General features: G+C 37.6%; 4 protein-coding genes, 1 non-coding gene and 3 pseudogenes across 5 annotated transcripts; 5 read left to right on the plus strand and 3 right to left on the minus strand.

Annotated features, from left to right (window-relative positions):
• The first annotated feature begins 7,066 nt into the window (after positions 1 to 7,066).
• Positions 7,067 to 528,898, plus strand: SLC2A13 (solute carrier family 2 member 13). Its single transcript, XM_052640217.1, has 10 exons — positions 7,067 to 7,622; positions 110,443 to 110,602; positions 140,394 to 140,602; positions 242,176 to 242,284; positions 352,072 to 352,235; positions 359,840 to 359,960; positions 420,003 to 420,128; positions 517,807 to 517,928; positions 518,053 to 518,205; positions 528,672 to 528,898. Exons 1-10 carry the CDS (start codon positions 7,067 to 7,069, stop codon positions 528,896 to 528,898), a joined length of 1,947 nt encoding a protein of 648 aa, XP_052496177.1.
• LOC128047835 (adenylate kinase 2, mitochondrial-like) lies at positions 412,740 to 413,515 on the minus strand (annotated as a pseudogene).
• Positions 528,899 to 590,980: 62,082 nt separating the features above from the next.
• Positions 590,981 to 684,384, minus strand: C5H12orf40 (chromosome 5 C12orf40 homolog). The gene is made up of 14 exons (XM_052640566.1): positions 684,315 to 684,384; positions 679,513 to 679,537; positions 679,193 to 679,384; positions 663,254 to 663,293; positions 660,446 to 660,584; positions 654,698 to 654,830; positions 654,226 to 654,274; positions 645,538 to 645,653; positions 621,168 to 621,691; positions 620,893 to 620,962; positions 619,121 to 619,181; positions 607,670 to 607,733; positions 600,858 to 600,943; positions 590,981 to 591,436 (listed from the first exon to the last, which is right to left on the minus strand). Exons 1-14 carry the CDS (start codon positions 684,382 to 684,384, stop codon positions 590,981 to 590,983), a joined length of 2,025 nt encoding a protein of 674 aa, XP_052496526.1.
• A 202-nt stretch (positions 684,385 to 684,586) lies between these two features.
• Positions 684,587 to 771,439, plus strand: ABCD2 (ATP binding cassette subfamily D member 2). Its single transcript, XM_052640694.1, has 10 exons — positions 684,587 to 685,522; positions 686,989 to 687,169; positions 696,664 to 696,785; positions 699,521 to 699,689; positions 700,407 to 700,501; positions 708,885 to 709,030; positions 741,098 to 741,243; positions 753,071 to 753,155; positions 761,447 to 761,572; positions 771,220 to 771,439. The coding sequence occupies exons 1-10, from the start codon at positions 684,587 to 684,589 to the stop codon at positions 771,437 to 771,439; spliced, it is 2,226 nt and encodes a 741-aa protein (XP_052496654.1).
• Positions 771,440 to 805,864: 34,425 nt separating this feature from the next.
• LOC128048683 (ATP synthase subunit alpha, mitochondrial-like) lies at positions 805,865 to 807,514 on the plus strand (annotated as a pseudogene).
• An 85,563-nt stretch (positions 807,515 to 893,077) lies between these two features.
• Positions 893,078 to 893,728, plus strand: LOC128047860 (GTP-binding nuclear protein Ran-like; annotated as a pseudogene).
• Positions 893,729 to 954,704: 60,976 nt separating this feature from the next.
• On the plus strand, positions 954,705 to 1,109,165 carry KIF21A (kinesin family member 21A). The gene is made up of 38 exons (XM_052640567.1): positions 954,705 to 954,796; positions 1,028,918 to 1,029,140; positions 1,029,271 to 1,029,453; positions 1,030,832 to 1,030,981; positions 1,032,118 to 1,032,252; positions 1,032,724 to 1,032,891; positions 1,034,724 to 1,034,839; positions 1,042,719 to 1,042,914; positions 1,043,302 to 1,043,491; positions 1,044,077 to 1,044,140; positions 1,052,961 to 1,053,164; positions 1,057,920 to 1,057,958; positions 1,063,983 to 1,064,073; positions 1,066,459 to 1,066,576; positions 1,066,914 to 1,067,102; positions 1,067,538 to 1,067,737; positions 1,069,090 to 1,069,197; positions 1,072,563 to 1,072,631; positions 1,072,725 to 1,072,939; positions 1,073,083 to 1,073,236; positions 1,073,744 to 1,073,938; positions 1,074,361 to 1,074,462; positions 1,075,014 to 1,075,179; positions 1,075,655 to 1,075,675; positions 1,080,513 to 1,080,573; positions 1,080,942 to 1,080,996; positions 1,083,464 to 1,083,675; positions 1,086,019 to 1,086,126; positions 1,087,325 to 1,087,453; positions 1,089,580 to 1,089,618; positions 1,090,280 to 1,090,291; positions 1,094,532 to 1,094,668; positions 1,096,203 to 1,096,383; positions 1,098,152 to 1,098,316; positions 1,100,543 to 1,100,660; positions 1,102,225 to 1,102,395; positions 1,104,212 to 1,104,411; positions 1,109,057 to 1,109,165. The coding sequence occupies exons 1-38, from the start codon at positions 954,705 to 954,707 to the stop codon at positions 1,109,148 to 1,109,150; spliced, it is 5,070 nt and encodes a 1,689-aa protein (XP_052496527.1). The 3' UTR covers positions 1,109,151 to 1,109,165.
• On the minus strand, positions 973,676 to 973,748 carry TRNAW-CCA (transfer RNA tryptophan (anticodon CCA)). Its single transcript has one exon. It is a non-coding gene; the product is annotated as a tRNA-Trp (tRNA).
• Positions 1,109,166 to 1,153,433: the final 44,268 nt, after the last annotated feature.

Genomic DNA, 1,153,433 nt, shown 5'->3' on the forward strand with positions numbered 1-1,153,433 from the left:
AAGCTGTAATAAAGCACAGTCACCCTATTACCATGCTTACAACTTCAGATAGAATCACTGTTGCAAATGAGTTTAGAAGGTTGTTTACAAACTGCAAACAAACATATTGAATTTTTAAAAACAAAATGATTAATGAGGAGCTCATCATGTTACAAGAAACATTTGAAAAGTATTTTCCATTACTAGTCAAACCACTGATACTGGCTGAAGACCCAGTGTCAGACCAAATTAATAATTTCTCAGTAGCAACGTCTTATTAGTTTCATTAGTGATTCCATTTTGAAACAAATACTTCCCACTGCTCTCATTTCAGATTTCTGCATCCTGTTAACTAAAGGACTTCTTGCAACTTCAAGTCTTTAAAAAAAAAAATCTGTTTTTTAACTAGTTATTTGCAGCTACTTGTTTGTTTGAATAAAGACTATTTTGATACTCTTCTATCAAAGTTGAGCTTCACTAGGATTTTGTTTCTAGCACCAATTTGGTACACTATGCTTTGTATTATTGGGTGTATGCTCAGTCACTCAGACATGTCTGACTCTTGGTGATCCGATGGACTGTATCCTGTCAGGCTCCCCTGTCCATGGGATTTTCTAGGCAAGAATACTGGGGTGAGTTGCCATTTCCTTCTTGAGGGGATCTTTTCAATCTAGCGATCAAACCTGTGTCTCCAATGTCCCCTGCATTGGCAGCAAATTCTTTGGCGCTGAGCCACCTGGGAAGCTCACTTTGTGTTATGAAGTGTATGTAAACTGGTGGCTCAGATGGTAAAGAATCTGTCTGCAGTGCAGGAGACCTGGGTTTGATTCCTGGGTTGGGAAGATCCCCTGGAGGAAGGCAAGGCAACCTGCTTCAGTATTCTTGCCTGGAGAATTCCGTGGATTTGAGGAGTCTGGTGGGCTACAATCCATAGGGTCACAGAGTCAGACACAACTGAGCAACTAACATTTTCACTTTCAAACACAGCCATGTTGGTCTTTTACTACTTGGGATATACTGCATTTGAGAAAAGGAACTAGGTACCGTACTTTTCTGTATATATTAGAAAATTAAAACCTGGAAATGTTAGAACTACTTACCACTTTGGAAGGAGCCAGCAGAGGGCAAAACTAACACAATAAGAATAACAGAGTGGAGAATAGGATAGAATCTGGACCTCTGATACTGTTATTCAAAGACCAATCATACTATTTCTAATGCTGCCACCTCTGGACATTCAGACTTATGTAATAACACACTGCTGTAGTGTATAAGCAGTTTGAGTATGGATTTCCTGTTACTCAGATTCAAGCCATCTAACTACTGATATACTATTATCCTCCTTTTACAGAAGAGAAATCTGAAGCTTAGAGAAAATAGGTAGGTGGTCACACAAGCAAGTAAGTAGCAGATTGAAGATATGAACACAGGTGACCCTGCTTGCAGCACCTAGGTTCACTCCACCCCCCCACTCCCTATTTATTATCCACTTCATGGAAAGATTTCTTTTTTATTTTTAAAAATGTTTGTTAGCAATTATACTATTGCTTGTGTAATTAACAACTGATTAATAATAACTAAATCATTAATGAATCAATTAATGAAAGTCCTTGGGCCAAGAACAGTGGCCAGAATTGAGTGCTATTAGTATAGACACTTGCTAATTCCTCAATTAAGAACTACAAAGGTCAATACTGTATTTTTGTTACTAATGCCATGTTCCTCTTTCCTGATACATACACACACACACACACACACACACACACACACATATGTTTTTTTGTTTTTTTTTTTTGCTTGCCTTTTCTCTTAGAGGAAGACGTGTTCCTGCTCTTACCAATGGTTAGGTTAGCCTCTCCTTTAGCCATCTTGATCTTTCCATCCCTGCCTTCTTTGAGACTGTTCTATCACTCACGCAGGATCTTGAATTATCAATTTATTCTTTTCGTGTCAGTGTGTGTGTAGTCAGTCATGTCTGATTCTTTGTGACCCCCATGGACTGTAGCCCTCTAGGTTCCTCTGTCCATGGAATTTTCTAGGCAAGAGTACCGGAGTGGGTTGCCATTTCCTACTCCAAGGGATCTTCCTTACCCAGCGATGGAAACTGCATGTCCTGTGGCTCCTGCTTTGGCAGGCAGATTCTTTATTACAAGTGCCACCTACTTCTGTATATGAATAAATTCAAATCATGCCTAACCCCTCTACCCTTTCTCTTGGTCCTGATATCTCTTTATTCTCGCCTTCATCATGTTTACCAAGAGACTTCTAGAAAATGCAGCCAAGTTTGTTATTTCCACTAATTTCCTGTTAATTGAAATTTCTCTCCTAAAAGTCTCTGAGGAGTAAGAGGTGTTATAACCCTCCCCACCCAAAAGAGGAGGAAGTGATAATATGTTGTGTTATAAGTTCTATTCCTGTTTGGGCATGTTTATTGGTGAGTGAAGTCAACATGTATTAAAATATCATCCATGCTTCATGCTTTCTTGTATTTCCTGTTTCAGATCTCCGTGTAGTAAGCTAATCTAGATTGGGCATTTTCTGTTGGGCTTGCTGACAATCCTTTCTTTTTACCTTCCATTCCTGCCTCCCTATTCCATCTCTTCTTTCTTAGAACAAGTCAAAGAATGCAAGATTTGGGGGGATGTGCATCAATTATACTTCAAAATTAGCCTTGGGACCCACTTCTTTGTACCTATTAACAGTATATTTATTTTGATGCTACCATTGTTTATCAGATGTACAGGAAGGACAAATGATCAATAGGGCAGGATTCTGACATTACTACTGGGTTTCTGAACATATTACCAGCAAAATACTATCAAAACAATATTCTGATTCTCAGCAGTCACCACTGACTTTTTTCTCTCTTTCTCCCTACCCCTGCAGCTTTATTGTAGTATGACTGACAAATAAAAAATGTATATTGTTAGGGTACACAGTGTAATGTTTTGATATATACATACACTGTGAAATGATTACGATAATCAAATCACATATTGCCTTTTTCTGTGGTTAGAACATTTAAGATATATTCGACTAGCAAGTTTCAAGCATGTGCGCAGTAAGTTGCTTCAGTAGTGTCCGACTCTTTGTGATCCTAGGGACTATAGCTCGCCAAGCTCCTCTTTCAATGGGATTCACCAGCAGTAATAATGGAGTAGGTTGTCATGCCCTCCTCCAGGGGATCTTGCCAACCCAGGGGTTGAACCCATGTCTCTTAAGTTTCCCTCATTTGCAGGTGAGTTATCACCAGTGCCACCAAGGAAGCCCAAATTTCCAGTATACAATATATTAACTATAGTCATCATGGTGTGTATTAGGTCTTCATCATTGACTTTCTCATAATTAACTTCAATGATTTCATAAGAGCTTTTATTCTTTTTGATCTCTGTGCAATACATTTGATACTATTAGCCAGCCCTTCCTTCTGGAAACACTTTATGTGGCTTTTATGCATGTTACTTTACTAGTTGCTTCCCAGATGGCTCAGCAGTAAAGAATCTGCCTGCCAGTATAGGAGCCACAGGAGATGTGGGTTGGATCCTTTGGTTGGGAAGATCCCTTGGTAAAGAAGATGGTACCCCACTCCACTGTTCTTGCCTAGAAAAATCCCATGGACAGAGGAGCCAGACAGGCTACAGTCCATGGGGTCCCAAGAATCAGGCTCAACTGAGCAACTGAGTACTTTACTAGTTACTTTCACAACTCAAGTCTGTTGTTTTTATTTCCCAGGATTTGTCTGTCTTCTGGCAAAAAGACCCCAGATTTATTATGGGAGTATCATTCCCCCCCCCTCCAATCTAAGCCCATATGACTTAGTTCCATTAATAGCTCAAGCTGTGGGCACTAACTAGCCTTCAGATATGAGTAGAATAGGAGATGGATCTTGGAGCTTGCTGTAGCCACTTGGTTACCACATGAAACTTGAGAGTGGCGCCTACACAGAAGGAAGTAAAATGGTAAGATGGAGTTATTGGTGACATCTTGGCTTTTGAGTCCCATATTTAGTTATATTTGAAATCAGTCTATTATAAACTTTTCAGAGACAAGAGACTATAAATCCTCCCTCTCCATACTTTTGGTTTAAACCAGTTTGATGTGTGTTTTTCTTTGCGATATGAACAATATCAAAACTGTGTGTACTTCTGTACATAAAAATGCATACATATAAATGCATAGAGAATGTTCTGGAAAGATACATTTCAAACTGATACTGGGGAAAGGGGACTATTATGGTAGGAGAGATGAATGGAAAGGGATCTGTAGCAGGACAGCTAAAACCATTCTCTGACTTATTTCCCTTTTCTATCTGTAGCATTTCTTGAGGTTGTAAAGCAAGTGTACCTAAAACTTGGGTTTTCAAATTCACCTTGCAAACAATAATGATGCTTATAATTATTATTTGCTCTGCTAATTATGTATATTTTAAAATTCCTTTTTCATTTCTAGTAAATGAGTCATTGCTGTACCATTATCTGCTCCGCAAATAAGAAAACAAGCACAAGCTAATTTAATTGCTTGTCAAAAGTGTATAGCAAAACACTGATAGTGATGGGACTGATGTCTTTTGATTCTTGGCCAATGGGCTTTCCATTTCATCATAATCTGCAATTGTGGCAGGATTCAGGAAACTATATTTTACTTATGCTGTGGTACTAAAATGAACTTGGCACTCTTCAAAGGCTGGGAAGAACTCTGCTTAACTTTCGGATCCCTTTTTTCATGTCATATTTCTTTTAGGGTGTAACCTGTTTTTAGGTATTTAGGTGACCTGATGATATGGAATGGAACCACTTTAAGTAGTTTAGTGTTCTGTAACACAAAATTTGAATTTCCAGCAAGGGATGGTCAGGAGACAAGGTGTCCCTGCTAGGAGTAAATGAAAGTTTGTTTCATCTCAACAAGAGGGAACTGGCAACAGTATCAGTCGATTCTCGCCTGGTAGAAAAGCCCAGCTCTTCAAAAACGATGAAATGGCTCGCCACCAGATGGCGCAGTTTTATACCAGTAGGCCTGGGAAAGGGCGTGCTCTTACGGGAATATTTTACAGTAGCATGAGTATCATTAAAGAGTTCATTGCTCTAGAGCTAAAAGCCCTCTCTGTTTAACTGGTCCCTGGAAATTATGAGAGAACCTTACTTAAAAGTCACACAATAAGTTTAAACAGTTAAGCCCTCTGAGTCCATTAAATCATTTTTCTTAGTTGCGGGAAAGGAAAGTGTTGTATTATGGAGATAATCATGACTGATAATCCAAAGAAAAGCAACTTTGACAAATTCTAATGTAACTTTTTATTGAAACAAGACAACAAAATTCTTTTCTTTAAAAGGAAGAAGTTCTAGCCTGCAAGGAAAAATAGACCTCAAACTAAGAAGTCTTTTACTCAAATAAGGAAAATAAAGCTGGTGGCTCAGCAGTAAAGATGGTAAAAGAAGCTGCTTACAATGTAGGAGACCCAGGTTTGATCCCTTGGTTGGGAGGATCCCCTGGAGAAGGGAATGGGTACCCACTCTAGTATTCTTGCCTGGAGAATCCCATGGAGAGAGGAACCTGGAAGGCTACAGTCCATGGGGTCACAAAAGAGTCAGACACAACTCAGCAACTAATGCTAACACTGAAATGATAAAGAATAGAATTATATGATGATTTCCCTCCTGCCCTGAGCCTGAAGAATGAAAGCAAATCAGAGGGACATAGTTTCTCTTCTAAAGTGAAGCTGTATAGAATGATTTACTAATGACAAGTCAAAGTGGGGGGAAAAAACCCCACAAACTAATAACTCGCAATTAACAGTTAAAAAAACCTGATGACAAGTAATGTCATCTTTGCATTGTTTGAAGCAAATCAGGCAGGCTCAGCAGTAAAGAATCCACCTGCAGTGCAGGAGACAGAGGAGACCAGAGTTGGATTCCCAAAGGAGGAAATTGCAACCCACTCCAGTAGTCTTGCCTGGAGAATACCATGGACAAAGGAGTCTAGCGGGCTACATTCCATAGGGTTGCAAAGAGTCAGACACGACCAAAGGAGCTGAGCACAACACATCACACAAACAAATGAGACAGTTAACAATTGCCCCCTGAAAATGGAGGACAACGGTGTAGCTTTCTCCAGGGAGAAGACATCCTTCCTTGCAGTATGTTGATGGAGATTGCCTATTAAACCTCAAATCAGATGAAATCTTGGGTTTACTTTGTACCAGTGGGAATTATTAATACTTGGGGACACGAGTGGAACGTATAAACGTGAGTTTTCTTTCACACATCAGGGATCCATGGAACAAGCTTTGTGATTCACCTGGGGAGATAGGTTAACTCTACCCTCCAAGAAATAAGACGTATCGTTCCTTTGAAAGAAGCATAAATTGAGGAGGGACTGGCGATAAGAAACTGAATTGCTCCGGAACAGATTCATTTATATCACAATATTATAAAAGGAAGGAGAGGTACTTGCTCCATGCCATAACAGGATATTTTTTCCTAGGCCCTTCCAGCCTTGGCCATCCTCAGGCTTTTCTAAAGTGGTTCTCTCTTTGCCTTTCCAAAACGTGCAATCATCGTAAGCCATTTCTCCGGGTCTGGAAGTCTAGTACCGGGCTGGCAAAGACTGGCTTGCTCCTCAGCTGCAACCCCCAAACTAAGGGACTTGGAGCAGTTAAGAAACCGAGAACCACGTTAGAAGGACCCTAGGTCAGAGGTCGCGCTCGACCGGGAGGTGGGGTTTAGGGGTCCGGGGTGGGCTGAGGCTGGCACCGCCCGAGGAGGGGCGGGGCGTCTCGGGCCGGCCCCGCCGGCTGGGGCTGCACGTGACCTGCGGCCCCACCTCCCGCTTGCTCCGCAGCGCCAGCTCGGCAGGCGCGGGGCGTGAGTCTCGAGTGAGACCCGCCGGGCTCCAACTCCGCAGAGCCGGGGCCGGCGGGCAGCAACTTTCTCCCCGGAGTGGCCGCGGCGGCGGCTGCTACCGTGGCAGGCGCAGCGGGAGCCGGGAGGAAGAAGGCGGCGGTTCCTTGTGCTCGCTCGGGCTGTCCAGCCCTCCGAGACCGCCAGCCCGCGGAGCCTCGTTCCCCCGGGCAGCCCCGGGCCCCTGCCTTATGTCCCGCAAGGCGAGCGAGAATGTGGAGTACACGCTGCGGAGCTTGAGCAGCCTCATGGGCGAGCGCCGCAGGAAGCAGCAGGAGCCGGACGCGGCGAGCACGGCCGGGGAGCGCAGCCTTCTGGCGGCCGCGGAGTCGAGCGCCAGCCTGCAGGGCGCGGGCGCGGGCGGCGGCGGCGTCGGGGACCTGGAGCGCGCGGCGCGGCGGCAGTTCCAGCAGGACGAGACCCCCGCCTTCGTGTACGTGGTGGCAGTCTTCTCCGCGCTGGGCGGCTTCCTGTTCGGCTATGACACCGGGGTGGTGTCGGGGGCCATGCTGCTGCTCAAGCGGCAGCTCAGCCTGGACGCGATGTGGCAGGAGCTGCTCGTGTCCAGCACGGTGGGGGCGGCCGCCGTCTCGGCGCTGGCCGGCGGGGCCCTCAACGGCGCCTTCGGCCGCCGCGCCGCCATCCTGCTGGCCAGTGCCCTCTTCACCGCCGGCTCCGCGGTGCTGGCCGCGGCGAACAACAAGGAGACGCTGCTCGCCGGCCGCCTGGTTGTGGGGCTCGGCATCGGTGAGTTCCGGCTTCGCGAAGAGCGCCTGCGGGGCCCCTGGCGACTCCGCCCTTGACCCTGGTCGCTGCGTTCTTTTCCCCCTTCAGGGTCCCCGTCGAGTGTGGCCGGCTCCCGAGGACACTTCGCATCTCTTGCTCCTGTTCTGAGAGCCCATCTGTTTGTTAGTCCGGCCTCGCAGTCTCCCTCCAGGGTGGGGGTGGGGGTGGGGGATCGCTGTGCTCGCCCCCGAGCCCACGTGGACTCTGTCGCCTACGGACAAGTGAATCCGCGTGATACTTGCCTCTCTAAGCCCTTCCCGGAACCTGGCTCCTCACCAGCGGTTTCCTTGATTCAGCCTTACCTGATGTCTATCTAAGAGCTTAGGAGGGAGGATCTCTTTACTTTCCAATATTGTCTCACTTTTTCCTCCACTATGTAGACCCTTGCCTCTTCTAGGATTCCGAACTTCGAACCCAATCAGTCTTAAAAGATACAGTAAGAGAATTTTTAAAGTTCCTCAAATCATCTGGACTCTACTCTTTGCTGCTCCTCACTTTCCTTCTCGAGTCATTTATCTTTAGGGTAGAGTGTTATTTTATTCTCTTCTTTTGTGTTTACTTTTTGTATTGCCTTTTGCTTTCCTTTCCGCCCCCCCCCCCCGCCCCCACCAATAAATTCTTGACTTTTCTGTTTTTCTGACCTTTTCCTTTAAATCTGTATTCACCCATTCTCCTTTTTGTTTTGTCTCTCCTGCTTTCCCTTGGCTCTTGTTCAGCTCCTAAATTCACTTTGAAACTATTCGCCCTGTGGATAAATGCCCAGCAAGGTGGATTTTTGCAGTTTACTGCCAAAATGAAGGGATGAAGGTTCCCTTGGGATTGGTTTTTTACCCTGGTTGCTGAGCAGGGCAGGTGCAGTTGGTAAGTTCTTGGCAGATGGAAGCTGTTTGGAATGTGCGCAGTATTATTAGAAAGCACTTTTGAGACAAAGTGGGGGTTGAGACTTAAATCTCACTAGTAATTTTTGTAAGGCATGCCGCTGATGCTTTTTTATTGTTTCATTTCATGATTCAGTTTCTTGTTTCCTTTAGGGTGCTGTTGAAGTATTTCTTCCCTATGGCTGGGGATTGATGAAAGAGCCCTTTAAACTAGGGCTCCTGATGATCTGTCCATTCACCACTTGTTTGATGTTTATGCTTTTCACCTTTTCTCTGTAGACTCTACGGGGGAGAGAGCCCTATTTATACAACTCCACATGTAGGAACCATAACCTGAAACCCAGCTCACTGTACTTTATATCCAGAATTGGTTATTACTGATTTCCCTTTTGTTTGTTTATTGCACTGTTAATTAGTGAAGCAGGGCAAGGCTCTCAGTTAAATGTTAAGTTGGCTTATTAAAGTCTAAAATGACCAAAAAGTACAGCTGAAATGAAACCTCTCTGTAAGAAGTACCTAGTGCCTTCAGGATTCTCCTGTCAGCATTCTTTGCGTGGGACTACAGATTACCTTTTTTGTTTCTTCTGACATTGAAATAATGTAATTTTAGGTAGCAAGATTTGTTCAGTAAGAATGAGTCTTTTTTGTGATTTTGGAAATCAGTACTGTTTGGCAGAGATCTCTCAGTGAAGTTTCCTAGTGTTTAGCTATGGCAAGTATTGGATATTTGGGTATTATGTTTAGTCTTTTATGGGATAGGAAAATCAAACCCCTGTTGTGTGTTTAAGGGCCCTTTCCAGATGAGCAGAACAGTGAGGAACATTTATGCTTCAGCAAGAGTGGCTGGGCAGGGTTAGAGCAAGGTAGAACTAGCTAAGCTCTGTAAGAAAGGCTCACAGGGAGGGTTGTTAATTAAAAGAGGGTACAGTTACCCCAAGAGAGGACAGCCTTAGCTCTTCCAGATGGAAATGGCATGTTGATAAGTAGTATTTTGACAGTAGAGATAAGGAAAGGACTTTCTAGGCCAAACTTGGGACTGAGCAAAGAAAGGAAAGCATAGGCCATACTTGAGGAACAAGGTGGATGCAGCAAAGAGGATGAAGCAAGAGGTAAGGTTGGGAAGGTTGGTGTGCAAGAGCAGCATCTGTGTCTCTGGCCCCAGGGTTGCTTGCCTGATACTGCAGCTAGTTGATTTAGTCCTGGTATGGCCTGTCTTACTCATGGGGGAGCACCACTTAGACCGGAAGCCCTGATATAAAGTTGCATAAAAAGCTCTCCTCACTTACACAATGAAGAATGTTTTAAGGTTTTAAACAGATTTTCAAAGAGGCCACATTACACATCATCACCTTTCAAATTAGGATCTATGCGATGCATGTAATTGTAAAATTCTTAAAACTCAAAAGATTACTAACCATTCAAAAAAGAAATGACAAATACTGTTAGCTACAAGGAAATGCGTCCTTTTAGGATGAGCATTTTTTTAGGGATACAAAATTAGTTTTGCTTGTTTACTACATGAATCTGAATTTATATCATACTTTTTTAAGTAGTTAGATTTTGTATGTGGTCAGGAGGTTTTTGTTTTTGTTTTTTATTATCCCTTTGATATTTAGTAAATATCGAAGAATAACTTTGTGTCTTCTGGTATACTTATCTGGCAAATTTGTAATGGAAATGTCTTTCTTCCACAAATTTACCTGTGGTAAATATAAAGCCCATAAGGACAGGGGTTTTTTGTTCATTTTGTTCACCAATGTACAGTACTCTCAGCCTGTAGGAGGCACTTGTACTTGATGAGTAAATGAGTGTATGGTAAGCAGAAGCATTAAAAAGTTACATTGCTGATAGGGTATCAAAGTATTAAAGGATTGTTATTTTTTTAGAGTATTGTGAAATGCTTGAAAGACTATATAAGGGTTTTAGTTTGCTCAGTTCAGTTCAGCCGCTCAGTCGTTTTCTACTCTTTGCAACTCCATGAACTGCAGCACATCAGGCTTCTCTGTCCATCACCAACTCCTGGAGCTTACTTAAACTCATGTCCATCGAGTCAGTGATGCCATCAAACCATCTCATCCTCTGTCACCCCCTTCTCCTCCCACCTTCAGTCTTTCCCAGCATCAGGGTCTTTTCCAATGAGTCGGTTCTTCACATCAGGTGGCCAAAGTATTGGAGCTTCAGCATCAGTCCTTCCAATGAATATTCAGGACTGATTTCGTTTATGACTGACTGGTTGGATCTCCTTGCAGTCCAAGGGGCTCTCAAGAATCTTCTCCACCACCACAGTTCAAAAACATCAATTCTTTGGTCCTCAGCTTTCTTTATGGTCCAACTCTCACATCCATACGTCTATTGGAGAAACCATAGCTTTGACTGGACTAACCTTTGTTGGCAGAGCAATGTCTCTGCTTTTTAATATGCTGTCTAGGTTGGTCATAGCTTTTCTTCCAAGGAGCAAGCGTCTTTTAATTTCATGGCTGCAGTCACCATCTTCAGTGATTTTGGAGCCCAAGAAAATAAAGTCTGTCATTGTTTCTCCATCTATTTGCCATGGAGTGATGGCATATAGATGGAGAGCATCACTATGAACCAAGCTAGTGGAGGTGATGAAATTTAGTTTGTAAGAGTTTAATGAAATCATTTACTTGTTTAATAAATGCTAATTAAGTTTCATTATTGATTCTTTAACTTTTGGAGTAGGCAGTAGTTAGATAAAAGTCCCACCCTGAAGGTATTCATTCTCTAATGGAACACAAAGGCCATCAACAAGCATTTAAAGTACAGTAGAGGTTTCTGTAACTCCCATGGGAAACACAGAAGACTAAGCAATTGCATTTTTGGGGAGGAAGAAAATAGAACAAATAATTAAGGAGGTTTTACAGAAACAGATTTAAATTGGGGTTTGGAGGGTGAATAGGAGTTCAACAGATTTACAGAGATCCATGAAAGAAGCTATTATTTTTTAGTGCTTTAGTATGGGATAGGTACCCTGCTGTTTTTACATATGTTATCTCATTTAGTCTTTTTAGCTCTAGAAACAGGTCTCCTTTTGCTGGATGCTTACCTCATAGATGTGCTTCCCTGGTGGCTCAGAGGGTAAAGCATCTGCCTCCAATGCGGGAGACCTGGGTTCAATCCCTAGGTCAGGAAGATTCCCCTGGAGAAGGAAATGGCAACCCACTCCAGTATCCTTGCCTGGAAAATCCCATGGACAGAGACGCCTGGTAGGCTACAGTCCATGGGGTCACAAAGAGTCGGACACGACTGAGCAACTTCACTTTCACTTACCTCATAGATAGTGTGGGTTCTGGACCACTGAAATAAAGTGAATATTGCAATAACATAAGTCACAAGCTTCCAGTGCATATGAAGTGATTTTATACTATACTGTAGTCTATTGTATACAAATAGTATTATTTCTAAAAAAAACTATGTATCTTAATTTAAAAAGAAAAAAAACACCAGAAATAATGTGAGTCTTCAGCTAGTAATCTTTGCTGTTGGAGAGTCTTGCCTCCACATTGGAGGCTATTGACTGATCAAGGTGGTGGTTGCTGAAGGCTGGAGACTGGCAATTTCTTGAAATAAGACAACAATGGAATTTGCTGCATCAGTTGACTTCCTTTCACAAGCGATTTTTCTATAACATTTGATGCTGTTAGATAGCATTTTACCCATAGTTATAACTTCTTCCAAAGTTGAAATCAGTCCCTCTCAAACACTGCCACTGCTTTGTCAACTAACTTTATGTAATATTCTAAATCCATTGCTGCCATTTCAACAGTGTCCATAGCATATTCTCCAGCAGATTCATTTCATCTTGAGAAACCACTTTCTTTGTTCACCCTTAAGAAGCAACTCTTTATCTGTGAAAGTTTTAAGTGAGATTGTAGCAATTCAGTCACATTTTCAGGCTCCTCTTCTAACTCTGGTTCTCTTGCTGTTTCTAACACAGCTGGCAATTACTTCCTCCACTCAAGTTCCATCCCCTCAAAGTCATCATGGGGGGTTAGAATCAACTTCTTCCAAACTCTTAATTAACGTTGTTGTTTTGACTTCTTCCTATGAATCAGGAATGTTCTTAGTGCAGTCTGGAATGGTGGATTGTTTTCAGAAGGTTTTCAATTGACTTTGCCCAGATCCATCAGAGGAATCACTATGTATAGCAGCTATAAGCTTACACAGGTATTTCTTAAATAATAAGACTTGAAAGTTGAAATTACTCCTTGGTCCACGGGCTGCAGAATGGATGTTTGTTAAACATCAATCTTGTACATCTTCAGAACTCTTGGGTAACCAGTTGCATTGTCAGTGAGCAGTAATGTTTTGCAGGGAATCTTTTCTGAGCAGTAGGTCTCGATAGAGGGCTTGAAATATTCAGGAAACCGTGTTGTAAACAGATGTGCTATCATCCAGGCTTTGTTCCATTTGTAGAGCATAGGCAGGGTAGATTTAGCCTAATTCTTAAGGGCCCTGGGAGTTTTAGAATGGTAAATGAGCATCGGCTTTGACTCAAAGTCACCAGCTGCATTAGCCCCTGACAAGAGGGCCAGCCTGTCCTTTGAAACCCTGAAGCCAGGCATTGACTTCTCTTATAGAAGTCCTAGAAGGAATCTTCTTTTAATATAAGGCAGTTTTGTGTATGCTGAAAATCTGTTGTTTAGTGTAGCCACCTTCATTACTTACCCTGACTGTATCTTCTGGGTTACTTGCTGCAGTTTCTCTATCAGTTCTTGCTGCTTCACCTTGTGCTTTTATATTATGGAGAGGGCTTCTTTCCTTAAGCTTAATGAATCAACCTCTGCTAGCTTCACACTTCTGCATCTTTCTTACTTCTCTTAACCTTCATGTAATTGAGGAGAGGTCCTTCTTGGTCTTCCCTAGTGGCTCAGATGGTAAAGAATCTGCCTTCAAAGTGGGAGCCCTGGGTCGATTCCTGCTTCTTGAAGATCCCCTGGACCCACTCCAATATTCTTGCCTGGAGGATTCCATGGACAGAGGAGCCTGGCGGGCTACAGCCCATGGGGTCACAGAGAGTTGGGCATGACTGAGCGACTGAGCACACACACAGGCCCTTCTCTGGATTAGGTTTTGGCTTAAGGAAATATTTTAGCTGGTTTGATCATCTGTCAGACCACTACAGCTTTCTCTGATTTAGCAATAAGGCTGTTTTGCTTTCTTATCATTCTTGTATTTACCAGAGTTCAGTTCAGTTCAGTTCAGCTGCTCAGTTGTGTCCGGCTCTTTGTGACCCCATGGACTGCAGTACACCAGGCTTCCCTGTCCATCACCAACTCCCGGAGTTTACTCAAACTCATGTCCATCAAGTCAGTGATGCCATCCAACCGTCTCATCGTCTGTCATCCCCTTCTCCTCCCACCTTCAATCTTTCCCAACATCAGGGTCTTTTCCAGTGAGTCAGTTTTTCACATTAGGTGGCCAAAGTATTGGAGCTTCAGCTTCAACATCAGTTCTTCCAAAGAATATGCAGGACTGATTTCCTTTATGATTGACTGGTTGGATCTCCTTGCAGCCCAAGGGACTCTTAAGAGTCTTCTCCACCACCACAATTCAAAAACATCAATTTTTCGGCACTCAGCTTTCTTTATGGTCCAACTCTCACATCCATACATGACTACTGGAAAAACCATAGTTTTGACTAGATGGTCCTTTGTCAGCAGAGTAATGTCTCTGCTTTTTGATATGCTGTCTAGGTTGGTCATACCTTTTCTTCCAAGGAGCAAGTGTCTTTTAAAATTTCATGGCTGCAGTCACCATCTGCAGTGATTTTGGAGCCCAAGAAAATAAAGTCTGTCACTGTTTCCATTATTTCTCCATCTATTTGCCATGGAGTGATGGGACCAGATGCCATGATCTTAGTTTTTGGAATGTTGAGTTTTAAACCAGCTTTTTCACTCACCTTTTTCACTTTCATCAAGAGGCTCTTTAGTTCCTTTTCACTTTCTGCCGTAAGGGTGGTGTTATCTGTGTATCTGAGGTTATTGATATTTCTCCTGGCAGTCTTAATTCCAGCTTGTGCTTCATCCAGCCCAGCATTTTGCATGATGTACTCTGCATAGAAGTTAAATAAGCAGGGTGACAATATACAGCCTTGACGTACTCCTTTCCCAATTTGGAACCAGTCTGTTTTTTCCATGTTCAGTTCTAACTGTTGCTTCTTGACCTGCATGCAGATTTCTCAGGAGGCAGGTCAGGTGGTCTGGCATTTCCATTGCTAAGAATTTTCCACAGTTTATTGTGATCTACACAGTCAAAGTCTTTGGCGTAATCAATAATTCAGAAGTAGATTTTTTCTGGAATTCTGTTTGCTTTTTCTATGATCCAATGGATGTTGGCAATGTGATCTCTGTTTCCTCTGCCTTTTCTAAATCCAGCTTGAACATCTGGAAGTTCATGGTTCATGTACTGTTGAAGCCTGGCTTGGAGAATTTTATTCACTGGAGTAGTACTTGTAATATCCTTCTACTTTGCCTTTGCAGTTTGGCTAATGGGTGCAAGAGGCCTAGCTTGTGGCCTGTCTTGGCTTGAGTCATGCCTTCCTCACTGAGCTTAATCATTTCTAGCTTTCATTTAAAGTAAGAGACCTGTGATTCTTCTTTTCACTCTGACACTTAAAAAGTGTTAAATGCAGGGATGTTAATTGGACTAATTTTAATATTGTGTGTCTCTGGGAAACAAGGAGGTCTGGGAGATGGGGAGAGAGGCTGGGGAGCCAATGGTTCCTGGAAAAATCAGAACAGACACAAAGTTCCCATCTTCTGTGGGTATGGTTTGTGGTGCCACAAAACAATTGCATTATAACATCAAAGATCGCTGATTGTAGTTCATCATAACAATTATAATCATACTGAAAGAATTGGAAATAATGTGAAAATTACAAGAATGTGACCCAGAGACTTGAAGTGAGCAAGTACTGCTGGAAAAATGGTGCCAATAGACTTGTGCCATCAAGGGTTGCCACACACCTTCATTTTGTAAAACATTTAGTGTCTTTAAAGTCCAATAAACCAAGGTATGCAATAAAAAAGGTATAGCAGTTAAATGATGACACTAATGCAAAATCAGAATTAAAAAAACAGAACCTTGGAGTCTTTTGCTGTTTTCAGTTAGCGAGCGTTTAAGTTAGAGTTAAAGTCAAAGCAGTATATGAAGCAAAAAGTGACTGAAGGGTGATGATGGGTCAGTCATGAAACTAGAATGATTTTTGTGGGAGGATTAGGCTGAATAGGGTTTAGTTGGTCTTGACTATGCAGGAACCGTCTGGGGGTTTTCAGTTGTGAATAATACCAGATTAATATCCATTGAATCTTTTTTTTTTTTTTTAATTTTAAATCATTCTGCTTTTAAACTTTTACTTTCTTCTTCAAACTTCTGTCAAACCCCCCAAATGCAGGAGGCTGCAAATAAAAAAAAGTTTATTTAGGGTCGTCAGAACTGTGATTCGATATATACGGAATCCGGTAACCCTGAAAGAGTGTTCCAAGGAAGAGAAAGAGTTAAGTAAAGGCAAAAGATCATGAGGTTGCTAAAAGTTGCCTGGTAAGATTTGTGATTGTCTCCATTCAAGGTGGAAAATATTGATCCTTAAGGAATCAGAGTAGAATTAGAGTGCCTGCATGATCAGTGGCTAATTTGTGCCTTCTGTCCATGGGATTTCTCAGACAGGAATACTGGAGTGGGTTGCCATTTCCTTCTCCAGGGCATCTTCCCGATCCAGGGATTGAACCCACATTTCCTGCATTGACAGGTGGGTTCTTTACCACTGAGGCATCAGGGAAGCAGTTAGAATTAGAGTAGGGGTCGATTAAGTATCTTGAGTTCCTGGCTGGTGTTCTGTGTGACTTTACCAGATCAAAGGTCAGATTCCATCCAGGCTGAGAAATGCATTTTCTTAATGGCTTCCAGCTCTGTTTAAGAGAGCTCTCTTAACAGTACTGACTCAATTTTGATTCTCCTTTGACACCTCTTGCTTCTTTGAATTTTGTAGTATTAAAAATGCTTTGCTGAGATAGTTACTACTGGGTGGCTAAAACATGTAGTCATGAATTACTGAAATAGGAAGAGTCGCAGGGCCCTTCAACAGAAATCTTTGAAAATCATAAAAGATACCAAGCTGTAGAGTATAATTGTTCAGTCTATAATTGGAATGTATAAATATATTGAGAATCAATGATTCATGTAAAAGAAGCATAAGAAATCGGAGGTTTCTGATTTATTTTATGGGTTCATTTTCCTTGACTAGTTACAGCAAAATTAGCTTATTGCGTACCCATTCTGAAAATGGCGTTATTTACATTTTGGTTTCACCAGAGGTTCTTTTGGTTCCTCTGGTCTCATCCTTGACTTAAGTCCTGGGACCAGGCTTTTGTCAATGTTCCTGCTCTACTACTTCTGACACCAGACTTTTTAAACTTGTAGACTCAAATTTCAAATAGGACACAAATTTGCAAACTCAAGAGTTTATTTTATTTCTCCACTGTGATCTTATTTTTATATCCTTTATACAGTTATTTGTTTCTCTCCTTAGGTTAGGAAGATCCCCTGGAGTAGGGAAAGGCTACCCACTCCAGTATTCTGGCCTGGAGAATTCCATGGACTGTATAGCCCATAGGGTCGCCAAGAGCTGGGCATGACTGAGTGACTTTCACTTATACAGTTATGTTTTTTATGAGTTTATTTAGCAAAGTTGTACCGATGATCAAAGTTTTCAGGTGTGGATAGGTACGAAAGGATTGAAAGAATGTGTTTGTGCATTTTGCTTCATTTGATTGTTGTCTGTGATCTTGTATCTCTCATGTATAGCACACAGACAAGGTTGCTGTGAAGGAGCAGAGTATAAGAACATTGTATTGTTACCATTGTTAGCATGTCCATAACCAAAAAGCACAGAATGCAATTTCGCCCTTTTCCATTGGCATTGGCATTTACTGGTAATTGTAAGTGACGATTTAGCAGCTGTGTGGGGCATATCAAAGTGTCTCAATTCAGACATTTACTGGTGTTCAAAACCTTTACTGAGAATGGACATGTTAATCTATACAGCACTGGGTTTGCTGAATTAATCTTAAATTTACACCAGTTTCTTCTCTGTCACCCTCTGTTCCAGTACTCCTTCTACTGGACCACAGTTTATAGCTGCTTTGCAGCTTTTAATTAGTATGTTATGGCCTATTGAGTAATACTTTTCAAAAATATCAGTCTTTTTCAAAGAGTACTTTGAACTTTTGTCCTTTAATGCAAAGCAAATTTAAAATCTTGTTTGATTAAAAAGTCATGCAATGCTGAGACTAATATCAATGAAAAAATTATTTAAGGTAAATAAAGTTAGAATCAGACAGATTTTTAGATAATCAGCTAGTGCTATTTTTTTTTTTTTTTTTGGTAACCAACTTTGTTCCCTTCCCCAACTCCCACAATTTGTTTCAGTTTTATCTTCTTTTAAAGCAGAATTTCTGTGTTGGATTTATTCTTTCTACTGGTATGCAACTGACAGGTCAAGTAAAGCTTCATTTGACCTCCGTTTCCTTGTTTAATAAACATTAACAGTTTATGTGCAATGCCTCACCCCTCTTTAACTCCACACTTTTATATCTGCTGGAGTTGACATTGTAGAGTTACAGTGAGAATTATGACCTAATTATGTTTGCCTAGTAGTATTGCATGGCCCTCCTTGCGTGAGCTGCCAGTGAGATGACGGGAGTGTTAATGTGAGTTCTGTGATGTTGTTCATATGACTTCTGTCTTAAACATTTTTCTTTTTCATCCATCCATATTTCCCTCTTCTGTATTTGAAGCTCAAAGTAAGAACATAGTCTGATTCACACTAATGTCTTTGGGTTTAACACCTCTGGTGATGTTGAACCTGCTGGTAGATCTCAAATAGCAAGCAGTCTTCGCCATCTTTACTCAAAAGCACATAATACTGTTTTTCTTTTTTCTTCCTGATTGAACTTGGTTCCTTTATGCACCTTTTCCTGTCTTCACCTCTTTTCATTTCCTTGCTTTTCTTTTTCTTTGACTTCATAGTGAAGAAGAAGCCACACTTTTATAGAGGAAACTTTCATTGAAGGAAAATCTGTATTCAGCAGAAAACCCCAAAACATTTTCCACATATGAAATTTAACTTCCTTGGATATATAGAGAAACAAAATAGCCAAGTGTTACAGGTAAGTCTAAACTCAAGTTGGGACTACATCATGATTCACACTTAGGTCTTTTATTAAATATTGGTGCCATTGTTTAGAATGGTGTGTTCTGGAATATGTGTCTAAGTCCACAGAGCAGAAGGCTCGTTTCACAACAGGCTGAGCAGTGTGCTGGAGTCCCCAGCACCACAGTGCACACTGGCATCATGGTGGCACCAGCATCCTTCTCTACTGATGTTAGTATCTCCCTAGTTACTTCAAGGCAGAACATGACTTGGAAATTGATCTAGCTGCCAATACCCTGAAAGTGATACCTTAAATTTCATTTAATGCTTACTCTGTGCCACATATTCTTCTAAATATTTTACTTATATTCATATAATTTTTATAATAACTCAGTGAGATAATACTATTACCAGCACACTTCACTGTGCTTTACAGATCATTGTGTTTTTTACAAAATGAAGTTTTGTGGCAGTCCCACGTTGAGTTCATCAGTGCCATTTCACCAACAGCATTTGCTCACTTTGTGTCCCTGTGTCACATTTTGGTGATTTGTTGCAATATTTCAAGCTTTTTTATTTTTATTATATTTCTTATGATGACTTGCGATCAGTGATCTTTTGTTACCATTGGAAAAGATTAGAACTTGGTGGAGGCTCAGATAATGATTAATGTTTTTCAGCAATAAAGTTTTTTTTTTAATATATGTATATTATTGAGGTATAGTTGACTTACAGTGTTTCAGGTGCACAGCAAGGTGGTTCAGTTATACAAATACAAAAATCCATATTTTATTTTTGAAATTATTTTCCATCATCGGTTATAACAAGATATTGACTATAGTTCCCTATGCTACACAGTAAACCTTTGTTGCCTATTGCATATCTATTTTAAAATCAGAAATCTACCATTCTGTTCATACTATGTCAAACAAGTAGAATCAAAATGTCATACTTTTTAGGCAAAATATCCTAAGTTTTCTAAAATATGTGTATTATACCTATTTATATACAAAAGCTTTTCTGCTACAGTTGATAAGGCTTGAGAAAGAACATCCAAAAAAAAAAAAAAAAAGGAGAAATTGGAGAACATAAACTAAATGAAATGGGAGCACTGAATATGAAATAGAAAAAAGTGAAACAAACTAAATAAAAGTAAAAATCATCATAGAGTCCAGTTGTTTTTAAACATGACTGCTCATCAGTAACATCTGGAGCTCTGGAGAAGAAAATTAATACCTGAGCATTCGTAGTTTTCAAAAAATTTCAAGATAATCTTGGTATGCATCTGGATTTTAAAAAGTCATTACAGGTTTTTCTATTAGATCCTAGTTCTGGTGATAGAGAGTTCTATTATTTTTCTGTTGCCCAACCATCATGCAGTGGTATTGAGTGAGTAATAGTTACATAATCACAGTAGTAAAAGATGTTCATCAGTTTTCAATAGCCAGACAAAAAATAAAAGATAATTACAATTGCAGGCCATAATGAGAACATGATTAACTTTACAATATAAAGTAAATACATACAATTTGGTGAGGGGGTGGGTCAAGGAGAGTGATGTGGTGAATGGAGGTGCATACATGCACATGTTTTCATCAACCCAGCCAGAGTATGTCTTTTGGTTGGTGCATTTAACCCATTTACATTTAGGGTAATTATCAATATGTATGATCCTATTATCGTTTTCTTAATTGTTTTGGGTTTATTTTCAGTAGGTCTTTTCCTTCTCTTGTGTTTGCTGCCTAGAGAAGTTCCTTTAGCATTTGTTGTAAAGCTGGTTTGGTGGTGCTGAATTTTCTTTAACTTTTGCTTGTCTGTAAAGCTTTTGATTTCTCCATCAAATCTGAATAAAGTCTTGCTGAGTAGATTATTCTTGGTTGTAGGCCCTTTGTTTTCATCACTTTGAATATATCATGCCATTCCCTTCTGGCTTGTAGAGTTTCTGTTGAGAAATCAGCTGATAGCCTGATGGGAGTTCCCTTGTATGCTATTTGTCATTTTTCCCTTGTTGCTTTTAATATTTTATCTCTGTGTTTAATTTTTGTCAGTATGATTATTGTGTGTCTTGGTGTGTTCCTCCTTGGGTTTATGCTGCCTGGGACTCTCTGTGCTTCCTGGACTTGGTTGACTATTTCCTTTCCCATGTTAGGAAAGTTTTCAGCTATTATCTTTTCAAGTATTTTCTCAGGTCATTTCTCTCTCTCTTCTTCTGGACCCCTAAAATGAGAATGTTGGTGTGCTTAATGTTGTTCCCAGGGATTTCTTAGGCTATCTTCATTTCTTTTCTTTTTTTTTCTATATTCTGTTCTGTGGCAGTGATTTCCACCATTCTGGAGAACAGAATGACCTGTTCTCCAGGTCATTTATCTGTTCTTCTGCCTCAGTTATTCTGCTTTTGATTCCTTCTAGTGTATTATTCATTTCTGCTGTTTGTTCTTTAGTTCTTTTCCAGGTCTTTGGTAAACAATTCTTACATCTTATCAATCTTTGCCTCCATTCTTTTCCCAAGATCCTAGATCATCTTCACTATCATTATTCTGTATTCTTTTTTCTGGAAGATTGCCTCTGTCCACTTCATTTAGTTGTTTTGTCCCTTCATCTGGGACAAAACTTTATACTTTTTCATCAGGATTAAGTTTCATACTATGATTTTTGTTTTAGGTGCTGTGACTGCTGTTTCTAGTTTCTTCTGTCTGCCTTCTGATGGATGAGGCTGAGGCTTGTGTAACCTTCCTGATGGGAGGGACTGGCATGAGAAAAACTGGGTCTTGCTCTGGTGGGCAGGGCTTTGCTCAGTTCAGTTCAGTCGCTCAGTCGTGTCTGACTCTTTGTGACCCCATGACTGTAGCACACCAGGGCTTCCTATCCATCAACAACAACCAGAATTTACTCAAACTCATGTCTGTTGAGTCAGTGACGCCATCCAGGCATCTCATCCTTTGTTGTCCCCTTCTCCTCCCGCCTTCAATCTTTCCCAGCATCAGGGGCTTTTCAGATGAGTCAGTTTTTCACATCAGGTGGTGAAAAAGCTTCAACATCGGTCCTTGCAATGAATATTCAGGACTGATTTCCTTTATGACTGACTGGTTGGATTTCCTTGCAGTCCAAGGGACTCTCAAGAGTCTTCTCCAACACCACAGTTCAAAAGCATCAATTGTTCAGCACTCAGCTTTCTTCATAGTCCAACTCTCATATCCATACATGACTACTGGAAAAACCATAGCTTTGACTAGATGGACCTTTGTCGACAGAGTAATGTCTCTGCTTTTTAATATGCTGTCTATATTGGTCATAGCTTTTCTTCCAAGGAGCAAGAGTCTTTTAAACTTTCACGGCTGCACTCACCATCTGCAGTGGTTTTGGAGCACAGAAAAGTAAAGTCTGTCACTGTTTCCACTGTTGCCCCATCTATTTGCCATGAGCCGATGGAACCAGAGGCCATGATCTTAGTTTTCTGATGGTTGAGCTTTAAGCCAACTTTTCACTCTCCTCTTTCACTTTCATCAAGAGGCTCATTAGTTCCCTGTTGTCTGCCATAAGGGTGATATCATCTGCATATCTGAGGCTATTGATGTTTCTCCTGGCAGTCTTGATTCCAGCTTGTGCTTTATCCAGCCTAGCATTTCTCATGATGTACTCTGCATATAAGTTAAATAAGCAGGGTGATAATATATAGCCTTGATGAACTCCTTTCCTGATTTGGAATCAGTGTGTTGTTCCATGTCCAGTTCTAACTGTTGCTTCCTGACCTGCTTAGAGATTTCTCAAGAGGCAGGTCAGGTGGTCTGGTATTCCCATTTCTTTCAGAATTTTCACAGTTTGTTGTGATCCACACAGTCAAAGGCTTTGGCATAGTCAGTAAAGCAGAAATAGATGTTTTTCTGGAACTCTCTTGCTTTTCTGATGATCCAGCAGATGTTGGCAATGTGATCTCTGGTTCTTCTGCCTTTTCTAAATCCAGCTTGAACATCTGGAAGTTCATGGTTCACATACTGTTGAAGCCTAGCCTGCAGAATTTTGAGCATTACTTTACTAGCATGTGAGATGAGTGCGGTAGTTTGAGCATTCTTTGGCATTGCCTTTCTTTGGGATTGGAATGAAAACTGACCTTTTCCAGTCCTGTGGCCACTGCTGAGTTTTCCAAATTTGCTGGCTTATTTAGTGCAGCACTTTCACAGCATCATCTTTTAGGATTTGAAATAGCTCAACTAGACTTTCATCACCTCCACTAACTTTGTTCATAGTGATGCTTCCTAAGGCCCACTTGACTTGGCATTACTGGATGTCTGGCTCTAGGTGAATGATTACACCATTGAGATTATCTGGGTTGTGACGATCTCTTTTGTATAGTTCTTCTGTGTATTCTTGCTACCTCTTCTTAATATTTTCTGTTTCTGTTAGGTCCATACCATTTCTGCCCCTTATTGTGCCCGTCTTTGCATGAAATGGTCCCTTGGTATCTTTAATTTTCTTGAAGAGATCTCTAGTCTTTCCCATTCTGTTGTTTTCTTCTACTTCTTTGCACTAATCACTGAGGAAGGCTTTTGTATCTCTCCTTTCGGTTCTTTGGAACTCTGCATTCAGATTGGGTATGTCTTTCATTTTCTTTGCTTTCACTTCTCTTTTTTCTCAGCTATTTGTAAGGCCTCCTCAGACAGCAGTTTTGTTTTTTTGCATTTCTTTTTCTTGGGAATGGTCTTGATCCCTGTCTCCTGTACAATGTCATGAACATCTGTCCATAGTTTATCAGACATGCTGTCTATCAGATCTAGTCCCTTAAATCTATTTCTCACTTCCACTGTATAATCATATGGGATTTGATTTAGGTCATACCTGAATGGTTTAGTGGTTTTCCCTACTATCTTCAACTTAAGTCAGAATTTGGCAATAAAGAGTTCATGATCCGAGACACAGTCAGCTCCCAGTCTTGTTTTTGCTGACTGTATAGAACTTCTCCATCTTTGGCTGCAAAGAATATAATCAGTCTGATTTTGATATTGACCATCTAGTGGTGTCCATGTGTAGAGTCTTCTCTTGTATTGTTGGAAGAAAGTGTTTGCTATGACCAGTGTGTTCTCTTGGCAAAAGTCTATTAGCTTTTGCCCTGCTTCATTCTGTACGCCAAGGCCAAATTTGCCTGTTACTCCAGATATTTCTTGACTTCCTACTTTTGCATTCCAATCTCTTTTAAGGAAAATGGAATTTTGTTTTCGGTGTTGGTTCTAGAAGGTCTTGTAGGGCTTCATAGAACCGTTCAACTTCAGCTTCTTCAGCGTTACTGGTCGGGGCATAGACTTGGATTACTGTGATACTGAATGGTTTGCCTTGGAAATGAACAGAGATTATTCCGTTGTTTTTGAGATTGCATCCAAGTACTGCATTTCAGACTCTTGTTGACTATGATGAGTACTCTATTTCTTCTAAGGGATTCTTGCCCACAGTAGTAGATATAATGGTCATCTGAGTTAAATTCACCCATTCTAGTCTATTTTAGTTCACTGATTCCTAAAATGTGGATGTTCACTCTTGCCATCTCCTGTTTGACCACTTCCAATTTGCCTTGATTCGTGGACCTAACATTCCAGGTTTCTATGCAATATTACTCTTTAAAGCATCAGACTTTTCTCTGTCACCAGTCACATCCACAAATGGGTGTTGTTTTTGCTTTGGCTCCATTTCTTCATTCTTTCTGGAGTCATTTCTCCACTGATGTGCAGTAGCATATTGGGGACCTTCTGACCTGGGGAGTTTATCTTTCAGTATCCTATTTTTTTGCCTTTTCATACTGTTCATGGGCTTCTCAAGGCAAGAATACTGAAGTGGTTTGCCATTTGCTTCTCTATTGGACCATGTTTTGTCAGAACTCTCCACCATTACTTGTCCATCTTGGGTGGCCCTACATGGCATGGCTCATAGTTTCATTGAGTTAGACAAGGCTGCAGTCCATGTGAGCAGATTGGTTAGTTTTCTGTGATTTTGGTTTTCAGTCTGTCTGCCCTCTGAAGGAGAGGGTTAAGAGGCTTATGTAAGCTTCCTGATGCCAGAGACTGGCTGAAGGGGAAACTAGGTCTTGTTCTGATGGGTGGGGTCATGTTCATTAAATCTTTAATCCAATTTTCTTTCGGTGGGTGGGGCCGTGTTACTTCCCTGTTGTTTACCTGGGGCCAAACTATGGTAGAAGTAATGAAGATAATGGTGACCTCCTTCAAAAGGTCCCAAGCAGGCACTGCTACACTCAGTGTCCCCAACCCTGAAGTAGGTCACTGTTGACCCATGCCTCTGCCGGAGACTCTTGGGCACTCATGGGCAATTCTGTGTCAGTCTCTTGTGGGTCACCCCCTTTCTCCTGGGCCCTCTGGAAGACACACTGCCTGGACTCACACTCTGGCTGCAAACTTAACTGCTGCTGCTAAGTCGCTTCAGTCGTGTCCGACTCTGTGTGACCCCAGAGACGGCAGCCCACTAGGCTACCCTGTCCCTGGGATTCTCCAGACAGGAACACTGGAGTGGGTTGCTATTTCCTTCTCCAAAGCATGAAAGTGAAAGTGAAGTCGCTCAGTCGTGTCCGACCCTCAGCGACCCCATGGACTGCAGCCTTCCAGGCTCCTACGTCCATGGGATTTTCCAGGCAAGAGTACTGGAGTGGGGTGCCATCACCCATAAGATGTGTAACCTTGGGCATTTACTACTGTGATCCTCAGTTTTCATGTGTCTAAAATGAGTGTTATGATAGTACTTAGAAAACAGGGCTGTTGTAGTAATTAAATGAGCTAATCCATGTAAAATATCTGTCAATTACTGGTAGTTCTTGATATCAGCTGTACCATCCTGATCATGACCTTAACATCTTTTGTAATCAATAGGAATTAAAGAATCCTTGTATTTCTTTATCACAACCAGTAACAGATGGGTAAAAATTCCATAATATAAATTGAATAGTGAAACTTGAAAGACAGAGTGAATAGTTTAAAAGTGTGGCTGTTCTCTTTCTTTCCTGCAATGCACAAGACCTGGGTTCCATCCCTGGGTCAGGAAGGTCCCCTGGAGAAGAGAATGGCTACCCACTCCTGTATTTTTGCCGGGAGAATTTTAATGGACAAGAGGCAGGCTACAGACCATGAGGTTGCAAAGAGTTGGACATGAATGAGTGACTAACACACAACATTCCACCTTTCAAGTGTTCAGGTATATTATGTGAAATTTATTTTCCAACAAAACAGATGAATTTTTGAACTGGATATTGAAGAAATGTTATAGTCATTTCTAGAGAGAGAAGGGTGGAATGATAAATATAAAGTATTGTGGAAGGTCGGCAGTTTGTCTTGGCTAGGTGGAGAAGTTGAACAACAAAGTAAAAATGTGAACCTGTTTGTTAGAGGTAGTAGTAAAGAAACAGTTGGAGCTGTGATGTTAGATCTGTCTTTGTAATGTAATATTTCATATGTCTACTTACAGATAAAATAGTTCAATTATCAGTGGGGAAAAATATATATGCCTTTTAAGAGATAAAGAATGAATAGTGATCTGAAAAATAATAATTTTGGAATAAAAAGAATTTTAATAATGGAGGCTTTCACACAAAATTTCATTATCATGGTTTTGGGCCAAATCTAGTTTATGACTCCATGTCAGGAACTCATTCTTTACAACATAACAAGAAAATTGGAAACTGAAATCCTGTGTGTATTTCAAGGGTTATACATTAACCATTTAATATTTGCTTAGTGGCTCAGAAGGTAAAGTGTCTGCCTGCAATGTGGGAAACCCAGGTTCTATCCCCAGGTTGGGAAGATCCCCTGGAGAAGGAAATGGCAAGCCACTCCAGTACTCTTGCCTGGAAAATTCCACGGACAGAAGAGCCTGGTAAGTGACTGTCCATGAGATTGTAGAGTTGCACACGAGTGAGCAACTTCACTAGCAACTGCTTATAGTTTTGAAAGAAAAATACAATGACTGAAAACAAGTTGTAAACACATCTAACAATAGATTTAGATTCTTGAAATATAGTCATTATTAGAAATTAACATCAGCATAAAATTTGAACCAATTACTGCTCTGTCTACCTAATTCTAATATTTACTATAAAATTATAAAGAAAATAGCTTCTAGAACTCCTGCCTCCATTATTTTTTGGTGGACAAGTTTAGTCAATGTACTGTGGCCCTCTGTGATTCTGTAGGTGAGTATAGTCAGTGTACCATGGCCCTTTGTGATTTTGTAGGTGGGATAGCATGTGTATCTGGGCTGTCTTAAAGGCCATGCAAGGCCCCTCTGCCCACCTGGCCGTAAAGTTGTTGAGGCTGGAAAACATAAAAAAAAACACACACACACAAAACCCCAAACTGTTTAAGTTCTTGGTCATGTTCTTGGTCATGTCTGTTGAAAGCTTTTTGGTAACTCTTATAAAATCTTTCATTATATTTATTCCAATGTTAGGGAAATATTTAGATTTTTTAGGATTTTACTCTTCCTTCCTTTGCTTGTTTATTGTTTTTAGATGATTTTCAAAGGTAAGAGTCATCCAGTACTGCCAATAGCAGAATTCTAACAGTTTATCATTTTTTTTCTTGAATAGTCTCTTTATCTGTGAAAATAATAATCTTCATTACCTGGGATATAATGCTTACTTAGTGGTAGTTTAATAGAAATATTGTAAAATGTCAAAATATTGTAGATCCTAAAACAAAGGCCGTTCTTTATGCCTAAGTGTATTTGTATTTTATGTGCATTCACTCATTAACTAATATTAGTACTTTCCTTAGTTTAAGAGCGAATTAAGGGAAATGCCTAGAGTTTAGGTAAATTGATACTCTTAGTGCTGAGATCAAAATTCATTTACAATATTTTTCTTCATATCATTTGATTTCTCAGTTATTTTTAATAATTCTTTTCCCTATTATCTTATCTAATTTAATATGAAACTCTTACAAATAGTTGGATCTACTGCTGAAGTTTTTATTCAGTTCATCTTTTCTGCTTTTAGTAATATACTATTACACCACATAAAACATATTATATATTATATATTTTATACATACATATACACCTATACATACTAACTTAGGAAATACCATTATAACTACACAGCTTTCACAATCAAAAACTGCATTTATCACATGGTGGAGAGGTAGGGCACACACAGTCCTTGATCAGAAACCTGAATTTGATTCTCAGCACTGTTACTAAGAGTATCAATTTACCTAAACTCTAGGCATTTCCCTTAAATAGAAACATTAACAAATTAGAGAGTAAAAATCATTTGATCATCTCAGTAGAATGCAAAAAAAGCTTTTCAACATTTATTTATGATTAAAAAAATAAAACTCTCCACACACTAGGTATAGAGGGAACATACTTCAAAATAATAAAGGCCCCGTATATTACAAGCCTGATGTAGCATCATGCTCAGCAGTGAAAAGCTGAAAGCATTTCTTCCAAGATCGGGAATGAGACAAGGATGCCTACTCTCACCACTTGCATTCTATACAGTATTGGAACTCGTAACCACAGCAGTCAGACAAGAAAGAAATAAAAGAAATCCAAATTGAGAACGAAAGAAAGCTATCACTGCAGATGATATGTTACCACAGAAAGAAAATCCTAAAGATGCAAAAAACAAACAAACAAACTATTAATGGCTTGTCAGTGAATTCAGTAAAGTTGCAGGATACAAGATTAATATAAAAAAATCTGTTGCTTTTCTGTACACTAATAGTGAACTATCAGAAAGAGAAATTAGGAGAACAGTTTCACTTACCATCACTTCAAAAAGAAGAAAATACCTAGGAAATCTAAGGAGGTAAAAGACCTGAACTCAGAATACTATAAGACACTGATGAAAGAAATTGAAGATGACACAAACAGATGGAAAGTATAACGTGTTCAGAAGAATTAATATTGTTCAAATGACCATGCTGTCCAAGGTGATCTATAGATTCATTGTAATCTCTATCAAAATACCAATGGCATTTTTCATAGAACTAGAAAAATAATTTTAAAATGTGTATATAAACACAAAAGACCCTGAATAGCTGATGCAATTTGGAGAAGAAAACAGAGCTGGAGGTATCATGCTTCCTGACTTCAGACTATACTACAAAGCTGCAGTCATCAAAGCAGTCTGGTTCTGGCACAAAAACAGGCACAGAGATCAATGGAACAGGATAAAGAGCCAAGAAATAAAGCTGTACACTCGTGTTCATTTAATCTGTAACAAAGGAGGCAAAAAAAGTCTCTTGGGAAAAGACAATCTCTTCAATAAGTGGTGCTGAGAAAAATGGGCAGCTACATGTAAAAGAATGAAATTAGAACATTTTTTCACACAGTGTACAAAAATAAACTCAAAATGTATTAAAGGCCTAAATGTAAGACCAGAAACCATAAATCTAGAATAAAAGTTAGACTACACTTTGATGTAAATTGTACTAGTATTTTTTTGGATCTGTCTCCAAAGACAAAGGAAATAAAGCAAAAATAAACATACGGGACCTAATTAAACTTAAAATCTTTTGAACAGCAAAGGAAACCATCAACAAAGTAAAAAAAAAAAAAAACTATGGAATGGGAGAAATTATTTGCAGTTAATATGACTGATACAAAGTTAATGTTTCAAAATATATAAATAGCTCCTACAACTCAATATTAAAAAAAAAAAAAAAAGGCTAAAGACCTGAATAGACCTTTTCCAAAGAAGACAAAGATGAACAATAGGAAGATGGAAAGATCCTCAGCACTGCTAATCATCAAAGAAATGCAAATCAAAACCACAATGAGATATCACCCACATCTGTCAGAATAGCTATTGTTGAAAATACCATAAATTACAAAAATTGATGAGGATGTAGAAAAAAGGGAACCCTTGTATACTGTTGGTGTGAATATAAATCCATGCAGTCACTATGGAAAACAGTATGGAGATTCATTTGAAAACTAAAAATAGAACTTTCCTATGATCCAGCAGTTTCACCATGGTTACCCATGGGGGGAGAGAGGAAGGAGGGGCAAAATGGGAATAAGAGAGGTTCAAATTACTATGTGTATAAAATAAACTAAAAGGTTATATTGTACATTACAGGGAATGTAGCCAGTATTTCATAATAACTTTAAATGGAGTATAACGTATAATAACTTTGAATCACTAAGTTGTACACCTGAAAGTAATAAATCTCAACCTCAATAAAAATATAGTGTTAAATGTCATCAAAATTAAAAAAAATAGAAATTGAGTGATTTCTTTATAATTTTTAAAATCTTCAATCATAGATTTTAAAAGCAAAGACAGATTGGAAGAATATTGTGGTGTATTTATTTACCTAAAGCTGAATATATTTATGCTCAAAGCATATGAAGTAGATTCGTCACAGCAGGAGAGAATGCAATTAGTGAATAAACTCTTGGGAAAGTGTTAAACCTTGTTAAAACTTAGAAGTGAAGATTAAGGTAACTTTGTACTAAGTAAATTAGCATATTAGAGAAAACTCAGGATTATACTTTAGGTAGAGGTTTTTTTTTATTTGGGATATATTATATCCCACCCAAATATATTGGGATACCAGCAGTTCAGGATGGTAGAGTAGAAAGACATGTGCTCATCTCCTCCTGCGAGAGCACCAAAATTGTAACTAGCTGTTGGACGACCATTGACAGGAGGACACTGGACCCACCAAAAAGAGATACCCCATGTCCAAAGACAAGAAGGTTGCAGTGAGATGGTAGGAGGGGTGCAAGCGTGATAAAATCAGATCCAGTACCCACTGAGTAGGTGACCCACAAACTGGAGAACATTAATACCAAAGAAATTCTCCCATTGTTGTGAAGGTTTTGAGACCCACGTCAGGCTTCACAGCCTGTGTATCCAACAAAGGGACTAGGAATTCCCAGGGAATCTGACTTCAAAGACCAGCAGGACTTCGACAGGACTGGGGGAAATAGACACCACTCTTGGAGGGCACAAACAAAATCTTGCATGCACCAGGACCCGGGGGAAAGGAGCAGTGACCAGACCTACCTGCTGTTGGTACAGGGTCTCCTCTGTTTATGTCACTCAGCAGTGCCTTGCCACAGGGATGGGGGCACTGGCAGCAGCAGTCTTGCCACTTACTTCAGTTCAGTTCAGTTGCTCAGTCGTGTCCGACTCTTTGCGACCCTATGAATCACAGCACGCCAGGCCTCCCTGTCCATCACCATCTCCCGGAGTTCACTCAGACTCACATCCATTGAGTCTGTGATGCCATCCAGCCATCTCATCCTCGGTCGTCCTCTTCTCCTCCTGCCCCAAATCCCTCCCAGCATCAGAGTCTTTTCCAATGAGTCAGCTCTTTGCATGAGGTGGCCAAAGTACTGGAGCTTCAGCTTTAGCATCGTTCCTTCCAAAGAAATCCCAGGGTTGATCTTCAGAATGGACTGGTTGGATCTCCTTGCAGTCCAAGGGACTCTCAAGAGTCTTCTCCAACACCACAGTTCAAAAGCATCAATTCTTCGGTGCTCAGCCATCTTCACAGTACAACTCTCGCATCCATACATGACCACAGGAAAAACCACAGGCTTGACTAGACGGACCTTAGTCAGCAAAGTAATGTCTCTGCTTTTGAATATACTATCTAGGTTGATCATAACTTTTCTTCCAAGGAGTAAGTGTCTTTTAATTTCATGGCTGCAGTGGCCATCTGCAGTGATTTTGGAACCCAAAAAAATGAAGTCTGACACTGTTTCCCCATCTATTTCCCATGAAGTGATGGGACCAGATGCCATGATCTTCGTTTTCTGAATGTTGAACTTTAAACCAACTTTTTTGCTCTCCTCCTTTACTTTTATCAAGAGGCTTTTTAGCTCCTCTTCACTTTCTGCCATAAGGGTGGTGTCATTTGCATATCTGAGGTTATTGATATTTCTCCCAGCAGTCTTGATTCCAGCTTGTGTTTCTTCCAGTCCAGCATTTCTCATGATGTACTCTGCATAGAGGTTAAATAAGCAGGGTGACACTATACAGCCTTGAGGTACTCCTTTTCCTATTTGGAACCGGTCTGTTGTTCCATGTCCAGTTCTAACTGTTGCTTCCTGACCTACATACAGATTTCTCAAGAGGCAGGTTAGGTGGTCTGGTATTCCCATCTCTTTCAGAATTTTCCATAGTTTATTGTGATCCACACAGTCAAAGGCTTTGGCATAGTCAGCAAAGCAGAAATAGATGTTTTTCTGGAACTCTCTTGCTTTTTCCATGATCCAGCGGATGTTGGCAATTTGGTCTCTGGTTCCTCTGCCTTTTCTAAAACCAGCTTGAACATCAGGGAGGTCACGGTTCACGTATTGCTGAAGCCTGGCTTGGAGAATTTTGAGCATTACTTTACTAGCATGTGAGATGAGTGCAATTGTGTGGTAGTTTGAGCATTCTTTGGCATTGCCTTTCTTTGGGATTGGAATGAAAACTGACCTTTTCCAGTCCTGTGGCCACTGCTGAGTTTTCCAAATTTGCTGGCTTATTGAGTGCAGCAGTTTCACAGCATCATCTTTCAGGATTTGAAATAGCTCAACTGGAATTCCATCACCTCCACTAGCTTTGTTCGTAGTGATGCTTCCTAAGGCCCACTTGACTTCACATTCCAAGATGTCTGGCTCTAGATTAGTGATCACATCATCATGATTTCTGGGTCGTGAAGATCTTTTTTGTACAGTTCTTCTGTGTATTCTTGCCACCTCTTCTTAATATCTTCTGCTTCTGTTAAGTCCATACCATTTCTGTCCTTTATCAAGCCCATCTTTGCATGACATGTTCCCTTGGTATCGCTAATTTTCTTGAAGAGATCTCTAGTGTTTCCCATTCTGTTCTTTTGCTCTATTTCTTTGCATTGATCACTGAAGAAGGCTTTCTTATCTCTTCTTGCTATTCTTTGGAACTCTACATTCAGGTGCTTGTATCTTTCCTTTTCTCCTTTGCTTTTTGCCTCTCTTCTTTTCACAGCCATTTGTAAGGCCTCCCCAGACAGCCATTTTGCTTTTTTGCATTTCTTTTCCATGGGGATGGTCTTGATCCCTGTCTCCTGTACAATGTCGTGAACCTCATTCCATAGTTCATCAGGCACTCTATCTATCAGATCTAGGCCTTTAAATCTATTTCTCACTTCCACTGTATAATCGTAGGGATATGATTTAGGTCATACCTGAATGGTCTAGCGGTTTTCCCTACTTTCTTCAATTTGAGTCTGAATTTGGTAATAAGGAGTTCATGATCTGAGCCACAGTCAGCTCCTGGTCTTGTTTTTGTTGACTGTATAGAGCTTCTCCATCTTTGGCTGCAAATAATATAATCAGTCTGATTTCAGCGTTGACCATCTGGTGATGTCCATGTGTAGAGTCTTCTCTTGTGTTGTTGGAAGAGGATGTTTGCTATGACCAGTGCATTTTCTTGGCAAAACTCTATTAGCCTTTGCCCTGCTTCATTCTGCATTCCAAGGCCAAATTTGCCCGTTACTCCAGGTGTTTCCTTACTTCCTACTTTTGCATTCCAGTCCCCTGTAATGAAAAGGACATCTTTTTGGGGTGTTAGTTCTAAAAGGTCTTGTAGATCTTCATAAAACCATTAACAGTTTCTTCAGTGTTACTGGTTGGGGCATAGACTTGGATAACTGTGATATTGAATGGTTTGCCTTGGAGACGAACAGAGATCATTCTGTCGTTTTTGAGATTGCATCTAAGTACTGCATTTCAGACTCTTTTGTTGACCATCGTGGCTACTCCATTTCTTCTAAGGGATTCCTGCCCACAGTTGTAGATATAATGGTCATCTGAGTCAAATTCACCCATTCCAATCCATTTTAGTTCACTGATTCCTAGAATGTCAATGTTCACTCTTGCCATCTCCTGTTTGACCACTTCCAATTTGCCTTGATTCATGGACCTGACATTCCAGGTTCCTATGCAATATTGCTCTTTACAGCATGGGACCTTGCTTCTCACACCAGTCACATCCACAACTCGGTAGTGTTTTTGCTTTGGCTCCATCCCTTCATTCTTTCTGCAGTTATTTCTCCACTGATGTCCAGCAGCATATTGGGCACCTACTGACCTGGGGAGTTCCTCTTTTGGTATCCTATCATTTTGCCTTTTCATACTGTTCATGGGGTTCTCAAGGCAAGAATACTGAAGTGGCTTGCCATTCCTTTCTCCAGTGGACCACATTCTGTCAGACCTTTCCACCATGACCCGCCCATCTTGGGTTGCCCCGCAGGCATGGCTTGGTTTCATTGAGTTAGAGAAGGCTGTGGTCCTAGTGTGATTAGATTGACTAGTTTTCTGTGAGTGTGATTTCAGTGTGTCTGCCCTCTGATGCCCCCTTGCAACACCTACCATCTTACTTGGTTTCTCTTACCTTGGGCGTGGGGTATCTCTTCACGGCTGCTCCAGCAAAGCACAGCTGCTGCTCCATACCTTGGACGAGGGGTATCTCCTTACCACCGCCAATCCTGACCTTCAACGTGGGATAGCTCCTCTAGGCCCTCCTGTGCCTGTGCAGCCACCGCTCCTCGTGATCCTCCTCCTGGCCGCCAGCCCTGGCCTCGAGTGTGGGTGGCTCCTCCCAGCTGCTCCTCTGGCCTCGGGCTCAGGGTGGCTCCTCAGGGTCACTGCCCCTGGCCTCTGACGCTGGGTAGCTCTTCCTGGCTGCAGCCCTGACCTCGGACGCAGGGTGGCTCCTCCCGGCTGTTCCTGCCCCGTCGCAGCCTGGCACTCTGGGCCGCTGTCCCTGACTTTGGACATGGGGTAGCTCTCGGCTGCACTTAGTGGGCCAGCCCACTGCCGCCACCTGCATTTAGTGCACCGGCCTGCTGCTGCCACCTGGGCTTAAATGCCACTAACTCTACCACTGAGCCCATAGACTCCAGGACTGTGTCACCTCAGGCTAAACAACTAACAGGGAGGGAGCACAACCCCACCCATCAGCAAGCTTACACAAGCCTTAGCGTCCTCCATCAGAGGGCAGACAGAAGAAGCAAGAAGAACCACAACCCCACAGTAGCTAGCACAAAAACCACATTACAGAAAGTTAATCAGGATGAAAAAGCACTTATGTCCCACATGAAGGAACAAGATAAATCCCTAGAAATACAACTAAATGAAGTGGAGAGAGGCAACTTCCAGAAAAAGAATACAGAATAATGATAGTGAAGATAAACTATGGTCTTGGGAAAACAATGGAGAAGATGCAAAATGTTTACCAAAGACCTAAATGAACTGAAGAACAAATAAACAGAGATGAACAATACACCAGAAGGAATCAATGGCAGAATAACTGAGGAGAAAAATGGGTAAATGGCCTGGAGGATAGAATGGTGGAAATCACTGCTGCAGAACAAAATATAGAAAAAGGAATAAAAAAAAAATGAAGAAAGTGTGAGACCTCTGGACAATATTAAACACACCAACATTTGCATCATAGGGGTCCCAGAAGGAGGAGAGAGAAAATATTTGAAAAGATAATAGCTGAAAACCTGCCTAACACGGGGAAAGGAAATAATCAACCAAGTCCAGGAAGCACAGAGAGTCCCAGGCAGTATAAACCCAAGGAGGAACACACCGAGACAGATGCACAGTAATAAAACTGACAAAAATTAAAGACAGAGATAAAATATTAAAAGCAACAAGGGGAAAATGACAAATAGCATACAAGGGATAAGATTATCAGCTGATTTCTCAACAGAAACTCTACAAGCCAGAAGGGAATGGTATGATATATTCAAAGCGGTAAAAGAGAAGTCTACAACCAAGAATTCTCTACTCAGCAAGATTCTCTTTAGGATTTGATGGAGAAATCAAAAGCTTTACAGACAAGCAAAACTTAAGAAAATTTATCACCACCAAACCGGCTTTACAGCAAATGCTAAAGGAGCTTCTCTAGGTAGGAAACACAAGAGAAGGCAAAGATCTACACAGAATAAACACAATTAGGAAAATAGTAATAGGATCATACATATTGATAATTAAATGTAAATGGATTAAATGCACCAACCAAAAAACAACTGGCTGGGCAGATGAAAACATGTGCAAGTATGCACTTCCACTTTCCACATTCCTCTACTTAACCCCCTAAATAGTATATAATTATTTTATATTGTTAGATTAATCATATTCCCATTGTGGCTTGCAATTATGATGTTTTATTTTTTGTCTGGCTATTGATTGTGAATACTGATAAACATCTACTGTTGTGATTTTTGCTGAATACAATATGGTATCATGATTGGTCAACAGAGAATAATAGAGTTCTATATCACTAGAACTGCTATTTAATATAAAAACCAGTATCACTTTTTAAAATCCAGATGCATATTATGATTATCTCAGAATTTTTTGCAAAATGCAAATGCCCAGGTACTGCTTTTTCTTCTGCAAAACTTGGATATGTTTCTAATGAACAGCCGTGTTTAAAAACAACTGGACTATATGAGATGATCTTTTACTTCTATCTAGTTTGTTTCACTTTTTCTATTTCATATTCAGTGCTCCTATTTCATTTAGTTTGTTTTCCAATTTCTCTCTCTCTTTTTTTTGATGTTCTTTCTCAAGCCTTTACCAAGCATAGTGGAAAAGCTTTTGTATACATATATATAAATAGTGTGTATGATATATATATATTTTGGAAAACATGAATTTTTACCCAGCTAAAAATTTTATGACATTTTGATTCCACTTATTTGGCTCAGTATGAATAGAATGGTAGATTTCTAATTTATGTTCACTCAGAATTTTGATACACTTCCATGTGTTTTGGCATCTAGTATTACTGGCAATAGTCTAGAAAATTTATTATCTTAGTGATTAAGTAAAATTATCTTTCTTTTTTTAAATGAATCCCAGGCAAGAATCTTGCTTGCTTAATCATGGAGAAAGATAGAAATGATCAGACTGATGGTGTCCATCCGCAAATTCCCTTATCTCCTTCGTGTTTCCTCAGATGTTGCTTCCTGCACTGCCTAGAAGTGTGTCTTCCACTATATGTGCTCCTGGACAAGGCCAGCCCCTCTATTTGTGTCTGAGAGCTCATCCCTTCTCTCCTATTTAAAGCTGTAGTTTCACCCATTTCCCCCATTCTTTTATAAATTTCTTTCTTCTGGATCATTCCCATAAACATGTACACATGCTGTGATTTTTGCTATATGGAAAAATAAAAAAAAATTTCGACTTCACTTTATCTTTCAGTTATTACCCCAATTATCTTTTTCTTCTTCTTCTTTTTTTAAATTAACAACACAGTTGCCAATAGCATTCCTTCTCTTCAGTTTCTCTCTTTCCATTTTTTGTGAGCTTCCCCTTCCAGATGGATTTTGCATTTACCATTCCACTGCATTGCTCTTGTCAAGATTTTATATCCTCTGTGTTTCTTCATCGAGGGACAGTTTTCAGATCTCATCCTGTTTGACCTGTCAAAGGCTTTTGATACAGGAAATCATGACTTTGTGAAGCACTTTCCCTGGCTTCTCTCACACCACGCTATGCTAGGTTTCCCTTAGTCTTTTCTATCTCAATGGCTTTTGCAGATTTTTCTCTTCTCTAACACCTCTCTAGCTTTGGCAGGCCCCAGGGATCACTGCTTGGAGCTCTCCTCCTCTGTGTTTTGAATTCATACTCTTGGTGATTTCAGCCCTTCTCACTCTGTTGCCTTCTGTGTGCTGACGACTCCCAGATCTAGACCTCTCTCCAGGCCTCCAGGCTTCTGTCCATGGCTTCTCACCCAGCTTCCTGCTTTGCCCGCCATCTTCCACATACCAGGTAAAGGCATCCTTCCTGGTGTTTGGGGCAAAATATTTGAAGTTGCCTTTGACTTTTTCTTATGCTACATATTCAACCTGCCAAGAAATCCTCTGAATCTATATTCCTATAGATCATGTAATGGTAATTAGCTTCTATTATATCTAGACTATTTTTCATCACTTCCACTGTTCTTCACTAGCATTTCTGCTAACACTTCACTTTGTCTTCTTCTTGATACTTTTGCTGCCTTTTTTCCATATGACAGCCAGAATGATTCTTACATAAATTAGATTATGCCAGTTCACTACTACTCATAGTAGTGCCCTCATTAGCTTCACACCACCTCACAGTAGAAGCCAGTTGCTTGCACTGCTGTAGAAGTTTTGCCCTTCCCCTCTTCTCTTGTGATCTTACTTCCTCCCTTTCTCCCTACTCCTGCTCCTGACTTCTAGGGACAAACAAGACATCATTGCAGGCTTTTGCAAGGGCTGTTTCCTCTACTAAGAAACCACCCCCCAGATATCCACTTCAGTGTCGGTGATGGTTTAGTCTGTAAGTCGTATCCGACTCTTGTGACCCTGTGGACTCTAACCTGCCAGGCTCCTTTGTCCATGGGATTCTTCAGGCAAGAATACTGGAGTGGGTTGCTGTTTACTTCTCTGAAGAATCTTCCTGACCCAGGAATCAAACCCAGGTCTCCTCCATTGCAGGCAGATTCTTTATCAATTGAGCTACAAGGACCCCCTGAGACTTCAGTCTTACATCTTTACGTTTCCTCACATGTGTCTTAGTGATTTCTTCCTTAATCTCTGTTTAAAGTTGTGGCCCTTACCACTGGCATTCTCTGTTCTCATTTTTAAAATTTTATTTTTATACTCTTATTTTTTCTCCCTGTTTTACTTTTCTCTTTGATACTTTTCACTGTCTGATATTTATATTTTTTCCCTCCAAAATCTCCATGGTTTTTATTTTTCTGTTTTGTTTACTCCTGTTCCACGAGTGGGTAGGATAGTATCTGGCTAACAGCAGACATTCAGTGAATACTTAATGAGTAGATAAAAACTAGAACTGCATAGCCCTAGTGAGTAATATTTTAGCTGAGATTGGGTTATCTATGCATCAGGGATATTGTAGGAAGAGTTTGCAGTGGGTGGATGTAATGTTCTCTAGGGTTGCTGCTGACTCCAGTGTCTGTTTTCAAACTTTTTAAAGTAGTTGGGGAAAAAACAGATTAAGTTCAACTAGAGATTTAAAAATTTCACGTTGTTCTCAGTTCCTGGGATAAAAGAAGATCTCTTCCTCAGTCTTGCAAGTCCAAGAAAATAGAAGTTGATATGTGTGTGAGAAATGACATACTCTCAGGGATCTCTGGGATGAATTGGGCTTCCCAGATGGTGATAGTGGTAAAGAACCCTCCTGCCAATGCAGAAACTTGGGTTTAATCCCTCAGTCAGGAAGATCCCCTGAAGGAGGAAATGGCAACCCACTCCAGTATTCTTGCCTGGAGAATCCCATGGGCAGAGGAGCCTGGAAGGCTACAGTCCATAGGGTTGCAAAGGGTCAGACCTGACTGAAGCCACTTAGCACCGGATGAATTTACAGTAACTGCTTTGGCACACTGGCTTCCCCCTGTGCTGCAGGAAATGAGAGTTAGATCCCTGGGTTAGGAAGATCCCCTGGAGAAGGTAATGGCAACCCGCTTAAGTATTCTTGCCTGGAGAATCCCATGGTGGGCTACAGTGCATAGTCACAAGGAGTTGAACACGACTGAAGCAACTTAGCACGCACACTTTGGCATACAGTGATGGAATCAATAAGTGTGCACACTTACTACAGGGTGCATGTCCTTTTCAGATGCTATTAATGCTCTATTGGCTCTGCTCTTCCCTTGCAGGGAGATTTGTGTGAAGAAGGATTATGATTCAAATAGCTGCATCTTTGTAGTTGAACCTGAGGTAAAATAAGATGGGAGAGGGTGTTGGAGAGTAATATTTCATTAAGACTATAAAAGAGACTTGTTTTATATCCCTGACCTTCAGTCATCTTTGTGATGAGGTTATACTTTTTAACCTTGTAAACCACTTAAACCCTTAATAACTGTGAAAACATCCTTGCATCCCAGACATACTTTCTTATGTCTTTCTCTATACCTCTTCTGTTAACATATGTGATATTCATACCTCATTGACCTCGATGGTCATGGTAGCATAGTAGCAGAGATAAAATCTACCTGGAGCAAGCAAGTCAGGTTCACAAATAATTTATTTCAGAGAGTTTCCATGTTGGCCAGTTGATAAAGTACTTTCTCTTAAAAGCTTAACATAGTTGCTAGCACTCAGTAAATTCTCAATAAAATTTAACTGATAATCTTGTTGCTGTAATTGTGTTTTTACGTAGCAATTTTTTTCTACCATGTTGTAAATTTGAAAAGTGCAGAGACCATGTCTTTCGCTCACCTCCAAGCCATTTTTAAATCCCTGTGGTCTAGCTGAGTGCTGGCACCTGGGCATGATTGATTGATCTGAATTTTTCCTGCCATTCTTTTTCTGTTGCAGAGAGACATCAATAACTATTGGATCAGTGAGCAGAACTAGATTATGCTGATTAAGTTTTCCTGGCATGTTACTAATGAAAACCTTTTGTAGAACTATAGTTTTCATATTAGTATGAGTACAAGTAGGCCACTTACCTAGTTTCACATCCATAATTTGTAGCAAAATGGGGAGAGAAAATTTGAAATTTTATTTGAATCAAACTTTAGGACTGGATGAAAAGAAATGGAATTTACTGCATTAATATATGAAATGTTGTTACTCTTTGTTGTGAATAGTTGGCTTTTATTGAAGTGTAGGCTATTATGGTATACAAAAACAAAGCAAAAGATTCTAATAATGTGGGGCTTTTTTTAGATCCAGTTTTCTTCTTATCCTGTGAAATAAACAGGAATTAATAAATGACACTTTAGTAACAGATGAATGAATTTATTGTCAATGTCTAACTCACTGTGCAAAGTATGATACATAAAGTAGAATTTATAGATCTTATTTCATATAACAAAATATCTACATGTGTACATCTGTATCAAGAATCTCCTACTAAAGATTCTGTGGCAGTAACTTCATTTTCTTTTTCATAAGACAATACATCAATAAAGTAGCCACAAATATAAAGGACATTATTGACTGTGAATGAGCAGATATTGAGATCCAAGAAGTAATAACTCATTTTGAAAAAATGAGTTTCTTAACTTGATTAAAAAAATATGAAAACATGAATGTTGGAAAAGATGCACATGATTTTGTGATACTCAATCATTTACTTAATCTTCATCTGTGCAAGAGATTTTGTTTCAGAGCATTTTCAAAATTCAGTTCAGTTCAGTTCAGTCAGTCAGTTGTGTCTGACTCTTTGTGACCCCATGGACTGCAGCACGCCAGGCTTCCCTGTCCATCACCAACTCCTGGAGCTTGCTCAAACTCATGTTCATCGAGTCAGTGATACCATCCAACCATCTCATCCTCTGTCATCCCCTTCTCTTGCCTTCAGTCTTTCCCAGCATCAGGATCTTTTGCATTGAGTCAGTTCTTCACATCAGGTGGCCAAAGTATTGGAGTTTCAGTTTCAGCCTCAGCATCAGTCCTTTCAATGAATATTCAAGACTGATTTCCTTTAAGATTGACTGGTTGGATCTCCTTGCAATCCAAGTTAAGAGTCTTCTCCAACAGCACAGTTCAAAAGCATATTTTGAAAATTATATATATATATATATTTTAAAATTTAACACCATTTTCAAATATAATTTATATTAAGATTCAGAATTCTAGTTATTGATATATGTTAAAGATTTGCATATAGATAGCCACTGCTGTGGTTAATAGTTTATCTTTTATTTGGTCTAGGTGAACAACTACTGGACTTAATCCAACTTGAATTAAAAGAATTTGTAGATGTGAAATCAAAGCCACTGACAGTAGGTTTTTTTTTTGTTTCTATTTCCAAGCAGTCGTGAAGATGAGGTATCCAGAGATAAGACGTAGAGAGAGGCACATAGTGCCTTACTGGTTCAAAAGAGAATGAGTTCTAGGAATTATAGATCAATAGACATGACATTTGGAGAAGGCAGTGGCACCTCACTCCAGTACTCTTGCCTGGAAAATCCCATGGGTGGAGGAGCCTGATAGGCTGCAGTCCATGGGATCGTTAAGAGTCAAATACGACTGAGCTACTTCACTTTCACTTTTCACTTTCATGCATTGGAGAAGGAAATGGCAACCCACTCCAGTGTTCTCGCCGGGAGAATCCCAGGGACGGGGGAGCCTGGTGGGCTGCCGTCTATGGGTTCGCAAAGAGTCGGGCACGACTGAAGCGACTTAGCAGCAGCAGACATGGCATTAATTTCTAGAAAAATTGTAAAACAGTGAAGATTAGGAAGCATTTAGAAAATAGTCTGCTGTATGTAATATGTATTGTTAAGCTAATGTTTTTTTTCTTTGAAAGCATTGCTGGGTTGGTAGATTAGGGAAATTCTGCAGGCAAAGAATTTGACATATTCCTTTAATTTAACAAGTTTGTAGAACATTTACTTTGTACTGGGTGGTGAACAAAATAAACTTTATTAAACCTGTGGATGATAATGATAGCAAGTAATCTCTGAAATTTAGTAGTTATAAAAGATGAGGCTTAGTTGGATACTCTGTTAGGGTTGAAGAGTAGGCTCAGATTGAGGTCACTAACAGGGCACCACCCAAAGCTCTGTCCTTCATGCTTCATGCGGATCAAATCTAAGAAGCCCAGAGCAAGCTAAATCAATGTCGTGGTGGTTTAGTTGCTAAGTTGTATGTGACTCTTGAGACCCCATGGCCTATAGCCTGCCATGCTCCTTTGTCCGTGAGATATCCCAGGCAAGAATATTGGAGTTGTTTGCCATTTCCTTCTCCAGGGGATCTTCCTGATCCAGGGATTAAACCCACATCTTCTGCATTGCAAGTAGGTTCTTTAACAATAACAGAGTTAATATTCAAAATATTTTTGAGACAATGGATGCTCTGAAAAATTAAGAAAAATCAAAAGTTACAGGTAATATATTTCTGATATCTTTATACTGCCTTTTACATTTCAAATAGCAGCCCTTTTGACTGACACTTAGACATGGTCATCAGTGAGACAGACTTCTCCAGTGTATGTCCAGTAGGGAATCTATAGGAGTCCATACAAGTAGGCAGCCAGCTTTTGGGACAGAGAAACCTCTTTAAAAGGTGAAGGAGAAATCTACATTGTATTCATAGCCTGACTGGAGGACCTTTGTATTCCAACCTGATTATACAATTCTAAGGACTTCTTTGATGATTACAGTGGAGGAGTGTGTGTGCCTAGTTGCTCAGTCATGTTCACCTCTTTGTGACCCTATAGACTTAGCCTGCCAGGCTTCTCTGTTCATAGGGATTCTCCAGACAAGAATACTGGAGTGGGTTGCCATGCCCTCCTCCAGGGGATCTTCCCAACCCAGTGATCAAACCCAGATCTCTTGCATTGCAAGCGGATTCCTTACAGTCTGAGCCACCAGAAGTGGTTTTGGTCAAATCTCCAAGGGAACTTGTTCTCTGAAATGGAGTAAATCAGCTAAGTTTGCAAACTGCCTACAAAAGGAAACACTGTCCCCTTTTTGTAACTTCCTATTGAGTTCAGTTCAGTCACTCAGTCCTGTCTGACTCTTTGCAACCCCATGGACTGTAGCCAGCCAGATTCCTCTGTCCATGGGATTCTCCAGGCAAGAATACTGGAGTGTGTTGCCATTTCCTTCCCAGGAGATCTCAACCCAGGGACTGAACCCAGGTCTCCTGCATTGCAGGCAGATTCTTTACCTTTTGAGCCACCAAGGAACCCCTTTATTAGGGTTGATTTAGGCTAAAGGAAAAGAAGAAGAGGGCGGCAGAGGATGAGATTTTTGGATGATATCACTAACTTAAGGACATGAACTTGAACAAACTCTGGGAGGTAGTGGAAGACAGAGAAGCCTGGCATGCTTCAGTCCATGGGATATTAAAAAGTCAGACACAACTAGCTACTAAATAACAACAACAATTAGTGCTTAGTACAATAAATGTGGTTTGACTCACTAACAACACCTGAGTCATTTAATTTGATCACTTTTGACTCTTGTCTTTTGACTTACCAAATTCCCTTTTTTTAAATATAGTTTGAGTCTGTTTTTATGAAACCAGGAACATTATTTCCTATTGTTCTTTTTATAAAGAGAGTTGGTAAAATATGAAGATGACAACTCTGAAAGCCATATGTATGCCCTCTGTGGAACTCTCTTATTCTCTCTTGATTCTAAATGATTCATTCTGCCACTTGATGATTCCTGTCAAGAAAATCAATTATTTAGTGTTTTGGAGGTGATTGGCTTGCAGATAATCTTGTGATTTTAAGTAATTTTTTGGTAAATTTTCCAGTTTCTGAAAACTGTAAATTATTTCAACACTTGCTGGAGTTATAATTGAGTTACTTAGAATAGATATTCAAAGATTAATAGACTATCAAAATTAGTAGGTGTGGGCTCCATACTACACATTCATCTTCAGTTTTGTTAAAAAGTATTTCACAAAAGAAATTCTTATCTTGTAAAAATGAAAGCCAATTGTTTTCTTACATGCCTTTCCTGGAGCTTAGGTCCCCACTGCTCCCTATCTCCTCATTTTCTTTCCTCCCCCACGAACATTATACTTTGGTGATTTAACTCTTTGATGAAAAGTTTGGTGTTTCCTAGTCTTAGGTAGAATGTGAATAAAAGCATCTTAATGTCATGCGAGCGTATGTTCCTCGGTTCTGTGTCTGGTCACAACACAGATTTGGAGTGACGGACATTAAAGCCCCCTCGGCATGTCACAGCTCTCAGGTCTTGGATAGACTGTGTTATAGCTCTCAGGTCTTAGATAGACCGTGTTATAGCTCTTAGACAAATCAGTGTTACAGCTCAGTGTTACAGCTCTATTTTATGTAGAAGATAGCAGGAAAGTCCATCCCCGATGTGTGAGGGCACGTCGATCTAAAGACACGAGGAGAAGAATGCCCCAGCACGGGAGAGAGAGAGAGAGAGAGAGCTGGCTTTGGCTCCTCTATTTATATGTTTATCTCTCACTGGGCCTATCCTATGTAAATTGGGCCAGCCAGGAGTGTTGTTTGTTTTACCTGAGGTCCTCACTCCGGTCCTCGGACCTTCTTTTGTTTCATTTTCACGGGCTTTTCCCTTCCTTGTCTTGTAGCCACCGCCATTTTGGACTCCTTTTCCCTGTTCTGCCTACCTAACATTAAGAATTGCTTTGTTTATTAATCTGTAATATGCCACATACATAGTATACTTGTAATCTTTCAAGACAAGGCCCCTGGCTCTTCACCCTGATTAACATCCCGCAAATCCCATCCATATAGAACTTACAGATCTGTGATAGCTGTTCAGGTAATATTTGCCTATCATTAAAAGGCAGCCACTGTTGATTCCTGGGTTCAAAAGTGTTTTGAAGAATCTATGATTTTACTCTATAAACAGTTTAATGGCTAGTCAGATATAGTTTCGTGTAACTTGTAATTCCTTGTAATGTATGTTTGAGATCAGTTTGAAAGATAGCAGTTTTAAAATAAAGTGGTATAGTAAGCAAAACCAGTGTTTAAATGTCCTCTTTTCCACTTTAGATATTAGTAAAATATTCAAGTTCTACCAAGAAGTTTTTTTTTTTTTTTTGGTTTAAGAACTGCCTATACTATAGTACTTATTATCTTCAACTCTTCCTCTTTTGAGCTTCATGTCCTAAAAGAAATTTTATGCCACTGATTCCTTTTACATAATTCCTAATACTTAATTATTTTTACTTTAAACATATTTTCAGGCCATTAAAAAAATAAGGATCTCTTTTTCTCCTTCTCATCCTTCCTTCATAGAAAAATTTAGTAAAGTACAGTGGAAAGAAAAATGTGGAAGATTAGGAAGTGATTGTAATACTCTTTCTGTCTGTAGTTTTTAATTTTGTTTTAAAAGATTTTATTCTGATAAAAGCAGTTAAGATATGTACTCTTAAATCTTTAAGTGTATGGTAAAAGTATTGATAACTATGGTACAATGTTGTCCAGCCAAACTATAGAACTTATTCATTGTGCTTAACTGAAACTTTATGCCCACTGGTTAGCAGCTCCTCATTCCCCCCTCCCCATAACCCCTGGAAAACACTATTTTGCTCTGTACCTCTATGTGTTTGACTGTTTTAGCTATCTGATTTTAAGTGGAATCATGTTTTCCAGTTCATTCAGCGTGAGCTGTTTCCTCTTCCTGAAATTTATTCCTCCCCCCCAGGCATTGTTCAAATTATTCTAATGTATTAACTCATTTACTATTTACCCACACAATAATGTTATTTCTCATTTTATACAAATAGGTCCTCAGACATGTGAGAATGAATAACTTTATGAAGTACATGCATTTAGTAAGTTGTGAAGGTGATATTTGAACCCAGTGGTTTTGACCCCAAATTTGGTATCTTAACCACTGCACCATGCTTCTTTAAGCCAATGATAAGAATACCTGTCTACAGAGTTGGCATGAGAAGTAAATGGGACAAACTGTACAAAGGTCTTAGGACAGTGCCTGGCATAAAGTTAAATATATAGTAAGTGTTATCTATTAGTATTACATTTTGATTTTAATAAGTCTAGCATATATCTTTCTCAGTGGCATAGTACAAATAATATTTATAGATTGTAATATAAGTTGTTCCATGAACTTACATATTTTGTCAACCCCTTCTGAGTCCTAGGTTTCTTAGCTTTAGTTATACTGTACCTATAGTATATGTACTTTAGCTATAGTATGCACTTCATAGTGGTTTTGTGAGTATTAAATTAGGTAGCATTATATAAGAGTAACTTGGTACATATAAATGCCTAGTAGTGTTGGCTTACTCTGCTATGTGAATTCCTTAAAGACAAGATCAGTGTTTTACTATTTTTGCATTCAACTAAGGGTATATCACAGCTCCTGGTGCATAATAGGTATTTTTAAATGCTTGTAGAATAAATGAATTAATTCTTTGAAAGGAGAAAGAACAGAAGGAAGGATATATGTATGGACATTTTTCTCCTGGAGGTAATTTTCTTCTAGAGAAAAAAGATCATTTGAAGGCCACTTGGATTTGAAAACTTAGTTTTTTATTTTAAAATTAAAGGTTAAACTCGTCTGATATTTAATTCTGAAGTACTAGGCAGCCATACCTGGCCACTTAAGGACTGAAAAATGGAAGAGAAAGTGGAGAGGCAAAGAAAGAATAAGAAACTTAGTAAGTACTATAGCTTCTTATAGCAAAATTCAGGCTTAAACTAAAGAAAGCAGGGAAAACCACTAGGCCAGCCAGATACAACTTAAACAAAATCCCCTGTGAATATGCAGTGGAGGTAAAGAATAGATTCAAGGGATAATAAATCTGGCAAACACTGTGCCTGAAGAGTTATGGGCGGTGGTCCATAATACTGGACAGGAAGCAGCGAAGAAGACCATCCCACCGGAAAAGGAGAGCAGGAAGGCAGAGTGGCCATCTGAGGGCGACTCACAGATAGCTGAAAAAAGAAGAGAAGCAAAGTGCAAGGCAGAGAGGGAAAGACATGTCCAACTAAACGCAGAGTTCCACAGAATAGCAAGCAGGGACAAGAAGGCCTTCTTCCGTGAACAGTGCATAAAACTAGAAGAAAACAACAGAAGGGGAAACACTAGGAATCTCTTCTGGAAAATTGGAATTAATCAAGGGATTATTTTGCACAAAGATGGGCACAGTAAAGGGTAGAAATGGTAGAGACCTAGTAGATGCTGAAGAGATCAAGAAAAAATACATGGAAGAACTGTACAGAAAAGATCTTAATAAACTGGATAACTAAAATGGTGTGGTCAGCCACCCAGAGCCAGACATTCTGGAGTGTGAAGTCAAGTGGGCCTTAAGAAGCACTCCTGTTAATAAAGCTAGTGGGTGTGATGGAATTCCTATAGAGCTATTCAAAACCCTATAGGATGATGCCGTCGAGGTGTTGCATTCAGTATGTCAGCAAATCCGGAAGGCCCAGCAGTGGCCACAGGACTAGAAAATGTCAATCCTCATCCCAATTCCCAAGAAGGGTAGTACTAGTGAATGTCCTAACCATTGGACGATTGCACTTCTCTCCCATGCTAGTAAGGTCATGCTTAAAATCTTGCATGCTAGGCTTTAGCATTATGTGAACCAAGAACTTCCAGACGTGCAAGCTGGGTGTAGAAAAGGCAGTAGAACCAGAGATCAAATTACCAGCATTTGCTGGATCATAGGGGAAGCAAGGGAATTCCAGGAAAAATATCTACTTCTATTTCATCAGCTACGCTGAAGCCTTTGACCATGTGGATCATAACAAACTGTGGAAAGCTCTTAAAGAGACGGGATTAAGGATCTTACCTCTCTCATGAGAAACTTGGATGTGAGTCAAGAAGCAAAAGTTAGAACCCTGTATGGAACAACTGATTGGTTCAGGATGGAGAAAGAAGTATGACAGGGCTGTCTGCTGTCACTGTTTGTTTAACCTCTACTCTGAGCACATCATGAGAAATACTGGGATTGGTTGAGTTACAAGCTGGAATCAAGATAGGCAGGAGAAGCATCAACAGCCTCAGGTATGTGGATGATACCACGCTAACAGCAGAAAGTGAGGAGGAACTAAGGAGCCTCTTGATGAGGGTGAAGGAGGTGAGTGAAAGTGAAATATTAAAAAAGACTAAGATTATGGCATCTGGCCCCATTACTTCATGGCAAATAGAGGGTGGGGGAAAGGTGGAAGTAGAGACAGATTTCATCTTGGGCTCTAAAGTCTTTGTGGATGGTGACTGCAGCGTTGAAATCAGAAGATGATTGCTTCTTGGCAGGAAAGCCATGACAAACCTAGACAGTGTGTTGAAAAGCAGAGACTTTACTCTGCCAACAAAGGTCCGTATATGGTGTTCCCCGTGGTCATGTATAGTTGTGAGAGCTGGACCATAAAGAAAACAGAGCATCAAAGAATTTACGCCTTTGAACTGTGGTGCTGGAGAAGACTCCTGCGAGTCCCTTAGACAGCAAGAAGATCAAACTAGTCAACCCTGAATACTCATTGGAAGGACTGATGCTGAAACTGAAGCTCCAGTATTTTGGTCATCTGATGTGAACAGTCTTCTCATTGGAAAAGGCCCTGATGCTGGGAAAGATTGAGGGCAGAAGGAGGAGAGGGCATCAGAGGATGAGATGTTTGGATGGCATCACTGGTGTAATCACTGGATGGCATCACTGGGCAAACTTTGGGAGATGATGAGGGACAGGGGGGCCTGGCGTGCTGCAGTCCATGGGATCACAAACAGTTGGACATGACTGGGTGACTGAACAAAGTACTATAGGCATGTTACACTCTAAAACCCTAGATAACACTCTTTAGTGGTAGCTTCAGAGACTTAGTACCAGTGATCAGGGGCTTTTGGAAATAGAATTAGATGATTAGCCTTTATTTTCAAAAAAATTACTTGCACTTTGCTTGTGTGTCTTTGATAGATCCTTTTTGAATGGAACTGTAGCCCAAGGTGGTAGCAAGGGACGTGGAACGTTGTTGATTGTGTGTGTGTGTGTGTGTGTGTGTGTGTGTGGCTGTATCACCAGTTGAGCAAACAACCTGGTATCTGATGAAATTAAACTGAGGACATACTCTCTGCATCCACCATCAGAGCTAAGGCAGCAGTTCGGAGGGAAGATAATGCATTTTTAGGGTTGTTGTGATGTTCTATCTCAAGCCCTCACAATATTTCTTGGGATGAGGTAGCGAAACTTATTTCCTGAGACTGACTTTAGTAACTACATAAGAGAAGCCTAGCTTGACAGGCCAGTCCCTGGACTTGGAGATTTCTCCAGAAACATGGTGCGATGTTAGGTCTATGGAACAAACGAGGATCTGTCCATGGCTTTAGAGGCACACCTAATCACACTGGCCATCAGTTATGTCTTGGCCGTTATGTGTTCCTGGATCTCTCTGCTTGTGGACAAGAGGCAGCAGTGCCTCCGTTGCTTTTTCCCTCTTAGCTTCTGGCTGTTTGGCTTTTGAGACTGAATTGTCTGGAATACCTTCTGCTGTTGGAGTAAGGAAAAGTGAGTGGTATTTTACACCAGTGGGAAAAATGAAGTATTTCTTACCCATAGGAATGACACATGAGACTAGACATGTAACTTATTTGTCATCCTCCCTTTATTTCTCAGTTCAGGTTGTTTCTGTCACGCTCTTGACAAGCACAGGTTTAGAAAATACGTAGCATCAAAGGAGACCACACTTTCTTTTATCATGGAAATGTTTACTTTTATTTATTTTTATGAATAGATAAAATCAGAAGTCTTCAAATTAAGCTGTTTTTCAGAAAGATGTTAGCAGTTAGGAACAGGGAGATTAAGGAAAATATCACCCTTCTAGGCCACTTGCCATCCCACTCCGGTGTTCTTGCCTGGAGAATCCCAGGGCCGGGGGAGCCTGGTGGGCTGCCGTCTATGGGGTCACACAGAGTTGGACACGACTGAAGCAACTTAGCAGCAGCAGCAGCAGGCCACTGGCATTTTGACTGCCAATGTATTTGCTATTGGTGCCTGGATTAGCATCTTCCAGGTGCCATTACTTCAGAAGTTTTCCAGTTTTTTGCCCTTGCTTGGAAGGCAGCGAAGGCAGTATGGAGTGGTGGAGTGGAGGGAACTTGGCCTATGGAATTGGAAATCTTGTGCTATGGTTTTGCTTTTGTCTTTTGTTCAAATGTGGGATTTTAACTATTCTGAGCTTTCTTTCTCCTTTGTAAAGTAAGAGTTTCATCAGGTTCTGGGTAGTTTCTTTTAACATAGGCACGTCATTGATGAGATGAGGGGAAGGAAAAAGGAGTACTGAGATGATCTGCCACCTATTCAGGCCCCTTTCTCAGTGTGAAATGGACACAAAAACAGAGTGGTCAGGCCTTAGCAAGAGAGAGAGCTCAATCCTACTCTCATAAACTTACAAGCTGCCACATAGATTAATTCATTATGAAAATGAGGCTTTAAGTACAACCTGTCCTATGATACCTTTTTTTTTTTTTTTTTGCATTCATCCTAAATCATTTTAATTTTTAACAAACTGCTGTTTCCCTTCACTGAGAACTGGTACTCAGTTCTGGATAGCTCTTCAGTGGAATGACCTCATTTATCTTGAGTTTTGTTATTTGAGTGAGCATTGTGAGAAACTTGCTTTGCTAGCTATTTGTGTATTTCTTATTAAGGCATCTTGTTGAAGCTGAAGAGTATGCTCTTCGAAAGTGTTTTTTCATGATAAACTGTTGCATTGAAGAGTGGCTTTGTGTTTTCATAGACCATACAAATCTAAGTCAACAGACATGGTTTCAAAGTAGTTATTGGTGGATAGAATGCACAGGTAAGTACTTGAGAGCCCAGTGCTTGTAGTTTGAAGTGTTTTTAAGGATTAAAAATTGAGAAGAAAGCATGACCCAGGTCTGGAGTTTCCCATTTGGTTATTTTTTACAGTATCAATATAAACTGAAGTTTTGCCATTATCTTGCCAGATGTGAACTTCTTCCTTAATTAGATACATTTAAATATATCAGTTAAAACACTTGGTCTAATGTTCACTCTTCTTTATACTTGTTACTGATATTGTTGGAATGCTTTTTACTGCCTCCCAAATCCATATTTATATATACTTTAAAGGAAAACAGCTGCATTTTAAAATATGATGAGTGATATCTGGTGCTGGTTAAAATGGAACAGTAAATCCTCTATATCCTGTCACTCCACTGATTATAGCTAAAAAGTCTGGAAATGATGCAAAACACAGTTGAGGACTGAAAAGTAAATGATAGTGGGCAAATGGAGGGGCGGAGGGTAGCAGTCAAAATTTGAAGCCTAACTGGTATGGCAGTGAATTTACTGTTTGTTTTTTTCTCCTTAATCTTGTGGCTTTAATCTGTGGGTGGGCTTTTTTTCCTCTTTTTCCTCTCCTAATCCTGCCTTCGGGCCAGCCACAGTCACAAAGCTGTGTTGCTGCTGTGGTAGTGGCCGTAGTGTAGGCACCAGATGCTGAGATAGAGCCCACGTTCTGCCTGGAGGAATCGGGAAAGCGGTCTTTGGACTCCAGAGAGTCTGTGAGGAAACTGCTGTTATGTTTCTTTCTAGTTTCTCTTGCTACTTTGCTCAAGGGCTGTTCTAAATATATGAAATGTTATGTTAATATAAAAGGTTAAACTTCTGAGAGAAATCTTGAACTTCTAGACTACAGATTGTGAAGAAGGGACCCTGGGAGCTAGAGAGCGTTAGGTAAATTTTGGAGAAGACAGAGCTGAAAAGGGGAGCTCATACTTTGTGTGTAAATCAATACAAGTCCCAGGTTCACCTCGAAACTGCATATGCATGGATCAGTTATGCCTAAAGGGGCACGACAAAGGTTACTGAACTTTGGTGTAAACTACCATTCAAGTCCTAGACTATTCACTAAATAATCCCAATAGCATCAGCTGTTGAAAACTGATTTGTCATTGAACCATTTCCTACAGAAAGCAGGGCAGAATTTGTATTGACTTCTCAAACAAACAAACAAAGTAATCAGCATTTTGCAAAAGGATTTTATCAGTATCCAGACTCACAACATACTATTCAGTATATCTGGAATATAATCCAAAATTACTCTCAAAGAACTTGGGAGCTCTGACCAATTCTCAAAGGAAAAATTAATAGACGCTGATTGCAAGATGATCCAGAAAATGGGTTTGATCAGGCAAAGAATTTAAAACAGCATTTATAACCATAATCCAAGAGATAAACATGAATACTCTTAAATGGAAGGATAGACGTTCTCAGCAAAAACAAATGAAAACCCTAAAAAGAACCAAATGAGTATTTTATAACTGAAAGTTAACAATATCTGAAATTTAAAAAGGCAAAAAAAAACCCAAACAACTTTGCATAGATGTTTTAGCGGAAGGGAGAAAATAGATCAGTAGAAAGTATTCAAACAATAGAAATTATCCAAAAAAGAAGAAAAAATTGTTTAATTAACTAAATCCTAAGAGACATATGGGACAATATTAGAGGTTCTAAAATTTATGACATCAAAATCCCAAAAGGAGAGGAGAAAAAGTTGGGCTCAGTAAAAAAAGGAAGAGGTAATAGCTGAAAGCTTCTCAGATTTGATGAAAGGTATAAACTTCTAGCTCTTCATGGATCATTACCTTGTCGTGGCAAAAGAGCTTGCGTAACTCAGTGAAGCAGGGCCACCCAAGACAGACAGGTCATAGTGAAGAGTTCTGACAAAATGTGGTCTGATGGAAGAGAGAATGGCAAACTGCTCCAGAATTCTGGCTGTGATAACCCCATGAACTGTATAAAAAGCAAAAAGATATGACACCAAAGGTGAGGGCCCCCCGCCCCAGGTCAGAAAGTGTCCAATATACTACTGGGGAAGAGCAGAAGACAGTTACTAGTAGCTCCAGAAAGAATGAGGTGGCTGAGCCAAAGCTTAACCAATGTTCAGTTGTGGATGTGTCTGCTGATGAAAGTAAAATCTGATGCTGTGAAGAACAGTATTGCATAGGAACCTGGAATGTTAGGTCCATGAATCAAGGTAAATTGGAAGTGGTCAAGCAGGAGATGGCAAGAGTAAACATCGACATCTTAGGAATCAGTGAACTAAAATGGACAGGAATGGGCAAATTCAATTCAGACGACCATTATATCTACTACTGTGGACAAGAATCCCTTAGAAGAAATGGAGTCCCCTTCATAATCAACAAAAGAGTCTGAAATGCAGTACTTGGGTGCAATCTCAAAAACAACAGAATGATCTCTGTTCATTTCCAAGGCAAACCATTCAGTATCACAGTAATCCAAGTCTATGCCCTAAACTTAATGCCTAAGAAACTGAAGTTGTATGGTTCTATGAAGACCTACAAGACCTTGTAGAACTAACACCAAAAAAAGATGTCCTATTCATCATAGGGGGTTGGGATGCAAAAGTAGGAAGTCAAGAGATACCTGGAGTATCAGGCAAGTTTGGCCTTGGAGTACAAAATGAAGCAGGGCAAAGAGCATAGAATTCTGCCAAGAAAATGCACTGGTCATAGCATACAGCCTTTTCCAACAACACAAGGGACGACTTTACACATGGATATTGACCATTTCACCAAATGGTCAATACTGAAATCAGATTGAAGTACTCATTTATGGATGACCATAACAGGTTTGAATCTCAGATCTATTAAGGGGATAAATCAGACTCAAAGACTACATATTGGATAACATTTATATGACATTGTAGAGAAGGTAAAATTATAGGGATGTCAAACCCTAAGTCACTAGGTATGGGGCTGCTGTTCAACTGCAAATAGCACAAAGGAAAGCTTTACAATGGTGGAAATCCTCATCTTAATTGTGGTGGTGGTTACATTACTATGTATTTATCAAAATTCAAAGAACTGTATACTAAATGGGGCAAATGCTATATAAATTTAAAAGCAGTTTTTATTCCCTTTTATACAAATGAAGGAATTGAAACTTGGAGGTGTTAAAGAAAGTTTTAAACTAATAATAAGTTGTAGAGAGAGCCCTTATTTCTTTTCTCCTAACTGTGGGTTTTTTCAGTCTCGGCAGTATGATTTAGTAGACTGGATAATTCTTTGTTGTAGGGAGCTATCTTGAGCATTGTTTGATATTTATCACTATCTGTGACTTATACCTATATGTAACTAGAAGGTGGTCTGTATTATAGTGAAAGTGAAGTGAAGTTGCTCAGTCATGTCTGACTCTTTGTGACCCCATGGACTGTAGCCCACCAGGCTCCTCCCTCCATGGGATTCTCCAAGCAAGAGTACTGGAGTGGGTTGCCATTTCCTTCTCCAGGGGATCTTCCCGACCCAGGGATCAAGCCTGGGTCTCCCACATTCCAGGCAGACACTTTAACCTGTGAGCCATCAGGGAAGACACTAGTCTGTATTATAGTTGATGATATTTAAATATTCATTTTCCATTTATTTCCAGTCTGGAGGGAAATCTACCAAGTCAAGTACTCTTTCACTTGAATACTTGATTGAAAAGATTGACATTTAAGGAGAGATACAGAATGGCTCTTCAAATAGGACTTCATTGGATGGTTTAACTTTACTGGGGTGACTAATGTCCAGGTAATGGCTCTCAATTTTCAAGTCTATAAGTTTGACTTTTCTCCTGGTTCTTATTGATCTATCTCCTGGTTTGAAAGCATGAATTCTTCATCGCTTGGCCTTCTTTATGGTTCAACCCTCATGTCTCTACATAACCACTGGAAAAACCATGGCTTGAAAGTGATGTCTTTGTTTCTTAATGTGCTGTCTAGGTTTGTTATAGCTTTCCTTCCAAGGAGCAAGTGTCCTGATTTCATGGCTGCCATCACTGTCTGCAGAGATTTCAGAGCCCAAGAAAAGAAAGTATGTTACTGCTTCCACTCTTCCTCCTACTATTTGCCATGAAGTGATGGCACCAGATGACATGATCTTAGTGTTTTGGATGTTGAGTTTTAAGCCAGCTTTTTCACTCTCCTCTTTCATCCTCATCAAGAGGCTTTTTAGTTCCTCCTCACTTTCTGCCATTAGAGCGGGGTCATCTGCATATCTGAGGTTGTTGATATTTCTCCTGCAGTCTTGATTCCAACTTGTGACTGATCCAGACTGGCATTTTGCCTGATGTACTCTGAATATAAGTTAAATAAGCAAGGTGACAGTATCCAGCCTGGATGTACCTTTCTCAATTTGGAACCAGTATGTTGTTCCATGTCCAGTTCTAACTGTTGCTTCTTGACCTGCATACAGGTTTTTTAGGAGACAGGTAAGGTGGTCTGGTATTATAGTTGGTGATATTTAAATATTCATTTTCCATTTACTTCCAGTCTGGAGGGAGATCTACCAAGTTAAGTACTCTTCCACTGCTTTTTTTTTTTTTTTCTCCAGAGAATTCTTTAACCTTTCAATGCCAGAAACACATGGACAAGTCTTCCACTTTGGCATCTTTTTCTCATCCTGCATTTCATGCAGACCGATTGGCATTCTGTTAACATTGTTGTTTAAACTAATAATAATATGACTGATTAGTTTACATCAGATTCCATTCATGCCTTTCTGAGGGCACCTTATTGCCTTGATTTATAATAGCTTTGGTGTTAGAAAACCTTCAATAAAGAATGTGTTTATAAACCTTGTCTTAGAAAAGGAAGCCATAATAATCATAGCTCTTGTATAATGATTACAAATGGCTCTCTTAAACTGATTACACTTAAGTAATAATGAGCTTTATAAAATTAGTGGTGCGTAATAATGATTTAATGTGAAACTGTTGATGAAATTCAAAATTTAAAAAGTTATAGCAAGAACGTGTGAGTGATGCCTTCTTTGAAAAAGAAAAGTTTAAATGGAAAATGATTAGGAGATTTGAAACATGAGCTGTTTGCTAAATAGTTAAACTATTGAAAGAAACTACTTTCTGTGGAAGATAGGTACCATTCTTTCCTCTTCTCACTACAGTTCATATATAATTCATATATTCTACATTTCCATTGTAACAAGATAGCATCTCTAGACACTGTTTTTTAAAAAAATTGGAGTATTGTTGATATACAGTGTTGTGTGTTAGATGTATAGCCAAATGATTGTTATTCATGTATATGTATGTATGTGTGTATATTTATATATGTATATATATTCTTTTTCAGATTCTTTTCCCTTGTAGATTATTACAAATATTGAGTATAGCTCTCTGTGCTGTATAGTAGCTCCTTGTTGGTTATTTATTTCATATATAGTAGTGTGTATATGTTAATCTCTAAATCCTAATTTATTCCTCCTCACCCCCTAACTTTCACCTTTGGTAACCATAAGTTTGTGTTCTCTGTCTGTGGCTCTATTTCTGTTTTGTAAAGAAGCTTAATTGTATCATTTTTTAAAAAGATTCCACATATAAGTGCTATCATATGATATTTGTCTTTATCTGTTTGGCTTACTTCACTTAGTATGATAATCTCTAGATTAATCTATGTTACTACAAATGGCATTATTTCATTGTTTTTATTGCCAAACGATATTCCATTGTTTATATAAACACCATATCTTCTTTATCCATTCATCTGTAGATGGCAATTTAGACTGCTTCCATGGCTTGGCTATTGAAAATAGTGGTACAGTGAACACTGGGGTGAATGTATCTATTCAAATTGTAATTTTTTCCAGATGTATGCCCAGGAGTGGGATCCACAGATCATATGGTAACTGTATTTTTAGTTTTTTAGGGAGCCTCCATTCTATTCTCTAAGTGGCTATACCAATTTACATTTCTACCAATAGTGTAGGAGGGTTCCTTTTTCTCCATACCCTCTCCAGCATTCACTGTTTGTAGACTGTTTGGTGATGGCCATTCTGATCATATGAAATGATATCTTGTAGTTTTGGCCTTTCTCTAATAATCAGAAATGTTGAGCATTTTTTGTGTGCGTGCTTGTTGGCCATCTGTATGTATTTTTGAATAAATTTCTATTTAGATCTTCTTTCCATTTTTTGTTTTAGTTTTTAATATGTTGAGCTGTATGAGCTATTTATATTTTAGAAATTAATTCATTGTTGATAGCATTTTTTGCAAATATTTTCTCCAAGTTCCTGGGTTGTCTTTTTTTTTTTTCTTATGGTTTCCTTTGCTGTGCAAAAGCTTTTGAATTTAATTTGGTCCCATTTGTTTATTTTTCTTTTTATCTTCATTACTCTGGGAGGTGGTACCCAAAAGCTAGTGCTGCTGTTTAGGTCAGAGAATGTTCTTTAATCCATATTGAGTTTATTTTTGTATATGGTGTTAGAGCATATTCTTTCATTTTTTTTTTATGTCGCTCTCCTGTTTTCCCAGCATCACTTATTGAAGAGACTATCTTTTTTTCCATTATTTATTCTTGCCTCTTTTGTCATAGTTTAATTGGCCATAGGTTTGTGGGTTTATTTCTGTTTTGTAAAGAAGCTCAATTGTATCATTTTTTAAAAAGATTCCACATATAAGTGCTATCATATGATATTTGTCTTTACCTGTCTGGCTTACTTCACTTAGTATGATAATCTCCAGTATCCTGTCCCATTGATCTGTATTTCTGTTTTATGCCAGGGCCATGATATTTTGATTTCTGTAGCTTTGTAGTGTAGCCTGAAGTCAGGAAGCATGATTCCTCCAGCTTTATTTTTCTTCCTTGAGATTGCTTTTGCTATTTGGAGTCTTCTGTGTTTCCATGCAAATTTTAAAATTACTTGTTCTAGTTCTGTGAAAAATGCTGTTGATAATTTAATAGTGATGGACATTTACTCTGCAGATTACCTTGGATAGTATAGTCACTTTAACAGTATCGATTCTTGAAGCCCAAGACCATGATATATCTTTGCATCTGTTTCTGTCATCTTCAATTCCCGTGATCAGTATCTTAGAGTTTTTGGAGTATAGGTCTTTTGCCTCCCTCTGCTCAGTTCAGTTCAGTCGCTCACTTGTGTCTGATGCTGCAACCCCATGAACCACAGCACACCAGGCCTCCCTGTCCATCACCAACTCCCAGAGTTTACCCAAACTGATGTCCATTGAGTCGGTAATGCCATCCAACCATCTTATCCTCTGTCATCTCCTCCTCCTGCCCTCAATCTTTCCCAGCATCAGGGTCTTTTCAAATGAGTCAGTACTTTGTATCAGGTGGCCAAAGTATTGGAGGTTCAGCTTCAACATCAGTCCTTCCAATGAATACCCAGGACTGATCTCCTTTAGGATGAACTGGTTGGATCTCCTTGCAGTCCAAGGGACTCTCTTCTCCAATACCACAGTTCAAAAACATCAATTCTTCGGTGCTCAGCTTTCTTTATAGTCCAACTCTCACATCCATACATGACCACTGGAAAAACCATAGCCTTGACTAGACGGACCTTTGTTGACAAAGTAATGTCTCTGCTTTTTAATATGCTGTCTAGGTTGGTCATAACTTTCCTTCCAAGGAGTAAGCATCTTTTAATTTCATGGCTGCAATCACCATCTGCAGTGATTCTGGAGCCCCCCAAAGTAAAAGTCAGCCACTGTTTCTACTGTTTCCCCATCTATTTGCCATGAAGTGACAGGACCAGATGCCATGATCTTAGTTTTCTGAATGTGGAGCTTTAAGCCAACTTTTTCACTCTCCTCTTTCACTTTCATCAAGAGGCTCTTTAGTTCTCCTTTGCCTCCTTAGGTAGGTTTTATTTGTAGGGATTAAAAAAAATTTTTTTGATACAGTGGTCATTGGGATTGTTTCCTTAATTTTTCTTTCTGATCTTTTCTTATTAATGTATAGAAAAATTTCTGCATACTAATTTTGTATCCTGCAACTTTACTGAATTCCCTGATGAGCTCACTTTCTGGTAGCATCTTTAGGATTTTTTATGTATAGTATGTCACCTGCACACAGCATTTTGCATCTTCTTCTCCAATTTTGATTTCTTTTTTCTCTGACTTGTTTCTTCATCTTGCTTGAGATATATATATATATACATGCAAAATTTGTATCATTGACAAAATTAATAGTTCATCTTATTGTAGGTTTATAAAAGAGAATTAACTTTATTACTAAATACCATAAAAGTTATTCAGAAACATTAAATGAATAATATGTAATTTCTTTCATTAATTTGCATACACTTTTCTGAATATAATGTTTCTGTTAGTGGATACCATAAAGATGCTGAGACCATAGATAAATCTATTTTTCTCCATTTCCTCTCTCTCTGTTCCATTCAGCAGGTGCTGTGCTGTGCTCAGTCGTTCAGTCTTTTCTGACTCTCTGCGACCCCACGGACAGCAGCCTGCCAGGCTCCTCTGTCCATGGGAATTCTCCAGGCAACAATACTGGAGTTGGGTGCTATTTCCTACTCCAGGGGATCTTCCCAACCCTATGATCAAACATGTCTCTTGCATCTCCTATATTGGCAAGTGGATTCTTTACCATTGTGCCACCTGGGAAGCCAGTGGTCACGTGTAGATGAAGTGTAAGTGGCAGAGGTGTAAACTGAATATTGTCTATTAGTGAAATACGTATACTTTGCTCTCTCCATATACGACTATGTGATTTGCTTTAATAGCTAAGTTGAATTAATTTCCATAGGAGTATTAAAATTAAGTCTTAAGGATTGTTAAGTCTCATGATTCTAGAAGAAAAGAAGCTTTTTTAAAATTCAACTTAAGGAGTTAGCTTTTCATAATTATGCAGTTGTGATATAATCATTCATTAAGATGTAATAATTTTCTTTACATTAAGTTACCTCTTTTTTACTTCAAGCCTAGAACTTTGATGAAAGTGCCTGGCAAATCCAGTAATCTTCCCCTCCTATGAATTTAAGAGTGCTTCTTATTGTTACTATTCATTTCACATATACTGTTATACATTATTATTAATTGTATGTTTTGTGTCTCAAGCTATATTACAGGTCCCTTTATGTAGGCATCTTATAGTATGTATTTGATATTTTCTGAATGAGTGATTGTTATTGCTCACTAATATCTTAGTTTTGTTTTGAAAACATGTTGGGTCATCTTCTCACAGCAAATGTTTGTTAGGTAGAATTTGAAGGAGCTGAAAAGCCTTTGCTATTCTGTCATTTCCTAAAAGAGTGCACATTATTTCCTTGACTAGATCTCATATAATATTCACTTTTCCATTACAGTAGTTGTATTGTAGTTAAGCGAGATTGGAAGAAATGTCAATGGGTTTGTTTTATGTTTGACTTTGGAGCCATTACCTGAATATTATACTCAGTACAGCTTGTTTTTCCAGTCTCTGCTTTAAATATGATGAGATACAGGCCTAAATGTTTCTGGCCAGGCCTCTTTACCTGGAGGCTTATTCAAAGGACCTAAAATTATTTAGTAATCTTAAATGTCTGCATTTAGTTACATCCATTAGATGACTCCTTTTAATCTGTGTGTTTGTGTATACACGTGTGTGCTGTCTTAAATTGTTTTCCATGTGTAAAGTTCTTAAAACTTTTTGAAAAGTGGGTCAAATATAAATATTTTTAGAGAGACTGTTGGGCGAGCATGAATATTCAGATCAGATGGTTTTGCCATTTACTGGCTGTGTGACCTTGGGTGTTTTGTTTACTTCACTCAGGCTTCTGATTCTTTAGTTAGTTATGTTGTAGGTCCAACAATGCTTATTCCAGAGTACAGTTGTGAGAATTAAAATGAAAGCATGTATATAAAACCAGGCTCATAGTAGATGTTCAAGAAATCATTATTAATCATCTCCTGATTTATGTCACTTTCACTGTGGTTAAACTTTGTAATATACTATCACAATTAAATATTGGCTGTTCAGGTCACTTCATATTGCAGTGGAGAAGTTAGAAGGTGTCTATGCCATATAGAATTTTTATGGAATCCTAGTAGATAGTTAGGAGTATTTTTTAAATAATCTGGTTTTGAGTGGTAGCAGAGAGATCTAACTGTGTTAATAAAATAGCCAGAAGAATCTATACTTATTGTATAACCTCAGCACCTTATTTTCATGATGATAATCCTGTTTATGTAGCCTACTAGGGGCTGCAGATTCTTTCATTTCTTCTTTCTGGTCTCACTTAAATATTAGCTCTCCACTTACTCATTTTTTTGGAGCTAGACTTTACACTTTTTAAGATTGAGCGTTATGACATCATGTTATCATCAGTGATGGTAGACACTGAAAATAAACTGCTGAGGTTATACAATAATTATAGATTCTTCTGGTTATTTTATCAACATGGTTAGATCTCTCAGCTACTACTCAAAACCTGACTATTTAAAAAATGCTGTTAGATGTCTACTAGGATTCTATAAAAATTCTATATGGCATAGACATCTTCTAACTTCTCCATTGCAACCTGAAGTGACCTAAACAGCCAAATTATTTTAAAAGGATAGGAATTATACTATAAATAAAATGGGTTTCCCTTATGGCTCAGTTGATAAAGAATCTGCCTGCAATGCAGGAGACCTGGGTTCGATTCCTGGGTCAGGAAGTTCCCCTGGAGAAGGGAAAGGTTACCTACTCCAGTATTCTGGCCTGGAGTCACAAAGAGTCTGACATGACTGAGCGACTTTCACTCATAAATAAAATAATACTACATTGCACATAAAAAAGGGGATTGTTTTGTCATTTAGTTATAAAGCTATCAGTATTTCAGTTTTTAGGGAAAAAGTATTTTTCTTTGAAATAATTTTTACATTCAAGTTTCATGAATTTTGATTTACTAAATTAACCATCAAAGTACAGATTTTTGAAGGCTTTCTAATAATATGACAATGAGTCATCATGATTTCTCCTATTGCTTCTCACTACTAACACTTTAGTATTTTACAGTAGCATCAAATAGTATCTTGATAGAATATTAATAGTCTGAATTAAATATATTCTTGTATTTGTTGTGATGGAAATAATATACTGAGATACTCTTATGAGATATAACAAATTTGTAATGGATTCCATTTTGGTAATTTTAATAAGCAGAAAGCTGTAGGACACTTAATTGGATTGCGATTCTCTTGATCATGAAAAGAAATTCTTTGTGCTATGGGAGTCTGTTAGCTTTTTTAGAACCATTGTCCTATTTATTCTTTCCTTCCTTCTTTCAACAATAAATAATTACTTCACCCTAGATATTTTCATTTAAGTTGAAATGGAAGAAAATAACATTTATTATTTGTTTTTGAAAATTGTTAAAAATTTAAGACCACTCAATTGTAAGAAATAGGCTTGATACTGAAGTATATTTATAACTGATACTGAAGGTTTTTCTTAAACAAAGACTATAAGAGTAAAATAACCCAGTGTTTGACATGTATTGTATAAATACTCAATGCTTGGTTTTATCAAAAGGAATAAAAAATAGTTCATAAAATTAGAGTCATTATTTTTATGAGGTAATTTGAATAAAACAAGATGAAGTTAAGTCAAGAACATTTTTGGAGTTGTACACCTTATTTAATCTATCCTCTTTGACTTTCTGATTGGAATCATTTCTCCAGTTATAAATAGCCCAGGTTTAGTAGTCCAAATGAATATGTGTGGCTATTGTCATTTCCTGGCTTTGGCATTTCTACAATTAGTGTGGAAGTTGCTGGCAAGCTCCTGCATGAGTGTTTTGATGTACTGACTTAGAAGTGGAAGAATAAAACCCTTTTCACAGCTGCTGTGTGATTCTGAACAGAGACACAGAAGCTGTTTTTTTTTTTTTTTCCCCCAGTTTTATGCTAATTTAGGTATGTAGACATCATGCTTCAAATGAATTGTTGGCTGGGATAACTCTCTTTTCTATTGTTTATCTCAGGGAGAGCAAATTTGGGTTTCAAGTAAATATTGGGACGGTCTGTTTGTGAAAGTTCCAGAGAGCAGTCCTGGAACTGAATTTTCTCTCTGTCTTTTGGCTTTAAAATTGAGATGTTACAAATTGTGGAACAATCTGTAATCTACAAAATTAACTGAGATTTTTTTTTTCTCAGTGATTGAAGTATATAGATGTATCTCATTCATTGGGATAAACTAAAAAGTTATTTAGAGAGATTGATGAAAGGAGGTCTATATAAAAATTGTGTAAATAGATACTGGAAAATGGTAATTTTATCTGCATTTTAATAGCTGGCTATTGACTTTTTCAGTAAATATCATTTCTAAAATGAGGAACAGTGAGTTGTTACTCTTGCATCAATCACCAAGCTCTCATAAGATAGATAAAGCAAGATATGTATATAATTCAAGTTTTCAAAAGGAACACTTTTCTCTAAATTTAGTGTCTAATTAGTGTACTGTTACACACAGATTTTAGGAAACTTTTCTTACTCAAAATGAATTTGAGTGTTTATCTTAAACTCTTAAAATTTTTTTTTCCTAAGCTTACTACTTTTTGAAAACAAGGAACCCAAAGAAGACATACAGATGGCTAACAAACACATGAAAAGATGCTCAACATCACTCAGTTCAGTTCAGTTCAGTTCAGTTCAGTTGCTCAGTCATGTCTGACTCTTTGCAACCCCATTATCAGAGAAATGCAAATCAAAACCACAATGAGGTACCATTTCATACTGGTCAGAATGGCTGCTGTCCAAAAGTCTACAAACAATAAATGCTGGAGAGGGTGTGGAGAAAAGGGAGCCCTCTTACACTGTTGGTGGGAATGCAAACTAATACAGCCACTATGAAGAACAGTGTGGAGATTCCTTAAAAAACTGGAAATAGAACTGCCTTAAGACCCAGCAATCCCACTCCTGGGCATACACACAGAGGAAACCAGAATTGAAAGAGACGTGTGCCCCAATGTTCACTGCAGCACTGTTTATAATAGCCAGGACATGGAAGCAACCTAGATGTCCATCAGCGGACGAATGGATAAGAAAGCTGTAGTACATATACACAATGGAATATTACTCAGCCATTAAAAAGAATACATTTGAATCAGTTCTAATGAGGTGGATGAAACTGGAGCCTATTATACAGAGTGAAGTAAGCCAGAAAGGAAAACACCAATGCAGTATACTAACGCGTATATATGGAATTAAAAAGATGGTAACAATAACCCTATATGTGAGACAGAAAAAGAGACAGATATAAAGAACAGCGTTTTGGACTCTGGGAGAAGGTGAGGGTGGAATGATTTGAGAGAATAGCATTGAAACATGTATATTATCATATGTGAAACAGATTGTCAATCCAGGTTCAATGAATGATACAGGGTGCTCAGGGCTGGTGCACTGGGATGACCCAGAGGGATGGGGTGGGGAGAGAGGTGGGAGGGAGGCTCAGGATGGGGAATACATGTATACCCATGGCTGATTCATGTCAATGTATGGCAAAACCAATACAATATTGTGAAGTAATTAGCCTCAAAATAAATTATATATATAAAAAAAGAAAGCATGGAAACCTAGTGTAATTTTTTCCTAAAATATGAAAGATTACAGTAAAGTTTTGGTTCAGTTTAGCCATTTGTTTTTATTCTGAACTTACTCTTAAAGTAGTTTAGAGTTAGCTTTTTAATTTTGTTTTTATTTACGAATACCTTTTTCTCAATTTTCCTGAAAATCTTCAAATATGTAAAATAAAGTATGCTTTTTCCTTTCTGTTTTTTGTTACTAATTTTCAGTATTTTCTTCTTTATATGATCACTGTATTTATAAGCTGTGGATATTTTGCTTTCTCTGCCTGATGCTGCAAAAGTAAGAAACCAAACTTAGTGTTTTGTTTGTGGATATGGTGGATCTTTAGTAATCTCAATTTCTGGTCAGGGTGCTACCTTCAATTATTAGCTGGGTAGGTTAAACGGAAAATTTGCAGGTCTCATTACAAAACAGTAGCCTCATTATAAACTTTATAGGTTTGCTGTTTGGAATGTATTTCTTTACCCAGCTCGTATTGATACAGTGAAAGGTAGGGGTTCAGTTTCGTTTTTTAACATGTGAATGGTCAGTTATCTCACCATGATTTGGTAAAAGGTCCAAAGGTCCATCTTTTCCCCTTGACTTACAGTACCTCCTCTGATTTACAGTAAGTCCCCTACATACAAACCTACATACATGTGTTTGCATGTCCAATCATGTGCCTGGTGTACACTGTCAGAGGTGTGCATCCTCTACAAGTAGTTGTGCTTTTGTGTACTATATAGTAAAGTAGTACAGTATAGTAATATATTATACTGTGTTAGTATATAGTATACTGTATTGGTGTATACTAATAATTGGTGTATACTAATATATACTAGGGGTTCTGTGGTGGCTCAGATGGCAAAGAATCTGCCTTCACTTTAGGAGACCTGAGTTCTAGCCCTGGGTCGGGAAGATCCCCTGGAGAGGGGAATGGCAACATACTACACTATTCTTGCCTGGGGAATTCCATGGACAGAGAAGCCTGGTGGACTGCAGTCATGGGGTCACAAAGAGTCAGACACAACTGAGTGACTAACACACACACACACACATAATATATACTAATATATTGCTATAATATATACTGATATATTACTACATAATATACTACATACAAATAGTATACTACATACTGATATAGTATACATATATATTAGTATATAATAGCAGCAAGGTCCAATGCTGTAAAGAGCAATATTGCTTAGGAATATGGAATGTTTGGTCCATGAATCAAGGCAAATTGGAAGTGGTCAAATAGGAGATGGCAATGTGAACGTCAACATTCTAGGAATCAGCAAACTAAAATGGATTGGAATGGGTGAATTTAACTCAGATGACCATTATATCTACTACTGTGGGCAGGAATCCCTCAGAAGAAATGGAGTAGCCATCATGGTCAACAAAAGAGTCTGAAATGCAGTACTTGGATGCAATCTCAAAAACAACAGAATGATCTCTGTTCATTTCCAAGGCAAACCATTCAGTATCATGGTGATCCAAGCCTATGCTCCAACCAGTAACTGAAGAAGCTGAATTTGAATCGTTCTATGAAGACCTACAAGACCTTATAGAACTAACACCCAATAATAGATGTCCTTTTCATTATAGGGGACTGGAATGCAAAAGTAGGAAGTCAAGAAACACCTGGAATAACAGGCAAATTTAGCCTTGGAATGCGGAATGAAGCAGGGCAAAGGCTAATAGAGTTTTGCCAAGAGAACCCACTGACCATAGCAAACACCCTCTTCCAACAACACAAGAGAAGACTCTACACATGGACATTACCAGATGGTCAAAGCCGAAATCAGGTTGATTATATTCTTTGCAGCCAAAGATGGAGAAGCTCTATACAGTGAGCAAAAACAAGACCAGGAGCTGACTGTGGCTCAGATCATGAACTCCTTATTGCCAAATTCAGACTGAAATTGAAGAAAGTAGGGAAAACTGCTAGACCATTCGGGTATGACCCGAATCAAATCCCTAATGGTTATACAGTAGAAGTGGCAAACAGATTCATGTGATTAGATCTGATAGATAGAGTGCCTGAAGAACTATGGATGGAGGTTTGTGACATTGTACAGGAGACAGGGATCAGGACCATCCCCATGGAAAAGAAATGCAAAAAAGCAAAATGGCTGTCTGAGGAGGCCTTACAAATAGCTGTGGAAAGAAGAGAAGTGAAAAAGGAGAAAAGGAAAAATGTTCCCATTTAAATGCAGAGTTCCAAAGAATAGCAAGGAGAGATAAGAAAGCTTTCCTCAGCAATCAATGCAAAGAAATAGAGGAAAACAACAGAATGGGAAAGACTAGAGATCTCTTCAAGAAAATTAGAGATAACAAGGGAAGATTTCATGCAATGATGGTCTTGATGAAGGACAGAAATGGTCTGGACCTAACAGAAGCAGAAGATATTAAGAAGAGGTGGCAAGAATACATGGAAGAACTGTACAAAAAAGATCTTCACGACCCAGATAATCACGATGGTGTGATCACTCCACTAGAGCCAGACATCCTGGAATGTGAAGCCCAGTGGGCCTTAGAAAGCATCACTATGAGCAAAGCTAGTGGAGGTGATGGAATTCCAGCTGAGCTATTTCAAATCCTGAAAATGATGCTGTGAAAGTGCTGAACTCAATATGCCAGCAAATTTGGAAAACTCAGCAGTGGCCACAGGACTGCAAAAGGTCAGTTTTCATTCCAATCCCAAAGAAAGGCAATGCCAAAGAATGCTCAAACTACCGCAAAATTGTACTCATCTCACACACTAGTAAAGTAATGATTAAAATTCTCCAAGCCAGGTTTCAGCAATACATGAACCATGAACTTCCAGATGTTCAAGCTGGATTTAGAAAAGGCAGAGGAACCAGAGGTCAAATTTCCAACATCCGCTGGATCATGGAAAAAGCAATAGAGTTCCAGAAAAATATCTATTTCTGCTTTATTGATTATGGCAAAGCTTTTGCTTGTGTGGATCACAATAAACTGTGGCAATTCTTCAAGAGATGGGAATACCAGACCACCTGACCTGCCTCTTGAGAAGGCTGTATGCAAGTCAGGAAGCAACAGTTAGAACTGGACATGGAACAAGAGACTGGTTCCAAATAGGAAAAAGAGTACGTCAAGGCTGTATATTGTCACCCTGCGTATTTAACTTATGTGCAGAGTACATCATGAGAAATGCTCGGCTGGAAGAATCACAAGCTGGAATCAAGATTGCTGGGAGAAATATCAATAACCTCAGATATGCAGATGATACCACCCTTATTGCAGAAATTGAAGAGGAACTCAAAAGCCTCTTGCTGAAAGTGAAAGAGGAGAGTGAAAAGTTGGCTGAAAGCTCAACGTTCAGAAAATGAAGATCATGGCATCTGGTCCCATCACTTCACGGGAAATAGATGGGGAAACAGTGGAAACAGTGTCTGACTTAATTTTTGGGGGGCTCCAAAATCAATACAGATGGTGACTACAGCCATGAAATTAAAAGACGCTTACTCTTTGGAAGGAAATTATGACCAACCTAGATAGCATATTAAAAAGCAGAGACGTTACTTTGCCAACAAAGGTCCATCTAGTCAAGGCTATGGTTTTTCCTGTGGTCATGTATGGATGTGAGAGTTGGACTGTGAAGAAGGCTGAACACCGAAGAATTGATGCTTTTGAACTGTGGTGTTGGAGAAGACTCTTGAGAGTCCCTTGGACTGCAAGGAGATCCAACCAGTCCATTCTGAAGGAGATCAGCCCTGGGATTTCTTTGGAAGGAATGATGCTAAAGCTGAAGCTCCAGTACTTTGGCCACCTCATGTGAAGAGTTGACCATTGGAAGAGACCTTGATGCTGGGAGGGATTGGGGGCAGGAGGAGAAGGGGCCGACAGAGGATGAGATGGCTGGATGGCATCACTGACTCGATGGACGTCAGTCTGAGCGAACTCCAGGAGTTGTGATGTACAGGGAGGCCTGGCGTGCTGCGATTCATGGGGTCGCAAAGAGTCTGACAAAACTGCGCGGCTGAACTGAGCAGAATATGTAGTATACTTTATATAGTAACGTAGTACAGTATCTTTATTTCAAGCCCAGGATTTCTGTAGTGAAGTGAAGTGATGTGAAGTGAAGTGATGTGAAGTGAAGTGAAGTGAAGTTGCTCAGTCGTGTCTGACTCTTTGCGACCCCATGGACTGTAGCCTACTAGGGTCCTCCATCCATGGGATTTTCCAGGCAATTGTACTGCAGTGGGTTGCCACTGGTATGCCTAAGTTGTGCCAGCTGTTTTTATGCTGTACTTGTAAAGCTACTGTACTGTAAAATTAAAAATGTTTCCTTTAGTTTGTTTGTTTTTATGTATTATTTGTGTGAAAAGTACTATAAACCTATTGTAATAAAGTCCTATATTATACAGTTGATTGTGTTAGTTGAGTACCTAGGCTAACTTTGTTGGACTTATGAACGTGCTCTTGGAACAGAAGTCATTCATATATAGGGGACTTATATATCAGGGCTTCCCCTGTAGCTCAGTCAGTAAAGAATCTCCCTGCAATACAGGAAGACCTGGCTTTGATTCCTGGGTCAGGAAGATCCCTTGGAGAAGGAAATGGCATCCCATTCCAGTATTCTTGCCTGGAGAATCCCATGGACGGATGAGCCTGGTAGGTTCCCAATCCACTGGGTTGCAGGAATCAGACACGACTTAGCGACTAAACCACCACCACCACCACCACTATATATCAAGCACTGATGTATGAGTGTGTCTCATTCTGAGTGTTCTGTTCTGTTGGTCTATATGTACTATGTGGTTCACATAGCATTATAGTAAACCTTAACACATTAGAGGACACGTCTTTTATTTTTTCTCTAGTATAGTGACAATTCTTGGTTTCTTGATTGCCATTAAATTGTCAACTTGGAAATTTCTATTTTATTTTTAGCTTGTCAAGTTAAAAGATGACCCAGAAGCTTGTTGGAATTTTGATTTGGAATGTTTCGAACCCATGTGTCAACTTGGAAAGAATTACCATCTTTAAAATTCTAATCCATGAACATGATTTATCCATTAATATTGAGATGTTCTTTAATGTAAAAATAAAGTTGTATAATTTCCTCCTTAAAAGTCTTTTTTCCTCTGTGACTTTACAATAGTGTGAAACTACTTGGAATTATGATCTTTTTCCAGGTTAGCAGTATGGTATGATAGTCTCTAGAGGCAGGCAGGGTGGTAATTAGGATTTTTTTTTTTTCCATCTGCTCATTTGTGGTACAGCACTTCCACTCGTCTTTTAGGTTTAAGCATGTCAATATCTGTGAAGTCTGTGAGGTTTTATTCTACTGGTAAGCTGAAAGTTAACCTGCCATAGTTTTATGAATTCTGATAGGAGACATGAGTTCCCTGGGTCAGAAATGAATGACAGTTTTTATGCACTGCAATACCTAGAGAATCAGCAAATTTATGCTCCGAGCCCCAATTCCCACATGGTGATGTGAAGAGAACACATAATCCATCATCTGTGGAACATAGAAATCACATAGTGGATTGTGATGCAGGAGAGTATCCCTGAACTTAAAGAATTCAAACTTTGTAATGGGCAGTATTCATGCCTGCCTTCTGCTTTGGTGGGAGATACTATATATATCTTTAATACTGTATTCAAAACTACTTTTGCTCTGAACAGAGATACTCTCTCCTGTATTACAACACTGTTTGCTGTACTAAACATCCTTGAAAAGATAGTATGAAAGAAACCAGTCAGTGCCCATTTGTAAAACATGCAAAACCCAAGAGATTCACAGTGATAATCTCCCAACACAGTTTGTTTCTTGAAAGTTGTTGTTCAGTTGCTGAGTCGCATCCAACTCTTTGTGACTGCATGGACTGCAGCACACCAGACTTCCCTGTTCTTCACTGTCTCTCGGAGTTTGCTCAAACTTTTGTCCATTGAGTCGGTGATGCCGTCCAACCATCTCATCCTTTGTCATCCCCTTCTCCTCCTGCCTTCTGTCTTTCCCCTCATCAGAAGAGTCTTTTCCAGTGAGTTGGCTCTTCCCATCAGGTAGTAAAGGATTGGAGCTTCAGCATTGGTCCTTCCAGTGAATATTCAGGGTTGATTTCCTTTAGGATTAAATGGTTTGATCTCCTTGCTGTCCAAGGGACTCTCAAGAGCCTTCTCCAGTACTACAGTTCAAAAGCAACAACTCTTCATCGCTCAGCCTTCTTTATGGTTCAGCTCTCACATCCATGCATGATTACTGTAAAGATTATAGCTTTGACTATCTGGACCTTTGCTGACAATGTGATGTCTCTGCTTTTTAATACTCTGTCTAGGTTTGCCATAGCCTTCCTTTCAAGGGGCAAATGTCTTTTAATTTCATGGCTGCAGTCACCTTCTGTAGTGATAGTGAAGCCCAACAAAATAAAATCTGTCACTGTTTCCATTTTTTCCCTTCTATTTGCCATGAAGTGAGGGGACTGGTTGCCATGATCTTCATTTCTTGAATGATGAGTTTTAAGCCAGCTTTTTCACCCTCCTATTTTATTTTCATCAACAGGCTCTTGAGTTCGTCTTTGTTTTCTGCTGTTAGGGTGGTGTCACCTGCATATCTGAGGTTATTGCTGTTTCTCTCAGCAATCTTAGTTCCAGCTTGAGATTCATCCAGACCAGCGTTTTGCATGATGTGCTCTGCATATAAGTTAAATAAACAAGATGATATTATACAACCTTGACGTACTCCTTTCCCAGTTTTGAACATGTTTGTTGTTCTGTGTTCAGTTCCAACTGTTGCTTCTTGAGCTGCATACAAGTTTCTTAGGAGGCAAGTAAGCCGATTGAGTATTCTGATCTCTTTAATAATTTCCCACAGTTTGTTGTGGTCCACACAGTCAGAGGATTTAGTGTAGTCAGTGAAGCAGAAGTAGATGTTTTCCTGGAATCCCCTTTTTTCCCCATGATCCAAATCCATGACGGTAGATTTGTCAGTTCTTTATATATTTCTATCATCTTTTGTTGTCTGTGTTTTGAAACCATATAAGAGTATATACAGTTTAACAGGTGAAGGCTTTATCATTAGCAAGTGAGTGACCTGTTTGATCTTTAGTAATACTTTTTGCTTTAATGTTTTTTTTTGTCTGGATGAATATGGCTACTTCAGCTTTGTTTCATTTTGTTTAGACTTTTCCTAGTTTATCTTTTGCTCTCAATCTTAATCCTTTTGTGTTTTTTTTAGCATAAAAATGAAGTATAAATTTTAAATTCAGACAGATTGTTTTAAATCCAGGCTAATTGCTTTTCTTACCTGGTGCATTTGATAATTTTATACATATTTTACTTATTGATATAATTGTATTTATATCTATGTTTGCACCCCCAACTTATTTGCGCTATTTTCTCCCCTGTTTGATTTCCCTGTATTTGTATTTTTTACTCATGCAACTTTTTCTCAACTAGTTTGGAGGTCATATTTTATTTGCATATATTTTTTAGTACTTGCCATTGAAATCCATATTTAATGTAATAAAGTCTGAAGTTACACAATGTCTTTATCTTCCTCTTGCATAATATAAATAACTTAACCAGGTGGTGCTATTAGTAAACAACCTGCCTCCAATGCAGAAGACATAGGAGACCTGGGTTCGATCCCTGGGTTGGGAAGAGGGCATGGCAACCCACTCCAGTATTCTTGTCTGGAGAATCCCATGGACAGAGGAACTTGGCGGGCTACAGTTCACCAAGAGTCACGAAGAGTCGGACATGACTGAAGTGGCCTAGCATGCAATAGCACATTAACTCCCTTTAACCTCCTCCAAACTTTAATTCTGTGTTTTCATGTATTTTGATTTTCTTCCTGAGATTGAATCTATACACCACAAAATACTGTTAATGGGTTTTTGTTTGTTTGTTTGTTTAATTCTTTAGATGTTCATGTGTATTTACCACTTTCTATGCTCTTCATTCATGATTTTTCTTGAATCATCTATTTGAGATCACTTTCTGTCTGAATACTGTTATATTATAATTCACAGGAAATATATATTTGGTTATTCAGGTGACCAAAATATATTTCTCATATATATTTGGTCTTCATCCACAGTTCTTGGATCACAACTTGAAAACCGTTGGAATTTCCTAAGTATTGAGAGTAATAAGTGTGTCATTTTTTATGTTAAGGAGGTGACTTTTGGAAAGCACTTAAGGATGGGGCTGGTTGTCAGTGGACCCAATCTTGTGATTAGAAAGTTGGAACTTTCAGTTCTACCTACACCTTGACCTTTGAGGAGGGGATAATTTAGTCACCAATCAGCCATGCCTATGAAATGAATCTTCCATTAAAACCCCAAAAGGGTAAGGTTCAGAGAGCTTCCAGGCTAGGGAACATGTGGAGGTTCTGGGAGAGTGGCTCCTGGAGAGGGCATGGAAGCTTTGCATCCTTACCCCGTTCCTTGACCTCTGTATCTCCTTGATCTGACTCCTCCTATGTTATAACCTTTTATAATAAACTGGTGATCTAATAAGTAAAATTTTTCTTTGAGTTTTGTGTGCTGCTCTAGCAGATGAATCAAACCCAAGGAGAAAATCGTAGGAATCTCTGATTTATAGCTAGTCAGTCAGAGGTACAGTTGGCATTCTGAGTTGAAAGGAGTCACTGGAAATTCCAGTTTGTAGCCAGTTGATCAGAAACACAGCCTGGACTTACAGCTGGCATTTGAAGCTGAGGGTATGTGCAGGGGCCAGTCTTATAGGACTGAGCCCTCAACCTGTAGAAGCTGATGCTTGCTGTCTCTGAGCAGGTGGTTTTAGAATTGAGTTCGATTCTGAGACACCCTACTGATGTTCAAGAATTGCTTTTTGTTGTGGGGATCCCCCTCACTGAATTGGGTCTCCAAAGAAATACATTTCTAGAATTTTCTTATTTTGGAATTTTGCTTTTATTTTTTTAAAAGTTAACATAATTAACTTTTATCCTCAGTCAACACGTGTAGTATGTCAAACTGTTTCTCACAGTCTGTCATGGATCCAGGCTGATGGAGGCTACACCGTCAATGGTACTATCTGAGATGCATGGGCTTCCTAGTAGGTGTTGTAGGTGAAGAGAATGCTGGAGGGTCTGTACAGGGAGTTAAATGAATGCATATTCCTTCAGCTCACAGCTTTCCAGTCTGTCATGCACAGGGCAGGGGAATCTTCCCTCATTCTTGGTTGGAGAGAAGTAGATACAAGTAATCACTATGAGACTCTCCTTAGGTAGTTTTTTTGTTGTTGTTACTATAAAGTCATTATCACTTTTTTCTTCTTCTAGTTTTCTTGAGCTATAATTGACACACATCTCTGTATAAGTTTAAGGTGTACAGTGTAATGATTTGACATACATCATGAAATGATTACCACGATAAGTTTAATGAACATCTTGTATAGATACAGAATTAAAGAAATAGAAAAAATGATTTCCTTGTAATGAAAAATCTTAGGATTTATTTTCTTAACAACTTTCATTTATAACTGTTAATTATATTTATTATGATGAATGCTCCATCCCTGGTACTTATAACTGGAAGTTTGAACCTTTTGACTACCTTCATCCAAGCCCCTCTCCCCTTTGTTTTTGAAAGTTAATTTTTGTCTGTTGGGGTTGAAGCATAGATTAATTGTTGTATTCTCTCAGCACACTGAAAATACCATCTTACTGTCTTTTCATTTCCATTGTTGCTGGCAAGAAGTCAGCTGTCATTTAGCAAAGAAGTTCTGATGTTAATTAGAAGATTGGAGATGGCCAAATACTGTCATATTTTTTCTTTCAAATTTGCATTTCCAAAGAAACTAGTTATACATGAGAATTTCCCTTCTCATGTGTCTGATCCCCTCCCATAAGTATGAAGGAAAACCACAGGCTTAAAGTTGAGACATAAATGAAGAAAAGAAACTTCAGGACTTGGGGGATCTTTTCCAACTTTTCCAAGACAAATGTTAATAAAAGGAAGTTTTTAATTCTTTTGCATTTGAAGTTACTTATATAAAAGTTTTCATCAAATTGAAATTAGTCATTTGAAACTGTATTTAAATGATATTTAACTACATGTCTCTTTTTTGGTCGTCATCCTTCTACATCTGTCCCCCGTATCTGTCTATCATATGTCTTTCTACCTACTCTGCCTTCTCTTGAAGGGGGTTGACTTTAAATAAATATTAGCCCATTGAAATATGGTATTGGCATACTTATAGATAAGGGATTTTGCAAAATGCAGTACAAAAAGGCTAAGAATGATCTAGGTTTTTTTACTATTAAATTTTTAAAGTAAAATGTGAGTAGCAGCAGGGGTAAAAGTCATCTTACCTTATCTTTTGATCTTTTGTCAAGGAATTGGAAATCACCACTCCTTTTCTGGCTGTGTCAGTGTCACACAGCTGCTGGAATAGAAATAAGACAATTTCAGAGTTAATGCCACGTAACTTGTATCAAACTGTGTTTGACTACTGAGTCAGAGCTGCCATTAGTCGTACAACTAGAGGGAAAAGATGTTTATAAGCCATGGAAAGTAATACGGGGTTAATTTAAATGAACCTCCTTCTAGAGCTAGCTCTTTTCATAGTCTTCTAGCTTGTCATTTGGAGAAGGAAATGGCAACCCACTCCAGTGTTCTTGCCTGGAGAATCCCAGGAACGAGGGAGCCTGGTGGGCTGCCGTCTATGGGGTCACACAGAGTCGGACATGACAGAAGCGACTTAGCAGCAGCAGCAGGAGCTTGTCATTATTTGTCATATCACTTGGAGTCTAACAGTGTTACCCTGGTGTCTTGCTTATCGCCTTTTATAAATGTTAAGGATTCATCTACTGTCTTTAGACCCTACAAGAAAAAAAAGCGTTGCAAAACATTGATATATGTTTCACTGTGACTGGCTCCTACAATTTCAAAGAACCAGGCAAATGATACTAAAGTTATGTGTATATTCCTGATATACTAAAGAACAAAACATGAAGTTGGTTATATTTATTAAAATAATCTTGACTCTGTGCCAGACAGAACGGAAGGATCTTCCCTCTCCTTCACTCCATTTTCGTTTATCGTTCGTGAGGTTTAGCTTCCTTGTAAAATGATGCAGAACTTGAGCTCCTAAAAGCAGACTCTTTGTTTAATGTTAGTGTGACTCTAATTCTTACCATTGCTCTTTAACAAACTTCCATTTTCTATTTCTTGGACAATAACTGCAAAAAATGTACATGCAGTAGATAATTCCCTATTTTATAGTACTGAAATAACAGGGAGTGAAAGCAATGTTGACCATGTTACCCATCAAAATTTAGAAATTTATAATAGAAACTCCCATGATTACCATGGATTATCATTGAAGAGTCTGGGGAAGTAAGTGTATGTCATTGGAGAGCTTAAAAAAAATGTGCTCCTTTCCTCTGCACTTTTATTTGGTTAAGATTTTACCTCTCACATTAATTTTTGAGTATAAACAGCATAGGGATATACATATGATCTAGATAGATAATATTAGAAGAGGTTGGGAAAGATAATATCTCTTGGTGGGTGGCTTATGTGATTTTTACTACTTTAAAAAACTCAAAAGTCAGGGTCATTCAGGCTACTTTTTAGAGACACAGGAAATCATTAATAGAGATCTTGGGTGATAAAGATGGACATTATGTTGCTCTATGAATCTATGCCTGATTGAACATTTTTTTTAAAGCAGAAATTTTAGTTTAATAATTATTCAAGCTTAATGTTCTAACCAGATAAAATGTTTAGCAATTGTTACCATGTGTTGGCACAGGGAAAGAGCAGTTAATGCTTTGAAGTGGTTATCAGACAAACTCCATAATTCTTTCTATGTAGCTGAATAAATGTGTTGCTTAGAACTGGTGACAGAGATGAGCCATAGAAAGAATGGTTAAGTGAGCACTCAGTGGCATACTTATTCAGGTATTTTTCTGTAGTCCAAACTAAGTGAGGGTCAGATCTCCTGAGCTGCCATTGTTGTTGTTCAGTTGCTAAGTTATGTCCGTCTCTTCATGACCCCATGGACTGCAGCATGCCAGGCTTCCCTGTCCTTCACTGTCTGCCAGGGTTTGCTCAAATTCATATCCATTGAGTTGGTGATACTATCTAATCATCTCATCCTCTGCCTCCCTCTTGTCATTTTGCCTTCAATCTTCCCAGCATGAGTCTTTCCCAATGAGTTGGCTCTTCACATCAGGTGGCCAAAGGATTGGAGCTTCAGCTTCAGTCCTTCCAAGAAAATTCAAGGTTGATTTCCTTTATAATTAACTAGTTTGATCTCCTTGCAGTCCAAGGGACTCTCAAGGGACTTCTCTAGTACCACAGTTCAAAAGCATCAGTTCTTTGGTGCTCAGCCTTCTTTATGGTCCAACTCTCACATCCGTTCATTAGCTTTGACTATATGGACCTTTGTTGAAAAATTTATCTCTGCTTTTTAATATGCTGTTTAGGTTTGTCATAGCTTTCCTTCCAGGGAGCAAGCATCTTTGAATTTCATGGTTTCAGTCACCATCAGCAGTGATTTGGAAACTCAAGAAAATAAAATATATCACTGCTTCCACATTTCCCCCTGCTATTTGCCATGAAGTGATGGGACCAGATCTTAGTTTTCTGAATGTTGAGTTTTAAGCCAGCTCTTTCACTCTCCTCTTTCACCCTCATTGACGCTGTTATAGTTCCTCTTCATTTTCTGCCGTTAGAGTGATATCATCTTCATTTCTGAGGTTGTTGACATTTCTCCCCGCAGTCTTGATTCCAGCCCATGATTCATTCAGCCCAGCATTTTGCATAATGTACTCTGCATATAAGTTAAATAAACAGAGTGACGATATACAGCCTTGTCTTACTCCTTTCCCAGTTTTGAACCAGTCAGTTGTTCCATATAAGGTTCCAGTTGTTGTTCCTTGACCTACATACAAGTGTCTCAGGAGACAGGTAAAGTCGTCTGGTATTTGCACCTCTAAAGGTTTTGCTGTTGTTAATTTCGAGTTAGTTTAGAAATTTTTTCAAAATTAGTAAATTGGTGATTTATTTTCTGAAATATTTCTTGTTTGACAATGTCTTTCACGTGCTTACTCCTGGAAGACTAGCCAGAATATACTTGGATCACAACATTTTCTCCTTAAATTTTTCAGTTGTTTCTATATGGTATTTTACATTTTATTATTTTGTCTGTAAGCTTTTTTGTTTTCTTTCTGCTTCTCCATAAGAAAGGACTTCCCTGGTGGCTCAACGGTAAAAGAATCCACAGGCACTGTGGGAGACACAGGTTCAACCTTTGGGTTGGGAAGATAGCCTAGTGAGAGAAATGTCAACCTACTCCATTATTCTTGCCTGGGAAATCCCATGGGTGGAGGAATCTGGCGGGCTACAGTCTGGGGGGTCATGAAAGAGTCAGGCACGACTTCGTGACTGTACACCAACAATAGATCCGTAAGAAAAGTCGTCAATTTTTGTAAATCTTGCAAATCAGAACACAGGTGGGTGTTACTACCTATCCCTGGGCCAATTTAGTTTTTTTATAATTGTTTCTTTTTCAGAAATATCTTTTATCATTTTAATTTCCTTTTAAATGGAGTTATATAATTGACTTTATAACTCAGGCACAATTAATATCGAGTACAACATAATTATTTTGTGTTTATAGATACCGCAACATGATCACCACAGTAAGTTTAATTAACATCCATTACCATACATCGACACAAAATTGTTTTCCCTTGTTCTGAGAACTTTTAATATATAGTATGTAAGCAACTTTCAATTATGTGATAAAATATTAAGTCTAGTAACCATGCTGTACATTATATTCCCATGACTTATTTATTTTCTGTAAGTTCTGAAAGTTTGTACCTTTTGATTACCTTTACCCATTATTCCCACTCCCAACAATTGACCCTGGCTATCACTAATCTATTCTCTGTATCTATGAGCTTGGTTTTTTTTTTTTAATTCCACATATAAGTGAGATTATATGGTATTTGTTTTAATCTGTTTTAGTATAATGCCATCAAAGTCCATTCATCTTGTCCATTTCATTCTTTTTATAGTTGAATAATATTTCCTTGTATAAACATACCACATTTTCTTTTTTCAACTGTCCTTGAATACTTAACGTTGTTTCTGTTTTTTGCCTACTGTAATTAATCCTGCAGTGAACATGTGAAAGTGAAAGTCGCTCAGTTGTGTCTGACTCTTTGCAACCCCATGGACCGTAGCCCACTAGGCTCCTTTCTTGGTGGAATTCTCCAGGACAGAATACTGGAGTGGGTAGCCATTCCCTTCTCCAGAGGGTCTTCTCAACCCAGGGATCGAACCCTTTGCAGGCAGATTCTTTACCTTCTGAGTCGCTAGTGAACATGGGGATGCATATATCTTTTCCAGTTAGTGTTTTTGGATAAATACCCGGAAGTGGGATTGCCAGATTATACCATAGTTTTATTTCAATATTTTGAAGAGCATTCATACTGTATTCCATAGTGGCTGCACCAATTTACATTCTTACCAACAGTGCACAAGGGTTCCCTTTTGTCTATGTACTCATCTCTAGTTGTTTTCTCTTGTCTTTTTTATATTAATAATTTTACCATGCTAACTAGTTTGAGATGATAGCTCACTGTAGTTTTGACTTGCATTTCCCTGATTCCTTTTCATATTCTTGTTGGCCTTTTGTATGTCTTATTTGGAAAATATTGCTACTCATGTCCTCTGCCCAGTTTTTAATTGGATTGTTTGTTTTTTGCTATTGAGCTGTGTGAGTTCTTTATATATTTTGAATATTAACCCATCATATATATGATTTGCAAATTCCTTCTCCCATTCAGTAGGTTGCCTTTTCATTTTTGTGGATGGTTTCCTTTGCTATGCAAAGCATTTTAGTTTGAAGAAGCTCCATTTATTAATTTTTGCTCTTGTTAATAATCTTTGCTTTTGGTGTCAAAATAAAAAAAGCATTGCCAAGACCAATGGCAAGGTGCATGCCACCTATGGTTTCTTCTCGTAGGTTTTTGGTTTCAGGTCTTTCATTCAGGTGTCCAATCTGTTTTAAGTTTCGTGTGTTGTAAGATAGTGGTCTAGTTTGATTTTTTTGCATGTTCCTGTCCAGTTTTCTGAGCACTATTTATTGAGTGAATTTGTCTTTCCCCTATTGTATAGTCTTGACTCCATTCTCATGAATTAATTGACCATACATGAGTAGGTTTATTTCTGCATTCTGTTCTAGTCAGTTGGTTTCCATGTGTTTCTTTTCTATGCCAGTACTCTCTTTGATTATTGTAGCTCTGTAATAGAGTTTGAAATCAGGGAGCATGATACTTTCAGCTTTGTTCTGTTTTCTTAAGATTGCTTTTGGTATTTGGAGTCTTTAGTGTTCTCATAGAAATTTAAAGAGTTATTTGTTTTAATTCTGTGAAAAATGGAGGAGCCGGGCAGGCTACAGTCCATGGCGTCACCAAGAGTCAGACAGGACTGAGTGCCTAACACATACACAAACCTAATCTAAAAGAAATATTTGAAAGGCCATCTTTAAATATAAAAAAGATTCTATAGGAAAGGGAAAATCACAGTTGGAAAGGAAAATATATAGAAGGATTGAAGGTCACTTCAATAAGCCAGTACATCGCTTGTATAGTACAAAAAACTAGCTAAAAATTTTATCAAAGTGATTATAAATAAAATTAACAGCAAAAGGATAAACATGAAGCTGTAAATAGGACATTGAAATCATAAAATGTGGGAGAGAGGAGTAAAAAATGTAAATTTTTTAGAATGTGTTTGAACTGTATGACTATAAGGCTAAAGCAAGTAAATATAGTTTGGGTTAACAACTGAAAATCGTGGTAACCACAAATCAGAAACAGAATAGTTATACAGAAAACAGAAGGGAACTCAGGCATAATACTAAAGAAGACCTTCCAACCACAAAAGGAAAAACATAAAGAAGAAATGAATAAATAACTACAAAATCAACTGAAAACAAGGTTTAAGATGACAATAAATACATAACTATCAATAGTTACTTTCAATGTTAATGTACTAAATGTTCTTATCAAATAGATAAGACAGGTTGAATGAGGAAACAAGAATCTATAATGCAAGATACAAGAGACGCAAGGGATAATGACACAAAGTGACTGAAAGTGAGGGGTGGAAAAACATTTTATGCAAATAGAAATGATAAGAAAATGAGGGTGGCAATACTCACATCACAGAAAATAGTCTTGCAAACCAAGTCTATAACAGAAGACAAGGGAATTATATAATGATAAAAGGATCAGTATGGAAAGAGGATATGATACTTGTTAAGATATATGCACCTAAATATATAAAACAAATATTGAGAGATGTTAAGATAGGAATTGACTATTATTATAGATTAATAGTAGCAAACTTTTTACACCTCTCTCTCATTGATGGAAAGATCTTGCAGACAGAAAATCAGAAAGGCAATAGCCATCCTAGATGACACAGTGGACCATTTGAACTTAACTGATAGTCTATAGGACATCTGAGTAAAACAGAATACATTTTTCTTTCAAGCTCACATGGGAAACTTTCTAGGTTAGACTATATACTAGGTCACAAAAGAAGTCTCAACATATTTAAGAGGGTAGAACTTATTTCAAGTATCTTTTTAACCACAATATTATGAAACTAGAAATCAACCACAGAAAGAAAAATGAGAAATAAAGCTATCATATGGAAACTAAACAATCTGCTACTAAAAAAACGCACAAAAGCCCAGTAGGTCAATGATGAAATTAAAGTGAAAATCAGAAAATGCCTTGAGACAAAAGGCAATAAAAGCATAACCTTACAAAAATCTGTGGGATGTAGCAAAAGTTAATCTAAGAGGGAAGTGCACAGCAATACAGGCCTTCCTTCAAAAAAGAGAAAATTCTCAAATAAAAAACCTAACCTACCATCTAAAAAAATAGAATAAGAACAAAATCCCCAAAGTCAGTAGAAGGAAGGAAGAATAAAGAGAGAGGAAATAAGTAAAACAGAGATTAAGATAAATAGAAAAAGATCAATAAAACTGAGATCTGATTTTGAAAGGATAAACAAAATAGATAAATTTTTGGCCAGGCTCACCAAGAAGAAAAGAGAGAGCACAAAAATAAGCAAATAGGAAATGAAAGAGGAGAGATAACAACCAATACTGCAGAAATATAAAATACAAGAAGAAAATATTATGAACAGTTATGTCAACAAAATGGAAAACTTAGATGAAATGGGCAAGTTTGTGGAAACATCCAGCCTGCCATAATTAAGTCAACAAGGAACAGATAATTTGAATAGGCCAATCACTAGAAGTGAAATAGAGTCTGTAACACAATCTCCCTGCCAACAAAATTCCAGGACTGGACAGCTTCAGTGGAAAATCCTATAAAAGATATAAGGAACTTGTTTGTATCCTATTCAAACTATTCAAAAAGATTGAAGAGGAGAGAACACTCTCAAATTCACCTGGGGAAGCCATTAACCTGATACATTACAAAAAAGAAAAGCCTGATATCTTTGATGAATATATATGCAAAAATCCTGAACAAAATATCAGAAAACCAAATCTAACAATTTTGCAAAGCCTTAGTCAAGTTGGGTTCATTCCTGTGCCAAAAGGATGGTTCAATAGATGGAAATAAATCCATGTGATACAGCACATGGATTGATTATATAATCATCTCAGTGGACACATAAAGAGCATTTGATGAAATTCAACATCCATTCCTGATAACTCTCACCAAAGTAGGTGTAGCACGAATGTATCTCAACATAAAAAAATCTATTTATGATAATCCCATAGGCAACATTAATACTTAGTGGTGAAAAGCTGAAAGCCTCCTGATAAATTTAGGAAAAGACAAAGATGCACACTTTCCACTTCTATTTATAGTAGAATCGAAAGTCCTAGCCACAGGAATCAGGTGAAAAAAAAAAAGAAATACAAGATATTCAGTTTGGATGGGAAGAGGTGACTATTTCTAGATGATATGATGCTCTGCATATAGAGAACCATAAAGACTCCATACAAAAATTGTTTGAAGTAACAAATTAGTTCAGCCAGGTAGCAGGATATGATTCATATATAGAATTCTGTGCATTCCTTTATATTAGCAATACAATATCAGAATGAGTGAGTAAATTAATCCTGTTTAAGATCCCAACAGAAAATACCTAGGAATATGCTTAACCAAGGAGCTGAAGATCTATATATGCTGAAAATTATAAAACATTGTTAAAGAAAATTGAAAATGATTCAAAGAAATAAAAAGATATTTTTGATTGGAAGAATTAATGTTGTTAAAATGGCCATGCTGTCCAAAGCAATCAACAGTTTTAATGTGATCCCTCTGAAAGTATACATAGCATTTTTCTCAGAACTAAACAAATAATCCTAAAGTTTACATGTAACCACAAATATCCAGAATTGCCAAAGCAGTCCTCAGGAAAAGCACAAAGCAGGAGGCATAACCAAAGCTACAGTAATCAAAACAGCATGGTATTGGTACAAAAACAGACATATAGATCAATGAAACAGAATACAGATCACAGAAATAAACCCACACACATATGGTCAATCTACAACAAAGAAGGCAAGAATACAGTGGAGAAAAGATAGTGTCTTTGGCAAGTGGTATTGGGAAAGCTGGACAGCTGAGTGAATTAATGAAATTAGAATACACCATATTCAAAAGTAAACTCAAAATTGTTCAGAAACCTAAGTATAAGACATGCATGTATGCTAAATCTCTTCAATTGTATCTGATTCATTGTGATCACATGGACTATAGCCTTCCAGGCTCCTCTGTCCATGGGATTCCCCAGGCAAGAATACTGGAGTGGGCCATGCCCTCCTCCAGGGGATCTTCCTGACCCAGGGATTGAACTGTGTCTCTTAATGTCTCCTGTATTGGCGGGCAGGTTCTTTGCCACTAGCACCACCAGGGAAGCCCGTAAATATCATAGATGGCACCACAAAACTCCAAAAAGAAAACAGAGACAAAATGTTCTGGCACATAAATCATAGCAGTATTTTCTTGGGCCTGTCTCTAAAAGCAAAAGAAATAAAAGCAAAATAAATGGAAACTAATTAAATGAAAAGCTTTTTTTTTTTTTTTTTTTTTGCACAGTGAAGGAAACAACAAGACAAAAAGACAAACTGTGATATTGGAGAAAATATTTGCAAATGATGTGACTGACAAGTGGTTAATATAAAAAATAAACAGCTTCTACGACTCTATCAAAAAAGAAACAATCCAATGAAAAAATGCGCAGAGGATCTCAATAATTTTTTCCAAAGAAGACATACAAATGGCCAACAGGCATATGAAAAGATTGTCAGCATTGCTAATTATTCAGTTCAGTTCAGTTTAGTCGCTCAGTCATGACCAACTATTTGCGACCCCATGAATCGTAGCACGCCAGGCCTCCCTGTCCATCACCATCTCCCAGAATTCACCCAGACTTATGTCCATCGAGTCCGTGATGCCATCCAGCCATCTCATCCTCGGTCGTCCCCTTCTCCTCCTGCCCCCAATCTCTCCCAGCATCAGAGTCTTTTCCAATGAGTCAACTCTTCGCATGAGGTGGCCAAAGTACTGGAGTTTCAGCTTTAGCATCATTCCTTCCAAAGAAATCCCAGGGCTGATCTCCTTCAGAATGGACTGGTTGGATCTCCTTGCAGTCCAAGGGACTCTCAAGAGTCTTCTTCAACACCACTGTTCAAAAGCATCAATTCTTCCACACTCAGCCTTCTTCACAGGCCAAATCTCACATCCATACATGACCGCAGGAAAAACCATAGCCTTGACTAGATGGACCTTAGTCGGCAAAGTAATGTCTCTGGTTTTTAATATGCTACCTAGGTTGGTCATAACTTTTCTTCCAAGGAGTGAGCGTCTTTTAATTTCATGGCTGCAGTCACCATCTGCAGTGATTTTGGAGCCCCCCAAAATAAAGTCTGACACTGTTTCCGCTGTTTCCCCATCTATTTCCCATGGAGTAATGGGACCAGATGCCATGATCTTTGTTTTCTGAATGTTGAGCTTTAAGCCAGCATTTTCACTCTCCTCTTTCACTTTCATCAAGAGGCTTTTTAGCTCCTCTTCACTTTCTGCCATAAGGGTGGTGTCATCTGCATATCTGAGGTGATTGATATTTCTCCCGGCAATCTTGATTCCAGCTTGTGTTTCTTCCAGCCCAGTGTTTCTCATGATGTACTCTGCATAGAAGTTAAATAAGCAGGGTGACAATATACAGCCTTGACGTACTCCTTTTCCTATTTGGAAACAGTCTGTTGCTCCATGTCCAGTTCTAACTGTTGCTTCCTGACCTGCATACAGATTTCTCAAGAGGCAGGTTAGGTTAGCGAAAATAAAATAAAAACCACAGTGAGGTATGACCTCACACTGGTCAGAAAGGCTAACATCAAAATGTTTACAAATAATAAATGCTGGAGATGATGCTGGGAAAAAAAAAAAAGAAAAGAACCTTTCTACACAGTGGGAATGTAATTTGGTACAGCCATTATGGAGAGCAGTATGAAGTTTCCTTAAAAAAGTAAGAATAGAGTTAGTATATTATTCTGTAATCCCACTCCAGGGCATATATTTAAAGAAATCTATAATTCAAAAAGATAGATACACCCAGTGTTCATAGCAGCACTATTTATAATAGCCAGTACAAGGAAACAACCCAAGTGACAATCAACAGATGATTGATTTAAGGAAAAGTGATAAATGTCATTGTGTATATGCATACACATACACACGCATACATATATGTAATGGAATATTACTCAGCCATGAAGAGTGTGATATTGCCATTTGCAGCAAGATGGCTGGATCTAATGAATTTCATACTAATGAAGTAGTTAGAGAAAACAAATAGTATTATGATTATCACTTATGTGTACAATATGAACAAATAAGTAAATGAATTTATGTAGAAAGCAAAAACTGTTACAGTTCAGTTGCTCAGTCATGTCTGATTCTTTGTGACCACATGGACTACAGCAACCAGGCTACCCTTTCCTTCTTCATCTCCTGGAATTTGCTCAAACTCATGTCTATTGAGTCAATGATGCCATCCAACCATCTCATCCTCTGTTGCCCCCATTCTTCTCCTGCCCTCAGTCTTTCCCACTATCAGGGTCTTTTCCATTGAGTTGGCTTTTCTCATCAGGTGGCCAAAAGTTTGGAGCTTCAGCGTCAGCATCAGTCCTTCCAGTGAATATTCAGGACTGATTTCCTTTAGGATTGACTAGTTTGATCTCCTTGCCGTCCAAGGGACACTCAAGAGTCTTCTACAGCACCACAATTTGAAAGCATCAATTCTTCAGTGCTCAGCCTTCTTTATGGTCCAACTTTTACATCTGTACGTAACTATTGGAAAAACCGTAGCTTTGATTATATGGACTTTTGTTGGCAAAGTGATGTTTCTGCTTTTAAATATGCTGTCTATATTTGTCATAGCTTTTCTCCAAGGAGCAAGCTTCTTTTAATTTCATGGCTGCAGTCACTGTCCACAGTGACTTTTGGAGACCAAGAAAATGAAGTCTGTCACTGTTTCCATTTTTTTTCCCATCTGTTTGCCATGAAGTGATGGGATTGGATGTCATGATCTTAGTGTTTTGAATGTTGAGTTTTAAGCCAGCTTTTTCACTCTCCTTTTTCACCTTCATCAAGAGGCTCTTTACTTCCTCTTTGCTTTCTGCCATTAGGGTGGTGTCATCTGCATATCTGAGGTAATTGATATTTCTCCTGGCAGTCTTGGTTCCAGAGGACTGGGGAAACAAAACTTCCACAGGACTGGGGAAACAAACTCTTGGAGGACACAAACAAAACCTTGTGCACCCAGCAGAATGGAGTGTGACTCTACAAGAGACTGAACCAGACTTGCCTGTGAGTGTCCAAGAGTCTCCAGCAGAGGCTTGGGTTGACAGTGGCCTGCCATGGGGTCAGGGCCGTTGGATACAACAGTCCTGGGAGCCGGGACATGTTGGCATACGTCCTTTTGAAGGAGGTCACCATTACCACCATTACCCCTAACATAGTTTGGCCTGAGGCAAACTACAGGGAGGGAACACAACCCCACCCATCAACAGAAAATTGGATTAAAGATTTACTGAGTATGGTCCTGTCTGTCAGAGCAAGACCCAGATTCCCCCACAGTCAGTCCCTCCCATTAGGAAACTTCCACAAGACTCTTATCCTTATTCATTGGCGGGCAGATAGTATGAAAACCAAAATCAAAGAAAACTAAGAAACTGATCACATGGATCACAGCCTTGTCTAATTCATGGAACCATGCTGTATAGGTCACCCAAGATGGACGAGTTATAGTGAAGCATTCTGACAAAATGGATGGGTTATAGTGAAGCATTCTGACAAAATGTGGTCCGGTGGATAAGGCAATGGCAAACCACTTTAGTTTTCTTGCTTTGAGAACCCCATTAACAGTATGAAAAGGCAAAAAGATATGACACTGAAAGATGAACTCCATATCTATAGGTGCCCAATATGCTACTGGAGAACGGTGGAGAAATAGCTCTAGAAAGAATGAAGAGGCTGAGCCAAGTGAAAACAAAGTCCAGTTGAGGATGTGACTGGTGATGGAAGTAACGTCCGATTCTGTAAAGAACATTATCACATAGAAACTTGGAATGTTAGGTTCATGAATCAAGGTAAATTTGAAGTGGTCAAGCAGGAGATGGCAAGAGTGAACACTGATATCTTAGGAATCAGTGAACTAAAATGGACCAGAACGGGAGAATTTAATTCAGATGACCATTCTATCTACTATTGTGGGAAAGAATCCCTTAGAAGAAATGGAGTAGCTCTCATAGTCAACAAGAGTCTGAAATAAAGTACTTAGGTGCGTCTCAAAAGTGACAGAATAATCTCTGTTCATTTCCAAGGCAAACCATCCAATATCACAGCAGTCTAAGTCTGTGCCCCAACCACCAGTGCCGAAGAAGCTGAAGTTGAATGGATCTATAAAGACCTACTAGACCTTCTAGAACTAAGAACAACAACAACAACAACAACAACAACAACAACAACAAAGCCCTTTTCATCATAGTGACTGGAATCCAAGTGTATGAACTCAAGAGAAACCTGGAGTAATAGGCAAGTTTGGCTTGGAGTACAAAATGAAGTAGGGCAAAGGCTAACAGAGTTTTGCCAAGAGAATGCACTGGTCATAGCAAACACCCTCTTCCAACAACACAAGAGACGACTCTACACATGGACATTCATGAGATGGTCAATACCAAAATCAGGTTTATTATATTCTTTGCAGCTGAAGTTGGAGAATTTCTGTAAAGTTAGCAAGAACAAGACCTGGATCTGACTGTGGCTCAGATCATGAGCTCCTTATTGCAAAATTCAGACTTAGATAGAAATAAGTAGGGGAAACTAGTAGACCATTCAGATATGATCTAAATCAAATCCCTTATGATTATACAATGGAAGTGACAAATAGTTTCAAGAGATTAGATCAGATAGAGTGCCAAAGAACTTTGGATGGAGGTTGTAACATTGTACAGGAGGCGATGATCAAAACCATCCTCAAGAAAAAGAAAAAGGCAACATGGTTGCCTGAGGAGGGCTTACAAATAGCTGAGAAAAGAAGAGAAGCAAAAGGCAAAAGAGAAAAAGAAAGGTATATCCATGTGAATGCAGAGTTCCAAAGAATAGCAAGGAGAGATAAGAAAGCCTTCCTAGGTGATCAATACAAAGAAATAGAGGAGAATAATAGACTGGAAAGACTAGAGATCTATTCAGGAAAATTACAGATACCAAGGGAACATTTCATACAAAGATGGGCACAATTAAAGACAGAAATGGTATGGAACTAACAGAAGCAGAAGGTATTAAGAAGAGGTTGCAAGAACACACAGAAGAACTATACAATAAATATCTTAATGACCCAGATAACCACAGTGGTGTGATCACTCACCTAGTGCCACACATCCTGGAGTGTACAGTCAAATGGGCCTTAGGAAGCATCACTACAAACAAGGTTAGTGGAGGTGATGGAATTCCAGCTGAGCTATTTCAAATCCTAAAAGGTGATGCTTTGAAAGAGCTATACTCAATATGCCAGCAAATTTGGAAAACTCAGTAGTGGCCAGAGAACTTGTTCCTAATTGGGAAAGGAGTATGTCAAGGCTGTATATTGTCAACCTATTTAACTTATATGCAGAATAAATCATGCAAAATGCCAGGCTGGATGAAGCACAGGCTGGAATTAAGATTGCCAGAATTAATTGCCTCAGATATAAAGATGATACCACCCTTATGGCAGAAAGTGAAGAACTAAAGAGTCTCTTGATGAAAGTGGAAAATGAGAGTGAAAGGGCTGGCTTAAAGCTCAACATTCAGAAACCTAAGATCATGGCAACTGGTCCCATCACTTCATGGCAAATAGATGGAGAAACAATGGAAACAGTGACAGACTTTATTTCCTTGGGCTTCAAATTCATGGCAGATGGTGACTCTAGCCATGAAATTAAAAGACACTTGCTCTTTGGAAGAAAAACTATGACCAACCTAGACAGCATATTAAAAAGAAGAGACATTACTTTGCCAACAAAGGTCCATCTAGTCAAAACTATGGTTTTTCCAGTAGTCATATATGGATGTGAAAGTTAGAGCATAAAGAAGGCTGAGTGCTGAAGAATTGATGCTTTTGAACTGTGATGTTGGAGAAGACTCTTGAGAGTCTCTTGGACTGCAAGGAGATCAAACCAGTCAATCCTGAAGGAAATCAGTCCTGAATATTCATTGGAAAGACTGATGCTGAAGCTGAAGCTGAAGCTCCAGTAGTTTGGCCACGTGATGCAAAGACCTGAGTAATTAGAAAAGACCCTGATGCTGGGAAAGATTGATGGCAGGAGGAGAAGGGGATGACTGAGGATGAGATGGTTGGATGGCATCACAGACTTGATGGACATGAGTTTGAACAAGCTCTGGCAGTTATTGATGGACAGGGAAGCCTGGTGTGCTGCCGTCCATGGGATCTCAAACAGTTGGGACCCCAACTCTAATAGTTGACTGAGGTACTGAACTGAGCTGAACTGAATCTTGGGTCCAGCTGGTACTTCATCCAGAGTACAGTATGATGTACCCTGCACCTATGTTAAATAAGCAGGGTGACAATTTATTGCCTTGACATACTGTTTTCCCAGTTTTGAAACGGTCCCTTGTTCCATATCTGTTTCTAACTGTTGCTTCTTGCCCTGTGTAGATGTTTCCCAGGGGTCAAGTATGGTGGTCTTGTATTCCTGTCTCTAAGAATTTTCCACAGTTTTTTTTACAGTGTTGTGAGCCACACAGTCAAAGGCTTTTGTGCACAAAATGAAGCAAAAATAGATGTTTTTCTGGAATACCCTTGCTTTTTCTGTGATTCAAGAGATATTGGCAATTTGATATCTGGTTCCTCTGACTTTTCTAAATCCAGCATGTATATCTGGAAGTTCTCGGTTCATGTGCTGTTGAAGTCTAGATTGAAGGATTTTGAGCATTGCCTTGGTAGCATGTGATATAAGCACAGTTATGTGGTAGTCTGAGGATTCTTTGGCATTGCCCTTCTTTGGAATTGAAGTGAAAACTGACCTTTTCCAGTCCTGTGGCCACTGCTGCTGAAGTTTCCTAATTTGCTGACCTATTGAGTGTATCACTTTAACAGCATCATCTTTTAGGATTTTAAATAGCTCAGCTGGAATTGTGTTACCTCCACTAGCTTTTTTTCCCAGTAATGTTTAATTTATCATTACACAAGAACAAAGGGAGGTAGGCAGACAAATTAGCAGCACAGGATTATCAGATATAAACTAATTTGTGTAAAATTGATGAGCAGCACATATTCAGTGCATAGCATAGGGAACTATGTTCGGTTTCTTGTAATAATGTATAATGGTAAGTATGCGAGAGTTGGACTATGCTTTTGAACTGTGGTGTTGGAGAAGACTCTTGAGAATTCCTTGGACTGCAAGGAGAACCAGTCCATTCTAAAGGAGATCAGCTCTGGGTGTTCTTTGGAAGGACTGATGCTAAAGCTGAAATTGCAGTATTTTGGCCACCTCATGAGAAGATTTGACTCATTGGAAAAGACTCTGATGCTGGGAGGGATTGGGGGCAGGAGGAAAAGGGGATGACAGAGGGTGAGATGGCTGGATGGCATCACCGACTTGATGGACGTGAGTTTGCATAAACTCCGGGAGATGGTGATGGACGGGGAGGCCTGGCGTGCTGCAATTCATGAGGTCGCAAAGAGTCAGACACGCCTGAGTGACTGAACTGAACTGAACTGAATCTGAAAAAATACATATATATATCTGAATCACTCTGTTGTACACCTGAAACTTACACATATTATAAATCAACTATACTTCACTAAAAACATATTCATTCTTCTAGTCCATGAGCAGAGAATATCTTTACATTTATGTCTTCTTCATTTTATTTCATCATTGTTTTATTGTTTATCACTATAGAGCTTTTCATCTCCCTTATTTATTCTTAAATGTCCTTTTTGATCTAATTTTAAATGAGATTGTTTTCTAAATTCTCTTTGTAATAGTTTATTACTATGTGTAGAATTATTCTTAGATATTCTTTTTGATGCAATTTTAAATGAGATTGTTTTCTACATTCTCTAATAGTTGATTACTACGTGTAGAAATGCAACAGTTTTCTGCATATTGATTTTGTATCCTCTAGTTTTACTGAATTCATTTATTAGTTCACAGTTTTTCTTTTTGGAGGAGATTTTAAGGATTTTCTACATGTAGTACTGTCATTTACAAATACTGCCTGTTTTCCATGTCTGTTTGCAATTTAAATGCTTTGTTTTTATTATTTATTGATTATGTCTGCCTAATTGCTATGACTAGAAATCCCAATAATCTTTTGAATGAAATTGGAGAGAGGGATCATGCTTGTGTTATTTGTGATCTTAGGTTCCTTTACATTCAACAAGTTGTTTTTCTCTTGCTGCTTCTAAGATTTTTTCTTTGTCTTTAACTTTTAACATTTAAGTTATATTAGTAATATGCACTGTTTTGTGTTTATCTGGATTTATCTTATTTGGTAGTCTCTGAGCTTTCTGAATCTGGCTTTTTTTTTTTCTCCACCGAAGTTAAGAAAGTTTTCCAGCATTATTTGTTCAAATAAGTTTTCTGCTTCTTTCTTCTCTGTTTGGGACGCCTATAATGTGAATGTTAGTTCACTTGATGTTGTCTTCTAAGTCCTTCAATTTCATTTAAAAATTTTTTCTCATTTCGTTTCTCTGTCTGGGTGAGTCCCATTGCTTTGTTGTCCGACTCACTGATGCATTCTTTTAAACTGTGCTGTTGAACAGCTCTTATGTTTGTTAGTTTTTTATGTACTCTGTCTTTGTTGACGTTCTCACTGTGTTTATACATTGTTCTCCCAAGTTAGGTGAGCAATTTTGTGATTACTGCGTTTTAAATTATTTGTTGTTGTTGTTCAATCACTCAGTCCTGTCCAGCTCTTTGTGACCTTGTGGACTGCAGCGCGCAAGGGCCCTTTACCATCTCCCAGAGTTTTTAACTATTTATCAGGTCAGTTACTTTCCTCTATTTCATTAAGTGGTTATCTAAGGAGGCCTTACAAATAGCTAAAGAAAGAAGAGAAACAGAAAGCAAGGGAGAAAGGGAAAGCCATATCCAACTAAACACAGATTTCCAAAGAATATCACAGAGAGACAAGAAGGCCTTCTTCGATGAACAGTGTATAAAACTAGAAGAAAACAACAGAAGGGGAAAGACTAGAGATATCTTTGGGAAAATTGGAGATACCAAGGGAACATTTTGCCCAAAGATGAGCACAATAAAGGACATAAACAGTATAGACGTAGTAGACGCTGAAGAGATCAAAAAGAGGTGGAAAGAATACATGGAAGAACTGTACAGAAAAGATCCAGATGAACTGGAAGACTCTGATAATGTCGTCAACCACCCAGAGCCAGGCTTTCTGGAGAGCGAAGTTAAGTGGGCCTTAGGAAGCACTGATATTAATAAAGCTAGTGGATGTGATAGAATTCTAGTAGAACTATTCAAAACCTAAAGGATGATGCAATCAATATGTTGCATTCAATATGTCAACAAATCTGGAACACCCAGCAGTGGCCATAGGCCTAGAAAAGGTCAATCCTCATCCCAGTTCCCAAACAGGGTAGTACTAAAGAATGGGACAATTGGACAATTACATGTAAGGTTATGCTTAAAATCTTGCATGCTAGGCTTCAGCATTATGCGAATGAGGAACTTGCAGATGTCCAAGATGGGTTTAGAAAAGGAAGAGGAACCAGAGATCAAATTACCAACATTGCTGGATCATAGAGAAAGCTAGGGAATTTCAGGAAAAAATCTACCTTTGTTTCATTGACTACACCACTGACTAAAAGCCTTTGACTTTGCAGATCATAATAAACTGTGGACAGTTCTTAAAGATATGGGAATACCAGAATGTCTTACCTATCTCCCGAGAAACCTGTATGTAGGTCAGGAAGCAATATTTAGAGCCCTGTATGGAACCACTTTTCATGATGTTCATGGGGTTCTCAAGGCAAGAATACTGAAGTGGTTGCCATTCCCTTCTCCAGTGGACCACATTCTGTCAGACCTCTCCACCATGACCCACCTGCCCTGGGTTGCCCCATGGGCATGGCATAGTTTCATTGAGTTAGACAAGGCTGTGGTTGTAGTGTAATTGGATTGACTAGTTTTCTGTGAGTATGGTTTCAGTGTGTCTGCCCTCTGATGCCCTCTTGCAACACCTACCGTCTTGAGTTTCTCTTACCTTGGGCGTGGGGTATCTCTTCACGGCTGCTCCAGCAAAGCGCAGCCACTGCTCCTTAGCTTGGATGAGGGGTATCTCCTCACCGCCACCCTTCCTGACCTTCAAGGTAGGATGGCTCCTCTAGGCCCTCCTACACCCACGCAGCCACTACTTCTTGGACATGGGGTTGCTCCTCCCTGCCACCGCCACCGTACCTGGCCTCGGGTGTGGTGTTCCTCCTGGCCGCCGGCCCTGGCCTTGGGCGCCGTGCCTGGTCGCCACCGCCCTTGACCTCGGACACAGGGTAGCTCCTCTCAGCTGTCGTCCCTGGCATCGGATGCAGAGTAGCTCCTCTCAGCTGTCGTCCCTGGCCTCGGATGCAGAGTAGCTCCCCTCGGCCATCGCCCAAGACCTCGGACGTGGGGTAGTTCCTCTCAGCCGTTCCTGTGCCATTGCAGCCTGCCACTCTAGGCCGCTGCCCTTGACCTCGGACATGGGGTAACTCCTCTTGGCCGTTGCCCTTCGGGCATGGGGTCCTCCCGGCTTCTACCCCTGTCCTCAGACAAGGGGTAGCTCCTCTCGGCTGGGCTTAGTGCGCCAGCTGCAGCCGCCTGCACTTAGTGCGCCAGCCACAGTCAAAGGCAAAATGATAGGATACTGAAAGAGGAACTCCCCAGGTCAGTAGGTGCCCAATATGCTACTGGAGATCAGTGGAGAAATAACTCCAGAAAGAATGAAGGGATGGAGCCAAAGTAAAAACAATATTCAGCTGTGGATGTGACTGGTGATAAAGCAAGGTCTGATGCTGTAAAGAGCAATATTGCATAGGAACCTGGAATGTCAGGTCCATGAATCAAGGCAAATTGGAAGTGGTCAAAAAGAGATGGCAAGGGTGAATGTTGACATTCTAGGAATCAGCAAACTGAAAAGGACTGGAATAGGTGAATTTAACTCAGATGACCATTATATCTACTACTGTGGGCAGGAATCCCTCAGAAGAAATGGAGTAGCCATCATGGCCAACAAAAGAGTCCAAAATGTAGTACTTGGATGCAGTCTCAAAAATGACAGAATGATCTCTGTTCGTCTGCAAGACAAACCATTCAATATCACAGTAATCCAAGTCTATGCCCCAACCAGTAATGCTGAAGAAGCTGAAGTTCAACAGTTCTATGAAAATCTATAAGATCTTTTAGAACTAACACCTAAAAAAGATGTCCTTTTTATTATAGGGGACTGGAATGCAAAAGTAGGAAGTCAAGAAACACCTGGAGTAACAGGCAGTTTTGGCCTTGGAATGCGGAATGAAGCAGGGCAAGGACTAACAGAGTTTTGCCAAGAAAATGCATTGGTCGTAGCAAACACCCTCTTCCAACAACACAAGAGAAGACTCTACACATGGACATCATCAGATGGTCAACACTGAAATCAGATTGATTATATTCTTTGCAGCCAAAGATGGAGAAGCTCTATACAGTGAGCAAAAACAAGACCAGGAGCTGACTGTGGCTCAGATCATGAACTCCTTATTACCAAATTCAGACTCAAATTGAAGAAAGTAGGGAAAACCGCTAGACCATTCAGGTATGACCTAAATCAAATCCCTTATGATTATACAGCGGAAGTGAGAAATAGATTTAAGGGCCTAGATCTGATAGATAGAGTGCCTGATGAACTATGGAATGAGGTTCGTGACGTTGTACAGGAGCCAGGGATCAAGACCATCCCCATGGAAAAGAAATGCAAAAAAGCAAAATGGCTGTCTGGGGAGGCCTTACAAATAGCTGTGAAAAGAAGAGAAGCAAAAAGCAAAGGAGAAAAGGAAAGATATAAGCATCTGAATGCAGAGTTCCAAAGAATAGCAAGAAGAGATTAGAAAGCCTTCGTCAGCGATTAATGCAAAGAAATAGAGGAAAACAACAGAATGGGAAAGACTAGAGATCTCTTCAAGAAAATTAGAGATACCAAGGGAACATTTCATGCAAAGATGGGCTCGATAAAGGACAGAAATGGTCTGGACCTAACAGAAGCAGAAGATATTAAGAAGAGGTGGCAAGAATACATGGAAGAACTGTACAAAAAAGATCTTCACGACCCGGATAATCACGATGGTGTGATCACTCATCTAGAGCCAGACATCCTGGAATGTGAAGTCAATTGGGCCTTAGAAAGCATCACTATGAACAAAGCTAGTGGAGGTGATGGCATTCCAGTTGAGCTATTTCAAATCCTGAAAGATGATGCTGTGAAAGTGCTGCACTCAATATGCCAGCACATTTGGAAAACTCAGCAGTGGCCACAGGACTGGAAAAGGTCAGTTTTCATTCCAGCTCCAAAGAAAGTCAATGCCAAAGAATGCTCAAACTACCTCACAATTGCGCTCATCTCACATGCTAGTAAAGTAATGCTCAAAATTCTCCAAGCCAGGCTTCAGCAATATGTGAACCGTGAACTTCCAGATGTTCAAGCTGGTTTTAGAAAAGGCAGAGGAACCAGAGATCAAATTTCCAGCATCTACTGGATCATCAATAAAACAAGAGAGTTCCAGAAAAATATCTATTTCTGCTTTATTGACTATGCCAAAGCCTTTGTTTGTATCACAATAAACCGTGGAAAATTCAGAAAGAAATGGGAATACCAGACCACCTGACCTGCCTCTTGAGAAGGCTGTATGCAAGTCAGGAAGCAACAGTTAGAACTGGACATGGAACAACAGACTGGTTCCAAATAGGGAAAGGAGTACGTCAAGGCTGTATATTGTCACCCTGCTTATTTAACTTCTATGCAGAGTACATCATGAGAAACGCTGGACTGGAAGAAACACAAGCTGGAATCAAGATTGCTGGGAGAAATATCAATAACCTCGGATATGCAGATGACACCACCCTTATGGCAGAAAGTGAAGAGGAACTCAAAAGCCTCTTGATGAAATTGAAAGAGGAGAGTGAAAAAGTTGGCTTAAAGCTCAACATTCAGAAAACAAAGATCATGGCATCTGATCCCATCACTTCATGGGAAATAGATGGGGAAACAGTGGAAATAGTGTCAGACTTCATTTTTTTGGGCTTCAAAATCACTGCAGATGGTGACTGCAGCCATGATATTAAAAGACGCTTACTCCTTGGAAGAAAAGTTATGACCAACCTAGATAGCATATTCAAAAGCAGAGACATTACTTTGCTGACTAATGTCCAGCTAGTCAAGGCTATGGTTTTTCCAGTAGTCATGTATGGATGTGAGAGTTGGACTGTGAAGAAGGCTGAGCGCCCAAGAATTGATGCTTTTGAACTGTGGTGTTGGAGAAGACTCTTGAGATTCCCTTGGACTGCAAGGAGCTCCAACCAGTCCATTCTGAAGGAGATCAGCCCTGGGATTTCTTTAGAAGGAATGATGCTAAAGCTGAAACTCCAGTACTTTGGCCACCTCATGCAAAGAGTTGACTCATTGGAAAAGACTCTGATGCTGGGAGGGATTGGCGGCAGGAGGAGAAGGGGACAAGAGAGGATGAGATGGCTGGATGGCATCACTGACTCAGTGAATGTGAATCTGAGGGAACTCCGGGAGATGGTGATGGACAGGGAGGCCTGGCGTGCTGCGATTCGTGGGGTTGCAAAGAGTCAGACACGTTGAGCGACTGAACTGAACTGAACTGATGGAACCATTGATTTATACCAAATTGAGAAAGGAATATGACAGGGCTGTCTGTTGTCACCGTGTTTGTTTAATCTCTGTGCTGCGTGCATCATGAGAAATGCTTGGTTGGATAAATTACAAGCTGGAATCAAGATAGGTGGGAGAAACATCAACAACTTCAGATATGCAGATGATACCAGTCTCATGGGAGAAAGCAAAGACTAACTAAAGAGTCTCTGGAAGAGTGTGGAGGAGGAGAGTGAAAGAGATGGCTTAAAACTAAACATTAAAAACAGATCGTGGCATCTGGCCCCACTACTTCATGGCAAACAGAGAGGGGAAAAGTAAAAGTAGTGCCGTATTTCCTTCTTGGGCTCTAAAATCACTGCAGATGGTGACTACAGCCATGAAATCAGAAGATGTTTGCTCCTTGGTGGGAAAGCTATGACAAACCTAGACAGTGTGTTGAAAAGCAGAGACATTACTCTGCCGACAAAGGTCTGTGTAGTCAAGGCTGTGGTGTTCCCAGTGGTCACCTGTGGTTGTGAGAGCTGAACCATAAAGAAGGTGGAGCACCTAAGAATTGATGCCTTCGAACTGTCGTGCTGGAGAAGACTCCTGAGAGTCCGTTGGACAGGGCGGAGATCAAACCAGTCAATCTTCAGGGAAATCAATCCTGAATACTCATTGGAAGAAGTGATGCTGAAGCTGAAACTGTAGTATTTTGGTTATCTGATTCGAACAGCTGACTCATTGGAATAGTCCCTAATGCTGGGAAAGATTGAAGGCAGAAGGAGAAGAGGGTGTCAGAGAATGAGATGGCTGTATGGCATCACCAGTGCAATGGATGTGAACTTCAGCAAGCTTTGGAAGATGGTAAGGGACAGAGAAGCCTGGTGTGCTGCAGTCCATGGGGTTGCAAAGAGTTGGACATGGCTGGCCAACTGAACAACAATTTCATTATGTTGTTATTTTTTTCTCCATGAGGTTTTGTGTTGTTCTTTCATTTAAAACATATTTGTCTGTTTTTTATTATGTGCATATTTGTATTTTTATTAATTTATTTTAATTGGAGGATAATTGATTTAAAATATTGTGTTGGTTCTTGCCATTCATCAACATAAATGCACCATATGTTTGTTCCTTCCCTCTTGAACCTCCCTTCCACTTCCCATGCCACCCATCCCTTAGGTTGTCACAAAGCACTGGTTTGAGCCCCCTGTGTCATACAGGAAATTCCCCCTGGCTATCTATTCTTCATGTGGTAATGTATGTTTTCATACTACTTCCTCAATTCATCCCACCTTCGCCTACCACCCCCGCACCTCCTGTTCTCTATGTCTGTTTCTCACTGCTGCCCTGCAAATAGGTTTACCAGTATCATGTTTCTAGATTCCATATATATGCACTAATTTAGGATATTTGTTTCTCTCTTTCTGATTTCACTCTGTATATGCATGCATACTAAGTCACTTTAGTCATGTCTGACTCTTTGCAACCCCATGAACCATAGCCCACCAGGCTTCTCTCTCCATGAGATTCTCCAGGCAAGAAAACTGCTGTGGGTTGCCATGCCCTCCTCCAGGGGATCTTCCTGCACCAGGGATCAAAGTGGCATCTCTTATGTCTTCTGCATTGGCAGGCAGCTTTTTACCAGTAGAACCACCTGGGAAACCCTCACTCTGTATAACAGGTTCTGAGTTCATTCACCTCATTAGAACTGACTCAAACGCATTCCTTTTTATTGCTGAGTAATATTCCATTGTATATATGTACTACAACTAATTTGTCTATTTATCTGTTGATGGGCATCTAGGTTGCTTCTATGTAGTAGCTATTGTGAATAGTGCTGCAGTGAATATTGGAGTACATGTGTCTTTTTCAATTATGATTTCCTCAGGGTGCATGCCCAGTAGTGGAACTGTTGGGGCATATGGTTGTTTTATTCCTGGTTTTTTAGGGAGTCTCCATACTGTTCTCCTTAGTGGCTATATCACTTTACATTCCCACCAACAGGGCAAGAGGGTTTCTTTTCTTTTCTCTTTTTTCTTTTGATACAATCTCTGTGTTGTTTTCTGTGTATTAAATGAAACAACCACCTCTCTCAGTCTTGAACACTGTCCTTGAATAGGAGATGAACCTTACTAATCAACTCTGCCCTAGCTCTTGATTGGTTTTCAAACCATTGTGATTGTCCAGGCAGCATGTTTTATTTTAAGTAGTGCCTGGTAATTGAGGGATGTGAAGACCAGTTAATGTCCCAAAGAGGAAAATAGTAATCAGCATCTAGATTCAGGTTGGTTGGGAGGCAAATGCTCAGGCAATGAATTTTAAAGAATGCAAATCTGTAGTCACATGGGTCTGCCGGTTTAAGCCCTGAGGACTCTCTGAGATAGGAGTCTGACAGTGTCACCTGGGTAGCAGTCACAAAAATCAGGGCTTCTGACAAGTGTACTAGCTCCTTTCTGGGAGATACTGATAAGCTTAGTGAGGCAGAGGTGGGATGCAAAACTTCTGTTCCCCATTCTAGTAATCCTGAGCACACCTCCATAGCCTCTAGTTGTGTGCCAAGGCTGAAGCCTGCTCCTATGGCTGAACCTCCACAGCTAGCAAGGAGTCTTCTTTCACAGAAAGACTTGGAGTGTGTTTCAATCTGCTGTCTCGGTTGTGCTCTGGAAGTGGTAACCCGCTAAGCACTGTCTTTTTTGATGTTTCAGTCCTGTTGGACCTAGGAATATAAGCTCCCTGGCCACTAGAGCCAGGTGATCAAGGGATATCTCAGGCAACGGCCATAGAAACTAGGGCACCAGTCATAAAAACAGGGCAGATTCAGGTGCTCTGGAGTGCTGTAGAGGGAGAATGTGAAGTTAATAACCTTCCTCCAAGGTCTCAGGATAGGTTTATCGTCAGACCTTAGATGTGTGTTTTTATTAGAATCCTGCCTCTCATGTTGCTGCTATGATGGCACAGTAATAGGCCTCTTTCACAGACAGATTGAATTCCTGAGTCTATTGCCTTTTCCTGTGCCAGGCTGGTAGCTGTCTAAGGATTCTTTCTCTGTTGATCACAGTCCTGTGGGACCTGTGAGCCAAACTACACTGGCTACCAGAGCCAGGTGTCAATAAATGTGTTTGTTCCATGGCTGAAGCCACAAATATCATGGTATTGGACAAGGGCATGAGCTCCTTTCTGTAAGATAACAGTTAGCTAGAGTGAGAGAGAGGGAGATTGAAAAGATTGCATCCACCTGCCTTTAATCACTGATAGCTCCTCTATAGGCCTTCCAAGTGCACCAAGCCAGAAGCCAGCCCCTCAGGCCAAAGCTCCTGGACAGGCAGATAGGCTAATTTCTAAGAAAGACTAGTATTTATTTTAGCCTGCTTTCTCTGCAGGGATCTGGGAGTGGCAGTCTGCCAAGAGCTGTCTTTCCAATTGTTCTCATAGCAAGGGCACTCAAGGACCAAGCCTACTGGCCTCCAGAGTCAGGGACTTCAGGAAATCAAATGCATCCCTTGGGTGGTAGCTCCAAAAATCAAATCATGGGTAAAAGCCAGACTCCAGGTATGTGTAGAAGATACCTGGAAGGTATGTGTAGAAGTATCACTGGAAGATATTGGAGCTCTGATGCATGGCAGAGGGGGAGTACAAAGATGGCGAGAAAAGGTAAAAAGAAAAGAAAAATAGGTGAAGAAAAAGAGATGGTACTCACTGGCTTTTGCAAGGCAGATGGGAGTGTGCAAAATGGCACCCATTTTTTGGAGCATAAAGATGACACTAGTGGGAAAGCGAAAATAAAAAAGAGTTGTGGTTGGGAGATGGTGCCAGGTTTAGCAAGGCAGAGAGAGAGCAGGACAATGGCTCCCACCAGCCTGCCTACCCACAGAATATCCCAGAAGGCTCCTGCCCCTCAGACCAATATTTTATTTAAAAGTAGAAAGCGAGTCTGTTTCATATAAAGTCCGGTCACTTTTCAAAGTGCTGTTTCTCCTCTGGGCCCTGGGGCAGATGAGTTTGTGCACTGCCCTTTAAGAGCCATTCCTCAGTTCATTCCAGCCCCATTGGTCTACACGAATATGAGTCCTATAGGTCTTCAAAGCTAGATGTTCTGGGGGCTCATCTCTCAGGTACCCATCTTAAATGTTGAGGTGCCTGATGTTTGCTTCTCATTTACCTGATATGAAGGGGTTGCTTTGCCAGTTTTTAGTCTTTTTCCAGAGGAAATTATTCCACATATGGCTGTAGATTTGGTGTGTCTTTGGGAAAAAGTGAGTTCAGAATCTTCTTAGGTCACCATCTTGAACTGGAACTTCTGCTTTCCATTCTTGTAGAACACCTCAAATTGATGTTTCACACTAGTTCAAATTTCATACATCTTCATCTTTGTTATATACTGTCTCCAATATGGTATTTGCTGCTGTAATTATTTATATATCCTGCTATTAAATTTTTGGTATTCTTGTGATCCTTCTGTACCCTACTCATTTCCCTGTTTAATTCTGTTCTGTTGTATTTTAATTTAAACCAATTCCCTCCTCCTGGCTTTCTGTTCCCGATTTTTAGGTAAGGTCTAACCGTATATTGAAGAACAACCTAAACAGTTTTTGGAGGGTGTTCATTTGTTGTTATGCTATTTTAATATTTTCTTTAATAGTTCCTTCTATTTTATTTCTCAGACCTTTTTATTGATTCCATGACTATTTCTATAGCAACTTCTAGCCCTGAGCTTATCTTATTCTATATATATTTCTTAAGTATTTTATCTATACCTATTAAAATCTATATTCAGGTGATTCACAGACTTTTAGCTCATGTTTAGGTCCATATTGTTGTCCTTAGAACATTTACCTCTAGATGTCACATAGAGCTAAGGCAAAGCACTACTTTTGCTTCTGTCTGCTGAATTTACTGCCTTGAGGAAAATATAGATTTCTTATTAACCTTTGGGCATTCCATTTGTCAGATGTAAAAGCATACTGCTTCTGCTTTTGTAGCATTTGACACAGCTGTCTTTCTCTTATAACCTTGAAACTCTATTGTTAAAGTATCTTGCTGCTGCTGCTGCTAAGTCGCTTCAGTCGTGTCCGACTCCGTGCGACCCCATAGACGGCGGCCCACCAGGCTCCCCCGTCCTTGGGATTCTCCAGGCAAGAACACTGGAGTGGGTTGCCATTTCCTTCTCCAATGCATGAAAGTGAAAAGTGAAAGTGAAGTCTCTCAGTCGTGTCTGACTCTTAGCGACCCCATGGACTGCAGCCTACCAGGCTTCTCCGTCCATGGGACTTTCCAGGCAAGAGTACTGGAGTGGGGTGCCATTGGTTACACATCTAATAATTTCTATATTTGCTGTCTCTCCCCATAAAGAATTTTTTTCCTTCTCTGTTCTTTTCCTACCTTGCTACATCTCTGTTTTCCAGCAGGGCTTCTTTTTTCTCCTTATCTGAATGCTGAAATGTTACACTGTTACTTAAAATGATTTTTCGCTATAAGGGTACTAAACTAGTATCAAGATTATTATATATGGCTACATAACAATGTATTTTGTTTGACTGTTTTCTTTGGCAAAAAGAATTTTTTGTACCTTAGTTGTGTAAGCACCTTTATACGTTATGTCTTATGCTCAGTCAGCTTCTATATTTATGGTACCTGCCAAACTTATTTAAGAAGTTTGAGACCCCTTCATGGACAATAATAATATTTGCAATATAATGAGTTAAAGCTACTTTTGAAGACTTATGGAAAAAATACTGCAAGTTATAGCCAAATTTTAATAATGGTTATATATGGGTGGTATGATTAGAGAGGGCTTTTAATTACCTTACTTCTTGTATGTACTTTTCAAATTTTCCCTAGTGAATAGCGTCTATTAACACAAGGTTAAAAGGATATGGTTTTGTGTATTCATCCCATAGTACTAAGGAATTACCATAAGCCCAGGTCTGTGCTTAACACATAGACAACATGAGATATGAACATTTCATTAAAGGGCTGGTAGTCCTGCTTTGAGAAGTAATGTGATACAGGTTCTACTGAACTGTTACCAGTTAAAAAGGACATGAGCAGATCAATAGAATGTTCTCAAGCAGTGTAAAGGAAGAGGCCATTTAGTCTGTGAGAGACTTCACTGAGTTGAAATAATAGTGATATGTTTGTAATGCTTTCTTAGGAGCTTTTTAATGCTGTAGAACATAAACTCTGCTAGTTATCCTTATAGATAGAATCTTTCTCATTACCCGGCTCTTCCATTTTAAGCACAATGTGTTGTATATATTTTCATCACTTTGGGGCTTATTGCATTTTGAAGCTGCCCAGCAAAGTTTTTTTTTTTTTTAACTTAATAGGATTTTTTATCTCACTGCTCTGGAGGTCAGAAGTCCAAAATCAAGGTATCACATGTCTTATTATTCAGGAAAGAAACAAAAACTAAAACTAAATTCTAACGTGTTAATAACCTGGTACATGTAGATACTCGATATTTAGAAGAATACAGACATACCAGCCCTGGGCAGGACAGCAAAACTGAGACAGTTACAGTGAAAGATAACATTTGTTTGGACAAATTTTTGCTATTAAAATTTCTTTAGAGGTCATAGAGCAATAATTTACAAAATGAAATTAGGACGTCATAATCATTCATGTTCAAGCATTATTATTAAACGTTAGCTTCATGTGCTTCTAGGAAGCTAATTAGTTGCTGCTTGGCTTATTGTGCGGAGAGGCTGTTGTGATTCTTGGGTATTTACCCATTGCAACAGAATTTTCTGATTCTGTTTGGTTATGAGATTATTTATACTTCTGACTCAAGGCTTTAAAAGGACTTCCAGCAGTGTTTGAAAGCCAACTTTTGAGCTCAAGAGCATTTTGTGCCATTTATGGTGAATCAGCTTGGCGGTATTAGAATGTGTGAATTGGGTTGTACTGCAGTGGCTAAGGTGCAGTTTTCTGGTGAGACTCCTCAAGCTAAACATGATAATAAGTTTTCTTCGATGTAGACTTTTTAATTTTGTAAGGGATAAAACTTTCAAAAATATTTGAAAATGTTCATCACAGCACTGTTTATAATAGTTGGGACATGGAAGCAACCTAGATGTCCATCAGCAGAGGAATGGATAAGAAAGCTGTGGTACATATACACAATGGAGCGTTACTCAGCCATTAAAAAGAATACATTTGAATCAGTTCTAATGAGGTGGATGAAACTGGAGCCTATTATACAGAGTGAAGTAAGCCAGAAAGAAAAACACCAATACAGTATACTAACACATATATATGGAATTTAGAAACATGGTAATGATAACCCTGTATGTGAGACAGCAAAAGAGACACAGATGTATAGAACAGTCTTTTGGACTCTGTGGGAGAGGGAGAGGGTGGGATGATTTGGGAGAATGGCATTGAAACATGTATAATATCATATAAGAAATGAATTGCCAGTCTAGGTTCGATGCAGGATGCTTGGGGCTGGTGCACTGGGATGACCCGGAGGGATGGTGTAGGGGGGCGAGGAGGTGGGAGGGGGGTTCGGGATTAGGAACACGTGTACACTCATGCAGACTCATGTTGATGTGTGGCAAAACCAATACAATATTGTAAAGTAAAGAAAAAATAATAATAATAAAAAGAAAAAAAATTCGAAAATAATACCAACACAGGTTTTTGTGGTTGTATTTACTCTAGTAAGCTATTAATAACACTTTGTACTACTATACTCTATATGTTAGTTTTAACTCATGACTTTCTGTGCTCAGTCACTTCAGTTGTCTCTGACTCTTTGCAAATCTAAGGACCATAAATCACCAGGCTCCTCTGTCCATGGGATTCTCCAGTCAAGAATACTGGAGTGGGTTGCCATTTCCTCCTCCAGGGGATCCTCCTGACCCAGGGATCAAACCAGGGTTTCTTATGTCTTCGGCACTGGCAGGCTGGTTCTTTACCACTAGCGGCACCTGGGAAGTCTGTTTAATGTGTATAATAAATAATTTGTCTTTTCTTTATGAGAGATTTATTTTGAAATAGGGAAGAAATCAAAAGCTCTTTCTAGAATATTTCTAAACTTTAAATATTATTAATTACATCTGTTTATGAAGCACTTTGGAGAAGGGAACAGCAGTCCACTCCAGTATTCTTGCCTGGAGAATCCCATGGACAAGTCGCAAAGAGCTGAACACAACTGAGCGACTAATGCATGCATGAAGCACTTAGACTGTCCTTCATAAGAACATAGTGGTAAAGAATCTTTCTGCCAGTGCAGGAGGTGCAAGAGATGTGAGTTTGCTCTCTCAGTTGGGAGGATCCCCTGGAGAAGAAAATGGCAACCCACTCCAGTATTCTTGCCTGGGAAATTCTGTGGATAGAGGAACCTAATGGGCTACAGTTCTTGGGATCACAGAGTCAGACATGACTGAGCACATCTCCATGTGTGTTGTGTTATTAACGGCAAAGTGAATTAACAGGGCCCATGCTTAACATACATATATTGGAGAGTTGTGAGTATAGTGAACCTGAAGTCTACTACTCTTCCTGATTATTGACGTGCTTTTATAGTTCTCCATCTTCATTAAGCAGTTTTGTAAAAGGAGACTTTAAACTTGTCTAGCTTGAAAGAGTCGAACACGACTGAGCGACTGAACTGAACTGAGCTTGAAATTATATAGTTATTCACATTCCGTTCTCATTTTTGTTACTTAACACGACACCTGCTGGCAGTAAGTCACATAGCAGGTAATAGGAGCAGAGAAGAGATTAGGCCCTCCTGCCCCTTGAAGTTCATGTGTGCCTGCTAAGATCAGTTCAGTTCAGTTCAGTCACTCATTCATGTCCGACTCTTTGCGACCCCATGGACCTCAGCACGCCAGGCTTCCCTGTCCATCACCAGCTCCTGGAGTTTACCCAAACTCATGTCCATTGAGTCAGTGATGCCATCTAACCATCTCATCCTCTGTCGGCCCCTTCTCCTCCTGCCCTCAATCTTTCCTGGCATCAGGGTCTTTTCTAATGAGTCAGCTCTTCGCATCAGGTGGCCAAAGTATTGGAGTTTCAGCTTCAACATCAGTCCTTCCAATGAATATTCAGGACTGATTTCCTTTAGGATGGACTAGTTGGATCTCCTTGCAGTCCAAGGGACTCTAAAGACCACAGTTCAAAAGCATCAATTCCTTGGCGCTCAGCTTTCTTTATAGTCCAACTCTCACATCCATACAGGACTACTGGAAAAACCATTGCCTTGACAAGACGGACCTTTGTTGGCAAAGTAATGCTAAAGTAGTAGGGCCAAAAATAAAATGTTCCTGACCTATTTCCAAAGGGTCATATTTGAAACAGAGACACAGCAGTCAGTCTTCCAGTGACACATTACAAAGACTAGGGGACCTGAGTCTGTGAGATCCACTTTGACATTAACTTGGCTATGCGACTTTCTGAATACCTCTTATTGTCTCTGAGGCTGGGATTCTTTATCTTTCCTAAGGGAGTAGTGAATGATACCTGTCCCACCTACATTTTAAAGGATGACCTTACATGGAATGCAGAATGGTAACATAAAAAGATTGCAGAAAGTAACATAGTATTCAAGGGTAAGGTAATTGCTTGCTGGTCACTTTCTTTTTTTCTAAATATTGGAATTTTTCAGGACTCAGTTCTAGGCATTCTTCTTGTGTTCCATTTTTAGGAAATCTCTTAGATTCCCATGGTTTCAGTTATATGTACCTTTCATACAGAACCATCTTTTGAGTTCCAAGTATTTGTGCAGCTCTCAAACTCTACTGGGCCCAGTCTCAGTTTGACATTGCATTTAAAGAAATACTGTCCAGCAACTAAAAGTAATTAAATAGTAATACTACTTTTTACTCAAGTCTCCAAGAATAAAGTAGCATGGAGGGTATAATTCAATATTTCAAAAAATCTTTTATCCACCCCCATCTCTACCTCCAGTCAAACCTCAATTAGTCCCTGTGTTATGTGCTCCCAGTTTTCCATACTGACCCTGAGACTCACAGCTCCTTGCAGACTTTTTCGCATTTGATCTTCTCACAAACCATGTTTGGCCCATGTTTTCTTCTCTATCCCTTTTTGCCTGCCATGATAACAGCCCAAGAACTAGGCTGGCAAAGACCAAATTCTCCCTTGAAGATGAGAGAGGAAGGAAAGGTTAGTTAGTTTGGCAAAGACTCTTATTTGAGTAAGCAAAAAGAGGAGGCTGGGAACATTTACATGTAAATAACCTGTATTTTCAGCACTTATAGAATGTTTTACTTGTTCTTTACTTGTCTATTTCACAGAACACCTCTGATTCAGCCTGTCTAAAACTTGACCTTATCGTCCATACAAATTTGCTTCTCCTCTAATACCCTTATCTTCATATTAAGTGTCCATCATGCTCTTAGTTGCTTATTTTGAACATCTGAACATCGTTCTCAAGTTCTTCCTCTCCTCATCCTTCACAGTTCCATTCACATTCCCTTCATCCTAGATACTGAATATATCCTTCTAGAATCTCCATTTTACCCAATCTCTACTTCCGCCACTGAACTCCTTGTTTCCCTGCAATCTGTTTTCCACATTCCAACCAGAAAGATCATTTTAAAGCATGCATTCAGTTACGCCTTTTCCTCCATTACACTGTTCAAAGGCTTTTGAGTACCAAGCCTTTAATATGGTCTCTGCTTCCTAGGTGGCTCAGTGGTAAAGAAGCCACCGGTAATGCAGGAGATTCGCGTTTGATTTCTGGGTTGGGAAGATCCCCTGGGGAAAGAGATGGCAAACCTCTCCAGTATTCTTGCCTGGGAACTCCCATTGACAGAGGAGCCTGGCGGACTACAGTCCATGGGGTTGCAAAAGACTAAATAACAATACGGCCTCTAAGATCCTGTATACTCTGGCTGGTTTCTGCTTATGTCTCTAAAAGTAGTCCGCTTATTAACAGGATGCATCTCTTCCTGCCTCAAAGCCTTTGTCTAAGCTGGGTCTGGATGTCTAAAGTATCTTTCACCCTCCTCACCCTCTACCCCACTCACCAACCTCCTCATCCAAGATTTCTCTGACTTCTCAGGCAGGGCCCAGTCCCTTTGCTATAGATTCTGGTTCCACTCAGGTTTGATCTCTGGATCTGGAGGAGCTTCTGGAATAGAAAATGGCAACCTATTCCAGTATTCTTGCCTGGAAAATTCCATGGACAGAGGAGCCCAGCTTGCAAAAGTCCATGGTTGCAAAGGGTTGGACATGACTGAGCACAAACACACACACTTGTTCCCCATGTTTTTCCTGTGATGAGACCCATTGCACTTGACATCTATTTACTTGTTCTAACACATTTGCCCAGTAAGCCTTAGCATGAAGTCAGAAGGCATGTCTCTCTCCTGTAGCACTTCTTCCACTGTGCTAACCACAGTATGCAGCTCAGATCGAGTATTCATTGTACACTTGTTGATTAAAGGATACTTCTTCCATGATTTGGGCTTTGTCTGCCTCTCATCTCTGTACATATTGTGCTTTATACTCCATTTATCCCTGAGAAAACCTCATGTGGTTCCACATTTTTTAGGCTCATGCTCTTCTCTCTCAAATGTTGCCTAAGTTAGATGAAAGCCAATTTAGAGTAGTCTGTGCTATTAAATTGATTAGCAGTCAGATGGAAACTTTCAGCAGTTTAGGTGATGATTTAATTATAATAGCTATTCTTACTTTGTCTGCTATTATATACTTATTATTTTGTGGAACTCATAAAATAGTATGATTCTTTTCACTGTAGCCGTATATTAACAAATACTCCAGAAGCAAATAACATTGGTTGAAACTACAGAGTACGTAGTTCTGAGACTTAATGTTCTGACTTGTGTGCAAATTCAATAAATATTTACCAGTAGTTTTCAACAATACAGTGACTAAATTCTAGAAGTAGATATATGTACTATTTAAGTCTTGTTGATATGCTTATTTATGCTGCCTTTGAACGAAGCAAATAAACATATAGCAAAACATATTTAAAATAGATAAGATTGGAGATGATTGTGGTGTCAGAAAGGAATTTAACTCACCAAATAAATAACCATGAAGTCCAAAACACTTGGTGAAGTGAGCCTCACTGACTTCCTACATAATACAGGAGATAAAAGATGGCTATGTGATTTATAATGCCCATAAGGAAATACAAATCACTTATTGAGAAGCATAACTGTTGCAACTACTGAAACTAGAGAGAAATTCCTCCTGTTGTCAGAAGGTGGTAAATAGCACCTTTTCAGCCCTTGTACAGAAAGCATGTGTGTGTGCGCAGTCACTTAGGCATGTCCAGCTTTTTGCCATGTCATGGGCTGTAGCCCGATAGTCGTCTTTGTCCCAAAAGCACCGCAGCAGGTTTCTTAGTGCTGCTGCTTTCAACTGCAGCAGGCTATTTTTTGGCATTACAAAGCTCAATTCACTAAAAACAATTCTACATGGGTCTATTCCGCAACCCATTGATATTATGGTGTCATCTGGTCGTTGATTTATATTGTCTACAGTATAAAGAGATTAAATTATGTGAGATAATCCTGCTTAATTGCTTTCACTATGCTTTTGGTGAGTATTGATTCGATGTTAGATTTTGGTTAAATAACCAGACGTATCTGGAAGTGCCCCTGGGAAGCGAACTAGCTATGGCCAGCAGGACCAAGATTTTATTTTAAGAGATAATTTGAGATTGTTTTAAAGTTGTATGCCATAGTACTGTAGTTTTTAAACACGTGGTGTTTAAAACATCAGGGTCACCTGGAGGATTTTTAAAAGACAGGCTCATCTCCCACCTCTGTAGTTTTCTACTGAATAGGCTTAGGGTGGCTGAGGTGAATGTATCCTTTTTTTTTTTTAAAGAAAGCCACACTAGTGATTCTAGTGCAGTTTGAGAATTGCTGCCATAGATTATACTGTATTAATTTTATATAGAAAAAACTTTAAAGCAAATATAACCAAATACGTGTTTTCCCCAAATCATCTATTTTATGGTTAAGATCATCTATTTTTGAAGACTGTAAATTCCCAAATTATTATCCATTGCAAGCTCTTTCTGAAATGTACATCTAGCCAATTGAGTAAAGTGATCTAATGTATGGACATCTAATTAGGAAAGAAATTAAGAGTTTTGTTGTTTCTATAACTTTGAATAGTTAATGTGTATTTGGGGATAATTTTTTATTCTCACCATTGCCTGATTACATTTCCATATGGACTAACGATATTTCAATGATTATATTCTATCTAGAGAGCATTTTCCTATTTTTAGTCTTCATAAAGTTTTAAAGGATACTTAAACATGCTTTCTAAAGTTATCTGAGATCTCTAGGATTACTTTCATTTGTGGACTTTCAAGTGATAATATAAAAAATGATATTTATAGATTGGTATTTAACATGTCTTTACTTATATTCAGTAGTTACTAGTTATAAACAAAATCTTTAAATATGTGGTAAACCTTTGTTTAAAATAGAAAACTAAGCCCCCATACATGTGTGTGTATATGTCTCAGTCTGTCTTAACATCTATGACAGCAGAAATCTTGAATGATGTCTGATGTTTACTTTTCATTCTTTCTTTACAGGCATTGCTTCTATGACGGTGCCAGTGTACATTGCTGAGGTCTCACCCCCCAATTTAAGAGGTCGATTAGTCACCATTAATACACTCTTCATCACAGGAGGGCAGTTCTTTGCAAGTGTTGTTGATGGAGCCTTCAGTTATCTTCAGAAAGATGGATGGAGGTCTGTAATCATTGTTACATTTAATTTTCAAATAAATTATGACTTTAGGGGATAGCAGAAAAATTGAGAAATGATGGGAAAAAAACCCATAACTAGGTATTTTGAATCATTACAGCTAACTCATATGTGATGGTATTCAGCAAAATTAAGTGGACCAGAAGGTGATATTTATTTTAATAATAGATAAGGAACCTATCATTAAGAATTGATATTTACAGGATTTTTTAGCATTTAGGTGACATTTCTCACACTGTGTATGGTATTTTGCAATGTTTGTTTAAAATGAATGTAACAATAAATATGCATGCAGTTTTTGAATTTTACCAGTGATTGACAACCTATTTATGAACTGCAGATATAACTAATGTCCTTTTTGGATTTAGGAAGCTACATTCTGATCTGAAAGAGAATTCAGTCTTTTGTTGTAAAACAAACAATCTCATGTTAAAACTTAAGATATTATGGGCTTGATATTTGATATACTTCATGGTATTCAAAAAAACAGATTCATGTAACTCTTCCAGTGGTTTAATTTTTAATAAAATTTCACTCTACTCTGTATAGGTGCTGGAGATAAAATATTCCACAGGAAAGAATCTGGTGCATATTTTCATCATGCTTAAAGTATTGAAATTAACTCGTAACAGCTGAAGAAAAATGGTTTACTGCTATGTGGATATAGGGAATTAAACTTACATATGTAAGCGGCACAATAAATCGGAGTCATTAAAGACTTAGACTGATGAAGTTTTATTAAAAGTTATGTGAAGGAACTCACAGAAGTCAGTGAGGGCCTATGTTTGTCAGAAACAAATAAAGAGAGGACACATTTCTTTAAAGCATTAACTCTGTCTGCCAATGCTGAGAAGCCGCTTTCTACCTCTGAAGGAATGAATCTCTGACAAAGTGAAAGATTACTGAATATTGAAGAAGCAAGAAATTCCTGTTTCTTTTCTTCTCTGTAGAAGAACAGAAAGAGGGAGATGATAAGTTGTTACCAGCATCAGTTCAATTCATTTCAGTTGCTCAGTCCTGTCCAACTCTTTGCGACCCCATGAACTGCAGCAATCCAGGCTTCCCTGTCCTTCACCAATTCCCGGCGCTTGCTCAAACTTATGTCCATCGAATTGGTGATGCCATCCAATCATCTCATCCTCTGTCATCCCCTTCTCCTCCTGCCTCAATCTTTCCCAGTATCTGGGTCTTTTCTAATCAGTTGACTCTTTGCATCAGGTGGCCAAAGTATTGGAGCTTCAGCTTCAGCATTAGTCCTTCTGGTGAATATTCAGGACTGATTTCCTTTAGGATTGACTGGTTTGGTCTCCTTGCAGTCCAAGGACTCTCAAGAATCTTCTTCAGCACCACATTCTGAAAGCATCAATTCTTCAGCGCTCAGCCTTCTTTATGGTCCAACTCTCACATCCATACAGGACTACTGGAAAAACTATAGCTGTGACTACCTGGACTTTTGTTGGTAAAGTGATGTATCTGCCTTTTAATACCTGTCTAGGCTTGTCATAACTTTCCTTCCAAGGAGCAAGTGTCTTTTAATTTCTAGCTTCCCGTCAATGTCCACTGTGGTTTTGGAGCCCAAGAAAAGAAAATCTGCCACTGCTTACACTTTTTTCTCATTCTATTTGTCATGAAGTGATGGTACTGGATGCCATGATGTGAAATTTTTTTAATGTTTAGTTTCAAGCCAGCATTTTCACTCTCCTTGTTCACCTTCATCAAGAGGCTCTTGAGTTCCTCTTCACTTTCTCCTATTAGAGTGGTATCATCTACATATCTGAGGCTGTTGATATTTCTCCCAGCAATCTTGATTCTAGCTCATATTTCATCCAGCCAAATCCAGTGAAATCCAGTGCATTGCACATGATGTGCTCTGCATAAAACTTAAATAAGCAGGGTGACTATATAACCTTGTCATACTCCTTTTCCAATTTCAGACCAGTCTTTTGTTCCATGTCTGGTTCTGTTACTTCTTGATCCACATCCAGGTTTCTCAGGAGATAGATCAGGTGGTCTGGTACTTATGTCTCTTTAAGAATTTTCTAGTTTGTTGTGATGCATATGGTGAAAGGTTTTGGCTTACTCAATGAAGCAGAAGTAGATGTTTTTCTGGAACTCTCTTGCATTCTCCATCATCCAACTAATGTTGCCAATTTGATCTCTGGTTCCTCTGCCTCTTTGAAACCCAGCTTGTACATCTGGAAATTCTCCATTCACATACTGTTGAAGTCTAGCTTAAAGGATTTTGAACATAACCTTGATAGCATGTGAAATGAGTGCAGTTTTTCAGTAGTTTGAACATCCTTTGGCATTGCCCTTCTTGGAATTGGAATGAAAATTGGCCTCTTTCAGTCCTGTGTCCATTGGTGAGTTTTCCCAAATTTGTTGGCCTATTGAGTGCAGCAGTTTAAGAGCATCATCTTTTAGGATTTGAGATAGCTCAACTGAAATTCTATCACCTCCATTAGCTTTGTTTTTAATAATGCTTCCTAACACCTCTTGAATTTATACTCCAAGATGTTTGGCTCTAGATGAGTGACCACACCATTGTGGTTATCCAGATCATTGAGAGCTTTTTTTGTATAGTTCTTCTGTGAATTCTTGCTTCTTCTTCTTAATCTCTTCTGCTTCTGTTAGGTCATTAGCATTTCTGTCCTTTCTCATGCCCATCCTACATGAAACGTTCATTTGATAGCTTCAGTTTTCTTGAAAAGACCTCTAGTCTTACCAATTTTTTTGTTTTCCTCTGTTTTTTTTTTTTTCCATTGTTCAATTAAAAAGGCCTTCTTATCTTTCTTTGCTATTCTCTAGACCTCTACCTTCAGTTGGATATATCTTTCCCTTTCTCCCTTGCCTTTTGCTTATATTCGTTCCTCAACTTATATGTATAGCCTCCTTAGACATCCTCTTTGCCTTCTTGCAATTCTTTTTCTTTATTTGGGATGGCTTTTTTCACTGCCTCCTGTGCAGTGTTTCGAACTTCTGTTCCTAGTTCTGCAAAATTTATCTCCCAGATCTAATCCCTTGAATCTATTTGTCACCTCTACTGTATAATCATAAGGAATTTGATTTAGGTCATACCTGAATGGCCTAGTGGTTTTCCCTATTTTCTTTAACTTGAGCCTGAATTTTGCAGTAAGGAGCTGATGATCTGAAGCACAGTCAGGTCCAGGTCTTGAATAGAGCTTTTCCATCTTGGGCTTGCAAAGAACATAATCAATCTGATTTTGGTATTGACTGTCCAAAATCAAAGTCCATGTGCAGTGTCCCATTTGGTATAGACTCTACACATGGACATACATGGTGATATCCATGTATAGAGTCATCTCTTGGTTTGTTGGAAAAGGCTGTTCATTGTGACCAACGTGTTCTCTTGACAAAGCTCTCTTGTCCTTTTCACTGCTACATTTGTAGTCCATGGCAAAAGTTGCTTATTATTTTGGGTATCTCTTGACTTCATACTTTTGCATTCCAATCCCCTATGATGGAAAGGACATCTTTTTCTTAGTTCTAGAAGGTGTTGACTATGTGGATCACAATAAACTGTCAACATCCTGAAAGAGATGGGAATACCAGACCACCTGACCTGCCTCTTGAGAAACCTATATGCAGGTCAGGAAGCAACAGCTAGAACTGGACATGGAACAACAGACTGGTTCCAAATAGGAAAAGGAGTACGTCAGGGCTGTATATTGTCACCCTGCTTATTTTACTTATATGCAGAGTACATCATGAGAAATGCTGGGCTGGAAGAAGCAGAAGCTGGAATCAAGATTGCCGGGAGAAATATCAATAACCTCAGATATGCAGATGACACCACCCTTATTGCAGAAAATGAAGAGGAACTAAAAAGTCTCTTGATGAAAGTGAAAGAGAAGAGTGAAAAAGTTGGTTTAAAACTCAACATTCAGGAAACGAAGATTATGGCATCTGGTCCCATCACTTCATGGGAAATAGTTGGGGAAACAGTGGAAACCATGTCTGACTTTATTTTGGGGGGGCTCCAAAATCACTGCAGATGGTGACTGCAGCCATGAAATTAAAAGACACTTACTCCTTGGAAGGAAAGTTATGACCAATCTAGATAACATATTGAAAAGCAGAGACATTACTTTGCCAACAAAGGTCCATCTAGTCAAGGCTATGGTTTTTCCTGTGGTCATGTATGGATGGGAGAGTTGGTCTGTGAAGAAAGCTGAGCTCCAAAGAATTGATGCTTTTGAACTGTGGTGTTGGAGAAGACTCTTGAGAGTCCCTTGGACTGCAAGGAGATCCAACCAGTCCATTTTGAAGGAGATCAGTCCTGGGATTTCTTTGGAAGGAATGATGCTAAGGCTGAAACTCCAGTACTTTGGCCACCGCATGCGAAGAGTTGACTCATTGGAAAAGACTCTGATGCTGGGAGGGATTGGGGGCAGGAGGAAAAGGGGACAACAGAGGATGAGATGGCTGGATGGTATCACAGACTCGATGGACGTGAGTCTGAGTGAACTCCGGGAGTTGGTGATGGACAGGGAGATCTGGCGTGCTACAGTTCATGGGGTCGCAAAGAGTCGGACATGACTGAGCGACTGAACTGAACTGAACTGAGAAGGTGTTTTAGATCATCATACAACTTGTCAGCTTCAGCTTCATCAGTATCAGTGCTTGGGGTATAGACTTGAATTACTGTAATGTTGCATGGTTTGCCCTGGAAACGAACCTTGATTATTCTGTTGTTTTTGAGATTGCAGTCTTATGATGGCCAAGAGGCTTGTGTAACTCAGGAAAACTATGATCCATGCCATGCATGGATGCCTAAAACAGACGGATCATAGGGAAGAGTTCTGACAAAATATGGTCTGCTGAAGAAGGAAATGGCAACTGGTTTAGGTATTTTTGCCTGAAGAACTCCATCGACAATATGAAAAGCCGAGCCCTCCAGGTCAGAATGTGTCCAATATGTAATTGGAGAAGGACCATTATTAACAGTAACAGCTCCATAAAAAATGAAGTGTTTGGACCAACATGGAAATGATGCTCAGCTCTGGATGTTCCTGGTGGTGAAAGTACAGTCTGATGCTGTAAAGAACAATATTCCATAGGAACCTGGAATGTTAAGTCTGTGGATCAAGGTAAATTGAACATGTCAAGCAGAAGATGGTAGAAGTGGATATCAACATCTTAGGAGTCAGTGAACTAAAATGGATGGGAATGAGCCAGTTTAATTCAGATGACCATTATATCTACTACTGTAGGCAGGTATCCCTTAGAAGAAATGGAGTCGCCCTCATAGTCAACAAGTGTCTGAAATGCTGTACTTGGGTGCAGTCTTGAAAATGACAGAATGATCTCGGTTTGTTTCCAAGCAAACCATTTGACATGGTTATTAGATGACATAAATTAGAGCCTGTTTTTTTCACTTGATATCTACCCACCTTTTCCCTCATTCAGCTTCTGAGAATTTATTAGCTAAAATGTGATTACTGATCATTTTTACATAACAATCAAATTAAGATACACAGAAGTTGAAACTGACTTAGAAACTTTTAAGATGTTTTTGTTGAAAAGCTAAATCACGTTATCTTGCCTGATGGGTCAGTGCTTCTATTCTCTTATTATTTAGATGTAAATTGCTTTCTGCTGAACTGTTGGAAGATGAACTTGTCTAGAATTGCCAGCAGAAGATCGACCAGTAGAAGACTGATATTTTTCTAGCCAGTAGAATATTCGGCAGTAGAAGATCGATATTTTTCTAACACTGTGGTGTCATCATACATTCTATACTGGGAAGAATACCATTGGGTTCCATGAGGAAAGGGGAAATAGGTTTTTGAAAGTATCAATAAAGATTCAGTCTTTTAAAATAGATTTATTGAAATATAATTGGTAAACCATTCCATTCACCTGGAAAATCCCATGGACAGAGGAATCTGGCAGGCTATAGTCCATGGATCTCAAAAGGTTGGACAGGACTTTGTGACTAAACAATAATAACAATGGGATAGATCACATATTAGGTAGCCATTCATTTGTTGATGGACATGTGATTGATTTCGACTTTTCGGCTATTAAAAATAATGCTGCTATGAATATCTGTGTACAGGTTGCAGGATGGAGATATATTTTCAGTTTCTCAAGTGTATACCTAGGAGTAGACTTGCTAGGTCATATGGTAACTATGTTTACCTTTGGAGGAACTGGAAGACTATCCTCCACAGTGTCTACTCTATTTCACATTCCCATAATGCAGTGTGTGAGAGTTCCAGTTTTTCCATATCCTAATAAATGTTTATTATCTTTCTTTTTCCATGGTAGTCATCTCAGCGTTTATGAAGTGGCATCTTGTGACTTTGATTTGCGTTTCCCTGAAGACTGATAATTCTGTGAAAGATTTTATTTTTGTATCTGATATCAGTTCAGTTCAGTTCATTTCAGTTGCTCAGTTGTGACTGACTCTTTGCAACCCCATGAATCGCAGCACGCCAGGCCTCCCTGTCTATCACCATCTCCCAGAGTTCACACAGACTCACGTCCGAGTCCGTGATGCCATCCAGCCATCTCATCCTCGGTCGTCCCCTTCTCCTCCTGCCCCCAATCTCTCCCAGCATCAGAGTCTTTTCCAATGAGTCAACTCTTTGCATGAGATGTCCAAAGTACTGGAGCTTCAGCTTTAGCATCATTCCTTCCAAAGAGATCCCAGGGTTGATCTCCTTCAAAATGGACTGGTTGGATCTCCGTGCAGTCCAAGGGACATTCAAGAGTCTTCTCCAACACCACAGTTCAAATGCATCAATTCTTCAGCGCTCAGCCTTCTTCACAGTCCAACTCTCACATCCATACATGACCACAGGAAAAACCATAGCCTTGACTAGACGGACCTTAGGCAGCAAAGTAATGTCTCTGCTTTTGAATATGCTATTTAGGTTGGTCATAACTTTTCTTCCAAGGAGTAAGTGTCTTTTAATTTCATGGCTGCAGTCACCATCTGCAGTGATTTTGGAGCCCCCCAAAATAAAGTCTGACACTGTTTCCACTATTTCCCCATCTATTTCCCATGAAGTGATGGGACCAGATGCCATCTTATAAAGATGACAGAGTTATTTTGGTAGTTAACACCCGTGATAGGAAGTTTTATCACTGTTTGCCATTTTCTGTGCTAATACTTTTAAATTGTGCTTATTGAGCATGGTGAGATTTAGTCACTACCCTCAAGCAAGGAAAGGCTTTCTATTTTAATTGTTGAGTTAAAGTTTGGCACTCTATAAACATATAGAAAAGTGCCTCTTGAGAAACCTGTATGCAGGTCAGGAAGCAACAGCTAGAAATGGACATGGAACAACAGACTGGTTCCAAATAGGAAAAGGAGTACGTCAAGACTGTATATTGTCACCCTGCTTATTTAACTTCTATGCAGAGTACATCATGAGAAACGCTGGAGTGGAAGAAGCAGAAGCTGGAATCCAGATTGCCGGGAGAAATATCAATAACCTCAGATATGCAGAGGACACCACCCTTATGGCAGAAAGTGAAGAGGAGCTAAAAAGCCTCTTGATGAAAGTGAAAGAGGAGAGTGAAAAATTGGCTTAAAGCTCAACATTTAGGAAACGAAGATCATGGCATCTGGTCCCATCACTTCATGGGAAATAGTTGGGGAAACAGTGGAAACAGTGTCAGACTTTATTTTTTTGGGCTCCAAAATCACTGCAGATGGTGACTGCAGCCATGAAATTAAAAGACACTTACTCCTTGGAAGAAAAGTTATGACCAACCTAGATAGCATATTCAAAAGCAGAGACATTACTTTGCTGACTAAGGTCCGTCTAGTCAAGGCTATGGTTTTTCCTGTGGTCGTGTATGGTTGTGAGAGTTGGACTGTGAAGAAGGCTGAGCACCGAAGAATTGATGCGTTTAAACTGTCGTGTTGGAGAAGACTCTTGAAAGTCCCTTGGACTGCACGGAGATCCAACCAGTCCATTTTGAAGGAGATCAACCCTGGGATCTCTTTGGAAGGAATGATGCTAAAGCTGAAGCTCCAGTACTTTGGACATCTCATGCAAAGAGTTGACTCATTGGAAAAGACTCTGATGCTGGGAGAGATTGGGGGCAGGAGGAGAAGGGGACGACCGAGGATGAGATGGCTGGATGGCATCACGGACTCGATGGACGTGAGTCTGTGTGAACTTTGGGAGATGGTGATGGACAGGGAGGCCTGGCGTGCTGCGATTCATGGGGTCTCAAAGAGTGGGACACGACTGAGTGACTGAACTGAACTGAACTGAAAGTGAACTTTGCCACCACCAGAATTGGTCTAAAATACTTATTTTGACCTGCCACTGCTTCAAAGATTCCCCATTTGTTACAGAAAGAAATTAGGCTATTCATCACAGCTTGTAGTGTTTTTTGTTATCCAATCAATATCTGTTTTCCTAGATTTTTTAGGTTATTGTCATCACCTTCCCTCCTTCTTTATACAATATAGGTTTATGCCTATAAACTCTATACACCAGTCACATCTTGTTTTTCATGTTTGTTTTTTCCTTCTGCTCACTTTGCCTTGATTAGTCTTTCTACCCTGTCCTGCTTTACCAGTTCAATTCTTGTTCCTCCTTTAAATCTTTTTTTTTTTTATATCATGTGAATCTGTTTTTGTCCCTTTGTCCTTTCATAATGCTTTGTATGTGGCTTCACTTTTATACTGATTGTACTCTTTTGAACCATTTGCTTATTCTGTTTATTTATTTCACTTTGAAGCTTTTTAATATCATTGACCTTGTACTCATTTTTCGGTCTAGAAAAGGGCCTGGAACATAATAATTTCTCAGTAAGTGTTTATTGAACTAAGGTAAAATTGACTGGGCTCCAGGGAATAGACTCCTAACCAAACTAAAGTGATATTGATTATAAAGCCAGGTGCCAATTCATTAATTTCCTTGGGGACTAGATACCCTTTGCAGATAGCTGAAAAGCAAGATTATTAATCATAAGCATTTCGTATTGAGCATAAAAATAAGAGAAAGAAAAGTGGTTTCTGAGCCTCTGAGACTTTACCTCCCTCAAAATAATATGCCTGTCTGCATTCCAGAACATTCTTTGTTCTTCTCTATTGGACAGAGCTGATTTTCAAATTAATGTTCCTCTATTTACAAATACATAAATCATCATGTGATTTATATTAAAAATAATGGTATACCTAAAGAAGGGCTAAATTCTTCTCCTTTATATTGGCTTTTACTTTTCTCCAATTTATTTATTTTTATATTACAGTTATCTTATTTCACCTCAGTAGACTATATAAAGCTGTTTGCAAAGTATCCAGGTGTGCTGGGTACTTTGGTATGTTTCATCATTCATATGATGTTCTTTTATTTTCCTTTTCTTTTTTCAGCTGTAGAAGGATAATTGAGGTAATAAAGGCGATGAATAAAAGCACAAAGTATTAGTGCTGCTGCTGCTGCTACTGCTAGTCACTTCAGCCATGTCTGACTCTGTGCGACCCCACAGACGGCAGCCCACCAGGCTCCCCCGTCCCTGGGATTCCCCAGGCAAGAACACTGGAGTGGGCTGCCATTTCCTTCTCCAATGCATGAAAGTGAAAAGTGAAAGTGAAGTCGCTCAGTCGTGTCCGACTCTTAGCGACCCCATGGACCGCAGCCTACGAGGCTCCTCTGTCCGTGGGACTAGTTACATCTATATAAGATTTTTTTTCTGGAGAATGACAAGGCTGATTCATGGACAACGTGATACTTATGCTGAGCTTTGAAGAATTGGTAGGATTCACGGGGACTGAAGAAAAGGAAATGGCAACCCACTCCAGTACTCTTGCCTGGAAAATCCTGTGGATGGAGGAGCCTGGTAGGCTACAGTCCATGGGGTCACAAAGAGTTGGACACGACTGAGTGACTTCACTTTATGGGGACTGAGGTGAAAATGGTGGCAGAATGTAGGACGGATGAAGGCAGCATCAGGAGGCTTTAAATTGAAGTGATAATGTACACAGTAGATTGGTGCCAGATTGTAGAGGTCTGTGAATTCTGGGCTGGAGGTTTTGTGTTTGTGTGTGTGCTGTTGTGTCTGACTCACCAGGCTCTTCTGTCCATGGAATTTTCCAAGCAAGAATCCTGGAGGAAGTTGCCTCCCCTTACAAGCAAAGGGAAGCTAATACTTTTTAAGCAAATCATGGCATAATGTGAGTCAATGACTAAGATAACTGTGATGTCCAGAATTTATGGATCTCTTGGCTCTTGGATAGGTTTAGGGAACCTATTGAATACTGCCAGAATATTGATGCGAGGTATTGACATGATACTCTTGGAGACATTGGTTAGTATGGAAATCATTCAGTCATTCAAAAAAATTTTTGGTACCTACTATATACTTCTGTTGTACTTGGCACTAGAGATAGAAAGAGCAAGAAGTAATGAAACTGTCCTAGTTAGGGGGTTTGGGATGGTCATGAACACAATACTATATTTAAAATGAACAACCAATAAGGACCTATTTTATAGCACACAGAATTCTGCTCAGTGTTATTTGGCAGCCTGGATAGGAGGAGGTTTGGGGAGAGAATGGATATGTGTGTATGTACGTCTGAGTCCCTTTGCTGTTCCCCTGAAACTATCACAACATTGTTGCTGCTCCTGCTGCTCCTGCTGCTAAGTCGCTTCAGTCGTGTCTGACTCTGTGCGACCCCATAGACGGCAGCCCACCAGGCTCCCCCATCCCTGGGATTCTCTAGGCAAGAATACTGGAGTAGGTTGCCATTTCCTTCTCCAATGCATGAAAGTGAAAAGTGAAAGTGAAGTCGCTCAGCCGTGTCCGACTCTTAGCGACCCCATGGACTGCAGCCTACCAGGCTCCTCCATCCATGGGGTTTTCCAGGCAAGAGTACTGGAGTGGGGTGCCATACCCAATACAAAATAAAAAGTTAAAAAAAATACCCAAAACAAAACAGAAATGTACCTGCCCTTAATCAATCAAGCACCTCACATGCTAGTGAAGGAGAGACTTTAAATTGACATGATAAGTAAATCATAGTGTTATGGGAACTCTCAAGGGGAAAGAATACCTTAACAGTAGAATGATATGTGAGCTGAGTCTTTTATGAATAGAAGAGTTCCAGAGAGAATGAGGGAGAAGGAAACTCTGCGTAAAATCTAATTTCTAAAGGCCCTGTAGTATGAAAGAGCCAATCGTGTTTGGGCATTTCAGAATGGCTAGTGGGAGGCCCATGATTACTATTTGGGTATTTGAAAGTGAAGTGGGAAGGCTAGTTTTCCCACATTCCCACTTCTAAGTATGAATAGAACCTTGAATCCATTGTGCTGTATTTAACAGTAGCATTGTTTGAGTTCACTTTGATGAGTCTTAGAAAATAATTTTTTAAAAACCAGCATTACTTTAGATGAAATAAATTTATGAGGTTCTCTCCGTCATAATATTTTATAATTTAAAAACCATGTCCATAAGATCATTTTCAGAATCATATTTAAAAGAGGATGATATTGTTAAGCACATATATTTGGAGAGACAACTCTTATAATTTACAACATTGGCCATTTAAAGATAGATGAATTTGGTTAACAGCCTGTTTAGAAGTGAATATCTTAATATTAAAGATATTTGTAATTATATTATTGACAGAATTCAGACCGAAGATGTGTGACTGTTTATCATAAAGGTAGCATAGTATAGACTTGAGACTTGCTTTAACAGTACATGGATTGCTTTATCTAAGCACTAACATCCTCATTTAGCAAATGCTTCAGCAATTGTTCAATGTTATTGTGAGAATCAAATGAGTTAATAGTGAAGAACATACTAAGTCTTCAATGTTCTTAAGTTTTGTTTGCTGTTGTCTACCCCCAAAATCTTAGACTGAGTCTCTATCTTGCATAAAGCTAGCAGTAAAAATCACGCTCAACTATCTGAAATTTCCAGGTAAAAAGTTAATATAGTTTGCTAGTGAGACTAATTTGCATAACAAGGAAAGTTATGACCAATCTAGACAGCATATTAAAAAGCAGAGACATTACTTTGTCAACAAAGGTCCGACTAGTCAAGGCTATAGTTCTTCCAGTGGTCACGTATGGATGTGAGAGTTGGACTATAAAGAAAGGTGAGCACCGAAGAATTGATGCTTTTGAACTGTGGTGCTGGAGAAGACTCTTGAAAGTCCCTTGGACTGCAAGGAGATCCAACCAGTCCATCCTAAAGGAAATCAGTCCTGGATGTTCATTGGAAGGACTGATTTTGAAGCTGAAACTCCAATACTTTGGCCACCTGATGTGAAGAGCTGACTCATTTGAAAAGACCCTGATTCCAGGAAAGACTGAGGGCAGGAGGAGAAGGGGCCGACAGAGGATGAGATGGTTGGATGGCATCACCAACTCAATGGACATGGGTTTGGGTGGACTCTGGGACTTGGTGATGGACAGGGAGGACTGGTGTGCTGCTGTTCATGGGGTCACATAGAATCGGACACAGCTGAGCGACTGAACTGAACTGAACTGAACTTCCACTGAAGATAACCATTATAAGTCAGAGACAGAATTAAAAAAAAATAGAAAACTATTTAAAGCACTGGAGAGTTCTGAAGTGACATTTGATCCTTGTAGGGAACAGTTCATGGTGAGGCATACACCTATGACCTTTTCTCTGAGTGAAAATGTTAGTCGCTCAGTCCTGTCTGACTGTTTGTGAGCCCATGGACTGTAGCCTACCAGGCTCCTCTGTCCATGGGATTCTCCTGGCAAGAATACTGGAGTGGGTTGCCATTTCTTTCTCCATGGGATCTTCCCAGCCGAGGGATGCAACCCGGGTCTTCCTTATTGCAGGTAGATTCTTTACTGTTTGAGCTACCAACCCTCAATTCATGATACTGGGTAGTGAGAACTTAACTAAAAAGCAGTAGTTTTATTGTCTTGTCTTATCAGTGGCTAGAGTTGGGGGTGGCCAGAGCACGTGAAATTTGAGGGGAAAATCCAGGAAAAAAATGACCCATATTGGAGGAAGCCTCCATATATGAATATTGAAGTGAAGTGAAGTGAAGTCGCTCAGTCGTGTCCGACTCTTTGTGATCCCATGGACTGTAGCCTACCAGGCTCCTCTGTCCATGGAATTTTCTAGGCAAGAACACTGGTTGCCATTTCCTTCTCCAGGGCATCTTCCCAACCCAGGAATCTAACCCAGGTCTCCTGCATTGTAGGCAGATGCTTTTACCATCTGAGCCATCAGGGATTAATTATCATATTCAAATTAATATGAATATTAATTTGCTACAAATACTTTATAGATACCTGAACTATGAATATTACAAGGGAGATTCCATGGAGCCTGCAGAAAACAATAGTTAAAAGATGGTGAAAGATGAGAGAGATTTTAATTCCTGCCCATAGGAGGAAGGACATATTTGGAATTTGAAACCTACCAGGTTAGAAGGGCCAACACCTTGAGTTTTCCATTGAAATCCTAGAAGCACCATACCTTAGGTGTAAAGCTTTGTTGTTTGCTTAAGGAATATCTCCTAAGAACAAGCCAAAACTGAAAGCAGATTTATACTAACCAAGTGTAAAACCAAGCTTCCACAGATACAAGGTACCTAATAAAAAAGTCAGTATTCTTCAGAAGAGAACAAGATCTGGAGTCTTCAGAGTTTATCCACAATTTTCAAAACACAATAAAAATTGTTAGATATGCAGATAAACAGAAAGTGTGACCCTTTGAATTGAAAAAAAAAATGGTCAAGGTAGACAAACCCCAAGATTATGCTTATAAAACATTTTCAGATAATCTAAAATTAGGAAGGTCTGTTCACACTAGACCTCCTGCATTTTAAGAAATGCTAAGGAAATTTTTCGGAGAAGGGAAATGACATTAGGTGAAACTCCCCTATAGGAGGGAGATAGAATAGTGGCTATCATAAGAGGCCAAAAACTTTGTTGTTTTCATCTCTCAAATTCTTTGAAAGATATGATTGTTTATATGTATTGTACAATTTGTAATGTATGTAAATTATAAAGTACATGGCGACAACAGCAAAATAATTGGGCCCAGTAAATGGAATTATGCACATTTGTGAAGAGTTACAATATTATCTCTAGGTAGAATGATAAATTAAGATGCATGTTTCATCCTGAAAAGAACCACTGGAATAGATTACAAAAACTTATAGCTAAGGAGTCATTATAAGCATTAAAATAAAATTATTTAAAATATTTGTATAATCTGAACAAAGGCAAGAAAAGAATACATAGCTGATGGGATAAATAGAAAGCAGATAGCAAAATGGTGAACTTAAAATCCAATTACAGCAACAGTTACATTAAATGTAAAAAATTACCATTTTGTATAAAAAGCATGACACAGGTTTATGTTGTCCAACAGAGATACACTTTAAATAAAATGGCATAGACAGGTTAAAAGTGAAAGGAGGACAAAAGACAGACTGTGCAAACTATAAGTATAAGAAAGCTCGTGTGGCTATAGTAATAAGCACACAAGTAGACTTTGAGATGTGGTATTACCAGAGATTATTTAGATTGCATAATGCTAAAAGAGTCAATTCATCAGAATTAAAAATGATAAAGAACGTATCGTACAACATTGTGAATGTACTCAATGCTACAGATCTATACACTTAAATATGATTAAAATGGGAAATTTTATTTTGTATATTTTATCACCATTTAAGGGCTTCCCTAGTGACTCAGTGGTAAAGAATCCGCCTGCCAATGCAGGAGACATGGGTTTGATCCCTGGATCTGGAAGATCTCCTGGAGAAGGAAATGGCAACCCACTCCAGTGTTCTTGCCTGGGAAATCCCATGGACAAAAGAGTCTAGCGGGCTATGGCCCGTGGGGTCACAGAAGAGTCGGACACAACTGACTGATGACAACAACAAACACAATTTTAAAATCATAGAACTAAAGGAAGAAGTAGACAAACTCAGGCTCATATTTGGAGAATTTTTAACTCTTTTAGCAACTGATAGGGCAACTAGACAAAAATTAAGTTTATAAAAAAACTAGAAAACACTCTTAACTGCCTAACCATAGTTGACATTTGTAGATGGCCATACCTGACAGCTGCAATGTACACATTCTTTTTCAAATTTATATCAGACATTCTGTGAAATTGACCATATGTTGAATCATAAAATAAAAGTACAGTTCAGTTCAGTTGCTCAGTCATGTCTGACTCTTTGCAACCCCATGAATCGCAGCACACCAGGCCTCCCTGTCCATCACCAACTCCAGAGTTCACTCAAACTCACATCCATTGAGTCGGTGATGCCATCCAGCCATCTCATCCTGGGTCGTCCCCTTCTCCTCCTGCCCCCAATCCCTCCCAGCATCAGAGTCTTTTCTAATGAGTCAACTCTTTGCATGAGGTGCCCAAAGTACTGGAGTTTCAGCTTTAGCAGCAGTCCTTCCAGTGAACACCCAGAACTGATCTCCTTTAGAATGGACTGATTGGATCTCCTTGCAGTCCAAGGGACTCTCAAGAGTCTTCTCCAACACCACAGCTTAAAGCATCAATTCTTCGGCACTCAGCTTTCTTCACAGTCCAACTCTCACATCCATACATGACCACAGGAAAAACCATAGCCTTGACTAGACAGACCTTTGTTGGCAAAGTAATGTCTGTTTTTGAATATGCTATCTAGTTTGGTCATAACTTTCCTTCCAAGGAGTAAGCGTCTTTTAATTTCATGGTTGCAATCACCATCTGCAGTGATTTTGGAGCCCCCCAAAATAAAGTCTGACACTGTTTCCACTGTTTCCCCATCTATTTCCCATGAAGTGATGGGACCAGATGCCATGATCTTAGTTTGTTTAAAGCTCAACGTTCAGAAAATAAAAGTTAATAAATTTTAAAAGTGACTTTTAAAGTGTGTTCTCTAAGTATTGCAGAATTAAATTAGACATCAATAAAATAACAAGAAAAGGTTCAACTATTTGTAAATTAAAGCAACATGTTCTAAATAACTCAGGAGACATCAGAAGGAAAATGAGAAAATAATTTTGAGTTCAAAGGAAATAAAATATATCAAAATTTGTTGAATACAGTTTCAACTCTGCTTCAGTTCAGTTCAGTTCAGTCGCTCAGTCATGTCCGACTCTTTGCGACCCCATGAATCGCAGCACGCCAGGCCTCCCTGTCCATCACCATCTCCCGGAGTTCACTCAGACTCACGTCCATCGAGTCTGTGATGCCATACAGCCATCTCATTCTGGGATCGTGCCTTCTCCTCCTGCCCCTAATCTCTCCCAGCATCAGAGTCTTTTCCAATGAGTCAACTCTTCACATGAGGTGTCCAAAGTACTGGAGCTTCAGCTTTAGCATCATTCCTTCCAAAGAAATCCCAGGGTTGATCTCCTTCAGAATGGACTGGTTGGATCTCCTTGCAGTCCAAGGGACTCTCAAGAGTCTTCTCCAACACCACAGTTCAAATGCATCAATTCTTCTGCACTCAGCTTTCTTCACAGTCTAACTCTCACATCCATACATGACCACAGGAAAAACCATAGCCTTGACTAGGCGGACCTTAGTCGGCAAAGTAATGTCTCTGCTTTTGAATATACTATCTAGGTTGGTCATAATTTTTCCTCCAAGGAGTAAGCATCTTTTAATTTCATGGCGGCAGTCACCATCTGCAGTGATTTTGGAGCCCCCCAAAATAAAGTCTGACACTCTGCTTACAGCGTAATATATATAACTAGAGTTATTTTATTAGAGAAGTGGAGAAGTCAAATGATCTAAGTTTCATGTTAAGCTAGAGAAATATAAGCACATTAAAACTGAATAAAACAGAAAGGATTAAATAATAAATAGTAGAAGTCAAGGTACAGAGCAGGTGAACAATAGAAAAAATAAACAATGTTGGTTCTTTGGAATTATTAATAAAATTGGTATACTGATTATGACTGATTTAAAAAGGTAAAGTACAAGTTACCATTTTCAGGAGTAAAAACACATCATTTCTATTGATAACAAAGATAGTTGATGGAACTCTTTGAACGATTTTGTGCCAGTAAGGATGGGATGGGCGTATTGCTTGAAAATCACAACTCTACTAAAAACCAACACAAGGTAAAATGGAAAATCTGAGTATTACTATGTTTATTAAGTTGAATCATTACTAGTAACCTGAAAAGCTAACTCCAGGCCCATATGGTTTCACTGGTGAATTCTATAAAACATTTAAGAAAGAAATATTCCAAGCTTAAATAAAAGTTTTAAGAAAATAGAAGTAGAAGCAATACTCCTCAGCTGGGTTTTGAGGCCAGCATGACTAATATTGTGGACTTTTTAAATGAGATTAGTCATGTCTCAGCTGTCCAGTTTTTTATTTTTAGTACATTCAACAGTGACACATATTGGATACTCAATAGTTATACATACATGTTAAATATTAAAGTATATTATAATAGGTGCCAATAAATTTTATGTTAAGAGATTATACATAAGGGCTGCCTATTGCTGTAACATTGAACTTCTGGATGGGCTGCACCTTTGGTTGTAATGAAGATTCCAGTTCATTTGGAAAAACAGTGGTTCAAATTCCTAACTTGTTAGTTCTGTAAGTGGCTTAAGTTACTACAAGGAGAGTAAATTCTAGACACTGATTGAAAGTATACTTAAAATATTAGTAAAATCAAACCCAATGATAAATAAAAGAATAATAAATCCTTTATATAAACTGACTGAGACAGTTTTCCCAGGAAAGTCAGGTTGTTTACCATATGAAAAGTAATTTGTAGAAGTCTCCATGTTGACTTGTTTAAAGGAAGAAAACCTAAGTGGTCAATCTCAGTATATGCAGTAAAACATTTGACAGAATAACATTTATTTATGATAAAACGTTTTCTACAAACTAGAAAGGAAGAGACTTCTTGAATTCAGTAAAGGACATCTGTGAAGAAATGTGCAGCCAACTTTATATTCGATAGGGAAAGCTTAAATGCTTTCCCTTGTGATATAAATCAAGATTAAGATGTCTACCATCACCAATTACATTCATTTGAATTCATTGAAATGGATAATTGATTTTAAAATTTTTACAGAAAAGTAGAGGACCTAAAATTGCCAAAACCATCTTGAAGAACAAGGTGGAGAATTCACTGATTTCAAGACTTAGTATAAAGTGAAAATAATCAATGAGAGACTGGTAAGGATTGATAAATCAGTAGATTAAAAAGGATGAATGTATCTCAAAAACATGATTGAAAGAAGCTAGACACAAAAGTGTATGGTCTCTATGATTCCATATAAATTTCATTAAAATTCAAAATTAACTGTCACCATACTCTCCTCCAGGGGATCTTCCCAACCTAGGGATCGATCCCAGGTCTCCCACACTGCAGGCAGATTCTTTACTGACTGAACCACCAGGGAAGCCCCAAAATTAACTATGGGCACAGAAATTTGACCGGTGATGATCTAGGGCAATGGGGATTGACTGAAAGGGGGTAGGGTTTGAGGGAACCTACTTGGATGATGGAAATGTTGTGTTTCTTGACTAAGATGGTCAAGGAGACATGTATGGATATAGATACATTAACTCACAGAATGGTATACCTTGGATCATCTCATTATATTGTATGCAAGTTTTATCAAAAAGTTAATTTGAATATTTTAATTTTACCTATTTATATTTATTTATTTATTTTGGCTGTGCTGGGTCTTTGTTGTTTTGCAAGCTTTCCTTAGTTGTGGCAAGCTATGGATACTTTTGGTTGTGCTGAGTAGGCTTCTCCTTATAGTGACCTCTCTTGTTACAGAGCATAGGCTCGAGGTACAGCAGCTTCAGTAGTTACTGCAAGTGGACTTGGTAGTTGTAGCTTGTAGGCTCTTAGAGCACAGGCTCAGTGGTTGTGGATTGTGGGCTTAGTTGCTCTGTGATGTTTGGAATCTTCCTGGACCAGGGAACGAACCCATGTTCCTTGCTTTGCAGGCAGATTCTGATCCACTGAGCCACCAGGGAAGTCTCTAATTTGAATCTTATATTGGCTCCTTGCTTTATATTCCTTTTCTGCAATAGTCAGTGGTAATTTAAATGTTGTTTTTACCATGACACTTTTTCTAATATCCTCTGTTGAAATAATTTTTCTCCTTACTTTTACACTGTGACTAAATCTCAGTCATAGCAATTATATAATACTATTTCATTCCATGATTACTAGGTATAAGTTCCTTGAAGCAAGGAAATGTCTCTTGATCATTTGTGTATCTCCATAATCTCAAGTGTAGAGCTTTGCATATGGAAGATATTCAGAGTTTGAAAAAAGAGGGTGTATATATGTAGGTATGGCTGTGTGCACATTATTTTCTGCACTTGTACTGTGAATTTTACACAAGTCTTGATGCATTTTGCCATGTTGTTTAAAACTAATATCTCTGCTGAATACCGCATTCATTTATTTAAATAGCATCTAATCTTATTCTATCAAAGCTAGTGTATCTTGCTGATCCTACTGTGACTACAACACTAAATAACCTCAACTAAGCCACATGCCTTGAAAAATGCCGGGCTGGATGAAGGACAAGCTGGAATCAAGATTGCCAGGAGAAATGTCAATAACCTCAGATATGCAGATGACACCACTCATATGGCAGAAAGTGAAGAGGAACTGAAGAGCCTCTTGATGAAAGTGAAAGAGGAGAGTGAAAAAGCTGGCTTAAAACTCAACATTCAAAGAACTAAGATCATGGCATCTGGTCCCATCACTTCATGCAAATAGTTGGGGAAACAATGGAAACAGTGACAGAAAATAAAAGACTGTATTTTCTTGGGCTCCAGAATCACTGCAGATGGTGACTGCAGTCATGAAATTTTCTTCCTTGGAAGAAAAGCTATGACTAACCTAGACAGCATATTAAAAAGCAGAAATATTACTTTGCTGATAAAGGTCCATCTAGGTAAAGCTATGGTTTTTCCAGTAGTCATGTATGGATGTGAGAGTTGGACCGTAAGGAAAGCTGAGCGCTGAAGAATTGATGCTTTTGAACTGTGGTGTTGGAGAAGACTCTTAAGAGTCCCTTGGACAGCAAAGAGATCAAACCAGTCAATCCTAAAGGAAATCAGCCCTGAATATTCATTGGAAAGACTGATGCTGAAGCTCTAGTACTTTGGCCACCTGATGAGAAGAACTGACTCATTGGAAAAGACCCAGATGCTGGGAAAGATTGAAGGCAGGAAGAGAAGGGAACGACAGACGATGAGATGGTTGGGTGGTATCACTGACTCAATAGACTTGAGTTTGAGAAAGCTCCAGGAGTTGGTGATGGACAGTACAGCCTGGCGTGGTGCAGTCTATGGGGTCTCAAAGAGTTGTACACGACTGAGCAACTGAACTGAATTGAAGCCACTTGCCTTGTATATTGACCTCAGATTTCTTTCAGAGGTTTTTTTCCCTAAACTCTAGATAAAGTTAATATTTTCTTTGGCTTATGTCTATGTTTATACCTATGGCTGATGCTTTTTACATAGACTCATTTACTAGGTAACACAAAAATTGCTCGTTTGCTGCTGATGTATCTTTTTTTTTTTTTACTAGAGAGAATACAACTTGACACACTAATTTTTTAAAATTATTTACCCCCAGTTGCGTGTCTCTTGTTTGTTCTGTCTCCCATCAGATTTTCAAGTGTATTAGTCATTGATAATATGAATGATCATTGATGAATACAGAATATAGCCCTTAATGGCAGAAGAAAATTAACTTCTTAGCCTGAGGTCTTAATCAGGCAGTATTTTATTTCTTTAAAAAATTTTTTATTGAAATATAATTGATTTACAGTGTTGTGTTAGTTTCAGGTAAACTTGAAAGTGAATCTTTTATACAAGTGCATGTATCTATTCTTTTTTAGATTCTTTTCCCATATAGATGGAGAGGGCAATGGCAACCCATTCCAGTACTCTTGCCTGGAAAATCCCATGGATGGAGGAGCCTGGTAGGCTGCAGTCCATGGGGTCGCTGAGGGTCGAACACGACTGAGTGACTTCACTTTCACTTTTCACTTTCCTGCATTGGAGAAGGAAATGGCAACCCACTCCAGTGTTCTTGCCTGGAGAATCTCCGGGACGGTGGAGCCTGGTGAGCTGCCGTCTGTGGGGTCACACAGAGTCGGACATGACTGAAGCGACTTAGCAGCAGCAGCAGCAGCCCATATAGACCATTACAGAATATTGAATAGAGATCCCTGTCCTAGGTCCTTATTAGTTATCTGTTTTATATATGGTAGTGTATATATGTCAATTTCAGTCTCCTAATTCATTCCTTCCCCCTTTACCTGCTGGAAGCCATAAATTTATTACCTATGTCTGTAATTCTATTTTAGTTTTGTAGATAAGTTCATTTGCAGCCTTTTTAAGGCAGTATAATTCTTATTTTATTCTTCTGAGTGATGAACAAAACTTTAAAAATATATTATGAAATAAGTTGTTATAACTGTAGCAGATAGTAAAATTCAGTACTGGGTTCTTGCATTTAAAACTTCTTCATTAAGTAGGAACATATATAAGTCATAACTTATGTTTGATGAGTATTGAGTAAATATTTTATTATTAATATTTAAAGGTGGCTGTTTCTTTTGTAAATCCAAGAATAGAGATTTTGGAGTAAATGTATTACTCATGTATTATTACTTAAACAATATAAGAAATATATGAAAAAACTCAAAATCCATAGGACTCTTGAACATCAAAATTGAGTAGCTCTAGATATAGGGCTGAAGGACTGTGTTTTTGGATGTGGTTTGAAGGGATTGGCTTATGCCTTTTTAAGGGGAAATTCTTACCAGTATGTATAGAGTATAACAATCAATATATTGGAAAGTTGCAGCTTGGGGAGATGTTTTTGGATTTACACAATACTGCACAGTAATTATGGAGAAGGCAATGGCACCCCACTGCAGTACTCTTCCCTGGAAAATCCCATGGACAGAGGAGCCTGGTGGGCTGCAGTCCACGGGGTCGCTAAGAGTTGGACACGACTGAGCGACTTCCCTTTCACTTTTCACTTTCATGCATTGGAGAAGGAAATGGCAACCCACTCCAGTGTTCTTGCCTGGAGAATCCCAGGGACAGGGGAGCCTGGTGGGCTGCCATCTATGGGGTAGCACAGAGTCGGACACAACTGAAGTGACTTACTCAACTTCTTGAGTTTGGCATTAACTTACATTCAGATGTTTGAAGTTCAGCCTTAGCATTCTAAGTAAGCATAAAGTAACATAAATCTTCATAAAGTAACATTTTCAAAGAATTTACTGATTCTAACTGCTGACTCGTTCAATGATATTCAGTGAAACGTTTCAGGAAAAAAAGATATGAAGTTTAAATCATAATTATATGTGAAAGGATGCCAGTTTGAAATTGTAGAGTTTTAAAGAATAAAGCACAGCATCTTAGTATTTATGATACAGTATTCCTCTAATATATTTGTGTTCTTAGAAATGGGTTAACATAACATTCTTATTTCTAAATGAATAGAAAATAGATACAAATACAAACTAGAAGATAAAGAATGGAAGTAAAACTGTTATAATAACAAATACATTTGTTTTTTTTTGTCCAGTTTATTATAAGACAGTATTCTATATTATTAGAGGATATTGCTAAAAACCCTACCTGTACCCAAGACAGTTTTGGAGATTGTGTTTTGAAAAATATCAAGATTCTCTATGACTAGAAAAATGTAATGTGATAATTTGGCTTAAAAATGTAAATTTTTAACAACCTGAGGTCTAGAGACAGGTAAGGAAGTAATTATTGAGCTGCACCTTAATGCTCTCATGGCTCATTAGGAGGATAATTGGCTAAATGCCTGCAGTGTCCAAAAAAATCTTTACTTTTCCACATGAAAATGTCTTCTGTTAGTAGAATCCAGCACCTCAAGAGCCATAAAAATAATTTTATATGGTTTGTTTTAAATATAACACTTTGTAATACAATTCCCCTAGCTGTGATAGTCTTTCTGTTATAGCTTGACTTATAATTAAAGCCATAAATCGTATGTATGGCTTTTACATTACAAGGCCCTGGTAACCCTTTTTCTTGACATTTGAGAATTTGAGGAAGAAAAAGAATAGAGGGGAGAAAAGAAGTAAAAAAGAATCTGATGCAGGATAACAGTTACTCTCTCCAGCACAGTTCCTTTTGGGGAACTGCCTCTGGGAGGCAGACATTGGAAAACAAAATGTAGGGAAAAGCAACTTTAGGTCTATTAATATCACATATGTCGTATAAAGGGACTTGCCAGGTGGTGCTAGTGGTAAAGAACTTGCCTGCCCATGCAGGCAATGTAAGAGATGCAGGTTCAATTCCTGGGTCGGGAAGATCCCCTGGAGGAGGAAATGGCAATCCACTCCAGTATTCTTGCCTGGAAAATTCCATGATCGTAGGAGCTTTGCAGGTTACAGTCCATGGGGTCACAAAGAGTCAGACACAACTGAAACAACTTAGCACAGCACAGCCCAGTTTGTCACATAAAACATTTTAAAAGGATCAACTCTCAAGTCAAAATTTTGTTGCTCCAATCATCTTTTAAATTATCTGTTGTCTTATTGTTTAAATTTTTCCTGTATGAAAAGTTTACCTGTATAGATTAAAGAAAAATGAAATCAAAATTCAGTTTGGCATGATAAACAGTAGAAGTTTACCCTTACACATTATATTTTCAGCTGTTCTCATAGAAACACTCTGGTGTTGAGAAGATTAAAAGATATTTGGTTTGCCACTGGTGGGTCAGTGTTGTTAAGTCCAGTTTGCAGATCCCTAGCCCAGTGGGTGCCTCGCCCCATGCTGTGCTATGTTTGGTGAGACTGGGAGGACAGCACTCAGAGGCTCTTTCTCTTTTTGTTGCTGCAGGGCTTTACTGAGATGTGTTAACAACACTGAGAGATGTGTAAACAACAAACTTCTGAAGCGATCCTTCAAAGTATTTAAATATGAGACTAATACAAATGTATGCCCCCTTTTATGAATTTTATCAAATAATCATTAAACATTTATTGTAGCTTAACTTAAAAGAAACATTCATTATAGGAGCCTGGGTTTTAATCCTTATTCTACTGCATGCTAATTCTATATCTTCTTTGTGCCTTGTTTCTGTGCCTTTAAAATGGTAATAATAATGGCACCTATGTCCTAGGGTTGTTTTGGGATAAATAAGGTATTTTAATTCCTTTGAGCAGTGCTTGGCACACAGTAACTGGTGCTAGTGCTATGTATTAGCTATTACTTTTGCTGTTACTGTGAAATGATCATATGTCCAAGCTGAGTTTATACCTTCAAGTAGATTTTCATGAATTTGGAACATAATTAATATCACTGTGGAACTACTAGAGAGAAATAATATGTCCATCTGTTGACTGTGTTATCAGATAACCATTTTGTCATCAGTTCAGAGAAGGGCAGTTATGAACTGCAAAATACTGTGTCTTAAATGTCCATCTGTTCGAGGACACTTATCTTTCGTTTCATAGGTGAGAGCAATGTGATTCCTTTAAGACAAGATTGATTCTGAATGTTCAGTTCAATGAAGGACTTGTTTGATTCTGTGTGAGGAATAGGCCGTCAAATAGCAGCAGCTTAGCCGGTCTACTCAGCCATAGTGTAGAAGGTTGACACCTAGGAATGAAGGATGTTTGGTTTACAGTTTCAGTTCCTGACACTGGGAAGGCTTAATCTGAGATGAAACCAGGCTTGTCTCCTTTATTTATTTACTTATTTTTCTTATTTTTCTTTTTTTTTAACTTTATTTTACTTTACAATACTGTATTGGTTTTGCCATACATCAACATGAATCCGCCACGGATGTACACGTGTTCCCAATCCTGAACCCCCCTCCCACCTCCCTCACCATACCATCTCTCTGGGTCATCCCAGTGCACCAGCCCCAAGCATCCTGTATCCTGCATCGAACCTAGACTGGTGATTCATTGGTAGCTGGCCCAACCACACAATTTGGAAGTATTGCTTAGTATTTGAGGTTCCTGCTTTAATTGTCTGGTATGTAGGTCCTGGTACTCCTAGTTGTACCAGGGAATAACTCATTTGTTAACTTCAGTTTAGAAAGTTTTAAAAGGTATCTGTCTATGAGTAATCTTGATACTAAAGAGAATGCTAAAGATTTTAGTATTCATGAAGGCTTGGCGCTTTTTCTTGGCGTCAACCTCCTTTCCCATTCTTTCAGCTTGATGTGCTGTCTGGCCTCTAGAAGGTAAATGGCATTTGCTTAAAATGTGGACCTTGAGTGCTTATTGTTCACTTTCACCCTCTGGGTTTTTTAAACACTTAGATCAGTGGTTTTTAGCCATGAAGGCACATTAGTACCACCTTGGGAACTTTTAAGAAAATAGAATTCCCTGGTCTTAAAGCCCAGACCAATTAGTCAGAATCTCTGGGGTGGTTGAGACCTGGCTGCTGGTATGTTTTAAAAGCCTCTTGGGTGATTCTAATGTGTAGCCAGGATTTAGAACTCTTGATTTGACTTATAATAAGGAGATATCCCATGTCAGGGGGCTACTTGTTTGTTTGGGAATTGCCTGCCTGCTTTATCAGTGTACTCTTGTCATTCATCTGGTTTCCTTGGATTTAGAGGACTCTTGGTGAGTCTATAGCAGTGCTTTAATTAGCCTAGATTGTATGCAGGTCAAGAAGCAACAGTTAGAACTGGGCATGGAACAATAGACTGGTTCCAAATTGGGAAAGGAATATGTCAAGGCTGTATATTGTCACCCTGCTTATTTAACTTATATACAGAGTACATCATGCAAAATGCTGGGCTGGATGAATCACAAGCTGGAATCAGAGTGCTGGGAGAGACATCAATAACCTCAGATATGCAGATGATGCCGCTATTATGGCAGAACGTGAAGAAGAACTAAAGAGCCTCTTGATGAAAGTGAAAGAAGAAAGTGAAAAAGCTGGCTTAAAACTCATCATTCAAAAAATGAAGATCATGGCATCTGGTCCCATCTAGGAGACAAAGATGAGGAAATAGATAGAAATAGATGGGGAAACAATGGAAACAGTGACCGATTTTATTTTCTTGGGCTCCGAAATCACTGCAGATGGTGACGGCAGTCGTGAAATTAAACGACGCTTGCTCCTTGGAAGAAAAGCTATGACCAACCTGGAAAGCATATTAAAAAGCAGAGACATTACTTTGCTGACAAAGCTTCAAAGTAGTCATGTATGGATGTGAGAGTTGGACCAGAAAGAAAGCTGAGTGCTGAAGAATTAATGCTTTTGAAATGTGGTGTTGGAGAAGACTCTTGGACTGCTAGGAGATAAAACCAGTCAATGCTAAAGGAAATCAGTCCTGAATATTCATTGGAAAGACTGATGCTGAAGCTGAAGCTCCAATACTTTGGCCACCTGATGTGAAGAACTGACTCTTTGGGAAAGACCCAGATGCTGGGAAAGATTGAAGGCAGGAGGAGAAGGGGGTGTCAGAGGATGAGATGGGTTTTATGTCATCACCAACTTGATGGACATGAGTTTGAGCAAGCTCTGGGTGTTGGTGATGGACAGGGGAGCCCACTGTGCTGCATTCCATGGGGTCACAAAGAGTCAGACTCGACTGAGCGACTGAACTGAACTGAAAATAAGCCTCTTTGTTTTACTTTTAAAAGAGAAATCTTAGGATGTAAATGTATAAAACATGTTTATCTTGACCAGTCTCTGAAAATAGGCTTTAATTTCCTCAAAATTTGGCAGTAGAATGTGAGTTTCTTTTTCTTATTCTGGTATTAAGTCATTGAATTGTAAATGTCAGATCTAGACTTTTTGCATTTAGAAATTTCAGAAGACTGGAGGGCTGAAGTATTCTGTCTCCTACAGCTGGCTTAGAAAACAAACTAATATGTATGTTTGTGTTTTTCTTTTCCCTTTTCTCCTCTTCTTGTTTCTTTTAATTAAAAAAAAATTTATGTTCTGGGATTAAATAGTGCATAATGAAGTGTACCAGGGAAGCCTACAATAGTGCAAAGTATTACGTGAGCATCTTTGGGTCTAAAAATCATTCAGTTTCTTTATTCATTTCAGTGCTTCTTTGAAGTATTTAGTGTATCCCTTTAATCTTAATTCATCACTAAAGGGGGTTTGGAGAACAGAATAAAAGATCGAGAAAGGTATAAAGAAATGAACATAAAGGGTTTCACCTTTAGTACTTTTCTTTTTATTTCCTAATTCAACATATTTGATTTCTACCTTTTTATTTGTTGTTCAGTTGCTAACTTGTGTCTGATTCTTTGTGACCCCATTAGCTGCAGCACACCAGGCTTCCCTGTCCTTCACTCTTTCCTTGAGTTTGCTTAAACTTATGTGCATTGAGTCAGTGATGCCATCTGACCATCTTATCCTTGTTGCCCTCTTTTTGTCTTGCCTTCAATCTTTTCCAGCACCAGGGTCTTCCAGTCAGTAAGCTCTTGAAATCATCTTTTTATTGCTTTTCTTTTAAATAACTAGGAGTGTAGGATAATCTTTTCTCTTAAATTTTTAAAGAGAGAACACAATTGAATAGAAATTTCATTCATTTACAGCATTAAAACATACATTTAAGTAACAGATTTGGTTATACAAATTAACATCATGAAGGAAAGAGGCCAGAAATATGCATTTGTGTGAGCTAATCTTTTTAGTTCTCATCAAATGAGGCTTCTTCAGAAGAAAAGGTTCGGTTCTATCTTGAATTACAAAAATTTAGTTTCTTGGAAAGAATTACTCTGTAAGTAACTTTGCAGACCTAAGTGACCCAGTAGGGTTTTGCATAAAATGCTATTATAGAAATGTGAAACAGTTATTTTCTGTTTAATTTTTATAGACAGTTTATATTATATAGCTGCTTTGTATCATTTCACAAAACATTTACTAAATGCCCACTGTGCAAGATACTTTATAAGGTCCTTTGCTGAAACATGGTTAAATATGCAATCAAGTGAAATAGGTAAATAATTTATTATAATATAAGGTATAATGACATAAATTGAGGTTAAAAATGTTTTGTAGGTGAGCTGAGGAAGGAATGATTCAGTATTGGTGTAATTTTCAAAATTAATGGATTAAAGTATGAAACATGTCTAATAAGATTTTTAACATTAAGTGATTTATTTAGTCATTCATAAACACTTTGTTTACTTTCTATATCTTAGTTAATTTTTCTGAGTGTATTTGTTGCTATAGTTTGTCATAAGAGATACTCTGAAGACTCATGTAGCATTTGTATTTTGCTTTTCTACTCTTTTTGGAATTAAAATGAAATTGCCTGGAAAATAATAGACTTGTTCACAAGATATGTGTATGGAGTCTTCAGGATTGCTGTACTTTTGATTAACTATAGCTTGACACCCGATGTGAAGAACTGACTCATTGGAAAAGACCCTGATGCTGGGAAAGACTGAAGGCAGGAGGAGAAGGGGATGACTGAGGCTGAGATGTTTGGATGGCATCACCAGCTTGATGGACATGAGTTTGAGCAAGCTCCAGGAGTTGGTGATGGACAGGGAAGCCTGGAGTGCTGCCATCCATGGGGTTGCAAAGATTTAGATACGACTGAGCGATTGAACTGAACCGAAAAGTTAGAATAGCTTTGAAAAATGTATTGAATCAGGTGGATTCTCATTAATTTATGGATTATTATGTAATCAGGATCGGCCTTCTGAGCTCTGCCACCATATATCTACCATAGAAAATATTCTGGGAACCTGGACCAGTAGGAAACATCCAAGTGTCCTAGATTGATTTTTTTATTTTAGGTTGCTCAGCAGTGTCCAACTCTTCCTAGATTCATAGAAGCCATCAGTTTAAAGAGGCCTTGACGTTTATGTAGTATAACTCAGTTTAAAAGGATTGAGGCCTGGAGATGTTAGGGGATTAATCCAGTGGTCAGAATAATTTGAAGAGATGTTTGATATTGATATATTCATATTGCTATTTTTGTTATTTCTCTGGCAGATTTAAAGTGGCGTGCTTATTTGCTATTTAGAATTTTGCCAGTCATTAAGTATAGACACTTATGTTGATGTATGGCAAAAACCATCACAATATTGTAATTATCCTACAATTAAAATAAGAACAGATGTCTGAAGAAGAGGACAAATGAAACAACATAAGTAGCTTTTTCATAGTCCTAAACATTTTAATAGTCATTATTTGCATCTGACTATATTTTTTCTGCTATCAGCTGCTATATGCTTTCCTAACTCTCTGTCCTTCCCCATCTCCTTGTCTTTTTTAAAAAACAAAGTACAGTGCATTTGGCCTGAAAACATATGTTGCTTGATGGCAAAATGAAGTCATAACTGGTTATTTACAGAAAAGAAATAACTGTAAAGAAATCTGAACATAGATTTTAATGAACAGTATATCTTTTAACCAGATGTTAGAGAATTGTGTCTTAACCCCATGTTTATATTGTAAATTGAAAAATTATAGTAGTATTAGATAGGAATAGTGATTATGCTATTTTTCATGTTGTGTTTGGTTCAGAATACATATCCTTAATGAATGTGACTTTTGTCCATTCCTTTTCATTGTAATTTGTGGGAGAGATAAAGAAGAAGAATCAGATTTTCTCATTTTTCAATTTCCTGCTACAGTATAAAAATGTCATTATTTCTGATGAGACACACACACACACACACATATATATATATATATATATGATGAAAAGAAAATCTTTCTAATTTTTACCATTATATATTATTCCAGTGTGGTAAATGCAAACCTTTTATTCATACTCAGCATTTATAAGACCACATTTTACAGTAATATATTGATTTCTTATTGCAGGTACATGCTGGGACTTGCAGCAATTCCAGCAGTTATACAGTTTTTTGGCTTTCTCTTTTTACCTGAAAGTCCTCGATGGCTTATTCAGAAAGGACAGACTCAAAAGGCCCGTAGAATTTTATCTCAGATGCGTGGTAACCAGACCATTGATGAGGAGTATGATAGTATCAAAAACAACATTGAAGAGGAGGAAAAAGAGGTTGGCTCAGGTATGTGGATTTTATATTTATATTAATTTTAACACTATACAATAATTTTACTTATAAATCATACTCTTTATTTTTATTTAACATATCTAAATGATGAAGTGGTTCTATATGTATAACTAAGCCAAAATAAATATATTTTAATTTCAAAAGCAAATAATTGTGTTATAAAAGAATGAAAGAAATTCCCAGAATGCCACTGTCCTCACATAATTTTTATTTTTGTGATTTCTTTTAAGTCAGAATACTTGATATAGGTGTCATTTTGTATGGGGGGACATTTTTTGAGTATATTTTACATGTAAATATATAATATATAAAGATAAACTTGCATTATTGACGTGTCTTAAAAGTGAGCATGAACTATTGTCAAAATAAAACACTTAAGTAAAATTTAACACCTTGTTTACATATGTTACATTAATTTCCATACTAATTTTTTCCATACTAATTAATTTCCACACTAAGACTAAGCATATACCTTCATATACTAGTTATGGAATAGTTTTGCATTTCCCTGTTTTCCTTAAAATGTTTGTCTAATCACAATTTCACTATGTCAGAAACCAAAAAATAAAGCAAGTTTCTGGTTAATTTATGTTGATGGATATAATTTCAGAGAAGAAATCATGTAAGGATTTAAAAATTCTCAGACAGGATCTATAATCTTGACAGCTTGATTTGGGTCAGCAATTTGTTTTATGATGGGAAAAAACCAGATACTTTATAATGCTTGTTGGATTCACATTCCCCAGAACTGTTTCATTTTCTCTCAACTTTCCTCCTGCCTCTACAGTAACGGGTTGTTCAATGGAGATGCTTAACTTATATTAGTAAAATGGTTGTTCATACATGAAAAAATACCAAACACAAACACACCCCTTTACTAATATATGTCTTACACAAGTCTTGGAAGGTCGTTCACTCACCTCTCTTACTATTCTTTGGATACTGAAGAAATAGTAGAATGAACACTCTTCAGAAACTGGTCACTCTGTAGCCATACATGTGTGCCTAGTTGTTCAGTTATGTCCGACTCTTTGCGACCCTGTGGACTGCAGCCTGTCAGGCTCCTCTGTTCATGGGATTTTCCAGGCAAGAATACTGGAGTGGGTCGCCATGCCCTCCTCCAGGGGATCATCCCAACCCAGGTATCGAACCCAGTTCTCCCACATTGCAGGTGGATTCTTTACCAACTGAGCCACCAGGGAAACCCAATGTGGCTTGACTTAGATATACACAGCACAACACTGATCTTATTACTTCCTTGCTCAGAGCAAAGCCTTTAGCTAATTGTGAGCCCAATCTAGGTGAAGGTCATTTTTAACAAAAAGTTTCTCAGTATATATACCACGTGCCTGGCATTGTCAGCATTTCTAATACTCTGCATGCACCTGTGCATGTGTCCTTAGTCACTTTAGTCGTGTCCAGCTCTTTGCAACACTATGGATTGCAGCCTGCCAGGCTCCTCTGTCCACGGTATTTTCCAGGCAAGAGTACTGGAGTGGATTGTCATGCTTTCCTCAAGGCGATCTTCCCAACCCAGAGATTGAACCCACGTCTCTAATAACTCCTGCATTGGCAGGCAGGTTCTTTACTCTAGTGCTGACCTGGGAAGCCCAGGTACTCTGCACATTAGTGCATATGTTAAAGAGGATTTTGCTTCAACAAAATAATTCATTTTTATGGGTTCAGGATTGTATTAGGTTTTAAAATATAATTTCAAATGTTAATTTAAGTTACAAATAACTTATTTTATGCTTCTGACTAAATTCCTTTCATCAGTTACTTGAATTAAATATGAGGTTGTTTTTGTAGTAATCAGTATACTTGAAACCCATGTGCTAATAATGTGTGAGTGGAAATATTTGTTGAGTATTAGGTTATATTCAATACTACTTAGAATATAAGTTTTTATTAATCTATGTGAGGAGTAGGACAACAACTTAATTAAAAAAAAACAAACATGTTCTTGTTTTGGAGTGGGTATACCACAGAGTCTACTACAAAGCTTTGAATATGCAGCTTCATTTTGACTGCTTAAGAATTTGTCTGACTGGTCTAGCCATGCAGTTGTTGACACTGCACATTGCCTCTCATGACTATTTGCAATGTATAATCAAATGGGTTTTTATAGATACTTGAGGTAAACAGGATTGCTGTTATCTGCATCTGCTTTGGTGGTGGTTGTGGTAGTTTAGTTGCTAAGTCATATCCAACTCTTGTGACCCCATGGACTGTAGCCTGCCAGGCTCCTCTCTCCATGGGATTCTCCAGGCAAGAATACTGGAGTGGGTTGCCATTTCCTTCTCCAGAGATTGAACCCAGGTCTCCTGCATTGCAGGCAGATTCTTTACTAACTGAGCTACAAGGGAAGCCCCACTTTAATTTTTATCAGAAGTCTTTGGGAACTACTTACTGTGTTTAAGCTATTTAAATATTAGCTATTTAATCATTTCCATTTAGCTATTAAAGTTAAATCGCTCGCTCAGTCGTGTCCAACTCTTTGCGACCCTATGGACTGTAGCCCACCAGACTCCTCCACCCGTGGGATTCTCCAGGTGAGAATACTGGAGTGGGTTGCCACTTCCTTCTCCAGGGGATCTTCCCAACCCAGGGATCAAACCCAGGTTTCCCGCATTGCAGGCAGACACTTTTAACCTCTATTTAATCATTTCCTCATTAAACATTGCTTTATATGCACATTTGGCACAAATTTTCTTTTTAAATTATATACATAAATGTATTTGTTATATATTACATATTCATTGAAAATTTAAAGAAAAGGCAGCCATCATTTCAAAGACAAAGTGGCAGAAATCTTAATACTGTGTTATTCACTGAATCTCAACATGTCTTATGCTTGATTAAATATTATAAACTTTATAACTAATAGGATTAATAATTTATCCATTTATGATTTATATTATTTGAGTATTATCATCTTGCTAAATTTTAAAACTAATCCATTGTTCTTTTATGAAGGTAAAGAATTAATAGCATTATGGCATGAATGCACACAGTTTTGCCCATGTTACATGACACCAGTAACTTGGGGCTTCATTTTTGTTATTGAGGAATCTGACCACAATAAAACATGTTTTGCACAGTATCCATTTTATTGTATCATTTTCATGTCCATGAGCAAAACTGTGTCAATTCAGTTGGAACAATTTGCCTTAACAACCAGGATGTCTTGCCCTCAGTCACTTTACATTTGAAGATAGGCTACATGAACTATTACACATGAAGAAACAGCTAACTTTGAAATAAAAATGTTCTGGCTCAGAGAAGATTCAGCCCTTGTGTTGGAGGATTACAGAGTGACGTATGTCAATCAGTCCATGGATTCTGTTGAGACGAATTTCAAGCCATGACTTGGAGCCCAGAAACTCCGAGTGGTGGAAGACAGTTGTTTGGAGGGAAGAACCTTGACCTAGGCACCGTATATACCCTGATATTCCAGGAGGGTAGAAAGTAGTTGTTTAATAATACTGCTTTTTCTTTTAGGCAGAAATATTTTATCATCAGACATGGTGGCTTAGTTTCTTGCTACCTGTGAGCGTGCTAAATCTGATTCCAGATCAGTAAACCACGTCCTTCTCTGAGTTCCCAGTGGATTTGTGACTTGTGACTGTTGTGCTACTTAGTGAAGTGAAAGTTGCTCAGTTGTGTCTGACACTTTGTGACCCCGTGGAATTCTCCAGGCCAAAATACTGTAGTAGGTAGCCTTTCCCTTCTCTAGAGGATCTTCCCAACCCAGGGACTGAACTCAGGTCTCCCACATTGCAGGTGTACCTTCTCTGTTTGTGCAAATTTTTTTTTCCTTGGTCACTTGAATTTAAATTTGACCTCTTTGAGGAAAATAGGGGTAGTGACTGAATTTATATATTAATTTTTTTGATGTAGGAAATGTCAGTGTATATGGGACTTAATTACTTCTGGGTTCAAAGCACAGTTTATGACTTTATGCAGTGAATATTGTGGCTTCTCTGAACAGGTCAGCAGCAGAGATGAGGCTCACAGGCCTTGCTTGGAATAGGATGGGGTTAAAATGGGATTTTATCTCTTCTGCACATGGCATGAAGGTCGACCTCAAATTAGGTCCTATTTGCCTTAGGCAACAGATCCAAAAATATTGCTTTGATTTATGTCAAAGAGTATTCTCTGTTTTCTTTTGAAAGTTTTATGGTTTCCAGTTGTACATCTAGGTCTTTAATCCATTCTGAGTTTATTTTTAAATATGATGTGAGAAAATGTTCTAATTTTATTCTTTTATATATAGTTATCTGGTTTTTCCAGCACCACTTACTATAGAGACTGTATTTTCCTCATTGTGTATTCTTGCCTCCTTGTCATAGATTGACCAACCATAAATGTATGAGTTTATTTCTGGGCTCTCTATTCTCTATTCATTGTTCTGCATGTCTATTTTGTGGTCAGTACCATACTGTTTTGATGACTTTGTAGGAAGTCAGGAAGCATGATACCTCCAACTGTTATTTTTTTCAATATTGTTTTGGCTTTTCAGTGTCTTTTGTGTTTCCATAAAAATCTTAAAATTACTTGTTTATTTCTGTGAAGTGTACCACTGGTAGTTTGATAGGGATTGCACTGAATCTGTAGATTGTCTTGGGTAGTGTGGTCATTTTAACAATGTTAATTCTTCCTATCCATCAACATGGTATATCTTTGCATCAGTTTGTATCATCTTCCATTTCTTTCACAGTGTTTTATAGTTTTCTGAGTACAGGTATTTTATCTCCTTAGTTAAATTTATTCCCTAGGTATTTTTTAATGTGATGGCAAGTGGGATTTAAAAAAAATTCTCATTTTGGCACTTTATTGTTAATGTGTAGAAATGCAGCAGATTACTATATATTAAATTGTATCCTGTAGCTTTATTAGTTACAGTGCTTTTTCAGTGGCATCTTTAGGATTTTTAATGTATAGTACCATATCATCTGCAGACAGTGACCATTTTACTTCTTTCTTTCAGATTTGGATTCCTTTTATTTTTCCTTCTGCTTGGCTGTGGCTGGGACATCTGAAAATAGTGATGAGAGAAGGCATTCTTACCTTCTTCCTGATCTTATAGAAAGTCCTTTCAATTTTCACTGTTGAGTATGACATTAGCTGTGGGTTTGTCATAAATGGTTTTATTATGTTGAAGTATGTCCCCTGTATACCCACTTTGTGGAGAGTTTTAAATCACAAATGGATGCTGAATTATGTCAAAAGGTTTTTCTGCATCTGTTGAGATTATCATATGATTTTTATTCTTCACTTTGTTAATGTGGTATATCAGATTAATTCATTTGTGGATATTTAGCCATGTCTGGAATAAATTCCACTTGATCATGGTGTGTGATTCTTCTAATGTATTGTTGTATTTGGTTTGCTGTTATTTTGTTGAGGATTTTTGCATGTGTGTTCATCAGTGATACTGGCCTGTAATTTTTTTTAATATATATATTTCTGTTTGGTTTTGGTATCAGAGTTATTCTTGTCTTGTAGAATGAGTTTGGAAGCATTCATGCCTCTGTAATTCTTAGCAGTAGTTTGAGAATTACAGGTGCTAACTCTTTTATAAATGTTTGGTAGAATTCACCTGTGAAGCCATCTGGTCTAGATGTTTGTTAGTTGAGAGTTTTCAATTATTGATTCAGTTTCATTTCTGGTAATCAGTCTGTTTCTATTTTCTATTTCATTCTGGTCAGTCTTGAGAGATTGTACATTTCTAGGAACTCGTCCATTTCTTCTAGATTATTCATTTTATTAGAGTATCATCATTCATACTGTCCTTTGTATTTCTCTGTTGTTGATTGTAAGTATTCCTTTTTCATATCTGATATAATTTAATTGGGTCCTCTCTCCTTTTTTGTTACCAGTCTGACTTAAACTTATCAATTTTGTTTGCCTTTTTAAAGAACTTTTTAAAGCCTTTTTAAAGGCTCTTCATCTCATTGATCTCTTCTATTATTTTTTTAGTCTCTATTTTATTTATGTCTGTAATTCTGTGGTCTTTGATTTGTTTCCTTTGGCTAACTTTGAGTATTCTTTGTCTTTTGGTTCCTTAAGTATAAGGTTAAGTTGTTCATTTGAGATTTTTCTCATTTCCTGAGGTTGGTTTGTATCACTATGCATTTCCCTCATAGAACTGCTTTTGCTACATCCCATAAGACTTTGAATCATTGTGTTTTGTTTTCACATGTCTGAAGTTATGTGTGTGTGTGTGTGTGTGTGTATAATGTCTTCTTTGATTTCTTTCCCATGCCCTCACTTCCGTGTGTGTGCATGCGTGTGTGTGTGTGTGTCTGTGCGCACACGTGTTGTGTGTTTAGATCTGAAATTAGGCCATTCTGACACAACTGAGCGACTTTACTTTCACGCATTGGAGAAGGCAATGGCAGCCCACTCCAGTGCTCTTGCCTGGAGAATCCCAGGGATGGGGGAGCCTGGTGGGCTGCTGTCTGTGGGGTCGTACAGAGTTGGACACGACTGAAGCAACTTAGCAGCAGCAGCAGCAGGAGCAGCAGATAGCATATATGGGCTTCCTTGGTAGCTCAGCTGGTAAAGAATCTGCCTGCAATTCAGGAGACCCCATTTCGATTCCTGGGTCGGGAAGATCCCCCAGGAGAAGGAATAGGCTACTCACTCCAGTATTCTTAGGCTTCCCTGGTGGCTCAGGCAGTAAAGAATATGCCTGCAATTCAGAAGACCTGGGTTTGATCCCTGAGTTGGGAGGATCACCTGGAGGGCATGGCAACCCTCTCCAGTATTCTTGCCTAGAGAATCTCCATGGACAGAAGAGCCTGGTGAGCTACAGTCCAAGGGGTCGCAAAGAGTCAGACATGACTGAGCGGTTAAGCGCAGCACAGCACAGGTAGCATATATATGGGTTTGTTTTGTATCCATTCAGCCACTCTGTATCCTTTCATGGGAGCATGTAGTCTGTTTAAATTGAAAGTAATTATTGATAATTAGGTACCTATTGCCTTTTAAAAAAATGTTTTGGGGTAGTTTTGTAGTTAGTTTTTGCTCTTCTTTTGATTTATGCTCTTGTGGTTTGATCTTTAGTGTTATGCTTTGATTCCTTTTTCTTTTTTATACACATCTATTATAGGTTTCTGGTTTGTGGTTACCATGAGGTTTTTTTTTTTTTTTTTTAATGTAACTTTTACTCCTTGGAAGGAAAATTATGACCAACCTAGACAGCATATTAAAAACCGGTGACACTACTTTGTCAACAAAGGTCCATCTAGTCAAGGCTATGGTTTTTCTAGTAGTCATGTATGGATGTGAGAGTTGGACTATAAAGAAAGCTGAGCACTGAAGAATTGATGCTTTTGCACTGTGGTGTTGGAGAAAACTCTTGAGAGTCCCTTGGACCGCAAGGAGATCCAACCAGTCCATCCTAAAGGAGATCAGTCCTGGGTGTTCATTGGAAAGACTGATGTTGAAGCTGAAACTCCAGTACTTTGGCCACCTGATGTGAAGGGCTGACTCTTTGGAAAAGACCCTGATGCTGGGAGGGATCAAGGGCAGGAGGAGAAGGGGATGACAGAGGGTGAGATGTTGGATGGCATCACGGACTCAATGGACATGAGTTTGAGTAAACTCTGTGAGTTGGTGATGGACAGGGAGTCCTGGCATGCTGTGGTTAATGGAGTCACAAAGAGTCGGACATGACTGAGCTGAACTGAGTATATATATATATATATATATATATATATATATGATTATTTTAAGTTGCTAATCTCTTCATTTCAAATACAATTTAATAATCCTATGTTTTCTTCAACCTTCCACAGGATTACTTTTCTTGACATCGTATTTTACATATCTTTGTTTTGTGTATTCCTCAACTACTTATCGCAGATACAGATGACTTTATACTGCTTTTGTCTTTTAACCTTTTGTACTAACTTTGTCCATGCTTGATTACTACCTTTACTGTGTTTTTACCTTTATTGTATTTTTGCCTTAACCAGTGAGCTTTTTTCCTTTAGTAATTTTTATGTTTTTAGATGTGTCTTTTTTTGCTGTTGTTGTTCACCTTTCACATTTATTGTAAAGGAGTTATTGTGGTGCTGAACTGAAAGAGTTCTTATCTATAAGCAAAGGAGTTCTTTTGCTTATCTATAAACCTTTTGATCTCATCATCAAATCTGAATGAATGCCTAGCTGGGTAGGTAATTTTTGATGTAGGTTTTTCTCTTTCACCACTTTGGGTATATTGTGACACCCTTCTCACCTCAGGGTTTGTGATGAAAAGTCAGCTGATAGACCTGGGAGTCCCAAGTCTCATGCCTGTGCACTCGTGTGTGGTCCTGAGTCCTAGGCCCTCAGTGGATGTAGCCATCTCCAAGGACGGCTGTATACTCAAGGGGTTTTACAGCAGCCTTCCTACTTTTGGGGGGCTTTGTCCTCTCCAGGTTAGTTACTTGGCTTGAGATATCCCAGTTCTTACAGCCTACTAGGCAAGGCCAGGTCCCTAGATTGTTAAACTAGAGGGGGGCTTATTAGTACCACTGTCCACATGGTAGAACAAGTTCCCCAAAATGGATAATGCCAGTATCTGTGTTCCCAGGGTAAGCTCCAATTGCTTCTGGATTCTTCTGGAGATTCTTTAAGATTGGCCTGCATCTGACCCAGGATCCTTTAAAGCTACTGCTTCTGCCCTAGGTCCCTCAACATGTGACATTTTGATTGCACTCTAAGAGTGGAGTCTCTATCTTCCACAGCTCTCCTGAATGTGAACACTATTGACCTTCAAATCCAGATATTCTAGGGGCTGGTCTTCCCAGTGAAGGGCTCCCTGCATTTCTAATTTTCCTCTTATTGTGGCTCACCCACCTAGAGGCATGGGTCTTGACTATATCTTTGCTTCTCCTACCCATATCATTGTGCTTTCTTCTTTATATCTTTAGTTATATAATACTTTTTTCTGGTAGATTCTGGTCTTTCTCATCAATATTGCTCTGTAAATGGTTGTAATTTTTGTGTGCCCATGAGAGGAGGGGAGCTGAGGGTCTTTCTACTCCACCATTATGGCCAAGCTTTCTTCATTTTCATATTTTTTAAATTAAGATATAATAATTAACATATAACTTTGTATTAGTTTCAGGTGTACAACATAATGATTTCATATATGTTCATACTGTGAAGTGATTATCACACTCAGTAAAAAACATTTTTTTCTTAACTTTTTCATTTTTTTATCCTACACCAGAGAACAACAAACATATTCGTCAGGTGGTGTCATAGGGAGAGTTGAAGGCTGTTACTGACATGCTTCTCAGAAGAAGCCTGTTAGACAGCACTCAGGGAAAGTCTGACAGGCACTCTTTCTGGAACTCCCTTCTAGGCTCTGCACTACAGGATTAAAGCAGGATCATTGTAGGGAAAATGTGAACAAATAAAGTTTTCTCTCCCTGGAGAAATATATGGATGTTTTTGCTTGAATCCTTACAAAAAGACCAGGGAAAGTCTTTCGGGATCATCAAGGCAACTTTGGTGCTCCAGCAGGTTGATAATGGGAGCCAGGGAAGGGGGAGACTGAGTACAGACCTGAGGTGGCAGGGGCAGCCTCCTGCAAATAGTTTCATCTGTTTATAGCACATGGGCAATCTGAAGAATTGAAAATGTAAACAGACTTTTTTTTTTTTTAACAAAGAACTTCTTTGTATGTCCTATCTTATATATATGTATATGTATACATATATGAAAGTAAAGTCGCTCAGTCATGTCCGACTCTTTGCGACCCCATGGACTGTAGCCTACCAGGCTTCTCCATCCATGGGATTTTCCAGGCAAGAGTATCAGAGTGGGTTGCCATTTCCTTCTCCAGAGGATCTTCCCAACCCAGGGATTGAATCCAGGTCTCCTGCATTGTAGGCAGATGCTTTGCCATCTGAGCCACCAGGGAATATATGTAAATCTTTTTACAGTTAATATTGCCTCAGTACAGTTCATTTCAGTCGCTCAGGCGTGTCCAACTCTTTGCGACCCCATTAACCACAGCACTCCAGGCCTCCCTGTCCATGACCAGCTTCCAGAGTTTACTCAAACTCATGTCCATTGAGTTGGTGATGCCACCCAACCATCTCATCCTCTGTTGTCCCCTTCTCCTCCTGCCTTCAATCTTTCCCAGCATCAGGATCTTTTCAAAAGAATCAGCTCTTCACATTAGGTGGCCCAAGTATTGGAGTTTCAGGTTCAACATCAGTCCTTCCAACAAATATTCAAGATTGATTTCCTTTAGGATGGACTGGTTGGATCTCCTTGCAGTCCAAGGGACTCTCAAGCGTCTTCTCCAACACCACAGTTCAAAAGCATCAATTCTTCAGTGCTCAGCTTTCTCTATAGTCCAACTCCCACATCCAGACATGACTGCTGGAAAAACCATAGCCTTGACTAGATGGACCTTTGTTGGCAAAGTAATGTCTCTGCTTTTTAATATTCTGTCTAGGTTGGCCATAACTTCCTCCAAGGAGTAAGCATCTTTTAATTTCATGGCTACAGTCACCATCTGCAGTGATTTTGGTGCCCCCAAAAGTAAAGTCTGCCACTGTGTCCACTTTTTCCCCATCTATTAACCATTAAGTGATGGGACCATATGCCATGATCCTAATTTTCTGAATGTTGAGTTTTAAGCCAACTTTTTCACTCTCCTCTTTTACTTTCATCAAGAAGTTCTTTAGTTCTTCACTTTCTCCCATAAATGTGGTATCATCTGCATATCTGAGGTTATTGATATTAACTGACTGAGTGAGTGAAGTCGCTCAGTCGTGTCCAACTCTTTGCGGCACCATGGATGTAGCAGCCTACCATGCTCCTCTGTCCATGGGATTTTCCAGGCAAGAGTACTGGAGTGGGTTGCCATTTCCTTCTCCAGAGAATCTTCCCGACCCAGGGATTGAACCCAGGTCTTCCACATTGTAGGCAGACGTTTTACCATCTGAGCCATCAGGGAAGTTGGTTTACCTAAAACACAGATACTTCCAAAATTGATTTATTTCATGTAAGAATGTCACCGAGAAATTGCCCTACCCTTTGGGCATGAAAATCTTAATATTTAGGTGTATGTGAGAATAGCAGCCCAGAGGTACTAGTTAATGCTTTAAACTGAAATTAGATCCAGGCCTACTGGTTGCTAGTCACTGTTGTGATACATTCAGGTTATCTATGCAGTGTATAATCTTTGCAGAAACATTTATGTCAAGAAGATTTGCATTGTTTAATTGTATCAACAAATCAGCTCAGTAATCTGCAAGAATGTTGACTCTGTGTTTCGCCTTCATTGGGTAGTTTAATCTCCAGCCTGGAAAGAAAGAATGTTGTAGGATGGAAAATTTATTCAAGACCCTCCTGTGAGTTCACTTTTTAAAGCCTGGTATGATTTACCTCTAGCTGTTAGGAGGTCATACCTATGCCATACAGGAAAGAATAGCTGCATCTCTCTCTCTTTTTTTCTTCCAGTAATTTTATAGTTAGGTCATCAAGATTCATATCCTTGTAAGTCAGTTTCCTTTTTTTTTATGAATTGATATTGTCTGTGGCCATTTCAACAAATCATATTCTGCAGAGAGGTCAAAAGGGTAGATATATATCATTTGCTTTAATAGAAATCCTTCCAAAAGTTCTGTAGATATCTAATTCCAGCCTAATGACATTTCAGTGGAATTGCTCATTGCAGTTGACATCTATTGCCCTTAGCTCAAAGTGTTATTTTTCCAAATATTTCTGGTAGTTTTGCTTATATTTTCTTTGTGTGATAGTGGTGTTTCCTGACTGAAAATAGTGCATATGTGCTATTTACTGGGTAAGTTTGAAATAGATATTAACAAATTGTTTCTCAGCAAGATGGACAACCAGTTTTCCATATGTAGGGAAAAAAAATGTTTCTATATCTAATATTCTTGAAATTGTTGCACAATTACCTGGATTGTCAACTGTGAGGCTGTTATAGATATCTCCTATGGTAAATGGTAGATTAAAATAAAAGGTTAAGTGAAAAGCTACTTTAATTCTCTATCTTTGTGTTAACAATCTGTAAGCTGAAGGATTGTTAAAAGAATATATAATTCTATTCAGTTTTTCGTTAAACTTATTTTCTTAGGCATCATGACTTATTTAAAAGAACTGCTATTTAGTTCAACATGGCTTTAAATAAAAGTTGCTTTGACCCCAGAGAACTTTTAAAATCATAAGCAAAATTGGAATACTTCTTAGGTTTTACATTAAAATGTTATTGACTCTCCTCTTAAAAAGAGATAAGAAACAACATTGAGAAGATTTTCTACTCTGTAAATCACTGAAAAAGAAAGCAATTTTCAGATTACCTATAGCCTTTCAAGCCATTTTTACTGGTTAATATTGAAAATTCAAGTTGTTTCAGAAAGTTGATAGTTGATGGTTGATCCTTCTGCTTTCTTGCTAGTTCAGTTCAGTCGCTCAGTCGTGTCTGACTCTCTGCTACCCCATGAATGGCAGCACGCCAGGCCTCCCTGTCCATCACCAACTCCCGGAGTTCACTCAGACTCACATCCATCGAGTCAGTGATGCCATCCAGCCATCTCATCCTCGGTCGTCCCCTTCTCCTCCTGCCCCCAATCCCTCCCAGCATCAAAGTCTTTTCCAATGAGTCAACTCTTCGCGTGAGGTGGCCAAAGTATTGGAGTTTTAGCTTTAGAATCAGTCCTTCCAAAGAACACCCAGGACTGATCTCCTTTAGAATGGACTGGTTGGATCTCCTTGCAGTCCAAGGGACTCTCAAGAGTCTTCTCCAACACCACAGTTCAAAAGCATCAATTCTTCGGCACTCAGCCTTCCTCACAGTCCAACTCTCACATCCATACATGACCACTGGAAAAACCATAGCCTTGACTAGACAGACTTTTGTTGGCAAAGTAATGTCTCTGCTTTTGAATATGCCATCCAGGTTGGTCATAACTTTTCTTCCAAGGAGTAAGCATCTTTTAATTTCATGGCTCCAATCACCATCAGCAATGATTTCGGAGCCCCCCAAAATAAAGTCTGACACTCTTTCCACTCTTTCCCCCTCTATTTCCCATGAAGTGATGGGACCAGATGCCATGGTCTTAGTTTTCTGAATCCATCTCATAGAAAAATCCATGCTTAAGACGTTTTGCTTGTGTCAAATTTTTCTTTTTTATTCCAACACATTATAAAGTTTTTCTGTATTTAATATAGATAGGAGGAGAAAACCAAGCAAAGTACATTTCAAAAGGAATGTAGTTCTTGAGTTGCTGCTTCAGGGAAGTTCATTTCCAACTTAACACTAAATCCATCATTCAGCACAGATGATAGTCTGCTTTGTAAATAAAACCATGGTCTGGAGATTTCTTTCCTTGAGAAAAGACAAACTGTTGTGCCCTTTAAAGGTTACCTAGTGCTTAGAGAAGGTTAGAGGAATATCCTGAAGAAAATGCAATTTTCTTCATCTGAAAAGGAAAGGTTTGTGAGCCATTCTTGAATGTTGTGACTTTTTAGTGATAACAGGACAGTTCCATTGATGGGCTGTTGAATCAATCACGATATTGATAACCATGTTGTGTACTATTTGAAGAAACTTGCCTATTTACAAATGTCAGAAGAGATCATCTCAAATGTTTCTCAAAGATCCAAGAAATTACTCTTAAATTTTTCTAACGTTTTAAATTCAGTTTGCAGATAAAGTGGTCACACAACGTTAATTTTCTCCTTCTTTTACCACTTTACATCAAGCCTTATAAACACTCATGAGGGTGATTTTTAAGCTGTTAAATTTATCTAATTTAAAATTTTTAATTTAACAAATTATTTAATTTTTAGTCTTAGTGAACACTTACCATATAGATATATACATTTCAGTTAACTTACTTATCTGCATTTAAATTATTTGAAATGTATTCGATAAGGAGATATGTGCTTGGCAGGATAGACTGAGGAGAAGATTACTACATTTATGAAGCTATGCCAATAATAAATTGCTGTAGAATTGTCTTCACACTTTGAGTATAGTGTTTTCCTCCCTGATTTTTTTCAAGATATTTCCTTGAAAATGATTCCACTGCATGTCTTAGAAGAAAATAAATCTTCAAAATACCTTTTTTAAAAGGTAGAATCTAATAAATGCTCTTTCTAGGGGATGAAGGAGACCTAGAGACTTTTAAAACCAGGTTTGTATAAAAGCAAAGATGATTTTTAGTGCTATCTTATTCATTATTCATATTTAAACAATAATAGTGTGAAAATGGACAGTAGCAATAACTGTTACTGAATGCTTGGTTCTGTAAATGTTTCATGCATGTGTGCATGTGCACACACACCATTCTCTGATTTTAAAACAATCCTACAGTTTAGACCTTATCATCCATATTGTATTGAGAAAATGGACCGCTGTCACAGTCAAACAGCTGGGAAGTGAACGAGGCAGGATGTGAGCCTTACCTCACCACCTCTCAAGCCTCTCCTCATTCCACTTGGCTAATTGTTCATCTCATGCCACCTCCGCACTATGCAGTTTGGATGTTTATGCTGAAAAAAGAGATTAGGCCTTGTCCTTGCTCTTAAGAAGCTAAGTTTTATAACTTCCTTAAGTTTGTCTTCCTTTTCTAAAGGGAAAAAATAGAAAACAACCTCAAAAATATGAATAAGACAACCCTCAGAGTCAGTTGGCAAATAATTTACTTGAGTTGCTTTCACTTTGAGAGCATATTTTTTTTCAGTTCCCTCATTTCCACTCTTGATATCATTGCCTGAGTGGGTTTCTGCTGCTCATCTCTGGGTATCAGGTAACAGTGGCTTCTGCTGGTCTTCTTGCTTCTGGCATTCACTTTCATTTACTTTCTTCATTCACCCTCTTCTTTCACTTTCTCAGAGGCCTCCAAGGGTTATCATCCCCACACATAAACAACATCACATCCCTCTCCTCAGAAACAAATTGCATGATATGTTAATAAACTTTCTTTAAAATCTGGTTTTAGCTTATCTTTCCAGTTTATTTCACTAGAGCCAAGACTTTGTCATCCTTAAAAGGAAGATGCCACCTTGGAGGATGCCACCTTCATTGACTGAGTGGAGCCTCCTGACTCTCAGGGTGGGGAGCTGATGACTAGAGGTGGGGAGATGGTCTGGGTGGAGTTCCTGAGCTTCACTATTTGAACCAACCAGTGCTTCCTACCAAGAAGATGTAAATATTGCCTCACACTAAAAAGTATATTTCATTTGAAAGCTAGTGACATGGTGAAGATTTTCTATGCTAAGGCCTTAACCTGATCCATCATCATTTACTTTTGGAGAGTTGTTGAAATAGAAGTACTTAGGTAATTCTTTCTGCTTAGTCTAGTAGATGCTGATACTGTTTTCATTGGGTTGTACAAGTGTAGAAAGTCTACAAATTTTATAAGATCATGTTTCCTCTGAAATAAATAAATTTTAAAAGGTAGTATAGGGATATTTTAATGTGTTTAATATGATAGGCTTGGCACTGTTCTCATTGGTGGTAGAATGACTTTTATTTTGATGCCTTATTACGGGAGTCCTGAACTTTCTCTGTAAGGGCCGGATAGTAAATACTTGGCTTTGTGGCCACATCATTTCTGTTGGAACTACTCAACCTGCTATTGCAACAGGAGTGCAACCAGAGACAAACTGTGAAGGAATGAGTGTGGCTTGTGCAATAAAACACAAGAGCTTATTATTTTGTACCTCTTTTATTTTATAATTTATAAAAATAGGGAGCTGCCCAAATTTGGCCTATGAGTTATAGTTTACTGACCCCTCCTTAATCAGTGATTAAAATTTTTTTATGATGATAAGAAAAGTGCTATTTTCATACTTTGGTATTTGCTTTTAAAAGTATTTGTTGTATTATAATTTTATACACAGAGTGTATTTATTTATAAAGGAACACAGGCTATTCAACTTCATTGACACTTTTTCTTGAACAGTAACATATTATCACCCCATTTTAGTAGTTGGAACTGAACAAAATGAAACTCTTTTCTCTGAAAATGAGTTCCCAAAGATAATTGTTCAAACTTTTTCTGATCTTTTTTTTTAAGGTGACAGTTGATTAACCTTTATTTATTGACTATCAACTATAATAGAAGTGTTAGTTGCTCATTTGTGTATGACTCTTTGCAATCCCATGGACTATAGTCCACCAGGCTCTTCTGTCCATGAAATTCTCCAGGCAAGAATACTGGAGTGGGTTGTCGTTTCCTTCAGAAATATTAGAAGAGAGGCAGTTAAAAAGTCAAGAGTTTGGGGCTTCCCTGGTGATCCAGTGGTTAAGAATCTGCCTTGTACTGCAAGGGACACAGGTTTGATCCCTGGTCTGGGAACATCCCACATGCCTCAGAGCAACTAAGCCCACGCACCACAACTACTGAGCCCACACTTTAGAGGCCTTAAGCCACAACTACTAATGTTCTCACGTCTAAAGCCTGCACTCCGCAACAAGAGAGAAGACACCACAATGAGAAGCCTGGGAAGTGGAATGAAGAGTAGACCCTGTTTGCCACAACTAGAGAAAGCTTGCATGCAGTAGTGAAGACCCACCACAACCAGAAGATAAAAGAAAGAAAAGAAGAAGAACTGAGAGTTTTATAAGGCTAGAATAATTTGTTTACCCACAAGCATTGTTTGACTACTTATTGTGTGTCAGGCTGTGCTAGGTGCCAGTTTACGGGCTTTTATAATAATGATGGCTTATATTTCTTGAGCACTTTGTATGTGCCAATCATTATAAGTCCATTATGTATCTAACCAGTATAATTGTCATAGCAACAGAGGTAAATGCCAGTAGGATCTGCTTTTCACAGATGAAGAAACTGACTCAGTGGGGTGAAGTAATTTGCTGAAGATCACAGGAAAGCCAAGAATGTTCTAAGTAATTGTCTCTCTTAACAGCCATACTCTATAGCTTGTCATACTGAATAAAATAGACAAGGTCCCTATTGTGATGGACTTTATTTAGAACTAAAAGAAACAGTCACTTACAATATAAGTAAAGAAGAAACTACCACCTATTGTCAATAATATTGAAATGTTCTGTAGAGGAAAGGGGGACTATTCCAAAGAGAGATCACACAAATACTAATAGAGATGGGGGCGATGACTGTGGGATTGCTGTGAACACAGTAATACACAGGAGAATCAGGTAAAATTCTTTTAAATCATATAAAGCTTTCAGTAATCTCATCTGTTAATGTTACACTTATGCAGCCCTTTGAAGAACACAAATGCATCGATTCAGAATGCAGTTTGCATGGTTTCAATTATACCAGTGAGGGTAGTCTATCATGTGATATATTTTTGTTTCTTTTAATCATCCTTTAAACAATGGATAATATTTAGTCAACAAATCAAAAGGCTTTAAGTAAGTAAGAAAGGATGGTTTCTTTATTACATTTCATTATTCAAAATCTATTGTGTCCCTTGAAAACTTGAGAGAGGGGAGTTTAGGACATACATTGATTTTCCAAAAGGAAGTACAGGTCCACAAATAGACAACAATTATCTCACAAAATCCAGTTTACTAAAACATATATGATTTTAAATTTCTGATGAATTTCTATAAAGAAGTGGTGACTCTTTCATACTTACTTTGCTAGTTGTTGTTATTTAGTCACTAAGTTGTATCCAACTCTTGTGACCCCATGGGCTGTAGCCCGCCAGGCTCATCTGTCCATGGGGATCTGTCCATGCTCTTTCCTTCTCTAGGGGCTCTTCCTAACCTAGGGATCAAACTGTGTCTCCTGCATTGGCAGGCAGATTCTTTACTGATGAGCCACCAGGGAAGCACACTTACCTTTGCTATTTCCTGTGTATTTTAAAGTTTGAAGACATGGTGAAATTAGAACAGGACCTATAGTAAGGGGCAAACTTGCATATCCATTGGCAGCAGAACTTTCATTATACTCATTAATGTGTTCATTTAACAAGAACTGAGCACCTGCCAGATACCATACTGTGTTCTGACTGCTAAGGTTATGGCAGTGACCACAGCACAGACTCCTCCTTCATGAGTCAACATTCTGGTGAAGGAATGCAGACAAAAAAGAAGTATGCAGTATACTATGGAGGGGTGACTGTGGTATGGAAATGTAAATTCCGTGGAGGAGACAGTGTTAGCAGCCTGTGAGTTAGAAAGGGGAAGAGTGGCCTCTTTGACGAGGTGCCCTCTGAACAGTCCTGAAGAAGTGAGAGAGCCAGCCATACACTTGTCTCCAGGAAGAGTGGTCTGGGAGAGAGACCTACTGGTCATTGGTCATTAAGAACATCCCTGGGGAGGGATGGAATTTGGTAAGTTTAAGGAAGTCAGTGCTGATGGTGTGGAGTAGGAGAATAGTAGGAAATGAGTTTTGAAGGTGGTTGAGGGACAGATCATAGAAATGGTCTTAAATCATTATTCACCATATTTTTTATAGAACTTAGGGAAAGTGCCTGCAGCTCAGTCATTATTTGAATGACACATTTAATTTTAGTAGGATACCTTAATCAGGACACTTTTGGATTGTGTTTTGGAAACAGCTCAAAGTAGCTTAAAATTATAAAGGAGGAGTAATATAGCTTAATGTAGCTTAGGTTTAAACTTCCCTCTTGTGTGTGTACATTAATAATATATTGGCTCTAATCCCAGCTCTGCCTTCCCCATATGCTGGCAAAAATGGCTATTACGGTTTTTAGTTTTAACCTTAAATGTTACTACTTAGCAACACTAATGTTCTCCTCCCCAGTGCCTCCCACAAAAATTTCAGAGATGGCTCTTATTGCCCTGTCCTCTTCACGTGTCCACCCCTGAACTAGTCACTGTGATTAGGATTTGTGGTGACTCATTAGACATACTCATTCCAAACAACTTGGAATGAGAACCAGGGAGGAGTGATTCTCCAAATAGGCATTGAAAGGTAAAAATATGTGCCTGTAAAAGAATAAGAAATAGAATGCTAAATTATTTGGAAACCGGAAATATGATTGCCATTAGTTTTATTCTAAGGACAAAAGGTAATGAACAGCTCTGCCTGTCGAGTGAAATAGTAAGCTGCCTAGGAACACTAGCCAGACATCTCTCATTATTAAGATCTTGGTGTTAATGACTTGCTCTGAGAAGGGACTCCATTAGATAGAGGATCTAATGTTTCAGTCTTAGCAGTGAGAATAGAGTTTGACATTTGGTAGGTACCCAATTTTGTTATGTGAATGAGGATATAATTTTACAACAGAGCTAGAAACAACTTTTAGGAAGATGCAGTTTTAAACATCAGCATCACCTCTGCTACTGAGAAAAAAGAAAGCAAAGAATGTAACCCACATGAGGACAGCTTTCTATCTTTCATTTTCTTCTAATAGCTTAGTGCTATAAATGAGGGTGCCAAGATTATTCAAAGGGGAAGGAACAGTCTTTTCAACAAACGGTACTGTTACAGTTGCATATCTACAGACAAAAGAGTGAAGTTGGACAGCTACTTTATACCATGTACAAAAATGAGCTAAAAAAGAGATCAAAAACCTTTCAGTTTAGTTCAGTTCAGTCTCTCAGTCGTGTCCGACTCTTTGTGACCCCATGAATCGCAGCACACCAGGCCTCCCTGTCCATCACCATCTCCCGGAGTTCACTCAAACTCACGTCCATCGAGTCGGTGATGCCATCCAGCCATCTCATCCTCTGCCGTGCCCTTCTCCTCCTGCCCCCAATCCCTCCCAGCATCAGAGTCTTTTCCAATGAGTCAGTTCTTTGCATGAGGTGGCCAAAGTACCAGAGTTTCAGCTTTAGCATCATTCTTTCCAAAGAACACCCAGGACTGATCTGTGGAATGGCCTGGTTGGATGTCCTTGCAGTCCAAGCGACTCTCAAGAGTCTTCTCCAACACCACAGTTCAAAAGCATCAATTCTTTGGCACTCAGCTTTCTTCACAGTGCAACTCTCGCATCCATACATGACCACAGGAAAAACCATAGCCTTGACTAGATGGACCTTTGTTGCCAAAGTAAAATCTCTGCTTTTGAATATGCTGTCTAGGTTGCTCATAACTTTTCTTCCAAGGAGTAAGCGTGTTTTAATTTCATGGCTGCAGTCACCATCTGCAGTGATTTTTGAGCCCCCCAAAATAAAGTCTGACACTGTTTCCCCATCTATTTCCCATGAAGTGATGGGACCAGATGCCATGATCTTCATTTTCTGAATGTTGAACTTTAAGCCAACTTTTTCACTCTCCTCTTTCACTTTCATCAAGAGGCTTTACTTAAGAGCAAAATGTAAGATTTTTAGAAGAAAACATGGAGGAAAATCTAATCTTCAAGATACTGTGTGGAGCAATGATGTCTTAAATATGATACCACAAATACACGTGGCGAAAAAAAAAAAATAGATGAATTAAGCATCACCAAAATTTAAAACATTTATGTGTCAGAGGACACTATTTAAAAAATAAAAAGACAATCTACAGAATAGAGAAAACATTTGCAAATCATGTATCTGGTAAGGCTCTGGTATCTAGAATGCCTAATGAATTGTTATTCAGTTGCTGAGTCATGTCTGACTTTTTGCAACCACATATACTGTAGCATGCCAGGCCCCTCTGTCCTCCACTCTCTCCCAGAGTTTGCTCAAATTCATGTCCATTGAGTCATTGATGCTATCTGTCTTATCCTCTGCCACCCCCTTCTCCTTTTGCCTTCAGTCTTTCCCAGCATCAAGGCTTTTTCCAGTGAGTTGAATCTTTGCATCAAGGGGCCAAAGTACTGGAGCTTCAGATTCAGCATCTGTACTGCCAATGAATATTCAAGTTTGATTTCCTTTAGAACTGACTGGTTTGATCTCCTTGCAGTCCAAGGGACTCTCAAGAGTCTTCTCCAGCAGCACAATTTGAAATCATCAGTTCTTCAGCGCCAGCCTTCTTTATAGACCAACTCTCACATCTGTGTGTGACTACTGGAAAAACTTTAACTGACTATATGCACCTTTGTTGACAAAGTGATACATCTGTTTTTTAATAGAATGTCTAGGTTTGTCATAGCTTTTTTTTTTTTTTTTTTAAGGAGCAAGTGTCTTTTAATTTCATGGCTACAGTCATGGTCTGCAGTGATTTTGGAGCCCAAGAGAATAAAATTTGTCACTGTTCCCATATTTTCCCTTTCTATTTAACATGAAGTGATGGAACTGGATGCCATGATCTTAGTTTTTTTAATGTTGAGTTTCAAGCTAGCTATTTCACTCTCCTCTTTCACCCTAATCAAGAGACTCGAGTTGCTTTTCATTTTCTGCCATTAGAATGGTATCATCTGCATATCTGAGGCTGTAGATATTTCTCCTAGCAATCTTGATTCCAGCTTGTGATTGATCCAACCTGGCATTTCCCATGATGTACTCTGCATAGAAGTTAAATAAGGAGAGTGACAATATACACCTTGTTGTACTCCTTTCCCAGTTTTCACCCAGTCAGTTGTTCCATGTCCAGTTCTAATGGTTGCTTCTTGACCCTCATATAGGTTTCTTAGGAGACAGATAAGGTGATCTGGTACTCCCATCTCTAAGAATTTCCCAGTTTGTTGTCATCCACACTGACAAAGGCTTTAGTGTAGTCAATGAAACAGATGTTTTTTCTGAAACTCTCTTGCTTTTTCCATGATCCAGTGAATGTTGATAATTTGATCTCTGGTTTTTCTGCCTCTTTGAAACCCAGAACATACATCTGGAAGTTCTTGGTTTGCATACTGCTGAAGCCTAGCTTGAAGGATTTTGAGCGTAACCTTGCTATTATGTAAAACGAACACAATTGTGCATAGTTTGAACATTCTTTGGCATTGCTTTTCTTTGGGATTGGAATGAAAGCTTACCTTTTACAATCCTATGGCTGCTGCTGAGTTTTCCAAATTTGCTGACGTGTTGAGTTCAGTACTTTAACAGCATCATCTTTTAGGATTTGAAATAGCTCAGCTGGAATTCCATCACCTCCACTAGCTTTGTTTGTAATACTGCTTCCTAAGGCTCACTTTACTTCATACTCCAGGATGTCTGGCTTTAGGCGAATAATCACACCATCACAGTTATCTGGGTCATTAAGACCTTTTTTGTATAGTTCTTCTGTGTGTTTTTACCACCTCTTCTTAATCTCCTGTGCTTCTCTTATGCCCTTACCTTTGCTGTACTTTATTGTACGCATCCTTACATAAAATGTTCCCTTGATATCTCCAGTTTTCTTGAAGGGGTCTCTAGTCTTTCCCATTCTATGATTTCCTCTACTTCTTTGCATTGTTCATTTAAGAAGGCTTTCTTATCTCTTTTTGCTATTCTCTGGAACTCTGCATTCAGTTGGGTATATCTTTCCCTTAGTCCCTTGGCTTTCACTTCTTTCCTCAGCTATTTGTAAAGCCTCCTCAGACAACCACTTTGCCTTCTTGTATTTCTTTTTCTTGAGGATGGTTTTGTTCACCTCCTCCTGTACAATGTTATCAGCCTCTGTCCATAGTTCTTCAGGCACTCTATCTACCATATCTACAACTCTACAATATAGTCAAAAGGGATTTTATATAGGTCATACCTGAATGGCCTAGTGGTTTTCCCTACTTTCTTCAATTTAAGCCTGAATTTTGTAATAAGGAGCTGATAATCTGACGTACAGTCAGCTCCATGTCTTGTTTTTGCTGACTGTATAGAACTTTTCCATCTTTGACTGCAAAGAACACAATCAGTCTGATTTCAGTATTGACCATCTGGTGATGTCCATGTGTAGAATCACCTCTTGTGTTGTTGGAAAAGGATATTTACTATGGTCAGCATGTTATCTTGACCAAACTTAGCCCTTTGCTCTCCTTCTTTTTGAACTCTCAAGGCCGAACTTGCCCGTTTTTCCCAGTATCTCCAGTCCCCTGAGATGAAAAGGACATCTTTTTTGCTGTTAATTCTAGAAGGTGTTGTAGGTCTTCATAGAACCAGTCAGTTTCAGCTTTGGTCATTGGGGCATAGAGTTGGATTACTGTGAAGTTGAATGGTTTGCCTTGGAAATGAACCATGATCATTCTGTCATTTTTGAGACTGCATCTAAGTACTGCATTTCCAATTCTTTTGTTTACTGTGGGAGCTGCTCCATTTCTTCTAAGGGATTTTTGCCCACAGTAGTAGATACAATGGTCGTCCAAGTCAAATATGCCCATTTCTGTCCATTTTAGTTTACTGATTCTTAAGATGTCAATATTCAATCAAAACCAGTGAGACATACCTCTCTACACCACCAGGATAGCCATAATTTAAAAGATAAAAAATAGGAGTGTTGATAGGATATGGGGAAAATGGAACCCCATACACTGCTATGCTATGCTTAGTTGCTCAGTCATGTCCAACTCTTTGCAATCCCATGAACTGTAGCCTGCAAAACTCATCTGTCCGTGGGGATTCTTCAGGCAAGAGTACTGGAGTGGGTTGCCATGCCCTACTCCAGGGCATCTTCCCAACTCAGGGATCAAACTGCATTGCAGGTAGATTCTTTACCATCCTTCTGAACTCCAGATATATACCCAAGAGAATTAAGAACATGTGTCCATACAAAAATTTGTACACAAAATGTTCATAGCAGCATAGTATAAAAAATGAAAGTAAGCCAAATATCCCTCAGCTGATGATTGGATAAATTAAATGTGGTATATCAATGTAGTTGACTATATTTCAGTCTTGATAAAGTTATGTGGTATGTGGTTCAACAGATCACATATGAACTGTGAAAAGGTTATATTTAGTAGAAACAAGGCATATAACATCTGCATGTTGTATGATACCATTTAGATAAGTGTCCAGAATAAGTGAATCAGTAGATTTGTTATTGACCAGGGCTTTAATGGGAAGTAATAACTATTGGGTATAGTATTTCTTTTATGGATGATGAAAATATTCTAGAATTAGTGCTGATTTTGCTGAATAGACTAAATCCACTGAATTGGATACTTTTTAATGGCAAAAATTATGGTTTGTGAACTATATCTTAGTAATTTTACAAAATATTCTAATTCACTTGGGTGATCTAAGAGATAAAAAGATAAGCATATCAAGGTCTAAGAGACGAAATTTGACTAGGTCAATATAGCTTGTGTTTTGTATAGGAAGGTGATAATTTAAGAATGTCTTTGTAAACTGGATGAGTGTAATTAACACTTTACCTCTGAGCCAGACATACATACTCATTCATTATTTGACACATGTTTATCAGTTTGCTACTTGCAGGTTGTAGTAATAAATGCAGTGTGTTATGGAAAGTTTTTAAAAACAAAAGCTCCTGGAAACAGGAGCTTTTATAATCTACTAGATAAAATTAAACATCTAAACAAGGATGCAGGAGTTATATAATATTTGAGTATAGGTATCTTCTAGATATATATCAACATTTATGTCTCAATAGACTGTATTTTTTATTTCTTCTGAAATTTTATGATTTTGTTTAAATAGAAACCTGACCAATTGCTGTTTGTGTAAACATCTGCAAGATAATTTCCTTTCTAAGTATTGAATCTCTTTGGCTTTAAAATCAGGTGACGTCTGCACTACACCATTTTTGTGAGGCGTAACTAGGACAGAGTATGTACAGTGCCTTCTGTTGCAGGGTTGCAGACAGAAGAGCTCATTGGAAGTGGATTCCTCATTCTGTATTTTATACATTAGTGAATGAATATGAAAATCTCTCAGTCGGGTCCAACTCTTTGCAACGGTGTGGACTATATAGTCCATGGAATTCTCCAGGCCAGAATACTGGAATGGGCAGCCTTTCCCTTCTCCAGAAGATCTTCCCAACCCAGGGACTGAACCAGGTCTCTAGCATTGCAGGCAGATTCTTTACCCACTGAGCCACAGGGAGCCCAGTACATTAGTGAAGTAAACCCCAAAATAACATGCCCACAGTCAAATTATAATGTACTTATTTTCATCATACAAAATATATATGTAAAATGTATGAGTGGCTTATCTAGTATAATGAATTCTTATATAGTGGGATCAACCTTGTTAAAAGGCAGACTTGAGTACCTTCAAGGTCTAGGTGTGATGTTTCTAACTTGGGTAGGTTACTTTACATCTCCAAACTTGAGTTTCCTAACTTTAAAATGGAGATAATGCTACCAATAAAGTAGCAAGATATAAAGATTTCAGACAACTTTTTGAAATTATTCATTGTGGAATGAGCAGCTTTATCTATTATAATCTTCTGGTCAGTCTCTTTAGCCCCATACTTCGCCATAGTTTCATGAATCTACAAGTTTTCTAACATTGGTATTTGTCATACATTCAGTGTTTTATGTATGGAGAGCTGCTTTCTTTACAGTCTCTGGAAATCAATAGTGGCTCTACAGGTAGCAGTTATAAAGAGATAAATTTGTGGAAGACATAGCTACTCACCGGTTTTCTTAATTTTATAAGGGTTAAGCATAAAAAATGAAGACATTTCCTTTAATCATATTTCCATATAGTACTCTCTTTTGTTCTGCATCCTGAACTTTTAAGCCTAGTTGGGCTGAGAGGGAGCGGACACCAACTTGGAGGCCCTGCTGATCTCATCTGATGTACATCTTGGACAGTACCAGAGGCTTCTGGAGTTGCCTCAGTATTTGTTTAGTGGTTCCTTTCCGAGAGTAAACTGCAGTTCACAAGGGCCTCTGGATTAGAACTGAGAATAAAATAAAATATACATATTTGTGCTATACTTCATTTCAGAGAGTTTGGGAAAGTCTATTTAAAAGATAGATTAAAAGAAGCAAAGGATGTCATAGACCATAGTAAAAAACAAAAACTTCAGCTCCACACCTACATTGAAAAAAAAACAACACATAAAATTTGGCAACTTTTTATATTTGATTAGGAACATAAAAGTTAATTTTTCCCTAACTTTGTAAAATAATGATATAGTTACTCTGAGTAAGATAGGAAAGTAATGCTTTTCATCAGACTGTTTTGTACTGTAGAATTCTCTATACTTCTGTAGTAAAAAGGTTAAGAATATGGACTCTAGAAGTAGAACACCTGGGTGTTAATTGCAACTATGCAACATTAGGCAATTTAGTTGACCTCTTTGTGCTTCAGTTTCTTCTTTTGTATTGTGTAGACAGTTATAATTATTTTGAATATTGATTGTTTAATATATAAAGCTATAATGATAGTGCTTGATATATTATAAATTCTGTAAAAGAATTATTATTATTGAAGTTAGCATACCAACAAAGTAACCAGGGGTGTGCTAAAAAGTAATTATGTTTGTACACCTCTTGAATTTCTAAAAGTAGGTTTCATATAGGGAATGAAAGTCAGAATCTAATCCAGTAAATGCCAGTTTATTCTATTGTCTTTATTGAAAAGCACCTGTCTTATTTCTGTCATCATTGGAGGGGACAATTGATTGATTCGGTAATTTTTTTTTTTTTTGAGTGCCTACAGCATTCTAGGCATGGAGAAGAGGGTGATAAACAAGATTCTCTGCTCTTAACATTAACCTTTCCCTTTGCTACTCTGTTATTAATTTTAGAGCTCATTCAGCATTTGTAGAGAAAATAGTTCATTTCTGCTCATTTTTTTCTCTCATCATTTAGAACTTGGTGATTTGTTCTACCCTCTGATTGAATAAAACTCCATATTTTGAGAAAAGACAAGAAAAAATTAAACATGCATTTTTTTCTCTGTCCATTTTTGCCTCCTCCCTGTCTGTTAGAGTACATTGTGCATCTGATATATGCCTTAACCAGACGTCTCCAACAGTAAAAATACTTGTTGAAGCATAAAGGTCAGTATTTCTTCTTCTGGAGGCATCTGTGTAACTCCTCAGAAGATAGCATTCCTTTCTCAATCATATAAAAGGTCATGATGACCCACCACTCGCCTTGTACATGCAGAAATCTTTGGTGAACTTTATGTCCAATGCCAATATGTAATTCCCTTAAAGATAGTGGTTAATGCAGAACAGATTGGTCAGATGGCTTGGAGAGACTGTGCTGGACCTAATGGAAGTTGTTAGTTTTAATGCTTGCTTATGACCTACTATTGTTCCTAGCTATATTATTTATATTCTGCTTATTTTTATAAGATTGTTGTTTCTTGTATTACTAAATGTATGACTGAGTCTCAGATAAAATTAGTGATGGTTGTGTATCCTATCACTAAAGTTATGTCCGACTGTTTGTGACTCCGTGGACTGTAGCCCTCCAGGCCCCTCTGTCCATGGAATTCTCCAGGCAAGAATAATGAAATGGGTTGTCATGCCCTCCTCTAGGGTATCTTTCTGATCTAGGGATCGAACCTGTGTCTCTTATAGCTCCTTCATTGGTGGGCATGTTCTTTATCACCAGCTCCACCTGGGAAACTCTTAATGATGTTTTGGTGATTTGAAACGATTGATCAAATAAATAGTTCTATAAGATCAATAAATGTAATTGTGTAACTCTTGGAAATGGAAGAAGAAATGAAAGGAAACCATTCCCTGGACCGTAACAGATTAGTAAAGCAGGTGCTCCAGAGGCTTTTGGTTACGGTTAACAGAGTCTGTTCCACTAATAGCATGTTCAGTGGCCTATCAGTGTAACCCTTGATCTAGGGATGAGAATTCCTAGCCGTGAGACAAGTTGGTCATAAAATGCCTCCCAAACCGTGGTGAAAGTTAAGATTGAAAAAAAAAAAAAAATTTAAGACAGTAAGGGAAGGGATTGTTGACTACCAACTGGATTGTTGACTACTGTCCAGTTCTACAAGAATCAAGTCATTAATCACTACAGTCGCTGACCTACAATATAACCTGCAAGGAATTCCAGGCAAAGATCAGGATGAGGCAAATGTGATAGAACTGCTCCTTAGATGTTTTCAGGAGTGTTGTCATTCAGACAACGCCTGGTTTCAGAGGTGCACTTTCAGGAGTGTTGTCATTCAGACAACGTCTGGTTTCAGAGGTGCACTGTCTCTGGCTGAAGTGTGACTTCCTATGTCACTTTCTGTTCAAGAATGGTAAAATCTGATTTCATTTGCTTGTTCAAAAGACTATGATTTGTTGTTCTGAATGTTAGTGGACCAATGTACTAACGAGTTTCAGAAGCCACTGTATCCATGGCAAAATTACCTATGCCTTGTTTGCTTACATTAGGAAGAACATTTGATTGAACCCGATTCTTGTGTCACCCATACCTATAAAAGCACCCAAACCATTAACTTAGATGTCTATTCCTAGTGACTAGCAACGACCTTCTACAAAGATGTGTGCTTGGTTGTACCTCCTTCACCAAAATCACATGTACACCGCCCTCCCCCCTTGCCTCTTCAAAATGATCCTCAGAGCTCTCTGAGAGACTGTCTTTCAGGTTATAATTCTCAGTTTGGCTCAAATAAAAATTTCTATTTCTTGATTAGATTGTTGATTAGTTTTTTCATTGACACATTTTTGAGAGTAGTTTCTTAATGTCATCTGTATATGTATCTTTTGATTATACAAATTTTTAAAACTTTTTTTTTCTGTAGACACCACTAAATATATATTTTTAGTGTCTCCTTATGTCTGAAGGATCATAGACATATCTTTAGAGAACATTGTTTTCCTAACAGCCTTGAACTTAGAAAGTGGAAAGCACATATTTAGAAGTGATATGCTCTGTCAAACGTTCCCTAGCACTTGATTTTAACAGCATTGTCATTCAGTCCTTGTTTCAGAAGTGCACTCTCTCTGGCAGCTGAAGCGTGACTTTCTATGTCACTTTCTCTTCAGGAATGGTAAAATTTGGTTTCATTCACATGTTCAAGAGATTATGATTTGTTGTTTTGAACATTAGGAAACCAATGTACTAACCTGTGTTTCAAAAGCCACCTTATCCATGGCAGAGATACCTTTGCCTTGTTTGTTTACATTTGGAAGGATATTTAGAAAAAGACAAAGGAAAGAAAAAGGTAGTGTCAAGTATGCCCTAAAGTAAGGCCAAACTGATGATGTTAAAGCTAGATTTTTAGGTTCATTGTGGTTATACATATGCAATAGAAAAACATAAGCATCACATCCTTCATTAACATGTGTTCAGTCATTTTATAGTAAGTGGTTATATCTCCCTTGATTATACTGGAAACAACCTTATTTCCACACTTGGAGTCAAAACACTGATCACTTAATTTAAAGAATGACTCTAATGCCAAAGATAAATTTTGAAGAAAGAGTGTCTGTTCCCAAATGGCAAAAGAACATCATTAATATTTTCTCTAGCTTTCAAAGACAGGAGACAGATGCTACTGATAAAATATTGTGAGCTCCTCATGGTTGTTTCCAATAAAACACAAATGGTTTCATGGCCCTATAATTTGAACTGTCAATCTCATTTAGTATGTTTGTGTTAAAACATCTGATTCCTAAAAAAATTGAGACAAGAAGTGAATTTGCTATTATATTCAACATATTTGTGAAATATGGGACATATTAATGAAAAAGGTGATAAAGGGAAATTAGAGACCTGCAATATCAAAACTCATTGAGATATAATAGATCTTAACATGACTTTGTTTAGTAAACAGCACCAGGAATCCCAGGTCATTTCTCCTACCCTGCCTAGGACTAAGTGCCATCAGTAGGGCTAGCTTCCTGGATATGCTCCTTCTGCAGTTGCCTGGGGTTCTGCACTCAGATGGGCGCCGTGCTTCGTTTAATGGTCTGCTTATTCATTCCTGCCTTGAAATTCTTAATATTTTTTGAATGAGGGACTCAGGTTTTCATTTTGCCTTTGACCTTATGAACAGCTGATCCTGGCCATTGACAAGTTACTTTTCTGAATTTCAGAAAAGGCAACAAAGATCCTCAGTGTGGAGTTCAGAGTCCCAACAAAGTTGACTAGAAACTGATAGCTCCACATTCACCTTGACCTCAGTGATTCTCAACCAGGGCAAGTTTGCCCCCTAGTGGAGTTTAGCAACATCTGAAGACAGTGTCAATTGTCTCAGCTGGGGAAGACGCTACTGGCGTCTACTCACAGTAGGATGTTTAGTCTTCCAAATGCATAGGACAGTCCCACAACAAAAAATTTCGGGGCCCCATACTGAGGTTGCAAAAGCCTGTGTAATTCATTATCTGTATCCCTAACAGTTGGTACTGCCCCAGGGAGGTTACTCAGTGGTTGTTGTCCAGTCACCAAGTTAAATTCGACTCTGCAACCCCTTGGACTGCAATACACCAGGCTTCGCTGTCTTTCACCATATCCCAGAGTTTGTTCAAACTCATGTCCTTGAGCCAGTGATGCCATCCAACCATCTCATCCTCTGATGCTCCCTTCTCCTGCCCTCAATCTTTCTCAGAATCAGGTTCTTCTCCGAGTCTGTTCTTCATGTCAGGTGGCCAAAGTATTGGAGCTTCAGCATCAGTCCTTCCAATAAATATTCAGGGTTGATTTCCTTTAGAATTGACTCCTAATTAATGAAAATTAATTGACTCCTTGTAGAGTCAATTGATCTCCTTGTAGTCCATGGGACTCTCAAGATTCTCCTCCAGCACTCTTGATCAAGTGAGAATAACCTGGATCTTAGGGCTTCCCTAGTGGCTCAGATGGTAAAGAATCCATCTGCAATACAGGAGACACAGGTTCAATCCCTGGTTTGGGAAGATCCTTTGGAGAAGGGAATGGTTACCCACTCCAGTATTCTTGCCTAGAGAATTCCTTGGACAGAAGAACCTGGCAGGCTAGAGTCATCCATGGGGTTGCGAAGAGATGGACATGACTGAGTGACCAACACACAGCAGTAGGTTGTTGTATTCCTTCGCATTACAAACTGAAGAGTGAATCTGGTGATTATTAAATGTAATCTAACATTTCCACAAGGTGTAGTACAGAGATACGATCTCCTAAACCACTTCTACTTCTCACACTTACCCAGTTAACCGGCAGGCTCCTGACCAGTTTAGACCTCTGAATCACAGTACACTGACAGTGACTGACTTTCGGGGATGCCTTTTATTTCTGCTGCCACCTGTTGGGCTGTCAGTTTACCAAGTCCTTGGGTTTGTTCCCAAACTGATTTATGCCATTGTGCCGATTGCTGTCATTATGCAGTGTAATCAACTCCTACATAAATTTCAGGAAAGAAAAATATTAAAAAAGAGAGGTTTCAGTGAAAATCTAAGTTGACGCTTTCCAACTGTGGTGCTGGATAAGCCTCTTGAGAGTTCCTTTGACTACCGGAAAATCAAACTAGTCAATCCTAAAGGTAATCAACTCTGAATAATTCATTCATTATAACTACTGATGCTGAAGCTGACACTCCAATACTTTGGCCACTTAGTATGAAGAACTGGCTTGTTGGAAAAGCACCTGATGCTGGGAAAGACTTAAGGCAAAAGGCGAAGAGGGTGGCATAGGATGAGATGGTTAGATAGCATCGCCAGAGTTGCTATCTATGGATTGCAATGGACATGAATTGGAGCAAACTCTGGGAGATAGTAAAGGACAGAGGAGCCTGGCATGCTGCAGTCCATGGGATCGCAAAGAATCAGACAAGACTTAGCCACTGAACAACAAGATGGATCTAAAAGATTTGGGAGAGAATCATTAAAATCAGATTCTATAGCCAACTTAAATTTCCACTGTTCTTTATGGAAACTGTAGACAACTACATCTGTGGTTTTGCAAGACTAGCTAACTGACACATGCTCAGAAAAAGGCCTGACCCACCTCACAAGATTGCAGAATGACATTTATATGTTTTGTGATGATATGAAGTTTTATTTAAGAATGTAATTTATGATGATTTTCCTAATAATCAGTGTATCAGACAGCATGGTTTCTACTGTATCTTCCGGTAGAAATAAAGAATATAGTTAGGCACTCTACTTTTGCCACTTACAGTCACAAACTTCCCAGGTGATTCAGTGGTAAAGAGCCTGCCTGCAGAGTGGGAGACGTGGGTTTGATCCCTGGGTCAGGAAGATCCCTGGAGAAGGAAATGGCAACCCGCTCCGGTATTCTTGCCTTGAGAAATTCCATGGACAGAGGAGCCTGGTGGGCTACATCCATGGGGTGTCAAAGAACTGGACATGACTTAGTGACTAAAAAGCAGCAGCAGCAGTAGACCCAAACAGCTCTCAGCTCAGTGAAGTCTACAAATTATTTTCCTTCTTGTTGTTCAGTCGCCCAGTCATGTCTGACTCTGCGACCCCATGGACTGCAGCATGCCAGGCCTTGCTGTCCCTCACCATCTCCCGGAATTTGCCCAAGTTCATGTTCATTGCATCAGTGATGCCATCCAGCCATCTCATCCTCTTATGCCCTCTTCTCCTTCTGCCCTCAATCTTTCCCAACCTCATTTCCTTACTTACCACCACCTTATGTCTTAAGAAGATATTCCTTTAGTTGTTAATTCCATAAACACCAACGTAAGGTCTGTCTCTTGCCAAATTCAATATTGATGTGTTCAAGAGCTTCTTCCTCCCTTTTCTACTTCATGTATTCTATCTCTTGAACCTTCCACATGCCTGGATAGAGTGGAGGAAATGTATCACATTCTTTTAGTATTGAATAAGTATAAATAATATGAACAAAAGTATAGTCATATCAGTTAATTTCAAAATACTGTTTAAGTTGAGGTAAGAGACCATTTATTTGTCAGTCAATGTGATTCTTCAGAATGCCTTTTAAGTTGGTTTTATCTTGTTAGTACTCATGTCCCTACTGAGTTTCTAAATTCTAAACTTGTTGAAAGAAAATAGTAGACAACCTCTTAATAAGTCAATCCTTGACTCTAGTCAAGGCTATGGTTTTTCCTGTAGTCATGTATGGATGTGAGAGTTGGACTGAAGAAGGCTGAGCGCCGAAGAATTGATGCTTTTGAACTGTAGTGTTGGAGAAGACTTGAGAGTCCCTTGGACTGCAAGGAGATCCAGCCAGTCCATTCTGAAGGAGATCAGCCCTGGGATTTCTTTGGAAGGAACGATGCTAAAGCTGAGATTCCAGTACTTTGGCCACCTCATGCGAAGAGTTGACTCATTGGAAAAGACTCTAATGCTGGGAGGGATTGGGGGCAGGAGGAGAAGGGGATGACGGAGGATGAGATGGCTGGATGGCATCACTGACTCGATGGACGTGAGTCTAAGTGAACTCCGGGAGTTGGTGATGGACAGGGAGGCCTGGCTTGCTGCAATTCATGGGGTTGCAAAGAGTCGGACATGACTGAGTGACTGAACTGAACTGAACTGAACTGGTACATTTTGTTATACTCCCTATGACACGTTCTTGTTACATAACATAACATTTTATCTACCATCAGTTGTCACAATTTTGCAGATATTGTTCAACAGTTTAGTCATAAACATCTTATTTGGCTAGTGAAACAAAGGACTTAACAGTTATGATCAAAGACATCACAAACTACTTTTTAAAAAAGTAGTTTAATTTAAGAAGTAATATACAAATATTGCCTCCTCTTAAAAGTTTAGAATTTTAGATACAAAGCTAAATTCCTCTTTGCCGATCTAATGCATACTTGAAATATATCCTTCCAGACAAGGACACAACTCCATGCTGTCATCCCCACACCCATACAGATTTTTTTTTTTTACAGTTGTGGTATCATACTGTATGTATTGATTAGTTACTTGATTGCTTCCTTTAGTCAAACTCAATTTGGTCAGCTCTGATATAAATCTTGTTCATTCTTTTTGGGTGCTATATGATATCCCAGGTATGATTATACCTCATTTTACTTTTGTTTCTTTGTTACTGGACATTATATGTATGATAATGAACCTCCTTTATATATTTTCTTTAGCAAATATATGTATATTTCCCAGAGGTAAATCCCGGAAAGTAGATTGGTGGACCATCTTTATCAGAGCATATACAGTGTTGTCTTGATTTGATTCATTTGTTTCAGGGAAAGATTGTTTCTTAGCCTTATAGTATGTAGGACTAAAGTAATAGAATCTAGCCTTTTAGAAATCTAACATATCTTGGGTATCACCATATGATGTAAGGAGTTAGTCAGTTATTTATCCCTACTCTTTATATTGTTTTTACCCTGGAGCTTCCTTCTACTCCCCCTGCTTTTGATGCGTTAGTAAAATCCTTTTGGCTCTTCTGTCCTTTCTACTTTTACTAACACAAGGTTTAGTCGACAAAATACATCACTGTAAGGAATCATTTTAGCAGACGTTTGATTCTCTTCAGTCTAAACTTTTAAAAAATAGTGAAATACTTTTTTGAAATGTTTTGAGTGACTGATCCTTTCAGAATCATACCTACATTGGTTGAACGCTTGGGATCTTCAGATATTGTTGAATTACCTCAGAAGTGGAAAATGCTTATATTTAAAATCTAGTTTTTGCTTTAAAACACATTGTATGTTACAAATGTGCCATAAGTAAGGCACACATGTATGAGAACCTGGGGCTGCTTGTCTCCTATCTCATTTGAATAATGTTTCTTTACCTGAATGATTATACCACTACTCTGTGTTTCATGTCTTCTGCATGTAAGGTGTTATGCCTGTGTTTTTCCCTTTATTCTTACAGCAGGCCTAGAAACATGACATATTATTCTCATTTTATAGTTGTAAAAGTTGAGAAAGAAGTTAACATTCCCGAGTTTCCCTATTAAGAAGTAGTGAAGCTAAGAATTCAAAACAAAGCTTGTCTCATGAGAGCCATACTCACTTTTCGCTGTCTATATAGGACTACTCCTTGTCCACCATCATTTAAAGTCATGAGAGTCTAGTTTTAGAGTTGTGCTTAATTTTAAAATACTAATGATTAAAAAAAAAAAACCTTTCAATTGCTTTCAAGGATGATTGTAGATAAAACAATCACAGTTAATTTTGTCTGCTTTTATGTTTTTTTTCAAGTTAAAAAAAAGTTACTAAGGTTTAGAACATTTATATTGTTACTTTCATTTATAGATTAGGCGCTATGTTTAAATTTTTCATATGTTGAAAATAAGGCAGGCATATGGAAAATTTGAAAAAGTCCTAAACCATTAAAAAATGAAATTATTGGCAATTCCATCAGCTCTATTTCTAACAGCAAAAAGAACAAATGACTGTTACTTGCTGCAGCATGTGCCTGTGTGCTTACACATTAATTGCTTCTCAGGCACAGGGTGGGATGGGTGTGGTTCAGTAGTTTCAAGAAATTCTTATACTTGTTCAAGTTTAGTGAAGAAGAAAGAAAGTAAATGAATAATTGTACACATGTGTTTGCTGATTAGAATATCTGATCCATTTTTGTTATAAGGAAGAACTAATTAACGACTCACTGCTGCAAGCTGGAAATATCAGCAGTAAATGTTCATCTACCGGCATTATAGATAGTCAAATGGGATTTCCTTTTCATTATTAGTGGTTAACTTAATAAGGAAATTAAGGATATCATCTTAGCATTCACGAGAATAAGAACTCGCTATCCACATTTAAACACTGTCTGGCACAACTGCAGGCATGCATTTTATGTCTTGTGAAGCACTTTTATCCTAGAGAGACCTGAGTAAAGAGCTGGTTGTTTCCATTGACAGGAGGTAAGGAAGTTGAGTAAAATGTCCTAGCTGTGCTTGCTGCCTTCACATAAGATAGGGAGAACTCCTCTATAGATTTAGTATTGTTGTTGTTCTAGTACTTTTCTCTTAGCTTAGAATATCACATAGGTGTTTTACCAGAGTCTTAGAACTTACTCATTGTTTTGTTGTTATAGTTTCACATTAGTATGATTTTCTTCTTACTTGTAAACCTACACTTAGGGTAAATATGTTTATTATACTATGTGCTTTACATGCTTTATTTTTTTGTCCCTCACAACCTTGCTTTGATATATATTGACTATTTTACAGTGGAAGAGAAATGGAATCATAGGAAAGAAAAATAAAATTAATCAAAATGTTACAGATGGATGACAGAGCCAAAAACTTTTGCCTGGCACTTAAAATAGTAGTCTTTGTTGGTAACATAACAGTGTAGTTTAGAACAGTGGCTCTCAACTGTTGTACATCTGAATCACATGCAGTTTGCCTAGCAATCTGAGTCAGTAGGTCTGCCCTGAGTTTTCAGGTGATGCTAATATTGCCCTTTTGTGCTGTCACTTGAGAACCACTGCAGGTCTAAGTTCGAGAAGGCAATGGCACCCTTCCCAGTACTCTTGCCTGGAAAATCCCATGGACCGAGGAGCCTGGTAGGCTGCAGTCCATGAGGTCGCTAAGAATTAGACATGACTGAGCGACTTCACTTTCACTTTTCACTTTCATGCATTGGAGAAGGAAATGGCAGTGTTCTTGCCTGGAGAATCCCAGGGGAGCCTGGTGGGCTGCTGTCTATGGGGTCGCACAGAATCGGACACGACTGAAGTGACTTAGCAGCAGCAGGTCTAAGTATTGCTCTTTGAGGCAGATAGGGTTTCACTTTCTGAATTGTCCTTTTAGGTTACCATACACACCTTCTGGCTACATACCACACTGCCTTTGCAAGCTATCATTCAGAATTATGAGGTGCTCCCATATGCCCTCTACCACCAGTAAAGTGCAATCATATAGCTACATGAGGGATTTAGTATCCACCTCAAGTGGATTTAGTTTTTCCTTCACCTTATTCTGTGACCTGTAAAGTTGTCAGTTTACTTCAATTTAGAGATCTCTTCATACCTTAGCTATAGGCTTTCTTTTTTTCTCTTTACTTCTTCAATGATTTTAAAAATCCCAAAAGGTGAGCATTTTCCACCTTGATTTCCTTTTGCTAATTTGTTGAAAAATGCACATTTTTCCAGAAACAATGGTAAATGATTATGGATAAATTAGGGTGAGTCAATATTTACCAAGGGCTTCTCAAGTGGTGCAGTTTTAAAGACTCTGCCTGCAATGTAGGAGATGCAGGAGACCACAGGTTTGATCCCTGGGTTGGGAAGGTGCCCTGGAGTAGGAAATGGAAACTCACTCCAGTATTCTTACCTGGAAAATTCCAGGTATAGAGGAGCCTGGAAAATTTCAACCCATGAGGTCACAAAGAGTCAGACATGATTGATAATTAAGCACGCACACACACACACACACACACACACACACACACACAATTAACTAAAGAATCATTTACTTAGAAAATTGGAATAAAATTTTTTTGTGGTTAAATCACACAATATAGTATTTACCTTCTTATTAATTTTTAAGTTACATTTTAGTAGTTTTAGGTACATTCATAGTACTGTGCTACTGTCACCATTGTTCATCTCCATAACTTTCCATGTAGTATGTCTGGGGGAAAAGAAGAGCAGTGACAGATTTTGCAAGGAAAGCTGTGACAAACTTAGACAAAATATTAAAAAGCAAAGACATCACTTTGGCAACAAAGGTCCGTATAGTCAAAGCTATGGTTTCTCCAGTAGTCAGGTACTGATGTGAGAGTTGGACCATAAAGAAGGCTGAGCACCGGAGAATTGATGCTTTTGAATTGTGATATTGAAGAAGACTTTTGAGAGTCCCTTGGACAGCAAGGAAGGAGATCAAATCAGTCAATCCTAAAGGAAATCAATCCTGAATATTCATTGGAAGGACTGATGCTGAAGCTGAAGCTCTAATACGTTGGCCACCTGATGCAAAGAGCCGACCCATTGAAAAAGACCCTGATGCTGGGAAAGCTTGAAGGTCAAAGGAAAAGAGCCCGGCAGAGGATGACATGGTTAGATAGCATTGCCAACTCAATGGACATAAATTTGAGCAAACTGAGAGAAAATAAAGGACAGGGAAGCCTGGTGTGCTGTAGCCCATGGGCTCAAAAAAAGCTGGACACAACTTAGGAGCTAAACAACAAATGTCTGAAATCCTGTACCCATTAACTTTTCATTCCTTCCTTCTCATTCCTTGTCTCTGAATTTGACTACCCTGGGTATTTCATTTAAGTGGAATCAGGCAGTATTTATTGTTTTTGTCTGGCTTATTTCACTTAGCATAATGTTCTTTAGGTTCATGCATGTGTGGCATGTGTTATGATTTACTTCCTTTTTAAGGTTGAATATTATTCTATTATATATATTTGGTAACATAATTATGTATTTTGTAACTAATATACTATTGTATATACATGTACACATATACATAGACACACACACCACATTTTGCTTATCCTTTCATCTGTTGATGGACACTTGGGTTGTTTCCACCTTTTGGCTATTATGGATAATGCTACTTTGAACATGAGTGTACAAATATCTGTTTGAGTCCCTACTTTCAGTTCTTTTGAGTGTATACTCAGCAATGGAATTCTGAGTCATGTGATAAGTCTATACTTAATTTTTTTGATGAATTGCTGGACTATTTTCCACAGTAACTATCATTTTACATTGCAATGGATTGCATGACTTTGAAATTTTTCATTTTCTCACTAAACTCTGGGGCCTTTCTATTTTAATGATAATAGCCATCCTAATGGGTGTGAAGTAGAAAAAAAAAAACTGTTATTTGAATAAAAATGGAGGAGAAAAGAATAGATAAAACCTTGCTATTCATCTATAAAGTTGCCAGTTATAAATTTGAGTGAAGAGAACTTACATTTGAAATTGAAATTATTAATGCCAAACTCAGTCTCCTGTTTAATAAAATTAGCTATTTAATATTTTCTTTGAGAGAAGGTAATTTAGAATACTCAAACTACCGCACAATTGCACTCATCTCATGCACTAGCAAAGTAATGCTCAAAATTCTCCAAGCCAGGCTTCAACAGTATGTGAACCATGAACTTCCAGATGTTCAAGCTGGATTTAGAAAAGGCAGAGGAACCAGAGATCAAATTGCCAACATCTGTGGATCATCGAAAAAGCAAGAGAGTTCCAGAAAAACATCTACTTCTGCTCTATTGACTATGCCAAAGCCTTTGACTGTGTGGATCACCACAACAGATTCTGGAAAATTCTTATAGAGATGGCCACCTTACCTGTCTCTTGAGCAATCTATATGCAGGTCAGGAAGCAACATTTAGAACTGGGCATGGAACAACAGATGGGTCCCAAATCAGGGAAGGAGTACGTCAAGTCTATATATTGTCATCCTGCTTATTTAACTTATATGCAGAATACATCATGAGAAAATGCTGGGCTGGATGAAGCACAAGCTGGAAGCACAAGATTGCCAGGAGAAGTATCAATAACCTCAGATATGCAGATGACACCACCCTTATGGCAGAAAGTGAATAAGAGCCTTTTGATGAAAGTGAAAGAGGAGAGTGAAAAAGTTGGCTTAAAACTCAGCATTCAGAAAACTAAGATCATGGCATCTGGTCCCATCACTTCCTGGGAAATAGATGGGGAAATAATGGAAACAGTGAGAGACTTTATTTTTTGGGCTCCAAAATCACTGCAGATGGTGATTGCAACCATGAAATTAAAAGACACTTGCTGTTTGGAAGAAAAGTTATGACCAACCTAGACAGTGTATTAAAAAGCAGACATTACTTTGCCAACAAAGGTCCATTTAGTCAAAGCTATGGTTTCTCCAGTAGTCATGTACTGATGTGAGAGTTGTACCATAAAGAAGGCTGAGCACTAGAAGGTTGATGCTTTTGAACTGTGGTATTGAAAAGCAGAGACATTACTTTGCCAACAAAGGTCCGTCTAGTCAATGCTATGGTTTTTCCAGTAGTCATGTATGGATGTGAGAGTTGGACTGTGAAGAAAGCTGAGGGCCAAAGAATTGATGCTTTTGAACTGTGGTGTTGGAGAAGACTCTTGAGAGTCCCTTGGACTGCAAGGACATCCAACCAGTTCATTCTAAAGCGGATCAGCCCTGGGTGTCCTTTGGAAGGAATGATGCTAAAGCTGAAACTCCAGTACTTTGGCCACCTCATGTGAAGAGTTGACTCATTGGAAAAGACTCTGATGCTGGGAGGGATTGGGGGCAGGAGGAAAAGGGGACGACAGAGGATGAGATGGCTGGATGGCATCACCGACTCGATGGACGTGAGTTTGAGTGAACTCCTGGAGTTGGTGATGGACAGTGAGGCCTGGTGGGCTGCGATTCATTGTGTCGCAAAGAGTCGGACACGACTGAGTGACTGAACTGAACTGAATTGTGGTGTTGGAGAAGACTCTTGAGAGTCCCTTGAACTGCAAGGATATCCAACCAGTCCAACCCTAAAGGAAGTCAGTCCTGAATATTCATTGGAAGGACTGATGCTGAAGCTGAAACTGCAATACTTTGGCCACCAGATGTGAAGAACTGACTCTTTGGAAAAGACCCTGATGCTGGGAAAGATTGAATGTGGTAGGAGAAGGGGACAACAGAGGATGAGATGGTTGGATGGCATCACCGACTCAATGGAAATGAGTTTGAGTACTCTCTGGGAGCTGGCTTTGGACAGGGAGGCCTGGTGTGCTGCAGTTCTTGGGGTCACAAATAGTCGGACACAACTGAGTGACTGAACGGAACTGAACTGAATTTAGAAACACACTGTTTGATTACACATGTTTCTGGAAGAATGGAAGTGCATCTATAAAGGATATCCAAAATATCACATTTCTGCCCTTTTGAATGGCCTAAATATCAGCTACTTTATCAGTAAATTCTGTAGTTGAAGAAGGGAAAGTATGGGGGAAATTTTGTTAAAAGTAACAGATCAGTTTTCAGCAAGAAAATCTTTGATTTAAAAATTTTACAGTGGTATATAGTTATAACAATACCTCTTTTCTATATCACAGTGATTCTATGCTATTTTAACCATATAGAAACATAAACCATAAAATAAAGCACACAGATTGAACTCATGCAGCCTAGTTTCCAAATCTGATTCTCTACTTAAAACCTGATAATTTGATCTCTTTGTATGTCAATTTTCTTAATCCATATGATTTTAAAAGTTTTATGCTTACTTTAAAAATATTAAAGCAATAGATACCCAAAGAGTTTTAGAAATCAAATATCCTGAAGATTTATAAATGCATTGATAGCCCACAGTTGTCAGCCGATGTTACCTCTTATCATCCTTCTCCACAGAATAAACTCTTTACTCTCTTAAAAGATGTTCACCTTCAAATGTAAATAAATATGTTTATACTTTTATTTGACTCATCTCTTGGGTAGTGTGGCCACTTTGACAGTGTCAGTTCTTCCAGTCCAAGGATATCTTTTCATTTTTTGTATCATCTTCAGTTTTATTCATAAATGTTTTAAAGTTTTCAGAGTATAGGTCTTTCACCTCCTTGGTTTAGTTGATTCCTAGGTGTATTACTCTTTTAGGTGCAATTTTGAATGGTTTTTTTTTTTTTACCTTTTGCTTGTTCATTATTATTGTGTAGAATGACAACCGATTTCTGTATATTAATCTTGTTTCCTGTTGCCTTGCTGAATTCATTTATTGGTTCTAATTTTTGAGTGGAGACTTCAGGGTTTTCTCTATATAAATGTCATCTACAAATATTAACATTGTTGTCTGTTTCCTTTCAATTTGATATCTTTTGCATCTTTTTCTTGTCTGATTGCTGCAGCTAGGACTTCCAATACTGTGTTAAATAAAAGTGGAGAGAGCTGGTATTCTTGATTTGTTCCTAAATTTAGCAGGAAGACTTTCAGCTTTTCACCATTGAGTATTATATTGACTGTGCATTTATCATAAATTACCTAAATTATGTTGAGATATGTTTTCTCTGTACTCATTTTGATGAATTTTTTTTTAATATATCATGAGACTATGTTGAAATTTGCCAGATACTTTTCCTGTGTCTATTGAGGTGGTCATGTGATTTTTCTATCCTTTGTTTTGTTGATTTGGTGTGTATCACATTGATTGATTTGCACATGATGAACCATCCTTGTGACCCTGCAATAAATCCAACTTGATCATGGTATATGATCCTTTTCATATATTGTTGAATTCAGTTTGCTAAAGTTTTGTTGAGGAATTTTGCATCTATATTCATTAAAGATATTGGCCTATAATTTTGTTATCTTGTAGTGTCTTTGTCTGGTTTTGATATCAGGTTAATTGTGGCCTTGAAGAATGAATTTGGGAGTCTTTTATTTTCTTCAAGGTTTTGGAATAGTTTGAGAAGGATAAGTATTAGTTTGGTAGACTTCCCCTGTGAAGCTGTCTAGTCTTGGAGTTCGTTTGCTGGGTGCTTTTATAGTTATTATTATTATGAATTTAGTTTCACTTCTAGTGATCAGTCTGTTCAAATTATGTTTCTTCTTGACTCAGTCTTGGCAGGCTGTATGTTTCTAGAAATTTGTCCATTTCTTCTGTGTTGTTCAATTTGTGTGTAACGGTTGATAGTTCATAGTTTTCTTAATGATTGTGTGTATATGTGTGGTATTTGTTGTTATTGCCCCTTTTTTATTTCTTATTTTGTTTATTACATCCTCTCTTTTTATACTTTCCATGTTTGGCTACCAGGTTTATCAATTTTCATTATCTTTTAAAAAATCAGATCTCGGTTTTATTGATCTTATTTTTTTAATCTCTTTTTTATTTATTCATCTCTGATATTTATTATTTTCTTCTTTCTCCTGACTTTTAGTGTGATATCAGAGTATTTTCTGATTTCCCCTGTAATTTCATCATCAGTAACATACCGTTTACTGTACGTATGTTTTTTTCCTTTCCCTGTAGTTCTTTCTGTAATTGATTTATAGTTTCATACTGCTGTGGTAGAAAAAAAAATGAATGGTATTATTTCTCTCTGCATAAATATGTTGAGGCTTGTTTTATGGCCTCAGTACAAGTACTTGATCTAATATAAGTATTGCTATCCCTGTTTTCTTGTTTTTACCTGCATGAAATGTCTTTTTCCATCCCCTTCACTTTCACTCTGTTTATCTTTACCGTGAAGTGAGTCTCCTGTAGGCAGCATTTTGAAGGTTTTTTTTTTTTTTAATCAAATCAGCTGCCTTATGTCCTTTGATCAGACCATTTAGTCCACTGACAATTTAAAGTGATTGTTGATAGGTATGCACTTTTTGCTGGGCTTTCCTGGTGGCTCAGATGGTAAAGAATCCTCCTGCATTTCAGGAGACCTGGGTTTGATCCCTGGGTTGAGAAGATCCCCTGGGGAAGGGAATGGCTACCCACTCCAGTATTCTCACCTGGAGAATGCCATGAACAGAGGAGCCTAGTGGACTACATACAATCCATGGGGTCATAAAAAGTAGGACACGACTGAGTGACTGAGCAACTGAACAACAACAACAATAATCCTTATTATATACTGACTTTCTTATTGGAATTACCCCTTTCCTGTAGGTTCTTACCACTTTTCCATTTAGAGAAGACCCTTCAACATTTCTTTAATGGTTAAGTTTAGCTGAATGCTTTCAGGTTTTCATCATTGGATAGGTACTTTATCTCCTTCTATTCTAAATGATAATCTTGCTGGGTAGAATATCCTAGGTTGCAGCTTTTTTCCTTTCATTACTTTGAATATACTATGCCATGCCCTTATGGTCTGAAAAGTATTTGCAGAGGAATCAGTTGACAACCTTTTGTGGATTCCATTATGTATGACTCTTTGTTTTTTTTTCTTGCTGCTTTTAGAATTCTGTCTTTAACTTTTGATGTTTGAATTATGATATGTCTTTGTGTGTGTTTGGGTTCACCTTGTTTGGGACCCTCTGTGCTTCCTTTACATGGGTAATTTTCTTCTTTGGGTTTGGAAAATTTCCAGTCATAATTTCTTCAAATACATTTTTGATGCCCTTCTTTCTTCTCCTTCTGGCACTCCTACCATGAGACTGTTCGCACATTTGCTGTTACCCCCCAGATCTCACATGTCGCACTTGTTTGCTTCCTTTGTCCTTCCGTCTGCTCTTCTGATTGGGTGATTTCCGTTATTCCGTCTTCCAGATCAGTTGTGTGTTCCTCTGTGTCATTTAGTCTGCCGTTGTTCGCTTTTTAGAGCTTTCCTATTTCAGATATTGAATTATCTATTTTTGATTGGATCTTTTTATATTTTTTAGTCATTTGTTGAAATGACCTGTGTTTAAAACAATTCTGTTCCCTAATTCATTTAGCATTTTTTATTACCAGTGTTTTTGAATTCTTCATGTGGTAAATTGTTTCTGTTTCATAACTTATGTTCTTAGGAATTTTCTCTTACCTTTTGAGAGCAGTTTCTTTGTTAGTTTTTTTTTTTTTAAACTTAAGTTCCTCTGTCTCTATGATTTTATTTGAAACAGTTACCTATTGCGGCCTTGAAGGGATGTTCATATGTGGGGGGATCCCTATCAGACTGTATGTACTCACTGACTTTGGTGAGGGACTGCATTTGATGTGGGGACAGTCACGTCTTTCCTCAGGGTATGCTGGTAGCTTTCACCATGGTAGGTGGTGAGGCTGGAGATAGGGGAGCTAGATCTGCTCAGGCATGAGGCAGGACTTCCTATCTGCTCAATGGCCATCACAGCCCTGTCAGGGGTGAGACTTGTCCCTAAATTGCTGGAGCAGAAGCCCTGAATGTCAGACTCAAGCTGCTGTTTTCCCTTTAATTGTGTTTTTTTCCTTCTCCCTACCCTGGGACTTTTGCCTCAAAGAGAGGGAATACTGAAGCCAGTGGCACGTGTGTGCTTACAGAGGTCCGATTTCTGCTAGTGTAGAAGTCGGTGGTTTCCTTGAGACGCGGCCCATGATTGTGTCTTTCCCCCTGTCGTGGCTGCCCCAGATCTAGTGCTAGGCTACGGCCTGGAGTGGGTGGAATTGGAGCATTCACTAGGCTCAGATAGGGGAGCATAGTAGGATGGCAGCAATTTGGACAGATGCCCTGCCTGGGGCTAGTCAGCACACCTCACAAGTGGATTGTAGGCTTCCCCAGCCTTTCTGTCTGTCCCAGCGGTTTTCCAGGCAGTCAAGGGAGTTTTGAAAGCATGTCCCTAACTTCACCACTCTGGGAGCTGAGGAATTATAGGCTTGGTGAATTTCTTAATGTAAAATCCCAATACATATTGAAGATTTCTTCTCTTTTGGGAAGATTCAGTTTTTTATATCAAGTGTTAAGGCATATCAGGGATTTGAAATGTTGTTTAACCCCTTCAAAATTCATCTTAGTGTGAGTCTTAGAATTAGCTACCCCGATGTGCAGCGTGCACAAGGCTTAGACTAATGATTCAATACCCCTTTTAAGTATTTGCTTACAGGACAACTCTGACTTTCAAGTTTGGTTCTTGCTGTCAGCTCCCATTCATTATTTGGTTAAATGTTTTTATTTAAATTTTTTATCTCTTCCCTTCCTTGGTCCTAGAAGGTATCCATTACTTTCTTAGGAAGTTAGCATTGCACTGAAAATCATATGTGTTAAAATTCATCTAATATTCTAGTTGTTAAATAGAGTAGTTCATATACTAGTCTGCTTGAAGCAGAAATTAATTTATAAACTCCCTCTTTAGTAGGTATATTGCTTTTTAGAAACTCAGTTTTATTCCTAATTATATAACTTCTAATTTATAAAATTTTATATGATGAACTGTATGTAAATTTCCATTTCTAGATTAGTGATTTTTACACATTTCTCTCTGTTGCACACCCATTTTGAGTCCACCATTCTTTACTGGAGAAGAGGATGAAGGTGGGGCACAGAGCAGGGCACTGAGCCTGTGACTGATGTGCCTATTTAGCAAGTGTCCCTTTCTCACCTGCAATTCTCAGATATAAATTATTGACCCACAGTTTATGTAATGAATAATCATATTTTACACTGAAGATTGGAATCTTATATGTTATATTTTTTACTCTGCTAAATTCCAGTTCAGAGGAATGACTTTTTTCTTCTGTTAAATCTTTGTATGGGTTTATAGATGTTCAAATGGTATATTACCACAGTTCTAGTTCATCTGATTTATATTGAGGCTTGCAGTTTCTGGGAAAAGAGTCCTTTTTTTTTCAAGGTTCTGTTTTATTTTATCCTTGATGACTAGAGCCTTCAGAGTCCTAAGAATTAGACAAATATTGATATGAGAAATTGAAGAATGAATGAAAATTGATTCTAACTTGTATTAAGTTAGTGCCCATTCTTGAAGATCAATTTCCAAATGTTTGTAATATGAGATGTATAAGACAGAATATCTATAACCACAATATCCACCTTACAGAAAGCCATTTAATCTGATGTAGCAGTGATTTTTGTTTTGATAGCCTGAAATTGTTCATTATAAAGCAGTCTTCTGAGATGATTTTTAGGTACAGTTAATTGTGTTTCACCAAGAGAAGAGTCTAAAAGATTATCCTCTGGGAATTGTAATTCATTAGTAATGGTTCATTTTATGTTACTAATGGGTTACTATTAGTAAATAATAGCATAGCATTTTAATAAAATCTTAATAGAATTGTCTGTTAGACTGATAGAAAAAGGTATTATTAATAGTATTCAGAATTTAGAATTCTTTGAACTAGTATCAGTGATTCACTCATTAAAAAAAGCAGTAGAATTACAGGTGACTTTTGAACAATATGAATTTGAACTAAGCAGGTGGACTTATATGAGGGTATTTTTCAATGGTAAATACTATAGTACTGCATGATTCATGCATGGTTCATCAAATCCATGTATACAAAGGAACTGAGGATACATTGAGTTTGCTATTAGTTTTATGCAGATTAACTCCAGTGTTGCTCAAGGATCAATTGTATTTATTTTTAAAATATAATGCCTCCTTTGGGCAATTTTCAGATAAAATACTCTGATTTATAAAATGGTAAAACAAATAAGTCCATTGAGTCAGTGATGCCATCCAACCATTTCATCCTCTCTCTCCCCCTTCTTCTCTAGCCCTCAGTCTTTCCCAGCATCAGGGTCTTGTCCAGTGAATCAGCTGTGCACACCAGGTGGCTCAAGTATTGGAGCTTCAGCTTCAATAATGGTCCTTCTGATGAATATTCAGGGTTGATTTCTTTTAGGATTGACTGGTTTGATCTCCTTGCAGTCCAAGGGACTCTCAAGAGTCTTCTCCAGCACCACAGTTCAAAAGCATCAGTTCCTCAGCGCTCAGTCTTCTTTATGGTCCAACACTCACATGCATACATGACTACTGGAAAAACCATAGCTTTGACTATACAGACCTTTGTTGGCAAAGTGATGTCTCTGCTTTTTATTTGGCATAGTGAAATAAATTTTCAACAAAAATGCTGCTTCTAAAATCTAAGATGATTGATATCTTTAAAATGTTTTATTTGTTGACGAAGTACTCAAGATTATTTTTATTTCAGACTGAGTTCATTTTGTGATTATGTGCAAAATCTCAGCAAATCTGATTTTATTTATAGACTTTTACAGCCCAGTGATGCTAAATAAAGTGAAATTTGCAAGACTGTAATTTCACTGCCCTGAATGTCATTAAGTCCCAAGAATAAAGAGTGCTAACTTAGAAGTCAGAAGACCAGCAGTTTTGTTCTGATTCCTTTGGCTATTAGTTTGGGACCTTGGGCAAGTCATTTAATGTCACTCAGTTTCATTATCCTCATCTTTTCTTGTCTTCTTTCCTCACAGAGTCTTTATGAGAGTGAAATGATAAAATATTAGGGGATGGTAAACACTATAGAAAAATGAGGTATTTATTGTGTAAGGCCATCTTCTGTGATGTTAATTTTTAGACAAGATTAGTGCATAGGCTAAAACAGTGAAAATATGTTTGTTATCTGACTTTTTATTCCAAAGAAATTTTCAAAATATTCATGAATTGTTTTTAATGACTTTTTCTATGGCTCCTGTTGAAAGAAAAGTTGCAGAGTCCTCACGTAATGGCTTGTCATTTGTGTTCCTGCCCCAGTGTTGACTGCCAGTGTGCATTTTAGCAGTGCTGTACTTTCAGACACTTTCAGTAGAAGGCCCAGCCTAAGTAGATGCGAAAGTTAGCAAATAGGGTTTAGGAAACTTTCTGCAAACAGTTGAACATACCAGTGTTTATCCGTACAGTTTGTGAGCCTGAGAAACTTCTATTTCCTCAGCCTTGCTGACATTTATGTATGTTAACATACTTTCTCCTGAATGGCCATACCCTCCTTGTTGTTTTCCTTCTTGATAAGGACCTGGAGCTTTGGGACAACAGGAAATGTTTTACAGCCTCTGTCTGGAGTTGGTCATCTGTTTAGTGTTTCTTGGTACTTAGTGTTCCACTGAGATCAAATAGAAGTGGAATGTTATGGATTAAATTTTTGCCTCCCCAAAATTTATGACATCCTAACCCCTAGTACCTTAGAAAGTGACTGTATTTTGGCAAAGGGCCTTTACAGAGATAAGTAAGATTAAATGAGGTCACATTAATGGGTCTTAATTCATTGTGGTGTCCTTATAAGAAGAGGAAGAGACACCAGGGGTACCTGTGCAGGGAGGAAAGACCACATAAGGACGCAGTGAAAAGGCAGCGTCTGCAGGCCAAGAAGAGAAGACTTCCAGGGAAACCAAACATGCTCAGGCCTTGTTCTTGGATTTCCAGCCTCCAGAACTGTGAGGAAATATGTTTCTCTTTTTAAAATTACTCAATCTCTGCTATTTTGTTGTGGCTGACTTGGCAAACTAATAGAGTCTTGCAGATCCTAGGTGCTGAAATTCCCCATGTATCTGTTGACCATGGGATTATAAAAAACACCCTGAAAAGAGTGCATAACCCACAAGTAAATTCAGTTTCAATTTGAATTTAGTAGAGGGTCACAAATTCTACAGCTTGTATGGTCACTCCCTTTAAGTTAGGATTGATGGCAAAGTTACTTTTAGCATGGAAAAGTCAAAGAGGATATTATTTTAGATAGTTTATTCATTTTAATGAAAGCTTACTTTTATATCTTTCATAATTTGATATACTTTTCTACTTTGGAATTATGGAGAAATTAATGCAAATGATGTAAAACCTTTTTAGAGACATGCATAAGGTAAATTCTTGTGTTTTATTTTGTTTTGTTTTAAGTCACTGCTTTCCCATATTAGTGCAAGGAAGTGAAGTGAAGTCGCTCAGTCGTGTCTGACTTTGCAACCCCATGGACTGTAGCCTGCCAGGCTTCTCTGTCCATGGGATTTTCCAGGCAAGAATACTGGAATGGGTTGCCATGTCCTTGTAAATCACACCAATTGTTTTGATGTTAATATTCATGAAACAGCCTAATTTATGTGTGAAGTTTTGGAACAACAGCCATACTTCATCCATTCAGCTCAGTTCAGTTCAGTAGCTCAGTCGTGTCCGACTCTTTGCAACCCCATGAACTGCAGCACGCCAGGCCTCCCTGTCCATCACCAACCCCCAGAGTCCACCCAAACTCATGTCCATCGATTCGGTGATACCATTCAGCCATCTCATCCTCTGTCATCTGCTTCTCCTCCTGCCCTCAATCTTTCCCAGCATCAGGGTCCTTTCAAATGAGTCAGCTCTTCCCATCAGGTGGCCAAAGTATTGGAGTTTCAGCTTCAACATCAGTCCCTCCAATGAACACCCAGGACTGATCTCCTTAAGGATGGACTGGTTAGATCTCCTTGCAGTCCAAGGGATCTCAAGAGTCTTCTCTAACACCACATAGTGATTTTTAATTGGCTTAATTTTGATTTTCAAATACTGAGTCCCATTCACATGCCTATTTACTGAATTGGCTGTTTTATAAATAAAATACTCCCTTTTCATGTATGGTACTGTATGATTTTAATGTGCTTGCCAGTGCATTATTTCATCTTATCCTCCCTGAAACCTATTGAGACTGGCATTACTCTCTTAATTTTCTGGGAAATGATTTTCAGAGAAGTTAAGACACTTTTTCAGAGCTACATACTGAATTAATGGATCTCATTTCCCAACTTACCATTCACAGCTCTTTTATTTTCCCTTAGACCCAGGTAAACCAAGCCCCAAGGACTGAGAAATGATTTTGATGTCTATATGTGAGCATGTGTGTGAGGTATACACATGTGTTTTTCCTTAAGTTGTTTCTCCCTTTCTCCTTGGTTATTTTGGGCCAGGTATTTTATTGTGGGAGTGGTGATATGTGTGCTTTTCCCCTTTTTCTTTTTCTTGTGTATTGTGTGTGCACATACAGTTGAATGTACATACACATATATACACTGTATATGTGTATCAGTTTAACAGTATCAAAATACAGTGAAGGAGTAAAGCAATTAGTTCTTGTCATCTGTAAGTTTGCATAGCAGGATGGGGGCAACTTCTGGCTGAAGAAAGTATTTTAAGATATCTACAGCTGTTACTTCTTTTTTCAGTAGATACTAGAATCTATTTAAAATAGTTAAAGGGTAGGCCTCAAAGTCTGTTTCTCTCTAAAAACATCACTTGTAATCTTTAGTTTCCTAAGGTTATGCCATAATTAATGAAGGTTATATGTTAGTGTATGGATAACTATTAAGCTAGGTCATTGTTCCCCAGACCTAATACTGAATCCCTTCTTGACGTTTCCTAGCAACTAACTCATGTGGAGGATGCAGAAGGAAAGACATCAGGGACTTGCTCTGCATTTCTCAAACAGCAACTGAGAAATGGTACCCAGATTATATTGTTTCTCTTCATGATTCCTACTAAAAGCATTCCTGTCACATTGATTAGCTTCTAAAATGGGTAGTCATAGAAGATGAGCATGAAAAATTAAGTAGTGATGATAAAACATCAGAGTCAAGTCATTGAAAAGTTTCATCAGTAGTAATATGTTTTAATAGTCATTGCTATTTATATAATCTTGAATTGATAGTTACTGGGATAAGGAGATAAAATCAATCTGTTTTATACTTGAAAATTAAAATCTTTATTGTTATAAGGATATTCCTCTTAGATGCCTAATTACTTGTTTATATTTATAAAATAAAATGTATTCATCAGTGTTTTTCCTTGAAAGAAAGAACAATGTGCTGTAAATATATGTATATATATGTAACTGTTATACAAACATCTGTGGATTTTAAACCTTTAAGGTGGCAATTTGAAAACCATTTTGTGAGCTAAATGTTGTTGTATTACTCTTAAGCAAAGAAAAATAATACCTAGAAAATAGGCCCAGTTTCTCTTTTTGAGAAACTGATAGAGATTTGATATTGTCAGCTTTCACACATGTTTAGAATAGAAACTATGAATTTGAACTTTAATATATTTTATTGTCTTTTAATCTTATTTAATATTGGTGGTCTAAAATATAATGTTAATAGTAAGACATCTCTATTAGAAAAGAATAGCTTTAAGATGAAAACAACTTGAATTAATGTGCCTTCCTCTTTTAACTGTCACTCTGCCGTTTGCTGGGGCTTCCCTGCTGGCTCAGCAGTAAAGAATTCTGCAATGCAGGAGACACAGGTTTGATTCCTGGGTTGGCAAGATCCCTTGGAGAAGGAAACAGCAACCTACTCCAGTATTTTTGCCTGGGAAATCCCATGGACAGAGGAGCCTGATGGGCTATGGTCCATGGAGTTACAAGAGAGTTGGATGTGACTTAGCGACTAAACAACAACTACCATTTGCTATAATTGACACTAACTAGAAAAGGAGATGAAAAGTGTGATGCTGAAGATGGGAAAAGACAGCAAGAGGAAAACGGAGGTAAAACTAAAGCATGAGTTAAAAAAAAAAAAAAAATGACTGCAGCCAATGAGAGATGGTGAGGTGGAATTCACATTTTTTTCCTTACTGTCTGTAATAAAATAATATCCTATTATTCCCATGCCCAATATTGAGTATGCTAAAACCAGCTAGCTCACCAGGGAGAACTGGTGTTATCCACAACATACTCAGAGTGAAGAAAGGTTAAATGTAGAAAGCATAGTCACCTGGGTTCTTAAATGTGAGCTAAGTGCCATTTTCCTCATTCTTAGATTAGAGCAAGTCCTGGCCAAACGCTACACTGTGAGTCTTGTTGATCCATAGAGAGATTTTGCTTGCTTTGCAGCTAACTTAGAAAGCTAAGTATTTTGCATCAGGTTCATTATATAGTCTTAACTTCAGAGATTTCTAACATAAAAACGTTTCATTTTTCTTTACTCACTGAGCCCAGCTGTATTTTTCTAAAACTGCCTTTTCTCATAGGTAAGAAGAATTCTCAAATTCTTTTCACCATTTTTATGTCTATTTGATTCAAAAGTTCAACTTCATATCTAAGTTAAAGCCTTGCCCTTTATCTCAGATGAGCTCTAAATATCACTGTTGTTCTGTCAGATGATAGTTGTTCAGGCTACTCCATTGTACTGCCCTCCTCCCTTTGTCCCTACTACTCCTGTTGCCATTAATCTGCAAATCTCCCTCCTTCTTCTCAAGTAGACACAGGAGGCAGATCAGCAAAGATACCTCATAAACATATGTCCAGCTAGGCAGTGAAATACTCTCTCCCCAATCATGCAAGTACTTCCTATCTTTATGGATGATTTTCTTGATCCTTTATCTGTTGCACTGGGAGACAAAGACAACCCATCTCTTCTCATATAGGAGTCCTTTTTAGAATATGGGTTACTTAATTGCCCTTGGTTTACCACAGCTTTCGACACTATTCACACATCAGTTCAGGGCAATTAAAATATATCCCACTTCAGTTCAGTTCAGTTCAGTTGCTCAGTCGTGTCCGACTCTTTGCGACCCCATGAATCGCAGCACGCCAGGCCTCCCTGTCCATCACCAACTCCCGGAGTTCACTCAAACTCACGTCCATCGAGTCAGTGATGTCATCCAGCCATCTCATCCTCTGTCATCTCCTTCTTCTCCTGCCCCCAATCCCTCCCAGCATCAGAGTCTTTTCCAATGAGTCAACTCTTCGCATGAGGTGGCCAAAGTATTGGAGTTTCAGCTTTAGCATCATTCCTTCCAAAGAAATCCTAGGGCTGTTCTCCTTCAGAATGGCCTGGTTGGATGTCCTTGCAGTCCAAGGGACTCTCAAGAGTCTTCTCCAACACCACAGTTCAAAAGCATCAATTCTTCGGCGCTCAGCCTTCTTCACAGTCCAACTCTCACATCCATACATGACTACAGGAAAAACCATAGCCTTGACTAGACGGACCTTAGTCGGCAAAGTAATGTCTCTGCTTTTGAATATACTATTTAGGTTGCTCATAACCTTTCTTCCAAGGAGGAAACGTCTTTTAATTTCATGGCTGCAGTCATCATCTGCAGTGATTTTGGAGCCCCCAAAAATAAAGTCTGACATCATTTCCACTGTTTCCCCATCTATTTCCCATGAAGTGATGGGACCGGATGCCATGATCTTCGTTTTCTGAATGTTGAGCTTTAAACCAAAGTTTTCACTCTCCTTTTTCACTTTCATCAAGAGGCTTTTGAGTTCCTCTTGACTTTCTGCCATAAGGATGGTGTCATCTGCATATCTGAGGTTATTGATATTTCTCCCAGCAGTCTTGATTCCAGCTTGTGCTTCTTCCAGTCCAGCGTTTCTCATGATGTACTCTGCATAGAAGTTAAATAAGCAGGCTGACAATATACAGCCTTGACGTACTCCTTTTCCTATTTGGAACCAGTCTGTTGTTCCATGTCCAGTTTTGACTGTTGCTTCCTGAACTGCATACAGATTTCTTGAAGCAGGTCAGGTGGTCTGGTATTCCCATCTGTTTAAGAAATTTCCACAGTTTATTGTGATCCACATAGTCAAATGCTTTGGCATAGTCAATAAAGCAGAAATAGATGTTTTTCTGGAACTCTCTTGCTTTTTCCATGATCCAGCAGATGTTGGCAATTTGATCTCTGGTTCCTCTGCCTTTTCTAAAACCAGCTTGAACATCAGAAAGTTCACAGTTCACGTATTACTGAAGCCTGGCTTGGATAATTTTGAACATTACTTTACTAGCATGTGAGAGGAGTGCAATTGTGTGGTAGTTTGAGCATTCTTTGGCATTGCCTTTCTTAGGGATTGGAATGAAAACTGACCTTTTCCAGTCCTGTGGCCACTGCTGAGTTTTCCATATTTGCTGGCATATTGAGTTCAGCACTTTCACAGCATCATCTCTCAGGATTTGAAATAGCTCAACTGGAATTCCATCACCTCCACTAGCTTTGTTCGTAGTGATGCTTTCTAAGGCCCACTTGACTTCACATTCCAGGATGTCTGGCTCTAGATGAGTGATCACACCATCGTGATTATCTGGGTCATGAAGATCTTTTTTGTACAGTTCTTCTGTGTATTCTTGCCACCTCTTCTTAATATCTTCTGCTTCTGTTAGGTCCATACCATTTCTGTCCTTTATCCCACTTACCATGCTATAATTTTTTCATGTGTCTTGGCATAAGGTTGCCTAAGGGTTCTTTCTTTGGAAGTACTTTAGTTCAGTTCAGTCACTCAGTCATGTCCAATTCTTTGTGACCCCATGCACTGCAACACTCCAGGTTTCCCTGTCCATCACCAACTCCTGGAGCTTGCTCAAACTCAGGTCCATCAAGTCAGTGATGCCATCCAACCATCTCATTCTCTGTTTTCCCATTCTCCTCCCACCTTCAATCTTTCTCAACATCAGGGTCTTTTCAAATGAATCAGGAGGCCAAAGTATTGGAGTTTCAGCTTCAACATCAGTCCTTCCAATGAATATTCAGGACTTATCTCATTTAGGATTGACTGATTGGATCTCCTTGCAGTCCAAGGGAGTCTTCTCCAACACCATAGTTCAAAAGCATCAATTCTTTGGCATTCAGCTTTCCATATAGTCCAACTGTCACATCCATACATGACTACTGGAAAAACCATATCTTTCACTAGACAGATATTCGTTGACAAAGTCTTGTCTCTGCTTTTTAATATACTGTCTAGGTTGGTCATAGCTTTTCTTCCAAGGAACAAGTTATCTCTTAATTTCACCATCTGCAGTGATTTTGGAGCCCAGAAGAATAAAGTCTCTCACTGTTTCCATGGTTTCCCCATCTATTTGCCATGAAATGATGGGACCAGATGCCATGATCTTCGTTTTCTGAATGTTGAGTTTTAAGCCAACTTTTTCACTCTCCTCTTTCACTGTCATCAAGAGGCTCTTTACTTCCTCTTTGCTTTCTGCCACAGGGTGGTGTCATCTGCATATCTGAGATTACTGATATTTCTCCCAGCAATCTTGATTCCAGCTTGGCTTCTTCCAGCCCAGCATTTCACATGATGTACTCTGCATATAAGTTAAATAAGCAGGGTGACAATATACAGCCTTGACATACTTTGATGTTTCATGTCCAGTTCTAATTGTTGCTTCTTTACTTGCATACAGATTTATCAGGAGGCAGGTCATGTGGTCTGGTATTCCCATCTGTTTAAGAAATTTCCACAGTTTTTTGTGATCCACACTGTCAAAGGCTTTGGTGTACTCAATAAAGCAGAAGTAGATGTTTTCTGAAACTCTCTTGCTTTTTCAATGATTCAGTGGATATTGGCAATTTGATCTCTGGTTCCTCTGCCTTTTCTAAATCCATGTTGAACTTCTGGAAGTTCAGGGTTCACGTATTGTTGCATCCTGGCTTGGAGACTTTTGAGCATTACTTTACTAGCATATGAGATGAGTGCAATTGTGCAGTACTTTGAGCATTCTTTGGCCTTGCCTTTCTTAGGGATTGGAATGAAAACTGGCCTTTTCCAGTCCTGTGGCCATTCTGAATTTTCCAAATTTGCAGGCATATTGAGTGCAGCACTTTCACAGCATCATCTTTTAGGATTTGAAATAGCTCAACTTAATTCCATCACCTCCACTAGCTTTGTTCATAGTGATTGAAGTGTATACATAGCAATATATTGAAGTGTCTCAAGCACAGCTTCCTCAAGAGGGGAACAGAAAACCCCAAGTGTCACTTTTGTGAAGCAGAGACACCTAGTTGCAACCCTGAAACCAGAGTTGCAAGAATCCCTTTGCCTTCTTTGGCCCTGTTTGTCTAAGCCGCGTATCACCAGAGCAACCATTCCCCAGACTATTCTTCTCTGATAGGTGCTGAGATAATATTCCCAGAGGTGGTTAAGCCAGAAATGCAAATGTGGACATAATTCTACTTGTACTTTTGATAATGTCATTAGGTTTAGAACTCTTACTCAGGAGAAAATGTACTGCTAAAATACGTGGTGGCACTTAAAGTCTTAACTCCCTGTGTGAAATGTCATTTATTTGTTATTTGAATTTTGTTTATTAATTCATTGGACATTTATTGATTGCTCTGTGTGCTCAGCACTTATCAGACCCTAGGGTACTGGGGGAAAGATAAGACAAGTCCTTGCTCTGTTAAAAGTTATTTACTTTCTAATGAGAAGGTAGGAAATACCTAAGAAAGTAAATAAATATGTGTAAGACAATTTCAGATAGTAAAGTGAGGTCATATTTGAGGTAATATTTGAGAAATATGATTCCAGAGGGCATGGCCATAGGTGTCACTAGAAGAGATTTTCCGTAGAACCCTGAAGTTCTGCATATTGGATATTTTTTTCTTCTACTTTGGTTTCCTTTTTTAAAATCAGAGCTGTAGTACCATTAAGTAGGGAGAATTCTCAGAGGATAAAATTGAAATCTTACAGCAAAAAAATAAAAAGAAAGGTGATTCAATAATAGATTACTGGGAGTATGTTTATATTATTCAGGAGCTTAATTTATTTTATAGTAATTTCTTATCTGTAAAATTTCATGAGAACTGTAGCAATTTTCTTATTGTTAATCTGTACCCTGATTCTTGTCTGGATCATGGGGATTAATTTCTTTCCTGGGAGTTTTCTTAGCTAGAAAGTCAATAGTCTTTCCTACAATATATTCTTAAGCTTCAAGATTTTGTAGAAAATGTTGTGCATATGATAATGATATTTTTAGCCCTCTCTGAATCAGGGAAGCTTGAATCTCTCAGGACTTAGTTTCAGTGTGATCTAGTTTGAATAAATGTCCCTGATAGTCCCCGTAAACAACTGGAGCAGGATATCCAAACTTGATTATTTATTGATTCAGAAAATATTTTTTAAATGACTGTTACATACCAGGTATACTCATGGACACTGAAGATTTAGCAATTAACAAAAGAAAGCTTTCTTAAAGTTTTCTTTCTAGTGGGGAGAGGTGACCAATGAACATGTAGACATATGTATGACAAATGTTGAGCAATGGTGATAACAAGTAATGAGCAGATAAAGGCTGGTAAAGTGCTCAGTCATGTCCAGCTCTTTTGAGAGCTCATGGACTATACCCTAACAGCTTCCTCTGTCCATGGGATTTTCCAGGCAAGAATATTGGAGTGGGTTGCTACTCCTTTCTCCAGGGGATCTTCCTGACCCAGGGATTGAACCTGGGTCTCCTGCATTGCAGGTATACTCTTTACTGAGCCACCAGGGAAGCCTAGTAAAGGCTGGTAGATATTGGGGCAATGTGATTACACCTTTTTAATAGGTTGTTCCAGGAAGGTAGGAAAGGTCACATGTGTTCAAAAGACTGAAATAAGTGATCAGAGTGAGCCATTCAGATTATCTGTGCCAGCATGGCTAAGGCAGAATGATCTGGAAAGTTTTAGGAGGTAAGGTCAGAAAGAAGAGCAGATTATGTAGGGACTAAAGGGCCTTATGCTTTTTCCTCAATGAGAAGGGAACCTGCTGGAAGGTTATGAGCAGAGAATTAATGAAAATGACTTGTGTTTAGAAAGGTTCATCTGGCTTATATGCTCAAAATAGACAGTGGTGAGACAATGGTTGAATCAGATGCCTTAAATTGGAGGCTACTGGAATAACCTGGAATAAGCTGGAATCAAGATTGTGGGGAGAAATTAAAACAACTTCAGATATGCAGATGACACCACCCTTATGAAAGAAAGCAAAGAGAAACTAAAGAGCCTCTTTGAAGGTGAAAGAGGAGAGTGAAAAAGCTCAAAGTTAAGGCTCAGCATTCAAAAAAAAAAGATCATGATATCTGGTCCCATCACTTCGTGGCAAATATATGGGGAAAGAATGGAAACAGTGACAGACTTCATTTTGGGGGGCTCCAAAATCACTGCAGTTGGTGACTGCAGCCATAAAATTAAAAGACACTTGCTCCTTGGAAGAAAAACTATGACCAACCTAGACAGCATATTAAAAAGCAGACATTACTTTGCCAACGAAGGTCAGTCTAGTCAAGGCTATGGTTTTTCCAGTAGTCATGGATGTGAGAGTTGGACCATAAAGAAGGCTGAGCACTGAAGAACTGATGCTTTTGAACTGTCATGTTGGAGAACATTCTTGAGAGTCCCTTGGACTACAGGAAGATCAAACCAGTCAATCCAGAAAGAAATAGAGGACTGATGCTAAAGCTGAAGCTCCAATACTATGGCCTCCTGATGCGAAGAGCTGACTCATTGGAAAAGACTCTGATGCTGGGAAAAATTGAAGGCAGGAGGAGAAGGGGATGACAGAGGATGACATGGTTGGATGGCATCAGTGTCTCAATGGACATAAGTTTGAGAAAGCTCTAGGAGATGGTGAAGGACAAGGAAGCCTGGCGTGCTGCAGTCCATGGGGTTGAAAAAAGTCAAACAGACTGAGTGACTGAACGACAACAAAATTACCTGGAAACAAGAGGCTTGGGTGATTGCTATGAGGGGTGAGAAGCGGTGGAGTGTAGAATTTACAGTATTTGCTGATGCACTAGAAATGGGTTATAAGAGAAACAGTAATTAAGATGACCTGAATTTTTTTGGCTTGAGTATTTTAAAAGATCTGGTACCCATTAATTAAGAGAGATGTGAAAGAAGCAAGTTATTATTATTATTTGGGAGAGGGGAATTAGGAATTTGTGTTGAACGCACTTAGTTTAATATGTCTTTAGACATCCAAAGAAGAAATTTAGCAGACAGCTAGATGAGCAAATTTTTGGTTAAGAATATTGGGCAAATTTGGGGATATAAATTTGTGAATCATTGGTGTATAGCTAGTATTGAGACCATGATCTTTATAATGTCTCAGTTATAGCACTTATTTCATTATTTTATCATTGTTTTTTGACATATCTGTCTGTCTTGGTTAATATCCTTGTCTATGGAGGATGCATGTTTTTGACATTCAAGTATTTTTTTCATGGAAGTCTGATGTAGTATGAAGCTGGAGGTTTCTGTAAGTGGCAGCTTTAACCAAGACCAGAGTGTTAGAAGCCCTGAAGGAAATAAAATTAATGTAAATCTAGCCCTGTAACATATTGGCAAGCACCATATATTTGCCTAAGGTTTATGCTCTTTGAAGTTGGTCAGATTGATGAGTGTAACCTAAATTGAGACCCATAAACTGGTGCCTGTCTTTAATTCCCCACCCTCTTTTTTAATCTGTTATTGGTTACATATAGAAATTGAGAATAAGCATTTAGAAACTTTTATAGCAGTAGAGTAATTTTATGTCTATTGAATCTAATAAAATTGCTTATATTTTGTGTGTCTTTTTAAAATTTCATTTTTCTAGTAATTCATTTTTTAATGTATTTAACAAAATGTCAATTTTAATTGAAAAATTTTTTTAATTTGGTCCATCACAGATTGAGAAGGTTTATTCATTATGTAGAAGGCACGTCATTAACTGAAAACTCAGCAAAATCAGTAGTTCTCACTGGAAAAAAGGTAGATGGAATGTCACCAACAAGCATGGTCAGCATCTCTAGATAATACATGTACATTGAAGAATTCTTTATATTTCATGCAGTGACATTGATACGGGGAGGTATGATATGGTAGCATGGAAAGTGGTAAAAGGACCACTCATCTGCAAGGAAACGAGAAGACTGAGGGATTTGTTTAATTTTTTGTTAGTCAAGTTGCTTATAATCTTAAGTCTGACATTTTGGTGAGTGGATTATAGAACCACCACTCGGTTTGTAAACATTTCCTTTTAGCACCCAAACTTTAGATATTTCTTCACATGTCAGTGTGTTGTTTTGTGGTTTCCTAATAATAATCTTCTGGTCTACAATGCATCATACATCAACCTTGTTTCTTAGCTGCTGGAACTTTTTAACCCTTTTCATTCATCTTTTTGACATTTTAAAGGGAAGTTATCAAAAGACAAACAGTGAATTAATAATCATTTTTGTCAGATCTTTAATATCTTCCTTAATTAATACTCACCATTATTACTTCCCATTAATAATTTTATTTCATTTTTATTAATAAGCAATGTTAATATGCCTTGCAGAATGCAATTAATGACTAACTTGGTAATTTCAGAAAAAAGAAATAAGCAAATGTGATTTCAGGTGAGGCAGCAGTAAGTGGCAGCTTATGGCAAGCAGAAGTGAGCAGTAGCTGGAAGCAAGATCTTATTTTCCAGACTGGGAGTCCTAAACACCATACAACAGGGGCCCGCAGTTAGGGCCTGAGTCCCTAGTTCTTGCCTACCATTTCAAGAAAGAATTCAGGCAAGGAGGCAGAAGGTAAACAGAGTAAAAAAATCATTGCAAAAGAAAAGAACATGTGGAAAGACACAGGTGAACTCAGAGAGAGAAACACATCTTTGGGAAGTTTAAATCCTTCATAAGGGAACAGTCTTACAGGTGTTTGTCTTCTTTTTGGCCAGTTGTATTGTTTTGACCTCATGGCCAATTTACACTCCCCTGGGTGTGCACATACCCCTCAATTAATATGGACCCCACTGCAAAGGCCTCTGGAAGGGGAGAGCTGGACTTACTATGGTCTGGGATTTCTTGTCTTTTTGACCCCATGAAGGCTTTCATAGAGTGTCCCTTGCCCCAAGTATGGGAAGTGTGTGACTCTTGATCTTTTAACAGGGTTTAGTCCCACTCTGTCTCTATCGTTAAAATGCTAGTTCAATTCAGTTCAGATGCTCAGTCATGTCCGACTCTTTGGGACCCCATGGACTGCAGCACGCCAGGCCTCCCTGTCCATCACCAACTCCCAGAGTTTACTGAAATGCATGTTCTTTGAGTTGGTGATGTCATCCAACCATTTCATCCTCTGTCGTCCCCTTCTCTTCCTGCCTTCAATCTTTCTCAGCATCAGGGTCTTTTCAAATGAGTCAGCTCTTTGCATCAAGTGGCCAAAGTATTGCAGTTTTACCTTCAACATCAGTCCTTACAATGAATATTCAGGACCGATCTCCTTTAGGATAGACTGGTTGGATCTCCTTGCTGTCCAAGGGAGTCTCAAGAGTCTTCTCCAACACCACAGTTCAAAAGCATCAATTCTTTGGCACTCAGCTTTCTTTATACTCCAGATTTCATATCCATATGTGACTACTGGAAAAACCATAGCCTTGACTAGACAGATCTTTGTTGGCAAAGTAATGTCTCTGCTTTTTAATAAGCTGTGTAGGTTGGTCATAGCTTTTCTCACAAGGAGTAAGCTTCTTTTAATTTCATGGCTGCAGTCACCATCTGCAGTGATTTTGAAGCCCCCCAAAATAAAGTCTGACACTGTTTCCACTGTTTCTCCATCTATTTCCCATGAAGTGATGGGACCGGATGACGTGATCTTAGTTTTCTTAACGTTGAGCTTTAAACCAACTATTTCACTCCTCTTTCACTTTCATCAAGAGGCTCTTTAGTTTTTCTTCACTTTCTGCTGTAAGTGTGGTATCATCTGCACATCTGAGGTTATTGATATTTCTCCTGGCAATCTTGATTCCAGCTTGTGCTTCATCCAGCCCAGCATTTCTCATGATGTACTCTGCATATAAGTTAAATAAGCAGGGTGACAATATACAGCCTTGACGTACTCTTTTTCCTATTTGGAACCAGTCTGTTGTTCCATGTCCAGTTCTAACTGTTGCTTCCTGACCTGCATACAGATTTCTTGAAGCAGGTCAGGTGGTCTGGTATTCAAATCTCTTTCAGAATTTTCCAGAGATTATTGTGATCTACACAGTCAAAGGCTTTGACATAGTCAATAAAGCAGAAATATATGTTTTTCTGGAACTCTCTTGTTTTTTTGATGATCCAAAGGATGTTGACAATTTGATCTCTGGTTCCTCTGCCTTTTCTAAATCCAGCTTGAACATATGGAAATTCACGGTTCATGTATTCTTGAAGCCTGGCTTGGAGAATTTTGAGCATTACTTTACTAGCATGTGAGAAAACAGTAGAAACGAGCACTATCCACAATACAGCAGAAGAGAATCAAGACTATATAAGAGTGGTTTCTTCTAGATTATAATTCTGGAGATTGTCTCCCCTTTTTCTCATTTTTGGCAATTTTCCATGTTACTGACTGTAATTATATTATTATAATTATAAAATTATTTCCATACAGCCCTCTTCAAAACATATAAGTAACCTACCTTTTATGTAGGTAGGTAACTTACATCTATATAGGTAGGTAGGTAAGCTACTTACACATGTAACCTACTTATATGTAGGTAGACAACCTACCTTACCTGTCTCCTGAGAAACCTATATGCCTATCAAGAAGCAACAGAACCAGACATGGAACAACAAACTGGCTCAAACTTGGGAAAGGAGTACATCAAGGCTGTATATTGTCACCCTGCTTATTTAACTTATATGCAGAGTACATCATGTGAAATGCTGGGCTGGATGAAGCACAAGCTGGAATCAAGATTGCCAGGAGAAATATCAGTAACCTCAGATGTGCAGATGATATCACCCTTGTGTCAGAAAACAAAGAAGAACTAAAGAGTCTCCTGATGAGGGTGAAAAAGGAGTGTGAAAAAGCTGGCTTAAAGCTCAGCATTCAAAAAACAAAGATAACGGCATCTGGTCCCATTACTTCATGACAAATAGATGGGGAAAAAAATGGGAACAGTGACAGACTATATTTTGGGGTTCCAAAAATCACTGCAGATGGTGATTGCAGCCATGAAATTAAAAGATGCTTGCTCCTTCAAAGAAAAGCTATGACACACCTAGACAGCGTATTAAAAAGCAGAGACATCACTTTGTCGACAAAGGTCCATATAGTCAAAGCTATGGTTTTTCCAGTAGTCATGTATGAATGTGAGGATTGGACCATAAAGAAGGCTGATGATTGAAGAATTGATGCTTTTGAACTGTGTTGCTGGAGAAGACTCTTGAGAGTTCCTTGGACATCAAGGAGATCCAACCAGTTTATCCTGAAGGAAATCAGTCCTGAATATTCATTGGAAGAAGTTCCAATACTTTGATCACTTGATATGAAAAGCCAACTCACTGGAAAAGACCCTGATTGAGGGCAGGAGGAGAAGGAGGTGACAGAGGATGACATGTTTGGATGGCGTCATGGACTCAATGACATGAGTTCGATCAATCTCCCTGAGATAGTGAAGGACAGGGAAGCCTGGCATGCTGCAGTCCATGAGGTCTCAAATAGTCAGATGCAACTGAGTGACTGAACAACAACTACTGTAAGTTGAAGAAGCAATTTGATGGGTTTGGCATTCCTATTTTGATGTTCTTGTTTTGAATATCTTAAAAATTATGTTTCTATTTGTTATTTCCCAAGTTATATTCTGTAGATTACTTCTTCCATCTTCGCAAAGTTATATGGCACCAAATCTCTGGCACTTAATGAGCAGCTTGTGAAAAGCTATTTGTCTACGAGCTGTTTGTTTCACTACTTTCAAAGCCATAAAGATGTTAAACATCATTAATCTGTATAAAATACTCTCATTCTTTAGTCAACAAGGATATTGTACACTTGAAAAATGATCTGAAAGGAACTATGGCTACTTTTTTCTTTTTAATTTATTTTTGGAGGCTAATTACTTTACAACATTGTATTGGTTTTATCATACATTGACATGAATCTGCCACGGGTGTACATGTGTTCCCCATCCTGAACCCCACTCCCACCTCCCTCCCCATCCCATCCCTCTGGGTCATCCTGGTGCACCAGCCCGAGCACCCTGTATCATGCATTGAACCTGGACTGGCGATCTGTTTCACATATGATAATATACATGTTTCAATGCCATTCTCCCAAACCATCCCACCCTCGCCCTCTCCCACAGAGTCCAAAAGAGTGTTCTATACATCTATGCCTCTATTGCTGTCTTGCATACAGGATTATCATTTCCATCTTTCTAAATTCCATATATATGCATTAGTATACTGTATTGGTGTTTTTCTTTCTGGCTTACTTCACTCTCTATAATAGGCTTCATTTTCATCCACCTCGTTAGAACTGATTCAAAGGTATTCTTTTTAATGGCTGAGTAATATTCCACTGTGTATATGTACCACATATTCTTATCCATTCGTCTGCTGATGGACATCTAGGTTGTTTTCATGTCCTTGCTATTATAAACAGTGCTACAATGAGCATTGGGGTACACGTGTCTCTTTCAGTTCTGGTTTCCTTGGTGTGTATGCCCAGCAGTGGGATTGGTGAGTCATATGACAGTTCTATATCCAGTTTTTTAAGGAATCTCCAAACTGTTCTTCATAGCGGCTGTACTAGTTTACATTCCCACCAACAGTGTAAGAGGGTTCCCTTTTCTCCACACCCTCTCCAGCATTTATAGCTTGTAAAATTTTTGATAGCAGCCATTCTGACTGGCGTGAAATGGTACCTCATTGTGGTTTTGATTTGCATTTCTCTGATAATGAGTGATGTTGAGCATCTTTTCATGTGTCTGTTAGCCATATGTATGTCTTCTTTGGAGAAATGTCTATTTAGTTCTTTGGCCCATTTTTCGATGGGGTCGTTTATTTTTCTGGAATTGAGCTGCATAAGTTGCTTGTATATTTTTGAGATTAATTCTTTGTCAGTTGCTTCATTTGCTATTATTTTCTCCATTCTGAAGTCTGTCTTTTCACCTTGCTTATAGTTTCCTTCGTTGTGCAAAATCTTTTAAGTTTAATTAGGTCCCATTTGTTTACTTTTGCTTTTATTTTCAATATTCTGGGAGCTGGGTCATAGAAGATGCTGCTGTGATTTATGTCAGAGTGTTTTGCCTATGTTTTCCTCTAGGAGTTTTTATAGTTTCTGGCCTTACGTTTAGATCTTTAATCCATTTTGAGTTTATTTTTGTGTATGGTGTTAGAAAGTGTTCTAGTTACATTTTTTTTTTTCACAAGTCATTGACCAGTTTTCCCAGCACCACTTGTTAAAAGATTATCTTTTCTCCATTGTATATTCTTGCCTCCTTTGTCAAAGATAAGGTGTCCATAGGTGTGTAGATTTATCTCTGAGCTTTCTATTTTGTCCCATTGATCTATATTTCTGTCTTTGTACCATTACCATACTGTCTTGATGACTGTAGCTTTGTAGTATAGTCTGAAGTCAGGCAGATTGATTCCTCCAGTTCCATTCTTCTTTCTCAAGATTGCTTTGGGTATTCGAGGTTTTTTGTATTTCCGTACAAGCTGTGAAATTATTTGTTCTAGTTCTGTGAAAGGTATTGCATTGAATCTATAGATTGCTTTGGGTAGTATACTCATTTTGACTATATTGATTCTTCCAATCCATGAACACTGTATATTTCTCCATCTATTTGTGTCCTCTGTGATTTCTTTCACAAGTGTTTTATAGTTTTCTATATATAGGTCTTGTCTTTCTTTAGGTATATATATTCCTAATTATTTTATTCTTTTCACTGCAATGGTGAATGTAATTGTTTCCTTAATTTCTCTTTCTGTTTTTTCATTATTAATGTATAGGAATACAAGGGATTTCTGTGTGTTGATTTTATATCCTACAAGTTTACTGTATTCATTAATTAGCTCTAGTAATTTTCTGGTGGAGTCTTTGGAGTTTTCTATGTATAGGATCATGTCATCTGCAAACAGTGAGTTTTACTTCTTCTTTTCCAATTTGGATTCCTTTTATTTCTCTTTCTGCTCTGATTGCTATGTCCAAAACTTCCAAAACAATGTTGAATATTGGTGAGAGTGGGCACCCTTGTCTTGATCCTGACTTTAGGGGAAATGCTTTCAATTTTTCACCATTGAGGATAATGTTTGCTGTGGGTTTGTCATATATGGCTTTTATTATGTTGAGGTATGTTCCTTCTATTCCTGCTTCCTGGAGGTTTTCTTTTTAATCATGAATGGATGTTGAATTTTGTCAAAGGCTTTCTCTGCATCTATTGAGATAATCATATGGCTTTTATTTTTCAATTTGTTAATGTGATGTATTACATAGATTCATTTGCAGATATTGAAGAATCCTTGCCTCCCTGGAATAAAGCCCACTTGGTCATGATATATGATCTTTTTAATGTGTTGTTGGATTCTGTTTGCTAGAATTTTCTTAAGGATTTTTGCATCTATGTTCATCAGTGATTATGCCCTGTAGTTTTCTTTTTGGGGGGCATCTTTGTCAGGTTTTGGTATTAGGGTGATGGCGGCCTCATAGAATGAGTTAGGAAGTTTACCTTCCTCTGAAACTTTCTGGAAGAGTTTGAGTAGGATAGGTGTTAGCTTTTCTCAAAATTTTTGGTAGAATTCAGCTGTGAAGCTGTCTGGTCCTGGGCTTTTGTTTGCTGGAAGATTCCTGATTACATTTTCAATTTCCGTGCTTGTGATGGGTCTGTTAAGATTTTCCATTTCCTGCTGGTTCAGTTTTGGAAAGTTGTACTTTTCTAAGAATTTGTCTATTTCTTCCAAGTTGTCCATTTTATTGGCATATAGTTGCTGATAGTAGTCTCTTATGATCCTTTGTATTTCTGTGTTGTCTGTTGTGATCTCTCCATTTTCATTTTTATTTTGTTGATTTGGTTTTTCTCCCCTTGTTTCTTGATGAGTCTGGCTAATGGTTTGTCAATTTTATTTAACTTCTCAACGAACCAGCTTTTGGCTTTGTTAATTTTTGCTATGATCTCTTTTGTTTCTTTTGCATTTATTTCTCCCCTAATTTTTAAGATTTCTTTCCTTCTACTAACCCTGGGGTTCTTCATTTCTTCCTTTTCTAGTTGCTTTAGATGTAGAGTTAGGTTATTTATTTGACTTTTTTCTTGTTTCTTAAGGTAAGCCTGTATTGCAGTGAACCTTCCCCTTAGTACTGCTTTTACAGTGTCCCATAGGTTTGGAGTTGTTGTGTTTTCATTTTCATTCATTTCTATGGCTATTTTGATTTCTTTTTTGATTTCTTTTGTGATTTGTTGGTTATTCAGCAGCGTGTTGTTCAGCCTCCATATGTTGGCATTTTCTCTTGTAATTGACATGCAATCTTACTGTATTGTGGTCAGAAAAGATTTTTGGAATGATTACAATTTTTTTGAATTTATCAAGGCTAGATTTATGGCCCAGGATGTGATCTCTCCTGGAGAAGATTCCGTGTGCACTTGAGAAAAAGGTGAAATTCATTGTTTTGGGGTGAAATGTCCTATAGATATCAATTAGATCTAACTGGTCTATTGTATTATTTAAAGTTTGCATTTCCTTGTTAAATTTTCTGTTTACTTGATCATAGGTGTGGGTGGGGTATTAAAGTCTCCCACTATTATTGTGGTATTATTAATTTCCCCTTTCATACTTGTTAGCATTTGTCTTACATATTGTGGTGCTTCTATGTTGGGTGCATATATATTTATAATTGTTATATCTTCTTCTTGGATTAATCCTTTGATCATTATGTAGTGTCCTTCTTTGTCTCTTCACAGCCTTTGTTTTAAAGTCAATTTTATCTGATATGAGTATTGCCACTCTTGCTTTCTTTTGGTCTCTATTTGAGTGGAACATCTTTTTTCAGCGCTTCACTTTCAGTCTGTATGTGTTCCTTGTTTTGAGGAACATATATAAGGGTCTTGTTTTTGTATCCGTTCAGCCAGTCTTTGTCTTTTGGTTGGGGCATTCAACCCATTTACATTTAAGTTAATTATTGATAAGTATGATCCCATTGCCATTTACTTTATTGTTTTGGGTTCAAGTTTATACACCCTTTCTGTGTTTCCTGTCTAGAGAAGATCCTTTAGGATTTGCTGGAGAGCTGGTTTATTGCTACTGAATTCTCTCAGCTTTTGCTTGTCTGTAAAGCTTTTGATTAGTCCTTCATATTTGAATGAGATCCTTGCTGGGTACAGTAATCTGGGCTGTAGGTTCTTTTCTTTCATCACTTTAAGTATGTCTTGTCATTCCCTTCTGGCCTGAAGAGTTTTTATTGAAAGATCAGCTGTTATCCTTATGGGAATCCCCTTGTGTGTTATTTGTTATTTTTCCCTTGCTGCTTTTAATATTTGTTCTTTGTGTTTGATCTTTGTTAATTTGATTAATATGTGTCTTGGGGTGTTTTGCCTTGGGTTTATCCTGTTTGGGACTCTCTGGGTTTCTTGGACTCAGGTGACTCTTTCCTTCCCCATTTTAGGGACGTTTTCAACTATTATCTCCTCAAGTATTTTCTCATGACGTTTCTTTTTGTCTTCTTCTTCTGGGACTCCTATCATTCGAATGTTAGGGCATTTAACATTGTCCCAGAGGTCTCTTAGGTTGTCCTCATCTCTTTTAATTCTTTTTTCTTCTTTCCTCTCTGTTTCATTTATTTCTACCATTCTATCTTCTCCCTCACTAATCCTATCTTCTGCCTCCGTTATTCTACTGTTGGTTCCCTCCAAAGTGTTTTTGATGTCATTAATTGCATTATTCATTATATATTGACTTTTTTATTTCTTCTAGGTCCTTGTTAAACATTTCTTACATCTTCTAGATCCTTGTCTCCAGGCTATTTATCTGTAACTCCATTTTTTTTTTTTTTTTCAAGATTTTGGATCATTTTCACTATCACTATTCTTTCTCAGGTAGATTCCCGATCTCTTCCTCTTTTGTTTGGCTTGGTGGGCATTTATCCTGTTCCTTTACCTGCTGGGTATTTCTCTGCCTTTTCATCTTGTTTATATTACCGTGTTTGGGATGGCCTTTCTGTATTCTGCAGTTTGTGGTGCCTCTTTATTGTGGAGGTTCCTGGCTGTGGGTGGGTTTGAACATGTGACTTGTCAAAGTTTCCTGGTTAGGGAAGCTTGTGTTGGTGTTCTGGTGGGTGGAGCTGGATTTTTTCTCTCTGGAGTGCACTGAAGTGTCCAGTAATGAGTTTTGAGATGTCTATGGGTTCGGTGTGACTTTCTGCAACCTGTGTATTGAAGCTCAGGGCTATGTTCCTGTGTTGTTGGAGAATTTGCATGGTATGCCTTTCTCTGGAACTTGTTGGCCCTTGGGTGTTGCTTGGTTTCAGTGTAGATATGGAGGCCTTTGATGAACTCTTATCAATGAATGTTCCTTGGAGTCAGGAGTTCTCTGATGTTCTCAGGATTTGGACTTAGCCTCCTGGCTCTGGTTTTCAGTCTTATTCTTACAGTAGCCTCAAGACTTCTCCATCTATACAGCACTGATGATAAAATATCTAGGTTAAAGATGAAAAGTTTCTCTACAGTGAGGGACACCCAAAGAGGTACACAGAGTTACATGGGGCAGAGAAGAGGGAGGAGGGAAATAGCAGTGACTAGGAGGAGAAGAGGGGGAATCAAAAGGGGAGAGAGCAAGCTAGCCAGTAATCACTTCCCTATGTGCTTTCCACAGTCTGGATCCCTCAGAGATGTTCATGGAATTACACAGAAAAGAGAAGAGGGAGGAAGGAGACAGAGGTGGCCAGGAGGATAAAAGGGTGACTCAAAAGGAGAGAGACAGATCCAGCCAGCAATCAGTTCCCTAGGTGTTCTCCACAATCTGGAACACACAAAGAGATTCACAGAGTTGGGTAGAGAAGAGAAGGGGGAGGGAGGAGATATAGTCAACCTGGTAGAGAAAAAGGAGAGTCCAAAGGGGAGAGAGCAATCCATCCAGTAATCTCACTCCCAAGTAAAAATGCGTACTGAAGATTGGGTTCTTAAAGGTACAAAATTGATAACAAATAGCAAAAAGCAAAGATTAAAAGACTAGAGTAGAGGTCAGATTCTCAAAAATACGGTATTAAAGGAAAAAACAGTCACAAAAATTATTATATATATATATGAAGCTTGCTTTAAAAATTGGATCTTTTTTGCATATTAATAGTAGGTTATAAAAATGAAAATTAAAGAAGTAATAGAGGGCTTAAAAGTTTAAAAAATTAATTAAAAAATGATAATAGTAAAAATATATCTAGGACTTTATCTGGTGTTGTGGACAGTGTGGGGTCAGTTCATTTTTAGGTAGTACCTTAATCTGGCTTACATTTCTCAAGATCTATAAGCCCCTTCTTATGTAGTCAGTGCTAACTGCGGGGTTTTAATCTATTGCACCTGTCACTTCCAAAGTGGTTACCTCTGTTTTAGCTTCTTCTGTTTGCTGGCCTCTTCAGTGACTAATTTCCGCCCTGACACAAGGGGGCGGTGGTGGTCACTTTTCAAAAGTAGAGACATTGCCAACAAAGGTCTGTCTAGTCAAGGCTATGGTGTTTCCAGTAGTCATGTATGGATGTGAGAGTTGGACTGTGAAGAAAGCTGAGCGCTGAAGAATTGATGCTTTTGAACTTTGGTGTTAGAGAAGACTTGAGAGTCCCTTGGACTGCAAGGAGATCCAACCAGTCCATTCTAAAGGAGATCAGCCCTGGGTGTTCTTTGGAAAGACTGATGCTGAAGCTGAAACTCCAGTACTTTGGCCACCTCATGCGAAGAGTTGACTCACTGGAAAAGACTCTGATGCTGGGAGGGATTGGGGACAGGAGGAGAAGGGGACGACAGAGGATGAGATGGCTGGATGGCATCACCAACTCAATGGATGTGAGTTTGAATGAACTCCGGGAGTTGGTGATTGGCAGGGAGGCCTGGCACGCTGCAATTCATGGGGTCGCAAAGAAACAGACACAGCTGAGCGACTGAACCGAACTGTTCAGTTGTGCTGTGGGGAGGGTGGAACACTGCAAACAAATATCAGTGGCATCTGTGGGGAGTGCTCCCAGTGTCTCGGCCACACTGGATTTGCCCTGGCTCACGGTGTGTGTGCTTTCCCTGTCTACACTGCTGAGGCTCTAGGTTGCTCTGCTGGGAACTGTCTGAGGCTGTCCCTGGGTTGAGTGCACTTCACAGGTGTAAGCCAGTCAGGTTCAGGTTCTCGGGTACTCCATAAAGGTGCAGACTTGAATGGGCCTGTGATTTGTGCCCTTCCCCAGTCCGAGCAGCTTAGGTGACCAGGTGCTTGGCGAGCAGGGTTGCTGTGACTTATTGCCTTCCCCATCCCTGCCGCTCGGTTTTCTGGATGTAGAACCAGCACGCCAGGTGTGCTGTGTGTCTCTTCTGGGGAGCTGATCTCTGGCTGCGACCCTCCAAGTGGATGTCGACCGTCCAGAATCCCAGGGAGTCTTGGTTAGCAAGGAAGTCTGCTTGCAGTTTGGTATACGATGCCCCCTTCCGGCTGTGGCTGCCCCCGCCTGCTAGTCTCCGGCAGGGGATCGGCGGCCCGCAGCTGGCGAGCTCTGCTCAGTCCTTTGTTCTGTGAGTGGGCCTGGAGGCGTCTTAGATTAGGGCTTTTGGGGGATAGCTTTCCCACAGTCTGGGTTGCTACCTCTAGTTAGTTCCCTCAGATTGCCCTCAGGGCATTCAGGCCCAGTCCTTACCCTAAGCAATGCAGCCCGCACTTCCCTGTCCAGTCCCCACTTGCTAGTGGCGGATGCAAGCATCTGCGCTGCTTCTCAGCTGGGAGTTGCCTTTAGGTACATAATGTGTGGGTTTTAATTATTTATTTATTTTTCCTTTGGGTTATGTTGCCCTCTGAGGTTCCAAGGCTTGCCACAGACCCACCGGAGAGAGTGTTTCCTGGTATTTGGGAACCTCTCTCTGTTTTAAGACTCCCTTCCCAGGACACATCTCCGTCCCTACCTCTTTTGTCTCTCTTTTTATCTTTTATATTTTTTCCTACCTCCTTTCAAAGACAATGGGCTGCCTTTCTGGGTACCTGATGTCCTATGCCAGCATCCAGAAGTTGTTGTGTGGAATTCGCTCAGCGTTTAAATGTTCTTTTGATGAATTTTGTGGAGGAGAAAGTGATCTCCTTGTCCTATTCCTCCACCATCTTAGGATCTATCTATGACTACTTTTTATTAAACATTATTAAAGAAATAAATGGTTTTGATTTTAAAATAAACACTTTAAAAATAGTAAGTGGGATTATTTACTGGATGTTAATTATCTAGAATTTTTGCCTTAAACCTTTATAATCAGTGATAATAATGATTTTCTAATAATTTGCTTTATGCATACATATATATAGTATAGCATATTAACATTTTCTGTACCAGAAATTTATATTTATATTTAATGTGAACAAAAATTTAAAAAGCTATTACTGTATCCTTTTTCTTCATAGAACCCCTTGTTTATCAAATATTACATTTATTATTGCTTTATTATGCAACTTTGTGAAGTTTATTCAAGACAGCCTGTGACTCTATTTCTTAATCAAGAAGAATTTACCTGTTCTCTCATTTTGAGGGAGAACTGTATTTTAGTGATACTGCCATTTGTTGCTGAAAAGACTTCTACTTTTATTAGAATTATTTTGAAAGCCGATTCTTGAGTCACAAAACAGTATGTTCCATTTACTGGGTCATCAAACATTTACTGTATTCTTACTTTATCAGTTCTCTTTAGGTTCCAGATATACTATGGTGACAAAATCACATGGTTACTGAGCTCAAAAGCTTATAATGGAGTAGGAGAGACAGCATTAATAAAAAATGCGCACATTAAGTGCTTTTAAAAGTAGTACTGAGAACTGTTAATATAAAGAAAAGAAACATGCTCATAAAGATAATTTGGATAGAAGGGAGATGGGTATTTAAAGCAGGCAAAGATTATGTAATTACTTGGCATAGCTTGTTTATTTATTGGCACTTCTTTTCCATCTCAAATGCTTTTTACTCAACTAAACAAGCCATCTTATCAATAAGGCCTGCCTTTGGATGACTCCACTCAAAAGCAAAATCCTTTTGCAAAGGGTGAAACCTTGTGACCCTGAAGATATCCACAGTGTACCACTGGTGCTGAAGATGATTCTAAAAGATTTTCAGAAATACTTTGAGCTGTATTATCATCAGTGAAATGACTGTGGATCTTCCTTCTCAAGGTGACTTTGAAGGAAAAAATTTTGAAGTTCTAATATGTTTCTTCAAAAATCATGTGCATTACTTCATAATCATTTTTAATGTAATACAAATAGAAAAAGGCTGTACTTCTTTTTGAGAGCCTAGTCCACTGCTTTTTCTGTTAGGGAAAATGAAGATTGAGGGGAAAAAAAATCTCCATAATCATAAATGGAAAATAAATATCTATAATAATAAATGTTCTGTTTGGCTCAGTTGCTTCTTCAATGTCTGAAAGAAATTAGAGAAACAGTTTGACATGTGGAAAGATTATGGATTTTTTTTTTTTTTGGACTTTGAAGTCGGATAGGCATTGGCTTTTGCATTTACTAGGAGAAGGCGATGGCATCCCACTCCAGTCCTCTTGCCTGGAAAATCCGATGGATGGAGAAGACTGGTAGGCTGCGGTCCATGGGTCGCTGAGAGTCGGACATGACTGAGCAACTTCACCTTCACTTTTCACTTTCATGCATTGGAGAAGGCAATGGCAACCCACTCCAGTGTTCTTGCCTGGAGAATCCCAGGGACAGGGGAGCCTGGTGGGCTGCCATCTTTGGGGTCGACACACAGAGAGTTGGACATGACTGAAGCGACTTAGCAGCAGCAGCAGCTGCTGTTTAATACTGAACAAGTTGCTTTGTCTCTCTGAGCCTTTATTTTTGAATCTGCCAAATGAGGTAATATTACAACTATCTTACTTAGCAGTGCAGATTAATTTGCATGGAGCTTGAATCAAGTAGAAATCGAATAAATATTAGCCCACACCCACCTTCATCTCTCATCCCTTCAGCCCCCTCTTACTGTAGATATCAAACCTAATGAAATGCAGTCATTACCTCAAAATACATATGTTGCTTTTGTGTTTTCCTTTCTGATTTTTTTTTTTGATTTAATTTTTCAGTAAAACATATTAGTGTATTACATAGGTACCAATGGTAGGATTAGGGATAGAGAAAGACAACAGACTTCAGTTTTCTAGAAGTAGATTTTATTCTTCATCTAATGATAACCCCAAAAAGCTTCAACAGATGTTAAGTGTCTAGAAACATGGGAGTTTGGGCTTTGGTAGGTGAAAAAGATATAATGAAATGTTCTTATCTCTAGTATTTGATAAGGTAAGTCAGTTTGGTCCTCCATACTCAAATGGTGTATTTCTGACTTAAAACACTGCTGTAAGTTGGAAACACCATAAATAACGTTTATGAAGGTTACTGATTGTAACTTGAATCATGGAACTAATAAATAATCACTAGAAAATAATCAATGGAGTTATACATGTATTCATTTATAGTCAACTTCAGTTAGAATAGCTCTCTTCTGTTCTCAACTCTCAGGTCATTCATTCACCTTCTGTGGCTCTTATCACATCCCACTGTGATCAGTGCCCCCTCAAGTGTAAATTTCTTGAGGGCAAGGAACACATTTAATTTGTCTTTGAGCCTAGCAGTTATTACAGTCCTGATGGTGATAAATTGCATTTGATGGTGACTAGAAAGAACTTACTTTGGTGTGGTCATAATGGGTACCTGAAACTATATTTTCAGGGGTGTGGTTATTTCAATATCTATTTTCTGTCCTGTTAGTAGACAGGAAGGTGAACTCCTGAGCAAGTGACACCTGTGACAATTGTGTCTCCTGTGTGATTCACGTTTCTGAATGGTGTCATTGTTCCAATGATGCGTGAGTTGTTATATTTGGACACTTAACCTAGAAGGGAGGATTCCTAGTCTGCTGTTAGTACATATAATTATTTAGAATGTTCAAATTTAAGAACATGGTTTGGTGTTTATTTATGACTCAGGATTTCTAAGAAATGTACATTGTTGAAAATTTGTATACTTTGCCTCTTTAGGGTTGCTATATCCATTTGTGATGCTTGTTCATAGAAAATGAAATAACAGTTGTGCTTAAGCAGTTACATGTGTTCTGTGCATAGATTGTTTGAAGTTTGGAAAGCTGCTCTGATCATATAAGTAAATCTTGAGACATTTGGCTTACTTGAATACGTAAACTTATTTTCACATTCCTCCTGCTCCTGGGAAATCTTACATTTGGCTACAATTTCCAAACTGTTTGATCTGCCAAGGATAAGCAGGGAATGGGAAGCTTCAATTAAAATTAATGTAATCTTAAATGGAGAAATTTAGAAAAAATTTCACTACCTTTTAGTGGCACAGATACAGTAAAAATATAGGCACTCTCCAAGTAGTTACTTAAATAAAGCTTATAACATGGACTTATTTTAGTATGGGAATTCAAAATGCAGACAGGATGTGTGTAGTTAAAATTACTCTGTTGGTTTAATACTGTTGTGTTAAGTCATGTCCACCTCTTCTCAACCCCATGGACTGTAGCCCACCAGGCTTCTCTGTCCATGGAATTTTCCAGGCAGGAATACTGGAGTGGGTTGCTATTTCCTTCTCCAGGGTATCTTCCCAACCCAGGAATCTCCTGTATCACAGGCAGATTCTTTATCATCTGAGCCACCAGGGAATGGAGTGCAAAGCTTTTTTGGTCTGCTCCTTGGGGCATTATTTTCTTCCTATTCCAGAGCAAATTAACAAAGTGTAAGCCAGGGCTTTCCCAGTGGCTCAGCAGTACAGAATCCATCGGCAGTGCAGGAGCTGCAGGAGATATGGGTTTGATCCCTGTGTCAGGAATATCCCCTGAAGTAGGGTGTGGCAGCCCACTCCAGTATTCTCACCTAGAGAATCCCATGGACAGAGGAGCCTGGAGGGCTACAGTCTGTAGGGTCAGAAAGAGTCAGGCACAACTGAAGCAACTTAGTGCATACATGCATACAAGCCAGGTGGAGGGAGTAATTGTATTTCTCCTCTACCTAAACTTTTAAACATTACTATTTAACAGAAAGTAAACAGTGTGCCTGGGGCTTCTCTGGTGGCTCATATGGTAAAGAATCTGCCTGCAAAGCAGGAGACCTGGGTTCGGTCTCTGGGTTGGGAAGATACCCTGGAGAGGGAATGGCAACCCACTCCAGTATTCCTGTCTAGAGAATTGTATGGACAGAGGAGCCTGGCCAGCTACGATCCATGGGTCACAAACAGTCAGACATGACTGAGCAACAAATACACACACATGCAGTGTGCCTAAGTGAAATTTACTCTCCAAATCTGTCTGTTAAATGTGTGCCTAAACTGGAGATAATTGTAAAAAGAATCACCATGGTGAGAGGCAATATAGCCCTTTTCAGGCATAGCAAAAGTATTTGGTCATGTGATATAGGAGAAAAATCTTGGAGAGAAAGGATGCATGCTTTTTGATGTTACTATGAACTTTATAATTAAGAAAATTTTTTTCAAACTTTTTATTTTGTATTGGGATATAGCTGATAAACAATATTGTGGTAGTTTCAGGTAAACAGCAAAGGAACTCAGCCATACATATACATGTATCCATTTTCCCCCAAAGCCCCCTCCCATCCAAGTTGCCACATAACATTGAGCAGAGTTCCACTTGCTATACAATAAGGCCTTGTTGGTTATCCATTTTAAATGTAGTAGTATGTGCATGACCTTCCCGAAATAAGTTTGTTTTCTAAGTCTGTGAGTTTCTGAACTTTACAATTTTTTAATATCAGAATAACATTGAACTATAATTTGGTTATAACACATAAAATACTTGATCACTATAACATTTGAACACAAAACATTTGATTCATTTGAGATTTAGGAAATGTCAGCAACAGAAATGAGTTTTGCCGCTAAGTTTTCTTTGAAAAATTATTTTAAATTTCACAAAGAAAATTTCTAGTATAATTTATCAAAATTCATAATATGAAACTTCTCAGATGGTTTAAAGGAAATGATTTTCAGTGATAATTCAACCTTGTTCCATGCCATTTTTCTAAAATTGTACAAATTGCTTTATAAATATGGTACTTTAATAAGTTTGAACATATCTCGTAAAATAATTTTGTAGCATTAACATTTAGATTCTCATTGAAGAAGTGCTTCAAAAATAATGGAAGTTTATACAGGGACTAAAGAAAACTTAGGAAAAATAATGTGAAGCTTTTGAAAATGCAGCCTGGAATTGCAGAACTCAGGACAGATGGCTAGTGACTGTTTAGTGCTTACTTTGTCCAGGCAATGTGAGTACATCATCTTGGTTTGTGTCATCATCACTCTAGTCTATAGATGAGGACGCTGATTATAGCAGCATGGTTAGTGTTCAGGTCAGATATGGCCTGAGTCCTCTCCGTGTCATTCATAACTGTGTGGGAAGCCTTGGGAAATTTGTTAAGCTGGGGTTGTAGCAGAATATATTGATTAAGAGAAGGAGCTTTGGAATCAGATCCTCAACTACATTCTGGGTATACCAGTTAGGATTTCTGTGATTTGGGAAGCAGAAATGAAAACACTTAACTCGTATATTTGTTGTTAGAATTAAATGATGTGTATAAAGAAGTTAACATAGTTTGCGGAATATAGTAACTGTTGAGTAAATGATGCCAGTGACAAAGGATAGTGATCCTAGTGGGGGTGGGGTGGTAGAGCAGAGCTCATAGAAACTCAGGCATATCTATAATTCCAGAACACATGCTTTTTTCCCAGTGACTCTGATACTAGAAAGATCAGGCAGGATGGTATGAAAATGTGCCTTGAATCAAAAACAGTTGCAGTTTTTGAAGCAAAAGAATTCTCTCAACAGATATGCAAGGCATGAACTGTTGGGGGGTAGGCATTAGAGTTGAGGGCTCTGCCGATGTAGAAACTTGTCTGGTGAGAGAGATTAACAGTACACTAGAAAACAAACATGCTGTGATATGGAGAACACTGCCAGCTGTGAGAGACAGATGCCTCTAACTGTTTAAGGAGTCTTATTTTGTGGAGAGGGGAATGCTGAAGAAGTGAATTGCTGGGAAATGAAGAGTACTGTTTTGGCTAGTATCATTTGAGGTTGTGATTATATATTCAAATGCAGATATGGAGTAAAAAGTTGTACGTGCGAGTCTGGAACAATGAAGTGAGGTTGGCGTGGCACTGTTAATTTGAGAGTTATGAGAGTGGAGGAGATCCATGGAGAATGCATACCTGGAGAGAAAATAAGGGATCTAGGCCACAGTGTGGGTCTAGTGAAGGGGACTGAGTAGAGGCATCCAGGTGATGGAGGAATAAGTTCAGAAGAAAGTGGTTTCTGGAAATTAGTGATGCAAGTGTTTCAGGAAGGAAGGAAAAACAACTGTTTTCTGTGTTCATAGTTTTAGGTTTGATCACTGAATTTACAAAGTGGAGGTAATAGGAGACCTTTATAAGGACAATTTCAGTGGATTGGTGAGCATGAAAGCCTGTTGATAATGGGGTTGAGAAGAGAACAGGAGGTAAGGAAGTGGAGATATGACTCTTGAGATTTGCTGTAAACTTGGACAGAAAAATTAGGTATGAAGTGAAGGATGATGTGAATTATCTGAAAGTTGAATTTTCAGTTTTGTTTGACTATGGATGTTACTATATCAAGATTATATTTCAGTGGAAAGGATCCAGTAGACAAGGAAAATTGATGTTTGGATAGAGGGAAGATAATTATTAAAGGAGCAGTATTCTCTGTGGGCTCAGAGAGATAGGATTCAGATCTAAAGTAGCAAGGTTAGCCTTTTACTGAGGAGATGGCCTAATATACATATGGGTAAAAATACAGGAAGATTGCCTTTGTGGTGGTGAGAAGATGAATTAGTTCTCCTTTAATTGTTCCTCTTTTCTCAGTAAAATAACAGTCAAGATCATTAGCAAGTGCAATAATTATAATGGATGAATCATGTTCATTAACCAATTTCTGCATAAACTGCATTCTTGGGTAGCAGGATCCTGGGAGACATGTTTCCCAACAGAAGGGATTTGGGCTTTATGGACTGTGTTCTCTGTCCTACTTTATCCATAAATGCTGTTTCTGTGTTTCTACCATGTGCTTCTTACAGCTTTCAGTTGACCAGTGAGGTGTGAATGAAAGGTACTAATGAATAATATATTTTATACCTTAAGTTTTTCACTGTGTTTTTATGAGCTGATTTCCTAAGAAGTACGACATCATAAGAGAAGTCTCTATACATGGACATCACCAGATTGTCAACACCGAAATCAGATTAGTTATATTATTCGCAGCCAAAGATGGAGAAACTCTATACAGTCAGTGAAAACAAGACTGGGTGCTGACTGTGGCTGAGATCTTTATTGCCAAATTCAGACGTAAATTGAAGAAAGTAAGGAAGACCACTGGACCATTCAGGCATGACCTTAATCAAATCCCTTATGATTCTACAGTGGAAGTGGCAAATAGATTCAAGGGATTAGATCTGATAGAGTGCCTGAAGAACTATGGACAGAGGCTCATAACATTGTACAAGAGACAGAGAGCAAGACCATGCCTAAGAAAAAGAAATGCAAAAAGTCAAAATAGTTGTCTGAGAAGGCCTTACAAATAGCTGAGAAAAGAAGAGAAGCTAAAGGCAAAGGAGAAAAGGAAAGATTTACTCATTTGAATCCAGAGTTCCAAAGAATAGCAAGGAGAGATAAGAACACCTTGCTCAGTGATCAGTGCAAGGAAATAGAGGAAAATAATAGAATGGGAAAGATTAGAGATCTCTTCAAGAAAATTAGAGATACCAAGGGAACATTTCATGCAAAGATTGGCACAATAAAGGACAGAAATAGTATGAATCTAACAGAAGCAGACGATATTGAGAAGAGGTGGCATTAATGTGCAGAAGAACTATACAAAAACGATATTCATGACCCAGATAACCACAATGGTGTGATCACTCACATAGAGCCAGACATCCTGGAATGCAAAGTTAAGTGGGCCTTAGGAAGCATCACAACGAACAAAGCTAATGGAGGTGATGGAATTCCAGTTGAGCTCTTTCAAATCCTAAATGATGGTGCTGTGAAAGTTGTTGCACTCAATATGCCAGCAAATTTGGAAAACTCAGCAGTGGCCACAGGACTGGATAAGGTCAGTTTTCATTCCAATCCCAAGGAAAGGCAATGCCAAAGAATGCTCAAACTACCGAACAATTGCACTCATCTCACATGCTAGTAAAGTAATGCTCAAAATTCTCCAAGCCAGGCTTCAACAGTACATGAACTGTGAACTTCCAGATGTTCAAGCTGGATTTAGAAAAGGCAGAGGAACCAGAGATCAAATTGCCAATATCCTTTGGATCATGGAAAAAGCAAGAGAGTTCCATAGAAAACATCTATTTCTGCTTTATTGACTATGCCAAAGCCTTTGACTGTGTGGATCACAACAAACTGTGGAAAATTCTGAAAGCGATGGGAATACCAGACCACCTGATCTGCCTGCTGAGAAATCTGTATACAGGTCAAGAAGCAACAGTTATATCTGGACATGGAACAACAGATGGGTTCCAAATCGACAAAGGAGTACATCAAGGCTATATATTGTCACCCTGCTTATTCGACTTATATGCAGAATACATCATGAGAAACGCTGTGCTGGAAGAAGCACAAGCTGGAATCAAGATTGCAGGGAGAAATATCAGTAATATCAGATATGCAGATGACACCACCCTATGACAGAAAGCGAAGAACTAAAGTATCTCTTGATGAAAATGGAAGCTGCTGCTGCTGCTGCTAAGTCGCTTCAGTCGTGTACGACTCTGTGTGACCTTATAGACGGCAGCCCACCAGCCTCCCCTGTCCCTGCCTGGGATTCTCCAGGCAAGAACACTGGAGTGGGTTGCCATTTCCTTCTCTGGAAACATGGAGAACTTGGAATAAGGCATAGAGACAATTAGAATATCATTAATGCCCTTTTGAGAGAGTTGTTTCACTAGAATGGTGGAGGATGGGTTTGGCGGAGTGGCAAGAATTGAGAAATTACGTGTAGATATTCTTTCAGAAATGATAAGATTGTAGTTTGGCATAATTGGGATAGAGGAATTGAATGAACGAGAAGAAAGGGGAATAATGAATGTCCAAGATCCAAGAGTAGGAAGGAGACAGGACCATACGCATGGAGGCTCAGGGAGGAGAGGATTATTTTCACTGAGCTAGAAGGGGAAGAGAAACAGGTAATGATATTGAGGAACTTTATTTTGAAAGGGAGCTAAGTAAGTTACAGGAATTTCCATCACAGGGCTCCTGTATTGCTTGACTATTTGAGGTAATTTGCAAAGTGAGTTGAAAGTATGTGTGGATGGATATTCTATTTAAGTCATGAGTTGCTTAAGTCAAAATATCATTTTAAAAGATATTTTTGAGGTTATGAAAATGCCGTCTGCTAAATATGTCTTAAAAAAAAATCAGGAATAATTTAGTTTGCTTTGTCCCTTTACAACCATTCAATTCCCACACAGATGTATTACTTTTTCCTTAAAAGATCAAATGGCTTTATAACAGTAAAGTGAAAGCTTTATACTAATAGGCTAAATAGAATATTTATGAGGAGTACTTTTTAGGAAAGTGCTGGAAAAATGACTTTTCACTGTTTTCCTAAAACATTTATAGTAACTTGATGAATAATGAATGGGAATAATTTATAATAGCTACAGACCTCACTCAAATGCAACATGTGTTTATACTCCTACACAACAATTACATCATGGCTACGTTTCACATAAAAAGTCATGTATTTTTAACATTAATGTTGGCTAAAATAGTTTCATTTAACCGTCTTAGAATCTTTTTGTTTTAAGGGACCTCAGAGGACAGGATGTTCTAGAACATCCCTGAAAAGCATTCAACCACACATTGCTTCACTTCTATTTAAATTTTGTATTCAAAGGATCATGAGCCATATCAGGATGTAGTCTAAATAAGCCGTGAACAAGTTGAGTAGCAAGATTAGAAACATTTCCACATCGCTGACAATGAAATAATGCTATGCTTTTTATATATGCATAACTGAGAAATATATAGAAACTAGTTTTATTTTGTAATTGAATTTTGTGGTACAGTGAGCAGGTTGCATTTTTAAAACACTAAGTTTCAGCATTCAGAAGAAGAAAGATCAAAGCATTCTAAGTAGAAAATCAAATTTCAGTCAGTATTTTAAATAGACACATCCTGACTCCCTTTACAGACTGCTATTGACCATATGGTAACTACAGACATGCCTCAAAATAAAATGGCCATATGTAGACTTTCAAATACTGACCTCATCCCTCGAGGGCCATATTTATTTAGAAGAGCATCCTAAACCATATCAAGTAAAATTATGGTGTGTCATGTTAAAAGATTAGAAGAATCTGTCTAATGAAAAGTAATCACAAGTTAAAAATACCAAGAAAATAAGGGTAGAGACCCACAGACATCTAAAAGCAAGGGCACATGAAAAAATGTCTTTTGAATTCTCTTTGCCCAATCATTATACACAGTTGCTTAACTGTAAAAGCAGAATTAAAAGCTGTCTTATGCTATGGTCATCAAAATGGATTTAGTGAAAATGCTGAAGGGTTGATCAGCAGAAATGTTCACCATATGTATCTGTTCTCAGGTTAGTGGGCACTGGACGCAGATTGTTTTCTGCTAGCTCTGCTAATTAGACACCTATATATATATATATATATATATATATATATATATATATATATATTTTTTTTTTGTCTTATTCTTACCATACCATTTCTAGAGTAGGATATGTGGAACTCACTTCTCCCATTTCCTGCTGCCAATTGTTCTCTGTTGAAATGCTGGTGTAGTTTTTCAGAACTTGTAGTCTTATGGGCACATGCCCATGAATTAAAAGCATGGAAGAAGGAACAGAACTGTAGCAATTTGAAAAAAAGTTATTTCTATCTTTAATGAAATCTCATTTTCCTCATCTAAGTTTAAGAGTGAAGAAGTGGTCAAAAAGGGGAATCAGGAACTAAATTTCTGCAAAGATTCTGTAGTGGTGATCATTGTAACTACAAAATCTCTCTCTGTGCATGCGTGTGTGTGTATGTGTGTGTAAATAAATAATACACACACGTGTATGTACATATGCACATATATTTATTTATATACAAATGTACATATGTGTGTATGTGTATGTATGAGGAAAAAAGGAAGAGTTTAACTATTTCAGCACCCTCGTGGTGTGCAGGAAAGCCCTGCTTCCCATAGGTGCTGTATTGTCTAGCATACCTCTCATGTCCAAGATTTGATTTAAACAAAACTCCTGGTGATCATCCCTTCAGCATTTTCACTAAACCCATTTTGATAACCATAGCACAGGATAGCTTTTCATGTTGCTTTTATGCATTATACTGTTGTGTATAACAACTGGGTGAAGAAAATTTTAAAGACATTTTTCCAGATGCCTAAGCAGCCCTTAGTACTCAGGGATTTGCTATGTGCCTAAATTTAATAAACTAAATTTTATTTGAGCGCTTTAGTTTTCGTTTGCTTTCCTTTGAATGTAGTACTATTTTATTGGATTTCATTGAGTGGTGAGCTGCATTTTGGCTAGAATATATCGTAGATTTATCTTAAAATTATGATCTTGAATGAAATCACCCTTATAGACCATGAATTCTGAAAACTGCATGCTGCTGAAAAGGTCACTGAGATTTCTCAACCTAATACATGAAAAAACCTAAACCATGCCTTTACAAAGCTGAGCCCCTTCATTTAGATAGATGGATGAATGGATGGATGGATAGATAGGTAGGGATATATATCACTATATTTATAAATAGAAGTTTGTGAAAATTTATTTTTGAATTTCGTTTTTGTTTTTGTTCATTTAGATTACTTCATTCTAACCCAGATTTATAAGTGGTTTTTAAAAGCATTTTGAACTCACTCAGATTTATTAATCTTTCCCACCTTTTGTAGTTATCTCAATTTGTTCTTTCAGCTTTGCTTAAAGTAGCAAGATGAGTCATTAGCACAGAAGCAATAAACAGATATGCAATTAAAAGAGCAATTCCTCACACACATCCAATAGCTTTTTAAAAGTAAAACTAATATACCAGTTTGTTAATGTGCATAAACTTCCTTTTCAATATTCATTTGTCGTAAGTATTGATTGCATGAGCAGGGGATGTTTAGTCGATTGCTCTAGATCACAAAATATTTTGTGGAAAAGAAAGTTAATGTGATTATTGTGGTACTGTATTGTTCTTAGCATATCTTTCTGGAATAAATGAAGCTGTATTTATGCCAGTTAGCTGGTTTTATTGTTTGTTTAAGTTGTGTTAGACCTGGGAAATACAATTTGTTCATTTGTATAGAACATTTTATTGGTGATTGTTTTCTTCTGAAATTTTGTAAACTGAGATGACTAAATATATCCTCTGCCCCTTTCTCTCACTTTCTTCTTCTGAGACCCCTGTAAAGTGAATATTAGTATGCTTGATGCTACTGCTGAGATCTGTTAAACCGTCTTCATTTTCTGTTTTTCGTTTTTTTCTTTTATCTTTTTTTCTGTTTAGCTTCAGTAGAGTTCCACAGCTCTGTCTTCTAGCTCACTGATCTGTTCCTCTGTATCATCTAATCCACTGTTAATTCCTTCTATTTTTTATTTTAGTTATTGTAGTCTCCATCAGTTTTTAGTTCTTAGTATTTTCTAAATCTGTTAAAAACTTCTAACCTCTTACTGTGTTCATCTATTTTTCTCCTAAGTTCTTGGAACATCTTTCTCATCATAACTGTAAACTCTTTATTGTGTAGAATTTCTTATTTTCACTTGGTTTTTCTTTTGGGGTTTTATTTTGTTCATTCGTTTGGAACATAATTCACTGTCACTTCATTTTGCCTAATTTCCTATTTTTATTTCTATGTATTTAGTAAATTGATTATGTTTCACAGCCTTGGAGAAGTACCCTTTTGTAGGAGACATCCTATGTGTCCCAGCAGCCTACTCCACTCTGGTTGCTAGAACTACATGCTCTGTGGGTGCCCCCCTGGTGGGCTATGTGGGTTGTTCTGTTATGACAAGCTTACTAATGTAGGTATTCTGTTAAGTATTTATGGCTTCTGGCTTGGTTAGTTGCCATGCCCAGCCTTGTGTGGAAACTGGCCCAAGGGGTCTCAAAGTTGTTGGCATGCTGGTGGGTGGGGTAGGGCTTGAGTTCCCTGCACTAGTGCCAGCCTGCTGGTTTGTGGGTTGGGTAGTGACACAGCCTGTGGGCCTCTGGTGGTCCTGAGGCTCTTGTTCATCCCCTGGTGGGTGGGATCAGAGCACAGAGGATTCTACAGCTGGTGCATACCCATTGGTTGGTGAGACCTTGGCCTGGGACTTGTGCTGGGTTGGACAAAGCTCATCCTGGGGTCTCTGGTGCTAGGACCCTGGAGGGGTGGTCCCAGAATTTATGGGACTGCTGGTGGGTGGGTCCTAGGTCTCTAGTATCCTGGGGCTAGTGCCTGCCCACTGGTGGGTAAAGCTGGTCCTATGTCTGGTACAGGCCCACGGGCTGAACTGCATCCTGGGATCTCTGACCACAGGACCCTTTGGTTTCCAGGCCTAGTGTGTTGCCTGATGTGTAAGGCTGTGTCCTGGACCCTCTGGTGGACAAGGCCGTGTCTCAGGAAATCTGTGGGCTCAAGGGGTCTTAAGGTAGCAGGCCTGTTGGTGGTTGGGGCTATGTCCTTGTCTGGGTAGATGCTTGGCCTGATACATCCCAGTTCAGGTAATAACACACTGGTAGGCAGCACCTGGTCCTGGATCTAATAAGCTGAAGGAGGATTCCTTTTGTCTGCAATAGCATCCTTGTATTAGAACAAGATCCAGAAAAAGGCTGCTACCAGGGTCTGTGTCCCCAGAGTGAGCTCCAGTAGCCTCCTGCCTCTCTGGAATGCTCTCCAGGATTAGCAAATGGGTCTGGCTCAGGCTTCTATCAAATTATTGTTTCTGCCCTGGGTACCCAGAGCATGTGAGATTTTGTATGTGCCCTTCAAGATTGGAGTCTCAATTTCTCACAGCCCTCTGGCTTGCCCCAAATTAAACCCTGCTGGCCTTCGAAGTCAAACGTTTTAAGGGTTCTTCTTCTGAGTGTAGCACCCCCTAGCTGCAGAGCCCAGTGAGGACCTCAGACCCCATCACTCCTTGGGGAGAACCTCTGTAATTGTAGTGATACTCCCATTTGTGGGACATTCACCTTGGGGTATGGATCTTAATGACACCATGTCTCTGCCCCTCTTACCATCTTACTGTGGTTTCTTCTTCATATCTTTAATTGTAAACATCTTTTCTTTTTTTTTCTTCTGTTTTTCCAGACTTTCTCATCAGTAGTTGCTCTGTATGTTGTTGTAATTTTGGTGTCCCCAGGGGAGGAGGGATTTCAGGGTTTACTTACTTTGTGATCTTGGCTACACCTCAGAACATCTTTATTTCTTACTCTATATTTAATAACTATCACATATTTTTTAATGCAGGAAGGAAACTATTATTTTTCAACACAGGAAGGAAACAATTATTTTTCTTTATCATTTTTCTTTTATAAGAGGTAACTGAAAGTAGGAAAAGAGGGCTGTGGCAGGAAAACTGCTTTGGAATTAGAAAATAAGTACATTTACAACCTTATAGATATGGCTCTTTTTTGTTTCTTGTTGCTGGATATTTTTGGAATAAATATGATTTTCTGAGAATCATACTGACAGAAAACACTGTCTCTTTCCTTTAAAATGTTGTTTTTTGAGGTACCACATATGTTTGCAGCAGTCATGCTTCCAGAATCTGGTAGAACAATCATGATTTTAGATATTCTGCCCCACTGTAAGATCATGGGCCCTTTAATTTGGCCTGATTTTTATTTTTATTTTTGGTATCTTTATTCATGGTAATTCTCACATATAAGGCTAAATATAGTGAGAAAGAACAGTATGAAATGTATGAATCATGTTTTAGATTTTCATCTTTATTCTCAATAGTACTTATTTGTTGAATGCTTGAATCTAAAAAAAGATGTTAATAGAAATCTTTAAATATATAGAGAATTCAAATATCCATATGAACACATACTTTTTTAATCAAGCAAGTAATTAATGTTTAGAACCATAGTTCATCTACCTTAAAATGTTTAACTAATAGTAATGTAGAAATACGTAGATTCTAGAAAGGCTACCTGTGATTTAAAATGAAAGCAGAGAAATAGGATCATTCCAATTTATCTGTTTTAAATAGATAAATTCAATAGTTTGGCAGTATATATAATTGAGAAAAATGTCATTTATTACAGGACCGGTGATATAATTTCTATTGACTTATCACCTTGTGATTATCAGTAATCTGTGTAGATGTGTATTGTTAATTATAGAAGATATAGAAATTATAAGTATAGAATTCACCTATTTTTTATGTTATGAAACTCTTTGAATTATTTTGTGGAAGCTTAAAAATGAAATCTCTTTGTTTGCCCTATGCAATTTACTGACAATATTTTATTTAAAACTTTCTAATTGTATTCAACTATGGATAAATTCTATAGAGCTGATGGATGAAATCATCATTATTTGAGTTTTGGTGCAATATATTCCCCATGTATTATCACCTTTAATTATCAGAGCACTGTTGTGAAGTAGATGTTATCTCATATGAGGAATGTGAAACTCAGAAAGGGTAAAGAACCTGCCCAAGGCCACACAGTTTCTATAGAGCTGAGCTGGATTTGAATCTGGGTTTCCCTATATTTGGAGACTCTTACTCTTGATACTGTTTGAAAATTGCTTGTTTAGGTAATCTGTTTTTTGATCACCTTTGTTTATATAGATACCTCTGATGAAGGAAATACTTTTAGAACTTAAAAAAAAATTCTTGGTAGTAATAAGAGTAGATTTTTGAAAAACAGTATTTTAGTAACATTAAGTCCTATCATAGAAAACAGCATTTACTTTAGCAACTCAGAATAATAATGACTAGATTATTCAGTCTATGTATACAGGCCATAATGTACCATGATCAGCTCACGAGCATATATCTAAAGACAATTAGCATAACACAGCATATTGGCAAATTGATTCTTTAGAAGAATTTCAGGATGTATTGGCATAATTGCCAGACTGTGAAGCAATGATTGAACCGCATGTGATTGAATTTATCAATAGCAGCAATCCATTCTTCCAAATAGAATATATGCCAAGCACCACCTTGTAATCACAAACATCATCTGCTGCATATTGAAGGAAAAAACAGCATGGCTATACTTAGGATCTTAGTTGTTGTTGTTCAGTAGCTTAGTTGTGTCCAACTCTTTGCGACCCAATGGACTGCAGCACACCAGACTTCCCTGTCCTTCACCATCTCCTGGAGCTTGTTCAAACTCATGTCCATTGAATCAGTGATGCCATCCAACCATCTCGTCCTCTGCCGTCCCCTTCTCCTCCTGCCTTCAATTTTTCCCAGCATCAGGGTCTTTTCTAATTAGTAAGCTCTTTACATCAGGTGGCCAAAGTATTGGAGCTTCAGCTTCAGCATCAGTTCTTCCAGTGAATATCCAGGACTGATTTCCTTTAGGATTGAATGGTTTTATCTCCTTGCAGCCCAAGGAACTCTCAAGAGTCTTCTCCAGCACCACAGTTCAAAAGCATCAGTTCTTTGGTGCTCAGCCTTCTTTGTGGTCCAACTCTCACATCCATACATGACCACTGGAAATACCAGAGCTTTGACTACATGGACCTTTGTTGGCAAAGTAATGTCTCTGCTTTTTAATATGCTATCTAGATTGGTCATAGCTTTTCTTCCAAGGAGCGAGCATCTTTTAATTTCATGGCTGCAGTCACCATCTGCTATGATTTTTGGAACCCAAGAAAATTAAGTCCATCACTGTTCCCATTCTTTCCCTGTCTGTTTGCCATGAAGTGATGGGAACAGATGCCATATCTTTGTTTTTTCAAATGTTCATTTTTGAGCCAGCGTTTCACTCTCTTCTTCCGCTTTCATCAAGAGGGTCTTTAGTTCTTCTTTGCTTTTGCCATAAGGGTGGTGTCATCTGCATATCTGAGATTATTGATATTTCTCCTAGCAATTTTGATTCCAGCTTGTGCAGCCCACTCCAGTTTTCTTGCCTGGAGAATCCCACGCACAGAGTAGCCTGGTGGGCTTCAGTTCATGGGGTCACAAAGAGGTGGACATGACTGAAGTGACTTAGCATGCATGTCCGAACCCATATTGAGGAGGGCAATCTGCTTTACCCAGTCTACCAATTCAAATGTTAATCCTATCTAGACACACCTTCATAGGCATATCCAGAAATAATGTTTAATCAAATATATGGGTACCCTGTAACCCAGTGAAGGTGACATGTAAATTAACCATAACATAGTGTATGCCATGAAGCTAACTATCTCTATCTTCATAATTATAACTTATACTACTATGTCCAATTAACTAAGGAGGAGATAAAGGCTTAGCAAAATTGAATAACATGTGAAAGACCTCACCAGTGGCTGAGCAGTGGAGCTGGAATTTCCATGGCGACCTGTGCAAGTACTGTCCACTGCCATGCGGTCTCACCAAGGACACAGATAAGCGCCAAGCAGGAAAGTAGAGAGCTGGGTAGGCAAAGAGGGCACAGAAGCAAAATCAAGAATTTTCCTGATATTTTGTGGAAACGAGTCAGGTGTATATTCATTAATTTTCATTAGAATTTGGCAGCTCACTGGATTTGGAAAGTAGGAAGAGGGAATGATAGCCAAATGACACTTTAGAAAAAAAAATCCTGTATTAATATGAAATTAGGTAACATAGGGTCTAGGGACAGAAATGATGACTTCTCTTTACATGTCCTTGAGCTTGCACATCCTTTCTGGGTTCTTCCCTATTCCTCAGATTCATAATACTTTACATGTACCTCTGTTAGAGCCCTTAAACTGATGTGCAGTAGCTTGTTTCATTTCTGTGCATGACTCCCTCCCCACCCCAATATTATGGAGTCTTCCAAGGCAGAGCCTCTTTCTGTTTCTGTACCTAGCAAAGAGTAGACTCATGGTTGGTGCTTCAGGTGTGATAAGTGGACGAGGGAATATTTGGTCTGAGAGGCTGCAGAGAATAACAGAATTCCAAGGAGATGGAGTGTTTGAAATAGATGTTATGGAAATCTAATTCAAAGTCAACTCAAGATGAATGGAGATCCTCTGGCCAGCATGGAGGGCCTGACTGATAGAAATGCTTAATTTGGCGTGAAACCAGGATGGCCTGTTTTCCTAATTATTTGTAAATGATGCTCAACTCCCTAGATATAGGAATGGAGAAAAGAACAGATTGAAATGAATGACTTGAAATAGGTAACTTGGGAATTAAGGCTGGGGATAATGGCAGTTCAGTTCAGTCGCTCAGTCGTGTCCAACTCTTTGCATCCCATGAACTGCAGCATGCCAGGCCTCCCTGTCCATCACCAACTCCCAGAGCCTACCCAAACTCATTTCCATTGAGTCAGTGATGCCATCCAGCCATCTCATCCTCTTTTGTCCCCTTCTTCTCCCACCTTCAATCTTTCCCAGCATCAGGGTCTTTTCAAATCAGTCAGCTTCGCATCAGATGGCCAAAGTATTGGAATTTCAGCTTCAACATCAGTCCTTCCAATGAACACCGAGGGCTGATCTCCTTTAGGATGGACTGGTTGGATCTCCTTGCTGTCCAAGGGACTCTCAAGAGTCTTCTCCAACATCACAGTTCAAAAGCATCAATTCTCTGGCACTCAGCTTTCTTCACAGTCCAACTCGCACATCCATACCTGACCACTGGAAAAACCATAGCCTTGATTAAACAGACCTTTGTTGGCAAAGTAATGTCTCTGCTTTTAAATATGCTATCTAGGTTGGTCATAACTTTCCTTCCAAGGAGGAATCATCTTTTAATTTCATGGCTGCAGGCAAGTAAGGCCTTTAAAAACATGAAAGGCAAAGAGACTGAGGGATTGAAGTCTCATAAACACAGAGTATATATATTCCTGCATTGAAAGTGCTCTAGTTTTGTGTTTTGTTACTCATCATGTTCATGTTTGTCATTTTTTTATGCTAAGGACAATCAGCTTATTTAAATATACATATAAAATTACTTGACATTTATGGCATGAACAGATGTTAGATCAATTCTTAGCTCTACATACCATGCTTATTAGTTTGTGACCTTTGGATAGTTGCCTGAACTCTATGTGCTTCTTTCCTCATTAATATTACATGTTCTTTCTTATTGGTAAGACTCTTATGATGATGAAAAATGAGTTATAAGGCATGAAGAGCTATTGAAATACTAGGAGATTCACTGCGATTTGAGCAGGTACCTAATACTCTTGGTGTTATGGACTGAATGTTTGTGTCTCCCCAAAATTTATATGTTGAAGCTCTAAATGCCTGATGGGATGGTATTTGAAGATGGGACCTTTGGGAGGTAGTTAGTTTAGATGAGGTCATGAGAGTAGGACCTTCTCTCATGAAGAAAGCAGACACTTCTGTCTCTCTTTCTCTCCCCACCCCACCCTCCGCCTTCTTCCATCCCTCCCTTCTTTCCTCCCTTCCTTTTTCTCTCTGCACATGTACTGGTGAAAGGCCATGGGAGCGTACAGTGTGAAGGTGGCCCTCTGCAAGCCAGGAAAAGAGCTGATCTCCTTTAGAACAGCCTGGTTAGATCTCCTTGCAGTCCAAGGGACTCTCAAGAGTCTTCTCCAACACCACAGTTCAAAAACATCAATTCTTCGGCGCTCAGCTTTCTTCACAGTCCAACTCTCACATCCATACATGACCACTGGAAACACCATAGCCTTGACTAGACAGGCCTTTGTTGGCAAAGTAATGTCTCTTCTTGGGAATATGCTATCTAGGTTGGTCATAACTTTTCTTCCAAGGAGTAAGCATCTTTTAATTTCATGGCTGCAGTCACCATCTGCAGTGATTTTGGAGCCCCCCAAAAATAAAATCTGCCCCTGTTTCCCCATCTATTTCCCATGAAGTGATGGGACCAGATGCCATGATCTTAGTTTTCTAAATGTTGAGCTTTAAGCCAACATTTTCACTCTCCTCTTGAACTTTCATCAAGAGGCTTTTTAGTTCCTCTTCACTTTCTGCCATAAGGGTGGTGTCATCTGCATATCTGAGCTTATTGATATTTCTCCTGGCAGTCTTGATCCCAGCTTGTGCTTCTTCCAGCCCAGCATTTCTCATGATATCTGTAGATATCTGTATTGATTTTAGTTCTTTCATTTATGATGTTGGTGATTTGTGTCTGCTCTCTTTTTTTCCCTTGTCTTTTCCTATGACTGTTGTAACAAATTACCACAAACTTGGTAATGTAAAACAATAGAAATTTATTCTCACAGTCCGGTTCAAAATAAGTTTTACTAGGTTGAAATCAAAGTGTCTGCAGGGCTACGCACCTACTAGAGACTCCAGAGGGAAATCTGTTTCTTGCTTAAAAAAAAAAAAAAAAAGTAACCAACATTCCTTGGCTTATGGCTACATCAATTCAACATATGCACTTATGGTCACATTGCCTTCTCCTATTCTGTCTGAATCTCTTTTTGCCTCCCTCTTATTGGGTTACATGTGATAGCTTTTAGGCCCAACTGGAATAATCCAGGATAATCTTCCCATATGAAAAATCCTTACTTACAACCACAAACACTATTCTTTGACATCTGAGGTAACGTTAACAATCTCTAGGGATTAGGAGATATTTATATCTTTTGAGGGGCCATTATTTAGCTTTATACAATCTGGCTCAAAGTTTATCAATTTTATTGATATTTTCAACAAGCTAGATTTTGGTTTCATTTGATTGATTTTTTTCTCAGTTGTCTCCTTATCTGTTTCATGGATTTCCATTCTGATCTTTATTATTATTTTATCTTGTGCTTTTGGGGGGTTTCTTTTGTACCTCTTCTGATTTTGTAAGGTGGAAACCGAGGTCATTGCTATAAATTTTCCTTTATTCTATTAGCTCCATTCTACAAGTTTTTGTATGATGCATTTTCATATTATTTTAGTTCAGAATACTTTCTAATTTCCCATTATTTCTTTGATCCACGGAAATTTGTTATTCAGGTTCTGATCTGGGGGGAGTTTTCCAATTATCTTTCCATTTATTGATTTGTATGTTAATTTTATTATAACCAGAGAACAGTCTCTGTATGACTTTAATCCTTTTAAATTAATTGAGGCCAGTTTTAGAGCTCAGAATATAATCTATCTCAATAAATGTTCTAAGACATTTAACATGCATTTACTGTTGTAAAGAACATTTGGTCCATAGGATGTTGTCTGTTAGATCAAGTTTGTTTATCGTGTTGTTGATGTCTTCTGTATCTTTGCTGATTATCTTTGCTTAGCCTACTTTTACTATTACTCAGAAAGAGGTAATGAAATATCTAAGTATAACTTTCGGTTTTTCTGTTTTCCCCTGCAGTTGTGTTTTATGCTTCATACAATCTGAAGCTTTTATTAGGAGCAAAGACATTTTGGGTTGTTATGTCCTCTTGCTAAATTAAACTCTTTATCATTACAAGTTGTACTTTCCCACCGTTTTGCATGCCTGGTACTTTTTTATGGTATGCCAGAACTATTAAATTTTATCTTACTGCTGAACTTGGTTCTGGGATGCTACTCACTTACTTGGAAGCATTTGAGTCTTTAACTGTTTTAGACGGTGTCCAAGCAGTGTTTAATCTTGGACTAAATATATATATTACTGAGGTAAAACTCTTCTGAATATTCTTCCTTATGGTAGTCCTGTGTAAATTCCTGGAGTTCATTACTTTAGTTCTTTCCTGTGACTCTTTCCCCTGCCTGGAGTAGTTTCTTCACAAAATGTTTACTGATCTGTCCTCAACTGAAAAATCTAGAGTGCTCATGTCTCCCGTGTCCTCTCTGTGACATTCTGTTCTCTCCAGCACTCTGCCCCATGAACTCTAGTCACCTGGGTCCTGAGCTGCGTTGTTTCAACTTAAGGTGGCCATCAGTTTGCCTGCTTTCCCCTCCCCATACTGCAACCTTCTGTATTACTGCCTGAATACTTTATTCCAGATTTTAGCTGGGGCATTTGTAGGGTTCATCTCATTTACTTCCTGAATCTCAGGAGTCGTATTCTTTGTCTCCTTATCATGTGAAGTATTGTTTCATGCATTGTTGCATGGCTTTTTAATTGTTGCACATTGGAGGTAAATCTGATAACTGTTACTTCATCTCGTCTGAAAGTGGAAGTCAGGACCTGGAATTTTATACAAAGTGTGGTCTAGTGCATTTTTTAATCATATCTGGAGAAACTTCTGTGGGCTCAGCTTCTTCACAGTCAGCCTGACCACAGGAATGGCTGTGCTTGTCAGACTGTCCTTTACAGCCCTTCCACCAGAGCCCCTGCCACAATTGGATGATCATTGTGAAAGGTATTGATACTTAGTATGAGGTGTTCAGAATGATGGAAAAGATAAACCCATTTGGAGTTTTTGCCTGTATTGTTTTATTATGTATTATATTTTATATTCTGCATTTCCATTTTGCTTTAGTTATCTAGAGGTTTTAGTTTTTACTGTGTGGGAATTTCTGTTTTTCAAAGACAAATGTTTCGTTAACAATAAACTGTGAAATGTTTGTGTACATAAAATGTTTTTAATTATAAAAGTCAAAAGGAATTTTATAAGTAGAGCATGCATTTTAAATTTTCACATTCGACCTATTAGTATATTTGAACATTTCTTGCCTCATAGCTTGCATAAAATGAAGATTAATGGTTTGCATTCATGAAGTTAGTTTTACTGCCTAATAAGGCTTGGTTTATGATTTTAAATTCTTTCAATCTGTTTGTGCATAATCAGATGTACAGCTGCTATGACCAAAATTTATCTTTAAAAAATATTTCAGTATAATAGACGAACTACCATTGTTTATTATTATCAGGAATTCCAAACCAAAAGAAAGTCTAAAACCTGGAGGTAACCATATTTTTTATCTATAACATTGTTTTTCATTTTTATTGTAGTATAGTTGATTTAAAGTATGGTGTTAGTTTCAGCTCTTCAGCAAAGTGAATCGAGTATACATGTATATATCTACTCTTTATTAGATTCTTTTCTCATATAGGTCATTACAGAGTTTTGAGAACCTATGTACAGAAGGTCCTTATTTGTTATCTATCTTATATATGGTAGTGTACATATGTTAATCCCAATCTCCCAATTTATCCCTCCCCTTGTTTCCCCCTGGTAATCATAACTGTGTTTTCTACATCTGTGACTCTGTTTTGTAAATAAGTTCATTTTGTAACATTTTTTTTTAGGTTCTACATGTAAACAAAGTCATATGATTTTTTTATTTCTCTGTCTGACTTAATTCATTGTGACACTCTCTAGGTCCATCCGTGATGCTGCAGATGACATTATTTCATTCTGCTTTATGGCTTAGTAATATTCCATTGTGTGTGTATATATACACCAGATCTTTTTATGCATTCCTCTGTTGATGAACATTTAGGTTGCTTCCATGTCCTGGCTACTGTAAATAGTGCCGTAATAAACAGTGGATGCATGTATCTTTTCAAATTATGATTTTCTCCAGATGACAGGATCACATGGTAGCTCTACCTCTAGTTTTTAAGGATCCTCATACTTTTCTCCATATGTACCAATCTACATTCCCACCAACAGTGTAGGAGGGTTCACTTTTCTCCACATCCTCTCCAGCATTGATTGTTTATAGATTTTTTTGATGGTGGCGATTCTGACCTGTGTGAGGTTGATACCTCATGTATTTTTTATTTGCATTTCTCTAATAATTAGTGATCTTTTCATGTGTCCTTTGGCCATCTGTATGTCCTCTTTGGAGAAATACGATCTTTCATCCATTTCTTGATTGGATTGTTTGTTGTTTTTAATTTTTTATATTGAGCTGCATGAGCTATTTGTATATTAGAGATATTACTCCTTTGTCAGCTGCTTTGTTGGCAAATATTTTCTCCCATTATGTGGTTGTCTATTCATTTTATTTACAGTTTCTTTGCTGTGCTAAAGGTTTTAAGTTTAATTATGCCCCATTTTTTAATCTTTTTTTATTTTCAAAATAAAATAAAGGAGATATATCAAAAAAGATCTTGATGCAATTTATGTTAGAAAGTGTTTTGCCTATGTTTTATTCTAAGATTTCTATAGATCTAGCCTTCACTTAAGTCTTTAATCAGTTTTGAGTTTATTTTTGTGTGTGGTGCTAGAAAGTGTTCTAACTTTATTATTTTACATGTAGCTGTCTAGTTCTCTTAGCACCAATTAGTGAGGAAAATGTCTTTCTTGCAGTTCAGTTCAGTTCAGTCACTCAGCCATGTCCGACTCTTTGAGACCCCATTTACTGCAGCCTGCCAGTCTTCCCTGTCCATAACCAACTCCCAGAGATTGCTCAAACTCATGTCCATCAAATTGATGATGCCGTCCAACCATCTCATTCTCTGTCGTCCCCTTCTCCCCTGACTTCAATCTTTCCCAATATCAGGGTCTTCTCCAGTGAGTCAGTTCTTCACATCAGGTGGCCAAAGTATTAGAGTTTCAGCTTTAGCATCAGTCCTTCCAATGAATATTCAGGACTGATTTCCTTTAGGACTGACTGGTTTGATCATTCAGTCCAAAAAGTCTCTACTTTTTAATAAGCTGTCTAGGTTGGTCCTAGCTTTTCTTCCAAGGAGAAAATGTCTTCCCCCCCCCCCCCATGGCTGCAATCACCATCTGCAGTGATTTTGGAGCCCAAGAAAATAAAGCCTGTCACTGTTTGCATTGTTTCCCATCTATTTGCCATGAAGTAATGGAACCAGATGGAATGGGAAAGACTAGAGATCACTTTAAGAAAATTAGAGCTATCAAGGGAACTGTTCATGCAAAGATGGGCATAAAAAAGGAAAGAAAATATATGGACCTAACAGAAGCAGAAGATATTAAGAAGAGGTGGCAAAAATACACAGAAGAACTATACAAAAAAGATCTTCATGACCCAGATATTCATGATGGTGTGATCACTCACCTAGAACCAGACATCATGGATGGGAATTCAAGTGGGCCTTAGGAAGCATCACTACGAACAAAGCTAGTGGAGGTGATGGAATTCCAGTTGAGCTATTTCAAATCCTGAAAGATGATGCTGTGAAAGTGCTGCACTCATTATGCCAGCAAATTTGGAAAACTCAGCAGTGGCCACAGGACTAGAAAAGGTCAGTTTTCATTCCAATTCCAAAGAAAGGCAATGCCAAAAAATGCTCAAACCACACAGTTGCACTCATCTCACACGCTAGTAAAGTAATGCTCAAAATTCTCCAATATGTGAACCGTGAACTTTCAGATGTTCAAGCTGGTTTTAGAAAAGGCAGAGGAACCAGAGATCAAATTGCCAACATCTGTTGGATCATGGAGAAATCAAGAGAGTTCCAGAAAAACATCTATCTCTGCTCTGTTGACTATGCCAAAGCCTTTGACTGTGTGGATCACAATAAAATCTGGAAAATTCTTAAAAGAGATAGGAATACCAGACCACCTGCCCTTTTTCTTGAGAAATCTGTATGCAGGTCAGGAAGCAACAGTTAGAATTGGACATGGAACAACAGACTGGTTCCAAATCAGGAAAGGAGTACATCAAGGCTGTATATTGTCACCCTGCTTATTAACTTATATGCAGAGTACATCATGAGAAACGCTGGGCTGGATGAAGCCCAAGCTGGAATCAAGATTGTGGGGAGAAAGATCAATAACCTCAGATGTGCAGATGACACCACCCTTATGGCAGAAAGTGAAGAAGAACTAAAGAGCCTCTTAATGAAAGTGAAAGAGAGTGAAACGGCTTAAAGCTCAACATTCAGAAAACTAAGATCATGGCATCCATTCCAATCACATCATGGCAAATAGATAGGGAAACAGTGGAAACAGTGTCAGCCTTTATTTTTTTGGGCTCCAAAATCACTGCAGATGTTGATTATAGCCATGAAATTAAAAGACGTTTGCTCCTTGGAAGAAAAGTTATGACCAACCTAGACAGCTTATTCAAAAGCAGAGACATTACTTTGCCAACAAAGGACTGTCTAGTCAAAGCTATTGTTTTTCCAGTAGTCGTATATGGATATGAGAGTTGGACTATAAAGAAAGCTGAGCGCCGAAGAATTAATGTTTTTGAACTATGGTGTTGGAGAAGACTCTTGAGAGTCCCTTGGACTGCAAGATCCAGCTAGTTTATCCTAAAGGAGTTCAGTCCTGGTTGTTGATTGGAAGGACTGAGGTTGAAGCTGAAACTGCAATACTGTGGCCAGCTGATGCGAGGAGCTGGCTCAATTGAAAAGACCATGATGCTGGGAAATATTGATGGCGGGAGGTGAAGGGGACGACAGAGGATGAGATGGTTGGATGTCATCACTGACTCAATGGAGATGAGTTTGAGTAAGTTCTGGGAGTTGGTGATGGACAGGGAGGCCTGGTGTGCTGCAGTCCACTGGGTCGCAAAGAGTTGGACATGAATAAGCGACTGAAATGAAATAATGAATGAATGAATGATGGAACTGGATACCATGATCTTTGTTTTTTGAATGTTGACTTTTAAACCAGCATTTCACTGTCCTCTTTCACTTTCATCAAGAGGCTCTTCAAGTCCTCTTCACCTTCTGCCAAAAGGTTGGTGTCATCTGCATATCTGAGGTTATTAATATTTTTCCCAGCAATCTTCATTCCAGCTTGTGTTTCATCCAGCCCAGCATTTGCAATGATGTACTCTGCATATAAGTTAGATAACCAGGGTGACAATATACAACCTTGATATACTCCTTTCCTAATTTAGAGCCAGTCTGTTTTTCCATGTCTGGTTCTTGCCTCCTTTATCATAGATTAGATGACCATAGGTGCTTGTGTTTATCTCCAGACTTTCTATTATGTTCCAATGATCTATATTTCTGATTTTGTGCCAGTACCATGCTGTTTTGTTTCCTGTAGCTTTCGAGTATAGTGTAAAGTCACAGAACCTGATTACTCCAGCTCTGTTTTTCAAAACCCAGATTTAAAAAAAAAAACAACTAGGAAATAAATATGGGATGTTGTGTGATAATTTATCTCTTGTTATTTTGGCTAATAAAACTTTAATCCTAATTTGTCATCATTTTCTCTTTATTTTTCTGCCCTCCAATATCAGTATTGCTTAAACTATCAAGTCATGAAACAGGTTAATAGAGAAAATAAATACATCTATCCAAAGATTATGATAGATTTCTTACAGAAGACTAGTTTCTCATCTATGGAGTTTCCTAAAAGCTGAAAAATGGGTTTGGGTGTTTTTTGTTTTGCTCTGTTTTGTCATATCATAGTGGTCTTTAAATTTTTTCATGGTATATAAAGTAAATTATAATCTTTTCCCCTTCGTGGATCACATTCTTGTCGTGGTGAAAGGGCTTGCATAACTCAATGAAGCTTTGAGCCATGCTGTACAAGGCCGCCCAAGACAGATGTATCATAGTGAAGAGCTTTGACAAAACATGGTCCACTGGAGGAGGCAACCCACTGTTATTCTTGCCGCAAGAAACCCCATTAACAGTATGAAAAGGCACAAATATATGACACTGGAAGATGAGTCCCCCAGATGGGAAGGTGTCCAGTATGCTACTAGGGAAGGATGGAAGGCAATCACTAAATACTCCTGAAAGAATTAAGTAATGGGCCAAATTGTAAACAGTGTTCAACTGTGGATATGTCTGGTGGTGAAAGTAAAGTCTGATTCTGTAAAGACGTAGGAGCCTGGGTGCTACAGTCCATGGGATAACAAACAATCAACTTGGTCACTGAATAATCTTTTATATGAATTTTTTGATTTATGGAAATAGGTAGGTATTTTATTGATGGTGTGCACAGTCCTTATTTTGTGGCTCATTCATAGATTTCTAAGTTTGCAGATGAGTCTGCTTTTCAGAGAAGTGACCCAGATATATTTCTATATTTTCATAAAAGCTACCTATTTGAAACAACCTTCTTAAAACTTTACTTAAATATAAAACAACTTGACATTTATAATACTCTTAGCCTACTTTCTAAATGGGTGTGTCCAGTCTTACCATCTAGAGACAAAATTGTTGGAAGTCAATCAAGTCTTCATGCAATTATAATTGTTGCTATGTAGAGATGAATATCTTTACCCAGCAATCTTCAATACTAACTAATGCCCTGTCTTGACATCCTGTATGAACTTGTATTGCTGAGACAATAGCACATTCTATTCCATTTCTGTGAACTGGAATATAGATTTCCAGAAGATTCCAAAATAGCGAAATTTTCTCATTTCTCAGGTAGATTTCTACCTGACTTGGTTTCAGTATCAGCATCAGTTCAGTCGCTCAGTCATGTCTGATTCATTGCAACCCCATGAACCGCAGCACGCCAGGCCTCCCTGTCCATCACAAATTGCCGGAGTCTACCCAACCCATGTCCATTGAGTCAGTGATGCCATCCAACCATTTCATCCTCTCTTGTCCCCTTCTCCTGCCCTCAGTCTTTCCCAGCATCAGGGTCTTTTCAAATGACAGCTCTTCGCATCAGGTGGCCAAATTATTGAAGTTTCAGCTTCAACATTAGTCCTTCCAATGACATGGTTTAGGGTTTACTTAAAAAAAAAAAAAAATAGCCTCCAGGAAAAATTCCTCTAAGGAAGCAATTAACTTCCTAGTGATCGCAGGCTATTTCTTATACAGCAGGAATATCAAAGATCCTTTTAGTCAACTCTGGCACCATAATGACACTATACAGCATGCCTCTGTGAAGTTGTAACAAGCACTTCTGGGAATAGAAGGGGCACTTTGGGTAGTTATGTCCAAATGATAGGCCTTAATTGGTTAGTTACCTTACTTAAGGCCTGAGGGTTCAGATCTAGAGCTTTTCAGAATTGATCTAGATTCTGATATAGAAACACCCATTTTGAAAGCCCATTGATATTTTTAAATTATCATTTAATACCACTAGGAAACTATTAAAAAATCTAGAAATATCATACATATACCTATATAAAATAGATTTTAAATTTTATCTCTTTATTATCTTTTGGGTATTTTTATTAATAATACTCATTTCAGTCATAACTGAGTCTGATGTCACAGTCGGATTCCTTAACTTTAAATACATTGGAATTAATTTTGTTACTTTAGTCAAATGCTGCTGCTACTGCTGCTAAGTCGCTTCAGTTGTGTCCGACTCTGTGCGACCCCATAGACGGCAGCCCACCAGGCTCCCCCGTCCCTGGGATTCTCCAGGCAAGAACACTGGAGTGGGTTGCCATTGCCTTCTCCAATGCATGAAAGTGCAAAGTGAAAGTGAAGTCGCTTAGTTGTGTCCGACCCTCAGCGACCCCATGGACTGCATGCAGCCTTCCAGGCTCCTCCGTCCATGGGATTTTCCAGCAAGAGTACTGGAGTGGTGTGCCATTGCCTTCTCCCTTTAGTCAAATAAATTGTAATAAATTCTGTTCCTTGTTTAATTGTTTTTTAATGAATGCCATTCTTTTAGTTGATTAAAGCAATTTTTCCAGTAACTTTGTAAGTTGTCCCACATTGAGCGGATTTTAAATAGTAATTAATTGCCTGCAAGCAGAAGAACAGAGTGTTTGTTACAGCTCTTAGAAATTTAAGGAAAAAGAATTTCTAACCATTACAGTTATGTAGATCTTCCCCCAGTATCCATAAAATGTTTTAACTTGAATTCTCTCTAGTTGATTTTATAGTTTCAACTCAAATATTTACTGTTTTCAAAAATATATTATGCCCCTATTTCTATAAAAGTACACATGTTCTATTTTTAAATGCCAAGTTGTGTTGATTCCATAGAGATTTGGGGAAATTTATCCTAATGGGAATAATTACTGTGGGAGCTAAAAATAATAGATGTGTCCTTCTTTTTCTTCCTTTTTTTTAAAAAGCTGGACCTGTGATCTGCAGAATGCTGAGTTATCCCCCAACTCGCCGAGCGTTAATTGTGGGTTGTGGTCTACAAATGTTCCAACAGCTCTCAGGCATTAACACCATCATGTATGTATTTCTTTCTAACTTTTTACTGAAAAGATTGTGAGGAATTATTTTATATGGAAAAAAAATAGTAGGACTCATGGAGATTTGTTTTTATTAAATGTGTAGAAGTCTCCTTTTGGGAGATACTTAACCATACAGTATTTAAAAAAAACTGTATAGTTTAAAAGTCTTACCAAATTTTAACTAGAAGGAAGTGACTTATTTTGTTCATTGTAATTATTGGCTTTATTGATTTCTTACAATTTCTTTTTTATGCCATCAATTAGTTTCTTTTATTCTGAGCTACTAAATATATCATTTTTCATAAGCTATTTCATGATTTACATTAAAAAGTAAACCGAAGGATAAACCTGGCATTTATTAGAGATCAGTGGACACACAACTAGTTCATTTCCTTTTAGGACAGTCAGTTACAATACAATGTGATAAGAACATTAATAGAAGTATGTCTTTTACAACTAGAGTACAGTAGACCAGGGATGGACTGGGAGCAAAGAAGTAGGAAATATACAAAAGTTCCTCATTTTCTAGTTTTCACAGTAATTCTCAAAGTTGTATGTGTGTTGTGGGCGAAGCCGAGTGAATAGTGGGGGTTTGACTATTTCATTCATTCAATGTTAAACCCATTTTTGATGGTTGATTTTGTACTAGATACATAGCAGTGAAAACAGGAGACACAGTCCTTGGCCTTATAGAGTATACAGGCTGGTGCAGGAAACAACACATTAAATAAATTCACAGTTTAATACAGCATTTCAAATTGTCATAAGAGCTATGTAAGATTGTTTCAAGAGAAGACTTTTAAGATCCTAGGTAACAGAATATGGGTTAGAGAAAAGCCATGATTTTTGCTGAGAATCTGGTTATTGGTGAAAAGCTATGTTTTCAGAAGCTTTCCGTTATACATAAAATTATTCATTATTCATTAGAAAAATACAAATTATGTAAAATATATTTTACCCAGTAAACCATTTGTTTTGGGGACTTTTGTTTTTTTTTTTTAATTGCTTGGGTTATAATGAATTATTCAGTGGTAATTTCAGAAGAGTGAATTAGTTAAAGCAGTAACTAGGGCCCAAGGACCGATTAGATTAAGTTGGAATTTACTAAGAAACTCCAACTTGAATATATCCATACCCTTTGTGAATTTGACTTTAATGATAATCCTTGTTAGCTTTCTGAACTACATTTTAATATTGGTTCTCTCCTCCCCTCTAACATTTACTTTCATTTTTTCCTTACCATTATCATATCTATTAAGCTTATCTGTCAGTATAGCACCTAACAGTTTTGTTTCTGAATGTGGCATACCATGGCTTTTCTGAGGCACATCCACTGTCCTTAGTGTAGTAATGGTATGGAATTGTAACAAGCCTAGCACCAATCTTTCAAACAATACAATTCAGTTATAATCCTATGTACAAATCTAGTTCATCAACCTAATTTAACATATGTCCTATTTCTCAAAATCTTTTGTTTGTTCTACCCTTTTCTAGTCATTTAAACTTAACAAGTTTAAAGCATAGAAAGTGAATTTTTGTTGTGCTTCTTTGTATTCCTATAAAACAAGGATCACAGACAGGGCCAATCTAATTAGTCAGTGAGGTGAAGCCAGTGTGTTCCTAGTTGAAATGATTGTTATATAGTCCACTTGTGATATCTAATGTAAAATGTGCTGATTCAAGTTTTCAGATTTTAATAAAGTGTGTATTTCTCTAAATTCTCAGTCTTTTCACAGTGAGATCAAGTGAAATGACTATAAGGATCTTGATATTCCTTAAGATGTATGAGAGTCATAATGTACAAACTAATAGGTAATGTCTTCAATACAGCTGTTGCTTGTAGTTGAATATTAATCCTGGAAAGTAGGATTAATAAAATAAGGTAAATGATGGTTAATTTTATACTGTGTCTACATGATGCAGAATAGGCAACTCCCTGCAGACTTTACTAGAACCTTAGTATCGGAGGTTAGAAGACTAGACACTTAAATGATGTTACCTATGCTAAGTAACTGTTGGTTTTTCATAGTATATAACTTCAGACATTCATATTTTAAGCCCATAAAACTGTAAATCAATTTCTTTAAAGTATACTATGCTATTATTATTATTTGGATGGAAAATGACTAATTTAGGATCCTCATATAATGTGTTTTTTCCTACTTTATCTAGTCTGTATTCATGTGTGTGCATGTATATCTTTTTCTTTTTCCATTTTTTCCCCCATTATCCTTAAGATACAGTAAATACTATCATAATTTTTCTTATAGTTTAAAATAATCTTTAAATGCAGCTTAATAGTTTTTTATTGCCTTTACTAGAAAATATCTATTACATTTTTTCATTTAAAAATGTTATTTAATTCAGAATTCTATTTTTAATGAATATTTTTTATGTATATTACTCTTTATTCTTTTTCGCTTCTTCTCTTTCAAGTGGAAAATGAAGTAGGCAGTGCTCCTTTATATTTCCAACCCAAACTTAATCTGTAGAAGTTGATATTTTTTTATAAAATCTATTTTATACGCCAAGTTTTAATTCTGACTTTTACCAAGAACAGTTCATAAAAGATCATATGAAAACATATTGAAACATAAAATCATCCTTACAATTGTATTATATAATCTTACCATGTTTAGTTTTCTCTGGTCTCCCTCATAGGGGCTTTATTTCTATATCCATGAATTAATGTTCTATTTCAGTTAAAGAAATAGGTTTATTTCTTAGAATATTTATTCTCTGCTATGAAAAAAAAATATATGTATATATAGTGTGAGTGTATCCAGGTATTCTATATTTGTGTAAGTCGTGTTTATATCCTAACCCATACCTTATCGTCCTCCTGTCATATCAAGCATAGGACTTCTAAGGTCTTAACACTGTTACATACTTCAGACACTACATTTAACTTTTAGAAGAGGCAATTTTCTATTTTGACTCTAATCAATAATTTCAAACATGCTGCTGAATAGGTTATTCTCTATTCACAAGAGAGAACAGAGCAAATAGAGTTCTGTTTTCCTGATATATTCCTGCTATATTATTGTACTACCTCACAGAGCAATAAAATATTTCCACATGTCAAAATAAATGGAAGAGTAGTGATCTATGAAGAATATGATGATTAATGTGAAAACAACTCACTTAAGTAATTCTCATGTGACTTATTCTAAACTCTGGTTATAATGTCAATAATTTTCCAATTTCTAGCTAAAAGTTTTTATTTTATTAATAAAAGGGTCATTCCCACATTATTATTACCACAACCAAAATGTGTATGGGTGAATAATTAGGTGGTAGGGAGGGAGAGAGAGAAAAAAAAGAAAAAGAGATAAAGTAAAAGAAAGGAAACACTTGGCTACATTTGGGTTTGTTAGCATCTTGCTTCTTTTGAGGAACTTAAGCTATATTTTGATATGTCTTGATAATCATAAAATTAGTCCATCTTGGACAGGTGGAAGGTAGCAGAGTTTTACCTGGGAAAACCAAGTGTTTAAATGGATCATTTTAAGGTTACACAGAAAATCTGCAGTAAAGAGAAGTAAATCCAGAATTTTAAGCTTTTATGTCAGCTTCAGGTAAAAGGGATTATGGGTGTATAAACTTCTTTTGGACACTCTAAATAATATGCTATTTTTAAGCTGCTCTTCTTTTAGATTAATGCTCCCAGATTCATCTCTTCTTTCTCTTTTCTACTAACTTAAAGTAGGGGTGGGAAATAGGCAATTACATAGGACGAGCAGATCATTCCCACTTGCACAACTGCTTTACTTTAATCCCTGGTGGATCACTACTTCTTTGTGTTTACTAAAGATAATAGAAGGCTTTGGAAAAAATGGCCTTGCAATACTAATCTTAATAGCTATCAGTTACTAAGCATTAATATTGGGTTGGTGCAAAACTAATTGTGGTTTTGCATTGTTGAACTTTGTTATTTTATATTGAAATACATTTGTAAATAAATGTGGTTATATTAAACATCATTTTCATGTGCATTTCTCACTTCTTTTTTATTTTTTTGCTAACCCTTATTACTTGCCGTTTATTTTATATTTATTTTAGACTAGGGAAATGATGTTAGGCAAAAAAGCATATTCGGGCAATTTTCTTATTTGAGTTCAAAATGGGCCATAAAGCAGGGGAGATAACACACAACATCAGCAACACATTTGGCCCAGGGACTGCTTACAACTTTACAGTGCAGTGGTGGTTAACAAACAGCTAACAAATTCACAGTACAGAGGATCATTGAAGTTGATCCTCTTACAACTGCATGAGAAGTTGCTGAAGAACTCAACATCAACCATTCTATGGTCATTTGGCATTTGAAGCAAATTGGAAAGGTGAAAAAGCTCCAAAAGTCAGTGGCTCATGAGCTGACCACATATCAAAAGCATCATCATTAAAGTGTCATCTTCTCTTATTCTTCGCAATAACAATGAACCATTTCTCAATTGGATTGTGATGAGAGATGAAAAGTGAGTTTTATATGACAACTAGCAACAACCAGCTCAGTGGTTGGACTGAGAAGAAGCTCCAAAGCACTTCCCAAAGCCAAACTTGCACAAAAAAAGGTCACGGTCACTGTCCGATGGTCTGCTACAAGTCTGATCCACTACAGCTTTCTGAATCCTAATGAAATCATTACATCTGAGAAAGTATGCTGAGCAAATTGATGAGATGCCCCCAAAACTGCAACATCTGGAGCCGGTATTGGTCAACAGAATGGGCCCAATTCTTCTTCATGACAACACCTAACTGCATATCATACAACCAATGCTTCAAAAGTTGAGTGAATTGGGCCACAAAGTTTTGCCTCATCTGCCATATTCTCCTGACCTCTTGCCAACTGACTATGACTTCTTCAAGCATTTTGACAATTTTTGCAGGGAAAACACTTCCACATCCAGCAGTAGGTAGAAAATGCTTTCCAAGAGTTTGTCAAATCCCAAAGCACGAGTTTTTATGCTACAGGAGTAGACAGATTTATTTCTCATTTGCAAAAATGTGTTGATTGTAATGGTTAATATTTTGTTTAATAAAAATGTTTTTGAGTCTAGTTATAATGATTTAAAGTTCACTGTCCAAAACCAGAATTACGTTTACGCCAACCTAATACCTGGTACTACTCTGCTGCTGCTGCTGCTGCTGCTGCTGCTGCTGCGTCACTTTAGTCGTGTCCGACTCTGTGCGACCCCATAGACGGCAGCCCACCAGGCTCCCCCGTCCCTGGGATTCTCCAAGCAAGAATACTGGAGTGCGTTGACATTTCCTTCTCCAATGCATGAAGGTGAAAAGAGAAAGTGAAGTCGTTCAGTTGTGTCTGACTCCTAGCTCTAGCATGTAAAATAAATATTATCAGAAAAGGAAAAATAGGACAACACTTTTAGCTTCTTCAGTAATATAGTTATTTATTAATGTCATGGTAAAAACAAACATGTTTACTGTTTTATATATATAACACTATAAAAATTTTCATAGATGTGACCTCTCTTGTTCTTTATAAATATCCTGTTGAGTCAGCACAGTAGTTCTTCTGTTTATTCTCAAAGTAAGGAAGCAAAGGCTTAATGAGTTAAAGTGACTTGTCCACTGTAACATAAGGGTTAGAGCTGAGGGTGTCCAATTGCTAAGTTGTGTCTGACTCTTTCTGACCCCATGGACTGCAGCAAGCCAGGCCACCCTATTCCTCACTATCTCTCAGAGTACGCCAAAGTTCCCTTGAATTGGTGATGCTATCCAACCACCTAATCCTCTGCAACCCTCTTCTCCTTTGGCCTTCAATCATTCCCAGCATCAGAGTCTTTTCCAGTGAGTCAGCTGTTCACATCAGGTGGCCAAAGTACTGGAGCTTCAGCATCACTCCTACCAGTGAGTATTCAGAGTTGATTTTCTTTAGAATTGACTGGTTTGATCTCCTTGCTGACCAAGGGACTCTCAAGATTCTTCTCCAGCACCACCATTTGAAAATATCACTTCTTTGGTGCTCAGCTTTCTTTATGATCCAAGTCTCAAATCCCTACATGACTACTGGAAAAACCATGGATTTTAACAATACAGACCTTTGTGATGTCTCTGCTTTTTAATAAGCTGTCTAGGTTTGTCATAGCCTTCCTTCCACGGAACAAGTGTCTTCTAATTTCATGGCTGCAGTCACCATCTGCAGTGATTTTGGGGACTAAGAAAAGAAAATCAGTCACTGCTTCCACTTTTTCCCCTTGATGTGAAATGATGGGATAGCATGCCATGATCTTTGCTTTTTGAATGTTGAGTTTTAAGCCAGCTTTTTCACTCTTCCCTTTCACCCTCATCAAAGGGCTATTCAGTTCCTCTTCACTTTTTGCCACTAGGGTGGTATCATCTGCATATCTGACATTGTTGATATTTCTACTGGCAGTCTTGATTCCAGCTTGTAACTCATCCAGCCCAGCATTTTGCATGATGAACTCTGCATATAAGTTAAATAAACAGAGTGACAGTATACAACCTCATCGTACTTTCCCAATTTTGAACCAGTCAGTTGTTCCATGTAAGGTCTTAACTGTTGCTTCTTTACCCACATACATCTTTCTCAGGAGACAGATAAAATAGTATGATATTACCATCTCTAAGAATTTTCCACAGTTGGTTGTGATCTATACATAGTCAAAGACTTTAGCATAGTCAATGAAGCAGAAGTAGATGTTTTCCTGAAATGCCCTTGCTTTCCCTGTGATCAAGTGAATGCCAGCAATTTGATCTCTGGTTTCTCTGTCTTTTCTAAACCCAGCTTGTACATCTGAAAGTTCTCAATTCAAGAAGCTGAATTGAGCTTCTACTGAATAGGCTTCTACTGCTGAAGCCTAGCTTGAAGGGTGTTGAACATAACCTTACTAGCATGGGGAATGAGCACAGTTGTGTGGTAGTTTGAACATTCTCAAACACTGCCCTTCTTTGGGATTGGAGTGAAAACTGACTGAGGCCAGAACCTGATTTTCTGACTCTGGCTCATCTAGGCTACCCTTTAGTGGTAGAACACCTTAAGTGCCTAGGGCTGTCACTTTAAAACTTGTTAGGAAGTGATATGTAAACAAACCAAAGTTAGTGAAATTCAGTTTCACCCAAGGATAAAAGTCCAAAATGACTATGAGCTAATAAAGTTGCATCCATCTCAAGAGTTATAAAATGCATCAGACTAAACTGCTAGTACCCAGTTGAGACCTTTGCTTTATATGCTGATCTGGAGTTCCTGGACAGGCCAGCCTAATGGTATTATACTTGTTAATCATATTTAATAATTTAATTTTATAAGTGCAATAGTTTTGAATTTGTTCCATTATCATATTTTATCCCCAACAAAGTCTCCTAGTGTGAAAAATTACCATGCAATCAGGAAACATAGTACAAAAAGCAAGCCAGATGGTGGTAAATATAGAGAAAAATAAAGTTGACAGGAAATAAGAAAAGAATAAGGATTTGCTCTCTCATGTTGTAAGTCTGAACCAAATGTGATGTTTTACTCTCTCTGAAGTTCTCAGCAGGTAGTATGAATGGAAGAGAATGCTAACTGATTAATATGAACCTTCTCTTCTCTTTGCCTCCTTAGTAGGGCTCAGAATATAATCCAAAAGCCTTTGAAAGGTAATATGCATATCTCATTGGAATGTTTCAAGATGAGTATATTGTAGTCATTTGTGATCATTGGAATCAGGATAATTTGTTGCAAGATCTATCTCGACCATGGAGATTTGGGCATGCCTGTTAATTCCCTTCATTCTGATTACCAATAAAGTGAAGTGCCATGCTGTGCTAAATCTCTTCAGTCTTGTGCGATTCTTTGCCACCCTATAGACCATAGCCCACCAGGTGCCTCTGTCCATGGGATTCTCCCAGCAAGAATAGTGAAGTCTCCTGCATTGGCAGGCAGGTTCTTTACCACTAGTTCCACCTAGGAAGTCCATAAAGTGAAGTAGATGGACTTTAATGTACATTTGAATGAGGAAAAATGGAGTTTCAAGTGAAAGTGGAAGGTCAAAAGTTGTGTTTGAAATACTTTAAACCTTTCTTGGATGAAAAGTTGTCAGGAGATTGATTTTAGTCTCAAAAGAAAAATGTAAGCAATAAAATGTGAGCTTCATAAGAAATTTTATGAGATTGTATTTTCTTGAATATGATAATCTTTTGTTTCCTTTGTGTAATTCACAGATAATTTTGTCCTGTAACAGGAATCTTAAAACTACATCTGCTCAAGTATTCACTTATTTATTTTTCAACCAGCATTTACTGTATTGTTAATAGAGTTTCAGATACTTGGAAACTAAAATTCTTGTCTTTAAGAAGTCTATATTCTTCCTAAGCAGATAGACCAAATAATTATTATGCATTATTATAAAAGCATAAATTAATATGCTACTTGACCAATGAAAAATGAGTGACTTAATTCTATCTGGAAAATGAGGGCACATATAAACAGTTTTTGTTATTTAAATGTTTTTCCTTATCTGGAGTCATTTTAGGGGCAAAAACATGGTACTTCAAATATTAACACCACCTACTGTGTTAGGTATGAATTTAAATTGAAACTCACTACTCGGATGTAAATTCTACAAGCTTCTTAACTTCTCAGAGTCCCAGTGACCTGAAATAATACCTCCTGTGGTTCTTGTGGTGTTTAAATGAGATATCCTATATGACTCAGGCCCGAGGGAGGGACTGAGACCATGTTAATTTCCCTTCTGCTCCCTGTGTATAGCAGCTTAGAAATGCCAGGTCATTTGTGAAAAGCAGAGGCATTGCATAGTTAACTTGTCCTCTTTGGCCCCAACCCATCCATCAGTCCAGCATTTGAAGCATCCTCTGTAAAGACAAAATTGTTATACCCTTTTTTTTTTTCTGATACTTGTTTCTAATTTTCAAAATATAGGAAAAGTGAAAATAGTATTTTTTTTCTAACTAACAAATGTGACTGCAGTGTTATCTGCTTCAGTGTTAGATACATTCTTTTTTGCTCTTATGTTTAGTCAGGGAGAAAAGACCTCAGTGATGTTTTTAAAGTTGACTTTTATTGGAGTATAGTTGCTTTACAATGTTGTGTTAGTTTCTACCATACAGCAAAACAAATCAGCTAAATGTATACATATATCCTCTCGTTTTTGGATTCCCGTCCGATTCAGGTCACCACAGAGCCCTGAATAGAGTTTCCAGTGCTATACAGTAGATTTAGTTTTCTTCTTTATACATAGTAGTGTATATATGTCAATCCCAATTCATCCAACCTTCCCCTTACGTCTTTGGTAGCCATAAGTTTGTTCTCTACATCTGTTATTCTGTTTCTGCTTTGCAAAGAAGTTCATTTCAACCATTTTTCTATATTCCACATATAAATGAACCAGAAAAGACCTCAGTGACCTTTAAACAATAAGAACAAACAATGCCTCCCTAGGAAGTGTAGGAGCTGTGACTAAGTATACCCTGAGTGGCATGACTTGTGTTTTACATCAAAAGACAGTCAAATCCTTTCTGCATGTTTTCTGAGTCAGGTATGAATTTAAACTTTTGTGATAATTAATGGAAATTTATCCCCCCCCACCAGTTTGTAAAATACCCTAAGATTTGGGTTCCCTAGGACATCTTTGGTGATATGATGATATGGTTTCCTTGACTGACCTTTCTGTCTCTCATACGTCTTGGTGAAAGGTAAGCAGAAGAAATGGAGATGCTGTCAATGAATTGAAATAATAGCACAAAATCCAGGGGTGTGCTCTAAGAAATAGGCCTGCTCTGTCCCTAAAGTAGAACCTTGCTCCCCAAATCATATATGAGTTTGAGAGTAACCAGTCCAGTTAGTTCCAGGTGCGTGTGTGCTAAGTCACTTCAGCTGTATCCGACTGTCAGATCCTGTGGACTGCAGCCTGACAGTCTCCTCTGTCCATGGATTCTCCAGGCAAGAGTACTGGAGTGGGTTGCTCCTCTGTCCAGGGATCCTCCCAAACCAGGGAGCAAACCTGTGCCTTTTACATCTGCCTGCATTGTCAAGCAGGTTCTCTACCACTAGCACCACCTACAAAACTGTAGAAATGTTCATTCTTTAAACAAATAAGGGGAAGGCACTCCTCCAGGGAACAGACATACAGAACATAATGTAGCCCATCCTCAGGGAACCTTGGTCTTTTGCTCTCATCTTTAAAAAGATGTAGTGCCACCTGTCTTGAAAGGTTGTTTTGAGGATGAAATGAGGTAAGGAAATGTCTGCCTCACAGAAGGTCTTCAGATGTTGGGGAGTTGGGTTCTCCTCTTCTCATCCTCGCATTTGTTATCCTCTCAATAATTCAGCTATCTGGGCTGTCCTCACTTGGTCAGCATTCTCCTTAAGAGCTTTTCCTTATTGGCACAATACAGCATTTCATCTTCAGTCTCCTTCATGATTTTTTCTACTCAGTTTACACTTTAATGCTAATGCTCCCCGGGCCTTGGCTTACAACTCTGCTGGGAGGTTTTGTTCCCTTCCATAGTTTCAGTGACCATCTACCTGTTAGAGATGGCCTAGCATACACTTCCAGATCAGAACTGCTCTGAGATGTATAGTCATATCCAACTGCTGGGCATTTTTATTTGGATATCCTATTCTCACCAACCTCTACATGCACAAAACTGACTCCCTATTGTTTCTCACCAATTCTGCCCTTCTTCCTGTTATGAAGGATTTAACCAGTGGAAATCCAGGACTGTGGTTGGGGAACCAAGACGTCCAAATTCAACTAGTTGCAATTCCCTTCACTTTTACTCCTTTACTATCTGTTACTGAGCTTCCCAGGTGGCTCAGTGGTAAAGAATCTGCCTGCCAAAGGAGGAGCCACAGGAGACGCGGCTTTGATATTTGGGTCAGGAAGATCCCCTGGAGGAGGAAATGGCAACCCACTCCAGTGTTTCCACCTAGAGAACCCCATGGACAAAAGAGCCTGGAGGGCTACAGTCCATGGAATTGCAAAGAGTCAGGTACAGCTGAGTGAGCACAAACACACAACATGTCTTATATTCTTCCTATTATCTTCATTTTCATTATCTGTCCAAGGTTAGGCCATGCTTTAGTTACAGTTCATTGTATTTGCAAGTAACAGAATTTACTCAAACCTAACTTTACAAAAAAAAAAAAAAAAGAGTGGTTTGCAATAAGGGTGCAGGGTTGAAGTCTAGAAATGAAGCTGAACCTGCCAAGGGGCTTGTGAAAAAAATTAATCAATAATCAATCTAAAAAAGAAGTGGAAAATTTTCTTTGAGCCAACCTGAAAATAACCTAAAGATAGTCTCTCAGAATGCTGAGAACTGTTTTGAAGAGGCATAGGGGGAAGGCAGTGTACATATGATTTTGGTGAAGAGGGTATGTGTGACCAAGCACACATCTCCTGTAGAAGGTTGTTGTTAGTCACTAGGAATAGACATCTAAGGTAATGGTTTTAGTGTTTTCATAGGTATGGGAAGACAAAAGAATCAGATTCATAGAAATTTCTCCTGAAAATATCTGTCTGTCTGAGGAGCAGTGCTGTCAATTTTGCTTCGTCTTGATCTTTACCCAGAATTCCTTTCAGGCTGTATTATTGATCAGCAACTGCAGAGATTAATGACTTTATTCTTATAGAACTGGATGGTTGGCAGCGTTCTTTATTGTACAGTCCCTTCCCTTTCTATCTTAATTTTTTGTGTGTCATCTTAATTTTGACCAAAGTATTTGGTCAAAATTGGAGACATTTCATGACCAACTTGTTTCATAGCATTAGGAATGCTTATGCCCGGATCAGGCAGGGATTTCCTTGATAGAACATTCAATGTGCTATTACTAGATTAGGCTCTGTTAACAGTAGCCAGAAGCCTCTGGACCACCATAACACCTAATCTGTTATGGTCCAGGGAATGGTTCCCTCTCATTGCTTCTTCCCATACCTACAGTTACACTATTACTGTCATTGATCTTATAGAACTATTTATTTGATCAGTGGTTTCAAATCACCTAATCATGAATAATTTTATCTGAGACTCCATCATACATTTGGTAATAAAGGAAACAACAACCTTATAAAATAGAAAGAATATAAGTAATATAGCTGGTAGGTTATAAGTAGGTAGTTAAGCTAAGAACATCTATTAGGTTTTTTGACTCAGTATATTTCCAGGTTGTTTGATCAGTCTATTTTGCATCAATTGCTATCTTTAAGGGAAATGATAAATAAGCACTGGACATACATAAAGTTCACCAAAGATGTCTACAACTACAAGGCAAATAGTGGGTCACTAAGACCACTTACAGGGTTGAGAAAGCAATATTATCTTCTAAGGAGCTACACTGCTGATGCCAGAAGGAGAAAAATTGATGTATATGGTTCAGTAGGTATTTTTCCTGTTGGGGAGATCTGGTTAAGGCATAATGTAGTTGCACACTAGAAGGAACAATGGAGGCCAAAATGGGCAGAGGAAAATATTACATTTTAATTTTTTTTATGTCTTGCCTTAAAATATGAATTTTTATTTCATCAGAGCTAAGAGCAGAAACTGGAGAGTCATGTGCTCAGCCTCTGTGATCATGTGACATTGTGGTCTTGTTTTTTCTGGCTCAATGCTTTTTCTTCCTTCTTTCTCTTTGAGATCTTTCTGTGGTTTTTCTCATCTGTGATCACACTCTGCCCCCATAACCTTGGACATACTTCTAAGTTCAAGCATCTACAAAAGATTAACTGGAATTGTACCAATTCCTAATGTATTCTAACAGCCTTTGTTTTAAAGTCTGTTTTGTCTGATATGAGTATTGTTGACTTCCCTGGTGGCTCAGAGGGTAAAGCGTCTACCTGCAATGCAGGAGACTCGGGTTCGATCCCTGAGTCGGGAAGATCCCCTGGAGAAGGAAATGGCGACCCACTCCAGTACTCTTGCCTGGAAAATCCCATGGATGGAGAAACCTGCTGTAGGCTGCAGTCCATGGCGTTGCAAAGAGTTGAACACGACTCGACTTTCACTTTCACTCCATCTTTCTCATGATTTACATCTGTGTGAAGTACGTGCTCCTGTCGTCTTGCTTTCAGTCTGTAAATATCCATAGGTCTGTGGTGGGTCTCTTGTAGACAACGTATATATATGAGTCTTCTCTTGTACCCATCCAGCCAGTCTACATCTTTTGGTTGGTGCATTTAATCCATTTACATTTAAGGTAACTATTGATATGTATGATCCTATTACCATTTTGTTAATTGTTTGGGGTTTATTTTTTGTAGATCTTTTCCTTCTCTTGTGTTTCCTGCCCATGCAAGTTCCTTTAGCATTTGTTGTAAAGCTGGTTTAGTAATGCTAAATTCTCTTAACTTTTGCATATGTGGAAAGCTTTTGATCTCTCCATTAAAACCTGAATGAGAGTTTTGCTGGGTAGAGTATTCTTGGTTGTAGTTTCTTGCCTTTCATCACTTGGAATATATCATGACATTCCCTTCTGGCTTATAGAGTTTCTGTTGAGAAATCAGCAGATAATCTTTCAGGATTTCCCTTGTATGTTATTTTTCTTTTTTCCCTTGTTACTCTTAATATTTTATGATTGTCTTTAAGTTTTGTTAGTTTGATTACTATGTGTCTTGGTATGTTCCTCCTTGGGTTTATCCTGCCTGGGAATCTCTATGCTTCCTGGACTTTGCTAACTTTTTCCTTTTCCATGTTGGGGAAGTTTTCAGCTTTTGTCTCTTCAAATATTTTCTCAGGTCCTTTCTCTCTTCTCCTTCTGGCACCCCTTTAATGAGAATGTCAGTGTGTTTGTTGTTGTCCCAGAGGTCTCTTAGGCTGTCTTCATTTCTTTTCATTCTTTTTTCTGTATTCTGTTCCGCAACAATGATTTCTACCATTCTGTCTTTCAGATCACTCGTCTATTCTTCTGTCTCAGTTATTCTGTTCTTGAATCCTTCTAGTGTATTGTTCATCTGTTTGTTCGTTCTTTAGTTCTTTAGTTCTTCTAGATCTTTTGTGAGCATTTCTTTCATCTTCTCCATTCTTTTTCCAAGATCCTGGATCATCTTCACTACCATTATTCTGAATTCTTTTTCTTGAAGGCTGCCTATCTCTTCTTCATTTAGTTGTTTTTCTGGGGATTTGTCTTGTTCATTCATCTGAGACATAACTCTATTTCTTTTCATTTTGATCATTTTTCTGTGATTGTTTTATTAGTTCTGGAGGCTGCTTGGATTGTAATTCTAGTTTCTTCTGTCTGCCCTTTGGTGGATGAGGATAAGAGGCTTGTGCAAGCTTCCTGATGGGAGGGACTGGCTGTGGGGAAAACTGGGTCTTGCTCTGTTGGGCAGGGCTGTGCTCAGTAAAACTTTAATCCAGTTGTCTGCTGATGGGTTTGGCTGTTCTCCCTCCTGTTTAGTTGTTTGCCCTGAGATGACTCAGTCCTGAAGTCTGTAGGCTCTATGCTAGGGCTAATGGCAAACTCCAAGAGGACTTAAACCGAGATGCATCTCCCAAGACTGCTGCTGCCAATGCCCTTTCCTTACAGTGGGCCACTGCCAACCCACGCCTCTGCAGGAGACCCTCAGAGAATGGCTACCCATGAGAATGGGTAGGTCTGGCTTGTTCTCCTATGGGGTAACTATTCCTTTCCCCTGGGTTTTGGTATGCACACGGTTTTGTTTGTGCCCTCCAATAGTGGAATCTCTGTTTCCCCCAGTCCTGTGGAAGTCTTGTAATCAAGCCCTACTAACCTTCAATGTCAAATTCCCTGGAGATTCCCAGTCTCTTTGCCAGATCCCCAGGCTACAGAGCCTGATGTGGAGTCTAGAACCTTCACAACAGTGGGAGAACTTCTTTGATATTATTCTTCTTCAGTTTGTGGGTCCCCCCCGCCAGTGGGTATAGGATTTGACTTTATCATTATTGTGTCCCTTCTACCATCTCGTTGCAGGTTCTCCTTTGTCCTTGGATGAGGGATATCTTTTTAATGGTGGGTTCCAGTGTTCTCCTGTTGGTGGTTGTAGTTGCAAATTTTGGTGCTCTCACAGGGGAAGATAAGCACAGGTCCTTCTATTCCACTGTCTTGAACCAGTCCCCTGAAAAATTTTAATCCTTTAATCACATAGTTGGCTCCCAAATTCTGAATTCCTAAAAGAGAAAATCAAAGTGAACCTCCCTTTGTGAGGGAGGGTGTGAGGCCAAGATGACTGGGCGACACCAGGAGATGCGCAGAGAATTTTTCAGCCTTAAGTTTCACCTCCAACAGTTTATCCTTCTTATCTCTGTCTGTGAACTTTCTGAAACAAAGTCAAGTCTTATCCATCTTGGCTTAAAATTATTTAATGACAACCACAGCATTCAGCAGATCTGAAAGTCTAGAACCATTTGTGGCATTACTTTTGTCCATCTCTTTCCTGTCCTATTTTGGACCAATTCTCCCATGCTCTGCCTCCTGCTCTGTGCAGCATTCTCTGCTTCTGATGAGTAACCAAAGCCTCAGGGCCTTTATGTCTTTTTATACAGTTAATGAGTTTCATCGCAAATATACTGGGTTAGTTTGCCATTCCCTCCTCCAGTGGATCACATTTTGTCAGAAATCTTCACTATGACCTATCCATCTTGGGTGGCCCTACACGGCATGGTTCATAACTTCATTGAGTTACTCAGCCCCTTTACCACAACAAGGCAGTGATCCATGAAGGGGATCAGAAGGGATGAGGCAGCAGAGGATGAGATGGCTGGATGGCACCACCGATGCAATAGACATGAACTTGGGCAAACTCTGGGAGATGATGAGGGATGGGGGACCTGGCAGGCTGCAGTCCATGGGGTCCCAAAAAGTTGGACACAACAGGGCAATTGAACAACAGCAGGGCCTATGCATATCATTCTCCCACTTTGACTAGATATCTGTCATAATAGTATTGTGCTTTGTTTATGCTTCATTTAACATTTCTGCTTTATAAAACTTCAGACTTATTTTTTTTCCCTAGAAAGATTATACAAATAATAAGTTTACCCCCACCCCCCCCACCCCTCAAAGTACTACCCAGAGTGAGCCAGCTATATTTTCGTTTCTACTGACTTTTGTTTTCTGTTCATCACCAGGGTCATAGTATAGAGTTATACTGGGCTTGGGTTTGTCTGTGTGAGTGTCTTCCTTAACTAGTTTGCAGTTATGACCTCAGGAAAACAAAAGCCATGGCATTCAAGATTTGAAAATAGGATTTTTCAAAACCATTGCCAAGTGCATTCTTTTCTTTAGAGTTACTAACAAACTACAATGATATTTTTAAAAACTTTTAACATTAGTTATATACTCTAAGTTTATTTGGGTTTCAACATTGAAGGTCCTATGACAAAAATTCTAAAGACAGATCTCTTGGTTCCTCCTTTCTCAGGCAACTAGAGAGCTAAGGTAGTGACTTCTGTCCACGTTTGTGATAGTACTTCCTGTGACTGATAGAATTACAGAATTTCAAATGCTATTAAGCTGCTAGATGCAGAGACAAATAGTCTAATGACATGTTATTCTTGGCAGGAAGAAAAATGAACAGCATTCCCTGCTGGAACATCTTCATTTATTTTGATAAGATTATTTTTATTGGGCAGATTAAAATATACAAAACTAAATATAAGGTGTTCCTGTTTCCATTTCAATAAAAATACATAGTACCAGAAAATAGAAAATGTATAAAGTATATGATTTTAACTTTAGTTTACTGCATTGAATTAAGTCTTCTCCTCAATTCTTCTGATTATCTTCAGCTTCCTTAAGGTTCTCCCCTCAGTCTCTTATCATAATTTTGTTTGAGAAATTTAATCTGTATTTTAGATTTTTTGCAAGGACTAAGTTTAGCCCTGAGGCATATTTTCTTTGAAAAATGCAAAATTTTTGCCGTCGTTAAATTTCACACTGAAGTCTTGATTTCAAGGGATTGCATTGCCTCTTGGAGCCTTTGTATTGCCTCTGGTCTCCCATAGTCCCTGCTATTTTCCTTGGCTAGGCACAGTCAAGATGGTTGAGGTTGTGTCACCTGCCCTAAGGAATTCACATTCAATTAAAATTCTGCTTAGAACTTTCCCCATATATGTCCTGTATGATATACAAGACTACAGATAATCGGATATCTCTGATTTTAGGAACAGAGATATAGTCAAGTCATTACAGCAAAGCTGTGGACATTTTTAAGATGTTCAGTTTCATATTTTACTTTTAAGACGTTTATTTCACTTAAAAAAATTTTTTTTGAGGCTAAGTGGATAAGACTACCATTTGTCAACACTTTGAAAGTGAAAGTCACACAGTCGTGTCCAACTCTGTGATCCCATGGACTGTAGCCTGCCAGACTCCTCTGTCCATGGAATTCTCCAGGCAAAAGTAGTGGAGTGGGTTGCCATGTCCTTACAGTCACTTTTATCAACAGAGAGAGGGTGCACTGTAACTGACTTTGGAATCAAACAGATCTGTCTAATAATGTTAGAATTAAATGAGGTGGCATATTAAATGTACTCTAACTAACATAGCCACTCACTATGTATTGCATTATTATTTTATTTGGCATCAGACAGACTTGGAGTCAAATTTTACTGTTTCCTAATCAGTTATGCTACTTTGAATGACTTACATAGCCACTTTAAGTCTCAGCTTTCTTACTTGCAAATGAGATATAATCTACCTCCCAGAGTGGTTGTGTTTTCTCTCATCCTAACCCATCTCAGTGACTGGTGCTCCCACCTATCTGGTAGCTCAGGCCCCAAACCCAGGAGTCATTGTTGATATGATTTTCTTTTCCTTTTACTCCCCAATCCAGTTCTCCAGTAAGTCTTAGCCCCAAAACCATGATTTTCAAGCTGTGCAGAGGGCATAAGAAACTCCTTATGAGGGAGCTGAGGGATATTTAAATATGTGACGGAAACACAACATGCTCAGACTACCCCTATTAAGTAGTTTAACCTTAATAAACAGAACCATTAGGTATTTCTTTTGGCGTGGTTTAGGTGGTTTAGTCTCCAAGTCATGTCCAACTCTTGCTATCCCATGGACTATAGCCTGTCAGGGTCCTCTGTCCATGGGATTCTCCAGGCAAGAATACTAGAGTGGGTTGCCATTTCCTTCTCCAGGGGATCTTCCCGACCCAGGAATCAAACCCAGGTCTCCTGCACTGCAGGCAGATGATTTACCAACTGAGCTATGAGGGAAGCCACCTCTTTGGGCTTAGAGGTGCTGAAAAAAGTTACTCATATACAACGGCTCCTTGAAGCCAAGAAGTTAGGGACATTTAGCTCTGTGGCGTAGTGCATATCCTTTTCCTGTCTTCGTCTCCATTACCAGCAGCCGCGCTAGCCTCTATCATCTGGTTTGTTGTAATCATCAGTCTCCTCACTGGTCTTCCTGTTTCCAGGTTTACCTTCCATAAACCATTCTTTTTCCCTTTTTTTTTTTCTCAAACTCTCTGAAGTGTGTCCCACCGTAGAGACTTTGCAGTTGCTTTTCTTTCTGCCCGGGAAGATCTTCCTCTAGATCTTCACTGTGGCTGATTCCTTGTGACTTGGGTCTAAATTTAAATGTCAGCACCTCAGATAGGCCTTGACCTTGTTCCATTTCCTCCCTTCACTGTTACATCTCTCCATTTATTTTCTTCATGGTGTTTATTGCTGTGTAAGTTATCCTCTTTGGTTGAATGCATGCTAAGTGATTTCAGTTGTGTCCGACTCTTTGCGACCCTATGGACTGTAGCCCACCAGGCTCTCCTGTCCATGAGATTCTCCAGGCAAAAATACTGGAGTAGGTTGCCATGCCCTCCTTCAGGGGATCATCCCGACCCATGGATCTAACCTATGTCTCTTAGGTCGCCTGCATTGGCAGGCGAGTTCTTTACCACAGGCACCGCCTGGGAAGCCCATCCTCTTTGGTTACTTGTTTATTAATAAGCTCATGAGAGTAGAGCCCTCATCTGTATTGTTCACCTTTAAATTTTGCTCAGCATACAGTAGACATTCAGAGAATATTCATGGCATTGGAAATGTGGACAAATGCTTGCTCTATTTCCTTTCTTCGGAACTCAGGGATGTCATTGATGATCATATGCCCTTTGCTGTTTCTTTATAGTAAAGTCGTGCTGAAATTATGAAAGATGGGAAACTAAGAATCTTGGGGAGGGGGATGTCAGACATTAGATTATTTATTTATTCTGCTTTAATAGCACTCTACCTTTATTTGAAGTGCCTGATTTTTGCAAATCCTTAGTAAATTAATTAAACAATTAATTAAACAACTGCAAAATAATTCCTTTTTCTATTTTTCTCATTACCCAAATATCCCTGAATTGGCAAATCTCAGTTAGAGAAGTACTGGAGTAATATATTGTAAAATCAAAATCACTCTTGTATATTCCTTATTCCATTGGAACATTGAACCATAAACAGCATGAAGGAAAGGTATCCATTTAGCCTTTGAGTTTATCCCAAAGGAATGAAATGGATTGCCAGATTGTATTGCACAGCGTCAGTTTGCATTTCAGTGAGATGAATATTTGCAATGATCATTAAAGAAGAATTTCATGAGTAACAAAATGAAGATTCCATGATTGACCTCAATAAAGCTATAATACAGAATTATATATAATAAATTAAATTTATAATAATATTTTTATCATTACTGCAAAATGTAAACTAGTAAATTTGGATAAGTACATACAGTTTAGGTATTTATATCCTGGCTATTTTTTTTCTTTACAGAGTGTACCTTGAACTTGTTTTCAGTCACTAAGTCGTGTCCAGGACTTTGAGACACCATGGACTGTAGCCTGCCAAGCTTTTCTGTCCATAAAATTCTCTAGGCAAGAATACTGGAGTAGGTTGCCATTTCCTCCTCCAGGGGATCTTCCTGACCCAGGGATCAAACCCATTTCTCCTCCACTGAGAGAAGTGATTCTTTACCCACTGAGCCACTAGGGAAACTTATGAATTTTTTCTAAGGATTTAAAGTTCAGTTGGAAATTCCTGGTGGTAATAATCTGACTCTGTTTAACTGGTACACAAAATCTCCTGTGCCTTCTCATATCTGAAGTACTAAAACAAGTCAGTACTGTTTAAGCTAAGTCACTTCAGTCGTGTCCGACTCTGTGCGACCCCATAGACAGCAGCCCACCAGGCTCCCCCGTCCCTGGGATTCTCCAGGCAAGAACACTGGAGTGGGTTGCCATTTCCTTCTCCAGTAGTGTTTAGGATAGCTTATAATTTACAGCTCAAGATTCCAAGTATATTTTCCTTCAGCCCTAGAGTTCCTATAGTACCAGTTCCAGTTGGAAGTAGAGAACACAGATGTTCAGGAGGCCCAGGTATAGGTGTGGTGGGTATAGGTAGGTGGCAGAATACGTCAGCAGGAGAATGGGTGTGCAGGAAAGGGAGTGGCAATAGCAAAGGCATTGGCAAGATCAGCTTGTTGTAATGATAACTCCAGTTATTGTAGGGTGTTTGTCTTGCCCCGGTAGGAGAGGAAGGAAGTAGATGATGCTTATAGTTGTTCTGACAGTGTGAAAAGTGAAAGGGGCACAAGATCATTCCTATGTATCAATTGTTTTAGTGAGTTTCATGTTTGTACATAAATGGTTATCTTTAATATGGTTATGTTAGTTGATAATTCAAATGACTTCTAATAAACCAAAAAAGCAGAAATAACTATGGCTTCCCAGCATGAATTGTATAGTCATATAGTGTTTGCTTCCACATGTTCATTAGAAAGCCAGTTCATGAATTAATTTGTTATTAAAATTATACTAGTAACTTAGGTTGCATGCATATGATGCATTTTTCATCAACTAGGTGAAAAATATTAGTTAGCTGGTTATTTTGATAGTAGAATATGAATCAGATTATGATCTATTAAAGTACATTAAAACAAGCTTTCCTGTTTTGCTGATTTTAAAGTTTTTTCAATAAACAGTATTGTTGGCTCATTTATGTAGTGGATTAAAAAAGTCACAGACTTGTTTTACCATTATTGATATTTTACATTTTCAGTTTTATTTTTATTATAGTATTACATATATAAGACAAAGTCATGTGAAATTTACCATGAAAAGTGATTTCCCCTGTCCCTCATCCTCTACCTCAAGTTCTACTCTTCAAGGACAATTACTTTCACTTCTTTTAAATATTTATTTCCATATTAACACCCTATATATTTCTAGGGAAATAATATTTATATAATTTTTGTTGATTTCATTATTTGAAATTCTGTATGGATTTTGTATTACATAAGATACTTCCAACCATCACCATTCACATTCACACAATTCCTCCCACCCTTATAATTGTATCTCAAGTTTTGGGGTTAATTAATGTTCACTGTTTTCATCCTTGTGACTACAAAAAAATTGTTTCCAACTGAGCAACTCAGTGCGCCGTGATCATGTGTACTTCTCTTGTGTTGCACATCTTCTGTTTGCTACTCAGGTGACACCTCTGTCCTTCTCCACCTTAGTCTGCATGAAGCCTGGCTGGATGAACTGATTGATACATGTGCACCAACATTTTTTCCTCCCCTGTTGTAAATAATTGCCTCCTCCTTTAATTTGGGCTTCTCTTGTGGCTCAGCTGATAAAGAATTAGCCTGCAATGCAAGGCAATGGCAGCCCACTCCAGTACTCTTGCCTGGAAAATCCCATGGATGGAGGAGCCTGGTAGGCTGCAGTCCATGGGGTTGCTAAGAGTCGGACACGACTGAGCGACTTCCCTTTCACTTTTCACTTTCATGCATTGGAGAAGGAAATGGCAACCCACTCCAGTGTTCTTGCCTGGAGAATCCCGGGGACGGGGGAGCCTTGGGGGCTTCCGTCCATGGGGTTGCACAGAGTCGGAGACGACTGAAGCGACTTAGCAGCAGCAGCAGCAGCAGGAGACTTGGGTTCCATCCTTGGGTTGGGAAGATGCCCTGGAGAAGGGAAAGGCTACCCACACAGTACTCTGGCCTAGAGAATTCCATGGACTGCATAGTCCCTGGGGTCACAAAGAGTCAGATAGGACTGAGTAACTTTCACTTTCACTTCCTTTAATTTGCTCAGTGTTCCTTGTAACTCTCATTAATACTTTCTGCATACTCCTCAGTAACCTAATGACAAACATCAGGAAATCCATTTTTGTATTTCTGCCTCCCCACCTCTTGCCTTCCTTGCTCACCCTCCTCTTGGAGCCTCCATTATTCTGCTCACTCCCTCCCCTCATCAGGATGCTGTCCAGGTGCAGCTGTAGAAATTCTCTTTACTTCTCTTCTGGTTGGTTTCGCTGCTTCCTGGATCCCATTTCCTCTGTTTAGGCTTATGCCTTCCTTTTGGTGGTTCTTATTCTGCAGTAGCCTGTGAAAAGCTCGGTGGAAGATTAAAAAAAAGAGAGAGAAACCATGAAAATCTTTATTCTGCCCCCAGACTTAATTATTGTTCTTCCTCAGGATCTTCAAGTGGTAGACTTTCATTTTCAGACCATGCCTTCCAGCTGTACTTCATTGTACTTGCTTTCCTCCAGTCTGAAAGTTTGGTTGCTCACTTTCTCTAGACACTAAACCTCTTTTTCCTTCTGAGTGCAGGTAGGGTGAGAGATCTGACAGGGAGACCAGGGGCAAAAACTGATAGTTATAATTGTTATAACTGATGTTATAAAGATTCTCAATTAGTCCTCTTGTTTTCAATCTAAAATATCTGGCACCTCCAATCCTTGGACTTTTCCCAACTTCTGTTATGTAACACATCCCTTGCTCCCCCTACCCTCATATGTTCAGATATTTTAAGCAAGTCACCACATATATAATCTCTCATCAGTCTGATGTTCTTTATCATCACATAGTTTTTAAAAACGTAACTTATTTTATAGTAATTTTAGTACAGAAGGTGAGAAAATAAAGGTGCTGAGTTTTACTGGACAAAAGTATTTTAAAATACTAAGACAAATTATAATCAAGTTCATAATTGAAATGCTTCTGTGAAGTAAGATACATGTTATTTTAAAATATTACTTCTCTCATAGATTAGGTGACCAAGTTACAGAGATTTATCTCTGAACTTTATATCCTGTCCATTGATCTATATTTCTACTTTTGTGCCAGTACCATACTATTTTGATTACTGTAGCTTTGAAGTATAGTCTGAAGTCAAACAGTCTGATTCCACCAGCTGTTTTTCTTTCTCAGGATTGCTTTGCCTATTTGAGGTCTTTTATGTTTCTAAACAAATTTTTAAAATTTTCATTCTAGTTCTGTGAAAAATGCCATTGGTAATTTGATAGGAATTGTATTGGATGATATGGTCATTTTGACAGTCTTGATTCTTCCAATCCAAGAACATGCTATATCTTTTCATCTGTTTGTCAGCTTCTATTTCATTCATCAACATTTTATAGTTTTTGGAGTACAGATCTTTTGCCACCTTAGGTAGGTTTATTCCTACATTTTTAAAATTCTTTTTTATGCAATGGTAAATGAGATTGTTCCCTAAATTTCTCTTTCTGGTCTTTCATTGTTAGTGTACAGAAATGGAACAAATTTCTGTGTATTAATTTCGTATCCTGCAACTTTACCAGACTTATTAATGAGCTCTGATAGTTTTCTGGTGGCACCTTTAGGATTTTCTGTATATAGTATTATGTCACCTACAAACAGTGAGATTTTTACTTCTTCTTTTTCAATATATATCCCTTTTATTTCCTTTTTGTCTCTGATTGTCACTGCTAGGGCTTCCAAAATTATGTTGGCGATAGTAGACATCCTTGTCCTGTTCCTGATCTCAATTAATATGTGCCAAAAGAGGCAGAAATACACATTGGAGAAAAGACAGTCTCTTCAAGAAGTGGTGCTAGAAAAACTGGACAGCTACATGTGAAAGAATGAAATTAGAATATTCTCTAGCACCATACAAAAAAATAAACTCAGAATGGATTAAAGAACTAAATATAAGGCCAGAGACTATAAAACTCCTGGAAGAAAACATAGGCAGGACACTCTTTCATATAAACTGCAGCAATATCGTTTTGGATCCATCTCCTGGAGTAATGGAAATTAAATAAATAAACAAATCAGACCTAATTAAACAAAGCAAAGGAAACAATGAAAATACACAAAATGGGAGAAAATATTTGCAAGTAGTGCAAGAAACAAGTGATTAATCTCCAAACTATACCAACAGCTTAAATGGCTCAAGTGAAAAAACAAACAGTCCAATCAAAAAAAAAAAAAAAAATTGGGAGGAAGATCTAAATAGATGTTTCTCCAAAGAAGACGTATAGATGGCTAAAAGGCACTTAAAAATATGATCAGCATTGCTAATTATCAAAGAAATGCAAATCAAAACTACAATAAGGTATGTCCTCACACTGGTCAGGATAGCTACCATCAAAATATTTACAGACAGTAAATGCTGGAGAGAGCCCTCCTACATTGTTGATGGGGACGTAAATTGATACAGCCACTATGGGAAACAGTAGGGAAGTTCCTTAAAAGACTAAAAATAGAGCTACCATATACTATAATCATACTCCTTGGCATTTATCTGGAGAAAACCATAATCCAAAAACATGTGCACCCAAGTGTTCACTGTGTAACTATTTACAGTAACCAAGACATGGAAGTAACCTACTAATAAATGTCCATTTATAAAGTAAATTGATAAAGAAGATGAGAGATATATATATATCTCACATATATATATATATATGTGCACAGTGGAATACTACTCGGCTATAGAAAAGAATGAAATAATGACGTTAGCAGCATCATGGATGGAGCTAGAGATTATCATACTAAGTGGAGTGACTTAGAGACATAATTTATATCGTACAGTATGGAATTTAAAAAAAAGAGGACTTCCACATAGGTCCAGTGGTTAAGAATCTGCCTTCCAATGAAGAGAATATAGGTTTGATCGATGGTCAGAGATGTAAAGTCCCACGTACTATGGAGCAACTAAGGCTGTATACTACAACCAGAGAGGCCCATGTATCACAATTACTGAGTCCACATACTCTGTAGCCCATGCTCCACAACAGGAGAAGCCTGCATGGCTCACCAAAGAGTTAGCATAGCCAAAATAAAAGTAAAAATTAAAATTAAAACATTAAAAAGATACAAAGAAACTTATTTCCAAAACAGAAAGATACTCAACCAAGGTAAAGCAGATTTATGATTACCAAAGCAGGAAGGAGGATAGGAGAAGGAATAATTAGGAGGTTAGGATTAAAATATAGACACTCCCTATTTATAACATCAGAGAAGGCAATGGCAACCCACTCCAGTACTCTTGCCTGGAAAATCCCATGGATGGATAGACCTACTGTATAGCACAGGAAACTACACTTAAAATTTTGTAATAACTTGGAAGAGAATATGAAGAAAATGTATATATGGCTTCCCAAATGGCTCAGTGGTAAAGAATCTGCCTGCCAAGGCAGGAAACACAGGTTTGATCCCTAAGTCAGGAAGATCCACAGGAGGAAGAAATGGCAATCCACTCCAGTTTTCTTGCCTGGGAAATCCCATGGACAAAGGAGCCTGGCAGATTATAGTTCATGGGGTTGAAAAAGGGTCAGACACAATTTAGTGACTAAACAACAACAGGAACGAATAAAAGTATGCAGGTATAAGTATGTATGTACTTATATACAGATGTAAGTATGCATGTATAACTGAATCACGGTGCTGTATGTCTGAAACTAAGGCAGTATTGTAAATCAACTATACTTCAATTTAAAAAGGAAAGTTATATAAAACAAAGAAGTAGTGACTACTTCACTGTAAAAATTAGTTCTGTACGTAATCTTCAAAATTTTTAAGATTTAAAACTTTTAATTCTCATTTTCTGTTTAGTATAAAATGCAGCATTTTGGCTCTATTTTATGTATTGCTGATTTATTAGGAATAATCTTGGTCCCACCACCATTCACACAGAAAGTGCAGTCAGAGCCTTAATGATGAGTTGGCAGACTCTAACATTAAATCAGTAAACTTATGTATTAGAAAGAGTAGACATTGTAAATCAGCTATACTTCAATATAAAAGAAAGAAATAGATTTATGTTATAGGCCTTTTCAGTCTGAGTAAGATTTTTCACTAGAATTAGTAAGCAAAAACTGAGCAAAAGCATATAAAAAATTAGTGCTCTTTGAAATTCATTTTCTGATCTATGAAATGTCTGTTATTGTTTGATCTTTGAAATAAATGTTACTGTGATACAATACTTTTTTCCTTTTAGAAATAATATTTCTATAGGTAAGTATTGAAATGATATAGAAAAAAATTCTTAAATATATACTAGGCTCTTGCTACTGGAAAATTAATTCATTTTTCACCAATTTATGCATTTGATACTAAGGTTACAATTATGCATGTTTTAAATTTATACTTTAATGTTTTTATATCCAATTAACTTAAGTTATTTATTTATTTATTTCAGTGATTTCAAGGGCATATATTTTGTATCCCACACTTCCATGAGAACTCAATAAATGTTGAAACAAACAGTCATGTTTTGTCAGCAAGGAAATGGCTACCCATTTCACTATTCTGGAGAATTCCGCAGACAGAGGAGCCTGGCAGGCTACAGTCCATGGGGTCACAAAGAGTCGGACATGACTGAGCGAGTAACGCACACACACACACACACACACACACACACACAAAGCTTAGAACGTACTGAAGCTGAATAAATTAATCCAAGCATATCCTTTAGCTTTCCTGAATATTTCTTAAAATAGAAGTTTCTGAATATGAAACAAAATTTAGCCAGCTTTCTATAGAATTGCACAGGGATTTTGAAAAGCAGCTTTGAGGTTAACAAGAGAAAATACAATATTCTTTTCTTGTTTGATGTTTTATTCTTTCAGAAAAGACACATTCTAATTAGATGTGGCCACATGTAATGAATGTGCTTTTTTGAAATATAAAATATTGATTAACTTTAATAGACCCTGGGATCTTGAACTAGCTTGTTATATTTTTAAGGTTTTATGTTTTAAATGACATTTGTGAGAGAAAAAGACAAAGATATGCTTTAATTAGTGTGTTTATGGTCTTTCTAGGAAGCATTATAATTCATATGACTCACCAATTTTTAGTTGGTTTACTGTGTACATTTATCATTATTCTATACCTAGTAGAAAATATTAAACTCTTCAAGTGTTTTGGTATCAATTATCAAAGGTAGAAGTAAACTTGTGAAGTTCAAGATTGTTAAAAATTGTATAAAATGCACAAAGTATAATGAAGTGTTTTCATAAAGAGAAGGAGAGAGAAACCTTATTACTGGATTCAGAAGGACCAGGGCATTTGATTTTGGTACATGAACTATGGATTTTTGGCTGACAAGAACCTTTTTTTTTAATTTTTATTTTTATGTATTTATTTTTTAATATAAATGTATTTTTTAATGCTTAGTGCACAATCTACTACTGTTTCATTTGTAAGTGAACAAACTGAATGTGTTGGTTCTAAGGTACTATTAATTATGTATTGACACCTTGATAGATTGCTCTATCCATTCTGCAGCTTTTCTCAATAACATGGCATCAGGAAGAGATTGTTCTCTATCAGTTAAACTTATAAAAATTCTTCACATTTAAAGTTAGAACTATATTCAGTTTATAAAATTATAAACGTTCATTATCTATTGAAATGATTATATGACTGTTAAAATACCAGAGAAAGATATGTCAAAATACTAAAAAGCAGTTTACAAAACAATGTTACATGTCTCACCCATTTATTACAGAATACTGCCTATGCAATTCATCTCTCTGCACCTACTCATAAATATCAGAACCATATAAATATGAAAGTTTTGAAATTCCTCATAAGAAAAGTATAATGTTTCTTGAGAGCATTCATTATAACATATGTATTTGAAACTTCCCAGGCCTCTAAACCTGATTTACATATTCTTAATATTCTTGAAAACTGGGATATTCTTGAAAACTGCCTAAGGGATATTGTTTCGTCAAAATGATTATCAGTCACTATTTAATAAAATATTCCTTGTCTTTGAGTGTAAGAATTACTTAAACCAAAAGGATTGCTACTCTTCACGCATTTTAATGATTGAGGATGAGTGTATTGTGTTTTGAGGGACATTTTCTTTCTCACTGCTTTAATGTTCTCAACTTTATTTGAATTTTTTTCAATAAGTTCCAAACAACCTTTATTTCAGTATTATAAATATTTATCCAACCAAATAAAGGTGTGCATCAGATCCATGCACAGAGGAAGCAATAGGCTTTATATTTTGAAATCTATCCCTTTCTGGAAGTGTTATATAGGATATTGTTAACAACTAGGTGAGAAAAAGAAATTAGTATGGTTAGCTTAGATAAATTAGGAAAATTATTTTTTAGTAGAATTATACTGTTGTGAAAGGTTGGTAAATACTGATAAGTGACTTGAATGTGTTATCATTTGATTTGATTTTAAATAGGTTAGACATCTTTAATATTCTATTTGGTTTATCATGCATCCTCCCACATAAAACTAATGCATCTTATGAAGGAAAGGAATATGCATTTTGTTTTATTAAATTATTGAATCCTCTATGATAAGAATAAAATTAAAATTCAGCCTTTCTAAAGTAATGGTTGTTTTAGTTTTATTCTCATTCATTAACATTTCATAGGCAACCCTAGAATTACCCAGATGTTGGAGTCATTAGATAACAATTTAAGAACGTTTTTATAGCTGTGGTCAAAGAGATATAAAATGAGATGTCTGCCGTGAAAGAAAAGATAGGAGATCTCAGGGAACTATGAAGAATAACCAAATGCAAATTTTACAGCTGAAAAGTAAAGAATCAGAAGTAAAAAGCTTACTTTGTGTGCGTGTGCTCAGTCACTCTGTTGTGTCTGACTCTTCACAACCTCCTGGACTACATGTAGCCTGCCAGGCTTCTCTGTCCATGGAATTTTCCAGGCAAGAGTACTAGAGTGGGTTACCTTCCTTCTCTAGAGGATCTCCCCAACCCAGGGATCGAACTTGTATCTTCTTCATTGGCAGGTGAATTCTTTACCACTGCTCTACCTGGGAAGCTGAGTTTATTAGATGACCTTAATATCAGCATGAAGACAATAAAAATCTGAAGAGAGAAAGAAAACATTTTTTTTTGGTAGCCTCAGATTATATGAGGCAATTCCAGAAAATAAATGGGGTCCTGGAAGGAGAAGAGTGAGGTAATGCTGCAGAAAAAAGAAACTGAAAAATACTGGGGACTTCCCTAGTAGCCCAGAGGTTAAAAATCTGCCTGCCAGTGCAGGGGACATGGGTTCAGCCTTTGGTCTGTGAAGATTCCACATGCCTTGGAGCAACTAAGCCACAGCTACTGAGCCCATGCTCTAGAGCCCACAAGCCTCAGTACTGTGCTACATAACAAGAGAAACCACCACAGTAAGAAGCCCGTGCGCCACAATGAAGAGTAGCCCCTGCTCACCAAAACTGGAGAAAACCCCCACACAACAATAAAGACCCAGTGAAGCCAAAAATTAAGTAAACAAATAAAAGTTTAAAAAATAATACTTGCAGAAATCCTCTGGAATTTGGTAGGAGATATAAATTTACATATTTATGGACTCAGCAATCTGTTTTTCATTGTTTAGTTTTAAGAGTATTCTATATATTGTGGATATTTTGATAGCCTCGGATTATGTGAGGCAATTTCAGGAGTAGATGGGGTCTTAGAAGGAGAAGAGTGAGATAACTGAGCAGAAAAAAAAATTGAAAAATACTGGGGACCCTCTTACAGGATATGTTCTCAGATGCTCAGTCATGTCCAACTCTTTGCAAACCCCATGGACTATATAGTCTGCTAGGCTCTTCTGTCCATGGGATTCTCCCAGCAAGAATATTGGAGTGGGGTGCCATTTTCTCCTTCAGGGGATCTTCCTGACCCAGGGATTGAACTGGCATCTCTTATGTTTCCTGCTTTGGCACATGAGCTCTTTACCACTAGTGCCACCTGGGAAGCCCTTGTGTGGTATATGACTTGCAAATTTTTCTTCCATTATGTGGGCTACAGTATTACTGTATTGATATTGTCGTTCAGTGCATATAAATATTTTCTTCTAAGAGTTTTATTATAATTTTAGGACTTACATTTACATATTTGACTATATTAAGTTAATTTTTTAATGTGTTATGCAGTAAGGATCCAGTTCTATTCTTTTCATTTAGATACCCAGTTTTCCCAGCACCATTTGTTAAAAAGACTCTCAAGATTCCATGTGAATTTTCTATGTCTATTTATGAAAAAAAAATCGCTGAGACTTTTGTAGGAACTGCATTGAATCTGTAGGTCACTTTGGATAGTATTGACATCTTAACAGTATTGTCTTCCAATCCAAGAACATGGGGTGTAGTTCCATGTAGTTGTCTTTCTTAATTTCTTTTAGAGAAAATTGTACTTCATTGTACAAGTCATTCATATCCTTGTGTAAGTTAATTTCCAAGTATTTTATTATTTTTGATGCTATTGTCCATGAAATTATTTTCTTAATTTCCTTTTTAAACTGCTCATTGTCATTGTATAGAATTGCAACTGATTTTTGTGTGTTGGCTTTATATCCTACGACTTTGCTAAATTTGTTTATCACTTCTGGCAGAATTTTTTAGGAAAGTTTGGGGGGGTTGGCATAAAAAATGATATCATCTGCAAACAGAGATAATTTTATTTCTCCTTTTCCAATTTGGATATCTTTTATTTATTTTTCTTGCCCAATTGCTCTGGCTAGAACTTCAGGAACTATGCTGAAACAGAATGGAAAGTGAGTATCCTTGTTTTGTTCCTGATCTTGTAGGAAAAGCTTTCAATCTTTCACCATAGAGTATGATGTTTACTATGGATTTTTCTTCTATTGCTTTTATTATGTTGAGATAGTTTTCTTCTGTTCATGGTTTGTTAAGTGTCTTCATTACAAAAGGGTGTTGAATTTTATCTCGTGTTTTTTGTGCATCAATTAAGACATGATTATGTATTTATCTTGTTGATATAATGTATTGCATTAATCTTCATATATTGAAACATCCTTACATTCCCATAATAAATCCCACTTGTTTATGCTATATAAGCCTTTTATATACTGCTAAATTCAGTTTGTTAGTTTGTTCATAAAGAATGTTGGTCTTTAATTTTATAGTGTCTATCTGGTTTTGGTATCTCGGTAATACTGGCCTCACTGAATAAGTTAGAGTACATGTCTGTTAGGTCGAGTTGTGTTAAGTTCTTATTTTCCTTACTTATCTTCTATCTGGCTGTTCAATTATTAAAATGACGCTAGAAGCTATGACCAACCTAGACAGCATATTGAAAAGCAGAGACATTACTTTGCCAACAAAGGTCTGTCTAGTCAAGGCTATGGTTTTTCCAGTAGTCATGTATGGATGTGAGTTGGACTGTGAAGAAAGCTGAGTGCTGAAGAATTGATGCTTTTGAACTGTGGTGTTGGAGAAGACTCTTGAGAGTCCCTTGGACTGCAAGGAGATCCAACCAGTCCATTCTAAAGGAGATCAGCCCTGGGATTTCTTTAGAAGGAATGATGCTGAAGCTGAAACTCCAGTACTTTGGCCACCTCATGCGAAGAGTTGACTCATTGGAAAAGACTCTGATGCTGGGAGGTATTGGGGGCAGGAGGAGAAGGGGATGACAGAGGATGAGATGGCTGGATGGCATCACTGACTTGATGGATGTGAATCTGAGTGAACTCCAGGAGTTGGTGATGGACAGGGAGGCCTGGCGTGCTGCGATTCATGGGGTTGCAAAGAGTTGGACACTACTGAGCAACTGAACTGAACTGAACTGAACTGATTGATGTCTTCTGATTGGAGTGTAGCATAGTTTCTGAAGGTTCTTCTTGAGGAAGATGAAAATCAGTGATCATGTTGATAGTTGAGGTATTGCAGTGCTTGCATTCATGCAACACTTATTTAGCTTGATAAAAGCTCCATAGCACAAGAGAAGTGATGCCAGCAATTTGGGTAGACCAGAAAACAATCACAAATCAGTTCTTTTAAGTGGAAAGGTGAAAGTTCTTGACTTAATAAGAAAAGAATCATTTGCTGAGGTTGCTAAAGATTTATGGTAAGAATGTATCTTCTATCAATGAAATCATGAGGAGAGAAAAGTAAATTTATGCTAGTTTTGCTTTCACACCTTGTTGGTTTTGGTTGCTAAGTAGTGTCTGATGTTTGTGACCCCATGGATTGCAGCATGCCAGGCCTCCCTGTCCGTCACTGGCTCCCAGAGTTTGCTCAGATTCATGTCCACTGAGTCAACAATGCTATCTAAACTGCGGAAATTATGGCTGCTGTGTGTTGTGATTTAAGATGACTGACTGACTGACTAAAGTCGCTCAGTCGTGTCTGACACTTTGCGACCCCGTAGACTGTAGCCTACCAGGCTCCTCTGTCCATGGGATTCTCTAGGCAATAGTACTGGAGTGGATTGCCATTTCCTTCTCCAGGGGATCTTCCCAACCCAGGGCTCGAACCCGGGTCGCCTGCATTGTAGACAGACGCTTTACCGTCTGAGCTACCAGGGAAGTCCGATTTAAGATGAAATGGTATTAAATTTGTACAGTGAGATATTCTAACAGAAAGAGACCACATTCACATAACTTTTATTATAGTATATATTGTAATTGTAAAAGTGTTGGTCATTCAGTAATGTCCAACTCTTTGCCACCCCATGTGCTGTGGCCCACCAGGCTCCTCTCTCCACGGAATTCTCCAGGCAAGAATACTGGAGTGGGTAGCATTCCCTTCTCCAGGGGATCTTCCTGACCCAGGGACTGAACCAGGATCTCTTATAATGCAGGCAGATTCTTTATGGTCTGAGCATCAGGCTATTTTATTATTAGTTACTGTTGCTAATTTCTTACTGTGACAACTTGAAAATTAAACTTTACCATAGGTATGTTTGTATAGGAAAAAAACAGTGTATGTAGTAACTGGTACCATCTGTGGTTTTAGGCATCTAGTGAGGATCTTGGAGCATATCCTCCATAGATAAGGGGGAACTATTCGAACAGCATTGGGAGTATAGGAGTCTGAGCACAGTGTTTGTGTGGGTGCTAGTAGGAACAGTAACTGGCGCTAAGTCCTGCAACAGTGAATAATTAATAGATAGGAACTGAGAAAACTGTTTATGAAAAAATCACCAACTTACAGACAAATACAGACATAAATACCAACTGAAAGTAATGTGGCAGTGCCCTCAGAAATAAGTTAGGAGTAATGCAAGGAACTAGTATTATTATATATGTGTAACTTTTTAGTAAAAATCAGAATAATTTATCTAACAGTAAATAAGTCATGAAAAATTTTAAAATTTATGAGCCATAACTTGTAGGCTTTTGACTATTTCATTACCCTCAATTCAGAAATACTTCTCTTCTTTAATTTTCTTAAAATATGCATATAATAGGTATTAATATACTGTCGTTCTGTTTGCTCAGCTGGTATAAGTAAATGCAGTCATCGACATGTGTTTCTATGGCTACTTGTTCTTCAAAGATTGACATCCAATAGTAAAAGATAAATGACAGAAGTTGATAGCTTGAATTAAAATACATTTATTCAGCTCACCTTTTTTCTGACTTGTTTAGGTTGATACTGCAAATGCAAATCATATCTGTATATATGGAAAAGCTGACATTTTCATTCATGGGGTATATTATGTATCATATTTCCTAATATGTATAGTGATATTAATAAATGTTGAAGAGTGGTTTTAAAGGAACAGTTCTTGGCAGATTATCTGCAGTGTATTAACATAGATGAACAAAGAAACTTGTTCTTCATAATTAGTATTTCTGTGGAGTCAGGAAAAGGTGAAGGCCTTCAACTTGCTAAATGGCTAATTCAACTTCCTGCATAACTTACTGAAATCAGAATGAAAACCTGCATATGTCTTATGCTTGAATATTTGGTAAAGGTCTTCATTTTAACAAGTTTAAGCATTGTATTTTAAAGAATGTTTTAGGTTTTCAGATAGTCAAAAACTGTAGGATGTTTTATGAAACACCAATTATTATTTGCTTAAGAGTCTCCATTATTAATGTGTTTAGAAGAGAAAGTCATTTTAACATAGTGCTCTTTCATTCTCTTTTGTTTTTGTTATTTACCTTTTATACACTATATTCAATACACATAATTTTGGAGGTTTAAGTATAAAAATACTTCACAAAACATAGAATCATTATAGCATTAGTGGGGAAATGAAAATAATAACATGTTTTGGTTTTAATTATTTTCCCACTTTGTATGCTTTACATATACTTACGTCTTTACAAAAAAGATGTGGATATGATAATTTTGCCTCATAAAGAGGTAAAATTTGCTTTGAGGGAGACAGCAGATATTGAGGTGCTAAGAGATTTGTATTTTTCACTTTGTGGTTTTTTATTTTTGCTTCTTTTTTATGGAAAAATATAACAAAATTTGCCATCTTTACCATTTTAAAATATACAATTCACTGACATTAATTACATTTGCAAGTTGTACAACCCCTATCACCGCTATCTACTACCAGAAGTTTTCATAACCCCAAACAGAAAATATATACTTGTTAAGCAGTAATTCCCCATTCCTGTTTTCCCTCAGCCTTTGATAATGTCTAATTTATTTATTCATTTATTTCTAAAAAATGGTATAAATATAAAGAATAAGAATATGATATGTTGTAAATAATGTCTATCAGGCGCCTCCGTCCATGGGATTTTCCAGGCAAGAGTGCTGGAGTGGATTGCCATTTCCTTCTCCAGGGGACCTTCCTGACCCAGGAATCAAACCCTGGTCTCCCACATTGCAGGCAGAGGCTTTACTGTGGGAGCCATCAGGGAGGCCCAATTTATTTATTCATTTATTTCTAAAAAATGCTATAAATATATTTATAAAGAATATGATATGTTGTAAATAATGTTTATTGTAATGCATAGGTTGTCACTTTAACTTACTGAAAAGTTGATTTTAATAATACTTTATCTGTTACTTGAATTAGTCTATTGGTGCATCAGTCAGTTGAGTCACTCAGTCATGTCCGACTCTTTGTGACCCCATGAATTGCAGTACACCAGGCCTCCCTGTCCATCACCAACTCCCAGAGTTCACTCATACTTACGTCCATTGAGTCAGTGATGCCATCCAGCCATCTCATCCTCTGTCGTCCCCTTCTCTTCCTGCCCCCAATCCCTCCCAGCATCAGAGTCTTTTCCAACAAGTCAACTCTTCACCTGAGGTGGCCAAAGTACTGGAGTTTCAGCTTTAGCACCATTCCTTCCAAAGAACACCCAGGGCTGATCTCCTTTAGAATAGACTGGTTGGATCTCCTTGCAGTCCAAGGGACTCTCAAGAGTCTTCTCCAGCACCACAGTTCAAAAGCATCAATTCTTCGGCGCTCAGCCTTCTTCACATGCATTCTAATTATGATGCAGTAATTTAAAGTAATTTTCCTTTCCCTTAGCTGGAATATTTAAGACCATACAAGGATTATTATCATATCCAATATGCTCAGTCTGGGTTTCTTCAATGCAGGGTTTCTTCTTCTTAAATGCTGCCTCATGGCCTAATCAGAATTATGAATTGCCAAATTAAAATAGAATACAAAAATATAATACTATGCCCTTCACTGATCCCTTTGCGGAATGTTTGTTGATCATCAACCATGGACTCCTAAGTTGATGTGTATCATGTGAAAACTCTTGACTCAGTATAAGCATGTAGAGGTGCTAGAAGCTCCCATGACTTTTCTATGCAGGGATAGCTGGGATACATTCCTGTCTGCTTAAACACACTGAAGGCTCCTGAAATGGGGATATGTGAGGGCAGGGCAGGAGAGAGCTCTTTTCCTTTGCCAGTGGCTTCTTTCAAATAAAAGAAACCTCCTAGTTCAGAAAGACTCTCCAACATGTTATTAATAACTGAAAGTCATAATTTTCCAGGAACAGAAAAGAAAGAAGGAAATTCATGTACCTGAAAACAAGCTAATCTTCCAAAGCAAAACACCAGAGACTGTACATACAACATCAAGTCAATTCTTTGACTTGAAAATTACTGCTTTTGCAGTTCTTATATAGGCAATCCTGTTATCACTGTAATCACTGCCCTATGTACAATGAAGCCAAGCAAAAGGAAAATATGGAATTTAGAGCAGAGAAAAGTTTAATGTAAGATCATGCAAGGTGTCCGGTTACGTATACCCCCTAAACCCTGAACTCCCCAATGGTTTTTTGGGAAAAAATTTTATAGGCAAAATTTGGGATGAGAGCTGCAGTGTTTCTGACTTCCTTTGATTGTGATGATTTAATAGGACCTAGTTCTAGGAATCTTGTGCTGGCTTGTAGTTACCATCCTTTACCTGGGTGGGGCCCTTTGTTTCTGGAGAAGAAGTCAAAGGTTAAATATTTTCCAGCAGGGGGATCTAGAACCCTGCCCTGAGGCTGTAGTAGTGTTTCTTGCCCACCCCTGCTTGTTTTCTTGCATTACCTCCCACCTTCCTTAATTGGCAGCTGTTTGAATCTTGCACTTTGGAACTCAGGGAAGGTCAAGGAGTCTGAGCATATTCTCAGTTCAGTTCAGTAGCTCATCCTGGCCAACCCCATGGACTGCAGCACACCAGGCCTCCCTGTCCATCACCAACTACTCAAACTCATGTCCATTGAGTCAGTGATGCCATCCAACCATCTCATTCTCCCCACCTTCAATTTTTCCTAGCATCAAGGTCTTTCAAATGAGTCAGCTCTTCACATCAGGTAGCCAAAGTGTTGGAGTTTCAGCTTCAGCATCAGTCCTTCCAATGAATATTAAGGACTGACCTCCTTTAGGATGGACTGGTTGGATCTCCTTGCTGTCCAAGGGACTCTCAAGAGTCTTCTCCAACACCACAGTTCAGAAGCATCAGTTCTTTGGCACTCACCTGTCTTTATAGTCCAACTCTCACATCCATATGTTACTACTGGGCAAACCAAAACTTTGACTAGATGGACCTTTGTCAGCAAAGTAATGTATCTGCTTTTTTAATAAGCTGTCGAGGTTTGTCATAGCTTTTCTTCCAAAGAGCAAGCATCTTTTAATTTCATGGCTGCACTCACCATCTGCGGTGATTTTGGAGCCCAAGAAAGTAAAGTCTCTCACTGTTTCCATTGTTTCTCCATCAATTTGCCGTGAAGTGATGGGACCAGATGCCATGATCTTAGTTTTCTGAATGTTGAGTTTAAACTACCTTTTTCACTCTCCTCTTTCATTTTCATTGAGAGGCTCTTTAGTTCTTGTTTGCTTTCTGCCATAAGTGTGGTGTCATCTGCATATAGCTATTGTAAACAGTGCTGCAAAAAACATCAGGATACGTGTGTCTTTTTCAATTATGATTTTCTCAGAACATGAGCCCAGTAGTGGGATTGCTGGGTCATATGGTGACCATGTTTCTTAATCCTAAGGGCTTTGCATAATAGGTGCTTAATGAATATTTAATTAATATTTTTATGCACATTTATCATTGTCAATTAAGGGATATTTTGTGCTTAAGCTACTTTTTTCATCTTCAAAATAATTGAAATGGGAAACTGAGAGTAGGGTAGAAAGAGAGTTAAGATAAGCTGAATAATAGAGAAGAAGGGAAAGGAAGAGGAAAAGGCTGCTTTGCTTTCTAGCCCTATGGGCATTTGTGTTGTCAGAATCTTTGCCCATGCTGTGTCTTCTGAATAAATAGCCTTCCTTTACCTTTTTTTTTCCTGAGCTCACTCTTATTAACTATTCAATCATCCCTTCATCAGGAAAGGCTTTTGACAACTCGGTTTAGGTCATATTCTCAAAGGTCCATATGCTTCTCTGGAGTCATTACTGCATTCTAGCTTTAGATTTTTTTGTACAAATTTGATTGATATGTGTATCCAGCTGGAACCTCTGGGAAAAGAGGGAACATGTTTAGTTTTTGCTACCAGCATAGTGGATGAACTGTAGTAGGTGTTTGATAATTATTCGTTGATGAGTATGTGAAATGTGACATACTTTACTTATGTAATTAAGAGAGAGGATTCTTGAAATCTCATGATATCATTGAGGGTGGAGAATGAATAAAGCTGTGTTTTCTCTGTCCTGTATGTTACGGAAGAAGATGGAATTACTAGTACCTATGTACACCCCCTGAAAAGAACTGTCTCTGTTTTCCACCTTGATTATTTAAATCATACTCCTTCCCCAGAACATGTTTACAGAATTAGGAGACAAGAGATACTACTTTCATTAATAATAATACTGCTGCTATTGCTGCTGCTAAGTCGCATCAGTTGTGTCTGACTCTGTGCGACCCCATAGACAGCAGCCCACCAGGCTCCCCCGTCCCTGGGATTCTCCAGCAAGAATATGGAGTGGGTTGCCATTTCCTTCTCCAGTGCATGAAAGTGAAAAGTGAAAGTGAAGTAGCTCAGTCGTGTCCGACTCTTTGCGACCCCATGGACTGTAGCCTACCAGGCTCCTCCGTCCATGGGATTTCCCAGGCAAGAGTACTGGAGTGGGGTGCCATTGCCTTCTCCGAATAATGATACTACATTCATTAATTATGTAAACACATGAACTTAAAATTCTTGCAGAAGTCAAGTTAATGCTGTGCTCTTGATAGATGGTTTTAATATATAATGAATGCAACAATGGTGTGAGCCAAAGCTGACCCAGCTGCCTGATGAGGTCTGTGTTCCAAGGGAAGATTTGTGGAAAACATGATTAATTTTAAAAGTGTTTTTCTCCTCACATTAAAAAGAAAATAACCTTTGTGATTATTACCATTTAGTATTAGAATGTCAATGTGTGTGATATTGGGATATAAATAGTATATAGAATTTAAACTAGCTGCCAAGATTTCCATTTTTTGAATTAAGATTTTAGCAGTAGCAGGAAGAAATTAGTTTTGACATTTTCACTTTCCTTAGCAGCAAACAGAGATCTGTGGTTTTTGTTTTGTTTTGTTAATTTTTGTAAAGGGAAACACTGCTGGCCTGAATTTCTCAGAAAATTTCCTCCTGACAACTGAGAGCATAAGAAAACTTGTGTATGTTCTGACACCTGAGTATGTTCAGTTATGTTCCCTATTATGTACTGCCCTTCCTTAGATGTATCTGTGCCATGTGCTCTGTGTGCGAAGTCACTCAGTCATGTTTGACTCTTTGCGACCCTTTGGAATGTAACCCACCAGGCTCCTCTGTCCATGGGGATTTTCCAGGCAAGAATACTGGAGTGGGTTGCCATGCCCTCCTCCAGGGGATCTTCCAACCCCAGGATCGAACTCAAGTCTACCAAACTGCAGGCAGATTCTTTACTGTCTGAACCACCAGGGAAGACCATCTGTGCCGTAATGGAACTTAAAAATCATACATAATTTATACTTCTTACATTAATTCTCAGTGATAGTAGATCTTGTCCTTTGCAGATGGTTAGACTGTTGGAAATAGGCAGTAATAAAAGGCATTTAGAAGATATTGTATGTCTTTTGAATTAAGATATGTGAATGAGCCTTCTTGATTATTTTTTTTTAAGTTTTCTTTAGAAAATGTTCTGTGAATCATGGTTGTCATGATGGAGTCAATCTTTGAGTTCTTTATGTCACATATACTCTTAAGCTTCAAAATTTCTTCGTGATGACTGATTAATGTTTGGAAATTTTGCGTTCTGCAGTTATTTTTAAGTGTGCAGTGTCCTTGGTTGTCAGGTTGTCATTTTGATGAACCAACTTGATCTTGATGTTTTTAACCCTAGAATTTTGTGCTTTCTTTATACATATTACTCAAAAGCTCTGTTTCATCACTGGCTATTTTTAAGTTCCCTGTGAAAAATGACAATAAATGTTAAATCTTTTACTCACTGAAAATTGATGGGCTAGTTTTTTTCCAAACTTCTTCTGTGTTCAACTTTTTTTTCAGAAGGGATCCATGTACTTTTAACTGCTCAGCCATAATTTGTCTTTCTGACTGAATCAGATATATGACCTTGTCCTATGAGTATTTTACTTCCTCCTGGGAGTGTTTGTACAATTGCCTTATGCATCACTGTTGTCTGCCGGTTACAACATTGCTCTTGACTTTTTTTTGAAAGTGAAAGAAAATGAAAGTGAAGTCGCTCAGTCATGTCCGACTCTTTGTGACCCCGTGGGCTGTAGCCCACCAGGCTTCCCCGTCCATGGGATTCTCCCGGCAAGAGTACTGGAGTGAGTTGCCATCTCCTTCTCCAGGGGATCTTCCCGACCCAGGGATCGAACCCAGGTCTCCCACATTGTGGGCAGATGCTTTAACCCCTGAACCACCAGGGGGTCAGACTTTTCTTTGGTCATTGTTAATTCATTTGTCAATATGATTATCTTTACTGAAAGTTTTATATTATATCTTACTGGCTTTTATGCCAATATAAAACATAACCAAGGCCCTGTCGTACTTTCTTTTTTGTGTTTTAATAATTATTCATTTGTATTTGGCTGAGCTGGCTCTTCATTGCTGCTCATAGATTTTCTCTTGCAGCAAGTGAGGGATACTGTTTATTGCGGTGCACAGGCTTCTCTTTGTGTTGGTTCTCTTGTTTCTGAGCACAGGCTCTTCATGTGCAGGCTTTAGTAGTTGTTGCATACGGGCTCAGTAGTTGTGGCTCATGGGTTCTAGAGCACAGGCTCAGTAGTTATGGTGCACGGACTCAGTTGCCTCGCAGCATCTGGAATCCACCCTGACCAAACACAACCTGTGTCCCCTGCACTGGCAGGTGGATTCTTAAACACTAGGCCACCAGGGTAGTTTGCTGACCTAGTTTATTAGTTTTTGTAGGTTATCATTGCCATTCTTTTTTTATTATTATTATTTCCTCCCCATCTTTCCTTCTCCATAGGAATTCAATGTACATATTTAATACTCAGTGAATTTATATATAGATTGCTAGAAATCTTGTTCTCCTAATTTCCCCCCCATATTGTTAGGTTGCTATATGCAGCTTTAATACTTCAACCTCTATATTTTATCTAACCAAGAAAACTTGTGTTTTCTATTTTTTTCTTTTTTTTTTTTTAGTGTTTCAGAATAGATCTATTTCATTTATATATTCAAGTCATTGGCTTATAGTTGTTCATAATATTCTTCATCTATTTTGTGGCTAATCTGTATAACAGTTCATGATAGTAGTTAGCTATATCTCATTGTATGGTTAATTTATATTTTCTCTCTAGTCTTTCTGATTTCACTCTAGTGAGATATGTTTCATGTAAAAAATATTATCATTTTAAATGAATAAGTATATGAGTCTTGACAAATGTATACCATCATAATGAATAGTTATGTTCTCCCAAAAGCTATCTCATGATACTTTGGAGTCCATTTGTCCCCCTGTCCCTAACCATTGACCGTTACTCCATTGATTTTATAACTGTAGGCTTGCCTTTTCTAAGGTTTTATATAAATAGAATCATACAATATGTAGTCTTTTGTGTCTGGTTCATTCAGTTAGTCTAAGACTTTGAGACTGACTTATGTTGTATATACTGGTCATTCTTTCCTTATTATTACTAGATAATATTCCATCATAGGTTAGCTTTTAAGATTATTCTTTTGTTAATGAATATCTGAATTGATTCTCGTTTCTGCCGTTACAAATAAGATTGTTAGTGTATATATACAAATCATTGAGTAGACATGTATTTTTACTTTTCTTGGGTAAATAGTTATAAATGCAACTGTTGGGCCATACATGTAATTTTAACATTTTAAGAAATTGCCAAATTGTTTTCCAAAGTGACTGCAAAATTTTACATTTCCATGAGAGTTCTAGTTCTTCCATAGTGAAAGTGAAGTTGCTCAGTCGTGTCCGACTCTTTGCGACCCTGTGGACTGTAGCCTATCAGGCTCCTCTGTCCATGGGATTTTCCAGGCAAGAGTGCTGAAGTGGATTGCCATTTCCTTCTCCAGGGGATCTTCCCAACCCAGGAATTGAACCCAGATCTCCTGCATTGCTGGCAGACACTTTCCTGCCAATATTTGGTATAATCAGTCTTGATAATTTTAGCCACACTAGTGGTGGTGAGAAGCCCTGGTGGCTCAGACAGTAAAGTGTCTGTCTGCAATGCAGGAGACCCGGGTTCAATCCCTGGGTTGGGAAGATCCCCTGGAGATGGAAATGGCAGCCCACTCCAGTATCCTTGCCTGGAAAATCCCATGGACCGCAGAGCCTGGTAGGATACCGTCCACAGGGTCACAAAGAGTGGGACACGACTGAGTGACTTCACTCACTCACTCAGTGGAGGTGAACTGAAATCTCACTGTGGTTTTCATTTGCATTATCATAATGGCTAAATGTTGGGTACTCCTTTTTTGGTTTATTTGCTATCCATATATCTTTTTTCAACTTTATACAAGTATAACTGGGAAAGTTGTAATATATTTCAAGTATCTGACTTTAGGATTTGATATATGTATGCATTGTGAAAGAGCTTTTCCCCCATCAAGTAACACATCGATCTCATCACATATTTATTCTTTTCTAAGAACACTTAAGTTCTGCTCTTTTAGTAAGTTTCAGTTATACAATACAATATTATCAACTGTAGTCACCATATCCTCAGGCCCTCTTTATCTTAAATCTGAATATTTGTGTGCTTTCACCAACCTCTATTTCTCACACCTCCAACTCCTGATAACCACAACTTACTCTCTATTTCTATGACTGATTTTTTTTTTAATTTTACATATAAACTATACTGTGTAGTATTTGTCTTTCTCTAACTAATTTCACTTAGCATAATGCCTTCCAAGTTTCAGGTGGCAAGGTTTTCTGCTTAATATTACATTGTGTGTATATATCATATTTTCTTTATCCTTATATCCATAACTAGATACTCAAATTGTTTTCATGTATTGGCTATTCCAAACAATTCTTCAGTGAACTTGGGAGTACAGATATCTCTTTGAGATAGAGATTTGTTTCCTTCGTTTATATATCCAGAAATAGAATCACTTTATCACATGGTAGTTCTGTTTTTTATTCTTGAGACATGGCCTCAATACCCAGATGAGAATACTGTTTTCCATAGTGTCTGTACAAGTTTACATTCCTAAAACTGTACAGGGACTCTTATCTTTTTCCACATCCTCCCTGAATTTGTTCTTATATTTTTGATAATAACCATCCAAACAGGTGTGAAGTAACATCTCATTGTGATTTTGATCTTCATTTCCTTGAGAATTATTGATGTTGAGCATTTTTCATGTCCTGGTTGGTCAATTGTAAGTCTTCTTAGAAAAACTGTCTATTCAGTTCCTTTGTCCATTTTTTAATTGGCTTGCTTTTTGCTACAGCATTTTATCTTGCATATTTAGGAAATTACAAGTAGGATGTGTGGCTTACAAAGATTTCTTCCTGTTTCATAGGTTGCCATTTCATTTTGTTGATTCTTTCTTTTGCTGTGAAGAAACTTTTTAGTTTATTGTAGTTCCACTTGTCTGTTTTAGCTTTTCTTGCCTTGGTTTTAGTTTCAAATCCAAAAAATCACTGCCAAGATCAAAGTCAGGAAGCTTCTTCCCTATGTTTTCTTCTAGGAGTTCAGCATTTAACAATATTATAGTCAAATTTTTTATCCATTTTGAGTTGATTTTTGTGTATATTATGAGATAGAGATCTAATTTTATCACTTTGTGTGGATATCTAGTTTCCCCAATGTTATTTCTCTCTTCATCATTGCATAATTTTGGGGCCTTTGTTAAAAAATAATTGACCGTATATTCATTGATTTATTTCTGGACTCTGTTCTATTCCATTGACCTATGTATTTGTTTTTAATGCCAATGCCCTGTTATTTTGATTATTGCAACTTTGTAATATGGTTTGAAATTTGATAGTCTGATGCCTCCAGCTTTTGTTTTTGTTTTTCAAGTTTGATTCGACTATTGAGGTCTTTTATTGTTCCATATAAACATTTTAGAATTTTTTGTGTTCTACTTCAGTGAAAAATATCATTGGAATTTTGATAGGCATTGCATTCAATCCATAGGTTGTTTTTGGTATATGGACATTTTAGCAATATTAGTTATTCCAGTCCATGAGAACGGAACATCTTTCCATTTATTTGTGTCTTATCTTAATTAATCCATTATAATAATAGGTGTACAGACTTTTCACCTTTTTGGCTGAATTTATTGCTAAGCATTTTCTTTCTTTTTGCTTCTATTTTAAATGTAATTGTTTTCTTAAATTTTCTTTCCAATAGTTCAGTGCTAGTAAATAGAAACTCAAATGATTCTTGTGTATCAATTTTATATCCCACAACTTTACTAAATTTCTTCATTAGTTCTAGCATTTTTTAACTAGAACCTTAGTTATTTTTTAAATATGTCATCTGAAAATGGAAACAGTTTTATTTCTTTCCAATTTGGATGCCTTGAAAAAAATTTTTTTTACTTGTTTGGTATTCGGTTTATGATCTGCAGTGCTGTTTTCAATAAAGGTGGCTAGAATGGGCATTCTTGTCTTGCTCCTGATCTTAGAGGACAACCTTTCAGGTTTTCACTCTTTAGTGTGATGTTAGCTGTGGGTTTGTCATACATAGCATTATTCTGTTGTGGTACAGTCTGTAAATATTTCAAGAATTTTTATTGTGAAAAAATATTGAATCTTGTCAATGATTTTCTGCATGTTTTGAGATTTTCTGTTACTTTTATCTTTCATTTTATGAATGTGGTGTTTCAGATTTATTTGGGTGTGTTTCTGAAATAAATCCTCCTGATTAGTTTCAAATGATTCTTATAATGTGCTCTTCAACTAGATTTGCTAATATTTTGTTAAGCGTTTCTGCATCACACTCATCTAGGATATTGGCCTGTAACTTTCTTTACTTGTAATGCTTTTATTTTTGGTGTCAGAGTAACGCTGGCATTAAAATTTGTCTCCTTTTTATTTTTTGGAAGAGTATGTGAAAGATTGGCATTAATTCTTTAAAAGTGTTTGGTACAATCTGCCATTCAAGTCATCTGCCCTGGACTTTTCTTTGTTGAGAGGTTTTTGATTACTGATTTAATCTCCTTACTAGTAATTGGTCTGCTAGTATTTTCTGTTTCTTCATCATCCAGTAGGTGTTGTTTCTGGGGTTTGTCCATTCTCCCAAGTTATCTAATTTCATCGTCTGTAATTGTTTATAGTAGTTGTTACGTGTAATTGATTATAGTAGTCCATTGTAACCCTTAGCATGCCTGTGTTATCATTGTAGTGTCTCCTCTTTTACTTCTGATTTTATCTGTCTCTTTTTTTTTTCTTGGTGAATCTAACTAAAAATTTGTCAATTAGCTTATCTTTTCAAAGGACAGGCTCTTAGTTTTATTGACCTTTTCTACTTTTTCTGTTTGTTTGTTTCTCTTCCATTTTTTTGTTTCTGTCTCTATTTTGATCTTTATTTTCTGCTTTCTTCCTGACAGTAGTGTTCATTTGTTGGTTGCTTAGAAACATGTTGTTTAATCTCTATATATTTGTGAATTTTTAGTTTTCCTCTTATAATTGATTTCAAGTTTCATACAGTTCTGGTCAGAAAAAGATGGTTGATATGCTTTCAGTTCAGTTCAGTTCAGTTCAGTCTCTCAGTCATGTCCAACTCTTTGTGACGCCATGGACTGCCAGGCTTCCCTGTCCATCACCATTTCCCAGAGCTTACTCAAATTCATGTCCATTGAGTTGGTGATGCCATCCAACCATCTTGTACTCTATTGTCCCCTTCTCCTCCTGCCTTCAGTCTTTCCCCGGGTCAGGGTCTTCTCAAATGAGTCAGTTATTTGTATCACGTGGCTGAAGTCTTGGAGTTTCAGCTTCAGCAGCAATCCTTCCAATGAATAGTCAGTACTGATTTCCTTTAGGAATGACTGGTTGGATCTCCTTGATATGCTTTCACTCTTCCTAAATTATTGACTTGTTTTCTGGCCTAATATATAATCTATCCTGTGAAATGTGCACTTGAGAAGAATGTATATTCTGCAGCTGTTGGATGGAACGTTCCATATATATCTGTTCAGTCAGTGTGATATAACATGTAGTGTATATCTGTTGCAGGAAGGGGTCCCCTTCCAGGGCCCAAAACTGGGCTCTTGTCTAACACTTGGAAATGAATTACCTGAGGAGGCACATGTGCTGACAGAGCAAGAGATTTTATTGCAAAAGGGCACCCAGGTGGAGAGCAGTAGGGTGAGGGAACCCAGGAGAACACCTCTGTCACATGGCTTGCAGTCTCTGGTTTTATGGTGATGGGATTAGTTTCCAGGTTGTCTTTTGCCAATCATTCTTACTCAGAGTCCTTTCTGGTGGTACAAGCCTTGTTCAGCCAAGATAGATGCCAGAGAGGATTCTGGGAGGTGGTCGGTCATGTGGTGTCTCCTTTTGGCCTTTCCTGAACTCTTCCAGTTGGTGGAGGCTTATTAGTTCTGAGTTCCTTAGCAGGACCTCCTGTCATAAAACTATTCATAAAAATGGTTACTATGGTGCCTGGCCAGGGTGGGTGGTTTCAATCAGTGTGCTTCCCCTAACATATCCAGTATTTCTATATTGATTTTCTGTCTGGATTATCTATCCATTTTTGAAAATGAGGTCCCCTATTCCAAGGTAAGAGAAACCCACGTAAGATGATAGGTGTTGGAAGAGGGCAGACACACTGACACCATAATCACAGAAAACTAGTCAATCTAATCACACTAGGACCACAGCCTTGTCTAACTCAATGAAACTAAGCCATGCCCTGTGGGGCCACCCAAGACGGGCGGGCAAGGTGGAGAGGTCTGACAGAATGTGGTCCACTGAAGGGAATGGCAAACCACTTCAGTATTTTTGCCTTGAGAATCCCATGAACAGTATGAAAAGGCAAAATGATAGGATACTGAAAGAGGAACTCCCCAGGTCAGTAGGTGCCCAATAAGCTACTGGAGATCAGTGGAGAAATAACTCCAGAAAGAATGAAGGGGTGGAGCCAAAGCAAAAACAATACCCAGCTGTGGATGTGACTGGTAATAGAAGCAAGGTCCGATGCTATAAAGAGCAATATTGCATAGGAACATGGAATGTCAGGTCCATGAATCAAGGCAAATTGGAAGTGGTCAAATAGGAGATGGCAAGAGTGAACATTGACATTCTAGGAATCAGCGAACTAAAACGGACTGGAATGGGTGAATTTAACTCAGATGACCATTATATCTACTACTACGGGCAGGAATCCCTTAGAAGAAATGGAGTAGCCATCATGGTCAACAAAAGAGTCTGAAATGCAGTACTTGGATGCAATCTCATAAACGACAGAATGATCTCTGTTTGTTTCCAAGGCAAACCATTCAATATCACAGTAATCCAAGTCCATGCCCCAACCAGTAATGCTGAAGAAGCTGAAGCTGAATGGTTCTATGAAGACCTACAAGACCTTTTAGAACTAACACCCAAAAAAGATATCCTTTTCATTATAGGGGACTGGAATGCAAAAGTAGGAAGTTAAGAAACACCTGGAGTAACAGGCAAATTTGGCCTTGGAATACAGAATGAAGCAGGGCAAGTGCTAATAGAGTTTTGTTAAGAGAACACACTGGTCATAGCAAACACCCTGTTCCAACAACACAAAAGAAGACTCTACACATAGGCGTCACCAGATGGTCAACACTGAAATCAGATTGATTACATTCTTTGCAGCCAAAAATGGAGAAGAACTTCCTTTAACATTTCCTGTAAGACTGGTCTAGTGCAGTGAACTCTTTTATCTTTTGTTTGTATGAAAATTCTTTACTTCTCTTTTATTTCTGAAGGACATCTTCACTGGGTAGGGTATTCTTGGTTAGAAGTTTTTTTTTTCTTTTTAGCGTTTTGATTGTATCATTCTGTTCCTTTCTGTCCTGCAAAGTGTCTGCTGAAAAGTTCACTGAAACTCTTGTGGGATTTCCCTTGTATGCAACAAATTGCTTTTCTCTTGCTGCTTTTGAGATTTGCTCGTTGTCTTTAACTTTTGAGAAATTAATTATAGTGTGTCTATTTCCGAATATGTAATTCATATTTCTTAGAATTCTCTGGGCTTCCTGGAGCTTTGTGTCTGTTTCTTTTCCAAGTACAGGGACATTTTCAACAAACTTATTTATTTTACTTCTTTGCATAATATTTCTGCTTCTTTCTCTCTCCTTTCTTTTCTGGGATCTCTATCATGTATGTATTGGTATACATTATGATCTATAAATCTCTTAAACTCTCTTCACTCTTTTTTATTCATTTTTTCTTTTTCTTCCTCTGAATAAAATCCACTGCCCAGGCCTCAAGTTCTCTTATTCTCTTTTTGCTTGCCTTAATTTGTTGTTGAAACCCTGTACTGACTTTTTCAGTTTAGGTATTGTGTTCTTACAAAGTGGGATTCCCTCATAGCTCACTGGATAAAGAATTTACCTACAAGCAGGAGACCCGGTTTTGATCCCTGGGTTGGGAAGATCCCCTGGAGAAGAAAATGGCAACCCACTCCAATATCACTGCTTGGAGAATTCCACGGACAGAGCAGGCTGGTAGGGCCATCGTCCCTGGGGTCACAGGAGTTGGACGCTACTTAGCGACTAGACAACTACTACTGCTACTATTGTGTTCTTAGGCTCTTGATTCCTGTTTGGTATTTATATTTTCTGTCACTTGGTTTAAATTCTGACTTTGTTTATGCATTGCTCCTCTGACCTCACTTAGGAACTTTATTACTATTATTTTGAATTCTCTATTCAACAATTCAAGGATTCCCAACTCCCAGTCCATGTACAAGCCTTTGCTTGCTAGGAACTGTGCGGCATAGCAGGTGGTGAGTAATGGGCAAGCAAGTGAAGCTTCATCTGTATTTACAGCTGCTCTTCATCACTCATATTATCACCTGAGCTCCACCTCCTATCAGATTAGTGGCTGCATTAGATTTTTATAGGAGTGCAAAACCTACTGTGAACTATACGTGTGAAGGATTGAGATTGCATGTCCAAGCCACTGTCATTGTTCTTAGTGTCTCCCAGTAGTAGAGGGTGTGCCGAGACGCATCAGTGGCCGAAAGTGAACCTAGCTGCAGGATCCTTGGGGAGCAGCTTGTAAAGTATATAATCAAACCTCTTCCAGGGAAAGTCTTCTCACTTCAGTTCAGTTCAGTCTCTCAGTTGTGTCCAACTCTTTGCCACCCCATGAATCACAGCAGGACAGGCCTCCCTGTCCATCACCAACTCCCAGAGTTCACTCAAACTCATGTACATCAAGTCAGTCATGCCATCCAGCCATCTCACCCTCTATCGTCCCCTTCTCCTCCTGCCCCCAATCCCTCCCAGCATCAGAGTCTTTTCCAATGAGTCAACTCTTCGCATGAGGTAGCCAAAGTATTGGAGTTTCAGGTTCAACATCAGTCCTTCCAATGAACACCCAGGACTGATCTCCTTTAGGATGGACTGGTTGGATCTCCTTGCAGTCCAAGGGACTCTCAAGAGTCTTCTCCAACACCACAGTTCAGAAGCATCAGTTCTTTGGCACTCACCTGTCTTTATAGTCCAACTCTCACATCCATATGTTACTACTGGGCAAACCAAAACTTTGACTAGATGGACCTTTGTCAGCAAAGTAATGTATCTGCTTTTCAATATGCTGTCTAGGTTGGTCATAACTTTCCTTCCAAGTAGTAAGCATTTTTTAATTTCATGGCTGCAGTCACCATCTGCAGTGATTTTGGAGCCCCCAAAAATAAAGTCTGACACTGTTTCCACTGTTTCCCCATCTATTTTCCATGAAGTGATGGGACCAGATGCCATGATCTTCGTTTTCTGAATGTTGAGCTTTAAGCCAACTTTTTCACTCTCCTCTTTTACTTTCATCAAGAGGCTCTTTAGTTCCTCTTCACTTTCTGGCATAAGGGTGGTGTCATCTGCATATCTAAGGTTATTGATATTTCTCCCGGCAATCTTGATTCCAGCTTGTGCTTCTTCCAGCCCAGCGTTTCTCATGATGTATTCTGCATATAAGTTAAATAAGCAGGCTGACAATATACAGCCTTGACGTACTCCTTTTCCTATTTGGAACCAGTCTGTTGTTCCATGTCCAGTTCTAACTGTTGCTTCCTGACCTGTATAGAGATTTCTCAATAGGCAGGTCAGGTGGTCTGATATTCCCATCTCTTTCAGAATTTCCAACAGTTTGTTGTGATCCACACAGTCAAAGGCTTTGACATAGTCAATAAAGCAGAAATAGATGTTTTTCTGGAACTCTCTTGCTTTTTTGATGATCCAGTGGATGTTGACAATTTGATCTCTGGTTCCTCTGCGTCTTCTAAAACCAGCTTGAACATCTGGAAGTTCACTGTTCATGTATTGCTGAAGCCTGGCTTGGAGAATTATGAGCATTACTTTACTAGCATGTTAGATGAGTGCAATTGTGTGGTAGTTTGAGCATTCTTTGTCATTGCTTTTCTTTGGGATTGGAATGAAAACTGACCTTTTCCAGTCCTGTGGCCACTGCTGAGTTTTCCAAATTTGCTGGCATATTGAGTGCAGCCCTTTCATAGGGTCACCTTTTAGGATCTGAAACAACTCAACTGAAATTCCATCACCTCCACTAGCTTTGTTCATAGTGCTGCTTTCTAAGGCCCACTTGACTTCACATTCCATGATGTCTGGCTCTAGGTGAGTGATCTTTCTGTCTTTTATCGAGCCCATCTTTGCATGAAAGTCTTCTCAGTTGGGCTTTTTTGGCTGTTCCCTCTTTGCTGAGCTCGAAGGGGATAGCCACAGCGGTGTTCATGCACCCAGTAACAACTGATTTTTTGTTTGCTATAGTCCTGTGGGACTTGTGATTACACACCCCATGAAATTTCAGAGCTTCTTCATTTGGGGGTCAGTCCCTTTGGTGATAACCTTAAAAGTTGGGACACTGGATGTGTAGTCTATACCCTTCACTTACCAGGGAGAAGCTGGGATTTCAGGGTTCTATCTTGATTATGGTGTGATGCCAAGGGTGGGTTGTATCTCAGCGCTTCCTATCAATTTTCATATGGGTATTTTCTATCACCTGATGTGTAGGGGTCACTCAGTTAGTTTCTGGATTTCTCTCAGAGGGAGTAGCTCCATTTGTTAGCTGTACATTTGATGCTTTCATGAGAGGAGGAGAATTCCAAAGCCTCTTGTCTCACTATCTTGGTCTAGTTCCTGGACCATGATATTCTTTCCCCAGGGTGTTGGTTCTGCCATCTATAAATCTTTTTAGTTGAAACATTTAGTCAAATTGCATACCCTTATTTTACTGAGTTGTTTGTCTTGTTATAAATGAGTTCTAAGAGTTTTTATATATTCTTTATCAGCTGTATGGCCATTTCTCTGGGTGGTATTTGCAGTAAAGAGCCTTGAGAAAAAGATGATATCTCTCATCAGAGAAACACCAAACTTACTCCTACTTGCTTTAAAAATGGCACGTTTCCCCAACGTCTGTGATTATGGCCTGTAATTTAAGCCATATATGTTGTATTTGCTACCAAGGGACTTCCCAGGCAAGGAAGAAGCATTGCAAGTAATATAATACTCATGTGGCTACTCTTCCGTGTGTGATGAAATCCTTTGCCTTTGATCTAGTAGTCTGTGTCTTCTAGCATCTGTGAAACGAGCAAGTTTACTTTTAGCTTACAAATACGGTAAAATAGACCCTTTACTGTTTCCGACAGGATGTAGTTCAGTTACTTGTAAATCACATGGTCCTTTCAAGTCTTGAAACGCTTGCTTTTAAGCGTTGTTGGGAAAGTTCCAGAACTAATTTCTGTGCACACTACTGATTAAATGCCGTGGTAAAGACTCTGTTCAATGCCCTGTATGAGTATTGGGCTAGTATCCATTCTGGCTGGTGTGTACAAAAATTCTGCCTGACCCATGTGAGTTCTGCAGGACTTTTCTCCCACCTGTTCATTTGGTAGTTCTTTGCATGTTGTTTCTCCACATACATGCGCCGAGCATTAATTACCAGAGGCTTTGGAGAGCTGATGGCAGACCTCTGGAGTACTCTTTTTCTCTGTGCAGCCCTCCTCTCCACTACTGAGTTCCTGTGTGCTACGAGCTGGAAGCTACCTGTGGCATTTGTAGAGTTCACCTCGTCTTCCCTTCTCTGTGTTTTCTGTCCTGTGCTGACTACTTTCCGAAGTCTCAAAACTCTAGTTTCCTGTATTTCACTTCGTTTTCTGATTGCTGTGTGTAGTATGGTAAATTCAGGACCTGTTATTCCACCTTTGTTGTAAGAAGACATTCCACTTCTTAATTTCTCAATTTCTCAAATAGAATGCATAGCTTCAATGTTTCTGCTCTTCTACTTTATGTGAAAAGCTAATTTCATCCTGGTGCTTTAGATGCATCTCACACAGCCTTTGACATGGTGAACTTTCTCACTCATTTAGCTCTTATGGGTTGTATAATTTGTCACGTTACTTGCACATCATTTAACTATGGGTTGATTTAACTATTTGGTTTCTTGACTTGTTATATTAGCTTCCTTTTATTATTTAAAGTTTAGTTGAGATTTATATAGAAATCAAGATGCATGCATTGATTTATTTTTGGCATTTGCTGAGAGATCCGTTTGGTCTCATTACATCAGGGGAATCCATTTTGAAGTGACCAGAATCTCTGCATCACCATTACTTTTTCTGGGAAGCCACTGTATCCTTTAGAAAATAAAAAGGCAGAATAATTAGGTTACAATTGATAGTAACTTTGATCCTGGTTTATATAGAGTCAACACTTGGGTTGCCCTATTTATAAAAATGGAACAAACCTAATCAGAAGTTGTTGAAAGAGTGACAGTATATAAAACATTCATATATTCTTTAAAAAAATAAGCATTTAGCTTGTTGGGTAATGTTTATATCTATATTTTGAGATCAGGCTTGTTAATGATGTAATTCATGTGAACTCTGCATTTGCTTCTTTTTTCTACATAATCTATGCATTTCTAAGAAAGTTGTATTAAAATGTCCAGTAAAACATTGTACCTCTTCCATCTTAGTGGTTACATTTCAATTGGATATATATATATATATATATATATATATATATATATATGTATTTGTATTATGTTTTATTAATATACATTTATGAGTTTTATGTCTTATTAATACACTATATTTATGACCAAAGTATGTTTCTTTTCTTCTTAAATTGTTTGCTGTAATATTTAATTTGCTATTTAATCTTTCATTTGGTTAATATTTACCTTATATATTTCTTTCCTTCTTTAATTTGGTTAATATTTATCTTATGTATTTCTTTCCTTCTTCTTCATCAATGCTTCTTTGTCTTTTGTGGACAGTTTATTACTAGATTTTTTTATAAATCTGACCTGAGTCTTTTGGTCACTGAATTTGGGAAACTTGGTCTTGTCTTTTTATTGTATGGAGATTTTATTTCTTTCATCTAATTTTGTGTTTTTATTGTGTTTTCTTTTTCCTCCTTTTCTACCTTCTATTATGTTGACAGCTCAGACAATTTTTTTGTTTGAAAGTTAAAAATTATATATATTTTTTATCTCTCATTATTATTATTCATCATACTTTTTTCCCTCCTAGTGTGTAAAATTTGTATCTCTGTCTTCTACCTCAACAAAAATCCTAGCAATCCTGCAACAGACTTTGCTACTATGACCTTCCTTCCTTTCATGTTGGAACAATTTGGAGTTTTTGTTCTATATTTTTTATGCTTATTATGTTAGCAGTAAATTTACTGTTACTCCTTGCCATTGATTCCCTTATCTCTTTGCTTTGTCTGAAATTCATTTTTCTTCTTGTTATAACACATCCTCTAAGATACTTCTCAGAAGATCTGTAACTATGTGATACATTTTATGAGGTTAGTACCTCTTCCTAGACTATGTATCTGTGATCACATCTCAGACCACTCTTGTTTTTTCCCCTACTCATTCAGTGGCTATTTAGTGGTTATTTGTTTTTTAACATGTATTATCCTAGGAATAATACCGGGAAGGAAACAAAGCTATTAAAAATATCTGCCCTGTGGAGTTTATACAAGGTACAGAAGAGAAGGATAGAGAACACTAGGGGCCTGGTCAGCAGTCAGTCCCTGGTTAAAGCTCTGTACTTCAGCAGAGCTCCAGAGCTGCCTTGATGTTAACCTGCTGTTTCTGGGTGATACTAAGCTGGTGGTGCCCCTTCCTTGTCACATCGACATGACTGGGCATGTGATACTTTCACCAGGGAATTCCAGTAAGTGAAAAAGGGCCCATTAGAGAGCTGTTCCCAGTCCAAGTCTATCGCTTTTGACTCATCATCTTTAGATTATATCTTTCCCTACCTGGGATGGGAAGATCTCCTGCGGGAAGGCGTGGCAACCCCTCCAGTATTCTTGCCTGAAGAATCCCTGCGGATAGAGGAGCCTGGTGGGTCCATGAGGTCACAAACAGTCAGGCATGATTGAGTAACAGAGCCCAGAGAGCACCATGTTAGAACAACTTCTTCCTGTTCCCTAGGGTTTCCTGTTTGTAGTTGTTTTTATAGTTATAGTTGATGTTTTATTTTCTAAGTAAGGTTCTGGAAACCACAAAGACTCAGTATTACCTGTGATAGCTCTGGGATTTGGCTGGGAAAGAAATTCATCAGCCTGATCGCTTACGGTGAACAATGTTGGATTTGTGATCTCCGAAGACGAAAATGACGCTTTGGGGGTAGGGACCAGGCTTGATCACTTTTGTGTGGCAGAAGTTTTATTACAGTGAAAAAGGACAGAAAAAGCTTCTGACATAGACAACAGAAGTGGGGGTGGAGAGTGACTAGTCTTATCAAAGCCTTATATACTTTTTCCAGACCCACTTCCACAATATACATCTTAAATTAACAAGATTAGAACTAACAATAGAAAGACTTTACTAGACCCACTCCCACAACATTAAATTAGTCAGAAGGTTCTTGTTAAGAAGGAGAAACATGTCTTCAAGCAGGATACATTGTTGTTATATAATCATTAATGCAGAGCTTAAGAAAAAATATACCCTTGAGCAAGATGAGGTGTTTTGTTGTGTAATCATTAGCTCTGGGCTTAAAGAAACTTAGTCTATAACAACTCAGAGTTTTGTTTTTTCTTTTTTTTTTTAAATGGGACTAAAACAAAGGAATGTAGAAAAAAAGTTTGTCCTTTTCTTGTCCTTGAGGGCCCTAGACCCCTTTCTCCTCCTCTGGGGCCCTGGACACCTTATCAAACTATCTAAGAATTAACTCTCTCAAGCCTATGGTAGTTCATCTTGTCCAGAATTGGTAGTCCTGGTAGAATTTATTATCACTTTTTATTATTATTACTATTTCAAATCCAAAAATATGATGCTGTTAAAGGGCTACACTCAATACACCAGCCAATTTGGATCCTCAACAATGGCCAAAGGACCGGAAAAGGTCAGTTTTCATTCCAATCTCAAAGAAAGGTAATGTCAAAGAATGTTCAAACTACCATACACTTGCATTCATTTCACATGTTAGCAAAGTAATGCTCAAAATTGTCCAAGCTGGTCTTCAACAGTATGTGAACTGAGAAATTCCAGATACAGATGCTGGATTTTAAAAAGGTAAAGGAGCCAGAGGTCAAATTGCCGACATCTGTTGGATCACCGAAAAAGCAAGAGAATTCCAGAAACACATCTGTTTCTTCATTGATTACACTAAAGCCTTTGACTGTGTGGATCACTACAAATTGTGGAAAATTCTTGAAGAGATGGGAATACCAGACCACCTTACCTGCCTCCTGAAAATCCTGTATGCAGGAAGCGCTCTTAAACAGCAGCAATATTGCCAATCTTCCATTATCCTGCCTGGCAGTGTGTCTTGCTTACCTTTGATTCTACACCATTCCCTACTCCTGTCTATGTAGTCCTGATTTTTGGATACATCCCCCACTGTCCTTGACTCTTTTAAGTTTCCAGGAAAAGGACTTTGATATTGGATTTTGTCTTAGTTTACAGCTCAGTAATTTTCTTGGTACTCAGAAGCTTCTCAGACCCTATCTCAAGAAAGGGTGCCAACACTGCAAAAGGCAGTGGAAATGAAATTTATCTAGTAGTAACAGGGAAAAAAAAGGGAGGGAGGAGACTGTGAATTTGGGGTGCTGTTCTTACATTGAAACATAATGTAAATTGGAGGCTGAAAAAAATGCCAAGAAAGAGTAAGGGCTATATTAAATGCCCTGTTTAATAAATCCTCTTGTTCTTTTTTCCTTTTATTCCCTAATTTCTATTAAACCTAATTATCACAAGCGAGGCAACAGATGTTGAGGTAACAAGATCTTAAAACAACAACAAAACAAGTTATATATCTAAAGAGGTGTTTATATTAAATGACCAAGCAGCAAAATAGATATCTTTAAAATAGTGTCAGTAAATGAAAGAATCAGAACAACAGTGATGTTCTTAAGACAGGTCAGTAAAAATAAAAAGCAGACTAAAAAATCCAAATTCTATTGTTGTTTTAAGCTAAATTTAATCATATTTTTGCCAAGGCCAAAGTTTGAACATATTCAGCCTGCCATGTGCTCTGAATATCTAGTAAGAACACATGATAGAGACTATTGTTCCCTTAAATACATGAAAGATCAATGAAATACAGATTTGTTGGACATGTTGTTTTTCTTCCTTTAGCCAAACCTGCTAATCAAACCACTCATACACAACCATGTTCATACACACAGCCCCACCAGGTTGTAGTAATATTTTTTAGATCAGGAAGTCTTAGAGAATGACAATTTATTAAACAAAAGATTTGAGCCCTGCAGCTGCTAGACATGTTCTTTGGGTTCCCAAGGTTATTGATTTCCTCCACTGTAACAGATGGAATGCAAAAGAACAAAAGAGAGTATCCATCTTACAGGAGGCAAGCTGTTAGTATTAGTATTCCAAATTTATTTTTGTATTAATGTCAGTCAGTGATTATATCTGAAAGGATTATCTCAGACTTACCAAAATGGCACTTTAGCACATTGGTGTCTTATATCCTTTTAAAAAAATCACTTGACATTTCTTCAAGAATTAACTATGCTATATGCTTGGTTAGAGCATAAATACATACTTTCTATTCAAATCAAAGAAATGGTTAAAGTTTTAAAATATTGATGCAACTGCTGCTTAGTCACTCAGTCATGTCCAACTCTGTGTGACCCCATGAACTGTAGCCCAACAGGCTCCTCTGCCCATGAGATTCACCAGGCTCCTCTGCCCATGGGATTTGCCAGGCAAGAATACTTGAGGGGATTGCCATTTCCTTCTCCAGGGGATCTTCCCAACCCAAGGACTGAACCTGAGTCTCCTGCATTGCAGGCAGATTCTTTACACTGAGCCACCAGGGAAGACCCTGAATATTGATATATTTATTTAAATATAACAATTATTAAAATTGAATTACCCATGTAATAAATATCAGTTTCCAGAATTGCTAATGTGTTTGGACATTAATTATTCAAGAAGGAAATGTATTTTTATGTGACACAGTAGACAGTACCACACAGGGAAGCGGGTCTAGTTTTTCTTTTTCTAACAGCTCTTGAGAAAGCCATTTAACTTTCGTGGATCTAAGGACCTTTCTTAAAAGAGGGGAAATTGTAGTCCCCTAATCACCCCAGACAGAATAGTAGGCCAGAGCTCTTCCCCTACTCTCTCATTTTGTGTATGTATGGTAAAATACCAGAGTTCCTTTTAATTTGCCTTTTATTTCAAACATCCATGGGCTTCCCTCATAGCTTAGTTGGTAGAGAATCTACCTGCAATGCAGGAGACACAGGTTTGATTCTTCTGTCGGGAAAATCTGCTGGAGAACAGATAGGCTACCCACTCCAGTGATTTATTTTTTACTGTAACTTGGAGTTGTGGCAATGAATGATGGAGAGAGCTAAACATTTATGGATTCCCTATGTGTCTAGGGAGACATTCTCTATGTTCATTAACATCCAAAAAAAAAAAAAAAACCTGAAAGAAATGAGAACTGGTCTTCATTGATTACCCACACCATACAAATTACCTACATTTTCTTATTTAAATTTAAATGAAATTTGATAAGGATTTTAGTAGCACCATTTGAACAACTTAAATTCAGGAAGAAAAAAAGATGAAATAAATTTACTCATAGTCAACATTATTATTTTTTTTAATTTTTGTAGCTTTGGACATATTATATCAGGCTTGTATATATGTAGTGAGTATTCAGCAATATTATATCAATAAATTGAAAGTTAAACATTCTTCAGAAATATTCATGGTAGGCAAAACAAAGAGCACCAAATGGAAAAAAATTGTTTGGCAATTTTTTTTTACCACATTATTGACAGATACAAGCTGTTTGTATTTTGTTATTGGGTAAATTTGTCAGTCCTATTGTAAATGCCATTCCTCTCATTCTGTAAAGCTAATTTCAGAAAAGAAAAGCATATTTAAAGTAGAATTTAGAAATAAGAAGAAATGACTTATAAAGATTGAGAAATGTTATACATATAGACCTCACAGCAATGTTTGATAGAAAAATCTTATTATAATCCTTTTATTTTTATTTGAAAATTGAGTAGTCAAAATATTAATTTTCTTCCTGTTATTAATCTCTATCCCAGAGGTTTCCAAATATGGAAAATGTATGTATGTCAGTAAATGTAATCATTACTTGTCTCTACCCTCATGAATTACTCCCTTTTCAATATAATAATTTTAAGAAAACCTCTTAATACTTATTAATTTTCATATCTTGTTTTAATATAATCCATCTCTTACTTCTCTGTATTCTTCACTTATAAATAACTGTTCAGGCACTGTTATCAGCTACATACCTGTTCTGAATTGCCCCATACAATTTCATTCCATCTTCTTCATACATACAAAGTCTGATTTTCTGGTCCTCCCCGATAGCAAACCCTGTTTGCTTTTTGCCTTACCCCTGCAGTCAAGGCCTCTCAGCAGTTGTGGTCCGAGGAGAAATACTTATCTAGATATTAGGATGAAAGTGAAGTCAAAGAAGGGCTTCCCAGGTGGCGCTAGTGGTAAAGAACCCGTCTGCCAGAAAGAAAAGATGTGGGTTCATTCTCTGTGTGGAGAAGATCCCCTGGAGAAGGAAATAGCAACCCCCTCCAGTATTCTTGCCTGGAGAATCCCATGGACAGAGCAGCCTGGCGAGTTGCAGTCCTTGGAGTTGCAAAAAGTTGAACAGGACTGAGGTGACTTAACACGCACGTACAAAGTCAAGGAAGCACCTCCTCACTCCCTTAAAACTCACCCCTAGCACCACCATCCCAATATGTTTACATCCCCAGCATCTGCCCCTTAACCTTCATCCCATTCTCCTCAGCCACACCCTGGTTTTCTTTCCCTTCCCTCCCTCTTTTCTTCTTTCTCCATTTCTCTATTTTCCTCCATTAACACAGTCTGTTGTGTCAAATCTAGGTTTCTCTTCCTCCTTGAGTTTTGAGGAAAGGAATGCAGCCACATGGTTCTCCCTTTACCTATAATCCCAAAGCAAGGAAGTAAGTCTTTGTGGTTGTCTGTGGGAGATGAGGGCAGAGGGGGGATTTACTATTAGGGCATCCAGCAATGGGTAGGAATAACAAGAGAACATTTCAGGTTTCACCATTAGAATCTATATCACCTTCACCTTCATGCAACTTTATTCTGTTTTCCTTAATGTTGTTGGAATAAACTGAGAAGAGAAATTTAAGAAAAAAGATGCCCCTCAGTCTCCTTGTGATTCATAAATTTTGAAGTTCCTCGTTGCTTCTTTTGTGGTTCTCCTGTAGCTCTCACTATGGTTCCAAAACACCAAAACTTTTGAAGGTGTGGTTGTAAAGGTAGAATGATATGGGAAAGTGAATGGGTAGATTAGGAGTGTAGAGTCTAAGGTTGCATTTTCTTTCTATTACTTAGGGAAGGAGAGAGAGCACTTGAGTTAAAGTAGAGTTAGAATCAGTGGATAAATAATCAAGTAAGCAAATACATGTAAAAGAGAAAGTACTCCTAGAATAAGAATCTAGTGGACCTTTAGAATTTTCTGTTTCATAAGCAGAGAGTTTTCTACACAAGTGTAGTAAGATTATATTTCCAAGATAACATGTAGGAGATAGGTAATTTTAGCACTCAAAACTAGATCATGAAACACACCATCCCACTAAAATATCACTCTATATTATGGATTGGTCCTATATTCTGTCAGTATTATATATCAGGTACATAATGGATTTAATAAGGTTTTGTGAGAGCCCCGGGCCTCTAACTTCCTTTTATGAGAAAAGTCATCCTGAGGGCCACACAAATAGATTTTTGAAATCTTGTAAGCTAGGGATTGGCTTGTAAACTCATTGAACAGATGACTTGATCTTGATGAATTTTTATGAATATGTAGATATTTTAATGACTAAATACATACCCCTACTTGTTACAGCCAATAAAATAGAATGACTTTCCTGTTTATATGGTTCATACATTATTTTAATTATGAAGAACATTATAAAGGGTTACTAAAATGGGATAACAACAACTAAATTAAGCATCAGTATGATAGCATATAAATATTGTAAGACTTGTATTTGTGTACTTTGACGTGTGTTATTAATAATTTACTTAGTTTCTGCTTATAAATAGTTCAATATATACAATGGAAGAAATCAAACAGACAAAAAGCAAACCACTTGATTTTTTTATTTATAAAAAGAACCAAGTAAATATACATTTTCTGTTCCTAATGACACTGCAAAACAAATTTTATCTTACCTACTTTGTCTTCCCTCATAATGATTTTACCTACTTTCATGCTTCAAGGAAAGAGGGAAAAAAACATTAATGCAATCATCTCCACTTTATCAACTTTTAATTCAAAATAGTCACAGAAGACATATGAGGCCTCTGTGTTTAAGTAGCTCTCACTTTAATGTGAATTTTAGTAATTGATTTAATATTTATTTGGCCTGAATAATACAACTGACATCCTCTCTTCTACCACTTCATCCTCATCCTCTTGGTTGCCCAGCAACATAGAACAGAGCAGAGACCAAGTAGAACAAAAACAGGTTTAACAATCATAGAAATTGATGAAATTAACTGTTTCTTCCAGATTAGATAAAACACTGAGGAAAGTTATCTAACGATTTACATATCTAATATGTATGAATATGCATGTATGCACATATAAACTTAATCCTCATAAATAGTTGGAGTTAACAGTTACCCCTGTAGAAATTTAGTTAACAAGCTTGCTTTTGTTGTTTAAATAGAGTTCCAGGTAATAATTTACCCACAGCCTCAATTTCTCTCCTTAAGATAAGAAAGGAGAATTTGAGTTATTGCCATCAGAGACTGAGAGCTAGGGGTATGAAAGCCGATAGGAAGCTGTGCCTTCTAAAATGGTCTCCATTGAAAGCAAACCACAGTTCTTTATATGCAAGAATTAGAGCTTATCTAACTAACATGAATTTTATCACAAACAGGTTGGTCTGTAGCAGGAAAGTTGAGGTGTTTTTAGGATTTTGGATATTTTTCAGGTTATGAAAATCTTTTAAATCAGCTGTTTTACTTTATTTGAGAAGTAAAATTATAAATATGTTAAAGTCAAGTCAAATATAACTTGCCTAACAACAATTATTATTCATCACAGCCAGAGACATTTTGATAAAAAAATTCAGTGAAGATCTCATCTATGAGAGATAATGGAATGGGTTACCCATGGAGGTACAGAAATTTTAGGGGGAGTATTTTAGTATAATAAAAGACTTGTGCCATATCAGCATTTGTTTGAATTTGGAACAGGACTTCCTCTTTAGGTTAGGTCTGTAATTCTGCAGTATACTTTAGAATGTTAATATTTATAGACATTAGCTATCTTAAAGATACCATTCTAAACTAAAATCAGCAACGTTTGTAACACTTAAACTGAGAAAAATTCACTTATGTGTTTACTGTACTTTAATTCAAAATGCCTTATTTATCTAGAGATAGTATTGTAAGTAAGAAAGGGATAGAACTGCCACAAATTGAAGCAACTCTTCCATAAGCTTAATTAAAATCATGATGATACATTCAGCCTGGAATTTAGTTTTATTTTCAGCTAGTCATCTGCAGCCATGATTTCCACAGAGGGAGGTTGCCAGTCTCACAGCGCACTGTGCAGCTTGGATGAACAGTATTACAGGCTGCTTATGAGCATATTACATCTGGGATCTGTGGAGAGCAGCCAGAACAGCAAGACAGCAATACTGAATGCAGGGCATTTATTTTCTAGGTAGATTTCCTAGCCACCAAATGCTCACCACTTTTCTTCAGTACAGTGTTCAGAATATTGTAAAAAAAAATATATATTTCCAATTCAGTTGTTCCTGATAAGACCAACAAGTTATTCTGATTTTAAAATTGTCATTTTAAAATTGTTCATATGAACTTAAGCCCTTTTCTATAGAAATATTTGTGTTCTTCAAGTTGACTTAATGACTTTTTAGCTGAAGTGGTAAACTAGTTTTAGCTCCAGCAACTGAAGCAGCCATTCTATTGCTGACACTTGGTTAGTTTGCCTGTACCCAAGTCTATGTCAGAAAGTGCATGCCTTTTATATGTATAAACATGTGTACATACATTTAAAGGACAACTTCACAACAAAAAGGCAGTATGGAGGGTTCTTTAGGTCGGGGCATGGCAGGTTTACATCTTGAGATGTAGATATTCATCTAAAAATGTGTATTAAAGAAGTATGAGGGATTAAGAGGTCTGGATACAAAAATAAATAGAGCATTGCTCTGAACCCCAGTGGTTTGTAGTCTGGTTTACTTGGCTGCAGTAGAGCAGGTCTTATTAAAAAGGCTGGAGCTTGAAATGAGGTCATTCCTTCTATCAGAAGAGGGCAAATGGTAGGACTTTGAATTCCTCTGCAATACCTATAATGTCCAGTCTGGCAAACAAGAATAAGCCTCCACAGCATGTGGTGGGCAGCAGTTGAAGGAGAGATTTTCCAACTTAAAGTCTAGAGGTATCCCAAAAGAAAGATAGCATGGGACTTTCCGGATGGTCCAGTGGTTAAGAATCTACCTGCCAGTGCAGGAGACACAGGTTCCATCCCTGATTCAGGAAGACTCAACATGCCATGGGGCAACTAACCCCTGTGCTCTAGAACCCACAAGTTGCAACTGCTGAGCCCATGTACCACAGCTGCTGAAGCCCGCATTTCCTAGAGCCTGTGCTCACGATAAGAGAAACCACCGCAATAAGAAGCCCTTGCACCACAACTAAAGAGCAGCCCCCACTTGCTGCAACTAGAGAAAGCCCTTGCAGCAACAAAGACCCGGCACAGCCAAATAAATAAATAACTTTAAAAGAAAGTGTTCAGGAAAGAGTTAACATAGCAGGTCTAAGACTACTATCCTTAGGAACACTGGATTTTATGGTTGGCCTCTGGCTGATGTTTGGGAACATGAAAGATAAACAGTTTCCTATAGTGATTTAAAACTTTCTCAAAATGGCAAGAATGGCTCACTGTGTATATATCTAAAACATTTTTATAAACAGTGTGTATTATACTGAATATCTGTTTTGCTTCAGACAGGCTTGAAACAGCTTCAGACATGCTACAAAAACATTTTTAAGTAAATAACTATTTCTATCATTCATTTTTAAAGAACCAAGGAAATACAGAAAATATAAAAACACAAACAGCTGCAATTCAGGGAGTAAATGAAGAACTGACACAGCCCTTAAATCCAGAGCTATATGTACTCCATCAGTGAGAGGACTCTCTTACTGGATCTTCTAGGATCCTCTAACCTATAAGACTAGCCCCCGTTATATACCATGGGCACGGATTTCTTTAATGAACTTCCTGGGGTAGACATTTCACAGGTGCTATGACAACTCCTTACTGAAGAAATTAAGCATGTCATGTGTAACTAAACTGGTAGACTCTTGGAAACTTGCACCTGTTTCCTAAAGACTTCGCTGTAATAGGCTTTTTCCCTTGTTGATTTTTACTTTGAATCTTTTGCTGTAATACACCATAATCATCATCAAGACTGAAAATGGTTGTAGGGACCCTCAACAAAGGCAGAATCTGAATTTCAAACTAATATGTAGCAGCAGGAGATCTGATGGGCAGCAGTATTTTATTTATTGTTTGTAAATCCAAATGTGAAACTCCAAAAGATACTGGTCCAGTTTGAAATGCTTTTCTTCACTTCTTCTGACAATATAAGAGGCATTTGGTCTAACCTGTTTTTCCCACCTCCATAGTTTTGAATGATGGAATACTTAAGTTGGAATTTATTGATTCTCATAACTGAGCAGTTCTGAGATAGACCTTGTTTTAGTTTGATAGTCAAATTTCAATGATGCCTCCATTTCTGGGTTCTGCTGTGTCCCTTCTTGAGCAAGCTCTTCCCTTATTGTCACAAGGTGATTGTTGTAGCCCCAAGATTCATCCCTCCATCAGTGAAAAGCCAAAATTGAATATTAGAGCTCATGAGTTTGGTTTTTCATATGCTCACATGAGCCACAATGTGAATACCCTTCCCCTGCCCCTAGGAAAAGGTATGAGCCTACCATTCGCCCAAAAACATCAAGACTAAGAATGGCATTTTCCAAAAGTGTAGCAAAGAAATATTAGAAGGCTAAAATCATACCCAGTTTTTACTATCCTCACTAACCCCACCACTTAAGAATCACTGATACCTCAATAGATGCAAAAAATTTTTTGACAAAAGTCAACATTGATGATAAAAAAAAAAAAAACCTGCAAGAAGAAGATGTATAAGGAATGTACTCCAAAATAACACAGGCCATATATGACAAGCCCACAGCTAACATAATATTCAGTGGTGAGAGGATGAAAGCTTTCCTCTAAGATCAAGGGCAAGACAAATATGCCCATTTTCACTCTTATTTGACATTACTGGAAATCTTAGCCAGGACAATCAGGCAAGAAAAAAAAAATAAAAGCTATTCAAATTGAAAAGGAAAACTGTTTCTGTCTGCAGATGACATAACATTACATGTATTGTAAAAAACTCAAAAAGTCCAACAGAAGTGCTAGAACTAATAGATAAATCAATAAAATTGCAGAACACAGAGTAAACATACAAAAATCAGTTGTATTTCTGTACACTAGTAATTTATTCTCTGAAAAATAAAGTAGGAAAGAAAGAAAACATTTCTATTTACAATAGCATCCAAAAGAATTAAATAGAAATATATTTAATCAGGGCAGTGAAAGAAATACTGAAATCCCTGAGTATACTGAAAACTCTCTAAGATACAGGTGAAAGATACTGAAAAATACATAAATAGAAAGAGCCTGTGTTCATGAATTGGAAGAATTAATATTATTAGAATATTCATACTACTCATAGGCCTTTAAGGACTCAATTTATTCCCTATCAAGATTCCAGTGGCAATTTTTTGCAGAATTAGATAACTATAAAATTTGTATGGAACAACAAATGACTCTGAATAGTCAAAGCAAACTTGAGAAAAAAGAACAAAGCTGAAGGCATCACACTTCCTGATCTCAAATTATATTGCAAGCTATAGTAATGAAAACAGTGTGGTACTGGCAGAAAAACAAAATGCATAGAACAATGGAGCAGTATAGAGATTCCAGGAACAACCCATACAAATACAATCAAGTAATTCTTGACAAGGGAACCAAGAATACTTACTGAAGAAGAGATAATCTTTTCAATACACACTTCTGGAAAAACTTCGTATTTATATACCAAATAATGAAAGGATGCCTAACTTACACCACTCAGATTAGCTCAAAGTATGTTAAAAACTTACATGTAAGACCTGAAACCATAAAAATCCTAGATGAAAACATGAGAAAAAGTCTCTTGGCATTGGTGTTGGCAATAATTTTATGTATGTGACCTAAAAGCACAAGCAACAAAAGCAAAATAAACAAGAGTGATTACATAAAATTGAAACCCTTCTGCAAAATAAAAGAAATGACCCTCAAAATGAAAAGGCAATCTATGGAACAGGAGAAGAAAATATTTGCAAATTCTGCATCTGATAAGGCATGAATATCCAAAATGTATAAGGAACTCATACAACTCAACAGCAAAAATGTAATAATAATCTGATTAAAAAGTAGAGGAGTTGGGTAGACATTTTCCAAAGAAGATATGCAAGTGGACTACAGTTACATGAAAAGACACTCAATATCACTTGTCATCAAGGGAATCCAAATCAAAACCACCATGAGATATCACATTACATTGTTAGGATGGCTATTACTAAAAACACAAGCGGTGACAATTGTTGGCAAGGATGTGGGAAAAAAGGAACCCTTGTACAATGTTGATGGGACTGTAAGTTTGTACAGCCACTGAGGAAAACAGTATGGCATTACCTCAAGAAATTAAAAATAGAGCCAGCATATAATCTAGTGATTTCACTTTGAACTATATTTCCAAGGGAAAGGAAATATCACCAAGAGATACACTCTCATATTCATTCCATCATTATTTCCAATAGCCAAGACATGGAACAACCTACGTGTTAGTGAACAGATGAGATGGTTCAAGAAAATTACATATATATGTGTGTATGTGTGTATATACACATGTATTTACACACACATATACGGTAGGATATTGTTCAGCCTTAAAATAGAAATGCTGTCATTTGCAACAGTGTGGCTGAACCTTGAAGGCATTACGCTAAGTGAAATAAATCAGATAGAGAAAGACAAACAGTACATGACCTCACATATATATGGAATCTAAAAGAAAATCTCAGAAACAGAGAGCAGATTGATGGTTACCAGAGGTGAAAGATGTGGGAATGGTGAAAGTGGTTAAAGATGGCAAACTTCCAGTTTTACGTATGTTCTGGGGATGTAATGTACAACAAGGTGACCATAGTTAACCATACTGAAAGTTGCTAAGAGAATAGGTCTTGAAATTTCTCACCACACACACACAGAATTGTAACCATTTAAGGTGATGGATATGTTAAATAACCGTATTTATCTATTCATATATTAAATTTTAAAAATCACTGATATGCATGATACATTTTACTGGTATGTATGTCTTCAGTATTTTTGCGACTTTTGGAAAAAATTTGCCCAAAATAGCTAATGTATCTAATAGAGTATTTTGATTAAAGGACTGATCACATAAATTAGTGCCTGCTTCTGAAACACTTTTTGTATTCCAGTTAAGTCCTATACCTAAATTAATGGGAAGAATGCCATATTTAGATTCAGAATATTATTCAGACTTTCTGTAATTGAGCCTAGGCCTATCACATCAATTTAGATTTGTAGCCTTATTTTTCCATCTATATTGGCTAATTGGATTCAAATTAAGTTAATTACTGGATTCCTATGGCCTTTTAATTTTGTCTCTTCCCCTTATTACTTGTCTCCTAAGCACAGTAATTTAACTTTCCATCGCCTTGAAGAAAGGAAATGAGCTTTTTATGAATAAATGTTCCCTGGAATGTGGTCAGTGCAACTCAATAGGGGAAAAGATGCAGAATAAAATATTGAATTCTTAAAGGAATTCATTGTCCAATTGCTTATTTCTTTTAAGTTTGAACATGAAATTGCTGCACCAGTCATCTCATTCACAGGAGATAACTAAAATTATATTAATTATGTAATTGTAAAATTATACAAACCCCACTATATCCTATTCTTTCTATTAGCCTATAAAAGACTAGGTCTTGAAATTTCTTGTATAAATTAGCCTATAAGGTAAATGAAGATGATTCTATGGGATACATAAATTACAAGGCAAAGCAAGAAAATGCTAACCTCTGCCTCTGAAATGCTAAGACTTCTTTAGTCACATCTTCTTCTAAGGTTCATTTTGATTAAAAAAAAAATTTCCTCTTATTTGTGATTTTAATTTAAGTACATCTAGCAGATCTTAAAAACAACATGAGATCTTCTGTGGTGTGTAGCAGGGATGTGAAAGTGAAAGAAAGTGAAGTCGCTCAGTCGTGTCCAACTGTTTGCGACCCCATGGAAGGTAACCTACCAGCTCCACAGTCCATGGGATTTTCCAGGCAAGAATACTGGAGTGGACTGCCATTTCCTTTTCCAGGGAATCTTCCCAACTCAGGGATCGAAACCTGGTCTCCTACATTGCAGACAGACGCTTTACCGTCTAAGCTACTAGGGCAGCCCAAGCAGTAATGCACCACTGTTTAATTCATTACAAGCAGGATGAACAGAGCATTGAAATAATATTGCCCATCTGAAGGAGAAAAGAACACATTTCAAGTTTTAAAATAGTTCTCTCTCATGTGTATGCACACTTTTCCTGCCATCTTTCACTTTATATACAAAGATGAAGAATGAGTTAACTCGCCTATCCAGCAAAGTTATATCATTTATAAATTTAACTTATTCATGCGGGAAGAGTTAAATAAGCAGGGTGACAATATACAGCCTTGACACACTCCTTTTCCTATTTGCAGCCAGTCTGTTGTTCTATGTCCAGTTCTAACTGTTGTGTCCTGACCTGCATACAGATTTCTCAAGACGCAGGTCAGGTGGTCTGGTATTCCCATCTCTCTCAGAATTTTCCAGTTTATTGTGATCCACACAGGCAAAGGCTTTGGCATAGTCAATAAAGCAGAAATAGATGTTTTTCTGGAACTCTCTTGCTTTTTCCATGATCCAGCGGATGTTGGCAATTTGATCTCTGGTTCCTCTGCCTTTTCTAAAACCAGCTTGAACATCAGGAAGTTCACGGTTCATGTATTGCTGAAGCCTGGCTTGGAGAATTTTGAGCATTACTTTACTAGAATGTGAGATGAGTGCAATTTTGTGGTAGTTTGAGCATTCTTTTGTATTGCCTTTCTTAGGGATTGGAATGAAAACTGACCTTTTCCAGCTCTACTGGAATTCCATCAGCTCCACTAGCTTTGTTTGTAGTGATGCTTTCTAAGGCCCACTTGATTTAACATTCCAGGATGTCTGGCTCTAGATGAGTGATCATACCATCGTGATTATCCAGGTCGTGAAGATGTTTCTGTACAGTTCTTCTGTGTATTCTTGCCACCTCTTCTTAATATCTTCTGCTTCTGTTAGGTCCATACCATTTCTGTCCTTTATCGAGCCTATCTTTGCATGAAATGTTCGTTTCTCTAATGTTGGTATCTCTAATTTTCTTGAAGAGATCTCTAGAATCAAGATTGCCAGGAGAAATATCAATAACCTTAGATATGCAGATGACACCACCCTTATGGCAGAAAGTGAAGAGGAACTAAAAAGCCTCTTGATGAAAGTGAAAAAGGAGAGTGAAAACTTTGGCTTAAAGCTCAACATTCAGAAAATGAAGATCATGGCATCCGGTCCCATCACTTCATTGGAAATAGATGGGGAAACAGTGGAAACAGTGTCAGACTTTATTTTTGGGGGCTCCAAAATCACTGCAGATGGTGATTGCAGCCATGAAATTAAAAGACACTTACTCCTTGGAAGAAAAGTTATGACCAACCTAGACAGCGTATTCAAAAGCAGAGACATTGCTTTGCTGACTTAGGTCCGGCTAGTCAAAGCTGTTTTTCCAGTAGTCATGTATGGATGTGAGAGTTGGACTGTGAAGAAGGCTGAGTGCGGAAGAATTGATGCTTTTGAACTGTAGTGTTGGAGAAGACTCTTGAGAGTCCCTTGGACTGCAAGGAGATCCAACCAGTCCATTCTGAAGCAGATCAGCCCTGGGATTTCTTTGGAAGGAATGATGCTAAAGCTGACACTCCAGTACTTTGGCCACCTCATGCGAAGAGTTGACTCATTGGAAAAGACTCTGATGCTGGGAAAGATTGAGGCAGGAGGAGAAGAGGGCAACAGAGGATAAGATGGTTGGGATGGTATCACCGACTCAATGGACATGAGTTTGGGTAAACTCCGGGAGTTGGTGATGGACAGGGAGGCCTGGTGTGCTGTGGTACATGGGGTCACAAAGAGTTGGACATGACTGAGTGACTGAACTGAATTGAATTAATCTGTGGAATTTAATCTGCATGAGAGTACTGAATCACTATGATGTATACCTGAAACTAACACAATATTACACATCAACTCTGCTGCTGCTGCTGCTAAGTCGCTTCAGTTGTGTCCGACTCTGGGCGACCCCTTAGATGGCAGCCCACCAGGCTCCCCCATCTCTGGGATTCTCCAGGCAAGAACACTGGAGTGGGTTGCCATTTCCTTCTCCAATGCGTGAAAGTGAAGTCACTCAGTTGTGTCCGACTCATAGCAACCTCATGGACTGTAGCCTACCAGGCTCCTCTGTCCATGGGATTTTTCAGGCAAGAGTACTGGAGTTGGGTGCCCTTGCCTTCTCCACACATCAACTCTATTTCTGTTCTATTAAAATAAAAATAATAAAGTGTTTGAGATAGTCTCTTTGTTTTAAATTTTTGTAGTCCATGATGTCATAAAGAGTCATATACAACTTAGGGACTGAACAATAACAACATTATACAGATACAACTGTCACCATCCTCTTTTTTTAATGGGTAAAAAGATTGGGTCCCAGAAAGACTACCCAAAAGGCATACTGTGTCTCTTATTCCAGAGGGCTCTTTATTCACAGGGATATTGGTACAGAAATAGCAATATCAGTTGCTTGCTCTCGTGAAAATAAGCATTGACCCAAGGGCTGGAAATTGTTGTCTCTTCTTCATTTTTTTTTTCTTTTACTACCCCATCTGTTTCATTAAGATAAATGAAGACATACATTACATATCCACTTCACCATATAGCAAGCTGAAATTCTAGTAAAAAACACAAGAAAACAAAAACATAAGTATTTTTCCTGCATATAACTGGATTATAACAGTTATAAAAACTGTAAATGTTTTTAACTAACTATTGGCAAGATAATGTGTTTCTCAATAAAAGTATATGTAACTTTATAAGCTTTTGATTATATGAAAATCTAGTAAATATGAAGTGCAAGCTGTTTCCCTGGGATATACTGAGTAATAACTGGAGTCTTTTTCCAGTTTTCTAAGGAAATCTTTGAACATACTTAAATCTTCCGTTTAGTCAAGGCTATGGTTTCTCCTGTGGTCATGTATAGATGTGAGAGTTGGACTGTGAAGAAGGCTGAGCACCGAAGAATTGATGCTTTTGAACTGTGGTGTTGGAGAAGACTCTTGAAAGTCCCATGGACTGCAAGGAGATCCAACCAGTCCATTCTGAAGGAGATCAGCCCTGGGATTTCTTTGGAAGGAATGATGCTGAAGCTGAAACTCCAGTACTTTGGCCACCTCATGTGAAGAGTTGACTCATTGGAAAAGACTCTGATGCTGGGAGGGATTGGGGGCAGGAGGAGAAGGGGACAACAGAGGATGTAATGGCTGGATGGCATCACTGACTCGATGGACGTGAGTCTGCGTGAACTCCGGAAGTTGGTGATGGACAAGGAGGCCTGGTGTGCTACAATTCATAGGGTCATAAATAGTCGGACATGACTGAGTGACTGAACTGAACTAAACTAGGTTTGTAGTAGCTTTTCTTCCCAGGAGTAAGCGTCTTTTAATTTCATGGCTGCAGTCACCATCTGCAGTGATTTTGGAGCTCATGAAAATAAAGTCTGTCACTGTTTCCATTGTTTTCCCGTCTATTTGGCATAAAGTGATGGGACCAGATGCCATGATCTTTGTTTTATGAGTGTTGAGTTTTAAGCCCACTTTTCACTCTCCTCTTTCACTTTCATTGAGAGGTTTTTTAGTTCCTCTTCGCTTTCTGCCAGAAAGTGTGGTGTCATCTACATATCTGAGATTATTGATATTTCTCCCAGAAGACTTGATCCAGCTTGTGCTTCTTCCAGCCCGGCATTTTGCACAAAGTGTACTCTGCGTAATGAAAGTGACAGTCACTCAGTCGTGTCTGACTCTTTGCAACCCCATACACTATATAGTCCATGGAATTTTCCAGGCAAAAATCTGTACTGGGGAGTTGTTCCCTTCTCCAGGGGATCTTCCCAACCCAAGGATTGAACCCAGGTCTCCTACATGCAGGCGGAGTCTTTACCAACTGAGCTAGAAGTAAATTCATCCGGGTGACAATATACTGTCCTGACATACTCCTTTCCGGATTTCGAGCCATTGCTCCATGTCCATTCCATTGTCCACGTGTTCCATATCCAGTTCTAACAGTTGCTTCTTGACCTGCATACAGGTTTCTCAGGAAGCAGGTAAAGTGGGCCAGTGTTCCCATCTCTTTAAGAATTTTCTACAGTTTGTTGTGATTGTTTTCCCTACTTTCTTCAATATAAGTATGAGTTTTACAATAAGGAGTGTCACCATTTTTTCAATACTTATGTTATTCCCTCTCATATTAACCTCTGTATGTGTCAGTTGTAAAAATTAACTTGCGTTTTTCCAAAAAGAATGGGTTGACTATGTTTTCAGTTATTAGCATTCTGAAGATATTATTTTGTGGGCTTAAACTAAATTGCAGTAAATATGTTTCTTTTAAATTTAGTTAAGTAATATGAAGACTTTAAAGCCAGGCCCAGCACTCATCCCATAAATAAAATATTTCACCATACCCCCAAAAGCACATATTATTTATTATTCAAAAGGTTAGTTTTTCTAATTAGAATATGACTTCCTACTTTTAAGTTGACCCTAAATTTTATTTATTAGAGAAGAACTCTATATTTTCAAATAAATAATTTATTTTTATAAAATAGATATAGATAAAATATATTACTAGTAAAAAAAAACTACTTAAAATGCCATAAAGCATTTTCTTAGAAAATTGGCAAGCCTAACTTAAATGACTTATATGGTTTTGCTTTCATATCCTATTTAACTCTCATTGGTTTCTCTCATTTAATATCATGGACTGTCTTTCTCAGTAGAGAATATGCAAAGTGTACATTAATGTATTTTTTATTTTGATGATATGGAAATTGAATTCAATTAATTAAATTTAGAGTAACAACTCAGATTATAATATCAAAACTAGAATCTAGTAAAAAACTTTAATTATATTTTTTAATTATAAAGTTTGGCAAAGTATCAGTATAATGTCAGAATTTGCACTTTTTTGCTTTGTAAACTTGATGATGCCCTACACCTTTCAATTCAGTTCAGTCCCTCAGTCATGCCTGACTCTTTGTAACCCCATGGATTGCGGCTCAGCAGGCTTCCCTGTCCATCACCAACTCCCAGAGCTTGGTTAAACTCATGTGCACCAAGTCGGAGATGCCATCCAACCACCTCATCCTATGTCATCCCGGTCTCCTCCTGCTCTGTCTTTCCCAGCATCAGAGTCTTTTCCAGTGAGTCATTTCTTGGCATCAGGTGGCCAAAGTATTGGAGTTTCAGCATCAACATCAGTCCTTCCAGTGAATGTTCAGGACTGATTTCCTTTAGGATTGACTGGTTTAATTTCCTTGCAGTCCAAGGAACTCTCAAGAGTCTTCTCCAGCATCACAGTTCAAAAGCATCAGTTCGACAGTGCTCAGCTTTCTTCATGGTCCAACTCTCACATTTATACATCCATATATGACCACTGGAAAAACCATTGCTTTGACTAGATGAACCTTCCTCAGAAAAGTAATGTCTCTAATCTTTATTATGCTGTCTAAGCTGGTCATAACTTTTCTTCCCAGGAGCAAGCATCTTTTAATTTCATGGCTGCACTCACCATGTGCAGTGATTTTGGAGCCCCCCAAAATAGTCTGTCCCTGTTTTCATTGTTTCCCCATCTATTTGCCATGAATTGATGGGACCAGAGGCCATGATCTTCATTTTTTGAATGTTGAGTTTTAAGCCAAATTTTTTACTCTATTTCCTTTCATCAAGAGGCTCTTTAGTTCTTCACTTTCTACCATAAGGGTGGTGTCATCTGTGTATCTGACACTATTGATATTTCTCCCAGCAATCTGGATTCCAACTTGTGCTTCCTCCATCCCAGCATTTCACATGATGTACTCTGCATATACATTAAATAATCAGGGTGACAATATACAGCCTTGACATACTCCTTTCCCAACTTCAAACCAGTCTGTTGCTCCATGTCGGGTTCTGTTTCTTTTTGACCTGCAGACAGATTTCTTAGGAAGCAGATAAGGTGGGCTGGTATTCCCATCTCTTGACAAATTTTCCACAGTTTGTAGTGATCCACACAGTCAAAGGCTTTGGCATAGTCAATATAGCAAAAGTAGATGTTTTTCTGGAAGTCTCCTGCTTTTTCGATGATCCAACAGATGTTGTTAGTTGGATCTGCCATTCCTCTGCCTGTCTAAATCCACTTTGAACATACGGAAGTTCACAGTTCACATACTGTTGAAGCCTGGCTTGGAGAATTTTGAGCATATGTTTGCTAGAGTGTGAGACAGGTGCAATTGTGCAGTATTTTGAACATTCTTTGGCATTGCCATTCTTTGGGATTGGATTGAAACTGACCTTTTGCAGTCCTGTGGCCACTGCTGAGTTTTCCGAATGTGCTGGCATATTGAGTGCAGCACTTTCACAGCATCATGTTTTAGGATTTGAAATAGTTCAGCCGGAATTCCGTCACCTCCACTAGCTTTGTTCGTGATGATGCTTCCTAAGGTCCACATGACTTCACACTCCAGGATTTCTGGCTCTAGGTGAGTGATCACACCATGATGGTTATCAGGGTTATTAAGATCTGTTTTGTATAGTTTTTCTGTGTATTCTTGCCACCTCTTCTTAATATCTTCTGCTTCTTTTAGGTCCATACCATTTCTGTCCTTTATTGTGCCCATGTTTGCATGAAAAGATGCATGCCCATATTTGCATCTTTCCCATGGTATCTCTCATTTTCTTGAAGAGATATCTAGTCTTTTCCATTCTATTGTTTTCCTCTATTTCTTTGCATTGGTCAATGAGGAAAGCTTTCTTATTCTTTGGATCTCTATGTACAGATGGGTATATCTTTCCTTCTCTACTTTGTCTTTAGCTTCTCTTACTTTCACAGCTGTTTGTAAGGCCTCCTCAGACAGCCATTTTGCCTTTATGCATTTGTTTTTATTGAAGATTGTCTTGATCACTGCTTCCTGTACAATTTCAGAAACTTCCATCCATAGTTCTTTAGGTACTTTATCAGATCTAGTCCCTTGAATCTATTTGTCACTTCCACTGTATAATCATAAGGGATTTGATTTAGGTCATAACTTAATTGCCTAGTATTTTTTACTACTTTCTTCAGTTTATGAAATTGGTAATAAGTATTTCATGATCTGAATAACAGTCAGCTCCCAGTCTTGTTTCTGCTAACTGTATAGAGCTTCTCCATCTTTAGCTACAAAGAATATAATCAATCTGATTTCAGTATTGACCATCTGGTGATGTTCATGTGTAGAGTCTTCTCTTCTGTTGATGGAAAAGGATGTTTGCTATGACCAGTGCGTTCTCTTGGCAAAACTCTGTTAGCCTTTGCCCTGCTTCATTTTGTACTCCAAGGCGAGATTTACCTGTTACTCCAGGTATTTCTTGACTTCCTACTTTTGCATTCCAGTCCCCTATGATGAAAAGGACATCTTTTTGGTTGTTAGTTCTAGAAGGTTTTGTCGGTCTACCTATAACTGTTCAACTTCAGCTTCTTCAGCGTTACTGGTCAGGGCATAAACTTGGGTAACTGTGATATTGAATGGTTTGCCTTGGAAACAAACAGAGACCATTCTGTCGTTTTTGAGATTGCACCCAACTACTGCATTTGGACTCTTTTGTTGACTATTAGGGTTATTCCATTTCTTATAAGGGATTCTTGCCCACAGTAGTTGATACAATGCTCTTCTGAACTAAATTCACCCATTCCAGTACATTTTAGTTCACTGACTCCTAAAATGTTAATGTTCACTCTTGCCATCTCCTGTTTGACCACTTCCAATTTGCCTTGATTCATGGACCTAACATTCCAGGTTCCTATACAATATTATTCTTTGCAGCATCAAACTTTACTTCCATCACCAGTCACATCCACAACTGGGTTTCCACACTTCCACAACCAGTCACTTCCACAACCAGTCACGTCTACAACTTTAGTTTATATAAAAGGCAGAAAATCTAGCACAACTTTGGCTGATTTGCCCTCTCTGCTTTGAATCTTACATTTGTACTCATTTTAGGGACAAATTTTTATCCCATCTGTTACAAACAGCTTTTCTATCACCGGTTTGGAACAAATGTGATACTTCTTGTTTGTTTTTAAAGAAAATCTAAATTTATTGGCCAGGCTACCATTGATTTTCTTAAATCACTGTCTTCTATGATTGAGATGAAAGCCAGATTCATGAGAATCTGTTGAAAGAAATAGATTTATTATTTAATGCACTCAGTTTATCAGTAAAGAAGAAGAAAACAATGAAAATTCACATGAGAATAGCAATATTCTTTTTAAGTGTGCTCCTCTTGACTAAAGTTTAAGCCTCAAGACAGTTCCACAGACCAAGACACAATGATAGAATCATAAGCAATCTAGAGCTCATCTAGTGAAATCTGTTATAGTATAGCACCAATAGTAGGTCCTGTGGCGGGGCCAAACAGTATCATGAATCTCCTCAGGGAGATGTAAAGACAGGCACTAGGCAGCATATCTGTCCTTGTGACCTAGTCAGTGAAAAGGTAAGAAATTGTGCCCCTACCAGCCTGTTCCTTCCAAACTATTCTTGGACTTCCCTTGTGGCTCAGCTGGTAAAGAATCCACCTGCAATGTGGGAGACCTGGGTTTGATCCCTGGGTTGGGAAGATCCCCTGAAGAAGGGAAAGGTTACCCACTTAAGTATTCTGGCCTAGAGAATTCCAGGGACTGACTAGTCCGTGGGGTCACAAAGAATCGTACACGACTGATTGCCTTTCCCTGACTCACCAACCTGTTGCTATATTTAAAATGGATAATGAACAAGGACCTACTGTATAGCACTGGGAACTCTTCTCAATATAATGTGGCAGCCTGGATAGGAGAGGAATTTGGGCTAGAATGGATACTTGTATATATATGACAGAGTTCCTTTGCTGTCCACCTTAAACTATCATAACATTGTTAATCAGCTATACTCCAATATAAAATTTTAAAAGTTAAACAAAAAGGAATAGGGTCAGAATATAGGGAGAATCAACAAAGTAGGAAAAAAAGACATGCAGATTAATGAAATACATGGAAAGAGAAACAACCTTGATAATTACAGAAATATAATGGCTTTCTCTCAGCTCAGGCTCCTTTTATTACTTACAATATAAATAGTATACTGTGTGGAGCAGAAGTGGAAATGTAAAGTACAAGAAATGCATGCTTTTTGGTGGTTTACAAACTTTTGAGAACAGAAGTTAGCTTGCCTCTTCTCCACAGGAGATAATTAACTGAGGCTTGATTAAACCTACTGACAAAACCATATCCACTATTGAGATAAACATATTTCCCAAGATAAGGATTATTTATGCCTATGATATCTTTACAAATCTATTTTTTTAAAAAGCAGAACTATAGGCACCTAATTATGATGATCAGACCACTTATAAAAATAGCGGTTTCACAGTGAGGGAGACAGATTGTCTCAGCTGAGTGTCTAGGAAAGGCTGTAGATAAATGTTGAGCCCATATAGATTTAAGCAGTATAAGCAGTAATGTGATTTAGGGGAATGAGTCCTTATCTGAGCCCATCCCTGCCACCGACCAGGCAAGTTCCTAACCTCTCTAAGCTTCCAGGTTTCTAATATGCATAATTGCAAACTTTAAGGGATGTTGGCAGTAAAATAGGCCTGCAGGAAATGATACCCATTATTTTCAAATTCCTTTCTTAGTCTTCACTATAAAACTCATGATGAACATACTTTCATTGCTCCTGTAATTCATTAATGAAGAAGCAGTAGGGTTGTATAAATATATCAGAGACTTTCTTAAATAAGTTATAAACCTCCTGTCTTCTGGGCCTTAACTGTTAACGATGTTACTCACGAGCCAAGCTCTGTTAATGGACAGGAATATGTAGTCATGAGCAAAATAGAGTGCCTTACTTAAGATTATTGAGAGTTTAGTGGAGGAGTCATAAAAATAAAGAAGCAGTTATCTTATAATGCAGAGATGATATGTTAATAGCAATCACAGCACATAGGTGGGAGCTCAGTGCTCAATAGAAAGGGTGAAAGGGATTGGGGATGGTTGGCAATGGTTTCCCAGAGGAGAAACTTCTTATGTGCTGTGCTGTGCTTAGTTGTTCACGCATGTCTGAGTCTTTGTGACCCTGTGGACTGTAGCCCACCACTCTCCTCTGGTCATGGGGATTCTCTAGGCAAGAATACTGGAGTGGGTTGCCATACCTTCCTCCAGGGGGTCTTCCCAACCCAGGGAGCAAACCCAGGTCTCCTGCATTGAAGGTGGATTCTTTACCATCTGAGCCACAAGGGAAGCCCAAGAATACTGCAGTGGGTAGACTATCCCTTCTCCACGGGAACTTCCCAACCCAGGAATCAAACAAGAGTTTTCTTCATTACAGGTGGATTCTTTGCCAGATGAGCTACCCAGGAAGCCCCAAAGCTTCTCATTTGTTTCTGTTAGTTGCTCAGTCATGTCTGGACATGACTGCCATATGCCAGCCTTCCCTGTCTTTCACCATCTCCCGGAGCTTGCTTAAACTCATGTCCATTGAATCGGTGGTGCCATCCAACTGTCTCATCCTCTGTCATCCCCTTATCCTCCTGCCTTCAGTCTTTTCCAGCATCAGTGTCTTTTCTAATGAGTCGGCTCTTCCCATCAGGTGGCCAAAGTATTGGAGCTTCAGCTTCAACATCAGTCCATCTAATGAATATTCAGATTAATTTCTGCAAGGATTGACTGGTTTGATCTCCTTGCTGTCTGAGACTCTCAAGAGTCTTCTCTAACACCACAGTCCAAAAGTATCAGTCTTTGGCGCTCAGCCTTCTTTATGGTCCAACTCTCACATCCATACATGGCTACTGGAAAAACCATAGCTTTGACTAAAGGAACCTTTATTGGCAAAATAATATCTCTGTTTTTTAATGCACTGTCTAGTTTTGTCATAGTTTTTCTTCCACAGAGCAGTCATCTTTTAATTTCATGGCTGCAATCACCATCTGAAGTGATTTTGGAGCCCAAGAAAATAGTCTGTCACTGTTTCCATTGTTTCCCCATCTATTTGCCATGAAGTGATGGGACTAGAGGCCATGATCTTCATTTCTTGAATGTTGAGCTTTCAGCCAACTTTTTCACTCTCCTCTTCCACCTTCATCAAGAGGCTCTTTAGTTCTTCTTCTCTTTCTTCCATAAGGGTGATATCATGTGCATATCTGAGGTTATTGATATTTCTTCTGGAAATCTTGATTCCAGCTTGTTCTTTATCAAGCCCAGCATTTCTCATGATGTACTCTGCACATAAATTAAATAAGCAGAGTGACAATATACAGCCTTGACATACTCCTTTCCCACTTTGTAACCAGTTCTTTGTCCATGTCTGGTTCTGACTGTTGCTTCTTGACTTGTATACAGATTTCTCAGAAGGCAGGTAAGGTGGACTGGAATTCCTATCTCTTTAAGAATTTTCTACAGTTTGTTGTGATCCACGCAGTAAAAGGCTGTAGCATAGTCACTGAAGCAGAAGTAGCTGTTATTCTGGAATTCTCTTGCTTTTTCTATGATCCAAGAGATGTTGCCAACTTGATCTCTTGTTCCTCTGCCTTCATTAAATCAATTTGAACATCTGGAAGTTATCAGTTCACACTGTTGAAGCCTGGGTTGAGAATTTTTAGCATTATTTTGCTCGCGTGTGAGATAAGTGCAATTGTGTAGTAGTTTGAACATCCTCTGACATTCTCTTCTTTGGGATTGGATTGAAAACTGACATTTTCCAGTCCTGTGACCCCTGCTGAGTTTTCCAAATTTGCTGGCAAGTTGAGTGCAGCACTTTCACAACATCATCTTTTAGGATTTGGAATAGCTCAACTGGAATTCCATCACCTCCACTAACTTTGTTTGTAGTGATGCTTCCTAAGGCCCACTTGACTTCTCACTCTAAGATGTCTGGCTCTAGGTGAGTGATCACACCATTGTGGTTATCTGGGTCATTATGATCTTTTTTGTATAGTTTTTCTGTGTATTCTTGTTACCTCTTCTTAATCTCTGCTTCTGTTAGGTCCATACCATTTCTGTCCTTAATTGTGCCCATCTTTGCATAAAATATTCCCTTGGTTTCTCTAATTTTCTTGAAAAAATGTCTATTTTCTCCCATTCTCTTGTTTTCTTTTATTTCTTTGCATTCACTTAGGAAGGCTCTCCTTAAGATATCTCTCCTTGCTATATTTGGAACTTTGCATTCAGGTGGGTATATTTTTGCTTTTCTCCTTTGCCTTTCCCCTTTTCTTCTTTTCTCAGCTATTTGTAAGGCTTACACAGATAACCGTTTTGCCTTTTTGCATTTCTTTTTCTTGCAGATGGTTTTGATCACCACCTCATGTAGAGTGTAATGAACCTTGGTCCATAGTTCTTCAGGCACTCAGTCTATCAGATCTAATCCTTTGGTTCTATTTGTCACTTCCAGTATATAAACGTAAGGGATTTGATTTAAGTCATAACTTAATGGCCTAGTAGTTTTCCCTACTTTCTTCAATTTATGATGAAAGCATAAGGATTTGGCAATAAGTAGTTCATGATTTGAGTCACAGTCAGCTCCTGGTCTTGTTTTTGCTGACTGTATAGAGCTTCTCCATCTTCGACTGCAAAGAATGCAATCAGTCTGATTTCGGTATTGACCAAAACTAGCCATGTGTAGAGTCACCTCTTCTATTGTTGGAGGAGTCATCCCTTGTTTTGTTGAAGATTGTTTTATGCATCTTCAAAATTAGATCTGAAAAAGTACTTTTGAAATTTTGAGGCTCTTAGTAATTTAGTTGACCAATATTTTTCTGTTACCATTTGTTTTCAAGAATATGTATGTAAGAAAATATATCATTAACATTAAAAAAAATTTAAAAAATTAATTTAGATTATTCATAATCCCATTTTTCAGAGATGACATTTCACTTTTTATGTTTTATCTATATACTTTAACTTATAGAGTTAACATCATGCCATATATATGCATTTGTAAGTTTTTTACTTAGTAGTATTAGTGTTACTATTTTCCATTTTATTACTTATCATTTTAATGTTTTTAATAGTTTATAGAATTATTTTATGTGACTAGTCTATAGTTTGTTTAACCAGTCTCATAATGTAGAGTATCAATGTTACAGTTTTCTGGTGCTACTGTAGAAACACCATAGATTTACTGACAGGAAAATACCATAAATGTATTATCTTAAATCCTCTATGTCAGAAATCTGACAGAGGTCTCACTGGGCTGAGATCAAGATGTCAACAACACTGCATTCCATTCTGGAGTCTGTATGGAAGAATTCATTTACTTGCCAGTTCAGCTTCAGAAGGCAATCCTTCATTCATGCACCCTTCCATCTAACACCCAGAAATCCATCTTCAAAGCCAACAGTGGAGAGTTGGGTCCTCACATGGCATCACTTGACCTCCTTTTTAGTCACAACTCTCTCTGACTCTTTTCTGCCTCCCTGTTTCACTTTCAAATGCTTGTAATTATGTTGGACACAACTGAATAATCTACTAGCATTTCCTGATCTCAAGGTCAACTGATTAGTAACCTTAATTACATCTGCAACCTTAATATTCCTTTACCATGTAGGTAACATTTTCACAGATTCTGGTCATTAGGAGGTAGACATCTTTGAAAGGCCATTGCTCTACCAGCCACAATGTGGTTTTAATTTTTTTTCAGTTTTATAAATAAAGTATTATGTTTTATTGTTGTTTAGTTGCTAAGTTATAATCTTTGTTGTTGTTTAGTAAACAAGTCACGTCTGACTCTTTTGCAACCCCATGGACTATAGCCTGCCAGGTTCCTCTGTCCATAGGATTTTCCAGGCAAGAAGACTGGAGTGGGTTGTCGTTTCTTTCTCCCAGGGATCTTCTCCACCCAGGGATCGAACCCATGCCTCCTACCTTGGCAGGCAGATTCTTTAATGACTGAGCCACCTGGAATTAATAATGATGCTTTAATGAACTTCATGAATTTTCAATTACATCTCTTTTTAAAAAGTAAACGACGGGGCGGCAGGAAGGAATAAATGCCTCTGCTTCCTCAAAAAAAAAAAAAAAAAGTAAACGGACGGCCAACATTTTCCTGTAAATTGAATCAGACTCTACTTACTTGTTCTTTACATGTGACTCAATATTTTATATACTATTAATTGCTTAATTTAGTACTAAAAAAAATGATACAGACATATATTACTTAATACTGGTTTCTGGGGTTATTTTATAGAGTGTAGAGTTTCTATTCACATGTAACAATTTTAATTAACTGAATAATGAAGTATAAAATATTCAGTATTGTAAAGTAAAATAAAGTAAAAGTAAAAATTAAAAAAAAATAATAAAAAATAGCTAAAATGAAAAAATAAATGAATAAATAAAAAATAAAATATTATTGGCCAGAGACAAGTTGGAAGTGAAAGCAAATAAAGATATGAATAATTATTTATTTTTAGTTGAAATAATTATATGGGATAATAAAAACAACAAATAAGGGTTTAGAACTTAAAGTAATATGTTTTCACCACTAAAGCATAAACTCTGCCTCTACTCACTTCAAGTGTATAATAGTATATGAGTACCCTACATACATTCACACTAATAATTATAGAATCACTTGTTAGAAAGGAAGCACATAATTCCATTAATGCATGTTAAAATATATCTTTTAATATAAAAATGTATAAAAATTATCAGTACTTTAAATCTTGAAAGAAATATATAGCAATCTGAGAAAATATGATACTAATTTAGAAATACATAATGAAAAATTTAGCAAGAAAATGATACTGATGGTAAATTTAGGGATTTGAATGGGTGATAAATAAGCAGTCACATGTGTATGATCTGCAAAATTATAGGCCTAATAAACTTTAAAATGAATAAGATGATATGGCAACATAAACCAACTCTAGTTTGCTTATATCAATTTTAAAAATGAGAGCAATCCCTTCATCTAATTTGAAATATTTCTAAAATCACAGTATGACAGGTAACATTTTAAGTTATATTGTTCAGCTCAGTTCAGTTCAGTTCAGTCACTCAGTAATGTCCGACTCTTTGTGACCCCATGAATCGCAGCACGCCAGGCCTCCCTGTCCGTCACCAACTCCCAGAGTTCACTCAGATTCACATCCATCGAGTCAGTGATGCCATCCAGCCATCTCATCCTCTATCGTCCCTTTCTCCTCCTGCCCCCAATCCCTCCCAGCATCAGAGTCTTTTCCAATGAGTCACCTCTTCACATGAGGTGGCCAGAGTACTGGAGTTTCAGCTTTAGCATTATTCCTTCCAAAGAAATCCCAGGGCCGATCTCCTTCAGAATGGACTGGTTGGATCTCCTTTGCAGTCCAAGGGACTCTCAAGAGCCTTCTCCAACACCACAATTCAAAAGCATCAATTCTTCGGCGCTCAGCCTTCTTCACAGTCCAACTCTCACATCCATACATGACCACTGGAAAAACCATAGCCTTGGCTAGACGGACCTTAGTCGGCAAAGTAATGTCTCTGCTTTTGAATATACTATCTAGGTTGCTCATAACTTTTCTTCCAAGGAGTAAGCGTCTTTTAATTTCATGGCTGCAGTCACCACCTGAAGTGATTTTGGAGCCCCAAAATAAAGTCTGACACTGTTTCCACTGTTTCCCCATCTATTTCCCAAGAAGTGATGGGACTGGATGCCATGATCTTCATTTTCTGAATGTTGAGCTTTAAGCCAACTTTTTCACTCTCCTCTTTCACTTTCATCAAGAGGCTTTTTAGTTCTATATAGGGAAAATTTTCATTTGTGCTTTTGAAAAGTAAACACTTTGAACTATTCAGAGAGAAATAGTTCAGTGTTTATGGTTATTTGAAATCCTGGAATAATTTTAGTTGTTTTTATTGAAATATAAGCAGGTCATAACTGAATGAATCAGATTAGAGCTATATGAGTCAGCATATAAAGCTAAGTCCCACCACTAGTATTATAAAACTTTGATTACTTTTTAAGTATTCCATATAGAAGAAAATACTGTCTATATTCAAAGGATCCTCTACATTGACTTCTTTGCCTGTTATGTCACTGTGGATATCACATTAAAAAAGTGATCATGAAAAGTTAGTTCAGCACCCTCTTGCAATTCTGTTTTGTGTGATAAAGGAAAAGTGAAAGTGAAGTTGCTCAGTCGTGTCTGACTCTTTGCGACCCCATGGACTGTAGCCTACCAAGTTCCTCCATCCATGGGAGTTTCCAGGCAAGAATACTGGAGCAGGTTGCCATTTCCTTCTCCAGCAGATCTTCCCAACCCAGGGATTAAACCTAGGTTTCTGCATTGTAGGCAAATGATTTACCGTCTGAGCCACCAGGGAAGCCTGTGTGATAAAGAGGAAATATTCTTCGAATATGATAAATTTTACTAACTTACTGTCAATAATAGTAAGGCTGTCACAAAGTTGTATGTTTTAAGTGAAAAACCTATTATATAATGCTTCAATACATTAGCATTTTCCCCATAAACTAGATAAGGCACAGAACTTGGAGATTTGAGGCAGCCAACTACTTTTCCAGCACCACATGAATTCTCCAGGAGTTGCCCAATTCAGTTCAAATCAATCCATTATTTGATGTCTGCCAGATCATTTCTATAGAATTTCTGAACAATCAGTTTTGTAAACAAAGCCAAGAGTGCACCTGTGATGTTGGGTACAGAGTAAGGGCAAAATCATTTGCTGGAATGTGCTGAAATTATACGGAAGAGAGCTCATTGCTCTATTCACACCATGGCTCTCTGGCTATTGCCCTATTTTAATCTATAAGGAGAAGGAGAAACAGAGAGGGGCCTCTTAAAGTGACAAGAATAAGCACATATTTCTTGGCTCCAGGTTCATGCAGTTCATACTGTCACTTTTGTCCTTCCTTGCCAGGAAGAAAAAACTTCTATAGATTAAAAAAAAAAAAAAAAAGATGGGGGCGGTCGCAATATGGCGGAGGAATAGGACGGGGAGATCACTTTCTCCCCAACAAATTCATCAAAAGAACAATTGAACGCTGAGGAAATTCTCCAAAACAACTTCTGAACACTGGCGGAGGACACCAGGCACCAAGAAAGGCAGCCCATTCTCTTTGAAAGGAGTGCTGTATGAATGGAGAAGTCTTGAGGCTACTGTAAGAATAAGACTGAAACCAGAGGCAGGAGGCTTAAATCCAAAACTTGAGAACACCAGAAAACTGACTCCAGGGAATATTAATCAACAAAAGCTCATCCAAAAGCCTCCATACCTACACTGAAACAAGCTCCACCCAAGAGCCAACAAGTTTCAGAAAAGACATACCAAGCTCTTTCTCCAACAACAGAGGAAAATAACCCTGAGCATTAAAGTATAGGCAGCCAAAAGTCACACCAAGCCCTTAGACACCTCAAAACTCACTTCTGGACACTTCATTGCACTCCAGAGAGAAGAGATCTAGCTTCACCCACCAGCATACTGATGCAAACTTCCCTAACCAGAAAACCTTGACAAATCACTCATCCAACTCCACCCACAGGGAAGAACTTCCACAATAAAGAGGAACCCAAAACTTTCAACATACAGAAAGGCCACCCAAAACACAGCAACCTAAACAAAATGAAAAGGCAGAGAAATATTCAGCAAGTAAAGGAACAATATAAATGCCCACCAAACCAAACAAAAGAGGAGATAGAGAGTCTACCTGAAAAAGAATTCTGAATAATGATAGTAAAAATGATCCAAAATCTTGAAAACAAAATAGAATTACAGATAAATAGCCTGGAGACGACAATGGAGAAGATACAAGAAATGTTTAACAAGGACCTGCTGCTGCTGTCACTTCAGTCGTGTCCGACTCTGTATGATCCCATAGACGGCAGTCCACCAGGCTCCTCCGTCTCTGGGATTCTCCAGGCAAGAACACTGGAGTGGGTTTCCATTTCCATCTCCAGTGCATGAAAGTGAAAAGTGAAAGTGAAGTCGCTCAGTCATGTCCAACTCTTCCTGACCCCATGGACTGCAGCCTACCAGGCTCCTCTGTCCCTGGGATTTTCCAGGCAAGAGTACTGGAGTGGGTTGTCATTACTTTCTCCGTAACAAGGACCTAGAAGAAATAAAAAAGTCAAACAGTAATGAATAATGCAATAACTGAGATCAAAAACACTCTGGAGGGAACCAACAGTAGAATACCTGAGGTAGAAGATAGGATAAGTGAGGTGGAAGATAGAATGGTATAAATAAATGAAGCCGAGAAGAAAAAAGAAAAAAATAATTAAAAGAATGAGGATAACCTCAGAGACCTCTGGGACAATGTTAAACACCCCAATATTCGAATCATAGGAGTCCCAGAAGAAGAAGACAAAAATAAAGACCATGAGAAAATACTTGAGATAATAGTTGAAAACTTCCTTAAAATGTGGAAGGAAATAACCACCCAAGTCCAAGAAGTCCAGAGAGTCCCAAACAGGATAAACCCAAGGCAAAACACCCCAAGACACATATTAATCAAATTAACAAAGATCTAACACAAAGAAAAATATTAAAAGCAGCAAGGGAAAAACAACAAATAACACACAGGGGATTCCCATAAGGATAACAGCTGATCTTTAAATAGAAACTCTTCAGGCCAGGAGGGAATGGCAAGACATACTTAAAGTGATGAAAGAGAAAAACCTACAATCCAGATTACTGTACCCAGCAAGGATCTCATTCAAATATGAAGGAGAAATCAAAAGCTTTACAGACAAGCAAAAGCTGAGAGAACTCAGCACCACCAAATGAAACTTCAACAAATACTTAAGGATCTTCTCTAGACAGGAAACACAGAAAAGGTGTATAAACTCAAACCCCAAACAACAAAGCAAATGGCAACGGGGTCATACTTATCAATAATTACCTTAAATGTAAATGGATTGAATGCCCCAACCAAAAGACTGGCTTAATGGATACAAAAACATGATGCCTATATATGCTGTCTATAACAGACCCACCTCAAAACAAGGGACACAAACAGACTGAAAGTGATGGGCTGGAAAAAGATATTTCACACAAATGGAGACCAAAAGAAAGCAGGAGTAGCAATACTCATATCAGATAAAATAGACTTTGAAATAAAGGCCATGAAAAGAGATAAAGAAGAACACTACATAATGAACAAAGGGTCAATCCAAGAAGAAGATATAACAATTATATATGCACCCAACATAGGAGCACCACAATATGTAAGGCAAATGCTAACAAGTATGAAAGGGGAAATTAACAGTAACATAATAATAGTGGGAGACTTTTAATACCCCACTCACACCTATGGATAGATCAACTAAACGGAAAATTAGCAAGGAAACACAATCTTTAAATGATACAATGGACCAGTTAGACTTAGGTGATATCTATGGAACATGTCACCACAAAACAATGAATTTTCATCTTTTCCTCAAGTGCACGTGGAACCTTCTCCAAGATAGATCACATCCTGGGCCATAAATCTACCTTGGGAAATTTAAAAAAAAAAATTGAAATCATTCCAAGCATCTTTTCTGATTACAATGTGGTAAGATTAGATATCAACTACAGGAAAAAAAAAAAACAAAAAAACAAAAAAAACCTATTACAAATTCCAACATATGGAGGCTGAACAACATGCTTCCGAATAACCAACAAATCACAGAAGAAATGGAAAAAAAATCAAAATATACATAAAAATGAATGAAAATGAAAACACAACAACCCAAAACCTATGGGACTCAGTAAAAACAGTGCTTAGGGGAAGGTTCATAGCATTACAAGCTTACCTCAAGAAACAAGAGAAAAGTCAAATAAATAACCTAACTCTACACCTAAAGCAACTAGCAAAGGAAGAAATAAAGAATCCCAGGGTTAGTAGAAGGAAAGTTTGTTTTCCAATTTCTCTCTCTCTTCTATGTTCTTTCTCAAGTTTTTATCAATTGTAGTAGAAAAGCTTTTGAATACATATATATAAATAGTATGTATAACATATATATCTTAGAAAACTTTTGAATTTTTGCCTAAGTAAAAAATAGAGAACTCTTTACATTAAAAAAAAAATTTTTTTTAATAGTACTGGTGAAGAGAGATAAAAAAATAAGAGATGTTTGTTTGTAGTCTAAAAAAAAAAATAGGGCAGAAATAAATGAAAAAGAAACAAAGGAGACCATAGAAAAATCAACAAAATAGAAAGGTGGTTCTTTGAGAAGATGAATAAAATAGACAATTAGCCAGACTCATCAAGAAAAAAAGGGAGAAGAATCAAATCAACAAAATTAGAAATGAAAATGGAGAAATCACAACAGACAACACAGAAATACAAAGTATCATGAGACTGCTACTGCTGCTGCTACTGCTGCTGCTAAGTCACTTCAGTAGTGTCCAACTCTGTGCAACCACATAGATGGCAGCCCACCTGTCTCCACCACCTCTGGGATTCTCCAGGCAAGAACACTGGAGTGGGTTGCCATTTCCTTCTCTAATGAATGAAAGTGAAAAGTGAAAGTGAAATCGTTCAGTTGTGTCCAACTCTTCGAGACCCATGGACTGCAGCCTACCAGGCTCCTCCATTCACGGGATTTTCCAGGCAAGAGTACTGGAGTGGGTTGCCATTGCCTTCTCCGAACTATCAGCAACTATATACCAATAAAATGGACAACTTGGAAGAAATGAACAAATTCTTAGAAAGGTATAACTTTCCAGAAGTGAACCAGGAAGAAATAGAAAACCTTAACAGACCCAGCACAAGCATGGAAATTGAAACTGTAATCAGAAAACTTCCAGCAAACAAAAGCCCAGAACCAGATGGCTTCACAGCTGAATTCTACCAAAAATTTAGAGAAGAGCTAACACCTATCCTACTCAAACACTTCCAGAAAGTTGCAGAGAAAGTAAACTTCCTAACTCATTCTATGAGGCCACCATCACCCTAATACCAGAACCAGATGAAGATGCCACGAAAAAAGAAAACTACAGGCCAATATCACTGATGAACATAGATGCAAAAATCCTTAACAATATTCTATCAAACAGAATCCAACAACATATTAAAAAGATCATACATCATGACCAAGTGGGCTTTATCCAAGGGATGCAAAGATTCTTTAATATCTGCAGATCAATGTGATACACCACGTTAACAAATTGCAAGATAAAAACCATGTGATTATCTCAATAGATACAGAGAAAGCCTTTGACACAATTCAACATCCATTTATGATAAAAAAAAAATATCCTCCAGAAAGCAGGCATAGAAAGAACATACCTCAACATAATAAAAAGCCATATATGATAAACCCACAGCAAACATTATCCTTAATGGTGAAAAATTGAAAGCATTTCCCCTAAAGTCAGGAACAAGACAAGCTTGTCCACTCTCACTACTACTATCCAACATAGTTTTGGAAGTTTTAGCTGCAGCAATCAGAGAAGAAAAAAGAAATAAAAGAATCCAAATTGGAAAAGAAGAAGTAAAACTCTCACTGTTTGAAGATGACATGATCGTCTATATAGAAAACCCTAAAGACCCCACCAGATAATTACTAGAGCTAATCAATGGATATAGTAAAAATGCAGGATATAAAATTAACATGCAGAAATCCTTTGCATTCCTATACACTAACAATGAGAAAACATTCTCACTGAAAGAGAAATTAAGGAAACAATTCCATTCACCATTGCAACAAAAAAGAATAAAATACTTAGGAATAAATCTACCTAAAGAAACAAAAGACCTATATATAGAAAACTATAAAACGCTGATGAAAGAAATCAAAGGTGACACAAATAGATGGAGAAATATACCACATTCATGGATTGGAAGAATCAATATAGTGAAAATGATAATGCCATGGCTCTCATTGAGGAGCCCTACATGGACATAGATAGACAGGGACTTCACCGAGGAGTGATCTTGGGCCAGGCCTCGGGAGGCTGTTCGGCCAGTGAGGGTGAGCGGGATATGTGTGCCTTACAGTCTGCCTGCTCCCACCCTTTCCCTGCCTCCTTGCTGCTCCACCTGCCTTGGTCTTCAGGTACAGGCTGGGTGGGGGGAGCATCTAGAAGCTCTTGGCCCCTGGGTTCTGAGGCCCCAGATACGTGTAATGCCTCAGTTGCCTCAAGATCACCATGATGAGGATAGGGGCGCTGTGCCCACCCTTCGTTCAGAACCCCGGGGCCCTGGCCCACCTAGAGCTAAGGGGACTTTTAAAAACAGCTCTGAGCTCTCACCCAGTCTCCCACCATCTCTCCTGGCATGGGGAGGGAGATGTGGGCCCCGTCCCCCAATCTGTAAGCCGAGCTTGCCCTGGCCTTTGGACCCAGGCAGGGGCTTCTGAGCCCCTGGGCAGGGGTGGGGGATACCACAGAATGCTTCTTTCCCCCAGGCCTCCCCATCTGTCACTCCCTTCCTCCCTCCCTTGTTTTCGTTTAGCTCCTCTGAAAGCCCCCCCCCCACACTTCTGGGGGAAACCCCATTCATTCTAGGGGTTTCCCCCAGAAGTGGGAGAGGGAGGCTTTCTCCTTCAATCCCCTGGGGGCACAGGGTGAAAATGAGTCTACTACCCAAAGCAATCCAATCTATAGATTCAGTGAAATCCCTATCAAGCTACCAATGGTATTTTTCAGAGAACTAGAACAAATAATTTCACAATTTGTATGGAAATACAAAAAAAAATTCAGATAGCCAAAGCAATCTTGAGAAAGAAGAATGGAACTGGAGGAATCAATCTGCCTAACTTCAAAATATACTACAAAGCTACAGTCATCAAGACAGTATGGTACTGTCACAAAGACAGAAATATAGATCAATGGAACAAAATAGAAAGCCCAGAGGTAAATCCATGCACCTGCAAAGATACCTTATCTTTGACAAAGTGAAAAGTGAAGTCGCTCAGTCATGTCCAACTCTTTGCAACCCTGTGGACTGTAGCCCACCAGGCTCCTCCATCCATGGGATTCTCCAGGCAAGAATACTGGAGTGGGTTGCCATTTCCTTCTCCAGGGGATCTTCCTGACCCGGGGATCAAACCCAGGTCTCCCACATTGCAGGCAGATGCTTTAACCTCTGAGCCACCAGGGAAGCCACAATCTCTTTAACAAGTGGTGCTGGGAAAACTGGTCATCCGCTTGTAAAAGAATGAAATTAGAACACTTTCTAACACCATATACGAAAATAAACTCAAAATGGATTAAAGATCTAAATGTAAGAAACTATAAAACTCATAGAGGAAAACATAGGCAAAACACTCTCTGACATAAATCACAGCAGCATGCTCTATGACCCACCTCCCAGAGTAATGGAAATAAAAGCAAAAATAAACAAATGGGACCTAATTAAACTTAAAAGCTTTTGCACAACAAAGGAAACTATAAGCAAGGTGAAAAGACAGCCTTCAGAATGGGAGAAAATAATAGCAAATGAAGCAACTGACAGAGAATTAATCTCAAAAATATACAAGCAGCTCCTGCAACTCAATTTCAGAGAAATTAATGACTCAATGAAAAAATGAGCCAAAGAACTAAACAGACATTTCTCCAAAGAAAACATATAGATGGCTAACAAACACATGAAAAGATGCTCAACATCACTCATTATCAGAGAAATGCAAATCAAAGCCACAATGAGGTACCATCTCACACTAGCCAGAATGGCTGCTATCAAAAAGTCTACAAACAATAAATGCTGGAGAGGGTGCGGAGAAATGGGAACCCTCTTATACTGTTGGTGGGAATGCAAACTGGTACAGCCACTATGGAGAACAGTTTGGAGCTTCCTTAAAAAAATGGAAATTTGTCATCAGACCCAGAAATCCCACTGCTGGGCATACGCAACAAGGGAAACAGAATTGAAAGAGACACGTGTACCCCAGTGTTCACTGCAGCACTGTTTACAATAGCCAGGACATGGAAGCAACCTAGATGTCCATCAGCAGATGAATGGGTAAGAAAGCTGTGGTACATATACACAATGGAATATTACTCAGCTATTTAAAAGAATGCATTTGAATCAGTTCTAATGAGGTGGATGAGACTGGAGCCTATTATACAGAGTGAGGTAAATAAAAATTAAAAAAAACCAATACAGTATATTAACACATATATATGGAACTTAGAAAGATGGTAACAATGACCCTATATGTGAGACAGCAAAAGAGACACAGGTGTAAAGAACAGACTTTTGGACTCTGTGAGAGAAGGCGAGGGTGGGATGATTTGAGAGAATAGCATTGAAACATGCATATTATCATATGTGAAATAGATCGCCAGTCCAGGTTTGATGCATGAGACAGGGTGCTCAGGGCTGGTGCACTGGGATGACCCTGAGGGATGGGATGGGGAAGGAGGCGGGAAGGGGGTTCAGGATGGGGAACACATGTACACCTGTGGCTGATTCATGTGACTGTATGGCAAAAACCCCTACAATATTGTAAAGTAATTAGCCTCCCATTAAAACAAATAAATTAATTTTTTAAAAACAGATTAAATTCAAATATAGTATATAAAATATAATAAATATAGTTAAATATAAATATCACCATAAAATACTATCTTTACAACAGAATAATAGGTTACTCTCTCATGGACCTGGAATAAGTAAGTAATAAGCTACTGTTCCTGGAGAAGGGAATGGCTGCCCACTTCAGTATTCTTGCCTGGAGAATTCCATGAACAGAGGAGCCTGGTGGAACTATATAGTCCATGGGTTCCAAAAAGTCAGACAGGACTGAAAGACTTTCACTTTCCCTAAGCTACTGTTAAGTTACTAGAATAGAAGCAGTTGGAAGAAGGACGTCTACCCTCTGGTATTTGGGGGAAAAAAGCCTTCCCTTTCAATATTTAGTAGTTTTTCTGTCACCATCACCCTAATACAGGATGTGAGGAACTCAACTTCTTTTTCTCCTATGTTTGTAAAGATGCTCTTTTTGATATTTCTTTTCCCCTGTAAATCTGCTCTTTAAGTTTATTTTGATTGATTCTAGAGCTCCCAGTGGAGAGGTGATTTTAGCTGACTTTGAGCCTCTGGGACAAGCTAGTACTCCATATACCCCTTAAGGGGCAGCATATTGCTGGGACATCTCTTGTAACAAGCTGGCTGCCGATCCATTGGCCCATCTCCGATGGTTTCTAACTAAGTATAATTTTATGATTTTTATGTTTTATGAAGTTCACCATTAGTGACATTTTATTTGACAGTACAAGAGACTTTAGCTATAGAAAATAAAGTAGTTTTTATGCAGAAAAAAAATATAAAGTGGTAAATGTGCATGAGGGTTTATGTTTTGGCCTGTGCATAGAGTGGTAAACTGAGTAAGAATTTCCATAACAGTTTCTTTGGGATCTTGAGTATATGTGAGAATGGAGAGCTTTTATGTTGAGTTAATTACACCCTAAAAATATTTATCATCTACTCTTACTGAGTTTGTATTATCATAAAGTGTTTGTGATGCTTGAATGATATAATATGAGGAAACCATATCTGGCTACTATTTGGCATATGGGAAGTGCTCAATAGATGTTATTTCTCCTTTTCTACTTTTATCAGGTGATACATTCTGCCATGAGCTCAAACTCTAAAATTGAGCTTTATAGACTCAAAAATTGCTGATAAACATTAGCCATTATTCTTACTGTTTTACTCATCTGTGCTTCTTATGAAGCAGCTTAGGTTTTCATCATTTAAAAAAAAAAAAATGAAAAGGGCGTTTGTAGAACCAGTTCTACATGTTTAAAGGAAAATAGAGAATTAAGACAATCCAGTCAATTCAGACACACAGATATCTAACTCCAAGTATTTTCCTGGTTTCTCAGAATTAGTAAGATGATTCAATGCTTTTCTGTAGTATTTTAAAATTAATATGAATGTCTTTCAGGATGTATTCCCTCAATAAATGTACACTGACTCACTGGTAATTGCTTTTCCTCTTTAGGTCAAGCTTCATATGTACGCATAGGTCTAATTTTCTCTGTCATTTTTGAAAGGTCCTGCACTTCACTAATAATTAAACAAGAATGTTCTGGTACTGGCTGCATGCACTTGAAATGAACTAAGTGCAGTTTTAGGTCTTTCTTTGAACATCAAAGGGCACAGTGTTGTCAACTTGCCTGTATCAAGTCAGCCTAATTTACTGTTTAATTATACATTGGTGTGGGAGCCCTCTCTTTGCAGTGTTTTCTGCCCAGGGCTGTTAGAGCTCAGCTTGTTTCTCTGCTGTTAAAAAATTGATCAGTTTCCTTTCCATCATTATTTGGAAAAGGAAAAATAAAATTTATTCATATTAATTCAGAAGCCTTTTTTCATTTCAATCCTTCCTTATTCCAGAAGAAGCTTAACAGAACTTAATTAAACATATAGAGAGACAATAGGTACAATAAACTTTAAAGGTAGCGATTTAGCAGAGGACAAAGTAGGACAAGATAAGATGATTTCTGTACAAGAAACTTACTGTAGAGTAGTGTCTATACAAACTAGTTCAGAAAGCCTGTCTTTTTCAAAGTGCCCTTGGAACCTCTTAAGTTGGAATCTCTGAAGAATCAATTCTAGGCAGAGGTGAGAGGGTGGGGATGAGCAAAGAGGATGAACAAATTAGAATCTTGTTTTTGTTACAATCTCCAGATTGAATTTTATTCATGCTGAAGCTTGAGAATTATGTTGCTGTAAATGTTTTAGCTACCAATACAATATATACATGTTTCATAGTGTTCCTATGGTAGAAATAAATCAATTATCACAGAGAAACATAAAAACTCCTACTTACTAAAATCAGAGAAAATTTTCTCTCTGAGTGTCTTGTGGTAGCTATAGTATCCATTAATATTTATCTTTTCATGGAAAGTTTAATTATCTAATCTTATAGGTATTGGTTTTTATTTCTTGAACAGTTAAGTCACACCATGCAATTCCTTCATCCATAGTATAGCAGGAACTAGGGAATAAAGATAATTATCTCTACACTTTTTATATGTTAAATGATGGAATTCTCTGGCACCTAGTTCACAGAATTGCATTCTGCTTCCCCTGGCTGCTGTTGTTCTACAAGCCCACTCTTCCTCAGGAGATGAGCTCAGCACTTTGGAGAGTTTAAGGACAAGCATATTAGGGGATTTCAAGTACATGCAGTTGGTGTGTTGTTCCTACTCTTTGAGAATTGAGCAATCCTGTTGACCTTTATAGCATCCTGTCACTCCCATAATGCCTCTCCCTCACTCAGCTCAACTCTTTGAGCCCCAATGGATGCAGCTCCTTCTTCATTTATCACAGATTCCCTGAATCAAAGAGATAAATGTAGATCACATTTGGATCCTTGCCATCTCCTATGATATCAAAATCAAGAATTTCTTTCACGGCTCTAACATCCATCTATGCCACTGCAGTGTTTCTAGTCAGCGAACCCAGTAGGTATTGGCCATTCTAATTATGATTTATATTCTCTCAAGTCCTTTCTAGTTCTATCTGTGCATGACTCTTGCTTGAGCTGGTTTCAAATGCTCTCCCAGACTAAGTCTTGTAGTAACTGTCATCCTAAATTCCTTGACCTTTTGTATTTTTTCAATCTTGGAACATGAGAAGTGATAATTAAAATCACTAATGAACAATTTGGACTGTTGGGTAGAGTTAATCACTGCACTTCTATTCAAATAGCACTATAATCATACTGTCGCCATAAAACATGGCCCATTGGATATAATTTTTATGTGTATGGCAGGTTCCAAGCCCTCCACAAACAATCCCAGATATTACATGTCTTTATATCTCCCACTGTCTCTAGCACATAGTAGGTCTTGAATAAATATATTTTAATTTCATGTAATTGAGACATTCAGCCATTATATAATTGTCCACTAAAACATCTATTAATATTACCATGTAAAGATTTGTTAAATTAAATAGAAAACATACCATTTTATCACAGTGTCTATTTTGTGGTGTTTTAGAAACAAAACAAAACAAAAAAGGTATCATCTCATCTAATAACAAATTGAACAAAGACAAAGTAAGTTGTAAGTGGCTTTAGCTGAAGAAAAACACATATATTAGTTCCTCACGATTATTATACATTTGTTTTGCTAAAAGTAAAGTTGGGTTTCCTTTTCTCCTTGGTCTTTCGCTTCTCTTCTTTTCTCAGCTATTTGTAAGTCCTCCTCAGGCAACAATTTTGCCTTTTTGCATTCATTTTCCTTGGGGATGATTTTGATCACCACCTAGTATACAATTTTACAAAACTCCATCCATAGTTCTTCAGGAACTCTATCATATCTAATTACTTGAGTCTATTTGTCAAGAAAATTAAAGATATCAAGGGAACCCTTCATGCAAAGATGAGCACAATTAAGGAAAGAAACAGTATGGACCTAATAGAAGCAGAAGACATTAAGAAGAGGTGACAAGAATACACAGAACTATATAAAAAAAGATCTTAGTGAGCCAGGTAAACATGATGGTGTGTTCACTCACCAGGAGCCAGACATCCTGGACTGCAAAGTCAAGTGGGCCTTAGAAAGCATCACTACAAACAAAGCTAGTGGAAGTGATGGAATTCCAGCTGAACTATTTCAAATGCTCAGAAATGACGCTGTGAAAATGCTGCACTCAATATGCCAGCACATTTGGAAAACTCAGCAGTGGCCACAGGACCGGAAAAGGTCAGTTTTCATTCCAGTCCCAAAGAAAGGCAATGCCAAAGAATGTTCAAACTACCACTCAATTGTATTCATCTCACACACTATCAAAGCAGTGCTAAAAATTCTCCAAGTCAGCCTTCAACATTGTGAACCAAGAACTTCCAGATGTTCAAGCTGAACTTAGAAATGGCAGAGGAACCAGAGATCAAATTGGCAACATCCATTGGATCATAGAAAAAGTAAGAGAATTCCATAAATACATCTACTTATGCTTCATTGGCTGCACTAAAGCCTTTGACTGTGTGGATCACAACAAACTATGAAAAGTACTTTAAGAGATTAGAATCCCAGCCCACCTTAACCTGCCTCCTGAGAAATCTGTATACATTGAGAAAGTAACAGTTAGAACCGGACATGGAAAACAGACTGGTTCCAAATTGAGAAAGGAGTACGTCAAGGCTCTATATTGTCACCCTCCTTATTTAGCTTATATGCAGAGTACATCATGCGAAAAGCCAGGCTGGATAAAGCACAAACTGGAATCAAGATTGCCAGGAGAAATATCAATAACCTCACGTATGCAGATGACACCACCCTTATGGCAGAAAGCAAAGAGGAACTAAAGAGCCTCTTGATGAAGGTGAAAGAGGAGAGTAAAAAAGCTGGCTTAAAACTCAACATTCGAAAAAGATCTGGCATCTGGTCCCATCACTTCCTGGCAGTGATTTGGAGTCCAAGAATATAAAGTCTGTCATTCTTGGACTCCAAATCAATGGAGATGGTGACTGCAGCCATGAAATTAAAAGACGCTTGCTCCTTGGAAGAAAAGCTATGACCAACCTAGACAGCATGGTAAAAAGCAGAGACATCACTTTACCCACAAAGGTCCATGTAGTCAAGGTTATGGTTCCTCTAGTAGTTATGTATGAAAGTGAAACTTGGACCATAAAAAAAGCTGAGCACCAGAAAATCAATACTTTTGAACTGTGGTGATGGAGAAGACTCTTGAGAGTCCCATGGATTGCAAGAAGATCAAATGAGTCACTCCTAAAGGAAATCAATCTTGAATATTCATTGGAAAGACTGATGCTGAAGCTGAAGCTCTGATACTTTGGCCACCTGATGTGAAAAGCCCACTCACTGGAAAAGACCCTGATGCTGGGAACGATTGAAGGCAGGAGGAGAAGGGGAGGACAGAGAATGAGATGGTTAGATGGCATCACTAACTCAATAGACATGAGTTTGAGCAACCTCTGGAAGCTGGTCAGGGATAGGGAAGCCTGGTGTGGTGCAATCCATGGGGTCATAAAGAGTCAGACACGACTTGCCAACTGAACCATATAACAACAAAGAAAAAATTGATTATAATAATGGTTTGGGGAGTAAGTTTTCAAAGCAGTGTCATCATCACCTGGAAACTTCTTAGAAATTCAAATTCTTGGTCTTAGACTTACTGCATCAAAAATTCAGAGTAGGACCCAGCAATTTGTGTTTTAATGGGTCTTCCAGGTCATTCTGCAGTACACCAATAAATAAGAATTAATCATTTAGGAAATCTACACTACTTAAGACTGTACAGTTATAAGAAAGGGGGAAAAATGGGTGATGATAGATAACTTAAAAGAGATAGAGTATATGATTTAAAGTCTCCCCAAGAGTGAATAATTTTGTGAGTGGAGGAATTCAAGTAAGTGAGTTGTGACCAGGTGGTGCACGTCAGCAACTAAGATAACTGAAGGATTTTAGAAGTGAATCAGCAGAGACTAGGTATTTTATGGGTGGACCATGTTGATGCTGAAGATGGGGGAGATCTATACAGTCAGCAAAAATAAGACCTGGAGCTGAATTTGGCTCAGATCATCAGCCCCTATTGCAGAATTCATGTTTCAGTTGAAAAAAGTAGGGAAAATCACTAGGCCACTAGGTGAGACCGAAATCAAATCCCTTATGATTATACAGTGGAGGTGACTAATAGCTTCAAGGGATTAGATCTGGTAGACAGAGTGCCTGAAGAACTAGAGACAGAGGTTTGTAACATTGTGTAGGAGGCCATGATCTAAACCATCCCCAAGAAAAAGAAATGCAAGAATGCAAAATGTTTATCTGAGGAGGCTTTACAAATAGCTGAGGAAAGAAGAGAAGCGAAAGGCAAGGTTGAAAGGGAGAGCAATCACAAACTGAATGCAGAGTGTCAGAGAATGGCAAGGAGAGAAAAGAAGCCCTTCTTAAATGAACAATGCAAAGTAGAAGAAAACAATAGAATGGGAATGACTAGGAATCTCTTCAAGAAAATTGGAAATATCAAAGGAACATTTCATGCAAGGATGGGCACAATAAAGGACAGAAACAGTATGGACCTAACAGAAGAAGAAATGAAGAAGAGGTGGCAAGAATACACAGAAGAACTATACAAACGATATCTTAATGACCAGGATAACCACAATGGTGTGGTCACTCACCTAGAGCCAGACATCCTGGAGTGTGAAGTCAAGTGGCCTTCACAGGCCTTAGGAGACATTACTGCAAACAAACCTATTGCAGGTAATGGAATTCCAGCTGAGCTATTTCATATTCTACAAGATGATTCTGTTAAAGTGCTGCACTCAATATGTCAGCAAATTCGGAAAACTCAGCAGTGGCCACAGGACTGGAAGAAATCTGTTTTCTTTCCAATCCCAAAGAAGGGCAGTGCCACAGAATGTTCATACTGCCATACAGTTGCCCTCATTTCACATGCTAGTGAGATTATGCTCAAAAATCCTTCAAGCTAGGCTTCAGCAGTACAAGAACTCTGGATATACAGGCTGGATTTAAAAGTGGCAGAAGACTAGAGATCAAATTGGCTATGTTTCTTGGATCATAGAGAAAGCAATGCAGTTCCAGAAAAACGCCTGCTTCATTGACTATGACTGTCAAGACTAAGCCTTTGACTGTGTAGATCACAACACTGGAAAATTCTTAAAAGAGATGGGAATTCCAAGCTACCTTACCTGTCTTCTGAGGTAAGGTGTATGCCAGTCAAGAAGTGACAGAGAGCAACAGACATGAAACAACAGATTGGTTCAAAATTGGGAAAGGAGTACATCGAAGGTGTATATTGTCACTCTGTTTATTTAACTTATATGCAGAATATATCACGCAAAATGCCAGGATGGATGAATCACAAGCTGGAATCAAGTTAGTTGGGAGAGATAGCAACAATCTCAGATATGTAGATTATACCACTTTAATGGGAGAAACTGAAGAGAAACTGAAGAGCCTCTTGATGAAGATGAAAGAGGAGAGTGAAAAAGCTGGCTTAAAACTTAACTGTCATAAAACTAAGATCATGGCAATTGGCCCCGTTCCTTCATGGCAAATAGAAGGTGAAAAATTGGTAGCAAGGGCAGATTTTATTTTCTTGGTCTCTAAAATCACTGCAGATAGTGACTGCAGCCATGAAATTAAAAGACACTTGCTCCTTGGAAGGAAAGCTATGACAAACCTAGACAGTGTATTAAAAAGCCAAGACATCACTTTTCTGACAATGGTCTGTGAAGTCAAAGCTATGATTTTTCCAGTAGTTATGTCAGATGTGAAAGCTGGACCATAGCGCAGGCTAAGTGCCAAGGAATTGAGGCTTTTAAATTGTGGTGTTGGAGAAGACTCATGACAGTCCCTTAGACAGCAAGGATATCAAACCAGTCAATCCTAAATGAAATCAATCCTGAATATTCATTGGAAAGTCTGATACTGAAGCTGAGGCTTCTATACTTTGGCCAGGAGATGCAAAGAGCCAACTCATTGGAAAAGACCCTGATGCTGGGAATGACTGAAGTCAAAAAGAGAAGAGGGCAGCAGAGGATGAGGTGGTTGAATAGCATCACCATCTGAAAGGACATGAATTTGATGCATATGAGCAAGCTCTGAGAGATAATGAAGGACAGAGAATTTGGGTGTGCTGTAGTCTTTGGGGTCACTAAAGTTGGACACGACTTAGTGACCAAAGGACAACAACATGTTGACACTATTCTTACCAAGAATCGAGACACAGATGTAAGAGTAGAGAAGAAATTGTGAGGAAAACACTGAAACTGCCATTGAAAGAGAAGTGAGCAGAAAGTAGACCAAGAATTTAAAAAGGAGAGTTAAGGGTGCTTTAGTTCATTTATTCCCCTTGCCATCCTCTGCCCATCCTCAGGTCTGAGGGAAAGACAGCCTGGAGTCTAGATCCAAGGTAATAGAAGGTGGTACTCTTGTGACTGAAATGCCAATACTTTGGCCACCTCATGCACAGAGTTGACTTATTGGAAAAGACCCTGATGTTGGGAGGGATTGGGGGCAGGAGAAGAAGGGGACAACAGAGGATGAGATGGCTGGATGGCATCACCGACTCGATGCACAGGAGTTTGAGTGAACTCTGGGAGTTAGTGATGGACAGGGAGGCCTGGCATGCTGCGATTCATGGGGTCTCAGTCAGACACGACTGAGCGACTGAACTGAACTGAACTGAACTCTTGTGACTAGATTAGTTAACAAGGCACAGGGAAAGAGTGTGAGGGGGCTGGGATGACAGGAAGATTGAGGCAAATTATTAATCTACAGTTTAATATGAAAGTAAATGAGCAAGTATATAGGTGACCTAGAAGTCTCAGATTCCTGCTTGTTACAAAATAAGTAAGGTTGTGAGATACGGTGAGGAAAGGTGGAAGCCCTCTTAACTAACATGATGAAGATTGGCTCTTGTTTAAGTTCAGTTCAGTTCAGTTCAGTCACTCAGCCGCGTTCAACTCTTTGCAACCCCATGAATTGCAGCACTCCAGGCCTCCCTGTCCATCACTAACTCCCGGAGTTCACTCAGACTCACATCCATCGAGTCAATGATGCCATCCAGCCATCTCATCCTCTGTTGTCCCCTTCTCCTCCTGCCCTCAATCCCTCCTAGCATCAGAAGCTTTTCCAGTGAGTCAACTCTTCGCATGAGGTGGCCAAAGTACTGGAGTTTCAGCTTTAGCATCATTCCTTCCAGTGAACACCCAGAACTGATCTCCTTTAGGATGGACTGGTTGGATCTCCTTGCAGTCCATGGGACTCTCAAGAGTCTTCTCCAACAACACAGTTCAAAAGCATCAATTCTTTGGTGCTCAGCTTTCTTCATAGTCCAACTCTCACATCCATACATGACTACTGGAAAAACCATAGTCTTAACTAGACGGATCTTTGTTGGCAAAGTAATGTCTCTGCTTTTGAATATGGCTCTTGTTTAGTTAACTGAAAAAGACAGTTATGAGGAAATATGTATATATATCTTCAACATTTTTTAGTTGTACATTAATTCATCACATCTACTGCTTGTACTTCCACATTGTTTTTCTTGCATAAACCACTCAATATTGTCATCTATGAATTCTAGACTTAGTTTCTCAAATAGAACAAGAACTGAAAGACACTTGAGAAGAGCCCTAAGGACAGAATCTTTTTAGAATTTTACATTGTATCCCCCATTTTTTAATGGTAGTGTTGCCTACATTTTTTTTAAAGTACTTTGCCTTTATTGACTTTTTAAAATTATAAATTTTAATATAATGCATCTTCTATTTTATTGATTTAGGTATTATTTGATTAAATTGCATAAGAACAATGGTAGGCATAAACAGGTTGGAACAAACACATCTGATTTGATTCAACAGTTGAATTGTATGGGCTTCCCTGGTAGCTCAGATGGTAAAGAATCCACCTGCAATGCAGGAGACCTGGGCTTGATCCCTGGGTCACGAAGATTCCCCTGGAGAAAAAAATGGCAACCCACTCCAGTATTCTTGCCTGCAGAATCCCATGAACACACCATGGGATCATCTAGAGTTGAACACAACTGAGCAACTAACACTTATTTACAATTCAACAAATGGGAAATATGAGCTTGCATGAAGTCCTGAATGTTCAGTCTCATGTGGGCATATATTTTGCAGAGAGAATTTATAGGTTAATCTGGCAAATTGAGAACGTACTTCTTGCTGTTAAATTAACTATACTAGCAATAGTGAAAGTGACAGGTTGTGGCTTTAAGAAGCTGAAAAAAAATAACTTTTTCAGAAATCCCTAGGAAAGGCTTTGTTTAATAAAATCATAATATGCATGTTTTTTTCAGCATATGAGATGCTCATGTTTATACTTTTATTGCTAGTTAAAAGTCATTATTAGGCTGGATTGCCATTACCAAAGCCTACGTGTTTTCTAGAGCTATTTTGTTTTTTCAAATTTAAAATTCAAGATTGAAAGCTACCTCTCACATAATCTGTAAGACAATGATATACATATAATCTGGCTGTTACTGTTCTTTGACATCTAAGAGATTTGTGAAACTCATTTGTGTTCTCTGTGAGAACACACTGCTTTCAGTCCTTTCATTTTCACTCTGGGGAAGAGATGGTGTGTGTGAGAAAACCAAAGGTTAACCAGGAAATCTTTGAAGAAGATGATAATGTGTCAGGTAGATATTATAAAATGATTTTGAAAAGAGAAGGCATCCCTTCTTCGAATCTAAAAAGGAAATAAAGCCTTTTATCAGCTCATATTCTCTTATAAAGAAAGCTGTTATGCTTTGTGCAAATTTAAACTACTACATAAAGGCTCAGAGTAAGTTATCAGTTCAGCTCTGTTGCTCAGTCAGGTCTGACTGTTTGTGACCCCATGGACTGTACCATGCCAGGCTTCCCTGTCCAACAACTCCCAGAGCCTACTCAAACTCATATCCATCACATCGGTGGTGCATTCTAACCATCTCATCCTCTGCTGTCCCCTTATCCTCCTGCCTTCAATCTTTCCCAGCATCAGGGTCTTTTCCAATGAGTCACTTCTTTGCATCAGGTGGCCAAAGTATTGGTGTTTCAGCTTCAGCATCAGTCCTTCCAATGAATATTCAGGACTGATTTCCTTTAGTCCTGAATGACAGGTTTGGTCTCCTTGCAGTCCAAGGGACTCTCAAGAGTCTTCTCCAACACCGCAATTCAAAAGCATTAATTCTTCAGCACTCAGCTTTCTTTATAGTCCAACTCTCACATCCATACTTTGTGGTAGCCTGTTACATAAATGGTTGGCTGATAGCATCATTTATAAAAGCATTGGAATTCACATATTTTAAAATGTAAATTAAATGTGTCACTTCATCAATACATGATGACTTTTGAAAACTAGGTTCGTGAATTATTCTGACCTAGGTATGTCATCTCCTGGCCTTGAAAGAGTCCTGTAAAAAGAAATATAGCTATTGTATGAATTCTTCTGAAACTGATTATCCTTTAAGTAAATATTCTTACCTTCATTCCTCACCTTCTCATTCTAACTGTTGGCCTTTTCCTTATTTTACTGTTGATTAGTTTCTTTATGTAATAGAGTGAAAGTGAAAGTGAAGTCACTCAGTCGTGTCTGACTCTTTGCGACCCCATAGATTGTAGCCTACCAGGCTCCTCTGTCCATGGGATTTTCCAGGCAGTAGTACTGGAGTGGATTGCCATTTCTTTCTTCAGGGGATCTTCCCAACCCAGGGATCAAATCCGGGTCTCCCGGATTGTAGACAGACGCTTTACCCTCTGAGCCACCAGGAAAGTCCACTCCAAACATGTACATGTCATAAACAACCTGTGAATATTTCTCATTAATCAGCAAAGGGAAATTAAGGTTGTAGATCAAACTAAATCTGTTAATCAGTTTCTCTTAAAATAAGGAGATTACCCTACTTATCTGGGTTGACCTAGTGTAATTACAGAGGTCTTTATATGCAGGGAAAGCAGAAAGGAGTCTCAGAGTAAAGGGAACTGAAAGGCACTGCATGAACCCACCTTTGTGGGCTTTGAATCATGAGGAAGTGGAGTCCTCAAGCCACAGCGTATGGAAGATGTTAAAAGCAAAAACCAGCAAAGAAGTCTATTTCCCCTGGAGATTCTAGAAAGAAATACCCAGCTGACACCTTTATTCTTGACACCCAATAAAATCGGTGTCAGATTTCTGACCTATAAACCCATTAGGCAATAAATTTATGTTGATTTAAGCCAGTGTGATTGTAGTAATTTTTTATGACAACAATAAAATCTAATACATCTACTAGTGTTTGAGAAAGAAAAATGAGGATGAAAACGCAAGACAGTCAATCCAAAGAAAGATTTAGTGTGGGTTAAAGTTGCAAGGCTTGCTGACAGGAAGATAAAAGACCATCATGGAATTTCAGCCTTTGCTCTCAGTGTTTCACATTAATATAGAAAATCTACAAGGTGAAGTGAAGTGAAGTGAAGTTGCTCGGTCATGTCTGACTCTTTGCGACCCCATGGGCTGTAGCCTGCCAGGCTCCCCTGTTCATGGGATTTTCCAGGCAATAGTACTGGACTGGATTGCCATTTCCTTCTCCAGTGGATCTTCCCAACCCAGGGATCCAACCCGGGTCTCCCGCATTGTAGACAGACACTTTACCGTCTGAGCCACCACTATATCTAATGAAAGAACCTGAAAAATACTTCAAACAATTTACGCTTGTTCAGGTCTGCATCTAGTCTGTACACTTTACTGTAGTTAGAGTGATCTTTTCAGAAAACAAACTTAATTGTTTCCCTTCACAGTTCTCCATTCCCTACAGAATAAAATCCAAACAAGGAGCGTGGCTCTCAAGGCCCCTCTATAACAAAAGGTTCTACTGAAGCTTTCTGTCATACTTCTCTTTCATTTGAACCTTATTATGTTCAGCCACAGTAACATACTTTTGGTGTATGAATCCAGCATAGTATTTTGTACATTTTTCCTTCCTACATGTCATTTCCTTTACCACCAATGTCCTTCTAGATCATTGTATGTGCTGCCAAACCCCTTGTGAATTCTTCAAAACTTAACTCAAACATTAAATTTTCTGGAAAATCAAGGAACTTTATAAAGGGAAATTATTTGGTCTGTCCTTTAATGCCACATTGTGATTTACATACCTTGCAATATCAAAATTATTTCTTTCCATGTCATTCTTTTATGGCAGCTTCTTTAGGGCAGCAACTGGATGTAATAATACATCTGTGGGAATTCAGTAACTCATGTATATATATAGTATGTCTTCAATATGTAAATGCTAACTGAACAGTGTTATCTGATCTGGCCAGCACACCACAGAGATGTCTTTTTTTTAAATGTGTTTATTTTTATTTGAAGGATAATTCCTTTACAGTATTGTGATGGTTTCTACCAAACATCAACATGAATCAGCCACACAGAGATGTCTTTAAAAATGATAGTTTCTGATTCCCAGGCCAGGTTTTACTTATATTCTGCCTCTATAAATTTAAGTAACATAAAAAATCATTTTACACACCTAGGACACATTTTGCATTTTAAATAAAATTCTGATACTCACTAACTTACTTTGTTTGATACTACTTCTATTTCTAGCCATTAATTTAATGCATACAATTTCATGATTTTATTGTGTCAAAAATGAAAACAATGAAATACAGTTGTCCCTCTCTCAGTTATCCACAGGAGATTGGTTCAAGGACCCCCACAGATACTCAAATCAGCGGATCGTCATGTCCCTCACATCCCACAAGCATACATATTAATGATTACCTTAAATGTACATGGATTAAATGCACCGAACAAAAGACATAGGTTGGCTGAATGAATACAAAATCAAGACCCATATATATACCGTCCATAAAAGAACCACTTCAGATCTAGGGACATATAAAGACTGAAAGTTAGGGGAGGGTAAAAAAGTATTCCATGCAAATGGAAGCCAAAAGAAAGCTGAAATGGTACTACTCATATCAGACAAAATAGACTTTAAAATACAGACTATTCTAAGAGATAAGAAATGATAATGCATAATGACCAAAGGATGGATCTTAAAAGGACATATAACAATTGTAAATATGTTGTTTCTTCTTGATGTTCAGTCATTAAGCCATGTCCCATTCTTGGCGATCCCATGGATTGCAGCTTGCCAGGCTCCTCTGTCCTCCACTGCCTCCCAGAGTTTGCTCAAATCCATGTCCATTGAGTTGGTGATACTGTCTAACCATCTCATCCTCTGCCACCTGCTTCTCCTTTTAGCCTTCAATCATTCCTAGCATCAGGATCTTTTCCAAGAGTCAGCTCTTCGCATCAGGTGACCAAAGGATTGGAACTTCAGCTTTAGCAACAGTCCTTCTGAATAATATTCAGGATTGATTGGTTTGATCTCCTTGCAGTCCATGGGACTCCCAAGAGTCTTTACTATCACCACTATTTGAAAGCATCAGTTCTTCAGTGCTCAACCTTCTTTATAGTCCAACTTTCACATCCATACATGACTACTGGAAAAACCATACCTTTGACTATATGAACCTTTGTTGGTAAAGTGATGTTTGCTTTTTAATACTCTGCCTAGGTTTGTCATAGCTTTCCTTCCAAGGAGCAAAGTGTCTTTTGATTTCTTGGTTCATTCACCATCTATAGTGATTTTTGGAGCCCAGGAAAAGAAAGTCTGTTAGTGCTTCCAATTTTTCCCTTCTCTTTAGGGACCAGATGCCATAGTCTTCATTTTTTGAATGTTGAGTTTCAAAGTAGCTTTTTGACTCACCTCTTTCACTTTCATCAAGTGGTTCTTTAGTTCCTCTTTACTTTCTGCCATTAGAGTGATATTATGTGCATGTCTCAGGTTGTTGCTATTTTTCCCAGCTATCTTGATTCCAGCTTGTGATTCATCCAGCTTAAAGTCCATAGGGTTGCAAAGAGTCAGACACAACTGAGCAACTAAGCACAGCACAGCACATGAAAACATTGACTACCATCCAGAAACTTTAGACTGAAATATGGAAATATTTCAGTTTATTGAATATATTCTTAGATTTGGATTTGGGGAAGCAACAGTTAGAACTAACTGGACATGGAACAACAGACTGGTTCCAAATAGGAGAAGGAGTACATCAAGGCTGTATATTGTCACCCTGTTTATTTAACTTATATGCAGGGTACATCATGAGAAACGCTGGACTGGAAGAAACACAAGCTAAAATCAAGACTGCTGGGAGAAATATCAATAACCTCAGATATGCAGATGACACCACCCTTATGGCAGAAAGTGAAGAGGAACTAAAAAGCCTCTTGATGAAAGTAAAAGAGGAGAGTGAAACAGTTGGTTTAAAGCTCAACATTCAGAAAACGAAGATCATGGCACCCAGTCCCATCACTCCATGGGAAATAGATGGATAAACAGTGGAAACAGTGTCAGACTTTATTTTTGGGGGCTCCAAAATCACTGCAGATGGTGATTGCAGCCATGAAATTAAAATACGCTTACTCCTTGGAAGAAAAGTTTTGACCAACCTAGATAGCATATTCAAAAGCAGAGGCATTACTTTGCCGACTAAGGTCTGTCTAGTCAAGGCTATGGTTTTTCCAGTAGTCATGTATGGATGTGAGAGTTGGACTGTGAAGAAGGCTGAGCGCCAAAGAATTGATGCTTTTGAACTGTGGTGTTGGAGAAGACTCTTGAGAGTCCCTTGGACTGCAAGGAGATCCTACCAGTCCATTCTGAAGGAGATCAGCCCTGGGATTTCTTTGGAAGGAATGAAGCTAAAGCTGAAACTCCAGTACTCTGGCCACCTCATGCGAAGAGTTGACTCATTGGAAAAGACTTTGATGCTGGGAGGGATCGGAGGCAGGAGGAGAAGGGGACAACAGATGATGAGATGGCTAGATGGCATCACTGACTCGATGGACACGAGTCTGAGTGAACTCCGGGAGTTGGTGGTGTACAGGGAGGCCTGGCATGCTGCGATTCATGGGGTCGCAAAGAGTCGGATACCACTGAGCGACTGAACTGAACTGAACTGAACTTGTTTGGGAATGGCTTGAAAGACAGTAAAATGTGTGTTTCAGAATGTATTTTCAGAATTTGAATTCTGTCACATTACATAGATTATTTGCCAGGAATATTTCTGCTTCTTCTGTTTTCAGGGCCAATTCAAAGTAATCTGATATAGCTACTGATATTTTCACCAAAAAAGAAATGTCCTGTGAGAAACCTATCATCTTAAACATACCAGAAATATCTCCCGTTGTGCATCAACAAGTTGGCATTATGATTTTTAGAGCCAGTCTCCAGTGTATGGGCATCCTTGGTGGCTCAGATGGTAAAGCGTCTGCCTGCAGTGCAGGAGACCCGGGTTCAATCCCTGGGTCAGGAAGATCCCCTGGAGAAGGAAATGGTAACCCACTCCACTCCTGTTGCCTGGAAAATTCCATGAACAGAGCAGCCTGTTAAGCTACAGTCCATGGGATTGCAAAGAGTCAGACACCACTGAGCAACTTCACTTTCTTTCTCTTTCTTCAGTGTATTTATTTAGAACAAAATGAGTCTATAGGACCTAATCATGCAGATGTGCTAGAGACTTACCAAAGAGCATCCCTTTTTAGGAACCACAAAGGGATTCTTTTTGTATATATCATGTAAGTTTCTCATCTCCTTCCTATACCAATCAGCCCATGTGCTCCATCATGTCTCACTCTTTGCAAACCCATGGACTGTAGCCTGCTGGGCTCCTCTGTCCATGGGATTTCCCAGGCAAGAATACTGGAGTGGGTTGCCATTTCCTACTTCAGGGGCTCTCCCCAACCCAGGGATCAAGGCTGCATGTCTCCTGTCTCCTGCCTTGCAGGCAGATTCTTTACCACTTACTGGATGCCAGATAACTTGATATATTCTTTCTTCTTGTGTCTTTCAAGAAATTCTTGTACTAGATTTTTACTTTAAGATTAAGATATGTAGCAGTTCTCTTTGTTTTTTTAAGTACATACATTTACAGTGTACAGTGACTTCTGATTGATTCCATGTATTTGGAGCTTCTCCTTGATAGTTTTAATGAAACTACAGCTGTTGCTGTCCCTAGGTGTGGAGTGCATGTAACTTTTAAAGGTTTTAGCCCTCTATTCACTTGCTTGAGTATCTCTTCTTAATGATACAGAGTTATAAGTTTCATCTGGACATAGTCACTGTATTGTGATCCTTTAAATGGTTTGCATGATTTCCATGTTAACTTGACATTATTCTTCAGTTCTTCCAGGTATGATTTAGTCAGATAGATACTTATCTATATGAATAACTGTGTTTCTCTGAATGACTAACAGCAACAACTGTTTTATTCTTGCCTCACAGGTACTACAGTGCAACCATTCTGCAGATGTCTGGTGTCGAAGATGATAGACTTGCAATATGGCTGGCTTCCATTACAGCCTTCACAAATTTCATTTTCACACTTGTGGGTGTCTGGCTTGTTGAGAAAGTGGGCCGCAGGAAACTTACATTTGGTAGTTTAGCAGGTAGGTGTTGAAGAATTCAGTTATAAACTTCTCTAATGATGACAAATTAATCTTTTAAAATATAATACCATTACCACTTCTAATATAATTTTTATAGCCATATAATAGAGTTTTTCTATTTATATAGTAGAGTTTTAATAGAGGTCAGGAAGCAATAGTTTGAACTGGACATGGAACAACAGACTGGTTCCAAATCGGGAAAGGAGTATGTCAAGGCTGTATATGGTCATCCTGCTTATTTAACTTGTATGCAGAGTTTATCATGCGAAATGCCAGGCTGGATAAAGCACAAGCTGGAATCAAGATTGCCAGGAGAAATATCAATAACCCCAGATATGCAGACACATGACACTTACTGCAGAAAGCAAAGAATAACTAAAGAGCCTCTTGGTTGAGAGTGAAAGAGAAGAGTGAAAAAGTTGGCTTAAAACTTAACATTCAGAAAACTAAGATCATGGCCTCTGGTCCCATCACTTCATGGCAAATAGATGGAGAAACAATGGAAACAGTGACAGACTTTATTTTTGGGGGCTCCAAAATCACTGCAGATGGTGACTGCAGCCATGAAATTAACAGACACTTACTTCTTGGAAGGAAAGTTATGACCAACCTAGATAACATATTGAAAAGCAGAGACATTACTTTGCCGACTATGGTCTGTCTAGTCAAGGCTATGGTTTTTCCTGTGGTCATGTATGGATGTGAGAGTTGGACTGTGAAGAAGGCTGAGCGCCGAAGAATTGATGCTTTTGAACTGTAGTGTTGGAGAAGACTCTTGAGAGTCCCTTGGACTGCAAGGAGATCCAACCAGTCCATTCTGAAGGAGATCAGCCCTGGGATTTCTTTGGAAGGAATGATGCTAAAGCTGAAACTGCAGTATTTTGGCCACCTCATGTGAAGAGGTGACTCATTGGAAAAGACTCTGATGCTGGGAGGGATTGGGGGCAGGAGGAGAAGGGGACGACTGAGGATGAGATGGCTGGATGGCATCACTGACTCTATGGACGTGAATCTGAGTGAACTCCGGGAGATGGTGATGGACAGGGAGGCCTGCCATGCTGTGATTCATCGGGTTGCAAGGAGTTGGACACGACTGAGCAACTGAACTGAATATGGAAATAAATTTGGAGCATTTTTTTTTCAAAGTTCTTCAACAGTGAAACATTGGAACCATATAATTTCTTCACAAAGTTGGGACAGACTCTTTCCGTGTTTGAACAAGGCCTAAATCCTAGGGTAAATTCTGATTGATTTGGTATGTTTTCTGTGATAACTTAATAAGAAAAACCCTTCTCACTTTAAAGTATCTTTTGTCTTTAAATCTTGCCCGTTTTATTTATTATTTCTATAATGCAGGGGCTTTTTCATTAGATAGGGCTTTTTCAAAATGATAACCTTCTCTGACACTTTCTTCACATGTTTGTATCAAAGAATTTCCTTATCTTTTTCAAATATACAAGCAGATTTCTACTTATCAATTAGCTATCTTCTATTTATTTCTTTGTAAGTTTATTTAGAGTAAGAATATATTTTTCTATTAAAATATAAATTTTCTAGGCCAGCATTAATTAAATTTTATTTTAACTAAATATAACTAAAGCATTCATCCAATAGAACTGCTTCAAGTCACTTGTCCCAAATTTTGATGAGAAAATGCATTTAGGGTTTCATACTCAGTTATCAAGAATACATACTCCCTCTCACCCTTAACTCCAGAAAGAAGAGTAGAATGCATCCACCTTCTGTTTTTGCCTTGAGTGAAAGCTTTGAGCTGAATAATGTAAGTTGAACTACAGTATCAGAACTGAGGGGAAGGCAGGGGGAAGATTGATTAAAAGGCAAAGGTAATTGCAACAGCCAATGTATACAGGGAAACAGGAGGGTAAGTGAGGAAAAGTGAGGGACAAGAGGTGGTTAAAAGCCATACATTTACAACCTATTCAAGGAACCAGAATTGTCCAGGCCTGGAGAAAAAGACTACAGAGACACCAAATAGATGAGGACGTAGATTCTTTTTTACTTAATATAAGACAAATATAATAATCAGACCTATGCAACAACAAATGAGCTGCCTCATTAGGATAGTAAGCTCTCAACAAAAGGATAGACGGCCATCAGGCAGTGATGTGCTAAAGACAGATTCCTGCAGTGGGTTGAAAATTGGTTCTGCTTACTCCTGAGGTTCAGATAAACTCTAAGAAGTGGTAATAGCTGCTTTAAAAATGTTTTAGTGGGCACACTTTCTGTTTGACAGGACCTTAGTATACTGCTGCCTCAAGAGATCTATTTTTTAAATAGAATTTTGGGTCTAAAATTTGGGATTTGGCTTTTGAGATTGAGAAAAATGCTGATTTTGAGATGGGGAAAATAGTTTTTCTAGCTCCCTCTGTCCCTTTATTTGTTGTATTACAGGACTTTGAGTCATTATAGATACAAAGCCAGACTGGGTTTGAATTTTGTGACATTGAACAGGTTCTATTTCCTCATCTATGAACAGGGATTAATTATAGTCCTTCATAGGTTTATAGTATAGACTGAACACATTAACACATGTATAGCATTTCAAACAGTACCTGACCCAGACAATAAAATGTTCAAAGAATTTTGCTATCACAGTATTGTTACTGCCAAAGAGTGATTATTTGTTGTTTTAACCATAATCCAGGAGCATTCCTGAACTCCTCTTCTGGATGTCATGTTTCACCCCTCCATGTAAGTCCTCTTCCCCAGGGATTTCCAGAACCTATCGCTGACTATTAAGAAAAGTGAAGTGAAATGAAAGTTGCTCAGTCATGTCCAACTCTGCGATTCCAGGGACTATACAGTCCATGGAATTCTCCAGGACAGAATATTGGAGTGGGTAGCTTTTCCCTTCTCCAGGGGATCTTCCCAACCGAGGAATCAAACCGTGGTCTCCTGCATTGCAGGCAGATTCTTTACCAACTGAGCCATCAGGGAACTTGAAAAAAAGAAAAAAAAGATTAAGAGTTTCCAGGCACTGCCTTTATGAGCAACCAGGAGGCAGTTTTCTTTCCTGCCGAATGAAGAGATTGTCTTTAAATTTGTAGTATTACAAGAAAGATCAGTTCTCTTAGCACGCTTTGAAAATATTAAAAGCCAGGACACCGCAGAATGTGCTTCCTTTAAATTATTCATAGGTTATATATTTTGGATTTGTTTGTATAAAGAGTCTCTTTGGGTCTAGCTAAATGCAGTTTATTTGTAGTACTTTTTAAAGACTGAGCACCTAAAATATTTTTAAGAATTTGTTTATTTAGGTTTTTTTTTTTTTTTTAAATGTAGCACAGGGAACTCTACTCAGCGCTCTGTGGCTACCTAAATGGGAAGGAAATCCAAAACAGAGGGGACATACGTATTCATATGGCTGATTCACTTTGTTATACAGCAGAAACTAATGTTACAGTATTTTAAAGCAACTATTGTTGTTGTTGTTTAGTCACTAAGTCGTGTCCAACTCTTTGTAACCCTATGGATTGTAGCCCACTGGGTCCCTCTGTGCATGGGATTTCCCAGTCAAAAATACTGGAATCGTTTGCCATTTTCTTCTCCAGGGGATCTTGCCAACCCAGAGATCGAACCCGTGTCTCCTGCATCAGCAGGCCAATTCTTTTCGTCTGAGCCACCAGGGAAGCTGCAAAGCAACTATACTCCAATCAAAATTTATAAGTAAATAAAGAAATAATAACATTTTTAAAGAAATTATTTTGACTTTTTCACCATTTTTCATCTAATAAAATAAATCATAATATATTTAATATTCTACCAATGCTAGTATTAGAACACTCTTCTATTTAAAATTTCTTAAATTAGCCTGGAATTTTTAAATTTTTTGTTCACTTTTATTCCATATTTTGTGTTTTATTGATTTTTTTTATATTGGGTGAAATTTAGTAAAAAAAAAAAATCAAAATAACTTTTTGAATAGGTACTTGTTCTTTAAAAATTACTATAAACAAACTGTATTTAGCTAGACCAGGACAAAGAAACTCTTTATACAAAGAAATATAAAATATATAGTCTATGAATAATTTTAAATGTAGGACATTTTGTGGTATTCTGACTTAATATTTTCAAAGCTTGCTAAGAGAACTTCTGCCAGATATTTTGGTAGTGGAATATTCCCTAAAATATCACTCACAGGTTGTCTTCATCAGAATTACCAAGGATACTTTAAATTGTGAATTTTGGGGACCCAACCCCCAATCTACTAAATTGGAATCTCTGAAAATGAAGTCTGGAGCATATGTAGGTGATACTTAAGCACAAAAAGTGTGTTCTGTTTGAGTCTTGGATAAGGAAATTTTTAAAAAAAATATTTACTAATAATACAGGCCCTTGTATCAGATAGTTAAGGTAACTTACTTCATTGGGTATTTTTGAGGATTCTATTTATCCAGCATACTACCTCCTATGGAGAACATTTTTATTAGGAAAATGATATCAGAATTCCAAAATGCAACAGTATAGATGGCTAAGGAGGGACTCCTTTCTTATAAAGAATGTGCCCAAACCTCCCATTACACTGGAGGAGATCCTTTCATACAAGGCCTTTCTTCATTGAACTCAATGAATCATTGAATCCATTGACAATCATAGAACTATTGAAAACTATAACAACTTTAAATGCCATTGAGTCACTGATAAAGCAGCTGTGATTTGTTAAGGGAGAGGAAATAGGTAGTTCAGGTAATTTAGAGCCTTAAAAAGACTTGTGCATATGATAGGACAGGTGACCATTTTAAAATTTACTCTATAAATTAAGTCATTTAAGACACCATTCCCTTCCCTTAAGGAATTTATCATCTCATAAGATAAGAGTTTTTACTCTGTCGCCGGCTACCACAATCACCTATGAAATCATATTATCTGATCCCCATTTTATAGAGACTGATTCAGAGGTTGAGGTACATTCAAAACAGTTCCACTTTCAATAGGAAGCCAGGATTGAGAAACAAGACAATAATAAAAGCATGATACTGACTTTTTAAATATTTCCATCCATACTAGGTCAAAATAGATTTGTGTTTAGGAAATGTAAACCTTCAACTAGGAATTTTGTGTATCCAAATGGCCTTTTCCCCAAATTTTGCAAGTTGGTCGGACTTTTTTGAGATGGATCCAAGAGATATAATATCTATACTGCAGAACTCTCATCTGGAATATTTCTCCCATACTAATCCACGACCTCAATTGAATAGTCTTAACTTGTTATTTTCTTAGAAAATAGCCAGCATTGCAAAAATCTGTAGTACTGTGAGATCTGCTCTATGCCAGGCACTAGAATTGACTATATGTTAATATGTGTTAGGTATACTATCTTAGAGTTTACAGTTTATCACAGGGACCAATTATTTTAAGTAGTGCTATGAAAGAAGAGTGCCATGTTTCCTTTGCATCCTAAAATATCAACTTTTCGTGATTGAAGCACCTCTTACCTGTCCCATGACAATATTCTGTGGAGGTAATTTTGGAAAACTTAGGACCCAGTTTCTTTGACAGACAGATTAACAGTAAAACTCTTGGTTTATTTTGCTTTATTTGAGGAGAGAGGGATGACCTTTATTTACATGCCCAGTAAATATTTTCTCTTTCTGAGAGATAGAATTGTTTTTTGTTTCCCAATTCAGGAATTGGTAGTTTTTTGAGAACATAATACCTCAAACTAGCTCTAGTTCTAGTTTGAATTTTAAGCCAACAAGGGGAAAATGAACTGAGATTATATATTCATGACTCTTCAGCCTGGTGTGGTAAAATAGGCTTCTGATCTTTTCTTCAAGCCATCTCCCTCCTTTTCAGCTTTCTTCTAGATTTTGAAAGTACACTGCTGCTGCTGTATTTAATAATTACAGTACAATAATTAACATTTTTAGCTTTATAAAAATCTTTCACATGTATTGTGATATTTAAAATTCACTGCAATTCTGCAAGATGAATATTGTAACTAAGCCTCATTTTACAGCAGACAAAATTGAATGTTGGAAAGGTTATGTGCATTGTCCAAGATCATGGAGTCAAGAAACAGCAGGGTGAGAACTTAACCACAGTCACCTCTATATTAAACACAAACACTTCAACAATTATGTAATCCAGTTCCACTTTAACAGTGCTTCCCAAAGTTGTTCTTTTATCCATTTGAAATATATATTTCATCATTCCTAAATAACTTCCTCATTTATCTAATAGAAACTTTACTGCTACATAAATGACCACCCTGAGTTCCATATTTTAAACATATTGCCTCATTCAAGTAAATTAAACAAACAAAAGCATCCATATTTTCTTCTTTCTTCCCATGACCTTTTTTTTTTATTCTCACAATGGCTGGAACAATAGTCAGAAATTTGAAAACTTTCTTGTTTCCTGTCAGCATTTCTATAAAGGACTCAAAAATGAGCTTTTTAAGTGATATATGTGTGTGTGTGTGTGTATGATTTTACATGATTTTATATATATATATAATGTTATATCTTTTAAAGTGATTTTGTATAAAATCACATTCTGTACCCTAAAATCAAAGACAAATATTCCACTTCCAAATGCCAACAGGAAAAAGAATTGAATGTATGTGTTATGTCATTTCTGGGATTTTTAAGTCTTTACAAAATGTTACTCCTTTTTATGAGAAATTCTCTTTCACCTGTTTTTGAAATATTCAGTTTGTCACTTTTGAGTTTATTATTTGGATCGTACTTTGCCGACGTTACTTTGCCAACAAAAATCCGTCTAGTCAAAGATATGATTTTTCCAGTTGTTATGTATGGATGTGAGAGTTGGACCATAAAGTAAGCTAAGCACCAAAGAACTGATGCTTTTAACTGTGGTGTTGGAGAAGACTCTTGAGAGAGATCCAAGGAGATCCAACCAATCAATCCTAAAGGAAATCAGCACTGAATATTCATTGGAAGTACTGATGCTGAAGCTCCAATACTTTGGCCACCTGATTCAAAGAACTGACTCACTGGAAAAGACTCTGCTGCTGAGAAAGATTGAAGGCAAGAGGAGAAGGGGACGGCAGAGGAATAGATGGTTGAATGGCATCACTGAGACGATGCCATGAGTTTGAGCAAGCTCAGGGAATTGGTAATAGGCAGGGAGGCCTGGATTGTTGCAGTCCATGGGGTCGCAAAGAGTCGGACAAGACAGAGTGACTGAACTACAACTACCATTTGGATTCTAGATGATCGAATAACATTACAACAATTTTCTTGGTAATGAAAGGAACACTTGATATAAATCCGTTGCCTTTTGTACTTCCTGACATGTTAGGCACTCAATAATGTTAGTTATATTAATTCTCTTTGAGACTGTCAGCAATCCAAAATGGTGTTTGTTTAGAAAGTTATTACCAGTGCTTGGCTAACAAATGTATTTGATTTGAATTTCATTCTTGTCATTTCTCACAGTGAACATGCTAGTGAGTTTTTATGACAATACTTATGTATGAGGATTTTTTTTTAATCCAATGAAGATATATCAAGGTATTATTTTTTCAGAGAGATGTCTTGCTAAACCCAGTCTGCTTTGAAAGAATGTTGTCAGCTCTTCTCTGATGTAGAACATTTTTTCTTTTTTTTTTTTTTTAGGTACCACTGTAGCCCTCATTATTCTTGCTTTGGGATTTCTGCTGTCAGCCCAGGTTTCTCCACCCATCACTTTTAAGCCAATATCTCCTTTAGATCAGAACACTACTTGCACAAGATACAGGTGAGATTTTATAATGGTCCCCTTCCTTAACCTAATTTGGTAACTTCTTTGTTTACTTATAACTTTCCTAAGATATGAGAGATGAGTAGGAGCTTCCTAGGCATCCAGACTTAATGGTGAAAACACATGCTTCAGGAAAAGTGAGTTATTAGACACAATTTTGGTGATATTTCTCTGGAAATTGGAAGCATATATTGATACAGAATCTAAGCAGGAATACTGAGAAGCTATTTTATATCATATATGACTCAGTGACATCTACATTCTAAGTGAAATGAACTTTCATCAGTAATTAAACTTTTCCTTGATGTACATATCTGATACACTTATTATCTGGATATTCTATCAGTTTCCATGATGTACATGTCTGATACAGTTTATTATCATTTGGATATTCTATCAGTTAATCTTTACCATGTTCCACAAGTATCCCTTCATTCATTTAAGCAGAAAAGAATTTTTCCTCTCACTAGTAGGGTTCTTGAAGAGCAATAGAAAGTGGGAAAATGTGCTGGAAGAGTGTTTTAATCATCAGCTTCAGGTTTAAGTTAAGTTAAGCAGTATACACCCTATGTGATAGATTAATAGATCGAGAAATGGATGAATGGATACATAGGGTGACAGATGGACTGAAGAATGCACAATTGAATTAATTAAAAATTGAATGACTGAACAGGTCAATTAATAAAATTATCAGTAGAGTTCCACATTCCTTCATGGTTGTGATTCCCTCTTAGGGCTTCTCAGGTGCCTCAGTAAGAATATGCCAACACAATGCAGGAGATGGGGGTTCAATCCCTGGGTCAGGAAGATCCCCCGAAGAAGGAAATAGCAACCATATCCAGTATTCTTGTCTGGGATATCCCATGGGTAGGGGAGCCTAGCAGGCTATAGGCCATGGGATCACAAAGGAGTCGGACATGACTTAGTGACTAAACAACAACAAACAACAAAGAGTTTCAAAGTTTTTTACTTCATTTTAGTGGCTGGAAAGGTTAGCAACCCCTTTAAAATGTATGGATCGAATAGCTTTAAGAATAAGTAATGGTATTCCTTCAGCCTCAACTACATAGATGTAAGTCTCAAATCAAAGGGTAAATCATTTATTAAGTCAGGTACTCTTAAAACATTACATTGGTACACTAAATTCCACTCGGGATCTCTTGGAGCTTCTCATTTAACAGAATTTATGGTGCCTTCTTATTACAACAGTGAGGAAGACATATGTAATTATGTCTTTCTGGTTGCAAATTGTGATATCCACTTGCCTTTGGAAATGAATGTTGTATATGTTCATCACTTTACTATTTTTTGACAGTCTTTATGTTCTAAGGAAGATGTAAAGGTGTCTTAAAAGAAGTTAACCTTAACATAGACTATTTCTGTATATAGAGACTTTTACTTTCTTTGGATATCTGACCTCAACTGCTAGAAAGATGGTGGACCATTGCTAGAGTTCTGCATGCTCTACTTTTGTTTTTCCTGAAAGATATTTTTTTAATTACAGTGTTTTTAGCTCAGTAACCTCTAACAAATTATTTAAAAAACTACTATTGTTTGAGAAACAAAATACTTTTTAGATTTGATGTCTGATTTAGATGCAACAATTTAGACTGAAAAGATTGATACACTGTCAGGTCAACTAAAGGCAGAGATTTAGCCAGAGAATATGAATGAAAAACTTTTATGAAGTTCTGATACAGAAAAGAAATAACTAAGTTTTTAATGATTTACATAATTAAATAGCTTTCCTGATATCAACTTTTAAAATTTCAATGAAGATATTTATTGCTGCTGTACTATAGTTCATTGCATGGCAATTTGTCATCATCAATCTATTAATCCTACTAATCCATCTAAATTATTATCATCTACCTATCAATATAGGTAGGTGACACTAAAATATTTTTTTTTTCACCCACCAATTTAAGATAAAATTGTAGTGGAGTGAGAGAAGTGTACAACTTAATATTGTTCATATCACAAACTGATAACGTTTTTAAAAACAGAACCAAATTTTCTATGTCTTCTAGGAGTCACTGAATATGCAAAGCAATTATTTCTCATGTAGTTTCTTTTAGAGAAACATAGGTTTTGTGAGCAGTTGATAGTATTTGTAGTATGTATGTATGTATAGTCTGAATGATTTTATAAAATATATCTGCAGTCCCCTTAATGATTTTGTTGTTAAAAGTATCTATACACATATCCCATTTCTTTACAATAAATATGAAAAATACAGTATACAACATATATGAAAGTTATTAAGAGAGGAAATGCTGGGTTCTCATCACAAAAATGATTTGTTTCTTTAATTTTATATGTATAAGAGATGATGGATGTTCATTAAACATTGTGGTATCATTTCATGATGTATATAAGTCAAATAATGTAAACCTTAAACTATGCAAATCTTTATGCCAATTGCCTCTCAATAAGACTGGAAAAAAAATTAAAAAGAAGATAAAAATGAAACACTCATGTTGCATGACTTTAGGATCAGTAATTCCCATGCAGTAAATAAATATAGGTGGTATACTTTCTTCTTGGAATGATCTGTATGGGAAAACTGAGCAAAGAAAACAGATTTAAAGGAGAGATGGTTTAATCTTAAGAACACTGTATTATTGGTGGGAATGTAACTTTTTCTTCATTTTGGAAATTGATATACTTTTGCCTAGTATAGACCGCTTTTGCCTAGACTGCTCGACTCAGCACTTTCACTTGAAGAAATCTATTGTGATGGGTATGTAATTCCCTCTGACTCGACTCTATTAGGCTAGAGAAGATTTATGGAAGCGAATGGTTCAAGAATAATGGTTGTTCTTTATTTTAATTCAAAAAGTGTTTGTGTGGCATCACTAGGTAGATTAGAACCACAAACATTGTAGATTGGGATGCACTAATGACTTTGGACCCAAGACATTGACTACCTTAAATAATTTCTAATAAGAACATATGCTTTTTAGGATTTTTAATTGATGATATTCTTTCCAAGTCCTGGTTAGATTTTCTGAACCAAATGTATTGAACAGCATCTTTCAGATCTCAGTTGAGTTCAGTTCAGTTCAGTCGCTCAGTCATGTCCAACTCTTTGTGACCCCATGAATTGCAGCATGCCAGGCCTCCCTGTCCATCACCATCTCCCGGAGTTCATTAAGACTCACGTCCATCGAGTCCGTGATGCCATCCAGCTATCTCATCCTCAGTCATCCCCTTCTCCTCCTGCCCTCAATCTTTCCCAGCATCAGAGTCTTTTCCAGTGAGTCAACACTTCGCATGAGGTGGCCAAAGTACTGGAGTTTCAGCTTTAGCATCATTCCTTCCAAAGAAATCCTAGGGTTGATCTCCTTCAGAATGGACTGGTTGGATCTCCTTGCAGTCCAAGGGACTCTCAAGAGTCTTCTCCAACACCACAGTTCAAAAGCATCAATTCTTCAGCGCTCAGCCTTCTTCACAATCCAACTCACATCCATACATGACCACAGGAAAAACCATAGCCTTGACTAAATGACCTTAGTCGGCAAAGTAATATCTCTGCTTTTGAATATACTATCTAAATTGGTCATAACTTTTCTTCCAAGGAGTAAGCGTCTTTTAATTTCATGGCTGCGATCACCATCTGCAGTGATTTTGGAGCCCAAAAAAATAAGGTCTGACACTGTTTCTACTGTTTCCCCATCTATTTGCCATGAAGTGATGGGACCAGATGCCATGATCTTCGTTTTCTGAATGTTGAGCTTTAAGCCAACTTTTTCACTCTCCTCTTTCACTTTCATCAAGAGGCTTCAGATCTACTTTCTGCAATTAAAATTGTGTACAGTCACAGAGTGCCAACTAAGGCTTAGGAGAAATAACTCCAGTTGGGGGTATCATCTTAATCACTTATCTATATAAGAATACGGAGAAGGCAATGGCACCCCACTCCAGTACTCTTGTCTGGAAAATCCCATGGATGGAGGAGCCTGGTGGGCTGCAGTCCATGGGGTCCCTACAAGTCGACATGACTGAGTGACTTCCCTTTTACTTTTCACTTTCATGCATTGGAGAAGGAGGTGGCAACCCACTCCAGTGTTCTTGCCTGGAGAATCCCAGGGACAGGGGAGCCTGGTGGGCTGCCATCTATGGGGTTGCACAGAGTCAGACGCGACTGAAGCAACTTAGCAGCGGCATATAAAAATACACATGCATACACCAAATATGGCTTTTACTTCCATGCTCTCAAATTACTAATAATCATATTTTCTTACAAGAGCTATCTAAGTTTGAGAATTCAAACCTTTCCTGCATAACTTCCCTGAAATCTTTGACTTTTTATTATTTTTAGAACCTGGCTGTTAATGCAGGAGACCTGGTTTTGATCACAGGATCGGGAAGATCCCCTGGAGGAGGGCATGGCAACCCTCCAGTATTCTTGCCTGGGGAATCCCATGGACAGAGGAACCTGGCAGGCTACAGTCCATCCGGTCACAAAGAGTTAGACATGACTGAAGCAACTGAGCACAGCACACAGCACGTGATCTCAGAATATTCAAATCACTATCAAAAAACCCTCGCAGTAAACAGATATTTCTTAAAGTATACAGCTGTAGAATTGCAGATACTCTCACCCTAGGGCTTTCATTCACATTGTCACTCATTCATTCATGCATGCATGCATGCATGCATTTAAAAAATATTTTGGAGCACATACTCATAGGATTATATAAGGATGAGTTAATATATAGAAAGCACCTAAAGCAGTTCTCAGCACATAATAAGCACCCAATAAATATAGCCATTGTTATCATTAATAAAACCTATAATAAAATATGAGATTATGATGATGAGTAGAAGTCTTTCCCATCTTTTGAAGAAGAAGAGTTTTAAGCAGGGTAGTGACTTGACCAAATTTTCTATTCTCAACTTTCTCTCTGGGGCACAAAGGGCACATATTGATATGAGGAGACTAATTATTAAAATTGCCTATGAGAGAAATTAATAGTTGCCTGGACTATGGTGGTGATGCTCAAGATAAACAGGTAAACAGATTCTAGATAAATCTAAGAGAAAAATCAACAGGAATCAAAAATAGGAAATTGATTAACTATCAGCAACCAGATAGAATAGATCATAGAAGTCAGTTACGGTAATTAAAGGAGAAATTTACAAGAAGGACAGTGCTTCTAATTTACGGCTCATTTTCCTATCAATATTTTTCAACTGAGAATCTTACCTAGAACTATCTATTGTTGTTGTTCAGTTGCTCAGCCATGACCAACTCTTTGTGACTCCATGGAATGCAGCACACCAGGCTTCCTTGTCCTTCGTCATCTCCCAGAGCATGCTCAAACTCATATCCATTGAGTCAGTGATGCCATCTAACCATCTCATCCTCTGTCCTCCCCTTCTCCTCCTGCCTTCAATCTTTCCTAGCATCGGGGTCGTTTTTTTAATGAGTCGGCTCTTATCATGTGGCCGTAGTATTGGAGCTTCAGCTTCAGCATCAGTCCTTCCAATGAATATTCAGGATCAATTTCCTTTAGGATTGACTGGTTTGATCTCCTTGCAATCCAAGGGACTCACAAGAGTCTTCTGCAACACAATGGCTCAAAAGCATCAGTTATTCAGCACTCAGCCTTCTTTATAGTCCAGCTCTCACATCTATACATGACTACTGGAAAAACCATAGCTTTGATTAGATGGACCTTTGTCAGCAAATTAGGGGCTTCCCTAGTGACTCAGACTGTAAAACGTCTGTCTGCAATGCAGGAGACCCGGGTTTGATCCCTGGGTTGGGAAGATCCCCTGGAGAAGGAAATGGCAGCCCACTCCAGTATTCTTGCCTGGAAAATCCCATGGAACATGGAGCCTGGTAGGCTACCGTCCATGGGGTTGCAAAGAGTCGGACATGACTGAGCGACTTCACTTTCACTTTGTCAGCAAACTAATGTCTCTGTTTTTTAATATGCTGTCTAGGTTGTTCATACCTTTTATTCCAAGGAGCAAGCGTCTTTTAATTTCATGGCTGCGGTCACCATCTGCAGTGATTTGGGAGCCCCCCAAAATAAAAGTCTCTCACTGTTTCCATTGTTTCCCCATCTATTTGCCATGAAGTGATGGGATTGGATTCCATGATCTTTGTCTTTTGAATGTTGAGTTTTAAGACAGCTTTTTCACTCTCCTCTTTCACCTTCATCAAGAGGCTCTTGGCCATAAGGTGGTGTCATCAACATATCTGAGGTTATTCATATTTTTTCCAGCAATCTAGATTCCAGTTTGTGCTTCATCCAGCCCAGCATTTCACAGGATGTACTCTGCATATAAGTTAAATAAGCAGGGTGGCAATATATTGCCTTGACGTACTCCTTTCCCAATTTTGAACCAGTCCGTTGTTTCATGTCCAGTTCTATCTGAGAAGGTACATTCCTCACCCCCACAGATCTGCCTCACCAGGACAGTGGAGAGTAAGTGCTTCAAGTACATCTTCCATTAAGAACCACTTCAGTTTCTCTTTTTTTAGCTGCTTAACTGCCAGCTTTCTTTCATTCCTTTTTTTCCTTCTTGAACATTATTAAACGAAGAGTACAAAAATAATGTGGCTCTTTTTCTGTAGAGTAACATTTTCATGTTTCTCTCTCTAAATGAAGTTTCCAGACATCCACGTTGACATAGTATTCCTTCATCTATAGACCTCCCTATGTTTGTGACACTAGGTTTCATGAACTGTGTTATGCCTGCTGCTGCTGCTGCTAAGTCGCTTCAGTCGTGTCCGACTCTGTGCGACCCCGTAGACAGCAGCCCACCAGGCTCCCCCATCCCTGGGATTCTTCAGGCAAGAGCACTGGAGTGGGTTGCCATTTCCTTCTCCAATGCATGAAAGTGAAAAGTGAAAGTGAAGTTGCTCAGTCGTGTCTGACTCTTAGCGACCCCATGGACTGCAACCTACCAGGCTTCTCCGCCCATGGGATTTTCCATGGGATTCATTTCATTTTTTTTCACCATTAGCCAACCTTGTGTGATTGAGCACTTGTCATTGGCATTAGCACTGAGACTGTTAGATTCAATCATAAAACTTTCATATGACCTTAGAAATGTATGGAAACCCTATTAGCCCCTGTTTTTTTCAGCATTTAGCATATTCGTGAGTGATAATGTGTTTGTTTCCAGTAATTTTTAGCAACTTGACAATGAATATAGTGTTCTACTGTGAATGAGACTTATTGTTTGTTGACTTTTATTTTCTAAAACCTACAGATTTCCTTTAAAATTTTCAAATTTTAATTTTTTGGTCTGATGATACAGCTTAATAGGCCTTGAGGTTAATATTAAATAAAACTACAGTAGAAAATATGCTATATCTGTTGAATAATATCCACAGACTTATTTCCGATAAAGATAATTGTAATTAAATTGGTAGAAAAGACAAATGAGATTTGAAACAAAAAGCCAGTATAACCTTATCATATATCTGTATCTCCAAACAATTGCATATGTCTTATGCTAGCACTTAAATACCCAATATGGAATTTGACATCTGGATATAAGGATGATTGAATAGATTCTTGAAGGAAGTTAACCACTTATGGGACATAATCATTGAGTTCTTCATGACCTTTTTACCTTGAAGCCTGTATTTTCAGTCAAGGACCTGCAAAGCCACCACAATGGCAAATATCCCCTACTTAAATCTTATTTGTTTTCCACAATCATGAAGTGCTTCTTGGGAAGCCTTAAAGACAAAAAACAAGGCTTTTTAATTTTAAGATTGCAAAAACTGGGAGAAGAGCATTCCAGGAAGAGGGAACATATGTGTACAGGCCCTAAGCAAGGAATATGGCTTCTTCAAGGAACTTACCCATGAGCAAGAGAACAGTACAAAAATAAACTGGATGGCAGGTCAGTGACAGACCATACTGGGACCCTCAAAAGCCATGAGAATTTTAGGCATCATTTTAGAATACTGAGAAGCCTTTAAAGATTGATAACAATGACTTAATCAGACTTGTGTTTCTAAAAGATCACTCTTGCTGCTTAGGAAAATTGATTAGGGAAGGAAAAAGTGTGATGAATGGAGATCAGACGAAAGAAATTGGAAGCCTAGGCAAGAAATAATGCAACCTTGACAGTGGTAGTGGAGACTCAAGAGATCTGGCGGCTATGGGCCCCAAACAGTGTAACAGTGTAACAGGCTGGATAATCAGATGGATGACATACAAGAACAAAGACTCTGCACATGGTTAAGATAGTAATCAGGGAACAGGATTCTGGAGCTATAAAATCTCCCTGTAGCTCACTTCTTAGAACACAATTTCAAGGATGCAAATTAGAAGAGCCTTTCCCTTGCTTTCCAGTTAAGTTCAGCAGTCCTGTAAAAAGAACAGTATTTACTGTCACTTATACTTTTATTTAAAATGTCATTTTTCCTCCCTCTTGAACTCAAAAGACTTTTGAGAAAAACTCTTGCGAAAATGGTTTGAAGTAAAGGGAGAAGAAGTAAAGGGAAAGAAGTAAAGGGGAAAACGTGTGTCTCTGAAACTTACAAGGATTTTTTTCTTATTCTAGAACTCTGATCATTACAATGAATAAATAAAATCAACCTGGAATTCTGTTCACATTTCAAGTCAGTCCACTCTAGAATATTATCCCAATTTTGTCCTATATTTCAAAAGAGAATACACTATGCAGTAGTGTGACAGTAATAGACCATAGTCATAACCTCTGGTATATTTCCTTATAATAAAGACCAAGAAAACTACAGATAAAATAAGTACTAGATAAGATTTATAAAAAAAACTTCACTGTTCTCTAAATAAATAAACTCAAGATCACCTTCTTGTAAATCATGATACTGAACAAATGATGAAAACTGTTACAGTTCAGTTCAGTCGCTCAGTCGTGTCTGACTCTTTGCAACCCCATGAATTGCAGCACGCCAGGCCTCCCTGTCCATCACCATCTCCCAGAGTTCATTCAGACTCACGTCCCTCGAGTCCATGATGCCATCCAGCCATCTCACACTCGGTCGTCTCCTTCTCCTCCTGCCCCCAATCCCTCCCAGCATAAGAGTCTTTTCCAATGAGTCAACTCTTCACATGAGGTGGCCAAAGTACTGGAGTTTCAGCTTTAGCTTAATCATTCCTTCCAAAGAAATCCCAGGGCTCATCTCCTTCAGAATGGACTGATTGGATCTGCTTGCAGTCCAAGGGACTCCCAAGAGTCTTCTCCAACACCACAGTTCAAAAGCATTAATTCTTCGGTGCTCAGCCTTCTTCACAGTCCAACTCTCACATCCATACATGACCACAGGCAAAACCATAGCCTTGACTAGACAGACCTTAGTTGGCAAAGTAATGTCTCTGCTTTTGAGTATACTATCTAGGTTGGTCAAAACTTTTCTTCCAAGGAGTAAGCGTTTTTTAATTTCATGGCTGCAGTCACCATCTGCAGTGATTTTAGGTATTAACATTTAAATATTAAATGTTACATTTAATATTTATTGAATGGAGGTATTTTTCCATCATGTTGTGAAAGCATGTTACATAGCTCCTAATGTTTTCCCTGTCTGAGGTTGAAAAATGCCTATTGCTCTGGACCAACCTTTTAATTTAATTTAATTTTTTTAAACCAAGTATAGCAACCTGATTAAAAGAATCTCATCAGTGAGTGTAACTTTGGAAACTATTATTGTAGGTGACTGGGTGGCTAGGTGAGTGAATGAGTGAATAGATGGTTTCAAAAGAAGGTTGATGATACTGACTAAAGGAAGATTTTTAGTATAATTTTTACTATAGAATTTAGATATATGTGCTATAAATTTTGACAACATTTTGTTGCTACTAGAGCATTGATAGTTTAGGAAATTTTCTTCCAAATGCATCACCTTTACTTCTGCAGTGTGATCAGTAGGACCTCTTGCAGCTATGCTAGCAGACACAGCAGCATAGACATGAAGATCTCTGGGCAAACAGCAAGTCTTTGTTCAGGTAATGTGTCCATGAAGTTTTTAGATTGTTACATGGTTGTAATACCAAGAGAAGTTTTTCCTAATATAAGTAACTCAATTACAAAATAAGATAGTATGACACATGCCTCTAGGACTATTAACATCTGTGTTATATGGTGAATAGGGCTACCCACTCCAGTATTCTTGCCTGGAAAATTCCATGGTAGAAGCCAGGTGGGCTACAGTCCAGGGGGTCACAAAGAGTCAGACTTAGAGGTGGGAGGTGCATTGCAAAGAGCAGCTAACACTATATGGTGAATAAATTAGAAGTCTAGAAAAAATGATATCATGTGTTAGAAACAATCTGGTTTTAGAAGGAGAGAAGCAGAAATTTATTCTTGTATAATTCTATATAGTTTAGCAAATCAAAGAATACAACACTTTAGGACAATATGTGTATACATTTATAATAAGTTTATTCATTATGAACCATTTTTGAGATCAGTAGGTCAGGGAATGTTAAGATTAAAGGGAAAAAAAGAAACCTTTCTCCACATGGAGCTTACAGCTGGGAGGGAGAAAGATACCAATAAATAATTGCAAAGCAGTATGATAAAAGTTGATATATGTATCAGCATGTCTGGTTGTGACATCGCCTCTCCCAGGGCTGTCACACAAGGCTTCACACATGAGAGCTCTTAACCATACATTATTCTGGATCCCTTCTTAGAGTCATGCTTTTAACTGCATAAAAGAAATTACATAGCAGTTCAAAGAAAATCAATAATATTGAAATATGGGTGCTGAATTATTTTCCAAATAAACTTATTATATAGTAATCCATGTCCTTCTTTATTAATATATTAAATAACAGATCTAATGCAGAGCTAATGCCATTGTTTCAAAACCATGGAGAATGTAAATGGTATTTTGAAATTTCTGCAACTACTATAGTAGGATATAAAAATGTATGTGATTTCTATTGTTCTCAGTGGTTTACTGCCTAATTTCATAATTGAAGGAAATGATAAATTTCAGTTAAAGGTTAATGAATTACAGATATAGTTGTTGTTGTTTTTTTCCTCATCTTCATTTAAAACCTCTATGTTAAGAACCCCTCATGTAGGAGTGAGCTTGATTTAATTTTTAAAGGATGAGTAGGAGTGAGTAGGAGTGTCTCAGACCAATAAAAGTGGAAAAGCCTCCAAAGGCATGAGAGCAACCTGTGCAAAGACATAGATGTGAAATAGATTTGCTTTTCAGGAATTTTTATAAAGTTTGATACCACTGGGGAAAGGAGTACCAATCACAAGATGAGGCAGAAGTAAAGGCAGGGCCTTATATACTAGGTGAAGACAGGTGGTAGAGGGAAACCATTCAGCAGCACCAGATAGGGGAGTAACATCATCAAATGCAAGTTTACGAAGAGTTTTCTGCACAGATTTTAAAGCACAGTAAATATGAACAAGTTCCATTCGAAAAACACGTTCACAAGCCTGATTTGTACGTGTAAGTCCTACAAAAATTGCCTAGGTACCAAACTAACACAATCAGCTATATAGTACTGTAGTATAATATATTTATAGACTTTTCACACTAATGATACATAAAAACAAACACACAAAAAAGCATTTTTAATCTTACAGACAGTACATTGAAAAGTAGTGCAGTTCAGTACAATAGCTGGCATGCAGGAACTGACATCAAGTGAAGAGGTAAGAAGAGTTACTGACTGCAGGAGGGAAAGGATGTGGGAGATGGTAGAGCTGAAGGATCATCAGCAATAGCAGAAGGAGAGAAAGCTGCAGTTTCACTCATGCCTGATGTTGATGGGAATGGATGTTTGTATCTTTGAAATTTCCCAACTTGAAGGTTTGTACATAGGGGACTTGCTGAATGTATTGGAAGGAGGAGACTCTGGCAGCCCCAGGGAGAGATAACAGAGTCTGAAGTTACTGCATGATGGTTATCTTAAAGACAAAACTATCTGTGGAGATAGGATTAGGAGTATACTGGTTTAATATTAAAGAGAAAGGATTACAAAAAGGTGTTTGGACAGTTCAGCTTTATAGATATCCATTGTAGCTTAAGTGACCCCAGGTGATATACCAAGGGAGATAGATGGAGCATAATTCCAACAATAACTATTATTATTTTAAAATTATAATAGTTTCCATTAATTCTTTACTATATATAGACATCTTTGCACATTCTTTTTGAATATTATCATCAAACTTCCCTAAGAAAAAGATACTAGTTATCTAATTTTACAGATAAGAAAATAAGGCTCAGAGAGTTTATATAACCAGTCTTGAGTGATGTAACTGGTAGACTGCAGAGCCCCTTTGTTCCCTACATACTCTCTCTGCTTAGTCCACTCATGGCCTCGTGGCATTTTTCTCCATGTGCATCTGAATTGCATAGTTAACAGTGAATATGTTTGTGAAAACCTATTACTCCTTGGCAGTTAGCATTGATCATTATGTGAATTCTATGGTAATTTCATCGTAGAATAAAATCTTTGGAAATGATGTACATTATGACCAATTTGCAGGTAGATAATAAAGTACCCTTCACAGAGGTTAAAAATGCACTGCTCATTTTTATCATTATCAGTAAATCATAAAGACATTGCCAGTAGCCCAGATGAGAGTTAGAATTTAATTTTTTTTAAGTTTCTTTTTCTTTCTTTTGTTTGATTTTGCGTTTTATATGGTAAGGCTATGCTGATGAGTCTTATTAAATCAGGAATAAAAATTATTTCATGATAGAACCTATTAACATTTCTAGTTCAATTTGAAAGCAAAGGAAACCTTTATCTAAATTGATTAGTATTTATATAAATGTTAAATTTTGTGGAACCTAAATATTTAGTTCTTTCTGAGTTTTTGTTTTTATCATTGTGAGATTGATTTGTGACTGTGTTGGTTAGGTATCTTCACAGAAGTTTAGTTAAATAATACACTTATGAAATTTAAGGTAGTAGTTTATCTCTCAAAATAGCAAATCCTTTAAGTCTTGGCCTGTGCAATCAAATTCAGCAAGAATGTATATTATTCTTATTCATATATATATACAATTATGTATTGTATTTTTATAAAACCCACAATTAAATGAACATATAAATTCTTGGCAGTTAGCATGTACTATTTACACAGATACAATCCTTTACCTTCAGTTTCATCTTTCATATCACATAAGTGTGTGTGTGCATGTGTGATGACTTGCTATAAATTATAAAAATAAACAAGAAATCTAAACAGGCTAAATTAATATTGCTGCTTTTTGTGCTGCAAATGTGTGTACCCAAGTGGTCTTCCATTCTTATGCAAACGGAGAGTGCCATTTTCAGTTCAGCTACAGAAGAATTTCAAGAGGGGTTAAGAGTGTTGTACTTTTTTAAATATCTATTCTACTAATATCTATAAGCCACCTTATTTTACTTAATACCTAGATTGTTGAAAAATATATCCTTGCAGTAGAACTCAGAATTTTAAAGAGCCATTTATATAACTCCTTATTATAGAAGATAATAAATAATAACTCCTTATTATAGAAGGCTTCCCAAAGCTGGACAGTAAGGAACTGGTTGGAATTAGATGGGATAAAGGGAAGAAGACAGCATTCAGAACAGAGAGAATAATATGTGTCCAGAAACAAGAGGAAGATTACTATAGTCTACCAACTACAAGTATAGTTATCTTCTAGTTTCAAATACTCAGTTGCACAGAATTCATATTTTCCACTTCGATAAACTATGGGCCTCATAAAACTAGTTTTTTGGAGATGCTCTGAGGAATGATAGTATTAATTTCTGGTGTGAGCATTCTAGCAGTAACAGAAACGGCTTAACCCGTGGAAGGGGGTTGCTTCCTGAGGGTTCTTTAAAGTGTTTATTTTAGGCTTAGCAGAGCTGCATCAGTTCTCCGACTCAGATGGTATACAACTCTCTTCTGTCCCTTTCCCTTCCTTTTCCAAGCAGAGGGACTCACTTGCCAGTCAAAATCAGCATCATCAGTGAATGTCAGTTCCCAGGGCCTGGCCCAATCACTCCCATCCCCTGCTGTTGTTAGATGGGTAGGCATGTGGAGAGCTTTACCAGGAGTCACCTGAGTTTGTAGAAAAGAACAGCCAAGACCCTGCCCATGGTAATCTCTGTTGTGGAGGCTGAGGAGCATAGAGACTCCCCAGCCCCCGCCAGGCTTGACAGTGCCTGCTCCAGGTGTCTGTCAGAGACTAATTCAGAATTCAGAGAACTGGAGCTTTCCAGCCATCTGTGGTAGAGGGCATTCCCTAGGGAAGGCTCTATGTTGGTAGTTCTGTGACAGATACCTCTCATGCTTTCAGCTATTGAACTTCAGAGAAATTTTCAGAAATGGGGTGCTGTCTATAATTCCTCTCAGAATTTAAATTATAAGAAGTCATACATAGAGGTAAAAACGATTTTGGACTCTCTCATTAAAAAAAAAAAATATGTGATGATATTAAGAATATTATTATCAGACTTGTATGCTACAGAGATCACCCTGTGCAGTAAGGTGATGTACAAGAACAAACTTTGAGGTCTAAATTGAGACCTGAAATGAAAGGAAAGACTCTTGTCAGGTATTGGTGACTGAAATGACTTGTGATGTTATTTACAAATTAATGTTGCTTAACTGCCCAGCTTTTGTGGCTTGCCTTCCCAAATGGAAATTTGTAACTTGAAAGGGGGAATTATATTTTATGGTTTCTTTTTTTTCCCAGTATTTTTGCTTTGCTCTCTTTTTTTTTTTTTTTTTTAATTTCCTCTCTACTCTCTTCCCTATATATCTAGCAACCATCATGTCTTATACAATGTATTTGTTTAGTAATTTAACAAAACGCTGAAACTGATGTGTGCAGGACTGTAGTGTTGATTTACATTTTTCCTATGTAACTTTTCCTATGCAATAATTACATAAACTGATTTGAAATTCAGTAAGAAATTTCTCTGTCAATGTTATGCCTAACTTAGCTAATTCAAGGTTTTCAAAAAAATCCCTTGTAGTGCTCTGTAAAGTGCTCTTCAGACTTGGTGAGTTCAGTCAGTTCAGTTCGGTTCAGTCGCATATGACTCTTTGTGACCCTATGGATTGCAATATTCCAGGCCTCCCTGTCCATCGCTAACTCCTGGAGTGTACTCAAACTCATTTCCATTGAGTCGGTGATACCATCCAGCCATCTCATTCTCTGTCGTCGCCTTCTCCTGCCTTCAGTCTTTCCCAGCATCTGGGTCTTTTCCAAGGAGTCAGTTCTTCCCATCAGGTGGCCAAAGCATGGGAGTTTCAGCTTCAGCATCAGCCGTTCCAATGAATACTCAGGACTGATTTCCTTTAGAATGGACCGGTTGGATCTTCTCGCAGGCCAAACGACGCTCAAGAGTCTTCTCCAACACCACAGTTCAAAAGCATCTATTCTTCAGCACTCAGCTTTCTTTATAGTCCAACTCTCACGTCCATATGTAACTACTGGAAAAACCATAGCTGTGACTAGATGGACTTCTGTTGGCAAAGTAATATCTTTGCTTTTTAATATGCTGTCTAGGTTGGTCATAACTTTGCTTCCAAAGAGTAAGCGTCTTTTAATTTCAGGGCTGCAATCATTATCTGCAGTGATTTTGGAGCCCCCAAAATAAAGTCTGACACTGTTTCCACTGTTTCCCATCTATTTCCCATGAAGTGATGGGACCAGATACTATGATCTTAGTTTTCTGAATGTTGAGTTTTAAGCCAACTTTTTCTCTCTCCTCTTTCACTTTCATCAAGAGGCTCTTTAGTTCTTCTTCACTTTGTGCCATAAGGGTGGTGTCATCTGCATATCTGAGGTGATTGATATTTCTCCCAGCAATCTTGATTCCAGCTTGTGTTTCTTCCAGTCCAGTGTTTCTCATGATGTACTCTGCACATAAGTTAAATAAGCAGGGTGACAATATACAGCCTTGACGTACTCCTTTCCCTATTTGGAACCAGTCTGTTGTTCCATGTTCAGTTCTAACTGTAGCTTCCTGACCTGCATACAGATTTCTCAAGAAGCAGGTCTGGTGAGAAATTCTCATTTCTTTAAGAATTTTCCACAGTTTGTTGTGATCTGCACAGTCAAAGGCTTTGGCATAGTCAATAAAGCAGAAATAGATGTTTTTCTGGAACTCCCTTGCTTTTTCAGTGACCCAATGGGTGTTGGCAATTAGATCTCTGGTTCCTCTGTCTTTTCTAAATCCATCTTGAACATCTCGAAGTTCATGGTTCACATACTGTTGAAGCCTGGCTTGGAGAATACTGAGCATTACTTTACTAGTATGTGTGATGAGTGCAACTGTACGGTAGTTTGAGCATTCTTTGGCATTGCCTTTCTTTGGGATTGGAATGAAAACTGACCTTTTCCAGGCTTGTGGCTACTGCTGAGTTTTCCAAATTTGCTGGCATATTGAGTGCATCACTTTTACAGGATCATCTTTTAAGATTTGCAATAGCTTACCTGGAATTCCATCACCTCCACTAGCTTTGTTTGTAGTGATGCTTCCTAAGGCCCACTTGACTTTGCATTCCAGGATGTCTGGCTCTAGGTTGGTGATCACACAGTCATGATTATCTGAGTCATGAAGATCTTTTTTGTATGGTTCTTCTGTGTATTCTTGCCACCTTTTCTTAATATCTTCTGCTTCTATTAGGTCACACGGTTTCTGTCCTTTATTGTGCCCATCTTTGCATGTAATGTTCCCTTCGAATCTCTAATTTTCTTGAAGAGATCCCTAGACTCTCCCATTCTATTTTTTTCCTCTATTTCTTTTCACTGATCTCTGAGGAAGGCTTTCGTATCTCTCCTTGCTATTCATTGGAATTCTGCATTCAAATGGGCAACACAGATATTCAAATATAACACAGATAATCAAATGGATAACACAGGTAATGCTTCATTTCCATTTGATTAGATACTTCCACTGAGATTTTAGCACTTGTTTGTTTAGTCAGGACAAAATCAGTTTGAACTGAGTTATTAAGGAAAATGGAAAGATAAGAATCTAACCATTTTAAATGAAAGAAACTAAAGTGAGTTTATATATATCAACTATCATATCTGAATGAATTATATATATGAATAACAAAACAGAAGAAAAATGCCATTCTGAGAGAATATTTTTTAAAGTAATTAGAACTTTGAAATCTAACCAGGAAAGAGAAAAGTGTCATGGCCATATAATTCTGGAAGCAATTTAGGATCTGCAAGATCTTTGAAGACTAAAGTAGTAAAAGATAGAGGCAACAAATTGAACATATACTGGAAAAAAGGTAAGAAATTTACCTGTAAGTGAGACTCAAATAAATGAATCTTTGAAACTTCATGAGAGACACACATGGTAATTATTCTGTCAGAGAGAACTTGGAGCAACAAAAATTTTAGCACTAAAAAAAGAAGCTTAATTGCTCTATTACCCTATAAGGAAGAGTCACAAAAGAACAATTAGCCATCTCCATCAGAGAAGTGCTTAGGTAAAATATATGTGCTCATGAACGATTCAAAAAATGGGATCACAAAGCAAAATAGCCGGGATAAGCTGGAGCCCTCAAAGTCATTGAACCCTAGTCTTAGAGACAAGAGGCCAGCCATGGAGGCTCAGTCATTCTGGGGTGAAGGTTATTAACTGGGTGAAGCACTAACTCTTTGAGACTTTTAGGTAACCTCTCATGTTATTTTCAAGTTACTTTCAAGTTATTTAAATAGCTTGAGGGAGCCAGCAGGCTTGGTAAATACCCCACTCACTGCGGGACATTGACTGTACCACCAAGGAGATTCAGAATTACAAATTTGCAATCATAGGTTCACAGAGATACTACTAGGGATTTTTTGTTCTCCACTTTTTATTGTTCCATCTGGTCTCTATTACTAAGATTTACCAAGTGTTACGCCAGCTATTAAGGGGGGGGAAAGCACAAGATATAGGCCCTTGTCAGGAATTGGCAGTATCTTGAAATGACCGGGAGGAGCAACCCCACGCCCAAGGAGTGGTGGCTGCCTGGGCGCAGGAGGGCCTAGAGGAGCCATCCCATGCTGAAGGTCAGGAAGGGCAGCAGGAGGAGATACCCCTTATCCAAGGTAAGGAGCAGCAGCTGTGCATTGCTGGAGCAGCCGTGAAGAGATACCCCATGCCCAAGATAAGATAAACCCAAGTAAGATGGTAGGTGTTGCAAGAGGGCATCACAGGGCAGACACACTGAAAACATACTCACAGAAATCTAGTCAATCTAATCACACTAGGACCATAACCTTGTCTAACTCAATGAAACTAAGCCATGCCCATGGGGCAACCCAAGACGGGCAGGCATGGTGGAGAGGTCTGACAGAATGTGGTCCACTGGAGAAGGGAATGGCAAACCACTTCAGTATTCTTGCCTGAACAGTATGAAAAGGCAAAATGATAGGATACTGAAAGAGCAACTCCCCAGGTCAGTAGGTGCCCAATGTGCTACTGGAGGTCAGTGAAGAAATAAATCCAGAAAGAATGAAGGGATGGAGCCAAAGCAAAAACAATACCCAGCTGTGGATGTGATTGGTGATAGAAGCAAGGTCTGATGCTATAAAGAGCAATATTGCATAGGAAACTGGAATGTCAGGTCCATGAATCAAGGCAAATTGGAAGTGGTCAAACAGGATATGGCAAGAGTGAACGTCGACATTCTAGGAATCAGCAAACTAAAATGGACTGGAATGGGTGAATTGAACTCAGATGACCATTATATCTACTACTGTGGGCAGGAATCCCTCAGAAGAAATGGAGTAGCCATCATGGTCAACAAAAGAGTCTGAAATGCAGTACTTGGATGCAATCTCAAAAATGACAAAATGATCTCTGTTCGTTTCCAAGGTAAACCATTCAATATCACAGTAATCCAAGTCTATGCCCCAACCAGTAACACTGAAGAAGCTGAAGTTGAATGGTTCTATGAAGACCTTTTAGAACTAACACCCAAAAAAGATGTCCTTTTCATTATAGGCTACTGGAATGCAAAAGCAGAAGTCAAGAAACACCTGGAGTAACAGGAAAATTTGGCCTTGGAATACAGAATGAAGCAGGGCAAAGACTAATAGAGTTTTGCCAAGATAATACACTGGTCATAGCAAACACCCTCTTCCAACAACACAAGAGAAGACTCTACACATGGACATCACCAGATCAACACCAAAATCAGATTGATTATATTCTCTGCAGCCAAAGATGGAGAAGCTCTATACAGTGAACAAAAACAAGACCAGGAGCTGACTGTGGCTCAGATCATGAGCTCCTTACTACCAAATTCAGACTCAAATTGAAGAAAGCGGGGTAAACCGCTAGACCAGTCAGGAATGACCTAAATCAAATCTCTTATGATTATACAGTGGAAGTGAGAAATAGATTTAAGGGCCTAGATCTGATAGATAGAGTGCCTGATGAACTATGGAATGAAGTTCATGACATTGTACAGGAGACAAGGATCAAGACCCTCCCCATGGAAAAGAAATGCAAAAAAGCAAAATGGCTGTCTGGGGAAGCCTTACAAATAGCTGTGAAAAGAGGAGAAGTGAAAAGCAAAGCAGGAAAGGAAAGATATAAGAATCTGAATGCAGAGTTCCAAAGAATAGCAAGAAGAAATAAGAAAGCCTTCTTCAGTGATCAATGCAGAGAAATAGAGGAAAACAACAGAATGGGAAAGACTAGAGATCTCTTTAAGAAAATTAGAGATATCAAGGGAACACTTCATGCAAAGATGGGCTCGATAAAGGACAGAAATGATATGGACCTAACAGAAGCAGAAGATATTAAGAAGAGATGGCAAGAATACACAGAAGAACTGTACAAAAAGATATTCATGACCCAGATAATCACGATGGTGTGATCACTCATCTAGAGCCAGACATCTTGGAATGTGAAGTCAAGTGGGCCTTAGAAAGCATCACTACGAACAAAGCTAGTGGAGGTGATGGCATTCCAGTTGAGCTGTTTCAAATCCTGAAAGATGATGATGTGAAAGTGCTGCACTCAATATGCCAGCAAATTTGGAAAACTCAGCAGTGGCCACAGGACTGGAAAAGGTCAGTTTTCATTCCAATCCCAAAGAAAGTCAATGCCAAAGAATGCTCAAAGTACCACACAATTGCACTCATCTCACATGCTAGTAAAGTAATGCTCAAAATTCTCCAAGCTAGGCTTCAGCAATACGTGAACCATGAAACTCCTGATGTTCAAGCTGGTTTTAGAAAAGGCAGAGGAACCAGAGATCAAATTGCCGACATCCACTGGATCGTGGAAAAAGCAAGAGAGTTCCAGAAAAACATCTATTTCTGCTTTATTGACTATGCCAAAGCCTTTGACTGTGTGGATCACAATAAACTATGGAAAATTCTGAAAGAGATGGGAATACCAGACCACCTAACCTGCCTCTTGAGAAATCTGTATGCAGGTCAGGAAGCAACAGTTAGAACTGGACATGGAACAACAGACTGGTTCCAAATAGCGAAAGGAGTACGTCAAGGCTGTATATTGTCACCCTGCTTATAAAACTTATATGCAGAGCACATCATGAGAAACGCTGGACTGCAAGAAACACCAGGTGGAATCAAGATTGCCGGGAGAAATATCAATCACCTCAGATATGCAGGTGACACCACCCTTATGTCAGAAAGTGAAGAGGAACTGAAAAGCCTCTTGATGAAAGTGAAAGAGGAGAGTAAAAAAGTTGGCTTAAAGCTCAACATTCAGAAAACGAAGATCATGGCATCCGGTCCCATCACTCCATGGCAAATAGATGGATAAACAGTGGAAACAGTGTCAGATTTTATTTTTTGTGGCTCCAAAATCACTGCAGATGATGATTGCAGCCATGAAATTAAAAGACACTTACTCCTTGGTAGAAAAGTTATGACCAACCTAGATAGCATATTCAAAAGAAGACATTACTTTGCCGACTAAGGTCTGTCTAGTCAAGGCTATAGTTTTTCCTGTGGTCATGTATGGATGTGAGAGTTGGACTGTGAAGAAGGCTGAGCGCCGAAGAATTGATGCTTTTGAACTGTGGTGTTGGAGAGACTCTTGAGAGTCCCTTGGACTGCAAGGAGATCCAACCAGTCCATTCTGAAGGAGATGAGCCCTGGGATTTCTTTGGAAGGAATGATGCTAAAGCTGAAACTCCAGTACTTTGGCCACCTCATGTGAAGAGTTGACTCACTGGAAAAGACTCTGATGCTGGGAGGGATTGGGGGCAGGAGGAGAAGGGGACGACTGAGGGTGAGATGGCTGGATGGCATCACGGACTCGATGGACGCGAGTCTGAGTGAACTCCGGGAGTTGGTGATGGACAGGGAGGCCTGGCGTGCTGTAATTCATGGGGTCGCAAAGAGTCAGACACGACTGAGCGACTGAACTGAATTGAATTGAAATGACTTTTATTTTATTTACATTTTGAATCCATTTTGTAGTTTCATATCTTCAGAGAGACTTGGATAGAAACTGATATTTCAGAATATGTATGAAACTTAGCAAAAATAAGTTTTAAACATTTGAATAAATTTCTATCAGTTAAGAATTGTGTTTGGCTGTGGATAACAGAAGAGCCCAAAATAAGTGTCTTAAACAAGAAGAGTTTTTCTCTTGCTCAAGTAATATAAATTCAAAAGTAAGGAGTTTGTCATCTGGGATCCAGGCACCTATCTTTTTGCTGTACTCCTGGAAGTATTCTTCACAAGTTTGTGAGCAAGGTCCACTGCAGTGATGTCTGTGACACAGACCAGAAGAAGGAAATGTAGAAGCAGCAGTGCTTCCTGGATGAATCAGCTTGCTTTGAATTGAAGTCTTCCTGGAATCCCATACTGTACTTCTCACAGATCAGAATCAGTCCCATGAAACTATCATAGCTAGTTTCAGTAAAGACTGGGAAATTCCATTCAGTGGTTTGGGAGGAAGGGGTAGGGGGCACAGTGTTCTAGAAAAAAATCAGAATTCTCTTACAAAGGAGAAAACAAACAAGGAATCTAGGGGTAGAACACTAGCAATCTTTGACACAACAGAACTAGAGTTAACTTTATGGGACATGTATAAGTGGTGTTGCTTGACAGCAGGGAAGATGAATTAACTGATTACATAGGCTGTACCTACTTACTTTTTTTTAGTTAGTTCTCTTTATACTGACTAGAAGTATAAGGTCAGCTTTTCAGGCAGCAAGAAATATGGCCATCTTAGATAATGTACCTCCAGCTTTGCAAGGGAGAAAGAATCAGTACAGTTTCTTCATTGATTATCATTCTTTTTGCCTTGTGAACCAGTAAAATACCTTCTCCTTGCTATGTTTATTCAAAATAAGTGATTCGAATAAATGAGTGGTTTGCTCATTTATTAAAAGGAATATCATGGCAGCTATCATTTATCATATAGTCACTATGCCAGCTGCTGTGCCAAGAGGCTTACATGGATTCTCTTTTATCCTTCAGCAAAACTGGGATAGATGCTGTTGGCAGCTTCAAAAGTATATAATGTGAGAGTCATGAGTCAAGATTTATTTGGGGCAAAATGAGGACTATAGGCCAGGAGACAGCATTTCAGATAGCTCTGAGCAACTGCTCCAGAGAAGTAGGTATACATGTGATTTGATGAAGGTGGAGCACGTGTACATCATGCACATATGTTTTTGCAGGAGGTTTCTGCCAGTCATGAGGAGCAGTCGTCACCATGAAGGATTTTTGTGCCTTTCTAAATATGAGAAGGTACAAGAATTGGGCTCATAAAATTGACTCCTGAAAATGTCTAACTATCTAAAAACCTATTCTGCCAGTTTTTCCTCTGAGCACAGAGTGCCCTATTTCTGCTCTCAACCCTGAGCTCCTTTCAGGGGACTGTTGAAAGTCAGCAGCTGTAGCAGCACATGACTTCATCTTTGTAGAGGTAGATGACAGGTGCCAGTAGCATGGGAAGTGCCAATTTATAGTTGACATTATTATTTCCCCCATTATACCAGTGACACTGAGATTTAAATAAGTTAAGTGAAGAAGTTTTTGGTTTAGCAGACGATAAAACTAGCTTTAACTAAGAACTCAGCTCTTAATCACTGCACTCTTCATTCTGAAGTTCACTAGTTAAACAGCGGGATGGTCCTACTACCCAGAGTGTTACACACTGTTTGGAAAGTGGACAATAATTCCTGATGATCAAAAGCCAGTAAATCTAAAAATACCTATGTTGGTGTATTTTCACTCATATAGTGTAATTAAGATACTTACTGTAAAAAACCAGTTTTGTGAGTGTTAGTCTATTTGGGACTTATAGAAGATTTATTTTTATCTTGTTCATCTATTTTCATTTGCATGTATTTGCTTAACTCAGAGAATTCTTTTTCTGCTATTTTGAAGGATCATCATAGAACATCTTTGATGTAAAAGCAAGTGCTTAAGATAAAGTAAAACCATTCTTAAGTGTTTTAAATGATTCACCACCTTTGATTTCCTTACAGCAGAGTGGTCTTAACCACATAGTTTTTAGTGTGAGTATCTGATGCAAGTTTAATTGTAGTTTTTACTTTGTTTTGTTGGTTTGGGGTACATGTTATTTTTTAGACCTCTGTTACACAGATAAATGAATGAAAAGGAAAAAAAAGTGAAGAGATGAGATGCACTCAAAAAGAAATGCCAAATTGGGCAAATTGGACTATACCTATACACTTAGATGAGGGGGGAAAAAAAGGACCGTGAGAGCTATTCTTTTTATTTTCCTTCTTTAGTTATAGAAATATAAGATATGTATGAATCTGGATATTTTCCTTAGAGAAGAAGAATCACTGTGTGTTGATATTAGTACTTTGACTCACCCCTGACATCACTTTACTGGTTCCTATTGGCTTCATCCACTTTGAATTCTTTGTATTTTGTAAAATGCTGTCAGTGAGGCACGGTCTAGTTTGAAGAGCACATGATCACAGATCAGTTGCAGGCATCAAAGGACATAATGATGCCCAGGGAGATGACTTCCAGTCCACCTCATTTCATCTTCATCAAGCAGTGCAGCTTCCAAATCAAGCATTATTTGGGGGCTCCAGGGCTGATTGTTTCTCTCACTCTCCAAGTAAAACTCACTTTGTCCCTAACTTTCAAACATATCTATTTCCTATGAAAATCAAGAAGTCTTCCAAACCACCATGAAAGAGCTAGTGATAGTTCAGTTGCTCAGCCGTGTCCGACTCTGCGACCCCATGGAATGCAGCACGCCAGGCTTCCCTGTCCATCACCAGCTCCCGGAGCTTACTCAAACTCATGTCCATCGAGTCGGTGATGCCATCCAACCATCTCATTCTCTGTCGTCCCTTTCTCCCGCCTTCAATCTTTCTCAGCATCAGGGTCTTTTCCAAGGAGTCAGTTCTTCATATCAGGGGGCCAAAGTATAAGCAAAGCCATATAAGCCAAAATGTATTTGACCTCTTAGTTTTATTTTTTCTGTGTGAGGCACTTCCAGTGTGATAAGCTTAGTGCCAGATGTTGTAGCATTTGATGAAAAATGTAACACAGACTTGGTCACCAAGTTTTTTTCTTGTTGCATGAGGAAACATTTGGGTAATATGTAAAATAGAATTGTCAATTATCAAAGCAAATGAACAGACAAAAATGAGTCCCCCAAACAGAAGAAGTTTTAAGAAGTGTTTGCACAGATGGATAAAAAAAAATGATCATTTTAAAACAACATATTTTTTTGTGTGTTAACCTAAGGAAAATATGCAGCTTCCCTGGTAGCTCAGTGGTAAAGAATCTGCCGGCAATCCAGGAGATGTGGGTTTGATCCCTGGACTGGGAACATCCCCTGGAGAAGGAAACGACAACCAAGTCCAGTTTTCTTGCCTGGGAAATCCCATGGACAGAGAAGACTGGAGTCACAAGAGTTGGGGTCATGAGAGTTGGACATGACTTAGAGACTAAACCACCATCACCAAAGAAATATATGAAAATCAGTAAAACTGTTCATTCACAAAGAATTCAGGTACTATGTACTCAAATTTCAAATTTTATACTGCAAACAATAAAAGTTAATTAGCTCAGAAAAAGAATTGATTCCCATTTCCAAATCTTTAATCTAGAAATTATTTATAACCATTTTTAGGTATGTTGATTTAATTTTTCTTCTTGTTTTTAAAAATTATGAATTTATCTAAGTATATATTAAAACCCAACATATTCTTTTCAATTCAGTTATTCTGAGGAGAAATAAATTTTTTATTTCTAAAACATATTTTGTGGAGATAGACTTACAACAATTCAAGGAAGAATTAACTAACTTAGAAAATAAGTAAAAATTTCCCTGTTATTTTCTTACCTTCATTTTATTCTGTAAAATGAGGAAAGAATGTAATTTCCCAAGTCCATGAAAGACTCAGACCCAGAATTGACTTTACACTTCACTTGCCTCTCTCAGTACACTTGACAAGTATTGAAAGCTGGGTGTATGACTGAGAGTCCAAATGTGTTTACAAGTGCTTGGTCTTCACATAGAGTGAATGCAAAATACTTCAGTAACAGATACCTTGCTTTTTTGATTACTTAATTATGTATATTTTATATGTTAAACAGATGAATGTTATCTCTTCTAAACAGGATATGCTGTACTGCTTTTCAGCTTTTATTTTCTAATTCTGAAAATCTTCAGAATGGGATGTTTGTGGCTGTGGTTTCTATATCTTGAAATATACTTATGAGCTGCTCACTAATAAGAATTTTACTGTTAAATTTAAAAATAGTACAACACTAATCAAACAAATTGTCCTTCAGTGAACTACTTAGTTAAACTCTGATTCCATAGTTATCACCATGATCCAAACTGTGACATTAACAAGGGACTCTACCTACCCTCAACCTTAGAACATTGGAAGCTTCTCAATAAGTAGAAGAGCTAGTGTTAGGAACACTATGCAGAAATCAGCAACTTATATCTGGTGCTGTGATTAGTTAAATGCATACTGTATACACGCATGCTAAGTCCCCTCAGTCATGTCCAACTGTTTTTGACCCTATGGGCTGTAACCCGCCAGGCTCCTCTGTCCATGGGATTCACCAGGCAAGAATACTGGAATGTTTTGACATGTTCTCCTCCAGAGGATCTTCTCGATACAGGATTGAACCCACGTCTCTTGTGTCTCCTACACTGGCAGGCGAGTTCTTTACCACTAGCACCAGGAGCGTGTATACAGCTTTTAGGAACGTGTTTATACAAATACAACCACAATAACATAAAATAAGACTTATGTAAAAAAGTCTTCAAATGGTGATGATGAAACTCAAACAAAATTTGTTCTTACATTTTTATTTATTATTATTTTGGTAAAACTTTGGACCTACATATAAAATATCTGTCAATGAGATAGTGAACAATTTGTAAGTCTTCAATAAAAACGTGTCAGTAATCATGTAAAGGTCTGTCTAGTCTAGGCTATAGTTTTTCCAGTAGTCGTGTATGGATGTGAGAGTTGGACTGTGAAGAAGGCTGAGTGCCAAAGAATTGATGCTTTTGAACTGTGGTGTTGGAGAAGACTCTTGAGAGTCCCTTGGACTGCAAGGAGATCCAACCAGTCCATTCTGAAGGAGATCAGCCCTCGGATTTCTTTGGAAGGAATGATGCTAAAGCTGAAACTCCAGTACTTTGGCCACCTCATGCGCAGAGTTGACTCATTGGAAAAGACTCTGATGCTGGGAGGGATTGGGGGCAGGAGGAGAAGGGGACGATAGAGGATGAGATGGCTGGATGGCATCACAGACTCGATGGACGTGAGTCTGAGTGAACTCCGGGAGATGGTGATGGACAGGGATTCCTGGCGTGTTGCGATTCATGGGGTTGCAAAGAGTCAAACACGACTGAGCGACTGAACTGAACTGAACTGAATCATGTTACTGTAGCTAGTAACCAGAATGATACATAAATAAGTTAAGTTGGTATGTAAGTCAGACTAGGAAAGGCATTACTACTATAACAAGAACACACACAAAACAAAACAAAACAAAAACAAAAACACCAGCGAGTATAAGTGCTTTGAAGCAACAAAGACTCTGCTTATGTCTCAGAAACCTAGACAGGAAATTCCAACATCTTGATGCCATCTTTTACCTCAAGGCTTCAAGATTCATCACAGAGGTGAATAGTGACCTATCACTATTACTTCCACTCACATTGTATGACCACAGCTATTCACTTGGCTGCTCCTAACTTCAACAGAATATAGAATTATAATCCTCCATAAACCTTGAAATGGAGGGCAACTAGACATTAGTGATCATTACCTTCCTACTGACTCAATGGACATGGATTTGAGCAAATTCCGGAAGACAGTGGAGGGCAAAGGAGCCTAACATGCTGCAGTCTGTGGGGTCACAAAGAGTCAGACACAACTTGCAAAGAACCAAGAACAATTTATTAGCTGTTTTTTATTGGCCCAGGTTTTCTTTCTGCAAAAGGACATACAGAATTTTCATTCTATTGCATCATAGCATTGTTGTCTTGAAAACATATTCTTTTTTAGTGATACCCATTAAAAATGATGAAATTCTTCAGTTACACTTTGGAAAAATTGAAAGCTATGTCTGTGCCAATACAGTTAGTTGAAGATCAAATGTGAAAACATGAAACATATTTGACATGCATGAAATGCTTTGTCACTTCTTTTTTTTAAATATAAATTTATTTATTTTAATTTGAGGCTACTTACTTTAAAATATTGTATTGGTTTTGCCATACATCAACCTGAATCCACCATGGGTGTACACGCGTTCCCCATCCTGAACCCCCCCTCCCCCCTCCCTCCCCGTACCATCCCTCTGGGTCATCCCAGTGCACCAGCCCCAAGCATCCTGTATCCTGCATCGAACCTAGACTGGTGATTCATTTCATATATGATATTATACATGTTTCAATGCCATTCTCCCAAATCACCCCACCCTCTCCCTCTCGCACAGAGTCCAAAAGACTGTTTGAATCATCTGTGTCTCTTTTGCTGTCTTGCATACAGGGTTATCGTTACCATCTTCCTAAATTCCATATATATGCATTAGTATACTGTATTGGTGTTTTTCTTTCTGGCTTACCTCACTCTGTATAATAGGCTCCAGTTTCATCCACCTCATTAGAACTGATGAGAACTTTTTAATGACTGAGTAATACTCCATTGTGTATATGTACCACAGCTTTCTTATCCATTCATCTGCTGATGGACATCTAGGTTGCTTCCATGTCCTGGCTATTATAAACAGTGCTGCGATGAACATTGGGGTACACGTGTCTCTCAATTCTGGTTTCCTCAGTGTGTATGCCCAGCAGTGGGATTGCTGGGTCATAAGGCACTTCTATTTCCAGTTTTTTAAGGAATCTCCACACTGTTCTCCATAGTGGCTGTACCAGTTTGCATTCCCACCGACAGTGTAAGAGCATTCCCTTTTCTGCACACCCTCTCTAGAATTTATTGCTTTTAGACTTTTGGATAGCACCCATTCTGACTGGTGTGAAATGGTACCTCATTGTGGTTTTGATTTGCATTTCTCTGATAATGAGTGATGTTGAGCATCTTTTCATGTGTTTGTTAGACATCTGTATGTCTTCTTTGGAAAAATGTCTGTTTAGTTTTTTGGCCCATTTTTTGATTGGGTCGTTTATTTTTCTGGAATTGAGCTGCAGGAGTTGCTTGTATATTTTTGAGATTAGTTGTTTGTCAGTTGCTTCATTTGCTATTATTTTCTCCCATTCTGAAGCCTGTCTTTTCACCTTGCTTATAGTTTCTTTTGTTGTGCAGAAGCTTTTAATTTTAATTAGGTCCCATTTGTTTATTTTTAGTTTTATTTCCAATGTTCTGGGAGTTGGGTCATAGAGGATCCTGCTTTGATTTATGTTGGAGAGTGTTTTGCCTATGTTCTTCTCTAGGGGTTTTATAGTTTCTGCTCTTACGTTTAGATCTTTAATCCATTTTGAGTTTATTTTTGTGTATGGTGATAGAAACTGTTCTAGTTTCATCCGTTTACACGTGGTTGACCAGTTTTCCCAGCACCACTTGTTAAAGAGATTGTCTTTTCTCCATTGTATATTCTTGCCTCCTTTGTCAAAGATAAGGTGTCCATAGGTGCATGGATTTATCTGTGGGCTTTCTATTTTTCTATTTCCATTGATCTATATTTCTGTCTTAGTGCCAGTACCATACTGTCTTTATGACTGTGGCTTTGTAGTAGAGCCTGAAATCAGGCAGCTTGATTTCTCCAGTTCCATTCTTCTTTCTCAAGATTGCTTTTGCTATTCAAGGTTTTTTTGTATTTCCATACAAATTGTGAAATTATTTGTTCTAGCTCTGTGAAAAATACCATTGGTAGCTTGATAGGGATTCATTGAATCTATAGATTGCTTTGGGTCGTATACTCATTTTCACTATATTGATTCTTCCAATCCATGAACATAATATATTTCTCCATCTATTAGTGTCCTCTTTGATTTCTTTCACCAGTGTTTTATTGTTTTCTATATATAGGTCTTTAGTTTCTTTAGATAGATATATTCCTAAGTATTTTATTCCTTTTCTTGCAATGGTGAATGGAATTGTTTCCTTAATTTCTCTTTCTATTTTCTCATTATTAGTGTATAGGAATGCAAGGGATTTCTGTGTGTTGATTTTATATCCTGCAACTTTACTATATTCATTGATTAGCTCTAGTAATTTTCTGATGGAGTCTTTAGGGTTTTCTATGTATAGGATCATGTCATCTGCAAACAGTGAGAGTTTTACTTCTTCTTTTCCACTTTGTATTCCTTTCATTTCTTTTTCTGCTCTGATTGCTGCAGCCAAAAGTTCCAAAACTATATTGAATAGTAGTTGTCAAAGTGGGCACCCTTGTCTTGTTCCTGACTTTAGGGGAAATGCTTTCAATTTTTCAGCATTGAGGGTAATGTTTGCTGTGGGTTTGTCATATATAGCTTTTATTATGTTGAGGTATGTTTCTTCTATTCCTGCTTTCTGGAGAGGTTTTATCATAAATAGATGTTGCATTTTGTCAAAGGCTTTCTCTGCATCTATTGAGATGATCATATGAGTTTTATTTTTCAATTTGTTAATGTGGTCTATTACTTTGATTGATTTATGGATATTGAAGAATCCTGGCATCCCTGGGATAAAGCCCACTTGGTGATGGTGTATGATCTTTTTAATGTGTTGTTGGATTCTGATTGCTAGAATTTTGTTAAGAATCTTGTTAAGGATTTTTGCATCTAGGACTTCCCTGGTGGCTCAGACAGTAAAGTGTCTGTCTACAATGCAGGAGACCTGGGTTCGATCCCTGGGTTGGGAAGATTCCCTGGAGAAGGCAATGACAACCCACTCCAGTACTCTTGCCTGGAAAATCCCATGGACAGAGGAGCTTATTGCAGGCTACTGTCCATGGGGTCGCAAAGAGTCGGGCATGACTGAGCGACTTCACTTTCACTTTGCATCTATGTTCATCAGTGATATTGGCCTGTAGTTTTCTTTTTTTGTGGCATCTTCATCTGGTTTTGGTATTAGGGTGATGGTGGCCTCATAGAATGAGTTTGGAAGTTTACCTTCCTCTGCAATTTTCTGGAAGAGTTTGAGTAGGATAGGTGTTAGCTCTTCTCTAAATTTTTGGTAGAATCAGCTGTGAAGCTGTCTGGACCTGGGCCTTTGTTTGCTGGAAGATTTCTGATTACACTTTCAATTTCTGTGCTTGTGATGGGTCTGTTAAGATTTTCTATTTCTTCTTGGTTCAGTTTTGGAAAGTTGAACTTTTCTAAGAATTTGTCTATTTCTTCCACGTTGTCCATTTTATTGGCATATAATTGCTGATAGTAGTCTCTTATGATCCTTTGTGTTTTGGTGTTGTCTGTTGTGATCTCTCCAATTTCATTTCTAATTTTATTGATTTGATTTTTCTCCCTTTGTTTCTTGATGAGTCTGGCTAATGGTTTGTCAATTTTATTTATCCTTTCAATGAACCAGCTTTTGGCTTTGTTTATTTTTGCTATGGTCTCTTTTGTTTCTTTTGCATTTATTTCTGCCCTAATTTTTAAGATTTCTTTCCTTCTACTAACCCTGGGGTTCTCCATTTCTTCCTTTTCTGGTTGCTTTAGGTGTGGAGTTAGGTTATTTATTTGACTTTTTTCTTATTTCTTGAGGTATGCCTGTATTGCTATGAACCATCCCCTTAGCACTGCTTTTATAGTGTCCCACAGGTTTGGGGTTGTTGTGTTTTCATTTTCATTCATTTCTATGCATATTTTGATTTCTTTTTTGATTTCTTCTGTGATTTGTTGTTTATTCAGCAGCGTGTTTTCAGCCTCCATGTGTTGGAATTTTTAATAGTTTTTCTCCTGTAATTGAGATATAATCTTACTGCATTGTGGTCAGAAAAGATGCTTGGAATGAGTTCAGTTTTTTTGAATTTACCAACGCTAGATTTATGGCCCAGGATGTGATCTATCCTGGAGAAAGTTCCATGTGCGCTTGAGCAAAAGGTGAAATTCATTGTTTTGGGGTGAAATGTCCTATAGATATCAATTAGGTCTAACTGGTCTATTGTATCATTTAAAGTTTGTGTTTCCTTGTTGCTTTCTGTTTAGTTGATCTATTCATAGGTGTGATTGGGGTATTATTAATTTCCCCTTTCATACTTGTTAACATTTGTCTTACATATTGTGGTACTCCTATGTTGGGTGCATATATATTTATAATTGTTATATCTTCTTGGATTGATCCTTTGATCATTATGTAGTGTCCTTCTTCATCTCTTTTCACAGCCTTTGTTTTAAAGTCTATTTTATCTGATATGAGTATTGCTACTCCTGCTTTCTTTTGGTTGCTATTTGCATGGAATATCTTTTTCCATCCCTTCACTTTCAGTCTGTATGTGTCCCTTGTTTTGAGGTGGGTCTCTTGTAGACCACATATATAGGGGTCTTGTTTTTGTATCCTTTCAGCCAGTCTTTGTCTTTTGGTTGGGGCCTTCAACCCATTTACATTTAAGATAATTATTGATAAGTATGATCCTGTTGCCATTTACTTTATTATTTTTGGTTCGAGTTTATACACCCTTTTTGTGTTTCCTGTCTAGAGAAGATCCTTTAGCAGGTGTTGGAGAGCTGGTTTGGTGGTGCTGAATTCTCTTAGCTTTTGCTTGTCTGTAAAACTTTTGATTTCTCCTTCATACTTGAATGAGATCTTTGCTGGGTACAGTAATCTGGGCTGTAGGTTATTTTCTTTCATCACTTTAAGTATGTCCTGCCATTCCCTCCTGGCCTGAAGAGTTTCTATGGAAAGATCAGCTGTTATCCTTATGGGAATCCCCTTGCCTGTTATTTGTTGTTTTTCCCTTGCTGCTTTTAATATTTGTTCTTTGTGTTAGATCTTTGTTAATTTGATTAATATGTGTCTTGGGGTGTTTTGCCTTGAGTTTATCCTGTTTGGGACTCTCTGGGTTTCTTGGACTTGGGTGATTATTTCCTTCCCCATTTTAGGGAATTTTTCAACTGTTACCTCCTCAAGTATTTTCTCATGGTCTTTCTTTTTGTTTTCTTCTCCTGGGACTCCTATAATTCGAATGTTGGGGGCATTTAACATTGTCCTAGAGGTCTCTGTGATTGTCCTCATTTCTTTTAATTCGTTTTTCTTTTTCCCTCTCTGTTTCATTTATTTCTACCATTCTATCTTCTACTTCACTAATCCTATCTTCTGCCTCCATTATTCTACTATTTATTGCCTCCAGAGTGTTTTTTATCTAATTTATTTCATTATTCATTATATATTAACTCTTTTTCATTTCTTCTAGGTCCTTGTTAAACCTTTCTTGCATCTTCTCAATCCTTGTCTCCAGGCTATTTATCTGTAATTCCATTTTAATTTCAAGATTTTAGATCATTTTCACTATCATTATTTGGAATTCTTTATCAGGCAGATTCCCTATGTCTTCCTTTTTTGTTTGGTTTGGTGAGCATTTATCCTGTTCCTTTACCTGCTGGGTATTCCTCTGTCTCTTCATCCTCTTTATATTGCTGTTTTTGAGGTAGCCTTTCTGTATTCTGGCAGTCTGTGGAGTTCTTTATTGTGGAGTTTCCTCACTTGGGTGGGGTTGTATGGGTGGCTTATCAAGGTTTCCTGGTTAGGGAAGCTTGTGCTGGTGTTCTGGTGGGTAAAGCTGGATTTCTTCTCTCTGGAGTGCTATGACGTGTCCAGTAATGAGTTTTGTGATGTCAGTGGGTTTGGAGTGACTTTGGGCAGCCTGTATATTGAAGCTCAGGGCTGTGTTCCTGTCTTGCTGGAGAATTTGCGTGGTATGTCTTGCTCTGGAACTTGTTGGCCCTTGGGTGGTGCTTGGTTTCAGTGTAGGTATGGAGGTGTTTGATGAGCTCCTGTCAATTAATGTTGCCTGCAGTCAGGAGTTCTCTAGTGTTCTCAGGATTTGGACTTAAGCCTCCTGATTCTGGTTTTCAGTCTTATTTTTACAGTAGCCTCAAGACTTCTCCATCTATACAGCACCAATGATAAAACATCTAGGTTAAAGAAGAAAAGTTTCTCCACAGTGAGGGACACCCAGAGAGGTTCACAGAGTTACATGGAGAAGAGAAGAGTGAGGAGGGAGTTTGAGGTGACCTGAATGAGATGAAGTGGAATCAAAGGAGGACAGAGCAAGCTAGCCAGTAATCACTTCCTTATGTGTGCTCCACAGTCTGGACCGCTCAGAGATGTTCATGGAGTTATACAGAGAAGAGAAGAGGGAGGAAGGAGACAGAGGTGGACAGGAGGATAAAGAGGGGAATCAAAAGGAGAGAGACAGATCCAGCCAGTAATCAGTTCCCTAAGTGTTCTCCACCATCTGGAACAGACAAAGAGATTCACAGAGTTGTGTAGAGAAGAGAAGGGGGGAGGGAGGAGTTAGAGGCGACCTGGTGGAGAAAAAAGAGAGTCCAAAGGGGGAGAGAGCAGTCAAGCCAGTAATCTCGCTCCCAAGTAAAAATGGGTACTGAAGATTGGGTTCTTAAAGGTACAAAATTGATAGCAAATACCAAAAAGCAAAGATTACAAATCTAGAGTAGAGGTTGGATTTTCAAAAATACAATATTAAAGAAAAGAAAGGGGAAAAAAGTGACAGAAGTTATAAAAAATATATATATATGAAGTTTGCTTTAAAAAATAGTCTCTTTTTTTTTTGCAAAGTAATAGTAGGTTATAAAATGAAAATTAAAGGAGTAATAGAGGACTTAAAAATTAAAAAAAAATTTAAAAAGAAAGATAGTAAAAATATATCTAGGACTTTCTCTGGTGGTGTTGTGGGCAGTGGGGGGTCAGTTCATTTTTGGATAGTTCCTTGGTCCGGCTTATATTTCTCAAGATCTATATGCCCCTTCCTATGTAGTTGGTACTAACTACAGGGTTTTAATCTATTGCACCTGTCACTTCCAAGGTGGTTCACTCTGTTTTAGCTTCTTCTGTTTGCTAGTCTCTTCAGTGTCTGATTTCCACCCTGTCACAAGGGGGCGTTGGTGGACACATTTTTAGGCTCACTTGTTCAGTCTCACTGTGGGGAGGGAGGGATGCTGCAAACAAATAACACTGGCATGTGTTTGCAGTGTCTCAGCCACACTGGGCCTGCCCCTGCTCACGGCGCATGTGCCCTCCCTGCCCACACTGCTCAGGCTCTAGGTTGCTCTGCCAGGAACCGTCAAAGGCCCGCCCTGGGTTTCAAGCACCTCCCAGGTCTAAGCCACTCAGGTTCAGGCACTCGGGTAGTCCTCAGAGGTGCAGACTCGGTTGGGCCTGCATTTTGTGCCCTTCCCAGGTCTGAGCAGCTCAAGTGATGAGGTGTTTGGTGAGCTTGGTCACTGCGACCTATCTCCTCCCCCTTCCCTGCCGCTTGGTTTTCTGGGTGTACAACCGGCGCACCTTCTCAGGCAGATGTTGACCATCCAGAACCCCAAGAAATCTTGGTTCGCAAAGAAGCCTGCTTGCAGTTTGGTAGATAATGCCTCTCTGGGGCTGTGATTGCCCCCTTCCGGCTCTGGCTGCCTGTCACTGGAGGGGGATGGTCTTCCGCCAGCTAGCTCTGTTCAATCCTTTGTTCTGTGAGAGGGCTTGAGGGTGTCTTAGGTTAGGGCTTTTCACGTAGCTCTAGTCAGTCCTTTGTTCCGTGAGCAGGCCTGGTGGTGTCTTAGGTTAGGGTTTTTTGCGTGGTAGCTATCCCACAGTCTGGTTTGCTAGCCCAAGTTAGTTCCCTCAGATTGCCCTCAGGGCATTCAGGCGGTCCTTACTCTAAGCAATGCAGCCCGCACCTCCCTGCCCAGCCCCTACTTGGTAGCAGCGGGTGCAGGCATCTGCGCTCTTTCTCCGCTGGGAGAGTTACCGTTGGACACATAATCTGTGGGTTTTAATTATTTATTTATTTTTCCTCCCAGTTATGTTGCCCTCTGTGGTTCCAAGGCTCACCACAGGCTCGGCAGTGAGAGTGTTTCCTTTCCTGGTGTTTGGAAACTTCTCTTTTAGACTCCCTTCCTGGGACGGAGCTCCATCCCTAACTCTTTTATCTCTCTTTTTGTCTTTTATATTTTTTCCTACCTCCTTTCGAAGACAATGGGCTGCTTTTCTGGGTGCCTGATGTCCTCTACTGGCATTTAGAAGTTGTTTTGTGGAATTTACTCAGCGTTTAAATGTTCTTTTGATGAATTTGTGGGGGAGGAAGTGGTCTCCCTGTCCTATTCCTCCGCCATCTTAGGACCACCTCCCACTTCTTTTTTAATATTCAAAATAGTTACCTACTGTAGGACCCAACAAATCTACTCCGAGACATAAACTCAAAAGAATTTTTAAAATTTTCACCCAAAATATTGCACACAAGTGTTCTTAAGAGCATTATTCATAACAGACAAAACGTAGAAATAACCCAATTGTTCCATACACTAATAAATGAATAAATAAAATATTAATATGATGTATACACATAAAGGAATATCACACACTTATAGAAAAGAATGAAGTACTAAAACTTGAATGAACTTTGAAAAAATCAAATGAAAGAAGGCAAAAAGAGAAAACCAAATATTATATGATTTCATTTATCTACAGAAACCTGTTGAGACATGCAGTAGATTAGTACTTGCCAAGAGATTCTGAGAGGTGAAACTGGGAGATATGGGGTTTATTTGGAGGTTTTAGAAATTTTCTATAATTGGATAGTGGTGATGGTTGTGCAACTCTGAATATATTAAAAATTACTTATAACCTCTGAAATGATTAAAATAGTAAATTTTATAGTATGTGATTTTATTGAGATATAATTAGCTCAGTAAAAATTTTAATTAAAAGTTTGTGCTGTAATGATCACCACTTTCCCAAATTTTGTTGACCTCTTTGCCTTCATTTTCCTGGGAATATAGCCACTGCTTCATATGCTGTCTATACAAGAAAACAGAAGATTCCAAATTATTTGTGCTCAATAAATATTTATTTTATCTATCAGAATGTCAGTATCTTCAATATGCTAATTAATTTTCCACAAGCATAACTTTAAATTTCAATAAGCCAAAGGCTAAGGAGAATAAAAATTGTGCTTGGAGTCAGAAAACCTGCTATAAAGACATGAGCAAGTCTTGTTTATCTGAGCTTTGGTTTTCTCATTTCTAAAACAGGAATTCTAATGCATGCCGCACCAACTTGTTGGAAAAACCAGATGGCACAGTGTATGTGAAAGTGCTTTGTAAATTTTACATGGCTATAGAAGCTGTAGTTACTCTTTTCTTTGCAATTTTAATTTTAGCATATTTACTTTAAAACTTTTAGGCAATTTCCCTTTAAATAAACTTAAAACCTGGGCATTTGGAGTGAATACGTTTAGGTCTGAATTCCAGCTCTGCCACATTTTAGCTATGTGACCTAGATAGTTCTATCTCTCTAACTCAAGTTTCTCATCTAGAAAAAGGAAAGTAAAGCCTCTTTCATAAAGCCACTGTAGGATTAAATAAGCAAATGTAATTGTCTAGTATAGCTCTCTGCATGTGGTAAGCTCTCTGAAGTGTCACAGAAGAAAAAACAAAACAAAACAAAACATTCACCTGCCACAGTTCTCTTCAAATCTACAAATGCTAATCGACTTTGTTGCTTGGCAAATCTAAAATACCAAACTCTTAATGTTTCTTCTAATATATTTCTGTCCGTTCAAAAATGAATAATGTATCATGTCAACAGAGAATTTTAATGAAATGTTTTTTCCCTTTTAAGGTGGCATGTTGCACACTAATTAGATTGTACTTGGATGCCTATACATTACCAAATTGTAAACCTAATTTTACTCTCAATTTTTACACTGAAAAGGTTTGTATTTAAATGTGTGTTCATATATGTACATGCATATTTACTTACATAAGTACACATATGTACATATATAAGTTCAGTTCAATCTCTCAGTCATGTCCAACTCTTTGCGACCCCACAGACTGCAGCATGCCAGGTTTCCCTGTCCATCATCAACTCCCAGAGCTTACTCAAACTATGCCCATAGATCAGTAATGCCATCTAAGCATCTCATCCTCTGTCATCCCCAGATCCTCCTGCCTTCAATCTTTACCTGCATCAAGGTATGTCCAATGAGTCAGTGCTTTGCATCAGGTGGCCAAAGTATATTGGAGCTTCAGCTTCAGCATCAGTGCTTCCAGTGAATATTCAGGGCTAATTTCCTTTAGAATTGAGTGGTTTGATCTCCTTGCTGTCCAAGGGGCCCTCAGGAGTCTTCTCCAGCACCGCAGTTCAAAGCATCAGTTCTTCGGCACTCAGCTTTCTTTATGGTCCAACTCTCATGACCATACATGACTACTGGAAAAACCATACCTTTACCTAGACGAATCTTTGTTGGCAAAGTAACGTCTCTTCTTTTTTAATATGCTGTCTAGTTTGGTTATCACTTTTCTTCCAAGGAGCAAGCATCTTTTAATTTCATGGCTTCAGTCACCATCTGCAGTGATTCTGGAGCCCAAGAAAATAAAGTTTGTCACTGTTTCCATTGTTTTCCCATCCATTTGCCATGAAGTGGTGGGACAGGATGCCATGATCTTTGTTTTTTGTATGTTGAGTTTTAAGTTGGCTTGTTCACTCTCCTCTTTCACTTTCATTAAGAGGGTCTTTACTTTCTCTTCCCTTTCTGCCATTACAGTGGTATCATCTGCATATCTGTGGTTGTTGATATTTTTCCTGGCAATCTTGATTCCAGCTTGTGAGTCATCCAGTCTGGCATTTCTCATGATGTACTCTGAATATGAGTTAAATAAGCAGGGTGATTATAGCCTTGATGTACACCTTTCCAAGTTTTGCACCAGTCCTTTGTTCCCAGTCCACTTCTAACTGTTGCTTCTTGACCTGCATACAGATTTGTCAGGAGGCAGGTAAAGTGGTCTGGTATTCCCATCTCTTTAAGAATTTTCCACAATTTGTTGCAGTCCACACAAAGGTTTTAGCATAGTCAATAAAGTAGAAATACATGTTTTCTTGCAATTCTCTTGCTTTTTCTATGATCCAACAGATGTTGGGAATTTGATCCCTGGTTCCTATGCCTTTTCTAAATACAGCATGAACATCTGGAAGGTCTAAGTTCATGTACTGTTGAATCTTAGCTTGGAGAATTTTGAGCATTACTTTGCAAGTGTCTGAGATGAGTGCAATTGTGCAGTAGTTTGAACATTCTTTGGCATTGCCTTTCTTTGGGATTGGATTGAAAACTACCTTTTCCAGTCCTCTGGCCACTGCTGAATTTTCAAAATTTGCTGGCATATTGAGTGCAGCACTTTAACAGTATAATCTAATTGGATTTGAAATAGCTCAGCCGGAATTCCATCACTTCCTCTAGCTTTGTTCATAGTGATGCTTCCTAGGGACCACTTGATGTCACACTTCAAGATGTCTGGCTTTAAGTGAGTGACACACCATTGTGCTTATCTGGCTCTTTAAGATATTTTTTATAGTTCTTTGTATTCTTGCCCCCTCTTTTTAATATCTTCTCCTTCTTTAGGTCCATGTTTCTATCCTTTGTTGTGTCCATCTTTGTGTGAAATATTCTTTTTGTATCTCTAATTTTCTTGAAGAGATGTCTAGTCTTTCCCATTCTGCTATTTTCATCTATTTATTTTGATTGATCACTTAGGAAGGCTATCATACCTCTCCTTGCTATTCTTTGGAACTCTGCATTCAGATGGGTATACCTTTCCTTTTCTTTCCCTTTCACGTCTCTTTTTTTCTTTGCTATTTGTAAGGCCTCCTCAGACAATCATTTTGCCTTTTTGCATTTATTTTTCTTGGGGATGGTTTTGAAACCACCTCCTCTACAGTGTTACAAACCTGTCCATAGTTCTTCATTCACTCTGACAAAACATGTTCCACAGGAGAAAGGAATGGCAAACTACTTCAGTATTCCGAGCTTGCAAACCCTATGAACAGTATGAAAAGGCAAAAAGATAAGACACTGAAAGAGGAACTCCCCAGGTCAGTAGATTCGCAATGTGGTACTGGAGAAGCATGGAGAAATAGTTTCAGAAAGAATAAAGAGGCTGAGCCAAAACAAAAACAATGCCCAGCTGTGGATGTGACTGGTGATGAGAGTAAAGGCTCATGCTATAAAGAACAATATTACATAGGAACCTGGAATGTTAGGGCCATGTTCAGTTCAGTTCAGTTCAGTTCAGTTCAGTTCAGTCACTCAGTCATGTCCGACTCTTTGCGACCCCATGAATCACAGCATGCCAGGCCTCCCTGTCCATCACCATCTCCTGGAGTTCACTCAAACTCACGACCATCGAGTCCGTGATGCCATCCAACCTTCTCATCCTCTGTCGTCCCCTTCTCCTCCTGCCTCCAATCCCTCCCAGCATCAGAGCCTTTTCCAATGAGTCAACTCTTCGCATGAGGTGGCCAAAGTACTGGAGCTTCAGCTTTAGCATCATTACTTCCAAAGAAATCCCAGGGTTGATCTCCTTCAGAATGGACAGGTTGGGTCTCCTTGCAGTCCAAGGGACTCTCAAGAGTCTTCTCCAACACCACAGTTCAAAAGCATCAATTCTCCAGCGCTCAGCCTTCTTCACAGTCCAGCTCTCACATCTATACATGACCACAGGAAAAACCATAGCCTTGACTAGGAGGACCTTAGTCAGCAAAGTAATGTCTTTGCTTTTGAATATACTATCTAGATTGGTCATAACTTTTCTTCCAAGGAGTAAGCGTCTTTTAATTTCATGGCTGCAGTCACCATCTGCAGTGATTTTGGAGCCCCCAAAAATAAAGTCTGACACTGTTTCTACTGTTTCCCCATCTATTTCCCATGAAGTGATAGGACCGGATGCCACGATCTTCGTTTTCTGAATGTTGAGCTTTAAGCCAACTTTTTCGCTCTCCTCTTTCACTTTCATCAAGAGGCTTTGGCATAGTCAATAAAGCAGAAATAGATGTTTTTCTGGAACTCTCTTGCTTTTTCCATGATCCAGTGGATGTTGGCAATTTGATCTCTGGTTCCTCTGCCTTTTCTAAAACCAGCTTGAACATCAGGGAGTTCACGGTTCATGGATTGCTGAAGCCTGGCTTGGAGAATTTTGAGCATGACTTTACTAGCATGTGAGATGAGTGCAATTGTGTGGTATTTTGAGCATTCTTTGGCATTGCCTTTCGTTGGAACTGGAATGAAAACTGACCTTTTCCAGTCCTGTGGCCACTGCTGAGATTTCCAAGTTTGCTGGCGTATTGAGTACAGCACTTTCACAGCATCATCTTTCAGGATTTGAAACAGCTCAACTGGAATGCCATCACCTCCACTAGCTTTGTTCGTAGTGATTCTTTCTAAGGCCCACTTGACTTCACATTCCAAGATGTCTGGCTCTAGATGAGTGATCACATCATCATGATTATCTGGGTCGTGAAGATCTTTTTTGTACAGTTCTGTGTGTGCTTGCCACCTCTTAATATCTTCTGCTTCTGTTAGGTCCATATCATTTCTGTCCTTTATTGGGTCCATCTTTGCATGAAATGTTCCCTTGGAATCTCTAATTTTCTTGAAGAGATCTCTAGTCTTTCCCATTCTGTTGTTTCCCTCTATTTCTCTGCATTGATCGCTGAAGAAGGCTTTCTTATCTCTTCTTGCTATTCTTTGGAACTCTGCATTCAGATGCTTATATCTTTCCTTTCCTCCTTTGCTTTTCACCTCTCTTCTTTTCACAGCTATTTGTAAGGCCTCCCCAGCAGCCATTTTGCTTTTTTGCATTTCTTTTCCATGGGGATGGTCTTGATCCTTGTCTCGTGTACAATGTCATGAACTTCATTCCATAGTTCATCAGGCACTCTATCTATCAGATCTAGGCCCTTAAATCTATTTCTCACTTCCACTGTATAATCATAAGGGATTTGATTTAGGTCATTCCTGACTGGTCTAGCGGTTTTCCCTACTTTCTTCAATTTGAGTCTGAATTTAGTAATAAGGAGCTCATGATCTGAGCCACAGTCAGCTCCTCGTCTTGTTTTTGTTCACTGTATAGAGCTTCTCCATCTTTGGCTGCAAAGAATATAATCAATCTGATTTCGGTGTTGACCATCTGGTGATGTCCATGTGTAGAGTCTTCTCTTGTGTTGTTGGAAGAGGGTGTTTGCTATGACCAGTGCATTTTCTTGGCAAAACTCTATTAGTCTTTGCCCTGCTTCATTCTGCATCCCAAGGCCAAATTTTCCTGTTACTCCAGGTGTTTCTTGACTTCCTACTTTTGCATTCCAGTAGCCTATAATGAAAAGGACATCTTTTTTGGGTGTTAGTTCTAAAAGGTCTTGTAGGTCTTCATAAAACCGTTCAACTTCAGTTTCTTCAGTGTTACTAGTTGGGACATAGACTTGGATAACTATGATATTGAGTGGTTTGCCTTGGAGACGAACAGAGATCATTCTGTCGTTTTTGAGATTGCATCCAAGTACTGCATTTCAGACTCTTTTGTTGACCATGATGGCTACTCCATTTCTTCTGAGGGATTCCTGCCCACAGTAGTAGATATAATGGTCACCTGAGTTAAATTCACCCATTCCAGTCCATTTTAGTTCGCTGATTCCTAGAATGTCGACGTTCACTCTTGCCATCACTCATTTGACCACTTCCAATTTGCCTTGATTCATGGACCTGGCATTCCAGGTTCCTATGCAATATTGATTTTACAGCATTGGATCTTGCTTCTATCACCAGTCACATCCACAACGGGGTATTGTTTTTGCTTTGGCTCCATCCCTTCATTCTTTCTGGTGTTATTTCTCCACTGATCTCCAGTAGCATATTGGGCACCTAATGACCTGGGAATTTCCTCTTTGGGTATCTATCATTTTGCCTTTTCATCCTGTTCATGGGGTTCTCAAGGCAAGAATACTGAAGTGGCTTGCCATTCTCTTCTCCAGTGGACCACATTCTGTCAGACCTCTCCACCATGACCCGCCCGTCTTGGGTTGCCCTGCAGGCGTGGCTTGGTTTTGTTGAGTTAGACAAGGCTGTGGTCCTGGTGTGATTAGATTGACTGGTTTTCTGTGAGTATGGTTTCAGTGTGTCTGCCCTCTGATGCCCTCTTGCAACACCTACCATCTTACTTGGGTTTCTCTTACCTTGGGCGTGCGGTATCTCTTCACGGCTGCTCCAGCAAAGCACAGCCGCTGCTCCTTACCTTGGACAAGGGGTATCTCCTTACCACTGCCGTTCCTGACCTTCAGCTATTAAGGTAAATTTTCAGTTATCAAATAGGTGATGGCAAGAATGAATATCAACATTTTAGGAATCGGTGAGCTAAAATGGACTAGAAGGGGCGAATTTAATTCAGATGACCATTATATCTACTACTGTGGGCAAGAATCCCTTGGAAGGAATGGAATATCCCTCATAGTCAATGAAAGAATCCAAAGTCAGTACTTGGGTGCAATCTCAAAAATGACAGAATGATCTCTGTTTATTTCCAAGGCAAACCATTCAACACCACAGTAATCCAAATCTATGCCCCAACCACTAATGCTTAAGAAGCTGAAGTTTAACAGTTCTGTGATGACCTGCAAGACCTTCTAGAACTAACACCAAAAAAAAGAATAAAAAAAGTCTTTTTCATCATAGGGGACTGGAGTCAACAGTAGGAAGTCAAGAGATACCTGGAGTAACAGGCAAGTTTGGCCTGAAGTACAAAATGAAGCAGGGCAGAGGCTATCAATTTTGCCAAGAGAATGCACAGGTCATAACAAGCAACCTCTTCCAACAACACAAAAGACGACTCTACACATGGACATCACCAGATGGTTCATGCTAAAATCAGATTGATTATATTCTTTGCAGCCGAAATAGAGAGTTCCTATACAGTTAGCAAAAGCAAGACCTTTAGCTGACTGTGGCTCTGATCATGAACTCCTTATTGCAAAAATTCAAACTTAAATTGAAGAAAGTAGGCAAAACTACTATACCATTTAGGTATGACCTAAATCAAATCCCTTACAATTATACAGTGAAAGTGACAGATAGATCCAAGGAATTAGATCTGATGTACATATATAAATATGTAATAGATGTACATATATTAGATCTGATGTACATATACATGTCATTTTATATTTGCAAAGTTGGAATTGAGGTTTTTGTTTTTAAGAACATAGACCAAAGTTTCATATAGTATTAATAGGAAAACACTTAGCCCTATTGAAGGTGATGAGCTTGGCAGATAGTACTCTCTTCTTCTACCTCCTTCCCCTGTGAAGAGTTTCTTAGTGTATTTTTCTGAGATAAAATGGGAGAACCAATCCAAGAATTCATAAAAAGTTAGACAATCAGTGACTCAAAATTAAAGCCTGAAGTATTAGTAAATGTTTAAACACACACACACACACACACACACACACACACACTGACAAATAAGTTAAACTTTCTTTATTTAATAGCACCAAAGAACAAGAACCTGTACTTGCTTTTCATCAGCAAGCCTCACTGCTGTGAATAATTTCTTGCCTGTAGTTCTGGAATCCAGAAAATTCTCAGCCTCAGTTTCTAAAGGAAGCGATGAGAAATGTGTTCCAGAAGGTTGCCACCAGTTATTTGTGGATTTGATCTGAGCACCATGAAATGTAAGGAACAATTAGCTGGTTGATTTCAGGCTTCAGTCTTATGATCTCATGGACCAAGTATGATAAATGAGATGTAACTTCTCTAATGCAACTGCAGGGAGAACTACCAAATCTGCTGTCAATATAAATGACATTCATTTATCTATTTTTAAAACAGGTTTTTATTGAACAGGCTTCCCTGGTGGCTCAGTGGTAAAGAATCCTCCTGCAGTGCAAGAGACAGGTTCAATCCCTGGGTCAGGAAGATTCCCTGAGGAAGGAAATGGCAACCCACTCCAGTATTCTTGCCTGAGAAATCCCATGGGACAGAGGAGCCTGGCGGGCTTCAGTTCACGGTGTCACTAAAGAGTTAGGCACTACTGGGCAATGAAACAACAACAATTTATTGAATGCTTATCTGTCAGGTAACATGGAAATCACTAGGAATAAAAGGTGTACAAGACAATAAACTCTACCTTGAGAAGGTCTCAGTGCAGTAAGGGAAGGCAAACATATCACAAACCCTTACAGATATGGTGGGATGGGCAGTAATAACAGTAGATGTTTTTGATCTACTGATAGCATAGTGATACATCTAGTTCTGCTGGGAACTGAGTTTCACAAAGGAGATGATGCCAAATATGAGTTTTTAGGCAACTGTGTAGGAAAGTAAAGATGGAAAGTAACAGTCCAGACAGGAAAAAAAAAAAAAAATGCAGAAAATCATAAGAACATGTTATATTCTGAATCCTGCAGTTTGTATGGACAACCATGGCATCTGTAGAGAAATAGCACAAAAGATTGACAAGAAGAAGCTAAATCATGCCATAATAGAATGATATTCATCCTACAGGCAATAGAAAGCTTTTCTAGGATTTAAACAGGAGAGAGTTCTGATCAGGTTAGATTTATGACAGTGTAGGAAGTGGAGTGGAAGGAGTCTAGAAGTAGAAAGCCTCAATGTAAGACTATTGGAAGGGTTCAGGTAAGAGGTGGCAAATTCAAATCAAAGTCCAAATGAGGGATTGTAAGAATGCAGAGGGATTACATTTGCCTTGGAGATAGATATAATGGATGTAGCTATTTAAATATGTGTGGTCTCAAATCATGCTCAGGTAATTAAATTGTGAGACACAAAAACCAGAGAAATGGGTCATGGAGTCTCTGTGTATCACTGATAATGTGGTTGTGTACCACTGATGTTTCCCATCAAAATTTATACAGAGTAATGAAAGAAGATTGCCAAGAACAGAACCAGTGAGATAGAAAAGATGCATCAGTGTGAGAGGTGGAAGAAACAAACAGCATAGTGTCAAGGAATGAGAAAATTTTAGGAAAGAGGGAAGTTATTTAGGAAATTTTACCATAGCGTGATAAGTTTAGAAAGAAAAGCACGCAAAGTTAACAATGAGAAGATTATCAGTGATTTCAGAGCAGAAGGAAAGTTATGACCAACCTAGATAGCATATTAAAAAGCAGAGACATTACTTTGCCAACAAAGGTCCGTCTAGTCAAAGCTATGGTTTTTCCAGTGGTCATGTATGGATGTGAGAGTTGGACTGTGAAGAAAGCTGAGCGCTGGAGAATTGATGCTTTTGAACTGTGGTGTTGGAGAAGACTCTTGAGAGTCCCCTGGACTGCAAGGAGATCCAACCAGTCCATTCTAAAGGAGATCAGTCCTGGGTGTTCTTTGGAAGGAATGATGCTAAAGCTGAAACTCCAGTACTTTGGTCACCTCATGCAAAGAGTTAACTCATTGGAAAAGACTCTAATGCTGGGAGGGATTGGGGTCAGGAGGAGAAGGGAACGACAGAGGATGAGATGGCTGGATGGCATCACAGACTCGATGGACGTGAGTCTGAGTGAACTCTGGGAGTTGGTGATGGACAAGGAGGCCTGGTGTGCTACAGTTCATGGGGGTCAAAGAGTCGGACACGACTGAGCGACTGAACTGTACTGAATTGAACAGAACTGAGGAATGACTTGCTCTATAAAATAAGCACCAGTAGTCCCTATCCTTTTAAATAAATTTCCAACCATTTAAAGTCCCCCAGAATTTCTTATTTAAAAAAAAATTATCACAAGTTCCCTACTTTCACAGTCAAAATTGAGAGAAGGAGTTCCCTGACATCCACATTTAGGCTGAGGAAGAAGGCAGATGTCCTGGAGTTCGCCTCACAATACTCATGTAGAAATCTGGTCCTGCAGAGGGCTACAAACAAGGCAAGCTGTTGGGTTCCAAGTTGCCTACCTGCAGGCAGTGGGCCAGTTAAGAATGAGGAGGGCATAGTAAAGAGTAGAGAAAGTTTAGAAGAGCTGTTTGGGAAAGAGTGATATAATTACACAAAATGAAGTATTAAATTCATGCATGAGGAGTGAATGAGTAAGCAGTTACCCACAGAGAATGAAAGTTGACCTGTGGCAACAAATTATCCTAGCATTTGCATTTACCACAACTGATTGTTTTTTTTTACTGTAAGCCATGCCAAGACAGGCATTTTAAGACCACTATTCTAAATGTTCTATTTCATTGGATTTAATGAGATATTCAGATCAGTAGCTCAGTCGTGTCTGACTCTTTGTGACCCAATGGACTGTAGCACGCCAGGCCTCCCTGTCCATCACCAACTCTTAGAGTTTACCCAAACTCATGTCCGTTGAGTCAGTGATGCCATCCAATCATCTCATCCTCTGTCATCCCCTTCTCCTCCTGCACTCAATCTTTCCCAGCATCAGGGTCTTTTCAAATGAGTCAGGTCTTCATATCAGGTGGCCAAAGTATTGGAGTTTCAGCTTCAACATCAGTCATTCCAAAAACATCCAGGACTGATCTCCTTTAGGATGGACTGGTTGGATCTCCTTGCAGTCCAAGAGACTCTCAGGAGTCTTCTCCAACACCACAGTTCAAAAGCATCAATTCTTCAGTGCTCAGCTTTCTTCACAGTCCAACTATCACATCCATACATGACTACTGGAAATACATAGCCTTGACTAGATGGACCTTTGTTGACAAAGATGTCTCTACTTTTTAATATGCTATCTAGATTGGTTATGACTTTCCTTCCAAAGAGTAAGTGTCTTTTAATTTCATGGCTGCAGTCACCATCTGCAGTGAGTTTCGAGCCCCCTAAAATAAAGTCAGCCACTGTTTCCACTGTTTCCCCATCTATTTCCCATGAATTGATGGGACCAGATGCCATGATCTTCGTTTTCTGAATGTCGAGCTTTAAGCCAACCTTTTTACTCTCCTTTTTCAAATTCATCAAGAGGCTCTTTAGTTCTTCTTCACTTTCTGCCATAAGGGTGGTGTCATCTGCATATCTGAGGTTATTGATATTTCTCCCAGCAATCGTGATTCCAACTTGTGCTTCATCCAGCCCAGTGTTTCTCATGATGTACTCTGCATATAAGTTAAATAAGCAGGGTGACTATATACAGCCTTAACATACTCCTTTTCCTATTTGGAACCAGTCTGTTTTTCCATGTCCAGTTTTAACTGTTGCTTCCTGACCTGCATACAGATTTTTCAAGAGGTCAAGTGGTCTGGGATTCCCATCTCTTTCAGAATTTTCCACAGTTTATTGTGATCCACACAGTCAAAGGCTTTGGCATAGTCAATAAAATAGAAATTGATGTTTTTCTGGAACTCTCTTGCTTTTTTGATGATCCAGCAGATGTTGGCAATTGGATCCCTGGTTCCTCTGCCTTTTCTAAAACCAGCTTGAACATCTGGAAGTTAATGGTTCACGAATTGCTAAAGCCTGGCTTGGAGAATTTTGAGCATTACTTTACTAGCATGTGAGATGAGTGCAATTGTGTGGTAGTTTGAGCATTCTTTGCCATTGCCTTTCTTTGGGACTGGAATGAAAACTGACCTTTTCCAGTCCTGTGGCCACTGCTGAGTTTTCCAACTTTGCTGGCATATTGAGTGCAGCACTTTCACAGCATCATCTTTCAGGATTTGAAATAGCTCACCTGGGATTCCATCACCTCCACTAGCTTTGTTTGTGGTGATGCTTCCTAAGGCCCACTTGACTTCACATTCCAGGATGTCTGGCTCTAGGTGAGTGATCACACCATCATGATTATCTCGGTCATGAATATCTTTTTGTCCAGTTCTTTTGTATATTCTTGCCACCTCTTCTTAATATCTTCTGCATCTGTTAGGTCCAGACCATCTGTCCTTTATTGAGCCCATCTTTGCATGAAATCTTCCCTAGTATGTCTAATTTTCTTAAAGAGATCTCTAGTCTTTCCCATTCTATTATTTTCCTCTATTTCTTTGCACTGATCACTAAGGAAGGCTTTCTTAATCTCTCCTTGCTATTCTTTGGAACTCTGCTTTCAAATGGATATATCTTTCCTTTTCTCCTTTGCTTTTCACTTCTCCTGTTTTCACAGCTATTTGTAAGGCCTCCTCAGACAGCCATTTTGCTTTTTTGCATTTATTTTTCTTGGGGATGTCTTGCTCCCTGCCGGGGTCCAGCCCCGGTGGATCCAGGGAATTCGAAGGTGGGGACGGCATCGGCGTCCTTGGAAAAATACATATTTAATTACAGACATATAGAGAGATTAGAAACGGATAGTGTAGTAGGAAAATTAGTGGAGAATAAGAGGCCGAATAACTTGGTTTACGTGGAATAGCATCCAGGCTCCAGATGGGAATTCAGCCAGAAAAGCAAAGAGCAAGAAAGAACAACATGGGGGTATCAGTCTTTCCGGAAACTGATCCAATTTCTTTATTTTGGGGCTTGCTTATATACCTTTTGTTACACATAGGGATGAATACAGAGTCACGTGGGGGTCAGCAGTCCTGAACTTTTCAAAATCAGGTGCTTCACATAAAAAGGTCTTAGGGATTTTACATCATCTTCTGGCCATGAGTGAGACCTGCTGACATTGTATGATCCTTTCTTTCTGATAACCAAAAAACTTATTTCTTCCAAGGGTGTTTTTTCTTAAATCAGGCACCACCCTCCAAATAAAGTTACATTCCTATAGGGTGAGGGTGTAGTGAGTTACAATCAAGAAAGGAATTTATTTAACCCAAGGTTAACATGATTAATCTTAAAGGTTAATACTTATTTCTCCTATATGTTAGTTATATTCATTATAAGGGCAGGGAATATGGAGATTTAGCAGCAAATATCAGCCCAACAAATGAAAATCCTTTCACCAATGCTCCCCTTAAGATCTATTTAGTCTTAAGATAGTGATAAAGTTACATTTTTACATAGCAAGGACACAGTGATTTATAACAAAGTACAGTGATCTATTACAAAAGAGAAAATTCATTAACTCAAAAAGTCTAGTATTGGTAACCTTAAAAACTACTATATTTCCTTTTCTATATTCCAAATACATTGATTAATATATTCCCAGGTGCCTAAGGATATGGAGGCCTGGCAGCAATCATTGACTCAACAATGAGAAAAGCCCTATGCTAATTAAGACTCTCAAAATACTCCAAAACTCTCTGTGCTAAATCATGTGCCTAGTGACAGCAGTGTGGATAATCCTGTCACACAAGCTAGTCTGTCAGCAGAGAGGTTTAACCTAAGACACCCTTGTCCCACCCAGGGCAGGGAATTAGCAGCAATTATTGACACAACAAATGAAAACCCTTCACCAATATAATTCCTAACTAACCCACTATACTAATAATTTCCAACTCCCCAAAAGAATTTGCCTTTAGTAAGTCTAAGACATCTCGTGCCTCTCAGATTGGGAGGCTGTAAACAAGCACATGTTGCCAGACGAACCTATACAGGCGGGCTAGATAACCTTCAGAGGAGTCCATAAGCTGAAACACTCTTGTCACGCCCAGGAATTTTTATTGACTTGGAGCTGCACATTTACGTTTACTCCTTCTCTGAGAGAAACGGTTGTGGGGGAGAGCCCCCCATAAAATCAGAGGTGTAGGTGAGAGCATAAAACAGACTCTGGTTTTGGGGTAGATGCTCGGGAACAGGGGGTTTCCTGAGGCTTGATCACGCCTTTGCGTATGCCAAGCCTCCTTCCTCATGACCTTTGCCATGGGCGGAGTTCCTCATGCTGGCCCCCAACAGCTCCCTGTCTCCTGTACAATGTCACGAACCTCTGTCCATAGTTCATCAGGCTCTCTGTCTATCAGATATAGTCCCTTAAATCTATTTCTCACTTCCAGTGTATAATCATAAGGGATTTAATTTAGGTCATACCTGAATGGTCTAGTGGTTTTCCCCACTTTCTTCAATTTAAGTCTGAATTTGGCAATAAGGAGTTCATGATCTGAATCACAGTCAACTCGTAGTCTTAAAAACAAATGAACTGTTTTCTCTAGAGCCAAGTTCATACTTGACTTCACAGAGTAGAAACTTAAAATGTTCTAAATTAACCTGAATCAATCATTAAAAGATTGTCTCAGGTGAGAGAAGAAGGTACATTTGGTTAAGAGCCTGAGTGCCATATGAAATATATAAACGACTGGTTAAATGAAAATAGGACATCATTTCTCTTGCTTAGACACTAAGCTGCCTTTTATTCTGCCTTTTTTTTTTTACTTTAATTGGAAGTATTCAAAATTTTTAGAACCAGGTTTTTTTCCTAAATAAGTGCATACTTATTTTTCTCCCTTCAAAAAAAAAAGGTCAGATTAACAAGTTAAACCCTTCCTTGAAACTGACAAGAAAATAACTTTTCGGTTCTAATTGTAGTTATTGTCTGGATTATATATTTTCCAATCTCCTAGTAGAGTTTCTAGTACACTGTGCTAGTCTCCCCAGCAGTTTCATCCTGTAGTATAACACTGTCTATTGTATAATATCCCCAACTGAAAGTGTCCACAGTCAAAAACAATAGCATGCATTCTTAACACAATTATCTACTACTGTTTCTCTTTAAATATCATTTACGACGTCCTTTTACTATGAAATTTTGCAGGCTATTATGCAAAAGAGAGCTCTCTTTTTGTATGGCTCTCTTCTTGGGGCTTCAAGGCAGTTGTTCCTTGCAGCTTCTATTTCTGCAAGTGAGTTATCAGAATCGCTAACCAGTTCCATTTGGGTTGTGGATTAAATGTTTGCAAATGGCAGCTTTAGCCTCTGGCAATTTAAAAGCAGGGCTTAGCTTGAAGTACCATTTGACAATTGGTTTTACTTTCTTTTAATTTCTTTACCAAAATATCTCAGATATTCACTCCTAATTACCCACCCCCAAAATTTTTCATTAATGAGAAGAAAGAGATTAATGAACCTACACTGTGCCTTGTTTTAGAGAGCTATCATCATTTGATTCTTTCTATAAACATGCATTGGGTATCTAGGCTACAATGAGATTGTGCAGTTGCAGAGTTGGTAAGCATGGCTTTTTCCCTTGGATCCTTGCAAACCAGTCAATAAAGAACATTGTGCGTTCTATAGTAGAGGTGTGCACAGAGGAAAAATGAAGGTCATCACCATCATCTGTACTACATATTGACTTGGAGGAGATTTAAAAGAGAGGAATCTCCATTTTATGTAATTTAGCAATTCCTTTTAAAAAACAGTTTCTTAAAGTAGGGCACACTTACAATCTTTGCCCTTGAAAAAAATATGTAAGAGTAAATATTTGTGAGATGTTATAGCATCCTAATATGTTTTACACTGTTAAAGTTTGTGTGAATTTAGAATGCGAGTATATACATTTCTGTATTTTCCTTTCATGTAGAGTCTTGCAACCAGGTGGGTTCTTAGAGATCATGTGCTCTTGGGATGGAAAACTTGAAGTCCAGAATTTAGGACTCACTCCAGGTCATACTGTGAAAGGGGACAAATAGGGCCTAAGATATAAGTCTGTTTTTTATAAAATATATATATATTTAATCTATGCTTGGAATATTTTTATGAGCACTGATTTTATAACAATATATATATATATATATGTTGTTTTTTTTTTTAAAACTTTTAACACACTTTATTTAGGGGCCAAACAAGGCAGCATTTGGACAGTTAAGAAAGGCACCTCATTGAAAATAATACATCACAGTGTTGTAGAGTGATCCCAGTCATAGGATTTGAGGATGGAAAGGACAGTCTTTGGATAATGTTGCTTAGGACACTTGCTCATTCATTAAGAGTCCTTTCACACGATGTGGATGGAGGAAGGCAAGAGTGCAGGACTGTGGCGTACACTGGGTGGCTGCCGAGGGCTCACCCGTGAGGGCAGGCGAGCTGGTAAATCAGTGGTGAGTATGAAGGGAGGGACACCAGCCCGCCCCATGACTCCAGTAAGCCGGATTTGTTGAGATGCTGCCCCCAGGAACACACTCCATGTCTCTTTCATGTGTGGAGATGACGTTCTGATTTCATGGTATGGGTGACCAGGATTAGTAATCAACTCCTGCCCTGTTTCAAGCTATGGGACAGACAGGACAACAGTGTGATTTCCTGCATTCCTGGGCTGGCATGAGGTTCTGATAAAAGCTGAGGTCTCAGGGCACTGAGACCTGTCCAGTTGTCACCAGTCCAAAGTAAATGAAAACATGATTCCTTAGAAATAGTACTGCATCTCTTTGTTTCTATTTATACCCTCCAATCAAGTGTTTTAAAAAATTAATTTTTCCCTTTGCTTATACTTTTAAGAGTCCTATTCCATGTAAAAGAAATTGCTTCACGGCAACACAGCTCCTCTCCCCTTCTTGGGCCCTCACCACTCCTCCCTCCCCATCCTTACCCTGACCGCCCCTCCCTCTGCCCAGCACCTAAGAGCAGGGATCATGCCGTGGGGTGATGAGTAGTGGTGCAGTCTCGCCTGGCCTTCTGTTACTAGGATGTGGCTTTGGAGAATGCTGCTAGGATGCTTGCAAACACGACGTCAGGGGTCTGGGATGCATCGATGGCAGAGTGGATCCCTCGTTTACTGTAGTACTCCACCAGTGGGGTGGTTTGAGTGTGGTAGGCCTTCAGGCGGATTTTCAAGGCCTTCTCATTATCATCTGATCGGCGGATCAAGGGTTCCCCAGTGATATCATCTTTCATGGATTCCTTTGTGGGGGTTGAACTCCTCGTGTTAGGAGCAGCCACTTGGGGGGTGAATCAGTCTTCCTGTGATTCTCCGGATGAGCAGAGAGTCTGGGATGCTGAATTCAATCACAGAATCAAGCTTCTCTTTCCTCTTCTTCATGAGGTCATCAAGCATTTCTGCCTGCCTCACGGTCCGAGGGAAGCCATCTAGAAGAAAACCATTTTTGCATGGAGGGGTCTCCAAATTCTTTTCAATGAGCTCCACGACCATTTCATCACTCACCAGCTTCCCAGCGTCCATAGTCGCCTTCAGCTTCTTTCCCAGCTCTGAGCCGGAAGCCACCATGGCCCTCAGCATGTCTCCGGTAGCCAAATGGCAGACACAGAAGTTTTCAGCCAATTTGGGTGCCTGGGTACCCTTGCCGGCTCCGGGCGGCCCTAGGAGCACGGCCCGGATGCCTTTAGGAGACTCTGGGACCGGTTCGGCTGCAGGCACGTTGGGAGCCATGGCTGCCAAAACCTCTCACTGCTCAACCCGCCAGCACCTATAACAATATATTTAAATTCTAAGCTTTTATATTTAGGAAATTTCATGTAAATTTATGAGGTCATATTCAAGAAAGCATTAAAGAGCAAATCATGAAAAAAAAAATAGCCACTTCTAGAAATTGTCCCTTTTTTTCAATCCTATTTGTTAAGCTCACAGTTATGATATATGCTTTCTGTAAAAGGTCAATTAGCAGATTCCCCACGATATTTAAAGTTCTGTGTTATCTTCCAAATGTCAAGTCCAACTTAGAAATGTTACATTTGGGAGAATTTTGCCATAAGATAGTCCATATGATGAAAAATATATATTCCAGGTCAAGGATAAGGGAATGATAGGAAATCATACTCTCTCTCCAGGAGTCTGAGAGACTCTACAGTCCAGATCAGTCAGCCACCTCAGTTCCCAAACAGTGGCCCACTCCCTGAGATGGTGATGAAATTGAACACTGATTGATGAAATTGATTGACCTCTATAAACTGATGTGAAGCAGTACAGAAAGATAGTTTTCATGCTTTTTTAATATAGGAAAGCCTCATATAAACTATGGGGTAAGTTCTAGGAGAGGACTGAATGCATAAAGAGAAGAAAATAACCAATGGGATAAAGTGTTGGTCCCAGTAAAGGCCAAGGGGACTAAGATTTAAAGTTCTAGTAGAATTCTGACCTTCAAACAATTCTTTTTCAGAGCCTGGAGGAAAAGAAGTGAGGATAGCTGTGGCTATAGATATCTTTGTTCAGTCTGAATTTAAAGTTTAAAAGTTCATTCCTAATCCCTTCAGTTTTTACTGGGAAGCAAGAAAGACATAAGTCTAAAAGATTTGTAAGAGGATTAGGACTGGAAGAAAGTTGTGGGCATTTGGGATGTCAGTTATGGGACTGAGAGCAGGTAGTCGTTTCCATGCAGCAGTGAAGATCGAGCTTCAGCTGAATACTGTACATGTATAGCGTTACTAGTATTCCTGGTTATGTTAATTCTCCACCAGTGCAGAGCAATTTAGATACAGAAAGTAAGAACAAAGATGGTTAGAAAGAACCAGACATAAAAGTTTATAGGCAAGAGAACCTAAATTCAAAAACCTTCAGGGTCTGGTGGTTAACGTGATTTAACGTGAAAGTCTGACAGAGAAGGACTCAAAGCTGTGAAGTCACTGAAGCGTCAGGAAGAAAGGAGTGTGGGAAATCTCTGAGACAAAGAGCAGTTATTCTAGGAATAAGAAAGGAATCTTGAAGGAAAGGAATAAAAAATCTATATGTATGGTTTAAATCAGGGATCAGCAAACTTCTTGTAAAGAGTAAGATAGCAAATATCTGTGGCTTTGCAGGCCATATAGATTCTGTTATACTTCTCAGCTCTGCCCTTTAAGTTGTAGGCATTCATAGATAAGTAAACAAATGGGCATTGCTATGTTTCAATAAAACTTTATTTTAAAAATGGGCTGAGTTATATTTGTCTCAAAGGCCATAGTTTGCTGACTCCTGTTCTAGATAATGACCATTTCCAGGATGTGGGCGAAGTTAAGTGGTTAGAAACCAATGGGTTACGATGTTATAAGATTAGTATGTTGGTTATAAACCATCTAAAACTAACAGACACTGAGCGAAAACTTCACCCAAGAACAGAATAACACATTCTTCATAAGTGTACAAGAAGCATTGTCCAAGCTAGGTCATATGCTAGGCTGCAAAATGAGCCTAGGTAAATTTTTAAAGGATTAAAATCATACAGAATATGTTCTCTGATCACAATTGGTTGAAATTAGAAATCACAGATAACTAACAAAGAAATCTAGGAAATTCACAAGCATGTGAAAATTAAATAACACACTCCTCAATTGCTAGTGGATCAAAGAAGAAATTACAAGGAAAATTACTAAATAATTTGAGATGGGTGAAAATGAAGACATACCCCACCAAATATGGGATGCAGCTAAAGCAGTGCTTAGGGAGAAATTTATAGCTATAAATGCCTACATTTGAAAGGAGAAAGATATCAAAATCAAAAATCTAATGCTCTATCTTAAGAGAAAGAAGGGACAATAATCAGGTCTGAGATGCCCTGAGGAGATAGAATGGGATGAAAGCCCAGATAAGAGATGTTAACCTTAGCTGAGAAGAACAGCTTCTCTTTTTAACTGGAGTGTGTACATGCCTTCTAAGTCACTTCAGTTGTGTCTGACTGTTTGGACAGACAAACCTACGGACTATAAACCATCAGGCTCCTCTGTCCAAGAGATTCTCCAGACAGGAATACTGGAGTGGGTTGCCATGCTTTCCTCCAGGGCATCTTCTGACCCAGCAATCAAACCTGAGTCTCTTGCTTCTCCTGCATTGGTAGACAAATTCTTTACAAATAGGAAAGTATTAATAGAATGGTTTATATGTTTGCTATAAGATTATAAATTTCCCATTTTTAACCACTTTCATCTGTTTTCTCTGTAAAACTTGAGTTCCTTTGCAGAGAGTAAAGAGAAATGAAGCATTGGAGATCTGAGGAATAGTTTTTGTGCCAAATGGTTGAAATAGTCCTCCAATGGAGTTGACTAGGGAAAACTATTAAGAATTTTAGGCTGTTGAGGATCCTTTTGAGGCTGGTAGTAGTATGTTATAGAGGAACTACTGATCTTCCCTGCTGTGTAATTCCTTCAGTTGCATTGGGTATGCGGGTAAAGGCACAGAAAAGGCAAGTGTTGACATTCATATAATAGCTAAATGGGTGAGATAAGAAGATAAATAGGCAGGGGAATTTAGGATATTGAAATGATGAGTCATGGGCAATAAGCTAGTTAAGGACAGAACCAAAGAAAAAAGAAGCTTGCTTCCAGTTCAAGATGGTGGAATAGAAAGATGTACATTTATCTCCTCCTGCAAAAGTACCAAAATCACAACTAGCTGTTGAATATCCATTGACAGGAGGACTCTGGAACCCACCAAAAAAAGATACCTCACATCCAAAGACAAAGAAGCCACAAGAAGATGGTGGGAGGGGCACAGTCATGATAAAATCAAATCTCATATCTGCAGTGTGGGTAACCCACAAACTGGAGAATAATAATACTAAAGAAGTGCTCCCACTCTAAGGAAGGTTCTGAACCCCACATCAGGGTTCCCAGCCTGGGGATCCAACAATGGGACTGGGAGTCCCCAGCAAATCTGACCTTGAAGACCAGTGGGATTTGACTATAGGACTTCCACAGGAGGGGGAAACAGACTCCTGTCTTGGAGGGTACAAATAAAATCTTGTGTGTGCCAAGACCCAGAGGAAAGGAGCAGTGATCCCACAGGAGTCTGAACCAAAACTACCTGCAAGTGTTGGAGGGTCTCCTGTGGAGGTATGGGTTGGCAAGGCCTCACCACAGGCACAGGGCCACTGGCAGCAACAGGCCAGGAAGGTCTCCTTTGGTGTAAACCCTCTTGGAGTTTGCTGTTAACCCTACCATAGAGCCCATGGACCCTGGAACTGGGTCCCCTCAAGCCAAACAAGTACCAGAAGGGAATGCAAACCCAGCCATCAATGTATTATTGGATTAAAGTTTTACTGAGTAATGCCCTGCTTGCTAGAGCAAGACCTAATTTTTCCCTTTGCCAGTCCATCCCATCAGGAAGCTTACACAAGCCTCTTAGCCTCCTCCACCAGAGGACAGACAGAAGAAGCAAGAAGAACCACAGTCCCACAGCAGCTGGAACAAAAAAGATATTACAGAAAGTAAATCAGGATGAAAAAGCAGAAAGTTATGTCCCAGATTAAGCGAAAAGATAAAACCCTAGAAAAACAGCTAAATGAAATAGAGATAGGCAACCTTCTAGATAAAGAATTCAGAATAATGATAGTGAAGGTGATCTGGGATCTTGCAAAACAATGGAGAAGATGCAAGAAATGTTTACCAAAGACCTACAGGAACTAAAGAACAAACGAAGAGAAGTTAATAATACAAGAGATGGAATCAATAGCAGAGTAACTGGAGCAGAAGTATGACCTGGAGGTCAGAATGGTGGAAATCACTGCCACAGAACAGAATATAGATAAAGGACACATAGTAATCAAACTGACAAAAATTAAAGACAATAGGTAACTGGTTTGGGGCCTTTTATGGGAAATAAGTATTTTTCAAAAAATTTAAGTAGTCATTTTTCTACAAATGGGTGAGTTGACATTTCCCAAATAATTATCATTTAAAGCCACTGAAACCATCAGGGGTTTTAATTCTACTTCATATGGGCAGAATAAACGAACAAAATACTAGTAGGAATGATCTTCCCTTCCAAATTAGCCTAGTCTAGTTCTTAAAGCCAGAAGCTCAGAGTACTTCTCATGATTTCTGTTTTATTCTATTTATCATAGGTATAGACAATTTTAGGTTCACAATACTGTATCACATTTCTGAAGTATGTTGATCTTTCAGTAGGCTTTGAAAGACCTCTTTTTTTTTTTTTTTTTTGCTTTTAGTATACGGCTGAAACAGTGTCAGACTTTAATTTGGGGGGCTCCAAATCACTGCAGATGGTGACTGCAGCCATGAAATTAAAAGACACTTACTCCTTGGAAGGAAAGTTAAGACCAACCTAGAGAGCATATTGAAAAGCAGAGATATTACTTTGCCAACAAAGGTCCGTCTAGTCAAGGCCATGGTTTTTCCAGTGGTCATGTATGGATGTGAGACTTGGACTGAGAAGAAAGCTGAGTGCCAAAGAATTGATGCTTTTGAACTGTGGTTTTGGAGAAGACTCTTGAGAGTCCCTTGGACTGCAAGGAGATCCAACCAGTCCATCCTAAAGAAGATCAGTCCTGGGTATTCATTGGAACGCTGATGCTGAAGCTGAAACTCCAATACTTTGGCCACCTCATGCCAAGAGTTGACTCATTGGAAAAGACCCTGATGCTGGGAAAGATTGGGGGCAGGAGGAGAAGGGGGAGACAGAGGATGAGATGACTGGATGGCATCACTGACTCAATGGATGTGAGTTTGAGTGGACTCTGGGAGTTGGTGATGGGGAGGCCTGGCGTGCTGTGATGCATGGGTTTGCAAAGAGTCGAACATGACTGTGTGACTGAACTGAACTGAGCTGAAAGTCTCATTAAAAATAGACTATTTGTAAAGATTTACAGACAGAATGACAGTGTCTAATTTTAAACAATGCCAGTCTTTTCCATTTAGCTAAATGCATCAAAGAAGTATTTTGATTTTGATGATTCGTGTCTTTTTCAGATAGCTTGCATTAGTTCTTACCCTGTTTCTCTCCCACACCCCACTGTGTAATTACTTGTACAAAGTAGACATTTAATAAGTCTGTACTGACTTATCTTTAATTATGTAATCAGTTGTTCCCTGAAATACTCTTCTCTCTAATTCTTTCCCTGGTAAATTTCTCTTACAATCCAGCTCAAATATCATCTCTGAAATTATCCCCCATTCTTACAGGCAAATAATCAGGTCTCTGCCCTTATTTCTGTTTTCTATCATATCATCATTATTAGCAGGTATAGCTATTTCTTATCCTTGCCTTTTATCTGCCAAGGAGCAGAGCAGGGACTTTAATTTATTCATGTTAGGGTCTCCATACCTTGTATGTGCCTACGGTGTATAAAGTGTTCCAGGTTTGTCTGGCAAACAGTATGATAGTGAGGAAACTCATTCTACAAGCACACTGTTGGCTTATGTTGGAAAATCCTGCCCTCTAAAGGATTTTGCCTCTTTAAAATTTTCCTGAAGTTAGGATATTGCTGTTAGGTGAGCAATGATTAGTTGGTAATGGCTCTGTAATCCAACAGTGGATGGGAAAATTTAGCCTTTTCACCTATACCAACCTTTATTCTTTTCTCTTTTTCAGAAAAATTTATGCAGTTTTTAAAGGTTACAACTTCTTTTAATTAAGCATACAACATAGTTGATTTTCAATATATATTTATTAAAAGTACAAGTATCTCCCAGGATGTTAACTCTGACCATTCTTACAGTGGTGGCATTTTTAACTTTTTGCTCTAGATGTAATTTTTTTTCATTCTTTGAATTTTCTATTTCATGGTTTATATTAGGAAAAAATTCCATTTTTTAAAAGATATGGTACATGATGGAAACATTTAAGAGAAGTAAAGGCTTTGGTACAGTTTGGAACCAGGTAGCTGGTTCAAAATGGACCAGTCCATGCTCTGGTAACAAATCTCAGTGGCTCAGGAAAGCAAAAGTATATTTGCTGCTGGCAGACTGGAGTTCTTCTACATGCAATATTGCACATCCAGTCCACCTCCATTTCACAGTCGTTTCCAAAGTTGCTGCATCCAGAATAGGGAGAGATGGAAGTAATCAGCCAGTTCTCACCTGCCTAATCACAAGTTATTTGCCAGAGCCAAACCGAGTCACATGGCCCCAGGCTTACTGCAGAGTAGCGTGGAAAATGCAGGAGAGCACGTAGAATAGTGTGTGCTGAGCATCAGTTGTCTCTGTTAACATGACTACAACTCGTTTCATTTTACAGTTACTGTAACGAATGTATGTTGGATCCAGACTGCGGTTTCTGTTATCAGATGAATAAATCAACTGTCATTGACTCTTCCTGTGTTCCAGTTAATAAAGCATCCACAAATGAGGCAGCCTGGGGCAGGTATGTTGCTCATTACGTACCATAAGAATATACAATAAAATTTCAGCTTGAGACTTATTTTTAAACTTACAGAATGACTGCACTTATACACTCTACTTCTTTTAAACTGGTCTTCTTTAAAAGAATCTTTGTTCTTTATAACTACAGTACTTTGCAATATATTCTGATGAGAGTGGGTAGAAATATTGCAACTGTGTGCTTCACAAACTTAGCGTGTAAACTCAAGCCTAGACTTCAGGAGATCCAAATTCCAGACCCAACTCTGTTCTAATAAGCTATAGGAGTCTGGACCTTGAGACAAGTATTGTTAAGTATTGCCACGGGAGTTTCTCCCACTGGGTATTTTTTAATTATACCAATAATTTCCAAACTCCCAAACTTAAGTGAAAGACAGAAAATTGTGAAGTCACAGTGAATTACTATCATATTGTACGTTTCTGGAAGTCAGAGAAATTAAACAAAATAAGAATAAAGTTGGTAATTATGGGCATGTATGAGAAACTGTGAATCTTTCTCTTTTTGACAGATCCCATTGGTTTAGAGTAGGCACATAAATGAAACATTTGTGTAGAACAAATATCCCATATTTATGAGGTAACATTCATATTCATGGATACAGAATCATGTAAATATTATTTGACATGGCTTTTGTGTTTTAAATTCTCAAAAAAAGATTACCAAAAAAAGATTTTCAAAAAAAGATTACCATGCTCTCATGCTGTCTGCCTCCTAATACTGGGGAAGGCAATGAAATCTGTAATAAAGTGCTTGTATCTCCTAGGAGCTAGAAAATATAATATGTCATTATTAATAATTATGCTGTTGTCATTAGTTATTTTATTATGGAATTATTCCAAAGTAGTAGTAGTAAATTATATGATATTGAGTGAAAATCCAGATCACATTTTAAATATACTGATTAAAAAGAAACTTGAAAGAGCTTATTTTAAAAACACCTAGTATATGCTTTTCATTAGTCAAGCTTTATTAGGAAGTTAATTGATTAATTATTTCTGAATGTAATACTTTACAGTTTAAATCCTTTTGATTTTTTTCAATAGAAGAAGCCTGAAAGTTTCTAGTCAAGAATTATGAACAATGTGAATTCTGTGTATGTAGTTTCCTGTACTTCATAGAATTAATTTAAAATCTTATGGAGACACTAAAATTATATTTATCTTTTTCACAAGGTTTATAGGTCGGTGGTCTCAAAATAAGAGTTTTATTCTTTTTGCAACTAACAAACTTTACAACTTTTTAACAGAAATGTGTATTACTTCTTTTATTTACACCTCTTTTAGATTTTATTTATATTTTTGTACCATTATTCCTGGACTACACCCACTACTAGAGAAAAGTGCAATGGATAATACCCAAGTAGGAAAAATACAAAGAACTAAACATATATACAAGAAACTTTTATGCTTGTGGAATATTATTAATAGAATAATAACCTAAAAATCTTTACGGGCCACCTCGGAAAGAAAACAGATTCTCTCACTCTTCTCTGTGCTGAGCAGCAATCTTCCTCTTAGCTTGGTCACCATACTGGGTTGCCTCAATCTTTCCTACAAAGAAAAGAAAAAATGCAGGATGTGTTTACCATGAAAAATTCCTACAACAGATTCTCCAATTGTAGATAAAATAGCATTCATTATATTTTTGTTTATTTTGTTGATAGGTTTTATGCAATTACCTAGAATGGGATATTCAGGGGAAAATCTACCTTTACCTTGGATTCCTATTTGAGCTATGGTATTTATAGATGTTTTAGGGTCAAGTATTGAGGCACTTCAATGACATAATCACAGATCTCTGTTGTTCAGTTGCCAAGTCATGTCTGATGCTTGCGACCTCATGGACTGCAGCACGCCAGGCTTCCCTGTCCTTCACTATCTTTCAGAGTTTGCTCAGACTCATGTCCATTGTGTCGATGATGCCATCAAACCATCTCATCCTCTGCTGCCCCCTTCTCCTATTGTCTTTAATCTTTCCTAGCATTGGGGTTTTTCCAGTGAGTCGGCTCTTCACATCAGGTGGCCAAAGTATTGGAATTCTTAGTTCTTCACGTACTTCAAGACTTCACATACTTCAAGACTAGCTTGAAGGATTTTGAGCATCACCTTGCTAGCATGTGAAATGAGCACAACTTTACAGTAATTTGAACATTCTTTGGCATTGCCCTTCTTTGGGGATGGAATGAAAACTGGCCTTTTCCAGTCCTATGGCCACTGCTGGGTTTTCCAAATTTGCTGGCATACTGAGTGCAGCACTTTAATGGCATCATCTTTTATGATTTGAAATAGCTCAGTTGGAATCCCATCACCTCCACTAGCTTTGTTCGTAGTAATCCTTATAAGGCCCACTTGACTTCACACTCCAGGTTGTCTGACTAAGTGAATAAGCAAACCATCATGGTTATCCGAGTCATTAAGACCTTTTTTGAATAGTTCTTTTGTGTATTCTTGCCACCTCTTCTTAATCCTTTCTGCTTCTGTTAGATCCTTGCCTTTTCTGTTCTTTATTGTACCCATACTTGCAAGAAATATTCCCTTGTTATCTTCAGTTTTCTTGAAGAGATCTCTTTTCTTTCCCATTCTGTTGTTTTCCTCTATTTCTTTGCATTGTTCACATAAGAAAGCTTCTTGCATATTTTTTTCTTGGGGATGGTTTTGGTCACTGCCTTCTGTACAATGTTACAAACCTCCATCCATAGTTTTTCTGGTTTTTTTCATAGTTTTTCTGGTAGGCATTCTGTCTATCAGATCTAATCCCTGGAATCTATTCATCATCTCCACTGTATAATCATAAGGGATTTGATTTAGGTCATACCTGAATTGCCTAATGGTTTTCCCTACTTTCTTCAGTTTAAGCCTGAATTTTGCAATAAGGAGCTGATCATCTGAGCCACAGTCAGCTCCAGGTCTTGTTTTTGCTGACTATATAGAGCTTCTCCATCTTCAGCTGCGAACAATCTCTAGTTGTAACTATTTCCTGAAAAACACCAGATAGAAGGGTAATACCATTTGTGATGAGGAGTATGCTGATTTTTATCTCAACATAATGAAAAGCATTTGTCCATATAACTAACTACAATTAATTTGAAATAAACCTTTGTCAATCAGTATGCTTTTCTGTGTGAATGTATGTGCTCAGTTGCTTCAGTCTTGTCCAAGTCTTTGCCACCCTGTGAACTGTATGTAGCCTGACAGGTTCCTCTTTGCATGAGATTCTCTAAGCAAGAATACTGGCATGAGTTGCCAGGCCCTCCTCTAGGGGTCTTCCCAACTCAGGGATTGAACCCACATCTCCTGCATCTCCTCATTGCAGATGGATTCTTTACCACTGAGCCACCGGAAAAGCCTTTTATATTTTAATCAAAAAGTTTTTTGTTTATCCTTGTTCTCCAGAAAAGATATACAAATGACAAAGCTCATGAAAAACTGTTCAGCAGCACTAATTATTAGGGAAATGCAAGTCAAAACTACAATGAAGTATTATCTCAGATGCCTTAGGATAAAAAACAAATAACAAAGAAAATACAACAATAACTGTTGTGGAAGATGTGAAAAAATTGGAAACTATATGCACTATAGATAGGAATATAAAATGGTGCAGCCACTATGGAAAACAATATGGCAGTTTTTAATTTCAAGATAGAATTATATGTCATCTAATAATTCCACTTTGGGTATACATCCAAAAGCACTGAAATAAGATCTTGAAGTTTTATTTGAATACCGTATTTACAGCAGCATTGTTCACAATAGCCAGAAGTTGGAAGCAACTCAAATGCTACTTGACAGACAGATGGATAAGCAAACTGTATATACATACAATTATACATATTTAAAGAAAAGAAATTCTGGCTACTACAACATGAATGAGCCTTGAATACAAGATGATGAGTGAAATGAGCAAATACCAAATGAATCCATTAACATGAGGGACCTAGAGTACTCAGCTTTATAGAGGAAGAATGAAGAATAGTAGTTGCCACAAGCAGAGGGAAGAAGGAAATAGGGAGTTGTTGTTTAATGGTTATGGGGTTTCAGTTTTGGAAAATGGAATGAGTTTTGGAGATTGCTTACACAATAAGGTGAATATACTTACTGCTGAACTATACAATTTAAAATGATTAAAAATTTAAATGGTTAATTAAGATAGTAAATTTTGTATATTGTGTATTTTACAATTAAAAATTTTTAAAAAGGAAAACCCATGTTAAAATCATTTAACATACTTCTAGAAAATTCAGTACACTGAACTAATAGAAAATCTTTCCTCCTGCCCATCATCGTCTGCGTCTCCCACGTGCACCCCACACAGAGGCAAATATAGGTTTAACTCACAGCTGAACTTGAGAGAAATGCCCAAATGCTACCAGTGAGAGTGAGAGCAGCAAAAGCCCATGTGGAAACCCAACAGCATACAAGAATATCAGAACAGAAGGCAGTCTAAAAGGTGAGAGGCTAGTGATTTAGGTACTAAGAAGACAAAACTCCGAGTCTTGCCTCTAGAACTATGAAGGGCCACCTAGGCTCTGAAACGGAGACAAGAAAATCTGTAGGACTGTGCTGGGCAAAACTCTCTGTGACCCACTTGGGACCTTGAGTTGAAACAGTGTCACACATGAGAAAGCAAAACCAGAAGCCTTTACTATAGGGAAATGTGGCTTCTAATTTCATACTGCCCTTGTGAAGGGCAACCATCAGTTGAGAACCATGAATAGTAAAAAATCAAAATGTGGATCCCAAATTGGAGACATCCATAAAGCTAACTTAGCAAACATGCAGTTATCAGAACCCAGGACATATGAGACTTCCACCGAAAGCAAATATGAGATAGCAGTAAAAAATTTTAAACTATATCAGTTTATGAAAGAAAGCTACCACGTGTGACAGACAGAAGAATGAACACAAAAAGAACCTTACATTACCAAAAAAAATTTAAGATACTTTAAAATAATATGTTTAAAAGAAAAAAAAAAGGATATAGTATAATTCTTTCAATTATACTGAAAGTTGCACACTTATAATTTGCACATTGTATATGTATTTGTGTATGTATGTGTCTATAGGAGAAGGGAATGGCAACCCACTCCAGTACTCTTGCCTGGAAAATCCCATGGATGGAGGAGCCTGGCTGCAGTCCATGAGGTTGCTCAGAGTCGGACACAACTGAATGACTTCAATTTTACTCTTCACTTTCATGCACTGGAGAGGAAATGGCAACCCACTCCAGTATTCTTGCCTGGAGAATCCCATGGACAGAGGAGCCTGACAGGCTACCGTCCATGGGATTGCAAGAGTCGGACACAACTTAGTGACTAAACCACCTAAACCACAACCAACAGATAAGTACATTAGAGTACTTTCTATTTATTTGTCTGTCTATTCATCCACCTCTTTTTCTCCTGGCTTTCTATACACAAAATTATAAATAATCTATTCTGGAACTTCAAACATCCTGATTCTTTAAAAGTATTGCTAATTAGGGATACTTTCTTAATGTGCTGATTCAGTGTTTGTTTCCTATAATATAACATTTTCGCTCTGTAATTAAATATATCAAAATAGCTACATAGATCCTTATTTGGCAGTTCATTGTTCTAACTTGTGCTGATTCCTGGTTTATTGTATTCATTCAGCAGATATTTTTCTCAAAGCTGCACTCTGATGCAACACCCAGCCTGTTTTTCAAGCCACCCACCTCTCTTCCATATAGAATTCTAGTCAGTCAAAACCCTCTGCTATCACCCTAATATCCATTATGATTTCCCATCTCTTTGCCTTTCCTCATTCTGTGCGTTCTGCCCAGGATTTATCCTCCTCTCTCTTTTGAATCTCTGCCTCTGACTTGTATGGATTATTTTTTGCCCAGATCAGATATCACCTTTTCCCCTTGAAGTCTCTTTGATTAAGCCCCTGAGAACAATGCTTATTATATCCCCTGTTTTCCTCTAGCACTTAACTGTCTAACATTTGATAATTATGTTGTATTATGTGATAGTGATTTGAGTTTGGATGTATCTTTTCTCTTAGGTTATAAATTCCAGTGTTCATATCCTGCACTATTTTAAATCCCTCAGTGCCTTACCAGACAATTCAGTCAATAATTATTTTATAAAAAATGGAAAAGGCTGCCATCACCAGAAATTATATAAGGGTTTGAAAATACCAAAGTTCCAAATGAGAGGATACAATGTTCCCATCATTTTATTTTAGTGATATCGTCTACATTCTTACTTATTTCCAAGAAACGAAACCTCTAAAGGAAAAATGGGAGTGACATGGTTTTAATAAACAATGTTAAATGTTTACCTGGTACTCATGAAAGCACTCAGAAAGTTGTAAAAAATAAAAACCATGTACTCCTGATATGCATACTATGCATTACTTGTAGTCATACTACATGAAAAAATACCTTTTTTTGAACTGGAGGGTAATTGCTTGCCAATGTTGTGTTTCTGCCATGCAGCAGCACGAATCAGCTGTACATAATCAGCCATACATATGTCCCCTCCATCTTCTGCCTTCCTCCCACCTGCACAACTCACTCTCTAAGTCATCACAGAGCACCATACTGAACTCTCTGCATTATCTAGCAACTTCCCATAAGCTACTTTACACATGGTAAAGTATGTCTTTGATAATTACTGGAAAAAATATTTAGAACATTTCCTGAAACATTCATTGGTATACTAGGGAAGCAATATTTCTATGGTGACGGTATATAATACTATGGAAGTAGACCAAATAGCAAAAGGAAGTTTCCCCTTTATCACCTTTTGTGTTTTAATCTGTAAAGACATTTATCAGTTTTGCCTTTAGAAATAGGAATTTATTTTATCATTAACAAAATGAGTTGTTGTTTAGTCACTAAGTCATGTCCAACTCTTTGTGACGCCATGGACACACCAGGCTCTCCTATCCTCCACTATCTCCTGGAGTTCGCCCAAATTCATGTCCATTAAGTCAGTGATGTTATCTGACCAACTTCTGCCTCCTTCTCATTTTGCCTCCAGTCTTTCCTAGTCTCAGGGTCTCTTCCAGTGAGTTGGCTTTTCGCATCAGTTGGCCAAAGTTTTGGAACTTCACCTTCAGCATCAGTCCTTCCATTGAATATTCAGGGTTGATTTCTTTTGTATTGACTGGTTTGATCTCCTTGCTGTCCAAGGGACTCTCAAGAGTTCTCCAGCACCACAGTTCAAAGGCATCAATTCTTTTTCACTCAGCCTTCTTTATGGTCCACCTCTCACAATCATACATGACTAATAGAAAAATCATAGCTTTGGCTATTCTTACCTTTGCGAGCAAAGTGATATCTCTGCTTTTTAATATGGTGTCTAGGTGTATCATAGTTTTCCTTCCAAGGAACAAGTATCTTTTAATTTCATGGCTGCAGGCACTGTCTGCAGTGATTTTTGGAACCCAAAAAAAGAAAATCTGTCACTACTTCTGCTTTTTTCCCTTCTTCTTGCCATAAAGTGATGGGACTGGATACCCTGATCTTAGTTTTTTAATGTTGAGTTTCAAGCCATTCTTTTCACTCTTCTCTTTTACCCTCATCAAGAGGCTCTTCAGTTCCTCTTCACTTTCTGCCATTAGAGTGATATCACCTGCATTTCTGACATTGTTGATATTTCTAGATTCCAGCCTGTGATTCATCCAACCTGGCATTTCACATGATGTCCTCTGCAAAGAAGTTAAACAAGTAGGGTGACAATATGCAGCTTTGATGTACTCCTTTCCCAATTTGGAACCAGTCTGTTGTTCCATGTCCAGTACTAACTGTTGCTTCTTGACCCAATACAGGTTTCTCAGGAAATAAGTAAGGTGGTCTGGTACTCCCATCTCTTAAAGAGTTTTCCACAATTTGTTGTGATCCACACAGTCAAAGACTTCTGTGTAGTCAATGAAGCAGGAGTAGATGTTTTCCTGGAATTCCCTTTATCTATCTGATCCAACAGATGTTGGCAATTTGATCTCTCTCTCTGTCTTTTCTAAACTCAACTATACATCTGGAAGTTCTCAGTTCACATACTGCTAAAGCCTAGCTTGAAGGATTTTGAGCTTTACCAAACTGGCATCTGAAATGAGTGCAATTGTGTGATAGTTGCAACATTTTTTGGCATTGCCTTTTTTTGGGATTGGAATGAAAACTGACTTTTCTAATCCTATGGCCATGGCTGAGTTTTCCAAATATGCTGGAATTTTGAGTGCTGCACTTTTAACAGCTACATATTTTAGGATTTTAAATAGCTCGGCTGGAATGCCACCGCTTCCAATACCTTTGTTCACAGCAATGCTTCCCAAGGCCCACTTGACTTCACACTTCAGAATGTCCAGTCTAGGTAAGGGACAACATCGTCGTGGTTATCTGGGTCATTAAAATCTTTTTGAATAGTCTTCTGTATATTCTTGCCACTTCTTAATTCTTCTGCTTCTGTTAGATCCTTACTCTTTTTGTCCTTTATAAGAAAAAACAATAGAATGGGAAGGACTAGAGATCTCTTTAAGAAAATCGGAGATATCAGGGGAATATTTCCTGCAAGGATGGGCTCAATAAAGGATAAAATCAAGCTATATCAGTATCTTATGTACAAGATTGATATTTGTATTAGTTATTCATATTTAAAAGGATTTAAAATGTTCATGCTGTGCTCCTAAACTAATAACAATATAGTTCAATATTAATCTTTCCTAGTATTTATTTTGTATCAAGAGAAGTAACAAAGAATCTAATATAGACTTCTTTAGTCAGTTTTGGTTTTTATCATTTTTAATTTTTTTATTGATTTATGATCTTTGGGGTGTAGAGCAAAGTGATTATATATATATACACACACACAAACACACACACATACATATATTATTTTTCAGATTCTATTCCATTTTAAGTTATTGCAAGATATGTAATATGTTCCCTGTGCTGTACAATAGGTCTTGTTGTTTATCTATTTTACATATAGTAGTCTGTATCTGTTAATCGCAGATTCCATAGTTATCTCTCCAACTCCTTTCCCCTTTGGTAGCCATAGTTTGTTTTCTACATATGCACATCTCTTTCTGTTTATTATTTAAAGTTTTTATTCTATACCAAAGTATAGCTGATTAACAAACAATTTGATATGTTCAGGCAAACAGCAAAGGGACTCAGTCGTATATGTACATGTATCCATTCTCCCCCAAACTCTCCTATCAAACTCTGCCACATTGAGCAGAGTCCATATGCCATACAGAAGGTCATTTTGGTTATCTGTTTTAAATATAATAGTGTGAACATGTCCATCCCAAACTCCCTAACTATCTCTTCTCTCCATCATTCTCGCAGCAACTATAAGTTCATTCTCTAAGTCTGTGAGTCTGTTTCTGTTTTGTAAATAAGTTCATCTGTATTACTTTTTAAGATTTCACATAAAAGTGATATTGTATGATATTTGTCTTTGTCTGACATAGTTCACTTAGTATGGTGGTCTCTGTGGCCGCTCATATTGCTGCAAATGGAATTATTTCATTCTTTTTTCATGGCTGAGTAGCATTCCATTGTGTATATACACTATATCTTCTTTATCCATTCATCTGTTAGTGGCCATTTAGGTGGCTTCCAGTATTGGCTGTTGTGACTCATGCTGCTATGAACGTTGAGTTGCACTTACCTTCTTGAATTTGCATTTTCTGCAGATGTATGCCCAGGAGTGGGAGTACTGTATTATACGGTGACTCTATTTTTAGTTTTTTAAACAACCTCCATACTGTTCTCCATTATGTTTGTACCAATTTGTATTCCCACCAACAGGAAGGTTACGTTTTCTCCACACCCTCACCAACATTTATTATTTGTAGATTTTTAATTATGGCTATTCTGACTAATGTGAGGTGATATGTCATTGTGGTTTGGTTTGCATTTCTCAAATAATTAAAAATGTTGAGCATATTTTCATGTGCCTGTTACCCATCTGTATGTCTTCTTTGCAGAAATGTCTGTTTAAGTCTTCTGGTCATTTTTTGTTTGGGTTGCTTGTTTTTGTGTTATGGAGCTATGTGAGCTGTTTGTATATTTTTTTAATTGATCCTTCATCAGTTGCACCTTTTGCAAATATTTTATCCCACTACATAGATTATCTCTTTGTTTTATTTGTGGTTTCCTTTACTGTGCAAAAGCTTTTAGGTTTAATTAGATCCCATTTTTTAATTTTTGTTTATTGTTTTTCCTTTACTCTAGGAGACAGAGCCAAAGAAAATATTCCTGCAATTTATGTCAGTGTCCTGCCTCTGTTTTCCTCTAGGAGTTTAAAAGTATCTGATCTTGCATTTAGGTCTTTAATCTATTTTGAGTTTATTTTGGTGTACAGTATTAGAGAATGTTCTAATTTCATTCTTTAAATGTAGCTGTCCATTTTTCCCAGCACCACTTATTGAAGAGACTTTCTTTTCTCCAATGTGTATTCTTGCCTCATTTGTTGGACATTAATTGACCTTAAGTGCATGGATTTATATCTGTGCTTTCTATACTGTTCCATTGATCTTTGTGTCTGTTTTTGTGCCAGTGCCATGCTATTTTGATGACTGTAGCTTTGTAGTATAGTCTGAAGTCAGAGAGCTTGATTCATCCAGCCCCATTCTTCTTTCTTAAGATTGCTTTAACTTTGATATCTTTTGTGTTTCCATACAAATTTAAAAAATTTTTTCTCCTTTTCTGTGAAAAATGCCATTGATAATTTAATTTGGATTGCAGTGGATCTCTAGATTGCCTTGGGCAGTATGGCCATTTTAACAATATTTATTCATCCAATCCAAGAATAGAAATATGCCTACTCAGTCGCTCCAGTCATGTCTGACTCTTTACAACCCTGTGGACTGCAGCCCGCCAGGCTCCTCTGTCCACAGGATTCTTCAGGCAAGAATACTAGAGTGGCTTGCCATGCTATTCTCCAGGGGATCTTCCCAACCCAAGGATTGAATGCAAATCTCCTGTATCTCCTACATTGGCAGGAGGATTCTTTACCCACTGGGCCACCTGGGAAGCCCCAGAAATATGTATAGAAATATAAATATAGAAATACATAGTATATAGAAATGTGCCATATTGTATATTAATTTTGTACCCTAAAACTTGATCTAATTCATTGATGAGCTCTGGTAGTTTTCTGCTGCCACCTTTAGATTTTCTATGTATAATATGTATAATATCATGTATAATCTATCTATAATATCATGTCATCTGCAGATAGTGACAGTTTTACATTTCAATTTGAATTCCTTTTATTTACTCTTTTCTTCTCCGATTGCTGTGCCTAAGAGTTCTAAAACTATGTGAGAGTTGACAACTTTGTCTTGTTCCTGTCCTTAGAGTGAATGCTTTCACCTCTTCACCACTGACTGTGATGTTAACTGTGGGTTTATCATACATGGCCTTTTTTATGTTCAGATATATTCCCTATATTTTATGCCCAATTCCTAGAGAATTTCTGCCATCAAGGGATGTTGAATTTTATGAAAATCTTTTTCTGCATATAGTAAAATGATCATATGGTTTGTAGTATATCACATTGACTGATTTGTGGATATTGCAAAGTACTTTAATCCTTGGGATAAATCCCACTTGATCATGGTATATAATCCTTTTAATATGTTGCTACCTTAGGGCTTCCCTGGTAGCTCAGCTGGTAAAGAATCTGCTTGCAATGCAGGAGACCTAAGTTCAATTCCTGGGTCAGGGAGATCTACTAGAGAAGGGATAGGTTACCCACTCCAGTTTTCTTGAGCTTCCCGGGCTCAGCTGGTAAAGAATCCTCCCGCAAGGAGGGGGGCCTGGGTTCGATTCCTGGGTTGGGAAGATCCCCTGGAGAAGGGAATGGCTACCCACACCAGCATTCTGGCCTGAAGAATTCCATGTACTATATATTCCATGGGGTTGCAAAGAGTCAGATACAACTGAGTGCCTTTCACTTTCATGTTAGGTTTGTTAGCATTTTGTTGAGGATTTTTACATCTAGGTTCATATGTGATATTGGTCTATAATTTTTTGTGTGTGTGATATCTTTGTCTGGTTTTGTTATCAGAGTGATGACAGCCTCACAGTTTTCCTCTTTAAGCTACATTTTTAAAATGCTTTTGCTTGAATAATAGTCATTGTGCTAGATTAATCCCTTTAAGATCTGTAGCTGTATACTATATGTTCTAAATTTTATCTATCCATACATAATTTTAGAGATTGTATGCCTCTTGGTTCTTCTCATGTCCGGAAGCTAAGACTCTCCTGGTTTTGGTGACTATATTACAGATTCTGATGCTGTTTATGTTGCAAAGTGTGCAAATCAGAAAAGAACAAACATTTGTGAATAACTTATCTCCCTCCTCGATGTTAGTCTGTCCAATTTGTTGGTTGACATTTAATTATAATAAACACAATTTAACAGTTTTATATAAGAAAGTAGTAATGTTCATAATGTTTTGACTATTCTTCATTTGAGGCCAAAACTTTCCATTTCTAGCCAGTTCCTTTACCTTCTTCATTTTTAGAAATTATTCTTCAGTTTGTGTCATTTGAAAAGTAGTCAGTGAGTTTTTTTCTCACTGAAGAAAACTGTAGGACTTTTTATATGAGGATAAGTGTAGAGACATGAATTGCATGTGCTTTGATCACAGTTTCAGAGAGCTTTATTTAGATTTGACTTTTGTAGATGTATTTTCATAGATATATAAACAATATTGGTAATGACACTGATGCTGGGAAAGATTAAAGGCAGGAAGAGAAGGGGACAACAAAGGATGATTGGTTGGATGGCATCACTGACTCAACAGACAAGAGTTTGAACAAACTCCATGAGATGGTGAAGGACAGGGAAGCCTGGCATGCTGCAGTCCAGGGGGTCACAAAAAGTCAGACACAACGATCGACTAAACAGAATGATTTTAGGCAAATGATTTTATGTATACTTAGATAGGGCATGATATTATGTCATATATAGAGATATAATTCTCCTTAAAATATATTAAGAAGAAAATCAGTTAGCATTATTTTTGAATATTTATCTATTTATTTGGCTGTAGCAGTTTTAGTCATGTCACAGAACCTTCGCTCTTCATTGCAGCATGCAAAATCTTTAGTTGCAGCATGCAAACACTTAGTTGTGACAGGGATCTAGTTCCCTGATCAGGGATCAAACCCAGGCCCCTGCGTTGGGAGCACAGACTCTGGACCATGAGGGAAGTTCCAGTTGACGTAATTTACCATGCCATGATTTTAACACTTGGAAGGAAACATTATCTAACTGGAAATTAATATCATTGTCTTTTTCATTTCATTTTTACTTTAATTATCTTCTGTTCATGACAAGTGTGTTTGAATGTATTATTGTTCAAAATATCTGCTGTACTGTCTCGGGAAGGATTAGATGTCCATGGCGCATCCAGTCTTATCCACATGACTTGCTCTGGCTAAGGAAATGGAAGTGGAACCAATCTGTGTCACTTCTAAACTAAAATTTTAAGAGAAAGGATTGGCCATATCCTCTTTTCCCTCTGCAGTAAAGTTGGCAGTGTTCCAGAATAGAAGGTGTTCCATTAGCTTTGGTCCCAGAGTAGAGAAAAGGTGGAGTAGAATCACAACTGACCTCAGATGGACCAGTAGCATGAACAGCAAATTAGCCTAGTTTATGACACTTGATTTTGGGGTTCTTTTGTTATCTCCATATAACCTACTCACTTCTGACTGATAAAACAAGATGGACTGTACTCCCCTGTGCAAGTGGCATGAAATTTACTTCCATTATAAAAGGAAGCTCATTTTGTATAACAATTAAATAATAGTACACGGGAAAGTTGGCTTAAAACACAACATTTGAGAAACTAAGATCATGGCATCTGGTCCCATCACTTCATGGCAAATAGATGGGGAAACAATGGAAACAGTGACAGACTTTATTTTCTTGGGCTCCAGAATCACTGCAGATGGTGACTGCAGCAATGAAATGAAGACTCTTGCTCCTTGGAAGAAAAGCTATGACCAACCTAGACAGCATATTAAAAAGCAAAGACATTACTTTGCCAACAAAAGGTCCATCTAGTCAAAGCAATGAGTGTGAGAATTGGACTATAAAGAAAGCTGAGCACCAAAGAATTGATGCTTTTGAACTGTGGTGTTGGAGAAGACTCTTGAGAGTGCTTTAGACTGCAAGGAGATCAAGCCAGTCAACCTTAAAGGAAATCAGTCCTGAATATTCATTGGAAGGAATGATGCTGAAGTTGAAACTCCAATACTTTGGCCACCTGATGGGAAGAAATGACTCAGTAGAAAAGACCCTGATGCTTGGAAAGATTGAAGGCAGGAGGAGAAGGGGATGACAGAGGATAAGATGGTTGGATGGCATCACCAATTCAATGGACAAGAGTTTGAGCAGGCTCTGGGAGCTGGTGGTGAACAGGGAAGCCTGGCGTGCTACAGTCCATGGGATCACAAAGAATTGGACATGACTGAGCAACAGAACTGAATAGAAAAAAGAAAGATGTGGTGGTTAACAAATGACTTAACTTTGAGGAATATTGCCAGGTTTACAAATATAGGCTAATGTGAAGGGCTTTCACTTTAGAAGGCAAAATTCTGATAGAAAAAGGAGGGAAATGTTTTTAAATAAACAGGTAGAAGGTAAGGCAAGGCATTTGGAAATTTATTAGTATAAGGGATGTATGGAAGAATGGTATCTGTGCTTTAAAATGTTGCTATATATTTTAATAAAGACATTTAAAGGGAAGACTATATACATTACTATGATATAGAAAGAATAATAGCATTAGAAATCCAAATACTCTCAGGAAGTTTCTTGCTAGACAGCAGATGTGAACTGAAATCCAGATATTGAAATTAGAGAGCTGCTGCCTCTATACACATCATTTAGTATTCAAGTCTTTCCTACTTTCATGATTTCGGTGCTAGCTTCAGAAAAATGAAAGCAAAAACAAAATTGCTTTTCTATTAGATATTTTCTGTGTTTGCAACTTCTAAAGTTGTGCAGTAACAACTGCATGTTTTATCCCTTGGATTTTGCACAGACATTCATGAATTAGTACCAATCCGAATTCAAAATTAGTACCAATCCGTTTCAAAATAAGCCCACCATGGCAACCTGGAAACTGAGAGCAAAACGCTGTGTCCCTGTGGTTTCTGGGAAGAATTACTTATAACCCTGTCCGTTGTATCATCACTTGTCATTTCTTATGATAAGTGCTGCCCTATTTCATTTAATAAGTTAATTTTAAAATAAATAGTTCCAAAGTATTAACCAACTTTATTTTCCTTTCAAAGGCAAAATGTGCCCTAGAACCCTCTAAGAAATAATTTTTTCCTTTTTGTTGTTATTTATTTGTTTGATATATGAGTTATGTGGGAAAGATTGAAAGTTATGCATGTAAAAACTCATATGTTAGCATTTTTATGTCTAATTATTGGTAGGTTGGATTTTCATAACAATTTAAATTCTATTCATGTTCGTATGGCATTTGTAGCTGGAAACACAAAGTAATTTATTTTTCTGAAGGTATTTTATAACATTGGAATTTGATATTGTGCTATATGATTTTTAAAATGTACTTCAAAAGACACAGACATTACCTCAAGATTTATAATCTAGAACAACAACATTTATGCAAGCAGATTTCAAAGATACTGTAAATAAATGAATGTTTCTTTACAAAGATATGAAAAAAAAATTTTTTTATCATGTACACTCCTTAGGATCAAAACCATTTGGGAGAGCAAGTGTGTGAAAATATGTTTTAGAATACACACATATGGAATGAGTTTAATTAAAAAAAATAATAACTCTGGCTTCAGGAATTCAAATAATGGAAGGCTTGGTGTTTATGGCAAACTATGAGGTAGATACAAAATACTGACTGTAAAATTTATAAAATTCTGTTCCTACCTTAAAATATTTTAAAATAATTTTGAATTCCCCCATCATGGTGACTTACTTGAACTTTCTGTGACTCTTGTTGTTCAGACACTAAGTCACGTCTGACTAATCACAGCTCCATGGATTGCAGCACGCCAGGCTTCCCTGTCCTTCACTGTCTACTGGAGTTTGCTCAAACTCATGTCCATTGACTTGGTGATGCCATCTAACCATCCCATCCTCTGTTAACCGCTTCTCCACCTACCTTCAATATTTCCCAGCATCATGGTCTTTTCTAGTGTGTAGGCTCTTTGCTCAGATGGCCAGAGTATTGGAGTTTCAGCTTCAGCTTCAGTCCTTCCAATGAATATGCAGAGTTGATTTACTTTAGGATTGACTGTTTGTTGTTTTTTTCTTCCAAGGAGCATTTTTTAATTTCATGGCTGCAGTCAACATCCGCAGTGATTTTGGAGCCCAAGAAAAGAAAATCTGCCACTGTTTCCATTTTTTCCCCATCTGTTTGCCATGAAGTGATGGGACTGGATGCCATGATCTAATTAAGATGTTTTTCTATGACATAGTTGAGGAAAATGTCTCTGAGCTATAAACTGAGTAATAATTAATTTGTTTTGAGTTTTAAGCCTCACGAAAATATGCCATATACTATTCTTTATTATTCTCTTTCCTGATTTTATTGAGGTATGATTGACAAATGAAAGTTTTTTATATTTAGGTTGTATTTTACAATATAATTTTCTTAACATATATAACATAATTATGTATACATTGTGAAATGCCTACCAGCATCAAGTTAATTTTGACATCCAGCACTTCACATAATTACCATTTATATCTTTGTATGTGGTGAGAACATTTAAGATTTATTCTGTAAGCAAATTTCAAATATAAAATTCAGTATTATTACTGAATCACCATGGTATACGTTAGATCCTCAGAACTTACTACTTGTTTAATTGAAAGTTTATGCCTTTTGACCAACATCTGCCTATTTCTTCCATCCTCCAGACTCTGACAACAACTAGTCTACTCTGGTTCTATGAGCTTGACTTTTTTAGATTCTACATATAAGTGAGATCATACCGTATTTGTCTTTCTGTGTCTGGTTTGTTACTTAGCATAAAACCCTCCCTATTCAGCCATATAGTCACAAGTAACAGGATAATTCCCTTTTATACTTGAATAATATTCCAGTGTGTCGTGTGTTTGTATGTACATATACATATATAAGATTATGTTTTCTTTGTCTGTACATCCATGGTGGGACAGTTAGTTGTTTCCATATCTTGGCTCTTGTGATAAACACTACGATGAATGCTCTTTTGATGAACAATCTTATTAAAGAATATTTCATTGAAAACTTAAAAATATATATGATGTGTGGAAATCCATTTATTAAAACACTTGAACTATCCAAACTTTTGAAGCATCAGGGACAAAAAACTATAGTTCAGATAACTATACTGAAAACTGGTGAGTACTTGAAAAGTCATCTCATTTGTTTTAGCATTGAGCTCCTAGGAAGTAGTTGAATATGCAGAACTATTGTTTGTTGTTGTTCAGTCACCAAACCATGTCTGACTCTGAGATTCCATGAACTGCACCATGCCAGGCTTCCCAGTCCCTCAACATCTCCTGGAGTATGCTCTGACCCATGTCCATTGAGTGGGTGATACCATCCAGCCATCCCATCCTTTATACCCTCTTCTCGTTATCCCTTCAGTCTTTCCCAGCATCAGAGTCTTTTCCAGTGAGTCAGTTCTTTGCATCAGGTGGCCAAACTATAGGAACTTCAGCTTCAGCATCAATCTTTTCAATGAATATTAAGGACTGATTTCCTTTAGGTTTGACTGGTTTGATCTCCTTGCAGTCCAAAGGACTCTTAAGAGTTTTTTCCAGCACCACAGTTCAAAAGCATCAATTCTTCAGTGCTCAGATTTCTTTATGGTTCAACGCTCACATTCATACATGATTACTGGAAAAATCGTAGCTTTGAATATACAGACCTTTGTCTGCAAAGTCGTCTCTGCTTTTTAGTATGCTATGTTTGCCATAGCTTTTCTTCCAAAGACCAATCATCTTTTAATTTCATGACTGAACTCACCATCTGCAGTGATTTTGGAGCCCAAGAAAATAAACTATTCGCTGTTTCTAAGTTTCCCCATCTATTTGTGATGAAGTGATGAGACCAGATACAATAATTTTGGTTTTATAAAGTTAAGTTTTAACCAAGCTTTTTCACTCTCCTCTCATTTTCACCAAGAGGTTCTTTAGTTTCTCTTTGCTTTCTGCCATAAAGGTGGTGTCATCTGCATATCTGAGGTTTTCATATTGATATTTCTTCTGGCAGTCTTGATTCCAGCTTGTGCTTCATCCAGCCCAACATTTTGCATGATGTACTCTACATATAAGTTAAATAAGCAGGGTGACAATATACAGCCTTGACATACTCCTTTCCCAATTTGGAACCAGTCCATTATAACATGTCCAGTTCTAACTGTTGTTTCTTGACCTGCATACACATTTCTCAGGAGGTATGTAAGGTGCCTCCTGGTATTGCCACCACGTAAAGAATTTTCCACAGTTTGTTGTGATCCACAGAGTCAAAGGCTTTGGTGAAGTCAATAAAGCAGAAGTAGATGTTTTTCTGCATTTCTCTTGCTTTTTCTATGATCCAGCACCATGTTGGCAATCTGATCTCTGGTTCTTCTGCCTTTTCTAAATCCAGATTGAACATCTAGAAGTTCACGGTTCATGTACTATTGAAGTCTTGCTTGGAAAATTTTATTAGTGTATTTTCAGTTCAGTTCAGTACAGTTGCTGAGTCATGTCTGACTCTTTGTGACCCCATGGACTGCAGCATGCCAGGCCTTCCTGTCTATCACGAAATCCCAGAGTTTACTCAAACTTAAGTCCATTTAGTCCGTTACGCCATCCAACCATCTCATCCTCTGTCATCCCCTTCTCCTGCCTTCAATCTTTCCCAGCATCAGGATCTTTTCAAATGAGTCACTTGTTCGCATCAAGTGGCCAAAGTATTGGAGTTTCAGCTTCAGCATCATTCCTCCCAATGAATATTCAGGACTGATTTGCTTTATAATGGACTCTTGCAGTCCAAAGGACTCTCAAGAGTCTTCTCCAACACCACAGTTCAAAAGCGTCAATTCTTCAGCACTCAGCTTTCTTTATAGTCCAACTCTCACATCCATACATAACTACTGGAAAAACTATAGCTTTGACTAGACGTATATTTGTTAGCAAATAATGCCTCTGCTTTTTAATATGCTCTCTGGGTTGGTCATAACTTTTCTTCCAAGGACCAAGCGTCTTTGAATTTCATGGCTGCAGTCACCATTTGCAGTGATTTTGGAGCCCAAAATAAAGTCTCTCACTGTTTCCATTGTTTCCCCATCTATTTGCCATGATCTTAATTTTCTGAATGTTGAGTTTTAAGCTAACTTTTTCACTTGCCTCTTTCAATTTCATCAAGAGGCTCTTTAGTTCTTCTTCAATTTCCACCAGAAGGATGATGTTATCTGCATATCTGAGGTAACTGATATTTCTCCCAGCAATCTTGATTCCAGCTTGTGTTTCATCCAGCCCAGCATTTCACATGATGTACTCTGCATATAAGTTAAATAAGCAGGGTGACAATATACAGCCTTGACATACGCTTTCCCTATTTGGAACCAGTCTGTTGTTCCATGTCCAGTTCTAACTGTTGCTTTCTGACCTGCATACAGATTTCCTAGGAGGCAGGTCAGGAGGTCTGGTATTCCCATCTCTCAGAATTTTCCAGTTTGTTGTGATTGCTGTAGATTGAACATTCTTTGGGATTAGAATGAAACTGACCTTTTCCAGTCCTGTGGCCACTGCTGAGTTTTCCCAATGTTCTGCCATATCGACTGCAGCTGTTTAACAGCATCATATTTTAGGATTTAAAATAGCTCATCTGGAATTCCATCACCTCTACTAGCTTTTTTATAGTAATGCTTCTTAAGTCCCACTTTACTTCTTATTCCAGGATGTCTGGCTCTAGGTGATTAATTACTCCATTGTGGTTATCTGGTTCATTAGACCTTTTTGTATAGTTCTTCTGTGTATTCTTGCCACCTCTTCTTAATATCTTCTGCTTCTGTTAGGTCCATACCGTTTCTGTCCTTTATTGTGCCCATCTTTGTGTGAGGTGTTCTCTTGGTATCTCTCATTTTCTTAAAGAGCTGTCTAGTCATTCCCCATTCTATTGTTTTCTTTATTTTTTTTGCACAGATTACTTTGAAGGACTTTCTTATCTCTCCTTGCTATTCTTTAGAAATCTGCATTCTGATGGATATATCTTTCCTATCTTTCTTTGCCTTTTGCTTCTCTTCTTTTCTCAGCTATTTGTAAGGCCTCCTCAGACAACCATTTCTTTCTCTTGGGGTTGATTTTGATCACCACCTACTGTACAATGTCATGAACCTCCATCCATAGTTCTTCAGGCACTCTTGTCTATCAAATCTAATCCCTATTTGTCACTTCCACTCTATAATTGTTAGGGTTTGTTTTAGGTCATACCTGAATGGTATGTATTGGAGAAGGAAATGGCAACCCACTCCAGTGTTCTTGCCTGGAAAATCCCATGGATGGAGGAGCCTGGTAGGCTGCAGTCCATGAGGTCGCTAAGAGTCGGACACGACTGAGCAACTTCACTTCACTTCACTGAATGGTCTAGTGGTTTTCCTTACTTTGTTAATTTAAGTCTGAACTTGGCAATAAAAGTTCATGGTCTGAGCCACAATCAGCTCCTGGTCTTGTTTTGGCTGAGTGTATAGAACTCCATCTTCGGCTGCAACAAATATAATCAATCTGATATGGGTATTAGCCATCTGGTGATGTCCATGTGTAGAATCATCTCTTGTGTTGTTGGAAGAAGTTGCTTGCTATGACCCATGTGTTCTCTTGGCAAAACTCTGTTAGCCTTTGCCCTGCTTTATTTTGTACTCCAAGGCCAAACTTGCCTGTTACTCCAGGTATCTCTTGACTTCCTACTTTTGTATTCCAATCCCCTATGATGAAAAACACATCTTTCTTTGGTGTTAGTTCTAGAAGGTCTGTAGGTCTTCATAGAACCTTTCAGGTTCAGCTTCTTCAACATTAGTGTTTGGGGCACAGACTTGGACTACTGTGGTATCAAATGGTTTCCTTGGAAATGAACATAGATCATTCTGTCGTTTTTGAGATTGCACCCAAGTACTGAATTTTGGACTCTTCCATTGACTATGAAGGCTACGCTGTTTTTTCTAAAGGATTCTTGCCCACAGTAGTAGATATCATGATTATCTGAATTAAATTCACTGATTCTGATCCATTTTAGTTCACTGATCCTTACAATTTCAATGTTCACTCTTGCCATCTCCTGTTTGACCACTTCCAATTTACCTGATTCAGTTACCTAACATTCCAGGTTTGCATGCTATGTGGTTCTTTGCAGCGTCGGACTTTACTTCCATCACCGGTCATATCCACAACTGGGCATTGTTTTCACTTTGGCTCCATCTCTTCATTCTTTCTGAAGTTATGTCGCTACTCTTCTCCAGTAGCATATTGGTCACCTACCAACCTGGCAAGTTCATCTTTCATTGTCATATCTTTTTGCCTTTCATACTGTTCATGGGTTTCTCAAGCCAAAAATACTGAAGTGGTTTGCCATTGCCTTCTCCAGTGGACCACGTTTTGTCAGAACTCTCCACCATGACCCGTCCATCTTGGTTGGCCCTACATGGCATGGCTCATAGTTGTATTGAGTTAGACAAGGCTGAGATCCATGTGATCAGTTTGGTTAGTTTTCTGTGATTGTGGTTTTCGTTCTTTCTGCCCTCTAAGGATAAGGATAAGAGGCTTGTGGAAGCTTCCCAATGGGAGGAACTGGCTTTGAGGGAATCTGGGTCTTGTTCTGATGGACAGGGCCATGCTCAGTATAATTTTCTGTTGATGGGTGTGTCTGTGTTCACTCCCTGTTGTTTGGCCTAAGGCCAAGCAATGGTAGGGGTATGGTAATGGCAACCTCCTTCAAAAGGGCTTATGCCGGCACTGTTGTATTCAGTGCCCCTACCCTGTGGCAGGCCACTGTCAACCCAGGCCTCCACTGAAGATTCTTGGACAAAGGCAGGTCTTACTCAGTCTCATGTGGGGTCACTGCTTCTTTCTCCTGGGTCCCGGTACTCACAGGTTTGTTTGTGCCCTCCAAGAGTCTGTTTCCCCAGTCCTGTGGAAGTTCTATAATCAAATCCCACTGGCCTCCAAAGTCAAATTCCCTGGGGGTTCTCAGTCCCTTTCCCAGATCCCCAGGTTAGGAAATCTGGTGTGGGTCCTAGAACTTTCATAACAGTGCGAGAATTTCTTCGTTATAATTATTCTCTAGTTTGTGGGTCATCTACCTGGTTCACTGTATGGTGGGGCTACTAGCAACCTCCTCCAAGAGAACTTATGCCACACTCCCTGCCTCCTAGGTCTGCTGCAGCCAGAACCCCTGTCCCCATAAAAAGCCACTGCTGACCCGTCTGTCTGCAAGAGACACTAAAACACTCAAAGGTGTCTGTGTGGTACCTTGTGGCTAAGATGGTAAAGAATCTGCCTAGGTTCCACCCCTAGGTTGGGAAGATCCCCTGGAGAAGGAAATGGCTACTCACTCCAGTATTCTTGCCTGAGGAATTGCATGGACAGAGATGTCTGATATCTTGGAAGCAGTGAACATTTGGCAAATAATTGTTGATAATAGTGTTACAATTTTGCTCCTTTAAATAAAAATTAAGAAGTAAATAGTCTATGTCTTTTACAGTTAAACCAAGAAACATATTTAGTGCTGCTGCTTGTTTAAGCTTGAGAATTTCTATGTGTTTATTTCTGGAACTCAGGGAACAGTCTGTGTCTGTTACCGAGACAGTCTGTTAAGGCAGCTCAGGAAACAGTCTGTCTGTTACAGAGCTTACCCAAGAATCTAGAATGTGTGGAGAAAACAAATAAAAGTTTATCAACATCTGTAGATAGATAGATAGATAGATGTTAATGTAAGAAGCTCAAGAATGAGTAACTCAAAGAGTTAGCTTAGAATTCAGGCTTATGTAGCATTTTCAACAAAGGACAATAAATTTTAGAAAGTCACAACACAAAAGCAAATACTTTGAGTCTCTAGAGGTGGCAAACTATAGGAAGGCAAATACATGGGAAGCGAAGGGGAGATCAAGGCTTGTTGGTAAAGTTTGTTGTAGGTTCCTCTAGAGCCAACTCAGGCTGATAAGGGTCCACTGTTGTCCACATGATTAACGTTTGTCCTTCTTGGTAGAGAGAGAAGGAGGGATGTACTTCTAAATTTTTGTCCCGTTTTTAAGAAAATAAGGGAAAGGAAGAACGCTTTTCCTGGAGAAGGAAAATGGCAACCCACTTCAGTATTTTTGCCTGGGAAATCCCATGGACAGAGAAGCCTGAAAGGCTCCCTGACTGCAGTCCATGAAGTCACAAGTGTCCAACACGACTTAGTGACTAAACCACCACCACAGCTTTTGCTGTTTCTTAATTCTAATGACATATTTTGGTTTCCTTGATTTGGTATAATAAAGGGAGATCACACACCTTAGGGATACCATTTGGGTCAGAGGAGCAGCCCAGGGAAGCTCATTGGCAGAATAGGAATGCAGGAAGTAAATTAGAAAGCATGAGGAGAAGATAAAGAGCTGGAAAATGTTATTATAAAGATATCCAAATTGTAAAGGCAAAGTAGATAAGAATCTGGAGAAATAGAATGAAGATAAAACAGTGCAAACATAGACAAGTTCCAGGAAGGCAGCTCAGGAAAAACAGTGAACACAGTCAGCCTTTCCTGTGGTTAAGTTTATTCTCATCTGCAAATCTCTCTTATCTGGGCAAGGAACTGCCTTTCTCGGTGTTGGAAAAGTCTCATAAAATTAACAGCTTTGAATTTTTCTTACAGATTTAATGTTTTGCAGCTGTGTATCAGGGCTTCCCTGGTGGCTCAGTCTGTAAAGAGTCCGCCTGCAATGAAAGAGACCCCGGTTCGATTCCTGAGTCAGGAAGATTACCTTGATGAGGGCATGGCAACCTACTCCAGTATTCTTGCCTGGAGAAACTCCATGGACAGAGGAGCCTGGCGGGCTACAGTCCACGGGGTCACAAAGAGTCGGCCACGACTGAGCCACGAAGCACTGCACCGCACAGCACAGTAGCATATATTAATACACTGTGTGTGTTGTGTGTGTTAGTCGCTCAGTCATGTCCGACTCTTTGAAACCCTGTGGATTGTAGCCCACCAGGCTCCTGTGTCCATGGGATTTTCCAGGCAAGAATACTAGAGTGGGTTGCTGTTTCCTTCTCCAGGGGATCTTCCCAACCCAGGTATTGAACCTAGGTTCTCCTGCATTGCAGGCAGATTCTTTACTGTCTGAGCCACCAGGGAAGTCATTAATACATTAGGTATAGATATTTCTTAAATATATATATATATAACATATAAAAAACTAGAGATAAAATCGTATAAAATCAGATACTATTATCTACTTTGTACAAATAACTTTATGGATGTAGATGAAGAGTAGTATACCTTTGTTTCATTAAACTGCTTTGCAGTCATCAGTTTCTTTTCTCAACTGGTTTCTGTCAATTCTTCATGTCTTGTAGTGCAACCATTTCATTTCAGGCAAGGAATTGTTTTCTGCTTTAGATGAGGAGGTGATAGAATATAAATTATTAAGAGCCTAAATTTGTAGAATATGTAATCCACAACTGGGAGCTGTCAGAGCCCTTCTAAAATTGAAATAGGAGTGGAGCTTATCACACTGTGAATTTACTTGTGATTTGTAACAGCAATGTTACCTTAACTGATGATCTTCTTCATCCCACCCCACATATACACACCACTCCTAAAATGAGTGACATAAAACTGATTGTGAATTAATCTGAATCTTTGGAAATACACTTTCTAGCCCTTGTGAATTGGAGTACTCCTGAGTGAGATGTTCAAAGACGTTAGTATTTTCCTAGTACCGTTCATTCTTCTTTATCTCTCAGCTCAAAGAATTGAATGAGATATTCTGTGTGTGCTGTTTTATAAAGAAAAGTCACTCACTATCTACATATTCTTTTCCTCTCATTCAAGGAGTTTGTGACCTTTGGCATTCTAAAATTGTGAATGACCTGAACTACAGTGGAATAATAATATACTTGCCCAAGAGAAATGATCAGGCACAGCTCATGTATTTGATATAAAACAAGTTCAGAGCATCTGATCCTCTATATTTTTTTATAAAATTCTTTCAAACTTTTAAAAGTAATAATATTCAGAGTTCTGAATTCAATAAAGCATTGCTTATCACCAACTTATCCCTAAGAGTTAAGGGGAATAAAAATGAATGGATAGAGGTTCTGGCAGCATAGCCCATAGAGACATAGGAAAGGACAGGTTTGTTTGTATTTGTTTGCTTTTTAACCTAGTGGTTTTTAAATTCATATTAATTTTCCTTTATATTCTAAAATATAGCATGTTCAGCTTAGTATTATAACTGTTATTACTTATCCATTAATTTTTCTAGACAACCCAGACTACCATCTCATACTTAACCCATCATTTAAAAAAGGAAAATCTTTGTTCATTGGAAATATGCTTTTGTTCTGTAGAACATGTGGGAATTTCAGAAGCATACAATAAAAAACATAGACCCATCCTGGAAACAAACACTCAGTTCACTAACATTTCAAGAGGAATAGGCAAACTCTAGTGAAACTATTTAAGGCTTTTTCATTAGAAGACCTGTGCTTTAGGATTTAAATGCTATAGTTAGAATTTTGTTGACACTTGATCTACAGTATAGCTTACTGAATAATACTTGAACATCTAATTGAATTTCTTGAACAAGCATATTGCTCTGAACAAAAAAGAAAATATTCTGTAAGCCTCTGGATTTATAATACCAATTGATTTGAAATGTAAACACTGAAAGATTATTTTACATCTCCAGTTTTTTTGGCTACATTTATTTTATATGTGGCTGTCTTACAGAGTGATATAATTTATCAACTAAAATAGCAGTTAATTATTTTTTCCAGACTGGAAATATAGAAAGTTATTTCATTATATCTAGCATATAGTAAGATACTTTCCCCCGATTATTTCAAAGCACCCTATTCTCAGCCACTTAAGTACTACTGGTCCCCAGTACTTTATCTATAACCTACAATTATTTTTTTATGTCGCATTATGGTTATTTATATACCTGTTTTCCTCGGACTACCATCAAACTGGAAATTTCTCAAGGGCAGAGTTGAGATAATATTGTTCTATCTGCGAGACATTTTGCCTGGCACATAAAAATCTCAGTATGTATGACTCTTATTGAAAGTATAGTAATAAAATGAGAGTGCTCCAGCCACCAGTCCTCTAGGTGTTTTGACAAAGAATCTGCCAGTTTCATTCTTCTGGATGACTTTGTGTCATATGGACAAGGCCAGACTTTTTAAAGAAACAGAGTAGAAATGTCAGTAGTTAGCAATAAAAGTCATGATATCATCATATCCATTACAGCTCACAGGATTCTAAGCCTTATTCTATTTCCTCTTTTTCTATTTCTGACTCATAGTTGAGTATATGGGATTTTGGATATTTTTTTCAAAGATCTAAAATCAGTTACTCTCTGGTATAACAGAAAGAAAGAACAATATGGAGTCAGAAGACTTGATTTTTGTCTGTACTCAGTAACTAACCATAGTATGCCCTTGGGTCATTTTACTATCTTTCATCAATTTGCTTATTGTTAAAAGGAAAGGAAGGATTTTACTCGCCATGCAGAATCACTGAAAAGTCAAATGAAAATATGTGTAACAAAAATATATACACCTGATTAAAAAGACCTGATTATAAATCTCATTTCCACAATCTATAGATAACCTCTATAATTGGAGCTAACTTCCTGATTTAACTGTGTAAACTGGAATCGCATACCTATTTGGCAAATGTAAAATTAAAATTTTCTTTCTTAAGCATGAAAATATTCTGAGGTAAAAAGAGTTCTTTTCCCTGTAAATGCATTTTTAAGTTTATGAAAACTTTTGTCAATTCATTTTCACTAAATCTTATACAATTATACTCATGCTTAGTATTATCAAAAATTTTTATTAAATTTCTTTGGTGAGTATGTTATTTGATGACATAATAATATCAGTTCCAGCCTTCTTGTATTTTTCTCAGAGTAATAGATGTTCCACTTTACCTTCTATTTGTATAAAGTTTAAGCTGGTAAAAAAAAATGTACACTGAAGAAATTATAAATAATTCATTAAATGTTATTTATTGATAAGTGTATTCCTCATAAACGGCCAACTGCCATCTCTACGTGTAGCTTATTTTCTTAAGTGGTAAAGTAATGACATTCAAACTCCAGTAGTACAATCTACCCCAGAATGACTGGTTAATTTTTTGAAGTCTTGTCCCTACTGTTCACATTTTACATTAATTTAGCCCCTACTTGTCATAAAGAAATAAACAATATTGTGCAGGCAAAATTTAAGAGAATATTCATGGGCAGTTTTCCTCCTCTTGAAAGAAGTGATTATGTCCTTACAGCATTTGGCAATATAATATTGGTGAAGCAAAAGGAAATCACTCATACTGGAATTTGTCCAAAATTGAAATTTTAAAATATGGAGTTACCTAAGATTTGTCAGGGTAGGTATAAGAGAATTTCCAAGATTGACATTCTTCAGTATAAAATGGAAACCCCAGTTCAAAAATGTATCCAATGTTAAGAGCTCTATTTAATTAAAATTGCAAATTAAATCTTTTAAATTATTATTTTTAATTTTAAATCAAATGGAATTTGTAGTGGAATTCAGAGATGGTGGTAGTACCAGCAATGTTTTTAAATCTCCCTGAACTCTTTCATTCCTACTATCTGAATAAAAGCAAACAATTGCAAGGAATGACCTTATTTGAATCTTGATTCAAACAAACTGAAAAAAAAAAAAATATCTTAACAATTCAACCAGAGAAATCTGGACAGTGATTGGCTATTTAATCATATTAAGAAGTTGTTAATTTTTTAGATGCAACAATTATATTGCTTTTATATTTTTAAAAAATCCTTGCAGAGATACATATTGAAATAGTTACAGTTGAAATATAGATACTGCAGATTTGGTTCCAGATCATTGCAGTAGAGCAAATATCGCAATAAAGAAAGTCACACAATTTTTTGTTTCTCAGTGCATATATATGTTATGTTTGCACTATACTGCAGTCTATTAAATATTCAGTCACATTATGTCTAGAAAACAATGTAAATATCTTAATTTTAAAAGCACTTTATTGCTGGAAAATGCTAACCATCATTTGATAAGACAGAATTGCTACAATCCTTCAATTTCTAAAAAATTCAGTATCTGTGAAGCACAATAAAATGAGGTGTGCCAGTAATATTATCTGGAATTTGCCTATAAATAATCTGAGAGAGACGAGAACTAATGGGTGTGTGGTTTTGGGGGATTTAGGAGGAGAGGCTGCACCACACTGCTTATGGGATCTTAGTTCCCCACGTACGGATTGAACCTTGGTCTTTGGCAATAAGCCTATGGAGTCCTAACCACTGAACCTCCAGGGTAATTTCCCAATGGGTGTTTAGATGAAACAAAATTGTCTTTGCATTTATTGTTGTTGAAGGTCTTTATTATGGATATATCAAATTAATAATACTCATCTTTTGAGTACATACAAGCATATTTATAGTAAAAGAAAAAGTTAATGTTATATCAAAATAACTTGATTTTAGTTTAGATTAATGACTAAAATTAAAATACAAAATGAGAGTTAAGCAAACAGAAGTGATGAAGTAGAATATGAAAATATATGTAGTTAATGCAACAGAAATAATTTAAAAAGAAGAGAAAAATAGCAAAAGTCAGATGGGAGAAATACAAGACAAACAGATGGTAGATTTAAATGAATTATATTAATAAACTACTTTAACTGTAAATGATCTGGAAACTCCAAATGAAAATAAGAAACTGTCCAAGTAGATTTGGCTAGCAAACACATGAAAAGATGCTCAACAACACTCATTATCAGAGAAATGCAAATCAAAACCACAGTGAGGTACCATCTCATGCCTGTCAGAACGGCTGCCATCAAAAAGTCTACAAACAATAAATACTGGGGAGAGTGTGGAGAAAAGGGAACCCTCTTGCACTGCTAGTGGGAATGCAAACTAGTACAACCGCTATAGAGAACAGTGTGGAGATTCCTTAAGAAACTGGAAATAGAACCACCATATGACCCAGCAATCCCACTGCTGGACATACACACCAAGAAAACTGGAATCGAAAGAGACACATATACCCCAGTGTTCACTGCAGCATTGTTTATAATAGCCAGGACATGGAAGCAACCTAGATGTCCATCAGCAGATGAATGGATAAGAAAGTTGTGGTACATACACAATGAAGTTTTACTCAGTTATTAAAAAAAAACCACACACACATATGAGTCAGTTCTAATGAAGTAGATGAAACTGGAGCCTATTGCACAGAATGAAGTCAGAAAGAAAAGCACCAGTACAGTATATTAGTACATATATATGGAAATTAGGAAGATAGTAATGACGAACCTATATGCAAGACAGCAAAAGAGACACAGATGTAAATGATATCATTGGACTTTGTGGGAGAAGGCAAGGGTGGGGTGATTTGAGAAAATAGCATTGAAACATGTATATTACCATATGTGAAATAGATGACCAGTCCAAGTTCGATGCATGAAACCGGGTACTGAAAGCCAATGCACTGGGACAACCCAGAGGAATGGGATGGGGAGGGAGAGAGGAGGGGTTTCAGGATGAGGAGACACATATACACCCATGGCTGATTCATCTCAATGTATGTCAAAAACCACCACAATATTGTAAAGTAACTAGCCTCCAATTAAAATAAATCATTTTTTTTTAAAAAGCAGTATTTAACTATTTTCTGTCTAGGGGAGAAAAAGCAATTTAAATATAGAAACATTTATGAGTTTAGAAGAGAAGGGATGGGAATATCATTGGAGACAAAGAGAGACACTTCATAATAATAAAAGGGCCAATTCATCAAGAAGACATAGAAATCTTAAATGTATATTTCACTAATAGCAGAGTTCAAAACTGCATAAAACAAAAACTAGATCCACAATTATAATTGGAGTTTTTCACCACTCTCTCAGTAGTTTATAATACAGACAAAAATAGTAAAGATATGGAAGACTTGAACAGTACTGTCAGCCAATGGGACCTAGTCAACTTTATATTTATAGAACATTTCACCCAACAATAGCAGAATACATACTCTTTCCAATGGAACATTACTAAGGCCTGTAGTATTCTGAGTTATAAAACAAGTTTCAACAAGTGTTAAGTAATTAAGTTCATATAAAGTGCATTCTCAGACCACAATAAAATCTACTTCAAAATCAAATGAAAAAAAAAGTTTTCACAAAAATTTCCTACATATAGGAAATTAAACAACACACTGCCAGAGTAGCCCATGGTGTAAAGAAGTCATAGGGTAAATTAGAAAATATTTTCAACCCACTAAAAATGAAAAGACATCAAAAATCTTGGGATGCAGCTTAACACAATGCTTGGGGCAAAAGTGTGGTTTTCAGTAATTATATTAGAAATTTAAAAAGGTCTAAGATCAATGATCTAAAAATTTCCAATTATGAAACTAGAAAATGAGCAAATAAAACCCATAGTAAGTAGAAGAAAAGAAAGGATACATAGAAATCAATAAAATAGAAAACAGGAACAATAGATAACATAAATATAATCAAAAGCTATTTTTAAAGAGAGCAATACATTTGATTAAGTTATACCTCAACTCATCAAGGAGTAAAAAAAAAGAGTGAACATATAACTCATAACTATTAGAATTAAAAGAGAAGACTTAGATACTTAGATGAAGTGGACAAAATCTTAGAAGACACAAATTACCAAAATTGACACACACAAAAATTGAAAACTTAAATCACCTTATATCTATTTTATTGATTTATCCTCTGAAATCAATCAATATAATTCATCTTACAATAGAATAAAGGTAAAAGTACTTATAATAATCTCAGCATATACAGAAAAAGTTTTTGACAAAATTCAATACCCATTTGTGATTAAAAATATTCTCAAAGGATAGTATTAGAAGAAAGCTTCCTAAAACTGATAAAAGATATTTGTGGGAAAACCATACCACTAAATCATACTTTATGGTAAAAACAGTATTTTTCCTCTAACATTGAGAACAAGGTAAGAATATCTATTCCTACTACTTCTATGCAAAATTTTATTGGAAATCTTAGCTGGTATAATAAGGAAAGAAAAAGCGTGCAAGCTGGAAAGGTGTATTCTATTTTCAGATTATACTATTTTTACACAAGAGCTATTAAAACAAATAAATGAAGTTCAGTTCAGTTCAGTTCAGTCGCTAAGTCATGTACCTTGGAGTGGGAAATGGCAAACCTCTCCAGTATTCTTGCCTGGAAAATTCCATGGGTTTGCAAAGAATCAAACATGACTGAGCCACTGAGCGTACACACACATCAGCATCATACAATGTGAGATGGTTCCTTTGTCTCTCCCTTTCAGTCTAAATAACTCAACAAAGGATCACAAAACACCAAGATGCTGGAGAGACTTGTGCATCTGAACATGGGTAGATTGGAACACATAGAGGAGGCAGAACCAGGGAAACAGTGCTGCCCCAATCCTGGTCCTTGGCTGCAAAGGAGACATCCATGACCCCAGCTCTCCCCAAAACTTTTCCCTCCCATAGTGGTAGTGCCCATAAACCAGGTGACCCCAGACATGGCAGAAGAGCCCTCCATCACCATGCCCTCAGGGGTGACAACAATACTATTAAGGGCAGTAGCACCCAAGATACCAAGAACCCTGGAGGAACTAGCAACAAAGACAAGGGCACCAAGGACACCTCTGGCAGAAGCAGTGGAGGGTGGAAAGTGCTGGTTGTCCAGTGCAGCCAGAAGCAGACCAGATGAGGGATACCAAAAACTTGTGTTATAGTGCCACCTACTGAAAAACAAAGACCTCTAATTATCAGTCTGTTCAATTATTAAAACCAAAACTTTACAGTTCCATTTACCATTTATCAAAAAGAATAAAATACCTAGGAATAAGCTTGCCTAAGGAGACAAATGACCTGTACTCCGAAAATCATCAGTTCAGTTCAGTCGCTCAGTCGTGTCCGACTCTTTGCGACCCCATGAATCGCAGCACGCCAGGCCTCACTGTCCATCACCATCTCCCGGAGTTCACTCAGACTCACGTCCGTCGAGTCCGTGATGCCATCCAGCCATCTCATCTTCTGTCGTCCCCTTCTCCTCCTGCCCCCAATCCCTCCCAGCATCAGAGTCTTTTCCAATCAGTCAACACTTCACATGAGGTGGCCAAAGTACTGGAGCTTCAGCTTTAGCATTATTCCTTCCAAAGAAATCCAGGATTGATCTCCTTCAGAATGGACTGGTTGGATCTTCTTGCAGTCCAAGGGACTCTCAGGAGTCTTCTCCAACACCACAGTTCAAAAGCGTCAATTCTTCGGCACTCAGCCTTCTTCACAGTCCGACTCTCACATCCATACATGACCACAGGAAAATCCATAGCCTTGACTAGACGGACTTCAGCTGGCAAAGTAATGTCTCTGCTTTTGAATATACTATTTAGGTTGGTCATAACTTTTCTTCCAAGGAGTAAAGCATCTTTTAATTTCATGGCTGCAATCACCATCTGCAGTGATTTTGGAGCCCAAAAAAATAAAGTCTGACACTGTTTCTACTGTTTCCCCATCTATTTCCCATGAAGTGATGAGACCGGATGCCATGATCTTCGTTTTCTGAATGTTGAGCTTTAAGCCAACTTTTTCACTCTCCACTTTCACTTTAATCAAGAGGCTTTTTAGCTCCTCTTCACTTTCTGCCATAAAGGTGGTGTCATCTGCATATCTGAGGTGATTGATATTTCTCCCGGCAATCTTGATTCCAGCTTGTGTTTCTTCCAGTGCAGCATTTCTCATTATGTACTCTGCATAGAAGTTAAATAAGCAGGGTGACAATAGACAGCCTTGATGTACTCCTTTTCCTATTTGGAACCAGTCTGTTGATCCATGTCCAGTTCTAACTGTTGCTTCCAGATCTGCATACAGATATCTCAAGAGGCAGGTTGGGTGGTCTGGTATTCCCATCTCTTTCAGAATTTTCCACAGTTTATTGTGAACCACACAGTCAAAGGCTTTGGCATAGTCAATAAAACAGAAATAGATGCTTTTCTGGAACTCCCTTTCTTTTTTGATAATCCAGCAGATGTTGGTAATTTGATCTCTGGTTCCTCTGCCTTTTCTAAAGCCAGCTTGAACATCAGGGAGTTCACGGTTCACATATTGCTGAAGCCTGGCTTGGAGAATTTTGAGTATTACTTTACTAGCATGTGAGATGAGTTCAATTGTGCGGTAGTTTGAGCATTCTTTGGTATTGCCTTTCTTTGGGACTGGAATGAAAACTGACCTTTTCCAGTCCTGTGACCACTGCTGAGTTTTCCAAATTTGCTGGCATATTGAGTGCAGCACTTTCACATCATCATCTTTCAGGATTTGAAATAGCTCAACTGGAATGCCATCACCTCCACTAGCTTTGTTCGTAGTGATGCTTTCTAAGGCCTACTTGACTTCATATTCCAGGATGTCTGGGTTTAGGTAAGTGATCATACCATCGTGATTATCTGGGTTGTGAAGATGTTTTTTGTACAGTTCTTCTGTGTATTCTTTCCACCTCTTCTTAATATCTTCTGCTTCTGTTAGGTCTATACCATTTCTGTCCTTTATCGAGCCCATCTTTTCATGAAATGTTCCCTTGGTATCTCTAATTTTCTTGAAGAGATCTCTAGTCTTCCCATTCTGTTGTTTTCCTCTATTTCTTTGCACTGATCACTGAGGAAGGCTTTCTTATCTCTTCTTGCTATTCTTCGGAACTCTGCATTCAGATGCTTCTATCTTTCCTTTTCTCCTTTGCTTTTCACCTCTCTTCTTTTCACAGCTATTTGTAATGCCTCTCCAGACAGCCATTTTGCTTTTTTGCCTTTCTCTTCCATGAGGATGGTCTTGATCCCTGTCTCCTGCACAATGTCACAAACCTCCGTCCAAAGTTCATCAGGCACTCTATCTATCAGATCTAGTCCCTTAAATCTATTTCTCACTTCCACTGTATAATCATAAGGGATTTGATTTAGGTCATGCCTGAATGATCTAGTGGTTTTCCCTACTTTTTTCAATTTAAGCCTGAATTTGTCAATAAGGAGCTCATGATCTGAGCCACAGTCAGCTCCTGGTCTTGTCTTTGCTGCCTGTATAGAGCTTCTCCATCTTTGGCTGCAAAGAATATAATCAATCTGATTAGATGGTTTTGACCATCTAGTGATGTCCATGTATAGAGTCTTCTCTTGTGTTGTTGGGAGAGGGTGTTTGCCATCGATGACAAAGGAGGCGAGACTACACAAGATTGGAAAGACATTCTCTTCAACAAATAATTCTGGAAAAACTGCATAGCTACATGCCAAAAAAAAAAAAAAAAATGAAGTTATTCTTTAGCATCATACACAAAAATAAGCTCAAAATTTGTTCAAAACCTAAATGTGAGACCAGACACTGTAAAACTCCTAGAGGAAAACATAGGCAGAACACTTTCTGACATAAACCACAGCAATATCTTTTTCAACCCATCTCCCAGAATAATGAAAATTTTTTAAAAAAATTAACAAATGGGGCCTACTGAAACTCAAAAGTATTTACATAGCAAAGGAAACAACAAACAAAACAAAGATAACCCACAGATTGGGGGAAAATATTTGCTCAAATGATGTGACCAACAAGGGACTAGTCTTCAAATTTACAAACAGCTCATGACGCTTAACAGCATTAGAACAACCCAGTCAATAAATGGGAAAAAGACCTAAATAGATATTTCTCCAAAGAAGATATATAGATGGCCGTTAGGCACATGAAACGATATTCAACATTACTCAGTATTAGAGAAATACAAGTCAGAACTACAATGATATATCATATCACAACTGTTAGAATGACTATCATCAAAAAATCCACACACAAGAAATGCTGGAGAGGGTGTGGAAAGAAGGGAACCCTCCTACACTATTGGTGGCAGTGTAAATTGGTATAGTCATTATGGAGAACAGTATGGAGGTTCCTTAAAAAACTAAAAATAGAGCTACCATATGACCCTGCAATCCCACTCCTGGGCATATATCCAGATAAAAACATGATTTGAAAGGATATATGCACCCCATTGTTCACTACAGCACTGTTTACTATAGCTAAGACATGAAAGCAACCTCAGTGTCTATTGACAGAGGTGTGGATTTAAAAGATGTAGTATATATACAATGGACTATTACTCACCCATTAAAAAGAATAAAATAATGCCATTTGTAGCAACATGGATGGACCTAGAGATTGTTAGACTGAGTGATATAAGTCCAACAGAGAAGGAGAAATTTCATAAGACATCCCTTGCATGTGGAATTGAAAAAGAAATTATGCAAATGAACTTACTTACAAAACAGAAAGAGACTCAAAGACTTAGAAAACAAACTTATGGGTTCCAGGGGGAAGAATGAGGAGAAAGGACAGTTAGGGAGTTTGGGATGGACATGTTTACAGTGCTATATCTAAAGTGAATAACCAAAAAGGACCTACGGTAAAGTGCATGGAACTCTGCTCAATGTTATTGGGGCAGCCTGGATAGGAGAAGAGTTTGGAGAAGAATGGATACGTGTATATGTATGGCTGAATCCCTTCACTGTCCACCTGAAATTATCATGATATTGTTAATAAGCTATACCCCAATAGAAAATAAAAAGTTTAAATTAAAAAAATCAAGTTCAGTTCAGTTCAGTCGCTCAGTTGTGTCCGACTCTTTGCAACCCCATGGACCACAGCACGCCAGGCCTCTCTGTCCATCACCAACTCCTGGAGTTTACTCAAACTCACGTCCATTGAGTTGGCGACGCCATCCAACCATCTTATCCTCTGTTGTTCCCTTCCCCTCCTGCCCAAAGCTTTGCCTAAAAAGAAAGTCATTTGCTATTCAATTTGCTATTCAAATATACCAACAAAAGAATGATTCATCTAGCACCATGAAAAACCACAGTAATATAATATCTCTCACACACAAAAATAATAATAATAATAATAAACTTCTGAAACCAAACTTAAAGTCTGGAAAGGTTGGTATCTTAACAAAGAACTCAAAATAGCTATCATGAAGAAACTCAACAAGTTAAAAAAAAACTCAAAAAAGCAATTCAGTGAGTTCAGGAATAAAATTAATTATCAAAAGGGATACTTTGCTAGAGAGCAAAACTATAATAAAGAACCAAATAGAAATTGTGGAGCTGAAAATCTCACTAACTGAGGTGAAAAATTCTTACAAAGCATTGGAAATAGTACTGACCATATTGAAGAGAGAATTAACAACCTCAAAGATAAAAATCTAGAAGTGATTTAAATAAAAGAGAAAGAACTGATTTTTTCCACGCCATTAGAAAAGACAACATAAGGATAATGAGTATCCCAGAAGAAGAAAAAGAAGGTAACAGAGTTTATTTGAAAAAGTAATAGCTGGAACTTCCCAAACCCAGGGATAGAGCTATATATTCAAATCAACAAAGCTAGCGTAACACCTAGTTATCTAAATACAAAAAGATGTTCTCCAAAATACATTGTCAATCATAAGGAAAGAATTTTAAAGGCAGCTATGGCAAAAATGGGCACCAGTTAGTCTGATGTCCCAGTAGAGTATCAGTGCATTTCTCAGAAGAAACTCTATAGGCCAGGAGAGAATGAAATGAAGAATGAAAACTGAAAATATTGAAAGATTAAAAAACTTACCAGTCAAGAATATTCCAGTGAAGTTATCATTCAGATATAAAAGAGAAATACAGGCTTCCCCAAGACAGACAAAAGCTGAGGGAGCTCATCACCACTAGACCTTCCTTACAAGAAATGTTGAAGTGAACTTTTCTACCTGAAATGAAATTGCAAAGATACATAAAACTTGAGTAAGGTGATAAATAGAGTCAGAAAATTACATTTCTATATAAGAATAGGTTATTAAACAATTATAGTATAAATGTTAAAAGGAAAGGAAGCTTTAAAAATGACCTCAATTTGGCAACAAACTTGCAAATTACCCAGCACATAAAAGGGGGTAATTTGTGACAATAAAAGGTGAAGAAAAGGATGATACCTGAAGATAAAATGCTATCTTGAGGGAACAAAAGACGATTTATATAAACCTCCTGGTAACCACAAAGCAAAATGTAGAACATACATAAAAACATTTAAAAATTTAAAAACATAAAAAATTATGGAGAACCACCAAAGTAAAGTAGCAAACAGAAACTCAAGGAAAAATAATCAATGGAGATATTGAGCAACCAGTAAACAAAAGATAAAATGGCAGTTCTATGTCTGTATCTATTGGTAATCACCCTAAATGTAAACAGACTGAATTCACCAATCACAATATGCATTATGGATGGATGGATTAAAAACAATATCCAACTATACGCTTCCCCTAGGAGACTCAGCTCAACTCTAAGGATAAACATAGACTAGAAGTGAAGTGCTACTTCAAGCAGCTAAAAGAAAGCAGGTGTAACCATACTAATATCAGAAAGGAAAGACTTTATGCTAAAGGATGGATATTAAGTCATGATATTTATTAACATATATGCACTTAACATAGGAGCATCAAAATATATAAAACAATTATTAACACATCTAGGGTAAAAGCTGGCAGCAATACAATAATCATAGGGACATTTAACACCACATTACATCAATGGAAGGTATTCCCTATTGGCTCAGACAGTAAAGAGTCTGCCTACAATGCAGGTGACCTGAGTTCTATCCCTGGGTTGGGAAGACCCCGTGGAGAAGGAAATGGCAACCCACTCCAGTATTCTTGCCTGGAAAATCTCATGGACAGAGGAACCTGGCAGGCTACAGTCCATGAAGTCACAGAGTCAGACACGACTGAGCAACTTCACTCTCACTTTCTTTTCACTTACATCAAAGTCAGCAAAGAATATCAGCCTTAAATGAGGCATTATTAGGTCAGGTGGACTTAATACATGTATATAGTACATTCCACCCAAGAGCAGCAGAATATACATTCACAAGTACACATGGAACGGTCTCCAGAATAGATCACATGTTAGACCACAAAACAAGTCTCAGTAAATTTAAGAAGTTTGAAATCAAATTAAACGTCTTTTTGACCACAACAGTAAAAATCTAGAAATCAGCAATAAGATTTCTGAAGATTTCTCAAAACAAATGAAAATATGATATACCAAAACCTGTGGGAATCAGCAAAAGTAGTACTTTTATAGCAATATAGGCCTACCACAAGCGATGAGAGAAATGTCAAATACACAATCTTAGCTTACACCTAATAGAACTAGAAAAAGAAGAAATGAAGCCCAAAATCAGTAGAAAAGAAAAAAATAATAAAAGTGCAAATAGATGAAGACTGAAAAACCAAAATATCACTAAAACTAAGAGTTTCAAAATGATAAAATTGACATGCATTAGCTATACTCACAAAGAAAGAAGCCTCAAATAAAATTATAAATGAAAGACGCTACAATGGATTCCACAAGGGGAAAAAAAAAAAAAGGTTATAAGACACTACTATGAATATATTGAACAATCTGGAAGAAATGGATTCATTCTTAGAATCATACAACTTTCCAAGATAGAACTATGGAGAAAGAGAAAATCTGAAGAGAAAAATCATTAGTAAGAAGATTGAAACAGTAATCAAAAAGCTTCTCAAACTGCCTTGGTGGTGCACTGGCTAAGACTCCATCCTCCCAGTGCAGGGGGCTCAGGTTTGATCTCTGGTCAGGGGTCTAAGGGGCTTACCTTGTGGCTCAGCTGGTAAAGAATCCACTGGCAATGCAGGAGATCTGGTTCGATCCCTGGGTTGGAAAGATCCCCTGGAGAAGGAAAAGACTACCCACTCCAATATTCTGGCTTGGAGAATTCCATGGACTGTATAGTTGGATATTATCTGTTAATTCCATGGAGTCACAAAGAGTGGGAAGTGAGTGAGTGACTTTCACTTTCAATTCAGGGGCCTAAGATTCCCCATGCTGTGGTAACAAAGAGCCAACATTCTGCAACTAAGACCCAGCACATCCTACATAAATAATATTTTTTAGAATAATTATGAAAAACATTAAGTTTTTAAAACTCCAAAAACAAAAGTCCAGGTCCAGAAGCATGCACTGATGAATTCTACCAAACAAATTCAAGAAATTTTTAATACCTGTCCTTCTCAAACTCTTCCAAAAAATTGAAGGGGAAGCAATGCTTCCTAAATCATTCTATAAGGTGTATTACCCTAATACCAAAACAAGACTAGAAAACCCCGTAAAAAAGAAATTAGAAGCTAATATATCTTGAGCATAGAAGCAAAAACACTCAACAAAATATTGGTAATGAAATAAACATACATTAAGAGGATCATACATGATGATTAAGTGGGATTTATTTCATAGATGCAAGGATGGTTTGACATCTACCAATTAATCGATGTGATCGACCATATTAACAAACTGAAGGATAAAAATTATATGATGTGATTATCTCAAAAAATGCAGAAAAAATTAAGTGTTTCAATTTTCATTTATAATAAAAACTTCCAATAAAATGGGTATCAAAGGAATATACCTCAAAATAATAAAGGCCATACATGACAGACCCACAGCTAACATATTCAGTGATGAAGAACTAGAACCTGTACCTCTCAGATCAGGAACAAGAATACCCAGTCTTTCACTTTTATTCAATAATGTTGGAAGTTCTAGCCAAAGCATTTGGGAATGTCAAGGGGGGGGAAAAATACATGGCATCCAAATTAGGAAGGAATAAGTAAAATTGTCACTAGATGATTTCAAATGTAAAAAGTCCTAGAAAACCATAAAAAATTAGAAATAATAAATGAAGTAAAGTTTCAGAGTAGAAAATTAATGTACAAAAATGTTTATTGTGTCTCTATACAATAACAATAAACTAGCAGAAAGGAAAATTAAGGAAATAATCTCATTTTCATTCACAGCAAAAGAAATAAAATAAAATATCTAGGAATAAATTTAACCAAATAGATGAAACACCTATATACTGAAAGCTGTAGCCCATTGTTGAAAGAAATTGAAGATACAAAGAAATGGAAAGATACTTCATGCTTATGGATTGGAAAAATTAACATTGTTAAAATGTCCATATTACTTAATGCAAGCTACATATTCAAAGCAATGCCTATCAAAACCACAGTGACTTTTCACAAATACTGTAAATAAAAATGCAAAATTTGCAACCACAAAAGACCCTGAATAGCCAAAGCAATCCTGAGAACAAACCTGGAGGTATCATGCTCCCTGATTTTACTACATAGCTGTTGGGGGCTTCCCTGGTGGCTCAAATGGTAAAGCATCTGCATGCAATGTGGAAGACCCGGGTTCGATCCCTGGGTTGGGAAGATCCCCTGGAGAAGGAAATGGAAACCCATTCCAGTACTCTTGCCTGGAAAATTCCATGGATGGAGGAGCTTGGTAGGCTACAGTCCATGGGGTTGCAAAGAATCGGACACGACTGAGGAACTTCACTTTCACATAGCTGTAGTTTTCAGAACAGCATGATAATGTCGGAAAAACAGACATACAGATCAATGGAAGAAAAGTCGGAGCCCAGAAATAAACCCACAAATATACAGACAACTAATTTACAAATTAGTTTTTTGGGGCTGTCTGAGGAGGCCTTACAAATAGCTGTGAAAAGAAGGGATGTGAAAAGCAAAGGAGAAAAGGAAAGATATACCAATTTGAATGCAGAGTTCCAAAGAATAGCAAGGAGAGATTAAAAAAAAAAAAAATGCTTCTTCAGTGATCAATGCAAAGAAATAGAGGAAAAAAACAGAATGGGAAAGACTAGAGATCTCTTCAAGAAAATTAGAGATACCAAGGGAACATTTCATGCAAAGATGGGCTCAATAAAGGACAGAAATGGTAGGGACCTAACAGAAGCAGAAGATATTAAGAGGAGGTGGCAAGAATACACAAAACAACTGTACAAAAAAGATCTTCACAACCCAGATAATCATGATGGTGTGATCACTCACCTAGAGCCAGACATCCTGGAATGTGAAGTCAAGTGGGCCCATCACTACAAACAAAGCTAGTGGTGGTGATGGAATTCCAGTAGAGCTATTTCAAATCCTGAAAGATGATGCTGTGGAAGTGCTGCACTCAATATGCCAGCAAAGTTGGAAAACTCAGCAGTGGCCACAGGACTAGAAAAAGTCAGTTTTCATTCCAGTCCCAAAGAAAAGCAATGCCAAAGAATGCTCAACTACTGCACAATTGCACTCATCTCACATGCTAGTAAAGTAATGCTCAAAATTCTCCAAGCCCGACTTCAGCAATACGTGAACCGTGAACTACACGTGTTCAAGCTAGTTTTAGAAAAGGCAGAGGAACCAGAGATCAAATTGCCAACATCTGCTGGATTATCAAAAAAGAAAGAGAGTTCCAGAAAAGCATCCATTTCTGCTTCATTGACTATGCCAAAGTCTTTGACTGTGTGGATCACAATAAACTGTGGAAAATTCTGAAAGAGATGGGAATACCAGACCACCTGACCTGCCTCTTGGGAAACCTGTATGCAGGTCAGGAAGCAACAGTTAGAACTGGACGTGGAACAGCAGACTGGTCCAAATAGGAAAAGGAGTACGTCAAGGCTGTATATTGTCACCCTGCTTATTTAACTTATATGCACAGTACATCATGAGAAACACTGGGCTGGATGAAGCACAAGCTGGAATCAAGATTGTGGGGAGAAATATCAATAACCTCAGATATGCAGATGACACCAACCTTATGGCAGAAAGTGAAGAAGAACTAAAGAGCCTCTTGATGAAAGTGAAAGTGGAGAGTGAAAAAGTTGGCTTAAAGCTCAACATTCAGAAAACTAAAATCATAGTCCAGTTGCATCACTTCATGGCAAATAGATAAGGAAACAATGGAAACAATGGTTGACCTTATTTTTCTGGGCTCCAAAATCACTGCAGATGGTGACTACAGCCATGAAATTGAAAGACGCTTACTCCTTGGAAGGAAAGTTATGACTAACCTAGACAGCATATTAAAAAGCAGAGACATTACTTTGCCAACAAAGGTTCGTCTAATCGAGGCTATGGATTTTCCTGTGGTCATGTATGGATGTGAGAGTTGGACTATAAAGAAAGCTGAGTGACAAAGAACTGATGCTTTTGAACTGTGGTGTTGGAGAAGACTCTTGAGAGTCCCTTGGACTGCAGGGAGTTCCAATCAGTCCATCCTAAAGGAGATCAGTCCTTGATGTACATTGGTAGGACTGATGTTGAAGCTGAAACTCCAATACTTTGGCCACCTGATGCGAAGAGCTAACTCATTGGAAAAGACTCTTGATGCTGGGAAAGATTGAGGGCAGGAGGAGAAGGGGACACCAGAGGATGAGATGGTTGGATGGCATCACCGACTCAATGGATATGGTTTTGAGCACACTCTGGGGGTTGGTGATGGACAGGGAGGGCTGGAGTGCTGCGGTTCATGGGGTCGCAAAGAGTCGGACACACCTGAAGGACTGAACTGAACTGAATTTACAAAAATAATGACCCAAAACATACACTGGAGAAAGAGAAGTCTCTTTAATAAATGATGTCGTGGAAGCTGGACAGTCACAAATAATAATGAAAGTAGATCCATACACCAATGGATAAAACTGGATCAAATGGATTGAATACATGCATGCTAAGTCACTTCAGTCATGTCTAATTCTTTGTGACCCTGTGGACTGTAGCCCACCAGGTTCCTCTGTCCATCGGATTCTCCAGGCAAGAATACTGGAGTGGGCTGTGATACTCTCCTCCAGGGGATCTTCCCGACCCAGGGATTGAACCCATGTCTCCTATAGCTCCTGCACTGCAGGTGGATTTTTTATCGCTGAGCCACCGGGGAATAGATTGAATACTTGAATGTATGACCTGAAACCATAAAACTCCTAGATGAAAACATAAGTAGTACACTTTAACATTGATCTTAATAGTTTCTTTTTGGATACTGGCAAGAGAAAAAATTGAAAAAAGTGAAATTAATGGGACTTCCATCAAACTAAAAAGCTTCTGTACAGCAAAGGATACCATCTCCAAAATTAGTGGAATGGAAGATAATTATCAGCCCTTTAGTACTGAGCACACTGTAGTGTATACAGAATTCAAATTATAATGTTCACATAAATATCAGATAAATTTGTAAGCCAATTTTACCTCAATTAAGAAAAAAAAAGGAAAAAGATCCCATGTCTTCCTTACCCAGTTTCTCTAGGTAATAACATTTTGCATACCTATACTACAATATCACAGCTTGACTATTGACATTATTGCAATCCACAAATCTCATTCAAGTTTCCCCAGTTTTATTTGTATATCTGTGCCTTTTATGTCACAGTTGTACACCTGTGTATCCACTAGCACAGACAAGATACAGCTCCACACAAGGATCCCTGACATTGCTGTTGTAATCACAACCACTTTTCTCCACCCTCCCCCACTCAAATCTCTCCATCCCTTCCCTTACCTGCTGACAAACATGTTTTCCATTTCAATAATTTCATAATTTAAGAATGTGACCTTCTTTACAACCTTTTTTAAAGGTTTCATACTTAAATGTCTTAAATAACTTTTAAGTATGTAACCTTCAGAGACAAGCTTTTTTAATCAGCATAATTCTCTGGAGATTTGTATTGATATATCAATAGTTTGTTCCTTTTTATTGCTGGCTAGTATTTCATAATACTGGCTATTCTAGTTTTTAACCATTCACCAATTGAAGGACATCTAAGCTATTTCCAGTTTTAAATTCTGAAAAGTTATTTTGAAATATTTTAATTACATTGTCACATGACAAAACTTAAAACAACTAAATTGTTTTCTGTATGTAATTTAAACACAAGATAATTTTCAAATATTACAATGTTAACCATTTGTATACTGTCTAAAGTAACGTTAAGATCTTTTTCCTGAGTTGACCTATAAGGAAATTTACTTGAATTTTATAATATGCAAATAAATGATAAATGCAGTGATCGTCCTGTGTTACTTCTAATTGGAGCCTAGGAGAAATATATCTAGTAGTATTTAGGGAAAAGGGATTTTGCTCTAGAAAAAGGTAATTCATCAGGCATCTAGGGTCAGTTAGATATTTCCCTTAAGATTAACTTACAGTTTGTTGGGCAATGGAATGCTTCTGACATATCCTTGATTTCATTTTCAAAATGATTGAGAGCTTTTGGCCTGATATTTCAACCTCAGAGGTTTCAGGAAAGATCAGGGAAATCAACTCTAAAATACAAATTTCTCAACAATTTTAAGTTTGTTTTTGTTTTTGAAATTACATTCTTGGGAGCTCTTATAAAATTGATTTGCATATTCAAATACAAATGGTCTTGTGATTTTAAATAATCTGTTTTGTTTTAGCTAAGATCTTGTTATTCTGAGCTTTCTCAGACAGCAGTCAGCATCAGAAAAAAGGCTGTAAAAATTTCAGGGAACTTACTATAGCTAAGAAAGTGTTTAATGAATAACTAGCCATTGTCTCTTGCTGGTTTATTTAATTACCCATCAGTCCCTAACCTTTTTGACACCAGTGACTGGTTTCATGGAAGACAATTTTTTCAGACAGAGGGGTGGAGTGGTTCAGGTGATAATGTGAGCAATGAGGGAGATAATGCAGGCCATAATGAAATTGATGGGGAGCAGCAGATGAAGCTTCACTCACTTGCCTGCCACTTACCTCCTGCTGTGCAGCCCAGCCCCTATGAGGGGTTCGAAGTGAAGTGGCTCAGTCGTGTCCGACTCTTTGCGATCCCATGGGTTGTAGCCTACCAGGCTTCTCCATCGATGGGATTCTCCAGGCAAGAATACTGGAGTGGGTTGCCATTTCCTTCTCCAGGGGAATCTTCCCAACCCAGGGATCAAACCCGGGTCTCCCACATTGGAGGCAGACGCTTTAACCTCTGAGCCACCAGGGAAGCCCTACAATTACCCATGAAACTAGATGAATTCTCCCCACAGCTTTCTGCTCTCTGCCTGTGTTTCTAAAACGTCCATTCAGCCATCTTTTCTTTCTCCATTCAGCAAACAAGAGTGAAGAAAAGGCCAGGTAACTCCCCTTTCTCTGTCATTTGTCGAAGATCTTGACTGAACCGCCCACTCAGGTCCAGTTTCCAACGTACCTGAATTACTGAGGAAGTGTCTCCCCCAACTCCTTTCACTTCCCTTTGTCTTTTAATGAACAGGTTATTTATACAGAATAGATTTTTATTCATTATAGTTGATTTATAACATTATATGAATTTTAGGTGTGCAACATAGTGATTCACAGTTTTTAAAAATTGTACTGCATTTATAGTTATTATAAAATATTGGCTGTATTCCCTATGCTGTACAGTATATCATTGTAGTTTGTTTATTTTATATACAGTTGTTTGCACCTCTTAATTCCCTACTTTATTTTGCCTCCCCCTTCTCTCTTCCTGCTTGTAACAACTAGTTTGTTCTCTATTTGTCAGTATGTTTCTTTTTTGTTGTATTCACTGCCTTGTATTATTTTTCAGATTTCACACATAAATCAGATCATATAGTATTTGACTTTCTCTACCTGGCTTATATGTAAGCATAATGCCATCTATCCATCTATGTTGCAGCAAACAGCAAATTTTCATTGTTTTTTATGGCTGACTAGTGTCCGGCTGTGCATATATACACCACATCTTCTTTATCCATTTTTCTATTGATGGACACTTAGATTGCTTCCATATGTTGGCTATTGTAAATAATGCTGCTAATAACATTGGGGTTCAGGTATCTTTTCAAGTTAGTGTTTTTGTTTTCTTCAGATAAGTACCCAGGAGTAGAATTGTTGGATCACATGGTAGTTATATTCTTAGGTTTTTGATGAACTTCTACAGTGCCAAGTTACATTCACGTCAGCCGTGTAGAAGGGTTCTCTTTTCTCCACATCATTCTCAACATTTGTTGTTTGTGGTCTTTTTGATGATAGCATTCTGACAAGTATGTGGTGATATCTCACTGTGTTTTTTATTTGTGTTTCCCTGATTTTTAGTTATATATATATATCCCCTCCCTCTAGAGCCTCCCCTCCAACCCCCACCAACCCACCCTCTAGACCATCACAGAGCACCAGGCTGGGCTCCCTGTGTTATTTAGCAGCTTCCTGCTAGCTACCTATTTTACACATAATAATGTATATTTGTCAATGCTACTTTCTCAATTGGTCCCAACCTCTCTTTCTCCCACTGTGTCCTCAAATGCAAAAGCTTTTAAGTTTAATTAGGTCTCATTTGGGCTTCTCTGGTTGCTCAGTGGTAAAGAATCTGCCTGCCAGTGAGGGATATGCAGGCTCAGTCCCTAGGTCAGGAAGATCCCCTGAAGAAGGAAGTGGCAATCCACTCCAGTCTTCTTGCCTGGGAAGGCCCATGGATAGAGGAGCCTGGAGGGCTAAAATCCATGGGGTCACAAAAGAGTGGACATGACTGCAACTAAACAACAGTGACAAAGTCTCATTTGTCTATTTTTGCTTTTGTTTCCTTTGCCTTAGGAGACAAATAAAAAAAATACTACTGTGATTTATGTCAAAGTGTTTTGCCTTTGTTTTCTTCTACAAGTTTTATGGTTTCTGGTCTTACATTTATTTAGGTTTTTAACTCATTTTGAGTTTGCTTTTGTATGTGGTTTGAGGAAGTGTTCTAATCTCATTCTTTTGTGTGTAGCTTTCCTGTTTTCCCAGCATCACTTATTGAAGAGACAGTCTTTTGTCCATTGTATTTTCTTGCCTCTCTGTCGTAGATTAACTGGCCATAAAAGTGGGATTTTTTTCTGAGCTCTCTGTTATGTTTCATTGATCTGTGTGTCTGTTTTTCTGCCAGTATCATACTATTTAGATTACTATATCTCTGTAGTATACTCAGGGAGGGTGATGGCTCTAGTCCTACTCTTTTTTTCTCAAGGTGTTTTTGCTATTCAGAGTGTTTTTGTGTTTCCATACAAATGGATTACTACAAACAACTGTATGCCAATAAAATGGATAATCTGTAAGAAACAAATTCCTAGAAATGTACAATCTTCCAGGACTGAACCAAACAGAAACAGAAAATATGAATAGACTCATTACAGTACTAAAATTGAACCAGTAATAAAAAACTCCAAACTTTGCTTCACAGGTGAATTCTACCAAATATTTAGAGAATTAACACCTATCCTCAAACTATTAGGAAAAAATAGCAGAGGAAGGAATACTTCTGAATGCATTGTAAAGGGCCAGAACCTCTCTGCTACCAAAACCAGAGAAAGATATCACACACAAAAATTATAGGTCAGTATCACTGATGAACTTAGATACAGAAATCTTCAATAAAACATTAGCAAACTGAATCCAACAATACAGTGAAAATACCATACACCATGATCAAGTGAGATTTATCTCATGGATGCAAGGATGATACAGTATCCACAAATCAGTCAATGTGATACATCACATTAACAGTTTAAAGCCTAAAAGCCATGTGATCATGCCAGTGGATCCAAAAAAAGCTTTTGACAAAATTCAACACCCCTCTCTGAACCAATGGACATGAGTTAGAGCAAACTCCGAGAGATGGTGAAGGATAGGGAAGCCTGGCATGCTGTAGACCACGGGATCGCAGAGTCAGACACAACATAGCAACTGAACAATAATAACATCCATTTGTGATAAAAACTCTTCGGAAGGTGGATATATAGGAAGCATGTGTGCATGCTCAGTCACTTAGTCATGTCCAACTCTTTGCAACCCTGTGAACTGTAGCCTGCCAGTTTCCTTTGTCCATGGGATTGTCCTGGCAAGTACACTGGTATAGGTTGCCATTCCTCCTCCAGGCAATGTTCCCGACTCAGGAATCAAACCAGTGCTCCTGCATTAAAGGCAGATTCTTTACCACTATGCCACCAGGAAAGCCATAGAGGGAACATAATTCAGTATAATAAAGGCCATATATGATAAGCCTATGGCTAACATGACACTCAGTGGTGAAAAGTTAAACCATTTCCTCTAAACAAGACAAGCATGCCCAGTCTTGCCACTTTTATTCATTGTGTGTGTGTGTGTGCTCAGTCACTCAGTTGTGTCCGGCTCTTTGTGACCCCAGGGACTATATAGCCTGCCAGATTTCTGTCCATGGAATTTCCCAAGCAAGAATACCCGAGTGGCTTGCCATTTCCTTCTCCAGGGGATCTTCCCTACCCAGGGATTGAACCCAGTCTCCTGCATTGGCAGGCAGATTCTTTACCACTGAGCCACCTGGGAAGCCTTTTATACAACATAATATTAGCCATTTTAGGTAGTCAGACAAGAACAATAAAAGGAATCCAGGTTGCAAAAGGAGAAGTAAAACTGTCACTGTTTGCAGGTGACATGGTTATACTATATACAGAAAATTCTAAAGATGATACCAAAAAACTACTAGAGCTCATCAGTGGATTTGGTAAAGTTTCAAAATACAAAAGCAATATACAGAAATTTGTTGCATTGCTCTATAGTAATAATGAGTTATCAGAAAGGGAATTTGAGGGAATACCATTTACCATTGCATCAAAAAGAATAAACTGTCTAGGAATAGACTTACCTAAGGAGGTAAAAGACCTGTACTCAGAAAGCTACAAGTACACTGATGAAAGAAATTGAAGACAACAGAAATGGGGGGATTAGAAAGATTAATATTGTTAAAAAGACCATACTACCAGAGGCAATATCAGAGTCACTACAATCCCTATCAAAATACCAGAAGCATTTTTCAAAGAATAGATCTTTCAGTGAGAGCTGTCAGCAGTATTTACAACTTCCCCAAAGCTTTTTTTTTTTAATACATGTTTCAATAGATCAGTTTTAAGTATGGTTTTTACATGCCAATAGCCTATGGAAGTAAGGATTGTGAAAAGGAAAAAAAAATTTTTTTGAGGCACTAAGAACCTGAAAGAAAGAGTATAATGTGGGTGGCTGCTGCTGCCTGGAAAAACTCATCATTTATCCTGTGGCCCTCTTCACAATAGATGCAGAATCCTTCTTCCCTCCCCTTCTACTACTCTTGTTTCCAACTACTGGCCTCTCTTCCCTGGATTACTTCAGAAACCTTTTAAACTCATCTCCCTGCTTTAGCCCTGGCCCTTCCTCTGTTGTGTTCTCCACAAAACTCCCACAGTAACCCTTTACAACTGGAAGCCAGATCACACTGCTGTTCTATTCAGGAGTCTCATGGCTTCCCATGAATAAAAACCCATGAATAGAAACCACCCCTACAAAGTCCTATACATGCTGCTCATGTGAAACACACTTCTCTGACCTAGCCTTCCAATACTGTCTTCCTTGCTCACTTTGCTGCAGCTTCTGTTCTTGCAGATACTGAGCAGGCTTCCATCTTGGGCTTTCACACTTGCCTGGAAGGTTCTCTCTTCAGATACCTACTGGGAGTGCTGCCTTCCATCTCTGCTCAATCATTGCTTTACATTGGAGTCCTTACCTGAGATCCCTAATTAAAAAAAAAAAAAAAAACTATCCCTGCTGGACTCATTGTACTTTTAGCTCTCTTTTGTTTCTCTTTTTAGTAATAATGATACAATGTTTATATTTATAAATACAAACATATTTATATGTTTATCTGTTTTTTCCTGTGTAAGCTCCATGAAAGCAGAGATCTTTTCTGTTTAGTGCTGTGACACCACAGACTAGAAAATTACCTTGAACCTAGGAATCATGTGGTAAATATTGTTGCATAAAGTAACCAATCTGTGTCCCCTATGTGGCAAACTGCAGTTAGCAAAAGTGGCAGAACAACCTAAGAGTAGAGGAACCAGGGAATACGAAAGGAATCATAAGTATATAACATGAGAATAGTAAGTGAATTGGTCTTGACAGGTAATAATAATTATTAACTTAGCAGCTTTGAGAATGAATGTTAAATTCTGTCCTCATGATTGTGAAGTTGTCAGTTTTATTTGAAAACTGTATTGCTCTTCATAGTGTTGCTCTTGTGTTGCTCTGCATAACTTGACATATATTTAATCAGATGTTTACAAGATGAGAACTATTATATTTTTCCAGTGAAATGAACCTTTTATTATTATGAATCATTTACGCTTGATGACTAATTTTGCCTTAAAATCCGTTGTCTTTTATTGTGTGGTTTCACCAGTTTTCTTTTCATTAATTTTGTTTGTCACATCTTTTCATTATTATTTCAGCTATCTGCATCCATATACTTAGGCATGTCTTCTGAATAGCATGTGTAGTAATTTCCCCCTCCATTCTAACCAGTGCCTGTTCATCAAATTACATCTTGTTTACATTTATCCACATGCAAAACAGTTTTCTGTTAATAATTTCTTTCTCTTTTCTTGAAAAATAGTTGATATACATTTTTATGTTAGTTTCAGGTATGCTACATGACCTGACATTTGCATACATTATGAAATGATCACCATAGTCATGTGCACCATACAAATTTATTAATAGTATTTGCCATATTCCTTATGCTGTATATTACATCCTTATGGCTTATTTATTTTTTAACTGGAGATTTGTACCTCTTAATTCCCTTAACCTGTTTTCTCCAACAATTCCTACCTGCCTTTCTTCTGACAACCACCTATTTGTTTTCTGTATCTATGAGTCTATTTTTGTTCTGTTTTCTTTGTTTTAGATCTCACATATACGTGAGTTCACATAGTATTTGTCTTTGTCTGACTTATTTCAATTAGCATAGTACCTACCCTCCAAGTCCATCCGTGTTGCTGCAGAAAGCAAGATTTCAACTTTTTATGGATGAGTAACATTCCAGTGTGTGTGTGTGTATGTGTGTGTGTAACATGTTTTATCCATTCATCTATCCATGGGCATTCATCTATCCAAGGTTGTTTCCATATCTAGGCTGTTGTACATAATGTTACAGTGGGCATAATGTTACATTTATCTTTTTGAATTAATTTTTTTTTCCCCTTTGGGTAAATACCCAGAAGTGAAATTGATGGATAATATGGTAGGTCTATTCTATTATGAATTTTTTGAGGAACTTCCATACAGTTTTCCACAGTGGCAGCAACAGCACTTTGTATTCCCAACAGTGCACAGGTTTCCTATTTCTTTACATCTTTGCCAATACTTGTTATTTATGGTCTTTTTAATAATAGTCTTTCTGACAGGTGTGAAGTGATATCTCATTGCAGCTTTGATCTTCATTTCCTTGATGGTTAGTGATGCCAAACATCTTTTGTGTACCTGCTGCCCATCTCTATGTCTTCTTTGGAAAAGTATCTGTGAGGATAATCTGGTCATATTTAGTTGTGTGGGTTTTTTATGTTGAGTTGTAAAAATTCTTTATATGTTTTTGGTATTAATCCATTATTGGGAATATCATTTGCATAAATCTCCTCCCTTTCTGTATATGACTTTTTCATTAGGTTGATAGTTTTCTTCACTGTGCAAAAGCCTTTTAGTAGGATATAATCCCATTTATGTATTTTTGCTTTTGTTTCCATGCCTTGAGGAGACAGGTCCAAAAAAATTATTCCTAAGACTGTGGTCAAAGAACCCACTGCTTATGTTTTCTTCTAGTTTAATGGTTTCAGTTCCTAATTTCAATTATTTTATCTACTTTTAGTTTATTTTTGTACACTGTCTGATAAAGTAATTTAGTTTGATTCTTTTGCATGTAGATGTCCAGTTTTCTCAACACTGTTTATTGAGCAGTGTCTTTTCCCCTTGTATATAATCTTATATTCTTTGTCGTTGATTAATTGACCATATACATGTGGGTTTATTTCTGTGCTCTCAGTTCTGTTCTTTTGACATATATGTTTATCCCTGTGCTAGTATCACAGTGTATTGATTATTATAGCTATTTAGTATAATTAGAAATCAGGGATCATGATACCTCTAAACTTTCTCAAGATTTGTTTGGATATTGAGTCTTTGAATGTCCATAAAAACTTTGTAATTATTTGTTCTAGGTCTGTGAGAAAAATGTACTTGGTGTTTTAGTCAGCACTGCATTGAATCTGTAGATTTACTGAGGTAGTATGGACATTTTAACAATTTTATTCTTCTAGTTCATAAGCATGATTTATATATAGCCATTTGTGTCTTTTAATTTCTTTCATTAATATAATATAGTTTTCAGAGTATAAGTATTTAATATTGTATCCTGTAACATTAAAATTTACTTATTAGTTCTAATAGTTTTTGATAGTGTCTTTTAAATTTTCAGTGTAGTGTATCATGTCACTAGCAAACAATGACAGTTTTATTTCTCCCTTTCTGATTTGGATTCCTTTTATTTATTTATTTTTTTTTATTCTTTTCTGATTGCTGTGGCTAGGAATCCCAATACTATGATGAATAATAGTGGCCAGAATGGACATGCTTATCATCACTTTGATCTTAGAGGAAATGCTTTCAGCTTTTCACTGTTGAATATGAAGTTGCCTGTAGGTTTGTCATCTATATCCTTTATTATATTTTGAGGTATGTTCCCTCTATACCACCTTTGTTAAGAGTTTGTATTATAAATAAATTTTGAATTTTTCCAAAAACCTTTTTTGCATCTATTGAAATGATCATATTTTTTTTTTCTTTTTGCTAAGGTGGGGTTTCATATTGATGTATTTGCAGATATTGAACCATCCTTGCTTCCCTAGGATTAATCCCGCTTAATCATGGTGCATAATCCTTTCAATATATTGTTGAATTAGGCTTCCTAATATTTTATTGAGGATTTTAACATCTATTTTCATCACTGATGTTGGCCTATAGTTTTATTTTTTTGTAGTGCCTTGATCTGGTATTATCAAAAGATGATGCTGGTTTTGTATAATGAGTTCAGAACTGTTCCATCCTCTTCATTTTTTTGGAATAGTTTAAGAAGGATGGATGTTAGCTCTCTAAGTTTTTGTAGAATTCACCTCTGAAGTCATGTGTCTTGGACTTTTGTTCGTTGTGAGTAGTTTTCATTACTGATTCAATTTCCTTGCTACTAATTAGTCTGTCCATATTTTTATTTCTTCCTAATCACTTCATACCATTTCTGTCCTTTATCAAGCTCATCTTTGCATGAAATGTTCCCTTGGTATCTCTAATTTTCTTGAAAAGATCTCTAGTCTTTCCCATTCTGTTGTTTTCCTCTATTTCTTTGCATTGATCGCTGGGGAAGGCTTTCTTATCTCTTGCTATTCTTTCGAACTCTGCATTCAGATGCTTCTATCTTTCCTTTTCTCCTTTGCTCTTCACTTCTCTTCTTTTCACAGCTATTTGTAAGGCCTCCCCAGACAGCCATTTTGCTTTTTTGCATTTCTTTTCCATGGAAATGGTCTTGATCCCTGTCTCCTGTACAATGTCATGAACCTCCTTGTCCATAGTTCATCAGGCATTCTATCTATCAAATCTGGTCCCTTAAATCTATTTCTCACTTCCACTGTATAATCATAAGGGACTTGATTTATGTCATACCTAAATGGTCTAGTGGTTTTCCCTACTTTCTTCAATTTAAGTCTGAATTTGGCAATAAGGAGTCAAGGCTATGGTTTTTCCTGTGGTCATGTATGGGTGCGAGAGTTGGACTGTGAAGAAAGCTGAGCACTGAAGAATTGATGCTTTTGAACTGTGGTGTTGGAGAAGACTCTTGAGAGTCCCTTGGACTGCAAGGAGATCCAACCAGTCCATCCTAAAGGAGATCAGCCCTTGGTGTTCTTCGGAAGGAATGGTGCTAAAGCTGAAACTCCAGTACTTTGGCCACTTCATGTCAAGAGTTGACTCATTGGAAAAGACTCTGATGCTGGGAGGGATTGAGGGCAGGAGGAGAAGGGGACGACAGAGGATGAGATGGCTGGATGGCATCACCGACTCGATGGACATGGAGGCCTGGTGTGCTGCGATTCATGGGGTCGCAAAGAGTCGGACACGACTGAGTGACTGAACTGAACTGAACTGAACTGAATCACTTCATGGGAAATAGATGGGGAAACAGTGGAAACAGTGTCAGACTTTATTTTGGGGGCTCCAAAATCACTGCATATGGTGATTGCAGCCATGAAATTAAAAGACACTCCTTGAAAGAGAAGTTATGAGCAACCTAGATAGCATATTCAAAAGCAGAGACATTACATTGCCTACAAAGGTCCATCTAGTCAAGGCTATGGTTTTTCTATGGCTGTGAAGAAGGCTTAGCGCCGAAGAATTGATGCTATTGAACTGTGGTGTTGGAGAAGACTCTTGAGAGTCCCCTGGACTGCAAGGAGATCCAGCCAGTCCATTCTAAAGGAGATCGGCCCTGGTTGTTCTTTGGAAGGAATGATGCTAAAGCTGAAACTCCAGTACTTCGGCCACCTCATGCGAAGTGTTGACTCATTGGAAAAGACTCTGATGTTGGGATGGATTAGGGGCAGGAGGAGAAGGGGACGACATAGGATGAGATGGCTGGATGGCATCACTGACTCAATGGACGTGAGTTTGAGTGAATTCCGGGAGATGGTGATGGATAGGGAGGCCTGGTGTGCTGCAATTCATGGGGTCTCAAATAGTCGGACACGACTGAGCGACTGAATTGAACCGAAGTCAGTCTTGAGGGATTATAGATTTCTAGACATTTAGCCATTTCCTCTGGATTGTCCTTTACACTGGCATATAACTGTTCTTAGTAATGATCCTTTGTAATTCCATTCTGTTGGTTATAACTTCTCCTCTTTCATCCATGATTTTATTGATTTGAGCCTTTTTTTTTCTTGATGTATCTAGCTGAAGTTTTATCGATCTTGTTTATCTTTCCCAAAGACCAGCTCTTATTTTCATTGGTCTCTTCTATTACGTTTTTTAATCTCTATTTTATTTCTGCTCTGATCTTTCTTATTTCTTTCTTTCCATTAATATTAATATTGGATTTTTTTGTTTGTTTTTCTTTTTCTTCTAGTCCTTTTGGTGAAAGATTAGATCATTTATTTGTGATTTTTCTAATTTCCTGTGGTAGACTTTTATCACTATAAACTTAGAACTGCTTTTACTGCATATTATATATTTCAGTGTGTTTTTATCCACTTTTACTTGTTTCTAACTTTTTTTTTCCTTTGATTTTGTCAGTGACCCATAGGTTGTTTAGTATTGTTTACAGTCCATATTTGTGTGTTTTGTAGAGTTTTTTTTTCTTTTAGTTGATTCATAATCTAATACATTTGTGGTCAGAAAACATAATTAATGTAATTTTACTATTCTTAAATTTTGACTGTTTTCTATCCTGGGGAAAGTTCCTGATGCTTTTTTTTTTTTTTTAATGTGTGTTTTGCCTGTTTTTCATGGAATGTTTTCTGTATGTCTACTAAACCATCTGATCTAATGTGCTGGTTATTGCCAGTGTTTCTTTATTGATTTTCTGTCTGTATTGTCTTTCCATTGATTTATGTGGTATGTTAGTTCCCCCACTAGCATTGTCTTACTTCAGTTTTTTTCCCTTTATGTTTGTTTCTATTCAATTTATGCCTTTAAGTGTTCCAGCATTGAGGAAATATATATTTGCAATTGTTGTATCTTCTTCTTGATTAATCCTTTTGTCATCATGCAGTGTTCTTCTTTGTCTCATGTTACAGTCTTTGTTTTAAAGTCTATTTTGTCTGATAGAAGTGTTGATACTTCAGCTTTCTTTTGATTTACATTTCATGCAGTATCTTTTTCCATCGTTTCAATTTCAGTCTGCGTGTACCTTTAGATCTGAAGTCAGTCTCTTGTAAGCAGCATATATGCAGATTTTGTTTTCGTATCTGTTCAACCAGTCTATACATTTGCATTACAGCATATTGTCAATTTAAAGTTAATTATTGATTGGTATGTACTTATTGCATTTTTGTTCATTTTTTTCTAGTTATTTTGTAGTTTGGAGTTTTTTGTTTGTTTTGGGGGGCTCCTTTTGCTTCTTCTCTCTTCCTTTGTAATTTGACTAGCTTTGTGTTATGCTTGAACTCCATTCTTTTTTATGTGTTTATCTGTTATAAGTTTTTGGTTTGTTACTGTGAAGTTCATATTTAACTATATATGTATATATATGTAATATACATATATAAATATATGATTATTTTAAATAATCATATAATCTCTTAAATATAATCTCTAAAATTCAAACACATTCTAACCACCTTACATTTTAATACCCCCAATGTCTAATGTTTTGACATCATATTTTACATCTTTTTGTTTTGTGTATCTCTTTAACTTTTATTGTGATTATAGATGATATTGATACTTTTGCCTTTTAACATTCCTTCTAGCTTAATGAGGTTTTATTTTGCTACCTTTAGTGTATATTTTCTTTTACTAATGAGATTTTCCCTCTTATGATTTTTATATTTGTAGTTACAGCCTTCTTCTTTTCCACTTAGAGAAGTCTCTTCAACATTTCTTGTAAAGCTGGTTTAGTGGTACTGGATTCTTTTAACTTTTGCTAGTCTGCAAAACTCTTTATCTCTTCTTCAAATCAAGTGATAATCTAGCCAGATAAAGTATTGTTTTTGGAGGTTTTTTCCTTTAATTTCTTTGAATATAACATGCCACTCTCTTCTAGTTTCTGCTGTAAAGTCAGATAGTAGTCGTTTTAGAGTTTCCTTCTATATAGTTGCTTTTTCTCTTGCTGTTTTCTTAATATTCTCTCTTTATCTTTAATTTTTGCCTTTTTATTTATTGTGTCTTTGTATGGACCTCTTTGGATTAAGCTTGTTTGGAACTATCTTTGCTTCCAGGACCTAGATGTCTGTTTCCTTGCCAGGTTAGGGAAAATTTAAGTTCTTCTTTCTTCAAATAATTTCTCTACTTCTTTCTCCCACTGTTCTCCTCTGGGATCCTTATAATATGAATTTAGGTATAACACTTATTGTCTCAGTCTCTTTAACTTACCTTCATTTTTAAATCTTTTTTTCTGTTCGGCTTAGATGATTTCCATTAATCTGTCTTCCCCAGATCATATATCTGTTTCTCTGTAATGTCTAATCTACAATGATTCTTTCTAGTGCACTTTTTAATTTCAGCTATTGTATTTTTTAGCTATTTGGTTCTTCATATCTTGCAACTCTGTTGAAATTCTCACTGTGGTCATCCATTCTTCTCCTTAGTTCACTGAGCATCTTTATGATGATTTCCTTGAATACTTTATCAGATAGATCACTTATCTCCATTTTGTGTAGTTCATTGTCTGAGTTTATTTCTTGTTCCTTCATTTGCAATATATTTCTTGGTCTGCTCATTTTGCCCAGTTCTCTGTGTTTATTTCTTTGTTAGGCAGGTCGTTACATTGCCCAGTCTTGAAGAACTGACCTTATATAGAAGATCGCTTATGTGTCTGGGAAACACAGTCCCCCCTGTTCACTAGAACTATATGCTCTAGGGGTATCTTTTAAATGGGATGTATATGCTCTTCTGATGTGGGGAGACTGACTGCTATGGGCATGTGGTAGGGTGGACTGGTTCCAAGCCCAGGTAGCTCATGTGGTGACTGCAGGTCTGCTGTTGTATGGGGCCAAGTCCCTCCTAGTCTTTCTGCATTAGCACCTCAGCATTGGTGCTTACACTAGGGCAGGTTCTCAGCACTGCTAGGCTATAGCAAAGATTCCAAAATAGCACTTGCCAGAGCCAGTGTTCAGTTCTGTCACTCAGTTGTGTCCAACTCTTTGCGACCCCATGGACTGCAGCACACCAGGCCTCTATGTCCATCACCAACTCCCCGAGTTTACTCAGACTCATGTCCATTGAGTCAGTGACGCCATCCAATCATCACATCCTCTCTCATCCCCTTCTTCTCCTGCCTTCAATCTTTCCCAGCATCAGAGTCTTTACAAATGAGTCAGCTCTTCACATCAGGTGGCCAAAGTATTGGAGCCAGTGTTATCACAGTATAATTAGCTCTCCAAACTTGCTGTTGCCAGTTACTCCTTCCCACAGGAAGTCCCAATTACCTCCTACCTCTCCAGGTAGCTCTCCAAGATCAGCAAGTGGGCCTGACACAAACCCCTCTGTGCTGGGAAGTCAGAGCATGTAAGATTTTGCATATGCCCTTAATAATGGAGTCTTGAAGTCTTGAAGTCCTTCAAGCTCTTCTGAATGTAAGCCCCACTGGCTTTTAGAGCCAGACCTTCTGGGAGTTTATCTTCCTGGTGCAGAATCCCCAGCCTGGGGAGCCCAATGTAGGACTCAGACCTATCACTCTCTGAGGAGGATCTCTATGATTGTGATATTCCTCCCACTTGTGGGTTACCAACTTGGTAGTCCTGATTATAGCCCTTCTTTGGCTCTACTACCCATCTCATTGTGGTTCCTTATTTATGTTTTTAGCTATGCAAAATTTTCCCTGGTAGTCTTCAGGTTGTTCTTATAGATAATTCCTCTATAAGTAGTTATAATTTTGGTGTGTCAGTGAAAGGAGATCCAACCAGTCCATCCTAAAGGAAGTCATACTGAATATTCATTGGGAGGACTGATGCTGAATCTGAAACTCCAAGACTTTGGCCACCTGATATGAAGAACTGACTCAGTGGGAAAGACCCTGATGCTGGGAATGATTGCAGGCGGGAAAAGATGGGGGCAACAAAGAATGAGATGATTGGATGGCATCACCGACCCAATGGACATGAGTTTAGTAAGCACTGGGAGTTGGTGATGGACAGGGAAGCCTCATGTGCTGCAGTCCATGGAGTCGCAAAGAATCAGACATGACTGAGCAACTGAACTGAACTGATGGGAGGAGATTATTTCAGAGTCTTCCTCCTCTACTATTTTGGCCATCCCCTCATAATTTCTTGTTCCATGTTTTTCCTTCTTTTTTTTCTAAACTTAGATTCATAAATATATGACTATATATAAGAAGAAATATGTGTGTGCTTAGTTGCTCAGTCATGTCCGACTCTTTGTGACCTCGTGGACTGTAGCCCACCAGGCTCCTCTGTCCATGGGATTCTCCAGGCAAGAATACTGGAGTGGGTTGCCATGCCCTCATCCAGGGGATCTTCCTGACCCAGGAATTGAACTGGGGTCTTCTGCATTGCAGGAGGATTCTTTACTAGCTGAGCTACCCGGAAAGTCCAAGAAGAAATATATATATTTATATTTATTTATATATTAACAAGAGTATTGATATACAGCTCTCCCAAGAGTTGTCTGAAATTTTGCTTATTTTTGCATCACTGTTTATTGATAATAATCTGTTCACAAAAATCTAGATTTACAGTTTTTTCTCATAATACTTTGAAAATGTCATTTCATAGTCTTCTGAATAGCCAGATGCCAGGCTAGTTATCATTTATTTTAAAGTATTCTTTGCTTTCTTTGGATGCTTTAATCCCTGTTGTTTGTCTTTAGTATTCTGTAGTTCCCATAATGTACATTGATATGAACTTAATTTTACTTATCCTGCTAGTGGTCATTGTTCTTCATAAATATGAAGTCTTGTTTCTCATCAATCACCAAAAATTCTCAGTATCCTGTATCTCAAAATATTGTCCCTCTTCCCGAATTCTCTCCTCTGTCCTTCTGGAATTTCAGTGAGAATCATGTAGGCCATCACATTCTGCCTTCTCTGTCTTTATTTCATGTCTTTTTTAGTGCCATGTTCTGGGAACATGTCAGATCATTCTCCAGTCTTTAATTTTCTTCACTGGGGTCTAATCTGATGGTTAGCACATCTATTGAAGGGTTTCTTTCCTATAACTATTTAAGTCATATTTGATTCTTTTTCAAATCTGATTATTTTATAGTCTTTTATTCATATCTTAGCTATCTTCTTTAAATCATTTAACTATTATTATTATTTTATTTATTAATTTTTTGCTTCTAGGTTTTGTTGCTATTCCTTTTCTTTGAATGTCCTTCTACTATTGTCACAAGATCTAGCTCCTACTTGCCATTCAGATCTCACTTCTCTGCAAGATCAGGGACATTAAAAACTTCAAGACCGTGACAACAGAGCATTAAACCAGCTCTTCTAAGCATGGGCCTGTGCAATAGCACATGTCACACGTTCATGAAGCTGGCCCCATTTTCCCTGAGTAATTAATTGTATGCCCATTTCCACTTAGTTTTTCTCTATGTTTTTCACTCTGGTACTTCTTTCTTCATGACAGTTACCATTATCTGAAGTTATTTATTTGCTAGCCCATCTCCAGCAGCTAGAATATAAAATCTGTGCAAAAAGAAACTTCTCTATTGTTCACTGCTGTAGCACCTGAAATGGTGCATGGCTCAGTAAATATTTTGTTTTATGAGTGAATAACTTAGTTCATTATTTTTAGGGTTACAAAAGCAATTTACTTTAAGGTCAAAGATATTCCAGAATGACTTACCCTATCCCTAAAATCCCAGAAAATCTCAAATATCATATGTATGCATTTAATAGATATAAAAGTAAACCCACAATCAGAATTTTAAAGGATTAGCTTCAGTTCAGTTCAGTTCAGTTGCTCAGTCGTGTCCAACTCTCTGCAACCCCATGAATCGCAGCACGCCAGGCCTCCCTGTCCATCACCAACTCCCGAACTTCACCCAGACTCGCATCCATCGAGTCAGTGATGCCATCCAGCCATCTCATCCTCGGTCGTCCCCTTCTTCTCCTGCCCCTAATCCCTCCCAGCATCAAAGTCTTTTCCAATGAGTCAACGCTTCACATGAGGTGGCCAAAGTACTGGAGTTTCAGCTTTAGCATCATTCCTTCCAAAGTAATCCCGGGGTTGAAGCAAGAAAAATATTCTTCCCATTCAGATGCTCGAAGATGGCTTCTGGGACCAAAAGCCCTTAAATGACTTATATTTTTGTTTACATAATACAAAATAATGTTTGATGATATTGCTTATTATAGGAAAAAAAGATTAATATTGTCAAGGCTGCCAAGAACATATGAAGGCAGATTTTACCTTTTTTTTTTTTTTTTAGCAACAATTTTATTTTATTCTTTTCAGAGTTCCAGTAAAGTTCAAAAGTATCATATGGACTAACTAGGTTTTATTATCTGGAAAATCTCAGTGATATTGAAATTTATTATTAGTATATTATCTTGCTGCTAGATTTTACTGTAACCTTGATCCAAGAACAGTTAATCCACTATGGTCAGATAACTGAGTACCAAGGGTCATAAGAGGAAATGAATTTGAATTTATTAACTTCTATAATTTCCCTATACTTATATGATTTTACAACTTATCAGAATGCACTTTAAAATATTTTTATGAATGTGTAAATTATTCTAGACTAAAAATCACTCTAAAAGTTTCTAGTTGGTTGTTTTATTAATGTACATTTTAACTAAGTTTTTGTTAATGCACAATAATTAAGAAATAGGTTAATGATCTCCCCAATAACAGCAGCAAAACCATGGACAGTCAATTGCCAGAGCTCTTTCTTACTGCATTTTCTTTTAATTTGGATGGTAAAGCCTACAGTGTTTTTTCAAATGGTGCTGTAGCTATTTAGAGTTTTACAATGGTATGACAGGTAAAGTATACATCATTTTAATGAAGTGCTGGATATTATACCTGATAGGCATAATATTGCCTCAGGTCTAAGAAATGAATGACCATGTTCTGATCATGATCTTAGGTTTTTATCTGCACGACCTAGTCCCTACCACTGAGTTTACTTTTCATTTTTAATGATTGCTTTAAACTAATCATGGTCTCTTCAAATAAGTCTTCAACAATAAAGAATTTTCCATCTGTTCATTACTTAGCTCTTTATATTTCCTAAATGTGTATTTTGTTGTAATGATCTATCATGGGCTTTCTGGTTAGTTATATTCAATGAATAGTGATAGAACCTTATAGTTGTAAGTGCTCTTAAAAATGATTGAGTCCAAGGATAGTAATGTGCCCTTCTCCAGCCATTTCTTCACCATGTCTTACCCTGGCACACATTACTATTTGGTTACAGCCTGCTTTCCTAATGAGGTCCAAGCAGCCTGGGAATCTTCCTCAACACAATATTGACTGTCCTCCAACTAATAATTCCTAGATCTTAGTTCTTTCATTTTATAGATAAGGAAACTGAATTTCAGTCATTTTAAATAATTTGTTGACTGACAAAGCCAACTAATTAATGGTCCAGCTAGAACAAGAAGGTAAGGCAGCTGACTCCCAATTAAATCCTGTTTCTCTCAGCACTGGTACCTTCAGTGAATATTCCTACTCTAGCACCCCACTCCAGTATTTTTGCCTGGAAGATCCCATGGACAGAGGAGCCTTGTAGGCTGCAGTCCATAGGGTCGCGAAGAGTCAGACACGACTGAGGGACTTCACTTTCACTTTTCAATTTCATGCATTGAAGAAGGAAATAGCAACCCACTCCAGTGTTCTTGCCTGGAGAATCCCAGGGACGGGGGAGCCTGGTGGGCTGCCGTCTATGGGGTCACACAGAGTTGGACACGACTGAAGCGACTTAGCAACAGCAGCAGCAGTAAATTTTATTCAACTACCGGGCTTGGGAAAAAAAACAAAACAGAAATGTAATAATATGTGTACCCACTTGCAACATAGAAGACACCCAGGAAAACTGAGTAACTCCTTAAAATGGTCCAACCCCTCACTTTAATAACATCTTCAGCTTCAGCTAAAGACAAAAGAAGATATTGGGGAGGGAGGGGAGTCAATTATGGGGTCAACTACCTGACTTTTGAAATAGTCTCACAGTGGAATACTACCAATTTTAAATCTTATCTTTGTGCCAAAGGAAGTTAGGCTCTGCCAAAAGGTCAGCCTCTCAAGTAGATTGTCATCATCTCTAAGGGAATTTCTCTGTTTATGACTCTGCTACCCATAGAGCCTCCTTTGGGAATGGGCCTGCCTAATCTTACTGAGAATAAGTTGCTTTTCTGTTTATATTATTTTCAGACAAGACTTTGCCCACAAATTTTTCTTAATTTACAATTCTCATTCAGACCATGTCAGTATCAACTACCTTTCTGTACAAATGCCAAGGATTTAAAGTTGTATAGCTGGTGTGGGAAGCGCAGAGGCAGTTTTAGAATTTCCCTGATTTCTCTGTGTACTAACATTGGAATACTTCCAACTAAATATCATGATAAGTATTGTGTATAAGTTTTCTTCACAACGATCTGTATTTTGTGGAATTGAAGAAAAAACTGGCATCTATCTTGATTATATATTTTGTATATAACAGCTTCTTTAGTACAGATCAGGAACAAATTCTTACTTTAACAATTCAGACAGGTTAGAAATTATGCTGTTATAAATTTGATTCTCTCTGGACCAGTGAACTGATAGGTCTACCAATTTTCTTTCTGGATAATGTGAACTCATGGCTCAACAAATGCTCCTCAATAGTCAGACTTTAGTTGTGTGAAGATATTATAGTCCTCTTTGTCTCTGTGCATTTTTTTTATGATAGGCCTTAAAATGCACTTAGTTACTGCATGTCACTGACATCCATCTCCACCTTTCGAATTGCTATTAGTTGTACAGACCAATTTATATCCTTGATTTGTTCAGTGTTTTTGACCTATGAACTCCCTGTATCTCAAGATTTTTTTTTTTTGAGCTATCATACTTGTTTCCTTTATTTGCCTTGCTCAGCCAATGGCAGTGAAAATGAAACTTATTTTCACTCTAATCTTGGAAATTACTCTGCATAGGTCCCTGAAAAAGTATACATTGGGGGTGCTAATGTTCAAAATTAAGATAGGTCTCCAGATGGTTGTACATTCCATGAGATGGGAATGGGGGGTAAGGGTGATGAGATTGCATGTAGTTTAAGCATGTAGTTTAAAGACATTTTCATAACCTCAACTTATTTTGGGGGCCATTTATAGAGTATTTGAACTTCATTTAGTATAAAGGGGTGTGAGAGATTTTTATGTTTATACAAAGGTACCATGGGAAATGTTCTAAAAGCTTAGGAAAACCTTGAGTAGAGGTGATGTGTCCTATAAGTCTCTCTGCTACCTTAGCACTAGCCTGGGGTATTCCTTGGAAGTATATGCAGGTACCTTGTAAAGAGGCTGAACTCAGAAGGCAAGGCTAGAGGACCTACATAGGAGTGAAGCACTGGCTCTACAGTGTGAAAAAATTAACGGGCTCTTATACATAATAGTATATTGTAAATTTTTGACGAATTAAAAGTTACATGGGAATATAGATTTTAATTTACTGTAAAGGCTTCTTTTGCCTTTCAATTTCTTATTCAGATTAATTGATCTTCATTTCATATTCAAAAGCCCCTTGGAAATATAGATTTTAATTTACAGTAAAAGTTTCTTATTTTGCCTTTCAATTTCTTATTAAGATTAATTGATCTTCATTTTATATTCAAAAGCCTCTATATTAGTAATCTATTTCTATATTATAAAACCCCCAAATTTAGCAGCTTCACACAATAAACATTTATGGTGCCATATAGTTTATATGCGTCAGAATCCAAAAATAGCTTGAGAGATTCTAGCTCAGTGATGTTCATAGACTGCTGTCATTTGAAGTCCTAACTGGAGCTGAAGAATTCACTTCTAAGGTGATTCACTCATATGCCTAGCAAGTTAATGTTGATTGTTGTCAGTGATGCCTGAGTTTCTCTTCCTGTGTAGCTCCCCTTCAGGCTGCTTGAGTGTTCCCATGACATGGCATCTGGCTTCCCCAGAACAAGTGATCCAAAAGACAGACAGGCAGGAGTCAGATATTTCATGAACTGGCTTCAGAAGTCATAGTCTATTATTCCACAATATTGTGAGTGAAAGTCGCTCAGTTGTGTCCAACTCTGCAACCCCACGGACTATAGCCTGCCAGCCTCCTCTATCCACGGAATTCTCCAGGCAAGAATACTGGAGTGGGTAGCCTATCCCTTCTAGAGGGAACCTTCCCAACCCAGGAATTGAACCAGGGTCTCCTGCATTGCAGGTGGATTCTTTACCATCTGAGCTACCAGGGAAGCCCATTAGTTATACATGTTAACCCTATTCAGAGGAAACTACACTGGGGCATGAGTACCAGGAATTGGAATCACAGAGGGACATCTTGCAGCCTGCTTCCTACAACTCCAAATAAAAATCATGTGTGAAGTAGATTTTAATCAAAAACAATAGCTTTTATATTTTTAAGGACCCGAGTGTATACTTTTGAGTATGTGTCTATGTAGATATAGGCTACATAGACACATACTCAAAAGTATACACCATGGACAGAGGAGCCTGGTAGGCTGCAGTCCATGGGGTCGCAAAGAGTCGGACACGACTGAGCGACTTCACTTTCACCTTTCACTTTCCTGCATTGGAGAAGGAAATGGCAACCCACTCCAGTGTTCTTGCCTGGAGAATCCCAAGGTTGGTGGAGCCTGGTGGGCTGCCGTCTATGGGGTCGCACAGAGTCGGACACCACTGAAGTGACTTAGCAGCAGCAGCAGCAGCCTATATCTACCATAATTAGCATATAACATGTATCCATTAACTTTTTTATTTTAGAACACACTTGTATTGGGAATATGATTAAATTGTCTTTTTTATGTTTATCATTCTCACAGAATAAAAGCTACCAATATGAGACAACAAAAATTAGGCAATTGTCCTCATCATCTATGTAAAACAAATTGAAGTATTTAGCTATAAGAGGAGCTGGGTTATTGGACTAGTTCCTCATTTGTGTCTAATCACCACTTATATATTTTTTACATATCACTGTTGTTTATACAAACAGAAAATCATTTTCTGAACCATAATATAATGAGAAACCATAATATAAATGAGAAAATATTGAGCTGAAATGGGAAAATAACATTATAATTATGGCTCAGGAAATGCAAGTCAGAAATCCAAAATAAGTTCAGTGTATGCTGAAAATGTTGTCATTTTTTAATATACTTAAAGATAATTATATTGCAAACATAATACAATTTTACCATTGTTTACCAGTTGAGAGGCTTAGGTATGCTTGCATGCTTACTTTAAATTCCTTGAAGAGGTATATGTTGTTTTCTTAGCATCAGAACTTATACAAATAATAAAAATGAATAGTTTTCACTATTCATTAGTTAGTTATATTTATCCTAAGCAATGTATCAAATAAAATTTTTAGGTAATTTTTTAAGTTTTAAGTTTTAAAGAATGATCAAAAAGCAATCTACTGCACTGTCAAGAGTAAAACAAACCATCTTTCTAAATGGAAATTTGTCAATACTTATCTAGAGATTTAATAATGTTCTCAAGCTATGAATAACAACCCCACTTCTAGAAATGTGTAGTAAGGAAACAATTGGAGAGGAAGTTAAGGTTCACAGAAGTATTATTATTATTTAAAATGTTGTAATAATATCCAGTAAACAAATGATAAAATAAAAGATGCTACATATTAGTTATGTTATTTAGTATACAGATTGCATGTTGTAACCAAATGATCTATCTAAATAAAGTCTATTTCAGTCAATTTCAATGTTCCAGAGGTACTAAATATTGTAACTCTGCACCACAGCATGGTCAAGGGACATAGGTCTCTACTCTCTTTCTCTGTTAATTTGAAAAATAATACCTTCTACATAGTTTCAGCCAACTCACCATTACCATCCCTTTGTGCCAGCCCATGGGAAAGGGGAAAAAGGAACAGAGAGCAAGCAGCTGTCTTTTAAGAAAATGACCTGGAAGTCATATACCTTATTTCTGCTCACATTCCAATGGTTAAAACTTAATAACTTTGTCACGTTCAGATAAAGTTAGAATGTTAAGGTCTATACCCTGCACTGTGAGAGTGAATGAAATATGAGAGCTGCCATGCATAACCTTGAAAACATTATTTTAAGTGAAAGAAGCCAGTTATAAAAGGTCACATTACTATATGATTCCGTGAAGTGCCCGTAATGGGCAAATCTCTAGAGACAGAAAGTAGATTTATGGTTGTCAGTGGCTAGAAGGAGGCAGGATTGAGAAGACTGCTAACGAGAGTGGGGTGATAAAAATTCTTTGTGGGGTATTCCAAACTTAGATAGCGATGACAGTGGCACAACTCTGAATATACTTTAAAAAAAAAACAACACGCTGAATTATATACTTGAAAATGATGAATTTTATGGCATGTGAATTATATTTTAATAAGGCTGTTGTAAAAGAAAAAACTGTTCCCGTGCAGAAAAATACAAGGCAACTTTCCTTTCTCAACCCTTAAGTGGATAAAAGAGAAACCACTCCACTCCAAGAACCAGAAGTCAGCCCTTCATGTGCCTTCAGCCTGAATTCATGCTCCCTATGTCTGCAAAACTTCCAGCTAAGGTCTTAATCTAAAGTGGGTCCTGGTTTTATAGCAGCCCCCTTGGGTCTACCAGAAGCAAATGTGAATTCTCTTTGGAAATATCAACCTCAATCAAAACTTCAAATCATTCACATAGGTAAAAGTCCAAGGAAAATAAACTGTTCACAGACTGAATCATAAAACGTCTAAGGATACTAGCCACCTGAATAGAAATCAAAGAAACACAGGGCAGCAGCAATTACCTGCAGAGGTTTCAGGTATTAGTTGTTTTTTTTTTTCTAGATATATATGTATACATATATATAATCAAAATCAATATGTTTTAAAAATAAAAGAGAATTGAAAATATGAACAAGGAATAGATAGATTTTTAAAATAATTATAGCATTCTAGAAAAGAAATATGATACATTAAGTTAAAATTTTGGTTATAGATTTATTAACAGATTTGACTTAGTATAGTTGATGAACTGGAAGACAGATATTAAGATGTATCATTAACAAAGTCTAGAGAAACAAAAAGATGAAAAAATATGAGAAAGAGATCAGAATATAAAATGTATTAGGATAAGAAGTCTGATAAATTTCAAAGTGGAGTTCCAAAAGGAGAAAACAGAGGGAATGGGGAAGAGACAGTATTTGAAAATATAACTGAGAATATTCCAGAATATTTGAATCTACAGATTTAAGAAAGTATCCCCAGCAGTATAAGATGCTATCCACAGTAAAACATCTTAGTGTAAAACTGCTAAACAACAGAGGGGGAAAAAGTTCTTAAAAACAGCTAATGAAGGTAGAAAAAGAAATCATTTTTCAAGGCAAAAACAATTAGATTAACAGCTTATTTTTCAACAGAATCCAGAAGAGAATTGAATTATATTGTCAATATGCTGAGAGAAAATAGACATCAACTTATAATTCTTTGTTCATTGAAAATATCTTTCAAGAGTCATAGTAAAGAGCTGTCAGTTTCTTAGAAATTCTTTGAATCTCAAAACGTGACAGAAAAGGTGCTTTATTCAAGCAGTTGCCACAGAGAGAACAGCCAATGGAAGTTTCTCTCTGAAAATGAAGGTGAAGATTTTATACAGGAAAGATAAAAGCAGCCATGTGCCAGCTGCAAGGATGATAGGTGTTGGTCAGGCAGGTGTCTTACAGAAAGGAGATGTCTTCCTTGCAATTTGACCATCACAGGCCATTATGTCCTCTTCTAGGAATTGTTGGCTCAAAAGAGGGAGTTAGAGGGAGAGGTTAGTTTCTCAGTACCAGAGAACAAGGAGGTGGTGTAAATCAGAGCAGAAAATGTTGACAGTTCCCCAAAGCCCATCCCCTTAAATACAAGGAGGACAGAGGCTAGCATCTGCCAGCCTTAATGGGCCTGTTGAGACAGTTATTAGAATGGGGGTCAATTTAAGGGTTGAAGTTTCCTTTTGCTTCTGTTCTGAGATAATGTTCTAGGATCATTTGTTTTGAAAGGATGTTGCTGCCTAGCTAAATGACCCTAGAAATTATACATTTAATGAGAAGAGCAGATGAATGAACAGCATTTGGAGGAACATTCAAAGCTGAATTTCTGACAGAAATGTCTGAGATGCCCAGGCCCATTTACCCAAGGCAGAGTCCATCCCAGAAGTCAGAACAAAGTTGCCTATATAAAGAACACTTTGTGTGGCTTCATATTAAAAAGGTTCTGAGGGATGTACAAATATACATCATCTCCAAAGACTGTACCAGAACCCCACTCTGGAGACTAAGATGGAGGCAAAGATGACTTGGCAATTCCATATGAATGTTAGAATCAGCTTATTTATTACAAGAAGCCAGCTAAGATTTTAATTGGGTTTTGTGTTGACTCTTACAGATCAATTTGGGGGAAACTGCTATCTTTAGTAATGGACAGAGTATATCTCTGCATTTATTTAGTCTTTTATTTTTCTGCAGTGTTTTGTAGTTGTTAGTATATACGCCTTGCACATTTCTGTCAAATTTATTTCTAAATATTTCCTATTTTGGATGCTGTCATTAATGGAATGGCTCTTAATTTCCAATGGTTTGTTTTTGTATGTAGAAATATAATTGAATTTTATATGTTAATCTTAAAAAGGTAACCTTGCTAAATACACACATTCTAGTAACTTTTTTTTTTGTTAATTCCATTGGACCTTCTATATATATAGCCAGGTTCTTTGCAAACTTTAAAACTTTCAATAGAAAATATAGTTACATATCTTTATGACGCAGGAAACATGAAGGATTTTTTAAACCAGTTCTAGAAAATACAGACCATAATGGAGATTATAGATGTATTTCTGAGCTTTGATTCATGAAAGAATACCTTAAAGAAAGTGAAAAAAGAAGCCCTACAGTGATAGAAAATATGTACAATATATATACTTGGCAAAGTCTTAGTATTTAGAATTGTGCTACCTAATAGCGTAGCCACAAGCCACTGTGGCTTTGGCACTTGAAATTTGTCTCGTCTTAACTGAGATGTGCTGTAAATGTAAAATGAAAACCAAATTTCAAAGACTTAGTAAAAAAAAAAAAGGAAGTATAATATCTTCTTAAAAATTTTATATTGAATACACATTGAAGTGAAAATATTTTCAGTTCAGTTCAGTCGTTCAGTCTTGTCCAACTCTACGACCTCATGGACTGCAGCACACCGGGCTTCCCTGTCCATCATCATCAGCTCCCAGAGCTTGCTCAAACTCATGTCCATGGAGTCGGTGATGCTATCCAACAATGTAATCCTCTGATAAGATGCAGCCATGAAATTAAAAGATGCTTACTCCTTAGAAGGAAAGTTGTGACCAACCTAGATAGCATATTCAAAAGCAGAGGCATTACTTTGCCAACAAAGGTCCGTCTAGTCAAGGCTATGGTTCTTCCAGTGGTCATGTATGGATGTGAGAGTTGGACTGTGAAGAAAGCTGAGCACTGAAGAATTGATGCCTTTGAGCTGTGGTGTTGGAGAAGACTCTTGAGACTCCCTTGGACTGCAAGGAGATCCAATCAGTCCATCCTAAAGGAGATCAGCCCTGGGTGTTCTTTGGCAGGAATGATGCTAAAGCTGAAACTCTAGTACTCTGGCCACCTCATGCGAAGAGTTGACTCATTGGAAAAGACTCTGATGCTGGGAGGGATTGGGGGCAGGAGGAAAAGGGGACAACAGAGGATGAGATGGCTGGATGGCATCACCAACTCGATGGATGTGAGTTTGAGTGAACTCCGGGAGTTGGTGATGGACAGGGAGGCCTGGCGTGCTGCGATTCATGGGGTCGCAAAGAGTCGGACATGACTGAGCGACTGAACTGAACTGAAGATGAAAATATTTTAGATATATTCAGTTAAGTAAAATATATTCTAAAATTTATTTCATGTGTTTCCTTTTGCTTTTTAAATGTGACTACTAGAAAATTTTTGATTATATATGTGGCTCACATTATATTTCCATTGGGTAGCCCTAATCTACAATTTACCTAGATGTTTCTGTGAACTAGTTGGAAAAATAAAAATAAGAAAAATGGGGAAGAACAGACACTTTAAAAAGTAGATACTTGAATAACCAATAAAAGTATGGAAAAAGTGCTCTAGATTTTAAATAAATGCAAATTAAAACTATAATGGATAACCACTTTCATCTACCATAGAAGCAGATGATTAAAAAAAAAAAAAACTGGTGAGGTTCAGTGCACAGCTATCCCTTGTCTGCAGCGGGGGAGAATCTAAATTTGGTGCAACTCTTTAGAAGTTATCCATGAAGTTGACTGTGCATGTATCTATCATCCAACAATTTTGCTTCCTCTAGGAGAGAAATTCTTAGACACATGCATCAGGGAACATGTTAAAAATGTGTTCATAGCAGCATTATATGCAGTTTTTAAAACTGGGGGGAAAATAGTTGAATGGATAAATCGGTATATTTGTACAAATATATACTATTGACCATTGAAAATGAACTACAAGCTAAAGGCATCAACATGGATGCCTCTCAAAAGCTTAATATTAAAGAATGGCTGCTACTGCTAAGTCGCTTCAGTTGAGTCCAACTCTGTGTGACCCCATAGACAGCAGCCCACCAGGCTCCCCCATCCCTGGGATTCTCTAGGCAAGAATACTTGAGTGGGTTGCCATTTCCTTCTCCAATGCATGAAAGTGAAAAGTGAAAGTGAAGTCGCTCAGTCGTGTCTGACTCTTTGCAACCCCATGGACTGCATCCTACCAGGCTCCTCCATCCATGGGATTTTCCAGGCAAGAGTACTGGAGTGGGGTGCCATTGCCTTCTCCAGTTAAAGAATGGAGCAAGTCATAAAAGAAAGCATGTGGTATCCCATTATATAAAATTCAAAATCAGGTACAACCAAGCTATTTATTTTTTAAGAATGCATGTATAGATAGTTATTATACAGAGAGACAGCATGATTATCACAGAATTAATGATAGTCACTATCTGTGGGCCAAGGGAGGGGATACAATCAGAAAGTAGTCAAGAGACATCTAAAATCTACTACTGAAGTAGTTCTTAACCTAGTTGATGAGTATATCAGTGATTATCTTATTATTGTTTTTTAAAGTATACATAAATATTTTATAAGTTCTTTGTATGTATGATAACAGGCTATAAAACAGTTATAGCACTGAAACTAACTTTATTTGTCCACGCACACACACACACAAAAACTAGATTTTTAAATATGTATGGGGAAAGAAGGGCTTCCCAGGTGGTGCTAGTGGTAAAGAATCTGCCTGCCAATGTAGGAGACCTAAGAGATGTGAGTTCAATCCCTGGGCCTGGAAGACCCCCTTGGAGAAGGAAATGGCATCCACTCCAGTATTCTTGCCTGGAGAATCCCATGGACAGAGGAACCTTGAAGGGCTATAGTCCATGGGGTCACATGGGGTCATACACAATCACATGTGGTCATGCACAATGGGAAAAGAACTCTAAGGAAGTAAAGCAAAATATTTAATGATGAAGATGAATGTAGATGAGTAATTCAAGGAAAAATTTGAATATTTAGTCTGTAGGGCAGCTTTGATTGTTGAGCTGCTTTCTAATAGATGTCAGCATTCTGCTAATTGTGCTTATTAAAAACATAAGTAGCATTATATCACTACAGACATAAACAGGCAAGCTTGAGTATTTTTAGGAAAGTTCTAGATGCTTCCTAATTCTTTTGCACATATAGAAATTTATGACTAGTTCATTTGAATGTACATAAATCTCCAAAAAGTGTAATACTTTTTATGAAGCTGGATGGCATCACTGACTCGATGAACGCGAGTCTGAGTGAACTCCGGGAGTTGGTGATGGACAGGGAGGCTTGGCGTGCTGCGATTCATGGGGTCACAAAGAGTCGGATACAACTGAGCAACTGAACTGAACTGAACTGAAGAATGTATAATAGAATATTATTTTGATTACTATGTAACTGTTCTTATGATATATACTCATATTTTGGTCAAATTTCTATGATGAATGAACCCTATTACATGTAACAGTATCACATATTACCTTACCAGTAAAACTTGTACATTTAGTAAATAATAGTACTTCTCACTTGGTGGACTCATGGCTAGCAAATGTAAGTTTTGCGTCAATAAACTTGATGAATTTGTCTTTTTAATTTTTAGATGAAGGAAATAGGAGCTAAGTCTGTCAGCTATTTCCATTCACTCTGCAGCATGATTCATTTATTTATTCACAGGCCACCTTCTCTTGTCTCTTACTTTTGCTATTTTTTCATTTTCATCCTAAAATTTATGATAATGATCTCAAAGACAATGCTTACATTACTGTACAGAAATACCAATAAGTTCATTCATGATTACATGAAGGGGAAGCTTGTTTCAATAATGACTAAAGAGAAAACTAAGGAAGTATAACAATTTACTAACAGATTAACAAAGAGATTGTGACTGGGATAAATAAATACAATGAGCTGAAGGAAAAAATAATGCCTTAGGAATCCAGATGATGTTACTTCCTTCTCCTTGAATACCTGTGGCAGATTCATGTTGATGTATGGCAAAACCGATACAATATTGTAAAGTAATTGACCTCCAATTAAAATAAATAAATTTATATTAAAAAAAGAAAGCCTATCATAGCCACAAGGAAATACTGCAATGTATAGCATTTTCTAGAAGAAAAAAAAAAATATTCTTTTTTGTTTTTGGACCCCAGCCTGCCAAATACATGCATTTTATTATAGCAAGACTGATTACTGTTCTTTTTATAAAAATAATAATTTTATTGCCTGATTTTAAAGGAAGGTAGCAAGCCCCAGGTTAAATAGCTTGCTAAATACCATTGGTAGAAGCCAGTAAGTAGTTAAGTTAGAATTCAAGCTTAGGTCTGTCCTGTTCCACAGTTTGTCCTGTCAACCTCTGTACAAAACTGGCCATATGCCCAAATCCATCTTCATTTCCTCTGTAGCTTTTAACCAGATCAAGTCATTCCTGATATATAGAACAGAAATTTATCTTAACATCCAGGTTAATAGTACTGTTTTAGTACAAGACCCTAATTTTAACTTTTTTAGAAGAAAAAATTTACAGAATAATTGTGACTGATTTGACTCCTATAAAAATTCCTGCTATTAGAAGTACTAAGGCAAGAGCAAAGGCAGATTGAACCAAAAAGAAGCCCAGAGTAGCCTATTTACTTCAATCTCAAATTTAAGTAGCACTCACTTTCCAAAGAGAATAATCTTTTACCTTTTATAGGAGAGAAAGGATTTAGATACTATGTTTAACCTCTTCAGCTACCTCCCACACTCCACATACGGTATGTGAGGATAGTACAAAATGATTCACTCAACAAAGCTGAGCCTATATTCTGTCTAAAGTTTCTCCAACTCCTAAAACTTTGTGACATTTGGTTTTCTATGTTATTATCAAGCAGCCACACTAATCTTACCATCCCTGAGGATACACCTCTGAATTTTGTGTTCTCTCTGTATATGCCAATGTATGCTCAGAATGTATTTCAGATGCTTTGAGACCTCCTGTATTTTAAAGGATAGAACCTTGAGACCTATTATCAACTACAAGGGTCCTTTTGGAAAAACTGCTACCCAATGTAAACTCAAGCTTTTCTCAATAGAAGACTATCTTTTACATTTTGATAAAAGCATAACAAGCCTTCCTTTTTTAAGTATGTGCTTCTCACCCTAAAATTTGTCTTTATCTAATAGACAAGAGTTTGAGTAAACTCCGGGAGTTGGTGTTGGACAGGGAGGCCTGGCGTGCTACAGTCCATGGGGTCATAAAGAGTTGGACACAACTGAGCGACTGAACTGAACTAAGACTTTGGCCTTATTTCTAGGCATACTTCCATGACCATGGTTATCCTAACTCCACAGAGTACAAGTTTACCTAGGATCCAAGCTAGAACCCAGACATTTAGTAATTCCCAGGTCACATGTTCATGCGACACTCATAATCTCAGTCTGTCCATTGCTTCTTCATTTGCCAGAATAGTCCCCATCACGGGGCACTAGAGGTGACCTCCTAAACAACTCTGCAAATACAGGCAAATGTGCCAAGTCCCCTCCTTCAAGATATGTCAGAGTCCTAGCCAAACCCACCCTCCACTTTTGTCCATTGCTACCAATTGCTTTACTCTTTGTAAAGAAAAATACCACATATTTCCACAAATATCTCTTCTGTGGTAGGGGATAGCGGGGTGGGTAGGGAGCAATGTAAAATCTCCCATCTCACTTCACCTGCCAATTTTTTTTTTTTTTGGCTCTGTTTCTAACGATTTCAGTTGGCACCTAGCTTGTAGTAAATGTTTGTTGAATGAGGGAATGATTTAAAATTTAATTGTATCTATTCTAATGCTTATTCTCATGCCTAGAACCCACGAGCATTTATTTGTTGAAATGCTAAATTAATCACATGAGTAATTACTTGGAGTTAAAATATATGTGGCTTTAAATATATGAAAATTCATACAAAGATTAAAAGGTATATTACATTGCTAATTCATTCTTTCCTTAACATAAAGTTGCTTTGGATATAAAGTAATTTCAAAATTATAAGACAGTGTTTTATTGTTAAATTGTCAAATGGTGAAAGTAATTTATTCATTTGAAAATATTTTGTGAACCCTAACTGTGTGCATGCCTCTAGAGTGGGCCTGGAGGCACAAGGGTGAGGGTAGTGAGTAAAGTGGAGGAGGTGCCAGGTCAGGCTGTACAGGGGCCTCCCCCTGGTGTGAAGCCACATGTATTTTTAGGAAGATGAATGTGATGGTGAGTATGACAGTTTTCTTTGCTCCAGTGCCAAGAACAGATCAGAAGGAAGAATTTGATGGATTTCAGTGGATCTCTTTAGCTTAATATTCACCCATATGGTAGAAAAACCATCTTTTACTAAGAGGAATTAAGATACATCTTTTCTGTTTTGTAGCTCTGTCTCATTGCTAATAAAAAGGTGTTTCAGAAGTTTCTGTACAGATCAAGACATGAGCAAACAGAAAATTGTCGTTATAATGCTTAATTTGTGAAGCTATTACATTTTCACTTTAGCAGTAATGTGAGGTAAAGTAATGTGAAACTGCCTTACAGTTTATAATTTTATGATAATGATTTCCATCTCATTGTTTATAAAATTTTTATGTCAATGGCACTATTTCCTTTCAAGTAATTGCTGAGATATTACATATGTATTTTCATCATACTCCAAGCAACTTCTAGGAATACTTCTAATTCCTTTTAACTGCATCAGACAAAGTCATTAGGTAATTTCATGTTTTAGAATATGTATTATTTAAAGATTGCTACACTGCCATGTTGGGGCTTCCCAGGTGGCTCTAGCGGTAAAGAACACGCCTGCCATTGCCAGAGACATAAGAGATATGGGTTCAATCCCTGGGTAGGAAATGGCAACCCACTCCAGTATTCTTGCCTAGAGAATCTCATGGACAGAGGATCCTGGTGGGCTACAGTCCACAGAGTGGCAGAGTCAGACACAACTAAAGCAATAGCACCGCACGGCACAGTGCCATCTTATTATACTAAAACAACTGTTCTCCTTGTCATACATTTGTACTGTTAACATCACTGTCCTCAGATAAGTCAGTTATTGAGTTTTTTAATGTGATATTTTAGTGTCCAGTTCATATAAGCATTCTTTTTGTTCTAATTATTGTTTTGTGGTTTGGACAAAAATGGATACTGAATCAAAAAAGAATGCCCAAGACACAGAGGCCCACGTCAACCATGATGCTGTTTATTTTAATTCCTAATGCTCTTTAGGAAGCATTTTGTTCTACTCACTTTAGAAAGATATTTAAATGATTGGCTTTACTACCAGCATTAAGGAAGAACACTGACATAGGGAAGATCTCAAGCACTTTTTTCTCAATTCATTTTCCATTTAAATTCCATAAAAAGTAAGTACCCCAAGAAAGAGAGGTTTTCGTATATACGTTAACTGGTAGGATGATTATGTTGAAGGTAAAAGAAACAGAGAACACTGAATTTTAAGTGTAATTTCAATTACACAGCAGAGGAAATCTTGGAAAAATCACTTAAAAGACTTATATGCAAAGTGGGAAAAATGATGCTATTGCTTTGGATTATTACGAGAACTAAATGAGTTAATGAGATCCAACCAGTCCATCCTAAAGGAGATCAGTCCTGAGTGTTCGTTGGAAGGACTGATGTTGAAGCTGAAACTCCGATACTTTGGCCACCTAATGCGAAGACCTGACTCATTGGAAAAGATCCTGATGCTGGGAAAGATTGAGAGCAGAAGGAAAAGGGGACAACAGAGGATGAGATGGTTGGATGGCATCACCAATTCAATGGACATGAGTTTGGGTGGACTCCAGGAGTTGGTGATGGACAGGGAGGCCTGGCATGCTGTGGTTCATGGGGTTGCAAAGAGTTGGACATGACTGAGCCACTGAAAGGAGAAGGCAATGGCACCCCACTCCAGTACTCTTGCCTGGAAAATCCCATGGACGGAGGAGCCTGGCAGGCTGCAGTCCGTGGGGTTGCAAAGAGTCGGACACGACTGAGCGACTTCACTTTCACTTTTCATTTCCATGCATTGGAGAAGGAAATGGCAACCCACTGCAGTGTTCTTGCTTGGAGAATCCCGGGGATGGGGAAGCCTGGTGGGCTGCCATCTATGGGGTCGCACAGAGTCGGACAAAACTGAAGCGACTTAGCAGCAGCAGCAGCAGAGCCACTGAACTGAATTGAACTGAATGTATATTAAGGTGTTTTGTATAATTGTGAAACTTTATACAAATATTAGCTAATTTCATTAAATGATGATTTATGGTTATTCAGAGATATTTCTGTTGGGAGCACAATTTTCATAATGAAGCGACAGAACTCACACTTGATGGAAGGCAGCTGTAGAATGGATTGAAAAGAACTCAGGAACAAATTATACCATTGTTTGTATTAAGATAGCCTACAGCAGTAAATCAGCTACATTCATTCCCATGCACCTGCAAATAAACACAAGAGAGGGATCCTGGGAGCCACTCTTGCAGTGGAAAGAAAATCAGATCAGTCTTGGTGTGGTTTGAAATTCTTAAGTTTGAAATGACACAGATGGGTTTTGCAATGCCTATGGTATGGAACCGTACTACCACAGGCAATAACTTTTAAAATTAAATAGAGATAACCTTCTTAGAATTAAAATATTTTTAATGATAAATATGTCTTCTCTAATGTTTACAATATAGTGGAGAAATTGGTGTCAGATGACCAATGACCAGTTTAATGGAAACTGATTATTTTATTTTTTTGTTTAACAAATATTTATTGAGCATTGCTTATGTGTAAAATGTTCTGCTAAGTACTAGCCTGTGAAGCCCAGGGAAGAAAGAAGGAAGATAGAAGTACTGTGTGCTCACTGGAGAATTGTCCCCAAGTAAAACAGGCTATAAAAGAAGTCAGGTAGGTTGGAGTAGGAAATAGCAATCTACTGCAGTATTCCTGCCCAGAAAATTCCATGGCCAGAGGAGCCTGGTAGGCTACAGTCCACAGAGTTGCAAAGAGTTGGACACAACTGAGCACATACACACGGGGAACTAAGATCTTATATACCTTGGGGCAACTAAGCCCACACACCACAACTGCTGAACACACATACCACAGTTCAGCACAGTGAAGGACCCCACATGACACAAAGGAAAAATCCTGCATGCTGCAACTGAAACCTGACACAGGAAAATAAATGAATGAATAGATATTTTTTTAAAAACTGAGGTAGGAGAAAGAATCTTTCAGTGTGGAAAAACCTCAAGTCTCCGGATTGAGACTTGAGAGGGATGGTATAACTCCCCATCATGGAATCCTTGTCACAGCATAGTCGCATGAAGGCCAGTCCTAACCCTTTAAATAATTGTATTACCGATTTAACTTGATTTAGATTTTTTAAAATTTGTTTTTCATTATTATAAGACTATTAAATTATTAAGTAGTAACTAGCAGAATAACTCTGGAGAAGGCAATGGCACCCCACTCCAGTACTCTTGCCTGGAAAATCCCATGGACGGAGGAGCCTGGTAGGCTGCAGTCCATGGGGTCGCAAAGAGTCAGACACAACTGAGTAACTTCACTTTCACTTTTCACTTTCACGCATTGGAGAAGGAAATGGCAACCCACTCCAGTGTTCTTGCCTGGAGAATCCCAGGGACAGTGGAGCCTGGTGGGCTGCCGTCTATGGGGTCACACAGAGTCGGACATGACTGAAGCGACTTAGCAGCAGCAGCAGCAGCAGCACCAGAATAACTCTACTGAATACATTAAGCCTTTTCATTCATTCATTTTACAAACAAATGTCTACATTGTACCACATACCAGACATCATTTAAGATAGCACAACAAGTGGATATCAGCTTATATCCGAATGGTTGGAGCCGTGTGCCTGCAGCAAACCCCATTTAGTGTCATCCCTCTCGTTTCTTGTCTTCCCCATTGGCTCAGTGGTAAAGAACCTGCCTGCCAATGCAGGAGACGTGGTGTCAATCCCTCGATCAGGAAGATCCCTTGGAGAAGAAAATGGCAACTTACTGCAGTATTCTTGCCTAGGAGATGCCATGAACAGAGGAGCCTGGCAGGCTGCAATCCATGGGGTCACCAAAGAGTCAGAAATGACTTAGCCGTGAAACAACAACCTCATTACTGACTGTCCTGGAGCCCATAACGCGCAAATGAGCTTTTCCTCTGTGTTTGCTACTACTGTTCCCATTACACTGTTCCCCTGACTCCATTCCATTTGGTTCAGTCTCTCCTTTCCACCCAGTGCTTCAGAATTCCTCATAGGACTGCCTCATAATGGCAAAAAATAAAAGAAAGAAGAAAGGGAAGGAAAGGGAGAAAGCCTGAAATCAAATTTTAAAAATAATAACATTGATTTTCTTGACCAAGTGTTAGTCGCTCAGTCATGTCCAACTCTTTGCAACCCCATGGACTGTAGCTCACCAGGCTCCTCTGTCCAGGGAATTCTCCAGACAAGAATACTGGAGTGGGTTCCCATTCCCTTCTCCAGGGGGTCGTCCCAACCCAGAGATTGAACCCAGGTCTCCCACACTGTTCAGTTCAGTTCAGTTCAGTTCAGTTCAGTCGCTCAGTCGTGTCCAATCCTTTGTGACCCTATGAATCGCAGCAAGCCAGGCCTCCCTGTCCATCACCAATTCCCGGAGTTCACTCAGACTCACATCCATCGAGTCGGTGATGCCATCCAGCCATCTCATCCTCTGTCATCCCGTTTTCCTCCTGCCCCCAATCCCTCCCAGCATCAGAGTCTTTTCCAATGAGTCAGCTCTTTGCATGAGGTGGCCAAAGTACTGGAGTTTCAGCTTTAGCATCATTCCTTCCAAAGAACACCCAGGGCTGATATCCTTTAGGATGGACTGGTTGGATCTCCTTGCAGTCCAAGGGACTCTCAAGAGTCTTCTCCAATACCACACTGTAGACAGATTCTTTACATCTGAGCCACCAGGGAAGCAGGAAATTCTTAATATGATTCCTAAAGGAATTCTAGAAAATATTTAGTACAGAATAATTGGAATAAGTATAATATTTCCCACAGTGACTACATGGGGAATATTTATCTTTTTATACTGTATTTCAAATTTGAAAAAACCTTTTTGCAGTAATGATCTGTGTGTCCATTCTGATACACTCTGTGTAACTCTTTTGTGGACCTGTAAAATTTGAATTAGAATCACAGTCAGTACTCTATCATAGAATTTAGCCTTTATCTTGTTAGAACTTCTCATGTTGAGAAGAACAGAGACACACTTTGTTTCCTCAGTTACTGGAAGCTTTATGGTAAAGGTGCATAGAAAAGTAAATGGGGAAATGAGAAAAAGACTCAACTTCTGTGCAGCCCTGCTTCATGGAGATCTAGAAACTAATCAGTCATCAGACTGGTAGCTGTCTGCTCTTGGTCTCTGTCTTCTGCACATCCCCCATCACTATCAACTACATCAGTCTTCTTGTGATCTCTGTTTATTCTTCTCTCTCTGAGTCTTTCCACTTCTGTATTGCTCTATCCTCTTCAGATATTTCATATTCTGCTTTCCTGAGAGAGGAAGAATATAGATTGTTTCTCAACATTCTCTGGTATAAAGCATCCACCCTATACCAAAGCTGTTGACATATTGGTGTCAAACATAGTTATATCCAGGCAGGCAGTTTATGGGACACAGTATGACTATTTGCATATGGGAGACCTCTTACCCACTCCCCCAGCTGTGGGTAGAAACAGGCCTTGTGAGATTCCTGAGAAGGGAAACAGTGTTAGCAGTGACTATGGTATATAAATATGCCGACCAAAGCTTCTGAAGCATTTTGCACAATATGAAGGAACAGCGTGATGGAGAATATATATAATTCAAAGGCAACATTTCCCTTCCTTTCATTGCCAGTCGAAGCAGGAGAATGGCTAATAACTTTAATTTCTGCCTTTAGTATGAGAGAAATTTTAGAGTGAAAAAAAAAACTGGAAAAAGAATCCCAAGATCAGTTATCCTCAGTTCAGTTCAGTTCAGTTGCTCAGTTGTGTCTGACTATTTGCGACCCCATGAATTGCAGCAGGCCAGGCCTCCCTATCCATCACCAACTGTCAAGAGTCTACCCAAACCCATGTCCATTGAGTCAGTGATGCCATCCAATCATCTCATCCTATGTCATCCCCTTCTCCTCCTGCCCTCAACTTTCTCAGCATCAGGGTCTTTTCCAATGAGTCAGCTCTTCGCAACAGGTAGCCAAAGTATTGGAGTTTCAGCTTCAACATCAATCCTTCCAATGAACACCCAAGACTGATTTCCTTTAGGGTGGACTGGTTGGATCTCCTTGCAGTCCAAGGGACTATCAAGAGTCTTCCCCAACAAAACAGTTCAAAAGCATCAGTTCTTCGGTGCTCAGCTTTCTTTATAGTCCAACTGTCACATCCATACACGACAATTGGAAAAACCATAGCCTTGACTAGATGGACCTTTATTGGCAAAGTAATGTCTCTGATTTTCAATATGCTGTCTAGGTTGGTCATAACTTTCCTCCCAAGGAGTGAGCGTTTTTTAATTTCATGGCTGCAATCACCATCTGCAGTGATTTTGGAGCCCCCAAAAATAAAGTCAGCCACTGTTTCCCATCTATTTGCCATGAAGTGATGGGACTGGATGCCATGATCTTCATTTTCTGAATATTGAGCTTTAAGCCAACATTTTTACTTTCTTTCACTTTCATCAAGAGGCTCTTTAGTTCTTCTTCACTTTCTGCCATAAGGGTGGTGTCATCTACATATCTGAGGTTATTGATATTTCTCCCAGCAATCATGATTCCAGCTTGTGCTTCCTCCTGCCCAGCATTTTTCATGGTGTACTCTGCATATAAGTTAAATAAGCAGGGTGACAATATAGAGCAGCCTTGATGTACTCCTTTTCCTATTTGGAACCAGTCTGTTGTGCCATGTTCAGTTCTAACTGTTGCTTCCTGACCTGCGTATAGGTTTCTCAAGAGACAGGTCAGGTGGTCTGGTATCCCCTTCTCCTTCAGAATTTTCCACAGTTTATTGTGATCCACACAAAGACTGTGGCATAGTCAATAAAGCAGAAATAGATATTTTTCTTAAACTTTCTTGCTTTTTCAACGATCTAACGGATGTTGGCAATTTGATCTCTGGTTCCTCTGCCTTTTCTAAATCCAGCTTGAACATCTGGAAGTTCACAGTTCACGTGTTGCTGAAGCCTGGCTTGGAGAATTTTGAGCATTACTTTACTAGCATGTGAGATGAGTGCAATTGTTCGGTAGTTTGAGCATTCTTTGGCATTGCCTTTCTTTGGGATTGGAATGAAAACTGACCTTTTCCAGTCCTGTGGCCACTGCTGAGTTTTCCAAATTTGCTGACATATTGAGTATGGCACTTTCACAGCATAATCTTTTAGGACTTGAAATAGTTCAACTGGAATTCCATTACCTCCACTAGCTTTGTTCATAGTAATGCTTTCTAAGGCCCACTTGACTTCACATTCCAGGATGCCTGCTGAGTGTGAGTGATCACACCATCATGATTATCTGGGTCATGAAGATCTTTTTTGTACAGTTCTTCTGTGTATTCCTGCCACCTCTTCTTAATATCTTCTACTTCTATTAGATTCATACCATTTCTGTCCTTTATTTTGCCCATCTTTGCATGAAATGTTCCCTTGGTATCTCTAATTTTCTTGAAGAGATCTCTAGTCTTTTCCATTCTATTGTTTCCCCCTATTTCTTTGTATTGATTGCTGAGGAAGGTTTTATTATCTCGTTGCTCTTCTTTGGAACTCTGCATTAAAATGAGTATATCTTTTCTTTTCTCCTTTGCATTTTGCTTCTCTTCTTTTCAAGCTATTCCCTTGGCAGAACTGTATTAGCCTTTTCCCTGCTTCATTCTGTACTCCAAGGCCAAATTTGCCTGTTATTCCAGGTGTTTCTTGACTTCCTACTTTTGCATTCCAGTCCCCTATAATGAAAAGGATACCTTTTGTGGATGTTAGTTCTAGAAGGTCTTGTAGGTCTTCAAAGAACCATTCAACTTCAGCTTCTTCAGCATTACTCATCAGGGCATAGACTTGGATTACCATGATATTGAATGGTTTGCCTTGGAAACAAACAAGAGATCATTCTTTCGTTTTTGAGATTGCATCCAAGTACTACATTTCAGATTCTTTTGTCTATAATGGCTACTCCATTTCTTCTAAGGGATTCCTGCCCACAGTAGTAGATATTATGGTCATCTGGGTTAAATTCACCCATTCCAGTCCCTCTTAGTTCGCTGATTCCTAGAATGTCAATGTTCACTCTTGCCATCTCCTGTTTGACCACTTCCAATTTGCCTTGATTCATAGACTTGACATTCCAGGTTCCTATGCAACATTGCTCTTTACAGCTTTGGCGCTTGCTTCTATCCCCAGTCCCATCCACAGCTAGGTGTTTTTTTTGTGTTTTTTTTTTTTTGTTTTTGCTTTGGCTCCATCCCTTCATTCTTTTTGGAGTTATTTCTGCACTGATCTCCAGTAGCATATTGGGCACCTACCGACCTGGGGAGTTCATCTTTCAGTGTCCTATCTTTTTGCCTTTTCATACTGTTCATGGGGTTCTCAAGGAAAGAATACTGAAGTGGTTTGCCATTCACTTTTGCAGTTTACCACATTCTGTCAAACTTCTCCACCATGACCTTGTCTGCCTTGAGTGGCTTAGTTTCATTTAGACAAGGCTGTGGCCTGTGTGATCAGATTGGCTAGTTGTCTGTGATTATGGTTTCAGTCCGTCTGCCCTCTGATGCCCTCTCTCAGCTCCTACCATCTTACTTGGGTTTCTCTTACCTTGGACGTGGGGTATCTCTTCACGGCTGCTCCAGCAAAGCGCAGCCACTGCTCCCCAGGTAATCTTTACAAAGTAGACCACAACAAGGCTGGCTGTAGGTGTGATGATGCAGTAAGAAAAAGAATGATGAAGTATTTTCTTATTAAGTAATACAGTGACAAAATTTTCTTACATGAAATGGGGTTGAAACTTGAAGTTGATGATAACTCTCTCCAAGGCAGAGTTCAGGGCTTGTCTGACTTGGTGATTCCTTACAGTCACTGCGGAACTTCAGAGACACATCTGGGAGGAACCAGAGAGGCAACCAGGGACCATGTCCTCTTATTTGTGTCCGTAATTGTACTATCCATTGTACTGTTTGCCAATTTGATAACAAAATGAAAGTAACTGAAGTTAAATCTAAGACATTTTGACCAGTCTTCAAACTCAGACCATCCTCTGTATCTTGCCCCAGCTTATTTTATACCTATTATTTTAATGGCTCCTTTATTCTATTCAGCTGTGGTACCCTAATTGACTTAACTATCCTCCATTGTAGTATATCTTCATTAGTTCTAATCATTTAACTATTTTATGTCTGTGATAAATAAAAGTACAGTGACAGTATATCTTCCAGCATACAATATTTTTCCATTTAGATGGTTTCCTAAGGATACATTTTAGGAATGAGACTTTGGGTCAGGAATAATTGGGTATGAATATTCTTATGTAAAACTGCTGGATTCATTCCAAAAGGAAGTTGAAGTGAAGTGAAGTGAAGTCTCTCAGTCGTGTCCAACTCTTTGTGACCCCATGGACAGTAGCCTACCAGGCTCCTCCATCCATGGGATTTTCCAGGCCAGAACACTGGAGTGGGTTGCCATTTCCTTCTCCAGGAGATCTTCCTGACCCAGGGATTGAACCCAAGTCTCCTGCATTGTAGGCAGATGCTTTACCATCTGAGCCACCAGGGAAACCAAAAGGAAGTTACACTAACTTAAACTCTTACCAGAATTAAAGACTATACCAATATCACTGTATCTTCATCAGCTTTAAGTATTGCTATTATTTTTATTTGCTTGCCCCCTCATATTCTGTCCATCTTTTCCCCATATTAGGACATGTAAGCTAGCCAACATACTGGTATATGGCTTAGATTCAGTGTTGTTGTTGTCATTCAGTCACACAGTTATGTCCAACTCCCTGCAACCCCATGGGCTGCAGCACACCAGGTCTCCCTGCCCCTCAGCATCTCCCAGAGTTTGCCCAAGTTCATCTTCATTCCATTGGTGATGCTGTCCAGCCATCTCATCTCATCCTCTGACACCCTCTTCTCCTTCTGTCCTCAATCTTTCCTAGCATTAGGGACTTTTCCAGTGAGTTGTCTGTTTGCATCAGATGACCTAAATACTGGAGCTTCAGCTTTAGCTTCAGTCCTTCCAGTGAATATTCAGGGTTGATCGCCCTTAGATTGCCTGCTTTGATCTTCTAGCAGTCCAAGGGAATTTCAGGAGTCTTCTCCAGCACCACAGTTCAAAGACATCAATTGTTCGGTGTTCTTCATTCTTTATGGTCCAGCTCTCACAACTGTACAGTGATTTATATATAAATAAAACTTTATTGACTCATTTTTAGAAATGGCTTTAGCTCCAAATTTCTAGTGGTTTTGAAATTTATGCATGTCCATGGTTAATCGTCTCAATAATTCTAAAGGTTTTATTTTTAAAAGAAAACAGCAGTAATTAACTAAAGATAATAGATGTTTTTTTTTAAACTTGCTTTATGTAGGAAAAATGTGAAACATGAAAATAGGGGGAAAGGCTTGACTATAGAGAATAATCCAAGACCAAGATGTTCACCATGGTCTTCATACTACATGCTTGGGAGCTATACTTTTCTAAAATTGTTGAACTCCACATATTTTACAGTTTAAACACTGTGTTGCCAGACTTGGCAAAAGTTTGTTTCATGTTAGTCTATTATGTAGGAATTATACTAGTGAACAGAGGTTACACTGTCTGAGGAGTAATGATTCAAGTTTGTTACAGTAATTTTTTCTGATTGGATACCCCAAAATCAAAATTTCTCATGGCTAAGGGTACTTGTAAATTTATATCATCCTAGTTCTGATTGATTGACACTGTGTTTCTTTATTTCTTCTCAGACAAAAGTGAAAATGCCCTTTCCTGGAGAGGTACTCTGTCCTTTTCTAGGCACCTCTCTACCACCACCATTAGACTATAAACATGTGTAATCAGACCATAAATTCCTATAAAGAACTCTGAGATTTAACCCTTAGCAGTATCCATTTGGTTTTGAGGTGATAGCTTAGTGATCTTGTTTAAAGAAATCACAGTTCTGCATCAGGAATTGGAGATGAAATCTTGCTTCCCTAACACTTCTCAGTAATGAATTGACAAGTGAAGCCTGTGTGGTAAGCCAGTAGAAGAATCGTAGCAGTGTCACAAAATTGTAGTAAACTATTCCTTCCTTTCTCCAAAACCCCATCTATTTTTAAAATTTATTTGTTTTTTAATTGAAGGATAATTGCTTTACAGAATTTTGTTGTTTTCTGTCAAACCTCAACATGAATCAGCCATAGGTATACAAATATCCCCTCCCTTTTGAGCCGTGGTCCCATTTCCTTCTCCATCCCACTCCTCTAGATTGATACAGAGCCCCTGTTTGAGTTTCCTGAGCCATACAGCAAATCCAAAACCCCAAGTCTTTCATAAACTCTTCTGGGAAGGTGGCAAAATTCTGTAGGTTTCTCAGTGATTGATTGGAAAGATAAAATTTGAAATTTTGTGCTATAAAAACAAGTCATATTTTCTTCCATTCCCCCATACATGAACATGAAGCACATAAATAATTTCATCATACTGAATAAAGGAACAATACAAAAAGCATGTACTGTGTAGGAATCAAGGAATAAGTTGTGTGTAGTTAATTGTGACAAGAGCAAATTGCACCAGTTAGTTCCTTTGATTATTTCTTTGGTTTAAAACTGTTCAGAGATGTGATGGAGAAATAACACCAAAAAATAGACAGAAAGAGCTCTATGTATGAACTGATTTTGGAGTAGGTGTTGAGTAGGCAAGGGAGAATTGTTCTACCTTCAAAGAAAGCTATTAATTTCTAGATGCATTATTAAGGGAAGCACTGTGTACTTCACTGCTGGAACAGGGAACTAATCTTTTATGTTTTAATCTACATATCAAGTCTTAGTCTAGTCTGCTAGCAAAGAGTAGTTCTCTCACTCCACCAAAATGAGACCTATTTTGCTTGCTTGCATATGATTCTTTGTTCACTGCAGCACTCTCTTCTCAGCTACTATTATTGCAATTATTTTCTGTTTTTGCTCTAGGATGTGGTGAGAAGGTGCCTCATCAGAGAGCATGACTCTTTCTAATCCCAACCCACACACTTATGTCAAAGTACTTTTGTTCTTTCCCCAGAGCATTGTGTTCTTCCACCAGCAGTCACTAAGCCAGGAAAGCATGAGGGTATTTTGCAATAACACTTGGAATATACACTTTTATTTTTTAGTTGGAATTTCTAGTGTTTATATTTTGAAGGTCACATGTGATGTCACATTCTTAGTCATTAGCTGTCTACGTATTGCTGGGTAAGTAACGGCCAGGTCCATGCCTGCAGCGCTTTCCTAAAATCAGCATGAGAATGAAGAGGAGTTAGCCTTTTATGTGTATAAATGTGTGTGTCCAGATGGTTGAAAGCTACATCACAGCATGTTCAGCAAGCAATCATACAAGGAACTTTGATAATAATGAGTTGTAAATAGTGAGTAGAATTTTTCAGTGAATTTTAGTGATCTGATTATTTTGTAAGCAGTTCTGTCCTCAGCAATCTTTTTTCCTTTCCTTCTCCTCTTTCCCTTTCTCCTATCATTCCCCTCCCCCTCCTACTTTCTATCCTATTCTCTCATTTTAAGATCTTCATAAGCCATAATATTATTTGACTGGTGGGAAGTTAAAGTGGAGGATTACTGATCAGGGGATTGCTAATACTGTTTACTACTCATCATTAAACAAATGTTAAGGCTTCATCATTCAATGACCATTGTTCTCTATACAGAGTTCTAGTATAGACTAGTGGTTGAGATTTTTTAAAGGGAGGGGAATACAAAAATGACTATTCTTTGGCAAACAGATATTCTTTGCTTTCTTTGTCAATTAATTTGAGCAATCAATCTTTGTAACAAGTCTATTGTTAAGGACTCTTACTTTATAGATGGGCTTTCCAGATGATGCTAGTTGTAAAGAACCCGCCTGCCAATGCAGGAGACATAAGATTCAGGTTAGATCCCTGAGTTTGGAAGATCCCCTGGAGGAGGGCATGTCAACCCTCTCCGGGAGTTTTTGCCTGGAGAATCCCATGGACAGAAGAGCCTAGTGGGCTGTAGCCCATAGAGTTGCAAAGAGTCAGACACGACTGAGTGACTTACCACACACATATACATTTTACAGATTATAAAACCAAGGTAACTTTCCCAAAGTTAAACAGTGGGTAAGTGGCAGAACTGAGATACTGAACTGTGCAGCCTGATGCTAGACCCTGTGTCCTTAACTTTTGTGCTGTGCTGCCTGGGATGAGAGCTCAGGATGGTAGAAGAGGGAGTACATTCAGATAGCATAATACAAAGCACTATGTGATAACAATATAGATGAAAATGAAAGGGCATTGAGAGGAGGAAGACTATTTCAGACAGGTGAATGGGTGGCATCTGTACTAGCCTTGAGGGCTAGGTAGATTCTGATAGTAGAGATTAGGAGTGAGAATTTCCCTTTAAAAGGTTAGAAGAAATGGCATGAGTACAAGATCCTGAGTCTGGAAGGTAGGTTCGGAAAATAAGTAGTCTAGTTTAGCTGGAGAAAAGGACTGTGTACACAGACAGAATAAATGAAGGGAAGGGAGTCACCAGCTTCCCTGAGGTCATACTCCCCTCTTCTAATCATTCATCCCTCAAGGTTTGGTAGTGGTGGTGGTGGTTTAGTTGCTAGGTCATGTCTGACTCTTGCTACCCAAGGGACTGTAGCCTACCAGGATCCTCTGTCCATGGGACTTCCCAGGCAAGAATACTGGAGTAGAGAGCCATTTCCTTCTTCAGGGAATCTTCCTGATCCAGCAATCAAGCTCTAGTCCGCGTCATAGGCAGATTCTTTACCACTGAGCCACCAAGGACGCCCTCACAGGATAAGGTAGGCTACAGCCAAATTTTGCAGGCCCCATTTCATGGGCATTTGGAATAAGGAGGATGACGTGTTTTAATCTGTGAGGTGGCATGAACAATACTCTAAAGAGCTCAGCTTGGTGGATTAGTACTTTGAAGAAAATAATGTGAGAAGCGGGAAAAATAATTGAGACTGTATTTGTTTTCTATTGCTGAAAAACAGTCTTACCACAATATTAGGTTAACAGCTTAAAGCAACCCACATGTATGATATCAGTTTCTGTGGATCAGGAGTCTAGGCATAGCTTAGCTAGGTCTTCTGCTTAGGGTCTCACAAGGTTACAATCAATATTGGCTGGGTCTGTAGTTTCATCTGCGGCTCAGTTAGGGAAAGATTAGCTCTTTTTAGCAGAATTCTGTAGCTTTTGTACTAGTGACTCTTGTTTCTTGCCAGCTGTTAACCAAAGGCTACCCTCAGCTCCTAAAGATTTCTCTCAGCTCCTGCCATTAGCATTTCAATACTGGCATTCTGTAACATGGCAGCTTGCTTTCTCAAAGCCAACAAGGAAATGAGAGACTTCAGCTAAATAGCACTATAATCTTAATCACATTTGTCCTGTCACTTTTACCACATTCTGTTGGTTTTTAGCCAACAAATCAAAGGTCACCCCACACTTAAGGAGAGAGGATGACCTACAAGCATGAACATCAGGAAACACACAAGTAGAGACTTATAGAGAAGGCAATGGCAACCCACTCTAGGACTCTTGCCTGGAAAATCCCATGGACCCAGGAGCCTGGTAGGCTGCAGTCCATGGGGTCACAAAGAGTCGGACACGACTGAGAGACTTCACTTTCACTTTTCAATTTCATGCATTGGAGAAGGAAATGGCAACCCACTCCAGTGTTCTTGCCTGGAGAATCCCAAGGACGGGGGAGCCTGGTGGGCTGCTGTCTGTGGGGTCTCACAGAGTCGGACACGACTGAAGCTACTTAGCAGCAGCAGAAACTCATAAAGGCCTTATACTAAGGTCTGCCACAGCCAGATACAGTTGGTGAAACAAACACTCCAAAGTCTGAATTAAGTTGGTATGAATGAAAATAGAAAGGAAGAGTCAAATTCAAAAAATTATGTCTAGGAAAGATAATTATGATTTCTTTCAAAATTCATTGCATATATTAACTCACACATGCCTCAAAATATCTCTGACATAGCTACCAGAAAAATCCTTATTTCACAAGTGAGGACATAGACTTTTAGAAGTTAAGTGCCAAGATCACATACATATGAGGTTCAAATCTGAGTGTCCTAATATAGATTTTGAAAGTAGGATGTCGGTCCCTGAGTTCATTCTCTTAGCCACCCTTTCTTTACTTGTGCTTCCCTGGTGACTCAGCTAGTAAAAAATCTGCCTGCAATGAGGGAGACCTGGGTTTGATCCCTCAGTTGAGAAGATACCCTGGAGAAAGGAAAGGCTACCATCACTCCAATATTCTGGCCTAGAAAAGTCCATGGACTGTATAGTCCATTGGGTCACAAAGAGTCAGACACAACTGAGCAACTTTCACTTTTAAAAGTATAGAGAATTTAAAGAGAGATGGATAAGAAAGACTGATGATTTTAACTAATGTCAACTCTGTTTCAACTCAGAAAAATGTCATGAGAGACACTATTAAAATAATATGTATTATACATTTACTACATGCCAGGTAGTGTGGTTGGCACTCAATTTGCATCATCACATTTAATGTTGCCAACAGCCTATGATAATAGTCTTTTCTCCTGTTTTACAGATCAGAAAACATGACTGTGCCTGTACTCACTAAACTCTAGTTTCCACAAATACAAAGCGTTGTTTTTTTGTTTATATCTCTAATATCTGACACATAAAAAAGTGTCACTATATAAGTTTTTGAATGAATAGCATAGCTTATAAGTGGTAGAGTTATGATATGAACTCAGAATAGCTTCACTCTACCTCCTGTAGAAGCTAATGCATTCCACTGTAGTCATGGCAGGAAATCTAGATATGGATGTTCAGCACATATGTCAATTCAATTAATGGAGCTTGAAGAAAAGGTCAAGGCTATGTTCCCTGTAAGCGAGCATTTATGTGGATATCAAAATCCCTAAAATTAGATGAAATGATTAAGGGAGAGGGTATAAGCCCCAAACCAGCACCTGCGAGAACATCTGTATTTAGAGGCTGAGGGGAGGAAGAGGCATTCTAAAAGGCAATGAAGACAAATACATCAGAGTTGAGATGGATATATTGATATAAAAGTAAAGGGGAAAGAGAAGGCAGGAGGGTTTTCAGCAATATCAACTACCACAGGGTAAATCAAAGTGCCTCAGAATTAAGGCAAGATAATTATAGTTGAGGATTAGGAGGTCATCAGTTTGGGGTAAACAATTCAGAGAAAAGAGGGCATGAGTAAGAATCAGGGGAGTGTCTGCGGATGAGGACCTCACTACTGTAAACTACTTTGTAATTTCAGATGAACTAGTAGTAGTAATATGAAAGGGATGAAAGATTTTAATAGGAGTAAGTACTTGTTCTGTGTTGTAAATAGAAGGGTAGGCTCAAGTAGGAGGAAACTAAAGATGGCATAAAGAGAATTGACTACTGATGGAACATAGCATAGAGGAAACAGAAGCAAATGTAGAACCACTAATAGGAAGGGCTGTCCTTGGAACAGGCAAGAGACATGTTACCGTTCAAAGTAGGAGAAGAATCTGAAATAAAAGGAAAGGTCCAATAGAGAAAAATTGAGGGAATTCAAGTTGAAAGTCTTCAATTTTTATGAAAATAGAGGCAAGTTCTTCATACCCGGGAAAGGTGGGAAAGATTTCAGGACTAGAGAATAGTAAGAAATATTTTAATTAATTGAGGCAACAGTTGACCAAAAGTTTATTCAATGTTTACTCTAAAATAAGCAGAAAATTCAACAGAGAAGACAGTAAAGAATAATAATAATCATTATTAGGAACCCAACTAAGGAGATATAGCATGAGCTTTTAATAGATGTCAGCAGCATGGTTTCATAATTTTACCCCACTTCTGAAAAGTGGTTATTAAAGGAAGTTAATGGTCCTGCACAGAGTTGGGAACTGAAACTATGAGAATGACACGCAAGCAAGGAGGAATGAAAGCTGGATTCTAGACATCAGTAAAGACAATATTGGCATGGTCTGAGTTGGACAATGATGTGACTGAATATTGAGAGGAATTGAGAATCTAAAGATGTGATTTGGGTACTAGAAATAAATAACATGCTTATCATCAAGAGGAATGAGGTACATTTGAGACGCTGAAGTAAAATAGTTAAACTAATTATAATGCCCTTTCCGCAGTTTCAAAGGTTAAGTAAGGAACTATGAAGCAAAGGTATCAGATGGGCCAGAAATAAACGTAAATGAATATGGCAGAGGATGAGAGGGGTGGAGAAAATAACTGACCAGGCATCAAGACAGTTAGGGTGTTATGATGGAGGTCATAAACACAACAATAAGGACGGAGCTTAGATGTCAAGGTTCAAAAATAGAGGTTGATAGAGATAGAACAATAGCATAAGAAATAACAGTAGAAGAATGTTTTTTCAGATTGATCAGGTCTTCAGATGCAAAGTCAGCAGAGAGTGACTGCTCAAGAAGCAAGTACTTGTAGCAGGAAGGTAAAGGGTTATTTTAAATAAGATATAAGCATTGTTCCTTGCCCATACTACCTTATCACCCCTTTACAGGTGATCCTTCTAATCCTTAAAATTACCTGTAAGGCATTTTCCCCCATTTTACAAATGAAATATTCTGGTTCTGGAATTTGAATTTTTGCCTTTACTTCAAAATCTAAAGCTTTACAACATACTGACTTTCAGTGGTTTTTAATATGATACTGCAGCCTTCGAAGACTAACTAGAAATTATGTCTGATATTTGAAATGGATATGAAACACAATGGTCTTTTCTAAGGTATAATTTACATATATAACATTATATTAGTTTCAAGAATACAATATAATGATTCAACATTAAAGTATACTGGGAAATGATCACCACAGTAAGTCTAGATAACATCCATCTCTACCCATATTCATAATTTTTTTCTTAAGAACTTTTAAGATCTACTCTATGCAATACAGTATTATTAACTATGACTACCATGCCACACTTTGGCCACCTGATACAAAGAACCAAATAGTTGGAAAAAGACCTTGATGCTGGGAAAGACTGAGGGCAAGAGGAGAAGGGGGCAACAGAGGATGAGATGGTTGGATGGCATGGCTGACCGAATAGACATGAGTTTGAGGAAACTCAGGGAGATAATGAGGGATGGGGAAGCCTGGCATGCTGCCATCCGTGGAGTTACAGAGTCAGACATGACTTAATGACTGAACAACTACAACCATGCCACACACTACATCCTCATGACTTTTTATTTTATAACTAGAAGTTTGTGTCTTTTGGCCCATTTCACACCACACTATTCCCCACTCCTGACAACCACCAATCTGTTTTCTGTATCCATGAGCTCCTTATTTTTTTTAAGATTACATATACAAATGAGATCATATGGTATTTGTCTTTTTCTGGTTTATTTCACTGAGTGTAATGTTCTCAAGGTCCATCCATGTTGTCTTGAATGGAATGGAAAGACTGAATATCACTTCATGGCAGATAGATTGGAAAACAATGGAAACAATAACAGACTTTATTTTCTTGGGCTCCAAAATCACTGCAGATGGTGACTGCAGCCATGAAATTAAAAGATGCTCCCTCCTTGGAAGAAAAGCTATGACCAACCTAGACAGCATATTAAAAAGCAGAGACTTTGCTGACAAAGGTCCATCTAGTCAAAGCTATGATTTTTCCAGTAGTCATGTATGGATGTGTGAGTTGGACCATAGAGAAAGCTGAGAACCAAAGAATTGATGCTTCTGAACTGTGGTGTTGGAGAAGACTCTTGAGAGTCCCTTGGACAGCAAGGAGATCAAACTAGTCAATCCTAAAGGAAATCAACACTGAATATTCATTGGAAGGACTGATGCTGAAGCTGAAACTCCAATAGTTTGGCCACCTGATGAGAAGAACCGATTCATTAAAAAGACCCTGATGCTGGGAAAGATTGAAAGCAGGAGATTAAGGGGAAAACAGAGTATGAGATGGATGGATGGCATCACCAGCTTGATGGACATGAGTTTGAACAAGCTCTTGGAGGTGGTGATGGACAGCAAAGCCTGGCATACTGCAGCCCATGGGAATGCAAAGAGTTGGACACAACTGAGCAACTGAACTGACTATATATATGTATATACTCTATGTATGTGTGTGTGTGTCTATGTGCATGTATGTGTACACACACACCACATTTTTCTTTATCCATTCATCTATTGACAAATGCTTAGGTTGTTTCCACAATCTTGGCTGTTGAAAATAATGCTGAGGTGAACAGGATGGAGCAGGTATTTTTTTCAAGTTGGTGTTTTTGTTTATTCTGGAAAAATACCCAGAAGCAGAATTGCTGAATTGTATGGTAGTTTCATTTTTAAGTTTTTGAAGAATCTTGATACTGTTACCATACTGCTGCACCAATTTATATACACACCAACAATGCACAAGGGTTCTCTCTTGCCAACACTTTTTATTTCTTGTCTTATTGATGATAGCTATTCTGCCAAATATGAGGCAGTATCTCATTGTGGTTTTGATTCACATATCTCAGATAAATAGTGATGCTGTGCATCTTTTCTTGTACTTGTTGCCCATGTATACCATCTGTACTGAAATCAGATTGATTATATTCTTTGCAGCCAGAGATGGAGAAGTTCTATACAGTCAGCAAAAACAAGACCAGGAGCTGATTGTCGCTCAGATCATGAACACCTTATTGCAAAATTTAGACTTAAATTGAAGAAAGTAGGGAAAACCACTAGAATATTCAGATATGACCTAAATCAAATGCCTTAGGATTATACAGTGGGAGTGACAAATAGATTCAAGGAATTATATCTGATAGAGTGCCTGAAGAACTATGGATGGAGGTTCATATCACTGTATAGGAGGTGATAATCAAAATTATCCCCAAGAAGAAGAAATGCAAAAAGGCAAAATGGTTGTCTGAGGAGGCCTTACAAATAGCTGAGAAAAGAAGAGAAGTAACAGGAAAAGGAAAAAGGAAAGATTTACCCATCTAAATACAGAGTTCCAAAGAATAGCAAGGAGAGATAAGAAAGCCTTCCTCAGTGATCAATCAAAGAAATAGAGGAAAACAGTAGAATGGGAAAGACTAGAGATCTCTTCAAGAAAATTAGAGATACCAAGGGAACATTTCATGCAAGATGGGCACATAAAGGACAGAAACAGTAGATATAATAGAAGCAGAAGGTATTAAGAAGAGGTGACAAGAATGCACAGAAGAACTATACAAAAATGATTTTATTGATCCAGATAAACATGGTGGTGTGATCACATGGACATCCTGGAATGGGAAGTCAAGTGGGCCTTAGGAGGGATCACTATGAACAAAGCTAGTAGATGTGATGGAATTCCAGCTGAGCTATTTCAAATCCTGAAAGATGATGCTGTGAAAGTGCTGCACTCAGTATGCCAGCAAATTTGAAAAACTCAGCAGTGGCCACAGGACTGGAAAAGGTCAGTTTTTATTCTAATCCCAAAGAAAGGCAATGCCAAAGGATGTTCAAACTACTGCACAATTGTGTTCAACTCACACGCTAGTAAAGTAATGCTCAAAATTCTCCAAGCCAGGCTTCAGCAACACATGAACCGTGAACCTGCAGATGTTCAAGCTGAATTTAGGAAAGGCAGAAGAACCAGAGATCAGATTGCCAACATCTGTTGAATCATAGGAAAAGCAAGAGAATTCCAGAAAAAACATCGACTTCACTAAAGTCTTTGTGTGAATCACAACAAACTGTGGAAAACTGGTAAAGAGATGGGAATACTAGACCACCTTACTTGCCTCCTGAGAAATCTGTATGCAGGTCAAGAAGCAACAGTTGAACGAGACATGGAACAATGGGCTGGTTCCAAATTGGGAAAGGAGTATGTCAAGGCTGTATAGTGTCACCTTGCTTATTTAACTTCTATGCAGAGTACATCATGTGAAATGCTGGACTGGATGAAGCACAAGCTGGAATCAATATTGTAGGGAGAAATGTCAATAATCTCAGATATGCAGATGATACCACCCTTATGGCTGAAAGTGAAGAGGAACTAAAGAGCCTCTTGATGAAGGTGAAAGAGGAGAGTGAAAAAGCTGGCTTAAAACTCAAATATTCAAAAAAAAAAAAAAAAAAAAAAGATCATGGCATCCACTCCCATCACTTCATGTCAAATAATAGATGGAGAAACAATAGAAACAGTGACAGGATTTATTTTCCTGGGTTCCACAATCACTGCAGATTGTGACTGCAGCCATGAAATTAAAAGACATGTGCTCCTTGGAAGAAAAGTTATGACCAACCTAGACAGTATATTAAAAAGCAGAGACATTATTTGCTGACAAAGGTCCATCTATTCAAAACTATGATTTTTCTAGTAGTCATATATGGATGTGTGAGTTGGACCATAAAGAAAGCTGAGGACCAAAGAATTGATGCTTTTGAACTGTGATGTTAGAGATCCAACCAGTCCATCCTAAAGGTAACCAGTCCTAAATATTCATTGGAAGGACTGATACTGAAGCTGAAACTCCAATACTTTGGTCACCTGATGCAAAGAACTGACTCATTAAAAAGACCCTGATACTGGGAAAGATTGAAGGCAGGAGGAGAAGGGGAAGACAGGATGAGATGGATAGATGGCATCACAAACTTGGACATGAGTTTGAACAAGCTCCGGGAGTTGGTGATGGACAGGGAAGCCTGGCATGCTGCAGGCCATGGGGTTGCAAAAAGTTGGACTCATCTGAGCGGCTCAACTAACAAACTGACTGACCATCTGTCTTCTTTCGAAAAATGTCTCTTCTGATCCTCTGCCCATTTTTCATTCAGATTATTTTTTTGTTATTGAGTTGTATGTACAATGTGTTGTTCTTGAACTATATTCATCTCTAAAAAGTTTCATGTGAGCTTACATATATAATCCTCCTTTTTAAATTTTTTTTTAGAGAAACATCTTGGTTTCTTTTCCTTAATGAAATTAAGGAACTACGAATGCATTCTAGATAATACATTGAATTTCTGCAACTATAACCTAAAACCCTAAGTTGATATTTATCTTGCCTTACTTTTTCAGGTGTGAAAATGAAACCAAATTCAAAACAGAAGAAGTATTTTGGGCTTACAATTTCTGCCCTACTCCATACTCCTGGACTGCACTTCTGGGCCTTATTTTATATCTTATTTTCTTCGCACCTGGTAAACAAAGACTCTGTTGTTGTTATTGTTATTTTAATTAAATTGTCTCTATTTAGAGAAGACAAGCTACTCTTAAATTCCTTACATGCTACTTTACTGAAATTCTTCATTTTGTACTTCTCAGGAATGGGACCAATGCCTTGGACTGTAAATTCTGAAATATATCCCCTTTGGGCAAGAAGCACAGGAAATGCATGTTCATCCGGAATAAATTGGATTTTCAATGTTCTGGTGTCACTGACATTTTTACACACAGCAGAGTATCTTACATACTATGGTAAGAGAATATAGTTTCATTTTTATTTTATACTCTTGTTTTCAGATTTGCTATCATTCGTGATTGAAAAACTAAATGGTTATATTTTTGCTATTATAAATATCTCTGTAAGGCTGTCTTATTCCCCAGAACCTTGGAAATGTTTCTGGGAAAAGATAAGAGGAACTGTCCTTAGCTTTCACCCACCCACTTACACTTCAAACCCAAACATCTCCCAGCTATCCCTCAGTTGGAAGTCTTCACAACAAGCCCTTTAGTTTAATGGAAAAAAAAAACATAAACAACAGAGAATTATAGAAAGATCCTGGAGTCTAGGGGTAATGCTTGAAAATGTCTCTTAACACGGATGGATTGTATCCAAGAGTAGAATCAAAGTAGGGTCAAAGTAGCTCCCCCAGATGTTGTGTGCTATGCCTTCCACTCTATCATATCTGCTATTCAGACCAAAGTATGTCAGGATCCACTGAGACCAGCACTTACCACTGCTGAAACTATAAATGTAGCAGAGGTGTTCATGTGAAATGTAGTGAGACCATAACTTGAAGAAAACAATCTTGAGAAGTGATTGAGTTAGGAAAAAACTTTGGGAAGCTACTTCAGGTTTACCTTTACTAAAATGAAAAGGTGTCTTTTTAGCAAGAGAATTACTTTATTGTCTGTATGAATTTATAGGTTGTTATTGGATTCTAAATGATGAAATAGGGGTTTTCATGCTAATCTCCTGAGCCTCTGTGATTATATACTGAATGTCTATTGCTTAGACCTCACCCCCCCCCCGCCCCCCGTTCACCCGTCCCCCCTTCATGGATCACATATCCTGGGGAAGGGGCTTGCATGACTCAATGAAGGTATGAGCCATAATGTACAGGGCCACCCAAGTTGGATGGTTCATGGTGAAGCGTTCTTAGAAAATGTGGTCCACTAGAGGAGGAGATGGCAAACCACTCCAGTAACCTTCCCTGGAGTACCCCATGTACAGTAAGTAAAGGCAAAAATATATGACACCAGAAGATGAGCCCACCAGGTCAGAAGGTGTCCAATATTCTGCTGGGGAAGAGCAGAGGACAATTACAAATAGCTCCAGAAAGAATGAAGAGGATGGGCCAAAGTGGAAACACTCAGTTGCAAATGTGTCTAGAGTGAAAGTAAAGTTTGATACTGTAAAGAACAATATTGCATAGGAACTTGGAATGTTAGATCCGTGAATCAAGATGAATTGGACATGGTCCCGAAGGAGATGGCAAGATTGAACATCAAAATCTTAGGAATCAGGGAACTAAAAGGTAAGAGAATGGGTGAATTTAACTCAGATGAGTATTATATCTGTTACTGTGGGCAAGAATCCTGTAGAAGAAATGGAGTAGCCCTCATAGTCAACAAAAGAGTCTGAAATGCAGTACTTGGGTTCAGGCTTAAAACACAACAGAATGATCTTGCTTTCTCTCCAAGGCAAACCACTGAACCTCTGAGTAATCCAATCCAAGTCTGTGTCCCAACCACTGATGCCAAAGAAGCTGAAGTTGATGCGAGTGGTAAAGAACCTGCCTGCCAATGCAAGAGACATAAGAGACTTGGGTTTGATCCCTGGGTCACAAAGATCCCCTGGAGGAGGAAGTGGCAACCCACTCCAGTATTCTTGCCTGGAAAATCCCATGGACAGTGGAGCCTGGCAGGCTATAGTCCATGCGGTTGTAAAGAGTTGGATATGACTGAAGCAACATAGCATGCACACATGCTTGCCCCAACCACTGAGGCCGAAGAAGCTGATGTTGATGGGTTCTATTAAGACCTACAAGACCTTCTAGAACTAACACCAAAAAAACATGTCCTTTTCATCTTAGGGGACTGTAATTTAAAAGTAGGAAATCAAGAGATACCTGGAATAACAGGCAAATTTTGCCTTGGAGTACAAAGTGAAGCAGGACAAAGGCTAATTTGTTAAGAGAACACACTGATTACATATAGTGAACACCCTTTTCCAACAAAACAAGAGACAACTCTACAAATGGACATCACTAGATGGTCAGTAACTAAATCAGATTGATTATGGTCTTTGCAGCCAAAGATGGAGAAGCTCTATACAGTCAGCAAAAACAAAGCTGGGAGCTGACTGTGGCTCAGATCATGAACTCCTTGTTGCCAAATTCATACTCATGAAGAAAGTAGGGAAAACCAATAGGCCATTCTGGTTTGACCTAAATCAAATCCCTTATGACTTATATACTGGAAGTGATGAATATTTTTAGCGGATTAGATCTGGTAGAAGAACTATGGGCAGAGGTCCATAGCATTGTATAGGAGGTGTTGACCAAAACCAACTGAAAGATAAAGGAATGCAAGAAGGCAAAGTGGCTGTCTAAGGAGGCTTTACAAATAGATAAGTAAAGAAGAGAAGTGAAAGGCAAAGGAGAAAAGGAAAGATATATTCAACTGAATGCAGAGTTCCAGAGAATAGCAAGGAGAGATAAGAAGGCCTTAAATGAACAATGCAAGGAGATAGAGCAAAACAATAGAATGGGAAAGACTAGAGATTCTCATCAAGAAAATTGGAGATATCAAGGGAACATTTCATGAAAGAATGGGCACGATAAAGGACAGGAACGTTAAGGACTTCAAAGAAGCAGAAGATATTAAGAAGAGGTGGCAAAAGTACAAAGAACTATACAAAAAAGTCTTAATGATCAGGATAAACTCTATGACTGGTCACTCACCTACAGTGAGACAAACTGGAGTGTGAGGCAAGAGGGCTTAGGGAACATTACTAGGAACAAAGCTAGTGGAGGTGATGGAATTCCAGCTGAGCAATTTAAAATCATAAAGGTGATGCTGTTAAAGTGCTGCACTCAGTATGTCAGCAAATTTGGAGAACTTAACAGTAGCCTCAGGACCAGAAAATGTCAGTTTTCACTCCAGTCCCAAAGAAGGGTAGTGCAAAAGAATGTTTAAATTACCATACAGTTGTGCTCCTTTTACATGCTAACAAGGTAGTGCTCAAAATCCTTTGAGCTAAGCATCAGCAAATCATTGAGAACTTCCAGATGTACAAGCTGGGTTTCAAAGAGGCAGAGGAACCAGAGATCAAATTGCCAGCATTTGTTGGATCATGGAGAAAGCAAAGAAGTTCCAGAAAAACATCCACTTCTGCTTCATTGACTATACTAAAGTCTTTGACTATGTGGATGACAACAAACTGCAGAAAATTCCTAGAGATGGGAATACCAGACCACCTTGCCTGTCTCTGAGAAGAGGTCAAGAAGCAACAATTAGAATTGGACATAGAACAACAAACTGGTTCAAATTTTTTGAAAAGAGTATTACAAGGCTGAATACTGTCACCCTGCTTATTTAACTTCTATGCAGAGTACACCATGCAAAATGCACATGAATGAACATTGGGCTGGATGAAGCACAAGTTGGGGTCAAGATTGCTGGGAAAAATATTAACAACCTCAGATATGCAGATGATACTACCCTTATGGCAGAAAGCAAAGAGGAACTAAAGAGCCTCTTGATGAAGGTGAAAGAGGAGAGTCAAAAGACTGACTTGAAACTCAACATTCAAAAATCTAAGATCATAGCATCCAGTCCCATCACTTCATGGCAAATAGAAGGGGGAAAAGTGGAAGCAGTGACAGATTTTATTTTCTTGGGCTCCAAAATCACTGGGGATGGTGACTGCAGTCATGAAATTCAGACACTTGACCCTGGAAGGAAAGCTATGATGAACCTAGACAGCTTATTAAAGAATAGAGACCTCACTTTGCCAACAAAGGTCCATATAGAGAAAGCCATGATTTTTCCAGTAATCATGTATGGATATGAGAGTTGGACCATAAAGAAGACTGAGTGATGAAAAATTGATGCTTTTGAATTGTGATGGTGGAGAAGAGTCTTGAGAGTCCCTTGGATTTCAAGAGATCAAACCAGTCAATGCTAAAGGAAATCAACCCTGAATATTCATTGGAAGGACTGATGCTAAAGCTGAAGCTCCAGTACGTTGGCCACCTGATGTAAAGAGCCAACTCATTGAAGAAGATGCTGATGTGGGGAAAGATTGAAGGCAAATGAGGAAAGGCGCAGCAGAGCATGAGATTATTAGATAGCATCACTGACTCAGTGGACATGAATTAACGCAAACTGTGGGGGATATTGGAGAACCGAGGAGCCTGATGTGTTACAGTCCCTGAGGTCCCTAGTCGGACAGGAGTTAGCAACTGAACAACAAGTGCTTAGATCACTCTCAGATCCTCTCCCCCATTCCTCACTGCACCTCACCTCATCTCACCTCATCCCATATTCTGGCTACTTATAATTTCTTTTTGTAAGAACAAACTTATTTGTCCGTTCCTCTATCTACCCTCTCACTGCTGGACCTTGACTTTAGGCCAGGATTATACTTTAGTCACCAATATATTCCCCATGCCTTCCAGGGAATCCTATTAAGCACTCAGAAGTGTTTGTCAAATGAATAAATACATAGTTAAACTTTTAAATGAATGATGAATATGTGGAAACATCATATGTCTCTTCCTCCTCTCTTATGAACATTATGATTTGCTGTTTAGTTTTATTTAAAACTATTTCTCTGATGCTTTTTTCTAATCTTTATGAAACTCCTCTCTCTCCCAAACACAATTTAAAACATTTAGAAATATTTGTTTTCTTGGAAAGGAAAGGCACTGGCATTTTAAACTGGATATATATTTAGTATGTTCAGCTTTATCCCATTTGGCAATTAGAATGTTTCACATAAATTTGTAAGCTTATCTTCCTAACAGCATAAATATAAACACAATAAATATTTACCCGTATTTTCTGGTCCTGGAGAATACTGAAATATTTAAATATGGACTTATTTCTTGAGAAAGCATTTTTAATAGAAAGTCATAGACAAAATAATAAAAGTCTACGTGGTAAGACTTTTGATAGCAAAGCTCCTCTTCTTGAATCAGTTCTGTTAGGAAAACATGAGGCCACAGAAGTAAAATTGAAATAGGGCATAGCCAGGCTTCTTTCAAAAATATCTCAGTAGAAGCAGCTTTTTATTTTGCATTAAGCCAGACTTCTTTCTTGTCAGCACACTGTCCATTAGGTTTTCACTAGGGGAACAATATCTCAGCTCAGGTTAGAGTTTTTCTGTTTATTGCTCTATATTTTAACCTAGAGGTTACTGATTGATGTAAGCTATATGTTTATATTCCTGACAACAGATAGGCACCATAATGATGTATTTCTCTGGAAATATTCATGTCTTCTTTTACTTTTTTATTGTTTCATAAGACCTCAAGTCTTGATTCCTTACTAAACTATACTGCCTAGAAGGGTCTGGGCCCCATTCAGTATTATTACTAAAAATTATCATTAAAATGTCAGCAGTATATCACTTTATTTATAGCACATGTGACTAAATAGATCCCTTGTTGAGCATTATTAAAGTGTCTGTTTTGAATCTTTAATTCTTCATTTTGTATAATTCAATTAAATATCTATTTTAATCTGAAGCTTAATATAAGGACTCTAATAAGATTTATTTCCTTTAGAATAAAATTGTACTGTTTAACAATACTAACAGATTTGCTACAGACATCTTTTTCATTTTCATCCTAAAGGGACATAATTAAGAAAATGAGTTACATAATTGACTTGCCCATTACACGAAGCAGGTAACAGCCTCCCAGGCCTGCCTGCACTTCTGTTGGCTTAACCACAGGTCGCACCTGTGAAGCCTATATACACAGTTGCAGCATTTGCTGTCTTTAGATTATTCAGATTTTTATAGCTGTATCTTGATTTTTAATAGAATTTTCTTTATGTTCTTTAGCTTTGGGAATCTTGTTCACATACACACAAGAAATTGTATGGCTTTTAAGAATGTCAGTAATCCATCTAATTGCTTTTAACTGTAAGAGTTTACTATGAAGATTTGATTTGTTACTTCCAATCATGCCATTGTACTTAAATTGTGAAAGATGATGAATATTTTCTAAATATTATACTTTATAAAGGCAGACTATATTTACTCCATCAGATATTTTAGAGGTTAGCATCCCAGTTTAGTCTAAAATGTTTTATCATCTGCACCTATTGTTTTCTTACCTCCACAGTTTTGCTTATCTGTATTCAGAATACAAGACTTCACCTCTGTCATTTTTTTTCCTCAAAATTCCACATCCTCTAAGAGCCAGCTTGTCATAGCACCCCTTAGATGAAAACATTCTTGATTTATTAGCCATGCTGATCTTACTAGTCACTATTCTTCCCTAGTCATTTAGTGTAATTTGATAATGTCTATCACTTTTTTGGGCAACTAACATCCAAAATTCTTTCTAGTCTTTGCAGTTTATAGCAAGGAAGGATTTATTTTCCCTGTCAGATCAGGAAACTAAAATCAAGACAATTCAAGAAACTATACAAGGATTCAGCCTGTGTAACTTTTTGACTTTCAGACCCACAGTGTCTACAGAGCCTTCCTCTCACTGTAGCACTCTGATATGCATGCCAGATGACCTATTATTATTTTTTTATTTTTTATCAAGTATGATGTAAAAATATATAACTTGTAGTATAATGTAGACCAAACTGAAATGAAGTAAAGGAGCCTTGTATTTGTAAATGGAATTTTATTTTTATTAAAGAAAAAATTTTATTTATATGGGTCCAGCTCCTTAAGAATTATATAGCTTCTGATGATTTAAGCCAACAAATTATGTCTTGATTTATATATAAATCAATCATTTTATATATATGTTTTAATATCTCATAGTTTACCTCTGCTTCCCTTTTATTTTATCATGGCTGCTCATTCAATAGAGCAGATTCTTTGTGGTAGCCAGTTCAGCAGCATTTTCCTCTGTAGTTTTACTTGAGTCTTCCCAAGAAGTATTTCTATAGATAGTACTGAAATGGTTACTTCTAGGCCTGTCTTAAAGAAAATAGTTTTAATACTGTCTTTCCACATTCTGTAGTGACAACAAACTGAGAAATATTTTTCAGTTCTTTAACTGCTATACTTTTCGGCTTCAAGCTTGACTTTCAAATATATAGTCATGGTGTCTGGTTTAGGCCTTTATTTCAAATCTCCTACCCAATGTATTCCATCTGGCTGTCAACAAGAGAATATTCATTCTCTAAACTCTCCAATGAATCAGCACTGTGCTAGGAACCCAGAGACAAGCCATAGACTCTGGGCTTGAGGAGACGACTTTTGCTGGTCTCCTCCTCAAGCATACCATTACCACCTCTCCTATACCTGGTCCTACTGGGCTGTAAAACTTACAGAATTACAATTTAAACCATAAATTTAAATAGGAACTGATAAATCATCTTATTTTACTTAATGAGGAAACTGAGGTCCAAGGAGGAGGTTAAATGACTGTCTAGAATTCACATGTTGTTTTTGATGCTAAGTTGCTCAGTCATGTTTGACTCTTTGTGACCTCATGGACTGCAGCATGCCAGGCTTCCCTGTCCTTCACCACCTCCCAGAACATGCTCAAACTCTTGTCCATTGAGTAGGTGATGCCATACAATCATCTCATCTTCTGTCATCCCCTTCTCCTCCTGCCTTTTATCTTTCCCAACATCAGGGTCTTTTCTAATGAGTCATCTCTTTGCATCAGGTGGTCAAACCATTGGAGTTACAGCTTCAGCATTAGTCCTTCCAATAAATATTCAGGGTTGATTGCCTTTAGGATTGACTAATTTGATCTCAATAGTCTTATCCAACACCACAGTTCAAAAGCATCAATTCTTTGGCGCTCAGCCTTCTATATGGTCCAACTCTCACATCCATACATGACTACTGGAAAAACCATAGCTTTGACTAGATGAACCTTTGTCAACAGATTAGTGTCTCTGCTTTTTAATATGCTGCCTAGGTTGGTCATAGCTTCTCTTCGAAGGAGCAAGCGTCTTTTAATTTCATGGATTCAGTCACCACCAGCAGTGATTTTGGAGCCCAAGAAAGTAAAGTCTGTCACTGTTTCCATTGTTTCCCCATCTATTTGCCATGAAGTGATGGGACCGGATGCCATGATCTTAGTTTCTTAAATGTTAAGTTTGAAGCTAGCTTTTTCACTCTCCTCTTTCACCTTAATCAAGAAGGTGTTAGTTCTAGAAGGTCTTGTAGATCTACACAGAACCATTCAACTTCAGCTCCTTCAGCATTTGTGGTTGAGGCATAGACTTGGATTAATGTGATATTGAATGGTTTGCCTTGGAAAGGAACTGATATCATTCTATTGTTTTTGAGATTGCATCCAAGTACTGCAGATGACACCACTCTTATGGCAGAAAGTGAAGAGGAGTAAAAAACCTCTTGATGAAAGTGAAAGAGAATGAAAAAGTTGGCTTAAAGCTCAACATTCAGAAAACAAAGATCATGGCATCCGGTCCCATCACTTCATGGGAAATAGATGGGGAAACAGTGGAAACAGTGTCAGACTTTATTTTTGGGGGCTCCAAAATCACTGCAGATGGTGATTGCAGCCATGAAATTAAAAGACACTTACTCCTTGGAAGAAAAGTTATGACCAACCTAGATAGTATATTCAAAAGCAGAGACATTACTTTGCCGACTAAGGTCCATCTAGTCAAGGCTATGGTTTTTCCTGTGGTCATGTATGGATATGAGAGTTGGACTGTGAAGAAGGCTGAGCGCCGAAGAATTGATGCTTTTGAACTGTGGTTTTGGAGAAGACTCTTGAGAGTCCCTTGGACTGCAAGGAGATCCAACCAGTCCATTCTGAAGGAGATCAACCCTGGGATTTCTTTGGAAGGAATGATGCTAAAAGCTGAAGCTCCAATAGTTTGGCCACCTCATGCAAAGAGTTGACTCACTGGAAAAGACTCTGATGCTGGGAGGGATTGGGGGCAGGAGGAGAAGGGGATGACCGAGGATGAGATGGCTGGATGGCATCACGAACTCGATGGACATGAGTCTGAGTGAACTCCTTGAGATGGTGATGGACAGGGAGGCCTGGTGTGCTGCGATTCATGGGGTTGCAAAGAGTCGGACATGACTGGGCGACTGAACTGAACTGAACTGCATTTCAGACTCTTGTTGACCGTGATGGCTACTCCATTTCTTCTAAGGGATTCTTGCCCACAGTAGTGGATATAATAATCATCTGAATTAAATCCATCCATTCCTGTCCATTTTAGTTCACTGATTCCTATAATGTCAATGTTTACTCTTGCCATCTCCTGTTTGACCACTTCCTATTTGCCTTTATTCATGGACCAACATTCTAGGTTCCTATGCAACATTGCTCTTTACAGCATCAGAATTTACTTTCACCACCTGATACATCTACAACTGGGTATTGTTTCCCCTTTCACTCAGCCTCTTTATTTCTTCTGGAGCCATTTCTCAACTTTCTCCAGTAGCATACTGGACAGCTACTGAGTTCATCTTTCATTGTCATACCTTTCGCCTTTTCATACTGTTCATGGGGTTCTTTAAGGCAAGAATACTGAAGTGGTTTGTGATTCCCTTTTCCAGTGGACCACGTTTTGTCAGAACTCTCCACCATGACCCATTCATCTTGGGTGGCCCTATGCAGCATGATACATAGTTCCATTGAGTTAGAATGTAGCCCACCAGGTTCCTCTGTCCATCGAGTTTTCCTGGCAAGAATACTGGAGCAATGTGCCATTTCCTCCTCCAGAGGATCTTCCTGACCCAGGGTCTGAACCCACATCTTGCTTCTCCTCCATTGGCAGGAGGATTCTTTACCACTGAGAAGCCCCAAGTGCTATGGACACACATACAAAAATGGACTGTAGGAGCCTCAGAGAAGGAATGGGACACTAGTTAGGAGACTCTAACAGTACTGCAGGTAAAGAGGAAGGCTTTTAAATCAGAGATGTCTAGAAATGGTAAAAAGTGGTCATCTTTGGATTGTATGTGAAGGTAGATCCAACAGGATTTTCTAAGAGTGGACATTGGGTGGGAGAGTAAGAGAAAACTCTGTTGACTCCTAAACTTTGAGCTTTGATTCAAGAAATCAGCAGTGTCATCAATGAATGTGGTTCTGGAAACACTACACTCAAGATAAATGAGAAGAAAATTTCTTCCTGAAAGTGCCTCCAGTCTAGTGGCTAACACAAATATATTCACATAATTATAATGCTACTTTGTTATTATATACCACTTTGCCTCAGCAAAGTGTTGTCAAAGCACAATTCTAATTAGGGAAGTGAGGACAGATTTCAAAGCAGAAGTTATTCTGAGCCTGGGCTATCATTCTTCTTGAGTTTGGTATTACATAACTTGAATTTAGAAAGACAAACTGTATTATATTCACATAATTAAAACAATTAGAGTAAACCAAATAAACCAAGCTGTGAGCAAATTTTTGGTTCCATTTCAGACCACAGTCATGCATTATTAACCAGAAACAGAAGTTAAAATCAAGTCCCCTTTCCAATGTAAGCCTTTACATATATAGTATTTTCCATTGCAGGAGCCTTCTTCCTTTATGCTGGATTCGCTTCGATGGGTCTCCTTTTCATCTACGGCTGTCTTCCTGAGACCAAAGGGAAAAAATTAGAGGAAATTGAATCACTCTTTGACAACAGGCTATGTACATGTGGTGCTTCAGATTCTGATGAAGGGAGATATATTGAATATATTCGGGTAAAGGGAAGTAACTACCATCTTTCTGACAACGATGCTTCTGATGTGGAATAATTATCAGCTGCTTATATATTTAGTCATTTAAACAAACTTGGGAGAGAAGAACAGCAATTGGTGACCTCACTGCCCTGCTTTTAATCTGGTTCTTTCCACAGTCTAGTTTTGAATGACTTCATATCCTAGAATATTTGATTCCAAGGAAGATACCATCACAATGACACTTTTTTCACATACAGAGGTGTAAAAAATTTACAGAGATTTTAAACTAATAATTATTGAACAAATGTGTGTAATTCCTTCCTGAGATAGTTTAAAATGAATATTGTACCCAGTGACTTCAGTGATATCCTTTTTTCCTAAGACTATGTATAATTATTAGTGGCAATTGAGTCAGTGCTAATCCAGCCAAATCATATATGTATGATATACTTATGACAAAGGAGGTTAAAATATGGTCCAAAGGTATTTTCTGTCAAAGCACAGTCTGTTGGCCCTAATTTTTCCTAAGGATGAGGCACTTATCTGTGATCAGCTATTAGAAAAAAATTCCATTTAAGCTTTCATCAACAAATTCAAAAGTGTCTCCTACAAGGGCACAGCTGTCCTATATCCTTTGTATTCTACATTTTCGTTTCTCTCTCCAATTCAAATCTTGAAAATTCTTCAGCAGCTGACTCTGTACAGAATCTTTTGAACATTATAAAAAGCAGGTCTTTTTAGGTTTATTTTCCTACATATTTTTTGCATCAGTTAAGAAGTATACATTTGCACAGATTAGCTAGCAAGTTTTGATAAGTATATTTTATTGCTAGAAAGAAAGAAAAGATTTTTATGGTCCTTAAAGATTTTTAACCCTGAGTTAGTGACTTAAGTGTGCAGCTGTAAACACAAAATAGCACTAGATCTTCAACTGTATTTCAGGGTCAGTTTTTGTTCAAGCCAAAATCCCCTGTATTCACAACTTCACTCATCAACTCTGGATTCCTGCTATTTGTGCCTTCATTTGTGTTACATAAATAGCTTCTAGCAGACTATTTTTCCCCTCTTTTAATCAAATAATTTCTGAAACAAGAAAGGAAGGAAGAAAATCAGCAACAGAAATAACCCTGCTGTTATTTATGTTTGTTTAATTAAGTAATGAGACTTCTATTTTTATTAACTTTTTCTTAACTTTTCCTAAGGGAACTGTCACATTTTATTACATAATGGTACTTGTCTTTTTTTTCCCTTTTTGATTCTAAGAGTATAAACTGGTTTTTATGTTGCACACTTTCTCATTTTCTCTGACATTCTCTTAAAAATAGATACATAGATTTGTCTGTGGGTGTATCCTTTTTCTCATGCTTGACTTGGATTTTTTTCCTTCTTGTCTAAAAACTGGGATTTTCCATTGGAACAGATTAATGGTTCTCATATGTGTCTTTAAGAAATGTTGAGTTACTATATTTCTGCAGTATTTTTTCAAAGTATTCATTAGTTTCTATGCTCATTCATCAGTGAATTCCAATTTTTGCTCATATATTAAGAACTACATAGTATGTACAAAATCACTCACAATATTACTTAGTTCTAGTGAAAATATGAATGAGTCTTCTGAGGTCAGCTAAAAGTGCAAACATTTGATGCATTTTAACGTGTCTCTAAACATCTAATAACGTATTCTTTGGAGTGAAAGAATGACTCTAAATTCAGTATATTTCTGCCAGCCTCCAAGATGGTTTGGTCTCTCTCAAAGTCTGGCTTTAAGAATGTCATAAGAACATTATGACAATTATGACAGCTGAGAATGTAGCCAAAGAGGTTCATTCTCTAAAGTTAAAAATCCTTCCACCAAAAAAGAGTTTTCTCCCTTTGATCATTTCATGTAATTAAACAAATATATATTTTTGAGAGCTTTTTTCCTTGACTTAGGTGCTCTGACAATTTATTTCTAAAGGGATATTAATTTTTATTTTCCCCAGAAAAGCAGATGTGCTTTAACAGAGAAAGTTATTATTCTATTGATATTTCTTATCCCATAAGAAATTTCTTATTTGTATAATATTTCACACAGGTAAAATGAAATGGAAAATGAACTACTGTATGATAAAATCAGAATATAATGTGGAGAAAAAGTATTTAAACCCATAAAGTGATCTGTTTAGAAGTTTGTTTTCCTGATTTATCTAAATAATTCCCACAATTATTCTGTTTATTGTATACATGGCCTTAACTATATGGTTATACTCAGCTGAGCTGAATGCACAGTAACTTTATTAAAGAAGCAACTGAGCTCATTATTTCCTATAGCAGAACATGGCCTGTTCTCTCTGACATAAGTAAATAGTGTTTTCAGCTTTATATCCATAAATGCACATAATAGGGAAAAATAGCCACAGTTCTTGTCTTCTATTCTCAATTCCTTCTATAAAGGACTACTAGTTATTTATACAGTGATAAAGATAATATTCCATATCTTTGAAGTACAAGACAGAGAGTCACAGTATAGGAATTATTTATAATTTTTTAATGACAACTACTTGAAAAGGAACCTTATAAAATTAGGGTATTATTTTTAGATTCAGTGAACATTTATAGTATATTAAAAACTAAGTATTTGAATTTTGCAGGTTTTTTAATAATATGCACCTTCTAAGTTATCAGCATCTTTGGCTACCACTGTCAACTTGAAAACATTCCATTTGAAATATCATCAAATATATATTTATAGGAAAATTTATATATGGCATTTGATCTATCATATTAAAACACATTAAGCATCACACTGTTAGCTGAAATATGTTTCCTTCTAAACATGCTACGAGTTTAGTAGAAGTATATTGTGACTTAGGAAAATATAGGGAAGATGATCATAACCTCTATTGAGGCCTCGCTGCATGGCTGGTAAGATATGCACTAGACTTAAGAGAGTGTAACATTTCGTTTGCATCTGAACACATAGGGCCGAATGTTAAAATCTGATAGATTTTAAAGATTAGATATTAATATTTTTATTAAATATAAAATTCCTAATAATTTTGATTGTTGCACCTTAGTCAGTCATTACCCAAAACATTATTTTAATGTATATATAAAAGATCTAAACTAAAATTAGACTTAAAAGGTATTATTTCCATTTGAAATTTTTTCACCAGTAATATGCAGTAGTTAGTTCCCAGATGGAAAATGCTGAGAGTAATGTTATCAAGTACTTTTCATATTTTCATTTTACCACTGAACCATTTTAGTGTGTAAGAGTCTTAATATTATTTCTTAAGTTATTCACTCTAAAATGGGAAATCTGTTAAATTAGAGAATTTAGAAACTGTTTACTGTAATTTCAAAGTCAGTTATCCAGAGGAAGAATTAACAGGGAAATATATAAGTTGACAATTTATCCTTTTGCCTTTATATCAGAAAGTAGAATTGAAATGCATTATTAATCCTCCATAGATCTTGGGGGAAGGGTATTCTATAAAATATTCTTCATGGCATCTAAGAAAATCTCACTAGCCTCATTAACTTAATGACACTAATATATTTTATAAATGCTATAAAACAATAAGAAGGGTGGGAGGATTCTTTTGACTTTCTTTCATCAGTAATTAAGAACAATAAAATTAATAAGGTGTTTTGTTATAATTAATTTATTTTACTATTCTCCTAGTTATGAAATCACAAATTACACTAAGCACCTAACAACATTTATACAGTTGTTTTATCAGTTTTAAGTTGCCACATTCAGACCTTTTCAGTAACTACAAATAAAAGAATGATATACCATGCCAGAAGCAGAGAATTCATAATATGTACATTATACCAAAATGTATTGAGTTTTGGATAAATTTTACAACTTATGTGTAGCTTCTGCCTATTGAGAGACTCAGAATTGTTCTCTGGATTAATTTTAGCATCCTGTTTTCTGTCACTTTCTGTTTTCTTAGCCTATGTACAATAATGTTAACCTAATTTGATGAAGTGACCCAGTTTGTAGCAGCATATCAATTTCAGTATCTTCAGTCCTTCCGGGTGAGCAATATTGCTGCTATTTTCTAAAAACAGAAATCATTTTAAAATGCCAACAACTAACTGCTCCCAACTCTCTTAAAGATCATCTCTTAGAGAAGGAGATTTTTGTGTGCCAGTAATCATCAGAGAGAGATTTTGTAAGTGTTAATGATGTTCAGAAATACATGAAAGAATTTTATCTTATAATTTTCTTGTGAGTGTAAAACAATACAATTCTCATAAGTCTTTACTTTATATGTATAAAACAGAGTCTGTTACACTTGAGTGATTTGGTCTGTGGAATGTTAAATATCTATTTTCATTTAGCAGCAATATTCAGCTTTTGATTTTAGACAGTTAAGCCCATGCATTTGATTTTATCATATCAATATAATGAGAAAAAGAAACATAGCTTACAACTACTAAAAATTAGAAACCACAAATATTTTGTAAAATTTTAGCAAATTTATCATTATTCCATCTCATTTGAAGGTTAAAAAATGAGACTCAGCTCTCGCCAAAGTAGAAATTTATGTTCTACATGTCCAAACTGGTTTCTAACAGCTTTTGGACTATATTTCACTTGATGTTATAGTATCTTTTATTTGTACTAACTGTTCAAATTTCTATTTAAAAGCTCTGATATACATCTAGATTAAGTCGAAACACAGTTTTGTGCTTTTAAAATATGTTTTCAAAATGTATATTTTAATTTCCAAGAGTGCATGTCATATCGTGTTTAATTCATGTCTTAACAAATCCAATATAAATATTTATTCCTACATGTGACATGAGATATCTCTTAAAAATTTGAATATGTATCATTTCCTTCAAAGTCATTCTAGCTATAGTTGTATCAAAGTATTGTATATTTTATGGAGATTTAATGATGTATATGTAAATGTTTTTTAAGTTATTTTATTGAAGTTCAATCTTTACATAAAATTAAATCTTTTTTTTAAAGTGTCAGTGCCAGAACTGTAAATGAAAATAATCAAATAAAAGTTAAGACAATTCACTACTCATTTATCTTCCTTGTAGGTTTATATTTTAACCAATTATCTTCTTTGGATTTTAGAATCTAGGTTACATAGTAAAAGCATCTAAAAAGATTACCTATATCTGTATATTTATGCAATGCTATTCATTTTAATGATATTTTAAATTTAAAAATATTTTAATACCTAAAAATTATTGCAAGGAATTATTCTGAATAGTAAATATAAAGCTCTGAAATGAAGTACTCAGAAATCTTTGAAGAAATTTCTTACTGTTGTCAGAACCAGACGTTGACATGAACCATTGTGTCCGATTGACAAAAATTATTTGAGGTTGTTGCTTTACAAGTGAAAAAATACCTACTGGATGACCAGTTGATAGTTCTTTTTGGAATTATGTATGCCATTCTCCATTACCATTCTTCCCCTCTGTAGCTTTTATTGGTAAGCATTATATTATTGTTTGATCTGTGTAGACATTAGACTTACCTCTCCATAGTTTGGGTGTGCCATCTTGAGTCCAACTGTAGAACAGGTTTGAGGAGATCCTCTGGAGACCGGTGATCCACTGTCACTCAGTGGCTTACAGTGGAGTTGCATCTTAAGCAAGGATTCTAATGTCAACAGGTAAGACAAAACTCCTACAGTTAAAATGACCCTTGAAAAGCCCCTAAGTTATGCATAAAGTGTCCACACATCTTAACACCTGAACAGTGCATTTCATATCTGTATTAGTGATCAGCAAAGTCTTCATTTAATTGTCCAGTCTTATTGGAATGCTGTCAGCCTTTTATGGGTATGAAAACAAGTTCAGAACATTTTGGTGACTTATCCAAGATCACTCACTAGGAAGTATGTACAGAATTTTTCTGTGCACTGATTACTCTACAGTCTTTCTCTCTTGGTCCTCATTTGGAATGTCTTCTTGTCAGATCAAGGCAGAAAGACTGAAAAATAGACAGTGTGTTTTTCCTGTATTAGAATTGAAAGGATGTGAAGGAAAAGAATCAGATACCTCATTTTAACCTGGCCTATAGACACAAATCTTGAAAACTTTTGATCTGGGAATTCTTTTCCAAATATGAAGCAGTATACAAATGGTCCCCAAGTTAAAGAGGTTCAAGTTAATCTTTCAACTATAAGAAGATGAGAAAATGATTCATATTAAGTAAAAATTGTACTTTGAATTTGTAACTTTGATATTTTCCTGGGCTAACCAGATCTGGTACGATAGTCTCTCCTGTGATGCTAGACTCCCAATCAGCCATGAAATCACCAGCCTAGAAAACTGATTCACTTATAACCATCACATAACCACAAAGCCATTCTGTTTTCACTTTCAAAATAGTATTCAATAAATTACATGAGATAATACTTTATTATAATATAGACTTTGTGTTAAATGATTGTGCCCAACTATAGGCAAATGAGCCTAATTCTGAACACATTTCAGGTAGGCTGGGCTAAGCTACAATTTCACTAGGTTAGTATTAAGTACATTTTCAACTTAGAATTGGTTTGTCAGGGTGTAACCCCATCAGAAGTTGAGGAATATCTGTATAGTACATTGTTTAAGCTGATGCAAATTGCCTAAGTTTGGATCCCAGCTTTTCCACTTACTGCCTGGTAACCTAAATTTCTGAGTTACTCTATGTTTCACTTTCCTATATATATAAATGAAGATGTTACTAACTCCCTGTTATATGTGTCAGGGAGGGGTCACATCAGTTAATCATGTAAAGCACTTAGAGGAGTGGGACATTCCTTAGGGTTTGGCTGTTCTTAGTATCATCATCCATATGCTATCCCTAATTCTGCTAAGACCATGATATTCATATAAATTCCCTTCCTTGGGAACAACTATTAGGGGCAGGAGCACATGGGCTTCTTTGACATGTATCATGCAGGCTGTGTGAGTGCAGTAACCAGAATTCTGCTGACCAGAATGGTTTAAGCTGACTTTGCTGACTAGCCTGATACCCCTCTTCCTTTCTTTATCTCTTCCATGAGCATCCACGTGAATGGCACAGTGGATGAGAATTACAGCCTCCTCATATTCTCCAGATTAACAGGATGTAACATGCAATTGCTATTTATGTGATCTCCCAGCCATGAAAAAAATTTAAATCTCTCAGTTAATTATCATTTAAATTCTTTTTAGCTTTTAAAATATAATTTTGAAATCTTCTCCAGCTGACAATAGACACTAACACTTCACCAATAGGCTATATTGAAATTAAGCTCATATTATTACTGATGCTATTAATTTAATATGGAACATTGAAGGTATTTTTACCTCTAATATTGTATGTACTTTTCCGCTAAAGTTACAAAAATTAATTCCAGATGGTCACCATGCAGAGGAAGTAATTTTTTTACGTGAAAGAAAATACCGGCATTTAAATGTTAAACTCAAAAGATAGATTTTATAGAGCAGCATCTCTCAAAGTGTTGTCCCTGGGCTAGTAGTGCTGGCATCACCAGTGAATTTATTAAAAATGCAAATCTGTGGGCCTCACCCAACCTACTGAATCAGAATCTCTAGAGATGTAGCCCAAGAAACGTCTTAAAAATATAATTGACATACATAACACTGTGTAAGTTTAAGGTATACAAGGTATTGATTTGATACATTTATACATTGCAATAGAACTACCACCATAGCCTTATCTAGTACATCTATTATATCATATAACTATCATTTCTTTTTTTGTTGTGAAACAAGATCCAGTCTCTTAGCAACTTTGAATTTATAATAAAACATTGTTGTCTGGAAAGCTCACCAGGACTTATTTGTTTGTACCAGATTTGTACCCTTAACTATCTCCCCAGTTCCTCCAACCCCCAGCCTGCTAACTACTATTCTACTCTCTATTTTTACAAGTTCAGCTCTTTTAGACAAGGAAACTATATTTTAACAAACTCTCCAGGCAATTCTTAAGAATGTGATGCGGGAACCATTGAATTAGAATTTTGAAATTGTCACTTTAAAAAGGAGTCAATAGTATGTTCTTTCAAATAGTAAGCTCATCTACTGAAAATTGAACTGATTGAGTGGATTTATCTTCAAGTTACTTAGGAATTTATAAAGCTAAGTCACTTCCACCTCAGGGATGTTGCACACAGTGTTACCTTTGCCTGGTCACCCTATTTGTGCGCCTGTTTCTTTTTTGTTATTCAAATATCAGCTCAATGAAGTCATCTCCATGGCCTACCTTGATTATGCAACTTAATTACTCCCTTCCTCCCCCAATATATTACCAGATAACCTTGTTTTATTTTCCTTCTAGTACTATCACTACTTGAAAAATTTTTTTTTCATTTCTTTTTTTCTTTTTTTTTTTGATCTGGTCCTCTTTTTTTTTATTTTTTTTTATTTTTATTTTTACTTTATTTTACTTTACAATACTGTATTGGTTTTGCCATACATTGACATGAATCCACCACGGGTGTACATGCGTTCCCAAACATGAACCCCCCCCTTCCACCTCCCTCCCCATAACATCTCTCTGGGTCATCCCCGTGCACCAGCCCCAAGCATCCTGTATCCTGCATCGGACATAGACTGGTGATTTGTTTCTTACATGATAGTATACATGTTTCAATGCCATTCCCCCAAATCATCCCACCCTCTCCCTCTCCCTCAGAGTCCAAAAGTCCACTCTACATATCTGTGTCTCTTTTGATATCTCGCATACAGGGTCATCATTACCATCTTTCTAAATTCCATATATATGTGTTAGTATACTGTATTGTCATTTTTCTTTCTGGCTTCACTCTGTATAATCGGCTCTAGTTCCATCCATCTCATTAGAACTGATTCAAATGTATTCCTTTTAATGGCTGAGTAATACTCCATTGTGTATATGTACCACAGCTTTCTTATCCATTCATCTGCTGATGGACATTTCTTGTCTGTTTCTCCCACTAGAATATATACAACATGAGAGCAGAAAATTTGTATTATTTACCACTGACTCTCCAGCACCTCATATAATGCCAACCATATAGTATGTGCTCAATAAATACTTGAAGAATAAATGGATGCATGCATCACAGGTGCTTCTGTGGTCCATGAAGCAAGACAGGAAATTTTTATAGGCTAAAAAAATGATTTAAATGACACCATGACATCAGACCAATATCAAAAAGCATGCTTTGAAGACAAACTTTTGTATACGAAAATTATTTTAACCAAACAGCAAATTCCATGTGGTATATGATTGTATATGTATTCACATAAACACACTTGGATGATAAATTTTGTTATAATTCCTATTACAAAAGGATAAATCTAATAATAAAAGTTATTAAATATTAGGATAGTAAGCTTAGAGTGGAATTTGCATGATTTATAATAAATTAATCTACTTATACATTTTGTTCATAGATAACAACTCACTATATGCCAGGTACTTTATAAATACATCATTTTATTCTATCTTCACAGAAGTCCTATACAAAAAGGACTGTTATTACCACTACTTTGTAGATGAGGAAATAGTTGAGTTACAGGAAGTATAGTGACATATTCAGTAGCATAACTTGTAGAGTCTGAACTTAGACCCAGGTCAATTTCTGTCACTATTGTTGTGTTTTGTTTTTTACAATGAGCTTTATCATGGAAAAATTGAAATTTTTTGTACTATTTTCTTCCTACAGGGTCACTAGTTATGGGTTTATAAACTAAAACTTAACCAAAGGGTAAAGCATAACAGTATAATTTAGAGTCAGATGTGAAAGGATTCCCCAGTGGTGCAGTGGTAAAGAATCCACCTGCAACGCAGGGAAAGGCTACCCACTCCAGTATTCTTGCCTGGATAATTCCATGGACAAAGGGGCCTGGCAGGCTAAGTCCATGGGGTCGCAAAGAGTTGGAAACGACTGAGCAACTTTCACTTTCACTTAAGTAAAAAATGGTCAGTAATTTCTGAAAACATGCCTGAATTTACATTTATGAATTAACGCTGAGAATCCTAGTAAGTTTCCTTGCTCAAAAGTCTTCTCTGTCTGAAATGAAATAGCTACTCCAACCTTTTATTTAGTGGTTTAGCTCATTATATCTTGCTCTGTCCCTTTACTTCTAATGTATATGTTTTATATTTAAAGTAAGTTTCTTGAAGGCAATGCATAGTTGGATATTGTTTTATGATCCGCTGTGACAATCCATTTTTTAATTGGTGTATTTAGACCATTGACATTTAAAGTGATATAGTATCTATCATATTTGTTACTATTTTCTATTTGTTGCCTTTGTTCTGTATTCCTATGTTTTCCACTTTTTGTGCCCTTTGTGATTTTAATTGAACATATTACATATATGATTCCATTCCTTTTTATATAAGCATATCAATTATAACTTTTTTCTCATTCTTTAAAGTGATTTACCTAGAGTTTCCAATATGTATATGCAACTAATACAAGTCCACTTCAAATAACACTGTACTCCTTCACAAGTAATACAAGTACCATATAGTAACAAAATATTCCTAATTTCTCATTTCTGTTCCTTCTATCTCTGCTTTCATTCATTTCATTGCTACATAAGCTATTCATTGGATGCAATGTTTCTGTTACTATTTTGAGTAAACTGTTTTGAGTAAATTATGGATAAGAAAAATAAAAGTTTTTAATTTACCTTCACTTGTTCCTTTTGTGTTGTTGTCCTCGTACAGACCCACGTTTCTGACATACATAATATTCTTTCTCTCTGAAGAACTTCTTTTAACATTTCCTGCAAGTTAGGTCATATAGCAACAAATTTCCTCAATTTTCATCTGAGAAAGTCTTTCTTTTTCACTTTTGAAGGATAATTTTACAAGACCAAGAATTCAAGGTTGGTATTTTTTCTTTTTTCTCTCAATACTTTAAACATTACCACTCCACTCTCTTCCTGCTTACCTGGTTTCTAAGGTATCAGATGTAATTCTAATATTTGCTCCTCTATAAATAAGGTGTTTTCTGACTTTCTTTGAGGTTTGTTCTTTATTTTTGATTTTCTTCAGTTTGAATATACCTGCCTAAGTGTAGGATTTTCTGGCATTTATCTGAGCTTCCTATCCAATGTAAATTTAAGAAAGTTTCAATCATTATTGCTTCAAATATTTCTTCTGTTTCTTTCTTCTACTTCTGATATTTCCATTACATGAATATTACACCTTTTGGAATTGTTCCACCATTCTTGGAATTCCCAGGTAGCTCAGTGATAAAAAATCCATCAATGCAGCAGATGCACAATTCTTGGATATTCTGTTCATTTTTTTAAGCACCTTTCCCTCTTTGATTTAGTTTTGAAAGTTTCCATTGACATAATCTGAAGTTCAAGGATTTTTTTCTGAGCAGTGTCCAGTCCATTAGTGAACCCATCAAAGTCAGTCTTCATTTCTATTAAAATGTTTTTGGTCTTTAATGTTTCTTTTAGATTCTTTCTTAGAACTCTCTGCTCTCTGCTTAACATTACTCCTCTGCTCTTACATGTTGTCTGCTTTTTCCATTAGAGCCTTTAGCGTATTAATTATAGTCAAAACAAATTCTCACTTTGATAATTTCAACATCTTTGGCATATCTTAATCTAATTCAGATGCTTGTTCTGTCTCTTCAAACTGCGCTTTTTGCCTTGTAATAATGCCTTTTAATTTTTTTTGTTGAAAGCTGGGCATGATGAACTAGACAAAAGGAACTCCAGTAAATAAGCCTGTAGTGATACAGTAATAGGGTGTGGGTAGAAAGAAAGTGTTCTATAGTCCTATGATCAGGTCTTACTATTTAGTGAACCTGTGCCCCTGGGCTATGAATTCTTCTTCACAATTCTCAGTTTTTTTTCTTTCCTTAGGTGAAACAAAATGTCTATAGGGAACTGCTGCTGCTGCTGCTAAGTTGCTTCAGTCATGTCCGACTCTGTGCGACCCCATAGATGGCAGCCCACCAGGCTCCCCCGTCCCTAGGATTCTCCAGGCAAGAACACTGGAGTGGGTTGCCATTTCCTTCTCCAATGCATGAAAGTGAAAAGTGAAAGTGAAGACACTCAGTCATATCTGACACTTAGCAACCCCATGGACTACAGCCTACCAGGCTCCTCCATCCATGGGATGTTCCAGGCAAGAGTACTGGAGTGGTTTGCCATTACCTTCTCCCTATAGGGAACTAGTGAGGGGTGTTTCCCTCCTTCCAGATCAGTTAGACTCCAATAAAGTCCTAGCAGATAGTAATTTTCTATTGACCTTGTTAAGAACAGAATGCCCTGGCCTATTTCAAGATGATTCCTTTTTCTTCCTCCTGTCAGAAGCCTGAGAGAATGTTTCCCAATCTCCACTGCCAGAACTTGGTAGAACTCTTAGAAATAAAGCTCAAAAAATTGTATGGGAGCCTCAGTATGACTGTGACCTCCTGTAATTTTTAATTCTTGAACTTTTCCACACTGAGCTTCCATAAATTACAATTTAGTTTTGTCACCCTGGCACCTGTTTCCATAAAGGTTTCGGTCTTGACTTTCTGCTTAGTAAGTTGTGATTCTCTGTGTCCTCCTGTCTCCAGTTTTCTTGTTGTTCAGTTGCCCAGTCGTGTCCAACTCTTTGTGACCCTATGGACTGCAGCATACCAGGCCTCCCTGTCGCTCACCTGTCTCCAGCTCAGGGGGCAGCAATTTGTCCTGTGGCTTCCTGATGGCTTGGTGGGTAAAGAACCCACCTACAATGCAGGAGACACAGGAGACACAAGTTTGATCCATCGGTCAGGAAGATCCCCTGAGGTAGGAAATGGCAACCCACTCCAATATTCTTACCTGAAAAATTCCATGGACAGAGGAGGCTGGTGGGCTAAAGTCCATGGGGTCATAAAGAGCTGGACATGACTGAGTGCTCATGCTGCTGCTGCTGCTGCTGCTGCTGCTAAGTCACTTCAGTTGTGTCCAACTCTGGGAAACCCCATAGACGGCAGCCCATCAGGCTCCCCCATCCCTGGGATTCTCCAGGCAAGAACACTGGAGTGGGTTGCCATTTCCTTCTCCAATGCATGCATGCATGCTAAGTTGCTTCAGTCGTGTGCGACCCTATGGACAGCAGCCCACCAGGCTCCTCCTTCCACAGGATTCTCTAGGCAAGAATATTGGAGTGGGTTGCCATTTCTTTCTCCAGGAGATCTTCTGACCCAGGGATTGAACCCCGGTCTCCCGCATTGTAGGCAGACGCTTTACCGTGTGAGCCACCAGGGAAGTCCTTACATGCCAGACTATAAGCCTAATAAGCGTTCTCAGCTCTATAATATACAATTAGGAAAACTCCAGCTGACTTAGACACAATACCTTTTTATACACTGTAAGAGACCTGTTTTATACGAGGAGGAACCACTGGACAAGTGGCCAGAAGATACTGAAGCATCCTCAGGGGTGGTCACAGGCAGGTAACTCCCTGAACTTCCAGACAACTTTAATTTTAGAAACCAAAAATAAATATATTAACTCTATTTTTGAGATTTAATCAGAAATCTCAGGTAACCTGAAGGTGTCAACAGAGAAGACCTCAAATTACTAGATGATGGAACTCATTTATGAATGCACTTGATAAACATAGTATAGATATAACTTCCAATTACATGACCTCTTTATCTGTATCCAAAAAAAAAAAAATTTAACTGTGGGCAGAAACCCAAGAAAGTAGCCTATTATGAAAAAGCATCTAGCTAGACACAAGAAAGGAAACATTCACAGTCACTGTACTATATACCATCTCTCCATACCCCAAGAGCTACGAAATGAATTGTGACAAAATTCCTCTATCCTCAGATACTGATTCTCCTCAGTAAAATGAAGATATAACATTCTAATCATATTCCCCAATAAGATGGTGATTAATATGTCCCCAGGATTATAGTAGGTCTTGTGTAAGCTATTCTTATAAAGGAAAGGATGTGACCCATGAGAAGCTTAAAGTCCAGTTGGAATGACAGAAGAGGAGACATGTAAATCCAATGAAAATTCTAAAGGCACAAGAAAAATAATTTTCCAGGGAGAACTATAGAAATTAATTCTAATTAAATTAAGAAAACTTGAAGATCTTTCTATAAATTAAAGATGTTTAAAAATGTAAAGGAGCATGCTAACAACTATTAAAGGGGAAATTGGTGGTAACACAATGATAGTGGGGGACTTTAATACCCCACTCACACCAATGGACAGATCATCCAGAAAGAAAATTAACAAGGAAATGAGCTTTATTTGATACATTGGACTAGTTAGACCTAATTGATATCTACAGGACATTTCACCCAAAAATGATGGATTTCACCTTTTTTTCAAGTGCATATGGAACATTCTCTAGGATAGATCACATCCTGGGCCACAAATCAAGCCTTTATAAATTGTAAAAAATCTAAATCATTTCAAGCAACTTTTCAAATCACAATGGAGTAAGATTAGATATCAACTACAGGAAAAAAATTATAAAAAACACAAACATATGGAGGCTAAACCACATGAATGCCTCTGAATGACCAATAGATCACCAAAGAAATCAAAAACAAAATCAAAATATGCATAGAAATGAATGATAATGAAAACATGACAATCCAAGACCTATGGGATTGAGTAAAAGTAGTGCTAAGTGCTAAGAGGGAAGTTCATAGCAATATAAGCCTACCTCAAGAAACAAGAAAAACATCAAAACCTAACCTTACACCTAAAGCAAATAAGAAAACAAGAACAAAAACCAAAAAGTTAGTAGAAGGAAATGAATCATAAAAATCAAAGCAAAAATAAGTGAAAACAAATGAAGGGGATGATAGCAAAGATCCATAAAACTAAAAGCTGATTCTTTGAGAAGGTAAATAAAACAGAAAAACTCTTAGCCTAACTCACCAAGAAAAAAAGGGAGAAGATTCAAATCAATAAAATTAGAAATGAAAATGGAGAAATTACAACAGACAACACAGAAATACAAACAATCATAAGAGACTACTATGAGCAACAATCTTCCAATAAAGTGGAAGAAATGGACAAGTTCCTAGAAAAGTATAACCTTCCAAAACTGAACCAAGAAGAAACAGAAATTTTGAACAGACCAATCAGAAGCATGGAAATCAAAACTGTAATCAAAATCTTCCAACAAACAAAATCCCAGGAGATGGCTTCATAGGTGAATTCTACCAAAAGTTTAGAGAAGAGCTAATACCTATCCTACTTAACTCTTTCAGAAAACTGCAGAGGAAATAAAACTTCCAAACTCATTCTATGAGGCCACCATCATTCAAATAACAAAACCAAACAAAAAAAAAAAAAATAGAAACTACAGGCCAATATCACTGATGAACATAGATGCAAAAATTCTAAACAAAATTCTAGCAGAAAGAATCCAACAACATATTAAAAAGATCAAACATCATGATCAAGTGGGCTTTATTCCAGGGATGAAAGGATACGTCAATATTCACAAATCAATCAATGTGATCAAACCTGGGCCTACTGCATTGCAGGCAGATTCTTTACCAACTGAGCTACTAGGGAAGCCAGCTTAATCAACATGATACACCATGTTAACAAATTGAAAGATAAAAACCATATGATTATTTCAATAGATGCAGAGAAAGCCTTTGACAAAATTCAACTCCAATTTATGGTAAAAACTCTCCAGAAAGTAGGTATAGAAGGAATATACTTCAACATAATAAAAGCCATATATGACAAACCCAAAGCAAACATTATCCTCAATGAAGAAAAATTGAAAGCATTTCCTCTAAAATTAGGAAGTGCTAATTTTGAAGGTTCCCACTCTCACCACTACTATTGAGCATAATTTTGGAAGTCATAGCCACAGCAATAAGAGTAGAAAAAAAAAAATCCAGATTGGAAAAGAAGTAAAACTCTCACTGATTGCAGATGTCTGATCCTCTACCTAGAAAACCCTAAAGATGCCACCAGAAAATTACTAATCAATGAAAGGAGTAAAGTCACAGGATATAAAATTAACAAATAGAAATCCTTTGCATTCCAATATGCTAACAATGAAAAATCAGAAAGACAAACTAAGGAAACAATCCCATTCACTATTGCAATGAAAAAAATAAAAGGAATAAATTTACCTAAAGAAACAAAAGACTTGTATACAGAAAACTATAAAACACCAATGAAAGAAATCAAAGATGACACACATAGATGGAGAAGATGGAGGAATATACCATGTTCTTGGATTGGAAGAATCAATATAGTGAAAATGAGCATACTACCAAAGAAATCTATATATTCAATGCAATTCCTATCAAACTACCAATGGTATTTTTCACAAAAGGAGAACAAATAATTTCACAATTTGTATGGAAACACAAAAGACCCTTAATAGCCAAAGAATCTTGAGAAAGAAGAATAGAACTGGAGGAATCAACCTTCCCTACTTCAGACTATACCACAAGAATATAGTCATCAAGACAGTATGATACTGGCACAAGGAAATATAGATCAATGGAACAAAATAGAAAGCCCAGAGATAAATCCACACACCTATGGATACCATAACTTTTACAAAGGAGTCAAAACATACTATGGAGAAAAGACAGTCTCTTAAACAAGCGGTGCTGGAAAATTGGTCAACTACATGCCAAAGAATGAAACTAGAACATTTTATAACACCATACACAAAAATAAACTCAAAGTGGAATAAATACCTAATTGTAAGACCAGAAGATACAAAACTCTTAGAGGAAGACATAGGCAGAACACTCTCCAACATAAAGTGTGGCAAGATCCTCTATGACCCACATCCCAGAGTAGTGGAAATAAAAACAAAAATAGATAAATGGGACTTAATTAAACATATAAGCTTTTGCACAACAAAGGAAACTATAAACAAGGTGAAAAGACAGCCCTCAGAATGGGAGAAAATAATAGCAAATAAAACAACCAATGGAGAATTAATCTCCAAAATATACAAACAGCTCATGCACCTCAATACCAGAAAAATGTGCAAACCAAGTGGGCAAAAGATCTAAACAAACATTTCTCCAAAGAAGACATACAGATGGCTAACAAACACATGAAAAGATGCTCAGCATCACTCATTATTAGAGAAATGCAAATCAAAACCACAATGAGGTATCAGCTCACACCAGCCAGAATGGCCACCAACAAGTCTACAAAGAATAAATGCTGGAGAATGTGTGGAGAAAATGGAACCCTCTTACACTGTTGGTAGGAATGCAAACTTGTATAGTCACTATGGAAAAAAGTGAGGAAATTCCTTAAAAACTGGTAATAGAACTGCCATACAACCCAGAAATACCACTGCTGAGCATATAATCTGAGGAAACCAGAACTGAAAGAAATACAGGAACCAATGCTCATTGTAGCACTATTTACTATAATTAGAACATGGAAATATCCTATACATTCATCAGCATATGAATGAATAAGGAAGTTTTGGTACATATACACAATGGAGCATTACTCAGCTATAAAAAGGAATGCAACATGGAACCTATTATACAGAGTGAGTTAAGTCAGAAAGAGAAAGACAAATATTATATATCAGTGGATATATATGGAATTTAGAAAGATAGTACAGGCTATCCTACATGCAGGGCAGTAACAAAGACACAGACTGAGGAACAGACTTTTGGACTCAGTGGGAGAAAGTGAGGGTGGGATGATCTGAGAGAATAGCATTGAAACATATACATTACCATACGTGAAATAGATGACTGGAGTAAGTTCGATGCTTGAAGCAGGACATCCAAAGACAATGCTCTGGGACAACCTAGAGGGACAGGGTAGGGAGGGAGGTGGGAGAGGGGTTCAGGATGCAAGGGACATGTATCAGTTCAGTTCAGTTCATTTCAGTCGCTCAATCGTGTCCGACTCTTTGCTACCCCATGAATCTCAGCACGCCAGGCCTCCCTGACCATCACCAACTCCTGGAGTTCACTCAGACTCACGTCCATCGAGTCAGTGATGCCATCCAGCCATCTCATCCTCTGTCGTCCCCTTCTGGGCAATTCATGTTGATGTAAGGCAAAAAACATCAAAATATTGTAATTATCCTCCAATTAAAAATTCATTTTTAAAAAAAATGTAAAGGTGCTCTTTTGTTCATGAAAAAACTACTCGTTACATTAAGATTTTAGTTCATTCAGACATCATAAGTCAGATTTTTTTTAACACGGCTTTAATTTTATTATAAAAGAATCAGTGAATAGTGAATTTTAACTAATTATCACTTAGCTTGAAGGAAGCAAAAAAAAAATTTTTTTTTTGAGAACAGAAAATACAACCTTTTAAAAAACCAAGAAATTTGGTGGGGGTGGCGGGGGGTGTGGGGACAGTCATAAGATGGCAGAGGAATAGGATAGGGAGACCATTTTCTCCTCCACAAATCCATTGAAAGATCATGTGAAGGCTGAGCAAATTCCACAAAACATCTTCTGAATGCTAGCGGAGGACACTAGGCACCCAGAAAGGCAGCCCATTGTCTTCAAAAGGAGGTAGGACAAAATATAAAAGATAAAAAGAGAGACAGAAGAGTTAGGGATGGAGACCCATCCTGGGGAGGGAATCGTGAAGTAGGAGAAGTTTCCAAACACCAGGAAACCCTCTCACCAGTGGGTCTGTGGGGAGTTTAGGAATCTCAGAGGGCAACATAACTTGGAGGGGAAAAAAAAAAAAAGAAACACAGTTATAGCGCCTAACCATAACTCCCAGCAGAGAAGTAGCCCAGACGCTTGTGTCTGTGACCAGCAAGCAGGGGCTGAACAGGGAGGTGCAGGCTACATTGCTTAGGGTAAGGAATGGGCCTGAATGCCCTGAGTATAATCTGAGGGAGCTAATGTGAGATAGCAACCCAAACTGTGGGATAGCCAGAGAGAGAGGAAAAAAAAGAGAGAAAGAGAGAGAACTTTCCCACAAATAGCTCTAATCTAAGGCACTGCTGGGCCACTCACAGAACAAAGGACTGAGAGTATACTAGAGGAGAGCTAGCCAGCTGCGGACTGGCCCATTCCCCTGCGGAGGCAGAGAGGCAGGCAGGGGAGAGCCAGAGCCAGAGGGTGAAGGGCAATCTCAGTCCCAGAGATGGCATCCTCTGCCAAAGAGCGCACAGGCTCCTAGTTGCTAACCAAGTCTGCCTGGGATCCTGGATGGTTGAAATCTGCCAGGAGGACTGCAGCCAGAGATCAGCTCCCAAGAGGAGACACACAGCGCACCTGAGATGGCACTCCCACTGCACACCAGGAAATGGAACAGCTAGGACGGGGGAGGTGATAAGATGCACCGCCCACCTGGAGAGAGTGTGCTTGCCAAGCACCTGGTCACCTGAGCTGCTCGGACCTGGGAAGGGCACAAAACTCAGGCCCGACCGAGTCTGTGTCTTTGTGGAGTACCCAAGAACCTGAACCTGAGCGGCTTAGACCTGGGAAGTGCACGCAACCCAGGACCTGCTTTAGACAGTTCCCCTGCAGAGCAACCTGGAACCTGAGCAGTGTAGACTGGGAGCACACACACGCCTTGAGCGGGGGGCAAACCCAGTGTGGCCCAGACACTGCAAGCACTCCCCACAGATGCCAGTAATATGGGTTTGCAGTGTTCCTCCTTCCCCACAGCACAACCATACAAGTGAGCCTAAATAAATGACTACCTTTGCCCACTTGTATGAGGGCAGAAATTAGACAGGCAGAAATTAGACACTGAAGAGACTTGCAAATATAGGAAACCAATATAAACAAAGAAGAGGGAACTGCTTTGGAAGTGACAGGTGCAACAGATTACAACCCTATAGTTAGCACCGACTACACTGGAAGGGGCCTGTAGACATTGAGAAGAAGTGTAAGCTGGAACAAGGAAGTATCTGAAACTGAAATGACCCCACACTGCCCTCCACAGCTCCAGAGAAATTCCTAGATATATTTTAATATTATCATTTTTAAATATTTTTGATTATTTTATTTCTAAGTTCTTTATTACTCATTTAATTTTCATTTTTATAACCTACTATTACTTGAACAAAAAAGATCCTATGTTTAAAGCAAATTTCATATATATTTTTAATAATTTTTGTGATTTTGTTTTTTTAATATATTTTTGAAAGTCTAACCTCTACTCTAATTTTTAACCTTTCCATTTTGGTATTTGTTATCAATTTTTTACCTTTCAGAACCCAATCTTCAGTACCCATTTTTACTTAAGAGTGTGATTACTGGCTTTATTACCCTCTCCCCCTTTTGACTCTCCTTTTCCTCCCCCAAGTCACCTCTATCTCCTACCTCCTGCTTCTCTTCTCTACCCAACTCTGTGAATCTCCTTGGGTGTTCTGGGCTGTGGAGAACACTTAGGGAACTGATTACTTGCTAGATCTGTCTCTCTCCTTTTGATACCCCTTTTCTCCTCCTGGTCACCTCTGTTCTCCCTCCTCCCTCTTCTCTTCTCCGTGTATCTGTGTGAACCTCTCTGGATGTTCCAGACTGGTGAGAGCACATAGGGAATTGATTACTGGCTAGATTGTTCTCTCCCCTTTTGATTCCCTCTTCTCTTCTCCATGTACCTCTGCGAACCTCTCTGGGTGTCCCTCACAGTGGAGAATCTTTTCTCCATTAACCTAGATGTTTTATCATTGGTGCGGTATGGATGGAGAAGTCTTGAGGCTTCTGTAAGAACAAGACTGAAAACCAGAGGCTGCTGCTGCTACTGCTAAGTTGCTTCAGTCGTGTCCAACTCTGTGCGACCCCATAGATGGCAGCCCATCAGGCTCCCCTGTCCCTGGGATACTCCAGGCAAGAACACTGGAGTGGGTTGCCATTTCCTTCTCCAGTGCATGAAAGTGAAAAGTGAAAGTGAAGTTGCTGAGTCATGTCCGACTCTTAGTGACCCCATGGGCTGCAGCCCCCCAGGCTCCTCCACCCATGGGATTTTCCAGGCAAGAGTACTGGAGTGGGGTGCCATTGCCTTCTCTGAAAACCAGAGGCAAGAGGCTTAAATCCAAAACTTGAGAACTTCAGAAAAGTCCTGACTATGAGAATATTAATCGACAAGAACTCATCCAAAAGCCTCCATACCTACACTGAAACCAAGCTCCACCCAAGAGCCAACAAGTTTCAGAGCAAGACATACCAACCTAATTCTCCAAAAACAGAGGAACATAACCCTAAGCATTAAAATACAGGTGGCAAAAGTCACATCAAACCCACAGACACCTCAAAACTCACTTCTGGACACTTCATTGCACTCCAGAGAGGAGAGACCCACCTCCACCCACCAGAACACCAACACAAGCTTCCCTAACCAGGAAACCTTGACAAGCCACCCGTACAACCCCACCAACAGGGAGGAACCTCCGTAATAAAGGGGAACCACAAACTTTCAGCATACAGAAAGGACATCCCAAACACAGCAACCTAAACAAGATGAAAAGACAGAGAAATATTCAGCAGGTAAAGGAACATGATAAATGCCACCAAACCAAACAAAAGAGGAGGAGATAGAGAGTCTACCTGAAAAAAAATTCAGAATAATGATAGTAAAAATGATCCAAAATCTTGAAAACAAAATGGAGTTACAGATAAATAGTCTGGAGACAAGGATTGAGAAGATACAATAAATGTTTAACAAAGACCTAGAAGCAATAAAGAGTCAATCAATAATAAATAATGCAACAACTGAGATCAAAGCACTCTGGAGGGAACAAACAGTAGAATAACTGAGGCAGAAGATAGGATAAGTGAGATGGAAGATAGAATGGTAGAGATAAATGAAGCAGAGAGGAAAAAAGAATTAAAAGAAATGAGGACAACCTCAGAGACCTCTGGGACAATGTCAAACGCCCCAACATTCCAATCACAAGAGTCTCAGAAGAAGACAAAAAGAAAGTCCATGAGTAAACACTTGAGGAGATAATAGTTGAAAACTTCCCTAAATGGGGAAGGAAATAGCCACCCAAGCCCAAGAAACCCAAAGACTCCCGAACAGAATAAACCCAAGGCAAAACACCCCAAGACATATTAATCAAATTAATGAATATTAAAGACAAAGAACAAATATTAAAAGCAGCAAGGGAAAAACAACAAACAACACACAAGGGGATGACCCTAAGGATAACAGCTGATCTTACAATAGAAACTCTTCAGGCCAGAAGGGAATGGCAGGACATACTTAAAGTGAAGAAAGAGAAAAAGCTACAACCCATATTACTGTACCAGGCAAGGATTTCATTCAAATATGAAGGAGAAATCAAAAGCTTTACAGACAAGTAAAAGCTGAGAGAATTCAGCACCACCAAACCAGCTCTTCATCAAATGCTAAAGGATCTTCTCTAGACAGGAAACACAGAAAAGGTGTATAATAAACTCAAACCCAAAATGACAAAGCAAATGGCAACGGGATCATCCTTATCAATAATTACCTTAAATGTAAATGGGATGAATGCCCCAACCAAAAGACAAAGACTAGATGAATGGATACAAAAACAATAACCCTATATATGCTGTCTACAAGAGACCCACCTCAAAACAAGGGACACATACAGACTGAAAGTGAAGGGCTGGAAAAAAGATGTTTCATGCAAATGAGACCAAAGAAGGCAGGAGTAGCATTACTCATATCAGGTAAAATAGACTTTGAAATAAAAGCTGTGAAAAGAGGCAAAGAAGGACACCACATAATAATCAAATGATCAATCCAAGAAGAAGATATAATATTATAAATATATATGTACCCAACATATATAATAAATATAATATTCCAAAGAATAGCAAGGAGAGATAAGAAAGCCTTCTTCAGCGATCAATGCAAAGAAATAGAGGAAAACAACAGAATGGGAAAGACTATAGATCTCTTCAAGAATATTAGAGATATAAAGGGAACATTTCATGAAAAGATGGCCTTAATAAAGGACAGAAATGGTCTGGACCTAACAGAAGCAGAAGATATTAAGAAGAAGTGGCAAGAATACACAGAAGAACTGTACAAAAAGGTCTTCACGGCCAAGATAATCACAATGGTGTGATCACTCACCTAGAGTCAGACATCCTGGAATGTGAAGTTAAGGGGGCCTTAGAAAGCACCACTACGAACAAAGATAGTCAAAATGTGTAATTCCAGTTGAGCTATTTCAAATCCTAAAAGATGATGCTGTGAAAGTGCTGCACTCAATGTGTCAGCAAAGTTGGAAAACACAGCAGTGGCCACAGGACTGGAAAAGGTCAGTTTTCATCCAATCCCAAAGAAAGGCAGTGCCAAACAATGCTCAAACTACCACACAATTGCACTCATCTCACACGCTAATGAAGTAATGCTCAAAATTCTCCAAGCCAGGCTTCAGCAATACATGAACCGTGAACTTCCTGATGTTCAAGTTGGTTTTAGAAAAGGCAGAGGAACCAGAGATCAAATTGCCAACATCCACTGGATCATCAAAAAAGCAAGAAAGGTCCAGAAAAACATCTATTTCTGCCTTATTGACTATGCCAAAGCCTTTGACTGTGTGGATCACAACAAACTGTGGAAAATTCTGAAAGAGATGGGAATACCAGACCACCTGACCTGCCTCCTGAGAAATCTGTATGCAGGTCAGGAAGCAACAGTTAGAACTGGACATGGAACGACAGACTGGTTCCAAATAGGAAAAGGAGGACGTCAAGACTGTATATTGTCACCCTGCTTATTTAACTTATATGCAGAGTACATCATGAAAAATGCTGAGGGAAGAAGCACAAGCTGGAATCAAGATTGCTGGGAGAAATATCAATTACCTTAGATATGCAGATGACACCACCCTTACAGCAGAAAGTGAAGAGGAACTAAAAAGTCTCTTGATGAAAGTGAAACGAGAGAGCGAAAAAGTTGGCTTAAAGCTCAACATTCAGAAAATGAAGATCATGGCATCTGGTCCCATCAGTTCATGGGAAATAGATGGGGAAACAGTGGAAACAGTGGCAGCATTTATTTTTGGGGGCTCCAAAATCACTGCAGATGGTAACTGCAGCCATGAAATTAAAAGACTTACTCCTTGGAAGGAAAGTTATGACCAACCTAGATGGCATATTAAAAAGCAGAGACATTACTTTGCCAACAAAGGTCCATGTAGTCAATGCTCTGGTTTTTCCAGTGGTCATGGATGGATGTGAAAGTTGGTCTGTGAAGGAAACTGAGCACCAAAGAATTGATGCTTTTCAACTGTGGTGTTGGAGAAGACTCTTGAGAGTCCCTTGGACTCAAGGAGATCCAACCAGTCCATTCTAAAGGTAATCAGTCCTGGGTATTCTTTGGAAGGACTGATGCTAAAGCTGAAACTCCAATACTTTGGCCACCTCATGCAAAGAGTTGACTCACTGGAAAAGACTCTGATGCTGGGAGGGATTTGGGGCAGGAGGAGAAGGGGATGACAGATGATGAGATGGCTGGATTGCTTCACTGACTCGAAGAACATGAGTTTTGGTAAAATCCGGGAGCTGGTGATGGACAGGGAGGCCTGGCATTCTGTGATTCATGGGGTCGCAAAGAGTCAGACACAACTGAGCGACTGAACTGAACTGAACTGATGCATTCAACATAGGAGCATGACAATATGTAAGGCAAATACTAACAAGTATGAAAGGGGAAATTAGCAGTAACACAATAATAGTGGGAGACTTTAATACCCCATTCACACCTATGGCTAGATCAAAACAGAAAATTAGCAAGGAAACACAAACCTTATATGATACAGTGGACCAGTTAGACCTAATTGATATCTATAGGACATTCCACCCCAAAACAATGAATTTCACCTTTTTCTCAAGTGCACACAGAACCTTCTCCAGAAATAGATCACATCCTGGGCCATAAAACTAGTCTTGGTACAATCAAAAAAATTGAAATCATTCCAAGCATCTTTTCTGATCACAATGTGTTAAGATTAGATGTCAACTACAAGAAGAAAACTATTAAAAATACAAACATATGGAGGCTAAACAACAAACTTCTGAATAACCAACAAGTCACAGCAGAAATAAAAAAATACATCCAAAAATGCATAGAAATGAATCAAAATGAAAACACATCAACCCAAAACCTATGGGATTCAGTAAAAGCAGTGCTAAGGAGAAGGTTCATAGCAATACAAGTCTACCTCAAGAAACAAGAGAAAAATCAAGTAAATAACCTAACTCTACACCTAATGCAACTAGAAAAAGAAGAAATGAAGAAGCCCAGGGTTAGTAAAAGGAAAGAAATCATAAAAATTAGGGCAGAAATAAATGAAAAAGAAACAAAGGAGACAATAGCAAAAATCAACAAAGTGAAAAGCTGGTTCTTTGTAAACATAAATTAAACAGACAAACCATTAGCCAGACTCAACAAGAAAAAAAAAGGAGAAGAATCAAATCAACATAATTAGAAATGAAAATTGAGAAATCACAACAAACACAGAAATACAAAGGATCATAAGAGACTACTATCAGCAACTATATGCCAATAAAATGGACAGATTGGAAGAACTGGACAAATTCTTAGAAAAGTAAAACTTTCCAAAACTGAGCCAGGAAGAAATAGAAAATCTTAGACTCATCACAAGCATGGAAATCAAAACTGTAATCATAAATCTTCCAGCAAACAAAAGCCCAGGACCAGAGAGCTTCACAAATGAATTCTACCAAAAATTTAGAGAAGAGCTAACACCTATCCTACTCAAACTCTTCCAGAAAGTTCCAGAGGAAAGTAAACTTCCTAACTCATTCTATGAGGCTGCCATCACCCTAAAAGAAAAACCAGACAAATCTGCCACAAAAAAAGAAAACTACAGGCCAATAACACTGATGAACATAGATGCAAAAATCCTTCACAAAATTCTAACAAACAGAATCCAACAGCATATTAAAACGATAATACACCATGACCAAGTGGGCTTTATCCCAGGGATGCAAGGATTCTTCAATTTTCACAAATCAATCAATGTAACACACCACATTAACAAATTGAAAGATAAAAACCATATGATTATCTCAATAGATGCAGAGAAAGCCTTTGACAAAATTCAACATCCATTTATGATAAAAACCCTCCAGAAAGCAGGCATAGAAGGAACATACCTCAACATAATAAAAGCCATATATGACAAACCCACAGCAAACATTATCCTCAATAGTGAAAAATTGAAAGCATTTCCCCTTAAATCAGGAACAAGACAAGTGTGCCCACTCTCACCACAACTATTCAACATAGTTTTGGAAGTTTTAGCCAAAGCAATCAGAGAAAAAAGGAAATAAAAGGAATCCAGATTGGAAAAGAAGTAAAACTGGCACTGTTTGCAGATGATATGATCTGCTACATAGAAAACCCTAAAGACTCTACAAGATAATTACTAGAGCTAATCAATGAATATAGTAAAGTTGCACAATATAAAATAAACACACAGAAATCCCTTGCATTCCTATACACTAACAATGAGAAAACAGAAAGAGAAATTAAGGAAACAATTCCATTCACCATTGCAATGAAAAGAATAAAATACTTAGGAATAAATTTATCTAGAGAAACAAAATACCTATATATAGAAAACTATAAAACACTGATGAAAGAAATCAAAGAGGACACAAATAGATGGAGAAATATACCATGTTCATGGATTGGAAGAATCAATATAGCGAAAATGAGTATACTACCCAAAGCAATCTATATATTCAATGCAATCCCTATCAAGCTACCAATGGTATTTTTCAGAGTACTAGAACAAGTCATTTCACAATTTGTATGGAAATACAGAAAAGCCTCAAACAGCCAAAGCAACCTTGAGAAAGAAGAAAGGAATTGGAGGAATCAACCTGCCTGACTTCAGACTATACTACAAAGCTATAATCATTAAGATAGTATGGCACAAAGACAGAAATATAGATCAATGGAACAAAATAGAAAGCCCAGAGATAAATCCACACACCTATGGACACCTTATCTTTGACAAAGGAGGCAAGAATATACAATGGAGAAAAGACAAACTCTTTTACAAGTGGTGCTGGGAAAACTGGTCAACCACTTGTAAAAGAATGAAACTAGAACACTTTCTAACACCATACATAAAAATAAACTCAAAATGCATTAAAGATCTAAATGTAAGACCAAAACCAATAAAACTCCTAGAGGAAAACGTAGGCAAAACACTCTCTGACATAAATCACAGCAAGATCCCCTATGATCCACCTCCCAGAGTAATGGAAATAAAAGCAAAAATAAACAAATGGGACCTAATTAAACTTAAAAGCTTTTGCACAACAAAGGAAGCAAGGTGAAAAGACAGTTTCAGAATGGAGAAAATAACAGCAAACAAAGCAACTGACAAAGAATTAATCTCAAAAATATACAAGAAGCTCATGCAGCTCAATTCCAGAAAAATAAAAGACCCAATCAAGAAATGGGCCAAAGAACTAAACAGACATTTCTCCAAAGAAGACTTATATATGGCTAACAAACACACGAAAAGATGCTCAGCATCACTCATTATCAGAGAAATGCAAATCAAAGCCACAATGAGGTACCATCTCACACCAGTCAGAATGGCTGCTATCAAAAAGTCTACAAGCATAAATATTGGAGAGAATGCAGAGAAAAGGGACCCCTCTTACACTGTGGGAATGCAAACTAGCACAACCACTATGGAGAACAGTGTGGAGGTTCCTTGAAAAACTGGAAATAGAGCTGCCATACGACCCAGCAATCCCACTGCTGGGCATAAACACAGAGGAAACCAAAATTGAAAGAGACACGTGTACCCCAATGTTCATCACAGCACTGTTTACAATAGCCAGGACATGGAAGCAACCTAGTTGTCCATCAGCAGACGGATGGATAAGAAAGCTGTGGTACATATACACAATGGAATATTACTCAGCTATTTAAAAGAATGCATTTGAATCAGTTCTAATGAGATGGAGGAAACTGGAGCCTGTTATACAGTGAAGTAAGTCAGAAAGGAAAACACCAATGCAGTATACTAATGCATATATATGGAATTCAGGAAGATGGTAACGATGACCCTATATGCGAGACAGCAAAAGAGACACAGGTGTACAGAACAGAATTTTGGACTGTGGGAGAAGGCAAGGGTGCGATGATTTGAGAGAATAGCATTGAAACATATATATTATGATATGTGAGACAGATTGCCAGCCTAGGTTAAATGCATGAGACAGGGTGCTCAGGGCTGGTGCACTGGGATGAGCCTGAGGGATAGGCTGGGGAGAGAAGTGGGAGGGGTGTTCAGGATGGGGAACACATGCACACCCATGGCTGATTCATGTCAATGTATGGCAAAAACCATTACAATACTGTAAAGTAATTATCCTCCAATTAAAATAAATTAAAAAAAAAAAGAAAATTGTATTTTCTTAGCAGATATAGCTATTTCCACTCCAAATCTCACATTTTTTTCTTTTTTACTATAGCATATCTACAGGAAAACAAGAGCCTCAATGATTCTATCTGGCAGTATTTATTGCTGATCACAAGTTATCTTTGCGAGTGAACTCATTATGCAAACTTTAGGAAATCTTAATATTCTCACTTTTGCTTGACCAAGTACCCCTCTTCAAAATAAAAATAAAGCTAACAGCCCAAAAAAGCCATTAAAAATTACACATTGTTTTAGTGAAAGATGAATACCTATCTCCTATTAATTTGATACATTTTGAAAAGCTATAGTTCACCTATATTGTCATTCCAAATCCAATTTCACCATAGGAAATCTACCATAGGAAATCACTATAGGAAATAAAATTGGCAGAAAAATTATTTAAAGCAATTTTGGCTGAAAACACTCCTAATCTGTGAAAGTAAAAAGATATCTAGGTCCAGGAAGCAAACAAAATTTCAAACAAGGTGAAACAAATGAAATCCATACCTAAAATCATAATTTAAATGTTGAAAGTTAAAGCTAAAGGAAAAATCTTAGCACAGCAAGAGAAAAAAAACAAAAACAAAACAGTTGTGTACAAGGGAACCACCATAAGACTATTAGCTGAGTTTTTTTTCAGCTGGAACTTCATAGGACAAAAGACAGAAAGGAAAAACTTCAACCAAGAATACTCTATACAACTAGGTTATCACACAGGTTGAATGAAAGACAGAGTTTCCCAGACAAGCAAAACCTAAAGGAGTTCATTACCACAAAACCAGACTTACAAGAAATGTTAAAGGGACTTCTGTAAGCTTCAACAAAAGGCTATAACTAGTAATAAGAAATTATATGGACAAAAAAACTGTAAATAGTAAATGCAAATATACTAAATGTAGTGAATTAATACATCAAAAATTATTCCACATATTGCAGTGAAATTCAATAAAACCTCAGTTCAGTTCAGTCACTTACTCGTGTCTGACTCTTCGTGGCCACATGGACTGCAGCACACCAGGCTTCCCTGTCCATCACCAATACCCAGAGCTTGCTCAAATCATGTCCATCAAGTCCATGATGCCATCCAACCATCTCGTCTTCTGCTGTCCCCTTCTCCTCCTGCCGTCAGTCTGTCCCAGCATTAGAGTTGTTCCCAATGCGTCAGCTTGCATCAGGTGTCCAAAGCATTGGAGTTTCAGCTTCATCATCATTCCTTCCAATGAATATTCAGAACTGATTTACCTTAGGATTGACTGGTTTGATCTTGCAGTCCAGGGGACTCTCAAGAGTCTTCTCCAACACCACCATTTAAAAGCATCAAGTCTTTGGTGCTCAGCTTTCTTTATGATCCAACTCTCACATCCATACGTGACTACTGGAAAAAACCTTAGCTTTGACTATATAGACCTTTGTCGGCAAAATACTGTCTCTGCTTTTTAATATGCTGTCTAGGCTTATCATAGCTTTTCTTGCAAGAAGTAAGCATCTTTTAATTTCATGGCTGCACTCACCATCTGCAGTGAGTTTGGAGCCCAAGAAAATAGTCTTTTACTGTTTCCACTGTTTCCTCATCTATTTGCCATGAAGTGACGGTACTGGATGCCATGATCTTAGTTTTCTGAATGTTGTTTTAAGCCAGCTTTTCACTATCTCTTTCACTTTCATCCTGAGGCTCTTTAGTTCCTCTTCACCTTCTGCCATAAAGGTGGTGTCATCTGCATATCTTAGGTTATTGATATTTCTCCCAGAAATCTTGATTCCAGCTTGTGAGTCATCCAGCCTGGCATTTTGCATGATGTACTCAGCATATAAGTTAAATAAAAAAGGTGATGATATACAGCCTCAACATACTCCATTCCCAATTGGGAACCAGTCTCTTGTTCCATGTCTGGTTCTAACTGTTGCTTCTTGACCTGCATACAGATTTCTCAGGAGGCAGGTAAGGTCATTTGGTATTCCCATCTCTTTCAGAATTTTCCACAGTTTGTTGTGATCCACACAATCAAAGGTTTTAGCAAAGTCAATGAAGCAGAAATAGATGTTTTCCTGGAATTCTCTTGCTTTTTCTATGAATCAGCAGATATTGGCAATTTGATCTCTGTTTCCTCTACCGTTTTTCATTCCAGCTTAAACTGCTGGAAGTTCTCACTTCATGGACCGTTGAAGCCTCACTTGGAGAATTTTGAGTATTACTTTGCTAGTGTGTGAGATGAGTGCAATTGTGCAGTAGTTTCAACATTCTTTAGCATTGCCTTTCTTTGGGACTTGAATGAAAGCTGACCTTTTCCAGTCTATGGCCACTGCTGTTTTCCAAACTTGCCGACATATTGAGTGCAACACTTTCACAGCATCATCTTTTAGGATTTGAAAGAGTTCAGCTGGAATTCCATCATCTCCACTAGCTTTCCCTTAGGCCCACTTGATTTCACATTCCAGGATGTCTGGCTCTAGGTGAGTGATCACACCATCATGGTTATTTGGGTCGTTAGACCTTTTTGCATAGTTCTTCTGTGTATGCTTGCACTTGTTTTCAATATCTTCTGCTTCTGTTAGGTCCATATCATTTCTGCCCTTTATTGTGCCCATCTTCACATGAAATATTCCCTTGATATGTCTAATTTTCTTGAAGAGATCTCTAGTCTTTCCCATTCTATTGTTTTCCTATATTTATTTGCCTTGATCATTTAGGAAGGTTTTCTTATCTCTCCTTGCTATTCTTTGGAACTCTGCATTCAGATGGGTATATCTTTCCTTTTCTCCTTTGCCTTTAGCTTAAATTCTTTCCTCTCCTATTTATAAGGCCTCCTCAGACAAACATTTTGCCTTTTTGCATTTCTTCTTCTTGGGGATGGTTTTGACCACTGCCTCCTATATAATGTTACAAAACTCTGTCCATGGTTCTTCAGGCACTCTATAAGATCTAATCCCTTGATTCTATTTATAACTTCCACTGTATAATTGTAAGGGATTTGATTTAGGTCAAACCTGAATGGTCTAATGGTTTTCCCTACTTTCTTCAATTTATGTCTGAATTCAGCAATAAGGAGTTCACGAGCTGAGCCACAGTCAGATCCTGGTCTTGTTTTTATTGACTCTATAGAGCTTCTCCATCTTCAGCAGCAAAGAATATAATCAATCTGATTTTGGTATTGGCCATCTGGTGATGTCCTTCTCTAGAGTCTTCTCTTGTGTTGTCAGAAGAGGGTGTTTGCTATGACCCATACGTTCTTTTGGCAAAGCTCTGTTAGACTTTACCCTGCTTCATTTTGTACTCAAGGCCAAACTTGCCTGTTACTCTAGGTATCTCTTGACTTCAAACTTTTGCATACCAGTCCCCTATGATGAGAAGGATATCTTTTGTGCGTGTGTGTTAGATCTAGAAGGTCTTGTAGGTATTGAACAAATAAATCAGTACTCAGAGATCTTATGAAATAATTTAGGAAATATCATTTAATTTTTTGTGGGCATCACTTTCTGTGAAGTCAGATGAATTAATTTCAAGTAAAGACAGCTCAGGAAAATAATAATGTTTGGATCTGATCTTACCTAAAATGAAGTAGTTCCCTATTATCAATTATTAAAGATAGATTAGAATTGACTAATATGAAACATAATGAAGTTTCAGTATAATTAGGTTATGATAAGAAAGGAATATTCTTTTTTTGGACTTCTTTTCTGGTCTACTTTCTTACCTTGTCTCCATTTTTAAACAATTGCTTTCTCTCTAACTCATAAATAACATATCATTAAAAGTCCTTAATACAACAGATGAGTCGAAAATATTGTTCACACTGAACATGTCAGTGAAACCAGAAGTATTACTGAGAACCAAATGACCAATAGCAACTCAAAGAATTAGCTATTATAGTGACATCTAACAACAACAAAAATAGTTTTTTAATGTGAGCACAATTGCACCTTAATAGAAAAACTAGCATTTACTGACAAATTAATAAGACTTAAAATGTCTAAAACTGTGAAACATAATTTCAGAAAGAATTTCTGCAACTTTCTCCATTCTCTTTTTTAAATTAATTTTTTATTGGCTATAGTTGATTTATAATGTTGTGTTAGTTTCTGTTGTATAGCAAAGTGAAGCAGTGATACATAAACATATATTTACTCTTTTTAAGATTCTTTCTCCATATAGGTCATTATGGAGTCGGAGAAGGCAATGGCACCCCACTCTAGTACTCTTGCCTGGAAAATCCCATGGACAGAGGAGCCTGGTGGGCTGCAGTCCATGGGGTCGCTGAGAGTCAGGCATAACTGAGCGACTTCACTTTCATTTTTATGCATTGGAGAAGGAAATGGCAACCCACTACAGTGTTCTTGCCTGGAGAATCCCAGGGACCGGAGAGCCTGGTGGGCTGCCATCTATGGGGTCGCACAGAGTCGGACACGACTGACGTGACTTAGCAGCAGAAGCAGCACTACAGAGTATTTTGAGATCCCTGTGCTATACTGTAAGCCCTTATTACTCACCAGTTTTATATATAGCAGTGTGTATACGTCAATCCCAATCTGCCAATTTATCCTTCTTCTTCCTTTCCACCTCGATAACAATGTTTGTTTTTCTACATTTGTGACTCTGTTTCTGTTTTGTAAATAAATTCATTTGTACCATTTTTTTTAGATTCCACATATAAATGATACGCTATGTCTTTCTCTGTCTGACTTACTTCACTCTGTATGACAATCTCTAGGTCCATCCATGTTTCTGCAAGTGGCATTATTTTTAGGAATGATGGAACCTGGACCAGAATGATGTCCTTGGGCATAAGGCAGGATGTGATGACTGTTGGATGAGGTTGAGGAAGGAAGAAGGACTCCATATGAAATTATACCCAGCATAGTAGTTAATCTTGGAAGTATATAAATTGGGTTGTGTACTGACTTTATTTTTTGGGCTCCAAAATCACTGCAGATGGTGACTGGAGCCATGAAATTAAAAAATGCTCAATCCTTGGAAAGAAAGTTATGACCAACCTAGACAGCATATTAAAAAGCAGAGACATTATTTTGTCAACAAAGGCCCATCTAGTCAAGGCTATGGTTTTTCGGGTGGTCATGTATGGATGTGAGAGCTAGACTGTGAAGAAAACTGAGCACCGAAGAATTGATGCTTTTGAATGGTGGTGTTGGAAAAGACTCTTGAGAGTCCCTTGGACTGCAAGGAGATCCAACCAGTTCATCCTAAAGGAGATCAGCGCTGGGATTTCTTTGGAAGGAATGATGCTAAAGCTGAAACTCTAGTGTTGCAAGAACACTACTTTGGCCACCTCACGTGAGGAGTTGACTCATTGGAAAAGACTCTGATGCTGGGAGGGATTGGGGGCAGGAGGAGAAGGGGACGACAGAGGATGAGATGGCTGGATGGCATCACTGACTCGATGGACGTGAGTCTGAGTGAACTCCGGGAGATGGTGATGGACCGGGAGGCCTGACATGCTGCAGTTCACGGGGTCACAAAGAGTCGGACATGACTGAGTGACTGAACTGAACTGAACTGAACTGAGGGTTCACCCTAATAGTCAAGAGCTAAACACACAAATTTCACCATAATAATACTTTTGCTATCCTTGGCTGCTTTAAGGAAAATCTTCAGTATTCTTAAAAGCCCTATTGTTGAATAGAAACAACTTGCAATACATGCTTTTTAAACTCCTTAGAGATATTCATCTGTTTGAGATACCACCTTAAATTTTGCTTAAGTATTTGCAAGGAGTTGTAGTGTAACACCCTTGATATCATCTTTATTATCTATTTTTCTGAGAGTGTCCTGGAATGATTTTTGTTCAGAAGCCTTTTCATAATTTCAGCATCATTTGCCATCTGAATAAACTGAGATGAAAAACAGCTTTATTTTTTATTTCAGTAAGTCCTGGATCCATTATATATAAAGACATTTCTTTCACTTAATATTCTCACCACATTTTACTACCAGTCGCTAGAAGAAGCCAGGTGGCATCTTTAACACTCTCCTTTGAAATCTCAGTTAATTTTCTACTTCTACTTTGTTCTATTTTCCACATTACTTCAGTTTATAGTGTTGCTTAATTTTCTGCCACCACATAATTAATGTACCTGTCCTTCCAACTTTCAGTAACACTATCCTCAATTTCTTTTCAACTCACCAATAAACCACCAAAAGTTTCTTCAAGGGGCATTCAGTTCAGTTCAGTTCAGTCGCTCAGTTGTGTCCGACTCTTTGCAACCACATGAATCGCAGCATGCCAGGCCTCCCTGTCCATCACCAACTCCTGGAGTTCACTCAGAGTCTCGTCCATCGAAGTCAGTGATGCCATCCAGCCATCTCATCCTCTATCATCCCCTTCTCCTACTGCTCCCAAACCCTCCCAGCATCGAAGTCTTTTCCAATGAGTCAACTCTTCGCATGAGGTGGCCAAAGTACTGGAGTTTCAGCTTTAGCATCATTCCATTAGACTTTAATAATATTGTCAAAATTCTTCCAGCTTCAGCCTGCCTCTCAATCCCAGAGCCACTTTTTCAGTTTCTGTTATGGCACTACCTCACTTCCAGGTACTAAAGTGTGTTTCAGTGATCAATTACTGGAAAACAAACCCCACAAATGTACTGGCCAAAAACATTCATTTTGTTCATGAAGCTGCAGTCTAGGCAAAATCTTGGTATAAGAAATTAAAGAAAACCTAATTAAGTGGACAGATATATTAATTGATTATAAAACTCACTATTATGAAGACATCAGTTCCCCCAAATTACTATAGAGATTCAGCACAATGCGTATCAAAATTGAACTAAATTTTTTCTCATAGAAATTGACAAGCTGAGGCCAAAATTCAAATGGAAATATACACAAAGCCAAAACTATTGTTTAAAAACAGGTAGTAACACTACATGAATTTTTCAAAACTTGCTATCACACTGCATTAATCAAGACAGTGTGTTATTTCTATAAAAAGATATGAATATATAGATCAATGGGATGTAATAAACAATTCAAACCCACACTTCATGATCAACTAATTTTTGACCGAGGTACAAAGTTAATTCAACAAGGGAAATCTGTCTTTTAAAAAAGGCTACTGGATCAATTGAATATCTATCTACATAAAAACAACAACAACAAACTCTTACAACATTTTTGTTGTTGTTCAGTTGCTCAGTCATGTCTGACTCTTTGCAACCCCATGGACTGTAGCATGCCAGGCTTCCCTGTCCACCATTGCCCGGAGTTTGCTCAAACTCATGTCCGGAGTCAGTGATGCCATCCAACCATCTCATCCTCTGTCACCTCCTTCTCCCCCTGCCTTCAATCTTTCCTAGAATCAGGGTCTTTTCCAATGAGTTGCATCAGGTGGCCAAAGTATTGGAGCTCCAGTTTCAACATCAGTCCTGCCAATGACGGTAAAGAATCTGCCTGCAATGCTGGATACCTGGGTCAAAAAGATCCCCTGGAGAAGGGAATGGCAACCCACTCCAGTATTCTTGCCTGGAGAATTCCATGGAGAGAGAAGCCTGGCAGGCTACAGTTTGTGGGGTGGCAAAGAGTTGGACACAACAGAGACTTTATACCAAAAAGTTTAGCTGGAAATAAATTATAAATTTAAATGTAAGAACTTAAAATATAAAAGTTCTAGAAAGAAACAGAAAATTTTAGTGACCATGATTTTTCAAAAAGGGTAAATTAGATTTTATTAAAATTTAAAACTTTTGCTCTCCAAAAGACACCATCAAGAAAATAAAAGACACTACAGTCTGGGGAAAATAGAGTCAGTTCTTCTAAAACAATTATTTTGAGAAGGTTGCCACATGATATATTAAGGAACATTTTGAGAATGACACACATTTCTTTTTTTTTTATTCCAGTTTTATTGAGATGTAACTGACATAAAAGTGAAAGTGAAGTCACTCAGCCGTGTCCAACTCTGCGACCCCATGGACGGTAGCCTACCAGGCTCCGCGGTCCATGGGATTTTCCGGCCAAGAATACTGGAGTGGGCTGCCATTTCCTTCTCCATGGGGTCTTCCCAACCCAGGGATCCAACTTGGGTCTCCTGCATTGCAGACAGATGCTTTATGGTCTGAGCCACTAGAGCACTGCATATGATATGACTTACAGGCTTCATGAAACAATTATCACAATAAGTTTAGTGAACATCCATCATCTTATATAGATACAAAATTATAGAAAGAAAAAATTTTCCTTGTGATGAAACTCTTAGAATTTACTCTCTTAACTTTAATATGTAACATACAGCAGTGATAACTATGTTTATCATGTTGTATATTAGATCCCTAGTAGTTTTCAATCTTATAATAGCAACTTTGTACCATTAAACTGTCTTCATCCAAGTCCTCCTCACCCGACCCCAGCCTCTGATAACTATTAAGCTCATCTCTTTTCTATGAACTTGTTTTTGACACTACATTAGTTCTTATTATACAACATAATGATTTAATATTTCCATATATTTCAAGATGATCATCAAAATAAATCAAATTACATTAGGTCACCATATAAAGAGACTACATACTTACTATCTTCTCCATCTTTACACTTTATACATATGACTCATATTTTGCACCTGGAAATTTGTACCTCTTGATCTCCAACACCTGTTTCCCTCCTTTTTGCACCCACTTCCCCTCTAACAGTCACAAGTTCTTTGCTGTTTCGTTACATTTGTTCATTTTTTAGATGCCACACATAAGTGAAATAATACAGTATTTGTCTTTCTCTGTCTATTTTCATTTAGCATAATACTGTCTAGGTCCCTTTATGCTGTTGCAAAGGGTGAGATTACATTATTTTTTATGGCTGATAATATTCCATAGTACATACTATGTCTGCTATGTTGATCTATCTATTGATGCATATCAAGTTTGCTTGTATATCCTGACTATTGTAAGTAATATCATAAAGAAAAAAGGCCTATATACATCTTTTATAATTATTATTCTCATTTTCTTCAGCTAAATACTCAGGAGTGGAGTGGCTAGATTACATGGTAGTTCTATTTTTAATTTTTTGAGGAATCCTCATACTATTTTCCAAAGTGGCTGCACAATTTATATTCCCTTTAACAATCCACTAGTGTTCCCTTTCTGACACATGTTTGCCAACCCTTGCTATTTATCTTTGTTAATAAGCATTATGACATAATTGAGGAGACAATTCATTGTGGTTTTGATTTGCATTTCCAGGATGATTAGTGATATCAAGCATCTTTTAAAAAAATTATTTTGTTGAAGTATATGTGTTAATTTCTACTGTACATCAGAGATTGAGTTATACATACATATATATGTATATATATTCTTTTTTGTATTCTTTTCTATTACAGTTTATCATAGAGTACTGATTCTATTTCCCTGTGCTATATAGTAGGACCTTGTTTTTGATCCATTATCTATAATAATAGTTTACATCTGCTAATGCCAAATTCCCAGTCCACCCATGTTGTACCCCACTATCCACTTAGCAACCACAAATCTGTTCTCTATGTCTGCAAATCTGTTTCTGCTCATCAGTAAGTTAATTTGTGTCATAATTTAGATGCATGTAGCATCTAAGTGATATTATCTGGTAGTTGTCTTCCTCTTTTGACTTACTTCACTTAGTATGATTATCTCTAGGTCCATTCATGTCACAGCAAATGACATTATTTCATTCTTTATATTGCTGAGTAATAGCCCATTATATATATGTATATATACACATATATATAATGTCTTCTTTATCCATTCATCTGTCTATGGATATTTAGATGGTTTTACTATTTTGGCTATTGTAAATAGTGTTGCAATGAACATTGTGGGTGCATGCATATTTTTAAACTATAATTTTCTTGCGATATATGCCCAGGAGTGGGATTGCTGGGTCATATGGGAACTCTATTTTTACTTTTTTGAAGACTCTCCATATTGTTTTCTATAGTAGCTGCACCAATTTACATTCCCTCCAGTGTAGGAGGGTTCCCTTTTCTCCACATCCTCTCCAATATTTGCATTTGTGAACTTTTTAATGATGGCCATTCTGGTTGTCAAGTATCTTTTAATGTGCATGTTGGCCATCTGTATGTCTTCCTTGAAAAAAATTTCTAACAGATCCTTTGTCCATTTTTAAATTATTTTTTTCATATAACTGGTAGGCAAATGCCAGTTTAAATTTTATTTTCTTATTGAGGTATAAATGATTTACACTATTATATTAGTTTCAAGTGTACAACATTGCTTATACTACACTCATAGATATTATAAAGTATTGGCTATATTCCATGTTCTATACAATATAACCTCCCTTGTAGCTATTTTACACATGATAGTTTGTACCTCTTAATCCCCTATGTCTTATTGCCTCTCCCTTCTTCCCTCTCCTAATTTGTTCTCTATATCTAAGAGTCTGTTTCGTTTTTGTTATATTCACTAGTTTTACTTTTTATATTTTACATATAAAATATGTACAGTAATTGTCTTTTTTCTGACTTGTTTCACTAAACATAATACCCTCCAAGCCCATCCATGTTGCAAATGGCAAATTTTCATTGTTTCTTATAGCTGAATAGTATTCCATTGTATTCAGTTCAGTTCAGTTCAGTCACTCAGTCGTGTCCAACTCTTTGCGACCCCATGAATCGCAGCACCCCAGGCCTCCCTGTCCATCACCATCTCCCAGAGTTCACTCAGACTCACGTCCATCGAGTAGGTGATGCCATCCAGCCATCTCATCCTCTGCCATCCCCTTTTCCTCCTGCCCCCAATCCTTCCCAGCATCAGAGTCTTTTCCAATGAGTCAACTCTTCACATGAGGTGGCCAAAGTACTGGAGCTTCAGCTTAAGCATCATTCCTTCTAAAGATATCCCAGGACTGATCTCCTTTAGAATAGACTGGTTGGATCTCCTTGCAGTCCAAGGGACTCTCAAGAGTCTTCGCCAACACTATAGTTCAAAAGCATCAATTAGGATACATATATATATATATGTCTATACACACACACACACACATACAGGATGTCACACACACACACACACACACACACACACAGGTGTATGTTTAGCTGCTAAGTTGCGTCTGACTTTGCAACCCCATGAACTGCTGCACTCCAAGCTTCCCTGTCCTTCTCTACCTCCTGGAGTTTGCTCAGATTGATGTCTATTGAGTCAGTGATGCTATCTACTCATCTCATCTTCTGCCACCCCCTTCTTCTTTTGCCTTCAGTCTTTCCCACCATCAGAGTCTTTTCTAATGAGTTGGCTTTTCACAACATGTGGCCAAAGTATTGGAACTTCAGCTTCAGCATCAGTCCTTCCAGTGAATACTCAGGACTGATTTCCTTTAGGATTGACTGGTTTGATTTCCTAGCTATCCAAGGGACTCTCAAGAGTCTTCTCCAGCACCATAGTTCAAAAGCATCAGTTCTTCAGCACTCAGACTTCTTTGTGGTCAAATCTCACATCCATACATGACTACTGGAAAAACCATAGCTTTGAGTACCTGGGCCTCTGTTGGCAAAGTGATGCTTTTTAACACACAGTCTAGATTTGCCATAGTTTTCCTTCCAAGAAGCGAGTGTCTTTTAATTTTGTAGCTGCAATCACAGTCTGCACTGCTTGGAGCCCAAGAAAATAAAATGTGTCACTGCTTTCACTTTTTCTACTTCTATTTGCCATGAAAGTGATGGGACCAGATGCCATGATCTTGAGTTTTTGAATGCTGAGATATATATGTATCTCACATCCTCTGTATCCATTCATCTGTTGATGGATACTTAAGTTGCTTCCCTATCTTTGCTGCTATAAATAATGATTCTATGAACATTGTGGTGCATGTACCTTTTCAGATTAGTGTTTTCATTTTCTTCACATATATACCCAGGAATGATCATATAGATCATAGGGTAGTTCTGTTTTTAGTTTTTGAGAAACCTCCCTACTATTTTTCCATAGTGACTGCACCAAATTTACTGTCCCATCTATAGTATATAAAGGTTCCCTTTTTTCTGTGTTCTCTCCAAAATTTGTTGTTTATAGACTCTATGATGATAGCCTTTCTGACAGATGTGAGGTGATACTTCATTGTGGCTTTGCTTTGCATTTCTCAAATGATTAGCAACGTTGAGCATGTTTTCACTTGCCTACTGAGTATCTGTATGTCTTCTTTGCAAAAATGTTTGTTTAGGTCTTCTTCCCATTTTTTTGATATGGTTGTTTTTTTGATATTGAATTGTATAAACTATTTTTACCTTTTGGATATTAATGACTTGTCATCACATCATCTGCAAATATTACTCCCCATTCCATAGACTGTCTTTTTGCTTTGTTGATGGTTTCCTTTGCTGCTTAAAAACTTTTATGTTTGATTAGGTCTCATTTATTTATGTTTGCTTTTATTTCTTTTGCCATGGAAGACTGATCTAAGAAAATATTGTTACAATTTATGTCAGAGAATATTTTCCCTGTGTTCTCTTCTAGGATTTTTATGGTGTCATGTCTCAACTTTAGGTCTTTAAGCCACATTGAGCTTATTTATACATAGTGGTGTGAGGGAGTTTTCTAATTTCATTGATTGACATGTAGCTTTCCAACTTTACGAGCATCACTTGTTAAAGAAACTGTTTTTTCCCATCTTATATTCTTGCCTAGTTGATCTAGATTAATTGACTATAGGTATATGGATTTATTTCTTATGCTCTCTATTCTGCTCCATTGATCCATACATCTGTTTTCATGCCAATACCATGCTACAGTGATTATGGTAGCTTTGTAGTGTTGTCTGAAGACTGTGAGGGTTATGCCTCCACTTTTGTTCTTTTTCTCAAGATTGCTTTGGCAAATCTGGGTCTTGTGTGATTCCATATAAATTTTATTTATTCTAGTTCTTTGAAAAATGTCATGGGTACTTTCACAGGGAGAACATCAAAAGTGTAGATTGTTTGGGTAATATGGCCATTTTAACCATACTAATTCTTCCAATTCAAAAAAATAGGATATCTTTCCATTTATTTGAATCATCTTCAGGTTTGTTTTTTTTTTTAATCAGTGTTATATAGTGTTCAGTGTAGAGGTCTTTCACCTCCTTGGTTAAGTTACTCCTAGGTTTGTGTGTGTGTGTGTGTGGGGGGGGGGGATTTTAAATTGAATTATTTTTTACTTTTTTTTTGATATTTCATTGTTAGTGAAAAGAAAAGGAAGAGATTTCTTTTTGTTAATATCTTGAATTGATCTATAACTTTTTATGTGGAGACTTTAAGCTTCTGTATATAGAGAATACAGAGAAGGTAACAGCAACCCACGCCAGTACTCTTGCCTGGAAAATCCCATGGACAGAGGAGCCTGCAGTCCATGAAGTCGCTAAGAGTCGGACACGATTGAGCTACTTCACTTTCACTTTTCACTTTTGCATTGGAGAAGGAAATGGCAGCCCACTCCAGTGTTCTTGCCTGGAGAATCCCAGGGACAGAGGAGCCTGGTGGGCTGCCGTTTATGGGGTCACACAGAGTCGGACACGACTGAAGAGACTTAGCAGCAGCAGCAGTATCATATAGAGAATAATGCCAGCTGCAAATAGTGACAGACTTACCTCTTCCCTTCCAATTTGGATATGTTTATTTCTCTTTCTTGTTTCAATGCTGTGAACTGGACTTCCAATACTATGTTGAATAGAAATGGTAGGAGTGGGCATTCTAATCTTATTCCTGAATTTAGGAGTAAGGCTATCATCTTTCCACCATTGAGTATAAATTGACTGTGGTTTTCTGTAAATAGCTTTTCTTATGTTGAACTACGTCACCTCCATACTTTTTTAGTGAGAGTTTTTATCAAAAATGGATGTTGAATTTTATCAAATGTGTTTTCTGAGTCCATTGAAATGACCGTGTTTTTGTTAATGTGGTGTGTATCACATTGATTGATTTGTTTATGTGGAACCATTATTGTGACCCTGGAATGAATTCAACTTGGTGATGATATATGATCTTTTCCAAGTATTGCTAGATCTGGCTTGCTAATATTTTGTTGAGGACTTTTGCATCTATATTTATCAAAGATATTGGGATATAATTTTGGTAGGGTCTTTTCTGGTTTTGTTATCAGGTGATGGTGGCTTCATAAAATGAATTTGAGACTGTTTTCTCCTCTTCATTTTTTTGGGGGGGAACTGTTTGAGCAAAACAGGTATAAATTATTAGCATGCTTGGTATAACTGCCTAGCTTCATTCACTTGTTAGCTTCATTAATCTTTTCAAATTTTAGTCTGTATTTTGTTTATTTCTGCTCTGACATTTATGATTTCTTTCCCTCTACTAATTTTAGGTTTCCTCTGTTCGTTTTTCTAGTCCCTCTGGGTATATATATGGTTGCTGCTGCTGCTAAGTCACTTCAGCCGTGTCTGACTCTGTGCGACCCCATAGACGGTAGCCCACCAGGCTCCCCCGTCCCTGGGATTCTCCAGGCAAGAACACTGGAGTGGGTTGCCATTTCCTTCTCCAATGCATGAAAGTGAAAAGTGAAAGTGAAGTCGCTCAGTCATGTCCGACTCTTAGCGACCCCATAGATTGCAGCCTACCAGGCTCCTGCACCCATGGGATTTCCCAGGCAGGAGTGCTGGAGTGGGGTGCCATTGCCTTCTCTGATATATATTGTTAGGTTTTCTATTTGAGATTTTTCTGTTTCTTGAGGAAGGCTTGTATCACTGTTTATAAACTTCTCTCTTAGAATCACTTTGCTGGTGTCCCATAGATTTTGGACCACTGTGTTTTCATTTTCATATGTCTCCAATATTCTTTCATTTCTTCAGTGATCCATTGGTATAGTATAGCATTCATGTATTTATGTTTTTGCAGAACTTTTCTTGTAGTTGACTTCTAGTCTTATAGTTTTTGTGGGTAGAAATGTTGCTTGATATTGTCTCAATTTTCCTAAATTTAGTGAGACTTGTTCTGTGGCCTATCATGTAATATATCCTGGAGAATTCTCAATGTCCATATGAAAAGAATGTGTAATCTGCTGATTTTGGATGGAATGTTCTATGTATCAGTTCAGTCGCTCAATCGTGTCTGACTCTTTGCCACCCCAAGAATCACAGCACGCCAGGCCTCCCTGTCCATCACCCACTCCTGGAGTTCACTCTGACTCATGTCCATCGAGGCAGTGATGCCATCCAGCCATCTCATCCTGGGTTGTCCCCTTCTCCTCCTGCCCCCAATCCCTCCCAGCATCAGAGTCTTTTCCAATGAGTCACCACTTTGCATGAGGTGGCCAAAGTACTGGAGCTTCAGCTTTAGCATCATTCCTTCCAAAGAAATCCCAGGGCTGATCTCCTTCAGAATGGACTGGTTGGATCTCCTTGTAGTCCAAGGGACTCTCAAGAGTCTTCTCCAACACCACAGTTCAAAAACATCAATTCTTCAGTGCTCAGCCTTCTTCACAGTCCAACTCTCACATCCATACATGACCACAGGAAAAACCATAGCCTTGACTAGACGGACTTCAGCTGGCAAAGTAATGTCTCTGCTTTTGAATATGCTATCTAGGTTGGTCATAACTTTTCTTCCAAGGAGTAAGCATCTTTTAATTTCATGGCTGCAATCACCATCTGCAGTGATTTTGGAGCCCCCCAAAATTAAAGTCTGACACTGTTTCCACTGTTTCCCCATCTATTTCCCGTGAAGTGGTGGGACTGGATGCCATGATCTTCGTTTTCTGAATGTTGAGCTTTCAGCCAACTTTTTCACTCTCCTCTTTCACTTTCATCAAGAGGCTTTTTAGCTCCTCTTCATTTTCTGCCATAAAAGTGGTGTCATCTGCATATCTGAGGTTATTTATATTTCTCCTGGCAATCTTGATTCCAGCTTGTGCCTCTTCCAGCCCAGTGTTTCTCATGATGTACTCTGCATATAAGTTAAATAAGCAGGGTGACAATATACAGCCTTGCATGCTCTTTTTCCTATTTGGAACCAGTCTGTTGTTCCATGTCCAGTTCTAACTGTTGCTTCCTGACCTGCATACAGCTTTCTCAAGAGGCAGGTCAGGTGTTCTGGTATTCCCATCTCTTTCAGAATTTTCCACAGTTTGTTGTGATCCACACAGTAAAAGGCTTTGGCATAGTCAATAAAGCAGAAGTAGATGTTTTTCTGGAACTCTCTTGCTTTTTCCATGATCCAGCAGATGTTGGCAATTTGATCTCTGGTTCCTCTGCCTTTTCTAAAACCAGCTTGAGCATCAGGGAGTTCACGGTTCACGTACTGCTGAAGCCTGGCTTGGAGAATTTTGAGCATTACTTTACTAGCATGTGAGATGAATGCAATTGTGCAGTATTTTGAGCATTCTTTGGCATTGCCTTTGTTTGGGATTGGAATGAAAACTTACCTTTTCCAGTCCTGTCGTCGCTGCTGAGTTTTCCAAATTTGTTGGCATATTGAGTGCAACACTTTCACAGCATCATCTCTCAGGATTTGAAATAGCTCAACTGGAATGCCATCACCTCCACTAGCTTTGTCCGTAGTGATGCTTTCTAAGGCCCACTTGACTTCACATTCCAGGATGTCTGGCTCTAGATTAGTGATCACACCATCGTGATTATCCGGGTCATGAAGATCTTTTTTGTACAGTTCTTCTGTGTATTCTTGCCACTTCTTCTTAATATCTTCTGCTTCTCTTAGGTCCATACCGTTTATGTCCTTTATGGAGCCCATCTTTGCATGAAATGTTCCCTTGGTATCTCTAATTTTCTTGAAGAGATCTCTAGTCTTTCCCATTTTGTTCCTCTATTTCCTTGCATTGATCGCTGAAGAAGGCTTTCTTATCTCTTCTTGCTATTCTTTGGAACTCTGCATTCAGATGCTTATATCTTTCCTTTTCTCCTTTGCTTTTCGCTTCTCTTCTTTTCACAGCTTTTTGTAAGGCCTCCCCAGAGAGCCATTTTGCTTTTTTGCATGTCTTTTCCATGGGGATGGTCTTGATCCCTGTCCCCTGTCTCCGGTACAATGTCACAAACCTCATTCCATAGTTCATCAGGCACTCTATCTATCAGATCTAGGCCCTTAAATCTATTTCTAACTTCCACTGTATAATCATAAGGGATTTTATTTAGGTCATACCTGAATGGTCTAGTGGTTTTCCTTGCTTTCTTCAATTTAAGTCTGAATTTGGTAATAAGGAGTTCATGATCTGAGCCACAGTCAGCTCCTCGTCTTGTTTTTGCTCACTGTATAGAGCTTCTCCATCTTTGGTTGCAAAGAATATAATCAATCTGATTTCGGTGTTGACCATCTGGTGATGTCCATGTGTAGAGTCTTCTCTTGTGTTGTTGGAAGAGGGTGTTTGCTATGACCAGTGCATTTTCTTGGCAAAACTCTATTAATCTTTGCCCTGCTTCATTCCGCATTCCAAGGCCAAATTTGCCTGTTACTCCAGGTGTTTCTTGACTTCCTACTTTTGCATTCCAGTCCCCTAGAATGAAAAGGACATCTTTTTTGGGTGTTAGTTCTAAAAGGTCTTGTGGGTCTTCATACAACCATTCAACTTCAGCTTCTTCAGCATTACTGGTTGGGACATAGACTTGGATTACTGTGATATTGAATGGTTTGCCTTGGAAATGAACAGAGATCATTCTGTCGTTTTTGAGATTGCATCCAAGTACTCCATTTCGGACTCTTTTGTTGACCATGATGGCTACTCCATTTCTTCTGAGGGATTCCTGCCCATAGTAGTAGATATAATGGTCATCTGAGTTAAATTCACCCATTCCAGTCCACTTTAGTTCGCTGATTCCTAGAATGTCGACATTCACTCTTGCCATCTCGTTTGACCACGTCCAATTTGCCTTGATTCATGGACCTGACATTCTAGGTTCCTATGCAATATTGCTCTTTACAGCATCGGACCTTGCTTCTATCATCAGTCACATCCATAGCTGGGTATTGTTTTTGTTTTGGCTCCATCCCTTCATTCTTTCTGGAGTTATTTCTCCACTGATCTCCAGTAGTGTGTTGGGCACCTACTGACCTGGGGAGTTGCTCTTTCAGTATCCTATCATTTTGCCTTTTCATACTGTTCATGGGGTTCTCAAGGCAAGAATACTGAAGTGGTTTGCCATTCCCTTCTCCAGTGGACCACATTCTGTCAGACGTCTCCACCATGACCTGCCCATCTTGGCTTGCCCCACGGTCATGGCTTAGTTTCATTGAGTTAGACAAGGCTGTGGTCCTAGTGTGATTAGATTGACTAGTTTTCTGTGAGTATGGTTTCAGTGTGTCTGCGCTCTGATGCCCTCTTGCAACACCTACCATCTTACCTGGGTTTCTCTTACCTTGGGCGTTGGGTATCTCTTCACAGCTGCTCCAGCAAAGCACAGCCGCTGCTCCTTACCTTGGATGAGGGGTATCTCTTCACCATCGCCCTTCCTGACCTTCAACGTGGGATAGCTCCTCTAGGCCCTCCTGTGCCTGTGCAGCCACCACTCCTTGGACATGGCGTGGCTCCTCCTGGCCACCACCCCTGACCTAGGACACGCAGTAGCTCTTCTCGGCCGTTCCTGAGCCGTCGCAGCCTGGCACTGTCGGCCACTGCCCCTGTCGGCCACTGCCCCTGTCCTCAGACGTGGGGTAACTCCTCTTGGCCGCTGGTCTTAATGTGTCATTTAAGGCCAGTGTTTCCTTGTTGATTGTCTGATGATCTGTCCATTGATGTCAGTGAGGCTTAAAGCCCCCTATTATTACAAGAAACACCTGGAATAACAAACAAATTTGGCCTTGGAGTAGAGAATGTGGCTGGGCAAAAGCTAATAGTTTTGCCAAGAGAATGCACTGGTCATAGCAAACACCCTCTTCCAACAACACAAGAGATGACTCCACACATGGATATCACCAGATGCCCAACACCAAAATCAGATTGATTATATTCTTAGCAGCCAAAGATGGAAAAGCTCTATGCAGTCAGCAATACAAGACCAAGAGCTGACTGTGGCTCAGTTCATGAATTCCTTATTGCCAAATTCAGACTTAAACTGAAGAAAGTGGGGAAAACCACTACACCATTCAGGTATGACCTAAATCAAATTCCTTATGACTGTACAGTGGAAGTGAGAAATATATTTAAGGGACTAGATCTGATAGAGTGCCTGATGAACTATGGATGGAGGTTCATGACATTGTACAGGAGACAAGGTCAAGACCATCCCCAGGGAAAAGAAATGCAAAAAAAGCAAAATGGCTGTCCGAGGAGGCCTTACAAATAGCTGTGAAAAGAGGAGAAGCGAAAAGCAAAGGAAAAAAGGAAAGATATAAGCATCTGAATGCAGAGTTCCAAAGATTAGCAAGGAGAGATAAGAAAGCCTTCCTCAGTGACCAATGCAAAGAACTAGAGGAAAACAATAAAATGGAAAGACTAGAGATCTTTTCAAGAAAATTAGAGATACCAAAGAAACATTTCATGCAAAGAAGGGCATGATAAAGGACAGAAATGGTATGGAACTAACAGAAGCAGAAGATATTAAGAAGAGGTGGCAAGAATACACAGAAGAACTGTACAAAAAAGATCTTTAAGATGCAAATAAGCACAATGGTGTGATCACTCACCCACAATCAGACATTCTGGAATTTGAAGTCAAGTGAGCCTTAGGAAGCATGACTATGAACAAGTGGAGCTGATGAAATTCAAGTGGAACTATTTCAAATCCTAAAAGATGATGCTGTGAAAGTGCAGCACTCAATATGTCAGCAAAGTTGGAAAACACAGCAGTGGCCACAGGACTGGAAAAGGTCAGTTTTCATTCCAATCCCAAATAAAGGCAATGCCAAAGAATGCTCAAACTACCATACAACTTCACTCATATCACATGTTAGTAAAGTAATGCTCAAAATTCTCCAAGCCATGCCTCAGCAACAAGTGAACTGTGAACTTCCAGATGTTCAAGCTGGTTTTAGAAAAGGCAGAGGAACCAGAGATCAAATTGCCAACATCCGCTGGATCATCAAAAAAGCAAGAGATTTCCAGAGAAACGTTTATTTCTGCTTTATTGACTATGCCAAAGCCTTTGACTGTGTGGATCACAACAAACTGTGGAAAATTCTGAAAGAGATGGGAATACCAGACCACCTGACCTGCCTCTTGAGAAACCTACATGCAGGTCAGGAAGCAACAGTTAGAATGGGACATGGAACAACAGACTGGTTCCAAATAGGAAAAAGAGTGCATCAAGGCTGTATACTGTCACCCTGCTTATCTAACTTCTATGCAGAGTACACCATGAGAAACGCTGGGCTGGAAGAAGCACAAGCTGGAATCATGATTGCTGGGAGAAATATCAATAACCTCAGATGTGCAGATGACACCACCCTTATGGCAGAAAGTGAAGAAGAACTAAAGAGTCTCGATGAAAGTGAAAGAGGAGAGTGAAAATGTTGTCTTAAAACTCAACTTTCAGAAAACTAAGATCATAGTATCTGGTCCCTCACTTCATGGCAAATAAATGGGGAAACAGTGGCTGACTTTATTTTGGGGGGGCTCCAAAATCAGTGCAGTTGGTGACTGCAGCCCTGATATTAAAAGACACTTACTCCTTGGAAGGAAAGCTATGACCCACCTAGACAACATATTGAAAAGCAGAGACATTACTTTGCCAACAAGGTTCCGTCTAGTCAAGGCTTTGGTTTTTCCAGTCGTCATGTATGGATGTGAGAGTTGGACTATAAAGAAAGCTGAGCACTGAAGAATTGATGCTTTTGAACTGTAGTGCTGGAGAAGAGTCTTGAGAATCCCTTGGACAGCAAGGAGATCCAACCAGTCCATCCTAAAGGAGACCAATCCTGGGTGTTCATTCGAAGGACTGATGTTGAAGCTGAAACTCCAGTACTTTGGCCACCTGATGCGAAAAGCTGACTCACTGGAAAAGACCCTGATTTTGTGAAAGATTGAGGGCAAGAGGAGAATGGGACGAGAGAGGATGAGATGGTTGGATGGCATCACTGACTCAATGGACATGAGTTTGGGTGAATTACGGAAGTTGGTGATGGACAGGGAGGCCTGGCATGCTGCAGTTCACGGGGTCACAAAAAGTCGGACACGACTGAGAGACTGAACTGAAGTGTTTGTCTTATATATTGAAGTGGTCCTATGTTGCGTACATATATATTTGCTATAGTTATATCTTATTGGATTGATTCCTTTATCATTATGCAATATCCTTCTTTGTTGTTTCCTATAGTCTTTGTTTCAAAGTCTTTTTTATCTGATATAAGTTTTGATACACCAGCTTTGAGTTCTATTTACATGAAATATCTTTTTCCATTCTTTCAATTTCAGTCTGTGTGTAGCTTTATATATAAAGTCAGTCTCTTATAAGCAGATATATATGAGTCTTATTTTTGTATCCATTCAGTCAGTCTATATCTTTGGATTAGAGCATACTGTCCATGTAAATTTATAATAATTATTGATATGTATGTACATATGGCCATCTTATTGTTTGGGGTTGTTTTTGTAGTTCTTTTTTGTTCTTTTGCCACTTCTTTAATGATTAGATTATTATGTTAGTGTTGTAACTGGATTCCTTTTTCTTTGTGTGTGTTTATATATTACAGATTTTTTTTGTGATGTCACATATAATTAAATTGATTATCTCTCAAGTCCAAATGGATTTTAACAAACTTGTATTCTATCTGCCCACAAAGTTTATTGTTTTTAACATCAAATTTAACATCTTTTTTATGTATGTGTGTTAGTCACTCAGTCGTGTCTGACTCTTTGCAACCCCACAGACTATAGCCCACCAGGCTTCTCTGTCCATGAAATTCTCTAGGCAAGAATACTGGAGTGGATTGCCATTTGCTTCTCCAGAGGAACTTCCTAAGCCAGGGATTGAACCCTGGTCTCCTGCCTCACAGGCAGGTTCTTTACCATTTGAGCTACAGGGAAGTCTTTTTTATGTATACCTTAACTAAATATTGTGGATATATATTTGATTGACCGCTTTCATCTTTTAACCTTCTTACTAACTTATAAGGGCTTCCCCAGTGGCTCAATGGTAAAGAATCCACCTGTAATGCTGGAGCCACAGGAGATGTGGGTTTGTTCCTTGGGTTAGGAAGATGATACACTGGAGGAGGGCATGGGAACCCACTTCAAGTATTCTTGCCTGGAGAATCCCATGGACAGAGGAGCCTGGTGAGCTATAGTCCATAGAGTTGGACACGACTGAAGCAACATAGCACACATGCACACACTAGCTAATATGTGGTTGATTTACACCTTTTATACCTATTACCTTTACCAATGAGATTTTGTTCTTTTGTAATTTTCCTGTTTCTAGTTAGGGCATTTTCCTTTTCTTCTTTATATTTTTATATATATATATATATGAATTATAATTTTTAAATATTATAATTAAAATCTTATATATTATATATAATTTCTTAGTATATATATATATATATATATATATATATATATATATATATATATAATTGACTTACAATGTTTCAGGTTCACCCAGGTGATTCAGTTATACATATACACATATATTATTTTTCAGATTATTTTCCATTATAGGTTATTACAAAATATTGACTTTAGTTCCATGTGTTAAATGGTAAATCTTTGATGCTTGTTGTCTATTTTTTAATTAGAAATCTAGCATTTATACTAAATCAAAGAAGTGAAATCAAAATTTCATGTATTTTTTAGTTTTGCAAAAATTCATAAGCTTTCTAAAATATATATAGTATGCATATTTATATATATGTATACAAAAGCTTTTCCAAATGCTTGATAAAGTCTTCAGAAAGAACATAAAAAAAAGAAGAGATGGAGAAATTGGAAAACATAACTGAATGAAATGAAAGAACTGAATATGAAATAGAAAAAGTGAAACAAACTAGATTAAAGATCATCATAGAATCCAGTTGTTTTTAAACATGACTGCTCACTAGAAAACTATCAGGAGCTCTGAGGGGAAAAAAAGCAATACTTGAGCATTTTTATTTTTTAAAAGCTTCAAAGATAATTCTGATATGCATCTGGATTTTAGAAAATGATTACAAGGTTTTCTCTTAAATCCTAGTTTTGGTGATACAGAGTTGTATTATTTTTCTGTTGACCAATCATTATACGATGGTATTAAGTGAGTAATAGCTACATAATCAAGGGCTTCCCTGGTGGCTCAGAGGGTAAAGTGTCTACCTGCAAAGCAGGAGACCAGAGTTCTATCCTTAGGTCGGGAAGATCCCCTGGAGAAGGAAATGGCAACCCACCCCAGTATTCTTGCCTGGAGAATCCCATGGACAGAGGAGCCTGGTGGGCTACAGTCCACGGGTTTGCAAAGAGTCACACACGACTGAGTGACTTCACTTTCTTTCTTTCACTAGCTGCATAATCACAAGAGTAAAAGATGTTCATCAGTTTTCACAATCAATATCCAGAGAAAAAGCAAAAGATAATTACAGTTGAAGCCATAATGGGAACATGATTAATAATACAAAATAATTACATATAATTTAGGGGGTCAAGTACCCACTCCAGTGTTCTAGCCTGGAGAATCCCAGGGTCGGCGGAGTCTGGTGGGCGGCTGTCTTGTCTATGGGGTCTCACAGAGTCAGACATGACTGAAGCGACTTAGCAGCAGCAGCAGCAGGGGGTCAAGTAGAGTGATGTGGTAAGTGGAAGTGCATACATGCACAGGTTCTCATCCACCCAGCCAGTCTAGGTATTTTCATTGGTGCAGTTAATCCTTTTACATTTAAGGTAATTATTGATATGTATGATCCGGTTACCATTTTCGTAATTGTTTTGGGTTTATTTTCTATAGGTCTTTTTTTCTCTTGTATTTCCTGCCTAGAGAAGTTCTTTTAACATTCATTGGTGGTGCTGCATTGTCTTAGCTTAGCTGGTCTGGCAAGTTTTTTATTTCTCCATCAAATCTGAATCAACATACTTAGATAGGTTTTGAATGTTGATATTTATATATGTATTTATATGCTGCTGCTACTGCATCGCTTCAGTCATGTCTGACTCTGTGCGACCCCATAGACGGCAGCCCACTAGGCTCCTCTGTCCCTGGGATTCTCCAGGCAAGAATACTGGAGTGGGTTGCCATTTTCTTCTCCAAGATATCCACAAATGTGACAACTTAAAATATAATACAGTGAATTGAGGCAACTGCTGAGTTTTTGATAGATGTGTGTTCATTTTGTGTATAACATATGTGACTCAGTTTAAATGGGTAGTTTTATACATTCACCTAGTGTTTCTTGTGGATGCAACTGAACATCAGTCAGTGAGAAAGTCTCACGATGCTCCCCTGGATCTGGGTCTTGGGTCCACCTGCCAATAGGCCAGCACAATCTTCAGGACCTCTTGGGCCATGGCCTGCCTACCAGCAAATTGACACCAGCTCCAAGACACATCAGACCACTCAAAATCCATACCAGGATTCAGGCCCACTTACAAGTGGACTAACACCAGCTTTAGGATTCCCTGGACTTTGAAGTAAGCCATGTCAGGAACCAGTCCTGCCTACTAGCAGATTGATACTAGATTCAGGAACCCCAGGCTCACAGGCACCTACCCACAGAGCATAGTTATCTAGCTACCACCCATCTACCAATAGGCCAATGCTTGCCCTGGAACCACCTTAGGCTCCAGAGCCAGCCATCTCATGACCTGGCCCCACTCACCAGTGGCAAGCAGACTCTGCACAAGGTAGATTCTGGCCACCATATGGACTGGGAGCCAGCCACAAGGGCTAGATGGTTGATAGTAGTCAGCCCACAACAATAGGACACATATAGCCCACATAGGGGACACCCCTAGAACATATAGCTCTGGATACCAGATGGGAGTGCACTCCTGGGAAGCATAGGGTATCTCCTACAAAATGTCACTTCTCCAAGATTGGCAAATGTAACCAATCTACCAAATACATTGGGGGAAAAAAAAAAAGGCAAATAAGGTGACAGAGGAATAAGTCCCCTGCCTCCCCCACCAAAAGTAACAAGATAAAATTCCAGAGGAGAAACAAGTATAGTGGAGATAAGCAATCCACCTAATAAACAGCTCAAAATAATGACTGTAAAGATGTACAAAAACTCAGGAGAATATTGGAATAGTTGGAAGTCTTCAACAAAGAGAAAATGCAGAGAAGAACCAGAGATGAAGAAAATAATAACTGCAATTTTAAAATACACTAGAAGGAATCAATATTGGATTAAATGATACAGAGAAACAGATCAGTGAGCTGGAAGACAGAATAATGGAAATGACTGAAGCTGACCCGAAAAAAGAATGAATAAAAAGAAATGAGGATAGTTTACTATCATTCACATTATAGGGGAAGGGTCCCAGAAGGAGAAGACACAAAGTAGAGGCAGAGAATATATTTGAAGATATAAAAGATGGAAATGTCTCTAAGAAGGAAGAGGAAGCAAACATCCAGATTAAGGAAGAACTGTGTCCTAAAAAAGATCAACCAAAAGAGTAACAGACCAAGACACATTATAGTTAAAATGTCAAAAATTAAAGAGGGAGTGGGACTTCCCTGGTGGTCCAATGGTTGAGAGTCTGCTTTGCAGTTCAGAGGATATGGGTTTGAACCCTGATTGGGGAGCTAGGATCCCATATGCCACAGGGCAACTAAACCCACCCACATGCCACAACTAGCACCACAATGAAAGATGCCACATGTGACTTGACTCATCCAAATAAATATTACAAAAAAGAGGGAGTACTAAAAAGCAGCAAGGGAAAAGCAATAAGCTGCATGAAAGGAAATTCCCATAAAGTTATCTGCTGACTTTTAAGCAGAGGTTGTGCAGGTGAGAAGGGAGTGGCACTATATATATAATGACACAAAAGGCAGAAAGCTACAACCAAGCTACAACACACACCCATCAAGGCTTTCATTCAGATTTCATTCAAACTCATTGTCCACCAAAATAAGTTTTATAGACAAGTAAAAGCTAAAAGAGTTCAGCACCACCAAACCAGTTTTACAACAAATGTTAAAGGGACTTCTCTAAGTGAAAAAGAAAATGCCATAGCTTCTGGTTCAAGATGGCAGAGTAGAAGGATGTGCACTCATCTCCTCCTGCAAGAGCACTAAAATCTCAACTAGCTGTTGAACAACCATTAACAGGAGGACACTAGAACCCACACACACACAAAAAAATCCTATGTCCAAAGACAAAGAAGAAGCCACAGTGAGACGGTAGGGGCTGCAATCATGATAAAATAAAATTGCATACCCACCAGGTGGGCAACCCACAAACTGTAGAAAAATAATACCAAAGAAGCTCTCCAACTGCTGTGAAGGTTCTGAACCCCAAGTCAGGCTTCCTAGCCTGGGGATCCAACAAAGAGACTGAGAATCCCCAGGGAATCTGACCATGAAGTCCAGTGGATTTTATTATAGCACTTTCAAATGAGTAGGGGAAATATAGACTCCAGTCTTAGAGGGAACACACAAAATCTTTGCACACAAACACCCAGGAGAAAGAAGTAGTAACTCGACAGGTGATTGAACCAAAACTACTTGCTAGTGTTGGAGGGTCTCTTGTGGAGGTGTGGGTTGGCAGGAGTTCACCAGGGATAAGGCCCTGGCAGCACATCTGGGAAGGTACCCGTTGGCCCTCTTGGAGGTTGCCATTAACCCTACCAGAGAGACTGTAGACCCCAGGGCTGGGATGCCTCAGGCCAAATAACTACCAGGGAGGGAGCCCAACCCCTCCCATCAGTAGAGAATTGGATTAAAGCTTTACTGAGCAAGGCCCTGTCCACCAGAACAAGAACCAGTTTTTCCCACTGCCAGTCCCTCCCATCAGGAAGCTTACACAAGCCTCTTAGCCTTATTCACCAGAGAGCAGAAAGAAGAAGCAAGAAGACCAACAGTCCCACAGCAGCTAAAACAAAAACCACATTACAGAAAGTTAATTAGAATGAAAAAGTAGAATGTTATGTCTCAGATGAAGGTACAAAATAAAACCTCAGAAAAATAACTAAATGAAGTGGAGATAGGCAACCTTCCAGAAAAAAAGAATTCAGAATAATGATAGTGAAGATAATCTAGGATCTCAGAAAAGCACTGGAGAAGATATAAGAAATACTTACTAAAGACTTAGAAGAAAAAAAGAATAAACAAAGGTGAATAATACACTGTGCTGAGCTGTGCTTAGTTGCTTAGTCATGTCGGAATCTTTGTGACCCCATGGACTGTAGCCATGCAGGCTATTCTGTTACTGGGATCTCCAGGCAAAATACTGGAGTGGGTTGCCATGTCTTCCTCCAGGAGATTTTATCTTCCCAACCCAGGGATTGAACCCAGGTCTACCCACATTGCAGGCAGATTCTTCACCATCTGAGCCACCAGGGAAGCCCAAGAATACTGGAATGTGTAGCCGACCCCTTCTCCAGGGGATCTTCCCAACCCAGGAATTGAACCAGGGTCTCCTGCATTGGAGGTAGATTCTTTACCAGCTGGGGTTACAAGGGAAGCCTGAATAGAAGGAATCAATAGCAGAATAACTGAGGCAGAAGAACAGATAAATGATCTGGGGGACAGAATCATTGAAATCACTGCTTCAGAATAGAATATAGAAAAAAGAATGAAAAGAAATGAAGACAGCCTATGAGACCTCTGCTGTTGCTGTTGCTGCTGCTGCTGCTGCTAAGTTGCTTCAGTCATGTCCGACTCTGTGCGACCCCATAGATGGCAGCCCACCAGGCTCCCCTATCTTTGGGATTCTCTGGGACAACATTAAATGCACCAATATTTGCATTCCCAGAACAAGAAGAGACAGAGAAAGGATCTGAGAAACTATTTGAAGAGACAATAGCTGAAAACTTCCTTAACATGGGAAAGATAATAGTCAACAAAGTCTAGGAAGAACAACTTTACAATGAATGCTGTCAAACTGACAAAGCTAAAAGACAAAAATATTGAACATGATAAGGGAAAAATGACAACATACAAGGGAACTCTCATCAGGGTAATAGCTGATTTCTCAACAGAAACTCTACAAGCCAGAAGAGAATGGCTTTACAAATGGCTATATCAAAAGTGATATATTTGAAGTGACAAAATGGAAGAGCCTACTACCAAGAATACACTACCCAGCAAGACTCATTCAAAAAAGTCAAGCAGTACATGTCAAAGCTGACATTGTTCAGTCATTCAGTTACATCCGACTCTTTACGACCCCAAGGACTGCAGCATGCCAGGCTCTTCTGTCTTTCACCATCTTCCAGAGCTTGCTCAAACTCATGTCCATTGAGTTGGTGATGCCATCCAACCATCTCATCCTCTTTAGTTGCCTTCTCCTCCTGCCTTCAATCTTTCCCAGCATCAGGGTCTTTTCTAATGAGTCAGTTCTTTGCATCAGGTGCCAAAGTACTAGAGCTTCAGCATCAGTCCTTCCAGTGAATACTCAGGATTGATTTCTTTTAGGACTGACTGGTTTGATCTCCATGCAGTTCAAGGGACTCTGAAGAGTCTTCTCCAATACCACAGTTCAAAAGCATCAATTCTTTGGCACTCAGTCTTCTTTATGGTTCAACTTTCACATCCATATATGACTACTGGAAAAACCGCAGCTTTGACTATATGGACCTTTGTCGGCAAAGTGATGTCTCTGCTTTTTAATATCCTGTCTAAGATGGTCATAGCTTTTCTTCTAAGGAGCAAGCGTGTTTTAATTTCATGGCTTCAGTCACTGCAATGATTTTGAAAATGAAAAGCCCAAGAAAATGAAGTCTCTCACTGTTTCCATTTTGTCCCATCTATTTGGCATGAAGTGATGGGAATGGATGCTATGAACTTAGTTTTTTGAACGTTAAATTTTGAGCCAGATTTTTCACTCTCCTCTTTCACCTTCATCAAGAAGCTCTAGTTCTTCTTCACTTTCTACCATAAGGGTGGTGCGTATCTGAGGTAATTGTTATCTCTCCCAGCAATCTTGATTCCAGCTGTGCTTCAGATAGCCCCCCAGGCATTTCACATGATGTATTCTGCATATAAGTTAAATTTATATTAAAGAGAATTTTAATTCTACTAATAATTTTAAACAAATGAGAAAACGTGGTATCTCCTTAGCAACAAGCATAAGGGAATATACATCATAGACCATCAGAGACAGCACTGAAAAAAAAAAAAGTCCTTCACTGGGACAATTTCAAGTGCTGCAAAGTTAATAAAAAGAGGGCCTAAAAGAATAGAAGCAGTAGGAAAACTGAGCGTATATGTTAAAGACCACACAGTGAAAAAATTAGAAACTTTCTCCACCAAGAGAAAGCACTACTCTATATATTCAAAAAGCTTAAATAAAAATTGCCATAGCCTGTAAGTTTGGGTCCTTCATGCTAGTGTTGGCTAGTTTGCTGTTGTTTTGTCACTATGATGTGTCAAACTCTTTTGTGACCCAATGGACTGAAACCCACCAGCTTCTCTGTCCATGGGATTTTCCAGGCAAGAATATTGGAGTCGGGTTGCCATTTTCTTCTCCAGTGGATCTTCCCAACAAGGGATTCAAACCATGCATTTCAGGCAAATTTTTTACCACTGAGCCCTGGTATCAAATACTGCTCTGTAGGGCTAGAAACACAATTCTAAAGAGACTGTTATTTTCCTATCAGGATTTGGATGGTATTTTCACTTGTCTTTTGGCATTCATTATTGCTTTTTAAAATAACAGTATTGTCTTCCTTCTAGGAAGCCAGTCTTTTTCTCTCCAATTGCTTTCAAGATCTTCTGTGTCTTTGAGACTTCACCATTTCACTATGCTGAGTCTAGGCATGGGTTTCATATTATTTATACTACTTGGAAATTGTTGGCCTTCTTAAATTTGTGGATTAGTATCACTGATAAATTCTGAAAAATTCTCAGTCATTATCTCTTCAAATTCTGCCTCTATTCCATTTCTCTCCTCTACTACTGATACTTCAGTTAAACCTATGTTGGAGTGTCTCATTATATCCTTGTTATTGTTTAACTTTCTTTCACGTTTTCTATTTTTCTCTTCTGCATTTGGATAACTTATGAATATTTCATTTCACTAATTCTCTCTTCACTTGTCTATATGCTGCTAGTCCCATTACTGAGTTTTCAGCAGGTGGCAGAAATTAAAAACTACAAGAGAACTGTAAAACCAGAAAGCTAGCAACATTAACATTTGAGTGACACCAACAAAGACAATTCATTTAGTGATTTGTTATGGTCCCTTTATAAAACTTGTCAGTATGGATTACCTCCTCTTCCCTGGTGGCTCAGACAGTAAGGAATCCTCCGGCAAAGCAGGGGATCTGGGTTTGACCCCTGGGTTGGGAAGATCCCCTGCAGAAGGGAACAGCTACTCACTCCAGTATTCTGGTATGGAGAATTCTATGAACAGAGGAGCCTGGCATGCTACAGTCAGTCCATGGGGTTGCAAAAGTTGCATATGACTGAGTGACTTTCACTTTTCTTTTTCATGGATTACCTCAGAGGCAAAGCATAAGCCAAGAATTTAAGTGCATGTAGTATGTTTGGGGTGTGCTCTCAAAAAACACTGCTATGGAATTGAAGATGTGAGAAAGGAAAGGAAGCATGCTAATAAAGGGCTTACTATTAATATCAAGTAATTACAATTGAAAGCAACTGAAGCTTAATACTTCTGAGGAGCTCTGGAAGAACAGTGTTTCTACAACTTCAGAATGTATAAACATCACCTATTTTTTTCATTAAATTATTTCACTAAGAGAAAATCTAAACTAGTATTGTCTTTTACGAAGTATGTTAAAATGTATTGGTCTTTTTTATTACATAAATCTGTACTTACTTTTGGAGAAGGCAATGGCACCCCACTCCAGTACTCTTGCCTGGAAAATCCCATGGACGGAGGAGCCTGTTACACTGCAGTCCATGGGCTCGCTAAGAGTCGGACATGACTGAGCGACTTCACTTTCACTTTTCACTTTCATGCATTGGACAAGGAAATGGCAACCCACTCCAGTATTCCTGCCTAGAGAATCCCAGGGATGGTGGAGCCTGGTGGGCTGCTGTCTATGGGGTCACACAGAGTCGGACACGACTGAAAAGACTTAGCAGCAGCAGCAGTACTTACTTTCCTTTCCAAACATATTTATCTCCCTACAGAGTTAGTAACTGCAATGTTAGGTAACAGACCATAAAACTTCAGGGGTTCCAAGAGCACCCTCATATTTGATAGTTTGCTGGTAAGACTCAGAACTCACTGAAAGCTGTTATATTCACAGTTAGTTTATTATAGGGAAAGGAGATATTAAAACCAGCCCAGGTAAAAAGCACATAGGACAGAGTCTAAGAAAGTAATACAGAGCTAGAAGGCAATGGCAACCCACTCCAGTACTCTTGCCTGGAAAATCCCATGGATGGAGGAGCCTGGTAGGCTGTAGTTCATGGGGTCACGAAGAGTCAGACACTTACTGAGCGACTTCACTTTCACTTTTCACTTTCATGCACTGGAGAAGGAAATGGCAACCCACTCCAGGGTTCTTGCCTGAAGAATCCCAGGGATGGTAGAGCCTGGTGGGCTGCCATCTGTGGGGTCACACAGAGTCGGACACAACTGAAGCGACTTAGCAGCAGTAGCAGTCTTCTACAAGTCATGGGGAATGTTAATTTCCTGGTATCAATATCTGACAATACAAAGTACTGCCAAATGCAGATGCTCACATGAGCCTTGGTGTCGAGAGTCTTTCTTTGGCTCCATCACAGTGGCATGATTGATTGCCCACATGGCTGACTTCAGTGTGGTCTTAAATCACACTATCTGGCTTGGCTCAAGGTCCCCAGGCAAACAAAGTTACTTCTATCAGGCATAACACTCCATGAGCTTAGAGATTACTTTACAAACCCAAAGGTAAAAAATCCAGATCTCTTATGAGGCAAGTTTAAATCCTTTACTATACTGCTTACTTCCCTTTTACTGTGTGTAGTCATTACCCTATATTCTTATTCACTTCACTAAGCTTAACTGCCACATTATGATATTGATAAAAATATAACTAAGCATGGACTTTTGTAATGAATATGCTTTTAATAACTGGTAGACTTTCAACTGTATTGGAAAAAATCAATTTGTTTGATATTTGAAACCAATCTGATTCAAAGCTCAATCTTACTCTAATATCACCACTATAGTCTTCTTTTCCATATATAGGTCTTCTTTACTACAATATATCATAATTTGCAAAATAATGCTCAGGATAATCAATCCACTATGGAATACCTTTTATTGAATATCAGGATAATCAATATCCAGCCTTTTGAAAACTATCAATGTACATCAGATAATTATATTCCCCTTGCATGAGAGGATTACTATCCTTAAAATTACTTAGGAGTTCATTGTGTTCTCTGAGGCTAGAAAAAGAACTCCCTAAAACTAGCTAAAACCCTGAAGACTGCTACTCTTTAAATATTAGTGTTTCTAAATTATGTCTCAGATCACCTCTGCAAAACAAACTGTGGAGTGATATGTATAGGTATACATGTAAAAATGCATTATCTAATCACTTTAACAGAAATCCCTATTTTATTTTTGCTAGTTAGATATCAGAATGCCCCTTGTTGGTCACTTTGTAACATACAGATGTCCATTTTCTAATGTGACTAGTGTCCACATTTAAAACCTTGACAACAAAAATAAGTGTTATGTTGGAAACAAAGCCGATACTTTACAAATGAGAGATTCTAATATAGTATTTATGGAAATCTTATGTAATATTGAAATTAGTAAACATAAATAACTTTCCAATGTTGAATAATTCTTTTACAAAAGCGTTGAAACATTGTTTTTTACTCTTGAAGAGAAAAAACATTCCTTTGAATTAATATAAGCACCAACAAAAAATTTTTCTCCAAATTAGAAAAATTTTTTATCTAAAAATTAATGCCAGAATTTTTAACAACAGTATAATATTTAAGATAAGTAGCTAAGGAAATCTTATAATTAGGCTATAATACATATTGAATATTATTTAGTATTATTTTCTGTCTTAAATTCTTGGAAGAGAATATTTTTACAAAACATATAACTGTAACTAAATTTTAAAATAAATGTAACAAAGAATTGTCAACTAAAAAATACAGTCACAACCTGAAAGTAGACACTTATTTTATTTGGTGGGAATGTTTAGGACTCTGAGCCTTGGAGACAGCATCTCAGAAACTCGGAGAAAAGTGCTCCAAGAGGGCAAGAGGGGAAGTCAGGCTATATACAAGTGCAACAGAGGGAGCAGACAGTTTGAACATCAAGGATCAGTATCAAGGTAAGGAATTGGGCATTCTATGTATGGGAAGATGCAAGTCTCTGGAATCACTGAATTCATTCCTTTCATATGCACCTCAGCTACCTGGGGCCAATCCTGTTTCCTTGTTCATTTTGCTTCTTGCATTCCCCCAGCTCCTCAGCAATCACCATGGGGAGTGGCAGCATCCACTAGATCCCAGTTTTGGGAGCCTTCATTCACATTTGGAGGTCAGAAAATGCTGATGACTGTGACATCTCTTGTTTATTAACATGGCAGGAGATATTTTCATTTCACAGAAGTAATAAACATTTTTAATCCATAAACAGCAGCATTTCATAATATAATAATCAGCATAAGAGTAATAGTAAATTTACATATATATTATTTTCTAAAAAATTTTAAGACTACTAAAGGTATTGAAAATACCTATGGGAAATTAAAGCATAAATCAGTAATACTAAAAAATAAATACACCTTCTGAATACTTTCATCTAGTTGCTTAGCTACAAAAATATTCTCATTCTTTATTATGTTAGTGAGATTCTAAACATTAAAACAAATGCAAAATCTCAGGTTAAGGTTTTAGAATATTAGTTGTTTCTGAGGATTTCCTGCCCTCCAGTGGTATCTGCCTTAACATTTTCATTGTACCTTTCAACATTACAAAAAGAAGACACCTCATTTCTACATTTACATTTTGAAATTATATCACATTGTATGGCAGCATCTAATTTTTCCTCCATTGTAAGTTCATTCTCTGTTTGTACCCATGCATCGCACCTTGCAACCTGTAGAATGCAGTTATTACTGGTTTTGCTTTCCAATATGTGTGCTGAATTACACTGAGACTCTGGGAACTGATGTATATTATTATTCACTGAGAACTGGTTAAAATTCTCATTTTTTTTATGAAATTTGGCATTGTTATTAATAACCTTATCACATGGATATTTTTCCATGTTTTCTAAATAAAAATTATTAGTTGTTTCTTTGGTTTTGATGGATCTCCTATTTGAATCTTCAGTTTGATCTTCATCTTCTGATGGCTAAAAGAAATTAGTAATTTTGATGTAAATAATGCTTACATTAAAAAAAAATTATTCAATCACTTCAAAGGAGACATTCTTAAAATTTACATTATAGAAACTTTAAAAAAAAGAAAAGACTTTAATAGGTGGCAAATCAACCTAGATTTTTTTTTTAAATCAAGGTTATAGATTTTAAAATAGCATGACATAGTATTAAGAATCCTTATATTAAAGGGCTTCCCTAGTAGTTCAGCTGGTAAAGAATCTGACTGCAATGTAGGAGACCTGGGTTCGATTCTTGGGTTGGGAAGATCCCCTGGAGAAGGGATAGGCTACCACTCTAGTATTCTTGGGCTTTCCTGGAGTCTCAGCTGGTAAAGAATCTACCTGCAACGTGGGAGACCTGGGTTCAATCAGGTGGGAAAATCAGGTTGCAGAATTAAGACCTGGGTTCAATCAATGTGGGAAAAGGGATAGACTACCCACTCTAGTATTCTTGGGCTTCTGTGGTAGCTCAGCTGGTAAAGAATCCACCTGCAATGTGGGAGACCTGGGTTCAATCCCTGGCTTGGGAAGATTCCCCGGAGAAGGTAACACTACCCACTCCAGTATACTGGCCTGGAGTCCATGGGGTTGCAAACAGTCAGACACAACTGAACAACTTTCACTTTTTCACTTATATTAAAGATGGAAAAACACTAAAAAGAGAAGACTTTTTTTTTTCTCTTATTAGTCCTCATAATCATAGGTGACATCCTACCTTTTCACAGAGATGAAATGATATAGAACATATACTCTTCAACTACTTTAAGAGTAGAGTAGAACTTTGAATTAAAAAGCTAACACATACAATTTAGTATTCACTCCTTGACTGTTTAAGTCAAAAAATATCTATATTGTATCTTTCATGGACTCAGTCTCAAGAAGACTTATTAAGAATAGCATCAGCTAACAGAAAAATACACAAAAGAAAAGTTAAATAGTACTAAATATAACAATCACTAGATAAAAAGTCAAATGTTAAGAATTTTTAATAGGCCTAGATTCAATTTAGTAACTTTAATTTTTCAACTTCAACAAAAATCTGTCTTAATTACTAAACAAAATACTCTTTTTAATAAAAAAATCCTATATAAAATATTATTTTAGCTAAAAATATAAAGCAAAGTTAACATTAAAAAACCTAAAATGAAATATAAGCCTTAGCTTATTGGCACTAAAATAGGAAAAGTAAGCCCAATAAATAATATTAAAACTGACAGGGCACAAATTAGAGAAAATAAAGATCAATGCACTTATTCAAGAAATAAATATTGAGTTAGCATCTGCAATGGGAGTGGAGCAGACATGATTGCTGCCCTCTACATCACACACCTCAACAGAAGAATGTTGGATCCCATCAAAAAAAGATACCCCACATCTAGGGGCAAAGGAGAAGCCACAGCAAGATGGTAGGAGGGGCAAAATCACATTTAGAATCACACCCCTTACCCACCAGAGATGTCAGAGGGCTCAAACAAACTTTGTGCACACCAGGACCCAGAGACACCACAGAGACTGAGCCAAAACTGTGTTTGAGTGTCTCCTGCAGGGGTCAGCAGTAGACTGTTGGAGGTGCAGGGGCTCTGGGTGCAGCAGACCTGGGTATGGCATAAGCCCTCTTGGGGAGGTCACCATTAACCCCACCATAGATCCATCAGAACTTACAGGGGATTGGGAAACACAGTCTTGGAGGGCACAAACAAAAGCTTGTGCACACCAGGACCCAGGAGAAAGGAGCAGTGACTCCACAAGAGACTGACCCAGATTTGGTCATGAGTGTCCAGGAGCCTCCAGTGGAGGCAGGAGTCAGTGGTGGCCTAGCTGCAGGGTTGGAGGCACTGAGTGCAGCAGTTTCTGCATGGGACCTTTTGAAGGAGGTCTCCATTATCCACCATAGTTTGGCCTCAGGTCAAGCAACAGGGAGGGAACACAGCCCCACCCATGAACAGAAAATTGAATTAAAGATTTACTGAGCATAGCCCACCCTTCAGAACAAGACACAGTTTCCCTCTCAGTCAGTCTCTCCCATCAGGAAGCCTCCATAAGTCTCTTATCCTTCTCCATCAGAGGCAGTGCAGTGCAGTTCAGTCGCTCAGACGTGTCCGACTCTTTGTGACCCCATGAATCACAGCATGCCAGGCCTCCCGGTCCATCACCAACTCCCAGAGTCCATTCAGACTCAGGTCCATTGAGGTGGTGATGCCATCCAGCCATCTCATCCTCTGTCATCCCCTTCTCCTCCTGCCCCCAATCCCTCCCAGCATCAGACTCTTTTCCAATGAGTCAACTCTTCGCATCAAGTAGCCAAACTACTGGAGTTTCAGCTTTAGCATCATTCCTTCCAAAGAAATCCCAAGGATGATCTCCTTCAGAATGGACTGGTTGGATATCCTTGCAGTCCAAGGGACTCGCAAGAGTCTTCTCCAACACCACAGTTCAAAAGCATTAATTCTTTGGCACTCAGCTTTCTTCACAGTCCAACTCTCACATCCATACACGACCACTGGAAAAACCATAGCCTTGACTAGACGGACTTTTGTTGGCAAAGTAATGTCTCTGCTCTTGAATATGCTATTAAGGTTGGTCATAACTTTTCTTCCAAGGAGTAAGCATCTTTTAATTTCATGGCTGCAGTCACCATCTGCAGTGATTTTGGAGCCCCCCCAAATAAAGTCTGACACTGTTTCCACTGTTTGCCCATCTATTTCCCATGAAGTGATGGGACCAGATGCCATAATCTTCGTTTTCTGAATGTTGAGCTTTAAGCCAACTTTTTCACTCTCCTCTTTCACTTTTATCAAGAGGCTCTTTAGCTCTTCTTTGCTTTCTGCCATAAGGATGGTATCATCTGCATATCTGACGTTATTGATATTTCTCCCGGCAATCATGATTCTAGCTTGTGTTTCTTCCAGTCCTGCATTTCTCATGATGTACTCTGCATATAAGTTAAATAAGCAGGGTGACAATATACAGCCTTGACGCACTCCTTTTCCTATTTGGAACCAGTCTGTTGTTCCATGTCCCATTCTAACTGTTGCTTCCTGACCTGCATATAGGTTTCTCAAGAGGCAGGTCAGATGGTCTGGTATTCCCATCTCTTTCAGAATTTTCCACAGTTTGTTGTGATCCACACAGTCAAAGGCTTTGGCATAGTCAATAAAACAGAAGTAGATGTTTTTCTGGAACTCTCTTGCTTTTTTGATGATCCAGCGGATGTTGGCAATTTGATCTCTGGTTCCTCTGCCTTTTCTAAAACCAGCTTGAACATCTGGAAATTCACAGTTCATGTATTGCTGAAGCCTGGCTTGGAGAATTTTGAGCATTCCTTTACTAGCATGTGAGATGAGTGCAATTGTGTGGTAGTTTGAGCATTCTTTGGCATTGCCTTTCTTTGGGATTGGAATGAAAACTGACCTTTTCCAGTCCTGTGGCTGCTGCTGAGTTTTCCAAATTTGCTGGCATATTGAGTGCAGACTGAAAACAACAATCACAGAAAACTAATCAATCTGATCACATGGACTGCAGCCTTGTTTAGCTCAGTGAAACTATGAGCCATGCTGTGTAGGGTCACCCAAGACAGACAGGGCATTGTGGAGAGTTCTGACACAACATGGTCCACTGGAGAACCGAATTCCAAACCACTTCAGTATTCTTGCCTTGACCCCATGAATAGTATGAAAAGGCCAAAAGATAGGAAACTCCCCCAGTTGATAGGTGCTGAGTATGCTACTGGAGATCAGTGGACAAATAACTCTAGAAAGAATGAAGAGACAAAGCCAAAACAAAAACAACACCAGTTGTGGATGTGACTGGTGATGGAAGTAAGTCCGATGTTATAAAGAGCAATATTGCATAGGAACCTGGAATGTTAGATCAATGAATCAAGGCAAATTAGGAGTGGTTAAACAAGAAATTGCAAGAGTGAACATTGAGATTTTAGTAATCAGCGAACTAAAATGGACTGGAATGGGTGAATTTAACTCAGATGACCATTATATCTACTACTGTGGGCAAGAATCTTTCAGAAGAAATCAAGTAGCCATCACAGTCAACAAAAGAGTCTGAAATGCAGTACTTGGATGTAGTCTCAAAAACGACAGAATGATCTGTTCGTTTTCAAGGCAAATCATTCAAAATCACATTAATCCAAGTCTATGCCCTTGAAATTAAAACACGCTTACTCCTTGGAAGGAAAGTTATGACCAAATTAGATGGCGTATTAAAAAGCAGAGATATTACTTTGCCAACAAGGTCTGTCTAGTCAAGGCTATGGTTTTTCCAGTGGTCATGTATGGATGTGAGAGCTGGACTGTGAAGAAAGCTGAGCACCGAAGAATTGATGCTTTTGAACTGTGGCATTGGAGAAGCCTCTTGAAAGTCCCTTGGACTGCAAGGAGATCCAACCAGTCCATTCTAAAGGAGACCAATCCTGGGTGTTCATTGGAAGGACTGATGCTGAGGCTGAAACTCCAGTACTTTGGCCACCTCATGTGAAGAGTTGACTCATTGGAAAAGACACTGATGCTGGGAGGGATTGGGGACAGGAGAAGGGGACGACAGAGGATGAGATGGCTGGATGACATCACTGACTTGATGCACATGAGTTTGGGTGAACTTCAGGAGTTGGTGATGGACAGGGAGGCCTGGAGTGCTGTGATTCATGGGGTCACAAAGACTCAGACATGACTGAGCGACTGAATTGAACTGAACTGAACTGATGCCCTAACAAGTAATGCTGAAGAAGTTGAAGTTGAACAGTTCTATGAAGACCTACAAGACCTTCCAGAACTGACACCCCAAAAGATGTCCTTTTCATTATATGGGACTGGATTGCAAAAGTATGAAGGCCAGAGATACCTGGAGTAAGAGGCACATTTGTCCTGAAGTACAAAACGAAGCAGGGAAAAGAGAATGAAATGGTCATAGCAAACACCCTCTTCCAACAACACAAAAGACGACTCTACACACGGACATCACTAGATGGTCATTACTGAAATCAGAGTGATTATATTCTTTGCAGTCAAAGATGGAGAAGCTCTATACAGTCAGCAAAAACAAGACAGGGAGCTGACTATGGCTCAGATAATGAACTACTTATTGCAAAATTAAGATTTAAATTGAAGAAAGTAGGGAAAAGCACTAGACCATTCAGGTATGACCTAAATAAAATCCCTTCAATTATACAGTGGACGTGACAAATAGATTCAAGGGATTAGATTTGATAGACTGCCTGAAGAACTATGGATGAAGGTTTGTGACATTGTACAGGAGGCAGTGATCAAGACCATCCCCATGAGAAAGAAATGCAAAAAAGCAAATGGTTGTCTGAGGAGCTAAGAAAAGAAGAGATGGGAAAGGAAAAGTAGAAAAGGAAAGATATACCCATTTGAAAGCAGAGTTGCAAAGAATAGCAAGGAGAAATAAGAAAGGCTTCCTCATTGATCAATGCAAAGAAATAGAGGAAAACAAGAGAATGGGAAAGATTAGAGATCTCTTCAAGAAAATTAGAGATACCTAGTGAACATTTCATGCAGAGATGGGCACAAAAAAGGACAGAAATGGTATGGACCTAAGAGAAGCAGAAGATATTAAGAAGACATAGCAAGAAGGCACAGAAGAACTATACAAAAAAGATCTTCATGACCCAGATAACCACCATGGAGTTCTTTTGGCAAAACTCTGTTAGACTTTGACCTGCTTCATTTTGTACTCCAAGGCCAAACTTGTCTGTACCTCCAAGTAGCTCTTTACTTCCTACTTTTGTATTCTAGTCCCCTATGATGAAAAGGACATTTCGTGTGTGTGTGTGTGTGTGTGTGAGTTCTAGAAGAATAGCAAGGAGAGATAAGAAAGCCTTCCTAAGTCCTCAGTGTAAAGAAATAGAGGAAAATAATAGAATGGGAATAGAGATCTCTTCAAGAAAATTAGAGATACTAAGGGAACATTTCCTGCAAAGATGGGCACAATAAAGGACAGAAATGGTATGGACCTAACATAAACAGAAGCTGTTAAGAAAAGGTGGCAAGAATACACAGAAGAACTATACAAAAATGATCTGAATGACGCAGCTAACCATGACGGTTTGATCACTCACCTAGAGCTCCACATCCTGGAATGTGAAGTCAAGTGGGCCAGAGGAAGCATCACTATGAACAAAGCTAGTGGAGGTGATGGAATTCCAGTGGAGCTATTTAAAGTCCTAAAAGATGATGCTGTGAAAGTGCTGCATGCAATATGTCAGCAAATTTGGAAAACTCAGCAGTGGCCACAGGACTGGAAAAGGTCAGTTTTCATTCCAATCCCAAGGAAAGGCAATGCCAAAGAATGCTTAAACTACCACAGAACTGTACTCATATCACATGCTAGCAAAGTAATGCTCAAAATTCTCCAAGCCAGGCTTCAGCAATACATGAACTGTGAACTTCCAGATGTTCAAGCTGGTTTTAGAAAAGGCAGAGGAACCAGAGTCAATTGCCAACATCTGTTGGATCATCAAAAAAGCAAGAGAGTTCCAGAAAAACATCTACTTCTGTTTTATTGACTATGCCAAAGCCTTTGACTGTGTGGATCACAACAAACTGTGGAAAATTCTGAAAGAGATGGGAATACCAGACCATCTGACCTGCCTCCTGAGAAATCTGTATGCAGGTCAAGAGGCAACAGTTAGAACTGGACATGGAACAACAGACTGGCTCCAAATCAGGAAAGGAGTATGTCAAGGCTATACACTGTCACACTGCTTATTTAACTTATATGCAGAATACATCATGTGAAATGCTGGGTTGGGTGAAGCACAAGCTGGAATCAAGAAATATCAATAACTGGGAGAAATATCAATAACCTCAGATATGCAGATGACACCACCCTTATGGCAGAAAGCAAAGAAGAGCTAAAGAGCCTCTTGACGAAAGTCAAAGAGGTAAGCAGAAAAAGTTGGCTTAAAACTCAACATTCAGACAACTAAGATCATGCATCCAGTCCCATCACTTCACGGCAAATAGATGCGGAAACAGTGGAAACACTGAGAGACTTTTCTTGGGCTCCATAATCACTGCAGATGGTGACTGCCGCCATGAAATTAAAAGATGCTTGCTCCTTTGAAGAAAAGCTATGACCAACCTAGACAGAATATTAAAAAGCAGAGACATTATTTTGCCGGCAAAAGTCTGTCTAGTCAAAGCTAAGGTTTTTCCATTAGTCATGTATGGATGTGAGACTTGGACTATAAAGAAAGCTGAGTGCTGAAGAACTGATGTTTTTGAACTGTGGTGTTATTGGAGAAGACTCCTGAGGGTCCCCTGGACTGAAAGGAGATCTAACCAATCCATCGTAAAGGAAATAAGTCTTTAATCCCACTGGAAGGATTGATGCTGAAGCTGAAACTCCAATCCTTTGGCCACCTGATGCGAAGAACTGACTTACTGGAAAAGACCCTGATGCCGGGAAAGAATGAAGGCAGGAGGAGAATGGGATGACAGAGGATGAAATGGTTGGTTGGCATCACCGACTTGATGGACATGAGTTTGAGTAAGCTCTGGGAGTTGGTGATAGACAGGGAAACGGGTATGCTTCAGTCCATGGGGTTACAAAGAGTTGGACACTGCTGAGCAACTGAACTATCTGACAGCACACACTCTTATATGTGGAAAGGATGTTCATCACACAATTACAAGTTGAAAAAACATTATGAAGAGCAAGTATGAAGTATTTTAAGAACATATCTAAGGGGTCTTATTTAGATTGAAAAGTCAAGGAGGGGCTTCAAAAGCACTGACATGTTTAAGCTGATGCCTAACAGAATATATCAATATAAATGTCCTGAAGCAGAAAAGAGACCAGTCAGCTAAGGAAGTCGCATGTCAATGTGTGGTGAGAGAGGAACACTAGAAGTTGGAAATGCAGGCAGAAGCTATATCACACACGGCCTGAGGCCACTGTAAGTAGTTTAGATTCTAAAGCAAAAGAGGAAACCACTGAATAATCAAACACAGGAATAACATCATTCAGTTTAAGCTTTCAAAAGATCATAATGATTGCTAACTGGAAAAACAGTAGGGCAAGAGGAGAAGTAGATCTCTTGAGCAACAACCATAATAATTTAAGAACAAGATGATGAAACCTTAGACTAGTGTAATGACACTTGGTAGGTGAAAGAAGTAGATAAATATGCAATTTATTTTGCAGGTAGAATTGACTGGATAAAGTGATGAAATGAATATGGTTAGGAAGGCAGGTGAGACTGAGATGCCAAACTAAAGTCTCTGGCAACAACTGCGTGGGTAGAAAACTACCCACTCAGTTCAGTTCAGTCGCTCAGGCGTGTCCCACTACTGATCTACTACTATGAGAACTATCAGGAAAACTGATATAAGGAGATTAGGGGGTGTTCAGCCTTTCATGAAATATCTAAGAAGATATCCAATAAGAAATTGGATACTTAATTAAGGATCTCAGCTGAATTCATAAAATTGAGAATTATCATCAACCAGGCAATAGTATAAAAAGTCACTGGAATATATAACATCATCTAGAATTTGGAGTGTAGGTTAAGAGAAGAGAAGGGTCCTGAAGCAAACCCTAAATTACAATTCATATACAGGGAAAGGTGGAAGAGAAGTGGGCAAAGCCATAAAGTGGCATACAGAGAGGTATGAAGGAAACGAAGATAGTGTGCATCACAAAAGCAAAGAGAAGAAAATGTTTCAAGAAAAGGAAATAATTATTTCTATTAATATGGCTAGAAATTCTTGTAAAATAAAAACTGAAAACTGCCCGATGAATTTGGCACCATTAGAGGTCACTAGTGTCCTTCCTTGGCAAGAGCAGTTTGGATAGCAAGCTAGAGACAAAAGGTAGATGAAAAGAAGGAAAAATTAATGGAGAACTCCATTTAAACATGTGATTTGTGAGAAATCCACTCAGAATATGATGCAACTCCAATTATTCAGATTATAGTTCCCACTCAGCACTAAACATGTCACTCCCATTATTCAGATTATATTTTATAGTTTTCTTTATATAAGCCTTGAGACTTTCTCTTTGTATGTATTATTGGTTGTTTAAGATTTTCAATTATTGTGAATGGGTTCTTCTAAAAACTCTTTTAAAAGAAACACACATTTACTATACATATATGTATATACACACACACACATCTTAATATGACTGCATTTTGTAAATAACAATGAACATGTTATAAACATGAATGTATGATGCTTCATAAAGGTAAATGAATGATGCTCACATTTTAATTTACATTCTTAATATTTTCACATTTACATTTATTTTCACTATTATCTCAACTTTTTTTCACAATGAAAAGGTAAACTATAAGAAATACAAATTATTCTAAATTAGTACAGCATATGTTAACAAGCAAAAAAAGAACATAACTTACCATCTCTGAACTAGAACTGAAACAACTACTATCCGTTGGCCTTGGAGAGTAACTGGAAGACTGACTACTCTGTGAAGAATCAAGATCTGAAAAAAAGATTTAATTTTCCAAGTTTATTAAGGTACCATATATTTGCTAATTTCTGAAGACAAGTATGTATTAATATATACATAGGCAGAAAATAGCTGTTGGTAAATAAGTTCAGTTAACATACTATGGAACAGTTTAAAAGTTAAAATTTTGGATATGTGGCAGCTTGCATTTGACAGGGTATTTTGAATTTACTCTCCATGTATCTGCCTTCCAATGCAAGACATGTGGGTTCTATCATTGAGTCAGGAAGATCCTCTAGAGAAGGAAATGACAACCCATTCCAGTATTCTTGTTTGGGACATCCTATGGATAAAGGAACCTGGTGGGCTATAGTCCATGGGGTCGCAAGAGAGTTGGACATGACTTAGTGACTAAAACAACAACAATAACAACAAAACGTGTATTTACAAGTAAACAAGGGGAGGAAACATAAGGGAAGAAACGAGAACAGAGAAATTGAACTTTTTTTTTTCCAATATAATGAACCTTTATGAACAAACAAAATGTCAGTCCACAGGAAGAAGGATAAGCCAAGGTACCAGACATTTGCTAATTTAGTAAATGAAACTTCATCATACAACTAAAATGATATTTAACCTATGATTTCATAACTGTAGAATTTTAAAGCTATTTGTGAATTCAAAATTAATATAAAAATATATCTTTTGACATTTGATGACTGTAACACTTTATTTTTTAAAAAACTGTATTTCAAAAATTAAAGCACCCGGTATGTTATTCATTATCTGCTTAATATGTTCTCTTATGATTCCAAGAAAAGTTTAAAAATGGGCCTTATAAGTAGGTCATGACTCCCTAGAACACATAAATACAATACTACATATAGATGAGCAGTAGGTTCAACCATTCCTCTTCTTGCTTGTAAAAGTGATTTTGCTATTTAAAAAAAGCAAAAGGTATTGGAATGTGGTGCAACAACATAAATAAATCACATGCCCTCCTATATACAGCAGACCATGACTACTATTCATACCTCAGATTGGATTTGGCGCCTTCTGTAACAGAACCTGTCGGTCAGCTGAGGTAGAGAGAACTTAGGTAAATTCAGTTACCCTCAGTTCATCATTCTAGAAGGAATGTATATCCTCACAAAGTTCCTCTTAACAGTGGAAAGCAGAGAGCAGAACAGTAGGATTTTACTAACAACATGAACTAAGGCTATTCCCCCACAATAAGGTCCATTCAATTCATAAGTACAGTAAACCCACAGTTATTAGTAGAGAAGATAAATGTCTATTAAATGAATGTAGATTAAAATGTAAATTCAAGACTTGAGTTATTAAGGCACTGTAATAGTTTTTAGGAATACATGGCCATAATGCTCAAAGGACTCAGCATTTTGAGATGAAGAAAAATACAGTTTTCAAAAATAGTCACTTTTTGATTGGGTCGTTCATTTTTCTGGAGTTGAGCTGCATAAGTTGCTTATATATTTTTGAGATTAGTTGTTTGTCAGTTGCTTCATTTGCTATTGTTTTCTCCCATTCAGAAGGAGGTCTTTTCACCTTACTTATAGTTTCCTTTGTTGTGCAGAAGCTTTTAATTTTAATTAGATCCCATTTGTTTATGTTTGCTTTTATTTCCAGTATTCTGGGAGGTGGATCATAGAGGATCCTGCTGTGATTTATGTCGGAGAGTGTTTTGCCTATGTTCTCCTCTAGGAGTTAATGAGGTACCACTTCACACCAGTCAGAATGGCTGCGATCCAAAAGTCTGCAAGCAATAAATGCTGGAGAGGATGTGCAGAAAAGGGAACCCTCTTACACTGTTGGTGGGAATGCAAATTAGTACAGCCACTATGGAGAACAGTGGGGAGATTCCTTAAAAAACTGCAAACAGAACTCCCTTATGACCCAGCAATCCCACTGCTGGGCATACACACTGAGGAAACCAGAATTGAAAGAGACACATGTACCCCAATGTTCATTGCAGCACTGTTTATAATAGCCAGGACATGGAAACAACCTAGATGTCCATCAGCAGATGAATGGATAAGAAAGCTGTGGTACATATACACAATGGAGTATTACTCAGCCATTAAAAGGAATAAATTTGAATCCATTCTAATGAGATGGATGAAACTGGAGCCGATATACAGAGTGAAGTAAGCCAGAAAGAAAAACACCAATATAGTATACTGACACATATATATGGAATTTAGAAAGATGGTAATGATGACCCTGTATGCAAGACAGCAAAAGAGACACAGATGTATAGAACGGACTTTTGGACTGTGAGGGAGAGGGAGAGGGTGGGATGATTTGGGAGAATGGCATTGAAACATGTATACTATCATGTAAGAAACGAAGCACCAGTCTATGTTCGATACAAGATACAGGATGCTTGGGGCTGGTGTACGGGGATGATCCAGAGAGATGATATGGGGTGGGAGGTGGGAGGGGGATTCAGGATTGGGAGCTCGTATACACCCATGGTAGATTCATGTCAATGTATGGCAAAACCAATACAGTATTGTAAAGTAAAATAAAGTAAAAATAAAATTTAAAATAAAAAATAAAAATAAAAATAGTCACAAAGTTAGGTGCAACAATAAAAGTGATAGAAGATACAAAAGCAGTAGAGACCTAAGTGTGATGAGTTCTAGGGAAAGAGATTTGGTGAATAGTAATAAAGAAAGCACAAGATAAAGAATAGGTTTTATAAGATGAATAAGCAAGTTCCCAAAAGACAAAATGTAAAATATTATATGTGATGGGGGACAAGAAAGTGTAGAAGTGCACTTCAATACTAAGGAAATTTTAGACTGTCTACCAAGGCATCTAATTGGGGATTATTTAAACAAGGGTAAAATGTATGAAAACATAGATCATTGGGAGATTAACTCAACAACCAAGTTATGAGGCGATGAAGATCTGCAATAAAACAGTGAGATTTGGTTGAAGAGGCAAGTGGTCCAAATTTCAAGACAGTTTTCAAATACCCTCAATTTTTATTATAAACTTAAAAAAATTCTGGCAATCTGATAGAACATTAATTCCAAAATGTGAGAAAGATTACACATGCACATACACACACATATATTATATAGGCCAATCTCACCAACAGCATCAATGCAAAAATTGTATACGAGTTAAAATTTTAAAATATAAAATTAAAAAATAAGAAGAACAAACTTAATCATAAAGCATCATGATTTGGTGGGATTTATTTTAGGAATGCTAGGATATCACAAAATCCTTTGGCAAAATTCACTGTCTTAAAAGCCCTACACAACAATTATATATCACCTCTCACCCATTAAAATGGCCACTTATTGAAAAAAATGAAAATAATAAGCGTTGGTACAGATTTCAAGAAATTGGAACCCTGGTGCATTATTGCTGGGAATGCACAAAGGTATAGCTGATATGGAAAACAGAAGACTCCATGCTTCCACTATAGAGGGCACAGGTTCAGTCCCTGGTTGGGGTATTAAGATCCCACTTGTTACGTGGTCTCTTTTCCCCCCAAGAAAACCCTTTTCCTTGGAGTTGATTTTAAAGTTATATATGAAAGTAATCAAAACTAACCAGAAAAATCTTTAAAAAGTGCAAAGGGAGGTGTAACTTAGAAATTAAACATTGTTTTCGCTGTTTAATTGCTAAGTTGTGTCTGATTCTTTTGTAGCCTGCTAGGCTCCTCTGTCCATGGGATTTCCCAGCAAGAATACTGGAGTGGGTTGCCATTTCTTTCACAGTATAAAGTAATTATAATAAAAATAATGTGATATTAGCACATGTGAAATAGGAAGCTCAATGGAATGGTAAAGAAATCCACAGAACAGACTAAAGTATATATGGAAAACTGACACAAGAAGGTAGTATTACAAATACCTAGGAGAAAGATGCATTTTTTAAAAACTTGAATCAGGATAAACTCCTAAATCAGGATAAATTATCAGTGCAAAAAAATACAATATCATACCAATACTAGAAGAAAATATAAGTGAATTCATTTGTAACCAGGGAGTGTGATGAGTCTTTCTAATTAAATCCAAAAGTATAAAAGATAAGACTGATAACATTAACTACATAAAAAATGTTTAGCCTTTTGCAAGGCAGGAGATACCATAAGCAAAGTAAAAACAAATCGAAAATTAATAATAAACTAGGTGAAAATATTTGTGACACATCACAAAGAGCTAAATCTCTTTAATATATGAAGAACTCTTAAATATCAAGAAAAACATGTAAAAACTCAATGCTCCTAGGATGCAAATGACGTTCACAGAAAAAAAGAAAATCACAAATAACCATTACACATTTTTAAAAGATGCTAAACTTCACTCAAGGAAAGGAAGTACAAACTGAAACTTCCATCTCTCTATTTTTATAAGATTCACAAAAATTCTTAAGTTGGACTACAATCACTATTAGTGAGGCTGTGGAATAAAAATCACATTTATGATAGGATTGCAAAAAGATGCAATGGGGAATTCAGCAATCTCTATCAAAAACAGATTTTGGCAATAACTATCAAAAAAAAAAAAGCCACAAAAACTCCACAATGTATCTCCTCTTTCATTCAGCAATCCCATTTCTAGAAATTATCCTGAAAATGCACCTCTACAATTAAGAAATGTGCGCTCAAAGTTGCTCACTGAACATTGCAAAAATGAGATACCAGAATCAATTCAAATGCCCAGGAACAGGGCACTGTCTGAGTAAACTATAGATCATCCACATAATGGATTACTAAATGGACATAAATAAAGGGTTAATAAATGCCTAATACTGATATAAGGAAACCTACAGAAAATTTATTAAATAAATCCATTTAATTTATGTATAAAACACACTGTATTAAGATACCCTACATTACATTTAGAGTGAGAAGGGCAGGGAAACAAGACACACATATATGCACATTTATACACTTTTAGGCTTTATTTTGGGCTTTCCTGGTAGCTTGGCTGGTAAAGAATCCACCTGCAAAGCTGGAGACCCTGGTTCAGTTCCTGGGTCGGAAGATCCCATTGAGAAGGGATAGGTTACCCACTCCAGTATTCCTGGGCTTCCCTGGTGGCTCAGACAATAAAGAATCCCCCGGCAACGTTGGAGACCTGGGTTCAATCCCTAGGTTGGGAAGATCCCCTGGAGGAGGCATGACAACCCACTCCAGTATTCTTGCCTGGAGAATCCCCATGGACATAAGAGCCTGGCAGGCTACAGTCCATGGGATTGCAGACAGCTGGACGTGACTGAGTGACTAAGCACAGCAGAGTGCATATCATATGAACTAGCCAATTCTACTTCTAGAAATAAATCCTAGAAGAATTTTTTATATATGTGTGCCAGGAGAAGTGTCAAGATTTACTAAAGTAGCATTGTTTATCATAGCAAAATATTCAAAACAACTTAAATAACTGTTGCCAAAGATGTATAAATTGTGTTACGTTCATACAATAGAAGGCTGTATAGCAGAAAATAAATGATGAAATGTATTAAAGTCACAAGTGTCAGCATGATTGAATCTCAAAACATATTTCTAGGTGAACACACACACACAGAAGTAAGTCACAGAAAAATATATTTTGCCTCAATTTGTCACAGAAAGCTCCAAACCAAGCAATCGGAAAACTACATGCTAAGTCACTTCAGTCATGTCCGACTCTGTACGACCCCATAGACGGCAGCCCACCAGGTTCCCCCGTCCCCGGGATTCTCCAGGCAAGAACATTGGAATGGGTTGCCATTTCCTTCTCGAATGCATGAAAGTGAAAAGTGAAAGTGAAGTTGCTCAGTCGTGTCCGACTCTTAGCGACCCCATGGACCACAGCCTACCAGGCTCCTCCGTCCATGGGATTTTCCAGGCAAGAGTACTGGAGTGGGGTGCCATTGCCTTCTCCGAAAGTCTACATGTGCTATCATAAAAACCAAATTCAGGATAATAGTTGCCTCTAGAAGGCAGGATAGGAAATACAACGGAGAAGGTATTCAAAAGTATTATGTATTACTTTTTAAATTTTATTTTATTTTTTACTTTTTTTAAAATATAAATTTATTTATTTTAATTGGAGGCTCATTACATTATAATGTTGTATTGGTTTTGCCATACATCATCATGAATCCACCACAGGTGTACACGTGTTCCCCATCCCGAACCCCCCTCCCACCTCCCTCCCAGTACCATCCCTCCAGGTCATCCCAGTGCACCAGCCCCAAGCACCCTGTATCCTGCATCGAACCTGGACTGGCGATTCGTTTCATTTATGATATTATACATATTTCAATGCCATTCTCCCAAATCATCCCATCCTTTCCCTCTCCCACAAACAAGGGAATAAAAAGGTGTCTTTTTTTAAAATCATTCACTAAGTACATATATGTTACACATACTCATCTTGTATAACATTTTATAAAAGATGAAGTTAATTTTAAGGGGCCAATTATGTAATATATTCTAAGATACTTATAAAATACATTTGCTGGCAAAACTCTAAGAAAAAAACAAAACTTAAAGTTTAACTGATTTCTGGGGATTTCTCCTTGGTGGTCCGGTGACTGAGTCCAGACTCACAGTGCAGGGGGTCTGGGTTTGGTCAGGGAACTAGATACCACATGCCACACTAAAAGATCCTGTGTGCTACAACTAATTCTGGAACACCCAAATTAAAAAAAAAAAAGATTCAAAATTTAACTGATTTCTGTTAAAATGTTATTTTTAAAAGAATAAAATTCACTTATAGTTACACTGACAAGTTTTCCTAGTAGAGGTTGTCCCATCTTTGAAAGAACACATTCCTCCTTCTTCTATCAGAATCTAGAAGAAAAACAAAATTTTAACAGCTCCCAAGTATACACCATAATATCTACTTATAGCTACCTTTTAACCACACTGATTCAACTTATAGCACTCATCTTCATATTACTTTAACTGAACAAAGATGATTATAAAACTGCAAAGAAAAATTTACCTGTGATGAACAGTAATTGAAACAAAATTTAAATTGGTTTAGAAACAGAAAGCAACAGAACAGACATTTGCCAGGAAATAAATTACTGACAAAAAGGAGAGACTTTGGGTAATCTTAGTAAATGCAGTTGAAAAAAGACAAAGATATTAAAGCAATTTGTATATCTATTCCATTATTCTCTTTTTAATTTCTTAAGTTGGATATCAGTTCATTTAATTTCAGATTTTTTTAAAATAATAAAAGCTCTTAAAGGTATAAATTTTCTGTAGAATACACCACTGGTTTTGATTTTCATCAGTTTTTGTATTTGCATTTTTTTTTCCTTTTTCTTTGTTAAACCCCCAGTATTTCTTAATTTCCAACAAGGTAAGCGAGGTTAGGGCTTCCCTGATGGGAAAGGGAAGGGAAAGTCGCTCAGTCGTGTCCGACTCTTTGCGACCCCATGGACTGTAGCCTACCAGGCTTCTCAGTCCATGGGATTTTCCAGGCAAGAGTACTGGAGGGGGTTGCCATTTCCTTCTCCAGGGGATCTTCCTGACCCAGGGATCAAACGCGGGTCTCCCGCATTGTAGGCAGACGCTTTACCCACTGAGCCACCAGGGAAAAATTTACCTTCAAGGCAGGAGACAAGGGTTCTATCCCTGGGTCAGGAAGATCCTCTGGAGAAGAAAATGGCAACCCATTCAGTATTCTTGCCTGGGAAATCCCATGGACAGAGGAGCCTGGAAGGCTCTAGTCCATGCGGTCGCTAAAGAGTTGGACATGACTTAGTAACTGAACAGCAACAACAAGGAGGGAAGTTAAGCACCTTTTGTTGTTGCTGTTCATCTCTACTTAAATGAATTTTTATTAGAGAATGTGGCTATGAATCTTTTCAAAGATGAGGATCTTATGGATTTTTATGGCTTACTATATGAATTATGTTTGTAAATATACCATACACTTACAGAAAATAAACATTCTCTGTTGGCAGGATATAGTTTTTTAGATAGATAGGTAGTATAAAAGAGAAACTGTTTAGCTGCTCACTGAACCTGTTTCTCTTAGGCATATAGCTAAACTTCATTTCTTAGCCTTCCTTAGAGTTGATTAGAATGAGCTATTTAAGTTCTGGTTATGGGCAAAAGTGGTGCACACCACTACCAGTCTCCGCTATAAAATTTTTCTCCATAATCCTCCATTTTCTTTCCCCTCTGATATCAACATACAGTGCAAACATGGACGCTTACCAGTTAAAGACAGCAGACTCCCTACCAGCTCAGGGTCCTGAATAACTTTATAGAGCACAGCCTCTTCTCTAATCCTATTATTCAAACATTTTAAGAAGTCTTGTATATTCAGTTCTTAACACATTCAAGCTTCAAATGTGCACCAGAAACCCACAAGCTGAAAAAGCTACAGAGACCCAAGAGTAGGCATATACTCCTATATAGATCCTATTCAGATCTTTTGATAGAGAATAACAGAAAAAGAAGATCAGACCAAATAGAAAAACAAAACAAAACAAAACACTTAAATATTCAAGGAATTTCCCCCATCCTCCAGTTCAGCAAGTGTTCACAATGTCTGCCCAGAAGGACTTCATAATTGGTATGGATCAGTAAGTTTCTGTCTCCTCTTCTCTTTTCCAAATGGGCATTTTAGTGCATTTATACTGTCCTTGCCCTACTACAATTTCTGTCATATATATATATATATATATATATATATATATATATATATCTTTTCCTGTCATTTTATTTTCAACCTTTATTATTATGTTCTACATGTTTCCTGAAAAATATGTAGATTTTTTTCTTCTCAATTTGATATTCCTTGAATCTTGGTAAGGAAAATCAGCCTTTTTATAAAATTTAATGTATTAATTACTAAGCAGGATTCATTCTTTACCTTTACTGTTTATGTAGAAATGTTATTTCACTTTTTTCCCACCTTGTTCTACTGTGACATCCCCTCTCTTTTATATTCTGACATTCTTTCATCTGTCTCCATTTCTCCAGTGATTATCTTCCCATTTTAAAAAAACATATTTAAACTGTATTCCTCCACTATTTCAAAATTTCATAGGCTGCAGTTAAATATGGCAATGTAGGAGGATCCTGAACTTCCTTCCTTCCATGGACACACTGAATCTAAGCTACATACAGAACAATTTCTTCCAGCCCCACCCCCTCATTCCCACCTCCCACCAAAGAAACAACTACTTCAGTTCAGTTGCTTAGTTGTATTCGACTCTTTGTGACCCCATGTACTGCAGCATGCCAGTCTTCCCTGTCCATCACCAACTCCCAGAGCTTACTCAGACTCATGTCCATCAAGCTGGTGATGCCATCCAACTATCTCATCTTATGTTATCCCCTTCTCCTCCGGCCTTCAATCTTTCCCAGCATCAGGGTCTTTTCCAATGAGTCAGTTCTTCGCATCAGGTGGCCACAGTATTAAGAGTTTCTGCTTCAGCATCCATCATCCCAATGAATATTCAGGACTGATTTCCTTTAGGATTGACTGGTTTAATCTCCATATAGTCCAAGGGACTCTCAAGAGTCTTCTCCAACATGACAGTTCAAAAGCATAAATTCTTTGGCGCTCAGCTTTCTTCATAGTCCCAACTCTCACATCCATACATGACTACTGGAAAATCCATAACTTTGAATATATGGACCTTTGTCGGCAAAATGAGTGAATGAGTGAAAGTCGTTCAGTCGTGTCCGACTCTTTGCAGCCCCATGGACTATACAGTCCATGGAATTCTCCAGGCCAGATTACTGGAGTGGGTAGCCTTTCCCTTCTCCAGGTAATCTTTCTAATCCAGGGATTGAACCCAGGTATCCCACGTTGCAGGCATATTCTTTACCAGCTGAGCCACAAAAGAAGCCTAAGAATACTGGAGTGGGTAGCCTATCCCTTCTCCAGCATGTCTTCCCAACCCAGGAATCAAACCAGGGTCTTCTGCATTGCAGGCGGATTCTTACCAACTGAGCTATCCGGCATGCCCTGGCAAAGTGATGCCTCTAAATTTTTTCTTGGGCTCCAAAATCACTGCAGATGGTGACTGCAGCCATGAAATTAAAAGATGCTTCCTTCTTGGATGAATAGCTATGACCAATATAGACAGCATATTTTCATCCAAGGAACCAACATCTTTTAATTTCATGGCTGCAGTCATCATCTGCAGTGATTTTGGAGCCCAAGAAAATAAAATCTCACACTATTTCCATTGTTACCCCATCTTTTCACTATGAAGTGATGGGACTGTATGCAATGATCTTTGTGTTTTGAATGTTGTGTTTTAAGCCAACATCTTCATTTTCCTCTTTCACTTTCATCAAGAGGCTCTTTAGCTTTTCTTCACTTTCTGCCATAAGAGTGGTATCACCTGCGTACCTGAGGTTACTGATATTCCTCCCAGAAATCTTGATTTCATGTGGTGCTTTATTCAGCCCAGCATTTCACATAATGTTCTCTGCATATAAGTTAAATAATCAGAGTGACAATATACAACCTGGATGTACTCCTTTCCCAATCTGGAAACAGTCCGTTGTTCCATGACCGGTTCTAACTGTTGCCTCTTGACCTGCATACAGGTTTCTCAGGAAGCAGGTCGGGTGGTTTGGTATTCCCATCTCTTTCAGAATATTCCACAGTTTGTTGTGATCCACACAGTCAAAGTCTTTGGCATAGTCAATAAAGCAGAAGTAGATGATTTTCTGGAACTCTCTTGCTTTTTTGATGATCCAACGGATGTTGGCAATTTGATCTCTGGTTCCTCTGCCTTTTCTAAATCCAGCTTGAACATCTGGAAGTTCCCAGTTCATATACTGTTTAAACCTGGCTTGGAAAAATTTGAGCATTACTTTGCTAGCATGTGAGAAGAGTGCAGTTGTGTGGTAGTTTGAGCATTCTTTGACATTGCCTTTCTTTGGGATTGGAATGAAAACTGACCTTTTCCAGTCCTATGGCCACTGCTGAGTTTTCCAAATTTGTTGGCCTATTGAGTGCTGTACTTTCACAGCATCATCTTTTAGGACTTTAAATAGCTCCACTGGAATTCCATCACCTCCACTAGCTTTGTTCATAGTGATGCTTCCTAAGGCCCACTTGACTTCACGTTCCAGGATGTGGAGCTCTAGGTGAGTGATCAAACCGTCGTGGTTATCTGGGTCATTCAGATCATTTTTGTATAGTTCTTCTGTGTATTCTTGCTACCTCTTAACAGCCTCTGTTTATGTTAGGTCTATACCGTTTCTGTCCTTTATTGTGCCCATCTTTGCATGAAATGTTCCCTTGATATCTCTAATTTTCTTGAAGAGATCTCTAATTTTTCCCATTCTACAGTTTTCCTCTATTTCTTTGCACTGACCACTTAGGAAGGTTTTCTTATCTCTCCTTGCTATTCTTCTAGAACTAACATCAAAAAAAAAAAAAAAAAGATGTCCTTTTCATCATAGGGACTAGAATAAGAAAGTAGGAAGTCAAGAGCTACCTGGAGGTACAGGCTGGTGTAAAAAATGAAGCACATCAAAGGCTAACAGAGTTTTGCCGAAACAACATGCAGGTCATAGCAAACACCCTCTTTCAACAACACAAGAGATGACTCTACACATGGACATCACCAGATGGTGAAAACCGAAATCCAACTGATTATATTCTTTGCTGCTAAAGATGGAGAAGCTCTATACAGTCAGCAAAAACAAGACCAAGAGCTGACTGTGGCTCAGATCATGAACTCATTTATTGTAAAATTCAGACTTAAATGAAGAAAGTAGGGAAAACCACTATACCATTAATGAATGAACTTAATCAAATCCCTTATGATTATACATTGGAAGTGACAGATTCAAGAGATTAGATCTGGTAGACTGAGTGCCTGAAGAACTATGGATGGAGGTTCGTGACTTTGTACAGGAGGCAGTGATCAAGTTCATCCCCAAGAAAAAGAAGTGCAAAAATGCACAATGGTTGTCTGAGCATGCCTTACAAATCACTGAGGAAGGAAGAGAAGCAAAAAGCAAAGGAGAAAAGTAAAGATATACCCATCTGAAAGAAACAACTAGCTAAGAGCCAAATTGAGGAAATGTAAATGTATTGGACTAGAAGAATCACAAGCTGGAATGAAGACTGCCAGGAGAAGTATCAACAACATCAGCTATGCAGATGACACCACCCTTATGGCAGAAAGTGAAGAGGACTTAAAAAGCCTCTTGATGAAAGTGAAAGAGAGTGAAAAAGTTGGCTTAAAGCTCAACATTCAGAAAACGAAGATCATGGCATCCGGTCCCATCACTTTATGGGAAATAGATGGGGAAACAGTGGAAACAGTGTCAGACTTTATTTTGGGGGGCTTCAAAATCACTGCAGATGGTGACTGCAGCCATGAAATTAAAAGAGGCTTACTCCTTGGAAGAAAAGTTATGATCAACCTATATTGCATATTGAAAAGCAGAGACATTACTTTGCCGACTAAGGTCCATCTAGTCAAGGCTATGGTTTTTCCAGTAGTCATGTATGGATGTGAGAGTTGGACTGTGAAGAAGGCTGAGCGCCGAAGAATTGATGCATTTGAACTGTGGTGTTGGAGAAGACTCTTGAGAGTCCCTTGGACTGCCAGGAGATCCAACCAGTCCATTCTGAAGGAGATCAACCCTGGGATTGCTTTGGAAGGAATGATGCTAAAGCTGAAACTCCAGGACTTTGGCCACCTCATGTGAAGTGTTGACTCATTGGAAAAGACTCTGATGCTGGGAAGGATTGGGGGCAGGAGGAGAAGGGGATGACAGAGGATGAGATGGCTGGATGGCATCACTGACTCCATGGATGCGACTCTGAGTGAACTCCGGGAGTTGGTGATGGACAGGGAGGCCTGGTGTGCTGCAATTCATGGGGTCGCAAAGAGTCAGACACAACTGAGCAACTGAACTGAACTGAACTGAAACGTATTGGCTAGATTAGGAAAAAAAAAAAAACCACCTCATATTGAGGCAGGTTGAACAGGCTGAGATCAATCTTAGATTACTCTGAGACACCATAAACCTCACCCCAGGTGTAGCAACTCACAATCAGGAAGGAACCTACAACTGAAAGTGTTTTCATTAAGAGCTAATGGTTTGAACCTTATATTTGATTCCTGGGAGATGAGCCTCCTAAATATCAAGCTTTGAAAGCCAGTAAAGTCTGTGTCCATGAGATCCAGCTCTCAAAGGGTTTACACAAGCTCCATGTGACTACTGTCTAGAGCTTAGAATACAGGCAGCCCACTGACACACTCAATCTTTCTGTGAAAGAAGCCTATTAGTTTATCTTCATAGATGTGGCCTTAACTGAAGGCTTCTGATTAAACTCACATCTAAGGGCAGGCTGTAATTCTCTCCAAGGACCTCAGAGTCTAGGCATTATCTTCACGCTTCTTTTGCTTTGATCTAGGTCACCAGTATCTCCCAGAGATGAGATTATACACATAGCTGGTACCCTAGCTTTTGTGGTTTCCATCCTTTGTCTGCCTGGATCTGGTAGCCAGTGCATCTTATACTCAGAGGTCCTGTAGCACTGTAACAAATGGAGAAATAGTTCTCAGTCATTCCCCTCAGAACATAGCACAGAGGCAGCAGACTGAAACATACCCTCAAATCTTTCTGTGAAAGAGGCTTACTTGTTTATCTTAAATCTTCAGCCTCCGGCACAGGATTCTTATTTGACACACTTTTAGAGGCATACTGAAATACTTTTCGAAGACTACAGAACTCAGAAGGTGCCATCTTTGCCCTTTCCTTCTGCCAGATTCTAAGCTGTCACAAAGAATGTTACCTGCCATATCAGTAAACAAAGGATGTTGCAGCCATCAAGACATCAGCTAGTACAGCCTCCTCTGCCCCCTCCACCTATGGGTGCACCCTGATGGGATTCAGGATGAGAGAAAACAGGATACTGGACTTAGTTAAGGTATATATCAAAAAAATTATTTTCAGAAGCCCAGCAGTTGCTTCTTCTCACACATAGAAAAGCACTATATCCATTAACTTGAGATGTCTGGTTTTTCTCTAATTCACAGTAATCCTTTGATGCTCAGACTGCTGCTCTTGTAAAAACACCTGTATATCCTGGCTCCTCCCTTACCTTGAAGGAACAGTTCCTTGGAGCTATCTGAGAGACTGTCCCCTGGGCAAAAGATCCTAGTATATCTGCTCAAAAAAAAAAACACAAAACAAAACAAAAAAACACACAAAAAACAAAATTCTCAACTTACAGGATGTGATTTTTTTTTTTTTTTCAGTTGACACTGGTAGCACACATCTGGTACCCTGACTTTTGAGGCTGATGCCCAAAGGACACGTCCCTTGATATCCTGGCTCTGGTGGCCGGTATGGCTTGTGTTCACAGGTTTAACAGGTTGTTGGTTGTTGGTGCAGTCACTAAGTTGTGTCCAACTCTTGCGACCCCATGGACTGTAGCCTGCTAGCCTCCTCTGTCCATGAGATATTCCAGGCAAGAATAATGCAGTAGGTTGCCATTTCCTTCTCCTGGGTTCAACAGGGTGTTTGAGAATTGTTTCTTTGTTCAACAGGGTGGTAGCAAGCAAAGAAAAACTCTCAACTCGTTATCACACCAGGTCTCAGTATAGAGGGGGCAGACAGAAATCCACATCTCAAAGTCTTCTCATGAAAGAAGTATATTTACATACCTTATAAGCTATTGGCTGAGGGTCCAGCTTCAAATAAGACTAAACCTATATTTTGACTGGCAGGTTCTGGCACACCCACAACTAGGAGCCACTTATAGTAAACTAAGATGCTTGGACAATCACAAAGATTTGAGAGACAACCAAGACCTAGGGCAAGGTTGAAACATAGTGATCATCACTTACATGAAGCCACTCCTTCAAGACTATGAGAGGCAACTTTCTTATCTAACGCATGAAAACCAACAGAGTGTTAGGAAAATGAAGAAACAGAAGAATATTTTCCAGATGAAAGAAATAAGATAAAACCTTAGAAAAAGACCTTAATGAAATGGAGGTAACTGATTTACCTTATACCTTACAAAATAGCAGTCAAAATAATTGATCACTGAGGTCAGGAGATCAACACGTGAAAAAAGTGAAAATTTCAACAAAGAAACATAAAATAAAGGAAAATACCAAACAGAAATCAGAGCCTAAGATAATTGGACCTAAAAATACAATAGAAAGTTTCAACAGAAGACCAGATTAAGATGAAGAAATGATCAGAAGACTGAAAACAGGGAAAGGATCCTAACCAATCAGAGTAGCAAAAAAAGACAAAGGAATGAAAAGAGTGAAAATACAAAAATACAGTAAAGGACTTTTGAGACACTATCAAGTGGACCAATATTCACATTACAGGAGTCCAAAAAAGAACAGAGGAATTAAAAAGGCAGAAAAATGATTTGAAAAACAAAAACAGCCAGTAACTTCCCTAACATGGGAAAGGAAACACCCTTCCAAATACAAAAAGACAATACAGTTCCAAGTTAGATGAATCCAGAGAGACTCATAAAGACATTAACTTATCAAAAGTTAAAAACAAGGAGAGAATCTTAAAAGCAGCAAGAGAAAAACAACTTGTTACGTACAAGGGAACCCTCATAAGACCAGCAGCAGGTTTTTTCACCATTCTTTTCGGTCCAGTTCAGCGCCATGATCTTAGTTTTCTGAATGTTGAGTTTTAAGCCAACTTTTTCACTCTCCTCTTTCACTTTCATCAACAGGCTCTTTAGTTCTTCACTTTCTGCCATAGGGGTGGTGTCATCTACATATCTGAGGTTATTGGTATCTCCCCTGGCAATTTTCACTCCAGCTTGTGCTTCATCCGGCCTGACATTTCACATGATGTACTCTGCATATAAGTTAAATAAGCAGGATGACAATATACAGCCTTGATGTACTCCTTTCCAATTTGGAACCAGTCCATTGTTCCACGTCCGGCTTTAATTGTTGCTTCTTGACCTGCATACACGTTTCCCAGGAGACAGATAAAATGGTCTGATATTCCCATCCCTTTTAGAATTTTCCACAGTTGATTGTGAACTACAGTCAAAGGCTTTAGTGTACTCAATGAAGCAGAAGTAGATGTTTTCCTGGAATTCCCTTGCCTTCTCTGTGATCTAGAGAATGTTGGCAATTTGATCTCTGGTTCCTCTGCCTTTTCTAAATTCAGCTTGTACAACTGGAAGTTCTAAGTTCACCTACTGCTGAAGCCTAGCTTGAAGGATTTGGGGCATTACTTTTCTAGCATGTGACATGAATGCAACTGTATGATAGTTCGAACATTCTTTTAGGTGGTAGGTTGGGTGTTTGTTCTTTTTTTGAAATTTTTCTTGCTTCCTGATGAAGTCCTGTATTGCTGTAAATTTCCCTCTTAGAACTGACATTTTAATTATATGTCTTACTATGGGTCTATCTGAATGCATCTTATTTGGAATCCTATTTGCTTCCTGTCCCTGAACATCTATTTCCTTCTTTAGTTTTGGGGACATCTATTTCCTTCTTTAGTTTTGGGGATTTTTCAGCCATAGTATCTTCAAATACATTTTCATTAACCTTCTCTCTCTCCTCTCCAGGCAGCCCTATGATGTGAATGTTGACACCCTTAATGTTATACTAGAGATCTCATAGATTACATTCATTTTTCTTCATTTGTCTTTCTGTTGTTCTGATTTAGTGATTTCCATTATACTAAATTCCAGATCATTTATGCATTCTCCATCATTTAGTCTGCTATTCATTCCTTCTAGTCTGTTTTTTTTTAATCTCAGATACTGAATTATCTTTTTTTATATCATTTTTTAATATTTTCTAGATCCTTGTTAAAATGACCCAGTGTTTAGGTGGATTATTTTCCCTAATTCAGTTAACAGTTTTATTACTGGTGTTTTGAATTATTTATCTGGTAAACTGTTTACTTGTTTCATTAGTTTTTCAGAGGCTTTCTCTTACTCCTTCAATTGAGACTAGTTTCTCTGCCTTTGTATTTAACTTTCTATTCCTCTATGAATTTAGGTGAAATATTTGCCTACTGTGGTCTTGAAGGGGTATTTCTTATGTGGGAGCATCCATATGCAGACTGCATGTGCCCAATGTCTTTGGTGGGACGACTGGATTTGATGCGGAGGCTAGGCATGTCTTTCTTCAGGTTGTGCTGGTAGTGATCGCCTTGGAAGGGGGTAGTGCTAAAGACAGAGGCACTAGAGCCTGCTCAGGGTTCTAGTGCCTGGACTTCCTCTCTGAAGCAGGATTTCCTCTCAGCTCAGTGGCCATCACTGCCATGTCAGGGGCAGGGTCTGGTCCCAAGCTGCTACAGTAGAAGCTCTGGAGGTTATTTTTTCATTGTCATTTATGTCAAGCTAATTTCTTAATTTCTTTTTGATTTCACCATCAGCTCATTGGTTCTTTAGTAGCACATTTAAAAAAAATTTTAATTGAAAGATAGTTGGTTTACAATGTTATGTTAATTTCTTTAGTGCAACCATGTAAATCAGCCACATATATATATATATACCCACCACCACCACCCCCCGCCCCCACCCAGAGTTTTCCTCCCACTCCCTCATCCCACCCCTCTAGGTCATCACAGAGCACCAGGCTGGACTCCCTGTATTATATACAGCACATGTTTCAGTCTAAATGTAATCATTTTTTCTCATCATTTTTTCTGTGATTTCTCAATTTGTAATGTTGTGTACTGAAAAGATGTTTGAAATATTAATAATTACTATCCTGTTACATTTATTAAGGCTGGTTTCATGTCTTAGTATACGGTCTATCCCAGAGAATGTTCCACACACTCTTGAATAGAACGTGTATTCGTTCATGAATGAATGATTCATACACCCTTTTAATGAGCAGGTATTATGACTTAAGTAACCAATGTTTATATAAGTTTCAGTATTCTTAAATATATAACTATATTCACCGTAGCACATTTAAACCTGTAAAGAAATTTCATCTTGGAATAAATTTTATAGGACTTACAGAAAGAACATTAAATTCATCTATATTGGTTTGAAATAAGGCACATTATAGTTTCTAAAATGTTGTTAATTTTATTTCTAGATCCAAGCAATAATTTCCCAAAGTAAAAAAAAAAAAAAAAAAAGTAAAAAGGTTACCCTAAACAAAAATTTTTCAGAAAGAGCTAACCAAAATTAATTTCAAATACTAAGATATGACATGATAATACAACTCACATAACTGGAAAGAAAATGTAAGATTGCACTTTACCTCACCAACTCCAAAGTCCCACGTTTGCTCAGAATGCAATTCTTCCAAAGGGATATTACCCCTAAGGGTTATAAATAAGACAGTATTAGAATGTGCTTTAATCCCTCTGAGATTACTATTCTAAATTATGACTCCCAAAGTTGATTAAAGGTCAGAATTATAAGGGAAAGTGAAGTCACTCAGTCGTGTCTAACTCTTTGTGACCCCATGGACTGTAGCCTCCTAGGCTGCTCTGTCCATGGGATTCTCCAGGCAAGAATACTGGAGTGGGTTGCCATTCCCTTCTCTAGATTATAAGGGAAGTTTTTAAAAATAAGGATTCACAAGCTCTATCTTAATGAGTCTATATGTAGGTCAAACTTGATATTTTTTATTTTAAAAACACCCTCAAGCGATAAGTATCTGCACACAGGGTTGGGAGCCATATTCTAAATCATTTTCATAAAGTATATTTTAAAATTCAAGTTTTAACATTGTATTTTTCATTCATGAGACTAAATTTTTGGAAGTTTTTACAATGAAGAACCTAAGTTGATTTTATTAAATAAATGGTGAATCTCTTTTTTAATTTAGTGCCAGTCCGATAAAAATGGCATCTAATATTCTTTGTATTAATAGATATATTACATATTTCTTAAGAAAGTATTCTCAAAATAAAAATCTATTCTAATTCATGATTTTCAATTACCAAGACTGAAAATAAATAATAAATAAATAAATCATAACTATTACCAAGAAAGTTAAGTTTATTCTGAACAAAGTTTTCTTTAATTATCTATAATATCTGTCCTATATATTGTTGATATGTTGTTTATGCTATTAACCTTTGACTTCTATTATTCCCTCATTCTGAGTCATATTAACCAAGCAAATTTCCCATGGAGAGCTGCCAAAATGTAGAAAATATGCTTCTCATGCCAGTCAGCATTCCTATATATGTCATCCTTCTATTTCTTATTATAAATTAATAAATTGACATTATGGAGGGTAAATAAACTTGCTGAACACATAAACCAGTTTTTTTCAAATCAACTAACACTACAAGGAGTTAAATAACACAACTAACACTAGAAGGAGATCCAACCAGTCTATCCTAAAGGAAATCAGTCCTGAATGTTCTTGGGAAGAACTGATGCTGAAGCTGAAACTCCAATTCTCTGGCCACCTGATGTGAAGAACTGACTCATTAGAAAAGACCCTGATGCTGGGAAAGACTGAAGGCAGGAGGAGAAGGGGATGACAGAGGATGAGATGGTTGGATGGCATCACTGACTTGATGGACAAGAGTTTGAGTAAGCTCCGGGAGTTGGTGATGGACAGGGAAGCCTGGCGTGCTGCAGTCAACAGGGTCACAAAGGGTCAGGACACGACTGAGTGACTGAAGTGAACTCAGCTGAACACTACGACTTAGATATTTTTGCACTGGTTAATATGAGGACCAAATTATCAACTAGGGTGGTATTACCAAGGTTCTAACAACTGATTTTTTAAAAATATTTATTTATTTGGCTGCACCAGGTCTTTAGTTGCAGCAAGCAAACTTTTAGTTGTTGTATGTGGGATCTAGTTCCCTGAGGAGGAATTGAATCCGGACCCCCTGCACTGGGAGCATTGAATCTTAGCCACTGGACCACCAAGGAAGTCCCCGACAATTGATTTCTGAGTCCAGTCAGCCCACCCTAAGACAGCAATATGTCTACTTCACTTTGTATCCTTCAAAGTGCATTATTTTAGACCCCAACTGGCATTCTTCAGATTCTTTAAAAACTTACATATGATTCACTGAATATTTCTGTATTTTCTCCTGGTATATCTTCTCTTGGTAATCACTTTCAAATTTTCCTTTAAAAATAAAATTATGCATTGAAATAAAACTTTAGTATGACCCATATGAAGGGATGCCATTGGTCTACAATGTCATATAATGTCATCCTATTTTTAATTTCATATTCCTCCAAACACACACACATACACACACATATATTCATTAAAACTAAAGACAACAAAAATCCAACAGATAATCACATTTTTCATATATAATACCAACCTTTTTTATTAGAGCTGGCTGAATAAAAATCTTTCTCAAAAGATGTACTAAGATTAGTTTTTTCATTATTCTTGTACTCTTTCTGGCAAATCTTGTTTGGCTGATACTTTTCTGAACAACTTGATATTTTAAAAGTAGATTTACTAAAACCCAACTCTGGATCTGTAAAAATACTTTTAATGTGGCTATCAGTGAAATGGTTTTTATCAGAATCAATGACTGCACATGTATCTCGTGTATTATCATAATCATACTTGTCAAAGGTTTCCTTTATCTTCTGTTGGTCTATGTTTAATAAATTGATCATATTTTCACTAATAAAAGAGTCATTATTATCTGATAGAAGGCTGGAGGTTTGCTGGTTCATATCTTCATTTGAAAACTTTTTTCTATTTTCTTTCCAAATATGTTGTAATGAGTTATTTTCAGTAATGAAGTGTGACTGTCTTCTCTCATCCATGCTTCCACAATCTTCACCTACAACTACAGTAGGTGTCCTTGTAAGGAAGTTTCTATTTCCTGGACTTTAGGATAAATAAAAACATATTTAGCAAGAAAAGAGCAGGGCATTCTCATTCAGAAATACCTGAAGCTAAATTCTTACAGAACATATTGAGCAGCTATTAACACTTAAGCAGGCCATGTTTACATTTTTAAAATTTAAATAAATAATATTGCCTTGAGTGGAAATTTGTTTAATATGCTATCCTAGTATCTTAGTGAGTATAAAAATAATCTACACTTAATTTTGTACTTCAACATGAAATACTAGTATTTAGTTCAACTTACATTATATTAACAAAACAAAAGATGACTAATCCCATAATAATGTCTATGGAATAATCTAGACAAACTCTGAACATAAATGCTGCTTCATTTAAATAAAAAATATATTGAAGACTATGCAAGGAAGAAAATTATCCTTAGTGTTAAAATGTCAAATAAAATTGTTATAAGAACAAGATACTTCTCAATCTAACAAGGACCTCAACCTAACAAAATCTCTCTCAAGTTTCCAAGGAACAGCAATATACATACAAATGTATACATAAGTATTGATAATAAATCCAAGAGAAAAGATGAATTAGAAAAAAAGGTCTGACTAAGTACCTTGCAAATTCCCTTCTAATGCAGAAATCATAATTCTAAACTATGTCCAATTTCTATAAAAGAATCAAAATTATAATGGAAAGTAACTGGAAATCAAGATATTCTGAATTTTGTTGCCTTTGAGTAGCTACAAATTTACATAGGATTGTTTTTTTCCCAGAGATTAGAGATACCAACTAAAACTATTGAGTTCCCATTTTATTTTTAATTAACACACTACTCTTTTCTAGGCAGTGAGTGTTTCATGTATTGGGGACAGAGAGATAAAATATTCCAGTATTAAGGTATTAAGGAGAGAGAGATGTTTGGTCCATAAATGCTTACAGGTCATGATCCTACATTATTTCTCAATATGAGTTCTACTGGTATTTGGGGTAGTGAACTTCCTGATGTTCAAGAAAAGGCTGAGGAACCAGAGATCAAATTGCCAACATCCACCGGATCATTGAAAAAGCAAGAGAGTTCCAGAAAAACATCTATTTCTGCTTTATTGACTATGCCAAAGCCTTTGACTGTGTCGATCACAATAAACTGTGGAAAATTCTGAGAGAGATGGGAATACCAGACCACCTGACCTGCCTCTTGAGAAACCTATACGCAGGTCAGGAAGCAACAGTTAGAACTGGATATGGAACAACAGACTGGTTTCAAATAGGAAAAGGAGTACGTCAAGGCTGTATACTGTCACCCTGCTTATTTAACTTCTATGCAGAGTACATCATGAGAAACGCTGGACTGGAAGAAACACAAGTTGGAATCAAGATTGCCGGGAGAACTATCAATAACCTCAGATATGCAGATGACACCACCCTTATGGCAGAAAGTGAAGAGGAACTAAAAAGCCTCTTGATGAAAGTGAAAGAGGAGAGTGAAAAAGTTGGCTTAAAGCTCAACATTCAGAAAACGAAGATCATGGCATCCAGTCCCATCACTTCACGGGAAATAGATGGGGAAACAGTGGAAACAGTGTCAGACTTTATTTTTTGGGGCTCCAAAATCACTGCAGATGGTGATTGCAGCCATGAAATTAAAAGACGCTTACTCCTTGGAAGAAAAGTTATGACCAACCTAGATAGCATATTGAAAAGCAGAGACATTACTTTGCCAACTAAGGTCCGTCCAGTCAAGGCTACGGTTTTTCCTGTGGTCATGTATGGATGTGAGAGTTGGACTGTGAAGAAGGCTGAGTGCCGAAGAATTGATGCTTTTGAACTGTGGTGTTGGAGAAGACTCTTGAGAGTCCCTTGGACTGCAAGGAGATCCAACCAGTCCATTCTGAAGGAGATCAGCCCTGGGATTGCTTTGGAAGGAATGATGCTAAAGCTGAAACTCCAGGACTTTGGCCACCTCATGCGAAGAGTTGACTCATTGGAAAAGACTCTGATGCTGGGTAGGATTGGGGGCAGGAGGAGAAGGGGATGACAGAGGATGAGATGGCTGGATGGCATCACTGACTCAATGGACATGAGTCCGAGTGAACTCTGAGAGTTGGTGATGGACAGGGAGGCCTGGCGTGCTGCGGTTCATGGGGTCGCAAAGAGTCGGACACGACTGAGCAACTGGACTGAACTGAACTGAATGTTATTCTGTTATACCAAAAGACATAACCTATAGTATACAATAATATACACTATCAACACCAGAGAAAATTCTGTTACTCTAAATGAGAAAATAAATTTAAAACCACTGCATAAGTTAGAAAGCATACTACAAATGTAAATCATCATTCTAAACATTTGCAAAATGTGCCAGAATTGAGAGAAACATGTGTACCCCAATCTTCATCGCAGCACTGTTTATAATAGCCAGGACATGGCAGCAACCTAGATGTCCATCAGGAGACAAATGGATAAAAAAGCTGTGGTACATATACACAATGGAATATTACTCAGCCATTAAAAATAACACATTTGAATCAGTTCTAATGAGGTGGATAAAACTGGAACCTATGATACAGAGTGAAGTAAGTCAGAAAGAAAAACACCAATACAGTATACTAACACCTATATATGAAATTTAGAAAGATGGTACCAATAACCCTATATGCGAGACAGCAAAAGTGACACAGATGTATAGAATAGTCTTTTGGATTCTGTGGAAGAAGGTGAAAGTGGGATGATCTGAGAGAATAGCATTGAAATATGTATATTATCATATGCGAAACAGATCGCCGGTCCATGTACTGTTTCTATGAAAATAATATCTTAAATCAACTAAATAAAAAATTAAATGCAAAAAAATTTTGCCAAAATGTGGGCAATAGAAAAGTGTATAGTAAACAGTTGTTTTTCACAAGAAATAGACTAGAAGATGCGAAAAAAAAAAAATTAGAAAGTGAAAAGAGCTATCCTATAGCCAATTATTACCATAGTACATAGAGGGAAGAAATTATTTTGATTGAGAAAAATCAGGCAGGTGGCATTTGAGTTGGGGACCAAATGTTGGGAAGAATTGTTACTTATACTAATGGAAGAGAGAAATGATGGTAAACATATAAAAGACATATTAAAACAAATCAGTACAGTTTCTTTTAACAATTTATTTTTCCTAGAGATAAATATAAAATTCATCAAAATTATATACCAAAATAGGCATAAAGTTATTATCTGAATAAACAGTATTCAACAGATAATTAATTTAAGCCTGCTGTTTCTAAGTTGCTTCAGTTGTGTTCAACTCTTTGTGACCCGATGGACCACAGCCATCCACCAGACTTTTCCGTCCCTGGAATTCTCCAGGCAAGAATACTGGAGTGGATTGCCATGCCCTCTTCCAGGGGATCTTCCTGACTCAGGGATTGAAATCGCATCTCTTGTCTCCTGCATTGGCAGGGACTTCTTTACCACTCGTGCCACCGGGGAAGCCCAATGTATGCCTACTATGTAGTAAGAAGACAGTAGAGTTTACATTCTAGTGAAAATATATATTAAACAAATAAATAAGATAATTAACAATTATTAAGTACAATGAATGAAAAAAATTAAACAAATAAAAAGATACTAACAGCTCCTTTAGACATGATACAGGATCATATGATGGAATAACACGTTGGAGGTCCTATTTCAGATAGTTTGATCAGGAAAGTCCCTAATAAGGAAAAGTAAGCTAAAGGTACAGAATGGTTACACATGTGAAGAAAGGAGTAAATACACCTCTGGGGGATGGACTAATAAGCACAAATGCAAAATCTACAGCCTGTTTGAGAAATGAAAAGAGGAGGAATAAGACCAGATTATAATCAGTAAAAGAAAACTTATGACTTAAGGTTTAGGCACAAAAGGGCCAAAAATCATGCAGAGCTTTATTTCTGAAAAGAGTAATAAGAAATACTTTAAGATTCTAAGTACAAAAGCAAAATCAACTTACTTTCTGCCTTGGAAAATATCAGTCTGATTGCTGGGTAGATATGAATTTCAGGACTTTTGACTGCCCACATAAAGTAAAAGAGACCAGATTAACCTTCCCAACTGACACAATTAAAAAACTAGACAAAATACATGAGACAATGATTTTCAGACATTGGCCATCAGGTATAACAGGATAATGATTCCTGAGAGAGAGAGAAAGCAAATTAAATGAACCCTATAACTGCCCCTAGTTTACTGCCTTGAGACTGTCTGTATCCATGCCATGGAATACTTGAAGGAGAAACCTAGTCAGAGTCCTAAAAATCCCCTTCTTGAGGAAACAGAGCTGAGGGTTCAGGGAGACTACAGAAAACAGAATTCACAGGGCAGAGTACTATGAAGGAGGATGTTTCAAAATAAAAAAGCAGACTCTGGAGATCTACAGAGAGTTATCAAATTTTTAACCAAGTATTCATCAGCAAATGCATATGAAGCAATTACTCAAGACTAGGAAAAGAAACCCAACATGAGAAGATGGAACAATTTCAGGAACTCAAAGATGGGAAAATTTTGTGTTTCCATCAACCAGAGTGGAAAATCTTGTAATCCAAAGAAAACTAGAGAAGACTCAGAAGAGTATTGCCTCAGCAGAGGGCAAAGTAGCCATAGACTGAATGAACGGGTACCTGGTGCTGCTTAACAAATTCGAAAGTAAGTTTCAAAAGAATCATGTTACTTCCGAGTAACTAAACTGTATCCCAGAACAAAGCTTAGGATGATCTATAGGAATATGAGATTTCCAGAAACCAAAAAGACGATTTACAAGGTGTAGAATCTAAACAAAATTATCAAGACTGCAAAGAAGCAGAAAGTTGCTATCTCTAATAAGGAGGAAAATCAGTTGTTAGACTAAGAAATGACACAAAATGATATACTTTAACTTTATACACAAGGACATTAAAAGATTTATTCTAACTATATTCCTTATTTCGAGAAGCTAGACAAAAGATTAAGCATGTTGCATAGACATCTGGAAAATAAACAGAGCAGTTAAATCAAACTTCTAGAGATGAAAAATGCACTGAATAGATTTACCAGTATTGGATACCAGAAAAGATACAATTAGTAAATTTGAAATTCTAACAAAATCTATATAAAATGAAAGGAGAGGAAAAAATTTTAAAATAAATAGAGCATCAGTAAATTGTTATACAACTTCAGTTGGACAACTTTACATATTATTTAGGTTCCCAAAGAAGAGGGGAGAGGAATCAGAAAAAATATTTGAAAAATTAATGACTGAATTTTTTTCAAATTTGGTAAAAACAGTAAGAACACAAATCCAAAAAAAATCAACACATCCCAAACACAAGAAATAGAAAACAAACACTCTGCTCCTAATGGAGAGAAATCTATAGTAGAAAATTTATAGTAGAGAATCCATAATAAAAAACACAAGCAAACTTAAAAACAGAGAAAAATACATACTATATACACAGATATTTAGATATTTAGCAAACTTCTAGTTGGAAACAATGCCACTCAAATGTCTTTGAAAAATGGCACTCATCCCTGACCAAATGTGAGGTCTTATATTCAAGGTGTTTAAAAACAACCTCCAACTCATCATTGACTGACCTCTGAACATGGCTTTTCAGCTGTAAATATCTATGTTAAAAGAAAGATATCAAATCACTAAGTTAAACTTACATCTTAAAAAATAGAAAAAGAGAAGATCAAACTAAATCCAAAGTAAGTAGAAAAAAGAAATCATAAACATCATTGGAAGCATGGAGTCTTGAACACTGGACCACAAAGGAAGTCCTCCTTTATATTTTAAACATGTAAGTTGTTTCATTTTCTTGAAGTGATATTCTTGCTTTTTAAAATCTATCTGTGAATAATTTTGGAAGCCTTCCATAAAAATTTTAAAAAATTATTAGCAGCTGATTTAGTGCATTTATGGAACACAGGCGATTTAAATCTATCATCACATTGATTTTTCCATATAACCCTGAAGGAAAGACGCTATCTCTAGCCTAAATGAGGTAGACAAAATGCCAAAAGATATAAATAAGTTAGCTACAGTCTCATGACTAATAAATAAGAGATCTACTTTTCAAAATAAGTTTGACACTAAGGTATAATATCTGTGTTTTTAACAATTTTTTAAAAAAATCTATATTTGCAAACAAAACACATCTCAGCTAAACTGTCCCTAGTTGAGTAAGTCAGATGAAGGGGAGTCATCACCTTGTCAGTTCTGTCTCCTTTGATTGTCACAATTTCTCTTAAATATTGACCAGGAATGTCCCTTTTAACATTTCTCGAATTTCTCCAGAGTTATCTATAGAAGAACCCTGGACAAAATTGATCTTATGCTTCTCCTGCATCCGGTATTTGGAGATGATTTAGACTAAACTTCAGTCATTATCATTTAGACTAAAATTTAAAATACCCAGTTCTGGATAATTTCTTCTTCCATGAGAAGGTCTCCAGGCTCTTTCAGTTCTCTAGCCACTGTCAGTTCAGTTCAGTTGCTCAGTTGTGTCCGACTCTTTGCGACCCCATGGACTGCAGCACGCCAGGCTTCCCTGTCCATCACCAAATCCCAGAGCTTATTCAAAATTATGTTCATCGAGTTGGTGATGCCATCCAACAATTTCATCCTCTGTGATCCCTTTCTCCTCCTGCCTTCAATCTTTACCAGCATCAGGTCTTTTCAAATGAGTCCATTCTTCACATCAGGTGGCCAAAGTATTGGCGTTTCAGCTTCAGCATCAGTCCTTCCAAAGATTATTAGGCATTGATTTCCTTTAGGATTGACTGGTTTGATCTCCAAGCAATCCAAGGGACTCTCAAGAGTCTTCTCCAAGACCACAGTTCAAAAGCATCAATTCTTTGACACAGATTTCTCTATAGTCCAACTCTCACATCCGTATATGATTACTGGAAAAACCATAGCTTTAACTAGACGGACCTTTGTTGGCAAAGTAATGCCTCTGCTTTTTAGGTCCATGAATCAAGGTAAACTGGAAGTGGTCAAACAGGAAATGGAAAGAGTGAACATCAACATTTTAGGAATCAGTGAACTAATTAGGATGGGAATGGGCGAATTTAATTCAGATGACCATTATATCTACTACTGTGGGCAAGAAGAAATGGAGTAGCCCTCACAGTCAACAAAAGAGCCCAAAATGCAGTACTTAGGTACAATCTCAAAAATGACAGAATGATCTCTCTTCGTTTCCAAGGCAAACCATTCAATATTACAGTAATCCAAGTCTATGTCCCAACCAGTAATGATGAAGAAGCTGGAGCTGAACGGTTCTATGAAGACCTATAAGACCTTCTGGAACTTATACCCAAAAGATGTCCTTTTCATTATAGGGGACTGGAATGCAAAAGTAGGAAGGCAAAAGATACCTGGAACAATAGGCAAATTAGGCCTTGGAGTGCAAAATGAAGCAGGGCAAAGGCTAACAGAGTTTTGCCAAGAAAACGCACTGTTTGCCAACAAAAAGCAAGCACCCTCTTCCAACAACATGAGATGACTCCACACATAGACATCCCCAGGTGGTCAACACCAAAATCATACTGATTATATTCTCTGCAGCCAAAGATGGAGAAACTCTATAAACAGTCAGCAAAAACAAGACCAGGAACAGACTGTGGCTCAGATCATGAACTCCTTATTGCAAAATTTACACTGAAACGGAAGAAAGTATGGAAAACCACTAGACCATTCAGATATGACCTAAATCAAATCCCTTACGATTATACAGTGGAAGTGGCAAATAGATTAAGGTAATGGATCTGATAGAGTGCCTGAAGAACTACGGATGGAAGTTCATGACAGTGTACAGTAGGCGGTGATCAAAACCAACCACAAGAAAAGAAATGCAAAAAGGCAAAATGGTTGTCTGAGGAGGCCTTACAAATAGCTGACAAAAGCAGAGAAGCAAAAGGCCAAAGAAAAAAGGAAAGATATACCCATGTGAATGCAGAGTTCCAAAGAATAGCAAAGAGAGATAAGAAAACCTTCCTCAGTGATCAGTGCAAAGAAATAGAGGAAAACAACAGAATGGGAAAGATTAGAGATCTCTTCAAGAAAACTGGAGATACCTAGGGAACATTTCATGCAAAGATGGGCACAATAAAGGACAGAAATGGTATGGACCTAATAGAAGCAGAGGATATTAAGAAGAGGTGGCAAGAATACACAGAAGAACCATACAAAAAAGATCTTCATGACCCACATAATCACGACGGTGTGATCACTCACCTACAATCAGACATTCTAGAATGCAAAGTCAAATGGGCCTTAGGAAGAAGCATCACTACGAACAAAGCAAGTGGAGGTGATGGAATTCCAGTTGATCTATTTCAAATCCTAAAAGGTGATGGTGTGAAAGTGCTGCACTCAATATGCCAGCAAATTTGGAAAACTCAGCAGTGGCCATAGGACTGGAAAAGGTCAGTTTTCATTCCAATCCCAAAGAAAGGCCTGGCCAAAGAATGCTCAAACTAGTCACTGTAACAAAACAATAATAGAAGCTCTATTTACACATTTTTGAGGCTTCCCAGGTGGCACTGGAAAAAAAAAGATCTGCTTCACTGACTGCAGTAAAGCCTTTGACTGTGTGGATCACAACAAAATGTGGAAAGTTAATAAAGTGATAGGGATACCAGACACCACCTTACCTGACTCCTGAGAAACCTGTATGCAGGACAGAAAGCAACAATTAAAACTGCACGTGGAAAAACGAACTGGTTCAAAATTGGGAAGGAGTATGTCAAGGCTGTATATTGTCATCCTGCTTATTTAACTTACATGCATAGTAGTACATCACATGAAATGCTGAACTAGGGGAGTCATAGGCTGGAATCAAGATTGCCTGGAGAAGTATCAACAATCTCAGATATGCATAATAAACCACTTTAATGGCAGATAGTGAAGAGGAACTAAAGAGACTCTTGATGAAGGTGAAAGTAGAAAGTGGAAATGCTGGCTTAAAAGTCAACATTCAAACATGAAGATGATGGCATCCAGTCCTATCACTTCATGGCAAATAGATATGGAAAAAGTAGAAACTGTCAGATTTCATTTTCCTGGGCTCCAAAATCAACATGGATAGTGACTGTAGCCACGGAATTAAAAGATGCTTGTTCCTTGGAAAGAAACCTATGACAAATCTAGACAGTATATTAAAAACCAGAGACATCACTTTGCCAAGAAAAGTGAAAGTTATGGTTTTTTCCAGTAGTCATGTATGAATGTGAGAACTGGACCATAAGGAAAGCTGAGTGCCAAAGAATTGATGCTTTTGAACTCTGGTGCTAGAGAGGACTCTTGAGAGTCCTTTGGTCTGTAAGGAGATTAAACCAGTTAGTTTTAAAGGATATCAACCTTGAATATTTATTGGAAAGACTAGTGCTTAAGCTGATGGTCCAATACATTGGCCACCTGATGCAAGAAGCCAACTCATTGGAAAAGACTTTGATGTTGGGAAAGACGGAGGGCAAGAGGAAAAGGGGACAGGAGAAAATGAGTGGATTTGATGGCATTACTGACTCAATGGATCTGAGTCTGAGCAAACTCTGGGAGACAGTGAAGGACAAGGAAGCCTGGGGTGCTGCAGTTCATGGGGTCACAAATAGTCGGACACGACTTAGCAACTGAACAACCACAAGGTGGCGCTAGTGGTAAAGAATCCACCTGCCAGTATAGCAGACATGAGAAATGTGGGTTCGGTCCCTGAGTGGGAAGATCCCCTGGAAGAGGAAATGGCACCCCACTCCAGTACTTTTACTGGAAGAATCCCATGAACAGAGGAGCCTGGCAGACTACAGTCCATGGGATCACAAAAGTCAGATGGGACTAAGTATCTGAGCAAACATCAGGGCAGATATCAGTGGAAAAGAAAGCAAACAAAAACAATAATAGACAAAATTGATAAAACTAAAAATTTAGCAAATAAAATTAGCAAAAATTTAGGTATACTAATCAAGGAAAAAAGAAAAGACACAGATCTGGAATTAAAGGGATATCAACACTTTTACAGAAATTAAAATGAACTGTGAACAACTATATAATAACAAATAATATAACTTAGATGAAATAGATGAAATCCTATAAAAACACACATTATGACAAAGAAATTAAAAGGAAATTTTAAAATCTGACTAAATCTGTAACACATAAAAAATAAAGAATTCTTAGTTAAAAGTTTTCTAAGAAAAGCCTAGGTGCAGAAACATTTAAAGAAAAAATAACCAAATCCCAGTGGCTCAGTGGTAAATAATCTGCCTGTAATTCAGGAGACGCAGGAGACCTGGGTTGATCAATGGACTGGGAAGATTCCCTGGGGGAGGACATGGCAACCCACTCCAGTATTCTTGCCTGGAGAATCCCATGGACAGAGGAGCTTGGCGGGCCATAGTCCATAGGTCACAAAGAGTCAGACACGACTGAAGTGACTTAGCATGCACACAACCAGCCTCCAAAAATTCGTCCATTAAATAGAGGAAGAAACATTTTCCAACTTGTGCTATGAAGCCAGTATCATTACCCTGGTACCAAAGCCAGACAAAGACATTATAAGTAAAGAAAATTCAGACCAATATTCCTCATGAAATAGATGCAAGCAGAACCGACATATATATATTATCATGTATAAAACAGATAGCTAGTAGGAAGCTGCTGTACAGCACTGGGAGCTCAGCTCGGTGATCTGTGACAACCTAGAGGAGTGGGATGGTGGGAATGGGAAGGAAGCTACAGAGGGAGGAGATATATGTATGCATAGAGCTGATTCATACTATTGTACAGGCAAAACTAACACAACATTGCAAAACAAATACACTCCAATTAAAAAAAAATTCTATGACAAACCATAATAGAAATGAATATGAAAAAAATAGATTCAATATATATATGTATAACTGAGTTACTGTGCTATACAGCAGAATTAACTATATTAAAATAAATCTCTCTACATATTTTTAAAAATCATCAACAAAATATTACCCCCCAAAATGAAGCACTTTATGAAATGGGTTATAGAACATGACTAAGCAGTCAATAAACTGTGGAAAATTCTGAAAGAGATGGGAATACCAGACCACCTGACCTGCCTCTTGAGAAATGTGTATGCAGGTCAGGAAGCAACAGTTATAACTGGATATGGAACAACAGACTGGTTCCAAATAGGAAAAGGAGTACATCAAGGCTGTATAGTGTCACCCTGCTTATTTAACTTTCATGCAGAGTACATCATGAGAAACGCTGGGCTAGAAGAAGCACAAGCTGGAATCAAGATTGCCAGGAGACATATCAATAACCTCAGATATGCAGATGACCCCACCCTTACGGCAGAAAGTGAAGAGGAACTAAAAAGCCTCTTGATTAAAGTGAAAGAGGAGAGTGAAAACGTTGGCTTAAAGCTCAACATTTAGAAAACGAAGATCATGGCATCCGGTCCCATCACTTTGTGGGAAATAGATGGGGAAACAGTGGAAACAGTGTCAGACTTTATTTTTTGGGGCTCCAAAATCACTGCAGATGGCGACTGCAGCCATGAAATTAAAAAACGCTTGCTCCTTGGAAGGAAAGTTATGACCAACCTAGATAGCATATTCAAAAGCAGAGACATTACTTTGCCGACTAAGGTCCATCTAGTCAAGGCTATGGTTTTTCCTGTAGTCCTGTATGGATGTGAGAGTTGGACTGTGAAGAAAGGTGAGTGCAGAAGAATTGATGCTTTTGAACTGTGGTGTTGGAGACGACTCTTGAGAGTCCCTTGGACTGCAAGGAGATCCAACCAGTCCATTCTGAAGGAGATCAGCCCTGGGATTGCTTTGGAAGGAATGATGCTAAAGCTGAAACTCCAGGACTTTGGCCACCTCATGCGAAGAGTTGACTCATTGGAAAAGACTCTGATGCTGGGAAGGATTGGGGGCAGAAGGAGAAGGGGACGACAGAGGATGAGATGGCTGGATGGTATCACGGACTCAATGGACGTGAGTCTGAGTGAACTCTGGGAGTTGGTAATGGACAGGGAGGCCTGGCGTGCTGCGATTCATGGGGTCGCAAAGAGTCGGACACGACTGAGCGACTGAACTGAACTGAACTGAAGCAGCTTTTATGCCAGGAAGGCAAGGTGGTTTAACATTTGCAAGTGATGTAATGTACATATTAATAGAATAAAAACAAACTACGTGATAAATCTCAAAGGACACAGAATGAGCATTTGATCAAATCAGTGATAAAAACCTTCGATAAACTAGGAATAGAAGTGCAGCCTGACAAAGGGCACCTACAAAAACTTAAAACTAACATCATACTTGGCCTTCCCAGCTAGTACAGTAGTAAAGAATCTTCCTGCCAAGCAGGAGACATGGGTTTGATCTCTGGGCTTGGAAGACCCCCTGGAGAAGGATATGCAAACCCATTGCACTATTCTTACCTGAGGAAATGACATGGACAAAAGAGTAATTAAATATGATACTGTATTTGTTATTTAGTCACTAAGATGTGTTCTTTTGAGACCCCATGGACTCTAGCCCTCCAGGCTATCCAAAAATTGCAAGTAGATTCTTTACCAGCTGAGCCACAAAGGAAGCCCATCCAAAAATAAAATTAAGAAAATAACTGCAGGTCAAACAAGTGGAAACAAAATGTCATAAATTTTTAAGGCAAAAATTCTTAAGTTTTCTAAAATATATACATTATACATATTATAACATGTTGATTCCACTTGTTTGACTTAGTATGGATCAGTTCAGTTCAGTTCAGTCACTCAGTCATATCTGACTGTTTGCGACCCCATGGACTGGAGCACAACAAGCTTTCCTGTCCTTCACCAATTTCCAGAGCTTACTCAAACTCATGGCCATTGAGTTGGTGATGCCATCCAACCATCTCATCATCTGTCATCCCCTTCTCTTCCTGTCTTCAATCTTTCCCAGGTTTTTTCAAATGAGTCAGTTCTTCACATCAGGTGGCCAAAGTATTGGAGTTCCAGCTTCAGCATCAGTCCTTCCAATGAATATTCAGGACTGATTTCCTTTAGGATTGACTGTTGGATCTCCTTGCAGTCCAAGGGACTCTCAAGAGTCTTCTCCCACACCACACTTCAAAAGCATCAATTCTTCAGTGTTCAGCTTTCCTTACAGTCCAACTCTCACATCCATACATGACTGCAGGAAAAACCAGTTTCAATAGATGGACCTTTGTTGGCAAAATAGTATCTCTGCTTTCTAATATGTGTCTAGGTTGGTCATAGCTTTTCTTCCAAGGAGCAAGTGTCTTTTAATTTCAAGGCTGCAGTCACTATCTGCAGTGATTTTGGAGCCCAAGAAAATAAAGTCTGTCACTGTTTGCATTGTTTCCCCATCCATTTGTCATGAAGTGACGGGACCAGATGCTATGATCTTTGTTTGCAGAATGTTGAGTTTTAAGCCAGTTTTTTCACTCTTCTCTCTCACTTTCATCAAGAGGCTCTTTAGTTCTTCGCTTTCTGCCATACGGGTGGTGTCATCTGCATATCTGAGGTTATTGATATGTCTCCTGGCAATCTTGACTCTAGCTTGGGCTTCATTCAGTCTGACATTTCACATGATGTACTCTGAATAGAAGTTAAATAAGCAGGGTGACAATATATAGCCTTGACATACTCCTTTCCAGATTTGGAACCAGTCTGTTGTTCCACGTTCAGTTCTAACTGTTGCCTCTTGACTTGCATACAGATTTCTCAGGAGGCAGGTCAGGTGGTCTGGTATTCCCATCTCCTTAAGAGTTTTCCACAATTTGTTGTGATCCACACAGTCAATGGGTTTGGCATAGTCAATGAAGCAGAAGTAGATGTTTTTCAGAAACACTCTTGCTTTTTCGATGATCCAACGTATGTTGGCAATTTGATCTCTGGTTCCTCTGTCTTTCCTAAATCCAGCTTGAACATCTGGAAGTTCCCAGTTCACATACTGTTGAAGCCTGGCTTGGAGAATTTTGAGCATTACTTTGATCTTATACAGGTCAGGAAGCAACAGTTAGAATTGGATATGGAACAACAGACTCATTCCAAACAGGAAAAGGAGTGCATCAAGGCTGTATAGTGTCACCCTGCTTATTTAACTTATATGCAGAGTACACCATGAGCAACGCTGGACTGGAAGAAACACAGCTGGAATCAAGATTGCCTGGAGAAATATCAATAACCTCAGATGTGCAGATGACACCACCCTTACGGCAGAAAGTGAAGAGGAACTAAAAAGCCTCTTGATTAAAGTGAAAGAGGAGAGTGAAAACGTTGGCTTAAAGCTCAACATTCAGAAAACGAAGATCATGTCATCCAGTCCCATCACTTTATGGGAAATAAATGGAGAACAGTGGAAACAGTGTCAGACTTTATTTTTGGGGGCTCCAAAATCCCTGCAGATGGTGACTGCAGCCATGAAATTAAAAGACGCTTACTCCTTGGAAGAAAAGTTATGACCAACCTAGATAGCATATTCAAAAGCAGAGATATTACTTTGCCGACTAAGGTCCGTCTAGTCAAGGCTATGGTTTTTCCTGTAGTCATGTACGGATGTGAGAGTTGGACTGTGAAGAAGGCTGAGTGCCAAAGAATTGATGTGTTTGAACTGTGGTGCTGGAGACGACTCTTGAGAGTCCCTTGGACTGCAAGGAGATCCAACCAGTCCATTCTGAAGGAGATCAACCCTGGGATTGCTTTGCAGGGAATGATGCTAAAGCTGAAACTCCAGTACTTTGGCCACTTCATGCCAAGAGTTGACTCATTGGAAAAGACTCTGTTGCTGGGAGGGATTGGGGGAAGGAGGAGAAGGGGACGACAGAGGATGAGATAGCTGGATGGCATCATGGACTCGATGGACGAGAGTCTGAGTGAACTCTGGGAGTTGGTGATGGACAGGGAGGCCTGGTGTGCTGTGATTCATGGGGTTGCAAAGAGTCAGATACGACTGAGCGACTGAACTGAACTGAATGTGCTATTAGTGTAATGAATGCAATTGTGCGGTAGTTTGAGCATTCTTTGGCATTGCCTTTCTTCGGGATTGGAATGAAAACTGATCTTTTCCAGTCTCCTTTAAGATTTGTAAAGAAACAGCTCAGATTTTATTTTTTTCATAAACATGTCTCAATCAGGATCCTTTTCAATAAAACAAAACAATTTTAAGAAAATAATTTCAAGGATGTTGGCCTGTAATTTTCTTTCTTGGTGGTATCTTTGTCTGGTTTTGGTATCAGACTGATGGTGGCTTCATAGAATGTTTTTGGGAGTATTTCTTCTTCTTCAGTTTTTTGGAAGAGTTTGAAAAGAATCGGTATAATTTTTTCTTTGTATGTTTGGTAAAATTCACCTGTGGAGCCATCTGGTCCTGGACTTATGTTTGTAGGGGCTTTTATTATTATTGTTGTTACAGATTCTATTTTATTTCTAGCAATTGGCCAGTTAAATTTATCTATTTCTTCTTTACTCAGTTGTGGCAAGGTGTATGTTTCTAGAAAATTGTCCATTTTTTTAGGTTATCAAATTTGTTGGCAAATAATTATTCACACCAATTTCTTAACTTTTTTTTTGTATTTCTGCAGTATCAATTATGATTTATCCTTTCATTTCTTACTTTCCTTTTTTGGGGTCTTCTCTTTTCTCTTCCTTGTAAGCCTGGCCAAAGGTTTGTTAATTTTGTTTACCTTTTCAATGAAGTAACTCGGTTATACTGAGTTTTTCTACTGTTTTGAATCTCTATTTTATTTCCTCTGATCTTCATTATCTGCTTCCTTTGGCTGCCTTTAGGTTTTGTTTGTTCTTTGTCTAATTCTTTTTAGGTGGTGGGTTGTATTGTTTAAGATTTTCCTTGTTTCTTAAGGAAGGCCTGTATTGCTATGAACTTTCCTCTAAGAACACCTTTTGCTGTATCCCATAAATTTTGTAAGGTTGTGTCTTGCCATTTGCCTCAAGGCATTTTTTAATTAATTAATTGATGTTTGGCTGTGCTGGGTCTTCATTGCTGGGCAGGCTTTTCCCTACTTGTGGCGAGCCAGATGTACTCTTCATTGCAGTGCATGGGCTTCTCATTGTGGTGGCTTCTCTTGTTGTGGAGCACGGGCTCTAGGGCATGCAGGCTTCAGTACTAAGTCCATATTGAAGCATATGGGCTCAATAGTTGCACTTCCTAGCCTCTAGAGCACCAGCTCAGTAGTTGTGGCACATGGACTTAGCTGCTCCATGACATGTGGGATCTTCCTGGACCAGGGATCAAACCTGTGTCTCCTGCAGTAACAAGCAGATTATTTAACACTGAGCCACCAGAGAACCCAACCTCAAGTTATTTTCTAAATTTCTTCTTTGATTTCACTACTGACCCATTGTTTTTTAGTAAGAAGAAAATTACAGGCCAATATACTTGATCAACATAGATGTAGAAATTCTCAACAAAACCTTAGGAAATCAAATCCAACAATACATAAAAAAGACATACACCATTACCAGGTTGGAATCATCCCACAATTAGAAGAATGGTTCAACATACACAAATCAATGTGATATATCAACAAAAGAAAAGATAAAAAGCACATGATACTGAAAAAAATTTGATAAAATTCAACATCAATTCATGACAGAAACCCTTATGAAAGGGTAGAGAGGGAATATATTTCAAGATAATACAAAATATTTATGTCAGACTCATAGTTATATAATACTCAATGGTGAAAAGCTAAAATCCTTTCTGCTAAAATCTGGAACCAAACAAGGATACCCACTCTCATCATTTCACTTCAACATAGTATTGGGAGTCCCAGCCACAGCAATCAGAAAAGAAAAAGAAATAAAAGATATTTGAACTGGTAGGGAAGTAGCAAAATTGTCAATTTACCACTTAATGGTAAGATGACATGATATTATATATAGAAATCACTAAAGACTCCATACAAAAATTATTATAATGCATAAATTCAGCAAAGTAGCAGAATACAAGATTAATATACAAAAATTGGTTCCATTTCTTTATATTAACAATAAAATAAGAGAAAGGGAACATGAAAAAAATCATTATCTTGAAAAACTGCATCAAAAAATGCTTGGGAATAAACCTCACTAAGGAAATGAAAGACATATCTGAAAACTACAAAACATTAACAGTAGAAATTGAAGATAATTCAAAGAAATGGAAAGATATCCCATGTTCTTGGGTTGGAAGAATCCATACTATTACAATGGCCATACTATCCAAAGCAATCTACAGATTTAATGTGATCCTTATTAAATTACCCATGATATTTTTTCACAGAACAAGAATGAATAATCCTAAAACTTATATGGAACTATAGAAGACCCAGAATTGCCAAAGTATCCTGAGGAAAAGAACAGAGCAGGAGTCATAACTCTTCTAGACTTCAGATACTACTACACAGCTGTAGAAATCAAAGCAGCATGCGATTGGCACAAAAACAGACATGTGGATCAATACAACAGAGTAGATAGCCCAGAAATAAACCCATGCAACTACAGACAGTTAATCTTTGACAAAGGAGGCAAGAATACACAATGGAGGAAGGGTAGTTTCTTCAGCAAGTAGTACTGGGAAAGTTAGACAGCTACACAGAAATCACTGAAGTTAAGATTAACAGCACACCCTTCCAAATTACACAAAAATAAACTCAAAAGAGCCTAAAGACTTAAATATAAGACAAGACACTGTAAAATGTCTAGTAGAGAACACAGGCAAAACATTCTTTGACATAAATTGTATCCAGTATTTTCTTAGGTCAGTCTCTCAAGGCAACAGAAATAAAAGCAAAGATAAACAAATGGAATCTAATCAAACTTGCAAGCTTTTGCACAGCAAAAGAAATGATAAGCAAAATAAAAAGACAACCTATAGACTGGGAGTAAATATTTGCAAATGATACAACTGACAAGGGATTAATTTCCTAAATAGAGAAACAGCACTTACAATTCAGTAACAAAGAAATAAATAACCCAATTGAAAAATGGGCAGAAGACCTAAATAGACAATTCTCCAAAGAAGACATATGTATGGCCAATAGGTGCATGAAAGGTTTCTTGCCGGGGGCCAGCATGAGGAACTCTGCCCATGGCAAAGGTCATGAGGAAGGAGGCTTGGCATACGCAAAGGCATGATCAAGCTTCAGGAAACCCCCTGTTCCCGAGCATCTAACCCCAAAACCAGAGTCTGTTTTATGCTCTCACTTACACCTCTGACTTTACGGGGGGCTCTCCCCCATAACCGTTTCTCTCAGAGAAGGAGTAAACGTGCAGCTCCAAGGCAATAAAAATTCTTGGGCGTGACAATAGTGTTTCAGCTTATGGACTACTCTGAAGGTTATCTAGCCCACCTGTATAGGTTCGTCTGGTAACATGTGATTGTTTACAGCCTCCCAACCTGAGAGGCATGAGGTGTTTTAGACTTACTAAAGACAAATTCTTTTGGGGAGTTAGAAATTATTAGTATAGTGGGTTGGTTAGGAATTATACTGGTGAAGGGTTTTTCATTTGTTGTGTCAATAATTGCTGCTAATTCCCTCCCCTGGGTGGGACAAGGATGTCTCAGGTCAAACCTCTCTGCTGACAGACTAGCTTGTGTGACAGGATTATCCATACTCTTGCCACTATGCACATGATTGTTTACTACCTCTTAACCATAAACAGCACAGCGAGTTTTGGAGTATTTTGAGAGTCTTAATTAGCATAGGGCTTTTTCTTCTTGTTGAGTCAGTGATTGCCACCAGGCCTACTATTACTGTTCAGCAATTCATTGACTCAACAAGTGCAAATGCCCAATATGTTGAAAAATCATATGTTAGGTGTTTGGAATAGCTCAGATATTAGTTTAGACTTAGGAAAACTTCATAATCAGATACAGACCTTGGAACACTCTCGTTTGGATTTTGTTGCTGCTGGAGCCGCTGACTTTTTCCACACCTTCTCTAATATTATTTCTGGAAAAAACATTCTGTCTAATGTCTTCAGTTATGTTACCGTTGGTGCTTTAATTTTCCTTCTTATAATCATTCTTCCTCATATTGTCAGGATTCTTCAGCAGTTTCTCTAACTATTAGAGAAATGCAAATCAAAACTTCTGACCAGTCAGAATGGCCACCATTAAAACATCTACAAATAAATGCTGGAGAGGGTGTGGAGTAAAAGGAACCCTCCTTTGCTACTGGAAGGAATATAATTTGGTACAGCACTATGGAAAACAGTATGGAAGGGCTCCTTAAAAAGCTAGAAATAGAACTACCATATGATCCAGCAATCTCATTTCTGGGCATATACCCAGATAAAACTATAATTCAAAAGATATATGCACCTCTATATTTGTAGCAGTACCATTTACAATAGCCAAGACATGGACATAACCTAAACATCCACTGATAGAGGAATGGATAAAAAGATATATATTAAATATATGTGATGGAATATTACTCAGCCATAAAAAAGAATGTAATAATGCCATCTGCAGCAACATGGATGGACCTAGAGGTTATCACACTAAGCAAAGTCAGTCAGAAAGAGGAAGACAAATACCATATGATATCATTTATATGTAGATTCTAAAATATGACACAAACATACCTATCTGTGAAACAGACTCATGGACATAGAGAACAGACTTGTGGTTGCCAAGTGGGGTTTGGGGGAGAGGATGATTAGGAGTTTTGGATTAGTAGATGCAAGCTATTATATATAGGATGGATAAAAAACAAGGTCCTACTGTATAGCACAGGAAACTATATTCAATAACCTGTGACAAACCATAGTGGAAAAGAATATGAAAAAGAAATATGTATGTTTAACTGTGTCACTTTGATATACAGCAGAAATTAACAAGTGTAAATCAACTATACCTCAAAAAATTTTTAAAAAATGAAAATAATTCTATTCATAACAGCATAAAAAGAATAAAATACTTATTTAAAAATATAAACATGAGGCTTATCGAAAGCTATGGAAATTAATTTCATTACATAGAAAACTACCGTAATTATTGAGAAAAAAATGAAAGGATGTTAAATAAGATGGAATATTATTCATCCCTAAAAATAAAATTTCTCCTATTTATGACAACATGAATAAACAGGGAGGATACTACGCTAAGTGAAATAACCAGACACAGAAAAATACTGTAAGATCTCACTTAAATGTAGAGAATCCCAAATTAAAAAATGCAGAGGATACTCTCATGGTTGCTAGGGGCTGAGGAAGTGGAGGAAATGGAAAGATACTGGTCCAAGTGTACAAATTTTCAGTCACAAGAGGAATAAGCTCTGGGGATCTAATGTACTACACAGTGATTATACTCTTAATGCTACATTTACTCTTGAAATTTGTTAACAGAACAGATCTTAAATGGTCTCACCATACATATAATAATGGTAACTATGTGAGGTGATCAATGTGTCAATTAGCTTGATTATGGTAATCATTTGAATATGTGTATGCCTATTAAATCATCAGAGCAGACAACTTAAATACCTACAATTTTTATTCATCAGATTATAAGATCAGTAAAGCTGAGGAGAAAGAAAAGCTCACTTCAAGTACACTGGAAAGTTTCCTCATGCCCTCTAAGTTCACACCTCCCTAAAGTAACCACTATTCTGCTTGCTGTCTGAACGTCATATAAATTAAATTATACAATGATTCTCTTTTTGTGTTGAGATTTATGCATATTCTTGTTTGCTATGACATATATTAGCAGCTCACATTTTTCATTTCTGTGTACTATTCCATTATATATTACATAATATTCTATTCTTAATGGACATCTGGGTAAGTTCAAGTTTGGGGCTATAAGAATAGAGCTCTTATGGTTTACATATGACAAAAATTTGACTAGCAGAAACATTTCATGTTCATGGATTAGAAGAGCCACTATTGTTAAAATGTTAAAATTTTTCCAAAATTGGTCTAAAGATTCAAAACAATCCCTATAAAAATCAAATTAAATTTCTTTTTCCCCAGAAATGGACAGGCTGATCCTAAAATTCATAGGATCAGAAAAGGACTGATTTTCAAAGGACTGAAAATGCTAAGGACTAAGACAAGCTAAAACATTTTTGAAAAAGAAGAATAAATTGGAGAACTAATACAATTCCCAATTTCAAAACTTACAGTAAAGCTTTAGTAGTTGAGACAGTGTGACAACCATAAAAACAGACATGATTTTTCAACAGAACAGAACTGAGATTACAGGGGAAAATAATTTATACTTTTGTCAATTAATTTTCAACAAACGTCTCAAAGCACTCAATGGGGTAAAGATATTCTTTTCTTTCCATAAATGCAAATGATGAAATTAGTTCCTTATTTCATCACACCATATCCTAATGATGCTCACACCATACATAAAAAATTAACTCAAAGTGGCAAATGTTATATTGAAAACCACAAGACAGAAGTAAACATAACAGAAAATCTTCATAACCTTGCCTCAGGCAAAGATTTGTTAGCTTTGACACCATATGCATGATTCATAAATAAAAAATTAACCAATTGCATTTCATCAAAATTAAAACCTTTGTAAAAAAAAAAAAAAAAGGTAGTGTCAAGAAGACACCATTAAGAAAATGAAAAGGCTAAACATTTCACCAAAGATACATAAATGATTAGTAAGCACATGAAAAGATGCCAACATCATTAAAACCCCAATAAGATACCCTTACATGTTGACTAAAGTAGCATAAATTTTAAAAGACTAACCATACCAAGTGTTGTCAAGGATGTACTGCAAATGGAATTCTCATTCTTTGCTGACGGGAATGTAGAAATGACACAAATCACTTGGGAAACAAGTCTACCAGTTTCTTAAAATGTTAAACATACACTAGCCATTCCATATGTAGATATTTGGTGGTGGTTTAGTCGCTAAGTCGTGTCTGACTCTTGGGCACCTCCATGGACTGTAGCCTGCCAGGCTCTTTGGTCCATGGGATTCTCCAGGAAAGAATATGGAGTTGGTTGTCATTTCCTTCTCCACAGAATCTTCCCAACCCAGGACTCAAACCCGGGTCTCCTGCATTGCAGGCAGATTCTTCACCAACTGAGCTATGAGGGAAGCCTTGTAGATATTTACCCAGAAGAAATGAAAGCATATATTCAAACAAGATTTCAACATCAATGTTCATAGTAGCTTTATTTTGGAATAGCCAAAACTGGGAGGAAAAAAACCAACTGTCCATCAACAGATGAATAAATTATGCTATATTCATACAATGGAAAACTACTCAGCAATAAAAAGAAATGGACTTACTGATACACACAATAAACAACAAAGATGAATCTCAAAGTAATTATGCTGAGTGGAAAAAAATAATGGGAAAACATACAGTATGATGCCACTTACAGACTAATCAATAGTAACAGAAATCACATCAACAGTTGCCTTGGGGTGGGAGTAAGAGATGTGAAATGACCAGAAAAATGGATTTACAAAGGTGCCCAAGAAACTACAGGAGATGATGAATAAGTTCATCATTTTTAAAATACGCCAAAACTTCCCAAAGTGCACATTTTAGGTAAGTTCAGCTTGTTATATGTTGATTATACATTAATACAGTTGTTTTTTAAAAATCTCAGAACAAAGAGAAAAAAGAAGTGTTCTGTGGGCAAGAAGCAGTGTTTGCTTGGACTGGGATGGAACCCTTAGCGATGAAAACATAAGTAAATAATATTAAGGTTTCTTAGAATGCAGAAATGACAATACTTTGTTGGTGAAATGTATACTGAGAGATAAAGAAAGGGAAGAAATCAAGGACAACTTTTATTTTGGCTTAAGCAACTGAGTGAATAGTGGTGGTATCTATTAATATGAAGACTTGGATAGGATTACACAGTCAAGGTTTCTCATCACAATTAACAAGAAATAATTCAAATTGGTTTGACAATTTCAATGGATTTAAAATAAAAAAGAACTAGGGTTTATATACAGACATCTAGAAAATAAAAATAGGGCACTGACCAACTACCAGATATGAAAAAGTTAATACAATATGATACAGTAAAGGAAACTAGTAATTCATGGAAATTATAGAACAGGTACAAAACACCTTGGTCCCAAACATTTTTTAAAATAAATTAGTTAACATGGAAGCAACCTAGATGTCCATCAGCAGATGAATGGATAAGAAAGCTATGGTACATATACACAATGGAGTATTACTCAGCCATTAAAAAGAATACATTTGAATCAGTTCTAATGAGGTGGATGAAACTGGAGCCAATTATACAGAGTGAAGTAAGTGAGAAAGAACACCACCAATACAGTATACTAACACATATATATGAAATTTAAAAAGATGGTAATGATAACCCTGTATGAGAGACAACAAAAGAGACACAGATGTATAGAACAGTCTTTTGGACTCTGTGGGAGAGGGAGAGGGTGGGATGATTTGGGAGAATGGCATTGAAATATGTATAATATCATATAAGAAACGAATTGCCAGTCTAGGTTAGATGCAGAATACAGGATGCTTGGGGCTGGTGCACTGGGATGACCCAGAGAGATAGTATGGGGAGGGAGGTGAGAGGGGGGTTCAGGATTGGGAACACGTGTACACCCATGGTGGATTCATGTTGATGCATGGCAAAACCAATACAGTATTGTAAAGTAAAATAAAGTAAAATTTAAAAAAATAAATAAAACACAAAAATAAAAAAATAAAATAAAGGTCAACTTGATAATAATTATTTAAAAGTGATTTAATGAAATACTATATTATATTGATAGTGTTATTTTTCTAGCAGTAATACTTAGGTCTGTTTACATCTCTAACTAAAAATAGTTATGTCTGTTAAAAGCAAATTAATAATTGAAGAAACAAATGCTATAGGTTCTTTATTACCTTCAAAATCTTTGCTTACCTGTTTAATCTTTCAAATAATGGTCCAGATTGTGCTGTTTCATATGATAGATTGAAAGTATCTTGATTTTTATTTAATTTAGAAACCAAGGAATGAGAATAATTAACATTACTGAGCTGAAAAAGAAAGGAAGAGCTGCCAAAATGGTAATGTACAGATACACAATTTAAATTATTTATCATAAAATGCCATTTAAGTGAATACACATATATTCAAAAAATGTATTATTTTAATCTAAAAGAAAATAATTGCAGAGTACATCATGAGAAACGCTGGACTGGAAGCAACACAAGCTGGAATCAAGATTGCCGGGAGAAATATCAATAACCTCAGATATGCAGATGACAGCACCCTTATGGCAGAAAGGGAAGAGGAACTAAAAAGCCTCTTGATGAAAGTGAAAGAGGAGAGTGAAAAAGTTGGCTTAAAGCTCAACATTCAGAAAACGAAGATCATGGCATCCGGTCCCATCACTTTATGGGAAATAGATGGGAAATAGATGGGGAAACAGTGGAAACAGTGTCAGACTTTATTTTTCTGGGCTAAAAAATTACTGCAGATGGTGACTGCAGCCATGAAATTAAAAGACACTTACTCCTTGGAAGAAAAGTTATGACCAACCTAGATAGCATATTCAAAAGCAGAGACATTACTTTGCCGACTAAGGTCTGTCTAGTCAAGGCTATGGTTTTTCCTGTGGTCATGTATGGATGTGAGAGTTGGACTGTGAAGAAGGCTGAGCGCCAAAGAATTGATGCTTTTGAACTGTGGTGTTGGAGAAGACTCTTGAGAGTCCCTTGGACTGCAAGGTGATCCAACCAGTCCATTCTGAAGGAGATGAGCCCTGGGATTTCTTTGGAAGGAATGATGCTAAAGCTGAAACTCCAGTACTTTGGCCACCTCATGCGAAGAGTTGACTCATTGGAAAAGACTCTGTTGCTGGGAGGGATTGGGGGCAGGAGAAGGGGACGACAGAAGATGAGATGGCTGGATGGCATCACGGACTCGATGGACGTGAGTCTGAGTGAACTCCAGGAGTGGGTGATGGACCGGGAGGCCTGGCGTGCTGCGATTCATGGGGTCGCAAAGAATTGGACACGACTGAGCGACTGAACTGAACAATGAAAGCATATCAGTATTTGACTGATTATTAAAATAATAAAGTTGATACTATGGTGAGCTAAATATTTTACACTGGTTAAAAAATACCCAGAACACCAGGATCTTGAGTAAATAAAAGTTAAATTTCTCTCATAGAAATCACATAATCTCTTCAAAAAAACAGCTGTACTTAACTCAGTTTTTCCACCTACTGAGTAAAATTTTAGACTGCTACTTTAATACTTCTGAATATCAGTATCATTGAGTGCAAAATGCAGAAAGGACTGGAAGACTATTGAGAAAAGCCATTGAAATAATCAATTTATTAATGTCAAAAGATATTTTATTGGCTCAACATTAATCTATCCAGCAATAATAATTTACATCTGCAGTATATATTTATCTGTAAGCCACGAAACATAGAGGTAAGTCCAAAGAAAATCAATGACAGAAATAGAAAAGAAGAGAGAGGGAGACAAAAAGAGATACTGAAAGGCTTCAAAAAAAATATAAAGGTCTAAAATAAGGGAAAGTTGAAAATAAAGTCTGATAATACATCTCAGTGTCAGAGAGACAGTGACAGAAGCACAGAGACAAATTCATTCCTCAGAGTGAGTAACATACAAGCAAATCAAAAGAGAAGGGAATATTATATATTGGCTCAAATATTAACTTCTCCAGGGCAGTGAGAAGTGAGTCCCAGACCAAATTTTTTTCTTTTTTTTCAATTAATTTTCCTTTGTATCTTATAATTTCATTTCAGTTATTCTCACTTTTCTTCAAATCCTTCCAATTTAACTATTAAATACTTCACTAAAACTTCACAATGTGACAATACGCCTTGGACAGGTACAAAAGACTCTTGTTGCTGTCTTCTGCTCTATTAAGTATTGCATTATTTACTCTTCTGCAGATAATCACTAATCTATAATCTATAAGTAGGAGATTATTTAAATAGATTACAGGCCATTTCATTCTCTAGCCGATAAATTATTTAAAAGAATAAGCATGAGTTTTAAGCAGATCTAGGATGCAATTTTTAGTCTTGTAAATACAAACCAAAAGGATAATGGAGTATTTTTCACTGCATCCCTCAAAAATTATTGGGTTCTTAAATTAATAAGGCTAACACATATCACTGAAATATAATATCAGTGCTTCAATTTTTCTTTTCTGAAAAAGAGAAAACATACTTTAATAAAAGTGAATCATGATGTATATTATATAGCTATAAAATACCATAACTATAACTAATAAACTTATAATTGTAAATTAATTTATAAATAATACATAAACATGGCATAAACCACTGCATGCTAAAATTGGGAGGAATTCAAAATAAATATTCCTGCTAATAAGACACAAGATTTATATAACCATTTTCCTCACTATCTTTATATATTATTACAATAATCCCTGATGGCTCAGCAGGTAAAGAATCTGCCAGGAATGCAGGAGACACAAGAAACACAGGTTCAATCTCTGGTCAGGAAGATCCCCTAGAGGATGACATGGCAACCCACTCCAGTATTCTTGCCTGGAAAATACTATGGGCAGAGAAGCCTGGCAGGCTACAGTCCATGGGGTCACAAAATGTCAGACACGACTGAGTGACTAAACACAAGCACACACACAGTAATCTTTAATAATTTCATTTTTTAAATCTATGTAAATTTAATAAAAAATCACTTCTTGGCATTTTCTATGGAAGATATATTTCAGAATTTTAAATTTTGAATTTTTAGTATTCTTAACCTTAGTGCATAAAATAATTAAACATTTTAGCATTACACATCTCTACATATTTGTGTAATTATAACTGAAATGCATATGACCAGTTGGCATCTGTCAAATCATGAAAATAATCAAGTCATCACAATTCATACTTAATAGCCTACTATGATATCACTGAGGTTGTATATTGCTATTCACAGGGCCCTTTCTATAACACATCTACTGAGCCACCATGACATCACCAACTATTCATTTACTGTGATTACAATCATCATACTATTATGTAACACGCTGAAAGATTTTCAGTTTCACTATCAATTTTACTAAAAAATGATTTTTTCAGAGATTTTTAAACAACATTTCAGTTTTTGAATTCATAATTTCCTACAGTGCAGAAAATTAAGTTTTTTCCCTAAGAGGAACTGTATACGTAATTTATATCCTATTGTGACTATATCTACAGCAAGTTACAATAACATTTTAAAATCTATAAATAAGAAAAGAATATATCATAAAATATAAAGGTATCAAAATCCTAAGAACCTTCTATTCAAAGACACTTATTCATCCTGCCTCTTTTTATATGCAACTTTCTGAAGACTAGGTACTATTCTGGGAATGAAATTTTGTTTTGTAGTATTTCCACTGGAAGATACTTCTGCTGAAAAAGATAGTAGACCGAAAATGCAGTTTTCTCTTCTGTTGAACTGAGGTTAAAACATTCTATATGGGCCCATGACTTGTGATAACTATAGGAAAGATACAATCATTTGATTTGCCAAAATGTATAAACAAGAGATGAGAAAAGTGAAAAATAGAAGCAAAAAAGGTCATGAGCTGCAGAAAAAGTTCCAAGGAAAGAAAGGCAAGTCAATCAGCAATTGACAAGACTTATTAAGACCAGAGAGTTTATCAGCTAAGATTATACTGAAGAGCTCCTTTACACTGGACTTTATCATTCTTGGTCCTCTACACCCTCACGTCCTACATGACATCTCCTAAAAATGGAAAAACTCAGTTTCATTAATACACAGCACAGCTGATAAGATTTTCAAGAGATTTTAGTACCACTGTTTTTACCTTTCTGTAGTTTAACTCTAGCAATTTAAAGAAAAGATAAGTAAAGGATATATATTTACATATATAAATAAAGAATAAAGGATAAATAATTACTATAGCCTTAGATCTTAATATTTCAAACTTTAATCACATATTTATATATATAAAGGATATATAAAGAATATATATTTTTATATATAAATAAAGGATAAAGAAAGGATAAAGAGGATAAATATGACTATAGCCTTAGATCTTAATATTTCAAACTTTAATCACAATCCGTCATTTTCTAAATGAATAGAATTTTATTTGCTAAAAGTAGCTCTAAGAGGGAAGTTTACAGTGATATAAGTTTACATCATGAAACAAGGAAAATCTCAAATGAACAATCTAATCTTATACCTAAAGCAACTAGAGAGATAAGAATAAACAAAACTCAAAATTAGTAGAAGGAAAGAATTCACAAGTCTCAGAGAAGAAAATACATGAAGCAGAGACTTTAAAACAACAGAAAATCAAAAAATTAAAAGGTAGTTCTTTGAAAAGATAAACAAAATTGATAAACCTTTACTCAGAATCATCAAGGAAAAAAGGGAAAGGGTCCAAATCAATACAGTGAAACTGTTAGTCACTCAGCTGTGTTTGACTCTTTGTGACTTCATGGACTGTAGCTCATCAGACTACTCTGTCCATAGAATTCTCCAGGCAAGTATACTGTTGTGGGTAGCCACTCCCTTCTCCAGGGGATCTTCCTGATCCAGGAATCGAACCAGGGTCTGCAGGCAGATTTGTTACTGTTTGAGCCACCAGGGAAGCCCCAAATCAATAAAATTAGCAATGAAAAAGAAGTTACAACCAACACCACAGAAATACAAAGGATCACAAGAAACTGCTGGGTTTTCCTGGTGGCTCAGATGGTAAAGAATTTGCCTACAAAGCAGGAGATCCAGGTTTATAAATCCTTAAAAAAAGTACAATCTCTCAAGAATGAACAAGGAAGAAAAAGAAAATATGACAGACCAATTCTAAGTACTGAAATTGAACCTGTAACTTTAAAACTTTCAACAAACAAAAGTCCAGGACCAGAAGACTTAACACATGAATTTTACCAAACATTTGGAGAAAAGTTAACATCTATCCTTCTGAAACTATTTCAAAAACTGCAGAGAAAGGTACACTTCCAAACTCATGGTATGAAGCCACCATCACCCTAATACAAAAAACAGACAAAGGTACTCCCCAAAAGAAAATTACAGGCCAATATCACTGATGAAAAATCCTCAACAGAATATTAGCAAACTGAATCCAACAATTCATTAAAAGAATCACATACCAGTAGTCATGTATGGAATGTGAGAGTTGGACCATAAAGAAGGTTGAGTGTTGAAGAACTGATGCTTTGGAATTGTGGTCCTGGAGAAAACTCTTGAGAGTCCCTTGGACTGCAAGATCAAACCAGGAAATGAACCCTGACTATTCACTGGAAGGACAGATGTTGAAGCCAAAGCTTCAATACTTCAGCCACCTGATGCAAAGATCTAACTGAAAAGACCCTGATGCTGGGGAAGACTGAAGGCAGGAGGAGAAGGGGGCGATAGAGGATGAGATGGTTGGATGACATCACAGTCTCAGTGGACATGAGTTTGAGCAAACTCCGGGAAATAGTGAAGGACAAGGGAAGCGTGGCATATTGCAATTCATGGGATGCAGAGTCAAGTGCGACTTAGCGACTGAACAACAAATGCCATGATCAAGTGGTATTTATCCCAGGGATACAAAGATTTTTCAACATCCATAAATTAATCAGTATAATATATACCACATTCACAAACTGAAGAATAAAAGTCATATGACCATATCAATAAATGCAGAAAAAGTTTTTGATAAAATTCAAAATCCATTTATGATAAAAAACTCTCCAGAAATTGCAAATAGAGGGAACATATCTCAACATAATATAGGCCATTTATGACAAACCCACAGTAAACATCATACTCAACACATTTCCTCTAAGATCAGGTACAAGACAAGGATGTCCACACTTACCGCTTTTACTCAGTGCAGTTTTGGAAGTCCTGGCCATAGCAGTCAAAAAGAAACAGAAATTAAAAAAAAAAAAATTCAAATTGGAAAAGAAGAGGTAAAACTGTCACCATTTGCAGATGACATGACCCTATATTTGCTTCCCTGGTGGCTCAGCTGGTAAAAAATTTGCCCACAAGGTGGGAGACCTGTGTTTGATCGCTGGGTTGGGAAAATCCCCTAGAGAAGGGAACAGCTACCCACTCCAGTATTCTTCCAGGAGAATTCCATGGACTATATAGTCCATGGGATCACAAAGAGTCAGACATGACTGAGAGACTTTCACTTTCATACATAGAAAACCCTGAAGATGCTACCAGGAAACTTCTAGAGCATCACCAGTGAATGTGGTGAAGTTGTAGGATACAAAATTAACACACAGAAATCTATTGCATTTCCATACATTCCCAATGGAAGATCAGAAAGATAAATTAAGGAAACAATTTCACTTACAATCACATCACAAAGATGAAAATATCTAGAAAGAGACTTAAGGAGCCAAAAGACCTATATTCTGAAAATGGTAAGACACTGATGAAAGAAACTCAAGATGACACAAACAGGTGGAAAGATATACCATGTTCCTGAACTGGAAGAATTAACGTTAAAACAACTCCCTAACCAAGGCAATTTACAGATTCACTTTGGAGTATAGTATGAAGGTTCCTTAAAAACTAAAAATAGAGCTATCATATGCTCCTGCAATCCCACTCCTGGGCATTTATCTGAAGAAAACCATAATTTGAAAAGATACATGCATCCCAATGTTCATCACAGCACTATTTACAACAACTAAGACATGGAAGCAACCTAAATGTCCACAAACAGATGAATGGATAAAGAATATGTTGCATATATATATTTAGTCAGTTATAAAAAAAGAACAAAATAATGCCACTTGCAGCAACATAGATAGACCTAGAAATAACCATACTAAGAAAAGTAACCCAGACAGAGGAAGACAAATATCACAGGATATCACTTATAAGTGGAATCTAAAAAAAAAAGATACAAATGAACTTATCTACAAAACAGAAATAGACCCACAGACATAGAAAACAAACTTACAGTTACCAAAGTTGAAAGTGGGGAGGGATAAATAAGGAAGTTGGGATTAACATATACACACTACTATATGTTTCCCAAGTGGCTCAGGGTAAAGAATCTAGCTGTTAATGCAGGAGCCACAGGAAATGTGGGTTCAATCCCTGGGTGGGAAAGATCCCCTGGAGGAGGAAATGGCAACCCACTCCAGTATTTTTGCCTGGAAAATTCCATGGACAGAGGAGTCTGGTGGGCTACAGTCCATGTGGGTCACAAAGAATCAGACGGACATGACTGAGTGACTGAGCACCCATGCACTACTATATACAAAGTGAATAACCAATAAGAACCTCCTGGATAGCCTGGAGAACTACACTCAATACTTTGTAATAAATAGAACTTCCTTGGTGGTCCAGGGGTTAAGAATCCACCTTGCAACGGCAGGAGATATGGGTCTGATCCCTGGTCTGGGAACTAAGGTCGCACAAGCTGTAGAGCGACTAACCCTGCATGCTGCTACTACTGAGTGCGTGTGCTCCAGAGCCCATATGAAGAACACACATGCCACAACTAGAGAGTCCATGGCCTCAACGAAAGATCCCACATGACTCAGTGAAGATCTTGTGTGCTGCAAGTAAGAGCTGATGCTTCCAAATAAATATATAAACGAATACTTTAAAATATATATTTTATAATAACCTATAAAGAAAAACATTAGAAGGAAATGGCAACCCACTCCAGTGTTCTTGCCTGGAGAATCCCAGGGATGGAAGCCTGGTGGGCTGCCGTCTATGGGGTCGCACAGAGTCGGACATGACTGAAGCGACTTAGCAGCAGCAGCAGCAGCAGCATAAAGAAAAACATTTAAAAAAACTAATGCCATCACTTCATGACAAATAGATGGAAAAAAATAGGAAACAGTGACGGACTTCCTTTTCTTGAGCTCTAAAATCACTGTAGACAGTGACTGCAGCCACGAAATTAAAAGATGCTTGGTTGGATGGCACTACTGACACAATAGACAAGAGTTTGAGCAAACTCTGGGAGATAGTAAATGACAGCAAAGCCTGGTGTGCTGCAGTCCACGGGATCACAAAGAGCTGGGGAGGACTGAGCTACTGAATAACAGTAATAAAGGAAAAAAATTTAAATATAATTAAGCCACTATGCTGTATACCTGAAACACAACATTGTAAATCAACTATACTTCAATTAAAAAATAAGTAAACGAAATTTTTAAAAATTAAAATTTGCTAAAAGAAATAATCATTTGCAATACTTTGAAAAATAATCCTAGGATCAACAAGACTATCGAAAATCACAACTTTATATGAAATCAAATAATCTGATCACTGTGTGAAGAGATGAATTACTCAATGATCGCATGAACCAAAAACAGGAATCTCCAAATGAACTATCTTTACAGCTTGTCAGTAACAAGCAGAAGCAAATATTATGCACACATAGGCCTCATCTACCTTATCAGAACTCCAAAATGTTTCTCGTGATCAATTGGTTAAAATATTCTTAAGGTGTATGTTCCTTATATTAAAAACTTTTAAAAGAATAATTATAAATACTAAGTTTTTCCAGTATTTGAAAAATTTATATCATTTGTTGGCATATCACAACTATAAAAATAATAAAATTTAATTTAAAAAACCTCACCTGAACTGGATCAAGTTCTTCCTTGGTGTCTAGTCTTTGGTAGTATATACTAACAAAAATAAAATTTTAAGGTTAAAAATATAGATGGCATTAAATTGACCACACATGAAAACATATGGAACTCTAAGTAACTCTATTCATTCCAGATCATAATATTATTGAGTTTTCTAAAAATTATATTGTTATAAGAGAGAGATTTTATGATAAAGTCAAACTATGTGTACAAAAAACTTAGTATGGACATTTGGTCATTTGATAAATGTCTTAATAGTTTAATGATATTATAGCTGCCGAACAAACAAAAACTGGAGCTATTATAGAAGAATAAATCCTCTGTATATCTTCCAGTGAGTAAAAAGGTAAAACAATAATGACCATTTAAATAATATATAATGATATATGATGCTATAATATATATATTAATGTAATATACATCAGATAGATACATTAATATAACCTAGCTAAAACCTACTTGTTTTCTATATCATCAATGCAGAGTTTAGATGGTACACAGTTAGGTGACATTGGAAGTTCTATATCATGCTTTCTTAGGGGCATTTTTATGTCTTTATTCATATTCACGTGCATTGGTTTTCTCACAGTTTCTAGAATGAAAAAATATATAATTTATAAAAATTATAAGAAAAATAAATTTTTTAAAAGCATCATTTGATATACTATGTTCATTAAAGAAATGCACATTTTAGAAATTTACTGAAACCACCTGTATTCTATGTATGCTAGAAAACATTACAATACTATCTCAGATATTTTGAACCATTCTTTTTATCATCTTATATACTCCTCTTGAAAGGGGTTCTACTAATTCCCTTCTACTTTTTTCTTCCTCTAATACTTCCTTGAAACCCAGACCGTATCAGATACTGTCTTACACATTCTCATAGCACTATATAGGTTCTCTATTAATACACTTACCATCCTTTGTTGTTTGTGATTAACTCTATTTCCCTCACTAGATTTTTTAAATTTATAGAAGCAGAATCTTTGTGTCTCTTTACAGAAGTAGTCTCTTCTTTGTCTGTTCAGTACTTGTAACAACTTTTTTTTCTGGGGAATGTTTTTTACACATGCATCAACTATACAGTTCTAGTGGAGACTTTCCACCATCTTATAAAACCCTGCCTTTCGGTAAAAATAATTGGTGAAGGGGTAGACATCTAACCCAAGGAGAATTAAGAACTGTTCCCTCTGGTTAGGAGTAATTGTTCCAGTGCTAAGACCTGGGGTAAGGCAATGCTCCTTCACTGGAATTTTTACAAGTTCAGGACCAGTGAAACATCTCTCAGTATTTCTCTAAAAACAATGTTAGTTTTTTAAGGTAATGTTTTAAGTCCCAATGATGAAGACAGTCTGAGAGAATGAAGCTAATATCTGAAGTGAGAAAAAATCTTGATTGAATTCAAAACCTCTGATTCAAGCAGTTTCTGAAGCCCAGCTGTACCACTGCCCTTCCTTTTAGTTAAGTACCTTGGTCCTTTCAAGGCTGCTGAACCTGGATCCCATAGACTGGGTGGATTATGAACAACAGAAATTTATTTCTCAGTCTGGAGGCTGGGATGTCCAAGATGAAGATGCTGGAAAATCTGGTGTCTGGTGAGGGCCTGCTTCCTGTTTCTCAGACAACCATCTTCTCCCTGTGCTCTCAGGTGGTAGAAAGGGAGAAAGAGCTCTCTGGGGTTTTGTTGTTGTTGTTGTTCAGTCACTAAGTTGTGTTCAACTCTTTGCAACCCCATGGACTGCAGCAGCCAAGCTTCTCTGTCCTTCACTATCTCAGACTTTGCTCAGATTCATGTCCCTTGAGTCGGTGATGCTATCTAACCATCTCATCCTCTGCTGCATTTTTCTCCTTTTGCCCTCAATCTTTCCCAGCATCAGTATCTTTTCCAATGACTTGGTTCTTCACAAAGTATTGGAGCTTCAACTTCAACATCAGTCCTTCCGAAGAATATTCAGGGTTGATTTCCATTAGGACTGACTTATTTGAATGTATCAATTCTCTGGCACTCTGCACTCTTTATATCCAGCTCTCACATCAGCACATGACTACTGAAAAAACCATAGCTTTGACTATATACATACCTTTGTCGGTAAAGTGACACCTCTGCTTTTTAATATGCTGTCTAGACTCTCATAGCTTTCCTTCCAAGGAGCAATGCCGGGAGCCAGTGTGAGGAACTCTGCCCGTGGCAAAGGTCATGAGGAAGAAGGCTCAGCATACGCAAAGGCAGGATCGAGCCTCAGAAGACCCCCGTTCCCGAGCATCTACCCCCCAAAACCAGAGTCTGCCTGCTTTACTGTGTTATGCTTTCCACCTACTCTTCTGACATTAACAGGGGGCTGTCCCCCCACCACCTTTTCCTGGAAAAAGTTAATTTAGAGCTTTTAGATAATAAATCTCCTGGGCATAATATGAGTGTTTCAATCCAAAAACCCCTCTGATGGCTTTCTAGCCTGCCTGCCGGACTCTTACAGCTGCGCATGTGATTGTTTGTGGCCTCCTGACTGAGAGAGGGACAGGAAGCTTAAAACATCCTAGGAATGTAGGGGCTTTCGAGGAGTCAAAATCATTAGAATAGGACTGATTAAAAGGGTTTCATTTGTTGAGCCAATACCTGCTGCCAAGTTTTCATATCTTTTATTTGTGGATATAGTTGGTATATAGAAAAAACAGGTAGTAGCCCTGGTATTAGCAACATTAGATCTTTCAGTTGAGTTCTTTCTTTGTTATAACCCACTGCACCTTTGTTCTACAGGAATGTAACTTTATTTAGTACTTTGAGGGTGATGCAGATTAAAGAAAAAAACACTTCAAGGGAAAAAGAGTTTTCTGGTTGATAGACATTTATCTAGGAAGAGAGCCATAAAAATGTTAACAGGCCTCTTGGCCAGAAGATAATGTAAACCACCTGAGACCTTTTGTATATGGGAAGGTATGCAAAAAGAAAGCCTGGTCTCAATAAGGGTCAGGACTGCTGCCCCTGCATAACTCTGCACATTCCATTATTTCTTTATGTACAACTTGGGGTATATAAGCTGCTTTTGAAAATAAAGTTGTGGGTCTGGCACCGATGCTTGGCTCCTCCATGTCATTCTTTTCTCCCTTTTCTGGCTGAATTCCCATCTGGAGTGTGGAAGCTCACTGTGTCTACTTATTTGCCCTGGCTTCTGAGACCCACACAAGAGGGAGCCCAAGGCGGGGCACCCTCCACTATTCAAGCAAGCACCAGTGGCCTACGTAGATGGTCCAAGTTCCTTGTCTTGGAACTTTATTGGTTTTCCACGTAAACCAACTTATTCAGCCTCTTTTCTCCACTAATTTTCCTACTGCACTATTCTTTCCTAATCTCTCTTTATATTTCTAAATAAATAAGTTTTTCCTCACTGACTCCATCCCCGCTTCGAATTACACTGGATCCACCAGGGCTGGACCGTGGCAGAGCAAGTGTCTTTTAATTTCATGGCTGCAGTCACTGTCCACAGTGATTTCGGAGCCAAAGAAAAGAAAATCTGTCACTGTGTCTACTTTCTGCCCTCTATTCGCCATGAAGTGATGGAACTGGGTGCCATGATCTTCATTTTTTGAATGTTGAGGTTTAAGCGAGCTTTTACACTCTCCTCTTTCACCCTCATCAAGAGAATCTTTAGTTCCTCTTCACTTTCTACCACTAGAGTGGTATCATCTGCATATCTGAGGTTGTTGATATTTCTTTAATAAGGGTACAATTGTATTCATGAGAGTTCCACCCTCATGACCTAATTGCTTCCTAAAAGTCCCTCCTGAATCATTACATTACAAGTTGGAATTTCAATACATGAATTTGGACGGGAGGACACAAACATTCAGTTCATAACATTATTTGAATGTCTGTTAGTTGAGCCTTACTTATAAAGTCTTTTTTTTAAGGAGAGTAAAAATACCTCTATCCTCTACCCTTCTATACTCCCAACTGGGGCTCCTGTGACAAAAGATGGATTAACAAGAGGAAAGCATACAAAGTTTATTTAATATAAGTCTTACATAGAAAACGTCATAAGAAAATGAAGACCCAAAGAACCTGAGTATTTTTACATTAGGTTTGATAAGGAATGGAAAAGTTATGGAAAATGTGATAAGACAAAAAATGAGTATGAGCACAGTGTGTGGTAAATTGGGGAAAACAGCAGTCCTGTCCATTTAGATTCCTCTCAGTGTCCCTCTGTCTTTGAGATAAAGATGTTCCCTAGTTGAGGAACTAAGATCCTGCATGCTGCACGTGGACCAAGTGGGGAAAAAAAAAAAAAAACAACAGTAAAAACCGTTTGACTCAAAATTATAGAAATCTTAAAAGAAAATATAGCAAACATAAAGGGTAAGCTCTCTGTTCTCCATTTTGGTAATTTTTTGCATTTTACATCAAACCAAAGGCAACTAAAGCAAAAATAAACAACTGACACTACATTCAACTAAAAAGCTACTGCATAGCAGAAGAAAATCATTAACACAATGAAAAGACAACCTAAAGAATGGGAGAAAGTATTTGCAAATCACATATCTGATAAGGGGTTAACATCCACAATATAAAGAATTCACATAACTCATTAGCAAAAAAAAAAAAAAAAACTAATTTAAATATGGGCAGAGGACTTGAATAGATATTTTTCCAAAAAAGACAGACAAATGGCAAGGGGTACTCAATATTAGTAATCATCAGGAAAATGCAAAGCAAAACTACAATAAGACATCTTCTCAAACCTGTCAGAAGGAATTATCAAGAAGACAAGAGATAACAAGTGCTGACAAGAATGTGGAGAAAAGGAAACACTTGTGCACTGTTGGTGGAAATGTAAATTGGTTCAGCCACTATGGAGAACAGAATGGAGGTTCCTCAAAAAATTAAAAGTAGACTAACACAAGGTTCAGCAATACCCCTTCTGGGTATATAACCAAAAGAAACGAAAAAGGATCTTGAAGACAAATCTGCACTCTCCTGTTCAATGAAGTATTATTCACAATAACCAAGATATGGAAACAACCTAAGTGTCTGTCAACAGATGAAGAGATGTGGTGTATACATAAAATAGCATTCAGCCCTGAGAAAGAAGAAAATCCTGCCAATTATGACAACATGGATGGACCCTGAAAATATTATGCTAAGTGAAATAAGCCAGACAGAAAAAGACAAATACGGTATGGTATCACTTACATGCGGAACCTTGGAAAAAAAAGGTCAAACTCATAGAAACACAGAGTAGAAAAGTGGTTTCCAGGGGCTGAGAATGAGAGAGAAGGGGAAATAGTCAGAGGCTGGCAAAAGGGCACAAACTTTGAGCTGTAGGATGATTAAGATCTGAAGATCTAATATAAAATGTGAGTATACTTGATAACAATATTATGTAAGTGAAGAAAAAAAATCAGATTTAAAACAAAAACTTCTATTCCCAAAGTCCACAAATTATGTATTTACTTTTACTACAGTAAAAGTTTTTTACTTGTGTAAACTGCTCTGTGGAGGGAGAAACAAAAAATGACAGAGAAAGGAAAAGAGGGGATACTAAGAATACTATAATCAATTTCCATCTATCATTTATGAACTCTTTTAAGCTCTCATTTTAGCACTTGTTTTAAAAATTAAGTATCAGACAAAGGTCCCTTGAGATAGAAAACAAAAATAGTGTGATTAAACTTTTTTATTTACTTAAAGAATCAAAGTGCAAGCCAAAATGAACTTTATTTTGAAGTATTAAGACTACTATAATTAACATCCCAAGAATGCTTGAGAAATTATTTAAGTTGTGAATCAGGAAACTAATCATTGAGACAATCTCTTCAGCTCTTCCTTTTTAAATAGATTCTCTAAAATAATATAAGATAATAAATACATTTATTTCCTGCTCTTTAGCTGAACTTTGGTAACTAACTGCCAAGACAGAATAATGTAATAATTGAAACAGCTGTACTGTAATAAGTCTAACCATGCCTTATAAAATTAATTTTATATAACATTTATACAAACTAAAAATAAAAATAAATGGATTAAGGAATAAGAGATTTTAAGCAAAAATTAACAAATTTTCATAAGCAGGCAAAAAAACTTTTAAAACTTTTAAGTTTTAAAAGTTTCCTTTCCACATCCTTTGAGTTCTAAAATTACACTTATTAGAAAACTGAATCTTATAATCACATTGAATTTTAAAAATGGTATTAGAAAAATTTACTTACCAGATGTTTTCTTCTGGCAAGATATCTGATTTACCATATACAGGTTAAGGAGGTCTAAACTGACAGTAGAATTTTTGACAGGGGATGAAACTCCCAGTAATTTCATTTTTGATTTTAACCTTTTCTTTTCAAAATATTCCTAAAATAATTAGAAAGTTACTACAGCAATTATATGGTTTCAGGCAGAATAATAAATAATAAAAAGCAATAATGCAATCAAATAAATGACAATATTTTTATATTCCTGTGACACACTTTATATGTTTACAAATTAATTAAAGTCAACCATGAAACTAGCAGTTTGCCTAAAGAGTCTAAATTTCACAGCCTCCTATACTACTGGTGGTAGAAATGTGAGATAATTCTCATCTGATAGCTTCTATTTCCACTGAAATATGAGACAAGGTCATCTAATTAGTATGAAGGAAAAAAGAACACGGTTGGGGAAGAGAGGCTTGAGGAGACAAAGGATGGTATGAAATTTTCAAAGAGTAAGAAAGTGACATGACTAGAGATCAATCCTTTAGCAAAGTGCTGTGAGTCTTTTCTTATAAATGTTCAAAGAATGATCCAAACACTTTTAAGATTTTTTTTTAATAGTCTGGGGACAGACTACATTCATAGATTATTTAGTATCAAGTGCCTATGTTACACATAATTCTAGGCATAGGAGATAACAGAGTGATTAAAAGTGGTAAGATCCTTTTTTATGAATATATATTAATGGGGTGGGAGAGAACAGAATCAATAAATTTATAAGAAAATACCAGACTTTGAAAAGAGTGATAAATAAAAGGGAATACTGAAGAAAGAGTAACTGGAGGGTGGGGAGCTATTTAGATGTAGTGATCAGAGAAAGTCAATCTAACAGATACTTTAGCTGAGACCCAAATATTGACAAGCCAGACATAAAATATCTCAAGGGAGACTATTCCAGAGAAAGGGAAGAAGAGTGGCAGAAAGAAGGTCATTGTGGTTGAAATACAATGAAAAACAGGGCGAGCAGTAAAACTAAGGTCAGAGAAGCAGGCAGGATGCAAACCCTTTAGGTCCTTTTAGGCTATGGTTCCATGCGTGCTGCTCAGTCATGTCTGACTCTTTGTGACCCCATGTGTGGCCCACCTGGCTCCTCTGTCCATGGAAGGACAAGGAAAAACTTCTCAGGTAAGAATAATGGAGTGAGTTGCCATTTCCTACTCCAGGGGATCTTACATCCCAGGGATTGAATCCACATCTTCTGCATTGGCAGCTGGATTCTTTACCACTATACCACCTGGGATTGTCAAACTATGGTTAAATCAGATTTATTCTAAAAGCAATGAAAAGCAATTGAGGTTTTTAAGGAAATGATAAATTCTGTGTTTTTCTTAAAAAAAAATCATGCTAACAGTTGTGTGAAGAACAGAATGCAAAAAAATAAAAGAAAGAGCAAAAAAATTTTTGATAAATTCAATGACATTAAAAGTGAGAACTTTCCTTCTAAGATATCATTAAGAAAGTAAACATAAAAGCTACTGAGTACACATATAACTGACAAAGAATTCCTAGATATATAAAAACACAGAAAAAGACAAATAACCCAAATAAAAAATGAAAGAAATACTTGGAAATGTATCTCATGAAGCAGAAAATCTGAATGAAAAGATAGCCAGCCTCAGTAGTAATCAAGAAAAAAAAAAGGTTAAATTTACAATAAGGCATCATTTCACTGAGGTAACAAATATCCTACTTTCATCACAATCACTCCCTTAACTTTTCTTTAAATTTCACTACCTCTGAGGCTTCCCTGGTAGCTCAGTTGGTAAAGAATCCACCTGCAATGCAGGAGACCCCAGTTCAATTCCTGGGTCAGGAAGATCCGCTGGAGAAGCGATAGGCTTCCCACTCCAGTATTCTTGGGTTTCCCTGGTGTCTCAGCTGGTAAAGAATCCATCTGCAATGTGGGAGACCTGGGTTCAATCTCTAGGTTGGGAGGATCTCCTGGAGAAGGGAAAGGCTACCCACTCCAGCATTCTGGCCTGGAAAATTCCATGGACTATGTAGCCCATGGGCTTGCAAAGAGTCAGACACTACTGAGCAACTTCCACTTTCACCTCTGAACATGAAATCTCACTGCTTGTATTTTTCTGTGAGTTTCTTCATTTGCTCAACATTCTGGTTTTGAGATTTATCTACAATAATTACATGCAAATGATGCATTTTCACTGCTATACCTTGGGTATACCACAAGTTGCTTAACCATTCTACTGCTCCTGGACATTTATTCAGTGCTCCCTTTTCTCTCCCCTGTACCCTGTCCTTCTTCTTCCTCTCTTTCTTCTTCTCTCTATTTTGTTTGCTATTTAACAACAACAAAGATCCAAAGAAGCATGTACATATCTCAAGCTGCACATAAGGAAGTTTCCTTAGGATATGTATCACTTTTTTGCAAGATACATGCTCAACTTTATTATGGAATACAATCAATGCAATTATTTTTTTAAAACACTAAAAACAGTAGGAGATAGGTTATAAGGTTACTATAGTACCCTGGGCAACAAATGATTTGGATAAGGGGGATTATAGTATTAACTGTGAGAAGTGATCAGACTTGGGATATATTGGAACTAGATGACAACAAGAATCAACAATGCTCCATAATTCTGTGCCTGAGAAAAATGGGTAGCTAATTAAGCTATCTATAAGAATGGAGAAACTAAAATGGTCCTCCAGTTTCACTCAGGTGAATTTATTAACCTTGGAAAAATGCTCCAAAATATCACTGTTCTTGTAACACTATGAGACACAATAAAAATATTTTTTCTTTACCTTCTGCTTTCTCCTTTCCTGCTTGATCAGAACCCTGGTCCTGAAAAGGGAAGCAGGATTATTTTATAATGATTAAATAAATAGTCTCTAAAACAACTGTCATTTTATCTGAACTGAAGACTTGGAATTAAAATCTAAAAGTAGCAATAATTATTTTCTGAGAAGAAACTATAAAAATGTTCTCAAATTATTTATAAAATATATACTGTTTCACAAAATTTTCCTGGATAAAAAAACCCAAGAACTAATAAAACTGACTCTAGACCTATGGTGAATAATTAAACATAAAATAAATCAGTTATAAAAATCAAAATTAGCAGAGAAATCAGTGCATGGAAAGAATGTATCACTGAAGCACTCTTATCTGATAGCAATATTCTAGGTCAACACTGCTATTTTCTTTGCCTTTCCCTGTAATTCAATATTCTACTAAAATTAACACAGACTAGAGAGAAGATAAAAATCTATATAGGATCTAACGAAATGCTAAGTTTATTATTAGAGCAACTTCAGTTACATTAGCTATGCATATCTGAAACCTCAGAACTTCTTTAAAACACTGCTAGTCATTATGGATGTGCTTCAGACCACATAACCTTCATGCCAAAAACTGCACTGACTCCCAATGATAATACAGCATTTAAGAGGTATAAAATATTTGCTTTATTAATAATAGTGAAATGCTATAAAACATTTATTGATAATATAAGCAAATATGCACAATGTATCTTTTGGACATACATGAATTATGGTTTCAAATTCAATATTTATGAATTATAAATAAAATAACAAAATGTATTCTAGTTATATGATATTATGCAATAACATGAAAATAAAATTGCTAATAATGAGTACCATATATCTTGCATCAATGTAGATACTCCAGAATCTTTACATGTAAAAACTCATTTAACCTTCATAGCAACTCTATAATGTAAGTTCTATTTTTACTCCCACTTTACTGATGAAGAAACTAGACACAGAGAGGTTAATTAATTTGTTCAAGGTCACAGTGCTAATAAGTGATAGAGCCAGGATTCAAATTCAAGAATTCTAGCTTTGAAATTTTAAATCAGTGCCTTCTAATTCTGCCTAAGCATGCTAACTGTGAATAAAGAAAGCAGTTCATTTTTCCAAATGATTTTCATAAACTACATGAAGGACAGTTCTGAATATCCCTAGACTCTGCTGCTTACTGAACTTATTATTTAACATATTTCCCAACAGACGTCTTAAATTGATCACTTTGAGGTCACTGAAAAATAAATCCAATCTACTATGCTCCATGCTGCATCCTAAGTATACTGCTGGCATTCAAACTTTAGGAAAAAAAGGAAATAAATTACATTTCATTAACTCATCAAATGCTAAGGCTAGAATGGACCTTTGAGATTAGTTTATTCTCCATCATTTCAAAACTTAAAAAACTATGGCACAGAAAATGAAGTGACTTTTCAAAGTTCAGAAATATTAGAAGATGCTGTAATAAAACTTAACAATCTAGATTATAAAGAGAAAATATAAACATCAATTTTATAAGTAGTTCCACATTGTAAAGATCAATATAATTAGGGAAAAGTCAAAAACTAAATATAGTCTTCTTATGTATAAAACAACTGAACTTATTCCAGGCTGATTTTCCATTATCCAAGACATTATCTTATGGCTTTTACCAAATTCTATATACTAGATAATCCCCATTTCTATTCGCCTAAGAAAAAAATAATTAGGAATTCAAGACCAATTGCTAGATCAGCCTACTATCACTAAACCACACCGAAAGTAAAAATGGATCTTGATGTATAAGTCAAAGGCAATTTCTTAAACTAAACATTTTAGACTATTATTAAGGCAACAATGTTACTCTAAGCAGTACTCTGTCTAAATGTTTTACTGAATTCAGTCATTTTCAACTACCTACATTAAAAAAGAATATCAGTTAGGATTCATAGTTACAAGAAAGGAAAGCATATTTGGTTAATTTAAATAGAAAATAAGTTAAAAGGAAGTTGGATAACCAGTAGATCTGCCAAAGGGCTGAGCAACCATGTTTGGCAACTGGCAGGAACAAGGAAGACTAAGTAGCTGTGGTGTCACAGTCAAAATTACACCATGATTAGTCTCAAAAGGATACCACTGCTAGCACTTGTGAGCACTGGACTCCATTGACTGTAGCATTTCTACTTCTAAACAATGAACAACCACCTCTTCTAGCATCTTCTAGCATTACTAACCCTGAAAATTCAATCCTGTTGCAGCTCCTGCAGCTGCTTACTAGAATAGGCACCTTGCAGGCCTTATTTCTTTGGATTACTAACTTGATTCAAGGTAAAAGATAAGTGCATCAGTCCAAGCTTAGATCATATGCCAATTCACTAGTAGCAAAACAGGCTGAAAGAGGTATGTTGTTTTTTTTTCTTCTAGATTGTACAAAAGTAAGTAGGCTGTGCTGTGTGTGCATGCTAAGTCACTTCAGTTGTGTCTGACTCTTTGCGACCCTATGGACCATAGCCTGTCAAACTACTCTGTTCTTCGGATTCCCCAGGCAAGAATACTGAGGTGGGCTGTGCCTATTATCAAAATTCATAAGGTAAGAAACACCTCAGAAGTAGACAAGCTCAGATACTGGGCTGTCAAAGAGTGTAAATATTCACTAAAGAGGAAAAAAAAGTGAAAGGGAGAGTGGCTCAGTTGTGTTCGACTCTTTGTGACCCCATGGACTATGCAGTCCATGGAATTCTTCAGGCCAGAATACTGGAGTGGGTGGAGCCATCCTTCCCAACCCAGGGATTGAACTCAGGTCTTCCTCACTGCAGGTGGATTCTTTACCAGCTGAGCCACCAAGGAAGACCAAGAATATTGGAGTAGGAGGCCTATCCCTTTTCCAGCGGATCTTCTCGATCCAGAAATTGAACCAGGGTCTCCTGCATTGCAGGCAGACTCTTTACCAGCTGAGCTACCAGCGAAGCCCCATTAAAGAGATGTACAGTTAAAATAATTAACAATCCAAAAGTGATTTTTTAATTTGGCTACATCAGGTATGTATTTGTATGTATGTACTTATATGTGTGCATGTTGGGAAGGCTCTCCTTCTCTTTATATATACATATTCCTAACAGTTGCTTCTAATGGTTTCACTTAGATTAACATTAAAATAAGACAACAAAGTTGTTTTTTCCTCCCAAGGGTTAACCAAGACTGTGTCAGACAGAAAAAAAATTTTCATCTGCCCTTCTAGGTTCTTCTGACTGGTCTAAGAATTAAGTTGACGTGAGACACATTAACAGGAGAAAGGCAAACAAAAGTTTAATAACATGTATGCATGAAAGTGGTGGTTTAGTCACTCATCGTGTCTGACGCTTTGCAACCCCGTGGACTGTAGCCTGCTAGGCTACTCTCTCCATGGGGATTTTCCAGGCAAGGATACTGGAGTGGGTTGCCATTTCCTTTTCCAGGGGAACTTCCTGACCTAGGGATCGAACCCTGGTCTCCTATACTGCAGGCAGTCTCCTGCATAGCAGGCAGATTCCTTACTGACTAAGCCACCAGGGACCCAGGGAAGCCGCTCCAAGTTAGTTAGTCATGTCTGACTCTTTGCAACCCCATGGACTATAACCAACCAGGCTCTGCTGTCCATGGAATTTTTCTGGTAAGAATACTGGAGTAGGTTGCCATTTCCTTCTCCAATCATGAAAGATACCAAGGAAAACTGAGTAATTAATGAAATGGCTAAAGTCCTCACCTTAAATACCATCTTCACCTAAAGACAAAAAGGATATTGGGAATAGTGGTTTGGGACTTCACAGGGGAGAAAGGCAATTCATATGGAAATGGAAAGCAAATGTTTGGTACATAAATGTTTGATGGGCCATACAGACAATGGGACACAGGTTGGAATCTGATCTGCAGGCCCTGCCAGGTTTCCCACACCACACCCAATCCATATTTGCAGATACCTCTGATGACAGCTCTGTTCTGAGAACAGACCCCCTATCTGAAATATTTGCATATCTTATATCCGACAAGGAATCAATATCTAAAATATGTAAGGAGCTAGGAATTCATATTACTCCATAACAAAAATGCAAATTACCCAATTTAAAAATTGGCAAAGGACCTAAATAGACATTTTTCCAAAAAAGGACATACAAATGGCCAACAGGTACATGAAAACGTGCTCAACGTCACTATCAGGAAAATGCAGATTAAAACCACAATGATTTATCATCACATACCAGTTAGGATTACTTTTATCAGAAAGAAAAAAGATAAATGCTAGTAGTACTTCCCTGGTGGTCTGGTGGCTAAGACTCCTATTCCCAACGCAGAGACCCTGGGTTCAATCTCTGGTCAGGTAAATAGATCCCACATGCATCAACTAAGAGTTTGCATGCTGCAACTTAAGATGCTGCATGCTGCAGTGAAGATCAAAGATCCTGAGTGCAACTAAGGCAGGGTACAGCCAAATAAATAAATATATAAATAAATGTCTTTTTAAAAAGAAAGAAATGCTGGGAAGAGGAAAAGAGGGAACCCCTGTATACTGTTGCTAGCAATGTAAATTGATGCTGCCACTATGGAAAACTGGAGAAGGCAACGGCAATCCACTCCAGTACTCTTGCCTGGAAAATCCCATGGACAGAGGAGCCTGGAGAATCCCAGGGTCGGGGGAGCCTGGTAGACTGCCGTCTATGGGGTCGCACAGTCGGACACGACTGAAACAACTTGCAGCAGCGGCAGCTATGGAAAACAGTATGGAATTTCCTCAAGAAATTAAAAACAGAGCTACCACATACATGATTCAGCAATCCCACTTCTGGGTATGTATTCAAGAGAAATCAATATCTCAAAGAGACAGTTCTAGTCACATGTTCATAGCAGCATTATTCCATAAATAAAAACAACCTAAGTGTTCATCAACCATAGTTAGAGATGAATAGATCAAGAAAATGCAGTACATTTCCATATACACAATGGAATGTCAATGAGCTTTTAAAATGAATGAAATCAGGGTCTTTCTTGGCAGTCCAGTGGTTAAGATTATGTGCTTCCAATGCAAATGGTGAACTAAGATCCCACATGTGGTAAGATGTGGCCAAAAAAATTAAAAAGAAAAAAAAAGGCGCTTAACAAAATGAAATTATGTCATTTGCAATAATATGGATGAACTTGGAAGGCATTATTGTAAGCAAAATAATCCAGACAGAGAACAACAAATATCACATGGTAACAGTTATATGCGGAATCTGAAAAGAAAAAAAAAAATCAAACTTAGATTCGGAGAATAGAAAAATGTTTCCTCAAGAGTGGGAAAATAGGGAGGGAAAGCTCTGTAAAAAAGGATACAAATTTTCAGTTCAGATGACTAAGGTCTGAGGATCTAATGTATACCATGGTAACTGCAGAAGATAATGTTGTATTGCATAATTGAAATTTGCTAGGAGAGGAGAACTTAAACGTTCTCACCAAAAAATAAATCTGTGAGGTGATGGATATAGTTATTAACTTGATGAGAGGAATATTTTCACAATATACACATATATCAAATCATCATGTGGTATACTTTAAATGCCTTGTCTTTTTACTTGTCAATTATACCTCAATAAAACTCAAGAGAAATAAAGTAAGATAGCAATCTTACTGTGTTTTCCAATACCCCTAAATAATAGTGGAAATGATGGATTTCATATCTGAGAAAGAAGAAAGATGTCCACATAATTAAAACAGCCTGCCACTTAAAAAATATGAATCCTCAGAAGTCATCTGCTTAGTTTTGCTGTTGTCCAGTCGGTAAACCATATCTGACTCTGCAACCCCATGGACGTCAGTGCACCAGGCTTCTCTGTTCTTCACTATCTCCTGGAGTTTGCACAAATGGGTGTCAGTTGAGCTGATGATGCCATTCAACCATTTCATTCTCTGTTGCCCTCTTCTCCTGCTGCCCTCAGTCTTTCCTAGCATCAGCATCATTTCCAATAAATTGGCTTTTTGCATCAGGTGGCCAAAGTATTGGAGCTTCAGCTTCAGCATCAATCCTTCCAGTGAATACTCAGGGTTGATTTCCTTTAGGATTGACTGGTTTGATCTCCTTGCAGTCCAAGGGACTCTCAAGAGTCTTCTCCAGTACCACATATCGAAAGCATAGATTCTTCAGCACTCAACCTTCTTTATGGTCCAACTCTGACATTTGCATGACTTCTGGAAAAACCATAGCTTTGACTTATATGGACCTTTGCTGGTAAACTGATAGCACTGCTTTTTAACATGCTGTCTAGGATTGTCATAGTTTTCCTTCCAAGGAGCAAGTGTCTTCTAATTTCATGGCTGCAGTCACCATCCACAATGATTTTGGAGCCCAAAGGAATAAAAATATGTCATTGTTTCCACTTTTTTCATTTCTATTTGCCATGAAGTGATGGGACCAGATGCCATGATCTTAATTTTTTGAATGTTGAGTTTTAAGTGAGTTTTTACACTCTCCTCTTTCACCCTAACCAAGAGGCTCTTTAGTTCCTCTTTGCTTTCTGCCATTAGGGTGGTATCACTTGCATATCCAAGGTTGTGGATACTGCTCCCAGAAATCTTGATTACAGCTTGAAATTCATCCAGCCCAGCATTTGGCATGATGTACTCTGTATAGAAGTTAAATAAGTAAGGTGACAATATACAGCCTTGACTTACTCCTCTCCAAATTCTGAACCAGTCCATTAATCCACATCTGATTCTAACTGTTGTTTCTTGACCTGCATACTAGTTTTATAGGAAACAGGTAAGGGAATACTGGTATTGCCATCTTTTTTAAGAATTTTCCACAGTTTGCTGTGATCCACACAAAGGCTTTTTCATAGTCAATGAAGCAAAAGTAGATGTCGTCCTGGAACTTCTTTGCTATTGCTATAATTCAACGAATGTTGGCAATTTGATTCCTGGCTCCCGTGTTTTCTAAACCCAGCTTGTACATCTGAAATTTCTCAGTTTACATACTGCTTAGTTTGACTACAGTGATATTAAATATGTAACTAACAGCCATGATTATATTTTAAAGTCTCCTCAAGTTTATGTAAATATTCTCCAATATACTTTACTACAAAGTACACTAAAACACAGCACTGATTCTTAGGAATACTTAGGAGCACGACTTCCATAGCCTGTCCATCATTCAGATTTCAACCTTGTTCTCCATCCCTTCACTTCATATATTCTAACACCCAACTAAATTAAAATATACATTTCTCTTTTTCATATACAGATACTTCTCTCACCATATTTTTGTATTCAGAACTTATAATACTTTATGGCTTCATTCAAATGACAGTTTTGTCATGAAATTTATATAAGAGTATTTCTAATATTGTCTTGAAATTTTAACTACCAGAGAACTGGGAGTGGTAAAGTGGAAATGAGGCTCATTCTTTTAACGATTATTATGCTATTCAGGAAAATGAATTTTTAAAAACACATACTGCAACTATATCTTTCAATAAAAGTTTTAATGAATACTATTAGTTGCCATTATAGCACATAATAAAAAGAAAATCAGTAGGTCATAACATCTTCATAAAACACTACAAGTTGTCAATTCTAAGAAGCAGGAATATAGATATTTGTTACATTATTTTTGTTAAGAAAAAAACTAGAACAGGTGTAAAGAGGTTAATGGAGGGAAAGTGGGGAAAGAAGGGAATAAAAGTAAGGGAGCAAGTGAGGGAGGGGCAGAGAGAGAGAAAAAAAACTATGCTGAGTACAGAAATATACAGGGCATTCTGCCCCTTGCTAGTCTTTCTAATAAGAAAATATTTAAAGCAAAATGTTAAAGAAATATCTTCTTTGGGGAAAAAAAAGACACAAAGGCAATAAAGTTGTCAAAGAAATAGAAAACACAATACTAATGTACATTTTACATAGAAATGCAGGAGATACTGAAACAATTGGTTCGGCCAAAATGTTCCTTCTTTGTTAACCCAACTGAACTTTTTGGCCAACCCAATACATTAGGGGTTTAAAATTATAGGTATCATATGCCTTAATTATCAGTTAGTCTTGAATTATTCTTTTTTGTTTCTTTTGTTTTTTAATTTGCTTATTTTTTTAGTGCCATGGTGCCATGCAAAAGAAACTGTTTCCAGTTTGTTAAAATCATATAATAATACCTTAAGTGTGATTAAAAGTGAAAAATATAAATACAATTAATAGAGCAATAACTAACAAATGAAAGATAATATTTTATGGCTTATGTTACACTGAAATTAATATTAACTTAAAACATCAAAATCTAGCACTGTTAGCTAACAGACTTATTAAGATTCAGCGCAGCAACTAGCCTAGAAAAAGTACTTACATTGGCTTTCCTTAAAACTAAAGCCAGTCTACCTGATGTGTTAGGAATACTAATGATATATTTTAGAATACTATAATTTTAAATAAATTCTTATAATACCAGAGAAAAGTTTTTAGATATGTACATACCACAAAAGGCAAAGTATTGTAAAAAATTTGGCAAATCAATATGGCAGAAACATATCTATTAATAATACTCAGAATACAGAGCCTCATTAAAATGAGTTCTTAGATACTTAATTCTTAAGAGCAGTTTCACACAGAAAACAATTTTTATAGTTACAGCCTGTAATGATGAACATGAGCAGCCATCTCTTGAATCACACAGTGGAAGAGATTTTAGAATGTGAATGATACCCCAACATAGCTGTATATGTCAGGATAGTCACAATGAATTTTTAAAAACATTATTTTCAATAATTATAATTCACTAAAACATTCAACAGCTGACATTATTTCATTCCATTCAGGGAATATTTTGAGTAAAGATTTCCAACTGTTCTTGAACAAAATGTCATCAAAATTTAGAGGACATGCTTACAAAAATGTTCAATGACAATGCATTGCAAAGCAATTCTTTTTGGCTGTTCAGTCACTCATGTGTGTCTGACTCTTTGCGACCCCATGGACCGCAGCATGCCTGGCTTCCCAATCCCTCACCATCTCCTGGATGCTTGCTCAGACTCATGTCCATTTTGTCAGTGATGCCATCCAACCACACCATAAGGACTTAAATGCTTGTAAAATTCAATTAATGAAAGGTAGCAAAGACAGAAAGCTTATAATGACATGCGAAGTATTTATTTGTATTCAACATTAGTAGTGTCTCAAAGACTTTGTAATTCAGATACATTAACTGTGCATCTATAAAATTATTTGAAATTTTTATAACTTCAGTTTTTCTGAAGTTTATTTTATCAAAAATCAAACCTCTTTGGATGAACTATGAAATATCTGTAAACTACAACCAATTCCATGTATATCTTGGTTATACAGGATACATAATTTAGTAAGAATCCTGTTTTACCCATAATGCCATGATCCACCAATCTGTGTCCATATTACCTTTGTAGAAATAATTTTATCTTTAATGTTCTGCAGTTCCATGTATCAAATTACTGTCTGAAACTATAATCTCCTTAAAACAACTAACTACTAAATCTGAAAGTAAATCCTATGCTTCTTCAGTAGATCTGTGTCTTCAGATTTTTCTGTGGTCAATGACAAAGCCATGAGAGGTGATAAATGCTGGCACACACCATGTATACAAGTTACAGATTCATATCAACTTTAATGAAAAACAAAATGTTAGAACTTAATTTATCATTAAGATTAGTTTTTCTTTATTTGAACTCCATGCTGCCAAAAAGTTCACGAAAGTTTTACCAAAAAATATAACAAAAGAAAGTAGTTGTTGACAGAAGCACTATAGCAACAACATTTCAACTACCCTTTGTATGTTCTCTGACAGGTCTGACGAGCCTCTATTCCTTGTAGATATTTCACTGACACCTAATCTAAAATCTTTTACGTTTTGTATTGGTCCAAACCCCAGGCATGGTGGATGTACAAATCTCTCCAACCTTAGCATCAATGGTACAACTAGCTATTAAAACAGCGGCCAGCTGGGATTGTTGCTTTATTAGTCACTAAGTTGTGTCCAACTCCTTTGCGACCCATGGACTGTAGCCCACCAGGTCCCTCTATTCATGGGATTTCCCGGGAAAGAATACTGAAGTGGGTCGCCATTTCCTTCTCCAGGGGAACTTCCTGAGCCGGGGATAAAACCCATGTCTCCTGCATTGGCAAGCAGATTCTTTGCCACTAAGCCACCTTGCCCTCCAGCAAGCATGGCAGCACTAAATACTTCGCCTACTCCAACAAGTTAGGTGTTGTGAGCCACTCATATCCTAGCATACTTTATTTAACAGCATGTGCTGATAAATATCAACAAAGTCCTACTATACAGCACAGGGAATTATATTCAATATTCCATAAAGAATATGAAAAATAGTATGTGTATATATATGTGTAAACGAATCACTTTGCTACATACCAGAAACTAATACAACATTGTAAAGCATCTATTCTTCATTTAAAAATAAAAATAAAGGACTTCCCTGGTGGTCCAGTGGGTAAGTATCCACCTGCCAATGCAGGGGACATGGGTTCGATCCCTGATCCTAGAATATTCCACATGCCATAAGCCTGTGTGCCACCACTATTGAGACTGCACTCTAGAGCCTGTGAGCTACAACTATTGAAGACTTCATGCCTAGAGCCCACGCTCCACAACAAGAGAAGCCACCACAATGAGAAACCTATGCACCACAACTAGAGAACAGCTTCTGCTTTCTACAACTAGAGATTGAAAACTCAGCACAACCAAAAATAAAATAAATAAATTTTAAAAATTTTACAGAAAGAATAAAAATAACCCCCCACACACACACCTCAAAACCCCTCCACGGCAAAAGCTGAACTGGACATGCTACTAGGGCTACAAGCATAAACCATGACTGTCCCAAGCAACTGAGATGACCTTCACTGCATGGTGGTGGTGTAGTCACTAAGTCATGTCTGACTGGAGTGGATCGCCATTTCCTTCTCCAGAGGATCTTTCTGATCCAAGGATAAAACCCTGGTCTCTTGAATTGCAAGTGGATTCTTTACCAACTGAGATACCAGGGAAGCCCTGTTCACTGTATATTTAACTATTATCCCATTTAACAGATGAATAAAGAGATGTAGAGAGACAGAGGCTAATTTCCCATAAAGAGAATTTACCATAAAGCTTAAGTTTCAGGGCACTTCACTTGAATATGCATGCCCCTTCCAAGTCCTATATATAATTTTGTAATCACAATTTTGAATTTTTTTTTACATAAAGTGGGCTCCTTACAACCTAGATCTGCCCTTGTACAGAGAGGTTTAATAATCAGCCCAAATCCACAGAGCCTGCAATAATACCCGAAAGGAGTTAGCACTAGTACCGATTTCATTTAGAGAATATATAGTCATATCAGAAAATGAAAAAATAGTATTAGTTGTTTTTAGTTCCCCAAGCAGAATTCTAACTGGTATACCTTGGGAGTCTTGCTGTATTCCAACCTACACACTACTAACACCACAAATCGTCGTAAAATGCCACTTTTATTATATTACTTCTGAATTTGAATGAGTCTTCAATAACTAACAGATCAAATTTCAACTTTTCACTCTTTCACTTCACTATCAAGCAGACACCACACGCATTTTTAAATATTTAAATGTATAATCTTATCTCAAATTACTTATGTAGTATTTATTTTCTTGTTGTCTTTTTCCATATGAAGTTCACTTTTGTTTCTAATTTGCCAAATCCTATCTAAAACTATCCTATGTTTTACTATTATTCACAGTATCTATTTTTTAAATTACTTATTTTAGCCTCTGAACTTAAACATTTTCAAGCTTAATGGCATGTCATATTCCCCCCCCCCCCCAACAAACTATTAAGTATAGAGTCAAATCTATCATTGACTAAATTTCAATTATTTTGTACCTCCACGTGGCACAACACCTGATGCATAGTATTAAACAAACGTTTTGCACAAACGAACGTTTTAGGCCTACATTTAGAACTACAAACCTCTCCATCATCTAAATATAAATAGGATTTTATATGTGTCTTTCTTATAACACTAGTTACATTCTTTAATCTAAGTTGTAAAAAGTTGATCTCATTCTGAATTGCATATTGTGGCCCAAACTGGTTACATCTTTATATTCTACCTCCTTCTCCTCTGTCCTACCACCTTCATTTCTGAGATAGCTATGAATTGGGTAAAAGAAGTCACTGGTCAATAAACAAGGAAAATAAAAGAGAATATTTTCCAAATTTAAAGAATCAGTGCTTAAACCTGACTTATCTCAAATTTACACATTAACCTGAGTAGAAAAATACAGGGTCTCAGTGGTGACTTATAAAAAATACAAAACAAAAATCAGAGTTCTGGGTCAAAAATTCCCAAATAAGTAAAAAAAAAATTTTAATTGGTAATAGTGACAAATTACTAATATTTTTATTTTGTCTGGAGAAGTCTGTAAAGGGCACTTTATAATAAAAAAAAATGGTAAGAGAAATATAATTTTAGGACAGTCTATTAAATTGAAAAATCTGACATTATCACTGATTACCAAGTTTCAGGGACAGTAGATTGTGACCTGTTATCAGAGATATATAAATTAGTTTCAACTTAGATAAAATATCTTTACCCTAAATGAGACTTTGCTCGAAATGAAATGTTATGACATTTTACAAAGATGTCCAAGCCATAACACTAAAGAAAACACAAGTAGTTTAAAAAGGAATATAAGGGAACCTTACTTCTTTCATAGCCCTTTCCCTAACAACAAAAAACATGTTATGTATAACTAATCGGTAGAGCCCTAAATTGAAAAGCAGCAAAAAGTCAAATGCCAAGTTTATTTTGTGCCAAGGAAAACTGTAAAGACCTTTGCAATTGTAAAGATCCTCCTATTTAGATGATTCTGCAATTAAACTTAATATATATCAGGTTCCTATAATATACAAGAATACTCTGCTTCAATTTAATGCATGCAATCAAGTTGCTATGACCAAAACAAACTTGCTATAGCCTGCTTCATTCATTCCCATGACAAAAATGTATAGGTCCCTTAAATGTTTTCCTGTCTTTATCCAGACCCCCTTACTATCTGTTAAATAATTCTTCCAAGTACTTTAATACCTCCTCCCTCAACCCAACTCTTCTAGGAACTACTGCTAAAGAATAGGTCTCCAATTTGATTATTTATCTTACATCCTTTTCAACTTTTAAGCACCTGTATTTCATTGCTTTTTCATGGTGTTTGTTCTGTGCAGTACTGCTGTCCTTCAAGGCTTAATATAATTTCCTGCTTCTCAGTTCTCTAAATATCCACAGCCCTTTATTTATTTATCTACAGGGCACTTTTATAAGACTCATCTTTGAGAACCTGCCTGCCAAGGTAGGAGACATAAGAAATGCTGGTTTGATCCCTGGGCTGGGAAGATTCCCTGGAGGAGGAAATGGCAAACCACTTCAGTAGTCTTGCATGGAGAATCCCATGGAGAGAGGAGCCTGGTGGGCTACAGTTCACAGGGTCACAAAGAGTTAGACATGACTGAAGCAACTTAGCACGCACAGTGGTTAAGCACAGTGTTCTCAAGACCTAACTCTGCCACTGACTAGCTAGGTGATCTTGGGCAAGCCATTTAACATTAGTGGTTTCCCCATCATTAAAATGAGGGTACATTTGTACATACCTCATAGGGTTCTTGTTAAGAAAAAAATGAGCTAATATACAAAAAGAACAGTGCTTGTTAGATATTAAGTGCTATTTATCTACCATTATAGTCATTTACCTAATTCTAATCTCACCATTCTACCACATATTCTTTTTGTGGGCCAAAATTATATCCTTTTATATCTGAATCCCCCTATACAGACTAACAGTGCTTTAAATAGGACATATTTGTTGAATACTTATGTTGAATATTATGACAAAGCAGTTGTTCTGACGGAACATGGTAAATGTTCTCCAGTTAATTCCTTTGTCTATATTTTAAGTTCCTAATAGTTCTCAAAATTTTCAACTGCAGAACAATTCTAACATCAGAGGAGAATAAGTAAGTACTCCAGGATGGTCTAGTAAAATAATTAAAACTTCTATTGTATAGTAGCACCAATCAGCTGTTAGTGATTACTAAGTCTTTTCTGGGACTCTGAGGCCCTTCAGGGTCTCAAGATCAGACACCATGATCAACTAATCTTGTCAACAGTATTAATAGAAAGTGGAAATACTCGTTGTTTCATTACCAATCTGGGTTTGACCCTGAGGAGCCCATTCACCCCTTCCACCCTCACCATGCATGAGAAAATTTATTTTAAAATTGCATATTTTATCTTAAAATTTCACAAGAGTTTTGCAATTTGCTCTATAATGTATCCAAGATAGTTTAAATTTTAAAATATTATTTTCTTCTCACCTCTGAGTAAAACTGATGCTCCAAAGAGATGTGTCTGTTTTTTCTGTGGTTTCTTAAGCGCGCTGGTAACTAACAATTCTAGGTACAGTACTATCTCACTTTGAGAAACACAGTCTTTGACTACAGATTTCTTGTGGTATGCTCTAGTCAAATCCTCCCAATAGCAACTCCCCAAATACTACTCCCTGAATAATCAGAAATTTGAGATATATGACAGAGTAAGAATAGCACCAACATTTTCAGGCTTAAGATGTAATACATTTTTAAATGCTTCAGCATTTGTGAAATGACTTATTTAACAGTCACATTTTAAAGAATATTATAATCAAGTTGTTTGAAATTATAATCATATATCAAGTAAATCCTGCAAAGCCTGTATGAGAATTTTCACTTTTCTCAAAGTGTAAGTTTGATGTTATAACTTATTTTCTAGCCAGAAATAATGAAGATAAATTTCTAAAATAAAATGCTAACATTCTTCAACAGGATAAATGCATCTGCTAAAATTATTGGGCACAGTAACAATATCTGGTGAATGCAAAAGATGTCCTTCCTCTAATAAAATTCATTAGAATTTAAATGTGTTATTTTACATCCATATACTATTCTCCTGGGTCTACTTGTAAAAAAAAATTTGTATTTAATGGCTCAGTTTCAATCACAACAATTTTTTTTCATCAAGGAATTTGATCATAATTAAATTCTGGGGCTACATAATTTCCATCCTGTGGACTTCAAGGTCAACAGCAATGAACAGGTTATATAAAACTAAATTTCCAACCTATTATGTTTTACTCCTAAATACAAAATACACTGTAAATTCTCTATAAATTAGTAAAATAAAAATTTATTCTACCTTCCTTGGAAACAAACTATACTGGATTTTTATGGTTGATGCTTATCCCGCCTCCCATTAAAGGATTTAAGGGCAGCAACTTCCATCACAATACTTTTCAAGTTCATGCAAAGAGTACATATTGACCCAAAGAAACCCCTCCCAAGAAAGGGCAGGACAGAAAGAAGGCAGAAAAGGGATCAGGTGCTGAGAGGCCTCATTAGAGCAGGACGCAGGACAGAGAGCAGGTACAGACCTCATGGAATGTGGCTCCACATAGCCTTGGGAAACACAGCGGGGGAGAAAAAAGGATTGCTTCTGCTTTAGGAATAGAGACTTCGCGCTATGCCGTCCCATGTTGCTGCTGCTGCCGCTAAGTCGCTTCAGTCGTGTCCGACTCCGTGCGACCCCATATACCGCAGCCCACTAGGCTCCGTCCTTGGGACTCTTCAGGCAAGAATACTGGAGTGGGTTGCCATTTACTTCTCCAATGCATGAAAGTGAAGTGAAAGTGAAGTCGCTCAGTTGGATAACGATTAAAAAACCCACTCCTGGCAAGTTCTTTCCAGTTAAGTCTGTGCACTGCCCTTCAGGGCCTAGGAAAGAGGCGCCATTATGGGAATGAATATCCAGGGACTCGAGGGCTACAATCTCAAGCGCCAGCGACAACTTACCGGGAACCCCCGACCCAATTCATCTCCTCAAAACTTCGGAGCAGAGTCACTGGGGTCCTGACTGCCGGTGCTTCGGCGTCTTCGTTTCGCGCTGAGCGACAAGTTCCTTGGCCTCAAATGGCTCCTTTCCGCCTCCGGGGAGTATGGCCCAGCCTCCCGACAGCCTCTGCGGCCTGGGGTAGGCGGCTTCCAGGCCTCCGGGCAGCCTCTGTTGTTTCTGCAGGGAACCTATCCTGACAGGGCCGGAAGCGAAGCTGTGGGAGAGCAATTAGTCCACGTCAAGAAGGAAGAGCACAACAGTTTTAACCGCTCAGACGGGGGAAACCTAAGTAAATGAAATAACGGACTTCTGGCCACAGGGTTAGTGTTTCAAACCACCTACACTGTAATTTTATTTAGTTCTCTTGCTGAAGAAAAAGAAAGCGAGGACAAAGTTACAGATCCATAATTCTAAAAATAGTTCCATTCCCACATACCGATTCTCCAAATCCTTTAAAATCTTTCATTTTTAGTTTTAGTATTCAGTAAACATTTGTATATTTTAGAAACATTGCACTATAGTAATTGAAAAGTCTGTGTATTTTGTAATTTTTTGAGAATGCCACATCAAAACTTGATTTAGCTATAAAAGCCCAAAGACTTTAAACTCTTTACTGGAAAAAAACTCAAAACAAAATTGAGTTTTACTGTTCATTTCTGTGTTGTATTTGAATATCCTTACAAAAATGTATCTTACAAACTGTTCATTATATTTTGATTAGAAACTAGAAATCTCTTGTCCCAAACAAATGCACAAAGTACTTTCTTTCCCTCAAATGTCGTGATCGTTTTTCACATGTTAACCTGGAGAATATCTCATAATTTCAAATATAATACATTTTCTGTTCAGTCATTAAGAAATAGTACCTAAAACAGGATAATGTCCCAGGGCAGGCATCTTATATAATCATGGGCTAAGTTGCTTCAGTTATGTCCAACTCTGTGCGGCCCCATGGACTATAGCCTGCCAGGCTCACCTGTTCATGGGATCCTCCAGGCAAGAACACTGGAGTGGGTTGCCATTCCCTTCTCCATATATAATCATATAAGTACTGATTTTTATAACAAAAATTCAGTGAAGTACGTCTATCATTGGTTTGAATTAGACTAGATATTAAGTATTATTTGTAACAACTGAAATGTTGACCTAAGATTTCATTGTCAATGTTATGCCTTGCATGAAAAAGGCTAGCACAACTGATAGATAATGAGTCAAATACTGAGTTATTTTGGGCCAGAGGGCAATTAGGTAATCTCTTGGGTCAGGAAACAGTTCAAGAAAGAAATACAGCACTGCTAAAATATTATTTAGCATTTGTTGGAAAAATCCATCCAAAATTCTTAAATCTTAATTTATCGTTATTATTAAAAATCATTTACTTTCTGGTGACTTACTATCTAAAAACATAAGCATACATTATCTGCATGATATATTTTTATTTATATACTAGTAAATGTATATCGGGCACCCCACTCCTGTACTCTTGCCTGGAAAATCCCATGGACAGAGGAGCCTGGAAGGCTGCAGTCCATGGGGTTGAGAAGAGTCGGACACAGCTGAGCGACTTCACTTTCATTTTTCACTTTCATGCACTGGAGAAGGAAATGGCAACCCACTCCAGTGTTCTTGCCTGGAGAATCCCAGGGACGGGGGAGCCTGGTGGGCTGCCATCTCTGGGTTCGCACAGAGTTGGACATGACTGAAGCGACTTAGCAGCAGCAGCAAATGTATATTAGTTTATTATAAACATTATTTCTGATGTTTTACAGTTTATAAATCATATACTTTTTCTAATATATGTATATATTCTGTATCATTTATAAAATGTATTTAATTCTCTTCAATGAACATTGGTAATGTCCACTTTGACATGGACATTGAGAGTATCACACTTGAGAACAGACTAATTTAGTAATTATTGCTTATTTTTAATTTTTACTTACTTTCAATATCTTTTTCTAAGATTATTCCTCCCCTGTTAAGAAAATTTTACTTTTCCACATAAAAACACGTAAACTGGACAAGCTTTGTTTGCTATAGTAAGCAGTGATTTTTTTTCACCTCCCTTTTCTCTAGTTTCAAACACAAACTAAATTAACATTATTGTTGCTTAAATTGCATTATGAAAGAAGGACCTTGACATTCTTAGTTTCTTATTTAAATGGAATTACCTATCTGGTTTTCTACCATCTCTGCCTTTCCTGAAGGCTTGAGTCTAGTCTCAGGAGCTCAAATCAATACTAGCCTTTGGGAGCAGAGTGGGGTTATAGGGGGGTTGTGGAATTTAAGTGGTGATAGTTAGGTCTGTACTTTAGTGGTTTTACAACAAGTTAAACCTTATATTGATCTTTTCCCAGTTCTAGTAACTGAGCTTCAACTTTCCTTGTACCACATTTCTGGCAACCAAATTCTATCTTGATTATTTTTTTTATACCCATTTCTTCATTCTAATAAGTCTTTCATTCTAGGCTTTAAAAGCTTTTCCTGTACCTGAGTTTCACTTTCAGTTGATAAACTGACCTGCCTATGTATTTAGGTCTCTAATTTTATTAGCTTGTAGATTTCCCACTGCCTTGCTTCTTCCCTCATCTTGCCCTATGCCAGTGATGCAAGCCACTTCCCTTGACTGCCAACTGCTTTCTGATCCATGCGTCCCTCTGTGTATCATGTTTTGCCAACTGAACATCCTCCTATACCCCAAGTTCTGTTTATCCTGACCCTCCACATGTCCTGTCACAGTCAGGAGATGTGACATAAAGAATTCAATTTTAGAAATGTACGGCAGCCTTATTGTGACACTGAAAGGCATGGGATTAGGAACAAAAATTTTTCTGAAAATAAAAATGGCACTATGATCTCTATGTACAGACTTAGAAAGTCTTAATGGAATGATAGATTATGCCGCTATTATGGCCAACTATCTGAGTCTTGCATGAACTTGCCACTTATGTATTAGTAAATCTGCTGAATTGAATGCAAACAAATGAAGAGAACTATGATGATTCTTGGAAGTCATGTAAGTATTTGGAAAAGGAGGAATGTTTGTGGTTACTTATAAAAGTGACAATAGTTCTTTAGCCACAGTCACCTGAATAGTGAAGATCATTCGACAATGAGACAGGTTTAATATTCTAGCACAGGGACTGACAAACTTCCTTAGAGGGCCAGGTAATGATTATTTTGAGCTCTATTTCATCTACCTAATTCTGTCTCTGACCTCTATTTCATCTACCTAATTGTCTCTATTGCCACAGACAATAAGTAAATATATGGGTGTGGCTATGTTCCAGTAAATCTTCATTTATGGACACAAAAACTTGATATAATTTTAACATCACAAAATGTTATTCTTCTTTTGGTGTATTTCAGCCAGAGTTTTGGAGAAGGCAATGGCACCACACTCCAGTACTCTTGCCTGGAAAATCCACAGACAGAGGAGCCTGGTAGGCTGCAGTCCATCCAGTCACTAAGAGTCGGACACGCCTGAGCGACTTCACTTTCACTTTTCACTTTTCAGTTTCATGCATTGGAGAAGGAAATGGCAACCCACTCCAGTGTTCTTGCCTGGAGAATCCCAGGGATGGGGAAGCCTGGTGGGCTGCCGTCTATGGGGTTACACAGAGTCAGACACGACTGAAGCGACTTAGCAGCAGCAGCAGTAGCAGCCAGAGTTTACCTGTAAAAACTATTCCCAGGTGGCGCTAGTGGTAAAGAACACACGTTCAATCTCTGGGTTGGGAATAGCCCCTGGAGGAGGGCATGGCAACCCACTCCAGTATTCTTGCTTGGAGAATCCCAAGGACAGAGGAGCCTGGCCGGCTGCAGTCCATAGAGTCACATGGAGTTGGACCCAACTGAAGCTACTAAGCACTCATTCTTAGCTCATAAGCTACATAAAAATTGGTGGGACAAATGTGGCCCACTGGTTGGGTTGTAATTTGCCAACTTCCATTCTCATTTAATGGACATCTTCCCAGGATTCCAGTTGACTAGAAATGTTTGTGTGTGTTGTGTGTGGGGCAGGGAGGTCATGAGCAGTGGAGAAGCAAAAATGTTTTTGCATTTTTGAGAATAACTCATCTTTGCCTAAAAAGCATATCTGTTACATTTTTAAAAATATGCACAATTTTGCTTGTTTACAGTTTAGTTCTCCATTAGAGATGCTGAGAATATTTTTGAACACTTGATTTTTATCAAATAATCAAAATGGAGATGGGAAGTAGATTACCTCTAAACCTAAACAAAACAAACAAAACATAAGCTTACAAAAGACAAGGAACTCTTGCAAAATGAAGTAAAATGGTGGAGAAGCTATTTCTATCATCTAATTCCCCTTTGACTCCCAGATGGTTAACTTTTGAATATAAAGGCACATACCTCCAAGTACCAACTCTCTAAAGGACACAGGGGTGGTAGAAGTGAAACACTGCTCTCATTTATTTAATAGTCACTTTGTAAATAATCACCAGTGTATCAGATCTCCATTGTTAAGAATAGCAGTTATGGGGCTTGAAGATTTTTATTATAAGGACAAGTAAACTTTGGAATGAAGTCACAGCAAAGAATTATTTTCTATTATACTGAAGACTTGTCTCCCATTTATTTACAAAACAATAGCCTCATACAACTTGTTTGATAGGTTCTGGGATTTCATGTGAAATCACAGACACTAAAAGAAAAAAAAAATGGGGAGGAGAGAGTGCTGAAAAACAGATCCGAATATTTGATATTTTGTTTTTTTCCAGTGCCCCTCCCATATGCTACTTTCTTCTCCTTTTCAGATTCATTCCATACCCTTTATCTGTTGATCCTCTCCTCCGTCATCTCTCCGGTTGCTTCTCCGTCGTTGGAAATCTCCCTTTTTAGCCCTTGGAAATCTCCCTTTCTTTTTGCTCTTCCTTTGTGGTATCTACTAAAACGTTAAAGTGATGTATTTTCTGAAACTTCTGTGGGTTTCTAAGTGACGCTGAGCATGCTCAGTCGCCTAGGCAGGTTTTGTCGCCAGCAGCTGCCCTGATTCGACCTCTCCAAAAATAGACATTTAACTCTCTGAACTGTTTAAGGATATAATTCGTTTTGCTCTCTCTTCATTTTCAAGGTTCAAAGGAAAGCAGCGAGGATTCCAAGGGTCCCTTCGTCCCTACAGCCAATGAGGGGGCTGAGAGGGAGGAGCTTGGGGCTGCTCCGTGCAGCTTGAGCTTCTGAGGGAATCATCCCCAGTAGACGCGGTGGAGCCTGAGCTCTGAAGCATCTGTCACAGAACAAAATTTTTAAAAATAAAAACAATAACAGAAGAGGAGAAACGCTGCAAACTATGGAACGCTGTAAAACTTTCTGAAACATTTGCTGGGAATTCCTGTGGAGCATGATATTTTAAAACCAATTCTTTTTGAAGCCGGTTTGGGTAACTGGGAAAATGATACATATGCTAAATGCAGCAGCTGATCGAGTGAAATGGACCAGATCAAGGGCTGCTAAAAGGGCTGCCTGTGTGGTAGCTGCAGCTTATGCTCTGAAAACCCTCTATCCCATCATTGGCAAGCATTTAAAGCAGTCTGGCCACAGGGAGAAAAAAGGCGCTTACCCGGCTGCGGAGAACAGAGAAATACTGCATTGCACCGAGGCCACTTGTAAAAAACCTTCACCTGGACTGAATGCAGATTTTTTCAAACAGCTACTAGAACTTCGGAAAATTCTTTTTCCAAAACTTGTGACCACTGAAACAGGATGGCTCTGCCTCCACTCCGTAGCTCTAATTTCAAGAACCTTCCTGTCTATTTATGTAGCAGGTTTGGATGGAAAAATTGTGAAAAGCATTGTGGAAAAGAAGCCTCGGACTTTCATCATCAAGTTAATCAAGTGGCTTATGATTGCCATCCCTGCCACCTTTGTCAACAGTGCAATAAGGTACTTGGAGGGCAAATTGGCCTTGGCCTTCAGAACTCGTCTAGTAGACCATGCCTATGAGACCTATTTTGCAAATCAGACTTATTATAAGGTGATCAATATGGATGGGAGGCTGGCAAACCCTGACCAGTCTCTTACTGAGGATATTATGATGTTTGCTCAGTCGGTGGCTCACTTGTACTCCAATTTGACCAAACCTATTTTAGATGTAATCCTGACCTCCTATACACTTATCCAGACTGCTACATCCAGAGGAGCAAGCCCAATTGGGCCCACTGTTTTAGCAGGGCTTGTGGTATACGCCACTGCTAAAGTGTTAAAAGCCTGCTCTCCCAAATTTGGTAAATTGGTGGCTGAAGAAGCTCATAGAAAAGGCTATTTGCGGTATGTGCACTCCAGAATCATAGCCAATGTTGAAGAAATTGCCTTTTACAGAGGACATAAGGTAAGAAAGAAATTAAGATGATGGGTGAAATGTGAGCTTGCTCAAACTGCCACTGCAGTGCTGGATACCATCTGTTGTATGGTTTTTGTGCTCATTTCTTTAGCATTTTGGATTCTTATGACATTTAAACTTGTATTAAAATATATGCTTTGTTACCCTTTTTAATCATAAACTGTTAAAGAATTATATGCTAAGTGAAAACTTTTCTAAAGTTTCATGAGAATGAACATGAGACATTTTCACCACTCTAAAAAACTCTACTTATCCAAACATGCTCAGAATTATCTCCAAAGGGTTTTCTTAAAACTAAAATCCTAACTAAGTAGATGGTCCTAGAACACTGAAGAAAAATATATGTTTAGAAGCTAAGTAAACATGCTTCCACCGAGATGGAAAATTTAGGATGATATTGTTTATTTTTCAAGAGAAAAAAGTGCTTTCATATAAGAAGACAAGTTTAACAATTTTGCATGACTGGTCAATGATGGAGTTCCTTAGTTCTAAGAAGTATAGGAGAGTGACTTACAAATGGCATTTTCATTGCTTATCATATTTTGAGACAAACAAAAAAAGATAAGGAAATGAACTTTTGCCTAGTTTTGAGGGAAAAGTAAAGATTAGAGATGAAGAAGGAAAAAGGAGTTCCAGAATATTTTTATATATTAAAGATTTTCAACATTTAGCAGGTCCATAGAATAGTTAACCTAATTACATAAACTTGCAGTGCATTTAAAAATATTAAATATGACAGGAATCTTTAAATCTTAATACAAATGACCTGGCAAATTAAACAGTAAATTATTCTAAAGTTAAAATGGCATTATGATTATGAAGCAGAATTAATTTTCAAAACCATCAATTATTTTAAAAAATTATACAGTAGTACCATTCTGAAGAAGAAAATTTAAAGCAGATTTAGGACTTACATTCCCACTTGAAAATTGGCCTCATACATTGTATAAATCATATTTATTTTGAATCATTGAACTCAGTGATATAAATTATACCATGCTATAGGCTTCTTGCATTTAGACATAACATAGTAAACTGAGTGCTCAAAAATGAAGTTAATTGCACATATACATGTCATGTGTTTATTTTCACTTATTTTTGGTGTGATCAAGGACAAGGTTCTAGCTGTTTATTCATGTTTTATGGATTATCATTTACTGTTAACATCTTATACAGATAAGGTTGAAACCATAAGTATAAATCACTTGTCTGTATTTATATTTAACATTATGTATACTAAATATCAGATATTTAAAAAATAATTTAGATGTGATTACAACTGAAATAATGGCTAATTCTGACATAATCTGCATTTATTGGTTGTTAGAATCACAGATAAGAGTATACTAAGAAAGAGAAAATATGAAATTATCTTTAAAGGAAGTCCTCAAACATACATTATTTATTTTTATAGTTCATACTAGGTTAATTCTTATCTCTTTTTCTCTCCATAGGTAGAAATGAACCAACTCCAGAAAAGTTACAAAGCTTTAGCAAATCAGATGAACCTCATTTTATCCAAACGTTTATGGTACATCATGATAGAGCAGTTCTTGATGAAGTATGTTTGGAGCAGCAGTGGACTAATTATGGTGGCTGTACCTATTATCACGGCAACCGGCTTTGCAGATGGTGGTAATGACATTTACACTTAATATTAAGTATATGCTTTAGATTAATTCTTTTTAAAGTGTCACTGCTGGAGTTGTGTGAGTAAATTGTGTAGCCATCATTCTATAGTCCTTAATGGTCAGAAACAATGGGAAACTTTGAAACATCCAATAATAAGACCAACTGTTTAAAAGAAGTGACTCAAAAGATCTTTCCAGCTCTACAGTATTTCAGAAACCTCTGATGTAGTGTTTTGGGGGGTTAATCTTGAGCAATTTCAGTTATACTGCCTAATAAAGAATGATTCTCTAATTTACATTTAAACTCAACACAAATTAATACCTTCAAAAAGAGTATAATAGTTCTCACCATGTATTATAAATTTCAGTTCTGCACATAACATGCGTTTAGTCTATAAATATTCTATAACTGGATCTGCCTTGATTGTAATTTGAAGAGTTGGTTGACTATCTTAAACAATCAATAATACTGTTTAAGGGAGTGCTTCATTCCATGGAACAGGGGTTCCTCTACTTGTAGGTAGTATATTAGATAACTTCCTATTTGGTGATATTGAGGGGATAAGGGTTGTAAAGTTGCACGTCTAATTCTATCTTATCACTGTTTCAGTGGTTTTTTTTTTTTTTTCAACATTTTTCATCCTTTGGGACAACTAAGAAATGTAAGGACAAGGAGGACAATATTAAAATATTATGTTTGAGATGACAGTTTGGGTCTCAATTGGCAGGACAGATGTTATGAATTTAAAAAAAAGAATTTTCCTCTGTCTCTCCAAAGTAAAACGTTCACCTTCCTCTTTAAAAACCATTTGACCAAACTTGGTGTTAGTATTGAAGGAACTAGACAAAAACATTGGCTTTGTGGTGAGACAGAGCTTTGCTCAACTCTGCTTTTCCTCTTTTTGCCTGTGTCCTGTTAGTCAAGTTAATTAAATTGTCTAAACCTCAGTTTCCTCATCTGTGTCAGATGTATTCCTTTCTGTATCAGAAAGACTACTTCAGAATGCTGTTGTGAGGAATTAGGAGAATAACGTATCACGAACATCAGTGTTCTTAATACATGGTGATAATTATTGCCTAGAAAATAAATGGCAACACTAAGAAAAATGTAACAGAATTCACACTATTTACAGTTATTTTTGGTATAGAATTAAGTATTAATAGTTGTTTGTTTGAAGTCATCCAATAAAAACAAAAAAATTACCATGTGCTTTAACATTTTACAACAGTGCTTTAATGCTTTACCAATTCTTACAAAAACACTTGTCAAATTTGAGTCATTCTCAACTAAACTTATTCATTTTGGTAAAGTAGAATTTGTCAGTCCCTTGTGAAAAGTGATATATATACCAAATGTACTCTACAGCTCAACTGTCTAATAGACAATGTATTTAGACCATGAGGAAAACTGAATTTTACCTGTTCATTTAATGCTTTCAAAATTTGTTTTAATCATTTTAAAAAGTTTATATTGAAAAAGGCATTGTTAATATTTTAGATTTAATATTTTCATAATGAAATAAAATAAATTGCTTTTTCAAAAAAGTATTAGAGAAAAAAAGACACAAAACTGTATGGTCTTAAGATTAGTTCCACTAAGAAGTTTAGCAAAATTGTCAAATATTTATAGTGAATATGTACAAGTTTATGGATATTTTGAAGGTTTGTATATAATATATATTAGAAGCTACCCCAATAACAAAATTATGATGTTGTTCTGTTAGTCTTTGGAAGAACTGATCTTATTAGAAAACCTTGGAGTATTCAACATAGAGCAGAGAAAATGTAGCTATTAATGGTGACAAATTAACACCACAGAGACCAGTAAGAAGTAAACAATGTATGCAAAAAATCTAAGTCTCACTTCTGTAGATGATGTAATAAAATATTTAAAAATAAATACTATGAATCTAGAAAGTACCATAGTAACTTAAAAAACAGCATTAAAATTTTAGATTGAAATTGTGATAATAGTCCCATTGATACAAGTGAAACAAAGTAATTCTTAAAACTTCTTTTCAAAAGAAAGCTTTATGAAAAGAAAAGCAATATAATAATAAAGTGAATTCTTATGATGATATTTTTATGAAAGTATGCTTCAATATTGTAATTTCTAAGATTACTGTATACATCCTTATATTTGTGTGTATATAGTTACTAAATATATTTGATTTATAATGATATAATACATGAAAATATTAAGTTATCATTTTACTCAGATAAAATAATTAATTTTTTTAGATAATGACATTATTTTTGAGGCTTTGGGTCTTGGAATTAAATACCATCTATTCTAATCTAGTCTTCAATCTTAATTTATGCTTAGGCCCTGAGTTGTCTCTTACATTAGAGACAAATGAAGTGCATAATACTATATATTTTAATGCAAAATAGATCAGGAATATGGGCGAATAAGAGAACAATAGCAAAGAGAAAAAGGAGAAAAGGTAGAAAAGAGGAAAAAAGAGAAAAAGGAAGAAACAGGCTACTGTTCAAATCTTGATTGCTATTTTATTCATCCTTGAGAAAGTTATACAAACTGTATGTGCCTAAATTTTCCTTTCTTAACTGTAAGAATAATAATATATTTTAAGAATTGTTAAGAAATTATATATAATATATTTAATGTGCCTTGAAACAGTCCATGGTAAATAGTAAGAATTTAGGTGGAAGCGATGGTTAATGTTTATTATATTCTTATACTGTGGGCTCTGATGTCAGATTGCCTGGGTTCAAATCTGGCTTTTTCATTTATTAGGCTGAGACATAGGACAACTCATTAAACCATTTTGTGCTTCAGTTTCCACATTCTAAAATGTGAGAAATTATAGCAGAGTTGTTATGAAGATGAAAGAAGATCACATGTGTAAAATTTAGAACAATGCCTGCATCATAGAAATTGTTCAATAGATGTTTACTGGTCTGATTATTATTGTTAAAGGGGCAACGCATTTGAAAGTGATTAGAAAGTTGGGGGTAAAGATGAAGATAGGAGGAATAGCCTACATAATTTTGGTGAGAGGAGAAAAGAAAAATAATTGTGTAGTAGATTTATTATACTATATAGCTACAATGTTTAAAATCTTGTGGTAAGAACAAGATTATACTTATTAATATATTGAGGTTCACATTGCAAAATTGCATATGTTGTCATGTCATTTTCACATCAGAAGAGGAGTTTATAAGTGATCTAGTCAAGAGCCCGAAATCTGCCTAAGGTCACACAAATGGTTAGTGAAAGCACTAAGGATAGAAGACTATATATAATTCCTTGTGCAATGCTTTTTTCTCCTTCACTGTGCTGTCTTTATATTCACTATATTGGAACTTACTCTATAAAGGACTTACTTGAGACCAAGTAATCATGGGAGCAAATCATTGAAAAAGAGGGATTGATTATTAATTATATATAATCTGTTATTTTTATAGCAGACAGTACTCCTTTATTTGCTTCTCATTAAGAGAAAGACTGAAATTATGTGAAGGAAATAGTTACCTGGGGGCTATAATCTCAATTGTTTTAATGTTATTGACCACTTCTATTCATATCAAGAGCAATTCTGAAAAAGGCTAGGAAAAGCTACTTATAAGTCTCTCCTGCCAGACCTTATGACAGGCACCTAACAAGCAAGGAAGAGAGCAGCTAAGCCTCTGGTGCTGCCAGTATTGGTAATCTGAAAGTGTAAGGCGCACATCAGAAGTAGCAACTGAGAGGTACTGCTCTTAGGAATAGAACTAAACTCTCCCCAACACCCTAGTAACATGGGTGATGTTTTTATTCTCAAAAGTGTACCTGCAACAAGACTATATCTAGGCTCCTGCTACATTAGTATGTCTCATATTCTAATGTCAAATAATTGAAATAAAATGTTATATTGTAGGTCAATTTAGATATAATAGGTGGCAAGAATACAAAGAAGAGCTATACAAAAAAGATCTTCATGACCCAGATGACCACGATGGTGTGATCACTCAGCTAGAGCCAGACATTCTTGAATGCCAAGTCAAGTGGGCCTTAGGAAGCATCACTATGAACAAAGCGAATGGAGGTGATGAAATTCCAGCTGAACTATTTAAATCCTGAAAGATGATGCTGTGAAAATGCTGCAATCAATGTGCCAGCACATTTGGAAAACTCAGCAGTGGCCGCAGGACTGGAAAAGGTCAGTTTTCATCCCAATCCCAAAGAAAGACAATGCCAAAGAATGCTCAAACTACCACATAGTTGCACTCTTCTGACATGCTAGCAAAGTAATGCTCAAAGTTCTCCGAGTGAGGCTTCAATAGTACATGAACCGAGAACTTCCAGATGTTCAAGTTGGATTTAGAAAAGGCAGAGGAACCAGAGATCAAATTACCAACATCCATTGGATCATAGAAAAAGCAAGAGAGTTCCAGAAAAAGCATCTACTTCTGCTTTATTGACTATGCCAAAGCCTTTAACTCTGTGGATACAAACAAGCTATGAAAAATGCTTCAAGAGATGGGAACACCAGACCTCCTTACCTGCCTCTTGAGAAATCTGTATCCAGGTCAAGAAGCAACAGTTAGAACCGGAGGTGGAACAACAGACTGGTTCCAAATTGGAAAAGGATTACATCAAGGCTATGTATTGTCACCCTGCTTAACTTACACGCAGAGTAAATCATGCGAAATGCCAGGCTGGATGAAGCATAAGCTGGAATCAAGATTGCCGGGAGAAATATCAATAGCCTCAGATATGCAGATGACACCACCCATATGGCAGAAAGTGAAAAGGAACTGAAGAGCCTCATTATGAAAGTGAACGAGGAGAGTGAAAAGGCTGGCTTAAAACTGAACATTCAAAACTAAGAACATAGTATCTGGTCCCATCACTTCATGGCAAACAGATAGGGAAAGAATGGAAACTGTGACAGATTTTATTTTCTTGGGCTCCAAATTCACTGCAGATAGTGATTGCAGCCATGAAATTAAAAGACACTTGCTCCTTGGAAGAAAAGCTATGACCAACCTAGACAGCATGTTAAAAAGCAGAGACATTACTTTGCCAACAAAGGTCTGTTTAATCAAAGCTATGATTTTTCTAGTAGTCATGTATGGATGTGAGAGTTGGACCATAAAGAAAGCTGAGTGCGAAAGAACTGATGCTTTTGAACTGTGGTGTTGGAGAAGACTCTTGAGAGTCCCTTGCACTGAAAGGAGATCAAATCAGTCATTCTTAAAGGAAATCAGTTCTGAATATTCATTGGAAGGACTGATGCTGAAGGGCCTGTGTAAAGAACCACCTCATTGGAAAAGACCTTGAAACTGGGAAAGCTTGAAGATGGGAGGAGAAGGGGACGACAGAGGATAAGATGGTTGGATGGCATCACCAACTCGATACACAGGAGTTTGTGCAAGCTCCAAGAGTTGGTGATGGACAGGAAAGCCTGGTATGCTGCAGCCCATGGGCTCACAGAGTCGGACACAACTTAGTGACTGAACTGAACTGAACTGTCCTGTTGACCAATGATCATAACATCAATTATCAATATATATCAGACATACTTTTAGCTGTTAGTAGCTATGCATCTAAGTAGTTACACTTGTAAAGTATAATACATATGTCAACAGGACATAGTCATTAGTGTACCACTCAATGACTTGTCATAAAGTTAACACATATACATAATCACCACTCAGAAGAAATAGAAGCTTACCTTCATCCCAGAAGTCCCTATACTCTTTCGCAGTCCTATCCTCATCCTAAGGCTCCCACCCCTATCCCTACTTACTCTTGCCCCTGCCATGCCTCATCAAAGGTAATTATTTTACTGACCATTTATTAGTAGTAGACCATTTATTTGCTGGTTTTGGAATCTTCCATAAGTAACCTTATATAGTATGTATAAGCATTCTAGTTGTTCCATTCTTTGTCAATGTTTGATCTCAGTCTTTTTCACTCAGGTATTTTTCATTTTAGGCATATGGTAAGTTTATAGTTATACTTCATTGTGGTCTTTTCATTTCTTTGTTGACAAATGAGATTAAGCACTTTTTTTCATTTTTTGGCCATTTGGATAGCCATTCTTATGAAGTGCTGATAGTTTTTTTGATTAATTTTAGATTGTTTTTAAATATGTTTTTTCTCACTGATTTGTAAAAGCTTTTATGTATTCTGTAGTAAGTCTTTTGTCAGACACACGCACAAAATTTCCAATATTTTTCCCAGTTGATTCTTCCTTTTTCAGTCTCTTAACAGCTTGTCTAAGAAAAGTAATCATTTTAATATAATTCAATTTGTCAATTAATTCTTTGTGGTTAATGACTTTATGTCCTGTTTAAGAAATATTTGTCTAGCCCAAGGTCATAAGATATTGTCCAATTTTATCTCTTAGAAATTAATTGTTTTTCATTTCACATCAGTCTACTCAAAGTTGATATGTGATATAAGGTTGGATAAGGCTGTAAGTTTTTGCTGAGATTTTTCAAGATGTCAAAGGTAAAATATAAATAAAAAGAGAGAAACTCAAATATAAATCAAAGGGTAAAAGTACAAAAGAAGAGCCTACTTTTTCAACTTTTATAAAATTAACAGACAATTTTCTTAGAACAGTTTTAGGTTTATGGGAGAATTTATCAGAAAGTACAGTGTACCTACCAGAGTTTCCCCTCTTATTTACATCTTGTGTTAGTGTTATACATTCATTACAACTAATAATACATTATTTATACATTGTTAACTGAAGTTCATAGTCTACATTAGGGTTCACTCTTTGCATGTACAGTTCTATAGGATTTGAGAAATTATGGCATAACCTTCATTTTAAAATCCTTTTTCATCTTTTCAGTGAAATAGCAACTGATGTGACCATGTTTCAATATATACTTATTATTATCAGGCCTGAAAAGTACTAATAAGATGAGAATATAATGCTAACTATTAAATCCTTAAATGCAGACCTTTTGAAAAAAATATTGAAAATATTTGGTGAGGAAAATGAAATGTGTCCACCTAGCATACAAAATAGGTGAGGGCTTTAGGTTGTGAGTTTATATGTCTAACAGACACTAAGAAATCTGACCTTGTCATAGAAGTCACATAGTTCCCTACTTATGTGTATGATAAAATACTCATGCACTGCTCTTAAACCACCTGCTAAAGAACAATTAGTAGAATAAAAATGTCAAATGAAATCTTTCCGGAGCTGTTTTTAATTTTGTTACAAATTTGCAAGTTTAAAAGCTTGGAGAAAACCCAGTAGATGTTAGTCTGCCAAAGTAGTATAGAAAGTACCATCCTGTACCAAACAGCAGTCTGTCTGTGCTAGTGTTCTCTTTTTAATATAGACTGTCAGTGAAAGCTGTTATTTAAACCCCTTTTAACCCAAATTGATGAAATCCCATAATTATTTTAGCCAGATTCTCTGAGTCAAAACTATTCTTAGCACTTTAACTGATATAGCAATCACTATTTTGGTAGCTTGCTGAGAGTCCTTTGTTAATTTTTTTGTGGCTGTCTAAATTTTGCCACACATTTAAATGTTCTGAAGTATATGAAGATTCTGTTCCCAGTTTATCCAATCGTGTCTTTCTTTCCTTACTTACACTAGCTCTTATAGCCTTTCTTTGTACAACTAATTTCAAGGGAAACAAAAATAATTCTCTAAAGCAGTGCTCAATAGCCAAACCAGGAGATTCCCATGAACTCATGGTTATTCTGATTCTCAAAATAAAATCAGTGCTTGACACCAACCAATACTGTAACTTGAACAAGTTATTTATTCAATTGGCATTGCTGAAATTTCTCTTCTCTGAGATATTGCTTATGCTGTAGTTGTGATCTTTTAAAATCGTATGCAGTCTTCAAGCCATCCCTCACAGTCTATGTCTCCATGAAGCATTTTCTGTCTCTTGCATCAAGAAATTATCTTCGTCTCTTTCAAATGCATCACACTAACTCTCCTCATAGGTTGCCCTGCATTGTTATTTGGGAACTTGTCTTCTCTCCTACCAAACTGTAAGCTCCCTAAGGAAAGAGTTTGAAAAGCACATTTAATCCTTTCATGTCCTGTAGCACCTTGCCTAATTTCTTGTAAATCTTGCTGTTCAGTAAATACCTGCTGAATGAATTTACCTTCTATTATGCATGGATCCCTTTCAAACTCAGCTGAGCTATCTATGAGCAAGTAAAGGTGAAAGTATCTGAAAATTATATCAGGGCACATGTTAAATATTTGCATTGTCAGGGAGGAAAAAAAGCCCTTTTTTGCTGAGATAAATCCAGGTGAAATAAATATCAAAGTGGCTATGATATATGGCTATATTATTCTAATTTCCTTCATTAATTTATAGCTTTCAATTTAGAACTTTGGTGATAGTCTGTAGAAAGACTGGATAGAGAATAAAATTGATGGCAAGATAAAAGTAATGACCTTGAGAGAATAATTTTGAAGAGCAAGACTAAACTGAATAGATATAAAACAGCAACACTTACAGAAAATAATAATGCCTAACATTTAAGACAGAGAAGGCAATGGCACCCCACTCCAGTACTCTTGCCTGGAAAATCCCTTGGACGGAGGAGCCTGGTAGGCTGCAGTCCATGGGGTCACTAAGAGTCGAACACGACTGAGCAACTTCACTTTCACTTTTCACTTTCATGCATTGGAGAAGGAAATGGCAACCCACTCCTGTGTTCTTGCCTGGGGAATCCCAGGGATGGGGAAGCCTGGTGGGCTGCCATCTATGGGGTCGCACAGAGTCAGACACAACTGAAGCGACTTAGCAGCAGCAGCAGCAGCAACATTTAAGAGCAATTATTATAAGCTACGGATTAGGCTAGCATGGAATAGTAGGTTTAAACACTCTGGTGAGTACTAGGAAGAGTGAATAAAATACAGTTTTGCCCCTTAAATAACTTATAGTCCACTGGGAAAGCCAGACGAGGATTTCCAGGGAAACCTGTATTAAATAGTTAACTCTTTAAGAAAGAGCTCGATTAAAAGGAAAGTATATTAAAATCAGGAGAAATTATATATGCAAATACTACAGAGTAAACAGAGTTTTACCTGATTGGGTGTTGCTGAACTGTAGGGTGAAAGTTGAAACAATTAGACAGAGGTAGATTATGATGGTCAGCTACTTTGCATTTCTTTTAAAAGAAATCACACTAGAAATATTTGCTTAGATTCCAGTTAGTGGCTTTTTTATTGACTGAATCAGTAGCATTTTATTACTTGGCTGCAATAGAGTAGGGAGTCGAATTTGGTAAGGGTTAAAAGAATGCTAAATGAAAATTGCCTTAATATCTATAGATTTAATTCTTCTAACTCTCCTTTTAGTAAAATAAGACAAAGGAAGATTTGAATAAAATCTGGTACAAATACTGTGTTTGTAATAATTCATTAATTTCTAGGAAATCCTGATACTAATGAAAAGTTCACATATGATTGAGTCACAGCTTGAATCAAAACTCAGTATAAAATAAAACATTTAGTTACTTAAAAAATTCAATAGTTTTTAATTTGCTTTTAGATCTAGAGGATGGTCAGAAACAAGCTATGGTTAGTGAACGGACAGAAGCCTTTACCACTGCCCGAAATTTATTGGCTTCTGGAGCTGATGCTATTGAAAGGATTATGTCTTCATACAAAGAGGTACTTGCATTTCTTGTCAGTTTGATTTAAATAAGATGTATGAAAATCAAGCAAAAATGTAAATTACTACATATGTTTATTATTTTGGAAACACCTATTCTCTAGCAAAAACTGCTAAGAGCATAATCAAGATAAAGGACAAGTCCCAAGTGTATTATCTTTCAGTTTTTATACTCTCAATTGTCAACTCCTCTTTTTCTGTCTGTAGTATAACATATTTGTTTTTTAAATTTTACTAAAAAGCCTTTTGGTATGCATTCTGAAGTGAGAATGTCTAAATTGAAGTTCCTGCTCCAGTGTTTGCAAATTACTTGAACTCAACCTGTTTGTGTCTATTTCTTCATCTGTAAAATAGGAATAATGAAGGTGATGACTTTGTAGAGTTATGATAGTAAGCACTTTTATAAATGTTAGCCAATAATATTACTTATATACCTTACAAACTTTTCCTTTTCCTTCAAGTCGACCACGTGTAAGAAACCCTTTTGTGAATCCACTTTCTTTCTGAAGCCTGGGTCTTCCTTCTGTGTGCTCATGGTACATCTGTTGCTTTACCACATTATAATTGTTTATTTCCTGCTTGAGACCCTGAGTGTAAAGCAGGAATTATCTTATTCATCTTTACATTCTTAATATCTATTTTAATGTTTGGAATATTGTATATGGTCAGTAAATGTTTCCTGAAAGAATGGTAGTACGATCTACAGATAGACCTACAGATATCACAGGGTTTAAGATTAAAAGTCACTTGCTTCAACTCAGATATTAAATAATATTCGATGAATAGTCATTCTTGCTATTAATGACTCCTGTGGCTTTTGTATCAATATAGATTGCCAGAGCATAATTATAAATTTATCTGCCTATTAAATCATCCTTAAATAAATTATATAAGATAGTTGCAAAGTCTGTGACTTGCTGACAGAAATTTTCAGTCTCTTTCAACAACTATTTATTGAATTTTTTTAAAGAAAAGATAAAACCAGTTGTTTAGGGCCATAAAGCAAAACAGCTCAAAAATTTTTTTCAAATATTAATTTTGATAAACTGGAGGCATAGCTTTGAAGGTAGGTTTTTTGATCTAATAAATTTCTTATTAAAATTAAATGACAAATCAAAATTTTATACAACTCACATTCAAATACTTGGCTAAGTCACAGAGAGAATATCAGTTTGTTTTTCTAGATTGTCTCCAACATAGAAAATGATTCCATTTTGTTTTATTTTGACTGTATGTGCATTGAATCATAGAATTTTCACTTCCAAAGGATCTTATTATTGCTTTGAAAGCACATGAAAGCATCATGGTTTTCCACTATCTCTGAAGGGAACAAGATAGAGAAACCCCCTTTTCTTATATCTTGAAGTAATTTGTTGGCAATCACACTCCTAATTTTTTCTTTTAACACTCTTGGCCCATTCAACTCTGCATCCTGGTATACTAATTCAGTGCCCCCAGCCTTTTTCAGTTGACCTCCAAATATGTTTAGATTTGTTTTACACAAATATATTTTCCCAGATTTCTTTTGGATCCATATTTGGTTAATCTTTAGCCCGGTTTACTTCTACTTGGGAACTCAAAAAATTCTTCTAGGAAATGTTTTAGAAACTATCCTATATAATAAGTATAATATTAATATACAGAAATGAAATACTCATCTAATTATAGACCTCTCACATGGTAGAGACAAGTGGCAGAAGGCTTTTAACAATAATACCTGTTCATTCCCTGCTTTAGTTTTGTACTCACAAAAATCTTACACAAATATTGGTATTATATTAGTTCACAGTTTACTGTTTAAGAGACATTTATTAGTGACATGCCTTGTTTATTGATACCGATATCCTACTAAACAATTCTATAAGGGAATGTTTTTTATTGCGTCCTTTACACTGAGAAAGATGGTCTTAACAGGACATGAGTCACCTTGATAACGAAGTGTTCTTTTAATAGAAAAGTAGCCAAGATTCAACCTAAATTGGACAACTGGCAGAATAGGAGCAAGACACCATTTTATTGAGTCTTTTAACTAAAATAAAGATTTATCTCATAATCTCATCTAGAAAAAAAGTCATATTTAATATTTCTCTTTGGACCTATACATCATGTTTGGCTTGAACAGAAACTGAATCTTGGGATTTGGATTGAAAAGAATTTGAAGTTTTTCACTGAGCTGCTCAGTGTTGATATCTTCTAGCAGGGGTAAATTTAGGAATTTTGTGCCTAATTTAGGAATTTTGATAACCACTTAGACTTAGAAACATTATTTCTTAACAAGAAAAAAATGCATTTTTAAAAAATCTTCTATTTTAAATTGAAAAAACATCAAAATAATTTCATTGAATGAATTTAAGCTTTACACAAAACTTCTAATTTCTGGAAATCAAGTGTTCATGTAAATGGAGCCAAATCAAAAAATTGATTGAAAGACTTTGGAAGATTTTTAAGTCTCACTAGTATTCTGAAATCTTTGCATGTCAGTCTGAATCCTGACTTGAATAAATAATTTTGATGAGTTTTGTAATTCCAATCAAGCTTAAACTGTCAACTTGCTATGCTACTTCTTGGTAAGCTTTTTAGTGCTACTAGTTTTAGTTATCAGATATGCTTACCTATTTTTCACATAATAAGATAAGACCTTTAACATTAAATCAAGAATCCTATATGATTGCATATTTGTTTAAAAGTCTGTCTTGAGTATATTAACTGTTTTATATCACTGCATTGGTTTTAGATAACTGAATTAGCAGGCTATACTGCTCGAGTATACAACATGTTTTGGGTTTTTGATGAAGTAAAAAGAGGCATTTATAAGAGAACTGCTGTCTTGCAAGAGTGTGAAAGCCATAGCAAGGGTGGAACTAACATAGAATTACCCCTCAGTGAAACGTTGGAAATCAAAGGTATTAAACTCAAATGTTTTTGTACATCTATATGTTAAGTGTTTATCAACAGAACCAAGGTATTTTAGAAGATAGCTAAGGAACCAACATTTAGTTATTTAAATAGTTATTCCTAAAGTTAGTGCTGTATTTTAAAGAGTAGTGACTAAAATTATCATAAAAAATACTATGCTACTTTTATTTAGGACAAAATGTCTAGAATAATTCCTGGAAACGTACATATGGCAGAATGATTTTTTTTTTTGCTTTTAAAATTCAAATAATAGAATTAATGTTATATTATTCTCCTTTATTCTATCATTTGATTTGGTTATTATAGTTTTAAAGATTGTATTTTTCTATGTCTTTGTTTCTGTGGCATTGTTGTTTTTTTTTTTGTTTCTGTAGAGAAGTTTAATTTGTAGAAATAAGTAGTTATAAACAATGTAGCTGATACCAGATAGAGTTTATCTTTGCTCTCATTTTGATGTTAGCATCATATTATTGTAGAATGATATTTCTGAGAAAGATAGTCTAAATAGATACATCAAAATGTGCAAGTTTACATTAGGCTTTGTTTTAGATATAGATATCTATATTTACATTTATTCCTATGACTTATTACTGTGAATTATCTTTATAGTAAATTTATCTGTTATGTTGCATTATACTTTAAGTTATTTAATTAGCAATAACACGTGATACCTTTTGAAATGTAAACTGTTCCTTAACTTATAGGAAAAGTTATTGATGTGGAGCATGGAATTATTTGTGAAAATGTTCCCATAATTACACCAACGGGAGAAGTGGTGGCTTCCAGACTAAACTTCAAAGTAAGATGATATTCAAGAATCTTCTGATTTTTGCCAACACACTAATACAAAAGAACTCAGAATTCATGTACCTTATATTAAATACTTGGAGGAAGCATATGGAAAGGAAGGGAAATCAAGAAAGGTAGGCATAGTGATTCAATTACAGAAGCAGTTACTTCCTCAGAAAGCAGAAAGAAAGAGAAATTTAATTTCTACTGCTTTATTGCCTAGTTGAAAATCAAAATTACAGTACCCTGAGAGCCTAAACAAGGTAACTTTGGGGAGTAATAGGAAATTTCCTCAGAAATTAATATCTGGAAATGAATTCTAATTTTTTGTCCTTATAGGAATTACTCAAGTAATATAAGCCTATATTGTTACATATTTACTAAAATATGAAAGAGGAGGTTATCAGCAAGTTTACATTAAATTTATAAGTTTAACTTATATTTTCAATAACTACATCTTCTATTAGGAAAAAATAGAAGATTCACAAATTTGAATTTAGTTCTTAATTCTATTGAGAATAATAGTTATTTATTGTTTAATACTCTGTCTTGACTATAGAAACTAAGGTGTAAAAATAGCTAATAAATCTGAGACCCTGATTTAAAGCATTATAAAATTCAAATATGCATTTTGGAATTCAAATGCAAAATAATTGACTGATAAGTAGAATGAAGTTATCTGTGCTTAGTTCCAACAATGACATGATTAGACCTAATAACAGAATTAGAAATATGACCATATATGTACATTTAATGATTTTAATGTGGACCTTAGTCTAGGTTTAATTATTTAAAGATGTATTAGCAAATTCATTAGGCTGCTGGAAGAGGATGAGAAGTACTAAACAAGGGGAAATTTTGTGTTAATAAATGTGAGAGAAATTGTGTTTTAACTACAATTTGGTTGGGCTCTGTTTTTCAATTTATAGACCTTTAGAGTAGCAATAAGGGGCCTCCCCGTGGCTCAGTGGTAAAGAAACCTCCTGCATTGCAGGAGAGGCAGGAGATGGGGGTTCAACCCCTGTGTTGAGAAGATCCCCTGGAGTAAGGCAGGGCAACCTACTGCAGTATTCTTGCCTGGAGAATCCCGTGGACAAGAGGAGTCTGCTGGGCTACAGTCCATACGGTTGCAAAGAGTCAGACATGACCTAAGCAACTGAGTCACAGAGCAGTGATGAGTGCTAATGATACAGCATAGTGTTAAATAGATTTAAAATAAAGCATTTGAAGAGTCCTACATTGCATATTTAACTATTTATCAATACTTTAGCAATTTATATTTTATGACTTTTGCATAGAGGTTTTCATCAGGTTAGGTTTCATAATATCAATTCTGGTTGCTCCATTTATTAAATAGAGGAAGAGTCTTGAATTCTGCCACCTACTAACTACATTATTGTGGACATATCACACTCTCTGTGAAAAAATACATAACTCAGTATATTTTTATATAAAATGAAGTTTTAAATAATCTAGTGAAAGTGTCATGAATTTGGAGGTCATGCAAAGGGATATATTAGTAGAGTATACTTTTATGATAATTGTTTATTTCTAAGTCAGGCAGTTTTATTTAAAGTCTCAGGTTGCTAAAGGATAATAGAAAATTTTGTTCCCTCTACATGGATTAATAAATAAACAGGTTTCTAGAGGAAAATGTACTCTTTCTTATGTTTGCCTTTTGGAATTAAAAAACCATTTGGAGAAGAAAATTTTGGTAAATGTAGGAATTCTTTTGCCTAACACTCACTGTTTACTAAACATCAGAAAACTTATGCTAAAAATAATATGAATGTAGAAAAGTCTTCTATTAGACTCAAAATGTGTTAAATTTCTGAGAATTCCCAGTAGAGAATGATTCTATTAAATATTTTGCTTACATACCTTTCGTCATGGCTGCTGCTGCTGCTGCTTCCAAGTCACTTCTGTCGTGTCCGACTCTGTGCGACCCCATAGACGGCAGCCCACCAGGCTCTCCAGTCCCTGGGATTCTCCAGGCAAGAACACTGGAGTGGGTTGCCATTTCCTTCTCCAATGCATGAAAGTGAAAAGTGAAAGTGAAGTTGCTCAGTCGTGTCTGACTTCACGACCCCATGGACTACAGCCCACCAGGCTCCTCCATCCATGGGATTTTCCAGGAAAGAGTACTGGAGTGGGGTGCCATTGCCTTCTCTGTTTGTCATGGCACATACCTTTAAAAATCATTTAAAAAGTATATATGCTTCTACAAAGTTAAACTTTCTTAATCCTCTTTCTATTGAAAGAGCAGTGCAAATTACAAAAGTAATTGTTTCTGGGTTCTTTCCAGGATATTTTGTAAACTTTATTCTATCAAAATAGCGTTTCAGTTTGACTACAATTCAGTTCAGTTCACTCGTATCCGACTCTTTGTGACCCCATGAATCGCAGTATGCCAGGCCTCCCTGTCCATCACCAACTCCCGGAGTTTATCCAAACTCATGTCCATCGAGTCTGTGATGCCATCCAGCCATCTCATCCTCTATCGTCCCCTTCTCCTCCTGCCCCCAATCCCTCCCAGCATCAGGGTATTTTTCAGTGAGTCAACTGTTTGCATGAAGTGGCCAAAGTATTGGAGTTTCAGCTTCAGCATCAGTCCTTCCAATGAACACCCAGGACTGATCTCCTTTAGAATGGACTGGTTGGATCTCCTTGCAGTCCAAGGGACTCTCAAGAGTCTTCTCCAACACCACAGTTCAAAAGCATCAATTCTTCTGCACTCAGCTTTCTTCGCAGTCCAACTCTCACATCCATAAATGACCACTGGAAAAACCATAGTCTTGACTAGACGGACCTTTGTTGGCAAAGTAATGTCTCTGCTTTTGACCATGCTATCTAGGTTGGTCATAACTTTCCTTCCAAGGCTACAATAGGGAGAAAAAATATCTGCAGTCAGATTTTATAGACTCAAGCTTGCTCCTGTCTTATGTCCTGTGTTGCTGCTGCTGCTGCTGCTAAGTCGCTTCAGTTGTGTCCGACTCTGTGTGACCCCCATAGACGGCAGCCCACCAGGCTCCCCCGTCCCTGGGATTCTCCAGGCAAGAACACTGGAGTGGGTTGCCATTTCCTTCTCCAATGCATGAAAGTGAAAAGTGAAAGTGAAGTTGTGTCCGACTCTTTGCAACCCCATGGATTGCAGCCTGCCAGGCTCCTCCATCCATGGGATTTTCCAGGCAAGAGTACTGGAGTGGGTTGCCATTGGCTTATCTATTTTTATTGCCTGGAATGCTCTTCTGCCAGATCTGACTGGTTGCTTGTTTTCATGGGCTAAACCAAAATGTTACCTCCTCAAAGAGGACTTCTGTGAAGCACCTAATCAAAAGAAGCCCCACCCCACCCCACCAGCTTCACAATGCCACTATGTTTCCCTAATACACCATCCTTTTTTGCTATCACAATAGCATTTATAACTAGTTAACTTTTTGTTGTGTTTATTGTAATCTTTGCCATTGAAATGCAAGCTACACAAGAATAGAGACTTTATCTTGGGCAGCACTATATCCTCTGTGCCTAGAAGAGTGTCAAGCACATGTCAATAGCTGCTAGGGAAATGTCTAATTACTTAGAATATGAATTTGAACCATTTTTGCTTTATATGTACTTATTACATACATTCGTAGTTATTTTATCTAACCTTCATATCAACCCTTTTTCCTTCCCATCCTCTCCTTCTCTCCCCACTACCTTCTTTCAACAAAAAGATTTTAGCTTGTTATACACAGCAAATAGTTAATGGATATATATGGAACTGGTTCCTTATACTGACATTATACAAGTAATATGACGCTCTTTTATCTTTGGGTATTAAACATGATATATTCTATATCAGGGACACTTAGATATTTGTATCTATACTGTATGAAGCTACATCTACAGACATACTGTAAATTGCTGCCTCTTATATATTCATGCTATATTCATTTTTAATCTATTTTTAAAAAAACATATATTTTACTGAAGTATAGTTGACTTTCAATGTTTCAGGTGCACACCAAAGTGATTCAGTTATACATATACACATACTATTTTTGAAATTATTTTCTATTATAGGTTATTACAAGATATTAACTATAGTTCCCTCTGAAAAGAAAGTGAACGTTGCTCAGTCTCATCTGACTCTTTGTGACCCCATGCACTATACAGTCCATGGAATTCTCCAGGCCAGAATACTGGAGTGGGTAGCCTTTCCCTTCTCCAGAGGATCTTCCCAACCCAGGGATCGAACCCAGGTCTCCTGCATTGCAGGCAGATTCTTTACCAGCTGAGCCCCAAGGGAAGCCTAAGAATACTAGAGTGGGTAGTGTATCCCCTCTCCAGCAGATCTTCCCAACCCAGGAATCCAACCCGGGTTTCCTGCATTGTAGGTGGATTCTTTACCAACTGAGCTATGAGGGTAGCCCATACTATATAGCATAGTTCCCTTTGCTATATGGTAAACCTTTGTTGCTTATTGTATATCTATTTTTTTAATTAGAAATCTAGCATTCTATCCATACGAAGTCAAAGAAGTGGAATCAAAATGTTATAAAATTTTTAGGTAGGCAAAAATTTGTAAGTTTTAAAAAATATATATATTATACATATTATATATATATACACACACACAAAAGCTTTTCTACTATGCTTAATAAAGGCTTGAGAAAAAACATCAAGAAAAAAATAGACATGGAAAAATGATAAAACATAAACTAAATGAAATAGGAGCACTGAATATGAAATCAAAAAAATGAAACAAACTAGATAAAAGTAAAATATCATCATATAGTCCAGTTGGTTTTAAACATGACTGCTCATTAGAAACATATCTGGAGATCTGGATTTAAAAAGTAGTGTAATACCTGGGCATTTGTAATTTTCAAAAGATTTTAAGATACTTCTGATATGCATCTGGATTTTAAAAAGTGATTGCAGGTTTTTCTATTAAATCCAGTTTGGTGATATAGAATTCCATTATTTTTATGTTGACCAATCATGATACAATGGTATTAAGTGTGTAATGGTTACATAGTCACAATGATAAAAGATAATGATCAGTTTTCATGATAAATATCCACACAAAAAGTAAAAGATAAATACAGTTGCAAGTCATAATGGGAACATGAATAACTTAACAATATAAAAAAATTTTGTTCAAATGGGGGGGGGTCAAGCAGAGTGAGTGATAATTGGAAGTGCATACATGCACGTGGTTTCATCTGCCCAACCAGTCTATGTCTTTTGGTTGGTGCTTTTAATCCATTTACAAAAGTATTATTGATATGTATGATCCTATTACCATTTTCTTAATTGTTTTTTTTTTTTCTTTTTCTGTAGGTCTTTTCCTTCTTTTATTTCCTGCCTAGAGAAGTTCCTTTAGCATTCATTTTAAAGCTGGTTTTGTGGTGCTGAATTCTCTTAAACTTGCTTGTCGGGAAAGCTTTTGATTTCTCCATCAAATCTGAATGAGAGTCTTGCTAGGTAGAGTATTCTGATCTGTAGGCTCTTTCCTTTCATCACTTTAAATATATCATGCCATTCCCTTCTGGCTTGTAGGGTTTTCATTGAGAAATCAGCTGATAACGTGATGGGAGTTCCCTTGTATGTTATTTGTCGTTTTTCTCTGCTGATTTGAATATTTTTTCTTTGTCTTTAATACATTTTTGACAGCTTGATTACTGTATGTCTCGGTGTGTTCCTTCTTGGATTTATTCTATGTGGGATTCTCTGTGCTTCCTGGACTTGGTTGACTATTTCTTTTCCCATATTAAGGAAATTTTCAGCTATTATCTCTTCAAATATTTTCTCAGATCTTGTCTCTCTCTCTTCTTCTGGGACCCCTATAATGCAAATCTTGGTCTGTTTAATGTTGTCCCAGAATCTCTTAGGCTGCCTTCATTTCTTTTCATTCTTTTATCTATATTCTGTTCTGTGGCAGTGATTTCTACAATTCTGTCCTCCAGGTTGTTTATCTGTTTTTCTGCCTATTATTCTGCTATTTATTCCTTCTAGTATATTATTCATCTCTGTTTGTTTATCCTTTAGTTCTTGTAGGTCTTTGGTAAATATTTCTTGCATCTTTGCCATTGTTTTCCTGAGGTCTTGGATCATCTTCTCTATCATTATTCTGAATTCTTTTTCTGAAAGTTTGCCTATCCCAACTTAATTTAGTTGGTTTTCTGGGGCTTTTATCTTGTCCCTTCATCTGGGACATAACTTTCTGCTTTTTTCATCTTGATTAACTTTCTGTGAGGTGGTTTTTGATTAGCTGCTGTGGGATTGCTGCTTCTTGCTTCTTCTGTCTGCCCTCTGATGGATGAGGCTAAGAGGCTTGTGTAAGCTTCCTGATGGGAGGGATTGGCAGTGGGAAAAACTGGGTCTTGCTCTGGTGGACAGGGCCTTGCTCAGTAAAGCTTTAATCTAATTATCTGCTGATAGGAGTGGTTGGTCCCCCTCCCGGATAGTTGTTTGGCTCTAAATGATCTAGCCCTGAGGTCTATGGTCTCTCTGATAGGGTTAAACGCCAAGAGGGCTTACACCAAGGGAGACCTTCCTTGCCTGCTGCTGCCAGTGCCCTCGTCCTTGTAGTGAGTCCCTGCTGACCCAGGCCTCCACAGGAGGCCCTGCAACTCAGGCAAATAGTTTTGGTTCAGCCTCCTGTGGGGTCACTACTCCTTTTCTCTGGGTATTGTTGTGCACAAGACTTTGTTTATGTCCTCCATTACTGGAGTCTTTATTTCCCTCAGTCATGTAGAAGTCCTATAATCAAATTCTACTGGCCTTCAAGGCCAGATTCCCTGGGGATTCCCAGTCCCTTTGTCAGATTCCCCAGGCTAGGAAGCCTGATGTAGTATTCAGAACCTTCTTAACAGTTGGAGAACTTCCTTGGTATTATTGTTCTCCAGTTTCTGGGTCACCCACCTGGCAGGTATGGGATTTGATTTTATCACGACTGAGCCCCCCCCGCCCCCCCCCCCCCCCCCGACCACTGTCTTGCTGTGGCTTCTTCTTTGTCTTTAGATATGGGGTATCTTTTTTTGGTGAGTTCCAGCATCCTCCTCTAGATGGTTGTTCAACAGCTAGTTGCAATTTTGGTGCTCTCATAGAAGGAAATGAGCACATGCCTTTCTACTCTGCCATTTTGAACCAGAAGCCTATAGTCATTTTTTAATCACTGATTATAAAATATCATTTATTCTAAAAAGTAAATCAAATTTTTGAATGATGTTTCTTTTTCTTGATCTTCACAATACCTTTTAAATACCAGATTGATAACTTCTTGATTCTATTGGGTGGAATGGGAGCTCATGAAATTTAGCTGTTTAAATTTAAATGATAAATAAGATGAATGATTCTAAGAAAAGTGCCCAATCAACATGGATATGTTGTTTTTTTATGTGTGTGTGTGTGTGTGTGTGTGTGTGTGTGTATATATATATATATATATATATTTGTCTTAATTCATCCATAGGCATTAGACTATATTATAGTCCTCATGCTTATTTCTGTCTTAATTTGGTAAACCTATTTTCTCTCTGTGTGAATAAAGAAAAATTAGGTTCATTTTATATCTCTCATTATGTTCTTTTATAATTTCTATAACATTTCAGACTGCTGAATTAAATAACCCAGCTAGCTCTTAGAAAAACTAGTTTGTAGCTAGTTAACTTCAACTTACAAATACAGCAAAGTTGTATTTTAATTAAAATAAGTTTCATCAAATATTAATATTAAATAAATTGAATCTATTTTAATTTAAATTAAATTTTTACAGTTTCTTATTCCCACATGATAATGTTCCTTCATATCTGTGTAGTGTGTGATGACAAAACCACAATGAAAATTTTGGGAAGTGAGTGCTCATTTCAAGGAGATCCATTATTTTTGGAACTGGACTTTTTTTGGGGGGGCATTGACATAAAGAGTTTCAGTTTTCTTTTTTTTTAATTTAAATTTATTTACTTTAATTGGATGATAATTACTTTACAATATTGTACTGGTTCTGCCACAAATCAACATGAATCCACCACGGGCATACACGTGCTCCCCATCCTGAACCCCCCCACCACCTCCCTCCCTGTACCATCCCTCCAGGTCATCCCAGCGCACCAGCCCCAAGGATCCTGGACTGGCAATTCGTTTCTTATATGAATTTATACATGTTTCCGTGCCATTCCCCCAAATCATCCCACCCTCTCCCTCTCCCACAGAGTCCAAAAAGACTGTTTTATGATGCTTTTAGCTTCAGAGCCAAATTTGATATTCTCAATCCTGATATATTTATCTTTGATATCTTTTCCTAGGTTATCATGTGTTTAAAAGTTTTTAAAAATCACTTTTAAATGCTGACAGATGAAATAATTTTTAAATATTCTAATTCCTAATTTTATTTCTTATTGTAGGTAGAAGAAGGAATGCATCTTTTGATAACTGGTCCCAATGGTTGTGGGAAAAGCTCTCTCTTCAGAATTTTAAGTGGACTCTGGCCTGTGTATGAAGGAGTCCTATATAAACCACCTCCACAACATATGTTCTATATTCCACAAAGGTGGGTAAAGTTTTTATATAACAAGGAAAATTTTTCTTTTGCTTTTGAATTATCTTGATTCCTTAAGCTCTTCTGCAAGTAATCTTTCAGGCATTTTTTTGAGAGAAACTATTAAGGAAATAAATATTATCCTAAAAACTTTTGTTACTGCCTTGACTATAATAGTTTCCAGGAAAATACCAATTCTTTTCATTTTCAATTCTCATTGTAATGAACACTCAAAAGACTATAGACATTAGCCTTAAGAAATAGTAGGCTAGTCCAAAGAATAATTATATTGCTTTAGATATAATCTCTATTATCTCTTCTCACAAAAATGAATAATACTTGAATAGTATGCTAGTCTATTCATAAAGCTGCATATATTTATATGTTCTGAAATTGTTCACTTATGTTTTCAGAGCCTCTGTATAGTAATCTTTATCACAGGTCTATGTAATTAATTAATGAATTCATTTCAGTTCAGTTCAGTTCAGTCACTCAGTCGTGTCCAACTCTTTGCAACCCCATGAATCGCAGCATGCCAGGCCTCCCTGTCCATCACCATGAATTAGAACTACCTTAATTAAAAATATTTTACTTTAAAAGTGAATGTAAAAGTAAGCATAGAAATATTTAAAAGTAAAATTGTTTCATCTGAAATTTTTAGTTATCTTCCTTCATAACAATGTACAGCTGTCTAAACAGAAACTTATACCTGAAAATTTGGAATATTCATTGTGGATGAGACAGTTAAATTTAAAGAAGAAACATCTCATGTTCATCTAACCCAGTAATTTTTCCCAACCTTAGGTTAGGTTGACATCATAAAAGTACTTCTACTGTGCTAGAGGTCTATTCTGTGGGGCCTAATCAAGCACCTATGCTGGAATTATAGTACAGGAGCAAATATAAAAGTTCCATTAAATGTGTGCTATCATATCTCTTTTGTTCCTTTTCCTTTGTCAGAAAGTGTTTGCACCATCCTGCCCACTGGACTAATTTTTAGATCTTATATTACAGCTATGGAGATGAGTTTTTGTGGGACTTTTTCCCTAAAGTAAAACCTATCATAGTAGTATTAAGCTATCTGAAGTGTAGAATGATGAACTGTATTAGCAATAAGAAAATATTAGATGTGAGCAGTGCTGTGAATACTTGTGTTTAACACAAAATAGATGACATCTGTGATACCAGAATTATTGAATCTTTCTGTCTGTGCTTTAGATTTCTTTTGGGAAACCTTCTGGATCTGAAAACTAAATAGTAGTGCCAAAATTTAAGTTTCAGGTATTAATACATTAAGTAGACTGATTTTGACTTTCTATTTACATTATAAAGCATAAAACTGTGAGGAAAATATTCTGTTATAGCATAGAATAAACTCCTTTAATGCAAATAGAATTATATACATAAATTTTATATATTTCATTTATAATATAAAAACAGTTTTTGAATATAGCTATAACCTGAGCAATAAAAGACATTTCCAAGACTTAAAAAGTGCCTAATTAGCAAAGTCATTCTTCAGAAATGAAGGAAAAAGACTTTTCCAGACAAACAAAAGAGGAGAGAATTCATCTCCATTAGATCTGCCTTACAGGAAATGATAAAAAGAGTTTTTCAACTTGAAATGAAATGATGCTAATTAGTAGCATGAAAACACATAAAAATATACAATATTCAGTTCAGTTCAGTTCAGTCACTCAGTTGTGTCTGACTCTTTGCGACCCTATGAACTGCAGCACGCCAGGTTTCCCTGTCCATCACCAACTCCCGGAGTTCACTTAAACTCACGTCCATTGAGTCGGTGATACCATCCAGCCATCTCATCCTCTGTCGTCCCCTTCTCCTGCCCCCAATCCTTCCCAGCATCAGAGTCTTATCCAGTGAGTCAACTCTTCACATGAGGTGGCCAAAGTCCTGGAGTTTCAGCTTTAGCATCTTTCCTTCCAAAGAACTCCCAGGACTGATCTCCTTTAGAATGGACTGGTTGGATCTCCTTGCAGTCCAAGGGACTCTCAAGAGTCTTCTCCAACACCACAGTTCAAAAGCATAATTCTTTGGCGCTCAGCTTTCTTCACAGTCCAACTCTCACATCCATACATGACTACTGGAAAAGCCATAGTCTTGACTAGATGGACCTTTGTTGGCAAAATAATGTCTCTGCTTTTGAATATGCTATCTAGGTTGGTCATAACTTTCCTTCCAAGGAGTAAGCTTCTTTTAATACAATATTAGTAAGTGTAAATGTATACTTAAATTCATGATGCTCTAATACTGTATTATGATGGTGTGTTAACTATCTCTTAGTATGAATGTTAAAGGATAAGAGTATTAAAATTACTATAGCTAGTATAATTTATTAATGAGCACACAATATAAGACAAGGCAAATTGTGATGTTATAAACATAAAAGGGGGAGAGTAAAACGGTAGAGGTTTTATATACAATTGAAGTAGTTAATATAAAACTTGTAAGGTGTTTTGTATGTGCCTCATAGAAACCACCAGGGTTTCCCCAATGGCTCAACAGGTAAAGAATCATTCTGCAGTGTAGGAGACACAGGGGACTGAGTTCAGTCCATGGGTTGGAAAGATCCTCTGCAGGAAGAAATGGCAACCCACTCCAATATTCTTACCTGGAGAATCCCATGCACAGAGGAGTCTGGCAGGCTGCAATCCATGGGGTCACAGAGTCGGACATGAATGAGCATGCACAAATGCATAGGAACCAAAAGTAAAAACCTAAAGTAGATTTACAATAGATAAAGATAAGGGAATTAGAGCATACGACTATAGAAATCACCAATTCACAAGGAAAGGCTACATTAGAGGAAGAAAGGAACAAGGGACAAAGCAACCAGAAAGCAATAACATGGCATTAGTAAGTCCTTATCTGTCAATGATTAGTTTAATTGTAAATATACTGACTTATACTGACATAAATGGCTAGAAGATATACTTTACACTGATTACAAGACAACCACTTCAGCTTTAAAGACACACATAGACTGAAAATGAAGGGATGGAAGCAAAGTATTCCATTTAAATGGAAACCAATGAAGAACAAGGGTGGCTACACTTATACTAGAAAAATTAGATTTTAAGCCAAAAATGCTAAAAAGTGACAAAGAAGGTCAGTATGTAATGACAGTAGGATCAATTCATCAAGAAGATAAAACAGTTGTAATATGTATGGACTCTATATCAGAACACCTTAATATATTAAACAAATGCCAACAGATCTGAAAGGAGATAGACAACAATACACTAATAGTTGCGAACATCAGTACCCCACTTTTGATGGTGGGTAAGTTAGCATATTCAAAAGCAGAGACATTACTTTGCCGACTAAGGTCCGTCTAATCAAGGCTATGGTTCTTCCTGTGGTCGTGTATGGATATGAGAGTTGGACTGAGAAGAAAGCTGGGCGCCGAAGAATTGATGCTTTTGAACTGTGGTGTTGGAGAAGACTCTTGAGAGTCCCTTGGACTGCAAGGATATCCAACCAGTCCATTCTGAAGGAGATCAGCCCTGGGATTTCTTTGGAAGGAATGATGCTAAAGCTGACACTCCAGGACTTTGGCCACCTCATGCTAAGAGTTGACTCATTGGAAAAGACTCTGATGCTGGGAAGGATTGAGGGCAGGAGGAGAAGGGGACAACCGAGGATGAGATGGCTGGATGGCATCACTGACTCGATGGACGTGAGTCTGAGTGAACTCTGGGAGTTGGTGATGGATAGGGAGTCCTGGCATACTGCGATTCATGGGGTCGCAAAGAGTCGGACACGACTGAGCGCCTGAACTGAACTGAACTGAACTGAAGTCATCCAGACAGAAAATCAACAGGGAAATATTGGACTTGAAGCATATTTTAGGCCAAATGAACTTAGCAGGCAAATATAGACATTCTATTCAACAGCAGTAGAATACACTTCTCAATCATGTACGGAACATTCTCTAGCATATTTTATGATATGATACAAAATAAATCTTAGCCAATTTAAGAAGATTGAAGTCATACCATGTATTTTTCCCATCATAATGCTATGAAACAAAACCTATAAGAGGAGGAAGGCTGAAATTTTTACAAGTATGTGGAAATTAAAACTCTCCTGAGCAACCAGTGAGTCAAAGAAGGAACCAAAAAAAAAAAAGAAATTAAGAAATATATTGGAAAAAAATGAAAATGGAAACACAATATATGAAAATCTATGGAATGTGACAATAGCAGTTCTAAGAAGGATGCTTATAGAAATAAATGTCTAAATTAAGAAAAAGATCTCAAGTAAACCTAACATTTCAAGGATCTAGAAAAGGGTAACAAAGTCCAAAGTTTGGAAGAGGAAGGAAATAACAAAAAGGGAAGAAATAAATGAAATAGAGACCAGAAAACAAAAGGAAAAGATCAACTAAAAAATCAATCAATAAATGAAATAGAGACCAGAAAACCAATAGAAAAGGTCAATAGAAACTAAGACATGATTATTTGTAAAAATAATATTAGTGAATCTTCAGCTGGACAAACAAAGAGGCAAAAATAATAAATAAAATCAGAAAGAAAAAATGAGAGTATTACCACAGAAATGCATAGGATCATTAGACTACTATAATAATATGAACAATAATATGCCACAAACTGAGAAACCTAGAAATGAAGTGAAAGTGAAAGTGAAGTCGCTCAGTTGTGTCCGACTCTGCGACCTGTGGACTGAAGCCCACTAAGCTCCTCTGTCCATGAGATTCTCCAGGCAAGAATATTGGAGTGGTTTGCCATTTCCTTCTCCAGGGGATCTTCCCAACTCAGGGATAGAACCCAGGTCTCCCACATTGCAGGCAGACGCTTTAATCTATGCACCACCAGGGAAGCCCTTAAATACAAGAATAGTCTCTCAGAAAACCTCCTATAGAGACACAGAACTTCAGATCCAAGTACTAACATCAAAGATTTCAAGGGAGGAAAGGAAGACATGTTGAAAGAAGAAGGGGGAGGAGGCGGGAGAGGGGGGACAAAAGGGGTGGCGTTACAGACATCTCTGGCCACCTACAGATACCCAGGCGTTACGGGACTTTTCCCTGGGCCTCCAGAGAAGGGAGGACTGGAACTTGGCCCTACCAGAAATCAGACCAGACCAGAACCAGAATTCGACTTCCCTGCCAAGAGGAGGTGATCAGTCTCCAATCCTCAGCTCAGGCTGAGGGCCCTTCGACCAGATTCCTGCATCCAGGACCGGGGGACTAGAAAAACAGGGAAGGATAGGAAGGGTTAAGGAGAGGAAAGAGAGGGGGAAGGGGAGAGAGGTCAGTAAAGTCTCTTGTTCCTTACCGGTCAGGGCACTCTGGCCAGTTGTCCACGTCAGGAGGAGACCAGGGACAAAAGGGTCCCAGTTGCAGCCACTGGGTCTAGTCCACCGGCAGGCAAGCTGGCCCCTGAGTACCCTGAGTGGTCAGGATATCAGTCTCAGCAAAGAAGAGTCCCGCCAGAGTTGCCAGAGTCCTAGAAGAAATAGTTAAATGCTTACAAACATAAAATTTACCTAAACGGAATCATGAAGAAGTAAAATATATATCAGTAACAAGTATGGAAATTGAATCAGTAATCTAAAATCTCCCCAAAACAAAAACCAGTTGGTTTCTAATGGTGGTTGTTGTTCAGTTGTTAAGTCGTGGCCGACTCTTTGCAACCCCATGGACCGTAGCATGCCAGGCCTCCCTGCCCTTCACTATCTTCCAGAGTTTGCTCAATCTCATGAGCAAACTCTCATGTCCATTCAGTCAATGGTTTCCATCCAACCATCTCATCCTCTATTGCCCCCTTCTCCTCTTGCCCTCAATCATTCCCAGTGTGAGGGTCTCTTCCAGTGAGTCAGCTCTTGGCATCAGGTGGCCAAAATATTAGAGCTTCAGCTTCAGCATCATTTCTTCCAATAAATATTCAGGGTTGATTTCCTTTAGGATTGACTGGTTTGATCTCCTTGCAGTCCAAGGGACTCTCAAGAGTCTTCTCCAGCACCATAGATAGGAAACCTCAATACTTCTGCACTCATCATTCTTTATGTTCCAACTCTCACATTGGTACATGACTACTGGAAAAACCATGGTTTTGACTGTATGGATCTTTGTCAGCAAAGTGATGCCTCTGCTTTTTAATATGCTATCTAGGTTTGCCATAACTTTTCTTCCAAGGAGCAAGCATCTTTTACTTTCATGGCTGCAGTCACCATCAGCAGTGATTTTGGAGCCCAAGAAAATGAAATCTGCCACTGTTTCCATTTTTTCTCCATTTATTTGGCATGAAGTATGGGAATAGATGCCGTATTCTTAGTTTTTTGAATGTTGAGTTTTAAGTCAGCTTTTTCACTCTCCTCTTTCATCTCTATCAAGAGACTCTGGTTCCTCTTCACTTTCTGCCATTAGGTTGGTATCATCTGCATATCTGAGGTTGTTATTTCTCCCAGCAATCTAGATTCCAGCTTGTGATTCATCTATACTGGCATTTTGCATGATGTATTCTGCATATAAGTTAAATAAACAGGGGACTATGTACAGTCTTGACCTACTCCCCTCCAAATTTTGAACCAGTCCTTTGTTCCATGTCTGGTTCTAACTGTTGCTTCTTGGCCTATATGCAGGTTTCTCAGGAGACAAGTATGGTGGTCTGGTATTCCCATCTCTTTATGATTTTTCCACAGTTTGTTGTGATCCACACAGCAAAAGGCTTTAGCAAGGTCAGGTAGGTAGAAATATATGTTTTTCTGGAATTCTCTTCCTTTTGCTATGATACAATGGGCATTAGCAATTTGAGATCTGGTTTCTCTGCCTTTCCTAAATCCAGCTTGTACATCTGGAAGTTCTTGGTTCAAATGCTATTAAAGTCTGGTTTGTAGGATTTTGAGCATTAACTTACCAGCATGTGAAATGAGTGCAATTGTATGGTAGTTTGAACATTCCCTGGCTTTGTCGTTTGGGATTGGAATGAAAACTGATTCTTTTCCAGTCCTGAAGCCACTGATGAGTTTTCCAAATTTGCTGGCATATTGAGTGCAGCACTTTCACAGCATCATCTTTTTGGATTTGAAATAGCTGCTTGGAATTCCATCACCTCAACTAGTTTTGTTCATAGTAATGTTTCCTAAGGCCCACTTGACTTCATACTCCAGGATGTCTGGCTCTAGGTGAGTGACCACACATCTTTATCTGGGTCATTAAGACCTTTTTTGTATAGTTCTGTGTATTCTTGCCACCTCTTCTCAATCTCTTCTGCTTCTGTTATGTCCTTGCTTTTTCTCTCCTTTATTGTATCCATATTTGCATGAAATGTTCCCTGGGTATCTCTAATTTTCTTGCAGAGCTCTCTTGTCTTTCCCATTTAATTTTTTCCCTCTATTTCTTTACATTGTTAATTTAAGAAGGCTGTCGTTTGTTTTCTTGCTATTCTTTGGAACACTGCATTCAGTTGCATATATCTTTCCTTTCTCCTTTGTGTTTCACTTCTCTTCTTTTCTCAGCTATTTGTAAGGTCTCCTCAGACAACCATTTTGTCTTCTTGCATTTCTTCTTTGGGATAGTTGTGGTCACTGCCTCCTGTAGAATGTTATAAACATCATCCATAGTTCTTCAGGCACTCTATCAAATCTAATCCCTTGAATCTATTTGTCACTGCTACTGTGCAATCATAAGGGATTTGATTTAGATCATACCTAAGTGGCCTAGTGGTTTTCCCTACTTTCTTCAATTTAAGCCTGAATTTTGCAATAGGAGGTATGTTCTGAACCACTGTTAGCTCCCAGTCTTGTTTTTGCTGACTGTATACAGCTTCTCCATTTTTGACTGCAAGGAATATAATCAATCTGATTTTGATATTGAGTATCTGGTGATGTTCATGTGTAGAATCATCTTTTGTCATTGGAAGAGGATGTTTACTATGATCAGTGTGTTCTATTGGCAAAACTCAGTTAGCCTTGTCCTGCTTCATGTTGTACTCCATGTCCAAACTTGCCTGTTACTCCAGGTATTTCTTGACTTCCTACTTTTTCATTCTAATCCTCTATGTTGGTTTCACTGGTGAATTCTAACAAACATTTAAAGAGAAATTAATAATAATCTCCTCAAATACTTCAAAAAATTGAAGAGAAGGGAATACTCCCAAACCCATTTTATGAAGCCAGCATTACCTTGTTACCAAACCCAGTTAAGGACATTGCAAGAAAAGAAAGCCACAGACCAATATCCATGATGAATACAGATGCAAAACTTCTCAGCAAAATATTAGAAAACTGAATTTAACAACCATTAAAAGGAACATACTCTGTTCAACTGGATTTATCCCTGGGATGCACAGGTAGTTCAACATTGCAAATAAAGAAATATGATACTAGAATGAAAGACAAATATCATATGTGGCAGAAAAAGCATTTGACAAAATATGCATTCTTTCATAATAAAAACTCTCAACAAACTGTGTATAGAAAGAACATACTTCAACATAAAAAAGGCCACATATGACAGACTCAGAGATTATATCACATTCAATGGTGAAAGATTGAAAGCTTTCCCCCTAAGATCAGGAACAAGACTAGGGTGCCTACTCTGACCATTCTCATTCAACAAAGTACTGGAAGCTTATAGTAATCAGGGAAGACAAAGAAAAAGCATTCAAATCAGGAAGAAAAGGTAAAATTGTCTGTGTTTGCAAACAATATGATCTTATATATAGAAAGTCCTAAAGATTTCACCAGAAACATTTAGAACAAGTCAATGAATTCAGTAAAAATTGAAGGATACAAAATCAGCATACAGAAATCAATTGTCCATGTCCCATGTTCATGAATTGAAATGATGTTATTAAAATATCCATACTGCACTAGATCATCTATAGATTCAACACGATTCCTATGGAAATTCCAATGGCATTTTCCACAGAAATAGGAAAAACTATCCTAAAATTTTTGTGGATGTATTCAGTTCAGTTCAGTTGCTTAGTCGTATCCAACTCTTTGCGACCCCATGAATTGCAGCACAACAGGCCTCCCTGTCCATCACCATCTCCCAGAGTTCACTCAGACTCACATCCATTGAGTCTGTGATGCCATCCAGCCATCTCATCCTCTGTCGTCCCCTTCTCCTCCTGCCCCCAATCCTTCCCAGGATCAGAGTCTTTTCCAATGAGTCAACACTTTGCATGAGGTGGCCAGAGTACTGGAGTTTCAGCTTTAGTATCATTCCTTCCAAAGAAATCCCAGGGCTGATCTCCTTCAGAATGGACTGGTTGGATCTCCTTGCAGTCCAAGGGACTCTCAAGGGGCTTCTCCAACACCACAGTTCAAAAGCATCAATTCTTTGGCACCCAGCTTTCTTCTCAGTCCAACTCTCACATCCATACACGACCACAGGAAAAACCATAGCCTTGACTAGATGGACCTTTGTTGGCAAAGTAATGTCTCTGCTTTTGAATATGCTGTCTAGGTTGGTCATAATTTTTCTTCCAAGGAGTAAGCGTCTTTTAATTTCATGGCTGCAATCAGCATCTGCAGTGATTTTGGAGCCCCAAAAAAATAAAGTCTGACACTGTTTCCACTGTTTCCCTATCTATTTCCCATGAAGTGATGGGACCAGATGCCATGACCTTTGTTTTCTGAATGTTGAGCATAAAAGATCCCAAATAGCCAAAGCAATCATGAGAAAGGAAAAGATGGCTGGAAACCTAACACTGCCTGTTTTCAAATGCTGTTAGAAAGCTATAGTCATGAAAACAGTATGGTACTCATATAAAAATAGACATAGACCAATGAAACAGAATGAAGGACCCAGAGATAACTGCCTACATATGGTCAATTATTATTTGCCAAGAGAATAAAGACTATTCAAGGATAGTCTCTTCAATAAATGGTATTGACAAAATAACTATATGCAGAAAATGAAATTGTACTTCTTCTTACTTACACCACTCACAAAAATGAACTTGAAATGGATTAAATAACTAAATGTAAGGCCAGAAATCATAAAACTCTTAGAAGAAAACATTGAAAAAACTCTTTGACATTGATCTGGCAATGATTTTTGAATATGACACCAAAAGTGCAAGCAATAAAAGCAAAAGTCAATAGGTAGAACTACATCAAATTAAAAGTCTACACAGTGAAGGAAACCATCAACAAAATTAAAACCAACCTATGGAATAGGAGGAAATATTTGCAAATCATAACTGGTAAGCTGTCAATATCCACAATATATAAGGAGCTCATCCAACACAAATGGGAAAAAAATGTAGTTTAAAAATGGACAGAGGTTTTGAATAGACATTTTCCCAAAGAAGATACACAGTTTATCCAACAGGTACATGAAAATGTACTCAATCTTACTAATCATCAGAGAAATGCAAGTCAAAACCACAATGAGATATAATCTCACACCTGTCAGAATGGTTCATCTCAAAAGATAAGAAATAACAAGTGTTGGCAGGGATGTGGAGAAAAGGAAACCTCTATCCACTCCTAGTGAGAATGTAAGTTGATGAAGCCACTATGAAGAATAGTATGGAGATTCTTCAGAAAATCAAAAATAGAGCTACTATGTGATCTGCACTCCCATGTTCATTGAGGCATTATTCACAATAGCCAAAACATGAAAACAATGTAAGTGTCTATTAACAGATGAATGGAAGGATGTGGTATGTATTTATATACAATGGAATATACTTAGGCCGTGAAAAAGGAAATCCTGCCATTTGTGACAATGTAATGGCATAAGTCTGACAGAGAAAGATAAATACTATATTGATATCATCTATATATGGAATCTAAAACAGCTAAACTTATATAAACAAAGTAGAATGGTGGTTACCAGGGCTGGAGAGTTTGAGGGATGGGGAGATATTGGTTCAAAGTACAGACTTACAGTTAGAAGTTGAATAAGTTCAGGAAATTTGACTCACATCATTGTGATTAGAGTTAATAGTAACAAATTATGTACTGGAAGTTGTTAAACAGTAGGCCTTTAATATTCTCACCACAAAAAGAAGTGGCAATTATGTGAGTAATAGATGTGTCAGATAATGCTACAGTGATAATTATTTTGCTATCTGTAAGTGTATGAAATCAACAGGTTTATAACTTGAACTTACATAAAGTTGTATGTCAATTTTGTCTCAATAAACATGGAAAAATGCCACTGAACTGTACAATTAAAAATGGTTCATATGGTAAATGTTATTTTATGTGTATTTTATTGCAGTTTTTAAAAGTGGGGAAAAAAAGAGAAAATAGTACTTAAATTCCAGTCTTTGCTCTCAGGATAACTAACTATATTATACTGCAACAAACATAAATCATTAGGAGACTTTTTCTTAGTTATGAAATTTACTGTTCCCTGGGGAAAAAATCAACTACAACTTAGTTAAGAACAAATAAGAATGAAAGTCTATTTCTTAAGGTTAAAATTTTCAAATAATTAATGTTAAAATTAGTTTAATCTTGATTATAGAGTTTCTAGAAACTTGAGAATTTGTATTTATGTTTAGAATTCTATAGGACCAATATCTTGCAAAAGAACATAGAATTTATTTAAATGTATATGTAAACTAAGAGGGCCTAAATGTAGTATTTACATCTAGTATTCTAAAAGCTACTGATTTTTCAAAAAAGTTTCGAAATAATCTTATGAATCTTTATGATTTAAAGGAGAAGGCAATGGCACCCCACTCCAGTACTCTTGCCTGGAAAATCCCATGGATGGAGAAGCCTGGTAGACTGCAGTCCATGGAAAGCTGCTATAACCTATTTAAAAATATTTGTCAATAGATAATCTTTTCTTGTTAGGATATTCTCATTAATGAATATTATCTAGTATCTTATTGCATAGACACTATATAATTTATAGCAATAGAATGTAGCTTAAGTACTGCTGCTGCTGCTGCTGCTGCTAAGTTGCTTCAGTCATGCCCGACTCTGTGCAACCTCATAGACAGCAGCCCACCAGGCTCCCCCGTCCTTGGGATTCTCCAGGCAAGAACACTGGAGTGGGTTGCCATTTCCTTCTCCAATGCGTGAAAGTGAAGTCGCTCAGTAGTGTCTGACTCTTAGCGACCCTGTGGACTGCAGCCTACCAGGCTCCTCTGCCCATGGGATTTTCCAGGAGTCGGTTGCCATTGCCTTCTCCAAGCTTAAGTACTAATTTGGCAGGAAAAAAAAACCAAAAACTGAATATTAAACATGAAATTAAGTCTTATGTACCTAATGAACAAATTTCGTAAGTCACAAACAGACTTTTGTAATAATCCCCCCGTTTTCACTTTTTGTGATTTAGACTTCTTGGTAGAGGATCAGTCTCCTTATACAATGATCAAACATAAATTCGTTGTGATTTTCATGCATAAAAAGAATGGGTTTTGTTAAAGTGGATTTCTAATAATGCCATGTAATGGAAAAAAAGTAAACAGGGTAAAAATGTTCTGAATAAGTATATTGGGACTATTTATTTTTGTAATGAAATTTTCAGAGAATTTGAAGAGCTTCTGTGGGTCAGTTTACAAGTTGGAAGACCTGAATTCCTAAGAAACTATGAAATCAGCTCAATATTTTCCCAATTAATGTCTTCTGATACTTCAGCAATGTTAATAATGAGAGCCAGATAAAGGAAAATCAAGGCCTTTTTTTTTACCAAAAAAAAAAAATTTATACTAGATAAATTAGTTTCAAAGCAGTTTCCTCTTATCCCATAGTCATCAATGATTGGATATGAAAACTGTTTGAGCATTTGATACATTTTGGCAAAGAATATAATGTAGATTTAGCCACCTTAAATCTGTGGAATGGTGGATAATAAAATGCTTAGTTTTGCTCAGATAGTACTTAAACTATTTTGGCAATTTTAGGCTCTTTGAGGGGCTTTCTGGGTAGCTCAGCTGGTAAAGAATCCGCCTGCAATGCAGGAGACCCTAGTTTGACTCCTGGGTTGGGAAATTCCCCTGAAGAAGCAATAGTCTACCCACTCCAGTGTTATTGGGCTTCCTGGTGGCTCAGATGGTAAAATAATCTGCCTGCAATTCAGAAGACTTGGGTTTGATCCCTAGGTTGGGAAGATTACCTGGAGGAGGGCATGGCAACCCACTCTAGTATTCTTGCCTGGAGAATCCCCATGGACAGAGGAGCCTGGAGGGCTACAGTCCATGGGTTGCAAAGAGTTGGAAATGACTGCGCCACTAAGCACAGCACAGGCTGTTTGAGACTGAATTTTCTGAGCAGTGTGACTGTCCTCTTTAAACTGTTAATTGAAACTCATTGTTCCCCACTGTATTAGCCATCTGACCCCCAGGAAAATTCTTACACTTGCATACAGATCCTGAATTTTTTTTGCCAATTCTTGAGGCACTTTCACTGTCTTCTCACCACTTAAAGGCTGATTTATCATCTCTTTACCAGCTGAGTTATCAGAGAAATTATCAGGGCTTCCCTAGTGGCTCAGTTGGTAAAGAATCTGCCTGCAATGCAGAAGACCCAAGTTTGATCCCTGGGTCAGGAAGATCCCCTGGAGAAGGAAATGGCAACTCACTCCAGTACTCTTGCCTGGAGAATTCCATGGACAGAGGAGCGGGACAGGCTGCAGTCCATGGAATCCCAAAAAGTCAGACACGACTGTGCAAGTAACTTTCACTTTTATGATCTCTTGCTTTCACTAATCTACAATTTTATGGCTTATTAGTTACTTAGTAATTCCGTAGTATCTCTCTGTCTTCAGCCATTAAAGACTCTGAAGCCCAACCTTCATTTGTTTAGTTCACTTGCTAACAAAATACTATTATATGCTAACACTTACCAAAATGGAAAATTGAAACATTTGATAGGGATTAGGGAAACAGTGGGTGAAGGAGAGGAAGGGAAGGAGAGAAGAAGGAAAGTATGAAGACAGATGGAGCATGGAAGGGAGTGCAGGAAGCAAGACAAAAAATAATAGATGTTTACTAATGAAAGGCAGGAAAGCCTTGGGTTCCTTTGTACTACTTTTTTTCCCCCATTTCCCAGGGTATCAGTTGTATACATCACATATTTCTCCCCAGCAACAGTCTCCAGTTTGGCAACAACCCACAATGTAATTCTGTTCCCAAAGCTCCTGCTGTCACTACCCTTTCTCGTTAGAAGTATCCAGGGAGAGAAATGTTGACCATGATCTTCATACTATTGTAAACTTTATGGTGAAATACACACTAAGGCCAACAGATTTAAAATACATTCAGACTTCCCACAATTTTGCATGAAATTTGTATTTGTACAAATTTCTGCCCATACTTCACTTTGGAGTCTAAAAAGTAACAGGCTAAGAAAATGAAAGGATTATAAAGATTGAATTAAACTTGACTAACCATTTTTTAAAAGAAAAGAGAAGAAGAAAAAATGAGGGTGGAATAGTAGGAGTATCGTACTTCATATCTTGGGAAAATTGTTGTGCTGTATTCTTTGTCAATGCTATACACTTTTTTAAAAATCAGCATTTATTAAAGCCCTGCTTTAGATGTTAGTGTTAACTAACTTTAGATGTTAGTAAGATGCTTTAGAGGTTAGTGAATAAAGAAAGACACAGTCATTTTCAACATATGCTTGTGCCTAATTTGGTTATAAGGTAAAACATGAACGTGAACGTGAAGTCGCTCAGTCATGCCCAACTCTTCGCTACCCCATGGACTGTAGCCTACCAGGCTCTTCTGTCCATGGGATTTTCCAGGCAAGAGTACTGGAGTGGATTGCCATTTCCTTCTCCAAGGGATCTTCCTGCAACTAATTCCTATCAAAGCCAGAATAAATGGCTCAAGAAAGGCAAGAAATGCTATAGCAACATTCAAAATGAGAAAAAAATATTGTAGAACAGTGTGTATTTTGATCTGGGCCTTCAAAGTTAGAATTTTATCAATTGTCATAAATTAGATGTTTTGCAAGTGTCTAAGCAGATCAGGAATGCCACAGATTCAAATAAGCATGAGTTTTTTTGTTTCTTTAGTTTTTGGATACTTTCTAAGCAGAGCTGTCCTATCGACTGTCCTAATACACCAATCTGAAGAAAGCAAATATTTATTAGACTCATCTCTATTAATATTATGTTATTGGTACATACTGAAAATAATAGCATCCATCCCCTAGGTTCTTAACCATTGCTAAGATGTTCTTTTCATTAAAGTTCTTTGAATTACTTTTTAGAATTTTCTAGTGCTTTGGGTCTGCCATTTCCTTAATTTCCACCTAAGAAGATCATCTCCTCTTTTTGAATAAATACATAGTGCTAACATTAGGTTAAATTTTAGTCTTTTAGTGCTTCCTGAAAACAGAAAAAGAAGTACCTTGTTTCTATACAACTCTCATTTCTTCTTGTCAGAGATATTCTGAAATTATAAATAACATTATACATCCACTCATTATTTGTTTACTACTTCAATCACAATATAGTCTATTCAAGTATCATGTTACTTAATCCTTTAAATGTAAATGCAGCTTAATAAAGTAGTTATGAATCATAGTTTTAAATGAAATACATTAAAATCCTAAATTTGGTTGTTCACAGGAACAATAGCATGACTAATTAGATTAATTAGATTGTGCAGAGAATTAAATATAGATAATGTTGCATCTATCTTTTAAGTGTGAACAGTACTTATTAATCATACTGTCCATAAATCATACTAAATAGAATATTTTAAATGATCCAAGTTCAAAGGGGTTATAAACTTTAGTACTTAGAGTTGCACAGCAGTTTAAAGCCAGGATCAGAATTCACCAAATCTTTGAATACAAATCCTTTGTATTCATTGCCTCTTATTTAGGATTAGTAAAATAGTCATATTAAAAATATCTACCTCTAATTGAAAAAGAAAAAAGCTACTATTTGATCTTAAATATTTTCTCAGAGAAAATGAATATATTTTCTCTTAATAAAATAAAAGGCTTCTCTAGCACAGTCACAAATTTATGGGGAATAGCAAACTATTATTCTTTTATAGTTTGCATTCACTTTAAAAAATTTCTATATTCTTCAACTGTTTTTCTTAGAAGAGATTGAGACATGAAATCCCATCTTTTAGAAGTGCCAACATTTAATTCATGTTTTCTTTGATGGCATTTCCATTCATCCCTTTAATGATATAGTTTTGTATTTTTAAAATAAAGCAAGTTAATGTTGATTTTGGATCATCTAATGATCTCCTGAGATAATTGGTGAATTTTAAGGCATCTTGAGCAAGGGCTGATCATCTCTAGGCTATTACTATTAACACAATGTAATGCTATGTATTAGTCACTGTTCTACACATATTACGTTTCTAATTTTTGACAACCCATAAAGTTGTTGTTAGTATCCCTATTTTATAGATGAGAAAACTTGAAGAGGTTGCAGTCATTCCATTGATAAATTTTGGAGCCAGCATTTGAACTTAGGCATGTCTGACTCTAAAGTCACTTTGTCCTGCTTATTGCCAGGAGCAGGGGACATGTTTCTGAAAAATTACTACTCTCCTGCCTGCCCTTGAAAGTGAGTATTGCCAGTTAAGATTGTTTGCTCGGTATGCTGAAACTGTACTAATATCAACTACTGTTTGGAAGCAGAAGTCTTTATAATGCTTGGAATACAGGGCAGTCAAAGTCAATTTTAGCATAAAGGTTAGCACAGATACTTGGCTATCATTTATATTAATGTGAAAGAAGCTATATTCTTTTATAAAAGTGAAATCCATTTAAACTGTGTTCATATCACTTTCAAAATAGAATATGTTCTCTTTTTTTATTTTATTTTATTTTTTTAATTTTAAAATCTTTAATTCTTACATGTGTTCCTAAACATGAACCCCCCTCCCACCTCCCTCCCCATAACATCTCTGTGGGTCATCCCCATCACCAGCCCCAAGCATGCTGTATCCTGCGTCAGACACAGACTGGCGATTCAATTCTTACATGATAGTATACATGATAGAATGCCATTCTCCCAAATCATCCCACCCTCTCCCTCTCCCTCTGAGTCCAAAAGTCCGTTATACACAGCTGTGTCTTTTTTCCTGTCTTGCATACAGGGTCGTCATTGCCATCTTTCTAAATTCCATATATATGTGTTAGTATACTGTATTGGTGTTTTTCTTTCTGGCTCACTTCACTCGGTATAATCGGCTCCAGTTTCATCCATCTCATCAGAACTGATTCAAATGGATTCTTTTTAACGGCTGAGTAATACTCCATTGTTTATATGTACCACAGCTTTCTTATCCATTCATCTGCTGATGGACATCTAGGTTGTTTCCATGTCCTGGCTATTATAAACAGTGCTGCGACGAACATTGGGGTACATGTGTCTCTTTCAGTTCTGGTTTCCTTGGTGTGTATGCCCAGCAGTGGGATTCTGTTCTTTCCTATTCTTCTAAAATACATTTCTTTATAAAATATAAATTAAGCTCTCAAAAATATACCATTAGTTTTAAATCAGACTTTTTGCAAAAGTATAAAAGAAACAAATCTTAATTTTCATGATGCATTATGGTATAAAAATTATTATTTACCCTTCATGTTGTCAAAAGAGGAGATTATCTTATGCATCAGAGCAGACTGTGTTATGTTTTAGGAAGCTCAGCAGAATGGACAAAATACTTAAATAATGCCAGTAATCTAATATAATAATAAATAAAACAAAGTTGACTTTTAAGAAGTTTGCATTCTTTTCAGTTTGGGAGTACTTTGATTATTACACTAACAGTATTCTTGTTACTGCTTGGAAATAAACACTATCCCTCCTGCACATGTCTCCTATAGTACCTAGAAGTATCTTTTCTTAGAAACATTAATTTCAGTTAAGTATATATTTTCAGTTGAATATTTCTTCTTTTTGCTGCATATTTATTTTAAGAATATTGTGAATGACATGCATTGAGTACTCAAACTTGGTTCTTGCTGTTCAAGAAAAAATTCTGATGATATGATTGGTCCCAAAATGTACATTGATATGAATTATTAATAGCTAGATTTTATGGCTTTCAGATTGCTAACTTATTACTATGGCAACAGAGCAGAACTTAGCTGTACCTTATTCTTAAACTTATCATACCTTAAATACAAGAGTATTGCTATAAAATTTTGATCAGTATTGTTCACGATTAAATTCTAGATGGCTATCCCTGGTGGTTGAGATGGTAAAGAATCTACCTCCAATGCAGGAGACCTGGGTTCGATCCCTGGGTCAGGAAGATTCCTTGGCGAAGGGAATGATAACCCACTCCAGTAATCTTACCTGGAGAATTCCATGGACAGAGGAGCCTGGAGGGCTTCATTCCATGGGGTTGCAAAGAGTAGGACATTGACTGAGCAACTAACACACATGAAATATTTAACATTTTGGGTAATCATTCCAGAGACTTCAAGCTCAGAGCTACCATTTCTCAATCTTTCTTTTTCATTCTACTTTGTCTTCTTTAAAGAGAAAAATAGGGAATGGTATAAAGATGAGTATAAACCTTAATAAATGTCAATCAGTTCAGTTCAGTCATTCAGTCGTGTCCGACTCTTTGTGACCCCATGGACTTTGGCATGCCAGGTTTCCCTGTCCATCACCAACCCCCAGAGCTTGTGCAAACTCAAGTCCATTGAGTTGGTGATGCCTATCAACTATCTCATCCTCTGTCATCCCCTTGTCTTTCTGCCTTCAATCTTTCCCAGCAGCAGGGTCTTTTCCAATGAGTTAAGTGTCCAAACAACTTCAGCTTCAGAATCAGTCCTTCCAATGACTATTAGGGACTGATTTCCTCAGTCCAAGGGACTCTCAAGAGTCTTCTCCAATACCACAGTTCAAAAGCATCACTTCTTCCTTCAGCTCTCAGCTTTCTTTATGGTCCAACTCTCACATCCATACATGACTACTGGAAAAACCATAGCTTTGACTAGATGGATCCTTGTTGGCAAAGTAATGTCTCTGCCTTTTAATATTCTGTCTAGGTTGGTCATAGCTTTTCTTCCAAGGAGCAAATATCTTTTAATTTCATGGCTGCAGTCACCATCTGCAGTGATTTTGGAGCCCAAGAAAATAAAGTCTCTGTTTCCATTGTTTCCCTATCTATTTGCCATGAAATGATGGGATCAGATGCCATGATCATAGTTTTTTGAATGTTGAGTTTTAAGTTAGCTTTTTCACTCTCTTCTTTCACTTTCATCAAGAGGCTCTTTAGTTCCTCTTCGGTTTATGCCATAAGGGTGGTGTCATCTGCATATATGAAGTTATTGGTATTTCTCCTGGCAATCTTGATTCCAGCGTGTGTTTTACCAAGCCCAGCATTTTGCGTGATGTACTCTGCATATAAGTTAAATAAGCAGGGTGACAATATACAGCCTTGATGTACTCCTTTCCCAATTTGGAGTCAGTCTGTTGTTCCATGTCCAGTTCTAACTGTTGCTTCTTGACCTGCATAGATTTCTCAGGAGGCAGGTAAAGTGGTCTGGTATTCCCATCTCTTGAAGAATTTCCCACAGTTTGTTGTGATCCACACAGTCAAAGGGTTTGACATAGTCAATAAAGCAGAAGTAGATGCTTGTTGGGAATTCTCTTGCTTTTTCTATGATCCAACTGATGTTGGCAATTTGATCTCTGATTCCTCTACCATTTTTAAATCCAACTTGAACATCTGGAAGTTCATGGTTCAGATACTGTTGAAGCCTGGCTAGGAGAATTTTGAGCATTACTTTGCTAGCATGTGAATAAATGTCAATACATTTCCCCAAAAGTCACGTATTGTCAAATATTTAATATAGGAAAGTAGAGAGTATAATACAAATTTTAAAAGTACCCTGAAACATTTGTAATATAAATATAAAAAGCCATAATCCCTGGATGTGGATTTGATCTCTAATAATTCTACTTTTAATTTACTATTATAATTAACAGTTTAAATATAGATGCATTCCAAGTAATTTCATATTACAAAGGAAATTTTGATAATTGCTTAATTCATGATAATAATTTAAATTATATTGGTAATAGTACTCCTAGGTGGTGCTAGTGGTAAAGAACCCACCTGCCAATGCAGGAGACATAAGAGACGTGGGTTCAATTCCTTGGTTGGGAAGATCCCCTGGAAGAGGACATGGCAATCCACTCCAGTGTTCTTGCCTAGAGAATCCCATGGACAAAGCAGCCTAGCAGGCTATAGTCCATGGGGTCTCACAAAGTGGAACACAACTGTAGCAACTTAGCACAGCACAGCACATGATACCTATAGATTTATTCCAAAATCTTTCCCACAAGAAGTAGAGTTAATTCTGGATTTTACTTAGGCAAAGTAAATTGAAACTAGATAGTGTTTCCTTTTTAATATCTACTAATTATATCTATTTCTTTTGTTGTTTGTATTTCTGTTCTGTTGGGCCAGAGCATGCAAGCTAATAACTTTCTGACATGGTAATAGACGTACCTGAAATATTTAGAAGTTAGTCTGAATATGTCTATATATCTAGAAAAGGAAGTTTAGTAAAGAAGACTTTAAGTGCATATCAATTATGTATAATTGTCATAGAACTAGAGAAACTTGAGCTAGGTTTAAAATGTTAAATTCCAAGCCTTTGAAAAGGAAAAAGGATCATACACAAACTAATCATATAGATAGTTGGATACACACTCAACATCGTCCCAAATGTCCTTGGTATGCCTTTCCAGAGAATTCAGTTGTAACTTTAACTTTACAACCATATTTTTAAATAGTTATATTTATATAATCTATTAGAGTATTCTTAGGTGCTGGGTACCTCAATAAAAGCATATAGAATGTTATTTTTTATCGCTTCATATGAGTATAAAACAACAATTGAGAGAAAATGGAACTTTAATATTTGTCAGGTCCTTAATGAATATATACTTTTATGAAATATTTTGTATAATTTCATCAACATTTCTTTCGTATAAACTTGCAAAATAGCAATTTTGATATTTTGTTAAATCATTTGAGTAAAAATAAATCAAATAACCAATTATTTTATTTAAATTTCATCCTGATTGAATTTTTAAAATTCAGTAGAAGAATATTTTTGTTTTGTTTTGTTTTTACTTTTTAAAAATTTTGAGAATGCATGTTCATCATATTGTTAGGCTTATAAATGCAATAAGAAATTAAACATTACAGAAATAGAACTTAATTAGAAGTTCTTATGAGATAAATTTCCATATCTGTTTATCAAAGAGAACTGACAGATTTCTGAAGTCATAAAGAAATCATAAATAATATTAAATTAACCTTTTAAAGAAGTTAGAAAGTTTTACTTCTCCAAATTTATCCTACAAAGAAAATATTTGACAGCCTTATGAAACCTTTGTGTGTTTAGTCTCTCAATTGTGTCTGACTGTTTTGCAACCTCATAGACTGTTGACCACCAGGCCCGTTTGTCCATAGGATTTCCCAGGCAAGAATATGGGAGTGGGTTTCCTTCTCCATACACAACCTTTGAGGTTCCATCAATTGCTGCAATGAGCTAAGTGGTTCTCTAGTTACTAAAAGAAATATTTCTAGGCAAACTTGAGATTCTTTCTTATATGTTTAGCAGGATATACTCTCTAAGAATCTAGAAGATTAGATATTTATTATTTTTTAATGATGTTGAAAATTTAAAAAAAATTACCTTTGAAATAACCACAGAACTTTTAACTGGCTATATAGAAATTCTTTTGTATCTGTTTTCTTCTTCTTTTTTAAATTGAAGTATAGTTGATTTATGGTGTTATGTTAGTTTCTGATTCAGTTATATATATGTATATTTGACACATATATATATTTGATTCAGTTACATTTATATAAAGTGATTCAGTTACATATATATTTTTATGTTCTTTTATAAGTTGACATATAGTTAATTTACAGTGTTTTTTAATACTGCTGAACAACAAAGTATTTCAGATATGTGTGTATAGATATATATATATATTCTTTTCAATATTCTTTTCCATTATGGTTTATCACAGAATATTGAATATAGTTTCCTGCGCTATACAGTCTTGTTTGATCAGTCGCTAAGTCATGTGTGACTCTGTGACCCAATGAACTGCATCACTCTAAGCTTCACTGTCTTTTGCTATCTCTTGGAGTTTGCTTATATTCATGTCCATTGAGTCAGTGATGCAATCCAACCATCTCATTCTCTGTCATCCCCTTCTCCTCCTGTCCTCAAGTCTTTCCCAGCATCAGGGTCTTTTCCAATGAGTTGGCTCTTTGTATCAGGTGACCACAGTATTGGAGCTTCAGCTTCAATGTCAATCCTTCCAATGAATGTTCAGGGTTGATTTCCTTTAGGATTGACTGGTCTGACCTTCTTACATACCAAGTGAATCTCAAGAGTCTTCTCCAGCACCACAATTCAAAAGCATCAATTGTTGGTGCTCAGCCTTCTTTATGGTCCAACTCTCACATCTATACATAACTACTGGAAAAACCACAACTTTGACTAGATGGACTTTTGTTGGCAAAGTGATGTCTCTGCTTTTTAATATGCTGTCTATACTTGTCATGACTTCTTTTCCAAGAGCAAGCATCTTTTAATTTCATGGCTGCTGGCACAGTCTGCAGTAATTTTGGAGCCCAAGAAAATAAAATCTGTCACTGTTTCCACTTTTTCCCTATCTATTTGCCATGAAGTGATAGGACTGTATGCCATGATTTTCATTTTTGAATATTGAGTTTTAAGCCAGTTTTTTCACACTCTTCTTTCCCTCTCAACAAGAGGCTCTTTAGTTCCTCTTCACTTCCAGCCATTAGAGTGGTGTCATCTGCATATTTGAGGTTGTTCTCCTGGCAATCTTGATTCCAGCTGTGAGTCATCCAGCCCAGCATTTCACATGAGGTACTATGCATGTAAGTTAAATAAGCAGGGTGACAATATACAGGTTTGATGTACTCCTTTCCCAATATTGACTCAGTTCATTGTTCCGACAGTCCAGTTCTCACTGTTGCTTCTTGGCCTGCATACAGGTTTCTCAGGAGACCGGGTAAATTGATTTGGTATTCCCATATCTTTAAGAATTTTCCATAGTTTGTTATGATTCATGCAGTCAAAGGTTGTTTATCCATTCTATATTTAAAAGCTTACATCTGCTAGCCCCAGCCTCGCACTCAATCCCTCCCCAAAACTCCTCCCTTGGCAACCATAAGTCTCTTCTCCGTATCCCTGAATCTGTTTCTGTTTCATAGAGGGGTTCATTTGTGTCATATTTTAGATTCAACATATAAATGACATCATATGGTATTTGTCCTTCTATTTCTGCTTTACTTCGCTTAGTGTAATAATCTCTAGTTGCATCTATGAGCTGCAATAGGCATTATTTATTCTTTTTTATGGTTGAGTAGTACTCCATTGTATTGATATATATGTACCATATCTTCATTATCCATTCATTGGTAGATGGACATTTATGTTGTCTCCATGTCTTGGCTATTGTAAATAGTGCTACTATGAACATTGGGTGTATGTTTCTTTTGTAATTGTAGTTTTGTCCAGATGTATGCCCAGGAATGGGATTGCTGGATCATATGGTAATTCTATTTTTAGTTTTCTGAGGAACCTCCATACTGTTTTCCACAGTGACTATACCAATTTGCATTCCTACAATCAGTGTAAGAGAGTTCCCTTTTCTCCGTACCCTTTCCAGCATTTGTTATTTGTAGACTTTTTAATGACTAGTATAAGGTAGTGAAAAGTGAAAGTGAAAGTGAAGTCACTCAGTCGTGTCTGACTCTTTTGCAACCCCATGGACTGTAGCCTACCAGGCTCCTCTGTCCATGGGATTTTCTAGGCAATAGTACTGGAGTGGATTGCCATTTCCTTCTCCAGGGGATCTTCCCGACCCAGGGATCGAATCCAGGTCTCCCACATTGTAGACAGACAACTTTACCGTCTAAGCCACCAGGGAAGTCTGGTATAAGGTGGTACCTCATCATAATTTTGATTGTGTCCCTCTAGTAATTACTGATTTTGAGCATCTTTTCATGTGCCTATTGGCCATCTATATATCTTAATTGGAGAAATGTCTATTTAGGTCCTCTGGCCATTTTTGGATGGATTTTGTTTTGTTTTGTTTTTGAGTTGAATGAGCACTAGGCCATTCATGTATGACCTAAATCAAATCCCTTATGATTATACAGTGGAAGTGACAAACAGATTCAAGTGATTAGATCTGATAGACAGAGTGCCTGAAGAACTATGGATGGAGGTTCATGACATTGTACAAAGGACAGTGATCAAGACCATCCTCAAGAAAAAAAGAAATACAAATAGGCAAAATGGTTGTCAGAGGAGGCCTTACAAATAGCTATGAAAAGAAGATAAGCTAAAGGCAAAGGAGAAAAGGAAAGATACACCTATTTGAATTCAGAGTTCCAAAGAATATCAAGGAAAGATAAGAAAGTCTTCCTCAGTGATCATTGCAAAGAAATAGAGGAAAATAATAGAATGGGAGAGACTACAGGTCTCTTCAAGAAAATTACAGATACCAAGCGAACATTTCATGCAAAGATGGACACAACAAAGGGCAGAAATGGCATGGACCTATTAAAAGTAGAAGATATTAAGAGGTGACAAGAACACATAGAAGAACTATACAAAAAAGATCTTCATGACCCAGATAACCACAATGGTGTGATCACTCAAGTAGAGCCAGACATCCTGGAATGTGAAGTCAAGTGGGCCTTAGGAAGCATCACTACAAACAAATCTGGTGAGGTGATGGAATTCCAGCTGAACTATTTCAAACCCTAAAAGATGATGCTGTCAAAGTGCTGCACTCAATATGCCAGCAAATTTGGAAAACTCAGCAGTGGCCACAGGACTGGAAAATGTCAGTTTTCATTCCAATCCCAAAGAAAGGCAATGCCAAAGAATGTTCAAACTACCACACAAATGTACTCATCTCACATGCTAGCAAAGTAATGCTCAAAATTCTCCAAGCCATGCTTCAACAGTACCTGAACTGTGAACTTCCAGATGTTCAAGCTGGATTTAGAAAAGGCAGAGGAACCAGAGATCAAATTTCCAACACCTGTTGGGTCATCAAAAAAGCAAGAGAGTCCCCCAAAAACATCTGCTTTATTGACTACACCAAAGACTTTGACTGTGTGGATCACAACCAAATGTGAAAGATTTTTCAAGAGATGGGAATACCAGACCACCTGACCTGCCATCTGAGAAATCTGTGTGCTGGTCAAGAAGCAACAGTTAGAACTGGACATGGAAGAACAGACTGGCTCCAAACTGAAAAATGAGTACATCAAGGCTGTATATTGTCACCCTGCTTATTTAATTTATATGCAGAGTACATCATGAGAAACGCTGGGCTGGAGGAAGCACAAGCTGGAATAAAGATTGCTGGGAGAAATATCAATAACCTCAGATATGCAGATGACACCACCCTTATGGCAGAAAGCGAAGGAGAACTAAAGAACCTCTTGATGAAAGTGAAAGAAGAGAGTGAAATAGTTGGCTTACACCTCAACATTCAGAAAACTAAGATCATGGCATCTGGTCCCATCACTTCACGGCAAATTGATGGGAAAACAATGGAAGCAGTGAGAGACTTTAGTTTTTTAGGCTCCAAAGTTACTACAGATGGTGACTGCAGCCATGAAATTAAAAGATACCTGCTCCTTGGAAGAAAAGCTATGACCAAACTAGACAGAATAGGCTTTTGTTTGCAAAGAAGCCTGTCTAGTCAAAGCTATGGCTTTTCCTGCAGTCATGTATGGATGTGAGTGTTGGACTATAAAGAAAGTTGTGTGCTGAAGAATTGGTGCTTTGAATTGTGGTGTTGGAGAAGACTCTTGAGAATCCCTTGAACTGCAAGGAGATCCAACCAGTCAATCCTTAAGAAAATCAGTCCTGAATGGTCATTAAAGGACTGATGCTGAAGCTGAAACTCCAATACTTTGGCCACCTGATGTCAAAAGCTTACTCATTGGAAAAGACCGTGATGCTGGGAAAGTTTGAAGGCAGGAAGAGAAGGGGACAACAGAAGATGAGATGGTTAGATGGTATCACTGACTCTATGGACATGAGTTTGAGTAAACTCCGGGTGTGGGTGATGGACAGGGACGCCTGGTATGCTGCAGTCCATGGGGTGCAAAGTATTGGACATGACTGAGGGATGAACTGTTTCATTTTGTTTTTGAGTTGAATGAGCAGTTTGTATATTTTGGAAATTAAGCCCTTGTCAGTTGCATCACTTGGAAATATTTTCTCCCATTCTTTGGTTTGTTTTCTGCTTTGTTTATGGTTTCTTTTGCTGTGCAAAAGCTTATAAGTTTGACTAAGTGCAATTTGTTTATTTTTGTTTTTATTTCTATTACCTTGGAAAATTGACCTAAGAAAACATTAGCACAATTTATGTCAGAGGGTGTTTTACCTATGTTATCTTTTAGAAGTTTTATGGTATAATGTCATGTTTAAGCCTTTAAGCCATTTTGAGAGTTTTTTCGTGTGTATAGTGCAAAGTTATATCCTATCTTCATTGATTTACCTGTGGCTGTCCAATTTCCCAACACTGCTTGCTAAAAAGACTGTCTTTTTTTCACTGTTTGTTCTTGCCTCCTTTGTTGAAGATAAATTGACCATAAGTATGTTATGTATTCTTTTCCAGTAAAGGTTGTGACAAGATATTTAATATATTTCCCTGTGCTATCCTGCTTAATAGTTAAATAGTATATAACATTACTGTTTATCAGTTTTATATACAATAGATTTTATGTTCTAATTTCACACTCCTAATGTATCCCTCCCCTTCCTCTTCCATTTTTCGTAACCATCAGTTTGTTTTCAAATGAACTCTCAACTTTCAATTGAACTTTCTGTTACAAAATAGAAACAGACTCAGACACAGAAAACAAACTTAAGTTCTTTTAAAAAATATTTCCTTTTTAATGAACTTTTTTTGTCTCCATAATGGTTTATTGAATGCCTACTATGTGTCTGTCATACTGTACTAAGTTGCTTCATGTGAGAGTGTTAATCACCCAATCCTGTCCAACTCTTTGTAGCATTGACCCAATATACTGTAGCCTGCTAGGCTTCTCTGTCCATAGAATTCTCCAGACAAAAATACTGGAGTAGGTACCCATTCCTTTCTCCAGGCGGTCTTCTTGACCTAAGGATCAAACCCGTCTCTTGCATTGCAGGCAGATTTTTCAGTCTGTCCTCTGGCTATATTGCTTTATAAAAACCCACTCCTTCATTTTATCCTCATAACAAATTCAATAAGTAAGTTACTTTACAAATGAGATAAGTGTAGCTCAGGATCTGGGTCACATTGCTAGTAAATGGCCAGATCGAGATTCTAGTCCAGAACTCTCTCTCCAAAACCCATTATCACATCCATGTCTTTATATTGTCTTCCCTGAAATGTAGATATAAAATGGTATTTCATCAAATATTGCTGGTTAATCAGATCTTATAGTGGAATCCTGTAGAAAAACCTTTGAAATGAATGTTCAGATGTATTTTAATCATTGTAGTCTCAGTTATGTATTGTCATGGCTGTCCTGTGGACTGATTTTTTTGGGTTTTATACTGAGGATATCTGTGCCTCTGATTTACATTAAATTGGGACAGACATTGCTTTGTAAGATAACAAAAGTACTGACTCTTAATATTTCCTTGTATTTCTTCTTAGTCTCAGGGTACCAACTAAAAAATTGTTCCCTGGCCCTGAGAGCCACTGTATATTTTATGCTACTGTTGTTATTATGAGAAAATATCACATTATATAAATGCTTAAAATGATGGAAATAAGTAACATTGTATTCTAATTCTGTGTTTTAAAAAAATATGGTTAAACTAGAGAAGAAAGATAAAGCAGAGATCAGAAACAGAAGACATTGGGAATACAAGAAGTGAAAATGTTAGTCATTCAGTTATGTCTAAATCTTTGTGACCCCACGGACTGTAGCCTGCCAGTCTCCTCTGTCCATGGAATTCTCCAGACCAGAATTATGGAGCAGGTAAGACAAGGTAGAAGAAAAGTGACTAGAAATGATGCAGCCCTTGGGAAAAACAATTGACCAGTTCCTCAAAAAATTAAAGAGTTAACATATGCACCACTCCAAGATGTATGCCCACTGTTCATAATAGCCAAAGAGTGAAAACAACGGAAATATCCAGGTTAACCAAATGTGGTGTATCTATACAGTGGAATTTAATTCAGACATAGAAAAGAATGAAATACTGCAACCTACTACAACAAGGAATAACCTGAAGACTTTATGCTGAGAGAGAGAAGAGTACATATTGTGTGATTCCATACATATGAAATCTCCAGAATAAACAAATCCACAGAGATAGAAAGTAGGTTAGTGTTTGCCAGGGAGGAAGGAAGAACCAGGAGTATCTGCTGAGTTTCTTTTTGGGATAAACGAAATGTTTTAGAATTAAATAGTGGTAATATTTACATGAGCTTGTAAATATACTAAAAATCATTGAATTTTACACTTTAACAGTACAAATTTTATAATGTGAATATATCTCAACTCAAAAGATATCACTAGAGATTCCTTATCGGAGAAGGCGATGGCACCCCACTCCAGTACTCTTGCCTGGAAAATCCCATGGACAGAGGAGCCTGGTAGGCTGAAGTCCATGGGGTGGCTAAGAGTTGGGCACAACTGAGCGACTTCACTTTCACTTTTCAGTTTCATGCATTGGAGAAGGAAATGGCAACCCACTCCAGTATTCTTGCCTGGAGAATCCCAGGGACAGAGGAGCCTGGTGGGCTGCCATCTATGGGGTCGCACAGAGTCGGACACGACTGAAGCAACTTAGCAGCAGCAGCAGATTCCTTATATTGCAAAGACTCCATTGAGAATCTTATTATATAAATGCATACATGTATAATTGAAATATAAATTATTTTTATTTTCAAATATTAGTTAAATCTGTTATAACCTTATGGTATCTATCCTTAAACTAAATCATTTTAATGGTATAGGAATATGGGTAGATAATTGATCTACAAAACACATTTTGTACTTCAAACCTTTAATTCTGTCTCTTTGTACACTAAAATCTTTGATTCTTTCCCTCTTTGTTTGTACACATACATACCTTATTATTATTTTAAGTAAGGTGCAGTAAATAAATCTTCACGCATAACTTCTTTAGTGTATGCAGTTGACCCTTGAACAATACAAAAGTTAGAGGAGCTGACCCCCTGAGCATTTGAAAATCCATGTATAATTTATAATTAGTTAACTACAGATAATGAAGTACTGTAATATTTCCTATAAAAATTTATATATGTTTAAAAGCTGATATAATATTATCTGAACATACTTTTATTGGTTTTTGTACTGTCCCTCATACACAGAGGGCAAGAAGAGACCAGGGAAAGGCAGACCACTCTAGACTGGTGGGTGGCAGATTTAATAAGCAAGGGAAGTTACATCTGAGGCTTGTGACGGGCACCCTCAAGATGAGTAGATCTCTAATTCCATCTATCAGAATCATAAAAATTTGTACCGACTTTAATGGAATTCAGTCATGTATACCATCCAGATGGTCTCAACACCACATTGCTCTCTCAGGCGGTCTCCTTTTAAAATTCTTGGTGGCTGTGGAAACTGTGGGTTGAACATAGGCCAGGGGAGAGGGTCAGGAGCATCAGATTGCCTCAGTCCAACTTATTGGACAACTGACAGTGAAGTCCTCTTGATAATGTCCAACAACTTTCTACACTGAAATGTTGCCAGTCGATACAATATTATTCCTTATAATAACATTTTTCTCAGTCCAGCATCATACATTGCATTTTAGTTGCCATGTTGCTCTAGTTTCTTTAAACTGGAATGAATTCCTCAGCATTTTTTTTTATGACATTGATATTTGTAATGAGTGAAAAACTATTGTTGGTGATTCATAAAGTCCCTCCATTTGGGTTAATCAGATAGTTTCTTCATGATATTTTTGTTTGAAAAAATATGAATTCATGGTGATACTCATTAAACACTACAGTTTTTTCTTTTTTTGCTTTTTCTCCCACATTTCATATTTATATCTTCCTTCTTCCATAATGAGAACCCTTCCTTGTGACATTATTAAAATTTACTTACTTGGTCTTTCCTACAACATAGTTTCAGAATTTCTACACCTGCAGCAATAAGAAACATGAACAGTTAGTTTCAAAGTTGCTTTGTGGTTCTTTTGGTTTTCAACTGAAATTATGTAGCCAAATTTGAAAGTTACTTAGATCAGTCTCTCTTCCCCTTTCAATGTGGTTATGTTGTTCATTTGATATACTTACAGTTTATTTGTTTCTGTTTGTATTCAATTTTAGGATTTCTTCCTTCATCTTTATTAGTTATTTAAAATAATATCATTTAACATGAGTCTAAGAGTTAAAATACATAGAGAGGATATTTAGAGTGGTCTCTCCCTTCCCTATCTATTCTGGTTTGTTCCTCCCATCTTCTATAGATAAGTGATTTCATTAGTTTCTGGTTTACTGTATTTCCTTTTGTAAATATCAGCAGATTTATGTTTTCTTATTTTGCTTTCATTTTACACGAAAGTAGTATATTGCACATTGGTGGGTCTATCAAATGGAGACAGTTTTGTCCCCTGGAGGATAATATTTGAAAACTTATTTTTTGTCTCTGCCACAGTGGGATGCTACTAACATCTAGTCATCTAGTGGGTAGAGACCAAATGTGCTGTTAAACGTCCTATAAGACACAAGATGTACCTCAGTAACAAAGAATTATCTGGTTTAACGTATCCATAATACCACTGTTGAGAAATTCTGCTATACATCTACTTTGTATTTTGCTTTTCAACTTAATATATCATAGAAATCACTCCATATCAATTCATAGAGATCTTCCACATCCAGTTTTATAGCTGCATGGTAAAGGTACTATTGTGTATTTATTCAGTCTCTTCTGTATGTGAATTTAGGTTTTCTCAATATTTTGCAATTTCAAATAATGCTGTAATGGATAACTTTACATACTTTTTTGTTCTTGGTAGTACACTTTTGAAAGTATATTTTTAGAATAAAGTCCTAGAGGTGGATCAAACACCAGATGATATATTGGTTTGCCAAATCCTCCCCAAAGGGTTGTACCATTTTGCATTTTCATGATTGTAAGAAAGTACCTGTCTCTCCATAGACTTGCCAATTGAGTGAACTGTCAAGTTTTTGAACTTCTACTAATCTGATAAGTAAGAAACTAAGTATATTGTTAATTTGCATTTCTCTTGTTTTGAATATCTTTTAAAAGTTTTGTTTGTTCATAATGTCAAAGGCTCAAATTTTATAATTTTTAACCCAAATAGTTTTAGATGAAATACAGAAGCAAAATTTATAAAATATAACAGAACACATGGAAACTTACAATACCATATGTAAAATAGATAGCCAATGGGAATTTGCTGTATGACCCAGGGAGCCCAAACAGGGGCTCAGTGACAATCTAGAAGGGTGGGATGGGGAGGGAGATGGGAGGGAAGTTATGGAGGGAGGAGATATGGGTGTACCTATGGCTGATTCTTGTTGATGTTTGACAGAAAATAACAAAACTCTGTAAAGCAATTATCCTTCAATTAAAAAATAAATAAAGTGGCAAATAATAATAATATATCTTATAGTACTATCCTTACAGGTATGTCTTTATATGATAGAGACATAAATCTTTTTTGGACGGAATAATCAAAATGTGCTGGGAAACTGTTACCCAAATTTTTCACTGATTGAATCAGTTCCCCTAAACGGAATCCTCGTCCTCTTGGAAAGGACTTGCCTTTTCAAAGTATTTTGAAGAATTAAATTCAGAGTATAAAACTTAAAAAAAAATACAACAGAACAAGTATGTATTTATGTTCTGAAAATATCCAAGTATTTCCTGTAGAAACTTTTCTTGTGGCATGTCTCAATATGTTTTTTCACATGAATAAAACAGCGTATTGTCCTGCCACATCTAAGAGAGAATACTTATCACCAGGTAATAAATATAATCCTAGATATAGAGTATTTAAAGACTCCTCTAGAGTTTTCAGGCTACTAGGATGTCACAATAAGTAAACTAAACTGATTTTGTCTCGGATTCTTGTGTTTTACAGGCCATACATGTCTCTTGGAAGTCTTCGAGATCAAGTAATTTATCCAGATTCAGTGGATGACATGCATGATAAAGGCTATACAGACCATGATTTAGATTGTATTCTACACAGTGTTCATCTCTATCATATAGTTCAAAGAGAAGGAGGTAAAGTCTATAATTCATGGGTTTTTTTCATGTATTTAACATAACTTAAAAAAAATTAAGTTGGGTTTAATTTTGATGTATGCTGTTGTTGGAACATAAGCACACAAGCAAAGATGGAGTTCATAGCTTTTGTTGCTTTTCTATTGTTAACTTGCTCTTTTCTGTTTATGCTATATTTCGTGCAGCAAACTAAGCTTTTTCCTAAGTCCACAGCTAGCAGTTGAAGATTTTTTTCATATTTGGATGAACATGTGTTCCTGAAGCCATAGTCAATGTAAATGTATGTAAGGTTCATGATAGAAATATTCTCCTGTTAATCCCTCAGTTTACATTTACTATAATAATTTGAGAAGTAGGTATTACAGAACTTTTTTATTTTCAGACCGACAGTCTTACCAATACATTTTTCTATCTCTACAGCAACACATAGAGAATTAGATAAAACATAGAAACTTCTGTTTGGTAGTTTTTCAGCATAAAACATACTTTGAAAAGGTAAGAATAAGAGTTATACATATCAGCTCAAGAAAGAATTACTTTCTGAACACAGAAATAACTTGATAACATATAATTTGATAGCCTAGACAAACTACTGAAATAGCAAGCTAGAATTCTAGGTTTAATTTTGCATATATTTTATGTTTTATTTTTCTAGCCCACTTACATGATCAAAAGGAGCAGGGTATTATAGTAATTAAGAATGTAGTCTTTGAAATCAGAATTCTGGAATCAAATCTTTAATAACTCTGTTCTCTGTACATTTGTATCTTCACCTGTAAAATGGAAATACCTTATAAAGATGCTGTGAAGATTTAATAAGACTTTATTTAAGTATTTAGAACAGTGATACATAGTAAATTCACAATAATTAGTTGCTAAAGGTAATAGATCTAGATGTAATATCGATACAAAGATATTTTGTCTTTGTGTGATGGTGCTTGATATTTTACATATTTCACATCTATTATTTCATTTGATACAATAAAAAACAATGTAGGGAAAAGAGGTAATATTATATTATTGTATTTATATATGATATCTATATATCATTTTAGAATATTATACATATTCATAAATATGTATATTTTATATATATCTTATAATATCATAATTCATAAGTGCTATAAATATGGAAAGCAGGTTGTCTTTTTGTGTCATATGGTCAACTTCTTCCCTGTTTTAAAACAGTGTGGCAAAATAGCAACTACCTATTAATTTGGGGTAAGTTATTTGGATAAGTTTGAAATCTAACAATCTGAAGAGAAATTTATAATAATTTTTTACATATTCTATTCTTTTAGAAGTTATCAAGAAATTCTAGAACTAGTTTTAAGAATTTTTCAACCTTAAAAATATATGATAGTAATTGTTATAGTTTATTCAGTGCTCACTCTGCAGAATATAACATGTTACGCAGTTTACAATTATCTTATTTAATATTTGTAGCTGCCCAATGATGTGGATTTTACTAACCCTCCTTTTATAGATGAAAATCAGAAGTTTAGCTGTTTCCCCAGGGGCCCTCAGCAAGTGGTGGAACAGGGATTCCAACACATATGAGACTTGGATGTCAATGTTCTGTATAAGATATGCCACTGTGCTATGCTGTCTCAACATCTTAGATATTAATAAGGCTTGTTATATCCTTATACATAAAAAAATGCTAAGGAAATCCATTTTACTTGCCTAGTCCTTAAAGCATGAAACATGTTTTTAAGCAAAGCAAGAAAACAAATTTGCAAGGACATCAGTTACTCTGGAAGAAGCCTGCTGAAGTTCTAGTAAGACTATTAATGATTTGAAGCAACACTAGTTCTAACACTTAAAGAAATTTGCTTAGAGAAATTCTTTACTTTAGTATAAGATAGATTTTAAAACTATGTTTTATTCCATCAAACAAATTACAAAATAGGTGTAGAATTGTTAACAAACAGATGTGAGCTAAAGCAGTTTGTACATTTTCAGGAAGCAAGAAAACTTCACTTCTTAGCTGACTTAGTCTCACTGTTTCAGCATCAGAAGAAGTATCATGACTCAGAGTTTTGATTTGTATGTTCTGTGATCAAGATAGATTGCCTGTTAAAGCTTTTGGGTTTATTGAAACAATGAACATAATTTATTTAAATACATAAAATTTAAGGATTTTTTGACCCAAATACTTTTTTCTTCTGCCTTCTTATTTCAAGGGGGGAGCTATTTTTTTAAGCCCAGAATATTTCTCCACTGTGTAGCACTCTAAAACTATTTTTTCAAATCCTCACTTATGTTTCATAAATGTTATAAAAGTCATAGAGGAAATTTTATTTCAACAGTTTTCACTAGAAGCAAGAACTTTGGGTCACATGGCATTTAGAGATTTTTTTTTTTCCCTAATATAAAATTATATTTCTAAATAGATGGAAAATTCCTGGAAGTTTGCCCAGGAGTGAACACTGGTCCCTTTTGGGGAGTATCATTGGGAAATAGGGAAAGTCTTTTCAATCCAGTGCACAAAAAATAATGAAACTCTAGTTCTCATTTCCTTTCCCTTTGACCAAGTTTATTTAGAAATTTTAGTAAAGATGAAAATTCAGTTGAGAAATAATAAAGAAAGCAAAGGGCCTGGATTTTTTCCAAATGGGAACATTAAACCTGGACTACTTGGGATTTGGTAATGTCCTAAGTGTATATGTGTGTGTTTATGCATGTGTATATTTGTGTGTGTGTGAGTATGTGTGAGAGAGTTTTGATAGTCATTTTCCTCTTTGAAAATCAGGATTTGCTTAGTCCACTCTGTTTTATGATATTCTCACTTCAGAAAAATATCTGATATGGCTGCCTTCCTAAGAGACCCAATGATTTTGTTTCTAAGTGACTTTTTTTTTTCTTATTACAAAATTAAGACAGGCCATAAAAATAATATAAAGATAGTAATTTTTCAAATATTATAAAAATGTACATCTTAGAAAGTAAAAGCCTCATAATTCCATTCCCAGAGATGTATAGGTTTATTTACAGAAATGCAGCTATAATTTACAGGGCTTCCCAGGTGGCGCTAGTGGTAAAGAATCCACCTACCAATCCTGGAAACATAAGAGACACAAGTTTGATCCCTGGGTTAGGAAGATCCCCTGGAGTAGAAAATGGCAACCCACTACAGTGCTCTTGCCTGAAAAATTCCATGGACCGAGGAGCCTGATGGGCTACAGTCCATGGGGTCACAAAGAATCAGACACAACTGACAACTGAGTACAATTATAATTTATATACACTTATGTGTTCTTACTTCTAATAAAAATTGTTGCAAAAATTTTTTCTCTGTGACTTAATTTTATAACATTTGTGAAACATAAATAAGGTTTTGAAAATAGGTTCAGATTGCTACACAGTGGAGAAATGTTCTGGACTTAAAAAAATTTCCCCTTACTAGCTAAGAAGGCAAAAGAGAAAAGTATTCGGGTCAAAGGCAGCTTTAATTTTACATATTTAAATAAACCGTGTCCTTTTGTTCCACTGAACTCAGTTTTAGCAAGCAATTGAAAATCTGCATATAACTTATAGAAGGGCCTCATATCCCTGGTTCTTTCATGTCTGCTGTTCTGCAGTTGTGGGTTAAACCAACCACAATCTATATAGTACCACAGTATTTACTATTGAAAAAAAACATGTGTAAGTATTTCTCAGTTCAAATTTGTGATGTGAATTATAAAGAACCTTCCTGTCAATCCAAGAGACATAAGAGACACAGGTTCAATCCCTGGGTTGGGAAGATCCCCTGGAGGAAGGCATGGCAATCTACTCCAGTATTCTTGCCTAGAGAATCCCCTGGGTAGAGGAGCCTGGTGGGCTACAGTCCATAGGGTTGCAAAGAGTTGGATACAACTGAAGTAACTTAGCATGCATGCACGCATATTTGCTTTACAATACTGTGTTTCTGCAAGGTGAATCATCTATATGTATACATATATCCCCCGCTTTTTTAGATTTCCTTCCCATACAGATCCTCACAGAACATTGACTTCCCTGTGCTACACAGTAGGTTCTCATTTTATACATAGTAATGTGCATATGTCAATCCCAACCCCAATCTCCCAGTTCATCCTACCCTCCTTTCCCCCACTGATATCCATAAGGTTGTTCTCTACATCTGTGTCCCCATTTCTGCTTTGCAAATAAGTTCATCGGTACCATTTTTCTAGATTCCACATATAAGTGATATTACACGATATGTATTTTTCTCTCTCCAACTTACTTCATTCTATATGACAGTCTCTGGGTCTCTTCACATCTCTGCAAATGGCACTGCTTTGTTCCTTTTTATGACTAATATCCCATTGTAAATATGTACCAGGTCTTTATCCATTAGGTTCCTTCCATGTCTTGGCTATTGTAAATAGTGCTGCAATAAATACTGGGGTGCGTGTATCAATTTGAATTACGGTTTTCTGCAGATAAATGACTGGAATGAGATTTCCTGGTCATATGGTAGTTCTATTTTTAATTTTTTAAAAAACCTCCATATTGTTCTCCATAGTAGTTGTACCAATTTACTTTTCCACCGACGGTGTAGGAGGGTTTCCTTTTTCTCCACACCCTCACCAGCATTTATTGTTTATAAATGTTTTCATGATGGTCTTTCTGACAAGTAATTTTGATTTTCATTTCTCTAATAATTAGTGATGTTGAGCATCTTTTTAATGTGCTTTTTGGCCATCTGTAGGTCTTCTTTGATAAAATGTCTATTTAGGTCTTCCACCCATTTTTTCATTGGATTGTTTCTTTTATTATTGAGCTACATGAGCTATTTGTATATTTTGGAGATGAACCCCTTGTTGGTTGTTTTGTTTGCAAATATTTTCTCCTATTCTGAAGGTTGTCTTTTTGTTTTATTTATTGTTTCATTTACTGTGCAAAAGGTTATAAGTTTAATTAGATCTCATTTTGCTTATTTTTGTTTTCAGTTTCACTATTCTGGAAGATGGGTCCAAAAAGATCTTTCTATAATTTATGTTAGAGAGTGTTCTGCTTATGATTTTCTCTAAGAGTTGTAAGTGCCCAGCCTTACATCTAGGTCTTTAATCTATTTTGAGTTTATTTTTGTGTATGGTATTAGGAAGTGTTCTAATTTCATTCTTTTACAGATAGCTGCCCAGTTTTCCCAGCACCACTTATTGAAGAGACTGTCTTTTTTCCATTGTATATTCTTGCCTCCTTTGTCATAAATTAGGTGAACATAGGTGTCTGGATTTATCTTTGGGCTTTATATCTTCTTACATTGGTCCATATGTCTTTTTTTGCCCCAGTACCATACTGTCTTGATTGCTGTAGCTTTGGAGTATAGTCTGAAGTCAGAGAGCCTGATTCCTCCAGCTCTGTTTTTATTTTTCAAGATTGCTTTGGCTATTTGGGGTATTTCATGTTTCCATACAAATTAAAAATGATTTTAATCTGATTCTGTGGAATAATGTGTTTGGTAATTTGATGGGGATTGCATTGAATCTGTGGATTGCTTTGGGTAGTATAATTATTTTTACAGTGTTGATTCTTCCAATCCAAGAACATGGTATATCTCTCCATCCATTTGTGTAATATTTGTTTTCTTTCATCAGTATCCAATAGTTTTCTGAATCAAGGTATTTTTCCTTCCCAGTTAGTTTTATCCCTAGATAGTTTCATCTCCATGATGCAATTGTAAATGGAATTGTTTTCTTAATTTCTCTTTCTGATCTTCTGTTAGTGTATTGGAATGAAAGAGATTTCTGTGTATTAATTTTGTCTGGTTTTGGTATCAGGGTGATAGTGGCCTCATAAAATTAGCTTGGGAGCATCCCTCCCTCTGCAATTTTTGGAAGAATTTGAGAAGGATGTCTTAGCTGGTCTCTAAAATAGAATTCACCTGTGACGCCATCTAGTCCTGGACTTTTGTTTCTTGGAAGATTTTAATCGCAGTTTCATTTCAATTGCATTACTCATGACTGGCCTTTTCATATTTTTGTTCAGTTAAAATTTTTTTTAATATATTGATTTACTTTTAGGGCTGCATGAGGTTTTAGCTATGGCGTGTAAGTTCTTTGCTGTGGCTCATGAGTTTCTTTCTAGTTGTAGCGTGTGGCCTTAGTTCCTCTCTGGCTTGTGGGAATCATAGTTCTCCAAGGATCAATCCTGTATCCTCTGCTCTGGGAGACAGATTTTTAACCACTGGACCACCAGGGAAATCCCTGTTCATATTTTCTATTTCCTCCTAGTTCAGTCACAGAAAGTTATACCTTTCTAAGAATTTGTCCATTTCTTCCATGTTGTCCATTTTATTGGCATACATTGAGTTGGTCAAAAAGTTCACTCAAATTTTTTCAGAAGATGTTACAGAAAGAGCCAAACAAACATTTTGGTCAACTTAGTAATTGCTTGTAGTAGTCTCTTATGATCTTTTGTATTTCTGTGGTGTCAGCTGTAATGTCTCCTTTTCCATTTCTAATTTTATTGATTTGAGTCCTCTCCCTTTCTTTTCTTAAGGAGTCTGGCTAGTGGTTTTAATCAATTTTGCTTATCTTCTCAAAGAACCAAGTTTTAGTTTAATTGGTTTTTGCTATTCTCTGTTTTATAATATTTCATTTATTTTTGCTCTGATTTTTATTATTTCTTTCCTTCTACTAACTTTTGGTTTTGTTTGTTCTTCTTTCTCTAGTTGCATTTGGTACAAGTTGTGTTGTTTATTTGATATTTTTCTTGAGATGGATTGTATTGTTATAAACTTCTCTCTTAGAACTGTGCTGCTTTCCATAGGCTTTGGGTCATCATGTTTTAGTTTTCAATTGTTTCTAGATATTTTTTATTTCCTTTTTTATTTCTCCAGTTATCCATAGGTTGTTTAGTAGCACATTGTTTAGCCTCCACTTGTTTGTGTTTTTATAGTTCCCACCCCCCCTCCCCGTATTTGCTTTCTAATCACATAGCACTGTTTCAGAAAAGATACCTGATACAATATCAGTTTTCTTAACTTTACTGAAGCTTGATTTGTGACCCAAGATGTGATCTATTCTGGAGAATGTTCCATGTGTTCTTGAAAAGAAAGTATATTCTGCTGTTTTCTGATGGAATGTCCTGCATATATCAATTAAGTCTATCTGGTCTAATGTTTCATTTAAGACTTGGGTTTTCTTGTTAATTTTTTGTCTGGATGATCCATGCATTGGTATTAATCATGTTCCTGTCAATTTCCCATTATATGGCTGTTAGCATTTGCTTTATGTATTGAGCTTCTCCTAGGTTGAGTGCATAAATATTTACAATTGCTTTATCTTCTTCTTGGATTGATCCCTTGATTATTACGTAGCATCTTTCCTTGTCTTAACAGTCTTTGTTTTAAAGTCTATTTTGTCTGATGTGAGTATTGCTCCTCCAGCTTTTCTTTGCTTTCCATTTTTATGGAATATCTTTTTCCATCTCCTCACTTTCAGTCTGCATGTATCCTTAGGTCTGAAGTGGGTCTCTGGTAGACAGCAAATATATGGGTCTTGTTGTTTTATCCATTCAGCCAGTCTGTTTCTTCTGGTTGGAACATTATTCCATTTACATTTCAGATAATTATCAATATATATGTTCCTATTGCCATTTTCTTAATTGTTTGCGGTGTGGTTTTCTTTGTATGTCTTTTTCCTCTTACCCTTCCTTTTTTGTTCTCCTTTCTAGTGTTTTTTGCCTGTAGAAGTTCCTTTAGCAGTTGTAAAGCTGATTTGGAGGTGCTGAATGCTCTTAGCTTTTGTGTATCTGTAAAACTTTAGATGCTCTGTCAAATCTGAATGAGAGCCTCACTGGTTAGAGTATTCTTGGTTGTAGGCTTTTCCTTTTCATCATTTTAAATATATCCTGCCACTCCCTTCTGACCTGCAGAGTTTCTGCTGAAAAATCAGCTGATAACCTTTTAGGGTTTCCTTGTATGTTATTTGTTGCTTTCCCCTTTTAATATTTTCTGTACTTAATTTCTGTTAGTTTAATAATATGTGTCTCAGTGTGTTCTGCTTGTGTTTATCCTTTATACAACTCTCTTTGCTTTCTAGGCTTGGGTGACTATCTCGTTTCCCATGTTAGAAAAGTTCTTTACTGTGATCTCTTGGAATATTTTCTCAGACCCTTTTTCTTCTTCTTCTGGGACCTCTATAAATCAAATGTTCATGCATTTAATGTTGTTCCAGATGTCTCTGAGTTTATTCACATTTCTTTTCATTTTATTATTATTATTATTCTGTTCTACAGCAGAGATTTCTACCACTCTGTCTTCCAGGTCACTTATCCATTCTTCTGCCTCAGGTATTCTGTTATTAATTGTATTTGTCATTTTCAGTTCCTGTCTTGTTCATTTCCGTTTATTTGTGTTTTAGTTCTTCTAGGGCTTTGCTAAACTTTTCTTATATCTTTTCAATCCATGCCTCCAGTCTGTTTCTAAGATCTTGGATCATCTTTACTATCATACTCTGAATTCTCTTTCAGATAGATTGCTTATCTCTTCTTCATTTAATTGTTCTTGTAGGTTTTAATCTTGCTCCTTCATCTGCAACATATCTCTTTGTTACCTTTCTTTTTTTTCCCCTCAAAGTTTTGTGTTTATGATCTGCTTTCCAGGCTGCAGGGTCACAGTTCCTCTTGCTTCTGGTATCTGTCCCCTGGTAGGTGAGGTTGATCCAGAGACTTGTGCTGTTATCCTCTTAATGAGGGTTAGACTATTGTTGTGGTAACCAGAGCCTGCCCTGGATATTGAGTGGGGCCTCCCCTTTGCTCTTTAGTTGTCACTGCCCTGTCATAGGTGGAGTCGGCTTCCTAGTTGTTGGAGTAGAAGCTCCCAGATTTGCTTTTTAGCTGTGTTTCTGATCTGTGGTGCAAAGTAGGCAGAGTTGGAGCACTCCTGCTGGGAGGGAAGCTACTGAGCATCCCTCCTTTGGAGCTACTCTTCTGTGGTGTACTCTGCCGTGTGATCTTTCACCCATTGTGCAGACCCTCGGACTATACTGATCTTAGCATTGCCATGCTAGCATTTGACCCTGGTGTCTCTTAGAGATTTCTTTCACCAGGCCATCGGAGTAGATCCACTGAAGTCCAGCCCCAAGATTGCAGTAATCATGGATCTGGACCATTTGTGGGTATTAGGTGCTCAGTCGTGCTCAGTTGCTCAGTCATGTCTGTCTCTTTGTGACCCCATGGACTGTAGTCCACCAGGTTCTGCTGTCCATGGAATTTTTATGCAAGAATATGGGAGTAGGTTGCTATTTCCTACTCCAGGAATCTTCCTGAGCAAGGGACTGAACCCTCGTCTCTTGTATCTCCTGCATTGGTAGGAAGTTTCTTTACCAATGCACCATCTAGGAAGCTACCAGGTGTTATAGGGGTAGCTCAGACTTTAGCCTGGCACAAGCCACCAAGTGTACATGCATGTTAAGTCACTTCAGTTGTGCCTGACTCTTGCAACCCTGTGGACTATAGCCTGCTAGGTTCCTTTGTCCATGGGATTCTCCAGACAACACTACTAGAGTGGATTGCCCTGCTTCCAGGGGATCTTCTCAACCCAGGGATTGAACCCACATCTTTTATGTCTCCTGTATTGGTGGGTGGGTTCTTTACCACTAGTGCTACACCTGCTAAAACTAGGTCTGTCTTGGCTGTGGGAGCACTTATCTGTTCAGATGTTTTGTAGGTGCTGAGTTTTTACCAAGCTGTTTGTGACGGTTTCAATTTGTGCACCTGCAAGGAAAAATTTCAGCTTTTCTTCTTAAATTGAGTGGCCCCTGGGACTTAGCTTTGGTTTTAGCTCCACCTCTGAATGTAAGTTGCACACAGGGATCTACTCCCAAGGCTGCCCTGGAGCACTTTGGTCTGCCCCAGTCAGGACAAGGCCCAGAGGTGGCACAGCTGCCAGCGTCATGGGAGGCAACAGGTGCACGAAGGGGTTGGAAGTTGTAAGAGATCTGGCCCAGTCACAGGTTCACAGGGAACCTGATGGCCATGATGTGGGAGATCCAGCCCTGGTGGGAGCCTTTCCTACCACCTGGTGGTAGGCACATGAGGGTTAGCCCTGGGTGATCTTTCCAAGCAATCAGCAGAGGCTTTTCCTAGCTCCTAGCAGCAGGTGAGCTGGGGCCAGCCCTGGCAGAGACTTTTCCTAGAGTTTGGCCACAGGTAAAAAAAGGATTAGCCCCGGCAGGAGCCTTTTCTAGTGCCTAGTGGCAGGCATGAGACCGCTCACCCTGGTGGGGTATAAGTAGGGGCTGACAAGAGAGAGGCTGCAAAGACAGCTCCACCCCCTACATGTCACTCAACAATGGCTCCTTGCTTCTGTGGTAGTGCGGGTTTCCTTCACAAGTATTCCCAGCTATGGACTTTCTCATCCCCATCCCTCCAGGCTGTCCTGTCTGCTTGCATCCAGCAGCGGTCCTCTCCTCAGCTTCTCTCCCATTGCCTGTGTCCCAGCACTCAATGCCCATGCACACGGACAGACACGAGTCTCAGGCTCGGAGGGGCAGGGCTGTGGCACAGACTGTCTGTGTAGGGCTCACTGTGTCTTGCCTGCCAGACCGGCTGTTTCACTCCCCTCCGACAGGCCCAGATGATTTCCTTCTGTCCCAACCAATCTGCCCCTCCACAAGGGGGTTTCCCTGGATGCAGGAACTTCTCAGCTTCTTCAGATCCCCCACCTAGAAGCAGATCCTATCCCACTTCCTGTCCTCTTTTTCCCTTCTGTCGTCTTACATGGTTCCACATGGATCTTTCTTGTCCTTTCCAGTGTCCAAGGTCTTCTCCTAGTGTTCAGCCAGTGCTCTGTGAGAACTGTTCCATCTGTAGATGTATTCTTGATGCATCTGTGGGGAGAGATGAACTCCTTGTCCTCCTACTTCTCTGCCATCTTGCTTTTCCCTATACTAGTATGTATTGATCTAGCTTTTTTTTTTTTAATCTAACTATTTTTTAGAAAACAGAAGACTTGCTTTTTGAATAAATAACCAACAGAAAGTATTTATGATGTTGTTAGAGATGGAATAGGTAAATTGTAAAACATGAAGATACATCTATATATAAATCCTAGCTCTAATATATAGCTGTATAAATTTTGATATATCAATATCTTCATGAATTTCAGTTTATCCACTTATAAAATAACACTAATAATAGGAACCTCATGAGGTTATGAAATATACAATGAAAATTGTGAAAAGTACAACTCATATCAAGTGCCCAGCTGATGGAAGCCATTTAAATAAGCTCCTTTCATATCTTTTGTAGACTTTGTAATGTGTGTGTGTGCTCAATCACTTCAGTTATATCCTACTCTTTGCAACCCTGTGGACTGTATCCTGCTAAGCTCTTCTGTCCATGGGATTCTCAGGCAAGAATACTGGAATAGGTTGCCATCCCCTCTTCCAGACTCAGGGATCAAACCTTTGTCTCTTGCATGGCAGGCAGATTCTTTACCCACTGAGCCATCCGAGAAGCCCAGACTTTGTAATAGACCTGTGCAAATTTGTTGGTCTTTTCTCCTACCCCCCTGCAAAATAAGTCTAAGTATACCAACTCTTTGGAGACATTAAAAAATAAACACCTTTTCAAAGTGTCAGTATTTAGAATTCTTAGAATATGTTCTGTCAGTATAAGTAATTATTACTGTTAAAAAATATCAAATCTAAGACCAAGTGCTTAAACATAAGTCACTCTGGTATATCCAGGCATATGTTTGGTGAAATATCAGGTTCTTTGTGTAATAGCTTAAACTTGCTAAGAATCACTCATCTAGGTAAAAACCGTAAAAGATGCTCTCTTTGGTTAAAAGATGCTTTATAAATATGTATTTTTATATATTTTAAAGGATGGGATGCTATTATGGACTGGAAAGATGTCTTATCAGGAGGAGAAAAGCAAAGAATGGGCATGGCTCGCATGTTTTATCATAGGTAAGTGTATTATACTCAAGTTACAATTGATACTATTCTATTATTGTAATCAAAAAATGTTCAGATAGGATCCCTTGTCCTTATTTGGTTTGAAAATATATTTCTGAAAAGCTAGTGCTTAGAATTTATAGTATTTACATTTCTTAGGTTGTTTTTTAATATGACAGAAATCTCCAAGTGTTTGTTCTACTTATTTTATGTTGAGTAATGTTAGATGACAAAGTTAAATTTTTATGTGTCCTAAGTGGGATATTACTAATTTTAAAATGTGAAGAATAGATAACCACTATGATGCTATTGTGAACACAGTAGGTAGACATTCAGTGGAAGTGAAAGTCGCTCAGGTGTGTCCAACTCTTTGCAACTCCATAGACTGTAGCCCTCCAGGCTCCTTGGTCCATGGAATTCTCCAGGCCAGAATACTGGAATAGGTAACTGTTTCCTTTTCCAGGGGATCTTCCCAACCCAGGGATCGGACCCAGATCTTCTGCATTGCAGGCAGATTCTTTACCATTTGAGCCACCAGAGAAGCCCAGATATTCAGTAATACTTCTCAATTATATTATTAAATTAAAACTAAATTAAATTTCTAATCAGTCAGTGGCCTACAAAACTTAATAGTGTTCTTGAGAGGAGGCATATCTAATGGAGAAAGGAACCAACCAGCATAAGTCTTAATGGACTCAGAAATAAAGAGATGCAGGAAATAATTTCTCTTGATAAAACTTTTCTATTTCTAACCAGCTTCATAGCCTTTTGGTTCAAAGTATCAAGCACAAGACAATGGAAAGAAATATTGAAGCTATTATGATTGTTCCTTTTTTTTTATCCTGTTGTTCTGCGAAAAATAAATTCTTATTTTAATGTTAGGCCTCTGGCAATGAGAACCTAAATTGTTACTTCCAATACTTATATCTTGGTCAATGAAGTTATGTACATGGATGGCTGAGTGGACCATAAGCTGGGCACATGCAATACTCTTGCAGAAGTTGCAGTGGAAGCAATAAAACTTCTGTAGGGAACTTTTAAAAGCTGATAAAAAATGAAAAAAAAATCAACTAAGCCTCATTAAACACTTAGTAACAAGTTGGCTATCAATTTTTTAGAAATCTTTTATTATGGAAAAGCCATTAAAAGTTCATCAAAAAAGAGAATATTGTAAGATGAACCCTATATTCCTATCACACTGACTCAACAAATCTAATTTTTGCAGTAGTTGATTTATATATTTTTTTATATAAAGCATTGTGAAACAAATCCAAAATCATGGAATTTTCCATGAAATATTTTGACATCAATCTCTGAAATATTAGGATATTTTCTTACATTAAATACCATAATCATCATTAGTACAATTGACAATAATCATTTAAAATTATTTCATACCTGGTTCATATTCAATTTCCCTGATAGTCTCAAAAATATCTTTTTATACTTGGTTTCTTCAAACCAAGATCCAAACAACTTTTATGTATTGAATTTTGTTGTTATATATCTCTTAATTATTTTTTAATTAAAAGAGTTGTTTCTTCTCCCTGCCTCTGTGCCCCTCCTATCTTTTATGCTATTGACTTGTTGAAGAAACTAGGTCAGTTGTCCTTTAAGAACGTTGTCCTTTCAAGATTGATCTGATTGTTTCCTCTTGAGATTCCTTTACCTCTTTCCTCAATCTAATTTTTTTTCTTATAAACTGGAAATTAGAGCTCAAAACTTGATTATATTTAGGTTCAGCCATTTTTGTTAAGAATATAACATGTAATATTTATCACTGAAAAAATAATGTATAGTTTAAACAACTTTATTAAATACAATTATGTGTTTATATTATAGAAGTAGAAAATTTAGATGAGTAAAAAGAAAAAATTCTGTTTTACTACTTGTAGCACATAAAATTTTAGTATAGTTTTTTCTCTATTTTAGTATACAAAAGTTGGTTGTTATTTTTAACTTTTTAATATGTAACTATTTTCATAAACTATAGTACAGTTTATATTCCTCTTTTTTTTCTTTTTGGCCATACCACATGGCTTGTGGAATCTTAGTTCCCTGACCAGGGATTGAATTCAGGCCCCAGCAGTGAAAGCACTGAGTCCTAACAACTGGACCACAAGGGAATTCCCTGTATCCCTCTTTTTATTTTGTATCCTATTATGTGTATTACTATATAACAGCTAGCCAAGGTTTGTTTATTGTTATTATCATTATTATAACATTTATGTACCAAATACATAAATGTATTTCATTATTCAATTCAATGAATTCTGATAAATGTATATACAATATATAATCAATATCCCAATTAAGATAAAGAATGATTCTATCACCCTAGAAAGTCCCTCATGCCCCTTTCCAGTCAAATCTTTCCATAGACAATTTCTGTTTCCATTTCTAATGAATAAATTAGTTCTCCAGTTCTACAACTTCATGTGTGTGTGTGTGTTTGTCGCTCAGTTATGTCCAACTCTTTGCGACCCCATGGACTGTAGCTCACTAGGCTCCTCTCTCCATGGAATTCTCCAGGCAAGAATACTGGAGTGGGTTGCCATTCCATCCTTCAGGGGGTCTTCCTGACCCAGGGATCAAACCCAGGTCTCCCACATTGTGGGCAGATTCTTTACTGTCTGAGCCACCAGGGAAAACCCAAAATTAAATCATACAGTATGTATTGTTTTGTGTTATAGCTGGAGTTTATAAATGAGAAAAATGTTGTGTAATAATATAGTATTTTAATAATATAAATGGTTAGTTCAAGGATAAGGCAAACTAAAAGGTATAAACCAAAGTTTGCAAACTCTGAATTTTTAGTGAAGTATATTTTACAATGACTTTTTTGAGATAATGTGGTGAGATTCAAGAGTAAACTTTGTAGTATGAAATTTATGACTAGCTGTTAACCACTATTACCTTGAATCTGTTTGTGCTTTGTCCATAAATATTCAGTAATATGATCCCCCGTACAGTTGGTGAAATGTGACATGATGGTGGTTTTCTTGCTCAGTCATGTCCGACTCTTGCAATCCCATGGACTGTAACCTGCCAGGCTCCTCTGTCCATGGTATTCTCCAGGCAAGAATACTGGAGTGGGTTGCCATTTGCTTCTCCAGTTGAATCTTCCCAACCCAAGAATCAAACCCAGGTCTCCTGCGTTGCAGGCAGTTTCTTTACCAACTGAACTACAACTGAAACCTGAAATGTAAAATGATGGAATGTAATATGTGGCTGTAAATTTCTCATTATGTCAGTGTGTTAATAAGATAAAAAGCAAATGGCATTAATAAAAGATGCTAACCTAAAGAGACTTTTAAGTGCCTATAACTTAAATACTTGATACTCGTGTATCTAAAATACTTTGTGTATAAAATGATACTGAAAAAAAAATACTAAAGCCAGTGAAGGACCTCCGCTATTGGTGGAAATGTAAATTGGTGCAGCTGCTGTGGAAAACAGTGTGCAGGTCCCTTAGAAAACTAAAAATAAAATTACCATATGGCCCAGCAATCGCCCTGCTGGGCATATATCTGTACAAAACTGATATTCAAAAAGACACGCACCCCAGTATTCATAGCAGTGCTGGTCACAATAGCCCAGACATGGAAACAAGCTAAATGTCCATCTGCAGATGAAAGGATAAAGACTTCCCTGGTGGCTCAGATGGTAAAGCGTCTGCCTGCAATATGGAAGATCCAGGTTTGATCCCTGGGCTGGGAAGATCTCCTGGAGAAAGAAATGGCAACCCACTCCAGTAGTCCTGCTTGGAGAATCCCAGGGACGGAGGAGCCTGATAGGCTACAGTCCATGGGGTCGCAGAGAGTCGAACACGACTGAGCGACTTCACTTCTTCACTTCACATCTATACAATGGAATACTTCTCAGCCATAAAAAAAAAAAAAAAAGAAATAATGCCATTTGCAGCAACACAGATGCAACTAGAGGTTATCATACTAAATGAAGTAAGTCAGAAAGAGAAAGCAAATACCATATGAGGTCATTCATATGTGGAATCTAAAAGATGACACAAATAAACCTATCTATGAAGCAGAAACGTATTCATTAACAGAGAGAACAGATTAGTGCTTGCTAGGAGAGAGAATTTGTGGGGACAGACTGAAGAGAAGGTAGGGGTTAGCAGATGTGAGCTTTTATATATACAATGGATAAACAAGAGGGTCTTGCTGTATGGCAAAAGGAACTATGTTCACTATCTTATGATAAGCCATAATGGAGAAGAATATAAAAAAGAATATATGTATACAATTTTATTATAGTTGATTTACAATGTTATATTAATTACTCCTGTACAACAAAGTGATTCAGATATATATATGTATATATACATATATATCTGAATATATATAGGAAATGGCAACCCACTCCAGTATTCTTGCCTGGGAAATCCCATGGACAGAGGACCCTTGTTACAGTATATGGGGTCACAAAGAGTCAGATATGACTAAGTAACTAAACACACACACATATATGTGTATATATATATATATATATCTGAATCACCTTGCTATATAGGAGTAATTAATGTAACATTGTAAATCAACTTAAAAAAATTTTTTTAAACCCAGTGAAGGAAAAGTATAATAATGAGAAATTGCCTCCTTTCTTTCTCAAAGGATTAATAAGAAGATTTGAATTATAATGAGAAAGACTTGAGCTAACAACTAAAGTGGAGAACTTTAGCAAGGAGAATTATGTGCCAAAATCAGTCTTTTTGAGAGGATTTTAATTTTAATGTTTAAAAATGATTGGAAAAGTTCCATCTTATAGGAAATAGATTAGATCCTTCTTAAGCCTACTCTTCTGATGATGTACCCAAAGAAAAATGTGAGAAACAGTGTTATCTAATGTTTTACTTAGTTATATCAGTTTCAGCTTATAGTCACTGCTTAATATATTTACATGTGTGTATGCATGCATGTGCGCGCGCACACACACACACACACACACCACAAAACCAGCCCTACCAAGGAAACAAAATATCTTACATCTACTAGGCTAGGAGTTGCTATGACAACAGAGTGTAAGAAATATATGTTTTTTTCTAATTCTAAAATGGCATCTCGTCTGTTTACCTCAAAGCACTCTAAAAAATAAGACACAATACAATAACTTATTACTAAAAATAGTTATACAAAAAAATAAAATTTTATTCCAAACCTCTCTGTTTTATACTTCCTTCTATCCTCTATCATTTTTACTTAAAAAAATCATCCACAAACAGAAATAAACTCTGAAACAAATAATTCTTAATACTTTAACCTGAACAGTAACCAAAAGCTAACCAGTTAAACCACTTCTGTTGCCAAGGGGAAACTGCAGTGATCTTTATTTCTTTGTGTGGAGAGCTGATATTAAAATCAAATGTAGTGTTAAAGTTGGGTTTGGCTCCTATATCTATTATCCTTACATTTAGTTACTTTTGGCTATGCCGGGTCATTGGTGCTGCATAAGGGCTTTCCCTAGTTGTGGTGAGCAGGAGTTACCCTTTGTTGCAGTGCATGGACTTCTCATTATGATGGCTGCTCTTGTTGCCGAGCACAGGTCTAGGCACATGGGCTTCTGGAGTGCAGGCTCAGCAGTTGTGGCGTATGGGCTTGCTGCTCCATGGCATGTGGGAGCCTCCTGGGCCGGGGATCAAACCAGTGTCCCTTGCATTGCAAGGTGGACTGTTAACCACTGGACCACCAGGGAAGCCCTCTGTTATCCTTGACAGCCACCCCCCCCTCACCCCCACAATAGGAAACAGGATCTTATTAATAAACAATCCATCAAACTACTAGGAAACAGTTTGACGTGCCAAATATTTTTGCTGAATGAGAAATTACTACTGGTTTCAATTTTTATCTTTTCTTCATCATTTTATTTTATTCTTTTACAGTGTATTTTTTCCTGAAGCATGGTTGATTTACAATGTTGTATTAATTACTCCTGTACAGCAAAATGATTCAGCTATACATAAATGTGTGTGTATATATATATTCTGTTTTAAAAAATTAATCTCCATTTTATGGTTTGTCATATGATACTGAATGTAGTTCTGTTACTATACAGTAGAATCTTCTGTTTATCCTTTCCATGTATAACAGCTTACATCTGCTTAACCCCAACCTCTCACACCTTCCCTCCCCCATCCTTCCCCTTTGGCAACCATAAACAAGTTCTCTATGTCCATGAGTCTGTATTTCACAGATAGGTTCATGTTCATATAAAATATAATAGCAAATGGTATTTGTCTTTCTCTGGCTGTCTTTACTTAGTATGATAATCTCTGGTTGCATCCATGTTGCTGAAAATAGCATTATTTCATTATTTTTTTATGGCTCAATACTATTTCATTTTGTGGAACACACCAAATCTTCTTTATCCATTCATCTGTCCCTATTCGTTTAGGTTGCTTCCATGTCTTGGCTATTGTAAACAGTGCTGCTTTGATCATAAGAGTGCATGTATCTTTTCAAATTATAGCTTTATCTAGGTATATGCCCAGGATTGGGATTGCTGGATCATGTGTGCTTCCCTGGTTGCTCAGACCGTAAAAAATCTGCCTGCAGTATGGGAGACCTGAGTTTGATCCCTGGGTCAGGAAGATCCCCTGGAGAAGGGAATGGCAACCCACTCCAGTATTCTTGCCTGGAGAATTCCATGGACAGAAGAGCCTGGCAGGCTGCAGTCCATGAAGTCGCAAAGAATCAGAAATTACTGAGCGACTAATACACACACACAGAAACTTTAATTTTAGCTTTTTGAGTAATCTTAATACTGTTTTCCATCATCACTGTACAAATTTACATTCCTACCAACAGTATAAGTAAGATGTTTGCATTTTTCTTCACACCCTCCCCAACATTTATTATTTGAAGACTTTTTCATGATAGCTGTTCTGACTGATGTGAGTTGGTACCTCATTGCAGTTTTGACTTGCATTTCTCTAATAATTAGAGATAATTAGATGAGCCTCTTTCCATGTACCTATTGACCATGGGTATGTCTTCTTTGGAGAATTATCTATTTAGGTCTTCTGCCCATGTTTTGGTTGGGTTATTTTTTGTTGTTATTGAATCATAGGAGTTGTTTGTGTGTTTTAGAAATTAAGCCCTTGTCAGTCATATCATTTACAATGACTTTTCTCCCAGTCCCTAGATTGTCTTTTAATTTTTCTTATGTTTTTCTTTGCCATGCAAAAGGTTACAAGTTTGATTAGGTCTCATTTGTTTATTTTTGCTTTTATTTCTATTGTTTTGGGAGACTGACTTAAGAAAACATTGATTTATGTCAGAGAATGTTTTGTCTGTGTTCTCTACTAAAAGTTTTGTGGTGTCTTCTCTTGTATTTAACTCTTTAAGCCATTTTGAGTCTTTTTTTGCATGTGGTGTGAGGCTGTGTTCCAATTTTATTGATTTACATATGGCTGTCCAACTTTCCCAATACCACTTGCTGAAGAGACTATATTTTCCCTATTGTGTATTCTTGCCACCTTTGTCAAAGATTATCCATAGATATGTGAGTTTATTTCTGGGCTCTATTCTGTTCCATTGACAGAAAGAAGACAGAGAAAGGAAAAAATGATAAAGAGTTAGAGGGTGAAAATGAAAGGAAGAGAGTAAACAGAAGTATATGGTGGCAAAGTCAGGTGCCTCTGATGGTAGTAGATAGTCATTTCCAGAGAAAAAAACTGAGCTAGTGGAAAAAAGTGTTGAGTGCAATCAGAAAAATATATGTAGATTTTTTTCCCAAAGAAAATAGTCGCAATGTTACCAGGTTAAATGCCTGCTCTAAATTTGTCGTATTAGCCATACTTACTTTTGCAGAGTCTTAGATCAACAAAATTCTATCAATAGTGATTAAGTATTTACATTATTGATAAAATTATCTCAATAAATGTTTGCAAACAGAATTGTGACATGATCGATAATTCGCTACTAAAATGCATTTTTCATGTAATTAGAACCTTGTCACCAAGAATGAACTGTCTTTTGCAGCAAGGTTCTTTCAGTGACCTGTCATCTTTCTTCTGCCTCATAGTCATGATTCACCAATCTACAATTAAGCTTATTGTATTATGAGCAAATATCTAAAAAATCTATTTAAAATCTAAGAAGAATATGAAATTATATTCCAAACAAGGGGGAATGACTTGCTTTTTTTGCTTTATCATTTGTCATCTTAAACATGTCATTATTCACTTTTCTCCTTTAAAGTTGTTAACATTGCAGTTCATATTGCCAAATAAAGGTTTATAATTCAAAATGAAAATTATTAATTTATTTCTGCTTATTTTTAAGACCAAAATATGCATTGCTAGATGAATGCACCAGTGCTGTCAGCATTGATGTTGAAGGAAAGATATTTCAGGCTGCAAAAGGAGCTGGAATTTCCTTACTTTCTATAACACACAGGCCTTCACTTTGGTAAGTGTTTCCAATGCTCATTTATGATAAATGATTTTTCTTTTTGTTTCTTAAAGAATGACTTTACTAAACTTTTTACCCTAGAGCATAAGACATTTCAATTATTTTCCACCTGCATTTCAGTTAAGGTTAAACTATGTCTAAGAGAGTAAAATCACTCTTTTTTAAGCTAAAAGTTGAAGTTCCTATACTTGATAATATATGACAGAAATTACTAATCTTTTCCATATGCTTTTCAAAATTGTATTTATTTATTTTATTTCTGGCTGCACGAGGTCTTTGTTGTTGCACATGGGCTTTCCTTAGTTGCAGTAGGAACTAAGCAGGGCCTACTCTCTAGTTATGGTATGCAGACTTCTCATTACAGTGACTTCTGTTGTTGCAGAGCATGGGCTCCAAAGTGTGCGGGCTTCAGTAGGTGCTGCTCCCAAACTCAGTAATTGTGTGTGTGGGCTGTAGAGTACAGCCTCAGTAGTTTTGGCACACAGGTTTAATTGTTCCACAGCCTGTGAATTCTCTCTGGATCAGCAATTGAACCAGTGTGCCCTGCATCAGCAGGTGGATTCTTAACCACTAGACAACCAAACAAGTCCTTTCATATACTTTTGAGTAACTCTCTTTAGGTTTTAAGTTTCCAAAACTTTGACCTCCCAGTGGGTGTGGGACCTTACCAACATTAAATTGAAAACTATCTCAAGAGAAAAATTAGAGTGTATAAACTGAGCTTTTTTTCCCCCCCTTTGTCTTAACAAAAAAATGAACAGACATTTTTTGTAAATAATATTTCATAAAACTTAATGGAATTTTCTCTTTTTTAAAAAATGATCACCATTTTTATCATCCCCTTATGTTTTTGTTGATTCCTCATCATCATAAGAGCCACTAATGCAGATTCAACACCTATTCTATTCCAAGCTTATTTTATTTAAGCCCAATAGCAACCTTATAGAGTATAGGTAGCCCAATTTTTCCCATTATACAGATGAATAAACTGAGAACTAGGAAATGAGGAACATAATTTTCTATGATCATATTCTCTATACCCTCCTCTATTGCACTACTTATTATAAGGAACTCGAAAGGTATCTCATGCATGATTCATAAAAAAACTTTAATTCTCACTACATTCTACTGCCTACATTTGCTTTTCTGTTTCATCAATCAAAATCTTTTCCTTTGACATGTTAGTAGGTATATAGTGAACTCTGCATGCTATGGCTTCCTATTTCCCAAGGGATAGGCAGGATTCCTCCTCTCTGACTGGAGCATTCTGTAGCATGTGGCTGATCACATTTGTGCCAAAGCTGTCAGTATGTACATGACTTCAAACCTAGACTAAATAGCAAGCTTTAAGTTAATGCTTACCTTAATATTTACCTTATAGAGACTGTTTATTTAAGACTGTGAGTAAGTTGAGTGTTCAGTTTAGATCAGATTTTATTTGTTCAAAGTTCTTTGACTCTGAATTCTACTTTTGAGAGGATAATCTATTTCCTCTCAAATCTACTATTTGAGAGGATAATCACTTTATTTAAACATTCAGATTTTTTATATTTTTCTTTCTCAAAGTTTACCTGAAAATAGAGAATTTCATGAGGTGATCTTTTCTATAGAATTTTGTAGTTTGTCTCTCTGTTGTTAAAAATATTAATCAGCATCTGGAATGATAGGACCCTGATTTGCCAAGCTCCCCAGAGGCAGTCTGGATCTGGTCCAGGATGAGTTACAGTCCATGTCGATGAGTGATATCTATGACCTTCTCTTGGAGAGAACCAACAGGAATTGGTTTAATACAGTTATGACATATGCCTGTGGAGCCAGACTTGTAGAACTCTTGAGTCCTTTCTAACACAGTCCTGGTGTTTCGCTAACCTCTATCAATGAGTTTATTATGCATTCTTGTCATTTAGTTCCTATTCAAGTAGCCTAAAGTGGCGTTGGAAGCCTGTTTAGCTGCTTTTTTTTTTTTTTTCATTTTAGAACAAAGAGGTTTTTGTTGTTGTTGTTTTTAAGACCTTTCCTTTTTAAAAAAGTTTTAGGTTCATAGAAAAATTGAACCTACAGAAATATGCCCATACTCTCTGTCCCTATACATGTATAGCCTCCTCCATGATCGACATTGCCCTCCAGAGTGGTATAATTGTTACAATTGATGAACCTATACTGACACATTCTTAGCATCCAAAGCCCATAATTTTCCTTAGGATTCACTTACTGTTGTGCATTGTATAGGTTTGGACAGATTTATAAATACATGTGTCTACCGTAATAGTCATACACGACTGAGCCTGCACACTTACAGGCTCAATTCAGTTTATGTTCAGTTCAGTTCAGTTCAGTCGCTCAGTCGTGTCCGACTCTTCACAGCCCCATGGATGCAGCTGCATGCGATTTCCCTGTCCATTACCAACTGCCAGAACTTACTCAAACTCATGTCCATTAGGTCAGTGGTGCAATCCAACCATCTCATCCTCTGTCATACCCTTTTCCTCCTTCCTTCATTCTTTCCTAGCATCAATGTCTTTTCCAATGAGTCAGTTGTTTTCATCAGGTAGCCAAAGTACTGGAGTTTCAGCTTCAGCATCAGTTCAGTTCAATTCAGTTTAATTGCTCAGTCGTGTCTGACTCTGCGACTCCATGGACTACAGCACACCAGGCCTCCCTGTCCATCACCAACTCCCAGAGTTTACTCAGACTCGTATCCAGTAAGTTGGTGATGCCATCCAACCGTCTCATCCTCTGTCACCCCGTTTTCCCACCTTCAATCTTTCCCAGCATCAGGGTCTTATCAAATGCATCAGTTCTTTGTATCAGGTGGCCAAAGTATTGGAGTTTCAGCTTCAACATTAGTCCTTCCAATGAATATTCATGACTGATTTCCTTTAGGATGGACTGGTTGAATCTCCTTGCAGCTCAAGGGACTCACAAGAGTCTTCTTCAACCCCACAGTTCAAACGCATCAATTTTTCAGTGTTCACCTTTCTTTATAGCCCAACTCACATCCTTATATGACTACTGGAAAAACCATAGCTTTGACTAGATCGACCTTTGTTGGCAAAGTAATGTCTCTGCTTTTTAATCCTCTGTCTAGGTTGGTCATAGCTTTTCTTCCAGGAAGCAAGCATCTTTTAATTTCATGGCTGCAATCACCATCTGCAGTGATTTTGGAGCTGAAAAAAATAAAGTCTCTCACTGTTTTCATTGTTTCCTCATCAATTTGCCATGAATGGATGGCACCAGATGCCATGATGTCTGTTTTCTGAATATTGAGTTTTAAGCCAGTTTTTTCACTCTCCTTGTTTACTTGCATCAAGAGGCTTTTTAGTTCTTTTTTGCTTTCTGCCATAAAGGTGGTATCATCTGCATATCTGAGGTTATTGATAGTTCTCCTGGCAATCTTGATTCCAGCTTGTGCTTCCTCCAGCCCAGCATTTTGCTTGATCATTCTGCATATAAGTTAAATAAGCAGGGTGACAATATATAGCCTTGATGTACTCCTTTCCCGATTTGTAACCAGTCTGTTGTTTGATGTCCAGTTCTAACTGTTGCCTCTTGACCTGCATACAGATTTCTCAGGAGGCAGGTCAGGTGGTCTGGTATTCCCATCTCTTGAAGAATTTTCCACAATTTGTTGTGATCCACACAGTCAAAGACTTTGGCATAGTCAATAAAGAGAAGTAGATGTTTTTCTGGAGTTCTCTTGTTTTTTCTATGATCCAGCTGATGTTGGCAATTTGATCTCTGCTTCCTCTGCCTTTTCTAAACCCAGCTTGAACATCTAGAAGTCACAGTTCATGTACTGTTGAAGCCTGGCTTGGAGAATTTTGAGCATTATTTTGCTAGCATGTGAGATGAATTCAATTGTGCGGTAGTTTGAGCATTCTTTGGCATTGCCTTTCTTTGGGGTTGGGATGAAAACTGACCTTTTCCAGTCCTGTGGCAATTGCTGAGTTTTCCAAATTTGCTATCATATTGAGTGCAGCACTTTCACAGCATCATCTTTTAGGATTTGAAATAGCTCATAGAGAACTGGAATGCAAAAGTAGGAAGTCAAGAGATACTTGAGGTAGCAGTCCAGTTTGGTCTTGGTGTACAAAATGAATCAGGGGAAAGGCTAACATACCAAGAGACTGCACTGGTGATAGCAAACACCCTCTTCCAACAATACAAGGGAAGACTCTACACATGGACATCATCAGATGGTCAACACTGAAATCAGATTGATTATATTCTTTGCAGCCAAAGATGGAGAAGTTCTATACAGTCAGCAAAAACAAGACCAGGAGCTGACTGTCGCTCAGATCATGAACTCCTTATTGCCAAATTCAGACTTAAATTGAAGAAAGTAGGGAAAACCACCAGACCATAGATGTATGACCTAAATCAAATCCCTTATGATTATACAGTGGAAGTGAGAAATAGATTTAAGGAACTAGATCTGATAGATAGAGTGCCTGATGAACTATGGATGGAGCTTTGTGACATTGTATAGGAGACAGGGATCAAGACCATCCCCAAGAAAAAGTAATACAAAAAAGGCAAAATGGTTGTCAGAGGGACCTTATAAATAGCGGAGAAAAGAAGAGAAGCTAAAGGCAAAGGAGAAAAGGAAAGATATACCCATTTCATTGCAGAGAATAGAAAGAAGAAATAAGAAAGCCTTCTTCAGTGATCAGTGCAAAGAAAGAGAGGAAAACAATAGAATGGGAAAGACTAGAGGTCTCTTCAGGAAAATTAGAGATACCAAGGGAACATTTCATGCAAAGATGGGCTCAATAAAGGACAGAAATGGTATGGACCTAACAGAAACAGAAGATATTAAGAAGACATGGCAAGAATACACAGAAGAACTGTACAGAAAAAATCTTAATGACCCAGATAATCATGATGGTGTGACCACTCACCTAAATCCAGACATTCTGGAATGTGAAGTCAGGTGGGCCTTAGGAAGCATGACAAATAACAAAGCTAGTGGAGGTGATGGCATTCCAGTTGACTGTTTTAAGTTTAAAAAGATGATGCTGTGAAAGTGCTGTCCTCAATATGTCCTCAAATTTGAAAAATACATCCTTATAGTATTATACAGAGTATTTTGATTGCTCTAAAAATCCTCTGTGCTCTGCCATTTTATCTCTCTCCTCAACCCATGGATCATGAGTTCCAATCCCACAACTTCATGACAAATAGAAAGGGAAAAAGTGGAAGCAAAACAGATTTTATTTTCTTGGGCTCCAAATCACTGCAGATGGTGACTGCAACCGTGAAATTAAAAGACTTTTGTTCCTTGGAAGGAAAGCTAGACAGTGTATTAAACCTAGACAGTGTATTAAAAAGTAGAGACATCATTTTGCCAACAAAGGTCCATCTAGTCAAAGCTCTGATTTTTCCAGTAGTCATGTATGGATGTGAGAGTTGGACTATAAAGAAGCCTGAGCACTGAAGAATTGATGCTTTGAACTGTGGTGCTGGAGAATATTCTTGAGATTCCCTTAGGTTGCAAAGTGATCAAACTAGTCAATCCTGAAGGAAATCAACCCTGAATATTCATTGGAAGGACTGAAGCTGAAACTGAAATTCTAATATTTTTGTTCACCTGATGCGAAGAATCAACTCATTAGAAAAGACCCTGATGCTGGGAAAGATTGAGGGCAGGAAGAGAAGGGGACCACAAAGGATGAGATGGTTGGATAGCATCACTGGCTCAATGGTCATGGGTTTGAGCAAACTCTGGAGATAGTGAAGGACAGTGAAGCCTGGTGCCCTGCAGCCCATGGGGTTGCAAAGTGTTGGACACAACTTAGAGACTGAACAACAACAACGTCAGCTCCAGAAACCACTCATCTGTAATGTGTCCACAGTTTTTCCTGTCCCAGAATATCATGTACCTGGAACCATATAGTATGTAGCCTTTTCAGATTGGTTTCTTTAACTTAGTGATAACCATTTGTTTCCTCCATGTCTTTTCACAGCTTGATACCTCATTTCTTTTTAGTGTTAAATAATATTTCATTGTTTCAATGTACAGTTTGTTTATCCATTCACCTACTGAAGATAGGCTTGGTTGCCTCCAAGTGTTAGCCATTATGAATAAAGATGTTATAAACATTCATATGCAGGTTTTTGTGTTGTCATGCGTTTTCTCAAGTCCTTTAAGTAAATATCAAGAAGTGAAGTTACTGGATTGTACTGGTAAGAGTATGTTTAGTTTTGTTAGAAACTACAAAACTGTATTCCAAAACAGTTATACCATTTTTCATTTCCACTAGCAATGAGAGCCCCTGGAGAAGGAAATGGCAACCCACTCCAGTATTCTTGCCTGGAGAATCCCATGGACAAAAGCGCCTAGCAGGCTACAGTCCATGGGTTTGCAAGAGTGGGACACAACTTAGCAACTAAACCACCAAAAAACAATGAAAGAGAGTTCCTGTTGGTCCACAGCTTTGTCAGCTTTTGAAGATGTCAGTGTTCTAGATTTTGGCTATTTCAAACAGGTGTGTAGTAGACAAATTTTTAAATAAATAATAAAATCTAATTTCATACTTTCAAACCAAAAATCAAATGAACAAACATGTTTTTAATTGTAGCTACCTATAGTGTATTTCCCTGTAAACTAATAATCATGTTAGTTCTGATTTATGAACTAGTTTAGTCATTTTAGGTTATAGAAATCTATCATTTCTGATTATCCTTTCTTCCTACATGAAATACTTATTTTCCCTGAAAAGATTTCAGAAGAGGAAAAATATGTATTATATTTTCCTCCATACAACAAATAGGTAATTGTTGACTGTAAAGAGTAAAATCAATACTGTATCTGAAGACATCAAAAATTATAGAAGCTTATTAAATTATTTGATTCCTGAATAGAAGTACAATTTTATAATTACCACTATCCAATGCTTTATCTTATTTGTACAGAAAGTCTGCAGATTACTTCCAATAAGCCTCAGTTAAAATAGTTTTCTTTGAAATTCCTCTGACTAAAATACACCCTGAAATAGTATTTTAGCACATAATATAGAACATAGGTCATGAAATACCAATATAGTTTCTTCCCCTGTGTAGAAACCAAATAATGTTGTAGGCCTGGAATGATGAGCCAAGCCTTCAATATACACTGAAAGTGGAAGCTGCTCAAGATCTGAACTACTGCATTCTGAAACTGCTCCTGGTTGAAGATTCATGGTTAGGAAAGTCCAAGAGAAGTTGACAATGAAGTAAACAAAATGATAGTTTTTTTCCTATTAATTCTCTTTCCTGTATCACTATCCTTCTTTTGTTTTTTCATTACTTTTGTTTTAGCTGTCATATTTTAATAGCAATATTGTCATTAAAAAAAATTTCCCTTGATGTAAGAACACATTGTTTTAATTTTTGCAAGGTCCCACCTGTTGGGAGGTCTAATTTTTGGAAAAGTTGAAACCCTAAAGATAGTTACTCAAAAGTATATGGGAAAGATTAATATCTGTCATATGATATCAAACATATGAACATCAGCCTTCAGCTTAAGAGTGATATTTACTCTTTTAGACATAGTTTAATTTAATTAGTTTAATTTCCCCATCTTAATGGTAAAATCATCCAATCAAAATGTAATGAAACCCAAATTTCTATCAATCGATAAATAGACAAAATGTACAATACCATAAATGGAATATTATTCAGCCATAAAAATGAAGTACTAATAATACAACTTTTAGATCATTTGTTGGGTGGAAGAAGTCAGTAACAAAAAGCTGTTTTGTATGATTCTGTATGTATGAAATATCCAGAATAGACAAATCTGTAGAGAGGAGCTTGGTAGTAGGCAGGGACTGAGCAGCAGAAGAAATGGAGATGGACTGCTAATGGGTATGAGGTTTCTTTTGGGAATGAAGAAATATTCTGGAATTGGATAGTGCTGATGGTTGCATGAGGGTGTGACTATACCAAAAATCACTGAATTTTACATTCTAAAAGAATGAATTTATAATATATAAATGATATTTCAATTTTAGAAAGGAGGGTAAAGTGACCTGATAGATCCACACTGAGGATAGTAACCAATAACAATGAGAACTTAAAAGAAAACAAGAAGTAAGAAAACCTGTAAGGTAACGGCATAAAAACTGAAGACACATAAGAACATGTGCCACTTCAGCATAGTGTCAAGATGCAGTGGCTCAGCTGTGTGAGGCCAGATCTGCCAGGACTACCTTCTTTAAACATACACCCTACAATTCCCAAAGAGTGGTAACCTTAACTTTCACTTAGGAAAAGGTTGTTTACCTCCTGTCTCATCAGTAAAAATCATCTCTATACCTCTCTGAAATTCCTGGTTATGAACTTGAAACATGAGAAAAAGAGAGCAAATTATATGAAAGCATGAAACTGGCTTTAGAGGACTTCTATAAGTTCATTTTTAAAAAACATTTTAAACTTTGATATTTGAGAAATTTTTCTTATGTTGACTAATTCATCCCCAAAGGATAGTGTATTTCCTTTATTCTTCTTAGTTATTTTCCTAATAACCTTTAAAATTTTTACTTTCTTGCCTCTGCTTCCTGTTCTTATTCCCATTCTAGTTCAGTTCAGTTCAGTCACTCAGTCATGTCCGACTCTTTGTGACCCCACGGACTGCAGCACATCAGGCTTCCGTGTCCATCACCAAGTCCCAGAGTTTACTCAAACTCATGTCCATCAAGTTGGTGATGCCATCCAATCATCTTATCCTCTGTCGTTCCCTCCTTCTCCCACTTCAATCTTTCCCAGCATCAGGGTCTTTTCCGATGAGTCCGTTCTTCTCATCAGGTGGCCAAAAGATTGGAGTTTCAGCTTCAGTTTCAGTCCTTCCAATGAATATTCAGGACTGATTTCCTTTAGGATGAACTGGTTTGATCTCCCTGCAGTCCAAGGGACTCTCAAGAGTCTTCTCCAACACCACAGTTCAAAAGCATCAATTCTTTAGCTCTCAGCTTTCTTTATAGTCCAATTCTCTTTGTAGTCCAACTCTCATATCCATACATGACTACTGGAAAAACCATAGCTTTGACTAGATGGACCTTTGTAAGCAAAGTAATGTCTCTGCTTTTTAATACACTGTCTAGGTTGGTGATAACTTTTCTTCCAAGGGGCAAGGATCTTTTAATATCATGGCTGCAGTCACCATCTGCAGTGATTTTGGAGCCCCCCGAAGTAAAGTCTCACTGTTTCCACTGTTTCCTCATCTATTTGCCATGAAATGATGGGACTGGATGCCATGATCTTAGTTTTCTGAATGTTGAGTTTTTAAGCCAACTTTTTCACTCTCCTCTTCCACTTTCATCAAAAGGCTCTTTAGTTCTTCTTCACTTTCTAAGTATGGTTATTCAGGAGCTATACTAGTTTATGAATATAAATAAATGTAATAGTATGTCTTCCTTTGCAATACACATATATTCAGAATAAAAAATAAATTTAATACAAACAATAGAATTTTCTAGAGACTAATGATTTTGGAAGTGAAACAATCACAATATTTTACCTCTTGAACGATTCTTGAAAATTAAATGTAAAATAGACACCTTACTTAACATTTGCCTTTGAATATCAATTAGAATGATAAATCTGTAAGTAAAATGGCTTTTTGTAATTATTGCTAATAATATGATTTCATTTTGATTATGCAGGAAATACCACACTCATTTATTACAGTTTGATGGTGAAGGAGGTTGGCGCTTTGAACAACTGGATAGTGCTATTCGTTTAACACTAAGTGAAGAAAAACAAAAGCTAGAATCTCAGCTAGCCGGAATTCCCAAAATGCAGCAGAGACTCAATGAACTATGTAAAATTTTGGGAGAAGACTCAGTGCTGAAAACAATAAAAAATGAAGATGAAACATCCTAATTTATTCTGATATGTTTTAAATGTTAATTTTTAGTTAAAGGCTCAGAGACATGCTTACAGTTCATGCATTGTGTTGAGCTAAGGACAGAGGGAGAAAAGGTAGCAAGAAATGTTTTATAAGATTTTAGCATCAAGGAAATGTATGAGCTGACTTTTCAGAAGAAAATAAACAACGACATTATGTAAGATTAGTCATTATGGCTTATACTAATTCCTAATGAAAGACTAATTCACATGTAAAACAGGATTTTCTAGGTGAATTAGCAAATTTGCTATGTGTATGTGATGTGTCTGAAAGTCTTGACAAACATGAGACCTGTCTTGAGGATAGACAACTTAAGAACAATGTTTGTGTTGAAACCATGTGCATAAAAATAGAAGTTTGAGTGACATTTTTGTCCATTTATGGTTGTTAGATTTAACAGCTAGAATCTATGTTCCTTTATTGACAGTGGTCAACTAAACCTGTGTACACAATAGTTTGATCGGTAATTTCAACATGAAAAAATTCTTTTAATGACAGTGGTTGAAAGAAAGAAGCATGGCTATGTTTCTTTTATATGTAAAAAATATCCTATTTTTAATTTTAAATTTTGAGCAGCTCAATATAGGCACAAAACAAGTTCATTTTAATAAGAATCTTACTTATTTGTTAGTAAACTTTTTCATTCTAAAAAGAGAATTGCCAATTTAGAAAAGGAGTATCCAAACAATGTTTGTCTCAGCCTGTTACTTTACTTGAAAGGATTATTTATTGCAAATTCTGTCCAGAAATACTTAGCTTGTTTTCATGCTCAAAGGAGTCCACCACATTTAAAAAATAGCAGTGCTATAAGAATAGAGAGATTTTCAAAATCAGAGTAATAATATACATTGAAATAGTATTTTATAATTTGCAATTTATAATAATATAATTTATAATCCTCATTTACATCACTTCATTTTAATCCTTATGGCAAACTTTTGAGGCAGATATTATTTTTCCTAGTTTGCTTTTGAGAAAATTGACACTCATATTTGCTTTAATCATGCAAATTTATTTAAGGGCAAAGCCCAGGCTCAAATAAAGTTTTCCTATTTCCCTGGTTCAGTGCTATTTTCACTATTATCTTTGAAATTCAACTGGGCAGTAATAGCAATAAAAGATGAGATGTTGTAAAAAGAATAAATTTAGTAAAGCTAGTATTGTCATTATTTGATTATTGTCTAAAAGATATGGAAATTAAGTATAAAATGGAAAGGTCATTGGTCTGTGACTTAAAATGGGGCAGGAATGTTAGAAAAATCTTTCAACAATATGCACTCTTACTCAATATTAATGTACCCCTATACCCAGCAATCAAAAGGGGAACTGTTATGTCAATTTAATATTTATCAAACATAATGAGAAATAATCTGTATGGAATAGTCTTATGAGATAAATCTTACATATTCGATTGCCCTGGAGTTAGTATGAAAGCCAGGACTACCATTTTAATCTCCTACTGCTTGTGTGGCCACTGATAGGCCAGAAAAAGTGGAAATACTCTGTTATTAGTGGTTTAAGACTTTATTTGCTTACTTAGACACAGCCATAATAGATGCTAAGTCAGTGACTCTCAGACTTTTTCAATTGGTAGAAGACCTGGATGTCATTCATGATGCTTGTAATAGAACACCGTAACATTTCACACTTTCAATTCTTTGATGCTGACATTTTTAATTATCAATAAATGTAACCACCTTTCTTGAAAGAATGTAATATAAAAATCAAAACCAGTACATCAAAGTTTTTCTGTTAGTATCATTAACTGCTCATTTATTCATTTGTCAGTTACTACTACTTACTTATTAGAGAGGTGAGGCAGGCATCAAAGGTTTTATAAAAAATTCATGGAACTAAAACTTGAAAAATATTATTCATTTATCTAAATAATGTATTAGTAGTTATCCAGTTTATTCCACTGTAGGGAAAAGTCTGGGGTGGTTGTCTGAAGTTAATTTTTAAAGGTAGAAGAAGAAAATTAAAAGTTGTCATTTTAAACATGTGCATAATTTTTATGGCTTAATTTTCTTAATTTGAAAATAAAGCATTTAGGAAAAAATATATTGTTTTTGAGGTATGAAAAGAATGCCAAAGCAAATATTAGATTTTTAATTAGCCCTTATTTAATATTTCCTACCAACTGGCTGAAGTAAAGAACTCATAATTTATAATGTACAGGATTCAAGGATTTTTAAAATTCTGTATTAAAAGCTGTACACATTGTGGTTTAAATGTTAAGAGTTCTAAAGAAACATATTTTGCATGCACATTTTGTGTCCATTTATTTTCTGAATTTTCTTCCAAGACCAATATCCCCTAACTTGGAGGGGAAAAAACTGTAATTTGAATTTGTATTTATGTTTCATTTAAGTGTTTACAAAATGGTCCAAAGAGTATACCATGTTTTACTATTCTTATAGTTAAATTTTGAGAAAAATGTGAGTAAGATTGATAAATAAAATAGCCATCTTTGAATATAGCATCCTTGAATATAGCCATCTTTGAATTGTAGGTGAGGAATGGAAAAAGGATATTTCAATTTTCAAATGAATCTATTTGCCCAAATTATTTTGACATCTGTTTTATTTTGTTTTGGTCAAAAAAAAACCTATGAATTTATAGATATTGATTTTTAAATGTGTTGTTTTTGGTTAACTTATAAACTTGGAAATTAAGCTGAATTCTATGAAAATGTTGCATTATATTTCTACAGCATGTAATGTTATGCCAAGCATGAGTCTAAAATAGTGTGTGTTCTTGTAAACAAGATCATGTGTGAAAATCTCTCTCCATTAATCTCAAGGAGAATGATATATCTTGAAATTCAACTGGAGTTTACATTTGTTTCTGATAGGAATGGTTTTCCCCTGATAATAGTTTAGTTTTTGTGTCAAATTTTGTTCTTCCAGTAAAGGTATAAATGACCATGTTAATTTTGTTTTGAGACTTTGACTCCAAGTATAATTTCATATTTGGCAATAGTCTTAGCCTATTTTAGTAGCTTTTAATCTGTTTGGAATAGTTTTTTGACCCAATAAGCCTAGAAAAGTTTGTTACATATTGGAACCCCTATCCAGAGAATGTTACATATTTCTGAGATATGCATAAAGTGGTAATCACTTTTATTAAAAGAGATGTCTTTGATATAACTACTTTATGGCAAAATTATATTCATTTAGAAGTATAAAATACTTTCACATAGCTCAGAGTATTTACCAGTCTGATGATGTAGGTATGATTGAGAGGTAGGATTTAGATATAATTAAGAGTTATACTTGCAGCGTTTGCCACATGAGAGCTTTCAGATGGATGTAGAGAATATTTTCATTAAAAGCAAATTCCTTCTTCAGAATTGCTGATGCCTTTCCTGATTACCAAGTATTAGCCTTTACAGTTTTTGTTGTGAAATTTTCAAAACCAATTATCTACACTTATAAGCAAGCATTGTATATTAGGGGTTGTACTAATGAAAGCAAATGAGAAAAATTCCTTAATGGTAAAAATCACCATTTGGTTACTTAAAGCTACAATATGGCTATGGTGTGAATACACTGTAATATAGTCTCCATCTGATATGCAGTTATTTGAGCTCAACATTACTTGTGAGTTCCTAAATTATCATAGAAAATCTTGACTAATCAAGGGAATTACAGATCATTCCAGTAATAGAAAACATCCTATTTCTATATTGTAAATGACTCTGTTGAGTGTATTCATACACTTCAGTTACAAGTTAGATGATGTACCATGCACAATAGTCACCAAATAGTTGTTTAAATATTTATTTTCCTTATTAATTCAACACATATTTATTTATTAAGTACCAACCTATGCCAGATGCTGTGCTAGGCTCTAGGAATAAATAAAATATGGTCCCTGTCCCAAGAAGCTTGCAGTCCACTGAAAATTAGGAAAATGAGCACCATCATTCAGAGAAAAATTCAATAGATACTATTTATTATTTATCAGGTAGACACAAGGGCTTCCCAGGTGGCTCAGCGGTGAAGAATCTGTCTGCCAGTGCACAAGATGCAGGAGATGAAGTTTCTACCCTTGGGTCAGGAAGATCCCATGGAGAAGGAAATAGCAACCCACTCCAGTTTTCTTGCCTGGGATAATCCCATGGAAAGAAGAGCCTGGAGGGCTACAATCTATGGGGTCGCAGAAGGTCAGAAACGACTGGGAACAAAGTCACTACATGTAGGCACAAAACACTGTGTATACATCGACTCATTAAATCTTTACAAAACTCTAATTTAATAAAAGAAGAAAGTGAGAACAGAAGTTAAGCAATTCATCCAACCAGATGCAGCTGTTAAACTGTAGAGCTGAAATCTGAGCCTAGCAATATTTGATTACCAAGCCTTTGCAACTCCCCATTACCTTCCCTTTAATTAGTTTAGGTCACTTTTCATTATTACAGTTTTTAACTCCAAAGTTGTAGTATATTTTTTAACTGGCTAAGGGTTTCTGGTTAAGCAAAAAGAAGCATTTGTTTTCCTCTAAAAAGGAAATTTGTCACACAAATTATATATTTCCTTGTTTTTATTGTAAATGATAGATATATGGTCCTATGGAAGAAGGAGGACAAAAGGCAAGTTTTCAGATATTTTGAGGAAGAAATTCCAAACTGGTGAACATTTGTTAATTCAGTAAACAATGACACATTCAAGGTCAGTTACCATGCTAGGGATTCAGAAGTGAAGGAGGCAAACCTCATCTCAGCCCTCATGAAACCTTTTAGTACAATAACACTAAACAACTTATCCTTCTTAGATGTGTTTCCATCTAAATAGAATATTTGTTTTACAGAGTTTCTTAGTTCTTGTATTTCTTGCCTAAGTCCACTCTCTTGCAAAATTTAAGCAATAAGCATTTTTTTGGCAGCAGGAGTCCCTTGATTGTACACATAAGGGCTTCCTCATACTAAATTACAAGGTCCAATAAAACCAGTCTGTAGGACTATATCAGCTTTCACCAGTAGATGCTCCCATACATTTAACTTGTCTTGAAACCTGAGAAATAGCTTCTCAAGTTCAGATCATGTAAAGTGAGCTAGTTTTGCACAATGAAAAGCATCTCTTCTGTGTTAACACAAAACGCAGGTAACTATAGCAAAAAAGTTCTAAAAAGCAAAAAACAAAATAAAAACAACCAAAAAATTTCCAGTAATTATAAAAGTAAATAGACAAGGACTCCAGGATTAAACACATCTAAAATTATATATGGTTTATCTCAGTACTCATGTCCTAATGCAGGTGATATAGTGATTAAGTATTTACTTTATGTATTTTTATGTAATTTAGTATCTGTAAAATAGAAAGTGCATCAAGAAACAGTGAAATATTAAACACTCAATAATATTCACTTGGCTCTATCATTTAATTGTAGTTTAATCTGTATAAAAGAGGAGACAATCATATATACAAAATATTATTTAATTTTACATATTAAGTATATTAAACTTAACAATTAAAATATATTGGGTCTAGAGATTATGCAAATATATAAAGCTAGAAAAGTGCCCAAGAGCTCACACAGGGATGGGGAAAATGAGGTCCTATAATCATATGGCATCTTATTGGGGAACTAATGGGACCTTTTGCAACACACAGATATTGATAAAACAAGAAGAATAAAGACTGATGAGACAATAATCAACATCCCCTTGTTTAGGATAGCTTATTGACCAACATGGGAAAAATTTCCAAGATATATACAAGTGGGATTTAGATGAATGAGGTTAATGTAGATCCAAGCAGATATGTATATTTTCCTGCCATGTAATACACACACACATGAACACATACACACAACCCTTAGAAGTTTAATACAAAAGCAGCATAACAATTTTGAAAACTGAAGAATTTTTTTTATTGTGATAAAAACGTTTACTGTCTTAGCCATTTTCAAATGTACTTCTCAGTAGTGTTGACTACATTCACATTGCTGGATTTTTTTTTTCATGTTATAAGTATGATATTTTATATCCTTGAAACAATAGCTCCTCTTCCTCCCCTTGACTAACCCCTGGTAACTATTATTCTACTTTCATGAATTTTCCAATGTTAACTATATCATTTAAGTAGAATAACACAGAATTTGTCTTTTTTAAACAGCTTATTTCATTTAGTATGACATCCTCAAGTTTCATCCATATTGTGGCACATGAAAGGATTTCCTTCCTCTTGAAGACTGAATAATATTCCATTGTATGTATATACCACACTTCATTCATGTTTTCATCTAATGAAGGAGTAGATTGCTTACTTCTCTTGGTTATTGTGCATAGTACTTCTATGAACTTGGGTGTGAAATATCTCAAGATCCTGCTTTCAAGTCTTTTGGATATATAGCCAGGAGTGAGATTGTTGTTTCATATGGTAATTCTGTTTTTAATTTTTGAGAAACCTCCATCATATATTCCATCGTGGCTGTACCCACTTACATTCCTGCCAGTAATACACTGGGGTTACCTTTTCTCCACTCCCTAATCAACACTTGCTATCACTTGCTCTTGGTAACAGTTATTCTAACAGATGTAAAGTTGGGTGTCATTTGTGATTTTGATTTGCATCTCTCTGATTATTAGTGATGCTGAGCATTTTTCCACATGCTTCTTGGTCATTTGTATATCTTCTTTGGAGAAATGTCTATTCAAATACTTTGCCTGAAGAGTTTTTAAATTAGAACTTGTTTCAAGATGTTGAAGACCACAGTCTGTTTCTTCTACTTCCAAAAGCTGTCTCCCCTACTTTTCCTCCATTCTTCTGCACCTAATTCCCTTGGCTGAACATAGCAGGTCTTCCCTTTTATTTCTTCTCTTATTCATTTTCTTTTTTCAAATCCAAAATGTCTTTATTTCACCATCTTCATCTACCAAAACTCTAACTTTAAGGATGCTTTAAATTCTGTCCAGTTATACATAATTATTTCTTTTTTTAATACTTACAGAGCTCTTTATTTAAAATCCTGCCATAATATTTATCACATGCTAACTTTTATTATTTATGTGTGTGCCTTTCTTCTTTATTCATTCAATCATTTGTTCATTTGTCACATAATCTAAAATAACTCCCCAACCAGTTCCTCTCTATCACATCAGTCAGTTTTATTTATATAACTTATTTCTCCATTTATTTGTTAGTTGTTTTGCTCTGTCTACTACATTTGCCCTCTTTACACTGTAAACTCTGTGGACCAGGAATCTTTGCTTGTATTATTTATTGCAATATTCATAGTACCACAACTCAATGAACAGGAGTTTGAGCAAACTCCAGGAGACAGTGATAGACAGGGAAACCTGGTGCACTGCAGTCCTTGGGGTCACAAATACTTGGACACAACTGAGTGACTGAACAACAACATAGTACCTATAACAATACTTGGCAGGTGGAAGACGTTTAAAAAGTATTTGTTCAGTAGGTTCATAAATGGATGAGTAAACAAATGAATAAAAAATGGTGCAAAAGAACAAGTATGTGAACAAAAGAATGAAAATGAATTAATGAGAATGAGTGAAATCACTGAGAAAGATATAAAAAAAGGGCACTCTCTCCTTCATACTCTTGTAAATTAAACCCATACTATTAGGTAGAAATATAATGTGTATTCTTTTTTTTTCTCTGTTGAAAACAGTTGAGCATCTTGAGACTTCACAATATTTACTTCACCCACCTTCCTTCCTTTTCTCTAGAATAAGTTAAGAAGTAATAAACTGGTCTCAATCTTCCCAACAGGATGCTGAATATAAAAGTTCTACATTTAGAATAAATTTATATTAAAAAAGTTCTACAAACATTTCTTCTAATTCACTGATTCAGTAAAAATTAGATATCACATTAACTGTCTAATTGTATCACCAAGCTCCATGTTTTCTTTCTTTCTGAGCTACCAGAAATGTATGTCCTTCCTCTTTCTACTTCTCTGCGTAGGTTCCAATACCCTTCAAACAGGTAGAGGAGACCCAGAAATTTGTAGATCCTATAGCCTCATTATTATCAATCCCAATGACCATGAGGTCTTTCCTCAAAAGAGACATGAACAGACTTTTGCTTTCTTCAAGGTTTAAATAAAATTCAGTGGCAACTGAACATTTTAAAGACTCATAATGGTAAGAAGAAAAGGGTGAATTTATAGCAGAAAGCAGTTCAATTCCAATCCATAACAAGTCTATTAGAATGTGGCACTTCTTGCCTCACCACAATCCTAAGGCATAGACTGTCTTGGGCAATGATGAGCAAACAGAGCAAGACCTTGTGGGGCCCAGTTCAGTTCAGTCAGTCAGTCGTGTCCGACTCTTTGCGACCCCATGGACTGCAGGACACCAGGCCTCCCTGTCCATCACCAACTCCCAGAGCTTGTTCAAACTCATGTCCAATGAGTTGGTGATACCGTTCAATTATCTCATCCTCTGCCATCCCCTTTTCCTCCCACCTTCAATATTTCCAGCATCAGGGTCTTTTCCAATGAGTCAGTTCTTTGCACGAGGTGCCCAATGTATTGGAGTTTCAGCTTCAGCATCAGTCTTTCCAATGAATATACAGGACTGATTTCCTTTAGGATGGACTGGTTGGATCTCCCTGCAGTCCAAGGGACTTGCAAGAGTCTTCTCCAACACCACAGTTCAAAAGCATCAATTCTTCAGTGTTCACCTTTCTTTATACCCAACTCTTACATCCATACGTGACTACTGGAAAAACCATAGCTTTAACTAGACAGACCTTTGTTGGCGAAGTCATGTCTCTGCTTTTTAATATGCTGTCTAGGTTGGTCATAACTTTTCTTCCAAGTAGCAAGTGACTTGAATTACATGGCTGCAGTCATCATCTGCAGTGATTTTGGAGCCCAAGAAAATAAAGTCTCTCACTGTTTCCACTGTTTCCCCATCTATTTGTCATGAAGTGATGGCATCAAATGCCATGATCTCTTTTTCTGAATGCTGAGTTTTAAGCCAACTTTCTCTACTCTCTTCTTTCACTTTCATCAAGAGGCTTTTTACTCTTCTTTGCTTTCTATAATAAGGGTGGTATCATCTGCATATCTGAGGTTATTGATATTTCTCCTGGCAATCTTGATTCCAGCTTGTACTTCATCCAGCCCAGTGTTTCACATGATGTACTCTGCATATAGGTAAATAATCAGGGTGACAATATATAGCCTTGCCATAACCCATGCCGATTTGTAACCAGTCTGTTGTTCATGTCCAGTTCTAACTGTTGCTTCCTGACCTGCATACTGATTTCTCAGCAGGTCAGGTGGTCTGGTATTCTCATCTCTTGCAGAATTTCCCAAAGTTTGTTGTGATCCACATAGTCAAAGGCTTTGGCATAGTCAATAAAGCAGAAGTAGATGTTTTTCTGAAACTCTCTTGCTTTTTTGATGATCCAACGGATGTTGGCAATTTGATCTCGGGTTCCTCTGCCTTTTTAAAATCCAGATTGAACATCTGTAAGTTCCCAGTTCACACACTGTTGAAGCCTGGCTTGGAGAATTTTGAGCATTGCTTTGCTAGCATGTGAGATGAGTTTGGGCATTCTTTGGCATTGCCTTTCTTTGGGATTGGGATGAAAACTGACCTTTTCCAGTATTTTGGCCACTGCTGAGTGTTTAAATTTTCTGGCATATTGAGTGCAGCTGTTTCACGGCATCATCCTTTAGCATTTGAAATAGCTCAACTTGAATTCCTTCACTTCCACTAGCTTTGTTCATATTGATACTTCCTAAGGCCCACTTGACTTTGGATTCCAGGATGTATGGCTCTAGGTGAGTGATCAAATCATCATGATTATCTGGGTTGTGAAAATCTTTTTTGCATAGTTCTTCTGTGTATTCTTGCCACCTCTTCTTAGTATCTTCTGCTTCTGTTAGGTCCCTACCATTTCTGTCCTTTATTGTGCCCATTTTTGCTTGAAATATTCCCTTGGTATCTCTAATTTTTTTTGAAGCAATGTCTAGTCTTTCCCATTCTATTGTTTTCCTTTACTTCTTTGCATTGATCACTGAGGAAGGCTTTCTTATCGCTCCTTGCTATTCTTTCGAACTCTGCTTTCAAATGGGTATATCTTTCCTTTTCTCCTTTGCCTTTAGCTTCTCTTCTTTTCTCTGCTATTTGTAAGGCCTCCTCAGATAGTCATTTTTCCTTTTTGCATTGTTTTTCCTTGGGGATGCCTTGATCCCTGTATCCTGTACAATGTCTCGAACCTCCATCCATAGTTCATCAGGCACTCTATCTATCAGATCTAATTCCTTGAATCTATTTCTCACTTCCACTGTATACTCATAAGGGATTTAAGTCATACCTGAATGGCCTAGTGGTTTTCCATACTTTCTTCTATTTCAGTCTGAATTTGGCAATAAGGAGTTCATGATCTGAGCCACAGTCAGCTCCTGGTCTTGATTTTGCTGACTGTATAGAGCTTCTCCATCTTTGGCTGCAAAGAATATAATCAATCTGATTTTGGTGTTGACCATCTGGTGATGTCCATGTGTAGAGTCTTCTCTTGTGTTTTTGGAAGAGAGTGTTTGCTATGACCAGTGCATTCTCCTGGAAAAACTTTATTGGCCTTTGCCCTGCTTCGTTCTTTACTCCAAGGCCAAATTTTCCTATTACTCCAGGTATTTCTTGACTTCCTACTTTTGTCTTCCAGTCCCCTATAATGAAAAGAACATCTTTTGCAGGTATTAATTCTAGGAGGTCTTATAGGTCTTCATAGAACTGTTCAACTTCAACTTCTTCAGCATTACTGGTTGGGGCATAGACTTGGGTTACTGTGATTTTGAGTGGTTTACCTTGTAAACGAACAAAGATCATTCTGTCATTTTTGAGATTGCATCCTAGTACTGCATTTTGGACTCTTTTGCTGACTATGAGGGCTATTTGATTTCCTCTAAGGGATTCTTGCCCACAGTAGTAGATATAATGGTAATCTGAGTTAAATTCACTCATTCCAGTCCATTTTAATTTACTGATTCCTAAAATGTTGATGTTCACACTTGCCATCTCCTGTTTGACCACTTCCAATTTGCCTTGATTCATGGACCTAACATTCTAGGTTCCTATGAAATATTGCTCTTGACAGCATCAAACTTTACGTCTATCACCAGTCACATCCACAACTGGGTGTTGTTTTTGCTTTGGCTCCATCTCTTCATTCTTTCTGGAGTTATTTCTCCAGTAGCATATTGGGCACCTACCGACCTGGGCAGTTCATCTTTCGGTGTCCTCTCTTTTTGCCTTTTCATACTATTCATGGGCTTCTCAAGGCAAAAATACTGAAGTGGTTTGCCATTCCCTTCTCCAATTGACCAAGTTTTGTGGTGCCCTCCGAGATATAAATTCTTTCTGTGTCCCCTGTTTCTTGTCTATGGGATATAAACTTTGTTCATCCTCCTTGACCTTCCCCCAAGTCTCAAAGGGCAGATTCAAACAGTTGCTTACCAGAAACCTGAGGGAACTCAAAAACAAAAGAGGAGCAGTCAAGAAACAACAGTGCAGCTGTGGGGCAGGATCCTGGTTCCTCCTCAAGGAATATACATAACAGAATATTTTTTAATTCTGTAGGAGCAAAGGCCCCCCCCCACCCAGGTGGAAGACGATAATTTTAGGCTTAGCACAAGAGTCCTGGAACACTGCTGTCTTACCTCAGTTCAGTTCAGTCACTCAGTCGTGTCCGACTCTTTGCAACCCTATGGACTGCAGCACGCCAGGCTTTCCTGTCCATCACCAACTCCTGGAGCTTGCTCAAACTCATGTCCATCAAGCCAGTGATGCCATCCAGTTATCTCATCCTCTGTCTTCCCCTTCTTCTCCTGCTTTCAATCTTTTCCAATATCAGGGTCTTTTCCAATGAGTCAATTCTTCTTATACAGTGGCCAAAGTATTGGAGCTTCAGCTTCAGCATCAGTCCTTCCAATGAATATTCAGGACTAATTTCCTTTAGGATTGACTGGTTTGATCTCCTTGCAGCCCAAGGAGCTCTCAAGAGTCTTCTCCAACACCATCGTTTAAAAACATAAATTCTGTGATGCTCAGCTTTCATTATGATTCAACTCTCACATCCATACATTACTACTGGAAAATCCATAGCTTTGACTAGACAGAACTTTGTCAGCAAAGTAATGTCTCTACTTTTTAATATACTGTCTAGGTTGGTCATTTTCTTGAAGAGATCTCTAGTCTTTCCTATTCTGTTCTTTCCCTCTATTTCTTTGCACTGATCGCTGAAGAAGGCTTTTTTATCTCTTCTTGCTATTCTCTGGAACTCTGCATTCAGATGCTTATATCTTTCCTTTTCTCCTTTGCTTTTCACCTCTCTTCTTTTCACAGCTATTTGTAAGGCCTCCTCAGACAGCCACTTTGCTTTTTTGCATTTCTTTTCCATGGGGATGGTCTTGATCCCTGTCTCCTGTACAATGTCACGAACCTCATTCCATAGTTCATCAGGCACTCTATCTATCAGATCTAGGCCCTTAAATCTATTTATCAATTCCACTGTATAATCATAAGGTATTTGATTTAGGTCATACCTGAATGGTCTAGCAGTTTTCCCTACTTTCTTCAATTTGAGTCTGAATTTGGTGATGAGGAGTTCATGATCTGAGCCACAGTCAGCTCCTGTGAATAAGAGGTGGCAAGAATATACAGAAGAACTGTAGAAAAAAGATCTTCATGACCCAGATAATCATGATGGTGTGATCACTCATGTAGAGCCAGACATCCTGGAATGTGAAGTCAAGTGGGCCTTAGGAAGCATCACTATGAATAAAGCTAGTGGAGGTGATAGAATTCCAGTTGAGCTGTTTCAAATCCTGAAAGATGATGCTGTGAAAGTGCTGCACTCAGTATGCCAGAAAATTTGGAAAAATAAGCAGTAGCCACAGGACTGGAAAAGGTCAGTTTTCATTCCAATCCCAAAGAAAGGCAGTCCCAAAGAATGCTCAAACAATTGCACTCATCTCACACACTAGTAAAGTAATGCTCAAGATTCTCCAAGCCAGGCTTCAGCAATACGTGAACCGTGAACTTCCTGACGTTCAAGCTGGTTTTAGAAATAGCAGAGGAACCAGAGATCAAATTGCCAACATCCGCTGGATCATCGAAAAAGCAAGAGAGTTCCAGAAAAACATCTTTTTCCGCTTTATTGACTATGCCAAAGCCTTTGACTGTGTGGATCACAATAAACTGTGGAAAATTCTGAAAGAGATGGGAATATCAGACCACCTAACCTGCCTCTTGAGAAATCTCTAAGCAGGTCAGGAAGCAACAGTTAGAACTGGACATGGAACAACAGACTGGTTCCAAATAGGAAAAGGAGTATGTCAAGGCTGTATATTGTCATCCTGCTTATTTAAATTATATGCAGAGTACATCATGAGAAACGCTGGACTGGAAGAAAGACAAGCTGGAATCAAGATTGCTGGGAGAAATATCAATAACCTCAGATATGCAGATGACACCACCCTTATGGCAGAAAGTGAAGAGGAACTAAAAAGCCTCTTGATGAAAGTGAAAGAGGAGAGTGAAAAAGTTGGCTTAAAGCTCAACATTCAGAAAATGAAGATCATGGCATCTGGTCATCAGTTCATGGGAAATAGATGGGGAAACAGTGGAAACAGAGTCAGACTTCATTTTTGGGGGCTCCAAAATCACTGCAGATGGTGACTGCAGCCATGAAATTAAAAGACGCTTACTCCTTGGAAGGAAAGTTATGACCAACCTAGATAGCATATTCAAAAGCAGGGACATTACTTTGCCAACTAAGGTCCGTCTAGTCAAGGCTATGGTTTTTCCTGTGGTCATGTATGGATGTGAGAGTTGGACTGTGAAGAAGGCTGAACGCCGAAGAATTGACGCTTTTGAACTGTGGTGTTGGAGAAGACTCTTGAGAGTCCCTTGGACTGCAAGGAGATCCAACCAGTCCATTCTGAAGGAGATGAGCCCTGGGATTTCTTTGGAAGGAGTGATGCTAAAGCTGAAACTTCAGTACTTTGGACACCTCATGTGAAGAGTTGACTCATTGGAAAAGACTCTGATGCTGGGAGGGATTGGGGGCAGGAGGAGAAGGGGACGACAGAGGATGCGAAGCCTGGATGGCATCACTGACTTGATGGATGTGAGTCTGAGTGAACTCCGGGAATTGGTGATGGACAGGGAGGCCTGGTGTGCTGAGATTCATGGGGTCGCAAAGAGTCGGACATGACTGGGCGACTGAACTGAATTGAACTGAACTGGGTTGGTCATAGCTTTTCTTCCTTATTGTCTCACCACCAACCAGTCAGAAGAAAGTTTGCACACACAGAAGATAGCAATGACTCTGACCCACTTCCCAGATGATTCTTCCTTTAAAAACTTTCATAGTCAAGCAGAATATTCGAAGTTGGTTTGGGAAACGAGTTTACCTTCTTCTAAGATAGCTGCCCCCTGAATAAAGCTACTTTTCCTTTCCAAGCAGCATTCATCTCTTGAGTATTGGCTTCCAAGTTGTGAGCAGCTGACCTGAGTTCAGCAACATAAGGAAAACAGACTTTGGAGAAAGACTATTGTTCACTCCTGACTCTGCCACCTTGCTGGTGAACATGTTAGTTAATATCTCCACCCCTATAGTCTCATTTTAAAGTGGAGATAATAATAGTACTTATCTCATAGTGTGTTGTGAAGATACAATGTATTCATACTTATAAAATTTTTAGGAGGGAATTTGGCATATGTTTATAGTTACTACCATATATGTATATATTGGTATGAGTTATTTAAATAAAAATCTAATTAACATTCCTCAAGAAATGGTTGGTTTTGATTGCATCATAGAAAAGAGGGTTAATTTAGGAGAGAATGCAGGTCCTTTTGGATTAAGAGACTCATCAAGTATGGCTTGTTAGGACACAACTATCTTAGTGTCTGATGATTATTATACATCAATAGTTATTTAATATGTTTGTGGGATAAATGACCAAGCAACTGAATGAATAAATTAAGTATTAGCAAAAGAAAGAGAAAGGGGGATAAGTACATGACAAAAATAAAAATGCTTTCTTTTGCAATTTTGCCTAGTGCACAAATGCTAGCTGACATATCACTGAAGTTGTATAGACTTTGCATTGGTCTTTGCAACAGGTCCCCTTGGTTACTAAAGCCTAAAATTATATATAAACTGATGTGTTCAAAAATCTAAAACACTAATCTTCCTCTCAATTTAGTTTTTCCATTCCCAAGTCTATCAGGGTCCAAACATAATTTTTAGCAGGTACACTTCATTTATTTTTTCTATACAATCCCCTAAGGGGACTTGGAGAAAAAGAAAAAGATAAGAAGGAAAAATGGTAACTTGTGATTGTGATTGCAATGACAATGGAAAGTGTATTTAGGAGTAGTGATTCTGAAGACCTGTGACTTTTATCACACTGTCTTCCTTCAGTTACTGTCTCAATCGAATCTTCAGATTCCCAGATGTTGCCAAAGTCTCTGTGCCATGATATTGAACAGAAATACAGAGACAGAGTTATGGAGGAGAAAGAAAGAATGGCACTATTTCTTTGCCAGGCAAAGGGTGAACACAGTAGGCTAGCACATCATGAACTGTGCCCCTGCCTCCCCGAGGAATAGGAAGCGGTTATGTAGTTAGGAAGGGATTTGTGATAAAGAACAAGGCGGTAACAGTCTCTGTCTTCTTTCTTCTGCAAAGTTTCACAAGGGTGGGGTTGCCAACAAGATTAGGGTGTGTGCAGGGTCTTAGGTGGTCTCCTAATCTTGATTTTCTCTGGTCCCTTTAATCTTGTCTCAGGTGGTTTTGTGGCTGCTCATCCTTTGATTAGTAACTGTTGAAATATGCTCTTTGGAACTCGGGAAAGGTCATGGAGGCTGAAGACGTACCTACAAGAAATGGTTGACAGACAGGCTTCCATGCTCAGAAGCCCTACATGGTCCTGCTCATCATCACAGGAAATTCTTGAATAGGTGCCCATTGAGCTCCCCTTTCATTATGATGAGGATGGAAGGTTGAAATTTACCCTAACTCTATTGATCTATTTGACTTACCATATTACCCCAAAACTATATTGCTCACATCTGTCTGACAAAACTCCAAATATGTGTGATCCTAATCACTAGTTCTCTCTTGCCTGGACAAGAGTAGCTGAGTCTTGATTGAATAAGTCACTTTTCATGGTAAAATGTTCACTATAAATTCATGATGATCAACTTAAAACATTTTATTCAGTACCTTTCTGCAATTCTATTATATTTCTTTAGTTCATTCACTCTCTCACTCTCCACAACTCTGTCTCTGTTTTCTGAACAAATGCAACACTACCTCCTTCTTGTTTCCTCCATCTTTCCTGGTGGCTCACACAGTAAAAGCATCTGCCTAAAATGCTGGAGACCTGGGTTCGATCCCTGGGTCAGGAAGATCCCCTGGAGAAGGAAATAGCAACCCACTCCAATACTCTTGCCTGAAAAATCCCATGGATGGAGAAGCCTGGTGGGCTACAATCCATTGGGTCGCAAAGAGTCACACACTACTGAGTGACTTCACTTTCTTTCTTGCTTTCTTTCTTTTCTCCTTTCTTCACAGCTCAGTCATTCTACCCCTTATCCCTTCTCACAAATAGAGGAATGCCTCGTTTGTTTCCTAAATCAGTTGCTCCAAGAACACTCCGTGTTATTTCTTCATTCCTCATAGGCCATATCTAATTCATCACCAAATTCTGTTCATTTTGCCTCATAAATAATAGCTCTCAAATAAGTCTTCTTTCCATATTCAATTAGCAAGGTTCAAGGAGAAGTCATTTCTCCCGCTTGGACTACTGCCTTTGCTTCCTAACCAGACTCATAGAATCCATTCGTGCATGCTGCATGCTAAGTCACTTCAGTCATCTGACTCTTTACAAACTTATGGACTATAGCCCACCAGGCTCTTCTGTCCATGGAATTCTCCAGGCAAGAATACTGGAGTGGGTAGCCATTCCCTTCTCCAGGGGATCATCCCAACCCAGGGATCGAACCCAGGTGTCCTGCATTACTGGCACATTCTTTACCATCTGAGTCACCAGGGAAGTCCCAGCATCCATTCAATAACTCCTAATAATACAATCTAAACTTTTAAAAGGTTTTTAAATGTTTTTCATTGTAATATTGTATCACTGTATACTGAAAACTGCACAAAGTGTGAATATACAGTGAAATACATTATCACAAATCCAGTACCTCTTTAACCACCAGCTAATAAATAGGACATTGACAACACCAAAGCCCACCTAATGCTCCCTTACTTTTCCCTTCTTTCTCACTCATAGTAAAACTACTATCCTAACATCTAACACTATCCTAACATCTATCAGTATACATTAGTCTTGCCTGCTTTTAACTTTATGTAAAAAGAATGATATGTGTCTTTCTGGGTCTGGCTTATTTTATTTATTTAACATTATGTGCTTGACGTTCATCCATGTAGTAGTGTTCAGTCATAATCTATTCATTCTCTTTTTATTTAGAAACTCATTGTATACTTAAGTGACAATTTATTTCCACTCTTGATGAACATTTGGTCTGTTTCTACATTAGGGCCATTAAGAACAGTAAACTACTGTTTATGTCTCATGCTACACATGTACAAAATTTCTCGGGCCCATTCATTCTAGTCATGATAAAGTGACTAATGCAGCTCTAATTCTATTGTTCTTCTCTCAATGACTTTCAATAACTTTTAATTTGGCCTACAAAACCCTGCATAATCTGGATTCTCTCCTTCCAGAGCCTCTTCTTGAATCATGGCTTCTTTGCTCCACGTCCTTTTTTATTTTCTGAAATGGGAAGCATACCTTCCTGTCACAGGGTCTTTTACAGATCCTTCTTCTTGACCGCAGAGCTACTCTTTCGCCTTCTCCTCTAGCTTAGTCAGTTTTTGTTGTGATCTCAATTTTGTCCTCAGCCCTACAGGGAAGCTTTCTCTAATACCCATCTCCAATTAATTTTCATAGCATCACAATTTTCTTTTTTTTGGCTTCACTGCAGGGAATGTGGAATCTTAGTTCCACAACCAGAATTCAAACTTCTGCCCTCTGAAGTAGAAGCATGAAGTCTTAACCACGGGACTGCCAGGGAGGTCCTGAAACTGACTTTCTTATCATTTTCACACAATTGCAATTTAGTCTTCTTTGATTAATATCTATATTCCCCTCCCTAACACTAGATCATCAGTTGCAAGAGAACAAGGGCTGTGGAATTTGCTTCTGTTTGTTTGGGCTCTCGATTTTATCATAGCCTTCTGCTTGGACCATAATAACAGCTCAATGAATCACTCAATGAATCAAATTAAAATTGAGACCAAGTATCACAGAACCAGAGTTAGAGTCAACTAAATCCGTTTCTGAGAGTCTTATCAAAACAAGGATAACAATAACATAGAATTCTCCTCCTCATTTTTCTAATTTCAAGAATCTGTCACCATGCTCATTATATCAGTTAAAATCAGGATTGGTTTTTTTCATATACATAATTTGTTATTGTGGTATAATTGATATATATTAGTTTCAAGTGTACAACATAATGATTGATCTTTGTATACACAGTGAAATAATAACCACAATGTGTAGCTAACATCTATTACCATACAATATTATAAGATTGTTTTCTTGTGATGAGAAATTTTGAGATTTACTTTTAGCAACTTTCAAATATGCAACACAATGCTATTGATGATAATCACAATGCTGTACATAATATCCCCATGATTTATTATATTGTAACAGGATGTTTGTACTTCTTGACTCACTTTACCCATTTCACTCAACAACAACCCCATCCCCCAACAACTTCCCCTTGGGAAACCAACAGTCTATTCTATATATGAGTGTTACTTTGTTTTGCTTGTTCATTTATTTTAATTTTTAGACTTCACATATAAGTGAAATCATATGGTATTTGTGTATATTTGTCTATTTCATATAACATAACACCCTCAAGTTTCATCCATGTTATTGAAAATAAGATTATTCTTTTTTGTGGCTAAGCAGTATTCCATGTTATCTACAATCAAATATTCTTTATCTATATATTCACTGATGGACAGTTAGGTTGTTTCCATATCCTAACTATTGCATATAAAACTGCAATGAACTTAAGAGTGCATATATCCTTTGGAATTAGTGTTTTTGTTTTCTTCAGATATATAGCCAAAAGTGAAATTGCTGGATCATGTGGTAGTTTTATTTTTAATTTTTTTACAATGTTTTCCATAATGGCTGCATCCCAAAAGGGCGCAAAATTCCCTTTTCTCTACTTCCTTGCTATTACTTTCTATTTCTTATCTATTTGATAATGACAGTTATGACAGGTGTGAGGTGATATTTAATTGTGGCTTTGATTTACATTTCCTTAATTATTAGTGATATTAAGCATCTTTTCATGAGCCTTACAGTCATCTGTATAATTTCTTTAGAAATATGTCTATTCCTCTGCCCCCTTTAAATTGGATTCTTTGTTTTTTCATTGTTGAATAGTATGAATTTTTTATATGCTTTGGACATTAACCTCTTCTCAGATACATAATTGCAAAATTTTTCTCCCTTTCTGCTTTTTTGTTTTGTTGATGATTTTATTTCCTCCACAGAAACTTTAGCTTTATATAATCTCACTTGCTTACTTTTATTTTTGTTGCCTTTACATTTGGAGTCAGATTCCCCCCAGAAAACATTGCCAAGATTGATGTCAAAGAGCATACCACCTATGTATTCCTCTAGGACTTTTACGGTTTCGGGTTTTATATTCAAGTCCTTAATCAACTTTGAGTGATCTTTTGTGTATCATGTAAGACATGTATGCATGCATGCTCAGTCACTCAGTCATGTCTGACTCTATGCTACCCCATGGACTGTTGTGTGCCAGGCTCTGTCCATGGTATTTTCCAGGCAAGAGTATTGGAATGGGTTGCATTTTCCTACCCCAAGGTGTCTTTCCAACCCTGGGACTGAACCCACATTTCTTGCATTTCCTGCAATGGCAGGTGGATTCTTTACCACTATGGCATGGTAAGACAGTAGTCTAATTTTATTCTTCATATGTAACTGTCCAGTTTTACCAACACCATTTAGTAAAAAGACTATCCTTTACCCATTATACAATCTGCACACTTTCGTCATAAATTAATTGACCATATATGCATGGGTTTCTTTCTGTGAATATTCATTGATCTATAAATCTGATTTTATGTCAATGCCATATTGTTTGATGACTATTGGTTTGTAATGTCATGAAATCAAGAAGTATAACGCCTCCATCTTTGTTCTTGCTCAATACTGCCTTGGCGATTCAGATTCTTTTGCAGTTTCATTAAAATTTTTGGAGTGTTTTCTTTGATAGTTCTGTGAAAAAAGACATTGGAATTTTGATAGGGTTTGTATTAAATATGCAGATTTTGAAAACTTTGGTCCATTCAATGATATCAGTTTTTCCAATCCATAAGCACAGAATACCTTTCAATTTATTTTTGTCTTCTTCGATTTCTTTCATCAATGTCTTATAAGTTTTAGTGTACAAGTCTTTTATTTATTGGCTAAAATTTTGGGGTAAATTTTTATGAATTATAATTATTTATTTATTTATGACTTCGCTGGGTCTTTGTTGCTTTGTTCTGGCTTTCTCCAGTTGCTGAGAACTGGAGCTGCTCTTCACTGAGGTGCACTGGCTTCTCATTGTGGTGGCTTCTCTTGTTGTGGAGCACAGGCTCTATGTGCATGGGTTTCAGTAGCTGCTGCATGCAGGCTAGGTAGTTGTGTCTCGTGGGCTTTACAGTGCAGGTTCAGTAGTGGTACACAGGCTTTCTTTTTTATTTATTTATTTAATTTTTTTACTTTTTTTTTTTTACTTTACAATACTGTATTGGTTTTGCTATACATTGACATGAATCCGCCACGGATGTACATGAGTTCCCAATCCTGAACCCCCCTCCCACATCTCTCCCCATATCATCTCTCTGGGTCATCCCAGTGCACCAGCCCCAAGCACCCTGTATCCTCTATCGAACCTAGACTAGTGATTCATTTCTTACATGATAGTATACATGTTTCAATGCCATTCTCCCAAATCATCCCACCCTCTCCCTCTCCCATCAAGTCCAAAAGTCTGTTCTATACATCTGTGTCTCTTGGTGTCTCGCATACAGGGTTATCATTACCATCTTTCTAAATTCCATATATATGTGTTAGTATACTGTATTGGTGTTTTTCTTTTTGGCTTACTTCACTCTGTATAATCAGCTCCAGTTTCATTCACGTCATTAGAACAGATTCAAATGTATTCTTTTTAATGGCTGAGTAATATCCATTGTGTATATGTATCACAGCTTTTTTATCCATTCGTCTGCTGATGGACATCTAGGTTGCTTCCATGTCCTGGCTATTATAAACAGTGCTGCGATGAACATTGGGTTACATGTGTCTCTTTCAATTCTGGTTTCCTCGGTGCATATGCCCAGCAGTGGGATTGCTGGGTCATCAGTTCAGTTCAGTTCAGTCGCTCAGCTGTGTCCGACTCTTTGCGACCGACCCCATGAATCACAGCACGCCAGGCCTCCTTGTCCATCACCAACTCCTGGAGTTCACTCAGACTCATGTCCATCGAGTCTGTGATGCCATCCAGCCATCTCATCCTCTGTCGTCCCCTTCTCCTCCTGCCCCCAATCCTTCCCAGCACCAGAGTCTTTTCTAATGAGTCAACTCTTCGCATGAGGTGACCAAGTACTGGATTTTCAGCTTTAGCATCATTCCTTCCAAAGAAATCCCAGGGCTGATCTCCTTCAGATTGGACTGGTTGAATCTCCTTGCAGTCCAAGGGACTCTCAAGATCTTCTCTAACACCACAGTTCAAAAGCATCAATTCTTCAATTCTTTGACACTCTGCCTTCTTCACAGTCCAACTCTCACATCCATACATGACCACAGGAAAAACCATAGCCTTGATTAGATGGACCTTAGTCGGCAAAGTAGTGTCTCTGCTTTTGAATATACTGTCTAGGTTGGTCATAACTTTTCTTCTAAGGAGTAAACGTCTTTTAATTTCATGGCTGCAATCACCATCTGCAATGATTTTGGAGCCCAAAAAAATGAAGTCTGACTCTGTTTCCACTGTTTCTCTATCTATTTCCCATGAAGTGATGGGACTGGATGCCATGATCTTCGTTTTCTGAATGTTGAGCTTTAAGCCAACTTTTTCACTCTCCTCTTTCACTTTCATCAAGAGGCTTTTTAGTTCCTCTTCACTTTCTGCCATAAGGGTGGTGTCATCTGCATATCTGAGGTTATTGATATTTCTCCCAGCAATCTTGATTCCAGCTTGTGTTTCTTCCAGTCCAGCATTTCTCATGATGTACTCTGCATAGACGTTAAATAAGCAGGGTGACAGTATACAGACTTGATGTACTCCTTTTCCTATTTGGAACCAGACTGTTGTTCCATGTCCAGTTCTAACTGTTGCTGGGTCATAAGGCAGTTCAATTTCCAGTTTTTTAAGGAATCGCCACACTGTTCTCCACAGTGGCTGTACTAGTTTGCATTCCCACCAACAGTGTAAGAGGGTTCCCTTTTCTCCACACCTTCTCCAGCATTTATTGCTTGTAGACTTTTGGATCTCAGCCATTCTGACTGGTGTGAAATCGTATCTCATTGTGGTCTTGATTTGCATTTCTGTTATAATGAGTGATGTTGAGCATCTTTTCATGTGTTTGTTAGCCATTGTATGTCTTCTTTGGAGAAATGTCTGTTTAGTTCTTTGGCCCATTTTTTGATTGAGTCGTTTATTTTTCTGGAATTGAGCTGCATAAGTTGCTTGTATATTTTTGAGATTAGTTGTTTGTCAGTTGCTTCATTTGCTATTATTTTCTCCCATTCCGGATGCTGTCTTTTCAGCTTGCTTATAGTTTCCTTTGTTGTGGAGAAGCTTTTAATTTTAATTAGATCTCATTTGTTTATTTTTGCTTTTATTTCCAATATTCTGGGAGGTGGATCATAGCAGATCCTGCTGTGATTTTGTCAGAGAGTGTTTTGCCTATGTTCTCCTCTAGGAGTTTTATAGTTTCTGGTCTTACATTTAGATCCCTAATCCATTTTGAGTTTATTTTTGTGTATTGTGTTAGAAAGTGTTCTAGTTTCGTTCTTTTACAAGTGGTTGACCACTTTTCTCAGCACCACTTGTTAAAGAGATTGTCTTTTCTCCATTGTATATTCTTGCCTCCTTTGTCGAAGATAAGGTGTCCATAGGTATGTGGATTTATCTCTGGGCTTTCTATTTTGTTCCATTGATCTATATTTCTATCTTTGTGCCAGTACCATACTGTCTTAATGACTGTGGCTTTGTAGTAGAGCCTGAAGTCAGGCAGGTTGATTCCTCCAGTTCCATTCTTCTTTCTCAAGATTGCTTTGGCTATTCGAGTTTTTTTGTATTTCCATGCAAATTGTGAAATTATTTGTTCTAGCTCTGTGAAAAATACCGCTTGTAGCTTGATAGGGATTGCATTGAATCTGTAGATTGCCTTGGGTAGTGTCCTCATTTTCACTATATTGATTCTTCTGATCCGTGAACATGGTATATTTCTCCATCTATTAGTGTCCTCTTTGATTTCTTTCACCAGTGTTTTATAGTTTTCTATATATAGGTCTTTAGTTTCTTTAGGTAGATATATTCCTAAGTATTTTATTCTTTTCATTGTAATGGTGACTGGAATTGTTTCCTTAATTTCTTTTTCTACTTTCTCATTATTACTGTATAGGAATGCAAGGGATTTCTTTGTGTTGATTTTATATCCTGCAACTTTACTATAATCATTGATTAGCTCTAGTAATTTTCTGGTGGAGTCTTTAGGGTTTTCTATGTAGAGGATCATGTCATCTGCAAACAGTGAGAGTTTTACTTCTTCTTTTCCAATTTGGATTCCTTTTATTTCCTTTTCTGCTCTAATTGCTGTGGCCAAAACTTCAGAACTATGTTGAATAGTAGTGGTGAAAGTGGGCACCCTTGTCTTGTTCCTGATTTAAGGGGAAATGCTTTCAATTTTTCACCATTGAGGATAATGTTTGCTGTGGGTTTGTCATATATAGCTTTTATTATGTTGAGGTATGTTCCTTCTATTCCTGCTTTCTGGAGAGTTTTTATCGTGAATGCATGTGGAATTTTGTCAAAGGCCTTCTCTGAATCTATTGAGATAATCATATGGCTTTTATTTTTCAATTTGTTAATGTGATGAAATAAATTGATTGGTTTGTGGATGTTGAGGAATCCTTGCATCCCTGGGATAAAGCCCACTTGGTCATGGTGTTTGATCTTTTTAATGTGTTGTTGGATTCTGATTGCTTGAATTTTGTCAAGGATTTTTGCATCTATGTTCATCAGTGATATTGCCCTGTAGTTTTCTTTTTTGTGTGGCATCTTTGTCAGGTTTTGGTATTAGGGTGATGGTGGCCTCATAGAATGAGTTTGGAAGTTTACCTTCCTCTGCAATTTTCTGGAAGAGTTTGAGTAGGATAGGTGTTAATTCTTCTCTAAATTTTTGGTATAATTCAGCTGTGAAGCTGTCTGGACCTGGGCCTTTGTTTGTTGGAGATTTCTGATTACAGTTTCAATTTCCGTGCTTGTGATGGGTCTGTCAAGATTTTCTATTTCTTCCTGGTTCAGTTTTGGAAAGTTGTACTTTTCTAAGAATTTGTCTATTTCTTCCACGTTGTCCATTTTATTGGCATATAATTGCTGATAGTAGTCTCTTATGATCCTTTGTATTTCTGTGTTGTCTGTTGTGATCTCTCCATTTTCATTTCTAATTTTATTGATTTGATTTTTTTCCCTTTGTTTCTTGATGAGTCTGGCTAGTGGTTTGTCAGTTTTATTTATCCTTTCAAAGAACCAGCTTTAGGCTTTGTTGATTTTTGCTGTGGTCTCTTTCGTTTCTTTGGCATTTATTTCTGCCCTAATTTTTAAGATTTCTTTCCTTCTACTAACCCTGGGGTTCTCCATTTCTTCCTTTTCTAGTTGCTTTAGGGGTAGAGTTAGGTTATTTATTTGATTTTTTCTTGTTTCTTGAGGTATGCCTGTATTGCTATGAACTGTCCCCTTAGCACTGCTTTTATAGTGTCCCAGAGTTTTGGGGTTGTTGTGTTTTCATTTTCATTCATTTTTCTATGCATATTTTGATTTCTTTTTTGATTTCTTCTGTGATTTGTTGGTTATTCGGAAGAGTGTTGTTCAGCCTCCATATGTTGGAGATTTTAATAGTTTTTCTCCTGTAATTGAGATCTAACCTTAATGCATTATTGTCGGAAAAGATGCTTGGAATGATTTCAAATTTTTTGAATTCATCAAGGCTAGATTTATGGCCCAATATGTGATCTATCCTGGAGAAGGTTCCATGAGCACTTGAGAAGAAGGTGAAATTCATTGTTTTGGGGTGAAATGTCCTATAGATATCAATTAGGTCTAACTGGTCTATTGTATCATTTAAAGTTTGCATTTCTTTGTTAATTTTCTGTTTAGTTGATCTATCCATAGGTGTGAGTGGGGTATTAAAATCTCCCACTATTATTGTGTTATTGTTGATTTCCCCTTTCAGACTTGTTAGCATTTGTCTTACATATTGTGGTGCTCCTATGTTGGGTGCATATATATTTATAATTGTTATATCTTCTTCTTGGACTGATCCTTTGATCATTATGTAGTGTCCTTGTCTCTTTTCACAGCCTTTGTTTTAAAGTCTATTTTATCTGATATGAGTATTACTACTCCTGCTTTATTTTGGTCTCTATTTGCATGGAATATCTTTTTCCATCCCTTCACTTTCAGTCTGTATGTGTCCCTTGTTTTGAGGTGGGTCTCTTGTAGACCACATATATAGGGGTTTTGTTTTTGTATCCTTTCAGCCAGTCTTTGTCTTTTGGTTGGGGCATCAACCCATTTATGTTTAAGGTAATTATTGATAAGTATGATCCCGTTGCCATTTACTTTTTTGTTTTGGGTTCGGGTTTATACACCCTTTTTGTGTTTCCTGTCTAGAGAATATCTTTTAGCGTTTGTTGGAGAGCTGGTTTGGTGGTGCTGAATTCTCTCAGCTTTTGCTTGTCTGTAAAGCTTTTGATTTCTCCTTCATATTTGAATGAGATCCTTGCTGGGTACAGTAATCTGGGCTGTACGTTATTTTCTTTCATTACTTTAAGTATGTCTTGCCATTCCCTCCTGGCCTGAAGAGTTTCTATTGAAAGATCAGCTGTTATCCTTATGGGAATCCCCTTGCATGTTATTTGTTGTTTTTCCCTTGCTGCTTTTAATATTTGTTCTTTGTGTTTGATCTTTGTTAATTTGATTAATATGTGTCTTGGGGTGTTTTGCCTTGGGTTTATCCTGCTTGGGACTCTCTGGATTTCTTGGACTTGGGTGATTATTTCCTTCCCCATTTTAGGGAAGTTTTCAACTATTATCTCCTCAAGTATTTTCTCATGGTCTTTCTTTTGTCTTCTTCTGGGACTCCTATAATTCGAATGTTTGAGCATTTCATATTGTCTTGGAGGTCTCTGAGATTGTCTTCATTTCTTTTAATTCGTTTTTTTCCCTCTCTGATTCATTTATTTCTACCATTCTATTTTCTATTTCACTAATCCTATCTTCTGCCTCCGTTATTCTAGTATTTGTTGCCTCCAGAGTGTTACCGATCTCATTTGTTGCATTATTCATTATATATTGACTCTTTTTTATTTCTTCTAGGTCCTTGTTAAACTTTTCTTGCATCCTCTCAATCTTTGTCTCCAGGCTACTTATCTGTGTTTCCATTTTGTTTTCAAGATTTTGGATCATTTTCACTATCAATATTCAGAATTCTTTATCAGGTAGATTCCCTATCTCTTCCTCTTTTGTTTGGTTTGGTGGGCATTTATCCTATTCCTTTACCTGCTGGGTATTCCTCTGTCTCTTCATCTTGGTTATATTGCTGTGTTTTGGGTGGTCTTTCTGTATTCTGGCAGTTTGTGGAGTTCTCTTTATTATGGAGTTTCCTCACTGTGGGTGGGGTTGTATCAGTGGCTTGTCAAGGTTTTTTGGTTAGGGAAGCTTGTGTCAGAGTTCTGGTGGGTGGAGCTAGATTTCTTCTCTCTGGAGTGCAATGAAGTGTCCAGTAATGAGTTATGAGATGCTAATGGTTTTGGAGTAACTTGACCTGCCTGTATATTGAAGCTCAGGGGTGTGTTCCTGTGTTGCTGGAGATTTTGCGTGATATGACTTGCTCTGGAACTTGTTGGCCCTCGGGTGGTGCTTGGTTTCATGTAGGTATGGAGGTGTTTGATGAGCTCCTATCGATTAATGTTCCCTGGATTCAGGAGTTCTCTGATGTTCTCAGGATTTGGACTGACGCCTCCTGCTTCTGGTTTTCAATTTTATTTTTACAGTAGCCTCAAGACTTCTCTATCTATGCAACACCAATTATAAAATATCTAGGTTAAAGATGAAAAGTTTCTCCACATTGAGGGACACCCAGAGAGATTCACAGAGTTACATGGAGAAGAGAAGAGGGAGGGGGAAATTGGAGGTGACTGGAATGAGATGAGGTGGGATCAAAAGAGGAGAGAGCAAGCTAGCCAGTAATCACTTCCTTATGTGTGCTCCACAGTCTGGACTGCTCAGAGATGTTCACGGAATTATACAGAGAAGAGGAGAGGGAGGAAAGACAGAGGTGGCCAGGAGGATAAAAGAGGGAAATGAAAAGGAGAGAGACAGATCCAGGCAGTAACCAGTTCCCTAAGTGTTCTCCACTGTCTGGAACACACAGAGATTCACAGAGTTAGGTAGAGAAGAGAAGGGGGAGGGAGGAGATAGAGGCGACCTGGTGGAGAAAAAGGAGAGTTCAAAGGAGGAGAGAGCGGTCAAGCCGGTAATCTCACTCTCAAGTAAAAGTGGGTACTGAAGAATGGGTTTTTAAAGGTACAAAATTGATAACAAATACCAAAAAGCAAAGATTAAAAATCTAGAGAAGAGGTTGGATTTTCAAAAATACAATATTAAAGAAAAGAAGAAGAAGAAGAAAAAACAAAGTCACAAGAATTATTAAAAAACAGCAACAACAACCACAAAAAATATATATGACGTTTGCTTTAAAAATAGGGTCTTTTTTTTTAAAAGTAATAGTAGGTTATAAATATAAAAATTAAAGGAGAAATAGAGGATTTAAAAGTTAAAAAATGTTAAAGAAGAAACAAACAAACAAACAAAAAGAATGATCGTAAAAATAGTAAAGATATATCTGGGACTTTCTCTGGTGTTGTTGTGGGCAGTATGGGGTCAGTTCATTTTTGGATAGTTCCTTGGTCCGGCTTATATTTCTCAAGATCTATAGGCCCCTTCCTATGTAGTCAGTACTAACGACAGGGTTTAAATCTATTGCACCTGTCACTTCCAAGGCGGTTCCCTCTGTTTTAGCTTGTTTGCTGGTCTCTTCAGTGTCTGGTTTCCGACGTGACACAAGGGGGCTGGTGGTAGACACTTTTTTTTTTTTTAGGCTCACTTGTTCAGTCGCGCTGTGGGGAGGGAGGGATGCTGCAAACAAATAACACTGGCATGTGCTTGCAGTGTCTCAGCCCTGCTGGGCCTGTCCCCGCTCACGGCACACACCACTCAGGCTCTACGTTGCTCTGCCGGGAACCATCTGAGGCCAGCCCTGGGCTTCATGCACCTCCCCAGTCTAAGCTGCTCAGGCTCAGGCACTCAGGTAGTCCTCAGAGGTGCAGACTCGGTTGGGCCTGTGTTTTGTGCCCTTCCCAGGTCCGAGTATCTCAGGTGTTTGGCGAGCGTGGTTGCTGCGACTTATTGCCTTTCCTGTCCCTGCTGCTCTGTTTTCTGGGAGTACAACTGGCACTCCTTCTCCAGCGGATGGTGACTGCCCAGAACCCCAAGAAGTCTTAGTTAGCAAAGAAGCTTGCTTGCAATTTGGTCGTTACTGTCTCTCTGGGGCTGTGATTTCCCCCTTCCAGCCTTTCTGGCTCTGTCTGCCTGTCTGCCTGTCACTGGAGGGGGATGGTCTGCAGCCAGCTAATTCTGTTCCGTCCTTTGTTCTGTGCGCAGTCCTGGCGGTGTCTTATGTTAGAGCTTTTCATGTGGTAGCTATCCCACAGTCTGGTTTGCTAGCCCAAGTTAGTTCGCTCTGGTTATGTTTGGGGCATTCCGACCCGATTCTTAAAAAGCACTGCTGCTCAAGCCTCCCTGCCCAGCCCCCGCTAGCTAGTGGTGGATGCAGGCATCTCTGCTGCTTCTCCACTGGGGCAGTTACTGTTGGGCTTGTAATCTGTTGGTTTTAATCATTTATTTATTTTTCCTCCTTGTTATGTTGCCCTCTGTGCTTCCAAGGCTTGCCACAGATGTAGCAGCGAGAGTGTTTCCTGGTGTTTGGAAACTTCTCTCTTTTTAAGACTCCCCAATATTTTTTCATGTTTAAGTTATATTTTAAGAAAAGACACATAAACTTGCCAATAAAATATCATGTGCAATTGGCAATATTTAAATAACATTTTAAACAGTTATAAAATGGTGTTAAGTACATATCTATCAATAATTGTTTTAAATGCAAATGTAATGAATTCTTCCATCAAAAGGAAATAATAAATAGAAAATAAATAATAAACAGAAATATAAATTACCATCTCAGAAATAAGGCTCTACTGTATGTGTGAAAAGTAAATGAATAAATAGGAAGTGTATCTTCCAGGTTTGATATTTTACATGAATTTTTCATTTCTTTATTGTTTATATTTTTAATTGATATTTTTAATCATATAGGATATTTGTTGAAAGTAATTTTTTAATTATAGCATCATAGCTTCTATCAGCTTCTAGATAAATATAAATATTTTTTCATATTTTGCATATGTTTTAGAATGAGTGGATGTTCAAAGTTAAGAAATTACTTTAATTCTTGGGTTACTTAGATACCTAAGTAGAGACTAATTTTAATTATTAAATGTTAAACAATGTAAAAATTAAAACATAACTAAGATAAATCATATTTAGAGATTATATTTTTTAATTTAAACTTATAATTTAATTATATATATATATATATACACACCAGATCTTCTTTAAACATTTCATGGACATTTAAGTTGCTTCCATGTCCTGGCTATTGTAAATAGTGTTGTAATAAACATCGGGCTGCATGTATTTTTTTTTTAATTATGGTAGTTCTATTTTTAGTTTTTTAAGGAACTCCACACTGTTCTCCCTAGTGGCTGTACCAATTTACATTCTCACAAAATGTAGGAGGGTTCCCTTTTCTCCACACCCTTGCCAGCATTTACTCTTTGTAGATTTTTTTCATGATGGCCGCCATTCTGATCAGTGTGAGGTAATAACTCACTGCAATTTTGATTTGCATTTCTCTAATAATTTGTGATGTTGAACACCTTTTCACAAGCTTTTTGACCATCTATTATGTCTTTGCTGAAGAAATGTCTACTCAGATCTTCCAGTTTTTTATTCAGTTATTTATTTTTTGATATTGAGTAACATATATTTTGGAGATTATTCTTGTCAGTTGCTTCATTTGCAATTTTTCTCATTCTGAGGGTTGTTTTTCTGTGTTATTTATGATTTCCTTTGCTGTGCAATAGAGATTACACATAACTGAATACATGGATTTATTTTGAACTTTTACTTATTTGAGTTAAACAATCTACAAACTGGCTTTGTTGCTAAAGGGTTTTTTGCCTTCGCATGTGACATTTGTCTTTAATTTTTCCAGAAAATGGTTTAAAAGGAAGTTTTCAAGGAAAATAAAGTTTATTTTTAAACTTTATATGGTAGAGGTAATAATTTGAAAAATGTAAAGATTACCTGGATAACAAGTAATCCATCATCTTTAATACTATTGTTGTATTAGATATTTTCTAATACCTCTTTAACATTTATACTTATTTGATTCTTTTTTTATTTTTAGCCTCTGATTCTAATGAGATCAGGGTGAGCGAAATTGTATCTTAATATATATCCCTCTGGAGGAGGGGATGGCAGCCCACTCCAGTATTATTGCCTGAAGAATCCCCATGGAGAGAAGAACCTGGCAGGCTACAGTCCATGGGGTTGCAAAGAGTTGGACATGACTTTGCAGCTAAGCACATATATCCCTCTAGTGGCTAGAAGTTAAAAGTAGTTCAATATTAAGAAAGAAAAAGAATCACAATTGTTCCAAAGAAAGAATATGCCTTTAGAGAAGGAAAAGGACTAAGAAGAACAGAAAGTAAGTGAACCAGTGAGTGAGGGAAAAACTAGATAAGAAGTTATGTAGATAGAATAGGTAGATGAGAGGATCTAAGGATTCAGTCTTTTCCAAGCAGACATTGCACCAGGAACTTATCAGGTATTTTCTCACTTAATGTTCACAAAAGCTCCACAAAGAGGATACAGACAAAAAATTGAATCTTAGAGGGTAAAATAACATAATCAAATCATACTGTTAGAATAAACATTAAGTTTATTAAGTGATTAAGTAGATGTAAGTTTTCCTTTATTTCTTACAAGGTGGCAATTTTCTGTTGATTCAACAACTGGATAAGCAGGAGTATGATAAATGAATGTGACAGGGCCACCACCCTAACACACACCTATCTACCTACTTATAGTTCTTGTAGAACTGGAAGTAAGGGGTGGAGGTGATTGATGACATCTAGGTTCTTTACTCCAAACATGAAGCTTAAATAGGTGGAGGAAAAAAGAAAAAAACAAAAACAAAAAACCCACAATCCAGCAACACCATGACGATTTGGGCTAAAGAAATAGTTTGTATATACCAGATCTATAAAATGCAGTATTCATATGCAAGAATTCTTCATGATCTTTGATTAAGAGAGATAAGAGTCTCATCTATCACATATGCCTGCTGTTTCTTATTTTTCTTTAGCTATTTTCATGACCTGTAATACTGTATCTATAGCCAAAGTCTAGGGACAGGCTGTTTAGGAAAACAGTGCACAGGTTCCAGGCAATATCTAGACACTGTGAAGAGTTTCAAAGACATGTCTTAGGCAGTGAAGTAAGACAGGTGCTAGGGAGTGCTTTTTAAATTCTGAAAACTGCTTGTAAAAATCTAGAGCTTATTGCTTTGCTTTCTAATTTTTTTCTTTTTTCTTTTTTTAGTTTTTAAAGGAGCTCCTAATACACATAAATAAAAAAATCCCGTAAGGTAGATCTTGCTAGGACATCTTTGCTAGTCTAACTGAATATCAAACTTAGGATTTTGAATAGGTTGATATCTTTTCTTTAAAATGCCATTAGGTATGATAAAAAATTTATGGAGTTCTTTCCTTAGACTATGTCCTCAATGGATTATTTATTGATCTTTCAAGGCCAATTAATTGTTCTGCTTCTTGGTACTATTTGTATACTTCTTTTATCCTTTTATAAGATTTTAATTCCTTTTGAGGAAATTGTTCTATTTATTATGATACTTTGATTTTTAAAATTAAAATAGTACTGAAAAGTCAAAAAAGTAAAAGTGTATAGGGAATAAACTCATAATCTCTATCTTCTCCCTTCAATCCTGTCCCAAAATATAACCCACATGATCAAATTGGAGGGTAATCTCCAAAATGGCAACCCACTCCAGTGTTCTTGCCTGGAGAATCCCAGGGGTGGGAGAGCCTGGTGGGCTGCCATCTATGGGGTTGCACAGAGTTGGTCACCACTGAAGTGACTTAGCAGCAGCAATCTCCAAAACTTTCTTTCTTTTCATACAAATATATACAGAATTTATTTCCTTTTTATTGCTTACTCCACATAGAATTCTGTAACTCAAAAAAAACAAAAACAAAAACAAAACATCTTACTTATCATAGCTATCTGCCCATAAATCACTTACTTCTAACTTCTTCTTAGTAAGAGCATATTATTCCATACTATGGATGCTTTGTTGCTGTTATTGTTCAGTCACTAAATCATGTCCAACTCTGTGATCCTATGGGCTGCAACATGCCAGGCTTCTGGGTCCTTCACTGTCTCCCAGAGTTCACTCAAATTCATGTCCTCTGAGGTGGTGATGCTATCTAACCTTCTCATCCTCTGCCACCCCCTTTTCCTTTTGCCTTCAATATTTCCCAGATTCAGGGTCTTTTCCAATGAGTCAGATCTTTTCATCAGGTGGCCAAAGTATTGGAGCTTCAGCTTCAGCATCAATCCTTCCAATGAATATTCCAGGGCTGGTTTCCTTTAGGATTGATTGGTTTGATCTCCTTACAGTCCAGTGGGTGCTCAAGAGTCCTCCAGCACCACAATTCAAAAGCATCAATTCTTTGGCTCTCAGCCTTCTTTATGGTCCAACTCTCATATTCATACATGGCTACTAAAAAAACTATACCTTTGACTATGTGTACCTTTGTTGGCAAAGTGATGTCTCCGCTCTAATACACTATCTAGGTTTGTCATCGCTTTCCTTCCAAGGAGCAAATGTCTTTTGATTTCATGGTTGCAGTTGCTGTCCACAGTGATTATGGAGCCCAAGAAAAGAAAATCTGTCACTGCTTCCACTTTTCCTCCTCTATTTGCCATGAAGTGATGGGACTGGATACCATGATCTTAGTTTTCGTAATAGTGAGTTTTAAGCTAACTTTTTCACTCTCATCTTCCATGCTCATCAAGAGGCTCTTCAGTTTCTCTTTACCTTCTGTCATTATAGTGGTATCATCTGCATAAAAAGTGAAAGTGAAAGTAAAGTCGCTCAATCGTATCCGACTCTTTGCAATGCCATGGACTGTAGCCTATCAGGCTCCTCTGTCCATGGGATTTTCCAGGCAAGAGTGCTGGAGTGGATTGCCATTTCCTTCTCCAGGGGATCTTCTCGACCCAGGAATCGAACCCGGGTCTCCCACATTGCAGGCAGATGCTTTACCGTCTGAGCCACCAGGGAAGCCTTATCATCTGCATACCTGAGGTTATTGATATTTCTTCCAGCAATCTTGATTCCAACTTATGATTCATCCAGTCTGGCATTTCACATGATGTACTCTACATAGAAATTAAATAAGCAGCCTTGTCGTACCCCTTTCCCATTTTGAATGAGTCAATTATATGACACAAATAAATAGATATCCCATGTTCTTGAGTTGTAAGGATTAATATTGTTAAGGCGGCCATACTACCCAAAACAAACTACAGATTCAATCCAACTTCTATCAAAATACTCATGACATTCTTCATAGAACTAGAACAAACAATCCCAAAGTTTGTAAAAAAAACTCACCGAATATACAAAGCATCTTCAGAAAGAACAATAAGAAAGAGATATCACATTCCCTGACTTCAGATTATACTACAAAGGCATAGTCATCAAAACAACAGGGTGGTCAGTGGGTCTCGAGGCTGCGGCTGCAGAGGAAGCACCTGAGGAGGAGCTGCAAAGATGCTGTCCGTGCTCATGGCCATGGCCATACCCACGCCTTCCCTCTGTGAGCCGACTGGTCTCCAAAAATGCTTTGATATCATCATTCATTGCTGCAAGGAACCTGCATGCCTCTAACTCTCGTCTTCAGAAGATTGGCACTGCTGAGGCGTCCTCTGTTCTTGAAGAGTGTATTCTTGGAGCTGATAATTCTGTTAACCTTGAAAAGACTGGGTATGTTTTAAGTATTGGTTATTATATTGCCCAAGTACTTGGGCTAAGAAATGTTCAAACGGAAGAAATGGTAGAATTTTCTTCAGGTTTAAAGAGTATGTCTCTGAACTTGGAGTCTGACAATGTTGGTGTTGTTGTGTTTGGAAATGATAAACTAATTACAGAAGGAGATATTGTGAAGGGAACTGGTGCTATTGTAGATATTCATGTCAGGGAGGAGCTGCTGGGTCGTGTAGTCGATGCCCTTGGTAATGCCATTGATGGAAAGTGTCCAATTGGTTCCAAGGCCTGAAGATGAGTTGGCTTGAAAGCCCCTGGGATCATTCTTTGAATCTTTGTGCAAGAATTGGCGCAGAATGCAAACTGGCATAAAGGCTATGGACAGCTTGGTGCCAATTGGTCGTGGTCAGTGTGATCTGGTTTTTGGTGACTGACAGACTGGCAAGACACCAATTGCCAGAAACGTCATTAACCAGAGATGATTCAATGATGGAACTGATGAAAAGAAGAAGCTGTACTCTATCCATATTGCTGTTGGTCAAAAGAGATCCACTGTTGCCCAGTTGGTGAAGAGACTTACAGATGCAGATGCCATGAAGTAAACCACTGGTGTTTCAGCTACTGATTCAGATGCTGCCCCACTTTAGTACCTGGCTCCTTACTCTGGATGTTCAGTGGGAGAATATTTTAGGGATGATGGCAAACATGCTTTGATCATTTATAACAACTTATCCAAACAGGCAGTTGCTTATCATCAGATATCTATGCTGCTCTGCCAAACCCCAAGTCATGAGGCCTATCCTCATGACGTGTTCTACCTGCACTCCCATATACTGGAGAGAGCAGCTAAAATGAACAGTCCTTTTGATGGTGGCTTGTTAACTGCTCTACCAGTCAGAAACACAAGCTGGTGATGTGTCTGCTTACATTCCAACAAATGTCATTTCCATCACTGACAGACAGATCTTCTTGGAAACAGAATTGTTCTACAAAGGTATCCGCTCTGCCATTAATGTTGGTTTGTCTGTGTCCCGTGTAGGATCTGCTGCCCAAACCAGGGCCATGAAACAGGTGGCAGGTATCATGAAACTGGAGTTGGCTCAGAATCGTGAGGTTGCTGCTTTCGCCCAGTTCGATTCTGACCTTGATGCTGCCACTCAACAACTCTTGAGTCGTGGTGTGCGTTTGACTGAGCTGCTGAAGCAAGGACAGTATTCTCCCATGGCTATTGAAGAGCAAGTGGCTGTTATCTATGTGAGTGTCAGGGGGTATCTTGACAAGCTGGAGCCTAGCAAGATCACAAAATTTGAGAATGCTTTCTTGCCTCATGTTATCATCCTGTTGGGCAAAACCAGGACTGATGGAAAGTTCTCAGAAGAGACAGATGCAAAGCTGAAAGAGATTGTAACAAACTTCTTGGCTGGATTTGAAGCTTAAACTCCTGGGGATTCACATCAAATGCCAGTTTGATTTTGTCATTGTTTCTTCTAGTTCAGCCTGTTTAATACATGTTGTTGAGATAACTGGACAGCTACATGCAAAGAATAAAAATGGACCACTTTATCATATCATATACAAACATAAACTAAAAATGAGTTAAATATTTAAATGAGAGCATAAATCTCCTAGAAGAAAATACAGGCTGTAACCTCTTTGACATCAGTCTTAGCAACATTTTAAAAATTTGCCTCATCAGTCAAGGACAACAAAAAGCAAAAATAAACTAATAGGACTACATCAGACTAAGAGCTTCTCACAGCAAAGGAAGCCGTCAGCAAAATGAAAAGATGACCCACAGAATGGAAGAAGTTATTTGTAAATGATATCTCTGATAAGAGACTGATATCCAAAAATACAAAGAAATACATAAACTTAACATAAAGAAAGGACATGGCAACCCACTCCAATATTCTTGCCTAGAGAATCCCATGGACAGAGGAGCCTGGTGGGCTGCTGTCCATGGGGTTGCACAGAGTTGGTCACAACTGAAGCGACTTAGCATGCATGCATGCATTGGAGAAGGAAATGGCGACCCATTCCAGTATTCTTGCCTGGAGAATCCCAGGGAAGGAGGAGCCTGGTGGGCTGCTGTCTATGGGGTCACACAGGGTCAGACACGACTGAAGTAACTTAGCAACAGCAACATAAAGAAAACAATTAAAAATGGGCAGAGGATCTGAATAGTCACCAAAGAAGACATATAAGTGGTCAACAAGCACATGAAATAGGGCTCAACAACACTAGTCATCAGGGAAACACACATCAAAACCGCATTGAGATACCATCCCACAACTGTCAGAATGACTTTTATCAAAAAGGCATAAAACAACTGCTGAAGAGGATTCAGAGAAAAGGAAATCTTTGTATGTGCTAGTACAATTATAAATTGATGCAAACCTTATGGAAACAGTATGAAGATTCCTCAAGAAACTTAAGATGATAGATTATATATGATCCAGCAATTTCACTTTGGGGAATTTACCTGAAGAAAACAAAAACTCCACTAATTTGAATATATATACATGCAATATAATATATATATTGCATGTATATATATCTCCTTATATTCACTGCAGAATTATTTATGATAGTCAAAATACTGAAATAACTTAAGTATCCATCAATGGATAAATTGATAAGAAAGATGTGATAGCTATAAATACACCACAATGAACAATTATTCTAGTATAAGAAAAAGAATAAAATCTTGCCTTTGAGGCAGGAGTGATAGATCTGGATACTAAGTAGTATACTAGAAAAACAAAGTGTATGGTTTCACTTATATGAGGTGTTTAAAAAAACGAAACAAATGAATAAACAGAACAAAATGGAAAAAAAGACTGATATATACAGAGAATAAACTGGTGGCTTTCAGAGGAGAGAGGGATGGGTGAAATAGGTAAAGAGGATTAAAGGATTCAAATTCAGCTATAAAATAAAAGTCATGAAGATGCAATGTACACATAGGAATGTAGTCTACTGTAACAGCTTCACATGATGATAGACCTGTAACTGAACTTTATTGTGGTTATCATTTTATAATGTGTAATAAATTGATCCTAAAGGAAATCAGTCCTGAATATTCATTGGAAGGACTGATGCTGAAGCTGAAGCTCCAATATTTTGGCCAACCTGATGTAAAGAACTGACTCATTGAAAAAGACCCTGATGCTGGGAAAGATTAGAGACAGGAGGAGAAGGGGACGACAGAGGATAAGATGGTTGGATGGCATCACCAACTCAATGGACATGACTTTGAACAAGCTCTGGGAGTTGGTGATGGACTGTGCAGTCCATGGGGTCACAAAGAGTTGGACATGACTGACTGAATTGAACTAAAATAAATTGAATCATTATGTTGCATACCCAAAAATAATAAAATATTTTATGTTAGTGAAGTGAAGTCCCTCAGTCATGTCCGACTCTTTGCGACCCCATGGACTGTAGCCCACCAGGCTCCTCCGTCCATGGGATTTTCCAGGCAAGAGTGCTGGAGTGGATTGCCATTTCCTTCTCCGGGGGATCTTCCTGACCCAGGAATCTTACCCGGGTCTCCTGCATTGCAGGCAGATGCTTTACCATCCGAGCCACCAGGGAAGCCACATTTTATGTTAGTTATAACTTAAAAAGCAGATTTTTAATAAGGTCCTACAGAATAGCTTCTCAAAAATGGGATGGGTGAATTAATAGATATTTTCAAATATCTAATCAAAAGGATAGTAGCATTCACTTCAGGAAAACATAAGAATATCTGTTTGCCTATTTAGGCCCCTCTGCAAAACATCTTTTAATGTTTACCAAACTGATAAAAACAAAAAACTAGTACCCTATTATTTTCTAATTTGCTTCTTCCTGAGTATTGAAGATGGCAAATATCTTTTTGCAGGTTCCTTTTAAGTCTTGATAATCTTACCCAGTTTCCTCTTTGTCCCAAGTCCTGCCATCATTCTGAATCTTTCCAATATACATATGAGTAAATCACCCCCAAACATGGCCATTTTGTTACTTAGCATCTTCTTCTTTAATGATATTCACTTCCACCCACATAAGCCATCCACTTCCATTTCTACAGATGAACTTGTCACCATATGGAACTAGTTGAACTTCTAAACTAAAGTTGAATGTCTTATTCGGATTATCACATTCTTTTTACTACTATGTGTCTCTTTCTCAGATACTCCCACATTACTTATTAGTCCACCTAATTAAGATTTTCCTTCCTCTTTATTCTCTGTAAGAAGATCATCCCATAAGTAAGTTCAGTCTTTCAGTTCTGTCTGACTCTTTGCAACCCCATGGACTGCAGCACACCAGGTTTCCCTGTCCATCACCAACTCTGGGAGTTTGGTCAAATTCTTGTCCATCTAGTTGGTGGTGCCATCCAACCATCTCATCCTCTGTCATTCCCTCTGCCTTCAATCTTTCCCAGCATCAGGATCTTTTCCAATGAATCAGACCTGCTCATTGTGGTGGCCAAAGTATTGGAGCTTCAGCTTCAACATCAGTCCTTCCAATGAACATTAAAAGACTGACTTCCTTTAGAATTGAATGGTTCAATTTCCTTGCTGTCCAAGGGACTGTCAAGAGTCTTCTCCAACACCACAGTTCAAAAGCATCAAATCTTTGGTGCTCAGCTTGGTTTATGGTCCAACTCTCACATCCATACATGACTACTGGAGAGACTATAGCTTGGAGTAGATGGACCTTTGTCGGCAATAAGCAAGAACACTTCAAAAAATGAAGCATTTGGAAAACTATGCCTCTTACTTTTCTTTGGGATGATAATGTATCCACATAGAATAAAGCATCAACAAGTATACTAATCTTTCTTCTCCTCAAAATTAGGTAGAGGTTTTATTCTGTCCTCAATTAGATAACTAGAAATTGCTTTTTATTCTAATATGGTTTAAGTTCCATTTACCAGGTCATCTCATTGTCACATGCCTTCACTCCTTTGCTTCTATCCTGTTAGACTAGGCACCATTTCCCGAATTTGGAGTGTGATTTCACCTTCTCTGTTTTTTTGTCATACTGTTATTTATTTATTTTTTTTTACTCATTCTATCAGCAGGAACATAGTCATCCTTCAAAACCCAACTTAACATTATGTTGTCCATATATATTTTCCTGATTAACTATAATCAGAGTTATTTAGGGATTTTTTAAATTTCTACATTGCATAATTTTATCTCTTCCATAGTTTTACTTAATTCTGTCCCATGTAGTTAATTATATATTTAATGTATGACTTTCACTAGATAGTAAACTTCTGGTGATCATAACTATCTCTTTTTCATATTTGAGTCCATGTCTTACAGGACACAGTACCATGCCTTGACTACATCTAAAATACCTGCCTTTTTATTTCTTTAACAATACAATGCTCATTTCCCCTTTGGAAATTATCACAGTCTGTAATTATTTGCTTTATTTATATATACATTCACTGCCTGAATCTCTACATGGAATGTAAATTCCATGAGGAAAGGGACCATGCTTAACCTAGTTCATTGTTTGTTTCCTTATACTAACTTCAGGTTTGTTTGTTTTTTATAGTTCATTTAGCTATAAGGTTTAGATTGTTTCTTTATGATTGTGTTGTTTCTTGATGTAAGCTTATTGCTATGACCTTCTGTCTTAGAAACACTTTTGCTGCATTCCATAGATTTTGAAACATTGTGTTTCCATTTTCATAGCTTCAGGTATTTTAAAATTTCCTCTTTAGTTCTTTTCAGTGACCATTTTGGTTGTGTAGAAGAATGTTTAGTAGCCTCCAAGTGTTTGTGTTTATATATATATTTTTTTTTATGTAGGTAATTTCTAATTTCATACTTTGTGGTTGGAAAAGATTTTTGATATGATTTCAATCTTCTTAAATGTATTGATACTTCTTTTGTGATCTAGTGTGAGATCTAATCTATGCTGAAGAATAGCCCATATGCACTTGAAAGTATATTCTGCTGGTTTTGGTGAAAAACACCAATACAGTATACTAACATATATATATATATATATGGAATTTAGAAAGATGGTAATGATAACCTTGTATGCGAGACAGCGAAAGAGACACAGATGTATAGAACAGACTTTTGGACTCTGAGGGAGAGGGAAAGGGTGGGATGATTTGGGAGAATGGCACTGAAACATGTATACTATCATGTAAGAAACGAATCGCCAGTCTATGTTCGATACAGGATACAGGATGCTTGGGGCTGGTGCACGGAGATGATCCAGAGAGATGATATGGGGTGCTAGGTGGGAGGAGGGGTTCAGGATTGGGAACTCATGTACACCCGTGGCGGATTCATGTCAATGTATTGCAAAACAAATTAATAAAATCAGAAATGAAACTGATACCACTGAAATACAAAGGATCATAAGAGATTACTATGAAGAGTTATATACCAATAAAATGGAAAACTTGGAAGAAATGGATAAATTTCTAGAAATGTAATCTCCCAAGATTAAATGAGGGAGAAATAGAAAACATGAACAGATCAATTACTGATAATATATTTGAGTCAGTAAAAAAAAAAACAACAAAATTCCACCACACAAAAATCCAGGATGAGACAAACTCACAAGTGAAATTTACTAAACTTTTAAAGAAGAGAAAACACTTGTTCTTCTCAAATGGTTTTTAAAAATTGAATGTATAGTTACCCCAATATCAAAACTAGACAAAGACGATTTGAAAAAAAAAAATTACAAACCCATATCACTGATGAGCATAGATTCAAAAATCCTCAACAAAATATTAGCAAACCAATTAAATAGTAGTTTCAAAGAAGCGTATGACATGGGATTTATCCCAGGGATACAAGGATGGTTTAATATCTACAAATCAAACAGTGTGACTCCCCACATTAACAACTTGATGAATAAAATATACCATCTCAATAGTTGCAGAAAAAGCTTTTGACAAAATTCAACATTCATTTATGAGATAACCTCTCAACATAGTAGATATAGAAGGCTGTGACAAAGTCACAGCCCAAATCATATTTAATGGTGAAAAACTGAAAGCATTTCCTTTAAGACTAAGAACAAAGATGTCCACTCTTGCCACTTTTATGCAGCATAGTATTGGAAATCTAAGTCACAATGGTCAAAAAAGAAAAAGAAATAAAAGGTATCTAAATTAGAAAGAAAAAAGGTAAAGGGTCATCCCTTGCAGATGACATGATAATACATATGAAAATTCTAAAGATGCTACCAAAAATCTGTTAGAACCTATAAATGAAATATGGGAAATTTCAAGATTCAAAATTAATATACAGAAATCTGTTGCACTACTAACAAACTAAAAATATAAGAGAACAATCTCATTTACAACTGCATTAAAAAGAATACATACCTAGGGATAAATTTAAGCATGTTAGACTTTAACTCTGAAAATCATAAAACTTTGCTGAAAGAAATTGGAGATGACATAAACAAAGGGCAAGACACATCATGGTCATGAATTAAGAGAAATTAATACAATTAAAATAACCGTACTACTCAAAGTAATCTACAGGTTCAGCACAACTATCAAAGTACCCATGACATTTTCACAGAACTAGAACAAATAATCCTAACATTTGTGTGGAACCACAAAGGACCCCAGAGCAAAGCAATCTTGAGAAAGAAGAACAAAACTAGAGATACCATGCTCTATGGTTTCAAACTATATTACAAAGCTACAGTAATCATGGCAGCATAAAACTTGCATTAAAGAAAAGATACATAGATCAATGGAACAGAAATAAAGTATAGAAATATAGGCAAGTTTATATGGAAAGTTAATCTATGGCCAACCTGGCAAGGTTATATGCAATGGGAAAAAGACAGCATTTTCAATAAATGGTTTTGGAAAAACTGGAAAGAATGCAAAAGAATGAAACCAGACTACTTTCTCACAGTGTATATGACAAAACCAAAATCAACCTCAAAATGGATTAAAGACTTAACTGTAGTTGTTGTTCAGTCATTAAGTGGCATCCAACTCTTTGTGACACCCCAGACTGCTGCACATCAGGCTTCCCTGTCCTTCACTATCTCCCACAATTTGCTCAGATTCAGTCCAGTGAGTCAGTGATGCTATCTAACCATCTTATTCTCTGCTTCCTTCAATCTTTCCCACCATCAGAGTCTTTTCCAATGAGTCAGCTCTTCACATCAGGTGGCCAAAGTGTGGAGCCTCAGCTTCAGCATCAGTCCTTCCAATGAATATTCAGGGTTGATTTCCCTTAGGGCTGACTGATTCGATCTCCTTGCAGTCCAAGGAGCTCTCAAGAGAGTAACTGTAAGACCTGATGCTCTAAAACTCCTAGAAGAAAATTTAAACAGTACAGACTTTGACATTGGTCTTAGCAATATTTTTTGGATATGTCTTCTCAGAAAGACCTAATCAAATGTTAAAATGACCTAAATCAAATCCCTATATTATATGGTGGGAGTGACAAACAGATTTAAGGGATTAGATTTGACAGAGTGCCTGAAGAACTATGGACAAAGATTCATGACATTGTACAGGAGGCAGTGATCAAGACCATTCCCAAAAAAAGGGAATGCAAAAAGACAAAATGGTTGTCTGACAAGGCTTTAAAAATAATTGAGAAAAGAAGAGAAGTGACAGGACAAGGAGAAAAGGAAAGATATACCCATTTGAATGCAGAGTGCCAAAGAACAGCAAGGAGAGACAAGAAAGCCTTCTTCAGTGATCAGTGAAAAGAAATAGAGGAAAACAATACAGTGGAAAAGCCTATTAGTGGAAAAGAAAATTAGAAATACCAAGGGAACATTTCATGCAAAGATGGGCATAATAAAGGACAGGAATGATATGGACCTAACAGAAACAGAAGATATTAAGAAAAGGTGGTAAGAATAAACAGAAGAACTATACAAAAAAGATCTTAATGACCCAAATAACCACAACTGTGTGATCACTCACCTAGAGGCCGACATCCTGGAGTCTGAAGTCAAGTGGGCCTTAAGAAGCATCACTAAGAACAAAGCTGGTAGAGAGGATGGAATTCCAGTTGAGCTATTTCAAATCCTAAAGGGTGATGCTGTGAAAGTGCTACACTCAATATGCCAGCAAGTTTGGAAAACTCAGCAGTGGTCACAGGACTGGAAAAGGTCAGTTTTCACTCCAATTCCAAAGAAAGGCAATGGCAAATAGTGTTCAAACTACCACAAAATTGCACCATCTTACATGCTAGCAAAGTAATAACCAAAATTCTCCAAGAGAGGCTTCAACAGTACGTGAACTGAGAATTTCCAGATGTTCAACCTGGATTTGGAAAAAGCAGTGGAACCAGAGACCAAAGTGCCAACATCAGTTGGATCACAGAAAAAGCAAGAGAATTTGAAAAAAACATATACTTCTACTTTATTGATTATGCCAATCCTTTGACTGTGTGGACCACAACAAACAGTGGGAAATTCTTCAAGAGACGGGAATACCAGACGACCTTACCTGCCTCCTGCGAAATCTGTATGCAGCTCAAGAAGCAACAGTTAGTACTGGACATGGAACAAAGCACTGGTTCCAAACTGGGAAAAGGATATGTCAAGGCTGTATATTGTCACCCTGCTTATTTAATTTTTATGCAGAATGCATCATGCGAAATGCCAGACTGGGTGAAGTACAAACTGGAATCAAGATTAACAGGAGAAATATCAATAACCTCAGATATGCAGATGACACCACCCTTATGGCAGAAAGTGAAGAGGAACTCAAAAGCCTCTTGATGAAATTGAAAGAGGAGAGTGAAAAGTGGGCTTAAAGCTCAACATTCAGAAAACAAAGATTATGGCATCTGGTCCCATCACTTCATGGCAAATAGATGGGGAAACAGTGGACACAGTGTCAGACTTTATTTTTGGGGGCTCCAAAATCACTGTGCAGATGGTGATTGCAGCCATGAAATTAAAAGACGCTTACTCCTTGGAAGGAAAGTTATGACCAACCTAGATAGCATATTCAAAAGCAGAGACATTACTTTGCCAACAAAGGTCTGTCTAGTCAAGGCTATGGTTTTTCCAGTGGTCATGTATGGATGTGAGAGTTGGACTGTGAAGAAAGCTGAGCGCCGAAGAATTGATGCTTTTGAAGTGTGGTGTTGGAGAAGACTCTTGAGAGTCCCTTGGACTGCAAGGAGATCCAACCAGTCCATTCTAAAGGAGATCAGTCCTGGGTGTTCTTTGGAAGGAATGATGCTAAACTGAAACTCCAATATTTTGGCCACCTCATGCGAAGAGCTGACTCATTGGAAAAGACCCTGATGCTGGGAGGGATTAGGGGCAGGAGGAGAAGGGGACGACAGAGGACGAGATGGTTGGATGGCATCCCCGACTCAATGGACATGAGTTTGGGTGAACTCCAAGAGTTGGTGATGGACAGGGAGGCCTGACGTGCTGCAATTCATGGGGTTGCAAAGAGTTGGACACGACTGAGTGACTGAACTGAACTGAACTGAAATGAACCTTGAACTTCACTTTCTTCATCTGTAAAATGAGGATAGCTGATATATTTGCCTCAAAGTGTTACTGTGAAAATCTAATGATTCAATACATGTAGCTAAACCTGGTGCATAGCCATTGGTATGAGTATTTGCTATTATTACTTTCTGTGAGTTTGAAATCTCTCACAATTTAAAAAATAAAAGGAAAGGAAATTGCATATAAATTTAAATTTTCTCCACTCATTCTGAAAATTGATGACAGAAGTTAAATTCTCTGAAAGTTTAAGAAAAGCAGTTTTTTTTTTTTTTTAATTTAAGTAGAATGACTTATGTCTTGCATCTAGAAAATGCATACTTCTACTAGAGGCTTAAATTCTATACAGCTAAACTGCATTCAAATTTAGCTGAAAGAAAACTCCTTCCAAAAAGTCAAAGGAATTGTAGTGATTGCTTACTATTTTCTAATCAACTATCATAAGTATGATTTTGTATCTCTTTCAGTTTTTATTTACTTCATGCCATTTTACCAAACACTCTATAATCAATAATTAGATAATTAGTTTCATTCTACATATAACTAAAATGAATAGTCAAGGTGTTTTTCTAAACTTACATCATGTAACTAGGCCTTAAATACCAGTTCTTTGAACTCCAAACCCAGTGCGCTTAAAATATATGCTGCTTTCTTTGGTTAGGTATCATAATCATAAAAGTTTGCTGGAGCTAAAAGATTGTGCCAACAATGGAACAAAACCAAAACTTTTTACTGTAGCATTTACTTCAGGTTAAGGAAGATGTTATCTCATATCAAGTTCATTTCTACAAGTATTTTTTTCATATCTCCCCTTTAGCTCCCAGTGATTTCCATTTAAAATAGTTATTAGTACATTCCGAGAGGCTTTATGGATTACCCAGGATATGTATATGCATGTGTATGTGTGTTTTCACCATCTAGCATAAGTGTACACACACACATTTGTATATGTATATGTATCTTATAGTGTAAATCTCATTTTTTTTTAGGTCTTTCCTTTATTCCTCTTCATACCTATCAGAGAAATAATGCATGGCTCTAGAATCATGACAGACAGCCTAATTAATATCTACCAAATTTTTAAAATTAGTCATAAGAAGCAAGCTATAAATGTTTTATAAAAATATTTAATCAGAGATGATAATTCTAAAATATAAAGATAATAGTCATACTACTTTGTAGGGAAGATGTTTGAACTATCTAATTAATGATTATACAGTATGATTATTATTGGATATGTTTCATTCAATGTAATTAATTCAATGAGAATTTATTATTACCTTTTTAATTTTAGAATTGTATTCTTTATACAAGAAACTGCAATATGATTTATGTGCTCAATACGGTAACTTTCTTTTCCTAAGTACCTGTTGAGAAAAAAATGTTGAAACCAATAACATTTCTATGTGCACACAGAAGATACTATGAAACACTAAGAATTGTGATAAGAAGTTATCTCCTAGTTGAGAGTTCAATGAGTTAGTTCCTTGACTCAATTAGTAGAACATCTGTAAAGGAACTATCATACTTAATTTTAGAATCAACACTGAATATAGGCAAGTATTTCTTTACTACATATGCATTGTTATTGTATAAACTTTTTACAATGAAAATATTAGACTTGGAGTCATGAACATTATCTAGTCACTAGAACATTGAAACTATAAGATCCAGTTCTAACAGTTACTAGCTGTATATTTGGTAAGGTAATTAATTCTTTAATGTTGCTCTTTTTTCCTTTTCTTTTTGATTACAGAAATTAAACTAATCATTAAATCAAGGGTTCTCAAAATTCAAAATATAAGAGAGTATTAATTTGCAAAGCCTTTTCTAAATTATAAAATGTTATACAAATGTTACATTACTGTTATTATTGTCTTGTCATTGATCCTCAGCAAAAAGTATTGCTGAAGGGTCATTGTCTATTTCCCTGTCCGTCTGCCTGAAGTCAAATTTATTCTTTCAAAATTATTTTTTCCCTGACTGGTAAGCATGAATGTATTGCCATAGGTAATGTTCCTATGTAGAATATATCAGGACATGTGACTGACTTGAATCCAGAGAATACGAATTATTCCAAAAGTATCTAAAATAAATGCATTGCATGAAGTCAAGACTGGAAGCAAATGCATGGACTTCTAGAAATCTTCAAAGTCATTTTAAACAAATGAAGCAATTTCATTTGCTTTTATAGTCAAGTAAACATCCATTGATAACTCTGAGTTTAGTCTTTTTTTCCCCATCTTTATTGAGTAATAGACACATAGTATTGTATGGGAAGAATCTGCTGGCCATCCACAGGTTCAATCCCTGGGTCAGGAAGCTCCCCTGGAGGAAGGCATGGCAACCCACTTCAGTAGTCTTGCCTGCAGAACATCATGGACATAGGAGTCAGGTGGGCTACATTCATAGAGTCACAGTCAGACATGACTGAAGCGACTTACCCACCCACCTCCTGCCCCCCGCCCCACCACACACACATACATCATAATTCTATTGTTAACTTTTGAAGAAACCTTCATAGTAGCAGCACAAATTTACATTCTCACCAACAGTGCCCAAAGGTCCTTTCTCTCCACAACCTCACCAACACTTTTTATTCCCAGAGCTTGATCTTATGCACTAAGGATGCAGAGAAGTGTCCATGGGTCCATTTTATCTATCAGAGCAGAGAACTATGGGGTCAGAATTAGGGTTGCAGCCCCATGGTGACAGTGAGCTTTCTGGAATAGTACTAGAGGACAACCATCAGGAATACAAAGGAAAATAGGGTTTGTGTTTAATCTATACAAATCAAATAACACAGAGACCAAATGGTGGATCTAAGATTTAAACCTTATCTGTCCAGCTCCAGAGTTTTTGCTCTTTAATGCTACTGCAGACTTGACTCTGTGCAGCAGTGTGGCTATTCAGCAGTCTGCTACCACCCTTCTTTTACTTCCATTTCTTCGCTTAAGAAACATGAACTCAGCTTCGCCAAGGAATTTTGTAAACAGAAGACATTTATTGAAAGCAATCTTTAAAATGCCTTCACCAAGAAAACTAACCAGAAAATCTTGAAAATAGATAATTGTTGCATTGACAAGATGTATTTTACTTTATTTCATTATTTTCAGTCAGTCTACTCGAAGTCAGAATTTTCAGGTACACATTTCCTTGATTTTTCCAAATGCAATTAATTGTTACATTAATTTGATGTGTATCTAAAAAGTCTCAAGGTATACACAGTGCTTTCGTTCTGCATATTGCAATGTTGAAGCAAAAAAAACCCAAAACAAAAACATTTTTCTTTATCAGTTCAGTTCAGTCACTCAGTCATTTCCGATTCTTTGTGACCCCATGCCCTTCCTGTCCATCACCAACTCCCAGAGTCCACCCAAACCCATGTCCATCGAATTGGTGATGCCATCCAACCATCTCATCCTCTGTCTTCCCCTTCTCCTCTTGCCCTCAATCTTTCCCAGCATCAGGGTCTTTTCAAATGAGTCAGCTCTTCTCATCAGGTGGCCAAAGTATTGGAGTTTCAGCTTCAACATCAGTCCTTCCAATGAACACCCAGGACTGATCTCCTTTAGGATGGACTGGTTGTATCTCCTTGCAGTCCAAGGGACTCTCAAGAGTCTTTTCCAACACCACAATTCACAGGCATCAATTCTTTGGTGCTCAGCTTTCTTCACAGTCCAACTCTCATATCTATACATGATCACTGGAAAAACCATAGCCTTGACCTGATGGACCTTTGTTGGCAAAGTAATGTCTTTGCTTTTGAATATGCTGTCTAGGTTGGTTATAACTTTCCTTCCAAGGAGCAAGTGTCTTTTAATTTCCTGGTTGCAATCACCATCTGCAATGATTTTGGAGCCCAGAAAAATAAAGTCCGCCACTGTGTCCACTGTTTCCCCATCTTTTTGCCATGAAGTGATGGGACCAGATGCCATGATCTTAGTTTTCTGAATGTTGAGCTTTAAGCCAACTTTTTCACTCTCCTCTTTCACTTTCATCAAGAGGCTCTTTAGTTCTTCCTCACTTTCTGCCATAAGGGTGGTGTCATCTGCATATCTGATAGGTTATTGATATTTCTCCTGGAAATCTTGATTACAAAAAAATTTGTAAACATTTTTGTTTATAAATGACATCAAAACTCAGATTCTTTGCTGATGAGAGTTATAGTAGAAGCAGCTAATACTATAAAAACTTAAATCAGAATCATGATTAAAGTTCAAATGCTAGTCCATGATTTTAACTAATCTGTTCTATTGGGCCCTAGAAGACTTAAACCTAATCTTAAAGGCGTTTCCACTTAGCAAATTATAAGAAAAAGGTAATATGACAATTCCTAAAAGATTAGTTTCATCTTTCAGAATAAAAAATAAAAATACTTTTTAAAAAGTAGGCACACACACATTAATACTTACAAAATAAATACTTTAAAGTTTTCCTCCCTGTATAACATTTTAATGACTTGAATGTTTGGTTTTCATTATGGTCTTCCAATATGTGAGATCAACAGAATTCTTGAAGCAGTGGTGCAGCAAGTTTGGCTGCTGTGTTTATAAGGCCTATGTAATTAATGAAAACTTCATGACTTTCAGTTCTCCTTACTAAGCCATTTATTCGTTTAGTTAAAAGTATTTCTTGATCTCTATGTACCAAGTATTACATCAAATTATACTTTTGTATTATCTATCAAAATTAATTGGGTCAATACAAAAGTGAAAGCAACTTGGAAATTTTTATTTTGTCTTTAATGTTTAAAGATTATAATGAATGAAAAGGGGTGTCATATTTTAATTTTAATCTACTTGTCCACATTTTAACTCTTACAATATTGCTTGTACACATGAACAGAATTCATTAATTAGTGTAAATTCAATAATACTATCCAATACTAGTAGAACAAATGATGAAAAAAGTAATCATTCCAACAAATGTCAAAAGGAAGAGTTGTCTTGTGTCAAGCTTTCATCCTAGGCTTCAGTAGTTCACCTTTAAGACCTCATGCCAAATATCGCTTATACAAATAACTAAAAGTTAATCAGTGGTGGCCTGCTTCAGGGTAGGAGGCACTGAGTGCAGTAGTGCCTGCATATGACCTTTTGAAGGAGGTCACCATTATCTTCGTTATCTCCACCATAGTTTGGCCTCAGGTCAAGCAACAGGGAGGGAACACAGCTCCATCCATCAACAGAAAATTGAATTAAAGATTTACTGAACATATTTCCGCCCATCAGAACAAGACCCAATACCCCCCTGAGTCAGTTTCTCCCATCAGGAAGCTTCCATCAGCCTTTTATCCTTATCCGTCATAGAGCAGATAGAATAAAAACCACAATCACAGAAAACTAACCAAACTGATCACATGGACCACAGACTTATTTAGCTCAATGAAACTATGAGCCATGCCCTGTAGGGCCATGCCCTGTAGGGCCACCCAAGACGGACCCAAGATAGCAGAGAATTCTGACAAAATGTGGTCCAGTGGAGAAGGGAATGGCAAACCACTTCAGTATTCTTGCCTTGAGAACCCCAAGAACAGTATGAAAAGGCAAAAATAGGACACTAAGAGATGAACTCCCCAGGTCGATAGGTGCTCAATATGCTACTGGAGATCAGTGGAGAAATAACTCCAGAAAGATTGAAGAGATGGAGCCAGAGCAAAAACAACACCCAGCTGTGGATGCAAAGGGTGATAGAAGTAAAGTCTGATGCTGTCAAGAGCAATAATTCGTAGGAACCTGGAATGTTAGGTCCCTGAATCAAGGCAAATTGGAAGTGGTCAAACAGGTAATGGCAAGAGTGAACATTGACATTTTAGGAATCAGTAAACCAAAATGGACTGGAATGGGTGAATTTAACTCAGGTTACCATTATATCTACTACTGTGGGCAAGAATCCCTAAGAAGAAATCAAATAGCTCTCATAGTCAGCAAAAGAGTTCAAAATGCAGTACTAGGATGCAATCTCAAAAATGACAGAATGATCTTTGTTCATTTCCAAGGTAAACCACTCAAAATCACAGTAATCCAAGTCTATGTCCCAACCAGTAATGCTGAAGAAGCTGAAGTTGAAAGGTTCTATGAACACCTACAAGATCTTCTAGAACTAACACCCAGAAAAGATGTCCTCTTCCTTATAGAGGACTGGAATGCAAAAGTAGGAAGTCAAGAGATACCTGGAGTAACAGGCAAATTTGGCCTTGGAGTACAAAATGAAGCAGGTTAAGGTTAACAGTATTTTGCCAAGAGAACACAATGGTCATAGCAAACCCTCTTCCAACAACACAAGAGAAGACTTTAAAATGGACATCACCAGATGATCAATAGTGAAGTCAGATTGGTTATATTCTTTTCAGGCATAGATGGAGAAGCTCTATACAGTCAGAAAAAAAACAAGACTGGGAACTGACTGAAGCTCAGGTCATGAACTCCTTATTGCCAATTTCAGACTTAAATTGAAGAAAGTAAGAAAAATCACTACACCATTCAGGTATGACCTAAATCAAATCCCTTACGATTATACAGAGGAAGTGAAAAATAGATTCAAGGGATTAGATCTGAGAGACAGAGTGCCTGAAGAACTATGGATGGAGGTTCATGACATAGTACAGAAGGCAATGATCAAGACCATCTCAAGGAAGAGAAATGCAAAAGGCAAAATGATTGTCTGATGAGGCCTCACAAATAGCTGTGAAAAAAAGAGAAGCTAAAGACAAAGGAGAAAAGGAAATATATATCTATTTTAATGCAGAGTTCCAAAGAATAACAAGGAGAGATAAGAAAGGCTTCCTCAGTGATCAATGCAAAGAAATAGATAGAAACAATAGAATGGGAAAGACTAGAGAGCTCTTCAATAAAATTAGAGATACCAAGGGAACTTTTCCTGAAAAATGAGCACAATAAAGGGCAGAAATGGTATAGACCTAACAGAAACAAAAGATGTTAAGAAAAGGTGGCAAGAATAAACAGAAGAACTATACAAAAAAGATCTTCATGATCCAGATAACCATGATGGGGTGATCACTCACCTAGAGCCAGATATCGTGGAATGTGAAGTCAAGTGGGCCTTAGGAAGCATCGCTATGAACAAAGCTAGTGGAGGTGATGGAATTCCAGTAGAGCTATTTCAAATCCTAAAAGATGATGCTGTGAAAGTGCTGCACTCAATATGCTACCAAATCTGGAAAACTCAGCCGTGGCCACAGCACTGGAAAAGGTCAGTTTTCATCACAATCCCAAAGAAAAGCAATGCCAAATAATGTTCAAACTACCACACAATTGCACTCATCTCATATGACTAGCAATAATGCTCAAAATTCTCCAAGCCAGGCTTCCACAGTACCTGAACCGTAAACTTCTAGATGTTCAAGCTGGTTTTAGAAAAGGCAGAGGAACCAGAGATCAAATTGCCAACATCTGTTGGTTCATCAAAAAAGCAAGAGAGTTCCAGAAAAAACAACTATTTCTGCTTTATTGACTATGCCAAAGCAATTTGACTATGTGGATCACCACAAACTGTGGAAAATTCTTCAAGAGATGAGAATACCAGACCACCTTACCTGCATCCTGAGAAATCTGTATGCAGGTCAAGAAGCAACAGTTAGAACCAGACATAGAATAACAGACTGGTTCCAAATAGGAAAAGGAGTATGTCAAGGCTATATATTGTCACCCTGCTATTTAAGTTCTATGCAGAGTACATGCTGGCCTGGATGAAGCACAAGCTGGAGTCAAGATTGCTGGGAGAAATATCAATAACCTCAGATATGCAAATGAACCCCCCCTTAGGCAGAAAGTGAAGAAGAACTAAAGAGCCTTTTGATGAAAGTGAAAGAGGAGAGTGAAAAGTTGGCTTAAAACTCATCATTCAGCAAATGGAGATCATGGCATCCAGTCTCATCACTTCATGTTAAATAGATGGGGAAACAATGGAAAAGTGAGAGACTATTTTCTTGGGCTCCAAAATCACTGCAGATGGTGACTATAGCTATGAAATGAAAAGATGCGTGCTCCTTGGAAGAAAAGCTATGATCAAACTAGACAGCATATTAAAAAGCAGAGACATTACTTTAACAATAGATGTACGTCTAGTCAAAGCTATGGTTTTTCCAGTAGTCATGTATGGATGTAAGAGCTGGACTATAAAGAAAGCTGAGCACTGACGCATTGATGCTTTTGAACTGGTGTTGGAGAAGACTCTTGCGAGTCCCTTGGACTGCAAGGAAATCAATCCAGTCCATCCTAAAAGAAATCAATCCAGTCCATCCTAAAAGAAATCAATCCTGAATATTCATTGGAAGGACTGATGCTGAACCTGAAACTCCAATACTTTGGCCACCTGGTATGAAGAATCAAATCACTGGAAAAGACCCTGATGCTGGAAAAGACTGAAGGTGGGAGGAGAAGGGGACAACAGAGGATGAGATGATTGGATGGCATCACTGACATGATGGAGATGAGTTTGAATAGGCTCCAGGAGTTGGTGATGGACAGGGAAGCCTGATGTGCTGCAGTCCATGGGATTGCAAAGAGCTGGACACAACTGAGCAACTGAACTGAACTGAACTGAACTGACTGAACTGATCCTTTGAAGAGGCAACAGATAAAATCATGACAGTTTACTGTATTTTCCCCCAGATATCTTTTCTTTGATAAGAAGTTCTGAGCTGTATGGCAACAAACATCTAAGAAAGGATGCAGATATATGAATTTGTGCAGAATAAAACGTCAGGAAAAATTCTGACTTCCCAAGTTGTTTGTAATCTTGGATTCAAGAAAGTAAAAAAAAATGCACTACCTTATGTTATTTGGAAGTATATTACTGTATACTTATGTAATTTGGAAGAATATTATTCTTTTGATCATTCAGCTACCACAGATTTTTGATTTATGCAGATTAGTACCACTTCTGATAGGGATATATTAGGATCATTGCACAGATACCACTAGGGGATTATAGATAGAGGAGCAACATTAGGGAATTTTGGGAGACCATTATATGTTAATGATTGCTCAAGAAAACTACCAGAACATCATGGAACAAAGCACTTTTGCTTAACTATAAAGCTGTCAATAAAATCATGAGATAGGCTCCCAGGACATTAAGTGAAAAAATGAGGCCTGCCTCTGCTGACTGAGTCCAGCAAGACAATGATCCTCAGAACCAAGGACAGGAATATAAGGGAAAAGTGACATTTCAAAGTAGAATAGCATCATTATACTAAAATCTGAGATGACTTGATATATTTTGGTATATGTTACCATGCTTCTGCTGATTTGAATAAGTTCCATGACAGTTTTGAGCTTATAGGATCAAACACTCTCCTGCCCAATACCGAGAAGGAACTACTGATGTAAGGCTGACGTCTACTCAAAGAATGAGGAAGAAGGTGGTCTTCTCCCCTCACCCACTTTTTTTGATTATAAAAGTATAACTTGCTTAATTCTCAGGGCACAGCCCCCTTGCCTGCGAGCTTGTATCCCTCACAAGTGCCCTGTATTAATAAATCTACATCTTGCCTGTCATTTTGCCTCTTGCTGGAAATCCATTTCCACTGAAATAAAGAACCTGAGCCTCAGTAAGTCCTGAAACCAAGTGAGCGATTCCAATTAAAAGGCTGTGGGCTCATGTCCCAATCTGGATTTCGGCCAAGTTTGAGTCCCAGCATTTGGCTTCAAATTTCAACCTGAGATGTATGGTTTCACTTTCCTGACACAGAGCAAGTAGGAATAGTAGATACTAACAAATAGTGAGATCTTAATGAGCTCTATGAGTTACATTGACCCTATACTTCTAAACTTCTATAACTATAAAAATTCTATCTGTTACAACTGCTGAATGAGGCTCTGTGCAATATTCTAGTTTCCTCAGGGGAGCCAAAGGGAGCTAAAGATAGCCATAGAATGAATTGTGCCCTCTGATACTCTCATCTCCCTTTCTGCCTTCTTAAAAGCTTATCCAGTACCCTTTCACAAATATCTCCACCACAATTAAAAAAAAAAAAAAAACAAAAAACACCACTCTATGAGAATATCTAGTCTATGTGTTCTCGCTATAAGAGTCACACTGATTGATGGTGTCCTTCCATGAAGAATACATTTTGGGGACTTCCCTGGTGATCCAGTGGTTAAGAATCTGCCTTGCAATGTAAAGCTACTGATTTGATCCCTGGTTGGAGAACTAAGACCCCAAATACCATGGAGAAACAAACTTGTACACCACAAAAAGCCCAAGCACTCTGGAGCCTGAGTGCCACAACTAGAGATTATGCATGCTACAACGAAGATACCAGGTGCCACAAAGAAGCCAAACAAATAAAATAAATAAATAAACACTTAAAAAATGATTCCTAAAAGGAGAATACATTTTACCACATGTCCCAGTACACCCATAAATGACTGAAGTTTAAAAGTATCCTGAAATAATACCTTCCCTTATTAGGAAGGATAAACTCAAATATTTTCTACTATATTCCATTTAATTTATTTTGTATTCAAGCTAAGATCTAATAAATTAATTTTATATACATATCTTAAAAACAGTGGTCTCATGCATACAAATGCTTAGCGGAATGAATGTTTTGCCTTTTAGATATATTTTCAATGTAGATATTGAAAGATATCAAAAGATAGTAAGAACAAATTTAGAGTCTCTAAGCTTAAATTTTAGACATCAATAAGCTTACTGCAAAGGCAATTTTGAGAACAAGGGAGAAATTTCATTAGTCTTGGATTCCCAATATATAATTAGTCTCCTCATTTGCCTGTTCTATTTTTTAAATTAATGCGTTAGTTACAAAATAATATATTTTCAAATCGGAAACCTAGGGAAATGCCAAAGAACTACAAAGTTATTAGGTAAAGTCTACTATAATCTTACCACCCAAATGTAACCACTGCTATCAATTTACTTTTATCCTTTGATGTTTTGTATGTGCATAATTACATATGTAATAAAATAACTAGATAGCATGATTTTACAAGAATATATGATAACCAGGTTTCACGTTAATAATAATATTAATATCCCTTTACAATTTGATTTTTAGTTGAAGTTGGTCAATTGTACGGATGTATCATAATTTACTTAACAAGTGTCTAATGTATAACATTGCCCAGTTTTTCGTTTTTTATAAATAATGAGGAATAAGTGTGAGCACATTTCTGAATATTTCCTTAGGTGAAATTCCTAGAAATGAAACTCAGCCATAAAGGATTTGTACACCTAAAATACTCAGCCATAGGTATTGTCCTTACTCTGTGTGGTCAGTGACACAGAACTTTCTGTAGGAGAAGAACCATCTTGAGTAGGATTCAGATTTCAGAACAAACAGTGCATTTGCTGATATTTAAAATGTGGTTAATAAATGAATACTAAAGGCGGTTTTAAAACTGAAAAGAGAAAAAAGTGAGAAGTCACTGATATGGGTGTGTGCACAACAGTGAGGTTGCTGAATAACCATCCACAATCCAGGGCTATTTGCATGTTGATGAAGATGTGAGTTGCCTTTGTGGTTGCATTTAGAAGCTCCCATCTATTTTAGCATCAGCTAGTATTACACCTCCTTCCTACTCTTCTTTCATTTATTTTCCTGAGTTCCAGTCTAACTTCCCCAGCTTTGAAATGGTGTGCCTCTTTTCAATGTTCAAGCCGCAGATAACCTGTTAATAAAGAATGTTAGCTTTGCTTATAGATTGGAATTCTGATCATTTTCCCTAATAACTATCAAATAATTTATTGGGCCATGCGCTTATTTATCTTGATATATAAGATCAGCATCTTCCAAAAGCCTTGCAGTTCCCTATAATGTTGGACCATGGAAAAGTAACAGTTCCCAAAGAAAGGAAACTGCAGTAGGGAAAGGGCAAGGGAAAAATTATCACAGAAGAGAGACTTGGTCTTAGTTAATATATACTATCAATAGAATTATTTTTGTATGAGATTTGAAGTACATTCATTTATTTTATTTTTTTATGCTTTAAGTAGCATTTTAATTTCTGAGCATATTCTTACATCCATAATCAATCTGCATATATTATTATTATTATTTTTAACAACAACATATTTATTTTATTAACAAGATTTGTTCTACTGGGTATATGCTTTTTAAATTAATTGATTTATTTATTTTACTTTAAATATTGTATTGGTTTTGCCATACATTGACTTCAATCCACTATGAGCATACATGTGTTCCCCATCCTGAACCCCCTTCCCACCTCCCTCTTCTTCCCATTCCTCTGGGTCATCCCAGTGCACCAACGCCGAGCACCCTGTATCATGCATCAAACCTGGACTGGTGATTTGTTTCACATATGATATTTTACATGTTTGAATGCCATTCTTCCATATCATCCCACCCTTGCCCTCTCCCACAGAGTCCAAAAGACTGTTCAATACATCTGTGTCTCTTTTGCTGTCTTGCATACAGGGTTATCATTACCTTCTTTCTAAATTCTTTCTAATTCCTAAATGTTTTTCTTTCTGGCTTACTTCACTCGGGCACAAAGACAGAAATATAGATCCAATAGGCTCTACATGGAAAATAGGCTCCAATTTCATCCACCTGTAGAACTGATTCAAAAGTTTTCTTTTTAATGGCTGAGTAATACTCCATTGTGTATATGTACCACAGCTTTCTTATCCATTCATCTGCCGACGGACATCTAGGTTATTTCCATGTCCTGGCTATTGTAAACAGTGCTGAGATGAACATTGGGGTACACGTTTCTCTTTCAATTCTGGTTTCCTCAGTGTGTATGCCCAGCAGTGGGATTGCTGGGTCATAAGGCAGTTCTATTTCCAGTTTTTTAAGGAATCTCCACACTGTTCTCCATAGTGGCTGTACTAGTTTGCATTCCCATCAACAGTGTAAGAAGATTCCCTTTTCTCCACACCCTCTCCAGCATTTATAGCTTGTAGACTTTTTGTAGACCTTTTCAAGCCATTCTGATTGGCATGACATGGTACCTCATTATGGTTTTGATTTGCATTTCTCTGATAATAAGTGATGTTGAGCATCTTTTCATGTGTTTGTTAGCCATCTGTATGTCTTCTTTAGAGAAATGTCTGTTTAGTTCTTTGGCCCACTTTTTGATTGGGTCTTTTATTTTTCTGAAATTGAGCAGCAGGAGTTGCTTGTATAATTTTTAGATTAATTCTTTGTCAGTTGCTTCGTTTGCTATTATTTTCTCCCATTCTGAAGGCTGTCTTTTCACCTTGCTTATAGTTTCCTTTGTTGTGCAGAAGCTTTTAATTTTAATTAGGTCCCATTTGTTTATTTTTGCTTTTATTTCCAATATTCTGGGAGGTGGATCGTAGAGGATCCTGCTGTGATTTATGTCGGAGAGTGTTTGCCTATGTTCTCCTCTAGGAGTTTTATAGTTTCTGGTCTTACATTTAGATCTTTAATCCATTTTGAGTTTATTTTTAAATGTTAGAAAAAATGTTAGAAAGTGTTCTAGTTTCATTCTTTTACAAGTGGTTGACCAGTTTTCCCAGCACCACTTGTTAAAGAGATTGTCTTTTCTCCATTGTATACCCTTGCCATCTTTGTCAAAGATAAGGTGTCCATAGGTACGTGGATTTATCTCTGGGCTTTCTATTTTGTTCCATTGACCTATATTTCTGTCTTTGTGCCAGGACCATACTGCCTTGATGACTGTGGCTTTGTAGTAGAAACTGACGTTGGACAGATTGATTCCTCCAGTTCCATTCTCCTTTCTCAAGATTGCTTTGACTATTCGAGGTTTTATGTATTTCCATACAGATTGTGAAATTATTTGTTCTAATTCTGTGAAAAATACCGTTGGTAGCTTGATAGGGATTGCATTGAATCTATAGATTGCTTTGGGTAGTATACTCATTTTCTCTATATTAATTCTTCCGATCCGTGAACATGGTATATTTCTCCATCTATTAGTGTCCTCTTTGATTTCTTTCACCAGTGATTTATAGTTTTCTATATATAGGTCTTTTGTTTCTTTAGGTAGATATATTCCTAAGTATTTTATTCTTTTCATTGTAATGGTGAATGGAATTGTTTCCTTAATTTCTCTTTCTGTTGTCTCACTGTTAGTGTATAGGAATGCAAGGGATTTATGTGTGTTAATTTTATATCCTGCGATTTTACTATATTCGTTAATTAGCTTTAGTAATTTTCTGGTGGAGTCTTTAGGGTTTTCTATATAGAGGATCATGTCATCTGCAAACAGTGAGACTTTTAGTTCTTCTTTTCCAATTTGGATTCCTTTTATTTCCTTTTCTGCTCTGATCACTGTGGCCAAAACTTCCAAAACTATGTTGAATAGTAGTGGTGAGAGTGGGCACCTTTATCTTGTTCTTGACTTTAGAGGAAATGCTTTCAATTTTTCACCATTGAGAATAATGTTTGCTGAAGGTTTGTCATATATAGCTTTTATTATGTTGAGGTATGTTCCTTCTATTCCTGCTTTCTGGAGGGTTTTTATCATGAATGGATGTTGAATTTTGTCAAAGGCCTTCTCTGCGTCTATTGAGATAATCATATGGTTGTTATTTTTCAATTTGTTAATGTGGTGAATTACATTGATTGATTTGCAGATATTGAAGAATCCTTGCATCCCTGGGATAAAGCCCAGTTGGTCATGGTGTATGATCTATTTAATATGTTGTTGGATTCTGCTTGTTAGAATTTTGTTAAGGATTTTTGCATCTATGTTCATCAGTGATATTGGCCTGTAGTTTTCTTTTTTTGTGGCATCTTTGTCCGGTTTTGGTATTAGGGTGATGGTAGCCTCATAGAATGAGTTTGGAAGTTTACCTTCCTCTGCAATATTCTGGAAGAGTTTGAGTAGGATAGGTGTTAATTCTTCTCTAAATTTTTGGTAGAATTCAGCTGTGAAGCTGTCTGGTCCTGGGCTTTTGTTTGTTGGAAGATTTCTGATTAGTTTCAATTTCCATGCTTGTGATGGGTCTGTTACGATTTTTTTATTTCTTCCTGGTTCAGTTTTGGAAAGTTGTAGTTTTCTAAGAAATTGTCCATTTCTTCCAAGTTGTCCATTTTATTTGCATATAGTTGCTGATAATAGTCTGTTACGATCCTTTGTATTTCTGTGTTGTCTGTTGTGATCTCTCCATTTTCATTTCTAATTTTGTTGATTTGATTTTTCTCCCTTTGTTTCTTGATGAGTTTGGCTAATGCTTTGTCAATTTTATTTATCTTCTCAAAGAACCAGCTTTTGGTTTTGTTGATTTTTCTGTGGTCTCTTCTGTTTCTTTTGCATTTATTTCTGCTCTAATTTTTAAGATTTCTTTCCTTCTACTAACCCTGGGGTTCATAACTTCTTCCTTTTCAAGTTGCTTTAGGTATAGAGTTAGGCTATTTATTTGAATTTTTTCTTGTTTCTTGAGGTAATCCTGTATTGTTATGAACCTTCCCCTTAGTATTGCTTTTACAGTGTCCCATAGGTTTTGGGTTGTTGTGTTTTCACTTTCATTCATTTTTCTATGCATATTTTGATTTCTTTTTTTGATTTCTTCTGTGATTTGTTGGTTATTCAACAGTGTGTTGTTTAGCCTCCATGTGTTGGGATTTTTAATAGGTTTTCTCCTGTAAGTGACATCCAATCTTACTTCATTGTGGTCAGAAAAGATGCTTGGAATGATTTCAATTTCTTTGAATTTACCAAGGCTAGATTTATGGCCCAGGATGTGATCTATCCTGGAGAAGGTTCTTTGTGTGCTTGAGAAAAAGGAGAAATTCATTGTTTTGGGCTGAAATGTCCTATAGATATCAATTAGGTCTAACTGGTCTATTGTATCATTTAAAGTTTGTATTTCCTTGTTAATTTTCTGTTTAGTTGATCTATCCATAGGTGTGAGTGGGGTATTAAAGTCTCCCACTATTACTGTGTTACTGTTAATTTCCCCTGTCCTACTTGTTAGCATTTGTCTTACATATTGTGGTGCTCCTATGTTGGGTGCATATATATTTATAATTGTTATATCTTCTTCTTGGATTGATCCTTTGATCATTATGTAGTGTCTTTCTTTGTCTCTTTTCACAGCCTTTGTTTTAAAGTCTATTTTATCTGATATGAATATTGCTACTCCTGCTTTCTTTTGGTCTCTATTTGCATGGAATATCTTTTTCCATCCATTCTCTTTCAGTCTATATGTGTCCATTGTTTCGAGGTGGGTCTCTTGTAGACAACATATATAAGGGTCTTGTTTTTGAGTCTTTGTCTTTTGGTTGGGACATTCAACCCATTTACATTTAAAGTGATTATTGGTAAGTATGATCCTGTTGCCATTTACTTTATTGTTTTGGGTTCAAGTTTATACACCCTTTCTGTATTTCCTGTCTTGAGAAGATACTTAGCATTTACTGGAGAGCTGATTTGGTGGTGCTGAATTCTCTCAGCTTTTGCTTGTCTGTAAAGCTTTTGATTTCTCCTTCGTATTTGAATGAGATCCTTGCTGGGTACAGTAATCTGGGCTGTAGGTTATTTTCTCTCATCACTTTAAATATGTCTTGCCTTTCCCTCCTGGCCTGAAGAGTTTCTATTGAAAGATCAGCTGTTATCCTTATGGGAATCCCCTTGTGTGTTATTTGTTGTTTTTCCCTTGCTGCTTTTAATATTTGTTCTTTGTGTTTGATCTTTGTTAATTTGATTAATATGTGTCTTGGGGTGTTTTGCCTTGGGTTTATCCTGTTTGGGACTCTCTGGGTTTTTCAGACTTGGGTGATTATTTCCTTCCCCAATTTAGGGAAGTTTTCAACTATTATCTCCTCAAATATTTTCTCATGGTCTTTATGTCTTCTTCTTCTGGGACTCCTATGATTCAAATGTTGGGGCGTTTAACATTGTCCCAGAGGTCTCTGAGATTGTCCTCATTTCTTTTAATTCTTTTTTCTTTTTTCCTCTCTGTTTCATTTATTTCTACCATTCTATCTTCTATTTCACTTATCCTATCTTCTGCCTCAGTTATTGCACTGATGGTTCCCTCCAGAATGTTTTTTATCTCATTTATTGCATTATTCATTATATATTGACTCATTTTTATTTCTTCTAGGTCCTTGTTAAACCTTTCTTGCATCTTCTCGGTCCTTGTCTCTAGATTATTTATCTGTAATTCCAATTTGTTTTCAAGATTTTGGATCATTTTCACTATCATTATTCAGAATTCTTTATCAGGTAGCTTCCCTATCTGTTCCTCTTTTGTTTGTTTGGTGGGCATTTATCCTGTTCCTTTACCTGCTGAGTATTTCTCTGCCTTTTCATCTTGTTTATATTTCTGTGTTTGGGGTGGCCTATCTGTATTCTGGAAGTTGATGATTCCTCTTTATTGTGGAGGTTCCTTGCTGTGGGTGGGGTTGGATGGGTGGCTTGTCCAGGTTTTCTGGTTAGGGAACGTTGTGTCGGTGTTCTGGTGGGTGGAGCTGGATTTCTTCTTTCTGGAGTGCAATGAAGTGTCCAGTAATAAGTTTTGAGATGTCAGTGGGTTTGGTGTGACTTTGGTCAGCCTATATATTGAGGTTCAGGGTTATGTTCATGTGTTTCTGGAGAATTTGCCTGGTATGTCTTGCTCTGGAGCTTGTTGGCCCTTGCGTGGTGCTTGGTTTCAGTATAGGTATGGAGGTGTTTGATGAGCTCCTGTCAATTAATGTTCCCTAGAGTCAGGAGTTCTCTGGTGTTCTCAGGATTTGGACTTAAGCCTCCTGCCTCTGGTTTTCAATCTTATTCTTAGAGTAGCCTCAAGACTTCTCCAGCTCCTTTTGAAGACAATGGGCTGCTTTTCTGGGTGCCTGATGTCCTCTGCCACCATTCTGAAGTTGTTCTGTTGAGTTTGCTTGGCGCTGTAATGTTCTTTCGATGAATTTGTGGGGGAGAAAGTGGTTTTCCCATCCTATTCCTCTGCCATCTTAGGACCGCCTCCTTATTATTCATTAATTGACACATCATTTATTGAACACCCATAAAACATCAGGCTTTAGATACTGGGAAGTCAAAGTTAAATACTTTATACTCTTTGTCCTTAAGGAACTTGCAGTCTGAAAGATGAGCATGCAATGTTTGAGTTGTATCTAAATTTTAAACAAAGGAAAAATGATATCTCTATTTTCCATTGTAAAGATCTAGTTGGGACTGAAGTGGTAGCATGATTCAGAGAACAAGCTGGAGCTAAGTAATATTTTGTGGTGCCAGTTGGGTGCTCTGGATACTGGATAATCTGGATTTATGTATTGGAACTGCATTTGAGATGTACTCAATATATATGCTTACAGACCTAGCAGTTCATGGCCATCACAGATACATCCCTTTAACTAAATGCTTATTATTAGTTCTTGAACTAAATGCTTCAAAGTAAGAATAATTATCCCTTGACTTCATGAAGTCTACTTCTAAATTATTTGAGCACCCAGGGAAGAGGAAAGAAAGAAAGTGAATGTCCCTCAGTCGTGTCTGACTCTTTGAGATATCATGGACTATACAGTCCATGAAATTCTCCAGGCCAGAATATTGGAGTGGGTAGCCTTTCTCTTCTCCAGGAGATCTTCCCAACCCAGGGATCGAACCCAGGTCTCCTGCATTGCAGGCAGATTCTTTACCAGCTAAGCCACAAGCAAAGCCAGAAGGTGTTTTGATGTTTGGCATATGAATGTGAAATAAAGCTGATCTAAGATCTCTTAGGAAAGGTTATCAGAATGGATTTGGCCCAGTTGGTGTATTCCAGAAGCCATCAACCTGGGCCAAGAAGAAGAGCTACAAAAACAGAGAGTTAAGAGGCAATCATCTTAGATTAGCCAGTAATCTTCATCAAGCTTCTCAGTAGTTCCTCTGGAGAAGCTGTACCATCTCCTTTAAAAACAAGATATATAATGTCAATACTAGAAAAAAATAAATGTCAAATCAAGGGAAAATGCAACAGTTGAAATTGCATTGCAAAATTATGAAAAGAAACAGATTACCTAAAGGAGACACCAAAGGAAAAAAAATCTGGTGTCAGGGAAGCTTGTGAATGAGTATAGCACAAAATTAAACTTAAAAAAATCTCAATTAAATCCTATGTTTCTCTTTGGCAGTGATCCCACCTTCAATTTTGTGATAACCCAACTATCCCCAATTATCTTAAAAGATGTCATAAAATTTTGTCAACAAATTAATTTACTAAGATAAATAGTTAGGAAATACACTCAACTACACTGCTAAATCCTTTTCTGGTTAGCCAGTAACTACTGTGAATTTGAGCAAATGAATTCTCTAACTCTCAATTTCTTCACTTTTGAGTTAGGAAATCTGACTGGTTTATACAGTACTACATAATGGTATAATTTTGTCCTTTTGCACATCTTATGCCCCATATATGTGTGGAGATAGCAGGGAGTGGAGAATAGTATTAATTATTTGGAAATTAGTTTTCTACCTCTGTGAATCTGGAGATTCATGATTACACACTAAAGAAACTCATACTTTCTTAGGACTAATGGGATGAGATATTGTCTTAGAGCTGGGAAGACCAATTTTGAATACTCAACAGAGCATACGGAGAGGGAAGAGTAACATCAGAGGGCTGTGTCTGGTAGTGAAGACAGGAAATGGGTCGAATAAACAAATAATGTGCCATTTTCCTACATATTTTATTATTTAGTAGGAACCTCTGTTATGTTTTTATATTTCACACTAATGTCTGACTCAGGAAAGTGCCAGGTTGTTCCTTTCCTGGAATCTTGTAATCCCTGAAGTCATGTCCCTAGTAGCTTTACTTTAGCCTTGGCAGAGTAGCAGGTACCCTACCCCTGAAATTACATGGTTTACAGCTGAACAAAGTCTTTTGTTTTCCCTTGCTCAGTTCTTAACAGGAAAGAACAATTGCTTTTATGTGTTTTGTTTTTCATTTGAAGGAATCATTCTGAGTTGTGGCTAACACCCATTCCAGGCATGTAGAGTCAAGTGTTTCATCCAGTCAACATCTCAATGGATATAGGAAGGTGACTTTTGGGTCAGGTATTAACCATGGAGAGGCATACAGATATTTTACCTACTGGATTTTTAAAGAATTACTTGTGATGAAATACTTAAATATGAGACATTGTAGCAAGAAGTGTATAAATGTTTAGACTGCCACCACTTCAAGTGGTTGCTCACAACACAACCAAGGTGTGGCATTTGTACCATGCAGGTCTTATCTTGCTGATTCTTTATGGTAATTATAAAGAGGTAAGCACATAGAACAAGCTGGAAAAAATAAAGACATTATGAGAGTTGAGGAGAGGGGAGAAGAGGGGAGGAGAGAGCAAGGGGTAGTGAATAAAAAGGGTAAGGTTCTGGTTCTGAAACCTTAATGTCTGTTAATCATGAGATAGACACAGATTGCTGAAGCACTAAAACTGCTAGAAATCTTGTTTTAAGCTTTTATTTCAGCTAATGCTTTTACAAAACTCCCATTAAGTATATATTAGACTTGTAAAGGAACTGTTTTCTAATTTAAAGCAAAATAAACTAACTTGCCATTTCTCTAATCAGAATCTTGTGCTTATCAGACATGCTGGTGTATATAATAAAATCATTAGTTGATATTTAGACATTTTTATTATTCTCCTCCTACACTGCTGAGTAGTTTTTTCCATAGGCATCTAACATTTAAAAAACATACATTTCAAAAAGTTTCTTGTTTAGAAGATTTAAAAACCTTTTATTCACATTATTTTGATTAAAAATAGAAGAATACTTTATATTCTGCTTGTTTATGATGCATTGGTATTTATACTTCAGCTATAGTGTTTATTTGGGAATTTATTAGACTGTCCAAGCCTCAGTCTTCTCAGTAATAAAGTGGGATTTGAATAATTCCTAAAGATTTCTGGAAGGATGAAATGAAATAATGTAGACAAATCATCTAGCACAAACTCTGACAGTTGGTAATAAATTAATGATGTATATTGTTAGCATGATAAACAGAGTTTAGTCTTCAAAATGTTTATTGTATAGATATCAAATGGTCCAAAGGATAATTTTTAGATGCAAATTTAGAGACCTCGAAAATTACATTTTTCAAAATTCTGCATCTATTCTTATCATTTATTCCTTATGGTCAAGGAAGGCTTCCTAGTATACCTGTGTTGTAAGATAAGATCTGTAGGATGCGTAGGAACCAGGCAGCTTGCCAAAGGCAGGAGAGAATAAACAAAGTAGGGATAGAGATTGGGCCAGGGAGAGGAAGAAAACATAAGCAAAGATTTACAGAGGCTTGAAAACTTGAATACACATTGGATCATCTATAAAGTTTTAAAAGATGTATTGATGGAACTTCCCTGGAAGTCTAGTGGTTAAAACTTTGCCTTCCAATGCAGGGGGTTGTGGGTTCAATCCCTAGTTGGGGAGCTAAGACCCCACATGCCTTGCAGCCAAAACACCAAAAGATGAAACAGAAGCAATAATGTAACAAATTAGATGAAGAGAAACAAAATGGTCACATTAAAAAAAAAATCTTAAAAAACAAAACAAAATAAAACATATTGATCCCTGGCTGTCACCCCAGAGGTCCTTATTTACTTGGCCTGGATGACCTTGGTGGTAGGATTTTTTAAGGCTTTCAAGGTGAGCTTTCTAATGTGCAGTGAAGGATCAGAATCATTACTCTGGAGGCAAGAAATCAGGGAGCTAAAAGAAAATAGAGGAAAAAGGTAATAGAGAAAGAGAATATAGGGTAAGAAGGAAAAATCTGGCAATTCATGGAATGCCTAGCTGACTGAGCAGTGCTACTCTTGAACGCTTTATTGTGAAGAGGGAATAGCTGCAAGAAAAGGATATGATGTCATTTGCCACAGGGTTGAGAATTCATTCTAGAGAGCATGACTGGAGCATGAGATAAGTTAGATGAGTTAGATGAGTTGTCCACACTAGAGAAGATGTAGCCTAAACTAGAGCAGTGACAGTGGATTGGAAAAAAGAGGGGTCATTTGAAAGGCCTTAAAGGAAGAACTGACAGGAGCCGGTGCCTGATTGCAAAGCAGAGTAAGGAAGAGTTGTCTGGAGATGCTATTTATTGAAATAAGCCAGAACAAGTAGACGTCTGTGAAAAGAAGATAAATTCAGTGTTGGAAACGCTGATTTAAAGTATCCCAGGGACGGGGGAGCCTGGCGGGCTGCCGTCTATGGGGTCACACAGAGTCGGACACGACTGAAGCGACTTAGCAGCAGCAGCAGCAGCAGCATTATATGTTGAGATGAAGGTATTGGTAAGCAGTTGGACATGCAGATTGGGAGCTAGAAAAGGCAAGTTTGGTGGGGGCGGCAGGTGGGGGGCTCTACAGGTCTCATGCAGGATTCCTTCCCCTTCTCTCATTGCTGCTCCACAGGGCTGGTCTACTCTGAACCTGAATTTCAGAGCCTCTCACATAAATAATCTTTGAATTTAGCATATTGTATCAGTAAAACACTGAAGTAAAGGGGAAAATCAAGGGAGAATAACTTATAGAGAAATATCTTGTCACAACTCTTTCTACGGAGATGGTAAAAAACACTGGATAAGCACCAAAAAGACAAAATCAAATAAGGAATAGGCTATGTGTCTCACCTCAGGTTGGTTGTTGGCAGCCATTTTTTTTTTTTTTTTCTTTTTCCTAAGTGACCTGGACTCCTCTGTCAAACCTCATAGGACAAAATGTAGAACATGACCTCAGCTAGATCAGCCCAATACTCTCTGACGAATTTGACCTGAGACATAATAATGACACAGCTCTGGCTGTTGTTGTTTGTTGTATGCTTGTCAGTCTTGCCTGACAGAGTTTGCAGGATGCTTGTGTGACTTTAGAGGAGAGTGAAAAAGTTGGCTTAAAGCTCAACATTCAGAAAATGAAGATCATGGGATCTGGTTCCATCACTTCATGGCAAATAGATGGGGAAACAGTGGAAACAGTGGCTGACTTTATTTTTTTGGGCTCCAAAATCACTGGTGATTGCAGATGATGATTACAGTCATGAAATTAAAAGGTGCTTACTTCCTGGAAGGAAAGTAATGACCAATCTAGATAGCATATTAGAAAGCAGAGACATTGCTTTGTCAACAAAGTCCGTCCAGTCAAGTCTATGGTTTTTCCAGCGGTCGTGTATGGATGTGAGAGTTGGACTGTGAAGAAAGCTGAGCGCCGAAGAATTGATGCTTTTGAACTATGGTGTTGGAGAAGACTCTTGCGAGTGCCTTGCACTGCAAGGAGATCCAGCCAGTCCATCCTAAAGGAGATCAGTCCTGGGTGTTCATTGGAAGGACTGATGCTGAAGCTGAAACTCCAATACTTTGGCCACCTCATGCGAAGAGTTGATTCATTGGAAAAGACCCTGATGCTGGGAGGGATTGGGGCCAGGAGGAGAAGGGGATGACAGAGGATGAGATGGCTGGATGGCATCACCGACTCGATGGACCTGAGTTTGGGTAAACTCCGGGAGTTGGTGATTGACAGGGAGGCCTGGCATGCTGTGATTCATGGTGTCACAAAGAGTCAGACACGACTGAGCAACTGAACTCAACTGAACTGTACTGTGTGACTTTTTCTTGAATTTCGCATGTGATAGTTCCAGTATAATGTCCATAAAATCTTGTTTAAAACAATAAATATGCCATATGTCAAACTACATATTACAGCCATTACAAAATGAGGAATTTATTTAATTTACTTTTAAATAATGTCTTCGGAGAAGGCAATGGTACCCCACTCCAGTACTCTTGTTTAAGATAAATTTTAGATATTATTCCTTATTATTCCTTATATCATTTACAAATATCTTCTCCTATTCTGTAGGTTGCTTTTTTATTATGTCCACGGTTTCCTTCACTGTGTAAAACCCTTTTCCTTTTTTATCGTAAATGGATGAGTTCTTCTGTATATCTAGATGATCATACAATTTGTTATCTTTCATTTTAATGTGGTTTATCACAGTGATTGATTTACATATATTGAACCATCCTTGTGCCACTGGCAGAAATCTCATTTTACCATGGTGTATGCTATCTCTGAAATATTTTTGAGTTCGGTTTGCTATCATTTTTTGAGAATTTTTGCATCTGTATTCATCAAGGATCAGTTCAGTTCAGTTCACTTCAGTCGCTCAGTCGTGTCCAACTCTTTGCAACTCCATGAATATTGGCCTATAATTTTCCTTTATCCTTCTGGATTTTGGATTCTGTAATATCTTTGTCTAGTTTAGATATTAGGTGATTTTGGCCTCATGGTATTCCCTTATCTTTAACTTAAAAAAAAAAACTTTTTATTTAACATTGGGGTATAGCTGATTAACAAAAAATGTTGTGTACAGCAGGTGTACAGCAAAAGGATTAAGTCATACTATAGATGTATCCATTCTCCCCCCAAATCCCCTCTCATCCAAGATGCCACATAACATTGAGCAGAGTTCCATGCGTTATGCAGTATATCCTTGTAGGCTATCCATTTTAAATATAGCAGCATGTATATGTCTATCCCAAACTCCATAACTATTCTTTCTCCTGTCCTTCTCCTCAGCAACCATAAATTCATTCTCTAAGTCTGTGGGTCTTTTTACTTTGTAAGTTCATTTGCATCATTTCCCTTGAATTACATATATAAGGGATATCATATGATATCTCCTCTCTGTCTGACTTACTTCACACCGTATGAAAATACCTAGGTCCATCCATGTCACTGCAAATGAAATTATTTCATTCTCTTTAATGGCTGAGTAATATACCATTGTACATATGTACCGTTTCTTCGTCATCCATTCCTTTGTCAATGGACATTTAGGTTGCTTCTATGTCTTGGCTATTGTAAACAATGCTGCAGTGAATACTGAGTGTATGTAACCTTTTGCATTATGCTTTTCTCAAAGTATGTGACCAGGAATTGGATTGCAGGGTCATAAAGTAACTCTCTATTTTTAGCTTTTTAAAGAGCCTCTATACTGTTCGACATAGAGACTATACCAATTTACATTCCCACTAACAGTGTAGAAGGGTTCTCTTCTCTCCACACTCTCTCCAGCATTTATTGATTGCGAATTCTATAATGATAGCAATTCTGGATTAGGTGAAGTGATATCTGATAGCAGCTTTGGTTTGCATTTCTGTAATAATTAGTGAATGGTCTAGCGGTTTTCCTTACTTTCTTTAATTTAAATTTGAATTTTGCAATAAGGAGTTCTAGATCTGAGCCACACTCAGCTCCTGGTCTTGTTTTTGCTGACTTATAGAGTTTCTTCATTGTCAGCTGCAAATAATATAATCAATCAGATTTTGTATTGACTATCTGGTGATGTCCACGTGTAGAGTCATATCTTGTGTTGTTGGAAGAAGGTGTTTGCTATAATCAGTGCATTCTTTTGGCAAAACTCTGTTAGCCTTTGCCTTGTTTCATTTTGTACTCCAAGGCCAAATTTGCCTGTTACTCCAGGTATCTCTTGACTTCCTACTTTTGGATTCCAGTCCCCTATGATGAAAAGGACACCTTTTTTTTGGTGTTAGTTCTAGAAGTTCTTGTAGGTCCTCATAGCATGGTTCAACTTCAGCTTATTTGGCATTAGCGGTTGGGGCATAGACTTGGATTATTGTGATACTGAATGATTTGCCTTGGAAACAAACAGAGATCATTCTATCATTTTTGAGATTGTACCCAAGTACTGAATTCAGGCTATTTTGTTGACTATCAGGGCTACTCCATTTCTTCTAAGGGATTTTTGCCCACAGTAGTAGATATAGAGGAAAACAATAGAATGAGAAAGACTAGAGATCTCTTCAAGAAAATTAGAGATACAAATGGAACATTTCTTGCAAAGATGGGCACAATAAAGGACAGAAATGGTGGGGACCTAACAGAAGCAGAAGATATTAAGAAGACGTGGCAAGAATACACAGAAGAACTGTACAAAAAAGATCTTCAAGATCCAAATAATCACGATGGTGTGATCACTCACCTAGAGCCAGACATCCTGGAATGTAAAGTCAAGTGGGCCTTAGGAAGCATAACTATGAACAAAACTAGTGGAGGTGATGGAATTCCAGTTGAGCTATTTCAAATCCTGAAAGATGATGCTGTGAAACTGCTGCACTCAATATACCAGCAAATTTGGAAAACTCAACAGTGGCCACAGGATTGGAAAAGGTCAGTTTTCATTCCAATCCCCAAAAAAGGCAATGCCAAAGAAGGCTCCAACTATCACACAATTGCAGTCATCTCACATGCTAGTAATGTAATGCTTAAAATTCTCCAAGTCAGGCTTCAGAAATATGTAAACTGTGAACTTCCAAATGTTCAAGCTGGTTTTAGAAAAGGCAGAGGAACCAGAGATCAAATTTCCCATACCCGTTGGGCCATCAAAAAAGCAAGAGAGTTCAAAAAAAACACACATCTATTTCTGCTTTATTTGACTATGCCAAAGCCCTTGACTGTGTGGACCACAATAAACTGTGGAAAATTCTGAAAGAGATGGGAATACCAGACCACATGACCTGCTTCTTGAGAAACCTGTTTGCAGGTCAGGAAGCAACAGTTAGAACTAGACATGGAACAACAGACTGGTTCCAAATAAGAAAAGGAGTACGTTAAGGCTGTATATTGTCACCCTGCTTATTTAACTTATATGCGGAGTATGTCATGAGAAATGCTAAGCTGGAAGAAGCACATGCTGGAATCAAGATTGCTGGGAGAAATATCAATAACCTCAGATATTCAGATGAAGAATACATGGAAGAACCGTACAAAAAAGATCTTCACGACCCAGATAATCATGATGGTGTGATCACTAATCTAGAGCCAGACATCTTGGGATGTGAAGTTAAGTGGGCCTTAGAAAGCATCACTACGAACAAAGCTAGTGGAGGTGATGGAATTCCAGTTGAGCTGTTTCAAATCCTGAAAGATGATGCTGTGAAAGTGCTGCACTCAATATGCCACCAAATTTGGAAAACTCAGCAGTGGCCACAGCACTGGAAAAGGTCAGTTTTCATTCCAATTCCAAAGAAAGGCAATGCAAAAGAATGCTCAAACTACTGCACAATTGCACTCATCTCACATGCTAGTAAAGTAATGCTCAAGCCAGGCTTCAGCAATACGTGAACCGTGAACTTCCTGACGTTCAGGCTGGCTTTAGAAAAGGCAGAGGAACCAGAGATCAAATTGCCAACATCTGCTGGATCATGGAAAAAGCAAGAGAGTTCCAGAAAAACATCTTTTTCTGCTTTATTGACTACGCCAAAGCCTTTGACTGTGTGGATCACAATAAACTGTGGAAAATTCTGAAAGAGATGAGAATACCAGACCACCTAAGCTGCCTCTTGAGAAATCTGTATGTAGGTCAGGAAGCAACAGTTAGAACTGGATATGGAACAACAGACTGGTTCCAAATAGGAAAAAGAGTACGTCAAGGCTGTATATTGTCACCCTGCTTATTTAACTTCTATGCAGAGTACATTATGAGAAACACTGGACTGGAAGAAACACAAGCTGGAATCAAGATTGCTGGGAGAAATATCAATAACCTCAGATATGCAGATGCCACCACCCTTATGGCAGAAAGCAAAGAGGAGCTAAAAAGCCTCTTGATGAAAGTGAAAGAGGAGAGTGAAAAAGTTGGCCTAAAGCTCAACATTCAGAAAACGAAGATCATGGCATCTGGTCCCATCACTTCATGGGAAATAGATGGGGAAACAGTAGAAACAGTGTCAGACTTTTTTATTTTTGGCTCCAAAATCACTGCAGATGGTGACTGCAGCCATGAAATTAAAAGACGCTTACTCCTTGGAAGGAAAGTTATGACCAACCTAGATAGCATATTCAAAAGCAGAGACATTACTTTGCCGACTAAGGTCCGTCTAGTCAAGGCTATGGTTTTTCCTGTGGTCATGTATGGATGTGAGAGCTGGACTGTGAAGAAAGCTGAGCACCGAAGAATTGATGCTTTTGAACTGTGGTGTTGAAGACTTTTGAGAGTCCCTTGGACTGCAAGGAGATCCAACCAGTCCATTCTGAAGGAGATCAACCCGGGGATTTCTTTGGAAGGAATGATGCTTAAGCTGAAGCTTCAGTACTTTGGCCACCTCATGTGATGAGTTGATTCATTGGAAAAGACTCTGAAGCTGGGAGGGATTGGGGGCAGGAGGAGAAGGGGACGACCGAGGATGAGATGGCTGGATGGCATCACAGACTCAGTGGACGTGAGTCTGAGTGAACTCCGGGAGATGGTGATGGACAGGGAGGCCTGGCATGCTGCGATTCATGGGGTCGCAAAGAGTCGGACACGACTGAGTGACTGAACTGAACTGAACTGATGCAGATGACACCACCCTTATGGCAGAAAGTGAAGAAGAACTAAAGAGCCTCTTGATGAAAGTGAAAGAGGAGAGTGAAAAAGTTGGCTTAAAACTCAACATTCAGAAAACTGAGATCAAGGCATCTGTTCCCATCACTTCATGGGAAATATATGGGGATACAGTGGACACAGTGGCTGACTTTATTTTGGGGGGCTCCAAAATCACTGCAGATGGTGATTGCAGCCATGAAATTAAAAGACACTTACTCCTTGGAAGGGAAGTTATGACCAACCTAGGCAGCATATTCAAAAGCAGAGACATTACTTTGTCAACAAAGGTCCGTCTAGTCAAGGCTTTGGTTTTTCCCGTGGTCATGTATGGATGTGAGAGTTGGACTGTGAAGAAAGCTGAGCACCAAAGAATTGATGCTTTTGAACTACGGTTTTGGAGAAGACTCTTGAGAGACCCTTGGACTGCAAGGAGATCCAATCAGTCCATCATAAAGGAAATCAGTCCTGAGTGTTCATTGGAAGGACTGATGTTGAAGTTGAAACTCCAATAATTTGGACACCTAATGTGAAGAGCTGATTCATTTGAAAAGACCCTGATGCTGGGAAAGATTGAGAGCAGTAGGAGAAGGGGATGACAGAGGATGAGATGGCTGGATGGCATCACTGACTTGGTGGACAGGGATCTGGGTGAACTCCGGGAGTTGGTGATGAACAGAGAGGCCTGGCGTGCTGCGGTTCATGGGGTCACAAAGAGTCGGACACAACTGAGTGACTGAACTGAACTGAGTTAAATTCGACCATTGCAGACCATTTTAGTTCACTGATTCCTAAAATTGTCAATTTTCACTCTTGCCATCGTCTGCTTGACCACTTCCAATTTAGCTTGATTCATAGACCAAACATTCCAGGTTTCTGTGCAATGTTGTTCTTTACAGTATCAGACTTTACTTCCATCACCAGTCACATCCACTCCAGGGTGTTGTTTTCGCTTTGGCTCCATCTCTTCAATGTTTCTGGAGTTATTTCTCCACTCTTCTCTAGTAGCATATTGGGCACCTACCGACCTGGGGAGTTCATCTTTCAGTGTCATATCTTTTTGCCTTTTCAAACTGTTCATGAGGTTCTCAAGGCAAGAATACTGAAGTGGTTTGTTATTCCCTTCTCCAGTGGAAGAAATGTTGTCAGAACTCTCTACCATGTCCCATCCATCTTGAGTTGTTCTACATGGCATGGCTCATAGTTTTATTGAGTTAGACAAGGCTGTGGTTTTTTGTGATCACTTTGATTAGTTTTCTGTGATTGTGTTTTTCATTCTGTATGCCCTCTGATGATAAGTATAAGAGGCTTCTAGAAGTTTCCTGATGGGAGAGCCTGACTGAGGGGAGAATTGGCTCTTGTTCTGATGGGCGGGGCCATGCTCAGTAAATTTTTAGTTCAATTTTCTGTTTATGGGTGGGACTGTGTTCCCTCCCTTTTGTTTGACCTGAGGCCAAACTGTGGAGGCTCCTGGACACTCACTGGCAAGTCTGACTCAGTCTCTTATGGGGACAATACTCCTTTCTCCTTGCTCCTGGTGCACACAAGGTTTTGTTTGTGCTCTCTAAGAGTCTATTTCCCCAGTCCTGTGGAAGTTCTGTAATCAAATCCCACTGGCCTCCAAAGTCAAATTCCCTGGGGGTTCTCAGTCCCTTTGCCAGACCTCCAGGTTGGGAAATCAGTTGTGGGTCCTAGAACTTTCTTAACAGTGTGAGAACTTCTTTGGTATAATTGTTTTGCAGTCTGTGGGGCATCTGCTCAGTGGTTCTATGGTGGGTAACACTCTCTGACCCAGGTGTGCTGCAACCAGAGCCTCTGTCCCTACAGCAGGCCACTGCTGACCCATGCTTCCACAGGAGACACTCAAACTCTTAAAGGCAGGTCAGGTCTGTGTTAGTCTCTGTGGGGACTCTGGGTCCTGGTAGGCAGAAGGTTTTGATTGACCCCTCCAAGCATCTCTGGTGGGTATGGGATTGTTTTCTAAATGCCACTTAGAAAAAACCACTAGACAATTAGGGAAAACCTCTAGACCATTCCAGTATGACCTAAATCTAATCCCTCATGATTATACAGTGGAAGTGACAAATATATTCAAGGGATTCAATCTGATAGACAGAATGCCTGAAGAACTATAGGCAGAGTGCCTGAAGAACTATGGATAGAGATTGCTGACATTGTGCAGGAGGCAGTGATCAAGACCATCACCAAGAAAAAGAAATGCAAAAGGGCAAAATGGTTGTCTAAAGAGGCCTTACAAATAGTTGAGAAAAGAAGAGAAGCTAAAGACAAAGGAGAAAAGGAAGGATATATCCATCTGAATGCAGAGTTCCAGAGAACAGCAAGGAGAGATAAGAAATCCTTTTTTGGTGATCAATGCAAAGATACAGAGAAAAACACACAGATCTTCCTGACCCGGGAATCGAACCAGGGTCTCCTGCATTGCTGGTGGATTCTTGACCAACTGAGCTATCAGGGAAGCCCCAGAGGAAAACAACAAAATGGGAAAGACTAGAGATCTCTTCAAGAAGGTTATAGTTACCAAAGGAATATTTCATTCAAAGGTGGGCACAATAATGGACAGAAACAGTATGGACCTAACAGAAACAGAAGATATTAAGAAAAGGTGGCAAGAATACACTGAACTATACAGAAAAGATTTTAATGACTCAGATAAACATGAGGGTATGATCACTTACCTAGAGCCAGACATCGTGGAGTCTGAAGTCAAGTGTGCCTTAGGAAGCATCACTATGAACAAAGCTAGTGGAGGTGATAGAATTCCAGATGAGCTATTTCAAATCCTAAAAGATGATACTGTTAAAGTGCTGTACTCAATATGCCAGCAAATTTGGGAAAGTCACCAGTGACCACAAGACTTGAAAAGGTCAGTTTTCATTCCAATCCCAAAGACAAGGAAGGCCAAAGATTTTTCCAACTGCTGCACAATTGCTGCTGCACCTTCTAGGGGACCTGCATCCCTGTCTGAGATATGTTTGGCTGCGACAAGGACTGTCTGATTTTCATCCCCTTTAAGCTGCCACAGATCAGCTGCTTCACTCTCAACCTTAAATGTTTCGCCTCTGACCCAGACAATTGCCCTGATATGGGAATCAGACCCCTGCTTCAGTTCCCTCACCGGCCGAGGGCAGGTCCAGTCCTACTAACAACTCCTGGTTTTCCCCTACTCCTGTTTTTCCTTTGTCCTACAGTTTCATCTGGTTCTATATATTCTTTTCCCATGATCAGGTACTCCTGTCTGCTCTCAGCTGGTGCTATGCAAGCACTTGTGTGTCTGAAGTTGTATTCCTGATGTATCCACGGAGAAAGATGTACTTCATGTCCACCTACTCCTCTGCCATCTTGTCCCACCACCCCATTTCCTTTTAGATAGCAAACCCCTTATCTTTAATTTTTTGAAATAGTTGGAGAAGATAAATAGTAACCTTTACAAATGTTTGGTATATTTCACCTATCTAGCTGTCTGGTCCTGGACTTTTGTTGTTGACTCATTGGAAAAGACTCTGATGCTGGGAGGGATTGGGGGCAGGAGGAGAAGGGGACAACAGAGGATGAGATGGCTGGATGGCATCACTGACTCAATGGACATGAGTCTGAGTGAACTCCGGGAGTTGGTGATGGACAGGGAGGCCTGGTGTGCTGCGATTCATGGGGTCGCAAAGAGTTGGACATGACTGAGTGACTGAACTGAACTGAACTGAAATTTTAATTACTGATTCAATTTCATTAGTAATGATTGGTCTGTTCATATTTTTTTATTTCTTCCTGATCCAGTCTTCAAAGATTGTATGCTTCTAGGAATTTACCCATTTCTTCTAAGTTGTTCAGTTTGTTTACATTTGATTATTCATGGCAATCCCTCATTACCTGTTATATTTCAGTGCTGTCGGTTGCAACTTCTCTTTCATTTCTGAATTTATTCATTCGTGCCCTCTCTTTTTTTCTTAATGAACATAGCTAAAGGTTTCACAATATAGTTTATATTTTCAAAGAACCAGATCTTAGTTTTATTGATCCTTTCTGTTGTTTTATCTTCCTTATTTCACTCTTATTTTTAATAATTTCCTTTCTTCTACAAATGTTTAATTTTTAAGAAATTCCTTTAGATCTAAGTTTATATTGTTATTGGAGATGTTTCCTATTTTCTATGTTAGTCCTGTATTACATCATTTCTTTCTAGAAAACTAGAAGTAGTGCTTTTGTTACATCCATAGATTTTGGAACATTGTGTTTCCATTTTAATGTGTCTCAAAGTGTTTTTTTTTTTTTATTTCCTCAATGATGCATTTAGTGGCCCCTTGGTTGTTTACTAGCAAGTTGTTCATGCTCCACATGATTATATTTTATTCTTTTACCCCTGTATTTGCTTTCTGATCTCATACTGTAGTGGTCAGATAAGGTGACTGATATTATTTCAGGTTTTTCAAATGTATTAAGACTAGTTTAGTGACCTAAAGTGATCTATTCTGAAGAGGGTTCCATATGCACTTGAAACGAATGTGTATCTTTCTGCTTAGGGATAGAATATTCTATACATTTAAATTAAGTTCGTATGCTCCAATGTGTTATAAAGGCCAATGTTACCTTATCGATTTTCTGTCTGAATAACCTATCAATTGATGTAAGTGAGGTGTTAAAGTCTCCTACTATTATTTTATTCCTGTCCATTTCTTCCTTTATGTCTGTTAGTATTCACTTTATGTATTCAGTTGCTCTTAAGATGGGTGCATATGTATTTATAAGTATTGATCGTTTTATCATTGGAGAAGGAAATGACAACCCACTCCAGTATTCTTGCCTGGAGAATTCCATGAACAGAGGAGCCAGCAGGCTGCAGTCCATGGGGTCACAAAGAGTCAGACAGGACTGAGTGACTGTCACTTATATCTTTCTATTGAATTGATCCTTTTATCATTATGTAATATCCTTCTTTATCTTCTTTATCTTACAATCTTTGTATCAAAGTCTATTTTATCTTAAATAAGTATTGTTAGTTACCCCAGCTTTACTTTTATCATTTGAATGAAATCTCTTTTTCCATCCCCTCACTCTCAGTCTGCATGTGTCTTTAGCTCTGATGTGAATCTCTTGTAAGCAGCAAATAGATGGATCTTGTTTTATTAACCAATCAGCATATCTATGTCCTTCAATTGGAGCATTTAGTCCATTACATTTAATTATTGAAAGATATGTATTTGTTAGGGCTTCCCTTGTGGCTCAGACGGTAAAGCGTCTGCTTACCCTGCGGACTACTCGGGTTCGATCCCTGGGTTGGGAAGATCCTCTGGAGAAGGAAATGGCAACCCACTCCAGTAATCTTGCCTGGAAAATCCCATGGATGGAGGAGCCCTGTAGACTACAGTCCATAGGGTACATTTTGCTACTCGATTTCTGGTAGTTTTTGTTATTCTTTGTTCTTTCCTTTTTTTCTTGCTCTCTATTCTTTCAATTTGACTCTTTTTGTTAATGCTATGTTTGGATTCCTTCCTCTTTAATTTTTGCCTACCTAGTATTGATTTTTGGTTACCATGAAGGTCTTCTATAACAACCATGAACCTATATATTTTAAGTTCATGGGGTTTGAGTGAATTCTAAGAGCACTATATTGTTGCTCCTGCCATTATGTGCTATGTTTTTGATTTTATATTTTCCATATCCCTTAACTAATTATTGCAGATACAGATAATTGTACTAGCTTTGTACTTGTAGCTATACAGGCATTTGACCAATTGTTTTACTACATGTTTGCCTGTATCAGTGAGACTTCTCTCTTTCAAATTTTTGTAAATTTAGGTATGTCTTTTTCTTCTTTTTAAGAGAAAAAAAAGAGTTTCATTCAAACAAAACTAAGAATTATAACCCTGGAAGCAGACACTTAAAGCTCTGAGAACTGTTCTCCTATTAGAAGTCAAAAACACAGTTTTTTGAGACAAAAGATAGTATGTCAAAATGATGTAGAGATAATTTACCAAGGATACATTGTTCAGATAAGCAGTACAAAGCAAGCAGCAAATCACCATCATCCCTTACAGAGCTGGGAAAGAACATTATTCTTTTAAGGTGTTTCACTGCTTCATTGCTAGCATCAAAAGCAAGAATAAAAACTGATCTTTATGGTTGAGCAGTCCCTCCCAAAGTTGAGGAGATCTGGTTAATGTGTAATATACACTGTACATTAAAGAGGGAGAAGGCCCAAACATAAAGAGAGAATTTTATCTTTAATTTTTTTCTTATTTTGCCTTAAAATATAAATTTTATTTAATCATGTTCAACTTATCATCATTAAGTATAACGTTATCTTTTTTAAAGAATGAAAAACTATTTATTGCATAATTTCCAAGTCAAAATTCAGGAATATTAAATTGGCAGACAGTTAAAGATGGCATTAAGATTCCAAAATTTGAAAACAAAAATAGCCAAAATAAGAAATCCAAATTGCTCTGAAGTGATGTAGCAGATCTTGTTTCAAACAAACCTTAATTTTACTTTGTTTTTATAACAAAGATGAATATTATTAATGATAAAAAGTACAATTCACAAAGAAGATAGGCATCATAAACCATTAAACACCTAACAACAAAGAAACAGAGATACATAAAGCAAAAATCAGAAGAAATAGAAGAGAAAATAAAAAATATATAACAGTGAGATATTAATATTTCTCTGAGAATATTTTATCAAATACAGAAAAAATAAGAATAAGAGCATCTTGAATGATGTCATTAATCATTTAAATATAATGAGGGCTTCTATTTATATTAATCTTATATCCTTTACAAATATGCTTAAAATTTTGTATCACATACATTGTTATCAGATGTCTATAGGACATTTAGAAAAATTGGCAAAAAGATGAACATTACTAAATTTCAAAAAAGTAGAATTCTTTGTGTGATTGTTATACATATATATGTATATTATTTTTGAAAAATACTTTCCATTATAGGTCATTATAAGATATTGACTATAGTTCCCTTTGCTATGCAGTAAACCTTTCTAGCTTGTTGCATATCTGTTTTTTTTTTAAATTAGAAATCTCGCATTCTATTCATACTAAGTCATGCATGTGGAATCAACTTTTTTCTCATAATTTTTGTATATCTTGTTAAACCTTTTTCTTTTCAGTTTTAAGAAGTCCCTTTAACATTTCTTGTAGGTGGGGAGGGTTGGTGATGATAAACTTTTTTAAGCTTCTGCTCATCTGGGAAACACTTTAAACTCTCCTTTGGTTCTGAATGATAACCTTGTTGGATAGAGTATTCTCCTTTGTGATTTTTATTCAGCTCTTTGAAAACGCTGTGTTCTCCCTTCTGGGTGTATAAATTTTTTGCTTAAAAATCAGCTGATAGTGTTTTGATAGCTTCTCTTTACATAATTATGTTTTTTTTTTCCTTCTAGGATATTCTCTTTAACTTTTGACATTTTAATTATATGTCTTGGTATGGATCTCTTTGAGTTCACCTTGTTGGTGACTTCTGTGCTTCCTGATCTTAGACTTTTGCTTCTTTTATCAGGTTAGGAAAGTTTTCAGCCATTATTTCTTCCAATAGGTTTTCTCTCCCTTTCTCTCTCTCTTCTCTTCTCTCACCCCTATAATGTGAATGTTAGTTCATGTGATGTTGTTCCAGTAGTCCTTAAGTTAGTTTTATTTTTCAAAAGTCTATTTTCTTTGTTCCATTCCACTTGGGTAATTTCCATTACCATGTCTTCCAGATTACTAACATGTTTTTCTTCATCATCTAATCTGCAGTTGGTTCCCTCTAGTATATTTTTTTGAATTTTAGTTATTGTATCCTTCAGCTGTCATTGATTCTTTTTTATATTTTCCATCTCTTTGTTGAAGTTCTCACTGCTTTCCTCCATTCTCTTGAGTCCAGTCAGTGAGTATCTTATGACCATTTAAAACTTTTTCTGGTAGGTTTCTTATTTTTGTCTTGTTTATTTCTTTCTCTGAGGTTTTTAGCTTATTCTTTCTCTTGGAAATTATTTCTTTGTGTCCTTACTTTTCTTAACTCTTTTGTGTGTGTGTGTGTGTGTGTGTGTGTGTGTGTGTGTGTGTGTTTTCTATATATTAGATGCTTGTGCTTGTGCTCAGATGCTCAGTCTTTGCAAGCCCGTGGACTGTACCTTGCCAGGCGCTTCTGTCCATGGTATTCTCCTGGTAAGAATACCAAAGTGAGGTGTCATTTCTTCCTCCAGGAGAGCTTCCTGACTCAGGGATCAAACCTTCATCTCTTACATATCCTGCATTGGCAGACAGATTCTTTGCCACTAGCACAATCAGCTGTCTCCCAGTGTGGAAGAAGTAGCTTTATGTGGGACCCAGTAGCATACTGTCCCTGGTCACTGGGGCCACCCACTCCAGATGTGTTCCCTGTTTGTTCTTTTTGTGACTGGGCCACAAAAACTAGACTTATGCCAGTGTTCAGGGCTGGCCCCTCAGAATGATTGGCTGAATGGCCCAACCACAACTGTTGCAGGACTTTTTATGTGTGGTCAAGAGCTCCCATGTCAGGTGGGAGACATATCTTCAAATTTTAATACTCAGTTCAGTCACTCAGTCATGTCTGACTCTTCACAACCCCATGAATCACAGCATGCCAGGCCTCCCTGTCAATGACCAACTCTTGGAGTTCACTCAGACTCACGTCCATCGAGTCAGTGATGCCATCCAGCCATCTCATCCTTGGTCGTCCCCTTCTCCTCCTGTCCCCAATCCCTCCCAGCATCAGACTCTTTTCCAATGAGTCAACTGTTCGCATGAGGTGGCCAAAGTACTGGAGTTTCAGCTTTAGCATCATTCCTTCCAAAGAAATCCCAGGGCTGATCTCCTCTATTTACTTCTTATTTGGAATTGTACAGTAAGCATTTAATATCTTTTTTTCAAAGTTTTTTTTTAATTTACTTTCCTCCTAATTTAGCTTGAATTGATTTTTCAAGTGCAACCAAAAGAATCTTCACATAACAGTTGAAGGCATGGAAATACAAAAGATCAAGTATTAATAGCTTAATATTCATCAACTCATAGTGGAAAGTGGGGAGGAGCAAGGAATTAAGTTGGAAAGGTAGTTAGGCTCCAAATCCTAGTGGTTCTCATATATCTTTTTGTTCATCTCCGCATACATAGCAATCTCAATTTATAGGAATGCATGTGTACATGCTAAGCTGCTTCAGTCGTGTCTGACTCTTTGCAACTCTATGGACTGCAGCCCACCAGGCTCCTCTGTCCATGGGATTCTCCAGGCAAGAATACTGGAGCTGGTTGCCATGCCCTCCTCCAGGGATCTTCCCAACCCAGGGATCAAACTCTTGTCTCTTAAGTCTCTTGCATTGTCAGGTGGGTTCTTTAGCACTAGTGCCACCTGGAAAGCCCTTATAGGAATAACTGAATGCAAATCATCTTTCCTGTTATACAATTGGGCTTCCCAGGTGGCGCTAGTAGTAAAGAACCCACCTGCCAATATAGGAGACATAAGAGTCGTGGCTTTGATTCCTGGATCAGGAAGTTCCTCTGGAGGAGGGCATGGCGACCCACTCCAGTATCCTTGCCTGGAGAATCCCATAGACAGAGGAGCGTGGCAGGCTACAAACCATAGAGTCACAAAGAGTCAGATTCAACTGAAGAAACTTGGCACACACACACACTGTACAATTATCTTAGGAAGAAGCCTCTAGAGGCTTACGTTATAGAACAAGAAATTGTTTTGAATATATGAAGTATTTTCAACTGAAAATTTTGAATCTAATCTGGATTAAGTGGTAGTAGAATTGTTGTGTTAACTTGTTCTTAATTCTTGCTTCTACAATCAGTATCAACTTTCAAATTTATTAACACCACAATTAATCTTTTATTTGACATCTAGAAGAAAGCGACAGTAGGCTCAGTAGAGATATTTAAAACATTTAGAGACTTATAGAATAAAAATATGCCATCCAATTTATGTAAACCTCCAGGGAATAAGAAGTAAGGTCTGTTTCAGTCAGTTCAGTCAGTCAGTTCAGTCACTTAGTCGTGTCCGACTCTTTGCGACCCCTTGAATCACAGCACGCCAGGCCTCCAGCATCACCAAATCAATGGACATGAGTTTAGGCAAACTCTGGGAGATGGTGAAGGACAGGGAGGCCTGGCATGCTGTAGCCCATGGAAACACAAAGAGCTGGACACGACTTAGCAACTGAACAGAAACAACAACCGTAATCTACCACCAACAATTTTTAAATGAAGGATTTCTTTTCATCACTAAAAGGTAACAGTCTGTAAAATCTGTACATTGCCACATAGAATCCATACAGTTATAAATAATCTCTCAGTGTATCAGCTAAAACTTCTTTTATATCTTCAAAGTAGTAGGCAGATTCAAGTAACTGTGACAGTGATTTTTAGCCCACTTTATTGCAAAATATAATGCTTTCAAGAGACTTTATAGAAAATCACAGATGTTGCCACCACACAGGTTGGGAAACAGAACAACGCTGGCAACTTACAAGCCCACACACATATGCTTTCTAGAGTACATTCTCCTCCCTCTGCCATAGACATAACCATTATTATGAGTTTATAATAATCACTTTCTTATTTTGCTATAGTTGTTTTTACCACCTATGTTTGCATCCCTTTCTGAACTTTATATAAATGGTATCTTAAATCTTTTCTTCAATGTTACAATTACAAGCTTTATGCATATCTCCCTAATTTTGTGTATCTATAATTAATTCATTTTCATTGATGGGTGATATTCCAGTGTAAAAACATCAGATTTTTTGTTTTTGTTCTATTTCTAATAGACAAAAAGTATACATCTTAAGACCTAAGAGAAAATAAAGCTGGTTGTGAATCTAATAATTTTATCCAAAACTCTATTTGCAACTATAGTTTTATAAAATAAGAATCTCTCCAGAGCAATATTGTTCAATAGAACTTTCCATGATGCTTGAAATGGCTCAAAATCACTTCCTCTCCCTGTTTTTCTTTCAGATTTCCTGCAATTTTTTTTTCATTCTATGAGATCTTTTATAAAGTTATCCTATCTTTGGAAATCAGCTACACTTTATTGCTTTCCACAAATTAAAGACGAAAGATAGGAAAGATTTTCTCACAGAAAAATTCATTGAGGGTATTGTTAGCCTGATTTTTTTTTTGCATGTGAATTCTTAAAACAGCCGAGTATTTGCACCTCAGGTTGAAGAAATAACTACTGAGCATACTCCTTGCTTGCTTTGTCCCTGTTAGGCTGTCACCACAGCTGTGCAACAGTATAGAAACTTTTTTTTCTTTTTTAAAAGCAATTTCAAATAGGCTTACTGTCTTCACCCAGTCAGCAGGTGGTCTTGAGCCTTACACGAAACAAAGAACTGAGGAAATAGTCTTCTTGTCACTGAATTCTATTCATTAGGTAGGAATGATTACTTGCCAGAATGATAGAAATGGTTACACCCAAATTATTTCTATCACTATATAGCCAAATTATAGCTATTTTCTATCATTGCAGAGTTGAAGCAAGCGCATGATCGACTACTTGGCAAAAGTAAATGAATAAATGCTCAAAACTTGAAAAATATTTGTGTAATGTGTTATTGAGAGTATTAATCAAACACTGGAGCAGAAAAACCATACAAACTTAGTGGCAATAAAATAAAACATGTTTGGTTAGCTAAAAATGTTAAATCCCATATGAATGTATGGTGAAAATATAACAATAAGCTATTCTCTAGCTTTTTATGTAAGGGGGAATTTTGTCATCAGTATATAAAAACACTAAATGATAAATGATCACAGAATGTTCCCAAATTAGTGAATGCATCTAGTAAACAAATACCTCCTCATACAAGGTCCCTTTCCTGATTAAATTAGAAAAATATTGGGTAAATCTTGCTGTTAGCCTGATTTGGTCCAATCACTACAACTAGAGGTGACTGAGTAGTAATTTCCAACTCCTACCACAAAAGGTGGACAGGGGACATTTTCTACAGAAAAATCTGGTACATTTACTAAAGGAAAGGAGGTTAGAGTGTTGGGTGTACAACGTAATTTATATAAGAAAATTTGAGAGTAAATAAAATTTACATCAATAACTTTGCTTTATAACAACAGATTATATGGAAAACATGATGGGGAAAATGGGTTACTGACTAAAATACAACTTTCAAAACTTTGTACCTCTACCATGTGAATTTCCTGTAACTACAAAATTTAGTTTCATCTTACTAGAAGAGAGTTCATGGTTAATAGCATAAATTAAAATTTAAATTGAAAGTCAAAACTCTTTTGGTATGAAGATACAAAGTATGAAAAAAGTAAAAGAACACAGAACATAAAAATGAAGAGTATCAATTTATAGAAGAGTGAAAACTTTTATATTTAGGTATCTAGTGAGTCTTACATCCTAAGCTTCAATTGCCCTGAAATATTTGGAAGTCATTCTCACTGAGCTAGCCAATTCCCCTTGTAGAGTATGAATAGAACCATCTCAGCTCTGATTGACTGGGCACAGTGATTTCCAAAACAGGAAACAATCTGCCTGGAACATAACAACCTCTGAAACAGCAATTTCCTTTTCTGAATGCATGTATTTGTATTAAACTGGGAAGCATTTCTGAGCATGGCTTACAAGCTAGAAAATCATGCTCTTGGTAAAGTCTCACATAGCATTAAATGAGAGCAAATGTAAGTTTCTCAAAACTCTATTTCAGAACAAACTTGTGGACACAGTGAGGGAAGGAGAAGGTAGGACAAACTGAAAAAATAACATTGACATATATACACTGCTGCTGCTGCTGCTGCTGCTAAGTCGCTTCAGTCGTACACTACCATGAGTAAAATAGATAACTAGTGGGGAAACTGCTGTATAACACAGGGAACCCAGCCTGGTTATAGGGGTAGGATGGGAGAGGCAAGGGAACCTCAAGAGGCAGGGGATATACATGTAATTATGACTGTTGTACAGCAGAAACCAACACAACATTGTAAAGCAATTAAAAAGAAACTATTTCAGCTTAATCTTTTTTCCTCACTCTCAATATTTATGAATACTCAAGAAAAATGTTTATAATACAACCTATCTTAAATTTTATCACAAAGAATAAAGAGCCACAGGAACTCAGCATATTTGTCATTAAATATGTATCAATATATGTTCATTGGAAGGACTGATGTTGAAGCTGAAACTCCAATACTTTGGCCACCTGATGCGAAGAGCTGACTCATTTGAAAAGACCCTGATGCTGGGAAAGATTGAGGGCAAGAGGAGAAGGGCACGAGAGAGGATAAGATGGTTGGATGGCATCACCCACTCAATGGGCATGGGTTTGGGTGGACTCTGGGAGTTGGTAATGGACAGGGAGGCCTGGTGTGCTGCGATTCATGGGGTCGCAAAGAGTCAGACACGACTGAGTGACTGAACTGAGCTGAATATTATGAACTGAAATTGATTCTCTACTAGAATAGGTAATTCAGAGCCTCCAAATCATTGAACATGATTTTAAACTGGGCTATTTTCAGATTAAATTTCCTTATTCCAAACCTGAAAATAAACATTTTAGAATGATTGACAAATCGTATAAAGCTAAAGTGTTCATCAAGCTGAAGATTTGAGGTAATAAATAGTGATGGTTGAACAGTACAATCTTTGGTTTATTTTTATATTTATTTCCTCCATTTAAAAAGTACATACTTAACAATAACTGAGCTTATACTGGGATAAAAAATATTTTTAATTATTGAGGAGCCCAAATTCTGAATACCAAGAAAACGATTTGTCAATATTGTGTCTTCATAAGCAGTCTATAAAATAGGATTAAATTTTGCTTTAATTCAAAATTTACCTCAACAGTGTATTTTACATACACACACCTAGGTAATAATTATATGTTATATAAATATTATATTTGATAGTTTTGATAATTTTTCTCTATTCAAATAACTTCTTTATTACTCTGACTAAATACATTCAATTATTAAAACATTAAATTCATAATTTTATAGAGTGTTTATAAAGAATAATTCATTCTGGGCTTTGGCACAAAACTGTTTTATAAAAATGAATCAAATAAGCAATAATTATTTAAAGGGTATTTTTTTTCTTCCTTTAAACATTTGTGAGGAAACAAAAAAAAAATCACTAAGTACTGAAGATTATGGAGATATTTCCATTTATATGCCAAGGGGACATATTATTAGAGCCAGAAAATTAGAAAATTAGGAAATTAGAGCCAGATTATTTATTTTGCTGATGATCTTGAAAATTAGACAAAATCAAGTTACCTTATAAAACTAAATTGGATTTGATAAATATTAGATAGCTATTGCCAAGCAGAAAAACCCACACCATAAATATTCGGTGGTTAAGTAATGTAGACAAAGTGCTATTGCTATAGGAAAGCCAGGAGTAAGTGCAATTGTTCATTAGATTGACTTGCCATTCTTAAGTAGAGTGCCTGGCTTCCTTTTTCTGCAGTTAAAGTCAATGCAGAATTGTCTGTGAGTGTGCAGATGCAGCACATTGAGGTACAGGAAGGTGCTCCTGTCTCTAGGCAGTTTCTCACTAAGTTATTGTTGAAACCCCACAGAAGAAGAAATTAGTCAATGGAAGCATTTTTTCAGTGTCACACAGGTCTGGTACTCTAACTTGTTGGCATCCACATCCAGATTTGCCACAGAATTGCCACTAAAACAACGCTCAGTTGGGCAGTTTAAAATAAAGGCAGCTTTCGTGCAGAAATGGTATCAGGGTTTTTTTGTTTTTTTTTTTTAATTGAAATATAGTTGATCTGGGGCTTCCCAGGTGGCAGTAGTGGTAAAGAACCTGCCTACCAATACAGGAGACATAAGAGATCTGGGTTCGATCCCTGGGTTGGGAAGATCTCCTGGAGGAGGACATGGCAACCCACTCCAGTATTCTTGCCTGGAAAATCCCATGGGTGGAGGAGCCTGGCAGGCTAAGTCCATGAGGTCACAAAGAGTTGGACATGACTGAAGTGACTTAGCAGCAATAGCAAGTAGTCTGCAACTCTTAATCCCCTTTACTTATTTCACCCAAAGTAAATGTACAGACATCAGTTGCATTTCTATACAGTAATAACTATGAGAAAAAGAAATTAAGAAAAAAATTCACTTATAATTGCATCAAAAAGAATAAAATACCTAAGGATAGATTTAACCAAGAAGGTGAAAGACCTATATCTTGAAAACTATAAGACATGGATGAGAGAAATTGAGGATGATACAAATAAATGGAAAGATATCCTGTGTTCTTGGATTGTAAGAATTAATATTGGGTAGATAATTTAATTTATTAATTTTCCAAAGGAATTTACAGATTCAATGCCACTCCTGTCAAAATACCCTTTGGCATTTTCCACAGAACTAGAATAAGCAATTATAAAATTTGTAATGGAGCCACAAAATAGCTCAAAAGCAATCTTGAGAAAGAAGAAAAAAGCTGGAGGTATCACACTCCCTGACTTCAAGCTATATTACAAAGCTATAGTCATTAGAATAGTATGGTCATGGCACATACACCAATGAAAAAGAATATAGAGCTCAGAAATAAACCCAAGTCCACATTGTCAATTAACTTATGACAAAGGAAGTAAGTTTAACTAATCTTCTGAAGAAGCTCCAAAATTCTTGGCTAAGTGGCTAAGAGAAAAGTACATAGTTTAGGATCCTAGTCTTACAGAGAGAGAAAGTGCTAGGCTAAAAACTCTTACCATAATGAGCACATGCCAGAAATGGGGTACCTAAGTTTACATACAGAAATTTTAAAAAAGATAAAGTAGCCTAGAAAAAAATATTGAGAAAATCGAAGAAAAAAAGGTTGAGAAAATATGGCCACCTAATTATGATCACATTCATTTCGGGTCATTTGAAATGTGAGGATCCTTAAATGCTTCCCTGGTGGCTCAGATGGTAAAGAACCCGCCTGCAGTGTGGGAGGCCTGAGTTCAATCCCTGGCTTGAGACGATCTCCTGGAGAAGGGAATGGCTACCCACTCCATTAGTCTTGCCTGGAGAATTCCATGGACAGAGGAGCCTGGTGGCATATAGTCCACAGGGTCACAAAGAGTTAGACACGACTAAGGGACTAAACACTTGAGTACCTGAAGATTTAGAGGCAGTGATGACTTGTTGTATAAAGGGCAATGATATAAGTAGTATCACTTATTCAGAACTAACTATACTTTAGAGATTTTCTGGAGGCAGATAATACATATTACTATATGTACATACACTATGAAAGGTAGGCATTATTATCTTCTAAACACATTAGTAAACTGCATCATTGCAAAATTTCTTAATTTTCTAACAGTGACATAGCTATTTTAAGCGACAGAGTCCACATTTAAACACAGGGCTGTTCTGACTCCAAACCCTAGAGTCATTACCCTAGGTTAAAGGGGGTTGATGTAGTCTGGGTCTTGATACTGTTCTAAGGGAAGGACTTTTTGATAATGATAAAAAAAAAAATTTCCCTGGGTACTTTAGCCAGGGAGATTTTTGTCTCTTGAGTTAAGGACTCAGACACTTTCATAATGGAAAAGCCCAACAAAATTCTGAGAGAAATAGAATCATTTCAGGGGCTGTGCTTCCAAAAGCAGTTAACAGCATATGACCCTTGTGAATTTCATTCTACGAGAGTCACATGGAAAATATTTGACTCTATATGAACAATCTTAAGAATTTTAATGGCTAAGTCTTCACAGACCTGCATAAGAGAAATGAAATTATAATTTCAAATTATATTTGCATTGCTAGTATAGTCACTGGAAAAGAATAGGGTGTTAGTTTACTACACAATGAAATGGTTACGTGCGATGTTGTAAAAACATAGATATTCATCCATGTGCATATGTTTTACGCCTATTGTTGTTGTTCAGTCACTAAGTCATGTCCAACCAACACCATGGACTGCAACACTGATACCATACAACCATCTCATCCTCTGTCGTCCCCTTCTCCTTCTGCCTTCAGTCTTTCCCAGCATCAGGGTCTTTTCGCACGAATCGGCTCTTCACATCAGGTGGTCGAAGTATTGGAGTTTCAGCTTCAGTCCTTCAGTGAATATTCAGGATTGATTTCCTTTAGGATTTACTGATTTGATCTCCTTGCTGTCCAAGGGACTGTCAAGAGTCTTCTCCAACACCACAGTTCGAAAGCAGCAATTCATGCTGCTCGGCCTCCCTGATGGTCCAACACATCTGTCTGTGACTACTGGAAAAACCATAGCTGTGACTATATGGACTTTGGCTGGCAAACTGATGTCTCTGCTTTTTAAAACACTGTCTAGGTTTGACATAGTTATTCTTCCAAGAAGGAAATGTCTTTTAATTTCATTGCTGCAGTCACCTCCACAGTGATTTTGGAGCCAAAGTTTTATACTTAAGACTTGCTTTATAATTTGGATCCTAGGCTTCATTCCCCAAATCAATAACTGACATTTCACCGAGTGGCACCAATTTGGCATAGTTTTTGTACTTAAAAATACTTAAATGTAATGAATTTTTCGGCAAAGGCGATGGCAATCCACTCCAGTACTTTCGCCTGGAAAATCCCATGGACAGAGGAGCCTGGTAGGCTTAAGTCCATGGGGGTCGCTAAGAGTCAGATATGACTAAGCAACTTCACTTTCACTTTCACTTTCATGCATTGGAGAAGGAAATGGCAACCCATTCCAGTGTTCTTGCCTGGAGAATCCCAGGGATGGGGGAGCCTGGTGGGTTGCCATCTATGGGGTCGCACAGAGTCGGACACAACTGAAGTGACTTAGCAGCAGTAGCAGCAATAAATTTTTATCAAATGACAACTTATCTGAAAGAGAAAATTCTAATATTTTATGTGTTTTAAAAACGGAATAAATACTATAACATCAGAATATAAATATGAAATTGAACTTTTCATGTGGAAGCAATTGCTTGAAAAATACATCCTTAATTACTTTACAGAAGGAAAAGAATTTCCTTATTTATTTAAGGTAAATAAACTCATGTATTTTTACTTTAAATAAATAAGAATCAGTATCGGTCTAGTTCTTCCACAAACTAGACCCTGGATAAGTTTCAAACACAAGATGGTTGGATTTGGTGATCTCAAATGTTTTGTGCACCTCAAAGAGTCAAGGTATCTCAATTTCCTAAGACCAAGATGAGTAGCTTGCAAAATATTTTCTCAGGTAAGTGTAGAATCATTACTACTTGAGTCATTAAAACAAGCTACTTCTGGAGGTACTATCTGGGAAGATTCTTTCTTGGCTCACACAGTACAGCATGATGTAATGTTTTAACAGGCCCCACCTTAGTCTGGTGGAATCACTTTATCAGTTGAGTTCTGAGTTGACAGCTCTGTGAGTGTACTCAAAGTGGACTATATATGAGATTTAAAATTCTTTCATTATGCTTCATAAGGAATTTGGGAAAATCAGTATTCCAATTGTACTGAGAAGTTTTAAATATCACTATTCCCACTTATGACACTGAGTTTGTGCTGTGTAATGCATGCAATTGTGCATCTAAAGGTTTATTTGGCAAGAAATTAACAATCAGTGAGTGGAGAAGAAGTTCTAATGAAGCTATAACTCTTATTAGCATGCATTTACACAGTGAGTTTCTTTAAGGAAAGCTTCATGAAACTTCTTCCAAGTACTGTGAAAAGACTGGCAAATAGCCATGGTGAAAGAATCATGTTTTCTAGGTGGATAGGGAAAGTTGCTTTGCTACAAGGACACCTGGAATATTCTTTCAATGTAATATAGGGTGAAATAAAATAAATAAAGACATTTCTCTGGCACTTCTTCCTCTCTCTTCCTGATCATCTCTTACTTTATCTGTATTACTTTTAAAATGAGGAAGAAAAACATATCTAGACATGCAAGTATCCTTGCTTGGCTTTTGCTCAAATTTAAGTTTTCTTACTTTGAAATTATAAGCCAATTTCCCCAGTTTTAAAGAGTTTGGAATTGAACTTTTAGTTTAGAAATATAGATTAAGTAATAGATTTCAATAGACCAAGTGTTTTGTTTCCTCCCTACAGTCCTCCATCTAAGAGATCAGGAAAAATGAAGAGTATTTATTCTCTATATTTCTCTCTGTAGATCATAGACACAGTTCAGTTCAATAAACATGTACCAAAAACTATGCTAGTATGAAGCTGAAAAAATAATGATTGTTGTTATCATGGAGTTTATAGTTAACGATATATAATAGTAGTAATAATAATGATAATGTCTAACATTTATTGAGTGGTTCCTATACTGTCAAGTTAGACTAAATGTTTTAGATGAGTTATCTCATTTATCACCCCTTATAGCCTTCTGGGATATAAATTACTGCTATCCCTATTTTATAGATGAGGAAGTTAAACATTGGGAGTTTAGTAACATGCTCAAAGTCACACTTGAGGTGAATGAAAAGCTGCTTTCAAACTTTCTTCTATCAACTTTAGAACCTCATCCCCTTAATCAGTAGCTTAAAGCCCTCTAGGAGCACATCTAACAAGAAAGGGAACAGAAGCAAAGACATTTCACAGAGGGACCCTGCAGTAATCCATGGCTCTGAAGATGTTCAGTTAATTCTATAGAAGAGGTGGTGAAAGAAAGTTAAAGGTAGTTTTTGAATTCTAGGCCTTCACACAGAATCAGACTGAGTTTTGACCAAAATATAATATGTTCTTTTCCTTCACTTCAATTTGTAATTTAGATATTTACAGAGCTATAGATGAAATGCTAGAAGTTCAACAGGGAAGAATATTTACCCCATCCTCATAAATCTTAATTCTAGCAATTCATACATAATCCAGAAACTCCAGATTTCCAAAATTTGTAAAAGCAAAAACAAACCAAAAAAATCCTGTAACTGTCCAGGTGAAATAATCACTTTTTAGTGTATACTTTATTTATTTTCTTATTTGAGGTATAATTGATTTATTGAGTTGGGGATTTTCCTGTATACCATTCATTATTATTATTTTCTGTAACATTATTACTTATTTGGGTTTTTCTGTAACATTTTATATACATTAATATCTTATATATCTTCTTCAGATTCTTTTCCATTACAGGTTATTACAAAATATTGAGTCTAGTTACCTGTGCTATACAGTAATTCCTTGTTAGTTATCCATTTTATTTCACAGAATATTATATATATATGTTAATCCTAATCTCTTAGTTTATCCCTCTCTGCCTTTCTCTTTTGGTTTTCTATGCATATGGATCTTTATTTTCTATGTGTATGCATCTATCTCTGTTTTGTAAATAAGTTTATCTGTATTTTTATTAGATCCCATATATGTTATATCATATGAAATTTGTCTTTCTTTGACTTATTTCACTTAGCATGATAATCTTTATGTCCATCCATGTTGCTGTGAATGACATTATTTAATCATTTTTTATGGTTGAATAATATTTCATTATGTGTGTGTGTATATGTGTGAGTGTGTATTCCCCATCTTCTTTATCCTTTCATCTGTTGAGGTACACTTAGGTTGCTTCTATGTCTTGGCTATTGTAAATGGTGCTGCAATAAATATTGTGGTGTACCTATCTTTTTGAATTATAATTTTCTCCAGATATACACCTGGAGAGTGGGATTGCAGGATCATATGGCAGGTCTATTTTTAGTTTTTGAAGGACCATCTATAATGTTCTCCATAATGGTTGTGCCAGTGTATATTCCCACGAAGAGTGTAGGAAGATTTCTTTTTCACTACAACCTCTCCAGTGTTTATTATTTGTAGACTTCTTGATTATGCCCGTTCTGACTGGTGTGAGGTGGTAGCTCATTGTAGTTTTATATTTCCCTAATAATTAGCAATGTTAAGTATTTTTTTCATGTATGGAGGCATAATTTCTTGTTGCTATCTTTATTGGAGTGTTCAAGCTCTTTGGAGGAAAAAAAAAACAAACTGAGAATGTGGCTATATAGTGAAATGAAGATGTGAACTGCTATGTCTCAATACATCTTAACAGTTTCTATAGCATTTAAAAATAATATGTAATTAAGGTAGACCCATTGAAATTTAGCAGAAGAATACATATTTTCAAAATTTTTATAGACTATAATTTTAAAAAATCTACTTTATACAAGATTTTAAGATGTATCAACATTTTACTCAGAAGAATCTATTTTATGGGAAAAATTGACTGAGAAATTGTATTTTTTTATATGAGATACTAACAAGTGTGGTAATTCAAGGAAGGATATTTAAAGTTAAGAACCAAAAACACAGAAAATACCTATGAAAATTTTTTTTGTTATTGTTTGCAACAGAATAGATAGTTTTATTTTTATGGTAACTGCCAGTTAATTAGTGTTACATAAAAACTAGAGAAGAAAATTCAATTTTAACTATAGTTGTGAAGTCACTAAAGTATTCTTTAATATTTGCTTTGAATTCAATTTGCTTTAATTTTTTATTATGCCCATAACCAAATCTAACAGATCAACTGTTGTTTATTGTACACAGACCACCTTGGGATGTATAAATAGAATGCATATTCTTTTAAAATCTGTAAATAATGAAGTATGGCTATAAGACTGATTTTTTTAATGACCCTATCAAAACAGAAACATTCTAGTATGTATTATTTTCTTTCATATGATCACTGTATATTATCAAGATTGATTACTTGATCTATTGAGTTTGCTGTGACAAATAATTTTAGAAATTCTCATTTGAAAACAGCCTTCCAATTCTGAATTGCATTTTTCAAAATTTATTATTTGTCAAACTTCACATTTTGAAGGTGGGGTTAATTTTGGAGTAAAGCTAAAATCATTGAGCCAAGTCTTATAAACAAGAAGGATTATTTGTAATCTAAAATGAGTTACATCTATCTTTAAAGTAATAAGATTAATTCTGATACGAGGCTGTGGAAAGAGGAGGAGGATATGGAAAGATAGGAGAAGAATGTCGCAACAATGATTTGCTTGATTAACAATGTTAAGTCATTGATAAACTAGATTATCAACCAAGAGAATAAGAGATTTGAATAACATGTTCATGGTGAACTCAGCAGAACAAATAGAACACATAGTCGAGCTTTTATTTGAGGATATACTCACCTAGGTGGAGTAATCACTGCTTGTCTGGGCTGGACCAACCAAAATGACAAGTTTTATAATGGAACAAAGAACAAAGAGAAGTGTAAGGGATTATGATAGTGAAGAGGAAAGTTCTTTGCATTTTTGATTAATGAATATGATAAATTTCATTGCTGACAAGTATGAGACCAAAAGCTTTCTATTAAAATTTAAATAGACAATTTACTCAATTATATGTTAAATGATGAGGAGAAGTAAAGGATGGCACTGTTCTTCCTACTCCCTTTTTAACCTTGGCCATTATATTGAAAGTCACAAAATAAAGAACTAAAATAATTGTTCTTAAGCATCATTCTTCTATTTCCCTCATCCTCCCTTTTGAGACTGGCATTTCTGTCCAAAGTACTATTTACAGTGTCCTTGACAAGAATTTTAAAGAAATATATATTTTTCCTTCATCAATTTAAAATACATATTTGAGATAACATTTGAAGTGATAACACCTTCAGTTGGCATAATCATTTTCCTAATCCTGTGGCATATTACCAGAAAAGGTGTATCAGTCAGGGTTCTCCAGAGAAACAGACTAATATACAGCAGATGTTAGATAGATAGATTTTAAAGACCTGACTTCCATAATTATGGGGATTGTCAAGCTTGAAATTTGTAAGACTGGCTTTTCATGTCTTGAGATAAAATTCTTTCTTTTCATGGAAACCTGGGTTTTCACTCTTAAGACATCTAATTTAAGATTGGATCATGTCCACCCACATAAATAATGATGTATCTTCTTTATTTAAAGACTAATAATTGTAAGTGCTGATCACATCTACAAAATACCCTCTTGCGCTTTTTACTCATTTGTTATGTGAGGAAACCAAGGTTTGGTAAAGTTAAGTAACCCAAGTAAATCATACAGGTATTGAGAGAAGCCACGTTAGATTTCATGTTCCACCTGCTAGATTAGGATTTCACCACTCCACTCTATTCAGTTTAGTCACTCAGTCATGTCCAACCCTTACCAGCATACCAGGCCTCCCTGAGTTTACCAACTCCCGGAGTTTACTCAAACTCATGTCCTTTGAGTCAGTGATGCCATCCAGCCATCTCATCCTCTGTTGTCCCCTTCTTCTCCCACCTTCAATCTTTCCCAGCATCAAGATCTTTTCAAATGAGTCAGTTCTTTGCATCAGGTGGACAAATTGTTGGAGTTTCAGCTTCAGCATCAGTCCTTCCAATGAATAGTCAGGACTGATTTCCTTTAGGATTGACAGGTTGGATCTCCTTGCAGTCCAAGGGACTCTCAAGAGTCTTCTCCAACATCACAGTTCAAAAGCATCAATTCTTCAGCACTCAGCTTTCTTTATATTCTAACTCTCACATCCATATATGACTCCTGAAAAAACCATAGCCTTGACTAGTTTTTCCAGTGGTTAGGTATGGATGTGAGAGTTGGACTATAAAGAAGGTTGAGCACAGAAAAGTTGATGCTTTTGAACTGTGGTGTTGGAGAAGACTTGAGAGTCCCTTGGACTGCAAGGAGATACAACAAGCCCATCCTAAGGGAAATTGGTCCTGGGTGTTCATTGGAAGGACTGATGTTAAAGCTGAAACTCCAGTATTTTGGCCACCTGATGTGAAGAGCTGACTCATTTGAAAAGACCCTGATGTTGGGAAAGATTGAAGGCAGGAAGAGAAAGGGATGACAGAAGATGAGATGGTTAGATGGCATCACTGAGTCAATGGTCATGAGTTTGGGTAAACTCTGGGAGTTGGTGATTGCCGGGAGCCACCATGGGAGATCCCACCCATGACAAAGGTCATGTGAAATAGAACTGTTAAGCAAGGCTTCAGAACTCAAGGGGCTCTCTAGGCTTTCTCAAGCATCTACCCCAAACCAGAATCTGTCTGTTTTACTATTTCATGACTTTCAACAACTCCTCTGACATTAAGAGGGGCCTATTCCTGACCACCTTTCTCTGGAGAAAATTAACTTAGGGCTATAGCTAATAAGTCTCTTGGACATGAGAGGAATATTTCAAATCAAACCCCCTCTGTTAGCATTCTAGTTTACTTGGCAGGTATATCCAGACTCTTGCAGCTATGCAAATGATTATTTACAGCCTCCCAACTGTGAGAGGCACGAGAAGCCTAAACCATAGAGCCTTTCAAAGAGTTAAAAGTTATTAGAGTAGTGCTGGTGTAGGATTTCATTATTGGGCCAATGCTTTTTGCTAAATTCCCATATCTCTTATCCACTATGCACCTGGGAGTGCATTAGTTAACATAGTTGGAAAATAAGAAAAATAAGTGTGTAGTCTTGAAATTAACCACATCAGACTTTTGAGCTAATTGGTTCTTTCTTGTAACTCACTGCACCTTTGCTCCGTGAGAAATGTAACTTGTTTAATACTTTCTGAGGCTGACATAGATTAGAAATATAAGAAAAAACATTTCAAGGGAAAATAAGTTTTCTGGTTGAACAGCCTTTATCAAAAGAGGGTCATAAAATGTTCAAGGCCAGAAGATAATGTACACGATATTGTTTTGGGGAAAGGTTTCGCAGAAAAATCCTGGTTTCGATAAAGGCAAAACAGATGTAATGTTTGGGCTGACTCTGTATGACTTTGCATCTTTCATTTCCCTCTATGTATAAGACAAGGTATAAAAGTACCTTTTAAAATAAAGCTATTGGGCCTCACTAGAAGAAGCTTGGTTACCCCGTGTTTTTCTTTTTTTCTCTCTCACTTTCTTTTTCAGGCTGATCCCTTAGAACACAGAGTCTCTCTGTGTTCACTTTTCTGCCTAGGCTTCTAAGACTTTATTAGCTTTCTATGTAAACCAAGGAATATCAGCCTCTTTCTCTTCTCTATTTTCTTACCTTCAACATTCTTTCCTTATCTCTCTCTAAATCAATCACCGATGCCGTTTTTCCTTCAGGTTCCCCTGGATCCTGCAGGGGCTGGACCCCGGCAGGTGATGGACAGGGAGGCCTGGCGTGCTGCAGTTCATGGGATTGCAAAGAATAGGACACGACTGAGCAACTGAACTGAACTGAACTCACTAGACGGACCTTTGTTGGCAAAGTAATGTCTCTGCTTTATAATACACTGATAGGTTGTTCATACTTTCCTTCCAAGGAGTAAGTGTCTTTTAATTTCATGGCTGCAGTCACCATCTGCAGTAATTTTGGAGCCCCCCAAAATAAAGTTTGTTGCTGTTTCCACTATTTGCCATGAAGTGATAGGACCAGATGCCATGATCTTAGTTTTCTGAATGTTGAGCTTTAAGCCAACTTTTTCACTCTCTTCTTTCACTTTCCTCAACAGGCTCTTTAGTTCTTTGCTTTCTGCCATAAGGGTAGTGTCATCTGCATATCTGAGGTTATTGATATTTCTCCCAGGGAATCTTGATTCTAGCATGTGCTTCATACAGCCCAGTGTTTCTCATGATGTACTCTGCATAGAAGTTAAATAAGCAGGGTGACAATATACAGCCTTGACGTATTCCTTTCCCTATTTGGAGCCAGTCTGTTGTTCCATGTCCATTTCTAACTGTTGCTTCTTGACCTGCATATAGATTTCTCAAGAGGCAGGTCAGGTGGTCTGGCATTCCCATCTTTTGAAGAATTTTCCACAGTTTGTTGTGGTCCACACAGTCAAAGGCTTTGGCATAGTCAATAAGCAGAAATAGATGTTTTTTGGAACACTTTCTTGTTTGATGATCCAACGGATGTTGCCAATTTGATTTCCAGTTCCTCTGCCTTTTCTAAATCCAGCTTGAACATGTGGAAGTTCACGGTTCACATACTGTTGAAGTCTGGCTTGGATAATTTTGAGCACTATTTTGCCAGTGTGTGAGATGAGTTAAATTGTGCAGTGGTTTGAGCATTCTTTGGCATTGCTTTTCTTTGGGATTGGGATGAAAACTGACCTTTTCCTGTCCTGTGGCCACTTCTGAGTTTTCTAAATTTGCTGGTATATTGAGTGCAGCACTTTCACAGCATCATCTTTTAGGATTTGAAATAGATCAGCTTGAATTGCAACACCTCCACTAGCTCTGCTCATAGTGATACTTCCTAAGGCCCACTTGACTTTGCATTCTGGAATGTCTGGCTTTAGGTGAGTGATCACACCATTGTGATTATCTGGGTCATGAAGATCTTTTTTGTATAGTTCTTCTGTGTATTCTTGCCACTTTGTCTTAATATTTTCTGCTTCTGTTAGGTCGATACCATTTCTGTCCTTTATTGTGCCCATTTTGCATGAAATGTTCCCTTGGTATCTCTAATTGTCTTGAAAAGAACTCTAGTCTTTCTCATTCTATTGTTTTCCTCTATTTCTCTGCATTGATCCACTCTATTACCTCACTTTAATGCCTTCAACAAAGCTCATATCTAGTATCTAGAAAGGAACTTATTTCCTCCATCACAACGATTTTTTTAAAAATTGAAATGTAGTTGATTTTCAAGGTTGCCTTCATTTCAGGTGTACAATGAAGTGATTCAGTGATACCTATTTTTTTTTCAGATTCTTTTCCTTTACAGGTTATTACAAAATATTGAATATAGTTCCTATGCTATATAGTAAGTTCCTGTTCATTATTTGTTGTATATATAGTAGTGTATTTATGTTAATCTCAAACTCCTAAATTATCCCATCCCCCACTTCCACTTTGGCAATCATAAATTCATTTTCCTAGTCTGTGGGTCTACTTCTGTTTTTTATTTAAGTTCATTTGTATCAGTTTTTTTAGATTCCACATATAAGTGATATCATATGATATTTGTCTTTCTCTGGCTTATTTCACTTGGTATAGTAAACTTAGGTCCATCATTTTGCTGTGATGGCATTATTTCTTTCTTTTTATAGCAGAATAATATTCCATTGTATATATATACCACATCTTCTTTATCTATTCATCTGTCAATGGGCACTTAGGTTGCTTCCATGTCTTGGCTATTATAAAAAAGTGCTACAATAAATATACATACATCTTTTTGAATTATGTCTTTCTCCAGTTATATTCTCAGGAATGGGATTGAAGAATCATTGTAGCTCCATATTTAGCTTTTGAAGGACCCTCCCTACTTTTCTCCATAGTAGTTGTACAAATGTGTATTCCCACCAATGTTTAGGAGGGTTCTTTTTTCTCCACACCATCTCCAGAATTCATTATTTGTAGACTTTTTGATGATGGCCATTCTGACTGGTGTGAGGTACCTCACTGTAGTTTTGATTTGCATTTTTCTGATAATTAGCAATATTGAGCATCTTCTCATGTGCCTTTTGGCCATGTCTATATCCTCTTTGGAGAAACATCTATTTAGAACTACTATCCACTTTTTTTATTGAGTTGTTTGATTTTTTTGATATTGAGCTGTATAAGCTCTTCGTATATTTTGGAGATTAATCCCTCACCAGTTGCATCATCTGCAAATATTTTCTCCCATTGTGTAGGCTGTTTTTTCATTTGACTTATAGGCCTTTTTGCTGTACAAAAGCTTTTAAGTTAATTAGCTGTCATTTGTTTACTTTTGTTTTTATTTCGATTACCCTAGGAGATGAATTTGTAGAGATATTGCTGCAATTTATGACGAAGAGAGTTCTACCTGTGTCTTCTTCCAGGAGTTTTATAGTATCCAGTCATACATTTATGTCTTTAATCCATTTCATAAAGGTCATCTAAAAGAAATCCATAGCTAACATCATTCTGGATGATGAAAACCTGAAAGCATTTCCTCTAAGATCAGGAACAAGATAATGATGTTCACTCTCATCACTATTATCCAACACAGTTTTAGAAGTTCTAGCCATAGTAATTAGGCTTTCCAGGTGACTCAGTGGGTGAAAAATCTGTCCACAATATGAGAGACACTGGAGACATGGGTTCAACTCCTGGGTTGGGAAGGCCCCCTGGAAGAGGCCATGGCAACCCACTCCAGTATTTTTGCCTGGAAAATCCCATGGACAGAGGAGGCTGGTAGGCTACAGTCCATAGGGTTACAAAGAGTTGGACACATCTGAGTGACAGAGTACATGCACACACACAGCCACAACAATCAGAAAAGAAAAAGAAATAAAAAGAGTCCAACTTAGAAAGAAAGAAGTAAAACTGTCACGGTTTGTAGGTGACATGACGCTATACATAGAAACATTGTAAAAATGCTACCTGAAAACAACTGGAGCTCATCAATGAATTTGGTAAAGTTGGAGGATACAAAATTAATACACAGAATTCTGTTTCATTTCTATACTCTAACAATGGAAGATCAGAAAGAGAAATTAAGGAAACAATTCCATTTACCGTTGTATGAAGAAGGAGAAAATATCTAGGAATAATCTTACTGAAGAAAATAAAACACATATACACCAAAAATTTTAAGACAATGATGAAAGAAGTCAAATATGACACAAATTGATGGAAAGATATCCTTCATTCTTAAATTGATGAAATCAATATTGTCCAAATGACTGTGTTACCCAAGGCAGCTGCAGATTCAGTGCAATGCCCATCAAATTGCCAATGGCATTTTCCACAGAATTAGAACAAAAAAGTTTTCTAATTTGTATGGAAACACAAAAGACCTCAAAGAGCAAAAGCAGTGTTGAGGGGAAAAAAGAAACAAGCTGGAGGAATCAAGCTTCCTGATTTCAGACTATACTACAAAGCTATAATAATCAAAACAGTATGGTACTGGCACAAAAACAGAAATAAATATCAATGGAACAGGGTAGAATGGTCAGAAATAAACCCACAATCTCTGACAAAGGAGGCAAGAATGTACAATGGAGAAAAGACAATCTCTTCAATAAGTAGTGCCAGGAAAATTGAACAGCTACAGGTAAAATAATGAAATTAGAACATTCCCTAACATCATACAGTGACTTTTATTTAAAAGTTTCATGAATATTTGGCTAACATAAATGTTTTGTTCTTAATCAAAAAGATTATCTTCTTGGCTCATATATTTCCTCATTTACTCACTTCACCTGAAAAATGTAATTCCAAAGAATCCAATAGAACCTACAATCTTATTTGTCACAGAGGAAATTGTTGTTGTTGTTGTTCAGTTAATAAAGTGAAAGTGAAAACCATTCAGTCATGTCCAACTCTTTGCATCCCCATGGACTATACAGTCCATGGAATTCTCCAGGCTAAAATACTGGAGTGGGTAGCCTTTTCCTTCTCCAGAGGATCTTGCCAATCCAGGGATTGAACTCAGGTCTCCCACATTGCAGGTGGATTCTTTACCAGCTGAGCCACAAGGGAAGCCCCAATCAATCACTAACTCACGTCCAGTTCTTTGTGACCCCATGGAATGCAACATGCAAGGCTTCCCTGTCCTTCACTATCTCATGGAGTTTACTCAAATTCATGTCCATTTATTTGGTGATGCCATCCAACCATCTCATCCTCTGATGCCCCATTCTACTCCTGTCTTCAGTTTTCCCAGCATCAGAGTATTTTCCAGTGAGTTGACCCTTCACATCAAGCGGTCAAAGTATTGGAGCTTCAGTTTCAGCATCAGTCCTTCCAATGAATATTCAGAGTTGATTTCCTTTAGAACTGACTGGTTTGATCTCCTAGCTGTCTAAGAGAACTCTCAAGAGTCTTGTCCAGCACCACAACTTGAAATCATCAATTCTTTAGTTCTCATTCAACAGTAGCCCCCAAGTATACTACCAGAAAAGCTATCTCAGTATTCAGAAAGGTCCTTGTGTCCCATGGAAGAGAAAGAGTCTTAGAAAAGAATAAAACATAAGTTCAAGTTAAATTTAATTAAATAATTTTAAAATATTAATGTGAAACCAGATAAAAAAGATGGACTAAGTTAGCACACTTAGAAAATGTTACAAGGGGGAATAACACACTACATAAATCCCTTTTGCAAAGTTCTTATGGCTGTTCTCTCTCTCTCTTTGCTGCAGCATGTCTCCCAGCTTAAGATACAATTATGAGAATCATAGCTGAGGTTTGAATAAAGGGGCCCACAGATGAGCAATGTCTAGGGTAATGATACACACTTGCTGTATCAGAAAATGAAGGTCAATTAGCCTGATGAGTCACTACAATTTTTATTTGTGTTTCTTAGATTGAGAAGAAAAACAACTTGGGACCAGAATGGGACCATACTGTGTGCTATCATTGTCCAGAGCAGTCATGTTCATTAATTGTTTTTTATGCTTATTTCTATTTTAAAGTAACAATTTTTCCATCATCATATTCTCTGTTGATTCTACCCATTTGGGGCATGACATAGATTATTAATTTACTCTTGATAATTCTATATATGAGTTTGCATATATCAACAAACTCTATTTAACATATCCTAAACAAAGATCATGGCATCTGGTCCCATCATTTCATGGGAAATAGATGGGGAAACAGTGGAAACAGTGTCAGACTTTATTTTGGGGGGCTCCAAAATCACTGCAGATGGTGATTGCAGTCATGAAATTAAAAGACACTTACTCCTTGGAAGAAAAGTTATGACCAACCTAGATAGCATATTGAAAAGCAGAAACATTACCTTGCCAACAAAGGTCCATCTAGTCAAGGCTATGGTTTTTCCAGTGGTCATGTATGGATGTGAGAGTTGGACTGTGAAGAAAGCTGAGTGCTGAAGAATTGATGCTTTTGAACTGCGGTGTTGGAGAAGACTCTTGAGAGTCCCTTGGACTGCAAGGAGATCCAACCAGTCCATTCTGAAGGAGATCAACCCTGGGATTTCTTTGGAAGGAATGATGCTAAAGCTGAAGCTCCAGTACTTTGGCCACCTCATGTGAAGAGTTGACTCATTGGAAAAGACTTTGATGCTGGGAGGGATTGGGGACAGGAGGAGAAGGGTACGACCGAAGATGAGATGGCTGGATGGCATCACCGACTCGATGGATGTGAGTCTGAGTGAACTCCGGGAGTTGGTGATGGACAGGGAAGCCTGGCGTGCTGCAATTCATGGGGCTGCAAAGAGTCGGACATGACTGAGTGACTGAACTGAACTGAACTGAACTGATACCACACTATCTGACTCTTTTATGCAATCCCTTGGTTTTCATCATGTGAGCTTCAACTATATACTGTAAACTAAGAATTTATTTACTACCTATGCTTGACATTTTTCATGAATTTCACCATTTTTCTTATCTTTTATAGAATAATTGCACATTCTTAAATAGTTTGCACATTATTAGGAGAAATAATCACAAGTTTTATAAACCCAAAGATCACTGAAGAACCTTTAAAAAAATTTGCTGTAAGAGTGGAGCTTTGATGTTCTCACTATAAAAACAACAACAAAATGGTAATTATGTGGAGTGAAGGATATGTTAGGCTGCCCTGGTGGCTCAGTGGTAAAGAACCCACCTGTTAAAACAGGAGATATGGGTTCAATCCCTGGGCTGGGAAGATGCCCTGGAGAAGGAAATGGCAACCCACTCTAATATTCTTGCTTGGGAAATCCCATGGATAGAGGAGCCTCTCAGGCTATATTCCATGGGGTTGCCAAACAGTAGGACTTTAAGTGTCTAAACAACAACAACAAAGGATGTAACTAACCTTGTTGTGGTAAACATTTCACAATATATATGTGTATCAATTCATCACATTGTACACATAAAAGTTCTGATGATTCTAACACCCAGTTCCAATATCTGGGAGGAGGGATCCCACACACCAAGTAATTCTTAAACATCTGGGTGTCCTACAATTTAATGAAATTCAAACACTGTATAGTGTCAGATTCTACAGGTTAAGGGATCAATCCTTCAACATTTCTCATCCCCTCTTCAAGAATCAGTTGCAAGTCCAGGTTGTCACTTGTGCCTCTCACTAACTAGCTGTAAGATCTGAGGTTCCAAAACTTCCCTCCCCGGGTTTGATTAATTTGTTAGACTGGTTCACAGAACTCAGAGGAACAGTTCACTTAGCAGACCATCAGTTTGTTATAAAAAAGTTTGCAACTCAGGAACAGCTAGATGGACGACATGCATAGGGCAAAGTATGTAGGAAGAGGTTGTGCCACTTTCCCCAAACTTCCACATATTCATCATCACAAAAACTCTCTGAATATCATCCTTTCCAGTTTTTCTGGAGGTTTCATTACACGGGCATAATTGATTAAATCATCAAGCCATTGGCTATTGATTCAACTTCCAGTTCCTCTCCCCTCCCTGAAGTCGGTGGGGCGGGATGGAATGTTCCAGTGCTCTAATTTCAGAGTTGGTTTCCTAACAGTGAGTCTCAATTTTTAACTGTGTTCTGAATTTACCTCATCAACATAAAAAATGACGTTTTTATGTTCTCATTGCTTAGAAAGTTCCAAGGATTTTATGAACTCTGTTAAAAACATAGAGACCAAATATATATTTCTTATTATAACTCACAATGTCACAAATTCTTAAACTTATACAATGCTATATATCAATTATGATTCAATAAAGTTTGAAGATATAATAAATAATATATTATAATTCCATTTTAGAATTTTGCCTTTAATATCACATCAAATTAGATTGTTATATTGAGGAGGGCTTGTACCATTAGACTAGCAGAAGACAGTCGGTCCTGCCTTTGAGACTTACCTTAGGAGAATCCAAGTTATAAATACAGCTTCTAATGGACTAATCCAATTTCTCTGATATTTGTTTTTTTTTAAGGGGAATATTATAACTACTAATACAGAGCTCTTTCTATCATATGACTTGGATCCAAAATCTATAGAAATACAAACATGAATATGATGTGGTATCTGAGTTTGAGTAGCTCTAAGTAGATGGGGTGGAAGGTCCATAAAAAGTTATTACTGGGACTTCCAGGGTTTTCTGGGAAAAATAATCCAGTTTGCAATGCAGGGAACACCAGTTCAATCCCTGGTGTGGGAAGATCCCACATGCCTCAGGGAAACTAAGCCTTTGTGCCATGATACTGAGCCCATGCACTAATTTCCACTAGTTGAAACTACTGAGGCCATGTGCCACAACTACTTAAGTCCACATGCCTGGAGCCTGTACTCTACAACAAGAGAAGCCACTGCATTGAGAAGCTCGTGCACCGCAATGGAGAGTAGCTTGTACTCACCACAACTAGAGAAAGCCTGCATGCAGCAAGAAGATCTAGGGTAGCCAAAAATAAATGTAAAAAATTTTTAAAAAGCATTACTACCAGAATGAACACTGTCACAAAATAATGGAAGAGGAAATGCTATCATAATAGCATAAACTTTCTAAGAGGAGCCATTAAAGTTGGATTTGATGAAATGAAGGTTGCAAAAATTGCCAAGATAAAAGCAGACATACAAACTATGCATGAAAAACATGGAGGAATAAAAGAACATAGCATGGACAAGGCATGGAGCAAATATGGAATGAATGGAGTACAGGTTTTCTTAGGATTAGAAGATAAATACAGTAAGGTTACTTGTATCCATAGTATGAAGGACCTCATAGGACTTTTTTATGGAGTTTGGAATTCATTATCAGACAGTAAGGAGTTATAAAAGAAGTTTAAACTTGGGTGTGAAATAATTGGATTTGTCTTCCCAGATACCATCCAATTTGGGTCAGACAGCTCAGATTCTGATTTTGGTTTTCACTTCAGGGCTTTGAGTAGCCACTCTTTGCCTCCAGCCTCTATAGTTAGGCCTCCATGACCTGCCAACACCGTCATGTAATCCCTTCAGCCTTCTTCCTCCAAACACACAGAGAATCACACTTTCTACTTTTTGGTTGTACATTGAACTGAAGCTTTCTCTTGTAGTTTTCCATGTGTGTAAGTTTCAAGTATCCCTTTACCTATCCTAAATTCTGTTTTTCTATAAACCCCTCTTTTCTTTTCTGTGCTGCCAGACCTGTGGGTTCTTCCCTGACCAGGGATCAAGCCTGAAACCCCTGCAGTGGAAGCACAGAGTCTTCTATTTGCCAGGGAAATCCCTATAAAATTCTCTTAAATTAAAAATAATTGTACAGCATCAGGTTAGAAATCATTCAGTTCAACCTCCTCATTTCATTCTATACTGATTTACTATAAAACTTTTGAAACTGTTTTGCCCTATTTAGCTCTTAGTTGTATAACCCATTATTATGCACAGTTCCCTTATAGATTCATTTCCAAATCTTATTGCCATGAAGATTTTTTTTATAACTATATGTCTTTAATACAATTATTTAATTTAGAAGCAAAACTCTGAAAAATGGTATCACTAATTGCCTATGGAGTTCAAAATGGCATTATTAATAACCAAAAGTCAAACTATATTTTTGTAAGAGTAATTCCAGGGTTTTGGATATATGATCAAGAATACAGAAAAATGGCTGTTGTTATTTGTGACACAATTTTGCAGACATAAGAGTAAGTCACTCACTCATTTCCAACTCTTTGCAACCCCATGGAATTCTCCTGGCCAGAATCCTGGAGTGGGTAGCTGTTCCCTTCTTCCCAACCCAAGGGTTGAACCTAGGTCTTCCGCTTGGCAGGTGGATTCTTTACCAGCTGAGCCACTAGGGAAACCTGTTGTAACAAAAAACAGGAAAGAGACTTAGTAGAGTTCCAGTAATAGTTAAACTAATTGAACTCCAAATTGAAGACACTTCTGTTCATTACTAAAATGTTTCTCCAGTCAATCTCTTGCATGAACATATTGAAACTCTTTTTTGCTGTGAATGATATATATTCAGGTTTCACTCATTTTTAGAAAACACCCTTTTGACTGATGCCTAGGAACCTTTGAGGACTTCTGTAACTAAAGAGTTCTCTCCAAATATGAAGGTTCAAATATCACAGCTGAGTTAAAGAGCCAAATAATTGATGCTTTTGAACTGTGGTGTTGGAGAAGACCCTTGAGAGTCTCTTGGACTTCAAGGAGATCCAACCAGTCAATCCTAAAGGAAATCAGTCCTGAATATTCATTAGAAGGACTGAAGCTGAAGTTCCAATCCACCTGATGTGAAGAGTCAATTCATGCGAAAAGACTCTGATGCTGGAAAAGATTGAAGGCAGTAGGAGAAGGGGAGGACAGAGGATGAGATGGTTGAATGGCATCACTGACTCAATGGACATGAGTTTGAGCAAGCTCTGAGAGTTGGTGATGGACAGGGAAGCCTGGCATGCTGCAGCCAATGGGGTTGCAAAGAGTAGTACATGAATGAGCAAGTGAACTGAGTTGATACATATATATATATCACTAGAGATAATTTGGTAGTACTTCTCGACATTTTAAGTGCAAACACTCTTTAAACCAACACTCTTATAGTTAGAAGTACACTACATGTACACATATGTATATAATAATATACACATTTTTAGGAATGTTTGCTCTAATAGCAATAAGTTGCAAAAAACTATAAGTCCATCAATGAAGAAATTGTTAATTACAGCCATAAAATGATAATCTGAAGTCTTTAAAAATATATATAGATAAAAGATAGAGGTGACAAGGAGGTAGAGAGATATGAAAAGATGCCCAAGAATTATGGAGACATAACGAGTTGAATAATTATGAGTATACTATGGTTTTACTTGTGTGGTTTTTTTAAAAGATAGTGCAAGCAATGAAAGAAAAAATACAGACACAGAACTTAATCAAAATGAAGAGATTTTGGGTTCCAAAGGACATCATAAAGAAAGTAAAAAGGCAACACATAGAATGGGAGAAAAGATGTGAAAACTATCTATATAATAAGGGATTGGCATCCAAAATATATAAAGAACTCTTACAGCAATAATAAAGGCAACCAGTTAAAAATGGGCAAAAGACCTAAATAGACATTTCTCCAAAGAAGATATATAAATGTCTAATTAGCACACAAAAAGACATTCAACATCATTAGTCATCAGAGAAATGCAAATCAAAATCATAATGAGATAATATTTTGCTCCCAGTAGAATGCCAAAAATAAAAGATGAACAACAAATGTTTGGGAGAATGTGGAGAATTGGAATTCTCAAACACTGCTGATGAGGTTGTAAAATTATACAGTCACATGAATTGTTAAAAATAGTTTACCATACGTTACAGTAATTCTACTCAGGTATATACCAAAGAGTATTAAAAGTAGATGTTCCCACAAAACCTTATGAATTTTTGATCATAGTGGCATTATTCGTAATGGCCCAAATGTGGAAACAGAAATGTCTTTCAACAATAACTGAATATGGTATAGCTACACAATGATATCCTATATAGCCAGAGAAAGGATAGAACATGATGGATATTCTATAACATAGGTGAACCTTGAAAACATCTTGCTAAGTAAAAGAAGCTAGACACACAAGGCTGCATATTGCATGATTCCATTTATATGAAATGTTCAGAATGGACATTTTCCATAGAAATAGAAAATAGATTAGTGGTTGCCACAGGTGAAATTGATAATTTTATAATGTCTTTTTTGGGGGTAAGAAAATATTCTGGAATTAGGTAATGATTATGACTTTACAACCTTGTGAATGTATTAAAAACCGCTAATCTTTTTATACTTTAAAATTTGAATATTAAATTATATGAATCCTATCTCAGTAAAGCTATTATTTTAATAGGTAATGGGATAGTGATTTATGTATTATCCAAATTTGTTAGTTTATTGAACTTGGTAAAGTGCAAGAAGGAAACAAATTTATTTATTCTCCCCACTAGACTTCAAACAAGCACTGCAAGATCTTCCATTTTGGAAAATATCTCAGACAAAGCCCCTTAACTTTTCCCTGTCATTAGCTTGAATTTCCAAAAACTGTCACTTGTAAGCATCATAAAGTCCAGGCCAATCTAATATCAAGAATAATCTTATCCAGTTCAAAGCTTCTCTCCTCTGCCTTCAATTCTTTACTCTTCTGCCTTATGCTTCTACCTTCATCTCTTCTCTCTTTACTACCTCTGCCACCTGGTTTTGTGATGCGGTTATAGTCTGGCAGAAGTTCAGATGCCGGCTCTTCTCTCTCGGGCTGTCTTTGTGAGCTCTCTGGGCACCTCTCCCTATTCCAACTGCCCAGTGCCCTCATTACGTTGTCTTCCCTCAGACAGGCCACAGCTTCTCCTATCCTACCCACTCACCCTCTTTCTGTTGGGGTTCCCTCACCTTGCACGGCTGTCCTCTTGGGTAGGGTTCTTTCAGGATAATTCAGTCTTCTTTGGCACAGGCTTAACTCACAGAAAAGTTCTGAAAGTACAGATTTCTACTTCACTTCAAGGACCCTCTGTTCAGGATCAACCTCTCTCTTTTAACCTTTTTTAAAATTGAGAAGTATGACATACTGAGAAATACCATATATAATGTATATGCATAGTTCAGAGAACAGTAATAGTAATAATAAAATTGACAACCATATACACACCTCCCAGATGCTCTCTTAAGAAACAAAATATTGCTACAAGTTTTCACCACAAGGAAAAAAAATTCTTTCCCCCCCCCCTTTTTTTTCATATCTGTAAGAGATGATGTGTGTTAACCAAACTTATTGTGGTAATCATTTAAGTAACGTAAGTCAACTGATTACACTGTATATGTTAAACATTTTACACTGTAAATGTCAAACATATTAAACAGTGTTGTTATGTCAATTGTATCTCAATAAAACTAGAGGGAGAAAAGGAAAGAGAATATCGACAACTTCCTTGACTTTCTTAATGTTTTGTGTTAATCTTTCTTTTAACATTTTGAAATAGTTATATATATATATATATATATATATATATATATATATATATACATAATACTCATACTCTATTTAGCTGTACCTGCTTTTGAATTTTTCATGAATGGAATGATACTCTAGACCCTGGAACCACATTGCCCATTCCCATGACTAGATATGTGATATTGAGTAGTTACTTAACCTTTCCATGCCTCAGTTTCAGCATCTGTAAACTGAAGCCAACAATAAAGTTTATACTGTTGAATTGCTTAGAGGATTAAATAAATCAATAATCATAAAATGACTAGTCTAACATGGTAATTACATGTTAAAATATTTGTTAAATAAAATAAAACTGTGTATATCCCACTATATTAAAAATTTTTTATTTGACATCATTGCATTGAAATATTTACGCTATATCCAAGGTAAAGGTTAATTTTTAAATTTCCCTGTTTAACATCCTAGTGTACCACAATTTATCTATTGTACTCTTCATTCATTGCTATTTTAAATGTTTCCAAGACTATTTCCAAGACCAAATGTTTATATTTCAGACATCTTTATATTTACCATGTTCTGGCTTAAATATGCCAGCAGATTTGGAAAACACAGCAGTGGCCACAGGACTGGAAAGGTCAGTTTTCATTCCAATCCCAAAGAAAGGCAATGCCAAAGAATGCTCAAACTACCACACACTTGCACTCATCTCACACGCTAGTAAAGTAATGCTCAAAATTCTCCAAGCCAGACTTCAGCAATATGTGAACCATGAGCTTCCAGATGTTCAAGTTGGTTTTAAAAAAGGCAGAGGAACCAGAGATCAAATTGCCAACATCTGTTATATCATTGAAAAAGCAAGTGAGTTTCAGAAAAACATCTACTTCTGCTTTATTGACTATGCCAAAGCCTTTGACTGTGTGGATCATCACAAACTATGGAAAATTCTTCAAGAGACAGGGATATCAAACCACCTTACTTGCCTCTAGAGAAATCTGTATTTGGGTCAAGAAGCAACAGTTAAAATTGGACAGGAGACAACAGACTAGTTCCATTTTGGGAAAGGAGTAGGTCAAGGCTGTATATTGTCACCCTGCTTATTTAACTTATAAGCAGAGTACATCGTGAGAAACGCTGGGCTGGATGAAGCACACACTGGAATCAAGATTCCCCAGGAGAAATATCAATAACCTCAGATATGCAGATGACACCACCCTTACGCAGAAAGTGAAGAGCTAAAGAGCCTCTTGATGAAAATGAAAGAGGAGGGTGAAAAAGTTGGCTTAAAGCTCAACATTCAGAAAACTAAGATCATGGCATCGGGTCCTATCACTTCATGGCAAATAGAGGGGAAAACAGTGACAGACTGTTTTTTGGGGCTCCAAAATCACTGCAGACGATGACTGCAGCCATGAAATTAAAAGACGCTTACTCCTTGAAAGAAAAGTTATGACCAACCTAGAGAGCATATTGAAAAGCAGAGACATTACTTTGTCAACAAAGTCCGTCTAGTCAAGCCTATGGTTTTTCCAGTAGTCATGTATGGATGTGAGAGTTGGATTATCTGAGTGCTGAAGAATTGATGCTTTTGAATTGTAATGTTGGAGAAGACTCTTGATTGAGAGTCCCTTGGACTGCAAGGAGATCCAACCAGTCAATCCTAAAGGAAATCAGTCCTGAATATTCATTGAGAGTACTGATGCTGAAGCTGAAACTCCAATACTTTGTCCACCTGATCCGAAGAACTGACTCATTTGAAAAGACCCTGATGCTGGGAAAGACTGAAGGTGGGAGGAGAAGGGGACTACAGGGCATAAGATGGTTGAATGGCATCACTGACTCAATGGACATGAGTTTGAGTAAACTCCAGGAGTTGATGATGGACAGGAAAGCCTGGCGTGCTGCAGTCCATGAGGTCTCAAGGAGTCGGACACAACTGAGCAACTGAACTGAACTGAACCGAATAAGAATATGTTATGTATACCTACTACTGGAATATGGTATCCTAATTCATTGTCACCTTTATGTGAGCAAGTCACTTTTACTAGGTTTTTGCTTATCTTTATGTTTCTGATAATGTGTTTGAATTTAACTAGGCAATTTTTAAAAAAAACATTTTATTTTGAGACAACTACAGATTCACTGATTCTGTATTTTCAGAGAGAAGTTCTATTTTTAATGTAGTCAAATTTATCAATATTTACCTTTATAGTTAGTGTGTTTTTAAATTCTTATTTAAGAAATTCTTCCCTAAGATCTTAAATACTGTCTCCTATATAACTTCTAAAATGTTTATAATTTTGCCTTTTATATTTAGATCTTTACTGTGCCTAAATTAACTATGTTTTTTAGTACTGAAGCTGGAGCCCATTTTCCTATTTTTCTTATTCACATTTTTCCGAATGCCATTTATGAGAAAGTTCGTCCTTTCTTCACTTTCTTCCAGTGCCATCTCCAGCACAGATTAAATGTCTACTAATTGTGGGATTTTCTCTGAGATTGGTAATCAAATCATTCTTTCTCTTTAATAAAACTTTATCTGTTACTGGTATGTGGGGATGTGATTGACTTCTCAACGATGATTTCTAGTTGACAGTCATGTTAATACTAATAATTTGCCCAAAGATTATTTTGTTTTCAATAGTGACAGTCATTTTCAAATAATAACAGTTTAATTTCTTTCTTGCCTACTTTGATACATTTCATTTATTTTTCTGTCCGGATTGCAGCTGCTAGGATCTTTAGGACAATGTTGAAAAGAAGAGTCATTGGGAGGAATGGCCAAGATGGTGGAGTGTGAAGACCCCTTCCATGGGCACACCAAAATTTCACCTCCAGAGCAACTACTGATGAGAAAACCTGGAATACCAGTAGAAAAGTCTTTCTGCAAGTAAAGATTTTTTAAAAGGAACTACAACCTGATGGTAGGAGATGTGGAGGCATGGTATGGTTAAGATGCATACACTCAAGTGGGCAACCCACAAATAGGAGGATATTTACAACTGCAGAGATTCTCCCCAAAGAGTGAGGAGTCCAAGCCCTACATTGGGCTCCCCAGCCCTGAAGTCTTGCACTGAGGAGTTGAAAACTGAGAATGTTTGTCTTTTAAGGCCAGTGGGACTTATTTTTAGAAGAGCCAAAGAGCTTTGGGAAACAGAGACTCAGCTCTTAAAGGATACACATAAAATCTCACACACTCCAGGACCCAGGAAAGAAGAAGTAATTTGAAAGAAGTCTGGATCAGACCCACCTGCTGATCTTGGAAAGCCTCTTAGAGAGGTAAGAGGCAAAGGATACTGGCAGCAGTATTTTGGGGAGCTTGTTCTACCACATGGATATTGGTGCTGCCAAGTGCCATTTGTGGAATTGTTCCTCTAGTTTCTTAGTGCCAGACCCTCTCACTAGCCTGTGGGGCACGAGTTGCTGGGACACCTCAGGCCCACCTACCAGACCTAGTACTTTTAAGAGCTGTATTGAGACCCAGCCCTGCATACCAGCGACCTGACACTAGCCCCAAGACCATACTCATCCACCAGTGACCCGGCACTAACCTGTAGACCCTTGGGACTCAGCTCCACCCACCAGTGGTGGAACAACACCAGTTCCAGGACCCACCAACTCGGACACCTGGGGACCCTCAGTCAGCCATGCTAGAATCCAGCCTTATCCACTGGTTGGCTGACACCAGCTCCAGAACTCCCAGAGCCTTGCAGCAAGAGACCCTGGAACAGGGCTCCAATCACCAATGAGCCTACATTGGCTCCAGGACCTGCCAGAACCCAGCCTCACCACAGAGCAGGCCAACACAAGGGTTAGGACCTTCTGGAGCTCCAGGTCCACCCACCAGCAGTCCAACCCCAGCTCTGAGACACCCTGGGTTCTCAGCCCCATCCCAGTGTTCAATTTCCCAGCTTTGGGACCTACAGACACCATAACCAGTGGCCTCAGGAACTAGCCCTAAGCACAAGCAGGCAGACACTATATCTGGGACCCCCAGCATTGCAACCACACCAGAACCTGTGTTTGCCCACCAATGAGCCAGCAATAACCCTGGGACCACTGAAACTTCTCAGCCAGCAGTCTTGGGCTCCTACCCAATCCATCAGTAACCAGCAGCTTTTACATAAGGCAGGGCCTGGAAACCAAAGGGACAAAGCCAGCCATACCTAATAAACTGCCTACAGTAGTCAACCTGCCACGACAGACTCATGCAGCCCCAGTAGGGAGTACCCTTAGAGGTGATAGCTCTGGTGAGCAGAAGGGAGTATGCTGTTGGGACACATAGGATGCCTCCTACAAAAAGCCACTTCCCCAGGGTCAGGAAACATAACTAACCTACCAAATATATGGGAGAAAAACCCAACAAATCAGGCAGAAGGAGGTAACAGAGGAATATGTCTCAAACGAATGAACAAGATAAAACCCCAGAAAAAGAACTAATGACATGAAGTTAGGCAGTCTAGAAACCTTAACAGATCAAGGTGGACATTGTGAAGATATAAAAAAAAAAAAAAGCTTGGCAGAGTGAGAAATTAGAAACTTTTAACAAAGAGTAAGAAAATATAAAGAAGAACAAAACAGATAAAAATACAATAACTGAAGTGGAAAATACAGTAGAAGGAATCAACAGTTCAGTTCAGTTCAGTTCAGTCGCTCAGTCGTGTCTGACTCTTTGTGACCTCATGGATTGCAGCACGCCAGGCCTCCCTGTCCATCACCAACTCCCGGAGTTCACTCAGACTCACGTCCATCGAGTCAGTGATCCCATCCAGCCATCTCATCCTCTGTCGTCCCCTTCTCCTCCTGCCCCAAATCCCTCCCAGCATCAGAGTCTTTTCCAATGAGTCAACTCTTCGCATGAGGTGGCCAAAGTACTGGAGTTTCAGCTTTAGCATCATTCCTTCCAAAGAAATCCCAGGGTTGATCTCCTTCAGAATGGACTGGTAGGATCTCCTTGCAGTCCAAGGGACTCTCAAGAGTCTTCTCCAACACCACAGTTCAAAAGCATCAATTCTTCGGTGCTCAGTCTTCTTCACAGTCCAACTCTTGCATCCATACATGATTATTGGAAAAACCATAGCCTTGACTAGACGGACCTTAGTCGGCAAAGTAATGTCTCTGCTTTTGAATATGCTATCTAGGTTGGTCATAATTTTCCTTCCAAGGAGTAACTGTCTTTTAATTTCATGACTGCAATCACCATCTGCAGTGATTTTGGAGCCCCCCAAAATAAAGTCTGACACTGTGTCCACTGTTTCCCCATCTATTTCCCATGAAGTGATGGGACCAGATGCCATGATCTTTATTTTCTGAATGTTGAGCTTTAAGCCAACTTTTTCACTCTCCTCTTTCACTTTCATCAAGAGGCTTTTTAGTTCCTCTTCACTTTCTGCCATAAGGGTGGTGTCATCTGCATATCTGAGGTTATTGATATTTCTCCCAGCAATCTTGATTCCAGGTTGTGTTTCTTCCAGTCCAGCGTTTCTCATGATGTACTCTGCATAGAAGTTAAATAAGCAGGGTGACAATATACAGCCTTGACGTACTCCTTTTTCTATTTGGAACCCGTCTGTTGTTCCATGTCCAGTTCTAACTGCTGCTTCCTGACCTGCATACAGATTTCTCAAGAGGCAGGTCAGGTGGTCTGGTATTCCCATCTCTTTCAGAATTTTCCACAGTTTACTGTGATCCACACAGTCAAAGGCTTTGGCATAGTCATTAGATGAAACAGAGGATCAGATCGGCCTGATGGAAGAGAGGGAAGTGAAAATCACTGAAGCTGAAAAGAAAAAGGAATAAACAGGAAATATTCCTCAAAAAATTAAAAATAGAACTACATGTGATCCAGCAATTCCATTCTCAGATATTTGTCCAGAGAAAACAAAAGCACACTAGTTTCAACATATATGTGCATCATTATGTTCATTGCAGCTCTATTTAGGATAGCCAATATGAAATCAACCAATGTGTTTATTTACAGATGAATGAATATAGAAGAGGTGGTATACATATATAAAACAGAATATTACTGAGCCATAAGAAGAATGAATTTTTGCCATTTGTGATAACGTGAATGAACTAGAAGGCATTACACTAAATGAACTAAATCAGACAGAAAGACAAATTCTGTATGTTTTCACTTACAAGTGAAGCCTAAAAAAATAAAACAAACAGACAAACATAACCAAACAGGAATAGAATTATAGACACAGAGAATGAAACAGGTGGTTGCCTGAGGAGAGTGCGATAGGGGAGGAAAGAAATAGGTGAGAGAGGTTAAGAGATATATATTTCTATTTGCAAAATAAGTGAGTCACAGGTATGTAATGTACAGTGTGGAGAATATAGCCGATAACTATTTCATGTCTTTGTATGGTAACATATCCTAACTAGACTTATTCTGGTGAATAATTTGGAATGTACAGGAAAACCAAATCACTCTGTTGTATAACAGGAACTAACACAGTGTTGCAGGTCACTATTTCAAAAATGAATAAATAAACTGATGAGAAAAGAGATCAGATTTGTGGTTACCAGGGTTAGGAGAGGTGAGATCAGGGTGAATTGCATGAAGGCAGTCAAAGGGTATAAACTTCCAGTCATGAGATAAATAAGTATTAAGGATGTAATGAACAAAAAGATAAATACAATTAACTTTTATATATGTTAGATGTGAAAGTGAGAGTAAACCTTAAGAGTTTGCATCAAGAGAGAAATGTTTTTCTTTAATTTTGTAGCTATATCATATGATGGATTTCACTAAACTTGTTGAATATGATAATCATATTATGATGTGTATAAGTCAAATCATTATTTAAACTTACACAGTGCTGTATGTCAATTATATCTCAATAAAACTGGAAGAAAAAATAGAAAAAGGAACCACTTCTTGCTTCTGAGGCATCACTGTTAAGTAGGACACTTAACAGTGTGTTTTGTGTGTTTGTGTGTATGTGTGTAGATATCTTTCATAAAATTAAAGAAACTTCTATTTCAATAAGAACATTTATCAAGACTTGTTGTTAAATGTTATGCAATGCTCTTTTCTGCATCTATTGCAGTAATAGTTTTTCTACATCAAAATTTTAATGCAGATGTTTAGATATTCTAACTCTGAACAAACTTTCTATTCCTCTAATTAATCCAATTTCAATTTGATATATTGCCTTAATAGTATGCTAGAGGGCTAATCTGCTGATATCTCAGTTAGAATCGATTCTTTAGTCAGGAGAGAGATTCTACTATAATTATCTTTTTTTGTGTTCTTGTCTGAATTTGATATAAAGCTCCTTTCATTTTTATTAAAGAAGTTGGCAAATGTTCCCCCCTTTATACTATCTGAAAATAGATTAAAATCAAAATTATATGTTTCTTAAATTATTGGTGGGACTCATAAAACTATCTGGGCCTAGGGTTTTATTATAGTACCATTTCAATCTAGGGGTTCAATTTCTTTTATTCCTAATGGGCATATAGATGCTCTATTTCTTGCTTTATAAAGATACAGATTTCTATTTTAGATTGATAATTTCTGTTTTTCTAGAACTTTGTCTATTTTACATATATTTAAATCTTTTATGATAAGATTTTTAGAATATTTTAAATATTTGCCGTTTTTATTATTCATTCATTCACTCCTATTATTTTTCAATTGTGAGTCTCAGCTTCAGTCCTTCTAATGAATATTCAGGACTGATTTCCTTTAGGATTGACTGACTTGATCTCCTTGCTGTCCAAGGGGCTTTCTAAAGTCTTCTCCAACACCACAGCACAAAGGCATCAATTCATTGGCATTCAACCTTTTTTATGGTCCAACACTCACATTCAAACATAACTACTGGAAAAAATATAGCTTTGAATAGATGGACCTTTGCCAGCAGAGTAATGTCTCTGCTTTTTAAATAGACTGTCTAGGTTTGTCAGAGCATTCCTCCAAGGATCAAGCGTCTTTTAATTTCATGGCTCCAGTCACCATCTGCAGTGATCTTGGAGCCCAAGAAAATACAGTCTGTCACTGTTTCCATTGTTTCCCCATCTATTTGCCATGAAGCGATGGGACCAGATGCCATGATCTTAGTTTTTCAAATGTTGGATTTTAAGCCAGCTTTTTTTACTCTCCTCTTTCCCTTTCCTCAAGAGGCTGTTTAGTTCCTCTTCACTTTCTGCCATAAAGGGTGGTATCATCTGCATATCTGAGGTTATTGATATTTCTCTTGGCAATATTGATTCCAGCTTGTGCTTCATCTAGCCTAGCATTCTGCATGATGTGGTCTGCATATAAGTTGAATAAACAAGGTGACAATACACAGCCTTGTTGTACTCCTTTCCCACTTTTGAACCAGTCCATTTTTCCATATCTGGTTTCTAACTATTGCTTCTTGACCTGCATATAGTTTTCTCAGGAGGCAGGTAAAGTGGTCTGATATTCCCATCTCTTTAAGGGTTTTTTATGATTTGTTGTGACCCATAGAGTTAAAGGGTTTAGTGTAGTCAATGAAGCAGAAGGAGATGTTTTTCTAGAATTTGTTTGCTTTTTCTATGATCCAACAGACGTTGCCAATTTGATCTCTGATTCCTTGGCTTTTTCTAAATTCAGCTTGAACATCTGGAAGTTCGAGGTTCATGTACTGTTGAAAACTAGCTTGGAGAATTTTGAGCATTACTTTCCTAGCATGTGAAATGAATGAAATTTTTTGGTAGTCTGAACATTCTCTGGCATTGCCTTTCTTTGGAATTGGAAGGAAAACTGACCTTTTACAGTCCTGTAGCCACAGCTGGATTTTCCAAATGTGCTAGCACATTGCATACTGTACTTTAGCAGCAGCATCTTTTTGGATTTGAAATAGCTCAGCTGGAATTTCATCACTTCCACGAGCTTTTTTCATAGTGATGCTTCCTAAACCCACTTGACTTTACACTCCAAGATGTCTGGCTCTAGGTGAGTCATCACACCATCAAGGTTATCTGGGACATTAAGATCTTTTTTGCATAGTTCTTCTGTGTTTTCTTGCCACCTCTTCTTAATATCTTCTGCTTCTGTTATGTCCATACTGTTTCTGTCCTTTATTGTGCCCATCTTTGCATGACATGTTCCTTTGGTATCTCTAATTTTTTTGAGGAGATCTCTAGTCTTTCCCATTCTATTGTTTTCCTCTATTTCTGTGCATTCATTGTTGGGAAGCTTTCTTATCTCTCCTTGCTGTTCTTTGGAACTCTACATTCAGATGGATATATCCTTCCTTTTCTCCTTTGTCTTTAGCTTCTCTTCTTTTCTCAACTATTTGTAAGGCCTCTTTAGACAACCATTTTGCCTTTTTTTCCCTTGGGGATGGTTTTATTCATGTCCTCCCATACAATGTCACAAACCTCCATCCATAATTCTTCAGGCACTCTATCAAATCTAATTCCTTGAATCTATTTCTCACTTCCACTGCATAATTGTAAGGGATTTGATTTAGGTAATACATCTATGGTCTAGTGGTTTTCCCCACTTTCTTCAATTTAAGTCTGAATTTTGCAATAAGGAGTTCATGATCTGTGCCACAGTCAGCTCCCAGTCTTGTTTTTGCTGACTGTATAGAGCGTCTCCATTTTGGCTGCAACGAATATAATCAATCTGATTTTGGAATTGATTTGATGAAGTCCATGTGTAGAGTCTTCTCTTGTGTTGTTGGAAGAGGGTGTTTGCCATGACCAGTGTGTTCTCTTGGCAAAACTCTGTTAGCTTTTGCCCTTCTTCCTTTTGTACTCCAAAGCCAAACTTGCCTGTTACTCCAGGTGTCTCTCGACTTCCTACTTTCGCATTCCAGTCCCCTATATTGAAGAGGACATCTTTTTTTTTTTTTTTTGGTGCTAGTTGTAGGATGTCTTGTAGGTCTTCATAGAACCGTTCAATTTCAGCTTCTTCAGCATTAGTGATTGGGGCATAGACTTGAATTACTGTGATATTGAATGGTTTGTCTTGAAAATGAACAGAGATCATTCTGTTGTTTTTGAGATTGCACCCAAGTACTGCATTTTGGACTCTCTTGTTTACTATGAGGGTTACTCTATTTCTTCTACAAGATTCTTGGGCACAGTAGTAGATAAAATGTTCATCTGAATTAAATTCACCCATTCTGGCCATTTTAATTCACTGATTCCTAAAATGTCGATGTTCACTCTTGCCATCTCCTGTTTGACTACTCCCAATTTATCTTGATTGATGTACCTAACATTCCAAGTTCCTATGCAAGCTCTAGCTATGGAGGCGTCTGCCAAGCCCCTCTGCAAGAGTGGGCTTTGTAACATCTCCTGCCCTGTCTGCCAATAATTATTTGGCTCCTATGCCAATAATTATACATTTTATTATTTATTTAGCTTTAATTATATCTACTTTTTTTCTTTGTTCATCATTCCTTTAGCATCTCTGGGATATCTGGGATTATTTCCCCCCCTCAAATTTCTTTATTGAATTTCTGTAGAATACCAAACAGATGATATTAAACATATAGGAAAGAGAGATGGGTATGGAAGTAACATCACAATGGCTACTCAAGGAGAACCCCAAGTTCAGCTCAAGCTTGTATTGATTGATGATGGTGGTACTGGAAGAACTACATTCATGAAACAGCATCAGACTGGTGAATTTGAGAAAGTGTATGCAATAGCTATCTTGGGTACTGAAGTTCATCTCTTTGTGTTCCATTCCAACAGAGGACCTATTAACTTCAATATATGGGTTACAACTGGTCAGGAGTAATTTGGTGAACTGAGAGATGGCTATTATATCCAAGCTCAGTATTCCATTATAATGTTTGATATAACATTGAGAATTACTTGCAAGAATGTGCCTAATTGGCATATTGATGTGATAAGACTATGTGCAAACATCCTCAGTGTGGTGTACGGAAGCAAAGTGGATATTAAGGATGGAAAGATAAAAGCAAAGTCAATTGTCTTCCACTGAAAGAAGAATTTTCAGTACTATGACATTTCTGTCAAAAGTAACTACAACTTTGAAAAGCCCTTCCTCTGGCTTGCTAGAAAACTGATTAGAGACAGTAACTTGAAGTTCATCTCCATGCATGCTCTTGCCGCACCAGAGATAGTCATGGCCCCAGTCTTGGCAGCACATGAGCATGAGCTGGAGGTTGCTCAGAAAACAGCTCTCCCAAATGAAGATGATGACTTGTGAGAAAGTAAAGCCGGAACCCAGAGTCAGAAGTTTAGTTTTATGGCAGTCCAGCATTTGCCACATTATTGTATAGCTAAATAGAACATGCGCTTAATCTTTGGGATGCTAAAGGAGATGAATGGGCTTTGGAGTGAATGTGGCAGCTAAAATACCTTCATTTTTTAGATCTGCATATTGAGCTACTTTGGAAGAGTGTTTGCTCCTTGCTACAGTCACATCACCGTATTCAGTGGTGGAGACTTGTTTGTTACTGCTATTCCTATTCTTTTTTATTTAGAATCAAAATAAGGTTGTATTTCAAATATCTTTAAAAAACAGAGGAAAGAAAATTCAGCACACCTGCAAAATTCAGCACACCATTAGATTGACAGCTGCCCCAAGAACAATACTAGTTATGAAAAAATATTGAAATGACATTTTAAAAATGTTGAGAAGAAATAACTAGCAAATTTAAAATTCTCTAACTCAATGAAACACTCTTTTAAAAGGAAGGAAAAACATTTTAAGCAAATAAAAACAGAAAATATTTACTATCATCATGCTGAAATTTGCTGTCATGTCTGACTCTTTGTGACCCCATGGACTGCCAGGCTCTTCTGTCCATGGAATTCTCCAGGCAAAAATATTGGAATGGGTAGCTGTCCCCTTCTCCAAGGGATCGTCCCAACCCAAAGATCAAATCCAGGTCTCCTTCATTGCAGCAGGCAGATTCTTTACCAACTGAGCCACCAGGGAAGACTACTATCAACATAAGCAATATTTTAAAAGATGAAAAACATAATTTTCATGAATGATTGACAGTCATACATTATGAGATTCAGGAAGCTGAAAGGTTATAAGCAAGATAAGTAAAAGTCAATCCATAACTTTCTCGTTCTCTTTAATCATTCTGGGCCTTAGAATGAAACATATAAAAGGTCTTTTCACCATGTCCTTCATACATTTTTAAGATCTCTTTAACTTTGTTTCATCTTTTGTCTTTCTGTGCTACATTTGTGTTCTTTTTTTAGATTTAATTTCCAGGTACATCCTTTTATCTTCAGTTCAGTTCAATTCAATTCAGTTGCTCAGTCATGTTCGACTCTTTGCGACCCCATGAATTGCAGCATGCCAGGCCTCCCTGTCCATCATCAACTCCCGGAGTTCACCCAAACTCATGTCCATCGAGGCGGTAATGCCATCCAGCCATCTCATCCTCTGTCGTCCCCTTCTCCTCCTGCCCCCAATCCCTCCCAGCATCAGAGTCTTTTCCAATGAGTCAACTCTTCGCATGAGGTGGCCAAAGTATTGGAGCTTCAGGTTTAGCATCAGTCCTGCTGCTGCTGCTAAGTCGCTCCAGTCGTGTCCGACTCTGTGTGACCCCATAGATGGCAGCCCACCAGGCTCCTCCGTCCCTGGGATTCTCCAGGTAAGATCACTGGAGTGGGTTGCCATTTCCTTCTCCAATGCATGAAAGTGAAAAGTGAAAGTGAAGTCGCTCCGTCGTGTCTGACTCTTATCGACCCCATGGACTGCAGCATAAGTCTATATGCCTAACAAGTTTCTGAAAGACTAATCATAAATCAGCTAATCTGGGAAATGGAAATCATGTGATGATGAAGAAAGAGTTGTTTTCCTTTATATTGTTTTATATTTTCCTCTTTTTTTTTACCATGAAAATATATTCCAAATATATTATTTACAATATCTTGAAAAATTCTTGGCTTTTCAAAATTAGTGTTTACAAAGAAATGGATCAGTTTTATTCAGGATATAGAAGAAATAAAGGAGCAAATGTAGATTTTCAATACATGTTTTACTCATAAAAGTTTACATAGCAGACATCTGTTGTCTACGTACTAGCATATTCAGTTCAGTTCAGTCACTCAGTCATGTCCGACTCTTTGCAACCCCATGAACTGCAGCACACCAGGCCTCCCTGTCCATCACCATCTCCTGGAGTTCACCCAAACTCACATCCATCCAGTCGGTGATGCCACCCAGCCATCTCATCTTCTGTCATCCCCTTCTTCTCCTGCCCCCAACCCCTCCCAGCATCAGAGCCTTTTCCAATGAGTCAACTCTGCATATTAAGCACTGGCAAATGTAAAGATAAATAAACCTTTCAAGGACAACTGTAATTTAGTAGGAGAAATAGACATGTACATAAAAAATTGGAGAGAGTCAACCAAGGCACTGAAAATGGAGAAAATTGTGTGTCTGAGATTCTAAATTAGAAAAAAAATAAAAATCTATTCTGCACTAAAATTCTGTTCCACTAGCAAATTTCCTATATCATAAATATGTTGAATGACACTTTCCACAGCAAAAGGAAAATCTCTCCACTAGTGGTATAGGTTTTCCATAACAAAATAAAATTATCAAGCCCTTCTCTCTCATATATGTACCACACAGATATCAATATTTGCTTTGTATTCAGCACATAACTAATTTTACTTAGTTATCCAAATCCATGTTCATTCAGGGCTTCCCTGGTGGCTCAGATAAGAAAGAATCAGCCTGCAATGAAGGATGCCTGGGTTTGATCCCTGGGTTTGGAAGATCCCCTGGAGAACCTACTTCAGTATTCTTGCCTGGAGAATCCCTTTGGACAGAGGAGCCTGGTGGGCTACCGCCCATGCGGTCACAAAGAGTTGGACATGACTGAGTGGCTAAGCACACATGGCACATATTCATTCAACTATATATCCTTTTCCTTTGTGATAATATTGATGTTAAGTGACAAATATCTTTGTTATTCATAAAATAATTTCCCAGTAGTTCAGTGTTTATTGTAGCTAATTTTAGGTTTCTCAGCCAAGGTGTGACATAAATATTTTGTTTAAAAAAAGGCAACTTTATGGAAGAAGCAAAACTATAAAGGCAGTTATGAAAAACTAGCCATTCCTATGGGTTTATAAAGGGGAAAGATGAGTATGTGAGAGATTTTGGGGGCAGATAGAGTACTCTGTATGACATTATAATGGAGACACACATCATTATACATTTATCAAAATGCATAGAATATACAATACAGAGAATGAATCCTAATATTGTATAAACTCTGTACTTAATAACAATGTATCAATACTGGCTCATTGATTTTAACAAATGTATCCCACTAATGCCAAATGTTATTAATACAGGAATCTGGGGAGGATTGTGGAGGTATGTGGGAACTCTGTACTTTCCACTCAATTTCCCTATAAACCTAAAAATGTTAAATAAATAACATCAGTTAATTAAAAAAACATGAAACTTTGAATTCAAGTTTCATCTAAAGTTTTACTTGGGTCTTCACTTGTACATACAAATAAATGAAAGACAGGGATGCCTGGAGTGCAGCAGTTCATGAGGTCACAAACACTCGAACCCAACTTAGAGACTGAACAACAACAACTTCAGTTTAATAATGGAAGATGTCACTGTTGCCTTTTTTTCTGTAAAACATGATTCTTTTTTAATCAGAGAGGTTACTATACGTTTTCATAAAGTGTGACAAGTTTTGTATATCTATTTTTAAATTAGAAATTAGCATTCTATTCATACTAAGTCAAAGTAGTGGAAACAATGTCATAAAAATTTTAGGCAAAAATTCATAAGTTTTCTAATATATATGTATATAGTACCTAATATTTACATATATGCATACAAAAACTTTTCTACTACACTTGATAAAGGCTTGAGAAAGAACGTCAAAAAAACAAAAAAGAAGAAACGGAGAAATTGGAGAATATAAAGTAAATGAAATGGAAGCAATGAATATAAAATAGAAAAAGTGAAAGAAACTGGATAAAAGTAAAAGATCATCATAACTCAGTTGTTTTTAAAAATGGTGGCTTATTAGAAACATATCTGGAACTTTGGAGAAAGAAAACAATACCTGGACATTTGTATTTTTCAGAAAATTTCAAGATAATTTGGATATCCATCTGGATTTTAAAAAGTGATTACAGGCTTTCCTATTAAAGGGTAGTTTTAGTGATATAGAATTCTATTGTTTTTCTGTTGACCAATCATATACAATTGTATTAAGTGAATAACAGTTACATAATCACAATAGTAAAAGATGTTTACCAGTTTTCACAATCAATAGTCAGACAAAAAATAAAAGATAATTATAATTGCAAGCCATGATAGGAATATGATTAACCTAACAATACAAAATAATTACATACAGTTTGGGGGATATTCAAGCAGAGTGATGTGGTATGTTTTCATTTGCCTAGCCAGTCTATGTCTTTTGGTTGGTGCCTTTAATCCATTTATATTTAAGGTAGTTATCCATATGTATGATCCTATTACCATTTTCTTAATTGTTTTGGGTTTATTTTCTGTAGATCTTTTCCTGCCTAGTGAAGTTCCTTTAGTATATATTATAAAGCTGGAGTGATGGTGCTGAGTTCTCTTAACTTTTGCTTGTCGGGAAAGCTTTTGATTTCTCCATCAAAAAATTTCTCTTTGGTTGTAGGTTCTTCCCTTTTATCACTTTAAATATATTGTGCCATTCCATTCAGCTGATAACCTTATGGGAGTTCCATTGTATGTTATTTGTCATCTTCCCTTGCTGCTTTTAATATTTTATCTTTGTCTTTAATTTTTGTCTGTTTGATTACTATGTGTTTGATTACTGTGTTTGATTCCTCCTTGGGTTTATCTGCCTGGGACTCTCTGTGCTTCCTGTACTTGACTGACTATTTCCTTTCCCATGTTAGGAAAGTTTTCAACTTTTATTTCTTCAAATATTTTCTCAGGTCCTTTCTCTCTCTTCTACTTCTGCTGCTGCTACTGCTAAGTCACTTCAGTCATGTCCGACTCTGTGCGACCCCAGAGACAGCAGTCCACCAGGCTCCCCCGTCCCTGGGATTCTCCAGGCAAGAACACTGGAGTGGGTTGCCATCTCCTTCTCCAATGCATGAAAGTGAAAAGTGAAAGTGAAGTTGCTCAGTCGTGTCCAACTCTTAGCAACCCCATGGACTGCAGCCTACCAGGCCCCTCCGCCCATGGGATTTTCCAGGCAAGAGTACTGGAGTAGGGTCCCATTGCCTTCTCCACTGGGACCCCTATAATGCAAATCTGGTGCATTTAATGTTATCCCAGAGGTATTGTAGGCTTCTTTTTTTTCATTCTTTTTTCTATATTTTGTTCTACTGCAGTAATTTTCACCATTCTATCCTCCAGATCATTTATTCATTCTTCCACCTCAGTTTTTCTTCTCTTGATTCCTTCTTATATGTTATTCATCTGTGTTCACTTGTTCTTTAGTTCTAGATCTTTGGTAAACACTTCTTTCATTTTCTTCATTGTTTTTCTGAGTTTCGGGGTCATCTTCACTATCATTATTCTGAACTCCTTTTCTGGAAGGTTGCCTCTCTCCACTTCATTTAGCTGTTTTTCTGGGGTTTTATCTTGTCCCTTCATCTGGGACATAACTTTCTGCTTTTTCATCCTGTTTAAGTTTCTGATGTCTTTTGTTCTAACCACTGTGGGATTGTGGTTCTTTTTGCTTCTTTGTATGCCCTCTGATGGATGAGGCTAAGGGGCTTGCGTATGCTTCCTGAAGCGAGGGACTGGCATTGGGAAAAACTGGATCTTACTCCGGTGGGCAGGGCCTTGCTCAGTAAAGCTTTAATCCAATTATCTGTTGATGGTTGGGTTGCACTCCCTGTAAGTTGTTTGGCCTGAGGTGACCCAGCCTTGGGGTCTACAGGCTGTATGGTGGGGTTAACGGTGGCCTCCAAAAGGGCTAACACAAAAGGAGTCCTTCCAGGGCTGCTGCTGCCAGTCCCTTTGTGCTGTGCTATGCCTCTGCTGACAGACGCTTCCATAGGAGACCCTCCAACACAATTAGGGTTTTTTTGATTCAGTCTCCTATGGGGTCATTGCTCCTTTCCACTGGGTTTTGGTGTAAGCAAGATTTTGTTTATGTCTTCCAAGACCAGAGTCTCTGTCTATTCCAGTCCTGTGGAAATCCTATAATCAAATCCTACTGGCCTTCATGGTTAATTCCCTGGGGATTCCCAATCCCTTAGCCAAATCCCCAGGCTGGGGAACTTGATGTGAGGTTCAGAAGCATCACAACCGTGGGAGAACTTCTTTGGTACTATTGTTCTCCGGTTTGTGGGTCACCACCCCGTGGGTATGTGATTTGATTTTATCATGATTGCACCCCTCTTACCATCTCACTGCAACTTCTTCTTTGTCTTTGGACATGGGGTGTCTTTCTGTGTGTGTGTGTGTGGTGGATTCTAATGTTGTCTTGCTGATTGTTCAACAGGTAGTTGCAATTTTGGTGTTCTCACAGGAAGATATGAGCACACATCCTTCTACTTTGCCATCTTAAACCAGAAGCCTAAAGTGTGAGAAATTTTATAACAGCTTATGCACTGGGATCTAGATGTAAATGAATAGGTGGAGCAATATAATTTTATTTTTTCTATTATTCACCAAAATTGCAATTCTCACATTTAAATTTTGGCTGCTGGTGCTGTCTTCACATTCTCAGATTCATTTGTTCCAGTATGTAAAAATTCCCATTCTAAATGAGAGTAGCATTTTGAAAAATATCATTTCTACTTTTTCTTTCTTAAAGAATATTTTAAGCACATTTCTTCTAGAATACCTTTTTTGAAAGTACACTTTACTGAATCCCTACTTGATTTTTGAAGACTGCTCATTCTTCTACTTTTATTTCTGACTACTCTTTGAAGCTAGAATTAATAGCATAGACACTTACCTTATGCCAGGGACTGTGTATAATAAGCATTTTACTTATGCTAAATAATCTTCAAGATAACCCTTCCTTGTAGGTGGTGCTATTTCTATTTTAAGAAACTAAAGAAAACTAGATATGAATTAGGCCTTGTCTGACACCAAATAACATTTTACTTTCAAGAACTTTACTATAATTTTGTCTTAATGTTAACTCCAATATTTTGGCCAAGTCATGTGAAGAGTTGATTCACTGGAAAAGACTCTGATGCTGGGAGGGATTGGAGGCAGGAGGAGAAGGGGGACAACAGAGGATGAGATGGCTGGATGGCATTACAAACTCGGTGGACATAAGTTTGAGTGAACTCCGGGAGTTGGTGATCGACAGGGAGGCCTGCTGCTGCTGCTAAGTTGCTTCAGTCCTGTCTGACTCTGTGCAACCCCATAGATGGCAGCCCACTAGGCTCCTCTGTCCCTGGGATTCTCCAGGCAAGAATACTGGAGTGGGTTGCCATTTCCTTCTCCAATGCATGTAAGTGAAAAGTAAAAGTGAAGTCGTTCAGTCGTGCACGACTCTTAGCGACCCCATGGACTGAGGAGCCTCCAGGCAAAGAGTACTGGAGTGGGGTGCCATTGCCTTCTCTGAGGGAGGCCTGGCGTGCTGCAATTCATGGGGTCGCAAAGAGTCAGACACGACTGAGCGACTGAACTGAACTGAATGTTAACTCTGTTACATGTTGCTGTACTATTTTGTAAATGTTCATTCACAAAGGTGCATGTTAAGTAATCCTAAGGCAAAGACAAATTTTGAAGTGAAATCATTGTGTGTCCTTTTCCTGTTTGCCACTTCTTGTTGCAAGTGAATTCTCATGTTAGTATTTAGTTTTGAATAAATACTGATGACCAAGTCCAAAAAATTTTTTTAATTAAAAAAGAAACTATAGGAATCATCAAACAGGGAAAAACTACTAGTTTTCCATGAAAATATTTTTATTCAGCAAACTCAAACACTCAAACACCAAGAAGAGATGCTTCCCTAAAGAACAAAAAATCAGTAAAATGATGAGAACATCTTACAATGCTTTCAGTTTGAAAAATGCTTTAATATACATTATGTACTTTAATTCTCACAATACACTTACATAGGAAAAGTTATATAAACATTTTAAAGATAAAAATTCTGGGACTCAGATATGTAAACGGACTTGTTTAGTAATTAGTGGGGTTCAGATTCCAACCTAAGTTGGAATTTAATTTAAGTTGGAATTTAATTTAATTTCAGACTCCAGACTACTCAAGACTCAACAGTTTGTGTGTCCATTTAAAAATATTCATTACAGCCAAACTGCCATCCAGAGAAACCACTACCAGCTTATAGGAAGTCTAGTCTAATGGTCAGAAGTGTTGAATAGAGAGGCACTTAAAAACTCTGAGATCTTGGTATATGTCACTAAAACGTGTTCCATCAGGTAGATAGCATCACTGACTCAATGGACTTGAATTTGAGCAAACTCTGGGAGATAGGGGAGAACAGAGGACTCGCATGCTACAGTCCATGAGATCACAAAGAGTCAGATATGACTTAGCAACTGAAGAACAACATGTCCCTCAGTTCAACTGTAAAGTGAAAATGATAATATGACAGTTACCTACAGGGTTTTTATGAGAATTAAATGTTTTGATATATGTAAAATACTAGAAAGAGAGCATGGTACATTGTAAGAAGTCCTTAAGAGCACCAAACCTTTGTTGGCACTGAATATTCCACCAGAATGTCATTATTATTATTGTTAACAAACTGAAGGATAAGAAATGCCATTGACTGTTTTACTTTGCGTTTTCCTAATTATTAGTAAGGGTATCTTCTTGAGTGTGTTTTTTTGTTGCTGTTGTTGGTAGTGTTGTTGTTTTGTTTGTTTATTTGTTTTTTGGTATTATCTCATCTGATGGGTCAATTCATATCCTTTGATCACTTTATACATTTTCTGGGTGTTTTTATGATTTATAGGAGTTTTATAACAACCTGGATATGAACCCATTGTAATATAGAGCAGTATTTTCCCTTAGTTTTTATTTATCTTTTAAATTTGTTCAAGTTGTCTTTTTGTTCTAGTTTAAAATTTTTATGTACTCAAGTTTGTCAAGATTTTTCTTTATGGCTTTTATGTCACATGTTTTACATTTTCATCTGATATCTACATACTTTTGGTTTTTATATGTGGGTATTTAATATCCCAGAAGTTTATTTTTCTGTATAGAGTGAGAAATGGGTCTCCCTTTTTCTTCCCATAAGAATAGGAATCTTCACACGAACAATCTGGAATTTGGTCATCTGTCCAGGTTTGAGCACTTGCACTTTACATCCCCTCAAATTTGCCTCTTATCTATACTCTGGCCTCTTAAAAAAATTAGTAGGTAATCTGATTAATTCTTTCCCAATCTTAGTTTTCTACCCTGCATATGGAAGCTAACCCTGGGGCAGTACATGGACATCCAGATGAGTACCATTGAGAGGCAGTGTGAGATGGAAGAGTGGTAATCCAGTGGGTAAGCAGGTTACTTTCTTATGAAAGTGGCTCAGCTGCCATAACAAAATGCCACAGACAGGGAGGCTTAAACAACAGCAATTTATTTCTTACATTTCTGAAGGCTGTAAAGTCCAAAATCAGTGTGCTGGCTGACTTATGTGCCTGGTGAGAACTCTTCCTGGCTTCCTATGGCTGCCTTCTTGCTGCTTGCTCAGATGACCTCCTCTCTGCGCACACTGGAAAAGAGACTGCTTTCTGGTGTCTCTTTTTAAAAGTCACTAACTCCATACTTTGGCCACCTGATGCGAAGAGCTGGCTCATTTGAAAAGACCCTGATGCTGGCAAAGATTGAGAGCAGGAGGAGAAGGGGATGACAGAGGATGAAATAGTTGGATGGCATCACCGGCTCAATGGACATGGGTTTGGATAGACAGGGAGGCCTGGTGTGCTGTGGTTCATGGGGTCACAGAGTCAGACATGACTGAGCGACTGAACTGAATCTCATCATGGGTGTCCCAGCTTTGTGAGTTCATGTAAACCCAAACTTCTTCTAAAGCCCCATCATTCATCCTATAACAGTCACTATTCCTGTGCATTAGGTCATATTTTCCTCCTAAATAACCTTCAGAGCTGGGTTGACCAGAGATGGTGTCATCATCTGCCTCTCAGAGGCTTGTTGTTTAGTTGCTAAGTAGTATCTTGCAACTCTGAGGTTAGCCCACAATAAAGCAGAAGCTGTGCCACTTCAGTGTGTTCACAGTGGTTGGCCCAGTGCAGGCAGTAGCAGCCCAGTGTATTGGGGCATACCATTTGCCTACCCTTTCTAGAAAGAATGATACATAGAATAGTGCCAATTATGGCTGGGATGACAAGGAGCCTTATAGCCATTGTCATTCAAGGTTATCAACTGGATTCTTCTTTCAAAGTCTATGTCCTTCAGCCTCTGATGCATGCTGGATAGCCATTGTCATTCAAGGTTATCAACTGGATTCTTCTTTCAAAGTCTATGTCCTTCAGCATCTGATGCATGCTGGATACCACAACTCTGGTGATGGCAGCAAAGACTTCATGCACATGGTCTTGGTACTACTGTCCTGGCCTTGGCCTTACCTTAGGCTTGGAGTTCCACATGGGAAGTGCAGAGCCTGGACTTGGAGAAACAAGACATTTTAAAAGCATTCCACCCACTAGGAAAAACCAAACAAAATAATTTTGTATTTAGATTAACTAAGAAATTAAAATTATTTTAAATAATCAGATAGTGTTATTATGTGTTACTAAATAAAAGCATCAAATATGTATTAATGAAGGGTATAAGAAAATATGAGAAGCAAAAAATTACTAATGCACCATAATACACATGTGAGTGCTTTTTTCCTATGAAAACTCATAACATTTTGTTTATATTTAGCATCTGAGTCCAACCTCTCAGTTCAGAATATGAGAGATATTTGGCATAATAAAACTTCCCACATCTTTTTTTGTATGTTATCCTCAGCTGTTTTTTAAATTAAAAAATAGCAGGATCAAAATAAAACCCCTGGGCACATCTGCATACCCTGGATGTTCAGTAAAGGTGCTGCAACTTAATTGGTATACCTATGCTCCATGAATAGCAGCTTTTCCTTAACTAAAGTTTGTATCAGTTAATGTTTGGGCTTGAAGAAAGTGGTGTTCATTTATCCTTTTATTGAGTAAATATTTCTTGAACATCTACCTTGTGCTATTGCACCATGGTAGACATTGGATGCAAAGGAGTGAATAAGACACAGGCTTTGCTGGAAATTACAGTCAAGTGGAAGAATACTGGAGTGGGTATCCATTCCTTTCCTCAGGGGATCTTCCCAACTCAGCCATTGAACTTGGGTCTCCTGCAAGCAGATTCTTTATGTCTGAGCCACCAGGGAAGCCCCAAGTAGAGTTTTCAGTCAAATGATGAGGAACAAAATACATGAAGAAGACAAAGATTTGATAGAGAACATGTAACATGGATATGATCAAGGTGGAAGTTTCAACAGGAGGCTTAAACTGTTAAGAGGATAGAGAACTCTGAAAAGGGCAGGGAAATCTCCATTATGAAGATAACAAATAATGTGTCTTAGAAACATATATATAAAACTATTCTTTGGTTTTATTTTTATTTATGCATAATTATAACTGATTGATTTATTCATATGCCTGCATCAGGTTTTACTTGCAGAATGAGGAACCTTTGTGGCAACATGTGGCTCTTTTGTTGTGGTGCACAGACTGTCTCTAGTTGTAGCATGCAGGCTTAGTTGCTCCAAAGCATGTGGGATCTTAGTTCCCTGACCAGGGATAGAACCCTGATCTCCTGTATTGCAAGGCAGATTCTTAACTGGATCATGAGGAAAGTCCCCCAGACTGTTCTTTGATTTTAATTTGGAAACCACACTATTCTGTGGAATCTTTATCAGGTTCATAGACATAGTAAAAAATGATTATTTGGGGAAGTATTCTTTTAGAAAAATGCTTGTGTATATAGCACATTACACTAATAATGTTTTGATTTGCTATGTTAATTTTTTTTAACTAAGCACTCAAATATTTCCAAAATCTTAATGACATAAATTAACTTGAAGATAATTTGACAGCTGTTCTGGTGTTTCAACAGTGTTGTGTGGAATGAATTGCTTGGGGTTGATTTTGTAAATCTTTTTCTTTCTCTTGTATTTCTTGACTATATAAGTCCCTTCAACATTTGTTGTAAAGCTGGTTTGGTGGTACTGAATTCTGTTAACTTTTGCTTTTCTGTAAAGCTTTTTATTTCACCATCAATTTTGAATGAGATCCTTGCTGGGTGCAATAATCTTGGTTGTAGATTTTTCCCTTTCAGTACTTTAAATATATCCTGCTATTTCCTTCTGGCCTGCAGTTTCTGCTGAAAGATCAGCTGTTAAATGTATGGGGTTTCACTTGTATGTTACTTGTTGCCTTTCCCTTGTTGCTTTTAATATTCTTTCTTTGTGTTTAGTCTTTGTTAGTTTGATTAGTATGTGTCTTGGAGTGTTTCTCCTTGGGTTTATCCTGTATGGGACTCTTGGACTTGATTTACTATTTCCTTTTCCAAGTTGGGGAAATTTTCAACTATAATCTCTTCAAATTTTTTTCTCATATCCTTTCTTTTTCTCTTCTTCTTCTGGGACCCCTATAATTCAAATATTGATGCATTTGATATTGTCCCAGAGGTCTCTGAGATTATCCTCAGTTCTTTCCATTCTTTTTACTTTATTCTGCTCTTCAGAAGTTATTTCCACCATTTTATCTTCCAGCTCACTGATTCGTTCTTCTGCTTCAGACATTCTGCTATTGATTCCTTCTAGAGTGTTTTTAATTTCAGTAATTGTATTGTTTGTCTCTGTATGTTTATTCTTTAATTCTCCTAGGTCTTTGTCAATTGATTCTTGCATTTTCTCCATTTTCTTTTCAAGGCTTTAGATCATTTTTGCTATCATTATTCTAAATTCTTTTTCAGGTAGTTTGCCAATATCCTCTTCCTTTATTTGGACTTCTGTGTTTCCCATTTGTTCCTTCATTTGTTTAGTATTTCTCTGTCTTTTCATTATTTTTTTTTTTTTAACTTATAGTGTTTGAGGTCTTCTTTTCCCAGACTTCAAGGCTGAATTCTTACTTCCCTTTGGTTTCTTCCCTCCTAAGGTTGGTCCAGTGGTTTGTGCAAGCTTTTTGTGCAAGATTTATGCTGAGTTCTTGTTTGTTTTTCTTCTGATGGGCATGGCTTAGTGAGGTGGTAATCCTGTCTGCTGATGACTGGGTTTGCATTTTTGTTTTGCTTGTTTTTTAGTTGAGGCATCCTGCACAGGGTAATACTGGTGGTTGGGTGATGCTGGGTCTTGTATTCCAGTGGTTTCCTTTGTGTGAGTTCTCACTATCTGATACTCCCTAGGGTTATTTCTCTGGTAGTCTAGGGTCTTGGAGTCAGTGCTCACACTCCAAAAGTTTAGGGCTTGATCTCTGGTCAGAAATGAAGATTCCACAAGTGGTTTGTTATGGCATTAAGTGAGATTAAAACAAGTACCCCAAAACGAGAAACCAAAGATGAACCCCAGAAAAATGGCAGTTACAAAATCAGGCAAACAATAATTAAAATAATGGAATATACACATATACATGTATACCCATAAGCAAAGTCAAACAATCCAACAAAAAGTGCAGTAGATTGACTTGATGAACGAAGGAAATCAAAAATTATGTTTACCAGTTAAGAATAAAACTAACTAAAGCACAAACTGGAAAACAAAACTAAAGCAAGGTGCCAATTGGGGAATAAATCAGAAAACAAAACTAACAAATATGTTGAGAGGAAAGGAAAGAAAGAAAAGAAAGCAAGAATAGATATGCAAAGTTAAACAGAGGTAGATGAAGAAGACTTATATACATTAAAGATTAATTGCAAGGGGAAAAGAACAGGAAAGGCAAACAAAGGAATAAATGTAGAAAAAATATAATGGTTAAAAAATTAAAATTATAAAAAACAGAAAAGAAATAAAAAATAAAGAAGAGAGAAAAAAAAAAAAGAAAAAGAAAACTCCACAGAACTGCAAAAAAGCCCAAAATAGAGGCAGAGGTTTATAACAACAATAAAAAGTGTGACCGAATATACACATATACATATACACCCATAAGCAAAATCAAAGCAGTACAACAAAAATAAAGTACCATAGGTTGACTTGGCTAACAAAGGATACCAAAAATTATATCTACCAGTTAAGAATAAAAGTAACTAAAGCACAAACTAGAAAACAAAATTAAAGCAAGGTGTCAATTGGGGAATAAAGCAATGAAAATAAAACTAACAAGTATGTTTAAAGGAGAGGAGAGAAAGAAAAGAAAGAAAGAATAGATATGCAAGTTAAATAGAGGTAGATAAAGAAGCTTTATATACATTAAAGATTAGTTGCAAGGGGAAAAAGAAGAGTAGGAAAAGCAAACATAGGCATAAATGTAGAAAAAATAATAACAGGTTTTAAAAATTAAAATTAAAAAGAGAGAGAGAAAAAAAGGAAAACTCCACAGTACTGCAAAAGCCCAATGTAGAGGCAGAGGTTCATGACAGTACAAAATGTGAGTGGAAAAAAAATAAAAAGCTCAAAAGCTTAATCAGATTTCATAGTGCCAATAAAATCGACAACTACAATGGGGGTGGGGCAGGGGGAGGGGGGAGGGAAAAAAATCCAAAAGAATATACAGAACAAGTGAAAACGAGAATAATAAATATTTTTCTTGAGTCACTGCTGTCAGAGTCCTTTCCTCGCTGAGAGTCACAGTCCACCTCACCTCCCTAAGATGCCCTCCAACACTGTGCTGATCTCTGGACCAGTTGTGGGGGCAGCTCAGTTTCTAATCTGGTCCTACCCCTATCTGTTCTTGCCTCCAGTGTCCACAGCTATCTGAACTAGTGTGTTTTCTTTTGTGGGAGCTCTCAATGTCCTTTTATACATTCCATAGACACAGAGTCTGCCTAGTTGATCATGTGGATTTAATCTGCAGCTTGTATAGCTGGTGGGAAGGTTTGGGGTCTTCTTCCTTAGCCACATTGCCCCTGGGTTTCAATTGTGGTTTTATTTTCACCTTTACATGTGGGGTTTGCACCTGAGGCTGCCTTCAAGGACTTGGGTTTGCCCCCGTGAGGGCCAGGAGTGGAGGTGGTGAGGGTTCTGGGTCACAGGGGTTCTGGCAGCACCAGGTACTCAGGGGAGTTGGCGGCTAGGGCAGCAGGAAATTTAGTGCTCTAGAAGGGTAAGGCAACCAGTATTGGCCAATACACTCCTGTATCTTTGCCTGGAGAACCAACCTGACAGAGTAGCTTTGCAGGCCACACTCTACAGGGTCCCATAGAGTTGGACATGATGGAAGTGACCCTGCACGTATAGACACAAGACTTTTTTTTTTTTTTTTTTTTTGCCTATGGCAGCTCTGCCCCAGTGAGAGTTGAGCATGAAGGTGGTGTGGCTGCTTGGCTTGTGGGGACCCTGGCAGCACAACGTATGCAGGGACATGGACTGCCTCTGCCCCAGGAGTTATGGCCCTATCTTAAGTCTTTTTTTTAAGCCTCTTGTATCTGGTGATCAAAAGGCCTCTTTGACTAGTCTTTCTCTGTAGCTCTGTCCATTCAGGCAGAGCTCCCTTAGAAGTTTCCCTTTCCCAGGGTCCTTCTCTGTTGTTCAGTGCATCAGGCACATAGAGGTCTCCCCGCCCCCACCCCGACTGGGGTCCTACTCTGTAGATTGGTGCATCAGGCACTTAATGGGGCACCCTGGGTAGGGTCCTACTCTGTAGCTTTACGCATCAGTTACTTAAAGGAGCACCCTTGGTCGTGTCCTACCCTGTAGTTCAGTGCGTCAGGAGTTGATGGGCCAGCCTCTCTATTGTTCAGCTGCCAATGCTGGCATGTAGGCAGAGAGAGGATATAGTGATGGGTCCACTCCCTACATGTGACTCAGCAGTATTACCTTGTGTCCATGGCTCCTTGACTTTCCTCCACAGGCATTTCACTCCACAATCTCCTCCCTCACATCCCTTCGATTTGTCTCTCCGCAGTCAACAGCATCCCATCTCTCTCTCCACAGTCAACAGCAGCCCTCACCCTGGCATTGCTCCACAATTCCTAAATTCCAGCTTCTAGCTGCTGCGCCTTCCAGAGGACCTGCATCCCTGTTTGGGGTATATATGGCTGCGGCAAGGACTGTCTGATTCTTATTCCATTGAGGCTTACACAGATCAGCTGTTTCACTCCCAGCTTTAAATGTTTCTCTTCTGACTCAGACAATTGCTCCAATGTGAGGATCGGACCCCTGCTTCAGTTCCCCCACCTGCTGAGGGCAGGCCCAGTCCTACTAACACTCCTGTTTCCCCCCCACCCTGCCCCAGTTCCTTCATCCTACTGAGTTTTGCATGGTTCTATATATTCGTTTCCACTGGTCAGTTACTCCTGTCCATTCTCAGCTGGAGTTCTGCATGCACTTCTGTGACTGAAGGTGTATTCCTGATATATCCGTGGAGAGAGATGTACTCCATGTTCACCTACTCCTCTGCCATCTTGTTCTCCCTAACTTATTTTAAAAAGAGTATTTCAAGTATGTAATAATGTTGATACTCTGGTTTGATAATTATGGGATATTTATCAGTTAAGTTCAGTTGCTCAGTCGTGTCCAATTCTTTGCGACTCCATGGACTGCAGCACACCAGGCTTCTCTGTCTATCACCAATTCCCAGAGTTTACTTAAACTCATGTCCATTGAGTCGGGGATGCCATCCAACCATCTCATCCTCTGTTGTCCCCTTCTCTTCCTCCTCCTTCTCCTCCTGATCTACAGGGATATTTATATATGTTATTGTATTAAGGGAGCTGAACGTACGGGAACTCTTTGTTCTACTTTTACAACTCTTTTTAGGCCTAAAATTATTTCAAAATAAAAAGCTATAAATGAAACAGACATTCGTGTGTGTGTGTGTATATCTCCAGAATCTGACCAGTTCTCACTCCCTTTACTGGTACTGGTCAGATTATCTCCTGCTTAGATTACAGAAATAGCTGCCTAAACATCTCCCACATTCTATTGCTAGCTTCTCTCAGTTTACTTCCAACCCACTGTTCATAGTGACTCTATTTTTTTTATATATACATTTATTTATTTTAATTGGAGGTTAATTACTTTACAATATTGTATTGGCTTTGCCATACATCAACATGAGTCTGCCACAGGTATACACGTGTTCCCCATCTTGAACCCCCCTCCCTCCACCCTCCCCGTACCATCCCTCTGGGTTGTCTCAGTGCACCAGCCCCAAGCATCCAGTATCATGCATCGAACCTGGACTGGAGATTCGTTTCATTTATGATATTATACATGTTTCAATGCCTTTCTCCCAAATCATCCAACTCTCGCCCTCTCCCACAGAGTCCAAAAGACTGTTCTATACATCTGTGTCTCTTTTGCTGTCTCGCATACAGGGTTATTGTTACCATCTTTCTAAATTCCATGTATATGCGTTAGTATACTGTATTGGTGTTTTTCTTTCTGGCTTACTTCACTCTGTATAATAGGCTCCAGTTTCATCCACCTCATTAGAACTGATTCAAATGTATTCTTTTTAATGGCTGAGTAATATTCCATTGTGTATATGTACCACAGCTTTCTTATCCATTCGTCTGCTGATGGACATCTAGGTTGCTTCTATGTCCTGGCTATTATAAACAGTGCTGTGATGAACATTGGGGTACACATGTCTCTTTCAATTCTGGTTTCCTCGGTGTGTATACCCAGCAGTGGGATTGCTGGGTCATAAAGCAGTTCTATTTCCAGTTTTTGAAGGAATCTCCACATTGTTCTCCATAGTGGCTGTACTAGTTTGCATTCCCACCAACAGTGTAAGAGGGTTCCCTTTTCTCCACACCCTCTTCAGCATTTATTGCTTGTAGACTTTTGGATCGCAGCCATTCTGACTGGCGTGAAATGGTACCTCATTGTGGTTTTGCTTTCCATTTCTCTGATAATGAGTGATGTTGGACATCTTTTCACGTGTTTGTTAGCCATTTGTATATCTTCTTTGGAGAAATGTCTATTTAGTTCTTTGGTCTATTTTTTGATTGTGTCGTTTATTTTTCTGGAATTGAGCTGCATAAGTTTCTTGTATATTTTTGAGATATAGTTGTTTGTCAGTTGCTTCATTTGCTATTATTTTCTCCCCTTCTGAAGGCTGTCTTTTCACCTTGCTTATAGTTTCCTTTGTTGTGCAGAAGCTTTTAAGTTTAATTAGGTCCCATTTGTTTATTTTTGCTTTGATTTCCAATTTTCTGGGAGGAGGGTCATAGAGGATCCTGCTGTGATTTATGTCGGAGAGTGTTTTGCCTATGTTCTCCTATAGGAATTTCATAGTGACTCTATTAGAACATAGTGAGTTATGTCATCACTTAGCTCAGTGTGATCCTATGGCATTCTATCTCACTGCTTGATTTCAGTGGCATACAAGATATACCTTGCATGACAATTTGATGACACTTTGGTCTTTTCTACCTTGTACTATCACCATCCTCCACTTCTGTAATCTCATTTCCCATTCTTCCTGGATCCAGGCATATTGGCCATTTTATTGCTCCTTAAACAAACATCAGATGTGTTTTCACTTGCAGGTCTTTGCATTTACTGTTCCCTCTACCAGGGATGTTATTCTGGTTTCCTCATGTCTCATCCTTTCACTTCTTTTCCGGTCTTTACTCAATGTCATCCTCTTATTGAGATTCTTCCTGATTACTTTCCTTAAAATACAAAACATTACCATCACCCATGCATTCTGTATACTCCTTTTGTTTGTGTAGCATTAATCATCATTAAACATGTATTGTATGGTGTTTATATTGTTTATTGTCTTTCTCTCTCCTAAAAATGCAAGCTGCGTGAAGGCAAAACTTCTTGTGCATTTGTTTTCTGTTGTATTTCCAGTGTGTAAAACTGGTTTACACACTATAGATACTGAATAAATGGTTGCATGAATGGGTAGTAATCACCATACAGATTGAATTTAAGCAGTGGAATAAAGTATAAAAAGAAAAGAGAAAAGGGCCCTGGACCAAGACTTTCGAGTTTCAAACCTTACAAACTGGGAAGTGAAGGCCTGCAAAGAAGTCCAAAATACAGTCACCTGAATTACTGGGTTAAATGTAGCAAGCATCTCAGGAATAAAAGAGCACAGTCAACTATTAATTGCTATTTGGAATTCAAGAACAATAAAGGTGGACGTTTAGTCATCTATGATCATTTACTAAGTGTCAAATAATATGTATTGTTTGGAGATACAAATATAGTGAGCTTATAATCTAGTGGGAGAAACACTGTTAAACAGATAAATTCAAAGAAAATTAATAACTTTAATAATGCCCATGTTCAATGTGAATATATAAAGGGGGTCTCTTTGATCTAATTTAAGTGTGAGGGTTTTTAAAGAAGAGCCTCAGAACACTTTCAAGATTGGGCAGAATTTGGCCAAAAACATAAGGGTTAAAATGGCAATAAGTTAATGAAAGTAGTTTTAAATATGATGTCATTTCAGTACTAAAACACTTTTTGAATTGATTTAATAACTTATAAGTAGAAATAGAATTTAGTTCAAATTCTTTCTTATCTTCATTACAAGATCCTCAAGAGAATAACTGTCCTCTTGCCTTCCTATCAACAATCCTTAGCTCCCTGGACAGCTAGCTCTCCATTACCCTGTCCTTCTAAAGCTACCCTCTATGTTTACAACTAGCTGTGTTGATCTGATAGATCCATTGATTGTTCCTCTGTTCCCTTTCCCTTTATATCTCCACTGCTTTTATGCTTGTGTTCTGCCCACCATTTGACATTGTCTCTACCTTTATTTTTGTCATATTTCTTCATCCCAAGTCTTTGACTAGTCACTTTTTCTTTCTGCTTTCTTCTGCCAGATGAGCTCTCTCTTCCTTCCACTCAATTATTAATAACACTGCAATTATTATTTCAGCTACCTAGGATGAAATAAAAACTCAAATATTAAGGCAAGACAAGAAAAATTTAAACATAAAATATTTTCTTTGTCCTTTGTCCTTTCCCTCCCTTCTAATGTGCATTATGATTCTGTATTATGTATTAACCAGACTTCGCCAATGGCAGAAATACCTTCTCAACCATAAAGATCAATTTTTCTACTTCTGGTGCCAGCCATGTAATTCCTTAGAAGGTGACTTTCCTTTCTCAATCTTATGAAGGTAGGAGCCCGGCAGGCTACAGTCCATGGGGTTGCCAAGAATACGCATGCACACAACATGACCTAGTCCAGGAATAGAACATTGAGTGTCCTATTAATGAAATTCTTCCCTGATTTGAGAATAAGCATTCTTAGTGCCTTGGGAAAAATTGGTTGTGAGATGTCTCCTAAAGTTTGATCGAAATTAAGATAAAAAGGGAGGGGAATGTAAAATAAAGAATGTTGCCCACCATCCAGTTCTACACAAATCCAGTCATTAGGCACTGCAGTTGCTGACCTACAATACATCCTGAAAGGAATTCAGAGTGAAGATCAGGATGAGACACTCTGTGCTCTGTGAAAAATGACAGAACTGGCCCTCAGATAGATATTTTCCAGAGAAAATTTTTGATCGTGCCTCTTCCCAATACTTAGAAAAGCACTAAAACCATTAACTAACGTGAATGTTCCTTTCAAATAACTGTGACCTTCTAGCAAGATATGTGCTTTATTGCCCATTCAGTTCAGTTCAGTCGCTCAGTCATGTCTGACTCTTTGTGACTCCATGATTGAACATATTCCCTTCACAAAAATCACGTACACACTGGCCTCTGCTTTACCTCTTCAGAACAATTCTCAGAGCTCTCTGTTAGACTGTCTCCTCAGTTATAATCCTGAGGTTGGCATAAATAAAATTTTCCAATTCCTTCTAAGACTATTAATTTTTCATAGACACTGGCATTTATTGATATTTTTGAACTACTTTATAAATTCACAGTATTTTATTGAAGGACTCTCTTGTTCAGTCGCTCAGTCGTGTTTGACTCTGTGACCCCATAGACTGCAGCACGCCAGACTTCCCTGTCCTTCACTGTCTCCTGGAGTTTGCTCAAATTCATGTCCATTGAGTCAATGATGCCATCCAACCATCTCATCCTCTACATCCCCTTCTCCTCCAGTCTTCAATCTTTCCCAGCATCAGGGTATTTTTCAATGAGTTGGCTCTTTGCATCAGGTGGCCAAAGTATTGGAACTTCGACTTCAGCATCAGTCCTTCCAATGAATATTTGGGGTGGATTTCCCTTAGGATTCACTGGATTGATCTCCTTGATATCCAAGGGACTTTCAAGAGTCTTCTCCAGCACCATGGTTTGAAAGGATCAGTTATTTGGCACTCAGCCTTTTTTATTTTTTTTAATCTGTGCATGACTACTGGAAAATTGATATATCTCCCTTGTTCTATCCAGTTGATGCATTTTTTTGGTGGTCTCTTTATCCAGTCTTTTTCTTGCTTATGCTGGACATTTAATATCAAATCCTCAATTTATTTATTCCTCAATATTGCTAATTCCTATTATTCTTCCCTAAGGCTGTCTTTCAATTCTAAGTCCTACTTCTGCATTTTCACCATAGTTTATTAAGATGCCTAGTTTAGGCCCTTACCATATCATAGTTTATTTAGTATGATATCATTGCCTGAGTAAGCCTCCCAAATTCATCTCACAGACTTGGGTCAGACTCAGAATACTTCTTAAAATTTTATTTCACATTTTATTTATTTAAAAATTTTAATTTTAAAAATAAAATAAATGTTTATTATTTTAAAATACTGCTTCTGTCTTATTCAGTGCAGTCAGTTCAGTTGCTCAGACCACATGACTGAGGTCTTTGTGACCTCATGGACTGCAGCACACCAGGCTTCCCTGTCCATCACCAACTCTCTGAGCTTGCCCAAACTCATGTCAATTGGGTTGGTGATGCCATCCAACCATCTCATCCTCTGTCATCTCCTTCTCCTCCTGCCTTTCAATCTTTTCCAGCATCAAGGTCTTTCTAATGAGCCAGCTCTTCTCATCAGGTGGCCAAACTATTGGAGTTTCAGCTTCAGCATCAGTCCTCCCAGTGAATATTCAGGACTGATCTTTAGGATTAACTGGTTTGGTCTCCCTGAAGTCCAAGGGACTCAAGAGTCTTCTCCAACACCACAGTTCAAAAGCATCAATTCTTTGGTGCTCAGCTTTCTTTATTGTCCAGCTCTCACATCCATACATGACTACTGGATAAACCACAGCTTTGAGTAGATAAAACTTTGTCAGCAAAGTAACGTCTGCTTTTTAACGTGTTGTCTAGGTTTCTCATAGCTTTTCTTCCAAAGAGCAAGCATCTTTTAATTTCATGGCTGCACTCACCATCTGCAGTGATTTTGGAGCCCAAGGAAGTAAAGTCTGTCACTGTTTCCATTGTTTCCCCACAGATTTGTCATGAAGTGATGGGACAAGATGCCATGATCTTAGTTTTTTCAATGGTGAGTTTTAAGCCAGCTTTTTCACTCTCCTCTTTCACTTACATCAAGAGGTTCTTTAGTTCCTCTTTGCTTTTGGCCATAAGGGTAGTGTTATCTGCATATCTGAGGTTATTGATATTTCTCCCGGCAATCATGATTCCAACTCTTGCTTTGTTCAGCCTGGCATTTCGTATGATATACTCTGCATATAAGTTAAATAAGGAAGGTGACAATAAATTATATTAATAAGTATATAATTATATTAAATCTTGTCATACAGATTTAAATGTCATCTTATATTCTACTTTCATCAGTCTAAACTCCTCTGCTTTCCAGATCCTACCTATGTTATTTCTCTTTGATATTGAAACATATTTTTTTATGCTGAATGCATAAGCAAATGTATTTAGGGGCTGCCATTAACTTGCTGCTAATTTACTGTCCATTGACATCTTACTGTGTACATATCTCTGTTGCCAATGTCAGAAGTAGAAAGAAGTCTTTTAAATTCTTATGTTTGGCTAAAAAGAAAGTTTAACAAAAATTTTCTTAACAGAAATAATTTTTCCCTTTTGCACTTCTGCAAAAATTGAAGAGGTGGCTTGGGAACATAAAATAAATACAAATGTCACCAGTTTCTCCTGTCTGGGAGGCTTTTCTTGGTGGAGTCTACTGTGAAAACTGATCAAATCAAGGAAATAAAAACAGAATTGATATTGATTTAGGTAAAGTTTCATGACATTTAACTTGTGTGTTTTCCCTTAAAAAGCTCTAATTCTACCAAATGGATACTTTTATTGAGATAAATCTAAGCATATTTTTTTGCAAAAGTTGATAAAATATTTACCATATAGCTATAAATTATAATTAACTTTAATGTTATATTTTTAATTGCTTTCAGTTCAGTTCAGTTGCTCAGTCCTGTCTGACTCTTTGCGACCCCATGAATCACAGCACATCAGGCCTCCCTGTCCATCACCAACTCTCGAAGTTCACCCAAACTCATGTGCATTGAGTCAGCCTTCTCATCCTCTGTTGTCCTCTTCTCCTCCTGCCCCCAGTCCCTTCCAGCATCAGGGGCTTTTCCAATGAGTCAACTCTTCACATGAGGTGGCCAAAGTATTGGAGTTTCAGCTTTAGCATCAGTCCTTCCAATGAACACCCAAGACTGTCTCCTTTAGGATGGACTGGTTGGATCTCCTTGCAGTCCAAGGGACTCTCAAGAGTCTTCTCCAACACCACACTTCAAAAGCATCAATTCTTCAGTGCTCAGTTTTCTTCACAGTCCAACTCTCATATCCATACATGACCACTGGAAAAACCATAGCCTTGACTAGATGGAACTTTGTTGGCAAAGTAATATCTCTGCTTTTGAATATGGTATTTAGGTTGGTAATAATTTTCCTTCCAAGGAGTAAGGGTCTTTTAATTTCATGGCTGCAATCACCATCTGCAGTGATTTTGGAGCTCCCCCAAATAAAGTCTGCCACTGTTTCCCCATCTATTTCCCATGAGGTGATGGGACCGGATGCCATGAGCTTCGTTTTCTGAATGTTGAGCTTTAAGCCAACTTTTCACTCTCCTCTTTCACTTTCATCAAGAGGCTTTTTAGTTCCTCTTCACTTTCTGCCATAAGGGTGGTGTTCTCTGTATATCTGAGGTTATTGATATTTCTCCCGGCAATCTTGATTCCAGCTTGTGCTTCTTCCAGACCAGTGTTTCTCATAATGTACTCTGCATATAAGTAAGCAGAGTGACAATATACAATCTTGATTAGGTCTTTAAAAAATAGATTAAGGACAAAAACACAGAACTTCATTAATCTTTTGGTTTCAGGGTACTCAGAACTATGAGAATTTGAAAAATACCCATATAGAAGTATAAGAAAAGAAAATGTTTAGAAAACAGAAAATAATCTACCAACAATAAATGCTGGAGAGGGTATGTAGAAAAGGGAAGCCTCCTGCACTGTTGGGAATGTAGATTGATACAGCCACTATGGAGAACAGTATTAGGGTTCCTTAAAAAAATAAAAATAGATTAATTAATTAAAAATATAAATAAATAAATAAAAACAGAACTACCATATGACCCATGGAAATACCCTGAGAAAATGCTAATTGAAAAGACACAACACATCATAATGTTCATTGCAGCACTGTTTACCATAGCCAGTATGTGGAAAAAATCTAAATGACCATTGACAGATGAATGGATAATGAAGATATGGTACTTTTATATACAATGTAATATTACTCAGCTATAAAAAGAACAGAACTGGGTCATTTGTAGAAACATGGATGGATCTATTGTCTGTCATACCGTATGAAGTAACTCAGAAAAACAAGTATCATATATTAATGGATGTATGTGGAATCTAGAAAAATGATACAGAATAACCTGTCTGGAAGGGCAGGAGGAGAGATGCAATCATAGAGAATAAACATGTGGACAAGGGGGAAGGTAGAGGGACGGGGAGATTTGGGATTGATGTACGTGCCTGCCATGTGTAAAACAGAGCTAGTGGGAACCTGCTGTATTGTGCAGGGAGTTCAGCTTGGTGCTCTGTGGCAACCTAGATGGATGGGATGGGGGTGGTGGAGGGAGGTCCAAGAGGGAGGGAGTATATGAATACACATAGCTGATTCACTTCACTGTACAGCAGAAACTAACACAACATTGCAAAGCAACTGTACCCCAATAAAAATTAAATGAAGGCAATAATTTCAATCAACAGATATGGGGTTGGTGGTATTGATGAATAAGTAAAAAAGGATGGGCTAGTAAATAGTGGAATGTTTACAATTAAAAACTAATAAAATTATCTTTTGGTGATTGAGTTCTATATTTCCAAATTTAAAAACACACACACACAAAGAATGAGGTTTTAGTGAATGATGATCCAAATAGCTTATCAAGTTCTGTCCTGCACAGTTAGAAAAAACACACTCCTCTTACTAGCTTGGCACAAGATGTTGGCTCAAGACCAGCATGACTTAATAGCTGTAATTTGCATTTGAATGCAATTAACTGGGCCAGTACTTTGGGGTAATCAAGTTGCATGCAATACACATATGCTGAAAACTCAACGAAAGTCCAAACCCTGGAGAGACTGGAGAGAAGAGTCTTTATTTGAATTTCTCTTGATTTGGAATTCAAGTCCAAGACTTTAAATGCAATTTTAGATTTCAAATTCTGATTTTAAGTGTAAACAATGAAATATAACCTCTATCTAATTGTTTATTCTTAATAAAGAGAAGTTTACCTACTTGCCATTTTTTTCTTTTAGAAGAAAAATTTCACTGTTTCTGAAAAAGTGATTTATGTTATTTTTAAATTTTCAAGCAAGATACAAAGAAAGAAAAAAATCACTTAAACCTTTGTTTTCCACGCAGAAATAATTCTCACCAATATTTAAAATAAACATAAATGGAAAAAGTGTATACAGGTAAAAGTTTGATCTTTTAGTCATTAAAATAAATTTACAAGATATTAAACTTCTTTTATCATGAGAGAAACTACTATGATAAGTATTTAAGCTCTCCTTGTGTCACTTTTCAATAATATATTCTTCATATGCAAACACTTGTAGTTTAGGCTGAGATTTTCTAAGTCTCCAAAATAAAACATATAATGAAACCAAGAGTGAAAACCAAAGAGTCCAGAACAGAGAGTGAAGATGCTTGGATTTTTATTTAGCTCTGCTAGTAATTTACTGTGTAATATGTGTTTGTGTTGGGAACAGGGGGAACTGGTGTGGTGATCAATTCTCTCAAGAACTGTTTCCTTAGCTGTAAAATGAAAGAGGTGAACTAGAATTGTAAAGTGCCCTCTGTTTCCAAAATTAACGAAATCTTGCTTACATTTTCTTGGCTCAGGTGCTCTGGTTTCCTTCCTGATGGTTTGCATGCCACTTCTAATAGACACTATGGTCAGGACACAGTCTCTCTGAGGACCATTACCAATGGGCAGCAGGTGATCTACAGTGAAAACTTGTTCTGTACTGATGCATACCATGTCCTTCTGGGAATTACTGATTTATACAAGGAAGCATTGGCTGCACTCTAGAATTTTCCACAAACTCCACCCATTAGGAATTCATGATTTAGTTGAGGAGTTAAAAAGTAATGATTACAACAACAACAAAGATATATATGAAGTACAAAGGAGATATGGAAGAAGAAAAATAATATACATTTGATCCAGAAGAGGAGTGAAATCAGGAAAAGTCTGAAGAAGGAAGTGATTTTTGAGTTGGGCCTGACACATGCACAAGATTTTAATAGAGATTTTTGGGGAAGCTTCTGTTTACTCATTTGCAAAATGGAAGTGATAATTGTACCCATCTACTAGAATCACTGAATCAAGTGAAATAATGCATGTCAGTCACTTAACACATTGCACTAGCATGGTGGAAAAGCCCTATACATGCTTAGCATTGTTATTAATAGGGACAATGTATAAAAATCTAATCATTGAAGGAAAATTGATATTTCTGATTATGGTATTAAGGATTAGTCTTCTAAAGGTTTTTTCCAAAAATATTTCTGAGGAGGTATTTGTCTGGGCATGCTCTTCCAAAGCCTGCTGTTTGCATATAGAGTTGTAATCAGTAGTAGTTCTTTTAATCTTTCTGCTAGAAGCAAATAAATTTTAACGACTGATTAGAATGTGGAAACCAAAAAGAAAAAAAAACACAGAGTAGACAGTCTAGAAGGAAAAAACTGGTGATGGTTGTTCTCATGCATGTTGTAGCTTTCTTTTGGATGCTCGTTTAGGGTGTGCTGGGCTTCCCTGACAGCTCAGCTGGTAAAGAATCTGCCTGCAGTATAGGAGACCTGGGTTCAATCCCTGGGTCAGGAAGATCCTCTGGAGAGGTGAATGGCTACCCACTCCAGTATACTTGCCTGCAGAATTCCATGGACAGAGGAGCCTGGTGAGTTACAGGATACTGGAATGGGTTGCTATGCCCTCCTCCAGGGGATCTTCCCGACCCATAGTCTCCTGCGTCTCCTGCATTGGCAAACAGATTCTTTACCACTGTGCCATCTGGGAAGCTTGAAGGTGTCTTTCGTCCAAATACACCTCAGGCAGGTGCAGCTAAAGCATCAGTACCTGCTTTGTAAAACAATTTATATTTATAAATATATTTATATTGTATATTAAATATGTATGTAGCCCTTTTTATAGCTAACTTTATTGTGCACTTATTGTGTTAGTGCTGTGATTAACATGTGATAAGCAAAGCTCTCAATCTACAAGACAACTTCATAAGGCCAAAAATACATTCAAGAAGCATCTTGCCCAAAGTCACATAGTCACTCAGCTAACATTTAATGACCTGTACTATATGTCAGACACTGTTGTAGGAGCTACAGATACAGTAGTGAATCAAACAGAAAAGATCTCTGCCATCTTAGAGGAATTGTATAATTTATAACTCCACAAATGTGTTAAGTGCTTTTCTATTCATATTTAAAAGTTGGCATTAATATAAAGATGAATAGTAAATTTTGCCAATAATTAAAATTTTTAATTTTTCTTTAAGGAAAATAACATTAAATACTAAGTTAAAAAAAAAAAAAGAAAAACCATGACAAGTTGAGTGGGAAAGCTCAGAAGAAAAGAAAAAGCTTTTATTTTTTACTAACATTAATAACATTATTACATTGCTTTTATAATAAGATACTCTGCATTTTCACTTTGCACTGGATCATGCAAATCATGTGAGCTGGCCTTCTGGGAGTGCTACTTTAGACTGAATTATCAGGAGAGGTCCCTCTGAAGAGACTGCATTTAAACTGACATCTAAAAGACCAAAAGAAGCCAACCATAGGAAGATTCAGGGAAAAACATTTCAGGTAGAGGGATCAGTTAGAGCAAACATCCTAAAGCAAAGAAATTGCTTTCAAGAAACAGAAAAAAAGCTAATTTCACCAAAAAGTAGTTTTTAAAATTTGGAGTGGCATAAAATAAGGTTAGAGTTTGGAGAGGCCAGAGTGTGAAGAGCTTTGAATCTAGAAGAATTCATTCTATTTGTGTTAGTTAGCTATTGGTATGTTTCAGGCAGAGGAATAACATAGATGACTTATGTTTTAAGAGATCTATTTTTATTTTTTTTGCAGTGCAGATACAATAGTGGACTCAGGGAGATCATCGTGAGTGGTCTATACCTGAAGAACTCTTCACCCTTCCAGATGGAATTTGTCATAATTTCTATTATTGCACTTCAGTTCAGTTCAGTTGCTCAGTCATGTCCGACTCTTTGCTACCCCATGAAATGCAGCACACCAGGCCTCCCTGTCCATCACCAACTCCCAGAGTTCACTCAGACTCACGTCCATCGAGTCAGTGATGCCATCCAGCCATCTCATCCTCTGTCGTCCCCTTCTCCTCCTGCCCCTAATCCCTCCCAGCATCAGTCTTTTCCAATGAGTCAACTCTTAGCATGAGGTGGCCAAAGTATTGGAGTTTCAGCTTCAGCATCATTCCCTCCAAAGAAATCCCAGGTCTGATCTTCAGAATGGACTGGTTGGATCTCTTTGCAGTCCAAGGGACTCTCAAGAGTCTTCTCCAACACCACACTTCAAAAGCATCAATTCTTCAGCGCTCAGCTTTCTTCACAGTCCAACTCTCACATCCATACATGACCACTGGAAAAACCATAGCCTTGACTAGACGGACCTTTGTTGGCAAAGTAATGTCTCTGCTTTTTAATATCCTCTCTAGGTTGGTCATAACTTTTTTTCCAAGGAGTAAACATCTTTTAATTTCATGGCTGCAATCACCATCTGCAGTGATTTTGGAGCTCCCAAAAACAAAGTCAGCCACTGTTTCCACTGTTTCCCCATCTATTTCCCATGAAGTGATGGGACCAAATGCCATGATCTTTGTTTTCTGAATGTTGAGCTTTAAGCCAACTTTTCACTCTCCTCTTTCACTTTCATCAAGAGGCTTTTTAGTTCCTCTTCACTTTCTGCCATAAGGGTGGTGTCATCTGCATATCTGAGGTTATTGATATTTCTCCCGGCAATCTTGATTCCAGCTTGTGCTTCTTCCAGCCCAGCATTTCTCATGCACTTACAGCTTTTCAAATTTGTCTTTCTGAACTAAACTGTTAGACAGTCTTAATTCTCTCCATATAACTAGTGCCCAGCATGGTGTGCATATTGTAGTCACTTATTAAATATTTATTGAGTGAATAATTAGAAAAAATAATTACTCCGATGGTAGAAGCTGTTTCCTCAGAATCTTCAACTTAAGATAATTAATTAAAAGATTCAAAAGGAAAGGGGTTATAGCAGACATAAGGAATCTGAAGCAAATAAAAAATATATAGTTGATTTAAAAAATGTTGAAATTTGGGAGAAAAATACTGACTCAATCACAATAGGAATTTCAATTTTTATGTTACCTCTTCCTGAATCCATATGCAACATTTATCCAAAGACATAGCTATTACTGGTGTTAATATTTTCACTGCAAGTTCCAAACTGATGTGGGCTTCCCTGATAGCTCAGTTGGTAAAGAATCTGTCTGCAATGCAGGAGACCCTGGTTGGATTCCTGGGTTGGGAAGATCTGCTGGAGAAGGGCTGGGCTACCCAGTCCAGTATTCTTGGGCTTCCTTTGGGCTCAGCTGGTAAAGAATCTGCCTGTGAAGTAGGAGGACTGGGTTTGATCCCTGGGTTGAGGAGATCCCCTGGAGAAGCGAAAGGCTACCCACTCCAGTATTTGGCCTATAGTGACTTTCACTTTTCCAAACTGATGGTCTGGGATTGAAGTTGGCCCCAGACCTATTTTGATTGATTTGCATAGAATGCAAATATAGTGCTGAATTAGTTATTAATGTTTAAACCTAAGGAATTTTCACAAAAAAGTCTTACTTTTCTCTATCTCTTGAGAAGTAACAAACATATAAGCAAACAAAAAGCTTGGCAACATTGGGTCTGCATTCCAGTTGACCAGAGCCAAGGAGGGTCGTTGCCTTTGTAAGAAGCCTATGTTCTCTATTTTAGCACAGTTCTCACTCTGCTTGCTTCACTCACTTAAATTATTTGTCTGGCTCCTGGTGACACTTGTGTATGTGATATGAATGTACTACTGCTATTTTAAATGAGAATTTTTTTTAATAAAAAAATTTTAAATTATACATTTTTTTTTCCAGTTTTCTTGCTATATTTGTTTGGCTTTACTTGCCTACCTTGTAGCTTTTAGAAGCAAGGTGGCCAGACCAGATCCACCCAAATGTGGGACTGCCAGGGAAGGAGGAAACTGTGCTCTGATTTGTTGACAGACAAAACAGTGAAGGAAAGGAGGCTCTCCAGAGGGCAGCTATTGGAGAGCTTTGCCACCAATTTGATCTGCTCAAGATACCACCTCTGCCCTGTTTACTTTCTACTTATTAGTCTGTTAGGACTCAGAAGAATATTGAGGTTAAGGGATGGAATAAATTTAAAACTTCTATTATTACATATCACATAGGCCTTCACTTAAGATCACTGAACACTTATTGTACGTCCCAATGTGTGCCACTGCCCCTGACCCATGCTGCTGTGTCTCTGATATGGATGCTTACAAGTGCCATTGTTGGTACTTGGGTCAGTGTCTTTATTTGGATGGAGCCATTTAGTGTATTATACTTTCATATGAAGACACACACACACACACACACACACACATGGGGCAACCCACAAAAGATACTCTGTGGCAAAGTTAATAAAGAGCTATCTGAGCAAAGTTTCCACAGAGCTATCTGAAGGCATGGCGAAGAACAACAGCCGCAAGCAGAAATCACAATGGGTCAATGTTGATATAATCACGGGATTTGGAGGTGCTTTTTGAAGGCCAGAAGGGAAAGTCAGTTGAGAAGGATGTACTACACAGCAAGTCTTGGTGGATATACAGTTCTGGGGAGTCTTGGCAGTACCAGGGTGCGGTTGATTTACCAGTGTACAAATGATTTAACAGGAAGGCATTCAAGGGTCTCAAGAGTCAATCATTACCACATCCCACAGGCGATGGACTGCAGAACAACCCAGCTGCCCAGAGGCAGTGACCAAACCAGCGAGCTGGGTTTAGTATGAATGACTGACTCCTGGGAAGGAGGGCGTTCAGAGGGGGCTGGGGATAAGGGTCAGAGTCCAAGCTGGAGAGAGGACAATAAGCTAAGGGTGGAAACAAAGGCGAACCAGAGCGGCAGCGGGCAGATTGCAAGCTCTGCACTGGGGAATCAAGCTTTGCTTTTAGAAGGCGCAGGCTGCCGCAGGGCGGGCACTAGCCGCGGCGTTCTCATAGCCTGGCAGGGGTCCGGGCTCGTCACCCCGGGGCGTGGGCAACCCGCGGCCAGCATCCCTCCCCCGTGCGCCTCCCGGCAAGCAGCGCCTGGCAGTGCCCACCGAGGGCAGGGCGGGGCGCAGGCTGGGCAGCGCTATAGGTGGGGCCGGCAGCTCGGCTGCCGCTGACGCAGTGCGGGCCAGCAGCGGGAGAGTCCAGGCAGGCGTGGAGGGTTCAGCCCGGCCGCCCGCAGGCCGCGTTCCCATTGGAGGGGGCAGGGCACACTCACCCGGCCAACAGCAGGCCTCCGGCGGCCTGCTGGCTCCGCCGCCACCGCAGAGCTCGCCATTCAGCGCGCCTCGTCTCCGCCCCAGTCCTGGGGGCTGAGCTGGGGAGAAGGGGCGGGCGCCCGCGAGCAGTGAATCACCACCTCCTCCTCCTGCCTCAGCCGCCGCCACCTTTCCATTCAGTCGCCCAACATGGCTGGAGTGCGGCGGAGGTGAGCCGACCGCCCCCTGCAGCTCCAGCCTCCTGAGCGCGACCGCCGCGGCTCCAGCGGCGCCTCAGTTCTGCGGTGCAGAGGCCCAGGGACCCGGCTGTCGCTCGCCGCCGGCATGTGGGGCGCCCCGGACGAGAGCTCGGTGCGGGTGGCTGTCAGGTAAGGACGGACGCGGCGAAGGGCAGGCTGCGGGCTCCCTGAGAGGATCTGCGCTGAGCTCTGGAAACCGAGCCCGCGGGTCCCCGCCGGCCTGGCGCGCGAGGCCGGGTGCTGGCCGGAAAACCTGGCGCCCTCGGCCCCCTGGCGTTTGCAGGTGACGGGCGGCGCCGGGTCCCGGGGGGCGTCCTAACTCCTCAGCGGGAGAAGCCATCGCCTTCTGGCCGCTCCGGGTCGCGCACGTGAGGAACAGTTGCCTCAGGTTTGGCCGCCTTGGGCGATCGTCTGTCGGGCTTTGCCCAGAGGAGCTGCCTCTCTCCAAGGGTTGTGGTGCGCTTCTTGTATTTGTAACGTGACTGTCTGTAAGGGTACCTGCAACTCCGGCCTTCGTAGGCAGGAGACAAAGCCTCAGCACAGCGCTGCCAACCGCGGGGGTCTAGATCTCTGTGCAAATAAATGGACGTATTGTTAAGCACTGGCGGGGACTAGATAGCAGCAGCTTGTGCGTGTTGAAGACATTTCTGGCGTTGCAAGAGATAATATATTTAAGGGAAACTTCATTGGTGATCAGTCTGTAGAAGCAAGAAGACTCTTCAGTAAGTGGAAGGGTTAAATGAGGGAGTGGTGAAAAAGAAACATCCTGCGGTTCAGCAGGGTGGTTACAATATAATATTACACATTCCCGAGTGTGAGTTTTTAAATACTAGATACATCAAAATTGTAATTTGGTCAAGGACAGATACATGAGAATCGAACGTAATTTGGATTGTTTTGATACGTATCGAGAAGCGGAGCTCTGACAGTTGCTCATGGAAAATTGCAACATCATCACTGAAATATTAATGAAGGCTTCATGGTAGAATAAGTGCGTTTTTTCATAGCTCTGATACTTTACTTTGAGTTCACTTCTCTTTTTGTACACCTTATAGGATTATAAAAATAGTCTGTTTTCTCTGAGAAATTATTGTTTTTTTTTAATTCTCCACCCTTGTAGTCTTTCTGAAAAGCTGTTCTTATCCTATCATGTCAGCATTTCAATACAGTGACAAACTAGTGACAATTAATTTTCTGTGTTAAACAATATAGTGACAATTTAGTGACAAATCTTGTTAGTTATAGAAATGGTAGTTTTATACATACTTTGTATTTTAATCAATCTAAAGAATAAGATTAATTTCAAAGATATTTGTCATTCCCTTTACAGACCAGGAGATAACCACCCATGGAGGTGACATTTTTATGACTGTTTAGAATCACCTATTATAAAACTTTTGAAGTTTTAATTTGGCCTCTCTGGTTATTTTAGGGCTATTTATTCTGTTGTTGGATTAGCTGTTTCTCCTGTTTACTGTTGCTATCTCTCTTTTAGCCTTTTAACACTTACTAGTGACTCTACCACCACAGAGGAAGGGAAAGGAAAAAGCAGAAACTCAATAAGAAGCAGTTTTGTTAATTAGCAGATCTGGTCAAAGAAGGTGAAGAAGGAGCATAAAATAGTAATGAAAATTTAAAAAATTGGCTATCAGAGAAAAAAGCTGTTGTTACAGAGTTAATACTTTTATCTGTGAATTCTGTAGAATATCATAGGGTAGTTTATTTACCATGCAGTTAAAACTGATGCTGCTTGCAATGGAGATAAACAGAGTAATGAATCACCGCAAAGTGATATTGACAGATAAATAACTTATATTTGCTTTTGATATGCATATTCGCTTTTTAAAAAGGAAATATGTGTGGGTCTGTTTGTTGGAGAAAGGCTTTATAAAAACACGTTGTGAAGTAAGCCATATTTTGAGGGTCTGTTTTATTTTTATTAAATACATTGAATAGATTCACTGGTTAAACTTATTTTGCATAGGATAAGAATAGCTTAGATAGCACTTCTGTATTTATAAAATATATGGGCATTAATTTCCATTTACAACAGATATTTATTGAAATTAAGTTCTATCTTTTGTTCTAACCTCTGAGCTAAAAATAGAAATAATTATTGGACACACAGTATGTGCCAGGATCAGTGCTGTGTGTTAAGATGTTTTATATGCTGTGAAATTGCATTTATTTCTCATAACAATCTTTGACTTAGATCTGTTATTACTATGGCCATTTTACAGGTGAGACACAGAAGGATTAGGTGATCTTCCCCAAGTTAAACTGGTAGCAAGTGGCAGAAATAGCGTTCTAACTCTAGACAGCTTGATTCTAGAGCTCAAATTCTTAACCATTAAATCTATACAGGTGAGAGACAAGAACATCCTTTGCAAACCTTTACTTAGCTTAAGGTCGCTTGCCTCTTCCTGGTTCTGAACTAGTTTAATTAAAAATGAATGACTTTTACAGGATTTTTATGCCTTATATTTCTAGAAAAGATAGAGCTCAGAAAGGGAAACCTGAACTTACCTAAACTGTTCTCCTGATTTTTAAATCTCTGCAGTGACCTCCAGTCTTACTTTCCAGTTTGTGATAGACTTTATCAGCAGGGTAAATAAATCAACACATAGACACAAATGTTCAGAACAGCTGATTAACTTTTACCCTTCAATAAATGTAATGACAAGTAATAGAAAGTTGGCTGTACTTGTGTAAATGCACAGTGTCCTAGAGGTCTTTGTGTTTTATCAGATATGGAGATTTACCAATGTGTTAAAGTTGATGACTGTATTTTAGGTTTCTCAAAATAAGTGCATGGGTCATATTATATGACCTTTGGAAAATGAAGTTAAATAGAAAATTTCTTATTTCAGGAGAACATTTTTAATTCAATTTCTGAAAAATGCCTTTGGGTAGAGGATATCTGAGATGTTGGTGGTGCTGGTGATAAAGAGCCTGCTTGCCAATGCAGGAGACCTAAGAAATACAGGTTCAATCCCTGGCTCAGAAAGATTCTCTGGAGAAGGAAATGGCAACTCACTCTAGTATTCTTGCCTGGGGAATCCCATGGACAGAGGGCCCTGGCGGGCTATAGTCCATGCAGTCGCACAGAGTTGGATACAACTGAAGCAATTTAGCATGCATGGAGGTGTTCTATAGGGTATCTTTCTCTCATTGTGTAGATGTGGATTTAGGACCCCCCTCCACCACTATGCAACCCCATGTGGCTATTGAGCACTCAAATGATGATTAGTGCTGCAACCAAACCAAACTTGGTTTCACTCTCCCATCATACAGCAAAGCCAATCTGTTGACACCAGGTTGTGGTAAAGTAAAGGATAGCTTATTGAAGGCTACCCACTATGGGGCCAAGCAAGGAGAATGGGCAGTTCATGCTCAAAAGATGCAAATTCCCTGATGGCTTTCAGGGAAGGATGTTTAAGGGCAAGGTGAGGGACAGGGTCAGAGTGCCGGATCAGCTTTTGGGTATCTAATTGGTTGGTGGTGAGGTAACAGGGTGATATTTCAGGAGTTAACATCATCAACCTTCTGGTTCCAACTGGTGTGGGGTCTACCTGCTTGTGGTCAGCATGAGGTTAACTTCTTCCATTTGGCGGGGGTTTTAGTATCTGTAAAACCACTTAGGGATGTGTCTCAGAATATTATCTATAGCCCTTGTGGAGGAACTAATGGCCTTTGACTTAGTTTTAATACAAATGGACCTGTTAGTACTTTGTCTTGCTTGATGGTTTTCCTTTCTATCTGCATTACTGTGATTAAATATGCTCTTAAGAACTTGGGGACAGCTAAAACTTTTCTGCAAACAAGAGCTTGGTGACATAGGGTGGGGTCCCCAGGATGTCCCCCATCTGTCCCCAGGATGGCCCTGAAGGGTTGCCTGGTTTCAGCACTACTAAGAAGATAAATTTTAAATTTTATTTAATGTTAATTAAATTTAAAAACTATCCATTTAGTTTTTGGAAAGCTTGTAGGTATGCCTGAAACAATGTAGTTATATGGACCTATTTTTTAACTGTAAAGTTTATCAAATCTAAATACTTATGAAGTATTTCTGATGGAAATTTAGTCTCCAGATTGACATGTATTTTCTGTGTTATATATACATATATATATATTTGATTTTAAAAACAGTATGAGAAAATGGATGTAAATATATCAATGATTTTTATATTGATTACATATTAAAATGATGGTATTTTGATATGTTGAGTTAAATAAAATATTAACATTATAATAATGTCATCAACTTTTCCTTTTTTAAAACGTGGCTACCAGAAATTTTAAAATTAAATATAATGTTGTTGCCATGATACTTCCATTGAATAGTGCTGCTCTACAGGTTTTTAAAAATGTGAGAAAGAGTATAGAAAAAAATTGTTCACAAATATTACTTAGCCATAAAATGGAATGAAATTGTGTCACTTGCAGGACATAAATGGATTAGAGGCTGACTTACTTCATACAGAGTGAAGTAAGTCAGAAGAGAGGAAAACAGATATCACATATTAATGCATATATGTGAAATCCAGAAAAATGGTACAGATAATCTTATTTGTAAAGCAGAAATAGAGACATAGATGTAGAGAACAAGTAAATGGATACCAAGGGGGAATTAGGGGGTGGGATGCATTGGGAAATTGCGACTGACACATACACATTGCTATGTATAAAACAGATAACTAATGAGAACCTACTCTACAGCATGGGGAACTGTACTCAGTGCTCTGTGGTGACCTAATTAGGGAAGGAAATCCTAGAAAGAGGGGATTTATATGTATGGTTGATTCACTTTGCCGTAGAGCAGAAACTGATTAAGCAGTGTAAAGCAACTAGGCTCCAATAAAAAAGTGAAAAACCAAAAAACTGTTCATAGCCACCATCTGGTATTTTCTGTAGATTAAGAAAATACCAAAATATTGGGTGTCTGTTTTAGAGTGGTTGTATATATAAACACACATACATATGTATCTATGTATGTACGTATATCCATGTAAGATTTGATTTAACAGTAGCATTTTTCCCCTCTGGGTTGCATAGGTATAGAAAGTTATGGGTAATAGGTTGATGGTAACTGACTTCCTAGAAAATGTAGTAAGCTGATAGATACCATCTACAAAAATGAGCAATGAGATTTAGTGTATATTCTATTCTTATTACCTAATAGTATACTGAATTGAACCATTCACTTCACATTTTAAACTCAAACATTTTGAATTCTAAATCTGGAACTTTATGAAATGATGTGAAGGAAAGTACAGTGCTTGCTGCAAGGCTCCGTTCATACTTTCCAGGTCTGATGCTGATATAATATTTGAAACTTTTCCCCCAAGAATTTTAGCTTTCAAAATACGAGAGGAACTGAAGGAAAATGGAGATGCAGAAAGGACCATTGTGTTTTTATGTCATTGTCTATGTGGTTGTGAGCTAAGATTTTTTGCTTAGCTTTGGCAGAGAACAGAACGTATCCTTGACAGCAAGTTCAGATTAGTGTGTAATGTTGTTTAATTTGCTGTGTTTTTTACCTTACTACAGCATTTTTAAGAAGTGACATTGCTCAGCTAGCTTAAGTGCTGATTGGATTGTAAATGCTGTTTTGAGTCCTTCACTGGCACTGATTTGCAATGTGACCTCCTCGAACTTTTCTTTTTCCTCATGCTGAGGTATTAAGGGTTGTAAGAACTTTCCATATGCAGTATATTAAATGTATGGGGTTTTTTTGTTAGCCAAACTGTTGGCACTAGTGCTGCCTCTTTATTGATAGGAAGGAACTATTTTAACATTTTAAACTTGACTTTCCCACAATATATTTATTGTAGGTACTGCTCTTACTTAAGAGGAAACTTTTCAGCTTTTGTGGTCTCTTTGTCCAATTCTGGCTGTAATACAAATATGCAATATTTTATTTAATATACATTAAAACCATATGAGATGGGCTGGACAGATATTATCCCTATCTTACAGATGGAAAAATGAGTCTCAAAGATACTAGATGTCTGTCCCCAGGAAGGCCCTGAAGTGTTGCTTGGTTTCAACACTAGAAGATAAATTTTAAATTTTATTTAATGTTAATTAAATTTAAAAACTGTCCATTTAGTTTTTGGAAAGCTTGTAGGTATGCCTGAAACAATGTAGTTATATGGACCTGTTTTTTAACTGTAAAGTTTATCAAATCTAAATACTTATTATTTAGATTATCTAAATTATTTCTGATGAAAATTTAATGTATTTTCTGTGTTTTATATATATATATATATATATATATATATATATATATATATATTTGAAAAATGTTCAAGGTTTCTCAGCCACTAAATACCAGAAATGGAACTCAAACTCAGGCCTCTGGTACCTGTTTCTTTATTCTTAAACATATTTCCAAATGTTTTCAAAATATTTCACATATTAATGTCAGTATAATAAGGATCTTTCCAGCTAAAATACAAATATACATGTGATGTAACTTATTTGAAACAATTTAATGTCTAAAGAATGTGGAGGCAGATAAGCAAGGCTTTTAGAAATATTTTGTGGAAACAGATGGTTATCTGCTGTTCGATCATTTGTTTATTCCTTCCTTCATGCATGAAGTATTTATTATGTGCCTACTATGTGCAGAACCCATCCCTACTACTGAGGATATAGAACACACATGAGAGATGTGGTTCCCACTTTCATGGAGCTTAGACCTAGCAATGTGAGGCTCTTTTAGTGCACAGACTGTTGAATCTAACATAAAACATATCAGTAACACAAACTAGAAATTAAAGAGAGTTGTTGCAGTTTAGTTTTTATCTGTCACTTATTTTCTTCAATAGCATTTTTTTAGTTCATACTTTCCTGAAGGACAGTGACTTAAAAAACAGAAATTGTGCCCTGCTTACAAGCACATGTCATACAAAGTTTGGACTCCAAAGCCTGTGCATTAGAAAGATATTTCCATTTTTGTATGTGTGGCATGTGTACCCTACTTGTATGCCTTTGTATTTGGATCATAAAGTAAAGGAAATGAAACAGAGGAGACTAAAGAGCTTGTGGATGATATGAGCTTAAAGTCAGTGAAATTATTTATTTAAATATGAGTTGATACTTTTTCTTCAGATAAGGTTTATTAAGTTCATAGTGTGGGAGGCCTGATTGTTATTTGGAACTCCACAGAAGTTCAGATTTCATGTCTAATTATTACTACCCCTTGAGCTCTTACCCTCTTGCCTGCTAATTAGTTAATATTTTGATGCATAATTATGGGTTTGTAAATGATGCACTAGAAATTCCAGTTTAGTGAAGCCATGAAAGCTTTGTAGTTAATTTCATAATGTGACCAATCCTCCAGTTCTCATCCATTTCTCTTCAAAGAAATGAACTTGAAATGTCCATTATCATGCATAGTTTCTCCCAAGACATGTGATAGCTCACCTAATATATGAAACTATCTAAGTTTCAGATTTAGGAAGGAAGACACATCAGTGAAAATGCATGCTAGATGGTATCATTTGTATTCGGTGTGTCATTAAAATGATTTTATTAAAAATAAAATGGATGGTTGTTATTTTTAATGCTTCTCTCTGGAGAGTGGATTTGTGAATTCTGTCTTTGAACTTGGTTTTCCAGTGGATTAACTATTTAATCTTCTCAGGGTGTTAAAATAGTTTTCTCGTGGCTCAGGCTTTATTTGAAGCAAATGACACAGCCAATGGGACCATTTTTATGAAGTTCTACAATTGTTATGAGATAGTTCTTAATGTTTAAGAATTATATTTGATTCCTTTGTTTTGAAATTATTAGACATTTATATATTGAGCATAACTTTTCAGTTCAGTTCAGTTGCTCAGTTGTACCCGACTCTATGCAACCCCATGAATTGCAGCATGCAAGGCCTCCCAGTCCATCACCAACTCCCGAAGTTTACCCAAACTCATGTCCGTCGAGTCAGTGATGCCATCCAGCCATCTCATCCTCTGTTGTCCCCTTCTCTTCCTGCACCCAATCTCTCCCAGCATCAAGGTCTTTTCCAATGAGTCAACTCTTCACATGAGGTGGCCAAAGTACTGGAGTTTCAGCTTCAGCATCAGTCCTTCCAATGAACACCCAGGACTGATTTCCTTTAGGATTTCGTACCTCTGTAATTATTGGATTTGAAATACATTTTAAGACTGAAAGGGACCGTGAAGGAACTAGCTGGTTGAAGCCCCTTCAAGATAATTGAGGTAACAGAGACCCAGAGCAATTGAGGGAATTTCTCAAGGTCCCTGCAGTTATCAGCTCAGGTCTTCTGTAGACTGTTGCTTTGGATTTTTTAGGATTTCATGTTTTGCTGGCAAACATCCCAGAAATATAATAAATTTGTATTTTGTAAACTACAGTTTTAATCCCTCAAGTGCCCTTTTAAAAGTTTAATTTAACATTTAAATGAGTGCCTCCAATCTCAGTGCCCTTTATTTTGGCTTTATGATTGCCTCAATTCTAGAAACTAGACCAATGATTCTAAGAAGGACCTCTCTCTGTCTCTCTCGAGAGGGATCCCTAGAGTAGAAATCCAGGTTATATTTTAAGGTTCCTATTATATTAAACTGTGAAAAAATGCCAACACTAGATTATAAAAATTGTTAAAACAGACTGATTTCAGCATATGCATGTACCACATTAATGCTTTAACAGCCACAGAAATACAATATCCTGGTAGCTTAATTTGTAAATAGTATTAATCATGTAAATAGAATTTTTTTGAATGCTAGGCCTGGGACATGTGACCTTCTCCCTTTGCCGTCACCTTGGTTCTTAAATTTTTTCCCCTACCTCAGTAGATTTGACGATTAGAGCATGTTCCATTAATAGTGACAACCTCACTGTCAGGGGGTATGATTGGAGAGTGGGAAAAGGTGGAGATAGAGTAGGATCAGTGTGGTATATTTACTGGGATCTGAAAGTGGAGCTGGAGGTAGACATCCAAGTGGTTTAAATATAAAACACTTTGAGAATTACTTCACTAGAAAGGTGCTTCTTAAACTTTAAAATAACATCAGGCCCTTCTATCCTTACTTTAGAAGGATGTAAGGATACAACACATTTTGGCCATACATTTGGCCTTGCATCCAAAAAATACCCTAAATCCCATCTCTGCTTGAAGCCTTTCTAAACTTTATGCAGGGAAACTTCTGCCTTCTGGGGCCTTATTTATTTATTTATCTGATTCTCTCTCTTTCTCTCTCTAAAATTCCGGTGTGAGAGGCATACACAATATGATGATTTTCACTGTTTGATTTGAAATGTCCCCCAACCTGAGAGAATATTTGACTTTTTCTTTTTAAAAGATGCTAATATACTGAAAGCACTATTAGAACATTTGAAGGACATTGGATTTACTGAATTGAAACAAGGTGGTATTTGCCTGTCCAGATTTGAAATGGAGGCCATTCAGGATTTAATCCTAGGCTCAACTTACTTGGGCACTGTACACTTCCATCTACTTCTTCAATAAGAGCAAGAGAACAAAGAAGTTGTTCAAACTTGGATGTAGCGAGGTGGGCATCATGAGCCCACCCAGGGGCTAAATCAAGGATACTTTAAAGTTTATTCTCTACTCCTTGGATCTTAGTGTGTAGTAAACTTTTAGTTTTTGAGATTGGATTTTACCTTATTCTCAATTTGGGGGAGCTATATGTGTCACTTAGGCATCACAATATCAGTTCTTCTGAGTAGGATGAATGAATTATATTTTTCACAGTAGATATTCACATTATTTGACATAGCTCCATAGAATAGAGACTTTTTCTTTCAGCAAACAGAAACAAGGAGCCTTGGAGAGGGTCAAGCCATAGTAACTGTTATGAAGTGGTATGTTGAGCACATGGTGTACTAATAAGGCATGAGGCACCTCTGCTCTCAGTTATATTCTTTATAATGTTATTTACATTTTTAGATCAACATTCATTCATTTATTACATAATTATTGAATGTCTGTTGTGCATTAGAATCACATAAGTTAGAGACATTAAAGCTGCTGGAAGCAATATGATGTAATAGAATGAACTTTGGATATTTAGAAAACTGTTTCGGTGTTCAGTTTGGTTCAGTTCATTTCAGTCGCTCAGTCATGTCCGACTCTTTGCAACCCCATGAATCGCAGCACGCCAGCCTTCCCTGTCCATCACCAGCTTCAGGAGTTCACTCAAACTCACGTCCATAGAGTCAGTGATGCCAGCCAGCCATCTCATCCTCTGTCATCCCCTTCTCCTCCTGCCCCCAATCCCCCCCAGCATCAGGGTCTTTTCCAATGAGTCAACTCTTCACATCAGGTGGCCAAAGTATTGGAGTTTCAGCTTTAGCATCAGTTCTTCCAATGAACACCCAGGGCTGATCTCCTTTAGGATGGACTGGTTGGATCTCCTTGCAGTCCAAGGGACTCTCAAGAGTCTTCTCCAACACCACAGTAGGCACTCAGCTTTCTTCATAGTCCAGCTCTCACATCCATACATGACCACTGGAAAAACCATAGCCTTGACTAGATGGACCTTGATTGGCAAAGTAATATCTCTGCTTTTTAATATGGTATCTAGGTTGGTCATAAATTTCCTTCCAAGGAGTAAGCGTCTTTTAATTTCATGGCTGCAGTCACCATCTGCAGTGATTCTGGAGCCCAGAAAAATGAAGTCTGACACTTTTTCCACTGTTTCCCCATCTATTTCCCATGAAGTGGTGGGACCAGATGCCATGATCTTCATTTTCTGAATGTTGAGCTTTAAGCCAACTTTTTCACTCTCCTCTTTCACTTTCATCAAGAGGCTTTTTAGTTCCTCTTCACTTTCTGCCATAAGGGTGGTGTCATCTGCATATCTGAGGTGATTGATATTTCTCCCGGCAATCTTGAGTCCAGCTTGTGCTTCTTCCAGCCCAGCGTTTCTCATGATGTACTCTGCATATAAGCTAAATAAGCAGGGTGACAATATACAGCCTTGACGTACTCCTTTTCCTATTTGGAACCAGTCTGTTGTTCCATGTCCATTTCTAACTGTTGCTTCCTGACCTGCATGTAGGTTTCTCAAGAGGCAGGTCAGGTGGTCTGGTATTCCCATCTCCTTCGGAATTTTCCACAGTTCATTGTGATCCGCACAGTCAAAGGCTTTGGCAAAGTCAATAAGGCAGAAATAGATGTTTTGGTCTTAACCAGTGATAAACTTGGCTTTGTGTATTGATATCCACTTACTTCAGTGGACTTGGGAGAAGATCAGCAGAGACAACAATGTGAAAGCATTTGGAAAATAGTTTTTATACAAACACAGGCAATAATATTATTAGTGATGAGTTGGATGTATAACCAACAATGAGTATATTGGTTAAATTCAAAGTCTGGCAATTAGATTGCTGCTGCTGCTGCTGCTGCTGCTGCTGCTAAGTCACTTTAGTCATGTCCAACTCTGTGCGACCATGTACACGGCAGCCCATCAGGCTCCGCCGTCCCTGGGATTCTCCAGGCAAGAACACTGGAGTGGGTTGCCATTTCCTTCTCCAATGCATGAAAGTGGAAAGTAAAAGTGAAGTCTCTCAGTCGCGACCCCGTGGACTGCAGCCCACCAGGCTCCTCCGTCCATAGGATTATTCAGGCAAGAGTACTGGAGTGGGTTGTCATTGCCTTCTCCCTAGCTATTAGATTAGTCATTCTCTAATATATAATCCATAACTTCAATTTGTGAAGTACATTATAGGTGTTGTCTCTGTTCTTTTGCTTTTTAAGTGCCTATTCCTTATATCACTGTGAATAGAGCAGAAATGTATATAAATAGTTAAAAACCTTTCGTTACAACAGTCGCTTAGTTTTCATTTTGTTTTTAATATGTAAATCACATACCATCCCTCTCTAGTTTACCAAATTCCTTTTATATAGTTTAATATAATCCACCATTTTTATTCTTTCTTTTCCCACACAAGACTTTCAGTTGGCATGGTGTTTAGTGTTTGTAAAGTTACAGTTAATACAACACACTTTGTGAGATTAACAATAATATTGTTGTATTTGCTGTTAGTTGCTTGACCTGATGTAAGACACTGATGACTGAATTGGTTAATAATAATGTGAATTTTCTTTCTGAACTGGCTTGCACCAGATTTTTGAAAATGTTGCCAGTGCTTGTCTTGCTTTCTCTCATCAACCTTGGCAGCAATACACTAAACCAAGCTGTGGATTAAAGAGCATCTTAAGGAGTAAACTAAGTAAAAAGACCTGAAGTAATAATGACATAGAATTTTGAAAATGAGTTTAAATTTTCTGTATTTTTTTTCTCATACCTAGAGCTGATGGGCAATGCTCCTGCAGAGTTCATTGACAGATCTATATGAAAACTTAGCTGAAAGCATTTTTTTAAAAGGCTAATACTTAGAAGCAGAAAATAGATCTTGCAGGCATAGTCTATCTTCAAAATCAGCTTTTAATTTCATGTTATTTTTATTTGATTTCTTTTCCTGTTAATGAAATAATGTAATCAAATTAGAAAAAAAATACCTGAGAAAAGATGAGAAAAGCAATCAATTATAGGTTACCACCCTGTTACAATTACTACTAGCATTTTGGTATATTTATTTTTAATCTGTTTTCTTGTTTGTACTTACATATTTTTTAAAATTGCTGCAATGTGTATACACTTTTATAGCTTGATATTTACCACTTTATAAGGTTGAATCTAATTTTGTACCTGTGCTGCCAGTGATCAAGCCTGGGTCACTCTGGACCTTACTTCACTTCCATGTCACCTAGGCCTCTGGCCAGGCTAGTTGTCCAACCTTCTTTCTCCCTTTATCCATGCCAACCTGGAGGCCCCAGTATGTTTTGAAACAGATTTTACCTGAAATCAACAAACTGTGATTTTGGTAAGGGATTGACATGAAACACATAAACACACATATATACACACCCCTGCCCCCCACAAAAGATAAAATCTGCTAGAAGTTGATGAATCTGGCCAATATAGTATAAAATATATTTATGTTCATAAACAAAATAAATTGATATTTATTTTTTTAATCTAAGTTGATGGAAAAGATTCTCAACTTGTCTTTATGATACTTTGGTCAAAAATGATACATTGGGATTGTTAGGAAACTGAAGTTTTGAGTCCTCATTTGTGGTCCTATTGCCATCATTTTGAAATGGAAAATTTTAGTCACGCCTGAACTGTACCTACCTTCACATCAATATGAAAATGTTTCGTGGCTTCTGCTGTGGCCATGTAACATATGTACATTGATGGACTGGCATCTCAATTTGGGTAAAGCTGTCCAAAGACTGTGTGCTGAGCTAGGCCAGGCCACTTGTATGCACTGTGCAATTGCTCTGTGTGGGACTAGCGAATCTAGGTGAATCGGCCATTGCTTTCTTTTATAGCAGATTTCCTGACAATGAGATAGGGTAGGCAAGAAGAAGAATGTTGAAGGGATCAAGGGCACTGATTCTTGAAATCAAACAGCTGTTCTGGCTTCTGACAGCCCTGCATTCTAGTTTAAAAGCATCATAGCTCTGTGACAGTAGTGCTCTGTCTTATCCCAGTATCCATCAAAGAACTTCTAAAAGCTGGTTTATCTCCAGTCTTCTGGATTTGCATTCTTTATTATCCCTTTACTCCATCCTTGCCTTAATTTTATTTTCCTTTACAGCATGGCTTATTGAAAAGAGTTTGGATTTTAGTCACAAAGACTGGAGTTCAAAATTTTAGGACAGCCACTTAACCTTTATGACCCTTATTTTTTCATCTGTAAAATGGAGTTAATACATTCTTGATAAGACTATTAAGATTATATGAATGTTGTAAATGCCTTGCATTTAAAAGTACTTGGGAGATGTTAGATTCTTTATTCCTTTTTTAGTTATTGCTCCTTCCTTCACTTCCTGCTGCCTCTTATCTCTCTGTGTGTACACACACACACACACACACACACACACACACACATCTCTTTAAATCTCACTTTTTCCTCTTATGGATAAGACTTACAGTGACCAACCACAATTTCTTTCTATTCACCTCAAGATCTGGATAATTTCTTTGGTGAGCTCTTGTTCTCCTTAGTTTCTCTATGAAATGGAGAAATAACAGTACTAATCTCATAAGACAGTGAGAATTAATTGACATATTTATAAAGCACTCAGAATAATGCTTGGCATATAGTCATTTTGTGTGTATGCTCACTTGCATCTGACTCTTTGCAACCCCATGGACTGTAGCCCATTAGGCTCCTCTATCCATGGAATTTTTCAGGCAAGAATACTGGAATGGGTTGCCACTTCTTCTCCAGTGGCATATAGTAGGCCTTGATAAATGTCAGTTGTAGTCATTAACTTGAAATTTTATTTCTTTAGCAGGGATTCTTTTGAGTCTTTACTTGAAGCCCGTTTTTACAATGTATTATATCTGTTTCTAAAGACAAAGCAAAGGGATAATGGGGTATGGAAGAAATAGGAAGAGATTGGTAAAAGGGCACAGACTTTGAGTTGTAAGAAGAATAAATCTTGAGACCTTAATATATAACATGGCAGTTATAGTTGTTAACATTGTGTTGCATAATTGAAATTTGCTGGGAGAACTTAAATGTTCTTTTTAAAATAATGGCAAACGTGAGGTAATGATTGTGTGAATTGAAGGGAGGAACCCTTTCACATGTTTATATCAGGATCATCATAATGTAAATATCTTATGATTTTGTTAATTATATCTCACTAAGGGCTTCCCCATGGCACAGTGGTAAAGAATGCACCTGCAATGCAGGAGAGACGGAGACTTGGGTTTGATTCCTGGGTTGGGAAGATCTTCAGAGTAGGAAATGGCAAGCCGCTCCAGTGATCTTTCCCAGAAAATCCCATGGACAGAGAAAACCTGGCCGGCTACAGTCCAAGGGGTCTCAAAAGAGTCAGACATGACTGAGTGACTAAACAAAAGCAACAACAAAATATTTCAATAAAGCTGTAAGAAAAGATGGTAAGAGTACATTTATATTAAATAATAAATTACCTCCATGTTATTAGCTGATGTTATCAGCATTGTATTTATATGGGAGAATGAATACCATTGTTTGTCTTTATGAATGTATTGAGTTGTGAAAGTCAAGGCAGATCATTATGCTTTCTTGACCAGGTTGAATAAAATATTTTCTTAATAATCTTTGTTCTCTTTTGTAGATAAAGAATTACATTTCTTTCCTGTTTATCTTTAAGGACATGGGAATACTAATTGATTCCAACTGCTCACCTGGTAAGGTGAGCTGACTAACACCTTAATCCTTAAACTCTTAAGTATATTCCTTGCTATATTGTTAACGTGAGCACATTCTACTTATGCCAACAGAAGTTTTACTAAGACCTCAAAAGTGATCAGAAATACACACATGCTCATGTCCTCAGTTCACATGTACATAGGCACACATGCTTATACACATGGACATACACATGCATGCTCATACACATATACACACATACGTACACACTCACTTTATAAATGATCTCTAGGTAAACATCTCACTATTTCCATGCCTAATGTGAGATAATTGAAAAATTTGAAGTGACAGAGTTTCCTTGCTAACTTAAAAAGACATTGGCTTAATTTTAGCCTTCCATTTTTAGTAATTCATATTATGAGATGTTATTTTGCAAATTTTTAGTTTAATTACTGTGATTAAAGAAGAAATAAAATCAACTTGTGACTCTTTTTTTCTTAGGACCTTATTCAAAATCCAGGTCTTCCTTTTTATATAATAGTAGCCACTGAAACCTTTGAGTAGATGGCTAGTTTGGTTTGCATTGAAAAACAGGTTTCTGAGTGATACAGGATCAACAAACCAAGTCAGAAACAGAAATGATCTTGAAAACAAGTTTCGCTTTTAGAAACGAACCTATTTAGAAGACAAAATTGATTGAACTGGTAAAATAAATACTTTTTGTGTCCTTCACACATTGGTTTACTGTGAAATAAAAGCTTCCCTGATAGCTCAGTTGGTAAAAAAGATAAAAGTGTGATGACAAATTGAATTTTAAAAATATGTAATAGAAAGTTAAGTGAACTAGTGAAGATGATTTAAGACTGCCTTAGCGCTTAAGACTAGTCCCACTTGCTGTCTTTGACAAGCAGAAAAATACTACAAATATCAGTTATCAAAATAATAAACACAGCAGTAGAGGATGAGTATTCTGCAAAATCATCCGGTAGATTCCCTGCCCTTGCTTATATGTTTGCTCTCTGTACATTCTGATAAGAACCATGCTCTCTATTTTTTGTGAAAAAAGAATGCAGTAACAGGAACTTCTGTTTCTGAAAGCAGTCATCTTTGTGCCTTTTTTTGACTGTCAAATATGTTTATTTGCATATTACATAATTTTGCTTTTATGATTGAATCTTTTAAGATGAACTTTGGTGAGGAAAGTAATGCTTTTGGAGTTTGAGTTCAGATCTCCTTTGTTCCACTGACTCACTTTTATGTGGCAGTAATATAAAAGTAATCCTGTGGAAAAATAATATGATGTCTCTCTATGACTCAATTTCATCTATGTACAAAGCGGATTATACTTCTGCTATGTACATTACAGCCTCTTTGTAAAGTATAGATAGTAAAAGTGTAAAAAGAGGGCTATACTAAGCTCATTGTAAGTAGAACAGAAGTTACTTAAGTAAGTATATTTTGGTATCTAAAATGGAAGAATAAAAGTGCATTTGTGAGGGTAATTAATAGTTCCCATTCCTGACCATTCTAATTCAATTTGACCAAGTAAATTCAATGTATCTCAGTTTAGTCCTATTCAATTTATTAGTTTTTGCACCCCTATAATTAAGTACATTCAAAACACTTTGCTAGGCACTGGGAAATGAAAGATGAATCAGATGTGGAACTTGCCCTTGAGAAACTCAGTCCAATTGGGTTATAAGATGGCTTTCCCATGAACCATGCCAACAATGAAGTTTAAACACATTACATGCAAGTTATTAGCGTGGTATACCTCTAGAGACATTGTGATCACATTAGCATACTTTCTAACACAGAAAAATGACTCTTTATTTTCCAAACAGCAACATAAAGTCTTAGTAATCTGTCACATGACATCTAATCTTTCCATTCTCCTAATCTTAAACATAGCCATGTTCATCTATTTGCTTATTTTCCCTCTGTTACTTATCCTTTCTCATCTTTCCCAATTTTCATGCTCATTTCATTAAAAAATCCCTTTCCATAAATTTCATCCTATTTTCATCAGATATTAATTGCAAAAGTTTATTGACAACAGCTCATTTGCTCCTAAAAAGACTTGTATACATGCACATCTGTGGATACTCATACATAAACACACATTTTTTTTCCTGTATAATTAATAAATAATTCATTCAGAGTGGCTAGCTTGGATCTTAGTGAGGCAGGAAGCTTCTATGGAAAGTTTCCTAAAACATCTCACTTCTAAGGATAGTTTGAATAAAATTTAAAAATCCCTTTGTTAACTGTTAATCTTTTTACTTCATCAGTCCTAGTGTCCTGTGGGTAATAGGCTCTGTTTTTTTTTTTCAGGGAACTGATGATCTGTTTTATATTTCAAGACTCAAGGACTCAAGTCTTTTGGGAATTTAATATTGGTAGAGTTATAGACTTCCAGATGTCCCTGACAGATATTATAGTCTTACTTCTGGTAGATGTATCTTTTGTAGTAGCCAGCTCTTGTTATAAGGACCTGACCGAAACAGGTTCCTATGAGGAGAATGGGTTTTGACATCAAGAGGTGTGTTTGAACTTGACCTCTTTCCTAGTTTTTTTTTTTTAAATTAATTAATTTATTTTAATTGGGGGCTAATTACTTTACAATACTGTAGTGATAGTGTTGTCTTTCCGAGTTTTTAACTTTGGGTGAATTGTTTGAGCTGCCTGAACCTCAGTTTCCTCATCTATAAAATGATATATACTCATATTAATAGAATTATTTTTCCCTAAGGATTCCTCTCTTGCCAATTTCTGCTGTGTATACATATGTAAGTCTAACATATGGAACATGATAGTTTGCTTTGTAAATACAGCTGATCCTTGAACAATACCAAGGTTAGAGGCGCCAACCTTCCCCTCCATGCAGTCAGAAATCCTCATATAACTTTACAGTCAGCCCTTTCATCTGTAGTTCTGCATCCATGGATTCAACTGATCTTGAGTTGTTTAGTACAGTAGTACATGTTTATTTAAAAAAAAGTGAGTTGACAGGTGTAGTTAAAACCTGTGTTGTTCAAGGGCCAAGTGTAGTATTTTAGTGACTTGGGTTAGTAGCTCTTCTTCCTTAAATGGATCTTGAATTATTTAAAAGCAGGGGTATTTTTATTTTTCCTTTTCTGTGAAATGCTTAACCCATCAGTAGACGTGTCAGTGCATGCTCCATTGTTCAGTACTGTCTGACCTGTGACAGCGTGAACTGTAGCCATCAGACTCCTCTGTCCATGAAATTTTCCAAGCCAGAATACTGGAGCAGGTTGCATTTCCTACTCCAGGGGACATTCCTGACCCCAGGCATGTCAGACCTGGCCCTCAATACCAGAGAAGAAAAATATAGTCTACTCCTGATTATTATGAGGATTTTAATCAGTCTGTCAAGAAATATTTGACCACCATTGATGTTCCAGAAAGGCTGTCTGGGTGTGGAGGATATAGATATAAGACAAGTGTTTCTACTTTCAAGAAGTTAATGTTGGGTGAAGATAGAGACAATAAACATTAAAAAATAGCCTCAGATGTGGATAAGTGCTGTGGAGAAGATGAGACAGTATGCTTGAGGGTAGTTAGTCATGACTGGAAAGGAGACATTTGAATTAAATGTGAATATAGAAAAGTGAGCCATGAGAAGATCAGAGAGAACATCATTTTATGCAAAAGCAAATGCAGAAGCCATGAAAAATAAGGTGATATGATTAGTGTGATGGTAAGAGGAGCAGGTCCCATCACTTCATGGCAAATAGATGGGGAAACAGTGGCTGATTTTCTTTTTCTGGGCTTCAAAATCACTGCAGATGGTGATTGCAGTCATGAAATTAAAACACGCTTACTCCTTGGAAGGAAAGTTATGACCAACCTAGACAGCATATTCAAAAGTAGAGACATTACTTTGCCAACTAAGGTCCATCTAGTCAAGGCTATGATTTTTCCAGTGGTTATGTATGGATATGAGAGTTGGACTGTGAAGAAAGCTGAGTGCCGAAGAATTGATGCTTTTGAAGTGTGGTGTTGGAGAAGACTCTTGAGAGTCCCTTGGACTGCAAGGAGATCCAACCAGTCCATTCTGAAGGAGATCAGCCCTGGGATTTCTTTGGAAGGAATGATGCTAAAGCTGAAACTCCAGTACTTTGGCCACCTCATGTGAAGAGTTGACTCATTGGAAAAGACTCTGATGTTGGGAGGGATTGGAGGCAGGAGGAGAAGGGGACGACAGAGGATGAGATGGCTGGATGGCATCACCAACTTGATAGACATGGGTTTGGGTGGACTCCGGGAGTTGGTGATGGACACGGAGGCCTGGCATGCTGCAGTGCATGGGGTCATAAAGAGTCAGACATGACTGAGCGACTGAACTGAACTGAAATGAAGAAGAGCAGGATAGCCAGATACAGTAAGTGAAAAAGAGGATGGAAATAATGACAGAGATATAGGCAGGAGCCAGACTGTTTAGAGCCTTGTTGTCTAGAATGGGAATTCGGGACTTAATTTTAGTGGGAAGACTTTAGGAAGCTTTAAGTGGAGATATGATTTACATTTTAGTAAGATAACTTGTTGCTATATAGAAGATGGATTGTGTTATAAGAGTTAAAAATGGAGGTGGAAGACCAATGAGAATGCTGTTATTTTGTTCCAGGAGACAGATGGAAGCAGCTTGGACTAAGCAAGAGCAGTACAGGTGGTAAATAGAAGATCTGAGGTATATTTTGGAGATAGAACTGTTAGGGTTTGCTAATAAAGAGTGGAAGGGAAAGAGAGAAATCAAGTAAATTGTTTAGATGGGTGGTATAAGAAAAAGAGGAGATATTTGTAGGAGTAAAGTCCTTGGGATGGAGAATAGGGATGAGATTGAGGAGAAAAAGTTGAGAGAGTGGCCTTAAATAGAATCAGTGACACTTATGTTATAACAGAAAAGCCTCCCAGAATTTGTGAATATACATGAAATATAGTTTGGATCTGGAAGCATGAAGATGAAGATGGAGTAGATCTCTTCTGACTGCATCATCATCATCATCATCTTCTTCTTCTTTTTTTTTTAACAAAAATGAAATTGGTTTTAAGGAGGCCAAAGAATTGTGAGAAAATTGTTGGATGTATTACCTAAGGGGTTTGAGGTTACTAAGAATGCTGAAAGAAGTAGCGGTGATAGAAGTAGCTGATAGAGTGGCCCATAGGTGAGATCAGTGGATAAGGCAGTGTGGCAAAGAGCAGCTTGTAGCAAGATCTGACTACAGGTGCTTCAAAGAAGATGTGATCTTTGGAAGAGGAACAATAGACTGGAAACTGCACTCAGGAGCAAGAAGAAACCTCACCTCCAGGCAGTGTCTTATACATACATGATGTGAAAGAAAAAAATAGCCTTACTTGGGAGCACTTCAGGAAGAGCCACGTCCTCAGGATGAACATGTAAGGCTTAGGTTGAGAGTAAAGGTGCATTTTCTAATAAAAATAAATGAATTATCAAACACTCATTATGTGGGAGAAGCAAATGTTCTAAACTCTAAATACACATTAACTCACATAAACCTAATGATAATCTTATAGATACTATTATTAATTCCACTTTATGAATGAGAAAATTGAGAATTTAAGCAATTTGCCTGTGGTCACATAGCTTTAAGTGACAGGGCTGGTGAACTTGGTTTCAGCCAGTGAAAATGAAGTGAAAGTGACAGTTAAAGTCACTTAGTGGTGTCCAGCTCTTTGTGATTCTGTGGACTATACAGTCCATGGGATTCTCCAGGCCAGAATACAGAAGTGGATAGCCTTTGTCTTCTAGAATACAGAAGTGGATAGCCTTTGTCTTCTAGAGGGCATCTTCCCAACCCAGGGATCAAACCCAGGCAGATTCTTTACCAACTGAGCCCCAAGGGAAGCCCAAGAATACTGGAGTGGGTAGCCTATCCCTTCTCCAGTGGGTCTTCCTGACCCAGGAATCAAACCGGGATCTCTGCATTGCAGGCAGATTCTTTGCCAGCTGAGCTATCAGGGAAGCCCTTGTTCCAGGCTTACTGACTGGCCTATACTGTTGCTGATGGAGTGTAATTTCTAACACACAGCATTTAGAAAGGAAGTGAAGGATAGAGGGTGGGACCAAATTAGAAGCTATGCAAGGTAGTATTGAATGAACATTTTTATACTGAAGGATGATTTGGAAAGCTTGGACTTCTGATGGCTAGTTTGGTGAACAGGGTTTTGATGAGCTTTTTCTATATTTTGGACCAAAGAGCAATTTGAAGATCTTAGATGGCTGGTGCTCCTGGGGGCTGGTAGAAAGTGAGTAATGAAAATTTTGAGTTAGCCAGTGACACCACTGAGAGGAGGTAGAAGGGCAATTGATTATATTCTGGTAGCAGTGGTCTGCCATGTTATTGTCTTGTAGAGAGCTCATTTGACAATCTTGGATGAACATAATATGGACCAGTTTCTCTTCCTGGCCCTGAAATTCAAGCATCGTTGTATTTCTCATCATCTGATATTATTAAAGCAACTGCTCTTGGCTGCAAGATTCAGAACAGTACTAACGGCACTGAAAAGAAGATAGAAGTTGATTTTGATTATAATAATAAAAATTTTCACATTTTTCCACGAAGTTACTTGCAAGCATTTTAATAGTGTATTTTTTCTGATTATAAAAAGTATTTTTGGTTCATTTTAGAAAATTTATAAGAATTTCACCATCCAGTAAGAACATAAATCTAGTTATTATATTTTAATATGTGCTGTGCTTAGTCACTTAGTCGTGTCCAACTCTTTGCAACTGCATGGACTGCAGCCCACCAGGTTCCTCTGTTCACTGGATTATCCAGGCAAAAATACTGGGGTGTGTTGCCATGCCCTCCTCCAGGGGATTTTCCCAACTTGGGCATCCAACCCAGGTCTCCCACATTGCAGGGAGCCACCTTTATCATCTGAGCCACCAGAGAAACCCATATTTTTAAAATATAGTGTCATATTATTTATATAAAATAATAAAATTATATCTTATTGCATATATAGTTTTTCATCTTTTTTTTTTTCACTTCACAGTTTTAAATTTCCTGAGTATTTTCCTAGGTCATTAAGTGATATTCTCAAATCTGATTCTTAAAGCCTATATAACTGGTTTGTTGAGTGGGCTAAATTTGGTAGCTTATAGCTAGGAAACTTTGCTTTATGCTTCACTCAAAATTTGCCTTTCAAGGATGAATGTCAGAATTACCTCTAAAAACTTTGTTACATTTTTTCTTTCCAATCTCCTTATTATTAGATTCCATTACTTTTAGGTTTATTTTCAGTTATAAGAATGGTCTCATTTTCAGGAATTAAAGTCCTGCCCAATCTAAACCAAAAATATCCAATTCATTGTTCTGTTTTCATCCATCTCAGACCTGAGTGCTTATTTCCCTTTGGAAAGGGGGACTCCCTTTGTTCACCTTCTTTGCCTCAGTTTGCTCTTCCATTTTTCCTTCCTTCCTTTGCCTCCTCTGCCTCTTCTGGGCCTTCCAAAGAGGGACTGGGTAGACATTTAATGAAGAAGAACAGATGTTTTTTAAACTTCATATTCTTTGTACCTCTCTTCTCAGTGCTCTTCGTAGTTTTTTTCCCCTTGGCTTTTACTAACTGACCATTATGCCCTTGGGTTCTTTGTAGAGCAACCCCTTGAGGACAATCTCCTTGCTACATCTGTAATGAGAATTGCACCCTCTGCTTGACCTTTTGAGGGATGCTCTATCTCCTTTTCCCTTCTATCCTCCTCATACACCTATACTCTGTTACACTGAATGTCCATTTGCCTTGGTGATAGTCAACTTTCCTTGGCAGAATTCCTGTGAAATGACTTATTGTTTGGCTGCTCTTGTTTTTGTCCACTTGAACAATGAAAAATATCATGTATCTGTGACTTGTTAAATAGCAGATGTGCAACTTGCATGTTCAATTGCTACCCTCCAATTTTTTTTTTTTGACCTCCTATCTTCATATTTTCCAGGTATTTATATATAACAGTACCTAGATTCCAAAGGACATACATTAGATTTTCCCAGGAATTCTCTCCCCCCTCCTCTCTGAGTGCTCCTGGGCACTCTGAGATGGGCCTGAACTTTATGATATGGGCATTTTAGATGGGATACTGTGCATTCTGCAGAAGTGAAATGCTACAGTCCTCTTCTTATAGCTCTGTAAGTAAAGAAAACCTTGGATCACTCACTCACTTGTTTTGACAGAGGAGAAAAATTTTGCCTTACTATATTTTGGAAAGGAAAAGAGAAAACAGTGTTCTCTATATCTGTGAATTCTCTTCAAAGTATCTCCACCATGGATCTTGAATCTTATTTTAAATAACCTGAAGATAAGAGGTTAGTACTGATAGTTGATGGGCTGGTTTGGTCAACTCTTCGTAAATGTTTTAGGGATATGTCTAGAAACTTTTCCTGAGGCTTGTAGTTGAAATTATGAGACCACAAGAAAAATTTCATTCTTTGTTATAACTGCTAGCATTTTATTATATGAATTAGTGGAGTGATATCATAGTAAGTATTGCTGGTCAGTATGTCTCCTTCACAAAGGAGCTCCACTCAGCTCCCAAGGGAGTGGTGAAAAAGAGAAGCTGTTTATACTACAAGAATGAAAGTTAGAAGACCTAAGGCTCAACCCTGCTTCCCCTAGTAAGTAGATGAGTTATATTAGGCAACACACATATTTTTTTGTTACATTAGGTAAATCACATATTTTCTCTTGGTCTTATATTTAAAATGAAAGGTAGACTATATTCCCTCCAAGATTCTGTCTGTCTTTAAAATTGATGAGTCAGTTTCCAAAACATTCTTACCACTATACCACTCTAGTAACTTGTCAACAGATTATCCATGGATGTGGAATTTTCAGAATAGAGCCATTACTGTCCTATCCTAATATCATATCATCTCCAAGACATTTCATACCATCACCATATCATACCATACCGTCCAATTACCATATCATGCCATACTATACCATGGGATTACCTTATCATTACCATAATGTGTGAAATACTGGGCTGGATGAATCACAAGCTGAAATCAAGATTGCCAGGAGAAATATCAATAACCTCATATATGCAGATGACACCATCCTAATGGCAGAAAGTGAAGAGGAACTGAAGAGCCTCTTGATGAAGGTGAAAGAGGAGAATGAAAAAGTTGGCTTAAAACTCACCATTGAAAAAACTAAGATCATGGCATCCCATCCCATCACTTCATGGCAAAAAGATGGGGAGGCAATGGAAACAATGACTGACTTTATTTTCTTGGGCTCCAAAATCACTGCTGATGGTGACTGCAGCCATGAAATTAAAAGACGCTTGCTCCTTAGAAGAAAAACTATGACAAACCTAGACAGTGTATTAAAAAGCAGAGACATCACTTTGCCAACAAAGGTCTGTATCATCAAAGCTATGGTTTTGTACAGATGTGAGATTTGGACCATAAAGAAGGATAAGCACTGAAGAATTGATGCTTTCAAACTGTGGTGCTGGAGAAGACACTTGAGAATCCCTTGGACTGCAAGGAGATCAACCAGTCAGCCCTAAAGGGAATCAACCCTGAATATTTATTGAAAGGACTGATGCTGAAGCTGAAGTTCCAATACTTTGGCCACTGGATGCAAAGAGCCGACTCATTGGAAAAGACCCTCATGCTGGGAAAGATTTAGGGCAGGAGAAGGGGAATGCAGAGGATGAGATGGGTGGATGGCATCATTGACTCAATGAACATCAGTTTTAGCAAACTCTGGGAGCTGAAGGGCAAGCAAGCCAGGTGTGCTGCAGTCCATGGGGTCACACAGCGTCAGACATGACTGAGTGACTGAACAACAACAACCACACCATACTATACCATACTGTACCATACCATAGCATACTATATACCATACCATTCTATATCATACCATATCATTACTATTACCATATCTCCATTCCTTTCCTTTCTTTCCCTTTTCATTATTTTGTAATTAATTGATTCATTTAACAAATACTATTCTATTCACTCATATGAATCCATTCATCACATTGATTTCACATACAAGGTAGATAGGAGAAAGTAACCACAATTGAAAAAGGTAGTTAAGCAAATAGCAAATAAAGTAACAGAAATAGATTCTAAGTATAGTTTCTGATACATAGTAACTCCTTGAAAAGTATTAAGGGCAATTAAGCCAGTTGAACATGTCCTTAGTTCCGCTGTTTGTACCATATTATTGCTAAATTTTTGATGTTTCCTGGGTACTCAGAGTGCTTTATTAATAAAATATAATTATGAAATATCATCATCACAGGTACTAAGCAGTTAGTTCTTATTTCAGAACCAGGCCTTTCTTTTACTTATTACTTGTTAATTCTCACTGATGCTACTGTAAATACTTGTAAATACTCACCAGTCATTGAAGAGCATTGGCTTTGGTTGAAGCCATTGAAGAATTAAATGGCTATGGTTTATAATTTTTCTTGCTTCTGTAGTTTTCCAGTATTTCCAAATGCCCTCATGTTTAAGTGTTCAGGTCAGGTATTATAATAAGATACGGTCAACAGACAATGAACTTAATAGAATATCCCCAGGAAACCCTATATTGTTTTTATGTATCAGGTATCTAAGTTAAGAGAAGAAGAATCAATTGCACTGTTGGAGGAGATTGGTCAACATTATACTCTATGCCTCTCATTACTGAATGTGGCACTTCATGTATGTATGTTATTCCTAGAATTACTAACTAGGTGGTCCTCAAAGATATTACTAATCATCTTTCTCCAGATATATATTAGACCTTACAAAGGCAGTGTTTTCTGGATGTTATTCTGTCTAGTTACACTTTGCTCATTCAAATGATAGAATTAGGCATTACACAGAAGGGGCACCTAATTGAATTCCCACCAGTGTAATCAAGGTGGTAGAACCCTTGTCATTCCATATTCATGTTTAGATGTGTTGTTTTCATTGTCTTATAGCTATACCATTTTTTTCCCATCCCTTTGGCAACAACCTAGTGTTGAGGTTTTAAATTATGTAATTCCTGTATGATTACGGTGGTGTTTTGATTAATGATGTAGACCAGTATGATATGAGCATTCTGAAGAGCAGACCTTCCTTCCATGCTGCTCTGACCATAAAATCTAGAGTTATTAAGGATTATTTTGTTGGCTGTAGCCTTTCCAGAACCAAAGAGTTGACAAGATGAAGGAAGCAATACCTTTTCCTTGTTCACTGCATTTGCAAAGTAATATGAAGAAGTATCTCTGCAGTTTCCCTTTATAAGTTAAAACATGTCCAGCTGAGGTGGTTAACCAAGATGGTGGAGGAGTAGGAAGTCATGGACTTCATCTCTTTCCACAAATGCATCAAGAACACATTTACAGATGGAACAGTTCTCACAGAACACCAACTGAACGCTAGCAGAAGATGTTGGACACTGGAAAGGACAAGAAAGATCCCCACATATCTGAGAAGGATGAAAGAAAGAAGGAAAAAAGAAGAGGAGAGGAAATGAGATGGGATCTGTGTCCCATTTAAATTATGTAATGCCTATATGATTACATCAGTGTTTTGATTAATAATGTGGACCAGTATGATATGACCATTCTGAAGAGCAGACCTTCCTTCCATGATGCTCTGACCATCCATCATGAAAGTTGAAGCAGAGGAGAAGTGCCTGCATCTGTGGAAGCCTTCTCACCAGCAGAAGATTTGCTGGGACTGAAGGAGAGCATCTGAGGCTGTCAGGGGAGTGTGAAACAGCTGGTCTGTGGCAGACAGGACAGAGTGAGACTTGTACAGAAGGTCATGCTACAGCCCTGCACGTCCCAGACTGGGCCATGTGTCTGCCAGTGTACATGGAGGCTGAGAGCTGGAATATGAGGATCGAAGAGTAAACCCGGGAAGAAGACTACTGTTGGCTGTGAGGAGATAGCCAGAGGGGATGGGAGGGAGGAAATCTGCAACCAGGAATGCTTGTGGAGGAAATCCAGACTGCCGCAGAAGCAAGGTGCTACTGTTGAGTGACACACGGGGATGGAGCCACCATTGTAGACTCTTTCTCCCCACTCATTGGACACCTGCCCTTCCAGGTGTTAAGAAAAGCCCGAGCAAGGGCTGACCTCACTCCTGCTCCCAGGCACTAGGAAAGGCTCCCATTAGGGCTGGATCTCTCATGCTCGTGGCCTGTGGCTTTCCTACACACGTGTCATCACCAGATCCTTGTGACACAGGCAGTTGTGCCACATTTGTACCCTGTCCTTACAGGGGAGAGATAGGGTACAAATGCCCCAGGGTAGCCTTGGGAGGAGGCTCCTGTGGGTGGCCTACATACAGAGGTGGGCCTAAAATCACAACTGAGACCCAGGGTGGGGTGACTAAGGAAGAGGAACAAAAATATTTCTGTGCAGCTACACAAACCACTGATTAAATCCCTGCAATTGGCTTGGTAAGCCCTGCATCTGTGAAGTATCTGAATGAACAATCAGTGTTCTTACAAATGAAACTGGTATAGCTATAGCAGCGGTAGACTTGGGGGTCTAGTACCCATGGGTATTAGGCCAGCTCAGAGTCTGAGCTACCCACCAAGGTGCACACAGAGGAACCAGAGAACTCCCTAGAAGTTTTAGAGAGCATCCTGGGGATGTGGAGGTGACTCATAATGGAGAAAATGATACTGGAAGCTGAGACCTTAGGAAAATATAATTATTACTATTTTTTGTTTTGTTTTGTTTGTTGTCTTTCTCTTGATATTTTTTATTTTTATCTTTTGTGTTTTCATTTAAAATTTTTAATATATTTTATTTTTGTATTTCTATTTCTACCTTTATTTTTTGTTCTGTGCTTTTCCCATGTTTTTCTCTCTTTGTTCTGGGTTTTTACCTTTTTTCCTTTTATTTGTTCTTTTCTTTATCTTTTCAAGATTTTAAAAATAATTTTGTGTGTTTTGTTTGCTTTATCCTTCAGTTTGCATTCTGCTTTTGTTTTTTGTTTTTGTTAGTCCCCCCCCCCCCCCCCCCCCCCCCCGCCTTGGAATTCTTTTATTTGCCCAGTTATTCTCTTGTTTTTTGTTTTCTCTGTCTTGTTTCTTATTTTGTCTGTGCATGTGTTTCTTTTGTTTGTTTGTTTGGTTTTCTTTGGTCTTTTACCATTTGTCTGGGCTTTTGTTTGTTCATTTGGTTGGTTTTAATTGTTGTTTGCTTGTTTTTGTCTTTGTTATTTGTCTTAGATTTTGTCTGTTTTCATTCTCCCTACGTTCTCCCCATCTTCTTTTATCTTTTCTTTTCCTCCCCCCTTTTTTGCAGAGCCATGTGGCTTATTGGGTTTTAGTTATGATGGCAGGGTAGGCCTGAACCTGTGCTGTGTGAGCTCTCAGTGCAGGATTCTGGAATGCCAGAGAATTTCCAGCCCTAGGGAATATTAATTGGCAAGAGCTCTCCCAGAGTTTGATCTCAGCTCCAAGATCTGGCTCCACCCAACTGGCTGTAGGCTCCAGTGCTGAACATCCCACACCAAATACCAAGGAAGATAGGAACACAAAGCCATGCTGTTCTAAGGTCACAGAAAGCCCAAAACACACCAACTGACACTGCCTCTCCATCAAAAGGAAAAGACATAGCTGAACCCACCAGGATGCAGGCACCAATCCCTCCCTTGAGGATGCTTATACAAGTCATTGGACCAACCTCACCCACCTGGGGAAGACACCAGAAGCAAGTGGAACTATGACCCTGCAACCTGTGGAAGGAAGACCTCAAGCACTGAAAGTCAGACAAAACAGGAAGACAAAGAAATATGTTGCAGATGAACAAGCAAGGTAAAAAGTTTCAAGGCCAAATAAATGAAGAGGAAATAGGTAATATACCTGAAAAAGAACTCAGAGTAATAATAGTAAAGATAATTCAAAAACTTGGAAATAGAATGGAGGAAATACAAGAAATGTTTGGCAATGACCTAGAAGAACTAAAGAACAAACCGTGATGAACAATACAATAACTGAAATTAAAAATACACTAGAAAGAACAAATTGCAGAATAACAGGCAGAAGAATGGATAAGTGAGCCAGATGCTAGAATTTGTGCAGAAAAACTGCTCAGAACAGAATAAAAAATTAAAAGAATTCAAGACATCCTTAAAAATCTCTGGGACAACATTAAACATTGATTATAGGAGTCCCAGAAGAAGAGACAGAGAAGGGTCTGAAAAAATATTTGAAGAGATTGTAGTTGAAAACTTCCTTAACATGGGGGAAAAAATAGTCAAATCCAAGAAGTGCAGAGAGCCCCATTTAGGATAAAGCCAAGGAGAAACATGCTGAGACACATATTAATCAAACTATCAAGATTAAATACAAAGAAAAAATATTAAAAGCATCAAGCAAAAAGCAACAGATAGAGGGGAATCCCTGTAGGGTTATCAGCTATCTTTCAGCAGAAACTCTGCAGGCTGGAAGGGAGTGGCAGGATATATTTAAAATGATGAAAGGGTAAAACCTACAACTAAGATTACTTTACCAGCATTTAGATTTGACAGAAAAGTTAAAAGTTTTACAGACATAAAAAAGCTTAAAGAATTCAGCAGCATCAGACCAACTTTGCAAGAAATGCTAAAAGAACTTATCTAAGCAAGAAACACAGGAGAAAAAAAATGACCTACAAAACCAAATCATAAACAATTAATAGAAGGGGCTTACATAATTCAGTGAAGCTATAAGCCATTCTCTGCAGGGCCACCCAAGATGGATGGGTCATAGAGAAGAATTCTGACAAAACATGGTCCACTGGAGGAGGAAATGGCAAACCACTCCAGTATTCTTGCCTGGAGACCCCCATGAACAGTATGAAAAGGCAAAAAGATAAGAAACTGGGGGGTGAGGCCCCAGTTAGAAGGGGTTCAATATGTTATTGGGGAATAATGGAGGGCAATTACAAGTAAGTCCAGAAATAATGAAGCAGCTAGGCCAAAGTGGAGATGACACTCAGTTGTGGATGTGTCTGGCCTTGAAAGTAAAGTCCAGTGCTGTTAGAACAGTATTGCATAGGAATCTGTAATGTTGTTCCCTGAATCAAGGTAAATTGGACGAGGTCAAGCAGAGGGTGACAAGATTGAACGCTGACAACTTAGGAATCAGCAAACCTAAGTGGACTGGAATTAATGTTCATCTAATTTAATTCAGATTAACATTACACCTGCTACCATGGGCAAGAATCTCTTCGAGGAAATGGAATAGTCCTTATAGTCAATAAAGAGTCTGAAATGCAGTATGGGGGTGCAAATTCAAGAACAATAGAATGATTTTGTTTTGTTTCCAAGGCAGACCATTCAACATCACAGTAATCCAAGTCTGTGCCCCAACCACTGATGCCATAGAAGGTGAAGTTGACTGGCCTGATGAAGACAACAAGACATTCTAGAACTAACATGAAATAAAGATGTCCTTTGCATTATAGAGGATTGGAATGCAAAAGTAAGAAGACAAGATATACCTGGAATAACAGACAAGTTTGGCCTTGGAGTGCAAAATGAAGCAGCGAAAAAGCTAACAGACTTTTCTCAAGAGAACATGCTGATCATAGAAAACACCCTCTTCCAACAACACATAAGATGACTATACATTGACATCACCAGATGATCAATACCAAAGTCAGATTGATTATATTTTTTGTAGCCAAGATGGAGAAGCTCTCTATAGTAAGCAAAAACAAGATAGGGAGGTGACTGTGGCTCAGATCATGAGCTCCTTATTGTAAAATTCAGGCTTATAATGAAGTAGGGAAAAACCACTAGACCATTCAGGTATGACCTAAATCAAATATTTTATGATTATGGAGTGGAGGTGAAGAATAGATTCAAGGGATTAGATCTGGCAGGCAGAATGCCTGAAGAACTATGGAAGGAAGATTGTAAAATTGTGCACAAGGCAGTGACCAAAACCATCCCAAAGAAAAACAAATGCAAAGAGGCAAAGTGGTTGTCTGAGCGGCTTTACAAATAGCTGAGAAAAGAAGACCAATAAAAGGCAAGAAACAAATGGAAACATACTCGACTGAATGCAGAGTTCCAGAGAGTAGTAAAGAGAGATAAGAAGGCCTTCTTAAATGAACAGTGGATTGAAGTAGAGGAAAACAATAGAATGGGAAAATCTAGAGAGCTTGTCAAGAAAATTGGAGATATCAAGGCAAAATTTCATGTAAGGTTGGGCACGATGAAGGACAGAAATGGTAAGGACTTAATAGAAGCAGATGTCAGGAATACACAGAAGAATATACAAAAAAGGTCCTAATAACCGAGATAACCACAGTGATATGGTCACTCACCTAGATCCAGACATCTTGGAATGTGGAGTCAAGTGGAACTTAGGAAGCATTACTACAAAGCTAGTACAGGTGATGAATTCCAGCTGAGCTATTTAAAATCCTAAGAGTTTATGGTGTTAAAGTGCAGCATTCAGTATTTCAGCAAATGGAAAAACTCCTCAGTGGTCACAGGACTGGAAAAGGTCAGTTTTCATTCCAAACCCAAACAACAGCAATGCTAAGAAATGTTCAAATTGCCATACAGTGGTGCTGATTTCACATGCTAGCAAGGTTATGCTCAAAATCCTTCAAGCTAGTTTCAGCAGTACATGAACCAAGAACTTCTAGATGCATAAGCTGGGTTTCAAAGAGGCAGAGGAACCAGAGATCAAATTGCCAGAATTTGTTCAATCATAGATAAAGCAAGAGAATTCCAGAAAAAACATCTGCTTCATGACTAAAGTCTTCGACTTTGTTGATCACAACAAATTGCATAAAATCCATAGAGATGGGAATACAAGACCACCTTGACTGTCTCCTGAGAAACCTGTATGTGAGTTAAGAAGCAACATTCAGAATCAGATGTGGAACAGCTGACTGATTCAAAATTGGGACAGAAGTAAGACAAGGGTGTATATGTTCACTGTTCTTATTTAACTTCTAAGCGTAGTATATCATGTGAAATGCTGGGCTGGATGTCTCACAAGCTGGAATCAAGATTGCTGTGAGAAATACCATCAACTTCAGATATGCAGATGATACAACTCTAATGGCAGAATGTAAAGAGGAACTAAAGAGCCTCTTGATGAGGGTGAAAGAGGAGAGTGAAAAAGCTGGCTTAATACTCAGCATTCAAACAGAAGGGGAAAAGATGGAAGCAGTGACAGATTTTATTTTCTTGGGCTTCAAAATTACTGAATGGTGACTGCAGCCATGAAAATAAAAGACACTTGCTCCTTGGAAGGAAAGCTATGACAAACCTAGATAGTGTATTAGTAAGCAGAGACATCACTTTGTTGACAAAGGTTCATATGATTAAAGCTATGGTTTTTCCAGTTCTCATGTGTGGATATGACAGTTGGACCATAAGGAAGGCTCAGTTCAGTTCAGTTCAGTTGCTCAGGCATGTCCGACTTTTTCCAACCCCGTGAATTGCAGCACCCCAGGCCTCCCTGTCCATCACCAACTCCCGGAGTTCACTCAGACTCACGTCCATCAAGTCGGTGATGCCATCCAGCCATCTCATCCTCTGTTGTCCCCTTCTCCTCCTGCCCCCAATCCCTCCCAGCATCAGAGTCTTTTCCAATGAGTCAACTATTGGCATGAGGTGGCCAAAGTACTGGAGTTTCAGCTTTAGCATCATTCCTTCCAAAGAAATCCCAGGGCTGATCTCCTTCAGAATGGACTGGTTGGATGTCCTTGCAATCCAAGGGACTCTCAAGAGTCTTCTCCAACACCACAGCTCAAAAGCATCAATTCTTTGGCACTCAGCTTTCTTCACAGTCCAACTTTCACATCCATACATGACCACTGGAAAAACCATAGCCTTGACTAGACGGACCTTTGTTGGCAAAGTAATGTCTCTGCTTTTGAATATGCTATCTATGTTGGTCATAACTTTTCTTCCAAGGAGTAAGCGTCTTTTAATTTCATGGCTGCAGTCACCATCTGCAGTGATTTTGGAGCCCAAAAAATAAAGTCAGCCACTTTTTCCACTGTTTCCCCATCTATTTCCCATGAAGTGAATGAACTGGATGCCATGATCTTCGTTTTCTGAATGTTGAGCTTTAAGCCAACTTTTTCACTCTCCTCTTTCACTTCATCAAGAGGCTTTTGAGTTCCTCTTCACTTTCGGCCATAAGGGTGGTGTCATCTGCATATCTGAGGTTATTGATATTTCTCCCGGCAATCTTGAGTCCAGCTTATGCTTCTTCTAGCCCCACGTTTCTCATGATGTACACTGCCTATGAGCTAAATAAGCAGGGTGACAATATACAGCCTTGACGTACTCCTTTTCCTACTTGGAACCAGTCTGTTGTTCCATGTCCATTTCTAACTGTTGCTTCCTGACTTGCATATAGGTTTCTCAGGAGGCAGGTCTGGTGGTCTGGTATTCCCATCTCTTTCAAAATTTTCCACAGTTCATTGTGATCCACACAGTCAAAGGCTTTGGCATAGTCAATAAAGCAAAAATAGATGTTCTTTTGGAGCAACTCTCCATTGAAAAAGCAACTCTCCATTGAAAAAGCAACCTTTTCAATGATCCAGCAGGTGTTGGCAATTTGGTCTCTCATTCCTCTGCCTTTTCTAAAACCAGCTTGAACATCTGGAAGTTCACGGTTCACATATTGCTAAAGCCTGGCTTGGAGAATTTTGAGCATTACTTTACTACCGTGTGAGATGAGTGCATTTGTGCGGTAGTTTGAGCATTATTTGGCATTGCCTTTCTTTGGGATTGGAATGAAAACTGACCTTTCCAGTCCTGTGGCCACTGCTGAGTTTTCCAACTTTGCTGGCATACTGAGTGCAACACTTTCACAGCATCATCTTTCAGGATTTGAAATAACTCAACTGGAATGCCATCACCTCCACTAGCTTTGTTCGTAGTGATCCTTTCTAAGAAAGGCTAAGTTCCTAATAACTGATGCTTTTGAGTTGTGGTGTTTAGGAAGACTCTTTTGAATCCCCTTGGCTGTAAGGAGATCAACGTAGTCAATCCTAAAGGAAATCAGTCCTGAATATTAATTTGAAGGAATATTGCTGAAGCTGAAATTCTAATACTTTGGCTACCTGACGTGAAGAGCCTATTCATTGAAAATGACTCTGATGTTGGAAAAGATGGATGCAAAAAGGAAAAGTGGAAGGCAGAGAATAAGATGGTTAGATAGTATTACCAACTCAATGTATATGAATTGAGCAAACTTTGTGAGACAGTGGAGCACGAAAAGAGCATGGCATGCTGCAGTCTATGGGATTGCAAAGAGTTGGACATAACTTAGCAACTAAACAACAGCAACAAAATAGGAACATACATTTCAATAATTACTTTAAATATAAATTGATTAAATATTTTAACTAAAATCCTGGACTGGCTGAATGGATACAAAAACAAGACCCCAATATTGTCTATGAGAGACCCAGTTCAGACCCAGGGACACCTACAGACTGAAAGCGAATGGTTGACAAAAGATATTCCATGCAAATGGAAATGAAAAGAATGATGGAGTAGCAGTACTGATATCAGTCAGAATAGTCTTTAAAGTAAAGATTGGTAGAAGGGGATAAGGTAGGCCACTACATAATCATTAAGGGAGCAATCCAAGAAGAATATATAGCAGTGGTAAATATTTATGCACGCTACATAGGAACACCTCAATATATAAGGCGAATGCTATCAGCCACAGAAAGGGAATTGACAGTAACACAATAATAGTGGGCTACTTTAACACTCCACTTACACCAATATCCAGAGAGAAAATAAGAAGAAGCTTTAAATTATGCACATTAGAATAGGTAGACCTAATTGGTACAGAACATACTTTCTTCTGAAGTACATGTGGAACCTTCTCTAGTATAGATCACATCTTGGGTCACAAAGCCTCAGTAAATTTAGGAAAACTGAAATCATTTCAAGCATCTCTTTTGACCACAGTACTATGAGATTAGAATCAATTACTAGGGAAAAAATACATGGAGGCTAAACAATATGCTGCTAAATAAGAAATAACTGAAGAAATCAAAGAGGAAATAAAATACCTAGAAACAAAGGAGAGTGAAAACATGACACTCCAAAACCTACAAAAGGCAGCAAAAGCAGTTCTAAATGTGACATTTATAGCAATACCATCTTACCTCAAGAAACAAGAAAAATCACCTATAGACAACCTAACCTTACTCCTAAAGTAACTAGAGAAAGAAGAACAAACAAAACCCAAAGTTGGCAGATGAAAAATAATTATAATGATCATAACAGAAATAAATGAAATAGAGATGAAGAAAATGATTGTGAGCACCAGTGCAACTAAAAGCTGTTTTTTTGAGAAGATAAACACAGTTGATAAGCCTTCAGCCAGACTCACTAAGAAAAAAACAGAGAGGACTCAAGTTACTCAAATTAGAAATCAAACAGAAGTTACAACTAACACCATAGACATACAAAGGATCATAAAAGGCTACTATCAGTAACTATATGCCAATAAAATGGACAACCTACGATGAATGATCTAATTCATAGGAAAGTACATCATCCCAAGACTGAATCAGAAATAGAAAATATGAACAGACAAGTTACAAGCACCGTGATCAAAAGTCTTCCAATGAACAAAGGTTAAGAACCAGATGCCTTCACAGGTGAATTCTATCCAACATTTAGAGAAGAGTTAACACTTACCCTTTTGAAGCTCTTCCAAAAAACTTCAGAGAAAAGAACACTCCCACTCATTCTAGAAGGCCACCATCACCCTGATACCAAAACAGACAATGAAAACACAAAAAAAGAAAATTTCAGGCCAGTATCACTAATGAACATAGATGTTAAAATTCTCAACAAAATACTCCTAAACAGAATCTAACAACACATTAAAAGGAATATACACTATGATCAAATAGGATTTATCCCAGGGATGCAAGGATCAGTATCTGCCAACCAGTCAGTGTGATTGTTGCTGTTGTTCAGTTATGTCCAACTGTTTGTGATCCTGTGGACTGCAGCACACCAGGCTTATACCATATCAACAGATTGAAGAATGAAAACCATATGATCATCTCCATAGAAGCAGGAAAAACTTTGGACAAAATTCAACACCCATTTATGATAAGAACTCTACAGAAGGTAGGCACTGAGGGAACCTATCTCAAAATAATAAAGGCCATATATGACAAAGCTATAGCAAACACTAATCTCAGTGGTGAAAAACTGGAAGTAGTTCCTGTAAAATCAAGAACAAGACAAAGGTGATTACTCTCACCACTATTATTCGACATAGTTTTGGAAGTCCTAGCCATGACAATCAAAGATAAAGAAATAAAACAATACAGACTGGTAAAGAAGTAAAACTGTCACTGTTTGCAGAGTGCCATGAAACTACACATAGAAAATCCTAAAGATGCCACCAAGAAAACTACTAAAGCTAATCAAGGAGTTTAGTAAAGTCACTGCTGCTAAGTCACTTCAGTCGTGTCCGACTCTGTGCGACCCCATAGATGGCAGCCCACCAGGCTCCCCCGTCCCTGGGATTCTCCAGGCAAGAACACTGGAATGGGTTGCCATTTCCTTCTCCAGTGCATGAAAGTGAAAAGTGAAAGTGAAGTCACTCAGTCGTGTCCGACTCTTTGCGACCCCATGGACTGCAGCCTACCAGGCTCCTCCGCCCATGGGATTTTCCAGGCAAGAGTATTGGAGTGGGGTGCCATTGCCTTCTCTGAGTAAAGTCACAGGATACAAAATCAAAACACAGAAATCTCTTGCATTCATTATACTAACAATGAAACATCAATTAGTGAAAGTGAAATTAAGGAATCTCTTTTACCATGGCAACAATAAAAATTACATACCTAAGAATAAATCTACTTAAGGAGATGAAAGACCAGTACACAGAAAATGATAAAATTATGCTGAAAGCAATGAAAGACAACACAAAGAGATAGATCTACCACGTTCTTGAAGTAGAAGAATCGATATTATGTAAATGACAATACCACCCAAAGCAAGGTACAGATTCAAGGTAATCCCTATGAAATGATCAATGGTATTTTTCACAGAACTACAACAAAAAAATTAGTATGGAAACACAAAAGACCTTGAATATCAAGAGCAATCTTGAGGGGAAAAAAACGGAGCTGGAAGAATCAGGCTCTCTGAATTCAGAGTATACTACAGGGCTACCGTAATCAATCCAATATGGTACTGTCACGAAAACAGAAATATAGATCAGTGGTACAATATAGAAAGTCCAGAGATAAACCTACGCACCTATGGTCACCTAATCTATGACAAAGGAGTCTAAAATATACAACTGAGTAAGGATATCCTCTTCAATTGGTGGTGCTGGGAAACTGGACAGCTTTATGTAAAAGAATGAAATTTAAATACTCACTAACATCTACATGAAAATAAAGTCAAAATGGATTAGCAACCTAAATGTAAAGGTGAACACTGTAAAACTCTTAGAGGAAAACATAGGCAGAACAGTCTTTGACACAAATTGCAGAAGATCTTTTTTGATCCTAGAGTAATGAGAATAATGCCCCCCACCCCACCGGGGGAAAAAAAATAGGACCCAGTTAAACTTAAAAGCTTTTGCACAGCAAAAGAAATCATAAACAAGACAAAAAGACAAACCTCAGAAAGGGAGATGATATTTGCAAACAAAGCAACTGACAAAGGATTAATCTCCAAAATACACAAAGAGCTCAAGCAGTTCTCTCTCTATATATAAAAGTTAATCCAATCATAAAATGGACGGAAGACCTAAATAGACATTTCTCCAAAGGAGACATACAGATGGCCAAAAATCACATGCAAAGATACTCAGCATCACTAGTCATTGCATGCATGCATGCATACTAAGTCTCTTCAGTCATTAGAGAAGTGTAAATCAAAACTACAGTGAGGTATCACCTCACACCTGTCAGAATGGCCATCATCAAAATCTATAAACAACAAATCCTAGATAGGGTGTGGAGAAAAGGGAACCCTGTTATGTGGTTGGTGGTACAGCCACTATGGAGAACAGTATGGAGGTTGCTTAAATGATGAAAAATATATTGTTATTTTTATATGAAAAAAATTGAAAAAGGATGAAAAGTATTAAAAAAAGATGAAAAATAGAGCTGCTATTTGACTCAGCCATCCTTGTACTGGGCATATTCCCAGAGAAAACCATAATTCAGAAAGACACATGCACCCGTGTTCATTGCACCACTATTTATAATAGCCATAATATGGAAAAACCATATGTGGACTCATCTGTCCAAACCAGGATATGGAAACAGCAAGTCCATCAGCAGAGGAATGGATAAAGAAGATATGATATATAATAGGATAGTACTCAGTTATAAAAAGAAACAAAATTGGGTCATTTGTGGAGGTGTGGATGGACCTAGAATCTGTCATACAGAGTGAAGTAAGACAGAAAGAGAAAAACAAATAGCATACATTAACTCATATATGTGGATTTGAACAAACTGGTTTATACAGTCTTATTTACAAATCAGAAATAGAGACAGACATAAAGAACAAACATGGATATCAAGAGGAAAGGGGGTTATGAGATGAATTGTGAGCTTGGGATTAAGATAAATACACTATTGATACTATGAATAAAATAGATAACTAATGAGAATCTACTGTATGGCTTAGGGAACTCTACTGAGTGCTCTGTGGTGACCTAAATGGGAAGGAAATACAAAAACAAGGGGATATATGTATACATAGATGGGAAACAGTGGAAACAGTGTCAGACTTTATTTTTTGGGGCTCCCAAATCACTGCAGATACTCCTTGGAAGGAAAGTTATGACCAACCTAGATAGCATATTCAAAAGCAAAGACATTGCCAACAAAGGTCCATCTAGTCAAGACTCTGGTTTTTCCAATGGTCATGTATGGATGTGAGAGTTGGACTGTGAAGAAAGCTGAGCACCGAAGAATTGGTGCTTTTGAGCTGTGGTGTTGGAGAAGACTCTTGAGAGTCCCTTGGATTGCAAGGAGATCCAACCAGTCCATTCTGAAGGAGATCAGTCCTGGGTGTTCTTTGGAAAGAATGATGCTGAAGCTGAAACTCCAATACTTTGGCCACCTCATGCCAATAGTTGACTCATTGGAAAAGACTCTGATGCTGGGAGGGATTGGGGGCAGGAGGAGAAGGGGACGACAGAGGATGAGATGGCTGGATGGCATCACCGACTCAATGGACATGAGTTTGAGTAAATTCCGGGAGTCGGTGATGGACAGGGAGGCCTGGCGTGCTGTGATTCATGGGGTTGCAGAGTCGGACACAACTGAGCAACTGAACTGAACTGAATAGCTGATTCACTCTGCTGTACATTCGAATCTAACACAACATTTTATACTTCAATAAAAATTTTAAAAAGCCAGCTGATTCATTGATTGCTTCAACAAACATTCACTGTTTGTTGTTTTGTAATATCATAAAAATAGGTCAAAATTAATAAGATTTGAAATGCTACAGGTGCTAGTATCATATTACAAAGTATAATCATGACTGAACAAAATTGTATCCACTTGAGAATTTTATGCCATCCTAACATGATTTTGGTCTTCCCAGGTGGCGCTAGTGGTAAAGAACCAGGCTGCCAATGCTGGAGATGCAGGAGACCTGGAGGAGGAAATGGCAACCTACTCCGGTAGAGTTGCCTGGTAAATCCTATGGACAGAGGGACCTGGTGGGCTACAGTCCATGAGGGTCACAGAGAGTCGAACACGACTGGGCAACTAAACACACACATATGGTTTTAGTATTATTAGATGTTATATTCATGTTTAATATTTTTCCACAACTTAATACTGTAATAGTTTTTCATTACTCTGCCTGTTGTCATCATGTCTTCTGGTACTTACGTTTTTAAATTTTCTCTTCTTTTCACCTACCTCTGGTTGTTGCCAAATCTTGCTGCTTCTTTCTCATTGGTGTCTCTTATACTTTTCTCCTTGCCAGTCCTTAGTAATTCACATTGTGATTGCTCTAGTTCTGGTCTTTACTGCTTAATGACTGACCTTTTGCTATGGTTTTTTTCTCTAGTGATTGTAGTAACTAACATTTGTATGACTCTTTGCAGATTGAGAGTAAATCCTCATTGCTGTATGTGTACTAAGCCGCTTTAGTCATGTTCAACTCTTTGCGACCCTGTGGACTGGAGCTTGACAGATTCCTCTGTCCATGGGATTTTCCTGGCAACGAATACTGAAGTGTGTTACTATGACGTCCTCCAGGGGATCTTCCCAACCCAGGGATTGAACCAGTGTCTCTTCCATCTCCTGCACTTGACAGTCAGGTTCTTTACCACTAGTGCCACCCGGGAAGCTGATTAGGCACCTTCTAATCAGCTTTTTTTTTTTTTTTCTAAAGATGACAAAACAAAGATTCTGAAAGTGTCAGAATAATAAAAGAACAGGGACTAGAGCCAGGTTTCCTTAGTTCAATCACATGCTCTTCCTATTATGCTCTCTGCCTTATATTACGCCCCTCTCTAATCTGTTTCATTGCCATCAGATTATTCTTTCTTAAAGCACTGCTTTGAACACATTTGTATTTATCTCTGTCTTCTTGCTCTTGTATATCTTGACTCATAGATTATATCATTAAATAACTGACATTGTTATTGAAAAATTAGTGTTTATACATGTGAAATATTTTTAAAGTACTTCAAGATAAGAGGAAACTGAAGGCTAAAGGAGACATGGACAATATTTAGTTTAAAAGTGAGGGAAAGTTGAGATCATTAGGAACTGCTTCATGGTAAAGACAAGGTTAAAAGCTGCCATGAAGGCAGACAGGAATTGGTGAAAAGGCAAAAGGGAAGGCTTTATATAGAACAGAGCAGTGTTAAGGACAAAGATGAGTCTGAATGAGGGCAGTGACATTTGAGCAAGGAGAATCATTGTCCCCCTCTTTCTTTGTCCTTTCAAGCTTCTGATATACAAGAGCTTGGTGCAAGGGGGAAGGGGAGAGGGAGCTGTGTAGTTTAATTTTCCATATTTAGGAGTTTTAGAGTCTTGTGTTGTTTATTTCTAGTTTAGTTCCACTGTGGTCAGAGAATATATAATTCGTGTGATTTCAGTTCTCTGAAATTTGTAGAGACTTGCTTTTTGACCCAGCAGATGGCCTGTTTTGGTTACATGCATGTATAATAAGTGTGTATTCTATAATATTCACCTTTAGTATTTTATAAATATCAAATAAGTCAAGATAACTAATAGCATTGCTTAAATCTTCTAATTCTTTGAGTGAGTGAGTGATAGTCACTCAGTCGTGTCCAACTCTTTGCAAACCCCTGGACTGTAGCCTGCCAAGCTCCTCTGTCCATGGAATTCTCCAGGCAAGAATACTGCAGTGGGTTGCCATTTCCTTCTCCAGGGGATCTTCCTGACCCAGGGATCGAACCAAGGCCTCCTGCATTGCAGGCAGATTCTTTAGCATATGAGCCACCAGGGAAATCTCTAATTCTTTACTGTTTTAATTTTTTTAATTTATTTATTTTTTAAATTTTAATTTTTACTTTATTTTACTTTACAATACTGTATTGGTTTTTCCATACATTGACATGAATCCACCACGGGTGTACATGCGTTCCCAAACATGAACCCCCCTCCCACCTCCCTCTCTGGGTCATCTCTCTGGGTCATCCCCATGCACCAGCCCCAAGCATGCTGTATCCTGCATCGGACATAGACTGGCGATTCGTTTCTTACATGATAGTGTACATGTTTCAATGCCATTCTCCCAAATCATCCCACCGTCTCCCTCTCCCTCTGAGTCCAAGAGTCCACTCTACACATCTGTGTCTCTTTTGCTGTCTTGCATACAGGGTCATCATTGCCATCTTTCTAAATTCCATATATATGTGTTAGTATACTGTACTGGTGTTTTTCTTTCTGGCTTACTTCACTCTGTATGATCAGCTCCAGTTTCATCCATCTCATTTGAACTGATTCAAATGTATTCTTTTTAATGGCTGAGTAATACTCCATTGTGTATATGTACCACAGCTTTCTTATCCATTCATCTGCTGATGGACATCTAGGTTGTTTCCATGGCCTTATGACCCAGAAATCCCACTGCTGGGCATACACACCGAGGAAACCAGAATTGAAAGAGACACATGTACCCCAATTTTCATCGCAGCACTGTTTATAATAGCCAGGACATGGAAACAACTTAGATGTCCATCTTTACTGTTTTTAAAAAATGTGCTTGTTTTACTAGTTACTAAGAAATGTGAACTAAGATTCTTCAACTGTGATAATGAATTTATTGATTTTGCTTGTTCTGTCAATTTTTGCTTTTTATATTTAAAGTCATATTATTGGGTGGAGGCATTCAGGCTTATTTTATTGTTTTTTAGAGCCTTTTACTAGTTTTCTACTACTGCTGTAACAAGTTGCCACAAACTTAGTAGCTTAAAACAATGCAAATTTATGATCTTCCTGTTCTTGGGATCAGAAGTCCAAAATAAGTTTCACTGGGTAGAAACCAAGGTGCTCCAGAGGCACTAGAGGGGAATTCCTTTCCTTGCTTTTCCTAGCTTCTGCTGTTGTAATCCTTATATTCCTTGGCTCATTGCCCTTTCTCCATCTCCAAAGCCAGCAGAATAGCATCTTTAGTTTCTGTTATCTTTACATTGCCTTTTGTCTTAAGACTCTTGTGATTAATTATGTCTACATGATGTCTGATTCCTGGTAATGCAGGGAAATCTTTCATCTCAAGATCCTTAATTTATTCACATTTGCAAAGTCCTTTTTTGCCACATAAGGTAACACTTTCACAAATTCCAGAAATTAGGGCATGGACATTTTGGGGTGGGCATTGTTCTATCACACTCCTGTAATTATTATGAAATATTCTTACGTATCTTTAGTGCTATTTCTTGCCATAAATTGTCCTTTATTTGCTTATGGTTCATTGACTTCCTTAAATCTCTGAGCTTATGTCTTTTAATAGTTTTGGAAATGTTTTGGCCATTGTCTTCTCTAGTATTTCTATGGTCTCATTTTCTTGTTCTTCTCCTCCTGGGACTCCAGTTACATTTATGTGATATATTGAGTGGGTTCCATATCTTCTTGATGCTTTGTTTTCTTCTCACTCTTTTTTCTTTCTGTGCTTCAGATTGTATATTTTCTATTGATATGTTTTTGAGCTAGCCAAACATGTTTTCTTTGTCTCAGTTCAGTTCAGTCAATCAGTCATGTCTGACTCTTTGTGACCCGATGAACTGCATCATACCAGGCCTCCCTGTCCATCACCAACTCCGAGTTTACCCAAACTCATGTCCATTGAGTCAGTGAAGCCATCCAACCATCTCATCCTCTGCTATTAAACCTGTTTAATTGGTTTTTTATTTCAGATATTGTATTTTTTTAGTTACCGATTATTCATCTATTTTTAAAAATTTGAATTCTCCCTTGAAATTCTCTCTTTTAATCTTTGGTAGATCTTTTCTTTCCTCATATATATATATATATATATATATATATATATATATATATATATATATATAAAATAGTTATTTTAAGATATTCCTAGCTATCTCCAACATCTTGATCATGTGTTGATTTGTTTCCATTATCCACTTTTTCTCTTGATTATTGGCTACATTTTCCTACTTCTATTCATTTCTTGACATTATCGATTTCATGCTAGGCATCATGTATAAAAGACTAGTAGAAGATTTTTCTTTGAAATGGGCATAGAATTAAGAAAGATTGAGAATCATTGTGAATAGTATAGTGTAGGGACACAAGGACACTGGCTTATTGCTTGTGAAGGACCTGAGTAGGGAATATTTATTAAAATAAATAGTAGAGACAAATTGTGGGATTTTGTCTAAACTTGCTGAGAGATTGAGTAAACCGTGACATTGAGTTAGTTACTCAACTTCATGGTGCTTTGGTTTCTTCATTAAAATGACATAATTACAGTATCTGTCCCACAGAGTTATTCTGAGGGTTAAATGAGCATGTCTGCAGGACAGTAAGTGTTCAACTTGTTGTTGTTCAGTTGCTAAGTCATTTCCGACTCTTTGCAACCCCATGGACTGCACCATGCCAAGCTTCCCTGTCCTTTACCATCTCCCAGAATTTACTCAAACTTGTGTCCATTGAGTCAGTGATGCCATCCATCCATCTCATCCTCACCTCATCCCGTTCTCATTTTTCTCAGTCTTTCCCAGCATCAGGGTCTTTTCCAGTGAGTTGGCTCTTCACTTCAGGTGGCCAGGGTATTGGATCTTTAGCTTCAGGATCAGTCCTTCCAATGAATATTCAGTGTGGATTTCCTTTAGGATTGACTGGTTTAATCTCCTTGCTGTCCAAGAGACTCCTAAGAGTCTTCTCCAGCACCACAGTTTGAGAGCATCAATTCTTCATCACTCAGCCTTCCTTATGGTTCAGCTCTCACATTGGTACATAACTATTGGAAACAGCATAGCTTTGACTATACAGACCTTTGTCACAAGGTGATATCTGTTTTTTAACATGCTGTCTAGGTTTGTCATAACTTTTCTTCTAAAGAGCAAATTCATGGCTATAGTCACCACAGTGATTTTGGAGTCACCCTCCCTCCCAAATAAAGTCTGTCATTGTTTCCATTTTTTCCATTATGTATTGGCTATTATTTCTGTGAGAAATGAGGGTGGAGTATTGGATTTGGTTACATGGTAGTCATTAGTGTATTTGTCAAGTGAGTTTTCAGTGCATGATGGTGACAAATGCCTGAATGGAGGAGATTCAAGGGAGAATGAGGAATTAGAGACTAGGAATTTGCCACTGTTTTGAGATTGCTATAATGGGAATTAGAAAAATGTGGTAGGCATAGGAAGGCATGAAGGTAAGGGATGAATTTAAGATATGATAATCATAATGATAATCACAGTAATCTTCACAGCAACTCTATAAAATAGGTACTATTTTTACTCCCATTTAATCTGAAGCATAAAGATAGGAATGCAGTTATAAAATGTTTGTATGCTGAAAGTGATCTAGTAGGGAGGGAGGAATGCAGGAGTTGAAGGGATATTTCCAGGAATAAAGTTTTCAAGTAGCTGAGAAATGATGGAATGCAGCGTGTATGTGGAGAAATTGACCTATGATAGGAACAAGGAATGTGCATTCATTTTAACAGCAAAGTGTATGTGTAGCTTTGGGATTGGAAAAATACTTAAGAAATATTCTGACAGCGTGTGTTTCTCATTGAAATAAAAAACAAGGGGATCAGCTTAGAGTAGGGTTGGATATGTTGGAGAAGAAATGGTTATTTTGTATAGTACATGAATGAATTAACTTGGGTATGGATGAGCATGCTGGTAGTGCTAAGGGCTTATTTGAAGACTGTGATAATGATTTAAAGTGAGGATTGTGGATACTGGAGAGAAAAGGGAGATAAGCAACCCAATATCTTTAAGAAGGAATAAAAGGTAAATGAACCTGATGAAGCCAAGAAAAGGATAAGACAGTCTTTTCCCTTGAAAGCTTAAAGTCTACCTACAAAGTTAAGTGATCCATACCTAAAAGAATACATAAGCAAAAGGTAAATGCTAGATAGATTACCTAGATCACAGGCTTTGTCCCTTCAAGGGAGAGAGTGAACACTTTGGGCAACATGGGTGGCTTTAGGGGGAAGTGATCATAGGGCATTAAAGTGTGTGTTGATGCCAACAGGATAAATATTTAGCGTTTCTGGTTTCAGTGAAAGTGAAAGTTGCTCAGGCCTGTCCAACTCTTTGCGACTATATAAGTCCATAGAATTCTCCAGGCCAGAATACTGGAGTGGGTAGTGTTTCCCTTTTCCAGCGGATCTTCCAAATCCAGGGATCAAATCCAGGTCTCCTGCATTGCAGGTGGATTCTTTACTAGCTGAGTCTTAAGGGAAGCCCAAGAATACTGGAGTGGGTAGCCTATCCCTTCTCCAGCGGATCTTCCCAACCAAGAAATTGAACTGGGGTCTCCTGCATTGCAGGAGGATTCTTTACCAACTGAGCTATTGGTTTCAGTACTGTGATGTATTCACCAAGTCTTTGAATTCCTTGTCTGTGGATTGTACTTCCTGTGTAGTTGGGTAGATAGAAACATTGATTTGTACATTTCCTTCTGAAGAAAATACATTTCAGTCATGCTTAAAGGAAATATAATCATATTGTAATGACCTTGAATTATTTTCATGTTATATACCAAATGTATTGCTTGGAGATTTGTTGAAATTAGAAAATATTTTTTTTTTTTTTAGGAGGGCAAGATGATGCTAGGGAGTAAAGGAATAATTTTTTTAACAGGCTATGTTCTGTACCTTCAGGTTTCTGTTAAAACTTTCAGGAGTTTTTTTTTTAGTATTCTAAGCCTTCTTTGTCACTTGAACAAGAAGAGTGGCCAGGGAAGAAATATTTAGAAATGTACTTTATATATGAAATAAAGAAAATATCTTTGTATACAAAATGAAATATTAATTACAAAATTAAAATGATGTTTGTACCTGTCTTGTTACTGTTTTGTCTATTATTTGAGTAAATTTATTATTTTTCTAATTGCACATTTTTTTCCCCTTATGGCCTACTTAAGAATGACCAACTCCACGTTGTTAGCCATTTCAGTGAACAGGAGGCCCTCTGTTTCAAACAGAGAAATGTCTGTTAGTGAGAGACATGCAGAAGTAATATAGGGCCTTTCTTCATAGTTTGTTTTGGAACTTTATATACACTTTTATAAAGCAGCTGCAAGGAGAAGTGTGTATAGGTTTTTGTTTCTTAAAAGTTAATGTAAGGAATATCTTAAGAACTTTATGAAGCTTTTTAGCAATGCTTTTATTCAACTATTTAAATTTTTCTGCATTTCAGTTTTATTAGATGGATACAATTTTACAAAACATCTTGCATAGTTTTACTATATAAATGTATGTTTTATACTGACATCCTTAAAAATGTTATAATTGTTTTGGTATATTTTTTGGACAACAAATTCTATATATTTTTCTAATTAATCTTTTCACTTTTAGAATAGCATTTAATATTAAGACAATTTAAAAAGTAAATTCACAACTATAATTTCATTGCATAAATAGCTTTAAATTCTCGATTACATATTTGAATAGCATCCACTATGTATTTTTTACTTAAAGAAACAGCTTTTGAAAAATTAGTTTACATAAGCAGAATTTCTTTAACATTGGTGCATTTGAAATTTGTGTTGGTTCAATAAAGAATGTATAATATTTGGAATAGTGAGTTTTCAGTGCATGATGGTGACAAATGCCTGAATGGAGGAGGTTCAAGGGAGAATGAGGAATTAGAGACTAGGAATTTGCCACTGTTTTGAGACTGCTATAATGGGAATTAGAAAAATGTGGTAGGCATAGGAAGGCATGAAGGTAAGGGATGAATTTAAGATATGATAATCATAATGATAGTCATAGTAATCTTCACAGCAACTCTATAAAATAGGTACTATTTTTACTGCAATAGCAGTAGGTATTACTAATTTTATATTTAATTTGCCAAGAAGAGCTCTTACAATTCCATTACTTTCTTTGTGTGTAAGTAAGTAAGTAAGTAAAGTCACTCAGTCATGTCTGACTCTTTGTGACTCCATGGACTGCAGCCCACCAGGCTCCTCAGTCCATGGGATTCTCCAGGCAACAATACTGGAGTGGGTTGCCATTTCCTTCTCCAGGGGATCTTCCTGACCCAGGGATTGAACCCGGGTCTCCTGCATTGGAGGCAGACGCTTTAACCTCTGAGCCACCAGGGAAGTGCTTTGTGTGTACTTATAGAAAATTCAATTTAGAAACATGTAAGAATTCTCATTTATCATTGAAATTATAGAAAGCATGCTTGCAGAACTATTGACTATATAATTTTACTTTGTCATCTATATCATGAACCATGATGGTTAGTGTGACATTGCAAGGAATTGGTAGCATTTATGCTAAATTGTTTTCTTTCAACAGAAAAAAAAGACTTTATATTAATGGCCCAAAATACTTATTGTATATTTCCCAATTGCTTTTGGATGTAGTTTTTATTTTTAGCACTATTTAAGTTGTGAAACTAATTTATTCTTAATATTATTCTTGCTGAAGCATATTATTTAACACATTTTTAAATAAAATATTTTTAAAGAAGCTGGAAAATGCAGCTGTATTTCTATGTGATGTTTTATTTTCTAATCAAAACACTTTTTTTCTTAATCTTATTGGCTAGTAAAGGCAGAAGGATAAGGTGATCTTTCGCCATAGATTAGTGGCTCTTATATTTTGATGTGTGTAAATAATCTCCTGGGTACTTGATAAACTTGTAGATTCCCAAACTCAGCCCTCTAGAAATCAAAGTTACAAGTCAATATGTTTAACAGGCTCCTAAGTGATTAGGATATATCTGCTTCTTTGAGAAACTTTGGCCAAGTGGGTTTTCTGTAGCATTGACTCAAATCTCATTACATCTTCAGCATTATTCTTCAAAGGAATTAAGACTTTGCTATTAAACTGAGATTGCTTGAAAAACTTACATGGTGGTATTTAGCAGTTTTAAAAGCTTTGGAAGTAGAAATAAAAAGTTTACATACTTGCATTATAATACATTTTAAATTTGAATAGAATTCTATAATTTAATTTGTTGTTCTTGTTCAGTCGCTAAATCATATGTGACTGTGACCTCATGGACTGTAGCATGCCGGGCTTCTCTGTCCACCACTGTCTCCCAGAATTTGCTCAGATCCATTGAGTTGGTGATGCTATTTAACAGTCTCAACTGCTGCTGCCCGCTTCTCCTGCAGTCTTTTTCAGCATCGGATCTTTTCCAGTGAGTTGGCTCTTCACATCAGGTGGCCAAAGTATTGGATCTTCAGCTTCAGGATCAGTCCTCCTAATGAATATTCAGGGTGGATTTCTTTTAGAATTTACTGGTTTGATCTCCTTACAGTCCAAGAGACTCTCAAGAGTCTTCTCCAGCACAACAGTTCAAAAGCATCATTCTTTGGCCCTCGGCCTTCTTTATGGTCCAACTCTCACATTCATACATGACTATTGAAAAAAATAATAAAACTACAATTGAATATGCACTGTTATATTTTTCCCTATTTAATCTTCATAACAAGCCTGTGAAGTAGGTAAAACAAGTATAATTACTTTCATTTTATGTGTTGAGAAACAGGTTGGTAAAAGTTGTGACCTGCCCTAGGTCATGTAGCTAAGAAACAGTTGAGCTGACTAGAATGTAGGTCTTGACTCCTAGAGCAGGGCTCTTTTCATATCATACCATATAAGCTATCTAGAATTGGAGATTTTTTTAAAAAGCATATGTTAGTGTATGTGTGTGTGTGTGCACGCACATGTATACATACTTACGTATACAGGCATATAATTTTATTGCACTTTGCTTTATTGCATCTCAGATATTGTATGTTTTATAAACTGAAGATCTGTGGCCACCTTGTATCAAGCAAGTCTATCAGCACTGTTTTTCCAACAGCTCACTTTGTGTTCCTGTGTCACATTTTGGTAAATTTTGCAGTATTTCAAACTTTTCCATTATTATATTTGTAATGATGGTCTGTGATCAGTCTGTGATCTTTTATGTTACTACTATAACAGTTGATGGTTAGCATTTTTAGCACCAAAATATTTTTAATTGTGATATTTATATTTTTTGATCATAAATGCTATTGCAAACTTTAATAGACTGTAGTATAGTGTAAACATAACTTTTAGATGCACTAGGAAGCAAAAAAATTGTGTGATATGCTTTATTGACTTTATTGTGGTGGTCTGAAATGAAACCTCCAGTATCTCTGAGGTATGCCTGCATATACACATACATATACATCATCAAACATGGTTGGAGTTTTCTAATAATTAGAAAAGTTAATATACTGACTAGATTTTAGCACAGTTTTAGACAGTACATATGCTTTATCTTACAAGCTCTAGACTGGGCAGTATAAGGACATGGATTATATACATCTTTTTATTCTAATTGCCTACCTTACTCATTTACAAAGAGAATCCAGGTGTTCAACAAGTGTTTGGTAAATGAATGGATGGATAAATGAAAGACCTTCAGGCGTTTGTGTCAAGAGGTAGTGTTTGAAGAATTTTGGTGTATATTCTTGTCTTAAAATAGGAAAAACTCACTATTGGGCTCTTGATTTTTAATTTCTGATGACACATATTCTTGAGTCATGAATACATATATTAAGCCAGTTCTCACAAGCAGATGCCAAATAGTGCTTAATGAAGAAACACAACAATCATATAATGGTTGGGATTTTATTTTGTAATTCTTCATAGAATGTTCTGTAGATTTCAAGTCATATGCACACTTTTTCAGTAATACAATGTGTGTTACCAGGGTAGAACTAAATTTTCACTAAATATGAAAAAGATTGCATTTATTTTTAAAAAAATCTAGAACCCCTTAGAGAATATCTGAAGAAAACATTTCTAAACCTAACAAACCTTTAAATTACTATTATAACTTTGCCTTTCTTTCTAGAAAGAAATGACTGACCTCTTGCTCTATCCAAGTAGTTTTGGTAGTTCAGAAATATTTCCAATATTCTGGTATATGTCTACTAGAGATTCTTTTGTGTTATATAAAATAAAATGTATTTGGCCTTCCTTCCTAAGTGAGTAAAATTTCCTGAGACATAATTACCTTTCTTTTCCTAGAACCAGATTATTCCTTATGTCAATTATTTAGAATGTCCCAATTCACAATTTTTTTGTGTGTGTGTGCCACTAGTTTTGTTTGATTTTGTTTTTGTCTTACCAATATACAAATGATTTTCTTTTTATTGCTCAAATTTGCAATTCATAACTAGTTTGGCAAGAAAGTGTGTTGACTCAGATGTTTGAAAGATGTTTTGGATCAACTGTGACTGACCCAAATACATTGATTTTCATGTGTCTATATAATTCTCTTTGTATTACATATAATTGATAAGTATATTCATTATTAAATGAATGTGTCTATCAAAATACTTTTCTTGAAAAAAAAACTGAGAAAAATTTAGAGGAAACACTTTATACAGTTCTTGTGAAGACATGGTTTTGATTGATATTCTAGGCACTGATTTTGATTTAGTGTTTGGCACTTAGACAAGTGTTCCTCCAACAAACACTCAAGTTCTTTGACTTGTCTTAGTATCTGTAGAATTATGGGAACTTGCCTTTTACCGTTGTTGATAAATTTTATTATGAGCATCCTTTTAATCCTTGGAATGCTAACTTTTCATCTGAAGCATTTTTTTCAGTGTGAAAGTGAAAGTGTTAGTTGCTCAGTTGTGTCCAACTCAGTGACCCATGGATTGTAGCCTGCCAGGCTTCTCTGTCTATGGGATTCTCCAGGCAAGAATACTAGAGTAGGTAGCCACTCCCTTCTCCAGGGCATCTTCTTGACTCAGAGATCGAACCCAGGTCTCCTGCATTGCAGGCAGGTACTTTACCACCTGTGCTCTGGCTATGGTGGTAGTGGTTTAGTCACTAGGTAGTGTCTGACTCTTGTGACCCCATGGACTGTAACCTGCCTGGCTCCTCTGTACATGGGATTCTCCAGGTAAGAATACTGGAGTGGGTTGTCATTTCCTTCTCCAGGGGATCTTCCTCACACAGGAATCTGATACGGGTCTCCTGCCTTGCAGGCAGATTTTCTACCAACTGAGCTACAAGGGAAGCTATGCATTACAGGCAGTTACTTTACCGTCTGTGCTCTGGCTATATGGCTTTGTAAAAACTCACTGTTTCATTTTATCCTCATAATAAATGCAATAAGTAAGTTACTTTACAAATGAGGTAACTATAGTTCAGAATTTGGGTCACATTGCTAAATGTTTTTCAAATTTTATAAATAGAGCAACTTGGCAAAAAATTTGAAAATTTTGTTTTTTTAAACACTCTACTTTCCATCTATTCTTATTTGTTTTGACCCAGAAACAAGTTTATTATCCCATATTATTCTTGGATCTTTTGGCTGTTCTGAAAATTATAGCTTCCTCACTGTAGCAAATATTCTTTACAAATATTCTAGTTTTCCTTTTTACTGTACTGTAGTCTCTGACCTTTTTCTGATTTTCTCTCCTCGCCCCAACTTTTATAGTTTAAAAAGTTTAGGTTTTTAAAAAGTATTTTTATTTATTTATTTTTTCATGAGATATAGTTGTTGTGTAATATTATATTAGCTTCAGCTATACAACATAGTGATTCAAAAATTTTATAGATTATACTTCTTTTAAAGTTATTATAAAATATTGGCTCCTGATTTCTTTTTAACAGTAATTCCCCTTGATTCCTGGAACACATTTTTGATTCTTCTTTTCAGTGCTTATTTTGTCTTTTTTTTCTTTTAAAGGTCTGTGTCTATGCTTTCTGAAATGCATGCTTGGTGAGAATGAACTCTTGTCTTACCTTTATTTCTCACCAGTATCAAACATGGGACTTTTCACAAGGTGGATGCTCAATAAATATTTATTCTCTTAAATTAATCTTTTAGTTTGGTTTCCATTAATATAATTCTATAAAGCCACTTGTTTCCATGAAACTTGATAAAACTAATACAAAAGATATTTTACTCCTTTGGTATAATTAACCATTTTCTCTTTAGATTATTTTTGGTTCTGGTTTCTTTCTTTTTTTTTTTTTAAATTTGTTTATTTGGTTGGTTCGAGTCTTAGTTGCAGCACACAGGATCTTCCTTTGTGGCACACGGACTCTAGTTGTGACATGGGTTTAGTTGTTCCACAGCATTTGGGATCTTAGTTCCCCAGCCAGGGATCGAACCTGTGAGCCTCTGCATTGCAAGGCAGATTCTTAACCCCTGGACCACCAGAGAAGTCCCTGGTTCTGGTTTCTGATGTACCGTCTTTATGCATATCTGAGGTAGTTCATTTCTCTTTTGTTTTAGAGATAAGATATTTTTCAGAATTTTGGATAATAATTATATTGCAGAGGCACTCCCAGAGGAGTGAGAATTCTGAGCCCCACATCAGGCCCCCCTGCCCAAAGGTCTGGCATTGGGAAGAGGGGCCTCTAAGGCATTTGGCTTTGAAATGAGGCTTAATTGCAGGAGTTCCTCAGGACTGGGGAAAGCATGACTTTAAAGGTACACACAAAATATTACATGCACTGGACCCAAGGACAAAAGCAGTAACTTTATAGGAGCCTGGGTCAGACCTACCTGCTGATCTTGGAAGGTCTGCTGGGGAGCCCTGGGGTAGGGGGATACTGTGGCTCACGCTGGGGTCATAAAAACTGCTGGTAGACATACTGGGGAGAATCCATCTGCGTGAATTCTCCTAGAGTTGAACATTTTGCTTAACTTATTAGGACCAAGACGTGGCCCCACCCAACAATTTGTAGGCCTCTGTGTTGGGATTCCTCAGGACAAAAAACTAACCAGGCAGGAACCCAGCCCCCCACCCATCAGCTGCCTAACGACTTCCAGAGCCCACAGCCATCCCCTAGCCATGGCCTTATCTACCAGAGGGCCAGGGCCCAGCTCTGCCCAACACGGAGCAGACACCAAAGCAAGAAACCATCAGTCCGACTGGCCTGACACTGTCCTAGGACCAGATAGTCCCTGACCCTTGTATGATGAGAGGGAGGTATATTGCTAGAATGCATAGGACATCACCTACAGAGGGCCACTTCCCCAGGTTGAGAAATGTAACTATCTCCAAATTACGAATAGAAATTTAGACAAAATGAAGTGTTAGATGAATATATTTCAGATGAAGGAACAAGATAAAACCCCAGAAGAATGGTTTTATACTAAACCATCTTTTCTCTATTTCTATACCCAGTGAGTTAGCAAGAAATTAGCAGCAGTTGAAGACCCTCCTGATCCAGTGTTTAAAAGATTCCCAGACTTTATTTTCCTATTCCATTACCTAAAGTAGGTGCTGAACATCCAGCACTGTAAAGACAGGTATGGATAGAGGAAAACCACAAAAATCAGGCTTAAATTGAAGAAAGTAGAGAAAACCACTAAACCTTTCAGATATGACCTAAAACAAATCCCTTATGATTATACAGTGGAGGTGATGAATAGATTCAAGGGATTAGATTTAGTAGACAGAGTACCTGAAGACCTATGGACAGAGGTTCATAACATTGTATAGGAAGTGGTGATCACAACCATCCCCAAGAAAAAGAAATGCAAGAAGGCAAAGTGGTTGTCTGAGGAGGTCTTCCAAGTAGCTGAGAAAAGAGAAGCAAAAGGGAAAGATATACCTCACTGAATGCAGAGCTTCAGAGAATAGCAAGGAGAGATAACAAAGCCTTCTTAAGTGAACAATGCAAGGAAATAAACAATAGAATGAGGGAAGCCTAGAGATCTCTTCAAGAAAATTGGAGATAACAAGGGAACATTTCATGCAAAGATGGTTGCAATAAAGCACAGAAATGGCAAGGACATGACAGAAGCAGAAGAAATTAAAAAGTAGTGGCAAGAATACACAAAAGGACTAAACATTAAGGTCTTAATGACCCAGATAATCATGATGATGTGGTCACTCACCTAGAGCCAGACATCCTGGAGTGTGAAGTGAAGTGGGCCTTAGGAAGCATTACCACGAACAAAGCTAGTGGAGATGATGGAATTCCAGCTGAGCTATATAAAATCATAGCAGATGTTGCTGTTAAGGTGCTGTACTCAATATACCAGCAAATTTGGAAAACTCAGCAGTGGCTGCAGGACTGGAAAAGGTCGATTTTCATTCCAGTCCCAAAGAAGGCAGTGCCAAAGAATGTTCAAACTCCCAGATAATTGTACTTATTTCACAGGCTAGCAAGGCAATGCTCAAAATCCTTCAGGCTAGTCTGCAGCAATATGTGAACCAAGAACTTCCAGATGTACAAGCTGGATTTAGAAAAGGCAGAGGAAAAGGAACCAGAGATCAAATTGCCAACATCAATTGGCTCCTAGAAAAACAAGAGGATTCCAAAAAAACCTACATCTACTTCTGCTTCATTGACTACGCTAAAGTCTTTGACTGTGTGGATCACAACAAACCATGAAAAACTCTTAATGAGATAGGAATACCAGACCACATTACCTGCCTCCTGAAACTTGTGCAGGTCAAGAAGCAACAGTTAAAACTGGATATGTAGCAATGGACTGATTCAAAATTGGGAAAAGAATATGTCAATTGTATATTGTCACCCTGCTTATTTAACTTATATGCATAGTACAGCATGCAAAATGCAGGGCTGGGTGACACAAACTGGAATCAAGATAGTGGGAAGTAGTATCAACAACCTCAGATATGCAGATGTCAAAACCCCTATGGCAGAAAGTGAAGAGGAACTAAAGAGCCTCTTGATGAAGGTTAAAGTGGAGAGTGAAAAAGCTGGCGTAAAACTCAACATTCACAAAACAAAAACATAGCATCCAGTCCCATCATTTCATGGCAAATGGATGGGAAAAAAGTGAAACAGTGACAGATTTTATTTTCTTGGGCTCCAAAATCACTGTGGATGGTGATTGCAGTCATGAAATTGAAAGACACTTGCTCCTGAGAAGAGAAGCTATTACAAACCTAGACAGCATCATAAAAGCAGACACATCACTTTAGTGACAAAGGTCCATGTAGTCAATGCTATGATTTTTCCAGTAGTCATGTATGGATGTGAGAGTTGGACCATAAGGGACACTGAGTGCCAAAGAACTGATGCTTTTGAATTGTGATGCTGGAGAAGACCCTTGGACAGCAAGGAGATCAAACCAGTCAATCTTGAAGGATATCAACTCTGAACATTCATTGGAAGGACTGATGCTGAAGCTCCAATACATTGGCCAGCTGATGCGAAAGTCAACTCATTGGAAAAGGCTGATGCTGGGAAAGATTGAGTGCAAGGGCAGCAGAGGATGAGATGGTTAGGTAACATCATTGACTCAATAGACATGAGTTTTAGCAAACTCTGGGAGATAGTGAAGAACAGAGACGCCTGGCGTGCTGCGGTCCATGGGGTTGCAAGGAGTCAGACATGACTTAGTGATTGAACAACAAGAAGGAAGTCTAGGACCACATTTTCCTTAATCTTGAGAGACACAGTTTTGTTGTTTTTTCTCTCTGCTTTAACTTCAAAGAGGACCAGAATTGAAGTGAGGGAGAGGCCTAGCCTTGGTAGTACTGGTGCCATATGCTTGCTCTACAAGAGGGCCCCAGGTCTAGTATGCCTGGCCTTAACTGTAGCTTGCCAATGAGATCACTAAGCAGCTGTTTTCTTTGTATTTCTCAGACAAAGAACATGTGGGATAACCAAATTAAGGCCTTATACATAAAGAATACCTCATGTCTTATGATTATTTAGTATTCATGTATACTGTGAATGGATCTGGATCACATTATATCTAGAGCCTCTTGAATATTTAGTGCTTCATGAATTTAGGTTTCTCTTGGCCCTTCTTACATTCCTATCTCTGTTTAGGGACACATGCTTTACTTACTAATGTCATTTGTGTATTCAAGTTGTCTTATGAATTCTAGCTGTGTCTTACAAGCTATTCATTAATTACTTTTCTTTAAAGGCACACCTTTAAAGCTTACCTATGTCTTACAAACTATACACTTTATTCATCTTTATATATTTTTAGAAGCAAGTACTTGTAGAGTACCTTTACACTTGGCTGTTCTCTTTTGTCTGTTAATGCTCTTCCTCCAGATATCTACATGACTTTGCTTTCTTCAAGCCTTTGCTCACTTGTTATATCAAATATTATTTCACTAACCATGAGACCCTCTCTCACGACCATATATAAAAGAGTAACCTGCTTGCTTCCTCAGCCCTGATCCCCTATTCCCTTTTCTGCTTTAGTTTTTTCCTTTTCACTTATCACCATTGGGTATTTGCTGACTTCCTCCTAACTAGAATTTAAGCTACTTGAGGTTAGATACTTTAATCTGTTTTATTCAGTGTTCATTTTCTAGTGGTTGGCACATAGTAGTTATTTAATAAGTATTTGTTTAGTAAATAAATGAATATGGGGCCAAATGATTTTTGGAGTATTCAGTTAAAAATAGTGGGATTCTTTTTCTTCTATAAAAAAATCATACAAGCATAAGGAATAGTTGTGGTTATAAAGGCCATGAAGCTACTAACCTGGCTGTCAAGCAACATTTTACAATGTGAGAGAGTTAAAAATGTAATAAATATTAACTTTTAAAAAATGTACAATAACTTTCTTAAATTTATCTGATAGCATAAAGATGATTAACTTTATCATTTTTGAACCTGTGTTTACATGATAAGTCAACTAAACAATAATTTTTGCAATAGTTACCATGTATTTCAACAAGTACTTATGGAATTTATGCTTTTTCCAAAACAAGTACAAATAGTGGGTTTGGAGATTAAAGATTTTATATTCTATATGGGAAAAATTATCATTAAAGAAATAGCAAAGGACAGTGTATGACAAAATAGAGTTTAGAATAAGATGAATTAGAGAGCCAATAAATACATGATGTAGGAGTTCAGAGAAGGAAAAATTCAGTATGGCCTAGAATGCTAGGGTGGTCACTGTCTGGACTTTGGAGGATGGATTAGGTTTGTAGAAAAACATGCTGAAGTTGTACATAGCATAATAAAGAATTTGAATTGAAAGTTTTACTGTGAGGAGTAATATAATCAGACAATGTTTTAGAAATACAGTAATGTCTGTTGTATGGGGATGTCTCTGAGGAGAGATGATGGCTCCAGCAAGAAAACAATTAAAGAAAATAGAGAATGGAGTGGCTAATATAAAGGCTATCGTAGCAATTTAAGAGCGATAACAGTGTTTTGTACTCAAATAATGTGGGATATTTTTGCTACCATTCATTAATATTGTCTGTGAAATGTATAACTCTCTCTTTTTTACCACGTTTATCATAACCTTCATATAGGTTTCTGTTATTGCCACATATTGCACAGTATTGCAATAATTCATTTGTATGCTTCTAACCTCTACTAGTTTATAGTCATCCTGTGCCCCATGCATCTAACGCAGTGTTCAAAAAATGTAGGACAAATAAATGAGCTTAATGAACTTCTAAGCTGTTTGGTTAATGTGGCATGTATCTAAGCTGGTTTCTTTCTGAAATTTATCTCTCAGGTGTTTTGAAGCTTTCAGTCTTAAACTGAGGGATCATCAGTGGCTAATGTAAATATGTTAAAATATTTCAGATGACTGGCACAAAATAAAAACATTAGCATCTTAATAGTGTCTAAAAAGGCATATTCCCCACATTTCAATTCCCTTAGGCAAGTCTGTTCTCCTTTTTTCTCTTATAGTTCATTTATGCATGATTCCATTTCCTTCATCTTGGTTGTCATAATGAGATGAAAACATTCGTATAGAGAGAGTGCTAAAATCTGCAAAACATAAGATTTGTTTTTTAATATAATGGAATAAAGATAAGCATCTTGCACTGAGAAAAAGACTTTTTAATATTTTGTCTTAGAATTCTTATTCTACTGAAAATGTTTCTTTGATGGCACTGATATATGGAGAACCTTAGGCATAGTAGTTTGGTAAATGCTTAGCATTTCAGAGCAAAGATTAGAGTTGCTGTCTACAAGGAATCTGAGAGGAAGGATAAGAGAACAATGTAAAAAATGTATATTACAAGTACAAAATATATACATATTTCTTTGGGCTCCTAAGTACCTTCTAATAATTTCATTTTAGTCTCACTGCAATCTGAGTAATAACCAAATTAGATACTACTTATTTTTGTTTGACAAATGAGGAATTGTGATACTGTCTTCTATTACAGGTCTGTTTTTCCTTATTTCTTTATATTTCTATGCATGGTCTCTTGTAAAAACTTATCCATGAGCTATCATTTGATCTTAAAGATGGCCAGTTCTTGGCTTACAAGAATTAATGACCCTTCCTCCTTAAGATGGTTTCTTTAAGCATAGATTGTAAATTTCCCAGAGTCCTCTAACAGTGCATATTTTGAATAGTGTGTAAAGTATTGTTGGCACCATGGATAAATAAGAATCTGTCAGTTACTTTGAGTTTACAGCTTAAATTCCAGTTAGAAGAATCCTTTTTAGTTGTTAATTTGACTTGTGGCTAAATAAAAGCACCTTGGGATACAATTTAAAAATCCGTCTAATAGTAGTATGTTAGATTTGTGTGGGTGGCTGCAGGCTGCAGTTGAGGCAGAACTTTGTATGTCATACACCAAAACTGAGGAATTTCGTCACTTCACCTAACATTGTGTTAAGTCTATAAGCTCAGTCTACAGCTACTTATATCATTGTGGGCAGTGTTTGCTGTTAGATTATTTTTCCCATCACTCAAGTTGGTATGGCCATGAGTAAAGGGCTGGGCTGCCCATGGGCCAGTAGATCCCAAATGTTAATTTGCCTTTTCTTTTCTTTTTTTTTTTTTTTTTTGAGAACTAGGGAAGATGTACACTTCAGGGTGGTCTACTTGGCAGATTTGCAGGAACCTAAATTTCATTTATTCAGCAAATATTTGAGTGACTATAATATAGATGGTCCCCAACTTACAGTGATTTGAATGATTTTTCTACTTTATGATGGGTTGAAATCAATATGCAGTCAGCAGAAACTGTACTTTATTTTGATCTTTTCCTGGGCTAATAACATACAGTAGGGTACACTCTTCTGATGTGAGGCAGTGGCATTGCTGCACAGCTCCCAGTCAACCATTTAATCAGAGGAGGGAGCAGTTGTTATACTTAGAACAATTCTGTTTTTTACTTTCAGTATAGTATTCAATAATTCACATGAGTTTTTCAATAGTTTTCTATAAAGTAGGCTTTGTGTTAGATGCTTTTGCCCAACTGTAGGCTAATATAAGGGCTTCCTAAGGTGGTAAAGAATCTGCCTGCCAGTACAGAAGATGCAAGAGACGTGGATTTGATTCCTGGGTCAGAAAGATCCCCTGGAGTAGGAAATGGTACCCTACTTCAGTATCCTTTCCTGGGAAATCACATGGTAAGAGGAGCCTGGTGGTCTTTAGGTCACTGGGGTCCCAAAGGAGTCAGACATGACTTAACGACCAAACAACATCATAATATGTTAGAGATTATTAAGTACTATGAAAAAGAGTTGGTTAAAGTGGATTAGCAGTGTTGTTGTTCTTTGTTTAGTTGCTGAATCATGTCTGACTCTCTGTGACTCCACAGACAGTAGCTCACCCAGCTGTCCATGAGATTTTACAGGCAAGAATACTGGAGTGGGTTGCCATTTCCTTCTCCAGGGGATCTTCTCGACCTAGGGATGGAACCCACATCTCCTGCATTGATAGGTGGATTCATTACCACCAAGCCACCAGAGAAGCCTGTTCTGTCTCTAGCTTTGCCTTTTCTAGAAACGTTTAATAAAAGGAATCATAACATATTTAGTCTTTTGAGGCTGAGGTGTTTCATTTGTAATATGTTTTTGAGTTTCATCCATTTTGTTTCATGTGTTAATAGTTCCTTCCTTTTTATTACAGACTAATAATGTGTTTGCTGGCTATACTGTACTTTATCTCTTTACAATTTGGTTGGATATTAGGATTGTTCTTAAGTTTTAGGCTATTTTGAATAATCCTGCTGTGTATATTTGCATATGTCTTTGTATGGACATATGTTTTTGTTTTTGATGGGTTATATGCAGAGTGCCCTGCTTATTTAACTTATATGCAGAGTACATCATGAGAAACGCTGGACTGGAAGAAACACAAGCTGCACTCAAGATTGCCGGGAGAAATATCAATAACCTCAGATATGCAGATGACACCACTCTTATGGCAGAAAGTGAAGAGGAACTAAAAAGCCTCTTGATGAAAGTGAAAGAGAAGAGTGAAAAAGTTGGCTTAAAGTTCAACATCCCGAAAACGAAGATCATGGCATTTGGTCCCATCACTTCATGGGAAATAGATGGGGAAACAGTGGAAACAGTGTCAGACTTTATTTTTTTGGGCTCCAAAATCACTGCAGATGGTGACTGCAGCCATGAAATTAAAAGACGCTTACTCCTTGGAAGGAAAGTTATGACCAACCTAGATAGTATATTCAAAAGCAGAGACATTACTTTGCTGACAAGGTCCATCTAGTCAAGGCTATGGTTTTTCCTGTGGTCATGTATGGATGTGAGAGTTGGACTGTGAAGAAGGCTGAGCGCCGAAGAATAGATGCTTTTTAAGTGTGGTGTTGGAGAAAACTCTTGAGAGTCCCTTGGACTGCAAGGAGATCCAACCAGTCCATTCTGAAGGAGATCAGCCCTGGGATTTCTTTGGAAGGAATGATGCTAAAGCTGAAACTCCAGTACTTTGGCCACCTCATGAGAAGAGTTGACTCATTGGAAAAGAGTCAACTGATGCTGGGAGGGATTGTGGGCAGGAGGAGAAGGGGACGACAGAGGATGAGATGGCTGGATGGCATCACTGACTCGATGGGCATGAGTCTGAGTGAACTCTGGGAATTGGTGATGGACAGGGAGGCCTGCCGTGCTGCAATTCATGGGGTCGCAAAGAGTCAGACACGACTGAGTGACTGAACTGAACTGAACTGATGTAGGAGTAGAATTACTGGATCTATGATTAGTGCTTGTTTAATTTTTAAAGGTATTTTCAGTTTTCCAGAGTAGTCGTAATATTTAATATTTCCATGAGCAATATATGAGGATTCCAGTTTTTCCAAATCCTTGTCAACGCTTGGTATCCTATTTTATTGCTTTAATCACAACTCATCCTGTTGCATACGTAATGGTATCTGTTTGTGGCTTTAATTTATACTTCCCTAATAACCAAGGAGATGAAGCATCTTTTCATGTGCTTATTGATCATTTGTAGTTCTTTGGAGAAATATCTATTCAGATCCTTTGTCCATTTTTATTTTGGGTTATTTATTTTTGATTTGTAAGAGTTCTTTTTATATTCTGGATATTAGACCCTTATCTGATACATGATTTACAAATATTTTCTCCCTTTCTCAGGGTTGTATTTTCACCTTCTTGGTAATCTTCTCTGATGCAAAACGTTTTAAATTTTGATGAAGTCCACTTTATCTACTCTTTCTTTCACTACTTATGCCTTTGGTGTTGTATCTAGGACTACATTGTCAAGTCTGAGGCTGTGTAGATTTACCTCGATGTGTTTATTATTCATTAATATATATTCCCAAAGGATAAACTTCTAGAAAAGAAAAAAGCCAGATGACTAGTCTATATAAACAGTAGTTCCTACTTTTCAGTTATCTGATATCTCCAGTCTAGGATTGTCTTTCCTTGTCATTGCACCCCTCTATATCCTGAGTTTGAATTGAAAATTTTTCTCAGAAATCCTCTCAAATTTATTTCTTGCAGTTAACCAACTCTTAGGTTGATTTCAGTAGTTAAAATACATTGGAGTTAGACACTTCTCAGACAGCATGTTCTCAACTTTTCAGCTGCTAGACTTTTTGTCTCTTTCGAAAATTCAGCTAACTTTCTATATAGATTGATTTATCTAATGAGGAGAGGTCTTATCCTGTGGTTCCTCTGCTTAGACTTTCCTGCCTCTGTATTTGCTGATATATATTTAGAGATTATGTATACAGACTGAAATCACTTAATATTCTTTTTCACCAATATTGTATCAGTAGAGGGTTTCCATGGTGACTCAGATGGTAAAGAAGCCGCCTGCAATACGGAAGAGCTGGGTTTGATACTTGGGTGGGGAAAATCTCTTGGAGGAGGGCATGGCAACCCACTCCAGTATTCTTGCCTGGAGGATCCTGTGGACAGAGGTGCCTGGCAGGCTACAGTCCATGGGATCGCAAAGAGTCAGACACAACGGAGTGACTAAGCACAACACTATCAGTAGATGGTTACTTGATGTGGAATCATATCATATGATATCATTTGCCAACCTTTCCTTTCATGGTAAGCAGAATAATATCCAACCCCCTTCCCCAATCAAATGATTGTCTTAATCCCCAGAATTTGTGAATGTTGCATAGCATGGCGAAGGGGAATTAAGGCAGTAGATGGAATATTTAGGTTACTAACCAGCTAATCTTAAAATGGGCAGGTTAAACTGTATTATTTGAATGGGCCTAGTGGGTCCTTAAATAGGGAAAAGAGAGACAGAAGAAGTCAGGTGGTGTGATAAGAAGAAATTAACCTCTGCTGCTGGCTTTGAGCATAGAGGAAGATGACAATGAGTCAATGAATGTGAGTGGCCCTAGAATTTAAAAAGGCCAAGGTAACAGATTCTCCCCTAGAGCCACCAGAATGCCCTGTCCAGTAATACTGATTTTTGATATTTGAATGATAAAACTATAAGATTATAATTTTTATGTTCATGAACATGATCTTTTTATTTTTTATTGGAATATAGTTAATTTACAATATTTGTTAGTTTAAGGTGTACAGCACTGTAATTCTGTTTTCTTTCACAGACTATATTCCATACAGGTTATTATAAGAGATTGGGTATATTTCACTGTGTTATGCAATAAATCTTCTTGCTTATCTATTTTATGTATAGTAGTTTGTATCTGTTAATCCCGTATTCCCAATTTGTCCTTTCCCCTCTCCCTTCCCTCTTTGGTAAACATAAAGTTGTTTTCTATGTTTGTGAGTCTATTTAATATATATATAACTTCATTTTTATTACTTTTTAGATTCCCCATGTAACTGATATCATATAATATTTGTCTTTCTCTAAGTGATTTTACTAAGTATTTTATTTTCTAGGTCCATCCATATTGCTGCAGATGGCAAAATTTAATTCCTTTTTATGGCTGAGTAATATTCCAGAGCATGTGAGTGAGTGTGTATCACATCTTCTTAAGCATGTAGATTGCTTTCATGTCTTGGTTTTGGAAATTGTGCTGCATTGGCATTGACATGCATTTATCTTTGATCACATGATAGTTCTTTTATTTAATTTCAAATTATGAACATATGATAACACATTTACAGCAGACTTGGAAACATATAGTTCTACTATATATTACAATTATTTTTTGAGCAGATAAACTAAGATTTTTAGTTATAGTTTCAATATCAAACTCTAAAAAATTAATAGAATGAATATACAGAGAAGTCGAAAGATAAAGTAGATCTGAAAATCATTGTGAACTAATTCAACATAATTAAGATTTGTACAGTTTTCACACAACAGTTCCCAAAGACTATTCAAGTTCCCAAAGACTGTAAACTAGGAGACACTGGGACATATCCAGGGACATAAAAACAAGGTGCAAAAATTTAATGATCTAAAGGTGTTGAAATCATGCAGTCTGTTCTGTTATCACTGTGGAATTGTGTTAGAAATCAATATCAAAAGATATTTGAAAATCAACCACATATTTTTAAATGCAATGTGACATTTACCAATAGAGATCTTCAACTTAGCCATCAAAAGCCTCAATAAAGTTAGACTGAAAAAAAAGAGGGTGATTTCACAGAAGAAAGAATTTAAATAAGCAATGAGTATCAAACTGAGAAATTAATATTAAAGATGCTTTAAACAAAAGCCAGGGATTTGTAAATTAAATGTCCACTATTAAATGATGGATGTATCTAAGAAGACATAACAAGGAAAATTAGAAAATAATTGTAATAGAATAAAAATGAAAAGAATTTACCAGAATTTGTTGCATGCAGCTGAAATTGCTCAGTGCAACTAAACACAATGTGAAGTTCTATGAAAACAAATAATGGACATAGCATAAAACTTTGTGAAATTTGAATAGTTAGTAAATAATACTGTTGTTGCTCAATTGTGTCTGGCTCTGTGTGATCCCATGGACTGAAGCATGCCAGGCTTCCCTGTCCTTCACAATCTCCCAGAATTTACTCAAGCTCATGTCATTGAGTCAATGATGCCATCCAACTGTCTCATCCTCTGTTGTCCCCTTCTCCTCCTGCCCTCAATCTTTCCTAGCATCAGTCTTTTCCAATGAGTTGGCTCTTCAAATCAGGTGGCCAGAGTATTGGATCTTCAGCATCAGTCCTTCCAATGAATATGCAGCTTTGATTTCCTTTAGGATTTACTGGTTTTATCTCCTTGCTGTCCATGGAACTCTCAAGAGTCTCCTCTAACACCACAGTTTGAAAGCATCACTTCTTTGGTTCTCAGCCTTCTTTATGGTCCAATTCATACATCTGTACATGACTGCTGTAAAAACTGTAGCATTGACTATATGGACCTTTGTCAGCAAAATGATGTATCTTCTTTTTAATATGCTGTCTAGGTTGGTCATAGCTTTTCTTCCAAGGAGCAAGTGTCTTTTAATTTCATGGCCACAGTCACCATCTGCAGTGAATTTGGAGCCCAAGAAAATAAAGTCTGTCACTGTTTCCATTGTTTCCCCATCTGTTTGCCATGAAGTGTTGGGATGAGATGCCATGATCTTTGTTTTTTGAATTTTGAGTTTTAGGCCAGATTTCCCACTCTCTTCTTTCACTTTCATCAAGAGGTTCTTTAGTTTCTCTTCAGTTTCTTCCATTAGGGTGTTATCAACTGCATATCTGAGATTATTGAGATTTCTCCCCACAATGTAGATTCCCCTTGAGCTTTGTGCAACCTGGCATTTCCCATGATGTACTCTGCATATAAGTTAAATAAGCAGGGTGACAATTACAGCCTTGATGTACTCCTTTCCCAATTTTGAACCAAGTCTCGTTCTAACCGTTGCTTCTTGACCTGCATACAGGTTCCTCAGGGGGCAGTTAAGGTGGTCTGGGATTCCATCTATCTCTTTAAAAATTTTCCAGTTTGTTGTGGTCCACAAAGTCAGAGGCCTTAGCATAGTCAGTGAAGCAGATATTTTTCTGGAATTCTCATGTTTTTTCGGTGATCTAACAGATGTTGGCAATTTGATCTCTGGTTCCTCTGCCTTTTCTAAATCCAGTTTGAACATCTGGAAGTTCTCAGTTCATGTACTGTTGAAGCATAGCTTGAAGGGTTTTGAGTATTGCTAGCATGTGAAATGAGTGCAATTGTATGGTACTTTGAGCTTTCTTTGGCATTGCCTTTCTTTGGGATTGGAATGAAAACTGGTCTTTTCCAGCCCCATGGTCACTGCTGAGTTTTTCAAATTTGCTAGCATATTGAGTGTAGCACTTTGACAGTATCATCTTTTAGGATTTGAAATAGCTCAGCTTGAATTCTATCACCTCCACTAACTTTGTTCATAGTAATGCTTCCTAAAGCCCACTTGATTTCACGCCCCAGAATGTCTGACTTTAGATGAGTGATCATAGCATTGTTGTTATCCATGTCATTAAGACCTGTTTTGTACAGTTCTTCTGTGTATTCTTACCACCTCTTCGTAATCTCTTTTGCTTCTGTTAGATTCATACCATTTCTGTCCTTTATTGTGCCCATCTTTACATAAAATGTTCCCTTGATATCTCTAATTTTCTTGAAGAGATCTCTAGTTTTTCTCATTTTGTTATTTTCCTCTATTTCTTTGCATTGTTCACTTAAGAAGGCTTTCTTATTTCTCCTTGTTATTTTTTGGAACTCTGCATTCGGATGAGTATGTCTTTCATTTTCTCCTTTGCCTTTTGCTTCTCTTCTTTTCTCAGCTGTTCGTAAGCCTCCTCTGGCAGTCATTTTGGTTATTGCATTTCTTTTCTTAGGGATAGTTTTGGTCACTTGTTAATTAATTTTCTGTTTTTGTTTTTGTTTTTTTTTACAATTTAGTATTTCTTTATATTCTCAGAATTGAATTAGAAATTTCAACCCTCATTTAAGCTTTTTTCTTAAATCATGAAGGTAATGAATTTTCTAGTTTCTTTAGCAGTAACACTAAGTGTGAAAATACATGGAAGTATATCAAATTTTTTAGTGAATATAAATTAGAAATGTAGCATTCTATTCATACTAACTCAAACAGGTGGAATCAAAATGTCATAAAGTTTTTTAGCTAGGCAAAAATTGATAAATTATCTAATATATACATATGCATATATGCATAGAATAGCTTTTTTGCAGGTTTGATAAAAGCTTGATTAGGAACAACAACAACAAAACAACAAAAAGAGATGGAGAAGTTGAAATACATAAAGTAAATGAAATGGGAGTACTGATTATGAAATAGGAAAAAATGAAACAAGCTAGATAAAACTAAAAGATAATCATATAGTTCCATTGTTTTTAAACATGGCTGCTCATTAGAAACATATCTGGAACTCTGGAGAATTGTAGCAATATCTGGGCATTTCTATTTTTCAAAAAATTCCAAGATAATTCTATTTTGCACCTGGATTTTAAATAGTGATTATGACTTTTTAAATTAAATGATAGTTTTAATTAAATAATAGAGTTATATTATTTTCCATGAATCATTCATGATAGAATGGTATTTAGTGTATAATAATTACATAATCACATTAGTGTATGATGTTTATCAGTTTTCACAATCAACAGCCAGAAAAAAATTTAAAGATAATTACAATTGCAGCCATAATGGAAACATTGTTAACCTAACAATATAAAATAATTACATACAATTTGGGGGTTCAGTAGAGATGCTGTGAGTGGAAGTGCAAACCTGCACATGTTCTAATCCATGCAGTCAGTCTATGTCTTTTGGTTGGTGCATTTAGTTCATTATAGTTAAGAAAATTATTGATATGTATGATCCTGTTATCATTTTCTTATTTGTTTTCTGTATGTCTTTTCCTTCTCTGTGTTTCCTGCCTAGAGAAATTACTTAAGTATTTGTTGTAAAGCTCGTTTGGTGGTGCTAAATTCTCTTAACTTTTGCTTGTCTGGATAGCTTTTGATTTCTCCATCAAATCTGAATGAGAATCTTACTGGGTAGAAGATTCTTGACTGTACCTTCTTCGTTCTCATCACTTTAAATATATCATGCCATTCCCTGCTGGCTTGTAGAGTTTCTGTTGAGAAATCAGCTGATAACCTTATGGGAATTCCCTTATATGTTATTTGTTGTTTTTCGCTTGTTGCTTTTAATATTTTAATTTTCATCGTTTTGATTATTGTATGTCTTGGTGTTTTCCTCTTTGGATTTATGCTGCTTGGGACTCTCAGTGCTTCCTGGATTGGTTGAATTTTTTTTGCCATGTTAGGGAACTTTTCAGCTATTATCTCATTGAATATTTTCTCAGGTCCTTTCTCTCTGTTTTCTCCTTCTGGTCCTCTATAGTGTGAATGCTGCTGTGTTTAATATTGTCCCAAAGGTCTCTTCATTTTTCTTTTCATTCTTTTTTCTAAATTCTGTTCTGTGGCAGTGATTTCCACTGTTCTGTCCTCCAGATCACTTTTCCGTTCTTTTGAATCAGTTAATCTTCTAGTTTCCTTCTAGTGTATGATTCATTTCTCTTTGTTCTTTAGTTCTTCTAGATCTTTGGTAAACGTTTCTTATATCTTCGCCTTTAATTTCTGAGATACTGAATCAACTACACTATCATTATTCCGAATTCTTATTCTGAAAGATTATCTCCACTTCATTTAGTTGTTTTTCTGGGGTTTTATATTGTCCCTTCATCTGGGACATAATTCTCTGCCCTGTCATCCTGATTAACTTTCTGTAATGTAGCTTTTTTCTAGCCACTGTGGAATTAGCATTCTTCTTACTTCTGTCTGCCCTCAGGAAGATGAGGCTAAAAGGCTTGTATAAGCCTCCTAAGGGGATGGGACTGCTGGTAGGAAAATCTAGGTCTTGTTCTGGTAGGCAGAGCTGTGCTCAGTAAAACTTTAACCCAATTTTCCACTGAAGGGTTAGGTTGTGCTCCTTCCTACTAGTTGTTTGGCCTGAGTTGACTCGGCCCTGGGGACTATGGGCTCTATGGTAGCATTAATGATGACCTCCAAGAGGATTTATGCCAAGGGGCCCATTCTAGGACTGATGCTGCCAATGTCTCAATCCCCATGGTGAGCTGTTGGCAACCCACACCTCCACAGGAGAACCTCCAACACTAGTAGGTAGGTTTGGTCCCTTCTCCTGTAGGGTCACTGCTTCTTTCCCCTGTATCTTGGCACACTCAAGATTTTGTTTGTGCCCTCCAATAGTGTCATCTCGATTTCACCCAGTCCTGTGTAAGTCCTGTAACCAAATCTCACTGGACTTCAAAGTCAGATTCCTTGAGGATTCCCAGTCTGTTTGTCACATCCCCAGGCTGGGAAGCCTGATGTGAGGTTCAGAACCTTCACAACTATGGGAGAACTTCTTTGGTATTACTGTTCTCCAGATTGTGTTTTGCCCACCCTCTGGGTATGCAATTTGATTTTATCATGTTTGTGCCTCTCCTTCCATCTTGTTGCAGCTTCTTCTTTGTCTTTGGACTTTGGGTATCTTTTTTTGGTGGGTTCCAGCATCCTGCTGTTAATAATTGTTCAACATCTAGTTGCAGTTTATTGCTCTTGCAGGAGGGGATGAGCAATAGTTCTATTTTTACTTTTTTTTAGGAAATTCCCAAGTATATGAGAGTTGTCCTTTTCATCATAGGGGACTGGAATGCAAAAAGTAGGAAGGCAAGAGATACCTGGAGTAACAAGTAAATTTGGTCTTGGAGTGCAAAATGAATCAGGCAAAGGCTAATAGAGTTTTTGCTGACAGAATGCACTAGTCATAGCAAACATCCTCTTTCAACAACAGAAGAGACAATTCTAAACATGGATATCACCAGATGGTCAATACCGAAATCAGATTGATTATATTCTTTGCGGCCAAAGATGGAGAAGCTGTATATAGTCAGCAAAAACAAGACCGGGAGCTGACTGTAGCTCAGATCATGAACTCCTTATTGCCAAATTCAGAGAAAGTAGGGAAACCCAAAGTAGGCATTCAGTTCAGTTCAGTTCAGTCACTCAGTCGAGTCTGACTCTTTGCGACCCCATGAATTGCAGCACGCCAGGCCTCCCTGTGCATTACCAACTCCTGGAGTCCACTTAGACTCGCGTCCATCGAGTCAGTGATGCCATCCAGCCATCTCATCCTCTGTCATCCCCTTCTCCTCCTGCCCCCAATCCCTCCCAGCATCAGAGTTTTTTCCAATGAGTCAGCTCTTCTCATGAGGTGGCCAGAGTACTGGAGTTTTAGCTTTAGCATCATTCCTTCCAAAGAAATCCCAGGGCTGATCTCCTTCAGAATGGACTGGTTGGATCTCCTTTCCAAGGGACTCTAAAGAGTCTTCTCCAACACCACAGTTCAAAAGCATCAATTCTTTGGCGCTCTGCCTTCTTCACAGTCCAACTCTCACATCCGTACATGACCACAGGAAAAACCATAGCCTTGACTAGACAGACCTTAGTTGGCAAAGTAATGTCTCTGTTTTTGAATATGCTATCTAGGTTAGTCATAAGTTATCTTCCAAGGAGTAAGCCTCTTTTAATTTCATGGCTGCAATCACCATCTGCAGTGATTTTGGAGCCCAAAAAAATAAAGTCTGACACTGTTTCCACTGTTTCCCCCATCTATTTCCCATGAAGTGATGGGACCAGATGCCATGATCTTCGTTTTTGGAATGTTGAACTTTAAGCCAACTTTTTCACTCTCCTCTTTCACTTTCCTGAAGAGGCTTTTAAGTTCTTCTTCACTTTCTGCCATAAGGATGGTGTCATCTGCATATCTGAGGTTATTGATATTTCTCCCGGCAGTCTTGATTCCAGCTTGTGTTTCTTCCAGTCCAGAGTTTCTCATTTTGTACTCCGCATATAAGTTAAATGAGCAGGGTGACAATATACAGCCTTGACATACTCCTTTTCCTATTTGGATCCAATCTGTTGTTCCATGTCCAGTTCTAACTGCTGCTTCCTGACCTGCATACAGATTTCTCAAGAGGCAGGTCAGGTGGTCTGGTATTCCCATCTCTTTCCGAATTTTCCAGTTTATTGTGATCCACACCGTAAAAGACTTTGGCATAGTCAATAAAGCAGAAATAGATGTTTTTCTGGAACTCTCTTGCCTTTTCGATGATCCAGCAGATGTTGGCAATTTGATCTCTGGTTCCTCTGCCTTTTCTAAAACCAGCTTGAACGTCAGGAAGTTCACGGTTCACATGTTGTTGAAGCCTGGCTTGGAGAATTTTGAGCATTACTTTACTAGCATGTGAGATGAGTGCAATTGTTCGGTAGTTTGAGCATTTTGGGCATTGCTTTTCTTTGGGACTGGAATGAAAACTGACCTTTTCCAGTCCTGTGACCACTGCTGAGTTTTCCAAATTTGCTGGCATATTGAGTGCAGCACTTTCACAGCATCATCTTTCAGGATTTGAAATAACTCCACTGGAATTCCATTGTCTCCACTAGCTTTGTTCACAGTGATGCTTTCTAAGGCCCACTTGACTTCACATTCCAGAATATCTGGCTCTAGATGAGTGATCACACCATCGTGATTATCCGGGTCATGAAGATCTTTTTTGTACAGTTCTTCCGTGTATTCTTGCCACCTCTTCTTAATATCTTCGGCTTCTGTTAGATTCATACCATTTCTGTCCTTTATTGTCCCCATCTTTGCATGAAATGTTCCCTTGGTATCTCTAATTTTCTTGAAGAGATCTCTAGTCTTTCCCATTCTGTTGTTTTCCTCTATTTCTTTGCATTGATCGCTGAAGAAGGCTTTCTTATCTCTTCTTGCTATTCTTTGGAACTCTGCATTCAGATGCTTATATCTTTCCTTTTCTCCTTTGCTTTTCACTTCTCTTCTTTTCACAGCTATTTGTAAGGCCTCCCCAGTCAGCCATTTTGCTTTTCTGCATTTCTTTTCCACGGGGATGGTCTTGATCCTTGTCTCCTGTACAATGTCATGAACCTCATTCCATAATTCATCAGGCACTCTATCAGATCTAGGCCCTTAAATCTATTTCTCACTTCCACTGTATAATCATAAGGGATTCGATTTAGGTCATACCTAGTGGTCCTGGTATGACCTAAATCAAATCTTTTGTCATTATATAGTGGAAGTGACAAATAGATTCAAGGGATTAGATCTGATAGACAGAGTGCCTGAAGAACTATGGACGGAGGTTCATAACATTGTACAGGAGGCCATGATCAAAGCCATCCCCAAGAAAAAAGAAATGCAAAATGGCAAAATGGTTGTCTGAGGAGGCCTTACAAATAGCTGAGAAAAGAAGAGAAGCAAAAGGCAAAGGAGAAAAGGAAAGATACACCCATCTGAATGCACAGTTCCAAAGAATTCCAAGGAGAGATAAGAAGGCCTTCATAAGTTAACAATGCAAAGAAATAGAGGAAAACAGTAGACTGGGAAAGACTACAAATGTCTTCAAGAAAATTAGATTCCAAGGGAACCTTTCATGTGAAGATGGGCCCAATAGAGGACAGACGTGGTATGGACCTAACAGAAGCAAAGGGTATTAAAAAGAGGTGCTGCTACTGCTACTGCTGCTGCTAAGTCGCTTCAGTCATGTCCGACTCTGTGTGACCCCATAGACAGCAGCCCACCAGGCTCCCCCATCCCTGGGATTCTCCAGGCAAGAACACTGGAGTGGGTTGCCATTTCCTTCTCCAGGATACACAGAAGGACTGTAAAATAATGATCTTAGTGGCCCAAATAACCACAATAGTGTTATCACCCACCTAGAGCCAGACATCCTGGAGTGTGAAGTCAAGTGGGCCTTAGAAAGTATCACTACAAACAAGGTTAGTGGAGGTGCTGAAATTCCAGCTGACCTATTTCAAATCCTAAAAGATGATCCTGTGAAAGTGTTGCAGTCAATATACCAGCAAATATGGAAAACTCAGCAGTGGCCACAGGACTGCAAAAGGTCAGTTTCATCCAATCTCAAAGAAAGGCAATGCCAATCAATGTTCAAACTACCACACAACTGCATTCTTCTCACACTCTAGCAAAGTAATTTCTCAAAATTCTCCAAGCTGTGCTTCAACAGTACCTGAACCAAGAACTTCCAGATGTTCAACCTGGATTTAGAAAAGGCAGAGGAACCAGAGATCAAATTGTCTACATCCATTGGATCATAGAAAAAGCAAGAGACTTCCAGAAAACCATCTACTTCTGCTTCATTGACTACGCTAATGCCTCTCACTGTGTGGATCACAACAAACTTTGGAAAATTCTTAAAGAGACGTGAATACAAGGCCACCTTATCTGCTCCTGAGAAATCTGTATGCAGGTCAAGAAACAACAGTTAGAACCAGACATGGAACAATGAAATGATTCAAAACTGGGAAAAGAGATTGTTAAGGCTGTATATTGTCACCCTGTCATTGTTTAGCTTATATGCAGTGTGAAATGCCATGCTGGATGAAGCACAAGCTGGAATCATGACTGCTGAGAGAAACATCAATAATCTCAGATATGCTGATGACAGCACCGTTATGGCCTAAAGTGAAGAGGAACTATAGAGCCTCTTGATGAAAGGGAAAGAGGAGAGTGAAAAAGTTGGCTTAAAACTCAACATTCAAAACATGAAGATCATGGCATCCAGTCCAATCCCTTCATGGAAATTAGATGGGAAACAATAGGAACAGTGAGGGATTTTATTTTTAAGGGCTCCAAAATCACTGTACATGGTGACTGCATCCATGAAATTAAATGACGTTTGCTCCTTGGAAGAGAAGCTATGACAAACCTAAACAGCATATTAAAAAGCAGAGACATTATTTTGCTAACAAAGTTCCGTATATTCAAAACTATGCTTTTCAGTCATGTATGGATATGAGAGTTGTACCATAAAGAAGCCTGAGCACCAAATGGATGCTTTTTAGTGTTGCAGAAGACTCTTGAGAGTTCAAACCAGTCAATCCCGAAAAAAATCAATCCTGAATATTCATTGGAAGGACTGTTGCTGAAGCTGAAGCTCCAGTATTTTGGCCACCTCATGTGAAGCACAGACTGATTAGAAAAGACCCTGATGCTGGGGAAGATTGAAGGCAGGAGGAAAATGGATTGACAGAGGATGAAATGGTTGGATGGTGTTACCGACTCAATCGATATGAGTTTGAGCAAGCTCCGAGAGACAGTGAGGGCCTGGGAAGCCTGGCATGCTGCAGTCCATGGGGTCGTGGAGTCAGACATGGCTGACTGACTGAACAATAGCAAAGGAAATTCCACACTTTTCCCATAGTAGTTACATAATTTTACCTTCCCACCAACATCCTCTCCAGCACTTATTATTTGTAACTTTTTGATGATAGACCATTCTGACTGTTGCGAAGTAATTTGTGGTTCTGATTTACATTTATCTAGTAATACTGATATTGAGCATCTATTCATATTCTTATTAGCCATCTGTATGACTTCTTTTGTAATATATCTAGTCAAAAGTTCTCCCCATTTTTTGTTCATTTTTGGTATTAGTTCTGTAAGCTCTTTGAATTTTTTTTTTATATTAACCACTTGTTTGTTCCATCATTTGCAAATATTTTATCCCATTACATAGGTTGACTGTTTATTCATTATTTCCTTTGTTGTGTAAAAGTTTTTAAGGTTGATTAGGTCCCATTTGTTTATTTTGCTTTTATTTCTTTTGCCTTGTGAGACTGATTTAAGAAAAATATTGCTACTCTTTATGTCAAAGATGGCTTTACATATGTTCTTTTCTAGAATTAGGTCTTTAAACCATTTTGCATTTATTGTTGTATTTCATTATTTTATACACAGCTCTCTAAATTTCTCAGCATCACTTATGGAGGAGACTTTTTTCCATTGTATATCCTTACCTCTTTTTTCATAGATTATTTGATCATAGGTATGTGGACTTCTTTCTGGGCTCTTGTCTCTATTCTGTTGGTCTATGTGTCTGTTCTTGTGCCAGTATCACACTGTTTTGATTGCTATAGTTTTGTAGTATAATCTTGAGTTCTGGTAGTATTATAGTCCAGCTTTGTTCTGTTTTCTCAGGGTTGCTTTGACAATTCTGGGTCTTTAGTTATTCCATACCAACTTTAGGATTATTTTTTTCTAGTTGTGTGGAAAATACTATGGGTATTTTGATAAGAATTGCATTACATTCATAGATTGCCTTGAATAGTATGGCCATTATAACCATATTCCAGGCAAGCAGCATGGGGTGTTTCCAGTTTTTGTTATCTGTCAGAGTCTAGCTCTAGCAGCCAGGGAATCAGCCTGAAGGGATGAGCGGTGTCGGTGAAGAATGATGTAGCCTCTGACTCGAGGTCCGGGACTACATGTTTATTTTAAGCATCAGGTCTTCTTTTATACTTTGACAAAAGCATTAGGTCAGAGGTTTGACATTTTCAGTTCCGCCTCACCCAGATTTATTGTCTCATTGTTGCCCTTTAAACAGAGTTTCTGTTTCAGGGATTCTCTCAGAATCTTGTTTACTTGTGATTACATTGTAACTCATGTTTATGTCTGGGCCGCATACCACATTTCTCAGTTTATTTTTTAACTTTTTAAATCTTCCTTGCCCCTAGTATCTTAAGCTCACTATCTCTTAAAAAGGTTTTTAAATATTTTTAATTATTTTTAAACCCTAAACTCAGCAAACTTTCTTTGCCATAAACAATTCCCTCACAAACAGGTCTCAGACAACAATCCTTCCCATGGCCTCAAGCTGTGGCCTATGTGGTCATCCTGGAACATTCTTTGTAAAGATCCTTGAACAAATGTCAACGGTTACTTTATAGATTATTTTCTGGGCACAACTGCAGAAGGCTTTGTGTTTTTTCATGTCTCTCTCAGGAACAATAAGCACCTTAGCATACTTTCCAGCCAACTCAACCGAAGAAAGGAAAGAACAAGTCAGAATCACAGGACCTAACTCCTTCATCCCGGGACCGTGCCTGTGGGATGAGGAGAGGGGGTTGGAGCCGTGTCTCCATTTTGTCAATAGCACCTAATGCAGCTCACGACAGTTATCATCTTCAATTTCCTTTATCAATATAACTTACAGGATATAGTTCTTTCACCTCCTTTTGTAAATTTATTCCTAGTTATTTTAATTATTTCTATTTTGCTGAAATTTTAAACTTATTTTTACTTTCTGATATTTAATTGTCAATGTATAGAAACACTACAGATTTCTGTATATTAATCTTGCTATTTTGCTGAAGTCATTTATTCATTCTAATAGTTTTTGTGTATGGACTTTAAGATTTTCTATATAAAGTGTCCTGTCATCTACAAGTAGTCACAGATTTACTTCTCTTTCAATTTGGATATATTTTATTTTTCTTGTCTGAGTACTGTGGTCATTCTAGTACTGTGTCAAATAGAAGTGGTTTGACTGGCCATCCTCGTCTTGTTCCTGAATTTAGTGTGAAGGCTTTTAGCTTTTCACCACTGAGAGTAATGTTTGCTATGTGTTTCTTGTAAATGGTGTTTGTCATATTAAGATATGTTCCCCCTGTCCCTGTTTTGAGGAGACTTTTTAAAATGAATGAGTATTGAGTTTTGTCAAATGCAGTTTCTACATATATTGAGAAAATCATGTGGTATTTTTTTCTTTCCTTTTGTTAATGTGGTGTCTCACATGGGTTGATTCACATATTTAGAACCATCTTTGTGACCCTGGAATAAATTCAGCATGATCATAGTGTGTGATGCTTTTTATGTATTGTCGGATAACTTTTGGTAATATTTTGTTGAGGGTTTTTGCATCGATAATCATCAACAATATTGGTTTGTAATTTTCTCTTTTGTATTGTCTTGGTCTGTTGTTTACATCAGAATCATGCAGGGCTCATCAAATTAAGGGTGTGTTCCCTTGGGTGTGTTCCCTTATTTCATTCTCTGTGATAGTTTGGAAAAGACAACTTTATCCTTGTAAATGTGTTGAGGCTTGTGTTATGACCTAGGATGTAGTCTCTACTAGAGAATGTTCTGTGTGAGCTTGAAAACAATATGTATTTTCCTTTTTGGGAGATGTAGTGTCCTGTAGGTACCAAGTAAGTCCAGCTGGTCTGTTGTGTCATTTCAGACCTCTGCTGCCTTATGATTTTCTGTCTGGGTGATACGTGCATTGACGTCACTGGGATGGTAAAGTTTCCTTCTATTATTGTATTATTGTCATTGTCTCTTTATGTTAGTATTTGTTTTACATATTTGGGAGCTCCTGTATTGGATGTATATATGTTAATGAATGAAATACCTACTTTTTGTATTGATTCCTTTATTATTATTATATAATGCCCTTCATGGTCTTTCTTTAAGGCCTGTGTTTTAAAGTATATTTTATCTGATATAGGTATTGCTACCCCCACTTTCTTGTCAATGTCTATTTGCATGAAATATCTTTCTCCATCCCCTCACTTCCAGTGTTGTGTGTGTCTTTCACCCTGAGATGAGTCTCTTATAGGCAACATATTACAGGATCTTTTATTTTTCCATCCAATTTGCCACCCTATGTCTTTTGATCAGAGCATTTAGTCCATTGACAATAAAGTAATTATTGATAGGTATGTACTTATTGCCATCATTTCCCTTGTTTTCCAGTTGATTTTTCCAGTTCTCCTTTCTTCCTTTCTTTTTTTTGTTTTTCCTCTTGCAGTTTGATGATTTTCTTTTGTAGTATATTTGAGTTCCTTTCTTTTGTTTTTTATTTTGTGAATCTGTTGTAGGTTTTATTTATGGTTACCATGGAGGTTCATGTATACTGGCCCATAACTATATCTACTTGCTTCAAACTGATAATCATTCAAGTTCAAACAAATTCTAAAAGAGCTTCATTTCACCCCTCCCCCACATTTTGTAATTTTGATGTCTTGGGTTTCTTTTACTATCTATTGTAGTTATAGTTGCTTTTATATTTTTTTGTTTTCTAATCTACATACTGACTCATATGATCTTTAATCCTTGCCATATATTTGCCTTTCTTAATGAGATTTCCCATTTCCTATAGATTCTTGCTTATTTTCCATTTAGAGAAAACCCTTCAACATTTCTTTTAGGGTAGGTTTACTATTGCTGAATTCTTTTTGTTATTGCTTGTCTGAAAAATCCTTTATCTCTCTTATTCTAAATGATAATCCTCCTGGGTGGAATATCCTAGATTGCATTTTTTCTTTTTTAGGATTTTGAATATATCATGCCACTGCCATGTGGCCTGAAAATTTTCTGCAGAGATATCTGCTGTTAGCTTTACAGTGGTTCTTTTGTAAATGGTTCTTTTTTTTTTTTTTTCTTGCTGCCTTTAGAATCTTCTCTTTAACTTTTGCCAGTTTAATTATGATAATTTTTGGTGTGGGTTTGTTTGGTTTTATCTTGTTTTCTGTGCTTTGTATACCTAAATCTGTTTCTATCTTTGGTTTTGAGAAGTTTTCAGCTAAAATTTCTTCAAATTCATTCTTGTCTCCTTCTCTCTTCTCCTTCTTGAACCCTTATGTATTTATCGGGATTTTTATATTATCCCATAGATTTTGTATACTTGTTTCATTTTTCTTCATTTATCTTTCTGTCTGTGGCTCTGAAAAATTGCAAGCTAATAATTTATTTATATCTGATTGTTTGCAAATTGGTTTGCCAATAACAGTTATGGAGATTGCTTGAATAGAACCACAGGTTTTTCCTTTAAAGTGAAGTGAAGTCGCTCAGTCGAGTCCGACTCTTTGCAACCCCATGGACTGTAGCATACAAGGCTCCTCCATCCATGGGCTTTTCCAGACAAGGGTACTGGAGCAGGTTGCCATTTCCTTCTCCAGAGGATCTTCCCAAATCAGGGATTGAACCCAGGTCTCCCACATTGCAGGCAGATGATTTACTATCTGAGCTACCAGGGAAGCCTTATTCCTTTAAAGACCTTGTTAAAGAAAACGAAGTTGAATTAGCTGAAGCTCAACAGATTCTGTCCTTAACAAAGGCAGGTAGACAAAGACTGTGACATTTGATATGATGATGACATTTGTATTGCATGCTTTCCTGAATTTACAGAATTGGCTTAGTAAAAGTGCTATTTGGCTACCTCTGAAGGCAATGGCACCCCACCAGTACTCCTGCCTGAAAAATCCCATGGACGGAGGAGCCTGGTGGGCTGCAGTGCATGGGGTCACTAAGAGTCGGACACGACTGAGCGAATTCACTTTCACTTTTCACTTTCATGCATTGGAGAAGGAAATGGCAGCCTACTCCCGTGTTCTTGCCTGGAGAATCCCAGGGACAGCAGAGCCTGGTGGGCTGCCTGCCATCTACAGGGTCGCACAGAGTTGGACACGACTGAAGTGACTTAGCAGCAGCAGAGCTTTGATTAGCATCTGAATAGTGAAATGAAAATGATGAAACCACACATTCAGTATGAGAGGAAAAAGAGGACTAAAGGATTTCCTGCAGTTTGGTTTAGCATTGCAGATTCTCAACTTCTGGAATACACCTGGACTCATCTGAACACTGAACAGTGTTAGTCACTCAGTTCTGTCTGACTGTTTGCAACCCCATGAACTTGTAGCTTGCCAGGCTCGTCTATCCATGGAATTCTCCATGCAAGAACACTGGAGTGGGTAGCCATTCCTTCTTCAGGGGATCTTCCCAACCCAGGGATCAAACCCTGGTCTCCTGCACTGCAGGTGGATTCTTTAGTATCTGAGCCACCAAAGCAGCTGACTGACTACTATACTGAATCCAAGCTGTGATGTCTGTACTGCTGTGCTGAACTCAGTATTATATACAAGTTAAAAACTTAACCTCTTTTCTTATATTCCCTTGTTTTCCAGTGATAAAGTTACATGGTATATTGTGAAGATTAAATGAGATTATATGAAATAACTTGAAAATCCATTATAGTTCTAGGTATATTGTAAATGTTCAACCTGTATTAATTCCTTTTCTCCTTACTCTACTCTATGCACAGTGGTAGTTAAACCACTATTCCTTCCCTCTTATTCCTTTGGGGAAAATGTAAAAAAGATGCCTCCATTAGTTTAATGCTGTTTATTTTACCCTGATTTCCTAGACAACAGAGCTGAGGCAAAGCCTTGTAGCATGCTGATGCTTTGCCAGGAGTACAGTCTGAGGGTAACAAAACTGAGGGGGAAATTAAGCAAAGCTTTGAAAATGGGATGGTACATATAAAGTATATATATTGAATTGAAAACATAGGCATGTGTTTAAAGATGTCTCTGGATAAGCTGTGTGGAAACACTCACTTTACAGTAGTCTTTTGGAGGGAGAAAGTGGAATAATTTATCTGCCTCTTCTTTCTCTCTCTTGTCATTTATTGATCTATATTTGCCTCCTGTTCTCCTGGGTTCTTCCTCTCAGCCCTTTGGGCAACTGTTGGGAAGCCAGATCCTACAACCTATGGAGCAGTTCATCTTTTGAGTCTATAAGCAGTGGTAGGGGCCAGGGCCTCTGAGTTTTGTCAGACCATGTCTGGTTCCATGCTGCTGCAGTTTCAGGGTAGTACCAGGAGCCCAGCCCTCTTTCCAGGTAAGGCTGGGATAGGTAAAAGTATTAGGAGATGATGCTAGTGCAGCTGAAACATCTGCAGAAAATAAAAAACAGAGTTTAGTACATAGCAGGTTCTTTATTGCTATTTATTTCTGAAACATTTTCTTTTGAAATGATAATCCTTGCATATATAATATCTAGTCTAGTTCCTTTATAGTATATATTTTCTCATGATCTGAATTTTATTTTATGCTCTTTACCAATGAGAGCCAGCCCAACAGATGGTGGTGAATTGTTCCTTGAATGTGATTACACTGTGCTGCAATTCATTTTAGCTAATGAGAACACCAGCTTCCTCTTTGAGCTGAGGGAACTGTGCCAAGTGTCATGCACTTTACTTTGGCTGAATACTGCCATTTATTTCACTATCTGGCCAATACAAATGATTGATAAAAGGTGTATAAGTGCTGAGCTTTCCACAAAGAAACAGTGGAATAACTGTTGGATTGGAATGCAAGTATTCAGGGAGATTCTTCAAAGAAATGCTGAGCAAAACTAGGGTAACCTTCTTTATGTACAACAAAATGTACATCACTGCAAACTGAGAGGACCAGCCAACAGTTGTATGAACAGAAACTGGAAGAAATGATGGTAGAGGCATGCTGTGGGTGCAGGCACAAAATATTATATGTAAAGTGACTGGCATATAGAGTGAACATGATAAATATTATCTCCATCAATATTGTTAATCATCTCACTAAATGCTTACAAATTGTTTTCCCCTTCTTTAAGACAACCAGTCAGCTATTTATTGAATAACTGTCATGAAAATGTAGGAGGAATTAACTAAATACCATACTGTATAAAGGTTGTATCATGGGTGGGTTACACAGCTGGGAGAGAGCTCACTTTTTGCCATTTTGAATTGTTTCCGTAGTCTTCCCTCTCTCACCCATCTAAGAACCTGTATGGTGGAAAGCATAGTTCTAAATGGGAGAAGAGAGACACAACAAGATAAGTGAGAGATATTACAGGTTTTAACATCCCCTAAAGCATAATTTGCCCTGGAGAAGAAAATGGTAACCCACTCCAACCCACTTCCACTGCCTGGGAAATCCCATGAACCGTGGAGCCTGGCTGGCTATAGTCCATGGAGTTTCAGAGAATCAGACACAACTTAGCGACTAAACAGCAGCAGCAAAGCATATTTTGAAAAGTATAATTTGAGTGGAAATTTGTGTGGGATAAAGACAGATATACCGCATGAAGGTAAGGTATGTGGTGGGGGTAGGTAGAATAAGGGAAGAAGAAAGTGTTAAGTCGTCAAATCCTAGACTGCATGACATCCCACAAGATCTAGCAACAGAGGGATAGGCTGCATGGTGGAAACCACTTATAAATCTTTACAACATGTAATCATCAATTGAAATGGTATTAAATTATTTAAGCTTCTGTGAATTTCTAATTTAAAGGATTTTCATCTTTTCATCATTTTCATCCTTGTAAAAGGATTTTACTTTGCTTTACAATACTGTATTGGTTTTGCCATACATTGACATGAATCAGCCACGGGTGTCCATGAGTTCCCAATCCTGATCCCCCCTCCCACCTCCCACTCCATATCATCTCTCTGGATCATCCCCGTGCACCAGCCCCAAGCATCCTGTATCCTGTATTGAACATGGACTGGTGATTTGTTTCTTACATGTTAGTATACTTGTTTCAATGCCATTCTCCAAATGATCCCACCCTCTCCCTCTCCCTCAGAGTCCAAAAGTCTGTTCTATACATCTGTGTCTCTTTTGCTGTCTCGCATACAGGGTTATCATTACCATCTTTCTAAATTCCATATATTTTTTTATTTTAAAGTTATTTTTTTTAATTGAGGAGATGAACTGATGAAAAATTTCTGTTCTAATGACTCTAAAACATGTATGTGCTAATACAAAAATTATATATTAAAAATTGTCACCTTGACAAGTTATTTCCTAAATTTTATAATTCAGGGCATTCTTATTGTGCTTACCAATTTCTAATATAGAATATATTTCATTTCAGTGAGATTTTAGACTGTTTAGTTTTCTTAAATTTTTAAAGTTTGGTAATTTATCACTGTATTTTAGTCACTATTATTATTTTGTAGCAAATGGTTTTAGAAAATACAGAATTATCATAGTGATAGCTTAAAGTGAACAATGTCAGATTTGTGTTCTCTGAAGAGGAAGATTTAGCTTCAGGACCAGGGACCAGGCTTGATCATTTGGCGCTTTCGTGTGGCAGAAGTTTTATTACAGTGAAAAAGAACAGGAAAACTTCTGAAATAGACAGAGAGGGGACAGAGAGCGCCCCACTCACTAGTCTTATCAAGCATTATATACTTTTACCAGACCCACTCCCACAACATACATCTTAAATTAACAAGATTAGAACTAACAATAGAAAGGCCTTACTAGACACACTCCCACAACATACATCTTAATATAACAAGATTTGTCAGAAGTTTCTTGTTAAGAAGAGGAAACATGTCCTTGAGCAAGATACATTGTTATTATTTAATCATTAGTACAGAGCTTAAGAAAAAACTCCCTTGAGCAAGATGAGTTTTTTTGTTGAGTAATTGTTAGCTCTGGGCTTAAAGAAAGTTAGTCTTAAAAATTGTTGTCATAACAACTCAGAGTTTAAGAAAAAATATCTATGTTACTAAGATAAAGCAATGTAGCAAAAAAGTTTGTCCTTTTTTCCTCCTTTCCTGGACCCCTTTCTCCTCTTTGAAGGCCCTGGACGCCTTCCTCCTTGAAGGCCCCAGACTTCGTATCAATCTACAAGAGTTAACTCTTTCAGTACTGAGTCATGATCTAAATTACCCAACAGTTTAGCTGGAATAGGCTTTTAAATCTATTCCATGTGTCTCTACATGTATCTATACAATGTGTTGAAAAGTTTCATGGTATAGTTTTATAAGCAAGTATAAGGATACAGGCTTGGCTGCTAACACAGAGATCCAAAACCTCAGTTGTTTAGATATGATAGAAATTATTATGGTACTCCAAAATTAGCAAGGAATCTGGAGTAGCACTCCCCAACCTTTTTGACACCAGAGACAGGTTTTGTGGAAGACAGTTTTTCCATGGACTGGGGAGGCTGGGATGGTTTGGGGATGATTCAAGTGTATTACATTCACTGTGTATTTTATTTCTATTATTATTACATCAGTTCCTCCTCAGATCAGTTTCAGTGCAGTTCAGTTGCTCAGTCGTGTCCGACTCTTTGCGACCACATGAATCACAGCACGCCAGGCCTCCCTGTCCATCACCAACTCCCAGAGTTCACTCAGACTCCCATCCATTGAGTCAGTAATGCCATCCAGCCATATCATCCTCTGTCGTCCCCTTCTCCTCCTGCTCCCAATCCCTCCCAGCATCAGAGTCTTTTCCAATGAGTCAACTCTTGGCATCAGGTGGCCAAAGTACTGGAGTTTCAGCTTTAGCATCATTTGTTCCAAAGAAATCCCAGGGCTGATCTCCTTCAGAATGGACTGGTTGGATCTCCTTGCAGTCCAAGAGACTCTCAAGAGTCTTCTCCAACACCACAGTTCAAAAGCATCAATTCTTTGGCGCTCAGCTTTCTTCACAGTCCAACTCTCGCATCCATACATGACCACTGGAAAAACCATAGCTTTGACTAGACGGACCTTTGTTGGCAAAGTAATATCTCTGCTTTTGAATATGCTATCTAGGTTGGTCAAAACTTTTCTTCCAAGGAGTAAGCGTCTTTTAATTTCATGGCTGCAATCACCAACTGCAGTGATTTTGGAGTCCCCCAAAATAAAGTCTGACACTGTTTCCACTGTTTCCATCTATTTCCCATGAAGTGATCGGACCGGATGCCATGATCTTCGTTTTCTGAATGTTGAGCTTTAAGCCAACGTTTTCACTCTCCTCTTTCACTTTAATCAAGAGGCTTTTTAGTTCATCTTCGCTTTCTGCCATAAGGGTGGTGTCATCTGCATATCTGAGGTTATTGATATTTCTCCCAGAAATCTTGATTCCAGCTTGTGCTTCTTCAAGCCCAGCGTTTCTCATGATGTACTCTGCATATAAGTTAAATAATCAGGGTGACAATATACAGCCTTACATCCTCCTTTTCCTATTTGGAACCAGTCTGTTGTTCCATGTCCAGTTCTAACTGTTCCTCCTCAGATCATCAGGCATTAATTCCCAGAGGTTGGAACCCCTGGAGAAGACCCAGTCACCTACCATATTTTCACTTTGCTGTCCCTTGAATGTTGATCTTGTTTATGGATGGAGACCACCATGGATACTTCCTATCAAGAAACTGAAAAGGGAGGACTTTATCCTTTCTTCAAAGGAATTGAGCCGGAAGTAGCACACATCAATTTTCTTGCACTGTATTAGGCCGAATTCAGTCATATCACCATATGTAGCAGCAAAGGAAGCTAGACAATGAAGAATGCTATATACCTAGCTAAAATTCTCATTACTGTGAAAAAAAGAACATGGATTTGGGGAGACATCTAATAGTTTCTGCTATGTGCACTCTTATCTCCTGAGCATGAAACTTATCTAGTCCATCTCTAAGTCTGATTCTTCTCATAATTCATTATATCTGTGTAATGTGAGGTCAGTTCTTTTTCTCAGTTCCTGATATTACTTCCTATATTTGGCACATCTGATCTGAAAGTAGATTTATGTGCCCTCTGCTCCCCCCACATAGATATCCAATATACAGTGGCAAATATGAAGCAAGGTAACACATACAAAAGACAGAAGTAGAAGAGAAGCAGAATAAGACACTCCCATTTGGAAAAGGGGAAGATGGGAAACCTAATAGTCCCTTAGCAGTGGTCAAATCCTGTGTGTAGGAATCACGAAGATTTTTATCCTTGTAGTAGAAAAGTTTCTTTGTTAGTCCTCTTGACAAACTTGTCCCTCTGCCTTGGGGGGCAATAATTTTTCTCCATGGTTCCTGACCTTGTCCTTTGGGAAATTCTCTATTGTCTGTTATTCTCCAAGTGTAGATCTAAAGTGGGCCTTAAAAAAGTATACCTTTTGTAGGGATTAGATGGCTTTCAAAGTTGACTTCCTGCTAGTGCAGGCAAGAGAGCCTAAAGGGTTGTCTTTGTGTTGAACAATTATAAGCTTTTATAGTCTGTGTGTGTGTGTGTGTGTGTGTGTGTGTGTGTGTGTGTGTGTGCTCAGTTGCTCAGTCTTATCTGACTCTTTGAGATCCCATGGACTTGAAACTGCCAGGTGTCTCTGTCCATGGGATTTCTCAGACAAGAATACTGGAGTGGGTTGCCATGCCCTCCTCCAAAGGATCTTCCCAACCCAGGGATGGAACTCACATCTCCAGCATTGGCAGGTGAATTCTTTACCGCTGAGCCAACTGGGAAGCCAGTGTGTGTAGTACATCCCCTCAAAACCTTACTGCATTTTCTGCCTATTTATACTGATTAATTTCAAGTGCAAGTAAACGTAGCCAAACATTAATCAATTCAATTTAATTTCTTGGATAAATAACTGGATTTTAATTGTTGGCCTTTGTGTTCAGCAAATCCTTCAGTGTCTAAATCAAGGTCAGTTGTCTTGAGGCTTATATGAGAGGAAAGTTCTCTTAATATCTTCCTGATTGCTGGGGTGAATCTCATTGACTGTTGAACTCTTGGAATCTCAGGTTCATATTAGCTTAAGCAATACTTTCTGAACCTCTTGTTTTAACTATGTGTGACTGGAATATAGAAGAATTAGGTAGCAATACACTCACTAGACACTCAGTCAATTTAGGCTTCAAACTACAGGTGGGATGAGCAGTACTGAATTATCTTCCATATCTTCTTAAGACTTCCTTATTTAGGCTGTGTTTATATCTTTTAAAACCTGTTGTTGGAAGAATCAAAAAGGTAGCCATGCATACTACCATTCATACTTTTTCCATTCACTTTTTCTCAAGCTGGAGGCTTAGTTATTACTTTTAAAGTGCTAACTTTCAAGATGACAGTTCTACTAAACATTTTGCTGTGGCATAGCAAGAGTCAGCAAACTTGTCTTCTTGCTTTCTGTTCATCATCACCTACCATTCAATCTCCAAGTCAGTACCACATATTGTAGGTTCGGATAGCATGTGTGTGCACGTTCAGTTGTGTCTGACCTTTTGTGATCCTATGGACTGTAGCCTACCAGGCTCCTCTGTCCATGGGATTCTCCAGGCAAGAACACTAGAGTGTGTTGTAGTTTCTGCCTTCTGGGGATCTCCTAGACCCAGGGCTCAAACCCACGTCTCCTGCACTGGCAGGCGATTCTTTACTGTTTAGCTACCTGGAAAGCCCAGGTTCTGATAGGGCAGCTATCATATTCTGTGTTAGTTAGGAAATAGGTTCAGCTGCTCTAACAATGACCCTAAATTACAAAGGCTTAATCAAAATAGAGCCTTCCACCTTACAGCCTGGGCATACACAGCCCAGAGCTATATTCCATTGTATAGGAGATCCAGGATACTTGGTTTGTTGCTCCACCATCCTTTGAGTGTTGCTCTTGTCCACATGAGTCAAGATGATACACCACCATCACTTCCGCATTTCAGGCACTCGGAAGAGGGGGAAAAAAAAGAGAGAGAGAGAGAGAGAAGGCCATCTCTTCTATTTAACTGCTCACATTAACCCAAACTTAACCATATGGCCACATCTAGCTGCAAGGAGCAGAGAAGGCAATGGCACCCCACTCCAGTACTCTTGCCTGGAAAATCCCATGGATGGAGCAGCCTGGCGGGCTACGGTCTATGGGGTCGCTGAGAGTCAGACACAACTGAGCGACTTCACTTTCACTTTTCACTTTCATGCATTGGAGAAGGAAATGGCAACCCACTCCAGTGTTCTTGCCTTGAGAATCCCAGGGATGGGGGAGCCTGGTGGGCTGCCGTCTATGGGGTTGCACAGAGTTGGACATGACTGAAGTGACTTAGCATAGCATAGCATAGCATAGCATAGCTGCTAGGAGGCTTGAAATATGCAGGATATTCAGATAAAAATTTTATTAATAGCAAAATATTTTTAAAGAGAAATGAAAGAATAGACTTTGGCCTATTGTTAAAAATTTTTGCCACAAAAAATAGGATATGCATTTGGATCTTCAAGAACAAAAACAAAACCAACCAACCAGTGAACAAAAAGCTTTTAGTACAATGCCCAACATGGAACAACAGACTGGTTCCAAATCAGGAAAGGAATGTGTCAATGCTGTATATTGTCACCCTGCTTCAGTTCAGTTCAGTTCAGTCACTCAGTCGTGTCCAGCTCTTTCCGACCCATGGACCGCAGCACGCCAGGCCTCCCTGTCCATCACCAACTGCCAGAGTTTACCCAAACTCATGTCCATCGAGTCTGTGATGCTATCCAACCATCTTATCCTCCGTCGTCCCCTTCTCCTCCTGCCCTCAATCTTTCCCAGCATCAAGGTCTTTTCAAATGAGTCAGCTCTTCACATCAGGTGGGCAAAGTATTGGCGTTTCAGCTTCAACATCAGTCCTTCCAATGAACACCCAGGACTTATCTCCTTTAGATGGACTGGTTGGATCTCCTTGCAGTCCAAGGGACTCTCTAGAGTCTTCTCCAACACCACAGTTCAAAAGCATCAGTTCTTCCATGCTCAGCTTTCTTTACAGTCCAACTCTCAAATCCATACATGACTACTGGAAAAACCATAGCCTTGACTAGATGGACCTTTGTTGGCAAAGTAATGTCTCTGCTTTTTAAGTAGTCACCCTGCTTATTTAACTTATATGCATAATACATCAGGTGTAGTGCCATGCTGGATGAAGCACAAGCTGGAGTCAAGATTGCTGGGAAAAATATCAATAACCTCAGATATGCAGATGACACCACTCTTATGGCAGAAAGCAAAGAACTAAAGAGCCTTTTGATGAAAGTGAAAGAAGAGAGTGAAAAAGCTGGCTTAAAACTCAGAATTCAGAAAACTAAGATCATGGCATCTGGTCCCATCACTTCATGGCAAATAGATGGGGAAACAATGGAAACAGTGAGAGACTTTATTTTCTTGGGCTCCAAAATCACTTCAGACAGTGACTGCAGCCATGAAATTAAAAGACACTTGCTCCTTAGAAGAAAAGCTATGACCAAACTATACAGCATATTAAAAAACAGAGACATTACTTTACCAACAAATGTCCATCCAGTCAAAGCTATGGTTTCTCCAGTAGTCATGTATGGATGTAAGAGTTGGACTATAAAGAAAGCTGAGCACCGAAGAATTAATTTTTTTGAACTATGGTGTTGGAGAAGACTATTGAGAATCCATGGACTGCAAGGAGATCCAATCAGTCAATCCTCAAGGAAATCAATCCTGAATATTCATTGGAAGGACTGATGCTGCAGCTAAAACTCCAATACTTTGGCCCCCTGATGTGAAGAACCAGTTCATTGGAAAAGACCCTCATGCTGGGAAAGATTGAAGGCAGGATGAGATGGGGATGACAGGATGAGATAGTAGGATGGCATCACCAACTCGGATGAGTTTGAGCAACTCTGGGAGTTGGTGATGGACAGAGAAGCCTGGTGTGCTGCAGCCCATGGGATCGCTAAGAGTTGCACACGACTGAGAGACTGAACTGAACTGAACAATGCCCAAGACTCCAGTGTGGGATGACTACATGATATATACATTTAAATGTCTTTTAAACAATTTAGTCTGTAGCTTGCCCTGTAAAGATTGTGGTACATATGCTCCTGTGTATTACATTTGAGATTATGTGCTGAGAATTTTATTTCTTAAGATTTGTAAATTTCCCCTCATTAATATATAATGAGGTTTGAAGTAGAGACTAGAAGCAAAATAGCATTGAGTGTCAAGCATTTCCACCAAAGTTCCCCTAATTGCAGAGAGAGAAAATGTGTAATACCCTCTCAAATTGGAAATATCTTGGTGGGAGACCTCAAGTTTTATCTGAAAAATTAGGTTATACTCCATTTCATATACTCATTCTATAAATATGTTTGGTTTTTAACAAGAGTACATTACTTTTTTATAAAGTTGCCACTTTATACATCATTTTTTCTGTGTCTCTTACATTAATGCATACCTCTTGGGGTATGAAATTTTTAAGAACTTGGATATTTGGGTTTATAAAACTCACACTGTATCTTTATTTGCTTCATTAGCACCAAGTGATGAAATGAAAAGATAACTAATATGGCTATGGCTAGGAGTCATTTTCAGTTCTGTCTCCTTCCTTATCCCATTTCCCCTTCCCTGTATTCCCAGTGGATGCCTCCTTAGCCCATTGCTTTCACACAGTTGATTCCTCATTCTTAAAGTGTCTAATCAAATATCACATTTTCTGAGAAAGAACTTTCTTGACTGTGGCAGACAAACTCTAAGGTGACATTCAGTGATCCTTGCCTGTATCATTGGATCAACAGTAAAGGGATGGTGTTCATGCCGTTCTGAAATCTCTGCTTCAGTGTGTGCAGTATCTGTGACTTGCTTCTAATCAGTAGAATTTGTCAAGAGTGATGAGAAGTCACTCTCATAATTGCATTATGTTATATGAGACAGCTTCAGACTGGAGCAGGAACTTTTTCTTGGTAGCTTTGAAGCAATCTGATGTCATGTTCTAAGAGCGCCGTACAGCTAGAACCTGACAGTGGAATGTGGGAGTTGAGAGCTCCTCATGTGGCAGCAGAGAAAAAAGAACCTTAGTCCTACAACTGCAAGCAAATGAATTTTTTCACCAACTTGAATGCACTTGGAAGAGAATCCTGAAACTCTAAGAATGCTGCCCAGCTGATGGCTTGATTTGAGCCTGATGAGACTTTGACCAGAGGTCTCAGCCTGAATTTCTCATCTATAGAAAATGTGAGATAATATATCTGGATTCTCTCAGGCCCTAAGCTAATAGAAATTTGATACATAGCAATAGAAAATCAATTTAGATGTTAGTAATCCAGTGTTGTTTGAGGGGAAAAAACCCATATTCCACATCTTACCTCCCTTCCTCCTGGTTGTGTCTGTCCATGTTTGGGGTAGTTTTGTCCAACAAGAGTGGAGTGGGGAATGCAATCCAAAATCAGGTTTATAAACTTCAACTTCTGTCAACTTCTGTTGAGTTTTCTTCTCTGAACACATCCTGTGAACCACTGATTATACTGCTACAGTGTGAGGAAGGTTAACTGCAATGACTAGAAACCAAAGTTACTAGGAATGGCACTTTAGTCTAGTTTTGTCTAGTGTATCTCTACATGTAATATAAGATTGCTATAAAATAATAGATCTAATACTTGTTGTTAGGCTTTATTTTAAATGGAAAACACTATTAGCAAAAAAGGATCAATTCTTCGGCGCTCAGCCTTCTTCTGAACTGTGGTGTTGGAGAAGACTCTTGAGAGTCCCTTGGACTGCAAGGAGATCCAACCAGTCCATTCTGAAGGAGATCAGCCCTGGATTTCTTTGGAAGGAGTGATGCTAAAACTGAAACTCCAGTACTTTGGCCACCTCATGCAAAGAGCTGACCCATTGGAAAAGACTCTGATGCTGGGAGGGATTGAGGGCAGGAGAAGAAGGGGACGACAGAGGATGAAATGGCAGGATGGCGTCACTGACTCAATGGATGCGAGTCTGAGTGAACTCCGGGAGTTGGTGATGGACAGGGAGGCCTGGCGTGCTGCGATTCATGGGGTCGCAAAGAGTCGGACGTGACTGAGCGACTGAACTGAACTGAACTGATTAGCAAAAAGCAGGTTTCTGTTTTTGTATGTGAAGTATAGTTAGCTAGTTGGCATACAATAGCATACTAGTTTCAGGTGTACAGCATACTGATTCAACATTTGAATGCATTATAAAATGATCACGATGATAAGCCTAGTTTGTTTGTCCTCAGAAAAAGTTGTTATAGTTTGTTTGTCCTCAAACAAAGTTATTATAGTATTATTGACTGTATTTTTTATGCTGTATACCGTTGTGATTTATAGTTGTAAGTTTGTTCCTCTTCTATCTATTTTGCCCAGTCTCACTCTCCCTTCTGTCTGACAACTGCCAGTTTATTCCCTGTATCTATGAATATCTTTTCATTTTATTTTCTTTGTTTAGATACTACATGTATGTGAGATCATATGGAATTTATCCTTTTCTGTCCAATTTATTTCACTTCGCATAATGCCCTCTAGATCCATCCATGTTGTTGCAGATGGCGAGAGTTTATTCTTTTTTATGGCTAAAGAATTTTTTTTTTCTTTTAGGTGATTTCTAGTCACATACCATTGTGTCTAGAAAAGATACTTGATATGATTTCAGTCTTTTTAAAGTTATTGAAACTTGTTTTGTGGCCTAACATGAGATCTATCCTGGATAATGCTCACTATGCTTTTGAAAAGAATGTATTCTGATGTTTTAGAGGATGAAAATATTTTTTGTATATCTATTAATTCCCAGGCTGATTTAATGTGAAATTTAAGGCCAGTGTTTTCCTTGTTGATTTTCTGTCTGGGTGATCTGTCCATTGATGTAAGTGGGGTGCTAAAGTCCCCTACTTTTATTGTGTTACTGTGAATTTCCACTTTATGCTTGTTAACATTTGTATGTAGTTAGGTGTTCCTATGTTGAGTGCATATGTATTTGTCTTTGCTATATTTTTTAGTTGGATTGATACCTTTATTTTATAATATATTTGTCTCTTAAAGTCTGATATCAGTATTGCCACCTTCATTTTCTTTTGATTTCCATTTGTATGGGATACCTTTTTCTATCCCCTCACTTTCAGTTTCTGTGTGCCTTTATATCTGGAGTCTTTTGTAGGCAGCATATAATAGGTCTTTTAAAAAAAATCAAGTTAGCCATTCTGTCTCTTGATTGGAGCATTTAGTCTGCTTACATATAAAGTAATTATTACTAGATATGGTACTTATTGACACTTTTAAACTTGTTTTCTGGTTATTTTTGTAGTTATCTTCTGTTCCCTTCCTCTTCTTTTGCTCTTTTCCCCTGTGATTTGATGGCTACCTTTAGAGTTTTGTTTAGATTTTTTTCTCTTTATTTTTGTGTATCTTTATAGGTTTTTAACTTGTGGTTACCCTATATATTACAATCTATGCATATAGTTGTCTATTTTAAGTTGATAATCTCTTAGTTTGACACATTATAACAGGTCTTCATTTTTACTATCCCCTACCCATTTCAACATTTTATGTTTTTGACATCATATTTTATATCTTTTTGTTTTGTGAATCCCTTAACTACTGACTGTAGGTATTAATGATTTTACTTTTCAAGGTAGTACTTTTACTTCTTTTGTCTTTTAGCCTTCCTACTAGCTTTATGTTTGCCTTTACCATTAGATTTTTCCTTTCATAACTGCTTTATTTCTAGTTGTGGCTTTTTCTACTTAGAGATGTTTCTTCAATATTTCTTATAAGACCAGTTTATTGGTGACACAGTCTTTTTTTTTTTTTTTTTTGCTTGTCTGTAAAATCTTTATCTTCTCTAATTTTGAATGACAATCTTGTCAGGTAGAATATTCTTATAATCTTTGTTGTATGTTTTTTTCTTTCAAAGTGAAAAAATATATTCACTTTGAATATATTGGGCCATTCTCTCCTGGCCTGCAAAATTTCTGCTGAAAATTCAAGTATCTTATAGGAATTTCCTTGTTTATAATGACTTGCTTTTTCTTGTTGCTTTGCAGATCTCTGTTTATCTTTAATTTTTGCCATTTACTTGTATCTTGGTATGGACCTCTTTGGGTCCATCTTGTTTAGGACTCTGTGCTTCCTGGGCCTGAATGTATGTTTCTTTCCTCAAGTCAGGAAAGTTTTCACCTATTATTTCTTCAAATAGAAATTCTCTACCCCTTTCTCTTTCTTCTCCTTCTGGGACCTTAATAATGCAAATGTTAGTATTCTTGATGTTGTCATAGAGGTTCTTTAAAATATCCCTCATTTTTAAAGTCCCCCTTTTTACCCTTTCAGCTTGGCTGACTTTCACTGCTTTGTCTTCAAGATTGCTGATCTGGTATGTGTGTGTGTGTGTGTGTGTGTGTGTTTTAAGAATCAAATGGGAGACATTTCTTTCCCTACATTAAAGCTTATTTTCAATATGTAATATAGTAGATTTAATAAGGAACCTCTAGCATAACCACTGGAGAAGGCATTGGCACCCCACTCCAGTACTCTTGCCTGGAAAATCCCATGGACGGAGGAGCCTGGAAGGCTGCAGTCTATGGGGTCTCTGAGGGTTGGACATGACTGAGTGACTTCACTTTCACGCATTGGAGAAGGAAATGGCAACCCACTCCAGTGTTCTTGCCTGGGGAATCCCTGGGACAGGGGAGCCTGGTGAGCTGCCGTCTATGGGGTCGCACAGAGCTGGACACGACTGAAGCGACTCAACAGCAGCAGCAGCAGCATAACCACACTTAACGACATTTTTGATCCAGTGATTTTCTCGAAAATAGGCAAAGAATTTAAATATTGACCGATTTGGAAACTACTTGGTATGCCAAGGTCATGTAATATACTGTTGTTTCCCACTAGTGTATTTTTCACTTCAGTTATTATATTCATCAGCTCTGATTGCTTCTTTTTTATATTTTCTAACTCTTTGTTGAAATTCTCACTGTGATCATGTTTCACCTTTTCTCTCTAATTCAGTGATCATCTGTATGATCATTATCTTGAACTCTTTCTCAGATAGATTGCTTATCTCTATTTTGTTTAGTTCTTTTTCTGAGATCCTATCTTGTTCCTTCATTTTAACATATTCCTCTGCCTCCTCATTTTTTTCTATTTTCTGTAAGTTTTTTTCTGTGTATTAAGCAGGTTGGTTATGTTGCCTGAGCTAGAAGTAGTATATGTACTGTGCTTTAAGTATTTTCATTGAAAATCTATGTGTCTGAGCATATATTTTGGTGTTCCTAACTAAGAAAAAAACTTCAGTCAGCTGGACCACAGAGAGATGAGGCAATAGGATACATAGCTAATCATACAGGTTAGGATAAGTTTTCTGAGCAATTTTGAAAAGTGATTCATCATTAATATATTAAAAAGTATGTTCTTCTCACCATCTCTATTATTCACAGAAGCGTATACTTCCTGATCCCTGGTACACATTGTTGTTCTTTATTGTTCTTAGGCTTTTTTCAAAATTAATCTGTTAAGTGGAATTACTGAGGTGTGCTTCTTTTGTGAATGTCTTGAAGAAATATGTTTCTTCCCATCAACCTAATTGTAATTAAAGATCCACTTAGGGGAAGATTTTTGTGGATTTGTGTTACTTATGATTAAGGCAGTGCCTGTTCTTTTAGGGAAATAAATCAGCAAGGCCACAAATGTTGTAGCAAGTTCCTCTTGTGTGTCAGAATGTCTCTTCTAGAATAGAAGGTAGAGGGTTAAAGTAGTGAAAATTCTTAGTGGTGTCTACTAACTGGAATGAACTAGGAGAGAATCAAACAAGGGACAAAAAGTTCAGTCACTTATAGTTGTGGTGACAGAATGCCCTAACTTTTAAGAAATAGAGTGGAGGAAATTAGTAGGATATAATTCACATTAAGGTATCACATTGAATACTAATAAGTATTGTTCACTAATAATGATCATCTACTGACAAATGAGATTTTAAAAAAGGCAAAGATCTGTTCAGGGAACAGATTTATTGGTGTCCTGTAAGAAAAACGAAGGTGTTCACAAGGTGCCAAATGGGCTAGTTACAGATAGCTGCAAGTAAGAGAGACACACAAAATAGGAATCAGGTCAGATTATTGAGTAAACTAGACAACTACCAAAATCACATGGCGATGAGGTCAGAATAACTCAAGCAAAAAAAGAAGAGACCATTTATAAAGACATTTAGGTAATGGAAAATTTTGTCACGATTATGAAACAGTAGATTAAGGACTATGGTGTTTTCTAACAGGACAAGAGATTAGCAATGGCCTGCGGCAAAAAGCATGACATTTTGTGTGCTATTCCTTTTCTATTTGTAGGGAAAAATGAAAATAACTTGACCCACATGCTGCAACTAAGGTCCAATGCTGCCAAATAAATAAAATAAAACTTTTTAAAAGACCTGTACAGAGTCTGGGATTTTATCTTATTTACAGGTAAACAAGCTGATCTTTCCACTGCTTCATATATCATGGCAGAAGATAGAAGATTCCTGAGTTGGGGACAAAGAATTTTTATTATTCACCACACACTAAGCATCATGAGTTTCCTGGTGATTGGAACTGATTCCCCATCCCTGAACCCCTAATCCAAAAGAGGCAATGCAGGCAGACCTGTTCCATGGATGCTATGCAAACAGTGGGATATCAAGAAACAGCAACCTATTCATCACAAGAAAAAAACATATTTTCTATTTCTTTAATATCTGTATCTTTAGTACCTATATGAGATGATGAAAGTTCATTGAACTATTGTGGTAAGCATTTCATAATGTATGTAAGTCAAATCACTATATTGTATACCTTAAATTTATATACAGTGTGTGTGTTCACTTGTGTTCAACTCTTTGCAACTCCATGTATTGTAGCCCACCAGGCTCCTCTGTCCATGGGATTTTCCAGGCAAGGCTACTGGAGCAGGTTGCCATTTCCTCCTCCAGGGGATCTTCCCGACCTAGGGATTGAACTTGCACCTTTGCATCTCCTGCATTGACAGGTGGATTCTTTACCATTAGCACCACCTGGGAAACTCTCAGATACAATGCTGCATATCAGTTACTGTGCTTCCCAGGTGGCACTAGTGGTAAAGAACCTGCCTACCAATGCAGAAGGCATAAGAGAAACAGGTTTGATCCCTGGGTCAAAGAGAAACAGGAAAGATCCCCTGGAGAAGGGCATGGCAACCCCTTCCAGTATTCATGCCTGGAGAATCCCATTGGACAGAGGAGCTTGGCTGGCTGCAGTCCATAAGGTTGCAAAGAGTTGGACACAACTGAAGCAACTTGCATGTCAATTATATCTCAATGAAATAGGAAGGAAAAGAAACACTGAACTTGGGAATTCACGTTTTTATTATTTATTCACTGTTTCCATTGTTTCCATTGTTTTGCTGAAGCAAGCCAACTCTTTGTCAGGAGCAAGACATTATCCCTAACGGTTGCTTGCTGCAAATGCAACCTTGAGAAGTGATCCATGAGAAGAGCTGCCAGGATTTTGCATTCTTGGCATATTGAGCAAGAACTTTCAGGGATTCAAGAGGGAGAGGACATATGTATACTTATGACTGATTTATGTTGTTGTATGGAGAAACCAGCACAACATTGTAAAGCAACTACGCCTCACTTAAAAATTAAAAAAAAGAATGTATAGGTATGCTAAGATCTCATGATAGGATGCTTCTTCCAAGAATATGTGGCAGAATTAGACCTTAAATATTACTGGGCTTCCCTGGTTGCTCAGATGGTAAAGAATCTGCCTGCAATGTGGGAGACCCAGGTTTGATCTCTGGGTCAGAAAGATCCCCTGGAGAAAGGAGAGGCTACCCACTCCATTATTCTTGCCTGGAGAATGCCGTGGGCAGAGGAGCCTGGCAGGCTACAATCCATGTGGCCACAAAAAATCAAATGTTACTGAGCACATTGTGTGCAATTCTGCCAAATGTGCTTGTCTTACATTTCTGTATTATCTAGGACATCTTGAACTAGTCCTCTTAGCTTATTTGATAAATCCAGTTATGATTATTATTTGGGCAGAGAACAGAAAATAAGGCCCAAATTAAGGAAACTTACTGGTCTTATTCTCAGATTCTCTTCTAGTCTTCACTAGATACTGACACTGCAAAGAGCCATCATAATGTTTTTATGAAGGAAGTTCTTTGTCCCTGTGGCCACAGTAGTAATTACTATAAAAACTGAAGAGAATGATAGGAACTATAAAGAATGTGGAATGAGTAATGTGACTAATGGTGGATATAAGGTGTGGTAGAAGAAAATAGTTGTTTGTTGATACCTTTTAAAGTCAGCATTTTGCTTTTCATAAGGGAATAATTAAAATACAACTTAAAGTTAGAACTTTAGGAGTATTAAATATAGGCTCCTATATTCATCTTATAGATTAGAAAATTAATACATACATTTGTTAAATGATTGCTCAAGATCAAGTTTCTAGTACAGAGTAGAGTTGATGGGGAAAAAGTTAAGTTACTGTGATAGTCACATGCCCAGTATTGGAATATTCCTCCCCTGTAACTAGAGAAGTTTATAGGAGTCAGTAAATCAACGTTTGTTGAATTAATTTTATGCCTAAATAAGCTATATTCTCAGTTCTCAAATAGTTCATTTGCTAGTGATCAATAAGAATTCAGTTTGATATCTGTTATTCTAAAATCTCTTCCCAGTTGGCTCAGTGGTAAAGAACTTGCCTGCCAATGCAGGAGACACAGGGATTATGGGTTTGATCTCTGGGTTGGGAAGATGCCCTGCAGAAGGTAACAGCAGCCCACTCCAGTATTCTTGCCTGGAGAATCCCATGGACAGAGGAGCCTGGCAGGCTACAGCCCATGGAGTCGCAAAGAGTCAAAGATGACAGAAGCGATTTGGCACATTCTAAAATCTTGTATAAACTGCATAGACTAATTCAAGTTTGGGAGGAAGGGGAAAGCTTTATAAATGTACTGATATTTGAATTAGGTCTTAAAGAATTACAAAGAAGTTGCTATGCGGAAACATAGAAGTCCAGCGTTCTAGGTAGAGAGAAGAGCATGTAGGTTGGCACAGTGACTGAAAGTATGTAGTTAGTTGATCAAAAAATGATCAGTGGTTTGAGGTAGCTGAGTAGTGTAACTAGATCTGAGAGTGGAATTGTAGGCAGAATTCAGATTGGGAAAATCTTAGAATAGATACCATGCTAAATAACTGGAATGCTTTGGTGGCAGGGAAAACACTGATATTTTAAGGCAACTTGGCATATGAGATACAGGAGGAAAAGATAAGTTCAGAAGGAATGTCACAAAAGCTAACTACTGAGAAATGTGTTTGTAGGGGAGCAGAAAATGCCACCCCATTATATGCCAATTTGACATAAGAATTGTTTTGGGCTGAAGGCAATGAAAAGAAACAGATATTTGCCCAAAAGCAGAACCTCGCTTTTAAAAGGTTTTCTCCCTCTGCTCTGCTCCAAGAACAGAAGTTAATTACCAGAGACTGCACCAATGTATCCTACATAATAAAGTATACTTAATTAGCCTCTATCTTCCACTAGCTCCTACACATATTTATATGCTGACAATTTGTTGTACAAGAAACTCAAAGCCCTTTTTCTTTTTGTTAAGATGCTATATAAATTCAAGTTGCAACCACTCTTTGATTTACTCAACACTGAATATTTCCATGTATATGCATGATACAAAAGTTAATAAATTTGTTTGTTTTTATGTTGTTAATCTGTCTTGTCAAAAGGGTCCTAGTCAGGAGAATCTAGAAGGGTAGAGGAAAAAAGATTTTTTCTCCCTTACTGGTTGTGAATAGGATCAAATGTGTCAGGTAAGATGAAGACTAAAAAGGATCCATTGTATTTGGAAATAAAAAGGTCATTGGTGCCTTCTGTCCAAGCAGTTTAAATAGAGTGTGAGGACAGAAACTAAAAAGCTGCTATAAGCTGATGGAAAGATTCAGAACATGGATACATTTGTTCATGTCCTTTTATCTTAAAACTGAATAATTGACAGCTTGTATCATATTTTGTTTCAAACCTTCAACCTTCAAAAACTGGTTATAACAAAGTATATTTATTTCTGTATGGCTCTCCATGGATTTTCCCCTTTCAGATCCCACCCTATTGGTCAATAGCCCACAAAGGATAAAAGGTTCCAAATCTCATGCTAAGAAACAGGGCATATTCTCTAGTGAAACTGTCACTATTTTCCATAATGGCCCCACCTTGCCTATATTCATGTCCACTGTAACATTTGAAAAAACCCATCTCCATTAGCAAATTACTGTTTTAGATAGAACCCACATTGTTGTTGGCTTTTTAAATATTGCTGTGTAGTATTAAAATATCTTAAATATTTATGACATGTTTTATGCATAATTGTTTTTCTTTAAGAAGCAGTTTCAAATATTAATATATCTAGTTGTTTGATTATAAACATTTAAAAAAGACTGCAAGGCTTTTTATTATTTCTTAATGTTGGGATTAGATGAGTATGTTTAATGTTCTTATTTTTATATAAAAACTAAGAAAGAAGGTATTTCAAAATATATAAAATAATAAATATCAGATTTTAGTTTTAGTCTTGTTTTTCCCAGAAGAGTGGTATATTTTGTCTATATATAACATCAAATTATAGTTTCTAAATGGAAGCTTGTTGCCATGTAAATTTCAGACTCTACATTATTAAAATAGGTTAATTGATTTGGGTTAAGACTATCTGAGAATTCCTGACTTTAGTATAATTTTAGAGATTTGGAAAGTTTATAATCTGAATTTTCAAAAGGAAATTGAGAAGGTGGATGAATATATCTCTGAACTTTGAAGTGTAGTCAGCTTCCAATTATCTGCTTGTGCCAGAGACCATCCCCTTATAGATGGGAATTTCTCAGACTGCTGGGAAGCTGCCATTGCCTGTTTTGGGTAGAAAAGGGTTCCACCCATCTTTTTGGTTTTTAAAGTCACTCTCCCGACCCATGCAGATGGTATGAATGCATATTATCCATCTTTCAAATGCACTCCTCCTTGCCATTAGCAAGGATAATAAGCAGGTGAGTAGAGGTTAGGTAAATTCTGAATGACACTGGCATTCTAAAATTGGCTGTAGTATCTGCAATTCGAATAGTGCTTATTCTTTATGTTGAAACTAAATTAAAAGTATTTTAATAGCCAAATAAGATGGCCTAGGGTCATAGTCATTTACTTAAAATTAATGAGGCAGTGATTTCAAACAGTAGCCTAGTACTGATTTTCATTTAGTTGTTTTTATGTTTATCTGTTATATTACATGGAGTTTATTAAATTTCATAGTGCAGCTATAAATCAGGGAGAGAGCAGAATTTGGGGATAAATGAGGTAGCTCTCAGGAGACACAGCCTCAGCTCAGATATGACTTTATGGTGAAATGCAGAATTAGGTGAGTCCTTCTGAAAGAAGTGAAATCTAAACAGAGATTGAAAACAAGATGTTCAGGCTGGAAAAGGAGTTGGGAATTGAGAAAGAGGAATGTCCAGGAGAGAAAATCATATTTGAAAGCATAGATGCTAGAGAGAGCATAATTTGTTAGTGAAACTAGCTGAAAATAAACCGTCACCACAACTACCATCACTAACAAAAGTCTTTTGATGGGAAGATTAACCATGGCAAGAGGAGACTGCAGAGTGATTTAAGGGTATACTAGAGGGTCTTTGGGCTTCCCAGATGGGTTTAGTGGTAAAAGAACCCGCCTGCAAATGCAGGAGACATAAGAGATGTGTGTTCAATCCCTGGGTCTAGAAGATCCCCTGGAGGAGGACATGCATCCCACTCCATTATTCTTGCCTGGAGAATCCCATCGATAGAGTAGCCTGGTGGGCTATAGTCCACACAGTTGCAAAGAGTCGGACACAACTGAAGCAACTTAGCACGCACACAAAGAGTTTTAGGCAAGGCAGTGATCAACCATATTTTACAAATATCATATAAACTTCATATTTTACAAATATATCAACTTCATATTTTATAAATATCAGTACCAATCTGTGGAACAGATTGATAGGGGGCAAAATTTGACACAGGCTCTCTGGTGAGAAGACTTTTGCAATAACCCAAGTAAGAGATAATGGTGGCTTGATTAGGTGAGGAAGGGAAGAAAATGGATGAACTATTTCTGAGATAAGTAATAGTTCTTAGAGATAGGTTAGATAGATGGAATAGGGAGTAATTGAAGTTGACTCTTCTAACTGGCCAACAGACAGGATGGTGATTCTTCCAAGGAGCATGGGGGATTTGTTTTTCTCCTCTTGACTCTCCTGAGGAGGATTGTATTTATCATATTTATCCCCATGAATGGATGGAGTGTGACAGGAAAAGGGGAGTTTGGAAAAAGGGAATGTTAACTTTGAGAAAGACAACTCATCAAGAAAATGTGGAACCAGAAAGTCAAAGCTGCTTACTACAATGGGCTGTTTTTATAGTCCATGGATATAATTTCTTGTAAGAAACATTTGTTTTATTTCTTATAATTTTATCTTTATAATAGTATATAAATATTATTACTCAGTGTTCTTCAGACAAATAATGTTAGATCTGAAAGGAATCTTGAAAATGATAGTTTCTGTCAACTGGTGAGGAAATTGGAGCTCCAAGAGAAGACCACATGATACCTACAGAGTGAGAGAAGTATTAAAATCCAAGTTTCCTATGGACACTTCATTACTCTTTCCACAGCACCTGGCCAGCTCCCCATTGATTATTGCATGCTATTAAAACAAATCATTGAAGTTGAAGACTTTATGGAAGAAAAACATCATTATTACAGAAGAAGGGAAAATTGCATAAATAAATAAGATTCCTTACTTAACACGTGTGTGCTAGTACAGAATTCTGTTTAAGATAACCAGGGTTACAGAAATTCAGTCCCCTCTCAGTATTATCAAGGATTAAAACTCAGGTGATCTGGACTTCAGCTTGGCTTTATTTCTAACAAATAGATGAACTCATTCCACTTCTATAGATCTCTATTTCTGAAAATGAGATTTCTTTAAAATCCTATTTTCTGTCTGTATCATTTTATATTTTCTATTACTGGTTGTCTTTACTTTCTTCCTTAAATTGCTTCTCTTTCTCCATGGCAAATAGGAACCTCTTAAAAACCCAAGTAGAATAAATCAGTGACATGTATGTCCTGATGGTCCTGTTTATGGAGTGAATAAAACAGGGCCAGGTTTTGCTTTGTTCTGTTACTAACATATCACCATATTTACTTTCCTTCTTTGAAAACTTGGCCTTGAAAGCAGAATGCTAATGCATAAGAGGAGGTCCTAGAATCTGAAGTATGAGAGTTGGGTGTAGGTCAAGTATAATGCTGTGATGTAAATGATGATTCAATAGTTTTAGAGAGAAAATATTTAGAACTTTTTTGTGTTTTTATTTTTAAATTCTTTTCAAAATTCTGCTTTTGTATATATCATATAACAAATCAATATGGTACATGCATATATTTATAAGTGAATATACAATGTGGGATTATATATTCTGGGGTTATGCTTAAATATGTTAAGCTAACAGAAGGTTATGGTCAAATAAGTTTGGGAACCATTAGTGAGGAGTTTGCAAAAAATGGTGAGTCATGGGTATCAAAATAAATGCTATGTTCTTAATTTCTCACTTTTGGATATCATCCTCTTTGGAAATAAAGAAAAAAGTCTAAAATGAAGATAAGAATAAATAGCACTTTGGTAGTTGAACTTACTTAACTGAGTCTTTACTTCTTATGGAGTTGAGAAAAGATTTCACTCACAAAAGTATTTAATTTTAAGATTAATTTTACTCTTAGTCATGATTTTTTTGGATTAATTAACTCATATTGAAATTAACTCAGTATTATTTAACTTAAACTTTTCAGCTCAAGGTGTAAATACTAGATTACATTTGTGATTTAAAAAGATTTGGCTAGGCTTTTCAAAATCCTGCTTCTTCAGTTTTTTTCCATTTACTGTATCTTATTTTATTTCTTCCTGTTTTTTGCCTTACAGAATAAGACCACAGCTTGCCAAAGAAAGGATTGAGGGATGCCATATTTGTACATCTGTAACACCTGGAGAACCTCAAGTCTTCCTAGGCAAAGATAAAGCTTTCACTTTTGATTATGTGTTTGACATTGACTCCCAACAAGAGCAGATCTACACTCAATGCATAGAAAAACTAATTGAGGGCTGTTTCGAAGGATATAATGCTACAGTTTTTGCCTATGGACAAGTAAGTATCAAATTATTTTCATAGAAGCTGTAACTTTTCAGAAGTGTTAGTTCAGTTCCACTTTCATTTTTGTTGCTTGAGATTATGTTATTAAGATCAAGCATCTATTTTTCTCCATTCTTTTATTTAGACTGGAGCTGGCAAAACATACACAATGGGAACAGGATTTGATGTTAACATCATTGAGGAAGAACAGGGTATTATTTCTCGTGCTGTTAAACATCTTTTCAAGAGTATTGAAGAAAAAAAGCACACTTCCATTAAAAACGGACTTCCTCCTCCAGATTTTAAAGTGAATGCCCAGTTCTTAGAGGTAATGGTTTAACTGTGTCATTAGTTTCCTTTAAATCTTATTCTTAAGACCATAGCCCTATGACTTTATAGTCCAGCTTCCATTTTAGTGCTTGGCATATGGTATTCAATAAATGTTGTTTGAGTAAATTACCATAAGCACTAATAACAAGAGATAATATGTAATAAGTGTTCCTTATTTACTGGCATTTAAGATTATAGATATTTGACCAGCATCCATAGAGTAAAACAATTAATATTGTTGATTTCAGATTTTTTTTTCTTTTCTGAGAATTACTTTTGTAATGTAGTTAGGCTCACAAAGTGCTGGGAATTCAGTAACTAATACCAAAAGCGAAGGAGAGAATATGAGGAATAATACAATTAATGCTGCAACACTAGTCTGGCTGCAGAAGCTGGTATTACTACAAGAATATGCGGATATTTTAATGAAGTATCTAAAGATTAGGGCAGGTTTGGATTAATTTAGGGCAGTCTAGGCTGGTAGGAAGGTCATGCTAGTAAGAAGACATTTAAGATTTGAGCAGTATTGCAAGTGGGTAGACAGTGCCATTATAATTCTGTACGCTTGGTCCAACGAGCATTCTAGTCTAATTGTAGTCTACATCACCTAAGCAAATCATTTTGACAAATGATGAAACATTTTATTCAGCATTATATAGCACAAAATAGAAAATAATTCAAATTAACATCAGTTATCTTACTGCTAGTTTTAATCGACATTCCAATTTAATAAAAACAAAGAAGAATATAATTATATGTTTCTACCAAAAGAAAGATAACTAATGATGGAAAAAGGAAAGAAATAGTGTTCTTTTATCTTCCCTTTCACCCTGTAAATTTTATTAGGCATTGTGACTTTAAGCATATTGATAGAAAAGTTGGTATATACATCCTCTTATAAGGTGGTAGCACAGTCTCATCAGAGTCTATTGATATATAGCACATCTTGCAAAAATACTAAGTATTAATTTTTAGATACACTAAGGAGGGTTGTAGGGCCAAAGGAAATATACTTTTAGTTCAAACACTAAAAATTCTTAAAACCTTCCCTAAACATTCAAGCTTAGGATTTGTGTACATTTGATACATATTTTTTTATAATTTACTTGTATTTATAAATATTTATCTCTTGCAGAGGATTAGTGGATAATTTTATCTAGTCCTTAACTCATTAGTCATGATTAAGTCTTCTACTCTTCTTACCCTTGTAAAGAAATCTGGCATTTATTTTTATCTGTGGTCATTTTTATGTGTTATTTTGAATAAATATGTCATTTAGAAGAGCTTTTAAGATATGTTTCAAAGATAACATGCAATATGTGTTATTACAGCCATGAGGCAATTTTGGCTAACGTTAAACTTACTTCTTTTGATAGCTATATAATGAAGAGGTTCTTGACTTATTTGATACTACTCGTGATATTGATGCAAAAACTAAAAAATCAAATATAAAGATTCATGAAGATTCAGCTGGAGGAATTTATACTGTGGGCGTCACAACACGTACAGTGAATACAGAATCCGAGGTGACATTTATGTTATAGTTAAAATAGAGCATGTTTGGGGGAATTCCCTGGTGGTGCAAGGGTTAGGACTCTGCACTCTCAATGCAGAAGGCATGGGTTCCATCCCTGCAAGCTTCAAGGCATGGCCAAAGGAAAATATTAGAGCACATTTGGCTTTGTTTAATAGCTTTGCTGCTCACCATATGAAATTTGTATCCTAAAGAGTAGCATTGAGGTAAAATTTTATCTTCATCATTTTTTCCAGGATTTTATTATTAAAAATGTCACAGTTGTGATAAAGTCAGTGCATTTATCATAACATCTAAAGAATGTAAAGCATTATATATATGGTTTCCTTTCACACCTAGAAAAAGAGGGTTAGATAATTCAAAGTGAAGGATGAGACCACAGCCCTTTGTGCTTTTTGCTATATCACATGGAGGCTGTGGGGCTTCCCTGGTGGCTCAGTGGTAAAGAATCTACCTGTAATGCAAGAGACGTGGATTCAGTCCCTGGGTCAGGAAGATCCCCTGGAGAAGGGCGTGGCAACCAGCTCCAGTAATCTTGTTTGGGAAATTCCATGGACAGAGGAGCAGCCTGGCAGGCTACAGTTCATGGTCGCAAAAGAGTCAGACAGGACAGTGGCTAAACAACATCGTGTAGCCCTGTATTATGGCTCCTAAAGAGGGACTGTTAGGAAAACTTACTCTGGGGGGTTTTGTGGCAGCCCAGTGTTTTGGACTCAGTGCTTTCAGTGCCTTGGCCCTGAGTTCAGTTCCTGGTGGGGAACAAAGATCTGCAAGTCACATGGAGTGGTCAAAAAGAAAAAAAGTTACAAATAAGAAAATACAGAAGAGCCTGAGTAATTCAGGTTATTGCTTAGTTTGTTCCAAAGTGTTATACTGTAATAGTTTTGATAGAAGCTGCAGACAGCAGCAAATGGCAAACAATGGAATCTCAGTGTTTTCTCCTATTTACAAAAACAAACACTATTATACTTTCTGGTCAAAAAGTGCCTATAAATAAAATAATAAGACAGTCTACCTCTTGTACATCTTTTAATATGATGAATTTTAACCAGTAGCTCAGACTTATGATTATGTAGATTTAGTTTAAGTATTGTTCAAGTAAAACCCCTCTTTCTTTCCCTTTTCCAGATGATGCAGTGTTTGAAGCTGGGTGCTTTATCTCGGACAACTGCTAGTACCCAAATGAATGTTCAGAGCTCTCGTTCACATGCCATTTTTACCATTCACTTGTGTCAAACCAGAATGTGTCCCCAAATAGATGCTGTGAGTTAGTTCTAATGTCTTAAACTTTCAGATTTCATTTCTATAAAATCACATGATATCAAAGAGAATATTTGTGTCAAATTTAGTTTGTTTAATCATTCCTTTTCCTAACGAGATGTCCCTGGATTTATTTAAGCTAAAGCTGGCCAGCCGTATAAAATTTTGAAATTAAAAATTGACTCTCTGTCTGCAGTAGCCAGAAAGTACAGTGATGGATTAGTTACTTGAGACCCTTTTTGTTTTTGAGGGCTGTATGCTACAAATTTCTCTTTGATATAAGCAAAGCCTCAGTTGATAGCTCTCTTTGATCTAACTTTGTCTAAGCTTCTAGTTGCAACAGGCATTTTTGTGCTTATATTTATTTGACTACAGGCCTATACTTGGCTATATGAGTAATGAAGGCAAGATGGGGTTGCAGGATATTTAGTGTCACATTAATAAGGTATTTTCAATTATTTTCCTCAATTACAGGAAAGTGCAACTGATAATAAAGTGATTTCTGAATCATCACAGATGAATGAATTTGAAACTCTGACTGCAAAGTTCCATTTTGTTGATCTGGCAGGTTCAGAAAGACTGAAGCGTACTGGAGCTACAGGCGAGAGAGCAAAAGAAGGCATTTCCATCAACTGTGGACTTGTAAGACTAAGACTTTGTGCTGGGAATATATCAGGGTTATTTTATTATCCTTTTCCATTTTATAATATATAATACCCAAGTGGAAATCCTTCATACACTGAGCTGAAAAATGAAAGTTACTGTAAACTTATGAGTAATGCATTGAATTTTGATGTCAGGCTGTCAACTTTTTTCTCCTTTTCACATTGTAAGTTTTCTTCAAGTATAAAAAATTAATTGGATTAAGTTTTATGATGTGTGCATAAGATATATATATATAATAGAAATGATTTTAAAATTCTCAAATTTAAAACATATACTCAATATTAAATATTATGTGGGATGACCTTTAAAGTAGTTTTATGCTAACATTTTTATGACAGACTTTATTTTGGAAATTATAATAACATGTTATTTAATAATGATTATTTCAGAATGATAACTTTTCTCATTTTAGGAATTAACTTTAATACCCTGCCATCTAGTGGTGTTTTTGATTGACTGGAACACATCTTGTGTTGGAGTTAGCCTAAAGTTTCTATTATCTGAAAGAAAATGTTTTGAACCAAATTTTTATGTAATCTTTTTTTCTTATTGATTTCATTATAAAAGTGGTTCTTTGTTCCTGCTTAAAAGTAATGGCATTGTAAATTTCTGTGATGCTGACAGCATCAGGACAGGTGTTTTCTGCTTTGCCTCTCTCCCTTTCTTCCTAGAGCAGGGGATCCAAGCATATGGTCCTTTTTTTGGTCATTGCCCAATGTTTGCTGTTACATGATTATAACTCTTCTGTGGGATATTATCAGCTGAGACGATTAGAGAGAGCCAGTCTTTCCAACCATGCATCCTGATGCTTCCACCATATGGTTGAATACTGTGGTCAGAGGAGTGAGTGAGCAGGATCCTGGACTTTGTGTATTGTTTTGAATTTCTTGAGATATAAAATCATGATATGGTATTTACATTTGTGCTGTTTGGAAAAGACAAAAGCCATTGCTCAGTTTTCTTGTTCAGGCTATTGAAACATGTTCAGATGCATGGTCGAGGTACAGTGTGACCAGTGGCTAAAATTGCAGACTCTAGAAAAGGGGACTAAGACACAGTGTGATGCTGATGCACTCTCTGCAGCATCCATTAGCTCTAACAAAAATATGGTTACGGGCGAGTATGGCAAGCATTTAGAAAAATGCTTATGCTGTGGGTGCTAGTTTAGTGACCAGGAAAAGTAGAAGTGGGTGGCAGGAGGAGGGACTAAAGAGTTCTACAATTTGACTTAATTTCTTAAATATTGGATGCTTAGTACATAGATTCATTGAATTTCTAAGTGCTGCTGTACTTAATAATACTTTATTCAGAGATACCATACTGATATGTTTATTGTGGTTAAAAGAAATTTTGTTTTCATATAAGGAAGCTATAGTAAAAGAAAGTTCCATGAAATTGTGAAACTAGCAGTTTATTTCATCATAGAGCTGAGGAGAAGAATTTGCAACATGAATTGGCAGTTTTGTGAGAGACACTTCATGATGCTCTGATAATTCTAAGAATGGTTTAGAAGTCATCAATCTTATAACATTCCTATTTCTAAAGAAAATCTCTTCATAGATGTTTTAGTATTTGTGAGTTATAGATATCTATATAGCACTAAATTTTGATTGGTGTCAGTTTTTAGTAGTTATATGGAAAGCTTCAAGTTTACTTTGTATTTCAAAATACAAATGTAAAGTAAAACCAAACAGAACTGGTCTCAATTCTGCCATGTCTTTGTATTATTTTCTATAAGATTTCATTATTTTAAAATGTTATAATTAGTACATTTTTATCATGTTCCTCTCTCTCTTTCTACCTTTTAGTTGGCACTTGGCAATGTAATAAGTGCATTGGGAGACAAGAGCAAGAGGGCCACTCATGTTCCCTATAGAGATTCTAAGCTGACAAGACTACTACAGGATTCTCTTGGGGGCAATAGGTATGTAGAAGTGTTTATCCTCCATATTCTTGGATTTAAATTATTCATTATTTTTAAAATGTTTGAAAAGTGATTTATAAGAATTATTTATTATAAAATAAATTAATGAGCAACTAGTAGCTATTAAGTGCCTCGAGTGCATGAATGCTTTTGCATGTCATTTCACATATTTCTTGTAACATCTCTTGAGGTGGGTATTGTTATTCCTATTTTATAGATAAGAAAATTCAGAGAGATTAAGTATTTTATTCAGTCACTTGGCATATGAAATCTTTGGCATACATTCTCTCTACTATACAGAGTTTCAGTTTTGAGTGCTTGGCACATACTTGATGCCTAGTAAAATTTTGTTGAAAAATGCTATCTTCTATGAAATTGAAAAAAATAAGTTAAATATTATTAATTTTTTACAAGTCTCCTAAAAATTAAACATTTTTTTACATTTTTAGAAAACTTTAAAAATATTAATTGAATGAAATATAGGGTGTTTGCTGGTTATTAACTTTTCCAGAATCGCTGATATTCCTCCTCTTCTGTATTTTGCATCATCCTGATACATTTCATTAGCTAAATGTATTCTTTTGGTAATGTATTCCTCTTATAAACATCAGCATATTGGCTTTAAAAGTGAAAACATTTTGGCTTTTAAATTCAGTCTTCACATAGTTCAATGTTACATACAAACTGATCCTGTAAAACAACCCAGTAATTAAACTTGTTGATTTTCTCTTTGAACAACTATTATTCAAAGAATTTTGATAATGTTGAATTTATTTGGGCTGAGATTGGATGGATTTGGAAATAATATTTTGTTTTATAGAGTTTAACAGTATCATTTTTATAGTGCTTCTTTTGTAATACTGGCATTGTCTTGACTCATCTCTCTTCTAGCATATCCTTTGTATTGCTTCCATTTGTCCATATTTCTTCTGTTCTATATTTTCATTTGACTTTCAATGTCAATCTGAATCTTATTGTAACTGGACAAAAATTTTTGTTTTTTAGGCCAAATATAACTTATTAAAGTTTGCTAAATTGTAACCTTTCACTGTGTTTATTTCTTTACTTTATAGTATAGCTTTGTTTTGTAACAAAGAAGAGATAGTAAACATCTTCCCCTTACCAGTATCAATACTTTTGAATACTTCAGTACTTCTGAGACTTTGCTTGCCCTGTAATAATCTAAGATATTTGCACTATGGATTTTGTATTCCTCTTGAGGTTTATCTAAGCTACAGCTAAAGAATCTCAGATGTTCCTCACCCATTTCCTAGGTAAAGTAAGGTGAAGTCGCTCAGTCGTGTTGGACTCTTTGCGACCCCACGGACTGTAGCTTCCCAGGCTCCTCCATCCATGGGATTTCCCAGGCTAGAATACTGGAGAGGGTTGCCATTTTCTTCTTCAGAGGATCTTCCTGACCCAGGGATCGAACGCAGGTCTCCTGCATTGTAGGCAGACGCTTTATCGTCTGAGCCCACTGTGTGGGTGGTAATGCCTTTCTTCTAATTCCATTCTCCTCTGTTCGTTAAGGGCTTCGCTTCCCTGGTGGCTCAGAGGTTAAAGCGTCTGCCTGCAATGCGGGAGACCTGGGTTCGATCCCTGGGTCGGTAAACTCCCCTGGAGAAAGAAATGGCAACCCACTCCAGTATTCTTGCCTGGAGAATCCCAAGGACGAAGGAGCCTGGGGGCCCCCAGTTCACCGGGTCGCAAAGAGTCGGACACGACTGAGAGACTTCACTTTCACTTTCTTTCTGTTCATGGAATTCTCCAGGCAAGAATACTGGAGTGGGTAGTCATTCCCTTCTCTAGGGGATCTTCCTGACCCAGGGATGGAATCTAGGTCTCCTGGATTGCAGGCAGATTCTTTACCATCTGACCAGCAGGGAAGCCCAGTCCCATTTTCAATCACCCTCTTAAAATCGTGAGATTAGTCTCCTCTTTCAAAAGCATTGTAGTTCGTATAAATGTTAGAGAACAAAGCATCTTCATTTTGTGATGTTTGTACAAATTACTCTTAAAGAAAAATTAGATCAAAGATAATTTGTGGAAACAAGTTGCATATATTTATATGAACAATTTGGTGACTTTTTAAAAAAACCAACTTGGCTTTTATATGTTTATAATGTTTAATACATAAAAAGTTTATAGCAAAAACTCTGAAAAATATAAAATATGAATAAAAACTAATCGTATTTCTACTACCTGTAGGTAACTATTGTTAATATTGTGATATATTTCCTCCCTGATGAATAATATAATATGATATTATAACATATATGATAAATAACTTTATTTATTTATGCCATATGGCATGGCTTATGGGATCTCAGTTCCCTGACAAAGGATTGAACCTGGGCCACATCAGTGAAAGCACTGAATCCTAACCATTAGACCACCAGGGAACTTCCTAATACTGGGTCACAAAAGGTTTGTTAATTTTTCCATAAGATGGCTCTAGTAGTGCTTGGTTGTCTTTACTTCATTTGAAATAATTTTATTAGACTGTACCATGATATCTGTCATATTAACATGCATTAAAAAACTTATCAAAGTTAGTGAATTTTTGTGTAGTCATTTTAATATTGAATATGGAAGGAAAAAAGCAACATTATTGGCATATTATGCTTTATTATTTCAAGAAAGGTAAAAATGCACCTGAAATGCAAAAAACAATTTGTGCAGTATATGGAAAATGTACTGAGTCTGATTGAATGCATCAAAAGTGATTTGATACGATTTGTGCTGGAGATTTCTCTCAGGATGATGCTCTATGGTCAGGTAGACTAGTTGAAGTTGATAGCGGTCAAATCAAGATATTAATTGAGAAAGATCCATGTTATACCATGCAGCAGATAGCTTACACACTCAAAATATCAAAATCGAAGACTGAAAATCATTTGTACCGTCTTGGTTATGTTAATTGCTTTGATGTTTGGGTTACACATAAGTTACGTGAAAAAACCTTCTTAACCACATTTCTGCATGCAATTCTCTACTTAAACATAATCCAAACATTGTTTTTAAAACAAACTGTAATGGGCAGTGAAAAGTAGATACTGTAAAATGATGTGAAATGGAAGAGACCATGAGGCAAGTGAAATGAACCATCACCAACCACACGAAAGGCAGTCTTCATTCAAAGAAGGTGATGTTGTATATATAGTAGGATTAGAAGGGAGTCCTTTTTATGAGCTCCTCTGGAAGACCAAGTGATTAATACCAACAAGTACTGCTCCCAACTGAAAGCAGCACTCAAAGAAAAGCATCTGGAATTAGACAACAGAAAATGCATAATCTTCCACCAGGATAATGCAAGACCATATGTTTCTGTGATGACCACTCAAAAACTATTATTGCTTGTCTAGGAAGTTCTATTCACCATATATTGAATCTTCAGATTTTCATTTATCTCAATCTTTACAAAATGCTTTCAATGCAGAAAATTTCAGTTCCCTAGAGGGATTATACAAAGCACCTGGAACAGTTCTTGGCTCAAGAAGATTACAAGTTTTGGGAAGGTGGAATTATGAAGTTGCATGAAAAGTAGCAGAAGGTAGTGGAACAAAATGCTGAATATGTCATTCAATAAAGTTTTTGGTGAAAATGAAAAATGTGTCTTTTAATTTTTACTTAAAAACCAAAGGAACTTTCTGGCCAACCCAATATATTTAAGTTATATGACTTCCTTTAAGACAGTTATGATTTTATATAAAAATAAACCACTTTCATTTTAAAAACATTTTTCATAAAACTGTTCTTGAAATTTGTACATTTTGGGTTTTATTTGATATGTGACCTTTTTCCTATGTGAGAGATGTTAGCTCCTCTCATTCCTAATTTCACTATTCTTAAGCACTTGAACCCAGTACTTTTTGTAAAGGAGAGTTCTCTACTTTTCCCACTTTCCAGTCATGGTGGATTGATATTGTACGTGACTGTATTCAGCTTATCCCATTATGTGAGTTTGAAAACACTTGAACTGCTGTATATGATATTCAATAAAATGAGTTAATTGATTACAGCAAGTTCAAATGTTGTAAAAGTTTCTAAAATGCTTACTCTCAATTTCTATACTTGTCATGAATTTCCCAGGCTGGCACTGGACTGGAGACTACACTTTGAGTAGTGCTACTGCTAAGTCACGTCAGTCGTGTCTGACTCTGTGCGACCCCATAGATGGCAGCCCACCAGGCTCCCCCGTCCCTGGGATTCTCCAGGCAAGAACACTGGAGTGGGTTTCCATTTCCTTCTCCAATGCATGAAAGTGAAAAGTGAAAGGGAAGTCGCTCAGTCGTATCCGACTCTTCGCAACCCCATGGACTGCAGCCTACCAGGCTCCTCCATCATGGGATTTTCCAGGCAAGAGTACTGGAGTGGGGTGCCATTGCCTTCTCCGGCTTTGAGTAGTACTGACATCTAATTAGTGTGCATAATCATCACTCTTATTGGATTACCTTATCTTCTTCATCAACAGAGGTGCATAAATTATTTTAACTTCTCACTTCAAATAAATAAATATACACATGATATATGAATAATTATTGGGGACCGAATATGCTAGATCATGGAAAAAGCAAGAGTTCCAGAAAAACATCTATTTCTGCTTTATTGACTATGCCAAAGCCTTTGACTGTGTGGATCACAATAAACTGTGGAAAATTCTGAAAGAGATGGGAATACCAGACCACCTAACCTGCCTCTTGAGAAACATATATGTGGGTCAGGAGGCAACAGTTAGAACTGGACATGGAACAACAGACTGGTTCCAAATAGGAAAAGGAGTATGTCAAGGCTGTACATTGTCACCCTGATTATTTAACTTATATGCAGAGTCCATCATAAGAAACACTGGGCTTGAAGAAGCACAAGCTGGAATCAAGATTTCTGGGAGAAATATCAATAACCTCAGATATGCAGATGACACCACCCTTATGGCAGAAAGTGAAGAGGAACTAAAAAGCCTCTTGATGAAAGTGAAAGAGGAGAGTGAAAAAATTGGCTTAAAGCTTAACATTCAGAAAACGAAGATCATGGCATCTGGTGGTCCCATCATTTCATGGGAAATAGATGGGGAAACAGTGGAAACACTGTCAGACCTTATTTTTCTGGGCTCCAAAATCACTGCAGATGGTGACTGCAGCCATGAAATTAAAAGACGCTTATTCCTTGGAAGGAAACTTATGACCAACCTAGATAGCATATTGAAAAGTAGAGACATTACTTTGCCAACAAAGGTTCATCTAGTCAAGGCTATGGTTTTTCCAGTGGTCATGTATGGATGTGAGAGTTGGACTGTGAAGAAAGCTGATCATGGAAGAATTGATGCTTTTGAACTGTGGTGTTGGAGAAGACTCTTGAGAGTCCCTTGGACTGCAAGGAGATCCAGCCAGTCCATTCTGAAGGAGCTCAGCCCTGGGATTTCCTTGGAAGGAATGATGCTAAAGCTGAAACTCCAGTACTTTGGCCACCTCATGTGAAGAGTTGACTCATTGGAAAAGAGTCTGATGCTGGGAGGGATTGGGGGCAGGAGGAGAAGGGGATGACAGGGGATGAGATGGCTGGATGGCACCATTGACTCAATGGACATGAGTTTGAGTGAACTCTGGGAGTTGGTGATGGCCAGGGAGGCCTGGCATGCTGCAGTTCATGGGGTCGCAAAGAGTTGGACATGACTGAGTGACTGAACTGAACTGAATATGTTCCAAATCCTAATATGTTCCAAACAAATAACGGTGACCTAATATGTTCCAAATAGATGGGCAAATACATGGGGAAACAGTGGAAACTGTGACAGACTATTTGGGGGTGGGGGAAGCTCTAAAATCACTGCAGATGGTGACTGCAGCCATGAAATGAAAAGACATTTGCTCCTTGATAGAAAAGCTATGACCAACTTAGCATATTAAAAAGCAGAGACATTACTTTGCCAACAAAGGTCCTAGTCTAGTCAAAGCTATGGTTTTTCCAGTAGTCATGTATGGATGTGAGAGTTGGAATATAAAGAAAGCTGAATGCCAAATAATTGATGCTTTTGAACTATGGTGTTGGAGAAGACTCTTGAGAGTCCCTTGGACTGCAGAGAGATGAAACCAGTCATTCAAGGAAATCAGTCCTGAATATTCATTGGAAGGACTGATGCTAAAGCTGAAACTCCAATGCTTTGGCCACCTGATGCAAAGAAATGACTCATTTGAAAAGACCCCGAAGCTGGGAAAGATTGAAGGCAGGAGGAGAAGGGGATGACAGAGAATGAGTTGGTTGGATGGAATCACTGACTTGATGGACATTAGTTTGAGTAAGCTCTGGGAGTTGGTGATGGACAGGGAGGCCTGGCGTCCTGTAGTCCATGGGGTGTCAAGGAGTCAGACACAACTGAGTGACTGAACTGAACTGAATATGTTCCAATTATCTTGTATGAAGTAATCTGATGAATAAAAAATATTTGATGATCCTTTTCCTCTCAGTTTAGTGTCTAAGAGTTTGGATCTATAAAATTTTAATATAGTCATAATCATTATCCATAAAGAAGAGGTTTGCAGAGGGTATGAGGAAACAGAGAGAAAAAAGTATAGCCAAGCTCAGGGTTGGATTCTTAGCCTAGAAGATCTCTAAGTTCAATTTTGAATAATAGTAAAACTAAGGGTAAGGATGAGCAAGAGTTCACAAAGGAATAAAGATAGATGGAATGGGACCCTCTTTGAAAGGGTAACTATGGGGGGCTTTCTGCTAAATGAAATAAGAGACAAATAGTGTATAATATCACTTATATGTGGAATCTAAAAACTACAACAAATTTGTGAATATACCAAAAAAAGAAACAGACTTACAGTTACAGAGAACAAACTAGTGGTTACCAGTTGTGTGTAGGGGAAGGCAGTATAAAGATGGGGAGTGGGAGGTGCAAACTGTTGGGTATAAGATAGGCTCAAGGATATAGTAACTGTAAATGGAAAGTAACCTTTAAAACTTGTGTAAACATTTTTACAAATTAGGAAAAAACACAATGAGACATTACTACATATTCTCTAAAATGAGTAAAAATAAAGCTTGAAAAAAAATAGAAGGGTACTATGAATGTTTTGTTGAAATTTTTGGGAGAAGGCAACAATGGAACAGGAGGATGGGAGGCCATAGATTAGAACTGATAGGTATAAATTGCAGACCAGCCCGGGTAAATTACATCCTTAATTGTTAGTATGTTTAAGTGCCTATTAGAATTTCCACATCTGATTCATTGACAGAAATTTCTTAGGCATAATAAGAATTTTATTAAAATATTCTTTGGTTGATAAAGCAATTCATCATGACTGTAAAATAATGTTTCACATTTTTCCTGTGTAATCTAACCAGAAATTCTGGAACTTTGACCACTCAATCACAAATGGTATTTCATATTGTGAAGCATATGGATATACTAAGTACTTTTTCTTCAGCAGGTGATAAAATTTTGTGTGAAATATTTTGCTAAAAAAAATCAGGATGCAAGTGATTTAAAAAAAAGAAAACATTTAAATCCTGAAATATTAAGCAGATAATGAAAGCAATGGGTTTTGAATTTCAACATTTCATAGGTATATTAAATTTTAGAATTATTCTCTGAATATCACTTCAAAATTTTTTTGTAAAGAGATGAGAAATAAATGTAATCACTTTTTCTTTCTCAAGGTATTAGGTATCAAAAAGGGACAATATAAAAAAAATTTTTTCCTTAAGGTAGCATTGTGGCTTTAAAATTTGCTTTTATTTTTATGTTTGGTAATATCAGTCTTTTGGTATCTTGAAGAGTAGATATTATTCAAAAGACAGGTATTTAAAATGATTATTTTGCCATTATATTTGCTTTTATCTATAAACCTAATTATTTTTTTGTATCTTTCAGCCAAACAATCATGATAGCATGTGTCAGCCCTTCAGACAGAGATTTTATGGAAACTTTAAATACCCTGAAATATGCCAATCGAGCTAGAAATATCAAGAACAAAGTGATGGTCAATCAGGACAGAGCTAGTCAGCAGATCAATGCACTCCGTAGTGAGATCACACGACTTCAGATGGAACTTATGGAGTATAAAACAGTAAGTTAATGATTTTGATTTTGCATTTTGTGTACACAGTGATACCTTTTTGTGATGGCTTTCACATATGTCTCTGGAGTCTGTTGTCACAATGGTGGCATCTTTCTTTTTAGGGGTAGAATTCTATAGTTTTCTTTGTGGGTAGCCTTTAATAACGTTCAGTCTAACAACTTGATCAGCCGCTTGTTTCAAAAGACTGCTTTCTCAATCAAATTCTTTAGTGACATGCTCAATGAAGTGATGTAGTAGAGGGAAAATGAATTCTTGCCTTGAGGCTTTAAAGGCAAAAGGGCTCTTGTTTGTAGAATTACACGGTCCTGCAGTATCCTTTAACAAAACTCTCGCGTGGTTAGAACATCTCAACCAACAAGGAAATGACTTTTCTAGGGCAAAAGAATAATTGACGAAGAGGGAGTGGAAAGCATCAATGACATGTTTCATGAGAATGCAATGCTACAGACTGAAAATAACAACCTGCGTGTAAGAATTAAAGCCATGCAAGAGACAGTTGATGCACTGAGGACCAGAATCACACAGCTTGTTAGTGATCAGGCCAACCAAGTTCTTGTCAGAGCAGGTACGTGTGTAGGCTATGGAATGAGTGAGGGATTACTTTTGGAGGGCAGGAAATATTCTTCATGTTTTTTAATTTCATGAAATATTTGAAGTTAAAATATCAGTTTCTGTGATTTTAAGTTAATGTTTAATTTGTGAATGATACATTCTTATAGAAATGAAATGTGTCTTTGCTTCATTGTATTATCTTTCTGCTCATGGAATTAAGGGCAGGAAATTTGCTGTTTAAATTATGTTTCAAAGCATTATTGTTTGTTTCCATAACCTTGTTTTTCTCTTACTCTTTTCTGTTGAATTTTAAAGGGAATTCTTTTTCTTAAATTAACTTTTATTGGAGCATATAGTTAATTTACAATGTTGTGTTAGTTTCTGCTGTACAGCAAAGTGAATGTTACACATATACATATATTCACTCATTTTTAGATTTTTTTCCTGTATAGGTCATTACAGAGAACTGAGTAGAGTTCCTTGTGCTATACAATAGGTTCTTATTATCTGTTTTTAAATATAGCAGTGTATATATATATATATGTCAATGTCAATCTCCCAGTTTATTCTTTCCCCTTTTCCTTATTTTTTCTTGCAGGTGAAGGGAATGAGGAGATTAGTAATATGATTCATAACTATATTAAAGAAATTGAAGATCTCAGGTATAGTTTATATTCTGCAATATATAATGCACATATTTGGGTTTTTCAGTGAAGTATTATTGCTGCTATTTATTTGTTGGGCTTATTTTGTGTCGGAGAAGGCAATGGCACCCCACTCCAGTACTCTTGCCGGGAAAATCCCATGGACGGAGGAGCCTGGTAGGCTGCAGTCCATGGGGTCGCTAAGAGTCGGGCACGACTGAGCGACTTCACTTTCACTTTTCACTTTCATGCACTGGAGAAGGAAATGGCAACCCACTCCAGTGTTCTTGCCTGGAGAATCCCAGGGGCGGGGGAGCCTGGTGGGCTGCCGTCTATGTGGTTGCAGAGTCGGACACGACTGAAGCAACTTTGGTTGGTTTTATTTTGTGTAGGACTTCCCAGGTGGTGCTAGTAATAACCCACCTGCCACTGCAGGAGACGTGAGACGTGGGTTTGATCCCTGGGCTGGGAAGATCCTTTGGAGGAGGGCATGGCAACCCAATCCAGTATTCTTCCCTGGGGAATCCCATGGACAGAGGAGCCTGGCTGGCTACAGTCCATAGGGTTGTAACTATTCACAATGATATGTCAGCTCTTTGGCCAGGTTAACTTTAGGGGAATAGGTATTGCCTATAATGAAACATATGGGAACATAATGTCACAAACTACTTTCTTCTTCTCACATTTTCTTCCTGTGTTCTTCTACTGCTCTAGTTGTTGTACCCTTAATTGGAAACTTACCAAACCTTATATAAGGATAGGCATAATTCATGTCAATGGAGTTGCCTCCTTGTGCTCCTCACCCTCCATTTGGGAATGCTCATTATTAATAAGTCATCCCTAATTTTTAAAATCTCCCATTATTCCTGTTCCTTTATACTTCCCCAGCTGTCTTTTATGGATAAGTTATTGCATCCCTATAATTTGCCTGCCCTTGGTACATATAAAGCTCATTCATCACTCACATTTCACACACGTACAGCAAATACTCACTGTAGGTCAAGCATCATGCTGTGGATTGAACAAGTATGACATAAACAAGGAGTTCACAGCCTAGGTGGGTCAACTTACATAAATAGTCACATGTAGTAAATGGCATGACCAGAATTGGTAAATGGAACACCCACACCTGTTGTGGGAATGTGGAGGGGACCACTGAGCACAGATTGTGAGAATAAAGGTCAGAAAGATGATCAGGAACATTAATTATTTCTGTAATATTTTCAGGTTCCATGATTTGCCCTGTTGGCTGAGCTGCTTTCTCTTGAAGTAAAACTACAGTCAGCTCCATCGGGGCATCTAAATAACTCAGAACTCACGTCTGCTATCCATATGCAGAAAATAATCAAGTGAAAGATCATCTTTCACAGCTACCCTAACAATTCTCTATCTTGTGTTTGTCTCTCTTTCCCTTTCTCTTCCTGTGGCTATTTTAGAGATACTTAAACAGAGATGAGTAGTTTTTCTACTATTTCTGCCTCCATAAGGCAGAAATCCCTTAAATGCTTCAAAAAGTAAAAACTGATGAGAACACATCTGATGTAGCAATAAAGATACGCAAATTGATGTTGTTCACTCAGTTATGTCTAACTCTTTGCAACCCTGTGGACTGTGGCATGCGAGGCTTCCCCATGTCTTCACTATCTCTTGGAGTTTGCTCAGACTCATATCCATTGAGGTGATGATGACATCCAACTATCTCATCCTCTGTCACCACCTTCTCTTCTTGCCCTCAGTCTTCCCAGCATCAGGGTCCTTTGCAGTTCGTTGACTTTTTGTATCAGTTGGCCAAAGTATTGGAGCTTCAGCATCAGTCCTTCCAATGAATATTCAGCATTGGTTTCCTTTAGGATTGACTGGTTTGATGTCCTCGCTGTTCAAGGGACTCTCAAGAGTCTTCTCCAGCACCACAGTTAGAAAGCATCAGTTCTATGGTGTTCAGCCTTCTTTATGGTCAGACTGTCGCATCGATACATGACTGCTAGAAAAACCGTAACGTTTATTATATGGACCTTTGTCAGCAAAGTCATGTCTCTGCTAAATTTTAATAACACTGCCTCGATTTGTCATAGCTTTTCTTCCAAGAAGCAAGTGTCTTTTAATTTCATGGCTGTAGTCACTGTCCGCAGTGATTTTGGAGCCCAAGAAAATAAAGTCTGTCACTGTTTCCATTTTTTCCCCATCCATTTGCCATGAAGTGATGGGACTAGATGCCATGATCTTAGTTTTCTGAATGTTGAGTTTGAATTTATTCTGTTTGTATATTTCTAAACTTTACCTTTTTGATGGAGAATTTTGGGGCCTTAGGTTATAGTTCTGGTCAGCAACCCAACCTGGGCTTATATTTTCCATCTTGGATTGGCAATGATCTTTTTTGCTCACTGCCAAAAACTTGTTCTCTGACCAGTCTGCAGTCCTTACTGACTCTTTAAAGTGCATCTTCCATCATCCATTCCTTCTGACAAAGCTAATCTCTTTTAGTTCCTAAAGATTCTTTTTCTGCTCCTGTTTGCTTCTTTTTATCTTCTTGGCATTGGTCAGTTGTTAGGCTGGTCCATACTCTGGTTCTTAGGCTACATTTCCTGTCTTCCATCCTGCTATTCTAAGACTGGATCTAAGCTTGATCTCACTATTTGATGAATAGCTTGACTAGTGTCACTATTTCCTAGAAAACTGACTAAATAATTTCTGTTCCTTCTAGTAGCTAACAGAAGCATCTTATATCTTTTTTTTCTTTAAGTTCTTGAGTTAAGACTATTGCCTAAGTCATCTAGAGAACAATGATGACTCTTAGGCCTTGAGTTCAGTTTGTGATCAAATCTTTTGTGATATGGATTGAGTTTATTCCACTTTCCCAACTTTTATTTGGTACACTCATAAGGAGTATTCTTCTACAATCTCAGTACTGTAATTTATCATGTAAATGTAATTTACATATGGAATAAACTTAAATAAGCTTTGAATTTAAATTGAGTTACCTGATTGAAAATTTTATTCTGTTTATTAAGCATAAAAAATTATTCTGTTTATTATTATATTCTGTTTATTAAGTGTATGAACTTGGACAAATCACCTAACATCTTTGATCTTTAGTGTTCATCTGTAAAAATGAGATAATGCCCACTAGTGCCAAAGAATTTTTGTTGTTATTGTTGTTCAGTCACTAGGTCATTTTCAACTCTTTTTGACCCCATTGACTACAGTTCGCCAGGCTTCCTTATCCTTCTCTATCTCCCAGTTTGCTCAGATTCATGTCCTTTGAGTCAGTGATACTATCTTGCCATCTCATGTTCTGTTACCCCCTTCTCCTTTACCTTTAATCTTTCCCAGTATCAGGGTCTTTTCCAGTGAGTTGGCTCTTTGAATCAGGTGGCCGAAGTATTGGTGATTCAACTTCAGCAGCAGTCCTTCTATTGAATAATCAGGGTTGCTTTCCTTTGGGAGTGACTGGTCTGACTTCCTTGTAGTCCAAGGGATGATCAAGGGTCTTCTCCAGCACCACAATTCAAAGGCATCACTTCTTCAAATCTCAGCCCTCTTTATGGTCCAGCTCTCACATCCATACATGACTACTGAAAAGACTATAGCATTGACAATACAGAACTTTGAAACTTTGTTGGCTTTTCAATATGCTGTCAAGATTTGTCATAACTTTTCTTCCAAGGAGCAAGCATCTTTTAATTTCATGGCTGCAGTCACCATCCGCAGTGACTTTGGAGCCCAAGATAATAAAATCTGTCACTGCTGCCACTTTTTCCTCTTCTACTTGCCGTGAAGTGATGGGACTGGATGCCATGACCTTAGTTTTTTGAATATTGAGTTTTAAGCCAGCTTTTTCACTCTCCTCTTTCACTTTCATAAAGAGGCTCTTTAGTTCCTCTTTCCTTTCTGCCATTAGAGTGGTATCATCTGCATATCTGAGTTTATTGATAGTTCTCCTGGCAATCTTGATTCCAGCTTGTGATTCATCCAGCCAGGCAATTTGTATAGTTCTTCTATGTACTCTTGCCACCTTTTTAATCTCTTCTGTTCTGTTAGGTCCTTGCCATTTTATCCTTTATTTTACACATCTTTGTGTGAAATGTTCCCTTGTTATCTCCCATTTTCTTGAAGGCATATCTAGTCTTGCCCATTCTATTGTCTTCCTCTACTCCTTTACACTGTTTAGTTAAGAAGGCATTCTTAACTCTCCTTGCTATGCTCCAATTCTACATTCAGCTGGGTATATCTTTCCCTTTCTCCCTTGCTTTTTGCTTCTCTTCTTTCCTCAGCTATGTGTAAAGCTTCCTCAGATGCCACTTTATTTTCTTGCATTTCTTTTTCTTTGGGATGGTTTTGTTTACCATCTCCTGTACCATACTACAAACTGAAGTTCTTCAGGCACAGTCTGCCAGATCTAATCCCTTGAATCTATTCATCACTTCCACTGTGTAATCATAAGGGATTTGATTTAGGTCACACCTGAATGGCCTAGTGGTTTTCCCTACTTTCTTCAATTTAAGCCTGAATTTTGCAATAAGGAGCTTATGATCTGAGCCTCAGTCAGCTCCAGGCCTTGTTTTTACTGACTATGTAGAGCTTTTCCGTCTTCGGCTGCAAAGAATGTAATCAGTCTGATTTCAGTATTGACCATTTGGTGATGTCCATGTGTAGAGTTGTCTCTTATGTTGTTGGAAAAGGATGTTTGCTATGACTAGCATGTTATCTTAACAAAACTCTGTTAGCCTTTGCCCTGCTTCATTTTGTACCCCAAGGCCAAACTTGCCTGTTACTTCAGATATCTCTTGACTTCTTACATTTGCATTCCAATCCTCTTTGATGAAAAGGATATCTCTTTTTTGTTTTAGTTATAAAAGGTCTTATAGGTCTTCATAGAACCATTCAACTGCTGCTTCTTCAGCATCAGTGGTTGGATCATAGACTGGGATTATTATGATTTTGAATGATTTGCCTTGGAAATGAACTGAGATCATTCTGTCGTTTTTGAAACTGCACCCAAGTACTGCATTTCAGATGCTTCTGTTGACTATGAGGGGTACTCTGTTTCTTCTGAAGAATTATTGCCCACAGTATAAAGGTAATGGTTGTCTGAATTAAATTCATCCATTCCCATCCATATTAGTTCACTGATTCCTAAGATATTGATGTTCACTCTTCCCATCTCTGCTTGACCACATCCAATTTACCTTGATTAATAGACCTAACGTTCCTGGTTCCTATGCAATGTTGTTCTTTATAGCATTGGACTTTACTTTCACCACCAAACACATTCACAACTGCGCATCATTTCTACTTTGGCCCTGCCTCTTCATTCTTTCTGAAGCTATTAGTAATTGCCCTCTGCCCTTCCCCAGTAGCTCACTGGACACCTTCTGACCTGGGAGGCTCATCTTCCAGTGTGATATCTTTTTGCCTTATCACACTGTTTGTGGGGTTCCTGTGGCAAGAATACTGGAGTGATCTGCCATTCTCTGGTGGCTCAATTGGTAGAGAATCACCCTGCAGTGTGGGAGACCCAGGTTTGATCCCTGGGTGGAAGAGAAGACTCCTTGGATAGGGAAATGGCAATCCACTCTAGGATTCTTGAGTCGAAAATATGATGGACAGAGTGGCCTGGTGAGCTACAGTCAATGGGGTCCAAAAGAGTCAGACATGACTTAGTGAATAAACCACCACTTGTCATTCCCTTCTCCAGTTGACCACATTGAACCATGAACTATGAACCATGCCTCTTGGGTGGCCCTGCACAGCATGGCTCATTGCTTCATTGAGTTACACAAGCCCCTTTGCCATGACAAAACTGTAATTCATGAAGAGGAAAGAATTATTATGGGGCTCCAATAAAAGGACAGGATGTATAAAATCTTAAATTGAAAAATGCTATAAAGGTCTAATGTGTTATTACTATTTAAAGTTCTCACAGCATGTTTTTATCTACCAAATTCTACTCTAATCCATATTTTAATCAATAATTTCTCTTAGGACAGCATTCATTCACAGCTTCTTAATGCAAATTATGTCAATGTGTTGCCCCACATGCAAATATTTATATTTTAAGTCTTATCATTTTAATTATAAAATAATAACTAGTTACCTTTTAATAAACTTATACATCACATTATTTGTTGTGAAATGATAATCGTCACTAATTAATCCTAGTTTTCTGAGGTTTAAAGTTTTTGTAGAAATTTCTGAAAATATAGGAAAGTATTAAAAAAGTTGAAATCATCCAGAGTCATCATTCTAAGAACTGATGTTTCATTTTTGTGTATCACAAAAAAATATTTATTTTTTTCAATGCATACTTCTGTAAAATTTTTTATCACATTGTATATATTTCTTTGCTATCTATTCTTTGAAATATAATAAGATATTAGGAGCATTTTAAAATGCTATTAAATATTTTTTCTAACATGAGTTTTGCAGGGCTCCATGATTATCTCATGGTTGTAATTGATTTAACTAAACACCTACAATTAGATAATTATATTTTTTCAACTTTTTAATAATAGCTACTATTTTTAAAAATATCCCTTGATAAATTTTAAATTCATTGTGTATCATCCTCATAACTGTGCTAGAGAAGTATATATTTTCATCTCTTTTATGGAAGAAAAAGTGGAAGCTTTAACAACATCATGTTTTAGGGTTCAGTGAGTGATAAAGCTGAGATGGAACTGTCAGTTTTCCTGTGTACTTCTCCTTATGCCTCACTGATTGGTCTCCAATTTAATTAAATGCAGACAGCAACAAATGTGTGGGTGGGTGAGTGGAAAGAGAAGAAATTGCAAAGAGAGAGCTGTTATCTCTACAGCCCTCACAGAAAGCAGGAGTGTGGTGTGGGGTTAGTGGAGTTGGAGGTGAGCCCTAAGGGTTTCAGCTTTTGTTAGCACCAGGACTGAAGCATTAAAAATATGCTCTTACCAAATGCAACTGTTAAAATCTGGTACTAATAAACACAGATTATCTGATTATTATATAAATGAACCAATTAAAACAGGTCATTATTGATACCTAATTTGTATTTTCAGTCATTCTTAGCATTCATTATTATGTACTCAGGCTCTAGCTAGATATTGAAAATATGAAAAAGTGTAAATTTTGACTTTGAGTTTTTATCATTAAGCGGAGTTTTAATACTTAGGTTGACTTCTTATTAAAGAATAACAGCATTATATTCAGAATCTTCTTTAAATTGATTTTGAAATCATTTAACTTAGAAGTGTGTACATTTAACACTTTTAAACATTTAAATTGTAAACAACTGTAAACATTTAAATTTTTAAATATTTAACAATTTTAAAACATTGTAGCTGTTGCGACACTGAATATAAAGTAAAACAATTTCATTAAAGAATGTATAGAACACATAAAATATATTCACTGATTTGTGTATATTCTGTCTCTAGCTGATTGCAGCAGTGTCAGGAATAATTTTGGTAGACAGTGAAAAAACACAGAGCTGACTGTGTCTTCTAGAGCTCAGTAGCTGCGAATAATCTAGCATCTTCCTCTGAAACATTTGAACTTATGCAAATGTCCATAGTAATATAGTTTTGAGACAGAGATGAGTGCATGCTAGTAGTAATAGGTAGTACTAGTACACTGCACGTTGCATTTTCTCCTTTAGCTCTGCCTCAATCACTCTTGGCCTTCCCAGGTGGTGCTTGTGGTAAAGAACCCGCCTGGCAATGCAGGAAACGTAACAGATGTGGGTTCTATCCCTGGTTTGGAAAGGCCCCCTGGACAAGGGCATGGCACCCACTCCAATATTCTTGCCTGAAGAATCCCCTGGACAGAGGAGCCTGATGGACTACAGTCCATAGGTTCGCACAGTGTTGGACACCACTGAAGTGACTTAGCATGTGCGCAGTCACCCTCGCACCAAATTGACCTGGGAAATGTATTATATTGAGGTAGATAATCATGTTTATGGTGGTTTAAAATAAATGGACTTAAGGAACTGGCCTAGAGTAGTCTCTGAATCCCTTGTAATCTCAAGAATCAAGGCTCTTTTAGGATCTCATCATTCAGTGTTTTTGCATTTTACTAACAGCACATGCATTATTCTTCTGTCATTGTGAGGACCACTTGAGCAAACAAAAGAATGTTTTCAATTATCAGACTCAGGTTTCCTTGGTGATTTTTGTCTTTTTCCTTACCATATTCAGGAACCAGATATCTTTCAGCCAGTTAGGGGTATGTTTGACTAGCTATTTGGAAATGTTATTATAGCGTGATCAATAAGGAATAGAAGGAAGGGAACCATGCTGCTTGTACATTTTGAGTTTAAATGATGGGTTTACAAAGCCAGAATAACGAGTGTGTATTGGCCAGAATGCAAGTAATCTAATTATCACTGGCACTTTTGAGCACAGAATGTTACTTCAAATTTATAATGATTTAATCAGGAAATTTTTAAAAATATCTCAAACACTAATGTTTATGAACACGTTTGTTAAAAAAGCTGTACCTTGTAGCAGTGTTGAAATACGTCTTGGGAAATGTTTTAGCTTGCAAAACAACTCATTTAATGTGTTCTCCATTTATTCGTAGAGTTGTCCAGTTTGTAAAGATAAAAGGTAGAATAGTAGTTGCTGGGGACTGGGAGGAGAGGGGAATGAGAAGTTATAGTGTATTTTATAAAATGGGTGCAGAGTTTCAGTTGGAGAAGATGGAAAAGTCTGAAGGTAGATGGTAGCAGTGGTTGTACAACAGTATGGATGTACTTTGTGCTGTAGAACTGTACACTTAAGAGACAGTTAGGGAGGTAAATTTTATGTATTATGTACCACAGTAATAAAATGTTTACAACTGAAATATATTTTTATTCACTAGGGCAAAATTATTAGAAAGTGAAGCAGTGAATGAGAATCTTCGAAAAAACTTGACAAGAGCCACATCAAGATCACCATATTTCAGTGGATCATCAGCTTTCTCCCCTACTATAGTATCCTCAGATAAAGAGACCATTGAGATTATAGACCTAGCTAAGAAAGATTTAGAGAAGCTGAAAAGAAAAGAAAAGAAGAAGAAAAAAAGGTAGTATTATAAAATCACTTCTATATGAATCTCTATTCTTCTCACTTTTAAGGATATTTTAATTTGCAGTTGCAATGAGTATATATAACCTCATATTAAAAAATGAAATGTCATTTAATGTAGATTATAATTATATACTTTTAAAGATTTATCTCTTCCTTATATGTAAAAAATTAATTACAATAATACGGTAGTGAATTTTATTTAGACTATGGCAAGGTAAAATTACTATTAGAAATTATTGTCTTATTTCTTCAAATAGCTGCCTTTGCATTCCATTCATCTTTTCTGCAAAATTTGTTCTATCATTACTTAGTATTTTCATTTTTTTCCATCTTCTAATGCAGTTAAATAGTCTCATTGATATATTCTGCTTCCTGTCTAGATTAGTTCAACTAAAGGCTAAATTAATTCATCAGGCTGTCATTTAATGTCATTTGGTCTCTTAAGTATTTTCAACAGGACTTCTAATTTGACTATGTCAAAGTTATTTATGTTATTTCAGACTTTCTGACTCTTCCAACAAGGAGTTACTCAGCTTTTCACCACTGCTCTAAGTTTCCTTTTCCTTGCATCCTGGTAGTATCTCCCTCTGAAATCAACTGGATGCAAAGAAGAGGAGGAAAATTAAAATATAACCACTTGTAATGTGCGAGTGGTTAAGACCTCATAAATTGTGTACATGTTTACATATTTATTCTATGGTGCAGTCAAATTACTTACATAGAATATATTTTAAACATGCTGGTCAAATTAATTTTAAGCATTTTTGGCTAGATATTCCAAAGGGGAATAGGATATCTTATTTGTTAAATAGCTTGTTACAGAAGTGTACTTTTTATAATTATTATTGACATTTAATCTAGTGCAGCTTTGCTCTGTTTATTTAGACATTTATTTTGGCAACCAGGCATATCTTCCTTGAATAGTCTGTTGACTAAAGTTGTTAAAGATTCAAACTCTCAGAATTAATTCTGCTGTGTGTCCTTGAGTTAAGCAGGGATTATTAGAATAATTAAGACCAGGAATTGCACATCTATGGTCTTAGGAGCATTGTAATTGCAGTTGCATCCTTGAGATACTAATGTCTTAATAGGTATTGCTCGAGTGGTTGATTATGGCAGCATTAGAAATATATAATGATTAGTTTTTATGTAGGGCACTTAAAACTGTAATAGTGTTCACAGAATTATCAAAACTGGTGTGACTCAACATACTGTGGAAATGAAAATGAGACCTTTGCATACAACTTATCATTTATTTGTAAAATTCAGTTGTGTAGTTGGTCAAAATGTGAAATGGTACGACTTGTTTTTAAAGGTGTAGGTAGTTTGAGTTCATGAACAGTAAGCAAGGATATATTTCTCAAGGTCATGAGTTGATTCTGCTCTTTCCTTTTGAGGTAAATTTAGAGATGTTACCATGGTCACCTGTTGGGTATGAATAATAAATAATAGGGATCTCATTGGAAACCTAGGCTCTTTTGACATTTTTATAGTGATTATAGGTACCATAAATTAATACCTTTGATACAGGTTGTTTTTGTAACAATGCAAAGTTGTAAGCTTTTTGATTGATAAATATTACTATTTTAGTCAGTTTGATAAAACATTTCATTTATCAAAAATAACTTTTAGCTGTATGTATATGTAATATAAATTCTTATTTTAAAAATGTTAGTAAGCTCTCATTTTAGCTAATGGGTCTTTTGTTACTGTTGAAACAAAGAGGTCCAGAAATGTTTAGAATGATAGCAGCTTTGCTGAAGTTAATGATTAATCTCTGTAGGAACTCTTTGGAGGCAGTAGGTCCTGTTTAGATGTGTTGATTCTGGTTGAGTTGTCTTACATGCTGTCTATTTATTTATTTATCAAATAGAGCATTGCAAGATTTGGTGCTACCTCAACTTTGCATATACAGTGAGTTCCATTTAAAATTGTTTGCAACTTGGAACTAATTTTTCCCTAGAAATTGTTACAAATGTACAATGTCCAGATTTCCTCACACACATAAAACGATATTTATTCACTTTATAGTATAATACAAGCAATTCAAAAGGGAATAGGAAAAGGAAAGCAGAGTGAAAAAATGAATTTCTGCCTTAGCCAGTCTCTCTTATTCCTACTTACTGACCTCCTGTGTCCCAATGGTGCCTTGATTCATTCCACCCTTATGAGGTCAGTTCTCATGTCATTCTTCCCTAGCCCAAAGCACTCCCAACTTCAAAATCATCTACTTCTCTCATCTCCTTAAATTCAAAGTTGGAAACAAAGCCATTTAACTAAAGGAACTCATGCCAATGGAAATGACTTATTACTAATAAGATTCCTCTAGGGAGATTTGTAATTTTGAAAGAGAAAGCATTAATCCAACTATTGAAAATGTGGGCAGAAATCTCATGAGGAAAAAAAAATTAAATGGTGTTGGGAAGATTTTTTTTTTTACACTCCTTTTTGGCTGAGACTTTCCAAAACCTATCTGGAGTTTGGCCTTTGGGTTCAGTTTTGCTCAGCTGTCCCAGTTCTCATAGCTGCTTTCATTCCTCCCACTGAATCTGCAAAATTTTTAGAAGCTCCATGTCTTTTAATTTACTTTGTTTTGTGTTGTTAGCATTTGGTTGTAGTTACTACAGGGCCTCTGACACTGTAAGTGTTGGTTGGAAGAATGGTAACTATATCATTTTTAAGTCAGAAGCTATGTTTGTTTTCAAGGAGTATACCCTAAATCATGTTTTATGTGAACGTTTCACCCTCTTCTGCATCAAAGTTTTTATCTAAACTACAACCAATTGTTAATATGTGTGGTTTAAGGTTGGCTCTTCTGCCTTTCTGTGCTTATTTTCTGTTGAACTGTAAAATAATCCAAGTGTAGATAGTAAGCAGGTAAGGAAGAATAATTGAATAGGCAACATTGCCTATTTTTATTATTTAGTTATACAAATGTTAGAATGGTTAGCAAGATTTGTCACAGGTCCCCCACCCCATTTAACTTTGGAAGAAACATAATAATGGAACTAAATGAAATAAAGACCGTACTCCTTTAAATTATGGAGAATTATCAGATTATTAGTTTATATCTCTGCTCCTCTACTGTCTTTTGGAACTATTGATTACAATTGTTTTTTAAAGAAGCAATTGGGAAGGCATCTAAAGTTTACCTGTTTATTAGCTCTCATCATCCATATGTTTTAATATAGCTCTCTTATGTAAGGTTAACAAAATTTCTTCCTGTTGAAAATAGAAAATTAGGGCTGTGTGCCAGAGAACCATATTCTTTGAGCCATTATAGCTCATTATAGTCAGCATAAGCCTAAATTAGGTTTTTTTTTTTTTGCTTTTTTTGTGTATATGGATAAATAAAATTTGCCTTTCACATAGTAATCCCCATATTTTGGATATCTAGCTTTAAATGATTTGCATTATATCAATAAAAAAATCACTCATTCATCAGACTGCATTATGTTTATATTTAGTGGTGTCAGGTTGAAACTCTAGAAACTCTAGAGATTTCTTAAGCAATGGCTTTTCTTTCCCTTTTTTAGCCATTATACTGGACATTTTGATCCCTGATGAATATCACTCCGAAATTTTTTTTTCTCAGAAAGATTGCTAGTCTCTTCTTGCAATAGCAGTTTATAAGTTGATTGTGAAAACATTCACAGACCTGTGAATTAAAATCACATTATAAAATTAAAATGAGAAATGCCTTGATGAAATAATGTATTACTAAGACTCCATCTCTTTATTTAAAAACATTGATGATTCTGAAAAGTACTTTTGGAATTGCAAGCAGAAGTGTACTATGTAAAGATTGCTATATGCTTAATCAGAGCCTAGCACATCTATCTATATCTTTTTGTCTACATGAGAGACAATGGATATTCAGTACATTCCATTGAGTAAAGATTCCCAATTCTGTGTATTGAATATTCTTTAAACTTCAAACTTCTAAATACATATTTATAGTTTTTCTCATAGTTTCCTGGTTAAAAAATAATCTTACTAATGAAAAGTACTACATTTCCCATTTTCCTGCTGCCTTTGCCTTAGATATAACCTTTGATAGTCTAGTAATTAATACAGTGATATTAATTTCAGTTAATAAAATTATAATTTTCCACTGATATCATAACAACCATATTCATTTGACCATAATACCATTTCATATATAATTCTGAAATAGAATTTTTAGTGATGTTCATGTGTAGTATATTAAAATTATAAACAAGTTTAAAAATTAGTATCCTAGTATATAGCATTAATGGTATTTTCATATTATGGTATAAAGGCATTACTTTTTGAAGCTCTTTAAATGATGCCATAAAAAAGTCTTTTGTAAAGGTTTATAAGGAAGATGGTATCATTGAAAGTGAGCTTCCCCCCCCCCCCGCCCCCCGCCTTTGGAAGCTGAGAAAATTGATCCATTTCAGGTTAAGAAAAGCTATGGCATCCAAGTACTTGTACTGTTTATCAGCTTCATAAGTTGAGAATGTACATCTTACTGCTGAGTGATTTCAACTGATAGTCTATATACTCTTCTTAGATATAGTGCTGCTTGTTTTTCTACTTACTTTTTATTTATACAAAATGTATTGCCTTTTTACTGTGTATTGTCCTTTGATGATATCTTTTAAAATTTATTTTAAAGTCTTCAAGCTCATGTATCATTTTTACCTTCTTATCACTTTCGCTTTTTACTGTCTGGTTTGTCCTTCATTGGCTTGGCCTTCCAATACTGTGCCTCGTGATTTTGAAGGCTACAGAAACTTGAGGAAAGCAATCGAGAAGAAAGAAGGTTGGAATATTTCCCAGGTTTTTTATTAAAATGTCATTTAAATACTTAGTTGCCATTCACAAGGATATGTGTTGTAGAATTATATTTCAGACTATATTAGCTTGGTGTTCCTAAAAATAATGATGATCTTATAAAATTAACAAAAACATTGAAAATATGAAAATTACTTTTTGAGAAAAAAACCCACACCAGTTATGTGAGTTAAAATTCAGGCAATTTCATGTGAATTTAACATTGACTATTATAATTTTTGTGACTAAAAATGACCCAAGAACCCCACCATTAGACTTTTAGAACATATCTTTTGGAAACCTGTGAATAGACAGAGATTTGTTAATTTGATGGGAACTGACATTTTATTGGAGCACATGCTAAGTTATGGGTGGACTCTTTCTCTTCACTTCCTTATTTTATGTATCTTTGTTGGGAAAACAACATTAAAATGGCAACAGGCAAAAGGAAACTGTGGCCTTGCTACAGACAAGATTTATAAGGCATATTTAAGGTTGAATAAGAAAAACAGGTTTTGCTATTTAAATGTATCTAAAGTGAACATCAAAAGCAGGATCTTTTCTTTTTTTTTTTCATTTGATATTTGAGCAAAATTTAGAAGCACAGTTCTGAACTCTCAAAATAATAAAAATTTGCAGTTTACTCATTTAGTACTACGATTATTTAACCATGTGTCAAGTACTGTTTTACTTATTAGAAATCTATTGATTTTACTAAACATCTCCTGATTACATAATCAAAATGATTAACATAAACTGATTTCAAAATAATATTAAATATTTTAGAAGCACCACTTTATAAATTTTCTTACTTAAAATAAGCCTTTTGAGAACTTTTATTTTGCAACAATTAGTTAAACTAATCTCTTAATTTAAATAGCTAGAACCTTAAAATTATATTTTCTTTAAGTTATTTAATAATCTACATTCCACAATTATATTCTACATATTGTATTCTAGTGAAAGTCGCTCAGTTGTGTCCAACTCTTTGCAATACAGTCCATGGAATTCTCCAGGCTGGAATACAGGAGTGCCTAGCCTTCTCCAGGGGATCTTCCCAACCCAGGGATCAAACCCGGATCTCCTGCATTGCAGGTGGATTCTTTACCAGCTGAGCCACAAGGGAAGCTTGTATTCTAAAGTTTCTATAATTTATTCTAGAACTTATTTAATATATTCTATAGTTAGAATGAGCTTCCCCAGTGGCTTTGATGGTAAAGCATCTGTCTGCAATGTGGGAGACCCAGGTTCGATCCCTGGGTTGGGAAGATCTCCTGGAGAATGAAATGGCAACCTGCCGGGGTCCAGCCCCTGTGGATCTAGGGCGATTTGAAGGGGAGACGGAGTAGGCGAGGAAAAAGCTTATTTATTTATTTAATCAGAAATATAATATTTGATTAGGAAGAAATAATGTAGTAGGAAAATTAAGTGGAGAAAAGACTCTGAATAACTTGGTTTATGTGGAAAGCCAATAAAATCTCAGGACAAGAGATCTGCACCATCTACATTAGGCCACTGGCATCTGTTTGAATATCGAAGAGTGCCCTGCCTTGGGCTCCCTCGCTCATGGATCTTAGAAGCCGGGCCAAGTAAGTAGACATGGCGAGCCTCCAGGCCCCAGATGTGAATTCAGCCTGAAATTAGAGTAAAGAGGAGACACGGGGGAAACCAGTCCTTCCAATGACTGGCCCAGCCTCTATTGTCTAGAAAGGCCTTTTATATATCTTTTTGATTGTACATAGAGATCAATGGGTAATACAAAATTATGCAGTGTTAGCAGCCCAGACTCTTATCAAAACCAGGCTTTTTTCTCTGCATACCTAGTTGTATACACAAGACTTAGGTGATTTACATCATCTTCCAGCCAAAGGGCCAATTAACATTTTACAGCCTTTTTTCTGATAAGGGTTTGTCAACCAGAAGACTTATTTGTGTTGATCTTCCCAAAGTCTGGTGCCACTCTCAGAAAAACACTAAATAAAGTTACATTCTTACATAGCAAAGATACAGCAATTTATAACAAGTAAAAGGAGTACAGTGATTTATAACAAAAGAAAAGTAATTAACTCAAAAGTCTAGTGTTGCTAACATCAAAACTACTATATACCTTTTTCCATATCCCGATTACATTGATTAATATCCTCCCAGGTGCCTAAAAGATAAACAATATGGAGGCCTGGCAGCAATCATTGAGTCAACAGTGAAATCTGTCACCAATATGATATTTAGCTCTTTAGAAAAGGCTCTGTATCTTTAAGATGCTTTAAGCTTTGTGCCTCTCGCGGTTGGGGGGCTGTAAGCAATTCTCAAGCTGTAAAAAGTCCAAGGGAACCTGTTAGGCAAGCTAGAGAGTTATCAGAGGGGGTTTGCACTGAAACATCCCTTTTAAATGCAGAAGACTAAAGCCCTGAGTTAACTTTTTCCAGAGTGTGTCAGAAGAGTGGAAAAGCACAGTACAATAAGGCAGGCAGATTCTGGTTTTTGGGGTACATGCTCAGGGAATTCCAGGGGGAACCCTGAGGCCTGACTTGCCTTGCCCATCAGGCCTCTCCGCATGACCTTGTCATGGGTGGGATTCCTCACGCTGGCTCCCGGCAGCAACCCACTCCAGTATTCTTGCCTGGAGAATCCCACAGACAGAGGAGCCTGGTGGGCTACAGTCCATGGGGTGGCAAAGAGTCGGACACTATTGAGCGACTTCACTTTCACTTTCACATAGTTAGAATATAATTCTATCTGTAAGTTATCTTAGGACTCATCTAATTAGTTTATGTTTAGGATATTATGTTTATCATTGGGATTAAATTAGGGCAATAAAATGTGAAAAATTTTCTATTTTGAAAGATCAAAATAAAATGTATAGTTAAAGTAGTGTAATAGAAACATTTTCCCACCTTCAAGTAGTTAAGTCCTTTAAATGTACTTAATGAACAGAGTTTGCTTCTAATATTTATATGATCCCTAATGGATAACAAAAGCAGAATTATTTGGTGTTTTAGGACAAGGCTTCTTAGACATGAATGTGCATGTAGATAACCTGGGGAGTTTGATAATATGAAGATTCTGACTCAATAGGACTGAGGTGGAGCCTGAGATTCTACATATCTTACAAGCTCCTGGATGATGCTGATGCTTCTCTCTCTGTGAACCAAACTTTGAGGCAATGTTCTAGAATACTGGCCTTGGAGTCATGACACCTGGTTTTAAGTCCCCTTGAGTTGATAAACTTCCCCATGGCAAAGTTTCTTTTTTTCATTGTCAACAGAGATGTTGACGTTGGTGGTCAAGATGTCAAAGGTTTTAAGTCACTTGATCACTAGTCTTCCAGATCAAAGATTCTGATTCTACAGCAAGTGAAAACTTACATATTTTTCATTGCTGCTTAGACAGTTATTTTAGATATAAAATTTTCCCAGTTTATTGAGGAAAGCATGAATATTTGCTGTATATAACCATTAAATATCAAATTGTACTTTAATAGCTGAAGCTTTAAGTGATATAGGGTAAATTAACAATGTAAACTTACTGCTGATTTTTCTGCATCAGAATTGGTGCAAATAGCTTATAATGTATGAATTAATTTCATATGTAAGAGGAAGTAACATTTGTTGAGCTGGACTCTGGTGACTTGGAGGAAGTAGGAGGGTGTGTTAGGTCAAGTATCTGGAACAAGGCTATAAACCTGAATAAAAGGAAATTTGTGCTGGAACCTGAAGTAATGAAGGAACTGATAATAACAAAAATTGTATGTTGCAACAGTTGCAGATGAAGAAGGGAAACTGCATAGAAGAGGGAGTAAGAAATATCCCCATGCACATGCTTTTTTCCTAGCTCTAAGCCTTAGGTCTATCTCAAGTATAGCACTGCTTGACTCAAAGGTGCTGGCCTTTGAGTCAGATGACTGGATGAGGGGGAATTTCTTTCTAAATTTCCATCTTGAAATGCATGATGATGAAAAATCAACATCCTAAGTGATGTATGATAAGCATTCAAGTATATTCAGCATTTTTCTCTAACAAGTGATTTAACAAATTTATGGAACCTTGCTGTAGTTTACTTGGTTCCTCTCCAGGTAATTGATATTCTTGCTAGTAGTTTCTACTCACTCTAAATATGTGCTGTATTCCATGCATCTTTATGCATCTTTTAATTTATACTGTTTTACTCCAACATAATTAGTATGTGAGACTCAGTCAGGCAGAGGTGCCAGGGAGAGGTGCCAAACAGAGGTGCTCATGCACAGTCATAGGGATGAATATGTTTAATAAATCCTTCATGTGCATTTATTATGCACATACCATGGGTACTGGGCATGTAATGCTAAGCCAAACAGACATGATCCCTACCCTCACGAGACTTAAACAATCTAGTGGGGAAGATAGAAATTAAAGAAATAACTACCTAAATAAACATAAATTAAGAATTATGAAAATTTTGAAAATTAAGAATTTTCAAAGGAAAAGTATTTATATTCATCTTGTTCTGAGTTCAGAAATGTCTCTGAGAATTGGGAGCTAGAGTTAAACATTACAGATTAATAATAATAGCAGGGCCTACATAGGATTAATTTTTTAGCCTAGGAGCTAAAAGTAAGTCCATGTATTAGGGCAGTTATTTAATGGAGCTGAATATCTCAAAGAAATGATAGCTGTTATAAAGACATTCTGATAAAATTTTAAAACTGTTTCTAAGGAAATTTTATTTCAAGAATATTGCTTTATTCAAATATTCTTTTTATTCTTAATGATTTTAAAAAGTTTACTAAAGCACAAGAAGAAAATATTCACATGTAGATTCATTTGAAATTCATTTTCTTAATATTATCTAGCTTGATAAAAATATATGAGTCTGACGAACAGAAGTATAACTTCTGTGCATGATTAATCATGGTTGCTAAACCAAGAAGGGTCAGAGTGATTTTAACTATTTAAAATTTTTTCTTGTTGTGGACTCTTCTTTTTCTCATGGCTACTAGGGCTGAAGTAGTTTAGCTATAACATTATTTGACATCAGTTTGGAGAAGGCAGTGGCAACCCACTCCAGTACTCTTGCCTGGAAAACCCCATGGAGAGAGGAGCCTGGTAGGCTGAAGTCCATGGGGTCGCTAAGAGTTGGACATGACTGAGCCACTTCACTTTCACTTTTCACTTTCATGCATTGGAGAAGGAAATGGCAACCCACTCCAGTGTTCTTGCCTGGAGAATCCCAGGGACAGGGGAGCCTGGTGAGCTGCCTGTCTATGGGTTCACAGAGAGTCGGACACGACTGAAGCAACTTAGCAGCAGTAGCAGCAGCAGCATGCAGTTAGAGCTGTTGTACTGATACCCGAAAATGAGACTTGTTCGGTTGGTGAATCTTGTGGCAGATCCTTGAGTTTCCTTTTAAATCAGTGGTCAGGCTGAACTTCAGACAGTTTTGATGTGTGGAGATCCATTTCTGTGAGAACATTATGAAAAATAGCCCTGTGCTACAGGGATGACCTAGGAGAAAGGAGCCAGTGCTATTACCAGGGGAAATCTGAACACAACGACAGATGCACCTAGTGGAAACAAACCTACTGTGGGCAGATTTATCCTTAAATGTATTAGGACATTGATAAAAATGAAGTTTCTATATCTTTGTATTAAGATGAGAAAAAATTTATATATTTAGATGAGAAAACAAAACTATTTTAAATTTCCATTGAAATTAGTTTGCCTGCATTCTAGCTTATTGAATGTTACTGTGAGTAGCTCTTAGATATCTTATCAGGTGTCATGCTCCAGGGTATAATCTATTCCTCGGTGTTTCTAGAAAATAAGATTTTCTCCAATTATATAAATTCATTACACTATGAGTTGAATGGCAGTTTCTATTTTCCTCTGAAGCATCAGACATAACTTTGCTCTTTGTTAAATGATGAACTCTTGTCATTTGTTTTCAGAAATAATTGATGGTTTTTAAAAATCTGTAAGGAGAAAAGTGAACAGTTTTCCTCTTTAATACTATACACTTTTATTTCTTTTTTTTGAAGTGTGGCTGGTAAAGAGGATAATACAGACACTGACCAAGAGAAGAAAGAAGGAAAGAATATTTCAGAAAGAGAAAACATTGAATTAGAAGTTGTAAGTATGAAAGAATGAATCTGGAATTTTGAGTTCCTGGATTAGGTTATTCTTGGTTGCTAATAACTATGCTAACCTGTATGTAGAAAAGAGAATCAGTTATCATGCATCCATTTTAAACTGTTTTCTTGAGGATTTCTTATCTTCAGAAATGTGAGCTATGAAATATTAGCAACTTATAGTCTTATGCATTATGAAAACATTTTCTATGGGATGATAGAGTACTAAGAGATAAAGTACTCTTTGATTTAAAACAAAGTTATTATAAAATAACCTTAAAATTGTGTATTGATTTATTTTGACAAGAAGTGAAGTTTTTATGCTCTTATACTTCATAATCACACAGTCTCTCTTTTTTGTATTTATTCAGTGAGACTTGATTGCAAATTTTAATATGTGAAGTATCATAATAGAGGCAGGGCAAAATTAAATCATACTGCTAGGCACACTCCATAATATTGAGGGAAAAAGAAAAATTCTAACTGATTTTTATTTTTTTTGTTTTTTCTCTATTTTATTTTTTTACTGAAATGTGGTTGCTTTACAATGTTGTTCATTTCTGCTGTACAGCAGAGTGAGTTAGTTATATGTATCCATATATCCACTCTTTTTTAGATATCTTTCCCCTGGTGGCTCAGACGGGAAAGCATCCGTATACAATGCGGGAGACCTGGGTTTGATCCCTGAGTCAAGAAGATCCACTGGAGAAGGAAATGGCAATCCACTCCAGTGCTATTGCCTGGAAAACCCCATGGACAGAGGAGCCTGATAGGTTACAGTCTATGGGGTCGCAAAGAGTTGGACACGACTGAGCGACTTCACTTTCCCTTTCCCTTTCCCAGTTAGGTCACCATAGATCATTAAGTCGACTTCCATTTGGTATACAGTAGGTTCTCATTAGTTATCTGTAGTATATATATATGTCTATCCCTATCTTTCAAATCATCCCACCTCTCCTCAACCTCCTTGGTAACCATACATTTGTTCTCTTCATCTGTGATTCTATTTCTGCTTTACAAATAAATTCATCTCTATCATTTTTCTAAATTCCATATACATGTATTAATATACTATATTTTTTCTTTCTAACTTACTTCACTCTATATGATAATCTCTAGGCCACCCATACCTCTGCAAATGGTACTATTTTGTTCTTTTTTATGATTGAGCAATATTCCATTGTATATATGTACCACTTTTTTTATCCATTCCTCTGCCAATGAACATTTAGATTGTCTCCATGTCCTGGCTATTAGATATAGTGCTACAATGAACAGGGAGCATCTTTTTGAATTATGGTTTTCTCCAGATATATGCTTAGGAGTGGGTTGGTGGGTCATATGATAGCTCTATTGTTAGTTTTTTAAGGAACCTCCATTCTGCTCTCTATAGTGCCTCTACCAGTTTACATTCCCACCAATAGCGTAAGAGAGTTTCCTCTACACCTTCTCCAGCATTATTCTTTGTAGATTTTTTTTTCATGATAGCCACTCTGACCAGTGTGAGATTTTGCATTTCTCTTATAATTAGTGAAGCTGGGCATCTTTTCATGTGTTTGTTGACCTTCTGTATGTCTTCTTTGGTGAAATTTCTATTTAAGTCTTCCATCCATTTTTGATTGGATTGTTTGTTTTTCAATATTTATATTTAGCTTCATGAGCTCTTTGTATATTTTGGAGATTAATCTTTGTCAATTGCTTCATTTGCAAATATTTTCTCACATTCTGAGGGCTGTCTTTTTGTTTATGGTTTCCTTTGCTGTGTAAAAGTTTTTAAGTTTAGTTAGGTTTCATTTGTTTATTTTTGCTTTTGTCTTCATTCGTCTAGACAGTTGATTGAAAAACACCTTGCTGTGATTTATGTCAGAGTGTTTTGCCTATATTTTCCTCTAAGTGTTTTATAGTATCTGGCCTTGCATTTAGGTTTTTAATCCATTTTGAATTTATATTTGTGTATAGTGACAGAGAGTGTTCTAATTTCATTCTTTCACATGCTGCAGTCCAGTTTTCCCAGCACCATTTATTGAAGAAACTGTCTTTTCCCCACTGTATATTCTTGCCTCCTTTGTCATCGATTAAGTGGCTAAAAGTGTGTGGGTTTATTTCTGAACTTCCTGTCCTGTTCCATTGATCTATATGTCTGTTTCTGTGCCAGTACCATACCGTTTTGATGACTCTAGCTGTGTTGTATAGTCTGAAGTCAGGAAGCCTGATTCTTCCAGCTCTGTTCTTTCCTAAGATTACTTTGGGTATTCGAGGTCTTGTGTTTCCATACAAATTGTAAATTTTTTTTTCTAATTCTGTTGTGTAGTCTCTCTTAATGAGGTAATCAGTTTACTTTGCCAATATTGTGCTATTAATGGACACTTTTTACATCACATTTTAGGAAGAAAGTCAAGAAGTGAGTGATCATGAAGATGAGGAAGAGGAAGAGGAGGAGGAAGAAGATGACATTGAAGGGGGTGAAAGCTCTGATGAATCAGATTCTGAATCAGATGAAAAAGGTATTTGTCCTTTGGCGCAAGCACAAAAATTTATTTTGGGAAATTTTTTAAAACATGACTGAAAATTTTAAGCACTCTCCATCTCATCCTTGTATGCCCTCCAAGACTCATCTTTTATTGTAGTTAGTCATTATGTGACTTCCATTTTTATTTGGAACCAGTGGTATTTCTTGTCTTTGACCAATGTGAACACTCTTTATCTTGTTGCCACTTTTTTAGTTTTTGGTATATTCAGGATATTTTCCTTACAGCTTCCAAGTGAATACTTGAAGTAGAGATGATTTTCATGCTTTGATTATAGCCTATCCAGTATTTTTATTTTTATTTTTTATACTAGCCAATTATCAAGCAGATTTAGCAAACATTACTTGTGAAATTGCGATCAAGCAAAAGCTGATTGATGAACTAGAAAATAGCCAGAAAAGACTGCAGACGCTGAAAAAACAGTATGAAGAGAAGCTAATGATGCTACAACATAAAATTCGGGACACACAGCTTGAAAGAGACCAAGTGCTTCAAAACTTAGGTAAGAATTATATTTAATTCAAATTAAAGTTCAGACTAAATTGTCACATTGGATTTTTATCTTATCTTCCTTTACAGGAAAAAAATTATATTAGAAGTCACATTAAATGCTAATTTATCTGATTATGTTCAATATTACTGTTCATTTTGTTTTTTCATGCTAGTATCTGTCTAGGCTATTTTTTTTTCCCAAAGTCGTGGCTAATTGTTTTAATGCCTTGATTTATGCTGGGAATGTTTTTTAAATTAGAAAGATAAAAATTCAATGGCTGTTAAGTAAGAATCAATATTAAAAGAGAGAGTAATTAAAAGACACCCTGGCCTCCTGAGGTTTGTATTTGGGAAGTAGTTCTTCTCTAAGGTCATGAATTATAAATCTGTAAAATAAATATCTGTATCTCACAAAAACAAATACAAGTATTGTTTGGTCATTTAGGCTCAGTGGAATCTTACTCAGAAGAAAAGGCAAAAAAAGTTAGGTCTGAATATGAAAAGAAACTACAAGCCATGAATAAAGAACTGCAGAGACTTCAGGCAGCTCAGAAAGAGCATGCAAGGTTGCTTAAAAATCAGTCCCAATATGAAAAACAATTGAAGAAATTACAACAGGATGTGATGGAAATGAAGAAAACTAAGGTATTGATTATATTTTCAATTAATGTTTGATGGTAATATTTGTGTCATTTGGGACCAAAAAAAATTATTTTGGTTCTTTCTGTATTCCTTATTCTTTCTGTAACCTAGAAATGATGCACTTCCTTTGGCAGTTAGTAGTTGCTTCCTATAGTTATCCATTATCAGAGTCTTGCTTTGAAATGGTTGAAAATCATGTGGTCAGTAGGACTTCTCTGACTTTAATGGATATTTATCTTTATTTTCTTAAAACTGTTACACAGATTAGCAAAAGTAAAAATATTTCAAACATGCAAAAAGTCAGAGATAATAACAATGAACAATATATTCAGTGTCTAGTTTAAGGTATTAAATATTATAGGTGTGTACAAAACCTCCTATATATCCCTTCCTGATCATAGTCTCCTTTCTCTTAGAGGTAACAACTATCTTGAATTTGGTGGTTATTGTTCCCATGTATAAAAACCTGCACGTTTTTTTCCCTTGACCAAAGAGAGTATGTGAATTCTTGTCTGTTATTGTTTTTGTTTTAGAATAGATTATTCCTAACATTTTGCCATGAAAATCAACGTAGTTTCCTTAAAATAGAAAGTATGGAAATGATCGAAAAAGTAGTTAGGTCATTATGTTGTATAGTTGCTGATGACAGCAAAAATAGCTAAAATAACAAGTGCTTACTATGTGCCAGGCACTGTTATAGGCACAGCGTGCATATAAACTCATTGAATTCTCAAAGGAACCCAATTCCATAGAAATATTACCTCCATTTTATACATTAGAAAACCAAAGCCTGGAATGGTTAAATAACTAGTTCAAGGTCACACAACTACTGATAATAAGTTAAATGCCAAAAACTTATTCTAGTAATAAAACATCTGGACATTGAATATAAAAAGCTTAGAACAGTAAGTAATTTGGTAGAAGTATTAATATGTTAAAAAGGGCTTCCCTGGTAGCTCAGAGGGTAAAGTGTCTACCTGCAATGTGGGAGACCTGGGTTCAATCCCTGGCTCAGGAAGATCCCCTGGAGAAGGAAATGGCAACCTACTCCAGTACTCTTGCCTGAAAAATTCCGTGGATGAAGGAGCCTAGTAGGCTACAGTCCATGGGATTCCAAAGAGTCAGACTCGACTGAGCAACTTCACTGGTTCACTGGATTAATATGTTAGAAGTGTTTTCAAAATATAAATACATTAATCTTACAAAAATAAGAACTGACCATTTAACATGTTGCAAAACTCCACATTTTTTCTGGTTCTATATTCAGAATACAGAGTATACATGCATACATATGATTTATTTAATGAATATTGTAAAAGGGTAATCACAGTAGATATATTTACCTAATATTTTAGGTTCGCTTAATGAAACAAATGAAAGAAGAACAAGAAAAAGCCCGATTGACAGAATCTAGAAGAAACAGAGAGATTGCTCAACTGAAAAAGGATCAACGTAAAAGAGATGTGAGTGGACTCAGTTATGTAAAAATACTGTACGTCAATAATATTGTTCAATAAATGAAGACTTTTTTGATAACTTTATGAAAAAGAGGGACAATAAAGCATTTTTATATGTGGCATTCATTATCGTATATAGATTATCAGAGAAGGCAATGGCACCCCACTCCAGTACTCTTGCCTGGCAAATCCCATGGATGGAGGAGCCTGGTAGGCTGCAGTCCATGGGGTCGCTAAGGGTCCGACACGACTGAGCGACTTCACTTTCATTTTTCACTTTCATGCATTGGAGAAGGAAATGGCATCCCACTCCAGTGTTCTTGCCTGGAGAATCCCAGGGACGGGGGAGCCTGGTGGGCTGCCATCTATGAGGTCACACAGAGTCGGACACGACTGAAGCGACTTAGCAGCATAGTATGTAGATTATAGTAATTCAATATAAAAGCTTATGAAAAACAGTATAATATTACTAAAAGTTTTACTGGAGGCTTATTTCCTAGATGATCAGATGGAAGAAAGTGGCAAATAATAACCGATTATTTCTGGGGAGACCAAGGAAGTAGTTGTAGTAAAATAGTGATTTTTAAGATGGTTCCAAAGACAGAGATTCTTATGAATGTTCCTTAACTAATAACCAGACTTCACTAGAAGAGACTTTACTAAGAGCTATACAAATGTTTGTATTCTTTGACCCAAGAATTATGTTTCCATGAACTCAGACTAAGCAAATAATTTAAACTAAGAAAAATTACATTACAGTATGTTAAAATCTTCACTTTAGGTTATTTGTAGTAATAAAAAATGTAAAACCAACTAAGATATGTGACGGTAGGGGTAACAGTTAAATAAATTATAATTCATTCCATTTAATGGGTATTTATTCATCTGTTAACAATTAGGATTTGGAAACTGCATAGTAAAATGAAAAATGACTATGATTTAACATTAAGTATAGAGTAACATTTCATATATGAATGCTTATTTACAATGACAGAAAAATTTAAAAGATGCATATCAATATGCTAAATTCTGTTGTATTAAGATTATAGGTTCTAGTTGATTGGATTTTTTCTTTCCAAATTTTTGACAATATAGTTATTTATGACTTTTTTTTTTTTAAAAAAGGAGCCATCACCTTCTTTACCACAATATCAATTAGGTTCTATTTTTCTCACCCAACTTTTTCTAAGTTATCCCTAAATAAAACATGAATATACAAGATATTTTAGAAAACAGAAATCTGTTTTGTGAGCTAAAGATGAAATCAGGGAGCTAGAGAATGACCAATGAGATAGAAAAATAAATATGTTAGTCAGATGACTCCCATATTTATAACTATATGTATTTATTAATTTTCCCAAGATATTAATGTATTTTAATAATCAGCCTATTTTATCATTTTTAATACCTGGTGATTTTAGATCTTGTTTATGTCAGTACATTGTTACTGAAATCAGGTAGAAGCACACTCTAGCATATGGTCTGTTCTTTTTTTCCTGCTTTTTAAAAAATTGATAAAACTCATATACCATAAAATTAAGTTTTAAACTATAAAATTCAAGTATTTAGTATGTTCACAAATTTGTACAACAATCACCATTCCATAACATCTTCATCACTCTAAAAAGAAACCCCAGACCAATTAGCAATTACTCCCATTCCTCTCTTTTCCTGGCTCCTGACAGCAACTAATCTACTTCCTGCCTATGTATTTGCCTATTCTAGACATTTTATATACATGGAATCATATAATATGTAGCCTTTTTTGTCTGGCTTCTTTCATTTAGTATATTTTGAAGGTTTATCCATATTATAGCATATATCAATAGTACAGTTTTTTTTTAATGACTATATGTACAGAGCACATTTTGCTAATCCATTCTTTAATTGTTGGGCATTTTGGTTGTTTTGACTTTTAGGCCATTTATTTCATTTTTAATGAAATTTTTGGATGACAGGCATGATTTCCTTACAGTGTATGCTACCTACTTCTTTATTACTAAGTTGGATACAACGATTAAACAACAACAGCATATGGTGTATAGAGAGATCAGTATTGAACAATTAATTCCCAGGACTGGACTTTTGAATTTTATCCACACATATGATGTCTCTTTTCTGGCTAATCATATAAAAAGCTACCATTTCAGACTTTTTCCTCTCTTTAATTTGTTGCTTTGTGTGCATATTCTACTCCTGTCTAAAGTGTTTCTTGTAATATTCAATTTGAATCCTTAGAGAACCAAATATGTTGTGTATGTTATACAAAAATTATGAATGAGCTTGAGATTTGATTTTTAATATGAAGAAATTAAATTTAGTAACAAGCTTGAAACTATAGGTTAATTTTAGTTTTGGATAGTTCATTAATGTAAAAAGATTTATTAGCTTTTCTTCCATGTCTATTATTGTATAGGCAAGGTGTCACAGTGATAAGACAGTCCTTTTCTCAATGAATTCCTGTCTGATAAGATAAGAATATATATAAACTTGAGATGAATCATCTGTTTGAATTTGGGATGCACAACATAGAGAGCTATTTGTTACATTACAGAGTTAAAGTCCTAGAAGAGATGTTTGTGATCAAATCCAACTCCAAACTTTGCCCATGATCACAGAGTTAAATAAATGACAGAACCAGAACATGTTTTATTTTTAGTCCAAAATTATTTCCTAAGTTATATCCCTATAAAATGGCTTAAAATAATTAATAATCTTCTTTATCATATAGACTATCTAGAAACAAATTGGTAGCCAGTTAATTTTATTGACCAACATAGTATTTCCAAAGTTATTATAAAGTGCTAATACAATTAATATATGTTCTCTCTATATTTAAGCCAGAGTTTATAATTGTTGTATACCTTGTAAGGTACCTCTATTGAAAATATTCTAAACTGTGTTTCTTCCTGTTCATGCCTCAGCCAGCAACCAAAACAAAAATGAGATATTTGTGAAGTGTTTAGGAAGATGCTTGCATTTAGTAAGCCCTTTATTACTGCTGTGTTGTGTTTAGTCACTCAGTTATGTCTGACTCTTTGTGACCCCATGGACTGTAGCCCACCAGGCTCTTCTGTCCATGGGATTCTCCAGGCAAGAATACTAGAGTGTGTTGGCATGCCCTCTTCCAGAGGATCTTCCTGACACAAGGATAGAACTTGTGTCTCTTTATGTCTCCTGCAGTGGGAGGTGGGTTCTTTAACTCTAGTGCCACCTGCGAAGTCCATAGTAATGGATGCAAGGTGATTATTAGCTCAGATGCTGCTGAGAATTCTTAGAGTTCTCAGTGAAATGGGACAGTAAAAATGAAGAGGTAAAAAGTACTTTATTTTTCAGTTTACTATTTTAACTTATTCAATATTATTTTATAGCATCAACTTAGACTTCTAGAAGCCCAAAAAAGAAACCAAGAAGTGGTTCTTCGTCGCAAAACAGAAGAGGCAAGTTGACCATTTGGAAGAAACATTCTGGCTTTGAAATAAATGATGTATTTCTGTAGACTGAGAATGAGTCATTCTCCATTGCTATTTCAGGTTACAGCTCTTCGTCGGCAAGTAAGGCCCATGTCAGATAAAGTGGCTGGGAAAGTCACTCGGAAGTTGAGCTCATCTGATACTCCTGTTCAGGACACAGGTTCCAGTGCAGCTGCTGTAGAAACAGATGCATTAAGGGCTGGAGCCCAGCAAAAAATGAGAATTCCTGTGGCAAGAGTCCAGGCCTTACCTACACCCCCAGCAAATGGAACCAGGTAAGCATGTTCTTCTGTTCCTACTGATGTAATCTTTCCATCACTGGATGTTGGACTTACATGAAAAACAGCTCATCATTTGGCGTCACATAATCAAACAAGCACATAAGTAACTATGTTTGTATGTTTTTATATGATTATAGAAAAAAATATCAAAGGAAAGGATTGACTGGCCGAGTGTTTACTTCTAGAACAGCTCGCATGAAGTGGCAGCTTCTTGAACGCAGGATCACAGACATCATCATGCAGAAAATGACTATTTCCAATATGGAGTCTGATATGAATAGGCTGCTCAAGGTGTGAAAAGTAGAAAGCAGATTTGCTCTCTCTTAGCTGTTTATTTTTGTTTTCTACATTTGTTTGCTGGGTAAATTGAATATTTGCCAAGCTGTGCTTTTTTGGGCAGTGGTGATTGCATTGTGTATGAATAGTGAACATCATTTTTTTTTAATTGTAGTAAGAACAAATACCATGAGCTCTGCCCTCTTAATATACATTTTAAAATGTATAGCACAGTGTTGTCAACTATAAGCACACTGTTGTAAAGAATTCTATAACTTACTCATCTTATATAACTGAAACTTCATATCCACTGACCAGTAATTCCCCATTTCCTCTTCTTCTCAATCCCTGGTAACCACCATTCTATTTACTGCTTCTATGAGTTTGACTAATTAGATGCTTCCCAGAAGTGGGATCCTGGAGGATTTACCCCTTCTGTAACTCACTTATTTCATTTGGCATAAAGTTCTCAAGATCCAAGATGAACATAATTTCTTAAAGTCGAATCTGTTTTCTCAATAGCAACGGGAAGAACTCACAAAAAGACGAGAGAAACTTTCAAAGAGAAGGGAAAGGATAGTCAAGGAGAATGGAGAAGGAGATAAAAATGTGATTAACATCAATGAAGAGATGGAGTCATTAACTGCTAATATAGATTATATCAATGATAGTATTTCTGATTGTCAAGCCAATATCATGCAGATGGAAGAAGCAAAGGTTTGTAACTAAGAACAAATGTTTAATGAGAAGTATTTTTATATTTTTGTCATTAAAAGCACTTTGAATTGTTACATGAAGGGATTTTTTAATCTATGATTTAATATAATTCTCAGCTTTTGCATGTATACCCTTCCTACCTGCTTTCTAGATTTCTCTGCTGATTGTGTGATGTTATTTATCATTAATAAAACATATATATCATTTATTAATCCATCTTGAATTCTTAACTGCTTAAATGTTTTATCTTTTAAACTAGACCGTCTGTTTCTTAGAGTAGGGATTGATTTTTTTATGCTTTTCTGAGAAATCTCATTAGCTAATCCAGTAATATCAAATAAATGCATGAAGCAATAGGGTTTGTCTTCTGTTAAATACATTCAGCTCAAGGTCATGATACATCATATGCTGGTTTGATGCAGGAAGAAGGAGAAATATTGGATGTCACTGCAGTCATTAACGCTTGCACACTTACAGAAGCCCGATACCTTCTAGATCACTTCCTGTCAATGGGCATCAATAAGGTAAGATCGAACTACGCTATTATTGAAAAACCTAAGCTTTTGTTAATTCATTACAGTTTTGTTTATCTTTTTCTAATGAACCTTTCCTTTGTAATAAGGAGGGAGATTATTTTACAATGAAAAGTGTTCCTTTTATCTTTCTCTAGAGTTAAGAAAAGTCAGCAGTATTTACATCAATTCCATTAGCTTCTCATCTATTTTGCTTGTGTATTAGAACAGGTAAACAACTTAATCATTTCTTTTTTGCTTTAACAAAGGAAAAGGTAAAAGAAAAATCTCTTAGTGTGCAAACAAACTCAGTGTTCTAATTTTGATTTAATAATGATTCTTCACAACTCAAAAAGTCAGGAACAAATACAGTTGCACTCTCTTTATCTTAGGCAATTTCTGCTTAAATGTTAAAGATGATAATGTTAAAGATGATAATCAAGGTCTATCTAATGTCAAAGTCCGACATCATATGCATTTGCCATTTGATACAGATCTTCATGTAGTTGATTCTGTTTTGTGTGATCTAAGATACATTTTTTTTCTGGGGGGAAATGTTATAGGGTCTTCAAGCTGCCCAGAAAGAGGCTCAAATTAAAATACTTGAAGGTCGGCTTAAACAAACTGAAATAACCAGTGCTACACAAAACCAGCTCTTATTCCATATGTTGAAAGAGAAAGCAGAATTAAATCCTGAGCTAGATGCTTTACTAGGCCATGCTTTACAAGGTAATTTGGATTAAATTCTAGTTAAATAAATTGCATGGTAACTTTGCTCTTTGAGTATGCTATACTCTACCTCTTTCCTCTATAGCTTGATTGAATAGATGCTGTATTTACTTATGCTTTTAATAATTATTCCTTTTTTAATTTGCATGTATAAATTTGGGGGGATGTAATTATTGTCATTACAGGAAATGATTAGTAACTTAAAAATACTTACTTAGCATTATTAAGCACATAATTTTTATGAATTAAAAAAGATCAACAATGTTTCTAAGTTCATTGTTTAAATTATTAACCGTTTCATTACTTCATTCTGTATATCTGTCTTAAAAAATAAATGTATAAGTGTTTGCTATGGCATCTATTCTACATATCTTATAAGTGGTACATAATCTTGTTTTATGTGGGAGTTCTTAACATTGGATCTGTTTTGATTGGAGTATTGCTTTTTGTTTCCTTTTTGCTGTTATTTATACAGATCTAGATAGCGTACCATTAGGTAAGTATGTTTAGCTTTCTGTGTACACTACAGCTGCATGAGTTACTAATTGTTCATGTACACTAATTGTGGTACATCTTATTTAAAACATTTTTATTGACAGCCAGCTGGTTTTTGCATGATCTTCTTTGAAATGTATCTGTGACCACAAACATACTAAGCCTTTTGTCTTACACATTTCTTGATTTTTAAATTCTTAGATGTTTAAAGAAGTATAGTTTTCTGTTTTATTATTTGAACTTCAGTTTTGGCTCTAGTTTCATAAGCCCCTCTTTCTGTTTCTTGTAGGAAAAAATAGGATATATATTCCTTTTTAGTTTTTAAATCTATCTATGCATTTGTCATTTTACCCTCATAAATATCTTTCTGTGTTATATATCTTTTATATATAATGTCTTTGGTTTATTTTTGATAGATTCTCAGTTATTCTTAAATTTTATAGAATTAAGTACATATATTTTAATATTTTAAGTTGAATAAAGCTATGAAAAGAATTTTACATGAATGGATTAAAATAATGTTTATAATTAATATGTTCGAGTTAGAAAGAGCTTAAGAGATATTTGAGTATTGAGATTTTCGACCTCTTGCCTCTACAACATTCATGTGAACTATGCTCACCCAAGAATAATATCTGAGCTTCTCCTGGCAGATAAATATATATATATATATATATATGAAAGATCAGGAGTATCAGGGTAAATTTATTGCTTGCAATTCTCCTGAATGATTATTTTTGAACAGTTTTTATTTAAAATTATTTCAAAATCTGATCCTAACTTTTTTTCCTAATCACACAGCTGTCCAAAGTTTTCTAAAATATTTTTCTTGAAGGAGAAGAATGTAGCTAAAAGATGAATGTAATTACCTCTCTGGGTCATTAAACAGTCTATGAATCTGAATTTATTTTAAATGGTAGAATGTTACAAAAATAAAATATTTGAGCTGTTTGGTATTATTAGATCTTTCTTAATTTGCCCTGTGTGTTAAATCTCAAAATATTATTTCCTTGAGATCAACTCAGTAATACAGATGTGGACTTTTAACCTGCTCAAGCTATAGCAAAGACAGGTAGAAAAATTTTTGATTATATTAAAGAACCATGTTAAGGCTGCCAAAATTCCTGGAATATAATGAGAATTTTTGCCATTCCATATGTTATTAAGTATATTTCCTCTCCTCTTCCTCTTCACTCTCCATCCTTTTGTTCTTCCCACCCCCTCCTCTGCCTTTTCTTTGATCTTCTTCATCCCATTGCTCAACTTGCAGTAATAAGTAAATTCTTATATAAGTCTATTATCTCTTGTAACTTGGAAGAAAAAATCAATGCCCTCTTTGATGTCATTTTGTGCAGAAAATATTACACTGTTATTTGATGAGTGTTGTTGCTTTTTCACAACTTTCAATTATCTATAGCTTAAAGAAGGGTCAAAACAGAGAAGAGGAACCCATTCAACTGATAACAACCTGTTACTCATGGCATAAATTTTCGCTAAGGCCATAATCTAGACCCAGAAGTGCTTGCAAGAACAGCATAGAAGGAGAAAAACATGGAAGTAAATACAGACAAACTAGATGGTCATATGTACCTTGCTTTAAAAAAAATTGTTTCATTTCAATTTATCTTGAGCTTTGGGCTGAGTGCTGGGATTCAAAGATAAGTAAGATACAGAATCTTGCTCTCATGGACTATACCTTACTGAGAGTGACAGGGAAGAGACTTGAGATATGTACAGGGAGTTATGGGATCACAGAATGGGGCTACCTAAAAAACATGGAGGAGTTGATGAAGGCTTTCTGGAACCGGTAAAATCTGAGTTGAAATGTAAAGGAAGAAAAAGATTTAGCTAGGCAAGAGACAAGGTAGAAAGGGGCTAGGCAGAAGAGACACTCTTGGCAGGGAGTAAGGTAAAGCATGGACATTTAGCCACAGCATTATATGTATGAAGACTTCAAGCAGGTTGGTGCCCTAGAGCAACAAGTATGTGGCTTGGGATGATGAACATAAGGTTAGAAGCCAGTACTCCATGCTAATATGTGTATCTTGTTGTAGCCATTGAAGAACATCTTTATTTTCCCCCTTCTTATTCCTCTACCTGTGTTTATGTTGTTCTTCCTAGGATCTTTCCCTACCTTTAGGGATTTGCTAGAAGATTCACGGGGCTCAGCATACAATGGTATTCATGGCAAAGATTAATGAGAGCAATGTAGGAAAGATACACAACTGTATTATAAAGGAAAAGATGCTGATGGAGTAAGGAAGAATCCATATCCAGGCTTTCTTATGCTCTTCCTTCCAGGAAGCATCACACAGAGTATACATTTCTCTCTGGAATGAAAGTGCAGCAACATGAATGCATTGTTCACATCCAGGGAATTCCATTAGACACTCAGCACCTGAGGTTTTTACTGGGTACTAGTCACATACATTCCTTTTATATAGTAGTACCAGAATTCCAGATTCTGGAAGGAAAGCAGGAATTCTCAGCATAAGCCATATTGTTTGCACAAATATCCTAGGTGTTATGAACTATATTAGTTAACTGGTGACTAGAGAAATTCTGAGAGCCAAGTTTCCAGATAACAAAGTCCAACTTTGCAAGAACGCCTTTCTAAGGATAGTAGTCTTGGGCTGCTATTGTTACCCAGTCCAGACTCCCTCTGATCGCTGCACAACAGACCAATTAACTAAGAGATGAGATGTTGAGGCAAGGAATACGACTTTACTCAGAAATTTGGCTGACTGAGAAGATGGCAGACTAACGTCTCAAAATAATCGTCTTATATCAGGATCTGGATGCCAGGTTCTTTTGTAGAACAGAAATGGGGAGAGGTGAGAAAATAAAGTAAAAAGACCATTAACCTTACAAACATCACCTGGAATGGCCAGTCTTGGGGAGGGGATATGTTAATTTCTTGGTTTCTATAGGCCTCCACAGGTGGACAGGATCCTGAATAAAGGCATTTTGGTTTAACATTCAAGCAGAGGGGCAGGATTCCCTGAGGCAGGCCATTATGTATGGACAGTATACTTTTAGTGAACAAAATCAACAGTAAGCAAAGGTTAAGGTAAAATAAACAGATCTAATGTGGAGTCATAATTGACTCTTCCCTGAAACACTATGTCAACTCTTCTCCATAATAACTGTTTGGTTAGCTTCTAGTGACGTGAGATTATGCAACTATGTACTGATATGGATGCCTTTAAGACATTTTGGAGTTTTAAATCTCACTGCTTTTAGCTTTAATGCTTAACGATGAGAAAAGAAGCTGGCACTGGGCTGGAATTATGTTCTTAAGAGTTGAAAGTAGAGCAGTGAGATGATGGCATATCCTGCTGCCCAGATGGATATAGTGCCACAGACAAAGCTCAGTCTTGAAGAGGTGTGTGATTTGGTGAATGTCTCGGTGAAGGGCTCTATCTTCTGGCTAGGTTAGTTATGCCAAACTGTAATCATCTCTAAATAAAGCATACATGCATATGCAGGAGCTAAGCAGTTTTTACTAAGCACTTATATGATGTTTGATATTCTAGCTGGTTTCATCATTCCCTACTAGTTAAATTACTAGTTAATCTTAGCCTGCTTTTATGTATGGGAAAATAAAGACTAGGTTTGTCATTTCTTTCTATTTCTGTGTTATTAACTAATTCAGTTACATTAGCACTCAATATCCTGTCTGTGAAGCACATCCTCCAGCCTCTAAGTATGGGCTTTGAGATACACATTGCCCTAAAGACCACCATTTTCCTCATTTCAAAAAGTAAACTCCTTTTTTGTGGGTCCTATTAGGTGGGCTCCATTTTAGATAATGCTATCATTTATTACGGAATCTCTATCCAGTTGTCTGCTAAACAGTGAGGAAGAATGGGAGCATCTGAGAAAGGAATTAAGAATATGACTTATGAGCATAATACACCTGTATGATATAAAAGTAGAAGTTAAAGGAGATTAATCCTATGTATTTTAATTAACATATATTGTTGAAAATATTGCCTTTAGTTTTGTGAAGTGGCTTTATAATAAATTGTATAAGTTTTGAAAATTTGCACCTGTGTTAGGGGCTCACTGATATTTTAAATTATTTACTTTAAGTGAATGTTTTATTTACTGACTTCCTACTAGTTTTATATGTTTGCCCTTTTCTCTCTTTTCATCAGTGTGCTACTGTTCTGAAATAGCAGTGGTTTGTTTGTATTTATTTATAAAACTATTGCATGGAAACCTGTAGTTTTAGTCTTTTATGTACATGTGAATGAGCTGCATGCTGATGTGTAAATTCTGAATACCTTCACACATACATACTCTCGTTCTACTTGAAAACAAAAATAAAAATAGAAGACAATCTATAAGTACATTGGAATACTGATAAAATACAACATATATGTTTACACTTATGTACTTTTTGATGTTGCCTCAGTAGATTAAAGGGAGCTTGTGCAGTATTTACTTTAACCTTTCATGTTTTACTCAATGGTTTTTCATACATGGAATAAATGGATGGTGTGGGATAAATACATACTCTGAAAATATATTTAAATAATTACACATAGTCAGATAAATACATGATCTCATTTCCATCCTGTGAACACTGTTCTTCCTTATTTTATCATTCAACTCATGGTTTTCCTATCTTAAACACAGTTTTCTCATCCTAGGACATATAATAAAAAGAGTTTCTTAGATTTTTTTTTTTTACATTTCTATTTTGACTCAGTTACTGAAACCAAAGTGCCCATGTTGAGACCTCAGGCTGATGTTTATTATAGCATAGGCATTACAGTCATTCAAAGTGTGACATGGATAATACTTACATTTTGGACTTTTTTTTTTTTTAGAAAATGTAGAGGACAGCACTGATGAGGATGTACCTTTAAACAGTCCAGGATCAGAAGGAAGGTAAGAGAAGCTTTAGAAACTTAATGAGTTAACTTGTTTCTGTAATATTTTTAATAATTTTATCTTGTTGAATCAATTAACATAAAACAAATAATTTTATATTTTATGGCTAACTGAAGAACAGTAGAAATAGTAATATGGAAGCCAAACTAAGTAATGCTTAACCATCAAAAATTTTAAAATAAAATACTGAGATATTTAAGGAAGGAAAATGAACTATTTTGATTAGTTTATTTTTATTTTAAATTTGTCTTTCTGTGTTTTCCATAAGCTTATAAATTTTTTCCATACTTAAACTCATTAGAAGTCATATAGTTTCCTATATTGTTTCCTTTTATACATATGATTAATTATTTATTTGCACACAGCTCACTGTCTTCAGACCTTATGAAGCTTTGTGGTGAAGTGAAACCAAAAAGCAAGGTAAGAATAGAAAATACCAGGTAAACATTTTTTCTCATGTTCTTTATTATCACTATTAAATGCATAGGCCTTGGGCATAGGCAAAGATTTCATATGATAGAAATTTAGTTCTTTATCGTATTCTCCCTTGTAAAAAATTTATATTGACAAATTTCTCCTCTGTGGAACTTGTTATTTACTATATTCTTGTACTTTTTCTGTTAGGTAAGATATGATTATGGAGAACAATGCTTAAAATAATTTAGAATGACAGGAGATTTTTGAAATTTTAACATTCTAATATGTTGCTAAGTTTCTTATTTGTTTTAACATATCTTGAGATGGTTTGAATAAGCCAACTCTTAATCATCATATTGTATTAAAAATTGAGACTATAATGCATATTTGTAAGGCTTAAAAAAAATAAAGTGTACATGCTGTTACAGGTATGAGAAACAACATGGTATATTTCAGATTGCATGTTGATAGCATTTGTTACTAGATGAGTTAACTATCCATTTTAAGATGTTTGAAAACAAAGAATTCTTACAGTGCTTAGTAAATATTTGTTGGATGAATGGATGAAATCAAGACCTGAAAGAATAGTACTGTACTAATGCACAGGATGGATATAAGGCCTGCAGTGGTTAGCCAGGTAATATAGATAAATAATTTGGCTAGATATAAGACAATTAACAGGAATCATTATGATTACCTGAGGTGGACATGGCCCATCTAAAGCAAATAGGCATCACTAACTAATGCTTATTTTTGCCATCATGGAATATGGGCCTAAGACTACCAGATCCTTAACTCTTTAAAGAGTAGCTTTAAATATAGATTTTAATGGAGAATTTCCTTCTCTTTAAAATGCTGAGCTAGCCAATTGAAAAACATCTCCAGGCTTTATATATGGTCCTTGAACTACCAGTTTGGTGACATGTGGTTTGAGTTTGATTATTCTAAGTGACCAGAAATTACCCAGTCTCAAAGAAAACATTCTAATATAGTTTGGATTGAGTCTTAACGTGAAGGAGAGAATCTCTTAAGGTAACTTGGTCTTTCAGGCCCTGTGAAATCCAGAGAGAGAGATGTGAAGTGGTAACCTGAAGGTCATCTCCTTAAAAAAACCACTGTGATTAGGAATTCCCACAAAAATGATTCAGTTGGCAATAGGGAAAACTGATATGGTGAAAAGCTGGCCTGCAAGGCTTCCTTTTTCCAAAAGTTTTCTGGTAATATCTATCACTCTTTTGGTACTGCATGGATGCCTAGTGTTAGTCGCTCAGTAATGTCTGACTCTTTGTGATCCCATGGACTGTAGCCTTCCAGGCTTCTCTGTCCATGAAATTCTCCAGGCAAGAACACTGGAGTGAGTAGCCATTTCCTTCTCCAGAGGATCTTCCTGACCCAGGGATCAAACCCCGGTCTCCTGCATTGCAGACAGATTCTTTACTGTCTGAGCCACTAGGGAAGCCCATAGATGCCTAAAAGGATCTAATATTGTTTATTTTTCACTCATTAAAGAAATGAAATTGATTATATATCTTAAATAGACTTGTACCAGCACTACATTAAATGCAAGCCATATAAAGTTGAATAAAACAGGGTGTCTACCATTTAGAGGTTTATAATCTGGTAAACACTTTGATTATCTTTTAATATATTAGTGATAATAGCCAGCTCTAAGTATTAACAACAAGGTAGTCTCTTTGTTTTTTTAGGAATATGGAAGGGAGTGCTTAAATAAATAAAATAACCTTCACCTGCCTTACCATGCTGCCAAAAACTGATATGGACTGGTGTTGGATATCCATCAGGGAGATTAAATAGCCAGTTAGGGCATCAGGGGAGCAGGGTCATAAAAATAGAGAAACAGATGTAAAAATTGATATGTAAAATTTAAATTTATATTAAATAAATTTATATATTATATAATATATATTAAAATGTATATTAAATAAGTCATCTAAGCCTGGGAAAGAACAGAATTTAGTTGAATGCCACTGCAACTATCTTTTGGTTTAATTTCTTTATTCCTTCTTTTTTTTTTTTTCCTAAAATGATATAACGAGAAAGCTGGCCATTAGTATCAGGATAACATAATAATATTGAGGCAGACTGTGTGGTTTTGAATCTGACTTTGCCATTTACTAGCTGTTTGACTTTGGACTGAGCTATCCTTTACTTTAATTCTCTCATGTTGTGAATTGGGGTAATAATAGTATATACTAATATAGTAAATTATTTAGAATTTCTGGCATACAGTAAGTATAATACAAACATTAGCTATTATTATGACCTCTAAAGTTCTCAGCTGGCTGTATCTCTGGCTTGTCACTATCTTACATATTGTGTTCGACACACTTGCTAAGAAAGACACGCTGAATGTTTTACCTATTTCAAACTAATATTAAATCTCTATTGCCTAATCATCTTCTCTGCAGAAGTTTGCATATGATTGCTTTTCCTTCCCTTCTCTGACTAGGCCCGAAGGAGAACCACCACTCAAATGGAATTGCTGTATGCAGATAGCAGTGAACTAGCTTCAGACACTAGTACAGGAGATGCCTCCTTGCCTGGCCCTCTTACACCTGTTGCAGAAGGGCAAGAGATTGGAATGAATACAGAGACAAGTACTTCTGCTAGGGAAAAAGAGCTCCCTCCCCCATCTGGCTTCCCTTCTAAGATAGGCAGCATGTAAGTCTGGCCCAGCTACACTAACTTCCTTTCTTTTGCCTTTTCTTTAAATAAAATATATATATATATATTATGCATGTTACTAATTTCTCATTTCTATTTTTAAAAATTTATGTAAAGAAGATCTCTAGTTTTCCAAGTAATTTCTGTTAGGTGTTGTATCCCCTAATTTTTGCACATTGAAAATAATTTAAATGAGATGTTCTTTGTATTTAACTTTTAGAGTCTTTCTTAAAGATTATAATTTTTATAAAGGCTGAGCTATAAATTACAGGCAAAATTTATTTAGAAACACCTAAATTAAAGTTATAACTAGAAAAGCACTATATAAACAGACGCTTTAAAAGACTTTTAAATTTGCTCTTAATTATGTTAAACCCTAGTTCTAAGAGCCTGATCAGGATAATAAACCTTGGCTGAAACTGTTGAAGAAAAGTACAAATACCAGTTAAAAACAATACATTTTGCAGCTTCCTAATTCTTTGCCTTGAAATACATTGTATGTCTGGGATGAGTGTACACACAAAGTGTAAATACTGTGTTATTAAAGATGTGAAGGAGGGACTGTTTCCTCTCTCCTCTATGATAATCTCAACAAAAAACATTCCTTTCAAAATAAATCTTATTTAGAAATTTTTCATTATTATCTTGAGAACAAAGATTTCCCTACATAGGCCGGCATGTGTTTGTGTATATGTCTTTTCTTAGTTATATTAAAATTATATCAATCGTTCACTTGGTAAAGATTTTTAATGCCTTATTTCAAACTAATTCTCAAATATGACCTTGCAAATGATATATTGGATGAGCGCATCACTGCATTGAGAAATATTGCCAAAAAGTGGTATATACTATATGACTCTGTAAATATAAAATATAACAAACTTCCCACCCCAACCTGAATATCTGTTTCCCATAACTTTCTTCATCCGATATTTTCATTGTCTTCCATTCAATAAGCCCACCTGCTACCTTTAGTTCCAGAATTAATGATGACAGAGCTATCCTGCATGTGCTTGAGGTGACTTATGTAATTAATAATTGGATTTGCTACTAGAGATTGCTAACCAGTATAGCTTATGGCTTCAGTGCTTTTTTGATAACAGTAGAAAAAATGCTTTTGGTGAAGGTAGTGATATAGAGCTGAGAACAGATTTTAGAGACTCCTATGTGTTCAGCATTTAGTCTATCAGATGAATAGAGACTTTTGGAACTTCAAGACTAAATCTATGACCTGGATTCCAGAATGCAGGTAATACCTCCTTGTTGCCTTCCCCCCGCCCCCGCCCCCCCGTTTTAAAAATGTATCATTCATGACAGGTTGTAGAAAATATCTTTTAGACACTGTCTCTTCACATGATTTATTATCAAGTTTTCATAAATTAAGATGCTTGTATAGTTCTGTACAAATTTAACAGTTGGTCATTTGCTTGGTACAGTGACTCTTAAAACTCATTAGTACATGACTTCCATTGCATGAAGTAAAATGATTTACTCAAGTAGGCCTTATGATTCAAATAATGCAGAACTTCTAAAATATGTTTTCCTCTAATTAAAACAGTCAGGCACATAAAGTTTAATTATATTTAGTTTTCACTCTCAAATAGGAATCATTGTAAGCCCATTCTAGGAGTCCCACTTGCTAATTCCTTAGTGTTTTTTTTTTCTTTTCTTACTAATATAACTAGTCAAAGATAGCAAAAGTTAATTTTTTCAATTAAAATTCATTACCACTATGCACAGAAATCATAGTCTTAAATTATTAATTACATAGCCACTACTCAACATTTAAAGTGTATAATAAAACAATGGTATTTTTAGTACTAAAATTTATATAGCTAATGCTTAAATACTAGTTAACTAAAATAATTGTGGGTTCTTTGTGATTACCTGTAGTATTCTTTTGTGAGTATGTAAATATTAATTCATTAAATCTCATTGTTTCTCATACTCTGATATTCTAATATTTTTGTTCTTGCAAAACTGTAAAGACAATTTTCCCTCAACTGAAGCAATTCTAACTAAACTTAATACATTTATATTTTTAAACACTTGTATTTAAAGTGAAAAATATTATTTTAGCTATTTGGCAATATAGCATTGATGTTTACATTCAAAGATAATGTATATTTGACAAGATTACCAATTTAAAAATTAAAATATACAATTGTCAAGATCCCATTAATTAAAAATAATTTGTGATATTTTCCTATCCTAGTTCTGTTTCATTTCCAAATAATCTTTCTCAAATTCCAGGTGTTAATCTATTAAAAATTGAATATCTGCCAAAATTATGTGTATGTATTTAAAACTAGACAGTTGAAGAATCTTCTTCTCTCTTAGTTCCAGGCAGTCATCCATGTCAGAAAGAAAGCTACCAGAGCCTTCCCCTATAACAAGGAGAAAGGCATATGAGAAAGCAGAAAAATCAAAGGCAAAGGAACAAAAACAGTAAGCTATTTACGCTCTTTATCTACTAGATTATGTGAAATGTCTGATGCCCTTAGATGCTAAGGGATAATGGTGAAATTATTTTCCATATTCAGGCTTACTCTGGGATTGTGACTTGGTCTTATAGAAAAGTTTGAAATTAATTTTGACTGTTATTTGATAAAACTGACATTGATTTCACCTCTTTAAAGTGATTAACAAAAATCTAGTATTAGAAGATATGTGCCATTGTGCCATTTTATTTCTGTTCTTTTATGTTTAAATTGATAACTATCCTCAATTTTTTTTTTGTTAAACTATTTTAATAGCTATTTGTATGTTTTGTAAGGGCTAGCTTACTTAACAGTACAGAATATAATCTGATGATCCACTTACCTGGACATTTGTAAATCACAATAACACAACAGACAGAAAGTTTTAAATGGGTTAGAACCACTGTCACCTTTCTACTCTATGGCATAGTGAGAGCTCCCTTAGGCCACCTCAGGAGCTACATATGGCAGGTAGATCCCTGACATGGTCTTGAGTAGGAATATCAATGCTAATCTAGATTTAAGTACTGGTAAAGCAAATTTCTTGAACATAAAAATAATTATAAAAAGAAGCTTTCATATATTTTCTGTACCTGCAAAGATGATCTTATACCTTCCTCCTCCCTTGTACCAACATGTACTCTCTACTTTGACCACTGGTTTAGCTGACTTGAATATCATGGAAATTACTCTTCTAATTAACCTTCTTCCTGTATTTAGAGACGAAATTTACCTGTTTCTACTGAATTGAATGTCGTAATTATAAGCAGGAGGTAGGGGATAGGACAAATATGTAATTTAAAAATAAATGAATATATCAGCTGAATAGACAAATTCTTCTTAAACTCTCAGGGTCTGTTTCCCCAACTGTAAAGTGAACAACTTGGTCTCAACTCTCAAATAGTGTAATTTTCAATTTGGTTTGCTTTATTTATACTGACTTCAGATTTTAACAGACATTTTATTTAGTGCCATCATGTGGCCAATGTGACAAAATTCAGTGGAAAAAAATTTCAATGAAATTGTTTGGAGAAGGAAGAGAGGATGAAAGGAAGGAATTCTGTAATGAAAAGCTTTTTTAAAAAATAAAAGCATGTTTCTTATAACATTTCTAACAAATAAAAGCCAATTAAAGCCACCTATGTAATGTTCTTTTTTTCTTGTAGCTCAGATTCTGGAACCTCAGAGGCTAGTCTTTCACCTCCTCCTTCCCCACCAAGCCGGCCCCGTAATGAGCTGAATGTTTTTAATCGTCTTACTGTTTCTCAGGGAAACACATCAGTTCAGCAGGATAAGTAAGTCATTAAGTAAAAGAGCCCCAATTATTTGTTATACTATTCTGAACCTTTCAATACAGTCTGCAAAAAGCATTTAGCCTCTCTCTGTGTGGGAGATGGAGTCTGACTTGTAAACTCTTCCCATATTTCATGTATTTTTCCAATGGAAAATGAACCATACAGACAAAATTAGAGAAATTTATTTTCCTGCTGAACATTATTCCCTGCTATTGATTTGCATTGCTGTACTTCCACATTTGTCTTGCTTTTATTTTTTTAACAAGTAAATTAGAATTGGAAATCTTTGAGATCACTTGAAGTTTAAATTTCTTGGGATTCTTCAGCTTTATTGAGCCCATAAAAGCCTCTAATCCAGATAGCCTGCACTGAAAAGAGGCAAATTAATTAACTTTTGGTGCATGTATCATCTTCTAAAACCATTGTCATATGTGTATGGGTAAAAGAGTACTTTGATGGGTGGACAACATAGAACTCTGGGTTGTTGGGGAAGAGAAGTTGGAGAGGGATAGAAAATATAATTTTCATTAAATTTGAAGTGAAAAAATATTCCCACATTGAGCCAGAATCTCTTTTGCAAGAATTCCCTACTAACAGTGTTGCCGTAAGGTGTTTGTTAACTGACTTCTCTGCTTTGAGTTTGAATGATAACCTTGTGGATAATATACATACTAGATATTCAGTATCCCACACCAGTTCATTGTCTTTTATGGTATAATCTCCCTGTATATATCAGTTTCTGAAATTTGTAAGGTATTGTTTCAGATCCATCTGGCGTGTTTAGGTCATGCTAAATGGCTCTATGTATGTAAGCACATCATCATTTTGAAAGATTGTTTAATCTACTTAATTTATGGATACATTTTTATTAGATTTTAATATGGTTTTAGCAGTAGATACAGACATGTCCTTTAAAATGATCTAGATAGGTTTTAAAAAAAAATATTTAAAAGAGAACATTGTTATTGTTAAATCCTATCTCTTATTTAATTGAGAAAGAGTAGAACATTAAGAATGTCTTTAGGAAGTCCATTTTCACAAGCAATATGAAGAATTACTCTCCCTTGCATTCAAAGTCATAAAATTTGTGTGTTAGTCTTTTGATAATCTTGACAATCTAATCATAGTTCTATATTTTCTGAAATTGTTTATGAGCTACCAATCATTTGACTCTGTTGTCATCTCTATAAAGTAAAATTTAGAATAACTGACTACACTTTCAAAAATCTCACCTAACTTTTGAATCACTTTCTTTGGGCTCCTTTTTGAGACTAGCATATTTTACCAGATAGAATTAGGTCCTACACATTGTTTCTGATTACATAATATGCAGTATTATGTAATCACTTTATCACCATTCTTCCCAAGTATTAGAATGACCAAAAAGTTTGTTTGGGAATTTTTCATAAGACGTTATGGGAAAGCCCAAATCAACTTGGTGGTCAACCCAAGATATTATATAATAATACAAGCTAAATAGATTTTCATAGTAACTAGACTTATTGTCAGTCCTGGAGGTTTCAGGTTAAGGCTGACAAGAGTAGCTCATCTATTTTTAAATTCCAGTAAAACCTCCTAACTATTACTAAGGGACTGCCTAGTCAGAAGAACTCCATGTTTTTGAGATGAATTAAAATCCAAGGTTATTAAACTTTGAATGATTTGCTTTCCATGTATACATATGATGTATTTGTGCAACTTCCGCATGAAGAGTCTAAATATAAAGTAATTATCAAGAGGAATAAAATTCATTAATGACTATTGAGACAGAAAATGTTTCTAGTACTAGTCAAATTAGAGTCTTGAGGTGACGTATTTCACTAGCTTGATGCTGTTCCTTTTCAGGGCCTGTATTTTAGAAAGTGAGAGTAGATTAGGTTCTGTGGATCAGTAATAGAAAGTCCCCACCAAAAAGAATTTTGGAAGAAAACATAAGCACAAAATTTTAACTAATTTGGCTATCAATGAATTTGCTGACATTCTGCGCAGATAGAAAAGGAATGCACTATAAAGGAAATGTTTGCTGCATTTCTGTTATTCATGGTACTGAATCCGTTCAGTCTTAGTGTCTTTACCTGTTGACATCTGTTTTCTTTTTCCTCATAATTCTAACTCTTTCACTGTAGGTCTGATGAAAGTGATTCCTCTATGTCGGAGGTACACAGGTACTTTCTATCTTTCCTACGTTCTGGCATTTCATTGATGTTCTAAAATTCCCTCCAAGAAACTTTAAACAAGTCTCATTTTTGTTGCACTCATAACTTGTAAGCCATAAAAATGCACTAATATTTTTAAACATTAATTTTAATATACTTTTATGAAGTCATAGCTTTCAAGGTAATGGCAAACTTTTTTAATATAATAGAATAAAACCTTGTGCCATTCGTATTCTGTCTATAATCTAAAACTTTTATTTAAAAGAAATGAAGTTATATGAAAATTAATGTCAAGGTTTGCTCTTCATCAGACATTTTTTCCACCTCAAAGTGTAGGAAGTGAATAAGGTATTTTTTCATGTTGATTTATTGATTTTAAATAAAATTTTATGGCAAGCTCTGTGATTTTAAAACAAAAGGTATGCTAGGGGAAAAAAGTATACTGTGGTACATAAAATATAGAAAGTAAAGAATTTTTAAAGCATAGTATTTTAAGTATTTTAGATGCTGTTTTTAAAATAATGTTGCATTTTTTCATGTTATGGATTTTTTGGACCCTTAACTTCTCTTTTTTTCCTTTCATTTCCTGTCCTTACTAATCAATTTGTCTCCTTCTTTCTCTTTGCACTACTTTCCCATGTTTCATGACCATTTTCCTGATCATCAGTAGATCCTCCAGAAGGTAGGCAGGGGAAGGGAGAGGAAATCAATATCATTCACAGTATTACAAGACTTTACTGGTTTTTCATGGACCAAAAAGCATTTTTTTCCCTTTCACATCAGATCTGTTGTATAAGTTTTCAATATTAAAGTTGAGTTATATATTTCATAATGTAAATAGATTTTTAATAAACAAATACCTTTGACTTATGTTTCTAATTACTATTTTTTTCTATTAATATTATCTTTTGTATCAGGTAAAGGCTATAAAAGTTAACCCCAATATTCTGAATATTTGAGAGTATTTTTCAGTATCTAATGAATATAATATTATATTTAATGTTAAAATTATTTTCTTCAGAAGTCTGAATAAATAAAATACATAAGAATGAAAAAGAGACATCCTGGTCTCTAAGGCGTGCCATACATATGTTATTGAAAGCAGATACTTACCTTTGTAATTTTACAACCTTTCATATGGCAGAATTGTGTTGAATGTTAAGTTATCAAGGGAACATTAGTAGATTCTTAGGATAAAGATAGTAATTTTAAGGAAGGAAATCTTTGGAGACATAGTGTTAAATGACCAAGGGTACTGTTTTAACTTTTTTCTTAGGATGATTTCTGTCATTTAGTCTGCATTTGCACAGATCAAAGCAGCTCTAAGCTTGTTAAAATGAATTCTTTTATTTATAATCAGCTTGTTAAAATATACATACATATATATGTAGTGTTTTGGAAGTAAGTATTATAGCAATAGACTATGCATTAGATCATAACTTTTCAACATCTGAAGCAACAGTTAAAATCTGATGGCTTCAGTTCATAACTATAAACTCCACATAATAGGATTTCAAAATCCAGTTTTAGACTTTTGAGGAGGTTTTGCTACCATTTCTATTTCAATCTGTTAAATTTTTAGATAAGCCACAAATTACTGAGCATTAATTTCAAGGATCTCAAATTAATGTGTATATACAAATAATACTTTGGATTTTGTAGTTATTCATCCATGTGATGGATGATCTATGTGATCCATCCATGTTCCTGGTCTTATTTCTGCTGAGAAACTCACTTTACTTTTTGAAATCATTATAACCTAAATCCTAAAAATAAATATTTCTTAATCCTGAGCCTAATTTATTACCTCTTTAAATAGTTTGTTCATTGGTCTGTCATCAGCCCTCTTGAGCTATACTAGCATTAATCCAGTACATCTTTTCTGCATGCATATGACAGCTCTTTAAATATTTAGTACTTTTGTATGGTCTCTCCAATGAAAGTTCTTTTATCAGCTCAATAGATTTAATCTGTTTCTAATGTGGTATAGTCTGCAGATCCTTCTTTTTGTTTCTACTGTTTTGGAAAATTTCCAGGTTTTCAAAGCTCTTTTTAAAATGTGGCCTCTAAAATTCCACTTCATTCTAGATGTAGCCTTGGCAGATTATAGTAGTTCTATTGATTTCTTTCTCCTGAAATATTTACTTATATTTCAGAAGTTACTGAAAATAGTGTTAGAGGAATCATACATTGTTGATCCGTTAATCTTGTATTCAATAAACAAATTTCTTTAGTTTTTAAAATCTAATTAAGCCCCTTTCCTACTTGGAGCATTCTGTTCTATCTTCAACTTAAATTTCATGTTTAAATTTTATCCAGTGAATATTTTAGTGCTAAGTACATACTTAAACAGATTTTGGGAATAATTTTCTAGACAATATAGCTCATTAATATGTCAATTTAGAAAGCATGCCATATCTGTCTTCAGTTCAGTGGAAAGACTGACTAGATATTGAAGACCTTTTTCCAGATTGAGAGGAACATTGATTCTAGGGGTAACTTTACTGCCACTGATGGAACTACTTTACTACAACAATTTCAAACTCACCCACCATGAATGTAGGGATATCACTTGAAAAGCTTTTTCTATAGACTTTATTGGAGTCGATATACATTATGAATATGACATCACCCTAGTCTGCTGCCTATTAATTTTACAAAAAAAAACAACTCCTCATGAGATGCTATCGCTTACTCATGAGCAGTTAGGTGTTTGTAATTTTTGTAATTATTTATTTAATAGTCAGTTCAGTTCAGTCACTCAGTCGTGTCCGATTCTTTGCGATCCCATGAATCGCAGCACGCCAGGCCTCTCTGTCCATCACCAACTCCCGGAGTTCACTCAAACTCACGTCCATCGAGTCCGTGATGCCATCCAGCCATCTCATCCTCTGCCGTCCCCTTCTCCTCCTGCCCACAATCCCTCCCAGCATCAGAGTCTTTTCTAATGAGTCAACACTTTGCATGAGGAGGCCAAAGTACTGGAGTTTCAGCTTTAGCATCATTCCTTCCAAAGCAATCCCGGGGCTGATCTCCTTCAGAATGGACTGGTTGGATCTCCTTGCAGTCCAAGGGACTCTCAAGAGTCTTCTCCAACACCACACTTCAAAAGCATCAATTCTTCAGTGCTCAGCCTTCTTCACAGTCCAACTCTCACATCCATACATGACCACAGGAAAAACCATAGCCTTGACTAGACGGACCTTAGTCGGCAACGTAATGTCTCTGCTTTTGAGTATGCTATCTAGGTTGGTCATAACTTTTCTTCCAAGGAGTAAGCGTCTTTTAATTTCATGGCTGCAGTCACCATCTGCAGTGATTTTGGAGCCCCCCAAAATAAAGTCTGACTCTGTTTCCACTGTTTCCCCATCTATTTCCCATGAAGTGATGGTTCCCTCTATGAAACTCAACAAGTTTTACCCATCTGTAGTTTCTGAAATCCACTTTTTTTTTTTTTTCTCCTTTCTGGAATATTGGATCTACATGTTTTCTCCCTTTTACTGATTCTGTTAGCATACCAACAATGATTTTTGCCTCCACAATGGTATATACTTTCAAAATCTTGTGATATAATAATTTAAAAATAGAAATACTTGAACTCATTGAATGTCCATTGTCAGTTCTAACTTATGTTGGGCTCACATTTCTTCTGAATTATTTCTGTCCCTGGCATCTTAAAAGTTGTTCTCATTCATCAAGAATGTGGATACAGACAGCTTTATCTCTGAATCTGTTCTAATATTAGGCCATCTGTCTTACATAATGGACACACGTGCATGTGTGCTAAGTCACTTCAGTCATGTCTGACTCTTTGTGACCTTATGGACTGTAGCTTTCCAGACTCCTCTGTCCGTGGGATTATCCAGGCAAGAATACTGGAGTGGGTTGTCATGCCCTCCTCCAGAGGATCTTCCTGACCCAAGGATTGAACTCGCATCTCTCATATATCCTGCATTGGCAGGTTCTTTACTGCTGATGCCTCCTGCCCATAAAATGGACATATTTCAGCATAACTTTTCTTCCTGCTCTGAGCAAAGATACGTCTAACTTATATACATATATATATATATATATATATTTTTTTTTTTTTCTTAATTCACTCTCATTTTCAGTCTTTCCAATACAATTATTTCAATTCAGATTCTGTCTTAAACTCCTTTAGGATAGGGACAGTGTTTGGATAAACTTTACATTTCCACAGTTCATAGTCCAGTGGCATAAAGCAGAAATTCAAAAAATATTAAACTTAGGAGAAAGCTCCAAAGAGCATCACTATTCTTTTAATATCTTATGCTTTTTAAAAAAATCTTCTTTGAGATTGTTAGAATTTTAAAAGCTTTTTTTAATTTTTGAGCCATTCTCCCTTTAGATTTCAATTTATGCAATCATTTTTGTATTCTTCAAATTTGTTTGAAATCTGCTTTCTGAAATTTATTACTAAATTTTTTAGTATTTTAGGTAGTATGTATTATACCATCCTTAAAATGTCTTTTTTTGACATAGAATTCCAGTCTGATAGTTACATCTTCCATTTTTCCATCATTAATACATCTTATTTTTCATAATTTACTATATTTGAATAGCTCCCAATATTACCTCATTAAACTTTGAAGGGATAAAATCGTTAGTGAGAAAATTCAAATGTATTGTTGACTTCGCTCTTTGCAGAATACAGCTGCTAGAAAATTCCTAAATAGTTGATGTACTTCATCACTACTATTATAATTTCACACTTTGTCCCTTTGCTTTAAAAAAAGACAAGGAGCAATCTGGTTTTTCAGTTCAGTTTAGTTGCTCAGTTGTGTCCGACTCTGGTTTTTATATAGTTCCAATTATTTAGAACAACTTCTTAAAGTCAGAGAAATAAAAAATAGTTTCATGATATAGCTACTGAAAAAAATCTTATTTTTCCCCCACCTCAGGGGCATAATCAACCCGTTTCCCGCTTCAAAAGGAATCAGAACTTCTCCACTTCAGTGTATTCATATAGCTGAAGGGCATACAAAAGCTGTGCTCTGTGTGGATTCTACTGATGATCTTCTTTTCACTGGATCAAAAGGTGCTAAGAGTTGTGTCATGTGATTATTTAGCAGACCTTTTTATTGATTACATTTAACAGGTTTTGAAAAATTTCAAGCTGCTTAAGACTCATAAGAATCTGAAAGATGATATTGTTCAACTGCTGAATTATATAAAATATAAAATCATTACATAGTTGAGAAGAAAGTAAAATCTCTGTTGATTTTATGTGAATAGAATGGTGAAGGAATACATCTTGATTTGGTAATTGAGCACCTAATGCATGCAAAGCCCTGAGCTTAGTAACGCAGGCTGTATAAAAATCCATAAAAGGCCATTACAATGTACAGTGTGGTAAAAGAATAAAATGGGTAGCAACCACCATTTCTTGAGCACTTAATAAGTGTCTGAAACTATACTAGCCACTGTGTAAATTTTACCTCATTTAATTCTCACAACAACGCCAATGTTGCATCCCTCATTTTACAGATCAAGAAGCTGAAGATTCCAGGAATTAAATGATTTTTCCAGAAAAGCTTAGCTAATAAGTGGAAGAGCCAGGATTAGAAACCTAGATCAGCGCATCACCAAACCTGCACTTGCAGGCAACTAGAAATTAACTATAAATGATTTAAAGAGTTATACCTAAATATTTGGGGTTTCAGAAGAGAAAGAGATTATGCTAAACTGTGAAGGAAGGCTTTTATGAGGAGGCACTTAGGGTGAACCTTACTGGATTGTTTGGATATTGGCAAATAAAAATTGGCAACCAAGATTAGAGAGCAGTGTAAGCAGAGACATGGAGGTAGATGGTTTTGGAAACTAAATCCAGTTGGCTTGAAAAGTAGAATATATTTAGTAGTAGTGGATAATGAGGCTGGAAAGATGAGAAGGAAACATGTGCAGGAATTTGGGAAGCTAGTTAAAGCCTTTTAGCATTTAAGGATATTACAAGATAAAGGGAAGAATCTTGTCAGCACTTGTAAATAATAGCAAGCAATTCCCCAATTAAAAAAAAAATTGCTCTGTAAAAGTATAATTTTCTAATAACTCAAATTAAATTATTTCTCCAGGATAACTAGATACTTATGTCAGAAAGGCAAAGTCTTGAATAGAATAGTTTAATGATCATGTGTATGATTATGTTAATGAAGTCAATTAGTGATCTCTGGAAAAGAAATGTGTATGTAGTTCTGCATGTGGAGTGTTGTGAGAAGGTAAGAGAGTATCAAAACAAAATATTGTGAAGAGGCTGATTTGGAATGGCCATTTTAAATTAAGGGGCAATTTGAAATAAGACTATCAATATGTCTATTTAAAAATTTTGTATAATTATTCTTTAATACCACTTGATACATACACCAGATATCCTAGCTTTCATCTAATCCTTATACCTACTTTGCCCTTGAACCTGCTGCAAAGTATCAAGGATAGAGTTGGGATGCTATTGCAAGTTAATTAAATAATTACCATTTTCTTATCTCATTTTTTCTCATAGGAGAGAAATTGTTATTGCTAAGAGAATCTATTTTAGTTCTTATTGACAATATTTCCTCTTTTTTATTTGCTTTTAGATCGTACTTGTAAAGTATGGAATCTGGTGACTGGGCAGGAGATAATGTCACTGGGAGGTCATCCCAACAATGTAGTATCTGTAAAATATTGTAATTATACAAGTTTGGTCTTCACTGTGTCAACATCTTATATTAAGGTGTGGGATATCAGAGATTCAGCAAAGTGTGTTCGAACGCTGACGTAAGTAACTTAGAGACAAATACCATAAGGGGCAAATAGTTCTTGTTTATAAAATATAAGAAAAGATAGGTCTATATATGCATTTTTGCTTATTTATACCTGCCCACTTGCAAAGAATATTAAAATGTTTACAATAAGAATGTATATAACATAAGGTGAAAAAATATTGAGAAAATAAAATACAATAGTTTAATATTAAACAGAAAAGGAGAAGTCATATTTAATCTGTGACTCAATACACATTTCATATTTCCTTCCTCCCCAAAACTAAGGAGTTGAATTTTCATTATTACTTAATGTAGTAAAATGATTTACATTACTTGTTTCAAATGAATGCCACTCCTTGGAAAATGGCTGAAATCACCATTATAGACCATTAGGAAGTACTTGCAAAATTCTGTTAACATCTATTAAATAATTGAATAATTGAGGAGTGTTTTTCTTAAGACACACTGGTTTGATGTTAGCCTGTGTTTCATAATTGTAGATTGGACAATTGGAAAATGAGTTTATTTTCTGCATCTATTATATATGTCTTTAAAACGTACAGCAAATAATGATTCTTTTTCCCATAAGATTAATGAACTGTTTCACATAATTAAAATTTTAATTAAAAGGTGAATTCTATTGGTTTAAATAAGAGAAAGGAGCTTAAGGATGGTTAATTTTTACTAATTTGTAGAGTGAAGATTATTAACACTTAAATGCTATTTTATATGTTGAAACTACTAAGTATTTACTATGCTAAATACAGGTCTCTTGAGGGAAATTTTATAGGAAAAAACACTATCTTAGAAATTTACCAATCCAGTTGACTCATTTGAAAATGTTGATTTTAACTTGATTTTTTAGAAGTTAGCTAATAAAATGATTCAAAATTGAAAAATATATTTGCTATTTAGAATTTAGCTGAGGAAATAAATCATGTTTAAGTCTTTTCCACACAGTAAACAGTCCATATATGATTGGGTTAAATTATACAAAAACTCTTACTCAAAGGGTCATATCTTATATATGAAAGAAATATTGGTTTGTTCCTCGGTGGACTTCTGCAAGCTGCAGGGAAATGAATTAACTTTGTGGCACTGTATCATTTGTTGAGCCTGGTGGGCTACAGTCCGTGGGGTCACAAAGAGTTGGACACAACTGAGTGACTGAGCACATTCACACATCATTTGTTGAGTTTTGTTATCTTTGTCATCTGGTCTTTTCTGAATCATGTTTAAGTCATCTCTAATAGAGCCCAGAGCCTGGATACCCAGGTGGCTTCGTGATAAAGAGTCTGTCTTTCAGTGCAGGAGATGCAGGAGACGTGGGTTCAGTCCCTGGGTTGGGAAGATCCCCTGGAGTAGGAGATGGCAACCCACTCCAGTGTTCTTGCCTGGAAAATTCCATGGACAGAGGAACCTGGCAGGCTACTGTCCATAGGGTAGCAAAGAGTTGAACATGACTGAGCATGACACGGTGACTAATATAGCCCCAAATTCCTAGTGTTATAACTTGCAAAGTAAGAGTTTTAAGCCATGTCATCTTATTTTCTTCATTCATTTTTTTTCATTTATCTGTCAATGAAGATAAATGAAAGGTGGCACAAAGGTGGCACTTTCATTTATTAGTGCCACCTATGTGCACGTGAAGTGCTATGCTAGATGTAGTGCATACAGTGAAGAACACGGATGTTGCCTACAGTCGTTTCCTGGGAATTTAAGGAATTCTATGACTAACTCTTGTCCAGAATTGTGACTTACTTTGTTTCATCTCTGTTAAGGTCTTCAGGTCAGGTTACTCTTGGAGATGCTTGTTCTGCAAGTACTAGCCGAACAGTTGCTATTCCTTCTGGGGAAAACCAGATCAATCAAATTTCATTAAACCCAACTGGGACTTTCCTCTATGCAGCCTCTGGAAATGCTGTCAGAATGTGGGATCTTAAAAGGTAGAGTTTTAAAGAAAATGTACTTCCTGTTTATGGCAAATGCAATTTTCACACATTGATATTAATGCTGGTGCAATCTAATTTATATAACCCCAGAGGTTGATATAAAATCCTAGATTTTTCTATTTGATTCAGCATCCCTAAATGTCTCCTCTGTCCTCATTAGCACACTCAAAATTTTTCTCTCTTTTAATCTCCATTGCTGGGGAAAAAAAAGAAAATAGACTTTATTAATATTTGTCAATAAGTTGTATTGTTTACTAAGAAGAGAAGAAGATTCTCATGCTAGTTACATCAGTACCTTTGAAAGAATTATTTTTTTGTAACATCACTTATATATCTTATATTTCAAAATTTTCAATTTATAAACCTTAAAAGTTTGATCATAAATCTTCACAGGATTTTTATGAATATAAAATTATATATGTATATATGATGAAGTATTAAGAAGATGAAGTGAGTAAAAAGAATACTATGCATTACATCTTTGATTTGATTTTTATTTGCCATGAAATAGGAGCTTTCATCCTTCATTTGAGTGTTTATTTTAGATTCTTTTCTAGTTCTTAAAATGTTGGCAACAAGGGAATATTTATTTATTAGTTAACAAATATTTATTCAGCATCAACTGTGGCAGGCATTATACCAACACTATGGTAGGTACTGGAGATATAGATTGCACAAGACAAATTTGATGTCCACCTTCTCAGAACTCATATTGTAATGGATAATAAAGGCCACTAAATAGGCAATTACAAGATTCTGAGTTAAGTTGGTAATTCAGGTAATAATCCCATTTAGAAGGGTTTTGTCAGTGGGCTTCCCTGGTGGCTCAGATGGTAAAGCATCTGCCGGCAATGTGGGAGACCTGGGTTCGATTCCTGGGTTGGGAAGATCCGCTGGAGAAGGAAATGGCAATCCACTCCAGCACTCTTGCCTGGAAAATCGCAAAGAGTCGGACACGACTGAGCAACTTCACTTTCACTTCACTTTGTCAGTGGTAAATCACAGGGAAATTTATTTTAGAAATTTTGAGGGTAACTATTTATTACTTGTAATATTTTAATGGTTGGCTGAAAAAGTATAATAAGCCTAATTTATAGATAAATAAATGAGAAGAGAAAGAAGAAACATAGTCATGACTACCGTTTTAGAGATAAAAAGTAGGAAATTGAAAACAGTGCTTGTTTAAGAAAATTTGGAATGTGATGAGAACCAGGTTTATTCTTAAAGATATTAAACTTGACTTGTATTCAGTGTACCATGGAGGAAGATACTCAGCATCATGACATGAGGCAGAAAAGATACCAGCTTCTAAAAATTTTTACACTTTCTTGTCTGCTGAAAAGTTAGATCCTTTGAAACTTGCTTGCTTTCAGCAACATAATTAAATACAGATTCATCTCAACAAATTAACTATAAAAAAGAGTTACAAGAAATAGTAATATTCTAGAAGCCAGATATATCTCTGTGTTCCAGCAGCTTGATTTGAGGTAGGATTATGAAACAAAGGTTCATTGCCACCTCCTGACAATGGACATCACACTTTTCTACCAGTCATATATATTCCTGGCCATCTTAATACCTTTGTAATAACTGATGAAATGGACTATATTTTCTGTATACTATATGTATACTATATGTATACTTTCTGTATACTATATGTATACTATATTATACTATATGTATAATACATGTGTACACATGATGTATGTGTGCATATATATACGCATATACATATATGTGTATGTATGTATATGCACACACATACTATATGTGTGTGTAATAAAATAATCTTACTTTCTTCAAATTGTTATTTTCTAATTATATCAGTGACATAGTTGTTTTAGTCAAATTTAAAATTGACGCTAATGAATCAATCATATGTCTATAACATGTTGAGACATTTAACAGATTAAGGTTTATCTGGACTTAGGTTGGAGTTAAAATTAGCCCTAAGCAAGTTTTTGGACTTTTGATGCTTTTTTTTTTTACTATCTGAATGACATCAGTCACTTTGGAAAAACTTATGTAGGATTCCTAAACTTCCATCAGAGAATCAATTAGTTTGGCTATTTTTTGACTCTTAATTTGAGGATAGTTGCATAGAGGTGGAGTTAAATCAAAAAAGAACAGTTTTAGCAAAGACTGTTATTTTTGTTGAGATTTAGCCTCAGCATACTAAGAAATATTTTCAAACAAAATTATTTTTCTTTCTTTTTAAAGGTTTCAGTCCACAGGAAAGTTAACAGGACATCTAGGCCCTGTTATGTGTCTTACTGTAGATCGGATTTCTAATGGACAAGATCTAATCATCACTGGCTCCAAGGATCATTACATCAAAGTGTGTATAATAAAGCTATTGAATTATATTTTCCTATTAAATGATAAGTTTGAAGTATTCAGATGTACCTAGGATGCTTTTCTCTTAATCAGTCCTTTTTTCTCATTTCTAGACTTTACTTTTTCTTCCTGATCTTTTCCTCACTCAGTTCCTGATTTTGTTATCTTATTTAAAAATGTATTCTCACTTTTTCATAGAGGATATGTTGGGAGGGATTTTAAAGATGTTTTTTACCTCAGTCATCCAACTAATGCTTAAAGCTCATCGTCACGATCCCCCATCTTTTATACTGAGCGTATTATGGTCTTCATGTTTGTTTTATGCCAGTAACAGATAAGATGAGGAGAGATGAAAAGTTTGATTCTGGCGATGTTAAATTTGAAATACTAATAGAGGACTTCTTCATGTAAGCCAATATGCCATTTGAAAGGCAAGTACAAAGTCCATGATAAGTTATGACTAGACACATATGTTTCAGAACCATTCAAATAGAAGCAGATGTTTAAGGACTAGTTGATATGGCCAAAGAAGAGAGGTTGATATGACTCAGCCTTGGGGAATCCTGTAAGGACCAACAGAAACAAAAAGAGAATATAGTAATAAAAAGAGACAGAAAGACTGTAAGTAATCTTCTTTTAGAAACTTTTGTTACGATGAGAAGTGGGTTAATGACTTGAAAATGGAATGGTTAATGCAAGAGGATTTTGTATTGGTAGACTTGAGCATGTTTATATGGTTAGAAAATGGGCTTAGTGGAGAGGGAAAGTGTGAAGAGTGAAGTAGTAGTAATTGGTGAATCAGATCAAAAAAGAATCAGATCAGATCAAAGATGTGTACCTTGAGAAAAAGTAAGTACACTTTAGTATCTTGGAAAGAAGGGAAGGATAAGAGAATGCTTGAGAATAAAAGGAAACTTTTGTAACTGTGAGGGGAAGGGGTGGTCCAGAAAGTCTATTTTTGGTTATACTAGGCTTTTTAAAAACTCACAAGTTTAAGTACACTTTAGTATCTTGGAAAGAAGGGAAGGATAAGAGAATGCTTGAGAATAAAAGGAAACTTTTGTAACTGTGAGGGGAAGGGGTGGTCCAGAAAGTCTATTTTTGGTTATACTAGGCTTTTTAAGAACTCACAAGTTCAGTAGTTGAGAGAAATGAGGGCAACTGAAGGGAGTGAAATTGAATAGCAGCTTTGGAGAATTTGTGATGACCACCAAGATTGCAGAGCTGCCTGATTGTGTTTAAATAACAATCATATCATTTATTTGAGTTTCAACTGGATTGTTATGTGTAACCTTTTTTATTATTTAACATATCATTTGTACACTTACACATGAAAAAATTGGTTGTCTTTCTTAAGAGGTTACAAACATGTAAGCATGCAACATGTGAAAATTAGGGCTCAGGTTCATCCTGAGTCACTCAAAGCAAGTCATTTTTGTTAGTAAAATATTCATAACAAGTCACATTTGGTTAATATACATGTGTACGTGTTTCTATGAATGAATACCTAAGGTGCTTATTTGTAAGTTAAATAGGATGACTACTTTCATTTTGCTTTTATTTAGATGTTTGATGTAACTGAAGGGGCCCTTGGAACTGTGAGTCCCACCCACAATTTTGAGCCCCCTCATTATGATGGCATTGAAGCATTAACCATACATGGGGATAACCTATTTAGTGGGTCCAGAGATAATGGAATCAAGAAATGGGATTTAGCTCAAAAAGATCTTCTACAGGTAATTCAAAACCTTTTCATTGGATGGAGTGGGTACTTCAAAGTCATCAGTATTCTAATAAGAACACAAAGAGTCTCTATGTAAGATTTTCAACATTTAGGGATGGTATCAATCAGGGCTTTCTCTTAATAAGTGTTTCATTATCACCTACCGGAGTTAGTAATTATGAGAAGGACAACATTAGACATTTAATGATATCTCATAGATAAGAGAAGAATAGACTCTGATAAGAATTGGAAGCTCTGGGATTGCCCTGTGCATCAGTTCAGCTCAGTTCAGTTCAGTCGCTAAGTCATGTCCGACTCTTCGCGACCCCATGAATCACAGCACGCCAGGCCTCCATGCCCTGTGCATGTGTTTACTAAATACAGGCTTGAAGTGAAGAAGTCAGTTTCTCATTTTGTTTTGTTTTTATGTACACATATTCCAAGGGCTTCCCTGGTGGCTCAGATGGTAGAGAATCTGCCTTCAATGCAGGAGATCCAAGTTTGATCCCTGGGTTGTGAAGATCCCCTGGAGAAGGGAATGGCAACCCACACTAGTATTCTTGGCCTGGAGAATTCCATGGACGGAGAAGCCTGGTGGGCTACTTTCCCTGGGATTGCAAAGAGTTGGACATGACTGAACAACTAATACTTCAATACTTTCACATATATTCCACAGAGTACCAAGTTTTGCTAAGGTCAAAGCAGTCTAAATGATTCTTCATCTCATTTTCATACATCCAAGAATGGTGGTTCTTTCATTTCCTATAGAATGATAGTTGAGTTGAAGTGTTTTGTCAGTATAATCAAATATCAGTAGCTTTTCCTAATTCCCAGAAGAATTGTTCTCAATTTCAGGCTTTTTCTTATAAATGTATGAGTGTGTATGTATGTATTACAGTTGCTCACACTTTCCTGCTTACAATCAGACAAAAAAAAAATGAACAAGTAGCATGAATATTAATAGAAAAAACTGGCAACAGGCACATATATTGCACTCAAAAGCTTTTCTTTTATAGATATACATTCTAGGATGTCTTTTATATTATATATATGAATATATATATGCATAAAATGTGGTCATATAGTCTGAGCTTATAATTATTGTTTGTTGTTGTTTAGTCGCTAAGTTGTGTCTGACTCCTTTGCAACCCTGTGGACTGTAGCCTGCCAGGCTCCTCTGTTCATGGGATATCCCAGGCAAGAATACTGGAGTGGGTTGCCATTTCCTTCTCCAGAGGGTCTCCCTAACCCAAGAATCAAACCTGAGTCTCCTGGATTGGCATGTCGATTCTTTACCACTGAGCCACCAGGAAAGCCCATAAGTATTGTTTACACATTGTGAAACATGTAGGTTAGCTCCAGCCTTCTTCAAAAAGCTTTAGGCCTCTATGTTCTCTTCCAGAATTTAAGGCAGCGATTTTAGGAGACAATCCTTATATTCTACATACCACGTGTAGTTTTCAAACTTGTTGTGTGAGATACGTTTTCTAGAAAGGTGAGATATTTACTCCTTTGAAGAGGAAGTGGTGTTTGAAAATTTCAGTATACTTGCCATGTGTTGTAGATTCTATAGATTTTTTAATATTGTAGGCCTTTAATACTGATAACACTGATGATAACTAGAGAATTAAATTGAGGAGCAAATTACAGATTTATCTGTTTAAATCTCTAAGAGTTACTTAATAGAAAATAATTTTTATGGTTTCCAGACCAATTCAGTGTTCCAAAATTTGAATTTGTCAATAAAAACTTTGGTAACTTATTTTGGTGTGAAAATGTCAGTTTGAAAGGCTTCCCTTAAGCTGCTAATTTTTCTTTTTTCCTCTCAGCAAGTTCCAAATGCACATAAGGATTGGGTCTGTGCCCTGGCAGTGGTACCAGGCCACCCAGTTTTGCTCAGTGGCTGCAGAGGGGGCATTTTGAAACTCTGGAACATAGACACCTTTGTGCCTGTTGGAGAGATGAAAGGCCATGAGAGTCCTATCAATGCCATATGTGTTAATTCCACCCACATTTTTACTGCAGCTGAGTAAGTTTTTCCTATTGGTTACTTGTGTTCAGATTTAATAAATAATGTAGGTTGTAAATATTTGGAAATGTAGAACATATGAAATCTTTCTTTTATTACAGCCATTCCAGGTCGATTTATGATATTTTATTTATATTTTCTGAGATGCACTGTGGTCATGGAGTTTGGGCTCCCCAGGTTATATGATAATAGTGTTACTGCTGTATCAGCTCTCTCCTTAGACTAGAAAGTCTGCTACCAGATCTTCCTGTAGCAGTTTTAATTTTTAAAAAATCATTCAGAAGTGATTAATTTCTAAATTGTCTTTCCAGAAAAGGTATCAAACTTGCCTCATTCTTCACATTTAGACCAAATCATAAAAAAAAAAACACCTCTTTTATGCCTCTTCCACCTCCTTTAAAATCTAAGTACATAATAATAATATATACTCCCTCCTTCTTAGAATGACTGAATTGATTAATTTATTTGCTTATTTGCTCATCATTATGAATCTCCTGTGTGCCAGGCACTGTTCCAAAATCTTGGGACTAGAGAATTGAACAAACCAGATATAAATCCTAATTTCATTCTAAGGAGAAGAAAAAATGAACAAGTAAAATATGTTACATGGTAAGAGACACTATGGAGAAAAAGCAAGCAGGGAGGGGAGATGAGAGCATCGCTAGGAACTGGGGTTGCACAATAGAATGGACAATGAAGATCTTACTGAGAAAGTGACATTTAAGAAGATGCTTGAAGAAGGTGTAGAGATGTGACCATAAAAAATGACATAATATGTATTATAGCATAATACATTATGTATAAGTACTTTTGGAAAGGAAATCATATGTACTATAATGTGAGGTGTTCATCTCATTCAAAATGAAATTTCTCATGAAAATCTCCTTATGTCATTTGTGTACCGATTATGTTACTTAATTTATTGAGCCACTTCTTGATTCATCTGTCCTAAATACACAATTACCCTGATTTTATTTTGAAACTTCTGCTAAATTTCTGTGGTGTCTCTTTTTATTTGTGCTGTTTGCACTGAATCCCTCATCTCATTTAAATTTACTTTCTGTCATCTCTAAAATACATCAAAGATTTCCTTTGTGTTTTTCTAAGATGCTTATCTTAAATGCTTCGATAGCACTTATGCTATTGCATAAATAGCAAATAGCATTGATGCTATTTCTGAGATACATTACTTTCTTAAGTTTCATCACTTTTGTTTATTCCCTTAGAAACTTATTTGTCCTTGACCATTTATGGGAAATAATACCCCTTATATCTGTGGGACACTATAAAATTATTATAACTCACTGAGGTCTGATCACTGAGGTATGATATAATATTTTTCTTCCATGATACAGTTTTATTTTTGAGAAACTGAAAATGTCCTCAGTTTACCCACAGTGCATGAGATGCAAATGTATTTACCATGTAACAAAAAATCAGGAAAATAACCAATAAAATCAGAAGGCCTATTTTCAAATTAGTTCTACTTATTCATTACCTAACAAATATTTATATGGGGCTTCGTATCTACCAGACATTGTTCTAAGTGTTTTCAGGCATTAACTCATTTAGTCTTTATAAGAACTCTAGAAAGTTATTATTGTAATCCCTATTTTATAGGTGGGAAGACTGAAGTACTTTGTAATTCACAGTCCTTGTATAAGTAATTCTGTCATATATGATTTCTGAATCTGTTGCATTGATTGATTTTTCTTATGATATAGGTCTTATTTTTTTCTGATTTTATGTCATATATTTTATTGAATGCTGAACATTGTAGTGTTGTGTTTTGAGTATCTGGATTTTGTTTTATTCATTTAAAGACAGTGGGTTTTACTTAAAGTTATGTAAGTTACTTGTGGTTCAGCTCATCTTTTTGAGACATCAACTCTTGGGTTTTTACTGAATGTTTTGAATGTTTGATGCTATTCTCTACTTCACTGGTCAGAACTTCACTCTCACAGCTGTGTTTTGGTCTGGCCGTGTAGTCTGACTCTACTCATGTGCAGCTTAGCCTTCAGTCAAAGCCATTAGGGGACCCCTATGTATGTAGATTGGTGGAATGGCATAGTCCTTTTTGCATAGCTCTCCCCTCTTCTCTATTTGGTTTTACAAATTACAGCTATTTCACACTTCCCAGATTTTTATTACTGTCTTTTCAACTCTGATCCTGTGGTCTTCTGTTTATTTCCGCTCTTGCTTGCTGTAGTGTGGCAAGTGCTTCCAGACGGAAAGCCAGGGCTGTCACAGAGCTCACCTTCTCTGTTTCCCTTTTCTCAGGAATTACAGGCCTAAAGTACCCATCCCTCAGTTTCTGAAAATAGTTGTTCCATGTATTTTGTCAAGTTTTCACTTTGTGTTAACTCACAGAAGTGTTAACCTGGCATAGGTTACTCCGTCATGACTAGTAGTGGAAGTTTGCACATCTTAGATTTTGTATGTCCAAAACTAAACCCCCAGCCTTCCTGAGAAACCTGCTCATCCTATGCCCTTTTCCATGTCAGCTGAAGGCTTCTCTTTTTTTTCTGTTGCTCAGTACAGACACCTTCATTCCTCCCTTTCTTTCATACTCTATATCCAATTCATAAGCAAACTATGTTGGTATTCTACCTTTACATTATATCTAGAATCTGACTACTTCTCACCCTGCCTTTTGTTACCTCACTGACCCTAGTTACCATCAGCTCTTGGATTACTACAATAGCCTCCTAAACAAGCAAGGTCCCTTGCCCATATGTAGTCTATTCTCAACACAGACACCAGAGTAATTTTTAAAAATTTTTAAAAATTATGATCATCTTGTTCTTTCTCTGCTCAAAAACTTGTATTGGTCATCCATTTTATCTAAAGTAGAAGCTGTACTTGATCTAAACCCTTTGAGCATTTGTCATCTCTCATCTTAACCTTCTAATACCCTCTGGCATGTTCCTTCTCTTACAGCATTGATAATATCTTTGCTGGACTTGAACATATCAGGCTTATTCCAGCCTTAAGACACTTGCCCAGAGTGCCTTCAGAGATCCTGATCTTCTAACATTTTTCTTTCTCAGTAAGAATAACCCTGTGATTTTATTTATAATTTAATCTCTCCAATCACCTACCACTCCTGATCCTGATCCCCTTTGCCATACTCCTTAATTTTTCTGTCACATTTATTACTTTCTAATAAACTAATAATTTTTATCATGTTTTATTGTCTGTCTCCTTTTGCTAGAATATATGATCTACAAAGGCATAGGATTCTGTTATTTATTTATTTATTTTTAATTGATCCCAAGCACCGAGAATAATGCCTGGGACACTGCAAGTTCCCAATAAACATTTGTTGAATGGATGGTTGAATGAATAAATGGAATGGATAAATGGGTGGACAAGTGAACATATCCCCTTGCTATTTTCAATTATCTGTGCTGTGTGGGCTGGTGAAAGATTATTATTTCCCCCAGTTTTATTGAGATATAATTGACATATAACACTGTTTAAGGTATAACAGTAGAATGACTTGACTTACACATATAATGAAATGATTACTGTGGTAAGCTTAGTTAATATCCATCATCTCATGTAGATTTTAAAAATAGAAAAAAATGTGATTTTTTTTCCCCCATGTGGTAAGAATTAGGGGTGAGGAGATTATTGATTATACACTAGAAAGCCTGGATTCTAGGCTCAACTCTGTCTTCTGTAATGTTACAATGACAAGTCACTAAACTTTCTATATCCTTAAAATATGCTACATAATCTTTGAAATGCTTTTAAACTATACAGTTTCATGGCAACTCTTTCTTTTGGCTTTGGGTTTATTAAGAAATTGGAGAAAAGCAACACTGTCTTTCTAGAGCCAGGAGAAATGTAACTGTCTAATGACTAATACCCAGAACCAACATGTTAGGTGAATAAAAGCGTTTTCTCAGAAATGCATTGAATCGTCTATGTTCTATGACAGGTAGAGTGTTTGTCTAATTCCTAGTAGCTGCCTGCTTTTTCTGTGGGCTTATGCTGATTTCACCTGAATATAATTCTTCCTGAATATTGACAGATTCACCAACTCTCTGAAATCCCTGCCCAGGCCTCCTCACTGTGATCTTACTCTGGGCTTTTATGCCTGAAGACCTCTGACCATATATACTGACTATATCAATATAGCCTTAAGAGATGGGGCCTTGGAGTCAATCTGCCTGGTTTCAAATCTTGGTGCTGTCACTTTGTGATCTTGGGCAGATTTTTATTTTCTTTGGCTGCACTGTGCAGCATACATAGTGGAAGGGCGAAGTCTTAATTACTGGACCACCAGGGAAGCTTGATCTTGGGCAAATTAGTTAACTTCTTTGGACCCCAATTTGCTCATCATAAATAGGGTATAATAGCATTATCTATATCTCATGGTAGGTAAAGAGAATAAAATGCATTAATGTGTGTGAGGGGAACATAGTAACAACACCTGGCACATAGTAACTCTTTCATAATATGAACTATTTTTAATTTCATTATTATGGGTACCTATTTGATATACCTATAGGAAAATGTATATTTTTATCTATATCTGTTAAAGACCTTTTCTGTAACTGTTTCTTGATAAGTATTTCTAAGAACTGTATCTTTCTACCTGTTTTCACATATTCATTTTTAATTTATTATTTTGTAGTGATCGAACTGTAAGAATTTGGAAGACTCGAAATTTGCAAGATGGTCAAATCTCTGACACAGGAGATTTGGGGGAAGATATTGCCAGTAATTAAACATGAGTGAAGATAGTCAGAAACTGAATACTGTGATAATACTTTATCTTCTTTATGGAAAATGTTGTCCTGAATTTATTACCCGAAAACTTGTGAATGGAGTTAACTGGAAAATATATATGAATCCAACTACTGAATATAAATGGTATTCTAATAAAATTGTGTACTCTGTGCTAAATTTTAATATCTACCAATGCATATATAACCTATAATTGATACACTGCTTGATTCTCACTTTTATTGTGGCTGGATTTTTGTTCCTATCTATAAAAAAAACTTCAAATTATCTGAAATGCAAAATGTCTGCTTTTGTGACAGAAAATACACTTAGAATATAATGCCACCCACTGTTATCTCATTCATGTAGTCTGTTCAGCTGATTTACATATTTAAATCATATGGGAATGTTAGTCAAACATTGGTTTGTCTGGTATTTATGTCAGTCTACAGAGGGTTCCCAAATTTACAAGTTCTTTTAATGTAATGAAAAAGATGTGAGAATATTATTGACAGTGATTTTTCATAAAATGGATTTGACGTTTATCTACTAACAAAGAATGTTAAACAGATTGTGTTAGATGTTGACATTTACTTGTATTGACCAAAGTTTTGCAGTGCTATTTTGTGTGCTCAGGACTAAAATGCTGTTAAATTATTTTATTAGTGCTGTGCATACATTCTGTGATGGGAAACATTTTTGATGTCCTAACAGAAATACATTTTGATCTATTTTCCTATGGAGTTGTTTCTATTATCCACCTTTTAATTTCATTTTTATTTAATAGTAGTATTTCTTTCCCTTTTAATCTAATTTTTATATGCTGCTAAATATATTTTAATTATACTGTGTTTGCAAACCTTGGTAGCTATGATGAGAACTTTATCATCTGCAGTGGGAAAAGCTATGTAAATAGGTAGACTGTAAAGAAAGAATGTCTTATGTTGTAACTATGAATTTTAAATGCTGTAGATTGGATTTTGCAAAAGGATGTATAATTTATGTCTGCTCAGAATATTAATTTGTAAATTCTGCAAGTTTAATTTTTATGTGAGTGACATGACACTTGAAAATATTGTCTTGTGATCTTTCCCCCCAAAATATTTGCTTGTAAATGAAAACTTTGGTAGGGCTTAAATAAACATGTTGCTATGAATAATTTTTATTCTTTTGTTCTTTTCCTAATAGTATGAAAATGGGCAGTGTTTGTAAAAGTTTATTTTATCTGTGTGATTTAAAGAAAGGCATTTTTTTGTTATTCAGCATTACATATGCATTCCTTTTTTTTTTTTTTTTTTTCACTAGTAAAAAATCCACCTGAAGTGCAGGAGACCTGGCTTTGATCCTTAGGTCAGGAAGATCCCCTGGAGAAGGGAATGGTTACCCACTCTAGTATTCTTGCCTGGAGAATTCCATGGACAGAGGAGCTTCGTGGGCTACAGTCCATGGGGTCACAAAGTTTTAGACATAACTGAATGACTAACACGCACAAGATGTGAAATATTCTTGAATTTAGAAAGATGGCAATGATGACCCTGTATGCAAGACAGCAAAAAAGACACAGATGTGTATAGCAGACTTTTGGACTCAGAGGGAGAGGGAGAGGGTGGGATGATTTGGGAGAATGGCATTGAAACATGTATACTATCATGTAAGAATTGAATCACCAGTCTATGTCCGATGCAGGATACAGCATGCTTGGGGCTGGTGCACGGGGATGACCCAGAGGGATGTTGTGGGGAAGGAGGTGGGAGAGGGGTTCATATTTGGGATCACATGTACACCCGTGGTGGATTCATGTCAATGTATGGCAATACCAATACAGTATTGTAAAGTAAAGTAAAAATAAAAATAAAATAAAAAAAAGAAAAGTGTAAACCATAACCTAATCTGGAGGAACCAAGGAAACTTACTATTTAAAGGAATTAAACTATATAGTTCAGGGATTTGAACATAGATGATTAAACAAATAAAAATATTCCCATAATGATAGGATAATAGCAACCTTGGTTACCTGGAGAGGAAATGGAAGGCAGGTATTGCAGGAGGTGAGCTGGGAGTGTAGAGGGATATGATGATGGTGGTTCAGGTGTTAAATTATGTCCAACTTAATGGGTAGTTACCCACTACCAGTTATTGCCTCTCTTACTTTTTAGTAATAGAAGTCTGAGGATTTTTGCTGAGCACATGGCTGTGCAGACAGATTACATTTCCCCCTAACCTTGTAGTTCACCATGGCAAAATGCCATGTTTCTGGCCATGTGATTCAAGGGGGTGTGATACATGAAACGTCTGGTCTTACTTTAAAAAACAAAGTGCTTGACATTTACTCTAACTGTACCCTTTGCAGTGACTAGGATGTGGAAATAGTGGTAATGTACCAACCTTGACCATACAGATGAAGATGACATCCTGGTGAGGGATAGTAGAACAATATGATAGAATAAATCTGAGGAGTGACCTTGTGGCACAGGGCTTCTTTCTTGTTTGGAGCATCCAACAGCCTTTATGCTGCAGTTCAGTTCAGTCGCTCAGTCCTGTCTGACTCTTTGCGACCCCATGAATTGCAGCACGCCAGGCCTGCCTGTCCATCACCAACTCCCGGAGTTAAGTCCATCGAGTTGGTGATGCCATCTAGCCATCTCATCCTGGGTTGTCGCCTTCTCCTCCTGCCCCCAATCCCTCCCAGCATCAGAGTCTTTTCCAGTGAGTCAACTCTTTGCATGAGGTGGCCAAAGTACTGGAGTTTCAGCTTCAGCATCATTCCTTCCAAAGAAATCCTGGGGCTGATCTCCTTCAGAATGGACTGGTTGGACCTCCTTGCAGTCCAAGGGGCTCTCAAGAGTCTTCTCCAACACCACAGTTTAAAAGCATCAGTTCTTCAGTGCTCAGTTTTCTTCACAGTCCAACTCTCACATCCATACATGACCACTGGAACAACATAGCCTTGACTAGACGGACCTTTGTTGGCAAACTAATGTCTCTGCTTTTCAATATCCTATCTAGGTTGGGCATAACTTTCCTTCCAAGGAGTAAGCCTCTTTTAATTTCATGGCTGCAGTCACCATCTGCAGTGATTTTGGAGCCCAGAAAAATGAAGTCTGACACTGTTTCCACTGTTTCCCCATCTATTTCCCATGAAGTGATGGGACCAGATGCCATGATCTTCGTTTTCTGAATGTTGAGCTTTAAGCCAACTTTTTCGCTCTCCTCTTTCACTTTCATCAAGAGGCTTTTTAGTTCCTCTTCACTTTCTTCCATAAGGGTGGTGTCATCTGCATATCTGAGGTTATTGATATTTCTCCTGGCAATCTTGATTCCAGCTTGTGCTTCTTCCAGCCCAGCGTTTCTCATGATGTACTCTGCATATAAGTTAAATAAGCAGGGTGACAATATACTAGGGTCAGCAAATTTTTTTTCTGTAAAAGGCCAAATAATAAATATTTCAGGTTTTGTAGGCCATATGTTTCTCCTGTCATACATTTGATTTTTTTATTATTTGTTTCTTTACCCATCATTTAAATATGTAAAATTCTTAACTTGAGGGCCATGCAAAAAGAGGCTGGGCACCAAATTTGGCTCATAGGCTGTAATTTGCTAAACTGTTATATCAGAGAAAGATAACTTGTATCTTTTTTGAGTCACTGAATTTTAAGATCTTTGTTAAAGCAGTCCAACCAATAACACATAGAGTTACACACATAGCTACATAGAACTTTAAAAAAATAAGCTCTAGAAAAGGTTTTCTGCACAGAGGGAGTGTCTCAGGGCTACCAAACATGGTTGCACAGATTGTGCACTGCACAACTAAAGAGATACCATTTACTTTTAGAAATGATCAATTTATACATTTGTTAAAAGTTTACATGACATTGTCACTTGTTATTAAAAGTAAAAGAATACAATGATAATTTCAGCATATGGAAGAAAAACTATGATAAGAAAGGCATCTTTTTCTAATTTGAACAAGGGGCGCCTATGGCCTAGTGCCCTTTGATGTCCATTCCTTGTTATGTAAGGCCACTGAAAAATAATGAATTTCTTTCCTTAAAAATTATTAGTAGCTCAGGAAACTGGCTTCCTGTAATTTTTCATTAAAAAATCAAAATTTTAAGTACCACAATATTTTCCTTCTCACACCTTTTTTAAAAATGTGATAAACATAACTGAATGGAAAGACTTGGATGAGATGGCATATTAATAGTTTATGGCTAGTAACCAATTGTTCTGTGAATAACTGAAATTTTTGATCAGAATTTTATTTAATACAGGTTTTATGTTGTCTCTGGATCCCACGTGGTGGCATGGCAGCCACTGGGCAGGACACTTGCTGCACTTGCTTTCTATCATCTCCACTAAGACGCTAAAACGTCCACAAATGTGCACTTGGACAGTGTGTAAATTTCGTACTTGCTTGCCTCCTCCATACATACCTAAAGGCCAAAAGGAAAGTAAAAGCTGATTATAAACACATAAAGGATCCTAAGTCTGGATCTAGTAGTTACCACTGTTTTTTTATTCTTGCAGTTTAACTGAGATATAATTGACATTTAGCACTGTAGAAGTTTAAGATGTAAGCATAATGATTTGAGTTTTATATATCATGGAGTGGTTATGACAGTTTAATGAGCATCATCCACAATTTCATATAGATACAAAATTAAATAAACAGAAAGAAAAAATGTTTTCCTTGTGATGAGAACTCTTAGGATTTGCTCTCTTAACAATTTTCATACATAGCATATAGCAGTTTTAACTATCAGTTGTACATTACAACCCTAGTCTTTATTTATCTCATAACTGTATCCAATTCCTCCTCTCCCTAACCCCACCTCTAATAATCACAGATCTGATCTCTTTTCTATTGTTTGTTTCATGGGGAATATAATTGACCTACAACACTATGGGTGTGTGCATGCTAAGTCGCATCAGTCATGTCCAGCTCTTTGTGACCCCATGGACTGTAGAATCTGTCAGGCCCCTCCGTCCATGGGAATTCTCCAGGCAAGAATATTGGAGTGGGTTGCCATGCCCTCCTCCAGGATATCTTCCGGACCCAGAGATCAAACCTGAGTCTCCTAAATAACCTGCTTGACAGGCAGGGTCTTTACCGCTACACCACCAGGGAAGCCCCTACGATACTGTACTAGTTCCTATTACACAATATAGTGATTTCATATTTCTATACACTTCAGAATGATCACCATGATATGTCTAGTTGCAATCTGTCATCATACTAAGATATTACATAATTATTGACTATCAGTTCAGTTCAGTTCAGTCACTCAGTCATGTCCGACTCTTTGTGACCCCATGAATCACAGCACACGAGGCCTCCCTGTCCATCACCAACTCCCGGAGTTCACGCAAACTCACGTCCATTGAGTCGGTGATGCCATCCAGCCATCTCATCCTCGGTCGTCCCCTTCTCCTCCTGCCCCCAATCCCTTCCAGCATCATAGTCTTTTCCAATGAGTCAACTCTTCACATGAGGTAGCCAAAGTACTGGAGTTTCAGCTTTAGCATCATTCCTTCCAAAGGAATCCCAGGGCTGCTCTCCTTCAGAATGGACTGGTTGGATCTCCTTGCAGTCCAAAGGACTCTCAAGAGTCTTCTCCAACATCACAGTTCAAAAGCATCAATTCTTCAGTGCTCAGCTTTCTTCACAGTCCAACTCTCACATCCATACATGACTACTGGAAAAACCATAGCCTTGACTAGATGAACCTTTGAGGCAAAGTAATGTCTCTGCTTTTGAATATGCTGTCTGGGTTGGTCATAACTTTCCTTCCAAGGAGTAAGCGTCTTTTAATTTCATGGCTGCAGTCACCATCTGCAGTGATTTTGGAGCCCCAAAAGATAAAGTCTGACACTGTTTCTACTGTTTCTACTGTTTCCCCATCTATTTCCCATGAAGTGATGGGACCAGATGCCATAATCTTCATTTTCTGAATGTTGAGCTTTAAGCCAACTTTTTCACTCTCCTCTTTCACTTTCATCAAGTCCCCTATATTATTATTTGAAATTATTAATTTCAAATTAATTTGAAATATTAATTGATATTATTTGAAATTAATTTGAAATTGGAAGATTATACCTCTTATATCTCCATCGCCTATTTCTTTCCTCCCTGATCCACCTGCCCTCTGGCAACTGCGTTTTTGTTCTATATACCTGCAGCTGTTTCTGATTTGTTTTGCTTGTTCATTTGTTTTGTCTTTTAGGTATGCCATGTAAGCAAAATCATACAGTACTTGTCTTTCTCTGTTTGACTTATTTCTCTTAGCATAATGCCTTCTAGGTCCACTGAAGTTCTTCCAAGTGGCAAGGTTTCATTCTTTCATGTGGCGAGTGTATATGTATACAGACACTCAAATACCATGTCTTCTTTACTCATTCATTTATCAATGGGCACTACAGTTGCTTTCATATCTTGGTTACTGTATGTAGTGCTGCAATGAAAATCAGTGGGCATATAAACTTTCCAATTAATATTTTCATTATCCAGATAAATACCCAGTAGAATTGTGGCATGATATGGTAGTCTTATTTTTAATTTTTTGAGCACCTTCCATACTAATTTCCATAGTGGCTACATCAATTTACATTATGACCAAGCATTCCCTTTTTCCCACATCCTCACCAACCAACACTTTTTACTTGTTATCTTTTTGATAACAGTCATTCTGACAGGTGTGAGATATCATATTGCAGATTTTACTTTACACTTATTTGATGATTATTGATGCTGAGTATCTTTTCATATGCCCGTTGACCATCTGTATTTCTTCTTCACAAAAATGTCTATTAGATCCTTTACCCATTTATTAATCAAGTTATTTGTTTTTGTGATATTGAATAATATAAAATTTTTGTATTTTTTGGATATCAACTCTTCATCAGACATATTGTTTGTAAATATCTTCTCACATTCAGTAAGAGGTCTTTTCATTTAGTTGATAGTTCCCTTTACTATGAAAAACATTTTTTGTTTGATGTATTCCCATTTTTTTAATTTTAGTTTTTGCTTCCCTTGTCTGAGGAAACATCCAAGATTGATGTCAAAAATATACTTCCTGTTTTCTTTTAGAAGTTTTATAGTTTCAAGCCTTACATTTAAGTCTCATTTCATTCTGAATTTATTTTTGTGCATGATGTGAGAGAGTGGTCCAGTTTGATTCTTTTGCATGTAGCAGTCCAGTTTTCCCAGCACCATTTATTAAAGAGACTTTTCCCCATTACCAGCCAACCCCACCAGTGGTGCTAGTAGTAAAGAATCTGCCTGCCAGTGCAGGAGACATAAGAGACACTGGTCCCATCCCTGGGTCAGGAAGGTCCCCTGGAGAAGGAAATGGCAACCCACTCCAGTATTCTTGCCTGGCCCATGGACTGAGGAGGCCAGAGGGCTATAGTCCAGAGGGTCTTGGGTGGTCCTACATGGCATGGCTCATAGTTTCATTGAGTTAGACAAGGCTGTGGTCCATGTGATCAGATTGGTTAGTTTCCTGTGATTGTGGTTTTCACTCTGATGGAGAAGGATGAGGCTTATGGAAGCTTCCTCATGGGAGAGACTGACTGAGGGGGAAACTGGGTCTTGTTTTGATGCGCGGGGCCATGTTCAGTAAATGTTTAATCTAATTTTCTGTTGATGGGGGGGGGGGGGGCTGTGTTCCCTCCCTGTTATTTACCCTTCACTTTAACATGATTGATTTCCTTTCTTTGCAGCTTTAGAAAAAAACTCATTTAAATTTTTAAATATATCTGAAAAATAGTTGGCCATATCATGAGGTTAAATTCACCCATTACAGTCCATTTTAGTTGTAGTTTGCTACTACTGTGGGCAGGAATCCCTCAAAAGAAATGGAGTAGCCATCATGGTCAACAAAAGAGTCCGAAATGCAGTACTTGGATGCAATCTCAAAAACGACAGAATGATCTCTGTTCATCTCCAAGGCAAACCATTCAATATCACAGTTATCCAAGTCTATGCCCCAACCAGTAACACTGAAGAAGCTGAAGTTGAACGATTTTATGAAGACCTACAAGACCTATTACAACTGACACCTAAAAAAGATGTCCTTTTCATTATAGGGGACTGGAATGCAAAAGTAGGAGTGCAAGAAACACCTGGAGTAACAGGCAAATTTGGCCTTGGAATATGGAATGAAGCAGGGCAAAGACTAATGGAATGTTGCCAAGAAAATGCACTGGTCATAGCAAACATCCTCTTCCAACAACACAAGAGAAGACTCTACACATGGACATCACCAGATGGTCAACAGCGAAATCAGATTGATTATATTCTTTGCAGCCAAAGATGGAGAAGCTCTATACAGTCAACAAAAGCAAGACCAGGAGCTGACTGTGGCTCAAATCCTGAACTCCTTATTACCAAATTCAGACTGAAATTGAAGAAAGTAGGGAAAACCGCTGGATCATTCAGGTATAAACTAAATCAAATCCCTTATGATTATACAGTGGAAGTGAGAAATAGATATAATGGCCTAGATCTGATAGATAGAGTGCCTGATGAACTATGGAATGAGGTTTGTGACATTGTACAGGAGACAGAGATCAAGATCATCCCCATGGAAAAGAAACGCAAAAAAGCAAAATGGCTGTCTGAGGAGGCCTTAAGAATAGCTGTGAAAAGAAGAGAGGCAAAAAGCAAAGGAGAAAGGAAAGATACAAGCATCTGAATGCAGAGTTCCAGACAATAGCAAGAAGAGATAAGAAAGCCTTCTTCAGCGATCAATGCAAAGAAATAGAGGAAAACAACAGAATGGGAAAGACTAGAGTTCTCTTCAAGAAAATTAGAGATGCCAAGGGAACATTTCATGCAAAGATGGGCTCAATAAAGGACAGAAATGGTATGGCCCTAACAGAAGCAGAAGATATTAAGAAGAGGTGGCAAGAATACATGGAAGAACTGTACAAAAAAGATCTTCACGACCCAGATAATCATGATGATGTGATCACTAATCTAGAGCCAGACATCTTGGAAATTGAAGTGAAGTGGGCCTTAGAAAGCATCACTATGAACAAAGCTAGTGGAGGTGATGGAATTCCAGTGGAGCTATTTCAAATCCTGAAAGATGATGCTGTGAAAGTGCTGCACTCAATATGCCAGCAAATTTGGAAAACTCAGCAGTGGTCACAGGACTTGAAAAGGTCAGTTTTCATTCCAATTCCAAAGAAAGGCAATGCAAAAGAATGCTCAAACTACTGCACAATTGCACTCATCTCACATGCTAGTAAAGTAATGCTCAAAATTCTCCAAGCCAGGCTTCAGCAATACGTGAACCGTGAACTCCCTGATGTTCAAGCTGGTTTTAGAACAGGCAGAGGAACCAGAGATCAAATTGCCAACATCTGCTGGATCATGGAAAAAGCAAGAGACTTCCAGAAAAACATCTATTTCTGCTTTACTGACTATGCCAAAGCCTTTGCCTGTGTGGATCACAATAAACTGTGGAAAATTCTGAAAGAGATGGGAATACCAGACCACCTGACCTGCCTCTTGAGAAATCTGTATGCAGGTCCGGAAGCAACAGCTAGAACTGGACAAGGAACAACAGATTGGTTCCAAATAGGAAAAGGAGTACGTCAAGGCTGTATATTGTCACCCTGCTTACTTAACTTCTATGCAGAGTACATCATGAGAAATGCTGGGCTGGAAGAAGCACAAGCTGGACTCAAGATTGCTGGGAGAAATATCAATAACCTCAGATATGCAGATGACACCACCCTTATGGCAGAAAGTGAAGAGCTAAAAAGCCTCTTGATGAAAGTGAAAGAGGAGAGCGAAAAAGTTGGCTTAAAGCTCAACATTCAGAAAACGAAGATCATGGCATCTGGTCCCATCACTCCATGGGAATTAGATGGGGAAATGGTGGAAACAGTGTCAGACTTTATTTTTGGGGGCTCCAAAATCACTGCAGATGGTGATTGCAGCCATGAAATTAAAAGAGGCTTACTCCTTGGGAGGAAAGTTATGACCAATCTAGATAGCATATTCAAAGGCAGAGACATTACTTTGACGACTAAGGTTCGTCTAGTCAAGGCTATGGTTTTTCCTGTGGTCATGTATGGATGTGAGAGTTGCACTGTGAAGAAGGCTGAGTGCCGAAGAATTGATGCTTTTGAAGTGTGGTGTTGGAGAAGACTCTTGAGAGTCCCTTGGACTGCAAGGAGATCCAACCAGTCCATTCTGAAGGAGATCAGCCCTGGGATTTCTTTGGAAGGAATGATGCTAAAGCTGAAACTCCAGTAATCTGGCCACCTCATGAGAAGGGTTGACTCATTGGATAAGACTCTGATGCTGGGAGGGATTGGGGGCAGGAGGAGAAGGGGACGACAGAGGATGAGATGGCTGGATGGCATCACGGACTCGATGGATGTGAGTCTGAGTTAACTTCAGGAGATGGTGATGAACAGGGAGGCCTGGCGTGCTGCGATTCATGGGGTCTCAAAGAGTCGGACACGACTGAGCGACTGAACTGAACTGAACTGAACTGAACTGATCATGAGGTTATGATGTAAATTTTAAATTTTCATTGATTGAAAGATCAATTATAGTAACAAAGGCTGAACAAGATGTTTTTAAAAAATATTCTTTGAAGAGCTCTGTTCCTCCCATGTTCAAAGGAAACTAAGGTTGTGTTTTTCTAACAGTGGGTTCCAACACTTAGTGTGTTCTGAAATAAGTTCAGTGTCTTGAAACCAATTTACTATTTTTTAAATGAATAACAAATAGTAGTATATAAAACATGAAAATATCTTTATTGGTAAGGGTAATATTTTTGGTGAAGTATGTATTTGTTTTTTTGCCTCTGAGTCATGGTGACATGTTAAAGGTATTTTTTACAGTGGGTCATGATCAAAATTTTTGTCAAACTCTGGGCAAGAGGATACTGTGAATAGAACTAAGACAGAGATCAAACTACCTGGGACAAGAGGAAACCTAATCAGAGAAATTACTGATGACACATCTGATGATATTAAGTTTTTCAGCTATCTGGCTTAGAGAAGATCCTTAGTCAAGAGTCACTTCCATGTCTGTGGAGCTGAGTTGAGACTTCCTTCTCTTATAGTATGTTCCTACTATAATCGCCATGAATGATAACACAAACACAAAGTCATATAATATCTGTGCCACTGGGCAGTAAGGAGAATGCTCTGATTAAACAAAAAATTTTAAATAATTTCTTAATTTACAATTTTGTCGTGTACATCAAGGAGCCTATTCAGAATTGAAAACAATAAAACTTGGATTCATGAAATCTTCAAAATATTAAAATGTCACCATGCATGAAAATTATCAATGTCATACTCTATTAATGTTGCCTAGATAACACTTGACATTCACCTGTGAATTTTGATACTCTTGACAATTGTCCAGCACAGAAAAGAATATATATTCCTATCGATTTGTCATTTTATTGAAACCAAATGGCTCCATAGGAAAAGATACCAATTACATCTATTTTGTAGTTATTTAACACAAGAAAGAATGCTGGTGTTTTGCTGCTGATAAAGATTATGACACAAGATAACTAGAGTGATACAGTGGCGCCTCTGTATAGAGGACAAACGCTATTATTAATTTTGGGTTTGTGTATTCTTTTATTTATGTTATTATTTGAGAACACCCAGGGTTTGCTTATTAAATTCTGCTGCTAGGATAATTTAGACATTGTATTATTGTATCTGTGGGAACTATGACAAGGCACATTTATCAGAGCTAATCTATTTGAGGCATCTTTTCCCTTTTGTAGCCTTGCTACTTATATCAGATGATAATCTTAATTGTAAGTGTAAACATATTAGGCGAACCCCATGACACTGATGGGAAACATCAAATACAGATCTGACCTTTGCATGCAGAGGTCTCCTGTTGGGTTAGAGTCAGATGAGGAAGTATGTGAAATGTGAGCAGGGTTTCAACTCATTCATTTTATGGAGAATTCTTTTAAGTCAGTGTTCTCTGATAGAAATATGATGTGAGCAACATACATAATTAAAAAATTTTTAGCAGTTAGATTAAAATAAAGTAAAAAGGATAAGTGAAATTAATAAAAAAACAAAACAAATTTATTTGGCTCTGTTGGGTCTTAGTTGCAGCATGCAGGATCTTCATCGTGTCATGCAGGATCTTTCATTGTGGCACGCCATCCCCCACACTGCAAGGCAGAGTCTTAACCACTGGATCAGCAGGGACGTCTTGGTAAAATTGTTTTTAATATTATATTTTATTTAGCATAATCTATCCATGGAACAACAATGGATGGTTCTTCTGGTTCCAAATAGGAAAAGGAGTACGTCAAGGCTGTATATTGTCACCCTGCTTATTTAACTTATATGCAGAGTACATCATGAGAAATGCTGGGCTGGAAGAAGCACAAGCTGGACTCAAGATGCTGGGAGAAATATTAATAACCTTAGATATGCAGATGACAGCACTCTTATGGCAGAAAGTGAAGAGGAACTAAAAAGCCTCTTGATGAAAGTGAAAGAGGAGAGTGAAAAAGTTGGCTTAAAGCTCATTCAGAAAACTAAGATCATAGCAACTGGTCCCATAACTTCATGGGAAATAGATGGGGAACCAGTGTCAGACTTTATCTTGGGGGGCTCCAAAATCACTGTAGATGATGATTGCAGCCATGAAATTAAAGGACACTTACTCCTTGGAAGGAAAGTTATGACCAACCTAGATAGCATATTCAAAAGCAGAGACATTACTTTGACGACTAAGGTCCGTTTAGTCAAGCCTATGGTTTTTCCAGTGGTCATGTATGGATGTGAGAGTTGGACTGTGAAGAAGGCTGAGCACTGAAGAATTGATGCTTTTGAACTGTGGTGTTGGAAAAGACTCTTGAGAGTCCCTTGGACTGCAAGGAGATACAACCAGTCCATTCTAAAGGAGACCAGTCCTGTGTGTTCATTGGAAGGACTGATGCTGAGGCTGAAACTCCAATACTTTGGCCACCTCATGCGAAGAGTTGACTCATTGGAAAAGACTTTGATGCTGGGAGGGATTGGGGGCAGGAGGAAAAGGGGACGACAGAGGATGAGATGGCTGGATGGCATCACTGACTCAATGGACGTGAGTCTGTGTGTACTCCGGGAGTTGGTGATGGACAGGGTGGCCTGGCGTGCTGTGATTCATGGGGTCGCAAAGAGTCGGACACGACTGAGCAACTGAACTGAACTGAATCCAAAATATTATCTCAGCATAGAATCAAAATAAAAATTGATGAGATATTTTATATTATTTTTTCACTGTTTGTGTAAACCTAGGGTAATTTGACACTGATAGCACATCTCAATTCAGACGCTAAATTTTCATTTTCAGACACTAAATTTTTTTTAGGGTTTTTATTGTAGAAACCATTTGAAGATAAATTAATTAAAGTGACTGAGGCTAAATCAAAATAGATGCAATGTATGATTCCCCAGGCAAGAATACCTGGAGTGGGTTGCCATGCCCTCCTCCAAGGGATCTTCCCAATGTAGGGATGGAATCCTGGTCACTTACCGGGGTCCAGCCCTGGTGGATCCAGGGTGATTCGAAGGTGGGGACAGAGTCGGCGTCTCTGGAAATAACTTATTTAATTACAGATAGAAAGGGATTAGAAGATTAGCGGAGAAAAAGAGGCTGAATAACTTGGTTCACATGGGATACCAATCACCACCTATGCAGGCTGCAGGCATCTTCCCGTTCTCCAGAAGGAGAGGTGGCACTGAGGCCCCCCCGGTCCGATCTTAGAAGCCCAGGCAAAATTAGTAGGCTTGGTGGGTACCCATGCACCAGATGGGAATTCGGCCAGAAAATAGTAGGAGAGAAAAAGGGGGCTGAATAACTTGGTTTACGTGGGATACCAATAAAATTCCAAGACAAGGAATTTGCACCATCTACGTTGGGCCACCGGTGCCACTTGAATATCGGAAGGTGCCCCTCCTTGGGCTCCTTCTTGCGTGGGCTTGAAAACCGGGGCGAATAAGTAGACTTGGAGGGCACCCACGCTCCAGATGGGAATTCAGCCCGAAAAATGGGGAGCAGAATAGAACGACATGAGGGAATCAGTCTTTCCGGAAACTGATCCGATTTCTTTATTTTGGGGTTTGCTTACATACCTTTTGTTACACATAGGGATGAATACAGAGTCTCGTGGGGGTCAGCAGTCCTGAACTTTATCAAAATCAGGTGCTTCACATAAATGTATAAAAAAAGGTCTTAGGGATATTACATCATCTTCTAGCCATGAGTGAGACCTGCTGACATTTTATGATCCTTTCTTTCTGATAACCAAAAAACTTATTTCTTCCAAGGGTGTTTTTTCTCAAACCAGGCACCACCCTCCAAATAAAGCTGCATTCCTATAGGGTGAGGGTGTAGTGAGTTACAATCAAGAAAGGAATTTATTTAACCCAAGGTTAACATGATTAATTTTAAAGGCTAATACTTATTTCTCCTATATGCTTAAAGGTTAATACTTATTTCTTCCTATATGCTAGTTATATTCATTATAAGTGTAGGGAACATGGAGATTTAGCAGCAAACATCAGCCCAACAAATGAAAATCCTTTCACCAATGCTCCCCTTAAGATCTATTTAGTCTTAAGATATGATAAAGTTACATTTTTACATAGCAAGGACACAGTGATTTATAACAAAGCACAGTGATCTATTACAAAAGAGAAAATCCATTAACTCAAAAAGTCTAGTATTGCTAACATCAAAAACTACTATATTTCCTTTGCTATATTCCAAATACATTGATTAATATATTCCCAAGTGCCTAAGGATATGGAGGCCTGGCGGCAATCATTGACTCAACAAGAAGAAACAGCCCTATGCTAATTAAGACTCTCCAAATACTCCAAAACTCTCTGTGCTGTTTATGATTGAGAGGTAGTAAACAATCATGTGGCAGGAGTATGGATAATCCTGTCACACAAGCTAGTCTGTCAGCAGAGAGGTTTGACCTGAGACATCCTTGTCCCACCCAGAGCAGGGAATTAGCAGCAATTATTGACACAACAAATGAAAAACCCTTCACCAATATAATTCCTAGCCAACCCATTATACTAATAATTTCTAACTCCACAAGAGAAATTGCCTTTAGTAAGTCTAAAACATCTCGTGCCTCTCAGATTGGGAGGCGGTAAACAATCACATGTGGCCGGACGAACCTATACAGGTGGGCTAGATAACCTTCAAAGGAATCCGTAAGCTGAAACACTCTTGTCACGCCCAAGAATTTTTATTGCCTTGGAGCTGCACGTTTACTCCTTCTCCGAGAGAAACGGTTATGGGGGAGAGCCCCCCGTAAACTCAGAGGTGTAGGTGAGAGCATAAAACAGACTCCGGTTTTGGGGTTAGATGCTTGGGAACAGGGGGTTTCCTGAGGCTTGATCATGCCTTTGCGTATCCCAAGCCTCCTTCCTCATGACCTTTGCCATGGGCGGAGTTCCTCACACGGGCCCCTGGCAGTCACTCACATTGCAAGCAGATTCTTTACTGTCTGAGCCACATGGAAAGCCCAAGAATACTGGAGTGGTAGCCTATTCCAACTCCATGATATCTTCCAAACCCAGGAATCGAACCAGTGTCTCCTGAGGAACTTGATCAGCTGCAGTCCATGGGGCTGCAAAGAGTTGGACACGACTGAATGACAACGCAGAGCACAGAGGCTAAATCAGTGGTTGAGAGGTAGGTGAGGGGAAAAAAAGAAATCGAATAATAGTGACTAAGCTCCTATAACATTTTTAACTTGCAGGTTTCTAACGGGTTCGGTTTTGTTTTTGTTTTTTCCTGTTGAGCATGCAGTTTTTGTCCTTAGATTTTGAACTCTATGATAACAGCCTCAGAAACAGATTTTAGTTTTTCCACGAGGGGGCAGCGATGTCCTCTAAAATTTGGTGATTATGGGTGAAGAGCAATATTTATTTATTTCTGACTTGAAGTTGGTGTGACTGGGAAAAACTGATTAAATCTGACTGCCCATGAACATTAGGGTGGATTTGGAACAGAATTCCAATAGAAGATAAGAGTTCAGTTCAGTTCAGTCGCTCAGTCATGTTCGACTCTTTGAGACCCCATGAATCGCAGCACGCCAGGCCTCCCTGTCCATCACCAACTCTCAGAGTACACACAGACTCAAGTCCACTGAGTCAGTGATGCCATCCAGCCATCTCATCCTCTGTCGTCCCCTTCTCCTCCTGCCCCCAATCCCTCCCAGCATCAAAGTCTTCTCCAATGAGTCAACTCTTCACATCAGGTGGCCATAGTACTGGAGTTTCAGCTTTAGCATCATTTCTTCCAAAGGAATCCCAGGGCTGATCTCCTTCAGAATGGACTGGTTGGATCTCCTTACAGTCCAAGGGACTCTCAAGAGTCTTCTCCAAAACCACAGATAAAAAGTATGAATTCTTTGGCGCTCAGCCTTCACAGTCCAACTCTCGCATCTATACATGACCGCAGGAAAAACTATGGCCTTGACTAGATGGACCTTTGTTGGCAAAGTAGTATCTCTGCTTTTGAATATGCTATCTAGGTTGGTCATAACTTTCCTTCCAAGGAGTAAGCGTCTTTTAATTTCATGGCTGCAGTCACCATCTGCAGTGATTTTGGAGCCCCCAAAAATAAAGTCTGACACTGTTTTCACTGTTTCCCCATCTATTTCCCATGAAGTGATGGGACCAGACGCCATGGTCTTTGTTTTCTGAATGTTGAGCTTTAAGCCAACTTTTTCACTCTCCTCTTTCACTTTCATCAAGAGGCTTTTTAGTTCCTCTTCACTTTCTGCCATAAGGGTGGTGTCATCTGCATATCTGAGGTTATTGATATTTCTCCCAGCAATTTTGAGTCCAGCTTGTGTTTCTTCCAGCCTAGCATTTCTCATGATGTACTCTGCATAGAAGTTAAATAAGCAGGGTGACAATATACAGCCTTGATGTACTCCTTTTCCTATTTGGAACCAGTCTGTTGTTCCATGTCCAGTTCTAACTGTTGCTTCCTGACGTGTGTATAGGTTTCTGAAGAGGCAGGTCAGGTGGTCTGGTATTCCCATCTCTCTCAGAATTTTCCACAGTTTATTGTGATCCACACAGTCAAAGGCTTTGGCATAGTCAATAAAGCAGAAATAGATGTTTTTCTGGAAGTCCCTTGCTTTTTCCATGATCCAGCAGATGTTGGCAATTTGATCTCTGGTTCCTCTGCCTTTTCTAAAACCAGCTTGAACATCTGGAAGGTCACGGTTCACGTACTGCTGAAGCCTAGCTTGGAGAATTTTGAGCATTACTTTACTAGCATGTGAGATGAGTGCCATTGTGTGGTACTTTGAGCATGCTTTGGCATTGCCTTTCTTTGGAATTGGAATGAAAACTGACCTTTTCCAGTCCTGTGGCCACTGGTGAGTTTTCCAAATTTGCTGGCATATTGAGTGCAGCACTTTCACAGCATCATCTTTCAGGATTTAAAACAGCTCCACTGGAATTCCATCACCTCCACTAGCTTTGCTCATAGTGATACTTTCTAAAGCCCACTTGACTTCACATTCCAGGATGTCTCGCTCTATGTGAGTGATCACACCATCATGATTATCTTGGTCATGAAGGTCTTTTTTGTACAGTTCTTCTGTGTATTCTTGTCACCTCTTCTTAATATCTTCTGCTTCTGTTAGGTCCTTTTCTGTCCTTTATCATTTCTGTCCTTTATCGAGCCCATCTTTGCATGAAATTTTCTCTTCGTATCTCTAATTTTCTTGAAGAGATCTCTAGTCTTTTCTATTCTTTTGTTTTCCTCTATTTTTTTGCATTGATTGCTGAGGAAGGCTTTCTTATCTCTCCTTTCTATTCTTTGGAACTCTGCATTCAGATGCTTATATCTTTCCTTTTCTCCTTTGCTTTTTGCTTCTCTTCTTTTCACCGCTATTTGTAAGGCCTCCCCAGACAGCCAATTTGCTTTTTTGCATATCTTTTCCACGGGGATGGTCTTTATCCCTGTCTCCTGTACAATGTTACCAACCTCCATCCATAGCTCATCAGGCACTCTATCTATCAGATATAGGCCCTTAAATCTATTTCTCACTTCCACTGTATAATCATAATGAATTTGATTTAGGTCATACTTGAATAGTCTAGTGGTTCATTAAGCATAGTGTTGACTAAAAAAAATGCACAACCTAAAAATTGAGAACTATGTTTTATTTGGTGATCAAAACTGAGGGCACAGTCTCTCAGATAGTTCTGAAAGACTACTCCAAAGAGGTAAGGAAGGAGCCTTGATATGTAGGAGTTTTGTAACAAAAACCAGGTAGTCAAAACATCAAATGATTACTACTATTTTAAGAAAATGAGACATTTCAAATTAATGAATTTAACCCTTTCCTATGTATGAGAAGATATAGGGTCTGGGCTTACTCAAATCATTTCTTTGATATGCACCTCAGTCATCTAGGGCTGTTGAAGACCGTGTTTTCTCTTCCTAAGTCTCCTCAGAATGTGTCTTTGGGGATGGCTCCAATGCCAACTGCTTGATGGTGGTCATCCTGTTTCCATCCTGAGTTTCCTCAGGGCTCACTGTTAAGGATGACTGTAATGTGATGTCTTGATAGCTGCAACATCCTTTGTTAACTGATATAGGCAACATTTTTTCATTTACAGTTCCTTACTTTGGTTATAAACTTGACCACTATTTGGGAAACAAAATCCCGTGGATGGAGAAGCATGGTGTGCTACACTCCATGGGGCTGTAGAGTCAGACACAACTGAGCGACTTCATTTTCACTTTCGGAAACATTTCATGATCAATTTTTGTCACATGGTGCTAGGAAATTTCATTCCTAGATTAGTCAAAGACTCTGTTGATATGCCACTCAAAGTGTTCATCTCTGGGTTAGATCTGATTGATAATTTAAGGTTCTCTGGATCTCCTGTCTTGGTAGTTTGTTAAGATTCAGTAAATGTTTTCCCTGTTGCTTTTTCCCATACATAGAATCACACTTTAACAATTATTCTGTGTAGAGTTATAAATGTGATCTATTTCCTCAAGATATTTAGCCATCACTAATTTTGTGGAGGCCTGCTTATACATAGGGCAACTTAAGAGACAACAAATAAAATATACAGGATATAAGTAATATAGCTAGTAGTATTAATAAAGTCATAGTCAGCAGAAGAAACACAAAGCATGAATACTTCAGAAACAAAGAGCAAATTAAAACAATGGTTAGTATAACTAACCATTTCCAGTGGCCACAGGACTGGAAAAGATCAGTGTTCATTCCAATCCCAAAGAAAGGCAAAGCCAAAGAATGTTCAAACTACTGCACATTTGTACTCATCTCATACACTAGCAAAGTAATGCTCAAAATTCTCCAAGCCAGGCTTCAACAGTACCTGAGCTGTGAACTTCCAGATATTCAAGCTGGATTTAGAAAAGACAGGAGAACCAGAGATCAAATTGCCAACATCCACTGGATCATAGAAAAAGCAAGAGAGTTCCAGAAAAACATCTACTTCTCATTTATTGACTATGTCAAAGCCTTTGACTGTGTGGGTCACAACAAACTGTGGAAAATTCTGAAAGAGATGGGAATACCAGACCACCTCCTGAGAAACCTGTGTGCAGATAAAGAAGCAAAAGTTAAAGCTGGACATGGGACAATGGAATGGTTCCAAATTGGGAAAAGAATACGTCAAGGCTGTATATTGTCACCCTGCTTATTTAACTTCTATGCAGAGTACATCGTGAGAAATGCTGGGCTGGAAGAGCCACAACCTGGAATCAAGATTGCCGGGAGAAATATCAATAACCTCGGATACACAGATGACACCACCGTTATGGAAGAAAGTGAAGAAGAAGTAAAGAGGAGAGTGAAAAAACTGTCCTAAAACTCAACATTCAAAAAATAAAGATCCTTATAAAGTAAAATAAAGTAAAAATAAAAAGTTAAAAAAATAATAAAGATCTTGGCATCCAGTCCCATCACTTGATGATGAATAGATGGGGAAAAAATGGAAACATTGATAGACTATTTTTGTGGGGCTCCAAAATCACTGCAGATGGTGACTGCAGCCATGAAATTAAAAGATGTTTGCTCCTTGGAAGAAAAGCTATCACCAACCTAGACAGCATATTAAAAAACAGAGACAATACTTTACCAACAGAACTAGTTGGTAAGGTCAAAGCTATCTAGTTAAAGCTATGGTTTTTCTAGTAGTCATTTATAGATGTGAGAGTTAGATTATAAATAAAGCTGAGAACTAAGAATTGATGCTTTTGAACTGTGGCATTGGAGAAGCCTCTTGAAAATCCCTTGAACTGCAAGGAGATCCAACCAGTCAATCCTAAAAGAAATCAGTCCTGAATATTCATTGGGAGGACTGATGCTGAGTCTGAAGTTCCAATACTTTGTCTACCTGATGTAAAGAACTGACTCATTGGAAAAGATCCTGATTCTGGGAAAGATTGAAGGCAGGAGGAGAAGGGGATAACAGAGGATGAGGTGGTTGGATGGCGTCACCGACTTGATGGACATGAGTTTGAGCAAGCTCTGAGAGTTCGTGATGGACAGGGACGCCTGGCGTGCTGCAGTCCATGGGGTTGCAGAGTTGGACAAGACTGAGCAACTGAACTGAACTGTTACTTTTCAAGCCGAGTTTTGTTGGTTTGTTTTGTCTTTATGGTAGTATTCAAAACCCTTTTGAAGCTAAACTATTATTTATTACTTTTCTGAAACTGCTAAGCCAGCAAATAGACTAAGTAGAGAATAAGACAACTGTGAAAAGATCTGCTAATTATCTCTTAATCATTTTCTACTCCTCTAGTGTTTAATCTCTAATCATGAGATATGCTTATTACACTTTAGTAACTTTTTTTAGTTATGTAAAAAAAATTTTACTTTAAAAATAAATTTTAAAGTTTCTATAATTATATACAATATAAATATTTTAGATTATTTCAAGTGAGATCACTGAGCATGTTCTATTGTTATTTACATCAGTTCTTCTCAAACCTTAATTTTCATAAGAATCATCTCAGAATCTTATTAAAATGCAGATTCTGCATTTCTAACAAATTTCCAGGTGTTACTGATATCGCTAGTTCATGGAGCACATTCTGAGTAGCACAGATTCAGGTAAAATAGACTAAATTGAAAATTTGCATCAATTCAAAAGAAAAGCCAAAATTTGCATCAATTCAAAAAATGTCCTATTTTGGAGCTATTTAAAATAATGAGGTTAAAAATGGAGAAATCTGAAAGGTGTACTGTTTAAATGAAAAAAATAAAGTGGATAACTCAGTGTGATTTTTTTTCCCATCTAAATATTTATAAGTTCATTGGTTTCACAAAATTTATTTTTATCTTTAGCACGATTCTAGGAGGTGGCAAGAATACACAGAATTGTACAAAAAAGAGTTTCACAACCAAGATAATCACGATGGTGTGATCACTCACCTAGAGCCAGACATCCTGGAATGTGAAGTCAACTGGGCCTTAGAAAGCATCACTACGAACAAAGCTAGTGGAGGTGATGGAATTCTAGTTGAGCTATTTCAAATCCTGAAAGATGATGCTGTGAAAGTGCTGCACTCAATACGCCAGCAAATTTGGAAAACTCACCAGTGGCCATAGGACTGGAAAAGGTCAGTTTTCATTCCAATCCCAAAGAAAGGCAATGCCAAGGAATGCTCAAACTACCACACAATTGCACTTATCTCACATGCTAGTAAAGTAATGCTCAAAATTCTCCAAGCCAGGATTCAGCAATACATGAACTGTGAACTTCCAGATGTTCAAGCTGGTTTTAGAACAGGCAGAGGAACCAGAGATCAAATTGCCAACATCTGCTGGATCATGGAAAAAGCAAGAGAGTTCCAGAAAAATATCTATATCTACTTTATTGACTATGTCAAAGCCTTTGCCTGTGTGGATTACAATAAACTGTGGAAAATTCTGAAAGAGATGGGAATACCAGATCACCTGACCTACCTCTTGAGAAACCTATACACAGGTCAGGAAGCAACAGTTAGAACTGGACATGGAACAACAGACTGGTTCCAAATAGGAAAAGGAGTATATCAAGGCTGTATATTGTCACCCTGCTTATTTAACTTATATGCAGAGTACATCATGAGAAACGCTGGGCTGGAAGAAGCACAAGCTGGACTCAAGATTGCTGGGAGAAATATCAATAACCTCAGGTATGCAGATGACACCACCCTTATGGAAGAAAGTGAAGAGGAACTAAAAAGTGAAAGAGGAGAGTGAAAAAGTTGGCTTAAAGCTCAACATTCAGAAAACGAAGACCATGGCATCTGGTCCCATCACTTCATGGGAAATAGTTGGGGAAACAGTAGAAACAGTGTCAGACTTTATTTTTTGGGGAGCTCCAAAATCACTGCAGATGGTGATTGCAGCCATGGAATTAAAAGATGCTTACTCCTTGAAAGGAAAGTTATGACCAACCTAGATAGCATATTCAAAAGCAGAGATATTACTTTGCCAGCAAAGGTCCATCTAGTCAAGGCCATGGTTTTTCCAGTGGTCATGTATGGATGTGAGAGTTGGACTGCAAAGAAGGCTGAGCACCGAAGAATTGATGCTTTTGAAGTGTGGTGTTGGAGAAGACTCTTGAGAGTCCCTTGGACTGCAGGGAGATCCAACCAGTCCATCCTAAAGGAGAACAGCCCTGGGATTTCTTTGGAGGGAATGATGCCGAAGCTGAAACTCCAGTACTTTGGCCACCTCATGCTAAGAGTTGACTCATTGGAGAAGACTGTGATGCTGGGAGGGGTTGGGGGCAGGAGGAGAAGGGGATGACAGAGGATGAGATGGCTGGATGGCATCACTGACTCGATGGACGTGAGTCTGAGTGAACTCCGGGAGTTGGTGATGGCCAGGGAGGCCTGGCGTGCTGCAATTCATGGGGTCGCAAAGAGTGGGACACGACTGAGCGTCTAAACTGAACTGAACTGAGACCCTCTGATAATCATGTTTCATCAGAATTAATATTTCATTAATTGTAACATGCATCTTTATTTTTATGTACCATTAACGGCAAAACAAATGTGTCAATTAATCCCTATCACAATACCTTCTTATTTATTAGAACTAGCACTTTGTACTTATTGAAATTGTATTTTCTAGGCTTATTTATACTTTTTTGGTCATACATTATGTTATGCAACAGCAATGGAAAACATGAATGAAATAAATTGGTATTCCTAAAACTTTTTCAGAGTTAGAGTCTATTTCTTCTGAATCATTGCCCTAATTGCTTACCATGAGAGGCCCTTGCCTTGCATTCTAGGTCCTAAGCAAACAATTTACTGCTGTAATTTAGAGTGGTGTAACTCCAATATTGAAGTTATAGCCATTATCTGCTAATATTTCAAGAAAAATTCCAAATGCTTTATCTGTACTTCATTTGGTTTATTCATGGTGGGCATGCCCCAATATATATCTTTCAGCTAAGGAATTATTCTATTTTTAGAGAGGTGAATAAGACAAGGCCAACCAAAGCCTAGTCCAGAACTGTAAACCTTTATTAATATTTCCAATGAATTCCTAAAATCTACACCCGGATGAGCCACAGACTATTCTATCACAGTAATTTTCAAATTTCGGGTGCTTCAGCATTATGCGTATTGCTTGTTATTATAAAAACAGAATGATAGGCTCATCTTTAGAGTTTCTGATTCAGCAAGTCCTGAGAATCTGTTTCTAAGAGGGTAGATATATTACAGATGACTCTGAGATTATTAAACTTTCTTGATTAGCTATTAGGTCTCTTAAGCTTCTTATTTCTCCAAATTTTTCTTTTTTCACAACTAATCAAATTCAGTGATAGTTACTGTAACATATATACTGTGGTCATCAATAGAATAATAAACATTTTTAGGTAAATAAAGATTTCTCCTTGTGAAATTGTTTTTCACTATTTCTTTTGAGTGATTATAGCTCTTTGCTTACATTTCCTCAGCAATTATAGAAATTCACAAGTGCTGTGATTCAGTTCCCACTGAATCATGATAAAAAGGAAAGCAAAACTGAAAGAACAAAACCAAAATTCTAAAAATGATGTTACTATATTTCTCTCAGGCTTTTGGAGATAAAAGGATCTTCATCTCTCCACATTAGATGATACAAAGAAACAGGAAATGGGATATGAAAGCTACCCTGTGCTTTCCTCAATAGAGGAAAGTGAGGACCAAGAGAGATGGAAAGTCAGCTTAGCCATCTAAAGCAATGTGCTTAAAGCTACCGGGAGCTGAAGAAGACTCACCAGATCACTCACCAGTGATATGCAATCATTCTTCTAAGAGGGAGCTTCTAGTAAGAGGATGGAAAGCAGGCTCTTGATGCCATCAAGATGATATTTATAGTGGTAATGTGGAATAAGGGAAAAAGCACAGGTTTTGGAGACAAACATACTTGAATTGGGTTTTTGTCTCAGTCACTTGTCAAGTGTTTAAGGTAGAATAGACTTTTCAAAAGGCTTTTCATGCTGACATGCTGAGAATAAAAATTCAGGGAAACAATAGAAGTTTCCAGAGTCTCAAGGCTATTTTTCACTGTCACAAAAATGACAAAGCCAATTCCATTTTTTTTTTTTTTGCAGGGGGTAGAACATTAATACAAAATGTCCAGATTACTCTACCATTGTTTTCCATTTCCATGCACATCCTTCAAGTGGTTTTAACTTGAGTTGAAGATTTCATGACCAGACGAAAATTTTAGTCAAGAAGATATACATGATGATGTGCTAAAGAGCTGTTTAACACATAAAAGTTTAACCATTTCATTATATTTTATTTTTGTTTTGAGAGGACAGCTTAGAAAACTAACTGGCAATAGGTCAAATTTAAATTTTTCAGAATTAACTTCTAAAAATCTTAGAGTAACTCATTTTCTTCATAAATAATCAAGTAGAATTAATGTTTTTTCACTTTATTCCTGCTTTTCTAAGTAGTTCAGAGCAATTTTTGAATAAATGGGATGATTTACCTTCAAAACTTACTTAGAATGCAACTAGGGAAATGCCATCATTATCTCAAGTTTGAATACATATAATAAAAGAGAGAAAATTTACCGGACTACACTTAGATGCCCTAGATCTTTCTAGTTATCTTGCTCTCCTGCCAGTGAAGGCTATTGGTTCAGCTAAAAATGAGATTCTTTTTCCCCTGAAAGACATTAACTGCATTGATTCTGCAAGATGGTCAAAATGGTAAATTAAGTAATTAAAAAAATTAATCAAGTTTTTCCTATGTGGCAAGAATTATGAATGATATTGGGATAAAATGAACAGCAGCAAACCAACATGCTTCTCATCCTCATGAACTCTATAGTCTAGCAGGACAAAAGAGATATGTCAACAAATTTTAGATCAGGAGATTAGAAGCAAGGCTGGACCAAAGATCTAATTTTGGATTCAGTATAAATAGTAATTGAAGCTCTAGGTAACAATGAGATTGCTGGATGAGTATTCCTCCACACTTAATTGCACATTAGAGTAACTTAGGGAGTTTAGAAAAATTCTGAACCTTAGATTCTATCCTTGACCAATTAACTCAGGCCATCTCCTGGGTTTGCACTCCCATACTGGTATTTTAAAAGTTTCCCAGTAATTGCTAATATGCAACCAGAATTGAGAACCACTTGTCTAGAGAAGACAAAAGAGACAGATAAAAAAGAACCTGTGGGAATGCATAAATTCCAGTTACTAATTAGATTCTTTAAAAAATCTATTTTAAAAAGGAGTTGGCATATCAAGTTCCTAAGTGCTGAGGAAAATGATTTGATCTGCATGTGTGTGTAATTTGGAATTTTGATGACTTTCCTAAATCATCAACATGATAAACCAGTCTCACAGCTTCCTAGAATCAGCATCATTTTGACAACTGTGGAATTGGCCCTGGGTGTAAACTCTGACCAATGAAAGAAGTCAAAATAGACCTGGAAATAACATTTCTATGCTTGACTATTTCTGTTCTTCTACTACATAAAGATTTCTGGACTTACATGTGTCTGATTATAATACATTATCTTATAATACATTATCTTCTGGTGTGTTTCCTCCTACTTCACAATTCAGATTTTATACCATCCACAAAAGGCTTTGGTAGGTTTTTATTTCAGGATTAATAGGTATTATTACCTATGTACAAAATCCACAGTGGAACATAATTCATGTCTGAATTTAAATAACTTCATGTTCAACTTGGTAAGTATCTTTTGTTTTGAGTGTTTACCACTGTAATAAGTTCAGGAAGTGGAGAGGGAAAGAAGGGGCATCTGACTCCGCATTCTCAAGGAGCTTACCAAAATCATTAAACAGCAAATAAGTGCCACATATTATAATAAATGTGTTAGAAGAGTTATAATGTATATGAAGAAGGTATTTTTCCCTGTGCTGTGGTAACAACTCTATTCAGAGAAGGGCAGAGATGGCATGTCTATCTTTTACTTTGGGCTTAACAGAGGGCTTAAAACATTTCATCTCCTAAAACAGTATGACTTCCTCTCTTCTGCTGTGTGCCCATTTTGCTTTATCCAATTACAAAGAACTCTGACTATTACCATCTAGGATCCTGTCATTTTGATAAAGTGTTTCATCAAACCATTTCTTCAAAAACAGAATGATTCCCTAACTTGGGATTCTACCTCATGGAAGTACCAGCGCACTGTGTAGTTTATATGATTTTCTAAATTGCTTTTCGTCATGACATTTTTCTAACTAAATGCAATCACCATCTTTGCTTTGAGATGTGAGTGGGCAGGATCCAGGGTGTCAGGCAAACTGAAGGACAAAGCCAGAGCCCTAATGGATGGCTGAGCCTGGCACTCATAGTATAAACTGGGAAGGAAAATCCATCTCTTTGTTGACCTTACCAGGCATCATGCTCAGTGCTTTTTATTTATTGTACCATCAAGTACTCTCATGATTCCTATTGAAAAGGCCCTCTTAAACTCCATCTTAAGCATGAGAAGTAAAATATCATAAAGAATAAGGTCCCATAAATTCTTCATTGCAAAACTTAGATTTAAATCCAAGTCTGAGTCCAGAGTACCTCATACATCCTACAGTCAAAATACGTATCAACTCAATATCTAGAAATCTAATCTGGGGATAGGAGACAGGATCCATAGCTGGAATTTGTGTTGCAATCTCAGCAAAATGTGGGTGTTGTAAAATCCAACAGATATGGGCAGACAACTTTATACAATTAGAGTATGTCTATCTTCTATTTAACACACAAATGTATTTTCCCCTGACAAATGAAAAACTTCTTTTTAATACTATCTTTTCACTCAAATATTTCAGAAAAAAAAATGACAGCCACATATATCCTAGTCATATAACACTTGGTAAACATGGTGCACTTGGCTTAGCATTAGGTATAATATAACTTCAGGCACAGAAAAGATAAATTTTCAATAAATGATGACACATCTCTAAAGTTGAATGAAGAATGATAAAATGTTTTCCTAAATAATTATTTTTGTGGTAACTCAAGGAGCCAACTTGCCTGGAGAGTTCTATGGACAGAGAAGCCTGGCAGACCACAGTCCATGGGTTTGCAAAACACTGGATATGACTAAGCAACGAACACACATAGTCTAAAGAATATTCACATAGAACTCAATGCATTCCTCACTAACAAGGACATGATTATGAAGGAAGATTGTCTTTATAGTAATCAGTCAGTATTTTACTACTTCAGATCTTGAGCATTTCAGTGATTATTTTAGCTTTGTTTCAAACACTAAATCATATATTGGCATTTTCCGTGGTGGTAACTAGAGTATATTTCATCATCAATAAACACAGCCTAGATAAGTTGCAAAATTCTGGGACCTATTAGGTCTAATGTAAAAGGAATGATTTTGGTTATATCAGCCTTCACAATCATGTACTTGTTAGTGAGAAATGCATTGAGTTCTATGTGAATATTCTTTAGAGTATGTGTGTTAGTCGCTTAGTCATATCCAATTTTTTGCAAACCCATGGACTGTGGTCTGCCAGGCTTCTCTGTCCATGGAATTCTCCAGGCAAGAATACCATTTGTATTTGTAGGTTGCCATTCTGTTCTCCAGGGGATCTTCCCCACCTAGGGATTGAACCTGGGTCTCCTGCATTGCAGGCAGATTCTTTACCATTTGAGCCATTAGGGAAGCCCAGAGTAAGATTTTATTGAGAAAAAGAAAATCTATAGTAAAAAAAAATAGAAAAAGCCCCTCTGAAACTCAGTAATATGGATTATACTGATACATATTCCTTTCCCAATTTGGAAACAGTCTGTTGTTTCATGTCCGGTTCTATCTGTTGCTTCTTGACCTGCATACAGATTTCTCAGGAGGCAGGTAAGGTGGTTTGGTATTCCCATCTCTTTAAGAATTTTCCAGTTTGTTGTGATCCACACAGTCAAAGACTTTAGCATAGTCAATGAAGAAAAAGTAGATATTTTTTCTGGAATTCTCTTGCTTTTTCTATGATCCAATGGATGTTGGCAATTTGATCCCTGGTTCTTCTGCCTTTTCTAAAATCCAACTTGAACATCTGGAAATTATTGGTTCACATACTGATGAAGCCTAGTTTGGAGAATTTTGAGCATTATTTTGCTGGCGTGTGAGATGAGTGCGATTGTGCAGTAGTTTCAACATTCTTTGGCATCACCTTTCTTTGGGATTGAATGAAAACTGATCTTTTCCAGTCCTGTGGCCTCTGCTAAGTTTTCCAAATTTGCCGGCATATTGATTGCAGCACTTTCACAGCATCATCTTTTAGGGTTTGAAATAGCTCCGCTGGAATTCCATCACCTCCGTTAGGTTTCTTCATGGTGATACTTCCTTAGGCCCACTTGACTACACACTCCAGGCTGTCTGGCTCTAGGTGAGTGATCACAACATCATGGTTATCTGGGTCATGAAGATCTTTTTTGTATAGTTCTTCTGCGTATTCTTGTCACCTCTTCTTAATATCTTCTGCTTCTGTTAGAACCAAACTATTTCTGTCCTTTATTGCACCCATCTTTACATGAAATGTTCTCTTGGTTTCTCTAATTTTCTTGAAGAGATCTCTAGTTTTTCCATTCTTTTGTTTTTCTCTATTTGTTTGCATTGATCATTTAGGAAGGCTTTCTTATCTCTCCTTGCTATTCTTTGAGGCTCTGTATTCAGATTAGTATATCTTTCCTTTTCTCTTTTGCCTTTTGTTTGTCTTCTTTTCTCAGCTCTTTGGAAGGCTTCCTCAGAGAATCATTTTTTCTATTTTACATTTCTTCTTCTTGGGGATGATGGTTTTGATGATTGCCTCCTGTACAATGTTAAAAACCTGCATCCATATTTCTTCAGGCACTCTATCCTTTAGGTTTCCTTCTTAAGAGTGAAGTACCAGAAAATACAATGAAAGATCTATGATCTACAAGTGGGCTTCATTGCAGGAAGGTCAAGCAACTTGCCAACCTTGGAGAACTAGTACATATCTGAAGTAGTTCAGTTTCTGAAAGAGAGAATGAATCCAGCTCATGCACATGTTTACAGTTTTCTGGGAACAGGTGTTAGAAGGAGGCTGAAATATTCACTGTTTATGGTGGAAATACTCATTCCATTTCCTGTTTTTCATCTTGTCACCTCTCTTCAGTCATAAATGCTGCCTGGAGTCCCTGGGCATGGTGATAAATTTCTAATCTCCAGTAAGGAATATGGGGATCAAATGGGGGAAAAGGAAGTTTCTCTAGCTGGGTATAATAACGTGGTTGGTAAATGGTTGATGGATTCAGATATTTTCATTTTGATAGAGAAGAACTACAAATATTGGTCCTGGGGCCACATTAGTTAGTTGTAGTAATTAAGATGAAAGTGACTTTGGGGCATACAAATTAGAATTCATTATTCTATAATGACTTTTGGGTATAATCATTATCAAGAGCTATATGTTTGGAGAACTTCATACTATTTTTTGTAATCAAAATGAAAGAGAAATAGAGCTTGGAACATGATTAAGGAAATTGATGCTGCTTCAGTTCCGTTCAGTTCATTCACTCAGTCATGTCCGATTCTTTGCGACCCCATGAATTGCAGCATGCCAGGCCTCCCTGGCCATCACCAACTCCCAGAGTTCACTCAGACTCACGTCAATCAAGTCAGTGATGCCATCCAGCCATCTCATCCTCTGTCATCCCCTTCTCCTCCTGCCCCCAATCCCTCCCAGCATCAAAGTCTTCTCCAATGAGTCAACTCTTCGCATGAGGTGGCCACAGTACTGGAGTTTCAGCTTTAGCATCATTCCTTCCAAAGAAATCCCAGGGCTGCTCTCCTTCAGAATGGACTGGTTGGATCTCCTTGCAGTCCAAGGGACTCTCAAGAGTCTTCTCCAACAACACAGTTAAAAAGCATCAATTCTTCGGTACTCAGCTTTCTACACAGTCCAACTCTCACATCCATACATGACCACAGGAAAAACCATAGCCTTGACTAGACGGACCTTAGTTGGCAAAGTAATGTCTCTGCTTTTGAATATGCTATCTAGGTTGGTCATAACTTTTCTTCCAAGGAGTAAGCATCTTTTAATTCCATGGCTGCAATCACCATCTGCAGTGATTTTGGAGCCCCCAGAAGATAAAGTCTGACTCTGTTTCCACTGTTTCCCCATCTATTTCCCATGAAGTGATAGGACCAGATGCCATGATCTTAGTTTTCTGAATGTTGAGCTTTAAGCCAACTTTTTCACTCTCCTCTTTCACTTTCATCAAGAGGCTTTTTAGTTCCTCTTCACTTTCTGCCATAAGGGTGGTGTCATCTGCTTATCTGAGGTTACTGATATTTCTCCCGGCAATCTTGATTCCACCTTGTGTTTCTTCCAGTCCAGTGTTTCTCATGATGTACTCTGCATAGAAGTTAAATAAGTAGGGTGACAATATACAGCCTTGACGTACTCTTTTTCCTATTTGGAACCAGTCTGTTGTTCCATGTCCAGTTCTAACTGTTGCTTCCTGACCTGCATACAGATTTCTCAAGAGGCAGGTCAGGTGGTCTGGTATTCCCATCTCTCTCAGAATTTTCCACAGTTTCTTGTGATCCACACAGTCAAAGGCTTTGGCATAGTCAATAAAGCAGAAATAGATGTTTTGCTGGAACTCTCTTGCTTTTTCCATGATCCAGTGTATGTTGGCAATTTGATCTCTGGTTCCTCTGCCTTTTCTAAAACCAGCTTGAACATCAGGAAGTTCACGGTTCACTTATTGTTGAAGCCTGGCTTGGAGAATTTTGAGCATTACTTTACTAGCGTGTGAGATGCGTGCAATTGTGCAGTAGTTGGAGCATTCTTTGGCATTGCATTTCTTAGGGATTGGAATGAAAACGGACCTTTTCCAGTCCTATGGCCACTGGTGAGTTTTCCAAATTTGCTGGCATATTGAGTGCAGCACTTTCACAGCATCATCTTTCAGGATTTGAAATAGCTCTACTGTATGGACTTTCATCACTTCCACTAGCTTTGTTTGTAGTGATGCTTTCTAAGGCCCACTTGACTTCACATTCCAGGATGTCTGGCTCTAGATGAGTGATCACACCATTGTGATTATCCGAGTCGTGAAGATCTTTTTTGTACAGTTCTTCTGTGTATTCTTGCCACCTCTTCTTAATATCTTCTGCTTCTGTTAGGTCCATACCATTTCTGTCCTTTATGAGCCCATCTTTGCATGAAATGTTCCCTTGGGATCTCTAATTTTCTTGAAGAGATCTCTAGTCTTTCCCATTCTGTTCTTTTCCTCTATTTCTTTGCATTGATTGCTGAGGAAGGCTTTCTTATCTCTTCTTGCTATTATCTGGAACCATGCATTCAGATGCTTATATCTTTCCTTTTCTCCTTTGCCTTTTGCCTCTCTTCTTTTCACAGCTATTTGTAAGGCCTCCTCAGACAGCCATTTTGCTTTTTTGCATTTCTTTTCCATGGGGATGGTCTTGATCCCTGTCTCCTGTACAGTGTCACGAACCTCATTCCATAGTTCATCAGGCACTCTATCAGATCTAGGCCATTAAATCTATTTCTCACTTCCACTGTATAATCATAAGGGATTTGATATAGGTCATACCTGAATGGTCTAGCGGTTTTCCCTACTTTCTTCAATTTAAGTCTGAATTTGGCAATAAGGAGTTCATGATCTGAGCCACAGTCAGCTCCTGGTCTTGTTTTTGCTGTCTGTATAGAGCTTCTCCATCTTTGGCTGCAAAGAATATAATCAATCTGATTTCGCTGTTGACCATCTGGTGATGTCCATGTGTAGAGTCTTCTCTTGTGTTGTTGGAAGAGGATGTTTGCTATGACCAGTGCATTTTCTTGGCAACACTCCATTAGTCTTTGCCCTGCTTTATTCTGCATTCCAAGGCCAAATTTGCCTGTTACTCCAGGTGTTTCTTGACTTCCTACTTTTGCATTCCAGTCCCCTAGAATGAAACGGACATCTTTTTCGGGTGTTAGTTCTACAAGCTCTTGTAGGTCTTCTTAAAACCTTTCAAGTTCAGCTTCTTCAGCATTACTGGTTGGCGCATAGACTTGGATAACTGTGATATTGAATGGTTTGCCTTGGAGACAAACAGAGATCATTCTGTCGTTTTTGAGATTGCATCCAAGCACTGCATTTTGGACCCTTTTGTTGACCATGATGGCTACTCCATTTCTTCTGAGGGATTCCTGCCCGCAGTAGTTGATGTAATGGTCATCAGAGTTAAATTCACCCATTCCAGTCCATTTTAGTTCGCTGATTCCTAGAATGTCGATGTTCACTCTTGCCATCTCTTGTTTGACCACTTCCAATTTGCCTTGATTCATGGACCTGACATTCCAGGTTCCTATGCAATATTGCTCTTTACAGCATCGGACCTTGTTTCTATCACCAGTCACATCCACAGCTGGGTATTGTTTTTGCTTTGGCTCCATCCCTTCATTCTTTTTGGAGTTATTTCTCCACTGACCTCCAGTAGCATATTGGGCACCTACTGACCTGGGGAGTTCCTCTTTTAGTATCCTATCATTTTGCTTTTTCATACTGTCATGGGGTTCTCAAGGAAAGATGATGCTGTGAAAGTGCTGCACTCAATATGCCAGCAAATTTGGAAAACTCACCAGTGGCCACAGGACTGGAAAAGGTCAGTTTTCATTCCAATTCCAAAGAAAGGCAAGGCCAAAGAATGCTCCAACTACTGCACGATTTCACTCATCTCACATGCTAGTAAAGTAATGCTCAAAATTCTCCAAGCCAGGATTCAGCAATACATGAACCGTGAACTCCCTGATGTTCAAGCTGGTTTTAGAAAAGGCAGAGGAACCAGAGATCAAATTGCCAACATCTGCTGGATCATGGAAAAAGCAAGAGAGTTCCTGAAAAATATCTATTTCTGCTTTATTGACTATGCCAAAGCCTTTGACTGTGTGGATCACAATAAACTGTGGAAAATTCTGAAAGAGATGGGAATACCAGATCACTTGACCTGCCTCTTGAGAAATCTGTATGCAGGTCAGGAAGCAACAGTTAGAACTGGACATGGAACAACAGACTGGTTCCAAATAGGAAAAGGAGTACGTCAAGGCTGTGTATTGTCACCCTGCTTATTTAACTTCTATGCAGAGTACATCATGAGAAACGCTGGGCTGAAAGAAACACAAGCTGGAATCAAGATTGCCGGGAGAAATATCAGTAACCTCAGATATGCGGATGACACCACCCTTATGGCAGAAAGTGAAGAGGAACTAAAAAGCCTCTTGATGAAAGTGAAAGAGGAGAGTGAAAAAGTTGGCCTAAAGCTCAACATTCAGAAAACTAAGATCATGGCTTCTGGTCCCATCACTTCATGGGAAATAGATGGGGAAACAGTGGAAACAGTGTCAGACTTTATTTTTGCGGGGGCTCCAAAATCACTGCAGATGGTGGCTGCAGCCATGGAATTAAAAGAGGCTTACTTCTTGGAAGAAAAGTTATGACCAACCTAGATAGCATATTCAAAAGCAGAGACATTACTTTGCCAACTAAGGTCTGTCTAGTCAAGGCTATGGTTTTTCCAGTGGTCATGTATGGATATGAGAGTTGGACTGTAAAGAAGGCTGAGCGCCTAAGAATTGATGCTTTTGAATTGTGGTATTGGTGAAGACCCTTGAGAGTCCCTTGGACTGCAAGGAGATCCAACCAGTCCATTCTGAAGGAGATCAACCCTGGGATTTCTTTGGAAGGAATGATGCTAAAGCTGAAACTCCAGTCCTTCGGCCACCTCATGGGAAGAGTTGACTCATTGGAAAAGACTGATGCTGGGAGGGATTGGGGGCAGGAGGAGAAGGGGATGACAGAGGATGAGATGGCTGGATGGCATCACTGACTCAATTTAGTGAGTCTGAGTGAACTCTGGGAGTTGGTGATGCACAGGGAGGCCTGGTGTGCTGCTATTCATGGGGTTGCAAAAAGTTGGACACGACTGAGCGACTGAACTGAACTGAACTGAATTTCTGTTGAGGTCATCTTTCCTCTTTCTTACTCAGCCTGAACTATACCTTACATTCTTGGTGCCAAAATACGGGAAGGGGCAAGGCACTCCGCGCACTCTCTCTCACTCTCTCTCCCTCTCATTATTTTCTCTTTTCCCCAGAGTCTGGGAGCAGGAACATCCCCTGAGCTCACTATTCTGCCCCGGCTCAAGTTCCCCTCAGGGATGCCCAGTGCCTTCGTGAGGTGCAAGCTTTGTGCTAAGGCTTTATTGGTGCTTTGCATACCCCCAGGCCTAGGCTTTACCCGCTTTCCCTCCCTCTCTCTCTGACGACCTCCGGCATAGGGAACTCTTGCCATTCGACTGCTCTACATGCAACACTCCACTCAAGCTGGCCCCTAGATTTAGGTAAGATCTGGACGGTGTTCTAGAGGCACCCTAGAACTCAGTCCTCTCTGGGTCCTGGGGACCCCCTGGCCAGGGCCACTCTGTAAGCAATGGTGGGGGATGCTCCACCTCGACACAGAGCTCTCTTCTCATAACTCCCATTGCCACTATGGGTGATGACTCTAGCTCTCAATAGGAGCCTCTGCTTGCCTTTCACTTATGGGATCTGGCCAATCTGTCCCAAAGATTCCCTTCTGACCTGTGTTCTCAAAAATCTCAAACCACTCTCACTCACTGAACTCAAAGCTAACCGTTTAAAACAACTCTCTATACAGATTTGGCCTCAATACCAATTAGATAATCAAGACTGCTAGCCTAAAGCGGCACATTTGACTTTAACATTCTTCACAATCTCACCGACTTCCTTAAATGGAATGGCAAGTGGTCGGAGCTCCCATATGCCCAAGCCTTTGGGGCCCTTCAGAGCAGGCCTTCCCTATGCAAGGCCTGCTCCACCCACGAGGTTCTTCTATGCATCTTGCCTCCCAAGCAAAAGGGCTCTTCTTCTTCAACTGACTGCAGACCGCGACCTTCTAAACCCCCAGAGTTCGACCCTGTGGACGAGCTCCTTCCTACCTGCCACCCCCCCAATCCTCTTTTTCCCCTCATCCAACTCACCTACTGGCCCGGAAACCTCTCCTGACTCCCCCTCGACCCCGCTACCCCATTTCCCTGACTCTCCCTCCCCACTTCCTTCCCCTCCTGCCACATGGTCACATACCCAACACGTTTCCCCTGAAAGAGGTGGCAGGACCAGAGGGCCCCACCTGAGTCCATGTGCCATTTTCGTTGTCAGATATGAGCCAGATAGAAGAAAAGTTAGGATCATTTTCTGAAAATCCTACCAGATACAGAAAAGAATTCCTGAGACTCTCCCAGGCCTATAACCGCACATGGAGGGATGTATATTATACCCTAAATGCCACTCTCACCCCTGATGAAAAAGACCGTATCTGGCAAGCGGCAAAAGCCCATGCTGATCATTTACATAACCAAGACCAGGATAGCCCCGTTGCTGATGAGGCAGTGCCTCAGCTAGATCCCCACTGGACTTACCAGCCTGGTGACCCAGGTATCAGGAGACTCAATAATATGATTACCTGCATTCTAGAAGGAGTGCAGAAAAATACTCATATCCATGTCAATTATGATAAAGTCAGAGAAATCACCCAAGGGGCAGGTGAAAATCCAGCCTTATTCTTGGAACGCCCCACAGAGGCAATCCAGAAGTATACCAACCTAGATATCACCACCCCTGCTGGCTTACTCTACCTTCACATTCGATTCATCAGCCAGTCCACCTCTAACATCAGACACAAGCTTCGACAACTGGAAAAGGGCCCTGAGACCCCCCAAAGAGATCTTCTAGAAGTAGCCTTCAAGGTGTTCAATAATAGAGAGGAGGAGGCTAAGAGAGAAAAAGAACATGAGAGAAAAGCTAAATATGCCTTTTTGGTGGCAGCAATTAAGGGACAAGATCAGCCTGGCCCAAGTCATCCCAGAACGGGGCTTAAGACCACCCCCGGACCCTGCTTCCAATGTAACCAGTCAGGACACTGGGCAAAGGCATGCCCAAACCCACAAGCCATCCAAAAACAAGCCCAACTTTTGGCTAGTGGGGACACTGGAAGATGGACTGTCCCCAGGGACACCCTGGCACCCCTGGGGATGTCCCCACCTCCCAGACCTGGAGAGTAGAATGTCCACAGGGATGCCCTGGTGCCTCTGGGGGAACCCCCACTTCTCCCCAGAACCCCAGCCCAACCCTACAAGAGTTGTCCCAATGACAGGGCCCGGGTTCCAGCCCCCCAGCCGGTGTCCTGAACACGAGCTCAGAACTTAGGGTAGATGGGGTAGTGGCCAGAAAAAAGACCTCTTTTATAGTAGACACTGGAGCCACTTTCTCTCTCTTAACTTCCTGCTCTGGCCCAACTCAAGACTCAAAACTCACAATCAAGGGGGTCTCTGGAGTTTCCCTAAGGCCAAAAATCAGCCCTCCATTACTCTGTCAATTTGGAAAATCGATGCTTATACACTCCTTCCTCATAATGCCTCAATGCCTGATGGCACTCCTGCTGCTGCTGCTGCTAAGTCACTTCAGTCGTGTCTGACTCTGTGTGATCCCATAGACCACAGCCCACCAGGCTCCCCCGTCCCTGGGATTCTCCAGGCAAGAACACTGGAGTGGGTTGCCATTTCCTTTTCCAATACATGAAAGTGAAAAGTGAACGTCTAGTCGCTCAGTCGTATCCGACTCCTAGAGACCCCATGGACTGCAGCCTACCAGACTCCTCCACCCATGGGATTTTTCAGGCAAGAGTACTGGAGTTGGGTGCCATTGCCTTCTCTGATGGCACTCCTAGGGAGACATTTGTTATCCAAATTGGGGGTCTTTATTACCATACCCCCCCTTCAGTACAGTCTCTATATTCTGCATGCAGATGGCACCTGGATGGTCCCTATCCCTCACCCCTGACCTTCCCTTGTATCTACCTGCCTTAGACCCCCAAGTCTGGGACACTGATCACCCATCCATAGCCAAACATCATCCCCCAGTCCACATTACCCTAAAAGACCCCTCGATTATGATCACCCAACAACAGTACTCTCTCACCCTAGAGGCCCACAAGGGTCTTAAGCCTATCATAGACCGTCTTCAAGCCTCTATCCTAATTCCTACCTATTCACCGCACAACACCCCTATTCTGGCAGTAAGGAAGGGACCAAACTCTTGGAGACTGGTCCAGGATCTGCGAAAAGTCAATGAGGCCTTCACATCGACATTCCCAATAGTCCCTAACCCTTACACCCTTCTGTCTACCATACCCCCAACTGCAACCCACTTCACGTTATTTGATCTCAAAGACGCCTTTTTCACCATCCTCCTCTATCCCCTCTCCCAATCCCTTTTCGCCTTCACCTGGAAAGACCCTGAGACTCACGTTTCCCAACAACTAACATGGACAGTTCTCCCCTAGGGGTTCAGAGACAGTCCCCATTTTTTTTGGACAGGCTTTACAAACGGACCTATAGACATTCGACCTAGCCCCGAGTCATCTCCTCCAATATGTAGATGACCTTCTCCTTTGTAGCCCAACCCAAAAACTCTGCCTCCAACATACTGCCAAACTCCTTGGGGCCCTAGGATCCTGGGGTTATCGGGTATCCCAATCTAAGGCCCAAATAGCCCAGACAAACGTCACCTATCTGGGGCTCTCCATATTCCATCAACAAAGAACTATTTCTCCAGATAGAGTCCAGGCCTTAATTAACTGTCCACTTCCAAAAACGAAAAGAGAACTCCTGTCTATCCTCGGCCTCCTAAACTTTTTCCATATCTGGATCCCTAACTTCTCCCTCATTGCAAAGTCACTCTATGAGGCAACTAAAGGATGTTTGGGTGAGCCCCACTTTAATTCCTCCTCACTTGCCAATCCTCTTTGCCAGCTCACCCAGAGCCTCCTCCGAGTGCCAGCTCTCCACCTGCCAGATCACACCAGACCATTCTTTCTTTTTGCACATTTCAACCAAGGACAGGCCCTGGGACTTCTGTGTCAGTGGGCCGGAGACACCTGGGCTCCCATAGCTTATCCATCAAAACAGCTTGACATGGTGACCAAGGGGTGGCCTCCCTGTATACAGGCCATGGCTGCTATCACAGCCCTTGTACTTGAAGCAAATAAACTCTCTAGACATGCCCCTTTAACAGTCTGTTCTCCACACACCCTCTGAGACTTACTATCACATCAGGCTTTCCTCTCCCTTCCCTCTTCCAGGGTATAGGTCCTACATGCCTTTCTCCTCAACCCTCAGCTCTCATTCTCCCCCTGCTCTCCCCTTAACCCCGCCAGCTTATTACCCATGTCCTCTACAACAGACTCCCTCCTAAATAGCTGCAGCCTAACAGTCATGTATGGATGTGAGAGTTGGACTGTGAAGAAGGCTGAGCGCCAAAGAATTGATGCTTTTGAACTGTGGTGTTGGAGAAGACTCTTGAGAATCCCTTGGACTCCAAGGAGATCCAACCAGTCCATTCTGAAGGAGATCAACCCTGGGATTTCTTTGGAAGGAATGATGCTAAAGCTGAAACTCCAGTACTTTGGCCACCTCATGCAAAGAGTTGACTCATTGGAAAAGACTCTGATGCTGGGAGGGGTTGGGGGCAGGAGGAGAAGGGGACGACAGAGGATGAGATGGCTGGATGGCATCACTGTCTCAATGGATGTGAGTCTGAGTGAACTCCGGGAGTTGGTGATGGACAGGGAGGCCTGGCGTGCTGCAATTCATGGGATCGCAAAGAGTTGGACACGACTGAGCAACTGAACTGAACTGAACTGAACTGAACAGTAGATCTTACCCCAAACTCCATCCAACATTTAACAGATCAGCCCATCCTAGACCCAGACACCCTACACTGGTTCGTTGATGGCAGCTCTCAAAAATCCCCACCCTTTGCAGCAGGATATGCCATCATCCAGGGGGACCTTTGTCACAGTCATGGAACCCAGACAATTGAAGCTTCATCTCTGCCACCTGACACCACCTCCCAACAGGCAGAACTGATATCTCTCACCAGAGCATTAACTCTGGCTAAAAATCTAAGGGTTAACATCCACACAGACTCCAAATATGCCTATAACATGCTTCACTCAAGCATCCTAATATGGAGAGAAAGAGTGTTCCTAACCTAAAGGGGATCCCCCATTATTAATTCAGACCTGATCCACAAACTTCTAGAGGCAGCATCCTTACCAAACAAAGCCGCCATCCTCCACTGTAGGGGACATCCCAGGGGAAGTCTCATATTAGCCTACAACAATGCTGCAGACCAGAAGGCAAAGGAGATAGCACTGTCCCATCCTTCCCTCCAGTCCCCTGTTATTTTAGCTCTGACTCCACCCTACCCTCCCAACACCAGAGAAATCCTCTCTTATCTACACTCACTTTTTCATCCCTTGTCCAAGACACTCCAACAGTTCCTCCACAACCACTTCCCCATATCCAATGCTGATCAACAATATTTAGATAACCTTACCCACTCCTGTCAAACATGTCAACGTACTAACCCCAATTCCAACCTTAAACTGACATCCTTTCCAACCCATCAAATGCGAGGCAGCCTCCCAGCACAGGACTGGCAGATAGACTTATGCCCCCAGTCCAGAGAGTCAGATACCTCCTGGTCCTTGTGGACACCTTTTCGGGATGGGTTTCCCACTACAAACAAGAGCCCACACCGTGGCCCAAATCCTCCTCACAGAAATTATCCCCAGGTTTGGTCTGCCTTCATCCTTACAGTCTGATAATGGCCCAGAATTTACGTCCAAGGTCACCCAACAGCTTGTCCAATTCTTACAGATACCCTGGAAATTTCACATTCCATACGATCTCCAGTCCTCAGGAAAGGTAGAAAGGATGAATAACATAATCAAAGAAACCCTTACCAAACTAACCCTCGAAGTACATCTGGATTGGACTAAACTTTTGCCAATTGTTCTCCTCAGAATACGGGCTTTGTCCAGAAAGGCCCTGGGGCTGAGCACCTTTGAGGTGATGTATGGAAGGCCCATGCTCCCTCCTGGACTCCTCCCTGAACCTCCTCCCATACCAAGCTTCTTACACTCCCCTCTGCTGGTGGAACTCCACAATGTATCTGGAAATACATCAACCACAACTTGCCTGCCCCTGACCCCCAAGTCAACCCCAAAGTGGCAGGGACCATTCAAAATCATCCTCCTTACCCAACTGCAGCTAAACTCGGGAAGGTCACCTCCTGGGTACACCTTTTTCACCTAAAACGGGTCACCTCCAATTGTGTGCTGCCCTCCTTAACTGACACCTATCAGGTCTCCCTCACAGGACCCACCTCCTTAAAATTCACCCAGCAACAACCTCTGTCAACTATCCAAGAAGACACTGAATGACCTGGACTCTCTTCAACCTACGACTGTTCCTGACCCAACTACTACAAGACCTCTGGACCAGCGCCCCTACAGGAACCTCCTTCAAAGACCTGACTACACTGGTATCTCAACTGTGGCTCCAGGGAACCTTCTACAACCTGACTGCAGATGAAATTGATTTCTTTACTCTCATTCTCTACATCATTCTACATCCTAATGAACACTGTTCCTCCTCAGATTCAAACAACCACCAACTTGGGGCCTTTTCCCCCTCGCCCTGACCAGCCTCTCCCTGTCTCTCTAACTATAATAGCACTCTTAATCTTAACCCTTGCTATAGGCCTAGTAACTGTCTTCCCTCAGGACTGGCCACCTATCCTTCATCTTTGCGTGGGTATCGGCTACATTGCTAGCTGCGTTCTACACCTAGGGTGCTATTTCCTCTGCATTGCCTAACTGACAGCCCCATGACTCCTCTGTTCTTTATCCTTGCTGCACTCCCCAGCCTTCTGGCTACTCCCTGCCCCTGCTCTGACATTTATTCCTATGTACATTCCTCGTGTTTAAATACAGCTCCAAAACCATGCACAATGAACCGTGGGGGTGGGAAGTTCAAATCCCTACTCACTGTTAAAGTACAAAAGAGAGGGAGTTTCATGAGTACCTGCCATAAGCCAAATGGAAGAGACATATGTTTCTATCCCATTACCCAGTGGGGGTACTCAGATGGGGGTGGTGGGGTACTAGATCAAAATTGGAAAAAGAAACAAGAACAAGTCATAAAGAACGTAATTTCCTGGTTACAGGCGACCCCTGAGCCTTATAAAAGCCTAGATCTCCTTTCCCAATTATGGCCTCTCCTAAAACCTCCCTCTGGCAACCAACACCTTACCCGCCTTCTCAACTCTTCCTTCCAATTCTTCCAGTACACACAACACACATCCCAGTGTTGAATATGCATGTCACTGTCTCCCTCACCCGCACAAAGCAATTCCTTTACCTTCAACCTGGCTGTTAAAGGGCAACTATACCTCCCCTTCCCAACAAAAAACTGCACAACTCATTGGGCCTGTCTCTGACAATGTCCTACTCTCAGCCTGTTCAAACCTAATCTGTATTAACTACTCTAGTCCCAACTACACTGGTCTTACAAACTCAGCTCCCTCCTTCTGTTCCACTTGGGTTCTCTGGAACAGCACAAATAATTGTACCAATCTGGGAATCTTCATTTTCTGTGGGACCTGTGCATATTCATGTCTCCCCTTGGACTCCCCTGGATCTTGCATCTTGGTCTTCCTGACCCCGGGCCTAACATTCCTCAAAGAAGAAGAGGTAGAACAAATAGTCTACTCCCAAGGGGAACATTTGCATAGGAAAAGACGAGCTGTCATAGTCCCCCTCCTGATTGGGACTGGCATAGCAGCAGCCCTAGGTACCAGGATTGGGGGCATCTCAACCTCTGCCCATTTCTACTGTAAGCTGTCCCAAGAACTTAATGAAGACATGGAGCAGGTAGTGGAGTCCTTCGTTTCAATCCAAAGACAAATTAACTCATTAGCTTCTGTGGCCCTACAAAATAGGCGAGCCCTGGACCTTCTCACCGCAGAAAAGGGAGGGACCTGCCTTTTCCTGGGAGAGGACTGCTGCTATTTTGTTAATAAAATGGGGGTAGTCCAGGGCAGAGTCAAAGAACTTAGAGACAGAATTGAATGCCACAGAAAAGAGTTACAAAACCTTTACAGTCCCCAAAACCTGCTCCAACAGGTCCTCCCTTGGTTGCTCCCTTTCCTTGGACCATTGGTACTTATCATTCTATTCCTCTTATTTGGACCCTGTCTATTCAATGTCTTTCAAAGGTTTCTCCAAGAACGGATTTGGGCCATCTCTCAAGATCAGGTCAAGACTATTCTTCTTCTTGAGAGCCTCATCTCAAGCTCAGAAAAAGGAGACCCTGGGCCCTAGGACGATCCTCCATTCCAGACCCCAAATTGTCGCCCCTATCCAGCAGGAAGTAGACAGAGAGATATTTTTTATGATTTCAGGGTCTGGAATGAAGAAGTCTTTTGGGCCTAGAAAAGAAAACAACAGTCTCAAAGGCACTGAATCATCTAACTTCGGAGAAAACAAAACAGAACTTTAGGTTCCTCCCTGAAGCTCCAAGCCAGTTGCATCTATCTGGGACTTATCATCCCCTGTCCAGAAACCTTCCACCCACTACACCTGCCCAACTACAAATGCCATCTCAACTAAGGAATACCCAAAACATCCCACCTGATTAACGTTTCCCTTATCGCTTCCACAAACCTCCCTATAAATATGGAGCCTCCCTGATCCCTCTCCACACTAAGCCTAATCGTTAGGCTGACTCGCCCCTCCTTGCCTGAATAAAGGTAACCTACATCTGTTGAGGTCGTCTTTCTTTTTTCTGCCTTGGCCTGAACTATACCTTACAGCCTGATCACCCCCCAGGAGGAACTAGAAAGGGCATGGACCCACAGGAGCCTGGAATAGGAAGGTGGCAGTGATTGCTTGGTATGTAGGTCGACGAGTGTGTTAGGGCTTAGGAAGGAAATTTGTGAAGGTCATTTAGGAGGCGTGTCCACGCCATCTTGGGGAGTTATTACCAAGCAGTCACCAGGGGATTTATATGAAACTTGGCCCTTGTGTGCTCGTATTCTACCCTCCCCTAGGTGTCCCATCTGCTGTGAAGTTCTTGACCCCCTCAGAACTGTCAGGCTAGAAGGAAGGGGATATATAAGTGAGTATGAATTGGCTTTTCCAGAGAAGGCCTGGACGTGGGATATTTAACCCATCTGTGTTTTCATCCGCACCTGATCAAGCCCACCAAGGCAGAACGGACTTTAAGGGAGAAACAGTATTGGACCACGTGGTGCTCTGGTTCAGCAGTGCTGCCCCACGGGTGAAGACACGCCAATCCCCCTTCTCCCTCTGGGATCTGACAGGACTTGGACAAGGATGACCTGCCCCTCCCCCATACTGGACGATGATGCGCCCGCCGCCCAGTGCTCCACCAGGACCGGAGGCTGCTTCAATGCTCGATCCAGGGCCAGGTGAAGTTCCTGCAGCCGCCACTGCTCCTCTGCCAGCTCTCTCGGAGGTCATAGAGCCGCAACTTTGGCAGGTGTCAATCCCAGTGGCAGAAGCCTCTGGCCAACACTTCCAGGATCTGGCTCCAGCCAAACCACCCAAGCTATACCTGCCTCTCCTGGTGAGTACTGACAGGAAGGGGAAAGGAGACACCAGAATCAAACAGAGGCTGCGCTCCACTAAGGAGCCAGAGGAAAGGGCCCGCTACAAATGCCCCTCAGAGAGTTACAGCAGCTTCCGGTTCAGGGGGCAGATGGCCGCTACCATCAGTCCCCTGTAGCCTATTATTACCAGATTAGGCTAATGGAGACTATTTTTTGAACCCACTGCCTTACAT

Source organism: Budorcas taxicolor, chromosome 5 (assembly GCF_023091745.1).
Source record: "Budorcas taxicolor isolate Tak-1 chromosome 5, Takin1.1, whole genome shotgun sequence".
Classification (NCBI taxonomy): Eukaryota; Metazoa; Chordata; class Mammalia; order Artiodactyla; family Bovidae; genus Budorcas; species Budorcas taxicolor.

Bases quoted from the DNA above. Each gene is read 5' to 3' on its own strand.
- SLC2A13 (XM_052640217.1), top strand. From the start codon at position 7,067: ATGTCCCGCAAGGCGAGCGAGAATGTGGAGTACACGCTGCGGAGCTTG. The intron at 7,623-110,442 runs GTGAGTTCCGGC...CTTTCTTTACAG, and splicing joins GGTTGTGGGGCTCGGCATCG to GCATTGCTTCTATGACGGTG. The intron at 518,206-528,671 runs GTAAGAGAATAT...TTTCCATTGCAG, and splicing joins AGAGTATCTTACATACTATG to GAGCCTTCTTCCTTTATGCT.
- C5H12orf40 (XM_052640566.1), bottom strand. From the start codon at position 684,384: ATGATTCCCTCAGAAGCTCAAGCTGCACGGAGCAGCCCCAAGCTCCTC. The intron at 679,385-679,512 runs GTAGGTGGTTTG...GCTCTCCCACAG, and splicing joins GAACTAAATAAAATTACAGT to CTTCGCTTCCGGCCCTGTCA. The intron at 591,437-600,857 runs GTAAGTTATGTT...AATTTCTTTTAG, and splicing joins TCAGTTCTAGTTCAGAGATG to CCATCAGAAGATGAAGATCA.
- ABCD2 (XM_052640694.1), top strand. From the start codon at position 684,587: ATGATACATATGCTAAATGCAGCAGCTGATCGAGTGAAATGGACCAGA. The intron at 696,786-699,520 runs GTACTTGCATTT...CATTGGTTTTAG, and splicing joins TTATGTCTTCATACAAAGAG to ATAACTGAATTAGCAGGCTA. The intron at 753,156-761,446 runs GTAAGTGTATTA...CTTATTTTTAAG, and splicing joins GCTCGCATGTTTTATCATAG to ACCAAAATATGCATTGCTAG.
- KIF21A (XM_052640567.1), top strand. From the start codon at position 954,705: ATGACCCTGCAACCTGTGGAAGGAAGACCTCAAGCACTGAAAGTCAGA. The intron at 1,029,141-1,029,270 runs GTAAGTATCAAA...TCTTTTATTTAG, and splicing joins CAGTTTTTGCCTATGGACAA to ACTGGAGCTGGCAAAACATA. The intron at 1,104,412-1,109,056 runs GTAAGTTTTTCC...ATTATTTTGTAG, and splicing joins CACATTTTTACTGCAGCTGA to TGATCGAACTGTAAGAATTT.